This window comes from Panthera pardus, unplaced genomic scaffold (genome assembly GCF_024362965.1).
Source record: "Panthera pardus isolate Hobbes unplaced genomic scaffold, ASM2436296v1 HiC_scaffold_16, whole genome shotgun sequence".
In the NCBI taxonomy this organism is placed as follows: Eukaryota; Metazoa; Chordata; class Mammalia; order Carnivora; family Felidae; genus Panthera; species Panthera pardus.
In genome coordinates, this window is record NW_026526721.1 from 74778874 (window position 1) to 75932306 (window position 1153433).

At 37.0% G+C, this 1153433-nt stretch overlaps 2 protein-coding genes, 1 non-coding gene and 1 pseudogene across 7 annotated transcripts in view; 3 read left to right on the plus strand and 1 right to left on the minus strand.

Moving 5' to 3' along the window:
* MB21D2 (Mab-21 domain containing 2) overlaps positions 1 to 3717 on the plus strand; it is a 113904-nt gene extending 110187 nt beyond the window's left edge. For both annotated transcript variants that reach the window (XM_019463521.2, XM_053903539.1), the window contains exon 2: positions 1540 to 3717. In XM_019463521.2, the coding sequence (XP_019319066.1) occupies positions 1540 to 2804 (1265 nt within the window). In that variant the 3' untranslated portion in view covers positions 2805 to 3717. The remainder of the gene's footprint in view (positions 1 to 1539) is intronic.
* A 63521-nt stretch (positions 3718 to 67238) lies between these two features.
* On the plus strand, positions 67239 to 627655 carry FGF12 (fibroblast growth factor 12). 4 transcript variants are annotated; one of them, XM_019463519.2, is made up of 6 exons: positions 67239 to 67369; positions 67535 to 67676; positions 409222 to 409332; positions 437897 to 438000; positions 604225 to 604423; positions 622858 to 627655. In XM_019463519.2, exons 2-6 carry the CDS (start codon positions 67664 to 67666, stop codon positions 622974 to 622976), a joined length of 546 nt encoding a protein of 181 aa, XP_019319064.1. In that variant the 5' UTR covers positions 67239 to 67369; positions 67535 to 67663; the 3' UTR covers positions 622977 to 627655. The 4 variants fall into 4 exon arrangements, with proteins under 4 accessions (XP_019319064.1, XP_019319065.1, XP_053759516.1 ...); XM_019463520.2 differs by lacking the exons at positions 67239 to 67369; positions 67535 to 67676 and adding an exon at positions 253151 to 253329; XM_053903541.1 differs by lacking the exons at positions 67239 to 67369; positions 67535 to 67676 and adding an exon at positions 268960 to 269067.
* Positions 627656 to 731374: 103719 nt separating this feature from the next.
* On the minus strand, positions 731375 to 731481 carry LOC128777567 (U6 spliceosomal RNA). Its single transcript, XR_008422785.1, has one exon. It is a non-coding gene; the product is annotated as a U6 spliceosomal RNA (small nuclear RNA).
* Positions 731482 to 791829: 60348 nt separating this feature from the next.
* LOC109275122 (glyceraldehyde-3-phosphate dehydrogenase-like) lies at positions 791830 to 792749 on the plus strand (annotated as a pseudogene).
* The last annotated feature ends 360684 nt before the right edge of the window (positions 792750 to 1153433 follow it).

The following is a 1153433-nucleotide window of genomic DNA, read 5'->3' on the forward strand; positions in this document are numbered from 1 at the left end:
TGAAAATGTCTATCAGATACCCACATCTGAATGCCCATAGTTTATCGTGGTTTTTTAAAGTAAAAATGGTCTTCCATGAACAAAGCAGCTGACTTAGCCCACAGCTCTAGCATGAACCCTCTTCTTGAGGACAGCTTTTGTATTTCAGTGTGAGGCAGAAGTGCATTCTGGTTGCTTCCCATTTTGTCACACAGCATTAGAGAGGCAGCCCCAGGTGGCCCCAGTTGGTTAAGCATCTGACTCTTGATTTCTGCTCAGGTCAGGATCCATGCTGTGTTGGGCTCTGTGCTGACAGTGTGGAACCTGCTTAGGATTCTCTCTCTCTCCCTCTCTCTCTCTCTCTCTCTCTCTCTCTCTCTCTCTCTCTCTGTCTCAGCCCCTGCCCCCTTCTTTCTCTCTCTCAAAACAAATAAATAAACATTAAAAAAATTTAAAAAAGAAAGGTAGTTCAAGAGTTGGGATTTAATAAAGTTAACCCATTTCATTTTTCTTTTCCATTAGGGATTTTCTGGAGTGAAACTGAATTTTTTAAATAATTTTTAATTCATTTTTCATTAAAAAAAACTTTTTTTAATGTTTATTTTTGAGAGAGAGAGAGAGAGTGCAAGAGGGGGAGGGCAGAGAAAGAGAGAGGGAGACACAGAATCTGAAGCAGGTTCCAGGCTCTGAGCTGTCAGCACAGAGCCGGACCTGAGGCTCCAAGTCACGAACTGGGACATCATGACTTGAGCTGAAGTCGGACGCTCAAACGACTGAGCCACCCAGGCGCCCTTGAATTTTTTTTTTTTTTAATGCTAGTACAGTAAAGAGTCCAATGACTGCCAGTGTGGTTTAGTGCCACTGTCTTCACGAATGCCTACCAGTTTGTCCCTCCACTTACTTCATACCATCAAGTGTCAGTTCAGGTGTCAACACAGTAAAAAAAGACAAATTATGTGTTAGTGTTATTGTGGAAAGAGCTGTGACCTCACCACCCCCTGAAAGTGTCCCGCATTCAGTCTCCACAGCCCACGCTGAGAATCACTGGCACAGAGGGATGTTTACTCAGGGCAAACCTAGGGGTGAGGAGGCTGTTTTGGCAAGAGACAAAAGAGCCTGGCTTTGTATGATGACAGCAGAGATGGGGAACAGGGAAGGAGTGAGAAATGTTGCAGAGGTTATATAGACAAAATTTGGCTGTAGAAGCCAATGAAGATTAAAGCTTACTGAGGTTTTCAGCCTGGATGATCTAGTGGATGGCGATGCTACTGACCATGGTGATGACGGGGGGAAGGAAGGCCCCTGTTTATGATTGAAAAAGTTACTGCTCTTGCTACAAGAGAAAAGTCTACTGTAATTCTCCCACTCAGCAAAGGATGTATTCTCGCATGTATGAGAAAGAAGAAAATACTGCTGTCTGGGTCCGTGTGGCAGCCTGAGATCTGAATTTGCACCGGAAGCGAATAGTGGGTGTTGGAAACTCAGAACGTTCTACATTGATGCCAAAGAGTCTGGTATCTGTGCTTCCTGTAATAGTGTTTTCTCTTTCTGCTTTTCTAGGAATGGTGCAAAAGCTGGACCAAAAACTTCCAGTGGCCAATGAGTACCTGTTGCTCTCCGGGGGAGTCCGGGAAGGCGTGGTGGACCTGGACTTAGATGAGCTGAATGTCTATGCCCGGGGGACAGACTACGACATGGACTTCACTCTTCTGGTGCCAGCCCTTAAGCTGCATGACCGTAATCAGCCTGTGACACTCGACATGCGCCACTCAGCCTTGTGCCACTCTTGGCTGAGCCTCCGGCTCTTTGATGAGGGGACAATCAGTAAGTGGAAAGACTGCTGCACCATCGTGGATCACATCAACGGTGCCACCAACTACTTCTTCTCCCCAACCAAAGTGGCCGACTGGTTCTATGACTCCATCAGCATTGTCCTCTCGGAGATCCAGAAGAAACCCCAGCGAGGGATGCCAAAGGTGGAAAAGGTAGAGAAGAACGGGACCATCATCTCCATCATTCTGGGAGTGGGGAGCAGTCGCATGTTGTATGATATCGTCCCTGTGGTATCTTTCAAGGGCTGGCCTGCAGTGGCCCAGAGCTGGCTCATGGAGAACCACTTTTGGGATGGGAAGATCACTGAGGAAGAGGTCATCAGTGGGTTTTACTTGGTGCCTGCTTGCTCATACAAGGGTAAGAAGGACAATGAATGGCGGCTGTCCTTTGCCAGGAGCGAGGTGCAGCTGAAGAAGTGCATCTCTAGTAGCCTCATGCAGGCCTACCAGGCCTGCAAAGCCATCATCATTAAACTCCTGTCCCGGCCCAAGGCTATCAGCCCCTATCACCTGCGGAGCATGATGCTCTGGGCCTGTGACAGACTTCCTGCCAACTACTTGGCCCAAGAAGACTATGCAGCCCACTTTTTGCTGGGCCTCATCGATGACCTACAACACTGTCTGGTCAACAAGATGTGCCCCAATTATTTCATCCCTCAGTGCAACATGCTGGAGCACCTGTCAGAGGAGACCGTCATGCTCCATGCGCGGAAGCTCTCCTCCGTCCGCTCGGACCCGGCGGAGCACTTGCGCACGGCCATCGAGCACGTCAAGGCGGCCAACCGGCTGACGCTGGAGCTCCAGAGGCGGGGCAGCACCACCAGCATCCCCTCCCCGCAGTCCGACGGAGGGGACCCCAACCAGCCTGATGACCGTTTGGCCAAAAAACTGCAACAGCTAGTGACTGAGAACCCGGGGAAATCCATCTCTGTCTTTATCAACCCTGATGATGTCACAAGGCCCCATTTCAGAATTGATGATAAATTTTTCTGAGCGTTTTGCTGCCTCCCCCTCCCCCACCCCTTTTTCTGGTTCTCAAACGCTCATCATGTGTAGTGTGGTTTGTGATGCTGACTTTCCGTTTTTTACATATCCAGCCTAGATTGGATCTGTTAAGAACACATTTTAAGTTTCCTGGTTCTGCAGGACGGTGCAGGCTCTGAAACAGTATATTACTATTTCATATTCTGCCTCTGATTTTGTTGTTTATTTTTTGTAGTTATTGTCACATTGGTTTTTGGTTTTGGTTTTGGTTTTTTTAAGGAGAACTTGAGCCATAGACGAAAATGCCCATGAATTCTCTTGCTTTTTTACCGTTTCATGCTTTGTGCAAATTTGTTAATGAGGATAGGGCAACAGATCTCTTTCTGACACTTCAGGATTCTGTTGTGGGTTTTTTTGTGGGGTTGTTTTGTCTTTTTATTTAATTTTTTTTAATGAGCTTTCATCACTACAGATATTTGAGAATCATCTGAACCTGGAAACTACCTGGTATGTTAGCTGGGTTTATTCCCTTTGACCAGTGACGGGAGTAGTTTCCCCCTTTTCACCAAACAATGTAGACTTTGAAAGTGATAATGCTACCAGTTGTGTTTTGAAGCAACTTCATTGAATGTAATTGTCCTCAGATCAGAACTTTGGATGGTTTGGAGGGTGTGTTTGACAACTTTCCAAACAGAATTAAGGTTTCCAAATGGTAGTTTTAGCGTGTGTAATTATTTGAAGCCTTATTTAAATCCTATTAAAGAACATACCATTATAATTGTTATTTGCACTAATGAAATCTTGGCCATTGTCAGAGTTCCAGTGTGTGTGTTTCAATAGACATTGACATCCACTGTTGAAATGCTGTCATTTTTTTTTTCATTTAACCCATTTCTCTCGATCAATAGAATGATTCTTTGCATTTGTTTCGTTCTCCTTTAATTGTGGGGTCCTGTTTTTCCCTCTTTGATATTCCTGGTTCCTGTCTTACGGAGAGAAGTTTGTAAAGCTTTACACCTGCTAAGTGACCATCCGAAGCTGGGGAAAATATATTTGATAGAGTAGGTGTCTTTGTATGTACTGCTTTTGGGGTTATAGAGGTAAGCTTTTATGTAAAGTCTCTTTGCTTCTACTGGGAGTTGTGGGGAAAACTGGCAGAAAGAATTTATAATCCCCGAATAGAAGACACCATGCCTGTCCAAAAGCAGGTTTTCTATAGAGCAGGAACGAGGACATATCTGTGGGTGGTAGCTTTGTGTGGAGGTGTCTTATCTTCATGAATGAAATCACTTGCCAGGTTTAGATACCACAAGTCACTGGCTCCCTGTTTTGGTATGGACTCATGGCAAACTGTGGTGTCTGAGAGGTCAGGGGCCCAGCTGATATCTCAAAGGATGACCATGATGTCTACTATTGGAAAGGTCAAGCAACAATTTGGATTTGATCTTAAAGGTCCAGACTCACAAGTTGGATTTTAGCCAATTGAAATCAGGCATATGCAGTCTTGGGTTTTTGCATGGGAATTAATGTAATGCTTATAACTGAAAATGAAATCATTCAGCCATCTTAAGTCAAACACAAAATAATAAAAGAAACTTATTGGCCTTGGAACGTTGTTGTTGTTGCTGTTGTTCGTTTGTAATCGGGGAACCATTTTCTTATTGGTAATACCAACGGTGATTTTCAGTAAACGTAGCCCTGAGTTTGCTATTGTCTTTCAGACCAGATGTCCATGTAGTGAACACCCAGTTTTCCTACTAGTATCTTTGTCCCTTTCCCCAGTTTTCCTACTAGTATCTACCTGCCCTCCACATAATCTATGTCCTTCTCAGAAATGAGCCCATCCCCAGCTCCAGACATGCATCCTGATTGGTATAAATCAATCGACATAACCATTTCCCTGGCCACAATTATTGTGGATTAGTCCTATGATGTAAGCTGTTCCATTCAGGGAGGGACACGTTCAGGACTCTTGCTCAGAATGCTGGGGAAGAAGCAGGCCTCTGGATGTGCAGGAAGAAGCACTTGGCCTCTGTCCTCTGACAACTATCATATAGTTACAACTGGAACCAACCTTAGGATGAAATGACATGGTGTAACACTATGGAGAGAGGAGAAAGAACATGAACCACCAGACGCAACCCCCACCCCCACCCCAAGTCTAAGGCCTCTCCTCCCACTGGTTTTTCTTGTCAAATGAGTCAACATTTAGTTCTTTTAGCCGGTTTGAATTTGGTTCAACTCACCAAAATATTTAAACTGACATTCCAAACTATTTCGGTTCATTTAAACTATTTCAGTTGATGTGTGTCTCTTTTCTTTCTGCAGATGGGTATCAGGGATATCTCCTATAGTTTATCTAAAGGCTAGTTTCTGCTTTCTGACTTGCTTAATTCCAAAGAATATCATAGACTCTGTAACTAAGAAATATGCACCTGGTAAAGTATGTTAAAACTTATTATACTTTGACCATTATGTTACACTTCCTAGATTAGAAGCAATTGTTGTAAACCACTAAAGTAGCAAGCATATTCAAAGGCACTGGTTCTCTTTAAAGTCAACCATACACTGCCATAACTGTGCTTTGAAGTGACCTCTCAAATACAATTAGCAACATTTACAATATTTTTAAATGCTGTGTTTGCAGGCAAAGTTTCATTCCAGATGTGATAAAAAGCCTAGTTTCAGTGATCCTTTTGGCATGTTTTTCCTTTTGCCACGTCTAGTCCTAATAAAGAACATGCTCTACAAATTCTGGGTTTAACTTTATTTTAAAAGTCCAGAGGTTTCTGAGATCTAGTAACTTTAAAACTTTAATATTTTTTTAATTCCTGGAATTTTCTATCAGCACCATAAACCCAGGACACGGATCAGACGTTGGTGAAGGTGGGTAGATACGGAATGTAGTCTGATACCCTTTCTTATCTGAAACTTAGTAAATCATTGAATTACTAGCCTGCTCTCCTGAAGTCCAGAAGATTGGTAAAAATCACTTCCTTTTCAAGTGCAATAGGAAGTGCCTTAAGGCTGGAGTCACAGTTTCCAGATAGCTTATAACTGATTTTTTTTGGTCGTGGGAATTTACAAGCTACAACTCAAAGGATTTCAATTCTCTGATGAGACCTGGTTTCATATATTTCACAAGTAGATTATTTCCTACCCTCTGCTTTTCTCATTTGAAACAAAAGATCCAAAGATATAAGTAAAAGTTGGTTTCAGAGTGGAAGGAGCCAATTAGGATCAGATATTATAAAAATAAAAAGCTCCCTGAAATTACTATGCAGAATTATTTCTGGAGGATTCTGGGGCTAGTTGAAGAGCCCCTAGGGACTTCTGCACCACCCCTTACACACATGCACACACAGTGCTTTCACTGCACTGGTTGGAAATTTCTTTAGTCTATTTTGTAACGCTTCCAGGGAGGATTCAGCCCATTGGCTGGTCATAGCAAAATGTTGATTCTTTTGGATCAGTTCGTTACCTTGCTGAGAAAAATTTCCTGACTTGGAGTTCAGCCTTGGATGAGATTGCTGGGAAGGAAAAGGAAGCTTGTGCTTAGCAGCAGATGCGGAATCCTAGGGTGAGGCGGTGTCCTGCTGCTTCAAAGCTCCACACTGGTCTTTGGGGAAGTACCCAAACTTCCATCCTGATATGCTCTCCCTGGAACCTCCTCCCTTGAGCCCCCCAGGGGGCATTTGTATGGCTTTTTCACTTCCCAGATGGCCATTAATAAGGGTCAGGGAAAGACTTATTTCACACTTTCCATCATATTCTGACCTGGAGGGTGAAAAGCTATTTGCCATTAAACAGAGCATTATTCATATACTAAAGGAAAGATGGGCATCATTTCCTGTTGCTGTTACTTTATTAATATCGGGTAAATAATATGTATTTTCAAACTGATTGATTCAGTGTCATTAGTGCTCTTCTATGAGACAGTTTTTAAAATGTACCTCTTACGCTCTGATTTCCTCAATAGGTAAACAAAGAATGTATGATCTCAATATTGTTTAGTTATTTGCCATTGGAGAATTATTTGCAACACGTCTAAAGTTCCAACTTCTGTTAATGAGATGGAAAAGTATAGTTTTTATGTTTTAAGAAAACATACATCATATACAGTAGAAATCAAGCTTATAATAATCGAACTACAATATTGTTTCTCTATGCCCATTTCATAGTGATACTGTATTAGCAGTACGTTCAAAAACATGATGGTCCATAAAGTGCACCATTTGCTGTATGGCACTAAACTTCTATACTAATCTAGTGTGACCCTGGTTTTCTAAGTTTGGGTTGACAGCTTTTAATCCACAGTTGGGTCCCAACATTCATCAAACATCAGGGAGACCATACATCTGTGTCAGTGTGGTTTAGAATAATGAAGAAATTTGAGCAAAGCCAAATACTAATCCCCCATGTAAAAGCACTGTTGTTCAAGTATCTTTAAAGACAGACATATGGTTCACTTTTATGTGGATCCTGAGAAACTTAACAGGAACCCATGGGGGAGGGAAAGGAAAAAAAAAAAAGAGGTTAGAGTGGGAGAGAGCCAAAGCATAAGAGACTCTTAAAAACTGAGAACAAACTGAGGGCTGATGGGGTTGTGGGAGGGAGGGGAGGGTGGGTGATGGGTATTGAGGAGGGCACCTGTTGGGATGAGCACTGGGTGTTGTATGGAAACCAATTGGACAATAAATTTCATATATTTAAAAAAATAAAAAAAAATAAAGACAGACATATTTACCCTTAAGTTAGCAGCTGAGATGAGAATGTTTGTATTTCTGGGCCACTTTCCCTCTCTTTTCAGGGTGAGTGAACTCTTACTGTGACTTTGGTAAGGGTGGACACATTGACACATTTTTCATCCACCATCTTTTCCACCAATTAATCACCAAAGCTAAAGGGTGGAGGTTAAACTTTGATTTTAAATCCTTTGACTTTATATCTTTATCTGTAAAATGCAGAAGTGGGGTAAGCTGTTCCCTTCCTTTCTGGGTTTCTCAATCCAAGATTGCCTGTCTCCAGGGCACCTGGGTGGCTGAGTTGGTTAAACATCCAACACTTGGTTTTGGCTCAAATCATGATCTCATGGTCCATGAGATTGAGCCCCACGTCGGTCTCTGCACTGGCAACATGGAGTCTGCTTAGGATTCTCTTTCTCTCCTTCTCTCATTGCCCCTCCTCTGCTTGTGCTCTCTCTCTCTCAAAATAAATAAATAAACCTAAAAAAAATAAAAAACGTATTAATTGCACCTGTATATATAGTGGGGCATAGCAAGTGTTTATCAAGTACTTTCTAGTACAGATGTTCTTACTAGATGCTTTGTACTCATGAACCCATTTAAGTATCATGATAACTCTAAACATCCAAGGAAACCAAAACTCAGAAATCAGACTTGTCCAGAGCTCCATAGATAATTAAGTGGTAGGGCAGAGTCAGAATTTGAACCCATTTGTCTGTTTCCAAAATTAAGAACTTTCCTACTATGCCATTCTACCTCTGGTATTAGAATCTATTATTAAGGCTAAATTCCATTATGTGCATTTATAGAGGACCTGTATTTTGATAAAAGGTAAACCTTAAATAACAGAGCCTGAGGCAAACTTTAGAGATTTATCATCAGAAAAAAACAGATTATTTGGAGAAAGTTAATTTCTGTCACTGACAGATCCTAGTAGAAGAGAGATAATCACTTTTGGGAAAGATTCTGATTGGGGTAGGAAATGAACAAATGTCCACCATGATTTCAATTCCTGAGCTCATAGTGTGGGTGGTGAGAGAATTGTTACTATTAGCAAAACACTACTCTTTTTCAAGATATAGGAAGAGAGGTATTGTCTTCAAAAAGAAAAAAAAAAATGTGTAGTTGGGAACTTAGTTACATTTTTTTTTTTAACCAACCAGATGTGTCTCACTTTTCTTTGAAGTGATTCCCCACAATCTGAACCCTATTTTTTTCTTATTATTGTTTTTAATGTTTATTCTTGAGAGAGAGAGAGAGAGAGAGAGAGAGGGAGAGAGAGGGAGAGAGAGAGAGAGAGAGAGAGACTGGGGGAGGAGCAGAGAGAGAGGGAGACACAGAATCTGAAGCAGGCTCCAGGCTCTGAGCTGTCGGCATAGAGCCCAATGTGGGGCTTGAACTCACAAACTGCGAGATCATGACCTGAGTCAAAGTCGAACACTTAATGGACTGAGCCAGCCAGACACCCGGAAACTTAGTTACATTTAAAAAACAGCTACAAATGATAGGTAACCAACAACTTTAATGGATCGGGCAGCTAGGATTGAGGTAAAAAAGGTATATGTAAATAGACCATCTTGTACTTTTAAAACAGTATTTCTGGGGCGCCTGGCTGGCTCAGTCCGTTAAGAGTACGACTTCAGCTCAGGTCATGATCTCGTGGTTCGTGGGTTCCAGCCCCACATCAGGCTCTGTGCTGACAGCTCAGAGCCTGGAGCCTGCTTCAGATTCTGTGACCCTGCTCTCTGCCCCTCCCCCACTCATGTTCGGTCTCTCTCCAAAATAAGTATTAAAAATTTTAGTAAAAAAAGAAACTAATAATATCTCTTATAAAACAAACATTAAAAAACTTAAACAATATTTCTGCAAGTTAGGGATTTTATAATATGATGGTATTTTAAAAATTTTCTGGACATTGGATAGAAATTTGGTTGACAAACTCACTACAAAATCTTACCACTTACATTTTATAAATCCATACACTTACCATTTACAGATATAAATCTTTTCCTAGTAATCAAACTCTTAAACCAGCTTTTATAGGCTGTTACCAAATTAAAGACTGTGAAGTGATTTTAATGATGACTTAAGTGACGGACCTAAGGGAAAAGATGGCATTTCTTGGTTATGACAATCTTGAAATAAACAAAAGTTGTTTCTGAAACACACTTCTGAAAATTCTTGTTTCTTCCAGCCTCAACACAGACTGTGCTTCACAGACTGAAGCAAATATCTGTCATTGTGAGCCAAACTCTTCCTTATTCATGGGAATAAATAAATGCAAAGAAGTCTTCCATTTCACATGATAAAATGAAACACATCTGATCTTTTGTGTGATTGACAGGTACTTTCTGTAATGCTTATTGAAATTCACTAGGCACGTCCTGCTGATCACTTAGGTTCCACCTACACCTGCCTAAATAACCCAGAAAACCGCCAGAGGATTAGCAGAACGGAGTCTCCGGAGCTAAGCGCAGACAAGAGGCCCACGGAAGAGGGTAGGAAGGGTGGCGAGGCGGTGCGCGCTCCACGGACTGGCGGGAGGGAGCTGGGGCGGAGGGGCGGCCCGCCGGCCAAGCAGAGCCCCCGAGCCTGGCTTGCAAAAGAGGAGGGGCGGGATGGAGTGTGTTCCGACAGCAAGCGTGACTTAGCGTCTGGGAGGTCATAAGTTAACAGCTCTGCTCAGAAAGCGGGAAGGCTGGAGGACAAAAGGAGGGAGAGCTGCTGAGCCCCCGGACTACAGAGCTCAGTTTGGTGGGGAACAAAGGTGCTCTCCAGCGCCATCTCCCCTGCCCATCCCCCAGCCAAAATCCCAAAGGGAACCAGTTCCTGCCAGGGAACTTGCTCGCTCCGCGCAAACACCCAACTCTGTGCTTCTGCGGAGCCAAACCTCCGGCAGCGGATCTGACTCCCTCCCGCTGCCACAGGGCCCCTCCTGAAGTGGATCACCTAAGGAGAAGCGAGCTAAGCCTGCCCCTCCTGCCCCCGTGCACCTTGCCTACCCACCCCAGCTAATACACCAGATCCCCAGCACCACAAGCCTGGCAGTGTGCAAGTAGCCCAGACGGGCCACACCACCCCACAGTGAATCCCGCCCCTAGGAGAGGGGAAGAGAAGGCACACACCAGTCTGACTGTGGCCCCAGCGGTGGGCTGGGGGCAGACATCAGGTCGGACTGCAGCCCCGCCCACCAACTCCAGTTATACAGCACACCACAGGTAAAGTGCCCTGCGGGTCCTCACCACTCCAGGGACTATCCAAAATGACCAAACGGAAGAATTCCCCTCAGAAGAATCTCCAGGAAATAACAACAGCTAATGAACTGATCAAAAAGGATTTAAATAATATAACAGAAAGTGAATTTAGAATAATAGTCATAAAATTAATCGCTGGGCTTGAAAACAGTATAGAGGACAGCAGAGAATCTCTTGCTACAGAGATTAAGGGACTAAGGAACAGTCACGAGGAGCTGAAAAGCTCTTTAAACGAAATGCAGAACAAAATGGAAATGACGACAGCTCGGATTGAAAAGGCAGAGGAGAGAATAGGTGAACTAGAAGATAAAGTTATGGACAAAGAGGAAGCTGAGAGAAAGAGAGATAAAAAAAAAATCCAGGAGTATGAGGGGAAAATTAGAGAACTAAGTGATACACTAAAAAGAAATAATATACGCATAATTGGTATCCCAGAGGAGGAAGAGAGAGGGAAAGGTGCTGAAGGGGTACTTGAAAAAATTATAGCTGAGAACTTCCCTGAACTGGGGAAGGAAAAAGGCATTGAAATCCAAGAGGCACAGAGAACTCCCTTCAGACATAACTTGAATCGATCTTCTGCACGACATATAGTGAAACTGGCAAAATACAAGGATAAAGAGAAAATTCTGAAAGCAGCAAGGGATAAACGTGCCCTAACATATAAAGGGAGACCTATAAGACTCGTGACTGATCTCTCTTTTGAAACTTGGCAGGCCAGAAAGGCTTGGCACGATATCTTCAGTGTACTAAACAGAAAAAATATGCAGCCGAGAATCCTTTATCCAGCAAGTCTGTCATTTAGAATAGAAGGAGAGATAAAGGTCTTCCCAAACAAACAAAAACTGAAGGAATTTGTCACCACTAAACCAGCCCTACAAGGGATCCTAGGGGGGATCCTGTGAGACAAAGTACCAGAGACATCACTATAAGCATAAAACATACAGACATCACAATGACTCTAAACCCGTATCTTTCTATAATAACACTGAATGTAAATGGATTAAATGTGCCAACTAAAAGACATAGGGTATCAGAATGGATAAAAAAACAAGACCCATCTATTTGCTGTCTACAAGAGACTCATTTTAGATCTGAGGACACCTTTAGATTGAGAGTGAGGGGATGGAGAACTATTTATCATGCCACTGGAAGCCAAAAGAAAGCTGGAGTAGCCATACTTATATCAGACAAACTAGACTTTAAATTAAAGGCTGTAACAAGAGATGAAGAAGGGCATTATATAATAATTACAGGGTCTATCCATCAGGAAGAGCTAACAATTATAAATGTCTAGGCGCCGAATACCGGAGCCCCCAAATATATAAAACGATTACTCATAAACATAAGCAACCTTATTGATAAGAATGTGGTCATTGCAGGGGACTTTAACACCCCACTTACAGAAATGGATAGATCATCTAGACACACGGTCAATAAAGAAACAAGGGCCCTGAATGATACATTGGATCAGATGGACTTGACAGATGTATTTAGAACTCTGCATTCCAAAGCAACAGAATATACTTTCTTCTCGAGTGCACATGGAACATTCTCCAAGATAGATCATATACTGGGTCACAAAACAGCCCTTCATAAGTTTACAAGAATTGAAATTATACCATGCATACTTTCAGACCACAATGCTATGAAGCTTGAAATCAACCACAGGAAAAAGTCTGGAAAACCTCCAAAAGCATGGAGGTTAAAGAACACCCTACTAACGAATGAGTGGGTCAACCAGGCAATTAGAGAAGAAATTAAAAAATATATAGAAACAAACGAAAATGAAAATACAACAATCCAAACGCTTTGGGACGCAGCGAAGGCAGTCCTGAGAGGAAAATACATTGCAATCCAGGCCTATCTCAAGAAACAAGAAAAATCCCAAATACAAAATCTAACAGCACACCTAAAGGAAATAGAAGCAGAACAGCAAAGGCAGCCTAAACCCAGCAGAAGAAGAGAAATAATAAAGATCAGAGCAGAAATAAACAATATAGAATCTAAAAAAACGGTAGAGCAGATCAACGAAACCAAGAGTTGGTTTTTTGAAAAAATAAACAAAATTGACAAACCTCTAGCCAGGCTTCTCAAAAAGAAAAGGGAGATGACCCAAATAGATAAAATCATGAATGAAAATGGGATTATTACAACCAATCCCTCAGAGATACAAACAATTATCAGGGAATACTATGAAAAATTATATACCAACAAATTGGACAACCTGGAAGAAATGGACAAATTCCTAAACACCCACACTCTTCCAAAACTCAATCAGGAAGAAATAGAAAGCTTGAACAGACCCATAACCAGCGAAGAAGTTGAATCGGTTATCAAAAATCTCCCAACAAATAAGAGTCCAGGACCAGATGGCTTCCCAGGGGAGTTCTACCAGACGTTTAAAGCAGAGATAATACCTATCCTTCTCAAGCTCTTCCAAGAAATAGAAAGGGAAGGAAAACTTCCAGACTCATTCTATGAAGCCAGTATTACTTTGATTCCTAAACCAGACAGAGACCCAGTAAAAAAAGAGAACTACAGGCCAATATCCCTGATGAATATGGATGCAAAAATTCTCAATAAGATACTAGCAAATCGAATTCAACAGCATATAAAAAGAATTATTCACCATGATCAAGTGGGATTCATTCCTGGGATGCAGGGCTGGTTCAACATTCGCAAATCAATCAACGTGATACATCACATTAACAAAAAAAAAAGAGAAGAACCATATGATCCTGTCAATCGATGCAGAAAAGGCCTTTGACAAAATCCAGTACCCTTTCTTAAGAAAAAACCTTGAGAAAGTCGGGATAGAAGGAACATACTTAAAGATCATAAAAGCCATTTATGAAAAGCCCACAGCTAACATCATCCTCAACGGGGAAAAACTGAGAGCTTTTTCCCTGAGATCAGGAACACGACAGGGATGCCCACTCTCACCGCTGTTGTTTAACATAGTGCTGGAAGTTCTAGCATCAGCAATCAGACAACAAAAGGAAATCAAAGGCATCCAAATTGGCAAAGATGAAGTCAAGCTTTCGCTTTTTGCAGATGACATGATATTATACATGGAAAATCCGATAGACTCCACCAAAAGTCTGCTAGAACTGATACATGAATTCAGCAAAGTTGCAGGATACAAAATCAATGTACAGAAATCAGTTGCATTCTTATACACTAACAATGAAGCAACAGAAAGACAAATAAAGAAACTGATCCCATTCACAATTGCACCAAGAAGCATAAAATACCTAGGAATAAATCTAACCAAAGATGTAAAAGATCTGTATGCTGAAAACTATAGAAAGCTTATGAAGGTAATTGAAGAAGATTTAAAGAAATGGAAAGACATTCCCTGCTCATGGATTGGAAGAATAAATATTGTCAAAATGTCAATACTACCCAAAGCTATCTACACATTCAATGCAATCCCAATCAAAATTGCACCAGCATTCTTCTCGAAACTAGAACAAGCAATCCTAAAATTCATATGGAACCACAAAAGGCCCTGAATAGCCAAAGTAATTTTGAAGAAGACCAAAGCAGGAGGCATCACAATCCCAGACTTTAGCCTCTACTACAAAGCTGTCATCATCAAGACAGCATGGTATTGGCACAAAAACAGACACATAGACCAATGGAATAGAATAGAAACCCCAGAACTAAACCCACAAACATATGGCCAACTCATCTTTGACAAAGCAGGAAGGAACATCCAATGGAAAAAAGACAGTCTCTTTAACAAATGGTGCTGGGAGAACTGGACAGCAACATGCAGAAGGTTGAAACTAGACCACTTTCTCACACCATTCACAAAAATAAACTCAAAATGGATAAACGACCTGAATGTGAGACAGGAAACCATCAAAACCTTAGAGGAGAAAGCAGGAAAAGACCTCTCTGACCTCAGCCGTAGCAATCTCTTACTCGACACATCCCCAAAGGCAAGGGAATTAAAAGCAAAACTGAATTACTGGGACCTTATGAAGATAAAAAGCTTCTGCACAGCAAAGGAAACAACCAACAAAACTAAAAGGCAACCAACGGAATGGGAAAAGATATTTGCAAATGACATATCGGACAAAGGGCTAGTATCCAAAATCTATAAAGAGCTCACCAATCTCCACACCCGAAAAGCAAATAACCCAGTGAAGAAATGGGCAGAAAACATGAATAGACACTTCTCTAAAGAAGACATCCGGATGGCCAACAGGCACATGAAAAGATGCTCAACGTCGCTCCTTATCAGGGAAATACAAATCAAAACCACACTCAGATATCACCTCACGCCAGTCAGAGTGGCCAAAATGAACAAATCAGGAGACTATAGATGCTGGACAGGATGTGGAGAAACGGGAACCCTCTTGCACTGTTGGTGGGAATGCAAATTGGTGCAGCCGCTCTGGAAAGCAGTGTGGAGGTTCCTCAGAAAATTAAAAATAGACCTACCCTATGACCCAGCAATAGCACTGCTAGGAATTTATCCAAGGGATACAGGAGTACTGATGCATAGGGGCACTTGTACCCCAATGTTTGTAGCAGCACTCTCAACAATAGCCAAATTATGGAAAGAGCCTAAATGTCCATCAACTGATGAATGGATAAAGAAATTGTGGTTTATATACACAATGGAGTACTACGTGGCAATGAGAAAAAATGAAATATGGCCTTTTGTAGCAACGTGGATGGAACTGGAGAGTGTGATGCTAAGTGAAATAAGCCATACAGAGAAAGACACATACCATATGGTTTCACTCTTATGTGGATCCTGAGAAATTTAACATAAACCCATGGGGGAGGGGAAGGAAAAAAAAAAAGAGGTTAGAGTGGGAGAGAGACAAAGCATAAGACACTGTTAAAAACTGAGAACAAACTGAGGGTTGATGGGGGTGGGAGGGAGGGGAGGGTGGGTGATGGGTATTGAGGAGGGCACCTTTTGGGATGAGCACTGGGTGTTGTATGGAAACCAATTTGACAATAAATTTCATATATAAAAAAAAAAAAGAAAAAAAGAAATTCACTAAATGGTCATCCTCTGAAAGAGGACTCTGGTGAAGGAAGGACAATCTTTAGAGGGAGGGAAAGATCAGGCTGACGTAAGTAGCACCAATAGCCAGAGCTGAACCGAGAGCAGAACCACGTGGATTCACTCAGTTCTGACATTAGTCATGTGACTCTGGGCAAAGGTGTTCCTACTCTGTCTTGGCTCTTCTCATTTGTAAATTGAGAAGTGAGATTTGCGACCTCTAAGGATCCCTTCTGCTCTGAAGAGCTGTTGGCTATCGAAGAAAAACAACCCATGAAGACAGAAGCTGGGCACAAGAGAAGATACATCAGTGACAATTTCTGACTGGTAAATGGGATTGGCAGGCCCAGGCAGGAGCTCCGGATGAACTGAGGTGGATGGACATGGCAGGAAGTGCTCAGATAGGCGAGACTAATGATGGGATCTTGCTTTTGGTTATCCCCTTCATCTTTCTTCTTCCTCTCTTCGGGGTGGCAACATTGTTCTGAGAGCTCCCCAAGGCCAGTCTCAAGTCCATAGGTACAGATCTCTCTGGGCCCTCCATGCAGCTGTGTCTGTGGCATCTTATAAAGCTATTGCTTACAAAAGGATTTTACTGGAAAATTGAAACCTTTTTTTTGACTCTCAGATCACTAAATATAGCTGGAGCATTGACCTGAGGTAACTCACACATCAGTTTTGTTTTTAGTTTTTTTTTTAATACAACAATTCTGAGAGGAAGGAAGCCATTTAGAGGTTTATGTGAGAAGAAGGTAAGTCTAGATTGGGTATATAATCCATGTAAATTTGATTTCTACCTGCTACATGTTCACCTTATGGCAAAAACTTCTGGGGCAATATCTCCCATGATAATCCTGTGACTCTGACAGAATCATGACATGACTCCAGCCAGGGGGATCCTTTCTTGCTGTCAAATTGACCTTCATATCATTCTGTGTTGTTGTTTTTGTTGTTGTTGTTGTTTTTGTTTTGTTTTGTTTTAGAGAGAGAGAGAGAGAGCACACTCGCAAGAGGGGAGACGGATCAAAGGGAGAGGGAGAGAGAGAGAAAATCATAAGCAGGCTCCACACTCAGCACCTCAGCACAGAGCCTGATTTGGGTCTCCATCCCATGAACTGTGAGATCATGACCTGAACCAAAATCAAGAGTCAGACACTCAACCGACTGAGCCACCCAGGGCCCCCATTTTGATTTTTTTAACACTGATAGTGTGGAGAAGAATCATAACAAAGTATAACAGAGACTAGAACAAAGCAACATTGTCCAAGAATGGTTTCCTCATCTTCATCATGGAAGTCCTGATGCTCTCTGCCCAGACTCAACCCTTTTATATAGTTAACAGCTATGTAAGACACTGAAAGGCCCCAGGTCATTACATAAAATTCCATGTTTTCTGCCTCGCGCATTTAAATATCTTGCAATCTTTTGATAAACACAAAAACTTCATGCTTCAACCTTTCCATGTAAGATTCTTAGACACTACCTTTTCACTTGCCTATTATTTGTTAGAGAATCACTATCTTCTAAGTATTGCCACCAGCCAGCCAAAAATATTTTGACAAGATTTCTCTAAGGTTTGTATTATGAAAATTACAGGTATTAGAGGATTTTAAAAATAACTTTACAGACTATGCTTTTTCAAACTACACATTCCCCTAATTCCAAAATACCATTATGTCACAACCCTTTCCCCATTAAGAATCATGCATCTACATGGAAGGATAGGCAGATGTTGAAGGACTTGATAAATTTATTCTGCCTAAATTGATCTCATAGAAGAACCTGTCTTAGTGGGGGATGGGGGGTGGAGACAAACAATTCACAAAGAAATAGATTTATAGATAGTTAATCCACAAATTTTAAGTATTAAATTCCCATTGTGAAGAGGTGTTTCATGGAGTTTTATGCTGGTGAAATGGAGTGAAGTTGTCGGGGAGAACATTAGTCTTAGATGTTCAGATACAAAAAATAGAGGTTCTAACCATACACACACACACACACATATTAGCACAGCATGGTATTAGGTTAGCCCAACAAAATAGAAACCTTTGTTCTGCACTGCCTCTCAGGGTACTTAATGAACAGAATGCAGCTTTAGTTAGTGACCTACCACTACCTCACCATGTGACTTTATTTTGGTTACCTTTTCTCTCTACTTCTGTTTTGTTGATTATTATTTGAGAGTAATTTGCATTGGTTTTTCAATGCTCACCTTAGGAGACACCACAGTGTGTTGGTGGGTGGGCTCCAGATGCCTTGTCTTTGGAGCATCTCTATTCTTATCTGCCTCGTACATTAGAATCTTCCATGAGAAAGTATTTGAAGAAAAAGTGTCACACTCTTTTTTTTAAATGTTTTTATTTATTTTTGAGACAGAGAGAGACAGAGCGTGAGCAGGGGAGGGGCAGAGAGAGAGGGAGACACAGAATCTGAAGCAGGCTCCAGGTTCTGAGCTGTCAGCACACAGCCTGATGTGGGGCTTGAACTCACGGACTGTGACATCATGACCTGAGATGAAGTCGGACGCTTAACCGACTCAGCCACCCAGGCGCCCCAAAAGTATCACACTCTTAAATAGTAAACGGCATGTGATGAGATTACCTCTAAAGGTCCTTCTAGGTTTCTGAAGAATCAGTAGTCCCAGAAAGCAGTTATTAGACCAATGCACTCTCAACACTTAATTATTCATTCAACAAATATTTATTGAACACCTAGGCTCATCAAACATTTATTGAGCACTTCCAAGAAAGAGGACTGGTTTCCAATCATGTGAAGTTTTTAGCCTAGTGAAATGCTGGTGTATGTAGAAGCAGACATCAGCCCTAGATTCTCAGATATATATAAAAAAAAATCCTATGAAAATGTCATAATTTAGGAGACAAAAACGTATATGGAACACTGTTTTCCCCTATTTCAGCCCACATTGGCCCAGTAAATTAGGCTTCTCAACCTCGGTACTGACATTTTGGACCAGACAATTCCTTGTTGTGGATGACGGCCCTGTGCAGTAGGGTGCTGTGCAGAACCCCTGGACTCGATTCACTATATGCCAGTTGCATCCTGCCCCTCTCAGTTTTGGCAAACAAAAATGTCTTCAGACTTTGCCAAGTGTCCCCTGGGGAGCAAAATTGTCTCTAGTGGAGAACCATTGGAGTAAATAATTCTACTCTATCATTCATTTCCTGGGGCTAGACACAATTTCAGGTTCATTTCTATGACCAGCCAAAAGGAAGTGAATACCTAGGAAATGCTGGTTAAATTAAATTGTTAAGAGCAGCATGTTGATGAGTCTGTTCATAGTTCTTCATTAATCACTTTCATGTTTGTAACTATCAAAATACTTGCTCAAGCAGTTAATCAACCAACATTTTCCAAAGTTTCACATATTGCCAACAGGGGCTAAGGGTTATCTTTGAATTGTAGCTTCTCTCCTCAAGGCACTTACAGCGTATATAGGGAGATATTAATCACTTAGGTGGATATAAATTATCAGAAAAAGGAGTATACAGAAAGGATCCAGTGAAAGACCAGATGATAATTACCACAGGAGTTGGGCTTAGAGAGAAATCTTTGGGATGTTCAGGGTAGGCTTTGTAGGATAAGAGGATTTATAAAACCATGGAGATAGTGGGGAAAGTATTGTAGGATGAGGGAAATTCTCAGTAAGTGAGGCATGGGGGGCGCCACATATAGGAATAAAGGATAAGATTTACAGGTAGTTCTATTCTTTCATACATCGAGGTCTGCAAAGTGCTACTGAAACTATGATTGATTTCGACTTGGAAAATACATCTGTTGTAAATTTGTGTGGAAATGGAATCTTCTTGCTTTATTGTTTGACAGCATGGGAAGTATAGAAAGCAGTCTGACGGTATTTGAAATTCAAACATTAATTGTCATTGAAATGACTTTACTGCTGAATAAGGTTCACTGTTTGGTTGAATTCATTAAGAAACATTATCAAGTTTAGGGGTTCCTGGGTGGCCCAGTTGGTTAAGCATCCGACTTCGGCTCAGGTCATGATCTCACAGCTTGTGAGTTCAAGCCCCACATCAGGCTCTGTGCTGACAGCTCAGAGCCTGGAGCCTGCTTCAGACTCTGTCTCTGTCTCTCTGCCCCTCCCTCACTTGTGTGCGTTCTCTCTTTCTCTCAAATATAAATAAAACATTAAAAATTTAAAAAAAAAAGAAACATTATCAAATGTGTAGCAGCAGCTATTTTCCAAAGCCACATAAGGTTAAACAATAGCCATTGAGAGGAGTTCTCATTCAGAAAAAATTTCAATCTCATCCCTGTGCCAGAAAAAGTCACAAAAAAATGTTTACCAGTGCTAAGTTATTGACTTGCTGTGTGGCTGGGCAATGAAGGACATTCAACTTCTACTTCTGAATGAAAATTCTCAGAATTGCCAGTGGTTAAGTCTACAAGAGCACACGAAGTTCACTGTTGATGCCACTATGTTTATAACATCATTCAAATAATGTCTTCAGAGTACCTGCTGATGAACAATACAGGGAATAATAATAAGCTTAAACATTACAGTTTCACAAGTTTTGCTCCATCTAAGCTTTGGTTCTGCTCCCTACCTATTTTTGCACCATCAGCTGTCATACATCTTGGCAGATTCCACTTCAGATTGTACAGAATTATTTTTTTATTTTGTTTTTTAACTTTGAAAATGTCTTCACCTATAGTTTTTCCATCCAGACTAAAAGAGGTCACATCAGACTCTGCACTGATTCCTCAAATAAACAACTGAGCAATATTAATAACACCTATGAACTCCTCCAGAGCCAAGGAAACCCTCTCAAAATAATTTGTCTTGTTTTTAAATTGGCTATCAATTTTGCTCTCGATGTAATTTGTCTTCTGTTTAGATTATCCTCTCCCATGTTTTTTTTTTTACTTTCTCTATCACTGAAATTCCACATTAAGAAACATTTTGGTATTGACCATTCTTGGACATATTGGCTAGTTCCCTGGATGTTCACTTCAGCATATATATCCTAGACTTTCTCAAGATACAATTTTAAATATTTGGTTTTGGTTTTGACTTTTTTCTTCTGGGGCTCTATTAATACCCATATTCTTTTTCCTTTGCTAGTCTCCGTATCTGTCGTTATCTTAAAGTCTTTTTTTTCTTGTTCTTATTTCCTGTTTTGTTTTTTATCTCTTGCAATATTCATTTTCTTTGCTGTGCTTTCTATGTGTCTATTCTTATCTTCCTTCAAATTTACTTTGCTCTCTTTTCTTGGGGAAACAATGTAAACTTATGGAAAATTTGAAAGTACAATACGATGATATTTTTTCCCTGAAACTTTTGAAATTAAGTTGTAGATATGATGCCCCCCCACCACCAAATACTTATGTGTATTTCCTACTACTAAGAAAATTTTCCTGCATAACCTCAACACTACTGTTAAGCTAAAGAATTGACACTGTTTTGTTATAACTATCTAATCAGACTTCATTCAAGTTTGGTAAATATCCCTAATAATGTCCTTTACTGCAAAATGATCCTGTCCAGATTCTTACATTACTTTTAATTGTCATATTTCTTTAGTTTCCTGCTATCCAGAACCATTTCCCCATCTTTCCTTAGCTTTAGGGCCTTGACACTTTTGAAGACTACTAGCTAGTAAATTTGTGGAATGTCTCTCAATTTAGACTTGTCAGTTTTTCCGGTTTAGAATTAATTTTTGCATCATTGGCAATAAAACTTATGATCTATGATCTATGTTGAGTTCTTAATGCATTTTATTCTGTGTCACATTGTTTATATTTTCCTATTATTGGTAATATAAGTTGGCCACTTGATTAAAATATTACCTGCCAAGTTTCTCATCATAACGGTAACTTTTTTCTTAAAAAGTTCCTCCTTTGTAAGGAGGTACTTTCAAGCTATGTAAATACCCTATTCCTCATCATATTATTTCTTAATTCGTTTATTTCCATTAGGACGGACTTGTCCACTTTTTAAATTTAATGGCTTATAATCTTTTATTATCATTCTTTATTTTGATACTCAGACCCAGATTTGGCCAGTGAGGGTCACTTAATGATGGCTTCTGCGTCCTCTTGACCTGACCCCATCACTCTTTGAGCACTTTTTTTATTTTTCATGTACAACAAGATGTTCCAGACTCATCTTGTACTTTCTCTGTCCCAGGCCTGGAATCATTCATTTTCCCAAGAACTCCAGTTCCTTTTAGTAGAAAATGTTAATTGGAAACCAAGATCTGCATGCTGGGGATGCTAATTGTTACTTCTCCCAGGCCCTCTTAGTGGAGAGAACTAAGGTATACATCCACATACATGTATACACACACATACACACCTATATTCATTTCTCTATCTATATTTTGAAAACCATGAAGTCATCCCAACACTTTCAACTCCAATCTATAAACACAGGGTTCATTTCAGTTTCCTCCCTTTTTAACTTTTCATATTGTGTATTTATTCTCTGAGAAAACTGGCCTGAATATATTTATGTGATCAATCTTTCTGTATACAACCAATCTTCTATGCCTTCTGCCACTTCTTAGCCATTTTCACTTCCCAAAATGGATGCCCTTCTTATCTCACTTGAGCTCTGACGTGCCCTCCCTGGGTGCTGCCCTCCCCAATAAGACAGTCTCCTCACCCAGTAGCACACCTTCTCCAGGCTAGCATGCACTCCACACACATAGACACACATACTGTATGTGAATGCCTACCATGCTTTGCCTTGTCTAATAGTTTTGGACTAGGACACCTGGATGGCTCAGTCAGTTAAGTGTCTGACTGTTGGGGCGCCTGGGTGGCTCAGTCGGTTAAGCGTCCGACTTCAGCTCAGGTCATGGTTCGTGGGTTTGAGCCCCGCATCAGGCTCTGTGGTGACAGCTCAGAGCCTGGAGCCTGTTTCAGATTCTGTGTCTCCCTCTCTCTATGCCCCTCCCCAGCTCATGTTCTGTCTCCCTCTGTCTCAAAAATAAATAAACATTAAAAAAAATTTTTTAAATAAAAAAAAAATTGTCTGACTCTTGATTTTGGCTCAGGTGATGATCTCATAGTTCATGGTATCAAGCCCCGTCTCAGCCTCTGCACTGACAGCACAGAGCCTGTCTGGAATTCTCTCTCTCCCTCTCTCTCTCTGCCCCTTGCCTGCTCACATGTACTCTTTCTCTCTCTCTCTCTTTCTTAAAATAAATAAATAAACTTAAAAAAATAGTTTTGAGGAATTGAGGAAAGAGGATTTTTTTTGGCTTCTTAATTATTTACAGTGATCTCTTGCTTCTTATTTCATGTCCATGTTATTTCCAACTACTTGAACTTCTGAGATTTTCTATGTCTGATTTGTGCTGTTCTTTCAAAGGTGAAGTAATGTTCTTAATGTCTTTTAGTTCATTTTGGATTCTTAGTTTTTATGTGATTTCTGGGCACATTTTTCTGTATGCTCATAGTCAACATATTATAAGGTTTATTTTAATATTTTTACTATAATTTGTGTTTTATGGGGTTAAATTGTATCCCCTTTTTCCCTTTCATGTTTAGATAAGGTGAGGTTTTTTTTTCCTCTGAGCTTTAGAAAGAGTTGTCTGTTGGGTGGGAGGGCTGGAGTAGGGTATCTTTCTGAGCTTCAGAACTCAGTGACTACCTTCTGTGTCAATTGCCATGAAAAACTTAAAATATGGCCTCTCTGTGTAGCCTGGTTGGATTCAGTAACATTGGAATCAGAGCCAAGTTGGATTCAGTAACATTTTTCTGGTCTAGCCCTGTGTACTCCAGCCTCCTTTGTTTCCGTGTTGGGGCTCCCTGCTCTATAGGCTGTTGCTCTGTAGATTCCCTGCTCTAAGGACTATAGCATTGGTGTTTGCTGTTACAGAACTTCTTGGGATGTGCTTCCTTAGAGTCCTTCCTCTTTATCATCACTGTCCTGCTCTGTGTAACTTGATTTTTGTTTCCAGTACATTTCCCTCAAGGTGGAGTTTATCCTTCTGGACATGAATGTATGAAAGTTATTTCTGAGAATTTCAAGGTCCCAGATGGCCACAGCCTTTTTTTTTTTTTTTTTTTTTTTTTTTTTGTATTTACCGAAATTCTGACCTTGTGAGAGTCTTTCCCTATTGGTATTTCCCAGAACAATCCATATTGGTTTCTCATCAGGATGGTATTTTCTCTTCTTGTGGATGAGCGCTTGGTAATTTTTTAGTATTGATAGCTTTTAAGATATGGTGGTAGACTTCTATCACACAATATTTATTTCATGGAGGTGCTGCTGTTATTGATGGTTTTGTCACAAATGGCTTTTAGGGGGATCTTGTTGAAGATGTTGTCCTGTCTAACCCTCCCCCCCTCCCCATACGGGTGAATATGTTTCCTTTTCAGGAAGTTTTGGTGAAATTGAAAACTATATCATGCAGTGCCAACCCAGGACAAGTGTCTTGGTTTTTGAATGAAGTGAATTCTTCCTGGGCCAGTTATTTGCAACAGAATAAAATGGAAGGGCTGGGAATTCTCTCTGGTTTGGAATGAAGCCCCACAGTGAAGCGGGGTTTGTATTGGTAAGGGGTTAAGCCCTGTCCATCACTTTGGCTTTGAAAGATTAGTAACTGTAGAGTTTTTTCACACCACAGACTCTCTCCTAGTCTGTCACATGGTAGCCAGCTGACATGTTGAAAGCTTCTTTTCTTTTGTTTCTTTCCTCATTTGTCCTTAATTCCTTTGCCTCTTTGTGGTGTTAAAAGGGATTCAATGATGTTCTCAGGTGCTTCTTCCTTATCTCCAAACAAAAGGTCAGTGATTCCGCCCCCTTTCATGGCCCCTCATATTTGAGAGGCAACTAGGTCAACTAGTTCCCCTTGAGCTCTGTAGTGCGCATGATCCCTCCACATCCTCCCTCCCCTGGTTCAATTTTCGCCACTCTTGGCAGCTTTTCAATATATTTGACTTGGGACATTGTTGTTTCCTAATTTTGTCTCAGAAAGGATTTTTGTTTTTCCTCACCTCCGTTGTTGCTTTTTTTTTGATAGCTAAAAAAAGTGAACAGATATCTTTACTTCACTATTTTACAATGTTTCAGCTGTGTTTTATGTTCATGCATAGCAGTGTTAAGGCTTTTTCCCTAAAGCCTGCCAATCTCTTCATTTATGATTACTGGGTTTAAAGTTATTCTTAGAAAGGCCTGATTATAAGAATGTTCATGTATATTTCTGTTTCATGTTTTACTTTGTACATTTTAAAAATATTAAATTCCCTAATCCTACTGGAGTTTATTGTTATGTAAGGTTTAAATTTTTTTTTTTTTAATGTTTATTTACTTTTGGGTGACAGAGAAAGAGAGCATGAGCAGGGGAAGGGCAGAGAGAGAGGGAGATAACCTGAAGGAGGCTCCAGGCTCTGAGCTATCAGCACAGAGCCCAACATGGGACTCAAACCCAGCAACTGTGAGATCATGACCTGAGCCAAAGTCAGATGCCCAACTGACTGAGCTACCCAGGTGCTCCATTACATAAGGTTTAAATTACAAGTTTCATTTATGTGCTGATATGAATGATTGGTCTGTTTCCCCCCCCACCAATTGTTTATATCTATCTTTTCCCCACTGTTATGTAATGCCACAAAATGTATTAAATTCTAATATGGACACTCTGGAGCTCAATGTACTATTTCATTCCAATCATCTGTCGTTCTGTTTCTGTTTCAGATTCACAGCCTCTTAATGATTTTATATTGAATATGTGTTTTATTATATGAAAGAATAATTTTATCTCACTTCCTTTATTTTCCCAAAATTTGTCTTAGCTATTTCAGCTATTTTTGAGCCATTTTGTTAAGTTGAGTAATTGATATTTTATACCCTTTCAGAAACATGGAATTCATTTCCACTGTCAGTATATCAGCAAAGTATTCTGAATTTTCCACAGTTCCTATCACTGCAAATGTAATCTCCATTCTTGTTCCATTTTATAGTTTCTTAATAGTTACTATAGCTATAGAGAAAAATTTGACATCAAGATAAGACTGGCCTTGTGAAATTAATGGGAAAGAGAGTCATTAAAAATTCATTTAAAGAGTTTAAATATTAAGAATTTTCTATTCCTTGAATATTTAAGGAAATTCCATTAAAATCTAACTAGGACTGATGCCATGTTGTGGGAGGGCTACATTTGCATTTGTTAAAGTTTTTAATAGATTTTATAGGGCATAAGAGAGACAAAACCATCCACTTAATTCAGGCATTTTATAAACATCATATGCCAGGCACTGCACAGTGTTGGGGATACTGAGATAAGACATTTATCTTTGCTTCTTAGTGTCTCCAGAATTTATTTTAACTGAATAAAGTGGCAAATATGCTAATATAAAATAATAATTAAACTAGCAAAATAACCTGAGTTTCAGTTCTTTTGACAAGTCCTTTGTTTGATGTTATCACTACCTAAAGTAATTCTAGAAGGTTGACTGCTATAATCTTAAAATTAGTCATTGATTAGGTTTGTATTTGAGTTCCACTATAACTTCTAGAGCAACATTTGTCAGTCTTATCTCTGTCCCAACCCAGCATACCAAGGTATATTATGAAATAGTATTAATTAATGCCAGTGATTCATTGAGTTGGTGTTTGAATTGCTTTAAGAAACACCATGTTGATTTCCCACCATGCACTACACACATATTAAATCACCCTCAGAGTTTATGAAACTCACATGAATGTTTACATATGTTTATCCTTTTGTTATGTAAAAGGTGAATTCTTTTAAAGCAATTTTTTTTTGCTTCTTGGAACATCCTGGGGTGCCTGCGTGGCTCAGTTGGATAAGTGTCCAGATCTTGATTTCAGCTCAGGTCATGATCTCACAGTTCATGGGTTTGAGCCCACATTGGGCTCTGTGCTGACAATGTGGTAGTTAAAAAGCATGTTGGGGGAGGTCATCGAGGGGACATGACCTGCAGTTGACCTGCGAGCAGGTCCCTTGTCCTGTCCTTGGAATTTACATTCTGCCACTCATTCCCACATTGGGGCTGTTTGAAGGACACAGCCTTCAGAGAGTGAAGTATTGCTGAGACCTTCAGGACACTTACATGACTAAATCCATGAAATTCTGGCAGCAGTGAAGAGATCTGTGGGCCTCGTGGAGCGGAGACAAACCTTGTATGTAAGTTTCTTACCACCTGCAGGTCTGGAGTGGTCTGCTCCTCCTTCTGTCTCTCCTTGGCCTCTGTGCCCCAGCTGTTTTGCAAACCAGCAGTCATGGATCCAGGCTCCTCACTGCAAACATCTGTGAAGAAAGTACGTAGTTTTTAATTTACCTAGCTTCCACCACAAGGAGTTATGATCTGATTGTATGAACCTATATTCCACTGTGATTAAATTTCCTTTTGAATTATCTTCTGAGAAGTTCTTCCTCTGTGTCTGGCAGGAGCTCCTTGCCTTCCCTTTTAAAGATGAATTGGAAGGGTGCCTTTGTGACTCAATTGGTTAGGCCTCCCACTCTTGATTTGGGCGCAGGTCATGATCTTATGGTTCTTGAGTCTGAGCCCCCACTTCGTGGGGCTCTGTGCTGACAGCACGGAGCCTGCTGGGGATTGTCTGTCTCCCTCTCTCTCTGCCCCTCCCCTGCTTGCACTCTAAATCTCTCTCTCAAAATGAGTAAAGAACATTAAGAAAATAAGATGAACTGGAAAGAGCCATTGTGCCAGTCTTCTAACTCAGCATTTGTGTCCTGAAAGATATTACAGCAGCTGCTTCTTCATGGAGACCTCTTATTTTTGCTTGCTAACATTTGCTTTGCCCAATTTTATCCCAACTTGTTACTTGTACTTTTTTCCCCAAGGGAAAGAAAAATAGTTTTTGACCAATTGTTTTGTCCAACTTTATCCCTACTTGTTTTTTGTATATTTCCCCCAAGGGAAAGAAAAATAGTCTTTGTAACGAGAATAATGGGCAGCTATAATTTTATATTATTGAAATTATAATTATTATTGATATATAATTTGTGCTGTGTTTTTTTAAATTTCTTAACATTTATTCATTTTTGAGAGACAGAGGCAGAGTGTGAGTGTGAGAGAGGCAGAGAGAGAGGGAGACACAGAATCTGAAGCAGGCTCCAGGCCCTGAGCTGTCAGCACAGAGCCCGAGCACGGGGCTTGAACTCACAGACCTTGAAATCATGACCTGAGCTGAAGTTAGATGCTCAACTGACCAAGCCACCCAGGCACCCCTGTATTTTGTATTTTATACGAAAAGGAGAACTTTGAAATTATTTCATACCTTTGGGAATATAGTCTTTAAGTGAGTGAGTTAATTCTTTCAAGAGTAAGCTTGTAATTATGGACAGATAATGAAAATAGAGTTCATTTTCATACTGTCTATATTGTGAAATGTAATATCACTCAGGAAAATGCATAAAATGTGAATATAAATATACAATTTAACTTTGACAAATTTTTAAAAGAATAAACACGCATTTAACTACTATCCAGATCAAGCAATAGAACATTGCTAATACCCTCAAAACCTGTGCTTCTTGATACAACCCCCTTTTGCTCTAACAAATATAACTTTGCTAAATTTTAAATTAAAAAAAAATTTTTTTATTATTTATTTTTGAGACAGAGAGAGACAGAGCGTGAGCAGGGGAGGGGCAGAGAGAGAGGGAGACACAGAATCTGAAGCACGCTCCAGGCTCTGAGCTGTCAGCACACAGCCTGATGTGGGGCTTGAACTCATGGGCTGTGAGATCATGACCTGAGCTGAAGTCAGATGCTTAACTGATTGAGCCACCCAGTCGCCCCTAACTTTGCTAAATTTTCTAAGCTCTCCTTTGTTTTCTTTATAGCTTTTCTGTATGCTGCTGCACCTTTAAATGATATAGTTTAGTTTGACTATGTTTTTGAATTTATATAAACAGAATCATTCTTTTGTGTCTTATTTCTTCCACTCAACTTGATGTTTGTGAGATTCACCCATGTTACTTTAAGAAACTGTAGCTTGTTAGTTTCCAATGAGATCTGATACTCCCTTACACAAATATACCCCTATTTATTTAACTATTTACTGTTGAAGGATATTTGACTTGTTTATAGTTTTTAGTTATTGTGAATAATACTGTTATGAACATTCTTATCCAGGTATTCCTTATGCATATATTCCTTCTGGAACTTACATGCACACATTTTTGGACATAAATCCATGGGCAGAATTGTTATAAATGCTTCAAATATCTTCTCCTTTCTGTGACTTGCCTTTTCATTCTCTTGATGATATTGTTTGATAAGCAGAAGTTCTTAATTTTACCCTAATATAAAATTTGTCAATCTTTCATCCTGTTGATCTGTTTCTTCCTGGGGCCCGATGGTTGAAGCCACTATTCCATATTATCTTTTAAAAGGTTTATAATTTTTCTTTCCAAGTGTATGTCTATTATCCATCTGGAAACGTTAGGGTTGTTTCCAAATTTTTCCTGTTTTTGACCATCTGAATGGTTAGGAATAAAGTTCCTATGTGCATTTTGTACCTGTCTTTTTATTAGACACATGTACTTGTTCCTTCTGGGTATATATCCATGAACAGAATTTTTGATTCAGTTAATAGCAGATAACTCCAGTTATCTAAAGTGTGCCAATTTATATGTCCATCAGCAATGGATGAGATTTCTAGTTTTTCCCCAACCATGCCAGCACATAATATTACAAGCCTTTTTATTTGTGGTCATTTGGTGGGTGTATATTATGTTTCCTTGTTATTTTAAAGCTGCGTTTTCTAACACCTAATGACATTGAATAATTTTTTAAATGTAGATTGAATGGATATTTGTACATATTCTTTGGTAAACCGTTCAATTTATTTGCTCACTTTTGAAATTGGGTTGTTTGTTTTTTTCTCATTAATATGTAGGAATTCTCTATATATCCCAGAAACAAATCTGTTATTATATAAATGTGGGCATCTTTCTCAGACTGTATTTTGGCTTTTCACTCTCCTAATGATGTCCTTGATGAACAGAAGCTTATTTGTAACAAAATCCAATTTCTCAAACGCATTTCTTTTATAATTATTGTGTTCTGCCAAAAAAATATCTTCACCTACCCAAAATGTCATGAGGATAGTCTCTTTTGTTACTTCTAGATACTTTATTCTTTTACTTTTTATCATTTATGTTTATAATATATCTCAAATTAAATTTGTGTGTGAAGTAGGAAGTTAAGGTTTATTTTTTCCCCTTGTGATTACCTAATTGACCCATTATCATTTATTAAAAGATCATCCTATCTCCTTTGAATTTCAAGGGTATCTTTGTTGAAAATGAACTGACTATATATCTATATCTATATATGGATATATATAGATATAGATGTAGATATAGATACACACACACACACACATACTTCTTGATACTTAATTCTGTTTTATAGTTGATTTCTTTATCCTTATGCCCCATGCCACACTGCCTTAATTATGGTAGCTTTAAAGTAACTCCCGAAATCTGGAGGTGTAAGACCTTTAAATTTGTTCTTCTTCTTGAAAACCTGTTCTAGGTTTTATGTACTTCCATATGAATTATAGAATCAGTTCTTATCAATTTTCACACACACACACACACACACACACACCCGCACACACACAGCTTGCTGGGATTGATTGGATGATTTTGGATCTACAGATTAATTTAGAGAAAAGGACATTTAATAATTTGGGGAGAAGACGTCATAAAAATATTGCATTTTCCATTCTGTAAATATGGTATACCTCTGCACTTAACATGTCTTCTTTAATTTGTCTCAAGTATATCCTATAGTTTCAAGTTAGAGATCTTGCACATATTTTATTAGATTTATTCTTAAGTGTGTATTAGAATTTTTCTTTTAATTTTGGGGAGAGTGCAGGTGGGGGAGAGGCAAGGGAGGGGGACAGAGGATCCGAAACGGGCTCTGCACTGACAGCAGCAAGCCCAGTATGGGGCTCAAACTCGCAAACTTCAAGATCATGACCTGAGCCCAAGTGAGACGCTCAACCGACTGAGCCACCCAAGTGCCCCTGTATTAGACATTTTTGATGCTATTATAAATGGTATTGTTTTTTAAATTTAGTAGTCCGGTAATTATATTCTTATTATGTTTTCACTTTAATCTATTTCTCTTTCTAATATGGTGTTAACTTGAGAAAATTCTGTCTTTTCTAATCTTTCCCAGCCTAATGCACTGAGACTTTGTTTCACAATCTGCTTGTTTCTTTGTTTACTTCTATTCTGGGTTTTTAAATTTCTGAATTGAAATGCTGTTTCATATCTGCAAATTCTTGTTTAATTGTTTTGAATTCATATTGGAGTATTTTAGTACAGTTTTCTTTACTTGGTGATTGTTGCTTTGGTGGACAATTATCATTAGCTAAACATTTTGATTCATACTTTCTGTTTTATTCTTCTGATAGCTTTGTATTAATGTGGCCTGACAAATTCTGTTCATTTTAAAGTCTTAGATTTACCTTATTGAGCCATGCAAGTGCTTCTATGAAGGAGGTATGTGGGGTATGTAGGGTCTTACTTTGTTCCTTAAGTATGTTTCTTTCAGTTATGGTCCCTTCTGTCAGTTCAGTGACTAATAGTTTTAATAATAAATGGTGACTTTTGGGGACAAAAGGTGGGTTATTATACTCAAGATTCAAAACAATGCCATTTTAGTAGAAAAAAACACAATCTTAGATTTGACAAATGATTTCAGAATATTTTTTCCTATATATGTGTTTTCTTCAGTGACTGTCATCTACGCTAATTCAAAATTTAGGTAACATCAAATTTTGGAGAGAAAAACTGGAACTTTCATCATTATAAAAATCCGTTTAACTTATTTCTTTCTCTGCAGGCTTTATTGTGAGTGTCTAGTGACTTATAAATGTCCCCATTCTATATTCAGTTCCTTGGTTTCTGTTCTTTCTGTGACAGCTATTGGAATGCATTTATTTAAAGCTCCCAGTCTCCATAACAGTAATATGGGAAACATTTTGCATTTATGTACAGTGATCACTTTCATTTGAAACATTCAGAGCACTTTACGGGCATTGTCTGGTGGAAAGCATTATTAGAAAGGATGCCTAACCATTAAGATTCTTTCTACACAACTTCATTGTGCTTTCTTTGGCCAACAGGAAAGGAAGAAGAAACCAAAGTCTTAGGAAGGCTGAAAGACTCATCTCATGTTTTATATTTACACTTCTTCTGGAATTCAGCATTTCAGAAAAATTGTTTGAAAGTGTTGAAGATTAACCTGAAACAAAATGCCCAGAGCGTGAGGCAACCCAATTGATACTAAATTATTACAATACTGTCTATGGAGTCTGAGATGCTTAGATATTGGCCCTGTATTATGGAAGACAGTTTCAACCCTGAGGTTTAACTTACTAAAATATCTAAGGCTTGCGGTTGTTCACAATGACAGGTATTCTATTCTCATAGATCCATCAACTGCTTGGATGCTTCCCTTGATGAAGTTCATTAGATCCCGGAAGCAAAGCCTGACTATGTTGGCAAGGGTCCCCTAGGGGGCAGCAGAGTAGCAGTTGCCATCTACTTGGCAGTTAACTGGAGTCTGGAGTCCCGGGATTACGGGGAAGCCCAGCCTGAAAGGAAGACCAGAAGACAAGAGTAGAAAAGTGTCAGGATGTCAGGATCAAGGAAATCTATACAGATATGCCTGGGGGCAGAACTGTAACTGAGCTAGAAAAGAGAGCTGTATTTGTGGCAATTAAATTAATAGAGAAGGTAATATTCACTTTTTTTTTTTTTTTTTTTTAATATTTACTTTTTTATCTAGTGTGGCCTGAGTACCTGACCTGGGACAGGCCCTTGAGGCATGTATTAAGGATTTTCCCGCGAAATGTGGTATTGAGGCATATGATTAAGTATAATGTGTTTGGTGCCTTTAAGAAATGCACAAAGTGCAGGAGGAATTCAAAAGCAGTGACTTTAGGATAGGGGGGTGGTGGTGAGGAGGGCTGCATATGTGGGCAACATGGATACCAGGCCTTAGAGAAAGAATGAGTTGTAAGAGAAAGAATGGGGACAGGTTAAAGGGTATAATGCACATCTGGGCAATGGGGAGCTGTTCGGTTGAACTGTAATATAATGTCCACATGAAGATGTAGGGAAGACAGGTGGTTAACTTTGCCCTCTGTGCACCTCTTCTTGAAAGCATAACATCTGTTAATGTACTCAGAAGAACCACGAACCTCCTTTGTCAATGTTAGTGGTTTTCATGGCTCTTAAGGGCTCTTTAGAGACTGACGACTAACTGGGTTTGCAGAAAATTGGGAGGTTTTGTTAACTGGTTGAAGCCAGAAAGCCCCACGGGAAACCAGCAATGTGAGCCCTCACTTTGCTACAACATTGCACTGTAAGGGCATGGGGGTGGGGAGGAGGGACTTTATCAGGAAAGATGAAATATGTCAATTCATCATACAACCTTTCTTCATTGTTCCCCTTGCAGCTTCTCTTTGTGAGCTCTAGGCATCTCAGAATTCTGGGGCTAAATTATTAAAGTAACCAGGATTTTTAGATATCTTGTTGCTTGAGTCCTTCTGTCTCAGTATCAATTTTTGACAAATATTGACAAAAAAACAAATCTCACAAATCAACTAGTGGAGAGGCAACACACAATCTATGAAAAACTATCATCACTGGTTAGCTTATTTGGTATTTGATGTGATGTGGGATAGGGGTAGTAAACGGCTTTATTCTAGAGTTAAGATTCCAGACTCCCAGTGCTTAAGCGAAAGATCCCTGAACCTCTATTTCCATTTGCAACAATATTTAGACTAACATTAGTGTCTGGCGAAGAACAAGGATGTGATCAATAGTTGGTAAATAAATAGATGAATGAACTCATCCATCAATCAGTTGGACTATATGAAAACAAAGACATTTGTGAGCATTCCTAGCCCTGAATTTGTTGCTCTTTAGCCTGTGGCTAAAAACAAATGAAAACACTGATACTTGTAAAAAAAAAAAAAAAGTCATAGAGACATGCTAATTGTTCTCTAAAGCAGAGCTTTCCAACCAGGATACTGTGCACAGTTTAATAATGCATGGGCAGTAAGGAAATGATCAGCTTGCAACTGGCCAGGTTCCGCAGCAGCTGAAGCTCCTAAGCCAGTTGCCTCAGGACATAACCAGTATCATCTGAGGCTCCTTAGAGGTCAGCATGATTGGAGAGGAATTTGAGGATATGCCGGTGGTGCCCACAAACTCAAAGAATGAAAGCCAGCATTCTCAGTTCTAACAAGAAGCCCTGAATGTCCGCCTAGAGGAGGTCTTCCTCCACTTAGATTTCTGTCTGTGCTACCAACTGTCTGGAGTCCGAGCTACCTCCCACGTGACTGCTTTAACGACGAAGGTACCATCTGCAAGTTAAAGCCATCCCTCTGTTTTGAAATGCTTGATACCAAAAAAAATGTTATTCCGTTCAAACCCCAACTCATGTTTGTTAATGCAAGGTAAGGAAAATTTGTCAGATTCTTTAAATGTAATTTCAACTGCTTTAAATATTTAGATGGTTATCTAAAAAACCAGTGGTTTTAAATTTTTTATCATCTGTTTTTGTGACTGGTTTCTCATTAATGATTATTACCACGAATTTGAAGAGCTCATCATTAAGAAGTCTTGTCAGATCCCCATGTCCACTTGTCCACTGATGGCCACTTCAAGCACAGAACCTGAATTCAAAATCTTATATTCATTGACAAGATTTCAACTTTCTCTCCAAATTTCTGAAAAGATTATATTCATAAATTTTTATCAAATTTAATATTTAACATATTTTCCTCACTATTATTTTATCTATCTTATATATTAAAAAGAAAATCTAACAATTTGTTTTTCCCAAACCCTCTAGAGAATCTCCAAAATAACTTTCTTTTTTATTTATTTATTTTTTATATTATATGAAATTTATTGTCAAATTAGTTTCCATACAACACACAGTGCTCATCCCAAAAGATGCCCTCTTCAATGCCCATCACCTACCCTACCCTCCCTCCCACCCCCCCTCAACCCTCAGTTTGTTCTCAGTTTTTAAGAGTCTCTTATGCTTGCAAAATAACTTTCAATGTTCTTTAGGGTGTCATACAAATATTCTCACTTGCTTTGAGCACCATGATGTACACGGACACCCCCTTACATACACAAAATAGGAAGAAAACATGCTCTGAGGTTCTGAGACTAGTTTTAGGACACTCATCCTGACTCTTTTTGTGTGGGATCCTTGAGAACTGCTTTTATGTCTTATGATCTAAGTCTTTACAACGTGGCTTATGTCAAAGATCAGAAAGTTGCCGCATTTTCAGTGTTTCAGATATTGTATTCAGATTGCATAGTGTGATCTGATAACAATTTGTTTTATCATCCAATGAGAACTGAGCAACCACTTGGATTTCTTTTTGCATCGGCTTCCATGACAGTAATTCTTAACTGCAGTGACAATTATTGTTAAGGCATAGTAGGCCTATTGAAGTTTGATGTTAAAATAGAATAAAATTATGAAGACAAACAGACAAGAGTTATAATTCCCTTTCATTGTAAAGAACTTGAAGTTTATCTGAAGATAAAACTTAATCATGTGGATTGATCCACGTACAGATCTTCCTTTTCTTTCCTCTGTTTCTCTCCCACCATTTAAAATAATATCTTTGCTGAGACTGACAGGTCATTCTTGCCTGATATAATTCTTGATAGGATTACAGACTTGGCTCCTCATGTCTTTTCCTTTCTTCTATATTGTGTATAATATATCTGTCCTTTTCTACATGTGGTATTTGTTAAAAGAGGGATAGAAATTGTCAGGGGCTCTTATATGGGTCTATTTCTTAGGATTATGTTTATTTTAGGTAAATGCACTATTGTTTCCTTCTGTTACTCTCAACAATTAGGAATAAACTGCATGATACTTTATCTTTCATATGTGTCTACCTGGGTTCTTTCATCAGATTATATCACCTTTGAGGACAGTGGTTATATATTTTCAAAAAATCTAGCACCCAATGAGTTTAGCATATTTTGATGAAAACAATTGGTGCTTATCCCATTCAGCTCAATTTTGCCTAATACAACGTGACTGTAAGAGAAGTCTGGCAGGTTTGGAGTCAGAGGACTGGGAATGAAGGGAGTCCTGGATTCTCAAGTCTAACTCTGGTGCTAATGTGCACTGTAATGTTGGGCAGATTTTTTTTTCCATCTTCCAGTACTGCTTTCCTGATTTGTCAAATCAAGAGTTTTGAGCTAGATGGTCTCTAAAATTTCTGCCATTCTATAGTTCTGATGAAATTCTATATTTCTGCTGGAATAAATTACTATAAACCTTAAAATATCTTTGAATTATCCCTGATTAAAATGAAAATTGAAGGCTGAGTCTACAAGCTGTTTATTTATTTTTAAATGTGTATTTATTTTTGAGGGGGGGAGGGGCAGAGACAGAGGGGGCACCAAGGATCCGAAGTGGGCTCTGTGCTGACAGCAGACAGCCCAGTGTGGGGCTCAAACTCATGAACCTTGAGATCATGACCTGAGCTGAAGTTGGAAGGATAGCCGAGTGAGCCAGGTTTTTTGTTTTTTTTTTTTTAACGCAGAAAACGTAAGGGTCTGATAAATTGTTGACGTAAGTGCTTTTGAGAATGGAAAATGGAGTAGTTATTAGCTTCTGTTTAAATAGACAGAGGAGAGGTTGGTAAATGTTTATACATCATCATTTACCATGCCATGTAAGTAAATCTGTACTTACCTGTGTCTAGTCATTAAAAAGAAAAAAAGGAGTCTATATCTGAGTTCATTTATTAAAAGGGAGAGATAAAGTTTTCTACACTAGTAAAATTTTTATTTTAATAGTTCCCAAGCCAGTTGAAATTACCTTTATTATAATTAAATGTATTTGATTAAAAAAATTTGTTGCAGAAAAATCTATTTTAAATCAAACTGTTTGTCATGGGAGATTATCCAATCTCAAAAACTGTGGTAATTAACCTGGTAATTTAAAAAATTAACCTGACCAATTTTTATTAGCTAGCTAGTACCAAAACTGTATGGATTCTTTTAGAATGAGAACATATCTTAAGTGCTGTACCCAATAAATAGTCATTTTACAAGTAAAATAAATGTCTCTAACAGATTAACTTGAAACGTGAGATTGAATATTAATTTGTTACATTGTTACTAAGAATTCTAATCTCTTTTTTTTAATTTTTTTTAACGTTTTTATTTATTTTTGAGTCAGAGAGAGACAGAGCATGAACAGGGGAGGGGCAGAGAGAGAGAGGGAGACACAGAATCTGAAACAGGCTCCAGGCTCTGAGCTATCAGCACATAGCCTGACGCGGGGCTCGAACTCACGGACCGTGAGATCATGACCTGAGCTGAAGTCGGACACTTAACTGACCAAGCCACCCAGGCGCCCCTCTAATCTCTTTTTTTAAGTTTATTTATTTATTTATTTATTTATTTAAAATTTTGGTTTAATGTTTATTTTTGAGGGAGAAAGAGCATGAGCGGGGAAGGGCAGAGAAAGTGGGAGACACAGAATCTGAAGCAGGCTCCAGACTCTGAGCTGTCAGCACAGAGCCTGACATGGGGCTTAAATGTATGAACCTTGAGATCACGACCTGAGCTGAAGTCAGATGCTTAACCGACTGAGCCACCCAAGCACCCCTAAGCTTCTTTATTTTGAGAGAGGGAGAGAGAGAGAGAACATGAGGAGGGGAGGGGCAGAGAGAGAGGGTGAGAGAGAGGGAGAGAAAGAGAATACCAAGCAGGCTCTGAGGACAGTGCAGAGCCCTATATGGGGTTCAAACTCACAAACCCTGAGATCATAACCTGAGCCAAAATCAAAAGTCCGATGCTTAACCAACTGAGCCACCCAGGTGCCCTAAGAATTCTAATCTCAACCTTGTTGTTAAAATTAAGCAACTTAATTCTCCCTCTTTTTTTTTTTTTTTTAATAAAAAGTCTCACATTTGATGATGTGATGTGGAACATCTTTTCATGTGCTTATTTTCCATCTGTACATTTTCTTTAGTGAAGTTTTTGTTAAGGTCTTTGGCCCATTTTTTAAATTGGTGTGCTTGTTTTCTTTGTTGAGTTTTAAGAGTTCTTTTAATAATTTGGATGACAGTCATTAATCAGATCTGTCTTTTGCCAATATTTTTGTGGCTTGTCTTCTCATTCTCTTGACAGTATCTTTCACAGGGCAGAAATTTTGAATTTTAATGAAGTCCAGCTTATAAATTATTTTTTATATGGATTGTGCTTTTGGTGTCATATCTAAAAGCACTGTGCCAAACCCAAAGCCATCTAATTTTTTTTCCCAATTTTTTTTCCTATGCTATTTTCTGAGATTTTTAGTTTTGCTTTAGGTTTGTGGTCCACTTTAAGTTTCTTTTCGTGAAGGGTTTAAGTTCTGTGTCTAGATTCAGTTTTTCTCATGTGTATGTCCTGTTGTTCCAACACGATTTGTTGAAAAGGCTATCTTTTCTCCATTGTGTTGTCTTTACTCCATTGTCAAAGATCAGCTGACTATATTTTTGTGGGTCTATTTCAGGGCTCTCAATTCTGTGCCATTGATCTATTATAAATTCAAGCAACAATGAGATGCCATTATATACCTGTTAGAATGGCCAAAATCCAGAACATGACAATACCAAATGCTGACAAGGAGGCAGAGCAACAGCAATTCTCATCTATTGCTGGTGAAATGGAAAATGGTACAGTGACTTTGGAAGGTTTCTTACAAAACTAAACAAACTCTTACCATATGATCTAGCAATTTCAATCTTGCTATTTTAACCAAAGGAGCTGAAAATGTTTGTTCACAAAAAATCTTTATGTGGGTGTTTATAGTAGCTTTATTCAAGTTGCCATAACTTGGCAGCAACTAAGATGTCTTTCAGTAGGTGATTGCATAAATACACTGGTACATCCAAACAATGGAATATTAGTCAGTGCTAAAGAGAAATGAGCTATGAAGCCATGAAAAGACATGGAGAAAACTTAAATTCATATTACAAAGTAAAATAATCTACATATAATTTATGGTTTCAACTGTATGACATTCTAGAAAAAGCAAAACTATGGAGACAATAAAAACTATAGAAAGAGTCATTTGCAGGGGAGGTTAATGGGAAGGGAGGAATGAATAGGCAGAGCACAGGGGACTTTTAGGGCAGTGAAAATACTCTGTATGATATCATAATGGTTGATATATGCCATTACACATTTGTTCAAACCCATGAAATATACCACACCAATAATGACTTCTAAGGTACACTATGGACTTGGGGTAATAATGGCGTTTCTCTGTAGAGCAAATAATTGTAACAAATGTACTCTGGTGGTGGGGGAATATGGCAGTGAGAGACTATGCATGTGTGTAACCAGGGAACATATGGGATATCTCTGTACCTTCCTCTTGATATTTCTGTGAACCTAAAACTGCTCCAAAGAAGTCTTTGAAAAACAGTCTCTGGGGTGACTCAGTCAGTTAAGTGTCCGACTCTTCATTTTGGCTTGGGTCATGATCTCACGGTTCGTGGGTTTGAGCCCCACATCTGTCAGAGCAGAGCCTGCTTGGGATTCTCTCTCTCCCTTTCTTGCTACCCCTCCCCCACTCGCTCTTTCTGTCTCTCTCTCTCAAAATAAATAAACTTAAAAAAAAAAAAGTCTCACACCCAGACTGGCTTTAAGTAATCTATTGCATTTCTAGAAAAGTAAAACAAATCTCATGTGTGGTTTATGATAATTCAAAACAACTGATAAATCTTCATGATATGAACTTCCTTCCTCATCACTCAACTCCTGGGAGAACAATACTGCTGTGACTCTTGGCACAAGGGAAATAGTGTTGGTATTCTCATCTCCTCTTTATGCTATCCCAACTGCTAGTTGACAGCTACTTTAACCTATAGACTCAGGAACAACGTGAGGTATTACCTGAAAGCATGGATACTCTGGTACCAGTAACAGCACATGCCCTCCTCTTGTCGTGGGCTATTTGCCTCCATCTGAGTAGGGGGAAAGAAGTTGAAAAAGGTAAAAAAAAAAAAAAAAAAAAAAAAAAAAAAAGCTTATGTAAACTGTGAGGGAATGTACAAAATATAGAGTTATCACATACATAGTAATCATATTTTCAAGAATAAATATAAGTATTTGTCCCTTCACTTGAAACTGAGGCTGTGTTAAAGATGAATTTATATAAAACAAGTTCTATTTCCCCATCATCATTGCCAACTGTTATAAATGAAAAATATATTGCCATATAAAGCAGTGCTTTCAATGCCCTGAATTAATAATTATTCTTGTTTAGAAAAGGTTAGATTGTGCAATCTCCACAGCATATTGGCATGTAAAGTATGAGTGGAAATCTGCTTGGAGTGGAATTCCCAAACAGACCATGAATTTCACATTGCAGTATTATCTCAAGCTCACTGTTATCTTTTAATTATTCTAGGCACCCCAGAAATAATCTTCCCCTTGATCTTGAATACCAACCTTGTACTCAGGGAATCCAGAACTTTATTAGTGGAGTGGAAACCTAGAGATAGTCTGCTAAGGACCCCTTTTCTGTAAGTGCCCTTTTTCTCATCAACTTATTAGAATAATTACATTGGTGCCTCATAACTGCCCATTGACCCCGACTGTTTGGTTCAGAAGTGGGCCTATGTAACATGAGCTAGGTGAGAGTCATTTCTCTCTGAGATTTTTGATCCTTGACCTAACAATAGGGTCATCGTCTCTCCATGGGCTGAAAAGTTACATGTAGAACATTGTTGGTGTTATCAGCTGTGTTTTTCAAAGTATAGAGAAAGGTGATCTGTTAAAAGAGGATGAGGCCATTTCTAGAGAGAAGCAGTAAAGAGAGCTAGAAGACATCCTGTAGACTCCCAAATCCTTATAATAGTCAGCTATTCCTGAAGCCAGTTATGGCTTTGCTATTCAATTATTTTCTAAGATATTTGTGTATTCTTCCAATATATTCTCACTTTGCTTAAGTCTGCTGGGATTTTGTCACTTATACCAAATAGAATCTAACACAGCTTCCTTTTATTACCTTGTGTCTTATTATCAACAGTGTCTAATGGAACTAGATGAAATGCCACATTATTAGAAAGTGATATCATATAATATCCATGGTCTCTTCAGAATGGGCTTGAAATTGAAGCCAAAGACTATGAAAACCAGTCTACCCATAGTTCCCTACTTACCAGTTAAGTTCATGATTTTGAATATCGAGTTTACTTGAAATAGTGTTGGGGCGCCTGGGTGGCGCAGTCGGTTAAGCGTCCGACTTCAGCCAGGTCACGATCTCGCGGTCCGTGAGTTCGAGCCCCACGTCAGGCTCTGGGCTGATGGACGGCTCGGAGTCTGGAGCCTGTTTCCGATTCTGTGTCTCCCTCTCTCTCTGCCCCTCCCCCGTTCATGCTATGTCTCTCTCTGTCCCAAAAATAAATAAAAAAACGTTGAAAAAAAAATTAAAAAAAAAAAAAAAGAAATAGTGTATATCCATTATTTGGTATTCATATCATACTCAAGCATGAGAAGAAATATAGATATGGTTGTGAATCTATGTGTGACATAGTTGCATATCTCTTTAGGAGTAAGAAAAATTACATTAGAGGTGGGAGTTTTCTCAGAGATCTTGTAATTCATTATTTCCATTGTTTTTAGGTAGATAAACTGAGGCAAGAATGGGGAATTGGTTTCTAGTAATTAGCAATGTGAATATGTTTTCTTGGTGTCTAGGTCAGTATTTCTTATGGAATTCTCTGTGAAAAGAAGGATATTAACTTGCTTTTCTCTCTGGGTCTCAATTGTCCTCTGTAAGCTGAGTGGGTTATACCAGATAATCATTAAGATTCACTTTGGCTCTAATATTCTATGATTCAACAATTTTATGATACATAAAATCATTATGCAGTGTTTATATAATGTCAGAGGACTTTGATTTTGTTTGAAAATCTGGATTGAAATTCTATTATAATAGAGAAAGAAAAGACCATGAGAGAGGAGAAGAGCTAGGCCAGAAGGACAAAAAACCCAGAAGTGACACAAATGAAGACCAAAATTTAATTGATTTATTTGTTAGCAATTTACAAGTTGAGTCTTTATTGTTTTTTTAGGAGTCATCTTGCTGCTTACATCTGGCTTCCAAACAGATTTTGCTATTTGGTTTTTTTGCATTAGTCTAAGCAGAATGTTTTTCAATTAAAAATACATCAGAATCAGGTTCAAGAAATAATTCAATGAAGAACACTTACAGCTTCAGCCTTGAGGATGAAATGCGTTCTATTTTAAAAGGCTTAGCTATAATGATAGTATTGAATTAGTCATATCTTAAAGCAAGTTATAGGGAGACTATTAACAATAATGTGTTTCTGGGTAATGTAGACATTTCTGTGACATTTTTAGAAAGACAAATTCAAACACATTCATTTTATTGAGGACTTTGGTTCAAACCTGGGTTCCAGTTCTTATTGTCTTTGTGTCCTTGGGCAAGTTATCCAATCTTTCTGAATCTCAACTTCCTTCTATGTAAAATGGAGATAACTATTTATAATTAATTTAAGGGATTGTTGTGCGTATTGAAAGAGAGAATGTGGGTAAAGAACTTAGCATGGTGGTTGGTGCCCAGTAAGTGTTCAGTGGCCCCTCCCAGAGTAGGTTCTATTGATGTATGACATTAAAACTATTGGGGCGCCTGGGTGGCTCAGTCGGTTGAGCGTCAGACTTCGGCTCAGGTCATGATCTCACAGTCTGTGAGTTCGAGCCCCACGTCGGGCTCTGTGCTGACAGCTCAGAGCCTGGAGCCTGTTTCAGATTCTGTGTCTCCCTCTCTCTCTGAACCTCCCCCATTCATGCTCTCTTTCTCTGTCTCAAAAATCAATAAAGGTTAAAAAAAAATTTTTTTTTAAATAAAAAAACTGTAGATAACTTTGATAAAAGGGAAACTCTTCAAGCCATATTGTATTTCCATAAATAGTCTTATTAAATCAAGCACATGAGTCTTTCACAATGGGAAGAATTCAGTCCAAACTCATATTTTAGATTGTTGAAAATGATACTTCATATTTATAGAGTTGTTTGTGGTTTACAATATATAAATAAAAGCTTGCGTGTGTGTATAATTTTAATTTTTGTCTGTCCACTAAATAACCACATTATTATTTCCACTCTTTAGATGAAGAAACTGATTTAGAGATTTAATGTTTATAGTAGCTAGTTGGTATTGGTACTGGCACTTGAAATCTGATCTTGTACTTGTGACTCAATGCTCTACTTAATGAATGTTTATTAGGAACAAAGCCCCATAATGGGCACCAAGAGAGATATATTGTAGTGTGCACCCATTGTTTTGCTCACTTAGCACTTCTCCCTCCAGTTGTCTTTTATAGGAAACTCCCAGAGTTTTCTATGCATTGCCGCTACCCACCGATCTCTAACCATAAGTGACTGGAACCTTCCATGTCACTTTATGGCAGCCATGGTAACTACCCAAGGAATCAACTGATACTAAAATGTGAGATTCAGAAATACTTTAATAGACTGTGCCACAGTAAGGGGAGGTGGGGAGAAAAAGGCAAAAAAGAGAGCGAGAGAATGAATATGTGTGTGTATGTTTATTTTGGGGAAAATGGACACCTGATGCCTCCCAAGCCAATTCAAATCTTCTCCCTGAGAATCTGAACATACAGAAGGGAAAGTTATCTGGGTGTATGAACTAAAACACATAGCACTTGGGAAATGATAGCAGTCACGGTCTTTCATCGAGGAGGGGTGAAAGCCTGTCTGAGGTGAGACAGAAAAACCAAGTAGTTATTTAGAAGCTGGTCAAATACGAGACAGAGTCCTAGAGGTGACTTCTAGTTGTTCTCAAACCCAACTGCACTCTTTCTTGGTGTTTCGTGACCCGTTTCATGACCAGTATCTTTACAATAGATCTTCTCTTTTGGTTAAACTAGTGAGAATTATATTTTTGTTATATGCCAACAAAGATGTAGAATTAATACCAGCATCAAGACTAAAGACATGCAGTCTCTGCTTCTTTGAGTAAGAAACCAACATTAGGGGCTCCTGGGTGGTTCAGTTTGTTAAGCATCTGACTTCGGCTTAGGTCATGATCTCGTGTTCATGGGTTCGGGCCCTGCATTGGGCTCTGTGCTGACAGCTTAAAGCCTGGAGCCTGCTTCAGATTCTGTGTTTCCCTCTCTCTCTGCCCCTCTCCTGCTCACACTCTGTCTCTCTCTCTGTCTCAAAAAAGAAAGAAAGAAACCAACATTAGTATTTCCCAAATGACTAAGATTAGGCGAGGTGTCTAAGAAGCATTAGGGAACTGGTTAGAATGCAGATTCTAGGGCATCATTCCTGTAGGTTCTAGTTCAGGATGTCAGCAATTTGGCCTAGAAATCTGTATTTTTAACAAGAACTTCAGGTGATTCTGGTTCATAGCCAGAATTGGAAACATCCGGCAGAAATAGTTTCATAAATGTTTTGTGGACAGGCAATGTAACTTAAGGATGATTTAGGCCATGTCAGTTATAAAATGTGAGTTGTGGGTGCCTGGGTGGCTCAGTCAATAAAGTGATCAACTTCAGCTCAGGTCATGATCTCTTGGTTCATGGGTTTGAACCCCGCGTCGGGCTCTGTGCTGACAGCTCAGAGCCTGGAGCCTGCTTCAGATTCTGTGTCTCCCTCTCTCTCTTCCCCTCCCCCATTCACACTCTGTCTCTTTCTCTCTCTCTCAAAAATAAATATTTAAAAAATTAAAATGTGAGTCATATGGCAGTTGGATATCGATTAGATGGTAAAAGTAAACATTTCCTCTTATCGGGTTACTATCCCTTTGATGTGCTAGGATGAAGAGGAGAGAGAAAGCAGTGCAGTCAAATTTTTTTTTAAGTTTATTTATTTATTTCGAGAGATAGAGAGTGTGAGTTGGGGAGGGGCAGAGAGAGGGAAAGAAAGAGAGAGAGAGAGAGAGAGAGAGAGAGAGAGAGAATCCCAAGCAAGCTCTGCATTGCCAGCACAGAACCCTACGCAGGGCTTGAACTCATGAAACCCTGAGATCATGACCTGAGCTGAAACCAAGAGTTGGATGCTTAACTGAGCCACCCAGGGGCCCCCAGACTTGGGTTATTAAAGGTTTTGGTGGAAGAATGGGGAAAAACTGAAGAGCAGATTGCAAGATGTTATGTAGGAAAGCAGTTAGGAGTGGTGGGTGGACAATCACAGCATTAGGCACCTCTGGCCAGGACAAGGGGAAAAGCAAAAAGCAGAAACAAAAGCTCTTCTGATGGGAGAATTAATTTCCATGTCTGTTTCTCCTTCCTTGACCTGGCCTATGCTGGTGACCTAGCTCATATATGTAGAGGATAGTCCCCTGATCTTTGCCCCTTGATCTCATGGACTAATGCCAGATGGTCATCTTGGGAAGGATTACTTCCTACCCCCAAACTGACCCTGTAATTTACATTTACCTCAGCATCTTTCAGAAGTGCAGATCATCAGCAATTCATGGAGCAGCTCTAACCACAATCAAGCTGTAAGGACACTCATGAGAAGCTTTTCCATGGAGAAACACAAACAGTTCCATCGATCTTCCTAACACCCTAGAGGTAAGTGTGAGAACAATAAAAATGATCCTGGGGGTGGAGTGGGGTGAAGGGATGGCTTAATGATTCTTGATTTGTTTCCTGGCTTTGCCAAAAAGCATTGCTGGGAAATAGAACTGGGTGTGGTTAAATTCCCCATATCGTAGAATGTCACTGCTGGAAGAGAACTTAGAGATTATCCAGTACTGAACTCTCTGAGACCCAGGGTAAGGAAGGGACCTGTCTCTGTTCATGCATCTAGTTGATGGCAAAACCAAGTCTAGAATGTGGGTCTGCTAACACTGAGCTTAGTGTGCAATAAATGCTTTACAGCTAGCAGAGCATTGTACCGTGTACCCCAAACAAAATCACTTTAAGTAAAACTCATGACTGTGCATAGGGCATGCGAAGGTAGCCAGTGTGAGAACAGAACTGTAACAACAGAATTGTCTTAGTCAGCCCAGGCTGCCCTCAAAGTACCTGACACGGGGTGGGTCCCACAACAGAAATTTATTCCTCACAGTTCTGGAGGCTAAGTCCAAGATGAAGGTGCCGGTTCCTGGTGAGAGGTCTCTTCCTGGCTAGCAGGCAGACAGCCACCTTCTTTCTGTGTCTTCACAGGGCAGGGAGAGAGAGAAAGACAGAAGGGAGTTGGGGAGGGAGGGAAAGAAGACTCTGATATCTCTTCTTATAGGGACACTAATCCCATCAAATTAGGACCCCACCCTTCTAAACTCCTGTGACCTTAATTACCTCCTTAGTGGCTTTATCTCCAAATACAGTCTCGCTGGGGGGCAGGGCTTCAAGGTATGAATTTTGGAGGGACACTATTCAGTACACAGCAACAACCATCTTCAGACTAGCCCTCATCCTTTGTCTTCCTTTAAGTCCCTGCTGAATAGTCAGTGTGACTATTCAGATGGAGGCAGGTATTTGTGTTTTTTTTTCACTGCCAGTAACAAAGATGATGCTTTCCGAAAGGAAAGAGGAAGAAAAATACCTGCCAATAATGGCACCTTACATCTATTTTATTTTCTATGGTTTTTCCTTATGAAGACACAGAAAATCCATAGGAAAAATCAACTAACAGTGATGGCTCTCTTAGAAAGATACAGGAAAACATCCATGTTAGTTGACTTGAGCTGAGTCGTTGTACAAACTGAAAAGTGATATGGATCCACCATCCTGTATTTGCAATTTTGAAATCCAAAAAGTTCTGCAATCTGATTGTTTTTCTATAAATGTGCAGCAAACCCAGCTGGTGACAAAACTCAACCTGTCCTGATGTGAGGCTATTTATAGCTTTTATTTATCCCACTTATTGAGAATATTCATGTTTTGCTGAAGAAATACTAAAGCGTTTGACTATGGGGTCCTGCCCCAGATCATGCAGGAGTATTTGTAATACATTAAGAAGGGTACTGAATCACTAACTTTCCAAAATCTAAATGAGTATGAATTCTTTTTTTTAATTTAAAAAAAATTTTTTTTAACGTTTATTTATTTTTGAGACAGAGAGATAGAGCATGAACGGGGGAGGGTCAGAGAGAGGGAGACACAGAATCTGAAACAGGCTCCAGGCTCTGAGCTGTGAGCACAGAGCCGGACGCGGGGCTCGAACTCACGGACCGCGAGATCATGACCTGAACCGAAGTCGGCCGCTTAACCGACTGAGCCACCCAGGCGCCCCGTAACTGAGTATGAATTCTTAAAACACCTATGTATTCCAAAGGTTTTAGGCAAGGAAGTCAGAGCCTGGACTAAAGTAAATATTCCGTTCCAAGGACTGAAATTACATGCGATGTGGCAGGGGAAAGCAAGTAAGCTTAAGCAGAAGCGATTGTTTGCCCAGAGTTGCCAGGAAATGAGCTGATGCCAGAGCCCTCAGAGCAGGTGTGGGTGAGAAGGTGAGTCAGCTGTGCGGAACTGCCAATCCTACCTCTGCCTGACTCCAATTACTGCAAGTGGGGTCATGGATTTCTTCAAAGGAAGTTTCTAGGTCAAAGTATCTGGATGTGGATTGTATAGGCTTCTGAGGAGAGGCATGGTGATTTGAAACAGCAATAGAATGCCATCATTTCAGGAATTTGGCAATGCTGTCTCATCTAGCAGGTTGACCTCCAGGGAGAAGCTGACTTTCTGGTATTCCCTTCTTACTCATCTCTTCTTGTTGGAACTTGGCCCAATCACTTAATCTAATATACCCCCCCCCTTTTCTCCCCCCATTTAAGCGTGGATGATGTGAATAGCTTTCCTTACCATGTTCTGGATCAATACATAAAATATCATTAAAATGAGACTTTAAGTGCCACACAGGTCTTGTTTTGATGGTTACTTGATCGCACAGCTTGTGGTTACAGTGCAGCAACTTCGGGGCTGAGAGTTGGGAGTCATGAGTTGAGTTTCATCTTTGATATTAATTGCCAGGGTGACCTTGAGCATGTCACTTCCCCTCTCTAGACTTATTTTCTCATTTAGAAAATAAGGGGCTTGGGACTGATGATCTCTGAGATCTCTTTTACGGTTAATCTGGAACCTGCAAATAACAAGGTGAATAATGATAATTGCAACGTGGTCCCAGTTTATTTAGCCATGATTGTTTGTAGACAGCTCTCACATCCATTAAGTCACTGGACACTTACAACAAACGTGTTAGGATGTTCTGGGCAACTAGGTATTATTATTCTCTCCTGAAGAAGTTCAGAGAGAGTAGAGGTTAACTCGATGAAGGTCACAGAGCAAACTGGTGTCTAATAAAGAAAGGGCCAGACCAGGCCTTCTGACTTTCTGGCAGACTAGCCTGTGTTCTTTCCACTCTGCCTCACTAGTTTCAGAGATGTCTTGCTCAAAGGATTATGGGGTCACCTGGGTGGCTCAGTCAGTTAAGCATCTGACTCTTGACTTTAGCTTAGGTCATGATCTCCGAGTTCATGAGTTCAAGCCCCGCATGGGGCTCTGTGCTGACAGCGTGGAGCCTGCTTGGGATTTTCTCTCCCTCTCTCTCTGCCCCTTCCCCTCTTGCTCTCTATCTCTGTCTCAAAATAAATAAAAATAAACTTGAAAAAAAGTATCATGAAAATTCACACACGCTGTGTGTTCCCAATAGAAAAGAATGTTACTCATGACTAGTTGCAGGCAGAAAAATGACTTCTACTTTGTTTCGGACCTCAACAATTGTTGGTATTTAGGGGTTGGGCTGGGCAGTTGTAGGAGATAGGACAGCGCCAATGAAATGCTCACCCTGAGCACAGTGGGGGAAACAGAAGGAGGCGAGGAAAATGTGTGGGAAGAGGTGCCATGGTCAAGTGAGGCACCAGTGGCATTCCCAGAGAATCATGACCTGCCTCATGTCCAAAATATTTGCAAAGCCTAGTGTGGGCCTAGGATGAATAGCATTTTCTGCATCTGGCACTGTTGTGTTTAGGGAGAAAATAGCCAGAAAGTGTTTTAGCTTTGGTTAGTCAAGACACTGGTTTTCCTTGTTAGCTGAGAAGATTTTGGCAGATATAATGTCAGAAAAGTAGAACAGAGAAGGACAAAAGGAGGTGAGTCAAACTTCTCGAGGCCTTGATTTCCTCATCTGTAAATGCACCTGGCATTCAAGGCCCTCCTGGCTCTGACCTTCTATAACACCACTTTCCTCCAGGATACCCAACTTTTCTTTCTTGGTTACGAGGCAAGTTGACTCTGCTTTTGCTTCTTTAAGCCCCTTTCTTTGTGATTTGTTCTCCTCACTATTCTAACTTCCCCTGTTTTTAAGGCCAGCACAAACGCCATGGAACTTTCCCTGAAATCCCCAGTTAGAAGTGGGGACTCCTTCCTAACCCACCAGACATTTGGATGATGCTTAACAATTTTCCCTTTGTGGGCACTCGGGTGGCTTAGTCAGTTCAGTATCCGATTTTGGCTCAGATCATGATCTCGTGGTTTAAGAGTTCCAGTCCCGCATCAGGTTCTCTGTTGACATCTTAAATCCTGGAGCCTGCTTCGGATTCTGTGTCTGCCTGTCTCTCTGCCCCTTCCATGGCTTGCACTCTGTCTCTCTGTCTTTCTCTCTCTCAAAAATAAATAAACATAAAAATTTAAAAAAACAACAACAACAAAAAACAGTTTCCCTCTTGTACTATAGCTGTTTGTTATATATCTTGTGCTGTTATCTGACTGGGACACACATTACTGTGTTCTGTCCCCTCCCCAGAGCTGTCACTTAGGGAAGTAAGAGCTTAATAAGTATCTGAATGAACAAAGGGATGAATGAGATCTAAGGGCCCTTCTAACAGGAACTCTCTATGACTTAAAAGCAAAGCAGTATCACACCTGTTCTGAAGAAAGGTTAACAAGAATCCACTTAGAAGTAAGAGGCTTTTTAAAAGTTATAATGATGTGACTTGTCCAATCAGAGACTAAATTGTTTTGACTGAATTATTCTTGTCGTCGTCGTCGTCGTCGTCGTCGTTGTTGTTGTTTTTAAACCCATATAGGGGCGCCTGGGTGGCTCAGTCAGTTAAGCGTCCGACTTCGGCTCAGGTCATGATCTCATGGTCCGCAAGTTCGAGCCTCGTGTCAGGCCCTGTGCCGACAGCTCAGAGCCTGGAGCCTGCTTCTGATTCTGTGTCTCCCTCTCTCTCTGACCCTCCCCCGTTCATGCTCTGTTTCTCTCTGTCTCAAAAATAAATAAACATTAAAAAAAAATAAAAAAAAAAATAAACCCATTCAAAGGTAGGCGCCATGTAGTAGAAAAACTATCACCTGGGCATTTTTCCTGGGGAGAGTTAATTTTGAGATCCTGTTCTGTTTCTTACTAGCTGTGTGACTTTAGACAGGTCATGCCACTTTTCTGAGTCTGACTTTTTCAGCCACAAGACAATGAGATTGGTTTCACGATGTTGTCAGGAGGAGTTAATGTGATAATGGAAGGGGAAGTGCTTTACAAACTGAAAAGCACTCCACACATAAGAGGGGTTACTATCATTATCGTTATTATTATTCTAGTAGTCATTTCCACAGAATGTAGATGCGGTCTCTCGAGCTCCTTGGAGCCTCTAAGTGTACAGATTGTGTTTAGAAGTTTCTATGATACAAATATGGGGTTGAACAACAGCCAGTCAGTGCTAATAGCCCTGGATCCTTATTTACAGAGTGGCTTTCCTCTGAGCTCAAGCACTGTTAAAAGCTGGGTTCATCATTCCTCAATCAATTTCCATTCACTCATTCGTTCAACAAATGTTTACTGTATGCCTAGTGTGAGTTGGGCATTATTTTAGAAAGTGGGTAGGCCACTGGTATTGCTCACGTCCTGCTACAATGTGGGAAATGCAGATTCATAGAAGGGACTTTCACATAGCTGCATACATAGACAGGGTGGGGGTCAGGGGCACAGCTCAGAGCCTACGGTGGTTAGTGGCCTACATGGTGACAAGCGTAATCGTATTTCATAAACTGAAGCCGGGCACCTTTGATGTGAGTCACATTTATTTCACATTTATTTTTTTTTTCAATGTTTATTATTTTTCAGAAAGGGAGTGTTAGCAGGGGAGTGGCCTAGAGAGAGGGTGACAGAGGAACCAAAGTGGGCTCTGTGCTGGCAGCAGCACCCGACACAGGGCTCGAGCTCATGAACGGTGACCTGAGCCTAGCTCAGGTGCTTAACCGAGGGCAGGTGCTTAGCCGATTGAGCCACCCAGGTGCCCCAGAGCTACGTTCTTCATCTATAGCAAACTGCGCCTTTGCCTTATTTCCCTGTAACGAGAAATGATGTCAGCGGCCGAAAGGCACATTGTGTGACCCAAGTGACATGGGTTAGGTTTCTGAACTGCTTTGGTCGGCTCAGTTTCAGACACTTTGGAAAGGAAAGTTGAAATGTAGCTATTGATTGAGAGAGATTGGAGTCTGTCCCAGAGCTGACTCCTGCAGAGCCCTGCACCTGGCTGCAGACACATTTCACAGAGGTGCAGTTTCCCTTTTATCCTCCGGAGAGAACAGGCTTTTTTCTTCCAAGTGCAGGATTTTAAAGATGCCGGGATAAAAGCTCTCCTTTCATGTGTGGGTGACTCAGAGAGCAAGGAGTCAGCAAGGATGTGACAGGCCAGTCCAAGGTGCTGCACGGAGCATGAGGCCTCGTTCCCATTTTCAGCCTTAGCTCTCAAAGGCATTCCCTACCCACAGGCTTAGTAAGCTTCGACAGTTTTGGAATATTCCAGCAGTTTTAGCCTGAACAGGAAAATAGCATCAATCGTTTGTACCATTTTCAGTTATGGGATTGTTGGTAATCAATTTGACACATTTGCTGAGGGGTTATGGACCTAGAGAAAGAGACAGAGGTGACAGGCACTTCTCCCTCCAAAAGTTCACAATGGGGTAATTAGGAGCATTGAAAAGTAATTAAGAGGGGGAACTCACTGAACATAGAGTTCTGTCAAAATTTTGTCTGTACAAATTGTACACTTCAAAGAACAAAAAGGATTTAGTGGATCCAGGAAAGGATTTTTGTTTTATTTACAGAATATGGTATTTGGGATAGTTTTCTAGGTAACTGAGAAGATTGGGAGAAGAAAGATTGTTTAATTGATATAAAGTTTCAGTCATGCAAGATGAATGGGTTCTAGAGACGTGTTGTGCAACATACTGCCTATAGTTAACAATATTGTATTGTGTACCTAAACATTTGTTAAAAGGGTAGATCTCATGTTAGGCATCCTTACCATAAACAGACAAACACAGAAACAAACAACAACAACAAAAACAAAGGGATACAAGAAAACTTTTGGTGGTAAGGGATACGTTTATTACCTTGGTTGTGTTGATGGTTTCACAGATGCATACATATGTCCAAACTCATCAAATTGTACACAATAAATATGTGGATTTTTTTGTATATCAATCACATCTCAATACGTCTGTGAAAAGAAAGATTGGATAGGAGGGGTACATTCCAGAGGTGAACAAAGCAGGGAGGCAGGGGCTGTTCCTGGGCCCCTAGAGTGGTCCTGTTAAGATAGAGTAGAGGGGACAGTGGGAAAGTTCTATAAGAAAAGGTGCTTGTGGGTCTCTTGACAGCAAGCTTAACTTCTGTTTAATTGGATAGACAATGCTGTAAAACTTTGAAAGTGCTATTTGGAATCATTTAATGATTGCTCATGTACAACCTAAATCTTTGGTCTATAGTTACTATTTCACAATTCACCCAGTCTCATGTGTCATAGATTGCTCTGAGCAACTGAAATCTGGCCTCTTCTCAAATAATAAATGACCTCGTAACTTCTGATGAATGAAAGGTCAGAAAGATCTACCGCCATGGTTTTTCCAATTACTACTTTAGCTGGGATTTGGTGTGATTACCATTTTTGGCAAAATGGCCCTAAAAATTCAATAACCATAATGGATCATTAGTTTGAGTATATAAATGTTATTTTGGGAGTACCTGGGGGGCTCAGTTGGTTGAGCATCCAACTCTTGATTTCAGCTTAGGTCATTATTCCAGTGTTGTGGAATAGAGCCTACACCCAGCGTGGAGCTCGTTAAAGATTCTCTCTCTCCCTCTGCCCCTCTCCTGTGCTCACTCTTTCCCTCTCTCTCTAAAATTAAAAAAAAAAATGGCTTGGGTGAGATGACAAAAAAAAGGAAACTCCCATATCTTCCCTTTGACTACATTTCTTTGAATCATTGAATCACTTTAAATATAGGAAAATATATAGATATATTTTTGGAATTAGTTTCTTCTTGTTATACACTTAGTTGTTATAATATTCTCAGTGAATTAGGAATTGGTATATTTGTCTAGTTTTCATCAAAATGATGTATTCACTTAAAAAAATTAATTCCAGTGGCATCTGCGTGGCTCAGTTGGTTGAGCATTTGACATCAGCTCAGGTGAGGATCTCACTGTGAGTTTGAGCCCCTCATCAGGCTTGCTGCTCTCAGCACAGAGCCCACTTCAGATCTTCTGTTCCCCTCCTCTCTCTATCCCTCCCTGCTTGCACTCTCTCAAAAATAAATAAAATGTTAAAAAAAAGAATTCTAGTATAGTTAATACACAGTACTATATTAGTTTCAGGTGTACAATATAGTGATTCAACAGTGTTATACATTAGTCAGTGCTCATCATGATACGTGTACTCTTAATCCCTTTCACCTATTTCACCCATCCCCCACTCACCTCCCCTCTGGTAACCATCTGTTTGTTCTCTATAGTTAAGAGTCTGATTTTTTTGTTTATCTCTTTTTCTCTTTGCTCATTTGTTTTGTTTCTTAAATTTCTTAAATTTAAGAAATTATATATATATATATATATATATATATATATATATATATATAATATGATTTATATATATTCTACCTCTTCTTTATCCATTATCTGTCACTGGACACTTGGATTGCTTCCATAATTTGGCTGTTGTAAATAATACAGTAATAAACATAGGGATGCATATATATTTTTGAATTAGTATTTTTGTTTTATATTTTTGAATTAGTATTTTTTTGTTTAATGGAATTACTGATCATATGATAATCCTATTTTTTATTTTTTGAGGACCCTCCATACTGTTTTCCACAGTGACTGCACCAGTTTGCATTCCCACCAACAGTGCAAGAGGGTTCCTTTCTCTCCACATACTCACCAACATTTATTGTTTTTTTGTGTTTTTGATTTTAGTTAGCCATTCTGACAAGTGTGAGGTGATATCTCATTGTGGTTTTGATTTGTGTTTCTCTGGTAATGAATGATGCTGAGCATCTATTCATGTATCTGTTGGCCATCTGTATGTCTTCTTTGGGGAAACATCTTGTTAATGTCGTTTTCCCATTTTCTTAATTGGATTATTTGGGTGTTTTCTTGATGTTGAGTTATAAAGTTCTTCATATATTTTGGATACTAACCCTTTATCAAATATGTCATTTGAAAACATCTTCTCTCATTTAGTAGGTTATCTTTTAGTTTTGTTGATTGTTTCCTTTGGTGTATAGAAGTATATTTTGATGTAGTTCCAATAGTTTATATTTGTTTTTGTTTCCCTTGCCTTAGGAGATATATCTAGAAACATGTTGTTGTGGCTGGTGTCAGAGAAATTACTGCTTGTGCTCTCTTCTAGGATTTTTATAGTTTCAGGTCTCACACTTAGGTTTTCAATCCATTTTGAGCTTATTTTTGTGTGTGGTGAAATAAAGTGGTCCAGTTTCATTCTTTTGCATGTTGATGACCAGTTTTCCCCACACCAGGTTTTGAAGACACTGTCTTTTTCCCATTGCATATTCTTGTCTCCTTGCTTGGAGATTAATTGACCGTACAAGCATGGGTTTTTTTTGTTTTTTTTGTTTTTTTTTTTTTTTTTTCTGGGCTCTCTGTTCTGTCCCATTGATCTATGTGTCTATTTTTGTGCCAACATCATACTATTTTGATTACTTTGTAGTATATCCATAAATCTGGAATTGTGATACCTCCAGTTTTAGTCTTCTTTTTCAAAATTGCTTTGGCTATTGGTGTCTTTTGTGGTTCCATAAAAATTTAAGGATTATTTGTCTAGTTCTATAAAAATACTGTTGGTATTTTGATAAGGATTACATTAAATGTGTAGATTGCTTTGGGTAGTATGGCCATTTTAACAATATTTGTTTTCCTAATCCATGAGCATGGAATATCTTTCTATTTGGTTCATCTTCAATTTCTTTTTTTTTTTTTTTTTAAGTTTATTTATTTATTTTGAGGCAGGGGAAGGACAGAGAGAGGGTGAGAGAGAATCCCAAGCAGGGTCTGCACTGTCAGCACAAAGCCCGATGTGGGGCTCCCATGAGCCATGAGATCATGACCTGAACCAAAATCAAGAGTCAGACACCTAACCAACTGAGTCACCCAGGTGCCCCAATTTCTTTCATCAATGTTTTATAGTTTTCAGAGTACAATTCTTTTACCTCCTTGGTTATATTTATTCCTAGATATTTTAATCTTTTTGGTGCAATTTTAAGTGAGATTGTTTTCTTAATTTCTCTTTCTGCTACTTCATAATGTATTCACTTTTAAGTCTTTCTGTTTCAGGAACACCTGGGTGGCTCAGTCAGTTAAGCATCTGACTCTTGATTTTGGCTCAGGTCATGATGTCATGGTTTGTGGGATCGAGCCCCATAATGGGCTCTGCTCTGACAGCATGGAGCCTGCTTGGGATTCTCTTTCCCTCTCTCTCTCTCTGCCCCTTCTGTGCAAGTACACACACACTCTCTCTCTCTCTCTCTCTCTCTCTCAAAAATAAATCAATAAAAAAAAAAAAAGTGTTTCTGTTTCAAATCCTTCAATGAGTATGTATATATGTCTATATATAGCCCTACTCTTTCTAAAATACTCAGCCTCCCAAACTACTGAAAGAACAGTATAGAATAGTGGATTGGGCCTGGCCCTGAGATGCAGGAGGAATGGATTCTATAGGGCCTCTGCTTTGTGATGTTGGGCAAGTCACATACCTGCTGTGGGCCTCAATTTTCCTTCAGGAAAATCCTCTGGCTTTCCTGCCTTCCACTAGTATTTAATGATGTCTGTTAGGTGTGGTGCACTGTGCTAGATATCATACATATAATTCCATTGTGCTTTTTCCCAAACCTTAAAGTCTAAAGAGGGAGACCTAAGGTCACCCAGCAGTTTGAGTAATGAAAAGGGAATATCCAGGATTCTAGGAGAGCCCAGAGTGAGGAAGCTTCAAATCACACTGGAGGATACAAGGTACTTCCTGGAGGGGCTGACATTGATACTGAATTTTGAGTGAATTCAAGAGAAAGGGACATGAAGTCTTCCCAGGTGGGGAGAACAGCACAGATGAACTCACAGAGGCATGACACATATCATGTACTTGGAGAGGGGGATCAGCATGGGGGGAGGTGGGACATGGGGCTGGAGATATAGGATGAAGGGCCTTTAGGCCAAGCTGTGAATACCACTACTGCTAATAGTAACTATCTTTTGTTGACTGAACTGAAAATACAAGTTAAGCATATTCATATGTTTTAAAGATTGGCAAAGTTAGTATTGCAGAGAGCCTAGCTTTTAACCAAATAGCCATTTCAAATCCTTATCATTTTTCAAATGTAAACAAATATTTAAAAAATCTGCTGGCTTAACTGAGACCCATTAACAAAATCAGGAGATGAGGAAGTATGGAAGTGATGATGTCTCTCCATGATATAAAATTTTACAACTGCTCATTTAAATGTTCACCAAAGTGCTTTAATAAACGAGTCCACATATTAGCAAGTTCTTGAGAGTAATAAGAGTTGAACTGCTTAGTAGTATTTATCCTAGTGTAGTTCTCCTGAGCATAAACATTCAGGATATTTTTCATTTCTCAGCACAATTTTATAAGCATTCAAATTAAAACAATTTTTCACGGTTACTGTAGCAGTAACATATTAAAATCCTAACAGGAAAAAAAAGGGGGGAAAAGTTAAAGTTAGAAATTGCAGTGGAAGAGTAGGGTGGAAATTCAGTTTTCCAGTGACTCCTGATTCCAACCACATATGACGTTCAACCATTTTTGTTAGCTGTATTTACTTGGTAAACTTAGGAACCTTAGGAATAATCATTCACAACCTGGAAGAATTGTAAGGATTAGAAATAATGTATACATAGTGCAGAGTTTATAGAATAAATAGTTAGAAAATTGTACTATCACTTTTCAGGCTCTGTTCCAAGTGCTCTCCTGACCCCACCTCCAGAACAGGACAGATGGGGAAGGTGAACCAGTGGGGCTTTTGTCAGAGCAGAAGGGCTGGGCGAGGTGGAGCTGTAAGGGCTGCTGTTCTGAAGGTTGTTCTAGAACTCATGGAGTTAAGGAAGAGAGATAAAAGCCCCACAGGGAGGTCAGAAGTTGGATCTTGCATCATGCTTATCAGGGAGGTGGGGATGTAAATGCAAGTCAGATGCAAAGCTGGTGGCAAAGTGGAGACAAAGAATCCAGGATCAAACTGCTGAGTGGGTGAGGTCAAAGATGAAAATCTAAATTTGCATGTGGCCCAGATTTCTTTTGTGCAGTCTCAACAACTAGGAAGGTCAAGGTTGGACCCTCAAAGGAGCTGCACTGGAAAGGGTAGTTTTGAGGGCAAGCATATGTGGAAGATTTGGTCTTTGTGGTGAATGAGCTGAGATAGACAGGATAAATAAACATGAAAAACAGTCAGTGCCAAGTCTAAGGGAGAGCATACTGAGAGTTTTAACACAGGTAAATATGTTACACTGGAAAGGCCTTCCATCTAGACAATTCCCCTGCTCCAAAACTGTAGTAACCACACAAAATGGCCAAGGCCATTGGGGCTGAAATTAAAATTGGCCTCTTAGATACAGTAATGGCTCTGTTCTAATGGGAATCCAGGAACCGCTAAGGCACCTCCCTCAATTCAGCACTGCTTTTCTTCTCATCTTCTTTCCACTCCAGCAGCATCAGACTAGTTGCTTCACCTCAAATCCACCCTACATGTTCTCTTGGCTTCGAGTCCAATGTTGAAACTTCCGCCAGAAATAGCTTTCTCTTCTTTGTTGGACTGTTGCATCCTTTAGCATTCTCTGCCCCTTCTCTGACTGCTAAAGAAATGAATTCCCTTGTTTGGACTCCTGTAGCACTAGTTCATACACTGGTCATGGGGGTTTTATCCACCAGGTAGGAGTGGTAGTCTTACCCACCAACTGCATGTTCCAGAGGCCAAACATTTAAATTAAACATTAAATTCTGAAAGTTTATACAAATCACTCTTTCTTCCTTTGACTGAGTTGGGATACTGGTTCAACTCATGTAGGTCTATGGAGCCAAGCAGGGAGATTGTTAGTGGGTGGTGTGTGTGTGTGTGTGTGTGTGTGTTGATCAAATAATATACCTTCCTGGAGTCTTGGTTCCTTATTGGTGTTATTATGGGGATTTAATAAGATAGTGGATAGTGGATAATAAGATATAACTCAGCATGATGTTAAACAAAAATTAAAATGTTTGTTAAATTCAATGTGTGGCATTCATAATATAAATACAAACCAGTCAAGTACCTTATACTGAGTTTTAGGGACAACATTTGCCTCAAGAAAGAATTATGACTTTCTACAGTATCACATTGTCCTTTAGATAAATTTTCTGATGTCACAAAAGAACAAGTCACACTCCCCTATCGTAGTAATTTTCCTGGAGTGATAAAATGGTGATATGTAAATCTTAGTGGATATCTAATCCACAAAGAAATATGCTTAAATTAATTGTATAAACTTATTTTTCTCAGTTTTTATTTCTCTTCTAAATTCTGATTTTCAGTTTATCATTCAGATGGATGAACAATTCCAATGTTTTGTTCTTTTTCCATGTCTTGTCAGCTTGATTGCATTCAGACTCCCACCGTCCTCTGTTTAGGGCATGAGTGATACTTCTTGCATGATCTTCACCCTTGAAAATAATTAAAAAACAAAACTTAAATGTGAGAAGGCACGATTCTGTTGGCGATTCTCCCATCTCCATCTGTCCTTCCCAAAAAATGTCTGCTTTCTGTACTCACAAGACATTAGTCTTTTGGCACTATTATCTGGAGCAAATAATGCTGAATGTAATAATAGCAAATGATTTGGCATGTACATCAATGTGGAAATAGGCTTTACAGATGCCCAGTAATGTACCTGCAAGAATACATCATCTTTTAAAATGTGCATCTTGAACATACTTACGTTCAGCCAAGAAAACACCACATCCATTATTAGAAAGGTAGAGTGGTTCTTTGTATTCTGTAAGGGTTATTGATAGATGATTGCTATATTTAGCCATGGACGCTAACATTTCACTTAAGGAGAAAAGAAAAGCCCTCTATTCAGGGAGAAAACCAAGAATTGAGGTATTTTAAGTTCTCTGCCTAAAAGGAGAAAAATAATTGGGACAAAATTAAAGAAAGTGGGTAACAGGATCAAATAGTAACATTCAGCTATATTTAGGACTTGAAATTGGAAAATCTAAATCTACAGAATATTTGTCATTCATTAATTAGTTTGTCCAAGTTATTCCTTCTTCCGTTGACTGAGTCAGTGTACTGGTTCAGCTCATGTAGGTCTATGGAGCCAAGCAGGGAGATTGTTAGTGGGCTGTGTGCGTTTGTGTGAGTGTGTGTGTGTGTGTGTGTGTGTGTGTGTGTGTGCGTGGCAGTAGGGTAAAAGTGGGCAGCTGGGGAGATGGGAAATCCCAAGACCAGAGGGAGAAGAAATAAAGGTTGAAGAAAGGTCAAGTTTAAGAAGACACAAGTGGAGACCTTTGTTTCTACAAACTGAAGATTTAGAGAGAAAAGAACAAGAATAGAGTAGGTTGATGAGAGACACTGAGAAATCCTGAGCACCTGGGTGGCTCAGTCAGTTAAGCATCCAACTTCTGCTCAGGTCATGATATCATGGCTTGTGAGTTTGAGCCCTGTGTGGGGCTCTGTGCTGACAGCTCAGAGCCTGGAGCCTGCTTCAGATTCTGTGTCTCCCTCTCTTTCTGCTCCTCCCCCACTCTCTCTCTCTCTCTCTCTCTCTCTCAAAAATACATAAACATTAAAAAAAAAAAAGAAAGTTCCAGGAACAATTTGAATCTTCATTCATTCAGTCACTCACTCACTGCTTCATCAATGAGTTCAGAATACAATTATTCTATGCCTACTATGTATTGGGCTGTATGCTATGTGATAGGAATACTCTACTTTATAGACAGACATACAAATAAATGCCAGGGATGAATGAAGAATTCTGAAAATACTATGAATATTCAAAGACTTTTCCTCAAGAAATGTTTCCCTTGGATTCTGAAGAATAAGTTTCCGAAGCTAAGAAAGAGTGAGCCCAAAGTTTCCATCCAATCCTGTAGCTCTATGAAATTGAGTTTATCATTTTTTTATTATAGCCTTCCATCATCCACTTGTAGGGGGTGATAAAGAAAGAAACAAGTAAAAAGATAGAGAGAAGAAAGGGGGCACTGGGGCAGGTAGAAGGAAACTATCTTGATGGGATTTGTAACTCCTCAGTGAATGGTTGAATGGCATTAATGGGGCCTCGTGGATTACTCTTTCTTCTCTTCCACCTATTCTCTGGTTAGTACTCAAGTACTTCATATTTCATCTACATAATGAATATCAGGTGGCAGTGAGATAATGGTTAAAAAGACTGACTTTGGATTCAAGCAGTTCCAAATTCAGATCTAAGAGTTTTCACATCTGTGGGGCTCAGTTTCCCATATATAAACTGAAGGAATTGGGCTAGAGGAACCCTAGAGGCCCTTTGGGCTTCAACATCAATGCTAAAAGGAAGGTGACCACATCTGTGAGATGGCCAAGGGTTCACATACTTTCTGATGGGGGGTGATGTCATGGTCCACACATAGAGACCACCAGTGTAGGAGTTGGATGGGGCCTCACAGATTGTATCATTCATGCCTTTTCTTTTACAGAGCAAGAAACCAGGATTAAGTCTCAACCCTTCCCAATATCCTTCTTATGATGGCTATTAGTTATTAATTATGTATACCTTGCATTTCTCAAGAGAGAAGGGAAAAATGCATATTCAATGAATCTGGAAGAGATTGGGTAGGCTGATTGAAAGGTTTGCCAGTCATAATATATAGGCATACCCTTAAAATCAAATGAAAAGCAATAGATGTTTTAAACTGAGACAGACTTTAAGTAATTGAGAGAGGGCCTAGGAACATCAGCAGCATCATGGTCTTAAAACCTCATGGCCTGGAAATTCAGTATTTAAGAGACCCTCTGTGCAGAACAGCTGTTTGGTTCCACCTCTGATGACAACCCTTGTCTTTGCTTCTTAACATCTAATTCAGTAGAATCATCTCAGTGGGATAAAATGATTAAAGAGGTAAAACAAAACAAAACAAAACAAAACAAAAACCCACAGTGTGTAAAATTCTGTTAAATGTTTTTAAGGATGGAAAATATAAAAATCCATTGTATTTATCTTTTCTTTTCTTTTTTTTTTTTTTTTGTAGATTGTAGAGTGTCAGTATTATTAGCCATTGGTCATGAACCTTTAAGTTCCTGTTAATAATACCCTTGGGCTAATACACCTGTGGGATCCATTGTGCTATTGTTTTCTTTTGCTGTTATTTAATTTCAGTTGGCTGAAATTACTCATTAATCTTTTTTCTCTTTTTAATAGCAAGTTTTTTGGCACTACTATCATAGCTAATTGCTTTATTTCTGCATTTTTACTTTGCTTGGGTAGCCACAGCTGCTAAGTGAATTGGGATTTGAATATAAACATAAACCAGAAAGACTTTCACCAAGTAAGAACACTGGTAATGAAAGAAATATTTGTTATTAGTCATCACACAAATGATACACTTGTGCCACATCTATCAGGCATCATGTAGAGCACATTTTGGAGGTTGTTCATTGTTCACAACACATTTAGTATGGTTAGCATTTTCTAGCCCTTCACCAAGAACTTCTGGTTGTGTTTACCAAGGTAATGAATAGAGCTCTGAAATAATAGTTTGCAGATTAATACACATAGGACAAGTTCTCCAACCAAAGAATGTGCGCACATGTGCATACCATTGTGGAGAAAGCTGTAATGAAATGGGGCACCAGCAGATTTAACATCTAATTTTGTTGGTAGCTTGCCACCTGGCTTTGGGAAAGTTGTTTTCTCCCACTGTGGGCCTCAACTCACTCTTCACTTTTGTATAATAAATGTTGGGGCTACAAGATTTATGAAATATCTTCCAATTGTGAAACTGCAATGTCAACACTGCGATACAGACTGGTGGTATACCCCAACACCTAGAGTAGAACGTGGCATACAGTAGGTTTTCAAAATATTTATTTAATGAATTAATGACAGACTTGGGTTATATTGGTTGACTTTTTAGGACTACTTATTCATGTGCTATTTTTACCAAAAATAATATTGAGCATTCGTGTATTTGGAATTTGAGGGAGGGTATAGGGTAAACAAATGGCTTTATTACAAATGATTACATACCTTTGAGACAACATTTTTATGGTGCATTTTTAGACTGAAGCTTGCTGTATGTTTGGTCTGCTCTTATCACCTGAACTCAAGGATTGGGTTGGTCTTTATAATGATCCAAACCAGATTTAAGAAGTTAATTTTGCATGTCATTTGCCATGTGATTTCTTATCCCCAGAGTGAAAAGAGACAATCAGTTGATCAGTGTTTCCCAATATTCTGTTTGGACTGATTATTTCAACCTGTGTGCAATGGGGACCTAAACATTAATGAGATTGGCACACCCCATTTTAAGTGGGCATTATGCCAGTGTAACAGATGGGCCTTGAAATTGTCAGTTGATAGCTTGTGTATAAATCTCTAATATTGTCAAGTGGACAAAGTCTTTAACAAGAAATGTCAAAAATATTTGTCAGTTGGCTTCCAGATGCCTTACCCATGCATCATTACTCTGCCTCACCATTCTGTAGGTCTCTATAGACTCTTAATAGTCTCCAGAGAAATCACTGTTGAAGTATGTGGATGAAGTATTCCTTGGCAAAATACACCCAGATGACCAGCATTCTCTTCTGCCATTTCTCATCGTTCATTGACTGTTTCTTACCTCCATTACATACCTGCAGCCAGAATTATTTCTATTGAAACTTTATCACTTGCTGTTTTCTTCTTAGAAGGACTTTTATTTCACCTTCACTCAAGAAAGAGAATGAAAACCTCACACATAGTAGGTAATCAAGATATGTTTGCTCTCAGAGGGATGCTGCCTAATCTCTATAGCATGGTTATTCTCACATGGCTTCGACATATTGACTCATCATTTTTTTGTACTTTGAAATTTTTGTCATGTACTTTATTCTTCTTTCTTGTATAACTAATTTATTTCAGCCACCTAAGCCCTTTGTGGAAGTATAGCCCTCCTATTAGCCTGCCTATGAGATACTTGAACCTAGGCCTGATTATTTATAGTCTTTGCCCAAGACTAAACACTGAACACATTTGTTAACTGCCTTGTGATAATCTTGCTGCCTCATCAGGTCACTTAGGATCCTGTTTATGTTATCAGGATTGCTGATTGATGCCTTTCATTTGCCAAGTAAACTGGCTTTGTGGCCATGGAAAAAAGGTTTATTTCATCAAAATCATTCATATACTTATCAGGTATTAAATAAAACCTTCTAAGTTCCACACGCTGTTCTACATGCTGGAGATACAACATTGAACAAACGGACATAGCCTTAGACCTTGTGGAGCTTACATTCTGGTGGCAGTTTGAAACTGATATCCTCAGGAGAGACTTTGACCATTTTACAGTGAATACTCATTTATAATGATGAGTTGACTTTAGTATTGTCAACCAAAAAAAATTCTAAATGGCCAAGTGTTATTTTGTATAATAGATCATCAGTTACAAAAGATGAATAGTAAGAAAATAACGGGGCACACACAAAAAAGTCACAAATTCAGTTTATATCCAGCACTCTGGAAGAACATAGTGAATATATCGGGGGGGAAATCTATGTGAATTGGTAATTGATTTGACATATTAGCAAGGCTCTTTAAATTGTTAATTGTAAGGTAATACATTGTTGTTAACTAACCCAATCATTTATATTGTTTCTGTACATTCTAGTAAGAACCAAAGCTAGAGAATCTGAATATGCCTACATAGCCAATCAATTACACGGGTTAACCAGAATTAGGCTGGAATGTCAATATTGGTGGTTCTCCTCTCATTCGATTGTGTAATATAAGTCATATGGCCATATTATTGTCCAGACTAGGACAGTTTTTTGATGGTGAAATGGGGCACCCCAATATCAGGGATCTAAGTCCACCCAATTCTTGGCATTTTAAAGTAGCAAATTACCAGGCTACTTAGTGTATTTCCCCTCTTCCAAGTTCATCATCAAGCAGGTTCATTATAACTAGGTCAAATAATTTCTTATTAACACTTTCATGAAGTCCTTCTGTAGTTAAAACCTTTCCCACTTTGTGTATGTATTGGTGAGAGAGGCTAGACTCTTTCCTTCCTTCCTTCCTTCCTTCCTTCCTTCCTTCCTTCCTTCCTTCCTTCTTTCTTTTTTTTTAAAGGGGAGCAGTGTGAAGGCTTCTAGCCTTGTATTCATAAAACCTATGGGCTAGCTAACTGCCCAACCTCTTCTGTGCTCCCATTACACCTGTGATAATCTCTACCTTATGCCTTACAGTATCTTTTAAAATCATTTATGTTTCTATCACCTTTAATAAGCTCTATGCTTCTGTAGGGCAGAGATCATGTTTTATTCATACTTTAACCTCGCTGTGCCTGTGGTTGCTCATTTTTAAAATACAGATAATAATAGTACTAACCTAGAATCTTACAAAGATAAAATTAATTAAAACATTTGGAATTCTTATAATAGTGTCTGGCATATAAGAAGCTTTTAGTAATCCTAGCTCAATATTATTGTCATCATTATTTCTTATCATAGTGCCCACAGTCAATGTCATATATACAAAAACATGTATACTACATAGTATTAATTCATCAAACATTTATCAGCATTTCCTATATTGAAGACACCATACACTACCAAAATGAGTCAGGAGCCTATTTTTTAGTAAGGATGGAGAAGAGGAATGAGATATGCAGATAAATAATTATAATACAAAATAGAAGGTAATAAGTGATCTAAGATAGGTAAAGATACAGCAACATTGTTTTTTCTAACCGAGAACATTTTCAGATTGAAAGATTCAGGAAGACTGTGGGAGTGAGATGGAAGTGTAGTTGAATCTTGAGGAAAATATAAGATTTGCATATGTATACATTTGTGTTATTGGTGCAAGGAGGTGAAGATATTATAAGGATGACTATGTAAGTAAAAGTATGGAAAGGGAAAATCTTGAGGTTTGCTTACAATAATGGCAAATATTGTCTGCAAGTTAAGTTTGGAGAAGACTTGAAAGGTAGTTTGGATTCAGATAATACAAAGGTCTTGAATTTTTCATTTTTAATTTTGATTTTTGACTTTACACTAAATTTATTTCCCACTTAATAAAGCATCTGGGCTTGAAAAAACTGAATAAAAATAATGAAAATTCACGAAGTCAGAGGTTCTCCCTATTGCCATTCACTGTAGATAATGAGAAGGTGGCTATATAAAAAATCATCCTAGACCATTGGGTTCTGAGCTTGGGTCTGCTCAACTATGTGACTCTTATCAAGTCAAGTACTCTTCCTGCCTCTCCATTTGCAAAATGGTAAATATTAAGGGTGTATATAGATCATTCTAATGGTGTCTTCTTTCCTGAAACTTTTGAGAGGGGAAGAATATGTAATGGGTGCAGTGTTAGGACCGGAAATTATTTATCCCAATGAAATAGGTGATTGTTCCTAAGGAACAACTCTACTCTCACCCTTAATTCTACTTCCTAAACCTGTCAAATTTTAAAGAAACCCCGAGATTTGTGATTTTTCCAAATATTTGCTTGGGCATGCAATGGGAGAGCCTAAACACTAGTAGATGCTAGGTTGTGGCCTCTGCAACCCATACTGGAGTGTTTTAATTCCCCAGTGCTGAATGGAGGCAGGCTTTGCTGAGCCATAGCAGTTCAGCAGGAGTCCTCTGCTACTATATGTCCATGTTTGGCGGAACCCTCATGATTAATATTTGTAATCATGGCCCTAAGGCATTGGAAAATCCCAGTATGCTTTCTGAATCACCAGGAGACTGAATTATAGTCTGCCTCAGGTTTCTTGTTGGGAATCTATTTTACTGCATTTCAATGGTTTGACAATTGGGATTAGAAGTCTACTGTGGAGGGATCTTTGTGTAATCTGAAGTGTGTGATTAATCTGCACATCTCTCTCTTTAACCACTCCAGATAACAGAGTGTTCTAGGATCCTTTTTATGCCTGAAAATAAGACTTACACTTAAGGAGAGTATATTCTCTTAGGAGAATTTGGACTATTGGAAAAAAAAAGATAATAAGTACCTACTTTTTTTCCTATTAAACATTTTGCAGATTAACTGTAGTGTGGGCTTTAACAAATATTCTGTTAGCAAAGTAGTGCTTCAAGGGATTGTGGCTTTGCAACCCTTCCTTAGAACCTCATATAAGACAAACACTCTTCCTCTGCACTTTTATAAAAATGATTATGGGTACAGTGTTAAAGTGTGTATTATTAATAAGGTAACACCCCACCTCTGGGGACTTTGCTGCTTGGTAGATTGTTGAAAAGAAGCTAAAAAGAACACCTCACAAAGTCCTCAGTGGCTTTGTTGGGAGAACTTTAGAAGTGTTGGAGCCTGTTGATGGAACAGTTTTGAGGTCAAGGCCAAAGAGATCTTAGGGAAGGAAGCAAACTCCGAGTCTGAGTAGCAGAGAAGCGGGAGAATATTAACCTTTAGTACCTCCATGATGACACCCATCTCATCCCCAAACAAAACAAAAACAAATAGGAGAATGCAAAGAGAAATATAAAGTCAGGGGAAGTGGGTAGAGGAAGGGGAAGCATACATCTGGAAAGTTACTGCAGCAAGTAGGAAGAGAACTTCAAACTGTGACCACTAAATAGGATTCATGAATCTCCTCTTCTCTCCCTTCTGCTTCTGAATAAAGCCATGCCTAGCTCAGAGACCCTAGCCTCCTCTAAGGCTTCCGTAATCCATCCTGGAAAATCGTACGAAACTGATGCACAATCCCAATCCAATCCATTTTCTAGTTAGCAAAGGAAAATCCGGTCCGGCGTTTATTTTTAGCAGCGCTTCCCAGTGACCGAATGCTACAGCTCCTCAGCTAGGATAACTGAGGACCGTATTGGGGAGAGAGGCGAAGGGGGGCGGGGGAGCGGGAGGCGGCGAAAAGGGGAGGGGGGACGCCCTGCGCATGCGTGCCAGCGCCCATGCAAATCTGCTGTACATCCAGAGAGCAAAGTGGGATGATCTGTCACTACACCTGCAGCACCACGCTCGGAGGACAGCTCCTGCTGGCAGCTTCCAGACCCAGGTAAAAAAAAAAAAAAGAAAACAAAAAAATCTCAGCGGGCACCATGCATGCATTTCAATACCAGATACGCGTCGCAACCCATCCCCTGTAGAGGCAATCTGCTGCTGCTAAGTGTCCTTTGGTGCCTGATTGCAGCTTCAAGGTTTAAGAAATCCCATCTTTCAGGAAGCCTGAGGGGAAGGAAGGAAGTACAGGCGAAATCATCAGATTGGCTTCCCAGATTTGGGAATCTGAAGCGGGCCCACATCTTCCGGCCAACTTCCATTGAACTTCCAGCACTCGAAAGGGACCGAAATGGAGAGCAAAGGTATGTGGTTGTCCCCATCGGGGGACTTCCCGCTGGATGTGCGTGTGGCCAGGGCAGTCCTCAGCGAGGGGACTGCAGTGCTTGGGGAGCGAGCATCATACTAGGTCGATAGGAGGAGATGCTATGTCCGTTGCAGCACCAGGGGAGTGTGGCAGGAAGGCGACTTCTTTTTAACTCCCACAGCTTGGAAGACAGTGTTTAATACTCCATCAGTTGCGTAGTGAAGTGTGATGAGTTTTTTTTTTTTTTTCTTTTTGGGTGGGTGGGGGGAGAGTCTTTAGATGATGGGGGAGGAGAGATGTGTTGGTAAAGCAGTTTCTTTTCTGTAGAGTGGATGGGCTCAAATAATATATTTCATTTGCTTTAGGATTGCTGACAGGCATGTTTGTATCTGATATACAGTAATGCATTGCTATTAAAAAAATGTTTGGATTTCTTCACCCCCACCCCATAAAGATGGTATTTCTGGGCGTGTATGACCACATCCTACTGCATTTTGAATATATATCAGCAGAGAAATTGGGTCTATTTGAAACAGTGTGCGTTAGAACTGACCTCTAAGGAGAACAGTGTATCAGAGTACTGCTTGGCTCCCAAGCGTGATGCATTTACTAGTTCTGGACATGTATATATTAATATTCTCCTCATAAGCAAATCTGCATACTATACACATACGAACTGGTAAATGAACTATAAAAATCAACTTGTGATGCCATATTTAACAAACAAAATGACTATTACAATTGTAAGGCTGATTATCCTTCGGGTTTAACTCCATCTATGCAGGTTTCTTCCTCCTCCTCCTCCTCCCCCTCCTCCTCCTCCTCTTTCTCCTCCTCTTCCTCCTCCTCCTCCTCCTCCCCCTTCAAACACCCACCAGGTTGCAAGAACCTTGAGTGATGTGGTCAGATACCCAGTAGGAATATTGGATGTATTTAATTCTGGTGAAATCAGAAGAAATGATGTCAACTTTTATGAAACTATATTCATTACCCAGAACTCGAGAAGCTATATTTGAAACAAGGTTTTATTTTTAAACCAGGAATGTCAGTCATCGTGGCAATGTGCTCAGATCAGGGAATGGTGGGGGGTTACCTATTTCTGAGCTGACTAGTAAAAACAGAGTGTCGAACAATAGCAGGTATATGTTCAGTAAAGTATTTTAAGTATTTAATTAGAAGAGTTCAGTATTTGAACCTAGGAGAGCATTTACAGTATGAAAAGAACTGAATTAACATGGATTTACACTAGTTGGCGATTTTCAAATTAGACAGATTATCTTTAGGATTTGCTGATGGGCATTTCTATGTTCAATAATGATGTACCTACATGAGAGAGTCCATGTCTCTTACATAGATGAGGCATATATTTATTAACTCTTGTGTAATCCGTTTTTAAATGAGAAGCCAGTTTTAACTCATAGAGATCTGTAATATTCTAGTTGATTATTTCTGGAACATAAGTTAACAACAGAGAGTATCATTTTACTCTAAAGCAGTTTTTTTTTTTTTTTTTGCACTTAGATGACACCTGCTATTTGGTTATTAAACTTTATTTGGCAAGGGTTCTGAGTAACACTTTTGCTTCCAATTTATACACTAATTTTTGATCCATCATATATAGAGGATGTATCTCTTAGTGATTGTTTTTTACTTCCCTTCTTTGCCCATAAAATATGGTACATGTCACTCAAAGTGCCAGGTGGTTTATATCTCAGGTTGATAACAGTAGCGTTCTAGCCATTAAGTACTGCCAATCTTGGGAATTTGGAATGGAGAAAGAATCTCAGAAATGTATCTGAGAAGAATCAGGCCAGAAGTTGTATGCCAATCCAGATAGCAGTGATACAGGCATGATTCACAGCATTGACCCAAAGGCAATGAAGAATTTTGCCTTTATTGTGGTCGTTTTGCAGTGGTACCAAATTGCTTCAGGCACAAGACACAGTGAAAGTCCTTTTGCATTTAGTTCTTAGACTTCCTGTAAAAAACCGAATTAACCAGGTAGTGATCATATTAAGAATGGCTAATTACTTACACATTAGCCTCACTTTCTAAGTTGAGGCAAATGGCACAGGAAAAATGGTAGCTAACTTGAAATTTTTATTATAGAAGAAAAAAAAGTATATTGAGAGAAGTATATCCATATCTCATTCTAATTGATGCATCTTTCATACTTTATGCTCTCATGCACAAACTTCCTTCCCCCGCAGATTTAAATCTAATTCTAGGAAGACATTCCCAAATGTAAGTACATATAATTTTCTTTTCTATTGGAAACTCTTTTAACGTAGATTCAAAGAGTGTTACTGCATGATTCAGTTGAGGGTTCAAGAGTTCTTCATTTCAGAAAAAAAATCTAATGGCCCGATTAATCTTGAATCTTGTTGCCAGCATTTGACAACCTTCACATTACCTCCAGCATTTGAAAACCTTTCTTAGAACACTTGTCCAGAGTCTCTAGCAGAACATCAGGTTACAAATAGGATAAATTTTTTTTGCTTCCTTATTACTTTGCATCACTTCCTATCATCCAGGGTAAGGAGGAGAGGAAAATAAATCAATTGACCTAGCAACCAATCATGATCTAATTTCAGTGATTTTTATGCACCATGATAATTAATATTGCCTCAAAGATTTGGGTTGGTTCACAGTCTGACCAGCTTTGACAGAATTTACAGTTCACAGTGGTTCACAAACTTTGCTACACATTAGAATCATCTGGCATGCTTTTTAAACATCCTCATGCCTGGCCAAATCCCTACCACTGACATTAGAATGTTGAGGTGTAAGAGAGGCACAGCTATTTTTTAAAGATGCCAGGTGCAGCAATGTTTGGGCACCACTAATTTAGATTCTTGATAATCAAAATGTGACTTGAAGACTAGCTTTTTAGAAGTACAGAATCTGGATTTTTATTCTAGGCTTACTGGACCAGAATCTGATTTTTAACAACATCCCCAGGTAATGTACATGCCCATTAAAGTTTGAGAAGCCTTGATTTAGAGTGACACAAGAGGTTCTCTGTCCCTCTCTCTCATCTTCTTTTTGCCTTTTTCTGCCTGCACCACATCTTTTCTTTGTCTAGCTAGGTTCTAAACCTCAGGCTGGCATATTAGAAACACCTGTGGAGCATTTAAAGCATAAAGATGCTTAGGGCACACCTCTAGACATTCTGATTTAATTGGTTCCGGAGTGGAACCTGGGTGTAGGTATTTTTGAAAAGCTCCCCGGTGATGCTAATAGCTAGCCGGAATTAACCACTGGTCTAGGTCTTTGCTATTCAAGGTGTGGCCAATAGACAAGCAGCATTAGCATCATCTGGGAACTTTTTAGAAATTCAGAACGCCAGGCCCTACCCTAGACTTACTGAATCAACATGCATTTCAGTAAAATCTGCTGGTCATTTGCATGCACATTAAAGTGGGAGAAGCACAGGTCTAGGTCTTTGGGAACTGATTGTATCTAAGACTGCCACCTCCGTATAGAGGATGTGATATCCTCTAATCAGTACGGAAGCTCCTGGATATGTGGTCATGTTATAGGTCTTTGGTTGCTTTTGGAAAGAATGGGAATGAGATGGAAAAGACATTGCTTGTTTTATGGTTAGATCAGAAAATGGATTCACTTTTAAATACCCTCTCTGCTCTTCCTCAAGCCATTTAACTTTCAACTCCCGATTATCTTTGAACACTTATTCTGTAGGTCCATTCTGAGCTTCTGACAATATCCTGGCATTAACCCAGGGTAGTGTGATATTAGACTGCTTAAATCAAGGTATGTCTTAGAGTGAATATTGCCTTAACCTCTTCCCATGGGCCTATGGCCCTGTTTAACTCCTTTGAGATTTATTTGATGTGCCCCTTGCTCCACAAAATCTTCCCTGACCTCCCTGCCATCTACTTGGTATTTTGTTGGCATACTTTATGTGACCTAAGTATTGTTTGTCTCCCACATAATGCATTTCCTACAATCAGCATTGCAATCTTTGTGTTCTTTATTTAAACAAGTATTTACTGAATACCTGCTATATTCTCAATGTGCCTGCTTCTGAGACTAAAAGAAAACTAAGATGCAGTCCCCAGTCTTAAAGATCTCCTTCTCATGACTCCACTAATAACCTTCTGCAGGCATCATCTGAACTTCTTACACTCCTGCAGCTACCCAGCTGCCTGCTTCAGCTAAAACATTTTTGTTTACCATAGCGGAGTTCTGGTTACATATGTTGGCCTGAATGGCCTGACTTAGTTTGCCATGCCACGTTCATGCATTCAGTAGATAGTAAATCAAGAGAGGTGAAAGATGTTTGGGTACCAGAAACATCAGTTTGATTCCAGAACATAGAAGGCAGTGACCTGACCTGCTTTCTCTGTAGAGAACTGCACATGTATTCCCAGTGAAGTTTCAACTCTCCTCTGGGTTTCACATCAACCATTAGAGTCGAACCAGGGGCATGAACCAATATATTTAAGGCACAGAACAGTTGTTTCTCTGAAACCAGAGTGACTCACTTTGTAGGAGAGAAGGGAAATGTATCTGTAGTAACTAGTTGAGCAGATCTGGGAAGTGATTTTAAGAAAAGCTATTTCATGCTTTAAAAAAAAATCCCAAACTCTGAGGCCATTGTGGTGGGATAGGTAAAATATAATGCAGTAAAAAACATAACAATAGAAGAGGCATTGGGCAGGAGATCCTTTTTGCTACCCCAGCTCTAATAAGTAACCTTGGGCAAATCATTTTCTCTCTTCTGAGTCTCATGATTCTTACATTGTAAAGGGAGTTCATTTCATTGAATTCAAAAGGTTTACTTAGTTGCTGCATTGTTCCAAGAGCATTGTTAAATGCAGGGTATGGGGATATAAATAGTGCATTGACTTGCCCTCTAGGAGCTTCCTTCTGTTCTGAAGACACATGAACAGACTCAGGAGCTGTTTATTTCCAACATCGTATGTCTTTTCCTTATTCATTTTTCAGTGCTGGTGGTTGCCCAGAGGCTAGAGTATAAAGTCTTACAGTGATTAATGGCCTCTATAGGGACACTTGACATTCCACAGCAGCAGTTCCTACCTTTTGTTCCCCTTTTGGTTTATCTAAACAAAATTATTGTGTGGGGAAAACATCTGAACTCAAGCTAAGTATCTATTCTAAAAGCGGTCTGGCTGACCAGCTACCTTGCCAGTAACCTACTGTCTGATTTAGGTGCTTATTGTGAGGTGTGTTAGCATCAGGAATGAGTCCAGAGGTGGCAGCAAGCAGTGCCACCCCTTACCTCTGTCTCTATGCCTTTAAGCTTCTGAAGTACTGACCCTATTAGGTATGCTGTCTTGTACCCATTACATGGACCAGTAGTGGTAAATTGGATTTTCTGACTTGTCACATTTTAACTGCCGCAAATAACATTCATGAGACACTTTGTATTCTTTCCAGGGGCTTTTAAGACATATCATCTCCCTTCAAACCCTGTGATTAGGCATTTTAACTTCATTTTATAGATTGCAAAAACAGAGGCTCAGAAAGACTAAGTGACTTAGGCAACTCATCTTTGTTTCTCTGTGAAATAAGAATTACTGTACCCACCCCAAACCCCGCACTATAATATCATGATTATGAAATTAAACGCATACCAGTAAAGCATGCAGAGTTCTGTAGAATCACACTTAGTCTTTTGTTATTATTAGATGTGTTTGTCTTTTCCCTAGAATGTGAGATCCTGGAGGGAAGGAATTGGTCCTTTGCTACCTTTGTAGTTTTAGAAGCAAGTGTGTCGCATGGATACTCAACAAATCTTCCCCGTTGATTTCTGCAAAGGCCTTAATTTACTAAAAGGGATTTCTTCTGTGCTTAGTCTATATTTCTATAGTAACTCCTTGAACACCTGAATTTGTATTTGTTTTGCTAGGACTTAGTTGTGAGGCAGTTATATAATAACATCGTGTGGGTTTGGGGATGGGGATAGATTGGGTCAAGTATTACACCTTGAATGGTTTAAAATACAGACAGTGTAAAATCTGATGACTAATAGCATTCTCCATCAGGGGTGCACATCAAAATCATTGGGTATGCATGGTACACAGCACTGGGATATTTAAGAAGCACCTCCGATGGTTAGGGTGTGCATTCTCAATTAGGAACCAATAGATAAGCCATGGGAGGGAATTAATATGAAAAGATAACATGTACCTGAGTCACTCATCAGGAACACTACAGGACTCCTACTGCCTGGATCTTGACTATTATTATCTTAAGTGTTAAGAGAGTGTGACACATAGACAAGAGACCTAATTCCTGTACTATAGGCTTGGGATAGAAAATAGACAGGTCAATAGACTGTGGGTGTCTGAGGCTAAGAAGACACATCGTTTCCCCCAATATCTTCATCTCTGCATTAGCATCCTTGCACTCAGAACATGGTGGATTTTTTCCCCAGGATCTATGTCTATAGTTCTAATTTTAGTTTGCTCTTCTCTCCAGTTACTTTTTCAAACAATCTCTGTCTCCTTGTCTTTGGGAATGTGGGATTCCCACCCCAGAGGAGGCCATGGTATTTCGCTCCTGTGATACAATTGACGGTACCTTGGAAGAAGTCCCAAAGGACACCTGTTGCTCCTCCACAGACCCTTGTTCTTTTCCCCTTTTGTACACATCATAGACTGGCTTCTTAACTGAGACAAACTCCATCACCAGTGATTCAGAGAGTGCAGATAATCAAAAGTGGACTTTAAACTATGCAAAAGAAGGAAGTTGTTATTTTGTAGTTGGGGTTTTTGTTGTTCTCCTCATTGTGGATTGCCATTAGCCTGAGAAGCAGCCCAATGGGACCGGACTGCAAAAAAACAAACTCAGAAGCTTTTACAGGCCATTCAGAAGATAACTAAATGTATCAGATTCCCTTTACCAGAAGGTAGGAGGAAGCAGCAATGCCAATCTGCCAATAATGTGAAATGGTTTTTCTTGAACCCTTAAATACCGATAATATTCAAACAGGTGGAGCAGGGGCGCCTGGGTGGCTCAGTCGGTTAAGCGTCCGACTTCGGCTCAGGTCATGATCTCGCGGTCCGTGAGTTCAGGCCCCGCGTCGGGCTCTGTGCTGACAGCTCAGAGCCTGGAGCCTGTTTCGGATTCTGTGTCTCCCTCTCTCTCTGACCCTCCCCCGTTCATGCTCTGTCTCTCTCTGTCTCAAAAATAAATAAACGTTAAAAAAAAATTAAAAAAAAAAAAAAAACAGGTGGAGCAAACCTCAACACAGGGCAAATTGGGACATTCTTTTTCAACTTTTTGGAAACCAGAAACCTAGATATGTTTCTGGCTTTAAAAAAATGACATAATTATTCTAATTGTTAACATCTAGAAAGTTTAAAATTAAATTATTGGAGCAGTTTTCTCCTAAGGCACTTCTTTCATTTCAAAATATTTTTAACATTTCTAGTACTATTTAAAATTGAATTTGATTTGCTTCTTTTTCTCTTCTGGGATTTAAAGGAGAAGTATTTGCTACATGTCAAGAGAAAGGTTGCCATGCAAATCATGCTTCATTTGCAAGTCTACAAATGGTTTAAAAGGAGATGACATAGGTACTTTTTACCTGCGGACTTTGCATTGGCATCAGCATAAAAAAGCAAAGTGATGATGCAAATAGAGCAAAACCCTCAATAATACTGAGGCAAGGGAGACAACTAAAGCAATTTTAAAACAAGGCAGTTGGTTGATTTATTTAATAAGCAGTACTTATTGATTACCTAGTATGTGTTTGGATTCTCTAAGGCTGAGTTTTTCAAACTGGGGCATGCACACTAAAGGGATTGCAAACTGATGTGATCCACTGAGGCACAGAAAACATGCTGCATGTTCTGATGAAATAAAACTAAAACCATGAAACAAACTCTTAACAAACTGCGGATTGATGGAGGGAGGTGAGAAAATGGGTTAAATAGGTGAGGGGGATTCAGGAGGGCACTTGTGATGAGCACTGGGTGTTGTATATAAGTGATGAATCACTGTATTTTACACCTGAAACTAATATTATAGTATGTTAACAATCTTGAAACAATAAATAAATAAATAAACAAATAAATAAAGTACTTTAATTAAAAAACACACAACAAAACTAATATTGGACTAGATGCTAGAAAACCTCCCTTCAGGTTCTAGTCTCTGTATTCAATGGAGGAACTGGGGAATAATCTCTTCTGTCTCCTCTCTGGAGCTCAGGGTCCTAAGTCTTTTTTTTTTTTTTTTTAACTTGATTTGCCTATTGTTTTCTATTTTCTTATTACAGAGAAACTGCTTTTTCAGCTACTTTGACGTCTACGGAAAATACAATGGGGTGGTCATTACTACCACATTAATTTTTAAAGACACACTATAGATCTGAGCTAGATTTTTAATACTGTGAGTTGTGTGACTGACATTGCTAGGTCTATTGCTGAGTTGAGCAATTTATTTGGTTCCAAGTGAGAAAGGACTAAGATGAGGAGGTCAATTGCTACTTGGCTGGCATTTGTAGATTGCATGATTATGACCACATATAGGCCCAGGTATGTCGGAACTGAGTGGGGGCTGCGGGAGCCTTGTGGCAAAGACCCTGGCTGGGGAATCTGAAGATTTGGATTGAATCCTGCTTCCTGCCCCAACTGTTAATTTAGAGTTGCGCTTTGTTTCTTCATCTGTGAAACAAGGGTGGATTAGAGGCAAGATTCATTTCATCTCTGGGATTGTCAGAACCAGCATTTGTGAGGTATTTATATAGGTACCACAGTGGATAAATTCTGTTTAAGGATTTATGGTTGGTGCCTTGGTCTCCTATTTCTTTGGCTATCTGAGTGACATTTTCTCAACAGATTGTATGTTATGCTTTTTTTTTTTATCCTCACACGGGTCTTCTTTACAATTAAGATTAGTTTATTTATAAATCAGTCATATGTGAAGTTGATTTGGTAGATACGGTTTTCTCCTTTCTCCCACCCTAACCAGCACCTCACCCCTAAAAAAAGGAAAGACAAACAGAATAATGCCAAGAAACCCAAGTGCTGAGTGTTTTACTGACGTAATAGAAGGAGATTTGATTTTCTTATAGCCCTCAATCAGCAGTAATATATTATTAAAAAATAATTGCGCTCAGTCCTTCAGTCTTCAAACAATTAAAAAACCGATAACTATCTCTTATGATATTTGATTAGCTACAGATCATTTCAGATAGAAGATACATTTTCACTTCCAGATGAAAGTTATCCAAAGTCTAAGAGTTTCGTGGTTAATAAGCTGAATTTCTTGAACGCACCAAGAATGAAATACAGTGATGAGGTGGAAATTTGACAGCCATTAACATGTTTATGAACATGAGTTACAATCAGAAATACTTGTGATATGATGATCCTTATAAAAAACAGTGATGTGGTTATATGTACTGATTTCATTAATGTAGAATTTGTATGTCCATGGACAAAGAGTAGATTGTAATTTGCAAAAAGTGGCAATATTTGGGTAATGCTAATTGAATTATGAATGGATTTTTCCCCATTTTCAAAATTTTCACCAATATTTAAGTTTCTTGTTGTTGTTGTTGTTGTTGTTGTTGTTAATAAAGCATAGGTACACTGGGTATTGTGTTCAGTGATAATCTTTTAAACAAATCTACTCAAACTGAACTCAAGCAAATCCATGCTTCATGGTTTTATGCTTTATTCATGTGAGACATTGAAAGGACATTTGAAGAGATAATTGCCTTTTGAAATAATGTTAATGTAGCTTTTGCACTGTGTTTTACGTATATTGACTCATTTAATCCTGATAACAATCCAGTGATTCAGGCACTATTGTTGTTCCTATTTTAGGAAGTAAAAAAACCAGGGATAGAGACTGTAAGTAACTTTCCCAGATTAAACAGCTAGTAAGTGGCAGACTGGCTTTATCATCTGTGAGTTTAACCCCTAATGAAAGTTGAAGGCATATTTTGCTCTAGTCTGGTGAGTCTAGACTTATCTTTGTTATTGAAAACTAGCCCATCTTTGCACACATATGTTAAATGTGTACATTTTATTAAGTTTTAGGATGCCTGATCTCTGTAGGCTCAGTCTCCCCCAAGCTTCGGGCCAGGGAGAGTAGACTTGGGGCATCACTGGAAGTTCCTGCCTGATATCAGGTGGGTATGAGAAAGAGTCCTTTGTTCTTGTATGCCTTCTGTTGACTTCTAAACCCAATGGCTTAACTAACCATGGGGTTACAATTACCATTTTTTATTTTTATCTCACCTCCAATAGCTGTCCTGCATATCTGGGAAGCTCAGTGGTATGGTAGAAAGATTATAAGGCTTGAAGTCAGGGGTTCCTGGGTGGCTCAGTTGGATGAGTGTCTGACTTCAGCTCAGGTCATGATCTCATGGTTCGTGGGTTCAAGCCCCGTGTCGGGCTCTGTGCTGACAGCTCAGAGCCTGGAGCCTGCTTCAGATTCTGTGTGCCCCTCTCTCTCTCTGCCTCGTCCCCGCTTGTGCTCTCTGTCTCTCTCTCTCAAAAATAAATAAACATTAAAAAAAAAAAGACTTGAAATCAGACATAACAACTAGCAACTTGTTAATCCCTATGGCTTGAGCAGGATTTGTCTCTGTGTCTTTGCCTCCTCATCTGTACGATGGCCGTTTCAAAATTGATGGGGCAAGGAAAGAAAATATATATAAAGAACCACGTCTAAAATCAGTAGTCAATAATAACAGCTGTTGCTGTTGAGGTTATTATTTGATCCTTAGGCTTACACCTTCCTCTTTTCCTGAATGGGGCTGGATTCTTTTCTCAAACTCCTAATTATTACCTTAGCTTTGTTCCATAGAACCTGATGCAGCTATTGGTGTCCTTAATACCGCATGAACATTCCTGATACATGACAGGATTCCTACTTGATGCTGGAAGCTGCTACCTTACTTACTCTTAATGACACATTCCTTCCTTTCCCATCATTCTCCTCCTCCTCCTTTGACATGAGGTGTAATGGATCTATAATTGGTTCCATTCCTCCTCACTCTTCTTTAGACTGCTAACCTTGCTGCCCTCAGTGGTTTTCTTCTTTATCCTGCCTAACTCCAATTTACTCATTTTTCTTTGGTTGGAGCCACCAGAATGCCATGCAACAATGGTATATTGTTCCTAACCATAGTTTTCAAGACATAGTGTTTATATCATGCTACAAAAATTAAAGAGTAGTGACACTGATTGGTTAATCCATTGATCTGCTTGATCAGAATTTTACTAATTTGTCCTCATTGTCTGACCTAAAATGCGGTCCAGTTTCCTCAGCTTGTGTAGACAACCTAAACTTCTCTTGTACCTTGTTATTGAGTATAGAAATAAATGTGTATTTTGCTGATATTTGAGGAATGTCAGAATAAGAGATCATGGGTAGCATTGTCATGAGGAAAACATATAGCTTAAAAGAGTAAGTACGATTATGTCTAAAAAATCACTCCAGTACAACCACACCAGTTAGTTAGTTAATACAAAGTTGTTATTAATAATGTAAATAAATAATACATGTATACAAATAATGTACGTTTGGAAGTGTCCATTTATCCATTTCTCTGTATCACGCACATTGGTTGCCATTGGGATTAAAAATGGAAAAAATACCTTTTCTGACCTCATGAAGACCTCATAGACAAACTTTTGAAGGTAGACACAAGCAGGAGTCTGGGAAGAGATGACTGCTGGTGATGCATGTGAAAATTTAGATTAAAATTTAAATTTACTCTTAATATCACATCTTCTGTGTGGATTGCTCTGGCTAGGTGTTACAGGACAGAGACCAATGATTATGACAAGGTTTATACCCTTTGCTATTATACCAGATACAGAAATATAATCCATGGGAACACAGAGAAGGGAGTTGGCATTTGAGTTTGGTCTTTCAGAAGGAATGGAACTGACATATTGTAAAACTATTCCAGGCTGATGGAATAGTATAATCAAAGGTATAGATTAATTGGCAAACATGTTACAACTTGGAAAACATTAAGTGGTTGGTTAATTCATTCATCTAGCAAATATTTGTTATGCTGGATACCGTTCCAGGATACTGTTCCACTGTACTGAATATAGTAGTGAGAAGACAAAGTCCCCACCCTCATGAAGCAGGTAGGTTTGGGGACACGATACAGTGAATGATGAATCATGAAAGATTAGGGGAAATTGTGGAGGCCTGTTACAAATTACATAATGTAGATGATGATAATGTACATTTAAAACATTAATTAATATAATTATCTTTAAAAATTAGATTCCCAGGGCTTTTAGAGTATAATTCTACTTGCAGAGCTTCAGTTATTCCCTTGCTTTTCAAGAAAACATCCACTTTACAAAGCAAGGCATACCTATAAACATACTGCCATGGCCAGAGAAAATACTGTGATCCAGTATTTTACTCTATGACTTTTGCCAGTCTCTGATGCTAAGACACTTCCCTTGCTTAATGGAACAGTGAATTTCACTTCTGGTCACTTTTGGCTTTCAATCCCCTGAAATTTTTGCATTGCAAATTACAAATTGGTATTTAGGAGAAAGGTCCAGAGAATCATTTTGAAATGTGTCAGGTTCAAAAACCATACCTTGAAGGTCTATAAATTATTATCAAGTCTCAGAATTATGATTACAGGGCACAAATGACACAAGTACTAATATACGTGTATTTTGCAACTATGTTATATCAGACTCTTCAAACTCTCCTACCCTTAATATATGAAGACTCATGTAAGAAATATGTTTGACTTAAACCTTACCATCTACTCTTTCAATGGCATATTTTGTTTTTCTAGCTATCTTTCTTTAGGGAAGATAAGGAAATTAAAAAGAGTAGTTTCTGAACCCAATTCTGTTTTTGATTTTTGTCTGTACATTTCTATGTGAAGAAATTGGGCAAGGTTCCTAAATCTCCCTAGCTATAGATTTTATCATCCATATAATGGAGCTAATAATAGTGTCTATTAAAGGAGATGTTTTGAGGATTAAATGAGATGACATATTAAAGTGTTTACTACACTGCCTGGCATATAGTAAAGACTCAACAAAACATAGCTATGATTAAATATCTCAAAACTGCCTCATTATAACCTCTGGTACAAAATTATAGGCATGGCTTTTGCTGAGTCTGATGGATTCATGTTTGCTTAATTATTTAAATGAATTCCAAGCATAGTATTCCAGTCTGAACTTTTAGTTGTAACTCAACATAGAGCTGCAAAATACAGTAACCCCTCAAAGATACCACTTTTGGATCAAAGTCTTCAAACTGTTCCAGGAAGACACTTCCTGTCAAATTGGACAGCGATAATCAATGGTTGAAATCTAGAATACCATCTTATATAGAGAAGGTCTCATCCTGGCTGGTGAAAGATTTATGAACAAGATTTCGAAATTGAAGGTCAGCAGATGATTTTCATCTAATAGCCATAAGGAGCAGTTAGACAGATGGCAAAGACAGCCTTGTCTTTTCTCTGAGCAACCTCTTTTGATCTTGACTGGCCATGAATCATGTCTCAGTGAGGAGGTGAGGGTGTTGGGAGCAGGCTGCAGCCTCCTAAGATACTCATTCCTTTAAGAATGTTTCTGGAACAAGAGAGTTATAAAGACAATCCCTCATGAATAAAATTTGAGGTGATTTCTTCTTTTGCTTTTTATTTTTTTTACTTATTATTTTTGTCACAGTTCTAGAAAGCGTATTATCCAAGATAGTTTCTTGTCTCCTCCCTCATTTTTTTTTCTCTTCAGAAACAATCACTTTCAACTCTTTTTGATATTTATTCTCATATTCTAAATAATATAATATTCTTGCTGCCTCTCAATTTCTCAGATCTGTTGTTGATGTCCTGCCATGGAAATGAACTTTCCATCTCTTTTCATGATCACATTCTCACCCTTACAGGCATCCTTCTAGCCTGCCATCTTCCCAAGGCTGTTACTTTGTTACTTTGGTTAGATCCGGTTTTAGTAGTTAATTATTATGACCTGGTAAATACTTTTTATGACTAACCAAGTTAAACTATCATTACTCTTCCTTTCCTCTTAAGATTTTGTGTTTTTTCTCTGATTGATAGCTGTCTTGTTTTTTTGTTTGCTCAGCTCTCTGTGTACTTTTCACTATTTAACTACAGGTCTCTCTGCCAGTGTTCTGAATCTCATCTCAAGACATTCAGTTGTAGAGATAATTCTATCAAGGTCATCTTCTTGAAGTGATCTCTCTCAGTACTTTTTGACTTGATTCTATATGTGCTCTTTTCCTTTGATGCCCTGTACATGGGTTTGATTTTGGAATCTTCCTTTCCATCACCATGGAAAATCTCTGCAGATCTCTTTGCTTTGATCTCTTGTTCTCCTGTATCCTCTGTATTCTTCTCTCCCTTATTTTGGGGGAATAAATTTTCCAGTGACTTCCTGAAAAAAAAAAGATACATAATAGTTAAACTTGAAATATCTGAAATATCTTTGTGATATCTAAAAATACCTTCATTCTTTCCTCATATTTGAATAATAATTTGGTAAAGAATTTTAGTTTGAAAATAATTTTCCTGAGATGGCACTGCTATAATATCTTTTTTGTCTTTCACTTTGGTTGTTCTGGTCTGATGCCATTCTGATTCTTTACTTTTTGAACAGACTGATTTTTTTCTCTTTGAAAACTTACAGGATCTATTCTTTTTGGCTGAGTTCAGAAACTTTATGAAGATTTGCCTTGTTGTGGTTTAATATTTACCCATTAGGCTGGGCACTTAGCAGGCTTCCTTAATATGGAAACTCATTCTTTACATCTAGAAAACTTTACTGAATATTTTTTTCTTAGTAATTTCTTCTGCCCCTCCTCGTCCTCCTCCTTTGTTATTGTTTGATTCCAGCTTTTTGGAAATCTTATTACTTAGATATTGATATCCTGAATTTCTTATTTGATGTTTTTATTTTTCATATATTTTATCTTTTATTTTCCATCTCTTCTTCATTTTTCCCTATTCTCTAGGTGATAGACTCAATTTTATCTTTTAATCTTTCTGTTATTTTTTTTTTTTTTTTGAAATTTCTGGTATCAGACTTTTAGTTCCAAGATCCTTATCTGTTGCTTTTCTTTGAATGTTTGATTTTAAATTATGCTGTCTTGTTTCGCTAAGGCAATATTTTCTAATACCTTGTTAAGGATAGTAATGATATATTTTTCAGAAGTTTTCATCTCCTTCTATAGCCATTGTTTCCAGTTAGCTTTTTTTAAATTCCTTGCTTTAATTTTTCTCTTTCATGTTAGAGAGTTTTACCAATATTTTTTATATTTGGTTGCCCCTTCCAAAGTGTGGGGGACTAAAAAGGTTACTGGAAGGAATCTCTGTGCACATGGATGGGCTTATTGAAATGATCTCAGTTGTAGAGTAATCACAGTGGGCTGCTCACTGTGGAGCTCCTGATTCAGTATCTTTAGGTCTTGCCTCTTAATATTTACAAGTTGCCCAAAGACTTTTTTTCTCCTGCCTGGATGACAAAGATGTGGCTGCTGGAATTATGTGGGTCTCAGCAATTAGCATATACACATTCACTTAATCTTCCAGTTTTCCACGTGGTTCTACCCATTGTATGGGGAGCTTCTGTTCTATTTTCTACAAGGAATAAATCTCCAGTCTTCTACTGGGATTGGGGAGGGCAGGTGTCTGGATGTTCACTGTTTAGGAATAGGTTTGAGGTTATAATTCCTTGTTAAAAACAAACTTTACACCAGTACTACATATTTTACCCCACACCCCATTCACTGTATTTCTCGAGAAACCTCGTGCTACCACTGTTTGAACTTTTGAAGATTCTGTAGTCTGAGTTAGGTTGCTTACGGTCTTTCCCCACTGCCGACTTAGAATTCAGCATTCTCAGGTCTGCTAAATCCTTTATATCTTCATTAGCTGGTTTCCTCTTTCTGAAATTTAGTTGTTGTGATCTTGTCTCACTTTTGTTCCATCTTCATAGATTTCCCCCTCTCTCTCACACATACATACACACATTTATTGTACTTTTATTGGTGTTTCAAGTAGGAATGAAAGTAAAAGCTTGTGTTCATTTTCCCCATCTTTAGCCAGAAGTTTCTTTACTTTTGAAAGATGCTCTTGCACAAAGATAATCTCAGCTCAGAGGTGCTGTAAACAGCATTTTGTGGAATTTTCACAGCACTCTGGCTGGTTTCTCCTTTTTATTCAACATACTTAGATTGTCAGACATCAGGGTCACAGAAGTAGTCTTCTTGTGAGAAACCAACATGTAAATACCTTAAAAGAATTACAAGATTAAGAAAGGTACCAAGATTATGACTAAATTATTTTTTGAGATGCCTTGACATAGTAATTCATTTATTCTTCCACTGCTTGGGCATATATTGGACACTCGTTCTGAGTCATGCATTGCTGTACATTGGCAAAACATTGAAGAGATAGTATGTGACCTTGTAAGCCTTCCACACTAGCATGGAAGACAGACACCATTGCTCAAGATGCAATGTGGTAAATGCTGTAATGGAGTTATTAACAAGTGCTAGAGATTCTAAGGGGTGGGATTGAGTAAGTCCACCCTCAAATTCATGATTGGCAATGTGTCTCAGCTCTCACAGTTCAAGCAATAATTTCCAGAAAAATCCTCTTGCCAATTCATAACTGGCAAAGTTACTAATTTTCCAGCACTGTAGAAGAGTCTTCATGGTCAGAAGGGACTTTAAAATTCATTTTAAGATCTTCATTTTACCTGGAAAAACTGAGGCTCAGAGAAAAAAAAGGCTCAATCCCAATGAAGTCAGGACTGGAACTCCGATTTTTTTTTTTTTTATTCCTCTACTAAATATCTATCTACTAACTCCTATTGATTCCCTACCCTATCTCTAAATAGGATTAACTTTTTTAACTGGTGGCTCTAAGTTTCAAAGATAGGGAAGTATCAGTTTTGAAAACCCCTGAGGATTTCTTTTAAAAGAGCATTTTAAATGAAGGAGCTCTGCTTTGGACATAGGTATGAAACTCCAAACTCTTTCATGTAATGTTAGAAAGACAGAAAGCTTGGAGTTGTCATTATTTCGTTTGAGAGCAGGGCCACTCTGGATTAGTGGAAGAAACTGGAAGAACAGGGCTCTTTTTATTTGCACAGATTAATATTGATTGAATTTAAACTCACCTATCAAATTCAGGGGTGACTTCCTAAATGGAGCCCTGGTTATGCCGTTTTGCAACATATTTTTGAGATTTTTCCATGTTTACATTGTCTCAAAAGCACACAACAGATGTATAAACATAGACTTTAAACATTTTGGAGAGGCGGAGAATGTTGTCTTCAATGAACACTTAAGAATGTAGTGCATTCTGTTAAATTTATGGTTTCGTAACTTAATTAACTAATAGCAAGTGGTGTGTTGTGGGGAAGCTAAGACCTATAAAATATACTGCTGAATAGTCAGTTCCTTATCAGTAATATAATACTAACAATAATTACATTACTCATTAAAAACAAAACACAACAACTTGAAAGAGATCTTATCATATCTTCCCAAAGGACATTAACTTTTTATATCTACAAATCATTAGATTGTAAATTTCTCAGTGAGGTTTGTCTTGGGCCTTCTTCGGTTGAGAAAGGTCTTTCCTTCCTCTGGCCCTCTGAATGTTCCTGCAGTGCTGGTTTCCTTCTACACTATAGTTTCTTTGAGTCCATGACCAGGCTCGTCATCTAGGCTGTGAGCATCGGGAAGGGAAAGAATATGCCTTTCTTCTTTGTTTGGCACATATTAACTTGACAGTAACTTGGCACATATTAAGTATACAATAGAAAGTTACCTGAATAAATAAAAATATAAAGCCCTTGATATGTAATATTTACTTATTTGATTTTCATAACTTTTTCCATTGTATCCTGGGTATAAAGTAGCTAAAGACTCAGAACTGACACTCAAGCACCTCATAGCCTCCACTGCCCCTCCTTTCTTTTTTGAACGGCACTCAGATTTCACCCTGAGCTCAGATCCAGCCTCTAAGTAATGGGTCATCATCACTGTGACCTAACTTCCAGTTGCCAGTAGGAAAGAACTCTCAGTCTTCATCCTTTAGAAATCTGGTAAGGCATAAAAACTTCCTCCCCCACCTTGTTAGAAGCATTTTTCTCCCCTGCTGTGTTTCTTTTTTTCTTTTTAAAGTTTATCTATTTATTTTGAAAGAGAGAATGAGAAAGAGAGAGAGAGAGAGGGCGGGAGAGAGAGAGAAAGCGCACAAGGGAAGGGCAAAGAGAGGGAGAGAGAAACCCAAGCAGGTTGTCAGCACAGAGCCCAATGGGGGCTCAAACACAACCACGAGATCAGGACTTGAGCTGAAATCAAGAGTCAGAAACTTAACCAAATGAGCCACTAAGGTGTCCCTTTTCCACTGTTTTTAAAAATGAAAAACAAAACAGTGTCTTCTCTGTCCTTCTCATCCTGTATGGTGGGGAATGGCATGATTCATTATTATCTGTGCATATACCTTGTCATCAGTCCCTGGGTCCCCCTTCCTCCTGTTAGGGCCGGGATGTACTGCTCTTGTCAGCTCCCACGAAGACTTCTCTGAATACTTCCTCACATTCTACTTCTTGTCCTTAGTTACAGCCCTGGCCTCAGCGACTCTGGGGGTACAGATTGTACTTCTTAGGATCTTTTGTGAGTGCCACCAAAGAGACTTCTATATTGGTTCAAAGGGTGGCCACGACTATCATAACATGTTTTTCAAGATACCCCAGGATTTCTACTTTTTGGAAGGTTGAGGATGGAAGTGTTTTAGTTCCTTAACCTTAAAAGCAGGGGCTGAAAGAAGCAGGTAATGAAGGTCTTCCTTGTCCTTGTTGTCTAAATCGCTTTGCTGGACGTGCATTTCAGTGACTGTCCTGTCCTTTTTCTCAATTCATCTATTACCTTTGCATGGGTTATTCATCTGGTTAGTGTTAAAATTCTTTCAAATTCAGCTTGCATTTATTTATTTATTTATTTATTTATTCATCACAAAGGCTTCACAAATTTACTGAGTCAGGCCCTTTAGAATTGTGGCTTCATAGGGTACAGATGAGGATCATAATGGAATAATTCTTTTTCTTTGATTGTATCTGTGGAACAGAGATTGATATGGATTTATGTATGGAGAATTAAATTTGTCATAAGAAAGTGTGCATTCAAATTTAGCTGTGTGACCTTGGACATATCACTTTACCTTCCTGGGCCTTAGTTTATTGTAAATGGAAGTAAATCCTGTCTCTGGGGTTTTGGAAGGATTCAAGGAGAGAGAGTCTATGTAAAGTATATAGTACTATATAAATGCAAGTTGTTATTAATAGAGGTCTGACTATTCCCAATTGTTTCTGCTTGGTCAGTTAGTTCTGGATGAATAAATCGGAGAGGACAGGAAGGAAGGAAACAACACTGAGCTAGGAGTCGGGTGATCTGGAGGCCCTTCTGGTATTCAGCACTCAGTCACTGACTTGATGTGACCTTGGCAAAGTCACTTTACCTCATGCACTTCTGTTGCGTCATTGGTAACATGAAGTGGGCTGAAGAAATGATGATCTAGACACTGTCTTCCAGTTTAAAAAAGTCGAGGGTGTTTTTTGAGTCTAGTTAATAAAAGATTATTATCTCTTTGAGAGTATCATTATGTTTATGTTATTAAATCAGAAACCTTACCAATTATGAACCCAAGTGATGTATTTTGAATATATGTTTTTAAGGAATTCTTTTACAGAAAATGCCAAAGCTTAATTTCTTTTTTTTTAAATTTTTTAAATGTGTATTTATTTTTGAAAGAGAGAAGAAACAGACCACATGTGGGGGAGGGCAGAGAGAGAGGGAGACACAGAATCAGAAGTAAGCTCCAGGCTCTGAGCTGTCAGCACAAAGCCCAACACAGGGCTCCAACTCACTGAGCCAAGGACACTCAACCAACTGAGCCACTCCCAGGCACTCCACCAAAGCTTAATTTCTTAGGCACCAAAAAAGAATGATGGAATCTCCTATCTACTGAGTGTTTCTATTGTGTCTGGGAGGAATGTGTATATTTAAAGAGGAGGCTAAGTATTAACAAGTGAAATTCTGTGTGAGAAATCAATTATGTCCGCAAACGCTTAAAGCACATTTTGTTGTGAAATATGCTCTAATATCTTTACTTTTTTGTCCTTCATTCAACCAAAAAAATATTGAGTATTTGTTTAAAATACTATGCTAAGCACTCTAGATTCACAAGTGAGTAATTCCTATTAGAAAGGATAGTTGATCTGGAGTAGAGAAGAGTAGGTGTTAAAAACTATGAGAGATGAAACAAGGTTCCAAGAGTTCAGGATAAGGAGAGATTAATTTTTCTGAGGAGATGAGGGGAAGGTAAAAAATATAGCATCTTTAAAATACTTTGTAGATTATAAATGTTTTCCCATGTACTATCTTGTTTAAATATTATATAGACTTTGACAGGTATAGAACAAGATAATATCTTTTGGAAATCAGTGTGAAATCCTCTGAAACTCCTGAAGCCTGAGCAATGTAGAGAAAATACCAATAATACATGGTTGTTTAAAAAATTAAGGTGGAGAGCTATAATCAAGTCTTTCAAATTTCTGAAAGCTTTTCCTACAGTGACATGGACAATTTTTATTTGTTTTTTTAATTTATTTTTTATTTTTTAATCTTTATTTATTTTTTGGCAGGGGGGATTGAGAGAGAGAGAGTGGGGCAGGGGCAGAGAGAGGGAGGCATTGAATCTCAACCAGGCTCCAGGCTCTGAGCTGTCAACACAGAGCTGGATGCGGGGCAACAATTTTTTATATTTGAGCATGAATATCATTTTAATAATCACTCCATTTGAAAATAAGAAGGCTATAAGAAGCTTCCCAACTGACATAATTTAGGTATTTAATTCCATGTACATCTAAAAAAATTTTTTTTATGTTTTATGTTTTATATTTGAGAGAGAGACAGAGAGACCGAGAGTGAGCAGGGGAGGGGCTGAGAGAGAGAGACACAGAATCTGAAGCAGGCTCCAGGCTCTGAGCCATCAGCACAGAGCCCAATGCGGGGCTCAATCTCACGAACTGTGAGATCATGACCTGAGCCGAAGTCGGACGCTTAACTGACTGAGCCACACAAGCGCCCCTAATTCCATGTCCATTTTTAAGGTGAATTTATCTAATATTTGTAGCACGTTGGTTTGTGATCACAAAACTAGAAAAAAACCTTAGTTCAATTATCTAACTTTACAGATAATGAATACTTCATCTGTAACTTTTTTAAAAGTTATTTTAACCAGTTATTTTATTGATCTCCTGGACCAGTGTCTTTGCCACCAGACTACAGACCAGAGTCTGTTTAAAGATTGCAGCAAATAGACCTACATTTGATATGAGACATTGCTAAATGGTCTGTCTCTGTTTTGCTGTTCACACAGTATTTTTCCATGAATACCTTTTAAAATAATGCTGTGTTCAAAGTTACTAGTAGTGTGTGATGTTAATATTTCGAGGAAGAGTGTGACTCCTTTGTGGCACCATATGCTTTTAATAATGTATCTCCTCAAATATGATAAGTAACTTCTACTCATAAAATGAGAAAATATGGTACTGAGAAGGCATTGTTTCATCTCTGCCTCATATTCCATGATAAATCTTTAAAAAATGAAATATTTCTTTTTATTATGATGCCATAGGAATTTGCTTAGGTTTGTTTTATTGCAAAGTAAAGTTCACATTTTATTTTATCTCAGCACATTAAATATAGCAAATCTTAAATTTCAACAACTGTGGCTATAATTTATTTTATTTAAAGAAGTATAGTGGCCTGGGTTTGTGATTATGATCTTTGGTTATATTCTGTAGTATTTGGATATTATTAAAGCATTGTGTCCCTTTTCAGACTGCAGTTTAGAAGACTCTAGTAAAAAGAGAGTAGAGTATGCATATGAAATGAACACTGTAATAACAGGGTAAGGAATCGAAGTTCCTTAACCTAAAAAAAACCAGAGAGCTCGTGAAATGTGCTAATTACCACTCTTAGCTTCCAAGTGATTTTATGAGGGGCACTGCTATTTCCCCTTCCAGCCAGGAAGGAAAGATTTGCTCCTGTGTTAGTGGTGATGGGGAATCTTGGTTAATTTCCCAAGACAGGAATTGATGACCATTGAGCTTTAAGTTATCTTTTTTTGTGTCTGAATAAAATGATCTCTTAAGTTATCTTTAAGTTCTGTTGTTACCTTTGGGGCAGAGAGATTCAAACTGATTTCCTCTGCAATAAAAATAATTAAGGGCCATGAAATAACCGAGTCAAGGGATGTGGGAATTGTCTCGCCGACCCATCGTGCTATGGAGGCAGAACCAGTAGTCTAGAGGGAGTGAGTGGTAGAAAGAGAACTTATAGCAAGATCTAACTCTGATGTTTAGTCTTTTCCATATCTTTGCTCTCCTTCTGAATACTTGACTTCATTATCTGGCATGTAATAGATTTGGTTGGTCATTACTTAAAATTAAAGTAATAATTGGGATGGAAGGTCAAGCTCAAGATAAATTGGGAAATTCAACTCTTTCCAAGTATTGCAAGTGATGGCTTATTCTGTCAGATCAGTGGCTTTTTGCCAGGGTGGCTAAGGAAGAATAGATTTGTTGATTATAGATGATTAGCAGTTAGAAATTATGGAAGATTTGACATGTGTCCTAGATCATTGTGCTCTTCTCTTACAAGCTAGAAATAAATGTGTGCACCTCACCACAGTTGAGCAGTTATTACTTGGAATTCTGCACACCCAGCAGTGGTATTAATATCCTACCAGGTATAGCATTCTGAGAGCCATGATCACCACTGACATAATTCTTTCCTGTGACTTCAAATTGTGAATGAAAGGAACGGACAAAGAGGTTCAAACCAATTTCCTTGTTGTGGAAAACACCAACATATCAAAAAATGGTAAAGTTGCGGGGTGCCTGGGTGGCTCAGTCGGTTAAGTGGCTGACTTCAGCTCAGGTCATGATCTCATGGTTTGTGAGTTTGAGCCCCGCGTCAGGCTCTGTGCTGAGAACTCAGAGCCTGGAGCCTGCTTCGGATTCTGTGTCTCCCTCTCTCTCTGGCCCTCCCTTGCTCACACTCTGTCTCTCTCTCTCTCTCTCAAAAATAAATAAACATTAAAACATAATTTAAAAAAATGGTAAAGTTGCAAATGGCATGAATGTTATTTTGTCCAACCCTTCATCTGATATTTAAAACCTGAATCCAGAAAAAAAAAAAAGATATGGTTGATATTTAGTGGTAGGTAAGGATAAGAAACCAGAAATGAGAAGGGGAAAAAAAAACATTTGAAAGTTACACATGTGTTATGGGATTTCGTGGGGAGATGGTAATGGCAGGTTTTTTTTTTTTTAAATGTTTATTCATTTATTTTTGAGAGAGAGAGAGAGAATGATCAGGAGTGGGTAGAGAGTGGGGAGGTGAGGAGAGAGAGAGAATCCCAAACAGACTCAATGCTGTCAGTGCAGAGCCCAATAGGGCTCGATCTCACGAACTGTGAGATCATGACCTGAGCTGAAACCAAGAGTCAGATGCTTAACCGACTGCTACCCAGGCACCCTAATTTCTTTGATCTCTTGGGAACTATGTTTTTTAATGTTTATTTATTTATTTTGAGAGGGAGAAGGAGAGAATATGTGAGCTGGGGAATAGCAGAGAGGGGGAGGGGAGAATGAGAATCCCAAGCAGACTCCACGCTGTCAGCACAGAGCCCAATGTGGGGCTTTATCTCACCAACAGTGAGATCATGACCTGATATTGATGACAGTTTTTAAAGAACTATATAAATCTTTAGACAGGATGAGGGAAGACATCTCTCTCATGACACATAATTATCTTTATAGCATTAATATAAAAGACTTGTCCTGAAAGGGACAAATATTTTAAAAGACTGAGAGCAGTATGATAGGCCTCTGAGAGGCCGGGGAGCTGGTGACCACAACTCAGGTCTTCTCAGTAGCGTGCGTGGTTTCTCTTTGTAAAGTGGGAATGACTATCACCTTTTGTGAGAAGATGAAAAAAAAAAGTGATGAGGTCTTTGTTGATATTTGATCATCTTTGGCAAGTATCTAACGCTTTCAAATTTTCAGAGAACCAAAGGTAAATTATAGAGCTGGCAGGAATATTAGAATTCATCATTCATGCTCAATGTAGGAAACTAATCTATCTTGTGGATTAATATTAAACTTCTCATTAATTTTTGTCTCTTCTATCCTTGCTCTTGGTAGTAAGTAAGCTCTATTGGAGCCAAAGTCTATGTTTAGTAAACCTTTATGGCCTTCCAGGATAACAACAGCTAATACTCAGTATATTTTTGCTATTATTGCTGTGTATGAAAGCACTGCTATTTTTACTTTTATTATTACAGAAGGTTGGTGTTTGGAAAACACTTAAGAATCTGGTGTAATTCCTATATTTTGCAGTGGAGACTGAATCTAGGAAAGAGGACTATATAAGTTTATGTATCTGTATAGCTGCAGAGCATAAACTGAATTTAGATATATAAGCTTTGTTTATCTCCCAGTCCAGAACACTAAATTTTAAAGTAAACAATTTTTTTAGAAAAATCCACATATAGTTTTTTTATTAAGACATAATTGATATATACCATTTATATAAGTTTCAGGTGAACAACATAATGATTTGATAGTTATATGCACTGTGAAATGATCCCCACAAGATGTTTAATTACCATTTTCCATACAAGTTACAATTTTTTTCTTGTGATCAAAACTTTCAAGATTTACTCTCTTAGCAACTTTCAGATATGCAATACAGTATTATTGTACAGTCACCATGCTGTACATTACATCCCCATGACTTATTTCTTTTATAATTGGAGGCTTGTACCTCTTGATCCCTTTTGTTCATTTCACCCACCCTTCAACCTTCCTCCTCTCTGGCCACTATGAATCTCTTCTCTGTATCAATGAATTTTGTTTTGTTTTGTTTTTTAGACTTCACATGTAAGTGGAATCATATAGTATTTGTCTTTTTTCTGTCTGATTATTTCACTCAGCTTAATACCCTCAGGGTCCATCCATGTTGCCACAAATGGCAAGATTTCATTCTTTTTTTTTTTAATGGCTGAGTAGCATTCTATTGTGTACATATACTACATTTTCTTTATGTATTCATCCATTACATTTAGGTTGTTTCCATATTTTGGCTATTGTAAATAATGCTGTGTGAACATAGGGGTACAGATATCCTTTTGAATTAGTGTTTTCAATTTCTTTGGATGAATACCCAGAAGTGGAATTGCTGGATCATATGGTAGTTTTATTTTTAGTTTTTTGAGGAACCCTATATTGTTTTCCATAGTGGCTGTACCAATTTACACGAAGGTTCTCCTTTCTCTACATTCTTACCAACGTTTGCTATTTCTTGTCTTTTTGATAATAGCCATTCTAAGAGATGTGAGGTGATAGCCCATTTTGGTTTTGATTTGTATTTCCCTGGTGATTAATGATTTTGAGCATCTTTTCATGTGTCTGTCAGACATCTGTATATCTTCTTTGGGAAAACTATCTATTTAGATCCTCTGCCTAATTTGTAAGTAGATTGTGTTTTTGTTATTGAATTGTATGAGTTATTTACATATTTTGGATAATAACACCTTATTTGACATATTATTTGCAAATTATGCAAATATTTCTCCCGTTCAGTAGGGTGCCTTTTCATTTTGTTGATGGTTTCCTTTCCTGTGAAGTTTTTTTTAGTTTGATGTAGTTCTACTTGTTTATTTTTATTTTTGTTGCCTTTGCTTTTGGAGTCAGATCCAAAAAATAATAATTGCCGAGATTGATGTCAAGGAGTTTACTGTCTGTGTTTTCTTCTAGCAGCTTTATGATTTCAGGTTTTACATTGAAGTCTTTAATCCATTTTGAGTTAATTTTTGTATATGGTATAAGATACTAATCTATTTTCTTTCTTTCTTTTTTTTTTTTTTTTGCATGTGACTGTCTAGTTTTCCCACCACCATTTATTGAAGAGACTGTCCTTTCCCCATTGTATATTCTTGCCTCCTTTGTCATAAATCAGTTGACCATATATAGCATGGGTTTATTTTTGGGCTTTTTGTTCTGTTCCATTGATCTGTGTGCCTGTTTTTATGCCAATACCATACTATTTTGATTACTATGGTTTTGTAATATAGTTTGAAATCAGGGAGAATAATGCTTCCAGCTTTGTTCTTTTTTCTCATGATTTCTTTGGCTGTTCAGGATGCTCTGTGGTTCCATGGAAATTTTAGAATTGTTTTAGAATTGTTTGCTCTATTGTTTGGTGAAAAATGTCATTGGAATTTTGATAGGGATTGCGTTGAATCTATAGATTGCTTTGGGTATTATGGACATCTTAACAATATTAATTCCTCCAATTCATGAGCATGGAATGTCTTTTCATTTATTTGTGTCTTCTTCAATTTCTTTCATTATTGTTGTAGTGTTCAGTGTACAGATCTTTCTCCTCCTTAGTCAAACTTATTCCTATGTGTATTATTCTTTTTGATACAATTGTAAATGAGATTATTTTCTTAATTTGTTTTTCTGATATTTTATAGTTAGTATATAGAAATACAACATTTTTTAAACTTAAAATTTAGTTAACATACAATGCAATATTGGTTTCAGGAGTAGATTTCAGGGATTCAGCATTTACATATAACACCCAGTGCTCATCACAAATACCTTCTTTAGTATCCATCACCCATCTAGCCCATCTCCCATCCACCTCCATCCACCAACCCTCAGTTTGGTCTCTATCATTAAGAGTCTCTTTTGTTTCCCTCTCTTCTTTTTGTAAAAATGTTGTTTGCGTACTCTGCAGCTTTACTGAATTTATTAGTTTTTACAGCTTTGTGTGGAGTCTTTAGGGTTTTCTATATATAACATCATGTTGTCCATATATAATAACAGTTTTACTTCTTTTTTTCCAGTTTCTTTTTCTTGTTTAATTACTATGGCTAGGACTTCCAATACTATGTTAAATAGAAGTGGTGAGGGTGGGCATTCTTGTCTTGTTCCTGATGATAGAGGAAAGGCTTTCAGCTTTTCACTGTTCAGTATGATGCTGGTTGTGGGTTTGTAATATATGGACTTTTTTATGTTCTGATTTCTCTATACCCACTTTTACTGAGAGTTTTTATCATAAATGCATGTTGGATCTTGTCAAAAATTTATTCTGTATCTATTGAGATAATGATATGATTTTATCCTTTTGTGTTTATGTGATAATATTACATTGATTTATAGATGTTGAATGATTTTTACATCTCTGAAATAAATTCCACTTGATCATGGTATATGATCCTTGTAATGTATTGTTGAATTCAGTTTGCTAAATCTCTTCACTAGTAATCAGTTCATTCAGGTTTTCTATTTCTTCATAATTCAGTTCTGGAAGTTTCTAGGAATTTATCCATTTCTTTTAAGTTGTCCAATAAGTTTGCATATAATTGCTCATAGTAGTGTCTTGTGTTCCTTTGTGTTTTTTGGTATGAATTGTAGTGTCTCCTTTTTCATTTCTGATTTATTTATTTGAGGCTCCTCTCTTTTTTCCTAGTGTAGCTAAAGCTTTGCCAATTTTATCTTTTAAAGAACTAGCTCTTACTTTCATTGATCTTTCCTATTCTTTTTAGTTTCATTCTATTTATTTATGACCTCATATTCTTATTTCCTTCCTTCTACTAACTATGGCTTCATTTGTTCATTGTTCTCTTAGGAACAGATTGTAAAGTCAGATTGTTTATTTGAGATTTTTCTTATTTCTTGAGGTAGGCCTGTATCTCTATGAAATTCCCTTTTAGAACTGCTGATGGTATGTTTGTATTTCCATTTGCATTTGTCTCAAATTATATATATTTTAAATTTATCCTTGGATTGCTTTGTTGACTCATCAATTGTTTAGTAATATGTTGTTGAATTTCCACGTTTGTGATTTTTTCCAGTTTTCTTCTTATAATTGATTTCTAGTTTTATATTATTGTGGTTAGAAAAGATGCTTGATATGATTTTAATCCTTTTAAATTTATTGAGACTTATTTTGTGGTCTAACATATGTTCTATCCTGGAGAATGTCCCTTGTGCACTTGAGAAGAATGTGTATTTTGCTGCTTTTGGATTGAATATTTTGTATATGTCTGTTAGATCCATCTGATCTAATGTGTTGTTCAAGGCCAGTGTTTCCTTACTGATTTCTGTATGGATGGTCTATCCTTTGTTGCAAGTGCAGTATTAAAATCCCCTATTATAATTGTATTGCTGACAATTTTTCCATTTTGTTCTATTAATTGATTTATATATGTAGGTGCTCTTATCTTGGGTATATATTTACAAATGTTATATCTTCTTACAAATGTTATCATTATATAATGTCCATCTTTATCTTTTATTTTTTATTTTACAGTCTTTGTTTTCAAGTCTATTTTGTCTGCTGTAAGTATAGCTACCCCAGTTTTCTTTTGATTCCCATTTGCATGAAACATCTTTTTCTATCCCTTCATTTTCAGTCTGTGTGTGTCCTTACATCTGAAGTGAGTCTCTTGCAGGCAGCATATAGATGGGTCTTGCCTTTTTTCTTTTATCCATTTAGCCATTCTATCTCTTTTGATCGGAGACTTTAGTCCATTTACATTTAAGTAATTAATGATAGATATGTACTTACTGCCTTTTCGTTCATTGTTTTCTGGTTGTTTTTGGCTCCTCTCTGTTCTTTTCTTCCTCTCTTGTTTTTTTCCCCCTGTAGTTTGATGACTTTCTTTAGTGTGATGCTTAGATTCCTTTCTCATTATCTTGTCTTTTTTAAAGTTTATTTATTTTGAGAGACAGAGAGAGTGAGTGGGGAAGGTCCAGAGAGGAGGGAAAGGGAGAGAATCCCAAGCACTAACAGTGCAGAGCCTGATGTGGGGCTTGAACTCACAAACTGTGAGTTTGTGACCTGAGCCAGAACCAGGAGTCAGATGCTTAACCAGCTGAGCCACCAAGGCGCCCCTCTCATTATCTTTTGTGTATGTAGGTTTTTGCTTTGTGGTTACTGACTGACTCACATATAACAACATATAATAAATAAAATAAATAAACAAATATTTATTAACAAATTAAGTTTCAGCACATTTTAAAAACTCCACATTTTTATCCGCTGCATGTTTCTGCTTTTCATGTCACATTTTACACCTTTTTGTTTATCCCTTAACTAATTATTAGAGTTATTTTTACTATTTATCTCTTTTAACTTTCATATTAGCTTTGTAAGTGATTAATCCACTACTTTTACTGTATTTTTACCTTTACCAGCAAGATTTTTACTTTCACATGTATTCTTGTTTCTAATTAGTGTCCTTTCTTTTCAGCTTAAAAGAGTCTCTTTAACATTTTTTTGTAAGGCCAGTTTAGTGGTGATGAACTCCTTTAGCTTTTGTTTTGTGGGAAACTATCAGTCTTTCAATTCTGAATGATAACCTTGTTGAGTAGAATATTCTTAATTGGAAGTTTTCCTTTTTAGCACTTTGATTTTATCATCCTACCCATTTCTGACCTGCAAAAGTTTCTGCTAAAAAATCTGGTGATAATCATATGGGAGTTTCCTTGTATATAACAAACTGATTTTCTTGCTGCTTTTAAGATTCTCTCTTTAACTTTTCCCATTTTAGTTGTTGTGCGTTTTGGTGTGGACATTTGGGATATTTTTATTTGGAACTCTCTGGGTGTCCTGAATCTGGGTGTCAGTTTCCTTCCTCAGGTTAGGAAAGTTTTCAGCCATTATTTCTTCAAATAGTTTTCTACCCCTTTCTCTTTTCTCCATCTGGAATCCCTACAATGTGAATGTTATTCTATTTGATGTTGTTTCATAGGTCCCTTAAGTTATCTTCACTTTAAAATTCTTTTTTCTTTTTGTTGCTCTGTTTGGGTGAATTCTACTGCCCTTGTCTTCCAGATCACAGATCCTTTTTTCTGCTTCATCTAGTCTACTGTTGAATGCCTCCAGTGTATTTTTCATTTCAGCTATTGTATTGTTCATCTCTGTGACGCCTGTTTGGTACTTTCTTATATTTTCTATCTTTTTGTTGACATTTTTACTGTGTTCATCCATTCTTCTCCTGAGTTTGGTAAGCATCTTTATGACCATTACTTTGAACTCTTTTTCAGGTAAATTCCTTATCTCTGTTTCCTTAATGTACCTCCCTCCCCAACCCCCCCCCCCCCCCCCCCCCCCCCCCCCCGGCCAGTGTGTGAGCTTGTTCTTTTTTTTGGAACATATTTCTGGTTCTTCGTTTTTCTTGACTCCATGCGTTTGCTTCCATGTATTAGGCAAAAACAGCTACCTCCAGTCTTAAAGGAGTTACTTTGTGTAGGAGATGAACTTTAGTTTTCAAACTTGCCCTAGTTGTTGGTTGTCCCTCAAACTTTTGTGAATGTCTAAGTTGCCTGATATATTTTTAATAGGTCCTAGTTGTAGAAGGTGTGCCAACATCTGTCAGTGTTCCAAAGGGAGAGATCTCAGCCAGCATGTCGTTTTAAGCTGATTGGAAGCTGGACCCTTAGACAGCAGCTTTTAAAATATGTAAATATATACCGTCCTATAGGAGGACAATCGTAAAGTAGACTGGCCTCTAGACCAGGCAATATTGAGGTGTCTTCTTGTTGACAGTTCTAAAAATCAGGGCTTCAGACAAGTGTATAAGCTCTTCTCTGGTAGGCACTGGCAAGATATAGCACAATTAAGGAAGAGTGCAAAGATGGCATCCTCTTAGTCTACATTCCCTACATTCCCTCTGGATATGTGGCAAACCTGAAACTTGCCCCTTAGGCTGATGCTCCAGGCCAAGTAAACAGGCCTTTTGCGTAGGAGGACTGGGAGTATGTTTCAGTCGGCTGTCTGTATGGTGCCTGGGTGTGGTAGCCTGCCAAGAACTATCTCTCTGATTGTTTCAGTTCCATGGGGCCCAGAAACTCAGCCTTCCCTGGCCACCAGAGCCAGGTGCTCAAGGGCTGTCCCCTGTGTGGACTGTCCATGCCTACAGGCTTTAGTGAGGCAACAGGAGAGCTGGGGGCCATCTACCAGTAGGGGAACGGGAAAGCACAGGAATGGGGCATGCCCACAAGCTTTAGCAATGCAACATGCCTTCACCGGCATGAGCAAGGTAGAGAGTGCAAAAATGGTGCCCAGCAGCATCTCTGTCCCTGAGAAGAGTGCCAGTGGTCCCTGCCCCTCTGGCAGATTCTTTAAGATCAGCAAATGAATCTCCTTCACATATGGTCCAGGCTCTTTTCTAACTGTTGCCTCTGTGCTGGGTCATGGGGTAAGTGAGCCTGTGTGTGAACCCTTTAAGAGCAGAATCTCAGTTTTCTACAGTCCTTTGAGTCTTCTGGACACAAGCCCTGTTGGTTTTCAAAGCCAGATATTCTGGGGGCTTGTCTCCCTGGTGCATGTCCCAAGGGTTGGAGTGCATGATGTGGGTCATGAACCTCTTGCTCCTCAGGGAGAAACTTTGTATTTGTGAGAAACATCCTGATTATGGGTCACCATAACAGGAAGTTTTTTGGCAAGACCATGTCTCTGCCTCTCCTAGTGGTCTTGATGTGGCCATTTTATCCTTTGTTGTAGAGGAGCTATTCAGGTAGTTTTCAGGTCTTTTTGAGAAGGAATTGTTCTGTATGTGGTTGTAGATATGGTATGTCCATGGGTGGAGGGGAGTTCAGCGTCTTCCTATGCTGCCATCTTGAACTGCTCTCCTTCATATATATTGTTGTGATGAGCAACTGCATTGCCTGAGATTCAATACTTTAGAAACCCCATTACTAATTAGGTAATTGATTAAAAGATTTATTTATTCATTTGCCAGTTGTTCTTGAGACCTATAATATGCTAAGCACTGGTCTACAGAGAAAAGTGAAGAAAACCAACAGAATTTCCTGATTTCATGAGGTTTGTCTTTTGTGATAGGGGAGAAACTACCAAATGAATAAAACATTTAATGTCAGATATTAAAAAGTACCATGAAAAAAAAAAGCAGGAAATATGGGTAGAGAAATGCTAGGAGACATTGAAGGGCTTATTTTGAATTTTGATTAAGTGGGTCATGGAAGGCCTGAACGAAGAGGTGACATTTGGACAAGGACCTGAATTAGGTAAGGAATAAAGCCATGCAAGCAAAGGAACAACAAATACAAATCCTCTGGAGGTGGGAATGTGCCTGGCAGGTTTGCTGAGCAGTAAGGAAATCTGTGGGGTCAGTGAAAGAGAGAGTGCTGGAGGTGAGGTTTGGTGAGGCCAACGTACATATTCATCCTTATGCCCCATTTCTCCTGACTGGTGGATTCCATCACAGTCTAAATCTCAGATGCACAAGAGAACACCCCCTAGACAATTCGATCCACCCTTTCCTTTGCATGAAGTGCTTTCTGCCATAACTAGTTCCTTCAGACAATTAACAGTTGGGTCTGTAGGGTTAACAATGAATGCTCTGGAATTTTGAGATGGGCATTGACCTGTGAATGCCCTTGTATCCCAGAAATTTGGGACAGTACCAATCATTTCCCCTTAGAAAATGTAAACATCTCTTCTGATGTGGCAAGATCCTCACATTGCTAATGGAGGAGACAGAAATGTAAATGAGTTTGCAAGGGGTGAAATCCTGTGTGCACCTGTTTCTAAAAGCAACGTGAATCCAATGGATTCCTCTGGAGAAACTGCTGGGGATCCAGAGCCTGTTTCATTTTTAAAAGAGCTTGGTTTTCCACAAGGTTCCTCAGGCTCCTTCAACACACACACACGCACACACACACACACACACACACACACACACGCACAGTAACCTTTGGGAATTCATTGCATTGCTAAATCATGGCATAAGCCTGCTGCCTTCTGGAAAAACCTAATCCCACTGCTCTGTCAGTGGGAGAAGACAGCCCTTGGGCTGGAACCAACTGCACTGAGAATAAACTGAGAGGTAGGAAAGGGGAGAGAAGCCCTTAAAAACAGGTTCAGATCTTTGGGGGCAACAACTCTAGGAAATGCTGTACTGAAGTAGACCCAGAGAAAGCACCTATTCCTATTATTGCTAATCATAATAGCTTTCCTTAATACATGACACTTTAAATAGTATTTCCCTTTCCCTTGCCTCGTTCAGTCTCCTCCATAATCTATATGGCCTTGTTATTAAAATGAATTCTACAAACCAGCAGATCTGTGTCACCCAGGAGCTTGGTAGAAATGCCCCACCCAGACCTACTGAGCTAGAATATGAGTTTACTAAGCCCCTTAGCCCTGTAAAGTTGAAGAAGTGTTGTTATAAGTTACCTAGGACAATCATTTCTCCTCATTACAGTAAGGAAATGGAAGATCAGCATGGTTGGGTGACTGAGGCAAGGTCACCCACTTGAGCAATAGGGAAGTTGAACTCATGGTCAGGCTTTATGGCTCCTGATCCAGCAGGGTCCCAACTGCAGTCACTTCTTCCCACACCATGATCCCTTTGTGACTTACCCTTGATGTGCTAGCTTTTGAAAGAAAAGCAACCCTTCTTTCCTGAGCCTGGACTATCACCTTCTCTTATTTTCTTCACCAGCTGTCTTGGGCCCCTTCCTTGCCTGCTTGTTGGTTCCAGAAATGCAAACACCTTGGAAAGCTCTGCAGCATTGCCCACGTGGAGCCAATAATGAGTGAATCTGATAAGAAATGCTGGCATCAGTCACTTGCACTGGGCTTCTCTGCAAAAACTTGCCAGCTTCATTAAAAGAAAGGGGTAAAACTTGGAGCAAGACAATGAAGGGAACACAACTGGGAGATTCTGATGAGTACAAATGGGTTTTTCCACTCTTGCCCATGGTTATAAGACAACAGATGATGCTTGGTTTAGTAGCACAGAAAAATATGTGTATGAAGTTCTCTTATGTTGGGGCACCTGGGTGGCTTAGTTGGTTGAGCGTCTGACTTCGGCTCAGGTCGTGACTTCATGATTTGTGGGTTCAAGCCCCATATTGGGCTTTCTCTCTCTCTTCCTTCTCTCTGCTCCCCCCACCCCTGCTTGCATGCTCACTCTCTCAAAAATAAATGAATATTTAAAAAATTAAAAAAATAATGTTCAATTGTGTCTGCAGAGAGATTCCCAACCACCATTTTTCAGGGCTTACTACAGTTTTGAAAATGTTAGCATTCCCATTTGAAGGATATAAAATTATGCTTAGGGGGTGCTTGGGTGGCTCAGTCAGTTAAGTATCAGGCTCTTGATTTCATGTCAGGTCATGATCTCATGGTTCGTGGCCTCAAGCCCATGTTAGTCTCTGTGCTGACAGTGTGGAGCCTGCTTGGGATGCTTTCTCTCCTTCCTCTTTGCCCCTCCCCCTGTGTGCTCTGTCTCTCAAAATAAATAAAATAAACTTTAAAAAAACACTATGTTTAGATGTCACTTAGATGACACTTAAAAAGTGAGTACTTTATTCTTTGCTGACGTATTGACCTGATAGGTAAAACTGAGTCTAGTGGGTAAACAGTGCTTTATCTATACGAATCATGCTCTGAGAGAAGAAAAATTCTAACAGAATTTTAAAGGTGATTCATAGATCCTGAGCTATAATTCTTTAAGTAATTGAAACTTACTAATCTCAAATTGAATCTTCATATTTTGTTAGTTAATTTTTTCAGTGACAAATGATTTACCTCCTGTGAACCTACTATGTGTGCATAAAGTTCAATTGTAGTAGGTGGTAGGAAGGACTCAGTGATGAATGAGATCCTCTCAGGGCCTGCAGATTAATGGAATACACATATATGTAATAGGATAAACTATAATGGGAGACAAAGCAACATTCCTCTTCCCACTCAAAGAATAAAGGCTCAATCCAGGAGGGGGCATTTGTGTTCTTTCTGGACAGAAGGCAGGCACCGGGCATTCAGAATCTCCAGAGTAGGGAAGGTCACAGGGTGAGCAGAGACAAGAAGAAAATGCAGGTTTGTATTTGGAACAGCAAATGAACAGTGTATTGAATGTGGCTTGTTACCTACTAACTCAGACGCAAAAGAAATCTGCCTTTCTCTTCTTCCAATTAAATCAGCCTAAATCGGACTTTGATGCTCCATGCCTGGTGGTAATTCATTATCGGGTCTTACTGCCTTTTCCAGATGGAATCAAGGGCCTTACCTGGGTCTGATGAGTCCCAGAGCGTTTGTGGTCATTGACCACTGTTATGGAGGACTTGCCATGCCTGAGGCATGCACATCTTTATTGCTATCAAGAGATCTTCTTGTCTCGGGTTCTGCTCCCCAGAGTACTGCTCTTTGCCTCTATCCTGCTTCCGCATCAGCACTCTCCTCCAAATGTCTTTAGTCCTGAGGGAACATCATCCCCTCTCCCCATCTAGATGTTCTAAGGAGACCCATTTCATAGTCTCCTCAATGATTTCATTCTTTTCCAAGAGCTAAGACCTTCAGATAGCTTCTGTTTTCCTCACCAGAAAAAATCCCTGAGTCAAGGAAATACTACTTTAAGTGACCTACTTCAAATAGCAAAGGAAAAGGAGAAGAACAGATGTAAGTTAATATTTTAGTAAACAGCTGCATCATGTTCAGAGTACCTGGGGCATAAGGTGGTGAAGGACAATGGTGGGGTCACCCTGGATCCTTCACTGTGGGGAGAGGGAGGGGCAGGGGCATCTTCCATTAACTCCAGTGACTTTCTTAAGGTCATATAGGACTACGTTGTGGTCTGATCCCAACTTTCCCACCCCTTTCATCATATATGAACTTGCCTCTACCTGTGCCTTTCTTCCCTCCTCCTTGCTCAGGACAAAGGTTGACTCTTCATTCTAAGCTTATCAACATTTACCCTGGGTCCTGTCACCTTCTGTGTCTTGTGGGATGCTGTGTTGGCACCTTCTTGTGTCTCTGGTTTTTCATCCTCTCTCTCTGCTGACTTCTCAGCTTATCAACGTGCTCAAGTCTATCCTATTTAAAAACAAACTCAGCCCATCAAAAGTCATTCTCTTTACCCCCCACTTCTTTCTAGATCTTTCCTCTACTTTCTTCCCAAAATCTGATTGTGCAACAGACTTGCCTCCAGGACTTAGGGGCCCCTGAAAACAGCCTGTGCAGCTCCAGTCTTGGAGACAGATGGGTTCTGCCACTTATGGTATGTTCTAGAAAAATAGATCATAAGCCTTTCTAAGCTTTAAGTTCTTCATTTCTAAAGCCATCATAGTGGGGCCAACCTTGAAGTATTATTGTCAGGTTCCAGTAAAATGCAGATAAACTATTAAATACAGCAGTTTTTGTATATGTAACAAACACTAAAGATATGGCAGTACTATTATTGCTCACACATATTGCACCCTTGTCCTGAGCACCTACTGTTCCCTGTCATATCCCTCCAGTTTATTTGGCAAATTCCTGCCCTTCCTCTAGTACTGTGCCCTGTAGTAATTAATACCTGCCCCTATCTCCTTCCCTTCCCTTCCCCCAGTCCATTTTGCTCTGGCTGTTGTCTCATGGTACCAAAGAAGTTGTCTTATGTTTGTAGAATCTTCTGCTTCCCTCTCAACACTCCTCTCAGAGCTCCTTGAGGTCAGAGACTATGGCTTAAATCTCCTATGTCCACATCCTCATTCAGGACCTGACATGTTGTGAATACTCAAATGCTCAGTGCTCGTTGAATTTAATTTTATTTCACACACTTTCACACACACACACACACACACACACACACGCACAGTATTTACTATGAGGCAGACACTTTAGAAATAATTAGTTTGTTAATAACAATACTGTGAGATGGGCCCTATTATCTTCATTCTGTAGATGAGGAAACTGAATCACAACAGGTTAAGTTACCCGAGGCCACATAGCAAGTTAAGTAGAAGAGCTGAGATTTGAACCCAGGCCATACCCCTCATTTGTGTCCAGGTTTAATGCTATCTAACCTGGGATAATATTATATACCTTGTCTGTTGGAAGGATCATAATGGAGACCATGAAAGATATGTGAACTTTTTAAATTACAAAATGTTGAATGCATAAGGGAGTTGAGTTCTTTGATTCCTGTTAAAAGTGCTTTATAAAGGTATGTCATGATAATGACTAAAAAAAGGGCATCATAAATGTAACACTTTATGGAAATGTGATTTGTCAAAATACTTTTTTACCCTAATTTTTAATTATTGAAAGAAGAAGCTACTATTCATATTTTCTTTTCCATCAAAGGAAAGCAAAAAGTGGAAAATAGTTTAACATATGTCACCTCTGGAGTGGGGTCCTACTCCACTCCATTTTTCTGCAAGGATCAATTCTGCTTGTGAGCAGCTGTTTAGAGCAGATGAACTTCCTAAAATGGCCCTGGAGAGAAAAAAGCAAACAGGCAGCTGCTTGACCTTTTTCTAAATGAAAAAATAAACCACGATCAGTTGGTCTTGATTGGCATGGGGCAGAGTTGAGGAGTCTTTGATCAGTTTTTATAACATATCACCCGTGATGATTACTCACTTCTCACCGACATTATGTACCACAGAGCTGGTGGTCTGATGTAGGTTTCCATTTTAGCTCCATGAACACAGTCAGCTGTGGACAGGATGTGCTGTGCTGTGCCAGTGGTGACCTATGGGGAGAAGCAATCCAAAGGGTTCCTTGGTGTTTCTGCAGATCACCTGTGTTAGGATTTCCTGGAAAGCTTGAATCATGCAGATTTATCGGACTCAACTTGGACCTACTAATTCAGAATCTCAGGGTGAGGATCCCAAGATGTTGCCTAGAGAGCAATCACCCCCAAGGTGACTCATAGAACACACAATTTGAATATTGCTGTCTTAGTAAGCTTAGGCTGCCGTAACCCAACACCATAAATTGGGTGGCTTAAATAACAAACATTTATTTCTCATAGTTCTGGAGGCTGGGAAGTACAAGATCAAGGTGCTAGCAAGGTTTGGTTCCTGTGAGGTCTTGCTTTCTGGCTTGTGGATTACCACCTTCTCACTACACAGCCACATGGCCTTTCCTTGGTGCAACAGCATGAGAGATAAAGAGATAGATATGTGGAGTGGGACAGGGAGCAGGTAGCAGTCTGTCTGTCTTCTTCAAGGGCACTAATCCCATTATGAGGGCCCCACTTTCATGTTTTTATCTAAACCCAATTACCTGCCTAAACCCTATCTCCAAATACCATGCCATTGGGGGTTAGGGCTTCAACACTTGAATTTGGGAGGGACACAACCACTGAGGTAGGATTGTGGTCTTTAATAGTCATGGATGATGAAAATGGCTCTAGAACTTAGTTTGACCTTTCCAAAAAGAATGCCAGATTCTCTCCTTTTTGCTTCTAGTGGTGATAAATTAATTGATGTTTATAACTGCACACAGGAGCTTAGAGATTGAGTTTGCCTTAGAACAAAAAGATACTCTGAAATTTATTTTGGCTCAGTTGTATCAGTGATTTCAGTTCTGTCCCTTGTGCCTGTAGGAAGGAAAAAAAGAAATGAATTTTATGGATGGCCAACATTTGAACTGCTTGAGAATGATAAAAATAAGCCCCACAGAGTAGTGGTTAAAGAGATGATGTATTAGGCAGGGCTTTAGTCAACTCCTTAATGATGGCTGCTACCCCCTAGAATTTTTTTTCAAACTTTGTAACAGCTGCTTAATATAGCAGGGGAACGTTTCTTTTTAAAGCCCTGTTAGGAGGTGCTAGTGCAGATAAATGTGTCCTCTTTGACATCTCGAAGAAGTTTTCATGTCATTCATCACACCAAGATCACCATGATGTTATAAGAGGATGGCAGCAGCTGATCTCTTGTGATCATGTAACACTTAGGATCTGCTGCTGCCAGAGCACAGTACCAACTGTATGTCAGAGATCACTGTGGGTGTGTGGGGTCTATTCATTTGTCTAAGGACATATGCAAATTATAATTATTGTCCAACAGGTGTATCACAAGCAACACTGCAATTTCTGACGCTAACCGCCTGCAGTTCACATCCATTCCACAGGTTAGGGCATAGTCTCCAAAAAGACTGTCTTGGATTTCCCCGGGACACCTTCACTTCTAACCAACTGGTTACAAATTCAGAGGGTCTTCCCATGACGCCTTTCAGATTTAGATAATTTGCTAGAACAACTCACAGAATTTAGGAAAGCATTGCTGTTTGGCTTATAGCTTTATTATAAAGGATCTAAATCAGGAGCAAATGAAGAGACTCATAAGACTAGGTCTGAAAGGATCCCAAACATGGAGCTTCCTGGCAGTCTTTCTGTAGGATCAGAAACGCCACCCTCCTGGCATATTGGTGTGTTCTCCAGTGAAGAGGCTTACCTGAGCCTAAGTGTCCAGAGTTTTTAATTAGGTTTTCATTACTGAGGCATGATTGATTGAAACACTGATCATATGAATGACTTATTCTCCAGCTTCCCTCTCCTCTTGAACTGTACCTCAAAGTCCTAACCCTCTAATCACTTAGTTGGTCTTTCTGGAACAGCCAGCTCCAGTCATGAGTTATTGCCTTAGCTTAAACTCAGGTGTGGTTCAAGGGCCCACCATGAATAACAAAGGCATTCTTATCATTTGGAAAATTCCAGGGGTTTAGCACCTCCATGACAGGAACCCAGGGCAAAGACCAGACCCATTCTTTATCATACAATACCCTAATTTCCGGAAAATTATGTTTTAGATGAAATAAGTCTTAGTCGCCAGAACCTCATCTATTATTGAGGGAAGAATGAAACTTAGAGCTGAGTTAGTCCCAACCTCTCCCTTGAGAGATGAGGAAACAAGTCCTGAGGTGAAGGACATCATCCAAGATTGTAACTAGTAAACATTAGAGGTGGAACTGAAATCGGACCAGGTTTGGGTTTTCTTGCCTCAGGGCCAGAGATTTGAAACCAGGGTGGACAATGCCTTACAAGATCTACATTTATGTGAGAAAAAAAAAAAAAGGGAAGGGGTTGGAGGGAGGTGGGGAAGAGAAAACACACATGTTTATGTGCACTCAAACACGTGTGTGTTAAGGAGCTCATAGTAGAGGATGTTGGACGTCTGCTGTTCACCTTGCTTGCTCCAGGCTGCCACCTGGTTCATGAAGGGCTTTCTAGACCACTGCCGGAGGAGTTACTGAAACATAAAGCTTGGGGTGTGTGTTACCATTTCTCCTGACCTAGCGAAACCTTGTTCTATAAAAAAAAAAAATCAAGACCTTGGCTTTTGGCTTTGTTCTGACTCTTGATCAGCTCATGAGAAGATGAGGGGGAAACAGTCCTATTTCCCACTGTCTTAACCCCTCCATTTTTATAAAAAGAGTGGGGACAGGAATAGCATCACATGCTGGGACTGTTAGAATGTCTATGAAACATTCTGAGATTTTCTCCCCCTGGTACAAATCAAAAGAAATGTAAAGAAAACCTGAGATCGTCATATCATAACCCTAGCCATGCCCCTCTTCTTCCTTTTCTAGGCTTAGGGATGGGGCTGACTAAATGATACTTATGATGCCAAGGAGCTTGTATGGTGAGCCAGTAGGTAGTGACCATGCTCCCTGTATCCCTTTAATTACTTGCTTAAGCTAAAAGGAGAATTTGTATAATGCTTGGGAAAGAAAAGAAAAAGGAAAACAAAAACCTGCCTTCCAGCTAGCTGACATTTTTCCTTCTTCATGAACTTTCTTTTTTCCTTTCTAAATCTTTTTGGTCAAGGAGCAACTTTTATTTTTTTTTATTTTTTTTTAATTTTTTTTTTAACATTTATTTATTTTTGAGACAGAGAGAGACAGAGCATGAACAGGGGAGGGGCAGAGAGAGAGGGAGACACAGAATCTGAAACAGGCTCCGGGCTCTGAGCTGTCAGCACAGAGCCCGACGCGGGGCTCGAACTCACGGACCGCGAGATCATGACCTGAGCCGAAGTCGGACGCTTAACCGACCAAGCCACCCAGGCGCCCCAAGGAGCAACTTTTAAAAGTAGGAGCCCTCTGCTGCTAGACCTTGTATTTTGGGGGGAAGGGAGAAGGGGGATGGAGACCTCTATTTAGCCCTTCTCTCTTGAAGATGTCATCTGCTCCTAGTCTCCAGTGCCTCCTGTATTCTTGTGAATTGTATGTCTCTAGTCCAGAACTTTCTCCCCAACTTCAGACCCAAAGCACCTCAACTTTTACTGGCTCTGATGGAGTTTCTCATTTTCTCCCTGATCACTCCCCTGCCTATTTTCTCAACTTGCCAAATGGGGCCACAATCTATGGGAAACTTAGGGTCAATGTCAGGAGCCCCTGCCCCCACTGACCCCATGCACCCCTTTCTTAGCGCTAGTTTATTAAAATATTTTAATAATATTTTATTATATATTAATTTTAATATATTAAAATTTTTAATAATAATTTTTTTAACATTTATTCATTTTTGAGAGACAGAGATGGAGCTCGAGCAGGGGTGGGCAGAGAGAGAGGGAGGCAGAATCCAGAGCAGGTTCCAGGCTCGATGTGGGGCTCGAACCCATGAACCGTGAGATCATGACCAGAGCTGAAGTCATACACTTAACCGACTGAGCCACCCAGGAGCCCCTCTTATCTCTAGTTTAAATCATGGTGTCCCTCTGGTTCTACTGTCTCAGTTCAGACATTCATTACCCCTTACCTTGTCTCCTGAAATGGACACCTCACTGCCCGTCTTCTGACAGTGCCCTTCTCGCCTCTATGATTTACAACAAAACACAGATTCTGTGGTCTGGTTTGTATTGAGCTCAGTGGCATACACTCAGGAATGGCACTGGATGAATGAATGAAATGTTTGCAAGTGCATTCCTGAGCTGACTACATTATTACATAGCAGATCTACTTGAGGACTTGGTCAGCTGGGCCCAGCACCAGGGCCTCATTAAATATCTTTGTGTAAATAAATTATTAGGCCTAATTTAGGGCAGACTCTAAGTCTTCCTGTTCTGTGATCCTGGTGGCTCATGAGTCTGGTCCTTAAAGATAGGGTCACTTTCTATATTATTATTATGGCTCTAGCATGGAACTACCTGGCAAATTGTGGGTGCCTTTTTTTTTTGTAGACTGAATGGATGCAAGAATGCATCTCCTCATGTACTTGAGAGCTAGGAGACCCTCCGAGAAAAGTTAAAAGATTCCATTCATTTATAAATATAGAAGCTAGGGTTAAAGAGAGGGAAGGAAGTCACATTGTGAACCTGAGCTTGTCTGGATGGGCTGTTCAGATGCCTCTCACGTCCCCTGTTGGGCTTCCTGCTGTGCAATCACTGGTCTTTTCAGTTGTTGGCTTTTCTTCTGTCTGCACCAGAGCTCACCTCACAGTCTAACCTCTTTGACTCTCTCCATGTAATGACCTGAATCACCCCTGCAATAATCCTCTTCTTCACTTTCCTTTCTACCCCACTTCCCAACATGCATCCTCACCTGAGTCCATTTGGGTTTGTAGCCCCTCCAGCTCCCTTACCTCTTTCAACCTGGGCCCTGGGTGGAGTCTCCTGTTCCTTTTGTACCATGTCCTTCTGTAGCTGGTATCACTCTTTCCACTTCGTTTTATGCCTGGATGTGGCAAAACTCTTCCAGTCATTCCCCCCTCCCTCCAATTATTTGTTCAAAAGATTCGGAGCAGTGATGCTTATTTCCAGATGTTGCTGAGAGCCCTATGAAATCCCTCCCCTGCCATATCTCTGTTTCTGCCTTCTAAAAACTGCTTTCTTAGCAATGATGGAATAGAACACATGGGGCAACCTATTTTTTTTTTTTTCTATTGACAGAAGAAGCCCACAGTATGGAAATCTTTTGCTAACATGGGAGCCAAAGGAAAGGTTTGCTTTTGTTATTTCCATATTTTAAAATATGGTGTTTTACTAGCACAAGTGCACCTGATGGTGAAGGGAATGAGACAGAGAGTTTTATGCTCCTCCAGTTCAGGAAGTAATTCTTCTTCCTGAGCTGGAGGACCCACTGACCTTCTACCTCCAAAGCCCCACTGCCTGTTCAGCTGTATGGAGAAGCCACACAAATCATCTGTCATGGTTTAGAAGCTTTAGAACAATAAGATGTTTGGCCTTTAGTTTTGATCCCGGGGTGTGGTGGTCCAAGGTGTATGGGGTTGATGAGGGTTAGGGCTTTCCTGAATGAGAAGGTAAATCCAAATCTCTTTATGATCTAAAGATTGAGCTGAACTGTTTATCTTTTGGGTCAAGTCCAAGTCTACTGCTTATCTTCCCACACCCCACTTTGCACATCTCACACTCCAGCCTCAGCAGATGCTCACATTCGCTGTGCGAGCCTGACCTGCCATGCTTCCTGTATTTCTGCCACATACAACCTTACTCCACTGGGATGCTACATATCTACTTATTTCCTTTTTACTTAAAATACTTATTACTCTCCAAAGCGGAGCTCTAGAACAGTGCTTTTCAAAAGCGTGGGCCCCAATCCTGCCACATTAGCCTCACCCTGGAACTTATTAAGAGTGCATATTTCAGACCCCAGCCTAGACCTCCTGAATCAGAAACTCTAGGGTGAGACCCAGCAGCCTGTGTTTCAGTAAGCCCTCCAGGAGGATTCTCAAGCATACTTGAGTTTAAGAACCAGGGCTCTTAAGTGAATTCCAGGTCCTCCTCATCCCCTGTGAGCAGTGTCAAAAGTCCTGTTATAGTGGATGTAGGAAGCTGAAACTGCACTGGCTTTCAGGAAGGCCCTGGATTCTGTATCATGCCATGGACCTGACCCTGTTTTCATTCATTTCGTGTATCTATGGAGAAAATCGTACTAAACTCAAGGGCATACGGTGGGCTTTGGGGAAATTTCAAGCATGGCTCCGCTATGAATTTTGCACATATATGAACTGGGAGGAAAAGACGGAGGTTTAAGATTTGCCAACAACCATAAGGCAGAACACTGTCAAATGATCTAAGAGGAACTGAGAAAGTTAAGTACAGGGAGACGGTGTTTCTTGATTGGGGTGTGGGGACACAGATGAGTCACCCCACATCAATCATTGAATGCAGGTGACAAGAGGACAAGGCCGAGAGAGGAGTAGTTCCAGACCTCAGAAAGCTCACAGAGGGGAAGATACAGCTACAGTCGGGGCTACCAGGGTGACAAGCAAGCTAGGGTGGTGGTGAAAAGTGTGAGCTCTGCAGCCAGCGTGGCTCCACCTTCTGCACCTGCTGTTCACCAGCTCCGTGAATTTGAGCGATTTACTTTACCAGTCTGTCTGTCTCAGTTCCTTCATCTGTAAAGTGGGAATAATCAAAGCATGTACCTCACAGAGTTGTGAAGATTAGCACACAATAGAGGAAAACCATTTGAGGCACTTAGCCTGGCACCTAGTAAGGGCCTAGTAGATGTTAGTTACGATTTTGTCGTTAAGTATTGAGATAGCAACTTGTATACAGCACACCCAGAAGAAGGAGCTCTAGCGTAGATATTCTTAGGATGTCTTACTCTTGGTAGGGTAGACCTAGAAAGCATTTTGACAGTAGGCCTAGTTGGCGCAGTAGAATGATTTCATATTGGTCAAGAATGTAGTGTTAGGACTTAATCTGTAAATGATTCTGGTGTTTCCTCTTCGGTGAATGAGGTCTGAATCAGTCTGCATCACGCTTATGGGCCAGTGCAGCCTAATTCAGAACTGTACTGCCAGGCAGTCCACTTAGGGGACATCCTCAGTGTAAGTCGGAAAACCTGCCAGAATCTGTCTTTGGCATCATCCACAGGCCTCTGGGAGGGGCAGCTTGCCTTAAAACACATAAAGAAAGAGTGAGGTCACATTGCATCTCTACTGGTCTGCTCTGGCACAGACCAAGTGGCTTTTTGTCAATTTCCGAACTTAGAGCTTCCTACTCTTTGGAGTCATTTGCGTCTTCCTGTTGAAAGAAAAAGAAAAAAGACTATATACTCAAGTAGCCAGTAAAATGATTAGAGAATATTACTCATAGTGAAGCAATTGGAAATACAGGTCCAAGAGAAGAGGATTCTCTCTATGTGTATATCCGAAACATCCTAGGCCAGAGCTTGGAGTATATCACTTCATGTCCTAGAGTTTACCTGGTACAACATCTAGAGTTCTCTCTGGCCTGGCCTTTCTCAGGGGTGACATAAGGAATGGGGCAGAGGGGTGAAGTCATGTTAACTCAGAAGTTCACAAGTTATGATAAATGCTGGACTCAGGTTTGCCTGTAGAACTGGGCTCAGTCAACTCTCAGTGGGAACTGAGGGGATTTTGTGCTGATTATCTAGAGGGTCACAGTTGGAAAGGTGAGGAAGGAGTGAGGCCATTGTTTGGCATGCCTTCTTTCTTTTTGTAATTTTTTAATGTTTATTTTAATTTTGAGAGAGAGACAGACAGAAAGAGAGACAGAGAGAGAAAGAGAGAGAGAACAAGTGGGGGAGGGGCAGAGAGAGAGGGAGACACAGAATCCAAAGCAGGCTCCAGGCTCTGAGCTGTCTGCACAGAGTCCAATGTAAAGCTCAAACTCATGAGCTATGAGATATGACCTGAGCCAAAGTCAGATGCTTAACTGACTGGGCCACCCAGGTGCCCCTGCCTGCCACCTTAATGTCTGTGTCAGAGTAATGGACTTTTCATAATGTCCAAAGTCAAGCCATCTCTGTGGCACATATTTGGGTTGGGGCCAGAAAAACAGCCTATCACTACAGAATGAGCAAATCCAGACTGCAGACCAGGGACTGATTACACACTGGAGAAACTGTGTGTCTGTCCCAAACCCATTGCACTAGTTTTCTAGGGCTGTTCAAACAAAGTACAACAAACTGAGTGATTTGATCAACAGAAATTGATCATTTCATAGTTCTGGAGGCTGGAAATCCCAAGGTCAAGGTGTCAGCAGAGTTGGTTCTTTCTGAGGGAAAATCTTTTCCATGCCTTCCCCCCAGCTTTTTTATAGCTTGCTTCCTTGTCGTTACTTGGTAGGAGGAAGCCTCTCTCTGTCTCTCTCTTCATCTTCGCATAGTGATTTCCCAGCATACATGTCTGTCTTCAAATTTCCCCTTTTTATAAGGATACCCATCATAGAGGATTAGGGCCCATCTTCATGGCTTCATTTTAACTTGACTTACCTTTGTAAATACCGTGTCTCCAAATATGGTTACATTTTAGGGTACTGGGTGTTAAGATTTCAACATACAAATTTTTGAGAATTATGATGCAGCTCACAGGCACATATAATGAATCCACTCTAATTCAGTCCCATTCACAGTTACTTGAGAGAACTGTGTACCATGAAAGCCTGAAGCCAGCTCTGCCTCTAATTTGCAATTTGACTTAGATTCATAGATTCTGAGGCCTCTTCCCATTCTGGGAATAGAGGGCTTGCTGTTCTTTCAGATTTCTTTCATCTCTAGTCTTCTAGGACTCTGCACCTCTTTCTCCAACGGTCTCCTGTTCTGTCTAGGAAGTCTTATGTTGGTTAATAGCATCATGCTTACTCTTCAGGCTTATAGTGGTGTGAGCTGTTTCAGGGACTGGCCCAATGGAGAATTCCAAACACCTACCACAACAGGGGACAGAGAACTGATTCATGCTTTTATTTTAACTGTCAAGAATACTTGTGAGCTTCTAGTTTTGTATATGTATGATGGGTGTCTTCATTATCCTCTAACTCCTCACATGAACAGGACTTGTCAATAGTGTAACCTCTCATCTGGTATTATCTAGGATATGTCAGCCTGAGGGGCCTGACCACCAGAGGTGGTGTCTTGGGTTTGGGACCCTATGGGAGTATGGGAGATACACACTGCTGGATCTCACCAAGTCTTCACAATCAATGTGAATGGTGAGCCACACTGCACACACCTAGATTGTTCTCACTGATCTGCTTAGCCATTCTTAAGTGCCTTGCAAAGTAGTTCCTTTTGAGGAAGGCTGAATTTCACACATTTTAGTAACCTATTTTTATATGCACATATGACCTTTGGACTCTTTATTTTTTAGTGTTATGTATGTGTATGCATACTTTATCAGAATTTTATCTATTTTACTTTATCATTAATTTTTGAGTATTGTAAGCTTACTATCTATGTGTCTTGGGCAAAACACTTTGCCTCTCTGAACATCAGATTCCTCATCTTTAAAATAGGCATAAAAACCTCCATTCTGTCCCCTTCAAATGAATCAGGTGAAATGGTAGGTAATGAGCAAAGAACTTTATAGATAGAGAGACTACATATGTCCCTGTTCATACCTTTTGTCTTAGGGTGATAATCAATATCATCTCCTTCTAGACCCAGAAGTGCCTGAATTTGCATAATAAATTGTATGATCACCTTAGAAAATAATGAATGCAAGAATTATTGGTTTATCATACATGTCACTATATAGATGATCTTAAATCTTGGGTTCTTACATACTCTCACTTAAAAAAAGGTTAGAGACTTTCTCCTTTGCTCACTTTAAAGGACAGAAAAACTGTCTGAATATGAGCTCTACACATCCATGCCTATTTACATAATCAGTGTCATGGGCCATTGTCCAGCCCAAGTGGGTGCTGATGATGCTCTGTCCCGGGAACTGTTCCATCCCTGCCAGTGCTAAGGCTGTCCACAGGCTTCGGTCACTCACCTGATTCCCACCCACCCCCACCGCCCACCACCACTTACTCTATCCCTGGGACTGACTACAGGGTTATACCAGTTTCTCTAGCTCAGCCTCTCCTGTCTGCTCCTAAAGACAAGTACTCAGGCCCTGTCCATTTTGATGACAAAAACACTGATCACACTGGTAGACAGATGGTGACAGAAAGAATAAAAACATGGGAAGGCTGCAAAGCTTAAGAAAGGTTACCATCTTCCTCCAAAGTCTTTGTTGTATATTTCTCTACTCCCTTTCTCTGACTGTAACTGCAAACCTCAGTAGGCTTCTGTCCTCTGCATTTATGCATAAGGCTCAAACATACCACTCTCTCCCTTTCTTCAGAGTTCATTTTTCTCTCTTTTAGGAAAAAAGCACACCTGTATTAAAATCTTGTACCTCACCTAATGCTGAATAAAAGCTTAGGTCCTTTCCTTGAATGAACATTTGCATCTCTGAGGATTTACAGACTGAAGAATACTTACTTAACAGGGACTTTTATCCATCTAACTGCATTTTTTTAAATTACTAGTAGCACTGAAATTTTTAGCAGTGGAAAGCAATTTAGGGATTACAAAATCTACTGTGCACTGTCCCCTTTTGCACAGTTGAAGAAAATGGATACCCAGAGATTAGTAACTGTCTTTTAATCACAGAGTGGCCCTCTTGCTAGGTCTCCAGACTCAAGATTTCTAACTAACATACTATTCACAGTCATTTATTTATCATTTTGTTTTTACATAATGTATTGGATGTAATAAGTGTTCACCAATGAATAATGAAATATGGATGGATTGTATAGTTTCTAAATGTGCATCGCAAATGCTGAACCTCTTCCTTCTGTGGATTACACTGGCCAGATTTTGGCATCAGCATTTCTAGAATTCATGGTGTTTTGATTATTTATAAACCAACTGACCATAGTCTATGGCATGTAATAATTTGTCACGAGGACAATAACCACCACTTGGGTCATTCTAGGGATGAAATGAGATAGGGTACCAACAATCTTCAGTGTGGATGTGAATGCTCAGGGCTGCAAAGCTGCATGTCAGAGTGATGACTTAGTGAGAACACCTAGTTAAAAAATACCTGGCACTGACAGTGGAATGAGCTGGAGTCGAGGACTGGGTGATTTGGAAACGTCTCTCGGTGTAGCCTTCATGAACATAGGAGATCTGTTGTAATTCTGTGTAATAGTGTTGGCACTTTTCTTGCTAACACCAGAGGCTTCTTTGTTGTTGTCCCCTTTCTGGGATTCCTCAAGGCAACCTGCTGGTACAGACATGTAACCCGTAGAGAGTAAATCAATGATGAGGACACCTCCTCATGCTAAGGAGACACAGGGAGGTGAATCATCTGGATTTACTCATTTCATGGATAAAAATTACTCTTTGGGTCCTCAGTTTCCTACCAAGGCCTGGTTCAAACATCACCTTTGCCTAGCCAGAGCCTTCACCTTGAAGTGATCACTCATTATGCTAAAGCATGACACCTGCACCTCTAAGCATGCTCTTATTGCCTTTTATATTGTGCTCTAATCTATGCCTTATTTTTTTCTGTATCTCCCAGTGTGCTTTGCCCAGAATCTGACACATGGGAGAAGCTCATGAACTGTGTTCAGAAATGGAGGTGAGAGGGGGAGACAGGGTGAGGGGACTCAGTGGATCAGGGCCAACCCTTTATCTTGTAGAATACTTCTAATTCTTCTTGTTAGTGCCAAGTGCCAAGGGTCCTAAACTTCATCTTTGTGCCTGAGCTGCATGTTTCTATGGCCTAGATGGATTCCTTGGCAGCACAGAAGCTCGGCAACTGAAACATTTATGGAAATTCAAGCAAATTGGTAAATAAAGGGGACTAAAAGAAGCCCACACAGTCTTCTCCCATGCTCTATTTCTTTTAAAGAACTCTGTTTGTGTTATCACTTCAACAGTTTGGTAAATAACCATGCCTTCTCACTGATCTGTCCTCTTGTGCTTGAATGGTAACATGTGATGATTAGTCATGGGGAAAAGCTGTATGCACCTTCCAAGCTGCTTGATGATATGTATGCAGGATTTTGAGGTAAATAGACATGAGTGCAAGCTTTGAGTGACAATTTTAGTATGTGTTCATTGACTTGGAATTTTCAGGTTTATTTGTATCAAGCTGAAAAAAAAAACAATGTTTTGACACTATAGTGATTTCCTTTTTCTTTTTGGCAGCAGGAAAACCTTATTTTTTAATACTTTTATTAAAAAATCCAAGGGCGCCTGGGTGGCTCAGTTGGTTAAGTGTCTGACTTTGGCTCAGGTCATGATCTTATGGCTTGTGGGTTTGAGTCCCACATCGGGCTCTGTGTTGACAGCTCAGAGCCTGGAGCCTGTTTCGGATTCTGTGTCTCCTTCTCTCTCTCTCTGCTCCTCCCCTGCTCATGCTCTGACTCTCTCTCTCAAAAATAAATAAATATTAAAAACAAACCAAGAGTTGTTCTCAAAGCAGTTGGGCTGGGAGGTGTTGGAGGGGGTTGTTCTTTGTCATCTCCCACCCTAGCCAAAGCCCTTTGCACACCATTGTAAGGCTCTATGGAACACAGAAAACCTCCATGTTTCCCATCATGATCACTCATGCAGCTTATTATAGAAGACTATTGGACTGGATGTCAAGAAAGGTCAATTCTAGTCCTGGCTTGGCCATTAACTTGCTGTAACATTGAGTAAGCCAAGCTCTCTTCCTAGGTCCCAGTTTCTTCATTGGGGAAATAAAAGAATTTGTCTATATGAGTTCCTTTCTAGGGCAACTAAGGGTTCATAATTTTATTTTAGTCCAGTTTATAATGAAAGTTATCTTCCTTTAACTTAAAATCACAGACATTATAGCACTGGATGTGGGCTTATATAGCTTCAGATTTCTTACATAGTCCTGGAATTTTCCTTTTTTTTTGTTGGCCAAGAAGCATGAGATGCTTTGCTGAATGCCTTCACTTCACAGCAGCCTTCAGCTTCTCACCTAACTAGAGTAGTTCTAGTCTCTAAAGGGCTATCCCATTCATCCCTCCTGTGGCCTTTGTAGAAAGGGTGCAAGGGACCAGGGAGGGTATCTTATGCCTATCTTTCAGTAAGGGAAAAGGCTAAATAGCCTAGTTGGCTCCAAGTCACACAGCTGATAAGTGATGATGAACATTTCTACCTACTCATCCAGAGCCTCTACCGTGCATTGGGTTAGCTTCTGACAGCTGGGAAACTGGTGGCTACAGAATATAAGCAATTTATGACATTTCCATAGAAAGCCCCACAATCTTTTTGTCTTTAATAATTGACTTCTATGGGTCCTTTTTTCCCAACCCAGACACAATAACAAACAGAGAGTATAATCTCAACGAGGTCTCTTAACTCTTCATCTCTTCTCTGAAACTCCACTTCTGTCCCCTCCAGTACATCTACTCCCCAACCAAAGAGATTTTTTTTTTTGAAGCACAAAAATAATCACATCACTCTCCTATAACCTTCTTGGTGTTTTCCTACCATCTTCTTGGAAGCTCTGTAGGGTAGTCTAGATTCTTGCACTTCATATGTTAAACCGTTCCCTTCCCTCCTATCATTTCCATGCCCTCCATTTATTTGTTCAAAACTGACTTTCACACTCATGATGTTGCAGTGTTCATGCTAGGATGAAGATGACAGCTGGCAAGTGAAATAGATCTCAGTGAGGCCCTATCTGAGGTAACCATATAGAGTCTAGCTAGCCAAATGTCATACATTTGACACAGCTCAGCCCAGTTCTCCCTCCCATTTCACACATCCTCCCTCCACCTGGCAAACATCTGCTCATCTTCAGAACTCAATGTCTATCACCTCTGTTAAGCTATTCTCTGAGTCTCAAGGAGAATTGAACGAAACTTCCTTTCGGCCCCCATTATACTCTGTATATATGTCCATGATAGCACTAATAACACTCTAACCATATTCATTGGTGTACTAGACTGCAGATGCCTTTAAGGTAGGAAACACAATAAATATTTATTTAGTGCCCTAGCAGTTTTGTGAGTCAAAGTAATGCACAATCAGTAAACCTCCACCTGGGAACTCTAGTCCATTTACTCTGCTTATATTATTTTTAGAACTAGGTTTATCTGCCTGTAGCTATATCCCAATATATTATCCTTCGTGTTAGATCATCTATTAGATCACTTGCCATTTCAGTACAATATGCCAAGACTCTTGACTGATGCCACTGACTTGAGTTAACTTTCAGAGGATCACAGAAGGTGGCAGCTAATGGATGGGTGAACCAGACAGAGCCTTATGTATGCTACAGCCATTTATACTCTACAGAACCCTTCCTATTGCAGACATATAGAGGGGAAATTGTTAGATATGGGCTATATTTGTGACCAGATCAGGTTATTTTAGATCATCTGCTGTTATCGTGCAATTTCAGCTTTGCTAAAAAAATGCAGGATTTATTTTTAGGGTTTTAAAAATTACAGATTAAAAAAAAGTAGCATGCCTAAGCAAAAGATGAGAGGATGAAAATTCCAAGATAAAAAACTAAACATTTAATTGTTTTCAGGATTCTTTAGAAGCTGTTGTGTTTAGCACATACTATTCAATGAATCTGTAAAAACCTACCTACCTTCCATTTTCCAAAGTCTAACAGAAAATTGATAACAAGTGAAGATATAATTACTATTTGATATTGAAACCGATGCTGTGAATTCCTGCATTTCTAAATTTTTTTTAATGGTTATTTTTGAGAGAGAGACAGAGTGTGAGCAGGGGAGGGGCAGAGAGAGAGAGAGAGACAGAGACAGAGACAGAGACAGAATCCCAAGCAGGCTCCAGGCTCTGAGCTGTCAGCAGAGTCTCGAACCCACAAACCGCTCAAAACCACAAACCGTGAGATCATGACCTGAACCAAAGTCGGACGCTCAACCGACTGAGCCACCAAGGCACCGCAAATTCCTGCATTTCTAATAGATGTTTTATTTTAAATTCAACCCCTGGCAAGACTTGTGCATTCAGTTGAGAGATAACTTTTTCTCTCCAGACACAGGCTCCAAGTTACTGCCTTTGCCTTAACCCCACCCATCTCCAAATGCATCCCCGTCTCTTTAGCACTTGTGGTACTTTTTGCAATTTATTCATTTCTGCTAGTTTGTATGTTCGATGTGTTTGCCTTCTGTCTTGTTTTCATGCCTATTCAATCAATTTTTCACACTCCACCAGAGTGAGATGTATCATCCACCCATCTGTCTGTCTCTCTGTCTTCCCTTATTCTGAAACTAAATTATGTCACACACACACCGCTGCATTTATTTGGCAAAACTAATCAAGATTTATAATCCTATATTTAAATAGTGTCTGTATGTGATTTATTTAACTCCGGGCTAGACTGTGAGGTCCTTGTGAGGAGGGATCATGTCTTTTCTGTTCACTACTGCTAGCCCAGTGCCAAGATAACCACTTGGCAAGTCTATCGCTCATTTAAAACAGGAAGTGCTCACATTCAGTGCTACTCCATTGGCACTCCTGGTCTAATTTAAAGCACACTGATTTCATTGGGGTTATACAATCTCTTCATCTTATTATAAAGATACCTTTTTAATATCTCACGATGGATTGATTTGGTTGGCACAAAATGAATTATTAAGGTATATTACAATGAGAAGGACATTGAGTTAACTTCAAAATTCTAGCTACTTCCTTTTCCACATATCTTGAAAAAAGTGGAGGCAGACAGTGTGCTGTTAAGCATGTTCGTCTCCATATTCATATACCTGGGGTTTGCTCTATCACCCATTAGTGGCAGGACTTGGAGCAGCTCACGTGGCCATTCTGACCCTCTAATGTGGGGGGTTGGATTACATGTCAGTCTATGTAATTGGGTTATATAATGCAAGTGCAATGCTAGGTCAATTAATACAGAGCACAGAAAAAGTGGTTGTTGCTACCACTATTGTAGGATCTATGTGTGCAGGGGAAAATGAAATCCTTGGAAACAAACTGGAAGGTTTTTTCTTTAGCATCTCTTCTGCCAAAATGTATATTGATTGCAGCTGGAAGGAAACCACAGTGAGAGGGTAAAACGATGCTGAATAGGAGTCAGAACCTGTTTAATATTCTGATAGCTTGAACATGTTTCTTTATGTTTTATAATAATGATTTAGTTTTTAAGTAACTTCTCTGACATGACAGCCCGCTCCATCAGGAAGACTATATATTGCTGAAAGGCTACCTTCAGGGAGCTGGCCAGGCAGGGGCCAATGGGATTGGACCAGTGTGTTTGGCTGAGGGTACTCTGTTGCCTAAGACTTTATAGGCTTCAAAGGAAGCCAGTCATGCTGCCTGTGAAGGACCAGAGAACTAGCCACCTGTCAGCCTTGGACTTAATTTCTTGAGAGCCTACTATGTGCTGCACTCAATAGTAGGCACTCTGACAAAAAGATTACTCTTGACCTATAGAACATTTAGGAAAATTGATTCTTGAAGTGGTGATATGACATTCCCTAAGCTACAGTTATGATCAGGTCTTCCAATTCTAAATCCGGGGCCCTTTTCATTGTATAGACCCTACTCCCATGCCCTGTTGCATATAATCGTATTAGTAACTGTGTTTACAAAGTACTTTCACATAGATTACCTTACTTGATTGCTTTCTCTGTCCTCAACCTTTCCAAGGCATGTTCCTGTATTGTATATGGCATGCCTGGAAAGCACATTGGATGAAAACCAGCACTCTGGCACTGTCTCCTTCACCAGGTAGCTTTATTACCTCAAGCCTTGAAAGAGGTTTGCCTCTAGTCTAGTTATTTGGTAGAAAAATCTGGAGCAGATAGGTTTCTTGACAACCAGGTCTCCTAAGGATCTTTGGAGATAAAATGTACTAAACAGTAAGTATTTATGCATTTGTGGAGACCACCATTTGATTAAAAGCTGTAATCAAGTAGTAGATAAAACTGTGACTATAAAATGGGATAAGGGAAAACATTGGTAGAAAAAGTTTACTGTAGGGATGCCTGGGTGGCTCAGTCATTTAATCATCTGACTCTTGGTTTCAGCTCACATCATGATCTCATGGTTTGTGGGTGTGAGACCCACATCAGGCTCTATGCTGACAGCGTGGAGCTTGCTTGGAATTCTCTCTCTCTCTCTCTCTCTCTCTCTCAAAATAAACATTTTTTAAAAAAGAAAAAGTTGGGGCGCCTGGGTGGCTCAGTTGGTTGAGTGTCCGACTTCAGCTCAGGTCATGATCTCACAGTCCATGAGTTCAAGCCCCGCGTCGGGCTCTGTGCTGACAGCTCAGAGCCTGGAGCCTGCTTCAGATTCTATGTCTCCCTCTCTCTCTGACCCTCCCCTGCTCATGCTCTGTCTCTGTCTCAAAAATAAATAAAAACATTAAAAAAAAAAAAAGAAAAAGAAAAAGTTTACTTTAAAGGTTTGATCCTAATTTCTAATGATACTTGGGGACAAAGGAGAAGGAGCATTATTTGTGTAAGTCCCAGCTTTTGGCATCGAATCTATACAGACATGGATAGAGTTTAAGAGAGTCTGAGCACACCAAGTCTCCTCTTTGTGGGGGACCCAAGTCATCCTGCTCTAGAAAATGAAAGCCTAGAAAGTCAGTCTGCCTAATAGAAAAGGAATGGGCAATACTTTCAGCTAGGTAGCTTTCAGGTAAGTCTGTGGAAAAGATCATTGTACAGAGTTAATTAATGTGATGGGTACTGTAGTTATTGGAGTTATTGGAGGCTATTAATTTGGATTTTATGGCAATTCAGATTTATGAAAATGAATTTGTAATGAAAATGAATGGCAGAAATAAGCTAACAGGGGGAATGCTTGGAGTATCCAGGCAAAGCTTCTTTTATAATAAGATATCACCTCTGGAGGATGAAGGTAACATTCCTTTGGGAATATTTTATTAAAAGTTAATTGTGATTTTCTTTTGAGGACAGTTGCTACTGTTCCCAGGAGGATGACCTTGGCGCTTCTTCCTTCTTTCTCTGATCTTTGCTTTCCTTCCTTTATACCATTCCTTCCAGATTCATCCAGGTCTGGTGGAAAGAAGGCTGTGGAATATGGAGTGAGGAATGAGGAAGCCTACTCAGATTGAGTCAGATGCACTGGGAGATTAGCAAAATGGATTTTTCAGTAGGGATGGGGATGTGTTGGGGTGAGAAAATGTTTTGAAGTAGCATTTTTACTACTCAGTGTTAAGTTGTAGACATCAAATGGGGCAAGCTTGATGTGAAGCCACTTTCCCATATTCATACAGTTTGTAAAGTTGTAAAGCCATGATTTGAACTGGATCTGTCTGGCTTGAAGGCAGAGGACCCGAGGAATTCCTGGGCCTGGCTCCTGTTGGTTCTGGATAGCAGGAGGCTCCTCCAATGTCAGCCATTGTTTTCTTTGCCAGATTGATTACATTTTGTCTGGAACATGATAATCACAACTCTGGTTGGTCTTCAACTCAGGAACTGTTTCCTTTATTTAATTGATTGTTGCTTCTATTCCATTAGACAAGACTCGTTCTTTAGGGATACAAATTATTTGTAGAGATAAATCTATAGCCTTTGTCTCTGTATTTATTATCTTCTCTTCATAACTTTTCATATTTTCCTGACTTAAGGCAGAATTTCTTCTTTAATCAATGATTTAATTTTTTATAGTGCCAGTTCCATTCTTTTCCATTTCCAATGTGGAATTAATTTGGCTTTTGCTTCTTTTCTATTCTCAGCCAGCTTCCTTAATAATTTCAGACTGAATGTCTCTAAGATATCTTTTAATCTCATCAATCATCCCTTATTCTAGCAAGCCCATTACTTCACATATTTATCTGAAAACACAGAGCAGATATTCCCAGGTTTTTTCTTTTTTCTTTTTTTAATTATGGTTTTCTGTACCTTCAGAGTATCCAGTTTTACAGTATGGGTTCCACCTGTGCTGTTTTTGTTTTTGTTTTGGTTCTCTTTGAGCCTTGGTCCAAGACTGGACTTTCCAAAAATGTAAGTTCCCATGTTCTCTCTTATCCCCTAATAATTTCCATGTGAATATGACAGATTCTGTCTCTTAGGAATTATGTTAGAGACTTTTTGATGTGCAAAACTGCTCACTAATTTTTAGGAGATCAATTAGTAAGGCTCTGCCTAAAAAGAAAGGATCTTCTACTTCCAATGCACAAATATTAGTCAGGGTTTTCCAGATACACAGAACCAATAGGATCTATATTGGCTGACATGATTATGGAGGCCAAGAAGTCCTGTGATTAGAGCTGGGTGTGATTCAGTCTGAGTCTGAAAGCCTGAGGGTGTGATTCAGTCTGAGTCTGAAGGCCTGAGAACCTGGAGCCACATTGTTGGAGGAGAGGATGGATGTCTCAACTCATGCAAAGAGCAAATTCACTCTTCTGCCTTTTTGTTACATTCAGGCCCTCTAAGGATTGGATGATAACCATCTACATTGCTCAATCTAATGATTCAAATGCCAGTCTCTTCCAGAAACACTCTCATAGACACAGCCAGCAATCAGTTTTGCCAGGTGTCTGGGAATCCCTTAGCCCAGTCAAGCAGACACACAAAACTAACCATCACAGCCTGTCCTTTGGCTATGAAAAGTTAACTTTTTTTTTCCCCCTGAGTGATCTGAAACAATTTCTAGCTCCTATTTCTCCAGAAACAGAGTATACAACTGTCAAGATTCTTCCTATCTTCCCCAGTGCCCACCATCAACTTTACATTCCTTCCTCCTTGGCCTTTCTGTACCATGGAGCATTACCGCCTTAAAATTCTCATGTCAGGGACCCCACTCATGCTGTATGAGGAAAGGATTAGCCATCAGAGGAGAGAGGAAATCATCTTGGATGGCATAGTAAACCATTTTCTTGTATGTGTGGAGAGGTGGATGTCATATTTCTGATTTGTGCACTTGTGAAATGAGGGTACACAGTAGGAGGTAGTCAGGGCCTCTGCTAATTTTCAAGCTCCATGTAGACACATCAGTTGGGGATGAGGCCACATGCCTGTGTCACACAGATGAGTATCAATTGCTCCCAGATGCTGAAAAATTGTTGCTAAATATTATTAGTTTCTATTGCTATTGTGATGTCAGGTCATATTTTTTGTGTTTTGTGTGTGTGTGTGTGTGTGTGTGTGTGTGTTTGTATTTTAATACACAAATATGGAGAGAGAAAATTAAGTGCCATAAATATCAACGCTTAATTCCTTGTGATATCTCATTAATGTGTCACCAGACTTACCTTCTGTACCTATAACTTCCTGGAGTCCTTTTAGAAGAGAAGGTATCCATTCCTTAGCTCGTGTTTTTGTATAAGTGGAAATGTAGTGTCAGCAGCTGAATCTACAATCTTTTGGTGATTTTCAAATCTAATTTGTCCTTCCTGTGGTTCACTCAAGGCACATGGGGAAGCAGGTCCCCATCCTGGCTAGACTACCAATCCCTGGAAGACAAGGGCCAAGTATGACTTATCTGTGCATCCTAAGCACTTTGCAAAAAGCCTAGCACCTGGGCTTTTAGAATGTACTAAATTATGGTTCCTAAGGGCAAGTGCAGAGACCTATTAAGATTTCAAGGGAAAATACAGCCACCTTTTCAATCACTGTATCATCAGCCCCTAATTGGATAACTATTTTGAAAGGTAGCCAATGAGTTTTTTGATAATCTTAACTGCAGTGGTAATTTCATACTAAATCTCCCACTGGAGAAATAAATTATTTTCATTGGAAAATTAAGTTACATTAAACCATGATTTAAGAGAAAAGCAGAGTTCCTATCTCTTCTCAAGCTAACCCTTTATTTTCCAAATAAACCAAATGCCCTGCTTCCTAGGGCAAAGCTAATGCACTCTAACATTTTCACTAGTTAACATACTCCGAACTCTGTTTTGCTCTGTTCTCCATGAAGATCCAGCTTGCTCAGCTTCACAAAACCATGGAAGAATGTAATAAAACTGCTGGTAGCAGCATTTGGGTACCCAAGGGAATGTTCTTGCAAACCAGCAGCTGATGTTGAGTTGACAGAGGCGAGCGGCGAGCCATAGAGGCAATGCAGCACTCTTACATGCCAAATTCTGGGTACCTGGCCATTGGCAGTTTCAGAACCAGCTTTCAGCCTGACAGAGCATCAGCCCAGTGTACCAGCTATTTTGTTGATATACTATACAGGAAATTTTTTAAAATGTGATATTTTTTAAAAACAATGGACTGATTATCTAGTAGATTTGTCATGGTTTTTTGTTTTTGTTTTTTTTTTCAATCTTCAAGAATCATTGATATGTCTGATTGTATTTTGTCTTGGTTAAACCTCACGGCACCTCTAGTTTGCATCTGTGGTTGCAAAGTGCTGATAAGGGTTCTTTCCATTCTCCAAAAGAGTAATGGTGGAGTGAAAAAAAGCCCCAGTGGTGTTGTGGGCCTTGTTGGAGAAAAAAAAGTTTCCCCAGAGTAAAACAACCATTGAAACTTCATATTCTCTTGCTCCTTTATTTGTTTTGAGAATTTTATTAGTATTTTGATAATTTTTCAAATTAAAAGTAGGAGCTGCATGTATAAAAACTTAAAGCATTGTTTGGCTATGAAATGTGTTTCTATTGATGAATTTGGTGTTTAGGTGTTAGCGGACTAATACTTAGTGTGTAGAAGCATTGCATATAATACAGCCAAAGGTGGGATTTTCTAAATTACAATGATTAAAATGTCCATTATTGTAATACCTCATGAGTCTGAAGATAACAGATACAACAAATTCAGGTGGTTGAAGCCCAGCTGGAAACTAGGAAATAAAGCTAAAAGGAATTTAGAAGAGATAAAGATGATACCTTGAAGCTTACCTGTTCTCAGTCCCTCTTCCCTCCTTGCCCCCCACGCATACACACACTTTGGGAGATTCTTTTCAGATTTTATTATTTTAACTGTAGATATGGTTCTAGTAGAGGTAGCGATCTATCTTTTCATCCATAGAAGATGAGAAGCACCTGAAAGCAGGCACACCAGCTATAGTTAAAAGAGGCAGTTATGAGTCGGCTAGAAGAGGCAGAGAAAGAAAAATGATAAAAACCAGGCAGAAAAACTCTAAAAGTATTGGGTCCAATCAAGTGAGGAGACAGGAAACCCTGTACATTTCATTAGATCCAGAGGACACAGCAGTACGGGGTAGTGTGGGTATTCATCGTAACCATCCTGCCATGTCAAGAGAGGATTAAACTATGTTCAATATAGTGTGCCTAATAAAGAGCAGAAATGTACAGTGCATTTCAAGAAGCATTCTGTGCAAGTAAGTCAACGTTTTTGTGAACTTAAATGTGGGGAAAAAACCCTCTCAACTCACCAGAGAACATTGGTATCCAGAATAGCAACCATTTCATGATTATACATTTAGCTTCCTGTGGTTGGTATGCACTGGGATCCTTTGTTATTTATAAGTTCTGTGACCTTGGGCATGAGATTTTATCACTCATAGCTTTAGAGTTCTCTTCTGTAAAATGATTGTAATAACATTTATCCCTCAGGAGTGTTCCATAGATTCAATAAGAATTTTTTTCTGAAGTTTTTTTTGTTTTTGTTTTTGTTTTTTTTTGCATTATGCCTCCCCAAAAATTTGTATTTAAAAATTTTGGCTATTATTTATTTCCAGCCTTCTGTGAACAAGGACATATATTGTAGCTGAGTAGTACCAACAATTACAGACCATACATTATGTTTTTATGATTCTACCCTTAGGTTAGGTGTCTTCTTATTGAATACTCTGAAAAATATTACATGAGCTAAATACATCAGCACTGGGGAGATTACACCATAACCTTGAAGTAGTTGGTGCGGTTACTGGATTTGGGGAAGGATAATCCTTTGTTGGGGTGGGAGTTGCCCTGTGCATTGTAGGATGGCTGGGGAGTGGCATCCCCGGTCTCTGCCCGCTAGATGCCAGTAGTACCTTCCCCCACCCCACTTGTGACAACCAAAAGGGGCTCAAGAGACATTGTCAAATGCACCTACAGGGCAAAACCATCTTGGCTGAGAACTACTTTACTAGAGAAACAGATGTATAAGTATAAAGCATAGAGTTTTAAACTGCAGTTGCAGATAAATACTGAGTGTTTTTAAATTCATGTTCCTTTTGTGCTGAGGCTTTGGTGACATGTATCTGCTTTATTGCAATTACCGAGATGTGTATCATTTCCTTTATAATTTAGATGTTCTTCAGTGACAATTAAAGAAGAGAGAGAAAGGCTTGGAGTGGAACAGTGTGTCTTATGGAGTTTTTTGAGAATGATGCTCCCAGGTGAACTTCAATTACTGATTTTCTGGATGGCTTTAAATCAATCAACATACATTTAATGAACATGTACCCCACAGCCCCCTACTTTTAGGTCCTGTGCCAGATATTGCAAGGGAAAGAAAAAAAATTTTTTGACCCACTTGGAAAAGGGAATTTCTTATCTGATGTGCAACATTTCTTTTCTGGTTCCCTGTCTCTGGAGGTAGGTGGTGTTAGCCCCACCAGTTCCAAACAGTATGCCTTTCCCACTAGCTCCAGTAATCCTTTGCTCTAATGTCCTCATTCCTTAATTCACCTCTCCACTCTCCACCCCTGCTGCATAATTATGCAGGGCTCCAAACATCATCATCTTCTTTCTGGCATGACTCAGACTCCTGATAAGTTCCATTTCTGGTTGCCTCATTTAGGGAAAATTATCTGCTTCTTTTAGCCCACATTAGTGTGGAACACTGGTCTATCTCTTACTCATTTGGTCTTTCATTCTAAAATGCAGTCATAATCAAATTTTTTTTGGCTCTCTATTCTGTCCACATTTGGGGGATTCATCAGTTATGATTCCATTGGTGAATACCAGTAGCAAGAGATCTGAAATTATAGTGACTTAAATGAAATGGAATTAATTTTCTCTTAGTGTCGAAGTCAAGGGGTAAGCATCCTAAAGCTGGTATGATTGGTATTATGATATCATCACCCTCTCAGTTTTCCTCCATCCTTCTGCTCTGCCATTCCTATTGTGTCACTTTCATTCTCAAGGTTGCTTCATGGTCAAAAGATGTCCATCTATTGTAGCTCCAACCGTCACATTTGAGTTTCAGGCAGAGAGATGGGGAAAGAGAAGGGCAAAAAGAAGGCCTGCTGAAAGAATACTTTCTTTTTCTCCTATGTCTCTCTTAAAATGGTTTTGTTTAGAATGTAAAACCTGTCTACAAAGGGGCAGTTGGGATATGTAGGTGGGCACATTGCTGCTGCCAATGATATAGAAACTGTGTTACTAAGGAGGAAGTGAAATAGATAATGCTCAGGCAGCATTCATCTCTGTCATACAGAGAATTTTGAGAGGAATTCATATCAGATGTTATATACCCTATGCATGCAGTAAGACTTCAATAAGATGTTTCATATTCTGCATAGCAGAGATTTCTTATCATATTAATACTGAGTTATTATTCCTAACATGGTCTCTTTGTGCTTAAGTACAGAGCTGGAAGGACTTTTTATCATTGCTCCAGGGAATGAAGTGGAAAAATATAACATTACTCTGAAAAGTGAAAGATATGGTCAATCAGTTCAGTTGACAATTAGTTTTTTCCTCCACTGATTTGTTAGAAATGGCTAATAAACCGTGGATTTTTATAGACTGCTAGAGTGTATCAGTGAAACATTGTCAGGATACCATTTCTTTAGTATATATGAAAATCATGAACAGTTCTGACATACAAGGGGAGATGTAGTATTCAGGTCTGTTAAACTGTGATGTAGTAAGTAAGGTATGGGAGAAAGAATGGACTGTGTTCAACAATCCTCTATTCTACTCCAACTTGGTCATTTCCTGGCTCCGTTATTCTAAGGTTTCATTTTCCACTTATAATTTTTTTAAATGTTTATTTCTATTAGAGACAGGGTGGAGGAGGGGCAGAAAAAGACAGAGACTGAACGTGAAGCAGGCTTCAGGCTCTGAGTTGTCAGCACAGAGCCTGATATGGGGCTTTAACTCATAAACCACGAGATTATGACCTGAGCCAAAGCTAGCCACCTAACTGACTGAGCCACCCATACGCTCCTCCATTTTCCACTTATAAAATGGTGCTAATAATCTTTAGCCTTCCTATTATTTGTCTTGTCCTTTCTCAGATGTGTATTGAATACCCACCTATGTCAAGACACTAGAGTAGGATGGAGGTATTTTGAGCCTTAAATGAAATATATTGTTTCAAAGCATTGAAAACATTCAAAATGCTGTTGGGCTGCTGGTGTTGATTTTATTATTTAGATCTAGATCGGATTTTATTCATTCTTGGTAACAAGGAAACTATTTTCTAAAAATATCCTGGTAGCAATTAATTACCTCAAAAAGAATTCTTCTCTCCTGTGTGATATTGCGACAGTGTATTACCCATTAATACTAATGAAGGAGGACCTAGGAAACACAACCAGATAACCTAGATTTACCCCTCACCCTCTTACTTACCCCCCGCCCCCAGACTTCCACAAAACACTTCCTTTGTGCCCACTTCTAAATCTAGAATCCACAAGTGGCATACCTTATGCTTTGTCTCTTTATGCAGTGGCAAAATCCTGTCATTCTTCACGTATTTGGTATGAAACCATCAGCATTTATAAAGTCAGCATGGCACCATCACTTAAGAGGTCCAACATGAGGAATGGATACTGGAAGGAAAAGAGTTTTATTTATTTATTCATTCTGGTTTAATGAAAATTTGATCCATTGTCTTTTTCTTAATTAGAAATGATTTGCATCAAGGTTTTCTTACAGGGCATACAGGAACTAATTAGAATATTTTTAATAATACAGATCTACACTGTGTTCCCAGAAGGCCACAGAGCTCTGTAAGAGAGAAATAATTCATTCTTTGGTCTGTATTGTATAAGAGGAGAGGAGATCATATCTGGTCGAGGGGAAAATGGTGGCATTTGCACCCAGCTTTGACAGGTTTTGATGGATTTTGATAGTGGAGCACTCCAGGAAGAAACTCCTAAGGTAGGGAAAAGGGAATTCCTGGGGGTGGTTAGGGAAAAGTGAGAGGATTTTGTGAGCAGTCCAAAGAACCAGAGTGTAAACTCCTTGAAAACAAGAACAGCAAGCATTACCCATCCCCACATCCAGCCTAGTCATGCTGATAACAGAGAGCTTGGCGATTAGTTATCAAATTGGATTACAGCCAGTTCTAAGCCACACCAAAAGATTTCAGGAAAACAGGTGTGCCCACCTTTCCCTCTCATCATACTTTATTGCCACTTGGTCTTAAAGAGTACTTCACAGTTCCCATTTGTGAGTCATTTGAAATATGGTGTTATAACTGGGCTACCATTAAGTCCTATACCACAAAAGAAGCTTATCCCTGGGATGCCATAGATGGTGTCTACTCAGATGAACCACAGATGCTTACATCCCCCTTCCAACAGTTCTGAGTGGTGGTACTGCACCTCAACATAAATTCCTAGTTTATTCCCAAGTAGTCCGTTTTACCTTTGACCAGCAGACCTACTCCCCACCACATACACACAAAAAGTTAGTGTGCAGATTTAGAAGGTGAACCAGCTAACTTTGGGACTAGAACTGATGTGTTACAAAAAGATAGACATCCACACTGGCAAGGTAAATATTTTAAGGCTGTGGTTCTCAAACCTGAGCAGATAGCAGAATTGCCTGTAGTTCTTGTTCAAACATTGAGTGCTAGGCCCCACCCCTGGAGTTTTTGATTTAGTAGGTTTGTGACCACGACCTGAGAATTTGCATTTCTCAAAGTTGCCAGGTGATGTCAGTGCTGCTGATGTAGAGATCACCCATTGGGAACAATTCTTTACGGATATTATAAAGCCAAGCACAAGTAAGCATCCTCTTTGGGAAAGCATGAGAGCAAAATCCTAGGGAGGATGTTTTACTTTGCAGCCGCAGAGCTGGTCTGGGTTTCTCTCAACAAAGCTGGTGCCCACTCAGAGGAATCTTGCCATGCTGACCAAAGGAACTACCTCCCAGGATGAGTCTTGCCCTTTCCATCTATCTGAACTGTCACTCACGCTGTTCTTTTCACATTGCCATGACTCCCCTTCCTGTGTCCACTTATTGAATGAAATACTCATCTTCAAGGTCCAGCTACATGCCAGAGGCTCTCTCTGACTCTCATAAACAGCATGAATTATTATGTGTGCCCCTAGCTCCTCAGTTATATCTTTACCAGGCACATGTAACATCTGCCCACATCATCTAGTTACACTTACCCTTTTTAGTCCCTCCTGTAAGTGTAATGGCTGGAAGTCCAGGAGGAGAGGGTTTGAGTGGGATTCGGTTTTCCTTGGCATCTGGCAGAGTGTCTGGCATAGAGTATGTGCCTGGCGAATATTTCTTGAATGAATAATAAGTCTTTTAATCCTTTTTCTTCTCACTTAACAGCATCCTCTACATGAATAGTGTGACTGGAGGGCGAGAGAGCATTAATACAGAATGAAATTGAATTTGAAATCTAGAGACTGATGATTGAATCTCAGCTCTGCATTTATTAGCAGCCTGACCTCAGGCAGTACGCTGAACCTTTCTGAACTTTGGTTCCAATCTCTGTCCGGTGCAAAGAACCCGAACTCTCAGAGATGCCTTGGGGGATAAATGAGACACTGTACCTGAATGCTTGAGCAAACTGTAACTCCTATAAATGTGAACATGATGCTAACTGCTTAAAGTTTTTTATGTACAACAAAAGGATGTATATCTTCCAGACTGACCCAAAGTACCAGTGGTTTCAACACACTTTGTGTGGTGATGTGCCGGACTCCATGTTCTATTGGCCAATATTAAATGTGTTGCCTATATGAAAAAGTATCTGATTTTTGTGTTTGGTTCATTTGCCTTCAAAGGTGAGGAAAAAGGATGGGAGGATGAAATAGAGAAGCAGGTGTACTATTTTGCCAGTTACCAGTAACTGTCACTGAACCTCCCTCATCATTTTCTATGATGTGAAACAGTCCCAGAGCCGATAGGATGTGAGAGCTGGAAAGCCCTCAGTGATGTTGTGTAGACTTCTCATGTGATAGAGGAGGAACTGCACTTTAGAGAGACATCACCCACCCAGGTTTACCCAGCTGGTCGGTGCCTAATTCAGACAACCTGAAAATCCCACCTGAGGGCTGTGAAAGACGTCTATTGGTCTAAGAAACTTGGTGTTCAGGCTCTTCTTATCCTGGGACTGTGGTTTCTATCAATCCATTGACCCAAGTGATTTGGATGTTTTTGGTTTTGTGGGATTTTACTGAATCTCCCCTTTTGGCTCATCGTAGATGTCTATGTCTGTGAATATAAAGGACAGATGTAGGGGCACCTGGGTGGCTCAGTCGGTTAAGCGTCCGACTTCAGCTCAGGTCATGATCTCGCGGTTTGTGAGTTCGAGCCTGCATCGGGCTCTGTGCTGACAGCTCAGAGCCTGGAGCCTGCTTCGGATTCTGTGTCTCACTTTCTCTCTGCCTCTCCCCTGCTCATGCCCTGTCTCTCTATGCTTCAAAAGTAAATAAAACATTAAAAAAAATTAAAGGACAGATGTATAGATTTCAGCTAAAAACTCTATTTTTTGGTGTTCGGGTTGTGAAGATCTTCCTAAAAATTGGAACATTAGGACAGAAATAAGTTGAACTTAGTATCTTATTCATTGTTTTAGGATTAAACATCGATCCATGAAACCTGTTATTTACATTTTGTATTTATGTTGTTCATATTTTTGCAACAAAAATCAGGATATATGGTCTGAGGGTAGGACTGAATATTTAAAGTTAGGATTGTACCATTTGAAATATATCAATATTCCACATATAATTGTATTTTAGATTTTAAAAAGCCATTATACTTTAAAGTACAACATTTCATTCCTTAGGTCATGAATACTCCAGCTTCATTCAGCAGTTTTCATGGAACATTTTCTGTGTACCAGGGACTTTGCAAATTGCTAATGATACAAAGTTGAACTATGTGTAGATCTTGCTTAGAAGAAACTTAGAGACTGATGGGGAAAATGTCCTTAAAACTGTATTGTTACAGTGAAGCATAATAAATGCAATCATGTAGTAAATAATAGGTAGAGGGTTGGCACACACAAAAGCGAGTGGGCAGTTGTTTGGGTGGCTCATGAAGGCAATACAGATGGGAACTCTCTTTCAGAATGAGTAGGAGTTCATCAGAAGGGGGAGCTAGGAGAAAGAAAGGATGGCGGTTCTAGTAGCAGAAATAGCAGGTGCATAGGCATGAAGATGTGGAACACTATGGCATATTCAAGTGGCTGTAAACCAGCAGACATCTCTGGAATGCAGCATATGTGCATACATTGGTGGTGGAAACTGAGGATAAAGAAAGAGGTGGGGGCAAGTTTCTGGAAGGCCTTGTAAAGGCCATTAAAGGGTTTGAATTTTATTCTGCAGGAAAAGAGTTCTGAGTGTGTTTAATTTGGGGGACATGTGCCTTGGTCAGAGTTATACTTAAAGAAAATACTCTGTTCTCTTTGTCACTTTCCCCATGACTCTTTTTGGTTCTCCTTCCTTGTAGTCTATAGAAGAATAACAGATGATTTCTTCCATCAGGTACACCAGAGAGGGGGAACAGATTTGCATGTTGTCAAGTTATCAAAGAAAAATAATTTCCTTTAAGCCCAACAATTCTCCCCCACCCCTGGAACTGCTAGTAATAAACATATCAAGAGTGGACTATACCACAGAATAACCCTAAACAGAATTTTGTAAAAAAAAAAAAAAATACTACCATTTATATGAAAATAATTCATAAGTGAAAACATTAAAATGAGATTTGAGTATAATTTTAATAACACACAAAACTCAAGATGTTTATTACAACCCAAAGTTAAAATAAGAAGGGGAAAACTAGATTGCCAAGGTAATCTATGAATTAAGAATTGAAACTGTTATTAATGAAGCAGAGAACCCTTACAGGGAAATTAATCAATAATGAGATTTGTACTTGAGGAGGGCCAGTCCCTACCTGCCCATTGAGTAGACATTATCATTTGAGTCACTCTGTTTATCAGAGTGGCTTGCTATGGTTTATAGTGGCTGGGGTTGTGGCTTTGGGGATTAATCTCTGCTGACAGATGAGGGGTAGATGGGATCACTTCCTGGGTCACTGTAATGAATTTTCCACTGTCTGGGGACTATCGGTTAAATCAGATGGTAGCGACTTATAGGTGTATTGATCCAAGAGCTGAGACAACTCAAAAGCCTTTAACTTTGATATCCTGGTTGTGCTGATTTTCAATATGATGCAGTGATCTCTCCCATGTAGAAACTCTCCTTCCATACTGAACAACATCTACTCTATCTCCCAGAGAGAATGATGACCTGAAATAATTTTAAGAGTGAGTCCATTGATCTGAGAATCCATTTTGTAGATTAATCAACCCCAAGTTCAAGGAAATCCCTAACTGCCTCATAACCCCATACTGCAAATTTAGTTTGTATTAGATTGTAATTCAATTGAAAGCCTGATCTTAAAGATAAATTATTCTACTTTTTGTAAGCATTATTTTTTGCCAGATTTTATCCTCTCTATTGCTCTTTCTGATGCCATTTCTCATTTTTCATATTTCTCTTTCTTTTGGAGCACAGAGCAGAATCATGAGTAAATGACCTCAATTAAAGTAATTGTTTATTTAGGAGATGCTTAGCTAGTTGGAGAAGGAGGAAAACCAACAAAAGCCAGAAGTTTGGTGGGTTTTAAAAAATAACTTGTTTTTGGCAAAAGAGGAAACACCCACTGATGTGAGAATTCAAAATTCAGAGAGATTTAAAAGATTGTAAATATTCTTTGACCCTATAAGGCTATGGATAGTTCACACCTGACCATATAATGGGAGGAGACACTCATCTTGTGTATATATAGGTGTCTTAGTGCCTTGATTTTCTTTATAAGATGAACAAAAGCAGAGACAAAATCAACACAACCAACAAAATCAAATATTTTTCAAAAATACACTATTTTCTAGAACACTAGCCAGTTTTTATACCACAGACCATTTTTTTTGTAATACCATAAACCATTACTCACTTTTCTATCTGATATTTGTATATATCTTTTTATCCCATGATGATAAAATAACGTTACTAATAATACTAAAAATGATAATAGAATACTGTGTCATGTCAGAAATGCAATGGACATGATATCAGTTGGTATAAAATTAGATATGCTACCTATCAAAAATGTGAGTCTGCCCAAAGTGACCTTATCCTGTTAAGCCTTATTTTGCCCTTCTGTGAAATGGAGCTATCGCTCTGTACTACTTATTTCATAGAACAGATTTGAGGATCAAATTTTTAAATATATATGAAAATAGTTCGATACCTATAAAATACTATTTTTATTTGGATTATTTTCAATCTGCTTCTTCTTAGACAATTCTACGTAGTTTGCTTGCTCACTTGTTTATTTATTTACTCACAATGCATTTACTCATTTATTTGCACCTTATTTTCTAAGGAATTTGCCACTTTGAAGAGATCTCCATCATATATGTTGATATATCTATTTTTTCCTAAATGTCCATAACAAGTGTCAAACCATGTTACTCGAGTTGAAATAAATTCCTGGTAACCATTCTTTTATTATTAATTATCAAGGGAAAACAAAAAAAAATATTGATAAGACTACTTATTTCTTAATACTTCTTTGAGTATTTGGACATTATAAGGATCCAACAGCTTGATATATCACAGAGTTTCTTAAATTAGAAATATATTAAAATTTTAAATCTTACCTTGGCTGTTGGGTAAACTTTAATATTGGGTGAACTTTAATCCCTCTTCATTTTCTAGACTGAAAAAAACTGGTAGGGTTACTACCGGAAGGATAAATTGTGTGTGAAACACATCTTCTGGTTCATTGATAAGTATGTCATGTGGATAGAATCCAAAGCTTCATTAAAGCCCCAATGTATTATGGATCTACTTCATTTTTTATCTATCATCCTTAACATTCAGCACAAGGGATGACACTCCTTGATAGAACCTTTACAGGGTAGTAAGTGCAAGGTTTTATAAGACACATTGACTCCGTCTTCTTCACATTATTTATGTGAAGGATTACTAAAAGCTTTTTCAGCATGTTCCCAGGTAAGAAATTAATCTTATGGAACTGAACTTCCAAAGTCACCATTTAATATAGACATAACTCATTCATCCAAAGATCATCAAAGATAATATGAGCATAAAATAATTAATTTTAACAAAATCCTATATAAGCAAGCTGTCTAGATCTATCTACCTTTATGTCTATCTATCACCTGTGGAGACTGAGAGAACACAGGTAGATGTCTCCAAGCAATTTTTTAGTAACAGCTTCATTGATATGTGATTCATATACCATAAAACTCACCCTTTTAAAGTGTACAATTCAGTGGCTATTAGTATATTCATAAAGTTGTACACAATCAACACTATCCAATCCTAGAACATTTTCGTCACTGAAGAAGAAAACCTCATATCCGTTAAGTAGTCACTCCCTATTTCCACTTATCCCAGCCCCTAGCAACCATTGATTTATGTTTTGTCTCTAAGGATTTCCTTACTATCAACATTTTGTATTGATTGAATCATACACTATGTGGCTTTATTGCACTTAAAACATCTTTAAATTCATCTAGTTGTAATACATACTGGTATTTCATTCTTTTTATGTCAGAATGGTATTCCATTGTGTGGATATACCAAATTTTGTTTATCCATCCCATGAGATCTTTACAGTAACAAAAGTACCTCATGGATCCCTCCTCTAACCTTTTAGAAGAGAACACTTCTGGTGGAAAAATTAGCTATGAATAACAACTCATTTATTTATATTAACTGAGAGAAAAGAACTCCTTTGTAGATACCATACTGTGGTGGAAATGATAAAAATTTAGGTTTCTTTTGTAGGCTTTTCTTCCCCTGCTCCCCTAATTAAATGTGATTTCCTGCTGTGATTGAGTGATTGATTGATTGATTGATTGATATTATATATCAAACTACAGACTTTCCCTGGATGAATGAATCTGCTTAAATTTGCCTCTTCCTTCCATGCCATCCTAGGTTCATACATTATGTTCCAATCACATGGGTCTTTCAGTATTTTCAATATAATGAACTCTAGCCTCAGGTCTCCACATATGCTGTTCTCTTTTGGAGTGTTCTTTACTTGGCTAATCCTTTATCAGGTGTAATTTTCAGTTTAAATGCCCCTTATCTTAGAGAGTCCTTCCCTGACTATCCCCTACGTCCCAACCTAGTATAGACTATATCACCCTTCTATGTATGTATGTATTTATGACACTCAATGCTTTTCCTCTCTGGTACTTAACACAACTTGTAATTGTAAATTTATTTGTGTATTCCAAAATATAGCCTCTCCTAGGACGTTGGCTCCAAGAGGGCTGGATGTGTTTTTGAATGTGTTTTAACTGCCATATCCCTGGTGCCTAAAACAGTTTCTGGCACACAATAGGCATTCAGTAAATACTTGTTGAATAAACAATTGACTTTAATTACCAGCTGTGCCCTGATCACTCCCTGTATGGCATCCCTTTTCCAGACCTATCTGATGATCCATTCTAGTGTGGGCTCCATCTTGACATCTCTATCTGGGTGTTCCTCAGGGTACTCCAAAGTCAGCATTTGTAAAACCAGACTCATTATCTTTCCTCTCAAACTTTGCTTCTACTTGCCATCTTTAATGATTTCTTATGATCTAACCCAGAAACCTGAGTATCACTTTAGATTCTTTTCTCTCTTCGGGCCCTTAATACCTAATTGGTCATAAAGTCCAGTAGATGCAGTCTTGTACACATCCCATTAATTAGTGTTTTTATTTCCACAGGCACTACCTTAGTTCAAGTTCAAGTTCTCATTTTCTCTCTGCTGTGCATTTGTGATATCTTCCTAACTTTCTCTCTCTCTCTCTCTCTCTCTCTCTCTCTCTCTCTCTCTCTCCACCCCTTTCCTTCCTCCCTCCATCCCTGGTCTTATTTGAGCCATACTCCACACCACTGTGATCTCTCTAGATCTAAAATGTGACTCTGTCACTCTGCTTCAAAGTCTTTAGCACCTGTCCATTTCCTACAGGCGAGATTCCAACCTCATTGCTTGGCCTGCATGACCCCACCTACCTCTTCGGCTTCAGCAGCAGCCATTCTCTCATGGATTCCAATTATGCTAGATTGCTTTCAATCCCCCAAATGTACTATTTTCTTCAAAACATTGCACCCTTTCCCATAGGGTTTCCTCTATTCACAAAACCCTCTTTCTCTTATCTACTTACCAATCTTCTAGTCATCCTTTTAGATTCTGCCCAAATGCCACCTGTTCCTCAAAGATTAGGCCAACTGCCCTCAGAAGAGTTCGAGTTCTTCCTCTATGCTCAATGACACCATGTACTTACCCAAATAACAGCTTGTAGCACATTGCTTTGAACATTGTGGTAGATGGCTCTCCCACATGCTAGACATGAGCCCTCAGACTTTGGGTGATGACAGATATGGGTTCTAATCCTAATCCCCACTTGCAGTCCTGGGGCTTGGGGGAGCCATTTAACATTTCAAGTGAGAAGTTGTGTGTAGAGTTCTTAGTACAGACCTGAGATACAGTAAGCATTTACTGTTAACAGTCATTATTGATCATATTATTTTTAATAGTTGTAGAAATAACTGTACTATTCTAGGTGTAGGACAGTAACTGTTATGTGGCAGTAACATTTGTTGGATCAGTGATTAAATAAAAATTCACTTCATTTTTGGTAAATCACAATTAAATATCAGTAAAGTAGGAGTAACAAAAAGCGGTACACCTGCGTGGCTCATTCAGTTAAGCGTCCGATTTCTGGTCAGGTCATGATCTCATGGTTCATGAGTTCGAGCCCCATGTTGGGCTCTGTACTGACAGCTCAGAGCCTCAGATTCTGTGTCTCCCTTATCACTCTGCCCCCCCCCCACTTGTACTCTGTCTCTTTCTGTCAAAAATAAATAAAATATTCAAAAAAATTTTTTAAAAAAGGAGTAACAAAAAGCCATGAGCTGGGTCCATAAGGACAACTTTATAGCACAAATGGAAGGGATATGACAATGAGGCTTTTAGTCTATAGTGTTAGAGAGAGGGCTGGGTAAATCGGGCTCTGCTTCACCCCAACTCTGCTGAAGGCCAGAATGAAAAGTTTAGAGGATCCATACAAGACTCCATGATCCATAAGGTATGGCCCAATAAGCCATTTAATGAAGTTATGTGTGTGTGCTTTTTGCTTTTGTTTTTTGTTTTTTAGGAATCTTCAAAAATATATGTACGTGATGTTAACAGGAACAAAGTACCCAAACACATATTTACATTTTGGCAATGGACTTCACCAATGAAAAATGGTTATTAGAGGAGGCCATATGATTGATGGGGGTTGTATCAGCATTGAGTCCCAGAAAACTCAGGTTTTAGATCTGGGAAAGTCACTTTACTTCTTCAGACCTCCATATTTTATGTGGAAGAGTAGAAATATGGCCTGGAAATTCCCCTAGATTCTTTTAAAATGAAAAGTTCTAAGGTTACATGAGTTACTTACTCTTTGAGTAGGGTGTCAGTGATATCTCTGACCAAGAAAATGCCTAAGCAAGCAAGACCCATTTTAGTAAGACCTAACTGATGCTGTTTATTATGGCATAGGAATAAAAATATTTTTTCATTTTCTATTGTTTCACCAAAATTCAGCTACCAAAAACTTTCTATCATATAATACTCTTTTCTATTGTTTTAAAACTATGGTCTAGCAACAATGAATTGTGGAAGTTTTTCAAAATCTTCTAACTCATGTAAAATAGTGAAAACTAGAAGAATGGATGAATAAAATAAGTGCTATTGGAAATGGCCACCAATCAATGCATGGGAAATTCAGAGGAATAGAACTTCGGAGAGTGGCAGGATATGAACATGAAAAGTAAGAGCAAAAGACATTTATATGATTTAGAAACTACAAAGAGGAAAATGCATAACATGATGGTTTGGGAGTGGGTTGAGGGACAGTGAGCATAATTTGCATGAAGCAGAGCTGATAAGTGGTAAGATTAAAAAATGTAGGCTGAGGCCAGATTGCAGGCCAAATTCTGCAGATTGCAGAAATTGAACGTGTACCCAATTTTTACTTTCAAGACTCCATTGAACAAAATCCCCTTTGGCAGCAGCTTCATCACTGATTAAGAATTCAACTAGATGTTCTAAAATGCGGTCTAGATTCCATCCAGTCATAATGTTCTTCGATTTTGTAATTCTCCAGCATGCCTGGGTCAATAAGTGATATTCATATTCCAGCTAGCTATAGATAGAAAGAAAGATTATTGATAGATGATAGATAGATAGATAGATAGATAGATAGATAGATACAAGAGATTCTCAATTATTTCTCTCCCTCTCTCTCCCTCCTTCTCATCTGCTACCTATTATAGAGATTTCCCAGCCATTTTCAGAAAACTGGAAGAGTAAAGAATTGTCCTAATAGTTTTAACTCTCATTCTGAATTATTTTTAAAAATCACGATTGCCAACTATGTGCAGAAAACTCTTTTGTGCAACATCATTCTTTCAAGAAACATGTATTGATTGTGAATATATCACAAGTCAATTTGCTACCGGTAAGAAAATATAATTGACAGCTGGTCATAGCATTCAGTAGTAAAAAAAGGAATAAAGGGAAAGAAAAATGGAGTAGCACTTCAGACGGATTAGTCAGGACACTCCTTCTAGCCCCTATGGGTTGCCTGCCAGCATGGCATGGTGACAGCAGTGATGTTGTCCATCTTTTTCTTGAAGCTACAAGTAAATGGCCCATCAAAGTGGACTTCATGGAAAGTGCCACACTGACCTTAGATTAACATTTACTTGGAAATTCTCTTTTCCTAGGGGATAATTGGAGTCATGTGAAATCTTTCCTTAAATAGAAGCAGTTTTTACTGACAGGAGATGCTGCCACCTAAGTTATCCTCCATTAGTTGGGAAATATAAGAGAAAAAAACTTTATTTTTCAAATAAGTAATATATGTACATGGTATAGATTTCAAATGAAAAATGGTGAGTGTCTGTTAACTCCTTCTTTAGTTAACCAGTGGTAAAACCTTTTATTATTTTATTTTATTTTATTTTATTTTATTTTATTTTATTTTATTTTAATTTTATTTTTGAGAGAGAGAGAGAGACAGAGCATGAATGGGGGAGAGGCAGAGAAAGTGGGAGACAGGCAGAGAGAGAGGGAGACACAGAATCTGAAGCAGGCTCCAGGCTGAGCTGTCAGCACAAAGCCTGGTGTGGGGCTTGAACCCACAGAGTGTGAGATCATGACCTGAGCTGAAGTCAAACATTCAATGACTGAGCCACCCAGGTGACCAGATAAAACCTTTTTGAGGCAGTCTTCCAGAGGTCAACATGTACAGGAAAGAATCAGAAACCTGTGTTTATATCATCCTTTTTGTGATTTTGGCTTTTTCAATCTCAGCTGTGACTGTGTTTGTTCAGAGAAAAGTGCTGCTTTCCCAGGAGCATCTGGATTCTGGGTTAGCGCACGAATCTTTTGCTTAATGCTCCATGCCTCCCGAGAAAGTAATTTGAATACCTGGAATCTCAGTTTATCCCTCTGAAAAGCAGAAATTGTTCTTTTCATGGGCACTTCATTTGCTTTTTGTCAGAGATCAATGAAATCAGAGATGTGAAAATGTTTCAAATGGTAAAGAATTATATAAATATGGTTTGAGAAGGGAATAGTAATTGTTGAGAAGTAAGAAAAATGCTCAGACATTTGATATCTTCCATAAAACAGTTTGGTGAGTTCAGGCACGTGTAAACAAGATACAGAAGGACATGAATCAAATTTTGATGATGTCTAATTCATAAATGGAAGTTAATCTATTTGCAGACACAAAAATATGTAACATATCTCTCAAATATGTCATTTAGCAAAGGAATCAGCAAATTTTCTGTAAAGAACTGGAGAATTAATGTTTGAGGCTTAGTGAGCTCAATAAGCATTGCTGTGTTCCAATAAAACTTTATAGACATTGAAATTTGACTTTCATATGGTTTTCACTTATCAAAATATATTGTTCTCTTTATTATCTTTCAACTACTTAAAGATATAAAAACCATGTTTAACTCTTAACCCGTATAAATAAGGGCTATAGGTTAAGTTTGGTCTGTAGGCCACAGTTTGCCAACCACTAATTTAGAACAAATTTATATAAAGAAAAATGAACTTTTCCCAACCAAAATTTTGATTTACTTACTCACTTTTTTAGAGAAAATATTTGATGTGCTTATTTTACATCAGACTATGAGTATCTTTGTATTTTTCTACTGTATTTATTTACTTATGTACTTAATTTATCTCAATCCTAGTTGATTTTTTTTTTATTGAAGTGTAATTAACATACAGTATTGTAGTAGTTTCAGGTTTGCATCATAATGATTCAACAATTCTATAATCAGTGCTCATCAGAATAGGTCTACTCGTAATCCCTTTTGTCTGTTTTATCCATCCCCGGCCCCCACCACTCACCTCCCCCGTGGCAACCACCAGTTTTTTCCTTTGTTTAAAAGTCTGGTTTTTTGTTTGTCTCTTTTCTCATTTGTTTAGTTTCTTAAATTCCACATATGAATTAAATCATGTGGTATCTGTCTTTTTCTGAGCGACTTATTTCACTTAACCTTCACTTAACCCATTTCATTATACCTTCTAGGTCCATCCGTGTTGTTGCAAATAGCAATATTTCATTGTTTTTAAATGGCTGAGTAATATTTCATTGTGTGTGTATATATATATATATATATATATGTAATCTTTATTCATTTATCGATGGACATTTGGATTATTTGTATACGTTGGCTATTGTAAACAATAATTTACAGTAAACATAGGGGTCCATGTTACCATTCCAAATTAGTGTTTTTGTTTTCTTTGGGTAAGTACCCAGTAGTGGAATTACTGGACCATATGACAGTTCTAGTTTTTATTTTTTGAAGAAACTCCGTACTGTTTTCCACCATACTGCACCCGTTTACATTCCCACCAACAGTGCACAAAGAGTTCCGTTTTCTCCATATCCTCACCAACACTTGTGGTTTCTTGTGTTTTTGATTTTGGCCCTTCTGACAAGTGTGAGGTGATATGTCATTGTGGTTTTGATTTGCATTTCTTGGATGATTAGTGATGTTGAGGATCTTTTCATGTGTCTGCTGGCCATCTGTATGTCTTCTTGGGAAGAAAATATCCACTTAGGCCCTCTGCCCATTTTTTAATTGGATTCTTTGGGGGTTTTTTTTAGTGTTGAGTTGTGTAAGTTTTTTATGTATTTTGGATACTAACCCCTTATCAGATATAGTATTTGTGACTGTCTTCTCCCATTCAGTAGGTTGCCTTTTTGTTTTTGTTGATAGTTTTGTTTGCTGTGTAAAATCCTTTTATTTTGGTGTAGTCCCAATAGTTTCAATTTGGTTTTGTTTCCCTTGCCTGAGGAAACATATCTAGAAAAATGTTTCTATGACTGATGTCAAAGAAAGTACTGCCTATGTTTTCTTCTAGAAGTTTTATGGACTTATTCACGTTTTTAACATGTCCTATGCAAGACTGAATTGACTGTGTGAAGGTGGGTAGGCTTCCTGAAAAACTGGGGGCATACATTGCACAATGTCTTAGGAGCTTTCCTTTTCTCTCAGCTTTTGGTTTAATGATTCTGGATTACCACTTTCTGTTGGAGTCCATTTTTACTTGTATATGATATATAAAATGCACCTATGAAAGCCCTTCTCCCAGCAAGCTTTTGGCTTCTAATATTTCAAATGCATTTATAGCTAGTTGTTGATTTCAGCATCTTGATGGATTCAATTTTCCCTGGTTCTGAAGTTTCTTTGTATTAAATGAGATGTTTTAGATGTGCATTAATTCTGAAATGCCTCCTGGGTATCACTTGGTGCCTTGCCATATTATTACTGCATTGCCCCTTAGGATCTGAAAGCATTTTATTTTGTTAGGATTTTCCCTATCCAATATTCCCATGAATGGGAGTTATAACTCATACTAAATGAGTACATCTACAAAACACAGAACTAATATTCACCTTGTGGGCATGTGGTGAAATTAATTAGTTAATGCTTCTAAAGAACTTTCAAATTCATGGATAAAATGTGTTATTCAGTTGCTAAGAGCTATTACTGTTTATTATTTCCTCTAGGTATTTCCCAGCAGGTGCTTTGCTATTAGAATATAATGGCAGTGATTTTGAAACAAGTTGTTTGCAGAGTGCGTGAAGCTAAGGGTCACATTTTAATGAAATCTCCTCTTCCTTTCCCCCAAAGTCTTTAGGTACTCACCCAGTTATAGCCTCCTTCTCTTAGATGTTCATATAATTTATTAGTATTTAATAGTAACATCACCATCAGCGCAAGAGAGAATCAGTAGAAAACATTTTTCCAATTAGATTAAGTGATTGAGTAATATATCTATGTTAATATTTTTTTAATGGTAAGGCTGTGTCTAAAGGGATGGAAAAATGTTATATCCAATAATTTACTAATAGTTATAAATTGACCTTTCATGTTTGTCAACATTACAGTGTTTGGATAAGAGCCATTGGATACAGATCCTAAGTCACTCTTCTATAATGTATACATGAGCTGGGAAGGGTTTGTGAGTTTTAGATGTTGCGCTTGTTATAATAGAACACCAGGCCGTAGCAAGCCACTCCTTTAGAGACTCTGTTGTTCCCCTTCTTTGCAAGTTTCTTCTCTTTCTGGGTCTCAGCCTCTTTATCACATTAGACTAGATTGTTGGTTTTCAAACTGTGTCCTTTGAAATTTAAGATTCAGAACACATGCTTCAGGGTTTTTAACAACATTTAAATATTTTCCAACAAACATTGGAGATTTATTTGCCTGAGGACCCCATTTACTGCTTTTTCCTCTCTATAGATGTTAAGATTCCTTTTAAATTTACATCTGAAAATTTTTATTGCTTAGGAAAAATTTCAAAGACAGTTTCTGATCCAAAAGATCCCCTCCAGCTCTGGTGTCCTAAGATCCTGCAATTCAAGCAAAGCTGAAACACACACACACACACACACACACAGAGCTATTAAAAACAGTCTTTGAAGATTTCAATCGTAGGCTCTGAGACCAAAGACAAGTTTAATTCCTGAGGCTTATGCACTATAGAAGCTCCGTTTAATAAATAAAATATTCAATGAATAAATAAGTAGCATTTGAAAGGCAGGCAGGCACTCTCTGAAACTGCTACTAGAATGTTTGGCAAATACCTGCCTTAATTTTTCTCAATATATTATTCCCTCCTAAGTGTTTGGTGTAGCCAATATTCACTTCCAGGGTTCTCTGGACTCACTAAGTCATGTGGGTGTGGTTCAAGTGGGGGAAAAGCTGTAATAGGCCTACTTACTTAAGTGCCTACTGTCTGGGGGAGTAAGTTAAGGTACAGAAGAGAATGGAACTCAATAATTTCTTCTAACAATTATCACTTTCCATTTCATAAGGTAGAAGCTTTTAAAATGCTAGCTCCAATGCTTATTTCTCTTTCCCCCATGAAATCCTTGTGGTTCTGATCTGCAGAAATAATTTCAGAAGCAACTGGTAAAAGCTAAGTTTTCATCCTTCCATTGCAACATAGAATAAAATGGTTGATATTTATGTATGTATATTTAAATATATTTATGTATATATACACAGTGTGTGTGTATTTTATATATTTGTGTATGTAGATCTCTATACATATACACACACATATATAATAAGGCAGAAATACTATAATTATCAGTGCAAACATGCATTTAGTAAATAAACAAAAAGTGCTCAGAAACATATGTTGAATTGTGTTGATGTGACAATACTCAGTGTTTGGTCCTCTAGCTTGAAAAATGACTCCATCCTTAATATTTTGTGTGACACCTGAAGTTACCTATTTGAACGCTAGTCTTCCTTGGGTGTTGTAGTTGTTGTCTGTCATTGGAGAGATGAATTCACTGACATTGTGACAAGGGCATGACCATAGCTGTTTGTAGGCCTTACATTTTGAGTTGTCTGTACAATAAAGAGAATCCTTTGCCTGACATTTTCCACCATGCAATGCCTACTGGCACTCTCTGAACATTCAGAAGATCTCAGGGAGGCAGTGGATGGGATGGAAAATCTGCCACTAAGGAGCTTCTGTTCTGCTACTGATGGTTTGTGAATGTGGGCAAGTGACATTCCCTGTGTACATCTCAGTTTCCTTGTCCATGAAATGCGGAAGTTGAACAAGAAGATGTTTAAGGTCTCTCTTAGCCCTCAAAGTTCTAGTATCAGGCACAGGGCAAATTTCAGCAGTTGTATTTACTCAGTGTTTATTTAATGCCCAACAGTGATCATTATGAGTATTCACCAGGTGTGGGACATGGTGCTAAGTTTTACTTTCATTATCTCCGTTAAACTTTGTTATAATTCCTGAGGGTACCCTTACCCTTTTTTAACAGAGGAGGAAAATGAGGCTTAGAGTGGGGAAGTCTCTCTCCCAAAGGTACAGTTAGCAAGTAGCAGAGGTTTAATTTAAACCTAGACAATCTGACTCTAGAGCCCACGATGCGATGTCAGTGCCGTATTGCCTTCAGTTGTTAGGGGCGCAATGCTAAGACCTGTCAGGAGCCACAGAGGTCAATATGACAGTGGGCCTGTCATCTCAGAACTTACAGTTGTTTTTAGGCTAAAAGGAAAGATGACTGAAAGGGTTAAGAAAAATGCCAGGCAGCCTGTGCATTCGTTTCCAAAGGAGAGATGGAGAACATGGCTATAATGGGAGTCTTAAGGAGAGGGCAATAGGAACTTGGCACCACTGAAGTGTCATTACAAAACCAGCCAAAAGCATTGTCAGCATTTAGCAAGATTTCTGTTGCTGTATCCAAAGGGCTAGGAGCAGGAGAGAGATGTTTTAAAAAAGAAGAAAGGAAATGTCTATTTATCAGCTGTGTTCTCCATCATCTGCAGTGAGGTTGGGCTGACAAACTTTGCCAGCCAGGTCAAAGGTGGTTTGTCAGTTGAGTCTGTGCAACCTAGGGGGTCTTTGGTTTCCTCCCACCTACTCATCATTGCCATCACCATTCTTTCTCTGCCTTCCCTAATAACCTGCCCATCTAGAAAGTATCCTAGTTTTCACTTAGCTTTCAGTTTAACATTATACAATGGCAGAATTTTAGAACAGGTCCTCTGGTAATATCTTTATTATTCTCCTGGACGCTGAAGTCATTGGGGAAAAGTCCCCTGGAGTCACCTCTGCTGACTAGCATGGCTTAGTCACCTCATTGCAGAGAAGGCCTCAGCAGGCAGAGCAGCCAATAGCTATAACTCTTTACCCTTCCTCACACCAGCTCTGACACACCCACATGTACCCACACTCCTTTGCAGGAGACCAGATAGTACCATATCCTTGACTCATGAAGGAGAGAAGAAATGTCACCTTGGAAGAGACTTCTGAACTCCTTTGTTAAGTGGACTTGTATGGATTTCAACATCATGAAATGCTGATGGTTTATATTGGTTGTTAAAAATTTTGCAGTGCTGTCCAATAGAACTTTCTGCAGTGTTCTACAAGTGTTCTATCTGTGTCTGTGCTGTCCAACACATTTGCCATGTATGGCAATGGGCAACCTGAAATGTCAGACTTGCAGTGAGACTGAGGAAGTGAATTTCAGATTTTATTTCATTTCAACTATTTTATTTAAGTAGCCACAGGTGAGTAGTGGCTACAATATAGGTAACGGGGAAGCTATGGATCAAAATACCTAAATAGTCAGTGACAATTGACAATCTAGGAGAATCTAGTGTACGAGTGTTAACATTGGTATCATGTTTTCATAGTCACATAACATATTGTATAAACTGATTTCCTGTACATAATTGCATTTGAGCAGAAAGGTCTTGAGTGTATCATGAGTTTAGATGTCATAAATATTTATTGGAAGTGCATGTGTGCCATTTATCCACCTGATCCCAGGCTCAGTCTCAGAATCTTCTTCGATGCATTGCTCCAGTTAGTATCATTTGGTTGAATTTGTCAAGAGAGAGGAACCTGTTTGCCACCTCTGAGGTAGGGACAAAATGAATAGTATACTTTGATACAGATATTTTCAGTTAAGGGTTGACGACCAGATGACCTTTAAAGTCTTATCTTGAGACTGTATGATTCCATCAGTAAAAAAAGAATCAGTTCTACGTCTTATCCACACTTCTTTATAAAGTTCATCAGAAAAAACCATCTCTGTAGTACTAAGATGATAGCCCCTTGCTTCCAATAAATTCCCTCTCCCTACAGAAAAATAGAACAGAGAGAGAAAGGTGCTGAAGATTTTAAAGAATCAATTTATTGGCTTAAATGATATCAAATAACTTATTGTTCTCTTTTGTTTCTGGCTTGGTATATATGCAGCCTCAGGCCAAGTCACAATCATTATAAACATTTATTAAGGCCAAGCACCGTTGGGTCCTGGCATACCTAGGGAATTCAATGCCATGTTATTAAAGATTATAAAGTGATGTTGGAAAAATCAACAAGGCTTTACCAGGTTGTACTTAATTAAAGCAGTAATGGTTTATGAGATCTAGGCATATCATCAATTTTAGCCTTACAACTATGGTCATTTTAATGATTTGGCAGTAGTCTTCTTAAACACTACTAGACTTGGCCTACAGGAAGAAGAGTGATGGGTATGGAGGTACTTCAAAAAACCTTTCAAACATTCTAATCAATGAAACAGAGGCTGAATGATTGAGACAGCACCTAAACCCATGTTACAGAATACTTTTTAATTATTTTGTGATTGCATAATAGGTCATGGTATTTTTAAAAATAATTCTCATTTCTTATTAATTATAGCTTATACTTAAAACCAGTTATCTATTATTTTTTATTAAAATGTTTTAAATTTTTATTTATTTTTGAGAGAGACAGTGTGAGCAGGGGAGGGGCAGAGAGAGAGGGGGACAGAGGATCCCATGTGGGCTCTGTGCTGACAGCAAGCAGACAGCTGGATATTGGGCTCGAACCCATGAACCATGAGATCATGACCTGAGCCAAAGTCAGAAGCTTAACCAACTAAGCCACCAGGCACCCAAAATCAGTTATTTTTTAAACTCTCATAATTTATTTCATTCTTAAATATATAAATTAATTTATTCATTTATCAATAATTGAACACCTTCCTGGTAAACAAGTGTAGTGCTGTATACACTAAGAGATAGTAAGATGTGAGCCTTCTCTTTAAGAGTTTGGCTTCTACTTTCGGAGCTATATATATATATATATATATATATATATATATATATATGCAGGTATATATTTGCACCCACATGTGTGTGTATATAGAGAGAAAGGGTATGCATGTATATATTTGTACATGTGTATGTGCATGTATATATATATATATATATATATATATATAGAGAGAGAGAGAGAGAGAGAGAGAGAGAGAGAGAGGGAAAGAGAACAAAGAGAGGAAAAAAGGAAGAAGAATAAACTATCATTCAAATTAGATTTTGGTTAGTAATTAAAAAAATTTTTTTTATGTTTATTAATTTTTGAAAGAGAGAGACAGAGCACAAGCAGGGGTGGGCAGAGAGAGAAGGGGACACAGAATCCAAAGCAAGCTCCAGGCTCTGAGCTGCCAGCACAGAGCCCAGCGCGGGACTCGTACCCATGAACCACAAGATCATGACCCAAGCTGAAGTCGGATGTTCAACTGACTGAGCCACCCAAGCGCCCCAGTAATTTCTTTTTTTAATGTTTATTTATTTTTGAGAGAGAGAGAGAGAGAGAGAGAGAGAGAGCAGAGGAGGGGGAGAGAGAGGGAGACACAGAACTCAGGCTCCAGGCTCTGAGCTGTCAGCACAGAGCTCAAAGCAGGGCTCAAACGCACATGGGAGATCATGACCTGAGCCAAAGTCAGATGCTTAACCAACCAAGCCACCCCGGAGCCCTTGTTAGTAATTTCTTAAAGCAAAAAGGGAATGCTTGGAAATGTAAGGGATAAAGAAATATATATCTGCTCTGGGCCTTTATGGATTTTGATACAGACTCTATAGATCATTGTTTGGGTCTCAGCTCCCCAATCAATCAGCTGTAGGATTTTTGGAAATCATTTAACCTTTTTATAGTGGGTTGAGAAGTGTCCCTCCAAAATTCATGTCCATCCAGAATCTCAGAATGTCACCTTACTTAGAAATAGCATCTTTATAGATGTTATTAAGTTAAGATGAGGTCATACTAGTTTTGAGTGGGCCCTAAATCCAGTGACTGAGGTCTTTTTAAGAAGAGGAGAGGATATACAAGAGGAAAACACCATGTGAAGGCAAAGGCAGATGCATCTACAAACTAAGGAATAGCAAGGATTGCCAGCACCCACCAGAAGCTAGGAGAAAGGCACTGAACAGATTCTCCCTTGGAGCCTCCAGAAGGAACCAACTCTGCCAGGGCCTTACTATCGGACTTCTGGCCTCTACAACTGTAAGAGACTAAATCTCAGTTGTTTTAAACCACCCAGTCTGTGGTACTTTGTTATGGCAGCTGTAGGAAGTGAAAACACCTCTAAACCTTCATTTCCTTTATTGTTAAATGGGGAGGATGATACTTACCATCTGAGAGTTTGGGTGAGAACTAATGAATCAGAATTGAATTAAGAGGAGATGTGTCAATTGCAAAATGCTCTACAAATATTTACACATTTAAACATTCGCTTTCTAGGACTGTGAAATATATATCCCAGTTACTTGGCATTCGCGATGTATAAAGGAAAGTGTTGGGCACTTTATGGCCACTATCTCACAATAGAATGAGCAACGTTTAGTTGTCTAAACTCCTATCATGTTGCCTTCGTGGCATATGAAATTTAATGGCGAGAACGTTTTACAGATATTTACTTACTGTAGAAAAAAAATGTAAATGCTTTGGCCAAAATGGAATGGTTAATGTGTTTGTACTTTCCGGCAGTGTTTTTCATTTAGTTGGAATCACTTTTCTCCCTACAGATGAGCAAAATTGTTATGCTATGGTTTAATAAGTAAAATAGGTGCATCTGGTTAAAATAAAAATCTAAGTGGAAATTTGCATTCCAAGCTTGGCTTTTCAATTACTACTGGTTTTCCGAGTAAGGCACACCTTCTTTTTGCCTGAGTGGGATTAGATGGGGGATGAAGAACTCCATGTACCATGTAGTAAATGTAATCTAGAGTCCCAGGAGAGGAGATGTGTGTAAAGCTATTTAGCTCAGTTCATTTTCAGATGATTTGGTAAATATTGGCTAATTTGTTCTCATTGCTCTCCTGAGAGAACTGTGAGCTATGTTCTTTTGTAACACAGAAGCTGAAATAGAGCAGTTTAGTGATTTACCAAATGAATTAAAGAAATAGGTGTTGCTGCTGGAGTTTTAGGATTCTACTCGCTGATGAGCTGAGGCCTGGGATTCCCACAGACAGGAGAGGACCCCAGGCACGCTCATGGTGCCACTGACCTTGCTGCAAATGTTCAGATAATTTTTCTGGGCTTACATCCATCATTTATTGCAAAAATGTTTGCTCTCTCTCACTCTCTCACAAGTCCCCCAGTTTCGCTTCCATTGCCTTATATCTAGAGATACATTGGTCAATGTAATAGATGCTGCCTCCTGCCTTCATTGTGCTGGGTCTAGCGGGGGATGTAGGCACTAAGAGCACAGTGTGGGAAGTGGCACGATATCTGTCAGAGCTCAAGATTAGCTAGCCAAGCCACTTACTTTCAGCAAGATGTGGCAGAAAGGAGTAGTCTGAGACATTCTGGTGCTAGCAACTTGTCAACCCATGTGCTGTAAGGGGTTGAAAAAAATTATCCACCTTTGGGTGTAAATAGGGGTTCAATCTGGTGAACAAGTGATGTTAATGAGATTTTCAGTTACAGTTAAGCAGTTGCCATGGGAAGTTGGGAGTGATATGTGGGATGGAATAGCATTGTATCCCAATAGTTGGGCTAAATGTAGTGATGGATGCCTGGGGCTGGGCCATCTCAAACATCTGGACAGTTGTCATCAGAGTAATAAATAGTGCTTAGCTTGGGGTTTAGGAATAAGACTTTCTTCGTTGAAAGGGAACTGAAAAAGCAAGTTAGGGCCAGCAAATGGGCAGAGGCCTTTGGAGTATGGAGCAGGTTAGCAGAAAAAAGATTTCTGTTATGGGAACAAGGCAAAAAGAATGGCCATGGCTCAGGAGCTGGGGAGTGAGATAAAGAATGGGCTGCTAGTGGGGCGCCTGGGTGGCTCAGTCAGTTAAGTCTGACTCTTGATTTCAGCTCAGGTCATGATCTTATGGTCCATGAGATCCGGCCCCATGTCAGGCTTGGTGCTGACAGCCTGCTTGGGATTCTCTCTCTCTCTCTCTCTCTCTCTCTCTCTCTTTCAATAAATAAACATTAAAAAATTAAAAGAAAAAAGAAGAATGGGCTGCTCAGACCTGATACCTATGAACTGCAGAATGGGGACTGGAGCCAGTTGAGTAAATTGTGTCATGAGACAAAATCTGGGGGGAAAACAAGGATTGGAAATGAGCCTGCAAGTATGAAACAGAGCTGTAGCCTCAGCTGTGGGGTGGATGAGGGATGAAGTTTTGAACCAGGATAGGCTTTATATAATTTCTTGTTTTTTTTAAAGTGGATTTTTGTTGTTGCTATTAGAGACAGTGTGTCACAAAGGTTAAGTGCACAAAGAAAGTAGCAGGAGTGCTGGTTTAGCCTTTGTTTAGTTATTGGCTGCATGGCCTTGAGTTGTTGGGGGAAAATTCTTTCTAGCCCCGATTATCTATAAAATTTAAGTGTTGTCCTGTGTGGGTAGTTCCTAAACGCCAGGTGACACTAGGTTGCTCATGACAATCAATCACCTGGGGAGTTGTTAAAAACGTGTGCTCCTCAGGGCGCCTGGTTGGCTCAGTTGGTTAAACGTCCAACTTCAGCTCAGGTCATGATCTTGTAGTTCATGGGTTTGAGCCCCGCATTGGGCTCTGTGCAAACAGCTCAGAGCCTGGAGCCTGCTTTGGCTTCTGTGTCTCCCTCTCTCTCTGCCCCTCCCCTACTCACACTCTGTCTCTCTGTCTCTCTCTCTCTCTGTCTCTCTCTCTCTCTCTCTCTTTCAAAAATAAAAACAAACAAAATATAAATTAAAAAAAAGTATGTGCTCCTATCCTCTACCTCCTAAGATTATGCTTGAAATAACTAGCAGTGGATCCTGGGAATCTGTTCCTGTCACATATATCCCATGTGATTCTAAGGAAGGAACCTATGTAATGTTGTATTAGATTAACTACTGGAGTTTCCTCAACATTCTGTTATTATTTTTTCTTGCCATCCTTTGCCCTTGCACCTCTTTGTATTCATGGTCTGGGATGATGATCAAACATTCCGTAAAAAAATTTTATTGGCACATTATTTCCAACTGACATTTGAAGTTTAGGAGCCAAGTGAAGCAAGAAAGGTTGATTTTACTGCCTGAGATTCTCAGCCCTGACAGCAGCACAAGCCTTCGCGGGTCTAATGTGGAATCTGCTCTCATTGGACTCCCAAGCCCATTTGTGCAGATACAGCGCTTGGCTTTCTTGAAATGTCTGGTGTCCCTTTTCTACACTGTGAGGCTTTTCTGAAGGCAAATTAGGAGCATCTACCTAGCATTTCACATTCTTTAGAGAAAAAGAGCCTTTATAAATAAATAAAGGATGAAGTTATTGTGGAGATTAGGTGATTTCTACTGCCAGCTAGGGCAGAGGGGAGATTTCCTTGGAGTTCATATTAGATGAAGTCAGTCAACTTGCTGTGTGGAGGGAGTTATTTGCGGGGGTTGGGGGCAGTAATATATACATACTAGACCTCACATGTTACTTGGTTCTCCAGGAAGATAATAATTTCCTACTCAGTAAGTAAATTAATGCTTTTTCCGTTAGAAGGGAAATCACTTACAGACTCTCCCTAGGTTCTAAACCTCCCTGTCTGTTCTTATCTTAGATTCATACAAAGTTAAAATTGAAAGGACAATTAGGAATTTTTTGGTTTATATACAGGGAAAACATACCCCAGTGAGGAAATGATTGGCTCAAGATCATAGCAAATTAGTGGCATGACAACCTCAAATCTCTGATTCTTAGCTCTGCAATCAGTGGCCAATAAAGAGGCCAGAAGGATGGCTAAAAGATAAAGTAATGACAATACCAAATTCTGACAAAGATGTGGAAACACTGAGTCATTCATATATTGCTGGTGGAGACAAAAAAAATTATACAACTACTCTGTAAAAACAATTGGGCAGTTTCTTATAAAACTGAACATCGAATTACCATACACACCACAGTTGTACTCTCGAGAGCTATTCCAGAAAAATGAAAACTATGTTCATATAAAAAACTCTACATGATTGTTCATAGCAGCTTTATCTATAATATCTCAAAACCACAAACAAAGAACAATGTCTTTTAATGGGTGAATGATTTAACAAACTGGTACATTCATATCACAAAATACTACTCAGCAAAAAAGAGAGAAAAAAAAGGAAAAAACTATTTCAACATGTAACATTTTGGATGAATCTCCAAAGAATTATAGTGCGTGAAAAAAAGCCAGTCCCCAAAGATTATGTACTGTATGATTCTGTTTATTTAATATGTACATTCTTAATGACAATATTTGGACATGAAGAATAAGTTAGTGATTTCCAGAAGTTATAGAAGGAGTGGTGGGGTGGGCAAAAGAGAAATGGGTGTGGTTATTAAAGGACAACAAAAGTGATCCTTGTAATGATATAACTATTGAGGATGTGGATTGTGATGGTGGACACATGAATCTCTACGTGTGATAAAATTATATAGAACTAAACACAAACACACACAAGTGCACATCAAATTTGTGAGATAAGTGTGTTTATATAAACGACAACATTCTGATTGTGATAATAGTTTTGAAAAAAATGTTACCATTGGGGGTAATTGATTAAAGTATACATGGGACCTACCTCTCTGTATTATTTTTTTAAATTACATGTGAATTTGAAATTCTCTTACACAAATTTCAATAAACTATATTCCTACTAATAAGAAAGTTAACAAAAAGTTTCTAGTATTTTCATTTTGTCAAAATGGACAAAGGATGTTTTTATGCTTCTCCAATGTTGGTGATAATAGAGTTAAGTAGATACTTCTGTGTATTGCTTTTGAGAGTATAGATTTCTATACTTTTGAAAATAATTTACATAATAAAATCTTTTGACCTTCTAATTTTACACCCATGAAACTGCCCTAGGAAAATATTCAGAGATATGAATTAAATATATACATATATAAATATCTTCACTATAATATATGGTATAGTATATTATTATGATAGCAATGAAACTGTAAATAACCCATATAATAAAAGATAGTATTTTTAATGCTTTATTAAAATTGTATTTTCCCAAAATGTCTATTAATTAGAACAAATGTCCATTATATAATGTTAAGTACAAAATATAAGATATGTTATTTTTATATCACAAACTCCATATCTCCATATACACCTGACTCTTATACTTACTAGCTGTGTGGTCTTGGGTAAATTGCTAATCCTTTCTGTGGACCTCTTATCTGTACAGTGAGGATATAATAGTACCAACCCATTCTTTTTTTAAAAAAAGTGAATGATCTCTTTCTAGAGATACTCTTTCTAGAGTATCCTAGCATATAAATTTTAGTAGATATTAAATAGTTGTTTCACCCGAGTAGTAGCGTACTACCCAACTTTACACTCTTCTGTGTTTTAAAACTCTTCCACAATGGTCATGTAATACTTTGTATATATACACACATATATATATATATGTATATATACATATATATATATGTGTATATATGTATATATATGTATACATACATATGTATACATACACATATACATGTGTGTATATATATGTATACATATATATATAAATGTTTGACTTAAACCTATTTCAATCATGACTAATTTCTACTTATGCTTAATTCATATTTGGAATGCCTATAGCTGGTCCATTTCTGAGAGGGAAGGACTTGGCAAACTTGTATCCACCTGAAACTTTCTTTAGAGATTCTCTTGGAAAGTGAGAGAAACTTGGAACTGAGCACTTAAATTTTTTATTTTAACTATGACCAGTTTTCAGAAATATTGTTAAGGAATATGATGTGATCCTTAAGAACAGAAAGTGTTGAGAAATATTTACTGTTCATTTTGGCAGTAGATGATTAATTAACTTCTTGGGGAATTAATCACTGATGCAAATAAATCACATGCTGGGTATTTGCAAAAGATTGATATTGTTGGTGATGACAGTTGAGAACGCGAACCAAGTACTGGGTCATGTTCTGAAGAAATTAATCATTTACGTATTCTTGGTGAACTTTAATTTGCTTTAAAAGTAGCAGCCATTATAGCAGCTCTAGAAAATTTTGTACATTTGGCATTGCAGCCATGTCAGAGAAAAAGGTGGATCTTTGGAAACAAAGTATTATAGAATGCATCTAAAAGAGGGGATTAATTTATTTGTCTAATCTCATCAATCTAATCTTATCTACCAAACTTGTGGCCAATCTATCAATCTATCTATCTTTAACCCTTTCCCTAAACTTATGATCCTGTGAAAAATTGCAATTCATGACATTAGCTTTCTAAAGCTTATATATATATATATATATATATATATATATATATATATATACTATTTTTTTATTTTTTTATTAAAAAATTGTTTTTCAATGTTTGTTTATTTTTGAGAGACAAAGAGAGACAGAGTGAGTAGGGAAGGGGCAGAGAGAGAGGGAGACACAGAACTCAAAGCAGGCTCCAGGCTCTGAGCTGTCAGCAGAGCCCAATGCGGGGTTCGAACCCACGAACCATGAGATTATGACTTGGGCCAAAGTCGGATGCCCAACTGACTGAGCTACCCAGGCGCCCGGAAATATGTATATTATTTAACAATTGTTTTGCCTGTCATTTACTCTCATTTTTTAATTCCCCCTTTCTCTTTTAATATGTTTTGAGTTTTTTAAAAAATATTTTATACCTTGAGTACTTCTTGGGATAATCTAGACACCCATTCATGTTAACAAAGTGCTTGCAAAAATACAGGCTTTAAAAAGAAAATTTTGCAGAGAATAGAGATTATTTTCTTCAATTCAACCTCCAAGGAAAAACATAGAATCCATATTCCTCTATGAAAATCAATAGTGCTTGCCACTAGTGTTTCTTATCAACTTTTAAGAAGATATTAAAAGAGACTGTATATATTAGTTCCCATTTTTATTTCTAATACAGAAAACTTATAATTTCAAGGAAAATTCAAATGGTTCTTAAACGTTTGGAAGTATGCTCAATCTCTCTCACAGTAAGAAAAAGGCAAGCGAGGGGCACGAGGGCAGCTCTGTCAGTTAAGCATCTGACTTTTGACTTCAGATTAGAAAATGATCTCACAGTCCTGGGATCGAGCCCTGCATTGAGCTCAGCATTCTGGGCTCCAAGCATTTGGGACTTCTCTCTGTCTCTGTCTCTTTCCTTCTGACCCTCCCCTACTTGTGTTCTCTCTCTCGAAATAAATAAACTTAAAATAAAAAGAAAAAGGGAAGTTAAAAATGAAACCCTGACACACTATCTTTAGACTTTTAGATTTTGTAAAGATGAGAAAGTTGTATTATACACTCTATTGACAGCTGCAGGTGAAACAGACCCCAGTATAATGCTGGTCTGAGAATAAACTCACTTAATCTTTATGGTGGGTAATACACATATCTTAATACAACAATTCTATTTCTAGGAATTGATCTCAGATGTACTTGGACATATGAAAGATGAATATATAAAATCACTTATCACAGCATCATCTATAGGGGCGAAAGATTGAATAAAACAGTGTCTGGTCAAATAAATGATAGTATATCTGTAAAATGGAAGCCTACATATCTGAAACTCAAGAGAGCTTCTTATTTGCTATATGGAACAGCCTCTTGTTAGACAGACAAAGCAAAGGCACAGGGCTGTAGGAGTATTATGCAATCTATTTTCCTTTTACTAATAGATTCATAAAATATCTCTGGGGGAATACATTAACACATGACAAAATGGTTTCTCTGTGAGAGCGTACAGGTGGCTGGAGGGTAAGAGATAAAGACTTTTTAAAAGGTCTCTTACACCTTTTGAGTTTCAAACTATGTGACTATATCACCTAATCAGAAAATAAATTAACTTTATATAATAACACATTTATACACATATAGCCTACGATCGGTAGAACTGCTTAAAACCAACTTTCTCCTTGTTACAGAGTTCATTTTTTCCAATATTGCCCTCAGAAAAGAAAGATGCCATATAATTATTTTGTGATGAAAAATAATTTTTAAAAGTTTAAAGAGAAAAGTTGAGCTCTACAGTATAGAAGCCATTTTATTGTTTCTATTCCTATATGAAGAAAATATAAACACCTCGAGAAATGATGCCCCCCCTCCTACTCCTTCTTCTCTTCCTTCTCTTTCTTATTCTATTCTTGTTTAGCTTTTCTGTAGCAGTGATTAAAGTTGGGAGGATTTTCAAAATATATTCACCAAAATATGGGTACATGGATGACCCATGTGGATTCATATTTGTGAGTTAACATTTGTATAGTCATTTAAATTGTTTCTGTGCTCACAGGAGTAAAAACAGGACTGACCTGCCTTTCTGAACATATAAGCCTCATTTTAGCAAGGACTTATATTAGTTCTTAATTTAATTTCATTTGGGAAGGGTTTTTTAATTTTTTAAATTTATTTTTATATGTTTTTTAATTGTTTTTTAGAGAGAGTGTGAGTGCGGAGGGTGCAGAGAGAGAGAGAGAGAGAGAGAGAGAGAGAGAGAGAGAATCTTAAGCAGGATCTACACTCAGCACGGAGCCCGATGTGGTGCTTGGTCCCCTGATCCTGGGATCATGACCTGAGATGAAATTAAGGTCTGATACTCAACTGACTGAGCCACCCAGGCACCCCATTTTTTTAATAGAGAAATTTCCACATTTGCCAAGGAGATATGTACCCTATATGTGTTTCTATAAAGATCATCAATGCGTTCCACTAATTTTTGACATCAACTCTAGAGACGAGATGGGAAAAACAGGAGTGTAAACCACTTAGCTTCATAATGCCATCTTGATCTGGCTCAAGATGCAGTGTGTTTTCGTATTTAATTTATCTTCAAATACTGTGCTAACCCAATCTTAAAACTGATTATGCACTCGTGAACGTGCTTTCGGAACTCCATGAAATAATTACGTTTTCCAACATGCAGTTTTGGCAACTAGTCATGATTGCTTCTCAACCTCTGTAAGTGGCTATCAAAAAAGGCTCAAATAAACATTAAAAAAAAAAGGCTCAAATCTGATGTGCCATGAAAACAACTCACGAACTTGTATTGATAGTGGGGAGGGAGGTGAAGTTATCAGACCTCACTTCTCTACTTTTCTTGCAGCCTCCCGTCCTTGTGCTGAGTCGGCACCAGGAGTGACCCATTTATGTTCTTTATACCTCTGGAGGCCAGCACTCCCTGTATTCTGGGCAAACAAAAGAAAGCACGTAATGGAGATCTGGCTTACCACATTTGTAATGAATCAGGCTCTCTCTATGAAACACCAACAAAACCTTTGGCTAAAAAGCAGAATGCAAAGCAAAGTAAACACCACCTCCTTTTGTACAAAACAAAAGGAGAACGATTTGTAGGGCATACTGTTTAGGGGAACTTTGAAGGAATTAAGTAGGCCTTGTGGCATCACACCTAAGTCAGTATTAGTAGCACCTTCCTTGTGTTCAGCTATTAAGTATCAAACCTAACAAGAAAACATTTTATCTTTTTTTAAATTTTTTAACGTTTTTATTTATTTTTGAGACAGAGAGAGACAGAGCATGAATGGGGAGGGGCAGAGAGAGAGGGAAACACAGAATCGGAAGCAGGCTCCAGGCTCTGAGTCATCAGCCCAGAGCCCGATGTGGGACTCGAACTCATGGACCATGAGATCATGACCTGAGCTGAAGTCGGATGCTTAACCGACTGAGCCACCCAGGCGCCCCAAGAAAACATTTTAATGCCATGATTAGAAGTTTGATCCAGAGCTGTTAAAAAACCATATTTGTTATTTTCTCTGGGTTCATCATTTAATTAGTGACACACTTAGAACTTTTTGAAGGCAATGCATCTCTCACCGTGCCCACTTTAACCCGGGACGATTTGTTTGCTCCTTTCAGAGTAAATACTTACTAACTCTTGGATCAGAACCCAAGGGGGAAAGGAAAAAACAATTAGTGTGCCATCTAACTTCCTAATATCATTAGCCTGTCAAACCTCCAGTCTATGTGTTTCCCTTCTTCAGAAAACCTATGCCATTCTGCACTTCTGTTCCTGACTTGAGCAATATATTTGACTTTTCAAAAAATTATTTCTTTTCTTTTGTCTGGTCAGAAAAAAGATGAAACCTCCCTCAGTGCTCTCCTAGTTCATTTAGTATTTGCTTGGCTTTTGCCTTATTATTAGTGGTTGTTCTCATGCTCCCCCATCCCCACTTAGAATGTTCACAAGCTGAGGGAAAGAATTCTGTCATTTCTCTCTTGATCCCCTAGAGCTTCTAGCAGGGAACCTGGCACATGGTTGCTACACAAGTAATGTTCATTTAATTGAATTGTGTTATGAGTGACACTTTGACTATGCAACTATAAACAGCTGGAAAAGAAAGATGGGAAGGGGCAAGCCAAGTATGAACTATAAATTGGTCGTGTTTCTAATATATTAAGCTTCAGCTGCAAGTGTCATAATCCAGAAAGATGTTGGGTTGCCCCTCTGTGTGTGTGAAGAGATGTTATGGAATTACTCTCCTGCCATCGTCTTAGGTTGACCACCAGGGGTCACCCTAAGGAAACAACTAGCACCATGAGAGAGAGAGAGAGAGAGAGAGAGAGAGAGAGAGAGAGAGACAGACAGACAGAGTGTGTGTGTGTGTGTGTGTGTGTGTGTGTGTGTGTTAAGTGACTTGCACCGGTTCTTCCAGTTAGTCAGGGACAGAACCAAGACAGGCTGCTGGATCTGTAATTCCAAAGAAAAGGGAAGAATGGAATTTCAGAATTACCTGGAGGCCTCAGACTCCACATATATCCTCACTTAATGGTGATTCCTGCTCCCTCTTTTCCCTCCTCACTGTTTCCATGAGATAGTGTTGTATCCCTTGGGTGGCTTAGGGTAGAGTGAGGATTAAAAACTTCTCTCACAATGATTGGACCGCTCATTCAGAGCTTTCTGCTCAGGGCATTTTCTCCCAAATGACTTAGCTATTGTCTCATCCCGTAGGCAATCAGTCTATAGAATGGCTCCGGGCGAGGTGGAAAGGAGCACTCAACCAGGTTACTCAGTTCCGGGCTGTCCTGCTGCTTCCCTGCGCTGCTCCACAGCCTTCCCAGCTCCTGGTTGCTGTATTTTGCTCAGTGCCCTTGGGCTGACAGAGGGCGTGCTGTGTGAAATGATTACATCTACATGCCAGTTGGCACAAGGAAGCCATGCTGTGCATATTTATTTGTGCCCATGCCACTTGACAACAGTAAGATTTAGAATTTGGCTTGCATTTGGAAAGGAATTGGGAGGGAGGCCTTTTTCCTCAGTGGGCTGCTCACCAACAGCTGTGAAGCTCCAACATTTCAATCCTGGTCAGCTATGACTTTCTTCACTTAAATCAGGCAACATTTGACTTCTCTCCACAGAATAGGTTTTTGGGATAGAAGGCATGTACCCATTTTCCTATCGCTCCAAAGAGAATTAGCAAACATATCGTTTCCACCACGGGCAATGGAGCACTGTGCCAGGCAGTGCCAATCTGGCCAGGTTTTTTGAGGTCCCTGCTGGTTCTGAGATCCATGATTCTTAAGGTTGGAGGTAGGAGGTAGTGTGTGTGTGTGTGTGTGTGTGTGTGTGTGTGTGTGTGTGTGTGTTTCTTTTTTCATTGCTTGTCTTTAGTTTTTACTTAAGATCTTCTCTCCTTATTTAACAACCTTGCTAGTGCCCAAGATTGGAGACACAGTTTTCCCACCAGTAAGAACACTGTGACAGGCACTGCCTTCCGTGTGTTGTCTACATTATCTCTCATCTGTAAAATAGCCTCCCAGTGCAGGGGCTGTGATTCCCAAAACCCAGTAGGGAAAGTGACGGACTCTATCTATATTCTTTCAGACCACAGCAGCAGAACTGGAGTTCTAGCTCTATTCTGGTCATGTTTCAAAGCCCAGACTTATTGTATGTAATATCGCATGGCTAAACTAAGCAGAAACTTAGCTTTTTAAAAATGCTTATTTTTTTTTTTATTTTGAGAGAGAGAGAGAGAGAGAGAGAGAGCAAGCAGGGGAGGGGCAGAGAGAGAGAGAGGGGGAGAGAGAGAATCCCAAGCAGGCTCTACATTGTCAGCGCAGAGCCCGATGTGGCCCTTGATCCTGCCAACCATGAGATTATGACCTGAGCCAAAACCAAGAGTCAGATGCTGACCCCACTGAGCCACCCAGGCACCCAAGAAACTTAGTTTTTTAAAAAGGTACAATTTCTTACAGTATTTATTACTCAGCCTGCTATCCATTGGGGAAAACTCTCATCATTTTAAGGAAAGAAGTTTCTTCATGAAAATTAATTTGCTAAATGCATATTTAATCCTCCTATTAGGGAATATGAGGGAAAGGTATACATATCATTTTGGGAATGTGTGAAAACAAAAGCAATGACTGGATTTGAAGTCAGCGACGGATTGCTGAAAGAGACTGAGAGGTTTAAGAGAGGGGATGTTTGAAATATTCAGGTCATGTCCAATCACATTTCCTTAGTCCACCTGACCAGAAATATAAAATTAATGTGTTAGAGTCAGATGGTGCTGGAAGCCCATCCCCCAACTTTACAGATGGGGTCTGAGAGGATAATACTCCCTGAGCCCATATTGGTATGTGCGGTCCTAGAACCTGAGCCTCTTTATCTTGACCCCAGCACTTTTTTTGTGGGCTGCTGTGATATGCTTTGGTCACCCACAAAATGTAGGGAAGCAAATGTCTCAGCATCTTTGACTTGTCTCAAAGGTGAATCCAAAATTCACCATACTGATAGGTAGTTCAGAGCCGAGTATGTGGCAATGTAGACATTTTGAGCCTATGAATATACCTGGGAAAAATTCTGAGATTGAATGACTCACAAATAAAATATAAGAGTCAGCCTCATAGACTGTAGTTCCCAGTGAATGATACATCAGGGAGAATAGCCCATTAGGTTCTGAGCGACAATGTAGCCTCTCCTCTTGGCAGCTTGTTAGGCAAGAAGTCTGGGCAGCAGATTGGAAGCATGCTGGCCAGCTCAGGCAGGGTGGCATTTTTCCTACCATCTAGTTTTTATCCAGAGCACACACCAAGCAAATGATTCTCAGCAGGGGAAGATGTAGACTACTTCTTGTGTATTACTTCCATTGGGGTAGATGAAATATGGGTTCTGGAAGTCTTTTGGCAAACTCTCCAATTATCACAAGGAATGCTTATAAGGAAGAATATGGACTCTTTTTTAGTCTCTTGAAACCTCAAAATGTTTTTTTCAGCTTTGAGTGTGTGTGTGTGTGTGTGTATTGATTTAATCTTGTTGAACTAATAAATGAATTTCAAAGGCATGAATTGAACCATGAATTTCAAAGGCAGAATAGGTTTCCACGTGTCCCTCACCTAGGGAGTATGGAGATGACATGGGCAAAAATGGAGTGGTAACAGGAAACAGATGCCACAGTTCCTGTGTGGTTATGGGAGGTCAGAAGATCTCCATTAAGCTCTTCTTACCCATTGATCATAAATGACCATAAAACATCCGGGTCTGAAACAACCAACGGATTTCTTTTGTTCTCCCAACCCATCTCAACCACCTCCCCCAACAGTTATGGAGAAGCCCTTGCCTAGTTGGACTGAGGGCTGTTTATGCCAGGTTGCTAAACTCCATTTCTCTGCCCCTGCTGAAAAATCACCCAGCTGGAGATGGCCTCCAGACTTTGGATATGACAAAAGAAAGCATAGCTCTGAGAGATGTTCCCAATTTCTCCTTCAAAATGATGTTCACTCGAAAAAACGTTTGGAGTAAAGCAACTTATCTCACCTCTGTCTCATGATAGTAAAGTTAAGCAAGGAAAGCTTGAAGACTTGCCATAAGCAGGTGTCAGAATTGGGCTTAATACCTGGATTCTAAAATCTCGTACCAGAGTGTGAGGGGGGTGGTAGTTGTCCTCAAATTATGCCATGCTTGAGGTTGCCAGTAAAACCTCTGAGGTAGAGAAAGTCCATGGCTTTGACTGCAAGTCCTCAAAGATGTCAGCAGGAAGTGCTCAGAGGAAACTGGGAAGGAGTGATTGGCAGGGATGCCAAGGCAGGCAGACCCAAATGGACATCTCCAGCCCCAGCCAAGCTGCCCTGGTATACACCACTGGTCAAGTCCACCTTTCTCAGTTCCTGCCTTGCATTTTTACTCCTCTCTGCTATTTACTCTTTCCTCTGCCCAGAAAGGTCTCTTCCTTTTCTGAGGCCCAGCTCAAATGTCCTCTCTTCCGTAAAGTCTTCTCCAGGCCCCACCCCAGGGGAAAGGAGGAGGATTCCTCCTTTATCTGTGATTCAAGATTATATTTACAGCTCTTTTTTCGGTAGTTAGCATGCTATATTATTTTTGGGAGGGGGGGGGTATCTGTCTGTAACCTCTATCAGACTGTAAACCAGGCCTTGCCTGTGCATCCCTAGCCTCTAGTAAGTCCTTTCCACCCAGTAGGGATGCAGGAACTTTCGTTTATTTGAGGTCCATTCTTAAGCTGTTCTCAGACAAAGAGCAGATAATCTTATTTTTCTTTTTCAATGTTTGTGAGACAGTCAAGCTTTCATCTACAAAGACAAAAGCTACATTTGTAAATTAACTCGGTTATTGCTTTTGTCTTTTCCATCTGTGAGTCTGATCTAAAAGCTTTGGCAGCTTGGAATGAAACAGGAACTAAGATTTTAAAGGCTTCAATTTCTGGGCCAGAGGGTTAGAGAGAATATTTTTGGCACCACATCTGGGGAGGAGAATGTTCAAATTTATTATTAACATGTTGCCTTTCTTTTACTTTATCTAGCTCTTCTCATCTTACAGATAATACTGTTTAATGAAGTTTCTTTTCTCCTTCTCTTTCTTTCTTCCTGCTTCCCTCCTTCCCTCTTCCTCCCTCCTTCCCCCCTCCCCTTCTTCCCTTCCTTCCTTCCCTCTTTCCTTCTTTCTTTCCTTCCTTCCTTCCTTCCTTCCTTCCTTCCTTCCTTCCTTCCTTCCTTCCTTTGCAATGGTAATTAATATGTACAATCCATTTATTTGTTGTCTTCCCTTACATCTAATGGCATTTATCTGCCCAAACTGGATGGAGTGTAATCTAAGGTCGTGGGAGGCATGTTGACTTTAGAGACGCCTATGGATTTGGAATCGAATAATATTGGCAGCACTCTTTGCTAAACTTAGCTCACTTTAGCATTTGTCTTTGAGTTAGTCAACACAAGCCCTCTTCAAAACAAACAAACAAACACACAAACTACAGGTAGCCTTTATAGCTTTGGTGATTCCACTGTAGAATCAGAAGACAGTAGAGTAAGAGCAAACCTTGGCAATCATCTCAATGAGTCTTCTATAAGTCCTATGATAAGAATTTCTTAGGTTGAATTTGAACACTTCCACTGAAGGCAACTGCCTATCATCCAAGTTAGTCCATACTTTGTTAGTCAACTTTGACTCTTCTTTGCTCCTTTTGGGGGGTACCATGGAGGCATATTATACCAACAACACAGATTTACTGTCCTTTCCCCATATATATCTTCCTAAAATGCTTAGACTGACTGCAGTGCCTCCAGTATTTCTGGATGGTAGGTGGAGGATAGTTCCAGAGTATTCATAAACCACAATGTCAGCTTTGGATCCTGTTTTTCAGCATCTATGAGTTCTTCCTCTCCACTCTAGCTTCTCCTTGTTAGTTTCTTCTCATTATAAAATCTCTATCAAAGTCCTACCTTGAGGTTGCTGGACCAGCCCCATCAGCATCACTGGAGAGCTTATTTGAAATGTGGAATCTTGGGCCTCACTTCAGACTCACTGAATTAGAACAGTGCTTTCACAAGACCCTCAGGTGAGTTGTATGTACATTTAAGTTTGAGAGGCATTGCTCTGCCTAGGCAGTGTCTTATGATTTCCTGTGGCCTTGCCCATTCTGATAACACTAACGTCAGAATTAAAAGAGGTTCTGCTGGACGATTCCCAAATCAGAATGACCAAGTTGAGGTAAATTCTGTACAGCAAGTGGGAGATGACCTCTTCAATTTTATGACTCACTTTGTCACTGAGCAGGGGCCTATGCAGCTATGTTCTAAGCCCCTCCTTCCCAATGGAGCTTTTCATAAAAAGCTCTTTTCCCTCAGTTCCTTTCTCTAGAGACAGTCCAGAAAAGTAAGCTACACCATCAGTGCACAGCCAAATGCAGGGCTTGACCCCATGAACCATGACATCATGACCTGAGCCAAAGTCTGACGCTTAACTGACTGAGCCACCCAGGTGTCCCTCTTTCTACGTTCTTAATATATCCCTGTCCCTTCTCCTTCAGCCTGAAATAGAAAAAACAAAACAAAACAAAAAAGCCTACCAAGAAGTCAGTTCATGCCAATAGATCCTTATGGACTCACCATTCCCAACAACACATCACACACACACATACACACAAACAAGTCTGAATTCCCCTTGGATTTAACTGGACCATCCCATATTCACTTACATTGAACTGACACATAGCTTCCAAAACCTTCTCTCTAATTGTTGCCTTCTAACACCATGAAAATTATACTCAAAACCCCTCTTCCGTATGACTGCTTTTTAGGCATTTGAAGAGCATTTTTAGGCCTCCATCCCCCAAACTTTCTCATTGGTAGCCTGCTCATTCCAATTTCTTTAATCTTTTCTCCTGTTTGATTTTCAGTTGTTTCCATAGATAGACTGATATAAAAATAAACTAATGATCATAAGCAAGAGATTGTGGAAAGCAGAGAGTAATGACAGAGGACATTCTCCAAGTAAATGAGGCTCCATATAATGTCACAGAAGACTTCTATGAGCAGCCAAGCTAGATAATATTTCTGTTACTTTACTGCCTCTCAAAGATCAAGCAGATGAGCTACTGATAGTCATTTCTCAAAATATCATTGTCCATCTCACTTTTTTTCCAGTTTATTTATATTTTAGACTTTAGTATCTCAGAGCTCATTCTGGGAACTCTTCAAACAATACAATTATGAGAATCTATTCTTCAAAGGCCCTGTGTATGCAGAGCTCTTCAAGTTATTGAATATTAGAAAAAATAAACTTAGGGATCATGATAAATCTGCTGTGAGGATTGTTGTGATGGCTGATGCTTTTATAAGTTTATGAGGTACGTATCTAAGTAGACACAAAACTGTCTTAGAATCACAGACAAGAATCACTGATGACATTCTTTTGCTTCTCATAATGCTTTAGAAATAAGAAAAACAAACCAATAAGCCAAATAAATCATCAGTGATTTTGAAACTTCTCTGAGGCTAAGAAAGTATGACACACTTTTTCTTTGCCAATGATTCAAATAATGAAACAAAGCCTAAGTTTTTACCCTTCTGGTAAAATTTGTTCCTTTGGAAAAGATTACATATGAACACCTATACACTATGATGATTATCAATAGAGAAAATTTAAGGTTATATGTGTTATATTTTAGAATGTGGAGTTTTTTCTACATATAAAATTAACTACCTACTGTAGTATATTTTAAAATTATGATTTACTATAATCACAAGGATTATAAAATCATCCCTAATTCCACTATTCTTAAACACTTAATATTTAGATGTACATGAGGAAAACATATTTTACTCTGTCAGTGTATTTGAGGTGATGAGTAATTTTAAGGAATAGTACAGAAAAAGAAAGACAATTTAACTTAAACAAAATAGTGTCTCTCTTTCCTCAACTGGCTCAGATCCTTTTCCAGCTACCACTGAAGTGTTTTACAGGTTAAACAATGCTTGGGGCTCTAGGCTTATTCCTTCTTGTCACCCCATAAAAGTATTCTGAATACTAAGGCCCTAACTGTATCATCTTCTGTGTAGTCTACCTTTAGAAACATAAGTCCAGGTGAACAAAGGATCAATCCAGTAGATCCATTCAAAAAGGAGGGTTTAGAGACATAACTTTAACCCTTAAGAGGAACAAATTTTTTAATGCAATTAAAGAAATAAAAGCAAGGGGGAATGACGATTTAGGAATAAAACGGTCTGTATTAGGGATACATAGAGCACCACATTGAAGACTCTCAGCCCCATAATCCTGGGAGCAAGCCTGAAGGTATGGAAGAGATGAATGGTTTGTCTTTAGTGGGGCATAATGGGAAAGAGGGGAAAGGTGGGGTGCCAGGGGATTGCACAGAGCTGTGACTGTGATCCAAGTAACCCATCTGTCATTCCAAGGCTGATCATTCTCACAACTGATAAATGAATTAATTTACATTCCTTTATTTAATAGCCTTATTACAATTGGAAATTTATAAGTGATGTTCTGGGATCTTATGTATAATTACTGGCAAAAAAATCTGCGTGTTTAGTTCCACACAGTGTTGGAATTTTATTCATCAAAGATTCCATTTTGGACGTTCCCAATAATATGAGTATCAGTGGGAACGTTTCTTTGAGGTTTGTTTATCCAGTGCACTTGAGATCATTCATCCTCCATTTCCCTTAATTGGAAGGGTGACTGGGGAGATTGCTCCACACCTGATTTTTCTCTGCACATGCATAACTCTTAGCAAATATTTGCAAAGCACTGGAAAGTTGTGTGGAAGGTCTATGGGTCAAAAAGCATTTGTTTCATAGAAGGGTCATTTCTTGGACTCTTTATCTGTTGCGCGTATTTAGAACCCAAACATGATTGATTATCCAATCAGATCAGGAGAAATGAAGCAGGTCTCCTATTGTTGTGTCACGTGTGTTAGCAAACACTTTCTCATCATACTGTTGTCAATACGTAAAACAGCAAGTTATTCGTGGTGCCCCTGTGAGGAGTTCATGTATGTAATTTCCTCTACCATAAAAGCCATTAATATAAAAATGCTCATAAGCAAAAATGAGAAAGAGCTTGGGGGCAATCAATACGGCACAGATTGCACAGTAAAGTCACTAACCTCTTTTCTGAGAAACTTTTCAGCAAGGCAATTATGCATAGAAAGTCTTCAAGGAATGATTGACTTCAACAAGTTTTCTACTGGTCAGCAAACACTTTTTTTGCTTTGAGGTAAAAATAAACAACAACGAAAAAGCAAAACAAAAAAGATCCCCAAAAGAGCAGTAAACAAGGAGAAATACATCTTTCTAGCAAGAAAAAAATGAGCAGGGAAAGGTCACCATCTTGTGTTTTCTGTATTGTTTATCTATTTCACAGTTTGTGGTTCCAAAGTATTTTATCAGCATTACTCTTTTTTTCTTAAAAAATCTGGGAACATTCAACTGTGAATAGTTACGCCAATTTCAATCTGAAAGTAAAATCTGGACAAGTAGCATGTTTATTGGAGGAGGGTGTAAAGAAGACTGATTTCTATTTATTTGGTTTTCATTAAAAACACAAGTTGTTGCCTATAAATTGCCTTATTGTTTTCTGTCTGGAAATTAATATATATTCACCTTGGAAGATTTAAGACATATAAAATAAGTAAAAGAAAATAAATAGCACCCAATCTTATTTTATAAATATAACTTTGATGTATTTTGTATTATATTGTGAATAGATTTGTATCCACTCAAATATTTTTATTGTATGGTGAACATTTTTTTCCATATTTTTAATTCTGCAAAGTATGCCATTATATAGATCATAGTTTATTTATTCCATGTCCTTTATTAATCTTTTGTTTGTTTAGTTTAAATTAAGATACATAGTATCAGCCAAAGAGGAAGTCAGGTAAGCCAAACACAGTTATGAAATTCAGATAATGTCGGTTATAGATCCTAACTTAGCAGAATAAAGCAAAACTTGATTTCTCTCTCTTCCAAATGATTTAACAAGACTGACAACGGAAACCTTGTATGAACTCGATAGATTAACAAATGCAAAAGTGTGGTCCAGAAATGTGAGGATAATACAAAGAGGACAGGTAGGTAGGAGTATCCAAAGGGAAGGGTCATGAAGGCCAACCTGAGCATACTTCATCCAGTCGTGTTAGCATTTTTAAAAAATGTAGCTATTGGTATACTTCTCCAGCTGGTTTGTTTTCCTGGCAAAGAACTGGCTTTGGTTACAGCTCTCTCTGGGTAAGATAAATGTGCATATATAGAGCTATGTGGTGGCATGAAGCCCAAGCATGATTACAATTCCAGAGACCCTGCATGGCTGTTTAATAGGGCCTCAGCCTAAAAAGTCTCTTACTAGAATCTCTACCGCATCTTCCTTAACCCACTTGAGTCCAGAGAGATTCCCTGGGACACTGAATCTCTAAGAAGGGGCATAAGGAACAAATAATTCTCCAACTTTATTCAAACATGAGGCTATTTTTTTCCCTAATCCCACGTATTAGCCTTCCACAAATGATTACTGTTCTTTGGAACACAGTTTGAGGAACATTGCTCTGACTAGAAGTGATTCCTGTCTGGAATTCCCTTAAGACTTCTGGCTGTCACTCCCTGAATATATATGCCTTTTATATGATGGCATATAAAAGTGGTAACCTGGGGTGCCTCGGTGGCTCAGTTGATTAAGCGTCCGACTTCGGCTCAGGTCATGATCTCATGGTTCGGTTGGTGAGTTCGAGCCCTGTGTCGGGCTCTGTGCTGACAGCTCGGATCCTGGAGCCCACTTCGGATTCTGTGTCTCCCTCTCTCTGCTCCTCCCCCACTCATGCTCTCGCTCTCTCTCTCTCTCTCTCTCTCTCAAAAATAAAGCTTAAAAAATTAAAAAAAAAGTGGTAACCTGGGATGGACATTAGAATCACCTGGGAAGTATTTCAAATGTTTCCCTTGCTCTTCAGAATTTCTGGAACCAGGCCCCAGGCATTGGTTTGTTTTATGTTTCCTGGATGATTCTCTTGTACAGCTGTTGAGAACCAATGCCTGATGTTACACTTTTTCTTTATGTACTCCAGGGAATATGTTTAGTGTAACTTCAGATCCCCTTAAGGCTAATCCAAGGGCCTTGCAGATAGCAGGTTCTCAATAAATATGTTGTTGAATGAATGAATACAATCTTAAAACATAATACCACAAAAAGTATTTAAGTGATATCTAAAATCAGAGATAGGGAATAATCCCTGATAGCTTCCTTCTCTCCTTACCCTTGGATATGCACATTTTAAAAGATAGAAATAATTCCAATAAGTAACTGTAAATGCTTCCTACTCTGATCTTTTAGAAGCCTGAAGAATTTTAATTTTTTTCCATAAGAAAAGCAGAAAACAGATCCTTCTAAAACTTGAGCCATTCTTTCATCTTTTTTCTTTCCTTCCTTCCTTCTTTCCTCCTTCCTTCCTTCCTTCCTTCCTTCCTTCCTTCCTTCCTTCCTTCCTTCCTTCTGTAACTGATTACTAAGTGCTTACTATATGATATACACTATTCTAGGCCTTGACAATATGCTAGTGAACAAAATAGACAAAGGTCCTGATCCTCAGTGGGGGAAACAATATGTATGTAAGATGATAGGGCTGAAGAGGAAAATAAGGCTGGGAAGGGTATAGGGAGTGAAGTGAGAGTGCAGTTTTTTTTTTTTTTTTGTTTGTTTTTTTTTTTTTAAATTTTTTTTTTCAACGTTTTTTATTTATTTTTGGGACAGAGAGAGACAGAGCATGAACGGGGGAGGGGCAGAGAGAGAGGGAGACACAGAATCGGAAACAGGCACCAGGCTCTGAGCCATCAGCCCAGAGCCTGACGCGGGGCTCGAACTCACAGACCGCGAGATCGTGACCTGGCTGAAGTCGGACGCTTAACCGACTGCGCCACCCAGGCGCCCCGAGAGTGCAGTTTTTATATAGGTGGGCTAGCCTAGGCCTGCTGAGAAGATATTTGAGTAAACAATGGAAGGAACTGAAGCAACATTTGGGGGACAAGTTTCCGAGCCAAGGGAACAGCAAGAACAGAGAGGCTCTTAGACATGAGTGCACAGTGTGTATTCCAGAAACAACAGGAGATTAGGAGTAGGAGATAAAACAAAATAAATGGGGTGGCCAGATTTTGAAAGTCATTGAGGGTTTTTTTTTTTTCCAGTTTATTTGTTTATTGAGAGAGAGAGAGAGAGAGAGAGAGAGAGAGAGAGAGAGAGAGAACCCCAAGTAGGCTCTGCACTGCCAATGCAGGGCTTGAACTCATGAACCTTGAGATCATGACTTGAGCCAAAGTCAGATGCTTAACCAACTGAGCCACCCAGGTGCCCCATCATTGAGGGTTTTGAACCAAAGAGTGGCCTGGCCTGACCTGACATTTTAATAGGATCACCTTGGTTGCCATGTTGAATAGACTGAAAGGGGTAATGGGTGGAAGCAAAGAGACCAGTTAGGAAGCAATTGCAAAAAACCAGATGAGATAATGGTGATTTGGACCAGACTATTAACAGTTTGAGATAAACAGTGGTTGGGTTTTATGTGAATCTCTTCTTTGATCTATGGACCAATGTAGCAAAACTGGAGAGAACACAAAATTTCCTTCATGTACCAATATTGTAATAATTCTAGTCTTCACAATTTTTTGGAGTCCCTTGTGATTGTAAAAAATGATTCCTTTTTTTGCAATTGCAAACAATGTAAAATAAAAGCAGAAAATGTGATTTGTTTTTAATAAGTACTCAGCTTCCATTTCTTGGGTGCTTTTCTTGTGGAGAGACTAAAGAGGGGATTTCTGTATCTAGAAAGTGGGAATAGATGTCTTTCAACATGCCTTCCAATCCAAGTATTCTATGACTCAGTGATCCTTAGTAACTGAATATTATCCGAATGTGCAAGGACTAAAAACTCATATATGATAATGGCATGAATTGTACCAATAAGTTAGAAATGAATACTAATGATCATAGATGGTATTCAAAATATTGTACACCTAGCCCAGCAGAGATACCAATCAGAACAGATGCCAGCTGAAAAATAACCAGCACAGCCCTCTGTCTGGCTGAATATCAGCTCTGCTTATACTTGAGTGTGGATCAAGCCACATTTGAGTGGACGTGGTTTGACCAAGGTTCCTGTTGGTTTAAGCCCATTCAGTTGTACAAGTAGAATGGACATGGATTTTGTGCTTAGGTTTGTGTCTGACACTTTAAGAAGAATCTAAGAGAAGTAAAAGGCATGGTTGTGATCTTCTAAGTGCTTTTAATCCATTTTAGAAGACTTCATTTGGCATTCAGAACAAATTGAGAATCATGCGTCTTATGATGTGGTAACAATTTTATAGGTTCTCAGCCTCTCAACACTTTGCCCCTACCTGAATAGTTGTGTCCTTGCTGAGGCTTCAGAGTAGTGTAATGAAAGTAGTATAATGAAAGAAGAAACCAAGCTGACTTGCAGGTCAGGATTTTAGGTCGTTGGCCTCAAGATGCTTGGGGGCATCTTGGAGCAGACACTCAGCATCTCCAGCCAGCGCTCATCACGCTGCAACAAGCATGACAACAAGCATACAGAGTAAGACCCTTTCTCCATGTTAATGTTCCCCTCCTGGTTTAGGTGCTTCCCAGCGCTGTAAGAACCAATAATCATAAGCCAAAGGGAATGGAACTAAGGAGGTAAGGGTAAGGAAATAAGGAGAGTGGGAAAAAGCAGTCGTGCAAATGCAGCCTTGTCTCATGCTTCACTCCCAACTCGTGATTAGCTTTAAGGAACACTCTGTCATGTGAGATCTAATCAAGCATGTTCAAAGCCTGGTTGAACATCATTCATTGAACACTTGAAACAGATATCTAGACCAAGGTTATGACTGCTTTCCACAGTCGACACACCCGTCCCATATAACAAATACAGAGAATTTACAGAATTTGAATTTATTTGACCTACTTATACCCCAATCATTAAAAGGAGCCTGGGGGCAGAAGAGAGTGATACAAGCTCTATCTGGAAGTAATACAGAATTTCCCAAGTCAACTAACTACAGATTCTGTCCCCTAAGCTGGATGCCCATTATAGCTCTGCCAAATGCCTTTTTTTTTAGTATCTTCCTATTTAAGTCTGCCTCGCTAAGCTGGTAAAGTGCCAGAATATGTTGGACTGACCATGCCATAATGGATTCCTTCCGCATTAAATCTTTCAGAGCTGGTAAATTTAGACAACCTAAAGAGCCATGTTATGTCTGTACCACTTATCAAATTGGCATAAGGGTTAGAGACTTAAGACCGGGACCTGGATTTTCCCAGAGGGCTGAATTATCTAATCGTCAGCAATTTTGAGGCTCACAGCAAAGTGGAAATAATGGAATCATCTGCCTCTAGATGTAAAAGCATCTTCTCAGAAGGTCAGAAGAAATTCATAGCCTTCGCTGTTGGCTGGGCAGTCTGCTCCCTGCTAACATGAACTGCTTATCTGACTGGAAATGTAAGAAGATTCTGCTATTGGAGAGTAGGTTCTGTACCGATCTAAAAGGGGGCTCTGCAGCCTACTGACGGCTTCTCATGAGGGGACAAATCATCAACTTGGGTACGTATTCCTCTCCTGGTAAATACTCATCCACAAAGCTATGGAGTCATGTTCTGAATCCTGCTTCTACCACCTACTAAATGTGAGACTTGGGCACATGACTTCCTTCGCTGCACTGCAGTTTCCTCATCTGTGAAATGGGGATGATAATGGCACCTATCTAGCAAGGTTATCGTGAGTTTGAATTCAGTCTAAGATAGCGACTGACTCACAGTAAGTGCTCAGCAAATGTTAACTATTCTTATTTACTGCTGTTGACATGGAGAGGGCTGATAGAAAAACTTCCAGTAACGAAAGGTTTATGTCTTTTTCTGTTTTTTTGTTTTTCATTTTTGTCAAAATTCTATTGGTATAGATGAAGAGCTTAAATAAAACTAATGAAGCATGACCTGGAGTAACAAGAGTGATAATAGACATGCCTTTTTTTTTTTTTTAAACAGTGGATTGAAAATAAAAAAAATCTTTATACCAACAAAGAAACCATGTATGTGGGGAGTGTGCTATGTGTCAGGCGTGTGTAAGAGCAGGCACATCACATTTAGCCTCTCCTCACTCTGGTGTTGCTGTCCTCATTTTATAAAGAAACCAATGCTCCAGTGAGCAAACAGCAAGATGAAAACTCAAGCCTGATGCCTCTAAAACCTCTCCTCTTCCACTAACTCCAAATACCTACCTGTTCCTCCTTCCTCCCCTTCTTGTTCCAAGCCTTGATTTCCTTGCCGTGAGGTCGAGTTACCCTCTCTTGGTGCTCCCCTCTCAACAGCACTGCTCCTCTGACATCATGCCAAAGTGCCCTCATCAGCTTTCCCTGGAAACAGCTGGATTTCACCCAAACTGCTATGAGGTGTGGCAGCCTGGCATGGTTTTTTTTTCCATCTTTAACTAGATAGCAGATTTCTTATGCGCAGTAGTCAGTCAATGGCTAACTAATGACTCCCTTTGTGTCCTATGATGAAAATATTTCAAAAATTGTAGAGAAGCAATCAGGAGATGAAAGGTAAAAGTGTGGCCAAATATGCATGTGTGTGCATGTATGCGTGTGTGTGTCCTTGAAGCCGTGTCTTTGCATTCTTATTGCATTCCAGTAATAAAAGTTCATGTCACGTGGTTTACTCAGCCTGCTCCCGTGATTGCTTCAAGATAGAGCACACAGTTGGGGAGACGAAGGTTTATACTCTTGAGTCAGCAGGAAGACTGAAGTTTGCTGCAAGCTTGTTGGGCAGCCTGGACCTGGGTTCAAATCTTTGCTCTGGTTTTTAAGAATGGTAGGACCTTGGAGAGTTTATATGACTTTTTAAGCCTTGTTTCTTCCTGTGTAGAAGGAGAATAACCATATTTTGCTATGGGTTCCCCCTGGTGATCAGTGAGGTCATGAGAGTCAGATATATGGCACATAGATTAGAGAGTGCCAAGTAAGTGGCAGTTATTATTAATGTGCACTGATTTAATTATAAAAGCCAGATATTTATAAGAAGCTATGGTTTTAGCTGGCCGTACACTTAGAAGGTACCTGTTGAAATGTTGCCCTTTAGAAAGTGAGTTGGACACATACAGTTGGGCAGGAAATGTGTGCCTCTCAGAGTGGAGCCCCTCATCAGCCGACTTCGACTGCACATCTTACCTCTGAGACTGTGTGTAACCTTCATGTCTACAGACACAACGTGAGCTGACAATGTCAGAGAAGAAGTGAGGGATGGTTTTGCATAGTTGGTTCCTCCTTATCATTCATGTCTTGCACAATTCCACCTCATCAGAGGGAACTTCCTGATCACAATATCTCAAATGCCCCCCTTCCTTGCCAGCCGCCCTCTCCCCTTCACTCTACTTTATTTTTTTTAATAGACTTCATTTTTTTTTGAGCAGTTTTAAATCCGCAGGAAGATTGAGCAGATAGTACAGAGAAGTTCCCATATACCCTCTGCCCTCCCCCAGGCATAACTTACTTCCCCAATATTAACATCCTGTACCAGAACAGCACATTTTTTACAATTGACAAATTTGCATTGACACATCATAATTACCAAAGTCCATAATTTACATTCGGGTTCACCCTTGGTGTTGTACATTTTGTGGCTTTTGACAAATATATAATGGCATGTAACCACCATTACAGTGTCATACAGAATAGTTTTACTGCACTAAAAATCCTCTGTGCCCTGCCTATTCATTCCTCTCTCCCCTTAACTCCTGGCAACCACTAATCTTTTACTGTCTCCATAGTTTTGCTTTATCCAGAATGTCATGTAGTTGGATGTTTCATTTTAAAAAATCATTCATCGCTATTTATGTGTTTATTTATTGTTTTTCCCTCCCAGCAGAATGTCAGGCACATGGAAGTGGTGTCATTTTCTGACTTATTTTATTTTTTTTATTTTTTAAAAAATGTTTATTTATTTTGAGAGGGGGCAGGGGCAGAGAGAGAGGGAGAGAGAGAATCCAAAGCAGGCTCTGCATTGTCAGCACAGAGCCTGGTGTAGGGCTCCATCCCACAAACTGTGAGATCGTGACCTGAGCCGATGATGTCAAGGATCTGACACCTAACCAACTGAGCCACCTAGGTTCCCTGATTTTCTGACTTATTTTAAAATGAGGTACCCTTGTGGCACCTGGATAGTTCAGTTGGTTAAGCATCCTACTCTTTATCTCAGCTTGGGTCATGATCTCACAGTCATGAGATTGAGCCCCACATCTAGCTCTACGCTGACAGCAGGGAGCCTGCTTGAGATTCTTTCTCACTCTCTCTCTTTCTCTCTCTCTCTCACTCTCAAAAAAAAAAAAAAAAAAAAAAAAAAAAAAGAGGTATCCTCTGTGTTAGACTATACCCGGCTCAGAATAGCCCTCAATAAATATGTATTAGCTTAATAAATCATTAAATCTTTCCCCCATCAAAATTGTTCTCCTCCTTCTGCTAAGGTTAGCAGCTGATAATTAGATGGGTGCCTGGCTGGCTTAGTGGGAAGGGCACACAACTCTTGATCTCAGGGATGTAAGTCTGAGCCCCACGCTGGCAGAGAGATTACTTAAAAATAAATTCTTTATTAAAAAAAAGAAACTGAAAATTGGAGATACTTATACAAACAGCAATAATAACAATATTGGTTGTCATTTTTACTATCTCTCAGATGGCAGGCTCTGTGCTATAAAGTATGTTGTTTAATTTAATCCTCATAATTACCTTCTGAAGTAGTCTAGCCATTTTAGAGTCAGGAAAATAGAGGTTCAGAGAAGTTAACTTATCCAAGGTCAGAGTTAATAAATGGCAAAGTTAAGGCCCAAACTCTGGTCCATAGGATCCCAAAGTTGACGTTCTTAAACAGTATGTTGTAATTTAGAGCTGGAGGAAACTGGCTAGCCTGTGCAATTCCTTGGATTTGGAGCATGGTTGGCTCATCTAAGTGTCTTGACCTTCACCCTGGTCCATGTAACACTTATAAAGCATCTGCTGTTTGCTGTGCCATGTGCTCTAGGGCATCACCTGGATATTCTCAGGATCTACACCTGACGGGCTAACACAGTCTGCATTTTAACAAAATCCCAGGAGATGTGTGCGGGTGACACACGTATGTTTGAGAAACACTACTCTCTAAGGATATCAAAACCAATAACTCTCATGTCCCCAAGCTCATGAATCAACCAGGGTTTCAGCTTTCAGGGTAGCCTGTACTTTAGAATGGGAAATAGTCATCCATATAAAATGCTTTTCTCGTTCCCTAGAACTTAAGCATTTAGTAAATATTTGAAATTATTATAAATTACACAAGGAATGAAATATTAGTCAGGTAGAAGGACTGAAGGTAGCTGAGTAGGAATAAGCCAGCCTCTAGGTCCCAAACAATATAATATATTCCCTTCCAGTAACCCACGAGAAATGCAGCTTGTTTCTCTCTTGCTGTTATTCAGTGGTGGTGTTGGTATCTGGGGGGCAGTGTAAATGTTAGGCTTGGTTAAGTATAGTTGCTTAGATTTCTGTAACACAATTTAGACTGTAACACATCCGCAATAATGCGGTAATGAGCGTTGCTAGGGAAGGCTGAGGTTTTACTCTAAGTCACAGAAGTGCTATTGCATTTCCCCCAGGGAAGTTGTGGGTGGTCCATTTTAGCACAACTGGAGCCTGCTGTGTTCTTACCACAGGGAACGGAGTGTCATGTTTTCTAATATCTCTGTTCTAATCAAACTCAACCTTTACTACCCACTTTACCGTTTTTGAGCATATGAGCCAGGAAAATGCATGTAGCTACTCCGGGTGTGCCACCTAGCCCAGTATTGTTTGCCTGAAAATGCCAGGCTGCCGTCCAACTGATGCTCCCCTCGTAGTTGCATTGGAGTCTGAGGATGAATTCAGCACTTTAATCAGTGCATTTGTTTTCTGCTTTGTCATACACAGAACTGGCAAGTCTAGCCAGAGCGCTGTTTGCAGAGGAAATCTCCCTGTGTCTGGAATGCAGAGCGGCCAGTTTCTCAGATTTCACTTCTCTTCTCCCTCACCACCGCCACTCTTTCCATTTGTTCCCAGTTGTATGCAGACTATAATTATGTATATTTCCTTTCCTGCCACTTCTAATTGTATAAAACTTCTGCATCCCAGATGAATGCAATTCATCCAATATTCTCCCCTTTTTCTCCTCTGTGACTCAAGCTGTTGCCTTGTTCTTTCTCATTGATTCCCGCACCACGACACAAATGAAAATACATTATGTTGCACCTGACAACCATTGAAGTCACCTGCCATGGTGCTAATAGGCTCTGCTGATTTCTTAGTGCAGCAGTCACTGGTGAATGGTATCAGCACTGCAATAACATGCCTGTATTTGCTTTTTCTGGGATATGCTGTGGTCGGATGCCTGAAAAATTCAACAAAATTGTGATAATTCAATGGAAATGAGCAATAGATATTCATCCAACATCTCAGTGAATGTTGAAATCCTAGCAGTCCCAGCAAATTCTCCTTTCCTTCCAAGGAATTGGAGTGGAGATAGGAGGTGGGTACCCTTCTTGGGTACTCTTAGTGCTTAAGACCCTGGACTAGGTACTTTATAGGTCCATTCCTATTTTTACTTGGATTTTTACTTCATCTTTACAAGAAATTTAGGTTTTAATACATACATGTGATTTATTTTACAGGCAAGAAAACTAAAGTTCATATAGAAGTGAGATGATTTTTCAAGGTTTTATAAGTGGTCAGAGACAGAGTGGAGATTTGTCTGAGTCTAGTACCCATGCTCTGTCTATACACTATCTTCTCTCTTTGCAAGCTCTTGAATTCCAGAAAGTTCAGCACATTCCTTTCCTATCTGAAGCTAATTAATTGGTGGCATGGAATCTATTTTTATCTCATCCTATGTGGCCAGTGCCAAACTCCTGTATGCAATATATATTCTTTGGTAAAATAGATGGTTTTTTTGCTATGTGTGAGCATATACATTGCGAGTTCAATTGTATTTAAGAATCTTTTGGCTTCCCATAAGACCTTATTGTAGTATCAATCTGGTCATCATTATGTGTCAGTAAATAATCCTGCTGAGCAAGATAAAAGATCAAGGGCTATTCCTGGTGTTGCCGCATGTGTCCTAGAGAAAGCCACATATTTATCTGTAGTGTAGTGTCATCCATATGCCCTATTTACCTCACAGGATTGTTGTGAGTACTGAATGAGGTAATGAGTATGAACGGCTTTGGAAACCATAAGAATACCTAGGAACACATCAATCATACGTCAGTAGGTATTTGCCAGGCTCTTACCATAAGTTGATGTTAAAGACCACAACGGGGAGGCTACTAGGAATTTTTTGCTCTCAAAGAACTTAACATGAAGACAAACAAGAAATGGAATCACTGAGCTGGGTCTTGACTTTATAATAAATATATAATGCTCTTTTTTGTTTTGTTAGTACCATCAACAGCGGATTCTCAAGTGCAGTAAGCATCATGCGAAAAGCTGTCAATTATCTGATGTTTTATAATTCACATTTTAAAAGTTTTTTTTTTAATGAAATTTACTTTACTGTGTCTTGCATTCAGTTTGCCAAATTCTTAGAGTGTTTTCATAGCTTCTCACCCATCGAGACCAAGGTCAGTCCCCCCACTGACTACAGCACTATTTTCCAAGTGTGGTCCTTAAGCTGTATGTTCAGCATCCCCTGAGAACTTGTTAGAAATGCAAATTCTGGAGCCCCATCATCCCAGTGCTGCTGAGTCAGAGACTCTGGGAGTGGGGCTCAATCCTTTGTTTTAACAAGCCTCCCAGGAGGTTCTGAGGCAAGTTCAAGTGTAAAACTTGCTGCTCTACTAAAACCTCATGGTGCAAGTCAGAAGTTATGAACAGCTAAGCTAATAGAGGCCAGGAAGGACACATGAATGACAGAGAGGACTGGGAATAAAATAAGGTGTTAGAGGAGGGGACAATTGAACTGGAGAGGTACGCTTCTTAATGCAAGCAGTTACTGGTGATTTCAGCTATTGGTTACCATTTAGGAATGCAAAGCAGATCCAAATATGATTTTCTAAAACATAGAAGCATGACTGTCTTATAAACGTATAGTGAATACATGTCAAAGATGAATTTGGTTCATTAATAAGAAACTAGCAAGATGATAAAGTTCGTTCAATGGGAGGCTGGAGAAAGCTAGAGAAAATGAGAGGCTGGCATATTTATATAGTCAACAGAAGAAAGAATACTAAAATAAGATTAAGTTAGTTACAGAATCGGTTGATGCCCTACAGAGAAATAGAACTATTACCTTTGGGGTTGTTTTTTTCTACTGGACAAAAATAATTTGCAACCAATCAGTCTTCCACAATTTAACATCTAACTTTAAAGACTTTTGGCCCTAATCAATAGTAAACCACAAATCAAGCAAGATTGCATGCTTATAATCTAGGGCCTAGATCTAGTCCAGGATTGAGATAATTGTATAAATCTTGGAAGATTTATTAGGTAACACTCTATTAAGACTGAAGGAGTATGTAGGAATCTTTCTGAGTTATTTCCAATGTTTGGATAACGTTTCTAAACAAGTAAGGATGGCAGACGTTCCATTTTCTTTAAAGGAGACTGAGAATCAGTACTTACACGTGAAATTTTCCCATTAACAAATACGAAATAACACATGCTTGAGGACAGATAACTGTGGATTGCCAACTTACAATCCAGGTATAAGCCATTATTGAATTTGGAAAGTCCAAAAATATTCTATTCATCATTTGATGCCACTCATTCTATTCACTTTCTCCACTGTGTCCAGTTAAGCACTCAGTGTTTTATTATTAAAGCCTATTATCCAATGTTTGAAAGCAGAGCTAACAGGGAAGTCTCTTGTTCAAATGTCCTTACCAGATATTTCAGGCCTTAGCTCCCCCTGTGTTCTTCAGAAAATTGTAACAGCTTTGCTTTCTTGCAGTTTGCTTTCTTTCATGACTTCAACCTAAGAGACAAGCTGCTTACCCTATCAATATTTAGGGAATTCAAGGCAAGGCTGAGAATGAAATAAGTCTCTAGGCAAAGTAAGACCAAAACCATTCAAATCCTTATTACAACATTCTTAGGTAGAGAGATGCGATACAAGGATTTTCATAAAGAGAGGATTTTTCTTCCTGCTTTTTTCCCCCTTGTTCTAGAGCCTTCTACCCATTGAGCCAGTATCTTTCAAACCTCAGAGGGAGGGCAGATACAACCCAGAACAAAGAAATCAATGCTCAGCCTCGAGTTTCAAAATAGACTTTTAAAAGTGCACAATAAGAGGAAATCGTCTTGAAACCCAACGCATTTTCTATGAGATTTTTTTTCCAGTTCCAAAACATTGACTTTGCATATAGAGAGCCAGCGTTTGGTATATCTTACTTTGGAATTCATCCATTCACTTATTCATTCATTCATCCTACAATTATTTATGGAGCATCTAAAACATACTGGGCTCTGTATATATAGTAGTGAACAAAACAACATGTTCTCATGGAGTTTACATCCTGATGGGTGGAGCTGGACAATAATTATATCACAAAAAAACATATAAGTCAGGTGGTAATAAGTGCCATGGGGAGAAAAGGGCAGAAGGAAACAGACAAGGAGTGTTACAGAAGGGGTATCATTGCTATTTTACATATGGTTGTGAGGGAAGGAAGGTCTGCCTGATGGGTGATCATTTATCGGACCTGAAGGCTGTGAGGGAGAAGCCAGGCAGATATCTGGGGTCTGAGCAAAGGGAACCTCCTGCACCCAGGCCTGAATTAAGAGGTGGCTGGGGCAGAGTGTCAGAGAGGAGGAGAGAAGAGCAAATTACCTGGGGTTTCTCAGGTCAACATCGGAACTTTAGATTTTATTCTGAGTGAATGGGAAGCCAATGAAGGGTTTTGTAGAGCAGAGGAATGATGTTATGTAACTTGCATTTTTAAAGGAATCACTCTGGCTGCTGTTCTGAATATAGACTCCAGAGAACCAGGGGAGGAAACAGAGGGACCAGAGAGGAAGCAACTGCAATAATACAAATGAGGGATGATGGTGGCTCAGACCATCATGGTAGTGGTGGAGGGGAGAGGAATGATCAGCTTTTGAATGTATCCTGAATGGTGAATCAGAACCGTAAAATATCAAAGGGCAGCAAGGAGCAATTGGAAGAGCTGTGAGTTGATCTGACATGCACTGAGTCTCCAAGAAATCCCCTTTCCTGTTTGCCTCAGACTCAGCTCTGGAAGATCAAAGGCATGTGAGGCAGAAGGGTTTTGTTCTGCAAGGCAACTGTAACTCCCAAAGAAAAGTGCTGAAGCCTGCACGATGCTTGGATAGTAGAGGGGCATTAGTTGGGTGAGGACCCTGGCTACCATGGAGAAGAGGACCACTTCTCAGACTCTTAAGCTCTCTGCATGGTGAGCAACCCCCAAATATCCCACAACCTTGAGAAGTCTGCAGTGGTAAGAGGAAAGAAAGTCAGCTGACCCAAAATGTCTGTGGCCAGGACTAGAACACAATGTGTAAATAAATACCTGTTTACCAATGTCCATCACAAGATCAGAGATGCTGGGAGCAGCAGATTAGAATTGGATTCAACACCCAAGACCAGGTAAGTTCAAACTATGCCCCAGGAGACGTCAGCAAAGACAGTGACAGTTCACAAGGACAGAGTCTCCTCTTCCAAAGAAGAGAGCTTATCCTAATGGCGCTTTGTAAAAAGTATGCAGTCTCAAACAACACTAGGGCAAACAACAACTCCAGACAAAATTTCTGTTCATCACAGTTGAGTTGAAGAAGGAGCAGGTGTAATTCCAAGGTCTTGAATCAGCGAAGGGTATTCAAGTATCCTGGATTCTTTGCCCTAGTAGAGAATTTTCCCCTCTGCCTAATCTGTTTTAATTAATTGTCTGCATAGCCTATAGCAAAATAGAGTGTGGAGAGTAGTCACTTAATTGGTCTTGTATATTTTTCTGGCTAAACCATTGTGATTTGGTACTATGGCAAAAAAGTGCTAATAGGTTCTAATTGTATTTGTGGGAACAGTCTGGTAGGAGCCTGTCTTCTGCCCACACCCATCCCACCAGTGTCTTAAATTCTCCATCTGTAGAATGAAGGAAGGGCTTGTGCAGAAAATCTTTATAATTCCATTAACTCTAAGTTATTTGGGCTGACTATTGCCACTTAAACATTTTCAGCCACACTTACCTTTCCTATCACTTGCCCCATCGTCTGACACAGCGCCTTGCTCACATTGGGTCTGGGATGACTTTCACCTTGTGAGTGAATGAGAATGAGAAGGGCGTCTGCACACCAGCCCACTGTGGGGACTTGCTCAGGGTAAAGGGCTGGGCCCACTTTACCCCACTGGGTGACAGAAGTAAGGCAAATTAAACTGGGAGCCACAGTCACCTTACTTCATCACCTTTCCCATCATTATCAGCACCTCTTCATTTTCTGGTTTAATCCCTGAGAAAATACAATGAGAATATCTGAACTTTTCTTGTCTCTTTTCCTTCACGCCCAGCTGTTTGAAGACACGAAAACTGGGAGCTAAATATGTCCTAAAGCTAAAGCATCCTTGGTGGTGGCAGATTTAGTCCCTAAGTTTTTGTTTGTTTGTTTGTTTGTTTTACTGCACATGAAAGGGCTCTAACCAGTCATTGAAAAGGGCATTCACGTAGCAGGCAGATAGAACCCCTCTTAGAGAAAGGCTGCTGAGTTGGTGTGGTGTGCCGACAGATGCCCAGGTTCTGCCTGGTCTCAACAGATGACACTTTCCTGACTGATCCGACCTCCTCAGATGAAGTGGGATACTCAGGCTCACACTGAGAATTTTCTAATTCTAGGCAGGAAGGGATGTGAATAGAAAATGGAGAGAGGAAATCTCATTGGACTAAGGAGATGGGTAGAAGGACTGGTGTTTAGTTAGGAGGTGATATGGAAGGGAGAGAGTCTGAGATGCAAGGAACTGTCAGAGCAAGTGTGTGGGAGGGGAAGGAGGAAGAGCAGGGATGCCTAGGGAACAGCAAGTAATCAAGTCATGAATTTATCTGGATCTGCGGTGCTGATCAAGATTCATAAATTAATGGTGCCATTTTTAGAAAAGTTGAAGATCTGAGGCCAAGAAGTCTGTATTTCATAAAATCAATAATTCAATGAAATGTGGCAATGTACACGTGATCATTTGCTGGCTGCGTGATATAGCATGTAGTGGAACGTGTAATTGTGACCGAAACCTCCATCTTTGGCCTTCAAACAAAGAGAAGTGATTTGTTTGAAAGATGGATATGTAAATGATTTTTGACAAATTTCAAGCAGCACTTGACTTCTGTGGGCTTTTAGATTTGGAATGAATACTTATCTACATTATCCAATTTCTTTGTAGTGCCGGAAAAAAAAATGTTTTGTTGCTGAAAAGAAAAACCTTCAAATTTAAATAAACTTTCCTGAATTCTCTGAAGCTCTAATTGATATATTAACACAACTCTTGATTAAGGATAAATGAATTCACATTTTAAGGATTGAATTTCCTGAGAACTGTGTTTTCTAGATGAAAGAACTCATCTATAAGCTACCAACAATGTGCAAGGTAGTTTAGGCTTCAAAAATTTTGTTCATAGTTTCAGGCTTTACTCTTTATATTCCATCTATATAGTCTCTCTCTATATTCTGATTCTATACCCCTCCTTGGTTCTATACATATACTGGTTCCAGAATAAATTACCAGGGTATTGAGACTTTAACACTCATTCCATAATTTTTGCATGAAGTGGATATTTGTAGCTTGAGTTTCAGATTGAGAACATGGTAGGGTAGAAAGAGCAACATTGGAAATGGAAGAACCAGGGTCAGAATCCATTCTGTTAAGGGTCACTCTACCACTCAATTATCTAGTGGCCTTGAGCAACTAAAAAAATTATCCAAGATCATTTTTCTCACCTGTATAGTAACACAAACAATGGCAACCTCTCGCTTGTAGAGAAGAACAATGTGAGTTTCTTGCAGTGTAGCTGATATAGGGTAGGAGCTGAGAAATGACTCCTTATCTTCTCCCTTCCTCACCCCTCTCCTTACACATAAATTGTAGTACTTGTTTGCTCAGTCCTTTTCCTAAAAAGTTCCACTTTCACTGAAAACCACCAGCCCCTGTGTGACCTTGAGGAAGGAATTTCTGTCCTCTGGGTATCAGTCACATTTTCATTAAAGTGAGGGACTGAAGGTGATGGCTATGGGACCTCACTCCTGTTGGGGTCATCCAGAGAGTTTGTGGATCTCTCCTATTTCCTGGCTTAGCTTTTCTTCAGCTGACATTCCCTCCCTCCAGCCCTGGAAGCCTATTGCATTCCAGCGTAACTTACATAATAGGTGCTCTGTATCTGACACACCAGCCACTGATAAGTCTTAAGCTTAGAAATAGGCTAATAGAATTTTCTGCAAGCTACAGATGGAGCAGTGTTTTCTTCTTGTTAGCTAACTTTCTATTTCATTTCAAAACATTATGGTTTGCACATCTCTGAGAATGTTATATCTTCTGAGACTTTAGCACAATCTGCTTATATAAATGGTCTGTTACCCACTTCTGTAGCAATTAGTTGCTAATGGTAAACTCCTAAGGCCACTCTAGCTGATTGGTGTGCTTTAGACACAACGTTGTATGGCTAGGCATTGAAAATGAGGGAATAAAATAGGAAATTCTTTAAAAAAATTTTAACTTTTATTTATTTTTGAGACAGAGACAGAGCATGTGTGGTGGAGGGGCAGAGACAGAGTGAGACCCAGAATCCAAAGCAGGCTCCAAGCTGTCAGCACAGAGCCTGACATGGGGCTCAAACTCACCACACTTAACCGACTGAGACACCCAGCTGCCCGAAAATAGGAAATTCTTGACCCTGGTATCAGGTTGACACAGATTTCCAGGGACCTCTGCCATGTCCCCTTAAAATTTTTTTTTAATGTTTTTATTTATTTTTGAGACAGAGCACGAGCAGGGGAAGGGCAGAGAGAGAGGGAGACACAGAATCCAAAGCAGGCTCCAGGCTCTGAGTTGTCAGCACAGAGCCTGATGTGGGGCTTGAACTCACAGACCGTGAGATCATGACCTGAGCTGAAGTTGGATGCCTAATTGACTGAGCCACCCAGGCGCCCCTATCATGTTCTTTTTAGTCTCAGAACTTGGGTATGAAAGATTCTGGCATTACACCTAAAGAAGTGATCACAAATACATACATCTGCTACTAAGATAAAATGATCGTATTTTTCATTCATTCATTCATTCATTCGTTCATGTTTTAACCTCTAGAATACTGTAATTTACATAGTGACTTTCTACATAAAGAAAACCTCAGGAATTCCAGGATGCTTTATAGAGTAGAAAGAGCTCTGAACTCAGATCAGAAGACCTATGTATGAGTGTTGTCTTCTGCTTTCTAGCTGTGTAGACTTGAGTGAGTTAACTTTCTGAACGTTAAAATTCTCATGTGGATATGATAATCCCTGTATCCTAGGATGCTGCATGGATTAAAAGAGTTGATATATGTAAAATAACATGTGAAGTCTAAAGCACAACATTTGGCATTATTATAAAGTAACTTACTTTTGTTCATCATCACCATTCTCATATTATTATTTTTTATTATATAATATAGTACCATATTCTGAATTCCTTAATATATCTTTTAAAAAAGTGCTATAAAAAAACAAGGAAATCATAAATGCCCAAAGAAAACTGATGATACTCACTGATGCAATAACCAAATTAAATAGCCAAAGAGAGTACAAAAATAAGTTTATTTCTTGTTTTTTTTTCAACCCTTTCTTGTGAAGATGGATTCATCTTCTACTATAAAGTTTCTGGGATTACAAAATTATCTTTCCTCACATTTGCAGGGGTATCTTGATCTTGAGTGTGAAATTATTTCTTCACCTTTTTATCTAAACACAGAGCTGATATTCAGGTGGGACCCACCAATGTTGGTGTCCTGCATGTTATAATATTGAAATACAACCATATTCTGCTGTCCCAAGACTCTCGTACCCCCACCACCTTTGCCTCTGCCAGGGGTGATCTTTTCCATCCTTCCACAGTCCAGGAACTAAATGGGTTAACTCCTGAAACAGCTGAGGGCCTCCAGGAACTCGCCTGAGCACTAATGGCACGTATTCTGATTGAACGATGCCACTGAGGGCTGACTGGTAACCATTTTGAACACCACTCCTACCTAAGTTCTACACTGAAGGTTAAGTGGCTCCATTTCTACCAGAAGGTGATATCTTTTCATTGAGAGAGCTCTGTGCTTGATGAAGAGAATGTAAGCAGCATTTTTCCTTTGAATGCCTTGCTAGAGTTAATCTCAAAGGTTTAATATGATTCTGAAATTGACGTAAGACCTGGAGTTTTTAAGCAGGGTTTGAGTTTCCAGAATTTAGACAAGATACACTGTGTATGTGTGTGTGCATGAGTATAATATATGTACACATTGTATATACATATATAGTATGCATGTATATATATATACACACACATGTGTGTGTATATATATGTATGTACTACATATATATATATATATATATATATATATATATATATATATAGTATGTACTACATATGATAGTTTGTGTATACAATGCATGCATATGTTGTATTTTTATAATGTGTGCATATATAATGTAATGTATTATATTATATATATTATACATTATTATTGGGGGACTCTCCAGAGGTCAGTGACTCCAAAAAGTTTAAGAATCATTGTGTTAGACTCTTTATGAAATAACAAATTGTTAGACTTATAGTGTTAGACTATAGACTTATAGCATTTTAATAGGAAGACTAAGAGGACTTGAATGATTTTAAAAAAGGAGTAAAAATGAGCTTGGTCTAGTCTGCAGCTGGACGTATACACATTTCCAACAGAAACTAATGGATCTCTGCGGAGTTACCTAGACTTGAAAGTTTATTAACTGCAGTTTCTCTACTAAAGTGAGGAAATAAAATTTACTCTTTGATACCTTCATGTGCAGGAAAAGAGAGCCCTACTTGCTGGCTCCTGTTCTCTATCCAGTTCAGGTGAAGTTATCTTGCAACAGAGAATGTGTTAGAGGCAGTCAAGCACTTCTGGTGATATTGGAGCCATTTTTTCAAGCACCATTTCTGAATTAATAATAATAATAATGTCAGTAGTCATAGCTAATTGTACTACTATTTATTGAAGGTTTACTATGTGCAGGCACTATACTGAATCCTTTACTTACATTATTTTATTTAATCTTTGTAACAACCAACAGGGTGGATATTACTGTGCCCTATATATAGATGAAGAAATTGGGGTTTAGAAAAATGAACTTTTATAAATTTACAAACCTAGTAAACAGCAGACCCAGGAAACAAATGTAGGTAAGTCTGTCTTCCTCAATATTCCAAGTGATTTGGGTAATTCTCTGGATCAAATTTAAAGGATGTCATGTGTTACTTATCTGTTTGTTACCTATGCCTATCTTATCTGAGTTATCCACAGCCCTCCCCCCACATTAAAAAAAATCGTAAGTGTGTAATAAGCAATGGCTGCCTACATCTTCATTCAAGTTTTGTATGGCGACTTTTCACACATGTGTTTGGCATATTTTTATATATAGTATTCATGATGATAATTAATTTTTTATGAGTGACTTCCCACTTTCTAATACTAACCTCTTAACTTGTAATAATTTAGACCCAGTGCAACATCTTATCTTCATAAATTATTATATCTACTTTTATATACTCTCTTAACTAGCTGCTAGAAATGTTGCTAGATTTCAACTAAATATATATAAATTTATTGAACTAAATATAAGTAATCATGGGATTTCATCAGTGAAGCTGAACTCTTAGAAATAATATTCCATTTGTGAAAGACAGTTAAACCTCTTTCCCACCTCCATACAACACAACTGACTATTGGCTCTGGTCTTCCTCCTACAGTTACTATTTTGCTGGTTGTTGGTCAGGGAAAGCATAGTGTGTGTGTAGGGAGTTCATGGAGGGCAGGAAATGGCAGATGACCTCTCCTCAGGAAGTGGGGAGATGAAGAGTAAGTAGGTCCTGGAGTCTCCAGAATTCTGCAAGTCCAATGTCCTTGGGTCAGGTTGGTAAAACAGGTACCAGAATCACTACTGCTATCTGGAAGACCCAACCAATGATTGGGTCTAGAGTTTCTCATGGCATTTAAATGGGGCAGGATAATTGCCACCAGGTGGTGCCAACCCACAAGTGAGAGTTGGATTTGTATACCTGAAGCTTCCCTTACTCCCTACCCCGAGCCCCAGCTGGAAAGAGACAAATTTTCATTATGTATTATAGAAAATACAGAGATTTGGAGTTGGACAGACCTGGGTTATATCCTCTTGCCCCAAAGGTTATTGTGAAGTCTAAAATGACATAGTAAAACCAGTATAAACAGAAGGAATCACAGTGAACAGCATTTGTTGGGCATTCTGTATGTGTTATTTGGTTCAGACCTGGAAAACACTGATTTGGCTTGCAATTTATTCTGCAGATATTGAATTACTTTTGCTATTGACACTCTTACTTTTTTGCAAACAAAGTGAACTTTTCTTAGTTGCTATTGAATCCAACAGAATAAGCCTGGTTTCAGAATGGCAACTACCTGTAAATAATTGAGCCACATATTATCTTTAACTGATCTACTGGCTTCAACAAGGTACCCAGTTAGGAGCTGGCATAAACTGTTGGCAAGCAGATGTCATACTCCAGAGATGTCTGGAGATGGGAGTGACATTCTTTGTGGAGGATCAGAATTTTGCTGGCAGCTTTACAAGAATTCATCAACAGAGGAAAAGCAGCATGGAATAATAGCCCAAGAGAGACTCAGGACCTAAGCGGGTGCCTTACCAATCAGCGGGAGCAGAAAAAGAGAAGAATCTTGGAAGCTAATAAGAAGACAGTTTGGGAGCAGATAGTGCAGTATAGGCTGGCACAAACTAGATGGATAGGGCATGAGTATCAGATTGTGTGTACAAGTTTTTGTGATAAAGTCAGGGATGAAGCACGAATAAATATAGGAAATGTGGCCGAAATTCTGGTATGTTACTAAAAGAAGCCAACCCTCCATGGAGAACAATAGTGAGGCGGCCCATTAGATGTAAAGAGCCTCGAGCTCTAAATCCACAGATTGGAGTCTGTTTCTGAGCCTAGAGGTAATTCTGACCTGGACTGAGGCCTTGGCAGTTCTCCAGCCCTCTCTGGACCTCTTTCCTGCAGGGATCGCTCATGTAACTTCTAGCTAAAAATTCTTGCCATTATGTCTTTATTGATAGAGAACAATAAAAGGGGGGCACTGGGGTGACTCAGTCAGTTGAGTACCTGACTTTTGATTTCGGCTCAGGTCATGATCTCACGGTCGTGAGAAAGGAAGAACAACACTGCTCTTCCATATATGCAGGTGGGAGAATCTGGGAGCCATGCCATCAATGACCAGTGATTTGAAGGGTTAACAAATGTAGCAGAGAAATAATGGCTAATCTTCTAGTAATTGTTTATTTCTTCTACTCCTTCTAACAAAGAACATAGGAAATGTCAGAGGAGATATAGGTATGAGATAAAGCTGGTCCCAGATCCCTTAAATGGTTTCTTATTGAATTCAGAAACACCTTAATCATTCGGCTCCATGATTCTGTGGTACATCTGTTTGATGTTCCTGTGTATTGCTAAAGAAGATTATGAGCTCAGATTTTTTTTTTTTTTTTAAGTCAGCAGAACCTTATTCTTCAGAGCAGCTCAGCAGGCTTTTTGAAGCTCGTTAGACCAAAATTTCCTCAGGATTTAAATTACCACAGGAAAAGATAAAATGATGATTTCAGATACAGATTTTTAAGGCCTCTAAAACAAGCTAAATTTGAAACTCAGGGCTAGGAGGTAACATTTTTGCAAAAAATGCCTAACCCTGGCAGTAATGCTTCCCCTCGATACCTATCCAAGTATGGGCACACCCAGGGACACAGTGGTTTAGACTGTGACCAGGCTGGCTGTGTGGCCTATAAATACCTCTGTAAGTAAGAAGGTAGAGAGTCTGAGAGTTAAGGACTCTTTTTCCCCAATTCATTTTTAAAAAGACAGATTTGGCATTTGCAAATTCAAAACTGTTTTTATCTGTTTCTCCTGTTACCTATGACTTAACTATCCATGTCTTGAGTTTTTAAAACTATTCTTACCATTTCAGAAAATTACTACTAAAGCAAACCAAACTGACTTCAATGGGAGTCTCACTCTCATTGCTAAAATTACTGAATTGCCTTACTCACCCCCATGATTTCTATTAGTTTGATGTTTCTATGTATTTCTAAAGATTATGAGCTCAGATTGTTTTTAGATCAATAATATTTTTTCTAGAAAAGGGAAAAGGTCATGTTGTGAAGATGCTTTCAAATGTATAAATTATGGAGCACCTGGGTGGCTCAGTTGGTTGAGTGTCTGACTCAGGTCATGATCTCATGGTTCCTGAGATCGAGCCCCGGGACAGGCTCTGCGCTGACAGTGCAGAGCCTGCTTGGGATTGTCTCTCTGCCTCTCTATCTGCCCCCCCACCCTGCTCGTGTGTGTGCATACTCTCACTCTCCCTCTCTCTCTCTCAAAAATAAATAACATTTAAAAAGTATAAATTATTTTAAGCACTGATATCACAAAATAATCAGCATGTGTCACATTTTATCTTGTCTGCCTTCTACATTTCCACACTGTGCTAGGTCCTGTGGAGAATACAACAGAAGTAAAATGAGAGCCATGTTCACTGGTGACTTGGAGAGAAATTAAAGATGCATGTTATTTGAGGGAGTGTATAGTCAGATGACAAACCATGTATCATTTAACAATGTGTAAAATAAAGATGTAGTAATGGGAGAAACTAACATGAACCACAGCAGTCAGTGAACACTTCCTGGGGTGATGAGGTGTGAGGTAGGCCTTGAAGGAAAAGGAGTGTTTGGGAAGATAGAGAAACAGATAAAATCTCATTTGGGACAGACTATATGTGATCAGAGGGGAAGGAAGGAGGAACAGAATGAGAACATTACAGAGTCAAGAATGAAGAGAAGATAATGAAATAAGTCAGTCAGAGGAAGACAAATATATGACTTCACTCATAGGCAGGATTTAAGAAACAAAATGAATAAACAACAAAAAAGACACATACACCAAAAAACAGACTCTTAACTATGGAGAACAAACTGGTGGTTGCAGTGGGGGAGGATAGATGACAGGTGGGTGGGGAAAATAGGTGAAGGGGATTAAGAGTGCATTTATCATGAGCACTGAGTAATGTATAGAACTATTGAATCACTATATTGTACACCTGAAACTAGTATAATACTGTATGCTAATTATGCTGGAATTTAAATTAAAACAATTTTTGTTTAAAGAATAAGGAATATAGAATATTTGTGTTTGTGTTGAGGCAAGGATGGCAAGAAAGGGAGGAGAGTGAGGGTGAGCCTGGGGGTGGGGGTGGAGAGGTGCTGGTATCCTTCAGGACATCCAGCAGGGGGCATCAAATGAAGCTTAGAAGGTAGGCAGAGGCCTTTGACCTGACACAGGCATTGTCATCCTAATTCGGGTCCACTGCCAAACCTGTCTAATCTATGCTCAAGGACTTTTTTGTATCTTCTGGGAAAGCATTTCTGGCCTCATCTAATATCACCAACCCTCAGGTCTGAGATTCCACCTCACTTTAAAACTGTTCAACCATGCTGACTCCAGACCTTTAGGACTGCCCTCCCTTCTAATGTGGTGTTTCTCTTTGTTCTAGACCACGTCTTACAGGGCTTAGTAGCCAAGAGGCCTCATTCTTGTCAGGGGCAAGCTCATCCCCCTCTTTGCTTGCTAAGCTATGCATTAAGCAGGGAAATAATAATCCAGGAATAGAATAAGCAACCATATTGTTAACACAAAGCTTAACTTAAAAAATGTAAATCTTTTTTCCGCTCTCTTATAGGCCAATGACTCCCATTTGTATTTATGGAATGTGCTCTAGAAGGAAATGTAAAAAAAAACGGCATAAAATTGTTTTTTATATTAATAGTCTAAGATCTCCTAGGAGCCTAAAAATAACTTTATAGAGGTTCTAAATACATAGCCATAATTATTTTTAAAAGCTTAAAGCTATTTTTAAGCTGTCATAATTTGAGTAATTCTGAAATAAAATGGCAAAGCCTAACGCTTTTGGTGAATTATGTTGAACTCAGTTTAGCATCTGCACAGTTGTTATATATAGCTCCCTAGAAGTCAAGGGTTCAGAAGGACCCTATTTTACTGGACCTAGCTTTATTTTATTTTCCCACAAATTCTTAATAAGTACAAATGTAACAGAAATACTGTCAATGAGTAAAAATTGAGTCCCTTAGAACACTTGAATACCCCAAAGAGAATAAGGCATACACAGTTTTAGGCAATTTTCATATCTGTTTATAATTTTTCTTGCTAATTTAACATGATGGTATTTTAGAGGTTCATGTGCTTATCACATAGATGAATTAAAAATTCGCTGTGCCACTTAGATTCTAAAAGATACAGGGAAATTTAAATTATAGTTTTCTCAGATGAATTAAGAAGCCGTTGAGCCATTTGAGTTCTGAAGAATAGAAAATTTTGTATTTGTCTAGAATGTTCTGGTTTAGATTTTAACAAAGATTTCCAAAGGCAATAACAACATTTACAACATTTACTGTTTTTCAACTTGCAAAAGATGTTTAGTGATGAAAATCTGTATACTCCAGAAAAGTGATAAGAAGAATATAAACCAATTTATTTACTCTTTTCATAAATTTGTTTGAAATATGAGTCATGTGTGTTAGACCATGTGTGTAGCATAGATCTAAGCACAACAAGCATAGAAGTCTTCAAGGAGGTAATTGTTTCTTGGAGAAAGTGTGTAACAGAGGTATGATGGGCAAAGTGCTCAGTGCCATGGTAAGCTACAACAGGAGCACCTGTGATGATGGATCCAGTGGGGTGGTAGTGAGATCTAAGTGGATGCTTGAAACATGAGTACAGATTCCTTAAGTGAAAAGTCATGAGAGTTGAGTGGTTCATTACAGGGAACAGAGGACTTGAAGACCTTGATTAGAGAGAGCATGACAAAACTGAAGAATTTTAGGATGTCTCACTGATCAGAATTAACATTCTCGGGACACCTGGGTGGCTTAGTAGAGTAAGCATCCGACTTAGCCTCGGGTCATGATCTCGTGGTTTGTGGGTTCCAGCCCTGCGTCAGGTTCTGTGCTGACAGCTCAGAGCCTGGAGCCTGCTTTGGATTCTGTGTCTCCTATCTCTCTGCCCCTCCCCCACTTGTTCTCTCCCTCCCTCTCTCTCTCTCTCTCTCTCTCTCAAAAATAAACATTAAAAAATTTTAAAAAAAGAACTAACATTCTTGATGTTTTTGCATATATCATTCTTCCTGTCTCTTTTAAAAGATGTACTGAAATATATTTTAACATCCTCTGGATCATATAGTTCTCTATGTAATTTATTCAGTCATAAATTGTGCTTATTGGCTCACATCACTGAAATGCTATATAATGTTAAATGGCAGTATAATTATCTATGTAATTAGAATCTCATAATTAACCAGTCCCCTCTCCTTGAATATATAGTGTCCCATTTTTCTCTGTGATGGAAAGAGAACATTTTAACAGACATTTTATACATATCTGATTATTTGCTTAGTATCAAGTGTACTGTGTATTTTAAATAAACAACCCCACCCCCAATTAAACAATCACCAACACGAATTAGTATCCTTTAAGACCCTTTATTGAGAAGCATTTACTGAAAAGCCTTGTATATAGAACATAGACCAATTGCCCCCAAGAGGCATAAGCTGACTTGCACCCATGTTCTAAGGCCTAATATTTGAATAATATGGCACAGTCCCTTAGCAAAGCCTGTTCCATGTTTCAGCGGTCTCTAGCCGTATCTTAAAAAAATCCTTCAGTTGGACTTTAGGGAAAGCCTGAAGCAGATTTTAGTTTCTGATCACATTTTTTTTAATAAAAAAATACGGATTTCGGTAACATTTGCAAAATGCAGAAATCTTGACTCCATGACAAATTCCAGTAGTTTGCTCTACTACCATAGATTGGTGGTCATTCTTGCAGCCAGGGACATGGCACATTGTTTGGAACTTGAAATGGTTCATTGCATCAGATCTTGCATAAAGTACCTTCACAAAAGGGAACAAGTAAAGCATATAAAGAATTCAGCTACAACATTGCATGTCTCAGATTTTTTAAAAAGAAAAAGAAAAAAAGCGAGCACTGAATTGGAAGTCAGAAGACCCAGCGCTAGTTTTCCTTACTCTCCGGGTTGTAAATTCCTTGAGGTCAGGCAGCACAATCTGTCATCTGTGTGTCCCTCTATTGTCTATGAGAAAGCTCTGCAAATGGCACTCAGTACAGTCCAATTAATTCATAGTACACTCAACTGAATGAATGAATAAGTGAATGGATGAAAGAAAGAATGGATGAATGGACATTAAGCTTGAAGCTTTTAAAGAATAAAATGTGGCTTACAGAAGAAATGTGGATATAGTGCTTGAGTGTCCTAAGCTTGCCAACCTGTGGGGCTGTTTCTCTGAGAACGGAGGGGTTACATACTCCAGCAAGTATGTCTACCCTTTTGCTCAGAAACATATATGCACATTTTTGTTTTTAATCTCTTAAATGTGTCTTGAGGGAATGAGCTTTAAATTGGGATAAGAGCTGTCTGCACAATTCTGTCTTTTCTTGTGTTGAGTTTTTAAGAGCTGTTTTTCATAGTATTATTTCAACCAAGGCTTGCACCTTGAGGAGAGAGAACATCTTAACTTTCCTTCCAGAAACAGACAGCAGCAGGCTTTCCAAATAGTAAAAAAATTCCTCAAGACGAAGACACATAGATGGAAATAATATTGAAACCCTGCCCTCTAAAGATCATCGTCTATTATAGAGAACTTTAATGATGAACATCAGGTATTTGAAAGAAAACTAGTGAAAGCCATTAAAAGGGAAGAGAAAGGAAAAGAAATCATAGTCTTAGAATAAAGATTTGGTGATAGACATTTTACAAACCAAGGCAAGCGTGGGAGTTCTTCAATTTATATTTTTAAATGTGAGCAGATGGGCTGAGCATTCTTATAGAAAGTGGATGTGTGTGTCTATGTGATGAAAATGTAGTTCATGAAGGCTGTTCCTTTGCAGGTGGGAATAATATGAGCTTACTCACTTTGCAGTGATAGGAGAGCTCAAATCAAATCCCAAAATTGTTTCACATATGGTGACCCAGTTCTTATTTTCTTATTAATTGTCTGGAGAGTTGTTCTTTCTTTACATTTGATAATTTGAGTGGAAAGGGTAGTATTTGCAAAAGAAATCTGAATGTCAAGCGTATCAAGATTAGACATCTCACAGCAGAACCACATCTATTGTGTGGCTTCAACAGTATTGGGTGTCATGGCAGTTAAGGGGGGTAAAGGGTGAAGTCACACTTGTGCTGCTTACTGACTTACTTTGAGTGGCAAAACCACCGTGGCAGTAAGAAATGAGAGCAATAAACAAATAAGTTTTTCATACGTGCATAGGTTTACACATTGTCATTGTTGTCGTTTTTCCTTGAAGGACAGTAGAGAGTTAAGAATGCAGACTCCAGAGCCAGAAGGCTTGAGTTCAAATCCTGACTCTGCTCCTTCCTAGCTGTGTGACCTTAGGCAAATCATTGAAACTTTCTGTGCTTCAGTTCCCTCCCAGGTAAAATGAAGGGGATGGGAAGGAGAATGCTAATACCTATTGAAAGGGACACTGGAGGGTTCAATGAGTTAATATACATAACATGCTTAGAGCAGTGCGTGGGACATTGTACTTGCTATATAAACATAGTGATTGCATTTAGTATTACTTGTTATTATGCTGATATAATACAGGTAACTGGAGTCTGAATTTCTCTTTTGAGACAAATGTACCAAAGAGATATTTTTTTGTTGTCATGGAGAACATGATCATCCTTCACGAGGTGACTGTACCATATTGCTATTTTCAGATATGCCTGCTCCCCAAAACCCCTCTTACCAGACCTTGTTATCTGCCCGCACCCTTCTTTGGAACCAGTTATTTACTCATATTCACTGCTTATCATGAAAAAATACCTTTTTCAAAAAAACAAACTTGAAACATTCCTTTAGGGCTTCACCCAATGATCCCACATTAGTCTTCTAAGATATATTGGATAAATTCATGTTTATTCAACCTATAAACTGCAATTCAATTCAGGCACCTACTATTTGCTAATATTATGCATGTCACTGTGAATAAAAAGATGAATAAAACAGTTGTTATTAGAGAGATTAAAATCTTGTGGGATTCAGATGCTCACATATGAAAGATTATTTTATAAACTTCTGTTACTTTACTCAGACCCCCTTCATCCTGATTTATCTCCATTGAAGCTTCCTGATTTTTAAATGAGTTCCTCTCTGCCATATGGCAAAATTTCCTCTTCCTTTGTTCTCTGCCCCAGCTTTTTCCTAAGCCTATTCGAGTTTCATCTCTTCAGCATTGCCAAAATGCATGCAGTATTCCAGGTAAATCTGGCAGCATCAGGTTTCCACTTTGTGACAAATACCCTTTGTGTGGATTTTGCTGCTGGAATTGATACAACAGCACACTGGGCCAAATATTTAGGAAATCATGTAGTATGGCTCTGAGACTATTTGTTCATTTAAAAAATGATTCTTTTTCTTGTACTAAGGACAGCAATATATGTCCATAGTTCAAAAGTGAGAAAACATACAGTTGAATAAAGGAATAAACCAGTTATAGTCTCAACACTGGAAAGAACATAACTACCATTCATGTTTTGACATATCTCTCTTTGCCCCTGTCACCTAACAGATTTGGGACTAAACTGTTGTTCTTTTCTGCTTTTGAACTTAATATTATTCAAATGTGGGTATTTCTCCCATTTAATAAAGTACACCTAAAGGATCCAGGAATTGATTTAATTACGATTTCTTTATGATTTACTTGATCACACTCTTTTTATATGTAGAAGCCAGTATTCAAATAAAACCTTGACCTGGTTTCCCCTCTGCACCTTTATACAACATTGCTCTTTCCTTTGAGTCACATAGTGCTTCCTTATCTCGTGCTTTTTCCTAATCAGTCTTTCATCTTACACATTTGAGTGTTATGGCAAATGTACAAGATTTAGGGTCAGCTATTCTAATACCAGTTTATGTGGTATTTGGCGACTCACCTCCTCTAACTTCCCATGGACTCTCTCATCTGTAAGATGGGGGTAAGAGTCCATTCCTTTGCTACAATGCAGTGCTGGTGCACATGAAGTGAGGTGGTGAATATGAATTTGTTCCACAAATTATAAAACCAGGGAGCCTTCTCTCCCTTTGCTTGACTTTTCTAACCCAAAGGCAACATTGATTTTTTTTTTTTTTAAGTACAGAAAGGCTATGTTAAGGTACCAAAAAAGAACATTACTCAACTACCTGACCTCCCAAAGGGTTTGGTAATGGTTAAGTCCAACTCACCCCTTTCCCACAGTGACCTGATTATCCGGCTATTTAAAAATAAAGTTCTTTGGATGGTGAAAGTACAATTCTCAAATGTCTATTGGGAAGAGCAAAACCACTGATGAAAGAAAACCTTCATTATTTCTTTCCAGTTACCTCTCTTATCCTCATGACTTTACACTTGTAACAATAGTATTAATGTAATAATTACAATGTATTAGGTACCTACAAAGTGACCACTACATGTCAGTTTAAATCTTCGTAGTCCTGAAAGCTGTACATTGGAAATAGGTAACTTGAAAAGTGAAAAGTTGATCATTAGGCTAAAATCACTTAGAAAAGAGATCCAGAGTAGATCTGCAATATATCAAGCTTAATTAGAAAGAACCCAGGTTTAAGAGGAGATACCAAAGGCAAACCTAATGGCTAAGTGGAACTAACAACAGATAAAGGAAAAACAGAGAAGACTTCAGCAAGGATGCCCTCTAGTGGGAGAGAGAGAGAGAGAGAGAGAGAGAGAGAGAGAGACTCCCCCCATCCCGTGTTGTGTGTTAATCCCTCTGCCATGTGCTGTCCTAGCTGCTAATGACTGTGTTCTCCATTCCAAACCTGAGTGCTCTAGGATGGGGCCAATGTCTTGATCACTTTTCTAAAAGTTAATTTTTTTTAAGTTTATTTATTTTGAGAGAGTGAGAGCATGAGCAGGGAAAGGGGCAGAGAGAGAGAGAGAGAGAGAGAGAGAGAGAGAGAATCCCAAGCAGTCTCCACACTGTCAGCTCAGAGCCCAACACGGGGCTTGATCTCATGAACTGTGAGATCATGACCTGAGCCAAAATCAAGAGTTAGATACCTAACCAACTGAGCCACCCAGGCGCCCCTAAAAGTTAATTTTTAAGCTTTACTAAGGTATGATTGACATATTATAAATAGTGCACAGTTAAAGGGTACAACTTGATAAGTTTTGACATGAAATTATCACCACAATACAATTAATGAATATAACAGTTAAGCCCTTTTCACTTGTAAACTTCTCCTTCCCTTCTTTGCCTCTTCCCCATCTCTAGGCAATCACTGTTGGCTTTCTGTCATTGTTTTGCTTGCCTTTTCTAGAATTTCATATAAATGGAGTCATACAGTAAGTGTGTGTGTGTGTGTGTGTGTGTGTGTGTGTGTGTACCTTCTTTCAGTGTAATCATTTAGAAATTTTAAGCATCTTGTATCAATAGTTCATCCTTTTTTGTTGCTCAGTGGTATCCATTGTATGGCTGTACCACGTTTGTTTATCCATTCATCCGTTGATATATAAGTTATCCATTGCTGCGTAACAAGTGGCTTCAAACAAGCATCCATTATCTCGGCTTCTGTGAGCCTGAAATTTGGGAATAGTTTAACTGGGTAGTTTTGACTCAGGTCTCTCATGAGATTGCTGTCAAAATGTGGGCTAGGTCTGCAGTCATCTGAAAGCTGCGTAACTCAGTGGCTTCAAACAAGCATCCATTATCTCGGCTCCTGTGAGCCTGAAATTTGGGAATAGTTTAACTGGGTAGTTTTGACTCAGGTCTCTCATGAGATTGCTGTCAAAATGTGGGCTAGGTCTGCAGTCATCTGAAAGCTTGGCGAGGACAGGAGGATTCACTTCCAAATGGCTTTTATCTGATGTCAAGTACCGTGCCTCACCCTATTGAGTATTTGTTAAGTGTGTGTTGCTGGAGGGGGTTGAGCTGTGATCATGGACATCCTTAAATTCCAGGCCAAGCTAAAGCGAACATTTGTTTCTTTGCCCTTCTCACACATGCAGCTATGGAGAACCGGTGCAGGTGTTTAAAGGGGAATACTGTGATGACCTGTGTGATATAGGAATCTGGTTTCAATGACAGGAGGTGACACATTTTTTAGTGGAATAGGCGCTCCCAAAATGGGCGGGGCACATCCGAGAGGTTCTGGATTTTACATTCTTGGTCTTATGCTTGCAGCAAAATTTCTTTGGGAAGGGTCAGAACCTTAGACTTTCATAAGGCACCTAAACCACACTCTTTTTAAATTCTTGAATCTTAAAGACCTGCTAAGAATACAGGCTTAATTATAGATTGGGTTTCACAGATCCGGTGATGGTTGCTGTGTGGCACAGGCAGATCATATTCTCTCTGAGCCTGGATTTCCTCATGTCTAAAATAAACAATAGCCTCTAGCTAACTTCCGCACTCCCCTCGAGTTTTAGAACGATATATTAGAAGAAGTAGGTAGAATTAGGAATTGCCGAGGAATCACCGAAGTACAAGAGTCTCGAGTCTCCAACTCCTGTATACGACTTAGGTGACCACTTCTCTAAACACAATGATGGAGCCACTAGCTTTATGGCTCAACAGTAAGGTTTAATCTGGATAGACAGACATTTTCCTCACTCCTATGATCCTCTATTGCAATGTGGTTAGGGAGGGGCTCCTGTTTCCGGTGCACCTGAGGCTGGAGAGGCTGGGAAAAAAGAGAAGTGGGTTAAACCTGTCATTGCATGTCTGCTCCTAACTCAAATGAGGACTAAGTGACATTTACTGAATAAATGTTGCTGATGTTCCAGCAATGCTCATCTTTTTAAAGCAAATATTTGAAAAAAGTTTATTCATTTATTTTGAGAGAGAGAGCATGCCTGTGCAGGTGGGGGAGGGGCAGAGAGAGAGAATCCCCAGCAGGCTCCACACTGCCTGTGCAAAGCCCGACGTGCTGCCTAAACCCTCCACCCGTGAGATCATGACCTGAGCCAAAGTCAAGAGCCAGACAGTCAACGGACCGAGCCACCCAGGCACCCCAGTGCTCATCTTTTTTTTTTATTTTAATTTTTTTTAACGTTTATTTATTTTTGAGACAGGGAGAGACAGAGCATGAACAGGGGAGGGTCAGAGAGAGGGAGACACAGAATATGAAGCAGGCTCCAGGCTCTGAGCCGTCAGCACAGAGCCCGACACGGGGCTAGAACTCACAGACCGCAAGATCATGACCTGAGCCGAAGTCGGCCGCCCAACCCACTGAGCCACCCAGGCGCCCTAGTGCTCATCTTTTTAAACTCAGATCCTTTAACACATCTTTTGCCCTATTTATTTTATATATTTTACATATTTTGTTGGCTTTTATCTCGTAGATATCATAAAAATAATAGGTATTGTATTGATCAGGGTTTGCCAGAGAAACAGAACCAACAGGATATATAATATATATAACATATATTATTTCATATATGATATGTCTATAATAAATATTTCCAAATACATAAAAATATATATACATAAAGAGACTTACAAATCCAAATTCCTTAGAGCCAATGTCTTGTTTCAAGTACAAAGGCTAGAAGCTGCTGTAGCACAAGAAAGAGCTGATGTTTCAGTCTGCAGGCCATCTGACAGAATTATCTCTTATTTAGGGGAAGGCAAATCTTTTGTTTTATTCAGGTCTTCAACTGATTAGATAAGGCCCACCCACAATTGGCTTCACTCAGCCTACTGACTGAAATGTCAACCTCATCCAAAAATATCCTTATAGCAACACCCAGAATAATGTTTAACCAAGGATCTGGGCACCCTGTGGCCCAGTCAAGTTAACACATAAAATTAACCATAACAAGTATATTGACTATGCATTTTTTCCTTTAAATGACACAAGGCACCATCCCCCTCATTTTCCAGAATTCTCTTTAAGGCCGATCCAAAGGTATGTTCCATAAGTATTGAGAATGAGGACTCCTATCTGAAAAGAAGGGAAAAACCTTCCTACATCTGATCACTGAATGTAGAATGGAACTTTATTTTTTATTTTTATTTATTTTTTTTAATTTACATCCAAGTTAGTTAGCATATAGTGCAACAATGATTTCAGGAGTAGATTCCTCAGTACTGCTTGCCCATTTAGCCCATCCCCCCTCCCACAACCCCTCCAATAACCCTCTGTTTGTTCTCCATATTTAAGAGTCTCTTATGTTTTGTCCCCTCCCTATTTTTACATTATTTTTGTTTCCCTTCCTTTATGTTCCTCTGTTTTGTCTCTTAAAGTCCTCATATGAGTGAAGTCATATGGTGTTTGTCTTTCTCTGACTGACTAATTTCCCTTAGCATAATACTCTCTAGTTCCATCCACGTAGTTGCAAATGACAAGATTTCATTCTTTTTGATTGCCGAGTAATACTCCATTATGTGCGTGTGTGTGTGTGTGTGTGTGTGTGTGTGTGTGTGTGTGTGTATCACATCTTCTTTATCCTACAATGGTACTTCTTAGTATATACCTTTATCACTTCAGACTTTGCTTGGTCCAAGTGCCAGAAACATTTTTCCTAAATGCTATTTCTTTGTTCTTAGAGCGATACTTTATCATCCTTCCTTCCCTCTCTCTTCCTCCTTCTAATATTTATTAAGTATCTACTGCATGTAAAGTAATAAAACTATAAAGATGAGGGGCTCTTGGGTGGCTCAGTCAGTTAAGCATCTGACTTCGGGCTCAGGTCATGATCTTATGGTTCATGAGTTTGAGCCCCACGTCCAGCTCTGTGCTGACAGCTCAGAGCCTGAAGCTTGCTTTGGATTCTATGTCTCTCTCTCTCTCTCTGTCCCTCTTCTGCTCACGCTGTCTCTCTCTCAAACAAAAAAAAATTGAAAAATATGAAAAAAAACTATAAAGATGACCATGAAAGGGTCCCTGTTTTTTTTTTTTTTTTTTTTCTGTAGGCCTTTAACGTGTTCTCTAAAGTGGCCTTTGGTATCAATTAGTCCCCCTGCATTTTTAATTTTACATAAAAAAATATGAATTGTTGGTGTGAAGTATTGCAATCAGCCACAAAGTGCTTTTACAGCTCTTATTAAGGTAGTCTTGTAGAGCGTTTCTAAAATAATTGAAGAAACCAGTTTGGAGTATCATGTTACTGTGTATTTTGACCCAATGGGTTATGTTCTTTGGTGTATAATTTCAGCAAAGAATCCTAAAGTTTAAATCAAGGGGTTAAACACCATACATGCCAACTTTGCCTTACTTGGAGTCTTTTTAGTCATTATAAAACTTAGTGCTCTTATATGGTACGTTTTCTTTTATTATGTCCTTCCGATGGCCAGTTTTTGTGGCCATTGTTCTCTCCTAAATCCCCAGCGAACTCACTAGCATCATTACACAACAAAAGATAGACAGATGCATGCCTCTGTGTATGATCATGGTGGATTTTCCCCCTGTTGCAAGAGTTTCTCAAATGGGCCCATGGAATATCAACTGGGCACTCGAGAAGAAAATCTAATTAAGTGTTGAGAATCAAGAATCATTTAGGGTTGGTTTTATGATCTGGAAGGATGGAAGGAGCAAAAGAGCTCATTATTTGCAATTAAAAAGATACATATATCTCTTTCAAGAAGAAAGGAAAATCAAGGAGGAAGGGAAATAGAAGGAGTGTGTATTCACTTCCATCCAGGATCCGGCTTATTCTGGGGAGGTGGGGGGGTGGGGGTGGGGTTCCTGATGGATGCGTTTCCTGACTTAGCCTCACTATTCTCGTAACTTGTCCATTATGTACCAGGCCCCGTGGGTAACTCAGAGATATTTAAGGAGAACCGCTAAGACTAGTTAGTGTCTTACAACAGGATCTAGAAACAGTGCTAAGGATCACTGGGTGGTGAGAGGGTTCTGTAGAGGGAAGATGAGTCTGAAGGCGCTCAGGGAAGACCTCTGGGAGGCGTGGATACTAGCAGATGGGGACACATGGAACAGCCAGGTTGCTCCTGGGGCTGCTGTGGAGGAGGGCGGTGATCTGGCGCTGGATGGGCACGAAGAAGCAGCCAAGCGCCTTGCTTTGGCGTGGAGGAGCAAGTGTAGGCGCGGCACGTGCAGGAGCTGAATTACTCTCCAGGGGGCGCAACCTCCAACACCGCGCAGATTCAGAGACAGAATCTGCACGTGACAGATTCCTTTCAATAAGCCCCCCCTCCCCGAAGCCTATTAAGCCCTCTCTCCTGTACTAAAGAGGATAGGGAGGGCTCCGGCCCTCTTGGCTGGGGACCCCCGCACTGTCCCGCCATGTCTCCAGCCTGTTGCTGCAGCCCGGCTCCCGCTGGCCGCTCGGCTCTGGCAATGCTCCCGGTGCTGCATGAGTCAGTTTTGCGCTGAACCTCGGCATAATGGAGGAAGGTGCTATTTTGGGATAACAGGCATATGATCAGTTCTTTTTTTGGGCAGATTTCACAGGCCGCGATGTTTGCAGAATGAGTGACTTTCCAGAAGGCCTCCCTTTCTGCTAGAGCACAGAAAACAATTTCACGAAGTCATTGTTGCCTCTCCAGCAGAAAAAGGTTTCACATTTGACATTGACAGTCCATTAATTGTGTTAACAACAGTAATAGCCTCAGAGCAGTTTAATGGAAGATGTTTATGTGTGGTTAATAAGCTACATTCTGGGTTTTTTTTCAATGGTAGAAATGAAAGTGGAGACTAATTTGGAAGGTGTGGAGAGGCTCTCAAGCATCAGAAGGTTAATGGAATGGTGGAGCCGGAAATGAATAGAACTCCTCGCCTGTCCCCCCTCCCCTTTCCCTCGCTACTCATTTGCTTTCCTAGCCTCGCTCGGATGCAAGCCAAAATGCAAGCCTCCAGCACAGAATAGTTATTAAGAAGGGATGTGCTAGGATTACAACCAGTTTGACTTTCTTTTTCTTACACGTATTATTACTGTAACTTACAATAAACATATATTCTTTTGGCAATAAGCCAAAACCAATGAACTATTTTATAGAAAGATAAAAATGCTATGTGCCTGTGTCTTGACTTCTAGGATTGTGAAGTTTGGGGACCTGCTTCCTCCTAGGTGTAGACAATATGGTGCTATGAATAGAGTGGATCTTAATCTTATTTCCAGGTAGTATACACTCTGGTGAATTCTCTCTTTCATGAGTTTAGTCCAAATGTTTTGGACTCAGTGTTGAATCAGGTGGAAAGATCAAAGGTGACCATAATGAAGTCCCCACCTTTAGAGACATTTTAGATCCCCGTCTTCCATAGATGTTGCCACATGCTTCACTCCCTTCTCTCTCACCCTCTCTCCCTGTCTCCCTCCCCTGGCAATTTCATCAATTACAGACTTGGACTATCACTTTTGTATGTTTTCTCCCCAAATATTTATCTATAACTAAGACCTTTTTTTGATAAATGTAAGATACTTAAGCCTAAACGTATGCTGGAGCTCTTTACTTGAATTTCCACAGGCAACTCAAATTCCACATGTTCACATTTAAACCACCCATGTAAGTGTCCCCATTGAAGATGAAAATAAACACATCAATCTGATGTTGTCTTACGTCCTCATTTTGGTAAATGTTCCCTCTATCCTCCTTGCTGCCCTAGCCAGGATGCTCCTATTCCGTCCCTCCTTCATTTTTTATCATGCTTTATATCCACTTACTTATTTATTTTTTAAATTACTTATTTATTTGAGAGAGAGAGAGAGAGAGCATGAGCAGGGGAAAGGGGCAGAGGGTGAGAGAAAGAATCTTAAGCAGGCTCCATGTTCCGCACGGAACCTGACACAGGGCCTCGATCCTGCAACGCTTGGATCATGACCAGAGCCCAAATCAGGAGTGGGTCACTCAACTGACTGAGCCACCCAGGCGCTCCTATGTCCACTTACTTATTAAAACCTATGGATTCTGAGTCCTATTTGCCCTTGGATCCTTTCACTGTCCTTGGCTGAGCACTGCTCAGTTCAGGGTCGTATCATTTGCTTTCTGAAAACTGTCATAGGGCTCTGAAGTTTAGTCTTACATAGTCTGATAGTAAACCTCTAACTCCTACCCAGCTAAAGCTTGGCATTTTATATTATGAAAACAAAGCCAAAAATCGAACAAAGAGTTTTTCCATGGCTGGGATATACTATGCAGTTGTGTTGAACAAGCAGTCTTTAAAAAGCTGCTGTGAACACAAGCCAGCAGGTAAAACTTAAGCTGCACTGTTAAACTAGATTAGAGGTTTACAAAAACAAAGAAGAAAGAAAGAAAGAAAGAAAGAAAGAAAGAAAGAAAGAAAGAAAGAAAGAAAGAAAGAGAAAAGAAAGAATACAACTAGTTTTCATAGTGGGCAGAGGTTGTCCAGTTGGTGTCAGATTGGAAGTTTCAAGAAAGTTAGTTTATCTTTGCTTTAGGTCATAAGGTTTTTTTTTTTTTAAATTCTTTAATGTTTATTTATTTTTGAGAGCAGGTGCAAGAGGGGGAGGGGCAGAGAGAGAGGGAGACACAGAATCCAAACAGAATCTGAGCTGTCAGCACAAAGCCTGATACGGGCTGGAACCCACGAACCTCGAGATCATGACCTGAGCTGAAGTTGGATGCTTAACCAACTGAGCCACCCAGACGCCCCTGCTTAAGGTCGTAACTTCTCACGTGATTGCTGTATATAAACACAGCTCTCTGTAATATTCTCTCTTCGGAAATTTGAAACTATTCAAGATACCAATATCCTGCCAGTTTAAGGGTCCATTGTGGAGCTGAATTTTGAGTTACTGTGCAAGATTTTTTTTTCGTGCTGTCATTTGTAAGATGTTTGTGAGAATCTTTGAGATTAAAGTTTTGGTTACAAATCTTTGCTTAACCTGAAAGTCTGTCCTTGCAACGCTCAAGTCTGTGAGCTTGCCATCAAGTCCAGGTATAACATTCCTATTGGAAGCCATACTTGTATTTTCTCGTAAAGTGAGTTTGAGTTAATAAAATAGTAACATAATTGTGTAAAAAAAACTATCATAGAAGTTCTGTTGGCTGCACACCCTCAGTCCTGTCCCTCCCCAGTAATTGTTTCCACGTGTATCTTTCTAAAAACAAATGAGATTTGTTGTCGCCCTATTATAATCTTCCAATAACTCCCTGTTATATTACCCATGGGATAAAGTCCAAACTCATTTGCAAGGCATATGCCTCTCTTAGTAAAGAGTGGTGTGGGGTCTGGAGTCAAAGAGATTTGAGTTCAAATCGTGGCTCTGCCACTACCAACTGTGTGATATTGAGTGTCTTTTCTGTGTCTTGTTTTTTGTTTTTGTTTTTTAATCTGTGAAATGAGACTAAGAATGGTGGGTACCAGTGGTAAGCCCTACTTCTGTTCCTCAATACCTACTCCTCTATTTCTGGGCCTTACCCTTCTTTCTCCCTTTGAAGTTAGATGTGCCCAAGTGCCCCGCTCTGCTAAAGAAATGTAAGCAGAAGTGGTATGTGTCACTTCTGTGTGGAGGCACACAGTTATAGGCACTCTTCTCTTTGACGAACATGAAAATGTCTGCTAATACGAAGATGCTCTAAGAATTAAGTACTGAAAGTTTAGCCACCTGAAAGGTGAGACAGGTGCCCAGGAGAATGACCCAGATCCCAACAGACTCCACATGGATGAGAAACAAACATTCACTGGAATGCAGCAACTGAGATTTGAGAGTAGTCGCCTCAGCGTGGCTTAGCCTACACCGACGGCTTATCTGTTGCCGTGAGAGTGTGTGATGTGTGATGGCCTTTGGTGGGGTGCTCTGCACAAAGCAAATGTTCAAGTAATGGTAGCAGTTATCATGGTGATCTTTCCAGCTGTCCACAAGATCCTTTTTCTTTCTTTCTTTCTTTCTTTCTTTCTTTCTTTCTTTCTTTCTTTCTTTCTCTTTCCCTTTCTTTCTTTTCTTTTTTCTTTCTTCCTCCCTCTTCCTTCTTTCTTTCTTTCTTTCTTTCTTTCTTTCTTTCTTTCTTTCTCTTTTCTTTTTCTTTCTTTCTTTCTTTCTCTTTCTTTCTTTCTTTCTTTTCTCTCTTTCTTTCTTCCTCCCTCCCTCTCTTTCTTTCTCTCTCTCCTCCTCCCTCTTCTTTCTTTCTCTTCCTTTCTTTCTCCCTCTCTCTCCCTCCCTCTCTCTCTTTCTTTCTCTCTCTCTTTCTTCCTCCCTCTCCTTCCTTTCTCTCTTTGTTTCTTTCTCTCTCTCCTTCCCTCCCTCCCCTCTTCCTTCTTTCTTTCTCTCTTTCTTCCTCCCTTTTCTTTCCCTTTCTTTTCTTTTTTTTCTTTCTTGCTTGCTTTCTTTCTCTCTCTCTCCCCTTCCCTCCCTCTCCTCTTTTCTTTCTTTCTTTCTTTCTTTCTTTCTTTCTTTCTTTCTCTCTCTTTCTTCCTCCCTCTCCTTCCTTTCTTTGTTTCTTTCTGTCTCTCCTTCCCTCCCTCCCCCTTCCTTCTTTCTTTCTCTCTCTTTCTTCCTCCCTCTTCTTTCTTTCTTTTTCTTTCTCTCCCTTTCTTTCTTTTCTTTCTCTCTCTCTCTCTCTCTCTCTCTCTCCCTCCGTCCCTCCCTCTCCCTTTCTTTCTTTCTTTCTTTCTTTCTTTCTTTCTTTCTTTCTTTCTTTCTTTCTTCTTGTCTATATACTTTATCCCAAAGGCACCTGCCCACTTGCTGTTTCACATCTGGGCATCTTGAGACATTCTGATTACTCAGGCAGTTTTCCACGATCGTGCTCTTCTGATGAAATTTGATTCAACCCTAAAAACCAACATAAACGTGACTGCTCTGGAGGCTTTCCTCAAGCCTGCTCTACCCACACCCCAGAGGCGGTCCCTTGGGCTTCCCTGCTCAGGTACGCAGAGGACATCTCCTTAGCACTTCCACGCTAGGCTGATCTCATTCTGTCTGTCCCTCCTACTGGCTTGTGGGCTTTCTGAGAGAAGGACTGTGTCTTGCTCATCTTTACAGTCCTCACAACCTAGAACAGTGGCTGTCACAAAGTAGATATTTAATAAAATGTAAAAACAAACAAATGTGCTTCTAGAACTAGTGAGGGAAAAAAGACGAGCAATTCTGCTATAATATGACAAGTAACTGGAATAAGGTAACAATGCTCTCATTTTCCTGAAGCCCCTCTGCTGTCCATATCTTCCCACACTCAGCCTGCTTTTGACTTTGTGACCATTCGCTGGTCTACCTTTCTTATTTTACAGATGAGGAGACTAAACCGAAGGTGAGGACACAGGTGACACAGCATGTTAGTGTCAGAGCCTGGGGCAGAAATAAGATATTGCTCTCTAACAACTAAACATGAGGGAGGGTTGGGGAGTCTGTAATATGTGAGCTCATGCACAGGGGAGTGGATATAAAGTCATGAAGTTATTGCAGTGGATTAAATGGTGGCCCCCAAATATATGTATAAGGCTTAACCCCCAGTACCAGCAAGTATGATTTTATTCGAAAAAAGAATCTTTGCAGTTGTAATTCTTGAGGTATCATCCTAATGATATTATCTGGGTGGGCCTTTAATCCAATGACAAGTGTCCTTACAAGAGACACAGAGAGCCACATCAAGGAGAATGCCATGTAAAGAGGGAGGCAGAGATTGGAGGTCTGGAGCCACCAGCAGCTGAAAAGGCAATGGAGATTCTCCCCTAGAGCCTATGGAGGGAGCATAGCCTTGCAGACTCATTGACTTGGGGCTCTTAGCCTCTATAACTTGTTTCAAGTTTGTTACAACAGCTATGAGAAATTAATACGAGTATCACTTGGAGAATAACTATGTCCCTCCCCTCCTAGGGCGTATTCCTTTCCAGTTCTGATTTCTATGGTAGTCTTTGAGATATTTGTAGTGTTTCTTATTTAAAAAAAAAAAGAGTCATTTCTTTTTTCATTCTTTTTTCCCCTTTCCCCTCCACTTATGGTGAGGAATTCCTTTCAGCCCTCAATGCCTTAAATCAGCCTCGATTATATAAAAATGTCTTAGATTTTTCTTCCCCATTGAAGTTGAAGGTACAGTATCCCCATTCATATACTTTGCCCCTTGGAGCATATGTTAATTGGAATAATGAAAACGTTTTGGAAATTTGTCTCACGTTTGAGCCTCTGAGATATTTTTGATACCTGGGATAAAACTGCTCCTTTTTCTCCTCAAAAGTCATGATTCTTGTCCTGTGGACTTCACCGAGGTACAGTGAGGGTCAGATGAGAGAAAGTGTTTGTGGTAGTTTTGTCTACTGTGAGGTGCCATGTGGAGATCATGTCACTAGTGTTGTAGCTGTTAATCAATATGTACAAAAGACATACAAAATATATGAAATCTGAAGTGTTTAATGCAAAGCACCCTCTGACTTCTGTGCACGCCACTTTTTACACTATACTTTGCTGCCATCTTGTGGTCTTTCTGGTAATTGTCGGTTCGGTAGTTTTAGCTAAGATTTTTTTCTGCATATAAAGTATCACATTTTTTAACAGTGATTTTTCCTTTAGAAGGAGGATGGACACGACAATTTTGAAATATTTCAGTGACCTTCCCTGTTCTTATTTAACAGATTCTAGGAGACAGGGCTTGGAAGTAACATTTGAAAAATTATGGCAGATAAATCTGGAGACAAAAAGACTCAGGCTGCTCAGAGACAGTGGACACTGTTGTGGACTTTCGAGAGATGAGAGCACTTATCCTCCCCAAGAGGTGTCCACCAAATACTGTTGTTGGCATGCCAGCATTTCCTTCATCTAAAGAAAGAGTTCCAGTATTCCTGGCTTCCCCACAGGCAGGCAGTTACAACACATCCTATTGGGTCCTTTCCCCTCGTGTCTCTTTCTTTTCTTTGCCTCACGGCTACTGCGTATTTCTGGTCCTTGTTACTTCTTGTCTGGACCATGTCAGTACCCAGTCTCCCTATCTCCATAATCTCCCCTCTTCCTTTCGTCTTGCACACAAGCTCCAGATTAGCTTTCCTGAAACACCATAGAAGCAGGACAGAACAGTGAAGAAGAGTGGAATCTGGAGCCGGCCTGGCATCCCAGCTCCAGCAGCTCGGTTTCCACCTGCCAACCTGGGGCGGGTTACTTCAGCACACTGCATTTCCGTTTTCTCTTCTGTGTCGTGAGGGTGCTCTTGGTGCCCCCGTCCCATGTTTATGAGGAAGGTTAAATGAGCTAATCCACATCAAAGTGCCTAGTATTGAGTTGGTGTGCAATTAATATTGGCTACTATTAATGTTCTGTCTTGCAGTGTGAATTCCTTGAATACCAGACTGTCTTTGATTTGTATTTCCACCTTCAGATTCACATATCACTTTTCCATTATCCTCATTCGATAACATTTTTGGTTATATAGGTGAAGAAGCACTAAGGTTTTTTTTTTTTTTTAATGTTTATTTATGCATTAAAATTTTTTTAACGTTTATTTGTTATTGAGAGACAGGGAGAGAGAGAGAGCACAAGCAGGGGAGGGGCAGAGAGAGGAGGAGAAACAATCTGAAGCAGGCTCCAGGCTCTGAGCTGTCAGCACAGAGCCCGACAGAGGGCTTGAACTCACAAACCGCGAAATCATAGCCTGAGCCGAAGTCGGATGCCCAACCGACTGAACCACCCAGGAGCCCAAGTTTATTTATGTATTTTGAGAGAGAGAGCGAGCACAGGGAAAAAGGGCAGAGGGAGAGAGAGACAGAGAGACAGAGAGAGAGAGAGAGAGAGGGAGAGAATCCCAAGCAGGCCCCACACTCAGCACAGAGCCCAGTGTGGGGCCTGATCTCACAAACCGCGAGATCGTGGCCTAAGCTGAAATCAAGAGTCCAACGCTTAACCGACTGAGCCACCCCGGTGCCCTGAAGCACTAAGCTTTTGATAGTACATTCAGTTTGCTTCTTGGAACTCACATTACATTATCCAAAAATGCTTAAGGTCGTACTGTGATTTTTAAAAAAGGTACAGAAAAATTTTAAACTTGCTGTATTTATAGTTGATAAAGAGTGCTTCACATTTATTGAGCATTTACTTATGTGATAAGCTCTGTTCAAAATGATTTATATGGAAAACCTTATTTAATACAAAACTTTTGTGTTTGGTACTATTGTCAGCATACCCGTTTTACAAGGAGGAAACAAAGATGGGGGGAAGTCCCACAGCAGGTTAGAAGAGGAAATTAGGTTAGAACCAATACAGTCTGTCTTAAGAGCTCACATTCTTAAGTGACCTCTGTGCTATAAATATATCCTTTTTAAATGTCTGGTATCAATTCTGGGATGTTGCTTCTGAACATCAAAACACAGAACACATTTTAGAGGTGCCTGGGGGGCTCAGTTAGTTAAGCAGATGGCTCTTGATTTTGGCTCAGATCATGATTTCATGGGTTTGGGGATCGAGCCCTGTGTTCTGCTTTGCGCTGATAGCATGGAGCCTTCTTGGGATCCTCTCCTCTCTCTTCCCTTCCCCAGCCTGTGCTCTTTCTCTCTCTCTCTAAACAAGCCAATAAAAAAATCCTACAGAAAACATTTAAAAAATCCCAAACCCAGTGGCGTGCGAGTGCCAGTCTCTGCTGTATGGCCTTGATGTTGCATCAGGCCTTGAGGTGGCCTGTTGTGTGGACAGTGCTCGCTGTGATCATGAAGGCCATCACTGGTTTCTGTTGTTCTTAGATGCTAAGATGTTCTTAGGTGTTCTTAGGTGCTCTTAAATGTGAAGATGGACTGGAGACCACGAGGGCCAGGGAATTCAAAGTTTGTTGTCGTAGATAAAACAATGCCCCCTTCCGATAGTGTATTGTCTGATGTATCACAACCCTCCTGCTGCCCCAACTACTGTTGGAAATTTCCTCAGAATGCTGGGACCCTGAAGCACAGAGCAGACTCATGCTGAAAAAATGCAGTGTCCCAATAAGACTGTACAAGGGCTAGTTTTCAGACTTGGTCCCACTGTCCTCATTTTCTTACAGATACCAATTTTTATGGTATACCCAATTATCCATCCTTTAAATAAATATTAAGCATCTTCTAAATCCAAGGAACATTAAGTTGACATAGAGAGTGTGTCTTCCCCAGCATTCCTTAAGGGAAATCCCATCTATCTGACATGCCTCACTGCACATAATAGTTCTCCCATTTATTCAAAGTTTATTCAAAGATATGTGTGACCAACTACTATACAGAAAATGGTGCAGGGTGTTACCGAGAATATTAAAAATATAAAATGTATTTTAGAAAATAGATGTAAATATAACCTAGGAGTCATTTCATCTTTTGAGGTGGAAATAAAAATGGATGAAATTTTTATACCTCATTCCTCATTTTCTTTCTGATGATTTTTTTGGAGGGCTGTCTCAAAAGCTTAAGTTGCCTCAAAAGCGTAAGTCACTGCTTCTGTGGAATTAGTTCAATTTGTGTATGATCCTTGATTCTTTTTTACCCCCCATTCTTGCTACCCATTGGTCACTACTTCATTCCTTCACTTAGCACACGTATCACTGGCATGACACTGAGAATGCAGCCGGAGTTTGTTGAGGATTTGGGGGGAATGGGAGAGGTTTATATTCACAAATTACTTTCACCAACTTACAACATGGAATTTCTCATTGGCCTCTTTTTTCTTCAAAATTTAGTTAAACACCACATGATGTTGGGACTCTGCTATGGTCTGAATATTTGTGCCCTCCCCTTCCCAAATTCATGTTGAAAACCTAATGTCCAAGGTGATGCTGTTAGGAAGTGGGACCTTGGGAGGTGATTCATCATGGGGGTGGAGCCCTCATGAGTGAGATTAGTGCTTTTATAAAAGAGACCCCAGAGAGCTCCCCTTCGTCCACCATGTGAGGACACAGTGGGAAGACTTCAGCTGTGAACCGGGTACTGGACCTTCACCAGAACTCAGTCATGTTGGCACCTTGATCTTGAACTTCTTAACCTCCAGAGAGCTCTGAGAAATAATTTCCTGTTTTCTATAAGCTACCCAGTCTGTGGTATTTTGTTTATAGCAGTGTGGGCTAAGACAGACACCTTTCTTTCTTTTCACGTCTTCCCTTCACTCCTTTAGGACCATATCCTCAGTTGCCTTTGGAGGTATAATCTTAACCAAAGCTGTCTTCTACAGAAAACTTTTCTTTTTGTTTAACTGATATTTCTCCCTGCCATATATAGAAAATCTGAACTTTGAAAAGTGTAGGCACACTAAATGGTAATCGTGTATTAATAATAATAACCAATCACAGGTAACTAGTTATACACGGTTCTTAGGCTTGAGATGAATTAATTCCTTTAATCCTTATACCAACTCTATGATATACGTACTCTTATCATCCCTATTTTTCTCAGGTAAGAAAACTGAGGCATAGAGAGGTTAGAATTCCAAACTGGGCAGTCTGGCTGTGAAGTCCATACTTTAACAGTTCAGATATTCTGCCTATCATTATATGTATCTATTGATACAGCAGAGTTAAGTATTGAACAATTATGTAGTTTCTCTCTTTGTTTCAAAAGTGTCCTCATTACGCTGGTTGTTTAACTTGAACTTCCTCATGTGAAAAATGGAGAACATGGTGTCCATGAGTATGTCAGCTAAACAACATTGGTTTCAGTGCAGGAGCTCCATATGAGTGTTTGATGGGGAGTGTTTAAAAGGGGAACTGAATGAACAAAAGAGACAGTTGTTTGCAAGAAAAGGTTAGTGAATAGAACACAGTAAGCCTCTTAGAGGTAGTGTTGATATCACCCAAAATGTATCTTCTTTCCTCAGATTTGTGTACTATTTGACATAATGAATGGTACACCTATTTGATGATGGCAATATGTTTTATTGAATAATATATAGGGGTGCCAGGGTGGCTCAGTGGGTTTAAGCTTCTGACTCTTGATTTTGGCTCAAGTTGTGACCTCACAGTTGGTGAGATTGAGCCCCACATCAGGCTCTGTGCTGATAGTGTGGGGCCTGCTTGGGATTCTCTCTCTCTCTTTTTCTCTCTCTCTCTGTTATTCCACTGCTTTCTCTCTCTCTCTCTCTCTCAAAATTAATCAATTAATTAATTAAAAAAGAAAGTAATATACAATTGAAAACCAATTATTTATCCCATTGTGACAAGATGACCTATATAGATTGGTAGACTTTTATGAAGTAAAAATGTATATATTCTTCATTAGTGTTTAATTTGGTAAAATTTAAAATGGTTGAAACACATGAATCTTAAATGCATTCATTAATATAATGAATAACAATCTTAAATAATTTACTGAGATTTGATGAACATAACCTATGTAACCCTAATATCAATCAAGACTGAACATTTCCATCATTCAAGAAAACTTTCATGCTCCCTTCCAGTCAGTTACCCACTTCTCAGTATACAACTTATTTTCCAGGCTTTTTAAAAATTTTTAAAAAATATTTATTTATATTTGAGAGAGAGAGAGAGAGAGAGTGCACAAGCAGAGGAGGGACAGAGAGAAAGATGGAGACAGAATATGAAGCAGGCTCCAGGCTCTGAGCTGTCAGCACAGAGGCCAATGTGGGGCTTGAACCCATGAACTGTGAGATCATGACCTAAGCCAAAGTCAAACTCTCAACCAACTGAGCCATCCAGGTGCCCTGGCCTTTTTTTTTTTTTTTTTTAAATCACAGATTAGTTTAGTCTGATCTTGAATTTCATGTAAATGGAATCATACAGTGTATACAATTTTGTATCTGGCTTTTACTCAACATAGTATTTAAAAAATTAGCATTTATTATTATTATTATTTTTTTTTTTTTGAGAGAGAGAGAGAGAGAGATTGAGCAATCAGGGGAAGGGCAGAGAGAGAGGGAGACACGGAATCCAAAGCAGGCTCCAGGTTCTGAACTGTCAGCACAGAGCCCAACATGGGGCTTAAACCCATGAACAGTGAGATCATGACATTAGCCAAAGTTGGATATTTAACTGACTGAACCACTGTTTGTTTTTTAAAGATTTTATTTTCAAGCAATCTTTACATCCAGTGTGGGGCTCGAACCCACAACCTCAAGATCAAGAGTTGCATACTCCACCCACTGAGTGCCCCAATGTAGTATTTTTGAGATTTATCCATGTTATTGTGTATCAGTAGTTTATTCTTTAATTGTTGGGTACTATTCTATTGTATAAATATCTCACAATTTATCCACTTTAATTTTGTTAGACATTTCAATTATTTCTGGTTTTTGATTATTTGGAATAGAGCTGATAGAAACCCTCATGTACAAATACTTTTATGCTATGTTTTCACTTGTATAAAAACCTAGGAGTGGAAGTGTTGGGTCATAGTGTAAGTGTATGCTTAACTTTATAACAAACTGCCAATAGCTTTCTAAAGAACCGAATGCTATTGTGGGTGGTTTTTAATAAGTGTTATTTTCTAATCATTTGCAACATACTATACTCCCAATCTATGAGGTTTCCAGTTGGACCACATCCTCCCAAACACGAATATATAGCATTTTCAGCCTTTTAAATATGGAGTAGCATCTGATCATTAATTTGCATTTCCCTGATGACTGACAATGTTGAAAATCTTTTCATGTGCTTATTGGCCATTTGTATATTTTTGGTCTTGAAGTTAGTGTTCAACTATTTTGCATATTTTAAAATTTGGATTGTTTTCCTGTTATTGATTTGATTTGTAGAATCAAATTTATAGAACTAGAGACCATGAATCTTTCAGTCTCTATTGATTTGCCTATTATGGACATATCATATTAAAGGAATCATAAATATCTGTTTTTTTTTATGAATAGCTTCTTTCATTTAGCGTAACATTCTCAGGGTTTGCTCATGTTATAGCATAGATCGATACTTCATTCCCTTTTGTGACTGAATATCCCATTGTATGGAGAGACTACATTTTATTTCTTCATTTTTTTTTGCTATGTTTGATTTACTAGCATTTTATTAATGATTTTTTGCACCTGTGTTTATGAGAATATTGATTTGCACTTTCTTTTTTTTTCTTTTTAGAGCGAGCGAGAGAGAGAGCAAGAGGGCATGCAAGCAATGTAGGAGAGGCAGAGAGAGAGAGAGAGAGAGAGAGAGAGAGAGAGAGAGAATCTTAAGCAGGCTCCACACTCAGCACAGAACCCTACATGGGGCTCAATTCCATGACCCTGGGATCATGACCTGAGCCAAAATCAAGAGTCAGACACTCAACTGACTAAACCACCCAGGTGCCCCTGTACTTTCTCTTCATTAATAGTTTTGTCAGTTTGGGGAAGCTTTTTTTTTTCCTCCTTTAACTTATGAAAGACTTCATTCAAGATTAGTGTTCTTCTGGGGTGCCTGGGTGGCTCAGTTGCTTAAGCAACTGATATGGGCTCAGGGCATGATCTCACGGTTCAGAGGATCGAGTGCCACATTGGGCTCTTTGCTAATAGTGTGGGACCTGCTTGGGATTCTCTTTCTGCCCCTCTCCTATTTGCTCTTGTGTGCGTGTGAACTCTCTTTCTCAAAATAAATAAACAGACATTAAGGAAAAAAAGATTAGTATTATTCTTTCATAAATGGTACTCTTCCTTCCTAAATGTTTGATATAGTTCAGCAGTGAAGCCAACTGGGCTTGTGGAAAGGTTTCTTTGTTGGAAGGTTTTATTTACAAATTAAAATTATTTATCAGACATAGGATTGTATACATTTTCTTTTCTTTTCCTGTCAATTTTGAATTCATGTTGATAAAGAAATTCATCTATGTTACCTAATTTGAATATACTGGTACGAGAGTGTTCATAATATTCTCTTCATACTGATGTTATATGCCTATAGGATTTATAGTAGTATACCATATTTTATTCCTAGTGTTGATAATTAGTGCTTTATCTCCTTTTATCTACTTAGCTGTAGTAGGGTTTAACAATTTTATTACATTTTTACAAAAAAGAATTGGCTTTGTTAATTTCCTATATTGTTTGTTTTATATTTCATTGATTTCTGCTCCTTCATATTTCCTTTCTTTGATTTATTTGGATTTAATTTGCTCTACATTTTATCCCGTTTAAAGGTTAAACCTTAGATTATTGATTTAAAAATGGTCTTTTCTAACATCCAAATTTAAAGCTTATATTATTTAGTCCTAAAACCTGATTAAGCTGGATCACACAAATGTATAGTGTTTTGTTTTTATGAACACATATTCTCAAATATTTTCTATTCCCCTTGTGACTTCTTCTTTGTTTGCATTATTTAAAATTGTGCTACTAAATTTCAGAATATTAAAGATTTGCTTCATCTTATTGTTATTGAATTCTAGTTTAATACCATTGTAATAAGATAATACACACTGTAAGATTTAATTTTTTTATTATTGAGATTTATTTTATGTCCTATCTCAAATTTATCTTGAACATTGTAAGCAGTTAAAAAGGGTGTTAGTTTGTAATTCTTATGTATACTATAAACATCAATTATGTCAAATTGATTGAGATAGTGCCCAAATCTTCTATTTTCTTACTGACTTTTAAAATAATTACAAAGGGGTGCCTGGGTAGTTCAGTTGGTTAAGTGTCCAACTTTGGTCAGGTTATGATCTCATGGTTAGTGGGTTTGAGCCCCACATTAAGCTCTGTGCTGACAGCATAGAGCCTGGAGCCTGCTTTGGATTCTGTGTCTCCCTCTCTCTCTGCCCCTCCCCTGCTCACACTCTGTCTCTCAAAAACAAATAAATGTTAAAAATAAAATAAAATAAAATAATTAAAACATTTATTGTTTATAGTACTTTTAGGTTCACAGCAAAATTGAGAGGAAGGCACAAAGATATTGCATATATCCGAGGCCCCTACACATACATAATCTCCTCCATTGTTAACATCCCCCATCACAGTAGTACATTTGTTATAATTGATTAACCTATATTGACACATCAATATCACCCAAGGTCTATAGTTTATATTAGTGTCCACTTTTAGTGTTGTACATTCTATGAGTTTGACAAGTGTATAATGACATCTATCTACCATTACAGTATCAAACAGAGAATTGTCACTGCCCTAAAAATCCTATGCTTTGCCTATTCATCCTTTCCTCCCCCTAAGCCCTGGAAACACTCATCTTTTTTACTCTCTCCATAGTTTTGCCTTTTCTGGAACATCATATAATTGAAATTATACAGTATGTGTAGCCTTTTCAGATTGACTTCTTTCACTTTATAGTAGGTATTTCAGTTTTTCTCTGTGCCTTTTCATGACTTGATAGCTCATTTCTTTTTAATGCAGAATAATAGTCTATTGTCTGGATGCACCATTGCTTATTTATCCATTCATCTACTGAAGGACATCTTGGTAGCTACCAAGTTTAGGCAATTATGAATGAAGCTACTATGAACATCTCATTTATTGCTGGTATAAAGTAGCACAGCCACTTTGGAAGACAGTTTTTCATTTTCTTACAAAACTGAACATACTACAAATTCATGCTACTTTTCATCCAAATGAATTGAAAATTTATGTCTACATAGAAATCTGCACATAGATGTTTACCATTTCTTATAGTGCACTTTCTGTTGGTAACAAATTAGTTTGCATTTTTCCAAAAAATCACTTTATCCTCATTTTAAAAATATTTCTATGAGGTATTAAATTCTGATTCACTTTAAAAAAAACAGTTTTTTAGTGTTTATTTATTTTTGAGACAGAGAGAGACAGAGCATGAGGAGGGAAGGGGCAGAGAGAGAAGGGGGACACAGAATCCAAAGCAGGCTCTAGGCTCTGAGCTGTCAGCACAGAGCCTGACATGGGGCTCAAACTCATGAACCGTGAGATCATGACCTGAGCCAAAGTCGGATGCTTAACTGACTGAGCCACCCAGGTGTCCCTAAAGATTTTCTTTTTATCATTGTCTTCAACAGTTTGATTACAGTGTACCTAGTTGAAGTGTTTGGTTTTTTTTTCTATTTATATGGCTTAGGGTTGACTATGTGAGTATGAATATATAGGATAATTTTTTTTAAACAAATTTGGACTTTTTCAGTTTTTCTCTCTCCCTCCTTCTCTCTCTCTCTCTCTCTCTCTCTCTCACACACACACACACAAACACACACACACCTTCTTTCTTTGGGATTTAAATTACATTATATTAGATTACGTGAAATACTGAGTACTTCCACTCTTTTCTTTTCCCTCTATCTTTAAATTAGTTAATTTCTATGCATATGTATTCAGGTTTATTGACCCTTTCTTTTGCAGTGTCCAATCTGCTGTACAACCTGCCCAGTTAATTTATTCAGATACAGTATTTTTCCATTGTAGAACTCTCATTTAGTTCTTTCTTACAGATTTTATTTCTCTTCTGGGATTTCCTACCTCAGCAATATGTATACATTATGTCTGTACGTTCTTCTTTTAATTCAGAATCATGTATAATATCTGTTTTAAACTCCTTGTCTCCTAATTCCAACATCTGTGTCATCTTGGGATCCATTTACATTACCTTCTTTTACCTTTGACTGTGGGTTGGTTGCATTTTTCCTACTCCTTTGTATGTCTAATAATTCTTGATTGTATGCTGGATATGATGGACGGTATATTGTACGGAACTTACAGTATGTTATTTTTCTTTGAATAATATTTAGTTTTGTTCTGGCAAGTGGTTAAACTACTGGTGGTTTTTTAGATTTCATTAAAATTGCTCTTATGCTTTATTTCCATTTTATCTTTAGTCTTTGGCATTACTCCTACTATAGGTCATGATCTTTACTTATAGGCATGATCTTTTTAGAATTTCAACCCAATGTCTGAATTGCTCAGCAAGCCTTTTTTCACTCTGGATGGGTTAGAATTCAAACACCTCTGAGCATTGGCTAATGTCTTATACTTCCTTTCAGATGAACACAGGATTTAACATTGCTGTGGCTGCTCTCTAGAGGGCCTCACAGAGTCTTTACTTGCATGAGTATTGCATACTTTGGCCATGGACCAGAGGACAACCTCAGTCAAGTTTTTTCACTTCCCCTATTCTGTGCAGCTACTTCTTCTCCATACTCTGTCCCACAAATTCCAGGTGCATCAGCAGCGCCAAACTCTGATTTATGCTCCTTAGTTCAGTGAGATTGGCATTCTCCATTTAGGTCTGGCTTCCATGCTGCCCCTGGAAAATGGCTCCAGGTGGAAATCTGGAATTAACGTGGACCTCACTTCACATATTCCCTTTCTCTTAGGAATTACAGTTCTGTTCTGTTATTTGATATCTAGAAATAGTTTCATAACAGATTTTGTCCAATTTTATTGTTGTTTACATTGGGAAGGTAAGTCTAATCCTAGTAACTTTGCTATGACTAGCAGCAGAAGTTCTAGAACTTCATCCATTATGTTTTTTTGTTTGTTTGTTTGTTTGTTTGTTTGTTTTTGGGAGACACAGAGGGAGAGCATGTGCACATGAGCCAGGGAGGGTCAGAGAGATGGGGTGGAAAGAGGATCCAAAGCAGGCTCTGAGCTGACAGCAGACAGCCCAATGCAGGACTCGAACTCACCAACCATGAGATCCTGACCTAAGCCAAACTGGGACTCTGAACCAACTAAGCCACTCAGGCACCCCCATTTTGTTTTTATTTAATATGGCTTGCACAATCCATTCTTGGTTGCTAGGGCTTATGTCTTAGGTGGCTTTCTAAATCTCAAAGTTACGTGAATTTCAGGGAAAGGAAGTTAAAGTCAGTAGAGTAAAAAAAAGAAGTTCTTTTTTAAAGAAAAAAGATGTTTATCTTATTTAAAATACTTGAAATATATTAATTTACTTTTTCATTTCATTTTGTGAAATCCATTACAAAACCTTCATTACTATTTTTTCTTGAGTTAACTTTGAACTTTTTAGCTATGTATCATACATCTTCCACTGTGTAGCTCCAACCTATCTTTCTGCTTTTACCTCCTACACTCTCTAACCTGATGCTCTAGTTGTGTTGGACTATTTGTTCTTTCAAACACAAATCCTAGTGAACATGACATACTACATTCCTTATGATTCATTTTCTTATCTATTTTCAAATGTTATTTTACACTCCTTTGAATTTGATCCCGTATATGGTACGTCACAACATTCTAGTGAGAATAGTCATTATTTGATCACAAATAAAAAATGTCTTCACAAGTTCCCTTTTTGATTTTGAGCTCCTTTTCTACTTAGCATAATGCCAGGAGCTTGGGCATCATTGCTTCTTCCATTTTTTCACTTCTCATATGTAATCGGTTACCAAATTCCATCAATCACAATTCTTAAACATCTGAATCTGTTCTCTTATCTTTATCCCTACTGCATTTGTAGTAGTTAGGCCTGACAATTTCTTGTATAAACAACCTGGTCTTCTCCATCTCCATCCATACTGGTACCAGAGCAATCCTTTTGAAACACATATTTGATTACAGAAAGTCCTGAATTAAAATCTTTCAATAGCTTTGACATGATTGAAACGTTGCACCAGGGTGGCTCAGCAGGTTGAGCTTCTGACTCTTGATTTCAGCTTGGTCTTGGTCCCAGGGTCATGGGATCAAGTGCCGCATCAGGCTCTATGCTGAGCGTGGAGCCTGCTTGGGATTCTCTCTCTCCTTCTCTCTCTCTCTCTCTCTCTCTCTGTTCTTCTACCCTGCTTATGTGCACTCTCTCTATATATAAAATTAAAAAAAATAATAAGTCAAAGTTTCTTAGCCTGTCTGACTTTTAGGGTAGTTAGCTTGCATGGTATAGTTTATGGAAGCATAATGTAAAACCTCCACTCTAATGCCTATTAAGAAAAACTTTAGTGGTTTATAGTAAGAAAGTAACATAAAGATTTATGAAAGTCTTTTTTGATAGGAACAAGCCAAGTGAACTTTTTTCATGATAGTTATAATTTTTCAAGATAGTTATAATTTAATGAGTTATTGCCATAAGAACATATTGTAAATTGGTTATGGGAATTAGTTTTCTGATTTTTAGGTTAATAGTGCCAGTTTTTCAAAAATACTGTTTGTTGTTATTGATGAGTAAGAATATCAGTACATGTGTTTGGAGGAATGTAACATGACAGCTCAGTAAATATACGCCTGTCTTTCAATCTGTCTGTTTCTGGCACAGAATGGTGACATTATTAGAGAATAGCTACCAGCAAAAGTAATATTAATGCTCAGAATCTGGCTCATGCATACTTTGATGAATTAATTAACTTTTATCCTAAGTATGGTAGATGAGTCATGGTAGTACCAAGGAGAATACAGGTGACAGCCACACAGTTGGAAAACAGGAGGAAATGAAACAAAATCCTTTGGAAAGGGATTTAGAAATGAGAGCGCTAATGGGTGCCTGGGTGGCTCAGTTGGTTGAGCATCCATCTCTTGATATCAGCTCAGGTCATGATCTTGCAATTGTGGGATAGATCCTTGTGTCCAGCTCTGTGCTGACAGTGCAGAACCTGCTTGGGATTCTTTCTCCCCCCACCCCTTCTGCCCGCACCCAGTTGCACATGCACACACACTCTCTCTCAAAAATAAATAAACATTTTTTAAATATGTAAAAAAAGGAAATGACAGGCTGAAATCTACTCCAAGTTGGGTCACTTGAATTCTACTTGTCAAATTATCTTCAAGGATTCACTTTTCTTCTCTGGGCTTTGGTTTTTTCCATTTGTACAATGAAGACATTGGGCTCTGAATATCTGAAATCTCTGTGATTTTTAATATTCTACCTGAATAAAAATTTTAAAAATGTCCACACTTCATGCTTTATATTTTAATATATATCAATGCTTTAGGAATTAGGGCCTTTAAATTCCTTAATGTTATCAATTGTCATGAATCCAATTGACAAGAGCTCTAGGACCTCTCTCTCTGCTCTTCTCTCCCTCAGCATACCCTAACACAAAACAAGAAATGTGTGTGTTTTGGGATATCATTCAGAATTTCTCACTTAGAAGTATAGTTAAGGAATTCATGCCCAAATCCTGTAATAATTAGAAAGTTTCTTATCTCAGTTCATTTTTTTGACTTTAATTCTGGTTCTAGTTATCTACCTCCTGAAACTACAGAGGGCTCCAGTACATTTTCTAGCTAATATTTGGAAATATTTTCAAATAAATACAGCATTCTTACCTGGAATATGTTGAAGAAAAAAGTGTCAGAGGCCGTAGAGAAGAAAACAGTGATTGGAAATGCAGTGACCAAGAGATAGCTCTGACTAAGGCTATAGTCAAAATACCAGTTCAGTGGATAAACGTTGGTCTTATGTAACTAGATCAACTATTTTGAATCAAAAATAGATCTACCCTATGACCCAGCAATAGCACTGTTAAGAATTTACCCACGGGATACAGGAGTGCTGATGCATAGGGGCACTTGTACCCCAATGTTTATAGCAACATTTTCAACAATAGCCAAATTATGGAAGGAGCCTGACGAATGGATCAACTGACGAATGGATAAAGAAGATGTGGTTTATATATACAATGCAATACTACTGGGCAATGAGAAGGAATTTAATCTGGCCATTTGTAGCAACATGGATAGAACTGGAAGGTATTATGCCAAGTGAAATAAGTCAAGCAGAGAACGACAGATTCCATGTTTTCACTCATGTGGATCCTGAGAAACTTAGCTGAAGACCATGGGGGAGGGGAAGGGGGAAAAAATTACAGAAAGGGAGGGAGGAAAACCATAAGAGACTTTTAAATACTGAGAACAAACTGAGGGTTGATGGGGGGTGGGGAAGAGGGGAAAGTGGGTGATGGGCATTGAGGAGGGCACCTGTTGGGATGAGCACTGGGTGTTGTATATAAACCAATTTGGCAATAAATTATATTTAATATAAAAAAAGAACTATAGGTTGGTTTCAGATTTAGTTTTGTATTCAGCAAGCTGTCTATAATCTAATATCCTTTCCATATAGCCAATTTTACTGCAGTATAAGCTATAATTTGTATAAAGACCAAGGTCTGTTAGTCACAATATGCCTTTGCATATACTTTAGTCTATTATAAAGTACAATCATGTAATTAGACACAACTTTCCCCTAAATGAGTTGGCACAGTCAAGAAGATGAAAAGGAAGACCCTGGGGGTTGGCTGAGGTGGGGAGCAGAGGCATTGTGAAGAAAATAGAGGCACTGTGGGTGAGTTGAACTTAATTTAGTTTGATCAGGGAATTTTTCCCATGTGACTGATCTCAGGAAGACTCATTCATGGTGACTAACACACAAGAAACAACATTTAGTTAGTAAGTCAGGTGTCAATGGGTACATTTGTGCTGGTGAGACCTCTCTTGCTCCATTGCCACTGGGAATTACCAGTCTGTTTTCTACAAAGAGTCTCATGTTTAGTTCACAGAAAACCAAAATTGTAATCATATGCTTTTTTTTAGTATGTGTAATGATTACAGAAAGCCGTGGGTATTTCTAAGGAATATTTGAGGAGGCTGAGCTAGAATCTGGGTGTTGCTTTTACCTTGTCCCAGTGTCTGACAATCCTCATATTGTCAGGAATAGTGCAGACAATATCATTTAGTCATTCATTTTTGAACAGGTATTTATTGAGTATAGACTATGTGACAAATAACATGGAAAAAAACCATAAAAAATTAATAATTATTAGGAGAAAAATCCAACATGTTTTGACATGTGTTCAGTGGTCATTTTAGAGATATTTAATACTGGGAGAATCTAAATTTCTGAGTAAAAGCCTCAGAAAAATAAAATAATTTACATCAGTGAATTTTACAGATATCAAAGCTTACATTTTTTTAGTATAAAGCCTCTTCTAAAATAAAAATAATAAAAGCAAAAACCTCACTTCTTATCATTTTTTAAAATGTATTTTTCAAGTCTATTTTTTAGAAGATTGTGAACATATTTTACAACTTTGATTTCTCAGCACCATAATTATTAATATTAATAATTATATTGCACTATAAAATGGCACAGTCTTTCTCAGAGATTTGTTAAGTTGTCTGATGCTATTTATCCCCACAGTAAATAATAAAGTAGGCTTTTATTATTGTGACTATATTGTGATATTTATTGGTTTGTTGTTTGTATACTTTTTCTCCCTAGAATTGTCATTTCTCACTTTAAAAAAAAGTCTGTCTCTTTCAATTTCTTTTTTTCCCTTCTAGACCAGAGGTCAGCAAACTTTTCCTATCAAGAGCCAGATAGCAAATACTTTAGGCTTTGTGGACCATATGGTCTCTGTCACAACCATTCAACTCTGCAGTTGTAGCATGCAAGTCATAGACAACACACAGATGAGTGGGTATGGCTGTGTTCCAATAAAACTTTATTTTCAAAAATAGGCAGTAAGCCTGAATATTTGTGGACCATAGCTTACCAACCCCTGTTCTAGATTGTTGTGTATGCTGAAATAGCTATGTAGATTAATATGTAAAAAAAGTAAATAGAATTTTTAAAAAAGTAAATACATGTGTTGAACTTAATGTGCTCCGACAAACAAAATATACAAAGTTTTGTGCCATAATCTTATGACAGCGTTTTTAGGTACTTAGTCATCTTTCCTTCCCTTTCTCCCTTCTTTGCATCTTTTTTTCAGGTTTGTGTCTATATTGCAAATATTTGCAGTTATTGGACAAACTCTAGATACTTGCTTCATGTAAATGTGTACACGTATGTTTTCATGTATCTCAGATATAGAGCTAAAGTCAGTGTTACAATGAAGACCTAGATAAGATTGGTTTGATCTCTATTCTGTGAAATTTGGAGGTGTAATATCCTCCACCAAGACCACCAAGTTTATGCAAATTTTCAGGGTGGGGTCATATTTTTATGGACCTTTGGCTCTGAATTCGACTTCTGCCAAATTAAGTCACTGTAGAGATTGCTTGGATATCCCTGTTCTAAAAAATTTCTTGGCCATTTTTACATCTCAGATTCTAGCCTCCTACTATGTTTCTCAGCTTTTCACAGTCCCTTCTGGATGGCCCCAGGAACTCCAAATTTGTCTAACTTTATTATGCAGATTAATTCCATTTTCTCCACCCTTACTCCCAAACTCCTCTCTGAATTCACTGTTCAGTTTCTAACCCACCAAGGTGCTCTGTGAACAAAAAAGACCTCTTCTTCTTTACTCGAAACATCCTGCTAAGAAGATAATTCAAATTTTGTGTGGAATTTTTTCCTTTATGGATGTTTAGATGGATGATTGGTTGGATGGATGGATGGATGAATGGATGGATAGACAAGTATTATTCAGTAGTATAAGCTTGGACTAATATTGCATGAAAGCAAATGTGGAAAACCAAATATGGCTTATTAGAGTTAATTTTGTGATTTTAGGAATTATTTAGGGTTGTTCTTCAACCTTTATAGCCAAAATACACCCAATTTACTGTTTCTATTATTGTTCACAATGTATGAAGTATTTCATTCATTTCTTGTGTGTTTGTTTTTTAAATATTCTAATGATTTTCTTACAAAAGGAATTCAAATATTTCATATGACAGCCAACTAAATTATAGAAACAGAATATAAGATTAAAAACAGCATAAGGTAAAATTAAGCTTAGACCCAAAGGAACTGCATTGTATCCCCTTGAACTTATAAATAAGGGCTGGTATTTCTATTTGGGGATATGTCATCTAATCTCCGATAGTAGAAAAATGGTTCTTCCAGTCACCTAAATATTTAATATAAAAATGATTTACCTTATCCACAAGTAAATTATTCAGTCATATATTATTCAGTCATATGTTAATTCATTTAGCAACTCAATTGTCTGCAGAAAGCACTAGAAGATACTCTTCTAATCCATCAAGGAACTTAAAACCTGCTCCTAGAAATAATACAAACAATAATAATACAAATATGGTTAAATAATTGGAAAAAAATTAAGAGTGCAATATATGAGAAAGTTAATTTTTTTACTTATATTTCCTAAACACTGCAATAACCTAAAATTGATCTCTTGGAAGTATGCTTGGAGTGTTGAACTGTAATGAAAACCAGTAGGAATGCAGCTTATAATTTTTCTTAGCATTGCTAGAAGTATTTGACTGGAAAAGGTAGATCTTGAGTAAAACTAGTTAAAAAAAACAAAATAAAACAAAATCCATCATCTTATAAAGATCCACATTGAGAGAGGATGGAGATAGGACACTAAAATTTTTTTGCCAGTATTATTGTTTCGTATAGGTTTGCTTCATTCAATTTATTTATTCTTTTGAAGGAAACACACTGCCAGGAGTCACAGTAGTCAAATGCAGAGCACACAGAGGGTTTTTCCTTAAGGAGGTTCTAGTCTAGAGGGAGAGATAAATATGCAGACAATAGAGGAAGGACCCATGCTTCTGACTTTAGGCTTCGTGAAGGGTTGACATTTGGACTATCTGTGATATAGTTTAATAAACTAGAAGAGATGTAGAGGATATTCTTGGCTAAGGACAGTAAATGAACCAAGGCTCAAAGGTTCAAAAGTTTGTTTTCAAGAAAAGCAAGCAAAGTTTCACAATCCATTGTCTATAGTCTGAATCCAAGAAGCTCTAAAATCCAGTTTGTGTGTGTGTGTGTGTGTGCATGTGTGTATATGTATGTGTGTGTTTTGTTTTGTTTTTTAACTTGTAGCAAACTTATTTAGTGACACAATCTGACCTGAATTGATGATAGGCTGTTTATAATCCTTATTTATTCCACTTATGGGAATATTTGTAGACATTGTTGCAGAAATATCAATCTTATTTATTATAGGTGCCGCCCCATCACAGAGAGGTTTCACTGGTATTTTATACATTAACTCCATTACATTTAAAAACACCACCGTGTGCCGCCCAAACCAGAATCACAGTACACACCTAGCCGCAGGTGTTTCAGATATGGGATTGTGGACCTGAAGTAATTATAGGTGATGGGATATTGTGGAGACAATGGTCAGGAAGCTAGACAAAATTGTGCCAGTTTTTGAATTCCACGTTAAAGATGTTGAAAATTCTACTTTCAGCTGTAAAGAAACCGTTATAGGCTCTTGAAGAAGTGAGTAAAGCATTCAATAATGTTTTATCAAAATTACTTTGTGTTCCTGAGCACACACTATTTTAAATTTCTTTCCCCAAACAATCGTAAAACCCGAGATATTTTCCTCTGAGTAACAGATAATGATGTCAGATGAAATATCTGTTGAAAATAGATGTTTACATCCATCATTTGTTTCCTTGTGAAAGTGTACAGGAGAAATAAGGACAGAGAGAGCAATTTCAGGTTTTGTTGGCAGTTTGCTAAGTATTATACCAGATAATATGGTCAGTGTTTGATGTCCCCAGATGACTTTGCTTTGAAAATGCAAGAATTGCTTCCTGGAAGAAAAAATAAGCAAAACCCATAAGAAAGAGTAATTTATTTCATTTTTGTTCTCATTCCCTTCAAAATAATGAATTCTAATTAGATTAGGAGAATTAATTGAACAAAGATGAACAGGTAGAAACAGGAACAGGTAGAAAAAGTTCGGGAATTATAAAAATGAGTCTGGAATGCACCCATCTCAGTTTTTCTTTCTTGGGATACCTGGGTAATTAGTCTCTCACTTTTCCCAAGCTTGTAATAAGCGATCCTGGGAACTTGGGAACAAAAATACATTTCGCTTTTATTAAAAAAAAATCTCATTAGAGGGGCTGAAAGCAGAGGTAGACATGTAATAAAACCATGAATTGGTACGTTCTCCAAAAAGGGTATTTGGTTGCTGCCTTAGGGATATTACTAGATCTACTTCCTAGACATGGTATTTCAATCCCTAGAAGTCTGTACAGGGAATCAGAGAATCCCATCCAATTTATAGCTTATGCTTTTCCTGAAAATCTATTTGACTTCAGAAGAACTGTGCATAATAATAGCATGTTTACAAACAGTTGGGGGCTCTCACTGGAGTCCAAGGATGAAGTACCTGCATTAGGGCCATGGAACAAAAAGTTTTTGACACTATAACCTCAAGAGTTATATATAGTCTGAAGATGTGACATTCCTAGGTTTTAAAAAAAATCACTTATAAAAAATACTGATATTTTTAAAATCTTTTTTGAATGTTTTATTTTTATTTTTGAGAGAGAGAGAGAGAGAGAGAGAGCATGAGCAGGGGAGGGGCAGAGAGAGAGGGAGACACAGGATCCAAAGCAGGCTCCAGGCTCTGAGCTGTCAGCACAGAGCCCGACGCAGGGCTCGAACCCATGAGCCATGAGATCATCACCTGAGCAGAAGTTGGATACTTAACTGACTGAGCCACCCAGGTGCTCCTTAAAAATTATTGATATTTTTAAAAACAAATAATATTTGTTTCTTCTTTTAAACGTATTCAACGTTGGGGTGCCAATGTTGGGGTGTCAAAAGTAAATAAACAAAAAAATTTTTTAATGTATTCAATGTTAATAATAGAAAATTCAAAAATACAAAAATTCAGGAACAGAAACTGATGATGACATTGATTGCATGTTTTCGTGTTCTACAGGCACTGTACCTCATGCCCTATGTACACTATTTTGGTTAAGCCTTACCCTGTGGTCATTATTGTTCCCATTTCATATAAATAGAAGCTGATGGTGGGAGAGTTAAGTGATGTGCATAAAGTGGTCATGCCAACAAGTGGGAGAGCAAAGGTGAAGCCCAGGAGGTCCAGCTTGGGCATTGGCATTCATGTTCTGAGCAACTGCATACCACTGCCTCCCCTCGACCACCGATCACCACCAAAACAATCACCAAGAAATAGGCACTGTTGTATTTTTGTGTATATGATTTCAGTCTTTCCCCCCACGTGTCTTTATTTTTAAAAGCAATTAGTTAGATTTATTTTTAAATTCAAGTAATTTTAATTGAGATCCTAGTGCAGGCTGTTTCCTTTTTACCTCCTATGTTGGTCTTTTTGATGTGGAACTTATGCAATAAAATGGCGAAGACATGGTTTTGGTACTTGGTAAACCAGAATGCAGTCCTAATGCTGAGTGTCATAGGTAATTTACTTGGATTAGAAACAAAGTCCAAACAAACAAAAAACACTCTCCAAACAAGTGGGCATCATGTTAACACCTCCTCCTAAGCAAAAGCTACTTATATTCCTCAGCTCGAGGTGTCAGTGACGGCATCCGGCATGTGTTAGAAAATGGAGGAAGGATGGATTTTCCAAATTTTATCTTCATATCCTTTCTTTTCCAAATGTAAGAATCCCAAACATTCTTAATAACCTTAAAGTTTTAGGACCCGCCTTTAAGAATGCTATTTCCATTTGCATTTACAGATTCTACATTTTAAGTACAGGAATGGCCATTGTGTGACTTATACCATGTCCTGATTTTTTTTTTTAAAGAAGGCTCTCTTTTAAAAACATCCTAGTCCTTGTTAAGCAGACCACAGATCTTGGGAAAAAAGAGACAAGAATGGTTGAAGGGGATTAAGAGGTACAAATTTCCAGTTATACAACAAATAAGTCACGGGGATGAAAAGTATAACATAGAGAATACAGTCTATAATATTGTAATAATGTTCTGTGGTGTCAGAGGGTGACTACACTTATGGTGAGAATTTCCTAATGTATATAACTGTGCAATCACTATGTTGTACACCTGAAACTAAGATAATATTTTATGTCAACTATACTTCAATCCAAAAAAATTACAAACTATTAATTGTGGGGAGTCTGTAAGTGCTAAACTCTGCATTAAGCATTTTCCTTTCCCTCTCCCCTCCCACCCCCCATATTTTGTTGCCACAGCAATTCTTCAAGACAGGTCAGTAGCATAATTTTGCAAATGAAAACAATGAAACTCAAAGAAGTTAAGAAATTTGTCTGTGAACACACATGGCTAGTAACTGGTAACACTGGGATTTGAAGTCAGAAATGTAGAGCTCTGAAGTCCCAGATGTTTCGTATGATGTCACCTAAGAGTTGGAAAATTTTAATATTTAGGACCTGGGGTGGATTTCCATCCAAATAGGAAAGGCATCTAAAGCAGAAAGAGAAAAAGGAAAAGAAATCACTACTTAAATCAATTTTATGGTTGTATGCCATCTTGCTAAGACCCAATAATTTTTCTTACAGAATTTTTAAAAATTGAATTGAGATATAATTCAGATGTCATAAAATTCACCCTTTTAAAGTGTACAGTTGATAGTTTTTGTATATCCACAAGGTTATGCAACCATCCATCACCAATTCCAGAACATTTTTCATCAGCCCACCACATAACTCCATACTCATTAGCAGTCACCTCTTATCCAGTTTTGATGAAGCAAAAAATCTTCAAAATCTTTCTTCTAAAAACCAAATTTTCTTAGATTCTTCCCTCAAACAAAAATGGTTTCTGGTTATTTTTATAGATGTAGGAAAGAATTTATAAAATAAATTAACATAACAAATGATTGATGCTGTGTAGCAGCCACTCATGCACAGAGAGTTGGGAAATTGAGGCTTTTCTTTTCATGAAGTAGCTTTATTTGTGCCAGCATGGGCTCAGTGGGCTAAGACCCAAAAAGGCTGAGCCCTGAGCACAGTGGGGGGTTGCCTTTTGTATGATTTTGTGTTCCTTTGTCTCCCATTTGTGGTGACATACAGTCTGAATGGACGGTCTATGTTAGAGTAGTGAGGAATGTTGTGTACGCACAGATAGCCAGGTTGCCTTCCCTTGTCTTAAAGTTTTCACCACATTCCTTAGGGAGGGGCTCTACCACATTCCCCCTGTTTGATGCTCTGACCCCCTATTTTGGGTCAAAGAGTATTATCTTGGTTTAGAGGTTTATATTTCCTTAACATCATCACATGTGTGGCTGATTTCCTTTCAACCATTACCTCAGTGAGGCTGGAGACAGACAGTATAACCATGGGAGCTAGGCAAGGTAGGATTTAGCAGGCTTCCAAAATCAAGAGGATAAAACCTATGAGGGTTTTGAATCCCCCAAGATTTTAAAACCATCCTCCAAATAACTCCTCAGGGTCCAAACCTTTCCAAACCTTTCCAAACCTTTCGGGGATGTGAGCAACATTTCTCATTCGATCTGTGATCTCCTCTATGATTTTTCCATCATCATCTCTCTGTAGGCAGCAGTTGCTCACATTAAACTTTCCACAAACTCCTCCCTCAGAAGCAGGCAAGTAGTCTAAGGCCAAGCGATTTTGATACATAGCATTGTACATTTTGGTTGCTGCTTGGCTAGTAAGTTAAGACCTCTGGCAGTTTCACTGGTTATAATTTCTACAACTGCTTGCAGTCTGATTATGCGGTTTAGCATGTAAATGGGAGTGCGGTAGCCCCAAGACCCATCCTCTGCCCAGGTGGCAGGGCCATAATATTGGATTATATGCTTGGGAGGCCATTCATCATCTTTCCAATTGCCAATGTATAGGGCACGTCATTTCCGTTGAGTCTCCCTATCCCCATACATGTGGACTCCTAAATGTTCCCCCCTGGCAAAGGGAGCAGGAAGAAATATGGATGAATAGTTCCCAGCACATATGGCTTTGACCAGCCTGAGGGAAGGAGTATATAGGCTGTCCTTCCTCATATACAATATAGACCACCTGGGGCCTGCCATTCGATGGCTGAATCGACATTGTCCCAGGCCTCTCGGAGATGAAAGAAGTTAGACAAGGGATGGGTATCTGGCTCAAGGTGATCTGGGGACCATCACCATTGGGTTTCCCAGACAGTTGAGTTATAAAAATCTTTGGCCTAGGCACGTTAAGCTTCCAACAGAGATGGTGAACTTTCTTCCCCATCAGGCAAGGCAGATTTTCCCAATAATTGAGGTTTTGAGGAGCCAAACCCTGGTAGTAGGACTAGGGTATTCTGTTCCATTATAAGGTTTGTGGGGGATCTAATTCTCTAGTGTCCCATGGTCATTGATCCCCCATGTTGGTTCCCCCGCATACATAGCAAGAAGAGATCTTAAGAGTCTGGGCTATAGTCTCTGCTAGGGCTAGAAACAAGTTCCTTGCTGCGGCTGAAATGGGAGGGGGGCTACTTCTTATTTCTTCATAGAAGGAGTGGAAGACTTGATGGGAAATGGTTGGATGGGTGGTAGTGACTCCCTTGAAATACAGCACAGTCCCTGGGTCCCTGCCTCGCCCATGAATCCAGATGCCAATTCAGGTGCCCCCTTGCCACTTGGAATCTCCAGGGTTAATGATGGTAAAATTAACAAGGTTACAGGCCCTTGATGTAGCAGCCCCCTTCTGGAGGAGTGCTGTTGTGCCTTCTTTTTTCCAAGTAACCCATGAAACACAGCTCCAGCTGAGGCATAACAACTCAGGTGTATAGGCACATAAACCATTTTCCTCACACATGTATTTGTCATTGAGTCAATATTCCTGCTCCCAATCTAAGCCTCTTCATGGTATATCAAAAGTCCTTGGACTCTCTATGACAAGTGCCCACTTTTTTTGTATGAGAGATGCATCTGGGCCAATACCTATAATCACACATACATCAAACAGTATTGACACCAGTCATTTGGGGTTAGTAATTTGTGTCCAGCTGACCAAGGCCCCCCTCTCTTGACAGGATCGGACTTCTAACCAGTCTTCACCCGGGAGTATTGTGAGTCAAAGCAAGTGTATTGATTCTCTCGTTGGCAGATAGAATAGGTGGTCTTGTGTCCGCAGGTCCCCAGGACTTTTCCTTGGCATGAGAAGTGGGTATGGTATACTAAGGTCCAAGTGACTCCCTGGCCTGACCTGGTTATGTAAATACATGGGTCACATGATGAGGAATCTAGGTCTACAGAAGGGGTCCAGATTAGAAGCAATCAATACCAATGAAGCATCCCATCCACAAAGGGAAGGTGAGTGCTAACAGAAACCTCTCACCACACTTTGAGCTAGCCAGGGCGGCCTCTGCCAATCCTATGGGGAAAGTAGAGCAAGAATCACAATGACAGTGAGAACAAGGGGTGACAGTGCATCACAGTAAGGAAACAGATATAGAAAATAAGGACAGTCTATTTGTTCCACTGGACTGTCGATTCCTCAAGCTTCTGTGTAGATTAGTCAGCTTCCGGAGTGACTAAAGCAGGGCTGCAGTCTCCCAGAGTCTCTGGAGTTGTAGATTGCTTCTTCCGTAAGGTCAGCTTGCATGGATCAGGAATGCACTCCCAGTTTCAAGATGCCAACTTCACACTGCTATGTGAATCCAGGGACCCGCCTCGGCTACCTTTACTGCAATAAGGGTGGACAAAATGACAGTGAACAGGCCCCTCCAGAGGGGTTTTAAGGGTTGGACATTCCTTTCCTTCACTCATACAGCATCTCCTGGTTTAAATGGGTGAGGGTCTGTGGTCACACTCACAGGTGATTGCTGCCTAACCTAGTGGTGTAAGGTGGTTAGGGTAGAGCCAAGGGCCCACATCTGTTGCCTTAGGGTTAGGTTGCCTATATCATTTAGATCCCCCCTTATGCCCCCGATAATGGGGGGGGGGAAGGGTACCCATAAAGGATTTCATAAGGGAAGAACCCCATCTGCTTAGTGGGGCTACACCTGATTCTTAACAAGGCGATTGGCAACACCTGGTCCCAGTGTAGGTGGGTTTCCTGACATAGTTTACTTAACTGCAACCTCAAGGTTTGGTTCATTCGTTCCACCTTCCCAGAGCTCTGGGGTTGGTATGCCGTGTGTAACTTCCAGGTGATCTTTAACCCCTTTGTCACCAGCTGCACCACCTCAGCCACCAATGCTTGCCTATTACCTGATCCCCTAGTGATAGGGATCCCAAATTGAGGAATGATTTCTTTTAGAAGTCAGACCACTTCGTGTGCCTTTTTCTGTGTGAGTAGGGAAGGTTTCCACCCAGCTGGAGAAAGTGCACGCAAAGACCAACAGATATTTACAGCCTCGCACCCGGGGAAGCTTAGTGATTTCCACCATCATATTTTCAAGTGGGACTCCCCCGACATTCTGCACCCCAGGGGTGGCCTTGGGTCTCTGATGTGGGTTATTCCGGGCACACGTTTCACTTTGCCCACATACGACTCAGGCTATTCTGGAGAGTAAAGGGATGTAGAAATGTTGCCTCAGTGTAGTTTCAAGAGCTGTCTGGCCAATATGGGTTTCCTGATGGAACTGCTTGACAAAAGCTGGAGCCAGGGCCTCAAGAATTGCTACTTGGCCATCTTCAAATTTCCATAATCCACCAGGGAGGTAGCTTCCATTTTCAGTCTTAAACCAGGTACTCTCATGTTGTGAGTAATTAGGATCCCATTCTGCCTAGGATCAGTGCAGACTAGGGAACAGTGCAGAAGTTAAAGCCGCTGATTCTGCTGTTCCTTTGGAGGCTGCAAGCTTTGCTTCTTGGTCTGCCAAGGTCTTGGTCTGCATGGTCATACCATGAAGCTGTGGTATCTCCCCTTTGATGTCCCCAACAATGCATGACTGACATTCTTTTAGGGGCCTACACAGCATGTAAGAGTTCGAAGATTTCCATACGTTATGTCTTTTCCTCCTGAGTTTATTATATCCTTGTCTTTATATAAAGTCCCGTGTATGTGGAGAGTGGTGAAGGCATACTTAGAGCCTGTGTATATATTAACATGTATCCCTGCCACCACTTGGAGGGCTTGAGTTAGCTCAATGAGCTCTGCCTTCTGTGTCAAAGTCCCCTTTGGCAGGGGTTTGGCCTCAATGATAGAATTCAGGGTCACCACAGAGTACCCTGCAAGTCATTCTCCCTCTTTCACAAAACTGCTGCCGTTTGGTGAAATACTCAGTGCTGGGGTTCTTTTTTTTTTTTTTTTTTTTTTTTTAATTTTTTAACGTTTATTTATTTTTGAGACAGAGAGAGACAGAGCATGAATGCGGAAGGGTCAGAGAGAGAGAGGGAGACACAGAATCCGAAACAGGCTCCAGGCTCTGCACCGTCAGCACAGAGCCCGACGCGGGGCTTGAACTCACGAACGTGAGATCGTGACCTGGGCCAAAGTCGGAGGCTCAACCTACTGAGCCACCCAGGCGCCCCAGTGCTGGGGTTCTTGAGGGGCTGTTCCCTTAAGTCTGGTCAGCTGGAGAACACCTCACCTATGACTTCAATGCAGTCATGATCTGGTTGACCTGGCCCAGCAGGCAGTAGGGTTGCAGGGTTTAGGGTCCACACTACTTCTAGGTGAATGTGCGGGTCTCACATAGCACTTCCTGATATCTGATCATCTGGGTGTTGGTTAGCCAGTATTGTCCCTTATACTCCATTAATGTCAATTCTGAATTTGGCACTTAGACTGTCAATTCTTGTCCCATAGTTAACTTGTCAGCCTCAGACACTGAGAGGGCCATAGCTGCAAGTGCCCGTAGGCAGGGTGGCCAGCCTTGAGCAACAGAGTCAAGCTGCTTGAAGAGATATGCCACTAGGTGATGCCATGACCCCAACATCTGGGGTAGGACTCTTACCACAATGCCAGTATGTTCATGAACGTACAAGAAGGACTTGTACATGTCTGGGAGCCCCAGACCAAGTGTGTTGGTGAGGGCCCATTTGATATCTGCAAAGGCCCTTTGCTGTACTTGCTCCCATAACAGAGGTTCCTGCTCTCTACACTTTATGGCCTCATAAAGGGGTTTTGCCAAGACTGAGAAGTTAGGTATCCAGATTCTACAGAAACCTGTGGCCCCAAGAAACTCCCAAACCTGATGTCAGGCCCATAGAACTGGGATCGAATAAATAGCCTGTTTTTGTCTCTGGGCCGAGTTGGTGCTACCTCTGGGAGAGGTGAAAGCCAAGGTACTTGACTTTCTTTTGACAGAGTTGGGCCTTTTTCCTTGAGACCTTATAGCCAGTCTCCCATTGGAGGGTAGGGAGCTGCCGAGTTCCTTCCATGCAATCCTCCTGGGACCTTCCAGCCAGCAGTAAATCATCTATGTACTGAAGCAAGACACAGCCATGTTGATCCACTGGGAAGGCTCTTAGCTCTGAGGCTAATGCAGTGCTGAAAATAGCTGGGGAGCTTTTGAACCTCTGAGGCAATCTGGTCCAAGTCAACTGGCCCTTGTCACCTTTTTCAGGATTCTCACACTGGAAGACGAAGATCGGTTGACTCTTGAGGGCCAGGCAGATGCAGAAGAAAGCATCTTTGAAGTGTAGGAATGTGAAGAAGGCACTTTTGGTGGGGATAAGACCCAAGAGAATGTATGGGTTTGGGACAATCAGGTGCAGGGTGATGGCAGCCTGGTCTATTGTGCAAAGGTCTTTGACCAGCCAATGGTTATTGGTGCCTGGCTTCTGGATTGGTAGGAGAGATGTGTTCCAAGGTGACCAACAGGGTTGGAGGATCCCCTATTTTAGAAGTCTCTCCAGGTGCTTCTGTATCCCCATCTGTGCCTTAAAAGGGATGAAATATTGTTTTTGGCTGATGGGCCCTGCCCCCTAGCTTTAGTTCTGCAGTTACGGGAGGTATGTTCTGGGCCAGTCCTGGTGGGTTGTCCTCAGCTTACACCCCTGGTACTCTGAAGGGCAGCTCAGGTCCCTGTTGTGGCTCCTCCATGAGAATGTAGAAACAACATTCTTCCCCTTGGGGAATTGTGAGAGTCATAATCTTTGCTTCCGGCTTTCATGGGGTCAGAGCAGCTTGTCTGTGGGAGTTGAAATTTTTCTGGGCCTGCTTCTTTCCTAATGGGTCCCAGCCCGTTAAAGCCATGGGGCAGTCAGAGAGGTACAGGAATTCATAGATGACTTCACGGCCACGTAAATTTCATCACCAAGGCAGCAGGAAAAGACAGCGTGTCCGATTGCCCATGACTCCCACAATGGTAACTTGTCTCTGTGAGAGGGGGTCCACAGGTTGGGACACCACTGAATGTTCCACCCCAGTATCTATCATGAAGTTGATGAGTTAGCCCCCCACATTCATTTGGATCATAGGTTCTTGGGGGCCTAACAAAATAGAGCTCAGTCTGTCCTAGTCCTCCTCATAGTCCTTGGTGGTTGTTTGTCCCACAAAATCATCTTTGGGGGCCCCATGAGGTCATGATGCTGGTTGGTACCAGCCCTGGACCACATGGCCTCTTTCTTTCTGTTTGGGACCCCACTGAGAATTACCCAGCCACAGGGGGCACTCATTTTTCCAGTGGCCCTCCTGATGACAATGAACACACTGATTCCATCCTAACTTTGGTCCTAGGCAAGATGATCTTCCCCACCATTCCCCTTTTAGGCCCTGGCCCAGTCCCTGCAGGGCATCTTTCCAGGAGCGTTTTGACTATTCCACCAAGGCAGCAGCTAACAAATCTGACTTTTTCCACATCTTCTGGCATTCTTCCCTCCATGCTGCCTGGTCATGGTTGACAAACACTTTAGTTGCTACTTCTAGCAACCGACTGACCTTCATGCTGGCAAAACTCTCTAGCTTTTGCAGCTTGCACTGGATGTCCCCCCTCCTTGGGCCTGACCTATGGAATCCGCCTTGAATATCCACTGGTTAATGGGTGCCTCTGGATCAAAAGGGGTGTAGAGATGAAATGCCTCACATAGTCTCTCATAGAACTGGCTTGGGCTCTCTTTGGGTCCCTCGAGCACTTCTGATGTTTTACTCATATTTACGGCCTTTTCTTCCCTTCCTTCTTGCCATTTAGAAGGGCTTCTTGATACTGTTCAGTCCTTGCAAGCCCTCCATCTACATTTGAGTCATTTGGGTCCCATTTGGGGTCCTACCCAGGGAAGTGAGCCTGAGCATAAGCTTGGGTTTTCTAGCATCCCAGCCGGGATATTCTCCTCTAACAATTTTAGGACTGCCTGGGTAATTTGGTGACGCTCCTCCATGTCGAAGAGGGTTGGGAGGAGTTGGTGGCAGTCCGTCAAGGCAGGTTTATGGGTTTCAATTATGGACTGCATTAGTTCAATCATAGCTTGGGGCTTCTCCATATGAGAGGGAATATGGTGCTTCCAATTTAGAAGTTATATAGTGTTAAAGGGCTGGCTTCCTCAGATCTGGTCTTCCTGATCATAATAGATAGGTCCCCTAGTTTCCTTCAGTGAAATCTGTAGGGGCCTCTGGTGTTGCTGCAGGGAGGGACTATCTCCGCTGGTCTGACCTGCTAATTGCTTTCTGGGATGGGTGTATGAGGTTAGGGATGGTGGTCCGGGCAAGCCATCACATCCTGAGAGGCTGGTGTTGCTAGAGGTGGCAAGGCCTTGGAACTAAAGACAGGCTCTGGTGGGATTTCAGCAACCAGGGCGGCTGGAGGTGCAGGTGGCAGTGAGGGGTACAGTGGGGCATATGGCTGTGGAGGCTCCTCAGGCTCTCCTGACAGAATGGGTTTTTCAGTTTTTGGCCAGCATTTGGAGGAAGCCATGACATGAGCCATTATAACTTTACAGTTCTCTTCAATGTAGACTTTTAGCCAAGGCAGCCGGGATAGAACCAGGTCTTGCCAATAGTCAACGTAAGGGAATTTGTCAGGGTGGCCTGGATCCTCCACAATGACCCTGAACACTCAGCTATTTCCTTATCAAGTGAGCCCTCAGCGTGCCAGCCCACCCTGTATGATGGCCAATAAATTTCACAGAATGTCTGGAGCTTTCTGGGGGTTAATTTTACATCATAATCTTCTGAATATCCCTTTTTGAAATTTCTTAACATACACTTTAGGAGAATCAGTTTACTCTGCTTTCCTCCCGTTTCCTCCCCCTAACAGACAACTATCATTCACAAGAGGGGAAAAAGGGGGAAGGGAGGGACAAATTTGGAGAGGATGCACACTCGTTTCATCTATTTCTTGCCAATCTCCTCTTGGAGATATTTCAGGCACCTCTTAGTATTGGTAGGTTCAGTATCAAGCCCTGACCCAGATCAGACTCCTGAGGAAGTCTGACACCACCCTAAGCCATATGAGGTTGCCAGGGAACCACGGATTGGGATTCAACACTCGATTCGGCCCACTGGTCAGGTCAGAAACTTTCCACTGTCTGTCTCATTCACACACAGTCACATAGTGACTCCAGCCTGCTGCCCAGTGCCAGTCACCCTGGAGTTGTGGTTTCGTTCCTTATGGAACTATCAGGCAAATCTGGGAGGTGACCAGGATTCCCTTCTGCCACTTAGGGGCAGGTCTACCAAAACGAACCTGGGTTCTTACCAGTCTGATGGGTGGCTCCGTGAGCTGGTTCCTGGGCCTCACTAGGTTCCTTTGTGCATCCAGGGCCCCTGCCCCAGCCTGCCGGGAGGGGCTAGGCTCCTATGGATCAAGCAGTCTGCTGGTGCTAGGCGAGGTCACCTCTCCAGGTGCTTCAAGGTTTGTGCCCCAGTGACAAGGGAGGTGAAACACTGTCTCTGCATCCCAGATGAGCCCCCACGAAATGTAGCAGTGAGTCACACACAGAGAGTCAGGATACCGAGGCTTTTCTTTCCATGAAGCAACTTTATTCATGCCAGCACCAGTTCAGTGGGCTAGGAACCAAAAGCCTGAGCCCTGAGAGGAGCAGGGGTTGCTTTTTGTATAATTCTTGCTTCCTTGTCTCCCATATGTGGTGACATACAGTCTGAATGGGTGGTCTATGTTACAGAGTTGTGAGGAATATCGTGCACGTGTGAGGTTTTCACCACATTCCTTAGGGAGGGGCTTTACCACATTTTAAAATTTTAAGTTAATATACAGTTTTCCCAAATGAAAAATCCACAAAAACAGTCCCCATTTTATGTCACTTCATCAATATTTAACAGGAATTAATATTTATTTTTAAATGTTAATTTAATTTCATTCCATCAATATTTAGTAAATAAATTATTTATTACATGTTCTAGGTACTCAAGACATTAAAAAATGAAAGTTATAGTACCTAAATTTGTAGATAAAGGGGCTTACAATCTCTTGGAGAAGATATATGTGTGCAGGCAGAATAAAGTAAGTTTTATATTAGAGGAACTATAGTGTTCAGAAAAAAATTTCCTCGAGAGAGCATTGTGGCATTTGTGGTAGGTCTGAAAGAATGTGTGGGATTTTTAAAGTTAGAGATGTGTTCAGGTGATGGAAATGAGAACACCTATTTGGAATTGTGCCCCATTTCAGTAATGAATTTTGATTAATAAGCAAATGGTACTTCCTTGAAATTTTCCAGTATTAACTATCTTGGATTGACCGATTTCAAAATTCTCACAATAAATAACTCATGCTTGGCTATGATAAAGTAGAAATATTTTCCTTCTCTGTGACTCAGAGAGCTTACCTTTAAGTTTTTCTTATAGATGACAAACTTTGCATTTATTCGAAACAGCTTGTTTTAAGGGCTATTAGAAGAGAATGGAAAATGCCTGATTGTAGCAGCAAATCTTGAAGTATTCTTTCTTTGAAGATTGGGGTCTGGGGGTGGGAAGGTTGGAGAAAAATGCCTGGAAGTGCTAATCATCAACCAGATATCAGCAGGTTTTATCAGAAAAGTCCTACAAAAGTAACATCATTCACTGACTGTTGAGTCTGTTAAGATAAGATGTACCTACGTTAAATGCCCTGTAACTAATAGTGATGTGATGGAACATAGGTCAGAGGTGGAGGTATATAGAGTCTGAATTCTGGGTGCTGTTTTTTTCTAAGCAGAGTTTGTTCTTTAGTGGAGGCAGTACCTATTAAGCGTGGCTAGAAAGTAAAGTAGCAGCATTTATTAAGCACTGGACGTTGTATATTTCAATGAGAGTTATCTCCTTCCCTTCAGCTCAAGTTTCTTAAAGTATATGAAGCTTTTACTGAGTGCTTGCTTCTTACCCTCAAAAGACAGATGAATTTACCCATTCTTTGTAACTTTACTGAACTCTGCAGTATTACCAGTACACTTATAGTTTACATATCTCTCTTCCTTGACTAGCTTTTTAGGGAAAGGAGTTAATTTTAGTTTCTAAATACTCGTGGGGAGGGTGGGTGGATGAGTGAATGGGTTAAATGTTATTTGGAAACTTTACACTGTTTTCCCAGTGACAATGACCTTGTTTTGAACCCATACCTCAACATTTAAAAAAATTTTTAATTTAATATAGTTTTATTTCAGTTCCCTTCCTGGTGGTAAAAAAGTGGAGTTTTTTTCCAATAGAAAAATTAGCAAATAACAGGAGCGGCAATTTCTTGCAAAAATATAAGCTTTTAAATGAAAATAATGTTCAAATGTCCTTATAATTAGAGATATGCAGATGAAGACAACATTTCAAAAAAACTGACAAAAATAAAAAAGGAGGACAATACATTCTGTTGGTGAGGCTGTGGGGAAATAGGCATTCTCATATATTGCTGGTAAAAATCCAAATTCATGCAAGACTTTTGAAGGAAACTTGTCAATACCTAACAAAACTAGTATACACTTATTTTTTGACTCAGCATTCCCGTTTCTAAGAATCATACTGTTTCAAAGAAATGGTCATGGGGGAAAAAAAGAGGAAAACTGAGAAAAAGACTCTTAACAATAGAGGATTAACGGATGGTTACCAGTAGGGAGGTGGGTGGGAGGATGGGTTAAATGGATGATGGGGATTATGGAGTGCACTTGTGATGAGCGCTGGGTGATGTATGTAAGTATGGAATTACTAAATTATACACCTGAAACTAATAATATTACACTGTATATTAACTAAATGGAATGTAAATAAAAACCAAAGAAAAAAAGAATCACATTTTGCAAGAATCTACCTGCTGACAATATGAAAATATGCAAGTGTTCATTGCAGTATTGTTGATAATAGCAAAATATCGGAACTAACTTGAAGTTCACTATACATGGAAGAATCTACTCAGTTGTGCAAAGGAAGCATAGAAAAGATAAACCGGAAATTAAAGGGGCCAGTTACCTATAGGGAATGGATGGGAAAGGAGTGGAAAGAAGGGGAAGTGAGAACAGGACAGGAGGGATGAGACAGTGACATTTATGGGAGCATGCATTTTTTGTAAATTTTTGACTCTTAGAACCATACCAATGTTTTACATACTCAAATGAGAAAGAAATAATTAGTTAATTTTGATTAAATAATTAAGATCACCCAGCAGAGAACACAAATGATGACAAATGAATCTAACTGGATTACAAATGATTGACTAACCCATACTGAAAAGGATGGTGAAGAAAAGAACTAACCTATGTCATTTTGGGAAATAATATTTTGACTGGATATTGTAAGGCTAAAGACAAAGACAACTGTGCATAAATACAGTACTTCAGTGATGAATCCATTTCTCACAGGAATATTGGTTAGGAATTCTGTAACTACTTTAAGTGTATTCCAGAATTGAATAAATAAGTGAATATGTTATAAATAATAAAAGGTCTTTCACTGTCAGATAAAGAAGTTGCAAATAAGGAAGAGGCAAAGAATAAAACAAAACTTGTGTTTGGTTGGAATTATAAGTTTAGTGATTGCTATCTTTATCTCTATTTCTATCCTGTCTGTATCTCTACACCTATCTGTAGATATCTACCTATTATATATCTACATATAGATGCATCTACATATAAATATATCCACATATAGATATTTCTACCCATTTATAGAGAGAAATAGATACTTCAACAAATATGATGTATGAGTTTGTACATACATATATTTCCTGGCTCTCTCCACCAAGGGAGCCTAGGAGCAATGAACATCCCAGTAACAATGAGCACACTTAGCACCTGGATTTTGGTTTCTAAACACTATTTTCCAATAAAAAGAACTAAGGCTTATTAGAGAATTAGTTGATTCCTGAGCTGGGGCAGGAAAAATAAAAAATAAACCTGGAACATCTTGTGGTGCCAGAAAATTAAGGAATTCTTCAATAAAAAGATGTAGGAGCCAACCATAAGGACCTCCCAATAGCTAAAGCTGGGACAATTTGAGCCACAAAATAATGATAGTATTGAATTATGACCCATAGAATTAATATCCATGAGACCATACTGATATAAATAAATAATTGAATAAACAAATAAGAAGAGGAGGAGGTACAGATCTCACAGAAGAACTCCCATTTGTATAGAAGGAATGAGGAAAATACAAAGTCACTGTGTAATGCTATGCAATTACACAGTGCAATGATAATTGCTATAAGCAAGATCCACCAATGGATTCTAAAATCAATGGATGAAAGTTTGAGGAGAAACAGGGTACAAACATAGCCTCAAAGTTTCTTCTTAAGAGATTTATCAACTATAAAAAATTTAAAAAGTAGCTTTATAGCGTAGAAACTTAGCAGATACTACCTTAACCAAGTGATTCATATTGTATCACTAGTTGATATCATGTAGCCCCTGATAATGATGAATTGAGACGGAAAGAACATAGCTAATGTGACCTTCATGCCAAAATGAATAACCTTATACTAATCATTAAGAAGTATCAGACAAACCCAAATTGAAAGAAATTCCACAAAAATATTTGACTGATATTAATATAAGTGTCAAAGTCCTGAAAGGCAAAAAGTCCTGAGAGACTGTCATAAATGGAAGGAGACTAAGAAGACACAACTAAATGCAAGGTGGATCTTAGTTGGATCTTGGAGGATGGGGTGGGGGGGAAACTAGTAAAATTTCAGAAAAGTTTGCAGTTTATGTAATAGCATGGTACCGGTGTGAATTTTCAGCTGTGTTAATTGTACACTGGTTATGTGAGTCATTAACATTAGAAGAAGTTAGGTGAAGAGTATACATGAACTCTATAATCTTACAACTTTTCTAGAAGTCTAAATTTATTTCAAAATTAAATTTTGGAGAAGAACAACAACAAACAAAAAAGAACAAGAGGAAGAAAATAACAAAAATAAAAACCCCAATGTATGTCATCTTTTAAAAATACAGTAAAACCTTGGTTTGTGAGCATAATTTGTTCCCGAAACATGCTTGTAGTCCAAAGCACTCATATATCGAAGCTAATTTCAAGAACGATTGGCTCAGTTGTGATCACATGATGTTTGGCATCGTGTATTATTTGCATAACAAGACATTGCTCATTTATCAAGTTAGAATTTATTATAAATGTTTGCTCATCTTGCAGAACACTCGCAGAACAAGTTCCTCGCAATCCAAGATTTTACTATAGTTAAACGTATTTGGGCCATGCATGTCAGTAATAAAGTAAGCTAGCTGCTAGTGACTGTTCTTGCCACGTTATGTAATAAGGTTGATTCTACCAAGAAAATACCATATACTGGGTGGCTTAAATGATGAACATTTATTTCTCACAGTTCTGGAGGCTGGGAATTCCAAGATCAGGGCCACCAGTATATCTGGTGTCGGGTGAGGACCCACATCCTAGTGCATATGTGGCTGTCTTCTCACTGTGTCCTCACATGGTCAAAGGGGAGAGAGAGCTCCCCACCGCATTTTTATAAGGGCACTAATCTTATTCTTGAAGGTAAAGCCTCCCAAAGCCTCCACTTCCCAATTTTTTGGGGTTAGGATTTCAAAATATGAATTTGGGGGGAATGCAAACATTTAATGTGTGGTAATTGCCTATCAAAATTGGACTTGAAGGTATTTCTAAGACGTGAGATACAGGCCTGGTCGTCAATGGACTGTACATGTAACAAAGACCAAAAGTACTATGTTAGCTATCATACTGGTCTTTATCTTTAAGTTTCTGTGTTGGTTTGGCTTCTCTGTGAAAATAAAGTTGCTTTCCATTCAATAGACATTTTGCCATTAATATACTCATTAAAACTTTTGGGGCCTGGCAAAATTCTGAATATGTTATTACTAACTCAGTGTAGTCTTCCAAGCAGATAAATATACTGATTAATTGCACAGCTGATGCCAAGAGTCAATAGATTCCTATTTAATATGAACAAAAAATATCTCAGATAAATGACCACTTAAAAATCTCAGAACTCCCACAAATATGAATTCCTACAAACTATGAGTAAATAACTATAGAAAGGAAAAATTTAGATACTAAGAATTTAAACAAGTTCACCTATCATTATGTACCAGATTTTCCAGTCCTTCTCAGAAAGTGATAAATTATTTCATTTTGAAACCACACTAGTGAGTCACTTGCCAGAGCTGGCCCAAAGTCAATAAGAAAATAGAGAGAATGCCTAACTTTAAAAATCTTAATTAGAAGCAGATAACATAATTTAAAATTTGGTCATTATGTAGTAATATATCTTGAATTTAAAATAAAAAATATGATTGCAAGTAAAAAATTTGATTTTGGCTTACATAATAATAATACATAGAGAATGTGGAAGTTTTTCTGAAACTAAATGTGCCACTTTCCTACCATCCATTGTGCTCATGGCTACTCCTCTTTGTTTTTGTTTTGTCCTGTTTTTGGATGTTATGGTACATGCAGAATTGAGTTCTCCTTAAGAACTGCCCAAGGTACTTTTAGGAAGACTAAAATATGTGCCTAACTTGAACGTGATGTCACCTTAGGAGTTACTTTAACAAACATGTAAGTCAAAGACCAGATAAGGGGAGGAATCTTTATTTAAAAAACAAACAAATAAACAAACAAAAAACCCCCCCTAAGTTTAAGTAATAAAGCTCCAGTGATCCATTCCCTTTTGTACTTACTTTGATCAAAAGTCCATAATATATACTAGGAAAATATTTTTCATTAAAATGTTATGTGCTCTCTTTGGTTTAATCTGAACTCATCTGAGAGTTCCATAACAAGAACAACAAAAATCTATAAATGTGATCCCAGGTTTGTTTTTTCAAATAATGTGATGATCCCTTTTCTTTGCGATGAATACACTTGACCACAAGAACCACTGTCATTTAAGCAAGACAGCAGCAGGCCATTTGAATACGAACTGTAATGGAGTTCGCTTTCCTGCCTTGCCTTCTAAGAGTTTGCAATTCTCTTGAGGAGGGGGAAGACTCACAAGTAAACTCTTCATATCATCAAATAGAAGAGCCACTATGTGTGACCATTAAGGAGCACCTAGAACCCTTGGTGGTGATCACCCAGTGGTGATAGAGCCTCTTCTTGCAAAGATGATAGAATATCTAAAGCACTGTCACATTTCCCCTCACTGAATCCTTGCAACAGCCTTGCCTGGAAGGGAGAGAGGCTCATAAATATGGAAATTGGTGCTCCAGAGGTCAGGTGCCTTCTAAAATCACACATGGACCTGCTCACTCTGCTCAAGTTCCTTGAGGCTTATGCTAAACCGTTACTACATTTCAAGGAATAGCATTTCCCTCAAAGTAAAGAAACAGCTCTCGGCATTGGGTTCCAGAGCAGGAGAGCTCTACGGGAAAACTCTCTGCCTCTGCGTGTGCAGCATGAAGGGATATTTTTAGATGTTTTCCTTTTGTTAATTGCCTCTCCCTCCATGGGGAATTTCTATGGGCAGAATCCCCAGAAGGGCCAAGTTACTCACTAATTCCCGAAGAGACTGGAAAGACAAAGGCCATGGCCCAGGTTGCCTGGGGCCTTAGAACTTCCCCAGTGATAACAATGCTGTGGCTTTAGCAAGATCTTCAAGGACCTTGGAGCCCACAGAGCTTTGGTGATCCCACTGAACAATGCGGCTAAGAGGTGACTAGAAGGAAGGCCTGGATGTATCCTCTTAAGTTTTGGAACCGCCCCAAATGACCTTGCTAGAGCTCTATTATGAAATGAGTTTAGAGAATGTGGAGCCAGCAGTGGCTATTAGCTCAAAAGGCCCTCCAGATGTCCTGGCTTTCATCCATCATCTTTGAGAGGAAAAAGGAAGAGGCTTTTGAATGAGTATTTCTCCAGGGAACTTCAACCTTAAGCTTCAACCTTTAGGGAGCATCACAGGAACTGTAAATCAGGTTTAGCCTAGAGAAAAGAAAGAAGAAAGGGGTGATGAAAACCATTCTTACTCCTTTGCAGGGAAGAGGTAACCAGCCAGTGGCTTTGGAACAATGGATGGAAAGAAAATGTAGTATGTTTTTGGTTCGATGTCAGGGTAAATCTTCTAACAGATTTTGTGCAATGAACTATCTGGGGAGTTGGTTGTTCTCTATTATCTGAACCTTTCAAGCAGAAATGCTAATATTGGTATAGACACTGGTGTTCCTTGGAAAGTGAAAGCCACCAAAAAACCTACAGGTGAGGGGCTAAGTAATAATAATTGCTAACACTATTATGACACTTACTTTATATCAAGTTTTTTTTTAAAATCTTCAACAAGATAGATGCTATTATTATCTATAAGGTATATAAGGTAAATGCTATTTATCAACTCTCTTATTGATAAGGAAACTGAGGCACAGAGAGGTTGAGTAATTTGTTCAAGGTCACACAGCTAGAGTAGGAATTTGAACATAGGCTGCCTGTCTCCAGCACCTGAACTGCTCACTGTATTGCTGTGTCCTCTCAGGTCTCTTCTTGCCCTGAGGTTCCAGATAGGGTGGAGTCTGGTCCCATAGTCAACATTCTTTGTATGCTTCACTCACAAGACTTCCAAAGGGGCACTGACGGCCTCTGAGAATAAACAAAGCCAAAGGGGTGGCTGATGAAAAAAAAATCGAGACCTGTAGACCCACAGGGAAGCTCACTGGTCATCTTTGGTGTCAGTTCGCCGAGTCAACCTACCAGAATATCGCACCAAAGCGAAGTGCTGTTGTTTTCAAATTTCCCGCCTCATCTGCCTTCCAGTCTGCACCTGTGGCCTTGCCTTCCTTCTGGCCTTCCTCTACCCACCCAGTCACTCCCCTTGCCCTCCGCAGCACTTGCCTCCCCACTCACCTGTGCTAGAGCTTTTTCAGAAGACTGGAGGCCAAGGAGACATCATGAAGTTGCCAGTTCTCTATTCCACACCCTCTTCCCCACTCTGCGCCCAGGGTGGTATGTGACTTACCCAAGGTCACAGAGCCCGGATCAGAAAATCCAGGTGTCCAGACTCCCACATCCGCGCTGCGCCTAGGCACACTTGCGCTCTCATGGCTCGCACCCAAGAGCTTTCTTTATTCCACATCCCCACCTCCCCAGCGCCGTCCCCACCCCCCCCCCCCGCCGTACCCCCACCCCCCCCCCCCCCCCCCGCCAGTTCCCTGGAGTCGCTTCTGACGCTCCAGCAGCCTCCAGGGTCCAGCCCTTCCTGCGGGCGCTTCCCTTCCGCCGGATTCCCACGCTGGAGTCACCGTCGGCAGGAGCGCAGCCCGCGGGAGCGCTGCCTTCCGGGCTAGCTCGGCCGGGCCCCGCGGAGCCCCTCTCGGCGCCCCGCAGCCCGGCACTGCTGGGGTACTGAGGCGGGCGGGCGCCCCAGGCTCACCGCCAGACCCAGAGGGCCAGGGCCGGCGCGGGACCCCCGTCCTCGTGCCTCCGGGCGCCGGCCCCTGGAAGGGCCACGGAGCCACCGTGACGTCCCCCCCGCGTGGCCCGTTCACTCACCCTCCCTTCCTCCCGCAGCCCCGCAGCTTCCTTCGGGAAGTCCCAAAGTATCACGCTCGAGCTTACTGGGGTGTGGCCGAGCCGCCCGTCCCCCGCCCCCCCCCCCCCCCCCCCCCCCGCCGGGCTGCCCCCAGCGGAGCGGCACTTCCTCCTCCCTCCCAGCCCGGCCGCGGCGCCCGCCGCGCTCCTGACCAGAGCCCCAGCTCCCTGTCCACCTGGGACGCGCGCACCATGGACTCCGGACCCGGCTGCCGAAGACAGGCGGCCTTTTGGTTGGACAATTAGCGGAGGTGGGCGGGGAGTTGACGAACCCCACACGCGCGCCTCTCCATGAAGATTCTTGAGCTTTCTTTGAAGAAAGGAGTGCATATGCTGCAGTGTCTCTGTGGAAGGAGCCTGAGGTCCAGCAACAGCCTAAGTGGTGAGAAAATGTTCTTTCCTCGGCCTTAAAACGCTGCAGATGCCCCCACCCCACCCCTTCCTCCCCCTTGGCTCCCTCTGCGCTCGGCTCCCCTCCTTTATTCCGCGCTGTCAGTGGGAGAAGGAAGGCGGTTCCCTAGTGGGGCGAGAGAAAGGCCCCGGCCGCCGGTTTTGTCTTTGGGGGTGTTTTTTACTAATCCCCGAAGTCATCTGCGCTTTGTAGAACGCTCTAGCTCTCGCTGAGCGCCTGGACTGGAACCGCGGGTCTCTTTTCGAGGGGTGCTTATAAACTGACCTGCTTTCGCACTTCCTCGCGGCTCTCTCCTTGTGACTTGTAAGGGCGGTGTGCGACTTGGAGTTGCTCAGTGTCTCCTCTTAAGAAGTTGCTGATGCGTTCGACAGGAGAGGGGACTTTTAAACAGGTGGCTGGCGAGGCAGGTATTTTTTATTTTTCTTGCCTTGTCGGAGAAGTAGACATCTGGCCTTAGTCGGAGAGTAGCTTTGCCCTGGAGACCAAACAATTTCTGTCCTCGGTACTGAAACAGGAGAGTCTCAATTAGCCCTGGGTTTAACCAACCGGGTCCCTCAGGAAAGGCCCAGGGAGGGAAAGAAAGAAAATCAGACCCTTTTAATGACCTGCGAAATTTAGAATTTAAATGAAAAAAAAAAAAAAAAAAAAAAAAAAAAAAAAAAAAAAAAAAGAGGAAGGAAAGAAGGAAAGAAAGAAAGAAAGAAAGAACGAACTAAGCTAAAATCAAGTGAAATTCTCTTCTGATGAAGCCCTACAAATGCGGTGCTCTTTCACCACACTTTGATTTGTGCATCTCTCTGTTTCTTTTTAAGGTGTAAGTATCCTTTATTGTGATTATGTCTACTAACCTTTCGACTGCTAATCTAGTTTTTGTGTCTTTTGGTTTTCTTTACAAAATGGAGGTGGGGTGTGAGGAGAGAGGACAGGTGCCCTTATTATGTCTAGGCAAGTGTCACTTTCTGAAATAATTTGTTTTGCCCATAAATTACCAGTAACTTTAATGTCCAACAATTTAACAATATTATAGTAGGCTTCATGTTTAAAACTTCGTATGCTATTCTGGGGGATCTGATTCATTTGGTTACCTCTCTATTTTCACCCTGTTCTGGAACTATAAAGATTATATTTGGAAAGATTAGAATATATATAGATTTCATTCATTTTTTCCCTAAAATTTTGACTTTCTGGCTACTCACCACTCTAAATGAAAAGTAAAACTATTTTAAAAGAACTAATTAGGTAATTTCTATGTGAAATATGAGAATATACACTTTTGAAATACAATCACAATGAGATCTTATATTTTTACTTTTGTTGAATTCATAAGATTATTTACAGTCTTTTTTGCCACCATATTTATAAGTGCTCAATGATATCCAACTGCTATATTTTAAATTAGTATGCTTGATGATGAAATTTCATATTTTGAAAATACATATCTCAGGAAGCTGGTAAAGATGTATGTTTATTTCAATTTTCCTTGTTCACATTAAATAATACATAGATTGCAACTTGGATATATGTTTTCTGGATGTGAAAAAGTTTAAGTATATATGGTGTGTAATAATGACAAGGTGCTACCTTGTGTAAAAATAGGTAACATATTAATTTATATTCAGAGTCAGTTTCTCAAATAGTAACAGATCCAAATAGAAGTGATAACATATGTGATGGGGCAGCATAGGTTGTTGTAAAATCATGAGACTTAGAGTCAGAAGACTTAGTTATAAAGCAGTCTTAATAAAATTACTAAGAATCCTTTAACTAAGTATTTTTATCTGGAAAAAGTGGAAATAATAGCTCTAGCCTGGTTCTTATATCTTGTTTTAAAAGATTTAACATGCAACCCTTGAAAACTGTTGCACTTTATTTCTTTATATGCTTTTTTACTTAGTGGGGTGGTTGGTTAGTTTAGGGGATGATCACTCCAACATATTTTTTGTAAAATGGTTTAGTCACAAGTAGTGAAGATGAAGGTTCCTTCATAACTTTTCCACAGAGAGAGATAATATACAGAGATAATATATAGATAATAATATAATAATATACAGATAATATACAGAGTTACTGAGAGATTGTTTCTGGGAACTACATTGCTGTTGTTTGATTGTGGCCTTTCTTGGCTTATGATCTTGGATAACATGCTTGACCTTGCCATTCCTCAATTTATGCATAAATGTTAATTACTATGGTAATAGTACGTACCTCATAGGTTGTGGTAAAGATTAAGCAAGTTGAGAATAGCTAAAGATTTGTTGAACTCTTACTATATGCCAGACATTATTCTAAGAACTTTGAGTCTACCATATATAATGTGCTCAGTATATTTTAGATATTATTATTATTGTGCTCCATTTTAACATGATTTCACTCATGTGACTTGTACCATTAGCATGGCATCACAGCAATTCCATGTGAAATGTTTTTATTCCCAGTGTGTGAATACATTGAGGTAAAGACATCAGATACATTTTCATGGAACAAGTTTATAAGAATAGAACTGGAATGCCCAATTTTAATTTTTTTCAACTTACCTAAAAAGAAATATAATAATATTTTGAACTGTGTCAGAATGGAGTACAAAGTTTTACACCAGTGACATCTTCCCCATTATTTTACAGCTGAGGGAAGTAAGGGCCACAGGGGAGAAGTGGCATAATTTGTTTTAAGAAGTTAAAAGTTCAATCCCTTCCTCTAATGGATTGCTGCATTTTTGGAATTGCAAACATTTCAATAATTTATTTAGGTTTCATTAAATAAATGGAGTTAAACAAATACAAAATGATCATTAGTAACTTTCGAGCTTCTTACTATAATTAAAATGTTTTATTGCTCCTGTCTTTCCTCTATAGTACCAAATATTAATCTTGCCTAATATATCCATTATATTAGTTTATAAATCCTTTTACTTCAGTAGGATGTAGATAGTATGAGATATCAAATAGAAAACAATCTTAGACAAGGTTAAGTGGGTTGTTTATGGCTTTTTCCTGGTATCTTATGATCTTTTTTTTTCCATTTCTCAAAATCAGTGATATATTTTTTTAAGCATGGGGAGCCTATCTATTGAAATAACATTAAGAAGTTTAAATTCCAGGGGTGCCTGGGTGGCTCAGTCAGTTAAGCATCCGACTTTGGCTCAGGTCATGATCTTGCTGTTTGTGAGTTCGAGCCCCGCATTGGGCTCTGTGCTGACAGCTCAGAGCCTGGAGGCTGCTTTGGATTCTGTGTCTCCTTCTCTCTCTGCCCCTCCCCCACTTGTGCTCTGTCTCTCTCTATCTATCAATAAATAAATAAATGTTAAAAAAAAATAAAATAAAATTCTAAACAATTCTGCTTAGAGTATATGACACTTCTATTAACCTGGAAAATGCTAAGATTTTAGTTTGAAGGGAGAGGGAAGTAGATTCATTTTTCCCTAGATTTGGGATCTTTACAAAGAAACATAAGCTCACTGAAGAGTAGACATTAAAACAATAGCTTGAATGACTGCTCCCTTTCCTCTCAAGATCTAGTTGGGAGGAAAGCAGAAGCATTCTATCAAGGAAGGTTTTCTCATCACTTTGGTAGGAAAAACCAATGAAAGAAGGATTCCTGTCCTAAACAACCAGACTCCCAAGAAGGCTGTCTTAGGTATCAACCTGACAGAGGATGGCAGCACTTTTGGTAGTGGGTGCCCACAATAGTAGGAAAATAAGTGTGTATACCTGTGGGTGTGCACACTCATACCACAAGGAGGGACAACACTGTGCTTGTCTTATCACCCTCAGCTGTTCCAGAAAAGCAGCCATTGGCCTCTCCTCCTTCTGTACACAGTCATAACTCTCCTGTGATATCCTGTCAATTAGGGGCTGCCTCAGCCTGGTGGCACAGAGGATTACCAGATGTCCAGACATTGAGCTGTACAATCACATCAAGTAGCTTTGGTGTGGGATTGAAACACTCCAGGCAAAAGTAATTTATCAATCCTAATGACACAACACAAAAGTAAAACCCAGTCATTGCCCTTACTTTCAAATATAGCACCGCCATCTAAATTAAATTTGCCTGCTTACATTCAGTTTACATCAGCTAATGTATATCTAAGAGATTTAGGCTTTAACTACTGTACAAGACAGTCAGGTGATCTTGAATTTGGTTGCAATGTGGTCATTGTTTTAAGCCCATTTCTCAGGAAGGGATCCTCAACAAAGACAGCATTACACAGTTGTTTTCAACTTCTCTCTGCTTTACTTGTGAGTATGTAGTCCTTTACTCTCTTTACTTTTTCTTCAAGGATGTGGGTCACATCCAAAATTTTGGAGAAATGAAAATAATGTATTTATAAATTGAGAATATTTTAGATTCTAATTCAGTCTTCAGAAATCCACCTAATTGAAAACAAATGGCAAAACTTACCTCTTGAAGCAATGTACTCAGTTGTTCACATCATTTTAGTTAAGAAACATGGGCGATTTCAGTGTGTCACTGCCTTCATTTATCTAATCTTGGAAAACTTCACTAAAGAATAATTAATTGATGATTTATATGTGGCAATTATCTTTGTTGTAAAATCTTTCTTTGAGCTGGTTTTTATGTCATAATGTTAAAATTCTTCCTATTTAAATGTTGCTCCAGTGAGTACAATGAATAAGAATTATGCAATATACAGGGGCGCCTGGATGGCTCAGTCAGTTGAACATCTGACTTCAGCTCAGGTCATGGTCTTGCAGTTTGTGAGTTTGAGCCCTCTGTCAGGCTCTGTGCTAACAAACAGCTCAGAGCCTGGAGCCTGCTTCAGATTCTGTATCTCTCTCTCTCTCTCTCTCTCTCTCTCTCTCTCTCTCTCTCTCTCCCTCCTCCTCTTCTTCTTCTTCTTCTTCTTCTTCTTCTTCTTCTTCTTCTTCTTCTTTTCTTCTCTCTCTCTCTCTCTCTCCCTCCCCGTCCCCTGCTCATGTTCTACCTCTCTCTGTCTCTCAAAAATAAATAAATGTTTAAAAACTTTAAAATGAAAAGAATATGCGATATACAAAATGTCCATAACTTTCTTATGGCTTTCATTTTCAAAGAAATTTTCGTTGCTTTACATGAGGTTTTCAGTGTTAATGTCAGAAAATTCAAGAAGTTCATGCCTGTTACTAATCCACTTGTCATATAGTACTTTCAAAAAGCAATTTGCCAAGTGCCCACTATGTGCAAATATAGTAGGCATTGCCACTTTTCACTCAATATTTTGGGTTTTCCTCTTGGGCACATTGTAGGGTGGCACTACCCCATTCCTATGGAGTCAGGCTGGCCATGTGACTTGCACTAGCAAATGAAATGCTCTACCCGCCAGAGCACAACTCACCTCAGGCTCTGAGCTTCTGATGATGTTTAAGGAAGCAGTGGCTCCATCAGCCTGTATCCCTGAGTGTCTACAATAAGTAGAGCCTCATTATGTGATCCATGATGGACATTTAGCACAAATGAGAGGTTAAAGTCTTTTTTAAAGTAGCTTAGATTTTTTTTAATATGAAATTTATTGTCAAATTGGTTTCCATACAACACCCAGTGCTCATCCCAAAAGGTGCCCTCTTCAATGCCCATCACCCACCCTCCCCTCCCTCCCACCCCCCATCAACCCTCAGTTTGTTCTCACTATTTAAGAGTCTCTTATGGTTTCGTTCTCTCCCTCTCTTTTTTTTTTCCTTCCCCTCCCCAATGGTCTTCTGTTAAGTTTCTCAGGATCCACATAAGAGTGAAAACCTATGGTATCTGTCTTTCTCTGTATGACTTATTTCACTTAGCATAACACTCTCCAGTTCCATCCACGTTGCTACAAAAGGCCATATTTCATTCTTCCTCATTGCCAAGTACTATTCCATTGTGTATATAAACCACAATTTCTTTATCCGTTCATCAGTTCATGGCCATTTAGGCTCTTTCCATAATTTGGCTATTGTTGAAAGTGCTGTTATAAACATTGGGGTACAAGTGCCCCTATGCATCAGCACTCCTGTATCCCTTGGGTAAATTCCTAGCAGTGCTATTGCTGGGTCATAGGGTAGATCTATTTTTAATTTTTGAGGAACCTCCACACTGTTTTCCAGAGTGGCTGCACCAGTTTGCATTCCCACCAACAGTGCAAGAGGGTTCCCACTTCTCCACATCCTCTCCAGCATCTACAGTCTCCTGATTTGTTCATTTTAGCCTAAAGTAGCTTAGATTTTTAAGACCATTTGTTACCTAGCCTATCCTGATTGATATAGTAAGGAAGGACAGTTTAAAATTACTCAACACATCTCCAGAGGCAAGGGAAACAAAAGCAAAAATTAACTATTGAGACCTCATCAAGATAAAAAGTCTGCACAGCGAAGGAAACAATCAGCAAAACCAGAAGGCAACTGATAAAATGGGAGAATATATTTGCAAATGACATATCATATAAAGGGCTAGTATCCAAAATTTATAGAGAACTTATCAAACTCAACACCTCCCCAAAAAACAAATAATCCAGTGACAAAAGGGGCAAAAGACATGAATAGGCATTTTCCAAGGAAGACATCCAGATGGCTAACAGACACATGAAAAAATGCTCAACATCACTCATTATCAGAGAAATACAAATCAAAACCACAAAGAGATACCACCTCACACCAGTCAGAATGGCTAAAATTAACAACTCAGGCAATGACAGATGCTGGTGAGGATGCAGAGAAAGAGGAACCTTTTTGCATTGCTGGTGGGAATGCAAACTGGTGCAGCCACTCTGGAAAACAGTATGGAGGTTCCTCAAAAAATTAAAAATAGAACTACCCTATGATCCAGTAATGTCACTACTAGGTATTTATCCAAAGGATACAGGTGTGCTGTTTCAAAGGTGCACATGCACCCCAATGTTTATAGCAGCTCTATCAACAATAGCCAAATTATGGAAAGACCCGTAATGTCCATCGACAGATGAATGGATAAAGAAGATGGCATATATATTTATATATATGTTCCCCCTCACACACAATGGAGTGTTACTCGGCAATCAAAAAGAATGAAATCTTGCCATTTGCAACAATGTGGATGGAACTAGAGTGTATTATACTAAGTGAAATTAGTCAGAGAAGGACAAATATCATATGACTTCACTTATATGTAGAGTTTAAGATACAAAATAAATGAACAGAAAGGAAAGGAAGCAAAAATAATATAAAAACAGGAAGGGGAACAAAACATAAGAGACTCTTAAGTTTAGAGAACAAACTGAAGGTTGCAGGAGGGGTTGTGCATGGAGGGATGGGCTAAGCGGGCAAGGGGCATAAAGGAGGACACTTGTTGGGATGAGCACTGGGTGTTATATGTAGGGGATGAATCACTGGATTCTACTCCTTAAATCATTATTGCACTGTATGCTAACTAACTTGGATGTAAATGATGATAATAATAATAATAATAATAATAATAATAAAGTTAATGGTAAATTCTTGGGCTCCACTTTCTCTATGACCTCATCTATAGTATATAACCAATTGATGTATTGGTTTTCTTTGAAAATATTTGGGTAATTAGTTCAGCATCCCAAGGTATGAGGTTTTGTCATCCTTCTGATAAGTTAGCATGTGTCTGGAGCCTTGCAGGTACCATGTTTCTTAAATGATATTTATATTTCCCCCCAAAATAAGAATGAAGTAATCAAGTTCCATTGATGTTTGAGAATATTCTTTTAAACTTGTAATTTAATTTCAAGGCTCTTAAGAACTCCAGTTCTCCTTTCTATATACCCTGAGATGTAAAAACTACGTATCTTCAAACATATCCTGAAAGGAAAGAACTAATTACAATACCTGAAAAACAGATACAACATGGCAGCTCTCATCTCTACTGCAGTTTTGCCAGACAAGGGGAAATGCAAATAAAATTGCTTTTCTTCTCCCAGCTTATACACTGAGAGCAGCATGCATGGGGAAAAAAACAGGGCATTACTTTATGGTGAAGTGATTGGGCTGGGCTGAATGCTCTCATCTGTGTTAGGGACCAGCAGTCCATTTTCCTGACTCCAGGTTAAGTACAGCAAAAGACAGGAGGGAAGCCATTTTCTGGAAGCCTAGGATACTTGAGTCATACTAACTAACCCTTCATAGTTGCTCGCCCTCCCTTTCTTCTCCATCTGAGGACAGGAAGTTAAAGAAATATGTTTCTGACTTCAAGGGTTGTCCTTTTTCACATTAGCAAGCATTCTTTGAGGGCTGTTTGCATGCAATGTTCTGCATTAGGCACTAGAAACCTAGTAGGGAGAAATATATATATATACACACACAAGCAAGAGGTATACTACTAGGCAGGATAGGATACGTGCCCAAAGTGGGATACTGGGGAGCCTCAGTTTGTTTCAGTTTAACAACCTCTTAGCTGAGTTAATGTTCTATGGTAAAATCTCTGCGAGGAAGGAATAGTTAATTCTGCCTGGGATTCCTGTTAATCTTCCTGAACTCGAAAAACATTTAGAAGTTCAAAAGGTAGTACTAGCATGGGCAGATGGGGGCTCTAATGGAAATGAGTAGTATCTCAGGATATTTTACTGGAAGAATGTGTTTGTATAAAAATAAGATACAGATATAAAAAAAGTAATTTTTTCAAAAGTAATTACCCTACCTCTCAATGCAAGCCTACCCAGCTTTGCTCATATTCAGATATCTTGCCTAGTTATCTGTGTTATACATCTCTTCTGCCCCTACCTCAACATGACTCCATTTATTCACAGCCTGGTACAATACATCAGCTTCTAAGAAAGCAAGTTGTATTCTCTGGTATCAGAGTTAGAAAGGGATGTCCAGGGAGCACTTAGAGATCTGTTTTCCCAATTTCCATGGTATATCTTAAAACAACAAAGCTCTCCTTTGTACTGCTTCATGTATGAAATTGCTATCTTTATGCCATGTTATTTTCATTGCACATCATTAGGAATGCCATGTCCGAATAGTTCTTCTAAGCCATTAAATGTTTTAGGGCATCTGCATTTCCTAGGGTGCCAATCAGAAAGCTACTGTGAATCTGCCAAGACCATCTCTCTTGCTGAAATGATCTTTCTTGTTTATACATAAGCTTCTAGTACCATCCCACCCCCTCCACTCATTACTGTTTATAGAAACGATAGCATTGCAGTTGGTGTCACTGATTGCCTACGTTGCTGCTTCAATGAAGCCAGCTGGGATTCGATTGCATGGTCTTTAAATAAAACTTAGTGGCACAAAATGAATCTCTTTTTTGAGGGGAGGGGTGTTGTTGCTAGCTGGATGGTTCTCTAAAGCACTAATTATTGCGTGACTTGGAGGAACTTGAGAATCAGTAGATCGCCATGTTGGCTCAGTGTCTGACCTTGGCACTAAGGAAATCGTGAGTAGATGAAGCCGTTCTCAAAATGATAGTTATGAACTCCTTACCCACACTCCATCGTAGCACTCTGTACATAACTCAGTGACTGGAGATAGCCCATGTGCCTATGGGTCCAGCTACCCAAAGGCTAAAGCCAGAAGATTGATTGAGATCATGAATTCTGGCCAGCAGTTTTCTGTGACAGTCTGGTGACAGTCCTGTATTCACAGACAGCTCAGGAATGACCTGGAAATGGTGATAAACAGAGAGAAAAATTGGTGCTGCATTTTCTAAAACTGGTGCAGTAATAAAATGGAGGATATCAATCATGACTTTTGGACTTTTGACTCCCAAAATTCACTGTGTGTTAGGCAGGATTCCTCTTTATAGTTATATAATACAGATTAGTAAACTAAGGCTTATCCTTAGATTTTTATGTCTATATACATTTATTTATTTTCTCACTAATCTGAATGTACATGTATGTGTCTATGTGACTCTGTGTGTGTGTGTGTGTGTGTATCTTTAATGAAATGCATTCGAAATTGTTAATGGCAATTACCTTTATGGAGTTTGATGGCAGACACTTGCTTTATGCATTAAATATTTCTATATAATTTAAATTATGAAAATGTGTTCCTTTTATAATAAAAGTGATATATATTTCAGAGTATACAGTTTTCTGCTCACAGCAGTAAACTTTGAAAATGTAAACTCTGTAAAATAAGAAAATCAAAACCACAACCTCAATATAATCTCTGCACTCTTTGTGTGTGAATTTTTAAAATGTTATCACAGAGTTATGTGCTTCATTTGTTTCTTTTCTTGTGATCTTAAATAATTACTCTAAATATGGAAATACATATTGAAATGTTTGGAAAACACTCTTTTTCCAGAAGGAATTATAAGAAGCTGTTAATAGTGGTTAGTTGGGGAGAGAAACTTTTGGGGCAGTAAAAAAGGTAGGCTTCCTTTTTTTTAGCTTTGTGTGTTTCTAATGATTTGTACATATTGACTGTGTGTGTGTGTGTGTGTGTGTGTGTGTGTGTGTATAATGTGTGTGTGTGTGTGTGTGTGTGTGTATAATGTGTGTGTGTGTGTGTGTGTGTGTGTGTGTGTGTATACACATATATACGTATGTATGTCAGGATATAGCTGGATGGGAAACTGTGGATCATTTTGTATTTTCTTTTTATTTGTTACTTATCTGCATTAAAAATACTAGTAGACATGTCCATTTACAAAATATTCTTCTAATGATTTTAAATTACTTAATTGAATGACATTACATGTCTGTGCTATAATTATCATTTACCTCCTGTTTTTGGATATTTAGATTACAGCCATTTTTCTCTGCCTTTACATTTTTTGACTAATACCCTTGGGTAGAGATCTTTGTGTGTGGTGGGCTTAGGGGATGGCATTTATGATAACTTTTCTATCTCCTCTTTACAGTTACCTCCTTCCTTAATCTTGAGTTCAAAATGGTTGAGAAAATAGACAAAGTTGTCAAACAGATGGCTATTAAACATGTTTGCTTTTTTACTGGATTGCTGGAATATTGGCTTAGAGAATGGTCAAAATTGGATTTAGCACCTTTCTCCCCAAACTAAATATTGACATATGCAACTCACCAGAGGGAAGATTTCGGTCTGTGGAACAGGCCTGCTGAGAAATCCAACCTTACCTCTGTTGGGCCTCACTAGTGGAATCAGAGAGATTTGGATTTGATGTCTACCTCTAGAGACACATGTGGATCCTGACTACTTGTGCCCACCCAGCAGCTCAGAATGTGTCCAGGCTGTGGGCAGGCAGATCCACAAAGAGGGAGGCGGGGAGGACCCACAACAAGCTAAATTTCACCTGCCCCATTTTTTTCTCTCTCTAATCTCACCACTCACATAAGGTTTTCCTCTTTCTTGGAAAGGAATGAGAAGGGTGGCTGGAAGGTCAGAGACTCTCTTGCCATATGTTGGAAAAGGCAGAAGTGGCTCTTCTGTGGACCAAGAAGTAAGCATGTGAAGTGGGAGCAAAACTTTACTCTTACAATGTGTAATTTTCAAAAGCACAGCTACTTTTAAGGTATTGATATGCTGTTCTCCAGTAACTTACACTTCTAGCAGTATAATATTCTCCTGGCTTTGTGTGACTGTGGGCGTGTTTCTTGGTCTCCCTGTGCCTCAAACGTAAAATGGGGCTTGATGATAGTGCTTAGGTTATAGGGTTGTTCTGAAGGTTAAATGCATTAATGTCGGTAAGGTTCTTCGCCTATGAAATCCCGAGCAAGTGGTCAGTGCATGGGGTTTTCTGCTCTTCTTTTTCTTGCTTTTCATCCCTCCTGGTGGGATAAAATACAAAGTGCATGCTGTTAGTGTGTGATTTATCCCATCTTATTCTGTCTCTTAAGGTAAAAAAAAATGTACAGCATACCAAAGTTAAGAATATACGTAAAATTTTAATATGTATGTTTACATTTTCTTTGTTGCTTAAGACAGGCCTTTTTTTTCAGGTAAAAGCAATAGGAATCTGTATCTAGCCAATTTCATTTGTGAAGATCTCAGTTTATTTCCTCAAAACAAATAATCACCATAATATCCACAGCATTAAGAATAATTCTGAATTTTATTTCATTGGTAGAAACAAATGTAAAATTGTATTAATGGAGTAATTTGCCTATAAGAGGTAATTTGGATGGTACTCTCTTCAGCGACTTTTGATAACTGAATTTCTGGAATTAATCATAGTTTCACTAACTTTGTTCTTTTTTTCTGTAAAAATTGTATCACATTTTAATTTATTTTTTGTTTAAAAAATTTTTTAATGTGAAATTTATTGTCAAATTGGTTTCCATATAACACCCAGTGCTCATCCCAACGGGTGCCCTCCTCAATGCCCATCACCCACTTTCCCCTCTCCCCCACCCCCACATCAACCCTCAGTTTGTTCTCACTATTTAAGAGTCTCTAATGGTTTGCCTCCTTCCCTCTCTGTAACTTTATTTTTCCCCCTTCCCCTCCCCGATGGTCTTCTGTTAAGTTTTTCAGGATCCACATAAGAGTGAAAACATATGGTATCTGTCTTTCTCTGTATGACTTATTTCATTTAGCATAACACTCTCCAGTTCCATCCACGTTGCTACAAAAGGCCGTATTTCATTCTTCCTCATTGCCAAGTACTATTCCATTGTGTATATAAACCACAATTTCTTTATCCATTCATCGGTTGATGGCCATTTAGGCTCTTTCCATAATTTGGCTATTGTTGAAAGTGCTGCTTTAAACATTGGAACAAGTGCCCCTATGCATCAGCACTCCTGTATCCCTTGGGTAAATCCCTAGCAGTGCTATTGCTGGGTCATAGGATAGATCTATAACTTTGTTCTTGATAGTTCATAATACTCAAGTTTCAATTCTCTCTTATGTAGGTAGAGTATTTAGATGATCAAGACAGGAGGAAATCCAAAGTTATGTTAAATTTTAACCTTGTAGAATCACTGTAACTGAAAAACATTTTGAGCTCCTCAGGACTAAAACATAAATTAACTTTGATTTTCAAGTCTTGACAGCAAGTCTCATTTAGTAGATTGCTGATTTTCCATTCCTTGCCAACTCATTTCTAGGAAAACTAAAGATCATTTACACATTTACACAAGTCTGTCCTGGGATACAGGAGCTTTGTCACTCTCCTCTTTCAGTCTTATAGTAAACCAGACGGTGGATCTTCAGAATAATTTACTAAAGGGGTGCCTGGGTAGCTAAGGAGGGTGAGCGTCTGACTTCAGCTCAGGTCATGATCTCAAAGTTCGTGAGTTCAAACCCCACATCAGGCCCTGTCCTGACAGCTCAGAGCCTGGAGCCTGCCTCAGTTTCTGTGTCTCCCCCTCTTTCTGCCCCTCCCCCACTTGCACTCTGTCTCTCTCTCTCAAAAATGAATGGACATTTAAAAAAATTTACAAAAAGAATAATTTACTGAATACCAGAGGTGTACCACAGGGCAGGAAATGGAAATGTAAAGACAGATATTAGCTGTCACTGCTCCTAGAGTACATAGACCATGTCCTTGTCTAAGAGAGCCTCCTGGTTATCTCCAGACTATTTCTGCATTATAGATATTCTTTGTTTCCTTCAGAATTAGGAATGGTTGTTTCAGGTTCCAGAGACACAGTGAGGTTATTCCTGTTCCCATTCTAAGGTTCATTGCTTTTCTGATGGCAGGATGACTGGCAGTGGAACATCTATGCCCTTTCAGAGAAACACACTTCCAGCACAGAATATGGTCTGGTCACTCCTGGTTTAGAAGAGGCAATCATGGTAGTAGCCTGTACATGTCTAAGTGTTTGAGTTATTCCATTTTAAATACTACCAGATGAGGAATGCTAAGTGTATGGCCCATGTAGCATTGTACCTTTCCTCCATCTTCCTTTCAAAGTAGATTGCAAAAGGGCTTAGTCTGGCATACTCTTCTTGCTATGATCTCTTCCACAAACTCTTGGGCCAAATAAGACAAGCCTTTTAAGGATAAGCAAAGATTTTCCAATAGGGAAGCCTAAATGTAGAGAAAAGTTCTTTATGAACTTGGTTCTGCTCAAAATATATCAAATTTAAATTACTAAACAGAGTAGTTAACATCTTAGATGGAAAGATCTGCTTCATTGGTTGGAGAGGTTTTACAGCAACAGAAACTAGATATTGACTTATACTGGTATAATGAGAAAGTCTTGAAAGGTAGTCCCTCTGAAAATAAAGGAGTTTCTATGATAAGGGGAAATTCTATTTTTTTAAAAAGTTTACTTATTTATTTTGAGAGAGAAAGAGAAAATGCATGAGTTGGGGGGGGGGGGGGGCAGAGAGAGAGAGAGAGAGGGAGAGAGAGAGAATCCCAAGCAGGCTCTGCACTGTCAGCACAGAGACCGATATGGGGCTGGAATTCAGGAATTTTGAGATCATGACCTGAGGCGAAGTGAGACACTTAACCAGTTGAGCCACCCAGGTGCCCCTGGGGAAATTCCAAGTTTTATCCTATGGGGCAAAAGCTACTAACACTCCCCAAATTGTTATTTATCTAGTTATAAGAATTTTAATGTTGTCTTAGTGGCTACCCCATTTCTTGGAGAGTTGGGTATTTTAGGTTTGTCAGAGAAAAGACATTATGGAGCATCACTTCATTTATATATTAATTCAGCCAGCATTTACTGAGACCCATACTACAAGTCAAGCTATGGGCCTTGCATGAATCCTTTTCTAAGATAACTTATACTTTGATAAGGGAGATAACACATGAGCATAAATAATCCAAATTAAGGTATTAATAGTGTCCAAAGTGTGTCATTCTTAGTTACCATTGTCATTATTCTGGAAGGTACTATTGTGTTTGTAGCAGAGATAAATTCTCCCCAGTGTTCTTGTTTTTAGGTTACCTTCTCTGATAATTATTATTTGCTGTATGATTATTTGCCATGTGCTCAGTTCAAGTTCTAGTTGAATAGATTGGTTGTTAATTTGTTTTCATCGTTCTAAGCTGGAAATATTTTGCTGTAGTTAGCATTAGGCAACTAGCCTTGGGTGAATCACCATTTCAGTTTTTTTTTCCAAAATGCAATGCTATGGATTCCATTACCTCACCTGGAAATGATGTTCATGGCTTTGGAGTTGGGGGGTGGGGGCACAAGAAGGAATAAGAGATGTAATATATGTAGTTTGTTTTTAAAGTTAAAATACAGAAATGACCACTGATTAATATAACACACACTAATATGCCCAAGATTCAAGATGAACAAATTATTCACATTATGCCTTTTGTATTTCAGATATTTAAAAAAAAATAATGTTTGTTCATTTTTTTGAGAGAGAGAGAGAGAATGCATAGGAGGGGCAGAGAGAGAGGGAGACACAGAATCTGAAGCAGGCTCTGGGCTCTGAGCTGTCAGCACAGAGCCCGATGTGGGGCTCTAAACCACGACCTGGGAGATCATCACCTGCGCCTAAGTTGGACGCTTACCCTGCTGAGCCACCCAGGTGCCCAAAGTATTTTTAAAATAAAGGAGTCAAATATTTATTACTGATAAAATTTCTTAGAATTGTCCCTAGCTCCATTCCAGAGTCTCTTCTTCCCTCAGGTGTGAAACTAAAGTGACTATAGTATGTGTCCCTCTAGTCCATGTATTTATATTCTTTAAAAAAAAGCCTTTTTAATGCTTATTTATTTTGGTGACAGAGAGACAGAACGTGAGCAGGGGAGGGAGACACAGAATCTGAAGCAGGCTCCAGACTCTGAAGTGTCAACACAGAGCCCAACACGGGGCTCGAACTCACGAACTGTGAGTCAGACGCTCAACCGACTGAGCCACCCAGGCGCCCCTGTATTTATATTCTTAATACATGTCAGGTATGACACTGTTTTGAGAGTTTCCAAAATGTATATAAATGGTCCTGATCTGTATTTAACCTCTCTGCATCTTATTTTTTCACTCAGTTTTGTGTTTTTGAAATTCATCTCTGTTAATTGAGATTCATCAAGTTCAGAAACATGTAGCCTGGTATAAGGGAGTCTACTGAAGTGGCTGAGAACACAAACTGTTGAGCCAGGTTGCCTGGGTTTGACTTGGCTCTGGGACTTACTAGTCATGTGACCTTGGAAAAGTTTCTTAACCCCTCTAGGGCTTCAATGTCCTCATTTGTAAAATGGTAATAACAATAGCACCTACCTTATCGAGATGTGGTGAGGAGTAAAATGAATTAATATATATGAAACTTTTAGAATATATGAAACAAACCTATGTGTCCGGGGCTTGCTTCCTTTCAGAGGCAATTGGGCATTGAGTGGTGCCCAATGGGAAGCCACCGAAGCTGGAGAGGTTAGTGAGTCAGTAAGAAATAATAGTCTTCTGACCAAGGCTGCTGCTCAGTGGAGTATCATCAAATGAGTTTGCAGCATCTGCTGAAATTGCCGTATTATTTTGGGGTTTGGTTTATTGTATCAATGAGACTGCAGGAACGATGGAGAATGGTGTGAAGTCCAATTCCATTTCCCCTTGGTTGTAAGCTGCACCCTCTCCTCCCCTCTCTCCAGCATTGTAAATAGGTGCACTTGGTCATCTCTCCTTTTGAATTGAGAGGGAGTGGCTTCTCGTTGAGCTGGAACTAGAATGAGTGCTTGACACTGAAACAAATCCCTCTAGAGGTTTAAAAGGAAAAATAAGTGAAAGACTGGATGGAGCGGAGACTGTCCAATGACTTCAGATCTGTGTCAGCTCCACTTTCCAAGCCACCTGGGCCTCCTTAGCACGTTCCTTATAGCCAAAAATAACCAGCTTCCTCAAAAATATGGAAGGGCACTTCTAAGACAGATATTAAGACTGAAATAAGGCTTTGTTGTGATTGCTTTCCCCACCTCACGAAGCTTCTTAGCATGACCAAATATCAGTGATTCTAATGAACCTTGATGTCATTATCACAGCGCAGATACTAGGATCCAAGCATAATTCCTGTTTTGTAATCTTCTAACAGAGAGGGGCCAATTATTATATTATCCATAGAGCATAGTGATTCAAAATGTAGAATCATAATATTTGGTCCCTAGCCACAACCGTAGGAATTGAATACACACTTTTATGTGGCAAATGAAGAAACAGGCCCAGAAAACTTGAGACAGTTGTTCAGAACCCCATGTCTATATAAAGTAGACTTTGGATATTGTACTTAGTATACTTAGGATTTAGACACTAATTTGGAGTCTGTTTCTTTCATTCAGTCATTTCTTGATCTTAGGCAAGTTTCTTAACCTCTGAGCCTCAAAATCCATATCTCTAAGGTAGGAATAATCATCTTCTCCTCCATCAGAGCAGTGCTAGATGAAACAGTATGTATGCAAAGTGGCAAAATCTAAAAAGCATAATATAGATATAACTTATTTATTATTACTACTGCTATTATATTTGATGCATCTACGACACAAGGCTGTATTGGAGATAAAATGAAGCTCCATTTTATATTGTCGTGGAGAGGGTGTTAATGGCAGAGGCCAGTTTTATCAACATGAAATTTATACCTGATTTGGAATAAGAATTATATCTTCAATAACTATCACATCTTGTTGCACACAAAGTTTTGTGGTGTACCCTATTATAATGCTGCTCAAAGAGGATGCTGTTGCCAACAGCAAGTATCGAACCTTTTCCTTTTGCATTATGAAGTGGGACATCATGATAGAGGTTAGGGCATTTTGTTGATTTAATCTTTAAATTCTTTTTACTGATGACTAATAACTAAAGTCTTGCATAGGGTGTGGAAATATGCAGGCGAACTTCTATTATTGAAGGCTTGCGTCACTTCGTTCTCGGTCAATGGTGAGCAAATATAAACTGTATTAGAGTTTAATTCCTGGGATCTACAGGCACTTTTGTGTATGAGGCAGAGGGAACAAATGAGCTACTTTTAGGATTATTAAGCACATTAATGAACAGCAGGTTCTAGTAAAAATAACTTAGCACAGGCAGAAGGAAATAGTAAAAACTTATATAAGCACTAGCAAGCAGACACATTTTAGACACAATTGGGTTCCTAGTTTCTGTTTGGCAGGGGCATATAGAGCTACATCAACTCTTGCCCCAAGGAATTAACAGTACGGAAAATGGGGAAAAAAAGATATAAGATTAAAAAGATATAAAAAAGACATCTTCAAGGGTAGGTGCTAGACTAAAGAAGGAACAACTTCTCTTGGAGGCAGAGAGAGATGAGAGCAGCTCCCTCTGCTTGGTGTGTATGTGTGTGTGTGTGTGTGTGTGTGTGTGTGTGTGTGTGCACGTGTGTGTGTGTGTGTGTGTGTGTGTGTGTATGTGTGTGTGTAGTCAGAGAGGCTTATGTGGGAAGGAGTGTGCTACCTAAATTGCATTTTAAAGAATAAATAGGCATCCATGTCGCATAGGAAATGATGAGGAAGGGCATTTTGGGTAAAGGGGAAAATATGCACTAAGGCATGGGGCCAAGAAAGAGCATGTGTTTCAGGCTAAATTTGCTCATTCTTTCACTCATTTATTGGTGGGCTACTCTTCACCAGGTAGTGTTCTAATTGCTGAGGATTCAGTGGTGAGCAAAACAATGTCTATTTTAAGAGCTTTCTTCCTGGTGCAGAAGGAAACTAATAAATAAATAAACAACAGCATGCATATAATATCATGTCAGGTGGTGGTAAGTGCTATAAAGAGAAATAGATGTGTTAAGAGGATAGAGAGTGAAAGAAAAATCTCTTTAGACATGGTAGTCTTCTCTGAGGGAGTGGCTTTTGAAGGGAGTAAGCCTTGAAACTTCCTCTAGCTGGAAGGAACAACAAATGCAAAGGTCCCGAAGCAGGAATAGGTTTGAAATATTAAAAAAGGAGCAAGGATGGCAGTGTGGTCAGAGGAAAGTGAGGAAAAAATGGTAGGAAAGGAGATTGTTTCTGGCCTTGTGGGCTGTGACAAATATTTTGGAATTTATTTTGAGGATTATGGAAAGTCGTGAAAGAGTTTTGAACAGGGGTGTGATAAGCCATTTACATTTTAAATAGATCACTCTGACTACAGTATGAAAATAGACTGTATCAGGGAGACTATTTAGGAAACTATTACAGTATTTCTGGTGAGAGGCTTGGAATAGTCGTAATGTGTTAGGTGGTAAGACTTGGTCTGATTTGAGATATATTTTGAGATAGAGCTGATAGGATTTGCTAATTGAGAGAAAAAGACAAGTCAAAGGTGGCTCAAGTAATTATGCCTGAGCAACTAGGTGAAGAGAGATCTTTGAGCTGGGAAACAAGGGTAGAATTGCTTTGGTGGATAAACTCGAGTGCTCTGTTTTGAATACCTGAAATATTACATAGAAGTGGAGTAGAAACATTGAGTTGAAAGAGAAACATCTGGAATTTAGGGGATTCCATGGCCTGAGAGATGAGGCGTGATTCATCAGCATATAAGTGGTATTTAAAACCCCAGAACTGTGTTCAGTCACATAAGGAGTTAGTGTTGATATGAAAAGAAGAGATTTAAGGACTAAGCCTGAGGTTCTCCTATATTTATTTAGCCATTAGGAGCTAAATGCTACCAAAGAGACTCCAAAGGAGAAGCTTGAGCTGTGCAGGAAATTCAGGACAGTGTGACAACAGGAGTTAAGCGAAAAAAGTGGCGAGAAGGAAGGACCAGCTGGGTCACAGGCTGATGAGAGATCCATAGTTAGTAGATTGTGAATGGATCTTCAGATTGGTAAATGTGGGGGTGGGGGGCAGTCATTGCTCACCTGGGTGAGCTGTTTCAGTGGAGACATGGGTATGAAAGTCTGTTTGGAATGGGCTTAAGAGACTAGAAGTAGAGACAATGGAGATAATGGTTACCAAAAAAAAAATCTTTGCAGGATTTTTTTTGTGTAGTAAGAGTAAAGTTGCACAGGAAGGTCAGGGAATGTGGGATCATCAGAACATCGTTTTTTGAGAAATATTTATATGCTGATGAGAAGGATTGACTGGAAAAGGAGAGAGATGGGATTATTGCAAGAGGAAGTGGCCTCCCCTTGTTAACAAATTCCGGGCTTGGACCAGCTATATCCTTTCTTGTCAGAAAGGTCCCGTGTGCTCATATTTTTAAAGAGCTTCCCACTGATTGCAGGGTAGAGCTAGATTTGAGAACTTTTGTTTTAGACAATGCTGTGCATTTTACAGTGGTTTCAAGAGTCCATTGACTTGGGGTGGCAGAAGATGGGGCTATAAATTTAGACTTTTTATAAATCTTTAATCTCTTAGCTTTGGCTTTTCTTGTTTTTGGATTTCTCCTCCTAAGAAAGCTAGCATTTGTGACTGGAGGCTGCTAATGGTTTTTGGAGCCCATGTGGTTTCTCTACAGGGCTATGAATGGAAGTGTCTGGTTCTCACAGTTTGTGATTTTAAGCAAATAGTTACTTATTGAAAAAGTGACGGCCATATGCTTTCCTCTCTTGTAGGAATACACAGAAATAGCCATAAAACTGCCGAATCTAGCACAAACATGTTCCAGAAATTGGGTCAAAGTGGATCATTAAGATTTACACCTGATATATTGAGTCTTAGCACCCAGTTAGGTGCTCAGACACTTGATTATTTAAAGTGAATAATAGTGTGAAGGGAGATTGGATCTCAAATCCAAAGGCTCTGTAATTTACACACTATGTGAGTTTTGGCAAGTTTTGTGCATGCATATGAAGTGAAGCATGCTAATCTTTCCCTGGCTGTGTCTTAGAGTTATGAAGATCAAATGAGTGAAAAACATTTTATGGTTGTTGAAGACTTACAGATGTGTGTGTGTATGTATACATATATATGTATGTATATATAATGTATATATATATAGTTTTCATGTGAATTGTGGGAAACAGTTTTTATAAACACACTTTCATACTGCATGACACAAATGTCTTGGAAAATAGACTATTCACAGTCCACCACCATTTGTGACGCAAAGTGAGGCTGATTAAAATATGTATGTATGTGTCTACAAATACATTGTTTAGTGTTATTTTTATTATATTTCCTCAGAGATCAGGATAATTTTTGGATTGTGATTATGTGAGAGGGAATAGAATGATACAGCAGGCTGTACTATTATATCCCATGTTGGTCACATAACGCTTGGAGGTGGGAAGGGGGAGATTATATCTGGTTGTGGAAAGCATGCTTCCCAAGAAATATTATTACATTAGAGTACATCTAGGAAATGATGACCAGGATATTAATATGATTTGAAATCATGACTTATAAGGAGCAGATGAGGGCCATAAAGATGTTTAGCCTAGAGAAGAGAGCAGAGATTGAAGGAGAATTTAGTATTCCAGGAATTTCAAGGAAGTGCAAGCAGGTTTGACAGACTGAGTTTGAAAGGCAGCTCCGGGCTGAAGTACAACGGAAGTACAAGACTGCCACCGTAGAGAACACACAATGAATGCTATGGCAGCTTATGACTTTCCAGTTACTGTGATCATACAAGAAGATGCTTGACTGTTGAGGTATTGCAGAGGGATTCAAACATCCAATAAGGAGGGGAACCTGGGTGGCTCAGTCAGTTAAGCCTCCGACTCTTGGTTTTCTAGCTCTAATGCTCTGTGTCAAATCTAAGACTTTATGTGAGGAAGAGCTAGTGAATTTTCTGAGGTTTGGGGAAAGGTTAGAGGAAAAAAGACACATGAGATGGTAGGTTGTGCTACGCAGTATAAAGGGTTTGGGTTGAGTCCAGAAGGTGCTGAGGAATATAAAACTTCTCTGTTCAATTCTGAAGTCTTCAGGTAAATCCCTGGGTGCGTATTGTCCGGTTGTCCTGTTCTGATCCAGGAGGTCAGAGCAGTGTCATTGGTGTGTAGCTTGATTTCTTCTAAATGACACGGAAAATTTCAGCCTCTGAGGCCTCTTCATATCCTCCTTCAGGAGTAAAATTCACTGTAAAATAATAAGGCCCTTTAACACATAGCTCTGAATAAGTGGATACACTGAGTAGAAGAAGCACCAATGTAATTTATGGACCCACCTAGGTAACAAGAAGTCCACTTGACATACTTAACAGCTAACTGTGCTCCTAATGCAGAATTAATGTTTCATTTTTAAAAAAAAATGTTTATTTATTTAGTTTTGAGAGAGAGAGAAAGTGAGAGAGAGAGAGAGAGAGAGAGAGAGAGAGCAGGGGAGGGGCAGAGAAAGACAGGGAGAAAGTGAATCCCAAGCAGGCCCTGCGCTGTCAGCATAGAGCCCGACATGAGGCTCGGACTCACACACTGTTAGATCATGACCTGAGCCCAGATCAAGAGGCAGATGCTTAACTGACTGAGCCACCCAGGTGCCCCTGAGCTGGAGTCTTTAATTCTAATGAACTAATGGTTTTCTGGAATAGCGCTTTCTGAACAATGCACATGGTTGGTGTCTTCCACTCCTAAGCAGCCTTTCATTTCACTCTAATATGTTGTAATAATTTATATTTTATAGGCAAGCCATGTTTATGATGTGAAAAAGATGAACAAATGCTAGATAATAAAGGACAAAACCTCTATGATGTATGGTGCTTTTGAGTTTAAAAAACACTCATGTGTGAGGCACCTGGGTGGCTCAGTTGGTTGTACGTCCGATTTCGGCTCAGGTCATGATCTCACAGTTTGTGGGTTCGAGCCCTGCATCAGGCTCTGTGCTGACTGCTTGCTCAGAGCCTGGAGGCTGCTTCAGACTCTGTGTCTCCTTCTCTCTCTGCCCCTCCCCTGCTCACGCTTTGTCTCACTCTGTTTCTCAAAACTAAATAAATGTAAAAAAAAATTTTTAAAAACACTCATGTGTATCAACTGTCTTGGGACACACTGCATTTCCATGAAGTAAACATTATTTTCCCCATATTTCAGGTGAGGAAACTGCGGCTTTCAGAGGTAAAGTTATCAGTGTAAATTTCCATGTCTTAAATGGATATCAAGTGAAGACTTAAAAGTTGTTATATTTTTAATCCAGTGAATCTTACACTATGCTACATCTGCCTTCAGAATTTCAAGTTTTCATATTATTAGATTATGAAGACTCAAAAACATGAACAACTGATCTTTGGTGCACATATTTCGTAGGAAGCTGTTTTGAATTAAAATTCCCTTCAAAGATATTTCCTGACTTAATTTGTACATTGCAGTATGAGATGACACAGATGTGAACCTTGCCTTCAGGGAGACTACAGTCTTATGGAGGTAGGGGAAGTTACAGATACAAACACCTGTGTAGCAAGCAGTTAGGGATATGTGTTATAAGGTAGGCACAGACAAAATTCTAGGGAGGAATAAGGAAAAGATCAAATTGAAATGAAGAAGAAATCAGAGAAAGCGTTATGGGAGAAATGTGATTATGTTAATGATTCTTTTTTGACATAGGTAAACTTTGCTTTTAAAACCTTTTAACTTAAGTATTCTATATAGAGAAATACATAAATTGCACATTTATAGCTTGGTATAATTTCACAAGGTGAACACACCCAAGTAACCATCACATAGATTAGAAACAACACTGCCAGCATCCTGGTGACTCTCCTTCCAGTCACTACTTCCCCAAGGGCAGCAGTTACCTTGTACTGACACTATAGTTTGCCTGTTTTAAAACTATGTTAAAACTTACATGTGTAAGAGTATTCATAACATTGCATGTGGCTCTAGTTGTAGTTTGCTCATTTTTATTGCTGTAAATATACCACACATCTATTATCCATTCGACTATTCATGGTCATTTGGGTTGTTTCCAATGTGTAGTCATTGTGACTAGTGCTACTGTGAACAATCTTGTACCTTTCGTTTTGTGAATGTATCTATGCATTTCTGTTGGGACTAATCCTAGGAGTGGATTTTCTGAGTTATGGAATATGCCTATACTAACATAATGTTTGATGAGGAGAAGTAAGGATGGCAAAGGATTTCACTGGTGGAGGAGGAATCACTTACAAAGACCCATGATAGACCCCAGAGAGAATTCAAAGAATAATGAGCAGTTTAGGTAGCAGGAATATACTCTGTTTGAAAGTTACAGTGGAATGTAGATTTGGAGAGAGAGAAAAGGAAAAAGGGAAGAGTTTTGAGAATGCCTGAGCTATTTTACAGAAAGATAATTGTATTAGAAAGGCATTCGGCTGCAAGTCACCAAAGTCTTCAGAAAGTGTCTTGATCAGATGGATTGATTTTTCTCAAATACCAAGCTGTCTGGCAATAGGCATTTTGCTGGCTTTCACTCAAAAGTCAGCAATGCCATCCAGGATCTAGGATCTAGGATCCAGGATCTTTTTTACTGCGACATTCTTAGCATGTTGCCATTCATATTCTTACTTGTTGCTTTACAGTCTCAAGATAGTTGCTATAGCTCTAGATATCAAGTTGGAATTCAAAGCAAAGAGTAACTGTGATACCAGACATATTAGTCTTTCATTAAGAGAGTAAAAGTTTCCCAAACATCTCCCCAAAGATTTCCTCCCAAGTCTCATTTGCAAAAGTGGGTGATGCCTAGCTGAAAGTGAGGCTGGTAAATTGGGGCATAAAATTATTAAGACTGGCTCATATTAATTGCCATCCATTGCCTGCATCTAAGCATATTGTTGCCCCAATGAACAATGGAGCCGTCTTTGCAAAGAAGAAAAGGAAATGGATGTTAAATAGGCAGTTAAGTGGGCCTTCCATAGTAATGATGGCCTCAAAGTGAAGAACAGGTCAGGGGAAAGGATTTTATGTAATGTGCAAGTTTATATTCACATAAGAAAATTGGGAATTTTTATAGAGAAAGTAACATATCATTCCATTAGACAATTTACAACTCACTGGAGCTTTTTACTATTACTCTTTTGTTGTTGTTAATGAGATGATGTGGTTAAAAAAAATCAGATACTATCTCTTAAAGGCAGCTTGCCCTAGCAAATTATCAGTTGCATAAAGTGACTTTTTACCAGATTTTCTAGAATAAAATGAAACCAACAAGCATACAAGCGTCGTGAGCTGCTGCAATTACAAGTGGAGTGGTGTAAAGAGATATCCATGATGCATAAATTAAAACATCCCATCATAAGGCTAACAGATCCAAAATAACCTCAATTTGGTCCTTCATGTGGCTATTTCTATCTCAAACCTGCAGTTGTTGATTTCTGACAAATTAATTTGTCATGAAGTCAGTTGAGTTGGTGCATAGAAGGACAGAACATTGATTTATGTCTTTCAAAAACTCATATGCATTGCCCTAATGGGAGAAAAATGGTCATAGGAATTTCTTTTTGTTTTAAGCAAGTCTTGGAAATCAGGTCAGTCAATAAATTCCATTTCCTGACAATTTATTCTCTACCAGCAGCAAAATAAGGTGCTTATTCAATTAAGGTTCGCAAAACATATTTCTGTCTCTAGTGGTTGTTTGTTTATTATCTTGTTTGGTGTTATGGCAGCATTACTACCTTAGCAAGGGTTAAAGTCTTCTGTATTGAGAAGAACTAAAGAGAAAGAACAAACTCACAACTATGTCATCTCCACTGTGATATTGATAAAGGCAGCGCTAATGGACTGATTGATGTCATAGTGAATGTGATGAATATTCTGTCCTAGACGTTTTACCCAGGAAGAAGAAAAGAGGGAAGGAATGTGAGTGTAGTTGAAAGATTCATTTCAGACTTGAGTGTAGTAGTGATGAGCAGAATGTTTCCATATTAGGGAACATTCCCTAGATTGTTTTACAATTTCATAATTATAGTGTCTGTTGGTCTGTTTCAAAACTATATGTAGAACCAGTAGAAATGTTGCTTTTATAAAGGGTTCCTTGATGGACAAATTTAATTATTCTGAAAGATGTTATAGATTCAGAATATAAATAGAGTTAGAGAAACAAGAGGTGATCTAAAAGCCTTAGATTTTTCTAAAAAGCAATTAATTATAGTTGAGTAATTGGGGGTATTGGAAAAGTGGTAGAATCTATAGTCTTACTTATTATTTTGGATGTTTTGTCACAAAGTACAACCATGTTTTTTTCATTTTGTAACCTCATATGTCCAAAGCACAATATTGGGCTGAGTGTACAATAGCCTGAAATTCACTCACTAATTCAACAGAATATTAACTGAGAAGCTTACAATGTGCCACTGCTCTAGGTCCTTGAGGTAGAACAGTGGACAAGTTAAAATGTCTGATCTATTGCTCCTACATCCTTGTGGAAACATGTATTTTTCATGGCATTGTCACCTCTTCACCAAATCATTACGCTTTCTAAGCAGATGAAAGGAAAGGGATAAGACTAGAAACAGGCTTCAGTTAATCTCAACCCAACAGGTTGCATAGGATATACAATATGAATTGTACATTCCTTACTTTTCAATTTACAATTAAATTATAAATAAAGCCCCTTTAGCAGTATGTATTTTGTCCTACAACACCTGATTGTACATACGGTTCAACATCCCTCAAAAGTCTCAACAGTGCCTTCAACAATAGATGGAAATAGTACAGATCTAAGTGTGAAGGTCTTCAGAATAAAGCCTGGTCACTTAGGTGACCTTGACATAGAACAGAAGCTGAGGAATAGGCTTTGGATGAACAAGAACACAGGATAAGTTGGTATTTCATGTGTAGGGATGGTCTTGGAGAGACAAATGGACAAAGCACTGAGGTCAATAAATGAACAAAAGTCAGGTCTAGGAAAAAGATCTTTAGGCATAATCTATACCAAGGTTTTGAGTCAGCCTGAGGGACAGTTCCCAAGAGCTATGAATGTGGTCCCTGTAGTCCCCCAGAGGAGGTGACAGAATACATGCGTCTAGATACATCTAACAAGTGACAAAAGCAAGTGAAGCAGGCCTGTTGTTAGGCAGTGGGGGAGAACTGTGACAAAAAGAAAATCACAGCATTTTCCAAATGGGGAAATGGAGCAGGAGCAGCTGCTACTGAGCTCCAGCCAATTGGTTCTAGGCAGGAATGCAGGCCCATTGTTACTGGAATCTCTAGAAATTAAAAAAAAAAAAATACACACACACACACACACACACACACACACACACAATCCGGGTATTTTAGGTAAAATCCCATAATTTAATAATGTTAACATGTCAAATTAAAGCATAAAAAGCATAAAACACACTGCCTTGGTTCTGGTTCCTTTTAAGACAGCTTTTGTCCTGAGTGAGGGAGGCTACATCCTGTCCAACTAGGAGACTTTGAGGTTTTGTTAATGGAATATCTAGCTATTTTACCCACTTCAGCCTCATATTTTAAAATATAAACTAGATTGTTTTCTACTGCTTGTACTCTTCAATGGCTTCCTATTCCAATTGGAATAAAGTAAACCTCCTAGTATGTCTTTTAAGGTCCTTAATGATGTCCCTTGCCTATCTCTGCAACCTGATCCCGTTATTCCCTATGTTCAGTATTTCCCAGACACATTACTCTTCTACTTCCTACAACATGCCAAACTTTTCCCAGTTTAGAGGTTTATAGTGTTTTATTTTCTCTTCTGGAATAATTCCCTTTGCTATCCATGTCTACTCTTTGTTTAGATGTGTCATTCTTTGTCTGGGGATCTTCAACAATATGTTTAAGATATGTCTAAGAGGCTCCCACTGATCATCTAGTCTCATTTGGTCCTCCACGTTATTCCATTTGTCATAGGACAGTCTTTATTTCCCTTGTACCATACACTGAATACACTTTGAATTTTTTTTAAATTGTTTTTAACGTTTAATTTAATTTTGAGAGACAGAGTGCACATGGGGGAGGGGCAGAGAGAGACACACACACACAGAATCCAAAGCTCTGAGCTATCAGCACATAGCCTGATGCGGGGCTCAAACCCATGAACTGCGAGATCATGACCTCAGTCAAAGTAGGAAGCTTAACTGACTGAGCCACCAAGGTGTCCCTACAATTTGAATTTTTTACATGAAATGATTTGTTCATATGTTAATTATCTGTCTCACACATTTGACTGCAGTATCTCTGAGGATAGGGAGCTGTCTATTTGATTACTAGTATAGCTTCAGTGGCCAACACAGTAAGCATTCAATAAACATGAATGAATGGATCACTGTACATAAGAGGATATGAAAAATTTGTTTCTTATGTCGATTTGGTGCTGAATTCTTTGGATCTAGATCTTCTAGAACATTATTTCTCAAAGGTAGGTAAGGTAGTCATCTCTTTTAATGAAAGACTGTATCAATGGCCATCCAGTGCAATTTAAATTATTTTTATCATGTATAATATGTATACATAAATCTTCTCTTGTTTATAGCTGTTATAAAATTGTAAAACAACTTACAAATTAAGTTGTAAACAAGTCTTATAAAAGTAGCTTAATTCAAATTAATAATATTTATTTAATGTTATAGGTGATGTTTTAATGACATAAAATTGCTATAGTTCAGATGCAGTTCTATATTTAATGTTTCTGTGCTTTAATATCAATAATAATTATGCAGAGAATACCTTTTTACGTACGTATATTGAATAGAATTAATAATTTATTGGTTTTGTTTGTTAATTTGAGGATATTTGGCCTCATACTTAAACATTTGCCTGCTAGAAATCCTAAATGTTAAATTTAATTACACGTCATTCTCAAATTACTTTCTTTCTCTTAAAAATAAAGTTAATAAGTCAACATTGCTGCAAAGTACATTAAAATGTTATGTGAACTAGTTGCTAGAATTGGAACAAGTCAACATTGCTGAAAGTTATGCGAACTAGTTGCTAGCATTGGGAACAGAGATATTTCTAACTGCAAATTTGCTGCTTATTCTTACCATGAATGAGTTGTTGCAGCAATGGTATGCTTGGAACTGGGTTTTCCATAATACATCTGCTGCAAATTGAATGTCTTCTTACTGCTGAGGCACAAGTACTGTTGAGTTTTCGAATGTCAGATGATTACTCCATTTTCCTCTGTTTCAACAACCACAGACAGTTGTTTATTAGATGCATGGTGATTTCATCTGGCCTTTACTTTGAGCGAAACATCATAATCAAAGCCAGAAATATTAGTTCCAAAATTTTGTGTCAACAATCAGTTATAAAGTCATCATCTAGATGCCCTGAATATATCTAGCTGCAAATATCTAGGTAAGCATACATACATATACAAACACATGTTTTTGTATTTAAGATATTTGAGTGTATATGTGTTTGTGTGTGGATACATAGACACCCCCTACCTAGCCCCTTACCTAATTTGAGAAACTGTATTAGAGGATCCAACTATGTTTCAACTCTCAAAAGCCTAGGCATTGACTAAGGAAGGTGAGGCTCCAGACTAAATTTGAAACATGTAGGCTTAAAATAAAAATACAAATAAGAAGATGAATCTCTCTCTAGTAGTGCATTTTTGTCTTTGAACTCAGTTCTGGTCTGGGGAAGGGTCACCAGTCTGGGTACACCATTCATATGGTTTTCTGGAATTGTGCTTCTCCTGAAGATGATAATCCTGTAAGTTCAATATGAACAGTGTCCCTGGAGTGGTGCAGTGTGGGCTTGTTCATTCAGCCATGGGAGAGTGCCTAACCTTCCATCCATCTCCGTGGCAACTGTCTTCTTCCATCTGGAGAAACCTGCATTTTCCCCATTCTAACTTTCACAGCCAACTGTCACTGTGGTATTAGTTTATATGAGAATTCCCTATCATAGTGATACTTCCATTCTAAAAATTGATTCTTGCATATAATGAATATTTCTCATCATGGAGTAATGAAAGTAGAACAACAAACTGTTTCCACGGGGAGAAGTGACAGGTGGTCAGAATCACTTACATTTTATCTTATGGAAGCCTAGATTGAAGGGTTTGTGTGGTGTTTCAGATTCAATATTTGTATAAGGTTTTAGAGTAAGTTCTAGATCAATAAAAATAATGTCTCTTTTTTTGGGAATAAAATGATCTCCGTTAGAGTAAAAGAACATCTGATGGTTGGAAGTTCTTTTGCATGGAAATCAGAATCTTTGCACCTCAGTGTAATGATGGAGAGTGCTGTCTCAGGGGCACACTTATTTCTCACAGTATCAATTCTCTCCAAGATGCCCTTCATCTCCAATTCAACAAGACCAAAATAGAGTTTGCCATCTTATCTACTCAACTAGGCCACCTGTGTGTATGTTTCATTTCTATTAAGGATATAATCAGTTCTCTAATCTTCTAGTCTCAAGTTCTTAGGTTTACCTTAATACTTCACTTTATTTTCCTTTGCTATTGATAAATCACATATGATTAACACGTTTTTTCCTTACAATGTGTATTATGCTACTAGTACTTTACAAAAATGTAACAGCTCCCTCATTTCTACAGTAAAAAGGCCAATGCCTTAAGCTTTGCACTTATTCATAGTTTGGCCTTATAACAATTCTTACTACATACTGCCATCCAGAATAGCCCATGTAATTGTTACATGGATTACTTTTCTGTCTTTGTCACATACAAAATTCATCTTTCTTCTAGGCTACTACTTATTTATATAATTCTCTACCTGGAATGCCTTTTAAGTCTTTCTCATTTAACCTAAATACTATCTTTTTCTCAAGCTATGCCTCAACCACACTTCTATATGTTGGTAATTGACACTGGAATGATGATTCCTTGGTGTGACTTCTTCTTATCATTTACATTCGTGATTCATATATTATCTAATCCATCCTTGTATATTGAGTCATCTCATCTTATTATTTGCTCATTTCAATTGAACTGATATGTACTAAATTCTTATTTGTGAATTATCTCCTTTTGGCATCTTAAGGAAATAGAACCATATCAGACATAATTGTGCCCATAAAAAGTATTCACAATCCAGTACGAAAAATAAGGTATTTTCACATACAGTTATTATATAATGTTTTGTTTTGCTTTTAAGGGTAAGCAACTTACATATAAAAGGTTACAGGAGCTTAGAAAATGAGAGGTTGCAGTTAGGGGGACTAGGTGAATCCCCATGAAGGAGGTGGCATTTATCTGGGCTTTGAGACACGGGTAGATTTTAGGTAGGCAGAAAGGGAGCATTCTTTAAGGATGGACAACAAGAGCAAGAGCATGTGAGTGGCTATACTTGAGGGATGCAGAGGACAACTGAGTGTCCAGGAATGCAGGACTGCAGGTCTTTGGCAAGTGGAGCTTGTAAAGGTAAGTAGTCACAGACAAGACCAGAACCATAAATTGAGGTCAGGTTGTGGGTTGTACAAGCCAATAAAGTCTATCCTAAAGTGTTTGGACTTTAGACAATGGAAAGTTGAATGCTGTGAACATGGGAATGAATCAATCAGTATTTTACCAAGTACAGTTTGTCTTTGCAAGTGGGTTAGATGCTACTCATTTTGAGGAAAATATGTAAATTATAAAGAATTGTTTAATTCTTTCACATTATCTAGCATAATGTGAAGCTATTTTCAGTAGCTTTGAAAATTGTATTATTATCCTTTTCTTTTACTGCCAAGGGGAGTAAATCCCAGAAAGTTTAAGTAATCTGCACAAGGTCACACAGCTAAAAGACACAGAACCAGACATTTAACCAGGTGTTAAGATTCATACTCTACACTTTCCTTCTTTACCATGTGTCTTTTTCTCAGTTGAATTTTTAGTTTTCCAGTAAAAGCTTTAATCCTCATTTAACAGGAAAAATTAAATAGTATGTATATATGTTTATATATGTTGTTTCTCACATGCTTTTTGCTTAGTTCTTTTTAGATACTAAAACACTAAGCGTGCAATCTCTTATATGATTGAGGTTCAAGACCCAAATTTGGAAACTCATAACGATCCCTATAATGAGGTTCAGCCTCCTTAACATTCTCAGCAGTGATGAGGTTGGTATGTAACAATGACATAATATTAAACTCTTGGGCCCAGAGGACCTCATTAGTTGCAGCTTCTAAAAATTATCCTACTTTCTTCAGATGGCTTCTTTGACTCTTCATATTTGGACAAATAACTATATTCTCAGCAAGCTTTAGGATTCATTTTCTTGGTCTCTGACTAAGTATAGGCTCTGAAAAGGATTGAGCAACACTCCTGGTATAGTGATAAGAATGCTTTTAACTAAACTTTACAGAAAATATGACTCAACATTGCTTAAACTCTAAGGAGATGATCTGACTCATTTTACTGGGAGATCCGGAGGTAGTCCACACTTCAAGGTTGATTGGTCAAGTGGTCCAACTCTCTTATCAAGAATGTGATTTCTCATTATCTTTTGCTCAGCCATCTACAGTGTTGTAGGATTCCTTCTTAGACTGGCTTTACTGGTGGGGTTATAGATAGGATACTGCCTGAAGCAAACTAAGCCTAACTCAGTGGGACAGACTGGGCACCACTGAATTAAAAAAAACAAAATAAAAAATCTTCATGCCAGACAATTATCATTCAATCATTGCTATAGACATAGTTTACATAGGTATAGACCTTAGTTAAACAGTTTGTTTGGGTGGGATTACCATGATTGTTGTAGAGTAATTAGGACCTACCTCTAGAGCTGGTATACTGGTAATTCTTCTCAAAACAAAATGGCTACTGTCCAATGGTTACTGAAAAGAAAAACAGGGTCTACTATACATCAGGGTAATGATATTTTTAAGCCATTTATGCTTTTTCCAATTTCAAAGAGTTTTATTTTTATTTATGTCAACATACCTTTATATGAAATTTATTTTGGGGACTGCTGATGAAGTCATTACTCAGCAAACCCTAGAGGCCTTTGAAGTGAAATTTCTGTTATATATAGTATTCTGAGCAAGACATGCAGTGAATGAAAAATTTCATCTGTCAGCATTATAGTTACTTCATTTTGGGGGGGGAGGTTAAATACAGCATGTTCTTTTAGAAAACATAAATTAAGCATATGGAGCATTAACCAGTGCTACTGTCTTCCCTGCTTCCATGATTAGATCTAACCAATTATAATGCAGACTCCTTTGATTTAATTTTAAGTGAATATTGGAATAATTAATCTGTGTTAGCTCAACATGGAGACTAAGAAAACACTTTGATCAATCAATAGCAATTGGCAAATGTCAAAATACAATGTAGTTAAGCTGATTTGGATTCCCTTCTAAGTTTCAAAATGTACTGACCTATCTTTTTTTGTTTTTTAACATGGACTATATCATATATGGCATAAGACTCTAGAAGACTTTTGCTATGCCCCATATTGCTAGTGATTGGAACATTGAGCAGCAACTTTTTATTTTGGTTCAATTTAGAGATAGTTGGAAGAGATCTCTTAGTGTTTCCTGTCATGAGATACTGGTTTCTGCACTTAGCAATTGCTCCACTCAGTTGGCAACTTTATTTGTAAAATACCTTGTTCTCTTATTATTTCTATCCATAGCAGCGTTTGCTTCAGAATCCTCTTGGAAGAGAGGGTTATTGTTTTTGTCAATCAGCACATCTTTTTCCCACTGTTGAACATAGCAACCACACAGCTTTCCTACAGTGTGTAGCTCCCTGGAATTAGTCATGGGCTCTCATACTGACATTCAATATCATAATTATATCTAGAGGAAAATGGAGGGAATTTAATGTTGAGATTTAACGTGTGATTATCCCAAATGAATTATTAGGATCCCATAGTCCTGGTATTGTGGGAGAAAGAATGGATTTTATGGACAAGAGTGAGAATAGTGAGGTTCCTTTGCGAAATCATGTGATTATTCCCTAACTCTTCACTCTGTCTTTATCATCCTCATCGTTTAACCCTGAGTTTGTTTCACTTGGGTCATCATTAGATTCCTCGAGTTTCTTTCTTTATCCCCACTTCACAGAAAATAATTCTACATGCTGGTTCCAGCTGAATATACCCCAAGGTACTGATGTTCTCTTTGCTATTATCTTTCCACCATCTGCATGACAACCTGGAAAGTCCTTCTCCCTTCCTGGTCCCAACCCAAATCTTGCCTTTTAAACCCAGGCTGGCTCATACCTGTGCTACAAACCCTTCCCCAGTATTCTAGGCTACAATAAATCCCTAAATGTATTTGCTATAATCTTTAGGGTCTTCATCATGTGTAATTTTTATTTGTTAGCCTAACCCATCTTGCTCTTTTTGTAAACATTAAGCATCTTAATATTCTAGGGGATAGGGAATGTAATTTAAATTTTGCAATATCCGGAATTGGATACACCGGAAGCACTGAATGAAAAGGGACTGAATGAGCCAGGCAGTATTATTAGAATATAAAACACGATTTTATTGAACCAGACTAGATTAATTGTTATATTTTTCTCCTCATCTTACTCACGCCCCTTGTTCAGGAGCAACGAATATATCTTTATTTGTTTTGGTTTGTTAGTGGGGGACAGGAACATTTGTAGGCTTTTTTCCCCCACATACCATTTTATTTGGTGAAAAAGACACCAGTAATACTTAAAGTCTCCCAGGTGTTTTTTTTTTTTTCTTTTTTCTTTTTTGAGTTGGACAACTGAAGTAAAGAAGTGGACTAAAGCTGTGTTACTAAGACTCCATGTGACTTTATGGGGTCACATATTCCAATAACATCTGACCCAGATGGAGACAGACTTTGGGCAGGTGGCATCTGCTCTGTTTGGGACCTATCAGAGTGGTGAGCTAAGTCTCCTGACATGGCTGCTGGTGGCTGCCAAGATGAGGGAGGGACTCTCTGCAGATTGCACTGGTGTAGTGTCCTATGGCCCGGAAAGAGGCTTGGAAATAATCCCCTTTGATATGAGGAAAATAAGGGAGGCCCAGGCACATTGCCTGTTCAGAAGGAAACACATTTCCTTTACCCAGCAAAAGCAGACTGGGAGGAGAGCAGAATTGAGCATTATGTGAGAACCCATAGCTGCATGATGTTTGGCGGTGCTTTTCAAATATGATGCTTCTTTTAGGCATCTATATTTTGACCAATGTGTACAACTAGGGATTTATTCTGTTTTATATTTGTTCTACAGAAAAAGGTTCTAGGCAGAGAAAGAATTCAGGCACAAGGCATAACGTAGAGATAATGCCATTGCATTGTTGCATGCTTATTGGAATATGAGAAAATGTTTCTTTTGAGTTGATGCAAGTCAACAGTTATACTGAAACAGTGATTTAATTCTGAAGAGGAACTAATTAAATACTATGATATTAGTGAGTAGGGTATATTTTTTTAGTTTTTTAAACTTCCTTTTTTCTTTAAGGCAGGTATACCTTTTAATTAGTTCATGTATGCTGCCACACAATCTAGTACTTGAAAAATTTGCCTCAATGGCTGCAAGCCATTAATACATGATAAGGATATTTATGCGAAGAGTGAACAGAATCATCTTTTTGAAAAGTTATACTTAGGGAGTGGTGATGAACATCAGAATTTATAAAACAAAAATCTGATTTATATATTTATTACATTTACACAGTAGTTCAACATATGTTCTTTCGTTCGGACTCATAGTGTAGGGGGACCTAGTGTTATAGTGTGTAGTTTGGAGTTGGGCAAGGGTCTGGTTCAAATCCTGATTTTATCAGTTACTAGCTGCATGACTACATGTATATTACTTAACCTAAGTTAACAAGACTTGGTTTTCTCATTGGTAAAATGGAGATAATGGGAGTATCTACTTCTTGGCTTGCTGTAATAAGTAAGAGATAAATGTGGTACTTGGAAAACAGTAAGTGCTCAATATATGTTTCCTCTGAAAAGTTAAATAGGGCAAAGATATTAGCTGAAAAGGTCAAGATCAGAGAGCTGAAATGGGACTAGGTCTCAAGCCTACTGCCTACCAAGGATGTTTTAATTTTATAAATTCTTGGCAGACACAAATATAGATAAATGTAGTATTTTTGCCTATGTTTTCACAAAGCCAGTGTGCTTATCAGTGGCATGAAGTAGAACCTATGGGTGCCCATGCACAAAAGCAGTGTCTCAGGAATTGAATCAAGTATCTAATTGAATGATATAAAGTGTAATCACTTAGCCTGTGATTAAGAAGTATCAAAATTTCTGTTTATGGGAGTTTTCTTTTCTGTCATGAACTTGAAAGATATAATTGATCAAACAGCATATTAAACTATGTCAATATGTAGCCTCAAGTGAAGTTAATTCTTAATTATTCATGCTTAGTTATCTACTATGAATAATTTTTAGCTGATTTTTCACACTAGATCATATTATCTTGTGTATATTTGTGTATATTTCTGAGTCCAGTTTTACTGTTCTCCATCCCCACCAGTACCTTCCACCTGAATAGCTGGTATACTTACAGAGACTTGAAATACAATATAAATGAGTCTTATGTTTAAAATAAATATATTATGTTATATAACCACTGGAAGTAAAGTATTTTGTGTACTGCAAATAATTTTAGCTATTCTGTCATTGATTCTTCTCCCTCCTCATCTCTGCTAATGTACAAACTAAAAGCAGTCTGTAAACCATACTGCAAAAGAATTTTCTTCATTATTTGGAAGATTTCATAATTTTTTTAATGTTTATTTATTTTTTGATAGGGGAGAGGGGCAGAGAGAGAGAGAGGGAGACACAGAATCTGAAGCAGACTCCAGGCTCTGAGCTGTCAGCCCAGAGCCCGGCGTGGGCCTCGAACTCACAAACTGTGAGATCATGACCTGAGCCAAAGTTGGATACTTAACCAACTGAAACACCCAGGTGCCCCTGGAAGTCTTTAAATCACATATTTTCTCTTTGCGCTTCTGGATCCACTCTCCACTCTCCCAGCTGTCCCACCTCTGCCTTCTACCTGGGAGGTTGACCTGTGTGAATCCTTCAAAGGGTTCCTATATACTCTGGCTGTTTATTGGATTTGTCCAGTGGGGAGCCTTGGCAGGTGATGAAAGGGCAAGAGAGTGAGATCAGATGTTTATTCTTCTGGTTCCTTTTCTGTGATGCCACCTCTAGCTAGGCATGACAAGGTGTCACTACCTGTTTCTGGGTAGCATGGCTTACACAACTTTCTCTCCTCTTGGTTTGAGTCACCCCTCTTCTTGTCTTGTCAAGCTAGTAGAGCTCTGCTAGCACTAGCCCTGAGTTCCCACACTGTCCTTACAGTTTCCCTACATGATGCTCTCCCTTCTTTAATCAGTTCTTTTGTAAGTAAGCCCTCCTCAAGTTATCCTGATTTAGGAATGCCATGTGTTTCCCTTTGGGATCCAGTCTGATACCAACTTCAATCATTCAAAAGTACTTCTTGGACACTTGCTTATATATGGCTCTAATGTGTTACTCCTTCATTCAGGAGGCAGGAGCCATTCAGTGTTTCCCCATTGCTTTCAGAGTAAAAGGTATCCAAGACCATTCACAATTTGGCTGTAATCAATCTTTCCTTCGTTATTCTTACTAACTCCTCCAGATACCCTCTGTTCTAACAAAACTGGGCAGCCAGTACTTCAGTCCTCAGTAAATCCTTTTTGGAAAGTTACCTTACCCCTCTGTTCTCAGATCCTAAACATTAAGACTCTTTCCAATATTTCCACATGATGACAGTACTTGTGGTGGCAATTCCAGGAAAACGTGCCATTGGAATTTAATACTGTCCAAATAGGGAACATATTGCAGGTGGCTTTGAGAACTGTAGACTTAATGCCATTGATTCATTCATTCATTAAATATTTATCAGGTACTTCCTGTATGTTGTGATAAAATGATGAGTTATTCATTAGAGGTCATGGAGACTGGTGTTGAGAATCAGGCTTTGGAGGCAGAACATGGGGGTTTATATTTGGATTCTTCTGCTTATTAGCTGAGGGCCTCTGAGCTCTATTTTCTCCTCTGTAAACAAAGAGAATATTTTCCTCACAAATTGCTATGAGGAATAGATGAAATAGGTACTGTGTTCAGCCTTTTAGATAAATGGGTACAAAACAGAAAGCATCAAAATTGTAGCTATCATTATTATTTTCATATTTTCCTACCATTTGAAGTATTGAACCTCACATGTGAGCCCTGAAGCCAATGTTTAAGTCATGCATGGAAGGCCTTTGTCCAGGGAGTGACCTTGGGTCTGTTCCAAGTTCAGTATCAGATGTCACCTCACCTTGAGCTGTAGGCATTCATGAGGATCAAAGAATTTGGTTTCTCTGCTGTTTGATGATAGCTTGGGGAGTTCATAAACTGTAACATTATTTGCTGAATTGCCTAGGCTATTGTTCAGCAGGATTTTCCATACATCTATCTGTCCAGCTAGCTAGCTATTTAGTTTAATAATTTTAGGTTAGCAAGTAAGGCTTTTCAATCAGGATTGTATTTCAGATACATGGAAACTGTGTTCTGTCCCTCCAGGCTTCCCTGTCACAACAATGGCTTCTGCAATGATTTGTAATCCTTCCAATTTTGTGTCATTAAAAAATCATGAAATGAGATGTTGGGTATAAAAAAGCTGGACCTGTCCTAATGATACCATAATCCATAATGACTTTAGGAATTCTGGCTTTTTCTATTATTTTAGCTTTACAACCTCCCATCAATGAGTAAAGAAAAAAAAAAAACTTTGAATTTGTGATTTCCTCATATTTTCTGCATTTATTTCAGAAACAATCTGGGAATAAGCCGATATTCTAGGGCCTCTAAAGTTTGCAACTATATTCTTTGTACTTCCTTATCATCGACAGAAGTTGCGTGTTTATAAGTGCATCACTTAACTTATTAGCCTTCTGTGTCCTGATCATTGAATTTACAGGTTAACAGGAAAAATAGTTGTCTTCTCTGGGTATGGTTGGAAGGTCTGGGAGCGCTCCGAAACAGTCCATCTTCAATCTTCACTAACTTCAGGTTACAACAGGCTATTGATTTAGGGTTCTCTGGCATGCTTACAAGAGCATTGTATTTTACAACTCCAGTTCTTAGACTCAATTAATTTAATGTTTTGCTCTGTTTTTGTTTATGAAACTAATGATTGAAAGCTACTTTAATTCAAGTTGCATTCAATAGCATTTCTTTAGTTACAGATGCAGAAATTCATTTTGAGTCTACTTAAGTAAAGAGGGAATTTTTATTAGAATACTAGGATTGCTCACAACAAGAGCTGCATGAATGAGATTAGATACACAATTTCAGGAATTGGACAAAGACTCAAGAGCCCTCAGAACACTGTCACTTCTACTATTCCCTCTCTCTGTTGGCTTTGTTCTCTCTCTCTCTCTCTCTCTCTCTCTCTTTCTCTTTCTCTCTTTTTCTCATCCTGTTTGGGCATGGCTGCAGACACCTGCTCTTGTGGACCTAGAACAAAAATGATGGGAGTTTTCTCCAACCAATTCAGTATATGAAAATACAAGAAAGGACTATCATCTTGGCTCATATTCCTGTCTATGCACCAATCACTGTAATGAAGAAAATGGGGTGCTATGATTGGCTAAATCTGCCTATTACTGCAGCCTAGAAGGCCAGTGTCCTATGATTGGAAACTTTGTGAGAATTGCTTGCCACAAAAAGGGATAGATGTTGCTACTGGAAGTAGGGGAAGATATTCTTGACTGAAAACAACAACAGATGTCCAATGCACAAAGGGGAACTAATTTTTAAGTTTTAATTTTTACATAATTAAACAAAACCTGTTTTACCTTATTGCAGAGTTACATTCATTCAAAAATATTTATTTAGTACTTTTTATGTTCCAGATAATAAGAAGATAAATATGATGTTCTCTACCATTACATTACAAATGAATTTTTAATAATTTACCCTATGTATAAGGCAGGCGTTCTTCCATATGCTATGTAGTAGATAACCACAAACCTCAGTGGCTTACAATGACAAATGCTGAATTCATACTTGTATTCCATGAATCCTGGAGTAGTGTAGCTCTGTCCCATAGATCTTTACGTTGTGGATCTCATGCTGGATGAGTAACCTCTACCTAATACATTACATTTTCATGTTGGAGGTCAAGAGCAAGAGAGCTTGAGCCAAACCACACTTTATGTTGAAAGCTTCTGCTTAATCATAGCAAACATCAGCTCACAATTATTTTGGCCAATGCATGCCACCTGGTCAAGTTCAAAATCGATGAGATAGAAATGTGGTCTTTTCCCACCGAATGTATGACAAATCACATGACAATGAGTAGAGATGTAACGTCTTATTATAGAGAGGCACAAATGATTAAGGACAGTAGCTCAAACTACTCCACAAAGCAGTATTGGGTTTTCACTCTTACTCATTCGGTTTGTGTTCAAAAAAATGAAATATTGCTAGGTAATTAATGATTGCCATTACTTTTCTTTAGAGTAGATGGAAATTAGATACAGTGTAGTCAGCCTTACTATGTTACTTCTGTATTTAGTTTCCTGAATTCACCACCCACACATAAGGCTTTGATGACTACTAAGTCTTTGGTTACCCTCTAGTAACCTATTCATGATACCCGATTTCAAGTAATGTTAGCTGGTCTGGAAAATTTTTTGGCAGTAGGCAGGGGAATAAATAAGTAAAAGCATACAGAAATCAGTCTTAGCCATTCCCAAGATTAGGTTAGACCTCTGTGGTTTGAAGATGAGGTGGTTAAGATTTTCTCTCTACTGCACCATTTCAGTTGGCCCCACAACTTTAATTTCCTTATGCATTTTTGAACACATAGTAAGAGTTAGGATTACAAAAGTGAGTACACTTATAGGTCTTGCACACAAAGAAATCACGGAAGTAGATTGTAAATATGAAAAGTACATAAGTTATAGAAATCTTTTTTCAAATTTAATGGAAATTAAGAAGACAGTAACTACATCTCTCTGGAGCCTGGCATAGAGGGCAGACATGGAAACAGGGAAAGACTTCCTGGAACAGGTGAGACTTGAGCAGAATTGTGAACAATGAATAGAAAATATTTAAGTAAGAGTTGTATTTATGCCTTGAAAGTATCCACTAGTGGAATAGCAAGAACAAACTCAGAATGATAGAGACACAGACTCGCTTGTCTGTTTTTAATAGCCTTGGGTGGCACGAGGATACCAAACTGAGGAGCCAAACAGATGAGAGCAAGACAGTTAGAGAAAATGAGATCATTTCCCTTCTTGGAACAGAGAGAGTAATTATTCTCCCTCTCCTTCTCCCCTCCTTTGGAACAGCTGGACGTTCTTTAGAAGTTTTAGGTTATTGTCCTTCAAGGAGTATCTAGGAGATTTAAATTTTTTATTTTAATGTTTATTTATTTTTGAGAGAGACAGAGACTGAGCATGAGCAAGGGTGGGGCAGAGGGAGAGGGAGACCCAGAATCCAAAGCAGGCTTCAGACTGTGAGCTGTCAGCACACAGCCCGACATGGGGCTCAAACACACGAACTGTGAGATCGTGACCTGAGCCACAGTCGGACCCTTAACTGACTGAGCCACCCAGGCACCCCAAGCCACCCAGGCACCCAAAAATTTTCAAGTTTTTATTTTGGAAGCCCTGGGACTGTGGGCTTTGGGGGACATTTAGACTCTAGGAGCTGGTAATCATAGGAAGAAGAAGCCAGACAACAATATAGGATAGCATCAAATTTCATATGAAAGAGAAAGTGTTGTCGAAGAAAACATGAACTTTTCTACAGTTGAGACTACACAATGACATAGCAAGGGAGGGGTGCAGGGGAGGTTCTACTACTGACAACAAGGGGGTACAATGCCTATAGAAGTTTAAAAGTGTAATAAAGTCAAATAAAATCTATGTGCATGTTATTATCAGTGTGTGCAGGCAATTCCAAATTGTCAGTGATAACATACTCCCTCCCTAAAAGATCCGCTGCAGGGATGCATGGGTAGCTCAGTCGATTAAGTGTCTGACTTTGGCTCAGGTCATGATCTCACGGTTCATGGGTTCAAGCCCCGCGTCGGGCTCTGTGCTGACAGCTCAGAGCCTGGAGCTTACTTCAGATTTATCTCCCCCTCTGTCTACCCCTCCCCTGCTCACTCTCTGTTTCTGTCTCTCAAAAATAAATAACTGTTAAAAAAAGAAAAAAAAATCTTCTGCAGTTACGAACTATTGAATTTTAAGAATATATATAGGGTTGAAATTAACACATTTTAAAATTACTTATCTTTAAAAAAACACTATATCCCACATGGATATTAATCTGGAAACCTCTCAGGAGTAGTTTAAATAATTTAATAATATAATAAAATAATGTAAATAAAGCAAATAAAATAATTATAATAATTTAATAATATAATAAAATAAATGAAATTTAAAACAATGAAATATAATACAAAGCATAGTTTACATCCCCCCTCTTTTTTTAAATCCTTTAAAAAACGTTTTAATGTTGGGGCGCCTGGGTGGCTCAGTCAGTTGAACGTCCGACTTCGGCTCAGGTCATGATCTCACAGCTTGTGAGTTCAAGCCCCGCGTCAGGTTCTGTGCTGACAGCCCGGAGCCTGCAGCCTGCTTCAGATTCTGTGCCTCCCTCTCCCTCTGCCCCAACCCACTCGCATTCTGTCTCTGTCTCTCTCAAAAATAAATAAACATTAAAAAAAATTAAAAAAAGTTTTAATGTTTATTTATTTCTGAGAGAGAGACAAAGCATGAACAGGGGAGGCGCAGAGAGAGAAGGAGACACAAACTCTGAAGTAGGCTCCAGGCTCTGAGCTGTCAACTCAGAGCCCAGTGCTGGGCTCGATCTCACAAATGGCAAGATCATGACCTGAGCTGAAGTCGGACACTTAACTGACTGAGCCCCCCAGGTGCCCCCCTATTCCCCCCCCGCCTTTTTAAATAGTACATTCATGTAATTATTTTATTTTTTATTATTGTATTATTTTCATATTTGTTACTGGCTTGATTATACATAGGAGTCAATAAACTAATTTTTTTGCCATTTGGAATATTTTTCTCTTATGATTACTACTAAAAACAATTTTGTGGCATATAGGAGGGAAATTTAAAAAAATAACATGCTCTGGGTGTTGCATGTACTAGTTGTATCACTCCCTGGCTCCTGAAGCTGGGAACAGAGGCAGGGGATCAGAGAAAGCTCTGTCCCAGGGATGGAGACTGTGCATCTGAGTGAGACCTTCCCCGTGGAGTACATCTCTGCAACTTGAGCAGCACAGTTTTGGAGTATCCAGTCCTTGCGGGGCACTGTTCCTAGGACTGACATTATGATTGTGAGCAAGGCTCACACCAGAAGAGCCATACATTCTGAAAGTCATCATGTAAAATACAATAAATTAGAACACAAAATAAAACAGCATGGGGGTAATATGTGATGGGGTGAGTGGTAGTTTAGGTAAGGGGTCAGCTGAGGTTTTGGGAGAAGCGCCATTTGGTGAGAAGCCAGCTATGCGAGCATATGGAGGAAGAGCAGTCCAGACAGAAGTGTTGGCTACAGCAAAAGTGTGAAGAGAATAGGCTTTGTCCAAAAGAGAGAGGAAAGGCCACAGTGGCTGGAGTAGAATGAAAATGGGGAAAAGGAGTTTTGTTTTTGTCTTGTGGAAGGAAACTGACCTTTCAGAGCCTAGAATAATAGATGTGCTCTGACAATGGATGTTTATGATAGTTATCAAACTCCACATGCTAATGGTGTACTTAATAGCCATAACACTGGATTTTCAAAGCACTGTAATGCATTTAGAAAACCCTCTTGTCATTTTGAGTAAAAACGTCTTTAGTGCTGAATTTTATTTTATTTTATTTTATTTTATTTTATTTTATTTTATTATTTATTTATTTATTTATTTTAGAGAGAGAGACATAATGCACGAATGAAGGAAAGGGGCAGAGGGAGAGAGAGTGAATCCTAAGCAGGCTGTACACTCAGCACCGAGTCCGAGGTGGGGCTGGATCTCACTACCCTGGGATCATGACTTGAGCCAAAATCATGAGTCAGACACTCAACCGACTGAGCCACCCAGGTGCCCCTTTAGTGCTGAAGTTTTTAAACATCTTTCTTAACCTTTAGCTTCTTGAGGCTCTGAATAACAATAAATTTAATACGACTACACATTTCATTTTCAAATTAAGGAATTTATTTTCATGGCCTTTTGATTATTTCACTGACTTCTTATACATTGCCTCTTTTTATTTTTACCTCAGGTAAGGAAATTAGAAGTAATTATACTCTTCATCTCATCGCACATTTATCATCCAGGTTCAGTGAAAATGCATCTCTCATTTTCCTTCCACCCAAAACTACTTTTTCCCTTTATATTCACTTCTCATTCCCATACCCCTTCCTGTCATGGTAAGCAGGGTCCCACATGCCCCATACATAAATATGTCTTTGTAACATATATGTTTCATGTAGGTATGCATTTTTTAGTTTATGTGAATGGTACTGTTATTTATTTCCTTTTGATTTTTCATTCAGCACTGTGCTCGAAGTCTGTCCATGTTGTTGTATGCCTGCCTATTTATTGCACAGTAGCCCACTTTTGGTATTTACTATTTTCTTTTTCCATTCTCGTGGTGATGGAGTTGTCTTCATTCTGGCAGCTACAAACAACACTGGGGTTAGTGTCATGACATACACCCCTTTATAGACCTGGGTATCAAGCACCTCTAAAGAGAATTTTTTGGAGTCAAAAGACACTTAACAACTTAATTTCACTAAGCCTCATTTCCACAGTTTGCTAAACACACATGGCTTTTTCTTGGCTGGGCAGGTGATTGTGGAGGCCAGACTCTGCTGTTGACTATCCTGTGACAGCCAGCTCTCTCATCATTGGAGCAGAAAGTTACACAAAGAGAAGGGGCATCTGATGGCATTCAAGGGTATTTATTTTATTTTTATTTTATTTTTAATTTTTAATGTTTTATTATTTATTTTTGAGAGAGACAGACAGACAGAGTACGGGGGAGGGACAGAGAGAGAGGGAGACACAGAATCCAAAGCAGGTTCCAGGCTCTGAGCTGTCAGTACAAAGCCCAATGTGGAGCTCAAACTTACAAGCTGTGAGATCACGACCTGAGCTAAAGTCAGATGCGTAACCAACTGAGCCACCCAGGAACCCCAAAGGGATTTAGAGCCATCAGTAGGGACTTCATACTATTTAGTATTACATACAGATTCATACATAAAAAAATAGAGATGTGTAAATATGCATGTGTTAGAAAATGTACACATAATTTCTAGATCTGTTGGCTGAGAAGTTCTAGAAACAATGGTACTCCAGCTGCAGTGAACACAGTTACCACCCAGATCTTCATTTCGAAACAACATATTTCAAGGAAAGGAGCCGATACCTTACAGGTATTTGATCCAGGGCTGGGCAAGCAAAATTCAAGATGATCCTGGAAATCTTGTGATACCCAAAAGTGTGGAAGTGCTCAGAAAGGGATGACATCTTGTCAAAGGAACACAGGAGCCAACCTAAAGGGCCTCTTAATGGCCAACACTGGGACAATTTGAGCAAGGAGCTATATAATGATAGTATTAGGTTTTAGCCCATAGGATAAAGTAAATATCTGTGAGTCCATACTGATAGATGATCAAATAAATAAGTAAACGAGGGGAGGAGGAAGGATTGCTTTTCCTTACGGAAGAATTCCAATCAATACGTGTGGAAGGAAAGAAGGAAACAAATCCCACAGTTACAATGGACAACAGCTAAGGTGCCCTGTGGATGCTAACATCAGTGGGTGGTTATTCAAGGAGAAACAGGATATTTGTATGGTTTCAAAGTGTCTTCCCCAAGATAATTCTTTCCAGTAGAGAAACCTAGAAGATGTTGCCTTAACCAAACAAGCAAAGTTAATATTAGTGGTAGTAAGACACATTGACATCATTAACTCCTTGATATGATGCACTGAGATGGACACCATTAATTCTGTGGCATTCTTTTAAAAAATGCATAGCCTCAATTTAATCATGTAAAAATGGCAGATAAGTCTAAATTGTGGGACAAGCTATACAATTACTGATCAATAATCTTCAAAAGTGTCAAGATCATGAAAGACAAGGGAAGATTAAAAACTGTTACAGGCTGGAGGAGATGAAGGAGAAATACCAACTAAATGCAATTTGGGAACTTAAATAGGATTCTGGAATAGAAAAAGGACATTAGCAGGAAATCTGGTAAAATTTGGAAAGGGTCTGTAGTTCAGTGAATAATGTGATGCCAATGTGAACTTGCTGGCTTTTGAATTGCACTGTGGGTGTGTAAGTTAACCTTAAGGGAAGCTGGTGAAGTCTTTATAAGGGTCTTTACTACTCTACTAATTTTTCAATTTTTCTATAAATCTAAAATGAGCTCAAAATAAAAAAGTAAAAGAAAAAAAAAAAAAGATTTGTCTTTGAACTTACCAGACAGGAATCCTTGATTTCTCTGTTTACAGGACTTTATGTCTCCTGCATACCATAAAAGGAGCTTTTTGAATCTCTATGTCAGAGTTTACCCATTGTCCAGAATGGGCCACCTGCATTTGGTGTCCTCAGTTAACCCAAAAGTCCAGTGGGCTGAAGACACAGAACTTCTCTGTGAATCCCAAATTTTCAGTTCAAATGCATTCTCTGAGAAAGTGTTGTTGTGTTAAGTCCAGGATATTGATTGGCCTGGGAGTCAGAAGAGCTATATTCTGGTGAGCTCTGCCATTACTTAATAATGAGGCTTTGGGCATGCGGTAGTTCTTTGTATGCATACTGTGCCTATCTTTTAGAAAAGTACATAATCATTAATCAGCTTCTATTTCTATGAATTAACAACCATTTTTCTACTTCTATGAATTTACAGTCATGTAGCTCTCTTTTAATTTAAAAAGCAAACAAGAGACCTTCTTCTCTGTGATGTAGCTGTGTCTCCTAACACAGCATGTGGGAGGCAGCTAGCATGTGAATGCTTCCTCGCTTAATGAAGGTTTTTGCAACATAACAGTCCATGTTTATTCCCTTCTGTGCTGTTCGTCCCTGTCCTACTCACCCGCTAGACTCGCGATCTGGCTAAAGTGATACTCTGCTGCCACCCTGTGGCTCATTCTAGATACTGTGGGGCCAGGAAACTATCAAAGGGAAAACAGATTCAGGAATTACAAAAACATAGACCTTTGGAGGTAGATGATCTCTTAGAATTCACCTAAGTAAATCCCTTTGTTAATAAGAAAATTGATGTCCCAAGAAGTATACTGACCTTCCCGGTGCTACTTAGTCATCAGTGGTAGAATTAGGAGCTGAACCCAGGCAAGTGTGGCTGAATTTAATTTGTCAGACATATATGAATGACCAGGAGGAAAAGATTCCAAGACCTTGAAAAAAATTTTTTTATGTTTATTTATTTATTTATTTATTTATTGAGAGAGAGAGCGAGCACAAGTGGGGGAGGAGCAGGGGGCGGAGGGAGACACAGAATCTGAAGCAGGCTCTGGGCTCTGAGCTGTCTGCACAGAGCCTGACACGGGGCTCCAACCCACAAACCAACGAGATCATGACCTGAACCAAAATCAGGCACTTAATAAACTGAACCATCCAGCTGCCCCAAGACTTTGAAATTTGAATAACAGAAAATTCCAAGGCATTTTTGGAGCTGGTCTATACAGAATTGCTTTCCTTTTATTTTGTTCTATGAAGATATTACAAATATTTATGCCAAAAATATGAATTATAATTAAAAACAGCCACTGTTTCTAGAAGAACAGATATTTTAACTCTAAAAAGACAAGACATAACTAAGAAAATATGGCAATTCTTTTATTTTACATCTTTTATTTTGTTCTCACTTCACTACAACTTCTTTGCTGGTGTAAATGCCCATATACAACCTGCATTGGGGGGAAATACGGAAATACTGCTAGAGGTGAAGGCAAGGGCCACAGATTTGAAGAAGTGGGTCTGACTTCCACTCCTTTACATTCTGTGCATGTGAAGTAATGTAACTTTGCTCAGTCAAAGCACTGATTTCCTCCTTCTGGTTTGCCATTTCCTTGGCTATAGTAGTGACTACCTTTCTCTTGGAGTTTTGTGAAGATTACCTAAAAAAATTAGGTAAAATTGGGCTTAAACTGTAAAGCACAAAATATATGATTATTTTATCGTAATCATGGACTGAATTGAGATGAGACAAAGAAATTCATCAGTGATCTGAAAGCCCTCAGGGACTACTGTTCCTCTCCTGCTGACGAAGTGACTTTTAGTAAATGTAAAAATGGTCTTACATCATATGGAGGTGTGTGATGTATTGTGCTCTGGTGCCAAGCCACGACACGTGTAAATGTGCCACATGCTTAATTTTTCTCTGAATGTGCACATGTGTGTTTAAGTTCCTGTTTCAAGGAGGCTCAAGACACTCCACACATTTCGTGATTTCCTAGGAAGACTTACAGGACTCAGCGTTCAGCGGATAGGATTAAAGAGGGAAAGAGACAGAGTTTGTCAAAATCCATGTACAGGCTTCTAATGCACTTTTGCTTCTGTGAGGGGACATACCGAGGTGCTCCTCTGTCCAGTAGAAAAAAGCAGAAAAACTTTGCCATGTTTCTGCCCAGGGAGGAACATTCGAGACTTCGCGCCCAAGGATTTTATTGTGGGACTGGTCACGTAGGCACCCGCTGCTTAGCAACTACCAACATCCTGGGTTCCTAGAAGGAAGTGGGTTTTCAACACAAATTATAATGTTTGTATATATAGTCTATACACAGTAAACCACCTTTATCAGTTAGAGGATGGAGGGAATACTCGAAAAGCCAGGTTCCCAGAGGCCAGCCAAAGGTTAATTTTGTAAGCAAGCCTTTCCAGAGATAGCAGCCTTGGGCTGCTTTATTAAATTTCTTCTGTGCAGTCCACAAAACTGAGGACTGTTTCTACAAATTCCAAGTGCAGAGTAAGTCTTGGGTTTATTGTGTCAACATTGCCATAGAACTTCACGTGTTCACATGATGTATATAATTAATTCTCAGCTTTTACCTGTATTGTTTGTATACTTCTATGATATTTTTAAGTGTGGGGATTTTTGGAAGATACTAAGTCTTTCAGCTACCACACTGAGTACTTCTTTGAGAAGTTTTCCAGTGGCCTCACACATCAGAAACCTTTTGTAATTGCCTTCTTAACCAGCTAATTTGCATTTACCTTAACAGAAAGTTCTGTGATGTAAAAATTCTGTCATACCCTTTAATAAACAATTGGGACTTTTCTTTAGCTTTATTGAGATATGATTGATCTAACATTGTGTAGGTTTCAGGTGTTGATTTGATACACTTATATACTGCCAAATGATTAGCACCACAGAGTTAGCTAACACCTACATCATGTCACATAATTATCATTTCTGTTTTGTGGTGAGAACATTTAAGATCTCTATCAGCAACTTTCAGGTATATAATACAGTATTATTAAGCTGGTAATGTATACCATAGTATACATTAGATCTGCAGAATTTATTCATGTTATAAGTGGAAATTTGTACTCTTTAACTGGGACTTGATCTGTTTGAGTTTAGATGCCAGAAGGGAAATTTCATTAATATATACTCACACAAATGTCATTATATGATGTGGATAGAAGTTATAATATGCTGTATTAGTTATAATGTATGTGATCTTTAGCAAGGAAATCCATGATTAAAAATCACTGGAGACTTGGGCTTTTCTCATTAACTTCAGAAATATGAAAATGATTGAGAAAAACACTTTTTTCCCATTTTATGCTTATGCTTTACTCTTTCAGGTCCAGGGCTTTTCTCAACTTCACAGCTAGACCTCCCTGAGGCATTTCTGGCACTCTCTTCCACACTCCTCACTCCTTCCTTACTGCATTCAGATGGGCTTGCACCACCTTCTCCCAATCCACTGGAAAGCCCTGTGAGCCAGTTGTGTAAAGCAGGGACCCAATCCACTGATATTTACAGTAGTCATTATAAATTTGGCAAAAATGTGTTCTAGGAATATTCTGTTTATTTTATTTTATTTTATTTTATTTTATTTTATTTTTATTTTATTTTATTTTATTTTTTGATCTCCAGTTTGTATTTGGTGAATTTGAAAGATGTATGTGGGTCATGCTTTTGGCATCTTTTCCATTTTGAAAGTGTCCCTGTCAATGTAATCCATTAGCTGCAATGGTTATTTAAAACTATGACAAATGTTTTACAGTGTTCATTTAAAAAATCCATTTCTTACATGATTGCACTTTCCAGGTAAGCTTCAGTCTGTGAAAAACATGTGCCTCTAACAGTGTATATTTTATCATCCTGAGTAGACATTAAGCTCGTTGAGGCAGAGATCATGACTTATTAATTTTTAAACTGCCTTCTCCACCATGTCATTTAGCACAAACTCTGAAACATACCAAGTGTTTAATAAATGTATGTACTCTGGTTGAAAAGGAAAGGTTAGCAATGGTACTACTGTATGGTGGGAAGGGCTTAGAAATTAAAATATTCTTGTCTCAACTCAACTCAGGTGACTCTGGGGAATTCATTTCATCTCTCTGAGCTTCATAATCCTTGCCATCGCTACCTCAAGGTGCTTTTATAAGAAGCCAGTTAAATAACAGATGGGAAAGAAGATGCCAACTGTAAGGCATGTTCCAAATGCAAGGTGGAGATTTTTTAGGGTAAGAAAAACTGGTGCTGTTCAAATGTCCAGGAAAGATGAAAATAAATTCTTTCCCAGTTCCCTCTGCCTTTTAATACTCACAAACATTTACTGAGCATTGGGCTAGTCACTGATGGTGGGAGAAAGGTCACACATACCTTGAAAGACACAGCCCCTGAATTCAAAGAGCCGGGAATACAGGAGAGAGGGTTTAGCTAAGAGGTGGAATTTGTGCTCTTCCTACAAATACTGGGCCTGAGGAGCAGGGAACAGGGATGACCTGGAAATTCACAGGGCAGATTTGAGAGCTTCTGAGGTCTGGTGCTTGCTGGTTGAAGAGCAGGTACTCTATTCTAGGGTCTGAGAGCAGTTGGTTGATGTGACATTTGTTTAAGAATGGATCCCCAAAAACCTAATACATAAATCTTCTATTCCCACATTGAGTTTTAAATGGTTATGTAGGCCATGGTGCATATTTGTGTGTCATTTGTTATTGAGCAAAAACAGTGAAAGCTGGAAGGCTTCAATTTCTTCTACTTGATAGTCATATCATCTGTTTACAAATACCCCTTCCTCTCCAATGTACTTTTATAGATGCTGCTCTGATGGCTTGGGGCTCTTACATCATTGGCTCTTTTTAATAGGTTTAAAATCCTTTCTTCCTGATTTTGTGGCTTATTCCAAAACAAAACTTCAGAAAAATGGATACTCTAAGGATCTGTCGTGAATTCACTGGGGAGTCTGCAATTTCCTGCAGAAGCTTGTTGTCCCAATCAGCTTTGCTGAAAACATCATGTCCCAGAGTGGGAAAGAGAAAATACTGTGAATAGAGTACAGTGGTTGAAAGGAAAAAGAATGTGTTATCTCCCCTGAGAAGGGTTTCATTTAGCAAAGGCTTCCATGGTAGCCATGCAGAACTTGCCTCTTAGGAAAGGGGATCCTGGCAATGATGCTAAGAACAGCAGGAAGTAGGGGCTTGATGAAACTGGGGAGAGGTGAGCACGGTTAGCAGAACAGGAATTGCAGGGTTTATTACAATCAAGGCCTTAGTGTCTACACATACTTATTCCCAAACTGCTTTTTCTCCCAGGACTCTGCATTTTCAGAACTACCCATCACAGGGTTGTGCTTTCTCGGGACATTGAATGTGTTTCATTCATTGCCTGCAGCCTAAGCTAAGATACATGTAAACCTAAAGTAAAGCTCATGTCTGGCTGGGGTGACTTTGTGCTACCATCCCTCCAATTGCGTGGGTAATTGAAAGTGGTTAAGAGGAAAGCTAACTTCCCCTAGAAACTTGATGAAACCCCACTCCTTCAGCAGTCTTCTGTGGTCAAGCAGGTGCTTTAGTATACTGGAGTTTTAGCTTGTGATATAAGTAAACATTTCCTAGAAGACCTCAAGTAGAACTCAGGTCAAATCTTGTGTTGTATAGGCCTCCTTTTCACGTACAGATTTTTTTTTTCACTTCTATGTCAGGAACTGAAATCCTTTTCTGCTCTGGACAAGGCACTGGATTATGTTGCCAGCTGGTGGCTCAGCAGGTGTGCCTGTTTTCCTGGGGACATTCTGAGCATCGTTGCCATTTGTCCAGCTCAGTTTGGAGGCTTTGGGCAAAGCTCAGACAGAGAATCTAGGCAGGCTTCTGAATTTAGAAAGAACTCTCTCTTCCTGCACAACCTGAAGATGAATAGGAATAAAATCATATGATGCAAGTGGCTAGTACAGCTAGTTCTTTTGGGAAAGGAAAAAATTCAAACACAGAGGGAAAAATGGGAGCATGCTTTATATTTTGTTTGCTTAAGAAAGGCAAAGATCTAATGTGTTTCTTTCTCATTAAGAGCCTGATAGTCATCAAAGTGTTCCCTAAGTCTCTGACACATAGGCATTGATTTCACCTGCCCTCACCACCACATCATAAATGTATATGTGTCTCCTTGGTCTACAAGGCTAGAAGGTGGAATTTGGTCTAGTTCATCTTGGTAGCTTAATTGTTTATCACAGGCCTCCTTGCATGGAGAGTGCTAAATAAAGGTTTTCTAAGTGTTGAATGAAACATACAAACCTCTGAAGATTATCTTTATCATTATTAAGACTTTTTAAAAATTTTTTTTTTAATGCTTACTTATTTTTGAGACAGAGACAGCATGAGTGGGGGAGGAGCAGAGGAAGAGGGAGACACAGAATCTGAAGCAGGCTCCAGGCTCTGAGCTGTCAGCACAGAGCCCGATGCAGGGCTTGAACTCACAAACTTTGAGATCATGACCTGAGCTGAAGTCAGACGCTTAACCGCCTGAGCCACCCAGGCGCCCCGACATTATTAAGACTTCTTAAAGAATACATACAGTATACCTGTAAGCATCGCCATATTTTCACCAGATAAAGCACATGCATCTTCAAAATTAATTTGTTTTTCCTTTTGGAAACTGTGCAACATCCTAAAATTGCTTTATTATTAATCCATTTAACATTTGAATGAATGCACATGGTGTGTCTGAGTGCAAGCCTCATGCAGAATGGTGCTTTTTTTTCTTTAAAAAACCAAACAGGTTTAAAAACTGTCTGGTTCCCATGGGAACCAAGACACAGACATAGAATGGAGGAGATGAAATAAGATTCATAGTTTTGTGATTGTTGCTACTGCATAGCATTTTCCAAATCCTTTTATTTTGAAGGTGGCATTCACAGTCAGCAGGCGTGAAACAACTTTATTTAACCAACTTTTGCCTCCTAAGTGCTCAGCAACTCCTTTGAAATGGAAGAGAACCAGAAACAGAAAATGCCAATTTGTCTGGCCTTGCCATTTAGCATTTGTAGCGAGAATTGACACTTAACTTTTAGATCTGATGGGAAGTTCATTAACTTAACTGAGTTAGTGAAACCAAGCAGCCAAGGTATTTGAGAATTTAATTCTGGACGCCTATGAGATGCTAGGAATTATGCTATAAAAATAAATAAGATGGAGTCTCGGCATGCATGGATTTTATATCCTCTAGTCTAGAAGAGAATGACTACAGTTTGCATGTGGGGGGATCATACATTTCCACTGCAATGTCTCTTTCCTAGGAGAATCGTTTAACTGAACCCCCGGGTACTTAGTAAGCCTTGATAGTGGCCAAGACTTAGAACTAAGCACTGCAGGGTGCAGTCCTTGGCTTGCAGAGTTCACAGACTAGAATTCATAGACTGGTATGAGAAAGAGGAACATAAACCGACTTATACTACAAACCAGACTCCAGTAAGTGACAATATGGATTTAGAAAGAGCACACAATGAGGTTACAAGGATGGAGGAACTCTGACTGAAAGGATGAGATTGGTGCCTGGCATGGAGTAAGTACTCAGTTGTCATTTGCTCTGTGAATGAATTGTTTTCATAATGGTTAGTGTTTTATTAATCCAAGAAATATAAAAATGAAAGTGAGATAACAGTTTTACTATGTATAATTAGTCAATTAAAAAAAAAGAAAGAAACCCCTGAGTGCTGATGAAAATACCTAGTGTTTATCTGCTAGCTCTGCTTGGAAACCAGGCTTCTTGTTAAGATACCCCTAAGTCTCAGCCAACCTTCTGCCTCCTAATTTTAAGTTTGTTCAGTGGTGTAACAAATTTGGCTTTCCAGATGGTTTTATACATAGCCCTGGAAGGCAGAAATGAATTTATGATAGCTAGATTGATCTATATGATGATAATGTATCTCTAATTTTAAAGCACAATGAAATTTCAAATGTCCTATCTGATGTTTCCCATAAACAATGAAAATGTTATAGATATGATCATGTTTCTGGCATATTCTGGATATTATATACTGAAAAGTAACGGAAAAAGCTTTGGTCAGACCATGCATGTCAAATTTTGTCTCAGTATATGAGAAGACATAGCCATGTAATGCATCAATCCATCTTTTTCAGAATTTAGGTAAAGTGAGTCATGGTGAATTGATAACATTACTGACCTGAAAGACAGAGCAGTTCTTGGCCTTTGGTGATCACTCTGCAAAATCCCACTTTATTAGTCATTTGGCTTCTGTCTTGAACATCTTCTGACTTGAGCACAACTTGAGTTGTGTGAAGTATGTTTTCATCTTTGTAGTTTTTTTTAAAATTTTTTAACGTTTATTTATTTCTGAAACAGAGAGAGACAGAGCATGAATGGGGGAGGGTCAGAGAGAGAGGGAGACACAGAATCTGAAATGGGCTCCAGGCTCTGAGCTGTCAGCACAGAGCCCGATGTGGGGCTCGAACTCAGGGACCGCGAGATCATGACCTGAGCCGAAGTCGGACGCTTAACCAGCTGAGCCACCCAGGTGCCCCTCATCTTTGTAGTTTTTAATGCATATATGTTCAGTTGTGTTTGGAGGGCCAGCGGAATGGTTGACATTTAGTATTGTAGAGGCACATAGTTATTCAGAGTGTATTCTCAGTTCTGTTTATTTGTTCAAAAGAGAAACCCCAGAGTTATTTATGATAGTGGAAACTGAAAGCAATCTAAAACGCAACAGTAGGGTAAAGACTAGGTACATTAGGAGAACAACTCAGTGGAATAGTATTCGGTTATCAGTAATGTTATAAAAACTTTGTAACAACAAAAGATAAGCATACTTAATGTTGAAAAAGAAAGCTATAAAGTGTTATGCATATCATAAATACAATAGATTGTGCATCCTTCTTAAGTGGAGATCATGCAGGGGAGTGGGCTAATCCTGAACTTCTCTCTGTCTAAATATATGTGTTATCATTTCTGCTCTGCAGGAGGTATACCCTGTTGGTGCAGAGGCTCCCTGCAAACTGTTCTGTTCCCAGAGCCGCAAACAAAAATCCCTGTATACTTTCAATTACTTCCTCAACAAGAGCTTCAATCTTCTTGCCTTTACCCTACCTTGAGCTGAGATCTAGAGTGGTGGAGGCACTGGGAACCTAAGAGTCCCAGAGACCCTTTTATTGTCCCTTTGAGAGAAACTCAGTATTTCTTCCTCAAAAAGTTTCCATGTCCGCATTCCATCTCGTAGAAATTTTCTGAATATAATATTCTCCTTTCCTACTATGTAGACTTTTAATTGAGGAAGTATTTGCCCCCTCATTCCCAAGCACTAAGTCTCATGGCTTAGCCTTAATGTTAAAAGTTCAGTAAAAGTATATTTCTTGCCAGTAAGTGGGGGGGGGGGGACATTTGATGGTGGAATTATTTCAAAAATATTCTCCCCATTTCAAATTAATAACAACTAAAATGAAAATAAATGTTAATAGATGTTTCAGGGAAATTAATATTATTGGAAAAAACTGATCTGAGATGTCCAAGCCCACAGACATCCAGAATAGCTGTAATATAGTTGTGAGCCTTTAGTGCTTCTTTTGACTTCGTGTTCACAATTAATTGCCTGGTTATATACTAGATACCTTCTCAGTGTTGCCTCACCTTTATGGTTACATCTCCCCCTCCCCAGATCTACAGTAGTCAACAGCTAGAACCATTTATTATCTTTGGTGAAGTCTTGGTTAATGGCTTGATACCCTTCATTGCTTTTTGGAAACTTGCTTCATCATATGAAAAGGTGAACCATGTAGTGTGGTGAATGTGCCTTTCATGCTTTGCTGTTTCTATCCTAACTACCTGTCAAGGGAATTTCCCCATTTTTTCATGTTGAATCTCTGAAATGCAACATCCCTTTGTATCTTCTCCTTAGTGAGGAGCCTTATTTCTTTTTAAGTGTCTGAACTAGATCTTTTATTCATAAAGTTTTGCTTTTTTTCTTTTCCTTCTACCAGACATTCAATTATTTTTACTTCTCTTGTTCATATCACTCTTTTTGAGTATATAACATTCCTAGACTGCATTTGTACCAGGCACCCCACATGTTTAATTTATTCTGCGGATAAAACATAAAAAACACTATATTTTTGTATGAGAACTGTGGAATTAGAACATGCAAGCCTTTCTTGGTAAGACAAATGTGGATACCTGTATGTTTATCTTTTTACCAAATCTTGATTAAAAGGGAAGTCATAGACCAAGACTATTACATGGGGAAAACAAAATCTCCTTGGTCTTACAGATGTATTATTTAGAGAAATGAACTATTCCTTTAGAAAAATACTTTGAGCTGATGAAGAAATGGTATTTAAATCTAAATTAGTTAAATTTTATCTAAACAAATGAACTTGGCTTACTGACTAGTCAAGACAAAAGTGGATATGAGTGTGAGATTGAAGGTTAATCCCAGGGGACCATTATGGTGGGACAACTGAGACCAAGATTTCTTGCTTTAAGCAGAGACAACCTCCCCTGCCCCCAACACACACACCCAAATAGGCAGAAGTGGTCACAGATCAGTAGTATCCTCTGACTCTTGACCAAAAACAAAAACAAAAAGCAAATATTCCCTGGAGGAAAACAGCCACAGTAATCATTTTTGAATAATACTTTAAAGAATTAGAGTGCTTTTACTTCCATTATTAGATATAACTCCCAAAGACAAAGAAAGATCCTCATAATTTAAAGAAATAGATTCAGGGGCGCCTGGGTGGCTCAGTCAGTTGAGTGTCCATCTTCGGCTCAGGTCATGATTTTGTGGTCAGTGGGTTCGAGCCCCATGTCAGGCTCTGTACTGACAGCTCAGAGCCTGGAGCCTGCTTCAGATTCTGTGTCTCCCTCTCTTTCTGCCCCTTCCCCTCTCATGCTCTGTCTCTGTCTCTCAAAAATGAATAAACATTTAAAAATTTAAAAAAGAGATTAAATGAAATTTGAGCTTACAGATAACATCAAACTCTTAAAACAAAAAGCCATTCTTAATGAGAATCACCAGGTAAAACAGATAACAAATTTAGACCCTTAACAACCAAAAACTTCATGTATTAAAATTATCAATGTCAGACTATTGAAGAGCGCTATATAAAATATTTAAGAAATAAGATTAAAAAGCTATACATAAAGAAGAAACAAGAGATTTTCAAATGCAACCAAATTAGTGTCCAAAAGGAAAAAATACACCTTTTAAAAATGGAAAAAATAATTAAAATTAAAAATTCAGTGGATGTTTTACTAGCACATCAGACAGAGCTAACAGAATTTGTGAAATGGAAGCCATATATGAAGTGATTACCCTGATTATAATAATACAAAGACAAGGAGATAGAAAATATAAAAGGTTAAATGATAGTGGAGGTCACAATAGTTAGCTCAGAGTCCTAGAAGGAATGAATAGAGGTGACTGAGAAGAAAATTCACTGAAAACTGTCTGGAACTGATGAAAGACTTGTAGATACACAAAGGAACTAGTTTTGTTGGGCTTCCATAACAAAGTACCATAGACTGGGTAGGTTATAAACAACATAAATTCATTTCTCACAGTTGAGGGGGTTGGGAAATCTCAGATGAAGGCATGGGCAGATTTGGTGTCTTCTGGGGCCCATTTCCTGGTTTATAGATGGCCATTTTCTGATGATATAAAGTGTAAGGGAGCTCTCTGGGGTCACTTTTATAAGGGAACTAATCTCATTCATGAGGGCTCTACTCTCATGACCTAATCACCTCCTAAAGGCCCCACCTCTAAATACTAACACATTAGGGATTAGTTTTCAACATATGAATTTTGAGAGGACATTCAGTGTGTAGCAACTAGGTAGGATAATAAAAAAGAAATACACACCTATGTATAATGAAATAATATATCAAGGATTTATAGTGAAATTAAAGAACACTAAAGAAAAAGTGATCTTAGGAATAGCCAGAGAGAAAGACCGACCAGATTCAAAGGAACAATAATTAGGTGAAGAGATCTCGCAAGGATGGAAGCTAGGAGAGTAGAACAATGCCATCCAAGTTCTGAGAAAATCACAGCAAGTTAGTGTGTGCAGTCACAAGAGCCCCTGAACAATTGTTCAAGTCCCCTGAACAATTCCAGGGGAAGTGCCATTCATACAGACTTCAGTTTGTATAGCGTCCCCTAGAGTTAGCCAATGCGCAGAAGATAGAATTTAGGCTCCAACAAAACCAACTTTGAAAAATGACCCCAAATCTTTCAGGAAGTAGAGGAAGAAGCAATTTTAAACTTGATTTATGAGGTCAACATAACCCCATTACTAAAACCTGACAAAAATATTACAAGAAAATTAGCACAGATATAACACATAGCCACAAAAAATTCCTTAACAAACACTGAAAAATATATAAAAAGGATAACAAACAACAGCTAAGTGGACTTTATTTATCTTGGAAACAAGGTTGGTTTATCATTTGAAACTCATCAATATAATTCATCATATTAACAGAATAAAGGTTTGAAAACATTGATCACATGATCATCTCAACAGATACAGAGAAAACATTTGACAAAGTTGAACACCCATTCATGACAAACAAAACAAAACAAAAACCTCTCATCAAACTAGAAATATAAAGAACTTTCTCAGAGTGATAAAGAGCATCTACAAAAATCCCTATAGTTTACCTCAAAATGAATGGTTAAATATTGACTGCTTTCCTTACTAAAACTAGGAATAAGACAAGGATGTCCAATTTCACTAGTGTTATTCCATATTATACTGGAGATCTTTGCCAAAATAAAAAGACAAGGGAATAAAAATATAATTTATAATGTTGAAAATAGGCATATTCTATGTATTCTACCCTGAGGCAAATGCTGTGGATAAAACTCTTACACATCACCAAGAGACACATACAAGAATGTTTAGCCTATGTGGTTTAGAGGAGCAAAAGTCTGTTAGCAACCCAATGCAATAGATAAATACATTTTAGTAATTAGCACAATAGAATACTATAGAGCCATGAAATGAATAAGTTAAAACTGTAGTTTTACATGGATAAATTTTAGAAACAGATTTTTGAGTAAAAAGCAAACTGCAGAAGATTAAGTGCAATATACACTAAATGCATGTGATGATATACCAGATCTTGACACATTCTCTGTAGGGGGTAGCTGTTTTTTTTTCTTTTAATGTTTATTTATTTCTGAGACAGAGACAGAGCATGAGTTGGGGGAGGGACAGAAAGAGAGGGAGACACAGAATCCAAGCAGGCTCCAGGCTCCGAGCTGTCAGCGCAGAACCGATGTGGGGCTCGAACTCACAAACTGTGAGATCATGATCTGAGCCAAAGTTGGTCGCTCAACCGACTGAGCTGCCCAGGTGCCCCAAGTAGGGTGTAGCTTTTTAGTAACCTCCTAACTACAGTAATCTACTCAATCCCAACATTATTTATCTCCAGTGCATAGATACCTAAGGACCTAATAATCATCACAAATATAGCTTTTTATATGATAGTGCCCTACTCAATAGTCATAATGACACCAAATAAATTTCAAGTATTGTAGGCTGGTTTCAGTTCTTATGGTTTGGCCATAAGGCTTTTAAATGTTCTTGTTGCCAACCACGATGCATACTGTGCTATCAAACTGGTAATTATCATGGTGTTTCCATTCTCTCAACTCTTCCCCCAAGACCTGAGGTTATTATCTTTAAATCTCATTTCTTGACACAATGACAGAATACAAAGAAGGTTGTTAGAAAGTCAAGAGACTTGGATTGTATTCCTGTTCATTCTCTCTATACACCTACTGTGTAACCATGGGAAATTATCTAAATGTTTATCACTGAGCACTGTCAGTGTGGAAACAATCATGTTTACAGTTAGGGCAGTGAAACATAACAATAAAAGATTTCTGGGGACACCTGGGCGGCTCAGCCGGTTAAGCGTCTGATTTCGGCTCAGGTCATGATCTTGTAGTTTTGAGTTCAAGCCCTGCGTTGGGCTCTGTGCTGACAGCTCAGAACCTGGAGCCTGCTTCAGATTCTGTGTGTGTCTCTCTCTCTGCCCCTTCCCTGCTCATGCTGTGTCTCTATCTGTCTCCAAAAGTGAATAAATGTGAAAAAAAAGATTTCTGGTCCCTGAGTAATATACAGCTTCCAAAGAGATGAAGGAAGGTACACAAGTAGTGACCACACAGAGCAAAGCACAGTACTCATTATGAAAGAAGCACAGATAATTCTATGGGGATCCCAATGATGAAGCAATTACATTTTGTATTATTAGTGGAGACTAGGAAATCCTTCATGATCGCAGTGGTATTTGAACTGGGAGTAGGAGATAGTGGTTGACCATTGTTGGAAATGTATTCCAGGTAGAGGAAAGTTACAGAAGTGTGTTGCACATACATGACAAGCTGTGACCAAAAGAAATACTCTGGATAAGAGTTTTAGAGGCTAAAGGAAATACAGGATTGATATAGAGTTTGCTATTTTTACTCTAAATCACTCTAAATTAAGACTATTGGATATAGTAGCCAAATGATCTGTTCACTGTTAGAAGCTGAGAAGGGACCATGGCCAGCCTGGTAACTGGATGCTTAATTCACTGAACTGTATCATATTGATTTTTCTTTGTATTCTAATTTTAGGAACCAATTTTTATTTATATGCTCAGTAAATGGACCTTGACTACTATGAAGGGTCAAACATCTTTTGTACTCAGTTTTGTTTATTTGGGTGAGCCATAAAATGAGTACCTGATTACATTATGTTTGTTACAATTGTACAGTCATTTCATCAAAAGTTAAGATGTCAATATACCTGGTATCCTATGTTGAGTTTTACCTGTGATCTATGTTGAGTTTTATTTGGTGTCCTGTGTTGAGTTTTATTGGTGTTGAGTGTTGCCTATGGCTTCCAGAACTTGCTTTGTGATTAAAATTACATATAGTGTCAGTTTTCACTTTTTGCTCTTTTATAGGTTCCTATAAGTTTATCTCTGTGTAGTGGGGAGTCCAAGTATAACATATATTGTGGTGTGATACTTTTTCTTTGAGTGCCTAAGAGAATGAAGGAGACTTCTATCAAGTGACACTAAGGTTAGCCATTTTATAGAATTAAGTATTTCTTCCTTTCTCACCTGATATGCTTTTATTTATGGAATGAGTATTTCAATGTAGCAGAAAAATCACAGGATTTTGCAATTAAAAGATCTGGGTTTGGGTGTTGGTTTTGTCTGGGCTGCACTTGAATTTCTTCATCTTGTAAGATAGTGTATCAGTTAGGGCCCATTGAAGAGACAAACCACACAGGAATTTGAAAAGGGAAAGTTTAAGATAAAGATTATTAAGTATTACATGGATTGAAGTAATGAAGAATTGGCAGGTAATAAATAAATAGAGTTCTATGGAATGTAGGAATAGCATATATAAGGAGCAGCTGTTATCTGTAGGTCCGAGGAAGAGTGCTAAGGTAGAGTCCCCAACCTCCACCCTTGGCTGAAATCCAAATCCCTTTGAAAGAGGCAAAGCCATAGCTCATTGGTTGATGGAAAGGTCACTGAAGTACCTCACCACTTGGACTTGCTAGAAGCCTGCTTCCTGCAATACTTGGAGAGCAATACACATGGAATTGCTGAACCTCAAGACCTGCTGTAGAGTTGCTGGAGTCAGCACTGGGGAGAGCTGCTTGATCCTGGGCATTGCTAAGCCCCAAGCACTGTAAGAATTAGGAGCTGAAGAAGACTTCCTCTGTGGGAATGAGACATTTGAGTAACTGCATTCCCCAGAAGTGTAATGCTAGAGAAAGCATAGGTATGGTAGGAATTGAACCCTGGAAGATGCACAGAGAGTTGGGCTGACTGGAGCTTGCTGTGCAGGGTGGTGTAAGGCCTGGGATGCATGGTATTCACATTGGCAGATCCATGCCAAGGTGGTTACTGGGATAGTGATGGGACCACTAGCTCACTAAAGGATTGCACATTCTAGGCATATGATTCAGGCCAAACACCACTGGATTCGTCTCACATACTAGCTGCTGGCTTCTATGCAGTGACAATAAGAAGAAAATCAATCTAGTATAGTAGCTCACTAGCAAACAGGAAGAAAAACCCCTTCCTCCAGTGCCCTCTACTGACAAAACTTAATATTTTGCTTGCTGGAAAGGAAAGAAGCTGAAAAAGTTCAAGTCCATTATGACAGCACAGATAATGAAAAATAGATTTGAGCTGAGACACAATAAATTGATAACTTGTACAGATAAAGATGTATCCCCCCGAATGTCAAGATTATTGAATTAGATTTGAATTTAGAAGCATGTTGTGAACTCTCAAACAGAATACAAAAATTCACTGTTGGCTACAGCTATAATTTGCTGAGATTAAACATGATATTGACATAAATTTACAGCGTCAGAGTTGGATGGGTAGGTTGCATTTCAGCAAATCTGTCATTCTGGCTTTTAGGGGATTTATTTCAGGATTATATTTAAGTATTGTTGTACCTGAAATTAAACTTATTTGAGCCTCTTAAGCTAAAATGTCCTGCGTGTTGGTAGCCATTAGTCAGTATAACAAATAATATCTGTTAAAATCTAGTTATATGGCAGACATTAAAATGCATTTACTCTTGCTGATATTAATATTCTTAGCCCCATTTTTGAAATGAGGAGCTGGGGTAATGTAACTTACCAAGACCACACAGAGTTGAACAAAGATTCAAACTTTTTTTAAATGTTTATTTATTTTTGAGAGAGAAAGAGACAGAGTGTGAGTGCAGGAGGGGCAGGGAGACATAGAATCTGAAGCAAGCTCCAGACTCTCAGCTGTCAGCACAGAGCCCAACACTGGGCTGGAACCCATGAACCGTGAGAACTGAAGTCAGATGCTCAATCAACTGAGCCACCCAGACACCCCAAACCAAGATTCAAATCAAGGTTTTTCTCATCACACAATCTGTGCATATAACTGAGAACCAAAGTTTAGTACCTCCGGAGACCAGGATAGTGTCAAGGTGCTGTAACTTGGGTAAAATGAATATTTTCTTTGGACTTTTAATGTCTATGTGTGGTCGGCCATTCTGGTATATATCATGTCTCCCACTCCACCACCACCACTGCCTTTTTTATTGGTGAGTGTTTCCTTTTGTATTTGGGTGTTCCTCACTAACACATGAATTTGGCACTAGAAGTAAAGAACAGATAAGCAGAAATTGATTTAGAGTCAGTCATCCAGCTCTAACATCAGAAAAGGCTTTTTTTACTTATTTTTAAAAATTTATTTATTTATTTGAGAGACAGACAGACAGAACATGAGCTGGGGAGGGGCAGAGAGAGGGAGACACAGTCTCTGAAGCAGGCTCCAGGCTCTGAGCTTTCAGCAACAGAGCCCAATGCGGGGCTCGAACAGGTGAACTGCGAGATCATAACCTCAGCTGTGAGTTCATGACGCTTAACTGACTGAGCCACCCAGGCGCTCCAGAAAATACTTTATTTACCCAATGCAGAATAACTGGATGAGGAACATTCAGGAAAAAAAAACTTTCCTTCCACGACATTGGTAGATGTCTGCAACCCTTTCACTAAAATGTGTTTTGGGCTAAATATATGACTGAAAAAAGTGTAGATAATCATAGAAACTTATATGTGATAGTCACAACCTGGAAATAAACCGTGCATCCATCAACCCTGGAATGGGTAAACATAGTTTACCCAAAACATACTTTAGGGGGCGCCTGGGTGACTCAGTTAAGTGTCCAACTCTTGGTTTCAGCTCAGATCTTGAGCTGTTTGTGGGCCCCGCGATGGGCTCTGTGCTGACAGTGTGGAGCCTGCTTGGGATTGTCTCTCTCCCTCTCTCTCTGTCCCTTCCCCACTCATGTGTGTGTGCTCTCTCTCTCAGAATAAATAAATAAACTTTAAAAATAGTTTAAAGTAGTGAAAAATGAATGCAGCACTGCTATACACAACAGTACGGATGAATCTTGCGGATGTAATATTGAGCCAAAGAAGTCAGGAACAAAGTATATAAAGTTCAAAAACAGGAAAAAGTCATTTATGGTGCTATAAGTAAAAAAAATACCTTTGGAGGGTATTGCTTGGAAAAGGGTATCAGGGAGGCTTTTGGGTGCTGTTAATAGTAAGTATTTGTTCTGAGTAGTAGTTGTGTGAGAGTAGATATTTGTAAATTTCATAGAGCAGAGTGGATAAGATTTATGCACTTGACTATGTAATGTTTCAATAAAGTTATAAAATGTTTAAAATCATATTTTTTGAAATAAAATAGTAAAAAATAATATAGTAATACGATTGAATATTAAATAGCCATTGAATGAAGCTTATGAAAGGTTTTTAAGTAAAAAGAAAAAAAGTGCTTAGTTTACAATGTTGAGGAGAAGCAAAATACTGTCCAAGCTTGACTGCATGACATTATCCCCACTGTGTAAAACAAATGTCTAGAAAATTACTAGGAAAAGCAAAATCAAGCAACAGTACTATAGAAATGGGTTATTTTTCTTGTTTCTACTTCACTAAGTTTTTCAAATTTCCTGCAATAAATGTATACATGTTTTTAATAATCAATTGTAATAGTTATTGAGAAACATGAATATTTGGGGGGGAACTCTTCATCTTTAAAGACCCCTCTGTTTTCTCATTACCTAGACAATAAACAAAACCAATTTATCTGAATGCTCAAGAGCTCTGGAAAATGGCTCCAACCTGACCTTCTAGCTTGACTTTTCTCTGCTGCCCAAGCCTTCTCTATGTCTTGGCCACATTAGACTTCATCATTTTGTTTATTGATTCAACAAATGGTTTTAAGCATCAATTTGCCAAACAGTCTAGGTATATAGCAACAGATAGGAAATGCAATGATTTCTGTTGTCTTGGTTCCCATTCCCTCTCTTGGGGAAGGCAAAACATAAACAATCGTCTTGAAGATTTGGTTAGGTTGAAGACGGGAGAAATCCAGAGTATTACAAAAGCATATACAGCAAGAAGACCACCTCTGGTCTAAAGGGACAGGATTATTGCTAGAAAAACATTTTTGCTTAATCAAAGATGGCAAAGATAAGTAGAAGTCTGCCAGTTGTGAAAAGGTAGGACATGTGATGGTGGAGAGTGGGGAGAACAATGGATTGTGGCCTCAAGAAGATTGAAGAATTGTTGAGGAGTGGTGGAAGGAAGTACTAGAAGGGTGAGAGGGCAGGAGTCAGAGTTGGGTGTTTGAGTTGAGGGTTTCAGAGGTGGTACAAGCCCACGTCTGACATGGAAGTGGGTTGCTTGGGGGAGTGTGTGTGCAGGGAAAGATCATTCAAGGTGAGGATGCCAGTCATCTGAGAGCCGATGTTGAATGGGTTATATGTGTGGATGCTGACCTCACTAGAAAGAAAGTGGGGGTGGGTAGAAAGAAAGGAATAACTCTGCTTGTTGGCTGCTGTTTGTGCTGTGTCCTGTCTCAGCTACCTACACTGTGCATCCTTTTAGGCCTACATGGGACTTGACTGATTCTATCAGACCATCCCTGAATTGCCCAATGTGAGGCATGCTTCCTTCCTTTGATTCTGCAGCATCTAATGGCTCATTACATGCGTTGGTGCTCACTAAGCATTTGCTGAATTTACTACTTCTGTGAGGCATCACTATTAGAAAAGGACATGTTGAGCCAAACGAACTCTGTGTTTTACATGGAACTATTGTTATGTTCCAGTGGTTCAGGCCAATTGATCTGCCTATTCTGAAAGCAGTTCTGTCTAGACAATAACAAGTCATGGTTTACATTTTGTATAAAGCAAAAGAGTTGAGAAAAAGTTTCCACACATTTGTGCCAAAAAGGCAAAACTATGGCTTTTTAAGTAGTCACTTAATGTTTTTACTTCTGTTCAGTGTCTGGCTATAGTCTCGCTTTTCTGTAGATAAACCTGCAATATCAAATGAGTTGCACAGATTCCAGACAGATGCCTCCAATGTCTGGAATCAAGACAAATTATATCACTTGGCTGTCACAAAGAATGCCTCTTCTGATGTTATGGGGCAATTTGTTTAATGACACAATTGCTAGGCTGTGGAACAGATGACTGTCTCCTTTGTTGCTCAGGATTCCTGGGGCACTGCAGACAGCCAAGCAGTTGCAACATGATTGGTGTGTCTGGGTAACTGCAGTCTCAGTGCCTAAGTGGGCATGAGGGGACTGGCTGTATTCTGCTAAGGGCAATTGGTCTGCTGCTTTTAAGGTGGGTGGGAGGCTACTTCTTAGTGGCTGTGTTGTAAATCTTCTTGCTTGGCTAATTGCTTTTAGCCAAAAGATTCCAAGCTTGGGATGAATTCTTTAAATCTTGTCATATGCAATATGCTGATGCATGTCGTGTTGTTGGGTCCTCTAAAGAGATGAGTGGGACCCTCCTCACCTTCTGGGATTTCTCAGAAAAAACACAGATCTCTGATGAGCTAAAGTATAAAGGTGGAATAAAATGGCTCCTTTATGGGGCGCCAGTTGAGCATCTGACTTAGGCTGAGGTCATGATCTCATGGAGTTTGAGCCCCATGTCAGGCTCTGTGCAGACAGCTCAGAGCCTGGAGCTTATTTCGGATTCTGTGTCTCCCTAACTTTCTGCCCCTCCCCCGCTCATGCTCTTTCTCTCTCAAAAATAAATAACCATTAAAAAACTTAAAAAATATTTTTAAATGACTCCTTTATAACATGTATAAGGATGTGACTGGGCAGAAGGACTCAGAGGAGAAGGCATGTGTTTAAATTTTCTCAAATAAATTGGGAGAGCTTCCTGGACTGTTCCAAGAAGTTGGGCTATGAAAAACTACTAATAGTCTAATACGCAAGAACAAGGCAGATCACTTCTTAAATTACTTAATCTCTGGATCAAATGCAGAGAGTATTGGGGACTTTATATTTTAATTTTATTTTTCATTCAAATATAATTAACATACAGTGTTATATTAGTCTCAGGTGTACAATGTAATGATTCAACAATTCTATACATTTTTCAGCCTCATCAAGAGAAGTGTACTCTTAATCCCCTTTATCTATTTTCCCTATGTCCCCACTCACCACCCCCCCCCCTCCGGGCAACTACCAATTTGTTCTCTATATTTAAGAGTTTGCTTTTTGTTTGTCTCTTATTTCTATTTGTTCATTTGTTTTGTTTCTTAAAATTTACATACGAGTGAAATCCTATGGTATTTGTCTTTCTCTGACTTATCTCACTTAGCATCGTAACCACTAGGTCCATCCATGTTGTTGCAAACGGCAAGATCTCATTTTCGTTATGAGTGAGTAATATACCATAGATCAATGGAACAGAATAGAGTCCAGAAATAAATCCACACTTTTAAGTCAATTAATCTAGAACCAAAGAGACAAGAATATACAATGGGAAAATGACAGTCTCTTCAACAAATGGTGCTGAGAAAACTGGAGAGCCACATGCAGAAGAATGTAACTGGACCACTTTCTCACACCATACACAAAAATAGACACAGAATGAATTAAAGACCTAAGTGTGAGACCTGAAACCATAAAATTCCTAGAAGAAAACATAGGCAGTGATTTCTTTGACATGGGGCCACAGCAACATTTTTCTAGATATGTGTCCTCTGGCAAGGGAAACAAAAGCAAAATTAAACTATTGGGGCCTTTAACTGGAGTCCACAGTATGCAGGGACTGGAGTCTAACTTGAAATGCCCATTACTAGGTTCCAGCCCCAGAGATTCTGATTTAATTGTGGTATAGCTAGGGCTCAAGGCACATGCATTTAAAAAAAAACAAAAAAACAAAAACACATTATAGGTGATTTCAATGTAAATGGTCCATAAGCCATTCCTTTCACAATCGCTGGTGTTAAATATGAAAAGGTGACTGTTTTTTGTAAAATGGATGGTAGTTCCAAGGAAAGGAGAGATTTCCTGAGGGAGGATTTAATGGAAGAGCAGTAATTAGTCTCTACTTTAAACCATAGGTGGAATTTACTGCTCAGAAACTATGTAAATTTTAGTTTGAATGTGATCTGCATAATTAGTGCTCATTTTTCTTTGAATTTCTGACTGCTTCAAATCTTTTATGTAAAGAAGGGAAGCTAGGGTTGTCCTTCACCTTAAATTTTACCCGAGGACGGATTCATTGTACAGATATTTCTGTTGCCACTCAGAGAATACCTAGGACGGAGAATTCATAAATTCAGGATTTGCTTCAGTGACTGGAAGGTGTTCACGGCATTTTAAAATAGTCTTCTTAAACGTGTTTTGAGAGCTAAACTGAAAACTTGGACCAACCTGCAGAGCAAAGCATTTTCCACTAAGTCCACGAGGTGGCACTCTCCTATCATTCCTGGCCTCCCATGCCTGGCAAGCGGGCCTGGCGATGGTGTGTCCAAAAGCAGAATCTGGGGAGATCTTGTCAGCATTAAGGAACAGGCTTGTTTGAATTGTTCCTAGAACATGCGGAATGACAGGATACTTTGCTCTTTTTCTACTTGTTCCAGTCTTGTCTAAATGTGAAGGTCACATTATCCAGTTCCAGAAACAATGTTAGGATCAATTTTGAACACAAAAACAGGCTCACACAAAGCCAAGAGGAAAAAAGACAAAAGAAAAAAAAGTAAGACAAAAAAAAACTGAGGTCTGTGAGTGAAAAACCTGTAATCCTAATAAATACATGAATGACAAAATTGGGAGGTAAGAGGAGAGAAGGAAGTGTGGCAGATGGTGAATTCAGGTTCAAAGACATTGAATCAAATATCTCTTGCTCTTTTTCCAAGGTCAGCTCTCAAGGTCAGACTGAACAGCACAGGAGGGAACGTGGACTGTGTGGCATGCTGGTCCAAGTTCTAGGGTTTGGCTGAAGAACTCGACACAGCCAGATTGATGGTCATTTTTCTATTTTTTCCCTCACAATCAGCTCGTTAAAGTTCATGCAAAAGTGTCTGTGATCCAGTAGAATCTTATTGCTTTATAAGACACTACAGGGACTCCTTGGAACTCCAAGAATCTATGGTCGCTGAATTTAAGGATAGATCCGTGAGTCCCTGGATGAGCCTGATGCCTGGCATTATGCCAATACTGCATCCCTCAGTACCAGTGCTTATCAGCAATTATGTGTGAACCCTCTCATCGCCACCTGCTCTGCTTGCTGCTCTCCTAATTCCCATAAGCTACAGAGCGTTGCATGTACATCATAGAGCAACACCTACCGTGAGGGGGAGTTTTCATCTAGGCTTATTTTGTGTGAAGCAAACGCCTTCAATATGAGCAGGAAGGGTAAAGCAAAGTCCGCACCAAAATGTAGATTATACTGAGCTAGAACCGGCGCTTAAAACAATTTTTGTTTTCTAAGCTTACAAAGAATATTGAGACACATTTTGAACCCAGGACCTAAGCAAAACGTTATTTGAGGCATTAAGCCAAAATGAAATTATTAGCTGCACATCCTCAAGCAGGTTGCTGATTGTGTTGCAAGCTGCTTTTCAAAATCTTCACTAGCCTGCAAGATAAAGTTACTTAGCTAAGTATTCAAAACTCACCATCAATATTTCCAGCCCTACTCCGCACTACTGTTCTGTAATGGTTCAAGTTATTTATCTTTTTATAAAATATATATCTTATGCAGTATCATCTACTTTTTTTTGAAGACTTTTATATACAAGAGACAAAGAATATTCCATTCTGACTGTGATTTAGAGGCTACTGTGATAGAGCTGCGGAGAGCAATGAAATCCTCAGTTAAGGTTAGTCCTGAGTAACTATAATGCTTACACATGTAACAAAGAAGATGGAGATCATAGCAAATGTCTGGATTTCTCTGTAATAAGTCTTCTCTAAAATCCAATCTTCCCAAATAAAAGTCATTCTTTCAGCTTATTGATAGACCCATGTGGCTTCTGTTTTTCTATCTGGTAGGATTTAGGGTTTCTTTACATAGGGCTCATCTTGATTACCAGGCAGCGTTATTTTGGCACCATTCAATGACACTCTAATTGTGATCTATGTGACATACAGTAGATTGGAATTAGGTACTAAAATGTATGTACAATTAGTGGGGGTTAAGGCGAGTCAGCAGCAAAGGCTGTGTTTTATTGTCTTTCTCAGGAAAAATAAATTGTATTGAGTTAATGGGACCTAGGAAATAGAATTCTGCTACAACTCTGGAGCTTTGAACTACGAACAGAGACATTCTGTAATGGTTCGAGTTGTTTCTGGAAGCCCAGGGCAATCTTTGTGAGGTAATTGCTACCTGCCCGTCTTTGCCCCACAAGGTTCTGGCTTTAGAATTGCTGAGGACTCACTTGTTAAACAACTGCATCTCCTAAAGTAGAATTTCTCTTGCTGTCCCTTGCACAAGGACAAGTAGAAAGTAACAGAGCGGATCCAAGGGAGGAATCTGAGACCCTTCATTTGCCATTTGAAGAGCTCTTTTCACTCTGGAAATGAACAGTGCTCTCAGATTATCTTCCTACTCTTTACTCTCAAAGGGATAAAGAGTTTCTCGCTGGCTCTGGGGCTGTGACAACAAGGTGCCAGGAAAAATGTGCAGCATCACTGGGAGAGGTTTTGTAGGGGAGGAAACCAATGTACTAAAGAGAAGAGACTCACCTAGGATCAGAGAGTGAGTCAGTGGCTGAACTGGGGTTAGGATTCCAGTTCTCTGATTACATGATTAATAAATACCCTTTCTACTCACTGTATCCTCCATTAACTTCATTCATTCAGATATTCATTCATACTTGCCTTTATTTTTTCTCTATCTACTCAAGAAAAATAAAGAAATCTGGCTTTCATTTTTAATGTTTATTTTTATTTTTGAGAGAGAGTGAGAATGGGATGGGGTGCAGAAGGAGGAGGGGACAGAGAATCTGAAGCCGGCTCTGTGCTGACAGTAGTGAGCCTGACATGGTGCTCAAACTCACAAACCGTGAGATCATGACGTGAGCTGAAGTCAGATGCTCAACCGACAGAGCCACCCAGGCGCCCCCTCTGACAAGTTAGTATGCATTAAGGTACAGGATCCCATTTAGCTGAATCTTCAGAGATTAATAATTCAGGCAACTGAAACTCAGGGAAGTGAACTAATTTGCCTACTTTTCCATAGCTAGTTAAGTAGCAATACTGGCATTTTCTTTTTCTTTTGCCTTATACCATTATATCCTTACCAATACCCAACACACTGTTAGGGATTGGGAAATATATGATATTTATTGTACCTGGATTGAGGTACTTTATCCCAGAGAGTTTTCTACAACGTGTTAGAAAGGTAAGATGTGGTTACTACCATCAGTGAACTTGCACTTAACTTGGAGAGAGATGCAATATACATTAAAATTTAAATAAAACTGTAAGTTTTATCAAATTATCAAATTAGTGTATAATATTTTATGGGACAGAGAAATGTTATCAGCCTCACAATGGATGCTCATATGGATTGGTAAGTTAGATGGTGTAGCTGGTGAGTAAGGCATCATTTGTTTTATTTTCAATTTGTTGAGTGATTAACATGTATTAGAAGAGTAAATAGAGTTGGGTTTTCAAATGTGGCAGATGTTTGAAATCCTCTTACCATCTGCAAAACAGAAGATTTAAAGAGATACTGCCCTATATCTTTGTGCCCCCTTTCTTTTTAAGCTATAGTGATTCCAGAAAAAAAATTGAAAAATGCTTAAAAACTAGGAACAAAGAAGAGAGTTAGTGAAGGAAAATCTTGAAGCTCAGTACATAAAAAATTTAAACTTGTGATCTTATTCCCCCTGGTGTCTTTTGGCAACATTGCCCTATTTAGTGAACAGTATTCAGACTAACCCATTATTCCAGAAACCTAGAGATCACTGTTGACTCATTCTGTAGCTTCCACCCCAAACCGCATCTGCCTAATCAGTAATTACTATACTGCCACTACTTAAATCTTATTTCTTTCACCTAGACTGCTGCAAAATACTCCCAAACAGTCCATCCTGGGACCAAATGCCCCCTTCACTTGATATTTTCCATGACTTCAGTCAGAGTGACTTTTCAAAATGCATTTTTCCCCCACTTTATCTCATCAACTCTTCAAAACCTTTCAATGGATATCCTATTGCTCTTGTGACAAAGACAATTTTTTTTTCAGTATTAAAAAGTTTTCCCTTATTCTTTGTACTCTCACACCACAAAGTCTTCTTACATACTGTTCCCTTATCTGAAAAAGTGTTTACTTAGTTACCTTTATTCTCAGCCCTTGGACTTCAGGTCAACATTTACTTCTTCAGCAAAGACTTTCTTGACTACCCTCTGCTTGTATTATACTTGCACCAACTATGTGCCTTTCCTTCTTTGCAGATGCAATTTCACATTTAATTTGTATGATTATTTGATTCCCTTTTGGCTCTCCCAGCACTAGACTCTGAGGTCAGTTGTGGCAAGAACCAGATCTGGTTTTGCTCACTTCTATATCCTCATGCATAACACAATGTCAAAAACATATGAGGAAATCCCTATATATTTATGGAGTGGATGGTCTGAGAACACGGGAATATTCTGATTCTACAAAGGAAAGATTAAAGAGTGGCTTAACAGGGATCTTCATGGGAAGCTGTATTACACTGAGAAAAGCTTGATGTTCCTTTTAGATCCACTGAGAAGGGGTAAAAGTTCTACATTGTATAAGACATAAAGAAATATTGAGATGAATTGCCAGTGGAGGCTTTAAAATCCATAAAAATAATACTGATCGTAGCAGAATATGTGTTAACAGGAGAGAATAAAGGCTGGATCAGTGGACTGAAGGGGCTGCTGTAGTCAACAAAGTTTCTATTTCAATAAAAACTTTCAGTCAACTTTACATTTCTGCTTGAATCTTAGACTTAATATCTGAATCTGATTGCCCTCATACATAAGAAGATGATAAAGTCAGGGAAGCCTGGGTGGCACAGTTTGTTGAGCATCTGACTTTGGCTCAGGTCATGAGCAGGTTTGTGAGTTTGAGCCCCACATCAGGCTCGCTGCTGTCAGCACAGAGCGCACTTCATATCCTCTGTCCCCCTCTCTCTCTGCCGCTCCCTTGCTTGTGCCCTCTATCAGAAAAATAAATAAACATTAAAGAATATTTTTTTAAAAAGGTGATAAAGGCAAATAATCCCCTGTTGGTTATCTATGTGTTGGGTGGTTCTGGAAGACCCACTTCAAAGAACATTCACACATATGACTAGACCTACATACTTAGTGCTGCAGGTGAGGACAAAGTGGACCAGGAGGGTTGTGCACACTTTATGACCCCTAGGCCCACAGTGTTTTGTTTAGTTCAGCTCTATGGAGGCGCTTCTCTCTGACCAGAAATAAATTCTATTCTTTTGAAACCAGAGGGCTTTATAAGGTCAGAGAGGCCTGCGGGCCACAGGAACTCTGAAATGCAGCTCATGCACACAGGCTTCTTTAGTAATACTGTAAATACCACTGTGATTATGTACTGGTCAAGCATGAGCTTCTTTTGCTGGACTTCTGATCAGTTGTCTTTGTCATGAATGTTTCCCTCTTTAGTGATACCTGCCTGATTACAGCAATAACGCTGTGCCTTCTCTGGGGACTCTGCTCTGGCTTTTACCCTTCTAGGCTGGAGCTGGAGACCTCTTAATGAGTGATATGACTGCACTGGCATCAGAAAATAAAAAAGACCAGGAATCCCTGGTTCTACCTCTTGACTGATAAGGACAGCCAAATCTATTCTCCTATTTTCCTGAGGATGGTTGTTTTCTAGATTGGCTGCAGAGTTTCAGGACAGTTTAAAATAAACCCTTTGTAGCAGTCTTTACCTTCCCAAATCAATTTAACAAATGATCAGTGCAAGCCTTAGGTGGCAGATATGCAGACAACAAAGCATACTCATTGTCCTCAATCATTTTAACATCTGAAAGAGACATGCAATTAGGTCATGAAATGTCATTATAATGTTAGAGAAATGAAGAAAGTACAAAGTTGAGAATCATATCCAGTTGAAATCAGAGATAATTTCAAAGTACATTTGAGATTTTTTAAAAGAATACAGGGTGCCTGGGTGGCTCAGTCGGTTAAATGTCCGACTCTTGGTCTCGGCTCAGGTCATGATCTCATGGGTCCTGAGTTTGAGCCCCACATCATGCTTGCTGCTGTCAGCATGGAGTCTGCTTGGGATTCTGTCTCTCCCTCTCACTCTCTGCCCCTCCCCCACTCATTTGTGCACTCTCAAAAATAAATAAACATTTAAAAAATAAAAGAATGGTAGGAGATCATGAATGGGCGAAGATGAATAAAATAGCATCCTCCAGTTTGAGGTGCTAAGAAACAACTTGGGCGGTATGTCCAGAAGGCAATTGGAAATGAGAGACTTAAACTCAGGATAGTTGTAGGAGTTTGAGAGAAAAGTTTGGATTCATCACTACAGAAAATACTATTCCAGTTAATTGAGGTGATATGACTGCCAAAGAAGAATAGAATTCAGAGAATACATCTATTCAGGGACAAAGGAAAGAAGGAGAGACAGACAATGGAGCTGAACTAGGGTGTGTCAAAGAGTAGGGGGCAGTGCCTGAATCTCAAGGAAGCTGGCAATTTTAAGTAGAGGGTTTTTTAATGTTTATTTTTATTTTTGAGAGAAAGTGAGTGGGGGAGGGGCAGAGAGAGGGAGCTAGAGATCCCCAAGCAGGCTCTGCGCTGTCAGCACAGAGCCCAACACACAGGGCTCAGACTCACAAGCCTGTGAGATCATGACTTGAGCCGAAATTCAGAGTCAGACACTCAACCGACTGAGCCACCCAGGCACACCAAGTAGAGGGGTTTTATTCAGCAATGTTTCTAGATTATGGGCGGCTGAAGAAATAAGTCAATTTGGAATGGAAGTTACTAGCAAATATTCTCCCTCTCTTTTTTATAAATTCCACTGGCTTTTCCTTAGAACTTCTGGCTAAAGGGCATTGCTGCTGTCCAACTTGTTCTTTATACAGGAAGCAATTTTCTCTTTAATCGCCTTATATTTCACAGATGCCTTTTAATACCAACACTACTCTTCTACCTTCCTAATGATCTTGCGCCTGGGATTGTCAGGGCTTCATTGTCATCTTTGCAGCTCAACTGGCTTCTTTCTCTAGGCACTACCCTCCTTAATAGCCTCTCATTCCTCCTCCTTTTCACAGAGAGTTCTTCTTCCTCCCTCTGCTTATCTATGACCCTTTCTCCAGCATCTCTTGCTCCAAGTTCCCTCTAATGAATCTAAGACACATGCTGCAAAGATGCAATTCAGATTATATTACTCTCATCCTTAACAAACTCTATTGCCACCCATTTTTTAAAGAAGAAAGCTGAGCTCCTTGGCACAGCATAGAGTGACTCACTCAGGAATGTTTTTTCAATGAATGCATTAACATATTAATCTTCATGTCCTTTGGCACCAATCCGGTTTGCCGTGGGTCCCCGTCTTTGGTCTTTGTGGTTTCCCAGACGCAATACAATGTTGGGAGACACAGCACCTCATATGTAATCAGCCATCAGAAAATATGGGCTGCAACCTAGTCTTTTCTGGGAAGTGTCATCCTAAGCATGACTTTTCCTACAAGTTTGAACCTACAAGCAAAGAAACCATTAATCAGCAAGCTCCTCAGAAACAGACATAAACTTAAAAGCTTATCTTGTAAGTGCGCTTATTTGGGGAAAGTAACTTCATCTGAATGGAACCAGTGGCTCTCCTAGCCCGGTTGCACATCAGTCCACCTCGGGAGCTCTTTACACCTACCCATGTTAGAGCCTCATCCCAGACTACTTAGCTGAGTTCATCATTGTTCCTTTCAAAAGAGGTTCTCCAACTGTGGGCCCACCTCAGCAACATCAGTGTCACTTGGGAACTTGTTAGATGTACAAGCTCTCGGCCCTACCTTGCACCTCCCGAATCAGAAATCTGAGAGTGGGCCCCCCCCCCCCCCAATCTGTTCTAACAAGGCCCTCCAGGTGATTCTGAGGCATATGGCCATTTAAGAACCACCAATTTTCAGTACTTTGACTTTCTCCCACTGTATCCAAAGGGGCACAACAAGATGCAAAAGAAGGCATTTCTTTCTGGCACCTCACTACAACGCAGTATATCATTTTGAACCCAGAGGGCTGCTACTCCTTATCAGTTAGTATTGGATCATTATCTAGGAGGAGAGTGAACTTCTTCTTTTTTTAAACGTTTATTTATTTTTAAGAGACAGAGGCAGAGTGTGAGCGTGGGAGGGGAAGAGAGAGAGAGGGAGACACAGAATCTGAAGCAGGCTCCAGGCTCCGAGCTGTCAGTGCAGAGCCCAATGCGGGGCTCAAACCCACCAAACAGTGAGATGATCATGACCTGAGCTGAAGTCAGATGCTTAACTAACTGAGCTACCCACGCGCCCCGAGAGTAAGCTTCTTGACAGGGCTTTGGCCACATCATCCTGGGGACATGGTCTCTTTTCCTTGGAGGCCCAGCATGCAGCATAGGGGCTGCTAGGAAGTAGGTGTTCAGCTGGGGCAAGAAGAAAACTTTGGGGCTTACTCGAGCTAACTGAAAGAAGTAGATACATCAGTTGTGGTGTGTTGTTTCCTTAAATTGTGTCATTTAAAAAATACTCTTTACAAGAAGTATTCATTTAAAAAATACCAGGGAATTCTAAAACTTAGTTAGTCAAATGGTAGTTATCATTTGTGCCTCAGAAACCATGATTAACGAGGTTTAACATGGTAACACATTGAACATCATTCTGCACCAGGAAAACTACAGAAACAGATCATATCAGCAGAGATGAAACAGAACAAGAAGAAATTCTCATTTTGACAAAGGCTTGGTATGCTTCAGCAGCAAAAGCAATCATTTATTTTGCTTTCAGAGTAACTTGCCTTTAAAAAAACCCCAGAATTTCTGATGTGGAAAGATCTAAGGATGTAACTAGGTAAGGTTCCTTCCATGATCGATGAGAAAAGGAAGGCTCAGGAAATTCCTCCATGGTGCCTTGGCTGTTAGTGCTGTCCTGGTACCAGAACTTGATTTCCAGTACCTTATCTGTCCTACCATGTGGCCAGCATGGTAACTTCCTGAAACTGCCTTCCTGAAACTTGCAGGTGGAGGAGGCCATGAGCCTGGTGATTATGACAGTGAGAAACCCAGAAGGAAGCCAGAAGAAGCCCGAAGGCCAAGGCTCTTTCAGAGAAAGACCTCCTTTGCTCAGATTTCCTTTCTCGTAATTATAAGTGGCTTTCAATCTCAGAATTGAAATTTTCATTGTTTTTTACAATGATTTTACAAATAATTATTCCTTACTTAGTATTAATAGTAGTAGTAATGTATTTTATTCAGTTCAGTTTAATTTAGTTTTATTTAATTTAATAGTAATAATTTATTCCTTATGTGGTATTCAAAGAAATCAAGTTATGTGTTTTTTTTTTTTTTTGGTTTTGTTTTGTTTTCAGCTAGTATTGCTCTAAATGAAAGAGATCTCAGTTAAATGCAGAATATCCCCCCTACCTCCCAGCCTCAAGTGTTTTCTCTTCTTGAGCTTTCAATTTGTGGTTTAAAGATAAGAACATAGAACATTGGAGCAGCTATGTAACCCTTTATCCCACTGTGGAAAAGTGAGAGCAGGAGGAATAGGAGATATCCAAAATTTCATGGATGGAGTAATAGTGAGGGTAAGACGTAGAGCCATTTCTCCTAATTCTTTCATCAGTGTTCTTTGAACCCTTCAGTGGCTTAGGCTTCTCCACTGGGAGGCTTGCTCATAGATCTGAGATGCAGCTGGATAAAGAATACTGCTGTCTTCACTAAATGCAGAGAGACTCCACTGTAAGTTAGTTTATCCTCTTACTTTTTAGAAAAATTACTTATTTTTTTCAATAATCTCTACACCCAACATGGGGTTTGAACTCTTGGCCCAGAGATCGAGAGTCTTATGCTTCTCCGACTGAGCCAGCCAGGCGCCCCTATTCTCTTAATTTTGATATCCTGCTCATGGGGGTTTTAACTAGCCCACCATGATCTAGAGGGAAACACCCTGAGATGGGCTTTCCAATCGCTGTGGAGTCAAACTAGTTTGTGATTAGCAGTGACTGCTGCCTATGGTCCCTAAAATCAACTCACTTCCCATTCTCTACTCCTATAAGTGAAATCAAGTAGAACAAATAAGAACTCAACAAAAGTCCACTCTACATTAACATTGAACCACAGAACACTTGCTTCCTTTCCTCTCTACCAAACACACACACACACACACACACACACACACACACGTGTGTGTGCGTGTGTATGCATGCACATGTATGCATACACACACATGCACAGTCCCATGCTTGCTCTGCTGGCAGTACGTGTGCAGCAAAGTGGTAAAGAGTGTGAAAGCTGAGTTCAGGCTGCCTGGGTTCAATTCCACCTCCACCCTTGATTTGCTGTAAGACTCTGGGAAATTATTTAATCTTTCCATGCTTTTTTTTCCCTCATCCTACAAAAAAAGCTTGGTTTGTCTCAGTTTTAAATGTAAAATTGATGTCTTTTACCTGCACTGAATAGAAGCTAATCAAGCTTCAGCATCATGGGTACCTCACTTGCACAGACCCTCTCATGGCCCTGGGAAAGGCCCTAGTAATGTGTTCACATGTTCATAAGTTTTTGTAAATTTGTAAAAATAAGAAATTTTGAGCACAATTGTTTAAGGTTGCTGGTTTTTTCCTTTCTGTCATCTCCTGTGTCAGTCGTCCCCTATGGAAGGACAGTGGAGTTATTTCTGTCATTTTTGGGATCTGGCTAAGAGGAAGTTGAGTTGGGGATGCATTTAATTTGGATTCAGTAGGATTATCATCATGTATGTTTACAGTCCCTTCCAAGTAAATCCTTGTTCCCAATACTCCAACTGCCCATTGTGCTGATTCAGTGGGGGCATGACACAGAGATGAGGGCCAGAGATTGTGTTGTGCTTTGAACTTATCCCAGTAGAGGAGAAATGTACAGAAATTAGTTTGTGGAAAATTCTTTCAAATTTTACAGCTTGTATGAAATAGAAATGGAGTTTGTCTTTAAATCATATTTGACAATATACCTAAATATTTACATAGCATTAACAATTGTGAGTAGTGAAGCTGAATTAAACACTTTTTAACTATTAATGATTAAACACAAATAAAGTTAGAGGCAACATTGAATCATTTATTTTCTCTTTAAAAAAATTGCAAAATTGTTATATGAAGAAACAATGAAAGCATATACAGACAAATTATAAGGAATAGGTATTAAAGCTGTGTGTGGATGTTGTGATGATTAGGGTATTTGTAATTTTTTTAAACGTGTAATTTGGTCTGATTTCTTATTTTTTTTATTTTTTGATATATTTTAAATAAATGCTTGCTTGGTAAATAATTTTACATATTCTTGAACAATGGTCCCCCAAATTGCATTAGCTTCAGGCCACACAACACTTGGCTATGTTCCTACAGTTGTTCAAGAGATTGAGGGATTAAGGAAGACACTTTCTGGGCCTCATTGTTTCCATCTGTAAAGTGAAGATGGGATGAGATTACTCCTGAGTACCTCCAAAGATCCTTCTATCTCTGAAGTTTTGTGATTCTGCCTTCTCTACACAATGACTGGTGTGCTAAGGTCCCCAGATTGCCCTGGAAAAGAACTAATCTAAGAATGATCAATCAATGTCCTTTCTAGGAATTCCTTGAGTGGAACATATGGGAGGATTGATGACATCTGGATTCTCCAGTGTCTGGTGATCTGAAGTGTATCATTCCTGGGAACTGTGCGGGTGATCAGAGAATTGCTAAAATGATTTGGCATCCTCAGGAAGCTTACGAATTCTACACACCTCTCTGGTTCATTTCATTTAGGAAAGGTATATTTGTTTTCTCATGCTGCATAACAACTTATCAAACATTTTATGACTTAAAACAACATATTTTTACTACATTCCAGTAGGTCAGGAATATTGGCACATCTTGGCTGGGTTTTCTGCTCAGGGTCTCACAAGATTGCAGTCACTGCTCTCATTTGGTGCTTGGAGCTCCCTTCCCAAGGTCATTCAGGTTGTTACCAGAATTCAGTTCCTTAAGGCTGTAGGACTGAGGCCTCATCTTTTTGCTGGCTGTCAGTCTTCTCAGTTTTTGCAGGCTGTCCTCAGCACAGTACTACTGGGGGGGGGGGGCACCTGGGTGGCTCAGTCGGTTAAACGGCCGACTTCAGCTCAGGTCATGATCTCATGGTTCATGAGTTTGAGCGCCGCATCGGGTCTGTGCTGACAGCTGAGAGCCTGGAACTTGCTTCAGATTCTGTCTCCCTCTCTCTACCCCTCCCCAGCTTGCACTCTGTCTCTCTGTCTTTCTCAAAAATAAACATTGAAAAATTAAAAAAAAGAGAACAAATCTACATGGCTATCTCCATAGGCAGGTCACAGTATGGCAGTGTGCTTCTTCAAGACCCAACAGGAAATTCTCTCTCCTGCTAAGGAGGAATCTTATACAACATAATATAATCCAAGAAGTGACTATCCATCCTATTCACAGTCCTACTCATGCTCAAGGGGAGTGAATTATATATTAGGGGGTTGGGGAAGCCATCTTAGAATTCTGCCTACCATAGAAAGGAAAAGGCAATATTTTTTAGTTCCAACCATGTACTTCTTTCCTTATGTTCTTTTATTGCTCAGAATAATTCTGTGAGACAGATATGATTATCCCATTTCTCATGATCAAGATAGTAAGACTTGAGAAATCAAGTAACTTTCCCAGACTTAAAGAGACAGAGTGCGGATTTGAATCCAGGTCTATCTGACTTGAAAGCCCGAGATCCTTGCAACATACCCCATGGCCTCAGGAATTATTTGCCTGTCTGCACAGAAGAGCATTTCATGGCCTCTCTGAGCACCTCAGCCACATGGAACATACAACCATCTCATCATGTGCCCTGCTCTTCCTAGGGGCCAGGAATTCATATATACAGGGCAATGTGTATTAATTAATTAATACAGTGCATAAGGCACAGTTTAAATGTTAACCATGCTCCCCCCACCCAAAGCTTTAAGTTGTCCAATTTAAATGTAGCAAATCTTTCTTGAGTTTTCCATGTAAAAAGTAGCTGGGACATAAAAATAAATCAGAAACATGTTCTGATCAATGGTTTTCATAAAGACCATCATGGCGGAATATATGGAGCACAGAATACAGCTGGGGGGCCCAGACTCAAGTGCCTTCATTTACCAGTCACTTCAACTTTTTAATCTGCAGTTTTTCCTCTATATAATTGTCTTATAAAGACACTTAGGAGGATCAGATGGAATGATTTATAAGACAACATATTGTTAATGGAAAATTATTGCTACTCAGGTCTTATAGAGTAATACATACAGACTATTCAAGGGAAGCATGAGTCTCCTGGACTGGGGGGACTTGGGAGGCTCCTTGGATGAGACTGAATTTAGGATGGGCCCTGTTTATATGTCTCAAGACCCTTTGAAGAAAATAAGGCTTATGTAGAATGGGGAAAATACTTACCATTTAATTTCACCATATTTATGGAAATATCTCTGGGTGTTGAGTCATTTCCATGGTATTGGAAACCTGTGTTTCATATGCAGCCCTGACCCATTTAATTACTTAAAATTCACTGGGTGCCTCACTGTAATTATAGTGATGATCACTTAAGTGACTTTCAGTTTGAGGACCCCCACACACAACATTTTTAAGCACAGTTTTTTTAAAATTTCCAAGCTCAAATTATTTTTCAAAGAAGAGGGGTTTAGGGGCACCTGGGTGGCTCAGTCAGTTAAGCATTTGATTTTGGCTCAGGTCATGATCTCGCAGTTCATGGGTTCGAGCCCCACATCGGGTTCTGTGCTGACAGCTCAGAGCCTGGAGCCGGTTTCAGATTCTGTGTCTCCACCTCTCTCTACCTTTCCCCCACTCACGCTTTGTCTCTCTCTGTCTCAAAAATAAATAAACATTAAAAAATTTTTTTTCAAAGAAGAGGAGTTTAAAATCATTTCCTTCTCAGTATCTTGCCTTGAATAACACAAATAATAGTAGAACTGGTATCTACCCAAGTAAGACAATGTATTAATGTAAAAGCAAAGGAAAAGAAATGGGTAAACAAACAAACAAACAAACCAACGAACACAGAATTGGTTTTGTTTTGTTCTGTTTAAGCACAACACTGGAGGTTTTCTCTATATATATTCCTCCCTGGCCGTATTAGGAAGGGCTTCTTGGAGGAAGTGGTTTGGAAGAAGTGGGTACTGTGATCTGAATGGGCAGAAAGGAGAGGCTGCTCAGGTCAGGGGGACTAACACAAGCAAGGTTGTTGTGCATTGGGAGGAGGATGCTGTCTGGCAAGGAGAAAAGGGTAATGGGTCTTATCTGAACAGAGTACTGTGGGCAAAAGATACCTCAGTGCTTTATAGGTTAAAGCACTTTATCCGTCATCCCATAACAACCAGAGCAGGAAAGCAGCGGGTATGTGCTCATCCTGCTCTTACACGTAAGGCAATGGACGCACAGAGATGTCTCGTGCCTGACAGGAGAGCAGGGCTGTTTGTCTTGTTCAGTGCCTCGCACAGTGCTTGTCCCCAGGTGGTCAGAAAATGTTCATTGATTGAATGAATGATAAGGTATAGAAAAATGGAGGTAAGGAGGTCAAGAGGAATCTATTGTAATAATGAAAATGTGTTTTCTGATGTCACATTGATCTTTGCGGGATGCTATGATAGACTCCTAAGGATTAAACTTTCCCCTGGTGGGGCACCTGGGTGACTCAGTCAGTTAAGCGTCTGATTCTTGGTTTTGGCTCAGGTCATGATCTCATGGTTTTGTGAGTTTGTGCCCCACACTGGGCTCTGTGCTGACAGCTCAGAGCCTGCTTGGGATTCTCTCTCTGTCACTCCCCTGCTCTTGCTGTCTCTGTCTCTCTCAAAAATAAATAAACTTTAAAAAAATTACACTTTTTCCTCTGGCAATTTCTTACCGCTAATAGCATGCCTTTTCTCTGTGATACCCCATAAAGATGGGAATCCTGACTCTTTGCTTGTTTATATTGCATTTTGTCATTTTTTTTCATTAGAAAGGCCATTCTTAAAGTTCCATAAAAATCCACGAAAGATGGGGTGACTGGGTGGCTCAGTCAGTTAAGGGCCTGCCTCTTGAATTCTGCTCAGGTCATGATCTCACAGTTCGTGAGTTCAAGCGCCACATCAGGCTCTGCACTGTCAATGCGTTGCCTGCTTGGGATTCTCTCCCTCCCTTTCTCTCTCTGCCCTTTCCCCTCTTGTGCTTGCTGTCTCTCTCTCTCCCTCTCCCTCTCTCTCTCTCTCTTTCTCAGGATAAATAAATAAACATTTAAAAAAATACATGAAAGAGATACCAGTGTTCTCAGTGAAATTTAAACACTGCATGTTGAGTAGATTACTGAATGCTTCCACTGCTGTGGACCACATGGGCTCCCCTCACATACCATGCATTCTCATGCTGGTTTGTCCAGGAAGTTCCCCTCCTCTTCCTCCACACTATCACCTGTTCATCAATGTCCTGTTTCTCCTTTAAAAATAACCTATATTGGGGAAAGGACTTTCTTGTTATACTTTTAAAACTTGCTCATTATAGAAAATGTAGAAAACACAGAAAAATATGGAGACAAAACATAAATTTTTCATAGAATTACCAAATAGAGATTAGTACTGTTGATATTTGCTGTTGGCACATCTATTTACAGAAGTTTATTTTTCCTGTATATGCATCTATATAATAATCGAGGCACGTATTTCCTAGATGTAAACTCACATATAAATTCTCATGCATAGATAATATACGTGCAATATGCAATTTTACATAAAACAGAGACGTATGAATTATACAGTTTTGCATTTCACATTTTCACAAAGTGTATTACATTTCCTTTTTTATTTGATTTGGTAATATGATTTTTAAAGATTGTTTCTTTGTGTGTATAACATGCTTTTTAACTCTTAATTTTTGTTTAGATATTTAGGTTGTTACCTTTTCACAATATCTCTCACATGTTTCAAATTGTCTTGTCTTGTAAAGTGGTTGAACTCACCTTACCTCCTATCTATTGAGCATGCCTCGCTGTGCCTGGCCAATTCTGGTCTTGCCTTTTGAAAATGTGATCTAAGAGTTCATTTTAAATTGTAGTAAGAATGTGTCTTTTTTTAAAGTTTATTTTTATTTATTTTGAGAGAGAGATAGAGGAGGGCAAGGGCAGGGAGGGGCAGAGAGAGAGGAAGAGACAGAATCCCAAGCAGGTTCCATGCTGTCAACACAAAGCTCAATGTGTGGTTCGAACTCACAAACCATGAGATCGTGACCTGAGCTGAAATCCAGAGCTGGACGCTTAACCAACTGAGTCACCCAGGTGACCCAGGAATGTGTCTTATTTTTAAGGCTTGGCTTTACTGTCACCTCTTCTTCCATCTGAAGTTTCCCACAGCACTTTGAACAAGATCGTATTTTTTTATTCTGTAGCATGATTATCAGTTAAGTTTTGTTATCTCCATTAGACTCTCAACTACTTGAAGGCAAAGATAATTATTCATTTTTTGTCTTTGCTAGCACTTAGGGCAGGGTTTGGAGCATAACAGGTTTCAATAAACATTGAAAGTTGGCTGCTGAAATAAGTCCTTTGAGGAATGGGAATGAACAGGGAGAGAGCACAGGCAGGCAGAAGTGATCTCAGTGGTGCTGTCGGGTGGGCGCTGATGGAGGCCTGCATGAGGAACTAGCAGTGGGAGTAGAAAGGAGACAATAAAGAGACAATGTGGAGATAACATTGAGTGAAGCGTGGCTGTGTGCAGATGTGTGGGCACTGAGCTCAGGGTATGTGAAGAAGAGGTTACAGTCAGACAGAATGCCAGCGCTCCTATTTAATGACCAGGTGGAGGTTAAGGCTATTACCTGATAGTTGATGGGGCAAGTTAGTTGATGGAGCCAGTTTGACACATCAAGTCTAATGTTTCACCCACATTTCTTGATAATAAAAAGAGTAGTCTAAGTTATACTTTATAATAGTGATATATTGAAATTCACATATATAAATAATTTATAGCCTTTATGAAGTAAAAAAAAAATTTCTGAAGTCATTTTTTTAATGAGTAGAGTTGGCATTGGCTAAGGCTCAGGCTAACCTGTTTAGAGGTGACAGAGATGTTAAAATTAAGAAAGGGAGGTGTTAAGACCAGAGCACATTCAGGTAAGAGAGGAGAGGTCTCAGGAGGTTGTGATAGTCTATCAGTGAAGATTTTCAAGAATCACCTGTCACATGATGAAGAGTTGGACAATTTGGACTTCCAACCCCAGGATTCTGTGATTCTATCAGAACTATTTTCTATTCAGCAGGTTATATATTCTGAACTGATTTGTCACATTTCCCTTGTCATTTTTTATCCTAAGAAGAATAACGGTGTAAAGACATAAAGACAGCATCTTGATTTTCATCGCTTTTCTAGACATATTCACATTAGAAATACAGATATAAACCTGTGGTATATACCTTTAAAATTCTCCTTCCCACTTTTTCTTTTAATATAGTTTTACCAACAGGGAATAAAGCTATTTTGCTTCTCCCCTTTAGCTAAGATCTAATCAGCTCCTTTCTATTTTGACTTCTAAGAAAATCAACCTGCTACAAACCTTGAATTGAAGTGTTTCACCTTACTGCTTATAAGTGCCACCAGCTTCTCTATTCAGGCCCCAGCTTCTCTGTAAGTCTGAGGTTCATTGTGGCTGGTAAAGGCAGCGTTTGCTTTTGTTAGAGTGATCCAAGTAATTTCTCCATCCAGATCTCCTTTGTGCTGGAGTTCTGAAGATAATTCATATGTCATCATCCATTCCTGTGCTCCTTCAGCTTACAGGGTTTCTTCCAAGTAATGTTTGGTGCTTGGGGAAAGCAGTTTGACTCCACTGTGGCTTGGGGCTTACAGGCAACCTCAAATATCTCTTGAAATAAAGAAGTGTTCAGTGGAATTTAGAAATTATTGATATTGGGCACAGACCTAACTGTTCGAAAAACTCAGAAATTCAGCTAGCAAATTCAGATGCCCCCATATACTGGTTATAGTATAGAAGCAGATTTCTTGATTCTGTATTGATATGCATCTTGTCTTTCCTTACCTGTACTCACTAAGACTCACCCAGCACTACCCTCCTTATAGTATTTTCTATTAAAAGATAGCAGTTAGTAAAATGCTTTCCTTCTTTCCTCCTTTCATCTGGAGCCAAATACATAACCTTACACATAACAGGACCTAAATAAATGAATCGAATACCTTCTAGCCAACTTGTGTATTACTCTGAGAAATATTTGTGTATTTTACAGTCACTGTTTAGAACTTGGAAATTGGAAACCAAATCAAAGGGTGGAGTGGAAATTGTTTCAGGCATTTCGTTTCAAGGAAGGTTCTAGTTCTTTTTTTCTTAAATTTTTAATGGTGAAAAACACATAACATTAAATTTATCATCTTTACCATTTTTTATTTATATATTTTTAAATTTTATTTTAGAAAGAGAGAGTGTGTGAGCCAGGGAGGGGCAGAGGGAGAAGGAGAGAGAGAATCTTAAACAGGTTCCATGCTCAGCACAGAGCCCAACATGGTGGGGGGGGATCATGACCTGAGCCAAAATCAAGAGTTGGACGCTTGACCCACTGAACCACCCAGGTGCCCCTACCATTTAAAAAAAAAAAGAAATTGACGTCTATTTGTTTTTGAGAGACAGAGAGAGAGAGAGAGAGAGAGAGAGAGAGAGAGAGAGAGAGAGAGAAGGGGAGGGGCAGAGAAAGAGGGAGACACAGAATCCAAAGCAGGCTCCAGGCTGCAAGCTGTGAGCACAGAGCCAGATGCAGGGCTTGAACTCACGAACTGCGAGATCATGACCTGAGTGAGCCACCCAGGTGCCCCGCCCCTATCACTTTAAATGTTCCATGCAGTAGTGTTAAGTACTTTATATTATGCAAGGGAACTCTGGAATTTTTCCAACTTGCAAAACTAAAACTCTATACCTACTGAACAACTTCTCATTCCTCTTCTCCAAGCCCCTGCAAATCACCATTCTCCTTTCCATTTCTCTGAATTGGACTACTCTAGGTGCTTCATATGAGAGGAATCATTCAGTGTTGGCCATTTTGTGACTGGCTTGTTTCAGTTGGCACAATCTCTTTAATCTTCATCCATGTTGTAGCATGTGACAGAACTTCCTTCCAGGCTCAGTAATATCTCAGTATATGCATATACCACACTTTGTCTATTCATTCATCCTTTGATGGACATTTGGGTTGCTTCCATCTTTTGGCCGTTGTTAATATATGAACATGGATGTGCAAACCAAGGCCTGATTTTCAAAGTAATTATCCTACCTCCCCAAACGAATTTATCTTAAAATTCCTAGGGCTATTTAACAAAAATAGCATAGTGGCAGCTGAGATAATTTTATTACCCTGGAAAATCTGTATGTGGCTTTGAAGGAGCCATCTGGAATATCTGTACCTAGGGATATTTATTTGTTTACTTGTTGCAAAGAGTATCTAAAATGCTTTTCACTTCCTTTTTTTCTCCTTCATGGTATTTCTGGCACAATGCACTACTAGTATTTTTTCAGAATGGCATTAACAGATATCTTTTTGGGGCACCTGGGTGGCTTAGTCAGTTAGGCGTCCGACTCTTGGTTTCGGCTCAAGTCATGATCTCATGGTTTTGTGAGTTCGAGCCTGGCATTGGGCTCTATGCTGGTGTCGTGGAGCCTGCTTGGGAATCTCTATCTCCCTCTCTCTTTGCCCCTCCCTCACTCACGCTGTCTCAACCTTCTCAAAAATAAACTCTAAAAAAATTTTTAAAAACCAGTATCTTCTTAAATCTATAAATATTCTTATCGATCTTAACTCATTTATTAAGATCCACAAACACCAAAGTGTAGGCCATTTTGTGACCAGCTTATTTCACTTGGTATAATCTCCCTAAGCCCGTGTTTTATGATTTACAGTGATTAGTCTGTGTGAGGACTGCTACAAATAAGAGTCAGATGTCTTAGGCTTCACCAAGAGGTGGGCCTGACGTCGGCCTCTTCTCCCATTTCCTTCAGTAAACTTGGATATTTCAGTCCAATGTCCATTTGTGAAGTCTTAAAAAAAAAAGGAGGAAGATGCGTTGTTCTAGGTGTTTGAAGTTAGGTAAGCTAAGCATACTTCCTACCCTAAAGGAATTCATGGTCTAGTTGGGAAAACCACCATGTATCAGTGTATAAATGAAAGTGTATAAAAATGATCCAGGCGGCTTGAAGGAGGACTAATAAATGGAGAAATAAAATCCAGGCAAGTGTCAAGGAGGAGGTGACATCTGAGTTAGGACAAATACAGGAGATATAATTCCTGGTGGAGGGAGTAGCCCAGGCAGAGACATGGAGGTTTAAAGGCATACGAAATGTTTAAGTGAACAGCTTCAGATTCTTTATCTAATATTAAGTTGCTGCAAGACTTTATTCCTGAAGTCTGTTCTTATTTTTTCCATGAGTCTGTAAAATATACAAGTACTGGCTAAAAGTTTTTCTTCCCCCATTTGACCGTTTCAGACTCTGACATTGTCACCAGGTTGGGGAAGTATGGGATTGTGCCCACATTCCGAGTTCCTTCTCCCATCTCCTGGAGCACTGTTCAATTACGAGAACAAAAGAGAAGATTCACTGACAAATTTTAGGTCCTTTACATGTTGCTAACATCCCAAGTAATGTTTTTTCTTTTTCTTTCTTTCTTTTTTTTTATTCCTGATACTCTGATATTTTGCAATTTTAAAAGAGAACTCTCTTTGTGTTCGAATTATTTGTTTCGAACTCAGAAGTGTAAAAGTCAAACATCATTATCAGAGAGGTTGTTTTCATAGTAATTTGTTCCTCTTATTTTCATACATGTGAACTTTTATTCTCCTTTATTTCATACCCCCACTGCTTCCTTCCTTCCAACACACATTTAATTAGAACTCCTTCTTCTAAATGAGGAAATTAGATTCCCTGTCTTCTAGGAAATCATAATCTAGTACAGGAGGTAAGACATGACTAAGATACTTATCAATATAATGCAAGGCAGAAAGCTGTCTTCACTGTGAGAATGCCAGGAAGAGCCCTCAACATTCCAAAGTGTGTGTGTGTGTGTGCGTGTGTGTGTGTGTGTGTGTGTGTGTGTGTGTAGTGTAGACAGGAGTCCTTTTAGAAGTTCACCAGAGAAGTCGTAGCAAGGATCTGGAGGGGATTGAATAAGGAAAGCATTTTCCACCTGACCCAGCTTTATATAGTATTAACATCTTTTTTTTGGAGGGAGAGGGTTGGAAAAGCACAGATAAGGTTCTAAGACTTTCTTTGTGGTTAGACAGCTGAGTGCCTTGGGTTTACACTCTGGTCTAAACAAATATAAAATTAGTGGGCATATTTTTCAGGTGGCATCAGGCATGAGAAAAAGCTGTGTCCCCCATATCTGCTACTCTGCAGGTGGCTGCATTAAGTGGTCTTTCTCTCCGAAGGACTCACTCTGCCTCGTCTGGCTGAGTCCTAGTTACACTGAGGCTCTGTTAAGACTGTACCAGCGAGTACAGTTTAAGAGCTGCTCAGTATCTCCTCTTCATTTTTTTTCTCAATGTAGTGCTTATACCTTTTTTTCACAAGCACATACTATGGAGGCATCAATGAAATGATCTGAAAACCACTATACTGTTACTCAGATTTCTTTCCCAAATGAAGGAAATGTCCACCCTATTGATTAGAATTAACCTTGGATTTTGTTTTCTTTTTCCATCCAGATAACCCAAATTATAGATTGAAATTCCCATGCTTATTTAAAATATCATTTGTGTTTTTGTGTTTTTGACACCTAAGACAGTTATGCACTACCACATTTTAATGCAGAAATGTTAACACTTACCCACACCTACTCTTGTAACTCTCTACAAATGTTACTGGAAAATTCAAGGTGATCACATCATAATAAAAATAGCTACCATTTATTTAACATAATAAATGGCATGAACCATGCCAAGTAATTAATGTATTTTCTCACTTATTATTCAAAATAACATTAGTTTTTTTATTCCCATTTCTAAGGTGATTACCAGACTAAAAGTAATTAACCTAAGGTTCTATAACTATTTAAAGAATTTAAATTTAAAATCAGGATTCTGATTATAAGTCAAACTCTCTCTTATTCCTGAGACATTTGCTTCTTTTGAATCCTAATACTTCTTATGTAAGTGTTTCTCTTTCAAATAAAGCTAAAGATAAAAGTAAATGTGTATACTGTCTTTCCAGCTCTTAATATAATTACTGGGGTGTTACCATCTTTCCTTTGTATTACACTTTTTATCTTCCACAATTCTCAAATAATTTAGGATGTTAACAAGGAATATTACTATGTATTCCATCCTATGAAATGGGATCATCTCAGGGGTAAAATGGAATATCCATTTGAGTAGCTACAAAGATCTCTAAATTTGAAGTCTAATATATTTTCAGTTGTCTTAGTCCATTTGCGATGATATAACACGAATACCATAGCTCATAACTGGGTAGCTTATAAAGAATAAAAATTTACTTCTTACAGTTCTGGAGACTGAGAAGTCCAAATTCAAGGTGCCAGCACATTAAATGTCTGGTGAGCGCCTGGTGTCTGATTCATAGTGGTGCCTTCTAACTATAACCTCATGTGGCAGAAGGAAGGAATTAGGAAGCCCTCTGGTGTGTCTTTTAGAATCAGCACCCAAAGTCCCCACCCCCAAACACCATCACATTGGGCATTAGGTTTCAACATACCAATTTTGGCGGGGACACAAACTTTCAGACCATGGCACCTCTGTAGCTTCCTGACTTATCTTTTATTTTATGTTTTTATTTGTTCACTTTCAGATGAACAAAGAAGAGAATCTATTGCTTTTTCCTCAGAAGAAGATATTTTCCAAACAGACTATGGAGGGTACCAGTCTACCACGTTCTTTTATAGACGAGACGTTTATAGAAAGATGTCTTTCTTTTATAGACGAGAGGACTGGGCCCCAGAAAGGGGAAGAAAAGCCCAGGGTCTTAGGGCAGGTTAATGATAGAAGCCATACTAAATCCTGTGTCTTTTTCATATGTGACTTTGGAAAAGCCTGCGATGTTTTTACCTGCTTTTACACTTATGTGGCCACCAAGACGTTTCAATAACATTTGGTGAGAGTATGTGTAACATGTTCAAACTTAGTCTCTTAGAGCTTTGTCTCATGTGCTTTTTTTTTTTTAAGTTCCAAACGCACTGCACGTTTGTACCTTAATGACACCCTCTGGCTCCAAAGCCCTGTCTCATGTGCTTTTTATGCTAATTTATATCCATGTAAGAAAGTAGTAAGACACTTCCATCCTCATATCATTTCTACATATTGAATTTTAGTTTAATGTGATTTAATTTTAATGTAATGAATTGAATCTGATCACCACTAATTCTCTTGTATCACATTTATCCCAATTGCTTTTGTTAAAAGATGCAATAGTATAGAACTTTATTAGTTAAACTGTACTGCAGTCACTTTTAAAGACTTTTCACAGCTTTCTGCTGCTTTGAAGATGAGGCACAAATTCCATAGCAATATATTCTGTTCTCCAGCAATGTGTCGCTGAACTTTCTTTAGAAACTGATTTCTACAATATGTCTCCACATATCTGAATCTTTGAACCCAATGAACTACCAACCAACACTCTTCAAGTGCTGTTCATTCAGTTATCATTCTGTTTGGTCAGTTTAGTTTTGTTTTTTTTTTTAATGTCTATTCATTTTTGAAAGGCAGAAGAGAGACAGAGCACAAGCAGGGGTGGGGTGGAGAGAGAAAGGGACACAGAATCCGAAACAGGCTCCAGGCTGTGAGCTGTCAGCACAGAGCCCCACGCGGGGCTCGAACTCACAGACTGTGAGATCATGACCTGAGCCAAAGTCAGACACTTAACTGCTGAGCCACCCAGGTGCCCCTGATCAGTTAAGTTTTGTTAATCATGAGTTTGGCACATGAGCTCTAATAGTGCACAGGATACACTGGGTCCCTGGGCTAGAGGACTTTACAGCCTAACGTAATTGTGATGTTAGACACCTTCATGCTTTTCTCTTTTCTCTGTTTGGAAGGCCTTTTTTGGCCCCCTTTCTGGGAGGCCACATCCCACTTATCCTTGAGTGGGAATTTCTCCCATTATTCTTCCTGACAAAACCTTGAAGGTCTCTTCCAGTTGGGAAGAGTGGGGTTCATCTCAGCACAGAGTTTGCCTCTCATTGGTACGTGTTTCATTCTGTCAGCACATAGGATGCCCGATTTCATCCAGTAGACAGTAAGTTCTCTGAGGGAATAAACAATGTTTTATTTTCTCTGTGTCTCCCACATGCTGAGCAGTTTGGCTTGTGGTTAAATGCCCAGTGACTGAGGGACGGAGGGATGGATAAAATGTGTGGTAGAAAAAAATAGAGATAGAGGTGCAGATAGATGTAGAAAGAAATAAAAATACATACTTTGGTACTCCTACCAAATCTTCACATTGGCAACAGTTCACATTTCAGCCCTTCCCTAGTGCTCTCCTCACCTTAGCATTGAAAGTTACATATACAGGAGCCGCCAGGTGGCTTAGTTGGTTGAACGTCCAACTTTGGGTCAGGTCATGATCTCAAGGTTCATGGGTTTGAGCCCTGTGTCCGGCTCTGCTGACAGCTCAGAGCCTGAAGCCTGCTTTGGATTCTGTGTCTCCCTCTCTCTCTGCCCCTCCCCCACTCATTCTCTCTCTGTCTCTTTCTCTCTCTCTCACTCTCATAAGTAAATGAACATTATAAAATGTTTTGTTTTAAATGATTTTGATTTGGGGCACCTGGGTGGCTCAGTGGGTTAAGGGTCTGACTTTGGCTCAGGTCATGATCTCACGGTTTGTGGGTTTGAGCCCCATGTCAGGCACTCTGTGCTGACAGCTCAGAGCCTGGAGCCTGCTTTGGATTTTGTGTCTCCCTCTCTCTCTGCACCTCCCCCACTCACGCTCATGCTCTGTCTCTCTCTCTCTCAAAAGTAAATAAATATTAAATTTTTTTTTAAAGTTACACATATAGGAGTCTCCCGGTTGGCTCAGTCAGTGAGCGTCCAACTTTGGGTCAGGTCATGATCTCATGGTTCGTGGGTTCGAGCCCCACATCGGCTCTGTGCTGACAACTCAGAACCTGGAGCCTGCTTCGGATTCTGTGTCTCCCTCTCTCTCTGCCCATCCCCTGCTTGTGTTCTCTCTCTCTTTCAAAAATAAGTAAATAAACATTTCAAAAAAATTACATATACATAAATTTATACACAAAATAGACACACAAATATATAAATACACACACACACACACACACACACACACACACACACACATAGGCACATACACTGGAAGTGACCTGTTATAGAGAACAAAGACAGCCATTTACAGGCTCTCCTGACATGTGAGTCAAATTACGTATGTCTAAGACATAGGCAAATTCATGTCTTCACCGATTTCCCCTAAGCTATCGTTGTTTTTAAAGAAGACTTGCAGGCTAATGAACGCTCCAACAATGATTTGCAAATTTTGCATTTAATCTAATCTTTGACTCCAAAGAAGGACAAGGGGTGAACTAATTAAGGACGTTACTTATGTGACTATCAGATGCTACAGCATCCAATACATATATTAAAGGCAGTGCCTGCCATGAAATTACCTGGCAGAGGAGATCCTGAGGCAAGGTTAGTGTCCTGCCTTTCAGCTCACATGTGTTCTTGGCATGTGCTGCACCAGGTGTTTTGTAAGCAGTACTACCTGGGGAAGAAAATTCTCATTAGCATCACAAAGAATTCTGCATTTTGATGATACTTGTAGAATTACGAAGAGTACCATAAGTCTTTTATCCTATGCAGTAAACCAGTAAGAGAATTCCTATGGTGCTAAGGAATCCTGTTTTGTTTGAAAAATAGAACTTGGATGAAGAGGATGAGAGGAAGTGGGTGGTAAGACCACAGAGAAGAAAATTCCTACATTATATGCTAATTGGGGGCTAATGGGGGAAACTGTTAGCACTCCTTATTGAAGATTTTATAAATCTTTTGATCTTACCCAACAGGTAAGTTTAAATAGGGGGAGGGTCTGGAAAGTTCCAAAGAAGGAAATAAAGAATTTCAAAGTAAGATCACAAGTGGAGCGCAAATGCCTTCATTAATTGTGAATATAACCGTGGCCCACACCCTCAGCAGCCCAATCTCTACATATGCCTATGTAAATCAGGCATATGATAATAATAATAATTAACTTACTGAGTAGTTGTGAGGATTGAGTGGAAGTATGATATACATATCTCTTTTTATTTGCTTGTCTTTTTTAAAAGAAACCTAAAATCTGTTCTTCAGGTGAAAAATTAAATCTTCTACTGGGGAGACCATTGATCTTAGAATCGGGAAGCCTGAACTGGATTTCAGGCTAAGCCTTCAGTAGCTATGTGACCTAAGCTATGCTACGTCTTTCTCAGTCTTCAATTTCATAATCTTTCAAATGAGGTCATTGGTCTGGATGATTCTTAGGGTCCCTTCCATTCCAGTTCTTATGTTCAGTGATTGTATATAAATCTTTGTAATGAAAGTCTACTATTTTCATGTTCCAAATGGTCTTAAGGGACAAAAGGTTAAGCTGTTTGCCTGGGCTCTCTCAGTAAGCTAACAGCAGTTACGCATTAAAATGCAAACCCCCAGAATTTAGTGACTTGATAACTGCGTTAAGTTGCTTTTTTAGATACATATTTATATAGTGGCTCCCTAAGACTGAATACTCTGAAAAGAAAATCAGAGGTCGGTATTTTATGGATACTGCCAGTAGAATTCTTTTAAGTCTTACACTATTTTACTGGCTCTAGAAGAATTGGTTAGCGAAGCCATACACACTTTAATTACACAGATTATGCAACAGGGGGCTCTCCAACAAAGAAGAAAATTAGCAAGACACACATTTAGGCCTGATTCTGCTCCGAAAGCAGAGTCAGTCTTGCTCACAATTTTCAAGGCAGTAGAAGTGAGATGCTGTGCTATTATAAGGCTCAGCTAGGAGTATAAACTGAGGGGGGATGTCAGTATTGAGGATTACTTTCTGATTGCAGGACAGCAGTGTGATATTTGATGGTTAGTGCTCTGCCCACAAAGGCAGCCATACCACAAATCATGGTAAGGCATTCTGAGCAAGCTCAGACCTGCCAGCATCCTCTGTGGTGAATTTTTGGACTGAGCAATAACGGAAGGATAGAGAGAGAAAGCTTTGCTCCATGGATGAGAGCTCCACGTGAGAGCTAGAAAGGGTGAATAGAACCAACGTGGTTGAGTGGAGAGGACATCCCTTTAGAAGGCAACAGATTTAAGTAAGCCCTGCTTTTTTCACTAATAGCTATCACCTTGACTACTTGAATTTACTCATCTTTCAATGTTTTCTGTAATCTAGAATAATAATCATATCTATCATGCTTATCCCACAGGATAATTGTGAGGATTGAATGCTTGAAAAACACTTAAATCGTAAGACGGGATATGACTTTTTCTCAAGCAGATCGCTCAGTTCATACATATCTTTAGCTATTTAGAAGAAGAAAGCATGGGCCTGCTTCCAACCTTTCCTACTTGAGAGCATTTTTCATATCACGCTTGCCTGCCCTGCCAAGTACCTCTTTCCTTTTCCTATGGGACAATAAAGAAGAACAGCCACAACCAACACCATCACCAGTAAGTCACCCCTTCCTTCTCCCTCACCACCGCCAGCACCACATATCTGGGAGGGGACCAATCTGTTAGTAAGAGGCTGGATCCAGACTTTCTGTGTTCAAATCCTGGCCATTCTCTTTACTGGTGGTATAACCTTAGCTGAGTTGCTTAACTTTTTTTGTTCCTCTGTTTCCTTGTTGATAATAGTAATACCCATATCGTGGGGTTGTTATGAAATTAAGTAATTGATCCATATAAAATGCTCAGACTTAGCACTCAAAAAGTATTTGCTTTCATTATCATTGCCTTTATCCAGAGTTATAGAGAGGTGCTTTGTGGTAAAAGATAACTGGTCAGGTTTAGTTCTTCTGGAGACTGAGCATGGTTGCGGGATGAAGGATAGCCAATCACTCTTTTTATTTTAGTTAACCACCCTGAAGTTACTTAGGAAGATAAAGGGAATATCCTAGTTTGCTTCTTATGACTAATATGATGTGGTGAGCACTATAATTAGAGCCACAGAATTTTAGAGAGAGAAGGGAACTCAATAATCAGCTTGTTAATCTCATTCTAAGAATGGGAAAATAGGTACATAGAGAGGAGGAATAATTTGTTCAAGGTTCCATATTGAGTAAACAGCATGAGAATGAGATTTCAGGTCAGACTAGGAGTAAGCCTATTAGAACATACTGCTTCTGTTGACTCTCATCACTGTAGAATTCTCTTTCTTTTTTTTTCTGAATGATTGCAAATGTGCTTATTAAAAGCCATCTAAAATTTCTGGATCTATATAGACATGGCATACAAGGAAGAAAAAAAAACAACCTATGAAGTCCAACTGTGATGAAAATAGCTTTATTTTGTTTTGTGCCATCCTCACAAGTAACAGAACACTTCATCATTTCTCATTATTCCTCCACTTCCACCCACTCAGAGACAGAGGGACCAAGTTTGAACCCAAATTGGGAGAATTTGGCAGCTTCAGAGAGTATCATTGGATTGGGGTCATTTATTATCATCACAGTCTTTGCTACAGGTACTAGTATACTTTTCTTTTCAAGTAAGTGGCCACATTGAAAATACCTGGTACTTTAGATTATATACTATTTTTCTTGTTGCTTAGAATCCCTAAAATTAAATGTCACTCCTGGTTCCAGGACCCTTCCAAAAGTAATCTTCCATTAGAAGATTCAAAACATGATGATCATCTGCTATTCTTTTTAAAATTTCTCATCTTAAGATGAGTACACTGATATACAGAGGTTAAACGACCTTTCTGTGGTCACATAATTCTCTTCTCAAAAACGTCACCTAGCAGGACTCATGCTTACTCCCAAATTTTGAAGATAATACTGTGTGTGCAGTAAGTTAAAAATTGCCAAATCAGGCAACAAGATGGCTGCCTTTCAAAATCCCTAATGTCACATATATGACAACTGTCGATCCACCATCTACAATCTCTCCATCTTCCTTCTTGTGTTTTGGAACATTGAATTGAGAAATCATTTTGTAAGAATTTTCTCAGTTTATACTAAGTTTTCTCAAATTAGTTTTGAGTTTTCCAGAGTTGTGATTCTCCTTTTTCTTTCTAAAAAATGAAATCAAAGATACTATATTAAAAGCTGTGAATGTGTACATAGATTTAAATATGTCTTTCTTTCCACCATAAATTGAATCTTCAGATTTTTCTATGATTACTGATAGTAGAAATGGTAGATCTTGTAGCAGACAATGGCAACGGAGGCCAGTGTAACTATTTGCTTTCCATATTCTTCATTATGAGCCTAAAAGTTTACCCACAAAAGACCTTCTGTGCAGGGAATCTTACTAGAGTTCCTAATACTATTCTTTGCCTCCTAATCATTTCCCTTTGGCTCTCTGTTCACCTTTAAGCTATTAGCTTTTGGTTCCTTTAAAGTCTCTTGACTCACATTGGATCTTTCCTACACAGGAATCCAGAAGGACCGGTGACCGTCCTCTACGGAAGCCACTATCATTTTGACTAACACTCTAGGGGCTTTGACACTAACCTTTCCTGGGAAGCTTTCTTCACCTGCATTTTAATAGGCTCATGTTTTCTTTTCCTCACTGTAGAACAGTATACCTCATTGGAACATGATCATTTAACCTCTCAAGTGTTCATTAAGAAGCACCCCCCTTTATCGGCTATGTCCTATTAACATCATATAAAATAAATGTTAGCCCTATGCTTTCTTCATATGGCTATCTTGATATTCTTTCCCTGTCTCCTTGGATCTTACATTGCTCCTTTCTCCATTCTACCATCATTTTTTTTTTTCACTAGCAATCAGTGTTACCATTCATTCATCCTTACCTTTTCACTTTCTTAAAAGAAAGATTTGCCAAGTTTTGCCTTGGATGCAGCCTGTAGTGGTTTTGGTTCATTCTCTACCCCGGTAATACCAACTGTAACCATTTTATAGAAAGTGCATCTCAGCTCTTGAGTCCTCCTTCTGTGGTATTGCTCTTGACCTGAATGCCTCTGATGATGGGAAGCTCACGTCCCCATTTTGTGAAGCCATCTGTTTCAGGGCTGGTCTGCACTTTTTTATATACAACTGCTTAACTGAATCCAAGTTTGCCTCTGGATGCACAGGATACCTCTTTCTTTTTTTCCAAGAACTCTTTTAGATGCTTGAAGATAGACATCATTTTCCTCATCGTTTCTTTCCCTGGCTCTCGTTATTAAACTAGTGCCTCAAATGAGGCCATGAACATCAGGAAACAAATAGTCTGGATGCTTCTGACTTAGATTCTGAGTGGCCTTATTTCATGGGTTATCTTAACTTTTTTAACACTTCAAGAATATAAATGGTTTCCTTATTAATTCATAGTGTGGATTCATCATCTAAAAACAGTCATGAAGGGAGCCTTGGATTTGGAGTCAGCTAAACTCGATTTCAATTCTTGACTGGACCCATACTTCAGACAATTATTTAACCTTTTTGACCTTTAGTGTTCTCATCATACATGTGGATAATAATGTTGACCTTACAAGATTACCATGAGGATTAAGTAATATAACCTGTATTGTGCCCAGCACTGTGCCTGGTGCATTACAGATGCCTGATAAATTTTAGTTTCCCTTCTCTTTCCTATACTGTTCTTCCTTTCCTTCAAATATTTTTAATCTATACCTTGAACATAGTTTTCATTTGATATTTTTGGAGGGTTCAAACTAAAAGGCATAAGATTTGCCTGAAATTAATAAGGACTCTGTAAGAAAAACCTAATGATTGCTTGACTAAATGAAAAGACTTTACCAAAGGGCAGTGTATAATAGAGGAAATCACAACATGAAGAGTAATTTGCAACTAACATCCAGATAACTTGATATGATTCACTCTCTGGAGCCCACAGCTCCAGACCAGTATTTAGGAGCCCCTATGAGATTGTATTCCTGTATGGCCTGATTCTATTTGGTAGGACATGTCTTCTTTTGAGAGTCAGAACAACCTTAAGCCTGGATGGATTTCTCAAAATCCAGGGACAGGAGAAAAAGGCATACCTTCTTCCTGGAGCTTTAAATGCAACTTCTTAGGCGCAGGGTTTTGTTTGTTTCTTTGTTTGTTTGTTGTTTTTTAATCTGATACCTGAAACTATGACTTTCTACTAACTTTGGAGAGTAACCCTTCCCCTCAGGAGAATGGTGTGAGTTTCCCCTAGGATTTTATCAAGATAACATCATCAGAAAACAGTAGTTCAATGTCTGTCCTATATATACAAAGGGTATAAGGGAAATATATTTCCAGAATAAGACCATGCGTTTTCTACTATAGTTATCAGACATTTGTTTCTTTTTATTATTATTATAGTTACTACTTAAATGATGCTATCAGAGACTCAAGGCAATATCACTATTAATAAAAGTATCCCTCAGGTTTTCTCTAAGGTAAAATTTTAGACTATTTTTATTTATCCTGAACATTTATTATTTTCAAGTTAAAATTAAATCAGCACGCAATTCAGAGTATCTCCTCTAGTCAAAGTACTAGCTCTTTACAAGAACAGAAAATGTAAATCATGATTCCCTCTCCCAAATTCTTTTCCTATTTTTTAAAAAAAAATGTTTATTTATTTTCAGAGAGAGGAAAGGAGAAAGAGCAGGTGTGCAAGCATGCACAAATGCAGTGAGGGGCAGAGAGAGAGGGAGAGAGAGAATCCCAAGCAGGCTCTGCACTGAGCCCAGAGTCTGGTGCAGGGCTAGACAGCATGAGCCTGTGAGATTGTGACCTGAGCCAAGATCATGACCTGAACGAAGATCAAGAGTCGGGCGCTTAACCAACTGAGCTACCCAGGTGCACCCCAAATTCTGTTTCTAATCTATATAGAATATACTTGGAATATTTTTGAATAATGAAGTCCAGTTATTTTAGCATGAAGTCAACATTCAGTCCCTGACTTTTGTCCTCAGCAAATGATAAATGCATCCAGTTACTTGTCTTTTAAAGGCCAGTTATGGCTATTTCCTTGTCTCTTTTTAGAGATGAGAGAAAGAACTGTCAAAATGAGAAAGGAATCTGTTTTCCTTTATTGCATTCTTAGCATATTAAATTAACCAGAGACAACATTCTAACTTACTTTTAAAGAAGTCTCTTTTCTTATGGTTTCTAGCTGATTGCAATATTTATAAATTATCTAGAATAGGTAATGACTGCTAATGACCTCATGAGATCTCTGCTATCTAACACTAGAATTTGAATACAAGTATCTTGTCCAAAACATTACAAAAATATTGCTCCTTCTTGTTTTAAATACTGTTTAAAAAATCCTTAGACAATAATCTTATCCTTTTCTATGTAGCTTAATACTGAAATGAATATTTACATCTATCTATCTATCTATCTATCTATCTATCTATCTATCTATCATCTATCTATACTGGCTTACATTTCATGGACACACAGTCATGTATACCAGTGGCCCCTTGATTTTATGTTGCATATGCTGGAGCAGTGTGAAAAATTAGGCACAGGGGATAGTTTTATGTGAAAAATATTTTTAAGTGAATGACTAAGAATTTTACTAAATTCTTTCATTTACTACTCTGGAATTCTTGAACATTTTCTTGTTTGCCTTCCCAGTATTCTGAAAGGAAGCTTGCTAAATATTTTTTAATTTTTTGAGTAATTTTTCTTATCCTAAAATGTGAATTTAGAAAATTTTGATGAAAGATGCTGTATTTTCATCCATCCTTCCATCTACTCATTGACTCATCCATTTAGTCACTCATTTATTCATTTGCTCATTCATATTTTTCTTAGTTTTAAAACTTAGTGCTATTTTTTCAACATATCGTTTTAACTAATCTAGGTCCTATTTAGTAGTCATATTATAGGCAAATAAACTTAGGTTTAGGCAGGCTAAGTAACTTCATGAAAAGACAAATTATTTACTCTAAATTACATACTCTTTCTACTTTACATTTTATTTTTAGAGAATTCTAAAAACTTAGGACAGGAAATGACCTTACTGGTCACCTTGTCCAAACTCTCATTTGATCCCCTGACAGTTTTCCCTAACCACTGTGTATATTTCAGTTATTTCCAATAAAATCGTACTCAATATCAAACACCCATGAGCACAGGACCAGTGGGATGTTTCACTAATCATTATTTCAGAGCACCCAGGGCTAAGTGCATACAGTGGACAAAAATATGAATTTGTTACAATTTTCATAATGCAGTTTGAGTGTCAGTCATGTGCTGAGTGCTATATGTGACTGCTACTTCAACAAGATCCATTCCTTGAAATTTTTGAATCTAAAATTAGAAATGAGAGCAACGAGGATGGTCCATGAAGACAGCCGCTCAGTAAAGATGGCTGGCTGACAGCATGGATATTAAGATTATCAAGGCATTTTAAGATCATTTTGATCATATTCTGAGAGTTTAAAAGTTGACTACTTATTTTACCTGATGTCTATGGTCTCTTTTTTCTTTCTTGTTATATTCCTTCTTTTCTGTGAGTGAGTGAGTGTGTGTGTGTGTGTGTGTGTGTGTGTGTGTGTGTGTGTGAAAGAGACAGAAAGGGAGAGAGAGAGAGAGACAAAATGAGACAAAATGAGACCAAATGAGACACAATGAGAGAAGGAGAACAGAACGAAAACTATAGACCTAATTATGGGGGATGGGAGTGCTCAGCACAGGAATCTAGGTACCATGTTCCCTCTTAGGCTATCAAATTTTAATAGATGGACTGAATTTAGGCAGATAACTGTAAAGGGTATTGATAAAGAAAAATGATCAACTTGGAAATGTGGAAGCTACCCCTGAGTTAGCTGAGTTTGTTTCTTGAGATAAGAATAAATGTTTTATTTTTTACTTAAGATGGATAGATGGATGATTAATTACTTCATTGATGAATTTATCCCAGAATTTATTGAGCATCTGCCATATACTAAATACTCTTTTAAGCAGTGGAGATAGGAAAGTAAGCAAAACAATCTCCCTCTCCTTATGGGTTTTATATTCTAATGGGATCTTCTAGCTACATTTCTTTCTAGAAGGAAGAGATCACTGTCACTGTATCAGTGACAGTGGAAATTAAGAAGGGGCTAAAACAATGATGAGTCAATGGAAGCAGGCTTTCTAACATCCTCAATCCAGCTAGGAAGGAAAATAACCAAGTGCCAACCATGAGGTTCAAGCCAAACTAATGAATACTTTTTAGGAATAAGAATGGAAGGAAAGTAAATTTATCCTCTTATAAATTTCTCCAATTCCTATTTTTATTTAGTTTTCCTGTAGTTTCTTATGAAGCTCAACTTGAATTACTGAGCAAAGGAGGAGGTCACACTCTCAGACTGAAGGGTATCCTTTCATGGCCAAGGGAGGGAACATCACCGCCACCCCCCCCCCCCCCCCCCCCCCCCCCCCCGCCTCCCGCCTTAGCTCCCCAGGCCAGAGAGAAATACAAGCTGTGGAAAGAGAAGATTTGGGACACTTGAGTCCTTTCCCTTCCAATATTGAATGATCTCTTGAAGGTCATTTATGAGATGTGAAACCCTGCTAGTGAGTACTAGAGATTGATGGATGAAAGGACATTTAACATTCCCATTTTTTTTCTGTGATCTTAGTTAGGACATGAGAGACACTGAGATCAGAAGGCCTAGATTAAACTCCTAGATCTTCACTCATCTGTTGCGTGACCTTGGGGGAATTTCATCACTTATTTGAGTCTTAGTTTGTCTGTAAAACTGGGTTATTATTATCACCTTAACTCTTTGCTGAAAGTTATTGGGAGTCTCACTGAGATAATACATGGGAAGATGATTTCTAAACAGTAAATGAGTATCAAAATGCAAAGGATATTCACATTCTTGTTTTGTTAATTTTATTACATGATTATAATTATGCATGGTATCATGTTTTTATTGACATCCAGTACAACACAGAGGATAAAAGGGAAGCTCTGGAAATAAATTTCATGGGTTGCATTTGAACTTTACCAGATCTTAACTGGGTGACCTTGATTAAGCAACCGAACCTCTTTATGCCCCAGATTCTTCGTTTATAAAATGAGGATAAAGACAGAACCTACCTCATAGAGTTGTTATAAGGATCCAATGTGTCAATATTTGCAGTGCACTTAGAACTGTGCAGGGTGCTTAGCATTCGTTCATATTAGTTGTATCTTATATTTCTTATCAAAACAGACATTCTTCAAAACACTGACAGTTTCTCTACTTCGGCAATAAGGATACCACTCTTACTCTATATCATAGAGAACAGTTAAATCGATTGTCTTTCATATTTTGAGAAATGACCAAAACCAGACAAACATATAACATGTAGAAATTCGATTGAACTATTGAATAAAGAACCACAAATAAATTTGATGTGTACAGGAATTCGCACGTTCTTAGAAAATAATTGTTTATATTGCAACCTATCTTTACCAACATCTGACAGAGAAAAGCAAAAGGAAATGGAAGTACAGCTACCTCATGGAATAAAATTCATGGAGAAATTCTTCTGCCCGTCAAGCTTGCTGTGTCAGAGCCCAGTGAGCTCATATTCACCAAGCTTTGAGTCAGGGGCCTGATCTCAGAGCAGAATGATGTATGAGCAGAATTACATTTCTTTGTGTTCCTAACAGACAAGGACATTGACAATATTCCACTAATGAAAATTTTGTTTGCCATTACAATGTCAAGGTTAATCATTCATTTCAAGTAGATCCAGCCTTTGTTAAATACATTATGTCCAGGAGTGAATGATGATGTGTATGAATCACAAGGTATGTTTTTCTGTTTTGGGAAGTATGGGTTTTAGGGCAGGGACTTGATTTAAATGGATATTTTAATGACAGCATGCTCATTCTAATACTTTACATTATTATCACATCCTTGAGCCTTGTGGCAGCCCACTTAGATAGATATTGCTAGTGTCATGGTCACTGACCTGTTTTGCAGATGTGGTTGAGAGAGATTGAATAACTTGGCTAGTAGTATCCAGCTAATAGGTGATTAAAAGTCAAATATGATCATGATCACATGTATTGTAAGCTTGTTGAGGACAGGGAGAATGTAGAGGGGTACAGGGTTCCCCTTGGTAACTGAAACAGAGCCTTGATGATACTCTGTGCTCAGACAAGTTTTCAAGTGAATGACTACGATAGTCCTAACAGTTTGATATGGGAATTAGAAGGCTTGGCCTGTGAATAAGAGAAAGCCTTCTTAACGTTCTGTGTTTTTTTTCCTTTTAAAACATGGAGATGATTAAGACTGTCCATGTTTTATTTGCTTGAGTGGAGATCAGAAGTATAAATACAACTCTATAATTATTCTTTCCATTTATATTGGCAACTTTCTCCAAAGTAATTAAAACTTCTTCCACCTATGATGTCATCAGAATTATAAAGGGAAATTCTCCAGTTGTTCAAAGAAAGATAGCATAATATCAAGGTATTGATATCTCTGAGATATTGCCCTCTAAAAAATCTGATTGTTTTGCCTAAATCATCAGTAGACTGATTAAATCTCATTCCTGCCACCCAAATACTTCCTTCCATGGAGGAAGATTTCTGACATTTCATGGCCCAGCTAGGAAAGTTATGAATTTCTAGATATCAAAAAACTAACTTAAGTATTGCTTCCGGGCTAAACCGCTGTATACCTTGGTCCTAGATATCTTCTCAAAGGTCCCCATACTTATGTCTTCCTCTCATTGGGGAAATGGAGTAAATAAAGTAAACAATGTTCGGGATGACTTATAGGGCTAAGCAGCTAAAAAGCACTTTGACAACAGCTGCAGAACTGCAAGAAGAAAAGTAGAGTCTTTGTTGTTTAATGGACTCGAAAACACCATATTCTTTTAATAGAGATCTAAGACAGGAATAGTGTCACTCTCAGAGAGCTCACATGTGTTGTTTTTATTTTGTTCCTTAAATGCCTGACTTGATGCTGGCATGTCAGGACAAAGAGGAGAACTTCAAACAAGTGTTGTCTGCTTTTTCATCTCTTGCCAATCACCCTCTTCTATCCTGTACTACTACATTGTTTACCTTCTGCATCAAAGCATCTTAATTTCTCATAAACTTACAGAAAAAAAAAACCCAACACTACTCAATGATTAGAGAACACACATCCTCATCCCTGGCTTTTGGGTGGGGGAGGGTAGCACAGGACTGCAATCCTAGAGAAAGTACTAGATTTGGAGAGTTTTTTTTTAATTTTTAATATTTATTTATTTTTGAGAGACAGACAGAGAGCAAGAGCAGGGGAGGGGTGGGGGGGGGACACAGAATCTGAAGCAGGCTCCAGGCTCTGAGCTGTCAGCACAGAGCCTCACATGGGGCTTAAACCCACAAGCCATGAGATCATGACCTGAGCTGAAGTCCGACACTCAACCAACTGAGCCACCCATAGATTTGGAGAGTCTGGAGTTATTTCTTCCTTCTAGTATTACCTATACTGTGTGTGTGTGTGTGTGTGTGTGTGTGTGAATAAAACTCTCAAACTTTGGCACATGAAAAATTTGTTAGAAACTCAATTCCTGGCCTCTACTCAGAGATTTCTGCTTCATGTTCTGAGAAACCATCAGGGATCTGCATTTGAAAAAAAGCATCTCAAAAGGATATCATGCATTTTCTTAAAAAAAAAATAAACAGTCATCATCTCTTTCACTCATTTGGCATTTTCCAGTTTTCAAAATGCTTGCGCACACATATTCAGTTCTGTGAGGTAGATGGGAATGATTATTCCCATTTTGAGGATAAGAAACTCCAAGTTTAGCTATGATTTCTTCAGGGCCTCACTACACACCCCTCTCTTTCCCATCTCCCTATAGTCCTCACCTAAGCTGACCTTTTCCTTTTTGGGTGCTGAGCTGCAGAAAGCAAGGAGCCCCCAAACAGCCAGTACTATCCGTGCCTGCCTTCTTCCAGAATGAGACAAATCTTCTGGTGGCCAAGGAAGGAAAATGATTTTATCTGTGAATTGTGAACATTTCCTTAATTGATGGTGTTACCAATGATTTTAAGAATTCCACTAATCCTATCCAGTTTTGAAAAATGTATTGAGTTCACTTTTGGAGAATAGGGGTGTGTGTGTGTGTGTGTGTGTGTGTGTGTGTGTGTGTGTTTCTCCTGTCTTGTTTTGTATTGTTAGAATCCCAAGTTCACTGTCCTTATTCGTATTGAACTGCCACAGGGGATTGTGTTCTGTATTGACAACTGGGATTCCCGCCTCTCAGGGGGCCTTGTCTATTTGATCCTCTTCCTAGCTGTCTTCACCATAAACTCCTCTGCCTGTGTTCTTCCCAGCAGCAGCATGGAATATCCAGACCCCCAGACACAGCAGGGTTGTTTGATACAGTGCTCAGTCCTAAATAGTCTTACAGGCCTCAATGCTTCTCATTGCCTAAGTGAATTTCTGCTAGGTTTGCACCCACATCTAGAGAGTTCTTGGGACCTGTCCTCTGGAACATTTTCAGTAGCTTCCAGGGCCTGCCTGTTCCTTGTCCTCTGTTAGGATGTTTTGAAGATGCACTTGTTTCTGTTGGAAATCTTCTGGCACTCCCCTTGGTGCTTAGTGGGCAGACTGAAGGGGAAGGATTGGATTAGGGATATTTGAAGATGAGTTGAAGAGAGATTGTAAGTAAAACTAATAGCCACCTCCAGACCTTAGCAAGAGTAGAAGGTGATTACTCCCTCACGTTTCCAAAATCTTTCATGCTGTTATTTCATCTTGGGTGACAAGATCATCTCTGCTGAGTTTTCCCTAACATCTATCTGCCCTCACAAGCATCCTGGAGACCTGACTGCTCTCCAAAGCTGGTTTTTGACTGCCCTTGTCCACAGTTGCCCTCTCACCCCTCCTGTATTCTCTTCTCTGTACTTGCTGCTCACTTGATCCAACCTCATTTTTAAAGGATGGAACCTGCTTTGCAGCTTTCTGGATAGAACCAAGAAAACTGGGTTTCAAGGATGTAGAAGCACTTTATTCCAAAATGAGCTGAAGGTGGGGCCCAACATGAGGGCCCAAAAGGCCATTGTTACTTTGTCTGGTGTCCACTGCCCTCCCTCCTAAACAGAGAATTCTATGTGTTCCAGCTTATGGAAGAGAGGGTGTACTGCTTTCTCTCACTTCCTCCTCCCCTAACCCCTTGTTTGTGTATTCAGGGTCCTTTAACGGGCCGGTGGTTGTGTTTTCTCTTGGGGGAGGGATGGGACAGAACAGACCGGAGCTGCAGTTCCTTCACTCTGCCTCTGAGAATTTCTCATCCAAACCTCAATCACGTAGGATTGCGTAGAGAGGAGAAAAGGGGAGAGACAGAAGACAGAGAAGGGGGAGAGGGGTGACGGGAGGGAGGAAGGAGAAGAGTCTGGGAGCAGAGGGCGCCTGGGAGGGGAGGAGGACCCGCGCGCGCCGCGCTTCCCCGCGCTCCGGGAGCCCGGCCCCCGGCCCGGCCCCACCGGGGCGTTCGCGAGCCCTCGGGCGGGTGGGCGAGCAGTGCAGGAGGTACTCCGGCAGCAGCCAGTTCTTCGTCCCACCCTCCGTCTCCGCGGCCGTGTCCCCGCCTGGAGTTTTCCTGCGGAGCTAGCGCTCCAGCAGAGCGAACCGGCTGGGCGGCGGCAGCGGCGGCGCCCGGGAGTCAGTGAGGCTCGGCGCGCCCCAAGCCTCAGCCCATGAATGGGACTCCGCCCTGAGCGCCCCCTCTGGGGCCTGGGGAGGCGGCGGCGCGGCGGCTGGGGGAGCCCCGCTAGCCCGCGGCTCTGAGCGGCCACCCGCGCAGCAAGTTGGGCGAGTTGGCGGCAGCCCGCACCTGCTCCCTGGCCCCGGCCCCAGAGTCTGCGTCCGGCCCCGGGGGCGCGCTCGACCGCCTCCCGCCGTCGCCCCGGACGGCCTAGGGGCCCCGCCTGTGCTCCCGGCGCCAGACCATGGTGGGCAGCTCCGGCCGGGAGCCGCAGCCGCTTCGAGCCGACGTCGCCCGCAGCCAGCCCCCGCCCCGCCCGAGCCGACGCGCGGGGGTTCGCAGCGCGCCGGTCACTTCCTTCCTCGGCCGGGATGGGCTGCGCGGGAGCGAGTGATCGGCCTCGCGTCCGGCGGGTAATCCCCATCTGATCTGCTGCCTACGAGCTGCGGACGGCCGGGCCGCGCGAGCCTGGGGGGCCCGGGCACCGCGGCGATGACCTGATCCCGAGCCCGCCAGGGCGCCCCCTCCTTCCCTCTTCCCTCGCTCCCTCTGAGCCTGTGCAGAGACCGGCTCGGTGCGGCGGCCCCGGGCGGACCATGGCGGGGAGCTCCAGTTAAGGCGTGTGGGCGCCGAGCTGGAGAGGACACCTTCGGCATCGCTGCCTTTTGAGGGGGCTTATTTAAACTACTGAGTCATTCCAGATTTAGGATTCCCTAAATAATCACCAACTGTGCCCGTCTTGTGCCAGAAAGCGAGCAGAAAGAGAAAGAGCGCCCGCTCTTGGGACCCCGCGCATCCCGGCGCTCGCCTCTCGCGGGTTTCTCCCCGAGGGGTGCCTGGCCCTCGAGGATCTCCCTCCCTCCGTCCCTCCCTCTATCCCCGTCCCTCCTTCCCTCCCCCTCCCTCGCCTCCCGCTCTCTTCGCAGCGCTGCTGGCGGGGAGTCGCGCGCGCCGCAGCTGGAAACAGCTGCCCCCGCCCCGCGCCCCTACCCCGACTCCGGCTCACGGCTCCCACTTCGCGCCTCTCGGAATTCCAGAACTCCGGCGGCCGGCCCCTGGAGAACCGCAGCCGGGCGCGATGCATTCCGTAGACCTCACCCAGCCGGGACGGACCTCCTAATCTCCAGAACTGCGGGCCGCAGGGAGTTAAATTGCTGCCTTCCTCTCCTTCTCTCTGGCGGTTGGTGGCTTGTTTTCTAAAGGAACGTTTTATTCACTTTTTAGTATTTTCTACCGGGGGCACGCTACCCGCTTCGGTCCAGACTCTGCTTTGTAAACGGGTTTTATATGTATGTATGTGTAGATATACTTTGGACACCTTACAACGCTTGCGCCTCTCCAACGGGGGCACGGCTTGTTGTTTTGGACATCCTTCTTCCCCTTCCATTTGGTACTCTGAACGCAGTGTGACCAAACTCCCCACGGCCCCTCGGACGCGGATCGCCTTGGGGTGCAAGTTTGGGGTGCAAGAGTCTAGTTAACTGGAAGGCCTGGGACCGCCCCGCCCCCGCTGCCAGCGGTTGGGGAAGTTTACATCTGGATTCTCACACATTTTGTCGCCACTGCCCAGACTCTGACTAACCTTGTGGGCGTCGGGTTTTCGGTACTGCAGCCTCCTCAAATATTAGCACTGCCTCCCCGCGCCTGCCCTGTCCCTCCAGGCCGCCGAGGTCCTGCCCTCGCCCCGGTGGAGCGCGATCCCGAGGGCGCAGTGGAGCCCGGGGCCTGGGGCCCACGCTGAGCAGCTATGGCTGCGGCGATAGCCAGCTCCTTGATCCGGCAGAAGCGACAGGCGAGGGAGTCCAACAGCGACCGGGTGTCGGCCTCCAAGCGCCGCTCCAGCCCCAGCAAAGACGGGCGCTCCCTGTGCGAAAGGCACGTCCTCGGGGTATTCAGCAAAGTGCGCTTCTGCAGCGGCCGCAAGAGGCCCGTGAGGCGGAGACCAGGTCAGTAGAAGCCCAAGCAGTGGGCTCCCCAGAGCTGACACCCTACTCCCCTCTTTGCAGAGCACCTGGGGGCACCCACGGAAGGGAACCAGGATCTTCCTGTGCCATTCTGGCCCCCCTGCTCCCCTAATTTCCAGACGTCTCTTTTTCAATCACCCTCTATCAGTTAATAGCTTCTTGTCCCATATTCAGGAAAACACTTTATATCTTGAAGAAACCACGGTTTGACTAGGAGGAAAGCTATATGTGTGGATGCTCCTGGTCCCATATAGCCTGTCGAATTCTTGAGGGCAGCGACCATCTCATTCATTCATATTCCTCTCTCTCTCTCTCTCATCCATCCATGAATCGAGTGCTGACACTGCCTGCTGAGGACCTACATATAAATAAACCTTCTTCCCTATATCTCCCATAACATTTAGCATAGTTCTGGACACAGACACTTAGACACCAGATGAACTTAAATTTATTCTTTTTCTAACTCTTCCTCCAGCAACACATGATATTGCATCTTTCAGACATTCCAATCAGTTCTCACCTCCCCACTTTCCCATATGCCCTTTCACTTCCTTTCACACAGACCTTTTTCTTATTCTCTTCCTCTGGCTACTCTCCTAGTTTCTCAGGGTTCTACTCATTAACTTTCCTGCCCTATTGTGCCCACCCTTTGTACACTCACAATTTCTTTTGGGACATTAAGGAAATAACATAGTATCTGCAGTTTGGCCTAAGGTAGTGTGAAGAAAACTTTAGACTTATCAGAGATTTTCTTATTAAGGCCTTTCTGAAGTTGATTCCCTTTGTCCCTAAACTCAAATGGTTGGTCTTTGATGGATCTTTATTATCAAAGGGAAATTGGATACCTTGATTTTCCAGGTGCTTACTCCCAGCTTAAACCAGGCCAGTTTGAGACAACAAATGCAGAATTGCCCAGATCTGTGCTTCCACCAGACTTTGTGGATCCTCAGGGTGTGGCCCGCTCTGTCATTTGCAATCCGCAGATACTCTCCCCTTATTGTGGACAACTGAAAAAAATTGTGGTCTAGAACGAAAGCTTGCTCTGTGATCAGTTGACTGGTTTAGGGTAGCATCTTTGCAACTCTGACGGTGATGTTTTCCTGGGTTCCAGAAATGAAACCCATGGGCTAGGGTCACGGGGGTGAGGAAGACATTTGGAAAGTCTGGACAGTGAGGCTCAGAATTAGTTTGGAAATTCAGGATCCAGTCTTGTGAAGAAGCCATCTCGTTTTCATTTCTCCTATGGATTTGCATGGCATGATTCACTCCACAGTGGACTCCTTTTCTTATTCTGTGATATTGATAAAATAGTAAATTTCAGGAGTAAACAAAACGATTGTGATCCTAAGGCGAGCACTACTAAAATCTCTGTTGTTTTACATACCATTAATATAGACTGTGAATGTCATAAACTGAAGATTTATATGAAAACAGAGTTCTATATTTATAGAGTATATAATTCATATTAGGGGAAAACAAAATCATTTGTATTGTGCAATGATCATTTGGGGGTTGTCTTCTCTGAGGGCTAATATGGTCTACAAGGAAATTCAAGTCTCTGAATTCAATTTGACTCTTACAGTTCAGTCTTTGAAGTACATTCTCGTACTCTAGTTGGGATAAATGAATGATGCTTGTGAATAGATCCTACTCAGCCTCCTCAGTTCTAAATGAGGCAGTAAAAATGATAGGTGGATGATATTTGTGAATGGATAAGCTAAACTCACCTGATCCTTGTGGAAGTTGATTTGGAGATGAACAATTTGCATGGCTGAATTTTTACGTGGGGGAAATTGCTTCCTGTGGCCCTTTCCTTGGCATCTCATTAGAAAATAGAATATGAGGGAATTGCTGAGTTTATTGTTTTCTTTAGTGTTTATTTAATCCGCTTCTCTTTCTCATTTACTTAGTGTATGTCTTGGCAGAGAGGATCCTGGCTGGTGACTTCCTTTAGCTAAAGTCTCACAGTAATAATCTGGCAGAGAGATGACAGGCCCAGTTAAGACATGCCCAGTGCAAGGCCCACATGCATGTATCTGTACACCATGGACTTCAGTTTGGTCTGCAGCTTAGCTTAGAAGAATGGAGTGTGGGGTGTGGAAAAAGATTTGGAAAGATGATAGTGTGCTATTATCGTTACTAACAAAACCAAATAATTAGTCTGTTGATTTGCTGTCAGCAACCATGATTCACATAGCATGGGATGAGCCTATTTATAGAGAGATAGCACCTTCCACATCTCAATTCCAGGGAGATTCTTTTACTGGATTAGGAGGGAGTTGCTAAACACCAAGAAGAAAAGCTATTTGAGGGAATATGTTTTATAAGCATTTGATGTTACCTTCACTTAATATTTGAGTTTTATTCTTCAAATCACTTGCCCTTCTAAGTCATATCCTTATGAAACTATAAACTGAGGCACAAATGGTAATCAAGAGGTGAAACGGAATAACTTGTCCTGATAAAGAATTCCTACTCTGAACTTCTGTAATTGAGACACATGTTCCATTGACCAGACTTTCCAAAGGAATGAGGCTGAGGCAGTGAAACTATGTCACATGTTGGATGAGACAGGCCACGGTTGTATTTCTGATCTCAGGGCTGACTTATTGAGTGTCTCTCACTTTCTTGTCTTAGTTCACCAAATTCTGACATGTATATGGTTGAAAGTTTATAAACACAGTGGAAAACTGAAATTAAATGGCAAAGGTTTCAGATTTTAAAATCATGATATTGCCAGTTAAAACGAGAAGTCAAAGAACAGGACCTCTCATCGTGAAATTCCAGTGCCATAGTGCACATCAGATGCTTAATAATGCTATCCTGGGAGCACAGTGTGATGGCTTGCCCTGGGACTGTACAGCACAATCCTTATTTAGATGAGAAATCCTAGAATCAGAGCAAGTTGGTGGTCTATGGAAGGTTACATAGCTAGATTGTGGCAAAATTGGGACTAGAACTAGATCCAGTTGATTTTTCTTGTCCGTGCTCCTCACAACACAACACTGAAAAAAGCAGTATAAAAAACGGGGTGTTCTCTATTAAAGAGGGAAGTAATTGTATAGATTTTGCATTTATGCTTACCATTAGGGATTGCTGCTGCTGCTGTTTTTGTTATTGTTGTTGTTATTATTATTATTATTATTATTATTATTATTATTTTGTAATTAGAACATGAAGAGTGCAGAATACAGGAGGTACCATGCATTATACAATAAATCCATTAGTGAAGATGTGCAGACAGCACAGGAGTACTTAGCCCTTTAGGCACTGGTATTGTAGCTCTTTGGAAATGAGATGTTGCAGACCTTGACCTGGCAAGTTGGCTGAGGTCATTGAACCATAAAAAGCCTTTAGAACATTTCTGTTTGTGTACCTGTTAATTAGGAAAGGAGCATTCTTATGTTATTATTTAAGTCATTATTTATGGGTGAAATACCTGTCTGAGCGAGGCCTGCTAAAATTTTTGCTTAGATGATGATTTGGTGCATCTAGGCTATGACTACATCCATGTGAATTGCATAGCTTATTAATTTCCAACATTTGTTCTACTTTTGAGTAGAAACACCTGTACAATTGGTGGACTCCCAAAACATTTATGTTTTGACTCTAAAGTCACTGCAGGTAGTGGATAGCATTTACAATCAAGAAGGGAAAAATGTTTGTCGACCCTCTGACTGTGGGAGAGGCCATGAACCTTGGAGGTCATTCCTGTCACTCTTTCAGTTTTCAAATGAGAGCCCTCGGGAAGGAATAGAGTGATGAGAAAAGTCTTGATCACGTATTTTAAGAGATTTTTTTTTTGTTTTTATTATTTTTCTATGTCATTTAATTCCTTCCTTTAAACCAGAGCATTAAGAAAAATCAGCAATCAGGAAAAATTCCTCGTCTGAAAATATTAGATATTTTTCATGTCTTAAGTATTTGGTTTTATAGGCCCCTCCCTTTTGAAAATGATATAGTATATTTATACTGAGTGGATAAAATGAATCAAGTAAGTGATTATAATTTTTGCTAAATTTTGTTGCCTTTTGTTTGTCTTATTTTTGAGTCCTTATTTCTGCTTTTCTAAAAATTGTGTGTATTCAAAATATTTTAGTATCCTTCCAACTTGTTTTGGTAGATGTATAGAATTTAATAGCACACTCATTCAACATTTTACTATCAAATACATTCTTTTACATAGATGAAGAAGACATTACAGAAAATAGAAACTTCAGCAAGAAAATTGATGAGAAAGGGGAAATAATGCTTAATCATGGGATCTATGGAACATAAATTAGATTTTTATAAATTGAAATACTTTTGGTCAATATATAGATCAAAAATAGTTTCATATGACAGGTGATATTTTACATTTATAGCAAGTACTTTTATTGTATTTTCTTTTTTAAAAGTCTTACTCCTATCTCAACTACAGAATCAGCCTAATTAAATGATATTTGGCTTGATGTCTACTAAAAAAATAAAAAAAGCAAAGAAGCTTTTCACTTCAGAAACCCGCCGGAGGGTTTAAACTGATATTTTGAATGGTTTTTTTTTTAATCCTATTTTCTCTAAAGCAATGCATTCTCATCGATAAATTAAGTTTCCATTGTAAGAACATTTTAAAATAGCAGGTACTGTGATCTCTTAATTTCTTTCATCCCACAGAGATCTCATCAAACCATAACTCAGGATTAAATCTTTAAAGTTTTAATGAAGTTGATATTTTTGAATAGAATTAGAAAAACAATTTGCAGGAAATGAGGCAGTTTCTATATGTAGAAAAAAGTACAGGTCTTCCTAGTATAGCACCACATTGCTTCTGTTCCTGGTGAGAGCATCTTTGTGTGTGGATACTACAGTGTGGATTTGGTTTGGGGAATTTGTTAATAGTGATTACTTTTTCTTGTCTCTTCCTTGCATGCTTCATCAAAATGTGTTTGCTATTGACTTTCCATCCTAGAATTATTTTAGATTTTATGAGGACTCTCAAAGACAGCCTCATTAGAGGGGGCCCAGTTCATTTACTACATTTTGCATTCTAATGGTCTACACAGCAAACTAGAAAACTTTACTTGTTTAAAGAAAGATGCACCGTATAGAAAGGACTCTCATTTCAAGGCCACCTTCTATGCATCTGTAAAAAGGAGAGCCTTAGATACAAAATGCCTATAAATTAATCATATATAATAATAACTTTTAATAACAATTAACTTGACTATATGACTTAAGAATTTACAGAATTTCTTCACAGCTTTTCCCCCTTTTATTCTTTAGAGCAATCCACTGATATGGGCAGCCCTATCTTTGTGATCAGAAAGCTATGCTTCAGAGTGGCAGGGAGACTTGTTCAGGTTCATGGAGTGAGGAAGTGGCTAAGCTGTCACATGACCCCCACCCCCTACACTGCAGGCATCTGCCCTTATCTTCTACTAAGTTGAGCTAAGAAGACTGAATGTGAATAACTCAATTTGATTTGAAGCTGGGAAATTCTTGTTGGGTGAATCAGATGAAGAGTTCAAGGACATGTGGAGTGTGATGACAGGTTTGTTTTGCTCTGTGTGTGACCTAGAGCCCCTAGGGGGGATCTCTAGTGAGGATGAGGCATGAATTAGAAAGACTGGTGGCTGGGTTGATGGGTGCTGGTCCTAGGCTCCTGGCTAAGGTGTCCCTCTCTGCATGCCAGGAGCCTCAGAGATGTCAAGTATGCCACTTGGGGCACCCAGGCCTCATGGGGAGACGTGGGTCCAGAGGGATGGGCTTTCTTGACTATAAGCATAAACAATTATTTCAGATGTTTACAAATGTGAAGAGATTAATATCAAGGTCAGGATTTAGTCTTCCTGTTTGTTTTTTTTTTCTTTTACTCTTTTCTTTTATTTTCTTCTCTTTTCTTTTCTGTTTAACTGATGGTAAAGCAGAGTAATTAAGTACATGGATTTTGGTGTGGGATCTGCATTCAAATACTGGATATTCTGGATATATTATTTGTAAGAACAGTAGGTACCTTTCTTATTATCTTGAAAGCCTCGGTTTGCTGATTTATAAATGAAGATATGATCTCTAACATTTAGGCAGGAAACATTTCCCTGAGGAAGAGTCATTTAAACTGAGTTCTGAAGGATGGGGCAGGCAAAGGGGAGTGGAAGAATATTCAAGGCAGAAGAGAACAACTTTTGTGCAAATTGAGGTTGGAGGGAGTTGAAGTGTAGATCGAATAACGTGAGCAAAGGTACAGGTAATGTTGGAAAGTGTGGCAAGGGCTGAGTTGTGAGGGATTTTGTATTTTAATCTAGGATCCATAAAAAGTCAGAAATAGGGGATGATATAATATGACTTGCATAGTTAAATGGACGCTCTGGCTTTGGAGAAGAGAACGGATTGTAGGATAGCCAGAGTAGAAGCTAAGGCATCATAAGAAGGCTAGGGCATAAGTCTGGGTCAGCAGTTCTCAAAGTGTGGTACAGAGGCCCTAGGAGCTCCTTGAAAACCATTCATTGGGCCTATGTAGTCAAAACTGTTTTCATAATAACATGTCCTTAATACTAATTATTTACTTTTTTCATTCATTCTGTTACAAGTGTCCAGTGGAGTTTTCCAGAGATTATATAGTATATCCACAATCATCTGGAAGGGCTGTTAAAATTTTCCTCCCTTTTCAACCATGTATCTTTGTGAGGCCAGGTTATCTTTATGTACTTCAACCACAACAACATATTTCAAGAGATTCAATGCAGAAGCAAGTTTAAGAATCCAGCTGATTTGTATTAAGCCAGGCATTAGAAAGATTTGCAAGCATGAAAACTACTTTTTTTTTAGAAATTTTTGTTTTGGAAATTGTAGATATGTTTTATTAAAACATATCATGTTATTAATATTTAATAGGCTTATTGTTATTTTTAATCAATATTTGAAAATTTTTGTTGTAAGTTCTAAACATGGTAAATTTTGAATGACATAAGTCACATAAACAGAAGCTTTTTTGGGATTCAATAGTTTTTAGAGGTTTTAAAAGAGTCCTGAGATGAACAAATTTGAGAACCATTGGCCTAGGCTATAGCTCATGTTGACCTGAGGCATTCTGGCAGTCGCCATGGTTATGAAAAAAGGAGGGGGAGGTGGAATGAACAGAGCCTGATAATAGGGAGGTCTGAATCAAGAGCAGGTAAGGTGCCTGGATGATACCTGGCTGAACAATTCAGTAGTGAGTGGGCACTTAGTTCAGATGGAGGGGAGCTGGGGAGGAGCAGGGTTGATGTGCATTGAGTACTACTATTCCCAAACTACAAAGCACTATGGGATGCTAAGGTGAAAATTTGAGTAATGGTATTATTTATTATTTAATAGTTTTATACTATGATGAAGATCCTGATTACCCATCTGTATAAGGCTATCTACTTTATTCTTGAATTCTCACAGAAACATTTTAGAATACTTACTCTCCAACACTGATGATCTAGGGCCTTGCTTGCAAGGGTAATCCTATAAGCAAATACATTTCAGGCAGAGAAAAATATTAAAGAAAGTAGAAAACCTTCATAATTTTTCTAACCTTTTAAAATTGAAACAAAATGTTTAGTATCTAATTGGCGCTCAAAGACATTTAACCTGGTTCAGTCCTAAATATGTCCTGAATATGGTTTTCATTATGTGTGGCACCTTGGTGGATTTCATATGTGAGTTTAGACCAAGTTCATTGGTCTTTGTAAAATCAAGTGAGTTTGAAAAGATAAACTTTGTAAAGTCTTCCTTATTTTACCTGCCCAAAGTTAGTCATTTCATTAGTTTTTGGTATTTATATATCCCCTGGCTCCCTGCTTCTAATCATACTGTTGTTAATGTCTCTTAATTGGAGTTTAAGTGTTTACAATCTTTTTAAATGACTTTTCAGGGGTCATTTAGAGTAGAGAGAGCCCTAAGGCCTAAGACCAAACTTGGTTTCCTAGAGGAGAATGACATGAGACAAATAGGATCTGTGATCCAATCACAAAATGTTAGAGTTTAGAGATTATATAGGCCAGCAGTTCTCAAAGTAGCTGCAAAATGAAATCACCTGTGAGTTTTTAAAGTGTGCTAATGCTGTACCCGGAAAATCTGACTTAATGTGTCTACTCTGGGGCCCAGACATCAGTCATGAGTTTTGTTTGCTGGTTTTGAACTTCCTAGGTGATTCTGCAGGGCAGCCAGGGTTCAGAGCCACCAACGATTCCAGTACCATCCTTTCATATCTTACGGCCCTCAAACAAACAAACAAAAATGGTTATTTTATTCATTAATGCCTTCAGGAACATATTCATAACCCCTAGAAACTATGTACACTATGTTAAATTATTACGATGATCCTTTCTTGTTGCTTACTGCTGAATCTTTCAAGTGTTCAATGGTGTCCAAAATCTGAGCCACGTAAATGTGGTCTGTGTGTGCTTCTTCTTTCTTTTTTTTTTTTTTTTTATTTTTTATTTTTTTATTTTTTATTTTTTTTTTAATTTTTTTTTCAACGTTTTTTTATTTATTTTTGGGACAGAGAGAGACAGAGCATGAACGGGGGAGGGGCAGAGAGAGAGGGAGACACAGAATCGGAAACAGGCTCCAGGCTCCGAGCCATCAGCCCAGAGCCTGACGCGGGGCTCGAACTCACGGACCGCGAGATCGTGACCTGGCTGAAGTCGGACGCTTAACCGACTGCGCCACCCAGGCGCCCCTCTTCTTTCTGACCAACATGTGAGTTCCTTAAGATAGGAGCTGTGCACCGTTCCTTAGTATTTCTCAGTGCCTAGCATCCTGCCCGTGTTGCTGCAGTTCCTCAATGGCTGTTAAAGAAGTGAGGAAATGACATACCTACTCACTGAATCTTACCTTTACAGCAAGCCCCAGAGGAAGAGGGTTGCTCACTGCTATGTCCAGTTGTCTCACAAGGATGCTGATGCCATCTTGGGGCTCCTCACATTCATGAATCCAGTTAGAAGTATGTAGATCATGAGTTTCAACTGAGGTTTGTTTGTCCTAGTCTTTTTTTTTTTTTCCGCACTCTGCCAGCACTGGAAATGGACCCATTTATTTCTTTTCTTTTCTTTTCTTTTCTTTTCTTTTCTTTTCTTTTCTTTTCTTTTCTTTTCTTTTCTCTCTTCTCTTCTCTTCTTTTCTTTTTTAAAGCTCTTTATTTTTAAGTAGTCTGTACACCCAATGTCGGGCTCAAACTCACAACCCTGAGATCAAGAGTCGTATGCTCCATCAACTGGGCCAGCCAGGTGCCCCTGGGCCTGTTTCGTTCTTTGAAAAAACAAGGAAACTCTATTAAAGGACATCTAAGGGCCTTATTTTAGCTTACGAAGTCATTAAATAGCTCCCCTCCCCGCAGGAGAAACACTCATGAATGAGGACATGACATATTCATCTGCTCCCTGCTTTTTACTTACACAGGACTTATAAAAACTATTTTCCTAGTGTGCTATTTAGGATATTCCTAACTGCATCCCATGTTTTAATTACTTGTAATGTGCTATTAAACATATCTTTGTCAAAGGTATTGGTCTTTATTTCTTTTGACCCCAATTTAGTCCCATCGTGTTCTTCAAGGATTACAAATTAAATCCAGTGCACTGTAGTGTTTAAGATTTTTTTAAACCTAAGGTCAAAAAGGGGATTGAAATGAAGTATGAAAGATTCAGGAGAGAAAAACTATGAGCTTGTATAAGTTATTATAAAAAATAAAAAAATAAAAATTTCCAGAAGGTATTTTTTTTATGGCTACTGGTGATTGAATGTTTTATTTTAATTTGGGGAATTCAAAAGATGACCCAGATCACCTTCACAATGCCCTAGAATCAGATAATACTCCTCAAATAATTAAGAACCAAGGGCAAAATTTAAGAAAGTACCAAAAGTAGGGTTCTATATTCAAATTACCTGGTTAGAATAAGTGTCAGATTCTGTTTCTAGGCACATAGAGCTAGCTGAGCTGTCTATATAATATCCATCCCATATGTGATATTTTGTTGGGGAGAAGACTTTAAGAAAAGACAGCCACCCAGAGTACCCGGGTGGCTCAGTCAGTTAAGTGCCTGACTCTTGATTTAGGATCAGGTGACGATCTCATGGTTTATGAGTTCTAGCCCAGAGTTGGGCTCCACACTGACAATGAGGAGCCTGCTTGGGATTCTCTCTCTCCCTCTCTCCTTCCCTCTCCTCCACTCCTGCTTGCTCTCCCTCTCTGTCTGTCAAAATAAATAAATAAACATGAAAAAAAATTAAAGAAAAAAAAAAGAAAAGACAGCTACCGAAAATCACATAAAGAGGTTGGAACAGAAAATGTTAGTCGTGTCTAAGTAATAAAAATGATAGGGGCGCCTGGGTGGCGCAGTCGGTTAAGCGTCCGACTTCAGCCAGGTCACGATCTTGCGGTCCGTGAGTCCGTGAGTTCGAGCCCCGCGTCAGGCTCTGGGCTGATGGCTCGGAGCCTGGAGCCTGTTTCCGATTCTGTGTCTCCCTCTCTCTCTGCCCCTTCCCCGCTCATGCTGTGTCTCTCTCTGTCCCAAAAATAAATAAAAAACGTTGAAAAAAAAAATTAAAAAAAAAAAATGATAACAAATGAGGAGGATCTCAAATATCAAGGAAACCCAGATTTCTCACTATGGAGAGAGTTAAAGCTACATGGTCCTGCTTGACTGTTTCAAGAAAGACTGCAGTGGGATTTTGCATGCAGTGGGACTGTAGCCATGAGGTGAAGTGTTGAATGGCATATGAGGTGATGATGGTCCAGAAGCTCAGAATTCTAGGAAAGGAAGTCCTGTTGATAGAAACCCAGGCTTCCTCTGTAGTCCTTTCCTAATGGGGTATCCCTCAAAGATGTTGGAGGAGATGTATTTTCTCTTCAGGAGAGGGCTCCTGTTTGCCTCCTTGCTGACCCTCTCTTTCCCTGACAGGTCCCAGAACCATTATCATTTGTAGCTTTTGCCCAGGAAAGTAGTCATCAGCATCGTGGCTGGGCTCCTTTCACATTTCACAGCTCTGGTATCTTGAGAGGTTTGACTACACTTCCCTCTCCACCTATAAGCCATGAGAAAAACAGCGCCAAGAATGAAACTCAGTTCGAAATCATGCTTCTTTAGTTTTTCCACAAAATGTCCTTCTTTGAAGCTCCTGAGCTGTATTTTCTGGTTTACTACATGGATTCTTGAGTTAGAGTTTTATTCATTATAGTTCTGCTAATGGGGCTGCCATCTTGGTTTGGAACCTGAAGATAAAGGTTCCTTGGACCACTTTTTATTTTCACCCAAACCAGAGTCCTGCCCACTCTCTTTCTCATGCTGAGCAAACACATTCAGTCCAAAGCTTGTTTCCATGGAGCTGTTGGGTACATACCCTGCAAGGGCTGGAGAGCAGCAAGGTTCATGTATCTTGGTTCGGTATTTGAATCCAGGAAATGCCTGAAATTTTGATTAAAAACTCTTGTTAGAATTGGCACTTTGTTGGGGCACCTGGGTGGCTCAGTTGGTTAAGTGTCCAACTTCAGCTCAGGTCACGATCTCACAATTTGTGAGTTTGAATCCGTGTTGGACTCTATGCTGACAGCTTGGAGTCTGGAGCCTGTTTCAGATTCTGTGTCTCCCTCTCTCTCTCTGCTGCTCCCCTGCTCACACTCTGTCTGTCTGTCTGTCTCTCTCAAAAATAAATAAACATGAAAAAAATTGGCAATTTGATACTTTGTCTCATGCCATTACACAACTGCATTTGAGGATGAGTATCTGTGACATCTGCCTTGATGATGGGGGTCAATCTAATGGGGTATACAACTTAAAGTGTTAGTAGGTTTGAATTGGAAAACATCAGAGCTCGTTACAATCACCCACCTTACAGAGGAGGGAACTAAGACTCTGAAGGGGTAAGTTAGGTTACACAACTACGAAAGGCAGTGAGTACTGAAACTCAGCAGAGTACTGAAACTCAGCATAAGCCTATGCCTTACTGTCTCCTGGGGGATATTGCCAATGCTAGTAGAAAGATCTATCCACCTGTTCTTTGTCTTGAGCAATTCTAATGTGAGTGGTTGTTTTTAAATATCTATAGTCAAGTTATATTGCCAAACACCTTTCTAACATCTGTTTGCCATGGACTTGGGCACGGGATATAGCAATATGAGGAAGACCCTGTCCTTTTCCTTTAGGGAAATATATAATTAAGATTTGTTTACTCTGCCTAAATTTGTTCCAAGTAGTTTTGTTGTGTTCTTTTGGACAGTTTCTCCTTTAATGTCTATATTTCAAGAAAAATAACAATGTTCCTTAATTTAAAAAGTTAGCCACAATCTGTCTTTTAAAAATGCTTTGTGTGGGTTCAAAGCCTGGCCAAAGGCATACTGTTTTATTTATATAATGACAACATGAATGAACTGCACAATCAAGGTTTTTTCTTCATCCCTCCACACACAGTGCTCTGGTCAACTCCGACGTTGTTGACCTTCCTGGAACAGTTGCCACATCTATCCATTTAAGTTCCTTTTGTCTATGGTTGTTTCTGTTTTTTCCACGAGGGATGACATTAACCTCCACACCTATCTTCTACTTACCCACACATAGCCCCTCATTTATCCATCCTGGTACAGTACTGCCCATTATTTGAAGCCTAGCTCAACTGTCATCTCTTCTGCTAGATCTTCTCAGATCCTCCTGGGTAGAATGAATCACTGACAGCCTCAGGCTTCCTTTGGCTTTGTACCTATTCTCTGCAGCTCAGTCTGTCTTGTCTTGTAATTACTATATAAGTACCTATCTCCGTCTTTGGAATCTGAGTTCCTGTAGGAAAGGGGCCATGTCATGTCAGTGCTCTTTCCAATAACTCATCAAAACAAAATGAATTCCATTGGTGACTAATGTGCTCATGGCATCAATACTAGTAATGCTCCAGCAGAATTTCTGCACAAATGTGAAAATGCTGAGCAAGAAAAGGAATTAGTATTTTAGGCTACTATCACTTTCCTCTTATTTGATGTTATATATAAAAAACCATGTATTATCAATCCATTTTCCTTTGATGTACAGCATTATATACATACAAAAATCTCTTGTGTTCCCTTTCTCTTCAACCCAAATTCCGGTTGTCATCCCTGTTTCACTCAGTATATACTTTTCTCTCTCCTTTTCCTTACCAGAGTAACTACTTCTAAAGGGGGAAGTTGCTATGGGAATGCTAAAAGAGGGAGCATCTTTATATTAATTTAAATCTTTGACCCAGAAACTGAGGGAAAGTGGGTGGTATGGCCAATTTGGAAAAGGGCCCATTTCTATTTTGACTGGCTTTGGTTTCTTAACGTTAGGTTAATGAGGAATAACCTTTGCCATTGATTTCAAATTCAGTCATGTCTGGTCCTTACATTTATAGTTGAGACCAATAAGTCGTTTTAGTGTTAAATACTCTTAAGGGAACATATTCACTCTGGTTTCCACTTTCCTTGGTGAGGCTCTAAGTGATGGGAGAATACAATATTGATTGGGTCTAATGGAAAAGCTTTTTTCTGTCAACTCTTTATTACCTCATTGGTGTTTCTTCTTTCCTCTTCTCTTTCTCTTAAAGCTATTGATGGCAGCATTAAGTAAGTCTTCTGTGTATGCTACCATCCTTGGTATTTATTCTTTGCTTGGCTTGAAACCCAGCCTTTTTTTTTAAGAAGATACAAATAAAAGAGGTCTTCAACTCAGTCTAAGGTAACACAGTGTCACAGATAACATTGGCCGGGGAATCAGAGTCTTTTTGACCTTGGGGGGATCTTTTTTCTTCCCTTCAGCTTAGTTTCCTCATTTTCGGTACAGGGGTTATATCAGATGGTTTCTGAGATCCCTTTCAACTTTATCATTCTTGAGGTATGTTTCTGGTGTTAATACTTATAGAGGACAGTTGGTTGGATTCTAAAATTCTAAGATATCTGTTTGTCAGATGTAAGAAAATAGCTTAATGGTATGTTGAATATGAAATTGTGGAAGATTTGGCATTATATTTAATGGAATAGCAAAAAATGAACAAATATATTTTGCTTAACAACTCTCTTCTATCTTCTTATTTGTTCTTAGTCCCATTAATTTAATTGAACACAAATTGACTGTAGTTTTAAATTTTCCTTGTATTGTTTTAGTTTTTAGCAATTCATTAGGCATTCAGAATAGACTATTACGTAAGCTTGGACTTCAGCACTGAAGGAATTCAATAAGATGGTGGAATCATATTTTGTTCTAATGGAAAGTACATTTACTTATTTACTAGTGCAGCTTCAAAGGGAAGATAACAATACAAAATAGACAGGAAAAGGAACTATGAGATTGAGTGAAAATTGAAGACTTATTTCTGAATAAGCTAATGTGAAACATATTTCACAACAATTATAAATTAAGCAGTGGAAATGTAGTAAAGTATAGAGTGCCATAGGAATTAGATTGCTAGTAGAGAAGGAAGTTATGCCTTCATTATATTATATGCCTTAATTATATTTCCCAGACCTTGGGATATACCTTTTTGGTACATTTTACAGCAAGATTTCATAATAAAGTAAGGAAGAAACCAACATTTACTAAATAATCAGGTTTGACATACTCTTAGCAATCATCGCATTTGTATAATGGACAGTTGGTGAAATTTAATTGTGCTCATTAGTGGTAAAACTATAAGATTTAGAAACTAAGGATATAATTGAAATATTTCCTTAAATGATAGTTTAGAGTTTTTGTCAGTTTCATTTAGATATATCACCCATATCATCTATTGTCATAGGCACTATTGGTATTTGACCTTTTCTTCTTTAAATGTTTTCCATTTCTTTATCTGTGCAGTATGGCTACAGTATGCATAGAGGAAATTCAATTTTATCTTTTGAACCACTGATCATGTTCTTTAACCAAAAATAAGTTGGCCTGTTCCTTCAATTTAAAGTCTAACACAAAGTAACTTTTAAGTCTTCCATGAGAAGGGATCTTTTTGTTTCTTTCTTTTTTATAAGTTTATTTATTTATTTGGAGAGAGAGAGAGAGAGCACAAGTACGTGAGGGGCAGAGAGAGGGAGAGACAGAATCTCAAGTAGGCTCCATGCCATCAATGCAGCCTGATGGGGGCCTCAAACCCACAAACTGTGAGATCATGACCTGAGCTGAGATCAAGAGGCAGCCACTTAACTGACTGCGCCACACAGGTGCCCCAGGGATCTTTTTGTTTCTAAAGAGAATGTCATAACAGTCAGGAGGCTCTACCTTACAGTGTTTACCAAGTATGAAGAATCTTCAGGGAAGCAGTTTGGAGGCCTCTTATGGGATTATTTCTTTCTATATAAATATGAATTGAGAATGAAAGTAAGATTCTATTGAATTACTGGCTGGTTTGCTGTTGATTATAACACAGAGCTAATAGTAATTTCTATAGTTTATGCTTATGTAGAACTTGGTTATTAACCTATTTTATGCTAAAAGAGAAAACCTAGTATAGTACTTGAAACATAGATGTCACATAAAAAAATATTTGTTGAATGAATAATCTTACCAATGACATAGACATAACAAAACCAGTTAAAACCATCAATTTACTGGTAATGACAGGGTAAATACAGATTATATTGATCCTTTGGGAGATCTGAGTTTGTCAGGTGACATTTTCTGATTCAACTCTATACTACATCTTAGATGAAACAGGACATAGGTAGAATTAAAAGCAAAACTATACCCATTAATATTGTAATCTTAGAGTCTCAAGATTCTGAGAGACTTTTAAGGTCATGCAGCTTACATGATATTTGTGTATTCTGACCCCATGAACACTGTTCACTTACTTACATGATCATACAATTATCTGCCACACATCCAGTTGTCTACTTATAATCTATCCAGCACTGTGGTGTGGGGTAACAGAAAAAAAGAAACAAGTCTTTCTCTTGAAGTTGTGTGTTAGTGGAAGGTACCGAACATCAAGAATTTCACGTGTTGTCCCGCCTTTTTCTTCAATACTTTAAGAGTTCTTTAGTTCTGGAGTTCTTTAATTTTTTCCATTTTTAAAAAAAATCTGTGCATTATGTTTACAGTTTACATAGGTAAGTTGAGTTTTATCTTTTAAATCATTGACCATTTGACCATGTTATTTTTACTGAAAATAAGCATGGCCTGTTCTTGGAATTTGAAGTCTTTTTATTTTTTATTAAAATTTTAAAAAATTTTTATTTATTTTTGAGAGAGAGAGAGACAGAGACAGAGACAGAGCGTGAGTGGGGGAGGGGCAGAGAGAGAGGGAGACAGAATCCGAAGTAGGCTCCAAGCTCCGAGCTGTCAGCACAGAGCCCCACGTGGGGCTCGAACTCACAAACCATGAGATCATGACCTGAGCTAAAGTCTGATATTTAACCGACTCAGCCACCCAGGCACCCCTGAATTTGAGGTCTAATACAAAGTCACTTTTAGCATTTATAGCATTTGAAAAAGGATTTACAGCACCTAAAGTTGCATGACATATAGTACGTGTGTTGACGATTGTGATTACCTACTCCTGAACAAGCTTCCAATTTATTAATATTGTGGTAGAGGGTACTGTTTGGAATCACATATAATAATCCAGGTTTGGTTTGATAAACCCGGAGTAAAATATCCTCAGCCTGGATTAGAATTTCTGTGAGGCCTTTAGGAGGTCACCTAATACTTCTGCACAGTAATATTTGGTTAATTGTTCTTGCAACTGCTGTTTTATAATGTGCTTTGAGAAAGGAACTTTATAATTTCACAGTAGGGATTTTATTATTTTTTAATGTTAACCAAACTCAGGATTTTCAGAAGAGGTTTTTGTCTGCATTCTAAATTAAGTCTCCAGTTGGTCTAGACCTCATGGAATTGACTCAGGCACTTTCACAGGTAGATTTCACAGCATGTAAGCTATATGCTCCAAGGCCTTATTGTGTTTAATTTTAAGAGTTCTGAGCATATCTTTGTTCGCAATTTCACTGCTACAGTCTGTGCACTAATGTAATGAAGAGACATACATTTTACTGGTCCCAAGACAGTAGTTCTTTTACTTCCTGTGCTCATACAAGCCCCACTCATCATCCAGACCTATTTTCCAAGTTAAATTCTTCACCTTCTCCTTGCTGCACCCACTTACTCTGTAGATACGTTTATCATAAAACTTGTAACATTTTATTGAAATGCTCATAGTTTTTGTTCTTCTGCTAGACTCTGAACTTGTTGACAGCTGGGTCCATAAAAGCAGGGTCACCTTTGTAAACAGTAGTGTTTGCCAAATGATACCTTTAATAGAGGTATTCCTGGGGGTTTTTTGGTTGTTATTGTTTGTTTCTCCTTTCTCTGCTATGGTTTCTCCTTGGATGGGCTCATCCTTATTGGCTTCATCTGTCTTTTCTATGGTTCAGGCTCACAGATTGACATCTGAGCTCCTTATCCAAATATCTAACTGCATGCTAGATACCTCCATGTGGTTCTAGTGGTAACTGAAATGCAACCTGCCTCATCTTGAATTTATTATTATTGTTCTCCAGATCTCAGTCTACCCTGTATCTTGTGTTTCCCACCTTAGTGAATGGTACTATCTGTGACACCATCTAGGCATTTAGCAAATATTATATTTAGTAGTTCAGTGACACCAACCTTCCTGTCTGCCAAATTGGCCCCATTTATCTTCGACTCACCTCCTCTTTAGTGTCACATCTAGTCATGGGTTTGATCTCTGCAAAGTTTTATTCCCTCATTTATTCATCAGACACTAACATGAGGACTGTCTAGGGACTGACTACTAAGGTATAGTAAGTTGAACCAGGTATAGTCACCAATATCAGACACCTTGATGATCTTTGTTCCATGTTATGTTTATCCCATCCCTGCTGAGATTTGGGGGCTTTTTCTTACAACGTGGAATGTTCTAAGTCCCCCACCTGTTGTCTCAACCTCTCTTTTCTTGACTCCGTGATCATAGTTTACACAGAATTAAAAAAAAAAAAATACTAAGTATTATGCTACTTCCCCATAAAAACCTCTGTAGTTTCCCAGTTGCTTACAAAAGCACCGTTAAGTGGCCTAAAAATGACTGTGGTTTCCTGAGATCTTGTTCCATCAGTCTCTTTATCCTCTCTCTGCATTTATCTGCAGCCCCCACACTCTGACTGTGGCATTTGAGCCAGGGCAGGGAAGATGAGCATGATTTCAGTAGAAGTCATTGTGGGCGGTAAGCGCATGAAGAAATGATGAGAGATGGGAACATGTATGGCTGCAGGTCCCAGCAGCTACTGATGGTCAAAAATACATAGCACAAAAAAGCTTTTCCCCATTGCTCCGTTTTGATATTTCCCACATAGTTTGTAATCTAAGTAGCCATTTTGGATGTGTTCTGTGGAAGGAAAACTCATGGATGTTGGAATATTTTTCATAAACTGAGGGAACTAAGTCAGTGATCGAGTCAGCCTAGGAAAGAGCTCTTTTTTATACACCTGGCTTATCATGGCACCTTTCTTAGTTTAGATTAAATATTTTAAAATTGAAGTGAGAACCTTAGAATATGATACTAAATATATATAGTTCTTACTTCTTGTTGCCCAGATATTATAGATGATAATTTTAATCTGATATATAATGTTCATTTCATCATTTGTTCCTTAGGTTGAATTTTCTGCCATTGTCTAGTTTAATTGTAGCTTATACCTGACACCTCTAGTTTATAACCTCTCATAGAAATAATGCATTTTGAAACATGGGCCTTGTACTTAATACACTTAGAAGAGAATGCCTACTTATTAATTTGTTGTATCAAGTAGAGACAAAATTGATTTTAAGCAGAATCAAAATAAGGTTAGAATTGATCTAAAATTTTGTCTTTTGCTTCTTTTAACCTTATGAAATCAATTAAACACTAAGCACTAGGAATGCTTCGTTCCTTTTTAAAATCTAGGATTAAAAAAAAGAGGTAGTGTTTATGCTGAAGGGATAGCATTGAAATATATGTAAGCAGTTCCCAGACTTCCCCTGGAGGAAATGCTCAGTCCAGATGGTCCCAGACCTCAGGGGAAAAGTGTAGAATAGATGTTGTTAAATTAAGTTTTTTTTACATTTCTCAGCCATTTACTTGTTTCTTTGTAAGATCTTCTTTTTCTTCTTTTTCCTGTTTGTCTTTCTTTCCTTCTTAATTTTTAACTTGTTTGTTTTCAATAATTGGGTATCACAGGTATCAGTCACAAATAAGTGACAAAATTTTGACACTGCTTTATATTTCCTAAGATAGAAGTAAAAGTTTTTGCTCATTTTGTTTTTTTTTTCTATTTCATATGTTTTATTAAAAAAAACCTGAATTTTTAAAATATATTTTCCAAACTTGAGTACTTATTTATATAGTATTTCAGAGTCTGGCAGTGTATAGCAAGGTGCTTTCAAAAATATTAACTATCTGAAAAATAGGGATAAATTTATGATGGTTTTAATTAAAAACAAATGATATTAATTTTTAAATTTTTATTTTTCCTTCTATACTCCATTTATCTCCAATTTTTATTACAGTTGTCACTGTGTTGAAATTATGTGTTTATAATTCACGTTTTCCTTAATAGATTGGATTTTTTTTTTAATACATGGATTCTAGTTGTAGTTCCCATGACATCTAGTACAATATCTGGCATATCATTACATTTCAGTAGACCAAAAAAAAAGTGTCTAATTTATGTCAGTTTTTATAACTTCAGTATAAATCCTGACATCTTCCAGTATAACAATTTATGTATTCCACTACACTGTTTTGGATTGTCTTTTTTTTTTTTTTTTGGCTTATTTTCATGAGCACTTACATTTTATGTACTTTCAATTACATAAAATAATTAAGAGTAGTAACAAAGTTTAAATTCATGCATATCTATTTTGTTACTCTAATTATTGAAAGTAACTATCCTGATTTATTGAAAAGATGAAGTAAGACACAAAGTCTATTAAAAATTTGTCAAGGATTTTTCAAACAGAACTTGGCTTTTTGAATTAGTTTATCAATTAAGCCATTTTCCTTCTCCAAGCAGTAAAACAAAAGACATTGTTGATTGTCTAATCTTCCAACAAAATGGAGAGCTATACTTTCAGTTCATTTGAATCTTAGAATTTTAGGCTTCTGAGTAACTCCTCTCTGTTTCCTCTCTGTTACATCTATTCTGTGAAATCACAAAAAGGCCAATTCTGAGATGTCATTTGACTTCTTCTTCTGAGGTGTCATCATCAAATATTAACCAGCTTCTCTGTGGGGCTCTCCCACAGGCAGGCATGCCAGAGCATGTTCTGATTCACAGATAATAATGGGATCTGATTACGATCCTTGGATTTACAGTGCAGTCATCCCACGTCTGAGACAGAAACACTGTGGATATTTCTCTATATTCCTTCTCAAACACAGTGCAGATCCCTGCTAGCAAATGCCCTTTTTCATATTCGTATCATTATTATTCATATTACTGTTACAGAATTCCATGATGCCATGTAAGGAACTACTACAGCCATCTGCAGTGTTTAGAGATCAGGAAGCACCAGGCTGGTTAGTGTCTACCTTACGGAAGACAATAAATTATATAAAGGCACTAGCCCTGTGCCTGGAACATTGTAGGTTTCTTTTTGCAACCCCCCGCCCCCCCCATACTTTTGACTCTAATTCCAATATTCTTTCCATTACATAAGATTGTCTCCCTTACTCTTTACTGAGTCTATTAGAAATGCATTAGTTTCATTTTCACTTACCCAATTGGTCATTTTCAATTTGTGCTTTTTACACACTTCTTATTTCTGTTCATACATTGCTGTGTATGTAGAAGGAAAATTAGAAAAAAATATGAAAATTATGTAAATCACTCATATAATGATTGCAATCAGAACCTTGCTTTAACTTTCACATTCTTTTTTATTCTTCTGGATTTCAGTGAGTTATAGGACTCTGTATTTACAATAAGTTTAAACAAATGAGAAAAGTAATATTTGATGAGATTTGAATATTGTTTTGGAGGAGTGAGATGGATACGCATTGCATCCCTGGGTCATAAATCAGTCAGAACTTAGATGAGATTTGTGTAGGGAAAAATTAAATAATGATATAGGACTCAAACAGCCATTGCCACAAATCATATTGAAGATATGCTCCCCAAGATACATTGCAGCTAGCATGTAGAGTGTATGTGCATATGTATGTGCATATGTGCATGAATACTTGCACACTAACAAACATAAACGTGTGAGTAAATGAGCTATTTAAAAGAGTGTCTAGGACCATGAAAAACCTACATAGCAATATGTAATCTAGGTCAGCTTAGAGCCATAGAATTAGTTCAGGGAAAACTGTGTTCATGTTCAGACTATGTCACTAAGTGGGTGGCTGTCATTTATTCTTTATTTATTCAGCCAATACTGTAAGCTTACCATGTGCCAGTAATTAGACTGACTAACAGTGAGTTACTTCACCTCTCTGAGCCCCAGTTCCCTTAATGTTAAAATAATCTAATAAGAATAAAGATGAGTCTTCTAATCTTAGATAGAGGGTCTTTGTCCTGGACTCTACCCTGGCTTTCCTCCAGTCTGGTCTTTCTCTATGGGGCAAGGAGTCCAAGGGGTGAAGGGGTCATATGCACCTGGAGCCCATGCTTCTTCATTCGATCCCACATTCTGGGTATCTAGAAACCTAGAGTTCCCAACCCAACATCACTGAGCCCCCAGCTGGGGGCTGCGTGGGCTTCTCCCCCAGAGTCTGTGCTTCCAAGGGCAAATCACACCAAAAGGGGTACACACCTAGGCTTGAAGGGTCACTGAGGCTGTTTGCAGGAGGTGTGGATGGCGCTTGGCCGTGTAGGCTTCTGTGTCAACATGAATCCAAATGAGGCCCCTAGCAGTGTTGTTTGGATGGAACTGGGCAGTGGGAAGAGAAGAGATCTGAGGTCTGAAACTTGGGGCAGGTTCTCCCAGTGCCTGTTTGGCAAAAGATTCTGAGGAGCCCAAGAAATTTAAGTTTGATTCTCGCTTCTAGTTCATGAGAAGGTATAATATTCAGGAAGCAAAACTAAACATGTTTTATTGAACAGTTAGTTACCTTGATTTATAAATTTAAATAGAAGACATATGGTATGAGAGTCTCCATTTGTTCTCTCGCCCTGGGACCTACAGATATTAGAAGTGGGTTTGAGTAATACCTGCCTTAGAGATGTATTTTATGGAAAAAAATAGAATACATATACTTATATATATTCTATAATATATATATTCTTTATATCATATATTATAGAATATATTCTTTATATAATGTATAACAAATACAATATATTCCATATATATAGTTTAAATTAGAAAAAAATATACACAGATTTATGGTATGTTTTTACTTTGTAATAATATAGAAATAAATAGTAACAGAAAGAGCCCCTTGGTACTTAACATACAACTCTAGTATATAGTGCTCAAGATATTGTAGAAACACATTGTCATAGCCACAGTGAAATGCATTAAACATGACAAGCATCTTCATATCTGTGTCTTTGCACGTGCTTCATAAAAAGCTATTTCTTCTTCCTTCTTCCCCAAATGAATCATATCTATCTATCTATCTATCTATCTATCTATCTATCTACTTACCTACTTATCTGGCATCTATCATCTATTATCTGTTGCTACTCTATACAGATGAGGACGTTATAAAAGAGAAAGCAAGTGACTTACCCCAAAGTGACATAATTGGGAATACATTCAAGTTTTCCTGACACTTAAGACAGTCCCTTTTTGTTCTTCTAGCCTGCCTTAGGAATACACAAGTAGCTGGCCTTCCAGTCTGTGCAGATGGTGCTCTGAATGGCACCTCTGGAGCTTGGCAATGGGAAACCTGTGGTGACTCAGTGATAAAGTCATTACTCAGTAGATACTCAGTATAGTTTCAGATGTTCAGCATATATATCTTGTGTATATATCAGCATAAATCTTGAGTGAGAATTACCTGCTAGGAACAGGAGCCACCATATTGGGAACTTCTGAACACTTTTGCACCTGAATAAGCAAAATGACATCTGTTCTATCCTTCTTTCCTTCTGTCACAATAAATTTGTTTTTTTTTTCTTCTAGCTGAAACCAGTCTTCTGTGTTCTAAATTTCATCCCTTCCCGCCTTCATAGGAAGGAACTTCAACTCCTCTCTTGGATTCTTACTGCTTTCCATTCAACAGGCCTAAGTCTTTCTAAAACAACCAGACAACCTCACCACAATCCCCAATCCTTTGTAAGGTGCTTACTTTTCTTCTTGTTCATGTTCAAAGTTAGAATTCTCTGTACATACTGTCAGCTTTTCTTCACCTCTCACCTCACCTCATATTATTCTAATCTGACATATACTGTCACCACCACCAAAACTGCTCTTTCCATGGTCATTAATGACTTCCAGTTTGCTAAATCTAGTGGGTATTTTACAATCCTCATTTATACAACCTCTTGGTAGCACTCAGCGCTTAGCACAGCCCTCTCTTCTAAGCTATAAACCTGCATATCTAACTTGTATTTGGTGCCTAAAACTGAAAATATCCTCCACTGAATTTGAAGGTTTACGCCTATATCTGTTCCTCTTTTATATCCCTCTTCTCAAATAATGGCACCAATATCCATCTTGTTTAAATCAGAAAACTTGGACTCATCCTTGACATGTTAAGCTAGCTCTGACAACAAAGTTTTATTTGCATTCAAAGACTGGTAAGAGTGACTACTTTTATTTTTTTATTTTTTTTTTAACGTTTACTTATTTTTGAGACAGAGAGAGACAGAGCATGAATGGGGGAGGGGCAGAGAGAGAGGGAGACACAGAATGGGAAGTGGGCTCCAGGCTCTGAGCCATCAGCCCAGAGCCTGACGCGGGGCTCAAACTCACGGACCGCGAGATCGTGACCTGAGCTGAAGTTGGATGCTTAACCGAATGAGCCACCCAGGTGCCCCAAGAGTGACTACTTTGCCCTTTGGTTTACTTCCACACCAGCATATGAACAGTGCCAAGGGTATACATAAGAGCAAAGATACAGGTTAACATTTGCAGGTCCTCATTGCCTCCCTAATATCTCACAGAGATATCCTAAGCTCAGTGGTCAATGTAGCTCTCTCTCCACAGAGAGAGATCTGTATTAGGTCCGAGAAGTATAAACTCTGAGTTATGTCTTTCATGCCATTCTGGTAAGCGTGTGTTATTTTGCAGGGGGGAATAGATTAAGTATCTACTCTATTTTCTTATAAGAAAATTCAGGCTGTGCCATGGTTCCATACTTCCACTTTCTATTTTTACGCCCTGCCACACATTTCCTTCTCTGCCCACATGCAATTAATAACTAAGTGAAGACAATTTTACATCTTAAACCACTCTCCGTCTACAGAATACTGTGATGCAAACCTGTCCATCTCTTGATTGGTCTACTGTTGTTACAGTTGTTGTTTTCTTACTTATCTCCCTGCCTGTCTGTTGTTTCTCTTGCAGTGTCTACTGAGTTTGTAAAATATGGGTTAGGTTATATCATCTTCAAGCTTAACACTTGTACATCTCTTTTCATTATTCTTTGCAAAAGTTAAAAGTTCAAAATACAACCATTCCTTCCAGAGGGAAATTTTCATAATCCAAATTTTGCAGTTGTATATATTAGATTAATATAGTTGGGAAATAATCCATATAAATTATATAATAATGAATGATAAATATTACATAATTGTAATTTATTTCGGTTGATTACTTATTCTAGGTTAGAAATTACAAAGGAGTAAAAATAATTCTATTGCTTGCTTGCTTGCTTGCTTTGAATGACTTTGTGTTTTGTTTTTTATAGCAATGTATTTTGTTATGCTACAGACAATAGAGAAGACCACACTAATAATTGGTAAGGAAAGAAAGAATATTATTACTGGACAAAGGTACATAAAATCAAAAGCTAGACTTGTACAGTGTTTTTAACAACTATACATTTGAAGTTCTACACCATTGACATAGATGGGAAGGGGTGGCCAGCCTGAGTAGAGATAGACCACTGTTTCAGTGGTTAATTTTTTATGGGCAAGTGCAGTAAAACTGTACCCTAAATTGTCCTTTCTACCTGGCCCTATATCTTGTGGTTTTTCAGTCTTGAGTTTCTCAGATGACTCCTGCTTTTACACTGATTCTTCCAGCATGGTCAATTACATTCTGGATGATCTGGACTCTTCTTGGGTCACATTCCATATGCTTAGTCTCTAAATTCCAGCCACACTTTCAGTTGTTTAAACTCATCACAGTCTTGTCTGTCCTTGAAGCTTTTCTTTTGTACTGCTGCCCTTGTGTGGAATGTTATCACTTTATACTTCTTAAATTTTCTCTCACCTACCTGCTCTATCAAGCTAATTGTGCCAGGTTCTTTAGGACTCATCTTCAACATTATGTCCTGATTTTTGACTCCTGTCTTAGTCCATTCAGATGAACTGGTTTACTTACAAGCAACAGACATTTATTTCTCACACTTCTGGAGACTGAGAAGTCCAAGATCACAGTGCCCATTGATTCACTGTCCAGTGAAAGCCTGCTTTCTCATCAATGGCCATCTTCTCGCTGTATCCTCACATGGTTGGAAAGGTGAGGGAGTTCTTTGGGGCCTCTTTTATAAGGGCACTAATCCCATTCACAAAGTCTCCATCCTCATGGCCTAAGCACCTCCTAAAGTTTTCACCTCCTAATACTGTCACCTTGGAGGTGAATGATTTCAACATATGAATTTTAAGAAGACACAAACATTCAGTAACTGAAACTCCATTGAGACCAGATAAAGTCCATCCTCCACAGCAGCCAGAAATCTTTTAGAGCACTTCTTATATTTGTAATAAATTCATTATAGAATTATTTAAGTTCTCTCTTTCCCTCTACATGGCCAACTTTATTAGGGCATGGACCGTAATTGTCTTGTTCACATGTGTATTACTTAGCTTAGTACCGAGGTCAGAGTGTTGGTGGAAGGAAGGGCCAGTGTAAGGATGGAAGGAAAAAAGGCAGGCAGTCAACAAGCTTAGGCTATAATTTTGTCATGCATCTGCCTTTGATATGTATTTTTCAGGACACATGTGGTCTTTGGTTATCTCTACCTTGTTATTCTGAGAATTCACATTATAGTTCACTGAGATAATTATTGCTTTATGTAGCAGGCACTTAGTTGCTGTTCGGGGAAATATGTATATCAATATGTGGAACCATGTAGAGCTGGTCTGTTCAATATGGTAGTCACTAGCTAACATGGCTTTTGAGCACTTGAAAGTGGCCAGTTTGAATTGACATAGGCTATAATTGTAAAATACACAGTGGAGTTTGAAGATTTAGCATGAAGGAAAATAATATAAAATATATCATTTGTGCTTTTTATGTTGATTACTTATTTTGGATATGTTAGGTTAAATAAAATGTTACTAAGATACTTTTAACCATTTATTTGCCTCTTAATTGTGACTGCTAGAAAATTTTAAATTATGTATGTGGCTGGCATTATACTGTCTTTGAGAGCATTGGCCCAGGTGTACAACACAGCATTCTTTCCTTTGCTACTACACCCTGAGGGAGAGGGAATTTCTAGTGAAATGAGGTAGCTGTTTTCAACGATGTTGTTCTGAGGAGTCTAAGAAGTTCTACTGGACTCCTTACTGTGCAACTATGGGCTGGTTTCCAGTTATTTTTACTGTCTTACTATTACAAGGAGAATTTCTGGACAAAAACACTATTTTGGAAGTAACATCATTATTACCTTCTCATAGCTTTATATCATTCATTTTGTCTGTGAATTTCTACTCCAAAAGCCACCATCTCTGTTTCCTTTAGTAGATTCTAGAATGTAGTTTGGTATGTTTTCCCTTAAGTAAATGAAGGTTAATGAAGTTTTAGACTTCGGATTAGCCCGTGAGTTTTCATGTAAAAGAGGATGTTAAAGTCAACTATAAATTATCTTGCAACCAATATGAAGTTCCAGAACTCTGAATTCCAAGTAGATGCCAGTCCATTAAGCAAACAGATGAAATATGCTTTGCCTAAAGGTTTATCTGCAGCACAGGCAATTGTAATTCTTAATAATGAGACAAGAAAGGGAAGCTTGGGCAACTGGAACTGAAACTACACATCACCCACTTAATTATTAGTGGATATTAATTATTATTGCTTAAAGTTGGAACTGATTTAGTGTTCTTACATATTTCTGGCACAGCCTTTATTTTAAATCTTGTTATTAATTTCTGGTGATTTTTTCCCTCAAGCACTGAGCTATAAAAAGGTGTCTGTTATATACTACTGTAGTGTTTGAGTCTGTTCAAATCTGTGTATTTCATGGCACCCAGTGACTAAAATATAATAACATCATCAGTCAAAAGCCTTATAATTGCCACCATTATTGTTTTAAAACCATAGAATAAAATATCTAAAAAAAGATCTTGACAAGCCAACTCCTTTAATATTACATAAGAAAACTGAGGAATAAAGTGAATTGCCCAAACGGCAGAGCTAGGACTAGAACTTAAACCTTCTGACTCCTGGTCCAGTGTTCTTTTTACTAACTTCTGTTGAGAGCATATTGGTGCCATGGTGTAGTGACTAGAAATTAATATTGTTAAATAGGGTAAATAAACCAGTATACTTAGGTATGTGAAATTTAAGAAAAATTCATAATTATTTGTGTGTGGGAAATGTAACATTCTTTTTTAAAACAATTTTTTAATGTTTTATTTTATTTTTTGAGAGAGAGAGGGAGAGAGAGCGTACAAGTGGAGGAGGGGCAGAGAGTGGGAGACACAGAATCTGAAGCAGGCTCCAGGGTCTGAGCTGTCAGCACAGAGCCCAATGCAGCGCTTGAACTCACGAATCGTGAGATCACGACCTGAGCCAAAGTCGGACGCTTAACTGACTGAGCCACCCAGGTGCCCCAGAAGGTAGCATTCTGAGAAGTAAAACGGATTGTAAGTTTCACTGATTTGTTGAGTATTTCCAAGAGAATTAAAGCTTTTTCAGTGCCCTTCATGTCCTCATACTTCTTCCTTTTATTGTTGCAGATATCAGCGTACCAAGGCACATTTTTGACATTATGCCTGGGTAATTCCTAACATATATGCTGCAGTGTTTTTTTATTTATATACTTAATAAATAGCCATACACATATGAGTTTATTACATAGTTATATGAGAAAGGTATGTATGAATTATTGGAGCTAGATAAGAAGTATTTCTGGTTCAGTAGAGTTAGAGGAAACACTACAAATAAAACAAGAAAGAACAAAAAAATGTTATATTTTTTAAAAAAATCAGAATGTAAACTTAGGCCAGCCAGACAAAGTTCTTAGAGGGCTGTTTTGCTAAAATGTAAAAAATGATCCCTGCTGTATTGCTTCTGGAAATTTTGAATTTAAGTCTACTAAAATTATGTTTACCAATAATCTGGGATTTACCTAGTTTCTAACTATAAAAGTAGTCCATATCTTTCCATTTTTAGAAAAGCTGTTTTAATAGGAGAGAGAATTCTGGTTGAATTTTGATGAATATGTAATACTAGAAAATTTATTTTTCCTGCACTGGGGCTCTATCCCTTCACTTGTAAAATAAAGAGGGGGAAGAAGAATAGCTTCCCCACCTGGGAGGTTGCAGTCTTCTAGGGAAAATGATACCTTTTTATATGTAGTATTTTCCTTAAAGCAATAGAATGAATTATTTCAAAAATATTTTTCCTTTAGGATTTGCTTGGGAAGATAGAACTAATGAACTCCCCATGGTACAACAGTCTCTTTGCATAGTGCCTGGCCCTGGTAGGCTCTCAGTTCCTGAATGAACGGCTTCTTGACACTTAGAAGGGATCAGACAGGTGTGCTCTTCTGGCTTAGTCCTTTAAGGTGTTTCTTGTTTTTGTCCTATTTGATTACTCAGTTCTAACCACAATGATGGTTTCAAATATTATATCGTTTTATTTCTGCCTCCTAATGTGCCATTTTTTAAACACAAGAGACATAAAAAACATTGATGTTGAAATGATAAGACTTTGACTATTGTAATCTGAGCTGTTACAAAAAGACTCGGCCTCCCGTTTAGAAGTAGGCAGATTTGCTAGAGGGAATAAAACAACAGCAAAAATTAAAATGCATAGCTGAGCTCAAAACCAAACCAAAGAGGGGAACTTCTCAGGTGCCAGAAATGTAGAGGGAATTTATATTTTTAGAGAAGAGAGCTGATTTCATGTGTTTCGAAGGGGATTGTCAGAGCCAGCCATGGGCATCCATATTTGGGCACTGGGTTTAGTCTTCTTGTAGGCAGCATATAAGCCCCAGGCCTGTATTAGGCAGACAGGGACATATGCTCCTTCTGAGAAATGGTGAGTTAGAAATATTTACACCTGGCAAGGAAAACTGATAGGAGCCCATCTAAAGAAAGTAATAGGTGGAGAGTGTTGCCTGTAAGAAATTAGAAACCTAATCCTGGACCACTCTGGATGAGATTCAGTATCAAATTGTAAAATATTAACAATATTTCCTTGTTAAGCAGGAATACCAATCTGAGAAGGTAACAAAAAAACTCTGCCGTTGGAGAAATCCACAGTGTCATGAGAGACCAATATAAACTCTTCCTGAAGTCTTGGAATGTTGCACATTCCAAGGCAACATAAAACAACTCCCTCTGAGGAAAATCTCATCGTCCAATAGTAGAAACCATACAAGGGTAAAACACAATAAGCTGAAGAATTCATACCCCTACATTCTAAATATTAGATGAATCTGAAACACATTTTAAAATTAACAAGAGTATTTTTAGAAATTTAATGTTTATTTATTTTTGAGAGAGAGAGACAGAGTGTGAGTGGGGGAGGGGCAGAGAGAGAGGGAGACACAGAATCCGAAGCAGGCTTCAGACTCTGAGCTGTCAGCACAGAGCCTGATGCGGGGCTCGAACCCACAAACCTTGAGATCATGACCTGGGCTGAAGTCGGACGTTTAACCAACTGAGCCACCCAGGCACCCTTAAAATAAAAATATTTTAAATGTTTAATCATTAAAAGAAGCAGGAACAGGGTGGTATGGGAAAAAAAAGATTTAAAAAATCTAAGAATCATTATATCATAATTGCAATATTAGGAAAGAAACACATATTGTGTTGAACCAAATTTTTTACATTTTACAGAGGGAAGGAGGCATTGAAAAATGCAATGGTGAGTGGGATGCCTGGGTGCCTCAGTTGGTTAAGCATCTGACTCTTGATTTCGACTCAGCTCATGACCTCACAGTTTGTGGGTTCAAGCCCCATGTCAGGCTCTGCGATGACAATGCCTGTTTGGGATTCTCTCCCTCCTTCTCTCTCTGCCCCTCCCTGCTCTCTTTCTCTCTCTCTCTCAAAAATAAATAAACATAGAAAAAAAATCTTTAGAAAATGCAATAGTGAGCAAAAAAGACAATAAACATGTTGGTTTATCTGACACATAGTGATCAACAAAGATCCTACGACAAGACTTTCATGGGCTTAAAAAGAAGCTAGAACTGCTAGCCAGTGAGAGAAGTGAGTTTTATTTGGTAGCAGCTTAGTAATAACAGTTATACTTGGATTTCACTAAATTACAAATTTAAGTTAAATATTTAAGAGTAAGCACTAAAATAATAGAAATAGAACTGTAATTTCCAAATCAAGAGAAGGGGGGAAACTGGAGGGAAAATAAAGAAAATGGAATGGATCCAATTGAAAGAACATAAGGATAAGTAAAGAAGCAAAGAAATGCAAAGTAAATAGAAAACACAAACTGAGATGATAGAGATAAAAAACAACTAAGTCAGAAATTACAGTGAATGCAAAATGATTATAGTCATCTATTACAGGATCTGTTCAGATCAGATGAAAACTCAAAATATATAATGTTAGTATAATGTTGAATGAGATCATCAGATTGCTAGATGTAGGTATGTAGGACTTGATACATTTTAAAAATTTTTTTTCATTTATTTTAAGAGAGAGAGAGAGAGCACATAAGCAGGGGAGAGTCAGAGAAAGAGGGAGAGAGAAAATCCTAAGTGAGCTCCGCGCTGTCAGCACAGAGCCCAACATGAGGCTCGACATCACGAACCATGAGATCATGACCTGTGCTGAAATCAATAGTTCGATGCTCAACTGACTGAGTCACCCAGGAGCCCCATGACATGATACTTTCTATGTATAAATGTACAACACACAAAATAGCACTGTATATTTTTGTTGAAACTTTCAGAGGAAGTAAAGGGATAGAAAATAAAAAAAAGAAGGCTACATACCAAATTCAGAAATATGGTTGGATGTGACTAGTAAAATAATAGAATGGAATTATGGAGATGACTATAATGTTTTAATTGTGTAAAAAATTTTTGCAGCAATTATGGAATATGTTAGTATTTGTTAAATGTGGGTGGTGAGTTCATGGACGTTTGAGAGGCAATAAGGAGTGGTAGTCTTCATGCTGGGTTCTGGTCCAGGTTTCTTGGCCTCAAATTCTCAAAGCCCTTCTATTTATGAAATGTGGGAACCTGGACAATTACTTGGCTTCCTTGTGCCTAAATCTCATGAACTGCAAAATGAAAAAACAAACCAAAACAAAATGAAACCTCATAGACCTGGGATAAAGATTACATGAGTAAATACTCTGCACAGAAATCATCTAATAGCCCCTGGGGCGTGGTAAACACCTATTGGGGGCTGTTGTTAGTTCTATATTTTTCCCATTTGAAACATTTTGTGCTAAAAAAGAGAATTCAAAGAAATTAAACAGTTAATGAGTACGGAAAATTATCTAATCTGCAAATTATAATCAAGATATTCTTTACCAAAGCTTACATTGAAAATACTGATCAAAGCTCATGTATGGCACACAGAAGTTTTTAAGGCCTCAATATTGGTGTTAAAAGAGAAAATCTTGTGAATATTCTATCTACTTTGGTTTCCCATTTATACAATAAAGATGATCCACATGAAGAATGGGTTTTGTGTGGATGCATACTTGCAATTATTGCCACATTTATTCTCTTATCTTTTCACTTAGAAACAAAAAACACAGAGATCCTAAAATTAAACTATTTTTATTGGAACAAAGTGCAAGATTTGAAACAACAAAAATGAAACTTTTTCTATTTTTGTTTCTGTAACACGTAGATATAATGTCATATATATCTTAACGCTTAGTTGTTTTTCCAAACATATGGCAATTTAAAATTTTGTTGACAAATCGTGTCTTTTGTTAGTAGGATGTGTCATATGTAAATGGGAAAATGTTGATTTTTAAAAATAGGTTACGGGTATTAAAGTCAAGCCAGCCTCCTCTGCAATGTTTGGGAGAATCATTAGCTAATGGGTAGATCAATCCCTGCACATTGAACCCTGACATATGCTTCTTGGAGCTGGCTATGAGAGAAGCAGGCATTGTGTGTGTGTGTGTGTGTGTGTGTGTGTGTGTACGTGTGTACACGCTGGTGTCTGGAATTAGTGATCACCTTTGAGAGTATTGTCTGAGCACTCTTGTATGAAAACTCTGGTTCATGTTTTTGTCCATGGAATTTTTCATCTGTGTGTCCCTAATAGCCCCCCATTATTGGTCATCGTGGCAGTTCCTGGTACTTCTGTTTCTGTTTCTTTCAACTGGTCCCTGAGAACATCCCAAAGTGAATTCCTGGTACAGTGTACAATCCATATTTACATCACAAGTGTACCATCCACATTTGATAATTATTTCTACTTCTCTTTTGTGAATTATAATATCAGGTTTTAATAAGTTAATTGCATTATTATGTTTGTGAATATTATATTTTTAAATGGGATTTTAACAATTTTTATTAGTAGATAGTGGTGATATATATAATCTATCAAAAATACTCCTCCCCTTTTCAATTGAACTAATTGAAAATAGCTTGTGAGTATCTTTTTCTACTTATGAGTCCCTTGGGTTTCTGGAATCCTGACTTGCAGCCACTGAACTGCTTCTAACACTGTCATTTTATAGATGAAACCTAAATCCAGAGATAGGAAACCAGTTCATTGAACAAATATGTATTGTATTCCTATGTTGTTAGTGGGCACTATGGTATATATGGGTATATTGTAGTGGATAAAAACCACATGGTCTCACCCTCATGGATGCCCATGTGTTTTCCCCAGTTATCCAGAGGGGGAAGTAGATATTAAACACATAAAGAAAATACATTCTAATTACAAATCAACATAAGTGTTATGAAGGGGGAAAACAGTGTGTGGTGACAGAGAATATGAATATAAAATGGATATGGATATGAATATGAAGGCAGATATAGATTGGGGTCCTAGGCAAGACCTCTACAAAGTGATATTTAAGCTGCGACTTGAAGAATTCAATCCACATAGAGGAAGTTGCATGTGCAAAGATCCTTAGGTCTGAGGAAAAGAAGGCGTGTGTGTCTAGAGCTTAGTGAGCCAGGGAGAGAGTAAACTGAGATGATGATAGAATGGTAGGCAGGAGCCAGATGGTACAAAGCTCTCCAGGCCATGCTGAGGGTTTGGCGTTTTATTGTAAATGAAATGGGAAGCTATTAAAGGGTTTAAGTAGGAGAGTGACAAGATCCAATTTATATTGTAAAATATAACCTCCACTGTAGTATGGTTTGGAAGGGAAAATGGGGAAGAGTGTCAGTGAGGAAGCTTTTGGAGGATTGCAGCCAGGATCTGCCAATGGCCTGGACACGGTGGTGGCTTTGGGGACGGAGAGGAGCAAACAGCTGGGATCAGACCTGTGGTGTCTGGATCCCCTTGGCCCATGCTTCCCACCGCACCAGCCTGCCTGGCCTGAACTTGCCACTGAGTTGAAGCTGATGAATGTGCTCTTGGAGTGCTAAACTGCCCTTCCACAGAAAGTATCGTTACCTCTTCAACTCACTCTGGTTGAGTCTGCAAATGCTTCTTGGTGGATGTTGTAGAAAAAGATGACAGACAAAGATCACATTTTACAACAATAGCATTTTACCTGCAGGTAATTTAGATTTGTGGTGTATGAAGGAATTCCCCAGGCCTGCCAACCTGGATGAAAAGATCTCCTTTGAGATACAGGACAGTTTTAGGACAAGCCTAGCATTGTGCAGCTTCTCTGATGTCAGGAAGCTGCCATGCTTGTGCTCTTCCAAATAATGTGTCCTGTTCATTTATTTCTAGTGCCAAAAGATGTGCCTCTGAAAAAGAGGCTTTAAGACTGTAACAGAGAATGTTTCTCTGTGCCAAGTGGGGATGCTTTCATTACACAAGACTTTCGTATGCATAGAAGTGTTTACATCCTCTCCCCTTCCTCCCCATCTTTTTGTTTTTTATACCAAGGGGCCAAAAGTCATGGCTTCACCTCCAGTTGAGTGTTTGCTATTTATTCCTGGTCCCTTGCTCCATAGATTTCTACTGTTTCCGTGGCTTGATTACAGTTAAGGAAGAAGAGAGAAGTATCAGCATATTAGACTTCTTTAAGTGACAACTGATGATTAGCAATGAGAAGGTATAATGAGGATGGGGATCTGGCTTCAACACCTGGTTCTGGCATTTATTTCTGTCTGATTTAGAACAAGTGACTTAACCTCTGTAAAGCCTGTTTCCTGACCTATAAAAAAAATACCCAATTATAATGCCTGCCTTAAATTATTTCTATGAGAATGTAGAGAGATAATCCACACCAAGAGTCGGGTATGTGGTAAATGCTTGACAGCTGTTATCTGTGAATAAATCTCAGGAGAGTTTGCTCATTGCTCCTACTCCTAACCATGGGTCTTCCTATCAACTTTAATTCTGTCTGAAAGTTAAGCCTACCACACAGGCAGAGCTACTTCCTGGTCATACAGCACACCATCATGTGTATTCTTAATTCCTTAGAATGACCTTCAGAAACAGTTCCTAGTTCGGACACCTGGATTGCTCAGTGGGTTTAAGCATCTGACTCTTCAGCACAGCTGAGGTCATGATCATGAGTTCCAGCCCTATGTCGGGCTCTGAACTGACAGCACTGAGCCTACTTGGGATTCTCTCTTTCTCTTTCTCTCTCTCTCTCTGCCCCTCCCCTGCTTTTTGCACTCTCTAAATAAACAAATAAATAAACTAAAAAAAAAGCAATTCCTACTCATTCAAACAATTTCACAAGAAGCAAAGTATGTGTATGCACAAATTAAATAGCTTTCCAGATACCATATAAGTAGTGTGGGACAAGGCCAGGATACTTCTGGGAGGATGAAAAATGATTTCCATTTTAAGGGGCACAGAACAGCACAGCACATAGCTCATTAAAGAGCCCTGACTCCAGGGATTGGAAGATGTGTTGCCATGAGGTTTTCCCTTTTTGTTGTTCTGCTTCTTTGTCTATACAATGCTCCTTGACTTAGATCATGGCTATGCTGGTTCTAAAATATTAAGATTCTAGGAAAGTCTTCATGTTTGAAATTTCTTGTGGTCTGCATTCTCCAGAGCTCATTGTTGAGTTGTCTGGAATGCAGTGTTCATTTCCCTGGGTGACAGTCTGAGAAAGACCATAGAGTTATTATTCTGAGGTTAACCAGAGTCAAACTTCCTTTCATGAATGGATATCCTTACAATGGTAGATAAATAATTTGGCTTTGTGGGAATATTCACATTAAGCCTTCTTTACCCTCACTTTCCATGATATTCTATACTTAAACAGGGCTTTCTTAGAAGACTATGATAGAGGGGCGCCTGGGTGGCTCAGTCGGTTAAGCCTCCGACTTCGGCTCAGGTCATGATCTCATGGTTTACGGGTTCGAACCCCGTGTTGGGTTCTGTGCTGACAGCTCAGAGCCTGGAACATGCTTTGGCTTCTGTGTCTCCCTCTCTCTCTGTCCCTCCCCCCTCATGCTCTGTCTCTCTCTCCTTCAAAAATAAATAAACATCAAAAAAATTTAAAAAAGAGAAAAGGAAACTATGATAGATTTGGAGGCGCATGGGTGACTCGGTTGAGCATCCAACTCTTGATTTCAACTCAGGTCATGATCCCAGGGTCATGGGATCAAGCCCCATGTCAGGCTCCATACTGAGTTTGGAGCCTGCTTAAAATTCTCTCTCTTTCTCTCTGCCCCACTCCCTGCTTGCATGCTCTCTCTCTCTCTCTCTCTCTCTCAAATAAAAAAGAAGGCTATGATAGATTTGGGTGTGGGGATGGAAAGTTCATGCATTTTTCTAGAACTTCAGGAAGTCTACACATGTTATCATCTATCAAAAACCACCAACCACAGTCAGCCCTTGGCTGACACCTTCTCTCTACCCTTACCATCACTGCCTGCCTAATGCCCTATGAGTCCGCTCCCTAGGTGGCTTCCTGACCATAGTGCACCCATTCTAATTCATCCTCCTCTCTTGTTCCCCACTTTGGCTTTCTAAAATACTGCCTTCATATGCCTCCCCAAACTTACAATCTTTTAATGTTTTCCCATTACCTCATACACTGATGCCTAATGCCTTTCATATCTGAAGTGGGTAGATCAAGACAATCTTCTGGCCTATGGAAAGAAGCTATTTTAATTTCTGTTTCTGTTTAGTGTTGGTCTCTTTAAGCATTTCAACTTTTATTTATACATTAATTTATTACAACTATTATTATACATATAACATACACGTAATTACAAGTACATTCATGTAATTTATAAGTAATATAGATATATGGAGGCTGTGGACCTGAATTCTTTTACAGATAGGGATGCATAATAAAAACAATTTAGAGATCATTGATTTAAAGGATAAAGTAAAAGTTACTAACTTTGCTTAAGGAACCTCACGTGTCCCGGACCCATATTTTTCTTCTGCTGTCACCTGCAGCCACTGCACACACTCCTTTGTTTTCCCATACTCTGTACCTGTCTGCTCTCCTAGTTCTTAAGCATGCTCAGCTGGGCCATCGTCCTGCTGATGCTGCTCAAAGCAAAATCCCCCTGCCTATTCAAGCCTAAGTTTAAAATGTTGCCTCATCTCGGAAGCCTTTCTTATGTACCTCTTGTCTCAGAACCCACCCCCACCCAGGTAAAATTAGCATCCCTTGCCTGTGATTCCGTGGCATTCGTCTTGTTCCTCTATGACAGCACTTTTCAAGTGCATTGCTATAATGATTAGTTGTGTATGTGTATCCCTGATGAGGCTATGGGTGCCTGCAAGGCAGGCAGTGCACCTCACTCATTTTTGTACCCAGCACCTAGTGCATGTCAGAAGCCAATAGATGGTGTTGAGTTATTTTAAATCTTCATGAGCATCTTATAGAGAAGAGTCTGGGAGGGAGGGGGCTGATAGTATCAGGAATAAAATTGGTTTGGTACAAAAATCCCATCCCTGTTGGCATTTAAATCCTAGCTCAATTTCCCTGCCCTGACTCTTCTGCCTTTCCTAGCTCAGACTGACTGCTTCAGTGAAGAGGGTACTCTGGACAAGCGTGCCCTTTCTTTCCATTTAGCTTTGAGACAGCATGAAGGTTAAGGACTGCCCATCTCAAGGTCACTTGGTTTCCATAGAAGTGCAAGGCAACCCGGGGCTTTGGAGACTATGCAGTTTATGGAGGATGCCGCTGTGCTTGTCAGACTGTGTTCAGTGTGGAAAGGTTGAGACTGAGAAAGGGGAGACACAGACTGAAGGCCGGAGGCATTACATGATAAGACTGTAAATAGCTTCCCTACAAATGAGGAACTCCTCTGAAAGTTACAGGTGACAATGAAAAACCCCAGATATAACTTATTGACTTCTTTTTTTCAGCATATTTCCTCACCTCCTCTGTGCCTGGCACTGTGTTAGGTGCTGTGACAGAGTGATGAATAATTCAAGGTCCCTGACTGTGAGGACCTCATAGTTCAGAAGCAGAGACAGAACACAGGGTAGGCCAGCAGCTATAACCGTATGGGGAGCCCTCTCCTAACCTGTGCACAAGGCAGCTCCGCAGAGGGAGTGATTAATTGGGCCTCCGGGTGCCAGCGAAGGCCCTCAGAAGAGGGCTGAGGCTAGAAAACTGAGGAGGAGTCCTGGGCAGAGGAGGAAGGCAGGGATTGTGCATTTCGGGCAGAGGGAACTGAAGCTGCAAGGGTCTAGATCAAGGCTTGGTAAATTTTGTCTGTAAAAGGCCAGTTGGTAAATATTTTAGGCTTTGTAGGCTGTGGAGCCTCTGTTTCAACTACTTATCTCTGTCGTTGTAGAGGAAAGTAGCCATAGGCAAATATGTGAATCAATGGGCATGGCTGTATTCCAATAAAACTTTATTTACAAAATTGGCAGCGGCGGGGCTGTAGTTTGCCAACTCCTGGTCTAGACGAAGGATCTTCAGAGAACCTTTAATCTCATGGTTCCTAATCTTTTCAAGAATTAGGATTACTTGGCACTGCTGTGCCCTATGCCTAGAAGGCTCCCCTTAATGCTCTTCTAGATATCCCTGATGGCTTGCTACTTCTCTTCATTCAGGGCTCTGGGCTGCCGTCTTTTAACTACTGTGTCCACAATAGGACACACACCTCCCGTATGCTCCATCACTTTTCATTGCTTTCCTTTTCAAGATAGCACCTATACTCAAACTCTACCTTATATTAATTATCTGTTTATTTTCTATTTTCCTACTGGAACATAAGCTTCATCTTATTCTCCTATAAACAGAGTGGTGTGCTGGAGCCCATTGTGCTCATGTCTTCTCAGCTGCAGCTCTGCCTTCAGTGGTGTTATATGGTCATGGTAAATCCACCATGGTGGGAATATTTACATGGTGGAAATTAGCCCCATGGGAATCACATTGGGGTGGTTTTTGCTTTTGTTTTTGTTTTTCGCAAGCTGGTTTATTAGCAAATCACTAGTTATCCCTGGTGCCTAGAAGAATAACCTCTACAAAGCCCAGTGCGCAATGAATACTTGTTGTTTGAATCAAATGTGCCACTAGTATCTGTTTATTGAGAAAATTGATATCCAGTTACAGATACAGAGTCCTCTGTGATTATTATTGCTACATAGGGAGTTCATGTCTCTCATGTAGGTAGCTGCCCATGGCATCTGTCACCTGCATGTGACTGATGGGGAGACTGAGGACTTGGCTCAGGACGTCACTCCCATTACCCCACAGGACAGATTCTGGTGGCCCCGATGACTCATCTCCAGCCTTATACACTCACTTCTACAAGGTGCTCCTTTCCCTGTGTCCCCTGCAGTCGGCTGAGTGAAGGCAGGGCCTCAATCCTGTGTCTCTTTTACTAAACAATATGTATTTTTAATGAATTTCTCTAACTGAGTGTGGTTGTGATTTTTGCAGTGTTTTAAAAAACCCAGATAAGGTCTAGCTTCTTTCAAATGTCTTACTTTATCCCATTTCTGATTTGTCTGGGGCTTTGATTTATGGTATGTCAGTGTGCCCTAGTGTGTACCCTTTAGCTATGATTGGTCCAAAATGTATCTGTTTATGAACAGTCTCCAACCCTAACAGTCCAATTTTGAAATCTGCAGCAGTGTGAGGCCCCAGAAGCACTTGACAAGAATCACATTTAACAGCCTCTTCAATCTTAGTTCCTTTAAGTGGCAACATTAAACCATAATACTGAGGCCCCCTTTCTAAACCCACAGAGACTGATTAGAAAACCCCATCACATTACTCCCACAATCCATGTTGAACACTTACAAAGAGCTTCATTTTCAGGATGCTTGGTAAACAATCTTTTCAATTCCCTGTCCTAAGCACACACTAAGAAACAGAGGAGTGAACTTGTATTTAGAGGGCCATCTGGCTGATCCCAAAGCTTTCCAGGACAGGCTGCTGGAGAGGACCTTGCATTGTCATGCAGAATGCCTTAGCTTTTGTAGACATCCGTGTCCTTCACAGCTGTTCTGATGTGGAGTTTTTCTGCTTCTCCCTATTTGCTTCTGTCCATGATAGAAAACTCACTCTTTCTTTGGGCAGCCTCCTCTCTCTTTAAATACAATTTATAGAAAATTCTTTTTTTACCTGCCTCCCTGTAACTTTCACCTGTTGGCCCTAGTTCTATCCCTGTGGAGCCACTCAGAACAAATTGGCTTCTTCTTACTTCTCTCTTCGGTTAAGAAAGTGAGGGCAGCTCTCATGTCCCCGGAGTCGTCCCTTTTCCAGGTTGCATATGGACTGTTCATTCAGCTATTTTTCACATGGCAGTCCTTTGTGCCCTGTTTATTTGGCTCCCTTTCATCTGGGTGTGTTCCAGTTTTTCCATGTCTGTCTGCCTTTCTTTCTTTCTTTTTTTCTTTCTTTTTTTTCTTTCTTTCTTTCTTTCTTTCTTTCTTTCTTTCTTTCTTTCTTTCTTTCTTTCTTTCTTAAATGTTTATTTTTGAGAGAGAGAGAGAAACAAGCAGGTGGGAGGGGGGCAGAGAGAGAGGGAGACACAGAATCTGAAGCAGGCTCCAGGCTCAGCACAGAGCCGACGCGGGGCTCGAACTCACCGACTGCAAGATCATGACCTGAGCCAAAGTCAGACCAAAGTCAGACATTTAACTGACTGAGTCACCCAGGCGCCCCGCCAGTGTCTTTGTTAAAGCCACTGAACAGTGCTGGAGAGTAGCCAAGACCACAGACTCTTAAGCTAGAGCTGCCTTCGAATTTACTAGTTCTGTAACTTTGGGCAAGTGAGGGAGCTTCTCCGAATCTCCATAATCTTATCTGAAAAATGAGAAAAAAGGACCTTACACACTCAGTTATTGTGAGTATTAAATAAAAATAGGGTAAAATCATTAGGGGAGTGCCTGGTACAAAGTAGATGTGTTCAAAATATAGCCATCGTTATTGGAGTAAGTACTGTTAAGTCTCTGGATATGGCTTCCATAAGAAAGTTTGGGTCGCTATTGTAGTTTTATTTTAGCTTGGTGTTTACATGGGGCATTTTCTCTAATTTTGAGTGCAAATGTTGAATAGGTTGGCCCTAGATAAATACAATCTAATTTTGGTATCAAAGGTATTTGTTGTGTGTGTATATGTGTATGTATACTTCTTGCAGACTTTCCTGTAGCCTCTTCTCTTTTTTACCCCTGTACTCCAATAACTGACATACAACTCAGTGCTCTTCCTCCTCCTTCTCCTCTCTTCTTTACCTTTTGTCCCTTAACCCCTCACTTGCACAAGATATGGATTGTATCTTAGCTGCTTTTTCAAAGGAAAGAATGATGTTCATTCAGTGTATAGGAGAGTAGTTCTTGTCCTAACTCAACTCTGTGTTAGGTGGATGACCTCAGACAAGACACTTTCCTTCTGAGCCTCAAGTTTGCTTTTGTGTTTATTTTATTTTTCAATTTTATTTATTTGTTTGTTTATTTATTTATTTATTTATTTATTTTTTAGTCTTTGACATTGATGAAGGAAGGGATTTTGATGAAGGGAAGTGTGAGATTCCAAGGTCCTTTCCAATTCTAAAATTCATTTTGTTTTCTGCTGTCCAGTGGTCATCCTGAGATGTGTGATTGGCCCCCATAGTCCACCTGCTCTGGGTTTCCAGTATATACTTAGGTAACTGTTCCACAGCACTATGTGCTAAAGCAACAGGAATGTCAAGATAGCTCTTCCATGTCACAGCTCTTCTGAGTGGCTTTGAATTCAAACCTCTGTTGAAGGTGCCATGTCATCCTGAAGGGAAGCATTGTTGAGCATGAATTCCTATCCTTTACCGACTGTCTCACCCAACCTCTCTAAGAATTAAATTTCTAACCTGCTTTGTAGCTGTAATTATCACTCAACTTTTTATTGTGGAATGGTTTTAAATTTACAGAAAAGTTAAGTTAGTACAAAGAGTTCCCATTTAAACTATCCTCAGTTTCCCATATTAACATCTTATATTAGTTTGGTATACTTATGAAAATCAACAAATCAGTGTTGGGGTGCCTGGGTGGCTCAGTTGGTTAAGCATCTGATTCTTGATTTAGGCCCAGATCATAGCCCCGCATTGGGCTCTATGCTGACAGGGTTGATGAAGCCTACTTGGGACTCTCACTCTCTCTCCCTCTCTCTCTCTCCCCCTCCCCTGGTTGCACACTCACACACACACGTGCTCTCTCTTTCTCAAAATAAATAAGTAAACTTAAAAAAATCAGTGCTGACACCTCATGATTAAAGTCTGTAATTCATTAAGATTTCCTTAGTTTTTACCTATTGTTCTTTTTCGGTTCCAGGATCCCATCTACAATACAACATTACATCTAATTGTCCTATCTTAGACCCCTCTTGGCTATGACATTTTCTTAGACTTTTCTTATTTTTGATGACCTTGACAACTTAAGGATTCCTAGTCAGCTATTTTGTGGAATGTCCTTCAGTTGGTATTTGCCTGGTGTTTTTCTTATGATTAGACTGGGGTTATTAGTTTAAGGGAAGAAGACCACAGAGGTAAAGTGCCATTCTCATCACATCGTATTAAGAGTACATGTTATCAGTATGATTTATGACTTTTGATGGTAACCTTGATCACCTTGCTGAGGTAGTGTTTTGTTTGTCAGGTTTCTCTACTGTGAAGTTCCTCTGTCCCGTCCCCCTTTTCTTATTGTACTTTTTGGAAGGAAGTTACTACGTATAACCAATGGAAGTTTATTTCTTGTACACCTAAGTGTCCAAAGTGGGCATTTCTGATGGCTATTGCCTTTTTTCCATCAGTTATTCAGAAGCCCAGCATTCTTCTATTTTGTTGACATCCCCTAGGGCTTTGTCATCTAAATCCAGCCAGCATTAAGAGAATGTTTGCTTTTAAAAGCCTCGGCCTGAAAATGGCACACATCACTTCCACTTACATTCCATATGACACTCATTCATCTGCCAAACCTAACTGCAAGGGAGGCTAGGACATATGGTCTAGCTGGGTGCCCAGGAAAAAGAGGAAATGGATTTGGGAGAAAAGCTAGCAGCATTTGCCACACCATTTTAGAGTACAAAAGATAACAAACCAAATCCCTGCCACCTCACCATCTAGTAATATAGCCACCATTTCATTAAAAAAAAAAAAAAGAAGAAAAATAATAGAAGAACATTATCTTAGAATCATTTAAATTGGAAAATATCCATTGTTTATTTGTCTGGAATGCTCTTTCTCTGTTTTTTTTTTTCTTTTTCTTTTTTTGACTCTGAAAATGCCACTTACTCTTCAAGTGATGGATGAGGTTCTTTCACCCAACCTTGAGACAGAATTAGTCCCTTACTCCTTGGTGCCATCATGCCACTCTGCTTCTATCCCTTATTTAACACCTACATCACACTAGTATTATATATAAATATGTTTCATGCACTAGACTGGGTGCTCCCTGAGGACAGCATAGAATATATTAATCTCTTAGATCCCTAAGGATAATCTGACAAATAAAAAGCATATTTATTGAGTGCCTCCAGGATTTTAGGTATACCAAAAAAGTGGTCTCATCTTTTAAATCCCTTTCTTTAAAATACGATAAAACAGCTCTTTTCCCCCCTCAGTTATAAAAACGACCCACACTTATGATAGTCAAGCCTTCGTGGAGGAGATCTTGAGCTGAGCCTAGAAAGATTGATAGGGTTTGATAGACGGTAATCAGGGTACAGGCCTGGCTTTCTATGACATTCTAGGTTCAAGGCATTTTTTCAATAGATGGTCAAGTCTCCTTTGAAACATCTACAGTGCAAGACATGTGCTTTCATAGATCATCACATAATTAAAACTCGGACTCTGAGCTGGTTCTAGCACTGCTTCTAGGCAGTTGGGGGCAGTATAAATGCCTGATGCTCATTATCTTGAACAGGAATTACCAACCTGAATTCCCAGGGCCCCAACAAAGGGATGGCTTCACCATAGCAAAAGAAGTGTTTAATTACAGCTACAGAAAGAGGAGCATGAAAAAAACAATCATCTGCTGGCATTAGTGACTCAGCTGCCATGTATCTCATTACCAACCCAAACATGACTTCTTAAAGTGACCTTATCAAGCTTATTAGAAATAAAATATCAATTATAAGACAGCCTGTCCCTTTCCTTCTATCCTGTTCTATCCTCTACTTGTAGCCCATTGTTTAATGACTTAGAAGCTTAATTAATATTTTACGAAAACAGAAATCAGAAGATATAAAGTTGGTTCTTAGTATGTTCCTTTACCTCACTTATGCTGTTTTCTTGATTTTCATCACTGAAAATAGACCTTAATTAGGCTTTATATTCTTATGGGTTTGAATTCATACTATCACCTATATTTATTCATTTTATTTCCCAGCAGTTATAATTAGCATAGGAATTATTTTTCCCTTTATATGAAAACTGAGCCTGAAATGTAAAATGACTTCCTCAGGAGCACGTGGCAATTGTGGCTCAAAGCTGGGTCTTCTGCCTGCATATATAGAATTAAGTATGCCATATTAGCACCTGCCTGTCAGTCAGTTAGCCTCATGACAGAGGCACACATGTTCTTTTTATTTCCCCCAATTATATATTTCCCTCAGTTATGATAGCCAAACTTTCTTGGAGGAGGTGATCTTGAGCTGAGCCTAGAAACATTGGTAGGATTTGATGGCGGCACAGGATATTGTTTTACGGTGAGGTTAGCCAGCTATGTGTTCCTCCAGCATGTTCCTAATATGTCAGATTGGGTGGACCCATGGAGGCAACACACCGAACATTCCTTGATTTCTGCTATCACTCAGGGAAGAGGATTCTAATGTACCCCAAGTCAATAGATATTTATAGAAGGGATCTAAAGGTCACTTAGTTTGACTTCTAGATAGTCCTACAAATTAAATAAATTTATTTAACACACATATATAACATATAGTTATCAGCCAGAATTCCTCATTTCCAGTTCAGTTCTTTTTTTTCATAACCCTGCTTCATTATTCCAAATTTTCTTAGTACCTTCTCTGCTTATTAGGATTGCTTTCAAGAGGACATGTTTATATAGGTAGTGCCTTATATTCCTGAATACGTGTGATCAAGTCATATATGAAAAAGTTTAACCGCAGACATATGCTATAGAGAGCAGGTCTATTCCCAAAGAGTTAAACACACTGAATCCTTAACTAGAATTCTTATGTAGTCACATCAATCAGTGTGTTTGGTGTAACACACAGTACCTAGCATATTGTCTGACAAAAAAGAGATTTGGAGTAATTGGTTGAATAAATGGGTGAAGGAATGAAATTGACTGTCAGTTGAAATTCAGTATGATGCTGAATTTGAGGATAGTATGTTGCTACTTCAGGAATGCGTTAGAATAGTCTAATATTTGCCCAGTGCTGAAGTGGAGACAAAGATGGTAGTGATGCTATAGAAAATGAATTGTCGCTGGCAGCCAGCACCATAATGAGAAAGCTTTAAATATTTATGGTAGCTGATATGCAAAAACCCAAATGTGGTATACAAAGTTCAGTTTGATGGTATTAATGTGTAGGGAGTTTATAAAAGCTGAGGAACACTTCTAATGGTCACTTCTAGTGAGGACAGCTTCTTTCACTTCTAGTGAAATATTTAGAGAAATATACATGAATTTATTACTTCTTTTGGTACTGGAAAAATGACTTTTGTAGTGCTGAGGCTTCTGTCTGGTGAAGTATTTATTGAAGGTGAAGTTTATTTTCACATACTTTTCAGTGACATCTCATGGCCGTGGGGGTTTTGCTTTTTCCTGTGGTTCTTATCCAAGCCATTCTTTCTTTCTGGCTGAAGTTGATCAGAATTTCAAAACCCAGGAGTTTCTAATGGATAGTTTATATTCAGCAGAAATAGAAATCTTCCAGGGCCTGATTTTGACTACTGGAAGCTTAGGAATTATAGTGGCGGTTTGTTGTAAATACTGATTCTAGAATGAGACCATACAGTTGGTGGCATCTTGCAGTCAGACATTAGATGCACGAGGAAGAAAAATAATTCACTTTTTAGCACGCCTCTTTATTTTCCGAGTCATAATTAGTTTTTATCTATTTATATTTGGTTTCCTGATGCATAGTATTATGGCTCTGCCTCTAGAAGGAAAAAGAAGAGTAAAGACATGTTAGTGAGATGCCCCTTTTCCATATACTTATTTCAATATTTAAGCCATTGGCATTGGTGACTTTAGAGAATTTTTGGACAATTTGCAAGTGTGTATTTTTATAAACAAAATAAAGACTTGAATAACCATTCTATTTTGTTTTGCAGAACCCCAGCTGAAAGGAATTGTGACAAGGTTATTCAGCCAGCAGGGATATTTCCTGCAGATGCACCCAGATGGTACCATTGACGGGACCAAGGACGAAAACAGCGACTACAGTAAGGAGCATTAACTTCTCCCAGTCCAGTTAACGATGATCAAATGTGTGGTCTGGTGTATCTAAGTCTTAGGGTGTGGCCAGGCTGCCTTTTGAACTGTTTAACTGCTAGTAAGCTGGTGTCTGTCTTCTATCCTTTTTGCTGTGACTCCCTAGAGTAAAGACACAGTTGAGAGAGGTCACACACTAAATGAGAAGGTAGAGACTTGAAAGAGTTCCAGATAGTCAGTGGATAAGAAGATTGTCCCATTCCAGTGTTTATAGTCAATATGGTGATAAATATTTATAGGAACAAGGCAGAATTTCCAGCACAAGATGGTGTTTTAATCCTAGAACCAAATAGCGAGCATGTTATAATAATTTTCTAAACATCATTTCTGGCAGGCCAAAATTACTTCTTAAGGTAAACATTGAGTATATACATCTGTATATTACATGTGATTTCATTTTAATGACAAAATTATTGATTTTAATTTTTTCAAGTATTTATTTATTTATTTTGAGAGAGAGAGAACATGAGAAAGGAGAGGCAGAGAGAGGGAGAGAGAGAATCCCAAGCAGGTTCTGTGCTGTCAGTGCAGAGCCTGACCCAAGGCTCCATCTCACAAACCATGAGATCATGACCTGAGCCAAAATCAAGAGCTGGATGCTTAACCGACTAAGCCATCCAGGCACCTCAAATTATTAATTGTAAAAGAAAAATATATTAAAATAGTATGATGATGTATTGGTAATAACAGGATAATAAAGACTAGTAGACCTGAAAGTTTGTTTATAAGTTTTTAAAATAAAGTGCCACGTATTCAAAGTTTTTTAATAATATCCCTGGAATTAGTTTTTAACTAATTTAAGTATAGAGTTGACAAGTTTAATAACTAAACAAAATCATCAAGGTATGACATAGTAGTATATTTGCATTTCAGAAAAAAAAAAATGGAATATAAGCCTCAGAGCCAAGAGTGATCACTCTCATCATATCTTTTAGTTTCTGCAGAATCATACACAGATACCCAGGGGGAAATTCATGTTATCTTAAAATTATGCAGGGTGCCATATAGTTTCCTAAAGTTTGTTTGGATTCACTGCTAGATCGTTAGTGCCAAGCACATAGTAAATACTCATCAAATATATGTCCCATTGAGTTGTCTTCTGATGGATATAATTTTGTGGTCAGGGTGGCAATCTACCAAATTGCCTAAGATAATCTAAGAAGCCTTATATTCTATGGAGAAATAACTTTTAAATTAAAATTAAAGATTTGGGGGAAGATCTGCAACTCCTGAAGTGTGAAAATGTTCTTGTCCACCCTTTCTAAATCATTCTTTGTTCATTTAATATTACACGTTGCAAAATATGAATTACAATACAGAAAAGATCTTATTATAAAAAATTGCATCCCCAGTTTTCTGCAAAGTGGTTGATTAGCCTATTGTGGTTTGCATTGTTGGTTTGTGGCTGTAGGAATGCACTCTTTAAATGATTCACATTTTCAACTGAGTACCGAGGAATGGGGATGCCTTTCTCTCCATGTAAGATTTTCATCTATTGTATCTGTACTTCATGTAGATTTAGTAAGCTGTTAGTATGGGTGAAATGAATCAGGGAGATTGCTTCACTGTATCACCTCTGCTATCTCTGAGGTATCCCTGGACCTCAGTTTATTTTTCTATAAAATGAAGCAGCTCGAGATAATAATATCTTCTGTCAGCATTGTCCATTCAACTTTTTAAAAAAATTGAAAAATTATAAATTGAGGAGAATAGATTTAATCCCCAAGTAAGCCAAATAGCCACACTTCATTCCACAGGATGCAGCTGTAACCCAGACAGGCATCCTGAAGATGTATGACTTTTATCATGAGGTTGTGGCTGAAGGGCAAGGGCAAAAAATGTGAGTTCAACTGACAAAAATCCTTCCTTCTCCATTTCATAGACAAAGAATTAAACAGTGCTCTCTCTGCAGATGCTGGGTCAGGGTCTAGTGTAAATCCATACCTATATATTTATAAACATACATTTGTATGCATACATATATATGTACAAATATATATGCCTATGTGTGTATATATGCATAGTGGCATTGTGCATAACACATGTTGAGGGTGATACATTTTGTCAAATACTATTAGAAACTGAATTAATAAATTTAAAATATTTTTTTCTTAAGATAAACAACTACACTCACCTTTTGATATATTGGTATTAAAAGTAGTTCAGGTATACAAAATAACAAGACTAGGATGAATCTACCTGGATGCCCAACCTCTGACTTAAAATTCAGGTAACAGTATAAATGCATTTGAACCCACTGTATGTTCTCCCAATGGAGTTCTGCTTTCCTTCAGTATCAGACGTAACTACTATCCTGAATTTAGCATTTTTTATTTCCATGCAGTTTTAAAAATACATTTATTTCATATGTGTATACTTAAATCATTCATAATATTGTTTTGCATGTTTTGAACTTTGTATGAGTGAGAGCATTGCTGTATAATTTCTATGTACTTTTTCTCCCTTATATTATGGTTGTGAGCTGCATAGATGGTGATATATTTGCTTTCTATTATTCATGTTCATTTTTGTAAAGTATCTCTTTGCATGAATATACCCAAATATATTTATCCATTCTCTTTTTGGTGGATAATTATCATTTCTATTTCTTATAGATATTGAAAACACCCTCCCTAACTATCCTTTATAAAATGACACATCTCACCTTGGCTCTCTCTATTCTGATATCCCCCCTTTTTTGTATTCATTGCTTTTATAACCACATGATATAAAACTATACACATACACAGTTGCTGTTTGTTTGTTTGTTTTTGATCTTTCTCCCAGGAGAATGTAGGTTTCAAGAGGGAAGAGATTTTGTTTTGCTCTTTGAGTTATCTTTAGAATGATCTCTGATGCATAGTAAGTACTCAACGAAAAAAAATGGAATCAATCAATGGATGTCTTCTTGTGCATATGTGCAAAATTTCTCTGAGTCATTGGCTAAATACTTCACTCACCCAAATATTTTTTTTAGACTTTTCTTCTGAAATAATTTTAGACTTCAGAAAAATTACAAAGCAATGCAGGATATTCCTATGTACTTCTCACCTAGTTTCTCCTAAGGGTATCGTTTTATGTGACAACAGTAAAATTATCACAATCAAGAAATTAAAACTGGTACAATACTATTAACTGAGCTATAGACGTTATTCAGATTTCACCAGTTTTTCAATTAATGTACTTTATTTTGATTCCTCTCCCCATACATACATATTTTCATTGAACAATTTCCAATAAAAGCAAATAATTTTTATTTATACTTTTTCTTAGTAGGGATGAAGGGTAGAAATATCAGAAGGATTAAAATTCTACTCATTTTTTAAAAAATAGAAAATTATAAGCTTCTAAGATGTGAAAATGACTTTTCTTTCTCTACTTGGTGTGGGCAGGAGTAAAAGCATTTGATTGTTTGAAAAAAAATCGTGTTACTATGAGCATCTGTCAGAATTGTGCTGTTTGGTTCACTAGACATCATTAGGTCCAACCAACCTTACCATGGTATCTTGCATTGAATTGATAAAGACACCTGTTCTTTTGTTCGTGAAGAAAAGACTAATTACATGTAATTGAGTACAAAAACAAATGGGTTTGTCAGTGGCAACAGATAAGAATCTCTGCAAATGTAATGATAACAAAAGATACAAAACTGTGTTGGAACACTGGCACACAAAAAGACAATTGCAGTTTGGAGAGTATTAATAGGAATATTTTACATAAAATTAGAAAGGTAATTATTCTGCTCTACTAGTTGCTGTAGGAGAAGATGCATCAGAAGAGGTCAAACATGCTGGGGTGAAAACAATTAAGATATTATAACCAAATGCATTCTTCTCTTTCCCTCTGCACAAAATATATGAGCAGCCATTTGAGTATGGAGTGAGCTGCCTGATAAATTAGTAGAATGGTCAAACTGGAGATATGCAAGCAGATGCTGTACTGGCACTTGTGGGGGGTTTTACAAGAAAACCCCATTGGTATGGGAAGGTGGGAGAAGGTGGTGGTGATTGGATAGTTTTAGGGCTCAGTGACTTCTAAGGTCTCCTTCAGTCCTGACATTCTTTTTTTTTTTTCAATTTTATTAAGCTTTAAAATTTTAATTCCAGTATAGTTAACATACAATGTTATATTAGTTTCAGGTGTACAATATAGTGATTCAACACTTCAATATATTACTTGGTGCTCATCACAAGCGTGCTTGTAATCCCCATCACCTATTTCACCCATCCTCTATCCACCCCCACCCAACCATCAGTTTGTTTTCTAGAGTTAAGAGTCGCTTTCTTGGTTTCTCTCTCTCTCTTTTCCATCGTTGTTCATTTGTTTTATTTCTTAAATTCCATATATGAGTGAAATCATATGGTATTTGTCTTTCTCTGACTGATTTTGTAACATTCTACTTTCTAGTTCCATCCATGTTGTTACAAATGGCAAGATTTCATTCTTTTTTATCTGTGAATAATATCCTATTGTATGTATATACCACATCTTTATTTATTCAGCTAGTTAGTTGTGGAGTTCATTCTGCCAGCCTTTGGGTTATTTACACTGATGTGTTACCTAGTTGTTTCCATGGGGTCAGGTGAGCCTAGGTCCTTCTACTCCACCATCTCCCCCAGAAGCCCCAGTCCTGATATTCTTTTAAAACATATTTTGAATAGGTAAGATAAGTATATAATACAAAATCTTAAGGACACAAAAGTGTATACAGTTGAGCAAAATAGTCCCTGACAGCCAGGAACTTTCTTGGCCCTCTATCAGGCCACGGTGTGCTTCTGTTGAATATACACAATTTCAAAGAATAGCAAATCAGACAAGTCCACTGTGATCATGGTGGATTAAGACAAAAATAAGACCGATCACTCTGTAATCATGTCTGAACACAGACAAAAAGAATAATGTTGTCCAAACTACAAAATGATCAACTATTTCTCTATCCTGGTTTATATGAGTGGCTGCTTGCTAATTCACTAAACACAGCTTTAGCTTTGCTCTGTTCATGTCTTTTGGTAATATTTATTAACATACCTAATCATAGAATGACACCCACTTTCTTAGACTAGTCCAGTTGAGAGTAAATCTACATTTCTTTGAGCCCTCCCTAAAATTGCCTAACACAAGACCAAATGCTCTAGGTCCTTTCTTACACCCTCTTACTAAGACATCCCAGGTCTAGCAACATGTGCATTTTTATTCTTTGCTGTGAGTCGTTAACCATGGGTGTGTTTCTTTGTCTGGGATACATTGCCATAGTCAAAAGCAATTTTCCGTTCTTCTCTTATCTGCCACGTGGTCACATTTCTTGGTATTCTTCTAGGTACAGTCTATTCATTTATCAACATATACAACGCTATGTGTTTGTATTTATATTTTCTCTTCATCATCTATCTACCTAACATTTGTTAAGCACCTTTTTAAATTTAAAGCTGTTATATCTACAAGATTTTTCCATATTAGTACATATTTAGGAGGAACAATTTATTTAACCTAACTCTCTATCAAAGGCCATTTCAGTTCTTTCTTATATTTTGTTAATGCAAACAACACTATAAAGAATATCTTGGTACATAAGTAATTTTGCATATGTACAAGTGTACTTATGGGATGGATATTGTACTTTTGCATAAGTAATTTTGCATATGTACAAGTGTACTTATGGGATGGGATAGAAACATAATTCCCAGGTCAAGGATATATAAATGCTTTTTTTTAGTTTTGAAAGATATCTATTTGCTCTCCATCATACAAATTTACATTGAGAGTGTTTGTTTCCTTATGTTGTAATCGACATAATGTGTTATCAAACTTGTAGTTCTTTGTTACCTAAAAAAAACACTTCATTTGTCTTATTATGAGTTAGGTTGAGCACTTGTTCATATATTTTAAGAACCATCTTCACTTCTTTTCTGGTAAAATGTCTGCTTATATCTGTTTCTATGAAATGTCTTTTCATTTGTAGAAAATCTATTTATATTTTAAAATATCAGCTCTTTGTTACATGAGTTGTAAATTTTTTACTTATTTTGTTGCTTGTCTCTGAATTTTTTTGGCTGTGCTTTATTTTATAAATATGCTTTTATGCCCTCAGCTTTTCTTTCTTATTTAAAAAGGCTTTATTGTTAGAGAGGGAGGGAGCCAAACCATAAGAGACTCTTAAAAACTAAGAATAAACTGAGGGTTGATGGGGGGTGGGAGGGAGGGGAAAATGGGTGATGGGCATTGAGGAGGGCACATGTTGGGATGAGCACTGGGTGTTGTATGGAAAACAATTTGACAATAAATTTCATATTATAAAAATAAATAAAGTATCAGACAAGCTAATGGCAAGTTAAAAAGATAAATAAAATAAAAAGGTTTTATTCATTCCAAGATTGTTTTCTTAATGATCTGCCATGTTTTGATTTAATAAATTGTTTGACTTTTGTGCTTAGTATTTAATGAACACAGAGTCCATTTCTTGAGATATTTTGATTCTAGACATCTAATATTTCATGTTCCTAACTACTGTTTATAAATACAAACAGTGTATTCAGATTTTATGAATAAATTAAATTCTTCATGAGTTCAGCATAAAGAAACATTTCAGGGTCTTTTCTGGTTCCATACAAATTTTAGAATTGTTTGTTCTAGCTCTGTGAATGGTCTGTATCTGAGTTTCAGAAATCCAATTGGAAACTTAAAAATGTAGTCATCCAGTTATGTTTTCTATACAATACCAAACATATGATGTTTTGATACCACCAGCCACAAGTCTGTAGACACAGCCAAAGCCAACAGAAGCTCTATATTGCTAAACTATCAACAGAAACATGATCCACATGGTTAGTTGGGAAAAACTATCAAGGACATAAGGGATGCTGTGAAGAATTATAAAGATGTTTTTCTCCCCAGACAGGGGCCTTCCTGGACAGGCAGTTCATCTCCTTCACTTACTCAAGCATACACATTATCATTCTCATGGGAGAGTAAGGGTTACGCTATATCCAACTATAGGGATATTATTTTCTTCTACTATCATCTATACTTTAAGAATATGTCATCAGTTTGTATGTGTGAAATCACACCTACAAGTTGGATGAAAAGAAAACCAACGTATGTTTTCTCCTGCTGATTTTCTTTAAGCAAGATTATTTACATAATATGAAGCAACATTGTGGTACATGTAATGTTGTTACTCTTGCAGTGGCATATTTTTTCATTATCAAAATTAATAATTATCTTTAGCTTATGAATGCAGTTACTTCACTTGATTTTTTTAATAAAGAAAAAATGCCTTTTGATTTTAATAGCTAGAAGGAGAGTAATGAACATTTGTTACAAATTTGGTTTTGTTGACTATGTTTTAATTTTAAAGACTATGCCTCCAGATGATATTTATGGAGAGCATGAACAAGAAACTATTTCCTTGAATAGTTTGCCCACTCACAGAAAATCATAGGGGGATAGCTTTCTAAACTTTTTGTAACCTTGACCTCTTTCCTTATTAGTCTTGTATTTCTTTTTAATCCTAAGACTTCTGTCCTCATGTGTTCCTCTAGTCAGTAAAGGAAAACATGAGCCATTTGAAATTATCCTTCTTGCTAGTTGCTCTGTAACTGTTTGTGGGCATATTTATAAGCAGTATACATAGAGGTTAAGAGTCTTCTGGGAGCAGAGCGCCTGGGTGGCTCAGTCTGTTAGGCGTCAGACTTTGGCTTAGGTCATGATCTCATGGTTCGTGAGTTCAAGCCCTGCGTTGGGCTCTGTGCTGACAGCTCAAAGCCTGGAGCCTGCTTCAGATTCTGTGTCTCCCTCTCTCTCTGCCCCTCTCCTGCTAGTACTCTGTCTCTTTATCTCTCTCTCTCTCTCTCTCTCTCTCTCTCAAAAAAATAATTTAAAAAAAGGAATCTTACACAAGTTACTTAACCAAGTGTATTCCTAGAAAGAAAGGAGGGCTAATGTTGTCTTTAATATATTCTTGGCTCTGTGAGGTGACCAGTGTGTTGACCTTGAGCAAATCACATAAAATTTCTCAGCTTTATACAATCTCTGATTACACAAAATGAGAGGAACAGACAGTCTCTCAGATTTTAGTAGCCTTTCCATTAATTCTCGCATAGAAGGGAATGTATGCTCAGAAAAACTGACTGGCAGCTTCCATTTCTTTAAATACCATTTCTTCTGAAAAGTATGCTGCCAGCAGGAAATCTTCACTTTACAGATCCCTATGTGATATTCTCAAGGTGTGTGTAAAGATGTGGAGAGTCACATGCATAAATGATAGAGCCAGAATTTGAATCCAGGCTATCTGACTTGAGATTCTGTACCTTTGGTGTAGTTATTTAACTTCTTCACATCCAATTCTCTCATTTATTAAGTGGGAATGATAGTAGAATTTACATCATAGGGCTGTTGTGCAGACGAAATGGGGCAATTCATGAAAAGTGCTTAAAGTTACTGTGCCTAAAACACAGTAATTCTCAATTAATATTATTGATTGTTGTTACTATAATAATAATAATTATAATTATTATTATTATTAATCTTTGTCAGCATGGATGAAAGAGTGTTTGCAAGGATCTCATAGATCACAGCCATTTCAACTGAAGTAGAATCCTTAATGGTGGCAGCTATTGTTACACATGAAAGAGTGTAAAGGTGCTAGCTGGGAGTATTGAAGAGTGCTCTAAGTCAGTGGTTCATAAAATGTGTAGTCCCCAGCATCAGCATCATCTGGGAACATTCTTGAGCCTTAAGCTAGACATACTGAATTAGAACCCTGTGCTGTGGCTCAGCAGTCTGCATTTACAAGCCCTCTAGAGGATTCTGATACACTGCAGTAGGTATGACTGGTAACTCTCCTCTGCCCCCAGGGTTTGGAGTGTTCACATTTTCTGATTAAGGCAGTCTCTGTCTTGGGACTGCCATACCTACTTCTACTGGTACCTAATTCCTAATATAATAGGGAAAGCATAGGTCTGTAGGCATACTGCAAACCATGATGAGATTCAGACTTTGTAGTGTCTCAAACATGTACAGAATCGGTTATATATTTTTTTTTAATTTTCTAGTAGCCACATTAAAAAAATTATTTTAATTCCAGTGTATTTAACATGTGATAGATGAATGGATAAAGATGTGGTGTACATATATATATGCACATCTATCAATCTATATATGTTTGCTGTATATATTTATTGAGAATACTGCCTGTGTGTATGTGTATATATATGTACATATATGTACATACATACAGAGAGAGAGAGAATGGAATGTTACATTTGATTTATTATCTGGAGAGAATCAGAGCTCAATTCTAAACAGATGTGTGATCAAGCATAGGTTTGGGGGAATTACAAAAATATATAGGTAAGCCTGTGTCTTGGCCATTTTACACATGCTAATTACATTTATTTGGACTGACTTCACCCATCTTATCCAATGGCTTATCTAGTAAGCCACTCTTACCCTTTAGTGCCCTTCTCAACTTTTATCTCCTTTATGTGAAGCCTTCTCTAACTTTCCTGACAATTGCCACCTTTATACAACACCCCTCACTAACTCACTTCACCCTACTGTGTTTGAAGCTTGTATATACCTTCACAGCTGCACAAGTCACATTCGACTGGCCATTCCTTATCTGTATTTGTGTTTCCCCTCGTAGAGTGTGATGTCCTTATTTGCCCTTCTGCCGAGCACAGCAGTGGACCGTTTCCAAGATCCCAAACCGGAGGGCTATGCAGATAGGTTTCATTTAGTTGGCATGCTTCACGGGGGAAAAAAAGGAGTGTATTCAAACAATGGATGCACCTCCTTTCCCCCACATTTTCCTCCTACCTGCCTAAGCCCTGAAGAGTTTTGAGTTTGGGATACCTCTTACTCAATGTTGTGAAATCAAAATGACTGAATACAACTTCAAAGGAAGAGTATAAATCACTTAAGTATCACTAATTGGACTGTGAGTCAGATAACCTGTTTCCAGTGCAAGTCCTGTCCCCACTTAGCTGAGTGTTCTTGTTTAAGCCTTTTGTTCCTGGTTATCTACTCTTATCCAAAATTAGGTGTTTAGAAAAGATTATCTCCAATATCCCTGAAAGATCTGAAACTTTGAAAGCCTATAAAATTGGCAACGACTTTTGTTTTTCTCTTTGAAAACTTGAAATTTCCCCTTTTAAACACATTATAAAAAGGCAAAGTTGTAAGAGTGGATAGTACAATAATTTTTGTGATGAGTTTGAAAACTGTAGTGAATTCACTCTGCCTTCAAAATATATACAGAATCTGATCACTTTGCAAAACCCCTATTGCCACTACCTAGACCAAGCTGCTCTTATCTTTGGACTTCTGCAGTAGCCTCCTGACTGATCTTTTTACTTACGGCTTTCCTCTTTTGTCTATTAGCCACACAGCAACCAAAGTGACCCAGTTAAAACATAGGTTGGCTAGGTCACTTCTCTGTTCAGTCTCTTTCATCACACATCATTAAGGGTAAAAGCCAAGTTCATTTTATGACCAGTACGGTTTTACTTAATCCTGCCCATTACCTCTTGTCAATTAGTCTTCTTGTTCCTCAAACATGGCAACTATGCTTTTTCTCAAGGCCTCCCAGCATTCCATGTCTTCCTAACATGTTCTTCCTCCGAATACCTAAATAGCCCTCTTCCTCATCTTCTTCATTCCCTTCCTCAAAAATGATGCCTTTTCATGTGGAGGCCTTTTTTGGTTAGTCGATAAATTTCAATCCCTGTCTTTAACACTTCATTCTGCCTTGGTGACTTGATATTTTCTTCCCCCAGAACACTTGTCACTGTCTAATATACTTATGTGTTTTATTATGTCCCTCCTCCACTAAAATGTTCCCCGTGTATACCACAGAGTTTCCTCATTCATACTTGCTTATGTTATTTTTTTTCCACTAATTACATCATCCTCTAAAAACAAGATCAATTGCCTTTTGTCTCTGAATTTTTTTTTTCCAATTTCTTTAACTGGAAGTCCTGCTTTTTCCTCTCTATACCCTGTACATCTCTTAAGAAATTCATGCAGTTTGGGGCGCCTGGGTGGCTTAGTCAGTTAAGTGTCCACCTCTTGGTCTCAGCTCAGGTCATGATCTTGCGGTTCATGGGTTTGAACTCCGCATTGGGCTCTGCTGATGGTGTGGAGCCTGCTTGGGATTCTGTCTCTCCTTCTCTCTGCCCCTCCTTGACTTGTTTGCTCGCTGTCTCTCTCTCTCTCTGTGTGTCTCTCTCTAAAAATAAATAAATAACCTTAAAAAAAGAAATTTATGCAGTTTCATCTGTATATATTTATTATGTATGTGACTTATTTACTTCTTTTAGGTTGTAAGTTTCTTGAGGTCCTTGACTATGTCTGATTTATCTGTGTTGGCATGTAATAAGGCCTTAATAATGGGTAATGCCTTAGCAAAGGAAATGAATAGGTTAATTTATAGTAATAATAGTATAATCAGACTACCATTTAAATTTGAAAGGCTTATTAGTTAGAATAAAAGCTCCACAGGGGCAGGGAGGTGTGCCTGCCTTTTGCACTGTTGTATCTCCAGCACCTAGAACAGTGCCTGGGACATATTAGGTTCTCAATATTCGTTGAATAAATGAATGAAAGTGAATTCTCAGAACAATGCCATTAAAAATGAATATGACTTTGTTGAACAACACTCAGCATGAAGGATTAATGCAAATTGGATCACGTTTGCCTTTTGTTTTGAGAATGACAGACAATTTAAGAGACTTCAAAAATGGATAAGAAAGTCATTTTCCATTATGAAAATAGGAAGAAAATTGAGTATGGTTAGTGCAGAAAAGTGAACTTTATAGCAATAATAGTAAAAGAAGTCACTTCTGCACAGTTTTAAATATATCCTTAAAGCAATATGTGAATATATATTCATGGTGATAATTACAGAGGCATCATTTCTGAAAGTATGTAAATGGTACATTTACATACTAGAGAGAGAGAGAGAGAGAGAGCCATTGCTTTTATTATTCATCCAGGACCAGGAGCTAAATTGAAGCTGATTTTGTAGGGAACAGAAACTATAATACTCAGGTGCTTTAAAAATAAGAAAAAAAGGGGGTGGATTCCTTAAAGTAGAAAAGGGCATTAGAGTTGTGATAAATTAGAGATTATTAAAATCTTTCTGAAATTACCTGCTTGTGGCTCTGAGATGTGAAGTTGATTTGGTAAAGGTAGACTAAAGAAAATTCAGTTCCATTATATCTGTATCCTGTGTTCATTCCTCAATACAAATTATTGCTTGAGAGATTATATATAGGTTTCCCTACATTCTCACACTTAATGGAGATAGTAATTAATAGCATTGAGATTTCTTATATGTGGCTGGTTTGATTAGGTATCCAGTTTATAGCAGTTTATTAAGGAACAAATCATAGCTTTATTCTGATATGAATAGATATTTTCCAGGGCATACTACCATGAACTATGAAAGAATTATATATTTTCCATGAGGGACTTAGAAAAATAAATGGTAACCTATATGCCAAGTATTACTTCTTAATATGAGTTTGGGGCATGTCAGATAATAATGGCTAATGTTTACTGAATAATTTTATAAATTTTATTCATTTAAATCTAAAACAGTTCTATAAAACAGGTACTATAATCATGCCCACGTTGAAGATGAATAAACTGAGGCATAGCAAGTTTAAATAATTAGTCACACACACAGATATTAAATGATAGATTCAGGATTTGAATTCAGTGAGTTTAGTTCCAGAGTTAATGCCTTTACCCACACTTTACACTGAATTTCTTTTTCTTGGTCAATATTTCCTAGCACATAATAAATACTTCCTTAAATCATACCATTGCATTTTCTCACAAAACTTTTTGAAAGTATTAAGAAAGAAGTGTGATTTACTTATAAAATATTGTGGTGGTTTATTTTAAGAGTATAAACATTGAACTTGAGGGATTTTTCTTCAATATGCTTGATGTATTTAAATTGTAAATTAAAATATTTTTTGGAGGGGCACCTGGGTGGCTCAGTCTGTTGAGCCTACAGATCTTGATTTGAGCTCAGCTCACGATCCAGAGGGTCATGGAATTGAGCCTTGCATTGGGCTCCGCACTAAGCATGGAGTCTGCTTGAGATTTTTTTCTCTCTCTCCCTCTCTCTCCCACTCTGCCCCTCTCCCCTGTTCAAGCTCTCTCTCTAAAAAAAAACCAAACTATATATATATACACACACACACACACACACACACACACATATATATATATATATATACACAGACATATATATAGATATACATATGTATAGATATAGATATCTAGAATAGATCTAGAATCTAGATTTATAATATTATATACATATACATATATATACATACATATATATATACATATATATATATATATATATATAATAGTAAACCATTATACAATAATTTTAAATGTTCTTCATTTGGTGGCCAGTTTCATGTATCTGACTTGGAAGTTTGAGGTGTGTAGGATGTGTGTATTTGTGTGTGTGCATATATTTCCATGCATTATTCAGTAGCCTAGATAGAGTGGTATTGAGCAGGCATTCTGCCAAGATCTAGTGAGGTTGCACTTAGTACATCTGCTTTCCCTGACACCAAGACAGTGTGGAGCACATTCCCATGTCAAAATATGTCTGTTCAGCATTACTAAGCCCACTCCATAGTATTCTAATTGAATTTTTAAAAATATCTTAAAGAAAGCTTCTCTTTGCTTCCTCTTACTTAGGTATTGGCAGAAGATACCATTTTACTGTTACCTTGGTATATACCAGGGATAGGTTATGATCCTTAAGGAAGCAGTGTGGTGTTGTGAACATCCCATAAAATTTCATAGACAGACAGTTATGGAAATTAACATGCATTTCTCCATTTACCAGCTATCTACCCTTGAGCAATTTGTTTAGCACTTTGAAACTAGTTTCTTATTTGCAAAATGGGAATTATATGTAAAGACTTAGAGTATATAACATCAAACTTACCCTACTGGAAGAGACTGCTGGACCCTACTGGAAAGTCTGAAAGAGGAGAAATCTATGTTGCCTAAAGTGTGATCAAGAGTGATTTCAGGGAAAATGTAGGACTGAGCAGAGCCATGAAGAGTTGTATAATAAGCATTCTTGAAGCCTCATCTGCAATTTCAGCACCTGTCTGGGCCCTAGATCCAGGCTTCTTGTCTTTAAAAAAATTTTTTTTTTACCATTTATTCATTCTTGAGAGAGAGACAGATTGTCAGTGGGGGAGGGGCACAGAGAGAGGGAGACACAGAATCTGAAGCAGGCTCCAGGCTCTGAGCTGTCATCACAGAGCCCAATGTGGGGCTCGAACTCATGGACCACGAGATCATGACCTGAGCCAAAGTTGGACGCTTAACCAACTGAGCCACCCAGGCACCCTGAGTCTTTTTGTCTTTAGGAGGGTTTGACTGAAGTTGACTCTGGATAGGATTCAACCCCACTGCACTTGGAATTTCTTTCAGAGGGGTAGGAATGAAATGTTCCACATGGTCTCTTCTCTGTCATTTGATTCTGTTGCTGATGTAAGCAGGGGAAGTCCTATCATGATGCAAGGGGAGACAGTCTACTTCCCACCACGTCAAAATCCTCTAGAACAATGGCTCCCAAATTTTGAACATTAGAATCACCAAGGTAACTTAAAAAAAATCTTATGCCCAAGTCAATAAAATCAGAATCTCTGAGGATCCAGTCAGTATTCTTAAATAACACAGATAATTCCAAAGTGCAGTCAAGAGTAAGAACGGTGATTTCTTCCGGAACATTGCTTCTTATACTTTAGTGAGCAACAGGATCACCTAGAGGGTTTGTTAAACTACTGATTTGGGGGCCTTACCCCCAGAATTTCTGATTCAATAGGTCTGGAAGAAGGGCTGAATGTTTGTATTTCTAACAAGTTCAGCAGACCACACTTTGAGAACCACTGCTCTAGAACAGTGCTTCTTGAATCTGAAATGCATAGTAATCTCTTGGGAAACTCCTGAAAGTGAAAATTGTGACTCAGTAGGTCTTAGTTGGGGCCTAAGAGTCTGCCTTTCCCATAAACTGCAGGAGACACAGATACTGCCCACAACACGCTTTGGTCTACTGACTGGTAAGGTTATAGAAGCAACAGTAGCATCTGGAAGCTAGTTAGAACTACCCCAGACCTACCAAATATGAAATTGCTTTTTGGCAATGCTGTACATTGGAATCATATGAAGAATTTAAAAAATATATTGATGCCTGGATTCAATCCTGGAGATTTTTATTTAGTTGGTATGGATGTGGCCAAGGTATTGGAATTTAAAAACAAACAAACAAAACTCCTGAAGGTTGTAATATGTAACAAAAAAAAATGAGACAGAGTTATACAATAAGATAATATTTTAAAGTACACTGCAAATCATTGCTGTCCTTTTAGGGAATGTTTCTTGATATTTTATTGTGAAAAAAGCTGGAGATGACCAGTAAATGGCCCCTTCTCGGTCCACAGCAGATATCAGTAAATTCTTTTGCTTTTTGTTTTGTTTTGTTTTGTTTAGACAGATTTTTACAATAGTCATTGTGGCCTAGCTTCATTTGTCTTCTTCTTCTTCTTCTTCTTCTTCTTCTTCTTCTTCTTTTTTGAGAGACAGAGTCAGAGAGAGAGCATGCCACCGAGGCAGGGAGAGGGGCAGAGGGAGAGAGGGAAAGACTCTTAAGCAGGCTCCACACTTAGTGTAGAGCCTGATGTGGGGCTTGATCTTCCGACCCTGGGATCATGACCTGAGCAGAAATCGAGACTCAACCAACTGAGCCACCCACACGCTGCTCATATGTCTTCTTAAGACATAGTTTTGGAGTTTCACATATGCCTGCCATGTTCATGCTTTATCTTCATTAAGACCAAGATATTGAGGGAAAACTGTATTCTAGTTACTAAGTTGCAAAGATGATTCCTATACAATTCCTGCTTTCTAGCTGCTCCTAGAAAAGTAGGTAAGGTTGGGGTTGAACCTTTATGTAAAATAAAACTTAATAATGCCAGGTAGCACTGGTACTACCAAGTGATTAGAAAACAAAACAAAACAAAAAAACAAAATGCTAGATTTAAGAGATAGGAGAGATCCCCAAAAGTCATGGTGCTCAGAGAAAGTGTACCTTAAACTGAACCTTGAAGAATAGGAACAAAATATGTAAGCTAAGATTAGGAGAATTCCCTTTCAGATAAAGAGGCACAGAATTACTGAGTGGAGAAAGTTCCTTCCATGTTGGGCACAAATGAACTGACTAATGGTTTTAGCAAAGAAATTATGTGGAGATATTATAGAACCATATTTTAGAGTGCCTTAACTGACAGCTAAGGGAATTTCAACTTTATATTTTAGGACATGGGGATCCAGTGACTATTATTGAGCAATTGCAATAGAATGATAGGTGAAATGTGGTACTTTGGAAAAATTTTGTACCTAGGGATTATAGGAGAAATTAGCTAAAACAAATTTTCAGGTAGAGAATACTGATAAAATCATCCTCTTATTTTTCAAATTCTATTTTTCCTGCTCCGTTTCTAAAAATAAAAATCTTACCACATTTATTTCTATAGATCCACTTAATATTTTTGGAATTCAGCAGAAATATAATTTATATTTATATATTATACCATATCATATATATCATGTAGTATATATTTGAATCATGAGCAGTAAATACAACCTTTGAGTGTCAATGTCAGTATAACTTGAGTGGAATATGAATATTTTTTCTTTGTGGCTTTTTCACTGACTTTCCACTATTTAAATATAATTGCTCATCAGTATTGTGTGCATAAATTTTCAAAAGTGCTTTCTTGTTTTGGTAATTAATGATAATGAAGTGCAAAGCTTTGGTTGTGCTTATCTAAACCATCTCAAGAAGTTAGCTTTTGTTGTCTGTGTTTAATTTTAACTAAAAGGAACTAAAGGTTTAATACTTTCTGAGTGGGGAATTTCTGCTTGGCTGACAAATTTATTTATTATGGTTCCATTTTTTTCTCTCTTTACCACTATTTAGGTTGTGGTTACTAGAAATTTTCTTTTATTTCTTAAGGGAAACAATATTTTATAGCCTTACAGCCACCAGAACATAGTTTCACACCCTCACCCTAGTCTGGCTTTTTAAAAAATATTTATTTATTTTGAGAGAGAGAGACAGAGAGAGAGAGGTTGAGAGAGAGAGAGAGAGAGAGAGAGAGAGAGAGAGACAGAGCACTCACACACACAAGCAAGTGGAGGAGGGGAAGAAGGAGAGGGAGAGAGAATCCCAAGCAGGCTTCTTGCTATCAGCGCAGAGCCCAGTGTAGGACTCAATCCCACAAATGGTGACATCATGACCTGAGCTGAAATCAAGAGTTGGACGCTCAACCGACATCCACCCAGGCACCCCTACATCCTAGTCCTTTCCTGGCTGATTTTGTGGCCCTGGGAAAACCACATCTTTGAGATTCAGTGCCTTCATGTGTAAAAAGATAGTTGCAGAGTGTACGCGTGTTTTTTTTTATTCTATTTTATAGACTTTTACCACTATGATTGCAGGTGCCATGTCTGTCTTTTACCTCAGTGTATTACAAGTGCCTAGTACAGTGTCTAGAATATATGGGATGAATTAATAAGTAAACCTAAGAGGCCATAGTGTCACTTTTGGCAAAGTAGTGTTTGATGGAAAATTTGTGGAAGATGTAAATCTAAAACCTGCAAAATGTGTGAGATTTCTTGGAGGGTGTTTCTGCCCTATGATCTTCTGGATTGACACCTGTGCTGTTCAGAGTTCTTCATGTGGACCATAAGACAAATCTGATGTATAAGACAAATTGGCCACAGTGGATGAGTGATGACAGGCATTTGCTTTCATTATCGATGGTGACATGCTTCATTTTTCATCTTAAGGGAAAAAAAGAGAGAATCACATTGAATTGACTTGTTAATTATGCAAGTTTTGAACATATCTGAAATAACACAGGAAAGGTCGTATGGTAATATCAGGTTTAAAAGCCACTGGCAGGATTTCTACAAGAGCTAAGACAACATTTCTACTAGCTTCTGTCCAAGAAAGGGAGGGAGCATCGTACTGCTCATTTTGACTATGCTGAAAATTCACCATGTTTGCTCTTGGCCAAAGCTTAGAAGAAACATTTGAAGTCTCTAACCTCCAAAGTGCTTATCAGTTCCATAGGTCAGTAAATTCATTAGGGAAATAAATCAGGCAGTTGTATTATTTGACCAATTGTTTGTAAAGTAAGACATCAGACTGAAAGCACTGAATCATTATACCCTAAACTATGTTGACTTTTACATGTATTCATTGTTTTATTTTAAACACATAGCTGTTTTTGCTTACTGGGTCTTAAATATATAAGATGAAACACATTGCTTTTTTTCTGCCATGACATCTTAAGAAACTTAAGTTAAAATATGAGATAATGATGGCTCAAGTGTGCCTTACTCCCCAACCCCATTGTGAAAGCTCTGGACCACATCAATAATGCTACTTTGTACTTTACTTTTATAGTTTAATACATATTTAAAAAAATATATTATCTTAACTCATTTTTATAACAAGTCGTTGAAGCATTCAGAGTGGACACTAATGCTCAGTGAGGTTACATTATTTCCAGGCACCAAGGTCACAAAGCTGTTAAATGTTAGAGCTAAGGCTCATGACTGAGAACTGTGTCCTCTGAACTTAAGTTCAGTCCTTATACTAGTTTTGTTTCCTTAAAAGCTAAAGTAGGAACACTCACATATTTCTCTTAATTTATGGAAGAAAAGCTATTTTAGAGAGTTAAATTCAGTGACCACAATTGTTCATGCTTCTACTGTGCAATGTACTTTGGATGGAAAAAAAAGCATATTTCATATTCTTGAAAAATTCCTTATTTTCAGGGAAATTCAGGCAAACAAATAAATATGAAAAAGCAGTGTGATACGTGTTATGTAATGCTGTGGAATTAGGATAAGGGAGCAATTCATTTGCCTGAATGAATACTCCATTGTACCCTAGTTTATACGACCACGTTTGTGTTGGAGGAGTTAGGAGCCAAGACTGTCTATCTTCTAGTTTGTTGACTATTCTGTAAGTTCATTTTCCTATTGAAAATGAAGAGGGGGGGAGGAATTGACCTTAATAAATGATAAAAGCCAGAAGTACACATTATTTTCATGACTAATGAAAAACCAATTGAGTATAACCTACAAATATTATCATAAATACCACAATTACAAATGTTATTACAGAGATTATATATAGGGTTATGAAGAAAAATAACCTGGAACCAACTTAATTTTAGGTTAAAATTTTTGTAGGATATATTATTCACACTCTGACAAAGTATCTTTATTGAGAACATTTTGATGAGAGGGAAATGATAATTTTCAAGACAATCTGATATGGAGAGTACACAGGTTATAAACCCAAATATCTCTATTCTCGCTCAGCATCTTCCACTACAAATTTAACTTGGCATTTTAGTGGGTCATAAAATTTATTTTTTTGCCTTGCCCATTCTGCACATTCAACCCAGAACTTGAAAACATGACTGTACTCTTTTATACCTGTTCATTATTACAAGCAATAAGGAGTCTGTCCTTAGAAGTTGCTTGGGAAGATACTGGATTTACCTGTTGTAAAGAAGAATTTGTAAGGAGCTTTTTTCTCCCTCCTTCACTTTTTCTTTTCCTCTCTTCCTCTTCTTCTCTTTCTTCTTGTATTTTCATTGCTGTCACAGTGTTTTCTGATGTATTTTGCATTATTGCCACCTTTTTGCCATTGGAAAAATTTGTGTGGATAACACACAGGTAGAAATGAAGTTGACTAAGAACATAGCACTTTGGCAAGGTACTTTTTTTAGTTCCAGTGTAATTTTACAAGATGTCTGATATCTGATTATAACAGAGTTCCCAAACTCCTCATTTCTTCTTCAATCCTTCTAAAACCTGCATCACCCTTCACACACACTTCAGCCTTACACATCCTATACTTCTGTCCACTCAAACCCTGTGTCATGTAAATCTTCTGGCTTTCCCTTTAGATTCCGTATTTGAATATATTCTATGTGTGATAAATAATATCGATTTTTTCTTGCATGCTTAATTCTGGAAATATGACCAAGAAAAGCTATGAATAAGCAAACTTAAAGAGAAACCATTGCTGATTCATTTATTTATTTGGCAAATATTGAAGAGCGGCTTGTGAGACCAGGATGCTACATGCTAGGCAACAAGGATAATAACAATTTCCAGGGCCTTCAAATTGTACCCAGAATAGTAGGAATGTCAGGAAGAATTACAAGTGAAGGTTTATCCCCTAGGGACCACATCTGTTGGCTACATCACTATTTTCCCATCCCAAGCGTAACATGTGGCATATACTAAGTGCTCAATAAATATTTATAGAAAGAATACATATTTTTTTGAATTGGAGACATTATAGAGATACTTACAAGATACCATATGAGAGTTCAACTGACTATAGCTATGGAATCTTACCCTAAAGTTTAGGATGGCAATTTTCATTCCCTTCTGTATTCATTTGGTACCCAAAAAAGAAGTTAGGACTTTTTATACACTGAAGTAAAGCCAACTAGTGAGATACTTATTTTAAAAGTGACATTTTGCATGTCAGAATGCCTAGCATGATGCCTGAAAAAAAATTAGATATTCCATGAATATACTCTCTTTAGTTTTTCCTACCTCATGCGTTACTTTTCTTTCATTCTCTCCTGACACTTAAATTTCAACCTGATACTGATTGAAATCTTGTAGGTCCTAAAACTTATACGATTTGAGGCATTCTCTCAGAAAAAAATAAATATAGCATGATGAAATTAAAATTGGATACAAAAGTGAGTAGGTTGAGAAAATAAATCACAAAGGATTAAATTTTAAAAAACTGAAAGCTATCACAAAGATGATAAAATCTAGGGAAATAATAAAATATTTTAATTAATTACTTGGTGGATGCAAGTCTATTAATTTCTTTTCCATTATTTTGTATGCAGAATCTTTGGACATCTTTTTGTATGGCAAGAATTTCATAATGTATTTCCTGAAAAAAATAATTCAGTCTTTCCTGTAGCATGATTAATCAACAATTATCCTTGATTATTTTCTTTTAATATAAAAGTCTATTTTAGCTTCATAGCTCATAATTGGTCATTTCATGTACATGTTAAGTATTGTTATCAAATATGAGAATTTTTTTGTTGTATGATATCAGGGCAATTCAAATCCATTACCTACTTCCCCAAGTAAATAACTTTTGCCAGTCATTTATACATTATTATAATAATGCTACATATTCAACAATCACATAGCCTCAACTGCATGCAATAGCAATGTTTATGTCTCATGTGTCTGAGGCGGTCCACAAGCCAGTTCTGTTGATCTTGTCTTGGTTACGTATCTGGGGGTCAGCTATCTGTTGGTTAATCCAGAATTGCCTTGGCTGGATTTCTGAGGCCACTTTGTTATGTTCTAAGTATTTTATATCCCCTTCTTGGGATCAGTGGGTTAGTCTGTGCATATTCTTCTCAGTGCAGGGACAGAGGAGAAATGAATAAATGGGGGGTGGGTGGGAATGAGCTCTTTTTCAGACTCTGCTTGCATTTGCTAACAACCTATTGGAGAAAGCAAGTCACACGACTGAGCCCAGTGTCAAGGGATAGGGCAGAACATCCTTTTAGAGCATTGCAAATTTATATGGAAAAGCATATAAATGTGAGGAAAAGTAAAGAATTGAATGTATCAATACAATTCATCTACTAGGGTTTTGTTTTGTTTTACCATTTTCCCTCATTACGTTTTTAAACAACAGCTTTGTTGAAGTATATTTGACATACAAAAAAACCCTATACATATTTAATATATACAATTTGTTAAGTTTTGATACATGCACACATTCATGAAACTATCACTATAATCAAGGTGATAAACATACCCATCAGTTCCAAAATTTTCCTCATGCCCCTTTACTTCTTTTTTTCTTTTTTAAAAGAAACACTTAATATGAGATATAGTCTCTTGACATACTTTTAAAGTGCACACTGTAATATTGCTAACTATAGGCACCATATATATACATATATATATCTATATATATCACATTTTCTTCATCCACTTTTCCATACATGGACATTTAAGTTGTTTCTATATCTTGAATATTGTGAATAATGCTGCAATGAACATGGAAAGGCATATATGTTCTCAAGATCCTGATTTCAGCTTTCTCCATATATCCCAGGAGTGGGATTACTACATTATATGGTGGTTCTTCTGCGTTTAATTTTTTGAGGAATCTCCGTACTGTTTCTATATTGGCCACACCATTGTACATTCCACTGGTGGTACACACTTCCAATTTCCCCACATCCGTGTCAACACTGTTTATTTATTTATCTATTTATTTGTTTATTCATGGTCATTTGAGGGGCTCTTGGGTAGGTCAGTCAGTTAAACATCCAACTCTTGATTTCAGCTCAGGTCATGATCTCACAGTTCGTGAGTTCAAGCCCTGCATCAGGCTCTATGCTGGTGGCGTGGAGCCTGCTTGGGATTCTCTCTCTCCCTCTATCTGCCTCTCCCCTGCTCATTCTCTCTCTCTCTCTCTCTCTCTCTCTCTCTCAAAAATAAATCAATAAACTGAAAAAATGTAAAAGAAATAGTAGTCATTTGAACAGGTATGAGATGGTATTTCATTGTGTTTTGATTTGCATTCCCTGATGATTAGTGATGCTGAACATTTTTCATGTACCTATTGGTCATTTATATATTGTCTTTGGAAATATGTCTATTCAAGTCTTTTGACCATTTTTCAATTGAGTTATTTGGATTTTTGCTGTTGACTTGTAGAAGATACTTATATATGTAAGTCATTAACTCTTTATTAGTTATATGTTTTGCAGATACAGTTTTTTCCCCCCATTTTTCAGGTTACCTTTTAACTCAGTTAATTGTTTCCTTTGCTTTGCAGAAGATTTTTAGTTTGATGTAGTCCCACTTGTCTATTTTTGCTTTTTTTGGCCTATGCTTCTGGTGTTAATATGAAAGAAATCACTGCCAAGACTAATGTCAACATTTTCCCCTATATTCTCTTCTAGGAGTTTTATAGTTTCATGCTTTATGTTTGGACTTTTAATCAATTTTGAGTCATTTTTGTGTGTAATATAAAATATAAGTCCAACTTCATTCTTTTGGATATGGAAGTCCAGTTTCCCCAGCACCATTTTTTGAAGAAACTATCCTTTCCCTTCATTACCTTTTTCATATACTTTTTCCATGTGGTTCAGTAATTGGGTTTGTTATGGATCCCAAGAATACCAACTCCATTATTTCAGTTTTCAAAATATAAGAGTCAGATTTACATAAAGGTTTAGAATGAGATACTCCTTTTGGAAAGGACAAAATTGAGACGATGTTTGGATATCATATTCGATGCTTGTACTTTCTTTGGCTTATAATTATAGTCTTCGGCAAATGTTTACTGGGATCTTGAATATAAATAGGATATATATTACCCTGTTTATTCTGTGTGTGTGTGTGTGTGTGTGTGTGTGTGTGTGTGTGTGTCTTTCTCTCTCTTCTGTTTCTGTCTCTTTTTTCTTCGTCTCCCACTCTCTACTCTGTATTATACAGGTGTGGTTTAGATGTGATATTTGTTTGGGGAGCTTACATTCTAGTTGTGGTTAGGACAGAAACATATTTTTTAAGGAAGAAAATTATAAATTGTGGTGAAAACAGTCTAGATTCAGGACTAAGGCAGCTTAGGAGTGAGAGAAAACACTTGGTATTTGGTGTGTCATGTCAAGCATGGCAGGAGGTTCAGTGTGAAGATATGGGGAGAGCAGCATTCCAAGCAGAGAGAATGAAGTAAGCAGAAACATGGGGTTAAAGAGTAGGAAGAGGAAGATCAAATTACTAGAAGCAGTAAGTAAATATATTAGAGGAAATAATGCCATGTAGCAGAAATGTGCGACTATATATAATTTTGATCTTCAGGCTGAGATGTTTTAAGTTTTTAATTTCTTTTTGATATTAAAAATATGTTGATCTTAAGAAAAAAAGAAAAAGCACTTTTATTCCAATAAGAAGACCACAAATTCTGGAAATGTGTCTTTTCATGACCCTTATAATCAATAACATTTGATGAATGTAAGATATGTACATATAACTGGGGTAGAAATTGCAGAGACCTACCCTGAAAAGTCTTCCATTTTAGGGATGGAGACAGATGTGTAAACAAATGGCTATAATGCCCTGTCTTAAATGCTATTATAAAGATATACTGATGAATTACACAATTATGGAAAAGGAAACAGCCATCTCAAGGGTTTGGGTAAAACTTGTGGTGCAGTTGAATAGTAAAGACAGATCTTCAAAAAGAGAGAAGAAAAGAAAAGAAAAGAAAATTTAGCCTACTTAAAGATCAAGGGGGGACTTGGGAAATGGGGAAACTCTATAAAGCTGGTTTTGGTGAATGGAATGCGTGAGTAGCAGGTGATAAACTGGAAATGCCATTTGAAGCCATATTGCAAAGGGTGCTGAGGGTCAGAGTAGAAACTTTGGATCCATCCATAGTCAGTGTAGAGTACCTAGAGGTTGTAAGCAGGAAAATGGCATGAGTAGATTCCAGGGACTGGAACAATGGTGTGGCCCAGTTCCTATGAGTTAGGGCTGTGGCTTCGAGGGTGGAGAGGAAGACTGGAGACACGGGAGGAATTCTTGTGAGTAGCAGAGGGCTCCTGTGAGTTACAGCCTGTGCACTACAATGAAGATAAATAATAGATAAGAGTAAGTCATTTGCCACTTTTCAAGATTTTAGGAGGCAGATGCAGACCTTCCCAAAGAGAGTAGTTTTTAGCTTTTACCACTAAAAATTTAATTCCAAAATGTTTACTGATTTTTTTATAGACTTGCTAAATCTCCCAAAGCATACCATTGAAAAGCCATTATCACTTTCTGGTTTGCATAGAACTTTCACAGTTTCTTGCTTTTGTCCCTGCCTGGCTTTAGTAATTTTCACACTGTCCTCAGGTATGAAAAGTTTTCTAGTTGCTTTGTTATGACTGTTTCAGTTAGATGGATCAATATTCTTAGCATTTGTCCTGAGAAATCTTTAGGTGAGAAAGATGTTCTGCACAATGTTGGCTTTCATTGTTCTTTCTCATAAGAATTTTCACTGAACTTAATATTTTCCAGGAGTTGCATTTATTTACAATGTATAAATACCTTCCTTTAGTTGGTACCTTACATATTCACTCTGCTTCCTTTATCAGTTAGGATTACGGTTGGCTCCACATTACACAGACTAAAATAACAAGGCCTTATTTTTCTCCCATAAAAGCCAGACCCTAGGTAATTGCTGGACTGGTGCCATTGCTCCCCAAAGTCCTTGGAGACCCAACTCTTTCCAGGTTGCCTACCACCACTCCCTGGGGGGGGGTAGTCTTTGTTTTCATGGTCTCAGATGATCCGGCCACCACGCCCCCATCCCAGTCCACACAACAGTAAGGCAGATGGTTGAGAAGAGGGCGAAGGAAACTTATAAGCTCTTTTTTTTTTTGAGTTTATTTGTTTTGAGAGAGAGCAAGTGTGAGAGTCAGGGAGGGGCAGAGAGAGAAGGAGGGAGAGAATCCTAAGCAGGCTTCATGCTGTCAGCATGGAGCCCAATGCAGAGCTCAATCCCATGAACCACAAGACCATGACCTGAGTAGAAATCAAGAATGAGACACTCAACCAACTGAACCACCCAGGCGCCCCCCCACAAGCTGTCTTTAAGGAAAGAGTCTTCAACTATGCAGAGACCCTTCTGCCAACATCTCTTTGGCCATTACTGAGTCCACAGCCATAGCCAGCTGCATGATATGTATGGAAAGGTAGCTAAGTAGTCTTAGACTTTGTGAAAAGGCAAGAATGGATATTAGGAGAAATTAAACTTAAAAACAAAGAAGGAGGAAACACATGTGAGAGAGCCAGAAAACTTTTGTTCAGGTAGAGTTTCACTTGGGTTACCACATTGAACCTATTTGTCTTCCTAAAATTAAGATAATCATTCTGTCCTAAATGATCCATAGTGTTCGTGGTTGAGGGTCAAATACAGTGATGAATTTATCAACACTTTGAAGATTAAGAGTTGCACAAAAATGAAGTATTATTTTTTAAAGTATTAAACAATTCTGAATATAAACTCAATAGATACCAGTGAGATGATGTCAGTTTTTACATCATGCCCTAAGGTAACCTTATTTGACAAGCAGAAGACATATATTAATGACAAATAACTCTTATATAGAGAGAACACCTCTCTGTTTATGAAACACTTTTAAGAATTTGATAGTACATTTGATTCTTCTATAAATACTCTGCGGTAACAATTATTATGTTCATTTTACAGATAGGAAAATAAAACAGAGGTTAAATGAATGGCTCAAAGCCATGTAGCTTCTGAGTGGTTACTTTAGAAACTATGTTGTCTGCAAACCTCACACTTTTTTTGTAATCTGTTGCTGCTCGAATCTTTATGCGTCACACTTCTTGTTTTCCATTTGGCAAAGTTTAGATATCTAAGATTAGAGTGACAGACATTCAGATGTTTATCCCTACTTTATCTATGTGGTATTCATTCTCACTTATCCCTAGTATGAATCAAATCTTCCCATCTACTGGTCTACACATACATTATCTTCCAGAATCACCTAACCTCCGGTCCCCCTAAAATGTTTTTCTGTTCTTGACTTACTCAAATTCTGCCCTTTCTTTGTGTCAACCTGGGTCCCATATTCCATGTGAAACATTTCCTGAATATTTCAGGCCACACAGATCTTCCATTTTCCTGAACTTCTGTAACATAGAAAATATATATAGAATGCATATATTATATTTAATTATAGAAATAAATTATACACTGTATCAGATTATTCCATATGTCTTAGCTTTCTCTCCCCAAGTAGACTTTAAGGTCTTGTACTTCTTAAGTTATTTCAGTAGCACAAGGACAGTGTGAAGAACAAAAACAGTTCACATTCAAATTGAGATGGCTAATAATTCTTGAGCATCTTCTAAGATTTAGTCTCAACTGTCATGACAAATGAAGAAACAGGTTCAAAGAGGCAAAGGGACTGGTCCAATGTCAAGCATCTAAGAATTGAAACCTGCTGTAGTAACCTGTGGTCTAAGTCTTGATCCTCTACACCCATCAACTGAACATTTGACTGGAAGTCAAACTGTGTGTGTGTGTGTGTGTGTGTGTGTGTGTGTGTGTATGAGTGTGTGTGGTTAGTTAGCTTACCATTCTACATTGAGAAAAGCCCAGAATAATCAGTCATTCCAGGTAGCCCTTGGTTTGATTTACATACATCTTAAATTCAACACTAAGAAGATGACCAGAACTGATGAAAATTTTATCAGTAGAAAAGCAGGATAAAAATTTCCAACTAAACTAGAATGTTAAAGTGAGCTACAGATATATTCTTTTATGCATGAAGCTGTGAGATATTTAGTTCATAGCCATGTTGCATCTGTAGTGCCTAACTATATGATTACTTTCTTCCCTTATGTATTACAAATTATTTCAGGGAAGGGACGATGTTAATGCTTATGCTCATTTTGTAATCAGAACAATAACTAGAGTAGTGCTAGGAAGATGTAATTCATCAAAATATATTTTTGGAAGAAAAACAGATTATCTTCTTATTTTTCTTTCTGGTATTTGAATACCTTATCCAAGTAGACATATAGATTGTTCAGTGATGGACAACCGAAATATTTAAAGACCACAAACCTGTTCTCATTTCATCACGGGATACTGAATTCAGTTTAACAAGTTAATTTTTAATGGTTTTAGTGGTTTTGTGCATGTATTTATACATGTCTGTGTGTGTGTTTTCTGAGATATATGTCTATTACAGCTTAAGCTATCAATTAGAGATACATCTGTTTACATATCTACATTTACATGGAAAATAATTGAACTATAAAAAGAAATGCTCTCATTCTACCAATGTAGCTAAGAATGAGTCAGTGATTTTTATGTTTATCTTCTGTATTCAAGACAATGTTCAAGACAACAGGGAAAAATCTGAAAACAAGAAGCTTTGGCATAGGTTTTAAAGGTCATATTTTATTATTACATATGACGGCAATTATGTTTTCCACTATTGAGAATGTTTTGGTTCAAATTATTTACTTGTTTGAAAAAATCATATTATACTGTTTGAATATGTGTTCATTTTGTGAAGCAAAAACGTGGGGCCCTTTGAGACCTTCTAATGTCACCCCTTTATTACAGATGAGTTTATTTGATTTACCTGAGGTCGCATAGGTAATTAAAAGTGGTGCAAAGATAAGAAGCTTGCTCTCCCCACCCTTAGACCTCTTCAGTCTCCCTCTCTCTCCCTACTAATTTCAGTTCATAGGTTTGAATTCTCAAAAGAGTCCTCTTAAGAAGCAGAATGATTTATTCAAAAGGTCACTGATTTTTTCCTCTCTGTCTTCTTTTTCCCTCTTCAGCCCTCTTCAATCTAATTCCCGTGGGCCTGCGTGTGGTGGCCATCCAAGGGGTGAAGGCCAGCCTCTATGTGGCCATGAATGGTGAAGGCTATCTCTATAGCTCAGTAAGTACCTTGGAAAGTGTGCATGTGCATGTGCTTGTGTGCACACATAAACTGGTGTTGACAGGTAGTGGAGTAACCATTCTTTTATGGAAGAAAATTAGAAGTCGAAGTCATTTTATATTTTCTGACCCAATGTCAGGATTTTATTAAGATTTTATAATTTACAATGCAAAGGATCATGCCCTGTTGAGAAAGACCTAGTCTATGCAATATAAATTCTCTTTGTCTGGCTTCCACTTCTAGAGGATAATTGATCTTTTGAATTTTACAGTTCTGTTTAATTCAAGGGGTAAGACGGGTTTTCCTTTCTCCTATTACTTCTCCTGTAAGCACAGAGGATGGCTTATGCAGTTAAATTCTTCAGAGAGTCTTTTGTGTCCTGTTGTGGAGAAAAACTTTCAGAATAGGTTGTGTTTTGTTTATATTGAATAAATCTTTTCAGTACCTAATATATCAGATTCCTGGCATAACTCGTCACTTCAAAGATGATGTGAATTTATGGAATGAGGTCTGGATTAGGAGCTGGACATTTGAGTTTTATTTATATTTCAGTTACTATTTCTCTTTGGACAAGTTACCTCCCCCTCTTTGGCTTAATTTCTGGACCTTTAAAGTGAGGGTGTTGGACACTGGGTTGTTTAACATCTCTTTTATTTCCAAAACTGACAAAATTAGGTAGTATCAGTAGCTACATTATGAGCACTGACATATTGTAAAGTAGTTAACTCTCCTCTGATGCCTGTCTGACTCTCAAGATAATAATTTATGTATTGGGAAAATGTGACTGCACTGAATAGATAGATATAGATATAGATATAGATATAGATATAGATATAGATATAGATACAGATATCTATATCTGTTCTCTCATAAGGAAATAGCCTATTTGAAGTTCATGAAGAGATATCCTTGAAAATGGAAGTTCTACTTACTAGATTCTAAATTAAATATTAAATTGTTTTTTAAACTTTTTTCCATATTCAGTTGAATGAATCTCTGCTGTACTATGCTTGTTTTTAGTAATACATCTGCCATTCATATTAAGATTTTTAAAGTTACTGTTTTATTACCGAGCATACTCAGATCTGAATTTGCATTCATATACTAGATGTGTACATACATATTATTTCAACAGTTCTGCTCAATATAATACTTACAGGTAAACACACTTTTGGTTAAAACAAAAATGATCTTTCATTTTTAATGTGACATAATTCTAACAGTTCTTAATGTCCAGTTATTATGAGTTTATATTTTAAATATAAGAATTAAAATAAGCAAAAAAGATAAAAGCTTGTTGTTTTGAATAATTCTAATTAGTTAAACTTAAAAAAAATGTTTCACTGTAGTACAAACTAAAACATGGAGATAATCTTAGGATAGTATTGACTTTAGGGATTTAACCAGTCATCAAGTAAAGAGCCAAAGCTATCAGTTATGCAAAAAAGACGGAGTTCAGATCTTTGGACCAGAGTTTATTTCCAAAGGTTTTAGAAGAAGAAAAACACAGAAAGTCTGACAACAGTACTGTAGGCAGAGCACAGTGTGTAGGAGCCTGTGCGTGTGTGTGTGTGTGTGTGTGTGTGTGTGTGTAGGGCATCCGAGTGTAGAGAGATCTCCCTTGTTGGGTGCAATCTCAAAGTTCCTGAGAGGAGCCTGGATATTCAGTAGGAGTTAAGTAAACTGCATACTCTGAAGCAGGTTCAGAAATGCATTCTTTTTATCATTCTTGCTCAGAATTAAGGGTAAGGCACAGAGGTCTTGAGCCCATAGGAGGGGTTTCAAGAAATTCCTGATTAGATAATTTTACTGTGGGTGCTTTTTTGTAAAGGAGTAAATGCCTTAGACTGCCAATAATTACCTGGTGAGTTACCTATTTGGGGTAACCACATACTCAATTTCCTTTTCTTTTATTGCTTCATACCAAGAATCACCTAATTTCTCCCTTCTTAAGGTAGAGGCTACTGAGAACAATTTTCCTTTGATTATAAGTATGCCATTGCTGACAAAAATCATCAGGATTCCTACTTTCAAAATCATCCTCTCTCTGGATAGAACTAATAGGAGTAAGTGTTGGTATTTAATTAATCTGATTTAATTTAATTTTTTAAATGTTTACTTATTTTTGAGAGGGGGAAGGAGCAGAGAGAGGGAGACGCAGAATCCAAAGCAGACTCCAGGCTCTGAGCTGTCAGCACAGAGCCTGATGGGGGCTTGAACTCATGAACTACAAAATCATGACCTGAGCTGAAGTCTGACACTTGACCGACTAAGCCACCTAGGCACCCTGGTGTTTAATTTTAAACAGTAGGCATAGGCCTGAGGCTTTCGTTATAAGACTAGAGAGAGCTGATCCTGGGGTAGGCAAACCTGAAAAAGAATTGAACATCAAGGCTCCATCACAAACACAGTACTGCTCAGCTATGTGGTATGCCTCAGCAGGATAGCACCAGCACAGCCAGGAGCCTGGTGGTGAGTTAAAAGCAGGTTATTAACACAAGTTTTCTTGAGGTATTTTGGTGTATATAAAACTTGTGGGTTTTTTTTTTAAAGTCGTTTCCTATTTCATTCATGTTAAACAGTATAGTTAGGCACATCAACAGGGGCCATATCTGGTATGTGGCAAGGACAGGGAGGGGGCTGATGTGTGGCTGCAGCCAAACCCAACAGGTCTTAAAGAAGCTACTTAGAGTCCCAGCGGTGTGTCATTTACCTGGTTTGCGTTCATTTTAAAACTAGGAATTAATTCCCTTGTGACTTCTGATTTCTTCCTGTCACCAGGAGACAGGAAAGAGTAGTTAAAATGGAGTGACTGCTGAGTAGTATAGAGCTAAAATGTAAAGATCCATTCTGAAAAATCTGTTTTGATAGCTGAATTTAATTCATGTGCATTTAGTGAGATTGTTGATGCATCTGGATTTGTTTTTGCCATTGTAGTTCATATTTTTTCTTTTGCTTCTGTGTTCTTTATTTATTTCCTTGTGTTGACACTTTTTCTCTATTCTATTTTTATTCTTCCACTAGTTTGTAAATGTAGCTTATGATTCTGGCTTTAGTGATTTACCCTTATTTTTTAATATGCGTTTATAAGTATATAAGATTATATATACTCATTATATATGCTCAATATTTTTTTGTTTCTGTCTGCATTCCAAACAGCTGGTTGACCTTAGGATGTCATCTTGCCTAGTAAACACCACCACCCTTCTTGCCAATTTGATTAGTGAAACTTTAAAATAAAATCATATGCATGATTAGTTATTATTCTACAGATAATAGTTAAATTTACCAATCTTTAAAATAATTTCTATGCATATAGTTTTTGGTTTTGTGTATGTATCAAATTTGGCCTAAAGAAATCTTTGTTTTGGATATGAGGTCTATGTAGGTGGTGAATTCGCTTTGTCCTGGTGTCCATGAACATGCCTTCTTTTTGCTTTCAATCATAAATTATAGTTCAGATTGTTATAGGATTCTAGTAGACCTGTATTTTTCCCAGGACTTTGAAAATTATACTCCATTGGTTTCTGACATCTATTGTTGAATATGAGAAGTTTACCATCAGTTTAATATTCTTTCCTTTGTAGGTAATCTATATAGGAAAAAAAATCTCTTTATGTTTCATGTTCTGCAAATCCGACTATAATATCTTGTTGTGAATCTATCTTTTTTTTTTCTACTTGTGACAATACAATTTTAATAGGCCATAGTCACAATGCAATATCTGGCAAAAGTTCTATTACATGACTGAAACTCAATTTCAAGGGTTTTAAACTATTTTTTTTTATTTTTTTATTTTATTTTTTTTTAATATATGAAATTTATTGTCAAATTGGTTTCCATACAACACCCAGTGCTCATCCCAAAAAGTGCCCTCCTCAATACCCATCCCCCACCCTCCCCTCCCTCCCACCCCCCATCAACCCTCAGTTTGTTCTCAGTTTTTAACAGTCTCTTATGTTTTGGCTCTCTCCCACTCTAACCTCTTTTTTTTTTTTTTTCCTTCCCTTCCCCCATGGGTTTCTGTTAAGTTTCTTAGGATCCACATAAGAGTGAAACCATATGGTATCTGTCTTTCTCTGTATGGCTTATTTCACTTAGCATCACACTCTCCAGTTCCATCCACGTTGCTACAAAAGGCCATATTTCATTTTTTCTCATTGCCACATAGTATTCCATTGTGTATATAAACCACAATTTCTTCTATCTTAAATTACATTGTTAGAAATTCAGAATGCACTTTTAATAAAAAGATGCATATTTCTTCAGTTATGAGATATTTTAACTCTTAACCCATGTACATTTCACTTCTCTATCTTGATGCTGATAATGCTCAAAACGACTTATGTTAGAAACTCAAATTTACCTACTCTAGAATTAATGCCATCTAATTTGTGATTTCAATCACTATGTATTTTTCATTTTTGGATGTCTAATGGTTTCCAAGTAATATCTACCTGATCTTGATTGATTTCTTCCTATTTTTACTATCTGTTCTTTTTATAGAAAGTTATTAACTCATTTATCTCTCTGAGCATTCTTATAATACTTTGTCAGACTTCCCCATACATTTAATTTCTTTGGTAGTCAAGTTCATAGTTTAATCAGTGATTTTGTTGGCTACCATTTTTAGAATTAGTTTGAAATTATTAGAATTCAGAATTCGTTTTTCAAGTGGTTGTTATTTGGTCTGAAGGAACATTTCGCTACCCCGGCTCCTTGATCTTCTTCCTCTAAGGTCTGCCCTCACTTTCTAGTGATTTTTGTTGTTGCTGTTGTTGTTGTTATTGTTGTTGTTGTTGTTGTTGTTGTTGTTGCTATCCAGCCTTCAGTGGCCCTAGTTTAGAATAATATTTGAGTCATTTCAAGGCTTCTATCCAAAGGTAACATTGGAGTTAGGGAAGGGGGCCTGGGCGAGGTTTTGGCTAGGTCTAGTCCCTTTCATTGTGAGGCTGTGTCTATTACTGGTTCTACTCTAAAACACGATCAGCATTTTTATTTCAGCCTTTTTAGAGTTGGAGAGGAAAACTATCCCAGCCACTGGTGGAGCAGGTAGCCTGGCTGCAGTCCCCATCCTCCACAGAGGGCTTTTGTTCCCATGGACTTGATCAGAGGCACACCACCAACTTCACGATATGGAGCTTTGCAGCTATAAACTGCTTAGTGTCTTCCTACATTCCATAGGGATACTTAGCTTGCTTTGAACCGGGTTATGTCATTTAGATCTTACATTTTTATATTTTATTCATCATTGCCATCTATTTCGAGCAGTGTGGGTGCCAACATAGTCTGAACTCGTGCTTTTTTCCTCCTCTTTTTAAATTAAAAAAAAAATTCTAGTAGAAACATAAAATTTACCATCTTAACCATTTTTAAGTATACGTTACAGTCGTGTTAACTGTGCACACATTGTTGTGCAACAGACCTCTAGAAATTTTTCAACTTGCAAAACTGAAATTCTGTACCCATTATCAATAATTCCCCTTTTCCCCTTCCCCTCAGTCTCTGGCAGACACCTCTCTACTTTCAGTTTCTGAGTTTGACTGCTTTAGATACCTCATATAAGTGGAATCACATAATACTTGTCTTTTTGTGATTAACTTATTTCATTTAGTGTAATGTCTTCAAGGTTCATCCATGTTGTAGCATCTGAAAAGATTTCCTTTTTAATTGTTTGAGAAGCCTCCATACTGGATCCCATAGCAGCTGCACCATTTTGCGTTCCTAACAAGTGGACAAAAGTTTCAATTTTTCCATATCCTTGCTAACTTTTATTTTTCCTCCCTCCCTCCTTTTTTCTCCTTCCCTCCCTCTCTCTCTGCCCCCCTTTCTGTTCCTTCTTCCTTCCCTCCCTTTCTTTCTTCCTGTAACTTCCTCCCTTTCTTTCTTTCTTTCTTTCTTTCTTTCTTTCTTTCTTTCTTTCTTTCTTTCTTTCTGATAGTGGTCAACCTAACAGATACCAGGTGATATCTCACTGTAGTTTTGATTTGCATTTCCCTTGGATTAGTGATGTTAAGCACTTTTCATACACATGTTGGCCAGTTTTGGAGAAGTGTCTTTTTAAATCCTTTGCCCATGTAAAAAAATAATTTATTTGCCCAATAAAAAAAATAATGTTTATTTTTGGGATCACAGAGCCTGACGTGGCACTTGAACTCATGAACCACAAGATCATGACCCAAGCCAAGTCACTTAACCGACTGAGCCACCCACGCACCCTTAAGTCCTTTGCCCATTTTTAAATGTGTTTTTTGGCTGTTGAGTTGTGAGAGTTCTTTATATATTCTGAATATTAACTTCTTATCAGATATATGGTTTGCAAATATTTTCTCCTATTCTGAAGGTGACTTTTTCACTTTGCTTTCTTTGTTGTGCAGTAACTTTGATGTAATCCCACTTGTCCATTTTTACTTTTATTGCCTATGAGTTTGGTTTCATACCCAGTAAATCATTGCCAAATAAATCTTTTCTCCTGTGTTTTCTTCTAAGAACTTTACAAATTTAATATTACATTTAGGTTTTTAATCCATTTTGGGTTAATTCTTATATATAGCATAAGGTAAGGGTTCAATTTTATGTATTTATTTTTTTGTATATAGGTACCCAGTTTTTCCAACACTATATGTTGAAGAGACTATCCTTTTCCCATTATGTAGTCTTAGCACCCTTGTCAGAGATCACTGGACTATGTATGTGAGAGTTTATTCCTGCGCTCTCTATTTTGTTTCATTCATATATATGTCTGTCTTTATGCTAGTACTACACTATTTTGATTACTATAGGTTTGTAATATATTTTAAAATCAGAAAGTGTGAGTCCACCACTTTTTTTTTAAATCAAGATTGTCTTGACTGTTTAGAATGCTGTGAGATTAGGATTTTTTCCTAAATCTTAGGATTTTTTTTCCTATTTCTGAAAAAAAAACCGCTATTGGGATTTATGGAGATTACATTGAATCTGAAGGTTGTTTTGGGTAGTGTGGACATTTTAGCGATATTAAATCTTCTAACCCATGAACACAGATGTCTTTCCATTTATTTGTTCTTTCTTAATTTCTTTCAGCAGTGTTTTGTAGTTTTCAGTGTATAATTCTTTTGCCTCCTTGGTTTTTATTTATTGTGCCTTTTTGGAAGGAAGCCCCAAAATTTTTTAATGGCATTAGATGATACTTTTTGTAAAACTGAGTAAATAAAAGTTCTAGAAGGCATCACTTTCCCACACAAAATAAGCTCACAAATGCTAGAAACTTCTGTTCCTGAAACACCTTCTTTAGTAGTTCAGGAAACACTGCTGTGTCACAATCTGTTGGGACAGATTTTCCTACAAATCTTACCTTATTCAGATGGTGCCTGTAATGTTAACATTTTTGTTATTTAACCGGTTATAACTGACTTGAATTTTAATAGTGTTGATATTTCATTCTCTTCGAGGTTTACATGATTTTGAAAAATCTTGTAAAACAACCTAAATTTTCTCAAATTATCATAATGCTTAAAGGCATTTGTGTGGGAATGGGGGAGGGTTGCATTTTTTCATCATGCAGAGAAGGTATAGTCTGAATCTCCTCTTTCTACTCTTTTCTATAAATTTACTATAAGATTGGTATCTTTATATATTTAGAGTAGTTTGAACTGAGCCTTGCATACATAAAAACAATTACAGATAAGCATTGTTTGATGTAAATTTCTAAAGTCAGATTATTTTCAAACTGTGGTTAAAAATTGGCAATAACAGGGGCGCCTGGGTGGCTCAGTCGGTTAAGTGTCCGACTTTAGCTCAGGTCACGATCTTGCGGTCCATGAGTTCGAGCCCCGCGTCAGGCTCTGGGCTGATGGCTCAGAGCCTGGAGCCTGCTTCTGATTCTGTGTCTTCCTCTCTCTCTGCCCCTCCCCAGTTCATGCTCTGTCCTCTCTGTCCCAAAAATAAATAAACGTTAAAAAAAATTTTTAAAAATTGGCAATAACATATTTTAGATAATTATTATTATAGAATCATATGTGTAATAAAATATATAAAGGATAAAAGTAATACTACTATAGTTACATTGATGTTGCTATATTTGCCTTTGTTGTTGTTGTTGTTGTTCTGTGCCTGTGTAATTCTTAACCTTCCTTGTAATTCAGTTCAGATCTTAACTGATATGTGACCTCTTTCCATTACCTATATTGGTAAGAATTAGATGCTATTTCTGCTTTAATATCACAGTACTTATTGTCTGTTTTTCTAGTGGGAAGGAATTATATCATAGTCATCTTTGCTACTTGGGCCATATATTTCTCCCAATCACAACATTGAGTACATTCTCTGATAAAGGAAAGCTCTCAATAAACATGTGGACTTTTAAAGAATTGCCTGTTCCAAGTATAGATGGAGAAACAGATGAATAATTAACTATGATTACATTGGTGATCTTACAGTCCATAGCACAAATGCTGCTTTGTCCTCAAAGTCAACCTCAATAAACCTAAAATTTATTCAATATATATTTATTGGAACTCTACCACATACTAGACATTATACTATGTAGTGAGCATATGCAAGAGGGTAAAAATAGGCAAGATCCTTGTCTTCCTAGAGTTTTAACTTATCATAATAATTACCTGTTGCAATAAGTTTGGGCCAATACAAAATTAGAGAATACAGTCTCTAAGACCTCCTTTACCTCTAACACCAATTGTAAGTTTGGGTCTGGGGTAGTTCCCAATACCACTTTCTGGATTGATAATTTACTAGAAGGACTTTCAGAACTCACTGAAAACTATTATAAGTATTATAATTGTGGTTCTTGTTTATTATAAGGGAATGATACAGGGAAGCCAAGGGAAGAAGTACATAGGGTAGAGTACATAGGTACACATACCATGCATACCAAATACAGAGTTTCTCTTATCTTCTTCCTGTAGAATCAGAATGTATTACTCTTCTGATATCAATATCTGGCAATACACAAGGAATACTGTCAGTCAGGAAACTCACCTGAGCCTTGGTGTTAAGAGTTTTTATTGGGACTACATTATGTAAGATTGGTTGAATGATTGCCCATGTGGTTGACCTCAGGCTCCTGGTAGACTGATATGTTGCATGACTCAAAGTGCTAAACCTAAATCATATTGTTTCTCTCTGGCTAGCCTAAGGCCCTTAGGCAAATAAATATCAATTTTCAGAAGCCAAGGGAAAATGCCAGATATTTTTTGGATTAAAGGTTAAATTCTTTACCTGTATACACACCTATATAATTGAAGTCAATGCAATATTCTATTAATATATTACTCTGACTTGGTCTCCAGTCCTACCCCATTATAAACTAAGCATGTCCTCCCAAAATGCATGGGTTGAAGCTCTGATCCTCAATATGTTGGTATTAGGAGGTGAGGCTTTGGGGAGGTAATTAGGTTTAGATGATGGCATGAGGCTGGAGTACTCATAATGGTATTAGCATCTTAAAGGAAGAGGAAGAAAAACCAGAACTTTTTCTCTCTGTAAGCACACAAAGATGATGTCATGTGAGTATACAATGAGACTGTAGCTGTCTGCAAGCCAGAAGGAGAGCCCTCACCAAGAACCAAATCCGACTGCACCTTGATCTTGGACTTCCCAGCTTCTGGAACTATGAAAAATAAATGTCTGCTGTTTAAGCCACCCAGTCTGTGGTATTTTGTTATAGCAGATAAGATACCTCACTTCTGCCTACGATCTACTTTTCTTTCTTCAGCTTGGAAGAAGAAAATGATGAAAGAAAAGAAAGTTATGAGAGTAACATCTGGTATATCATCATTTGGGAAGTAACAACATAATTCAGTGCTTTGGACAATTTGGGAGCCCTGACATTTGAGTCTAGGAAATTGCACTTAGTAAGAATGCAGTTTGAATAGCTTGAAACATGTCTAGGACTTGTAACTAGGCTGAAAGTATTGGGTCTTTTTAAATGAATGGTTCAATGCACTTAGCACACACATCACTGGCATTTTAGTGATTGATAATAATTGAAATGTTTTAAAAAGGCTTGCTTTTCTGACTATAACCATTGTTTACTTACTTAATAAACTTAAAATAATTATATTGATAATGTTCTGACCTTGTATCAGTGATCTCTAAAATCTAAATTATTTAGCTTATGAACTATTAAGATTTTTTTTCAACTAAGGGATTAATGAAGGTCAAATTATATAAACACAAATTGAATTGCTTAACACTGCCTTAATCCATATCAATTATATTTGAAACTAAATCAATGATAAAGTAACTGCTTTAGGTCAGTCTATGTTCTAATACATAACCAATATTGTAAGCTGTCACAAGAGTAGCTCTAACAGTGATAGTCATAGCGGCAGTATTAATAACTGTGCTGGTACAAATAATATAGTTTGCTTAGTTTTTGTTATTTCGTAGAGGCTTTTAGATTTATATGTAATTTGCACAGCAGCTCTGTGAAGGCCAGGAATGGACCATTAAATATAGATGAAAAGCTGCAGTTTAGGAAGCTTGTTGACTTTAGTCCATCCTAGTGAGGAACAGAATGAAAACTTATTATCTAGGTCTTAACTCCAGAAATTATGAGATTTCCATAATACCATGATGCCCTTGGCCTTATATATAATCTATCTTTCCACTGTAGAATGTTTTCTCAATTTTTAACTGAGCTTTCAGATAAACAGTCTCATCTGGGCCTTGTAATGACTGTGATATTGCCACTGAAGGACAGAAGATACACTTGGGAAACAGAGCTTATGTGACTAAAATAAGGGTGCTCAGTACAAGGGAGGTAGGTCAAGAAAAGGAAATCCTAGTTCAGTGTTCATTCTTTAAATCAACATTGCTCATCTTGTTTGCTGTTGAAATTAAGGATGTGTCACTCTTTACTGTTACAACATGTCAAAATCATAATTATATTAAAATCAGAGCAGCCTATCACCTTGTTTGTGATGGCTTTGTTGATAGGTATCAACAGCAATAGTGACAACGGCAAGAATGAGAGAGAAATTTCTTAATGGACTCATGTCCTTTTGCACTATTTAGAATTACATGCCTAAATCTGGTGCTTCGGTAAGAGCAATCTCAAGATTGTGATAAGGTACTGACTTGACTAAGTCAAGAGTTATTGAGAAACATGGGAGGGGCCTTTGAGGAAGAAGAAAAGGAGAAGACCAACATTAAAAGCTAAAAGGGGAGCATGATTTTATGCCCACAAAATGACAATAGGAGAAAAGCACTTTTTATTCTCGAATTTCTTTTGCTTCTCACTATAAACAGAATATCCCAATAAAACTTTTCTCAATTTCTGCAAAATAAAATTTCTACAAACATAGCTTGCATATTTTGCACCTTGATGGGACATTATCTGCATATTCCCTTTCTTCTTGTTAGAATTACTGTTTTTTGTGTCCTTTCTGTCTTATCAGAATTAAACCCCTTGAAATTAGTGATTAGACCTAATATATATTAATACATCGTGTAACACTGAGGACTGCAGTTTCCATGTAAGGGTATCTGTTAAAATCTTATTGAATCAGTTAATGGATGCAGTTCATGCAGTTTAATTCTGCAAATAATTCACTGGCCATCTGGTCTTAATGGTTTTTGTAATAATTGTGCTGATTTTGTCTCTATACAGTTTCTAGTTCAATTAACTGGTTCCACATTGAATAGGCTATGATGGTACTGTTGAAACATGGAAAGTTTGCTAGAAGAGTCATTGCATGCTTCTATGCATTCAGCCTGGCATTGTGTTGTAGTTTTAAGAGCTGATCTTGTCATGTTTTTCTTTCTGTACCAAATACTGCTTATAAAGAAGGGGAACAAAGATTGGCCAGGGCTTCTTCCTGGGGAGCAGTCTGGTCATTTCAGGTCATCTTTCAGTGGAAGATTTCCATTTTATGTTGAAAAGAAATGGCAGATTTTTTACACAAAAATATGTAGAATGGGGGTACAAAATATTATCTACTCTAGAATTTGAATTTCCTCATCAACTGACTTCCTCATGGAATGTTCTGAAATATGAGGCATATGCAGAACTATTTCTTGGAGCAGGTACTTTCTCTGAAAAGTCCTGAATATTTAAGAAAGAGGAAGAGAAGAGAAGAGAAGAGAAAGAAGGAGTACCTTAGCCATTACTGCCAAATGAATCATAGAGTTGAATGGCACCTGGATAGAAAGAAGTCAAAGACCAAATCACATGCTAAGTGAAATAAGCCATACAGAGAAAGACAGATACCATATGGTTTCACTCTTATGTGGATCCTGAGAAACATAACAGAATCCCATGGGGGAGGGGAAGGAAAAAAAAAAAAAAAAAGAGGTTAGAGTGGGAGAGAGCCAAAGCATTAGAGACTGTTAAAAACTGAGAACAAACTGAGGGTTGATGGGGGGTGGGAGGGAGGGCAGGGTGGGAGGGAGGGCAGGGTGGGTGATGGGTATTGAGGAGGGCACCTTTTGGGATGAGCACTGGGTGTTGTATGGAAACCAATTTGACAGTAAATTTCATATATTAAAAAATAAAAAAAAAAAAAAAACAAAGACCAAATCACAAAGCCTTGTTTAGCAATTAGTTTGTTAAATATTCAGTTTAGCGCATTTACATTTTTTCTTCCATATACATGTGATTTTCTTGAATTTTGTAACATTTATTTTTCATTTTAGGTTAGTTTCTGGCTATAGCACCTAGAAAAATTACTTATTTGCCTATTTTTTTACCCTCATGTATATTAGTTAAGTGAACTGGGGTATTCTTTCCAATTAAAAAAAGAGAAAGAAAAGAAAAAGAAAAAGAAATATTCAATCCTGGCAGCTCAAGAATCTGGCAGCTGTTGCTTGCAAACATGGGACATGATTTTTTGTGTTGTTGGAATTAGGCTGTATTTCTTTAGGAAGAATCAACAGATCATTAGTTTTACTTTCAGTAAGGATTGAATAATGGTAAGCATCCGTCTTTAACTTACTATATTTTCAATAGTAAGTGGTGTTGTTTTCATTCTAAGAGTATAATGTCTGGAAAATATTAATACTTTAGCTCCAGGGCTAGCCTTAATTGTAAAAATTAGCATATATGTTTCTAATAACATTTTTCATTGAAAAATAAAAGTAGGATTAAGCTTCTAAGGCAGCACTAATGAAGACCTTTGGTTGAATCATTTGAAAATGATACTGAATTTTATATTTTCCCTTCTGCCTTGCTAGACCAACACGTATTCATTTATGCGAAATTTCTAGGTTGCATTCTTTTAGCCATTAGTGAATCGGTCAGTTTTAAGTAATATTTAAGAATGCAAGCTTTACTGAGAACAAACTGAGGGTTGATGAAGGGTGGGAGGGAGGGGAGGGTGGGTGATGGGTATTGAGGAGGATACTTTTTGAGATGAGCACTGGGTGTTGTATGGAAACCAATTTGACAATAAATTTCATATTTAAAAAAAAGAATGCAAGCTTTAGAAATAAAACTGGGTTCGAATTATAGTTCCATAACTTACTTTCTTTGTATCATTGGAGAAATTTCCTAACCTTCTAGGTGCAGTTTCCTTGTAAATTACCCAGTGCTCTCCTTCTGAGGAGTTATAGCTTTACTATGGCTTGCTGGGCCAGGCTGATTGCCAAAAGAGATGCTCTGTCATTATTAGTGCCCTCCCTTGCCTTTCCCTCAGAAACCAGTGTGAGAATTAGTAATTTCATATGTAAATGTTTCTTAGTTTGTGATAAAAAAAAAATCATCAAAAGATATGGATCAATTTTTCTCCACCCCCAACCCTCCCATCCCCAGCATGAGGCAGTTTTTCAATTTTGGGGACCTTCCTTCTTTAAAATGTCTCCTTATTTAACTCGCTTAGAGGGAAATCTACATAAAATAGGACTATAGACCATGATTTCTTCATACTTCAGGGAAGAGAAAAGAAAAAGGCATGATGAGTGCTAAATGCAAAGGGAATATAAAAAGTCAATTTTCAATGGATTTGAATGGGAGAGAGATGTGGTGAAGCAGAGAAACAGAAGCCAGTCGTTCCTATGACCAGGTCTGTGGAGAAGTTGTCTTTTTGAACAGACAGTTCTGAGAAAAAGAATATTAAAAAAATACAAAACAAAAAACCACCACCACAACAAAACAGTGTGTTATGTAGCCAAATGGGAATAACAGCAGACAGGGACAGACCAAAGGGCTACATTTCGAGGAGACTTCAAGCCTACAGAGTACCATAAATAAGGTATGCTAAAGTTTGTTTCTGTACCACTGAATTTTAAAATCTAGTAAACTGGAGAAGTTGTTTAGCTGCATGGAAATGTACATGTCAAAAGTGACATATGTCAGCCACTTCTAACTGGAAAGAAAGAACTTTATTTTGAGGCTACTGAGAACATAAATCTCCCACGGGGTGACCATATGTCCTGGTTCACCCAGGAGAATTCCAGTTTATGCATGATGTCTTAGTGTAGTTATTGAGAGTAACTGTTTGACCCTCATAAAAGTCCTGGATTAGGATTTGGGATTAATTATGTAATAACACCCTACACATGGTCCTAAATATGACTCAGTGGGTCATCTGAAGTAACAGTGTAGGTGCAAAACCTGTGAGTAAAAAAGAAAGTGGCACAGAGAAATATAATGCATTTATCTGGAAAACACACTTTCCCAGAAATGCTAGCAATGTCCATAAACTATATCCAGCGATGAGTATAGAACTATGTCACATAATCACCCCTAGGTGCAGTGAGTGAAGGTAAATATCTGGAGTGTTGTTGTTGTTGTTGTTGTTTTTAATTTTGAGCTATATACCTGGTCATATATATCAAAACAAGGTTCTGATAATATGAAGGGGAAAATGGATATCAGGTAGGCACCTGACAAATGCCAAGCCTCTCCAGACTGAAAATCTAAATATATTTACTGCAAGACTTTAGAATGAGAGAGAGACAGAGACACAGAGACAGAGACAGAGACAGAGACCGAGTAAACAGATTAAAGAGGACATATACATGTGTCATCTCTTCATTAGGTCACCTAAGATATTTTGAATCACAATAAATATTATTTAAAATTTTTATGAACTACTACTAGGAAAGCTAAATATTGAACTCTAGAGACAAGAAGGAAGAGAGATTACTTGTAATTTTATTCAGGTCCAAATAGATTAGAACTCACCTGGGATTTGGAGACAGAAGCTTTCTGCGTATTCAATTTTCATGGCACATCGCTGGATATTTCCTCTGAAATTTATTTCTATAACTAGGACAATGAGGGATTTGCATTATTATTTCAACTTCCATTCTTCTGTCTCATTTGATGGGAAAAGTCTCTCTCTCTCTCTCTCTCTCTCTCTCTCTCCCTCTCACTCTGGAATGGTAAAAAGTCATGAGAGAACTGAAAGCCACCACCAAGGACATAGCATTACTTTGCAAAGGTGTGTTTGCCTATGGTTTCAATATAGCTGTTCCTCAAAATCCAGGGAACAGCAGTTTTTTTCCAAGCTCCCATTTCTCCAATATTTTATTACCTATTTATTTAAAGTTGGTAAAGTGGCACACATTGTCTTGAGACTTGAGATGGAATGCAAAACACTTCCACTGTAGTGGGGGAGCAAGACAGCATGTAAACACATAAATATGAAATGTTCCATTCAGGATTAGTTTTATGAAAGAGAAATCTATTTCTGTAATAGAGAATAACAGAGGAAACTAATTTAGACAGGGTTGCCATATAAATGTCTTTAAGGAGATGATGTTCAAGCTAAAATCTTTAAAGGAGGAAAAGAAAGAGAATAATGCACTACACCAGGGTAATAGCAATACTAGTAGAGGAAAAATAAGTGCAAAGCAGTGATAGGAACAAAGTATTTGTAAACCTTACTGTTTCTATCTTATCCTTCTATCATAATTCTTGCATCTGAAGTGTGAATTTTAATGCATATTCGTTTTTATCTGCTTATCTATTTGATTTAAAATATTTTTACTTATTATGTGCTGAGTACTATTTCGGGTACTCTAGTTATGAAAGCGGAAAAAGACAGACACTGTGCTTTCACACTGTAATAAAAGAATGAAATTGTTAAGGGTCATAAAAGAAAAAAGCAGGTTGATAGAAACACAATGCATGTTATTTATTGGTATTTTTTCTGCAGTTTTAATTTTACAGTTAACCCTCATCACGAATTTCTTTCTGTTATTTGTATCATCTTTGTATTTTGACTTTTTTTTTTTGTAAAATCCAGGAATAAATTGTATATTTATTTTAAATTTGTATGCTATTTAATGAATGCTTTTCTCATTAATATTTCCAAGGGATTTTCAGGAACTTTCTTACTTATTAAAAAAATATTTCATTGGCATTATCTAAGACCTTGAAGTCTATTAGTAGTATGTTGCCCGAAAAAATATATTTTAAACGCTCCATACCACATATGAAAAAGTAACTCAAAATAGATCATAGACTTAAGTGTAAGAGCTAAAGCCACGAAACTTTTAGAAAAAAGCATAGAGCTAAATTTTCATGACCTTAGATTAAGTAGTAGTTTCATAGCTATGACACCAAAACATAGGAAATGAAAGAAAAATAGGTAAGTTTGTTTTCATCATAATTAAAAACATTTGGGCTCCAAGGACATAATCAAGAAAGTGAAAAGAAAACTCAGAGAAGGGCAGAAAGTTAGCAAGTCATATATATCTGGTAAGGAATGTGAATCTTGAATGTATAAGGAACTCTTACAACTAAAATAATAAAAAGGCAGCCAAATTAAAAGTGTGTAAAGGATCTGACTAGACATATTTCCAAAGAAAATATATGAATAGTCAAGAGCCTCATGGTAAGATGCTCAACACTCTAGCTATCAAGGATATATATGTTTAAGTCATAGAATTTTTTTCCTCTTTTTGGCTTAATTTAAAAATTGCAGATCAAAACCGTAAGTACTCACCATGTCATACCCATTAGAATGTCTGTATTAAAAAATATAATAACAAGTGTAGACAAGTATATGGAAAAATTGTAACACTTATTTACTGCTAGTAGGAATGTAAAATGAGGCAGCCACTTGGGAAATAGTCTGGCAGGTTCTAAAAAGGTTAAACATAGAGTTACCATATGACCTAGCAATTCTGCTACTAGGTATATAGTAGAGAAATGAAACCATAGGTCTGCACAAAAACTTTTGTTCACTAATATTCATAGCAACATTATTCATAATATCCCCAAAGTGGAAACAATCCAAATGTCTATCAACTGAAGAATGGGTATCTAAATGAGTAATGGGTAATCTAGAGTTAATTGTGGCAATGGTTCAACTCTGTGAATATAGTAAAATCCATTGAGTTATACACTTTAAATGGGTGAATGGTATATGACTCTTATCTCAATAGTGCTATTATGAAAAAAAGCTAATTATATTTAAAATATCAATTTAATCATGATTTCATAGAAATTAAAAGTAAATAAGATCATCTCCCCCATAAAGGATTCAATACACATTAATTGAATTGTATATTTTATTTGTTTAAAGTAACACAAAGGTGTGAATTTCCTCACAATTGGAGAGGTGTGATACGATTATAACACTCTGGTGTTGAAGCACAACATGGGAAGAGGAGGGAAACAGTAGAATCTGTGTTTTCATTGTGAAGCGGTGTTCTACAACTGTAAACACCACTGAATTTGACCACAAAATACTAGCTATGAAAGAAGAGTTTTTATAATAAGATTAATATTTGCTGGGACTGGTGGTACTTGAATTTACATACTGAACTTGGACTTTTTAAAAAAATTTAAGTTTATTTAATTGAGAGAGAGTGTGAGTGGGGAAGGGGCAGAGAGAGAGAGAGAGAGAGACAGAGAGAGAGAGAGAGAGAGAATCCCAAGCAGGCTCTGCACTTGACAGTGCATAGAGCCTGATGTGCGACTCCAACTCACGAACTTAGAGATCATATCCCGAACTGAGATCAAGATTTGTACACTTAACCAACAGAGCCACCCAGTCGCCCATTTTTTAAAAATTTATTTATTTTGAGAGAGAGGGAGAGAGAGAATCCCAAGAAGGCTCTGTGCTACCAGCACAGAGCTGGACTTGGGGCTTGATCCCATGAACTGTGAGATCATGACCTGAGCTGAAATCAAGAGTCAGACAACCGACTGAGCCAACCAGGCGCTCCTTACTGAGCTTGTACCTTTAAATTATTATTGTCTCGGGGCTTTAAAACTTATGCATATCTGTTTGTTAATAAGGTAGTACCTTTGGATAGGTATATGTTTAAATCACAGAATCTATTTTTTCTTCCTCTCTTTGACTCAATTTAAATATGTTTTGTGAGTTATTCTTGAACATTGTGTACCTTAAAATTGCGTCTTGGGGCTATTTAATGGGAATAGGTATAGACATATATGCATCTATTTAGCAATGCACATTTTAGTTCCTTGCAGCACAGCATATTACTTCCTAGTACACATTTGGAAATTTCAAATTATGGTGCAGTTTTGAATATGAAAATTTCAAACAGGCTTTAACTGAAGTTTGAAGCTCATTAGAATATGTAAAGAAATATGCATAAAGATATACTTTTTGGAATTAAATATTTATTTTTATTTTATGCATATTATGGTAGAATCACTCAAAGCTCATTTTCAAGAAACTAAAATAGCATACAGTTGAGGGGCGTCATGTATCTTTTGTTCTGTTTAGCTTGTTTTACCTTCATCATTTTTAGTTATAATAAGCACATCTCAAGTCATAATAGAAGCCTATTTCGTGAAGCATGGCTGTTAATCCAGCTATTATCTCATGGAATTGTCACAATTATGTTACTATCACTCTTTTGTGTTCATTACAGCGTTCATTATGTCTGTTTTCAAGGCCAGCGGCTGGGTCAATCAATATTACTTTCACTCAGTGAATTGGATAAGATTTCATTTTCAAAAGATTTACCATTTTAAATATCCTACATCTAGTTAGCCTTGTATAGTTTAATTCAAGCCATCTGAAAATTAAAAAAAAAAAAAAGAACAAAAAATAGAAATGCTTTAAAACAAATCCTGAGATGCATTAAGAGTTTTAAGAGAGTTGAAACTTTCAATATAATTTAGACTAAAATAACATTTGGTAATTGATTCCTTGTATAGTCATTCAGTCTCTGCTTGAACCACCCCTAAAGACTTCTCATGCTGTGGTAGAGCAGTCTGGTGTAGTGTGAACAGTGTTTGGAATCAGTCACACTTAAGTTGTAATTTCTTTCTTGCCACTGCTTGACTTTAGGTGATTTACTTAATGAGTCCTCTTTATTATGTTTTTTTTTTTTAATCTAGTGCACTATATCTACCTTATGGTCTGTTGGAGGAATTTAAAAATAATAGGTAATACTCTCAGATCACCCAATAAATGTAGTATTCTCTTCCTCCCCCTCCATAAAATGTCAAGAAACTTGGCAAGGTACAAGATATTGCAGAATAGTATCTATATTTTTCATGTGAAAATGTATTGTTTATCTGTTTTGATAGTAGTGGAAATATAGTGATGTGTTTACGAATGTTCATCCTTGTGCTTTCTTGTGCTTTCTGCTCTCTCATTTCTTCCAAATCATCCCTGCAAACTCGGGAAGGGGCCTTATTTTGTCCCATTTTTTATTTCATCATCCTTAAGGTAAACTGGCCACTTGATGCCTTCCAAATTCTAGTAACTTCAGTGAATTCTAGTAACTTGCACTATCAAACCCAGAGTTCTGTGCTTGGCCTTCAAAGATCTTCAACCATTTGACCCCAACATAACTCTCTTGCTTCATCTACATTTTCATCCCTGTCTATAACATGTTTTCCTTTCTTTTCTTTCTTTTTTTTCTTTTCTTCTAGAGTCATTTCCTATATCTCACCTTTGCATACACTCAGTTCTAATGCCTATTTCTTCTAGTTTTGCTTATTAATCTCCCATTTCTTCTGTAAGAGCCAGGATACCTCCACCATGTTGACACTGAAGAACTCAATTCTGCCTTAATTTATCCTTTTATAGTATATTGTTTGTACCTTTTACAGCTCTTTATTCTGCCGTATGTTTGGTTTGTACTTTTGTCCCCAGAACTACATGACTGGCATCTTGAAGGCAAAGCCTGTGTTTGATTTATTCTTGCATTTCTATCTACTGGTTTCCTGAAAACTCTCCTACCTACTGCTCACCCAACACCTCCGCAGAGGTGATAGATGTCTATCACCACAGTTACTTTCACTTCCAGTGTTCTTCAAACACATGGAAAAGCTTTGGAGCCTGACCGAAGTCACTCTTGAAACCGTATCAAACTGAATATGTGGGATTTAATCTTAATAGGAGGGCTACAAGCTATGGTTTGTTTTGGTTTTTCCCCCATGGTCTACATTACAGAGGCAGGCTTTCTTTCCATTAGCAGCTATACTGTGCTTTTCTTTTTATTCTCTTCTTTTACCCTTTGTATATTATTTTTTATAATCTATTTTACATATTTATGGATTACACTTTTGCTTTAAAATAATGCGATACCCAGAAATAGAGTTATTTGCTTCATGGTGAATTGAAGGTGATTCTTCAATTTATAAAAATCAAGCAGTATTTCTATAACTTAAATATAATATTTACATTATATTTTATGGATTACAAATCATGTTTGCATCCATTATTTTATTTGATTCTTACCCTGTGAAGTAGGCAAAGGCAAGGAAAATTGTGCTTATTTTATGGATTAGAAAGTGGCAGTGTGGGGTCTTAAGGGATTTAACTAATGTCACAAGCTGGTGCCAGACCTTGAACTAATTTTTCCATGCCCATTTTAAGACATTTTCCATTGTATCATGCTGGAATATTTAAAATGCACATAATCTGATCTCTCAAAGTGATTTATCTGCAGTTTTCTCATAATGCTTTATCAAGTAAAATGATTTGCTATAGGTTTAATGTTTTAAAGGGCCTTATTTGGTTTGAACTTTTCTTTGATATTTTCAGTTGTCTGTTTTGCCATTAGATCTGCCAGTTTTCCTTAACGTCCAACTTGGTTTACCATCATCTCAGTTTTGAGTGTTCTAATGATGTAAGAGGTAATATGTTATCGGGACAGTTGCAAATAGGTTTCTGAATTTTTTCTGAGTTTACCTGTATACGATTTTCTGAGTTTACCTGTATGCCTGATTTTTAATGTGGATGTAACAACAGTATGGGGTATGGATTTTACTCTTGAAAGTTTTTAATGGTGTCTGCTAATTAATCATCCCAATCATAATTGAGCATTATAATTATAATCTGAAATAGAAGTATGGAGTTTAGGGTAGTAGATTATTATAATATCTTTCTTAAGATTTCTTAACTGCATTTCTTGGTCCTCATTCTGAAATCTATATTTGTAATAAACAGGCTATGTTTTTTGGTTTCTTATTTTTTATTTTATTTTAATTTTTTTTTGAAAGAGAGAGAGAGAGCAGGGAAGGGGAAGAGGGAGATCCCACGAGCCTGGGATCATGACCTGAGCCCAAATCAAGAGTCAGATGCTCAACTGACTGAGCCACCCAGGCGCCCCTGGTGTCTTCTTTTTTTACAAAATGAAGAGACACAGGCAAAGTCCCTACTATCTAAGATGTATTGACTGAGAATGGAAAATGGAGTTGTGCAGCCCTTCAGTCTCAGATGAAAAATGCCGAGGGAAGTAATTGGTCACATTCCAAGCTCTTTTCAGAGACTGATCCAGTAGTCCAAAATGGAAAATGAAGTCTAAAAAAAAAAAAATTCCCCAAAGAGGCATGATTCATCTTGTGAGGCAGTAAATATAACTTTTTGAACACTGTTATTTATTTGACTACTTCACTGGAATCCAAGTGTACCTATCTCTGTAAATCAGCTTCTCAAAAACTCTTGAAGCCCAGCCCAAATGCTTCCCCTGACAACCAGCTGTTTGTTGTTGTCATTGTTTTAATTCTCCTTGTATTGCGAGATCTTCAAATTCTACCAGTTCTCTCTCTGCTGTCAAGCACTGTGCCCAGTCTGGCCTTATTTTTTGGACCTATAGTTAATAAAAGTGATCATAGAGGACAATTAGACTAAATCAGTGGCATTTTTTTCTAATATTTACCAAAATTGGAATCTCTGCTGAAACATCTCTAAGATTGAGGGCTTTATTACCTAGAATTGTACACAGGGGATGGTTGTTAGGATCATATTCTTTTCATTGTGCCTTTTTGGGTCCTAATTCTTGCATCTGGAGTCACTGGGAATATATATTAGTTGCCTAGCAGTACTTGGTACATGGTTCCTATTCCAATGCTGGTGACTGTCATGAAGATCAACTGAGATTTTCTATCTCTATGTGTATTCCATCCCCATCTCAGTAATTATCCATATCCACATCTGTGTATACTTACCTTCCATTGCACAGAATGATGCTGGACACATAGTAAGGGCCTTAAGTGTTTTTTAAAGAAATTATTATTTATGTCTCACATGACACATTTTCAACCATATGTTGAACACATTTAAATACTGCAGGAAGCCATCGTGGTTTCCGTGAGAACATTCACCAGTTCCAGTTATTTTGCAAAGTAATAAATATTATTAAATAAATTAACAAATAAGCAATAGGATCATTAAAATTTGTAAATTGAAAGAAACTGAAAAATCATTTGGTTCAACCTCTTTCTTTCTCTCTCTCTCTCTCTTTTTCTTCAGAGTAGAAAATAGAACTCTAGACCTGGACTGTTTTCATCCCTTCATGATATAGAGCTCACTCTATCATTTTTATGTCTCCTAAAATGTGATATTATAATCTGTACAGGTAATGTTATATTAGTTTCTGCTTTGCGATAGCCCTTTCTGAATACCAGTTGACTCTCTGGGGTCACCAAGAAACTCTTTATAGTAAGTATGTATTAGTAGCAATACAGGGCTGGGGAATTATAATTCATTCACTCGCCACTTAGAAATATGTGTTTAAGAAATTCTCTCATATTACTTTTGTGTAAAAAAACATTGATTGATTTTCCCCCAAAGTTTTTATGATTATTCTGGTGATTTCCCCCAACACTAGCTTATCTGATTTTCTGATATAAAATAGAATTACAGAGGGGCACCTGGGTGTCTCAGTCAGCTGAGCATCCAACTCTCGATTTTGGCTCTGGTCATGATCTCAGGTTCGTGGGATCAAGCCTGCATTGGGCTCTGTGCTGACAGCGGAGCCTGTTTGGGATTCTCTCTCTCCCTCTCTGTCCACCCCTTCCCTGCTCTCTCTCTCCCTGTCTCTCTCTCTCAAAATAAATAAATACACTTTAAAAAATAAATAATAAAATAAAATAAACCTACAAAAATAATGTTTTTTCTTTGGCTTTATACTTACACGGTAATAGCCTTGGTCTTTTTTATGTTTCAATAGGTGGCCTGAACTAGATCATAAGCTGAATCCATGCTAAGCGCAGCCATACATAGTGTAGGGGAACCAAGATGGAGTTCCTGGCAGAATTCTCATTATTTGTGCTTTTACTTCTGTTTGGTAGTCTTTTCTGTAAGTCCCAAAGGAATTTTATGCTATTACAAAAGGTTTTCCCTCACTGACGTTGACTCTTCAGCTCTTCTTAGAGGTGCATTTTGCCTCTGCTATTTCTTTTCCCCAGTGTGGGCCCAACCTTCTTTCAATTGAGGTCGCTTTGTTTCCTGTGATAGTACATTCCAAACATATCCCTACTTTATATTCTCACTAGTACTACTTATCATCAAAGCCTTTTGATAGCCCAATCTGTATGCAATTCTTCTAACATATATCTACCAAAGGTCCTTTTCCAAAATGTCTCATTCTCTGCTTACACAGAGAATACTTCCTTGGCCAAATTTTTGATGTTCAGTGCGATGCCTCTCAGAAAAAATGTTGCCCTTTCTCCATCATTGGGGAATCAGAACCTCTAACTCCTCTCAGTCAGAGGTTGAGGCACATTTTTAATATACCTGACAGAGATGGTGGCAGTCAGTAGATTAAGTCTTCTCTAATGGATAAATTTGTGCAAGAGTTTCCAACTTATTTTTCCCCTGACATCTGATAGAGGTCATATAAACTAAAAGTCATCCAGAAAATATTTGACTGTGCATTTTTGCTCATTGTTTTTATGTATGTTCAAGGAATTTTCATGTTTGTAGTGTCATTGGGTCTACATAAAAACCTGAGAGATTGATAAGGCCAGTGTATTTATCACTATATTAGAAATATAGTAAGTTGCTCAAAGGTGGTAGGAGTCACTAATGCCAATGTCTGAGCTAAGATTTTCATGTCAAGCTTCCTTCTTTCCCTTATTTGAAAAATGAATGTTCCATTGCTTGTAGTCATGTGGGATTTCTATTTAAGAATTTTATGTATTTGTTTATTTTTTGAGACCAGAGTATTGATTATAGTGTATGTCGGGAAGGATGAGTGCTGTGCTTTGAAGAGCTGAGAGCTGGGAATAGTCTGCTGGGAGGTGGAGTAGGAGGGAGACAGAGAAGGGCAACTGAACCTGTATCTCTGGGAAAGAAAACAAAAACAAAAGAATCCTATCTCTGCTTAAAATTTACTTTTTATATTTAGCCCTTTAAGTTTGTATGAGAACACTGTTAAATTTTCAGTTTTCTTTGGTGTCCTCGAATGGTGCTTATCATCCCAGGCATGAAGAGATGGTGTACAAGAGTGGCAGTAGGAAACCATGAGTTGCACTCTGTGTAAAAATCGACCCAAGGATTTTATTTAAAGTAGTTGAACATCTTTGAGATTTGTGACTATGCGTCTGTACTCTTCTTGTTTTCTTCCATTTCCATCCTTCATTCCTCCTTCCTCTTCTCCCCATTTTTTCATCCTTTTCTTTTTTTCTCTCTGTTTGTCTCACTTTTATGCCCGCAATCCATCATTTTTTTTGATATATTTATTTAGTGGTCTTTCACTGAACATGTGCTATATACAAAGTGAGCTGGATGCTTTGGATGTGTGTAATACAAAGGATATAAAACTGGAGGGGCGCCTGGGTGGCTTAGTCGGCTGGGCATCTGACTTCAGCTCAGGTCACGATCTCACGGTTTGTAAGTTCGAGCCCTGTGTCGGGCTCTGTGCTGGCATCTCAGAGCCTGGAGTCTGCTTCAGATTCTGTGTCTCCCTCTCTGTCTGCCCCTCCCCCATTCGCACTCTGTCTCTCTCTCAAAAAATAAACATTAAAAAAATTAAAAAAAAAAACTTGTGCTTTCACAAGAGCTTAGAGTCAAACAGGGTAAGTGGATGGTACAAAAATGAAGACATTCAAGTTCATTTCTGCCAATGTCCCAGGTATGGAATAAGCAATATCTCAGTTATTCAAAATGGAATATGGCGTTATGGAATGGAGAGGATGTTCTTGTCCTGGAAATGTAGTTCAAATCAGTAAGTCCTAGTGATTTGCATCCAGGAAAATACTGGCCATTGTAACCTGTTCCAAACTGTATAAAAGATTCTATTATCCTATCACATAAAGCATGGTGTATGTGATTTTATATATATATATATACATACATATATACATATATATATGTGTATATATATATACATACATATATACATATATACACATATATATATACACACATACATATATATGTATATATATATACACATACATATATATGTATATATATATATCTTCAATATTAAAAATTATCATGTACAAATAAAGTTGAGTGTGAAATGAGAAACTAGCTATCCTAGGTCCCTTAATAAAAGTCTTCTTTCCCTTCCCTTCTATGCAAAAGAGCAAATTGCTAGTAAGATAAAAAAGATACTCTGTTTAGAAAGAACTATGAGGAACTATGCACTTAGGAGGGCTGCCTAATCAAACATACAACTATCCCATATTTGTATTTATGTATGGAGAGCGAAGGAGGGTAGTGATTTCAGGGAATGATGGAGAAGTTACATGGGAAGCAGACAAGTGAAAGTAGTCAGTGCTTAATGCCAATAAGGAATGTAGGCAGCTTGAGGATAAGTGTCCAAAAGCCATGGAGGGTTAAGAGATTACTATGCACGATCCCTTCCATATGTGTGTTTTGGTTCTTTGTCCCATTGCTTTGGGGCCATTTAGTAGGAATAATAGCTTTATCCAATTTAACAACCCCTCAAGTTCTCATGCTATTAAATGATGAATGAAAATCATGTTAATTGTTGTAGTAGTTAACATTTTTGAATGCTTACTACATGTTTGGAATTTATAGATTTGTTCACTCAATCTTCACAGCAATTGCCTAAATTATGTGCTAGCATTATTTTCCTTGGACAGGTGAGGAAATAAAGATGAAGAGGTATATCCCAGGTTACTCAAATGGGAGATGAAGCTCTTAACTATATTAAATACTGATTCTCTAATAATACGAAAATGTCAGGTAATATTTATTTCCGTGGTGCTTGGTAGTTTCAAAGAACTCTGACATCCACCACTATTTACAATTCACACAACACTCCCATGAGGTATGATAAGTCAGGTTAATTATCCCTTTTTGACAGATGAAAACATTAAGGCTTGGGGAAACTATCGTGCCTAAGAACACATGGGTAGTAAGTGATAAAACTGACACTCCCCTTCAGGTCTGTCTACCCCAAGGCCTAAGTAGAATCCACTGTACTCTGCTATCTGTTCATAATCTAGGCTTACATAGACATGTCTAATTTTAGGTAGACTTCCAATCCAGTCGGCTAAAATCTAATAGTTTCTGCTGCTTGGGGATGTACATTTTCGTCTCTTAGTAATTATCTTACGCATTATGCAATCTTCACTGGAGTTGCCAGATAAATGAGATGTCACTGCACTTAGCAAGGATCACTGCTGCCGGCTCTCTATTGGTTTTATCTGTTGCTAGGAGGAGTTGCTGTCTCTCAGCAGCTGCCAGCCAGGCAGGCATTTCAGAGTGGAACTGAGCCCAGGTTGACAGTAGCTGGAAAAGGAACGTGTCCTAACCTGGCAAGGACATCCTTCAAGTCGATGTTTTTGTCAACTTGGCTGACAGGATCCCTGATTTTGATGCATTTCATTGCTTTTCACAAAGCCCATTTTTGTCCTTTTTCCTTTTTCCTTTGCTTAAATTTGTTTAGTTGCTGACAGACCATATTCATGCACCTTACAAAAGAATAAGTAAATTCCAATTAACATCTGAAATGCAGAAGAATTTGGTTCCAACTCTAGTGGGAGAGTGATATATTGTTTGATTAAAAGAAGGAAGAGCTATTTCTTCTAAATAAGGGTACACATAGTTTTCCTGGCAATTACAAAAAAGGGAGTTTAAAATGTTCCCTTTAGGATTCTGATGAAAGAATGAGAATCCTTCAATTTGGATGGCTTCCCATGTTTAAAATCCAGTTTATCTGCCACATGACTGAAGTAGATGCTGGGGAAGGAAGGGCATTCTGTTCATTTTTCCTTTCCTTGCCTTTATATATCATGATCTGTCTGCCTGGAATGTTCTTCACCCTTCTTCACACCTTGAAGTCAGGCTCAAATGCAAGACTTGTGACAAAACTTTCCACATGGACCTCTATCACCCCTACGTCTCACTCCTTTCTTTGTGTCTTCAAAATGCTTCACTTATATTCCTATTTTGGGACTTCTGATAGTAAACCGTCTTTTTAGTCTTTATTTTCTACATGAAAATGTTTTAAATTCTTAGCACCTAGCTCTGTGCCTGATCCTAGAGGACAGCCCTCCTTTCACCCCAACACCAGTTCCTAGGTGACTAGTTAGTGTACATCATAAAACATTATTCTCTTCAGTTTTCAGATGGCTCACTTCAAGTTCAAGCGCCCTCAAAAGCCAAGCTTACAGGAAAATTATCTACCTATCCATCCATCCTTCTATCCATCCATCTATATCTTTGATCCCTGAAATATATTAACAGCCTTCAATGATACCCACACTTGGAGGAATTTGAGCAGTCTCTAATTACAGACTCTGGGAAATGGAGCACAGACTGTTTGAACTGAAAGGTGCATCAATTGGCCCATATGCTCTTTGGCAGATGTGGAAAAGAAAGCCCACAGAAGAGATGTGACTTGCCCAAGGCCACCACCCAGAGGGCTGGTGGCTGAGCTGTGTTTCCCTTCCTAGTGAGCATTCTATTAGTTGTTTCTCCCTCCCTCCCATGCAATTGTTCTACAAAGCAAGTTTTGTGCTTCATTACTTTTGTGTTTTCCTTAGCACTTTCAGAGTTGTCCATTTTGGATCCTCAGTAAATATTGAAATGAAATAAGGTTTCTCTTATTCTCTTCATCACCGTCTCATATTCCCTTCAATATAAAGGGTATGAAAGAGAAAACTTAGCTCTGATTTGGAGGCTAAAAAAAAGAAGAATTTGCCCAGTTTCCAACAAAAGATCAGGACGTGAAGTTTTGCCTCTACTTCCATATTTCTTTCCCTGTGCCCTTCCGTAGCTGTCTTCTAATTTCTTACTCTCTTATCCTCTTCTTAAAATGCAGAATCTACCTTTTTCCATTAGGTTGAAAAGAGTAATAATTAAAAATAGCAAGTAGCATGAGTCTCTTTCTCTTTCATGAATTCTTCCCCTTCCCTGGGACACTGCTCCCTCCTCTCTGCCTGGCCAAATTTTCCTCGTCTTCCAGGTCACAGCTTCAGTTTCACTCACAACCATGCTACATGAGGCCCTCTTTGCCACAGTATTTTTTTTTTTCCTCCATAGTACTTGTGATCATTTTTAAGTTTTAGGTTTTTATGTGTTTGTTTTATTTAATGTCTGCCTCTCCAACTGGACTGCAAGTTCTACAAAGCCAGAGACCATTTGTAGTGTTTTACACCATTGGATATCCATATCTGGGCACATGGTACCTGATACATAATAGGTGCTCAAAATATATTTATTTAATACATGAATGGATTAATTATTATTAGTTCTTGTCTGTCTTTGCCTACTGATGTTTTAGTGGGACACTGCACCCTTAAGGCCCTACCTGCAAGATAAAGAGAGCACTCACTTCCCTGAGGCTTGCCCTAGAATGATTCCACTCTATTCCCAGTTCTAATCTGTTCCCTTCTATTTTTTAGTATTTATTTATTTATTTAGAGAGAAAGCACAAGCAGGGGAAGGGCAGAGAGAGACAGGGAGACAGAGTCCCATGCAGGTTTCATGCTGTCAGTGCAGAGCCCAGCTGGGGCTCCATCTCATGAACCATGAGGTCATGACCTGAGCTGAAATCAAGAGTCAGATGCTTACCCAACTGAGCCACCCAGGTGCCTCTGCTCCCTTCCTAATGTCACATACTCCTTTATTTTTTCCCTTAGTTTTTTCTGTTTTTTTTTTCCACAGTGAAATTTTAGATCTCTGTTTCTTTAGACTTTTAATATGGATGATAATTTCTTCCCTCATTTTGGCCTAATGCATTTGGCATGCTCTCATATTAACTGATTTCTGGATAACTTGTAGACATTCTTAACCTTTTCATGCTATGGATTATCTTGGCAGTCATGTGACTGGATTCCTCTTTCAGAGTAATAATTTTTAATGCATAAAAGAAAATACATAAGATTTTAAAAACCAATTTTATTGAAATATAGTCATCTACAACTCTCACTTCTCATGACTTCCCTAGAAAAGACCTGGTTTAACCCAAATTGACTGGCCCCAGGCACAGTTGGAAGGTGGGAAGGTTGGTTTTCCATGATCGTGATGTTGGGTAAACTTACTTGGGCATCTGTGTTTATGGTAAAAACTGAGGTAAACTGTTAAGATGCCTTTCACACAACTCGATTATTAAACTTTTACCTTAATAATTAGCTTCAATAAAAGATACGTCATAGGAAATATGCAAATTGGGTTTAAAGTCAGTTTCACATGTGCATCTGTTGACATTTAAAGTGGATCATTATAATCCCACAAGTACAATTGGTGGCAGAGCTGGAAGGAGAGCTGCCGTGTGATAGCGTACATAAGATTTTCTAACTCCAGACACAATTTGCAGGTGCTGATTGCAGTGGTTCTGGGATCTTCTTGAGCCAGTCCTGAAGTAGCAGAGAGGTTCGCCTGTGTTCCCCTAGAAACTCCCCTAGAGTTTCCATTGGCTTTTGTGACACATGAACACAAATCAGAGAGACAATGGACCTCAATAGGACAGGTAGCTCAATGTGTGCATAAAAGAAAAATAAAGAGCATAAACACCTAAGCCAGGTTTGAGATTCTGAAAAAATGAAATTAAGTCCTCCCCATAAAGAAATATCCAACACAATCAATATATCTGTGGCACATTGGAGAGTGCCTTAGTCTCAGAGCTGGAAGAGTTGAATTCAAATACTGACTCAATGCTTTATGCCTTGCACCTTGAGCAAAGGGCTGTATTTAAAACTTCATGGGACATTCCAGTCATTCTCATTGTCTAGATTCTCTCTCTTCAGATTTTATACTTATCTAGGGAATGCTTAATTTAATAAGCCTTTTTTAAAAAGGCCTATTTATTTATTTTGAGAAAGAGAGTGAGTGGAGGAGGGGCAGAGAGAGAGAGAAAAAGAAAGAATCCCAAGCAGGCTCTGTGCTGTCAGCACAGAGCCCAACTGCAGGGCTCTATGTCACAAACCGTGAAAGCACGACCTGAGCCAAAATTGAGAGTCGGATGCTTAACTGACTGAGCCACCCAGACACCCCTAATAAGCCTTTATTGAACATTTACAGTGTATTGACACCATTGAGACCTTGTTTTAGGGACTACACCATATCCTGCGTAATGCCTAGAGCAAAATTAAGCATAGAATGTGTACTTGAGGAATTTGCGTAGACTTATTACATGTTTCCATATAAGTAATAAGGTTGTCCTATACCTATTCTTTCAGCCTTATATTCAAAGGAGTACTAAATTTCTCCATTTTTTATATAATATATATTAGAAGGAGAAACGATTTTAGGAATATTTAAAATATATGAAAGAGCAAGCTGTATCCTCAAGCACTATAGAAGCATACATTTACATGCAACCAATCTGTATGGTGATCATAAGCCATTCTCATGCCGAGTTTCTCAGCTACATGAGTCCACTTTGAATTTACAGGGTGTGGTAAAAGTGATTTTATTTTAGCTACAAATCTCCTCATATTGATGGGAACAGAAAATCTGCTCCTAGATCTCAGCCTCCCCTCAGTTGGCTGATCTCCAATTTCTTCTGCCCATTGAAGCCAGGCTCATCCAAAATGCAGTTACCTCTTTGGTGAAGTGAAGTATTTTGAATCCTTACCAAGTATAAATGTTTATGCTTTCTTTTGTGCTCCCATCCCCCCCCCCCACTGTGATCCTGAATCATCTTCATTTTTCATTTCCTGTCTCTGTTTAATTATAAACTCCCTGAGGAAAAAAAATGGCAGATTTATTTTTTCTCCTTTTTGCTAAATCATCTAATTTAGTACCTTACAAGTAGTGGTGTTCAATATATAAAGTTGAGTCATGAATGTATGGATAAGTGGGTGAACAAAGTTGAAAGAACTTTGAATTTATTAATTCAATGAAGATTCTTGGAATGAGCTCTAGGCTGTCGTGTGCCATGCGTTCTGTTCAGTCTTGGGTGTAAGTGAGGAACTTTTATCTACTGCCATAGCACTGGTTGTCTAAGTTATAGTAATGCTTAAACATGAATTCTTGATGTTAAAGAACATATATTGAGTAGTGTAGGGATGTTACTACTATTTTTGAGAACATATGGAAAAAATCTGTGGCGCTTAAAAATTTAACACTCTTTGAAATAAAGAAGTGAACTTTTGAGATATATAGTAGGCATAAAGAATACAGTGTGATTCTGCTATCGGTGCCTAAAAAATATTAGGCACATATGAATCATATCAAAACAGCACTACCAATTTTGGGGATGCTAGAGATTCTATTTTAGTCTCAAACTGACTCCTTTATGGTTTCATCCAAAACATTTCTTGCTTGAAATCCTCTGTTTTATAATCTAGTTTTCCTTATCCCCCGCCCCGCCCCCCGCAAATGAGTATTCTGAGGATTAATTATTGCAAAGCACTTTGCAAATGAAAGGCCTATATAAATTCTAAGTGGTGCTGTTGCATTGTAGGTGATGTGCCAGTGAAATATTGACAAAAGCCCCTGTTTGCTAAAGCCTGCATTGAGATATTAAGCTCCTGCTGTAGAACAGTACCTCTGGGGAGGCTTATACATTCTTTTCTTTAGATACGTGAATTGGCAATTAAAAATAATTATATTGTGGTACCCCATGTGATGCCAGTTAAGAAGTCTTTACTGAACAACATGGGATGTGGTCTTTGAGTTTCAATTACCAAAGAATACACTTTTCTCTTCCCTCCACAAACAAGGTATTGCGTCTGAAACAGTCTAGCGGTCCAAAATACTGCTTATTTTTTTTTCCTTTTTAAAATTCTTGTTTTATAGCATGTTTTCAGAAAAGTGAATGAAACATTTCAGGCCTATTTGTGGACTGTGACTCAGATTGCAGGAGAATTCTAGCTACATAGGTTTCTTTCTTTATTTTTTTCTTTAAAGCAAGCATACCTGTACATTGAATTTGGTAATGTAATTCTGCTTGATCATGTGTGCTGGAAGAATCGGTAGTAAAAGGTTAGCAATACTCTTAAAAAAAACAGATTAGCAATATCCTTGCTGTTCCAAAAAGAAGCCTAGATAACTAAACTTACACAAAGCAATTTGAAAGAAGTTTGACTATCTCGTTTTGGGTTATTCTGCTGACTACCTGGAATTTTTTTTCTATTTGTCAACTTGTATGTAAGCCTGTGTTCTCTGGGTTTGGGCTAAAAGGGGTTCAGGAATCATGATACCCATGCAAATGGGATAAGAGGATTAGACTTTACCACTCCAATACTCCATCATATTCTCTTCTGAATGTAGGGTTAAGACTTTAAAAATATTTTGTTTTCAGATTTGAAAGTATCAAATTTGCATAAAATTTTTTAAGGGATTGTGAAAGCTTCATACAAAATTATAGATGACTTGTGTGTGCTAGGTTTGTAAAGAGCAATTATTTCATTCATTATGAAGGCATAATACTGGTCTCTCTCTCTCTCTCTCTCTCTATATATATATATATATATAAAACATTAAGAAATATTTTTATATAAAAAGATAAATGTTAATCTCTTACATTGGGAGATTTTGTTTCCTTATTAAATCATGACAATTTTTTAAGACTTGGCTTAAAAGTAGAAAGAAATATCTGTATTTCAGTGTTTTTATAAGCCAGACTTTTATTGTAATGGCTGTCAAGTAGGAGAATGTTGTGATAAAAATAGTCTCTGTACAAACTCTTGATTTTGACAAATATTCCAGGGAAGAAATGATTTGATTTGATATAATATTGATTATTATTTGAAGAGCAAATCTAGGTTTAGCTTTAAAAATATTCTATCGAAACAACCATTATGGGTTGTTATATTTTGCTATAGTTTCCTGTTAAAACACTTGATTAGCTTCTAAACAATAGTGTTCCTGCTGTGATTATATCCAGTTCCTCTTAGTTGGACAGAAAGTTAGGGGAGAAATGTGGATCTTAATTAGATCCATCCACATTTGGATATCCTGTCTTTGAATTCTTCTGACATTTAATACATTGTTCTATTTTAAGGTCTTATATCTGTTGATGGGTTCTACAGGAGAGATGACATCTAAAGTCTGTCTATTCATAGGGCAGTAATTATAAATGGTTGGGTGAGGCCTGGGGGGATATTTGGCCTACAGTTGGCAGCAATGTTTATTCAAAGGTCACGATGGTCTAGTAGTGTAAATGTTAATAAAATTTCTCATTTCCTGGTGGATTGGTAAGTGAACTAGGAGTGAGGAAATCCGACTTCTAATTCCAACCCTGCTACTGAGGCAGGCCAAAGAGTGCCATGTATTGCCAGGAGGCTCCAGTCAGGGTTCTCTTGGATAGGCCTGTCCTTGTAAGCCAGAGAGAGTGAAAGAGATGTAGCAAGACAACCAGGGAGCAAAGCAGGATTCATGCTCCCTTTCTCTAAATAACTCTGAACCTCAAAGCCCCATTACTTTATGTCTCTAGAAACAACATATTGCCATCTGCATAGACCCTTAGACTTTGTAAGATATTAAACCTGTGAGATTCCATTGGTATTATTTGAAGACAAAGTCCTATGGCCAACATTTTAAGGGTCCATGTGCCAAGAAACCACACTTCATGATGACTTTCTTATTCTAATGCCGATAGGAACTGTCAGTGGGAAACCATATGCATGTATAGAGAGATATTGTATTGTATATGGCAGTAGCTGTGCAATCTGATTCAAGTGTCTTTGCTCTGATTCATTTGGAAGATTACTGTTGCTTATCTCATTCTTTTTTTTAAGAGTTACAAACTTTTACCCATCCAGCTATTTCTCTCTTTAAACTAAAATATGTTGTAATGTTGGGAAGAAAGAAAACCAAGAAAAAAACACTCTAAACATTCAAAAGAGACATTACAATGTCTTTGTATGAAATGTTTTGTGTCTGCTTATAAGTGAAGAAATTATTCTGCTGTCATATGATCTGATATCTCTAGTTCTACCAACCTAGATTGTTTTGTTTTCTTTGTGTAAGTATATAGGAAGCTACCCAGCACAGGAGAAAGGGGAAAGAGTGACAACAGTCAACAGTGAATGAGAGCTCAAAAATGCAACTCAGTGAAAGGAAAAGGCAAAGGGATGTTAAATCCATATTAGAAAAGTTTCCACAGAAAAAGGAGGAGAGTTTGAATGGTGTAAAAATCTCCAAATCTTTAATCATACAAAGCAATCCAGCATGTTACCCTCAGTAAAGTTCACTTTGTTGAAGTTTTACTCAACTGAATTGTTCTCTTCCAAATTTCACACATTTGGTACTTCTGATGTTGATACAGAAGACGTTACGTTGGTAGTAAATCAAAACAGTAGAATACCCCCTAAATCTAACTGGCATGGAGGACATGGGGATGCAGTGATGGAAAGATATATTGTTTTATTTAAAAAAACTCTTTTTTATTAATTTTTTTGAAGTTTATTTATGAGAGAGACAGCACGAGTTGGGGAGGGGAAGAGAGCAAGGGAAAAACAGAATCTGAAGCATGCTTTGGGCCCTGAGCCATCAGCACAGAGCCCTATGCAGGGCTCGAACCCATGGACCATGATCTGAGCCGAAGCCAGACGCCCAACTGACTGAGCCACCCAGGCGCCCCAAAAAACCCTTTTAAATTAGGTTACAATTTAGCAGTGGAGAGAGGTCTGGAAAACCCCAGGCACTTACACTTCATTTTCTCTTCTGTTCAAAAATTATAATAAGTAATTTTCATATAATTTTCTTTTATTTCCCAAGAGAAAGGATTTTTCCTCTTCTACACCCTGCCTTTATTTTTTCCTTCAGAAAACATCACAAGGGCACAGAGTTAAATTAACCAGAGAAAACTTTGATTGACTTAAATGAAATCTCCCTCCCCCACTTTCATCTTTCCTTCTCATCTGTCTGTGGATAAAATGTAAATAAAATTCTGAAAGAACATCTAATTAAAATCACCCCTTAAGAGGTCTCTTGTTCAACGAATGTAAGTATTAATGTGTGTGGGTACATGTGTATATACACCTATATATGTTTTTAAGTAAGGATTAATTTTACAAGCCATAAAATTGTATAGACCTTTAAAATATTTTTCTCCAGGGGCACCTGGGTGGCTCAGTCAGTTAAGCGTCTGACTTTGGCTCAAGTCATGATCTCACAGTTCGTGGGTTTGAGCCCTGCGTCAGTCAGGCACTGTGCTGACAGTCAGAGCCTGGAGCCTGTTTCAGATTCTGTGTCTCCCTCTCTCTCTGCCCCTCCCCTGTTCATGCTCTGTCTCTGTCTCAAGAATAAACATTAAAAAAAAAAATTAAAAAAAATATTTTTCTCCACATTTATCTCAATACCTTAGACATTAAGTGAATTATATAAATATTTAAATAATGAATTTTTTCCTTTTATATTCCCACTATTAATTTCCCTTACAAAACTTGGACAAAAAAGGATGCTGACTTTGCGGAACATATTGTTTTACGTCTGTGACTGTGTGATGCCAAATGGGTCTATGAATACTGAAAAAAACCCATTGGCTTTTATTCTAGATACTGTGCCCAACACAAAGCTACCACACATTTGAAAGGAAGACATATGGTTTGGCATTAGCCAGCTGCGTCACATCTGAACAAAGTCAGCCCTTAGAAAGTCACTTATATCATGCTGAATGAACTTTTGATTCTAGGCAATGATAATAAGTGGTTTTAAATTTAGCACGGAAATAACGAAAACTTGGTGTGAATTTTAGCCATTTCATATTTTGGTTGGGCGTAGCTGCACATATTTTCAGTTTTGGCTGTGAAATCATTATCCACTGCCTTCCTATTTCCACTTAAATAGAGGTTTGAACTGGGTTAGACACATGGTTCCAATGCTAATTTGATACAAATATTGTCAGCTATAGCATACTTTGCTTTTATGAGGACTTTGTGAAAATACTTTCTTTTTTCTTTTTAATTAAGATTCACAATCTGTTCTTCCAGGAGTTTATTGTCAAAGGTTACATAATTTTGTTATTTTGTCTTTAAGCTTAGAAATAATGTATTTCTATAGCTAATTTATTTCTATACATTTATTTTCTCTTATTTCCATAGGTTTCTCACATTTATACATACTACCTATTAATTATACCTTTTGATCTATATTAGTAAGCCAGTAATTCCCAGGGTATTTATTTGGAGAAAAAGTCAGATTTATAGGGAGATGTTTTGGAACACTTCTCTGGCTATAGTGCTAATTTAAAAAAAAAAAGAAAGAAAAGTAACACCTATAAGATTTCCAAACTCTTATGTTCATAGAATAATTAATAAATTATTTCATATGTTTAGCTACTTTCAGATATTTTTAATATCCAAAAAGCTCCCTAGTCAATGATATTAAATCACCAGATGACCATTTAATAAGCCACTTATTCATATACAAATAATTTATGTGCATTGTATGAACTGGCAAAATGATAATTTAGGGCTATTTAGTAAGCAAAGGCTAATTGCAGTGTATATGTAGATAGATAGATAAACCTGTATATCCCTGGTGTGTGTGTGTATATATACATACACATATGAACATAGATTATGTGTGTATATGTGCATGTACATATATATTTTTGCATGTATATATGTGTGTGCATATATATGTGTGTGTATATACATATACATACGTAACTTTATAGCTATCAGAGCAGAAGTGATTATAAGTCCCTCAAATACTATTTAAAATTTTTTTAAAATGTTTATTCATTTTTGAGAGATAGGAAGAGACAAGAGTGCAAGTGTGGGAGGGGTAGAGAGAGAGGGAGACATAGAATCTGAAGCAGGCTCCAGGCTCTGAGCTGTCAGCACAGAGCCGGACACAGGCTTGAATTCATGAGCTGCAAGATAGTGACCTGAGCCAATGTCAGATGCTCAACCGACTGAGCTACCCAGGCACCCCTAAGTCCCTCAAGTGATTAACAAGGACACAATCTGTACATAATTAGGTGGGGGGCATTTTCATTTTTAATTAAAAGTCACTTTAATAAAATGTAGCATAAGAACCTGTTTGTTTTATATAGCAAGTGCAAGTTTCCAGCTTGTCACATGAAGAAATACATATCATGAGGTGGAGATTTGAGAGTCAAGTTCTGACCCTGATATTTGCTAGTGTTGCAATGTGGACAAATCAATTCTCCTCTGTGATCTCTGCTTCCATTCTATGAAATAGTGATTCTTGTCTTTGCTCAACCAGCTCATTGGATGTTCTGAAGATCAAATGAAGTAATGACTGTGGAAGGACCCTGGAAACCCTAAAATGCTACCTGTAGGTAAATGGTGGTACAGTTATCAAATGGTCTAACACTCAGCAAGTTTATAGGGTGCATTGAAAAATAAAGGATCCTTATAATTTTTGTAGGCTATCCAGAACTGAGATCAGAACCCTTAGCCACAAAATGCCTATTCTGCCCAAAAGTCTTGCACATGATCAAGAAATACCCTGTTATAAGAAGATTTCTAACTCATTTAAAGGACCCCATGATTAATGTGGTATTATTTACCTTGTGATACTGGTAAATCACAGCAAATTCAGTGGTAAGTTTTGTAGGTTCGGTCATCTACGTAGTAAGTCATGCATTTCTTTCCTGTATGCAAATCACCATTTATAAACCTATATGACCTTTGACCCCTGTGTAGCTTAAGACTAGAAATCAGAATGCATTTTTTTTTTTAAACAGCAGGGTACATTATTTAGTTTGAATATGTTATACTTCCTTCATTAAAGTATTACTGTGCAAAAATGAGTAATCATGATTTGGTAATATTATGAAAAGACATTCCTTTTCTTAAATTACCAGTTATCAATTGCTGAAATATTTTAGCAAATGGGAAGTGACATGCTAATAACTGTAGCTGCCAATTATTTAACACTTGATATATTCCATGTATGTGTGTTAGCTGTTTACATGCATTGTTGTATTTAGTCATTAGCACATTTAGGTGCTATAAATGCTGCTATAAACTCCAGATGAGTATTAATAGATGAGAGCCTGGATTTTTGAAGAGAAAATAAATTTATTTAGGGTTGCATGGCTAATAAATGGTAGACCCCAGAGCTGGGCTTATCTGGCTTCAAGAGACTTTCCCTTAATCACATTAGACCTGAGAGTTGTCCTCCATAGACACATGTTACTAGCACAACGTCCTTTCACTTATTGTTTTATTAAAAAGCCGTAGCCCTTTCACTAAAACCATATTGATGTCAACTGACCATAGAGATATGACTGATAGGCAGTGTAGTGTAGGCAAAGGCTTGGGAATGAGCTGTTAGAAGACCTGGGTCCAAGGCTAATTTCGCATGCATACAGAGTCATCTTGCAAATGTCAGCTGATCTCCTTGAGTTTCAATTTTTTTAACTCCAATGGGAAGATGATAAAAACTATTCTTTGGGGTTATTGGAAGGCTGAATGAGGCACTGTCAGCTGTGTTATAAAATAAGTTACTATAATTGGATGTAATATCTCTTTCTAATCTCTACTGGGTAAATTTTACTTATTTCCCTAGTGAAGAGGGAACTGATATTTACTGAACACCTAATATGCGCCAAGTGCTTTATTTACACTAATTCACATTAACTACAAACTTGTAAATTAGATGTTATTACCCTGATTTTGTAGTGAGGAAACAGAGGCTATCTCTCACACCTCATGCCAATAATAAGGGTAGAGTCAACAATTTCATTCTAGTTTTCTCTTTTCTTCTGTAGTCTGGGGCCAGGTCTCTGCAGTACCCAGCACAACCCTAATTTGTTTCTCACATATGCTGACTTTGAATGGTCTTTGTATTTGCCTGTTAGAATTCTCTACCTACTTCTTATTTATTTTCCTCCTTGTCTTTCAATGGCTGTTTCTTCTTATTATTCTTTTTACTCTTCTTTTGGCACAAAAATTGAGAGGTACTATTCTGCCTCATCTCATCACCAGTCACATTGCCTGTTTTGTTTTCTTATAGCACTTGTCACTGTCTGAAATCATTTATATGTTTATCTAGGTATTGATTGACTCCTCTAGTAGATTATAAACTCTGTGAGATCAGGGGCCTTGTCTATCTTGTTTGCTCCTGTGTCCCAGCACTAAGAATAGACTTGTCACAATAGGTATACCATCAATAATTGCTGAATTAATGAATGATGTTCATTAATTGTTGTTTCTTAAAATGTGTTTTCCATGTAAGCTGAGGCTTATCAAATCATTTTAAACTTTAGGTGTTTTAATGTTTATTTGTGTTTTCCCTGAAAGTCACCTGATTTCCTGAAAAGATTTCTTGGTGCTAATAGACTTGAGTATTTGGTGAATAATTTGAATATGTGCTATTACAGCAAGGACACTGTGATATAGGATCTCTTTGGAATCATGATAAATGGTTCTTGACCATGATAGAAATTAAAGCATATAAGACATGGTACACATGAAAAGTCATGAAGAAGTTTAGAAAACCTTTCAAATGCAAAAATAGTGCTTAGGTTTTGAGTATACAATTGGCACCCAATCTTTACAGTACAGTTCCAAATAGGAAAATGAATTTATAACAGTGGTCCTGGTGCCCGGGTAACAAACACAAGCTAGTTTTGGGATAGACTCTCTAACTGGAGATTTTGTCTACTTTGTTATTGAAAACCCATTATTAAAAAGGTTGATTACTAAATAGATGCTTGAGGTCATCTATCATAGCCAGTTTCCTAATTATGAAAACATGATAGTTGATGATTCAAGAAATAGGATGGCTGTAGATGAACTTTCAGACTTTTAGCTAAAAATGCAGAATCATCAATTAAGATACATATCATTTGGGTTTTGAACATAAATTTAATATGGATATTACAAAAGATCACATTGTGATGTAGTAAGGATACTTTAAAAAAATAATCAAAGGCATAAATCAGTTTTTAAAGGAAGATTCATGAATCCCTTGGGAGAATAGCTTCTCTGTTTTATATTCATCTTAAATGACACCCAGATGGTTTATGTAATTGTGCCTCAGCTTTAATAATATTTCTGGATAACTAGGTGTAATCTGCATTAATTGCTATAAATTGCTCTGATTCCTTGCTGTGAAATATTTTTCTTCTGTTAGGTAATTGTTTGTATTTTGTGAATGATGGATTACTGTTACACAGAATAGTATTACAATTCACAAACTTATTTTTTCAGTACCCACATTTTGCTTGAAAACTTGTCACTTCTGCCTAAAGTTATTCCTATTATAAACACCCACATCCTGAAGCAGTTTGGCAAAATTTTCATGCAAAAGCCTGTTCTTCAACTTATATCTAGAGATGATAATGCCTTATGAAATACTGTCAGCTTTACTTTTCCTTGATAACCGGAATCATCAAAGCAAGTTACTTCACCTGGAAGTTCTTTTTGGCTCAAGGTGAGTTAAGGAAGTATCATTTATCTTGCTTCTATAGGGTGTTTATATCTCTGTTAACATTCACCATTCAGTTTTGAAAAAAAAATACAGTATGTTTCTTTCCACTAACAGTGAGTTTCCCAAAAGCAAGTGATCCAGATGCCATACCAACTTTTGTAAATTCAGGTTCTAGCATAGTTCTTGGCACATATTAAGTAAGTAGTTGATAAACTTGAAATCTGGGTAAATAATTTATTCTTTTCAGATACATTCTCAGAAGCACTTAAGGTTTTGCATTTATTTGCTTCTTTATCCAATGGCCCCAGTCTGTTTTGGGGTTAGTGGTTTTACCGCTTCGGCTAGTTTTCTCACGTACTCTATTCTTCTTTGTGTTTAGCCTTCAGATCCTTTCTGGTGGTTGCTGTTTTTAATCTTCTTTGATGCAACAGACCAGATAACTAAGCACATTAAAACAGTGAGCTAAATTTTACAGACTATTAACTTCTGAATAACCTCTGGACAAAGCTATATGCTTAGCATTGTGGTAAGAATCATGGTGGTACAAAGAATATATAAAACACGTTTCCTCCCCAGTTTATTTGGAGAGGCAATGTGTAAAAAGAGAATACAACTGGAGTGTGAGATAATATATATTCAGTACTGAATTGTGCTGTGCAGATGAGAGTAAAGGAAGTGAGGCCAAGGGAATCAGGAAATCAGTGAAGGTTTAAATTATGGCAGGCTATATGATTAGATCTAAATCTTGAAAGTTAAACAAAGAGAAACAGTAGAGGTGATTGACAGTATTGAAGTTATTTGAAGGAAAAAGTTTAATACAGCCAAATAGTAGGTTTTTCTTATTTTAGACGTAAGAGTCTCTAATTTCTTCGGGGTCATTTAGGGAATTCCATTATGTTTGGCCATTAATTTTCTTTTTTAGCATTATTTTTATTTGTAGATTGCTTTACTATTTAGAATTGGAGCAAATGTAAATTCTAAAGAAGACATTTTGAAAGTTTAGAATGGATGATAATGTTTTATACCAAAAAACTGACTCACAGTTTTATACCACAAAACTTACTCACAGAAGATTTACATGTCTGCAATAAGCAGTAATGCCTTTACACATTACAAGTGTGTCAGGGCTCAGCCACACACGTATAGTGCCTTAAATGTCCCTGTAAGTAGCCCAAACCCTCCTTTGCAATCATGAAACACTTGTCTTATTTGATCAATTGATGATAAAATGAAGACAATCTGATAAAAAAAATCAATCTCAGGAGCACACTGAAACAGTAATAAAAATCATCTTAAGTGCTTTTAAAGTATAAATTATTACAATTAATGAAATGAATTCGTTCTTCATTTGGCTTTATGAATATGTTCATCCCACCCTCTCATATGTGTCTATTTGAACACTGTTTAAAAATTCAGTGATGGAGGGGCACCTGGGTGGCTCAGTCGGCTAAGTGTCTGACTCTTGATTTTGGCTCAGGTCATGATCTCATAGTTCATGAGTTTGAGGCCCCCATAGGGCTCTGCGCTGACAGCATGCAGCCAGCTTGGAATTCTCTCTCTCCCCCTCTCCCTGCCCCTCCCCTGCTTTCTCTTTCTCAAAATAAATAAATAAACTTAAAAAATATTTTTAAAAAATCTGTGATGGAAACCTCTCTATCCTTCATTAGTATGCATACCTAAAACAACCAAAACTCTGGTCATGATTCCAGAAGCCAAAGAACTCAGCCAGACCTTAGATCACTCTGAGTAACTTGGCAGGGGGTTGTGGGGGGAGAACAGATCTCTGGGTGTTTTAAATTCTCCATAACTCAGTAACACCACAGTGCTCAGCACTAGTAACTGTGAATGGAAACTTTTCCAAGTAGAGTCTGCCTTTGATGCATATGTGTCTTAGAGGGTTTTATGATTTGGCAAGAACTTTAAGGAGGTTGACACATTGGGGAGAAAAAAAATTCCATCATAAAATTCACTTCTCTCTGATAGGTGCCAGTAATACACGTGATGGAAAATACAGCCAGATATCTGATGCCATACCATTTGGAGCATAGAGATTATTTTTTTTTCCTCCTCAGCTTCTTTAAGTTCATCTTCTAACAAAAGCATCTCTTAGTTCAAGATTTGGTTAAATTATCACCTCCTTTTTGAAATCTTCACTTGCATTAGCAAAATGAATGGCTTCCCCTAAGTTAGACATTCTGTGCTTTTACCAGTCAAAAGGGTACATTTTTGTTTAATTGAACATATCTCCATCTCCTAAGCTGTGAATTTTCCAGGGATAGGCACCAGGTTATGCTGATTTTTAGATCTCTAGCACATAATAGATACTCAGACATTTGTCATCATAGTGAATGAGCACACTTAGGTTCTTAGTTGGTTTGATTATCTCTGGTTATTTCCACTAAAAACAATATAACCTTGAAATAGCCTAGAATCTTACTTTAATACTTTCACAACAGGATGTGTTTGCAAAGAAGTGGTATTTCATTTATTTCACGCAAAAAGTTTTAATTACTAAGGGTATCCATGAAAATAATTATGCAGTTCTGACCAAAAGGTGGTTCACAGCATGAACTCTAAATGTAAATGTATAATTAGGTTCTAGTACATTTCAGTGTTTATTAGAGTGGGATAGGAAATGAAGCACGAGCTTTAAAATTTAAAAGAATTTCAGATTACAATGTGAAAAAAACAGCAGCAAAACAATACTCACATGATGGATTCTTAGAGAGATATTTATTTACATAGACCATTTTTTAAAGAGCCAATATCATCTAATAATATTTCATGTACTCATTTTGCTTATTCCCTATAATAAATTGATATTCTTCATAACTCATTGATTTAGAAAATAAGTTCTTGACATAAATAGATTTGTTTGGAATTATAGTGAGAAGAGCACTAGATTTGGAGTTAGGAAGCTTGAATTTTAGTGCTGTCTTGATCTATTATGAAATATAGGATTGTGGCCAATCCCTCTACTTCACTGAAGCTCAGATACTTCATCTCAACATGGAGATAATTCCAGTCTCATAGGAATTAATTGCTTACCTACTACTGAGTGCTGTGGGGATTAAATCGGGTGATTCATGCTTCATACCATAATGGACGAGTGTGTAATTCAGAGCCTGAACAGCTCCTTCATTTGTCAGGTTATATTAAATCTCACATAGTAAGTAGTATACGGAGATAGCCTGTTATATGTTTAGACTGTAATGCATCTTTAAAAACATCTTTTAAGTTTATTTTGAGAGAGAGTGAACAAATAAGGAAGGGGAAGAGAGAGGGAGAGATGGAGAGAGAGACAGAGAGAGAATCCCAAGCAGGCTTCACACTGTCAGCACAGAGCCTGATGCAGGGCTCAAACTCACAAACCCGCACCCCGACTATAATGCATATTTGAATATAGGTTACTTTCCCCACTCACACACTGGTGGAGCCTAACGGGGGTAGCTTTGAGGCAGTCCATTCAGCTTGCTGAGTGTGACTCTCAGTAACATATATAATTTCAATGTCACCACCAATCTGATGGGAGCTGGAACTCTCTGCATAATACTAGGGTCTATGAGTCAAAGGTGCAACCTTTCCAGTAGTTTTCTAAGTGACTTCAAGAACTTATTTTAAAATTACCACCTCAGGGCACAGGGTGCCAGGGTGGCTCAGTCAGTTAAGCATCTGACTCTTGATTTCGGCTCAGGTCTTGATCTCATGGTTCTTGAGATCAAACCCCATGTCCAGCTCTGTGCTGACAGTTTAGAGCCTGCTTGGGAGTCTCTCTCTCTCTCTCTCTCTCTCTCTCCTTCTGTCTCTGCCTCTCCCCCCACTCATATGTGCTTTCTTTCTCAAAATAAATAAACTTTTTAAAACATTAATGAGATATTAAACAAACAAACAAACAAATAAAAAAACTACCACCTCAGTGATTCTATGTCTCTCTGAAAGCTGATATATTACAATAGGGTCTGTCCAGAGTTGAATGTTTTCTGATTTATTAGACACTTGAGATTTGGAATTTTGTTCTTTTTACTCCCTAACTGTATTGATCTGCCATGAAAGTCATGGTAAACATTACTCTTTCCCTGTGGAAAAGAAGATAAAAAGCAATTCTGCATTGTGACCTGATTCTAAAAAAATCCAAATAGATCAATATACTTTCTTCTTCTTCTTCTTCTTCTTCTTCTTCTTCTTCTTCTTCTTTTACCTCCTTATGCCCTCTGTTCCCATCCCCTGCATCTAGCTAGAGACTTACAATCAGAAGGCAAATTGCAAAGCCAATATTGTACTTTTCATAATTATGTTGTTATCTGGTATAAAGATTATTTGAAGGACAGAATAAGGAAAAACTATAATGAGAGAATAAATGAGAGAATATTTCTGCAAGGAAATGTTTGAATAACCCAATATCCCTTGAGAAATATTAATTGATTATCCATGATAAGCAAGGTGCCTTGTGATTATCAAGATATCATCCAGGGTAAAAGGTAAATACTCCATCCTTCTCCAACTTTCTAATCTAGAAAGGATGATGAAATTTGGATTATTGATTACTGATGCCTCTTTTCCAGATTCTGATCAGTAAAAAATATGGTCAAGAATGCAAATGGGAACTGAATTATCTGTTTTATTATTATTGGCAAGTGCCTGATAGTTGGAAAAGCTGCAATGCAGCATTTATCGTTGACTTGAGACAAAGCATGAGGTTAGTTGTGAGTCTCTGGATGTAGACCTTAGAGTTATAGCCTCCCTGTGAGGAAAGCTGTGTCAGGAAAGTGGTCCCAGGTGCTGCTACCCATTCTGCTAGGCAGAAGTTCTCTGAATGATCAGGAATGAAGCAAATGATGGTAGACCTCTACTTAAACCTCAGATGAGAGAACCTGGCCTCTGTTTCTGAAATACTGACCAAGTGGAGATAGGAGAGGAAAGAGGAGACTTAGTCTCCAGGAAGCAGGTAGTGAATTAGATGGAATTGTGCTTTTCCCCCACCTTTGAACCTAAATAGCCCTATACATTTTTATATGGCCCAAGAAACGTGAAATTCTGACCAAAAAGATTGTCCACTCCCCCTGTGGAATAAAGTCATAGACATAGCAACTGAAGGTCCATTGTGGTAAAAGAGAGTGCTGGTAAAAATTTACTCTTCTTAGAGATAGTGGGAATATCTCATAACAAGGAGTGATAAAATGTATATACAGATGATTACTATAACTAAAGTCTCTTAAAAATGTAAACACTATAACTAATTATATATCGGTGGAAATCCTCTTAAATCCTCTTTTGAAAGAACTATAGATAACCAAATAAATACTTGTACTCAAATTTTCTTTTTGATCTCATCTTTTAATGAAAAGTTCAGTTGCTTCTCCAAGATCAAAGAAATCTGAAAAATAATATTTTGTTTGTGAAGAAAACAAGATAACTCACAAGGCTTTATTCAGAGAGAATCACAATTGAAAGAGAACATGCCATACTGTTTTTATTAATATTGCAAATAATATAAATAATAATGACAGTTATATACTGAGGCCCCATATGTGCCAAGCTTGCATTAGAACTTTCATGGTGGTTACATTTATTTAAATTTTTCAAATAATATTCACAGATATGTTTTATGCCATTCACGTTACAAAAAATTATCTTATACATCTGTTGTACCTTTATTTTTGAAGAACTAGTTTAAGAACCATGTCTTGTGAGAAGTCTTCCATAATTTTTTCTCACCTACATTATTTCTTAGTTCCTGGAAATCCTGTAGTACTCCCTGCAAAACATAGTCAGCACTTATCCAACAGCACAAGTCTTTCATTTGATCTGTTTGTAGGTATATTTCTTATACCTCACCTCATGGGCAGAAATCAAGCTCTGTTTCTTTGCTTTCCCCCATAAATCCTATTTCACCTAGTACCTTACATACAATAAATCATTAATAATCATTAACTATTAATTAATACCCTCCTGAGTTAGATTTTAGGAGGATTTGATGCCTTCAATTTGAATTTTTATTTGTTTAAATATGTCAGTAATTCATAATTATATGAAAGGTAGATATATTTCATTCTCACGCAGAGAAAAATAACTTATTTCTCACAGTATTTTAACATTTTTTTTATTTATTTATTTTTAAGTTTATTTATTTTGAGGGGGGGAGGAGGGAGAAAAAGGGAGAGAGAGGGAGAGAGAGAAACCAAAGCAGGCTGTGCACTGTCAGCACAGACCCGATGCAAGGATCAAACCCATGAACCATGACATCGTGACCTGAGCTGAAACCAAGAGTCAGATGCTTAACTGACTGAACCACCCGGGCTCCCCTTCAATATTTTAACATTTTAGATCATCCATTGTGGATATTGTGCAGTTCATGATAAATAGACATTTCTACCTGGCATATTTTTAAAAAAATTTTTCTAAATGCTGATTTATTTTTGAGAGACACAGACTGCAAGTGGGGGAGGGGCAGAGGGAAATGGAGACACAGAATCTGAAGCAGGCTCCAGATTCCGAGCTGTCAGCACAAAGCCTGACGTGGGGCTCGAACCCACATGCCATGAGATCATCACCTGAGTCGATGTTGGATGCTTAACTGAGTGAGCCACCCAGGAGCTCCTGCTACCTGGCCTAATTCTAAATTGAGCAACAGTTCTTATTTTGGCAGTTTTCTTCTCTAATATCTCCTTCCAAGATATGTAAAATAATTATATAAAGATAGAATTTGCTGAGAAAAAGAATCATGTGATTGAAACATCACATGTTTGGGAATCAGAAATCTTGCTGTATTCCTACTTTAGGTTATAATTCATGCTGGAACATTAGGAAGTCCTTTCATGATTATTCTACTAATAATTATGGGATGGTCAATGTATCAGTCTCTGGAGATATTGTAGTGAGCAAAATGTACAAACATTTATACTTTTGTGGGGCATAAATTCTAGTTTTTCTTTTTGGGCTTTGGTATATTTCCCTTTAGAAAAGAAACTCCCCATTTGATAAAATCACTTGATAGAATGAGAGGATAGGAGATGAAACTCTCTTAAGATCCTTCCACGTTTAGCATACCAGAATATGATTCTGTAATTGGTTGCGGCAGTTAAGGACTAGAAGTTATGATTGCAAAATGGGAAACATTGTCATCTTCCAAGATATTAACAGTTTAGGTACATGTATACCTTAGTAACTATAAGGGCAAATATCTTCCTGTCACCACTAGCAAGGAAGCCGTTCTCCAGATAGGGGACTTTTGCTTCAGGTACAAGCCAGGCAAGCTTTGGTTCAGAGCTCTCAGTATGGTTTCTTATTGATTTGCTAAAATAGAGAACAATTCCAGCCTTCTAAGGGAGGAACCATTAAAAATGGCAAGATGAATGATGTTAACTTACACAAATGTGGCAGCAGAGTTTGGGATCATCTGCAAACTCTGTTTAACCTTATTGGGGAATTTAATGAACACTGGACAGCAGTAATCAATCTTCAGAGTCTCATGACATAACGTTACTAATTTGCATTATTCTCCAGAACCATCTTACTAACATTCTGTGCCCTTTACATAAAAAATAAGACTGAACCATGGGGTTTTATTGTAAGCTCAAAAAATATTGTCTCAGAGACTATCTGACCTAGCTCATGCTGAAAAGAAGTATCAGGTGAATCAATGCTAGATCTGAGAGAACAACCCTGCAATCAATTAAGTAAATTATTTATTCATGTTTTATTGTAAGTACATCATAGCTTATAGTCACTGGCCACAATATGTACCTATAACATACATGATGTTGTAAATAACATAATATAAACATACTGTGATAAGTGATCTAATCATCCTATGTACCCAGTGGTATGAGAACACATAGTTAAGGAGTGACTAAATCTCCTTAGTTAAATACTTCAGAGAGGAAGTAATACTTGAACTGGGTAATGAGAATGTTGAGGCTCTTCTTGTTCTGTGAAAAGGAGGAAGGGCATTCCAGACAGAAGGAATGCACATATAAAGGGGAAAATACACGAAAGTGGTATGGATCACCAGTGCAAAGTAAACTGCTGACCTCTGGCTTCTGGTCCTACATGTAGAGAGCTGAGAAGTCCTCACTGCCATCTTCACAACAAGAAGAAAGCTGGACAAACTGAAAATCAATAATTCTTGTTAGATTTACTGTACAATTGAAGTTATAAGGCACACCACAAACTGAAAATGGGAGGATGAGAAATATAGAGTCAGAGTTTACTGAGAGCAGAATCTACCACTGGATCCTGGTATGAACATGTGAAAGGTAATGGACTAATTGCTAGGGGCTGAGTATGGATGAGCTTGAGAGAGAAAATCTCCTGAGGACCTACCTTTCATGGAGGGCACACTTCCAAGAATCTTAGCTTCAGGAGCCAAATTAAGTTCTTGGGGTAAAATGAGAGAAAAAAAGTCTTATATGTATCAGGGACGGGGGAAGGTAATCAATTTGAAATACACCAAGAGCATATGTTCTCACTGAGAAGGCCTGCCCTTGGAGGAAACTACTTCATCAGAGCCCAATTGGTATGGGTTTTGCCAAAACTCAACCAAGAGGGAGAAGGGAAATGTATAATTGCAAAGCCCTCTAGTCTTCCCTTCTCAAATAAGGATGTGGAGGAGAAACTGAGAAGCATTTGTGAAGGTCACAGCCCAAGGGCACAGGCCCACTAAAAGATGAGAGCTAACCATAGGGATATATAATGTTTCCTTCTTCCCCACATCTTACCCCCACACGACAGAGCTCTGTAAATATGGCAGATTACATTTGAAAAGAATTGCAAAGCTCACACTCTATTTAAGAAGGAGCTTTCAAGGAAAACCAAGGACAACAGGGAGACATTGTACCAAAGACAAAAACCAAAGAAAATAGAGACATTTTTAGCCTCTGACTCCTCCAGCTATAACAAACAGTAAACACAGCCTAACCCCTAGCCAAATAAAAATAAAACCTACACTAAAGTCCTGTTTACCTCAATTTATTTTACCCAATGCATCATGTCCAACCTTTGACAAAAAATTACAAGATGTGTTTAAAACACACACACACACACTTAGAAGAAACAAATCAAACATCAGAAACAGACTCAGATATGGCAGATATTTTGGAACTATCAGAACAGGAATTTAATAGAACTGTGATTAATATGATGAGGACTCTAATATAAAAAGTGGACAGCAAGAACAGATGGGTAATGTAAGAACAGAATGGAAACTCTAAGAAAAACATCAAGAGGAAATGCTAGAAATAAAAAAAAAAAATCACTGACTGAAATGAAGAATGCTTTTGATGAGTCATTAGTAGACTGGACATGACCAAGGACAGAATCAGGGAGCTTGAATATATATCAACAGAAACTTCCCAAACTGAAAGATAAAGAAAAGAACATCCAGACAGAATATCCAAGAACTATGGGACAGTTACAAAAAGTGTAACATGCATGTAGTGTGAATACCAGAAGGAGAAGACAGAAAAGAAGTACCAGAAGAAATATTTGAAGTAATAATGTCTGGGAATTTCCCAAAATTAATAAAAATGCTGCAAACCATACATGCAGAAGCTCAGAGAATACCAAGCAAGAAACCCAAAAAAACCTACACCTAGACATATCATATTCACACTGCAGAAAATCGAAGAAAAGAGAATATCTTGAAAGGGGAGAAAAGGGAACACCTTGTCTATAGAGGAACAAGGAAGAAAATTGTCTTCAGAAAACATACAAGCAAGAAGAGAGTGGAGTAAGATATTTAAAGTGTTTAAAGAAAAAAAAAACTACTAATGTGGAATTCTGTATCCAGAAAAATTATCTTTCAAAAACTTAAAAAGAAACAATGACTTTCTCGAACAACAGTTGAGGAAATTTGTTGCCGGTAGATCTGTCTTCAAAGACCTGTTAAAATAAATTGTTCTGAGAGAAGGAAGATGATATAGGCCAGAAACTTGGATGTACATAAATAATGGAGTGTCAGAGAAGGATTAGATGAAGGCAAAATAAAATATTTTCTTTATCTTTAAAAATCTGTTCAAATTAATAAGAGTAACAATGTATTTGGTGATCATAGTTTAAGGATAAATGTAATGAAAGCAATTTTATAAGGGAAGGAAGGGAAGAATTGGGCATACTCTGTTATAGGGTACTTCCGCTAACTGCAAAGTGGTATAGTAGTACTGTTTGAAAGTGACTTAGAGGGGTGCCTGGGTGGCTCAGTCAGTTAAGGTATAACTCTTGATTTTGTCTCATGTCATGATCTCACAGAATGTGTATTCGAGCCCCACATCAGGCTCTGCCCAGTGTTCTCTCTCTCCCTGTACCTGCTCCTCCTACACTCACTCTCTCTCTCTCTCTCAAAATAAATAAACATTAATAAAAAAAGGAAGTGGGAGTAGCTGTTTTCATTTCAAACAAAGACTTCAGAGCAATGAAAATTATCAGGGATAAGGAGCAGAATTACATAATAATAAAAGAGACAATTCTCAAAACATAATACTATTCAACGTGTATGTGCCTTAAACAACAGAACATTGGAGAATGTGAGGCAAAAGCTTACAGAACTTCAAGGAGAAATATAGATGAATCCACTATTAAAGGCATACTCCTATACCCTTCTATCAGTAATGGGCACATACAGCAGGCAGAAAATCAGTAAGGATATATTTGAACTAAACAGCACCATGATTCAACTAAATCTAATTGTTACTTATGAAATACTTCATCCAACAACAGCAACATACACATTCTTCTGAGACTTACATGAAATAGTTACAAGATAAACCACATTTGGGGCCATAAAACACACCTTAACAAATATAAAAGAATAGAAATCATACATAGTATGCTCTGAGACTACAATGGGATTAAGCTAGAAATAAATAACAGAAAGGTAACTGGAAAAATCCCAACATTCTTGGAGATTAATCAACCCATTGGTCAAGGAAGAAGTCTCCAGAAAAATTGAAAAACATTTTGGTCTAAATAAAAATAAAAATAAAACTTGCAAGAATTTATGAGGTGCAGCGAAACCAGTGTTTACAAGGAAGTTTATAGCATTAAATGCATATATTAGAAAGGGAGAAAGATCTAAAATAAAAATCTAAATTTCCACTTTAGGACATGAGGACAAATTGAATCCAAAGTAAGAAGAGGAAAAGAAATAATAAAACTTACAACAGAAATTAGTGAAATTGAAAACAGAATCAAGACAGAAAATCAACGAAACCAAAACTAGTTTGTTTGAAAAAAGAATCAACAAAATTGATGAACCTCTAGCCAAACTGTCCAAGTGAAAAAGAGAAAAGACACAAATTACTAACACTAAAAATCAAAGTGCAGCCATTACTACTGACTGCATGGATATTTAAAAAGGATATAAAAAGAATGTTATGAACAACTCTATGCCAACAAATTTGATAGATGAAATCGATTCTTTCCTTAAAAGCACAAACTACCAAACTTGTACAAGGAAAAAGATGATTTGTATAGGTCTGTGTCTGTTAAAGAAATGAAATGAATAGCCTTCCCAGACAGAAAATACCAGTCCCATTTTATTGGTACACTCTACCAAACATTTAAGGATGAAATTTTACCGAATCTCCACAATCTCTTCCAGAAAATAGAAGCAGAGGAATATTTCTTAACTCATTCAATGAGGATAGCTTTACCTTAAAATAGCAGGAACAGACTAAGATATTACAAGAAAGGAAAATTCCAGACCAGTATCTCTCATGAATATACATACAAAAATCCTCAACAAAATATTGGCAAATGAAATCCAACGATTTCTAAAAAGAATTGTATGCCATGACCAAGTGAGATTTATTCCAGATATATAAATCGGGTTTAACATTTGAAAATCCGTTAATATAATCCATCACATTGACAGGCTAATGAAGAAAAATCATTATTATACCAACAGATGAATAAAAAGAATTTGACAAAATCCAACACCCATTCACGATGAAAACTCATAGCAATCTAACAATGCAGGAGAGCTTTCTCAACTTGATAAAGAACACCTACAAAAAACCTACAGTTAGCATCATACTTAATGGTGGGAAACCAGATGCTTTCCCCCTAGGATTGGGACCAAAGCAAGGACATGCCATTCCTATTCAACATTCTGCTTCAACACCATACATAAGTCCTAGCTTATTCAAAGAGACAAAGAGAGGAAGTAAAACGTATACATATTGGAAAGAGAAATAAAATTGTTTTCGTTCACAGATGACCTGATTATAGAAAATCTGAAACGGCAAGAAAAAACTAAAACTTTAACTTGAAATTATAGCAAGCTTGCAATATGAAAGACTAACATACAAGAGTCAATTCCTTTCCTTTATACCACAATGAACAATTGGAAGTTGAAGTTCAAACTATAACATCATTTAAGTTCATGAAAATAAAATGAAATACTTAGGTATAAATAAAAAAAATTACAACATCAGTATGAGGAAAACTACAAAACTATGATGAAATCATGTTTATTATGGATAAACAATCTGTGGTACACCATTCAGTGCAATAGAATGATATAAAATGATAAGAAGAAAGAGCCCCAGAAAGAATATGGAGGAACTTTACATGCCTATTGTGAAGCAAGAAAAAAAAAGTCTGAAAAGACTATATACTGTATGATTCCAACTATATGAATTGCTGGAAAAGGCAAATATATAGAGACATTGAAACAATCTGGTTTCCAAGGTTTCAGTGGGAGGGAGGAAGGGAAGAATGAAAAGTTTGTGCAGAGAGCAGTGAAACTATTTATATGAAATTGTAATGGTGGCTACATTAGCTTATGCTTTTTTCAAAACATGTACAACTGTACAATAGAAAGAGTAAACCTTAGTGTAAACCATGGGCTTTATTTAATAGTAATGTATCAATGTTGGTTCATCAGTTATAACAAATATAGCACACTAATGCAAGATATTAATGATAGAGGAAGCTCTGTGTGTAGGTACAGGTGTATGGGAACATTCTGTACTTTCTGTGAAATTCTTCTATAAACCTAAAACTTTCTAAAGAGTGAACTGGACTGGTTAGTGTGGGAGATAAGAGTGAAAAATTAATTTGAGGTCATTTTGTGACAGGCTTTGTGAAAGTTTGGTCTTTTAAAAAATGCTTTGCTTAGTCCACAATAGATTTGAGATGGCTCATGGAAATTGACAGTACAAAAGGAGCATGTCAATCATAAATGAAAAAAACCAAACCATAAAAAAAATGAAGATTAAAATGGGAGGTTCATACATTTATACATATGCAGAGCCTGTAGGCATCAAAGCCTGCGGGGCTTCTGTATGTGACACAACAGATTGACCCAGTGCTACTAGGAAGCCACAGTAAAAACAGAGATATGGTCATTTACATAGTTCTTATTGTTTAAGTTTGCACCACGGCAAATGTAGCTACTCGTTAAAGAAAATTTTCAAATAGCATCTCATAAGGCAACTGAGGGACGGCACAAAACATGAAAGAATTCACAACCAGAAGATAACTCTACTAGTAGAAATTATTTTTGGTTCTTTATACCAATGAGTGGAGGCATGTTTTATATATAAGTGTCTAGTAATTTTGTACCTTTCTTTCCTCTAGGTTCAGTTCACTCATTCATTTATTCACAAAATATGCGTCAAACATCTACTATGTCCCCGACATTTATCTAGATATTAGGGATATATCTCAGAACAAATGGAACTTAAACACTAGTGCAGTAATCAGACAATTGTTAAGAAATATTTAGCAGTGAACTTTTTTCTGCGGGATCAAAATGTATCCAAGTATATGATTACAAGTGGAAAAAATTGGGTACAGACTGATATCAGGTATTTACTTTTCTTCCATTTTCATTTGTGTGTGAATTTTTAATATGAATGCAGGGAGATAAAGCATTAGTGCAAGTCAAAAATGTTTCAGAGAACAAGTTGCAGTGGTTCAACTTTATAGCAGTTATAAATAAACTTGTTAAATTTTTCTGGACAATGCCAGCATTTGCTAACTAAATGATGTTTGTAGCATTTTTATCATATAACAGATTTTATTCTTCGCCATACTTTTCTGAGTTGTCCTACATGCCAGTACATTTCTAATGTAGTCTGTTTTCTGTTCTGTTCTGTTCTTGTAAGTTTGTTATTAAAATACAGTAAACTATTTTTTAAAGTATAAGTGTTGAAAATTTAACATATATGCATTTTATTCATTTATCGTATATTAAAAGCACTCTATATCAATGTTCTCAAAGCACATGAAGGAGAGATTTATAGCAAATGAATGAGTAGAAGTTTGCTGTGTGTCATGTCATCCAGATGAGTTAAGGTGGTCTTGTTTGTATTGTATATTATTATTAGAGATTTATGGGAGCGACTCTGTATGAAATCTCCAAGAAGATAGCTATTCCCATATCATCATCTGCAGGGTAGTTGTAGTCCGGAGGACTTTACAGAAAGTACAAGGATTGGAAACACTGAAGCCTTTCCACCCCGGGATTGCATAAAGACTGTAGGGAATGGATTTGGAAGGGCTGAAGCTACATATTTGTTATGGTGTAGGTAAACCCTGGGTGTATTTCATCCAGAGGACTACCCCCAATCCCTCTGGGTCTCATGAGATCTTTGAAACCTGTTTTTCCCCATGTGTTGCTAATTGCCCCTGGTGAGATCACAGTGCTACTGTTAGAGGCATGGGGACTTCTGTGAAGTCATTATGTGATGCTGTGTTTGGTCTAGAGAATCTCAAAGGTGTTACAGAATGACAACTTATGGCTAGGGCACAATATCCCCATAGCTCTTGTAGTGGATTGAATAGGGTCCCCCAAAATTCATGTGCACCTGGAACCTCAGCATGTGACCTTATTGGAAATAGGCTCTTTGTGTCTCAAGATTTTATCATACTTGATTTAGGATGGGCCCTAAATCCAATGGTGTGTGCCTGTGAGAAGATTAGAGGGTGCAGAGACATAGGGAATGAGGCCGTGTGAAGACAGAGGCGGAGAGTGGAGTGTGTGGTTACCAGCCAAGGAATGTCGGATATCCTCCCTACCAGATTAGGAAAAAGAATTCTTCCCTAGAGCCTTCAGAAGGCTTCAGCCCTTCTCATATACCAATTTCAGACTTCCAGCTTCCAGAACTGTGAGAGAATAAATTTCTGTTGTTTTAAGTCACCCAGTTTGTGGTAATTTGTTACGGCAGTCCTAGGAAACAAATACACCCACACGTACTGAATGTGAGAAACTAGAAAATACGAGGAAAATATGCAACCAAAGTCTAGGCCTCATCATTCAGTGCAGTAAATATAAAGTAAAAAGCAAAGTTTCTCTTATAGGCGAGATCTTCCCAAATCCTATGTGCAGTAAAACACAACCCCAAAATTAGTGGCACTCACAAAAGGCACAACTTTTACACATTTAAACATTTAAAACAGTCCTTGAATGAAATTCATTTGATGTATCACTTCTAAGCATGAAATGTTTTGACTGAAGCTAGAATATCTCAACATATATCATTATTATTTTTGTCCTTTTTTTTGTCAGTTTTATTTTGCGCTTATCAATAGTCTGAGTCAGATCCTAGCTGTCCTACTCACTTTGAGCAAGTTATTCTTTCTGCCTCAGTTTCCTCATTTGTCAAGTGGGTTAATAATTAATAGTCCTAATCACGTGATTAATGTAATAAGTCAATAAAGGTGAAGCATTCAGAATAGTTGTTTGGCATATAGGGAATTCCTAAAACATGTTAGATATTTAAAGTCTCTGCTCAGGGGCGCTTTGCAGGCTCAGTTGGTAGAGCATTCAACTCTTGATCTCAGGGTCGTGAGTTTGAGCCCCAACTTGGGTGGAAAGATTACCTAAAAACAAAATCTCAAAAAAAAATTTTTTTAAAGAGTTACTGCTCAGCTACTTAAGATTTGTTCTGGAGAGGCAGTAGCATCCTAACTGTTGACTTTAAAATAAGGAAAGACTTAAAGGACAGGAAATGAGTTTCTGAACAACAGTATTATCTAATCATGGTAAGTATCATTAAAATATATGGAGATAAATTAAAGCACGGAGTTATTTTCTAATCTTACAACTAGTAAGTAAATAGGCCAAATACCATGTTTCAAATTTTAAACTCTGAATACTTGCATTTCTTATTTAATGCTAAGCTATGACAAGGAAATAAATGTGTTATCTGCTCCATTAACTGAAATTTGTTCAGGAAAAAAACAAAAAACAAAAACAAGCCTCATTACATTTGCAAAGTAGGATTCACAAAAAGAGCTGCCAAAACAGCTGTGCAGTTCTAAAAATAATAATAATGAATCTAAGTATAAACCCACCACACTCTCCTAAAAAATTACATTTAGGCTTCTTTGATCTTTGAAATTGTTGTATATATTCATCAGTTGACAGGTTATAGAAGATATTTTTGATTGCATGTTAAAATAACATTTTTCAAAAGAGGATATCCTCGGTAAATGTAAATGTTAAAAGTGTCTCTTCAGCCATATCAGTCAGATGCTAAGCTAAATTGTTTGCATTATTTAATATGCATTACCTGCCCACCACACACATATTCTCTCAGAGCTGGAAATCAAATCCCAAACTGGGAGAGACTCTTGGAGACTCTCCAGTCCATTTTTCTAATTTAATAGATGCGGAAACTCCCACTCAGAGAAGGGAGGTTATTTACCCCATACCACAGAGCAAGGTCCTGACTGACCTGCTATGTTTCTTTCCTTCCTTTTTATCTTTTGCTTTATTCTTTATAAATGTTTATTTATTTTCGAGAAAGAGTGCAAGCGGGGGCAGGGCAGAGAGAGAGGGACACAGAGGATCCATCAGAAGTGGGCTTTGTGGGGACAGTGGAGAGCTGGATGTGGATCCAGATGTGGGGCTCAAACTGAGCTGAAGTCTGATACTCAACTCACTGAGCCATCGGGCGTCCCTGGCTTTATTCTTTATATTACAGCTGACTCTTTCCTAATAGAAGAAAGTCCATTCAGGATTGCTGGTTGAGATTATAACTCAGTTGCTTTTTCTCTATGTCATATGCCTTGTGTTTAGGACTGTGGGCTCTGAGCCAGGCTGGTAGGGTTTGATTATGGGCATATCACTTGCTGGCTGCTGACTTTAATACTTCCAGACCTCAGTTTTCTCGTCTATAAAGTGGGGAAGATAATAGTGACTATTTTGTAGTATTTCTATGAGAGTCAAAGAAGTAAATATATAAAAAGCTTAGAAGAGTGTCTAGCAATTAGTCATTCAATTAAAATGAGCTATTAATAGTTTCATAGGAGCTCTCTTAAACTCTTTTCTCCAGTATTAAATGACTATTAAACTATTAAATGACAGACACATTTATCTCACAGGGCTGCTGCCAAGACTAAATAAAGTTCTCTATGGGGATGTGCATAAAATGTATATAGAAATACATGTCAACTCATACATTAAACAAGCATGATTTATAAGAAAAAATCGAAATACGACTGGATTTTTGTTTCAATGTCCTTTGGAAACTTACATGCTGGAGAGAACCTTTTCCATGTGCCCAGATTAAACCCATCACTTAAAGTTATATAACACTTATTCCACAATTCAAGTTGCCTAGTCCAGTATAATGTATATATACTTCTACATATATTCTATATATGCTTCTATATTCAAAGGTTATTCATTCTCTGATCCTACCCTGTGTCAGGTACTAGCTGGTCATGAAGCTACCACATCCTGCACTCACCTCCACCTCCCACACGCTGACCACTGTGACTGAGGGCTTCAGGATTAGACAATGGAGAAGGAGGAGCAGGAAGGAAGTCAGCACTGACTTGATTGGTGTCGCCATAAGAAACCATTTGGGGGTAACTCTGACTCTCCTGTGCTTTTCTGTGGGTTCTTCAGAGATTTCCCAACCTGGCTCTCCAACTACAGTTCTGTCTGCCCTGTGATGATTTCTAATCTTCAAACCACCACTCCCCCATCAGCCCCCAGTTTTTCATTTTTCACTCTGTAAGACTTTCCATCTTGGAGACCCATTGCCCTCCCATCCTGCCCTCTTGGATTGGAATTAAAGTGACTCTAGGCTGGTTCTTTCTACCATGTGGCCAGTACCCGATCCATAAAGAACACTCAGGTTCTTTACCTTGGCCAACTTCAGGAATGCAGGTCAGTCAAAATATAACCTTTCAATCAGCTCCTCTCCTTTGTTCTCTAACTTTCCCAGGTAAGCATGTATTTTGTCATTGGTCCACTGTGCTCTTCAGTAAGATGAGAAGAAGATTAAAGTTTCTGGATGGCCCTACTGGAAATCTTTCTCTGGGTTTGAAATGAAAAGATGAGCAAGCCCTACCTCACCCTTCAACTTTCTTTATCTTGCTTTTGGAATTTAGAGCAGTATAACAAATTTGCACATTGTTTATTTTTCTATTTTCATATTGTTTGGCATACTTTGGAATTTGTATCTATCATAATCTGATGCCTTACTTAAAATTTACAGCTTTTAAAAATCCTGTTATATGCATTCAGTCAATATTTGTTAACCAGTTGATAACGTTCACTTTTCCAAGAACTGGTTAAAATAAACGCCTGGAATATAGTTCACAGATAAGTTGAATGTTTATCACAGCATCAGACCAGTAAGGAGGAAACGTGTGTATGGGAGGTAGTGGGGGGGAGAGCTGTGACAGCCAGATCCCCACACAAAGGCTAGAAAGCAGGTTCTACTGCTCTGAATGCATTCAAGGAGGGAAGAATATTTAAAGACCCACAGAAACAATAGTGAGTACCACAGCTTGGCCATTGCTTGCTTTGCAAGCAATGTTCTTATTTACCCAGTTATAATCAGTGAAAGGTTTTACTTTCCTGAACAACAACAACAACAAAAAACACATGGATTTCAGGTGCTATCATCACATCCTCCCCCGCCCCCAACACACACACACACACACACACACACACACACACAGTAACTATGTGAAGAGATTATATTTTAATTAGCTTGACGGTAGTAATAATTTTACTAGGATTTGTATATCAGATCATCATGTTGTACAACTTAAATGGATACAATTTTTATTTTTAAAAAAAGCTTTGCATGAAGACCCCAAGGTGGCTTAGCCAAATAGGTTCCCCCACTGTAGACCAACTGTCATTCTTTGTTCACTTTGGGAAACTATCTTTATCTTCTGTTGGTTCTGCAGGCAAAGTTATGCATATGGATGGAGATACTAAGCAGAGTGCCTTCTCCTTGAGCCAAAGAGAAGTAATAAATGGTTTATGACTACACCCCAAATTTGGCTTTTCCTGCCAGCTTATCATTTTTACCTTTGGCCTGAGCTTGTCTGTTACATCTGAATAAACTTGAGGCACCCCTTTCATTTAGAAACAATCTCTTCTCTGATAGGAACAGCAGTGAACTATTTTATTGATAGATCTAGAACATTTAAATAAGAATCATTTTCCCATAAGGCACTTTGGCTATGAGTAAGTTTTTGAGAAAACACAAATTTAAAAATAAACCGCAACCCCAAATTGGTGGATCCACACCCTAAAAACTTGCCAGACTACTTTCACAATACTGTGATTTGCTCGGGATGACAGTTCAAACGGTCTTGCTCATTATACACAACACTGTATATCTAGAATTCATCTATGTTGTTGTATAGGTGGGGGTCTGTTCACTTTCCCCACACATTTTTTTCTGAGATGTGTGTTATCGTAAAGGAGAAGGAGACATTAACTGCTGCTTAGGGACTGTAGTCCCTAGAATGAATATAGCAGAACTGGTGAATCCATTCTCTCAGAAGGCATCTGGGTGGTGGTTTTTGTTTTTGAACACTACATGTAGCCCCATTTAGCTCTAAGGTTTAATTATCCTTAATGAATTGCTGAGTTTTAACGTTTGTAACCTAGAAAGGTAAGTAATTCTTTTTGCATCTCCTGTTAGTAGGTGCCAGATTTATATAGTTTGCTGAAAACTAGATGCTCTTGGCAAAATAATTTCTATTAGCTTCAGATGACAAGGAAACAGGGATTGCTGTCCAGCCCAATAGTGTGACAGTAAGGAGATACCCAATGTCATGATCTATAAGTTTTAGTGATTTCCCAGAGAGCAAGAAACAAAGTTTGAATTCCTTGGCCTGATATTTATATCTCTCCAGATTTGTCTTCAAAGTACATTCCCAGTTGTTCTCACCCTAGGCTTTATTTAAACTTCACTTAACTAGAAAGGATATCTGACCACATCTGATCATTGAGTAAACGCTCCATTCTTTTCCTATTATAATTTCCTGTATTGTTTTTATAAATCTTTCAAGACCCCACTCAGAAGACACTGCCTGTAGCCTTTCCAGTTCCCACAGATACATATATTTCAACTTTCTCTTACATATACCTATACATCAATGCCTTCACTTGTATGAAAACTCTGGTGCCAGGTGCTGAACAGAGAAAATAATAAATATTAATCACATTTAATCTGAAATATTAACACCCTGATTTATCACCTATATTATTCAATAGATCTGACTTCAGTTTTTAAGGATTTTTTTTTTTCCATCAAGAACAATCAAAGGAACACATTCCCTAGGCCATTGAGACATTTTAAGGAAACATCACATTTTAAGGAAACATCACAACTGTTGGACTTAGCACTGATGGCATGATTGGAAACAAGAACATGAAGCCCTCTATGGTGACTAGTATAAGGGAACAGAGGTTATTTGGAGATGGTTTATGTTTTAAGCAACTTCATTGCTGTATAGTCATGCTATGTCCTGATATGCCTAATTGGTAATCAATCATTCGAATTTAAGTAAATGCTAATATGTACTTACAGTATTCACATATTGTAGGCCTTGACTTCAGAAAAGCCAGACAAATAGATACCAGTTGTAAGTGAAAACCAGCTCTTTATTATTATTTCTTTTTTTCCATTCTCATTTCCTCTCTCTCTCCCTCTTTGTCTCCCTCCTTACCCCCATCTGTCTCTTTCATCAGCCACGTTCTTGAACCCTATCTTTGCTACCACCAAATGTTCCTTATGGTTTGCCATCAGTATAAGCACTTTCCAATTTTTATTACTAAATAGGTTCTCTCAAGTGAGTTAATAGGTACACTTTGAAAAATTGTGAAATATATAAACAGTTGGCAAATATGAGGTACTTTATGAATTTTGCTATGTCGTTTATTTCTGGTATGGTTTACTGTACACATTTTATATACATGCATACTTATCACTGAATTCCTCAATATAATATTTCAGTATGTGCTTACTGAATTAATATGTTATTTTGCAGAGGTTATTGGGGAATTTTTACTCTGTTCTCTCTAAGCTAAGAATGTATGGGGAGATTTATCCTACACTTTCATTATCTCTCTGGATCTAGAAAATAATCCTTATTAACTCCACTTTCTCCTGTTTTTCCAGACTTACCTTCAAAAATAGAGTACAGAAATGTTTATAGGACATCAAGAAAGGTAATTAGGATATGTTAACCTTGAGGCATCTATTTTAGGTTTTATGTTCATAACAGTCTTCCTCAGCCTATGTAATTATCTGGCTAATGGTGATCAATCATTATGATGCCAATGACAGGCATTTTTCATTATTTCTAGTTCTATTTTTTAATCACTAACTTGACATCCTAAAGACTCAGATCCTTGAATCAATCCACTGAGCAGGAAGGGCACAGGCAGCAAACAGACAAACCAATCTTGCTGTCTCAAGGTTGTACTCAGATTGAATCCCTTCATCTATTATTTTTTGCCAGCATTTTTTTAAAGAAAAAGTTTTATAGAAGTAGAAGTATATTTTTCACTTTTGACACCCTGTGTCAGAAATACATTCATTCATTCATTTAGCATTTACGGAGGGTATGCGATGTGCAAAACCCTGGGAAAAAATACTTACCTCTTTGAGATGGGTTGCTGTCCAGCCACATACACGGATACACAAACTACTAACAGTGTGAGGAGGTGTCCCTTGACTCCCAGAGCTTAAATCTGAGTGCAGCATGAGCTGTTGGTGAGAAAGGACCCTAAATAGAGCATAGCGCACTGGACTCTTCTGTGGGGCTCCATAGCCTGTGTTGAGAACCCACCATCAATCAGCCCAAGGCAAGCCTTGTCTTCCACCCCCCCCCACCCACTTTTTAACAACATGGCATTTTGTGAAGTTTTCTTGTAAATGTATATACCGGTTTACCCTGGAAGCTCTTCAATGTCCTCAATAGCAGTGTGTCTCAACTTTTTCGATGTTTGTAAACTTAGAATGCTCAGTGCAGCTGTTTGAATGAATTCCCCCGTTAACTCATTTATGTAACAGTGTGAGTGGTTCCGTAGCTTGTTGGAAGATTGATATTCTTATGAAGGGAGAAAATCCCTTCACAGAGAATTCTACTTTGCTCTGCACAAAAGTGATTTACTTGCTCTTCAGTCTGTGAGAAACATGGTCCTTTGTACCTCATTCACTCTTTACCTGCCCAGAATCCAATCTAGCAAAGCGGGTTCTTAAGATTTATTCATCATTGCTTTCTGCTCATCTATAAGGGTTCTGAAAAAGAGATGGAGATTAAGACAGATGATGTTTTTCTTCTAACAATGGACAGGAGTTTGTCTGTAAAACAGAATATGGAAGTGATGGTTTAGTCAAGTTCAGCAAATCACAAGTTAGAGGACATCAGACTAGGAAGGTACCTTCTAGCCTCACCCATGAGTGTGTTTTCAATGGCTGTGCTCAGTGGGGCTATTCTTGGGCACTCCAGCTGATGGGAAGCTCTCTTTCTTTCAGTGTGCTGATTCATTGGCACAGAGGGGAACATCAAATAAATTGGAGCTTTGTGACAAGGCATAAATATCTAGCCTCATCTATATGTAACTTCTTCATTTTACTCAAATACAGAAATAGCATTTAAACCACTAGCAAGCATATCAGTATATACACACAGCCCCCTTTTCCATTGTTGAGGGCTTTTTATCCATTTAGTGAAGTGGTTTGTAACTTTCTGATAATTAACCCCAAGTTCCTATGTTTATAATCATGCAGAAATATTTCATAGATTACATTTTGATATAGCAGTTTCACAGAATCAGATTATGGATACACATACCTCCTCTCTGCCGTTTCTCTGTCTTCAAGGGCACAAAGGTACTCTTGAAAGGAAACGAGCCCTCTGTGGAGCTTAGCTGTGACCAAAAAAGTAATAACAGTTATTGAAAATTCCTGGAGTAAATTGTGTTTGTATGAAATATTTTTTTTTTTCATTTTGGATTTGTCCCTGAGTGATTATCTCATTTTCAGATGGCTCCAAGGAACTTGGGCTATTAATTTTTTTATGCAGCACTCTGAATTTTCTAGGACTTGCCATCATTTTTATTAGTCATTTCTAATAACATCACTGGGAAGAAAGTCAATATTCTTCCTTCTCCTATCTGCCTGGAAACCCTAGATGTGGAGAAAAGAAATGAGCAGGAGCAGGTCAGATTCCATACCAGCATCATTCTCAAAAGGGCAATTTTTAAAAAGCCATTTTAAGGAGTATGAGCAGACCAAATATTTTGTTCTTGGCTGGGGAACTGATTTCTTTGGGGTTGTTCTTCTCATAGTCCCTCAACACTGATGCCCCCAGCATCTGTACCTCTTCCTTGGAACACACTGAAAGTCTTTCAGACCCCTACATTAAATTGTTTTCCTGTTTTTTTTGTTTTTTTTTTTTTTTTTTTTTTTTACTACAGTATTCCTAAATCTGATATGTAAGAGTGGATTGATCTAATTTGGGGAAAGTTTTGGGAAGGACTTCCCCAGAGTAGCAGCTTTTGAGTGGATATCAGCTCCTATAAAAGTTAGGAGAAAACGAGGTAAAGGTTGGAAGGTGCCATTAGCAGGGAGAGGGAAGAGAGGACAAGTTGATGGGGAAAGATAACCAGGGAGGAAGATGGGACATGGTAGACTGGGTTTTGTAGGCTGAATTTTGAATACTGGTGGAAGGCCTTGATAGCAGTTTTAATTCTGGAACTCAGGACCCAATCAGGCTTTGTCAGTCAAGCTATTTAACTTCCAGCAAATGAATTGATAATCAGTCACAAGATACCTGGTTGATAAAGCAGATATGGATGTAGTCTCAGGAAATGTTTAATGAATGAATGATATGGAATGCAGAGTAAAAGAATTGGAAAAGAATTTGAATCTCTAAATTCATATAAAGACAGCAGATATTTTGGATGTCAGCAAAAACACTGACACAAAGAAGTACCTGTGGTTTTGAACATGAGGCCCATTCTTCCTTGGTATTCCAGAATAATGCATAGATCTCTTACTTAGAAAATGGTCATCATATTTTGTGCCCAAAGTTAATAACTTTTGGGTGACATTTGGAGAGAGATTTGTGACAATGTCCAATTGATTGATCATGGGCCAGTTTCTAAAGAACCATCTTCAGAGCATGCAATGAGGTAGCCTGCCAATAATCTAGCAGAGAAACTTAGAATGGCAAGAAGAATTTATTCATCAATTCAATTTGAATTGAATTTGAGGTGTGTTTAGTAGAATTCTACCATCCTGTCAATACCAATTGTATCTGTCTGTTACTCTTACCTCTGAATTAGTGGGTACTTTTCTTGGTATCTGATTTTCAGACCAGCATTGTCTTATCTATAATATGGAAGAATGTACAGGTATAGAAGTGTGGATACATATTTGTCATTTTAGTTTACCTTTGCTGCAAGCGTGAAGGATATATAAAGTATAAGGTATATTGATTCTCATGGGCTTTTGGGGCTTGGTTCACCCAGAATTAGTTTATCAGCTCCTGTAATGCACCCACTTTATTTTTGTCCCAGTACCTTTCATAAATCTTGCTGTGGTTCTTAATACTTTAGATTGAGGTTCTCTAATGCCCTCCCCTTTTTTCTCTTAGTTCATTTTGCCAATTGATAGAAAGGGAAAGAGGGAATTTTATGAAATGTTCATATAATTTGGATAGCATGAGCAGAGAATTTTAAGAAGGTCTAGTTTTTTGCTCATGAATTGATTTAACAGTTGCAAACTAAGGTGCAGGAAATTAAGTGCCATATTACATGCAGCCTGAGGCTCCTTGGAGACAAGAAAAATGCTTTTACTTTTCAATGAGCTGTGGGAAATTGTTCCAAAACCATCAGGAAAGGCTTTATTCCTGTGAAAAAGAGCTCTGTGGTCATCAGAGCAGAAGGCACTTGAATTTTACATTGTGAAAGGTTTCTACTGAACAAACCACTGGGTCTTGACTCCATTGACCTTGGAAGATAGGAGGGTATGGAGCACAGAATTGGAATTGTAACCCCATGAAAATTATTCCCTTTGCTAATACTGCAGTGTTACAAATATTTTATGTTCTATGTAAATGAAACACTCAGCTACTAACCTGAATGAATATGCTGTTTCTCTTTATCACATGGGACTCAATAACAATGCTCAAACTCTTTGACCCATTTATTGAACTCATAGAAATTTCTCTTAATAAATAATTTCAAACAAGAAAATAAAACCATATACCTGAAGATATTTTTCACAGTATTAGCTATCGTAGTAAAAAAAGAAAGAATTTTAACACCCAATGGTATAGGAATTATTAAATAAATTCAGATGTACAGAAGTAAAGAAATATTCTATAGCCCATAAAGGTTAAGTAGACTGTATAACTGTAGAAAATTGGTTCCAGTCTAATGGAATTCTCCTAATATAGGAGAAATTAATCGCTAGTATAATAAGTATAGCTAACATTTATTAGGCCCTTTTTGTGCCAAGTACTATTAAGCACTTTACCTTTATTCATCCTCAAGATAGGCCTATGAGGTAGGTATTATTATTATCCCTGAAATAAAATCAGTTAACACTGTTAATTAATGGTTTTTACTATTTAAATAGATGACTTAATAATGTATAACACTTGAAGACAAAGTTCAAACTTTATTAAACTAGGCCATTCACATATTACAGAAGAGAGGAAATCTTCATCCCACATAGCTACCTCTTCCATTTGAACACCCACTCCCACAGGCCTGGTGTTAGGTATAGTGTTAGGTAACAGCCACCAAAAAGTGCCAGATAGTGGAAGAGTAGATTTTGAAGAACAAAGTGTTTGTGGAAAATTGAAAACAACAGGATATGCTAATCTGTAGGTGAGAGAATTGTAGCCTGGGTAATATGTTCATAATCTGCTAGCCCCTAATGAAGAAATGACAAGGATAATAGGTATAACTGACATAGTAAAATGTAATTTAAACATTAAGAAGAACTTCTGAACTTTAATAGTATTGTGTATATTCATGTTTTAAAATAAAAGCTGTACTTTAAAACCTATAGCTACCTATCCCTTGGAGGAGTGCAAATGCTCACATAAAGAAAGAAAGAACATTTATAGGCGAAAGTGAGAGGTGAAGTACCTTGTGGAATACAGAATATACAATTGGGAAGGAGAAACATTTCTGTTATACTTAAAGGTACATTATGAGAAATTTGTGATTTTTTTTTAGTGTAAAATCATCTGTAATGTTTTTTAACGACTTTGAATAGCATAGAGTTGTATTTTATAATTAACGATAGTCCTCTGAAGCTTTTTTTTTTTAACTTGAACTTCATGAATAGGTTCAGATTGATACATTCATTACCCCCTGAAATTTTACAGCAAGTTTACCTATGAGCATTTTCAAGGGGGAAACATCTATGTTATTTATAAAATATTCTTAAATATCTGTGATGTCAAATTTACCAGTGTAGCATTTCCACTCATATGTTGTAGGAAAAGAAGGCTGGGTGGTAATTATAGTAGATGATAGATAGATAGATAGATGATAGATAGATGTCTAGTGTGTATAGTTGGAGAATCTTGTTGATTTTTTCTAATGTGAATCTTCCCAATACAAGGTGGGAAAGTCTCAGTCAAAATGAAAACAGATAACACAAATACATAAATATTCAAAAGTCTTTACCCCATGGTCATTGAGGAGTATAATACATAGGAATTCGACACTGGGACCACAGCTCTACCTTGTGCCTTGTGTATGACATAAAAATGGTTCAGGGCTTTGGGTCCTGATGACCTAGGCTTCTTTGTGGGGATACCGTGCTGTCTCTCAGATGAAGTCATCTCTCCAAGGACTAAGGCCCAATTAAACCTGCCTTGCATACTTTGGTGACATCTGTGGTTGCCATTGTTGGAAGTCTGTTGTCATTGTTTAGAAAGCCATCTTTTAGGTTTTATGTTTTCAAAACTTAGAGGTACAAAAAATTTAACCTAGTATGAGATGTCATCTGATTCCTCAAAACATAGGTTTCTTGAAGCAAATAACCAGTGAGAAGAGAGTTAGTCCTCTTCTACAACTCATTTTATTGATTTATACTTTAATAGCAAATTTATTGAAATATAGTTCATATTCATTGCCTTTTTCGTAAGTTTTTTTCCCTTTCATTCACTGCAAAAAAAGTGTGAGCGTGTGTGCAGGGGTGTGATTGCATGTGGTATTTAAAGATGGAGCAAATTGACTTTTGGGAAGAACCTAGTTAGTAGAACCACTTGGGTTTGTAATGTAGGATGAAGTAAGATTCATTGTAGGTAGCAGAAAATAAAACATAATGTATTCAGTTTCTAATTAACATATTAATTTTATTAGTTACTTTTTCTTCCCCTTAGTGCCTTCAGTGACTCTGAAAATTGCTATTGCCATGACATTTTGTAATTTAGACATTAAGGCCAAGAGTAAAATGCATGTCTTTATAAAGAACATAGAGCAAGATTATATACTTGACAGATGTACTATTGCATGTTCGTTGGCAACAGTCTTTCTCTGAGGTTCCTTTGACTGAGACTCCCAGCTTATATGTTGTCTGTCTATTTGGGAGGGCAATAAACCTCTCTGAATACCCCCGCATGGCTTTCCATTTGTGCATTCATTCAGTTTTTCACTTGTTCAGCAGACATTAACCAACTGTCTGGTAACATATGATGACCTATCTATGCTTGATATTATGGGGACTACAAAATTAATAAGAAATGATCCCTGATTTTAAAAAGGAATTTGTAAATAACTGAAGTACAAGGCAGATGAGGATCATACGATAACAGACTGGTAAACAGAATGCTGTGGGAACACAGACGGAGCAATTTAAATTGAGAGATTGTATAAAGTTGTATGCAAAGGTAGCATTTCTTCAGGACTTGGAAGAACATGTAGGATTTTGGTAGGTAGACAAGGGTAAAGGGTACCAGGACTTCCAGCATGAGGGAAATGTTGGTTTATTGAGTGCTTTCTATATAAATTAATCATTTCCTATGAGCCAAGTTATTTTTCTATCCCCACAATACAGAGAAAGAAATGGAAGCCTGTAGAGGTTCACTTTGTTTTCAAGCCAAAGAGGATTACAAGCAACCGAACCACCTCCAGTATTTGCTGAGCTAAAAGATGGTATTTCTTTTGTTCGTCGTCATGTCTCGCACACTGATTGGCAAACTTTTCTTCAAGGAGAGGAAAATAAGTATTTTAGGTTTTTCACACTTAATCTGTGTCACAATTACTCACCTCTGCCTTTGTAGCTCAAAAACAACTACAGACCATGTGTAAATGAATGGGCATGAATGTGTTCCAGTAAAAACATTCTTCAACTGAAAATTGAATTTTACATAATTTTGACATTTCATGAAATCTTCTTCTTTTTTATTTTGTTCAGACATTTAAAAATGTTAAAACCATTTGTTGCTCATGGCACTACAAACCAGATAGTTGGATTTGTCCCAGTGAGACATAGTTTGTTGACCCCAATGGCATATAACAGGTGCTTAATAAATATTTATTGTGAAAAATAATTAGTGGAAGAAGAAATGCCCGACTTCTTGCCAAGGCCACTGCATCACACAATGCCTGGGTCCTCCATTTGACTCTTATTGATGTGTGTTCACTCTGTAGCTTGAATGGTCAGTGGCCCTGTAATCCAACACTGAGGAATATAATAGTGGATACCACTACATTTTATACAGATGAAAAATAGGTCAAGAAATCAGCTGAGATAAGGCTTTCCTTCTGTTTTTGAACCAAGAAATATCTCCAAGTCTGTTGTTGAAATAAGCAAAGATCTGTTGTCCCTTAAGACATCTTGTTTGTCCATCTTTAAAGGGTAGGAGCTTTATGGGACACGTGGGTGGCTGAGTCGGTTGAGTGTCCGACTTCAGCTCAGGTCATGATCTCATGGTCCATTGATTTCAAGCCCCACGACAGGCTCTGTGCTGACAGCTCAGAGCCTGGAGCCTGCTTTGGATTCTGAGTCTCCTGCTCTCTCTGCCCCTCTACTGCTCACTCTCTGTCTCTCTCTCTCTCAAAAATAAATAAATGTTAAAAAAAAAAATTAAAGGGCAGGAACTCTCTGTATTATTTCCTATAAGAATTGAGTTATCTTCAGTGGTCTCCTTTTCATTAAAAAATGAAAATGGCCCTGAAAATTGATTTATTTATAAAGCGCCCATGATGCACATCTAATGATATCCTTAGAAAGCACAAATGAGATTCAGCATGCTTGAATATCATTGGCAAGAGCCAGTACACCTAAGTATCCTTGAAACAGACCAGTACTGTTACAAAAGCAAAGGCAAAGCCATGGCATCAGAAAGTGAATCCCACGAGTGCACTTGTGATGAACACCTGGTGATGTATGGAAGTGTTGAATCACTGTATTGTACACCTAAAACTAATATTACATTATATGTGAACTAACTGGAATTTGAAAAAACCCAGAAAAAGAAAGAAAATGGATCCCAGGGACATTTTAAGTTTCATGAGACATTTTGCTATAAGTTCCTAGGGCAAGAATCCTGACATTCCATCCTCGTTGGTCTAAAAGTAGAGTTTTTATTATCCCTTTCATATTAGATAGAGCTTTTCAAACAGGTCTATCTGACTTGAAAATCTCTAGGAATCTAATAATTATGCAGATTCCAAATAAAGTATAAAGAGTGACCTTGGCAACTTATCTATCCTCTCTTTATCTCCTTTGCCTCCTCTGGAAAGTGGAATAATAGTGGCCTCTTTGGATTGATGCAAGGATTAAATGAGATAATGGAACTTTTTAATTATTTCAATTACTCTCTTTTTAGAATTTTTATTTTTTTTTCTTTTTATACACAACAGAATTAAATATAGAATTCAAGTTTTCCATCTCTTTGCAATGTTTATTATGAACCCAAAATTTTCTTCTTGGACTGTTTTGGATTCCACATTGAGTGTGAACAAATAATTTCCTATCTTTGTTCTTACAACACTTGTCAAAAAAGTAAGATGTACCCAATTTATTCTTTGGCTTCTAAGAAAAGGTTTCTTTCTTTCTTAAAAGTCATTTTGTTGATGGGGTGAATTAACACAAAATATTAAATCAGTTTAGTTACTATGTGCTCAAAGAACATTTATTCATTCTCCAAATTCTTTTTTTTAAACTTTTTTTAACTTTTTTATTCATTTTTGAGAGCTAGAGAGAGACAGAGCATGAGTGGGGAAGGGGCAGAGAGAGGGAGACAGAATCTGAAGCAGGCTCCAGGCTCTGAGCTGTCAGAACAGAGCCCGGTGTGGGGCTCAAACTCACAAACTGTGAGATCATGACCTGAGCCAAAGTCAGACGCTCAACCAACTGAGCCACCCAGGCACCCCTCATTCTCCAGATTCTTGAATATGCTATATAGTTACAGTGATTTATGAAATCAAATCTGAATATCTTATATCAGATTTTCAGCAAGAGCCTAACTCAAAATGAAGTATTAGTTTACATGATAGGAGGATTGATTCATTTGATTTTTCCCCAAGGGAAAACAGTGTTTCAGTCTTTAAAGATGAAGTATTGCACATCAGTTCCTCGTTAGCCTTCATAGAGTTCACTGTACTCTTTAGCCTTCATGAGGAGAGTTCTCTGTAATCTACAAAATGTTGCTCTAATGCTCATTTCCATTGTGTAGCCAGATGCTCATTGCTTAAGATGATTTTGCATCAAAGAAGAATAGGAATAAGATGTTTTGTTGGACTGCATCAGAGTATCAGAAGACATCTTTAGACTAACATGCTTCTCCGTTTGACACTAAAATCAGTAGACCACTAAATAAGGTCTTACTTGAGTCTTTATGTATAAGAAGTTTATTTCCTCTTATTGGAGTTTAAAAACTCAATTGCTTTTACTTCAATTCAGAGAAGTCCATGGCATAGCCAGCTTGTATGTTATTGTTGTGTGTAAAAAAGTGTGTCTCAACTTGTCTGTACCTGAGACAATTGCATGGAGAGTTAAAAGAAAAAAGGAGCCTCATTCCAGGACTCAAAGGCATACTTAATTGGTTTGGAGTGTGGCCCAGACATAGTTTTTTCATTTTTTCCCCTTTTTAAAAAAATTTTTTTGAAACAACATCAGATGAGTTTAACATGTAGTTTTAGTTAAAACCCAGCAATATCTATTAGTACTTCTCAAACTTTAATGTGTGTATAAACCACTTAGGGATTTTGTTGAATGCTGGCTGATTTTTTTGTAGGTTTGGTAGCAGATATTGGTGGGACCATTGTTGCTGATCTAAGGATTATGTTTTCAGTAAGAAAAGTCTAAATTAAGGCCCAATTCTGTTAGGAAACTTCTAATCTATGGATGACCTTCGTCAAAGTACTATTTATGAAATAGTTAACTTTTGCTTAATTAGTTACTCAAAATGATTTCATACTGTACATATAAAAAAGGGACCATTTTTTTACTGTCACATTGTTTAATTCAGTCCGACTTTGTTGAACACCTATTATAGGCTTGCTTCTTTGCCAGGCTTGCAGGGAACATAGAGTAGAAAAACACAAACCCTATGCTTAAGTAGCTCAAAGAGGAGTAAAGGGCTAGTGCTAATGACTGTGATTCAAAGCGAAAAGCATTGTAAGAGAAGTAATTTTTTTTTTATTTTTTGCTTACTTTTGAGATGTTATGTATTTTTGTTAGAGATACATTTTAGGTTTTAGAAATTCCTCAAATCTAAAGTCCTTTTATTTTTTTTTCCTCTGAAGGATGTGGGAAGGGGCGTGGTTCTTACAGATTTTCATCTATTCTGTTGATGGTTATAGCTAAAGTATCTGGAACAGTGCTTGACTAAAAAGCCTTGAAAACTGTGGGTGAAATGAATGATTGGTAACATATCTGCCATCTAGTATTTAGGGACAGTGACTTGAAACAGGTAGTGTGACAGGAAGCCAATAGTAAAGGTAAAGAAACGTAACACATCATGTCACACCTAGGACAATTTCATTATGGGGACAGTGGAGGAAGAATGGAAGAGAGTATTTGGTTTTTTTTTTTTTTTTTTTTTTTCCAACGTTTTTTATTTATTTTTGGGACAGAGAGAGACAGAGCATGAACGGGGGAGGGGCAGAGAGAGAGGGAGACACAGAATCGGAAACAGGCTCCAGGCTCCGAGCCATCAGCCCAGAGCCTGACGCGGGGCTCGAACTCACGGAACGCGAGATCGTGACCTGGCTGAAGTCGGACGCTTAACCGACTGCGCCACCCAGGTGCCCCTGGAAGAGAGTATTTGAAGAGCAACTGATATAGATCAGACATTTAAAAACCATGCAGAGTTGTGGATCACTCTGCCCATTCTATATATTAGGCAATCAAGTCCCCCAGATTCTCCAGCTGCTATGGTCAAGAGGTTGACTGTTCAAGCAGTTTGGGGTTGTGTGTCCAGCACAGTTGGTCTTCTATTGGAAACTCTGAACCTATAGATGAATAGGGATCATGGGATTTTTGTGAAGAATTTAATAAGTTCACTTGGTCATTGATGAAAAAGTTCTCTAAATACAAAATCTCCTCTTCCAATTTTTGACCTTAGTTTTAAGTAAGCCAGCTTTTCCTCTGTTTCCATTTTTAATTGTTTTTTAAAGTTTTTTATTCATTTTGAGAGAGTGTGTGAGCAAGGGAGGGACAGAAAGAGAGGAGAAGAGAGAGAGAATCCCAAGCAGGCCCCACACTGCCAGTGCAGAGGCCAACGTGGGGCTTGAACTCACAAACCATGAGATTGTGACCTGAGCCGAAACCAAGTCTGATGCTTAACCAACTGAGCCACCCCGGCGCCCTCTGTTTCCGTTTTTTAAATGATCAAAAGCAAAAAGTGAAATGCTCTAATGTACTTTTAGGATTTAGTGAGGATAATGAATTATACAATATACTAGATTTTGATTTCTTCATGGGAAAAATAACTATAATACATTTACGTCATTTCATAATATATAATTACATACTAAGTTATATAATAATCATCTAAGTGTCTCCAGCCAAATCTAAAAACTGTTGTGCGAATACTATAATTTTTAGTCCTTAAGACTTGTTCAGTTGAAGGTACTTTGTTAATCACCTTTTGTCCTCAAAAACTAGTTTTTGAATATCTTTCAAGAAATTAACAAAGTGATCAGCAGCTCAGTTGCCAAGGGGGTTAAGAGCAAAGTTTATGCCTCCCCACGGCCAGCTTACTTGTACAAAACAAATGTCAGAGGCAGCACGTGGGGAAACTTGTAATGGTTTAATTTACATGTATGGAGTCAGCACAAAATTAATAGCAGTCTGTCACTAAGGTTTGTTAGCTAATTGCTGGGTTTTAATGTTAAGTAAATGAGTGTGAATTTTAGCAACACTGTTTAAGAGCCTCTTTGGGAGCCTACTCTTTCCATTCTTCTTGGCACGCCTTGGGTTTCAAAGCTATTTTCTGCATACATTTCTTAATTCTTCAAGTATTAAGGTAGCAGCCTCTGTTGTCTTTGCCATTTAACCCCCTCCCTCATAAAATCAGCTCGTTCCCTTTCAGGAAAATAGGCAATAAGGCAGAATTTCCATGGGCCACTGCTACTCTTTTCTTCTTTACATACCCCTTTCACTGTAAAGGACAAACAATTCCGATTATCCCACAGGCCCCTGGAGAAATGACTTATTGAATTTTCTGTAGTCTGACTGTACATAAAATTACTGTAGGTAGGGGGATTTCATTTTGCTAATTTAAAGTTTCACTATTTGTAACCAGTGTTTTAAAAACATGTCCTATGATGTAAACAAATAGATTGTTTTTTCCTCCGACTGCCTCCCTGACACTGTATTCAGCACTGGAGGGGTGTGGGGGGGGGATCATTTTCTTCTGCCCCAGGATGTAATCTCTGGCAGCCCTGTGGCAGCTCTATAGCCCTCCTGGTACTTTAAGTCACAAACACAGTGTCAACTCAGTAATTAGAATAGAGTCCAAGGTATTTATTCAAACTTCTGAACTTGATTTATCACAGTTAAGTCCTTCCTTCTTGAAGTCTCTTATATCCTAGTTCTTACTGTCCAGCTGCTGTATTAGGTGTTTTGTGGGAGGAGGGGAGGTGGAAACAGCACAGAACTCATTTGCCTAGGTGGCTTCATAAACCCTGGGCCTTGGCAGATTTTACAGCTGAGGTCTCTGGGTGGGTGAGGCCAATCTAATAAAACCTGTCTTTTTCTTTCATGAGTGCTTTTACGGAGACATTTAAGGACTGATTGGCTGCGGGGTTCTCTCACCTGCAGTTCCCTTGACTGGTATGTCTGTGGCAGGTGGTTCCTTGGTAGATCCCTCCACAGCTCCTGCATACCCTGTGATGCATGCTCAACCTGTTTGTGATAAGCAGCTACTACCCCTGCTCTCTAATTTAGCCCATCCCAGGTGACCTCTCTTCCCCTGCCCGTTTCTCTGTCTCTTTCTCTGTCTGACACAGCCTACATCTTAATAAAATTTAACTTTCTTAATTTAACTTAATAAAATTTAACGAGGCCCCAGTCCCTCGTATCCTTCTGTTGAGGAGAGGTAACACCCCTCAACCCTTTCTCCATAATGGGGGAAAAAGAAAAATTCTAGCACAGCAACAGCTTTCTCTGGAAAAACCCGATAATCAGTTTTCTCCAACATCCTATATCTGACCTTTGGACCTCGCTTTATATCTTGTAGCCAAGGGGCTCAAGAGTAATGGAATATATTCCTTTTCATCATGCATGTCAATTCTGCATATGCAGATTTGTATAATACAACAATGCATTCTGATTGCCACTATATTGGTTCTTCAGTTAAAGCTGAGGCAGGAATCCCAGTTAAATACGTTACATCTTTAAACCATTTTGAGGTTAGAGAGAAATCTATTTATTAGACATTATTAATCAGATAGAATAAGAATTTTGTAGGAGATCAAAGATGTATAAAATAAAGCAGTTGTCTTCATGGGCACACGACCTAATTGTGAAAAAGAGGTATGTTATAAATAGTTCTAGATGATGCATATGCCTATGATATAGTTGGTCAGACTACCCTGATGTGGCATTTTGTAGTTTGGCAATTCAGATGGTTTGTTACTCAACAAAGGGAAAAGCTAAAGAGTTTGCTAAGCATGGGCACATTTAGCAGGATGATTTTGGTTTGGGAATTGGGGGAGTTACTCATCATTATCATAGAGATTCTTTAGAAATGGAACATTGGGGTGGGGAAGGGGAAAAAAACTAACAGTTAGTTAATCTACATTAGGCTACTGATTGTATAATAAACTTATGCCAAGGCTAACCATTTTACTGCAATTTCTGTCTTCAGAAAGCATCCACAGTGAAGACGGTTAAGCCTTGGAGATATATCTAGGGAAGTATCATGTAAAATCTCTCCTACAAGATGGGCTAATGGTTAAGGATTCTGTCATTAAGACTTAAAATCCTGGACTTGAATCCCTATCTTCATGATGAAATCCAACCCTGGGCTTATTTTCATTGCCCTATCCTATGCTTAGGCAAACTTTTCCTTTAACTGTGACAAAGTTTCATGTGATTCTTATATATTGTATGAAAAAAAAGGAATATTTGGTTACATTTTTCAAAGATATATTTTTTAAACTACTCTCAATTTATAGGTTTCCTTAGAGAAGAAAGTAGGATCCATCCCGGTACTCCACGTATAAACATTGCCTTGAAATCTTTTTTTTTTTTTCTGTCATCTATACAAAGCCTGTGAGAGACTTACTGCATTTTACTTATAACTTAGAATTTCCTTTTTCCAATATAATGTGTTGGGGTTTTGTAATAGCATCATTGTGTCCACTGTACTCAATTCTTTCTTTTTTCGCCTCTATTTTATATATATTTTGGTAGCAGCGTTTTACAAATACAAAGTTGCTCTAAAACCATTCAACCAGAGCCTCAACATCTATTCTTATATTCTTATTCATCACCTCAAAATAATAAAAAAATAAAATAAAATTACAATGCAATTGTTAACTTACTATGCAAGATTTTCATTATAAAGATTTCCTTTTTCAATTTATTAACAAAACCTTCTCTGATACTAGACCAATATTTTTCTCATCTGATTCTGTTCTGCAGCCATATTAATCAAGCTCAACTCCATGACCTTGAAAAAGGGACTAAATAGAGGACTTGCCCTTGGGTATAATGAATTGACACAAGAAAAGCCACTCTGGTTAGATCGTAAATGCAACAAAGTAATTTGCTTGGAATCTCAAGAGAATGATTTCTGTAGACTCTATTAGAATGTATTCAGCTGAGTAACTGCAGTCACATAAGTAATAGTGATAGTATTGAAGATGAGGGGGCTAAATACAAATGCATACCCACATACACCCATCACATATACATATGATAAAATCTGATTCAGTAGTGACACATATCTTGAGCGCTCATGACAGCATACAATATTCAATTAATTTAGAGACACAAAATTGGTTTTTGGTTTTCCTTTTTTTTTTTTTTTTTTTTTTGTGGAACAAGGATGTCTTTCATATATCATTGCTAGAGTAACTTCCAGCTAATAATCTGCTAATTTTTGCTCTTCTGCTGTTGAGCCACACTAATATTTTTATACTTCCTTTTAAAATTATACAACTAGGGGCGTTTGAGTGGCTCAATCAGTTAAGCATAGACTTCGGCTCAGGTCATGATCTCACAGCTTGTGAGTTAGAGCCCCGCGTGGAGCTCTGTGCCGACAGCTCAGAGCCTGGAGCCTGCTTTGGATTCTGTGTCTCCCTCTCTCTCTGCCACCTCTCCCCTGCCCCCTCCCCCTCCCCCGTCCCTGCTCATGCTCTGTCTCTCTCTCCTTCAACATTAAATAAACATTAAAAAACATTAAAAATATAAAAGTATACAACTAAAATACTTCAAATTAATTTGAATCTTCATATGGGTTACAACAAAAGAATTAAAGCAAAATATTAAAGATTAGAACAAAAGACTAAGGTAGTAAGTATTTATGTTTCCCAGACATTTAAAAAAATGAGTCAACTTCAAACTACTTACAGTTTTAAAAAATGTTTATTGTAAATAAACTATATGATTAAATCAACAATGCTAACTGCTATTATTTACTTTTTCATTATATTTAGATCATGTATTATATTTTCTCATTTTTTTCTTGGTTCCAAAAATACCTTTACACACAATTAATTTGTGATACTTCTGTTCATTTTGCTGTACTTTGCCTACTGTCTTACAAATATGGAAGCTTCAGTCATCCTAAATCACAGAATAGTTTAAGTATTGGAATTCAAGTGTTCATTTCCTAAACATTGCTGCAGTGTCCAGCCCTCCCAGAAGCCCAGCTGAAGTTTAAAATTAGAATATTTACTATCATTTAGAATTAGCTCAACTTATCTTGTGTAATGTGTAACTTTGTAGATCTTGGTATTAAATGAAGAGAGAGCTAGTATTTATTATTACTACTGGGATACTGTTCTAAGGGAAACTGCTGCCAAAGTGGTATTTTCTTGCTTAATCGTGGGAGAAAAACTCCCTAGTCAAGTGACTAGGACATTTGGCTAAGTCAGCCAACCAACAAAATCAGCACCAAAAATTCCTTCATGATATAGATGAACTACACATAATAATTCTACCAGAGGTTAAAACCAAAATGTCTCTGCTGCAGAGGATATGGAGAAAGCCATTCAATGAGAAAGAAAATTTTTAAAGTCAAAAGCATAGGGTAATGTTGGATTAAGGATTTATGAGACATTACTCAAAAGTCTGGATGTACATGATGACAGGAAGTATGTGTGCAACTGATATAGGGATTAGGACACCATCTATCCCTCTGATACTGATGTGGAGATCAGTTAGGTGATGGACAGGCTATATTTTGATTGCTGTTAAATAGAAAGTTGACTGTCTAACACAGCTGCAAAACTGAGACATAAATTGAAAATTCTGGTTCCATAGCCAATTGCCAATGCCGTGGCTCTGACAGGGCTTTACCAACCAGTAAGATTTCCCCAAAAGGAGATGAAATAGAGTACTTAGTGAATCCAATAAAATCCTGGAAAACTAGAAAAGGCATGTAGCAGTAATGATACTGATTTCATAATTTAAAGGGGAAATGAGTTACATATTACCTTTGCATACTGGCTCATGGTTCAACAAGGACCAAGCACTAATAGGATCTTCTATTTTAATCTATCAGAGCATAATTGCAGTTTGTGCTTTGATGGATAACAGCTATACAAGTATGAAATTTTCTGAAAGGCAATAATGCTTGAACCACACTTGGTAATTAGATTTGATTAAAACAAACACTAATTTCCACATAATCATGAACCAGATCAAAGCTAAAAAAAAAAAAAAAATGAAAGTCCAAAAGCTCGAGTTACTTCAGTTCAAATTGCCTGAGTTTAAGAATGCTCTCAGAGGGTGCCTGGGTGGCTCAGTCGGTTAAGTGTCCGACTTCAACTCGTGATCTCATGGTTTGTGGATTCAGGCCCTGCATCGGGCTCTGTGGTGAGAGCTCAGAGCCTGGAGCCTACTTCCAATTCTGTGTCTGCCTCTCTCTTGGCCCCTCCCTTACTCGTATTCTGTCTCCCTCTATCTCAGAAATAAACATTAAAAAAATTAAAAAAAAGAATGCTCATTATCCACATGTACTACCATCTTTCCATCTGTGCATTTATCCATAAATAAATATATCAAATAAAACCGTAAAGGAAATTATTCTCAAATAAGAGTTTTAGAACTTACTTGACTATTTTTACGCTGTTACACAAATACTCTATTTCATTTTGGTCCAATTAAAATGGTTCAGAGATAGAGTATATTGAAAGAAGAAAAAAATGTTTTTTTTTTAAAAGTTCTTACATTAAATGCATTAACTATGTAACATAAGCCATACTAACTGGAATACAAATTAGTGTGTATCATTTTTAAAGTAAAGGGACATGGATATGTATGCATGTCCTACTTACTTTACAAAATATGTATACATGAATAAGATATTTGTAAACAAATGTATAAGTGAATATGAAACACAAAAATAGCCACATATTAACAAGTCTGTCGGCTAGAGAGGAGCGTGTGTAGTTGTGTATGTGTGTGTGCAAATATAGCACTGGATTTGAGTAGGTGGTACAAATCAATAAGAGGATAAATTATTGTAAAAATACCAAGGGATTTCTCCTGCCATATAATCTTTTAAAAAGAAAAAAAAAAAAACAGTGTATACTGGGTCAGATTATTGAAAGCTTCAATGATTTAGTGATTATAAAATTCTGTAACTTTGTAAATCAAAAGCTGGGAATGAAAGGAATGAGTCAGTTGCATGGGAAGTAAGAGGCTGCTGCACGGGAGCTAGTTGGACACAGTGCTGATAGAGGGTCATGGCAGGACGAGCACGGCTAGCTGGTTTCTGTATTCTCTGGCCTGCACCAGAGTATTTATGATGGTGAATTCATCATTTGGAATAGCACAACCAGACAGAAGCACAGCAGAATAGCCACAGCAGAAGTGACATGCAGTTTCCTTCCCCACCAGAACTCCTGTCAGAAAACTCCATAAATCTCATTTAATGGGCTGTTTCGCTTCCCCTTAGAATACCAACCAGGGTCTCTCCAGGTGGGTGTACTCACTAGATGCCTTACAACCCCAGGAAGGACATTAATGGCCACTGCAGGGCTTCCACAGGCTTAATATACACCCTTTCTAGGAAAACTGTATGTGCTTGGCTATGTTTAGATTAAATGTAACAGATTTCTCTCTTCTATGTTGAAAATTATCTGGGATCAGACATAAGAAATACATAAATTTAGCCCTTGGCAAATATAATTGTTAGTGATTACTTTTAAACAATTAAATTGGGTTTACCTTGGGGTGCCTGGGTGGCTCAGTCAGTTGAGCATCCAACTTTGAATCAGGTCATGGTCTTGCTCATGGTTTTGAGTCCTGCGTCGGGCTCTGTGCTGACCGCTCCGAGCCTGGAGCCTGCTTCGGATTCTGTGTCTCCCTCTGTCTCTGCCCCTCCCCTGCTCACACTCTGTCTCTCTCTCTCTAAATAAATAAGCATTAAAAAAAACCTTTTAATTAGGTTTACCTTTAATGATTCATCAGAGGTTGCAAATAAAAAATTTAGAAATAATAGTGGGAGATCAAGTAGTGTTTGTAATTGACATGCAAAACAGAATCTGACTTGAATCCAAATTTTATCGCATTGAGTGTGAATTTAATTCATTATAAAAATTCATGCTATGATATACATGTCAATATTATGCCTATAGTGCTTTGATAATTCAAACTTTTTTGGGTACCATAACCATTCCCCCCCTATAAACTGAAGTTTTGGCAAAGTATTTTTTTCAAGGTCTCACAGGTAATAAATGATGGAATCACAATTCATACCCTGATCAGTGTGCCTCCTGAGTTGAAACTCTTCTTACCACTTCCCATCAGTGCCTCTCGTCTACCCTAGGCTATAGTATGATACACACTGTAGTAGAACCTTACCAAAAATTGTGCAATGTTACCTAATATTCCAAGCAATATGGAGATGTTTTATATGTGTTTAATGTAAACTAAATCATTAGAAAGTATGTATTCACTTACTTGTTATTACTTGTTTTTATTAAATTATTAAACGCTTTAGAGCAGAAACTATTAGAGAACTTTAATTCATTTTTCTACTGGAAACAGTTAATATCTTCCAACTTGATATTTCCATGTTTACATATTAGCTTGACAGTTTTGGCTTTTGCCTATTTGTAGAATTAGATATTTTGAGTTTAAATGTATATTATAGGCTGTTCAAACGTATATTACCAGTCCTACCAAATCTGATGCATTGTCTTCTGCACATGCTTACTTAGAGCCTCTGTGATTATCTATTTTTTTTATTTAAAAATTTCTTAAGGTTTATTTTTGAGAGAGAGGAAGAGAGAGCATGAGCAGGGGAGGGGCAGAGAGAGAGGGAGACAGAATCCAAAGCAGGCTCCAGGCTCTGAGCTGTCAGCACAGAGCGCCTGATGCAAGACTCAAACTTATGAACTGTGAGATCATGACCTGTGCCTAAGTCGGACGCTTAACCGAGCCACCCAGGTGCTTCGCCTCTGTGATTATCTTAAATGATAAATTTATCAAACACCCTATACTGTCTGTCACTATGCTGAAAATAGCTATAACACATGAAATTGAATGCCTACTGTTAGTTTTACAGAAATGCATAATACTACTAAGGTGACATTACATATAGCTGTTTCTGAAAGTAATAAATGGAAAATAAATGTTATGCTAATGATAATACGTGATCAATTCCCTTTCTAAAGTGAATAGTTTTCATATCTGAAGTCATTCTTTGCAGAAAAGTCTTTGCGTTTTTTATGCTGGAAGTCTAATGAAAACTTTAAACTTTCCCTGAATTAACACAAGCGGGCAGGGTTCAATATGTAATTTAAATAACACCCATCTTCTCTTCCAAACCTCAGGCGTCAGCCAAACACAACCATTTTTTCAATTCTTTATATTAATTCGTGTATTGACTTTAATTTGTGTTTCTGGACACATCTTACAGAAAATCAATAGAGCATCCTAATCTCCTCAAAATGTTGGCTTCTTCCTGTTGGCTAAAGCAAAATTAATCAATGCTTTTTCTCCGTCCGTCTTTCTGTCCTTCTTTCTTCCTTTTCTTCCCTCCCAATTTCCCCCTCCCTTCCTGTTGCCACATTTTAAAAGTAAGTTTATGTAATACACATTGCTCTTGCCAGGATTCATAATTTGTCAATACTGTCTTATTTTCTCTTTCTCTGTCCCTGCCGTTCAATAGGATTAGTTCCTTGTCTGGGAGCAAACTCCAGGATCAATAAAATGGGTCTATCAGCTCTCAGAAATATTTTTTTTGTAGGTTTAGAATCGGTGACCGAGTACTTTTGTGAAGTATCAATTGAGAAGGAGATTTCAGGTTTCAAGAGCTCTAGGAAATCAGACCTGTCTCTTTATCCAGATTCAGGTATATTTCTCTAACACTGCCGAAGTAGGAGATCAGATGATTTTTTGATATATTGTAAATGCCATTGGTCAAAAATGATCTCTGAATTCATTGATCAATTCATAAATACATTTTCAAGAGAATGCATTTCTTACTCCTGAAATATTTACTAAACAACTAACTTGTCAGTAGGATTTAGTTCCTTTCTGTTGCTTTCCCTCGTATTAAGACTCAACCATTTCCCTCAGGGTATAATGAGAACAATGCTAGGAAGGCAATAGTGTGAAAATCATACTTGATATAATGCTTTTTATTATGATTAATCTCTTTGGGGTTCTTGTTTTTTCAGTTTCATGGAGGTATGTGTCTCAAGTGAATTAAGTAGTAGTTTTCAGAATATGTTTTCTGATTATCTAGTCACAAGTTTTTACCATGGCTGACATTGATCAAAATAAAAATGATCATTGTATACTTGAAGACAAGTGATTATTTCTGAAATAGTTGCAAGTAAAAAGCACCTTGATAGAGCCATTGATTATAGTTAGAAGCAACAAACCTAAGTACACACATTTTTATCCTCTTTGTCTCTCTAGGGTTGGAAATACTATATCCTTTCTTAAGAGCCTGGGTGTTTTATCATCCTGCCAATAAAGAATTTCTTCTTTGGTTCCATTTAAAACATCTCTGGCTTGCTTATTTTTGGAGAAAGAAAATATCTTGTCATAGTTCTCATTAAAAAATAATTTCGTGATTTTGAAGATAGACATATTTTTAACTATTTCCTGTGTAGATTCAACTTAAATAAAGTTTTAAGCATCACTTCATAGGGACAGTGTGTCGTTATTAAAACTTCTTTATTTTCTCTATTTAGAAGACAGTATAAATATGAAAGATTGTTATTTGTGGTGTGAACAAAACCAGGTAGTTGTGTTTAAGAAAATCTGTCAAGGGGAGTTAAATCCAAGTTTTAGCGACTATAACAGTAAATAGTTCTTCTTCTTTTTTTTTTTTAATCTCATAAAGGCATTGATCCAGAACATTTAGTGATTACCTAATGTGTGCTTGCTATTGTGCCAGATATCAAGAATACAAAAAAAAAAAAAAAATCACACTGTACTCTACATAACTCCCAATCTATGTTTTAAGAAAAATCACAGAAAAATGATTAAATGTGTACTTCTTATCTGGTTCATTAGTCTATCACCAGTTCTCAATACTAAGTACTAAATAATTACATATACTTTATTTCTGTGATATAATTTATAGACAAAGTGCTCAAGTCTTAAGTGTAAAACTTACGTGTAACCACTACTCAGATATATGGAACCACTGCATCACCCCCAGAAGTTTTCCCAGTGCCCCTTCACAGAAAAAAAAAAAATCCACCAAAAATTAACTACCATTCTGATTTTAACCACATCAATCACTTTTGTCTGTTCTTGAACTTCATATAAATGGTATCATATTACATATGCTCATTTGTATGTCTTTTTTAATTTCAATTTAATGTTTCTAAGATTCATCATGTTTCTTTTTATTTGTTTTATTTAATAATTGTTTTAAGACTTTATTGTTTAAAAAAATTTTTTTTTTCATTTTATTTATTTGAGAGAGAGAATGAGAGCAGGAGGGAGCGCTAGCTGGGGAAAGGGCAGTGGGAGAGAGACAGAGGGAGAGAATCTTAAGCAGACTCCATGCTCTTACAACCCTGAGATCATGACTTAAGCTGAAGTCAAGGGTCAGATGCTTAACCCACTGAGCCACCCAGGCACCCCAAGACTGTATTGTTTTTAGAGCAGTTTTCAGTTTATAGCAAAAGTGATGGGACAGTATGGAGATTTTCCATGGAATTAATTTGTTTTGAGTATCTCTAGTTAGTTCATTTTTATTGCTTTTTATAGTACTCCTTTATATGCATATATCACACTTTGCTTAGCCATTCTTCTGATGATGGATACTGGGTTTGGGGATATTATGAATAAAGCTGCTAGGCACATTTTAGTCTTTTTTTTGGGGGGGGGGTGGCCATGTATAGTCATTTGTCTTTGGAATTTACATAGGAGTAAATTTCTGAGTCATATGGTTGGTGTAAATTTAGCTTTAGTAGATGGTGCCAAATATATTTCCAAAGTTGTTTAATCAATTAATACTCCTATGGTACACATTTAGGAATGTAATAGTACAATAGATTTAAGGGCAGTCCAAGGCATGACTGTGTTACAAATTTAGGAATGTGATAGTAAGATAGATTTAAGAGCAATTCATAGGCATGACTATGGCACAAAACTCAACTTCCTCTGGCAGAGTCAAGGTAGGTTTTCATTAATGGAAGCATTTGCATGGAGCACTCACTGCTCTAAGGGAAAGAAAAAAGGGCAGGAGAGTAGATATCAGGTGCTGTTCTCACACAGAAAACTATGTGAAAAGATACGTTAATTTGCTTGACTGTAGTCATCATTTCACTATGTATACTTATGTCAAATTATCATGTTGTATGCCTTAAATATATACGTTTTTTTAAAATGGATAAGTAGGTCTTTCTAGGAGAATCTTGTTAAGTTGCATGAGTTGGATTGGCCTGGAATATTGGATCTGAAGCACATTTGTGCTGTGGTGAGGCAAAAGAGATTTCTGAGAAAGGGACAAAATACGTTAATTTTTGTCCCGATATATTTTCCTTTATTGATGCATCTTTAGTTTAAGATCTTTAATTTCCTTTATTGAAAGCCCATTACCTTAGGTAATGACATGTTTTCTTCCAGAAGAAATAGTATCCCTTGCTTCTGCTTTTTCTAGATATCACTATCTAGACACTAATAATTAAATATCACACACTTGATTTCTGCATCTACAAGAATTCTTTCTCTCCAGAAGAAGAAGAAGAAAAGAAAAAGGTCTTTGGCTCTTGTGTATTTAATTTTCTATGTTTGATTTTAAATAACAAACATCAAAGTTATGCTTTTCCTTTGTAGCTCAGCATAAATTTAAAAAATCTTCAAAGTAGAATTATTTGTCCCAGAATTTATTCAAGTTTTTTAAGTTTATTTATTTTGAGAGAGAGAAAGAGAGTACAAGCGGAGGAGGGGCATAGAGAGAAGGAGAGACAGAATCCTAAGCTGACAGTGCAGAGCCCAGCGCAGGGCCATGTCCCATGAATGAAACCATGAGATCATGACCTGAGCCGAGATCAAGAGTCAGACACTTGACCGACTGAGCCATCCAGGAGGCCCTTCAGTTTTTTAAAGCATGAAGAAAACATCTATTTTACATGTTCAGATTCTCCAGAAAAAGATGTTTGTAGATACAATCCCCTATTAGTTTTGATAACGAGTATATCTACATTTCTAAAAAGCAGTTTTCTAAATCTTTATAATTATCATTGAATTAGTGTTAGCAGGAAATAAAAATTATTCTCATTAATTTAGGTATATAATGTATGATCAGAATTTAAGGCAGAAATATACTTTATAATTTAATTTTTATGATACTTAAATATTACTTATCAAAAATCACAGTTTTTAATTGTGGCATTATTTTCTCTTGAGGTGTGTAATAGTAAGTGGATTTTTCTCTGGTGAAAAATTATGAAGGTGACTTGTTTTCTCATCTTGACTGTAACTTACATCAAACCCATCAAAATAATGGCTCTCAATTTTTTTCTGTGTGTTTACTCAACAAGCTAAGTATCTAGCATTTAATGCTAGAATATATCCCACAATTGAAAGCGTGTTTCTGGGAATGTTTTTCTCTTGACCAAATGTGGCATATTCAGGGCTAAAGAACCAAATTTAAAAGATTATCAGAATAAACAGACATAGAAGGTCCTACCTTGGCATCCCCTGAAAAGTTAGGTTGTGTGTCAGATTTACTATAAGCCCACATTTAATATAAATGTTATTGGAATTCTCAGTGTTTCCAATATTAAGAAGAATCTAGAATTGAGTATATATATATATATGAATCAGTAATTTTGTTTTTAGAAAGTCTTTTAAAATATCAGAGCAATGACATCCATGTCTAAAACATTCTTATGTTCTGGTTAGACTCTCTCATTGGTTGGAACTTTTTTGGAGTAAATCGAAGATCATGAAGCCATTCAATGTCTTTGATGCAAAGTAGTTAAAAGAAGCCCTAAACCGCCTTTGGTCAGTGTGACATAAAAAATGGATAGAATGTGTTATAATGATTGCCTCATTGTTCAGACAGCATTGAGAAGGCCACCTTTTTTGTAGTCACAATGCCATCAGAGGAAACGAGGGTTTTGTTCTTTCCATTCTGAAGATACTTTGTGAACAGTCTCCACTTATCAAAAGAATCAGAGCAAATAATGTCTTTTCAAGCACCACACAAAAATAATCTATGTTCACTAGCAACTAAAGCAAGGGTTTTCAGTCATTCATAAGAACAAGATTCTATGTTTTGGGGGGGGGGGAACTCTTCTATTCCTAAGGTCTCTATATTGCATGTATAAAGATAATATTTCAGACCCTACCCGCTGCTCATAAAATGTAGAGTAATACTTTTCCTATATCTTAAATACACTGGGGGAGCTGAGTCAGGAAATTGTACCACACATTTGACTCACAGGAATTGTTTGACCAAGTTCTATCTTTTACTCCCATGTTTATTGAATACCTGCTGCATGCACTGTTGTATAGAAGCATAATTGAAGACAAGTTTTTAAAACGGAATACTGGATTTGCACCTGCTTTTTCCATAATAGTATTTTATTAAGTCATCTTGCATTCATTGAACATCTGCTTTGTGAAAAGACACTCTGCCAAGGGCCATAAAGGTTATTTCATATACCCTCTCTCAAAGAGCTCATGATTATAATTAAGGTAGTATAGTGTGTTAACTTACATAGACTTTACAATAAAAAAGTATCTCCACATTCATTGTTGAATAATTAGAACAGTTCCACTTTTGTCAACAGTTCCATGGTTGACAGATTTATCATGACTTGTACATTTGATAACCAAATCTTATGTCAAAAACAGCTGCTAAGACTAAAGTATTGAAAATCTTGGCTAACCAATAGTTAATCACTGATTGTAATGGTAGCTAAAAGGTAGCAATAGTAAATATGGTTCATCAACTAGGTAGGATTTGGTGACAGACCAACTTAATTATGTTTAATTCTGAAAAATTGCCTTCTGATATATATAATCTACAGTAATATAATGACTATTAGTCCAGAAGACTATTAAAGGGAAACTTTTGGATCATAAACAATACAACAATAAAAACAAAAACACACCTTAACCATCTGAGATACTCAGGATAACTTAAAGCCACATTCCAGAGAATGTGATAAGTATATTCAGTGTTAATCCTTGTACAGCATGAATAGCGATACTTCCTACATTCAGATAACTTGAAGATGTCAGGATAGATGAAAGCAGTTGCATGGAGAACACGAAAAATGTCATATCAGGCCACATCTATACATCTCAAAATAGCTTCAAAGAACATATTTGGTAATTGTCAAGGTTGTCCTCCACGATAATGTTTTAATTTCAGTGTATATCTTAAATATGTCCAGGTTCTTTAATGGCTGTTCATTAATTTCCCATTTGTGATTTTCATTTCAATCCCCGTTGAACTTGTATATCATACCTAATGGATGAAATCCATCCTTTGGGAAATAGATGTTGATAATTTGGGTCCACTGATACCAAATAGTAGTAACCAACAGAAAAAAATATATATATCCCTCCCTAAGAGTTTTTATGACTGATCATAGAAGATAAAAGGAGAAAGAGGGGCACCTGGGTGGCTCAGTCAGTTAAGCGTCCGACTTGGGCTCAGGTCATAATCTCACCCTTCCTAATTTTGAGCCCCACGTCAAGCTCTGTGCTGACAGCTTAGAGCCTGGAGCCTGTTTCAGATTCTCTGTCTGCCTCTCTCTCTGACCTCTCCCCCCTCCCCCTGCCTCATGTACACGTGCCCTCTCTCTCTTTCTCAAAAATAAATAAACATTAAAAAAATTTTAAAAAGGAAAAGAAGAAGAAGAGGAGTCTTGAAAGGTCAGATAGTTTAATTTGTTAAGCAGTATGTGGGCTCCTAATAAAGAAGGTCTTCAGATATTGATGGCAGCAACTCTGCTTTCAGGAGCTAAACATTTTTCATTGTCAACATCCTTCATATTGGTAAGGTCTTATTTAAAGCCAAATTCTACCGCACTTATCTGGTCTTAGTCTCTCCACGAAGCCACACAGAAATTGTTGACTGGCTCTTCCTCTTAAGTGCTTTCCATATTTAATGTGTTCAGTTTTTCATACATTCCTCATTACATATGGTAGAATCAATAAACATAAAACAAAAACATTAATTAAGTTCTTGACCCTGAATTGTCATGTTCCTACACTGACCTTTAGGTATGTTTTTCAGAAAGCTGTCAGCAAAATGTGTGCCATCTTACAGACCCACGTTCCTGGTATTCTCTCCTTATACTGTTTTGACAGTGAAAGAAGTTGGCTGACCTTTAAATAGTATTGTATGCATGCTTGTGAGGAGAGCGGAGTCTATTGAGCCAAATCTGCTTGCATGCATGGGTAACCACAAAATACAATGACCTTTAAGCTAACAGACTCTGAATGTTTTTGTACCCAGGTAGAAAGACAAAATTGCTTATCAATTTAATACTTTATAATGAAGAAATAATTCTTCAGTACTGAAGTCTTTTTGGGAGGCCAAATTAGTAAATCTGCTTGTTGAGTATTTGGGATTAGTCTGGAAAGGTGCCTACAGGATTGGGCAGGCGGCATTTGTCAGCGTGTCTCAGCACCCTCACAGATCACCCACCTTCCATGCTCAACATTCCTTCTGTTTCTTGGAAGTTGCTTTAGGTTTCCTTATCACTTGAACATTTATATCAATTGGAACCAGCCACTACATGGGGAAGCCTGTCATAATATCTGAAGAATGAGTTCTTCAAATCTTTAGTCAAGGAGAGTATGCCTCCAGCTACAAAATATTAACACTTTCAGGACTCCATAGGTGGCAGAGTACAAGATTCAGTGTAATTTATATTTATAATGGTTATGCTTGGTGCTGAGTCCCTGAAAATTCCCTGTACAAAAGGATTGGCCTCAGTTATATATTTCCCCCTTACTATATAATTATATTCGCTCCCTTTGTTGAAGATCAGCTTTTTCCTACCTTGCTTTTAGTGGTCATTGTTGTCATTTTTGGTCTCAGTGAGTCTTTTTTTCTACTATTTTTGTACTCATACTAGTAATTATTATTTTAAGAAGATAAATGATGATATTCACATTTTTTGATATTCATATTTTTAATTCATGAGTATTTACTGTGGATTGGAGCATGCTTTTTGAAGAATCATTTTCAAACTAGAGTTATCATTTCTAGTTGATGTTTTGAGATTATGTTTATGTTCTGAAGGTATTAAAAACATGACAATTTCTAATGAGATGGGATTTCCAAGGAGCCAGGAGTTCTAGAGACTTGGATATAAATTCTTAAAAAGTACCTAATGTTTTGGCTTTGATGACTATTGACACAATCACAACAGTATCCCAGGCAAACTTACTGAAAGTTGATGAGCAAAGTAGATATGAAATGGAAAACTCCAGAGGCACCTGGGTGGCTCAGTCAGTTAAGCGAGCACCCAATTCTTGATTTTGGCTCAGGTTATGATCCCAGGGTCATGAGATTGAGGCCCATGTCAGACTCCATGCTGGGCCTGGAGCCTGCTTAAGATTCTCTCTCTCTCCCTCTGCCCCTCTACCCCACTCATGCTCTCTCTTTCTAAAAAGAAAGTAATAATAATAATAATAATAATAATAATAAAATAAATATAAAATAAAATAGAAATGGAAATCTCCAACTCTAAAATCAAAACTTCATTCATCTTACTAATTACATTTGTTTTTACTATTATATTTATTTAGTCTTTTAGTGGATAAGTTCTATGAACCAAAGACTTGGTTGTTACTCTTAATTCTAGGAGGTCTGGCAGAGGTAAAGTTTTCTCTGGTCTGAGAAGACCTGTCTAAACCTCCAAGAATTGTTATTGCCCTCCCTCTCTTAATCTCCTCCTACACTTATTGCTATGATTATTATTCTAACACAGGCCAACTGCATTAAATTCTACCATTTCCTGGTCTCCCATATGGTTACCATGCAAATTCCTTAAGAGCAAGGACTATGACTTTACATCTTTCTGTTGTCAGTGCTCTCCATCCTATCTGGCATACCCAATAAAGTTCTGCTGAGTAAATAGTAAATTGTGCTTGAGCAAATGTGCAATTATTGCCTGCTTAAATATTTCTGAGGTTCATGCTTAGCAGAAAGGGGCGTCAATCACAGTTACAATGGGAGTCTTGAAATTATAATCTTCAAAAGGGGGAAAATGTTGGTTTGTTTGGGAGATAGAATCCTGTCTGTGAGGAGAAAATAGCCATTTGACTCAGAGAAAGTTCAGACACATAGGGCTCTGGATCCATAGGGTAAAACTATACTAGTAGCTGTACCTATTGGGTTTATCTGTCAACATGAATTTTAAATTAAAAAAAAAAAGAATCATGTAGGCTTGGATTCTGGATCTCAAAATCAGCATTTGTTTTGGCTTCATTTGATCCTGTTGTGCATGCCTTCTTTCATGTTTATCAAACTGAAATTTTTCAACTATTTTCAAATGATGCATTACCTTTTGAAGAGGTAATATATCCACTTAACTCAAAACCACAAGATATGAAACAGTATTCATTAAAAAGTCTCCATTCTACCTGTCTTCGGCAACTCTTTCCTATAGGCTATCAATTTATGTGTAGGCTATAGGGTTTTGTTTTCATATGTAAACAGATATGTCTATTTAACCCACTTTATTACAAAAGGTAGTCACACTATCACTCCACTTTTCATTTTCCACTTAGCTACATTTCTTGGAGATCATTCCATACCAGTACACAAGAAGTTTCTGTACTTTTTAAGCCATGTGGTATTGCATTATAGATTTAGTCATACATGATTTTTTTCAGGCCCATATTGGTAAAGGTTTGCTAGGTTTTGTTTTTGTTTGTTTGTTTGTTTTTTGCTGTTATAAACAATAAGTGTCATTAAACAAAATTATTTGTGCACATTTTAAGGTATATCTGTAAACTACTAAAAGTGAAATGGAAAGCAGAACATTTGTGCTTTTGTATTGTCAAAAACTCCATAGAATGGTACAGATTTACACTCCCTAAAGCAATATATGACAGTGCCAGTTTTTCCCCAGCTTCACTAACACAATGAAATTTGATGGGTGAAAAATTTTATTCATTGTGGTGTTGAGTTTTACTTCACTTAAGATATATAATTTTTATTATATTGCAATATAAATGGCTAACAGCTGTCTTGATTTTTTTTTTTTTTTTTTTTTTTTTTTTTTTTTTTGGTCATAGTCTTTGCCTTTGTTTGTGTTTAGATCTTTACCTTTTACTTATTGATTTAAAGGAACTCTTTATATATTATGAAAATTGGTCCTTGGAAATGCTTCCTATTTTTCTTCTTAACTTTTGACTTAATTAATGGTGCTTTTTGTGGTACAGAAATGTTTGCATTTTCATGAATACCAAGTATTTGACAAACTTGGCAACAAGATGATATCAACATTTTTTAAAATATTTCTTTTATAGCTTCTGAGATTTTTAAAAATCACACTGAAAATGCCTTTCTTACTCTGATGTCATTTAAATTCATTGAAAATGTGTAAATTATGATTTTAAATGTTATGCTTAAATCTTATATATTGGAATTTATTCTGAGATAATTTTTTTTCCATAAAGCTACCCAAGTGTTTCAACACAATTTCTTAATTAATTCATCTTTTCTCTGGTAATATGAAATGCCACCTTAAATGTACACATATTCTTTACTTATTTGGATTCTGTGCTTTTAGGCTGCTTTATTGTACTGATTATCTATTCAAATCCCAGTGCCACACTGCCTTAATTATTATTGCTTTACATGGTTGTTGTTGTTTTTTTAATATCAGTACATCTACCTCTCTCTTCTACCCCTCCCTAAGTCACTCTTCATTTTCATGATTGTCCTAGCTATTATTTGTGATTAATTTTTTCAACTTTCTATTTCCTATTGGTATTTGTTGAGTGTTTGTTGACATCTTTAAGTAGCTGCATCTGCCTGTTTAAGCACATGGTATTCTTTTGTAACCTCAGAAGCATTTTGATGTTTTCTTAATATAGATCCTAAAAATTTACTGTTAAAATTTGGGATACCTGAGTGGTGCAGTCGCTTAAGCGTCTGACTCTTGGTTTTGGCTCCGGTCATGATCTCATAGTTCATAGATCTGAGCCCTATATTGGGCTCTGTGCTGACAGTGTGAAGCCTGCTTGGGATTCTCTGTCTCCCTCTCTCTCTCTCTCTGCCCCTCCCCTGCATGCTGTCTCTAAATAAATAAATAAACATTAAAAAAATTCCTAAGTATGTTGTATCTTTTCCCCATACTCTCTTATAAGGGAGGTTATTTGCATACAGAAAAGATAATTATTTCTCTATAATTATTTTATACTGAGCCAACTTTTACTAAATTCTCTCATTGTTTTTACTAGCTGCTCAGTAAAATTCACTTTTTTTTAAAGGTGAACAATTCTAACAGCTGCAAAGTAGTATCTTTATAATAATACTGATTTTATCTCCTTAATCTCTTTTTTCTAAGACCTTTTTCTCTTTCTCAATTATATGGCTAAGTATATACGGGAGAATGAAGCAGTGTTTAAATAGTCGGGGTCAGTTTAGGTTTTTTAGATAGATTTTGACAAGTTTCTCTTTCTTCTTTGATAATCCATGTGTTAGACTTTCTGTTTTTGTTCATTCCATTTTGTTACAGTATCATCAATTGTATCCAGGTTTTATATTAATTTTCAGAATTTATTAAAATCATCTCTCTTGATTCTTTTATTTTCCCTGATTATTATTTCCTTATTGTTTCTTACACTGGATATTTGTGCCTTTTCCCTTTATGTTTGATTGGGATGTTGCAGTAGTTTTGAGTGGGGTAATTTTGACACCCCTTGCCCCAAAGAACAATTGACAAGGTCCATAGACGTTTTTGGTTGTTACAGTGGGGTAAGCGGAGAGGCACTGGAATCCAGTAGATAGAGGCCAAGGATGCTGTTCCACATAATGCAAGGACATCACTTACAACAAAGAATGGTCTTCCCTGAATACCAAGGTTAAGAAATCCTGGCAGCTACAGATATTTCTTATATTAATAGTATTTTATTTTTCAAAGAATCTGCTTTTGTATTTATTGAATAATTCTATCATTTCCTTTCTAATTCATTGATTTCTGTTTTAATAATTTTAATAGTGTTCCTTCTGCTTTCCTTAGGCTTCATTAATCTTTTAACTAATTTCTAAAGATGAATGCTTAATATTTATCTTTGTACTTATTTTTGTACATAAATATTTAATGCAATGATTTATGTTTCCGAGCAATGTCTCAACCATGCCCCATAGACTCCGATGCAGTATATTTTCATTATTGGTATTTAGATTAAGTAGTGTAATTTTTGTATTGATTGCTTTTTTGACTGAGGATATACTTATAAATATTGTAAAATACCAGGTTTTGTTTTCCAGTTTTATTATTAGTTCTGTCACTATATGACCAGAGAATGTTGTCCTTATTCTTTCTCTGGTTTTATTTATGTTTTGTGTGTAACCATAAATAAGTCAGTTTTATGAATGTTCTATGGTCGTTAGTAAAGAAGATCCACTTTCACTTTTTATTGTGGTATGCCTTATTTATTAGTGTTCAAATTTATGAAGGTTGTTATTATGCTATTTGGTACCTATCTGAGTATAACTCCTTAATATGTATAGTTTTGTTAAAATTTATTTTAGAAATTTAAATGACAGTTCTTGCCTTTTTAAAACACTTTTCTTTTTGCCTTGAGTTCAACCTCATTTATTAGTAAGACAATGACTTTTGTTTTCCTTTTGTTTACATTTGCCTGACATATTTTGTTGCCATTATTTTATTTCAAATTTTCTCAAGCATTTTGTTTTAGGTGTGTTTCCTCTATTTAGCACATAGTGGGTTTTGCTGCTTGATTCGACTTGAAAGTCTTTTTCTTTAATATGTCAGTTTAACCTACACGCATTTTATTCTGTAAAGAATTTTTTTCATGACAACCATGAGCCACTTGGAGCTATTAATAGGGAATATATACTATAGTTAATTATAATTGTGTCATATTTTTTCATATTCTGCTTTTCTGTCTTTAAAGTTTTTTGTACTGTTTTGTCTACTGTAATGTATGCATGTATGCGTGTGTGTGCGTGTGAGTGTGTGTGTGTGTGTGTGTGTGCTTCTGTTTGTTGTAAGAGTGATATTCTGGACCTAGTATAACTTTTATGTTCTAAATACTCTCAGTCCTCTGTTTCTGTAAATGATATTTGATTCTCCACTATAACCAATGATGGAATTAATATCTTCCTTTTAATATTTCTCTTTCCTCTGCTTCTGCACCTGATTTTAGTTAATTATATAATATTTTAGAGTTTTACTTAAAACTGTTAAGTAGATTTATACTCCATTACTCATTTTGAGGTATTAAAAATATCCCTTAACCTTGGGATTAGAAGTCTGAAAATGACCATTCTTAATCACTCTCCCCCGACGAGGCTATGTATTATTTACATTCTCTTCTGTCACCTCAATCCTTACAATACGTTTAAATCTTTGTTCCACAAATAAGTAGATTCAGCTTTCAGTACTGATATTTTCACACAGTCTTTCCAAAAATATATCTCTGCTGTGTGAAATTCTTCAAGAAGCACCAATGAGAACAGTATTCCCTGTATGTTACGTGTTAAAAAATGTGTTTGTGTTAGTGTTTGTACTCAAACAACACAGTGGCTGGATATTACATACTTGGATTTTTCCTTTTTTCACATGAAGATTTTGTGGGCTCTACTCCACTGCCTTCTAGAACTGAATGTTGCTGTGGAGATATCTAAGGTCAGCTTTATTTTTTTCCCTCCTGGTAATTGAGTTGTTCTTATTTCTTGACAGCTCCAAAGGATTTTTTCTTTATCCTTGAGGTTAGTTACTTTAAAAGGATATATCTTAAAAAATAAAAAAAAAAAAAACTTGGCCTTTTCATGACCAACAGCATAATGATAACATCATAAAATGAAAAACTATAAGTAATATAAAAAAGGATAGATAAGGAGCTCTGGGAAATTGGAAAGAGTTTTATTTTTTAACTGAAAAAATAGCGGGCTAAGTTTTTCATAGGATTTAAGCTGAGACTTGAAGAATTAGGACATGGGAAACTGGGAGGGAGCAGGACTCAGGTGGATGGAAATGGGAAATTGTATGCTATCATCACTGTGCATGAGGTCATCTATATTACTAGATTCTGAGCACCTTGAAGTCAATAAATACTTCTGCTCTGTGTTTTTATCCCTTCCAACTCCCAGCATGATCCTTTGCATGGAATAGGAGCTACATCAATATTTATCATTGTATATTGTTATCCTTATTTGTAGCAGATAAACATATTTAAAATGTTTTTCACAGTAAGAAATGATTTTATCATCAGAAAATCATCTTAATTCACTGAAAACTCAGTATCCCCAAATAGAGAGAGGATATCAGGGAAAATCAGGCAAATCATCTTAGCCTCGCTATAACATTGATTTCACTTCTCTTTTCTGAATGACAATTATTTTCAGCTCTGGGCTACAAAACCCCAAAAAGTTCTTTCATATGTGGTAATTAGATATAGGATTCATCACTCATTGTGCTTCTATTGAATGACAAACATATGGAAAAATCAAGCATGAATGCACCTGTTTTTCCCTATTTCCTCTGAGCCTTCAGCACACTAATGGATTTCCATAAGGGTAGGGATTTAACTTGCATAAGGTCTATGAAAAATTCATAAGACAAGTTTCCCTGTTGAATTCCTCTCAACCAGCAAGGCCAGGTCTTGAACTTCCATGAAAAGACTTTATTATTTCTGAGAGCTTCACCCCCACACAACTTACTGTCAAATACAACTCCCTCGCCTTTCATTTTGCTCACTCCTACCAAGCCCTCAGGTATTCACTTGCTTAAACTTGCTTGTGACTTGAGTTGCATGGTCAGCAGGATTAATGGTCTATTACACACTTGGAGAACTCTTTCTAGAATAAGCTTCACATAATTAATGCTTTTGTCCTAAATTGGTATTAAAAGAGCCAACTGAGTTGCAGTAATTTCTCCGATCATCAGTCTCCTCACTAAAATTCAGTGTAGGAGTTCAGGGATTTGTCCTTAGTTCCTTAGATGGAAGAATAAGTATATTGAAATCAGTAGTTCTGAGATAGTGCAAACAAAATGAATCCATTTGCATGTTTTTTTTTTCTTACAGTTAATCTTGAGAGTGTGATAATGCATGAGGGCTATCATTGGTATACAAGTCAAAGAGAGAATGAATAGAAAGGAGCTAGCATTTTTTTCATCTCATGGATACGTATTGGGCTCCATTGATACTTTTGAGTCCCGCATGTCTCTAGATGCTGTACATGGACATAATGTCATTTTGCAAGTACAAAGACTAGGAAACGTTCTGCACTGAGTGAGCTCATTCTGTGGGGTTGACACTTTGGTTTGTATGATTCTATAAAACCTCTGCTCCTTCCAGAATGTTGGGCTACCTTCCCAATTGAGTACTGTTTGTAGGGAATTTCCTTCCCATCAGGTTTGAAAGAATTAGATCACCGTAGGCTTGACTTGAGATGAACACCAGCCATCCCAGCACTATCCACAGATTGCCATTGATAAGGTTTTTCAGAAGGATTAGATGTGGAATGACCTGGGGAATTCACTGAGTTAAACTTTGGAACCTTTGAAGCTGTTTTAGGATGATAAAGTAATGTAATTGTAACAAATACCTTGGATCCATTCCCAGCTTTGTTACCTTCTAGAGATAGCTCACTTCATTCCGAGTCTCCATTTACAGTGCTGTCTAGTGGCAGAGTGTTATGCATATCAAATAAGATAATTGAAGTCTTTTTTTCAATGAAACTTTTTTTTTGTCCATCCCTCTTATTCTATGGGTAACAAAACTGAGGCCTGATGAAAGAAAACAACTCACCTCAGAGATACCAGATTGTTAGAGAAAGAACCTGAACCAACAGATTAATAGATAAACTTATTCCCCATCCATTGCCTTCATTGTAGTAGGAAAGAACAGCCATGCATATAAAGTCTGGGTTTCAAAGATATACCCTTGTGAGTGGGAAGTCACAGGAAAAAAAAAAAGTCTTTCATTTACTACTGAATTCAGAGATATTATGGAGCCTTTGTCTGAATTTAGTTCAAATGAATATTTATTGAGAATTAATTGTGTCTGAGGCATTGAGCAATGAAATGAAACCAGAAGTCCATCAGAGGAATTAGCTCTGCATACCATATGCAGTAAGCACTACTGAATTTGGTGTCTATTTTCTGAAGTCAGTAATTCATAATGTGTGAGCTGCTCAATCTAGTCTTGCTGCCTGGTTGTTTTCTAGTTTTACATACACCTGCTTTCACTGTAACATCCTTAATTTAAAAACATGAAAGTACAATTTTAAAGTGTTTATCTTGAGTTCCATAGAGCATCTCACAACTCAAGTTCTTATCTTTTTCTTTGCTATTGATGCTCTGTGACTATTGATTTTTAAATATTAGCTTAGTGAAAAGGGGGCCTATCACTTGTCCAAATAGGCAGTTTAAGATTTTCCATGGATTTCAAGGTTTGTTCAGTATGACAGAAAGCAGTATCAATAATGTATCAACAACATTTAAAATAAAGAGAAGAGTTAAGAATTCTGCCAGAGATAATTGCTGAGGCCAGAGAGAATGGTGTAGCTTTTCCCTTCACAGATAAAATTAATCAAGGATATTATTCCAGGCGAACTTTCAGTTTTTGACATTTAATCAAATTTAGCAATGCCTAGAGACTATAAATCTAAACTATTTAATTCAGGTGCTTAAAGATTAGAAAGGTAAATGATTTTCTTAAGTAGGTCATCCTTAGCTTAAAGTGCTCAGTTTTTATTAAAGCTTTCATTTCTTGTTTTGGAAATTCTAAGATCATATCTACAATCTTTATTTTTCAATTCTGTTTTCACAGACTGAGAAGCCATCTTTCCTGATATACTAAATTAATCTGATTTGTCATTCCTTGCATTTCAGGGTTTCCTCCTGATCTCTTAAAATTATACATTGAGGTTTTACCCTTGTGACAGTAAAAAAAATAAAGGGATAAAAAGGAAGAATCCTTCTTTTTCCCCCCACCTAAAATTCCAGGTCAGTCTGACACAGGATTTCTTCAAAATTAACTGTGGGTACTCAAGAAAATTAAATAACAACCTTTGTTTTTTCCTGCTCTGAGAAAGAAACAGAGAATCTTTTTTTGAAATTCTGAGAATCTGAGAATATTTACCTCCAGGTCTGTTTAATTGTTGTTACTGAGAGTTTCTTACTAGTAGCTCTGCATCAAAAGCATTTTTCTCTAATTCTTGCCAGGTTATAATATTATCATTACCATTTCTCATGGTGCATTTTACACATTTGTTTATTAGGCAATGAACTAAATATTTGAGGGTACTCTGTCCCCTCCAATGACATGAGGTCTAAAATATGCCACAGTGGTACAAAAAAAATTAAAAAAAAACATAAATCAACATACTCTTGATTTGTGGAGGTCTGACAATCAGAATATGAAAGAGTGATACCACATCTTCATCTATGTAAATAAGTGGCCTTGGCTGTGGAGTCATCGAAATTTTGGATCACATTATCCACACATTCCTAAAATGGGTCTATGAGAAAGTTAACGTGTATATATCTGATTCAGTAGGTCTGGAATGGAGTCTGGGATTCTGCAGTTCACTTCAGTTTCCTAGGGATGTTGATGTCCTTCCACTGTTTATGGATCAAGCTATTAAGTAATAAACTTTACCATATGCATAGCACTTTAGAATTTACAACATTCTTTCTCACATAATGTGCTATCTAATTTTTACAACAATTAAGGGCACCTGGGTGGCTCAATCAGTGAAGCATCCAACTCTTGATTTCAGCTCCTGTCATGATCTCACAATCATGGGGCTCTGCGCTGAGTGTGGAGCCTGCTTGGGATTCTCTCTCTCTCTCTCTCTCTGTCTGCCCCTCCCCCACTAGTGCTCACTCTCTCTCTCAAAATAAATAAATAAAACCTTAAAAAATAAAAATAATTTTTATGATAAAAATAATTTTTCTGTAGAGCAGGTAAAATGATACGTATTTATTTTACAGATTAGAAAGCTGAAGTCAATATGATTTTTCCAAGGTTTTCAAGTACGGGAACTACTAGTTGGTAAATATAGCCCAAGAATTCTCTTTCTCAGATTCCACAAACAGATCTCTTTCATTGCTGTAATGTTCCAAAGTTGTATGAGAACATGCTTTAGTTAGCTTATATTCCTTGACCATTCACATTGTTTATAATTGCCATTTTTGTATTTTTCATAGAAGTTTCTTTTTACCTCATTTTTATGCTACTGAAAATTTATTTTCTCAGTCCGTAAAACCTGTTATTTATTTTCAGACTGTTGCATTGTGTTATTTAGTAGCAAGTATTGTTTGGCTTGTAATCTGGTAACACCACTTTTAAGACAATTTTAGAATTTCTAAGAGATAAAAATCTGTTATTATCAGGATATATCAGATTATCTGATATACAGCAGTGAGGTAGTAGGAAACACTGGAGCCAAAACATTTGCTTACAAATTTTAGCTCTTCCATGCCCTTTGTGAATGAAAGCAGCCAGTTAAAAAAACAAATGTGAAGGATTCCCTTCCCCCCACTCCAGTTGGAAAAAGCTACCATTTTCTTTCCTTTTCTCCCCAACTCTTATTTTATACAGGAAATTAGCATTATACCAACATGGCTTGGTAGGGTAGAAAGACATTGTTTAGTTCAAATGAGATTCTTCTATCAATTAATTATGTGTGCTTAACCTTACAAGACTTAGGTTTTTTGTTTTGTTTTGTTTTTTGTAATTTCATTCATTTAGATCCGTAATATTTCTTGTGCTTCAACTGTATGCCAGAGGCTAGACTACTTATGCTTGGTATAGGGATGTCCTTCCTTTCAAAGAGCTCACAGTTGTGGGGTGGGGAAACTCATATTATGAGCTCCAAGTAGCCCGAAATTATTTGGGCTACTATAACATGAGGCTTATGCTACCGATGCAAATCCCAAAAATTATTGTAAGAATTGAATAGAGTAACCTAGGTAACGTAATTGACCTCTGTGACTGGAAACTTTTATAGGCTCTGGTAACATCAGGTGCCCCTCCTTTCTTTTCTCTCAGACTCAGGATTAGACAGTTGTACCAAGTAATTACTTAAATACTGTAACCAACAGTAAAATGTAAATTGGTGGAACAAGAGGTATTCTTTTATATCAATCTTGGTGGTTATAGTTCCTTAAGCAAACATGGATTTCAGATAATATTAGAATATGATATTCAATTCTCAGTATTATTTTCCTAAAATAGTGATGATGATTCTCTTTTTATCTTTAATACTACAAGAATTTATCATTTCTTATTCTGAGGAAGAAAATACCCCAGGTCATCATGATTGTGAAAAGTTCCCATTATTTATGAGGATCACATACACATGTGCTGTGCAAAGGTGATGAGCCTTGACAGGCTTACTGAACAGAAGGAATGCAGTTGTGGTGGGGGCAGAGTTAGGTACATTTCATCTATCTCAGTTCCTAGGTATTGTTAATGTTTGTGATGCAGTTGGCATGACTGAGTATCTGCTAAGTCTGCTTAGCAGAATGACAATGTCAGGATGTAGAGAATGTAGATTTTTACCCTGGTAGTAGATTATACATGCTTGACGTCATCTCTAATACTTAGTCTTTTTTTGATTTCCTATACACAGAAAGACATTTTAAAGTAATAGTTCTTGGGGCACCTGGGTGGCTTAGTTAAGTGTTCAACTTTGGCTCAGATCATGATCTCACAGGTTTATGAGTTAGAGCCCCACATGAGGCTGGCCGCTGTCAGCACAGAGCCAGCTTCGGATCCCCTGTCTCCCTCTTTCTCTGCCCGCCCCCTGCTCACACACACACACTTTCTCTCTCAAAAATTAAAGTAAATAAATAAAAACATTTAAAATAACAGGTTCTCGGGGTGCCTGGGTGGCTCAGCTGGTTAAGCACCCAATTTAGGCTCAGGTCATGATCTCACGATTCGTGAGTTCAAGCTGTGCATTGGGCTCAGTGCTGACAGCTCAGAGCCTGGAGCCTGCTTCAGATTCTGTGTCTCCTTTTCTCTCTGCCCCTCCCTGCTCGTGTTCTCTCTCTCTTTCTCTTTCTCTCTCTCTCAAAAATAAATATTGAGAATTTTTTTCTTAATTAAAAAAATAATGGGTTTTCTTGTAGAAAACAGAAAAATAGAAAGAAACTAAAAGTTGACTAATTAAAAAAAAATTCTCCTGGCTCCTACTATGTACAGTTCTCTTTCAGTGCTTCTCAATTATAACTTTGCTGAGTTGCATCCATTTTAAGCAAAAATTGAAAATAATGACTATGTATTATGGACTTCAATCAGAAGTAATTGACCTGTATTTATCAGCAATGGGTAGTTGGGAATGAGTGGCCATTCCGACTTTGCTTTAACTTTCAGTCAATTCTTCTTCAATTTCATATGGCTGACACTTACCTCCTGCTCATGTTCTGTGGTCTGATAGGTTTTTACCAAAAAACTTAATGGAAATTTAACTTTACAGGGTAGAAAGGAACATTTTCTCTATAGTTAAACATAGCTTCCAATATTTGAACAATCAGATAAAGAAGAAAACAGGAAGCAATTGATACACATTTCAGATATTCGCTCTGCTTAATAGTCTGCTTGCTTCTGGAGACAGGGACAATTGAACTGGCATCTTCATAAGAACAGAAAAAAGGACATCACATAAGCTAACAACAAAGACACAAGATACAGGATTAATGTTCTAAATGTTAATAGTACAAGAGTTATGCTTCCTGGGTTTTACTTCTCTTTCTAAAATTGCTGCAAAAGTAGTTATTTTACTGAGTGCAGCATGAGGAAATGGGGTAGTTGTAAGACTTTATAAGATCTTTATAAGATATATATACATATGGGTTTGTGTGTACAGTTTGCCTAAATGTGTATTTATTTATTTATGGCTATAGTAATGGCATTTTAAAAAATGTTTACTTATTTTGAGAGAAAGAGAACACAAGCCAAGAGGGAGAGGTGGTGGGCAGAAAGAGGGAGAGAGAGAATCCCAAGCAAGCTACATGCTCAGCACAGAGCCGGACACAGGGCTTGAACCTGTGAACAGTGAGATTATGACCTAAGCCAAAATCAAGAGTTGGGCACTTAACTGACTGAGCCACCCAGCCAACCCTGCAGTAATGACATTGTGTGTTATTTTTGTAAAAGATAGAATCCTGCCTTACTGTCATTTTAAGGATTTTAGTATGCTGTGTTTCAAATGGACATTGCCATATGTAAAAATTAAGGTGCAGTGTTTTTGAAAAAAAAAATAGTTTGCAATTCTACCCAGCATTCACTTATGAAGTACTGACATTGTGTCATACAGGATGGTAATAGCATATGAAATATATATATATATATGTATACATGTATATATGTATATATATACATGTATATATACATATGAAATATGGTTTCATATACAATACAGGATGGTAATAGCATACGATATATATATTCATGCATAGAAGCTATAGAAGGCTATAGAAGAACGTGTCTCACATGCCAAGTCAGGAAGTTGAATTTTCACTGCAGACAGTGAAGGAAACAATAGAGACTTTTTCTTTTTCTTTTTCTTTTTCTTTCTTTTTTTTTTTTGTTGTTAACTGAGATATAATTCACGTAGCAAAAAAAAAAAAATCACCATTTGAAAGTATACAATGCAATGAATTTTAGTATATTCACAAAGTTGTATAACATTACCACATCTAATTCCAGAGCATTTTTATCTCTCCCCCACAAAACCCCATACTTCTGGCAGTCACTCCGCATTTCCATCCTCTCCCAACCCCTGCAAGCCACTAATCTACTTTCTATGTCTATGGGTTTGCCCATTCTGGATATGTCATATAAATGAATCATATAATATGTGGCCTTCCGTGTCTGGCTTTTTTCATGTTTTTAGGATTCACACATGTTATAACATATGTCAGTATCTGATTCTTTCCATGGCTGAATAATATTCCACTGTATGGATATACATTTAATTTATCCATTAATCAGTTGATGGACATTTCATTTGTTTCCACTTTTCAGCTATTATGAATAATGCCATTATGAACATTTGTGCACATGTTTTGCATACGCATATGTTTTTAATTCTCTTAGGTGTAGATCTAGAAGTAGAGTTACTAGTCATATGGTAACTCCATTTTTAGCTTTAGAAATTGTGAGGCTTGTTTCCAAAGCAGCTATACCATTTTACATTCCCACTTGCAATATATAAGGGTTTTAGTTTTCTTCACATCGTCATTGGAGGATGAGCACATTGAAGTTTTGAGTTAGAAGGATCATCTACAGAAGCAATGACAGTTTTAAGGTTTAAGGTAAATTCAGTTTGGGACATACTGACTTGCTGGCAGGTTATCTACAGGGAGATGCTAAGTGGTGAGCTCATTTTTTTTTTTTTAACTGTGAAATTGCAGTCTTAATATTGCAGCATGGCTTCCTTTTCTCTAACTTGTATCTGTGCAAGTGTGGCCTATGGATATGGGTGGGCCAGTGCTAGTAACAACAACAACAACAACAACAACAAAATCCTGGGATGCCTGGGTGGCTCAGTCAGGTAAGCATCCGACTGTTGATTTTGGCTCAGGTCATGATCTCATCATTTGTGAGATGGAGCCCTGAGTCAGGCTCTGCGCTGACTGAGCTGCTTCTTGGGGTTCTCTCCCTCCTCTCTCTTCCCCTCTCCACCCCTCAAAATGAGAAAGAGAAAGAAAGAAAGAAAGAAAGAAAGAAAGAAAGAAAGAAAGAAAGAGAAAGGAATGAAGGGAGGAAGGAAGAGAAAGAAAGAAAGAAAGAAAGGAAAAGAGAAAGAAAGAAAGAAAGAAAGAAAGAAAGAAAAGGAAAGAAAGAAAGAGGAAGAAAGGAATGAAAGGAGGAAAGAAGGGAGGAAGGAAGAGAAAGAAAGAAAGAAAGAAAGAAAGAAAGAAGAAAGAAAGGGAAAGAAGGAAAGAAAGAAAAAAAGGAAGGAAGGGAGGAAGGAAGAGAAAGAAAGAAAGAAAAGAAAGAAAGAAAGAAGAAAGAAAAGGAAAGAAGGAAAGAAAAGAAAGAAAGAAAGAAAGAAAGAAAGAAAGAAAGAAGAAAGAGGAAGGAAGGGAGGAAGGAAGGAAGAGAAAGAAAGAAAGAAAGAAAGAAAAAGAAAGAAAGAAAGAAAGAAAGGGAGGAAGGAAGAGAAAGAAAGAAAGAAAGAAAGAAAGAAAGAAAGAAAGAGAAGGAAGAATGAGTCTTGGGGACCTCCTCCAGACATAGAAAATCAGAATTCTGCATGTGGGATTAGGAATTTGTGTTTTAAACACTTAAGTACAGGTACTTCAGCTGATTCATTTACATACTAGAGTTTAAAAACTACCACTCTAACCTACTAGTATAAGGAAGAGTGATTGCAAGAACCGCACTGACTGTGCTGCCCCTATCTGCTCAGGAGATGATGTACAGTTGATAACTGGCATTCCGGTTCAAGTCTGACCAGCATTATGCCACACACTTCACAGTTTTTGTTTCATATCATTTTAATACATTTTTGAGGTGGGACTACTATAACCTTCATTATAAAAATGAGGAACCTGGCCTTAAAGGTGTAAGAAGTAAGAGATGGCAAAATTGAGATAAACCCTAAAATATCTTTTCACCTTATCAAACCATATTAGAATAAATTTTATTTACTGTATGTAACAAAAGTTGCTGAGAAAAGGAAAGACAAATTTGTTCTAACTGTGGGTAGGGGTCCTTCACATTTTTTTTGAACTGACTAGAGGAGAAATGTCGATTTAAAAGCAATGGAATTCTATGTTATTACCATCATCATCATCAGCATCATCATCCAGAAGCACTTCTCAAGCTCCTTTTCACTGAGCTATGTGTGCAGTGCACATTGCAAATATAGAAATGCTATATCAGTTTGCTTGGTAGTAATAATGGATTTGGTAATTGGATTTCAGAAAACACTGCAACAGCTCTCGTTTGATATCTTACAAAATCCCAACCCGGAGGCAGTCTCTCAGTGGTAGATTTAGGATTGGGCAGAGGCAAGGTGACCTTGATTTTGTTGCATACGAAGCTGCCGTGGGCTTGCAGAATCCTAACAACTTACTCTGTATACACTTTATCTTTCTTTGTTTTATGAGCTATGAGAAGGTGTCTTCTGGACACAATTTATTACATTAGGCAGGAGGATTTGTGAAAAAGTCATTTTTGTCACTTTGGTAGTAATACATAATGTAACAACATCATTATATTATTTTAGTAGTAAATATTGTAAGTAATTAATGTAGTATGCTACATATCATATTTTCTCATTGATGATGATACATCTTTAGGTGTTCAAGGGCACTGATTATCCTGGTTTAATTTTATGTTCCTCAATACATTTTTAATATAATAGAAAATTAAGACAACCATATAATTTATCATCTAAACCTCAATAATTTTCAAGTAAAATCGGGCATCGTTAAGAATGTTGTCAGGACTGTAGGCAAAAACTGGAATTTTACTCGGCAAATTGTATGTATAGTCACTGCATATTAAATGATGAAAAGGCATACAAATTAGTTATCACATTATCTGAGAAACCACAGGGTCAGAGCTCATGAACTGCCTCATAACTGATAATAGAAACCATCTTTCTTGATCCGTTATTATATTATTTACCTCTTTATTTTAAGAGCAATTCAGTGGCAGAAATAGAAGGCAACTGAAGAATAATGTGAGGGAAAAAAAACCTAGGTAGGGCAATATCTATATGCTAATATTTGCTTGTTAACCATTTCTTTCACTATTCCCAAAATAGAGTTTTTAAAAATGGCATTCTGCTTCAGTAAGAGTGCTTTGTGTTGTTTTTAAGTATAGTCACTGTAAGTTTCCTAGGTAACCTGTAATATTCAGTGTTCAGGCGCCTTTGATAAGTAAAATGTGTTGAAGGTATGTAGCTATAAGAAACTGGTTTACCTTAGATGATTCCAAAATGTCTCTAATGTGGTTTTATTTGATCTGAAATTATCAGTGACCTCAGATTCACTCTACTAAGCTACCTACCTCTGATCTAGGGGAGAGTATGGTCAGAGGTACAGCACAGAATATATAGGGATGAGTAAGGATGGTCTATTCAGCTGAAAAGGACAGGAATGAAAGATTCCCAATGGCATCACAATGGAGATACTGAGTTTTAATTCAACACTCATTTTTCTGAATTTTAATGCCTAGTTCCTTTTGCAGGAAAGATAATGAAAGGGTGTTGAGTTTTAGCCTATGTTCACAAACAGCCAGAATGAGCAAGCTATTTGGTGATAAAACAGCCAAACTGGCTGATTGAATATATTTTCCATTTTCCAACTTGTTCTATTGGGATGATTTGATAGGTACCGGCCAATGTAGTCATAAACATACATGTGAATCTTTATGCCATATGCCATAAAAGTATTATGTATTGATAATGTCTTTTCATCTTTGAGTCTAGAGGAAAGACAAGACATATTTTCACAATTCATTTGATAGAGGCCAACTGTAGCTTCTGGGGGACATGACACCAGAGCTAGGTAAAATGTGACGTACAAGAAACAAATGCTAATTATTATTCTTTCCTGTTGAGTTCCCAGATGCTGACATTTTAGTATTGAAAAACACAAATCTGGAATCCAAGAATTATCATGTTCAAGGAGTTTACAAAATCCTTCCAAATAGCTACAAAGGTATTTGCAGTAGGAAGTTGATTCTCTTCTGGATATTCTCATAAGCTGTTTTCAGCAAAAGCACCTTATCGAAGTCTCTCCAGTGGAGTTGGTTATCATGAATAATGTGTCTCAGGGGTCTTTGTTGAGCATAAGAGACCAAGAAACCTTGCTTTCATTGATTTTCTTTCACCCTCAGGTAGTACTGTTATCCCCACATTGATGCCCCATTCAGTATGGCCCCACCGAGTTTCCCAAGCCCAGCCTTTCTCAGTTTATTTACATTCTCTCCAGATTTATGGCCAGTGCCTAAATATGCATCACACTTAGCATTTCTTTTCACTCTTTACTCCTGCAATTTCCTCTTCTTATTACCCCTTTTCTGGTCAAAACTGAGTTTGAATTCTAAGGCATCTCAAATGCCTATCTTTCTATTTCACAAAAGGTTTTTTTCTTGTTGTTTTCTGTGTTCTTATTGCATGTGTGTGTGTTTGTCTTCTCTAAATCCTCACACCATTTAGCCTTTATGGTGTTCAAATTACAATTGCTGTTTTATGATTGTTTTATCCTACCTTTATACTGATAGCCATTACTGAAAACAAAGATTGCATCTCAAATATCTTTGTAATATTACTTCCTTATATTTTATGGATCAGTAAATGTTTGTTGATCTGAATTGCATTTTACTTTTAGATGTCTAAGACTTGGACTATATTTCTTTCTTTATATTAGCCATGAACATTGTTCCCCCAATTTGCTCTATCTTTAAGTTTTTCTGAATCACTTCATCTAAAGTTTGGTTATTTGAAAGACTACTTATGATGTTCTAAAGGCCCATGCATTTGGTTCCTATGCTGTTCGTATCTCTTTCACCTTCCAATACCACTGGTGTTTGTATATGTTTCTTAGTCTAAAGATGCTGAATACTTACATGTGCTGTCATGATTCCCACAGTATCTCTCATTTGAGAAAGGCCGGTGTCTTATGAAACAAGTCATGTTAAACTCTATTTACTATCAGGTAATCATAACATTTAAACCTAGTCACCATCTTCACTTCAATAAATCTTTGATAAAACTCAAAAATAAAACCCCTAGTTACCATTTTCCCATTGGCTGATCTCTGGAACATGAAAAATGTTTAGTAGAAAAAGAAATACTAATAATGTATGAATAGGGGCATTCGTTTTGGGAGTGAGGTTTCATCGAAGAGAAAAAGTCATCCTACTCAAATAAAGACAGAACCCAGAGAATTGCATGTTCTTGGTAGAATCCAGTTAGTACCAAAGATAAACTGCTTGGTTTGGCTAAGACCCAGTCTTAGCTCATTGCCAGTACTCTTCTCTTTAAACCAAGTTCTCATGGAATCACATAAGTACATTAATTTTCTTCTTTGTCTTTCACATGTTTGAGACAAGGTCTTTTAAGGTACTTGTGGTTGACATATGTTCAGAAGGCTTCATTGTATCTCATTTTACCTGATAAAGAGCTGATGATAGAGGAACCACCTTGAAGATGTAAAGGAGAGGTTTTCTTAATTATCTTTTTCAGTAAGCTGCTGGAATATCGAATATAATGCTTCCAATTGATTTTAAATCTTTTAAAGAAATTTTTGAAAACATTTTTGTGTCTGTAGATATTTAGGGTATTTTTATGCAATGAAATATTTGCTAATTGTCCATAGCTTACCATATTTTTACCTCCTAGAAAGCAATTATTATTATTTTTGCTAACTGAATCAGTTCCTGACTGACTATGAATATTTTGTGTGTGTGTCTGTGTGTATGTGCATGCACATGCGTGTGTGCATCCCAGTATGTCAAGTGATATATGAGAGGTGGGATAAACACCTAAGTTAGGCTAGAGTAGGTACAAACTACTTTAGATTTGATGTATCAGAAAAGAAAGATCTCAGGGGGACTTGATCCTTGAGACAGTTACAGCATGAGAAGAATTTGGAGTAAGTGGTAACAGAAGAGAAGATTTGGATAATTCAAGTGGAAAGAAAGCATAAAGTTAAAACGTAAAGTTAAAAATAAATATGGAGTAGGGAAGTTTAGGGTATAGGAAATTGTTTACAGTTTAAGATTGCAATGGAAGTTGAATGGTGAGATAAAAGTGTAGGAAGATAGGGGTGCCTGGGTGGCTCAGTCGGTTCAACATCTGACTTCAGCTCAGGTCATGGTCTTGCAGTTCATGAGTTCCAGCCCCGTGTCAGGTTCTGTGCTGACAGCTCAGAGCCTGGCGCCAGCTTCAGATTCTGTGTGTCCCTCTGTCTGTGCCCCTCCCCTGCTCACATTCTGTCTGTCTGTCTCTCTCTCTCAAAAATAAACATTAAAAAAAATTGTAGGAAGATAGGTAAGAACCAGGTCATGGAATGTGTTTGATACTGGATGGAGTAGACTGAACTTACTTACTCAGTGGTGAGTCCCTGAAGAAATCTGAGCTGTGGTAGTTTATGGCCTGGTTTACACTTTAGGAAGATTAAACTGTCAACAGTATATATGATTGATTGAAGTGAGTAGGTATTAGAGGCAGGGAAGCTAGTTAGGAAACAATTTTAATAATCAAGATAAGAAGTAAGGAGAGCCTGAACTGGAACTGTGGTGGTGGGACTGTAAGGAAATAATGTGTGTGAGTAATACTGAGAAGGTGGCCGGAACACTGGAAAGGAAAATGATACCTGAAGCTTGGTTGGTATCCTTTTTTTGTCATAATCACAAACAAGAAATGTAAATGTATCTGTCAGAAATGGAAAAATTGGGTGTAGGAAAATGAAAAGAGCTCAGTTAGGGGTCAGCAAATGCATAATGAAGTACAAGATGGGTCACTTAACTCAGTGAAAAACAGGCTATGGTACAGACAGATAAAGTCGTCCGTGTTACAGTGTAGTGGGTCTGAAACTTGAATGAGCACCAGAATCATCTGGAATGATTATTAAAATGCAGATTCCTGAACCCCATGCCCAGAGTTTCTGATTGTGTAGGTCTAAGTGTGGCCAGGTAAGTTACATTTCTTATGTATCCCAACATAAGGTTGATGTTACTAGTCAATAACTTTGAAAATATCTATTATTCTGCCCAAACAAATGTACCATGAGGCACATGGGAATCATTTGAAGGGCCTTAAAAACATACCTGGGCTCATACCACATTAAATAATTCTAGGTGGCTTTTTTTTTTTCTTGAGTTCTTCAGGTGATCCCAATGAAGAGCCAGACTGAAAACCACTACTCAGATCTTCTGGTATTTAAGAAGATAAAAATTTGTATTATATGTAAATGTTTCTAATTGTCATAACATTGTATTGTCCAAAGAAAACAAGTTTGGCTAGTTGGCACTTCTGCATTTGTCAACCCATCTACATTGACTAGGTGTGACATGTAGCTTAAGAAGATGATAGGCATATGGCATCTCACTGAAATGTAGGGCCAGGACATGGAAACTAGGCTTGCATTGTGCCCATAGATGTGGGTATGTGTCTATCACCTTATAAATGTGGAATATATCTAGAAATCAAATGAAAACCAGAATGTTTTATATTGTCCAAGTTATTTGGACATGTTTATATTTGGAATGTTTCATATTGTCCAAGTCTTTCTTGTTTTTACCTTTGCCCATTTTTAGTCTAAGTACTTTGTTGTATATGCAGCCGTGGATTATATCACCCAGATTAACCAGCCCAAATGATGCCTCCATTTTCTTTTCACATGTGACAGATGCCCTCCCATAAGATGAACTCAAAGTTAGTGTCTTCTGTTTATCCTCAGACATTTCACTTTTTAGGTCCATGATACCATTTGGCTTTGTGACTGAGAATATTGGCAAGAACTCATTAATAAGTCACAAGTTAGACGTTATTAGTGGGAGTAATCTGAATTTGATTCTTTTAAATCTTTTTTTTTTTTTTTTGAGAGAGAAAGAAAGAAAGAAAGAAAGAAAGAAAGAAAGAAAGAGAAATGGGTGCCTGGGTGGCTCAGTCATTTAAGTGTCTGACTCTTAATTTGATCCCAGGTCATGATGTCAACGTCGTGAGATCGAGCCCCACGTTGGTCCCCATACTCTCTTTTTAAATGATTATTTTTAGAGGGAGAGAGAGTGAACAAGCACATGAGCAGGGGGAGGGACACAGAGAGAGGGACAGAGAGAGAGAATCCCAAGTAGGCCCTGCACTGTCAGCACAGAGCCTGACACGGAGCTTGACCCTGTGAACAGTGCAACCATGGCCTGAGCCAAAATCAAGAGTTGGACTCTTAACCGACAGAGCCACCCAGCCAGCCTTGAATCTGATCTTTTTAAAATAAGATTGGAAAAAGAACATTGTGAATGTTTACAAAACTGTTTAGAGCAAAACATTTAGAAAAAATATCTTCAATTTGACTTTACATCTTTTGCTTAATAAAATACTAAAACTTAATTATATGTTATTCATAAAAGCACTTTAAAAATGATGGTAAAAAAAACTTGCTAATCATTGAGATATATTCTCACAGAATATTGTGCAACACCATGTGTTTTCTTTGATTTCCATTTCTATTTACCCACAGTAATAGAGTCTAACTCATGTGCTCACTGTAGGGTGGAAAAGTTTTCTTTCTTGCCTTCTAGGTTCTTTGACTGTTCTAATAATTAAATTGATGTAAGACAGATTAATAGGAGAAAAATAAACAAAAGTTGAATAACGTATACCTGCTGTACACATGTGAGAGACACAGGAAAACAATGTAACTTCCCGAATGGCAGAAACCATCACCTTAGCTACCATCCCCAGCTTAAGATATAAGATGTTGGGGTTGGGGTGCATGGGTGGCTCACTTGGTTAAGCGTCAGACTTTGGCTTAAGCTTCTGACTTGGCTCAGATCATGATCTTATGGTTCAGGAGTTTGAGCCTCCTGTTGGGCTCTGTGCTAACAGCTCAGAGCCTGGAGCCTGCTTCAGATTCTGTTTCTTCCTCTCTCTCTGATCCTCCCCCACTCACATTCTCTCTCTCTCTCTCTCTCTCTCTCTGTCTCTCTCTCTCTCTCTCTCAGTCTCTCTATCTCTCTTTCTCTAAAATAAATAAACATTAAAAAGAAATAAAAAAAATAAAAGATGTTGGGTGCAGGCAGTCAGTTATGGGAAGTTACCATAAAAGCACAGTAAACAAAGGTAATGTTGTTGTACAGATTTAAGTCATTGTTCTCTTCATTGCTAAGGGTTCTCAAAGTTTAGTCATTCCCCTTTTCTTGGTTCCAGAGGAGGAGACCCTTACAAAGGGAGATTTCCCTTATGCTGGTAAATGTCTCCTACAAAAGGGTAACTTCTCAGTTTCCAGAGCTTTATCTGTGTCTGTTTTTGTTTTTATTTTTGTTTTTATTCTTTTAAATCACCTGCTTAAAATAATCAGTATGCCAAAGAAGCATATTTTAGGGTGACATAAAATCACCACCGCTTTTCCTCCTAGATTAGTCTCTTGTGCTTGGTTTGACTTTGATGACCAGCTGGTACCAAGTGAAGAGTGACAATTAAGCCAAACTTGAGAAGAGTATGGAAAAAGTTAATTCTTGAGTCTAGAAAAATAATGGTCACAATGAAAACAACAGCAGACACTTATGTAGTACTTACTGTGCCAGGCACTGTTTTATGTATATTACACATATTAACACATTTAATTCTCCAAACAAACCTATGCAGGATAAGGAAACTGAGACCAAGAGTGGTGACTAAGCTATTAAGTGGCAAGGTGGGGATGGAGGGGCCAAGGGCAGGCCATGCCAAAATGGGCCACTTTGGCATGAACAGTATTTCAAATTAAAAGCAATCCAAACCCAGCAGATTCAGAAAAAGCTCTTTACCTCCCTTTCAACAGCCTGCTTTACCAGGAAGAGAGCTGTTAACAGAGATACCTCTTTACCTAAGAAACATAGCTGCATAATAGTACAACCCTTGTTTCCAAACATCTCCTTCTACCTTCCTGCTAATGATTTTTCTCCCTTTTGTACTCTGAAAATTGTACTCCTCCCCTTAGCTTCAAGTTATCTATTTTTGGAATTTCCATGTCTGTGTGGATTCCCCATATGTATACTATTAAATTTGATTTTTTCCAGTTAATCTGTCCTACATAAATTTGATTCTTCGCCCAGCTAGAAGGACCTTAAGGGAAAGAGAAAATTCTTCCTCCACAACAGGGACTTCAACTCTAGTCTGTCTGATTCAAAGCAAATGTTCTTAATCATTCTCCTAGCATATTTTTGATGTATAGAAAGTACATGTTTTTCTTGACATACAGATTAAAAAATAGAACAAACAGAATAAAATGATCAAATTATCTTCAATGAATTTATCTTGTCACACTCATAATATTCAATTATTACAAAAACTTATCACCCAGTGCAGTGAAAAAAAACATTATGAAATGAAGTGATGGATTGGAAACCAGAGCTTACTTTTAGGTCTCCTGTGCATTGTCTCTAGTAGACTAAATAAATACTGCCTTTCTCTGGGTCTTCCTTTTCCTCACCTCAGAGTGTTGGTCTTGAAGATTCTTTTTTGAACTCCAAAATCTTATGAATTAAATTTGTTTCTAAGATAAAATGAAAAAAAGGACATGAGCATTGTCTGGAAATTGTTTTCTACCTTGACAGCTATTGTTTAGAAAATACTGTTGATAATTTTCTGAATATGAAAGTTTTCACAGAAGTTTCTAGTTTTCTGGCATTTTATTTATTTTTTATGTTTATTTATGTTTGAGAGAGAGACAGAGAGACAAAGAGACAGAGAGCCAGTGGGGAAGAGGCAGAGAGAGAAGGAGACACAGAATCTGAAGCAGGCTCCAGGCTTTGAGCTGTGAGCACAGAGCCCAACACGGGGCTCGAACCCACAGATCATGAGATCATGACTTAACCAACTGAGCCACCCAGATGCCCCTTGATTTTCTGGCATTTTAAAGATATTGTTTATTATATGGTGTGAAGACTTGTATTTTAATGGACAGCAAGTTTTTAAAAAATATATCTTAATTATATAATACATAATGTTTCGCAGAACAATGAGTAAATTCATTTACTTTCCATCTAAGAGGGATCCTATTTTGCATTTCAGACTAAAAGCTGGGAAAACAATTTCCCTCTTATTGTTAAAGACAATGGACAGTTAAACAGGGAGGGTCCTGGTTGACAAGGAATAACCTTCATTACCTGGCTGCATAGGTAACAAATGGCTTGATGTGACACTGTCCAATTTATAAGACATTCAGGCCAGCAGTAATTTGGGAATAGTTCTTTATGCCTGGAAAGAAAAGAAATAGTCACTTGGAGAAACATAAATGGAAACATATAAGTTACAAATTTTATGTAAGAAAAAAATTAGGGCTATTCTGTCACAGAATATGACCATACACAGTGCTGTCTTTGTAACAATGGTCTGGAAATTGGTTTCAGGGAGGAAAGTAAATATTCCTAAATTTATTATGAAATCTGAGCTCCTTATGGACTCTATTCCTTGGGTGTAACATAGTGCTTTGGACATGATAGTAAGTCAAATGTTTGAGCAATGAATGAATTATGACTACATTTAGCATTTAATGTTGATAATAAGAAAGTGGGATGCATACAGAGGACAGCATGATGAGAAGGAATTTTAAAATTAAGTTGTATGAAGAAAGGTTTAAAAATCTGGAAGTGTTAAATGAAGTTTTCAAGGAAACTAGAAAGCTGTTTTTGTGCAGCCAAAAAATTATAATATATCAAAGAGTTGGATTTGTTTCATATGACTTTAAGGGATAGAACTAGAAAAAAAAATTGGCAGAATCTTTTCTATACAGGAAAAAGATTTTGGAAGAAAGAAAAGAAGCAATCTAGCTGTTCAAAGATAGTCCTGGGCTATTTGGGAAGGCCCTAAGAGCCTCATAGATGGAAACCTGCTAAGAGAGTAGATAGAAATCAACAAGAGTGCTGTGGAGGGCATTCCGGTATTAAATAATCTTGCATTTATTGGTTTTAGGGGGCCTTTTTTAAAAAGGCTTATATGACTAGGAGTCAAGCACTTAAGTTTTGGACCCAATGCTATGAGTAATGAATAGTGTTGTGGAACAAGAATTCCTGTCCCCTCAAAGGTCCTTCTAACTGGACTAAGAATATCAAATTGGTGTGAGATAGAATAACAAAAGACAATTAAATTTAAGAGCATCCATATGGGGAATCCACACAGACATGGAAATTCCAAAGACAGTCAGTCAAAATGAGGTATGTATGTCATTCTGAACTAAGGAGAAGGGGGTAGGGGTCTGGGATTCCAGAGAGAAGGAATGCACTTCACAGGGCCATAAGAAGAGTAGATGTTCGATAATTAGATATTTGTCCTACTGTATAGATGGGTCACTCAGATAAATTTATCTCTGTTAATAACATTCATTCCGGGAAAGACCCTCAATTTAGATTCTTCTGTGTGGTTAAGGGAGGGACTAAAGTTTCTCTTGAGTCTGCAGAGCCTCAAGTGCCTTCAACTCAAAATAATCTACATGTCAATGTGGCACATTCTAGTGAGGGGCTGTCCTGAACCCCTCCGGTAGTAAGGGAAATCTTAATTGAAGAAACGTAATGATTCTGATGAAGCATTGCCATGAGAAACCCGTCAATTATAATACTAAAGATTAGCACCTTGTAGTAGTGGAGCGAGAGTGAGAACAGCCTCTTAAATTACTGGATGATGAGTATTAAGCATTCTTCTCCCTTCCTTTCATCACTGGCTCAGGAAGACAGACTCTGGAATGGAGATTAGTGTGCAGCAGTTTTACTAGAGCGTGAAAGTGGTATTAACATCTATCAAAGGGAAGCCAAGAAATCTGGATTGAGCAGAGGAAGTGGTTAGATTACAATAAAGTTATGATGGCATGCCTCAGTTTTGAAGCTCGAATAACAACTCTGAGCCCTTCTGAGCTGGGATGAGGAGGATGGGCCTCTCTACCTCCGTGTTTTTCGGTCATTGGTCACCGAAGAGACCGTGACCTTGGGTGAGGCAGCTCTCTTCAGCTGACCTTCGCGGAACTGAGAGCATTAAGATATTTCTGCCAGCTGTGCTGCCAGTGGCTCAGGAGTGAGTCCTCCATCCTGAAGAGGGGTTTGGCTTGCACATGACAGTTCCCCAAACAACTGTTTTTATATAACTAAATTCAGAGGGGCAAATATACCTTACTCAGTGAATGATTCCAAAATCGGTTGTTTCCAACCATTCATATGGTCACAGCTGTCATTGCTGTTTGGCTTTGTCCTAATGTTCATATTTAAGACAACCATTGCCACATGACCCAGTGTCAAGCTGGATAACTTAATGATGTTTATGATTTAGCATTTTTAACAAAGTTTAGTAAGTCAATTACCAACTCTCTTTCTCTGTGTTGGTTTACACTCTCATATAAGTTGCTTAATCATAACAATAAAAACTACGTGGAATACAGTAAAATGTGACCAAACTGGAAACCAGACTGCAGTTAGAGTTCTACTATTATTACAAACATGTGTAATGTATGATAATGTTGGCTTTGGGCAGTCATTTCCCTCACTTCAGACCTTCCTTTGGCAAAAATAGCATTCTCTCCAAAATAGCATTTGCAAAAAAGAAAAAGAAGTAAAACACTCTAAGATTTATGGAAGAAAAGTTATTTTGCTTAATCAAATATTCACTATTGCCTTTAGTTATCATTTTTTTATTTGTTTCTGGGTTCTCCCACTTTTTTAAAGTTTATTTATTTACTTTTGAGAGAGAGAGAGAGAGAGAGAGAGAGAGCATGGGGGAGGGGCAGAGAGAGAGAGGCAGAGAGAGAGAATCCCAAGCAGGCTCTTCACTGTCAGCACAGAGCCCAACACGGCTCGAACTCATGAACCACGAGATCATGACCTGAGCTGAGACCAAGAATCAGATGCTCAACTGACTGAGCCACCCAGGCGCCCCTCTCTCACTTATTAAATATAGAATATTGGGTAAATGTTTTGCCTTTTATGACTCCTAATTTTCTCAACAGCAAATTCAATGTAACATCGATCTCACATGATTTTGTGAGGTATAAACAAAGGTGAATTTGTAAATACCTATGAAGCATGATGCATGATTGTGTGGGTGCTTGATTAATGTTACAGCCCCTGTCTCCATTGAGGAGAGTGCATCGGTGAATTGAGAAATGGCCTAATTAAGAGTTTGACAATTTAGTAATATGCATCATAATGTTTGTAAATTACATTGATACACAGGGAGGAAGGTAACTATTTAAGGATATGCAACTCCCTTTCCTTGGCTTGGGTTTATCTTCCCCTGGTACCTTCTGAAGTTCTCCAACCTTGGGCTCAGTCCTCAGAGACTAGGGTGAGCTCCCTCATAGTCACATGGCCACAGCCACCATAATGACCAGTGGAACTAGAAGCACCATTGGAATAAATGGACCACGAACATCCAGTCTACCCAGAGGCACTGCAGTCACATTACATAGGGGACGGTTCAGTTGCATCATAAAGTCTCTAGGCAGGCTGTCTCTCTGTTAGGCCACAGAAAGACAGTGCTTGTCATATTTGATAAATCAATTCTTTGGAACATAAAATTCTATACTAATAGATACTACAAGTTTCATAGATGAAGCAGTTAAGATGTAGTAAAACAAAGAGTTTGACTAGACCTATGAGCTGGCCTTGCCTCTTCCAAGCTGGGTGGTCTTAGGTAAGTCGCTGGACGCGTTGAAAACTGTCTCATCATCATGGAGATAACATAGCAAAATTTACCTTAAAAATCACTTTGCAAATGAAAGAAATATTTATACATGAAGAAATAACATGAGATGAACATTGGTAAAATATAAGAACTTAATAATTCTTGTTGGGGGAAATTCTTATTGGGTGTGGAGTTCTAACCATTTAGAAGGTATTCCCTTTTCCAAGGGTGATTCCTCTACTGATTTATGCAGATCTCCCCACTGACTACAAATGCAGTTTCTAAAAAAAAAGAGTGGGAGGCACACTCTTTCAGCTCTGGCTCTGGCTCTGGGAAAGTTGTGCTTTGAAGGAAGAAGGGTGAGTGACAGCCTTTTCTTGCTAAAAGGGTAACAACATTCTGTGTGGAACCCTCTTCGACAGAACTTTTGACATTGATTAAGAATTGGCACATCATATCCTGACAAGTTTTGCCGGAGGAAGAATACGGGACAAAGACCATTGGTATTATAGCACTTCCAGGACTGGCACAGAGCACACAGCTTTGACGAGAGCAGTTGTCACAGCAGACAGGTCATTTGTTTCTATGTTTCTCTTTATATTACACATCATTGATGCTATGCATCTTATCCCCATTATCTTTTTTCCTTTTTCTTTCCTTCTTTTTTTTTCTTAAAGTCCCATTTCTGTGAATTTTTGTGTTGAAGAAAATATGCAAGGAGAGATTATCAGGCTCCAGGATGTCACAAAGGGAGGGACATTATTTGTGACTTTTAAATGACAAATCTTGAAACTGCTTTGAGTACAGGCAGGATAAAAGGTTGGTATTAAATGTGACCTTTGATTTTAATGGTCTCAAGCAGAAATCTTCATTTTGACTGTGCAAATTGTACTGTAAATTATTAACCCAGTTCACTGCATTTTTCAAGGACCGAGGGAGAAAGGGCGGGCAGACAGAAGCAAAAACTATTTTTTTGGTCACCTACAGTCTTCAAAATAACAAATTATTTGAACTTAACCATTATTCTCCCCACACCATTTTTACATAACACGTTTAAAAACAATTTTCCTGAAAGCAACTGGCAGAGCTAAACTGGACCTTGTTAGTTTATGGCAAATCCCTTCCCTCCTGCAGTCCTCAGTTTCCACATCTATAAAATGACAGTGTCAGTCTACATGGCCAGTATATTTGTTTCTAACTCTCCATCTTATGACTATACAACCTTCCTGTTTTTATTGTCTGTGAACAAATAACTGTTAATCATGACAAAAACCCCAGCAACTTACAGCCAAATAGGTGATACAAAAAGCATCAACTTGTCTAAGATCTCAGTATTTAAAGGTAGGCCTTGCTGTGCATGTCTATATGAATGACAGTGTTGCAGCATGAAGAAGATGCATTTGCAAAATAAGTTAGGCAAAACAGAAGTTAAATTGCAAATATGTGTTGCTCAAGTTGCACAATGGGCTATTTGGGGCAACATCGTAGGCTGTTTAATGTTCCTGTGTATAACGTGGGAGACTTCACTTGGTAGCAAGAGTCTAAACTTTTGTGTTTTCCTATTTCTTTTAAAATATGCAGTTATGTAGGGTTTATTATGTTCTTTGGAAGGAAAAAAGATTTTGAGTTTGCCTTTTTTTAAGCATTTAGAAATTACCATGCAGCAGATCCTATACTTTGTTTAGAATTTCTTTTTGAAATAGACTTTGTGGCATCACTAACTCAGCTGGCATTGATTTTGCATCTCCAGAACTGATCTTTTGCCTAAAATACACTCAATCCACTGCCTTCTCCTTTCCAGTTAATGGTAACTCTGCCCTTCCTATTGGTTAAAATAATAAAAAACAGAACAAAAAATAAAGACACAGTAAGAGTCTTGAAATGATCTTTAGCACGTCTCTTTTCTCCTAAGCTCACATATAATCTGTTGGGAAAATCTCATGGCTCTATTTGTTCAAACCTAAGCATAATATGATGACTTCTCACTTTGTCCACAGTTTCCACTATGATCCAAACCGTCAACACTTCTCCTCTGGAGTTGACTCACCTGCTAACTGATCTTCTAGCTTCTACCATTGCCTGCATGGAGCCTAATCCAAATAGCTGCCAGAGTATCCTTTCAAAATATATGAGACATCATGGCATACCTCTGGTTTAAATCCTACATCTCCGCTTTTCACTAAAAGGCAAATATCTTTCAAAGGCCTTATAAGGATATGACCCCTCACTATGTTTTTGACTTTAATCTCTTTATTGTATTTCTTTCTGCTTATTTTTCTTCAGCCTCCAAGGCCTCATCTCTGGACGTTGGTCTCATCTACCTTGATGAACTGTGAATCTGCTAAAATTATAACATCGCCCCAACATATCCCAATCTTCCTATTATATTTTTAATAGCTCTTACTTACTCTAATGTAATATTTATTACATTTATTGTCTCCCTTCCACTCTCTGCCAGAATATAAACTCCATGAGGACATATTTTTATCTGTCTTCATTGCTGTATTCCAATAGGCTCAGAAATATCAACTAGTAATTATTTAGTTAATTCAATAATAGCTACCAAAATCAGGCAGAAATACTGCAATTGTCATTCATGTTCAATTTAATAAAGTCCTAGGTGCTATGCAACTTTCCATCCTTCCATCTGTTTTTTGTGACTGTAGTGTTGACTTTTCCAGGGTTTTATTAACATGAGGATATTCAAGGTAATTCCCTTCTTAGAGCCCCCTCCAAAGCCTCTTGTATTACCAGGTCTTTCTATTCTGATATGAACTATTCCCAGCTCTGGGTGAGCATCAAAAATTATTTCTAGTGGTTCTTTCCCTAGTATTGGGAAGTGTCCTCTCATACATATATAGGTCAGCTCCCATTCAAATGGTATTACAGAAATATGGAATATTCCTCTTTCTCTCTGGTACTCTTCCCTGCAGTTATAGCCACCTTGGCTCCACTTATGTCTGATTCCTCAACTCAGTGAGTTTGGGGGCTACCTGGGTTCCTCCTTTTTGTGTTGCTGCCTAGAAACTTCTTCCTGAAGTAATGGTAATGCTCAACATATTTGTTTCCCTTCTCTCAAGGATGGCAGTTGTTCACTGCCTGTTTTTCAGTGTCTGAAAACCATTGTCTGATTTTCGGAGTTTAAGGTGGGAAGGTAAATCTAATCACTGTTATTCCAACATGGCCAAAACAGAAGCCCATTGGAAAATTACTGAAACCATTTTCTTCAAGTTACTTTCTTTAAACAAAGGTACATGTAAGTGAATCAGGTAATAAATGGAATATAGCAATATGACTTATTTTTACATGTATAGAACCTGCAAGTTATCAGCAGGAAAGCAATAATTTTAAGTCAAAGGGTTTTATTTGCAACTCCATCAACTGCAATCATTTGACTTTGGGCAGGTTACTTTGAGTTTTAATTCCAATTTCATCATCTGTTTACATGGGGAATAGAAGTCCTGCTAATTTGTCACAAGTTACATCAAGGATTAATGTGATCATGTATAGAAAATTTCCTATCTCTAAAATCCTGCACTCATAAGAGGGGATATTCTTATTCTCATTACCGTTATCTGTCAAACTATAATATTCAGGGTGATGGAACATTTCTTCTTAGCTCATTTAATGCATGCTTATCCTGATAACTTATGTAGACAAGAATACGTTCTATTGTAATATAACATGTGTCAGTTAGAATTAATTTTCACCTTAATATAACAACAAAAATTCATAATATTTGTGGTTTAAACAAGACTGAAGCTTATTTCTATTACATAAAAGAGGTCTGAAGGTATACAATTATAGTTGGCATAGGATTTTCAGAGGACATTGTGAACCCAATTTTCTATTTTATTGTTTTCCCACCTTCAGTGATAAGCGTTCATCACCTCTCATTTTAAGGTGGCTACTGGAATTCTAGACATTGCATCTACATTTCCATAATGGCAGCTGGAAGAAGCAGGGGCTAACAAAATGTTTTCCTAGAAGACAAATCAGCTCATTTTAATCAGCTTTTCTGGGCATGCCAAACATCCTTCTATTTACATTCTATTAGCTTGAATATAGACAGATGACCACATATGGCTACAAGGAAGGCTGATAAAGTATGATTTTTATTTATTTTTTCTATAAAGTACTTGTTTAACAAAGAAAGAATGTTGATACGAAACTTTCAGTTTCTGCCAAATAACTTTTATTTACCAAGAAAGAATTCTCTGAACTAGTTTCAATGTAAGGTATTTTAGAAGGCATAATATATGCTGATACTTGATGTATGTGCAATGAGACACTCTTAGACAAATAGCTGTTAGGATAGTTCAAAGAATATGCTGAAGGCATTCCTCAGAGAGGTTTCCCAACAATGTTTTGAGCTATTGCTGAAATCTGTGGGATGCATTCTATGGAAGAGTAGAAAACACATTGTCCTCATCTTAGGAAATAGCTATTGCTGTAAATCATATCTAAAACATTTTGTAAATAAAATTATTTTTTTTCACTGATGCACAATAACTTCAAAAATGTTTTATTTTCATTCCAAGATGATTTTTAATAAGAATCTTGAGACTGTATCTTTCCGGTTTTCTTGACTTTCTCCACCTCTACTCTAAAGTGATACCTAAATGCACTAAGAAATTTGCTATTTAAAGGTACTCTGAGATCCTGAAATGAATCCTTTTGTTAAGGAAGAAAATGTGTTCTCATTGGAAATAATGACCCTGTAACTGATCTGGACTTACATGGGATTATCCTTTGCTTATCTTTGTGAGTGTGATTTTCACTGGATGTCCCATAGGCACCTCAACTTCAGCGTGTCTAAAATGGTGGCAGGAAGCCCAGTTAGGAGGCTGTAAGTCTTGACACCAGTTTCTCTCCACTTCAATTCATCAGCCACTGTGATGCCAGAGGAATATTTCCTAAAAAACAAATGTACTCATTTCACTGGCTGCTAAAAACCTCTGCTGGATCCCATTGCCTGCTGGATAAATGCCAAGCCCTTTAGCAGAGCATTGATGGTCCTTGACATTTTGGCCCTAACTGCTTTTCCAGCCACATCTCCTGCCATTCCCCTCCATAGGCCATATGCTGTAGCCACATTTCACTTCTTCCCACTCTCCAAATATACCAAACATTTCATACTTCTCTGCGTTTGCCTTTGGCTGTGCCTGAATTGTTCTGTGTCCAACACCTTTTCTACCTGAAGAATTTATTTTTCTGCAAGCCTCAGCTCAACTGTCTCCATTCCAGCTCCTGAAAGAAAGTCAATCATCTGTCTCTTTATTTCCAGAGCAATCTGCTCCTACTTACATTTTGTTGTAATTATCATTCTATGTCTGTCTCCACAATTAAACTGTAAGCTTAGGGGCCATGACATGATAAATTTTTCTATATTGGGGGTGGGTAACATTTAGATGTTTACTAAATCCCAGATACTATATACTTTACAAATAATATATCATTAAGTCTTCTAATATAAATTATAATTATAACGTTTTATTTCTACTTCACTGAAGAATAAATGGTTGTTCAAAGATATTAAGGAGCATTCTCATGGCCAGTGAAGTCTACAGCCTGGATTTAAATCAATGTCTGATACAAAAGCCTAGATGTTTTTCCCTTTATATAACATGCTCCACCCTCAGGACTTGGTACCATAATTGATATGTATTACATGAAAAATGCATGAAATTGAGTTTAAGCTGTCTCCAAAATTCATGTTCACCCTAAGAGAGTAAGGTTTCCCCCCACTGAGGTTAATTAAAGGATGCTCCAGAGGCAGTTTCCAGAGGGGCTTTCCAGGAGAGTTAACAGTCAGGGCAGAGCTTTAGAGAGAGAGCAGTTACCCTTTCAATTAGACCTGAAACTATTGCTTCATTTTCTCCACCAACTGTTTGTTTCAGCAGCAGCAAGGCAGATTTTTTCAAAAGAAAAATAAAACTTACACAATGGGATTCCCATCATCCACTCTGTCTCATTAAAAACTTTATTTTTCTTTTTGGTAAAGTGTACAGTATAGTATTAGTGATATGTGATAAGGATTGGTAGTATGGTTTAGAAACATTCATTTATTAATGTGGATCAAGATGTAGTGCTGTTAAAAATGGGCTAAAAGACATAAAAAAAGAAGTACATTCATGCTTCTTATATAATTAAGTAATCATAACTTGATGGATACAAGCATGAAACCTATTTATATTTTGTTTTGCTTTGTTCTTCCTATCACTACTTTTAACTTCATTTTGTCAAATCCCCCTTCCCTGCTTCTTAATGCCATATGGGGCAGATTCTATGATTCTCCAACCACTTGGTTCACTTTAGAATAAAATTCTAATCTCATGACTGATTTCAGTTTATGGCTCTTCTCCTTTGGAAACTAAAACTAAGATCCTTAACTTTATGGAGTGGTGGGAAAGAGGGTTCCCCCTGGTAACTTCCATTACCTATTCTGGGCCTAGAGGCTCTGGTGGTTCAGGAAAGGGGAAAAGGAGAGGAAAGGCAGAAATCTCCTTGTGACCAGACACACAAGATAGTGGAGTGGTATGCATGACTTTACTCTGGCTTAGCCTGGTTCTTTCTGCCGAAAGGACTACAGCTGGTGCATTGTCTCCATATAAACACTATCATGGTTTTCCTGGAGTAATGTTCAATTTCCTGGGATCCTCTGATGCTGAGAACCCTCTCAGGGAGATAACTATTTCTCTGATTGCCCCATCAATGGTAGACAATACTAACAACTTCTGATAAAGCATCCCCTTTTTTACCCACAGCCAACTGGACCTTCAACATGTAAAGTCAGGGGATTCCAGGATCTCTGGAGTGATGTTACTCCCATCTTCTTTCTTTGCATAGCACACTACTGCAAGACCTTCTCAATGATCTATTCTAGCAGACAACCTGATTTCCAAGTCTCTACACTAGAAACAAGCACCATTTTCTATATTCTCTTACGCCCAAACTCCAGGTAACACAAATCACATTCTACCAAGATTTTGTTAATCACTCCCTGTTTTAGGACTATTAGGACAGAGATGCTTATTTGCTCAATTTAGCAAACGTCCAGTCAGGGAATAAGATGGCAGTCTCTCCTTGGCATCAACTCAAGTTTTAAGAGTGATATCTTCTTGGACCATTCCCCATTTGGCTGTGGGAGAGATATTCTTCTTCTCCTAACCCACAAGGAGGGAAAAGAATGGATTGCCTTCATGAACCCTGCATTCCTCAAAGGCCTAGCTCAATGAACACCTTCTCTTATCACTAATCCTTTTCTTGTATTAAATGGGAGGGAGGGGTGAGGTGATGATTGATGGTAGTAATTGGTGGTAATTCTTCTATCTCTTAGTAAAGCACAGTAAAGGGTGTATGGCTCTAAATCTAGGAAACTTCTTTAGAATGTGGAGTTCTCAATGCTGAATATTTTAATCCTGGATTTAGCTACAATTCAGGGATCACATAAATCCATTCAACAACCTGTTACATTTAGGATTTCTAAATTAGACTAATTATTTTTCTAATGAATATTATAATAAGTGGTCATGAAATATAATAAAGGATACTCCTCCCATTATCCATTCCTAGGCTACATCTGTGTTATGGACAAGGAGCAGCCCAGGCTTAGAATAGAAGGCGAACAGTAATCATCTGTAATCAAGAGAAATGCAAGGGGTAATGAAGAAGTATACACTTCTGAGGAATAATGGACATTCTCAGTACAAATCTGAAGAAAGGTGAACACCTGATATTGTGGGGCCTATGTAAAAGGTTTTAAAAGCCTGACTTCACAGGTTATTAAAAGGCAGTATATGCATCTGACTGGGGAATAGCACTTCCTAATTCTTGTTTCAAGAAATTGTAACTAATTTCTGATACTTCAAAACTGAATTCCCCAATATTATAGACATTAGACACATATGGCTATTTAAATTTAAATATCAATTAAATAATATGAAATAAAATTAAAAATTCCATCCCTTAGTCACAACAACCACATTTCAAGTGCACGAGTGGCTTGTGGCTACTCTATTGGACAGTGCAGGAATAGACCATTTCCATCATTGCAGAAAGTTCTGTTCAAGAGTGCTGCATGTTGAAATTCTTGCTTGTGATAAGAAAAAGATGTTTTCCTCCATCTGTGTGCTCAGATCTACTAGTGTGGGGCCAAAAGATGAGCAGGAGTTGACATGGACCAGATAGATAGAGACCTTGAAAAGAAAACTTGAAGTTTTTATCCAGTTCCTTTTTTGGGTGGTCTTTGACTGACACTTCAACTAATTGAAAATTCCTACCTATCAATTGTTCATCATTTTGATCAGAGAATTCTCAATTATCAACTTGTGAGATACCATTTATTTACAATATTGTGAACTGTTTAAAATGGTTGACTGACATGAATAATTCTTTTCAGTCATACAAAGTCCTGACCTTTATTTGCTAGAAGGGCAATCAGTTTTACAAGTATGGCTCAGAAACTCCTGAGATTGAAACTATACTTAAGAACATAAGCTGACTCATTTATTAGACATGCTTTAGCAATTTCAAGTGCAACATGTCTAGATGTCCTTGGACATATAGATATGTGATATTTACAGAAAAGTTCAACTTGGTTTTCCACATCTTAATTTTACCCACACTTTTCAATGACACTGTGTGCAAATTAATGAAAATGAAGCTGTGCCTCATTAGTCCATTTCACATCATTCTAATTACTTTTCATTAGAGAAAATCTTGTTTAGAAAGATAATTAAGCTAGGTCAAGATGAAAAACAGGTTATAGGATAAATGCATATAAAGTCACAACTTATTAGGAAAGAAAATCCCCAATTAGTTTTACTGGTCACCTACACTAGTGAAAAGCATATTATCTTTTCTTTTCTTTCCTTTCCTTTCCTTTCCTTTCCTTTCCTTTTCTTTTCTTTTCTTTTCTTTTCTTTTCTTTTCTTTTCTTTTCTTTCTTTTTTTAAAAGTTTACTTATTTATTTTGAGGGAGAGAGAGAGAGAGAGAGAGAGAATCCCAAGTAAGCTTTGAGCTGTCAGCACGGAGCCCGATGCAGGGCTCAAACTCATGAACTGTGAGATCATGACCTGAGCTGAAACCAAGAGTCAGGTGCTTAACCGACTGAGCCACCCAGACACCCCTTTTGTCTTTTTAATAATAGACTTTCTAACAGGTATGAGATGTTATCTCATTGCGGTTTTGATTAGCTTTAATCTGATGGTTAATGATGTTGAACATCTTTTTATGTACTTCTTGGCCCTCTGCATGTCTTTTTTTGTAAAAATGTGTATTCAGATCTTCTGCCCATTTTTAAATTAAGATTGTTTGTTCTTTTGCTATTGAGTTCCGTGAGTTCTTTGTGTATTTTGATATTAGTCCCTTAGAAGACATGTGATTTGCAAATATTTTTCTCATTCATTAGGTTAATCCTTTTATTGATTATTTCCTTTGCTCTGCAGAATATTTTTGGTATGATGTAGTCCCACTTATTTATTTGACTTTCCTTGCCTTTACTTTTGATATAAGATTCAAAAAACTCATCACCAAGACCTGTGTCAAGGAATGTACCACCTATGTTTTCTTCTAGGGTTTTATGGTTTCAGGTCTTACATTCAAATCTTTAATCCATTTTAAGGTAATTTTTGTGTTTGGTATAAGGTGGTCAAGTTTTATTCTTTTGCATGTAGCTATCCAGCTTTCCCAATACCATGATTGAAGAAATTGTCTTTTTTTTTCCATTGTATATTCCTGGTTCCATTGTTGTAAGTTAATTGGCCATATACATACATGGGTTTACTTCTGGGTTTTCTATTCTATTCTATTGATCTCTCTATGTGTCTTCTTTTATGACAATACTATACTGTTTTAACTACTGTAGCTTTGTAACCTAGTGTGAAATTGGAAAGCATGAAGCCTCCAGCTTTGTTTTTCCTTCCCAAGATTACTTTTGCTTTTCAGCACTTTTGTTTGTTTGTTTGTTTCATAATTCCATGCAAATTTAATAATTTATTTGTTCTGTTTCTTTGAAAAATACCATCATTTGATTTCTATAGGGATTGTACTTAATTTGTAAATTGCTTTGAGTAGTATGGGCATTTTATCAATATAGTTTTCTCTAATCTGTGAGCACAGAAAATCTTTCCATTCATTTATTTCTTCATCAGTTTCTTTTGTAATGTCTTATAGTTTTCTAAGTACAGGTCTTTCACTTCCTTGGTTCAATTTATTTCTAGGTATTTTATTATTTTTGGTACAAAAATACATACATTATTTTTGGTAGATGAGATTATTTTATTTTTATTTGTGATAGTTCATTATTATATTCATTATTGTATATAAAAACACAACATATTTTTATGTATTGAGTTTGTATCCTGTAACTTTATTGAATTTATTAGTGCTCAGTTTTTTGATGAAGTCTGTAGGGTTTTCAATATATAGTGCTGTGTCATCTGCAAATAGTGAAAATTTTACTTGTTTCTTTCAAATTTGGATGCCTTTTTCTTCTTGACTAATTTCTCCAGCTAAGACTTCTAATAATTATGTTGAGTGAAGTGATGAGAGTGGTTATCCTTGTCTTATTTCTGATCTGAGAGGAAAGGCTTCCAAATTTTCACCATTGAGTATGATGTTAGCTATGAGCTTGTCACATATAGCCCCTATTATGTTGAGATAGGTTCCCTCTATACCCACTTTTATCATAAATGAATGGTGAATTTTGCCAGATGCTTTTTCTGTATCTGTTGAGATGATTATATGATTTTTAATCTTCATTTTACTAATGTGTTATATCACAGTGACTGACATATAGATATTGAACCTCCCTTGCATCCCTGGAATAAATCCCACTTGATATGGTATATAATCCTTTTAATGTATTGTTCAATTCAGTTTGCTAATAGTCTTTTGATGATTTTTACATCTATTTCATTGGCTTGTCATTTTATTTTCTTGTGACATTATTGTCTGATATTGGTATCAGAGGATTGCTGGCCTCATAAAATGAATTTGCAACAATTCCCTCCTATTTTGTGGAGGAGTTTGAGGATTAGTATTAATTTTCATTTAAATTTTTGATAGAAGTCACTAGTGACTTTTGTTTGTTAGGAGGTTTTTGATTAGTGATTCAATCTGATTACTAGTAATTGGTCTGTTCAAGTTTTCTATTTCATTATGATTCAGTTGTGATAGGTTGTATGCTCCTAGAAATTTATTCACTTTTTCTTGGCTGTCTAATTTATTGGCATGTAATTGTTCATAATAGTCTCTTATGATCCTTTGTATTTCTGTGGTATCGGTTGTCACATCTCTTTCTTTTCTGTTTTTATTTATTTGAATCCTCTCTTTTTCTCTTGGTGATGTAAGTAAAAGCTTGTCAATTTTGTTTATATTTTCAAAGAACCATCCCTTAGTTTCATGGATCATTTCTAGTCTTTTTAGTCTCTATTTCATTTATTTCTGCTCTAATCTTTATTAACTTTTTTCTAGTAACTTTGAGCTTCATTTGTTCTTCTTTTTCTAGTTCTTTGAAGTGTAAATTTAGGTTATTTATTTGAAATGTATCTTACTTCCTGAGGTAGACATTTATTACTATGACCTTTCCTCTTAGAACTGCTTTTGCTATATCCAAAAATTTTTGGTGTATTATATTTCCACTTTCATTTGTGTCAGGTATTCTTTTTTAAATTTTTCTTTCAATTTCTTGTTTGACCCATTGGTTGTTCAGTAGTGTGTTAATCATCATATATTTGTAAGTTTTCCAGTTTTCTTCATTTAATTTCTAGCTTAATGCCATTGTGGTGAAAAAAGATGCTTGATATGATGTTAATCCTCCTAAATTTATTAAGACTTGTTTTGTGGCCTAACATATGATGCATCCTGGAAAATGTTCCATATGCACTTGAAAGAATGTATTGTATTGTCTATTTCTCCCTTTAAGCCTGTTAATATTTGCTTTATATATGTAGGTGATTTTGTGTTAGGTTCATAAATATTTACAAATGTTATAGCCTCTTGTTGTTTGGCCCTTTTATCATTATGTAACGCCCATCTTTGCCTCTTATTAGAGTCTTTGTGTTATAATCTACTCTATCTGACATAAGTATAGCTACTCTGACCTTCTTTTGGTTTCTGTTTGCATGGAATATCTTTTATATCCCTTCACTTTTGCGTGTTCTTACGTTTAAAGTGAATATCTTGTGGGCAGCATATAGAGTGGTCTTATTTTTATTTATCCATTTAAACACTCTATGATTTTAACTGGAGAATTTAGTCTAGTTATATTTAAAGCAGTTATTTACAGGTGTGTACTTATTGCCATTTTGGTAATTGTTTACTGACTGTTTTTATAGTTCCTCTATGTTTCATTACTTTTCTTTTGCTTTGTGATTTGATGACTTTCTTTAGTGATATACTTACATTCCTTTCTCTTCCTCTTTTTTTTTTATGTACCTACTGCAGACTTTTGTTATATCATTTCCATGAAGCTTACATATACCAACATATATTAATTTGATAACAAATTAAGCATGATTCCATTGTTACTCTCTTCTCCATGTTTTGTGTTTTCATTGTTACATTTTACTTGTATAAACCTTAACTAATTATTGTAATCATAGATATTCTTATTGCACTTGTCTTGTAAAACTCATACTAATTTTACAAGTGATTAATTCACTTACCTTTACTGTATATTTGTCCTTCCAGTGAGATTTATTCTTTCATGTTTTCCTTACCAACTAGTTCCTTTTCTTTTTTTTAACTTAAATAAGCCCCTATAACATTTTTTAAAGGCTAGTTTAGTGATAATGTTTTTAGTTTGAAATTATACTTGTTCATTGCTGGTAAATAAGAAAGTAATAGTCTTTGGTATATTAACCAGATATCCTACAACCTTGCTATAATTGTTTATTAGTTCAAAAAGGTTTTGTTGTTGTTGTTGCTTCTTTTGGATTTTCTACATAGGCAAACAATCATGTAATCTGAGAACAAAGACAGTTTTATATCTTTATTCCCAATCTGTATATATTTTATTTCCTTTTCTTGTCTTATTTTATTAGCTAATACTTCCAGTAGGATGTCAAAAAGGAGTAGTGAGAAGAGATATCTTTGCCCTGTTCTTAATCTTAGTGAGAAAGCTTTGAGTTTCTTACCATTAAATATGATGTTAACTGTGGAGATTTTATAGATTTTTTTTTAATTCAAATGCAGAAATCTTAAGTTTTAAAATTTTTTGACAATTATGTTAGTTTCCATTACTTAGATATTCGCTATCAGGTAGAAGAAACACCCATGACTTCCCAAAGCCCTGTCATCAAAACTCTATTTGGGACTTTCCTCTAATTCTTTCATCAGAGCTACAGCACCAATCTCTGTTCTTGAGAGCAAGGTCATCTTCTCAATCTCTAGGTATCTTCCCTTGTTATTTCTTCTATCTTACATCCTCTTTACATCTGATCTTTTTGTTGTGTATCTTACTTTTTCATTCAAGAGCTCAGCTCAAATGCCACTTGTACTTGAGACATTCTTAAACATCCCCAAATAGCTATGAAAACATGGCCCATGTTTTCATGGTTTATGGTATATCTAAAAATGTATTTTATATGCTTAATGTTGTGTAGGGGCTTTGTTTGTCTTTAGTGGATTTATATTTTAGAATTTATTTCTTTGGTCTATAAAATAAAGGAGAATTGAATGTTCAAACCAATTTTTAAAAATATTTTTTAGTGTTTATTTATTTATTTATTTATTTAGAGAGCATGAGTGGTTGAGGGACAGAGAAAGGAGAGAGAAAGGAGAGAAAGAATCCCAAGCAGGCTTCACACTGTCAGTGCAGAGCACAATGTAAGTCTCAAACTCACAAACCATGAGTTCATGACCTGAGCCAAAATCCAGTTGGATGCTTAATTGACTGAGCCACCCAGGCATTCCTCAAACCAATTTTTATGCGAATTATTATATAAGGATTTACAGAGAATCATGTTATATGACATTAAGGTATAGACATACTTTTTCAAAATTCATTTGAATTTGTTAATTATAAAACTTCCAATGGGAGCAGGTTTTGTGAGGTGATATATTAAATTTTTCTCTCATTTTACTAATACGTATTAAAAATTCAAGGGCCAGCTATAGAGAAACCTCAGTAACAAAGCTCTTTATGCTTCCACATAGGAAACATCTTTGATATATCCACTTTTATCAGCTAAATGAAATAAATGCTGGAATTTGACAGCACAAACAATTCAAAGCCAATGAGGTTATTGACATTGAAAAAAATATTCATATATAAGAGGTTATTAGGTATAGAATTTTTATTCGTTTTATTATTTTTTAATGTTTACTTATTTTTGAGACAGAGATAGAGACAGAACATGAGCATGGAGGGGCAGAGAGAGAGAGGGAGACACAGAATCTGAAGCAGGATCCAGGGTCTCAGCTGTCAGCACAGAACCTGACATGGGGCTCCAACCCGTGACTGCAAGATCATGACCTGGGCTGAAGTCAGATGCTTAGCTGACTGAGCCACCCAGACACCCCAGGAATAGAATTTTTAAAAGAATGTATTTTTAATAACTATCAATAGATTTATTCTTGGCCCATAGAAGAAAATAATAGTTTTCCAGAAGTTCTAAGTGTATATTCCATAATTGTAAATCAATGTACATGAACATAAGGCTATTATTAAGAAATTCATTTAAAAAAAAAAGAAATTCATTAATTATTGTTCTGCTTGTTCTTCTGTTGTGAAGAATATTCATTCATTTGCTCTCTCTGACTGACAGGCGGTAATGACTCCCATAAGCTAATGAGACATCAAGTTAAATAAATATGATTTTGAGTTATTGTTAGTGTAAACACGATTTTAATGAGTTTCTATGCTAATAAAGTCTCTCTATTGATGGGTCAATGCTGGTGTTATGCATAGAGGGATGAAATAAGACTCAGTTCCAGGGCCAGCTCTGCAGCATCCTAGATCTGTGACCTTGGTGGAGCTACATCACCATGGAGTTGTGGTGAGGATCAAATAAATTAGCAGACACTGGCATTCCATGTTTGAAAGAGACAAGTGTTATTTAAATTCATGAAAATAAAATTTATAAATCTGTGGAATAGGTTTAATTTGATGACTCACATTTTCTTTTTTAGCTTGCTTTTGCCCCCTTTCACCCTATCTCCATTCCAGTTGTTGTTTTCCATTTTCATTCACCCATTCAAACAGTGAATATTGTTGACCATCTGTTACATGTCAAACCCTAGGTAAGCTCTGCGTAGCTCCTTGAATCCTACATATCTTCATTTCTTTCCCTAAGGATCCAAGTGTTAACTAGCTAACTTGGCAAACAAATTTATACTGATTGCCTTTATTCACAATTAACAGAGTGTGTGGGCCTTTCTGGGACTGTGACACTTACTTTGAAGATGTTGTGTGTTTTATTAACTTTTTCATCTGGCTATCAAAAATATTTTTACCATCCATTAATATACTCAGCTGGTCTACCCACTTATTTTATCTACACAAAAGCCTGGTTCTTCTGGTTCTCATGGAGTCTACCATTGATCTTTTGATCAATAATACAAAACATCAACTCTGTCTGACATCAAGAAACTTGAGCACAGGCCTATAAGAGACAATTAAATTCATGGTGTTATAAAGAGTCTACATATAATTTTGTTGCCCTGCATTCCCTATCTCACTTTAATGGCCATGACAGAAGTGGGCTATGTTTGGGTCCACTATCATATGGCATATTACTGGTAGAGTTAAGTCTACCTCACCAAGCACTCATTGACACTGTAATTTACATTTGTGAGCTTTTGATAATTGGTAGCATGTGAACATGCTACAATAATTAACGTAAGGGGAAAAAAGTTAGGGAATCCATTTGGCCTTCTGTGTTGAAGTTTTTTGGTTAATTAGTGTAACATGTAAACCTCTTGGGTCTGGTATTTTTCTGGGTTAAACTGGAGGGGAAAAAAAGTAGCACATAACAAGTGTTTTCATTCTTGCTTGATTAGCATTTTCATTTTCATCATGATTTTAACATCTTTATGTTCTGAAACAGTAATTTCTGTTGCTTTCTTGATTGGTATCTTTAATCACTACTGGTTCCTACAGTCAGGAAACAAACCTTTCATCTCTAGGAAATTGTTCTGATAATCCCTCAGCCAGTACTTGTGTATGATTGGCCCTTGGCACATGGATCCTTCTGGTTGCCAACCAAGAAAATACCCTTCATTCTATCTGGATTGGGATGGTATCATTCTTGAGCTTTCCTGGTTTAAGAGTACATGATATAATTACTTTCATCTTCACTGTTTTCACTGAGAGGAAAAGAGCATAGTTAGATCTCACAAACAACTACACTATCTTTTTTTCTTCACCTTTCCAGATTGACAAGGAATATTGTTTATTGTGTCTTGTAATAGCCACTTACAAGATTTCACTTTTCTCAGATGGTCAAATAATTCTCCTTTATTCCTAAACTTCATGTACTGACTCACTGCAATCACTGCTTAGGTGGGCTACCTATATCCATGGTATGTTTCTGATGAAAGGCAACGTATACATCTGACCTCTATCTGCTGGCTTCAGAAAGCTATTTGGTGTTTTAGACAGTGCTATTTTTTTTGTCTTAACCAACCTCCCCCGCCTCAAGAAAAAAAGTAAGAAATCCCAAATATGTCTGATCTGATCTATGTCCAATAAGAGTTGTTAGTCTTAGATGAAATATAAGGTGGATAAATAGAACAAAGTTTGGCAGGAACGCAATTGTATGTGTCTGCCTTGTTAGCATTTCATTTTAAGCTCATAAGCTACTATACTTAAAACAGATCTTATAGATTGTCTTTTTCCTTTTCTTCCCCTGCCCCATTGTACAGATGAAGTAAGAGAGGCCAGGAGAAGTGAAGTAACATCTTAACATTTACAATTTACAATTTTTAATTTTTGAAAATTATTGTTACCAGCTCCATCTGTTTCCTGTTTGTTCATGTTTTTTGCACATATTTTCCTTGGTACTGTGCTGGGATGAGCTTAATTAGCTTACTACTTAAGTTGATTCTAATTTATCTGAAAAACACATGCATAAAATATTCCAGAATGGAAAGCTTACATAAGTTAGAAATAGCCTGTTAGTTATCTATTACTGGTAATGGAGAAACTACCTTAAAAGGTAAAAAGATTTGTGCCACTGAAAGTGCCCATAGAGGGGCTCAGTAAAACAGTATGTGGATCCTGAGAAACTTAACAGAAACCCATGGGGGAGGGGAAGGAAAAAAAAAAAGAGGTTAGAGTGGGAGAGAGCCAAAACATAAGAAACTCTTAAAAACTGAGAACAAACTGAGGGTTGATGGGGGGTGGGAGGGTGGGGAGGGTGGGGGATGGGTATTGAGGAGGGCACCTTTTGGGGTGAGCACTGGGTGTTGTATGGAAACCAATTTGACAATAAATTTCATATTTAAAAAAAAACAATATGAGACTTCTCTTTCAGAATAAACACTAGGGTGTTGATCATATTTACATCTTCATTGTAAAGAATTAGGATTTCCTAGAAACATCCACCAGATGTTTACATATTTCTGGGTAGTTGAGTGAGAAGTTAGTTCAGAAATTTGGGGGCCATCAGATTTAAAAGCTGATTGTTTAAACTTTTATTATATCCCCAATATCTGAACTACAACCTAGTTTTTCTTTCCAACATCCTTAGCATCCCATTAGATGCATTGACTCTTACACTTACAAGAGCTATTAGAAATGATCTTGTCTTTTGCTTCTCTCACCCCATTTTATAGATGATGTAAGTGAGGTCCTGAGAGGTAACATCTCAACATTTACACATTTAGTGATCATTAGTACTGATTTTAGTTTTGTTTCTCCATTTCCTCAGTGGTTTCTAGCCTCGTAGCCTTGTTCTAAAGTGCGATTTCATTTTTATTCAGGTTACAGGTTAGAGAATAAATATTAATTAAAAAAGTAATGAAAAAAATATATTGTCAGTTTTAAAGGCCATTAATTCTCTAATGGCCATCAGTGAACACTTCACTTGTAATTAGGTGCTTGAAAACATTTTGGTCTTAAAAAAGTTGAGTGTTGTCTCCTAATCTTATCTATGTGATTAATTTGCTTAGCTTATCTTTTTTACCATAATGCAAAATGCTTGGCTCTTTGTCTTTGGAGTTGATTTATTTTTCTGAGTTATCACTGGGTTCTTCCTCCTCTTCAATATTTGTAACAAAGCTATAGAATTAGGAAATCTGTTGACAACACGTTAAGTAGATATAATGAGAGGTAATTCTTTTTTTAAAGTTGTTTTGTTGGGTGACATTTAGAACCTGCTGAAGAAATTTGTACAAGATATAATCTTCTTTTCTCCTGTGAATACCTTTACTGTGCCATCCTAGTTGGTCAGTCTGGCACCACGAGGGTCCCTAGGACAATAAAGAAGCTTGTAGTTTTCCATTCGCTATTTTCAAATGCAAGGACTAGTAAGTCCCTTATGATCTCTATGGTGCTTTACCTTAAGGTATTTTATAAAACATGGTAAGAAAGGAAATATAACAAAGAAACACTGTTCTTTGAGTGATGTTACATTTGATATTAAATTCCATATGATTAAGGCTTAGTTTCATCCCTAGTATAAAAAACCACAACTGAATAATCATTTTTAAAAGTTACTAAAGGAAGACACGTGACAAATATTTAAAATTGATTGTCTGATCCTGAGGTTAATAGTAACTGTCCATAGTGTTTTATGTAGGTATTGAGAAGAATGTGGAATTAAAAACAAACAAAAAAAAAGTCACTAAGAGCACATTTTTCTTTCATATTAGCACTTTGTAGAAATATTTATAGAGAATTGCACATGCACTTTCAAAGTAGAGACCGTGCTTGGCCAATCCACAGCAACCAGTAAGAGTAATTCATTATCATTATTTTTTTTTAATGTTTATTTATTTTTGAGACAGAGAGAGACAGAGCATGAACGGGGGAGGGGCAGAGAGAGAGGGAGACACAGAATCGGAAACAGGCTCCAGGCTCCGAGCCATCAGCCCAGAGCCTGACGCGGGGCTCGAACTCACGGACCATGAGATCGTGACCTGAGCTGAAGTCGGACGCTTAACCGACTGAGCCACCCAGGCGCCCCTCATTATAATTATTTTTAGATAATTAGTTTCAAGGGAAATATTTTTAGAAAGTTACTTTTCTTTCTATTTCTAGTAAGTGTACCTCCTATCAAACAAACATGGAAATCCCAAGGATCCCGTTTCTGATTTGTATTAAGGCAGAGTCTACTCAATAGATACTAATTTTTTCCCCAAATCTTTACCCACTGTCGTATGAAAAGTATTGTTTTCTGTGACTAGTGCTTATGTTATTGCAAAGCAGGCACTTGCCTTTGCAAATATGGCCTCTGTAAAATTAATCTATGATTTTACTCTGTATTCCTAGTTTGTGTTAAAAAAGAGTGCTTAGAACTGTCAAATTATAACAAAAAAAAACCTAAATATTTAGACTCCAAAGGGGGAAAAGAGTATAAAATGCGGTCAAGTCCACTTTGATGGTTCACATTTCGAGTCCCATTCTCCAAGGAGAATGAAAATTGTGCAGCCTGGCATATTTTGGTTATTCATTCTGTACTTGACATTCTTCATGGGTCAGACCTCTTGCCAACCACTTTCATAGATACTGGGGATTTTTTTTTTTTATCTCCTGACCAATTCAGAATTTCTACTGTACCACTGAGTATTCTTACCCAATAAGCTCTTCCCACTCTTTATAGTGATCTCTTACTTTCAGGGCTCTAACACTTTCTCTGTTCTCACACTCACATCTAATATCTGTGCCTGAGGCATTATAAAGTATGGCATTCATCTAGGCCTTTAAAACAAATCTCAAATTTTTCTTAGGTACAGTCTTAGAAATAACCTTTTGCTATCTTTTAAAATTAATCGACTCTGATTTTCTCTTTGATCATTTAAATTGAGTCTATGTTAGTTGAAATAGAGCCCTTATGAAAAATTAAACTTAAGGCCAGTGATAAATTAAATGTAAAAGAAGAATTTGTTTTGTTCCTATTGCAGAACGAGAGTTCCGGGTGCCTTTTTGAAATAGATAAGCAATTGGTGGACCCCACTGTCCCTATTTGGGACTGCCCACATCCATCCTAACTGTGGCTCCAGAGCAACCACAATGGTAAAGAGTTTATCTTATAGGGATGTTTCTCTCTATTAAACACTTAGGAACATAAGGACAGAGCCAGCCATTCTTACTTATTTTCCCCAAACCTTAGCATGGTATCTGACCCAAAGCAGGAATCCTATAAATCCTTGGTATATGAATTAACTAACCTTACAACTGACATTGGTTGGGGTGTCTGGGTGACTCAGTCAATTAAGTGTCAGGCTCTCGATTACGGCTCAGGTCATGATCTCATGGCTGTGAGATTAAGCCCAACATGAGGTTCCACACTTAGCATGGGGCCTACCTAAGATTCTCTCTCTTTCCCTCTGCCCCCTATCTGCCTCTCTCCAAAATGAAAATTAAAAAAAAAGAAAGAAACAAAAAAACTGATATTGGTTGTACTGTGAATATTTTCATTTCTTATTGGTGAGAAATCTGAAAAAAGGTGTATTATGTAAAAATGATTGTTTTTTTACTAAAAAAAATACATAGTAGCTTTTTTAAAATGCCTCAGATTATAGTTTAATGGGAAGTAAATGGAGACTTGATGAGGCTTCAAGTATAGTATTGATTTTTAGATAGTTACAAAAGGTGCATTAGTATGATTATCTTCTCAGGAAAAAATGGCACATACTCTAGATGCATCTAGATATGCTATTCTGCCTAGGAAGAGAAAAATGCCACCAATTATTCAGTTTTTTTTATTTTTAGGATGCCAAAACATCTAAATATATGAAAATAAGCCCATATGGAAAATAAGCCACATATCCTGATGTGTAGAGCTATGAAGGAAAATTTTATCCAGAGTAATGGGAATGGGTAAGTCCCTGATATTTCTAGTATCAGCTCAACTCTCATTCATGCTTTCATTTTACAAGTGGAGAAATTAGTATCTCCAGAGTTGCATAGCTCCCACCCAACCTGATTCACTAGTTAAGGTTGCCACATGATCCCTCTAGGCATGTTAATTTATGATCCTTGCACTAGATAAAAATGCACTAATCTCTGAGCCAGTGTACTGAAAAGGCTCAACGCATTCTTGTGCATGTCCTTCAACAATTTGGGCAGCCCACAAGATAAGCATAATGAGCTAACCTCTTGTTATCTATTTCATGAATTTCTGACCCCCTTGAATAGATTTCTGCTTTATGTAAATCAGCTTCTTGAAATAGTAGAAAACTATACATTTTATAAAAATTATACCTCCATTTTAAAAATTCTCAAATTTATTTTCAACAATTATGTCAGGAGAAACACAGATCCAATGCTGTGTGGGTGGTGAGGATGGTACATAAACAAATTATAATATTTGGAATCAAAACACCTTTACAAAGGGATAAGGGCAAAGGCCATTTTCCAGCATTTGAAAGTATTTCAATATGGATTGGTAAGTCATCCTAAAATAGGTGGAATCATGATATTATTCCCAGTTATGTTGAAAATGACAGATGACATAGGATGAGACCATGAGTTATAACCTTGAAATGTTACCAATCTTAACCAAGGTAGCTCTTAGCACCTGTCTTAAGGCAAGTGGTGTTTGGTAAGACCGTCAAATTAAAATATATATATACATATACACACATATATATGTATATATGTGTGTGTGTGTATATATATATATATATATATATATATATATATATATATCATTAGGGCTTTGAGGAAGAAAACTGATTGTGGGAACTACTTAAAAGAAAAAGAAATTAGAATCACTGTTGAGGAATTTGTCCTTTATTGCCTCTAAAGAAAATGAGCACCCTAACTGAGTCCAGTGTCTGTGTCTAAGGTAACAATAGAGGGATAGTGTCAGTAGAAGATCTGAGGTCAAGAGTTGACGTTATTCTTTTTATAGCACAGATTAGATTATACAGTAGACATTCATCACTGGGAGCCATATTTTAATAGGTTCATTGCAATCTGGAACATACCTAGTGCAAAGCAAGCAAGACCATGAGGTAAGTAAAACCATATCATGCAGAATGATTGACATACAGAGAATGTTTAAGAAAATATGTGGCACCTATGGAACCTTTTCTGGTCTCTGAAAAACATGTGTCATGGGAACCTAGATTATCAAGACCAGATTTCTGATTTACCTGGAGAAAATCTTACCTTGCCCTATGGACTCCCTGCATTGGGACAGTTATAACAACCAAATCTAATAGAACTTCATTCAAGGCATAGTTGCCAGAAGTATTCTTGACATGGTTATTTAAAAAATTGCAGTGTTGTCATTAATTCTATTTTTTATCAGCAGTTCCATGATACAAAATGCTTCTTGTTTAAAATACCAAACATCTCAATGCTATATTTACACAGTGATATATATATGAGGATGTGTTATGTAGATAAAAAAATAGATGCAGGTGTTCATAAATACCTGTAAAACCCACTTTTAGTACAGCAAAATAAAATTTAAAATGTTTTTTCCATTTTGAAAATGAATCTTGAGGAATTTCTCCACGCAGCCTTATTTCCCTGTAAACTCAAATGGTTTTCCCTTTAAATTTTAAAACACTTTGATTCTATGATTTCATGAAAAAAATGCATAATGTAAATGTGGAGGGTGGGAAAATCATTGCTAATAACATTAAAAATATGTTTTAAGCAAGAATATTTTTCCTATTGCCTGCTTTATTTTTAAAAATATATGTATTATGATTTTGTTCTGGTAAAGGGTGTGTGTAAGAGACCATAAGAATGAGAGAAAAAGCAATTTTCCTTCCTGGTGGGGAAGCCCATAATCAGGAGTTCCATTTGGGTTAGCTTGTCAGAAAATCACAAAGCCAAGAATCATTCAGTTCTTTCTGTGCTAAGTGAAAATTTCGGTTACCAAGACTTCAAGTTCTAATAGGATAGCTCCTCCGTTAGGGCCTAGAAAAATTTTTAGAGTAATTTTCTTATTTTCCGGGGAGACTCTCCTACCCTATTTGTGCATTTCTCTGTATTCCTCTTACTTGTTTAGGGATTCATTATTTTACTTATGCAAATATGAATATTCTCCTCCACATTGTGTCAGGAGAGTCACCAACACTGGAAGCACTGAAAAAGAAGTACCTCCAGAAAAAAAATGCTGGGGTGTCACTATAACAATCTGGTCTAATTTCAGAAACCTAATTTCACAATTCTGGTCTAATTGCTTTCTCTTGGGCTCACTCTCATGAAAGCCTAAAGAGAAGAGCAGAAACAATGAATGTTCTTTTGAAGAGGTTGTTACATATCACAATAATGCACATAAATGACAATCCCTTGCACATCTAGGGTACTTTATAATTTACAAGACCTTCTCACTAACATTATCACGTTTGTATTCTGATGCCTTTCAAGGGTAAGATATTGATTGAATGGGGCTTACGAAGAGTATTTCAAAGAGAATTGGGATTAGAAGTTGTCAAAATCCAATCATCAGTATAATGTTGGCTTATGTGAAAAGCATATAACTCTGTTAAAGAATTAATTTTTTCTAAAATGTGGTTGCTTTAAAAATATCTTCAAGACACTAATTGCTTGCCCTTTAAAATAGTTTTTGATGCATATGGGAATTTTTGAAACATAAAACTTCATGCCAGCTACAACTTGTACAAAGTTGTTTGCTTGCTACTGACATAATAATTGTGAAACTTAAACCCTTGTTTGATCCTGAAGAACTGATGCCGATAAACAAAGTCTATGCAATATAATCTCAAAATAAATTATTATTATTCTCAAGACTACTTATCCAAAAACCAAAACAACAGGAAAAGAAAAAGAACCTTTCTGTTAACTCTTATAAATTACTCACCCCACCTTAGGTGTTCTCAATGTTCTCCTTCACCTGTCTCCAAGGTACAAAATATGGAAAACTCTTTGACCTTCTATGTTTCATATAGCCTTCCTCCCACCAAACATATCCTGCCAAATCTGAATCCTCTTTGAAGAGTGTTTTAGTTTGCTGGGACAGCCATAACAAAATACTGCATAACATACTGGCTAACAATACCACAGGCTGCAGAGTTTAAACAACAGGTATTTGTTTTCTCACCAGTTTGGGATGCCAGAAGTCCAAAATCAAGGTGGCAACAGAGTTGGTTTGCTGTGAGACTCTTCTATTTGCCTTGCAGGTAGCCACTTTCTTGCTGCCTCTTTACCTGGTTGTCCCTCTGTGCATGAACATCCCTGCTGTCTCCTCTGTTACTTAATCTGCTCTTCTTATGAGGGAAGAAATTGGAATCGATTCAGATCCAATTCTACCAGGCTCATTTGACTTTTAATTTTTTTAAAAAAGTTTTAATGTTTATTTATTTTTGAAAAAGAGAGAGAGAGAGAACATGAGTAGGACAGGGGCAGAGAGAGAGGGAGACATAGAATCTGAAGCAAGCTCCAGGCTCCAGGCTCCAAGCTGTTAGCACAGAGCCTTACGCAGGGCCTGAACCTTCAAATCAAGAGATCATGACCTGAGCGGCAGTTGGATGCTTAACCCTCTGAGACACCCAGGTGCCCCTTAACAGGCTCATTTTAATTTTGTTACCTTTTTAAGCACCGTATCTCCAAATATAGTCATATTCTGAGGTACTGCGAGTTAGGGCTCCAACATGTGAATTTTGGAGGTACATAATTCAGCCTATAACAGAGAGCAAAGGGAGGGGAGGAGCTCCTCAGATGTATACTTTGAAATCCAACTCATAAATCAGTGAATTTGATGACCAGCTAATCTCTGCTCGGACAGATCAAGTTTCTTTTTCATTTCAGAACAGAAAAATATGCCTTTGTCACTGAAGAGAATGCTATTGCTAAAGGGATTAGCTAATATTGTCTTCCTCTGATGGATTCCTCCAAATGTGGGAGTGACATGGGGAAAGAGAACAGGGAAATCAGGGCAAATTGAAAAGCCCCTCCTAGGCTGCTCTAACAAAACAAGACGTTTCAGAAAACAGAGACTGAAACCCAGAAAAGCTACAAGCTATTGGCTCATATGAAAATTCTGATGTGGTTTTTTTGACATTAATGCACCAGAGTCCCAGGCAAGCCTACTCTAAATCTATGATAACAAGCCCAAGCACCAAGTGCCCATAGTGGAGGAAGGGGTACATGGGTAATATGACTCCAATAATTCCTAGGCAGGGGAATGAAGACCTGATGTGGCCTGAACTTCAGACTTCTCATAAAAAGTTAGAAATCATATTTCTATATGAAATTTTATGAATTAGAAAAAAAATTGGGGGGTTAAATCAAGAAAGGCCATGAGTCATAGCTGGGTGATTACCCATATTCTTCCCAAAGCACATTCAACCATATAGCTTTGGATTCTAACAAACTTGTAAAATAAGTATTGTAATTCAGGTTTTACATATGGGAAAACTGAGACTCAAAGAAATTAAGGAAATTGCTGGCTTTACCCAATGGATAAATGGCAGATGCAGCATTTGTGTCTGTGTCTGATATCAAAATTAGTATTTTAATTCAGATATCATATTAAATATTATTCCTAAAAGCTTACTTCTGAGATATATTTAACTGTCCCACACAGTTTTTGAAAAAGAAAAGAAAAGAAATAGGAATCATGGGACCCCATAACTCTCTCAGTGACACCGGCTGAAGTCTATTACAACCAAGTCACCACTGTTCCACCTACTGGCAGCATTCTCTAATTGGAGGTTAAGAACCACCTCTGGAAGACAACTTAAAATTGAAAGAAAAATGTGTACATAGTTTCTGTGATCCCACACTAACTTTTGGAAATGCTAGAGTAATCTTCTCCTAAATGTGTTAGGTTGTTTGTAGCATGGAAGTCCTATGCTTAGAATTCATGCCATTAGATCATCATTTAGGTCAGACTATCTCACTAGTGACTCTTTGGACTTGATTCATTCATAAAATCACACGATTATTGGAATATTATAAATTGATTTTGGATTAATACAATCTTTCCCTTCCCTTCCCTTCTATTCCCTTCCCTCTCTTCTCTCATTCTATAGCAACTAAGTTCCTATGCTTTCTTTAAGGTTCAAATGCAGCCTCTTCCAGGAAGTTCTTCCTTGTCCAAAAGGAGATTTTATTATTCAGTCTTATGCCTCACAATATTATAAAATCAGACTAAAAGGGCTATTAATATCCAGATAATTAACTGGTTATCGGAACACAGAATTTAAATGTTAGCTGAAAGCATACATGGATTGTATAATTATTTCCGTGGTTATCCAAAAATTAAACATCAAATAAGCTCTTTTGTCAACCTCACATTAACCTTATTTTCCTCTACTTACCTTAGCTGACCCAACTATAGCTGATGCATATATAAAATATATATTGAACATGAGAATACAAGCAAATATATACTTGTAGTTTTATAGACCTTTTTATGAGAAATTGTTAAAAATACATAGTATCTAAATTTTTGCCATTGCTCAAATAAAGACTACATGTGTCAGAAACTAAAACTTGTCAAGTCTAGCATAATATCTCCTTCACATATTGTTCTGCTCTCCCACACAGTAGTTTTAAATACAGCTTTTCAGAAGTTGAATGCTAGAAATTTGCATGCTGATTCTATTAGAGAAAATGGTCAAATTCTATTCAGACTGAATATAAGCTAAATTGGTGAGGCGCTGTGACACTTTGCCACTTGGCTTCAAGTTAAGAGAATGTCATCAGTAGTGAGTTTGGCTTCCAAAGCTGGGTCTTTCCCTTTTATAAAATGGTTTAGAAAAGTTCCAAGTTTCCTTTTGGCTTCATTTCTAATAATCCAGACTTCTACCAAGAAGGAAAAAAAATTTAAATGCCAAACTGCAAACTATCTGAAAAGAGCAAAGACTGTTTGAACGTGTTGGGCACACTTCAGGGAAAACCAAAGTCAAATACCAAAGTCAAATACAGTTGCACCTCAAACTTTACAACTAAAGTTGTAAAAAGAATTTGAGATTAATAGAAGAGGAGATAGGATTCATTCTAGACAGTGGCTCTTTTTCATTTTTAAAAATTGTTTAATTCATTTTTTTCTAATTTTATGTTTTTATATAGAAGCATGAAAGTGAAAATAGGTAATGAGTCTAAATTGTTATTCAAGAGAAATTGAATTGATGTTTTTTAGTCAGTGATCTGAAAATAAAATTCTTTATTCATTTGGTATTTCCTAAAAATGGCTTTAATAAAATTGTATAAAATTGTATAAAAAATGTATAAAAAATTGTATAAAAAATGGAAGTATAGCCTTCTTTCTAGCAGCTTCATATGTATAGAACCATATATATATATAATATGTAAATATATATAATATATATATAATATGTAAATATATATAAATATATATATATATGTAAAAGTTATGTATTCCTAAGTTTTAAACAGCATTTTATATAAGACTTTATGGGGGTAGTAGGGTACTGTCCACAAGAACTAAACAAAAACTGTACCATTTTAGAGTATATCAAAAGAATAGGTTTACTCTTAAATGACTCACATGTAATTCTAAAAGTATTAACATAAAAAAAGAATCATTAGCATTCTGTTTTTATTCTTCAAGACCCAGAATACCACTTTTTTTTTTGCTAATACATGTTAATGAATTTTATCAAGTTAAAATATATTGGAAATTCTACATAATTGGTCCTCAATTTGGGAAAGTAATAATATCCAGGTGCCTGGGTGGCTCAGTCAGTTAAGCATCCAACTTCAGCTCAGGTCTTGGTCTCCTGGTTTGTGAGTTCAAGCCCCATATCAGGCTTGCTGCTGTCAGCACAGAACCCGCTTCAGATCCTCTGTCCCACGCCTCTCTGCCCCTCCTGTGCTCACCCTCTCTCTCTAAAATAAATAAACATTAAAAAAAAAGAAAGTAGGGGTGCCTGGGTGGCTCAGTGGGTTAAGCATCCAACTTCCACTCAGGTCATGACCTCACAGTTGGTGAGTTGGAGCCCCACCTCGGGCTCTGTGTTGACAGCTCAGAGCCTGGAGGCTGCTTTGGATTCTGTGTCTCCCTCTGTCTCTCTCAAAAATGAATAAGTATTAAAAAATTTATAAAAAAAAGAAACTATTAATATCTCTTATAGACACCCTACACAAATTTTCATCTTTTGTAAGCAAACAGAATGTGAAAATGATGTTGCTTTATACCTGTGTTTATTCTGTCATATTGTAGGCTCCTTGAGAATGTATAATCCTGTTTACTTTTTTTTTATTTTTTTTTAACATTTATTCCTTTTTTGAAAGACAGAGAGAGACAGTGTGAGCAGGGGACAGGCAGAGAGAGAGGGAGACACAGAATCCGAAGCAGGCTCCAGGCTCTGAGCTGTCAGCACAGAGCCCGATGTGGGGCTCGAACTCACAAACTGAGATCATGACCTGAGCCGAAGTCGGAGGCTTAACCGACTGAGCCACCCAGGCGCCCCAATCCTGTTTACTTTTTAAAAAATGTTTCTCTTTCAGATATTCCTGAAGGAATAAATGGTATTTCCGTTTGGGCAATTAATTTGTTGATTGTTAGCTGTAATCTTTCAATTATAAACCAAAGAAATAAGAAAATGTATAGTTGGATTATAAATTTTGTTTGCATATTCGTTCAAAGGAGGCTGAATTCCAGAAGATATATCAGTACTAGGCTTGATGAACCATTACAAAGGCTACTTCACCAAACTATTCCAGACATTTGCAATAGGCTATAGTCATCATTCATTCACTCATTCACATTTATGGAAAAGCTACCAGGTACCAGATACTTGCAAGATTCGAAAAGTAAGAGAGAAATACTGATCTCAAATAAGTTGTCCATAGTAAGGTCATATTTGCAAATACATATAATATGAAATAAAAATGAACGTTAAGAGAGCCACGGACAAATTGTTGTGGTGGGGTGGGGAAACTTGGTGGCTCAGTTGGTTAAGCATCTGACTTCAGCTCACATCATGATCTCACATTTCATGAGTTTGATCCCCACGTCACTCTGTCTCTTGTCAGTGTGGAGACTGCTTGGGATTCTTCCTCCTTCTCTCTCTGAACCTTCCCCACTTGCACGCTCTCTCTGAAAAATAAACAAACATTAAAAAAAATTGTGGTAGGGATCAGAGGGAAAAAAGATGATATTCAGATGACAGAATGAGAAGATTTTGGGAAGGGAGTTGAATTTGAAGTAGGTCTTTAAGAATAATTGAGAGCATACTAATAATTGATATTTGGGTTTGCAGCTATCGGTGGGAAGACTTGCCACATGTGAAAGCACAGCAGAAGCAACAAATGAAATATGTATATAAAATGTGATAGAATCTGTGGGAGATGAAAATGTATATAACATATAATCTATTAACATGGATGCACCTCTATGAGGTAATTTAGCAACCTGATGATGAAGGTAAAGAACATGAATTACCCACATATGTCTGAATCTTTTCTTTTTATGGATTTGCAATCAAACACTAAACAAATAGGAAGACTTGTAGGTAAACGTTCATGCTAGCAGAATCATTTCAGTGGTCCATCATTTTTGTTGGGTCTGAGAAGATGCTTTGAGTGACTGACTTGTCACCCATTAGTTTGCAAAAGAAAATGACTCCAGGATTAAGTTATGAGTCCACAATCACAAACAAATCAATGTACACTAATAAGACCACTAGGTAGTAGAATGACTGGTAAGTTTCAGAGTTTCATAGACCTGCCCCTGTTCTTTGACTCAGTGTTCTCTTTGTATAAATACTAATTCTACTTTGAAGAACACACTCTCTTCTCCATTTACCATCCCTAGTTAAAACCATTAGTCAAATTACTCTGTTCTTATTTTGTTTATGTAAAAACTGTCACCCATTTTTGCCTTCTGCCTCTTGTTAGGTTACCAATGCCTGTTTTATGTAATAAGAGCAAAATACCTACAACCAAAATGGCTAAAAGCAAAGTATATTCACTATGTATGAGGTAAACAAAGTGACCCTGTTATAGCAATTGAACTGCATTGGTCAAAATCATTTGATCAATGGAAAATACACACAATTATAAGTACAAAAACTATTTTACCTGGTCACCCTTCTCTATGAAAAGGCATAAATCATAACCAGAGCACTGTGGCATAACCAGCAAAGATCTCTAAACTGGATACTGTATTCTAATTCTGACGCTGCTATTATCTAGCAGCAGGATCTTAATTGTTTTATGTCCTCCCTCTGGAAACCTTGATTTCTTCATCTATAAAGTGGAGCATCAGACTATATATTTATAGCTTTAAATTTTAAGGATTCTATATTCACCATAAGGACAGAATTTATGAAGTTCCCTTGTTTTAGCACCTTTTATGAAATCAAACAAGTATGTTTATCATCTATCTGAATGACCGTATATTCAAAACATGATAGAGGTAAATTACATTCAATAACCTTGGACTTCAGAGAAAAGCATTAAGTGAACCAGGCCCCTTACTTTTCATTTCTCTTTAGTGGTAAATGTGTTTACTTTGAATTATCCTTCTGAAGGCTCATCATCACAGCAAGGTGCATTGCAGAAAAGATATTTATAAAAAAAACAAAACTATAAGTCTAGCTTTTCAATTCTATCATAACTATTTGTCTAGCAGATTACTCTTTAGGCTGTCAAAATAAAAGTGACTGGTGTGACTGTATGTGTGGGCTTGATTGAGACTGAACAGAGCACACCTGTGAAATGTGGTTTTATAGCAATGCCAGGGATAGAATATCAGGTCTCAGTCTGCTCACACCTGCTAGGTGCCTGCATGATACCAGGATTCTTTCTATTTGCTTTTTTTTAAATCTTAAATTCCTTCTAGATTAATAAAAGGTTTTGTGATGTGTGCAATACCTTACAACAACATCACAGCAATCCTGCCTCACAGGTGTTCTGCAGCCACAGTGCCTCCCAGCCCACATTTCTCATTCATTGACCATAACAGTAGTTCCTCACTGAGAAATGTTCCAGTCACTGAGTGTTGTAATCACTGCCAGGAAGATATTTAAATGAAAGTGTAATTTAAACCCAATGAACAAGCAACACAAGCAAATTCTGGGGTTATTTCTTCCAGTGACAGTGGGAATATTTATGTAGCCTGCCTACAGTGACTCATTAGCCCAATAAAAGCCCTTTACTGCATATTCACAGGTGAATGTCCACCATTCTCTGGAGCCCACAGTGTTCTTGGCAGCTTTGATTGAAATTTGGATAGTATTGCCGGAGAATTTTGGGGTTCTCTGGATGTTGGGATTGATCCAAGTCATGGAAAGGCTGAAAAGTGAAAGTAGAGTCCAAATAAGGGCAATGATTTTTATTTAATGTATATTCCTTGTACTAAGACTCAAGGTTATCCTGGCACTGTAATCACTGGAACATGAAAAATGGGGTAAGGAATCCTGTTTATCCTCCTCCGCTCAACTAGTCCATTTGGATGGTGGCTTTAATGGGAGCTTCGTTGATCCTCTTCCTTCAGTAACTTTTCACAGGAAGTACACCATTTCTTGGTATGGGATTGGATGATCTTAGAGTATATCCTTGTAGTCATGAGGCTTTTGTTTGTTGTGTGAGCCAGAGTAAGTAGATTTCAATTTCAGAGGCTAAGTTTTATCACATTTAAAATGGAACATTTTAGGGGCCTCTGGGAGGCTCAGTCGGTTAAGCGTCCGACTCTTGATTTCAGGTCAGGTAATGATCTCACCGTCATGGGATTGAGCCCCGAGTCAGGCTCTGCACTGAACAAGGAGCCTCTTGGGATTCTCTCTCTTCCTCTCTCTCTGCCCCTCCCCCACTCATGTGCTCGCATGCAATTGCACGTGTGCTCGCTCTCTCTCTCAAAATAAATAAACTTAAAAAAATAGAACTATTTTAAATGCAGCTGTACTCTATATTAGAGGTCTGAAAGCCATATTTAGCTAGTAGGTTAATTTTACTTGACCAACAGCTTTTTCCTCTCTTAATTTATTTTTTGTAGTGGTAATACATTCACAGAGCAAAGCAAATCTATTTCTTACAGCTTTATTCTCCAACTTCCCAGATCCCTTCCCAGGAGACAAAATACCAACACAAGCTTCTTGTGTATCCTTCAACAGACTTCTAAGCACAATACAAGCAAAACCTACTTGTGCATATGTGCATATATATACATATTTAACACAAATGGTAGCATGTGTGTTAATGCTAACACAAACGGTAGCATGCATTTTATATGTAGGCACACACACATAGATTGCTGCTTTTATTTAAAAGTGCATCGTAAAGATCTTTCCATAGCCATACATAATGAGCTGCTTTATTGTCTTCAGCTGGTATATAATATCCCATTGTGTGGACGTGCCAGAATTTATCTAATCCTCTATTGAAGGACATTTGATTGTTTCTGTTATTTTGATATTGCAAGCACCTTTATTATGAGTATAATGTTGAACATACTCCATTTTGTACACAAGCCATTATATCTGCAGGTCAAATTTCCAAAAGTGGGTCAATGGGTGTTTGCATTATAATATGAGAATTTATTTGCATTCCCTAATGGCACTCCTTTGGCTGCATCCCACAAATTTTGATGTTTTGTGTCTCATTGTTATTCAGCTAAAACTATTTTGAATATCCTTTGTGATTTCTTTCTTGACCCATGGATTCTATATAAATCTGTTGTTTAGTTCCAAATATGCAAGGCCCTTAAAGATATTTATTTTATTAATTTTCTAATTTAATTTTGTTGTCAGTGAACATACCCTGTAAGATATCAGTCTTTTGACTTTTTATATGGGCTAGCATTTTATCTTGGTGGACGTACCATGTGAACTCACATAAATATTCATTTCGCTTTTGTTTGGTAATGTGTTCTACAGTATTAATTAGGTCAGGTTGTTTGAAGTATTCTGATTTTCTAGATCTCTACTGAGTTTTGCCATGTGTTCTAACAATTATTGAGAGAAGATTATTAAAGTCTGTAGTTATGATTGTGGATTTATTTGTTGGCTTCTTTCAGTTCTGTCACTTTTGTATATCTTGAAGTACTATTATTAGGCACATATATAAGTAAGATTATTGTGTCTAAGTCCTGATGCACTGACCCCCAGTTGTTATGAAATATTCCCTTTTACCTCTGACAATACTCCTTGTCTTGAAGTATCCTTTGTCTGATATTAATATAGCCATATCTGCTATATGCTTACTTATTGCTTATGCTTACTATTATTGTATATATCATCTCTATATTTTTATTTTCAACCTCTATGAGACCTAAGGATATCACTTGCGGACAGAATATTGTCTAGTTTTACATTTTTGTTTGGTCTTGCCTTTTCATTGCAGTGTTTACTTTGTTTACATTGAAAGTGATACTTGATATGGTTGGCTTTAAATCTACCATTTGCTACTTGTTTTCTATTTATCTCATCTGATTTTTGTTTTTCCATCTCTCTTATTATTTCTTTTCAATTAGTGTGTTTCATGTTCCATTTAAATCCTTATATTGGCTTCTTAGTTCTACTGTTTTTGGTATTATAATTATAGTTTTTGCTCTAGAGAGTATAATAGGGATTCTTACTGAATTACAGCCTACTTAGATTGATAATAAGACACTTGACATAAAATATAAGAACTATATTCGTGAGTTTGAGCCCCACATCAGGCTCTGCGCTGACAACACAGAGCCTACTTGGGATTCTTTCTCCCTCTCTCTCTGCCCCTCTCCCACTCACGCATGTGCACACACATACTTTCTCTCTCAAAATAAATACACTTTTAAAAATATATAAGAACCATAAAACAATATATTTTAACTAAACCCCTGTCTGTTCTACAATGTCATCACACACACACACACACACACACACACACCCTCACATTAGAACCCTTTCAGTGCAATTTTTTTAATTGAAAGGAGAAAAAGTATATTCTTTCATATTTGTCAACATCTTTATGATTTCCAGTGATATTTATCCCTTCCTATATAACCTAGTTACTATCTGGCATCCTTCAGTATGAATAACAACTTTAAGCATTTATTATAATTCAAGTCTGATGGAAGTGAATTTACTTTTTTTGTTTATCTGAAAATATTTTTACTTTACCTTACTGATTTCGAAGGATATGCGCACTGGATGAGTTCAATTTGCTTTTTATTTTAGCACTTTAATGACTTCATCTCATTATCTTCTACTTCCCATTGTTTAGTGGTGCTTGATGTGTCCTTTTCCCTTATCTGCTTCATTTTAATTTTTTTTCTTTATTTTTCATGAGTTTGGTTATAAAGTACCTGACTATGGTTTTGATGTATTTATCCTGTTTTGGATTTGCTTAGCTTCTTCAATTTAGATCTATAGGAATTTTTATATTTACTGTATTTGGTAAATTTTAACCATATTTATTCATTGTTTATGCTTTATTCTATTTCTTTTGTGTCCGAATAGGTTAGACTATTTGATATTGTCAACAGATTGCTGAGTGTGTGTGTGTGTGTGCGCGCACACATGCGCTTATGTGTGTGTTTAAATCTTCATTTAGCTGTGTAATTTAGCCTGGATAATTTTAATTAATCTGTCTTCAAGTTCATTGATGCTTTCATTTGCCAGTTTCCAGTTTGTTAATAAGTGCCTCCAATATTTTTTTTACCTCAAATATTGACCTTTTCAGTTCTAACACTTTCATTCAGTTCTTTTTTCTATCATTTCCTTTTTTATTCTGCTGATATATCTTATTTGTTTACTCATTATGTCCTTATTTATCTTTAATTCCTATAGCATTTACAGGAGCTATTTTATTTTTTATTTTTTTTAGTTTTTAAGAGACAGCAAGCAGGGGAGAGGGGCAGAGGGAACGAGAGAGAGAATCTCAAGTAGGCTTCACATTCAACGTGGGATCCAACACGGGGCTTGATTCCCTGGGATCATGACCTGAGCAAAAATGAAGACTTGGATACTCAACTGACTGAGCCACCCAGGTGCCCCATAGGAACTGTTTTAAAGTCCTTGCCTATTAAAGACTGGATCATCTGGATCATCTTATTTTTTTTTCTTTATTGAAATTCTTAATTGGCTGATTGTGGGTTACATTGTCTTGCTTATATCCATGTTTTATAATTTGTATAATTGTATATTAGACATTTGTATGATATGTTGTAGACTGCATTGCATTATCTTTTGATAAAGATTGTGTGTTTATTTCCTGGCATTTAGATAAATAACTAGTAAATATTCTTGATCTTGTTGGTGTGTGTGTGTGTGTGTGTGTGTGTGTGTGTGTGTGTTTAGGTCTTGGTTATTTTGTTTCTATCTTTAATCTCGGAGGGTGCAGGGGGACCCTATTTACAATGTGATCATTAAACTGTGACTTTTCTGAGGTCTCCTGTGAATGTCCATTATCAAGGTCTCTGCTTTCTGGCTTGTCTAGAAGTTCAGCATATCCCAGCCCTGCATAACCTGGAAACTGTTGCCTCATATACTTGTCCAATATTCATAATGGATACATCAGGAAGTTAAGTTTCATACTGAATATTATGACTTCATAAAAGTTGACACCTAGAGTTTTAAAAATTGGAAAATTTCATGTAAAAATATATTTCCAATCTTACTTGATAATTTCTGGGGCCCTTTAGAATATTCAAATGACTTCCCAAAAGTATAATAATGGTTTTATTTAAATATGGGAATTTGGGGGCACCTAGGGGGCTCATTTGGTTAAACATCCGACTCTTGATTTCAACTCAGGTCATGGTCTCATGGCTCTTGGGTTTGAGCCCCACATCAGGCTCCATGCTGACAGAGCAGAGCCTTCTTTGGATTCTCTCTCTCCTTCTCTCTCTCTGCCCCTCACCCGCTCGCATATAGTCTCTCTCTTTCTCAAAATAAATAAATAAACTTTGAATATGGGAATTTGAAAATATCCCCACTTTTGTCTTTACCCCCAGAAAGGAAAACAGAAGCTGAGACACCAGAGGCATGCTTCATCTTTCATGTATCTGCTGAGGGTATTCAATGTACTTGCCTTGATTTTCAAACTCATAAGTATGTACTGTATACATACTTCACAGCAACAATGGTGTTTTTAATGGAGAATTGCACTGTTCCCTCAATGTCTGCTCTCTTGTCTCTAGAATGTTCAGAATCCTAGAAGTAATTTTGGTGATAACAGTTAATTGTAATATGATATATTCTCTTATTCACTGGCCTTCTCCAATTGCTCATTCCCATACTCACAAGCTTTTGGCTAGAGGCCAAGTCAAATGGCTATGTGGTATTATGCCTCATTAGGAGATGTTAAGAATCTGAAAATTACCACATCACTTATCTCAGATTGATAAAAACATCCTCTACCCAGAAAAGAGAAATAGCCAGATTTATCTGTGTACTCTGTTTAACCTTGATTAGCCTGTTAACAGGCAAAAGAAACTCGACACATTATTTGAATTTGAGTGACTTTTCTCAATCTTTTGCTCAGGCTAACGCTTCTCATTTGTGATATCAGATATCACCTAAAAAAGTATATCTAGAAGTACATAAAGTGAGTGATAGGCCAAGGACTACTTAAAGCACACCTTTACTGTCTTAATTATTCAACCTTATAGTGAAGGTATGATTAGTATTAATTTACAGATAATAAAACTGAGCTTCAGAAAAATAAAATAACTTGTCCAAGTTAAGAAATTGGGGATTTGAATCTTTATGTCTGTCTGCTTCCAAAATTGTTTCTAATATACCAGTTTTCATCATTTTATGATGATATAAATTTACCTTGTTTTCTTGTAAGATATTGCAGGGACTATGTTAACAAAGAAGCTTTATTTTTAGAGAAATTAGCTCAGTTTTCCAGTAAAAATTATCTCAAAAGTGTATAGGTAAATATTCCATATCTGTTGAGGTTTTTTTTTTTAAGTTATAAAATTAGATTTGTTCTAGTCAAAGCAACTCAGTTTAAAAAAAAATGCTTCATTTGAGATAATGTATTTTAGCATTTTCTTTGCCTCTTGTCAGGATGGAAAACAAAAGTTCTCTTGCTTGACTGAATATCATTATGTCTGACAATGCACTTGGCAAAGCAGCTGCTAATACACCAAGGATCTTCAAATTCTATACATCTAAAAGCCATTAAGAAAGTTAGCCTACCAGGAGCTTCACATCCAAATATTCAAAGGAAGTATCTACCTCTGGAGTTATAACCAAAGGAAGTATCTACCTCTGGAGTTGTTGGACATAAATTGTGTGGCAAGAATCATCATGTTTTTTAATTTCTTTCTTCCTTCTATACAACCTAGTAAAAAGCACAGCAAATAAGGGAGATGCTTTTATGCATTAAAAAGAGTTTAGATTTTGGTTTCTAATTGGAATGGAAAAAAAAAACAAAATGAGAAGGCCCTTTGTATTTAGTATGTTTCAAAAATTAGTAATTTTTACATATCATAAAGTCATTAGTCATAACTACTTATATAATAGGCAGGTTTTTTCCTCTGATTACATTTCCTATTATGTTTTCTTAATAGTAATATAGTACCACAATTTTTGGTAGATAAGCACTGTTTTTAAATACCAATATTTTATGCAGACTCCTTAATTTCAAGAAATTATTTAACTATTGAATATGAATGCTAAAGCTATGGAAAGTTTAAATTAAAAGGGACATTTGAGATCACTTAGTCCAATAAAATTCTCTTTATGCTTAGGGGAACAGGGAATTTAAGACAAAGTGATCTTCCGAATTTAAACACAAATTACACATATACAGGAATAAAAATCTAGGTTTCATGAAGTTTTTTTCCAGCAAATTATTTTGATTCAGAGTAGATTGTTTTTAATTCCATCAACTATGGAGAATATGAGGGAAATTAACAATCATGGTGCTTGCTTTCATGGAGCTTAATCCATATGTAATATCATGCCAACTAGTGTTAAGTTATGGAGGAAAAAACAGCAAGATAAAGGATTAGAAAGTGAGGAGGAGGTGCTGAATTATGCAAGGTAGTCAGGAGAGCTCTCTGAGATAGTCACATCTGAGCAGTGACCTGAATGAAATGAGAGATCAAGCCGTGTTAATATGTTATTGAAGATGTTTTCAAGAACAGAGGATACCAATTGGGAAGGACTCGAAATGGGCTCTCCTTGTTGTTTTGAGAAATGGCAAGGAGAGCAGTGGCTGCAGTGCTATGAATGTTCATTCATCCATTGCACATTCATCCCATGGAGCATGGTAGCTAAAGCAGTAAGGAGGAAATGGGAATCTATAAGGCACGGGATGAAGATAAATTGTAATTGCACTGCCATTTAATTATATTAACCATACAGGATTATTCAAGTCGTCTTCCTGCTTCAGTTGGGAAGCATACATTTTGCAAGTAAAGCTACTAGGAGGAAAAGCAGTTGTGAGTGATATCGCTCTAAAATGTAGTGACTTTTAAGGTTATGGTGTCAAGTCTTCTATGTAAAATACGTACTTTCAAATGATTGTGTAGGTCTTTATAGGTATCAGAGAGCTTGCACATGTGTTATGTAATTTGATCATTATAGCTCCATGAGTCTGTAGCAAATGTATCTTCAGTTCATAGTAGAGGAAGTTGAGGTTCAGACAGGTTAACTGATTTGCCAAAGGTTAGTTTGACAATGTGGAAAATTGTTTAGTGGATAATAAGCCAGAAATTTAGAGAATCCAAATGATTTTGCAGAGAATATTTATTGCGCATTTCTTCACGTGTTATGAGTAATAGTATTTTTCTATTCTGTTCATTTTATATTTATTATTATTATTATTATCATAAGAACTTGCAAATGGTTACTTTGAACCTAGGCAGTTTTACAAGCAGTATTTAAATAAAACATGTAAGTATGTGCATTATATAATGGCCTATAATAAAAAGTGCGAAGTAGAATAAGTGAGTTGGAGGGAAAACATTTTTTATTGAATAAATTACATGATCCCAAAGTGTTATTTTTTCATCTTGAATAAAATTTGTCCACAACCTATGAATGAATGATTGTTATTGGTATAAAATTGTCATGCATTATATGTTAGCTAATTATGTGGAAAAAACTTGATTTTGAAAGAGGGCAAAGTTTTAGGAAAGTAATATTTGTCATTTTACTTAATCTTTGCCACATTTTTACCCTTCTATAGCTTTTTTATTAACAAATAACATACATGGGGCACATGGGTGGCACAGTCAGTTAGGCAACCGACTTTGGCTCAGGTCACGATCTCACGGTTCGTGGGTTTGAGCCCCGCATTGGGCTCTGTGCTGACAGCCTGCTTCAGATTCTGTCTCCCTCTCTCTCTGCCCCTCCTCTGCTCACACACTGTCAATCTCTCTCTCTCTGTCAAAAATAAACATTTAAAAAATCAAAAAAGAAAACAAATAACATACATGGAGAGTGTGCAAATTATAACAGAGCTCAATTAATTTCCTAAAGTGAACACACTCATGTAACCAGCTCCCAGACCAAGAGGTAGGCCATTCCCGACATCCCAGAGTCCTCCCTTTCCTTCATTCCAGTAACTACCCTCGCTGAACACTATCCTGTGTTCTATCACAATACATTAGTTTCACCTGCTTTTGAGCTTTATGTAAATAGAATCATACAGTGTGTGTAGCAGTTATTTTTGTTTGGCTTCTTTTGCTCCACATTATGATGGTGAGAATCATCCATATGACTGCTTACAGTTGTATTTTGTTTATTTTCACTGTTTTGTAGTATTTTGTGATTATCTGAATGTACTACATATCCATTCTGCTATTGATGGCCATTTGGGTTGTTTTCATTTGGGGACTATTATAAATAGTGTTTCTATGAGCATTCTTGTATATGTCTTCTGGGAGAGAGAGAGAGAGCAAGAGAGAGAGGGGTTTCATTGGTGTATAAATCCAGGAATAGAATTACTGGATCATAGGATATACTTATATTTACAAACACTGCCCAGTTTCCAAAATGTGTTTTTTTTTTTTTACCAATTTATTCTCCTATCATTTATGTATAAGAAGTCCACGTGTTCCACATCTTTGTCAACACTTGGCATTATCTATCTTTTTATTTCAGTTGTGTTTGAATATAACCCATGCTGGATTTTTTTCCAGCTTTTTTGAGGTACAATTGACAATTGAGAATGTATATAAGATTGTGAGATATTCAAGACAAGTAAGCTAATTAACATATCCATCACTTTGCATAACGTCTGTTTTCTTTCTTTCTTTCTTTCTTTCTTTCTTTCTTTCTTTCTGTGTGTGGTTCTAACACTACTTTATGGTCCAACAACCAGTCCTACTAGGGAATATATCCAAAGAAAATGAAATCAGGATCTTCAAGAAATATCTATGTATCCATCTTCATTTTAGCATTTTTCACAATAGCCAAGTTAGGGAAACAACCTTAGTATCTGTTGGTGGTTGACAGGTAAAGAAAACTGGCACTAATACATATATAGCAGGATGTTACTCAGCCTTAAAAAAAAATCCTGCCATTTGCAAAATCATAGATGAAGCTGGTGGACATTAAATTAAGTGAAATAAACTATATGCAAAAAGATAAGCTCTGCTTAATCTTATGTGTGGAATTTTGTGTTTTTTTTTATTTTTTTAAATACGAAATTTATTGTCAAATTGGTTTCCATACAACACCCAGTGCTCATTCCAACAAGTGCCCTCCTCAATACCCATCACCCACCCTACCCTCCCTCCCACTCCCCATCAACCCTCAGTTTATTCTCAGTTTTTAAGAGTCTCTTATGTTTTGGCTCCCTCCCTCTCTAACCTCTTTTTTTTTCCCCTTCCTCTCCCCCATGATGTTCTGCTAAGTTTCTCAGGATCCACATAAGAGTGAAAGCATATGGTATCTGTCTTTCTCTGTATGACTTATTTCACTTAGCATAACACTCTCCAGTTCCATCCACATTGCTACAAAAGACCATATTTCATTCTTTCTCATTGCCATGTAGTATTCCATTGTGTGTATAAACCACAACTTCTGTATCCATTCATCAGTTGATGGACATTTAGGCTCTTTCCACAATTTGGCTATTGTTGAAAGTGCTGCTATAAACATTGGGGTACAAATGCCCCTATGCATCAGCACTCCTGTATCCCTTGGGTAAATTCCTAGCAGTGCTATTGCTGGGTCATAGGGTAGATCTATTTTTAATTTTTTGAGGAACATTCACACTGTTTTCCAGAGTGGCTGTACCAGTTTGCATTCCCACCAACAGTGCAAGAGGATTCCCGTTTCTCCATATCCTCTCCAGCATCTATAGTCTCCTTGTTCATTTTAGCCTATATGTGGAATTTTGAATAAACTTGTAGAAGCAGAAAGTATAATCATGGATACAGGGGCTAGGAAGAGAAATGGGGACATGTTGGTCAAGGGGTTCAAAATTTTAGTTATACAAGATGAATAAGTTCTGGAGAGCTAATGTACAACCATGTGACTCAAGTCAACAATATTGTTTTCTATAGTTGAAATTTACTAAAAATGCACATCTTAAGTGTCTTTACCAAATGTTTTAATATGATAATTATTGCCCCACTTTATTCATGGTAAAACAAAGATTTATCAGGGCGCCTGGGTAGCTCAGGCAGTTGAGCGTCCGACTTCGGATCAGGTCATGATCTCACAGTCCGTAAGTTCGACCCCCACGTCAGGCCCTGTGCTGACAGCTCGGAGCCTGGATCCTGCTTCTGATTCTGTGTCTCCCTCTCTCTCTGCGCCTCCCCCACTCATGCTCTGTCTCTCTCACTCTCAAAAATGAATAAATGTTACAAAAAATTAAAAAAAAAAGATTTATCAAAATTAAGTGGTATGCCCAAGACCATACAACTAGAGAAACAGAGTCAATACTGTTATTCAATTCCATTTTTTCACACAGTCTTTTCTGTTTCCTTAGAATATTTTTCTTTAATTCAACAAGAATAAATTGAATGCTGGATATGCTGGGCTTCATAATAAGCATTGATGAGGAACATGGTTTTGGAGCAAAGCTCAGAATGTCTAGGATAGGAACAAGAAAAAACACAATACAAGAGGCAAAGTGCATTAAATACTACAAAAAAAAAGCAATTCTATAAGAAACTAAATGAGGGAAAGTTCACAATTACCTATAATGACTGAGAAAAGCTTTTGTCATGGTTCAATTGGATAGAGAAATAGAACAACCTGAGGAAAGTACAATTTGAGGACAGGAAAGTATGGGCATGTCAAGGAATTTGGATATGATAAAAACACAATTGGCAATTATAGCCAACCATGAAAAAAATATAACATTTTAACCATCAAATATCCTCAGTTTCTGTCTCCTTGTTCCTCATGGTATTTATATATAAAGGAGGTGAGAGGGGCCATTCAAATGAAGGTGAGAGGGGCCAAGGCTGGCACAGTTATAGGCTGACCGAGGAGGAAAGGCCTCATCCTGGGCAATGGCAGATGCTAAGACTGGAGGGGAGAAGCCTGAATCTGTGTAGGATATCAATGCAGAGAGAAGAGTAAGGAAGAAATTCAGTATTGAAGAGGGATCAAGGTAGAGTATGAAACTATGAGATTGGGGATCAGAGAGAGAAATTGTATAGAGAATAGGTAAGAATCAAATGAAGTGGGGAGAGACTGAAAGGAATCCTGAACGGTTGGCCTGGGTTTAAGTGGTGTTCCAACATTCCTTGTCATCTGGATTGAAATGGGCAGGTATTCTTAATTTTCTAGGACAAGGCAAGAGTGAATAGGCATTTGGAATGTGAAATAGAATTGGTCACATAGTGGCTTGTACAATGCTAGAACAAAAACATCAGTTGTTTTTCGTTGCAAATTCTACTAAAAGAATGAGTGATCAAAAGTAATTTTGGGACCCTATCAAAGGTCATATTCATATTCCAGTGAAATCCAGGTCAGCTGAAGTTGAATACACTTAAGATTTGGAAAGATTTTTTTAACTTTTTTTGTTTGTTTGTTTTTGTAGGATTTGGAAAGGTTCTGTATAATAAATGTGGAAAATAAACATAAAAATAAAGTATTCCACATATCTATATACATGATGCACATGTGGAGATGTTTCTACTTCATCAACAAATATTTTTACAAGTCTTGCTATGTACCTACATTGAACTGATTGCTCAGGATAATAGATATGAACACAATTTATGAGATGCAATATGACTGTTTAATCTTTCAAAGATGGAAAAAATCCTCCTTTTTATACTTGTTCATTGCTCTGCTTTAATTAGATGCACTGGATTAAGGTAATCCAGGATTTTATCACCTTTAGCTCTGAAGTCTATTCGTCTCCACTACACATTAGATTTATTGTCGTTGTGAACCCACTTGCTTTTTAACCTCAGATCCTCTTCTGAATGTCTGTGACTGCCCGAGTGTTTGCTGAAAGCTTTAGCTAATGTTTTTAAAGTTTATTTGTTTATTTATTTTGAGAGAGACAGCAAGTGGGAGAGGGGCAGAGAGAGGGGGACAGAGGATCTGAAGCGGGCTCTGTGCTGACAGCAGAGAGCGTGAGGCAGGGCTTGAACTCACAAACTTTGAAATCATGACCTGAGCCAATGTTAGACACTTAACAGACGCCCCTAGATATTTTTTTTAAACAAGTATGTATGTGTAATTTGTTTTAGTATGGTGGAAGTAATATATGCAGAATAAAGCTTAACTTACAGCCTAGGGCCCTGGATGCTGCAGCAGATATAAACTTCTGTGACAAAAACACAGAATTAAGTGTCTAGTTACATGATTGATTGTATTTTTCTTGCTATAAATAAAAACTGAAGAAGAATAATGAGTTGGAATTTTTGTAAATTCTGAAAGCTAACAACATGCTTCCACATTCTTCGTCTTACTTTCCATAAAATAATTTATAGTTGCATATGTAAAATTCAAAGATTAATCACTTACCTAAAGTCTCACATCGAGTAGGTATGGATCCAGAAGCAAAATTCTGATTTTCTTATTCTAACTAGCTGGACATTTAATTTCTCATTACACAATTGGGGCACCTGGGTGGTTGGGTAAGTTAAGTGTCTGATTCTTGATTTTGGCTCAGATCATGATCTCACAGTTTGTTGGATGGGGCCCTGTATCAGGCTCTGCACTGAAAGTGTGGAACCTGCTTGGGATTCTCTCTCTGCCTCTCTCTGCCCCTCTCCCTCTCACACTCTCTGTCTCTCTGTCTCTCTCTCACTCTCTCAAAATAAATAAACTTAAAAAAAACTAAAAGAATGATAATAGCAACTGTATTGTAAATTTTTAAATGTACAACTTCGTATTTATGTTGAAATTATATAGTGTAAAAGTTGCACTTAGAATGATTGTCCAAGTTTGCTCAGTGTTCTTGTTTCCCTCACTATTTCTAGAAGTGCCTATACTAAGCTTCTGACATTTTTTTCCACCTGAAATGTTTTGCCCTAGCCAGATATTAGTTGCCTTATTTCTGAACTCTGACTCTATAGCCCCCTTGGAATGACATTAAATGGGGTACTCCACTTGACTTTCCGTTTCTTTTTTTTAATGTTTATTTTTGAGAGAGAGAGATAGAGGGAGAGAGAGAAAGGGAGAGAGCACGAGAGGGGTAGGTGCAGAAAGAGAGATGCACACAGAATTTGAAGCAGGCTCCAGGCTCTGAGCTGTCAACATAGAGCCCGAAATCGGGCTCGAACTCTTGAACTGTGAGATCATGACCTGAGCCAAAGTCGGATGCTTAACCAACTGATCCACCCCGGCACCCCGACTTTTCACCTCTCATTCGGACCTGAGTGCTGTGTCTGGGATCCCCCTTCACCAGCTCAGAAGTTCAAGACCCAGTCCCTGCCTAATGCTATTCCTGGCTCATGTTCCTGCCCAATATCCTGGACTTTTACTGTTTCAAGAACAGACTTTAAACAATTGCAAAACCAAACAGAAACCTCATAGTTCATCATTTACTCAAACTGTTATTTTTAATCATGTATACAAGACAATGTAGTAATTATCTTTGATGGAAGTGGGTTTTATGAGGTTGTATGATGGCTAGTCTCAAATCAGCAGCCATCACTACTATCTAATCTAATATCAAGATATTTCCATCTCCCCCAAAAAAAGACAAAAACAAAACAAAAACAAACATACAAAATTCCTCTCTTCTCATTTACCTGACCCCCAGCTCTTGGCAACCAGTTATCTAATTTTTTTGTGTCTGGATTTGCCTATTCTGGGTATTTGATATAAATAGAATCATACAATATATGGCCTGTTCTGTCAGCTTCTTCCACCTAGCATAATGTTTTTGAGGTTCATCCATATTGTCACATGAATCAGTACTCCACTCTTTTTTGTGGCTGAATAATATCCCATTGTATGGATGTACCACATCCTGTTTATCCATTCATTCATTGATAGATATTTGAGTTGCTTCCACATTATGCATAATGCTGCTGTGAAGATCTGTGTACCCGTTTCTGTGTAGACGTGAGTGTCCATCTCTCCTAGATATGTACCTACAAGTAGAATGGCTGGATCATATGGTGACTGCATGCTTAACTTTTTTGCAGACCTGCCAAACTGATTTCCGCAGCTGCTGTATTGTTTGCATCCCCACCAGCAGTAGATGAGGGCTGTAGTTTCCTCACATCCTCACCAGTACTTTTTATGATCCATCTTTTTTATTACAGCCATTGTAGCAGATGTGAAGTGGTCTTTAGTCTTTCGTTTCTCTGATTCTTAAGCCAGTACATTTACTTAAAATTGAGAGTGTCCTATGGCATTATAGTGTTATTATCAATATAGTATAAATAGATATGCATATAAATATTATAAATATGTCAATAATATATATTATCTATCTATATTATGTATGTGTAGATTACACATATACACATACATAATGTTTACAACCACCTTTCCATTCCCCTTCCCATCTTTGTAGTCTCACTTTTTTGCTCTGTAATTTTAGAACCACTTTAAATTAAGAAAGCGTCTTAACCATTGTCTTTTTTGTCACTGAAGGCCTTCACCAGCACCCATCGACATGTCATTGTAGTTTTCTGCAAAGGAAGCTAAGGGACTAGTCTGTATCACCTAGAAGGACATGATTTCACTCAGCTTTAGTCCCACATATTCCTCAGTCACTTAACTACAGGTGTAACTGCATGAAACCATTGGGGCCTTACACTTAAAGGGTTACAAGGAAGAGATTCTTCCAGCACATCACAAAGGCAGCAGGGATGATTGTGAATCTGTTTTGCATATAGGATTCTTATTTACATATAGCTAAAGAAGATGTTATCACAATTGTTTTTCTTCTGCTTATATTAGAAGGGGAGGAATTTCTTCTCTCCATGGAATATACTTTGTCCATTTGACATGTTAGGATTTGATTTTATTGTATTGGTTATAAAATTTCATTGTAAGTCACTAAACAAGACTCAGGCAGAAAAGGTGATTTTGAGAGGCAGCGATTCTAAAAGCAATAAATGTGAGTTCTGGCATTGGTGCAGTAATTTTTTTTTTGGTGTAACTCTGAATTAATCATATAACCTTTTGGCTATATCACTTACTAATGATGAAGTTGAAATAGAAGATATTTAAGATTCCATCTTGAATTCAACTTTTATTCTATGTTTCACTGAGGATCACACAGTGTAGTGGTAATATTTTTTTTCTACTGCTTATCTCTGGGTGTTTTGTTTTTATACCTGAAATTTCAACTACTAAATTTAAAAAATGTTACAGAGAAATGAAAGGGAAAGTTACTGACATTAAGCAAAGAGGTAGTGTACTGGTGATTTAATGCAACAAGTTTTGACTGCATAGTAACTTTGTGTACATATAAGGTGGTCCCTTCAGAAACATCTATGAGCCTGCGGGTGCTGTGGTTGTGTTTGATTTTGATTCCCAGAGATACATTTTATATGATAAGGATCACTAAAATGTGCAATAGTCATTCTCTTAAATTTATAAAAGATTTTACTGGCACCAGATCTGGGCACAGCTTTGAATGATGTTAGCCCAATGGGTGATTCAAACCTGAATAGTTGTCTTCTGTGAAGGAAAGTTTGTCTAGAAAGGAAATCTTGGGATGCCTGGGTGGCGTGGTTGGTTAAGTGTCTAACTCTTGATTTCAGCTCAGGTCATGATCTCAGGGTTGTGAGATCGAGCCCCACATCAGGCTCTGTGCTGACAGCACAAAGCCTGTTTGGGATTCTCTCTCTCAAAATAAATAAACTTTCTAAAAATTTTTTTAAAAAGAAAGGAAATCTTGCCTCTTGATTTTGTATGATGAATCTTTATAACCAAGTGCTATCAGAAATTATGTGCTATTGCCTCTGATTTGTTCTTAACAGAGAACCTATATTTCAGGTTCATTGCATTTAAGCATATGCTAGTTAACTTTTTAAATCCGTCCTCTCTTTTGTATCTCCTTTTCTTCTGCAGGATGTTTTCACTCCAGAATGCAAATTTAAAGAATCTGTATTTGAAAACTACTATGTGATTTATTCTTCTACACTGTATCGTCAGCAGGAATCAGGCCGAGCATGGTTTCTAGGACTCAATAAAGAAGGTCAAATTATGAAGGGAAACAGAGTGAAGAAAACCAAGCCTTCATCACATTTTGTACCAAAACCTATTGAAGGTATGAAATGAACTTCTTTTCTTTTTAGACCCTGATCTGTGTGTTGATGACAATTTGGTTCCTTATCCCTTGCTCAGTGTAGTTTGCTTGGAATGCAACAGATCCAAAGTTTCAGAAAACACAGTGGTACCTCTTCCTTAAAAAAAATCTGTTACAAATGCTTGGCATTTATTTTTAAAACTGCTTGACTATAGAAGCTAGAATATTCCTCCAAGTAGAAAAAAAATAGTGCTAGCTACCATTTGGCAGGTAATTTCCTTCTTTGGTGAACACAATGAATCTCAAGCTACATTCTTGAAAAACCAATCATGCTATGATAGTGCTGTAAAGTTTGCAAAAAGCCTTTAGAAATATGTTTGTATCCTAATCTATACATCTTTGTAAACAGATCTAAAAATATGATGTATTAATTTTTCTTTGTATTTTCTAAGGAAAGGAGTGTTCTATTTACTGTGATCAATAAATATTTACAATATTCAATTTTATCCTTCTCAGTTGAGGCTATAACCTCCTTTCTCATGATCATTTAATATACTGTTCATTTATTTCAAATTGGTTCATGGAATAAATAATTTCATGCTAGGTCACCATTTTTGGTGACTTGTTCCTTAGGTAAGATGAGACATACCATTGAGGTAAACACTTTTACTGAATTCAGCCAAGCTTTTTAATACAGCCTAAGAAAATAGCAGTGACCTAGACGTTTACCAATAACATTCCTTTCTAAAAGTCACATTATTAGTCATTAAAAGAATTAGTTCAGCCTTCTTGTCTGAGAAAATGAGGAAACTGAGGCAGTGCATTGCAATTCTGTAACTTAGCCAGGCTTTCAATGCCCTATCTACAAGATATGGTCAGGTCAAGCAGTGTAGGGTCACAATGTCTGCTGCATAGTACCTATGACTGTAACAGTCAACAAACATTTGTTCAATCGATACTGTGTTCAAAGCACTGGGGGAAAATGTCCCTGGTCCTGCTCAAAACTCTTCTCACACTTTGTACTTTTAACTACACAAAACAGAACTTTCCTTCTTATACTCCTTTTTCACTGTTTGGGGACACGTGTAGTTTTTTTGCCCTCCCCTCCCCACAAGATTCATCCCCTCATGTGCCTGAAAATGCCTATTAGTCTTCATAAAGAATGAATTCAAGAGTCACCACTTCTGTGAGAGCCTCTCTCCTGAAGTAAAATTAAATATTTTGTCACTTTATCATTGTACACAATTCTCTCCTTTAGAAATGACCACATTATATTAAATTCACCTGTTTGCCACACTGTCTCCTTTTATCCATGGTTAGACCATTTTTTGAATGCATAGAATATGTTTTATTTTTTCCCTCATATATCCTTGTTTCTTGTACAATATCTTGCATATCATAGAGAGATCTCCAATAATCTGTTGTTAATTGAGTCAGTGAACACAGGAATGAACAGAAGAATAGGTAAGTATAAAGACAAAGAAGAACTATATGCTCCAGATAACCTTCTAATTCTTAGAGATATGGAATATGTTTACTAATTGTAATAGTGTAATGTAAAAAGTGATGTATTACATGTTGCCAGAAATGATATTGGGATTAGGAAAAAGAGCTGTCACTTCCACCAAAAAAAAAAAAAAAAGATACTGAAAAGCTGATTACTTAAATGAACTTCAAGGCTGGCCAGGTTCAGACCATTAGATGAGAGGTAGAGATCAGGCAGACAAAAACACTTCAGGTTCAGCATGAGTGAACTATGAAAGGTTTTGTATCATTTTTTTTAACTGGAGTATAATCATACATGTTGTATTCATTTAACGTGTACAATATAATGATTCAACAATTCTATTAATTTCTCAGAGCTCATTAGGATAAATGTACTCTTAATCCCCTTTATATATTTCGCCTGTTCCCCTACTCACCTTCCCGTGTCACATCATTTTTATTTGTACATTTAAATTGATTTTTTTTTGTTATAGGAACACATGAGCACATGCTCATTAACAATTTTCAGAAAAACCAGGAAACTGTAAAGCAAAGGAAAAAATCTACGTGTTTTATTTATTCCTTTTATGGATAATGCTTTTCATACTGACCCCCCAAAAAAGAAAAAAAACCCACACCTATTACATGCCCTACTAATCATGACTGCTATCTGCACTTTGGCTGCTCAAGCTTCTTGAGACTGTATGATGATGTACACATTTCTAAGAGTAATGTATACAATGGCCACATTTCTAGTCCCAGAGATGCCTAAATTCTATATGTATTGCTTCATTTCAGTACAGATATAGGAAGAGACAACTAGACATTCCTGTTCACCTTAGAATTAGATTTGGCTATGTACAATGCAAAACGCATGGTAAGAGCAGTTTAATCATCCAGAGTTTTATTGTCATAAACCAAATCAAGAAACCTGCTGTCCAGGGCCAGTTCTGTGGCTTCCCAATTGTTAGGGACCTCAGCTATGTCCAGCTCTGAGCACCACCTTCCTTAGGATGTTGCACAGTTATGCCCTGCACCGTCAACACGACCGTGCAATGGGCCTGGATCTACTCTTATACCCATGATCCAACCAGCATATGCATTCTAATCAGAGGGAAGGAGAAGGATGTAAAAGGCAGAGGCATTACCCTGTGCCAGTGTTCTCTTCAGCAAGGTCCCCATTAGCTGCCATGTGATACCTACCTCCCACACACCACAGCTCAGTCAGGTTGTCATACTTAAGTGCAGACAAGCTAAGAATACTATATCTTCTGGATGGCTACATACCAAATAAATATTCTGTTATTTTGAGAGAATACCAGAAGGGGATTGGGACAGTTAGAGTCTCTGTTTCAGCCTGCCATCATCTTAACTTGAGAATAACCCTGATTTCCTAATTTTCTTATTGAGAGATTTTGGTTGTTTTCTTTTTATTTTTCTTATTTGTGGATGTTTTAGAATGATCTTCATTTTGTTCTGAGAAAAAAAAATAAAGTCCGTTTTAAATCAGATTCACTAATACTTGGATTTGCTTCCAAGGCTCTTGGTCCCTTTTGATTGTGGGAATGAAAACCTAGGTGTGAAGTATATGGAAGATAATGAGAATCACTTCCAAAGATGGAAACAAGAATGTAATTTCTTTCAGCACAAAGACCTTTTAATTCCCTACAAATGTCTTTGCCTTTTGTCTTAGAAAGCAAGGTCCACTTTTTTGAACAGATTAGCTAACTGTTCTATAAATGCTTACTTTGTACAGGTATTGTGCTAAACATTTCTCAGTTATTGCCTCTTTTATTTTTCATTCCATTTCCATGAAGTGGATTCTAATATCATCCCCATTTTACAAATGTGGAAAATGAAGCACAGAAACATTAAGTAATTTGTCCCATATTGAGTGGCTTGTAAGTGACAGAGGCAGAGTCCAAGCCAAGGCATTCTGACTCCAGCAAGCAAGCGCTACATCTCTGTGAAGATGGGTGAAATTGCTTACAGTCTGAAGTCTGAAATGGAACCTCAGCATAGCATAAGACCCTGGCAAATGCTTTTGAATAAATGTATTCCATTCGCTTCTCTCCTTTTTTAATCGAGAATATACTTGCTGCTTAGAAATAAAAGCCTTTTCAGATTCATGGAGCTCTTCATGTTCTAAATATTGTTGACAGACACATGAAATTGATCAGTTCTCCCATACCTAGTTTGGTTTTTATTTTAAATTATAGTTATTTATTTTGAGAGAGTGAGACAGAGAAAGAGCAAGCGGGGGAGGGGCAGAGAGGAGGAGAGACAGAATCCCAAGCAGGCTCTGAGCTGTCAGCACAGAGCTGGACACAGAGCTGGAACTCACAAACTGAGATCATGACCTGAGCCGAGATCAAGAGTGGGATGCGTAATTGACCAAGCCACACAGGTGCCACCCATACCTCATTTGTAATTTGATACCATTGTTACGATGCAAAAATAACACTTTCCCAATGATTCTTCATGCAGCTGTGCTTTATAATATCAAATGATATAATTATGTAATAACCATTATTATCAAAGATATGTACAGCGGAGGTTTTGTTAGGCATCAAGAACTGTGCAGTGAGAACTTCTTTCTCCTCACTAGGATCCCCAAACTGTTCATGCCACCACTTTATTACTACGATTACTAGTCTTACTGCATCTATGTGCAATTTATCGTTTGCTAGGCAGGTTGTATATGTTACATTCATTAAACCTCACAACAACTTTATGTTATTACCCTCATTTTATAGATGAAGAAACTAATATTTCAATAACGAAGTTAGTGAGCCCTGTCCAATCACAGGGCTAGATAAATACAGAACTGAGACTGCAGTCTAGGAAGCCCACTGTCAAAACCTATACATCTATTCCCTGTACTCTACTGCCCTTTAACCTGAAGTAAGCCTATGGATATGCTAATACTTAGAAAAGTCAGTGATAGCAAAGCAGAAATGTTATATACCATGGCACAGCTTGAACAGTAAGCTAGCTCCAAACCATGCAAAATGGAGAAAGGTATACATGATATGATGAGATAAACTCGTATCGGTAGATAATCAGATAGGATAGTTATGGGAATGCCATGCTAAAACTAGGCAAGAAAGAATTGATAATACATTTTTTTTTTTTTTGCTTAATTTTAACAGGCTCCATTTCCTACTCTGCAAAAGAAAAATTTGGAGCAGCTGATTCCTAAAGTTCTTTGACAATGACATTCTGTGCAGTCTTTATAAGACCTTAATTGTAAACCCATGTTCCTTCATGGAACCTAGCTTAGGACTTATAAACAAAATGATTCTAAACACATTTCCTTTATTGAATTATTGAATGAAAAAAGTACAATTTTATGAGCTATTTCCATGATGGATGATTTGTGATTTTGTTTTATTTTTTGTTTTTGTTTTTTGGGGTTTTTTTGGAAGCAGTAGGATGAAAAACATTCTAAGCCGTAACTCATTGTAAAGAAAGTCTTCGGTAAATTCTTCCATACATCGGTTATAAAGCACATAACTAGAAGACACTTTCAGAAAAGGAAGAAAATGACGGCTTCATAAGAGGCTGTCCATATTGATGGCTAACCAGAAAGGTTGTTAGTTATTTTTAGTTTTTAAAGGAATTTTTGTAAACCTGTAAACCTACCACTGTATGGTTACCAACAGAGTCCAGTACTACGGACTGTAAATGTCCTTTTAGGAAGGGAATTGGCCACTGATAGAGGAAAAGTCAGAGGAGGTTTGTTTTGTTTTTCAAATAGCTCTGTCTTTTCCCCACGTCCTGATGATGATATCATTTTGAATGTCATGATTCCCAAAATTAAACTCTGCCAGTCCCAGGATCTTTAAATCCCACACTGATTACATGATAATAATTACCCACCAGCCCCTTTCCCATCATGGCCTCACTCTCCACCCTTCGTTTACAACACAGGCGGTGTTAATGAAGGGTTGCAAGGGTGTCTGTTCAGACAGATGGATGGGCTTGATATTTAAACCCATTATATGTACACTTGCACGTCAACCTTTACTTTACGTGGGTCCCCTCCCCTGGAATTTAAGACAACAGCATAGGCTTCATGATTCCCAATTTTGCCCTTTCAGAGCATTGTTCACACAACAGATAAGTAACTCCCCCAGATTTAAATTGTCTTGGTGGTAACCTCCCCCTTTAGCTTTAGATACAGCAGCCAAATACTCATTGACAAAGAACAGGATAGAATCTCCTCCTTTTCTCCTCCCTCCTCCAAGAAGCTCATTACTCAGCTCCTGCAGGTGGTTGGCATTCAGAATCTAGTTCCTTTCTCCTGAAAACAATGTGTACATTTCCAAAGGTTTAAGCTTCATGAACTTAATCCTGGAGAGAGAAATATGTTTCTAAAGTAAAATTAGTAAATATCAACTGAGAATCATTGCTCAGAAATATTAAACTGGAAATAAAGGAACATTTGCTGATTTCCACCAATGTATTTTCAAGTGGGGAGACAAGACTAACATACACACACACAGGTAAAATTATCCGTTTTTCCTGTTATAACTGTTGACTTAAGCTAATAGAACCTGATTTAAGTGCCAGGAGTATAATGTAGATCAGTGTTTCCCAAACATGAGTATCTGAACCATCTGAAGTGTTCAAAAAGCTATACATTCTCAGGCCAAGTCTCCAGAGTTGTTCTGATTTTATTGTCCAAGTGATTATGATGGCAACCAGAATCAAGACTTAGTGTCCTAAACTGAATTTGGTGATTCGAGGCTTATTTGGATTAAATCGAGATGTCCATAGGCAATTATTTAAATTTATTCAAATTATTGTGATCAGTATATTGGACTAACATAGAGCAAACTGTCACTCTGACACCATGGAATTAAATATATCAAACATGTCACATTTTGCCATTTCCTACTGCTATTAAGATGGCTGTATTTTAGTGCTGAGTTAAATTAGTATACAGAGTAAGTTAGAGGTAACACCAATTATCGCACTATGTCAACACTGAGAAAAAAATAACCTAGTAGAAATCAATTAATCAAGAATAAATGTCTAATTCTTCTGATCAAAATTTTGCCAATGATTTTCTAAGAAATTTTGAGAAAATGATTTGCCCTCTTAAACCTCAGTGATCTCTGAAGATGAAGTTGATTATAAATGCCATCTGTTTCATAGGAATAATATGAAGATTAGACATTGTAAGAAAGCTGGATATCCCAAATCGGTCAGATCAATGCAAAGTGTCCTTTTCATTTTCTCTCAGAAACTGGACATAGTGTTATTGGGCTATGTACTGGATAAATGCTGTGAGATGCGGTATTCATAAAGACAGTGAAAGTTGAAATTTGGAGGGAAAATAATCTCTTCAAGAACTCTATAATGGGGTACCAAAGAACTGAACAAATCAGGGGTCCTAATGCTTTAGACCTCTAATTGGGAGAATACTAATAGCAAAATGATTTTGACATTTTTATTTCAATTGCCTGGAAAGAAAACTGTTGTGTTTTCCAAAATCCTCTTTTAGACCCAACCATACTAAAAGACAAAGAAAGATGGAGGAGGAAAGGGTACCGCTGATACCCCTGATTGTTTTAATTATAGCAAAGACAATAGCTGTAATTTCTCTCTCTCCTCTCTCTCTCTCTCTCTCTCTCTCTCTCTCTCCCTCCCTCCCTCCACCTTTTGAGTTTTGGATCCCTGCCAGCCTGTGACACCTTCTTCCCCCAAACCAGTATAACTCCTTCAAAGCAGCATTTTCCTGGCTTTGAATTTAGTCTTTAATAAAACCCTCCTGCCTCTCCCTGACACATTCTTCTTCCATATCTCTGTCTCTCCTGCACACAAATGTTGCTTCTGATCTCTTTACACATGAAGATATAGATCTTTGTGTTCACAATGTCTCTTAAGTCTTTATAATAAATATTTACAGTGTGCTGGGTGAGTTTCTTTGGCAATACATTGCTTCTGAACCAGCGCTTAGAATTCTTCTCCAGTTCCAAAGGGATCCCATGTGACATTAATTAAGGTGTGAAATTGCTTCATGTTAATTGCTCACACCCTTCCATGATCTGCTATTAAGACAATTAAATATCTTTAATGGTACATTAACTGACAGAGCAATCTAACCTTTCCACTTCTTAGAAATTACAGAGGGCCAAGGAAAATTCAATTAAATTGGTAGTAATAAGAAGATTAGTCATATTTCATCCTTCTTTGATAGAAACTGATGTAGGATGGGGGTTCTTTATAGAGTGTCATTTGTGAACTTTATCAGAAACTGGAGTTGTATTGCTTCCATTTGGAAATAATTTGTCAGCAACTACAATTGCCTTCCACACAGGTTTTCCAATCTCCCTTATAGAACCATACTGACCCTCAAAGATTTCCACCTAGTTCTCTCCATAATTACAACAACTCTCACTTTCTAAATAATTGTCAGGAATCCAGCAGTAATATAAGTAATAATTAGTAGCAGCTGTACTGCCTTATATGCCATTTGTGTGGCTCGTTGTTATTTTCAGCACAAATGATCGATCGTGTATTGATCAATTGAGTATCAATTGATAGTCACTAACACTTTGAGAGTATGAAGGTTAAGATTATCATCCCAATTTTAAACATGAGGAAACTGAGTTTAAAAGAGGTTAACTAGCTCACCCAGGTTCGTATAGTTAGAAAGAGGCAAAACTATGACCACAGCTGTTATCTATCAAAGACTGCCAGAGGATCCCATAAGCTGCTGGAGGCTTGACCAATGGGTATATAACATACAGGCAACAGTGACTTGGCAAGTGATTTCAGTGGTGTAGGAGAATAAGCCTAATTAGAGTGGATTCAAGTTTCACAGGAGGTAAAGAAAAGAAGAAAGTAATATTAAGTCACACTTTGGAGGAGCTCTGCTGTAAAAAAGGAGCAGAGAAATAGGAAGCAGTAGCTGAAGAGAAATATGCGAGTTACAGTGGGGTTTATTGGCTTGTTTGCTTAGAGCTATTACACCATATTTATAGATTGATGGGAACATGTGGGGAGAAGTGACTTTGGGCATTAGAGGAGAGATGGTCACTGAATTATACTGACCAAAGGGAGTGGGCTCCAGCATGGAAGCGGCAAGTGGAGGGCCAACTTTAGACAGATGCAGAGAGGGTTCAAGCTCTGTAACAAGCAGGGAGCCAGAACACGTGTGAGCGGATATATGCAGGTGGGTCGTTTTCATGGTGGAAATACAAACACTTCCTCTTCTTCTTTCTACGTGAAATGCAAAACAAGGTGGTTTACTGATAAAAAAGGAGGAAGGAAGGGAAACGTGAAGGAGAGAGAGGGAGAGGAAGGAGAGAGAAAGTCAAGAAAAGAAAGAAGACAGGCCTATTGCCTGAGTCTGAGGAGAGTTTGAGGAGTTAAGTGAAGGCATGTAATATCACGTGGGAAGAATGGGAGAGGAAATTGGCAAGAGAAATGCGGTAGGGTTCCAGGAAGTGCTGAGCACCCCCATGAGGACTGGGATCAAGATCTTGACTTGAGACCAGTCAAGAAAGATTTATGTGTTTGTTTTTTCTCAGACATATTAAACTATCTGACTGTAAGCTTAAAGCAGGAACCCTAGAGCTAATCACACACGAGTTTTAATGCTGCTTCTGCCCTATAGTGTCCTGCAATACTTCCAGCAAACTACCCTTTCTGTTCTCTAGTTTCCTCAGTTGCAAAGCTAACCAATGAAAGTATCTCTCTTTTGGGTGTTTAAAAATAATCATAGTGTATATAAGGTGCAGATATATATTAAGTATATCTTATACTTAATATTATAATATTAAGATATAATATTAAGTATATCTTAATATTATATTAAGATATAATATTAAGTATATCTTAATATTATATTAAGATATAATATTAAGTACTCAATTAATATTAGCTATGGTTGTGAGGACACTGCTTAGGAGGAGAGGACCCACTGGCTGGTAACTGCATCTGGTTTATTACAGTTGTCTGATTTATAAATAACGGCCACTTTTGAGATTCCACTTTTTTCATACTTTTAAGAAAGGCATTATTTTGGTTTGTTTCCCAAGAAAAGTTTGTAACTGATATAAATGTGACTCTTGAATGTTAAAAATTACAAACAGGGAATCTGAGCTAGTAAAGTGGCAAAGAACGCTTGCATATTTCTGATAACTGCATTTGCAACAAAGGTACCCATGAAAAGAATATAATAGAAGAATAGTAATTGGAAACCATGTCCTGGAAATCCTGTACCTAATCTTATAAAGAGGAGATGTGTTTTATTTTTTACAAGATTTCAATGCTCAGTGATATATATTAGATCTCTCTCCTTTCTAACAGTATAATCTTGCATTTAAAAGTAAAGCAAAAAAGAAATTAATAAAACAAATACTATGTAGTATTCTAAAGTTGGTAGCTTATGGTCTTGTTATGACCAAGTGTAGCATCTTATTTATGATAGCAGGACTGCATGGCTTTCTAGAGGAATATAGCCAGTGCATCTCAGGTGGCTGTCAAAATGACAGACTTCACCAGGCCAAGTCACAACGTGACATCATACAGGTGTGATCTGTTCACATTAATAAATTGAACTGGGAATTTCTAGTGATTTCTGTGTCTTAAAGTAATGCATGATATGGGCTCTGCTATTAGAAACTTTGTGTGTTCTCGTGTCTGCACATGAGGAAGAATATTCTCTCACCAAATCCCTCTACCTCATTTTTACTCTGAAAGCTACAGTGAATCCTTCTGCTTCAGTGTACTGTGGATCAAGAAAAGTCAAAACATGAATAAAAGGAGACACCCAAAAGAAGGAGAAGAGAAGGGAGAAGGGTGGTGGGGAGGAGAAGAAAAGAAAAAAATCGAAACATATATCAAAATGGAGGGAAAAGAGAAAGAAAACTAAAATGAAGAAAGAGTGTTAAAGAATGAAATAGATATGCTTCCCTTTTCAGAACATTATCTCCTTTTACCATTTATCCAAAACTATTATGATACCACATGTGTTAGAGGAATAATGATATGTATCTCAAAAACATCCTGTGGGATAAAAAAAGAGCAAGTATTCTTTTTTATCCTGCTTTAAAGAAGAAAGAGGGCATGGAATGCGATCAAGAACCAGCCAGAAGTGCCAGGTGAAACAGAAGCAGTGTTGTTAATCAGGCATTGTATCATCAGGCACTGAACATTCTTGATAGCTGGATATTGAGACTCTGTTGAAAAAATAGTATAAAGTGAAATCAGAAGGAAACACAGTTGGAAATCAGTTCCATGCCAAATGGTAGCCATTAAATCATACCCACTGAAAATAAACTCTGTATCACAAGTGTAGTCCACAGAGTCTTGGATGACACATGGGTAGATAATAACATCTCAAGTTGCCTAAATCAGAGAACTTGTGTCCAATGGTTAAATGGGCATTGGCACTGAATCTGAGTTTCTGAGAACTGTGATTGGGGAGCTGGGAAAACAAGAAATACAGGGAGTTGGATTTTTTGTTTGTTTGTTTCACTTTATTCCCAGGCTGGAAATTATTCCTCACCAAGAGTAGCTGAAGTGGGCCAAATGCATACAACAGAGGGCACCAGAAGAATCTATTCAAGAACAAAGAGGTTTTTAAAACATTGTAGAGCTTCCTAAAGCAAGATAAATCTATTTCTAATGAAATAATAGCTTATTGTAATAGAAAGTGATGGAAAAGCACTCCCCCGTAAATATCATTGTACTTTGAAATAATGCAAATTAAGAGATCAGAGGTCATTTCAATTACTAATAATGACCTGATTATCAGGAAGAGAAAAACTTAATCTTACATAATTGCAGGGATTATTTAGGAAGACAATTCTGCAGCTGCAGAAAGAACTATTTGAAAATCAGAACCTAGGTGGTTTCCTAGACATGCTTCTTAAATATTTCCCATAATAGAGGCACCTGGATGGCTCAGTTGAGCGTCCAACTCTTGGTTTCAGCTCAGGTCATGATCTCATGGTTCATGAGTTCAAGCTCCATGTCGGGCTCTGTGCTGACAGCGTGGAGTCTGCTTGGGATTCTCTCTCTCCCTCTCTCTTGGCCCCTCCCCTACCCCCCCCCCCCAAAAAAAAAAAACCCAAAAAACCTAAAACACATTTTTTAATAAAAAAGATAAAGATTCTCCACAATTTCTTAGGAGTATATGTTTGGAAATCAATACCAGAACTCCAAATTCTAGTACTAGTAGCTATATAAAATTATTTTTTTATTGTAAAGTATATGTGATGCTCATATATGGGGTTAGTAACTCTTGATTTGTTATTTTTTGTTTGGTTAGTCTTCTTAAGTGCTACATTAAATTCCCCACAAAACAAAAGGATAACCCTTCTTAACATGTTAGCTTGACCAAGTGAACCCCACCTTTCAATTGCAGTCAAAATTATGGTACTTGGAGTATATCAGATATTGTGCATGTTAGATAAGCAGCAGGTCTCACATGTAATGGTGCCTCAGCTAGGTTTATTTCTAAGAACTTAACAATTGTGTTTGCAAGATAGCAGAACTCATGAAAGTTTCAGATGCTGCCAACCATTTCTTATAGAATCTGTGCAGTAAGATTCAGTTTGATTGATTCTTTCTGACTAATCTGACAGGCTGTATTCAGGCCATATAAACATAGTTAGACATTTTTCCAGATAATGAGATTGAATAAATAGATTTTTCCCTATAAACTCCTGTATTTGATGGACATATTTTTTAACTCTTCATTCACTATCAAATTGAAGCTGACAGATATCAGGATAGTGGTTTAAATCTAGCGTGGAATTCCATAATTCTGACACAAGTTAACCCTGCCAGGTTTAACCCTCCTACTTCTCTATCTTACCCCATTCTTCAACCAGTCACTTTTTCTTACATTACCTGCACTTCATTTCCTCACTCTTCTTCAGTAACCTGGCCATATCTCTAACTCCTCTGCATCAAGGCTAAATCAACATCAGATAGCTATTGTGATGTCCTAATTTCCATTCAACTCTCTACCCTGGCTCTGAACAGCCTGTGATTTGTGTGCATGTCTGTGCTCTCCTTCTTCACCCTGAGCTCCATGAGGGCAGGAATCAAGAGGTCATTTCTTGCAGTTGCCAAGGAATTTAGCAGAGCTCCCAGCACAAATTAAATGTGCACCCGTTTATAGAATAAATGAGCAAATCAATGCTTGAACAAATGCATCTTTAGATATTTGTTCACAAAAGAGTAACTGGAATTGGAGGAGGGAAAAGAAAATGAAAAATCCATATTGAATGAAAGTGATACAACATTAGTTAAGCCAAGTTCATCCTACCAAAGGCATCCAAGATACTCTGCCTCTACCAAGTCTACATATGAATCTCGGGTCCAGTTGGGTCAGAAAATATTCTCCACTGTCCTCCTGTTGATCAGTAATTTAGAGCGTTAGCTCCCGTCAGGACACCTGTAGAGAACAACAAACTCTTCTAAGATAGAAATGTCTAACAGAAATATCATATGAACTACATGGGTAATTTAAATTATCTGGTATTCACATTTGAAAAATAAAAACAAGCATGTGATGTAAATTTTAATAGTATATTCAACCCAAAATATCCAAGATATCATGTACTCAGTATGTAATCACTTTAAGACATTACTACTGAGATAGTTATTCTTTTTGTGTGGTCTTTAAATTCGGTGTTTGTTTTATACTTGCAGCACATCTGAATTGGGAATAACCACATTTAATGCTGAGTGACCACATATACCAAATGGATAGTATATTAGGCAGTGCAGTTCTAGGGTATTCTCATCAGATTTTCCTCTTACCAACTCTATAACCCCTCAGTTATATCTCAATTGTCTCTGTCTTGCTGTGCTTCTAAGACTAATACTTTTGACTATTAGGGAATTGTTGACTCTTCCTATGCAAATAGAACATTTCTGGCTTTAATAGTCATCTCTTTGTGTATAGCTTACACTCGTTATTTGTGTGTGTGTGTGTATGTGTGTGTGTGTGTGTGTGTGATTTTTTTAAGTGTGTGTAATTATTAATTGTGTTAAATAGACACAACATAAAATTTACCATTTTAGCCAAAGTAAGTGTACATTTCAGAGCCATTAAGTAATTCACATTGTACTTGTACACGTTACCATTCTCCCTTCCCCCAGCTCCAGGAAACCACTATTCTCCTTCCTGTCTCTATGACTACTTTAGATATCCTATGTTAATGGAATCATAAAATATTTGTCCTTTTGTGTCTAGTTTACTTCACTTAGCATAATGTCCTCAAGATTCATCCACTCTTGTGTCAGAATTTCCTTCCTTTTTAAGGTTAAACAATATTGTATGGTATGTATGTACTACATTTTGTTTATCATTCATCCATTGATAGATATTTTGGTTACTCCTGCCTTTTGACTATTGTAAATAATACTACTCTGAACTCAGTGTGCAAATACCTGTTCACATCCCTGTTTTCATTTATTTTGGGTATATTGAGAGGTGGGATTTCTGGATCATATGATAACTCTATGTTTAATTTTTTGAGGAATCATCATATCATTTTCCATAGTGGCTGTACATTTTACATCTCTACCAGAAATGTACAGTGTTTTCAGTTTCTTCACATACTCACCAACACTGGTTATTTTGTTTTTGTCTTCATTTTTGATAATAGCCATCCTATTACATAGGATTCATCCTATAGTGGCATTTGTTTTCATTAACCTTTTTTGGATGACATTAAGAATATTTAGTAGAGGTAAGGCCAACTTGGATCTCAATTAATATATGAATATAATTTAAACGTTGTCTGATATAAGATAATCTTTTGTTGCATTTTTTGATGAATTGCTCTCCTGCTTTTGTTAAGAACTCTTGATTAGGATTTTGAAGCCTTACATTCTCATCCTGGCTTTGCTGCTACCCACCATCTGACTTTAGGAAAGTTGCTTAGTTTCCTTTATATTTAAAAACGTGGATAAGAATTTCTCACTTTATTCATAAGGTTAATATGATTATCAAATGAGTTAGTCAATTTAAAATGTCTTTGAGAAATCTTGCATAATAGATTCATTTAAGGGATTAAAAGTTTATTTACGAGATTATCATTGTGGTTACGTTGTACATCAATGTGATGGGTTTTACATTTTGCACATCTAATGCACTTTATAGAACAGTTATACCTTCTGTTCTCTTCTTGTACTCTGTGTCATCTTTTAATTGTGTGCCATTTAGAATAGTACAGTTATGGAGTGTTGATACAACTACCCAAGGGAGCTATATTACTGGGGAGAAATGTTTTGTCCTTTCTTTGCTTTCTAATTGGATCGTGTTCTTTTAACTACATTTTCATTCAAAATTTGATTGAGATTTGTACCCCTTGATTTGTCAGCTTCTTGAGTTAGACAGTATTACAGACATCCCAGAGTCTATCAATAATAATGAAAATGAAAGCCCAAGAAACTAATCTTGTTTGACAAAGTTTTTGCTCTCTTTGTTTACACTTGCATGTAATTCCTTGATTGACTCAAGTTTGTTTTCTTTAAAGAAACAATTCTTTCTTTAAACAGAAATACAGAAATTCAAATATTTATTTGACTTACTGAAGGGGGATTTTCAGCAAACTGAGAAACCCACTATTTACTCTTCATTTTCCAACTAAGATATATGGACTAGTTTTTTCAAAACCCAGAATTTTATTTTTCCATTTGATGAAAATACTGGAAAGTTAGTGAGTAGGCCTGGAAGAAGAGCAACTTACATGCTCTGCTATGGTACTAATGAGTTTTGTTCTTTTTGAAACACTGAAAATTTTCAGATGCCAATTTTAAAAAACCTCTTTAAGGACTTGATACCAGGATGGCCAGCAGGGTTTAGTTATTGGGAAAGTTGTCTACAGTGGTAATTGTAATGGCAACATTTCACATTGTCATAACTGAAGTATTTTATGTATTAGTGAGAAATAGCAAAAAAAGAAAAGAAAAAGAAAAAGAAAGCAAAAGAAAAAGCAAAAGAAAAGATAAAAAGTAAAAACAAATGCCCTGGGAAATCTAGAACATAAGAACATAAGGAAACTAAAAACTAAGTAGTAAAATAAGAAATTTAGCTATAAAATTATTTTTAAAAATGTATTCTTTTTTAAATCAGAAGTAACATCCTTCATGTACCTCTAAGTTGGGAGTTTAAGAAATTTGCAGGTCAGAGACGCCTGGGCGGCTCAGTTGGTTAAGTGTCTGACTTGGGCTCAGGTCATGATCTCACGGTTTGTGGGTTTGAGCCCCGTGTCTGGCTGTGCTGACAGCTCAGAGCCTGGAGACTGCTTCAGATTCTGTATCTCCCTCTTTCTCTACCCCTCCCCCTCTCACACTCTGTCTCTCTCTCTCTCAAAAAAAAATAAACATTAAAAATTTTTTTAAATAAATAAAGAAATTTGCAGGTCAAAATATATTGATTATGTATATTTTTTAAAAGATAATTTTTGTCATTCTTTGAGACTCTGATTTAGCAGCTTGTAGTCAGTCCTGGGGATGTATTGGTTTTTATAGTTGACTCACTGGCAAAGTAGGAAAAGCTGTGTTTATGGCATCATATGAATAGCTTTCTGATGGAATCACTTCATTACTTCTGAGTTCCCTGTGCACTTACTTCCCTGTGCAAATATCTATATTTGCGTATATAAATGTATGCTTTAATTTTGGAGATTTTAACACTTTCTCTGTAACAGAAATATAGGTAAGAGACATTAGACTTGAGGAATTACAAGATTTCAATAGGATCTTCCACATGGATCTTCTGTCTTTTGGAAAAGAAAGTAGAAACTTAAATTATCTAATGGCATCATCTGAAAATTACAGAATTATTTCTGAATTCATTTACTCTGTGCAACTTTGCTACGTAAGCCAGAGGTCTTTTGGGATGTTGGAGAAGCCATTTAGTACAATAATTGAAATACTTTAAAATCTCATTTAAAATATGTATGTAAAAAATATATATATGTAATAATTTTGCATGATATATTTAGCAAAAATAGTTTATATATCCCTTTTGTACTACCTGAAGTGAGGTTCAGTTTGCCAAGATCAGCATCATCTGGGAGCTTATTAAAAATGTAGAGGGGCACCTGGGTGGCTCAGTCAGTTAAGCGTCTGACTCTTGGTTACGGCTCGGGTCATACCTCATGGTTCTCTGGTTTGCGCCCCGCATGAGGCTCCGTGCTAAAAGCATGGAGCCTGCTTGGGATTCTCTCTCTGCCCCTCCCCTGCTTGTGCTCTCTCTTTCTCTCAAAATAAATTTTAAAACATGTAGAATCTCAAGTCCACAAAAACGTGTATCAAAATCTCCATTTTAACAATATCCTTGAATGTTTCAAAAGCACGTTATTGTTTAAGGAGCTCTACCACTGAGATGTTGTGAAAAAACCTGTCTCCTCTTCACTGAACTAGTGTAATGAGACCATTTCTTATGTCTTAACTCTCTTAATCTAGTTTTGAATTTAGAATACCTTTAGCAAAAAAAAAAAATTATCACTGTGTTCTCTGAAATCTGTTATTCAATATTTTCATGAAGAGATCAGCTCCTTCATTCTCTTAAACATCTTTGGACACTTCCTATATTCCCGACATTTAATCCTCATAAAAATTCAGTTTTTCAGTGATGAAAATGTGTCCAAGTTAACAGAGCTGGCAAGTGACTGAGTAGGGACATGGACCCAGGTAGTGTGGCTCCCAAATTGGTGCTCTTTTTTTTTTTAATTTTATTTAATTTTATTTTTTTAATTTACATCCAAGTTAGTTAGCATATAGTGCAACAATGATTTCAGGGGTAGATTCCTTGATGCCCCTTACCTGTTTAGCCCCTCCCCTCTCCCACAACCCCTCTAGTAACCGTCTGTTTGTTCTCCATATTTAAGAGTCTCTTATGTTTCGTCCCCCTCCTTGTTTTTATATTTTTGCTTCCCTTTCAAATTTGTGCCCTTAATCACTGCATGACATCCAGTCAGTCATAACCATGCTCAGCTCTCCTGCATCATGGCAAAACCCAAGGGAGGAAGCTATTTGATTGGTAATAATATTCAGATTACCAAAGCACTGCAGCGATGGTTTAATGGATGGAGGGACTTAACTCTTTGTTCCTAAATCAAGGATAAAAATAATTCCTGATATTTGAATGAAATACTTCATGTGCTTGTATATAGTCACATATGTCTATTTCACAACAATATAATGAATGTTTTAATGTATTCCTTATGCTGATAGATCCTGTCTTACAAGAATAAGAACTGAATTCTTATGCATTGAAAAAAATATTCTTTTTATGCAATAATCTAGCAACAGCCATGATAATTCACAGATGACTAACCTTTGGAGCCAGACAAAACAATAGAGGAGAGAGAAACTGTCTTATGTAGATGTGAACTAAAATTTCACAGTTGCATATTCAAACTCGAAGCAATTGGGAAAATGGCGTTGTTGATTTATTTCTCTGCCTTCCCTCCTATTATCACCTCTTATGTAGGGTGCCCTGAAATTTGGTGCAAAATATTTCAATTTGATATAACAATGTCATATTTCTTGTAGTAAGGTAAAGATTAGGAGCATGTATATAAGGATTTTTTTTTCCTGTGCAAACTAGATTGCAGACTAAGGACTAAGAAAATATCTATTTCTATCCTTTTAATGTTATGCTCGCAATGTCTCTAACGCTAGATGAAAATCCTGTTATATAGGTTAGCAGACAGGTAAGACTCAAGCCTTATCTGTAAGAGAACAGAAACCACTCTATGTCCACAGTTCAAGAAGACTTAAAAGGTTATGACCGATAAAACTAGTAGAGGGTCATTTATATCCACTAAATATGTTATCCAGTTAAAACTAGTTTTTACACAGGAGAGAAGAGCTCATGGTGAGAGTGAAGAATATTGTGAAATTAAATTTGAGATGTTTATGGAAGCCAAACTGATGCCACTATTGTAATAAGTAATTGATGTAATTTTGCTTTTCAGTGTGTATGTACAGAGAGCCATCGCTACATGAAATTGGAGAAAAACAAGGGCGTTCGAGGAAAAGTTCTGGAACACCAACCATGAATGGAGGCAAAGTCGTGAATCAAGATTCAACATAGCTGAGAACTCTTCCCTTTGTCCCTCTCTCATCCCTTCCCTTTATCCCCTCCCCTTTACCCATTTCCTTCCAATAAATCCACCCAAGGAGAGGAAAATAAAATGGCAACCCAGGACCTAGTGACTAAGATTCTGCACTCAAAATCTTCCTTTGTGTAGGACAAAGAAATTGAACCAAAGCTTGCCTGTTGCAGTTTGGTAGAAAATGCACATGCACAAAATATTAGCACACATAAAATCAAGGGAAAAAATAAATCAAGACGCCACAACATTGTGTTGTTATTAATAAAAGGCCAATTATAATGAAGACATAGCTATAATAAATGTGAAATAAAGTTATTATCTTAAAGAAAAGGGTTTTGGAGATTTTAACTTAGAAATCAATGTAATACCCTAAATAACTTAAACTTTGGATAATGCTATGATGTGTGCTGTGTTTTGAATTTGAATTTTCTTTGGGCATCTGGAATTGACACATAATTACATACTGTTTCCAGGATTTTTTTTTTACCATGATATTGAACATGTACAAATTATAGATTCTTCTAACACCTGTATGGTATAAGCCAGGAATCATTTAAAAGTTTAAAATTTTATTCTTGAAGTTGTTACTTAAGATTGTTTCATGCAAAGGATAGACTTCTGTTGAACTTAATGGTGTTAGCTGATATCATTCCTTCATAAAAAAGAATTTCAGATTCACCTAGGAGATTATCATATTTTTATCAAAGGGATTAGTCTAGGATCTCATTTTTTTTTTAGTCATTTAGAAAAATAAAATGTGTTCTAAGGCTGAAATAACTTTTGGGAATTCTGTGTCATTGCCATGCCTGGGCAGTGATGAATAAGTTATATGCTCTTATCATTTGGTCTGATTTTTTACATTGTACACACATTTGAGAGTAGAGGTGCATGTCTAGCTGAATTAGAGAGTTTTGTACCATCTCTTGCAGCAGGAAAGAAAGAAAAGGAGTTTTGCATGAGGAAATAAGTTTTAGGAAATTGGTCAAAGCAAATTGTAGTTGCCTTTGAAACTTACTAGAGTTTTATGTATGTAATATTTTCCAAACTTCACCAAGAAATTGGGAGGCATGGCTGTGAAATTCCTAACCTAATATCTTATGAAGCCAGTGGTTTGCTTGTTGCTGTATATCCTTGTTAATAAGTCTAGTTGACAATAAATCTGTCTCCTAGAACACAGAAAGGAACTTGATACACTGAGTTTTCAAGGGGCGTAGAGAAACAATATGGAATTAACAGTTATGGTTCCAACACACAGGGTTGTGTGAGCTTAAGGCACTCGAAAAGAAAAAAAAAAAAAAGAACTCGGTGTAAGGACCAGGCAATACTAAAGTATTAGAAAAATATTAGGGAAGAAATGAACATTATATGATCGCCTTGGAAAAAAAATAGGTCTACATAGTCCTATAAATCAGGATGGTGTAGAGACATCCAAATTCAAACAAAACAGAATGTTAAAACTGTATGCAGAATTATGGATATTATCAATGAGAAGACGTAGCATGTTACTTCTCCTATAGCTCTACTGTCCAGCATGTATTGTTCCAAATATGATTCCCTAAAATATATACACTTTGCAGAAGCTCTAGGCCTTCACTTAAATGACCTTGCCATTGGTTGCTGTATTCTTTCAAAGTCAATGTAGTTCCCCTCACTCTACACAATCATTATTCTTTAATAGTGGTTTGTGTCCTTCACCAAGTACTTAATTTATGTTATCAGGAGGTTAGCAGCAAATGAAATGGAGAAATTTGCCTTATCGGTTGTAAAGAATAAAAGTTATGCATCTAGGCACCTCGGCAAGGATTTTGAACACACCTTTGCAAAAAGATATTTGTTTAACAAAATATTTTGAAAGTAACAAATAAAGACATTTAAATTAAAAAGAAAAGAATGTTGCTCTTCTAGGAAAAGAACACACTCGTAAAAAACTTACAAATCTGGTTGTATTTCTCCTTGTCACTCTTGATTCAACTTGCTTTTAAACACACCTGTCACTTCTAGGACCAAACAAACCCCAAGCACAAAGCCTTGTTTTCTTTGAAAAAATTCAAAAAGAGTCTTCTACAAAATGGGTCACAGGCTCATTTAGCATGAAATTACTTGAGCTTTTATGGTGATACACACACACACACACACACCCCACAAACTCATCAGTAACACAATTGACAGTTTCACAAAGTGTTATAAATTACACTGATGATTTCATTACAATATATTTAGTCTGGTTAAATATTAAGAAAAATATGATGGCGATATGAACTGCAACACAAATTCTCCCTCTATTTTCAATGGCTGCCCATCATTTATCATCTGGATTCATATTTGTCTTCTTCCTCGTAGCAGTTAAGAAGCAGGAGTCCAACCACCTGGTTTCTATATTGGTTTTTTTTTTCATATCATTTAAGCAAATGTTGACCCAGTAACTGTTCAGAAATTAGCTTTGCCTTATTTACAATTAATTTTGAAGAATTAACTGGAAAGCTCACCTTTCTTTTACATATTAACTTGACAAAACCTGTAGTTGAGAGCATAGGGTGAACGTTTGCTTAACTGCTGCTTACGTTTTAGGTACATAAAACCTTTAATAGAAAAAATCAGTATTCACAGTCTTAGTGTTTTTTTTTTAATTACCAAATACAAACATATAATTATCCTATTTCTTCCAAAAATATGAGCCAGTTTAAATAGTTTGTTTTCCAGGCTTCTTCCAAGTAAAATAATTCTTTGATTTTTATCGTTCCAATTTCTGGGTCTCAATTCATTCATCTCTTAAGTTTCTATAAGTCAAATAAACTCGTTTTTTTCATCCATTGGGATATTCTCAGGAAAAATATAACTTTCAGTAAAGCTTTGTAACTATGTACATATAAGTTAAGATGTGTTTATTCCAAGAGTCCTCATTGTAACATGCTTCAAAATCAATGGGCTTAAGAATGAAAACAATACTTTTGAGAATCTCAAAACAGTTCTTTGGTTAATATACTTGATTTTTTAGCTAGAAGTTTGAGGTATGGAAACAAAATGGTGCTGACGTTCCATTTGCTAATTGTGCTTCAGGAAACTGGAGGACAGCAAGCCATCCTGTACTTGATCACAGTAATAGTTTGGGTTTTGAATTTTACATATGAATTTCATAGCACATTTTTAGCCACTATGGATTGGCACAATAAAGAGACATCGATTTGATGTAAATTGTGATGCTTTATGGGCCTCATTTTAATCCAGGTAGCTTTTTAGAAAGATTCTTCAATTTAAGAAATGACACTGCTGTAGATAGGTATTATATGTATGGATGATTGTCCTGTGGTGCCACTAGCAAGAGATGAGAATATTAAGACAGAAGTAAAGAATGAAGAATGACTTATTACGTATTGGAAATTTGAAGGTCCTAATTTGGGACCACTGATTTCTTGACAAAGAAACATAGCTACATCAACAGTAATTTTTTTAAACATGGACCCAGAAATAGCAAATCTACTATTCTACCTTCATGGCTTAGTCTACAAGGCCTTGCTCTGAGAAGGTTTCCCATGATGTTACTTAATTTCGTCTGCACAAGGTGAAACACACTCAAACATAAAAATCCCCTGCTCATTTTAATATCATAAAAGGCTGAGATTATTTCTCTGTCATAAAATTGTAAATAGCATTTTTTTAACTCAGAGTCACGTTTAAAACAGTGGATTGTTCTACAAATATATATGTGTATATATACATATGCTTCTGAAATAAGGATATATAGAGTTTTTATTTGACTTGTGTTCTTTAGTCATAGCTAATCAAAAAATAAAGAGGTTTGAATGCAAAACTTTATATACAAATGTATATTTCTAATGGTAATATAAATTGCCACTTTATAATAAAAAAAGGAACAGATGGAAATAATTATCAAAACACATGCTCCTTCAGACTTAAGTGATTCTGAATTCCTCTTTGATGTAGAAGTATTTTTTTTTTATTTTTGAAAAGTTATCTTAAAAAGCTATACTTCCTGATCCAGATTCCATGATAAGTCATATCAGATTGAAAAGTTATGTTTAAGGGCAGGAAAAAGATGCTAAATGCAAATCTTTATTTTTCATGATTTTTCCTTGCAGGCCAAGTTAAAAATTCAATATTTAAAATCTAAATTAAGTGAAAATTGTTAATATTCAGAGATGATATATTAAGCTTCAGTAACAGAAGCAAAATGTATTTAACATATAATAGCTTTAAAATAATTTCATAATAAAAATTGCATCACTAGATGTTTTATTAGTTGGAAAGAATTAGTTAATGTTTCTTTGTCTTTGCTCCAAGCACAACTTAAAGACAGTGGCATTCATTTTACTTAAAGTTGTTTAAAAGTCCAAAATACACTCCCATGAATAGAATTGGTATTAGCTCCATTATAAGATTAAATGTTACAATTTTAAGAAATTATTGACACTGAAATGTTTAATAAACATGTTGTATGAGAAAATTGAACAAATTAATGTTTCATTTTTGCATTAAAGCACAGATTATTCAAATCATTGTTTTTTGAGATCAGATTTGTAAAATGTTTATATATCACAACCTTCCTGAAGTAAAAAGCAATTAAAATCTTGAGATGCTCATGCATGTAGACAAAATACTTGCACTTTTTTTTTAATATTAAACTTCTTTGGGAAGTCAATGTGTTTATCTTATAATCTGTCACTGAAAAGGTTCTATGCCTTATTTTTTTAAAAAAACATCAAAATTAGAATCATAATAAATCAGCTTTTTTATTGAACATCATAGCCAAAGCAAAAATTACTTGCTCAATATGAAGTTACTGGTGGTAAAGTTAATGTTTTACTTTTTCAGGGTTAAGAACTATAGCACATTCATTTATTCATTGATTCATAATTTATTAGCTAGAGATTTGGTTGAGTTTAAGGATTGTAGCCTGAATTTTAGTCTCAAAAAAATCCAAGAAAGGCAGACACATAAATAAATAATGTAAATACCTGAAAGTAAGTGTTACAATAGGTATGTGACTAAACTTTTATATACAACTGATAATGCAACAGTGAGGCCTGCAGGGAAGACAGGGATTGAAAAGAAAAAAGGTATCTACTGAGTAATAAAAGAGAGATGACAAGGGGCCCCTCAAGTAGAGGAAATAATTTGAAGAAAAGTTGTGGAGACATGAAAATCGCGACTTACTGGGAAATACAAATAAAACAATGAAGGAGGGTTCAAATGAGGAGGTGGGGGGACACTGAGTTAATACCAATAAAAATGAAAAGTTATTCAAAGTTTTGTCAAGGCGCTCTTTGGATTTGTTTTAGCCTCCGTATCTGTTAGGATGCTTGTGGTTGCTTGTAACAGAATCCCCAAACCAAAATGGCAATTCTCCAGGTTCACAGCATCACTGCCTGAGGCTAAATTTGTCTGCAGCTTTCAGCTCCGCCCACCTCCACCTGTGATAATGTCCCTCTTCAAGTAAGGTATTCTTTCACAAGTTGCAGATGCCACATATTTATATCAAGTGCTGTCTCTTACAGTCTACCTCCCTCCCCACCAAAAAAAACAAAAATATTTTCTAAAATTTCATTGGCCCAAATTGGGTAATGTATCCATACTTGGATGAACCACTGAAGCCAGAAATTTGAGATGAATTGACTAGCTTAAGTCAACCTGATCCTTTTCTTGGATGTATCTGTTGGATGTATTTTCCCCAAGAAGATACAGGTCTGCATAGATGAGGGATGAATATTTGAGTGGAATTCAGGGTCCATTTATCAAGAAGAAATGGAAATGAATATGGAGTAGCAAATAACAACAAATTTCCATTACTTGTTAATGACTGTATTTCCTCCCACATCTCATTGGATTTTCTGAAACCTGGTTTAGAAAAATTTTGCAAATATTAGTGGATTAAAGTTACTGCCATAAACCACGATGTGTGTATGGGGGGGGGGAGAAAATAAAGGCATTAGAGATTCAATTCCCTAAACATGATTAAATGCCCGCTATCCAAAGGCACTGTGAGGCTCACTTAAGAAGATACAAACCAGTGTGGTACATTTGACAACAATGTAGTATATATCTGTCAGTGCTTTTAAATGAGCATTACAAAGAGGACTAGAAAATGCATCTTGGCTACTTTAAATCAAAGGTATATATCATATCTACTTTTTCATAACCATAAAAAAAGAAGAAAAAACCTGTAACGATTAGACCATTACAAAATATCACCCAACAGTTATTTTAAGTCTTCAACTCAGAGCTACTTGGGATTTCAAAGTCATCTGGGATGGACATACATACCATTCTTGAGTCTTTTCTCTAGATTATAGCATATATTTGAACAACGAATGACGGTAAGTATATTAATCTCCCAAAGCAGCCTATTATACATGGCAGCAGTACTGGTTTTATAAATTTCTACTTTATGTGAAGTAACTTGTTCTTCTGTAGCTCCTACCCATTGTTTCATATTTCACTCCCTAGGACTAGTCAATGTCAATTTAATCCTTCACCTATAGAAAAGTAATACAGATATTTCAAGATCATTGTCATTTCTTTCCCAATCTTCAAGGGTCTCTACTCATGTGAAATATCTTCAGGTATTTTAAATGTTTTATTTGCCATTCTGTTTACTTCACTCAGAGCAAATTCTAGTAACTTGGAGTGCATAACTGAACATGATATTCTCTATGTAACTGGTCCAGAGATGCTCCCTCATTCCCATCATGGTAACAGTATTAAATTAAGATTGCATTAGCTTTAAAAAATGTTTATTTATTTTGAGAGAGAGAGAGAGAGAAAGAGGGAAAGCTCAAGTCGGGGAGATGCAGAGAGAAGGAGAGAGAGGATCCCAAGCAAGTTCCACATTGTTAGTACAGAGCTCTATGCAAGGCTCAAACTCACTAACCATGAGATCCTAACCATGACCTGAGCTGAAATCAAGAGTCAGACAGATCCTTAACCAACTGAGCCACCCATGTGCTCCTCTGCATTAGCTTTTTTAACAGTCTCATAAAATATTTTTTTTAATTCAGGTTTATTTTTATCAGAACACCTAGGCATTTTCATCTCTATGATTCAAATTAAGATGGAAGTTTGCTGATAGACTCATAAAAATAATTCTAATCTGATTGTCTTTGAGAAACATAACATACTCAGAATTTTCCAGATGTACGACAAAACTCCCATTCAGTGATTAATCACAAATCATCTACTTTGTGTGATTATCTTGTGTGATCAGATCAATCTGTTTTGGGGGATTAACCACAATGCCCTTCATCTTCTCATCTCACTTAAACCGGGGTGAGGTTTCAGAAATGATCATTCTGCTGGCAGTTCTTTGTCTTAAGGAGTAGGTGCCCTTATAGAAGACACACGGTTTTGCTCCATTTTAAACTTTCTCTCTTCTCTTTAGTCTCCATTAATTTAATTAGCAATACCCCCAATAATTACATTAATTAGACTTTAAGAATCGTTACTTAGCTTCTCACTGATTTCATTTTTTTTCATTCTGTAATTTTAAATTTTGGCCTACTTATTTCAATAATCAATTACGCATCTCTTCAAATTTCTATTCAAACTTTTCTTCTCTGAGTCAGCTTGCAACATTCTTGTGCACACTCTCAAAAGCTCTTAAGCTGGTAACAATTCTGAGGCTTTGAGGACATGAGAATGCCTTTTTGCTTACTTTGGCCTGTGAATGACACCTGGGTGGGTATCAAGTCCTTGAGTTACCTTCTTCTGTAAAATTCTCTTAATGTGTCATTGACCTGTAGGCTTTTTTTAGGGACATACTATACTTTAATTGAAATTAATATGCATTCTCTGGAAATGAGCTTTCATAATTATTTCTTAAGAATTTAAAATGTTGGGGCGCCTGGGTGGCTCAGTTGGTTTAGCGTCCGACTTCGGCTCAGGTCATGATCTCGCGGTCCGTGAGTTCAAGCCCCGCGTCGGGCTCTGTGCTGACAGCTCAGAGCCTGGAGCCTGTTTCAGATTCTGTGTCTCCCTCTCTCTGACCCTCCCCTGTTCATGCTCTGTCTCTCTCTGTCTCAAAAATAAATAAATGTTTAAAAAAAAAGAATTTAAAATGTTATTGATATTGTCATGTTATCTTTCTAACTCATTTGACAAGCTTATCTAGAAAATAATATATTATCTAGAAAATAATATTTTAATTTATGTGCTGTGTCTCTTATATAGATATTCATGCATTAGCCCTACCATTCCATTGCAAGCTGTCATCTTCAAAAATATGTTCCTGACCCAGAGAAACACACAGACACATACACAAGGAAAACACTGGAAGAAGAGGTCTTTAATATACAAACTACATGTCAGCCTATCTACGCTTTGGTTTGTCTTTGTCAACCCCATTTTCATCCTTGGCTTCATTTTTTTTTTTTTATGCATCTATGCATTTTCAGATTGTCATACCACTTGCTTGACTAACTTAGCTCTGAATTAGTTAACATTTTTTTACCCTACTTTTTTGAGTGGCAGTTCTTTTCCTTGGCCAGATAACTCTGGAATAATAACACAGATTCTATCGGCTCAGCACATCTGGTTAAATAGGAGAACATCCATTACAATACCCTTATGTAATGGTTTCACTGAGGTATAACCCCACCCACACTATACCAGATAGCCTATGTTGGCACATCTCAACACACATACAAGCTAAGCATGGAATTATGGGCAAGGGAGACATTGACCCACTTGACTAACCCACTCTCCATCTAAAATGCTAGAGTTATTTCTGGCCTGCCTCAAAACAAATGACTATGGTTTGTTGAATATAGCCAACATAATTGTGGACTTTCAGAGAGCTATCCACTTCTCTGACAGAGGATACATAGTTATCCGGAACTTAGTCTTAAAAGCAAAAATTGAAGGGGTTAGCTCTCCCTTCTTACTTCCTCCATCCATTGCCTCTACAACTAGACCCAGGTCTGGTCAAATGTATGCATCTGTCTTCCACGTGAAGGATTCTAATGATTAAATCATCAATCAAAATAATTTAGTTTTCAGGCCGTTTCCATTTATTTAAGGAAACAAAATGACCTGCGCAGTTCCTATTATTGGACCTATTCAGTGGTTCTTATCCTGATAGCATATCAGAACTATGTAGGCTCAAGCTGCAAGCCTAGAAAGAGGATTAAATTGGTTTAGAATGAAGAGAGGTGATTCCATTCTGTAGGAGTTGAGAATCACCCCACTAAATAACCTCCTAAAAAAAGCATAACCCGTATTTATTAAGTGCCCATTTAAGACTGGATGAATCTGGATTTCTAGACACCTTGTAAGTTGTAAATATCCATGAGACTTATGAGCAGAAGACTCCCTTCCTGATAAAGCTTAGATAGTTTGAATAGCAGGTGGTGGTAGATGCCACGCCACTTCCATGTCCCTGCCATTTTCTGGCATCTTGCCTAATCTCCTAGAGAAGATTAGGTATATTCAGAGATTTGAAGTTAGCCTCATGTTAAATTCATCTATATATTTGCAATTGATTCAAGGACAATTTCATCTGTCTGAGCTCAGAGAGATATTTATCTAAACAGCTGCATCAAATGGGTGCTTACATTTCTGCATAAGATATTTGGTTCTGGATTATGTCAATAAGCGTGGCTGCTGTCTTGAGATAGTAGCTCCCAAAGTCATCAAGGGCATCTATGAATTATCTGGACCTTTATAGAAAACTGGCTTTATTTCTCCTCTCTCCTGTCATGGCTCACAATGCCGTTTTGTTTAGGGTGAACATGCTAAGACATGCTTCTCTGTTACTTGGAAAGAAGTTCACTTTCTCCTGACAGTGTAGTTTTAGCTATGATATTTCTCTTAGCATCGTAGTCTGTTTTATTGTCTTGGATTAGACCATCAATTCCTGGGACAGAATTTTTTCCACACTTTGACTCAGAGCATACTGTCCTCTGCAAACAAAATTGTCACTCCTAATATTTTCTTTTCTGCCCAGCACTATCCCCTAGAAACCAAATAAAAGGCAACATACGACTCTTCCTCTGTTACATGCACACTGACTAACCCTGTCACAAACAAGAGAAGAGTACTCTGTGTGTGTTCCAGAAGGGTAAGCAATTCAGTGGTATTTTTTTCTGTACTTTACCATTTCAGCCCATCTACTCTGTATTTCTCCAGTCCTGTCCTTATCTTTGCCATCAGAAACACAGCCTGTCAAAGTTCTAAGTCCCCTTTGACTTGCCCTGATGATGAGAAAGGAAGAGTTAGAAATTTATTTCAGGTTGTCTTGAGTTGCAGTGCTTAGAATCTACTAAATACAAAGAGAGTGCAACAAAAGAACACACGTGGAAACTAGCTCAGGTTCTCTGTCTCTGTCAGAATGGCAGCCAATTATCAGGAAAAGCCTGGGGAAACTTGGTCCTCTATTTTCCAACAGACGGAGGCTGGAAATTGGGTCAGACCTACTATATTACTATAGGGCTTGATGCCATTTCTTCCATCTTTGACTCTCTCCTTATATGGCTATTGTTTTTGTTTTTTGTTTTTCCAATGGAGCTCCTAGTAACACATTCCCTTGGCAGAGGCTTATGACTCCCATCCAGTGAACAGTCCTGACAGGATGCAGCCTCGTTACCCTTATTTTGTCATAACATCATCATCGTATCTCAGCAATACCATAGAGGACTGAAACAGAGTATTTGGTATAGTAGTAGGCCACGATACTTATGACATAAGAAAAACTCTCATCTAAATCTAGTCAGTGTAGGATCTTGAGCAAGTTAATTTCTCTGTAAATATCATTTTCCTCACTGTGAAATGGGAGTAGCTTGTAAAGTAGGGATTAATTTGATTGTCTAATTTTTCTTATCCACCTTGAAAATCTTTATCTGGTAATAGTTATGTTTTGTCCATTTGCATTTAATGTAATTATTGATATGTTTGGATTTTATTTGCTTTTTTATATTTGCTTTCTGTTTGTTCCTTCTGTTAACCTTCTGTTTTCCATTTCTTTGTTTCTCCTTTCCTGACTTCTTTTGGATTATTTGGTGCTTTCTCTAGGGATTACAATAAGCATGTTTAATTTTTACTGTTTATTTAGAATTGATATATTACCACTTTGGATGAAATGTAAAAACCTTACCTCCATATAGGTTCCTTTAGCCCCTCCTCTTATATTATGATTATCTACATACCTTGAAAACCCTATCAGACAAACTTAAAGTTTGCACTTTTAACCTGCACATACTTTAAACAGCTTAAGAACAGAATAATCAATTATATTTACCTCGGTGTTTGGCATTTTTTCTTTGTTCTTAGTTCCTAATGTTTGCTTTTCATAGTATTTCCTTTCGGTCTAAAAACTTTTCTTCAGTAATTTCTTAGAGCAGGTCTGCTGGCAATGAGTTCCCTTAGTTTTCCTTTATCTTAAAGTGTTTTTATTTCATCTCTATTCCTGAAGCATATGTTCACTGGATAGAGAATTCTGGGTTGAGAGCTCTTTTCTTTCAGCACTTTAAAACCGTGGTGCCACTTCTTTCTTGCTTCCATGCTTGTTCTCCTCTTGGTAATGTGTCATTTTTCTCTGGGCACTTTCAGGACTTTTTTCTTTCCCTTTAACTTTTAGCAGTTTGATTTGATATGTCTGGATGTGAATTTGTTTGTGTTTATTCTGTTTGGAATTCACTGAACTTCTGGAATCCACAGTCTAGTTCTTTTGCCAAATTTGGGACACTTTGAGACATTATTGCTTTAAATATTTTTCCTGCACTGCCTTTTTCCTCTTCTTTTGAGATGCCAATCACATGAATGCTAGATTTTTGTTGTTCTTGTTGTTGTTGTTGTCATTTACCCACAGATGTCTAAAGCTCTTCTCATTTTTTCAATTTTTTTTCTCAGTATTGTTCATCTTGAATGGTTTTTATTGATTTATCTTCAAGTTCACTGATTCTTTCCTCTGTTACCTCTATTCTGCTATTGAGCTGGTCAAGGGAGGTTTTTGATTTTAATATTGGTTATTGTGTGTATAGATCTACAATTCATATTTGGTCCTTCTTTATATCTTCTGTTTAGTACTCATTCTATGTTTCCTTTGGTTTTAAAAGTCAGATAATTCTAATATCTTTTTAATTTCACCATTCATGTCTGTTGATTGCATGTTCCCATGAAAGTTGAGAATTTCATGCTAACTCACATGTCAAGTAATTTTTTAATTGTATCTTGGACATTTTGAATATTATATTATAAGGTTGTGAATCTTCTTTAAATCCTTGGACAGTGTTGACATTTTTGTTTTTATAGTCAGTACCTGGTTAGGTTAAGTCTTTAAGTTCCAACTAGCCTCCTGTGTCTGTGGTTCCAATGCCAGTACACTTTTCAAAGCATTCTCATTGCTATATAGATCTGTCTGGTGTATATGCCACCTAGTGGCCAGATTTAGACATGGGCAGTGGTATATCAGTTCTCAAAGTCTTTTTATGCTAAATAATATCAACTCCACAAGTATACAGCTTGGAAAAGAGTCCAAGGTTTACAAACAATTATTTGGGGTTGATCTCCTTAGTTTTTTCCTGTCCATGACCTTCTCATACTTTCTGGTTCCTGGGGGCTCCTCTATTTTATCTTTCAGCTAGAAAACTAGAACTTTAGTTATCCTGCTCTCCAGTGCACTTCTGAAGTGTGCCCACATCATGAGCCAAACAATGGAAGGACAAATAAGACAGAAAGCAATGGGGTGGGGTTGGCCCCACCTTCTTGGAATTACATCTCAACTGAAGGTAGAGGAAGGTTCTACTCAGAGTTTTGGCTACTGTGGGTTCTTATTATGCCACAGGATTACTTAGGGGCTGGGCCAAGAGAAAAGGGAGATAATACAACAGGAGATTTTCACATTGTCTCTGAGTAGTATGATTTCCCTTTCTGCAACTTGAACCAGTTTTAAAGGGCTTCTCCCAAGTTCTCTCTGTCTACTACAGTGCAGTGTTGGCTGGGAGATGTTGGGGAAAAAAAATAATAAAGTCATCATCAATTCATCAGTAATTGAATTCCAGACCTCTTCCCCAATTTGCTTACTACTTTACAGAGTCCTCAAAGAGCTGCTCTGTGTATTCTGTCCAGATTTTATTCAGTGCAAAACACAGAATGACTGGTACTAACTGCATCTCACCCAGGCTGGACTCCTAACATTCTTTAAAACTCGAAACATTTCATGATGTTTATTTATATTTTAATTATCTTATTTAAAAGTCAGTTTACTGAATGTGCCTTCCCCATTCACTCCCCTTAAAGGCCAGGTACCAAGCAAAAATAAAAAAACCAGGAAAATGGAAATCATATATTAAATATTCCAATACTCTACCAATCTTGTATGATCTGAAGAAAAGTGAAGTGTCCCATCTAAGCTATCTGCCACCTGAATATTAAATGTGATATTATATTACTTTCAAAATATGTATTTTGAAATAATATTTTAAATAGTAAGAGATGCAAATAGCTAAAATCAGCTAATTTCTGTTTAGTCTGATTCAGATTTAGAAATTTGAGGTGGGGAATGGCTCTTAATTGGATACTTTTAAAGATTGTTATAGGATCATCCTACAAGCCATAGTTACAGTTCAGTGCTTCAAAAGAAATATAAAAGCCGGCCACCCGTAAAAATGTATAGAGTCATAGAGTCAAAACACCTGACCTCTTTTTCCCCAGAAAAATCTGTATCATGGCTTAAGTAAGTGGGGCACCAAGTAGCAAGACTGCAGCGACTGCCATCATGATGCATTTCTTTTGCAAATCAATTACACTCCATATACATAATCATGTCAGAGCCTAAGAAAGTGCAAAACTTTTTCACAGAATACTCAAAAAGATTGGAAAGAAATCACTTCTTTGATACCCACATAATTATGAAATATAAAATGCCAGTAGAAACACATATGCACTGTATCATTCTTGACAGGTCCTCGGAATACAATATTAATGTATTTAAATTAAGGGTCAATTCTCATATTTGGCTCATGTGAGACAGTTTTTTAAAAGTAGCTAAAGGTTTTCAGTAGTCATCTGATTTTTAAGAAAAAATAAAGACAGTATGATTAAATAATATGCTTCTCAGACAAAATCATGTTAGATTTGCATTTTAGATGTAATTCAGTTCTTCAACTTTTTACACTATTTTATTTCTTTGTGCACCAATCTCTTCTATTGGACTTCAGCTAGGTTGACACAAAACAGCATTTAATAAATATTCTTCAAATTGTTTGAAATATGCAAAGAATCAGTCATAAAATTTCAGTAAGAAGTAATGAGTTTTTTATCTGACCATATCAAAGGAAAAAAATTCCCGGCAAGACATTTTTTTTAAAAAACAGTCATGAAAAATTTATTTTAAGCAAAACAACCCTTGCCATTTAACTACAGTATGTGGCATTCACTGTACTACTGCTAGTTGTTGTGTTTTTTTTTTTCCTCCTTTATTCAAAGTTGCTTTACTGGTGAAAAAATTTAAGCCAGTATTCTAAGTGGTGTGTGGGAGTTTTCTCTGAGCACATATCTTGTTGCTATATAATAGGATATGTGCATATATTTTAACTCCCACATAATCTTCTGAACTGCTCTGCTAAAGTCTGTACAGCATATAATCTAGTTAGATGGTTTCTTCTTGGGATTCTGGTTGAAATTATCTCAAGGCTGAATGTAACTTTCTGTAGGGTTCAGATTCAATAAGAAGAAATTTCCCCCTTTCTATCAGCCAAAATCGTCACTCTTAGATGAATGTTCAGCATTCTATGGTTACCCAGGAAGTAAATTATTTAGAATAGCATCCACCCAATAGATAAATAATGAGAGCCACATACGTAATTTAAATTTTCAAGTAGCTATATTAAGGTAATAAGGAACAGACAAGATTAATTTTTATAATACAATATATATAACCCAATATAGCTAAAATATTACCATCTTCACATATGATCAATATAAGAATTATTAATAAGCTATTTTAAATTGTGTATGATAAGGCTTTGAAATCTATGTCTTAGTGTCTTTTTTACCAATTCCTTTCTGATCCAAATGCTTCTTTTCCCTGAAACAGTCCCTAATCCTCTGAGCAAAGCAAGGATTTTGAATCCATACATCAGATTATTTGTGCCACAACTAAGTTACTTTATTCATTTTTGTCTTATGTTTTCATTATCTTTAGATATGTTCTTAACCTCTACTAGATATTTTTCTTAATAACAGTTTGGAAGTATCTTAATTTTTCCCCTTTATTTTGAAAACATGATATATAAATGGCACCCTTTTTTAGAATCTGTAGTTTTGAGGGTTCCTGAGTAAAAAAGACAATAGTTTTTCATCCCAGCACCTTGCTGTTAACTAACGGTATCTCCCTTGACTCATGAGTCCCTTTACAGTTTCAGTTTAGAAGAAACTTAGTTCCATGAAAACTCACTTCATCTATGCAGAGTAGGAAAATAAAAAAGAACATTGCACATATACCCTGTGAAGTGTCCTGAAAATTTTCTTCACTAACTTTGGAAAAAAAAAAAAAAAGAAGCTAGATATCAATATATATCAAGTGCTTAGAATTAGTCTTCAGTCATGAAAATGATTTTCTGGCTCATATCCAAATTTGTTTATTAAAGGGGTTACTCACATGTAATGTGTGTATAATTTAAATACATATCTAAAAAGGATAATTTCAAAACTAACTTTAAAATAATTTTAGAAGTTAGTTTCTTCTTGTGAATTACATGAATGTTTAGTCACATGGAAGAGCTGTTCGGTTGTTTTTATGAGTAGAGAGAGAATCTCACCCATGTGACAGCTATAGTCTTCATCTTGATATAAATATATATATATAATTTATTTATATATTTGTATGTATTTATATTTATATTTTATATATTATTTATATTTATATTTATATTTATAATATATAGTTTATATATATATAATTTATATATATATATATATATATATATATATATATATATATATATATAAAATTTGACCTAAAACAGAGTTTTGATTTGTGAGTTAAAATCATACGTTAAAAAGTGAAAATCCGGGGGTGCCTGGGTGGCTCAGTCGGTTAAGCGTCGGACTTTAGCTCAGGTCCTAATCTCACAGTCCGTGAGTTCAAGCCCCGCATCAGGCTCTGTGCTTCGGGTTCTGTGTCTCCCTCTCTCTCTGACCCTCCCCCATTCATGCTCTGTCTCTCTCTGTCTCAAAAATAAATAAATGTTAAAAAAAATTTTTTTTTAATTAAAAATAAATTTAAAAAAGTGAAAATCCACACACACAAAAAAAGAAGGAAGCCAAGAAAACAGGCTGGTACTGTACTTTCAGCAACATTTCAGTAGAATATGGAAACATAATAATAAAAACACCACCACCACCAATAATAGTATCTATCATATGGATAAAATGATTCAGAAGTGAAGAAAGTATATGGAAATGGTAAAAGTCTATACAAAGCATGACTATGCTGATTTCTCCTTACCTTTTTACGGTCTTTTTCTATCCCGCGTTCTTAGGGGTTTCTTGCTGATATCAGCATTTAATAAGATAATCCATAAAACTGCCAGTGGGACTTGCTTTGTTCCCAGGCAACAGAGGCTTATTTTAAATACGGTCTTTCAGAAGCCATGATTCATCACGGCTGTCTAAGCCTGTAGTGACATTTCACAGTGGAGATCTTGAGAGAACTGAATCTTTCAGGTGCCCTAACCAATTCAATTGAGCTGGTAGTAACTAAACAGCTACATTGTACTTTCATATTCACTCGCTAATTGGTAAGTGTGAGCCAGGCCCTCTACGCAGAACAGAGATACAGAGATACATCCCTCATAGGCCTCACTGTCATGGATTTTCCAGCATTCCATGGTGGCAACTATACAAAAAATTATTTTCACACGTGATAGAGTGTATGTAAGATGCTATAAAAAGATATAGATTATATATTAGAAATGGAGGTAATAATTCAGTGGAGGAACCCAGCATTCCGGGCAGAAGTAGTCTGAGCCAAAGATACAAAGTCACAAAAATGCAATATATGTTCAAGGTAGATGGGCCTCTTGGTTACAAGGCCCTTTATTTCCATTGTCCCAAAACTGTTCTATTCCATGAAATTTTCTTTTTGACCACCATAGGACCTATTGAAAAGGCACTGATTTTTAAGATTTTTCATAAAGTTAAATGCTTGGTCTCAGGCTAAGATTAAGTGAGAGGAGAGGTTTTACCACGTACTGGAGCATGCAGTCACAACTTTTTGGCTTTGTGTGCTTACCAACTCATCTATGTAGTAGCCAGAGGCTGTTTACATATTTTCATTTCATGATATGGCAATGTGTATTTATCTTCTTATTCATACATTTTGCAAGATACCTCAATTTCAAATTCATTTTGACAAAGTGTGATACTCTTCCAGCATTTTATAAATGATAAACAGCAAGGTGGAAAGGAGATTGGATTCATCATGTAAAGGTTAAATAATTCTGATTTTGAGCAATGAATATCGGTTGCTCTTTTTAGATGTGTTTGAAGAATTCTTGTCATTGAGGAAAACATTTATCAAGATTATCATTCTTCAAGATTACTTATCTTGAAATCCATTCAAGTGCAAAGAAAAGGGTGAAGAAGCTATGGGAAACAGATGACTATTTTGCATATTAAGTTGTTTTGAAATGTACTGTTCTTGCCACAGGAATAATGGCTATCTTTAAGAAATACTACAATGAGGTATTTTTGCAAAATTGTATCATAGCTTTGGGTTAGCTTGCAATGTGCAGAAAAAGGAGTGTTGAGAAGGCAAAAACATCCTTCAAAAACAAAACAAAATAGGAAAAAAAAAAACCTCTAAATCCTAAGTAGTTTATTTGAATGAAATATTTTTGTTGCTATTAAATTTACATCTAATTTGCTCTGCTCTGTTCAGGGTAAATTCTGTTATAAAAAGAACAATAGTATACCAAAAGTAATATATTAATATATTTTATTGTTTTCTAAACCTGACTTTTCATCAATAATTTGAGCAATTTTAGGGAAATTAATATTTTTTAAATTTGTCTCCTCATTTGAAAACTGAAAGAATTAAACTAGATGACTTCTCTGGGGTGCCTGTGTGACCCATTCAGTTAAGTGTCTGACTCTTGATTTTGTCTCAGGTCATGGTCCCAGGGTCGTGGGATCAAGACCCATGAGGGGATCCTTGCTTAGTGTGGAAACTGCTTAAAATTCTCTCTTTCCATCTCCCTCTGCCTTTCACCTGAATATTCTCTCTCTCTAAAATAATAAAAAAAAATCTTTAAACTAGATGACTATTGAAACTTTATATAAAATAGTTACAATAGAGATGAATTCAATATTTAGCAAGACTGGTTTGTAATGTCTAGATAGATATAGGCAAATAAATTTAGACAGATGAAAAAGTTGATAATTACACATGAAAAACTATGTTTATACATATATTATGCATATGAAAAGTAATAGATGACAAAATGGATATACATGTTAGGGAAAATAAGGGTACTTGAATGGTCAAAAAAAAAAAAAAAAAGACCAAGTCATAGTGGAAATGGCAGGGATGGAATGTCACAGAAAATGACCATATAGGATAGAATAAAGATGGCAGGTTTGTTCACACTGATAATATAACTTACTCCCTTTCTACATAAAAGAAACTACAGATGTTTCTAAATCACATTTCCATGATTATTGCTGTTGCTAGTGGTATTGTTGTATTATTAATATTGTTATAATTAGCATTTAAATAGCAGGGGTAGGGATGGATGCAGAATGGCTTCAGCATCATGAAGGTGAAGGCCCCCAGGAAGAAAAAAGAAGCTGCTCCTGCCACAGATTGCATTTGAATTTCCAAGGGCTTAATAATGTATCCATTCCAGGCTTCCCAGTTGTATATAACCCGGGCATCTAATTTACAGGTTGATTGACCTTTCTTTGCCTAGTCCTACTATCATGGATAATAACAAAATGTACTACCAACGTGGGGTGGGGTGGGGTTCCTAAGAGTGCCTAGCCTATGTAAGTAGTTTTCAAATTTGTTGTTTTTTTTTAATAGATTTTTCTGTTTTAGTATAATCTCTTTCTATTGCTGTTTCTGTTGGATCTTTTCCTCAGACAACTTCCTCCGTACCCTTTGGAATTTAAATTCCTTTGAGGTTAGAGGCATTTTTTTTTCAGTCATTTCATCCCCTTATTTTCAAACCTGGCTCCTCACACAGAAGATATGTTTAATGCATTTTCTGAGGGAGTCACAATTTTCAAATTCTGATAAAATTCTTAGCTCTAATATTGTACATCCTTAACTTGTCCACAACACCGTTTATTGTGGTAATTTGTAGATAGACAGATTTTCCTCTTCATTAAAATAAGGTCATAAACTCTTGCTGAGACTCTCAGTAACTTTAAAGCTATATCACATGTGAGAGAACTTCAGATCATTGCATGTTCAGCAACAGTACAGTGCATAATTCCATACCCACAGGTCATCAACATAAATGTGGGGCTGTATACACATTTATGGAAAAGTGATTTGTGTTCTGCTGAGAATAAATATTATTTTACTCTATATATACATGGAGCATGTGCCATGAAAAGTCATTTTGGAGGCACATGTGATATATACCTGTCTTTGTAAAGCTTATTTTCTAATGAGGGGAGACAGATAGTAAATAATAAAAATAACAAGCAGGTCAATTGTAAACTATGTTAGAAGGTGTTAAGTGGGGCAAATAGAACTAGGATAGTAGGATCTGGTATGTGAGCAGAGGAAGGTTTTGCAGGCAGTTTGTGATTTTAAATAAGGGTAGTTAGTGTAGGTGTCATTGAGAAAACAGTGTCTGCAAAACAGAACAGAAAGAAAACTATTTTGGCTGAAGAGAGGTCAGAGGGGCATTAAAAGTGTCAGTAGATAATGTCATACAGGTAAGAACTGGATATGTTGAATATTGAAAGCCTTTGTAAGAGCTTGCTTTTATTCTGAATAAATAGGTCACTAGTAAGGAATCTTAAGCAGACGAGTGCCAAGCCTGACATTTGGCATGTTAAGGGGAGGGCAAAACTTGGAACACTGACACCAGTGACAAATCTATTGCATGATAAGGTGAGGAAGGACAGTGACTTATGACCAGAGTGGTAGCAATGGGGGTGGTAAGTGTCTGGATTCTGGATACATATTTAAGGTGTATCCAGTAGAATTTGGTGACAAGCTGGAAATAGGTATGTGAGAGAGAAAAGTCAGGCTGCATATTACTACTTGAAAATTAACACTGTCTGTGGGTTACTGTAGGTGTTGATAGATGCAGTTTGAAGAACATTAGTTTTATGTGACTTTGTTACTCAGTAGATGTCTTGTTTTGAAAAGCATTGATGTTGATATTCCAAACTCAAGACAAATAGACTTTATCAGCCATAATATGGCAAAAAGATCTGGGCCACAAGTAAGTCCTCAGTAAATACTTGAGCCCCACTCACATATTGATGACTGGCTTTTTTCTTTTCTTTTCTTTTTTTTTCTTTTCTTTTCTTTTCTTTTCTCCTTTTTTCTTCCTTGAGATCTTCCCACACTATCTTCACTCTATTAATCACCACGGAGTTGTTGCTATGAAACCTTTCATGTCAGTGTTAGAGGACTCTCCAATGCAGCCCAACAGCCCCATATATGTACTGTATTATACCAACACATCATACTGTATTTGCTTACATATTTGAATTTCTGCCTCATCAGACTGTAAGATCCATGAGGACAGGAACTGTATTATGTTTACTGCTGTACTGCAAGTGTCCAGCATTGTGCCTTTGGTATAACAGGTGCGTAGAGATTTTTTTAATTGAAGAAAAAACAGATTAATAAACAAATCATCAATGCCTTGTCCTGATGAATTTATGTCATGCCAGTTACCAAATTCAGATATATCCCAATCCATAATTGAAAGCAAAGGAAGAAATTCATAATTAACTGGATTAGTTCATAGGACTCGCTGCTAACTCATACTATGATATGATAGCTACTTTCCCAATGTTTCTTTGTTTGCTCGAGTTGACTCTCAGGTCCATGGAAAATATTTCCCACTTTCATAAAAGTCTTTATGCCATCCCTATATTTTTGTACAAATGACTGTCTCTGCTATGTTAGTGAAAGCCCAAGGCTATTGAACCTCATTTTAGTTACTTTTTCTTTTTGTTATGGTTATACATATTTTTATATATCTAACAACCTTTTATTTTTTTTCTAACTCAAGAAAAGAAATATGTCTCTACTTTAGGATTTTTTCCTCCCTGTATTATTCTTTTATTTTCCTTGTATCTGTGTTCTCTCCTGATTCCTTAGCCTATTGAAATGTGCATGTCTCTGGCAGACTTAAACAAACAAATGCACAATAAACCCTCATATTTTATAGATGCACACAATATTATAGCATCTCTTTATTTTCACTATGAAACAACTTGTAAGGACGTTGAACTTCCTGTATCCAAGACCTCAGCTCACACTCAGGCCTTCTTGCCTTATATCTTCACTTGTTACAATCAATTCGTAGAATGAATTATGGAAGTCAGGTCCATGATTTGTTTCAGTCTGCCTTATATTCCTCCAGAACACTCCTGTCAAGTGATTGGAAATTATTACCAAACTAGCTCTTGTCAAGCACACTAAAATCCAGTTAGACTACCAAGTTTTTTCATTTATTTTTCAATATTCATTATCTTTATTCCTTGCAGTGTGTGTCAGTTGGCTGTTCTGCACTTTCTAATTCTTACATATCTCATTTCCTTTGGTTTCCATGATCCCTATTTCTGTTGTTTCTTCTCCTACCCATTCAATATTTTTTTCTTCTCCAGTCACTTCTCTTAGGCCTCCTGCACATGGATATTACCAAGAATACATATATAGTCTTCTTCTTACATTTCTCTTTATTCTCTTCATGATCTTATCCACTTTTACCTTATCAATCACACCATATACATGAGTTACTCCATCTGATGGTTCTTGGATATTTTCACATGAAGTTTCTAAAACTGCTGTCTAAAATGGTAGCTACTAGCCATATATGGCATTTGGAATGTGCCTAATATGAATTGAAATGTTCAGTGGGTATAAGGAATGCATTGGTTTTAAAGACATAGTACAAAATGTAATGTAAAATATCTAATAATTTTTTGTATTTATTATGTGGTGAAATAATATTTTGGACATACTAGATTGCATAAAATATAATATCACATTACATTTTGATTGAATAATGCTATTTGCAATAACTCCAAATATGTCCCAAATTCCCTCTCAGACAAGCACCTCCAGCTGAGTTTTGATTTTGGAGGGGACAGAAGCTCTTTTCCTGTCTCCTTGGCTTTAGTTATGGATCTTTGACATTCTGTCTCATAAACTTTCTCCACCTTATACTGACATCCCAACCTTTGTCCCCTTTTAATAAATCATCAAGCTTTATGATGTTTTCCTTTAAACTTATATTGACTCCACCTTATTTTCATCTTTATGTTTGCTTTTCTGTCCTAGACAATTTTAGTAACTAAAATCACCCAGCCGTAGAATCCTTACTCCTTTAAACTATCCTATGTACCATTTTTTAATAAAACTCATTAAACATAACCTTCCTCTACTCAAAAATTTTAATGGTTTCTTATATTAGTGAGTAAAGTTCAAGTCTTTTAATCACTGTTGAAAACTAAAAGTCTTTCCAATTTTGTGCTCTACATAGTTTCTTTTCCTTCCATTTGCTTTGAGTTATGTCTAATTTTGCAAGTTTCCAAGTACTGCCATATCTTTCTACCTTTTCATCTTCATTTATTGAAACCAACCAATTCTATTTTAAATGTTATTGTTCCCATAAATTTGCCCACAAATAGCCTCTCCCAAGTCTTAATTTTCACAGAACTTTATATTTTGTGGCATTTCCCACTTTTTACTTGTTTGGAGTTTTCTCATTCATTATTCATTTTCTATTTAAGATGTTCTTTAAGAGCAGGAATCATAGCTTAATTACGTTTATACCCATATCCAAATGGCTATCATGATGCCTACTATGACAGGCGGTCTAAATTATTTATTGGATAAATAAATGTGTGAATGAATTAATGAACAATGATATAATCATGGTTTCTAATATTAAGGGTTTCTTCTGGAAAATTTCCTTCCTATGGCAGTAATGGCCCAATTTTTTAGGTATTGCATTTTGTTTTTTCTCCCAACTTAATATGCAAATCATTGACTTTAGCAAAACCAGTATTTCATCTGCTGATGAAAATGTTTAAGACAACAAAAAAGGGGCATATTAAGAATCAATGGAAGCTGCTACATCTGTATCTTTTGAACACCATCTGTCTCCCAAGTTGTTAGATGAATCCAAATCCTATCCAAGTTTTGCTGGTCTGCAACAGTAAAATGCTTCAATGGCAATTCCAAACAGATTGAACATGTTTCAATTAGACAATTTAGTTGTAAGAGCATTGTCTTGGCAGATAACCCTCCAGGGATTATAATGAATACAGCTTAATTGGTTTATTAAGTAAAATTTACAAAAGCTCAGAGCCTTGGTCTGAAAAACTTTTAGGCATTATTGAAGTATGAATTTTGCGTGTGATAAATGGGATGAACACTTACTACTGCAGCAGATTTGGTGAGTGGTTGTAGAAGCTAGATAACTACCTCGGCCAGCCAAGAACTAGTATCTGAGAACATAAGAACATTTTCTACATAGCTGAGACACATTAAATATACCCTTGGTACTAAAACTGAAAATTAAGTCTTAGTATGGCATATTGCAAAGAAATCTTGGTCTGAGAATCAGGATTCCCAGATTCTATGTCTAAAATTATAAAATATAATTAAGTTTCTTATTTATTTGGCATTATAATCACAAATATCGTTATCATTAGATAGTCCTGAAAAATAAGTCTTCATATTTGTACATATTAGGAAGTATACAAAATAAGTCTGGGGTTTAATCCTTACATAATTATATCTGTATTCCTCTACTTTAAGATGTAAGAATATGTGTTTTTGTGGTGAATGTGTGTTTGTTAAGATCACTTCTCTAATGCTATGTGATGACAAGGCTGCATCATAAACAAGCAAAAACCACTTTGCGCTGGAAAGAAATTTTTACATCCTGTATTTCTAAATCATCCATTTAACAAATGGAGGAAAGAGAAAGTCAGAAAGGGCAAGAAAACCTTCCATGAAGATAGTTCTCTAAAATCAGAAACCTAGACAATTGGTCAAGTTGATTTCTAAACCAATGTACTTGGTTTCCCAGTTGACTACTTAGGTAACTTTTATAAGTAACTAGCAAACACTTGTTTCCAATGCTGTGACACAATGAAGAAAATCAATAGAGCCTCTAAAGGTGAAACAGTGATTTAGGAAATTAAAAAAACAAAAACAAAAACAAAAAACAAAGAAAAACAGTCTAGAATTTCCTGACTCCAACACTTTGTACTCAATTTAACAGGAAATTAACCATGATTTCCAGGAAAAACCTTTTTATCCCTCTATAATTAGAACCACCACCAGGATCAGATATCTTTTTTAAGTTAGAGCTTTATTCTACAATATAAGGGTAATATAATGTAGTTTATATCACTATGGGGATAAAAGTCAATTAAAGCCTAATTCATATGTATTGTAACACCCTAGTATGTTTAAAGCATTATTTTACAAAGTTTTTGAAATATGCATATGAAAAATATCTAATGTTTGTGTTAACATTGTAATTTTAAAATTCCTTGTACTGATTGAATTCTGTCCCCCCAAAAGAAGTATTGAGGTCCTAACTTCTGGTACCTGTAAATGTATCCTCATTTGGAAATAATGTCTTTGCAGGTGTAATAAAGTTAAGATGAGGTCGTTCCGGTATTGGTGTATTGGTGGGCACCAATCCAATAATGCTGGGTATTGTCATAAGAAGAGGAAGATGCCATGTGAAGGTGTACACGTGCAGGAAACTGCCAGGTGACAACAGGTGGAGAGGTCTGAGCGTGCAGCTGCCAGCCGAGGAACGCCAGGAATCTACAGCCACCCCCAAAGGCTAGGAAGAAGCAAGGAAGGATTCTACAGAGTCTCAGGGGGAGGATGGCCCTGCTGACACCTTGATTATAGACACTCTCAGAACTGGGAAAGAATAAATTCCTGTTGGTTTAAGTCACCCAGATTTGGGACTTTATTATGGCAGCCTTAGGAAAATGAATACATTCTTTTTCATAATTACCAATCTTAAATCATTCAGGGCCTTCTCTCATTTGAACTTGGACTTCCAAAGACTGTAATAGAACATTCCAGAAAAAGGAACTGTAATGAAGAAGATCGCAGGGGCAGGGATGAAAGACCCATGTGGAAGTGGCTTGGAGTCGGTTAGTTTCGGCACTGCTTCCAATTGGAACCATGGAAAGTGATCAGGGCACCGTCAAAAGTAAGTATGGCTCTTTAAAGAAAAGAAAAGAAAACAAAACAAAACAACCAAAGCTGAAAACAAATGGGCTGCTTGCTTCCATTTTATTCATCTCCGTAGTCCTAGGAAGAGAGGTAGGATGCGCCCATGTATTATTACCAGTATTTCTAAAGAGGAAAATAAAAAATTATGTAATTCAGGTAACTTACAGCAATAAAAGTCTTGTTTTTTCAACTTCATTGGATCTTAACATTGCAGAGTAAGTGAAGGAAACAGAAAAACAAATAATTATATTGGGGATGTAAGACTCTATAATCACATAAATCCCCTCATTTTTAAAGGATTGTGGGCAATTTGTAAAAACAGCAAGTGCAAGTCACAAAGTCCTATGTACTTAAGGCTTCCCTCCTACTCTTCCTTCTTAGTATCTCAATTGAGGTTAATTGGAAATTAATCGATTGAGGTCACCAGGGAGAAAATCTGTCAGAGTCATAAAAAATCAGAAGTCTGTATATTACCAAACCTTTAATGATAAGATTCCACTTTCATGACTATTTTCAGGGAGATATTTTAATGTTATCATCTTGATCCTCTTAAAATAATAACAACTCACATGTGCCAGGAACTAAATGCTTTATATGAATTCAATTTTAACAACCATCCTCTAAGGCTTTTGCAGATGATGAGGCAAATTTAGGATGCTAAAAGAATTTTCCCAGACTCACACACCTCATGAGAGGCAGAACCATTTCCCCAGTCTTGCTCCAAGGCTTGTGTACTGAATCATTATTCTCTTCTGCCTCGGAAAGCTGGATGCTGTATATGCTAAATACCCAAATCCCATATAGTTACTTTCTCTTATATCTATTGTTTTCCTCAAGCCAAATAGTCATCTTCACATATATACAATGTCATCTTCAAGAAGCATAGGGTCTCTCCTGGCTATGGCTTGGTGACCAGCTCCCTCTGTAGGCCATCTCCAGCCCCGTTGTCCCAAATCCCCCAGTCACAACCCTCCCAGCCTGGCACTTACAAGATGAATGTGGCCACACAGTGTGATCCAGAGATCATCGTGCTCTCAGACTCTAATTGCTGCCTCTCACTCCATTCCCTGCCTCCAAAATGGAGGCAATAGAATTTGGAATCCAATAGTATTTGGAAGATGGAAGACTGAGGAAGGGACTGACTGAGCTAATGCCCTTTTGGTGGTGTTTCTTTAAAAATGAAACAAAATAAGGGCGCCTGGATGGCTCAGTGGGTTAAACATATGACTCTTGGTTTCAGCTCAGGTCATGATCTCATGATTCGTGAGTTCACTGCTCTGACAGTGCGGAGCCTGCTTGGGATTTCTCTTTCTCCCCCTCTCTCTGCACCTCTGTAGCTTGCACTCTCTCTTGCTCTCGCTCTCTCTCTCAAAAAAAACCACAAAAAAATGAAAGCAAAACAAAATAAAACTTAAGTTTTAGGGTAAATGAGACCATTTCTGACCTCTTTCTTCTTAACTGCTACCTTTCTCTCTGGGGTGCCTGAGTGGCTCGGTTGAGCATCTGACCAGCTCAGGTCATGCATGAACTTGTGGTTTCTGAGTTTGAGGCCCATATCGGGCTCTGTACTGACAGCTCAGAGAGTGGAGCCTCCTTCAGATTCTGTGTTTCCCTCTCTCTCTCTTGTCCCTTCCCTACTTGCACTCTATCTCTCTCTCTCTCAAAAATAAATAAAGATTTAAAAAAAACTACTACTTTTCCCTCCATAAACTGTAGGTGACATCTCTCTGCCTGCTCTGTTAAGTCCTCCTCCATACTGTGGGGGGGGAGGTCACAAAATCTACACAGGTGTAGCTCTTACCATCTTGACATGGCATGATTACTTATTGCAGTGTAAACACCTTCCTATCATGTCTGGAAGGACCATGTGAGGCTCATTGCCAATCTCCCAGAGTTCCAGGTAGAGTGCTTTGTTTCTAGTGTATATACTCTATGTTGTGTAAGCTAAAGAGAAAGTAATAATTATTACTAATTACTAATTACTAATAATTATTAATAATTATTAGTGCATGAAGAATTACTTAGATTACCATGTGTAGAATACTTCTGATTGGGAAAGACAATTTCTCTCCATATTTATGCCTTATGAATTCCATCATCAGTAAGAAGGGGACTTCATGTTACCTGTCCTGACAGTGTCACAAAGTATGCAACTCATACTCTAAATTGATATATCAATAAATATGAGATGGTATTACTAATGTTTTACCATGATCTTCTGCTGTTTACTTAGTGCTTGCTCATAATTTTTTAAAAACTGTCTATTTTGAGAGAGAGCACACACGCACAAGAGCAAGGGAGGGGCAGAGAGGGAGAGAGAGAATCCCAGGCAGGCTCAGTGCAGTCAGCAGAGAGTCCTATGGTAGGACTCGATCCCATGAATTGGGAGATCATGACCTGAGCTGAAATCAAGAGCCAGACACCTAACGGAACTGAGCCATCCAGGTGCCCTTTTGTTCATATTTTATTGTATTTTCCAACTTCCTTCTTTCTTCTAAGCTAAATGTGAAAACAAATTTAACATGGTAACATTTCCCTTACTTTATTAACTTTCCTACTATAATTCAAATGTGAATATATTAATAAACTTGACATTTTTCTAGGTAATAGACTTTTTTTATTGCCCCAAAGTAGTGATCATTTGAAAGTGTATGTATATCTGTAGATCTTTTTCCTCTTTTTCATCCTTTGAAATAAAATAACATTCTCTTCAACTGCAGGAGATGATTGCATGGGGGAATAAATTGTCACAGCAAAAGAAAAGGTTGTTTAGCTCAGCTAGTGTGCCTGGGTGTCGCTAATCTTCTAGGACATCATTGAGCTGAGGCTTCTCCCACTGATCTTCCAAATAGTACCTCTAAGCTGAGGACAGAGAACATTAGCCTCTGTAAGTTCATTTACTAATTAAAATCAGTCTATTTCTACCTGGTTAAAGATAAACTTTTTTCAAAAATTTTAGTATTGGGGCACCTGGGTGGCTCAGTCAGTTAAACGTCCAACTTCAGCTCAGGTCATGATATTGCACTTTGTCAGTTCGATCCCCACGTCAGGCTCTGGGCTGACAGCTCAAGGCCTGGAGCCTGCTTCAGATTCTGTGTCTCCCTCCTTCTCTGTCCCTCCCCTGCTCATGCTCTGTCTCTCTCTGTCTCTCAATAATAAATAAATGTTAAAAAATTAAAAAAATATAATATTATGTTCATGAATGAGAGAAATTTATAGATAAAAATGACACAATCACTCTATTTTCTCCTAACCCTCCATTCTCAGCCTGGAAGTTGGTTCCTTTTCCATCCCCTCCTTTTCAAAACCTTTTGCGCTCTGAGTTTCCAGGCAGAAAAGAAATGCCAAGATGTCCACTAAAGATGATTCCTATGGAATCACTGACTCCAAGAACATTGGGCATTTTTATGAAAAGTGTCTGAGAAAATGAGATTTGCCCTAAAGGTCATGTGAATAATGGTCAGGCTTTCTCTCATCTAGTTCTGTGTTCCTATTGTATTGAACTGGAGAAACAAAATCATGTTTCTCCCTACTGTGCAGAAATTTACTGTGGAATTTCTGTCCTTTTGAGTTTCTAGAAATCCCTGTATCAGAAAGATACTTGAAGATACCTGTATCTTGGCTCCTAAAGACTTGAACTGAGATGTTGTGAGCGACAAGTTCTTGCTAAAGGTGCACAGAAGGGGCACCTGCTTTGGTCAGAAAGAGTAACACAGAAAATACCAGATTATAATTACTTTCCTTTGTGTTAGTGTCTTGGTAACATCACTCAGGAGTTCAGCTTTGCCTTTGTCATTTGAGGGATTGAAGAGAAGCACTAAATACCTTTTGTAACTGCTATAGGTGAAGTCCCAAATCTACTAATTATTTGACATACTGCAGAGGCCCTGCTGCTGTGGGGATTTTGGTATATGAGACGGAATCTGGAGGAAGTGCTTGAAGGAATTCAGTAAAGTGGACAGTAAGCTTTATATGAAGTCAAAGTGGGTTTTTATTCTGTAACAACCAAATTCCTGCTAATATTAGACTTACCTAACACTTCAACAACTCATATTTAGATGAAAAATTCCTGTCTTTAAAAGTCTAACATGGCCAACTTAACAGTTACTGCCATTTACTTTGTATGAGGCCTCATGCTAAGCAATTTAGGAGAATAAAGAGATAAATAAGACAAGAGTCCTGCTCTCAAGAAGCTATTATCTGTTTGATAATAGCCTCCTTGCCAAAGTACCCTGTCTCCTAGGGCTTCTGAAAACACTCCAGCCTGTGATTTCTCAGCTTTAAATGTCATTTGTCTTATATTTTTAAAGGAATCTCTATACCCAACGTGGGGCTCAAACTCATGACCCTGAGATCAAGAGTTGTGTGTTCTACCAACTGAGCCAGCCAGGTGCCCCTAATTGGTCATAATTTTTCATGTTAGTTTTTAAAAAGACTTCCATAATATTCTTTGAAATAATTGGAATTGGCAGTTATTATAACTGGATACCAAAAAGCATGACTCTAATATTCCATAAGCAATCTTTCATATATGAACATATTTCTTCATATTAATTTTGCACATTTACAGGACAATGACCAATCCTTTGTATGTTGACCCTTGGCACCAAAAAATCTTATGGTAGCTTCTAATGGCAAGTACTATGCCAAGTAAGTTCAAAACCATAAAGAAAAATGTTTCTTTTTGAAAAATAGGCAAGTAGATCTGGCATACACAGTTATTCTCAAATAATCAGAATACTTTATTAGTCTGAATATTCAAGTCTTAGGATATGTCTGAAAGCAGCTTAATGTTTTTGTATATCTATATATGTGTATATATTTGCACTTCCCTCAGGGTACTTTTGGGTACTTTCCTCAGCATAGATTCTGTCTAAATTACCAAAATGAAGATTTTAGATATGCTTTCCATTATTGTAGTGTCTAAAATTTCAGCATTCAAGACAGAGAGATGGGATGAGATAGTCACTTCATTAAATTGCAGATGCTGATCAAATAGCCCTACTTTTTCTGTGTCTGTCTCCTAGTTCTCTTCAGAAACTGGCAGATAATCTCATAATTATCCAAACCGTTCTGGTCCTGTACATATGTATAATAAAGACTCACACCATGAGTTTTAGCAGCTCCACATTCATTTATTATCAAGACTAGAGATGCCCTCCAAAAATCATGTTTTAACTAATTCTACAATGTTTTAACTAATTCTACATTGAGGATTCAGTGGGGGAGGGAAGACAAATTACATTTTTTAAAACTCTTGTACTTTTTATTATTTATTATTTTATTATTTGAGAGAAAGATATTGCATAAGGAAGGAATATATTGTTTAAACATTTTTAGTGAAAATGTATATAATTAGTTTTAGTTCTGCTTCTGGTTGAATAAAAGGCTAGTGGCTTTTTCTACCAAAAGTCTCCATGAGGCTACAAAATGGTGTGTATAATGTAATGTAATGGTACACATTTACTAATATTAATATAACACAGTAAGTTAAGTATGATGCCATTAATAATCATTAATGTTAAACTCAATAGCACTGTAATGGTAATAACACAATGTCCTCTATTCAGCCATGATATTGCACCACCAAATAAGTTTGTTTTCAGATTTCAAAATCAATCCCCCTTTCCCTTAGGAAGTCTTGATAACTCAGTAAATGTCATAAATATCTGCATATTTTTGCAGAACATAACATTGCTGAGATGTTTCTTAGAGCAAACCTGTTGGTGAGATAAGCTGTTGGAAGAGCCCTATACCTGGTAACAAATGCTCTGGGTTCAAGCTTTAGATTCCTCAATTAACAAATGGAACATTAGCCAAAAATTAATTTCTATGAATATTAGGCTCATTTTCTTGAACACAGGGATATTAATTTTGTCTTACGGTGCTATGAGGAAATCAGTTTGCAAACAGAAATGCTTTGCATGGCTGCACATTATCATCATACATAAATAGTTTGTGTGTGTTTGTTGGTAAAGAAAAATTGCACTGGATACATGTTAAAATGGTAAGGAAGACTTTCTTTGAAACTATTATAATAGAGGTCAAGGTTATTGCAACTGGGGAGACAGACTGACTTTAATTCTGCTGAAACAAAAGGCTGGAGGATTTTTAAACACTGGGGTGCACCAATGGAAAAGTACTAGACACTTTAGGGGGAAGATTGCTCAGTGTGATTAGGCTGTGTTTGCTAATTGACTCTTACTGAAGTTAGGCTCCTATCTTCTCCACTAAGACTGGGAGGCAGAGGTCCTGTCTTTCTTAAAGATTATGTCTAAAAGGGAAGAAGCTGGGAGAAGACTTGCATCTCAAGAAGGCAGAGAAAGAATCTACAATGACAAGTTTTCTAATGGAAATGTTCCAAGAAAAGGGAAGCTAAGACTCTATAGTTAGGAGGAAACCTGTCTACAGCTTTAGTCAAGCAGAGGGGACCTTTAAAATGCCTTGGTAAATGTGTGTCCAGATTGTACTATTCCAAAGGCAAGAACAAACAGCTAACTCAGCAGTCACAGATCCACCTTTTGTTTTCTTTGTTTCTGTTCACCACTGACCAGAGTTCAGCCATCATCACTATTATATTCTGAGATTTATTTTTTAGTGTTGGAGTTGTAAATGCAAAAGCAATGGCACCCAAATCTTTAATTAAAAAAAAAAAACAAAGAAAACAAAGGACAAGAACTTTTTCAGTGAAAGTTTTTTTCCTCCCTTGAGATTTATTGATGTTTGTATCTGGATGAACTTCTGTGTTGATAAATGTATGCAGGCTTTATCCTTTGATTCAGGTAAATAAAGTAAGAAAAGTACACAGTGTTGACAAATTCCTCCAGACACTGCTGCCAGGAAGGGGCTGATATCCATGCAGTCACATGCCTCTGAACAGCTTTATTTTCCCTGGGTCCTTGTTCTGTGGTTCTGGGGGAGGGGGGCAGTATTTGGCCTTCCCCATCCTTTCTTCTATGCTCTTGCATTTTGATTACACGGCTGAACTTAGATTTGCCTAAATAGCACCTGTTTAATATGGCAGGGCTGTTTTCTGAACATGTCAAAATGTTGACTCTCAACAGTAGTTTCTGATATACCAGTGATCTGAGTGCTTATTGACTGAATAATGATATTCAGAATTTAAATTCTAATAATTCATAATAGTAAGAAAATGAAAAAACAATCAAAACAATTGTATTTAATACTTCACAGTTAGTCATAAAGCACCACATGCATGAATTTCTTTGTTCCTTAACAGCAACCTTGTAAGTTTAGTAAATTTTGACTTCACTTTACAGACAATGGCATATGCTCAGAGAGATTATGTGACATGTGAACATTTTCACAGAGGTTAAGGGTTCACAGTGAGGTCAGGAATTCTGTTCTGCAAGAAAAGAGAAATAACATAGAGGACAGTCCAGAGTAGAAGCTCTAGAAACACACTAGACCTTGTGTGCAAATTCCTGATTTAAGAATGGCTTTATGTAATTAATTCAACAGCTATCAAATCTTCATTTCTAAAAGAGATTTTGTGAGAAGTTAAGGAGAAAACATGAAAAACGTCATGAATGTTTTACACACAGTAGAGCTTCATGTAGACTGCCTTTCTACTTTCTACCACACTCTCTTTTCTCCCTCTGCTTGCCAACCCATTGTTCTTTCTATGGCCTTTTTGTTAAAATGTTTAAGTGAGATAAATTTGAACATACCATCTTAAAATTTTGAAATCAGCCTTCTTTTAGTATATTTTGCATACAATAACATTTACCCATTTTAACTGCATGCTACGATGAGTTTTGACAGATATCCACAGTGGTGTAATTACCACCACAATCAAGATTCAATTAGAACATTTATACCACACCATTAAGTTCCCCTGTGACCCTTTTTGTTCCCACTATCTCCATCCTCCATCCTCACCTTCAGCAGCTGGCAGACTAATAGTTTTGTCTTTTCCAGAATATAGAAGTGAACATGTTAATTTCTAAAAACAAAATCCTTCAGAGATTTTAGCAGTGTTAAGTGTGCAAATATCTGTCTTCCTGTCAAAAGCCCATAACTTCAGTCTAACCATTAGAAAAAAAAAAAAAAACATCTGAAAAATCCCAACATTCTACAAAATTGATCACACTACACCTCTCACTGTCAGGCCTCAAACACAAGGAAAGACTGAGAAGCTGACATACCAAAGAGGAACTTGAGGAGACATGACAGTTAATTGTGGCCTTAAACCCCACATGGAATCCTGGAACAGAAAACAGGCATTAAGGTAAAAACCTGAGGAAATCTGAGAAAAGTATGGAATTTATGGAAAATGATCAATATTTGTTTAATAATTCTAACCAAAATGCCATACTAATGTAAGATATTACTAATAGAGGCAAGTGGGTATGGGAACAGGGGAACTTCAAACTCTCCTCACAATTTTTGTGAGTCTAAAACTGTTCTAAGATAAAAAAGTTCTTTAAAAAGATAAACCAATCAACTGTTGCAAAACACTCCATCCAAGCACCTAACTTGAAATTGAGAAGTCACTCTCCTCTTTTCCATCTCCTTCCGTGACATTTATCATCAAGTTCTAATTCTACCTCAATTTCATTTTAATTATTTCTGCTTTCCATCTGTCTTGTTTCCTCCAACTTTGATCTCATTACATCTTCCTGGACTATTTAACTAGCACCATTGCCACCTGTTTCAAATTAAGAAATCAATTAATCAATGAATTAATGAATTAGAAAAGAATAGGATCGGTTAAAAAACAAAATTCAACTGAGTAAATGTGAAGATCTGATTGGCTTTTTTTAGTGACTCATGAATCAGACAGCACCCCATCCAGCAAGTAGAGGGGAGCTCCAAGGGGCTGTACAAAATGGAAGTTATTTCTAGGAAGGAAACTAGGGCAAGAAGTTATGAGAAAAGAGAAGAAAGAGTTGTTTCAGGCTAGATGGATTTCCCATATGGGAAAGAGCTGGAGGTCTTATTTTGCAGGTTACCTCATCTTCCCTTGGGGGTGGGGAGGCCCCTGTGACAGATGACCTCACTGATGCTGATCAGAAAATTTCTGACTGTTTAAGACTACATTTCTGGGGGAGACTGACACCCTGAGTAGGTTAAGTATTAAGTCCAGATTTGGTGATTTGGCCTAAGTGACACCATTTTGACCCTGTGGTATCCTTTTAAACAATTGTAAAAGATATTAACAACTTTTTAAAAGTTAAGGTGATGAAGTTATCATTTGAAGGTCCTGAAATCATTTGGGGTACAAAAAAAAAAAGCTATTATGATTAGGAAGAAAAGATTAATTAAGCTACTTGCTTTGGGTTTTTTTGCTATACTTAGGCTGCTTATCTTTGTCATTTTCCCAGAAATATTATTTCTCAAAATTCTTTGCCAAAATATTATTTATGTGATTGTCTCACAATGTCTTATAAGAACTTGCTTTGTAATTAGGGCCTTTTGGTGATTGACTTTACCTACTTATGGACTTGGTGTTCCAGGCATGGACAAATAGTAATGTAAAATATTCATATTGTATACTTGACAGTCTATTGAACTTTCAGGAATTATTATTTAAGTTATTTAAGTTGTCCTTGTTTCCTGGAACTAGAGTGAATTCTTGATGAACTATAACAGAACAATTCATTTTACTATGTATCCACTAACGAATGGCCAAAGATAATGTAGACTGTTCATGATTGTTTTTTGTGGGGTAACATGACAAAAATAAATATACACTGATTGCAAATTATCAGAGCCAGACTTCTTAAAATTGCATGGTATGATATTTAAATTTGGCTTCTAATCTTCTTTCACCTTTGTATTTGGCTTCCACAGTGCAATCGTATGACAAAATATGATTCACCCCATAAATATTCATGTTCATTAACCTTTTTCAGGAGCGCACTTAATGCATAAAGTGAAGTCAAGTTGCACTGGCTATGTTAGTCAGCTCATATCCACAAAAACACACCTTCTCTCCAGGTAACATGTTCATTGATCCTTTCATAGTTAAAAGATTTTGTTTTAATTTGTGAAGCTTGGTGTGTTCAGTCAGTCAGAGGGTTTGACAAGGAGCCTGAGGGAATAGGGAAGAAACATTTGATTTTGAGGCTCAGACTTTTTATCTGGAAGGGACTTAAAATGGCATCTACCAGGAACTTCACTAGCCGCCTTCAAAACTACATGGTTGAAAAGGCAGCCTTTGATTTCTCTTATCTCCCTGTAAGGCATGCTTATCAGAAAAGATTAGAGGTACAGAGTTAATGCAACCAGCAGGACTGCTATCCCTGAAGCTTTCATTAACCAGCTACCACAATCTATTCTTTCACTGTTGTGAAACAATTGATAACGCGCTTTATATTTCTCCATCTACCTGGCATTTGTGAACATTCACTTTGGAGACAACACCAAAAGAGCAATCATACTCTTAAAGGCCAAAACCAAATTATTTAAATACCTACTGAGGATAAAGAAGTGAAGAATTAAGACATTCATAAAGGATATAATGGAAGGGGGAGGATTGAATGGAAGAAGTTGTGCCTGGAAAGAAATAGTAAATTATTTTGGTAAGCAAAAAAGAAAGAAAGAAAGAAAGAAAGAAAGAAAGAAAGAAAGAAAGAAAGAAGAAAGAAAAATAAGTGCAAACAAACAGAAATGTAAAGGTAAATTATAAACATATTGAAAGAAAAATAAGATAAAAACAGAGAGGGAGGCAAGCCATAAGGGATGCTTAAATACAGAGAACAAACTGAGGGTTGCTGAAGGGGAGGTGGGGGAGGGGATGAGCTAAATGAGTGATGGGCATTAAAGAGGGCACTTGTTGGGATGAACACTGAGTGTTATATCTAAGAGATGAGTCACTGGGTTCTAATCCTGAAAACAAGACTACACTGTGTGTTAACTAACTTGAATTTAAATAAAGGAATTTAAAAAAAGATTAATCAAACAAAAAAAAAAAAAGAAAAAAAGAACGTATTGAGAGAAAAATTCATGTGAAGGTGTAACAGCAAGCGCTGTAATGATCTTAAGGGTTATTGCTTCAAGTTATGGATGACTTAGGCCTTTGATGGGTAATAAAACTAATTTATTTTCTTTGAGACTTGCAGACGACGGGCCTCGGGGAATAAAAGACCAGAATATTGCTGGGCCACAGAAGCCAGCAAGTCTATGTGAAGCCCTCTTAGCTTTCTGAGTAGCCCAGCAATTTTTAGCAAAATATTTTTCTTTTTTTAGGTCACACAAATGATTTCACTGGCCTCCTATTGTGCATTTGTAGACGTTGCCCTCCTTTGCTGAAGGAACAGAGTACTCTTGCACAACCCAAGGGTACCAAGGAACCAGACCTACCTACAACCCCCTCATCCCAGACACCAAGGAACTAGAACTTCTTGCACAACCTCTGAGCACCTCACGGAAATAACTCTGTAGCTGACATCATTGAGTCTGCATGTAATCAAGGAATATTACAGACCGACCCCTGCATTCCCTTAACTCATTAAACCCCTTTAAAAGTCTCTAAGCCAGTCAGAAACCTGGAAGTTGGGCTTTGGACAATAGTTTGCATCTCCCCAGGTGGGCGGCCTCCTGAATAAAATTCATATTCCTTTCCAGTCAAAAATCATCTCTTGAGAGTTGGCCTTTGGAGCAACTGGCAGACAAACTTGGATTTCCAGTAACAAATTTGGCTAGCCCGCCAGGAGACCCAACATTCCAGTGCTGGGCAGCTAACGCAGTCAGCCCAGCAGCAGTCCAAGGCTTACTATCCACTCCCAGGCTAGTATTCTGATGGTCACCAGAGACAACCTGGGCGAGGTAGTAGCCTAGAAAGGGAAACTGGGGAGACTGACTCTGTAGTTGCAGAGACTGTTTTTGTCTTGGGGAAACTCCCTCTCTTTCTTGAGTGGTGCCAGCTGCCAGTTGCACTTTTTGGTTTGAGTGGAAAGGAAAGGAGCTTTAGGGGAAGCCAAGGAGATTCTGGACTGGGTAAGAACGTCGGAGTGCACACGGACACAGGTTTCTCATTTGTGGCTTTTGGGAGAAAGTGAAAGGGACCTGAGTAACAATCATTGCATTTGGAATTTGGAACAGATCTGCTCTGGTGTGTGAGTTGTGTTGTGTTCAGTTTGTGTATGATGGGAAGTCCTATCTCTGTCTCCCACAACAGCCTGTTGGGCCACATTTTGAATGAATGGAAAGAATATAGACAGAAGGCCAGGACTAAGTAAAGGATGATTTTTTTTTTTATTATTATTATAACACCAGCTGGCCTATGGCTATCGGTGAAGCCCCCTAGCTTAGGAAAAAAAAAAAATGCTCATAGCTTCACCCAGTCATAATTTTGTTTGTTTTGTCTTCTTTCTGAACTTTTGCCTAGGAAGATGAAGTATACTCCTCTGTTTCCAAAACAAGTCCACTTGAACATACTTTGAAGAGAGGGTACAGAGGGCTAAAATACAATCAGAGAAAAAGCCTGTTTTGCAAAGAGAAGAGACAGGAGACAGAGATAAAGGAATATTAGTTCAAACTTTAAATCTGCTTCCAGCCTTCTTGGCAGCACGCCTGCCCCCCTCCACCACCATCTCCCCCTTCTGTCTCTGAGCCACCATGGGCTAGGTTCACATAACCAACTCCTATGCTATCCCTGGTGCCCTCAGGCACATTGGCTCCTGCTCCTCCCTCCCTCACTATTGAAGAGCAAAAAGCACCTCAAATTGTTAGGCCACCTCCTTATGCAGTTCAAAGTGAAGCATCTCTAAATTAGCATGAAGGGGCCCAGGGCCCCCCCTGGACTTAAACTGCCCACTTTGATTTCCCCACAGGTACCCCAAGTAAAACTGATAGTGGGGAACAAACTGATTGACTTTTAGTGGACGCAGGTGCAATAGATTCAGTATTAAAGCTAACAAGTTCATTGGTGTAACTCAAATAGACATGTTTTTAGAGTTATCTATATTAAATATAAAACTTTTATTCAACCAAGGTTTGCTAAAGGTCAGATAAGCTCATGTTATTTCTGTTGCAATTTGTCAGAAAAAGATGGCTTAAAATACGAGTTATTTTTGTCTCATAAAATTCACATGGGTAATTGTTAAGATAGCTATCAAAATCTTTGGTAACCTGAAACTTTGAAGTTTTGCTAAGTCATATAATAAACTTGGTTGCATTCATTGGGTATATAAGTCTTTCCCAAATAAGATAAAATACTGAACATTAATTAGTAAACATAAGAATTATCTGCTTTTGACTTCTTATTGAAGAGAAACTAAAGATTCTTGGATCTGTTGGAAAACATGCTTTGTGCCTTATGGAAAGGTTATACCATGAAAAATTCATGTTCCTAAAAATTATGAAATGTTTTGCTATCTAAAGAATCCTGGTGTAAATTGGGGTGTCAGTTGGCTCAGTCAGTTAAGTATCCAGCTTTAGCTCAGGTCATGGTCTTGCAGTCCATGAGTTTGAGTCCCACGTCAAGTGTCAAGCTCTGTGCCAACAGCTCAGAGCCTGGAGCTTGCTGCAGATTCTGTGTCTCCCTCTCTCTCTGAGTCTCCCCCACTTATACTCTGTCTCTCTCAAAAATAAAATAAAAACATAAAAAAATTAAAATCAATTAAAAAAATAATAAAGAATCCTGGTGTAATAGACAGTTTACAATTGGTTATACATAATTTTCACTGGAGATTAAGGTTTCTAAGAGTTAAAATTCTGTTAAATATAATTAAGCCTGATGTAAATAATAAGGAAAGCAACTCTGTATGTGGGAAAGTAGGAGATGTGTAGAAAGGTAGAAGAAATGAGAATAACATTTTTGTTGAAGGAAAAGATGGTAATTTTCTCCTAAAATGAGACCGGTTCTTTAGAGAGAAAAGGCTTAGGACAAAATCTGAATGCAAAAGAAGGTTGTAGAAGGTGAAGGGAAAGCTTTAGAAAAGAATTTTATGTGTGGTCAAGACTAAGTCAAAATGAATGTATTTTAAAAGTAAATCGGGATAAGATTACAATTCTACTTTACTCTGTTAAAAAGACAAATTTTTCTTGGATTGTTGGTTTATACTTGATAAGAGATTATAAGCAAAGTTAATTCTTTTCTTTGTGCTGAAAACCTAAGTTGCTCTGTTTTGTCTTTATCGGGTCTTTGGTTACTTAAGAGAACTAAAATTTCTCAATATTAAAGCAGCCAAGTTTTGCTAATCACTATATAACCCTATGTATTTGCTTTTGGAATCTCTTACTGCCACCTTAGTTAAAGAAATAATTAAGTTTTAAGTTTTGTAAATGATCTGTAATCCTATTTAGGCATGTGCTTTATAATTTTCTAAGGTTTTTTAAAACAAAATTCCCAAGATTCGAATTCTAAATGAAATCATTTTGACTAATTGAGCTTGTTTATTTCGTATGCTAAAGTACATGGGAAGTATGGTCAAACAAATGATGATAAAATGGGTTATATTGTATGAGTAAACGCTTTAACTATTTTAGAAATTACATGCAATTCCTAATGTTTCTAATATGTCCTGGTATAAGGTCATCACTTGAATTATTTAAATGTTATGTGTCACAGAAATAACCATATTTCCTTATCAACTGCACTATAATGATCTCTTGTCAGATCTTTAACCATGTCCATTTTTGAGTCTTTTGTCATTTATACTTCTTGTTCTGATGCTCTTACAAAATGTGTTTTGTCTTCAAGGAGATTCATGAAAAGAATTTTTGACAAATACAGGTTTCTGATACCTTTAAGATCATAAAACTAAGCTGAGTAAAAATTTCCAGAAATAATGAAAAATGCCATTCAAACAGAACAAGAATTAGTAGCATGAGACTGAATATATTAAGATGATGATAGCTTTTTGACTCTCATTTAAAACATTGCTGGTTCTCTAATGTGTGCTCTTCCATATTTAAGAAAACTTTTTCTTAAGATATCTATGACTTACAGAAATATGATGAGACATTCTTTTGTGAACAAATTGAAGCATTTAACTTTTCTCCCTACCTGAACCCTCCCCCAAATTCAGAAGATTTCAATGGATATTCTTTCTTTCATGGTAATTATGATTGTTTGCATAACTTCAATGAGACTATGATCTTCTTGTAACAGGACTCCATTGGAAACTTTATTACCAAGGCTTTGACTGGAATTCATTTTTGAGAGGGACATGCATAGACTGAGATATGACTAGACAGCTTTAAGGAACAAAGGTTAAGGTTGACTTTATGGATCCAATAAAGCCCCTTGATTGGCCTGATACCTTGCTTACAGAGTTCCCAGCAACCTTACCAGGTGAGCAAGGAATGTCATTTCCTCGCAGGGAAGGAAACCTCAAAATATTCTGGAAACCTCAAGAAGAAGAATTCACCCAAATCTACAGGTATTGCAGGCATGTCTTGTGGCAAGTATTTGGCTTGGCTTCTGGCCTTGAGAGTTTATTAAAAGTTCCATATACAGATTCCTTATAAAAAGTTCCAGCAAAGCAAATTTTAAAGAATCTATATGGTCTAGAACTATTCATGATGAGCTTATGCAAAAACTAGGCCAAGTTTGTTAAAATTGGACTGTTTTTCAAATGAATTAGTCTCAATTTGGCTATCTTTGGGAATGAGGGTGATGTTAGAGAGGAAAATTATGCTTCAATAACACACCTTATTGATGTTAAATTCTAGTCATGATTAATTATCTTTGAATGTTTGTTCCTTGCCTGAACTAGACAACTTAAAGTAAACTTCAAGAAATTGACACAATAGCTCACATACAAACAATCTTTATGCTTGTTACTCTGTGGGGATAATATAGGACCCCTTTGGCATATGATTATTTGAACAGCTTAACAATGGGATGAACTCCCTGACAATTCTGTAACTCACTTTTCACCTTGACCAATTCTATGTGGCCAGGATGAAAAAGTCACATCTTTTTTTTTTTTTTTTTTAATTTTTTTTAATGTTTATTTATTTTTGAGACAGAGAGAGACAGAGCATGAACGGGGGAGGGTCACAGAGAGAAGGAGACACAGAATCTGAAACAGGCTCCAGGCTCTGAGCTGTCAGCACAGAGCCCGACGCGGGGCTCGAACCCACGAACCGTGAGATCATGACCTAAGCCGAAGTCGGACGCTTAACCTTCTGAGCCACCCAGGCGCCCCGAAAAAGTCACATCTTAAAAGTCAGAGTGTACCCCACTCCATGGAGTTAGTTATGGAGTTGTGGAAATAGTAGATGGTCCCACTTTTCTGTGATTGGATTGGATGATGCACTTGGGAACATCCATATGCCCAGAAGTCTTCTCCCACTTCCCAGACATTCCTCATAATTAGGATATTGTTTAGGGTAGACATCAAACAAAAATGGCTTCTTGGTGGTTTTATCCCTTAGTCATATTTGTCCTGGGAACCACCTCTACTGATGTAAAATTGCAAGTAGAAGCTTTAGCTGAGCATACAGCAGCCTCCTTTAACCAAACCTGACACTCATTCACCCACAAATTTGAAAGGTGTCTCTCCAAAACTGAATGGCCTTTGATATCCTGACCGTAGCTCAGAGGAACCTGTACTCACATTGAAACACAGTGCTGGATGTGTTCCAAATTACCTGAAAAATGTAACTGAAGTCATAAAAAGTCTAGGCAAACACATCATAGCTCTAGATACCCTAGCTATAGATTCTTTTAGCAGTTGGAAAAATTCAATACCTTCCACATGGAAATATACTCTGTTAAGCATGGCTATATTTCTTGTTCTCCTTCTCTTTGGTTGTTGTTTGACTTTTTGCATCTGTCAAGCAGGAGCTCATGCTATTCGGACTGGCTTGGAGATGCCCTCACTGTCCCCCTCAGTGCAAATGTCGGAAACAAGATTCTCCCGCTCTGTAAAAGTCTTCCACTCCAAAATCCCTGTATTATCCCCGATCAGCAGGAAGTAGCTATCGAAGATGGACCTTGACCATAATCTCATAGACATAGAAAGATGAAATTGACAGTGGGGATTTGTAACTGCATTCTAGCTGGTCTTAAGGGTTAACTTGCTTCAAGTCAACACACTCCTTGCTGGCTGACTTAAGGCCCCTGATGTGTAACTGAACTAATTTACTTTGTTTGAGATTTGCAGACCACTGGCCTTGGGGAATAAAATACCAGAATGTCCCCAGGCCAGAGGAGCAAGCAAGTCTATTTGAAGCCCACTTAGCTTTCTGAGTAGCTCAGCAGTCTTACAGCAAAATCATTTTCTTTTTTAAGATCACACAAATTACTGACCTCCCTTTGTGCATCTGTGGACCTTGCCCTCCTTTGCAGAAAGAACAGAATAATCCTGTACAACTCCTGGGTACAAGGAAACAGACCTTGCAACCTTCCCCTCCCCCATCTTGGGCAACAAGGAACTAGAACTTCTAGTACAGCTTCTGAGAACCACACAGAGAGAATTCTGTAGCTGACATCATTGGGTCTACATGTAATCAAGACATGTCACAGACCCCTGCACTCCGTTAACTGATTAAACCCCTTTAAAAATCTCTGGGACAGGCAGAAACTTGGGAGTTGGGCTTTGGACCAGAGTCTGCCTTCTCCCCAGGTGGCCAGCCTCCTGAATAAAGCTCATATTCCTTTCCAACCAAAACTCTTGAGGCAAATGCGTGGCTCAATAGGTTGAGTGTCTGACTCTTGATTTTGGCTCAGGTCATGATCCCAGGGTTGTAGGATCGAGCCCCACATCAGGCTTGGGAAGGAAAATGAAGCCTGCTCATGATTTTCTCTCTCTCTCCCTCAGCCTCTCCCTCATGCTGGTGCGCTCTCTCTCTCTCTCTCTCTCTCTCTCTCTCTCAAATAAAACAAACAAACAAATAAAACTCATCTCTTGAGTATTGGCCTGTGAAGCGCCTGGCAGCCCAACTTAGGTTTTGGTAAGTTGGTAACAAATTTGGTAACAAATGGAAAAAAAAAGGAACAGATGGTAGGGGCAGCAATTTAGAAGCGAAAGAAAGGGGAACAGTTATCTAACACTCATTAGTACTTTCAAAAGGAAGGGAACCTACAGGTAGTGGTGGCCCAGCAGAGCCTGAAAGTCAAGGATAACTGGCTGTGCTTCTCCTTATCTACTCCCCGCTTCCAGCCTTTACCCTGGAAGCCCTTCTACTGTCCCAATGCCACAGATTCCTGGCATGAATTGCCCATGGCCATTTAGACTAAGCTGTTGTATTACATCTAGTACTATGCACTCACTTTGGCATCCATGCTGACACCTGTGTTGTCAGGTAATTGCCATAGGGGAGAATATCATTGGAGGATGGGCAGGAGGGAAGAAGAGAGGTCAGGTCATCACTGGGCAACTTCCAATCATGGGTGCAGACTGAGGCCAGTAATGTTGCCAGGCAATAAATCCCAGCATTCCCTTCATTCCATTCCTTAAGAAGTTCAGATGGTGTGCAAAGAGGTTTTTTTTAATGTTATTGTTATAAATTATTATAATTTATTATTATTATAATAACCAAGCATACCATTTTCTTCCCTTTCTCCTTCTCCAAAGTAGCATAGTTCTTTTTTGTTTTTGTTTTGTTTTGTTTTTGTTTTTTTGAGAGAGAGAGTGCAAGTGAGCAAAGGGCAGAGAGAGAGAGAAAGAGAAGTGGGATTCACCTGATGTGAGACTTGAACTCAGAAACCATGAGATCATGACCTGAGCTGAAGTCAGATGCTTAACGAATGAGCCACCCAGGCAACCAGCATAGTTCTTTTCTAAAGTCAAGGGTCAGATGAACAGCTCTGAAGAAATTCACCAACTCTCTATGCTTTCAGTCTGTTGCCCCCTACTAAAAGTGGGAAAATAGTCAAAAGGAACATTCTACATGAGGGTGGGAATGTAGGGAAGGTGTCGGAATGCCTTTCTTTTTCTCTCATGTAGACCTTTAGGACAGAAAGGTACAGCTATTGAGTCACAGTTCAGCGGGGGCTGTCATTAGTGGCAGACCACACAGCCAGGTGCCACAGTTTGCCACTAGCTTCCAGCCTCCTGTTCCAGCTGCCAGGAAGTGTAGGGGTGGTGGAGAGGCTGACTCAATGGAGCAGAGCCAGGGAGAGTGATAGGCTGCCAGGTTCCTCTCTGCTGTGAAGAGCCAGCCTGCAGCTGGGCCCATCAAACAGCTCTGCACATGGCCTGCAGAAACTTCAATGTAATTTTCAAGGTGGCGGAAACTGTAGAGCCCCTAAAGAATAACATGGCATGTCAAGGGTCCCTGATAACTTATCTTATTGTTGGCTTTTGAAAAAGGAACCACCAAGCATGCATGCTGAAAACTAAAATAATGATAGCCAGAGATGATGAAATAATAATTATTAATCATGCTCAGCACACCTCGGAGTGATGTAAACAATATGTTGCCAAACCACATGACCTTTGCCATGAGAGATAATGTGAGTTTTCTTGTTCTTAAAATTTCCAGGTTAAAAAACACTGTGCTTATGTCTCACCCCAGCCCTGGGAGTCTGGCAGGGCAGGGATTATTAACCTTTTTACGAAGATTAAGGACCTGAGATCAAGAGAATCCGTAAAAGTGTAATTGTTCTCTGACCACCAGTTCATTCATTGCTCTTTCTACTTAACCACACAATCCTACGGATCATCTTCCAAATAAAGTTGGCTGCAGAAGGGAAGAATTATTTCTCAGTGTGGCATTTTCTAAAGAACTATCAGCAAGGCATAGGTTAAAGCTATTTGTGGTTTTGATGGGTCCAGGTCACTATCTTCCCTGTTTTCTACGTTGAGGCAATGTCTCAGTTTGGGCTGGAGCTCCCAACATTGCATCACATTTTCCAACGTGATCATCGAATATCTGTGTGATCTTAGACTTTAGATTCCCTATGTAGAAAATGAAAGGTTCAGGAAATTTTTCTTTTCCTTATCTCCCTTCCCCTACCTTGTGTTTCTTCAGAGGTTCTCCAACAGCTCTCTTGGTAGGGGCCATTGAGCAAGAGACAAGAGCAGAGGCGTGTTAGACCCCAACCCACTGCAGCTAGTGTAGCCCTATACTTATCTGTCAATTGTGCAAGTCTTTCCAGTCAAGTTTTATCTGGGGTATTCCCATCTCAAACATAAAAGGTTTGGAAATGACAGGGGCAGATGCTTTCTAAATTCCTTCTGGCTTTTGCTATCCTAGAATCATAGAGCCCCTACCAACATTTTAGGTTTTGCTTGTAGTGTACAACTCTTTCAGGATAAAATCTCGGTAGCTTGATCAAAATACGTGAGGGAAAAAACATCCCAAGCCTTTTAACAAGCTGTCTCAGAACATGGCAGCTGAAGAGCATTGCATTTTATTCCTCATTTCCCCCCCTGAATCCTTTCCATAGGCCAAGTCTGCAGCCAAAGAAGCAGAGAATGGGGAGCTGCTTTGCCTCTGTTTGAGGGGGCATGTGCTCTCTTTCCTCAAAAGACTCATTTCTAAAGTGTGATTAATACCTACCTATAATATCATTGCAAATAGTAAATGGAATAAAATAGTAAATGTGCTTAGCACAACCCCTAGCACGTTTTGGTGCTTACAGAGTGTTAGCTTTCTCCCCACTCATTTCTGACTTAATGCATCCTAAGATCTTCACCAACATGTTAGTTATGCTAATCTTTTTTTTTCTTTTGAGATAATACACCATTTTAATCAGCAATGAATGCTTCCTCCTGAAGATGTGATCAAGTGTTACAAACTCATATGACTATAAAGACCAAGTAAGTAATGTAAACTAATAAAATGCCCCAACTGCAAGGTAATATATAGTGATTTAGACTGTGGCTACCTAGTTGTTTTATCCGGGTGAATTTTGCCATTAGATCCAGTGGGTTCAGAGAGTCTGGATTTCTACATTTTCATTGGAAATTACCCATTTTATTTTAGTTTATTTACTATTTAAACAAATTTTTTAATGTTTATTTATTTTTGAGAGACAGAGAGCATGAGCATGGAAGGGGCAGAAAGAGGGGGAGACACAGAATCTGAAGCAGGCTCCAGGCTCTGAGCTGTCAGCACAGAGTCCAATGAGGGGCTTGAACTCACAAGCCATGAGATCATGACCTGAAGTTGGATGCTTAACTGACTGAGCCATCCAGGGGCCCCAGAAATTACCCATTTTAAATGTTAGTTTATTTTCTTTAAATCAAAACACTTCTATGAGGTGACCTTGGCAAGCTTACTCAGTGTTCATTATAGTCATTTGGGACTTGGGGAGCTAAGTGGGAAGATTCTGAATTTAGTTTATGTAAGTTTCTAATTTATACTTCTATAATATTGTACTTGAGGTTCCTGGATTACTGAATCAATATAAGAGCTAAGACTGACCCTGAACTTTTCTTCTCATCCACTCTTGTCCTCCATTCTCCAAGTGACAGCTAATTTAAATGGAGATATTTCAAGGCCTGGATTCAAGGGTCAAGTCGACAGGAATAGAAAGGAGTCATGGTATTGACTTTGAATGGGTCATTTTCTAATAAGTTATGCAGTCCAAAAGTGAAGTGAGTTGTCCAAAGACACCCAGTTTAAGTGGGGGTGATAGAGTTGTTAGTTGTGCACATGTTAATTTTGGGGTTTTGGTATTCCAGAATTCAGAGTTTAGGATTATGCCACTTATTTGATCCAAGTTTCCATGTGCTACCTGGTACTAGATCCCTGTTGCCTAGACAACCTGTAAGGTCATCCAGGGAAAGAGTCCTCAAAACTTAAAGTAAGACTCACTTAGGAGGCATATTTTTTCTTTGTAGCTTTTAAACTTATTTCTCCTTTTATAAAATTTGTAATTATAAATCTGTTTTTGAAAGAAGCAAAAATATAAAGGAACAGGGAAATACTTTGTCTACATGCAATTACCCAGACATAGCTATTATTTCGTCATATTCCCTTTTGAAAGGAATCCTGCTGAAATAAACATAAATAGTTTTATATGAACGTATTTTGAATATATGAAATTTCTGGTAAATAAAAGTAAATTACTATTTATTCTGCTTATTAATTTTCACTCATATATTATTATTCTCATTGTCTCTTGATTCTTTCATCCCTTTAGGGGTGTTGTTAACCCTGACTGATGTTAGAATCAACAGAGAAGCTTTTGGAAAAAATATTTATGTCCAGGCCTGACGCCCAGGTCAGATACACCAGGATCTGGAAAACGATGGGGCATTAAAAAAATATTTTCATGTTGAAATAAATTTAGGCTTTGAGAAGAGTCACAAAAATGGCACAGGGAGTTCTTATAACACCTTTACCCAAGGTTAATGGCTTATGTAAATGTAGTAGTTACCAAACCTAAGAAGTCAACATTGGCTAAATACTACTTAACTTACAGACTCCATTTGAAAATCACTAGTTTTTCCACTAATGTGACTTTTCCTTCTCTAATATCTAATGCAGGATTCCACATCACATTTAGTAGTTACATCTTCTATTACTCTTCTCCAACCTATGACACTTCCTCAGTCTTTACTTGTCTTTCATGGCTTTTATACTTTTGAAGAATTCTGTCAGGTATTTTGGAAAATGTTCTTCAATTTGGAATTTTCTGATATTTCCCAAGATTAGATTGGTGGGCAAAAATACCACAGAGGTAATGTGCCCTTCTTAGTGTATCAATATATTTTATTAAAGGTTATGTCACCATTGATAACTTGGTTAAGGAGGTGTCTTTCAGATTTGTACACTGGAAATTGTCATTTCTTTTCCTGATACTTAATAAACATCTGGGATGAGATATATTGAGACTATACAAATATCATGATTTTCCTTAAACTTTAACCTACTGATTTTAGTATTCCATGGACCTTGCTTGCCTGAAGCAATTGTCACTGTGATATTCTAATGTTTTTTTTTTCTCTTTCCATCTTTGATTCTAAATTTATTAATGGGAATTCTTCTGTAAGAAAGAACTGTAATACCTCTTCTCCCTCTTGTATTAATTTCATCATTTGTTTATATAAGCACAGAATCATGAATATTTTTTTTTTTATTTTTTGTGTTCTAACCTAATACATTAGCTATTTATTGTATTGCTCAAAGTGTTGCAGGTTTGACCATTGTCAACTCTTTCAGGGTTGGCTCTGAAGATACTTTTCAACACTGCTTTATCTCATATCTCTCTCATTTATTTATTTTTCTGGCATTGCATAATTTTGTAAAAGTGTGATGTATATATTAAGGTCATCTTTTTTGCATATGAGCATTTGCTTTTAATTCTATCAGTTTTTACTTCACATATTTTAAAACTTTGTTGTGAGATAATTTCACAATATAATTATTATTATATTTCCTTAGAGAATTGACCTGTGTTAGGAAGCAATAACCCTGTTTAACCTTGATATGTTCTTTATTCTGAAGTCAAATTTGTCTCTTATTAACATATCTCCCCTAGCTTTCTTTTAATTAGTGTTAGCATCCCTTTACTTTAAATCTATGTTTTTATGATAAAGGGATTTTCTCAGTAAATATATTTTGGTGTTGCTTTGTTATTCAATCTGATAATCACTTTAAAAAATTGTTTTAATGTTTATTTTTGAGACAGAGAGTGAGCAGGGTAGGGGCAGAGAGAGAGGGAGACAATCCGAAGCAGGCTCCAGGCTCTGAGCTGTCAGCACAGAGCCCGATGCGGGGCTTGAACCCATGAACCATGAAATCCTGACCTGAGCCGAAGTTGGATGCCCAGCCGACTGAGCCACCCAGGCACCCCTTGTTAGGTTAGGTATTTTATATTTGTTTCCTGTGTTCTTTCTTTTCTTCTCTCTTACACCTTCTCTTGGATTAGTTGAGCATATTTTTTATTCCATTTTATTTCCTTTATTGCTTATTACTTCTATCTTTTTTGTTAAGTTTTGTTAGTGGTTGTTCTAAGGATTACTATACATATTTAATTAATCAGTCTACCTTCAAATAACACTATACTCGTCACTTGTTTTGTAAGTCTTTGTGCCATTGTTTCCATATGCCAGAAACACAAAATAGATTGCTACAATCTTTGCCTTTTATTTTTCATATGCTATAAACACAAGCTTGCTACAATTTTTGCTTTCAGTGCTCAGTTATATTTTGAAGTAATCAAAAAGTAGAAAAAATAAAATGTTATACTACATTTATTTAATTTTCAGTTTTCTTTATCTTTTTGTGTAGTTCTGAGTTTCTGTCTGGTATAATCTTTCTGCTTGAATAAATTCCTTTTTTTATATCTTGTAGATTATGTCTACTAGCTATAAATTCCCAGAGTACTGTTTTTTTCTAAAGAAAGTATTTCTTCTTCACTCTTATAAAATAAGTTTGTTTGGCATGGAATTATAATTTGACAGATTTATTTTTCTTTGACCCTTCAAAGACCTCACTTTCTTGTTTTCTGCATGATTTCTGTAAAAAAATGTCTCTTATTCTAATCATTGTTTCTCTTTGTGTAATTTATCTTTTTCCTCTGGATATCATCCAAACTTCTCTCTCTTTTTTTCCCCAGCCATTTAAGCACAATATGCTAGGGGTGTGTGTGTGTGTGTGTGCACGTGTATTTGGTGTTAATGTTCCTTGCTTGCTATGCCTCACAAAGGATCTACTTGTTACTTGTTATTTGATATGTGCAAGCATGGAAGAGGGTGGGGGCATTCTCTGCCATGATTAAGCCTCTTCCTTAGCCAGGCACTGCATCCCTGGGAGGTGAAAGTGTGGTCTTTTCAGTGTTCCTAGCCATCTCCTTGCACAGTCCTGAGCCCCGCATGCATTTAGTCCTCATTACAGCCACACATGTCAATTAGAATAGTCGCGAGTAATTTCTTCTTGGCAGAAATCCCCATTCTATTTAGTATCAGGGCTTTGCAATTATATTTGTAAGTTACGAAATACATAGTAGGTATTCAGCAAATGATGGCGTTTTTCCTCTCATTTCCACTTAAGGTGTTATACTTAGGAGATATTTTCAAGAGGAAATGGGTATCTTGGCAAGGGACAGATTTTCTTCACTTGCTAATATTGTTTTCAACCTAGGCAGACTGTGGAGTCCCTTTGATTTGTAATTCAATACTTACTTATTTACAGACTCAGCAATTGACAAGGTCACCTTGACCTTCCTTGAAACAAACTGTCCTGTTAGCCCACTGAGCTCTAGCTGTTTAGCTAATGTGGTTTCTGGGGTTTGTGGGAATCTTGCCACTTTTATAAGATTATTCATGCTCCCTTTGCATTCAGGTACACAGCTAGCATAATTCACATGCATATTCTATAAACATTTTCTCCAAAGACTGAGACAAGATTTACTTTTCTGAATAAATAGCTTTATTTATTTAAATTGTTTTTTAGTAAAATTGGATTGTTAATGGGAAGATTTTTTTAAATTAACATTTCGAAAAATGGCATCTTCAACGTTAATTTATATATTTTATATAATTTTGTTAATGTACAGAACGTTTATAAAATGGTTTTAGTATATATTTGAGGATTTTCCTGTTGTTTGCCTATTCATCAAGTTGATTTCCCCAGTCTAACGAGAGAACATTAAAGATTAATAGAAATTAATGCAATAACCTAATTGGAAAACAAACTCTTCCCATGTGGTCAGTTAATTCTTATCTTTCTCAGAATAATTGTATTCTGTTTATTATTGGAACAATGGATACTTTCATCAAGACCTACACTTCCAGTTGAAGGGCATTTAAAAAAATCAGAGAGATAGGAGATGAATCACACACATTCTTGTATTAATTTTTAAGGGCACGTTTTACGAGAAATTGCCCTTCTGAAAGTGCCATGTCTACTTCAAATTACTGAGGCACAGTGTGTGGCCATGTGAGCCAGGTGACTTGTGTACTCAGACAATGTGCATGTCTCCATCACCAATAACGTGCTCCTTTAACTGCAGGCACGGCTGCATCAAGGTCTTCCTGGAGCAAGATCTACTTCTTTATGTCAGATTGTTATTTGATGTCTCTGCTCTTCTTTTATTTTGTCCTCGGGAGACTGTGTCTCTCATCTTTCAAAGAGATAAGATTTTTTGGTGCGCTTTGATTTTTCCGGGAGTTTTTGAGTGCATCAATCCATTGTCTCTTCTCCTATATAATCATTCCCTTCATCTCTCTTGTTGCTACCCCAATGCCTACCCTATTCACACATCTTCCCTAATATTCCCACAGTCCCCCATGCACCCTTCCTGGCCATGCTTCCCACTATATATGTCGCCTTTTGTGGATTTTTCCCTATTCACAAAAAATGAAGTCTAATTACTTCTACTTCCTCACTACCTAAACTACGAGTTTACAGAGTCACTAATTCTACCAAACTTGTTAAGTCCAATAGTGATCCCAAAACTCTTCTTCCCCACTTCTCCTTTTCCAGAGAAAATCACTTTCAATTCTTTTTATGTTCACTTTCATATCTGAAATACCATACTATCTCCAAATACAATGATTGTGTCATTACTTCTTGTTTTTTTTTTCAGACTTGAACATTATCTATTCACTCCCCACCATGAAAGAGTCTAACGATATGTGCAAACTTCCATCTCTCCATACTCCCAGTAGAGAGCTATTATAATTTTTGGTTAGATTTTTTTCAGTCTCAGAAATTGTTGTTGAATGATTTTGTTGTTTCTTGGCTCTTCTTTTTCCATATTTGGACTACCTTTTTGAGGTACCTTCAGGCTTACAAAGATTCTATTGAGTTTCACATTTTTCTTCTCATTTTAATTTCTATAGAATATTTTTGTTTGTTTTCTGAGCGATTCCTTTTAATAATATTCTAGAGTTTTTGGTGAATCAAATATATCATCTTATTTCTTTAAAAATATAGATTATGCTTAAAAAAGTTTTTTTCCTCTTCATGGTCTCAGCTTTCTCCAAGTTGTTTTGTTCAATCTACTATTTTGGACTTCCTTTTCTGTGTGAGAGACTTTCCTCAGGAATCTGTTGATCTGACTATATCTTCATATTTGAGATTGTTATGAGCTAAAAGCTTGATTAGCATCTCTGAGGTTGAAGATGGGGGTTAATTGGCTATTTTTCCGTAACATGATTGGACTAATTAATTTGTCAGGAAATCCCAGATGTCCAAATATTTAGGTTTTTCTTTCTTGGGGGAGTCAGACTCCATGACAGGACCCTTCCCATCTCTAGTCTGGGTAGGAAAGACCTCATTGCTGGTATTTGGGGGAGTGGGAAAAGAAGACTGTGAGATCAGCATTTTATATGCACCAAATTATTTGAACCCCTGTTTTCATAAGCTATATCAGCCCTCACTGTCCTTGGAGTGCCTTAGTCCAGACATCCTCCTCAGTGGTCAACTTGGTTAAGCTAGGAAATGCATTTACCAGAATGTCTTACCTTGAACTGTTCTAGGTTAGATTTGGCCAAAAATAAACTTTAATAAGACTAACAAGGAAGAAATGAAGCATCTCTTAACACACTCTGAAGCTCTTTTGGTGTATGCCATACTGAGCATAGGGGATCCACAGGAAGCTAGAGGCTTCCATGAAGATTCACAGGGGTGGTAGCTACCTAGAAGTAATGATGTGCCATAGACCTTTCCATCAGCTTCCTCTTAGATGTTGGACATGCTTGGCTTCTCAGATTGACAGATGATTTCTCTGGTTCCCCAACTCCTCTCACCCACGGTTGTGCAAAATCTACTCTCCATTAACACACACCTGATTGCATCACAATCCCTTCTGCTCCCCCATCTGAAACTTGACTGATAAACCTTCAGTTTTATCTTCCTCAGTGGATAAACCTGCCTGCCATCTTCTGCTCAGAGGTGTACCAGCTGTAAGCTGTCTTAGGCACATTTGGATTCCTAGATGGAACTCACATGATTTGAGAGGGGATTGTCCCCCACCCTTCATCATACTTCACTTTACCACCACTTTCAGAGTTCCTGGTGCTGTGGTTCCTCAAGTTAGTTCCTGGCTCCTCCCTTTGCAGTCTTGGGATTTAGCTCGCTCAGTGCAAGTAGTCTGTTGTCTCTATTCCACCTGCTTCCCAGCAACTACAATACTGCGACATTTAAAACACTGTCTCTGCACCCATCTCCCCATCTTTATAGACCTATGACTTAAAGATTACCTGTTATTTCAGTGGGGTTTCTGAAGAGAGTGAATCAGATAACCTGCATTCAAACTATCTTTACTGAAACAGTTCTGTTCACTTCTGAAACTTTATAATCTGGCTACTAGCTCTCAATTCTACTATTGTTCCTTCCTTATGAATAGCCTAGTTGTCAGATCAAAAGCCATCTTTCCCAGTCCTTGTTGCCCTTTATTTTTTCAACAGTATTTTATATGACTGATCCTCCCGCTCATGTATTTCCTTTGCTGCCTTCCTCTTCTCTTCTTCCTCCCTCCTTTCCTTTTACTATGTCTTCACCACCACCACCATTTATGGAGCATCAATATTTGCCCGATTTTTAGTTGATCATTACCCTTTCCATACAGAGGATGGAGGAAACTGACACCACAAGTTTGGAGAGTAGAAAAATAAATTACAGTGTGCCCTCATTGATAGTATCAGAAGAATCCCTCCCACTCACGGATGAAATGACAGGCTGTAAATTACCTCATGCTATTAGGGCCTAAAGCAGATAGGAAATCAGTCTGCATGAATGCTTCCTTCTAAGGGGGCCTGGCTGTCCATTATTTCAGGGTTCTTAATTCTCTGCAGAGCATCTGGTTAATAGCATGTGGGCTTTGGTTCTGCTAGGCTAAACACTGAACAGGAAAATGCAGTGAGGACATGGAGAAAGGTCCTTTTCCAATACACTGGAGACAAGTGTTCAGTCTGAGGGAGGAGATGGCCTTCTGTTTCTGTCACAAATCCTGAACTGAAGGACAAAAAGAGCAACAGTCCCTAAAGGAGTACCCACTACCTATTGTCACTATGTGGAACTTATAAAGAGACTGGAAATGTTTTATTGCAAATAAAATCCTAGTATGATTTTTTAAAATCATTTTTTAAAAACTTCATGTTACCTTTACGTAGGGAAACATAGATTGTTTCTTTAGGTTCACTTTAATTTAAAAAAGACTTAGCTATAGAAACAAAGAGTATGTCTGAAAGGGATTAGAGAAATTGAAAGATGAATTTTTGGTGCATTAAAAGAAAAGGAAGCGGAGCCTGGGTGGCTCAGTTGGTTAAGCACCTGACTTCAGTTCAGGTCATGAACTCACAGTTCATGAGTTTGGGCCCCGCATCAAGTTCTGTGCTGACAGCTCAGAGCCTGGAGCCTGCTTCCGATTCTGTGTTTCCCTCTCTCTTTGCCCCTCCCCTGCTCACTCTCTGCTCTCTTTGTCTCTCTGTCTCTGTCTCTCTCTCTCAAAAATAGACAGTAAATTTTTTTTTCTTAAAAAAAAAAGAAATAAAAGGAAGAATTTTTATATGAGAAAATTCAAGCAGTAGCAGCCACCATTTAAATTACAAGTATCAGTGAATCAGCAAGTGATTCAAAGTTCTCTATGTTGTGTTACAACAACAGCTGATCTGGTTCGTGTTCACCAATTTTTATTCTTCTCTTGATCCTCCCTGTCCTGATTTAGGTAATTTCCACATAAAACACTTGACCTTTCCAGAAGAAAAAAAAAAACAAACAAATAGATGAAATAATGTTTCTTATAGTTTGGAAAAAAACACTACTTGCTACAAAAAGATAGGACAATTGTCATTTATCTCCTTTATATTCCAAAACTAGACTTGGACATAGTAAATCCTCATTTTTATCTATTTTGTACTTGCAAATTTACCTACTCACTAAAAATTATTTGTAACCCCGAATCAATACTCAATGGCTCCTACACGGTCATTCTCTGACATATGCAGAACAACAAAAATTTTGAGTCATCCTATGTTCATGTTCCTAGATGAGACCGAACAGGGTTGCACTCTGCCTTCTTGTTTTCTCTGCCATATAGTAAACAAGTGTCCTTTCTTTGGTCTATTAGTGCCACATATTTCTCATTTTATGTTTTCTGTTTACGATTTCACTGTTTAAAATAGCCCCCCAGATGTCTGAGTGGCTCAGTCAGCTAAGCGTCCGACTTTGGCTCAGGTCATGATCTCAGGATTCGTGGGTTAGAGCCCCGCGTAGGGCTCTGTGTTGACAGCTCGGAGCCTGGAGCCTGATTCAGATTCTCTATCTCCCTCTCTCTCTCTCTGCCCCTCCCCTGATTGTATTCTCTGTCAAAAATAAATAAATAAACATTAAAAAAATAAAATAGCCCCCAAGTGTAGCGCTGCAGTTTTGTCTAGTGTTCCTAAGTGTAAGAGGGTTGTGATGCACTTTAAAAAGAACACAGGTGTGTTAGAAAAGCTTCACTGAAGATGTGGTTCATTCAGGCATGAGTTAGAGTGAGTGAGTTTAATATTACTAAAGCAGTGACATGTAATACACAAGATGTCTTTAAACAGAAACACATATACAGCAAAGTTATGTATTGATTGGTTGACAAAAATGTGAGTGAGGCCCACAGGAAGCAAACTATATTTCCTCTAGAAGCAATGGTTCAGTATTTGCTAATTCAGTGTTTGCTGCAACTTTATAGAATATAAATACTGTGAATAATGAGAACTGACTGTATGTACATAAAGAGAGAGAGGTCAGGAAACTAATTTGATGCCCATAATATCTGTACTACACCAAGTAGTTTCCTGTAATGTATGTGTTTGTTCTATACATTTTGCTCTATTCCTGAGTTCTCTCTATGGGTTAATTCAACATTCATTTTCCACCTCCCCAAACATCCTCCCAATAATCAAAAGTGCCTTTATGTGAAACTGGAAGGTTTTATCTTTTCTTTGTTGTTATATTCTCTTAATTTGAGAGTATTATTCTTTATTGAGCTTTGAAACACATACCTTAATCTTGCAAGAAGCTAGAGGATTATAGGAGACATTTTAGAGACTGTATGGCAAAGGAAAACATTGAGAAAGTTTCTTAAAGTGGGTGCTAATCAGGGGGTGCCTGGGTTGCTCAGTTGGTTAAGTGTCAGACTTCAGCTCAGGTCTCTGTCTCATGGTTCTCGAGTTGGAGCTCAGCATCAGGCTTTCTGCTGTCAGCACAGAGCCAGCTTCGGATCCTCTGTCTCCCTCTCTCTCTTTGTTCCTCCCCCAAGTGCACATGCACACGCAGTCTATCTCTCTCTCAAAAAATAAATAAACTTAAAAAATGGGGGATAGTTCAATTTAAGGATGATTAAGAATTAAGTAAGTGAAAATGAAAGGAGAAGGATTCCTAGCAAAGGGAACAACCCTGCATTAGGAAAGGCACGTTTGGGATGGAGGTAATTGGTGTGACCCTGGTATAGGTGTCTGAGAGGACATGGGGCAGATTGGGTGGGAATGAAGGCAGAATTCACCATATTAAGAGGGTTGACACTGGGAGAGGAATTTTGTCTTCGTAGAAAGCATACAAAGTGGGGACATTATACCTTCTCATTGGCTTCTTTGCTCATTTGTTTATTTCAGAATGTGCTCTCTTGTTATGTTGTGAAGGATGAACTAAGTATGCAGCTAGGAGGATATTTTAATATTTTTAGTGTAAAATGCTGAGGGCCTTTGCCAGAGCAGTAACCATGTAAATGAAGAGGAGAGGCCTTAGAATTGAAAGTGTTAACAACTAACTGGGTACTGAAAGGAACTAAAAAAGAGGAGTCTAGAATGCCTCCCTAATTTTCATATCTTTATTGTAGTCCTTCCTCTCCTCAGTGTTTCTAGGTTTCATGAACAAATGTTGTCTAAGCAACTATTACATGCAAAGTACTGAGTAGAAACTGGGACTATTACAATGATTTAGACATGATTCTGCCCTCTTCTAAGAGGAGAGAGAGAGAGAGAGACACTAAGCAAATAAGTGATGTGAGTACCACACCAGTGAGCTGGGATTCTTCATTTGTCAGTTATAAAATTTAGATGATTTTGCATATAGGCATGTTGTAGGTCTAACATTTTAGATTCTTTTATTCCCTGCAAATCGATGAAGACTAGTGCAGTTATTGCCAGTCCCTTATTTGTTAGTGAGGTATGGCCTTGAAAATACATTAAACCACAGAATGGTATGAGATCCTTAAGGAAAAGAATTACTGGATTGCCACCTGCATATCTCATCTATTTTTAAGGACTACATAATTTGTGAGATTAATTGTAGTTTCCCAGTTGTGGTCATCAGGTCAGGTCGTCACACTATGTGGGAGTGAGAGAAGCAGTATTAATTGGTTAAAGGGAGAATTTAGCTAGCGATGTAATTAAAACGGCGGTCTAGGGGCTCAGTTGGTTGAGCGACCGACTTCAGCTCAGGTCATGATCTCATGACTTGTGAGTTCGAGCCCCGCGTCGGGCTCTGTGCTGACAGCTCAGAGCCTGGAGCCTGCTTCAGATTCTGTGCCTCCCTCTCTCTCTGCTCCTCCCCTACTCATGCTCTGTCTCTCTCTAAAATAAATAAACATTAAAAAATTTTTTTTCTTTTAAAAATGGGGGTCTCAGTCTACTCTTATCATGGAGGCATAGTCTCTGGCACTGGATGGCTCCCAAATTTTGGCAAGGAGTCTGGCTTTTGTACTCTGGCACCCACTAGTTATTTGAAGTGGGCTACCATTAGGGAGGGCTTATGAGCTACGGGAGTTAAGCAGCTCCCTTAGAGTGAGACCGTCTGGTGAAGGAGAGAGCTGTGAATTGCTAGTTATCAACACAGCTCACACTAGCTATAATATTGCATGCCTGGACCCTGAAAGGGGACCTAAATGGGGAAACACAGTATCTAATGAAAAATTCAAAGCTGGTTATGCCTACATAATGAAACCTTCACTGGCATAGCCATTGTAATTTACCTATCGTTGGACATATATTCACCTCATGTGCATTGCAACTTTGTACAGCCATAGTAATTATCCTCTCTGAATTGGTAATGAGGTATGTTTTTTCATTTGTCATTTTATCCTCAAGTAAATTCCTCTTCTGTTCTATCCTCTTATGCTTTTCTTCTCTAAATCTTTTGTTTTTCTCCTCTAAGGCTGATTTGTCCCCTTTTCCTCAGGAATGTGTCTTTCATTCATCTCTCTTTTTCAACGTTTGCAATGACTTTACATTAGAGCTAATGTTTCGTACAATTTTGGACAGAATCTAGAGGTGGCTCCCCTGGAGTTAAGGCACTCTGTAATGCTAGAGATGATATCTTGCTTATTTTTTTGTCTATTATATCTCCAGTGTCCATAGTGGCAATAATGTCCCCTCCATCATTTAATAATATAACAACTAAAGTGATAGGTGAGTATGTGAGCACTCTTCTGATTTTTTGTTACAATTAGGGGTGTCCATGTGACCAAACTTGTGCTTGTGCTATCCTAGTATAAGTAATGTGTACGTCTTCTGGTATATCTCTTTTAAGGTGCTTACCTTGGACTCTGTTTTCTCCTTTGTGATGGGTGAATAATGGTAATGAATTAAAGCACACTTGGAAATTTCCCACCAGTCTTGGATTGCTCACTTCTAAGCCATAATACTAGAGACAAAATAAGTTTTGTTATGAAAAGCTACTGTATTTTGGATATCTTTCTAGATCTTGAATTTTTAAACATTTCCTGAAAACAAAAACAAAAGTGGGATCTGGAAGCAGGATGCTATTATAAAAACTAAGATTACATGTGACATGCACAGAGTGACAGATGGAAAACTCACAAATATTGTGAGTTGGAAACTGAAGAATGTTATTATGCTGTGGCAAAATGTCCAGTGAAACTGTTGTTGCCATAACTTGGGAGGCAGACCATGTGCTTCTGAGACTAAGTCTGAGGAAATCAGCTGGTAAAAATCAGAATGATTTTGTGTGTTGGCCACTGCTTATGCTGTGAGCAAGTGACTACCAGAAGGAAATGGACATAAACTTGCCCATGTGGAGGTGAACATCGAAGAGCCCTCTTAAAAATTTAGAGTGGCTAGAGAGTGAAAGAGATGGAAAGTCCAGAAATTTGGGACTTTTCAAAGTTAAAAAATCTATATCTGTGCCTGAAATAGCAGCAGACATTCACTGGAACTGTATTTCCAGTGAAACCACAAGCCTCCCACAAGCCTCAGCAACACTTGAGCCCCTAAACCTTCACTGGCAAAAAGTGGGCTGTGAAAGCTGCCTGGTCCCCAAAGAAGGAATATTATCCAATGCGTCCTGCTTCAGATTTGGTCACACAGGATAACAGGCCAGGGTATCCTATAAGCAAGGGTTATGGTGAACAATGAATAAAGGAGTTATTCACAGAAGGCAGAAACCAGGGATGCCACACATGTGAACCAAGTAACCTACCCCACAGCCTACAGGGAGAGTCTTGATTTCTATTTATCAGGCTTTTAAAACTGCTTTGGAACATGGACTACTCTGTTTTTCCTGTTCTTTCCTTTTCCTGAATGCACATTTTATTACAGGCATACTATTCTTATTCTGTTACTATAAAGTAGGAGAGAGGAAAGAAGGCACCTTGACTTTTAAGAGATAAATTTAGATATGGGGAAGAGGATGGCACTTTATGAAACCCTGGATTTGGGCTGGGTGCAGTAATTCATGGATAATTACTTAGGTGGCCAGAATTGTTCACTGGGGAAAATTGTGAATGCCCCGAGCATACATTTTTCCAGGCTTTCTTTTAGAACCAGATGAGATACTCTGATTTTTAGCTAAGCTCATAAACATACAACAGACTGTGTTTCCTAGTCTTTCTTGCTGCCATTTGTGAACATGTAACCAAATTTTGGCCAATAGCATAAAAGAATAATTGACATCTCCAACTTTCAAGTCATCTCCTTAAAGATGCTTTTGTTGGACTTCTTCATTGTCATTGACTATGAAAGAGCAAAATTGGTAGTTACTGTAAAGGTGTTATGCTTAGAATGCTATGCCTCCCAGTCTAGGGGCACTGACCCTTCATGAATCACTCTGGATGCTAGGTGAAAAATAGATTGTAAATTGGCAAAAATGGAAACATAGCAGTTTGGAGGTTTTTCTAAGAATTTGAACAAGAGATTAGATACTGGCTTGTACAAAAGTGGTAGTATTGAAGGTGATGGGAAGTGGTCACACTTTGGATACATTTTGAATTTAGAGCCAACAGAATTTCCTGATATGTTCTATATGGAGTGAAGAAATGGTGTTAAAGATATTTTCTAAGATTTTGGTATAGCTAACTGGAAGGGTAAAATTTCCATCAACTGAGATATAGAAGACTGGAGATAAATAAAAGAAAGCTCAGGGGTTCATGTTTGGACATGGAAAGTTGGAGATGCCTATTAGGATTTTGGAAAGGCTGTTGGCAATATGAACTGGAAGCTCAGCAAGCAATCTGAACTGGGGACACACATTTGGAATTTGTCAGCAATTATTTTAAATCCATTTTGCCAATTTTTCATTAAATTTTTTTCTTTGAAAAATTTGTTTAGTGTTTACCTATTTTTGAGAGAGAGACAGAGACAGAGACAGAGCGTGAGTGTGGGAGGTGCAGAGAGAGAGAGGGAGAATCTGCAGCAGGCTCCAGGCTCTGAGTTGTCAGCACAGAGTCCAGCTTGGGGCTCGAAGTCACAAACCCTGAGATCATGGCCTGAGCTGAAGTTGGATGCTTAACCAACTGAGCCACCCAGGCACCCCTTAAAATTTTTTTCTAATATACAGAAAAGTTGTTGTGGACATTAAGACAATTCATCCCTAAGTACTTCAAATTGAATTTTCTAAATGGAAATAAATGGAAATAAAACACATTAGCAATGTCACACATAAAAGAACATACATTTCCCAAATATTACTTACTATCAAAGCCATATTCATTTTTCCATTTATCCTATACATTTCTATTACCTTCTCTTTCTCCAAATTAGAATATGGTCAAGGTTCAAACACTGCACATGGTTATTTTTTTTTAATTTCTTTTAAAGTTTATTTATTTATTTTTTTGAGAGAGATAAAGGTAGTACGAGTAGGGGGAGTGACAGAGAGGGAGGGAGAGAGAGAGAGAATCCCAGAAAGATCCATGCTGCCAGTGCAGAGCCTACATGGGGCTTGAACTCACAGAACTGTGAGATCATGACCTGAGCTGAAACTAAGAGTAGGATGCTTAACTGACTGAGCTATCAGGTGCCCCTATGTCTTTTAATTAAGAAGAGTTCCTTCACATTTTTGTCACATTGACTTTTCAAAGTTACCAGATCAATTTTCTTATAGACTATCTCACATTTCATACTCATTTTTTTTTTAATTATGTCATTACCTTGTTCTTATATATATTTTCAGTAAACTGAAAGTGAGGTCTTAATTCTGTTTGGGGTAAGCACATTAGGCAAGATAGCTTCATTGATGGGGCTGTGTACTTTATATTGTATCATAATTAGAAAGCAAATAATTCAGTTGTTCCCACCACTAGTGGTGCTAAATTTAATCATTCCTCTAAGGGAGTGATGAACAGATATTTACATTGTAAAGATACACACACACACACACACACACACACACCATAAAAGCCTGTCTGTGTGTACATGCACACATGTGCACAGGAGGGATGATTTTTTGCACTGTGTAAATATCCTTTCTTCAACAACATTTTGCTAATTGTTGTAGCAATTAATGATCCTTGCCTGAATCAATTATTTGACCATGGATTACAAAACTGAGATTTTAAAATTGTAACATTATATTTAATATAGATTTGCTAGTATTCTTCTATAAAGAACTCTTGTCATCAAATGAGAAAGAACTCATTTCTTCATACAAAGATAAGGCAAATGTTTTTACTTTAATTACCATTTTTCATTAAATCTTGGTAAAATAGTCTGCTTCCATCATGGCAAATCAGTTCCTTTTCCTCTTCTTTTTTCAAGTGTTCACTTAAAATTTCTCTATTCACTCCTGATATTTATTTACTCAATATTTTATAACTAATTAAACGTAGTGATTTTTTTTAATATTAAACTTGACCCTTCAGGCTGGTTTCTATATCCCTTTCATACATACCAATTAATATTGGACATTCCCTATCTTTTTGGCAAAATAAGATGTCCCAGGGGTGTCTGGGGGGCTCAGTTGGTTACGTGTCCGACTTCGGGTCAGGTCACGATCTCATGGTTCCTGAGTTGCAGTCCTGCGTCGGGCTCTGTGTCTCCTTCTCTCTTTCCCTCCCCTGCTCGCACTGTGTCTCTCTCTCTCTCTCTCAAAAATAAAGTTTAAAAAAAATGTCCCAGCATTACCTGAATGTTTTCAGAGAAGACACCTTTCTTCAAGAACCCCCGGTCCCTTTACATAGACAATGGGATTTGGAAACCAAGATCTGCCTTTAAGTAGACTCATTGCTGCCGACACCTTTGTTTCTAGGTTCTTTCAGTGGATACAATTAAATATACATATATATATTTTTTAATTTTTTATTTTAACATTTATTTACTTTTGAGAGACAGAGCATGAGCAGGAGAAGGGAGAGGGGAGACACAGAATCTGAAGCAGGCTCCAGGCTCTGAGCTGACAGGCTGACAGCAGTGAGCCTGATGTGGGGCTCGAACCCACGAACCATGAGATCATGACCTGAGGCAAAGTTGGCTGCTTAACCAACTCAGCCACCCAGGCACCCTAAAAATATATATTTTAAAGATAATGAGTATTAAATTGATATTTGCCATTCTGACTCAATGTTATAAGAAGGACTCTTTTAACTTTCGTTGAGTTTTCATAAAGCTGCTTACAACCTACAATATTTTTGGAAAATAGAACTTCCACCAATTCCACCTATTCAAATATAAAGTTATCTTAAATTTCCAATCCAGAGGTGCCTGGGTGGCTCAGTCCATTAAGTGTCTGACTTCAGCTCAGATCATGATCTCACGGTTCATGAGTTTGGGCTCTGTGCTGACAGCTCAGAGCCTGGAGCCTGCTTTGGATTCTGTGTCTCCCTCTCTCCCTGCTCCTCCCCCACTCATGCTCTATCCCTCTCTCTCAAAATAAATAAATGTTAAAAAAAAAAAACTCTTCCAAGACAAATTTGCCAGTGCTTCCTTATTTTGGAAGAGGTTGATGGACGGAAGAGGGTGCAGAAGAGTGTGAAGTGGATTGAAATAAATCCAGGTATTGCTAGCTCAATGGCATTTTTTTTTTTTAGAATGACTTTCTGCAAGGAAAATGGGATAAAGGAGAGAGTAATCCAGGAGAAATAATTCTTTCCTTCTTTGGCTGCTGTAATTTTGGAAACTAGCATAATAAATCTTCTATTAATAAATATGCATTATGCAAACAGATAAATATTCTTTTGAAACTTTTCAAGATTCTATACTTACTAATCACAATCTGATTTCCTTCTTGTCCACTGCCAACAAAAATTACTCTCAGTAAGGCCACCAGAGACCTTCATATTTCTGTGCCTAATAGGCTGTTTGTGATCCTGATCTTCCTTGATACTTTTGTGACATTTGACCAAGTCCACCTTTATAAGAAGTTATGCTGTCATGCTCCTTTGACTTCTATGACACAGCTCCCCTTCTGTGGGCTTCTTTCTAACCCTTAGCTGCTTTTTCTTAATTTCCTCTGTGTGCCTCTCTTTTCCCACCATCCCTTTTTTTTTAATTTTTTTTTAACGTTTATTTATTTTTGAGACAGAGAGAGACAGAGCATGAACGGGGGAGGGGCAGAGAGAGAGGGAGATACAGAATCTGAAACAGGCTCCAGGCTCTGAGCGGTCAGCACAGAGCCCCATGCGGGTCTCGAACTCACGGACAGCGAGATCGTGACCTAAGCTGAAGTCGGACGCTTAACCGACTGAGCCACCCAGGAGCCCCTCCCACCATCCCTTTAAAACTGAAACGCTCCCAAAACAATCCATTGGTTCTATGTCTGTTTTAATGTATGAGCTCCTTTCATTTTTATCAGTATACTTTATTACTATTCACTAGACCTGAGATGAAACAATTACAATTTATCACTTGCCTAGCTAATGAAAACAAATAAACAGAAGTAAAACATTCTGAATATTTCAATAATTTTCTTTTATTTTATGGAGCAGTTTTGCTTTCCTCTATAGCGGGTTACTGGTGGCTATGACAGAGGCAAGCCAGGATACTTGGGGCCTTGAATAAAGAATGTGAATCATTTTTTTATACTTCAACAGGACCAAGTTTTATGACGATTTCAACGAAGACTTAGGTACTTTAAATGTGGTGCAATCATCTCTGCTGGACTTATTTGGGGAACAAAAGATATTTGAATTCCAATCTGATTTTCCAAATGAAAATAGGACCTGAACGCTGATATTTAAGTTATCCTTTAAGAACAACTGCCCTTTAAATACATTTGGAATAAGTGCAGAGGAGACAGACATGGTTCTTCCAATAAAACCTCATACATCACATGAATATGATAATTATTCATGTAATAATTGCGGTGCCACACTGTCACAGGTGAAGTCAATTTAATGGGCAAATGGGCTGCCAGGGAAATGACCTTCAACCCTACCTTTCATTTTTCCAAGGTTATAACTATGATTCATTCACAATCATAATTTTTTGTTTTACCTTTGATATTATTTCTTCTTTATGATTCACACTAAACAGCTGCTTAGTTATAAAACATTATCACCAAAATATGGTGAGTTTTTTTGGGGGGAGGGGAGTATTTATACTTCACCTAATTAAGTAAAAAAAATTACTAAGCAGCAAGAATAACTTAGGCAGATTATAATAGGATTTTCCATAATTATAAAATGTATCTTTAGAAACATTCCAATTGGTGGAGGTTTTAAAGCTTGGAATTCTAAGGGACTTGTTAAAATTCATGTGTACTAATATCTCTGCTATTCAGTTACCAGATTTATTTCATTGATTTGTGTTAGTGACCGATTTATTCTCTTGCCATATATGTGACAGGGAGCATTATTAAAATCAATGCAAAGCATTTGCCAAGATGAAGAAAATCACTCTTTATTCTTTCAGACATATTATTCTAATCCAATGTAGGTTTGTTTAACTTAGAAAGGAAAAAAAATAATGCCATATCCAGAGAAGCAAAAGATGAGATTGAAAAGCCACACTTCATGACAAAATTTCAAAGAACATTAGACTTAAAATTGATACTGACAGAAATATCATAGAAAACACTTGACGGTTATTGTGGGGATTTTAATATACGTGGAAAATACTCATGTGCACCATGCACTAGCACATATTTGTTTATTACACACGAGCCCATTTGCTTAACCACATCTGTTAAATATCTACAATGTAGAATTTTGAGTTCGGCTCTGAGTTCATAGAATTTCTAAATATTTGGAAGTATCTAACTTGTGGCACTCTAGCATTGAAACACCTGTTATCAGCACTATCCAACAGAAAATGATGATTACCACATCTGGAACTTAGGAGTTCTATCAGCCACATTGGAAAAGTAAAAAAGAAACTGGTGAAATCCATCTTAACAACATATTTTATTTATCTATCAATCTACACAAAATATTACCCTTTCGACAATATATAATTAGTATAAAAATATTGAGGTATTTTATATTCTGGTTTTATCTTACTTTTTCTAAATCCACTACATATTTCACACATTTAGTGTATCCCAGTCTGGATGAGTCACATTTCAAGTGCTCAAAGCCACGTGTTGCCCAGGGGCTACTGCACTGGGCAGCCTACCTCTATGATCCTTGCCTTTTATTTACCTTCCAAGTCTGTCCATATTCTTTGGTTCGTGACAGCATCACTCCAACCTCTATTTCCACGGTCACATCTCCTTCTCTGACTGATTTTTTCATGCCTCCCTCTTATAAAGACCTTTGTGATTACATTGGACCCACCTCCATAACCCAGGATGATCTCATGTCAAAATAATCACATCTGCAAATTCTCTTTTGCCCTATCAAGGACCATACTCACAAGTTTTGAAGATGGACATATTTAGGGAAGGCATTCTACCTACCTCAATACCTCATCTGTTCACGGCAAGGTTAAGTATAGAAAATTCTCCAGGAACTATATATTAGTCCTAGCTCAAAGACTTAGTGATTGAATTTAAATAGTGACACTGATATGAATGTAGTCCTTTGCCATAGATGTGCATAAAATAGTAGTAAGATGATCTTTCACTTTGCAAAATACAGTAACCCATTAAAAGGCTTTTAGTAATTAGCAATGGCCAAATGTGTTGATTCACAAATTTTCTTCATTCTGCACAACTCTGCTTATTGGTAGCTGTTTGTATGTCTGGTCTCTTTGTCCACATCTAATTCCTCTGAGTCTAATCTCTCTCTTTTTCTCTCACCTGCCTCTTCACCAGACCTCATTTGATTCTCCAAATATGCCCAGCTTCCTCCTACCATAGAGCCTTTGCATATGGCTTCTTTCTGCCTAGGATGCTCTATACCTTCCTCTTTGACTGATACAAGTTTTAAGAAATGCATTTTTAAATGTTTATTTATTTATTTAGAGAGAAAGAGAAAGTGTGTGCATGCACTCATCGTCGTGGGGAGGGGCAGAGAGAGAGGAGAAATAGAATCCCAAGCAGGCTGTGAGCTATCAGCACAGAGCTCCACTTGGGGCTCAACCTCACAAACTACAGGATCATGACCTGAGCCAAAATCAAGAGTAGGATGATTCACTGACTGAGCCACACCAGCATGCTAAGAATTTTTTTAAAACTACAGGTACAAACCAAATTTCTCCCCTCCTTGTCTTTCCCTTTTTTCCCTGCTGTTGCAGTAAGCATTAGCCTGAATTTATCATTCGTGTGTGTGTGTTAGAAAAGTACGAGGCACAGGCCTCTGGTTACAAAAATCTTCAGAGATATTGTCCTCACTCCAAGTCCAGTTATAGACAGGTATCATTTCCTAGATTACTATTCCACAAATTGTTCAGCCAGGTATGAATCCAGACATTACTCAAGGATCTCAGTTCAGTTCCTCATTTTGTGTGGGGTCCACAGCCTCCTCAGCTCCCCACACATGACCATGGGAACACAGGCCCTGGTGCTATCAAACCACAGTCACCCTCGGGCAGGGCAGTTTCAGCTCATTAGCTGACTGCTCTGCTATTACATGTCCCTGCCTGTCCCATCATGTGGCATTTCTCTTTCTTTCTTGCAAACTCAGCTCTACATATAAAAGGATGTTGGCTATATTTTGCAAAGCACATGACTAGATTTTTGTGGAACATTTCTGGCCTTTTTGCCCCACATTCCTAAGAGCAGAAATACTCTGTACTCACATATTTTCATTTATGTTATGAGGCTTAATTCTGAAAACTGTATTGTCGTCCACATTCTGGAGATAAAAAAAATACTCATCTATATTCTGGGGAATAAAACTGAGGCTATGGATAAACCACAAAAATAGAAGAAAAAGTAACAAAATAATGTCTGTGAAAAAATTGTTTCTTTCCTCCTTCCAGGTAGATCTGAGGCACGTGCTATGTCACTGACATTACCATGCATTTTGTGCTCTGGCTGCAGTCATTCAACAAGCAGCTGCCACTCAGAGGCTGGTAGCTTCCCAGGCCAAAAAAGAGAGAAGGATAAAAGAGATACTATTTCAACTGTGGTAGGATGGAAAAGGAATTGGTGCCAGTTCCTGTGATTTATTACATGCAGAGGAACCCAAGGACACACCAGGAGACTGGCACGCTCAGAGCTCCTGTGTCCCCATCTGAAAAAATAGTTTGTGGCATGTCATATGCATGCTGCAAACTCAGATTGCCCAGGAATTTTCGCTGCTATTTATGTGCAGTGGATACAATTACTAATAAATGTGTCATATGGTACTGAGCCCTATACATACTTTTGCAGCAGTTTCTTTTATTTTGGGTATTTGCTGGTGTGCTGGGAAAGGGGAATATGGTGTTCAGAAATCATTTTTAAAATGCACAGAATATGAGGGGCGCCTGGGTGGCATGATCGGTTAAGCGTCCGACTTCGGCTCAGGTCATGATCTCACGGTCCGTGAGTTCGAGCCCCGCGTCGGGCTTTGTGCTGACAGCTCAGAGCCTGGAGCCTGTTTCAGATTCTGTGTCTCCCTCTCTCTCTGCCCTCCCCTGTTCATGCTCTGTCTCTCTTTGTCTCAAAAATAAATAAACGTTAAAAAATTTTTTTTAAATGCACAGAATATGACACAGCAGTTAAACAAATCCAATCTTAGAAGGACATCAGGAAAATACATACATAATTTAGCTGCCTAGGTGCATGTGTATTTAAATTTAAAAATCAGGTTATATTTTCTGGCTTTCATTACTCCTCCTTTTCTCTCCCCACCCCCTACTCTATCTGATGTCATCTTTTTTCTCTTTGTAATCCTCTTTCTCATCCTCGGGTTAAGAGATGATGGTAGTTGGCCCAGGATGCTAAATAAGCTTATAGGATTATGACGATTTCATTTGGTGAGAGAGAGGATACGAAATTTGAGAGAAAGTGGGACACCAAGACAACCTCAAGTGTTTTTGGCCTAAGCAAATGACAGGCTGAGGATGGTTTTACTAAGCATGGGGCCCACTTTTGGATATGCAGGTAACAAAAATGGAGAGACAGTCAGAAGTCCATTTAGGACTTATGAAGTTTGAGAGACCTATTAACCAAGTAAAGATGTAGAGTAGGTCGTTGAAACATGGAGTTGAGGAGTTAGGTCCAAGCCAGGGTGTGAACTGGAGAGCTTTGACCCTGAAGGTGGTTCAGAAAGTCTTGGGACTGGATGAGATCACCAAGGAATTTGGGGTAGACAGAAAAGGGAAGAGAAGTCTGATGCCTAAGCCTGGAGTATATATATATATATATATATATATATATATATATATATATAGCCTGGCTATTTTCAGTTCAGAAAAGGTCTCTTTTCTCCTCTCTGTCTCCCCTTCCCTAGCTCTGTATCCCCTCAGCACCTAACCACTTAGGAAGTATGGTAGTTCACCCGACCAGCAGCAGAGATCCTGATGATGTGAGGCATAACTCATCAGATATTATGGTGCTACTTAACAATCTCTGTCAATATCTAACTCTTTTTTTAACGTTTATTTATTTTTAGAGAGAGCGAGCAAGTGTGAGTGGGGGAGGAGCAGAGACCAAGGGAGAGAAAGGGAATCCCAAGCAGGCTCCACAGTGTCAGCACAGAACCTGTTGTGGGGCTCGAACTCATGAACTGTGAGACAATGAGCCAAAATCAAGAGTCAGATGCTCAACTGACTGAGCCACTGAAGCGCCCTGTCAATATCTGACTCTTAAAGTGTGATTTTGATGTGAAAGAGAATTTAAAATTTTAACATAATACATTTTTATATAAGTATCTATTTTGTCTATTTTCATTTTGATAAATAGTTTATATATATTTTAAAAATATTTCCTTAAATTCCTTAGTCGCCACTCCTCTGAAACTCTTTCTTTGTTCAAAATTTCTGCCACTTGTATAGATTGATCAACATATTGTGAAGATTAGCAGTGAAAACAGTGTGCGTGCCATGCAGTGCTTCTGCGGCACACTGACTGTGACTAGTTATTGCTGGAGATCAGCGTCTCTTAATAAAGTGTGGCTTTAACTGTGGTGAGGGTTCTGGGCTTATCCAGTGTGCCTCTGACAGAGCAAGGCTAAACTCCAAGTTACCCACCACTGAAAAGGGAAAATCCATGTCCACGCTCTGTGTTCTCTTACTTTGAAAAGAACCTTCCCCTCTTGATCCCTGACAGCCTGTTGTCTCCACTATAGTGTATTAATTTAGTGACCTCATTTGTCATCAGATGAACAAAACTGGTTTTAAAATGACTGGTAGTTAGGGTTCCTGGGTGACTCAGTCGGTTGGGCGTCCGACTTCAGCTCAGGTCGCGATCTCGGGGTCCACGAGTTCGAGTCCCAGGTAGGGCTCTGTGCTGACAGCTCAGAGCCTGGAGCCTGCTTCCGATTCCGTGTCTCCCTCTCTCTGGCCCTCCCCCACTCACACTCTGTCTCACTCTCTCTCTCAAAAATAAATAAACATTAAAATTTTTTTTTTTAACTACTGGTAGTAAAAGACAAGGGGTCAAAATAAGCAGGACTAACAAAAGAGAGGGTCTAGGGTAAAGAGAAGTTGAATTTTAAAGTCCTTCTGGGTACAGATGATAACTTGCCTCACGTATTTTACAAACCAAGAAAACAAACAAATGTGTACGTTTGACTTCTCTTTCTGGTGTGAAATATCTATAAAAATAATTCAGATTTCACTTACTCTGTTCACATGAGTCTTGCTCTCCTTCTACATTTGATTTGGAAGCAAAGATGTTTAAGCTTGCATTTTCTCTCTGTAATTACGTAGCTATGATGTTGGTGTTTGTCATTCTATCTTTTCAGCCCTTAGATTCCTAATATAAAGAAGAAGGATTGAATAAGATGGCTTCAAAGACTGCTCCCAGCTCTAAAATAATTTCACCTTATGGCAATAAAATACCTTGTTCATTTGTGGAGGACCCTAGCAAAATAAAGTTTTAATTTTAAAGTAGTTTATCAAACCAGTTAAAGAGAGGTCATTTATTTTATGGCCTACATCAGTGCTTTTAAAACATTATTGTCCATTTGAATCATCTGGAGACTTTATTAAAATGAAGATTCTGATTTCGCAAGTCGGGGGGGGCAGTGGGGAGGCCTGAGATTCTGCATTTCTAACAAGCTCTCAGGAGATGCTGCTGCTGCAGTTCTAACCACCCCAGTTTAATTAGCAAGGGTCTGAACTGTGGGGGATCCAATGATTATAGACATATTTACACATGAGGTCTCTCAGACATACAGACCAAATTGTGATGACCCAGTGTTTTATTGCAAAGATTAAGTTTATATGGTTTTCTCCCGGCTAACATCAAATCAAACCAAATCCATTTAGAATAATTATCTGAATATTTTATTTGCACTCAGAATTAAATAGATTTAATTGTAATTAATTTTTATATAACTTATTTATTTCTTTAACTGATTGGTCCCCTGTCAATGGAGTAAAAATATGATGTACTGCCTCAACTTGCCACCTCCCTCTCCCACAGAAGCACCCCAGAATGCCAACTTCACTCTTTAGAAAGTCATCATAATGATGTGGGTGGGAATAGTCACTGTATGAAAAATCCCAGTACAGGTGCAATGGGATTTACTTTCAATTTCCATTAAGCCTCCCCCTTCCTCTTTGTCTAATTTATGTCAGATCCTGGACCTATGAATCTCATATTAATTGGGACAGCTGGTCCCTGCCTCCAAGCCAAAGAGGAAGTTGGAAGATGTTTTATTAACCACTGTCCACCCAACACACATACATACACACAGACTCTCCTCAGAAATAATTAGTCAGAATGCCAAGGGAACACGTTGCTGAGTCAACTGACATAGTTCTTCTGGGAGGAGTTTTTATGCTTTCAATCTGATAAGTGTGCTGTATTCTCAAAGAGAAAATCTTTCATGAACACTAACAATCAACATCATCAAGACGTTCTTGTAGTTACCCAAGTAACTACAAGTGATTACAAGTGATTCTCACTATGTAATTCCTAGACTCAGACTTCTGTTGGTAGGCATCTGCTGAGTCATTGAGTTCACGAGTTAGGTTCTCTTTCTAATGAAGAACTGAGCCATTATGCCATTTCAGGTTCTAGAATAATTTCTTGTTCTTGTTCTTATTCTTGCTCTTCTTGTCTTTATGGTGGGACAGATCCCAGAGATTCTGATGGAGCTAGAGAGGACAACTGGACACTCTACTAGATGGAGGTGTGAAGCAAAAAGAATTAGCTAAGGAACTTAGCTGAAATGTAGTTCATTATTTTTTTTTCTATATCAAGCTCCTCATTCTGGCATTCTGATTCATTAAGTTTAAGTAGGATCTCCAAAATTAAATTTTAATAGGCATCCTATGTGACTCTGTTGCAAATGTACATGGGACTATACTTTGATAATGATTTTATTACTCTAAAATATCTTGGCTCTTAAATCATTTCTTATAAAAATCAACATCTGAAAATATGTCTGTTAGAGTAGCAGAGACTCTTAGTTATATAGAATACTGCTATTCATATCAAACTTCACATGTAAATTTAACACAAGTCTCTGTTTAGATTATAGCTGAACACATGCTTCTCATTGTTTCAAAGGTAAGAATGAAGCCTGTATTGCTCATGTGAATTTTGGGTGGCAAAGAATTGAGGGACATGCAAAGAATTTTTTTTTAAATCCAAGTTTTCACCCGAATCCAAAACATATATTTTTAAGTATGCTCCACACCCAATATGGGGCTCAAACTCATGACCCTGATATCAAGAGTCACATGCTCTACCCACTGAGCCGACCAAGTATCCCCAAAACATATTTTTTACCCAATTTACTTTAGATACTTAAAGTTGATGTTACAGATGTTGCTTAGAAACACACACACACAACACACACACACACACACACACGCATACACACTGACAGAATGGCTGTCTACTGAAGAGGGCCCCTTCTGCTCTGAACATGAAACGTATTTCAAATCATACATCTTGATCTCTCAAGCTTGTTAAAGGATTCCTTCACACTTTCTAGAAATGATACAACTTTCATTTGCTACTGCTTAAATGCCTCTGGAGACTTTATTATTATTTTTTAACTTAGTGAGGACAAAACACAAACCTATTTTAACTGGAACATATACATTCTGCTTACTTAAAATTCCTGGGAGGAGTGAAATGCTGTCCTGAACACAGTATAGATTTTTTAAGACTATAGACTACTTAAGGATCAACATGCTATATCAACACAGGTTCAAACCTCTTTGATGAAATGTAAGGCTATAGAAAGAAAAATAGGCAAAAAACTGAATTTCTAGAATTAATTATAAAATGTTTACACAAATTTTTGTAATTACTTTTGCAAAGTTATTTATAGAAAAATTTACAATTAATTATAAGAAAAATGTTGTTAAAAGTGTTCTTTTCTAGAGATTCCATTGTGAGTGAAAACTTTGAGTAGAGGAAGGACTAGGAAAGCATAATTGAATTTTAGAGCTGAATGGGTCCTTTGAGAGGAGGAATCAGAAGACACAGTTTCCAGCACCAGCTAAGCCTATTGACTTAGTGACTGAGGTCAAGTTCTATCTCCTTTCTAGATCGATTTTCTTCTCCAGTATGACTTCTTACGAATGGGAATGTTCATTTCAGTCGTTTCCAGCCTGAGCTGTATAAACTTTCTGGAAACAGAAGTAGTTTCTGTATTTGAAAAATACTTATCAAAAACTAAAATAAAACACCAAAGACACACACACGCATACCCGCACAGTTATACTCAGAATAAGAACACAGAGGACTATCAAAATATAAAAATGACATGTTTTTTTCATTTTGATTAGAATTCAAGTTACTTAGTGGGACAATATTTAGTAACATGCAGATTAGAAAATTTATTGATGATATCATGAGAAGTTATGGACTAGAAAGGTAGGTCAATTACTTTCACTGGTGCCACAGATTACAAACAAATAAGGTGTTTTGTTTTGGTGAAAAACTGGGAATCAGTAATTAGTTACAATCCCTTTATTTGACCTAATTTATGTATGTATGTATGTGTATATGTATGTATACTTCTGTTAACATTTATTTATGATATTCCACATAGTTCAACATCTCAGTTATGATAACAGTCTTCTCATAAATGCCTACAAGGTTTACATTGGCTATGAAGTAGATGGTGACAAATGTATAGACTTTTGTAGGGAACCCATAATTATGCTGAAAACTTGGCTACATGGAAAAAAATTAATTTCTTGTGTTAAAATTAAAAGACATTAGGAGAACAACGTCTACTGATGAGTGACATGTTGGTTAAATACAGAGCCAGAGCCAGAGTTAAGACTCCTGAATCTCAGTCCAGGTGTTTCTACTGAAGAGTATAATTGGTTTATTTTTTTATAAAAAATTAATATATTCATATAATAGCTATATTTTTTCAGTAGTAAATATATTTCATTCATTTCTTAGGTGTAGCTAAAATTTCCTAGAGCACTTGGAGAGAAATTGTATGAAATGCCTGGTATCATAAACATCAAACTCATAATAGGTCTTCTTTTAAAAAAAAAAAACACTTAAGTTTTATTTATTTATTTATTTATTTTTAAAATTTTTGTTTTTTAGCGTTTTTTGGGGGACAGAAAGAGACAGAGCATGAACAGGGGAGGGGCAGAGAGAGAGGGAGACACAGAATCTGAAACAGTCTCCAGGCTCTGAGCCATCAGCCCAGAGCCCGACGCGGGGCTCGAACTCACAGACTGCAAGATCGTGACCTGAGCTGACGTCGGACACTTAACCGACTGAGCCACCCAGGCGCCCCTATTTATTTTTGAGAGAGAGAGACAGAGTGCAAGCTGGGGAGGGCAGAGAGAGAGGGAGACACAGAATCTACAGCAGGCTCCAGGCTCTGAGCTGTCAGCACAGAGCCCAGCGTGGGGCTTGAACTCACAGGCCATGAGATCATGACCAGAGCCAAAGTCAGATGCTTAACTGACTAAGCCACCCAAGTGCCCCATAATAATAGGACTTCTAATTGGGTAGAAGAATGACATAGCTAGGTGGAATGACAGGACTGTGAGTGGCCTCCAACTATATTCGTAAAATTTTATTTCTTAACTCAAGTAGTTAGTACACAAGTTTGCTATCTAGTGTTTTAAAAATACCTTAAGTAATTGCTAATTAGATTTGTAAAAAGGCATGATATTCTGCAAAGCTAAAATTAGTATTCATGTTGATCTGTATAGTTTATGGGGCAAGATTTCTTCTGATTACTCTTGGACACACATGCCCTCCCTCTCCACTATGTGTTTATATATAGCTAAAAAAAAAAAAAAAAAAGGCAATTGCATATTGTGCAAAAGGTGTCATGTTTCTCTAATTATATAAATAAATGCAATACATTTTTGGTAAAGTTTTCTCTTATATTTTCATTGGGGATTTATAGTTATTAGAAATATCATTTTTATCAACCAAATCTAAATTCACTCTACATTTCAAAAGAGTCATGTACTCCAGAATATTACATGGTAAATAGTCTTTCTTTTTAAAGACAAGACAGATGGGGAAAAAATGACAATTTTAAGCACAGTGGCAAGATTATACACTGATGTATGAAGTGAAAGAGTTCTTATTAAATTTTGAGGAAAAAGAGTAAAAAATAGGAAAATAACTCTAGTTATGACTCTAAATCCAAGTGATGATTAAATACAAGTTTTTCTTTACATTCTTATTTTAGAGGTGAAAAAAGTCATTCAGAACACAGGTAAACTGTGGTAACAAATTGTTTTACTTCATTGGGGAAGAAAAACTTGCATCAAATCAAAGGAGGTTATCTTTGTTACGGACTACTGACTAAATGCTACCAACTAAAATTTGTGCCAAACTTATTTTCTGGCTATTTTAAGAATTTTAAGTTTTTTCACTGAAAATCCTTTTTATTTCAAGGAAAAGAATAATTCCATCAATTATCCTAAATGCTAAATTAGAAACAATGTAAAAGTGTCTTATTATTTATAGACATTTAAAGACAATTTAGAAGGTTATTAAATATAACACTCATTCCACTTCTTAATAGCCATCCATTTCCTGCTGGAATCCATCTGGGGATGAGAAAATCCACTATATTCTGAAGCAGCTTATTCTATTATTGGGCAGTAGCATTTTTCCCTATACTTAGCTGAAGTATTCCTTCTTGTCATTTGCTCTGAGGCATATAATTCTGAATCTTGAGAACTTACAAAAACTGAATCCCCTTTGTCATGAAGACTTTCCTTTGGCATTAACAAAATATCATTAGTTCCTTCTGATATTCACATTCAGTCAAATTTTGTCTGAAATCATCTGCCTTCCCTTTGAAGATGCTACAGTATCTATGTTTGCAAAGTAACATTTATAACTTGAGAATTAGGTGTATACCCAGACATATGAATTATAAAATGGTTTTGCCCTACTGAGACAAATACTGGATAAATACGGAGACAAATACTAGAAAAATAGATAAATAAACCAACGTAGGATACAAGACTCTAATCCTTTCTTCTGGCCCAATTCTCCTGTTCAGCATCTACATGAAGAAACATTTTAGATCTTCTTACTCTCCACTACTCCAACCAGACAATATGTAAGTCCCCTGTCTATATGTAATCCTAGACCAGATCTGGTGAGTTCAAGTGTGGCCTAATAGCACTCAAGTTCATACAAGCAAACACCAGTACCAACAATAAAAACACCTGCAAGATGCTTCCAAACTATGATGTTATTAAAATTTCTATTTGAATATATTCTAGGGTATTAAGAAATCACAAAAAATCTTTTTAAACTTTCTATTTTGGGATAATTGTAGATGCATGTGCAATTGTAAGAAATAACCTAAAGAAATCCTATACGCTCTTTACCCCGTTTCCCCCATAGCAATGTTTTGTATAATCATGGTACAATATTACAACCAGAAAATTTGCATTGATATAATCCATTCATCTTAGATATCATCAGCTTACATGCGCTCATTTTTGTGTCTGTGTGTGTTGCCACAGTCAAGATAGAGAACAGTTCCATCACAAGGATGTCTCATGCTACTTTTTTATAGCTACCACCAACTCCTTTCTTCCTTTCCCTAACTGTGGCCAGTAATAATCTATTCTCCTTTGTATTTATAAGAATGCTATATAAATGGAACCATACAGAATGTACCCTTTTGAGACTGCCTATTTTCATTTAGCATGAAGATCCACCCAAGTTGTTGGGTGTAAAAATAATTTGTTCCCTTTTTGTTGAGTAGTATTTCATAGCATGGATGTACCACATCTTATCTAAACACTCATCCACTGAAGGATATTTGTGTTGTTTATTTTTTTGGCTATAATGAACAAAGATGTTTGCATACTTTTGTATAGGTTTTGTGTGAATATGAATTTTCATTTCTTTGGGATAAATGATCAAGAGTTCAATTTCAAGAGTTCAGTTATAAGTGCAAGTTTAGTTTTTTAAAGACAGTATCAAAATGTTTTCCAGAGTTTCCTGTCAGCAGTATACATGTGACACTACACGCAAAACTGTTTCCATTCCCAAGGAACACAATGCAAGGGCATTTAACTGTTAGTTTTGGTTGTTATTGACCTAACATTCCAACAATCTCACAACTGGAATTACACTACACTGCTAGGGTTTTTCTCTCATTACCTCCTTGTGATGGATAATTTGTTGAGGTGCCAAGATACAACCGCCAGAATCAAGGCTTTCATCCCACCAGCTGCTGAAACTATTGCCTACTAACACTCCACAAGGGCAAGCCTCTCCAAGAATTGCTCTGGATTACAGAGAGCTGTTTCACTCAAAACTACACGCTACCCCTCGAGGGAGACCATGTCCGAAGCTGGTTGCTGTGGAAGTACAAAGAACTAGCCCTCTAGTCTCAATCTGGGACAGTTCTGTAGGGTCCTTCCAGCTTCAGTTCTAGAGCTCCTCGTGGGATCAGCTGAGGCCTGTGTTGTGACTGTATCTCAATTCAACTCCTCCCTCTGCCCAACCTTGCTTTTTCACTTCTGGGGTTGATGTTTAGTGCACACCCCTAAAAAGAATTCTGCATGTAAAACTGTCTCCTTTTCTAGGGAATCCAACCCAAAGCAGTACCAGGAGGCAGACGCTAAAGTGGAATTTGGGAGTTGCATCCCTACCTGGTCGTGGTGAAGGACTGATGGCCTTGGCATGCTGCAGCAGTAAAATTGTTCAAAGCTCCTCTGATGAAGAACTGGGAAAGAATACCAATGAAAGAGAATGCTCTCCTGGTTCAGGACAGCAGCGAATTGAGCAATACAGGGAAAGTAATCAGTAAAGGACTATGGAATTGGATGGTCATTGCTAGTTCTTATGGATGTATTAGAGAAAGACAGTAGAGGGCTCAGTGTAATTAATCATCAATTGAAGGTGAAATTGGAAATCAGAAGGTGTCCTTGATAGCTTATACATTTATTTAATCCGGGTAAAGGAGCATAATTTGACAAGCATGTTAGAAGTTTGGTAAAGTTCATGAATGACAAATGGTGGTACATAAACCCTATAGAGATTGAGATTTCTGCCAGACTAGAGAAGTTAATAAGTGTTCAGAGGCTTAGGGCAGCTGTTGACAAACTTTTTCTGCAAAGAGTCAGATAGTAAATATTTTAAGCTTTACCGGCCAGTCTCTATCACAACTACTCAAATTTGCCATTGTAGCATGAAAGCAGCCATTGCTAATTCATAAATGAATGGGCATGGCTATATAAAAATAAAAATTTGTTCACAAAGACAGGCAGCAGGAAGGATTTGGCTTATGATCTGCAGTTTGTCAATTCTTGGTGTGGAGGGCATAGGGGAACAGCCCATAAATAATAAGTAAAGGAAAAATTAATCTATCTTTCACCTTCTACCACTAGGAAGGAAGCACTATCTTTTATAGGCCTCTTTGGATTCTGGAGATAAGAAATTTCATACTTGGGAGTACTATTTTGGCCCATTTACCTGGTGACATGGAAAGCTGTTGGTTTTGAATGGGGTCCAGAACTGGAAAGGGTCCTGTAGCAGGTTCAGGCTGTAGTATAATGTCCTCCAGTAACACAAGAGATATCTATAGAAAAAAGAAGATGCCATATGGACTTTAGAGTAAACTCCAGTAGGAAAACCAAACCATCACAGCTATTTAATGGTTGACCTGAGGTTTGAATATATGTTTGCCTGGCTTGTGAGAACAGACACTTTTCTTAAATCCCCTAAAGCACATAGCAGAGTCTTGCAAAGCATAGAAAAAAAAAAAAAAAGATACTTTAGTGTGCCAGTTGTTTACATGGTCTGATCAATTAGAAAGTATTTGTTAACAACTATACCTGCTCTGTGCCTGACACACATTGCCAATAAAGAGCTTTTTCTTGAATACATTGAAACATACAGGTGTTGTGTTTTATTTATTTTTTATGCCCGCTAAATTTTGAAATACAGAGCTTCAGGTTTAAAAGGCTTCCAGATTATAGGAAGAAGCTCCATTAAGAGTCATGGTTAGCTTTAGATTTGGTAATTAATAAGGATTTTCTTTTTCCAGAGTCCCTCACAGTTGTATGGATGCCTAACATACTCCTTGATCCAAGGGAAGAACTTTTTCTCTTTTTTTCCTTTCTGATTAACAGAAGTATTATGCAATGTTCTAGTCTGGTTTGCAAAAGAAAAATCTTAAGGCTTTGATACCAAATAAAATCAAATTTGTGGGAAAGCTTATATACTTCTGGAAGGTGTTAAATGCTCCATAAGAGCAGCAAACCTGGGTGGTCAGGTGACATACCAAAGTTATCTGGGCTGGTCTTGAGCCTGGAATTGGAGAGACACAAGATCCAGTGGTGGGCAGATAGCTGCTCCTGCTCCTGTTGGGGTAAGGAGCTTCTTGGCTATCCTTGAGATGGGATTTGCATCACAGAAAAGTTACAGAACCAGAAGACTGAAGCTGAAGGGGGGAATATGCAAACTGACAGTACAAACATAAAAACATAAGGAATTTTTATGGAGCCAGTTATAACTGTAGGGAGTGGAAGACAATCTAATTTACATCCAGAGTAAACACAGGGGCTTTAATCTCTGGCCTTGGGTTTCTGGGTGGAAAATGATGAGGCAGCAAACACCTGTTGAGAGCTTATTTTGTGCTAGGCACTGAGATAAGTATTTTATACTTATTCTGCTTACTCTTCACAAGAACTCTATAATACCAGTAATTTTATTATTTTATAAATGAGAAAATTGAGGCTTAAAAGAAGATAAAAACTTAAGATTCCAAGTTTGTCCTAAGATCCCAAATATGATTTATGTGCTGGTTAAGAAAACTTAAAATAAAGGGAATCGTGTTTTCCTTTTCAGGCCAGTTGATTCATCCCATCTCTTTGGTACTAACAAGAATGTAAATTATAGGTGATAAGCAAATGGCAGTATACCCCAAATTCTTCTTCCTAGCCCAGATTTTGAATGTTGTTCCCTATGGTTCTAAAAAATTTGACAATGTCTTGAATGGTTGATATTGGACTAAAATTTTCACTGCTTGGATTTTCTCTTACTGTTAGAAATGGCACAAAAATAAGAAACTTTCTCATGTATATTCAGAGAGAATGCATTCTATGAAGATACTGAAACTTATTAGGAGTGACTGATCAGTCCTGATTTCCAGTGGTCTGCAGAGTGGTCAATCCAGTGTGGACCAGGGTGGCCCCTAGTTTTGGAGCAAGTTTGTGCACAAAGTGGATCTCTGTAAAATTTTTTATTTTTTTTTAATTAAAAAATTTTAATAGTGGTAAAATACTAAGTATTTTGAATGAAAGAATGAAGTATAGAAGGCTTAAAAGGGTAAGGAAGGGCAAGAGAGAGCTTGGAACTGAACACATTACTGGGCCATGGCAAAACTCATGGTAGGAAAATGGAGAGGCCAATCTTAAACCAGAGAGTACCTGAGCTGAGTATTCCATGTGCATGGCCTACTCAACAGGTCTAGTTAACACTGGGAGCTTCCTATAGAAATAAGTGGGTAACAAAACCCTTTGAGTGAATCAATGAGTGTTTCAAGTTCCAAACATGTAACAAGCAAGAAGTCCTGCCATTAAGTGGCATGACACCAAAAAATAGGCCAAACCTGAAGGTTACTTCAGTAGTAACATATAGAGTAAAAAGAGTAACTTTTCAACAATAGGTATAGATGAGTCATCATAATATTTTAATGATTTGGATTAAATAAATATTAAATTAAGCCATAATTTATTTTAGTATTGTGCCAGGTAGGACTGCACACACACACACACACACACACACACACACTCACCAGCAAGGTGAGGTGAGGTGCTCCAACCTCATACTTCCGTAGGGATCACTGAGACTTTTTTCTACGTGAATGTCAATTAGAATGAGTTGATATGATGTTTTTCCATTTAACTATACTCTTGCTGATTTTCTGTTTGATATATCTATCAGTGACTGGTAGAGGTGTGTTAAAGTATCCAATTATAATAGTGGATTTGTCTATTTCTCATGGTATTCAAGTATTTTCTCATTGCACACTAGTTTTTGTCTCATATATTCTGATGCCCTATTGTTAGGTCCATATGTGTTGAGTTGCTTTGTCTTCTTTGAGAATTGATACCTTTATCATGACACAGTACTCTTTTATATCCCTAATAATTTTTTTTGCTCTGAAGTGATCTTTAACAGAAATAAATATAGCTTTTCCAGATTTCCTTTGATCAATGTTAGCATGCTACATTTTTCTATATCCCCTTACTTGTTACATTTGTTTTTATATTTATGGTAGATTTGACAACATGTAGTTTCTTCTTTTTTTAATTCATTCTGACAATCTCTTTTAATTGGTATATTTAGGCCATTCACATTTAAAGTCATTACTGATATAGTTGGATTAATATATACCATTGAGGAGTAGGTTTTTGGTATGGAGAACATTGTGTATATTTAAAAATGGTTACTTTCCTTTGCCAGAACCATAATGGAATTTTTCATGACTCCTCATTTTGAGAAACTTGAAAGTATGGGTGCATCACTGAGATTGTGGCTCCCCAAAGCTTCTCACACCCAAATACATACTCAGCCTCCAGCAATTCATCAAAGTTATCATTACAGAGGTAAGAGTTAAGATGGAAGAGAAGCAGGAGAACCCTGGGCTTTCCCTCAAACACAGCTGTTTTGAGGTCAGATCACTTGGAACACCCAGAAAATCAATCTGTGGAGTGGCAGAAGAATCTCCACAGCTGAAAAGAGACAGCGTGGCAGGCATGAGGTACATGGAAATGAATTGGGAAAGAGAAAAACAGTGCTGCCATGGAGTGGAGGGAAATTTTTCCATGGAGAGACAAAAGGCAGAGGAAAAAAAAGAGGGGTTGAGAAAGTGTGGGATCGAGTTCACACCAGAAGAAAACCTCTTGGTTTAAATACCATTAAGACTCTATAAATAGGGGAGCAGAGAGTTTGAAACTCCTCAGCTTGATACCTGGTGGAGCTCTGGTGGGAAGGGTGAGTCCCCAGGAGCAGACAACGAAGTCCAAGAGGTCCTGAGGCCACACAGAGAGAGGCAGTTCTCCTGCTGACAGGCCATTTGGCAGAGGCTGGGCAGCCATCCCACAGGCAAAGGTCCCAGCGGACCTGGAGAACAGCCACATTTGCTGGTGTTGGAACAAGAATGTTAAGGGTCTGGAGGCCCGGCACCAGATGTGCATTGTGATTTACCATAATCCTTGAAATGCTGCTATATGATCACGTGAACTTTGTCTGGGGTGAACTGGCACCTGGCTGCAGTCTCTGGGCATCTGCAGCTGTGTGGTCAAACGAATGTTCCTGGGGGCAGGCTGGCACCTGGCCGTTGCTTGGAGAGAGCCCCCACCCCCTCAGAGGGCCTTAGTGGGTCAAAGCCATGGGGCTCTCAGAAGTTAGCAGTTTGGAAACGCAGCCCCATCTGAGATAAAACTCGGAGGTGCTGCTTGGCAGGCTGATGGCTTGGTCACAGACAGTATAGAAGTGGAGAGTAGATGGAAGCTGGAGACAAAGGACGGGTGCTTGATTGCCAGTGGGTGAGAGCAGAGTTCCGATATTAGAGACTGGGTAACTGGGTGATGCCATTTTCACCTCTCCTGTACATGTGCATGCATGCCTACACACACCACAATGATCCACCCCAGTAAGCTAAGCAGTGTTATCTAGTGGAGAACAGAGCTGTTACACCAAACCTCATCCAACTGTGCCAGCCATGCACTAGAAGAACACAAGTCTCTCCACCTGCTTAGTTTATGGACTAGAAAGTGCTTCATAGATTGACTTCTAGGGGAAACTGGATGTAATTTCAATCCTATTTCCTTCTGTTCACTCTCCATCTATTCATTTTTTTTCTTTTTCTTTTCTTATTCTGGAATACAGAAAGAGAAAAAAAATATTTTTATTTTCCATTTTTATAAAAAATATTTTTCTTTAATTTTTTCTACTATATTTTCTAATTTTTTGTAAATTTTTAATTGTATTTTATTTTAATCATTTCATTGTATTCTACTTTATTGTATTCATTTTTAAATTTTCAAACATTTTCCTTTTTTTCTTCTTTTTTTTACTTTCCCTTTTTTGGCTATTCTATCAAGCTTCTTTCAACAACCAGACCAAAACACACCTAGCATCTAGCATCCTTTATTTGATTTTTTGTGTGTGTTGTTTTTAATTTTTAAATTTTAATATTTTATTTTATTAATTTGTTTTCTTCCTCCAAATGAAAAAATAAAGGAATTCACCCAAAAAGAAAAAACAAGAAGAAATGACAGCCAGGGACTTAATCAACACAGATACAAACAAGATGTCGGAACCAGTATTTAGAATCACAATAATAAGAACACTAGCTGGGGTTGAAAAAAAAGCATAGAATCCCTTTCTGCAGAGATAAAAGAAGTAAAATCTAGTTGGGACAAAATTTAAAATGCTGTAACTGAGACGCAATCTCGAACGGATGCCATGGCGGCAAGGATGGATAAAGCAGAGCAGCAAATCAGTGATGTAGAGGACAGACTTATGGAGAATAATGAAGCAGAAAAAAGGAGGGAAACTAAGGCAAAAGAGCACAATATAAGAATTAGAGAACTCAGAGCATTAATGGAAGATGGCGGCATAGGAGGATGCTGGGCTCACCTGGTCCTTCTGATCACTTAGATTCCACCCACATTGGCCTAAATAACCCAGAAAACCTCCAGAAGACTAGCAGAATGGACTCTCCGGAGCCAAGTGTAGATAAGAGGCCCATGGAAGAGGGTAGGAAAGGCGGAGATGTGGTGCGTGCTACACAGACTGGCAGGAGGGAGCTGGGGTGGTGGAGGGGCAACCCACTGGGCAAGACAGAGCTCCCAAAGTCTGGCATGCAAAAGTGGAAGGGCCAGACTCCATGAGTTCTGACAGCCAGTGGGACTTAACATCTGGAATGTTAAAAGTCAACAGCTCTGCTCTCAGAGAGTGGGGAGGGCGAGAAGACGCCGGGAGGGAGAGTTGTTGAGTCCCAGAAGGACAAAGCTTGGCAGGAGAACAAAGGCACTAGCAAACATCATTTCCCTCTCCCATCATCCAGCCGAAATTCCAAAGGGAACCAGTTTCCGTCACCAAACTTGCTTGCACTGCACAAGTGCCCAATGCTGTGCTTCTGTGGATCCATCCCTCCGACAGGTGTCCTTCCCTCCCAGTGCTACAGGACCCCACCAGCAGGGGACCAATGAAGGCAAAGCTAGCTAATCCTGTCCCTCCCACCCCTGTGCACCTTGTGGATCCACCCCCTCTAATATGCCCTTAGCCAGATCCCACTGAAGCAGCACCACAAGACTGGCAGTGTGCAAGCAGCCCAGACAAGGGCCACACCACTCCACAGTGAGTCCTGCCCTTGGGAGAGGGGAAGATAAGGTACACACCAGTCTGACTATGGCCCCAATGGTGGGCTGGAGGCAGACATTGGGTCTGACTGCGGCCCCGCCCACCAACACAAGTTTCTCCAGACAGCACAGGGAAAGTGCCCTGCAGTTTGGAGCTATCACAGGGACTAACCAAAATGATGAAACAGAAGAATTCTCCTCAAAAGAAACTCCAGGAAGTTGCAACAGCTAACGAATTGATCAAAACCGATTTAAGCAATATAACAGAACAAGAATTTAGAATAACAGTTATAAAACCAATTGCATGGCTTGAAAAAAGTATAGAGGACAGCAGAGAATCTACTGCTACAGAGAGCAAGGGACTAAAAAATAGTCACGAGGAACTAAAAAATGTTATAAATGAGATGCAAAATAAAATGTAGGTGACCATAGAATGGATTGAAGTGGCAGAGGAGAGAATAGGTGAATTAGAAGATAAAAATATGGAAAAAGAGGAAGCTGAGAAAAAGAGTTAAAAAATCCAGGAGTATGAGGGGAGAATTAAAGAACTAAGTGATGCAATCAAACAGAACAATATCTGTATCATAGGAATTCCAGAAGAAGAAGAGAGAGAGGAAGAGGCTGAAGGTGTACTTAAACAAATCATAGCTGAGAACTTCCCTGATCTGGGGAAGGAAACAGGCATTGAAATTGAAGAGGAACAGAGAACTCCCTTCAGACATAACTTGAATAGATCTTCTGCACGACGTATTATGGTGAAACTGGCAAAACACAAGGATAAAGGGAGAATTCTGAAAGCAGTTAGGGATAAATAGGCCCTGACTTACAAAGGTAGACACATAAGGGTAGTAGCAGACCTATCTACTGAAACTTGGCAGGCCAGAAAGGAATGGCAGGAAATCTTCAATGTGATGAACAGAAAAAAATATGCAGCCAAGAATCCTTTATCCAGCAAGTCTGTCATTCAGAATAGACGGAGAGATAAAGGTCTTACCAAACAAACAAAAACTGAAGGAATTCATCACCACTAAACCAGCGCTAATGGGAACTCTGTGAGTTAAATGTTGCAAGGACCACAAAGTACCAGATACATCACTATAAGTATGAAACCTACAGACATCACAATGACTCTAAACCCATATCTTTCAATAATAGCACTGAATATAAATGGACTAAATGCTCCAAACAAAAGACATAGGGTATCAAAATGGATAGAAAAACAAGACCCATCTATTTGCTGTCTACAAGAGACCCATTTTAGACCTGAGGATACTTTCAGATTAAAAGTGAAGGGATGGAGAACTATCTATCATGCTATTGGAAGTCAAAAGAAAGCTGGAGTAGCCATACTTATATCAGATAAACTAAACTTTAAATTAAAGGCTGTAACAAGAGATGAAGAAGGGCATTATATAATAATTACAGGATCTATCCATCAGGAAGAGCTAACAATTATAAATGTCTATGTGCCGAATATGGGAGCCCCTAAATATATACAACAATTAATCACAAACATAAGCAACCTTATTGATAAGAATGTGGTAATTGCAGGGGACTTTAATACCCCACTTCCAACAATGGATAGATCATCTAGACACAGAATAAAGAAACAAGGGCCCTGAATGATACATTGGATCAGATGGACTTGACAGATATATTTAGAGCTCTGCATCCCAAAGCAAAAGAATATATTTTCTTCTCAAGTGAACATGGAACATTCTCCAAGATAGATAACTTACTGGGTCATAAAACAGCCCTTCATAAGTATACAAGAATTGGGATCATACCATGCACACTTTCAGACCACAACGCTATGAAACTTGAAATCAACCACAGGAAAAAGTCTGGAAAACCTCCAAAAGCATAGAGGTTAAACAACACTCTATTAAAGAATGAATGGGTCAACCAGGCAATTAGAGAAGAAATTTAAAAATATATGGAAACAAATTAAAATCAAAATGCAACAATCTAAACTCTTTGGGATGCAGTGAAGGCAGTCCTGAGAGGAAAATACATTGCAATCCAGGCCTATCTCAATAAATCAGAAAAATCCCAAGTACAAAAACCTAATAGCACACCTAAAGGAAATAGAAGCAAAACAGCAGATACCCTAAACCCAGCAGCAGAAGAGAAATAATAAAGGTCAGAGCAGAAATAAACAATGTAGAATCTAAAAAAAAACTGCAGAGCAGATCAATGAAACCAAGAGTTGGTTTTTTGAAAAAATAAACAAAATTGATAAACCTCTAGCCAGGCTTCTCAAAAAGAAAAGGGAGATGACCCAAATAGATAAAATCATGAATGAAAATGGAATTATTACAACCAATCCCTCAGAGATACAAGCAATTATCAGGGAATACTATGAAAAATTATATGCCAAAAAACTGGATAACCTGGAAGAAATGGACAAATTCCTAAACACCCACACACTTCCAAAACCCAAACAGGAAGAAATAGAAAATTTGAACTGGCCCATAATCAGCAAAGAAATTGAATCAGTTATCAACAATCTCCCAACAAATAAGAGTCCAAGACAAGACGGCTTCCCTGGGGAATTCTACCAGACATTTAAAGCAGAGATAATACCTATCCTCCTCAAGCTGTTCCAAAAAATATAGAGGGAAGGAAAGATTCCAAACTCATTCTATAAAGCCAGCATTACTTTGATTCCCAAACCAGACAGACACCCAGCAAAAAAAGAGAACTACAGGCCAATATCCCTGATGAATATGGATGTAAAAATTCTCAACAAGATACTAGCAAATCGAATTCAATAGCATATAAAAAGAATTATTCACCATGATCAAGTGGGATTCATTCCTGGGATGCAGGGCTGGTTCAACATTTGCAAATCAATCAACGTGATACATCACATTAATAAAAGAAAAGATAAGAACCATTTGATCCTGTCAATCGATGCAGAAAAAGCATTTGACAAGATTCAGCACCCTTTCTTAATAAAAACCCCCGAGAAAGTTGGGATAGAAGGAGCATACGTAAATATCATAAAAGCCATTTATGAAAAGCCCACAGCTAATATCATCCTCAACGGGGAAAAACTGAGAGCTTTTTCCCTGAGATCAGGAACACAACAGGGATGCCCACTCTCACTGCTGTTGTTTAACATAGTGTTGGAAGTGCTAGCATCAGCAATCAGACAACAAAAGGAAATCAAAGGCATCCAAATTGGCAAAGATGAAGTCAAGCTTTCACTTTTTGCAGATGACATGATATTATACATGGAAAACCTGATAGACTCCACCAGAAGTCTGCTAGAACTGATACATGAATTCAGCAAAGTCACAGGGTACAAAATCAATGTACAGAAATCAGTTGCATTCTTATACACTAATAATGAAGCAACAGAAAGACAAATAAAGAAACTGATCCCATTCACAATTGCACCTAGAATCATAAAATACCTAGGAATAAACCTAACCAAAGATGTAAAAGATCTGTATGCTGAAAACTATAGAACACTTATGAAAGATATTGCTAGAACAAGCAATCCTAAAATGTGTATGGAACCACAAAAGACCCCAAATAGCCAAAGTAACATTGAAGAAGAAGACCAAAGCGGGAGGCCTCACAAACCCAGACTTTAGCCTCTACTACAAAGCTGTAATCATCAAGACAGCATAGTATTGGCACAAAAACAGACACATAGACCAATGGAATAGAATAGAGACTCCAGAATTGGACCCACAAAAGTATGGCCAAGTAATCTTTGACAAAGCAGGAAACAATATCCAATGGAAAAAAGACAGTCTCTTTAACAAATGGTGCTGGGAGAACTGGACATCAACATGCAGAAGAATGAAAGCAGACAACTTTCTTACACCATTCACAAAAATAAACTCAAAATGGATGAAGGACCTGAAAGTGAGACAGGAAACCATCAAAACCCTAGAGAAGAAAGCAGGAAAAAACCTCTCGGACCTCAGCCACAGCAATTTCTTACTTGATACATCTCCAAAGGCAAGGGAACTAAAAGCAAAAATGAACTATTGGGACCTCATGACAATAAAAAGCTTCTGCACTGCAAAGGAAACAATCAACAAAACTGAAAGGCAACCAACAGAATGGGAAAAGATATTTGCAAATGACATATCAGATAAAGGGCTAGTATCCAAAATCTAAAAAGAACTCAGCAAACTCCACACCCAAAAAACAAATAACCCAGTGAAGAAATGGGCAGAAAACATGAATAGACACTTCTCTAAAGAAGACATCCAGATGGCAAACAGGCACATGAAAAGATGCTCTACGTCGCTCCTCATCATGGAAATGCAATTCAAAACCACACTGAGATATCACCTCACCCCAGTCAGAGTGGCTAAAATGAACAAGTCAGGAGACTATAGATGCTGGCGAGGATGTGGAGAAACGGGAACCCTCTTGCACTGTTGGCGGGAATGCAAACTGGAGCAGCTGCTCTGGAAAACAGTGTGAGATTCCTCAAAAGATTACAAATAGATCTACAGTATGACCCAGGAATAGCACTGTTAGGAATTTACCCAAGGGATACAGGAGTACTGATGCATAGGGGCAACTGTACCCCAATGTTTATAGCAGCACTTTCAACAATAGCCAAATTATGGAAAGAGCCTAAATGTCCATCAGCTGATGAATGGACAAAGAAGTTGTGGTTTATATATACAATGGAATACTACTTGACAATGAGAAAGAATGAAATATGGCCTTTTGTAGTAACGTGGATGGGACTGGAGATTGTTATGCTAAGTGAAATAAGTCATAGAGAGAAAGACAGATACTGTATGTTTTCACTCTTATGTGGATCCTGAGAAACTTGACAGAAGACCATGGGGGAGGGGAAGAGGGATAAAGTTAGAGAGGGAGGGAGGCAAACCGTAAGAGACTCTTAAAAACAGAATAAACTGAGGGTTGATGGGGGGGGTGGGAGGGAGGGGAAAGTGGGGAAGGGCATTGAGGAGGGCACCTGTTGGGATGAGCACTGGGTATTTTATGGAAATCAATTTGACAATAAATTTCATATTAAAAAAAAAGAATTAGAGATCTCAGTGATTCATTAAAAGGGAATAACATCAAAATCGTAGGAGTCCCAGAAGATGAAGAGAGAGGAAAAAGAGATAGAAGGTTTATGTGAGCAAATCATAGTAGAAAACTTTTCTAACTTGGGGAAAGACACAGAAATCAAAATCCAGAAAGCACAGAGAACTCCCATTAGATTCAACAAAAACTGACCATCAACAAGGCATGTCATAGTCAAATTCATAAAATACACAGACAAGAAAGAATCATGAAAGTGGCAAGGAAAAAAGTCCTTAACCTACATGAGAAGAGAGATCAAGTATGCAGGAGACCAGACAGAAACTTGGCAGGCCAGAAAGGAATGCAGGATATATTTAATGTGCTGAATAGGAAAAATATGTAGCCAAGAATTCTTAATCCAGAAAGGCTGTCATTCAAAATAGAAAGAGAGATGAAAAGTTTCCCAGACAAATAAAAACTAAAGGAGTTTGTGATCCCTAAACCAGCCTTGCATGAAATTTTAAGGGGGATTCTCTGAGGGGAGAAAAGATGAAACAAAATAAAAAAGACCAAAAGCAACAAAGACTAGAAAGGACCAGAGAACACCACTTGAAACTCCAACTGTACAGACAACACAATGGCAGACAACACAACACAATAAATTCATATTTTCATAAATCCACTCTAAATATAAATGGACTAAATGCTCTAATCAAAAGACATAGGGTAACAGATTGATTAAAAAAAAACAAGATCCATCTATATAGATGCTGCTTACAAGAGACCCACTTTAGACCTAAAGACACCTTCAGATTGAGAGGGGATGGAGAACCATCTCTCATGTTAAAGATCTCCAAAAGAAAGCTGGAGTAGCCATACTTATATCAAACAATCTAGATTTTAAAATAAAAACTGTACCAAGAGATGAAGAAGGACATTATATCATAATTAAAGGGTCTATCCACCTAGAAGATCTAACAATTGTAAACCTTTATGCCCCCAACATGAAAGAACCCAAATATATAAATCAATTAAGCACAAACATACAGAAAATCATTGACAATAATACCATAATAGTAGGTGACTTCAACACCCAATTTACAGCAATGGACAGATCATCTAAACAGAAAATCAACAAGGAAACAATGGCTTTGAATGATACACTGGACTGGATGGACTTAAGATATATTCAAAACATTTCATCCTAAAGTAGCAGAATACACATTCTTCTCTAGCTCACATGGAACATTTTCCAGAATATATCACATACTGGGACACAAATCAGCCCTCAACAAGTACAAAAAGATCGAGGTTATACCATGGATATTTTCAGACCATAACACTATGAAACTCGAAATCAACCACAAGAAAAAAATTGGAAGGATAAAAAATACTTGGAGACCAAATAACATCCCACGAAAGAATGAATGGGCTAACCAAGATATTAAAGAGGAAATTAAATAGTACAAGGAAGCCAATGAAAATGATAACACCACAGCCCAAAGCCTCTGGGATGCAGCAAAGATGGTCATAAGAGGGAAGTACATACCAATCTAGGTCCTCCTAAAGAGGGAAGAAAGGTCTCAGATACACAACCTAACTACACCTTAAAGAGCTGGAAAAAGAACAGCAAATGCAACCCAAAACCTGCATAAAATGGGAAGTAATAATGATTAGAGCAGAAATCAATGTTATTGAATTAAAAAAAAATAATAAAAAACAGAACAGATCAATGAAATCAGGAGCTGGTTCTTCGAAAAAATTAACAAAACTGATAACCTCCTAGCCAGTTTGATCAAAAAGAAAAAGGAAAGGACCCAAATAAAGAAAATCAAGAATGAAAGAGGAGAGATCACAACCAACACTGCAGAAATACAAACAATAATAAGAAGATATTATGAGCAATTATATGCCAATAAATTGGGCAATCTGGATGAAATGGACAAATTCCTAGAAATATAAAAACTACCAAAACTGAAACAAGAAGATATAGAAAATTTGAACAGACTCATGCCAGTAAAGAAATTGAATTAGTAAGCAAAAATCTCTCAAAAAACAAGAGTCCAGGGCCAAATGGTTTTCCAGGGGAATTCTACCAAACATTTAAAGAAGAGTTAACAGCTATTCTTTTAAAGTTGTTCCAAAAAATAGAAATGGAAGGAAAACTTCCAAATTCATTCTATGAAGCCAGCATTATCTTGATTCCAAAAGCAGACAAAGACCCCACTAAAAAGGAGAATTACAGACCAATATCCCTGATGAACATGGATGCAAAAATCCTCAACAAGATACTAGCAAATTGGATCCAACAATACATTAAAAGAATTATTCACCACGACTAAGTAGGATTTATACCTGAGATCCAGGGCTGGTTTAATATCCACAAAACCATCAATGTGATACAGCACATCAATAAAAGAAAGAACAGGAACCACATGATCCTCTCAATATGCAGAGAAAGCAGTTGACAAAATAGAGTATCCTCTCTTGATAAAAAAACCCTCTCTTGATAAAAATCCCTCAAGAAAGTAGGGGTAGAAGTATCATACCTCAAGTTCATAAAAGCCATACATGAAAGACCCACCACTAATATCATCCTCAATGGGGAAAAACAGAGATTTCCCCTAAAGTCAGGAACACAACAAGGATGTTCCTCTCGCCACTGTTATTCAGCATAGTATTGGAAGTCCTAGTCTTAGCAATCCGACACACAAAGGAATAAATGGCATCCAAATCATCAAGTAGGAAGTCAAACTTTCACTCTTTGCAGACAGAATGATACCTTATATAGAAAACCCGAAAGATTCCACCAAAAACCTGCTAGAACTGATCCATGAATTCAGCAAAGTTGCAGGATATAAAATCAATGCACAGAAATTGGTTGCATTTCTATACACCAATAATGAAGCAACAGAAAGGGAAATCAAGGAATTAATCCCATTTACAATTGCACCAAAAAACATTTAAAAAAACCTAGGAATAAACCTAACCAAAGAGGTGAAAAATCTATGCACTGAAAACTATAGAAAGTTTATGAAAGAAATTGAAGAAAATACAAGAAATGGAGAAACATTCCATGCTCACGGATTGGAAGAACAGATGTTGTTAAAATGTCGATACTACCCAAAATAATCTACACATTCAATGCAATCCCTATCAAAATAACACCAGCAGTTGCGTGGGGGGATGGGCTAAATGGGTGATGGGCATTAAGGAAGGCACTTATTGGGATGAACACTGGGTGTTATATGGAAGTGATGAATCACTGGATTCTACTCCTGAAACCAATACTGCACTACATGTTAACAAACTTGAATTGAAATTTAAAAAAATATATCATTTAAGTATTCCTACCAGTCCATGGTTTCAATGACTTTGGCTCCAGGTAGGCAGATCTTGGCTGTGTCTTTCTACATATGTCCTTCTCTCCAGATTTTGAGGTGTTGCCCTTGACCTCAATTCCCTGATACAACAAAGAAAATACAGTAGATTTTTGAACAACATAGCCTTGAACTGTGTGGGTCTATATATATGCAGATTTTTTTTCAGTACATACAGCACAGTACTGCAAATGTACTTTCTCTTCCTTACGATTTTCTTAATAACATTCTCTTTTCTCTAGCTTGCTTTATTATGAGAATACAGTATATAATACATATAACATAAAAATATGTGTTAATTGACTGTTTATGTTATTGGTAAGACTTCCAGTCAACAGTAGGCTCTTAGTACTTAAGTTTTGGGGAATCACACAACATGCAGATTTTTGAGTTGGTACACCTAACACCCACCCCACTCCCATTCTTTGAAGGTCAATTATAATTGAGTTTTAGTTTGTTCAGCTTTTTCTTGTTGTCATATTAGGAGAAACAAATTCTAAACTCTTTAAATTTCAGATCTGAAACCAGGAGTCCAGACTCCTTTCTATATTGCTGAAGTCAAAGCCTAACTTTACACTCTAGCCATGGTGGTAGCTATGATATCTGGCAATATATGCAAGAAGCACAGGGGCAGGAGAATTATTTTCAAAGCAAAGGTCTATGAACTACCACTGTGATCTATGAATCTATGAATAAGTTACATAACATCTTTAAGCTTTTCTTATCTATAAATTCAATCTTTTTGCCTAGATTATTTGTTGACTTAGGTAAATCTTATGAGTAGATCAACTCACTTTGGTTTAAAAAAAACCACAAATGTCTAAAAATGTATAAAATAATATTATCAAATATTTATTTATTCGATGTAGAAAGTGAAGTTCTGTGATAATTTTAACCTCCAGATATTTAAAAAAGTCATTCTAATCCATATATCGCAGAGAACACTGGCCTCTCAAGTCCTAGTCGGTTAATAAGAACATCACGATGTGAATAGCATTTTTAAATTGATGCCTGCATGAAACATTCAATAGCACAGCTTCCAATTCTTAAACATTTTGAATATTGAACAAGATAAAAATATACCCAGGACTTAGGAAAGTAATTAATTTCTCTTTCTAGAATCTTTTATATTAATAATTAATACAACATGTATAGTAAAAAAAAAACTTTTCTCTAGATATTACATGTCATGTCAAAGTTAATTATTGTAATTTAACTATGGAATACTTTTAATCACTTAATGTTAATTGCTCTTTTCTGTCTACCTACCCATCTGTTTTTCTGCCTATCCATTAAAGAGGAGGAGAAAACTAAAAAAAATTTCTTAACTAGTGCTCTGTTGTTTCCTTCTTAAAAGTTTCATATCATGACACAAGAAATGATTCTAAATACTTTAGAGAAACTTGGATGATACTGAAAACTTTTGTAAGAATATTTATAACATATCAAGTTAAATACTTTTTTTTTAATTTTAGAAAGAGAGAAAAAGCATGAGTGAAAGATAGGGGCAGAAGAAGAGAAGAGAGAGAGAGAGAAACTTAAGCAGGCTCCACGCTTACCATGGAGCCTGACATGGGCTCAATCCCATGACCCTGGGATCATGACCTGAGCTGCAATCAAGAATTGGACGCTCAACCGATTGAGCCATCACCCCAAGCTAAATACTTTTTATCTCCGTAACTAAAAGTTACACAACTCACACTGAATTTAGTCAATGTCATTGAGGACAAATGATTTGCCAGACATTAATAATACAAAAAAAAAAAAAAAAGATCTTATTCCCAATTTAAAGGAGAGTAGACCTAACAGGAAAAATATAATAAACTAATCATGTGTTTTGTATATGTTCTATTCCAGATGTATATAGAAAGTACTGTGTTTGGAGATGATTTAGGCAGAGAATTGAAGTGGGGTCCGGGAAGTCTTACAACAGGTAAAATGTGTCTTAAAAAGCTATGATAGGGGCACCTGGGTGGCTCAGTCGGTTGAGCGTCCGACTTCGGCTCAGGTCATGATCTCACAGTCTGTGGGTTCGAGCCCCGCATCAGGCTCTGTGCTGACCACTTGCTCAGAGCCTGGAGCCTGCTTCAGATTTTGTGTGTCCTCTCTCTGCCCCTCCCCCGCTCACACTTTGTCTCACTTTGTTTCTCAAAAATAAATAAATGTAAAAAAAAAATGTAAAAAAAAAAAAGCTATGATAGTTTTACAGATTGCCTTATTTAATTTTTTAAAAGTTCATTTTTTTCTAACAGAGGTGCAATTGAACAATAAGAAAAATAATTTCTATGCTTTGTGCTGTTTTAGAACAGGAAGGAACTACAAAAGAGGTTATGGATTGTCTTTCCCCTGACAAATTCAAGACTAAGAGAATCTTCTCCTGTTAGAAAGGCTTTAAGGAAGCTGACTAGAGATAGGTTAATGAACACTGTTAGTGAATGACCTTACCGGGTCCTCCAACCAAACATTTCAGTGATTCTGTGATTTTTAGACAGTTGCAAACAAGCTTTGCAAGTTTATGATAAAATTTGCAAAGCAGCTTATGGTTTGCAAGGATTAGTGGGGCTCTGTGAGCCCATGGATTAGCCTTTATGTTTTAATGTGCCTGCCCTCACAGAGAGAAATGACACTGCTCCTTCAGCTTCAATAGGCTATGCACTGTCAGTTATATTTCCAGTTCTGGCAATACTGAACTCTTTATTACTCAGTCAGGCTTATTGTGGTCAAGGTCATACATAGTGTTGCTAGCTGGCAAATATAGAAAAAGGTGAAGGTAATTGCCCTTATAAGAGATGATTAAGAATAAGTTCATAAAGGCATAGAATCTTTGAATGGGAAATTGCCTGAAAGGCACTTAATTAAATCTCCAGTTGGATTCAGGAATTTGCTCAGGGTCTCATCTGATCTAACTTTAGGAGGATGAGAGAGTAGAGTCTTCACAGGGAAATCCTTTAGACAATCTTTGTGCTTGCTCAAACATATAGCTGTGTTATTTCTGGTCACCCTTTGGACCAAATGACTTAGCTCTCCCAAAGAAGAAAAATAGCAGACAAAAGGAAGAAATACTGAGAAGAAAGGTAACTATATATATATATATATATATATATATATATATAAACATTATGCATACTTAATTACTAGCCCTCAAGGACACTAAATCCAAAAGAGTAATATATTTAGCAGTGGCAGCAAGTATTCAAGGGATTACAATTGATTCCAGAATCACTCAGGTTTGTCCATGGATGCCCATGTGGAGGTTCAACACAGAAAGGGCACTGATTCCTACTTCAGGTCCACCACCACCTTCAAAGGCATGAGGGAGAGGTAAAGAGCCCTGCCATCCACACCTTTAAGAGGTCAGCATGTCTGTGAAGCAGACGTTTTAATCCACATGTACACTGGAGCCCCAAACTCCTTCATATCTTACTAGTGATGTGTATCATGAACCTGTGGGTCAGAAGAGTAACCATTTATAAAACACACTTGAGTTATTATGAGAGGCTGTTGTTTCCCAGGGAAGTGTTGTTTGGTAATTAACCATAATAGAAATGTACTTGGTGATAGCAGTCTCTTCCCGTTCTTCTTAAAAATGGTTCACAAACTTTCCACAGGAATCTAAGAAAATATATGTAACTTATTGATAGGAATGTATTATTGATCAGGTTCTTCTCTAGTTCATTTAATTCTTCCATCTGAAGAAGCTATGGGGCCCTAGGATCCAAAGACCATTTGTACTTCCTTTGATATCAGACAAATGAAAATTGCATACATTCTAATTGGATATTATTTTGATACATACTATTATTTCCCACTGCTGCATGGTTACAAATCATATCCCTAGTGTTGTATAGCACTAAAATTTACACATCATAGGGATGCTTGAAGGCTTACAACACCCTCCATTCTCTAACCTTTATCAAACACACTGGATCTCATGTTTAGCCAATTCATAAATAGATGAGTTTTCGCATTCTGGATTTTGGAAGGATCTTGGTTTTCTTAAAGATGTAAGTGAATGTTTGAAAATATAGTGCATCTTCATACGTACAGCAATTTAAATTTTAAAAAATTGTCTATATTTTTAGAGATTGGGACAATATTCATCTATTATATTTCCATTTTGTTTTTACTTGTGTTTCATTTGGAAGGTTGAAATGCCTGTTTTGTCCTGTATCCTGTCACTAAACGACCAGGAGATCATCAGTTGAATTTCAATAGAAAAAAAAAATTAAGTGTTGTGCCAATTGCAGAACTTTGGCAGCATAATAGTGGTATTCATGAGGTTTTCTATGCTATACATAGGGTTCTAGCACTGATAATAAGAAAAGTTGTAAAGTCTTCTTATACATACTTAATACATACTAATCAAGGCAAAAAGGACACAAATGGGCTAATCTGACAGAAAGGGGCATGGATCCTTGGAAAGAAAGATCAGAAATTGTTATGGAAAGATTCCTTGCTTTTTCCCCAGCTGCCTCATCTTAGATGGAAAATCTGTGAGCAATAGAAGAATTTCCAAATGTCATATTAGTAGAGCTTGAATTCAAAGGATTCTTTAAAAAATGGGAAAAATTAAAATTGGGGGAAATATGTAATTTAATTTTGAATATCTTTGAGATGCATATACACTTTTTTATCAAACAATTCATCTCTACTTTTGAAGTGAAAAATTTGCACCAATAGTTTGAGACAGTTTTATGGTGTAATTTGCCTGATAAGATTACTTTTTTTCCCCCCTAAATAACCTTTTCTATGACACTATTTGGTTATAAATTATTTTGACCTCTACAGAACACACTTCAGTCTGCAGAGTAGTGTTTTGGGGATTTGTATGGAAGATGGCATCAAGGTGATTGCAGAGGGAGGAAGCTTCATTGCCAGAAGCTCATTCATTAATTTCCAGATTCATGGTTTGTGAATCAACCACCAAGAACTCAGAACCGCTTGGCTAGGAATAAGAGTGGTTGTAATAGGTTCAGCGACAGGCATCAGTTATGCATGTCAGAGAGCAGTATGGTTCAGTGTTCAGTGTTTTCATCCTTCATGTATTTCCAGACTTGAAGGAAAATGTTAAATTGGGTTGAGTTAGAGGAATATTTAACAGTAATCATGACCTTGTCATTTCCTATCAATATTGCTGATATAAACAGTGCTATTTCACCCCACTGGTATTGATATTCTAACAGGTAATTTGTGTTGTACCTATATGCCTACTTTTCTAACCAAATCTGTTCTATATTAGTCATAATTGGTAGTATATTGGCTGGATTGATTGTAAGAAACAGAAGCCATGGGGCGCCTGGGTGGCTCAGTCGGTTGAGCGTCTGACTTCAGCTCAGGTCATGATCTTGAGTTTTGTGAGTTGGAGCCCCACGTCGGGTTCTGTGCTGACAGCTCAGAGCCTGGAGCCCTCTTCGGATTCTGCGTCTCCCTCTCTTTCTGCCCCTCCCCCGCTCATGCTCTGTCTCTCTCTCTGTCAAAAATTAATAAACATTAAAAAAATTTAAAAAAAGATACAGAAACCTACTAGTTAACTCAGACTAAAAGAAATTTATTAGTAACATGGTGGACAGCCTTTGAAGAATGAAAGAAAATATGAACACTCAATACTCAAAAGGAAAAATAAAACAGAGTAGTCCTTAGGAATAGCTGGTTTACCCAGCTTTGTCAATCCACACCTTCCCCATCATGGAGAGAGTACATTTGTTGTTTTTGCCTCCAAGATCACTTGCAATATGGTAGAGGCAGTTCCCTAAATGAAAATCAAGGTGCTTTTATCAAAAGGAGGAAGGAAATATGCTGGAAATAAAAAATAACACATGTCCACTACTTAAACCTGTAACTGCAATTCTTAATTAATTTCTTTCTGTGAAGAAAGTTTGACATTTACCTCCTTTTTTAAAAATGGTTAATTTAATCTTATAAAATTTAAATCCAAATTAGTTAACTTATAGTGTAATAATGGTCAGGAATAGAATTTAGTGATTCATCACTGCCATATAACACCCAGTACTCATTCCAACAAGTGCCTTCCTTATTGCCCATCACCCATTTAGCCCAGCCCCCATTGCAACTCTCCTCCAGCAACCCTGTTTGTTCTCTGTATTTGAGTCTCTTATGGCTTGCCTCCCTCTCTGTTTTTATCTTATTTTTCTTTCATTCGTTCTATGTTCATCTGTTGTGTTTGTTAAATTCCACATATGAATAAAAATCATATGATATTTGTCTTTTTCTGACTGACTTATTTCATGCTTAGCATAATACATTCTAGTTCCATCCACATTGTTGCAAATGGCAAGATTTCATTCTTTTTGATGGTGCAGTAATATTCCAGTGTGTGTGTGTGTGTGTGTGTGTGTGTGTGTGTGTGTACATATCTTTATTCATTCATCAGTCAATAGCCATTTGGGTTCTTTCTATATTTGGCTATTGTTGATAGTGCTGCTATAAACTTTGGTATGCATGTGCTCCTTTGAATCATTTTTGCATCCTTTGGATAAATACCTACTAGTGTAATTGCAGGGTCATAGGAGAGTTTTATTTTAACTTTTTTGAGAAATGTCCACACTGTTTTCCAGAGTGACTGTACCAGTTTGCATTCCCACCAACAGTGCAAGAGTGTTTCCCTTTCCCCACATCCTTGCCAACATCTGTTGTTTCCTGTGTTGTTCATTTTAGCCATTGTGACAGGTGTAAGGTGATACCTAATTGTGGTATTGATTTATATTTCACTGATGATGAGTGATATTGAGCATCTCTTCACGTGTCTGTCAGCCATCTGGATGTCTTCTTTGGAAAAGTGTCTGTTCATGTCTTCTGCCCATTTCTTCACTGTATTCTTTCTTTTTTGGGTGTTGAGTTTGATAAGTTTTTTTTATAGATTTTGGGTACTAACCCTTTATCTGATATGTCATTTGCAAATAACTTCTCCCATGCCTTCAGTTGCCTTTTAGTTTTGTTGATTGCTTCCTTCACTATGCAGAAGTTTTTATCTTGATGAGGTCCCAATAGTTCATTTTTACTTTTGTTTCCCTTGCCTCCAGAGACATGTCTAGCAAGAAGTTTCTGTGGTCGAGGTTAAAGAGGTTGCTGCCTGTTTCCCCCTCTAGGATTTTGATGGTTTTATGTCTTAAATTTATGTCCTTCATCCATTTTGAATTTATTTTTGTGTATGGTTTAAGAAAGTGGTCCAGGTTCATTCTTCTGCATGTCGTTGTCCAGTTTTCCCAGTATGATTTGCTGAAGAGACTGTCTTTTTACCATTGGATATTCTTTCCTGCTTTATTGAAGGTTAGTTGGGCATATATTTGTGGGTTCATTTATGGGTCCTCTATTCTATTCTGTTGATCTATGTGTCTGTTTTTATGCCAGTACCATACTGTCTTGTGATTGCCTTTGTAATACAGCTTGAAACCCAGAATTATGATGCCTTCATGTTTGTTTGTTTTTTTTTTCAACATTACTTTGGCTATTCAGGGTCTTTTCTGGTTCCACATAAAAATTTTATTCTTGTTTATTCTAGCTCTGTGAAGAATACTGCTGTTATTTTGACAGAGATTGCATTGAATGTGTAGATTGTTTTGGGTGGTATCGACATTTTAACAACATTTTTTCTTCCAATCCATGAGCATGGAATGTTTCTCCATTTCCTTGTGTCTTTTTCAATTTCTTTCACAAACTTTCTATAGTTTTCAGTGTACATATATTTAACCTCTTTGGTTAGGTTTATTTCTAGGTATCTTATGTTTTTTGATGCAGTAAATCGCTCTCCCTCTCGCTCTCCCTCTCTCTCTTCCTCTCAAGATTTCCCTCTCTGTTGACTCATTTTTAGTGTATAGAAACGCTACTGATTTGTATGTTGATTTCATATCTGTGATGTTGCTGAATTCATGTATCAGTTCTAGCAGTTTTTTTGATGGAGTCGTTTCGGTTTTCCACATAGAGTATCATTTATTTTGAAAACAGTGGAAGTTTGACTTCTTTCTTGCCAATTTGTATGTCTTTTATTTCTTTTTGTTGTCTGATTGCTGAGGCTAAGACTTCCAGTACTATGTTGAACAACAATGATGAGAATGAACATCCCTGTAATGTTTCTGACCTTAGTGGGAAAGATCTCAGCTTTCCTCCATTGAGGATTACATTTCTTGAGGGTTTTTATCAAGAAATTCATGCTATATTTTGTAAAATGCTTTTTCTTCATCTTTTTAGGGGATCATGTGGTCCTTATCCTTTCTTTTATTAATGTGATGTGTTACATTGATTGATTTGTCGATATTAAACCAGCCTTGCAGCCCATGAATAAATCCAACTTGATTGTAGTGAATAATTCTTTTAATTTATTGTTGAATTTTATTTGCTAGTATCTTGTTGAGAATATTTGAAGAAGAAATATTCAAAGAAATCGGTCTGGGGGCGCCTGGGTAGCTCAGTTGGTTGAGCATCCGACTTCGGCTCAGGTCATGATCTTACAGTTTTTGGGTTCGAGCCCACATCAGGCTCTGTGCCAACAGCTTGCTCAGAGCCTGCAGCCTGCTTCAGATTCTGTGTCTCCTTCTCTCTCTCTCTCTGCCCCTCCCCCGCTCATGCTCTGTCTCTCAAAAATAAATAAATGTTAAAAAAATTAAAAAAAAAAGAAATCGGTCTGTAATTCTCCTTTTTTGTAGGATCTTTGTCTGGTTTTGCGAACAAGGTAATGCTGGTCTCATATAATGAATTTGGAAGTTTTCCCTTCATTTCTATTTTTTTGGAACAACTTCAAAAGAAAAGATATTAACTCTTCTTTAGATGTTTGGTAGAATTCTCCTGGGAAGCCATCCAGCCCTGGACTCTGGTTTGTTGGGAGGTTTTTGATTACTGATTCCATTTAGTTACTGGTTATGGGTATCAGGCCATGCATATTTTCAGACCACAATGCTATGAAAATTGAAATCAACCACAAGAAAAAATTTGGAAAGACCACAAATACTTGGGGGTTAAAGAACTGAAGAATCAATGGGTTAATCAAGAAATTAAAGAGGAAGTAAAAAAGTACATGGAAGTTAATGAAAATGAAAACACAGCAGTCCAAAACCTTTGGATGCAGTAAAGGCGGTCATAAAAGGGCAGTATACAGCAATCCACGTCTTCCTAAAGAATAAAGAAATGTCTCAAATACACAATCTAACCTTACACTTAAAGGAGCTGGAAAAAGAACAGCAATTAAAGTCCAAAACAATCAGAAGAAGGGAAATAATAAAGATTAGATCAGAAATCAATGATATCAGAATAAAAAAAATAGAACAGATCAACAAAACTAAGAGCTGGTTCTTTGAAAGAATTAACAAAATTGATAAACCCCTAGCCAGATTCATCAAAAGGAAAAAAGAAAGGACTCAAATATAATCACACGTGAAAGACTAGAGATCACAACCAACACAGCAGAAATAAAACAACAATAAGAGAATATTATGACCAATTACATGACAACAGATTGGTTAATGTGGTAGAATTGGATAAATTCCTAGAAACATATGAACTACCAAAACTGGAAGAGGCAGAAATAGAAAATTTGACATGTATGTCCTTACGAGAACATTCATTCATTCATTCATTCAAGAAACGTGTGAATGCCTATTTTTTCCAGATCTTATGCTAGTCTTTGAACTGTGAAAAAGAGAGATGTAGTCCCCAGTCTCATAGGATACATGTATCTCCTACAGAGATATAGTCTCTCTTTACTAAATACTCTCACTGATAGCATGAAATAAGACTTTCTTATGTGGAATGATCAAAAATGTTTCAGGTAGCACATTTATTGTCAATTAATTCTAATTGGAAGGTAGTTGGTTATCAGTATAGGTTTTAGGAGTAGGAAAATAATTTAAATAAAAATGTATTGAAAGAAAATTATTCTATTAGTGGTCTGAAGAACAAACTTGGATTGGTTGTAGGGAGAAGCAGAGGAGGCTGGGGGACCAATTAATTGCCAGAAAATTATCAACTGCTTTCCTTCTAATAAAGTACAGAAAAAATAGAAAAATAAAAATATTAACATTTACTTATTGAGGTCTTCAGTGATTTATATATGTAAATTTACTCTTTCCCACATTGTTTTTTCTTTATAACTGCAGTAAAGAGATACAGGTAAGGTCACTGAGATATAGAAAAGTTTGCCCTAAATTGTTTTTCGAGTGAGTGGAAGAGGTAGGATCAACAGAGGTTAACCTACCAGTACTTTGTTTCTTTAACATTCTTTAACCATTTAACTATTGATAAATGGAGAAGATTAAAAGGATGCATTATGCAGAAAGAAGAGATATTAGTCAAAAAGCTTTATACTTTTGACTGGGACTAACTATGGAGGTTGATAGTTGGGTTTCCTTATCTCAGAGACAGATCTCAATGAGTAGTAATAATTGCCTTGTATCCTTTGTAGTATAAATATTAACACGCATTTATCAATCAAGATTTTATTATAGATTTATGCAGATTAACTTTATTTTTAACAGTGGAGAATTAGATAAAATGCTTCAGATCTTCTGTCACATCTGTGTCACATCTACTACTCTGTCATATCTACTGACTCATTCTCTAGAGAAACGTGGTTGTGAAGTTTGAATTTTATTTCTTAATGTATCTTGGCTTGTTTTCATGTATAAAGGATGGTATTCTCTGTACTGCTCGTTTTTGCATTTAAAATGCCTCATTTGAACAGCTTTGATTGATCTGTTTTTCCTGTTGGGAAGGTTATTATAAAGTTTATTTAGCACCTTTCATATTTCCATTTCCCATTTCCCTGCAAGTCACACTCATTTTTAAACGTGGCAGGCAAGGATCTGTTAAGCCACATTTCCACCTTTGTAACAATCAGTGTAACCTATGTCAATGCTAGGGAAAGACCTAGGTCTTCTATCTTACTTTTTATTTTCCCCTGCAATTGAGACTTTTTTTATTTTTCAGTTTTAGGCTAATTTCCCAGTTAAAACATATTTTTAAGTTTTCAAATAAAGCATTCCTTTTGTATGGAGGGAAACATTTTAATACTCTTCCATATTTCTATTTTATTCCTTGAAAAATCAAGATGTTGGCAAATTAAATGTGTCCAGAAAAGCATAATCAATATAGTGAAGGGTTAGTAAATTATCATGTACAGAGGACAGATTAAAAGAGAGAGGATATTTAGTTTGTAGAAGAATAGTGTGTATTATAAGCTACATTCCTCATTTGTAAAAATGAGGAATGCTTATGCTGCGTAGTTTCAGAGAATAAAACTAGTTACATCCAAATTAAAGGGTAATTTATTTCAGTTCAATATAATGAAATATCTCAATAAATCATATTGTTATTATGCCTCCCATTAATTTATTATTCATTTGTTAATTAACATTTATTCAGTTCTGGGTATAGAAATTAATAAAACATGCATTTTACTCTCATGAAATATATACTTCATCCAGAGTGATGGCTTATGCAACAAACAGAGTATTAGTCTTGTAGTGGAGATGAGTACTGAGTCATCCTTTGGGGCTTTGTGGACAGTAAATGCCTTGACTCATCTAAACTATCCTCTTTCACAGGTTTGCATTAGAGGATCCTCAATAATAGGAAAGAAATGGACCCACTCATCATAAAGAATAGACTTCCTTGATGTGCATGTATACTCCATCCCCCAGGGAGTATTCAAGAAGTATTCGAAACATGGCCCAGTCTGAGATGCAGTTGAAGGTATAAGACATGGCTCAGTCTGAGACACGGTTGAAAGCATTTCAGTATTGATAGGAAGTTTGATACAGATGAATAATTCCTAAGAGCTTTCACAGCTTTAATTTTGTGGACCTACACCTAAAATAGGAAAATGGAAATGCATTCTTTGCCTTCTTACCATCTTAGCCTTAAGAGGTATAGTTCTCTATGGAATTCCCAGAAGATAATCTACTCATATGAGATCTTCACATCATCAAAATCATGGTAACAATTTGAATGTCAAGTAGGTAATATAAAAATAAATACTGATTAAGTCCAATTATCATGTAATATTGAAAACATTTTCTCCAAATAATGCAATGCCTTTATGAAAACAGGACTGGCAACAAAAGCAGCCAAGTATCCCCCTAACATTGATTATGTTTGTGAAAACTGCTTTGTGAAATATGTTCTTCTTAAAATTCAGAATTCCAAATAGGGGAAGGTTAGAATAATGAGGCCATTAAAATGACATGCTGATGGTGATCAATTAAGATATATTATAGCAATATAGACCTTCCTAAACCTGCTTCACTGGGAAGTCTATGTGTAGGACACAGATCTTCATCTTAAGTAAACGTTTGTCTGTGTTTATGGATGTCATCTTGTAGGTTTAGATGCTGCACTAAATTCCACAACAAGGAAAAGGAGAGAGACAGACAGAGAGAGACACACAGAGAGAGAGACAGAGAGAGAGAGACAGAGAGAGAGATACAGAGAGAATTCCCCCAAAGACAACTGCTCCTTGCAAAGAAAAAAAAATTGTAATTTATTTGTACTCAAAGTGTAGTGTTATGATGGATGTTTATAAAAAAAACAAAAGAACATTTGGATCAAAATTTAAATGCTTGGGGAGTGATATGTTTTTAATAGTTTGGGATGAAGTAGTCCTGGAAGGAAAATTATTTGAAAATAAAATACTTGATCTAGTATGAATTTTATGGTTTATATACCATTTTAACAGCAAATGTAATCTCTCTCACTCTTCAAAATAACCCTGTGAGGTCTTCATTAAGGTATCTTAAGGAAATAAGTCTTGCAAGACTGAAAAGATCTGCCTAAAGTTACATCATTAGAAAGTGTCAGACCCAAAACTTAAGTCCACGTCTTCTGTCTCCCTTTTGTGTTCTTATCACTCTACATCGATGAGGACCTCATCTTTGAAATTATATGAAAAGTCAGCAAATTAAGGGTAGAGAAATGACTCCATCTGACAACATTCGTTTGCCACCACTGCTGCATTCAAAGGACCACATGAGAAACTTTGTGTATATTTTGAGTATTGTAGGAAAAATTTTCCTTTTCTGAAGACCCTGTGAGCTTATAAGAGAAAGTAGGAAAATGATAATGGTCATAAGGAAAATTATAAGAGAATCAAAGGTACTAATCCTCAATTTCCTTTTTTTAACTTAATAAGTTTTTTGTTTATGTTTTTTATTATAAAAGTATACAGAAGTCAGAAGGAAATTATGCATAGTTCAACTATGCAGAGGTGATCATTGTTGATATTTTAACTTTTTTCCAGTTTTTATTCTATGAATTTTTATGTAGTTGAGGATCATGTCATAGTTACATATTGTATATTCACTCACATAATATTGTCATAATAATTTTTCCATATCACTAGAATTCTTTGTAAGTAACATTTTTATTACATACATAATATTCCATTTAATGGAAAAGGTATTTAATTGCAACACTTTCCTAATGTTAGATATTTAGGTTGTTTTCAATGTGTCACTCTTTTAGAAAATGTTAGGATGAAAATGTTCTTCTTTTGAAAGTAGAATACCATACCCTATATTGCATTGTTTTGTTATAGAAGTAGATTATGATTTACATAACATAAAATATGATTTATATTATATATTTATAGCAATATAAAATATTATCTTTACAAAACAGAAATTATTAGAATGAGTAGAAACTGTAAACCAGGATAAATAGACAGATAGATGAAAGGGAGAAGAAAAAAAAGGAAAGATTGATAGATTGATAGATAATGGTAGCTTAAGGAAGAAGGCATAAAGAGGGCATTCTAAAGTAATATATATAGAAGCCAGAAGGAATATATTTTCTTGGAGGATAAGGGGTATTGTATATAAAACAAGACTAAGAACTATTGCGTAAATTTGGGGGGATGTATATGATTTTTAGAGATGTTAGAAAGAGGCAACTGAAGTCCTCTTTAGATATTTGATTAGTAGGGAAGTCTTGGAAACCTGATGTATTAGGGTCCAGACAGAGACAGAACCCATATCAGTGATTTCACAGAAAATATTTCATATAGTAATTTTAAGTGGGTATAAAATTGCCCACTATTGAAAGAGTAAAAGAAAACTCTAAGGTGTAGGAGAGATGGCAACTGCTGGAAGCTGCCAGCAGAGGGAGAAGCTCCGCTCTTCTGCACATGGTGTCTTTGGTGTCTCTGAGCTCAGGAGAGAGAGGCATCCTGGGTCTGGTACTCAGACCTCTGAGAAGGGGACCCTGCTGCTATAGAAACATGGGGAGCCATCATGGGGACAAAGACTTGCTGAAGTGCTACTCACAGGAACCACAAACTGACAGAGATCCCTCAGGACAACGAAAAGCCGGGAGCAAATTCTGGCTTCCTCTTCCAACCCTGCAGCCTTTCTCAAGCTCCCTCTATTCACAGAATCTGTTAGGGAAAAGCCACCAAAGCAAAAACTGGTCTCAGGACCAGCTTCCCAGAGGACACAAGGGTGGGTTTGGAGCAGAAAAATATTTTGATAACTGGCATAGCCTGGGACACCTGGGTGGCTCAGTCACTTAAGTCTCCCACTCTGGATTTTGGCTCAGGTCGTGATCTTGCGGTTTGTGAGTTCGAGCCCTGCATGGGGCTCTGCGGGTCGACCTGGGATTCTGTCTCCTCTCTCTGCCCCACTTTCACTCGCTGTGGCACTCTCTCACTCTCTCTCTCTCTCTCAAAATAAATGAATAAACTTAAAAAAATTGGCACCACTCATATCTTCTGACATGGATTGAATAAATAGATCATTGAAGGCAATACACCTATTTAGGATAAGGCACTCAGAGCCAAGACTCACTCCTTCTTTTCTTCTTGGATTGTGGAAGTGAAAAGGCTTCATTCTGATAAATTCAGTTACCATCTTCCTGTGCTTTTAAAGAAAGAGATCTGAAACTCAGGATACACAGGTCAAAGCTCCTACTCTGCCACTGGATTATGTTATGACCCTGAACAAATTATTTACATCGCTTAGACTCAGTTTACTCTTTAATAAAAGGAAGCTATGTCTTTTGTATCTCATGAAGTTTTTGTGAGGACCAAAATGAGATAATATCATGAAAGCACTTTGTATGTCACCAAATCATTGATTTCCTTTCCAAATCCAGATCGTTTCTGAGTATGACAGGGTGAATTTCTATAATATCACTTTTCTCTCCGATGTGTATTATAAACATTGATGGATTTTATGGGTTAATCTTGTTTAGTATGATTGAAATGTATCACTCTCTTGCCTGCCTATTTTTTCCTTTCTTTTTTTTTTTTTTTAAATATGGAACACTTCACGAATTTGTGTGTCATCCTTGCGCAGGGACCATGCTAATCTTCTCTGTATCATTCCAATTTTAGTATATGTGCTGCCGAAGCGAGCACTGTTTTTTCCTTTTTAAAAAAAAGTTTATTTATTTTTTTTTTTGAGAGAGAGAGAGAGAAGGCGTGCACAGGTGTATGTGCACACAAGCGGGAGAGGGGCAGTGAGAGAGTGAGAGTGAGAGAGAGAGAGAGAGAGAGAGAGAGAATCCCAGGCAAGCTCCATGCTGTCAGCACAGAGACTGATCCAGGGATTGATCTCATGTCCCTGAGATCATGACCTGAGCCAAACTCAAGAGTTGGATGCTTAACCGACTGAGCCACCCAGACACCATTTGCCCTTTGCCTGCATATTGTATAGTAACTTCAGTCCCCACTGCCTACATTGTAGTCACATGTTATTTAAGCAACAAATTACATTTTCATCTTCACCTACATTTGCTAAAGTCTTTCTCCATAATATATTTTTGTAAAAATGAAAATAGGCATAGCCTCGTTTGACCTTCTATAATAGAATAGTTTACTTTGTGTGAACACACTGTGTTTTCATGTTTGTATGTAAATCTCTTTATTCTATCACTTATTAATGATTTGTCTGTTTATAACATTCTCCTTGTGAGATTGTAAGCCCTTTGATATTGGAGGTAGTTTTTATTTATTTTTTTTAAATGTTTATTTATTGTGAGAGAAAGGAAGAGAAAGAGTGGGGGAAGGGCAGAGAGTGAGGGAGAGAGAGAATCCCAATCAGGTTCCACAATGTCAGCACAGAACCCTACGTAGAATTAGATTTCACAAACCATGAGATCATGACTTGAGCTGATGTACAGTCAGGTGCTTAACGAACTGACCTACCCAGGCACCCCTAAAGGTAGTTTTTATATCAGTGCTTCTTACAGTGCCTTGCAGGTCACAAGCACATAATTAATACTTTTGCATAATATATTTGCAGAAGACTTGTCAAAACATTATGTTCAATTTGATATAAGAGGTGAAAGAGACAAAGAAACCAAAGATTACAGGTTTGTGAGTCTAGAAATGATGGGAATTTTTATGTAATATAGAAATTTGAAATAAATGATGGATTAGAAGAAAGTTATAAACCCATTTGTCAACATGCTCAGGTTTGGTTGTTAGGAGAATGCTTAGTTGAAATGTTTTGATCAATTAAGAGACTGTTTTTAGAGGGTTGGCAAAGGAGAACTAACTGAGGGACAAAGAACAGAAAGGCCTAGGAGAGTGTCATTCACCTAATAAAATGTATTGAACATATTATTTTGTGCAAGGAATCATTGGTGACTACAATTGATATGATTGCCAACTGTTGTGAAACGCACAGATTTAGTGCTTTAAACTGGTAGAAGCAAATCCCAGAAGTTGGTGTGCTTTCATATTTATTCATCCTTTCAACAGATATTTGCTTAGTACCATTCATAAACATGTTGTTGCGCTACATTCTTGGGGATATAGCAACAAAGAAATCAGAGAGCCTCTGAGATAACTGCAATTAGTATATAAAACCCTGGGGAGCCAGCAGGCAATGGTGTTGAGGCTGCTAGAGGAAGAGGTCTCCTTCAATAGTGTCTGAGCCTGGAAACTTTCTTCTATTTGTCTTAGTCTTCTTGTGAACAATAATCCATGTTCTCTAGCCTCTAATATATCTGACCTAATCATCAACTCCTGGAAAAAAGTATGGACACTGCCTAGAAAAGTACTGCTGGTCTAAAAAGTAGGTGTCCTAGATTCAGGGAATTCCTATCTTGCTAAAGCCAAAGTGTCTTAAGTTCTCTTCTCAGTAGATATTTTTTTTATATTTCAAGGGAGCAGACCACCTGGACACATCTTGAGCAGTTGTTGGGGCATGGTTTGGCTGCATTTGTCCCCATATTGAGCCCTGTGTTTCTAGAGCTTAGTTAAGAGAAGAGATACATTTGCATTAATCACATTTCTGTTCAAAAGCTATTTCCTCAGCAATATCTTTGTATTAAAAGAGATGTCACTCCCTATCCCTTTACTCTTCATTATTTTTCTCATGTTATTAATTGGCATTATCCTCTATATCATCGATTCTTTATATCTATTCTATTTATGGTTTGTCTACCCATTTGAATGTAAATTTTATGAAAACGGAGATTTAATTTTTTTTGTCATTATTGCATCTCCAGTGCCTAAAACAATGCCTGACATATAATAGGTATTTGATACTTACAGGATGACTTTGTTGAATGGAAGACTAGATTTTTGTTTAAGTTCTCCGCCAAAACATCATTTTCATTGTTTCCTTTGCTAAAGATTTTCTTCCACAGGTTTCTCTAGCCCTTTAATATAGGGAACATTCCTAGTACTTGACATAATTTTATAGCTCGATATGGGGTCCAAAATCCAAGCTGGTATCTGGGAAAAAAAAGATACTTTATCTAAGGGACCCAGGCACAAGAAAAGGAATTAAGAGTCTCATTATCGAGTCAGTACTCTTAAATTAAGAAGGGGCTCTTTGGCTAGAGTTGGTACATATCAACCTTCCGTCAAGTAGGCTTGAAGGGTCATTCTCATTAGTACTGATCCAAAGCTCCTTACACTCCTTTCACCTAAGTCTGGATTTTAGCCAAATCTAGACTGAAATAATCTGAAGTGAAGAGTGAAGTGCACCACATGAGAGGAAAGGCAACTGAACTATGCAGAAGCAAAGGACACTTTGAGTTTCTATGTAGCTGTAGCAACTGGAATCCAAACAACCAGTTTACCAAGACATTCCATCAATGGTTACCTGAAGAGTTACAAGGACTTAACTTGCATGACTAAAGTGACCAAAAACCTTAGTCAAATGAGCAGCTTGTTCAAAAGGATACATGCCCCCTATGTTTATTGCAGTATTATTTATAATAGCCAATTATGGAAGGAGCTTGAGTGTCCACTGATAGATGAATGGACAAAGAAAAATGTGGGACACACACACACACACACACACACACACACTGGAATATTTTTCAGCCATAAAACAGAATTAAATCTTGCCATTTGCAACAACATGGATGGAGCTAGAGAGTAGAATTGCTAAGTGAAATAAGTCAGAGAAAGATAAATACCATACTATTTCACTCATTTGTGGGATTTTAAGGAAGAAGAACAAAAAAAAAGAGAAAAAAAGAGAGACATACAAAACAACAACAACAAAAAAACAGACTCTTAGCTATAAAGAACAAATGATGGTTACCATAGTGGAGTGGGGGGAGCAGTTGGTGAAACAAGTGATGGGGATTTAGAAGTGCACTTGTGTTGAGTACAGGGTGATGTATGGAAGTGTTGAATCACTATGTTGTATACCTGAAACTAATATAATACTGTATGTTAACTATACTGGAATTAAAATTTTTAAAAATGAGCACCTGGTAACAACTTTTAAAACATAATACAATGAATAGTCATATGTATGACCAAGGACTATGAAAATATCTGTTTTTAGAAGTTTCAGTGATTATTTCTTTCTGGTATTTAACATTTACCATCCAATGCACAACAAATACATTTTTTTGCAGCAATATAGTTGGAATCTAAAACCCATTAAATCTCAGTTTGTGAGTATCATGTTTCTCTAAAGTTTCACTCAGCCTCTCAGTAAATACTTAACACAAGAAGGATGGGGTAAAATCCTAACTTGCTAATGTTTGAATATAAATACCAATATGCTAGGGCACATATCCAAATGGTTTATGCAGCTACATGAATAAAACTGAATTAGTCTGGAGCTTGTGGTCAAGAATGTCTTTAATGTCAGAGAGGGTACTTAAAGGTAGTGCTACCCTCACTGGTGATGATGAGTTTATATGTCATTGCCTGCTTTCTTGCCTTCTTTTGCTCTGGTTCAAGCAGAATGAAGGATTTTTTTTTTTGTCTGGATGAGATTATCTATAAAAAAACCTTTCAGTCTCAAGCTTCTTGTACCCTCAAACTGTGCTCCTAGGAGTCTTCTGTGTTCCTCTGAACATCATCGAACATCAAAGTCCAGCATGGGAATTGAGGAGATTTTAGTCAGGCATGCACTTCATCCAGAGTAACTCCACTTTTACTTCATTTACATACTGGAGTTTGAAGTATATTTTCACTTGAACAAAGTGTTTTGTGAATAAAAACAAAAAAAAAATTTGGACACAAAGAGAGTAGAGTGGGACTGGGTATAGGCCAATGACGCTCCAGAAAAAAGAACTGGTCTTTGTTAATTATTGATATATCTTTCAATTTGATTTTGGTGATTCCAATGGTCTCTGCATGAAAATGTGGTTAGATCCATTACCTCTATTACTTTTTTTGTATTAAAATATGGTTTGTTGTATCACTCAATTACCAATGCAAGAGACCAGGGCAGGAATTCACGTTCTAAGAAAAAGCACATTAATAAATAGTTTTCATGAAAACAGCGGTTTTCTGTGGAAAGGAATATTGATATATCTGGGCATGCAACTTATTAATTATCTCTGAAGTTAGCTATGCATGATTGACTCTGATGTCTATCACTAAGTATAAGAAAAGTCACTCATGAGAATATATTAACCATGTTCTAAAAACATATTATAGAGACTGATTGATTTAGTGGGAAAGCTTACTTCATATTGACACATACATTTAACTAAGACAATGAGAATGAAAAGAAAATGGTATTTGAAGGTAGGAGTTAATGGAGCAAGGGAAATTGGGAATGCAGAAAAATCACAACCTGAGCTCAAACCAGAGAAAACTTTTGAGTTATATTTTAATGATTATTTGATAGAACACCTTTTTAACACAAGAAGTATTTAACTTGGCATTAATTTGAATCTTAGGTTCTGTGCCTTTGAGAGGCTATGGATTATAATGAGATATAATTATAATTATAATTATAATATATATATATAATTAAAATGATATATAATTATAAGATTATAATTGGAAATTAGAGAGCAGTGACTCTCATTATAAGGACCTCAGATAAGAGGGACATTGAAAAGTCATTGAGTTGAATACCAAGGGGTTGGAGTTCTGAGCTAAGCTTTACCAAACATTACTGACCATAGACAATTAACATTTTCTCTCTTTAGGTCTCAGTGTCTATAATTTCAGGAAATAGAATTAGTCATTCCTAACATTCTTCCCAGCTCTCTCATTATATGAATTAAAACAAAATAGAAAGCTTGGACTCATGGCATATGTGATATTCTATCTATCTGTCTATCTATCTATCTATTCATTCATTCTATTTATTTATTATGAAATCTAGTTGAGATAAAAATAAAATTGATTTTACAGCAATCTGTGTGCAGAGAAAAACAGTTTGAAAACTAGAAGATAAATAGAGGGAGTGATTGTCAGAGGTTATTAATGAAAACACTGAAAAGAACATATCTGGCATCCATAAAAAAGGGACACTGTCCCTCTCAAATTATTTCTGCTTGAGAAGAGAGTGGTCTTTTGCTCCATCCCTCTTTTTATTGGTTCTAATAACTAGAATTTAAGTTTCACCAAATTTGAACATGATTTTAAAAATTCAAAGAAAATTCTACTTCTCAATAATATCTCCTTTCCTAAATCACCAGTATGTATGATAGTTCATCATTTGAGACCTGAATCATTCAGAGTTCTTAATGCAAACAGCAGAAGTTACTCTTACTAGTTTTAACAGGAAGACTATTAGGTAGCCCAAGAAAATTTGTGTGGACCAAGAACTAAGCAGAAATGCTACATATCTAACAGTCACGTGCCCAGGAAACCCATATCAAGACTAACACCAAGGAAGTGTTATAGTAATACACCATTTCTACCACTTGATACTTATAGCTGAGCATGCTCAGAACTCTAAGAAAGCCATCTGAGGAGAAACAAATACCTTTGCTTCCACATTTCTCAGCAAATCTGATGTATTCACGTGTGATTATCCATGAAGGCTGAACGATTTCAGTGTGAGGTGCACAGTATTCCAATTTTTCATGCCTTTTACCCATCTCTGCATTAGATGAGGGCATTGGAAATGTGAAGTCACTGAATGGTAGAGCCTCAAGATGGAAGCTGCTTGGATTCTTGAGTCTCTGGATGGAAGAAATCCAAAACTTGACAAAGAACATAAGTATCTGGCCACACAAGTAAAGAACAGATCTTTATTGTGTGAATTCATTGAGCTAATCCATAATTAATTTATCGGTTATCTGTTAAAATATCTAATGCAAGTTACTATAATAGCACATGGAAAGACAATGGAATTAGTCATGAATATATATGTAACACAGGAAACTAGTTTGATTAGTTTCTAGTCATCTTTTCTGTCACTGGTCACAATGTTGTGCTTATTCATGGATGACTTCCTTTCTACAGTACCATTCCTTGTCCCTTTGCTCTCAGTCAGGATTTTATCTTTACCTGGTAGGGGACCTAGGGAGGTTTCTTAAACCTTTATTTTGAGTGTTTGAACCCATGGATCCTGTTTGTTTAAGGTTGTTATCATCTTTTATCACTGAACATAGAAGGAATAAAGGGCTCCTCTGTGTTCCAGAGGATTTTTTGTGTTTCAGACAAATTCCTTACTGGCTGAAAAATGTAACACCAACCTTGCCCCTTTGATAATCAGGATCAGTTGCTTTAATAGCAGTCTTCTTTGTCTTCTTCTCCTCTTCTCCTTTCTCTCCTTCCTGTTTCCTCTCCTTCCTCTCCTCCTCCTCTTCTTCCTTCCTCACTCCCTCTCTCTCTCCCTTCCTCCTCCTCTTCTTTTCTTTTCTTTTCTTTTCTTCTTTCTTTCTTTCTTTCTTTCTTTCATTCATCTTTCTTACTTTTTGCCTTTGTATTCAGTGATAAGCAAAGTGGGAAATAGTCAGTATTCATGTCAACTCATAATTAAGTGACCCTAATAAATTTTTTTTCTTATGTATTAATATCTTTAAGCTAGCAAAGTCCAAAGTCAAGGAGGAAAACAATAAATACCACCTCTATTTCCAACCATTAATTTTGGTACCCATATATTCTGGTCATGAGAGATACAGCCAGAATAAATAGTCATTAGCTCAGTGAGTGGATCACATTATGAAAGAAAGCACTTTAACTTTGGATGGTAATGTTTTCTAGCTGGTGCTTTAACTGTGTCTTCAGTTGGCAATTCCATATACCAGATGCCAGATGTTTCTGTACGGTTGGATAGCCATTACCATGAACATAAGCCTATTGTATTACTTCTGATGTAAGGTGTGTTTGGAAGCAATGTTGTGGGTGTTCTCACAATAGTGAATTCATTAAGTCCATAGTGCTGTTGTCAGAGAAACAGTGGGCAGGCAGGGAAAATGGCCGTATCTATTCCAGTGAGGCCAAATCATTGCCCCTTTCATGATGGAACTGGCCCAACATATTCAACTTCACACAAGACATCTTGCTAGTTCCCCTAGCTATTGGCCCCCTTTTGAGTTTAACACGTTTCTCTGATTCTGGCAGGTTAGACAGTCAGTATTATCCTCACCTTCATGAGGTGAGATCCGTGTTGTTGGGCATGTATTTAACTGCTTTCCCTGACTCTATACTCATGTTGTGAGTCCTTTGAGCAAACAGTAGAGTAAATGGGGAGTATGACTGACTGCAACCACAACACTGTTACTACATTTCTGTAACTCTAGTCCAAAAGGGTCATTTTTAGTGAGTATTCAAATTCTGACCTCTGGATTATACCTCTTTTCCAGTCTTTGTCAACAATCTTCCAATCTTATTTCTTCCATGTGCCTTGCCGCTGATTCAAAACATTAGCCATTGCAGTGAATCAGTAGATCTATACCCCTGACCATAACATTGAATATACTATGGTTTGTTTAACCATTCATCCATTGAAGGACACCTGTGTGCTTTCCATGTTTTGGACATTTCAAATAAAGTTGCTATGAACCTGTGTTTCGTATGTTTCTGTATGAACTTTGCTTTCATGTTTCTGGGATAAATGCTGAAGGATGTAAGTATTGAGTTGTTTCATAGGTATAAGTAGTATATTTACTTTTTAAAAAAAATAAACTGCCAGACTTTTCTAGAGTGGCTTTCCAATTTCCTATTCCCATTAGCAATGTACAAGTGATTCGGTTTTTCCATATCCTCACCAGCATTTAATGTTGTCACCATTTTTATTTTAGCCATTCTGGTAGCTGTGTAGTGAAGTGTTGAACATTTTTTTTCATGAACTGATATGACATTTACTATGTGAAATATAGCCTCTTTGGTGCCATGTATGTTCATGTCTTTTGCCCAGTTTCTAATAGGATTTATACTTATTCTTATTATTATTATAAAATGGTGAGTTATAAGCCTATTGTACACACACACACACACACACACACATATATATATACACACACATACATACATATACACACAATATATAGTGTTTGCTCAAAGGACTCACAGTCAGGGAAAGAAGTTAAATATAAACTCAACAACATGGACTATACCTCGTGAAGATGAAGGTAATACTGACTGTTCAGTCCATAGATTTTCTTTTTTATGCTCTCCACAGTCTGTCACATGCAATAGCTTTTCGTTTCATTTTGCTTTGTTTTCTAATAGGACTAACCTACTACCTTTTCCTTTTATAGACTACAGTTTTTGTGTCAAGTCTAAGAACTCTTTTTGTAGCCTTACATCCTTAAGTTTTCTGTTGTTCCTTGGTTTTTGATGACAGGTGAATTCAAATTTTTTTGGCCACATTTCTAAGAGAATTTACACTTTATACTCATTCGATAGATGAAGGGAGGGCATGAGAGGTGTGGACAAGGATGGGAAGTGTAGTGCAGTAGGAAGATCACAGCCTTTGTTGTCAAATAGATCCAACATTACATCACAGTTTAGCCATATATTGGTTATGTGATATTGGTGGCTTTACTTATCTCTGCATCAAAATAAGGATAATAGTATCTATGTCATGGGTAACAGATTAAACAAGAGTCTATAGCAGAAATCTGGGCATTTGGTTTATGCTCAATAAACAGAAAAAACTAGCTGTCAGTGTTAATATTATTAATCATAGTCACAGATAAGATCACGTGTCAGCATTTATTTGTAGAGGAATTTAGTTATAAGATATTCTTTTCTCATATTGGCATTCAGGACAATGAAGAAGCCAAAACCTGAGATATTATCTTGTAGTAAGAGAGGATTGTTTTGGGTAGCAATAAGGAAACAGAAATTACCAAAGAGGGCATAACAAGAGGGAAGAGTATATGTTGGGAGGTGTGTTAGACGCTTTCAGTGTCTTGTGTTCTCTGCATTGGGCAGAAAAAAATTTCCAGCTCTTTTGTTTTGGTGGGGTCATATTACTACATCTGACTAATGGGCAGTGATGAGAAGTAAGTAGGTTTGGGTCCTGAGTCACTTTTAGAAGGGAGCTGGCCTTTAAAGAAACTTGACATTCAGAGGACTTTGAATCAGTGAGAAATAAATGTTTCTGTGTTAAGTGAATATTTCAGTTTTTTGTCACCACATCTTGGGCTAGCTGATCCTTACGAGTACAGAATATTTTCCAATAATGGTCACAGCTTATCTTGGCAGAACCTCTTACTAAAAACTGTCTAACAGGGTGTTTGTCAATATTTTTACATTTAAATTCTAGACTTGTTGGTAGTTCATTCAAAGAGATTAAATGTGGATTAAAAGCAAAAAAATGTAGAAAATTTAAAATAATATTAAACTATAATATTTATTATGTGTCAAAATTACCTAATTCAAATTATCAGTATAATATGTTACAAACAATAAGTATAAATTATCTTTTAATGTGATGCTTCATCTTGATGGGTTTTAATTATTTTACAATTATTTCCCGAAAATTTATTATTTAATATTTGTGTAATTTTATGCCCATTTTGCATTTGGTGTGAGAATTAAGAATTCATTTTGTTAAATATTTGTTAAAATATTTGCAGGATATTTTTGTTAAAATATTTGTAGGATTTTGTTAAGGTATTTGCATTTGCAGGATTATCTTCTTAATATTAATCTAGAACTCACAAAGGAACATATGTAATTTTAATATGATACCATGATATCAAATACTCTGTAATAAAAGGACAACGATTTTGGTACTAATGTGATATTGAAGTAACATATAAATAATCCAAAAATATATAAAGTAATCCAAAAATAATTTGGATTAAATCCTAATCCACCAAATAACTGTTTTTACCTAAAAAGTTAATAGTTTGTCTTTATAATTTAAAATGCTTCATAGGGTTTTGGTCATTGATATAATCCTACCCTGTGATTTACATATATTTGCCAACAATGCTAATCTAGAACAGCATATTTCAAACTTCAGGTATTTTATTTGCAAGAAATATTTTCTCTTTTTTCAAATATAATAATATTTCTTAAATATTAACATTCATTTTAATTCCCAGATATAACATTTTACCCTTATGGGGAGCTATCCTAGCTCGATATACAAAACTCAATGTCCATAATACCTTTTAATAATTTAGCAGTTATTTGGACAGCTAAGTTTTGACAGTGTTAATTTATAATTTACACTATTTCCAGTATGGTCAAATTCAAATTTTAATTCAGTAGGTAAAGTTTTTACAAACTTCTTCATTAAAAAAAGAAGAAGAAGAAGAAGCATAATCTTTGTGTCTGCTTAAGATTATACTACAGTTTATCTGTTGGCTCTCTTTAATACAGGAAAGTTTAGGGGATGCAAATGCACTCAGCCAGAATGGACTACAATGAGCTGTGCTGATGGATGTCCTGAGAGCAGTCCGATTTCCTGGGACCACTGCAAACAAGAAGAAGCATTTCACACCCTGGAAAGTGCCTTTGAGGCTTAACAATATAAAAGCTTGGGGCTGGCTCAAAGTGCCACAACACTTGAGTTCCTCCATGATCTGACACCAACCTGTCATTTTGTCTGCCACTTTATCAAACTCGACAGTATATTCTCATTTTGTGGGACCAATCAGCATTTCTCCCACAAAACCATATTTTTACTAACTTTGGGCACCCTGGCTTATGTCGCCAGCCTGAATGACATTCCATTACTCCTTCCTCCTCCCTCTCCAGAGGATGAAGTTCTAATTCTTCGTGGCCTTGGGCCCTCAACTAACAAGGAAATATTCCAGATATTCAAAAAGCTTTTTATAATATTGAAAAGCCTTCACATCTATTGTCTTATTTGGTTCACACAGGAACATTTCCAGAATTTTAGGTCAGAATCAAATTTGTTTAAAATACAACTTTTCAGATGAGGAAAATAGAAAACAGAGCTGTGTTTTGATCCACTACAGATCACATAAATATTTGATGAAGAATTTGAACGTAAGTAATTTGTCTTAAAGCAGAGACCTTCTTTCCTCTCAATACCATATATGACCCCATAACTTTTTTTACTTCACACAAAAAAATGTATAATTTAAGAATTGGAATAGCTCTTGAAAATACAATTTAGTTATCACTGACTCTTGCTTTTTCTTCGTATTTTTTTTCTGGTAGGCTTCCTTGAAAGATGAAGTGGCCCAAGGCTGACGTCAGTGAATTAGAGCTCAAAAAAGTATTTGTGGTTGAATATATACCAAGGATATACTTTCTGCCATTGAGAACTGTGACTTTGTGATTACGTTTGACACACAGTAATGATGAAAAAGAAAACAGTCTTCCTGAAGTTCCAACATGATTGCCAAAGACTGGTTTTTCAAATGGCAATTTGCTTTTTCCTCATTGTAAGACAACATTTTACTTATCCAGAAACATTTAAACCAACTGTAATTCCAAAGGGGTCAGGGATTATAATGTAGGGTTTGAAATGACTTGTCAAAGGGCTAAGCTCCAGATTTAGAGTTTCACGAGAAACTTTGATTTTCCCAAAGTGATACATGAGCCTTTGAAACGGCTTTGCTCTGCTCACTCATCTGATTTCCCTGTGGAGCACACAGGCTTTGTAAGTAATTTGATCCCCAAAGAAACGCCTTTGGGAAATGCCAAGCCAGCACAAATCATGAGGCTTAAAAGTGCCTGCTGCTCTACCACTACTACTGTGTGTCTTCTTGAAATTTCTATACCTTTATGTGCCACAAAGAGGTTGAAACGAATCAGAAAACCGTAGCTGTGGGTGAGGGAAAAAAGGAAGAGAGATTACATTTCGTCAGTCCTTTTATTCTTATCTCTAGTTTCTAGGCTTTTGGACAAGTGCAGTGAGATGAAAGAAGGCCCCTGTTGTCTTACTGAAAGACAAAGCCATGGTTCCTGGTGCTCAGGTACAAGTCCTGGGTTGAATATATCACAGTTAAATCCTGGGAATATCTTAGTTCTCAGCTGGCAGAGAAAAATGCAGCTGACACACAATTTAAGGGTGTATAAGTGGGATGAGAGAAAAAAATTAAAGTGACTTGTGGGTTATTATGGCCACAGAGGGGATTGAGAGGGCAACTGGAAGTCTTTTATTGGATTATTTCCACTCTTGTTGCCGTATATATTTTGGAGCTTGTGGAACTATGCTTCACTATGTTGTTGAGAGAGAATGTTGAACCAGGACTCATAGATCTGGGTTGCAATTATGGCTTCCATGCTGTTGTCAACCTTAAAAATAAAATAGCCACTTATTTTAGTACCAAGAGAAGTTTATTTGGGAATAGCAGAGGAAATGCAATTCGGGACAAACTATGTCAAATCATAGGCAAATCTGAAGAGACGGAGAGAAGTCAGCTTTTATAAAGTTTTGGAAGGAAATTGAGAAGAGTGGCTTTAAACAAAAATTCATTGGAGAAGAACAAGGGTTGGAGGTTATAGTGGTTTCTCATTTGCTGCAAGTGATGGTTAGTGCGCTGCTGCTAGGTTAAGGAGGAAAGTTTCTTCTTTTTCTTAAAAGCCGGAAATGAAATTCCTATGTGAAAAATGGCCTCCCTTGTCAAAACAATTCTTATCTTCCTTCTTCCTGCTGTTTATGCAAGCTGCAAGGAATGGTATGTGCAGGATAGCTACTCACTTTGGGTGTCCTGACTGTTTTAAATGAGATTTCCTTTACTCATGGTCACATTGTCTACCTCTATAACTTTGGCTAAATTACTTGGTTTCTATAGTGATCTCTTTTCCTTTTCAGTAGGAAAAATTTGACAATATCAATCTTTTATAGCTCTCAGGCTCAAATAAGATAATGGTTGATGAAAACCTTGGTATCTCATAAATCATCAAAGGAATGTAAGGAATTGTTGGGATTGCATCATAGAAAGTGTGTGACATAGCAAATCTTCATATTTTTTGCATTTATGTAACCATACTATACTACCACATTTTTGTTTGATAAGATTGTAGCTTTCAATAGGTGTACTCATAAAATTGAGAACCTGAGACTAGGATAGTAATGTGGCCTAAGATTTCCCTGGTGGTACAGGATTTTACCAACAGGGCCTTCAGATTACAGGTGCTCCACTTGTTTACATTTTGAATTGGATACAATGTGCCAAAGGGATAGGCAAAAGGCTCTGCTAGAAGACCATTCCTCAGGAACCAACTATAGAACAGTATTACAATACTTTTCTCCCCTTCCTTTTTTCCTTCATTCCTGACACACACAGCCATGTGCTTAAAGAAACATTTATTCTAGTGCTTAAATTTGTTTGTGGAAGAAGTCATATTTACTATGGAACAATACTATCATATAGTCATAGAATTCTCATACTACATCACTATGAATTTCATATAAGTCCTTAGATAATGGAATATCTGATATCCATAATTTTTTTCAGCTTATCCATTTCATTGAAGAAAACTCACTGTGTTGAAATAGAAGCATCACTGAAATATGGAGAAGGTTTGGTACACTGGTTTTTAATAATCTGCAAAAAGATGAAGAGATCTGCTAAGGATGGCCAGGCAAAACCCTTTATTTGGCATTGGGAATGGGAGGGAAAGGGGGCTCTCTTGTGTGTGGACATCACACCTCTATAAAGGAGGAGAGAGTGCCACCCCATGTGTTCACCACCCCCACAGTTCTTATAGTCAAGACTCTTATTCAGGGAAGATTATAAAGATGAGGAATTCCATGCCAGCCACTTAAGCAATTTAAACCAAGTTTACCTTAACTAAGAAGATCTAAACAATTTTATAGAGAAAAAACAAAGAAACAACACTCAAATAGTATACCTACAAATTAGCGAAGCAAATGACATTGGTCTTCCCATGAGCACATGAGCTCTTAGTAGACAATGGCATCAAAAGTTCTGAGGGAACAAAAAGATTTAAATCTAAAATATTCCTTATGGAAATTACCAGTTAAGTGTTTGAGCCAAATAGATTTTTTTCAGACGCTGAAGGGCTCAAAAACTATACATAAAAATAATATAAGAATATGTAGAAGCAAAATGAAAGTGAAATCCAAAAAGGTAAAACCATTTGGGAAGTGGCCTTCAGTGCTTATTTCATATGCTAAGTACACACACACACAGTCACACACAAAAGTTTAGCATCTGCCATTGAATATACTTAAGACGGCACTTTTACCTTGCCTCAGTAATCAAGGAAAAGACTTGGATTCTTTTAGACTAGTTTAAAGAGGTATTATGGAAATGACTCAACATTAATGCTTTTTAATTTACTTTTATAAACCCTATATTTCTTAACAAACATAACTCCTTGATTTTTATGCTTACTTCTGATGCCAATCAGTGTTGCAAATGGCAACAGCCAATCCTTGCTGTATGAAAACCAGCCAGTAACAAATTTTACTTACTCTCAGTTTGCCATTACTTTCAGTTGCTTATTAAAAATTGAACAATCAGAAAAAAAGGACAATAAATGAATAATGGTTAGAGTTATCCTGAGTGGTAACATTCCAATTTTTAAGGAAAAAAACCCTTTGGAAAAATCTCTTGAAATTATTTTAGTGAGGGATAACTCACTAAACTTAGTGAATTGATAACTCATATATCAACTCATTGCCAGAGCAAGAGCTTCTGGACTCCATTTCTTGGCTATATTTTTAAGTTTATCTTTTAATATTTATTTATTGTGAGAGACAGAGAGAAAGAGAGAGTACACAAGTGCATGAGCAGGGGAGGGGCAGAGAGAGAGGAGAAAGAGAATCCCAAGCAGGCTCCACACTCACCAGGGGCTTGAACTCATGACTGTGAGATCATGACCTGAGCTGAAATCAAGAGTCAGGCTCTTAACCACCTAGGCCACCCAGGTGTTCTGTATTTTTTAATTTAAGTGGAATATATAAAATGGAGAAAAAAAGAATGCATGAGGGGGTATGTTGCTAGGCTGAAAGCAATACCGGAGAGACTTGATTCTGAAAACATGTATGTTAATCTTATTTGATGAGTATTATTTTTTTTTAAGTTTATTTATTTATTTTGAGAGAGAGAAAGACAGAGCTCATGAGTCAGAGGGTCAGAGAAGCAGGGAGAGAGATATTCTCAAGCAAGCTCCACATTGTAAGTACAGAGCCCAACGCAGGGTTTGAACTCACCAACCCTGAGATCCTGACCTGAGCCAAAACCAAGAATTGGATGCTTAACTGAGCCACCCTGGCACCTCTCTAATGATTACTCTTTTGCTGAAACAATACATGTTCTCAAAATGGTGGCTTTGGGGTCTATTGCTTAGCTTTGGCCAAACCTCAAAGTGAGAAATGTAGCCCACAGTGTCTGGAGGGAAGGTAATACTTATCTAGAACTTCAGTATCTAAGTAGTGAACTATGATAGGAATGCAAACCTTTTATTTAACAAGTGCTAAACATTTATTTAGCACTGCCTGTGTTCCAGGCACTCTTCTCTTTCTGTTGATACAAGCAGTGATCAAAACAGGTAACATTTGTTGCCCTAATTGAGTTTAAATTCTAGTGGTACACTACAGAAAAAGTAAGCACCAAAAAAGTAAAGAAAAATATGATATATTCCAAGGTGATAGATATTATTAATAAATGAAGCAAATAAGAAGGTGAGTGCTGTAGACTTGGGTTTCATTTTAGAGTGTTATCAGGGAAGATTCACTAAAAAATGACAGAAATCACAAAAGTCCAGTGTGCTTCCTAGAGAATGAGTGAGCGGTGAATATAAGGAGGTGAGTTCACAGAGTTGAGGGCAGGTGGTAGATCAAATTGGATTTTATAGTTCTATAATTTCAATATAGTAGCCACTGGCCACATGTGGCTTTTGAGCACTTGAGTGCTTGACTGAATCGAGAGTGTTGTTTACACACTAGTTTTAAAAGACCTTTAAAAATGTAAAATATCTCATTAATAATGTTTATATTGATTTATATGTTGACACGATAATATATTGGATTATTGATCCAAACAGAGTATCTTTAAATTTTTACTGGCCTGTTTCTTTTTATCTTTTAAACCAATTACTAGAAAATTGTGGCTAACTTTACATTTCTGTTGTAGAACATGGTCACAGACCATTCTAGGAATTTAACTCTTACTCATAGGGGATCCAGGAGTGACTGGAAGGTTCTGAATCAGGAAGTGACATGATTTATCTTAATAGGATCCCTCTGGCTGCTGCTGTGAGAATAAACTACAGAGGGATGAAAGGCAAGTGATGACATAGGAGACAACTTCAATAATCCAGGCAAGAGGTGACTCACCGCGGACCCCAGTGAAAGCAGTGAGTATTCCTAATACTTTTCCAAAATATGTCCAGGAACATGTGGTGATGAACTAGATGTGGAACTCTAACCTGAATAAGAATTCCTAAAGAGAGTTGCTGATGTAGACAGGGAATTGACAAGCTCAGAAGAGAGCTCTGGTGTAGCTGGTGGTGGCTATCTGTTTTTCTCAACAGGGGATGCCTGCACCTGAAAATCAGATGCAGAGAATGGAAGTGAGACAAAACATTTTCTCTCTTCTGTGGGATCATCTGCTTTCATCTGGTTCATGTGACACATTATTAAAGAAAGTGCTTCTCAGCCCAACACTTCTAAGCCAAACAAACTGTCTTTTGGTGTTCTTTCATCTTGGATTTTAAAAATCTTCATAGGTAGTTTAATGATAATTTGATATATAAGGCCAACACCCATGCTTAGTCATAAATCCAAAATTCTAGTCTTGCAGACATGAACAGCATTTTAGATAAAATTTCATGCCAGAAATAACTGGAAATGTGTGTGTGCAGTAATCCCCCCTTATCTGTGGTTTCTGCTACCTAAGGTCAACTGCAGTCTAGAAGGAGATGATCCTCCTTCTGACGTATCATCAGAAGGTCACTAGCAGCCTAACACTGTCATATGCCTACATCATTCACCTCACTCCATGTCATCATGTAGGCATTCTATCATCTCACATCATCACAAGAAGGAGAAGAGTGAGTACAGATACATAGGGTTTGTTACCATCTACAGTTTCAGGCATCCACTGGGAGTCTTGTATCCACCACAGATAAGGGGGACTAGAGTATATGAAAAATTTAACTGGACAAAATTTAGCAGTGAATTAATCTACCGCACTAAAAAAATGTCCTAACCCAAAAGTTCCTGGTGCTGGAGAAAACTTACTCTTTTGTGTCTCAGTGGAAATCATTTCTATTTATGGTCCTGCCCTGCCTTTTGAAATGAAAATTATTCATTTTATGAGTTGTCAAGGTTTGGAAATAAAGTTATTCTTGGATATCTTAGAAACATTACTTGGCTTTGCTGAATAATAGTAATTTATTTGTTCTTGAAACTATTTGGGAGAACCAAAGTGTGTGCGTGTGTGTGTGTGAGAGAGAGAGAGAGAGAGAGAGAGAGAGAAGGAGAGAGAGAGACAGAGACAGAGAGATAGAGAGACAGAGAAAGAGAGAGACATAGAGAGAGAGAAATACCCCAAATTTTATGTTTTCACCCAGCAAAAAGTAAATTGTTAAAGGATATGATAATTGGCATACTATATAAAAAGAGCATATAAGGATTTAAAAAATTCTAGTTGCCTAATAGTAGAACAATCATCTATTATTTAAATAGAGATACCTGAGAGTGAAAAAGTATGCTAAAATAATTAAAATATATAATTTTAAAAATTATATAATTATTACCCAGATTTAGCCAAAGTCAAGGTTCAGAGCATTGTCCTCCAGACTGCTATGCCTACCCAAGACTTTAAATATCAACAGCACAAAATAATATAATAATAATAGTAATAATAATAATAATTATGGCAATTTTCTGGGAATGAGGCTTTGAAGGAGGTCCTACTCTGTTCGGCACACCCCAGCGGCAGCTAACCTGCTGGTTTGCCCTCTGACTGTGGGCTGTTTGTAACATGCCACTAAGCTTGCTGCTCCTAACAAGATTCAGGCTTTTCTCTTTTATTATCATTTTTTGAGTATATGCTTTCCAGATTGTTACAAGCCTTTGGAATATGTCCAGAGTTCTGAAAGGTTTGAATATGACAAATTTTGCCAGTGTTTTCACTGCTTCTGTGGAGGAGATGATTTTCCTACTCCGTTGTTTTCACTGTTGTCCTCCTGTTCTTCTTTTTTAAATTGCAAGATAGGCAATTTGATATGAAATGGCACATTTACCATTTCAACCGTTTTAACTGTACAGTTCGGTGCCATTACATTCACACGGTTCTGCAAACATTACCACTATCTCTGGAACTTTTTTGACATCTCAAACTGAGACTTTATATCCATTAAACACTAACTCTCCACTCTCTGTGGTCTTCCTTTCTGACCCTGGTCACCATTATTATATAGGTGACTCTATGAATTTGACTATTCTGTGACTTCATATAAGTGGAATTGACACAGAATTTGTCCTTTTGTGTTTGGCTTATGTCACTTGGCATACCATCTACAAAGTTCATCCATGTTGTAGCATGTATCAGAATCTCATTCCTTTTTAAGCCAAATAATATTCCATTAAGTGTATATAGCACTTTTTGTTTATTCATTCATCAGTCAGTGGACATTTGGGTTGCTTAACACATTCCGGATATTGTGAATAATGCTACTATGGACATGGGTGTACAAACATCTGTTAGATTACCTGTAACATCTGTTACATTCCCACCAGCAATGCACAAGGATTCCAATTTCTCCACAACATCACCAACCCTTGTTAATTTCTGGGGTTTTATTTTTATTTTATTTTTGGTAATAGCTATCCTAACAGGTATAAAGTGATATCTCATTGTGGCTTTGATTTGCTTTTCCCTAATGATTAGTGACGGTGAATATTCTCTCCATGTGTTTATCCACAATTTGTATATCTTATTTGGGCAAATGTCTATTCAAATCCTTTGTCCACTTAAAAAAATATTTTGTTGTTGTTGCAGGAGTTCTTTACATATTCTGATTACTAATACCTTATCTGCAATAAGATATCACATATATTCTTCCATTCCATGCATTGCCTTTCACTTTATTAATAGTGTTCTTTGGTACATACTGTTCATTTTTTCAATCTTTTTTTTCTCTGTTGTTCTGATTGGATAATTTCCATTGACTTAACTTCAAGTTTTTACTGATTGTGTTAGGGCTTTGCAAAGAAACAGAACAAATAGGATGTGCACATATAGAAAGAAATTTATTTTAAGAAATTGGCTCACGTGATTCTTTGTGGAGGCTTAGTGAGTTCAAAATCTGATGGAGGTAACTCTCAGGCTGAAGACCCAAGAAAGATTTGTAGTTTCAATCCAGGAATAGATAGAGTTGCAGTTGAAAGCCTAAAGCAGTCCATTGGCTGAATTCCATCCTTTTCCTCAGGGAAGTTCCTTTTGCTCTACTCAGACTTGAAACTCACTGGATGTGGATCACCTGCAATATAGAGGGAGATCTGCTTTATTTAAAATCCACCAATTTAAATGTAAATCTCATCCAAAAATACCCTCACAGAAAAACAGCCAGAATAGTGTTCAACCAAATATCTGGATACTATGGCCTGGCTAGGCTGGCACATAAAATTAACCATCATGCTGACTTTTGCTTCTCTCATTTCCACTGCCATTTAGTCCTTCTGGGAAGTTTATATATTTTGATTACTGCATTTTTCCACTCTGAAATTTCTATTTTGTATATATATATATAATATATTCTATTTATTTATTGATAGGTTCTATTTTAATGTTTGAATCAAGAGCATTTGCAATTGTTCATTCAAACATTGTTTTAGCAGCTTTTTTTTTTAATCTTTTGGAAAATCTAAAATCTGTGTCATCTCAGTGTTGGTATCTGTTGATTGTATTTTCCCATTCAGGTAGAGGTGTGTGTGTGTGTGTGTGTGTGTGTGTGTGTGTGTAAAACATGCTGAGATCCAACAATCTTCCTTCTCTGCAACATCCCCAGAATTTTTCAGTTTCTAGGTGTTTTGGAGGACTTAATATGACAATCCTGCTATTTTTAGAAATAACTGCTTTCAAAGTTGATCCTCAGGTGACATCCAGGAATTTGGATTTTAAGAATGAAAAGAATGTCTGAAAAGAATGCTTCCCTGTGCTTAAACTCATTATGAAAACTACAGTTTATGCTAAACATTGTTTTTTTCCTCTGGGAGTCTGGAAGCTTATTTCGTGCTAGGCAGACTGCCTATGTGACCAGCCCTTAAGAAAAACAGTGACAATTGAGACTTTACTAAGTTTTTCTGGCAAACATTTCAGAGATGTTGCCATAACTCATTGCTGGGGAAGTGAGCAAGTCCTGGGAAACTGCACTGGGAGAGGACCCTTAAACGCTTACATCTGGTTTCCTTTGACTTCACCCATGCATTTTTCCTTTTGCATCTTTCTGCTATAATAAATCATAGCCATGAGTACACCTGTATAATGAATCCTTTGAGTACTCCTAGTGTATCACTGAAAGTTGTGGTGATCTTAGGGACCCCTGACACTCTGTACTCTCCTGACACACATGTATCTTTGTGGTCCTTTGGGTAGAAACTACCCAATTCTGTGATCTTGCCACATTGAGGACCAAGTGGTGGAAGCAGAGAGAGAGAGACATACAACAGATCCTCTCTTCTTAGAGCCACATCTCCGCTGTATGGAGAGGAAGATTTCCCTATCTTAGACTTTTAGATACTCCCCCTCCCCCCCACCTGTTACTGGCCAAATTTCTAACAATTTTCAAGTTGTCTTCAATGAACTACTTCCTCTCCTGTCCATGAGTAGATAACCTTGCTTCTTCCTATATTTCCTAATTCATGATTTTATGTTGAGTATTGTATAAAAGAACTTTTGAGCTAGAAGTCAATAATATTCACATCCCTTCTCCCCAATATGATGCTTTTTATTATGTCATAGGGCAAGTATGTGTATGGTCTAAGGAAATCTAATTGGAGTGACCTCCTCTGAGCTTTCTTACAGTTCTATTTACAACCAGTTTGCCTCTGGTTTCAAATATTTTGAAATCAAGTATTTTAGATAAGATTTCAAGGCAAGACTTTACCCTGGGAGTAGTTTATTTAAGACTTTCTTTGAGAGTAAGACTACTTTGGGAGTATTTTAACTCGGCTTTCCCTTTAACAGGCTTTAGAATGTAAGCACTGGTGAAATTTCAGAGATCACTTTTTGGCGCTACACTCAAGGTGCCGACTTTCTGAGCTGTGGCACTATCTCTGCCTGAAATCCTGGGTGCCGATTTTTCTGATCTCCTTGGGACTTCTGTTCTCCAGTTCTGCCTCAAGCTCTGGATATTTACAGATATCCCTCTATACCTTCTGCCTTTCCACCAGCCTTCAGGGGCCACTTTAGTGAATGGCAACAATGCCCAGTTTGCCTCACACAAATTTTCCTCAGGTCTTCTGGCCCACCGCAATCTTGGAAGGGTTGCTGCAGTGAACTTAATGAAGCCCCAGAGTGCCAAAGAGATTGTTTTTACTTGCCTACCCTGCCCTGAGCCTCCAGTAAACTGCTTACACATGCTAAACAAGCTGTACCCTTCCGAAAGATCTCGTAGCTCTGGGTCCCGCCCCTACGTTCGTGCAGTCAGTGACAACCCGTGAGACAGAGTAGCAGATATGTGCAGAGTAGCATTGTGGATGGGGCTCCGAGGGTTTCTAATCCAGCATACCAGGCTATTCCTGCCCATTAAAAGTCTGCTAAATGTTGGCTTTTGTTTTTACCTCTTAAGGCGAATTTCTTTTCCTTCTACTCTACAAGAGATGAAAGCAACCATGAATCTCTTTGCCCCTAGACAGAACTTTTTACTTTTTGAAATTAAATTCATTTAAGTTTCTTTGTATCCTTTGTTATCTAACTGGTAGGTTTTTTTTTTTTTTAAGTATAATTTTGTCACATGTATGGTTTGCTTTAATTGTCAGGCTGGGGGCAATTGTCTCTTACAACTTTGTACTTTATAGGAAATTCTCAATTTTGTCTATCCTTGAAATTCAACTAAATTCGGAATCATACAGAATATTGTGCTTTGTGTTCAGCTTAATTTTTCTCATTATTAGTCTCCAAGATCAATCTATTTGTTGCATTGTACATCCTTATTGCACAGTATTCCATTGTATCCAATGTGTTCTTTTTCAGATGGACGTATGGATTATTATCACTATGGAACAATTATAAATTAAAATTGTGGTTTTTTTTTAAGAGAGAGAGAGAGCAGATGAGTGGGGGAGGAGGTCAGAGGGAAAGACCGAGAGAATCTCGAGTAGGCTCTATCCTCAGCACAAAGCCAGACACAGGGCTCAATCCCACAACCCTGGAATCGTGATCTGACCCAAAATCAAGATGCTTAGCTGAGCCTCCCAGGAGTCCCTGGAGTAATTATAAATAAAACTTCCAGTAATATACTTTTCATGTCTGTTGACCAACATATATGCTCTCTTCTCTTGGAAATGTACCTCCCAATAGAAATGCTGGGTCATGAGGTTAGCCTATAATTAACTTCAGTAGATATTGTCAAGCAATTTTCCAATATTTTATATCAGTATACACTCCCACTAGCCACATATGAAAATTCTAGTTGCTCTACGTCCTCATCAACACTTAATATTGTTATTTTTTTTAATTAATTTATTTATTTTGAGAGTGAGCACATGAGTGGGTGGGGCAGAGGCTGAGAGAGAGAGAGAGAGAGAGAGAGAGAATCCCAAGCAGGCTCTGCACTAGTAATGTGGGGCTGAAGCTCATGGACCATGAGGTCATGACCTGAGCCGAGGGGAAGAGTTGGACGCTTAACCAACTGAGCCACCCAGGAACCCCAGTATTGTTATTCTTTAACTTATTTTAGTGAAGATCAGTTGGTATTTCATTGTGATTTAAATTTGCATTTCCTTAATGAATAATGATGTTAAGCACTTTTTAAAAATGTATTTTGAGAGAGAGAGAGAAAGACAGAGCATGAGTGGGGGAGGGGCAAAGAGGGAGGGGGATAGAGAATCGGAAGCGAGCTCCAGGCTCTGAGCTGTCAGCACAGAGAGCCGTGAGATGATGACCTGAGCCAAAGTTGGATGCTTAACTGACTGGGCCACCCAGGCGCTCCAGTATTTTTTTTTTAATTTGACATAGTTAATAGCTGACATATAATAGAAGAATAAGAATAGTTGACATATAATGTTATATTATTTTCAGGTGTACAACAAAGTGATTTGACAATTCTATACATTACTCAATGCTTACCACAATAAGTGTAGTCACCATCTCTCACCACACATTATTACACTATTATTCTGTATGCTATACTTTTCATCTCCATGACTTACTTATTTTAACTGAAATTTTGTACCTCTGAATCCCCTTCATCTACTTTACTCATATTCCATTTCCCCTCTGGCAATCACTAGTTTGTTATTTTTATTTATTTTTCTGTTTCTCTTGTTTTGTTTGTTCATTTGTTTTGTTTTTTAAGATCCCAAATATAAGTGAAATCATACGATATTCGTCTTTCTTTGATTTATTTCACTTAGCATGATATATTCTAGGTTCTTCCATGGTGTCACAAATGGCAAGATCTCATTCATTTTTATGGCTGAGCAATATTCCATTGTAAATATATACCATATCTTCTTTATTCATCTGTTGATGGACACTTAGTTTGCTTCCATATCTTGGCTATTGTACATAATGCTGCTGTAAACATAAAGATGCATGTATGTATCTTCATGAATTAGGTTAAGCATTTTAATACACTTACTGGCTATTTGAATATCCTCTTTGTGATACAGTTATTCAAATCCATTGTCCATTTTATAAATTTGATTGTTGCTGTATATACTTAATGATTTGAAGAAATATATTACATATATTTAGAATAAATACTTTTCACATATTCATATTGCAAATGTCTTTTCCAGTGTGTGACTTGCCTTTTTTACCTACTTATGATAACTTTTGATGAAATAACATTATTTTTAGCATTTAATAGTGTTTATATATATGTACAAATGTGTGTATGTGTATGTGTTTAATTTTTCCTTCTCTGTTATTCTTTGTATTCTTTACAGAATCTACCCAATGCCTTTCTTGTTTTGAATAGTATCCTTTTAACACTTTATACCTCTATGCCCATTAGTAATTTCCTATTTAATTTTCATTCTCATATTTCATAGCTTTTAAAGTTAAATTTTGCAGGAACTGGGATTCTTAGGGAGGAAGTGACTTCCTCAAGATCTCACACCAGTTGGTGTTGGAACAGATTCCAAATCAAGATTTTTTTGATTCTGCTGATATTTCTATGTGCTTTCCATTAACAACCTCTACATAATAAATTAAGCATATACATGAAAAGTTTTTTTATCACACTCATCTGCAATTTACTTCCTCAAAATGCAGGCTATTTAATTTTTTGGACAGTTTAACTAGTTTTCTATAAGTGACCTGACAGTTTCAAAAGCTTCTGCGTATCTGAAGCTCTTTATTCTTACCTGACAGAGCTATAGAATGGTTCTTATGGTAACTTTGCTTCTATGAAAGTTGACAATTTATGTCTCCCCAAAAGCACCCTTATTTTTCCTTTGCTCTCAGGTCTGATGTTCCAATCTATTCAGTTGCAAATGAAAAGAAGAGAAAAGCAAGGCAAGGCATCATAAAAAAGTACTGTATCAAAGAGGAAAATAAAATCTTGTGACTATAGTATGAAATAAACACTTGGGTAAAAAAATTTAGAAATATATTTCTAATAACCTGGCAGATCCTATTTTAACTGATGCTATGAAATCTTTCACATTTCATGTTAACATTTGTAAGTGATGTATAAACAATAACAGTGGGTATAAATATTTCTCAAGATGAATTTGCACAACTCAAACTGAACTATTTCAATTGACTAAGATATCACCCAGCTTTCTAGCTATAATTAATACATGCACTTTAAATGTCATTTGCACCTTAAGTTAATAATCATTAGGGGCTGAGAGGCTCAAACAAATTCATATTGCAACAAATGCATATAAAAGCCTTGGAAATGACCAATATGGTCATACCACAGGGATGCCATTTACTTTGTAGTTCACATATTGTATGTCAGTCATAAGGTTTTTTTTTTTAATTAATGTGTATTTATTTTTGAAAGCAAGAGAGGAGTGGAGGGGCAGAGAGAGAGGGGGAGACACAGAATCTGAAGCAGGGTCCAAGCTCTGAACTGTCAGCACAGAGCCCGATGGGGGGCTCGAACTCACGGGCCGCGAGATCATGACCTGAATCAAAGTCAGACGCTTAACCGACTGAGCCACCCAGGCACCCCCATAAGGCTTTTTAATGGAGGTGGCTATAAAATGCAATAGTTACCATTTCCAGTCACCCATTCTTGAAATAGTGATGTAATCTTTGACTCCCTCATATCCCTGGAGTCTGATATCTAATCAGTTGCCAAATCTTGTTGATTTGGCAGCAGTAGTGGAAGTGGAGAGAGAGGGAGATTTATCACTTGTTCTCTATTTCCTCAGCTATTATTACTGAGGAGGTATCATTATTGCTTCCTTGAGAAATTGCAAGACTCCTCTGGTTTCTCATTTCTCCCCCCTCTTCTTAATCTAATTCATTTATGCCACCTGGTTAGTTTTTTCAGGCATACTGACAGGATGCAGCTTTGGCTTTGTTTAAAATCTCCCAATAGTTTTTATTTTATTTTGACAATATAATCCCAATGCATTAGCCTGTTACTCAACTTTCTACATGGACTGGCCCTAAACCTTTTTGTTTTTTACTACGTTTCTCCAACATTCCTTTAATATACTTTATATTCAACTTTCCTAACTGTCTAAGATTTTCTCATGATGTGTCATTGTTTATTGATGTCTTCTATCATAAGGTTTTTAACCTACCCACCCTGAAAACAACCTTCAAAAACATGTTAAAACACTAAGCCACTTTTAAAATGATTTTAGTCATTTTTTTTTTTTAATGAACACAAACACTCACAACCTATTGACTCTCAAGCAATCGAAGGGAGATTATTTCAGCTCTGGCAAGTATTTATGGATGTTAGAATAAATCAAACTCTGTGCTGTGTTAATTTTTCTCTGGTGGGATAAACCTACTTCTGACTTCTTTCTATGATGTCATCTTTCGGCCAACAGGTTTTCTTCTGGCCCCAGGAGAAACTGTCATGATCCAATTAAATATATCAGATAACATGAAGAAGCCCACATTAACTAAAATAAGAAATAGGCAGAGTGGGCTCATTTCTCTATGGTTATCTACATTTCCACTCACATAGACCTTTATGTCTGTCCAATGGATTCCCTTTTATGTGTCACAAGGAAACAATTTCTCTCTAACAGGGAAGACAATATCAATGAGTAAATTCCGTTAATGATTCTGATTTTAATGAGATGCAAACTGTCTTCTCCTGAAGAGTTTTAAAAGGTGACTCATCCCCAGGAACTGGATTCAATGGGACTTCATTTATTCAAAAGCTTTTAGAAGTGGTATTCCACATAATTGAATTTTTTTAGATAGTTCAGGTTTATACTCTAAAATTTTCTTTTTAAAAAAGTCTTTTCAGAGAGAGGGGAAGATGGCGGCGTAGGAGGATGCTGGGCTCACCGCGCATCCTGCTGATCACTTAGATTCCACCTACACCTGCCTCAATAACCCAGAAAACTGCCAGAGGATTAGCAGAACAGAGTCTCTGGAGCCAAGCGCAGACGAGAGGCCCACGGAAGAGGGTAGGAAGGGCGGCGAGGCGGTGTGCGCTCCACGGACTGGCGGGAGGGAGCCGGGGCAGAGGGGTGGCCCGCCAGCCAAGCAGAGCCCCCGAGTCTGGCTGGCAAAAGCGGAGGGGCCGGACGGACTGTGTTCCGACAGCAAGCGCGAATTAGCGTCTGGGAGGTCATAAGTTAACAGCTCTGCTCAGAAAGTGGGAAGGCTGGAGGACAAAGGGAGGGAGAGCTGCTGGGCCCCGGACGACATAGCTCAGTTTGGTGGGGAACAAAGGCGCTCGCCAGCGCCATCTCCCCCTCCAATCCCCCAGCCAAAATCCCAAAGGGAACCAGTTCCTGCCAGGGAACTTGCTCGCTCCGCGCAAACACCCAGCTCTGTGCTTCTGCGGAGCCAAACCTCCGGCAGCGGATCTGACTCCCTCCCGCTGCCACAGGGCCCCTCCTGAAGTGGATCACCTAAGGAGAAGCAAGCTAAGCCTGCACCTCCTGCCCCCGTGCACCTTGCCTACCCACCCCAGCTAATACACCAGATCCCCAGCACCACAAGCCTGGCAGTGTGCAAGTAGCCCAGACGGGCCACGCCACCCCACAGTGAATCCCGCCCCTAGGAGAGGGGAAGAGAAGGCACACACCAGTCTGACTGTGGCCCCAGCGGTGGGCTGGGGGCAGACATCAGGTCAGAGTGCGGCCCCACCCACCAACTCCAGTTATACACCACAGCACAGGGGAAGTGCCCTGCAGGTCCTCACCACTCCAGGGACTATCCAAAATGACCAAACGGAAGAATTCCCCTCAAAAGAATGTCCAGGAAATAACAACAGCCAATGAACTGATCAAAAAGGATTTAAATAATATAACAGACAGTGAATTTAGAATAATAGTCATAAAATTAATCGCTGGGCTTGAAAACAGTATAGAGGACAGCAGAGAATCTCTTGCTACAGAGATCAAGGGACTAAGGAACAGTCACGAGGAGCTGAAAAACGCTTTAAACAAGATGCAAAATAAAATGGAAACGACGACAGCTCGGATTGAAGAGGCAGAGGAGAGAATAAGTGAACTAGAAGATAAAGTTATGGAAAAAGAGGAAGCTGAGAGAAAGAGAGATAAAAAAATCCAGGAGTATGAGGGGAAAATTAGAGAACTAAGTGATATACTAAAAAGAAATAATATACGCATAATTGGTATCCCAGAGGAGGAAGAGAGAGGGAAAGGTGCTGAAGGGGTACTTGAAGAAATTATAGCTGAGAACTTCCCTGAACTGGGGAAGGAAAAAGGCATTGAAATCCAAGAGACACAGAGAACTCCCTTCAGACGTAACTTGAATCGATCTTCTGCACGACATATCATAGTGAAACTGGCAAAATACAAGGATAAAGAGAAAATTCTGAAAGCAGCAAGGGATAAACGTGCCCTCACCTATAAAGGGAGACCTATAAGACTCGTGACTGATCTCTCTTTTGAAACTTGGCAGGCCAGAAAGGATTGGCACGAGATCTTCAGTGTGCTAAACAGAAAAAATATGCAGCCGAGAATCCTTTATCCAGCAAGTCTGTCATTTAAATAGAAGGAGAGATAAAGGTCTTCCCAAACAAACAAAAACTGAAGGAATTTGTCACCACTAAACCAGCCCTACAAGAGATCCTAAGGGGGATCCTGTGAGACAAAGTACCAGAGACATCACTACAAGCATAAAACATACAGACATCACAATGACTCTAAACCCGTATCTTTCTATAATAACACTGAATGCAAATGGAGTAAATGCACCAACCAAAAGACATAGGGTATCAGAATGGATAAAAAAACAAGACCCATCTATTTGCTGTCTACAAGGGACTCATTTTAGATCTGAGGACACCTTTAGATTGAGAGTGAGGGGATGGAGAACTATTTATCATGCTACTGGAAGCCAAAAGAAAGCTGGAGTAGCCATACTTATATCAGACAAACTAGACTTTAAATTAAAGGCTGTAACAAGAGATGAAGAAGGGCATTATATAATAATTACAGGGTCTATCCATCAGGAAGAGCTAACAATTATAAATGTCTATGCGCCGAATACCGGAGCCCCCAAATATATAAAACAATTACTCATAAACATAAGCAACCTTATTGATAAGAATGTGGTCATTGCAGGGGACTTTAACACCCCACTTACAGAAATGGATAGATCATCTAGACACACGGTCAATAAAGAAACAAGGGCCCAGAATGATACATTGGATCAGATGGACTTGACAGATATATTTAGAACTCTGCATCCCAAAGCAACAGAATATACTTTCTTCTCGAGTGCACATGGAACATTCTCCAAGATAGATCATATACTGGGTCACAAAACAGCCCTTCATAAGTTTACAAGAATTGAAATTATACCATGCATACTTTCAGACCACAATGCTATGAAGCTTGAAATCAACCACAGGAAAAAGTCTGGAAAACCTCCAAAAGCATGGAGGTTAAAGAACATCCTACTCAAGAATGAGTGGGTCAACCAGGCAATTAGAGAAGAAATTAAAAAATATATGGAAACAAACAAAAATGAAAATACAACAATCCAAATGCTTTGGGACGCAGCGAAGGCAGTCCTGAGAGGAAAATACATTGCAATCCAGGCCTATCTCAAGAAACAAGAGAAATCCCAAATACAAAATCTAACAGCACACCTAAAGGAAATAGAAGCAGAACAGCAAAGGCAGCCTAAACCCAGCAGAAGAAGAGAAATAATAAAGATCAGAGCAGAAATAAACAATATAGAATCTAAAAAACCTGTAGAGCAGATCAATGAAACCAAGAGTTGGTTTTTTGAAAAAATAAACAAAATTGACAAACCTCTAGCCAGGCTTCTCAAAAAGAAAAGGGAGATGACCCAAATAGATAAAATCATGAATGAAAATGGAATTATTACAACCAATCCCTCAGAGATACAAACAATTATCAGGGAATACTATGAAAAATTATATGCCAACAAATTGGACAACCTGGAAGAAATGGACAAATTCCTAAACACCCACACTCTTCCAAAACTCAATCAGGAGGAAATAGAAAGCTTGAACAGACCCATAACCAGCGAAGAAATTGAATCGGTTATCAAAAATCTCCCAACAAATAAGAGTCCAGGACCAGATGGCTTCCCAGGGGAGTTCTACCAGACGTTTAAAGCAGAGATAATACCTATCCTTCTCAAGCTATTCCAAGAAATAGAAAGGGAAGGAAAAATTCCAGACTCATTCTATGAAGCCAGTATTACTTTGATTCCTAAACCAGACAGAGACCCAGTAAAAAAAGAGAACTACAGGCCAATATCCCTAATGAATATGGATGCAAAAATTCTCAATAAGATACTAGCAAATCGAATTCAACAGCATATAAAAAGAATTATTCACCATGATCAAGTGGGATTCATTCCTGGGATGCAGGGCTGGTTCAACATTCGCAAATCAATCAACGTGATACATCACATTAACAAAAAAAAAGAGAAGAACCATATGATCCTGTCAATCGATGCAGAAAAGGCCTTTGACAAAATCCAGCACTCTTTCTTAATAAAAACCCTTGAGAAAGTCGGGATAGAAGGAACATACTTAAAGATCATAAAAGCCATTTATGAAAAGCCCACAGCTAACATCATCCTCAACGGGGAAAAACAGAGCTTTTTCCCTGAGATCAGGAACACGACAGGGATGCCCTCTCTCACCGCTGTTGTTTAACATAGTGCTGGAAGTTCTAGCATCAGCAATCAGACAACAAAAGGAAATCAAAGGCATCCAAATTGGCAAAGATGAAGTCAACCTTTCGCTTTTTGCAGATGACATGATATTATACATGGAAAATCCAATAGACTCCACCAAAAGTCTGCTAGAACTGATACATGAATTCAGCAAAGTTGCAGGATACAAAATCAATGTGCAGAAATCAGTTGCATTCTTATACACTAACAATGAAGCAACAGAAAGACAAATAAAGAAACTGATCCCATTCACAATTGCACCAAGAAGCATAAAATACCTAGCAATAAATCTAACCAAAGATGTAAAAGATCTGTATGCTGAAAACTATAGAAAGCTTATAAAGATAATTGAAGAAGATTTAAAGAAATGGAAAGACATTCCCTGCTCATGGATTGGAAGAATAAATGTTGTCAAAATGTCAATACTACCCAAAGCTATCTACACATTCAATGCAATCCCAATCAAAATTGCACCAGCATTCTTCTCGAAACTAGAACAAGCAATCCTAAAATTCATATGGAACCACAAAAGGCCCCGAATAGCCAAAGTAATTTTGAAGAAGAAGACCAAAGCAGGAAGTATCACAATCCCAGACTTTAGCCTCTACTACAAAGCTGTAATCATCAAGACAGCATGGTATTGGCACAAAAACAGACACATAGACTAATGGAATAGAATAGAAACCCCAGAACTAGACCCACAAACGTATGGCCAACTCATCTTTGACAAAGCAGGAACGAACATTCAATGGAAAAAAGACAGTCTCTTTAACAAACGGTGCTGGGAGAACTGGACAGCAACATGCAGAAGGTTGAAACTAGACCACTTTCTCACACCATTCACAAAAATAAACTCAAAATGGATAAAGGACCTGAATGTGAGACAGGAAACCATCAAAACCCTAGAGGAGAAAGCAGGAAAAGACCTCTCTGACCTCAGCCGTAGCAATCTCTTACTCGACACATCCCCAAAGGCAAGGGAATTAAAAGCAAAACTGAATTACTGGGACCTTATGAAGATAAAAAGCTTCTGCACAGCAAAGGAAACAACCAACAAAACTAAAAGGCAACCAACGGAATGGGAAAAGATAGTTGCAAATGACATATCGGACAAAGGCCTAGTATCCAAAATCTATAAAGAGCTCACCAAACTCCACACCCGAAAAACAAATAACCCAGTGAAGAAATGGGCAGAAAACATGAATAGACACTTCTCTAAAGAAGACATCCGGATGGCCAACAGGCACATGAAAAGATGCTCAACGTCGCTCCTTATCAGGGAAATACAAATCAAAACCACACTCAGATATCACCTCACGCCAGTCAGAGTGGCCAAAATGAACAAATCAGGAGACTATAGATGCTGACGAGGATGTGGAGAAACGGGAACCCTCTTGCACTGTTGGTAGGAATGCAAATTGGTGCAGCCGCTCTGGAAAACAGTGTGGAGGTTCCTCAGAAAATTAAAAATAGACCTACCCTATGACCCAGCAATAGCACTGCTAGGAATTTATCCAAGGGATACAGGAGTACTGATGCATAGGGGCACGTGTACCCCAATGTTTCTAGCAGCACTCTCAACAATAGCCAAATTATGGAAAGAGCCTAAATGTCCATCAACTGATGAATGGATAAAGAAATTGTGGTTTATATACACAATGGAATACTACGTGGCAATGAGAAAAAATGAAATATGGCCTTTTGTAGCAACGTGGATGGAACTGGACAGTGTGATGCTAAGTGAAATAAGCCATACAGAGAAAGACACCATATGTTTTCACTCTTATGTGGATCCTGAGAAACGTAACAGAAACCCATGGGGGAGGGGAAGGAAAAAAAAAAAAGAGGCTAGAGTGGGAGAGAGCCAAAGCATAAGAGACTGTTAAAAACTGAGAACAAACTGAGGGTTGATGGGGGGTGGGAGGGAGGGGAGGGTGGGTGATGGGTATTGAGGAGGGCACCTTTTGGGATGAGCACTGGGTGTTGTATGGAAACCAATTTGACAGTAAATTTCATATATTAAAAAAATTAAAAAAAATTAAAAAAAAGTCTTTTCAAAGTCGATAACTCCTTTTTGTTTTGTTTTGTTTTCTATAGTACAGGGCATTGGTCTATTTTTGCTGATCTTGGGGGTTATCTTTATGAATATACATTAGTAAGAGAAATATAGTATAACTTGGTGGCTTGAATAACTCATCTAATGTTGGGTGGTCAGCTGGCATTTCTTTCATAATACACTTTCTTTCCACCAAGAATGTTTTTCTTCCTCTGATTTCCTTCTTGTTTCCTGCCTTTATCCTTTGTGAGCTAAAAAAGAGGGGGGCAAATAAATCAAGAATTGTATATTATATATAATTGTATAGTATTTTTATTTGGCAGTTCACATTTTATAAAACACATAATTTTTTAATTTAAATTCAAGTTAGTCAAGCAAGGGCACTTACTAGATGGTGGTTACTATGCTGTTTTTATGTTGCAAAAGTTATAATTTTTCTCTACTAGAAGCAAAATGTAATTCTGGATAACTATCAAACAATTAATTCTTTAAAAAAAATTGTTTATGTTATTTTTGTGAGAGGGAGAGAGAGAGAGGCAGAGAGAGAGGGGAATAGAGGATCCAAAGCAGGCTTTGTGTTGACAGCAGAGAGCCTGACGTGGGACTTGAGTTCATGAACTGTGAGACCATGACCTGAGCTGAAATCAAAGTCAGTTGCTTAACATACTGAGCCACTTAGGTGCCCCACAAGTAGTCAATTCTTAGAAGATGCAGAATAAGGATGCTTAATGGACAGAGTCTACCAGTGCCATATTCATGAAGACTCAAAGGCATTCTTTCCAATGAACAATTACTGAAAACGGTAAGAACTTTCACTAGCAGACGTTTCTAGCTGAGCCCAAACTGAGCTGACAGAAAGCAGGCTTTTGGATTTGAGGACTTAAAAACTCTGAAGAGAGCAGGTCTCCCTATCTCTCTCCTTCATCTGACCTTGTTACAGAGCAAAAGCAGGGAGAGATGAGGATAACAGGAGAGTTGATACAGGTACTGCCTTTCCACTCAAAGTAGATTTAATGCCCTAGAAAGAGAAATATTAGTTTTGAAGCTCAAGGATATACCTTCATAAAATATTTCATAAGTTTCTGGGAATAAAGAGTATTCTTTCTTGGTGTGGATGACAAAATAGGACTCCTCATTTGAAAGAGGGAATTTTACATGGGACCAACGATAACTATGGGATTGAGAATATTAGAGTGTTCTCCTAAAATACTTATTTTCATGGTGGTTTCTTGGAGATCAGAGAATGATATGAAAATGGAGTATATGAATGAAGAGAATAAAAACATGGGAACCATTTCATGATTGTCAAAGTTGACTTTCACTTGTGAAACACTCATTTAGGACTCCCTGAAAAATGAAGGTAGGAGATTAATTGAAAGGACCGAAGGTCATATGTGATCACACTGTGTGTGGAAAATAGGGAAGCAGAAGCCAGGACAGGAAGGGAGTGTATATGTGAAAAGAAGTGGAATTTTGGCTTATTGGTAAGTATATAACTTCATTAATATCTATAGTCTGGAGAGACCTGGCATTATTGTTCAACACTCAAAATACAGATTTCTATTAGGCACAGATGGGTCAGTGGAATATTGTGGAAACTTTCTGCTATATTCAAATGGAGAGATTTTTGAACTATTAGGGATTAAAAGAATGAATTGTCTTAGATCTTTTATTAAAGAAAGGTTCCAGGAGGAGCCAAGATGGCAGAACAGCATGGAAGTTTTTTGTGTGTCTCACATCCATGAAATACAGCCAGACCAACACTAAACCATCCTGCACACCTAGAAAACTGATCTGAGGATTAACAAAACAATCTGCACAAATTAAACCACAGTATTCAGCAGGTAAAAAGTGCAGAGAGATGAACTGGGGGAGAGAGAAGCTGTAGCAGGCAGGGAGCTGCTTTTGCGGGTGGAGAGAGGACAGAGATGGGGAGGGGGTAGGGAGGAGAATACGGGAAAAGCACCCCTCCCCAAAAGCATTTGGAGAGAAAGTGGAAAATTGGAAGCAGCCACAGGGACTAAACTAAAAAGGGATAAAGGAGAAAGGAGAAAGGAGAGGGTTTAAATTCCATTAAGACTGCAAACAGGGGAAGCACAGAGCCTGAAACTCCGCAGCTTGATACCTGGTGGTGCTCTGGTGGCAAGGGAGAATCCCCAGGAGCAGAGTGGGTTCCGGGAGGTTCTCGGGTCACATGGGGAAAAGCGGTTCCATTGCTGGAAGGATATTTGGTAGAGATTGTTGAAGCCACCTGGTTCCAGAAGACCCTAGAGAACGGCCACATTCGCTGGTGCTGGAACAAGGTCATTAAGGGTGAAGCCTGGTGCCAGATGTGTGTTGTGATTTTCCATAATCCCCGAAATGCTGCTGCTACACTATCTCACAAACTTTTTCTGGGGTGTGCTGGTACCTGGCTGCAGTCTCGGGGCACCAGCAGCAGCAGGGTCCAGCAAGCATTGCTGGATGCAGCCGACATTCAGCCATAGCTCATTCGGCCATTGCTCGGTGATACTCTCCCTCAGAGGGGCGGAATGGGACAAACCTGCAGTCCTTCAGAAGTAAGGTGCCAGGGAAAACAGCCCCATCTGAGACAAAACTCGGGAGAGAGGTATTGCTTGGGGCCTGGTCACGGAGAGTGAAAAAACAGGGAGTGGACTAAAGCTGAAGATGGAGGACGGGTGTGCAATTGCTGATCAGAAATAACAGAGTTCCCATACAGGGTAGGTGGGTGACACCGTTTTCACCGCCTCCGTGCATGCGCATACGCACCTTGGAGCACTACAGCACTCCACCCCAGTAGGCTAGCAGTGCCATCTAGTGGAGAAGAGAGCCATTACACTGAGCCCCGCCCAACTGGGCCAACTTTGCTCTTCAAGAACACAAGTCTCACCGCCGGTTTAGTTTATGGACTATAAAGTGCTACATAGTTTGACTTCTAGGGGAAAACAAGTAATTTCAGTCCTATTTCAATCTGTTAGAAGGTCGATTTATTCAATTTTCTTTCTTTTTTTTCTCTTTTCACTTCTTTCTCTTGAATACAGAAAGAGAAAAAATTCATTTTATTTTCAATTTTTATTAAAAATACTTTTCTTTAATTATTTTACTATATTTTGTACTTTTGTGTAAATTTTTTCAAATTCTATTTTACTTCCATCATTTTATTTTAGTCTACCATAGTGTATTCACTTTTTCAAATTTTCAAGTGATTTCCTTTTTTTTCTTTTTTCTCTTCCATTTCTTTTTCTTGAGTGCAGAAAGAGAAGAAATTCATTTTTATTTTTAATTTTTATTAAAAATATTTTTCTTTAATTTTTCTACTATATTATTTACTTTTGTGTAAATTTTTTCAAATTCTATTTTATTCCTATCATTTCATTTTAGTCTACTTCCGTGTATTCATTTTTTCAAATTCTCAAAAAATTTCCTCCCCCCGCACTTTTTTTCTCTAATCAAACTACTTTCAACACCCAGACCAAAACACACCTAGGATCTAACATCATTTATTCGATTTTTTTGTGTGTGTGTTTTTATTTTTTTAATTTTAATATATTTTAATTTAATTTTCTTTAATTTTAGTTTTTCTACCTCATTAATTCCTTTTCTCCCTTCAAGATAATGAAACCAAGGTAGTCACCCAAAAAGAAAGAGCACAAAGAAATGACAGCCAGAGATTTAATCAACACAGATACAAGCAAGATGTCTGAAACAGAATTTAGAATCACAATAATAAGAATACTAGCTGGAGTTGAAAAGAGAGTAGAATCCCTTTCTTCAGAGATAAAAGAAGTAAAAACTAGTCAGGATGAAATAAAAAATGCTATAACTGAGCTGCAATCACGGATGGATGCTGCAGTGGCAAGGATGGATGAGGTAGACAGAGAATCAGCGATATAGAGGACAAACTTACGGAATATAATGAAGGAGGAAAAAAGAGGGAGATTAAGGCAAAAGAGCACGATTTAAGAATTAGAGAAATTAGTGACTCATTAAAAAGGAACAACATCAGAATCATAGGGGTCCCAGAAGAGGAAGAGAGAGAAATAGGGGTAGAAGGGTTATGTGAGCAAATCATAGCGGAAAACTTTCCTAACCTGGGGAAAGACACAGACATCAAAATCCAGGATGCTCAGAGGACCCCTATTAGATTCAACAAAAACCAACCATCAACAAGGCATATCATAGTCAAATTCACAAAATACTCAGGCGAGGAGCGAATCATGAAAGAAGCAAGGGAAAAAATGTCCCTAACTTTCAAGGGAAGACAGATCAGGTTTGCAGCAGACCTATCCACAGAAACTTGGCAGGCCAGAAAGGACTGGCAGCATATATTCAATGTGCTCAATCAGAAAAATATGCAGCCAAGAATTCTTTATCCAGCAAGGCTGTCATTCAAAGTAGAAGGAGAGATAAAAGCTTCCCAGACAAACAAAAATGAAAGGAGTTTGTCACCACTAAACCAGCCCTGCAAGAAATTTTAAGGGGGACACTCTGAGGGGAGAAAAGATAAAAAAATGAATAAATAAGTAAATACAAAATAAATAAAAAATATCAAAAGCAACAAAGATTAGAAAGGACCAGAGAACACCACCAGAAACTCCAACTCTACAAGCAACAAATTAATATCTTTCATTACTTACTCTAAACATCAATGGACTCAGTGCTCCAATCAAAAGACATAAGGTAGCAGAATGGATAAGAAAACAAGATCCATCTATGTGCTGTTTACAAGAGACCCAGTTTAGACCTAAAGACACTTTCAGATTGAAAATAAGGGGATGGAGAACCATCTATCATGTTAATGGTCAACAAAAGAAAGCCAGAGTAGCCATACTTGTATCAGACAATCTAGACTTTAAAATAAAGACTGTATCGAGAGATGCAGAAGGGCATTATATAATAATCAAGGGGTCTATCCACCAAGAAGACCTAACAATTATAAACATTTATGCGCCAAATGTGGCAGCACCCAAATATATAAATCAATTACAAACATAAAGAAACTCATCAATAGTAATACAATCATAGTAGGAGACTTCAACACCCCACTCACAGCAATGGACAGATCATCTGATCAAAAAATCAACAAGGAAACAATAGCTTTGAATTACACACTGGACCAGATGGACTTAACAGATATATTCAGAACATTTCATCTTAAAGCAGCAGAATATACATTCTTCTCCAGTGCACATGGAATGTTCTCCAGAATAGACCATATACTGGGACACAAATCAGCCCTATCCAAGTACAAAAAGATCGAGATCATACCATGCATATTTTCAGACCACAATGCTATGAAACTCGAAATCAACCACAAGAAAAAACTTGGAAAGGCAACAAATACTTGGAGACTGAAGAACATCCTACTAAAGAATGAATGGGCTAACCAAGAAGTTAAAGAGGAAATTAAATAGTTTATGAAAGTCAATGAAAATGATCACACCACAACCCAAAACCTCTGGACACAGCAAAGGCAGTCATAAGAGGAAATTATATAGCAGTCCAGGCGTTCCTAAAGAAGGAAGATCTCAGATACACAACCTAACCTTACACCTTAAGGAGCTGTAAAAGGAACAGCAAATAAAACCCCAAAACAACAGAAGACAGGAAATAATAGAATAGAACAGAAATTAATGCTATTGAAACCGAAAAAACAGTAGAACAGATCAATGAAACCAGAAGCTGGTTCCTTAAAAGAATTAACAAAATTGATAAACCACTAGCCAGTTTGATTAAAAAGAAAAAGGAAAGAACCCAAATAAATAAAATCAAGAATGAAAGAGGAGAGATCACAACCAACACAGCAGAAATAAAAACAATAATAAGAGAATATTATGAGCAATTATATGCCAATAAAATGGGCAACTGGAAGAAATGGACAAATTCCTAGAAACATATACACTACCAAAACTGAAACAGGAAGAAATAGAAAATTTGAACAGACCCACAACCAGTAAGGAAATCAAAGTAGTATTAAAAAATCTCCCAAAAAACAAGAGTCCAGGGTCAGGTGGCTTTCCAGGGGAATTCTACCAAACATTTAAGGAAGAGTTAACACCTATTCTCTTGAAGCAGTTCCAAAAAAAAAAAAAAAAAAAAAAAGAAATAGAAGTAAAACTTTCAAACTCTTTCTATGAAGCCAGCATTACCTTGATTCCAAAACCAGAGACCCCAACAAAAAAGAAAACTACAGACCAATTTCCCTGATGAACATGGATGCAAAAATCTTCAATAAGATATTAGCCAACTGGATCCAACAATACATTAAAAAAATTATTCACACGATCAAGTGGGATTTATACCTGGGAGGCAGGGCTGGTTCAATATCCACAAAACAATTAACGTGATTCATCACATCAATAAAAGAAAGGACAAGAACTATATGATCCTCTCAATAGATGCAGAGAAAGCATTTGGCAAAATACAGCATCCTTTCTTGATAAAAACCCTCAAGAAAGTAGGGCTAGAAGGAACATACCTCGAGATCATAAAAGCCAAAAATGAAAGATCCAATGCTAATATCATCCTCAATGGGGAAAAACTGAGAGCTTTTCCCTAAGGTCAGGAAAAAGACAGGGATGTCCACTCTCACTGTTATTCAACATAGTATTGGAAGTCTTAGCCTCTGCAATCAGACAACACAAAGAAATAAAAGGCATCCAAATCAGCCAGGAGGAGGTCAAACTTTCACTCTTCACAGACGACATGATACTCTATATGGAAAACCCTAAAGATTCCACTAAAAACCTGCTAGAATTGATTCATGAATTCAGCAAAGTTGCAGGATATAAAATCAATGCACAGAAATCGGTTGCATTCCTAGACACCAACAATGAAGAGACAGAAAGAGAAATCAAAGAATCGATTCCATTTACAGTTGCACCAAATCCATAAAATACCTAGGAATAAATCTAACCAAAGAGGTGAAACATCTATACACTGAAAACTATTAGAAAGCTTATGAAAGAAATTGAAGAAGACACAAAAAATTGGAAAGATTCCATGCTCCTGAATAGGAAGAACAAATATTGTTAAAATGTCAATGCTACCCAAAGCAATCTACATATTCAATGCAATCCCTATCAAAATAACATCAGCATTCTTCACAGAGCTAGAACAAATAATCCTAAATTCTGTATGGAACCAGAAAAGACCCTGAATAGCCAAAGCAATCTTGAAAAAGAAAACCAAAGCAGGAGGCATCACAATCCTGGACTTCAAGCTGTACTACAAAGCTGTAATCATCAAGACAGTATGGTACTGGCACAAAGACACTCAGATCAATGGAACAGAATAGAGAACTCAGAACTGGACCCACAAACGTATGGCCAACTAATCTTTGACAAAGCAGGAAAGAATATCCAATGGAATAAAGGCAGTCTCTTCAGCAAGCGGTGCTGGGAAAACTGGATGGTGCCATGCAGAAGAATGAACCTGGACCACTTTCTTACACCATACACAAAAATAAACTCAAAATGGATGAAAGACCTAAACTTGAGACAGGAAGCCATCAAAATCCTTGAGGAGAAAGCAGGCAAAAACCTCTTTGATCCTGGCCACAGAAACTTCTTACTCAACACATCTCCAGAGGCAAGGGAAACAAAAGCAAAAATGAACTACTGGGACCTCATCAAAATAAAAAGCTTCTGCACAGCAAAGGAAACAATCAGCAAAACTGAAAGGCAACCAACAGAATGGGAGAAGATATTTGCAAATGACATATCAGATAAAGGGTTAGCATCCAAAATCTACAAAGAATTTATCAAACTCAACACCCAAAAAAACAAATAATCCAGTGAAGAAATGGGCAAAAGACATGAATAGACACTTCTCCAAAGAGGACATCCAGATGGCAAACTGACACATGAAAAAATGCTCAACATCACTCAGCATCAGGGAAATAGAAATCAAAACCACTAGATACCACCTTACACCTGCCAGAATAGCTAATATTAACAACTCAGGCAACAACAGATGTTGGCAAGGATCTGGAGAAAGAGGATCTCTTTTGCATTATTGGTGGGAATGCAAGCTGGTGCAGCCACTCTGGAAAACAGTATGGAGGTTCCTCAACAAACTAAAAATAGAACTACCCTATGACCCAGGAATTGTACTACTAGGCATTTATCCTAGGGATACAGGTGTGCTGTTTCGAAGGGACACATACACCCCAATGTTTATACCAGCACTAACAACAATAGCCGAAGTATGGAAAGAGCCCAAATTTATCTTTTGATGGGTGAATGGATGAATGGATAAAGAACATATGATACACACACACACACACACACACACACACACACACAATGGAGAATTACTCGGCAATCAAAAAGAATGAAATTTTGCCATTTGCAACTACGTGGATGGAAATGGAGGGTATTATGCTAAGTGAAATTAGTCAGTCAGAGAAAGACAAATATCATATGACTTCACTCATATGAGGACTTTAAGAGACAAAACAGATGAACATAAGGGAAGGGAAACAAAAGTAATATAAAAGCAGGGAGGAGGGCAAAACAGAAGAGACTCATAAATATGGAGAACAAACTGAGGGTTACTGGAGGGGTTGTGGGAGGGGGGATGGGCTGAATTGGTAAAGGGCACTAAGGAATCTATTCCTGAAATCATTGTTGCACTAAATGCTAATTTGGATGTAAATTTTTAAAAATGAAAAATAAAATTAAAATAAATAAATAAATGAAAAAAAAGGAAAAAAGAAAAAAGAAAAAAAATAGAAAGTTTCCAGGCAAAATGAGAGGAGACCACACTACTCATTTCCTTAATATCTATTTGTTCATTTTTCTGGTTAGAAGAAATACATTCAAATCTTTAGGCTGGACCCAACAAACAAACTGAAAAAGAAATTTTTCCAATTACTTGCTGGGTAATGGAAAAAAAGGAAAAAAGAAAAAAGAAAAAAAAATAGAAAGGTTCCAGGCAAAATGAGAGGAGACCACACTACTCATTTCCTTAATATCTATTTGTTCATTTTTCTGGTTAGAAGAAATACATTCAAATCTTTAGGCTGGACCCAACAAACAAACTGAAAAAGAAATTTTTCCAATTACTTGCTGGGTAATAGAAAAAAAGGAAAAAAGAAAAAAGAAAAAAAAAATAGAAAGGTTCCAGGCAAAATGAGAGGAGACCACACTACTCATTTCCTTAATATCTATTTGTTCATTTTTCTGGTTAGAAGAAATACATTCAAATCTTTAGGCTGGACCCAACAAACAAACTGAAAAAGAAATTTTTCCAAGATATGTAAGACAATAATAGCCAGTTATTTTTAACGACTATTATGTTCTCATGTGTAAAAAGTTATCAAATAATTTATCAAGGAAGTACAGAGAATCAGGCACATGTTTGAAAACCAGTTTTATCTAGAATGATCTATGGATAAATGTACTAAAGAAGAGGCATCTTCTGGAAATCATAGAGTATTCAAGCAGAGAAAGGCATAAACTTCAGAGCTGACCTCATTTTACAGGTGGCGAAACTAAACCAGAAAGGAGAGGCACGTGTAAATCCTAAACAGAAGCTTTTTTCACTCTGTTTAATTCTTTTTTTCTCTTTGCCATATCCCTATGCCTTGGAGATAATCTCAGGCATGATATTAAAAGGTAAAATACGCTAACACCTAAAATCTAAGCTAATCATATTGATGCTACAGTGGGGCAACTCAGCATTATGAAGAGAAATTAACCTGGTACATCTATAAATGTGCCATTTCATTGATGCTTCTAATATTGACCTAAACAGAAAATAATTTATTTCTGTCTTTAAAAAGTGTATGTCCTATATAGTTGCTAAACCAAAAAGTAAAGGTAACTCATTACCATACTAAATAAAAGGAACTGGAGACAGGAAGATCAAGTTTACTTACAAACTTTATAATGCCAAGTAAGAGAGAGAAAATTAGGATTGTAGGTATTTTTAAGTATCCTACAAAGGGAAGAAATGGGAAATCAGTTTGTTAGAAAAAAGCTGTAACCTGGTTAAAAAGCATTTGACACTAGGAGCAAAAGGAATTACTATAGGATTTGCCTTTTCTCAAGTGATATATTTCCTTTCCGCTTTAATAATAGTGTCACAGTAATTGTATTTCCCCAGGAATGTTTTATGCAAAAGAAGCTGCTCAATATGAATTCCTGTTAATAGTCTATAGCTCATAAAGTAATAACTTATCTGGGTACATCAACAAAGGAAGTTTAAAATTGTATAGTAAAACCTTATGACTGGACTAGCTATCAAAGAACATAGTTTATGGCTTTGAAAATGGAAAATGAATTTATAGTTTGAAGTGCCAAAAGATAAGCTTGTACCTGAATATTTTGTCCCCAGTTAACTGATAGCATGTTTTCTGCTTGAGGTAAAAGTCTGGAATCAAGCTTAATATACATTATAAGAAACTGTCTCTTACATGTACAAAAAAATCAAATTATTTTAGAGGCCTGATTTCTGCTTTGACAGTTTTATAAAAGTATTTCTCAGTTTCTATTGACAAGATGCATGCTGTGCATCCATTATGCACCACACATGGCAATAGGAACTACTGAGAATCCAAATATGGTGAATGGCTCTGTGGGTTTATCGTCCACAGGGAAAACACATGCTAATGATGACATAAAGTTCACAAGGATCTGCTGAAACAGATACACAAATGGAAGGACAGAGGAATATTAATTTTAGCTTGGGTAGTTTGGAAAGTCTTTCAAGAGTTATGGTTTGAAAAGTTGATTTTGAGCTAGGAGGTGAACAGAGCATTCCAGGAAGAAGAATGATTTGTGTCCACAAACAGGAAAGTTCAGAGTAAATGCGGAGAGAGGAAGTAATTGGATGAGGCTGCAGGACAGGAAGAAATTGGTAGAACCAAGGGAAGCTTCTGGGTGGGTGGTGCTTCATTTTCTGTCACTGTCAACCCAATACATTCATCACATGGCAACTATAGGGGAGCACACTAATGAAAGCTCCAGGAACAGCTCATCAAAGGGATCTGAGCCTGCAAATTACAGATGGGCAGATGAGCAATCCTGGGCGCTAGGCTTGCAGCTAATTAGTAGCAGAGACTTCTCTGTATCACTTGTGTACTCCTTTCCATTCCTTCATCTTCCCTCAAGAATGAGTTATCTAAACCCAAGATATCCTCATTTTTGGTTATGTTCCATTGATCTCCATTCCTTTATTTACCTGGTAGTTCATTCCTTGACGTCTGATGTTCATGCTACTCACAAGTCATTGCTTACTGAAAGAAATATCCTTCATCTCTTCCTTGGTTTAGGCAGTCACTACTTATCCATCAAGATTCATCTCAAATGACACTCTTTTGCGAAGGATTTTCTGAAAGCACGTAGGTAGAATAAGTCTCTCACTCCACTCCAAACTCTTGGAGCATTCTGTATCTTACACCTCTGTAACATGTGTAATTGTTCTACATCAAATAAGAAGGTATATCTAAGTGGGATCCTTAAGGCTGAATGCCTCATAGAACATGTTAACATCGTCAGATTGATTTAAATAAATCATAGAACTATCTACTTTTTTTTTCAACGTTTTTTATTTATTTTTGGGACAGAGAGAGACAGAGCATGAACGGGGGAGGGGCAGAGAGAGAGGGAGACACAGAATCGGAAACAGGCTCCAGGCTCCGAGCCATCAGCCCAGAGCCTGACGCGGGGCTCGAACTCACGGACCGCAAGATCGTGACCTGGCTGAAGTCGGACGCTTAACCGACTGCGCCACCCAGGCGCCCCCTAGAACTATCTACTTTATCAACGACTGGTGAGTCCCAAAAGAACAAGGCACTCCACATCCTTGTTGCTGGGAACTAAGCCTTGTTTAGCCTGACCACATATTGACTAAATAAGTGGTTAAATAAAGGGAAGCAGAGGAACCATTCTTAATTGGTTCCCTATTATATATGAGGAATATTTTCCTCACACAGAGTCTATTAAACTACAAACTGGTCTTAAAAAGCTTCTGAGTATATATATAAATATCATATTGTCACTAGGAAAAGCACAGAGAATATCTTTTTGTTCCCTTGCACCTCTGTACAAGTCACCACATACAATAGTACATATGTGAGATCACTTGTAAGTAATCATCTCAACGAATGACGTTCATTTCCACGGCAGCATTAATCACTTCTTTTCACAAAGAATGTACCACTTCCAGCTTGGGAAGAAAAGCAGAGAAGACATTTTTTGTTAGTAAAGAGTAGGTAATCTGTGATGATCTATTCTGTAGCTGCACGGAGTAAGTAAGTTACTACAATATGCTTAAAATATTTATTTTCCTCAACATGTTATATTGTTTCAGAAATTACAAAGCAATGTGTTTAAGGTTTGTATGTTGCATTGACATTATTTTTTTGTCTAATATGTGAAAATTTCCGTTAATGCCAATAACCTTTGCATGAGAAAGGGATCAGATCATAAGACCTAGACGTGAAAGGTGAGGGGCATTTGGGTGGCTCAGTCAGTTAAGTGTCTGACTCTTGGTTTGGGCTCAGGTCATAATTTTGTAATTTGTGAGTTTGAGCCCTTCACTAGGATCTGCACTGACAGCACGGAACCTTCTTGAGATTCTCTCTCTACCCCCTTCGCTCTGCCCCTCCCCCTCCTCTCAAAATAAATAAATAAACTTAAAAAAAAGAAACAAAACATGGGAAAAACCAAATCTCACAATATACTATAATTCTAAGGCCTTTGGTGCATAACTGAAAGGTCTGCAGGATATAGGATGATGAATATGACTGTTTTATTGCTTAATAATGGAATCAGCTGAAACTTTAGATAATAGAGCAATAAGCTATTGGACACAATAGTTCACTACACATTCTTTCCAGCCACTTTTTTTTCCCCACCATAGTTCGTTTCTGATACCAGAGTCATCTCTTCCTTCTGTGCCTATTTTGTGAAAGACAATCATGGAAGAGAGAACCTTTTGTTATAACACTTCCTTTGCTTTTCCTTTTCCTGATTATGCATTGACAAAATTCCCAGATTCTTTAATTCAAGATCATGTGTGAAACAAGATAGCATATTTTATATCACCTACTTGTAATAAAGAATTTGGCTGGCCTTCGTCTCTACTGCCTGGAAGGTAACCTCTAAATCCTTGGAATTTCCCAGAGTGTCCTTGTTATTCATGGTGAATCTTTCAGGCCACATCTGATAGTTTATACTGAAAAAGTGATTCATAGTAGGCCCCTGGGTGTTTACGCTAAGAAGATAACTCAGGATGGGAGACAGTAAAGCCAGAAAGACTAACCATGTGAGTAAAGAGTTGTGTCTTTGAGCCATATGACATCAGCCCAACCTCTGGGGAGGAGTGGGAGACTGGGGATTAACTTCAACCCTGTAGTGAATAGCTGAATCAATCATACCTACATACCACAACCCAAAAGAAACCTTAGACACCAAATCTCAGTTGGATGTCCCTGGTTGTCAATATTCTAAGTATTGTCATGCATCAATGTCCTCAAGGGTAATGCGACCCTGGGGATAATGGGAGCTCTGCAGCTAAGACCACCCCAGATCTTGCCCTATGCATCTCACCCATTGGTTGTGAAATGTACTTTTTTTTTTTTGCTATAATGAAACTGTAATCTTAACCATAGTGCATTCCTGAGTTCTAGGAGTCTTTCTAGAATATTCTTGAACCATGAGAGTGTTTAGAGGTAGTGGAAACCCCTAAATTTATAGCCAGCTGGTCAAAAGATAGTGTGACCTGATGATCCCTAACTTATGGATGGTGTTTGAAGTCAGGGAAGTCTTAAGGGGGACTGTGCCTTTAGCCTGTGAAGTTTGGCCCAAGTCCAGGTAGCTGGTGTCCGAAGTCATTGTACCTACCTTATTTTTCCCTCAGGTTGAATTTGAGCTCAGGCAGTGTTAATAATGTTCCCAGTGTCATACAGTATTAGCAGAAAACTTGTGATGATGGTCAGGCCTCATTTCCCTCATCCCAGTGTTATGTTGTACCATGCTAGATATTAACTCACAGTCTCCTCTTCCTCTCCACAACAGAATTGTGATAGAGAAGCAAAGAAATGGGCTGCCAATGTAGGCAAATCTCACGTTATGATGCCCTCTGATGGCCACTTGTAGCTATTATGTAGGAAGGTTTAGTGGGTGCTGGGCACTTTGCTAAGCATTTTACATCCATGAGCTTATTTAAACCTCATAACTCTTGAAGTATCTCCACTTAACAGATATAGAAACTGAAGTTTGTGGAATGTATGTCACCTACCTCAGAATGCAAAAATAATAAGTCACAGAGTTTGAGTTTGGGGGAGGCAATATTGAGTCTTGAGAAAACAGATTCTGAAGGCATCCAACCTTGTTTCCTGTATATACTGGCTTGATTTGAATTGTGAGATGTTTTACAATTTACCTTTCAATCTTTTCTACAGAGAAATAACAAATTTGAAATTTGAATGTAATGCAATCTCTCCCTCCCAAACCTTTTTCCTCTCTAAGTAATGCAATTTACATGGCACTTTTGTTAATTACGTTAAGTTTAAAAAGAATTATCAAAGAAATAACACCCCCTTCAAAATAAGAACCTGGACTGGAAGTTATATGACCCTGAGCAAAGTCCTTAGCCATTTGATGAGTCTGGTTCTTCTGTTAGGTGGGGTTAATAATGGTATATGCTTCATGAAGTTGCTGTGAATCATAAACTCTTTAGCACAGTGCCTGGCACATAGCAAACACTGACAATAATTATTAATAGAATTGCATTGTCAAAAATGATTATAATAAGTCAAGCGACTCAACTGTTATTACTTAGTCAAATATATGCTTCTGTTTTGTATCCTTGTTTGGTAGAAGAAAGAATATTGAAGAGGGAATCAAATGATAGAGGAATTAGCCTGATGCTAAGCTAGCTGACTCCAAACTAGCTGACTACTTTAGAGAGGGCAGCTCTCTGAGTCAGTGTGAGTATCAACTCACATTAGAAGGTATGTCTCCATGAAACCCTTAAAGTCAAATGCCTGATGGAACATGTTAACATTATCTACCTATTGATATTGAAGCTGTAGAAACCAGCCTATTCACTCCACCAGTATAATAATTAGTATTTTTAAAAATTTTTTTAACGTTTATTTATTTTTGAGACAGAGAGAGACAGAGCATGAACAGGGGAGGGGCAGAGAGAGAGGGAGACACAGAATCTGAAACAGGCTCCAGGCTCTGAGCTATCAGCACAGAGCCCGACGCGGGGCTCAAACTCACGGACTGTGAGATCATGACCTGAGCCGAAGTCGGACGCTTAACTGATTGAGCCACCCAGGCGCCCCTCCACCAGTATAGTAATAGATTGGTGAGATTTGGCTAAAAAGAAAAATAATTTTAGACTGCAGCAGAATGCAAACATAATTTGAGGTGGTGAACATACGTGAAGGAAATACTAAGACACAGAAAGGGATGCGTGATGGAAGTTACAAAAGGGAAAACAAAGGAGCCAGTATTCTTCCTCACTAAGGCCAGATCCTTGCTGCACTGCTGCTGTGCTCAATTCCTCCTGGCACCTACATTGTCATGATTAAGTAGGATAAATGTTTCACACTGAGCTTTGGAGTGTGCAATAGAAAAACAAGACTGAATTACCAGGAATAGCAAAGAGCCACTCTAAATTAGTTTGTGTCTCAAGGACACAAGACTATGTGCAGAGGTGAAAAGCAGATAAAAGAAAAATAGACTATTCACACAGCAAACACAAGTTGTGAAACTTAACTTTTCTCAGTTGATGGAAAGAGCTGAAAAGAAGACCTATTCATTGCTTTTCAACAGCTTGATGCCTTCCTTCTTTTAGGGATATGTGTGAGTGCTAGCTCCTCATTTATTTATAAAAGCTGCAGAGCAATTAGTAGCATAATGTGGGAAATAAACATTTTTTTAATTAGAAGACTTATCAGATAGCCAGGTGGTTCAGTGACTCAATTTATGGTTAGTTCAAGAAAAATAATACTGTTGTCTAAAATATGTATACATTTGAGGGCAAACTTTTAAAAAAACAAACAAAATGATCTGGATAATGGGACTCATTTATTAGTGGAACTGTGTGTGTGTGTTTGTAGGTGTAGGAGAGGGAGTCAAAGTTGTCAGCCTGAGCAACACAATAACCTTGAATTTAGTGAGTCAGAACTGGTGTTGTAATAAAACGTACCTGTAAAGAGTAGCATGGCTACTCCTGCTATAAGATGCCAGCATGAAGCACCCTGTCACAACTTCTAAGACATCCATAAAGAAAAAAAAAATCAAAAACCAAAATTGATTTTAAAAACTAATAAATGTGATGCAAATGAATCATAATAATAAGCTATCCAAATTTTACCTTATGGTAGATCTTGCTTTTCTTCTTAAGATGCATCATTCCCCAAAATATTAGTTGATTAATATTTACTCATGTAGGTAGAAGCTAGATAGCCCAGAATTCAACTGGGCAGTGAGTGAAAATTAATGAAGATCGCTCAAATGAGAGCAAGCAAAGCCTATTTATTTAGAGCTCACTACAGAAAGGGTCAGCCACCATCATTTACATTCAGCAGAGACTCAAAGGCATGCAGTGCAGTGGGAAACCTTAATGGTGGATAGAAGGGAAGATTTCAGGTATGTCCTGATTGGAGGCTATTGGCATAGGGAAGTTGTAGTCTGGATAGCTAAAAGCAGGACATCCTAAGTTTTGGTTTCGTTATATATTTGGCTTTATCTGTTTAATACTAAACTGGAAGTGGGAGAAAATATTAGAGAAGCTACCAATTATCAGTGAAGTCCTGGCCACTTTGGGCTGATTGCTCAAGGGGTTATTGTTCAACTTCCTGGATTGGTAGTACAGATAATAGTCTGCCCTCCTAGTTGGATCACTATAGATAGTAGTTTGGCTTCTTGGGTTGGTTGTTGCACACTGTGAACCAGAGTTTTATCTTTATATAGAGACTGGTCATAGTGCATTTGTATAGTTAGTCTCTTATGTAAGTATTGAATTTGAAAGTGACATGTGACAATTGGGAGGGATAATCCTCACGAGAACAGTACCATAGAAGTCAACAGATATGGGCAGGCCACCAGTAGCAATCCTTGCTAGCAATTTTGCTTTTCATGTGTTGGTTATATCAATTTAGCTTAATGAAGAACCAGTCAAAAGGAGGTGGGGAAAGATGCCACCTCAGTAGTACAGTAGTACTTTGGATGAAAGCCAGCTTGAGATTTAGAAGCTATGCACATCAACCTGTTCCTCAGCTATAGATTTGAAGAAGGTAACACAATTACCTACAATGGCATGGGAGAAATAGCAAGGGTTGTCCAGTAACAAAGACCTGGCCTTTTTTTGAAGATGAGTAAGACACAAAACTTCAGAAAATCATCAAGAGTTTTAACAGAAAATTTTAACAGCCTCAAAAGAATAACATAACTTCTGAAAAATGTGCTACTGCAGGATCCAAAAGGAAATTCCAGGAATTTGTTTTAAGATCTTCATTAGAATCAAAGAAGACATGACTTCTGTGAAATGGATCTGACAGGCAGAAGGAGAATTTAGGCTGATGAAAATGGACAAAGAAAATATGAATGGTGATGGAAAAACACAGAAATAAGGCAGCAGAGTATGAATCTTCACTGAAAGTATAAAATCATTGGTACACCTCAGAAATTTGAAACTCTCAGAATGAGGAGAAAAAGGAAAAAGGTGAATTTTTATAAAAAGATGAAAGATTGATTGAGATGGCCAGTGAATAAATCAACAGCCTATAGATAATTGATAGTCCTGGAGGAGAGGCAGAAACAAGGAATGAAAAATGCTATCAAATACTAATAGTAATACTATGAAATAAGTACAACTAACATTTGTTAAGTGTCTACTATTCCTCAAGTTATGTGCTCTGTACTTCATTTGGATTATTAAATTTAATACACATAATGGACCTCTGCATAGTTTTATATTCGTCTTATTTCAGAAATAAAAAAATTGAACTTAAAAGTATATAAGACTATAGTATATAGTCTTATATATAAGAACTATAAGTATATAAGACTATTCCCTGAGGTTATTAAATAAAGCCTTCTTCATATAATTTTATTTTAAAAATCAATAAAAACATTAACATATATATCCTGTCAACATTTTTGTATTGTTGATTAAAGACCAAAAATATACGAGTAGTCTAGCTTCATTTCCTGTCTCTCTCTTCATTTTCCTGTCTCTCCCTTCCTCTCTCCCACCCTCCCTCAACATACAATTCTCACTTGATTTGTCCCACCTCCACAACCAAATAGAAAAGACCTCTATGTTTCTTTAACAACTATTTTCAGATGTAGTTTGCTTGACCTGTTGGTTGCATTTGCCACTGTTGATCAACCCTTCTCAAAACTCTGTTTTCTTAGAATCTTATGGTGCCACCCATTTTCTCTTTTCACATTCTATCATGTCTTTTTAAGCCTCCTTTTTACTTGTGGACAAGAGTTGGTATTATTCCTTTGCTTAGTCATTCCATCTGAAACAGCCTTTTCTATTTTCAATACCCTATGAGAAGTTATTTGGCCTCGCCAGTGGCTGTCAAGGTTACCAAATTTCTCCTCTGAAATCCAGACTCTGTATCTTCTTGGATGTCAATATTCATCTCACACAAAAATGATTTCTAGATTCTTATCATATTTTCCCCAAAAAAGGATGCATCTCCTTCAGGTTGTCGTGACATAGGAAATGGTATCCCACCATTGGGTGCAATTGCTTAAGTCAAACATTTTAGAGGCATCTTTGTCAACTTGACTTCTTTGACTCTGACTCCTGAACTCTTGTGAAATTCTTTTATTAGTATGTTCAAATAAACCAATTACAACCACATATCTTCTTGTCTACTGCTACTACCTCACGGTGAACCACCTGGATTATTGCAGTGGTCTCTTAACTTCTCTGCCCATTTCTATAACTACAGGGTTCTCCCCAACTCTATCCTCCCACTGTCTGACTATCTCCCACTCAGCACCCAGAAGAATCCTTTTAAAAGGTAAATTACAGTATATCATCCCTTGAAGTCATTTCTAATGACTCTTCATCGCAGTTAAATAAAATCCCAAATCCTTGATCTTTCTCCAGAATATCTCTCTACCTCATCTCCTAGATGTTTCCCCTTCTTCATTCCATTCTAGTCATCCTGGACTTGCTGATCACATTCTCACCACAAGGTCCTCACACTTGCTATTTCTCTGCCTAAATACTCATCCCTCAGACATTTCCAACACTCATTTTCACTGCAGTTAAGTCTCGATTCAAATTCTTTCATCAAACTCTATCTCCTCCTCTAGTAGATAAGCTCTATGAAGTCAGCAATGCTGTCTTTTCTTCACTGGTGTATGGCTAGACTTAGTGTGTGTCATGTAAAAAAAAAATGTTTTTTGGAGTGACTGAGACAACCTCAAACTAAACATTTCCATCATCAGAACACCATCACCTTTATCCAGATTTAAAAACTCTCTAGGGACAAAGTACACGACACTGTGAGTTCTTCCCTTCTAAGAATATTTCACATTCTCCACATGCTTAGGTGAGAGATCTGTTCAGCTGTGAACTCAGGGAAGTAAGAGGGTAGCCATCAGAGCCTGAAGGCAATGCCATAGAGAAGTAGTTCTCAACATTTAGTGCATCACAATCACCCGAGGTATTTTACAACACAGCTTTCTGGTCTGGGATTTCTAGCTCTTCTGATACTATAAATCTGGGGTGGGACAAAGAATTTGCATTACAAGTTTCTAGTAATAGTGATGATGATGGTTCAGGGACTACATTTTGAGAATTACTGTCTATGAAGGTGACACTGGGGGAAAAATCTTGTAACTATTTGGGAAGGGAAAGAAAATAAAAGGAAAGTGAAGCACCCATGAAAGACAAAACTTTCCTAGACATATCCACTTACTTCTGTCTGACACCATGCTGTATTTGAAAGGGAGAGACAGAAAGGCAGAGACAGAGACACAGGGGGAGACAGAAAACATGGCCTGTTAGGAGATAAGAACTCTAAACTGAACCTCACTCTAAACTACAAGTGTGACTTTAAACACATCTTTTTAACTCTGAGCTTCAGGTTGTTGATGTGTAAAGGGACATACAAATATGTTTCACTCACATTAGTTGTTATAAGAATTAAATAATGTTTCTCTGTGCAAAACCTTGGCACAAGTTAAACTTTCAAAAATATGTGCCCTGTTTCCATTTTATAAATTTCCCAGACCTTGTACTTTTCTATATCCAGACAATTAATTATTGTTTATATTCTAATCTTATACTTTCACCCAAAATTAAAAATAGGAATTCCAGTGTGTTTACATCAAAGTATCTCTTCCAAACTTGTTGTCACTATGATGATTTTGTGTTTATTATAACTTATCCAGCATGATGATGCATTTCCCAAAATTTTGCTAAATGTAATAAAAAAATAAGACTGCAATGCATCTACATGGTGTGCTCACCTGGGGACCTGTATTCCTGGCTATATAGAACTGACTCAGCCAAATAGGTAGCTACATGAGCTTAAGCAAATCCTTTTACCTATGGGTCTGTTTACCATATGAAAATTTGGATAATGTCTAGTGTTTTAGCATCTCAGGATGTTTGTAGGGATATGGCAGTTAAGAATGCTTTCAGTTGTGAGTAATAAATTCTGCTAGCCTGGACTGAATAAATAAGGCTTAATATTTCTCTTGTTTAAAGAAAAAAAAAAGCTCTAGAAAAGGCAATCCACGGTAATATAGGCGATCAAGGATGTCATCAAGGATCCAAGTTCTGTTTATCTTTATGCTCTGTAATCCTTAGTATAGGAGTTGAAAAACTTTTTCTGTAAAGGGCCAGAGAATATGTTAGGCGTTTGGGGCTATAAGGTCTCTGTTGCCACTATTTAACTTTGCCTTTGTAGTGTGAAAGTAACCATAGACAATACAAAAATAAATGAGTGTGACTATGTTCCAATAAAATTTTATTTACAAAAACAGATGCTGGGCTGGGTTTGTCTGGTAGGCTCTATCTTACTCATCTTTCTGACCTCAGTATGGGTGCTGTACCTCCAGAAATCACAGCTACATTCCAGTTTAAAAAATAAAAAGTGTATGTCAAAGAGGGTGGAACTCAGAAAGGGCATTTCTCCAAGTCTATTCCTCCCAAGGAAGCACTCACTCAATGACTTGTTATTATATCATTTTGGTAAGAATGGGCCTTATAGCTGTTTGCTACCATTCAGGTTCATTTCTTTCTAAGTATCTTCCTCTCACCTCCTCTGTCCTTCAGAAATTGTCAAGTCACTTACATTGGTCAAGGAAATTTAAGTAAAAATGATATATGTTATTTCTGAGCTGTACCTTATGATCCCAATGTAGAAGTTGTCACATTTTTCCCCCTCTGTTACTGTCTGCCGAAGACTCCAGATAACAACTATATATGCCTGGTTCCTGGAGTGAGAACCCATGAGTTCACAATGACTTTCCTCATATATGAATCCTGAGTTGAGAGATGGTTCTTCATTTTTTAAGCCACTTATATTAGGCAACTGTTATTACAGCATAACTCACTCCCCCCCTTGAGGTATGCAAGGTCACATAGACACTGAGGTAAATAAATGTAGCTTGTTAGTCTCTGTTGTAAAGCAGTGGTTTGTGTTCCCTAGACCAGCATCAACATGATCACTTAAGATTATGATAGAAAGGGAAATTCTTATCTCTATCCCAGATCTGAATCAGGATTTTGTGACTTAATAAGCTTTCTAAGTGGTTCTACAGTCTCTTTGCTATCTTTGTAATAAAGGGAGGAAACAGAGGAAGGGATTGTAATAACTTTTGGCTCATTACACAGTGTGTGCAAAAATAATAAGTAAAACCCCTCCAAAGTACTATATCATTATGTCATTTGCTGCTATACATCTATACCCAAGGGAAAGGATACAGATGACAGTAGACACTGAACATATTGCATAACTTTGTTCAAATATTGTCATTGCAAACTCTCATTTTTCTTAAATAAACCTTTCATTTATAATTATAAATATTATTTCATAAAAAGTACATTATTGTTTACATAAATATAGAATGTGCAGAAGACATTAGATGTATATGTTCAAAATAATTAAATTTTATTTTAACAGTTGATGTGGAAAATGCTAGTTCTGCATTACTGGTGTTCATGCCAATGAATAACTTAAGGAAGCCTCCAGCTGAATATGATCTTTAGTTAAAAAATATATGTATTTGTTGAAGTATCTTAAATTGAGCCCCAAATAAACTGAAATAGAAGATTGAATCTACTTTAATTCTGTTTTACCTTTTTTTAATTCTGTGAAAATGACAAGGAAATCATGCTTTAAAAAGTTAAATATATTTGATAATCTTATCTTAAAGTTATCTTAATGAGATGGGAAGAAATGGAGAATAGATATGAGTTGTGAATGACCATCACTGCTCAAATATTCTTTCCCTTCTTGAAAAATTATTGTGGTTATCTGGAAAGAAAAATAGAACATGAAAAAAGAGTAAGAAGACAGTTGCCTCCCCATGTCATTCTCACTTTCCCCATCTGAAAAATAAAGTAGTTCTACATATCACACAAGGCACTTGTATAAAAGCACATAGCAAAAAATGTGTTTCGCAGTATGAGATTGTTCCATGCATTTATTCATGTGTCCAACAGATATGAAAAGTAAATTACTACATGCAAACACTTTGAAAAGCATCACAAATACACATACCGCATGAGGTTAAGTATAACACCTACAAAGAGCTTATGTTCAAAGGCAAGAAAACGAATAACCTTAGAATAACTCAATAATTGCTATAAAAGCGAGAGGACTTCCAGGGAAGATGGGAGAGTAGGAGGATCCTAATGTTCGTCCTGTGCCACAGATACACCTAGATAACACCCACATCAGTGTAAATAACCTATAAAACAATGGAAAGACTGGCAGGATAGACTCTCCATAACTAAATGTGGAAAAGAGGCAACACTGAAGAGTGTAGGAAGGGCAGAAACACAGTCAGGAGCCAAACTGAACTCAAGGAGGGAGGGACATTGTAATCACAGGGAAAGGAGAGGAGCAAAACTCACATCTGCACGCCAGGCATGGGAGACCTGCACTGGAGAGATGAATCTCCTAACACTTGGCTTTGAAAACCAGAGGGGATTAACATTGCAAATTCTTACAATCAGTGGGGCTTAACACCTGGATTTTTAGAAACCAGTGGGCTCTTCTCTGGGAGAGCCAGAAGGCAAGGAGAAACTGATTCCCAGCCCTTAAAGAGACAGCATAAAAGAGCTTGCTGAGATAAAGCACAGAAGCAGCAGTTTGAAAAAATACCTGGGGCATACAGGAGGGAGATTTGTTTACTAATCTCAAAACTTACACTGGAGGGACAGGGATTTTAGGAAGACTTCTCCAAGAACAAAAGAGCTGATTGCTGCCATCTCTCTTCCCCCAGTTGGACAGATACAAGGATACCTGTGAGAACCAGTACAACATGAAAACTCTCTACCTAGCTTGATAACACCATGTCCCTCCCCTGCACTCTTCAATGTATCACCCCTTCCAGCCAGGCCTCAGCAGAAGTTTTCCAGGCAACTGCAGGACCCCTCTCACAGTGGATGGTCATGGCCCTTGCTGGAACAGGTGTCATGGCCCTGCCTTCTCCTGTGGACATCTCCTCCACAACATACCCCTGGCATGAGTCCATATAAAATCATGCCACAAGCCTGGCAGTGTGCAAGCAGCACTGATAAGGGCCAGCAACACCCCAAAATGACTCCTGCACTGGGGATAAGAAAGATAAACACAAATACCAGTCCAAATGTGGCCCCAACAGTGGGCTAGTGGCAGATATTTGGTCTGACTGTAGGCACCTTCCACCAATGAAAGCCTCTCAGGAAACAACACAGGGAGAACACCCTGCAATTTCACACTACTACAGCTCTGAAAAATGCCTGATCTGGCCCAACTGAGCCCAAGATGGCCTCAGCCTGGCTCATTTACAGCACAGGAACAAAACCCTGCCCACAACAGCCAAACAGAACCATTGCAGATGACTGAACTGAAGGTAAACATGGCTCATCCACATAGGGTGTGCACAGCACACGTAGGAAACACCCCCGAAGCTCCAGGTTCTGATGAACAGGGGATATTGCACTGTAGGGCACTATAAGAGCTCTCCTTCATATGGCTGCTACTTTCAAGAGCAGGAGAAGTAGCTGACTTCCCTAGCAGTTAGTAACAGACATAGAGAGTTGAAAAAATGAGGAGATAGAGGAATACATCACAAATGAAAGACAGGTCAAAATAACAGCAAGAGAGCTAAAAGAAATGGAGATAACTAATATGCTTGCTAGAGACTTTAAAGTAGCAGTCATAAAGATACTCACTGGACTTGAGAAAAGAATGGAGGACCTCGGTGAGACCCTCAACAAAGAGACAGAAAATATAAAAAAGAACCAATCAGAGATGAAGAACTCAATAACTAAAATTTAAAAAAATACATTAGATGGAATAAATAGTAGAACAGAGGAAGCAGAAGAATGGATCAGCTACCTGGAGGCTAGAGTAATGGAAAATAATCAAGCTGAACAGGAGAAAGAAAAAAGAATAATAAAAAGTAAAAATAGATTAAAGGAACTCAGTGACACCATTAAGTGTAAAACATTTGCATTATAGGGATCTCAGAAAGAGATGAGAGAGAAGAGGGGATAGAAAATATATTTGAATAAATAACAGCAGAAAACTTCCCAAACTTAAGGAAGGAAACAGACATCCAGATCTAGTCAGCAGAGAGGGCTCTCAACATAATTAACCCAAGGAGGTCCACACCAAGACATACAGTAATTAAAATTGCAAAAAGGAGTGATAGAGAATGTTAAAAGCAGCAAGAGAAAAAAAAGCTACATACAAGTGAAACTCCACAAGGCTATCAACTGATTTTTCAGCAGAAACTTCGCAGGTCAGAAGAGAGTGGTATGATACATTCAAAGTTCTGAAAACAGTTATTAATAAAAATAATGAAGTAACTGATAGTTATATAACAATAGTAACAACAAATGTAACACCCCACTTACATTAATGCATAGGTCATCCAAACGGAAAACCAATAAGGAAACAGTGGCTTTGAATGACACATTGGACCAGATTGACCTAACAGATATATTCAGAGCATTCCATCTTAAAACAACAGAAGAATACACTATTTTCAAGTGCACATTCTCCAGAATAGATCACATATTAGGCCAGAAAACATATCTCAAAAAATTTAAAAAGATCAAAGTCATACCATGCATCTTTTCTGACCACAAAACTAGAAGTAAACCACAAGAATAAATCTAGAAAGACCACAAATACATGGAGGTTAAATAACATGCCATTAAGTGATGAATGGGTCAACCAAAAAATCAAAGAGGAAATGAGAAGCACCTGGGTGGCTCAGTTGGGTAAACTTCTGACTCTTGATTTAGGCTCAGGTCATGATCTCACAGTTGTGAGATGGAGTCCCACCTCGGGCACCATGATGGGCATGAAGCCTGCTTAAGATTCTCTGTCTCTCTCTCTCTCTACCCCTCCCCCATTCTCTCTCTTAAAAAAAAAGAGAGGAAATGAAAAAATACATGGAGACAAATGAAAATGAAAACACAATGTACCAAAATCTTTGAGATGCAGCAAACGCTATTGTAAGAAGGAAGTTTACAGCAATACAGGCCTAGATCAAGAAGCAAGGAAAATCTCAACCTAATCTTATACCTAAAGGATCTAGAAAAAGACTAAACAAAACCCCAAAACCAGTAGAAGGAAGGAAAGAATAAATATTAGAGCAGAAATACATGAAGCAAGAACTCAAAAATCAATAGAATAGATCAATGAAACCAGAAGCTGGTTCTTTGAGAAGATCAACAAAATTGACAAACCTTTAGCCAGATTCATAAAAGAGAGAGAGAGAAAGAGAGAGAGAGAGGGAAAGAACTCAAATAAACAAAATCAAGAAATGAAAGAGGAAAAAGAACAACCAACAACACAGAAATACAAAGGCTTATAAGAGAATATTATGAAAAATTATATGCCAACAAATTGGACAACTTAGATGGAATGGATAAATTTATAGAAACATATAACCTTCCCAAAACTGAATCAGGAAGAAATAGAAAATTTGGGGCACCTGGGTGGCTCAGTTGGTTTTAAGCGTCTGATTTTGGCTCAGGTCATCATCTCACTGTTCATGGGTTCAAACCCCACATTGGGCTCTCTGCTGTCAGCATGGAGGCTGCCTTGGATCCTCGGTCTCCCTCTCTCTCTGCCCTTCCCCTGCTTGCACTCTTCCTCTATTTCAAAAATAAATTAACCTTTAAAAAACAGAAAAATTGAACAGACTGATTAGCAGCAATGAAATTGAATCAGTAATCAAAAAAAAAAAAAAAAAAAAAAACTCCCAACAAACAAAAGTCTAGGACCACATGGCTTCACAGATGAATTCTACCAAATTAATACTTATTCTTCTCAAACTACTATAAAAAATAGAAGATGAAGGAAAGCTTCCAAATTCATTCTGTGAGGAGGCCAGCATTACCCTTATACCAAAACCAGATAAATACACCCCACCCCTCAAAAAGAAAAAAAAAAGAGAGAGAGAGACAGAGAGAGAGAGAGAGAGAGAGAACTACAGGCCACTATCTCTAATGAACTTAGATGCAAAAATCCTCAATAAATATTAGCAATATGAATCCAGCAATACATTTAAAAAATAATTCATCATGATCAAGTGGAATTTATTCCTGGGATGCAAGGTGGGTCAAAGTTGCAAATCAATCAACATTATATATTATATCAACATGAGAAAGGATAAGAATGATATGATCATTTTAATAGATGCAGTAAAAACATTTGACAAATAACAATATCAGTTCATGATAAAAACCCTCAACAAAGTAGGTTTAGAAGGAATATACCTCAACATATTAAAGCCCGTATGTGAAAAACCCACAACTTACATCACACTCAATGGTGAAAAATTTTAGGCTTTTCCCTTAGGATCAGGAACAAGACAAGGATGTCCACTCTCAAAAATTTTATTCAACATAGTATTGGATGTTCTGGCCACAGTAATCAGAGCACAAAAAGAAATAAAAGGCATCAAAATTGGTAAGGAAGAAGTAAAACTTTCACTATTTGCAAATACTGTATACGGAAAACCCTATAAACTCCACCAAAAAAAAAAAAACACCAAAAACCAAAAAACTAGAACTGATAAATTTATTCAGTAAGGTCACATAGTACAAAATAAATGTACAGAAATATGTCACATTTCTATATACTAACAATGAAGTAGCAGAAAGATAAATTAAGAAAATAATTCCATTTATGATTGCACCAAAATAATAAAATACATAGAAATAACTTAACCAAAGAGGTTAAAGACCTATACTCTGAAACCTATAAATATTGATGAAAAAAATTGAAGATGACACAAACAAATGGAAAGATACTCCATGCTCATGGACTGGGAGCACAAATATTGTTACAATGTTTATACTAGGCAGGCTGTATGCTTCTCTCCACTTGACAGATAGTTTCATCTCATGGTAGAGTGCCAGCCATGTCCCCAAGACATAATGGTGAAGGTAAATGGATTTGCCCATATTGGGTGTTCGGTTAACAGGACTGCTTTTAACTCTGTGGATATTGTTGCCATCAATGACCTCTTCATTGACCTTATATACATGGTATATATGTTCCAGTATGAGTCCACCCACAGCAAATTCAGTGGCACAATCAAGGTTGAGAGAGAGAAACTTGTCATCAGTGGAAAGCCCATCTCCATATTGCAAGAATGAGACCCTGCCAACATCAAATGGAGTGATGCTAGTGCTGAGTATGTTGTGGAATCCATTGGTGTCTTCCTCACTGTGAAGAAGGCTGTGGTGTCTTCATCATTGTGGAGAATACTTGACATGTGGGGCCAAGACAGTCAACATCTCTGTCCCTTCTGCTGATGCCCCCATGTTAGTGATGGGCATGAACCATGAAAAATATGACAACACCCTCAAGATTTTCAGTAATGCCTCCTGCACTACCAATGGCTTGGCTCTTTTGACCAAGGTCATCCACAACTTTGGCATCATGGAGGGACATATGACCACAGTCCATACTGTCACCTCCACCCAGAAGACAGTGGACAGTCCCTCTGGGAAGCTCTGGTTTGATAGCAGAGGGGCTACCCAGAACATCACCCCTGCTTCTACTGACACCACCAAGGCTGTAGGCAAGGTCATCTCTGATCTGAATGGGAAACTCACTGGCATGATCATCCATGCCCCCACCAGTGGATCTGACCTGCTGCCTGGAGAAAGCTGCTAAATACAATGACATCAAGAAGGTGGTAAACAGGCATCAGAGGGCCTCCTCAAGGGCATCCTGGGCTACACCAAGCACCAGGTTGTCTTCTGTGACTGTAACAGTGACACCCACTCCACCTTTGATGCTGGGGCTGGCATTTGCTCTCAACAACCACTTTCCCAAGCTCATTTCCTGATATGATCATGAATTTGGCTACAACAACTGGCCTCCGAGGAATAAGAGTTCCCTAGACCACCAACCCCAGCAAGAGGAAGAGAGAGGTCCTCAGCTGGTGGGGAGTTTTTGCCCCAACTCATCTCCCAACAGACTGAGAATCTCCCAACCTCTACACAGTTTCCATCCCAGAACCCTTAAAGAAGGGGAGGGGCTTGGAGAGCCCTATCTTGTCATGTACCATCAATAAAGTATACTATACCCATACAAACAAACAAACAAACCAAAACCTATACTACCCAAAGAATCTACACATGTAATGCAATCTCTATCAAAGTAGCAACAGCATTTTTCCCAGAACTAGAACAAACAATCCTAAAATTTATATGGAACCACAAAACCCCCAAATAGCCAAAGCAATCTTGAAAAAGTAGGACAAATCTAGAGGTGTAACAATCTCAGATTTCAAGATATTCTACAAAGCTGTAGTAATAAAAATAGTATGGAACTAGCACAAAAATAGACACATGGATCAACAGAACAGATTAGAAAGCCCAGAAATAGACCCACAATTACATAGTCAAAGGTCACTTTCTCATCCCATAACACAAAAATAAACTCCAAATGGATTAAAGACCTACATGTGAGGCCTGAAACCATAAAACTCTTAGAAGATACCATAGGTAGTAATTTATCTGACACTGGCTATAGCACCATTTTTCTAGATAAAGCTCTTGATGAAAGGGAAAGAGAAGCAAAAATGAACTATTGAGACTACATAAAAAACAAACAAACAAACAAACAAAAAAACCTTCTGCATAGCAAGAGAACAATCAGCAAGACTAATAGACAATCTACTGAATGTGAAAAGATATTTTCACATAACATATCTGATAAAGTATTAGCATCCAAAATATATAAAGAATGTATAACAGTCAACAAAAACCCAAACAATCATTAAAAATGGGCAGAAGGCATGAACAGAAATTTCTCCAAAGAAGACCTACAGATGGACAACAGACACATGAAAAGATACTCATCATCACTAATTATCAGGGAAATGCACATCAAAACCACAATGATATATCACCCCATACCTGTCAGAATGGCCAAAATAAAATCACAAGAAACAAGTGTTGGCGAGGATGTAGAGCAAACAGAACCCTCGTGCAGTGTTGGTGTGAATGCAAATGAGTGCAGTCACTGTGGAAAACAGTGTGGAGGTTCCTCAGAAAATTAAAAATAGAATTATAATATAATCTAGTAATTCCACTACTAGGCATTTACCCCCCAAAAAACAAAAACCCTAATTTGAAAAGATATATACACCCCTGTTTATTGCAGCATTATTTATAATATTTGCAATCACATGGATTGAGCTAGAGAGTATAATCTTAAGTAAAATAAGTCAGTTGGAGAAAGACAAGTACCATATGATTGCACTCATATGGGCAATTTAAGAAACAAAACAAAGAAACAAAGAAAAAAACAGAGATAAACATAAAAACAGACTCTTAACTGTAGAGAACAGATGATTACCAGAGAAAGGGGTGGGTGGGGGCATGGTTGAAATAGGTGAAAGAGATTACAAACACACTTGTCATGGTGAGCACTGAGTAATGTATAGAATTGTTGAATCACTATATTGTACACCTGAAACTAATATAACTCTGTTAACTATACCAGAATAAAAAAAATAAATTAAAACATAATTACTATAAAGCAGATATAAGATGTTTCTGTGTCTCAATCTCTTCCCCTAGTTTTTCCAGATCTCCTGTCAATTTCTCAGGTCTGATTCTTTCCACTTACAGGGATTAGTATAGTTGCCTCCTTACTTCTTTCTCAAGTTCTAGCGTACCTCACCTCCAAAATATCCTCCACTTGACTGCTGGGCTACTGTAGGGAGTAGTAAGTCTGAACATTTATTCCTTTGCCTACAAAATCCTTCATAGATTCCCAATGTCAGCAAATAAACTCAATCTCCTTAGCTTAGCACGCTGTCTCCTGACCTGGCCTCTGTCTAGGAGTATCATCTCTTTTCACTCCTTTAGACCATTGCTAAGCTCTAGCTTTATTGAACTGGTTGAGGTTTATAATAACTGGCATATTATTTGCCATACCCACCCAGGCCTTCACTCCTGTGCTTCCCTTCTATGTAGTTAATGCATCATTGCACATTATTTTAGCCTAATATTACCTCTGCAGAAAGGTCTTCCTGTCAACTCTACCTGCTCCCACTTAAAACCAAGTTCCTCTTTATATCACATCAGACTGCCATTGATAGCCTTTTTTGTCTCCTTGTGTAGTGTTGGTTTCCTCCATTAGAGTACTCCTCTTTGAGGCAAGGAACCTGTCTATTATGGTCACTGTTTTATCTCTGGAGTTTAGTGCAGTTTCTGTTACACATAATGGCTATTCCACAAATACAGGTTGAATGATGAAGTAAATGTGCTCATAGAACAAACAGATTTGAGGGCTCAGTGGGACTCATCTGCATTAAGAAGAAAAAAAATCAGGGACATTTGACCTTGGTTCTAAATCCAATTTTCCAGTAAAACAATTATACTTTTAGCAAGATGTGATGGCAATTTAAATTGGGACAAAGAATCCATCCAAATCCCAAAACACATTCCCCCTCTTTTATGATGTTGACCTATACTCGTGACATATTTGGTATAAAGCTCTTAATTTCTTGATCCCCTCTTCCCTGCAGGTTAATCTAAAATTCTATGCCTGCCTGTATTGCTTTTCTATAGAAAACTGTCCTACATATCTTCAAACTAATTCTGTGACTTCTCAGTGACAAACACGATAAGAACACTAAAAAATATTTGCTTTTTTCAATATTTCTTAATTTATTTTGTCACTGTTTATTTGGCATGTGATTCACAGACTTATTTAGTCATTCAATATTTAATGACTTGAAAGGTGCTCTGTGCAAAGCACTGTGGGAGGCACGAGGACGAAATATGGTCCCTTTCTTCTCTGAAAATGCTCAGCATAAAGTAGGGGATATAAACATTATTAAACTCAAACATTATTGACAATAGCTTCATGACATAGTAAGAATCTCAAATGCAGTTGGAGGAGGGAGACCTGAGTTCTCCTCTCTAGATTGAGCATTAAATGACTATGATATTTGCAAGTAACTTTAACTTTCTGGGCCTTAGTTTCTTATTTGTCATAAGGGATTTGAATTACATAAACACTAAATTAGTTTTCTAATTTATACAAATTGTTGTGGATTTAAGAAATTAAATTTTAAGAAATAAAATTTCTAGCAATGTGGCAAATATTAAATAAATAGTAATTCTCAGTTGGCAAATTTCTTTTGACATGCACCTTCCTATAAACTGTTAGCAGATGTGTAAATTGGTGTAACCTATTTATAAGACTTAAAAACGTGAGTTGAGCATGCAATTCTAATTTACAAGAAATTCTGTTAAAACAGAATTTTTAAGCTATTTAATAATTGCATAAATATACACAATTAAGAGAGCAGATGAACACTTCATGGTGCATTTCAGCCATTAATTCTATTTTTGGAAAGTATTCAAAACCCTTACAAAGTATTAGACCCTCTTTTAGGTGATGCACTTATAACTTAATTCTTGCCACAAATGTATGAAGTAACACTATTAGTATGATAACATTGCAAATGAGATTATAGTTAAATAATTCACTTAGTGTATGTCTAGCGTGTAATAGGGTCAGGATTTGAACTGAGACAGTTTACTCCATAATCCAAACAGAGCTGTGCCAAGCTCTGCTTTTCCATGGGGCAAAATAGTATGACGTAAAGCAAAATATAGAGGATGAATCTGAGGTAAAATATAGGTGGAAACAATCAGAAATAATAGGCAAGAATTAATGAGTATGTGAGGACAGTGGAAATGGAAAAAGAACAGATAGCTTGAGATATATGTGACAGGATTGTGGAGAATCAAGGAATTGAATGTGGAGGGAAATAGAAGAAATTATGGGGGTTAATTAATAATGACAATAACTATACTAATGCTGCAGCTCCTATTTATTAAAAAGCTACCGTTTCAAATACTGTCCTAGTTATTTAACACACTGTCGTACAAATTAACAGGATTTGATTAGTAGAGATAATTAAGTTGAATCCAATTTCAAACTCATGGGGTTTGAAGTGCCCAGGGGATATGCTAACTATTGAGGTATCTTTAGATGAGAGTGAATGATGCAGAATGAATCAGAGAGAATCTGGGAGATTTCTCCTCCTCAAGAGAAGCAGGAATCTCAGAAAGCAGAAATTTTAATGGTATTTCTAGTTTTCTATCTATTGATTTATTGATCTATCTTCAGTTTTACAAGCATTAATTTTGTAAGTTATAAGTCACAATATACCCAAAAGAAGTCACCTCTTCATTTTTTTGTGTAACTGATTTTTCTCATGACACTTCACTCACTAGGTGGTGATCAAAAAAACACAGACACACACAAATAAAAAAAAAAACACAAACGGGCAAACTGTTTTAAGCCATTCCTCCTTTTTGAACAATCTGTGTGATTTTTTAGTCTTCTGTTACAAAATATTTCAAAATTATAGAAAAGAGTAGAATAAAACATTATAACCTCAATTTATCCATTATCTACACTTAATAATCAACAGCATTTTACCAAGTTGATTTTATCTTTTTTTTTTCTTGCTGTGGTATTTTATTTTAGTTTTTAAATGTTTATTTATTTTTGAGACAGAAAGAGAGAGAGAGAGTACACAGCAGGGAGAGGCAGAGAGAGAGAGATGAGAGGGAGACAGAAGATCTGAAGCGGGCTCTGTGCTAATAGCAGAGAGCCAGATGTGGAGCTCCAACTCACCAACTGTGAGATCATGACGTGAGCCCTAATCAGACGCTTAATCGACTGAGCCACTGAGGCACCCCTCTTGCTGTGTATTTTAAATTTAATCACAAACATCATTACATTTCACCTCTAAGTATTTTGAATGCATCCCAAAGAAATAGGGACTTTTTCCTTTATATCTTTTCTATAACTATTATACCTTGAAATTAATGATATTTTAGTACCATCTAATATTCACTCTATTTTTTAAAATTCCCTAATTGTCCTCAATGAGCATCATATTTGTTCAAAGCAGGATCAAATAAAAGATCATAATTGCATTTTATTTTACCTGAAAGAGTCCTTTTTTTTTTTTTTTTTGATCTAGAAGAGTCTCTCCTTTTCTTTTTATACCACCAACTTGTTGAAGATAGCAGGTCAATTGTCCTATAGAATGACACATATGTAGCTTGAACCCTTCTAATAAGAAAACTTTGCAGATGATGCTATATGCTTCATATTGCATTATGTCAGAAGGTACATGACTTCTGGTTGTCCCACCATTAGTGATGCTAAGATTGATTACTTCATTAAAGAGTTTATAAAGTTATACTTTCTCTTTGCAACATATATTTCATGGGTCATACTTTATATCCATTCAAATATTCAGTCCTCTGTGAACATATTTCACTCAATAGTTTTAGTGTGCATGGGGATCCTTGTTTAAATAAATTATTTTATGAGGGTTACAAAACATGCAGTTTCTTTTGACTACATATTTAATCTTTCAAACATGTTTCCCCTTATACACACATACACACATTTTACTCCAAAAAGTGATATTTAATAGTATGAGAGGGCTTACCATGTCCTTGAAGGAAAAAAATATAGGGCCTCAAATCTACATGGAATCTGCTAGATTCTCTCTCTTTTTAAATGCTTATTTATAGAGAGACAGAAGGAGAAACAGAGAGACAGAGGGAGACAGAATGAGAGTGGGGGAGGGGCAGAAAGGGAGACACAGAATCTGAAGCAGGCTCTAGGCTCTGAGCTGTCAGCACAGAATCCAACACAGGGCTCGGGCCTACAAGCTGTAAGATCATGACCTGAGTCGAAGTCGGACGCCCAACCAAATGAGCCCCCCAGGTGCCCCTAGATTCTCTTAATTATCAGTATTCTTCATCAGTGGCCTTACTGTTTGGTCTCCTAGAGTTGGCAGCTCAAGGTTCTCAATGACACTTCTGATCTATTCTCTTGTGTCTCAGACAGGGCTGGTCGCTGCCACCTATCTGATTTTATCTCATCTAGGCTCTTGTAGATGCAACTTCTGCATGTCTACCACATTACCTATCTTGCCAGGGCTTAAACTGTCTATGCCAAATTATTGCTGTCAGGTTTCATCACTCTGTGTTACCATGGTCTAATCTATGGAAGGACTGTTGCTACCAAATTGGCTATAATCTGTGTACCAGAACCTAAAGGGAACAAGGGAGTCTTTGGTCCTTTCTGCATAGACAAAATGAATATGGCTTGGGAAATATGACCATTGTTTTGGTTTGCCTGGATCTGAAGTATTTCCCAGCAAGTGAACATTTCAGTGCTAAAACTGGGATAGTTCTATGAAAACCAGAACAGATAAGCATCCTATCAGGAAAGCTAAAAAAGAAGCCCTCTGTCTAACAGTGCCATGCTGCAGGGGACACTTGGCTGGGGTTGCTACAGGTTGGCCTTAGACAGATATGTATAGTAATCTCCTTTCAGGGACCCTCTGCCTTCAGCATCTCCCTCAACAACTCCAAACACATCTCTCTCCTCTGGCAATTTGGTCTAGGTATGGAACATGGGAAGACTTGCCTAGCTCTCTGCTTTGCTGCCAAAATGGAACCCTTTCTTCTTCCATAATCTCAGACAAAATGGAGACATTTTTGTTTTTCCTTTTCACTTTCTCAATACCCGGGATTTTCCCTAGACCATTAGAGACACATACTAGGTGTTTCCTTCTGCCAGGTTACATTCTGACGCTAGCTTCACAGCTAAGCCTTAGTAGAGATAGAACACAAGAAATAAAGGTAGCCTTCTTGATAAGGAAGCCTGCACTGCAAAGTGCTTCAAAATCATTTTATCTCAAATATACATTCTTCCTCATAGGAATTCATATCTCTCATATGCTTTAAAATATAATGACAAATGTATGAGGGCTTTGAAAATCATGTTGCATTAAAGGAGAAAAATGTTCCTGAAGAGATGACACTAAAAAATTTTCCCCTTGCTATTTTCATTATGTGAACTGGCTGGATGATAGGTTGAATGGAATTTAAAAGCATCTAGAGAATATTCTGATACTTGGTACTTCCAAAGTCTTTGTGAATACTTCTATTTCTCAGTCACACCTTATCTGACATCCATCTATATGGTAGATGTTATGTGGCCAATGAAATTCCGTAATATTTTTTAAGCCATATGGCAACTATGTCTTCTAAATTCTCTCAAGTGTTTTGACTCATGGAGATATAGGGCATCACGGGTACTCTGCAAAGAAAGTACAATGATTTATACTAGTTAGTAAAGGTGGGACATAAACTTTGTATTTCTGAGGTTTTGTTCAACACTGTTTTCTGTTACAACAAACTGTTGATTAGATCTCTATGGGACTAAAGGCTTCTGGAAGACAATGTACCTTCTGGAAGAGAAAGCACAGGAGATGATCTTTTTCATTTCTTTCTCTAAGTAATTTGGTAGATTAAGAGATAGGGCTTAGAATAAAGTTGTAAAATTTAAGGGGGTGCCAAAAAAACTTGGTGAGCAAGGTATTTGAACACAATCTATTGGTCAAAATTAATGCAAAAATGAATGATATATCAAATATTAACATTTATTTTTTTAAATTTTTAATGTTTATTTTTGAGAGAGAGAGGAAGAAAGAGAGAAAGAGAGAGAATGAGCGGGGGAGGGGCAGAGAGAGAAGAAGACACAGAATCCGAAGCAGGCTCAGCCTCTGAGCTGTCAGCACAGTGCCCGATGTGGGGCTCGAACTCACCAACCATGAGATCATGACCTGAGCCGAAGTCGGACAGCTAACCAACTAAGCCGCTCAGGCGCCCCTCAAATATTAATATTTAAATACAGATGGGATAAGTATTGTGAAGTTTCCCTTCTGCCTTAAGCTGTAATATGGCTCTACATGGCACTCTATAGAGTCCTTTAAAGGACTTTCTGTCCAGCTGCACAAGGTCAGGGTCAACTCCTGCAGTGGTTGCCACAACAGAAGATCCCTGCCTTACCCATGGTCTCACTCTTCCCCACTCACATGCATAACAGAGTGAGGCGGAGGAAGCAAAGCCCAGATATTTTGACAAATCAAAAAAAAAAAAAATTCTAAGGCACCGCTTCCTCCAACTCCCCGTTTGACTGGCCAGGCTTTATCTCACATGCATTTGTTTGACTTCTTTCTCTGCCCAATTCTGTTTCTTTTACCTTCCTTCACAGGTGCTGATCCTTATAACATCTTGCACTTCAATCTCTGACTTACCATCCATTTCCAGAGACCCTAACCTGAGACTGGGATGAAGTCTTAAAGCCTCCCTCATTCAGGTATCCCAGTTTTGATTGAAAATTTGAGTTAGCAGGGTGCCTAGGTGGCTCAACAGGTTAAGCACCCAACTTTTGATATTGGCTCAGGACATGATCTCATGGTTCATGAATTCAAGCCAGGCATTGGGCTCTGTGCTGACAGTGTGGAGAGCCTGCTTGGGATTCCCTGTTTCCCTCTCTATGTGCCCCTTCCCCACTCATGCTCTCTATCTCAAAATAAATAAATAATCTTTGATAAAAAAGAAAATTTGAGTTAGCTTGTTTTAGTTTCTCTTCTTAAAAATCTAAGGGGAATATTATTTATAACGCTGTCAGGAGAATAGGAACGAACTATAGACAAGTTTTAAGCAAATGAATACACACATCTGCAATCAAACAGATGGAATTATAAATAATAATCGACCATAACTACAGTGTAGTTTTATTATTGACAGTCAGTCCTGTCTCATGCACAGTTAAAGCCCTGTGCTTAGACATATTAGAGTACTGATTTCTCATGGTAATTGTTCACATTCTCCTTTTTTGTTTATACTTCCCTTTTGGTTCCTCTATTTATCACAAGATCCCATACCACACTAGCTACATCCTCACATGATTCACTATTGTGGATAGTCCCCAAAGCTTTGGTCAGAATGTACTCAAAATTCTTGAATAAAAAAGAATTTCTGTTCCATATACAAGACTTCAGCTGCATTTCTGTTTAATCTATTTCTTCTTCTTAGTAATCATTGTACAGATTTATACAAATGCTGCAAATTCAGGAAATATTTTCCCCTTAAAAGCAAACATGTTTAGCTGGCCAAGAAGCTTCAGCAATATTTCTTTTTATGAATGACTTACAAAGGGATTACATGGGCTTCCAAGAAAATGAAAAAAAAAATTTTCCTACTCGAAGCAGGAAACAATATGGTTTGGGTTGAGTGTTACCAGAAAAATGATCTCCTCTGAGGTACAATCCTTTTCACATATAGTATTTTTCCCACTCCCTTCCCCCTGCCTCCCTTCCTTCTTTCCTCAATTGCAGAGCCCTGCCTTACCTGAGATTCTGCCCTTTCCAAGTTGCCCACATCTGGGAAATGTTGCATCATACCTTATACATTCCAGCCTCAATGGAATTTCACTGTTAGTTGTTTTGTGTTTATGACATACAAGTTATATTTACATCTAGTTATAAATATGTTTTTTCTACCAGAATACAAAAAAAAAAAAAATCACTGGTGGGACTCAAACTTGGTATTTGGCAGTGACTAATCAAGTCACTTTTATGGATTTCAACTTTTTCTTCCAGCATATGGCGACATTAGCTGAAATATTGTTGAAATTTGCACCGTCAAAGTTACAAAGTTGAATGATAATGTGGTTTCTCTCGAGAAAGCACAGCTTTGGAGAATTGCATGTAATTTTACAGATTGAGCAGAACTGTGTGCATGTGTGGGGACTATCAAGTGAATTATGGATTTGAATTTTAGGACTTTTATTCAGTAGCTAGAAGGCCTGGGACATATCATACAACCTCTCAGATTCTTAGTTTATTCATCTGTGAATGGAGATAATGGGGAAAATAATAACTAACTAGCCTGGATATTAAGAAGATATGAGAACCCCTTCCCCCCACAATAGTAATCCATGGTTTATAGTAATTACTTTATATCTGCTATCTATCATTACCACTGGAAAATTTACAATATTTTTTAGCCCACTTTCTTTTTTAACAGTTTTGCTTGACTTTTAGTTTCTGAGTTTATACATAGGTATTAATTTGCACAATTTTGTAATATGTAAAGTGCTTTGAGCTCTCAGAGAAAAGCATTATGCAAGTAGAATATTATTATTCACTGCACTGATGTGTGAATGCTCAAGGCTCCTAGACACATTCATCTTAAAGGATGTATTAACTTCAAAATCTACATGAACCCTGTAAATGCACACTTAATAAACACTGACAATTTATAAGTTTTCACTTTTCTGTTAAAAGTAAAATAATAACAAAAAGTTAATGTAACACAAAATTTATGACATGATTGTAAAATGTGAGCATTTTAATCTTTAAGTTAGTATTAACCTCTTGCAATTTAAATGTAGGGAATTATAATAAGAGATCTTGCCAATCATTGACAATTACAGCCAAAGTCCTGTCTATATACATTTGATCTATGTACATTTCCTTATTATTATATCATCTTACATTTGCATTAACTTGACACAGCATTCTTGTATATATTTCTAAATCTCATAATTATCCTGTGAGAAAGCAAGCCAGGGATAATTAATCCTTTATTAAATAACTGAAAAAATAGAGGCACAGAGAGCTTAAGTCATTGGTCTATCACATTAGAGTCTTATGTTCATACTATATTCACTCTATTGATGGAAATGTACAGAGCATGTAAGGAGGATCATCATTGGTTCAATTTGTTTGAAGTGTAGATTTGAGGTGTGGGTTGGAACAGTTGAAAAGATACTTGAAATTAATGCTAAGAAATTTGGGTATTTAGAGGCACATGGGTGCATCTGAGGCTCAGACCATTAAGCATCAGATTTCGGCTCAGGTCATAATCTCACTGTTTGTGAGTTCAAGACCCAGGTCAGACTCTCTGCTGTCAGCACAGAGCCCACTTCAGATCCTCTGTCCCCCTTGCTCTCTGCCCCTCCCCCACTCACACACTACTTTCTCTCTCTCAATAATAAACATTAAAAAAAAGAAATTTAGGTATTATTAATATATTTTTTAAATTTAAATTTAAATTTTAAGTAACCTCTATATGCAATGTGGGGCTCAAACTCACAACCCCAAAATCAAGAGTCACATGTTCCATTACGGACCCAGCCAGGATCTCCGAAATTTGGGCATTTTTATGGATAGAATGAGAGAGGAAAAATTGAAGGCATGGCAAATGCTCTCCTCATCGGAACCGTGCTCTGAGATCAATATGGTGGAGCATGAGGATAGACAGAAGGTGAACAGAAATAGAGGCAGACTAAGTAATTCGAACAGTTCAGAAAATAAGGTAATGATAAACAAAACCATTAAGGAAGCGGTATGAAAGTGTGACTGTAGAGAAGGCTAAATTGTTGAAATACTTGGGAATATAGGAATTGTAGAGAATTAGAGAGGATACAGTGATGAAACTCCTCTCCTTTACATTGAGTTCTGAACCAATTAGGGAGAAGGGCACGGGGTTCTAAAAGATAGAGATAAGTTAAATCTGCTTAATGGCTAAGGTTCCTGGTTTGGACACAAGATAGCCAATCAGCTTGCTGTATTTGAACCAGTCTTTCGCATTGTCATTGGTATGAGTGGATAACTTTAGAACTCACTGGTGTGGACTTCTTTGGCAAACAGACATGGAGAAGTGGTGTATGCCTAGCATGTTTGCATTTGTGAGCAATTTGTTTCTGAAAAAGGAGGGAGGGGGAAGCTGAAATAAACATGTTTAGTATTTTCTTCTAAACTTGCTAATCAGAAAATCTCTTCTCTTCCTGCGACAAATGAATAATAAGGGGTAAGGAAAGATTCCGACTTTTGACCAAAGCATGATTCTGGGCAAGTCCCTCCACAGGGAAATATAGAACTTGGCATTAAGTGAAATGGAACAAAATCATCTTTGAAAGATTTAGCCATTTGGAAATAATCAGTGATAAACTCAGCTTAAAGCAGGGTTTCTCAGCCACAGCCCTAATCACATATTTGAGCAGATAATTAATCGTTGTAGGCGGCTATCTTGTGCATTGTAGGTCCTTGGCCTCTGCCAATATCATATCCCCAGTATAACACCCCAAAATGTCTCCACACATTGCCACATTTCTCCTGGGAAATTTCACCTTTCCCCTCCATCCTATTGAGAATGACTGGCCTAAATGGCAAAGGCTATGAACCATGGCTTTGTGTTCATCTCAAGGATCTAAGTCTTAATCTTCCTAAATTAATTTTCATGAGTCTCTGCAAAGTGTATTACCTGGCTGTTTTTATCTTAGATGTAAATGACCATGTCTATCAATATGAGGGAAATACAATTTACATTAGACCTCAAATTTTAGAAAATACTTTGATAGCTGGATAGCTGGGAGACCACTGATGGGAATTCATTATACATAATTCTTTCCTAGTTTGGAAGGATATTCTTTGGTTTATAAAGTGTTTTTAAAATCCTCTTTGTCAGAGATGGAAGATTGTACTTATTATACAAGGACGTACATAGGAAAAAGGATCCAGGTGCCACTATGATTAATAACACCCTTGTCATTATTGCCATTTTCTCACAGGCATCTAATTATGTGTTTTCTGAAGATATTATTTCAGCATGGGGCTATAGTTATATCCATCTGGAACAGGAGGGAATGCCATTGTAGGAAACATGAAATAAAAACTAAAACACCATAAAATACTCGACAATCTTCAACAATTTGGGTTAGAACAAATAGCATTAGGATTAAAGTAAGTCTTGTGTTCAAGAACCAGTTTTGCTCCTGACCTGCTTCTTTACTTTGAAAAAGTCATATATTTCTGGGACTAAGTTGATGCATGAAAGCCAAATCAACTCTCCACAATGCTGCATAGTTGGCTAGATGGGGTGGAAATCTTTCTCTGATTTTTATTTGTCCTGAAGACATAATTGTCACTTAGATTTGTTTTCAATTCCCCAATATTGGTAATCCCGGGCATTGGCCTCTGTCCTGGTCACTACAAAAGTCAGTTTCCTGTTAGATCAAGCAAATTCCCATTAGTACAATAGGAGTTTCCTGCCTCAACATACTGCTCTGGTTTCTCATTCACTTAAATTCCAGCTTGGTCATTTTATTCCCTCTGTATTTTTAGCTCTTTGTGGCCTTTTCAGAACATTCCATTGTTTTTTGTTTTGAGTATAGCTGACACACATTATTACATTGATTTCAGGCGGACAATAGAGTGATCCTACAAGATTATACATTATGCTGTGTTCACAAGTGTAGTTACCATCTATTGCCGTATGACACTATTACATGTAAAATGCTGTGCTTTTTATTCCCGTGATTTACTCATATTCCATAATTGGAAGCCTGTATCTCCCACCCTCTTCACCCATTTTGCACAACCTCCCCAGCGCCTCCCCTCTGGCAACCATCAGTTTGTTCTCTGTATTTATAGGTCTGATTCTTCTTTTTGTTTATTCATTCATTTGGTTTTTATTTATTTGTTTGTTTAGATTACACACTAGTGAAATCATATGGTATTTATCTTTCTCAGTTTAATTTATTTCACTTAGCATAATACCCTGTAGGTCCATCCATGTTGTCTCAAATGGCATGATTTCATCCTTTTTTATGGCTGCATAATAGTCATTGTTTTTAATGATAAGTTAGTTGCCATTATTAAACACTGGAAATATGATACATTTAATAGAAATAATTGGGAAAGTAAACTGAGTCATAGAATAAGAAGCACTATAATGTAACTATCAAGAACAATCCTACAAAAGTTTTAGACTATTTCTCTCTGTTTTTAACAGGGTAGTTAAAAGTATTCATATTTTTATCATATTCACTGTATCACTTTATATTGCATTTTTGTCTTTAAACTGTTTTAGAAGACATTTAATAAATTTAAATGGATATTTATAACATAGGTGAGAGATGTAAATGTTAATAGTGACATGAAGAACCTGTACCCAATTTTTAAAGGCAATACTATAAATTTCTTTTTTAAACCAAGATAACAATAAATTTTGTTTTCATTATACCCTTACTTTTCTGCATCATTTTTATTCTTCACTACATCACAAACATTTTTTGTGACATGAAAATTTATATTAACGCACATCGTTGATTGAATAACATTTCATAAATTGTATATCATAATTTAAATTATACTAATATTAGATATTTTGTTTTTACATTTTAATAAATAATGCTGTTATTCATTTGTATGCATAAGATTTTGTTCATATTTTTGAATATTTGGTTCATTAATCTAAAAAGTAAATTAAAATATTAAAGAACAAGTACTTTTTTAAGATCTTTGATACAATGTGCTTAAATAATTTTTTAGAAAAATTTGTAATGATACTATCATAGCTCTGATTAACAAGGTGGAATCTCTAATCAGACCACAAGAGTTAGAGCCTTAATTTACTTCTAGTTAACTGTGTGCTTGGACAAGTTCTTAATCACTCTGTGCCTATCTACTTATTTATTTTTTGTAAAGTGATGTTAATAAGTACCTACTTCATAAGGGGGTTATGCATATTTATAGATTAATGCTATTTGTATAAATACACTGTATGGGAAAGATTTAGTACAATAACTGCTTGATAAATATTGGACACAATATATAATTGTGGTGTACTAATGGCATACCCTTTTGAACATTAATTTATATATTTTGTAAAATGTTTTCTAATATTCTAGTTAAAGATTATATTATTTCAACTTTCATTACTTTGAATGCTACTTATTTTCATATATGTGTTAACTGTTCTTTTTTTAATATACCAGAAATGCATGCCTTTCCCATTGATATTAAGGGATATTTTTATTCTTATGAATTTGTATTTACTTCATAACTTCCAAGAAATTTAACCATTTTATGCAATGTTTTGCAATTGTTTCTCTCATTTTGTAGGTTTTCATTTTGCTTTTAGTTTTATGATACAGACTAAGTTTTTTTTTAATATAATAAAATATTTGAAACTTATCCTTGTTGACTTCCCCCTTTGATTTTATGTTTAAAATATGTTTCCTCATCTTGTGGAAAATTAGTCTACATTTTCCTTCAGTTAAGTGGTTTTATTTTCAAAATTAAATACACCAGGGATTTATTTTTGTCTAAGTTAGTGTATTATTTATATCCCTTATTAATTTCAAAGGCTTTTCAGAAGAAATTCTTCAGAAGAAACTCTAGGGTTTTGAAGCAAAAGAAATTATTATTAGAAAATGATGATAGTGTCTCCCTTTCCAATAGCAAGAGCTCTTATTTGTTTACCTTACTGTTGTTTGTTCCAGACTTAAGGATGTGCCACCACTATTTTTCTGTTAAGTGTAATATTGGCTACTGGATTTCAGAATAGCAGACATTCTTTATCACATGAAGAAAATACCCTTCCATTTTCAATACACTCAGAATTTTCATAAGGAATAGTTGTTAAATCTCACTAAACTTACCTACGGCATTGTTACCTATATCTTTCTGGAGGAGATTTCTGGAATTATGTATATTCTGTGTTACTAGCTAGGGCTTTGAACCTAATGTCCTATGTTTTGACTTGTGCCATGTTCTTTTTCTTGCTAAGTTAAAATTCTTGCTATTAATTTTTCCATACAACAATAGAAAGAAAATGACGATGATGGTGATGGTGACAATGACAGTAATTAAACTGAATGTTTCCTGTATACAAGCTCCAGGGCTAAAAATTCCACATGCTCTATTTCATCTAATCATCTCTTTTTTGTTTGTTTTGCTTTTTTAACGTTTATTTACTTTGAGACAGAGAGAAGGGGGGAGGGGCAGAGAAAGAGAAGAGAAAGAATCCCAAGCAGGCTCCTCACTGTCAACATAGAGCCCAATGTGGGGCTCGAACTCATGAGCCAGAGACCATGACCTGAGCTGAAATCAAGAGTCAGACACTTAACTGAGCCATCCAGGTGCCTCTCATCTAATCACCTCATTAAATGAACAAATAGTGACAGAGAAGAAATAAGCGATATAGAAAAAAAAAAAAAGAAAAAGGTAGCTTGTAAATTGGGACTTTCATTCAAGACCATCAACTGTATTTCTTGGCATGCCTTGCTTTTATAATTTTTCATTTCAAAAACACAGTTTACAAGATTTTGTTTTATTGCACGTTTTGTGTTCAGAGGCCAGAGTACCATTTTCCATATATGTCCATTTTCATCATTGTTTGGATGGCTAAAATCTCTACTGGATGTTTGGAAGAGAAGGATGATGGGGCACATGGGGAAAGAGATGGAAAAAGAGATTCCTAGATTACTGTTAGCTCATTTGAGAGTTCCTGTGCATTTGGAGAACGGTAGTTTATTTCCCAGGTTAATTGAGCCTTTCTATCCCAGAATCATGGGAACAACAGAGTTTAATAATTTTTTTCTAGTATCTTTGATGCTATTTGTACTACTTTCTATCAGAAGATGGAACATATGGTTACTAGTTCATAATAGTGTTTCTAAACTTTCTCTCATAATTAACGTAATTAGGGTAAAGTCCCTCTGGATTTTGGCATATGTTTTCTTCCATATTTAGTTCATAGTTCTGCTGTACTTTCTTTCTTTTGTTTCTTTTGATATTCATTTTGATAGAATTAAGGGCAGAGTTCTACCAAATTCCCTGGTCACATAACCTAGAAATGCCTATAAATCTAGTTTACTATTTAACTATAAAGAAATACTGGATTTATTGAGTCTTACATCTAGGATTCTTTGGACAGATATAATAATTTTGTGAATATATTAAAAATCATTTCAGGCAACTGTCCAGTATAATGTCAAAAAAGAAAAGGTGATTGAAGATTAACTTTCTCCTCACTCTGGAATAACTGTAGTGTTGCTGGTATTAGATGAGTCCATAAGACACCTAAATAGCATTATAATTTTTACTTGCATATTGAAATAAGAGATTAATTGACTTACGGTCATGGAAATGTTAACATATCTCAAATGACTAAATTTAGGTGACCTGAAAATGGTGCTCAGTTGAAATATATACAGATATGAAAAAGGGCATTGTCAATTCTTCCCTTCAGGTATAAAAAGAGGTGTAAGTTAGATTTTCTTTTTATGTTTTTTAATGGTGAAAAAGGAAAGCAACAATTTAAAAACTGAAACAAAGCATCTTATACTTCCAGCCAAGATGAAGTATCAGGAAGATGAATTATCTACCCACCAGAAATAATCTAAAAAGCAGACAAATATACATAATGACAGTTTTCAAGACAGTGGATATCAGGCAAGTAAGGACAGTAATCCCTATAAGAGCCTAGGATTACAATATGAAGATGTTTCTGGGATGTGGCCCATGGAGGGAGTAACAAAGGCAGAGCTGGCAGAATATGTGCGCTAAGAAGACAGAGCTGAGAGTCAGGGACATTGACAAGTGCAGGACAGAGTAACAGAGAGGAGTGATACATCCAGAGACAAAGCTATGAGATCTGTGGAGTATCCCCTTCAAGCACTAAGTACTGTTCATTGCATGTAGATGAGAAAAACCTGAAGCTAGGGAAAATCTAACTGGAAGAGTTAGAGGCAACAGTGCTCTCCATCAGACAGGCTGAGGACTAGTGACTATTTTCATCAGCCAGATTGGGAAAACTCATAATTGAGAGGGTCACTGGATAGAGTACTCAGAAGTTTTGCCTCAGTAGTGGCAATAAGTAGCCTACTGTGAATACTGCTCAAGATCCAGCTAATAATCTTAAAAGAAAAACCTTAAAGGATTAAACTGTTCCCAAGTATCTTAACTACCTCTGAACAAAGCTCAAAAATATTTATAAAAATACAAAAATACCTAACACCTAGCAAGGTGAAATTCACAATGTTTGACATCCACTAAAAATCATCAGGCATACAAAGAAACAGAAAAACATAATCCATATAAGGAGAAAAATCAATCAGTACAAACTGACCCAGACCTGTAACCTACCTTACCTTAGCAGTAAGAGATTTACAGACTCCACCAAAGAATACATACAAATGGTAAATAAATACATGAAAATATGTTCACCATCATCAGTCATTAAAGACATATAAATGAGAATCATGATGAAATACTAATTGTAAAATCACTAAAATTATTATTACAAGTTATTAGTGAGGATGTATGAGAAATGGTATTCTCATATACTCTTGATGGGAATGTAAATGGTATAATTATATTGGAAAACAGTTTGGCAGCTTCTTAAAAATTTAGATATAAACATACCATGATTCAGCCATTCTATTCTTATTAGTAGACAATAATTTGAATACAGTTTTATACCAATAAAACTGTTATTCCCATTTGTAAGTAAGTCTTGTATGGACATGTGATTTATTTTTCTTGGGTAAAACTATGAACTCCAAAAGGTTAGGGCTTATCCGTCTTGTTCTCTTTCCCACTTCATACCTAGCCCTGAATCTGGCCATTCTAGGAGTTTAAATATTGGTTGACTCAAATAATAGATTTATTGGAGACTTTGTCTTATCAACAAGTAAATGGATAGTTGAATATCAATACCATGAAATATTACTCCACACCAAAAGTGAATGAACTATTGAACTATGTAAATACATGGATAAATCTCAAAATAATTATGCTAAGCAAAAGAAGCCAAATGATAAAGAGTACATAGTATTTGATTCCATTTATATAACACTCTAGAAAATGCACATCAATCCATAATGACAGAAAGCAGATCAGTAATTATCTGGGGAGTCAGACAGAGAAGTTACAAAGAGGTCAACCTAAGTGTCTATCAATAGACAAACAGATAAGGAAGATGTAGTATACTCCACACACACACACACACACACACACACATAGTGGGATATTACACATTCATAAAAAAGAATGAGGTCCTTCTCTGACCTCAGCCGTAGCAATCTCTTACTCGACACATCCTCAAAGGCAAGGGAATTAAAAGCAAAAATGAACTACTGGGACCTTATGAAGATAAAAAGCTTCTGCACAGCAAAGGAAACAACCAACAAAACTAAAAGGCAACCAACGGAATGGGAAAAGATATTTGCAAATGACATATCAGACAAAGGCCTAGTATCCAAAATCTATAAAGACCTCACTAAACTCCACACCCGAAAAACAAATAACCCAGTGAAGAAATGGGCAGAAAACATGAATAGACACTTCTCTAAAGAAGACATCCGGATGGCCAACAGGCACATGAAAAGATGCTCAACGTCGCTCCTTATCAGGGAAATACAAATCAAAACCACACTCAGATATCACCTCACGCCAGTCAGAGTGGCCAAAATGAACAAATCAGGAGACTATAGATGCTGGAGAGGATGTGGAGAAACGGAAACCCTCTTGCACTGTTGGTAGGAATGCAAATTGGTGCAGCCACTCTGGGAAACAGTGTGAAGGTTCCTCAGAAAATTAAAAATAGACCTACCCTATGACCCACAATAGCACTGCTAGGAATTTACCCAAGGGATGCAGGAGTACTGATGTATAGGGGCACTTGTACCCCAATGTTTCTAGCAGCACTCTCAACAATAGCCAAATTATGGAAAGAGCCTAAATGTCCTTCAACTGATGAATGGATAAAGAAATTGTGGTTTATATACACAAAGGAGTACTGCATGGCAATGAGAAAGAACGAAATATGGCCCTTTGTAGCAACGTGGATGGAACTGGACAGTGTGATGCTAAGTGAAATAAGCCATACAGAGAAAGACAGATACCATATGTTTTCACTCTTATGTGGATCCTGAGAAACTTAACAGAAACCCATGGGGGAGGGGAAGGAAAAAAAAAAAAAAAGAGGTTAGAGTGGGAGAGAGCCAAAGCATAAGAGACTGTTAAAAACTGAGAACAAACTGAGGGTTGATGGGGGGTGGGAGGGAGGGGAGGGTGGGGAATGGGTATTGAGGAGGGCACCTTTTGGGATGAGCACTGGGTGTTGTATGGAAACCAATTTGACAATAAATTTCATATATTGAAAAAAAAAAAAGAATGAGGTCTTGCTATTGCACAACATAGACAAACCTAGCGGGTAATATGCTAAGCAAAATAAGTCAGACTAAGAAAGACAAATATGATATCACTCATATGTGGAATATAAAAAAATGAATAAATAAACAAAAAGCAGAGTCATACCTATAAATACAGAGAAAAAACTGATGGTTGCCAGAGGGAAGGTGGGTGGGAGAATGGACAAGCTGGGTGAAGGAAATTGTGAGATACAGACTTCCAGTTATGAAACAAGTACATCACAGGAATAAAAGGCACAGCATAGTGAATACAGTTGGGGTATTATAATAGTGTTGTATGACTGCATGGTGACAAATAATAAGTACACTTGTGGTGAGAATAGTATAAAGTATAGAGGGGGCGCCTGGGTAGCTCAGTCAGTTAAGCGTCCGACTTCAGCCCAGGTCATGATCTCGCTGTCCGTGGGTTCAAGCCCTGCGTCCAGCTCTGTGCTGACAGCTCAGAGCCTGGAGCCTGCCTGGACTCTGTGTCTCCCTCCCTCTCTGACCCTCCCCCACTCATGCGCTGTCTGTCCCTCTCTCTCAAAACTAAATAAACCTTAAAAAAAAAGTATAGAGAAGTTGAGTCACTATGTTGTACACCTAAAAAATGAGTTAACATGGGTCAACTATACTTAAAAAAATTTTTTTTTAAATAAATAAAAATATGTTATTTAACTTCGAAAAGAAGGGCATGAGGAAATCTTTGGGCATGATAAATACATTTACTCTCTTAATTGTGATGATGATTTCATAGCTATATGCATACATCAAAGCTTATCAAATAGTATGCTTTAAATGTGTAGTTTATTATATATCAATTATGCCTCAATAAAACTGTTTAGTCACATTTTCTTCCTCCAAATAAAAGCAATATCTATAAAATCTAATGATCTTATTCTAGGAACAGGAATGTATTGGGGATATACTGATATTTGTTTCCATGCTTTCCTTGTTTTTGCTGCCTTACCTTCTGCCTTTTATTTAAATTTCTTTCCTAGGATTCTTCTGTCTTTGGTCCTCTTATTTTCATGCCTTATATGCCCTCCTGCATGATTTCTTTCTTTTAAAAAAATTTTTTTTCAATCTTTATTTACTTTTGAGAGAGAGAGAGAAAAAGAGAGAGAGAGGGGAAGAGAGAGAGAGGAGGGGCAGAGAGACAGGGAGACACAGAATCCGAAGCAAGCTCCAAGCTCTGAGCTGTCAGCACAGCACCCAACGCGGGGCTTGACCTCATGAATGTGAGATCATGACTTGAGCAGAAATCGGAGGCTTAGCTGAATGAGCCACCCAGGCACCCTCCTGCACAATTTCTTTATACCTGTCTTTGGCCTTCTTATTTCCATGCCTTTTATACCCTCCCTGCAGGATTTCTTTGTACCTCATGTCTTCAATCCACCAAATCTCTTTCCAGTTCATGTAAATTTCCACAGCTCCTAATCTAAACATCAGTGTATTTCACATTCTCACTTAGATGCCCACTAGCACCTCAAAATCAACATGTCTAAGGATTAATATCTAAAAACATTAAACACCACACAGTGAAACAAGTGTGTGTCACGTGGATACTCATGTGAAACTATATAAATGACATTCCATCACCAATGATGTGTTCCCTCCTACATTTTTACTTGACTATATTCAAAACTTGTAAACTAAATTTTTTTTAATAGAAAATGTAGGTGATAGAGGAATACAATGAGTGGATAAGCAAATATCTATCCAAATACTCTAGAGGCAACCAGCCCACTTTCTTCAAAAAGTCCGTATCAAAAAACAAAGAAGACTGGAAGATGTTTCGGGTATAACAACCAAATGCAATGTGTGACTACTGATTGGATCCTGGTTTGAATAAGCCATCTAAACATGGTCCTTGGGAATAATTAGGTGATTTTAATATTGGATATTACAGGGTGTTTGAGAATTTTGTTAATATTTTTGATGTGAATATGGCAATGACATTATGAAAGTAATGTTTGTTTTTGTTTTAAAGATAGAAAAGTGAAGATTTCTCCTTTTTTTTTTTTGTCTAGCTTTGCCCAAGTTTGCCATGTATTATTCTGGGAACTGTTTTCCTCAGAAGAAACTTCAGTCAACTGCTCTTTGTCATGAGTATAAGAAGATTAAATAGATATAAAGAAAAAAAATTCCCGCATCCTTTATTCTTAGCAACTAAATATTAAATCTGTGATCTTGACAATGTGATTCCAGTGTTTGCTCCTGCCAAACTGAAGCAAAATTTTTATCCTGGAAAAGCTGTATCTTCGGGTTTTCAAATGAAATCATCTGGAAATCAATACATGACTTTACAGGGATAGATTTCTGTGATGAGGAATATAGTTCAAATCATGATGGATGTTAGAAAACAGGTAAAATTCCTAAGCTCACTCTTTTTTCTTCTTTCTTCTTCCCTTCTCTGTCTGTCTCTCTTCTTGCTCCTCTTATGGATATAATAGTATTAAGAATTGAGGATGATAACTTTCACTTTCTTAATGTAGTATTTATTTCAACAATAAATTTTCTTTCTATTATCACATTTCATTCTTCTGGAAACCTTGGGATCTTTAGGTGGCTAGTATGTTTTTTATTACTGTTTCCATATTTTGGGGAGCTGAGGTTTAGAGATGACTACATCTACCAACTTTGACTGTACATTTTAGATTCATTTTATTCAAAAATACTCATAAATATTTGTTTTTCTAATTTCACATTGAGGGATTTTATAATAATTCTGTTTCTATTTTTTAGCAGGTATGTGCATTTTTGCATGTTTTTAGGTGATCTCAATTCATGTTAAATTTCATATGAAATTTTGAGAGCTTCCGCCATGATAATAATCTGAAAATAAATTAATGCAAATGTGATCTAATATGTAAAGTGGTGCTATTCTATAATTATAAAAGGCAATTTACTCTTCAGAAGTAAAATGCTGTAAAAACATTTTTCTCTTGAATAAAAAATATTTCTGCCCATTTGTGCAGCTAAATAGACTATTTCTATTGTTTCCAAAATGAGATGGAATCAATTTATTTGGAAGGTTTAAGATGACAAGTTTTATGGTAACATAAATAATTCACACATCTTCCTATGTTATCCCTTCATCTTCATGTTCCTCACATACTTAAAGCTGTGTTGGAATTTTTGAGTGAATGCATACAAGCTCACATGTCTCCAGGCATACATGATATGAATAAGTGAAGTGGTATTAGATGTGCTTATTGTCTCATAATTGATTAAAAGATAGAAACATAAATATTTAGTGTGACATATTTAACGAATAAGAAACAAATCAGAAGAACTGGTTTCAGCTCTAATATGTAATGAGCTTGGAAGTAGTCATTCTCATTTTAACAAGAAAAAAGCTAAATGAGTGGAAAATCAACAAACTCTTCTTAGATCCAGCTGAAAATTAAGGTCACAGGGGAAAGCACTAGTCCAAAATCTTGAGACACAGGCAAATACAGAAAATGATAGTCACGATCTGCTTACTTGAAGCAAAATCTGCTGGAGCTAGTAACAGGATCATTTAAATGGTCATTTTGATGAATTGCTGAAGACTCAGATATGACACAAATATTGGAATTATCAGGCAAGAATTTTAAAATAGCTAGGCAAATCAATGGATTCATAACAAATGGTAGTAGAATAATTGGGTGTACAGAAGCAAAAAGAAAAATAATAATGAAGGCATAGACCTTAAATCTTTCATAAAAACTAACTCAAAATCAATTATAGACCTAAATGCAACTTAAATTAAAAACTCTGCCCTCCAAAAGCACTGTTAAGAAAATGAAAAGACAAGACACACACTGGGAGAAAGTATTTGCAGAACACATAGTCTGATAAATAACTTGTAATTATATTCAAATTTTGTATCAACATTTACAGAGAACACACACTCAATAATGAGAAAACAATCCATTATAAAAATGAACAAATTTTCTGAATATACACCTCATCAAAGGAGATATGCAGATGGAAAATAAGTATATGAAAATACGTCCCATACTGTATGTCATTAGGGAATTATAATCAAAAACAAGAATGAAATACCACTATTAAAATGACTAATATTTTAAAAAATGATAATACCAACTGCTGGTGAATATGTGAAGCAACAGGAACTCTCATTTATTGCTTGTGGGAATGCAAAGCAGTACACTGGTTTGGAAGAAAGTTTGGCAATTCCACTCATAGATAATTACTCAATTGAACTGAAAACTTATGTCTACAGAAAAATTTGAACACAAATATTTATAGCAACTTTATTCATAATCACCTAAATGTGGAAGCAATCAAAATGTCCTTCAAAGGTTCGCAGATAAACAATCTATGGTACATCCATACAATGGGATATTATCCAGTGATAAAAAGAAATGAGCTATGAGATCCCCTCCAAAACATGGAGGAATGCTAAATGCACATTGATTTGTGAAATAAGCCAGTCTGAAAAGGCTACATAGTATATGATTCCAACTATATGATATTCTGGAAAAAAACCGCAAAACTATAGAAACAATACAAATATTGGTGGTTGCCAAGAGTTTGGAGGAAAGAGAAGAGGGATGAATAGGTAAAGCACCAGAGACTTTTAGGGTGGTGAAACTATTAAGTATGACACTATAATGGTGGATTCATGATGATATGTATTTGTCAAAATCCAACAAACTGTACAACACAAGTGAACATTAACGTAATCTATGAATTTTGTTAACCATTGCTTTTTATTAATTCATTCATTACTTGTAACAAATCCACCAGACTAATGAAAGATGTTAGTAATAGGGGAAACTATATGTGTGGGGTGGAGATATTGATATGGGAACTCTGTACTATCTGCTCAGTTTTTCTTTAAGTCTGAAACTATTTTTAAAAAATAAAATCTATTAATTAAAAAAATATAGATGACATGATACTGTATATAGAAAACGCTGGAGACTCCACCAAAAATTGTTAGAACTAATATATGAATTCAGTAAAGTCACAGGATATAAAATTATTCAAAAATCAATTGCATTCCCATACACAAATAATGAGTTATCAGAAAGAGAAATTAAGAAAAAAAAAACCATTTACAAAAAGAATAAAATGCCTGAAATAAATTTGACCAAGGAGATGAAAGACCTATACTCTGAAAATTGTAAGACACTGGAAAAACATTGAAAATGCCACAAATAAATGGAAAGATATACCATGCTCATGGATTGGAATAATTAATATTGTTAAAATGACCCAAATCCAAAGCAATATACAGTTTCATTGCAATCCCCATCAACATACTAGTGGCATTGTTTATAGAACATTTTTCAAAGAATCCTAAAGTTTGTGTGGAACCACAAAAGACCCCTAATAACCAAAGCAATCTTGAGAAACAGGAAAAAGCTACAGATACCACACTCTCTTGATTTCAAACTATGCTATAAAGCTATAGTAATCAAAACAGTATGGTACTGACATAAAATCAGATACATAGATCAGTAGAATATAATAGCCCAGAAATAGACTCATGCATATATGATCAGTTAATTTATGACTAAGGAGGCAAGAATGTACAATGGGAAAAGATAATCTCTTCAAAAAATGCTACTGGGGATACTGGACAGCTACACACAAGAGAGTGAAACTAGACCACTATCTTATACCATATACAAAAATAAATTCAAAGACTTGAATGTAAGACCTGATATCATAAAACTACTAGAAGAAAACATACGCAGTAAACTCTTTGACATCAGTGTTAGCAATATTTTGGGGGGCCAGTCTTCTCAGGCAAGAGTAACAAAAGCTAAAATAGACAACTGGGATTATTTAAAACTAAAATACTTTTGCACATTGGAAGAAAGCCATTAGCAAAACAAAAAGACAACTTATTAAATGGGAGAAGATACTTGCAAATCATTCCTCTGATAAGGGGTTAACACCCCCAAAATATATAGAATTTATACAACTTAAAAAATTTAAAAATGGGCGGAGGACCTGAATAGATGTTTTTTCTAAAGAAGATATGCAAATCGCTAACAGGCACATGAAAAGATACTCAACGCCACTAGTCACCAGAGAAATACAAATCAGCACAATGAAATATCACCTCACACTGGTTAGATTGGGCTATTATTAAAAGGACAAAATAACAAGTGTTGGTGAAGATATGGTTAAAAGAGAACCCTGGTACACTGTTAGTAGGAATGTAGATTGGTGCAGCCACTATGGAAAACAGTATGGAGTTTCCTCAAAAAATTTAAATTTAAAATACAACTACCGCATGATCCAGAAATTCCACTTCTAAGTATTTATCTGAAGAAAATGAAAACACCAATTCAAAGAGATATATGCATCCCTATGTACATTGCAGTGTTATTTACAAAGCCAAGATATGGAAGCAACCTAAGTCTCTATAGATAGATGAATGGATAAAGAAGATGGATATATATATATATATATATATATATATATATAATGAATATATATGAATATATATTCATGCATATATATATGAATATTGTATAATATTCATATATATAATATGAATATATATGAATATTATACAATATTCATATATATGAATATATATATTAATATATAATATGAATATATATATAATATGAATATATATATATATATATATATATATATATATGATGAATCAGAAATTTTTTTCCAGGGGTTCCTGGGTGGCTCAGTTGGTTACGCCTCTGACTTCAGCTCAGGTCATGATCTCACAGTTCATGGGTTTGAGCCCTGTGTCAGGCTCTGTGCTGACAGCTCAGAGACTGGAGCCTGCTTCAGATTCTGTGTGTGTGTCTCTCTCTCTGCCCCTCCCATGCTCACGCTCTGTCTCCCTCTCTCTCTCAAAAATAAACATTAAAAAAATTTTTTTAATACAATTTTTTTCTTCCAATAGAATCACAGCAAAGATCATTTTATTTTCATTCAAGAATAATAAACTGTTATCAAATAATTTAAAAAAAAATTTTAATCTTTATTTATTATCAAATAAATTCAAATGTAAAATATACTATTTAAAATAGCATAAAAATATAAGATACCTAGGGATGATTCTAACAAGAGATGTATGATTTTATGCAGAAAATAATGCAATTTTGTTGAAATATATTTACTGAGTCCTGAACAGATATATCTTCTTGATATATTGAAATATTCAACATCATAAAGATATACACTCCATAATAATCTGTACATCTAGTACATCTAACAAAAATCCAAAAATTTATAGGAAATGTAAATAATCAAAATAATCATGAATAAAAAATTTCCCCACAAAACTGCACAACTGGCAATAAAATCATAGTAATTAGACAGTGTGTTACTAACCTAGGTTTAGATACTCAGACCCATGGATCAGAATTTATAGCATAGAGACAGGCATATAAACATGGGCCCTTAATATGACTGAGGTGGTTTTACAGGGCACTGGAGAAAGGTTTAACTTGATAATTTTTTAAAAATGTCTTTTATTTTAAAAGGGAGAGCAAGCAAGCAGGGTAGGGGGAGGGAGAGAGAGGGAGAGAGAGAATCCCATGCAGGCCCTGCGTTGACAGCAGGGAGCCCGACTTGGGGCTTGATTCCATAAACTGTGAGATCATGACCTGAGCCAAAATCAAGAGTCAAATGCTTAACTGACTGAGCCACCCAGGTGCCCCTAAAATTGATAATTTATGTGAAAACATTTGTTATTCATGTTAAAAAAAATTAAACCTGTTTCATACTTTACATAAAACTCAATATTCTTTACATTAAATACATAAATGTAAAAGCCAAAACTATAAACAACTAGAAAACCATATGGAGAATATTTTATTACCTTGGTATAAAAAGTATTTTTTAGACAAAATACAAAAAATCACAAAGGAAAATATTGGCAATTTAAAATTGGTAATTAAAGTCATGAACTTTTTAAATGCAAAAAAAAAAATGTCTCAGAGACATGAAATATTGAGCCACAAACTGGGAAAATCTATTTTCTACATATAAACCTAGCAAAGAATTAGTGTTGTAAATACATCAATTAATAAAAATAAAAAATAGAACTGAGAAAGTAGACAACAATTTCAAAAAGTTAGAATATCTAATTAATAAATAAACATATGGAATAAACATATTAAAAGATGTTAACCATCAATACAAATAGAAAAATGTAATTGAAAAACACTTGAAGATACAACTTCACAACCAATTTCTTGATTGATTTAAGAACAGTCATTGATTTTCACTTTGTTCAACTTTCTTCTTGATAAGAGTTATGACTTCTAAGCTTTTTACTTGTCAGAGCTAAAACTGGAAGTCTTGTGTTTCTATTCATTTTTTTTAATTTTATTTTTAATTTTTTAAAATTTATATCCAAATTAATTAGCATATAGTGCAACAATGATTTCAGGAGTAAATTCCTTAGTGCCCCTTAGTGTGCTTCTATTCTTTAAAAATTTTTTTTTTTAATTTTATTTTAGAGAGACTGTGAGAAGGAGATACATTTGTCTTATGCGGTGTTGAAAAGGATGTGGAAGAACTGGAATTCTCACACTGTGCTGGTGAGAATGTAAAACACTACATTTTGGAACACAGCTTGGAACTTCCCTAAAAAGTTAAACACACACATATCATATGACCCTGCCTTTGCACTTCTATTTACCCAGTGGAAGTTTATGTCCCTACTGAGAGGAATAACAAATTGTAATATGCCCAGCACAAAGGAATGGGTTGTTGATCCATGCATTAATATGGATGAGCCCATAAAAAACTGTACTGAGTTAAAGAAGCCTGAAAATAAGAATATCTTCATATGTCAAAAATTATCAAATTGTGTACTTTATAAATGTGAAGTTTAAGTCAATTTTATCTTTAAAATCTTTTTTTAAATTTTTTGTTAATGTTTATTTATTTTTGAGAGAGAGAGAGACAGAGTGCCAGCAGGGGAGGGGCAGAGAGAGAAGGAGACACAGAATCCAAAGCAGTCTCCAGTCTCTGAGCTGTCAGCACAGAGCCTGATGTGGGGCTCGAAGCCACAAACCATGAGATCATGACCTGAGCCAAAGTCGGATGTTTAACCAACTGAGGCACCTAGGTGCCCCCAAAACCTTTCTTCTTTAATCCCCAAAATATTTTTTTGTAATTGTGAAAAATCATTGAAATGAAAAAATCCTTAGAAGGTAACTTATAAAGGTAACTTAAGAAAAAATGGAATGACCAATTTATCCTCCATTTTTTTTTTAGTGATAAAATTGCTTAAAATCCTTTTGCAAAATCACATACAGTGTTCATATGGTTTCACCAAATGGTCACAGAATGAATCATTTGATCCTATGTAAATTTTTCCAGGGAATATCCAAAGTAACAATACCCATACTATGAGGATATATCAATTTTCTTTATATCTATTTTAGAGCCCTTTTCTCAGAGAGGGCCATTTTATTTCTGATTATTTGTTTTATGCCTTTTAGATCATGCATGTTTGCTTTAGCTCTTCTATATTCTAGCATTATTACTCTAATCTAGTATTTACCACTTTTATTTTGTAACAACTTTTAATTTACTTTAGGGATCCATCAATGTTGTGGTTGTTCACTTATGATTACAAATCATCACTGATTATTTACTGATTTCTCACAAATTCCCAACATTGCCTTTCTTCAATGTGTCCATACTCGTTTTTCCCACATTTCAGATAAGCAGAAGTCTTTTCGTCTTATGAGGCCTATATATCAGGTTTTTGTTGATGTGATTTAGTTTGTATTTCTTTTGAGCAGACTATCAGTAAACAGCAACGTTCATCCAAGCCACTGCTTTTCCTCCGTGCTGACACAATTAAATCTGGTATCCTGCAAAGATCGCTTGTCTGAGTGAGTGTAGCTTGCAGCTCCTTGTCTCTGCCAGTCATCAATGCAGAACGTGGCCCTTGGGATTTTCATAGCCATTTGTGCCTCCCAGACTCTGCTGTTTCAATTAAGACATCATTAGTTGGGCCTACATAACTGTAGCACACATTTTTTTTAATGCGTTCTGTGCAGTCTGACAAAATATGCCTACTCATTCTCTTCCTTTTAATTAGTCCCACATTCACTGTATTTGGTAATTATTCATCACAGTTTGTAGTTATGAGGGTCAATATTTGGTAATTTCATTAAGTATGGTAACTTTTGCTATGTATATTGCACTTTTTGTCTATGTAGTTGTCTCAGAGAAGAAAGTTAAAGAACAATTTTTTTAAGATTTGTTTGTTTTTTTTTAGGTATCTATAAGGATATTTTTATAATATTAGAATTGGGAAATTCTTAAGATATGAAATTGAGAAACTATAAGTCTAAATTTTGACAGATTTCTCTTTGTGGAAGAAAGAAAAAACTCACATAGAATAAAAGACACATAATCAAATCCGAAGGAGAAAAGAGAGCCAGGATGAAAATATATATAAATATATGTAGTAGACAAAGGCTCAATCCTAAAATTAATGGGAATAAAACAAAGAACTAGTGCAATAGAAAAGATGGCACAATATATAAATCAAGTTTAAAAATGTGTTAATAAATTCCAAGAAAATGCCCAACCTCACAATTAAGTAGGGAAAATAAAATTAAATAATATTTAATTTCAGTGTTTCATAATTCTGCATATTTAAAAATTGATATCCCAAATGTATGGAAATAGACACTTCTGTGAGATTATAGACAGGATGCATATAATATGCATATATTTTTGGAGGCTGTCTTTGTCAGTTTTGGCTGCAATAACAAATTCTCATAGGTTGGGTACTTAAACAGCAGACATTTAATTTCTTACAGTTCTGGAGGCTGGGAGGTTCAAGATCAAGGTGCTGGCAAATCCTGTGTCTGGTGAGAGCCTGCTTCCTGGTCTGCAGATGGCCTTCTTCTCATTGTACCTTTTCATGGTACAGAGCAGAGAGAGAGAGAAAACAAGCTTTGTGTGTTCTTATAAGGGCACTAATCCCACTCATGAGGGCTTCACCCAAATGACTTAATTACCTCCCAAAGGCCCAGCATAACATCAGGGATTAGAATTGCAGGGGGCTATAAACATTCAGTCCATAAGTGAGGGCATTTGGGCATTATCTGTTAAATCTAACAACTTCAACCCAACAGACTTTGACCCCCAAATCCTACATGTAAAAATCCCTATGATAACAGTATGACACAGGTGCAAAGACAGATGTATGCACACTGACAGATTCATATGATGCATTTTTGTAATAGTAAAAAATTAAAAATATCCTAAAATGTCTACAGATAAGAAACAATAAAGTAAATGATCATACACATATAATATAAAATAATATAAAATTCCTTGGTAGGAATGAGGTAGGTTTGTGTGTGGGGTGGGCACTAATATAGATGGGTCTCTGTAAAACTTTAAGTGAAAAAAAGTAACCATAAATCACAGTTACTAGAAATTTTAAATTGAATATTTCAATAAGTCCTGATAATATGAGATTGTTATTGTCCCCAAATTCTATCACATGTCTCAAAGTGGGACCCCTAATGCAAAGTGATAGTAAATTGCAGAATCAGGATTTGATACCATAACTATCTGGTTTCGGAGCCTATTCATTCTTATCACATAGGCTTATCACCTGCCCTTGTTGTGTGTGGTATTTATATTCCCATGACCTAGCAAAGTAGCTGACTCAAGGTTCTCAACCCCTTTTAAACAGATGAACAAATGAATGAACACTGTGATTCATGGTATTGTGTTTTTATGCAAAGACAGGACAGATTTCTGTCTTCTAGAGTTTCACAGTATACAACACGAATAAGCCATAACATGATATCCCCCAGAGCATGAGAAAAGTAAAAATAAAGCTCATGCAATAAAAGATGAAACAAAAACCATATAACATGGCTTGTAAGGAGTGGAGAAGTACCCAAAATGGTGTTATAAAAGTGGCACTTGAATAATCCCTTGATAATTGGGTAGGATTTCACCAAATAAAAATGGAGGGATTGAGAGATAAGGTAGAGAAACAGCAAGCAATCCTAATTAATGAAAGGCACAAAAACACTGGAGTAAGGAGATTTTTACAAAACTGTGACTAGTCCAGTCTGCTTGAACTAAAACAGTTTAACTTTAAAATCAGGTCAGAGAGATGGCAACTTTGTCTATTGGCAAATGGAAGAGTTTGAAATCATTTGTACCTGGGGGAATATGAGCAGAGGCTATGTTCTAGGATGATTATCCTGGCAGGAGCATGTTGTGTGGGCTGAAGCGGGGGGGAATATGGAGAGATAATCTATTTACGAAGTAGTTTCAACTATTGGCATGAGAAGCAACTGAAGCTTAACCAGAAAATGGGTAGTACAAAGAGAGGGAGACTCAGATTAATGAGCAGAAAGATTAGGAAAAATTTTACCTTATTATGTTCACTTTGAATTTTTTATTAAATCTTGGGGTGGTGTTCAGTACTAGTTGTTACAGAAATGGTGGATTCTGACCAAGAATACAAGAATCCAGGTATTAGGCTGAAAGGATCAATATTTCTCATCTAATACACCAAAATACATCTTTATACTCTGTCTCAAGAGTACAGGTAATCTATTAGCTAATAAAAAAATCCTAACAAAGACAAATCAACACCTTGCTTATATCCATAAATGAGACAGTAAGTTGTTTTTAATTAACTATGAAGACAATTGAAGTCATTCATTTCTATATTATGTGGTATTTAGATCAAATGTGCTCCTTTCAGACAGTCAGACTTTTGATAAATTTGATAGAAAATCATGGTCGGTAACAACTGAATAGAAACAGATGGGCTGGAAGTTTTCCAAAGGCCTTGCACAAAATATTTGTTATAAAAGCATGAAGAGAATTTTCCCAGAAAACTGATTTAAAATTTACTGCTTTGTTCATGCTTAAAAATGGCAGATTATAGAGCCGAAATTTCTTTACATTTTCTCCTATTTAACAAATTTAAAATGAAAAACATTCTAATTGGGAATCAGCCTGCAGTACTAAGTATCTATTTTAGCACATATACTTTTACTATTAAGGGCAGGGTGAGGAAGAGGAGCAAATGAGACTATTCTTTCAGTGCTGAAACATCAGAAGACACCTGCATTTCATCCTATTTTTCAGCCATTACATCCATTAGAGAAATGCACTAACAAGTCATTGTAGATAGAAGAAAAAAGAATAACATGCTCTGTACTCTTACAGAGAAATTTTTGTAGTTTTCAGAACACTGCCCTATATTCATAACTCGGTTTTATTGATGTGGTGGGAATTTAGTGAAAGCTTTAATTTTGTATGAACCAGCCAGAAAGACTACACTTTTCTTGCATTTTAGTATGAATGAGAACAACATCTTATAGCAGCCTAGAACTGCTAATTTCAGGGAGATTTTACTTTGGTGAATCCTGTTTGTTGTATCTGGAATAAATTTATAGTCAACCTTACCGAATGTAAAGTTAATTAAATCACTTTGGTTATTAAAGACCAATTGGATGCCCTCCTCACCTGGAGTTACAATATCCTCTGGTAGTTATTGATCTCAATGGGGCCACATTTGTAAGATGGGAAGAAGTAAGCACAGAAGCCTAGAAAAGTGATAAATGAAGGAATGAAAGAAATAGGGTTCTAAGAGTTAAAGAGGGAGAATTAATCTGAATATGAAGCATAGAAAGAACAGATGCAGATCCTGTTGGTTTTCTGTTGGTTTTCTCCTATAAACACCTCAATTGTAACTAAAGGTTCTTTCTTCTACACCCTGCAGAAAGCACACTGAGATTATTTATGAACAAATGAATGAATGCATGCATGAATGAAAGAGTTTATGTACTTAACAGACACTTAAATGGAGTTTATTATGTACCTAGTACTGTCTTAAGCATGTTACAATTTCTAATCCCTATAATTTCCATAATTACCCTAGAGGTAGATAACATTATTCCATTTGTTAGTTTAAAACACTAAAGCATAATTTAAGAAACTTTCCCACATTATAATCACAAAAGTCTTTTTTTTTGAAAGGCTTTCAATTTACATTGAAGACTCCATTGAAATATCTGTAATGTAATTCAATCTAGTGTACTTTTCAAACCACTCCACACAGGTTATCTTCTTTGACCTTCACAATACCCTTGAGATAAATAGGCCAGGAATTATTATCTCTACTTGAAAGTTGAAGAAACCGAAGCCCAGAAGTTTCACAGGGCTTGCTCAAGGTCCAAAAAATGATGGATCCGTCCTTCAAACTTAAGCTGAAGCTGTCATTCAACTCTCTTTTTTTAAAATGCAAGTCCAGCATTCATTCCACTATACTCACAATAATAGTGTGAAGTTTGTTGCTGACAATTACCTACCTGTGAGCATCCCATTATGCTTTGTAATACAGACCCACCCCATGTAATATTTCTCTTTCATACGGAAGAAATAACAGACACTGATTCCTCAGGCTATCTCAGGTTGTCTGTCACAAACCAAAAGCAAGCCAGCTTTGACATCATGACCCAGGACAAGATATCCCTGAACAATCTGCCATGTGTGTGTCCATTCCAAGTCCTCCCCTCTTTGATGCTACAGTCTAAACTTAACCTCATAGCAGACATTCAATAAGCTCTACTTATGAATGGTCTTCTCATGGGGGATTATTGAGCTCTATAATACCAACATTTGTATTTAATGTTGTGATTGATAGTAAAATAATCTCTGCCTACTTTCACTAGAGAAAGTCATGAAAATTTATACATTAAAGGTAATGAACTGTATTCTTTATCAAGGCTATCCCTTAGGAGGAATAAAGGAAAAAACTGTCATGATTGTGTTATTACCTTTTAAAGAGTCAGAGTCCACAAGCTTTATTTGTTTAAAAAGTTGAGAATCAGCATTTTAAGTACAGAAGAGAAATAAAATTCCTCAACTTACAAGAATATCATAGAGAAATCCCCCCAGTCTAGTTTTCCACCAATTTTTTGAAGCACCACCCTCTACTCAAAACCGAAAGACATGTGTTGCCTTTACAAATCACAATTTTCTAGTTCTGTAGGTTTCTCATGTTACTTAGTTTACATACAAGACACTCTCTATTCTACCTTCCCTTCTTGAATGTTTAAAACCACCGTTAAGGTACCCCTAAAAAGCAAGCCATCATCTCTGAACTCTCAAAATGCTGGCAGAGCATCTCTCGTGGTCTTCATTACATTCAGACCTGTGGATAGTCATTATGCACATGCCTTTTCTAATACACTTGAAAGATTTGTCTATGTATCTCTCGAAGGATTTGTACAAAGTCACATTCAACTTATTGGTTCAAAATGGGGAGTGAAGTCAGATATTTAACTGACCCAGATTCTTTCTATTGGACTACACTGGATTAAAAAAAAAATTAATAAAAAAAAGAAGGTAGAAAATAAGCTAACAGACACACAGAAACTCTAAGTTCTGAGTTTCCATTTCAGAATATTACTTCATGCATATTGTCATCATTAATCCATTATCTGAAGGCCAGCTAGCTATTGTGGCTATAGGATTTTAAGACTTGTTTTATTATTATTGCCTTTTTGGACCCCAAAAATAAAACATTTAATTTAAAAAGAGAGCACATATGTTAATTTAAATCTAATTATAGTTTATTTTAAGTGAACTTAACTGACTTTTTTTTTCTTTTTACACAAAATACAGACTAAATTCACAAGCAATTTTCAGTTGTCAAGTTGTAAGCCAAGATGATTCATCTTCTGACTGCTATAAAGCATTAAGGATCATGAGTACTCATTGTGGATTAACAATCTCTACAGCAAGGCAAAAGAAGACCATAAGAGACTCTTGAATATAGAGAACAAACTGAGGGTTACTGGAGGGGAGGAGGTGGGGAAATGGGCTAAATGGGTGATGGGCATTAGGGAGGTCACTTGTTGGAATAAGCACTAGGTGTTATGTGTAAGTGATGAATCATTGGGTTCTACTCCTGCAACCAACACTACACCGTATGTTAACTAACTTGAATTTAAATAAATAAAGTAAAAATAAATAAATACAAAATAAAATAGAAAAAAGCACATATTGATTATTTATATTAGTATAATCACTGAGAAGCTGGACATTATTACATCTTACTCTCACATTTAGAGAGAAAAGGAACTGCCACTGAAGAGAAAAGGAACTGAAACGGAATTTAGTCCCATTTAATTTATCTTTACTGAACTCCATAGAGCATCCTTCTAGACATTCATTAGGGTAAGTTCTTCTAAGGTCAGACTTTTCTCCCAACTTCTGAAAGTCAGTACAATTCAAACTAGTAATTTCCACAGATGTTCTCTATTGCAAAACTCTTCTCAAGTGGGCCATGTATCAGTGCAGTTTTTACCACATCTTATTTGGCTAGGAGGCAAAAATCATAAATTGGCAAAAAAATAGGGCATATATAATGTATATTAAGCATTATCTTCAGATGATTTGTATATTTCAGCATTTTGCAAACATAAATTACTATCTAATTTTTATTCATTATTCCTAAAACACTCCATGGTATTTCAATTCCCTGCTTATTGAGGTAGATTAGTCATTTATCTTAGGAGACACAAATAACTGGCATTAGAATTTTAAGCCTCTAAACTCCTGTCTGCTTACCTATGCTGTCTCTCATTTACATTTTCACATTCAGGAAATTTTTATTTTATCTGAAATAATAAGTTGACCCATATAGAATTCTTTTGATAATTTTAAGCAAAAAAAAAAAGGATGATTGCATTCATGTGTGTGTATTTCTGTGTGTGTGTTTTGAGTTATATTGCAGTGTGTGGGGTGGAATTTGAAGAGGGGCACATAAATACAAGCATAGACTATATCCAAAATATGGATATTTAGAAATATTTGGATGAATTCTTCTCAAGTGTTAGAGAAAATACAGAACCAACTTCAAATAAGTACTTTGATTAAAGTAAATGTCAAATTACTTTTGCATTTTTGCTAATTAAAGCAAACTTCTTAAAAGTTAATTGTGACATATTCAGGCCTTTTGAAATTTATTCCGATGTTTTCACCTTCTCAAGTAATGGAAATACATCTTTAGGAAACTCAGAATCTCAAATTTAAATAAAACAAAATATATACATGCTAGGCACCAAGTGCCCTACTGATGGAAATAGATATGAAAGAGAAAACCCAGAGGTGTTTTCTGACATTTGTGGAAAACTAAAACATGCATGCCTGGAACATTAAATAAATGTAAAAATGTAACAGCATCATTCTACTGAAAGAACTGTGAAGTCCTCTTTAACTCTTAGAGTCCAAGTTTTCATACTTCTGAAAGGCAGAGGTTTACAGTGAGGGTCAGGGTTACTTATAGAATTTTAGACTTTTCAAATGGGAAGGTGTTCTGAGTTAATACAGGAATTGTTAGGGATAAATGTAAGTGAAGATGTAAAACTAAAGGTAGACAATACTCAATAAAGTACTCAATAAACTTTTGATTAGGACTTTTGCTGAACAGTGTATACTTAATACTTTGGGAGGCTAATGCACAATGGGGGAAGCCCCTAGTACACTGTTAAATAAAGCTGAGAATCCAATAGCTATAATATCAGTCAACCATTACCCTTCCCTAGCACAGTCATAACAAAATGCAAGGAAGATTATCTTTGTAACCAATGGAGCAAGAGGGGAAAAAAACCAAAATCAGCATATTTATCTCTGGGATGTTGCACATATAAGTCAACCATCAATATGAACTGCAACTCAAATTCACATCACCTGAATGGTCAAGTGGAAAAAAAAATTCACTCTGTTTAAGGTTGTGGAGGGACTCCTAGTGGTTCTAGGCCACTTTAAGAAGAAAACCTAATTCATCTCTGAAGTTTACTAGGTTTCCAAATAGTCCTATAAATAATTTCAAGCAAATTAAGCAACTCATAGTACAAATAACTATGCAAACAAGGAAAAATATACAATAAATAAACCCAGAAGAAACAGACTCAAAATTATATCACTTAATTAGGCCCAGATGTTTATTAAGTTTACAAATATAGAAGTACTGAAAACTATAGAAAATTATTTAAAAATCACCAAACCATAGAATTTCCAGAAATAAAAAAAAATCTTCAAGAATCCCAAATAAAATTCAATAGAAGTAATTAAATAGAGTAGACACAGTTAAAGAAAGAATTAGTGAATTGGATAAATAGCACTAAAATGAAAGCTGTGAGAGGTTAAGACAGGCAAGTTCTAAAACATTTTTATTGGAGTTTTAGGAAGAAATAACAGATTGGAAGAGTGTTAAAAAAGAATGGGTAAGTATAATCATTAATTGATGAAAGAATCTAATCCACAGATTCAAGAATTCTAGCCAATTCCATATGATTATAAAACAATATCCACACTTAGACATTTAATCTGAAATATAAGAAGAAATAAAGCTCACACAAATGGTAAATATGTGGATAAACTAAATGTGCATTAACTACATAAAACAATGTTGTTTTATGCATTAAAAATTACAGGATGAAAATGTACAACAGTAGGTCAGGAGTGAGGGTAAATAAAATAAAAATGTCCTAATTCCCCACATTGTTGGGAAAAGTTAATTTTATACATTGGCGAGTTAATTGTATATGTTATATAATTTCTAGGTATCATTGAAAGATTACTAAATGCATAAGTTGAAAACCAGTGTAGGAAAAAATGAAACAATAATGATAAAATGATAGATACAGAAAACATAAGAAAGATAAAAAGGCAAGAAAGGAAATGAAAGGCAGTATACAGAAGAAACAGGGTAAAATATTAGATATAAACCCAAATATCTGTTGTTAAAATATTTAGAAATAAAAGCATTTTACGTGTAATTAAAAAATTGTTAGACTGGACAGAAAACAAATTCAATCTGTAATTGCTATTTATAAAAAGATGATGTATAATATATGGACACTGAAGGACTGAAAGCAAAACATGGAGGAAATCTTTCCATGTAAATAATAACTAAAAGAAAATTGATAGGCTGTTTTAAGTTTGAATGAAATGGATTTCAAGGAAAAAGGTATTGTTTAAATGTGAAAATAATCACTTCATAACAATTAACACTTATTTCACAGGGAAGTTATAACAAGTTTAAATTTGTAAGCTCTCAGTAACATAGCCTCAAAATAAATAAGCCAAAATTGATGAGATCACAAGAGGAAATAAACAAATCATAGTGAAGAGTTTTTTTTTTTAATGTTTATGGATTTATTTTTGAGAGAGAGAGAGAGAGCAGTGAAGAGGCAGAGAGAGAGGGAGACAAAGAATCCATAGCAGGTTCCACGCTGTCAGCACAGTGCCTGTCATGGGGCTCGAACTCATGAACCATGAGAGCATGACCTGAGCTGAAACCATGAGTCAGATGCTTAACCAACTAAGCCACCTAGGTGCCCCCACAGTGGAGAGTTTTAACACACTTTCTCAGAAACTGATAAAACAAACACACATTTCAGTAAGGATATGGAAATTGTTAACAGCATGATCAACAGAATGAACTTAATGGATATATATTGGACACTGCATACAATAACAATACAATCCAGAGATCGACACATACAGTTGTGTAGACAATTCATCACACCAGTCAAAAAGAGGCTACATTCATTGAATAAATATGAATGGTGCTCCCTGCCATTGTACAAGAAACAAAAAGCAAGACACTACATGATAGCACTACACTTGTTCAAAATACATAGTGAAAATATGAAAACTAGGCCATATTCTTGACCATTTGCTTGTTATCCAATTGATTCCAAAGAATAGTTAAGTCTAAACTCCTGGGTTAGGAAATTCCAGTCTTAAGTTACTTCAGAATGAACATCGTGTCTAATCCATAAGGCATTATCTTTATGAGGCATGATATTGGTTTTATTTATATGCAAATGCTAAGTGAAAAGCATTGGTATCTATAGTCCAAACTTTTGAGTTAAACATATCTGCATGAATAATAATGACCAGATTTTAAATTTATTATTGTTGCCTAGGAGAAATTTAGATAAGAATAGAACAATATACAAGAGACCATCACACTGTGGGGAGCTTGCAAAGCAAAGCTTATAATTTGGGGCTTGATTTTATATATACTAAGCAGCACATAAAGTTTTCATGGCAGGGTATTAACATGTGCAAAGTAAGTATTTTAGAAAATCTGGGACATATTACATAGTGAAGAAACTGGAAGGAAAGCAAATCAGTGAAGAAGCCATTATAATACCTGCATGGCTTAGCTAGGTTGTAGTTCTTGATGGTAAAAGGACATAGTCTAGCTTGAATAAATAAAAATTATCCCCACATAACTTTGAGAAAAACATTTAATGTTAACAATCTATTATAAATAAAAGAGAATATTCATAGCAATTGGCAGCAAAGAGAAACATTTGGTTTATAAGAAGATAGTAACCATCAAAGTAAGATACTCCTCAATCAGCTGAGAATGCATCAGGTCAATTTGAATAGAAGAGAGACAGTACATCTTCCTGGTGACCTAGTCTACTTTGTCTTTAACAGAGAATAGGCTCAAAAATGGTGTAACTCTGGAACATTCCAAATAGGGACGAGTCCATTGGCAAATACATCTCTTTTGGGTTCTTTATATAAATAACTGACACTCATGTCCATACTACTAACTAATTAAAATAAAAATGTATATTCTCAAGATGAGAATAAAAGTATTACTGTGTCAATAGTTTCCTAGCATATAAGCAAAGAAGGATAAGAGGAGATGGGATTTAACTTTATACTTAAAGTATAAACTTCAAAGGCAGTAAAGTTAAAGAATAAGCAGCTCATATCCAGGCTGTTTTCATATTTGTCCCAAAGTTCAGAATTGTTATTCTGATTTTTCCCAGAAAGATCACCTTTTGTGCTGAAACCTTTGTGCTGAAACCTTTGTGCTGAAACCTTTGTGCTGAAACCAAGGTTTATATAATGCCTCAAACAAATACTCCTCAATCAAAAAGTTAAAGCTACTTATTGCTCTCAATGGAATGACCCTCAGAAATATAATTAATGAAGTAATGTTCCTTTGTATGTTATATTGAGCTTAAGTTGATGGGGATATTTAGAATTAAGGATAATTTGTATGTATAGTGTAAACAAAGGCTATTTATTTTATTGGGAAAATTTGGGGGACATTTCTACAATGTTCTTATCAATTTGCATTTCCTCCTTTTTTTAAAAAAATGTGTTTTATACAGTTATAATAGCCATAAATTAAAACCCTTAAATAGTTTATGAGTTTATGAAATTAAAACTTTTAGCTTATAAGAATGATGGTATTTATATTTATCTGTTTCTATATTTAAAAAATCAGTTAGAAATTATATTTAACTCTAGTCATTGCAATATCTTATTCCATGTTTTGAGGGATAACAATAAGCATCTAGAGGAGAAGCAGTATAAAATTGAAAAGGCTAGTTTTTAAGCCTGAGTAATAGGGAAGTCTTCAACAAACCACTTTTTTGTTTTGTTTTGTTTTTGTTTAAAGAACCTAATAGTTTCATTGTTTTTTTGGGGGTTATTTATTTCTTTATTTATTTTTTGAGAGAGAGAGCGAGCACATGTGCCTGCTCATGAGGAGGGTCGGCGGAGAGGGGTGTGGAGAGAAAGAAAGAGAGAGAGAGAGAGAGAGAGAGAATCCTAAGCAGGCTCCACACCCAGCACAGAGCCTGACATGGAGTTTGATTTCATTATGGTGAAATCACGACCTGAGCTGAAATCAAGAGTTGGATGCTCAACCGATTGAGCCACCCAGCCTCCCCCAACAAACCACTTTTAATCCCCTTTTCCCATCCATAAAGGGAATCCATAATATGAAACCAACATCTATAATATGTCATTTTATACATTTATATTACATTTTTACTAAGTACACTTATTTCAGAATGGGTACCGTTCTAACTGACTGTGAGTTGTGTTGTATTTGTTGCTGGATTCCCTGTTCTTCTATAGTTGAAAAGATCTAACACTTTCAAATTAAATTGTTCATCTTTAAAAAGGAAACTGAATTTTCTAGGAAGAAAACATGCAGAAAAATAAGTACTCATTAGCTGTGCTATTCAGGGCTGAAATGAGTGTCTGAAAATGGCCAGATGAAGTTTACATTTAATTTTCCCAAAAGGGAAAACTGGCCAAGGTATTTTGGCAGGTGTCTCTCCAAGCAGCCACATTTTCCCAGGGAATGTCTGTGTGCAATCCTTCCTCGTCAGTAGTTCACAAATAATGAACACTGGTCCTAGCTCTCTGCAGATGCATAATTTGGGCTTTTTAATCTGAGTGTTTTGTTGTTATTTAATTTTTTGTTTTAGAAGATCATTCCCTCCTGTAGGAAGGTTAGGTAAGATTTTTAATATGTCATATTTGAAATCATTTTATTATATGTTGTCTTGAATTTAGTCAATGTATATATAGAGAATACCTACTGTGTGTAAGACATTGGGCTTTGTGTGTGATGATGAATGAGGCGCATTTTTTTTTTTTGTACTTAAAGAGCTTACAGTCTAATGAAAAAGCCCTAAAAATGAAACAATAGTGCTCTGCCTAAAAAATAGCAGTATTCTCTGGGAAAATACATAAAGGAATGACTAACTCTGCCTGGGGGTTATAGGGAAGGCATCACATGTGCGTTGACATTTTTTCTTTATCTTTAAGACTGGGTAGAAGTTTGATGAGAAGAAAGGGGTGAGAAAGAGTATTCATACAGATGGAACACTGTGTTTAGAGATACCATTTTGTGAAAAGACCTAGTACACTGGAGGAACAGCGAAAGAGATTTTTTTTTTATTAGAAAGAGTGAGGTAATGCTGACAGCATCAGTGAGCAGAATATATTGAAAAAGAGAGACGCTATAAGCCAGGAAAAGGCATCAGAGATAAATGCTATTGAGATATAATGAGGGCTTGGAATGTCATGGTATCAATAAATTAATAGAAAAGCAGAACATTTAAAAATATATTTCTTGGGGCACCTGGGTGGCTCAGTCAGTTGGGCATCTGACTCTTCATTTTGGCTCAGGTCATGATCTCATGATCATGGGCTTGAGCCCCTCATTGGGCTCCATGTTAGGTATGGAACCTGCTTAAGATTCTCTTTTTCTTTCCCTCTGCCCCTCTCCCCCATTGTGCTCTCTCTCTCTAAAATATATATGTATATATTGTATACATGCATATAATTTCTTAAGTATAAACGATTTTATAATGGTCTTAAAGTGATTTTGGTGTACACAATGAATACTTTAGAGCAGTTGTTCTATTTATTCATGCCTTAAGCTGGCTCTGATGTTGGCATTGGGACTAGTATGGAAGAAGCAAATGCTTCTTCAGTCACATTCCCCAAAAGTGGCATTTTTAAAATATTTAAAGATATTATGTTAATTTACAAGGGTGAAGTTTGATGAAAATATAGTAGAGTAAGCAATATAAGAGTCTTTTGTATAGTTTGTGACTGATATATAAGTGGTTGCACCATGCAATACACAGAACACATGAGAATAGTTGGTGACACATTATGGGTCTTCTCCATCACCACCTCATTAGCAGGATCAGTTTTTGATCCTGGCCCTGCATGGGACTTCCTCCCCCTGATGTCATAACCTCAAATATTTTCTGATTTATTTATGCTTAATGAATGTATATAAAATGAATGGGTTTAAAAATGAATGTACAATGGCAAGATTTCATTCTTTTTGATTGTCGAGTAATACTCCATTGTGTGTATGTACCACATCTTCTTTATCCATTCATCCATAGATGGACATTTGGGCTCTTTCCATACTTTGGCTATTGTTGATAGTGCTGCTATAAACACTGGGGTGCATGTGTCCCTTTGCAACTATGTGGATGGAACAAGAGGATATTATGCTAAGCAAAATTAGTCAGAGAAAGACAAATATCATATGACTTCACTCATATGAGGACTTTAAGACACAGAACAGATGAACATAAGGGAAAGGAAGCAAAAATAATATAAAACCAGAGAGGGGGACAAAAACACAAAAGACCCTTAAATATGGAGAACAAACAGAGGGTTGTTGGAGGGGTTGTGGAGGAGGAACGGGCTAAATGGGTAAGGGGCATTAAGGAATCTACTCATGAAATCATTGTTGCACTATATGCTAACTAATTTGGATGTCAATTTTAAAAATAAAATTAAAAAAATGAATGTACAATGGCAAAAGGCCAACTGAATATGTAGAATACTGTATAGAGATCTAAAAGAAGTAAACAACCAGATGATTGATCTCAACAGGTGAAGACAAAAAGTAATTCTGCCATATGTGCAAAACACAGAGGTGATGATCACAATAAATTGAGGGTTGACTGCATAGTCTACATGGGAAAACAAAGAGGATTCTATTAATGGTCATTCCTGAAGGACAGAAATGTATGTGTGCTGCTTGTGCTGTGGCTGGTAGAAGGGGCAAAAAGATATAGGCTGGGGCTGAAAAGATAGTCAAGGATCAGACCACACAGAACTCTGGATGACATTAAGATTTTCCCTTTATCCTGAACACAATAAAAGTACTGAATTCTTTTTAAGAATATGGGTAAGATGAGGGGTGCCTGGGTGGCTTGGTCGGTTAAGCGTCCGACTTCGGCTCAGGTCATGATCTCACGCTTTGTGAGTTCGAGACCTGCGTCGGGCTCTGTGCTGACAGCTCAGAGCCTGGAGACTGTTTCAGATTCTGTGTCTCCCTCTCTCTCTGCCCCTCCCCTGTTCATGCTCTGTCTCTCTCTGTCTCAAAAATAAATAAACGTTAAAAAAAATTAAAAAAAAAAAGAATATGGGTAAGATGATAAAATTTGTATTTCAAAATTAACACTGTCTGTTGTAAGAATTTGATAGATGAGGACCAGAGTAGATAATAGAGAAACCAGTCAAAAGTTTTTTTTTTTGTAGAGATTTGGATAGCTTTCTTAGACTATAACAGCAGCCTTGTAGATAGAAAATGAAGGACAATTTTAAGAGACTTACAAGTTATAAAAGACAGGAGTTAATAAACTGGAAATAGAGAGTAATGTTGAAGGAAAGGAGATGTCAAGATACACAGTTTGCATTACTGGATAAATGGTGGGGTCTTCCAATAAGGTAGGGGAGAATGGGGTATGACCAGGTAGGTATAGAATGCAGGCAAGAGTATAATTTTGGTTTTAGAGATACCCAAAGGGAGATGACAAGTACATAAAATGGTTTAGGATGGAGATATCAATTTGAAAGTCATCTGCAATATATGGTAGCCAAATAAAATTTCCTACATAAAATGTTTAGTATGAGAAGGAAATATAATCTATCAGTAAGCCTTGAAGAATTCCAAATACTTAATGGATAGGTTGAGCAGATAACCAAACAGGCAAAAGGGCTAACTAGAGAGTATTCTGGGTCATGGAAACTAAGGGAAAAAAAGAGTTTCTAGAATGAGGGAATAGCAAATTGTACCAAATGTTGCCAAGTTTCACATTATATATGGCCCGAACTGTGTCCATTTTGTCTGGTGACTTGGAGCTTCTTGGTGACCTGAGGCAGGGCTGTTTTAGAAACATAAATGGAAACCAGGCTGGAGTGTTTTCAACAGTAAATAGTGGGAGGTGAGTAAATGACCAGTGTAGTATGAACTAACGTCTTTGAAAAATCACTTTGAAGAGGTAGAGAAGGAAGAGAAGGAAGAAAGAAGATATTGAATTCAAGGGAAGATTCTTTCGTTGTTTTGCAAAGACTTTATTTTTTTCTTTTAATAGAAAAGACCTGATCATGTTTTAGTCCCTGTGAGAAGAACCCATTTGAGAGAGTAAAGAGGTAATAGAGTGAGTTTCCTGAGAAAGCACAAGGAAGTGATATTTTGAATGGAAGAGAGGCAAAGAGAAAATATGACAGTTGGCATGCAGATGGGAAGTGCATTCCCATGAGTACAATCACAACTTGATGAATTAAACACTGGGCTTTGAAGGAAAATAAAGTACAAATAAAGAACATGGATCACAGTCACACACTACTCGCTAGAGCATAGGTTGTAGGATGTACTCAGTTCCAACCAGTTCTAGAGGTTGTGTGAAGTTATTTGTACTTCACTTCTTTGTCTTTCACTCAAGTAAAGCAGATTGGAATGCAAGTAGAATGAAATTATTATTGGGATAATTCAAATCTTTGAAATTATTTTTTAGGGGCACCTGTGTGGTTCAGTTGGTTAAGTGTCCTACCTCAGCTCAGGTCATGATCTCACGGTTCGTGGATTCGAGCCCTCTGTGATGACAGCTCAGAGCCTGGAGTCTGCTTCAGATTCTGTGTCTCCCTCTCTCTATGGCCCTCCTCTTCTCACACTCTGTCTCTCTTTCTCTCTTAAAAAAAATAAACATTGAAATTATTTTTTATATATGTAGTTTATCATTAGTTATAAATCACTTGCAATGCATTTCAAAACTGGGAAAGACGAAATGATATCAAACATTGAAGGTAAAGATTGTCTCTCCAGATGATAGTCACTCCCAAACATGTATGTTTTACACCTAATAATATGAAAGGAGAAATAACTTTTCTTGTACAATAGAAAGATGATAAGACTAGAACAAAAAGATATCCAACACACTCACCCTTAAAAATCCTGTTTATGCCTATAAAATGTGTCTTTAAGACTTACAAGATGAATTAGTTAAGGTCCTCAATTTTTCCTGGGTGGAAATATCCTGTTTGGGGGACTTTACACTTCAACACTTCACTCTATTGGTATCATAAAATTGTGTATGCTCATCTGTGAGAGACTTAGAAGACTTTCTCAAAAGTACTAAGGAGGAGGAGAATTCCATCCATAGAAGCAAGGTTGATTTGGTCCAGAAGTTCACTGTCTCAATTGAAACATAAATTATTCTTAAGCTGAAAGGAACCTCTGTAATCACAAGGTCTCCCAGCCTGGATCAATAATATTTTCAGAGAGGCTAAGTGTGATCAAAAGAAATGGAAGCTTGAGGTTATTTTTCGCCTTTCATTTCACAATATCAAAACAGCTCTTTCAGCTTAGTCATACAAAGAATCTAGAGTTGATGAATAGAGCTCTAAATAACACTCAGAAATTATTGGTCAACATGGAATACTACGTGGCAATGAGAAAAAATGAAATATGGCCTTTTGTAGCAACATGGATGGAACTGGAGAGTGTGATGCTAAGTGAAATAAGCCATACAGAGAAAGACAGATACCATATGGTTTCACTCTTATGTGGATCCTGAGAAACATAACAGAAACCCATGGGGGAGGGGAAGGAAAAAAAAAAAAAAAAAAAAGAGGTTAGAGTGGGAGAGAGCCAAAGCATAAGAGACTGTTAAAAACTGAGAACAAACTGAGGGTTGATGGGGGGTGGGAGGGAGGGCAGGGTGGGTGATGGGTATTGAGGTGGGCACCTTTTGGGATGAGCACTGGGTGTTGTATGGAAACCAATTTGACAGTAAATTTCATATATTAAAAAATAAAAAAAAAATAATTTGGAAATGAAAAAAAAAAAAAAGAAAACCATAAGAGACTCTTAAACACAGAAAACAAACTGAGGGTTGATGGGGGGGGTGGGGGAGAGGGGAAAGTGGGTGATGGGCATTGAGGAGGGCACTTTTTGGGATGAGCACTGAGTGTTGTATGTAAGCCAATTTGATAATAAATTATATTAAAAAAAGAAAAAAAAATAAAAAAAATAATAAAAAAAAATACATTCTTCTAGAAAAAAAAAAAAAGAAATTATTGGTCAACAAAGAAGCAGGATTAGATACAAGATTATGGATCTAGGTATTCCATGTTTGAAAGAGATATAGAGACAATTATTATTTTATTTTATGGTTATTTTTAGATAATGTAAAGAGAAATATTTGGCTATATCCTAAAACTTCACAGTGGTAAAATACTGAGGTGCCTCTCATTGGAAAGAAGTTGACTATTCTGATGAGTCTTGGATATTAAAGCTCTAAGGATCTTAAAAGGTGTTTCCAAGACCAAATTATACCAGAAGATGTAGAGGATGTGAGGTGCCCTGGCATAACCAATTAGAGTCACAATCATTCCCATTGGGTGAGAGAAGAATACTATATTATTATTTTAAGGAATTTAAGACACATGCAAGATTTTAGACTCAATAATCTTCTAAGTCTATCCTATAGAAGCAAATATAAAAAAGTTATAAACAGTCTACATACAGTGGCAGCATAATAAAAGCAACTCATTTTTTTCAGACACACACCTGGAGGATTGCAATGCCTTACTTGATTAAGTGATTGTATGTGAGGGTCTCAAACCCTGAGGAAATGGACCAAGGATGACAGATGAAAATGTGAAATGTAATTGCCTGTTTGTAGCTGAAGCATTGATCAAATGGCTGAACAGCTAACAGAGTGTACTCAAGGAGACCTTGAAAGAGACGTAACCTAGCCTTGAATTTTCCATTCAAGTATCCTAATACATAAATATAAAATCTAAATTTTTATCCAGCTTGAATGAGTGAATCTGGCCTTTTTAACAAGAAGACAACTATTTTGACTATTTTCCAATGGTGCCAATGAGGTCTATACCCACCACTTTGAACTCTTGTGCCAGATATTCCTTGGGGGAATTATCAAAATTTCACTTTGTGTCTGAGAGAGGCCATGAGAATATGTGGAGATAGAAAACATCCATATTTGTATATGTACAACATTCCAAACCTATGCTTTCCAAGAAAATACATCTCAGTATTATTGGTTTGTGTTTTCAGTCTGGATACATTTTCCGTCATAAATAGATATGCATATATTGACTGATTTGTGTCAAAGAAAAAACACAAAAATTGCAAAACTTTACACAGATGTTGATGGCAGCTTTATTCATAAGTGCCAACAGTTGGAAACAATCAAAATGTCTTTCAGTAGGGGAATTGGTAAATTATGGCATATCTAGGGGTGCCTGAGTGGCTCAGTCGGTTAAGCGGCCGACTTCGGCTCAGGTCATGATCTCGCGGTCCGTGAGATCGAGCCCTGTGTCGGGCTCTGTTCTGACAGCTCAGATCCTGGGCCTGTTTCAGATTCTGTGTCTACCTCTCTCTATCCCTCCCCCATTCATGCTCTTTCTCTGTCTTAAAAATAAATAAACGTTAAAATTTTTTTTTAAAAAATTTTATAAAAAAAATTATGGCATATCTATACAATGGAATATTATCCAGCACTAAAAATAAATGAGCTATCAAGTCATGAAAAGACATGGAAGAACCTTACATGCATATTTCTTTTTTTTTTAAATGTTTATTTATTTATTTTGAAAGAGGGAGAGAGAGCAGGGGTAGGGAAGAGAGAGAAGGAGAGAGAGAATCCCAAGTAGGCTCTGCATTGCCAGAGCCTGGTTGAAATTTTGCAACCCGACATGAGGCTTGGACCTACAAACAGTGAGATCATGACCTGAGCCAAAACCAAAAGTGGGATGCTTAACCGACTGAGATACCAAGGTGCCCCAAAAGCATATTCCTAAGTAAAAGAAGATAATATAAAAAGACCACATAGAGTATGATTCCGACAATATGACATTTTGGAAAAGGCAAAATAAAGATAGCAAAAAACATCAGTGGGGGTTAAGAGTTGGGGGCTGGTGGAAAGTTGAGTAGGCATAGCACAGATTAATTTTAGGGGAGTGAAAATACTTTGTATGATACCATAATGATGGATACATGTCATTATACATTTTTGTCCAAACAGTAGAATGTATAATATCAAAGGGAACTGTAATATCAACTATGAACTTTGGATGATTATGATATGTCAATGTAGGTTCACTGATTGTAACAAATGTACTGCCATGCCAGGAATGTTGGTAGTTGAGAAGGGTATGCAGGGTGGAGGGTATATGAGTATTCTCTGTACTTTTTGCTCAGTTTTTCAATGGACCTAAAACTCTTCTAAAAAGTACAGATTATTTAAAAGGAGGACAAATTGTAAGCCTTTATGGCCCATGCGGCTCTTCTCATAGGTTGTGGGTAAATGAGAGAAAGAAGAATAGTGGAGAGTACTGTTTATTACTGAAAAGAATTAGAAAATGATGAGCTTATTTTCCTTTTTTTTATAGCAATACTATTTGAATTAATCCTGACATTCTATGTATTAGTCATCCCAGGAAATTTCAACTATAGAATAAACAAAAAAGTGGGGAAGGTGTGGATGAAAAGAGCAGAAACTGGAGAGACGCTTCAATGAATAAAAAATTAACACTAGTTTTGAATTATGGTGAATTGATATGGTGCACATACTATTCCTCTTGATTTAAAATTAAAAAAATTAAGAAAACAAATGATAATAGTGAGAAAACCAGTAGATTAGATTTCAGTATATATTTTAGTAGACAAAATTAAGGTAGAAGACTGTTGATTGGTAAGTAGCAGAGAAAGGTGAAAGATGGACTATGTATGCCAGGGTGAACTGAAAGCTGAGAGAGATCAGTCTCTCAGGGAGGCCCATTGAACGTTAGTTAGGCTCTGGACTCAGAACCAATGAACCAGATAAAGGCGGTAACATAGTAATGAATGCAGGTGGCTTACTGAAAGTCTTTGAAGAGTAAGCTATTTTTCTTTCTTCATAATTATTTAGAACATCCTAGAGCTGGCCTGAGGAAACTTACAAATGAGTTGAAGGGAACTATCACGGTACAAATCAGGAACATCTTCTGAAATTTGGTGGAAAGAACTGAAAAGAATAGGAATTGTGAGTTTGGATCCAAAGAAAGGAGAAAAAACTCTGGGTACAAATCTTGATTTTTAGCGAAGAATATTTATATTACCATAAAATTTAAATGATGTAATTTGGTTGCCAATTTTTAGAATCAACGTACAGTTAAATATTTAAAGTTAGCTATGGTTTCAAAGTCGAATGTAAATGTTAATCACTCAAAAAAAAATAAAAGTAAATGTATACCAGACAGGCCTTGGAAGTGCTACTGGAGTTGCTAACTAAATGGAGAGCCATTTGGAGGACTATGGATGGGGAGACAAGTAGGGGGTTTATAGATGATGAAGTGAGAAAATCCAGCATTAGGCATGTTATCTAAATGCTGAAGTGACAAAAACTTAGAATAGTGATATAACTACTGGATTTAAAGAGGTGGGGTGGTAATGCACTAAGGTAAATCCTTACCTCTTAGCGCGCAATTAAGAGACAACGCCTAAATTCATAAATCAGGAAGTAATAGAAGTAAACCATCATTTAAGCTTATTGGTTGCCTCTGAGGAGCAAGACTGGAGGAAATACGTGATAGAACAGTGAATTATTATTTTTCTATGAGCCCTTTTGTAATATTTGATTTTTAAGATTATCTGAGTTAATTACTTTCATTAAAATTCGGCAAAACTAAATACTGGTGATGTCACCTTACTTTGTGGAAAAACATAGTAGGAAATCATATTACAAAATGAATCTGTATTTGTTATGAGAAAGTATTTAATTGATTGTGCATCTTCTAGATTATTTCCTGCTTTTAAATTCTGAATTGGAATAGATAGTATTTCATGAGGCAATCTTAGCTCTCCAAAATGTGAACCTAACTTGATCCCTTAAAAAGTACATTATATTGTATTCCTTTGACTACAGCATATGTTTCAAATTTCCTATCATAAGATTCAATGAACACATTCCACAAACTAGCTTGAATCAGTCTTTTTCACTAAGCATAGTTGTATGTGCAGGTTTTTGAATAAGTCCCTGCCCATTTCAACCTTGCCTCTGCCATATACCTATTGTATGTTTTGGGATAAGCTGTGTGAGCCTGATTATATAGTCTTTAGTCTTCCCTTTTGCAAAATGGGATCATTATTGTTTCCAGGGAATTGTTTTCAGAATAATGCTTAGCATTATTTCTGGCATGAAGAAAGTGTTGAGTAAATATTAATTGTTACGAATATTACGGGAGTGCTCCATCTATAGAACCTTCTGTATGTAGCCCACACTACAGTAACAGTGTTTTACTCAAATGATTATAATACTTTATTTTTGTAGTATTCTGTTGGTATAATCATTTATTTAACATTTCGCCCTTCTTTGTTTAAATGTCTCTCATTTATAAATATAGATTATGTCTTTTTGAGAAGAGTAACCATGTTATATTCAACTTTGTGTTCTCTAACTCACTGGTATTATGCCTGATATATGAAATACGAATCAAAATAAAGTCTCTTAAAAAGAAAATAACAGGAAAAAATGAGAAATTATGTGGAATTCTTAATTAAAATTTCCGAATATTGGCTTTAGGAACATAGATGTATTTACAATTTCCAGGGATTTTTTTTTCATTCACTAACTACTTTAATCTTCAAAAGTTTGGTAAGAAAAGTAATTTCTTTATTCCCTTTTTAAAAATAATGTAGAATTATTTAAATTAAAAAAAGTAGAATCATTATTCCCTTTTTAAAAATAATGTCAACAAGGGACAATGAGGGTTCTACATATTTACTGATTAAGAATTAAAATAATGAATACTAATAATAGTGATAGTGATGATAAAATTACTCCCAGGTTATTTCTTATAGTGTGCTGTGTCTTATTTGGAAACTGTTAGAAATGGTTGAACAAGGATTGAAACACGTCATAATTCTTAACATTGTGTTCCACCACTAAGTCTCTTCTCTCTTCCCCTAATGAAAGAAAGCTAAAGAAAAACATGATTCATTTGCTCAAGATGCTAAAACCCCAAAAAGCACTATTTTTTGAAATTCAAGAATGACATAGAGCATAGAATGCTGAGATGTTTAAAAACTACTAAGGATGTATGATTAGGTATAAAATTTATGGAAATTGCCTAATATTGATTAGATCAAATGGCTTGAGGATGTTTGGGTACCTTTGTTAATAATAGGAGTTTTATTGCATAATAATAGAGGTTTTATTTTTATTTAAAGTCCAGGAGTTATTTTTTTTCATGGGCATAAATGTTATTCCCTTTAATGATAGAAAACAGCAACACTCAGAAGAAAATTGAGCTCTGTCCCACTTCTCTGTCTGCCCTTGGCTAAATCCCTCCAAGTATCTATGTTTCCTCTCCTCATTGGCAGCATGATGCTCTCAATGTTCCTTCCTAGTTTAACATGCCACGATTCTATGAAAATCATTGTGAAATAAAATGAGGAACTAAACAGCAAAAAACCCACAAGGAGACAAGTAATTACTAACTACTTTATGGCAGAGTACTGTCCTTATCCAGTGTGGTATGTTTTCTGTAAGTTCAGACTGACTTGCTGCTATTCATAATTATACTAAAATTTATCAAATGGATAAAAATTGAAATTGTTATGTTGTGATACTATAGCTATAAAAATAAAGACGTTTCTTTGAGCTGAAAAAAAACAAAAAGACTTTACACTTCCACAATGATTTCCATTTGAAATGACCTTAGAGAAAATGGCTTGCACTTCTTCACCCTAAATTACAGCACATTCTTCCATTGAACTAAAAAGTTTTATTTTTAAAGTTGAAACTCCCTTTGGGTGATTCAACTACAATGCGTCTGTAAGACTCAGAGCCTGCCAGAAGGAATGCTGTCACCAAGAGAGGAAGATTAATAGTAGTAATAGCAGTCCAGATTTGACCCTCTGATAATCTGAGATCTCAGAGGAATAGCTACCTCAAAATTACTGTTCCTAAAATGTATTTACAGAGAGTAACTAGGGCAGTGAATGAAGTTTCAAACTCTAGCAAAGAAGCCTGAAATTTAAAGCTATTTAATATTGAAGGATGCAGGTATAGATTAAACCATGTACGTTTTCATTTGAATCACATTTCTAGAAGTAGTAGACAGATTATTCTAGGAACTCCTAAACAATGTAGTATTTTATCAGATTTTTATTTCGAGATTCTATAAAAATAGTCTTATCACAGCAGCCTGTAGTAACATGAACAGTGAGAAAAAGCCAAGGAACATCTCTGTTAAAAAAAAATAGTTTTTTAGGCCTTTTAGATGCACCATATGTCACTGCTGAATCTGCAGCTTTCAAATGTTCATGGCCAAGGTATAAATAAATACAGCTTATTCATTCCAGCAACCAGAATTTTTATTTGTAGTAAAACATTGCATGTGGATCTTCAAGCTCCAGATTTGATCCTCAGTTATAGGCATTCGTTATTGACTCGAAAGTCTTCCCCCAAATATCTAACAAGTGCTTATAAAATTTTAGTCAATATATTTTGGGGAAACAAATGCGTGTTCTGCAGCTTGCTGCTACTTTTGGAACTGTCTTGCCTTACGGAGCATTGTCACTGTAGGACTGAAGCATATGTGAAAATTCTAATGATGGTACATAACTCTCCTCCCTGTTTATTTGTTGCTTCTGTTTCTCAGACTGCCTCAGGATAGCACACAGCTGAGGGAAGAGGCACACAGAACTGTTAACAGCTTGACTTCAAGGTAATAGACAAAACATTTGCTTTCACAATCTCTTCTGACATTTGATAGGATAGGAAAGTTAGAGCTAGGTGTGGAAAAGAGGGAAGTTTAGTCTATCAAGTGTTTTCAGATCCCATGCACAAATGACAAATGAATGGTGACTCTTTTTAAGATACGTTCACAATAAGATTAAAACTAATGGGGCTATTCATTACCGTTAATTACATTCATAAACATCTGGTGATTATAACACACTCATAAATTAACATACCTTTAAATTATATAAATTAGATGGCTTAGGGTATGCTTTGAATACTTATGAAATTAGTGAAACAAAATCTGTGGCAAGTAATACTGCCATTTCCTATGTGTTGGTAACTATATTTTTAAAATCCGTTTTGGGGAATAAATGAAGTAAATTATATGAAGAAAAAATTGAAAAGGATACTGAATTATTTGGGAATTATTTGAATTATTTGGGAGGGTCCTGGCAAGATTTAGACAGTAAAACCTTAGATTGCAAGTAACTTGTTCTGCCTCTGTTCTGCAAGGCAAGCAAACGTTCCTAATACATTTTAACCTGATAAACAAGCGATGTCTTGCACTATGAGTAGTATGTCACGCCAAACATCGTATGATCACAACTGAGCCAATAGTTTTTGAAGTTTGCTTCGATATACAGATGCTTTGGATTACAAGCATGTTTCTGGAAAGAATTCGCTTCGCAAACCAAGGTTTGACTGTATAATACACAAAGCATTGCTTCTGTTCGAGCCGGACCTGACAACTGAGGCTTTGCCATTTTGGGGTCCCACATTATCTCTTTTGACTACTGAATGCCTAGAAAGAGAGCCAAAGTCCCTTCCACCATAACATTCTAGAGTTCCATAAAAACATAAATTAAAGAAAATGTATCTATACTAACTGGCTTCACTAATATGGGTATTACTTTTTTTTTCTGGCTTCGCCACATGGAAGCCTTATTTATTTATGTTATTATATACACATAAACACTTATCTGAAATACTTTTACAAATAGTTGTAACAATATGCACACATACACAAATTTTAGGTTCACTTGAATTCTAACACTATGTTGACATCTCATATGAATTGTTAGCAATTTATTGTTGACTATCATATTTATACTTCAAATAATTTAAAAACAATTAATGAGAAATTTTAAAAATGCTTTGAAAATTTTAACCAATTACTTGCAATGCTTGTTAAAAAAAGGATATTAACATAATTCATTATTAACATCTGTTTCTAAAATAATACTTAAAATGCCAATCTTAAAATGTCAGATCCAACCATTTTATTTCAGGGATCCTCTAAATAGTATCTTTTTAGATATGACCTTCAGAAAAATCTGACCTGCAGAACAATCCAGGAAATAATACATTTCTGAGTTTTCTCCCACAAGCTCTCCATATATTAAAACATTCATGGAGCATCTTCTGTGTGAATATCACTCATCTCTAAAAGGTGCTTTGACACACACAAAGCAGCTAAACGACAATCTCTAGTGATCAGGATACCTTGTAGAGAAGATTATAGGTAAAACCTAGTAATCTGTCTGTGTACTAGAGCTTTGTCCCAGCTTATATACATGCAGACCCTTGGAAGGAAGATAACAATCTATTGATAAAATAGTTACTTCAGTGATTGACTTAGAGGAAAGATGCTTCTAAAGGTAAAGGTTTGCAAAGGGAATAACTGAACATGAACCAGGCGTCTTCAAGAAACATGATGAAACCCTTCTTTCCACCCATGCGCTCACTTCATGTATTTTGTTTTGATTGCTTTCATTGCAGTGTTCACAGGCAAAAACTTGGACAGACAGGAGTTTCTCCTTGCTTCTAAAAGGCATTTCATAAAACCCCTTGTATTTCTCAATCGTGTTTTCCTCTTGGGAAGCATATGGAGATTCTACAGAGATCATCCTTTAACAAACTTCAGAGAATAGTGCTGATACTCGAATTATTTTCAGTTGTTTACAAATAGTAAAAAATGTATATATACATATATATATAATTTCTTTATCACATTGATAATTAGACTAAGTGACCAGTCTGATGTATTAACCATTTTCCCTATATCTGATAGATTATTCCCATATAATGCTCTGATGTGGCCTGAGGAATTCCTGCAGAATAAAGTGTATGACATATGGTAGGAATTTAGTAGACATATGTTGAATGGAATATTAAGGAAATGAGTTAGTCTTTTCAGTTTTATTATTAAATGTCTACACTACACCTATTTTTTCTGAACTATTTGGTTTCACCTACCATTTACTTCATAGATTAACATATGTCCAGTCTTTTTAAATAATGCATTGTTCACTTATTGATGAACTGAAACTGATTCATTTATTCAACATGAGTTTATGAATATCTTCTTTATGTAAAGTAATTTTTTAAAGTAAACAAAATACATTGCATGCCCTTGAGTTTACAAATCATTTCAGGGAAACCTACATGGAAACAATTAGTTTCATGATTATCATTAAGATTTAGAAACATGGTGTAGAAACAAACTGATTTTTATCTATGGATCAGAGACATTTTCAAAGAAACAGTGATTAATATTCCACAGGATAATAGTGGAGAATGGGCATTGCTTCCATAGAAATTAAGCACGTGAAAGAGAATAAAAGCATGAAATAACATGTGGTTAGGGAATTTCAGGTATTTTTGTATGGTTGAAATACAAGATGATGTTTGGAGTATAAGATGATACAAGGATTGGTTACACATAAGATGGGAAATGTCTAGTAAAAGTTGAAATGAGAACAATGATATTTAGAGAAAATTATTCGAGAGATCTTCTCTTTTCTACACATTCTAAGGTTTTTTTTTTTTTTTAATGTTTATTTTTGAGAGATGCAGGGAGAGAGAGAGAGAGAGAGAGAACATGATCATGGGGGGGGGGGGGGGGAGACAGAAAATCCATAGCAGACTCTGTGCTGTCAGTACAGAGCCCAAAGCGGGGCTCAAACTCACAAAAAGTGAGATCATGACCTGAACTGAAATCAAGAGTTGGATACTTAACCAAATGAGCTACCTAGGTGCTGCTATACATACTAAGTTTTAATTTGGTTCAAATTATATGAGAAAACCCTAGATGTTTACCTATTTGGCATAACATTGATTTCTTCCCTTCAACTCATATTTCTTCTGGAAGCCTCACTGAGGTATGTTGACTATATCTTTCAGCCTTATAAGAAATCATTAAACATTTTTATATAAATCATATTTTTATTTTTTGTAAATTCACAGTTGAGAATTTTTTCTCCCCAAAATCAGTTATCTAACATATTAAATGTATTTTAATATTTAGTTTCAGTAAATTCTTTATCTTTTTTTGAAACAATGGTAAATTACTTCCTTTGTGGTAAAAAAAAAAACTGTCTAGTTTGCCATGTTTTTATTTTTTGCATAAAACATGAGAATATTCAGATGATGCTTTGTAAGTTAGGATATTGGTTTCTTTCTGTTTACATTGGCTTATTTTTAATTTCTCTTTTCTTATTTTTATTGCTTATGTCTCTAGATAAAACATTTTCCAAATTATTATTCCAATGTGTAGGAGTAAAAGAAATCAACATCTTAGCCTATGGTAGTATGCTTCTATTAATATAATTCTATTATCCCAATTTAAAAATGTTTATTTTCCATAATTATTCAAATCAAAATATCCTACAGATTATCATGTTATTTAAATATTTGTAGAATATAGTAAATATACATATTTTCCTATTTGAGGAGTTTATTTCAATAGGGTTTAGATAGCATGTTCTGAAGCTGTTTCTTAGGCTATTTTGTGCTTTTTAACATTTTTAAAAAATAAAATTTTTAATCATGCTAATATTAGAAAGGTATTTAATATAATAATTAATATATATTAATATGTATTAATAATATATTAATATATAATATATTAATTTAATATAAGAAATGGATAACAATAACTAGCCTTCTTTTTAATAATTGTAGGAAACTGTATGTTCTGTCTGTGATCTAATGGTTTAATTAATGAACATTTCTTTTGGTTTGTCCATACTTCCTCTTGCACACTTTAGAGGCAAGAGAAAATTGGAATAGAGTTACAATTTAGTACAGAGAACACATACTATTTATATATAAATTAATAATACAAATTCTTTAAAGATAAGAGTAAATAAAACAGCTTCTGCTGCAGGGAAACACAGACAGAATCAAGTAGCAGGGGTAACAGTAATACTTACTGTCAGTAGAACATAGTGTGAACATTTGGTTTCTAGAGATGGAATTGGATCCCACCTCTGCCAATTGCAACTTGGGAGCCACGGTGCAAGTTATTTTACCTTTCTAATTCTCAGTTTTCTCACTGTAAATATGTAGAATTATCAGCACATTCTTTTTAGGATTGGTTAATGCAAGTATTAAATGCAAATTGGTTTAAGAGCTTAGCAGTTTATTATTATTATTATTATTAGAACCATAGTAAGTGAGATTTAAAGTGCTACAAGGAGAGGACCAAAATTATAATTACTTTTGAGGGATTCAGAAGGCAGTCGTTGAACTTAGCTATAAGATTTAAAATTTTTGACAAGTGCAGTTACTCAAAGCAGTATGATCAAAGAATTGGAGGCAGGAGAGCTGGTGGTCAAGATTGAAGTTTACTTGGAGTATGGGGGTCATATGAGGAAATACTGAGAAATGAGGCTGAAAACATAAAGATCAGAGTGTGAAAGGGCCTATTTGTCAACCTGTCTCAAAGACTACTTAATTGTGTCTCTCTCTTAGATGTTGAACTGTTTTCTCTACAGATTTTTAAGCAGGTTGCTAAATGATTTCTAGTTACATAATCTTTACAATATTAAGTGGACTTAAAGCCCTACAAAATATTATGGGTCTTATATACAAACACTCAGAAATGATCACATTAACATCCTCCAGGCACACACACACACATATATTTCAAGGCAAACATTTAGTCGCCATGTTTAGCAAATATTGCAAACAAAAATAATATTTATGAAAACAACAGGCTGTATGAGCAGATTTTGTGAAAGGCAGGGTGACTCTTGAATACTCAGAAATGGATACTCAGAATAATGATTGAATGACTAGGTTATGACAAGGTTAGGCCTCATTTTGTAGAAACGGTCTTATTGTTGACTTGCCCTTTTCTCGCTGCACAGACTATAGGCAACAATAAAGACGGATAATGTTATGTAGACAATGTTTCTCTGTACTATTAAAGTCCACAAAGTAAGAGACACAAAAGAGCAAAGAGCTGTCTTCTCACAATTGATTCTGTCAGCTACAGTCTCTGTAGGGGATAAGAACATCCTAATTTGTATGTATCTTCCTCAAATATCAAGTTTCCAGTGGTTTAAGACTAAACAATTCACTTCAGTAAACCTCTATGGAGCATCTATCCTAAACCAATTGCCATGTAAAGCTCTGGTGGAAAGATCAAGGGGAACGAATGACAAAGGCTATGTATATGAACTCATACATTTCACACAAGGCATACTACCCTAAGTGCTAAGAATAGGTATCAGTGGACTCAGGAGGGAGCTTTATTCCTCGGTGGCAGGGCAGAGATGGGTCATGAGTCACAGAGGGAGTAAAACATAAGTTGTAATTTGAAGGATGGTTAGGATATTGATAGCTTAAAATGTTTTCCACATAGGGAATATTTTGAGAAATGATATAATTTAAAAATCTTTCAGGCAAAAAATAGAGAGTAAGAAAAAAACATAAAACCGCAGAAGTCCAAGTATATTCAAAATATGGAAGCAGCCCAAATGTCTATCGATAGATGAATGGATAAAGATGTGGTATATATACCACATATATGGTACATATATACATAGTATATGTATACATACTGTGGAATACTACTCAGCCACAAAAAAGAATGGAACTTTGCCATTTGCAATAACACGGATGGATCTAGAGGGTATAGTGCTAAGTGAAATAAGTCAGTCAGAGAAAGACAAATACCATATAATTTCACCCATGGGTAGAATTTAAGAAACAAACCATGGGAACAAACAAAGAAAAAAAAGAGACAAACAAAAAACCAGACTCTTAAATACAGAGAACAAACTGGTGGTTGCTGGAGGGGAGGTGGGTGGGGAGATGGGGAAATAGATAAAGGTGATTAGGAGTACATTTCTCTTGATGAGCACTGAGGAATGTATAGAATTGTTAAGTCACTATATTGTACACTTGAAACTAATATAACACTGTATGTTAATTATACCTGACTGATGTTTTGTGTTTTTTTAACGAAAACACCTAAAACTGGAGAAGTCCAGGTATATTCAGGAAACAGAGCTAACATGGCCCTTTTGCTTACCATTCCACGTAATATTGCCCCACATAAGCCTCACAACAACATACAAAGTAAAGATTACTTATCTCCATCACTCAAAGAAAGATGAAATGACATGCCCTAGGCGAGATATCAAGGAAACTGCACTCAAGTATATCCATTTTCTCTTACTAGTACCACGAAGTGCCTGGGATGGGATAAAGGGAGGGAGGGGTGGGGGACATGGCTGGAACGTGGAGGAAGGTACCCAGGTTGAATGTGAGGGTCACGTGCTAGAGTACAATACTGGAGAGGACTGGCCTTGGAGAAAAATGGGGACTCTGAAAGCTGACCGCCAGGGGTACATTCTTGCTACACCTTTTGTGCTCCTGTCATTTCTGGCAGTGATTTAACCTCCCTAAGCTAATATTAATAACAAAGGGCTTTTGTGAGAAGTAAATAAGAAATGTAAAATTCTTAGTATAATGCCTGTAAGTTCTGTAGAGATTTATAAATATTAGCTGTCATTACCCTTATTAAAATTGTGTTATAATTATTATTACAACTAATTTAGTTATGATGTACTAAATAATAGAGCTTATACTAGCCTTCCTTAGTGCTGCCTTAGGAAATTCAAATGTGGAATGACCTTAGTTAGATGGAGAATCCCAGGACCATTCCAAATTCCAGTGGCCAGTTAACTTACATGCTCTTGTAGCTCAAGGAATCAGAAGAGTTTTCTTATTAATAGCACAGCATGATTCCTATACCTTATTACACCATATATTTAATTCTTCCTTGTAGTGCAATTTTTAAAGAATGTGGTTATAGGTAATTATGTAAATATATTTGCCTCACCTTCCTCACACTAACTGAGAGCGCCCTGGTGGCATGACCTAGGTTGAAGTCACCTTTGTTTGCATCTTCATGATTGGTTTGTAGTAGATTCTTAATAGACATTTGTATAATGAGTGCCTGCTTGGGTGAATGGAGAAATTACACAAGTTTAGAAAATTATCCAAGGACCTCATCATATTTCTTGCTAAGTAATTTTCTTATTCTCCATAAATAATTCTTCAGGAAGTAGTAAAATAGGTTCCTTGAGCTCTTGCTGGGCAGTTTTTATTCTTAAGGGTGGGGCATTCTTAAAGAGCTTCCTATTTCAGCCTATAAAACAATAAAGTTGATAACTTAGTTCAAAAACAATAGACTTGAGTTAGGTGATCTTCAAGTGATGGGGACTTAAGTAGTCTCTTATGTCTCAGCTGAATTACAGATTCTCTAGCCTCAGTGACTCTAATACAGGAAAAATGTCAGAATAGGTCATCTTTGGACAGAGAACTAATAGCACAAGTAAAAGTGAGAATAGATCATTGTGAGTGTAGGGAGACAAGATTTGAGAGTATGGGTTTATTATTCTTGCTCTTTGTAACAGAGTGCATATATATATATATATATATATATATATTTATATATTTATATATACGTATATAAATTTAGACTTTTTTAGAGCAGTTACAGGTGAACCGCAAAATTGAAGGGAAGGCACATAGGTGCATAACACCTCCCATTATTAATATCTCCATCAGAGTGGTACATTGTTACAATTTATTACAATTGTTCATCTGTTTTGTTTAAATTGTTATAATTGTTTAATCTACATTGACTCATCATAATTACCCAAAGTCCATAGTTTACATTATATGTCACTCTTGGTGTTGTACACTCCATGGGTTTGGATAAATGTATAAAGACATGTATCCATCACTGTGGTATCATATAGAGTATCTTCATGGCCTTGAAAATTCTCTGTGCTCTGCCTATTCATCCTTCTACCAACTCCCCCAGCTTCTGGCAATCACTCATCTTTATACTGTCTTCATAGTTTTGCCTTTTCCAGAATGTCATACAAATCATGCAGGATGCAGCCTTTTTAGATTTTTATATTGGCTTTTTTTTATTTAATAATAAGCATTTAAGTTTCCTCTGTGACTTTACATGGCTTAATAGCTCTCTCCTTTTTAGCTTTGAATACAGGTTTCTCATGCTTTCTGAAAATGGTGCATTTCTATGAAATCCTTCATAAACCAAAACAGTGTAATCAAAGAGTAGCCCCCACTTACCAAATGTTCATGTTATACCACTTTGCTTTTATGAAAGACCTATATTAGTATCTGTTTTTGCTAACTGAAGAGAAATCTGAACAGATTTTTGCTTTTACCAAAAAAAAAAAAAAAAAGAAAAAAGAAAAAAGAAAAAAAAAGCCATTTAGGGTACCACAATTTATATACCTGTTTACCTACTGAAATGCATTTTGGTTGTTTCCAAGTTTTGGTAATTATGAATAAAGCTTCCAAAAACATCCATGTGCAGGTTTTTGTGTCAACATGTTTTTACCTCCTTTGGGAGCATGATTTCTGGGTTGTATGGGAAAAGTGTGTTTAGTTTTGTGGGAAACAGCTAAAACTATCTTCCAAAGTGGCTGTACCATTTCACATTCATGAATGAATACAGCAAATCTTGGTATTCTTTTTGCATTCATGTAATCTCACTGTACTACATTTTTGTTTGATAAGATTGCAGTTTTCAATAGGTGCACTTGCAAAATTGAGAATCTGAGACTGGGGCAGTAATGCGGTCCAGATGGCCTGGGATTTCACCAACAGGGCCTTCAGATTTCAGGTGCTTTACTTTGTTTACATTTTGAATCGGTATGATGTGCCAAAGGGATGGGCCAAAAGGATCTGCTAGAGGGCCCTCCCTCAGGAGACAACTAGAAAATAGTATTACAATACTTTTCTCCTCTTCCTTCTTTCCTTCACTCCTGCCATACACAGCCATATACTTAATATTTATTTATACGAATAAAGGAAATATTTACTCTGGTGCTCAAATTTGTGGAAGAAGGCAGAATTACTATAGAACAATACTATTATATAGTCATAGAATTTTCATACTACATTACTATTAATTTCTTATAAGTCCTTAGAAAATAGAATATTTGGTATCCATTAATTTTTTTTTAACTTATCCATTTCATTGAAGAAAACTCACTGTGTTGAAATAGAAGCATCACTAAAATATGGAGAAGGTTTGGTACACTTGTTTTTAATAATCTGCAAAGAGATGAAGAGATCTGCTAAGGATGGCCAGGGAAAACCCTTTATTTTGGCATTGGGAATGGGAGGGAAAAGGGGCTACCTTGTGTGTGGACATCACACTTCCATAAAGGAGGGGAGTGTGCCACTGCATGTGCTCACAACACCCACAGTTCTTATAGTCAATATTCTTATTCAGGGTAGATTATAAAGAAGAGGAATTCCATGCCAGCCACCTAAGCAATTTAAAGCAAGTTTGCCTTAACTAAAGACAGAAGATCTAACCAATTTTATAAAGAAAAGTTAAGAATTCATTTTGTCAAATATTTGTTAAAATATTTGCAGGATTTTCTTCTTAATATTAATCTAGAACTCACAAAAGAACATATTTAATTTTAAGAACTTTGTAAAAACACATTAGATTTTTTATGATCATATGAAAAACAGAATCTGTAATCATAATTTAAGAAATTATTTTTTATCTAATCCTACTTTTCTATATCCAAGAATAAGCCATATATATATATATATATATATATATATATATATATATATATTCTTACAATAAAATATTGCCCAACCTGGGATCATAACCTGAGCTCAACCAACTAAGCCACCCAGGTGCCCCTCAAATGCATTTAATTATATCTTTATTGACAGGCAAAATGTTTGTGCAAAATATTAAAAAATAAAAAGGATAGAAATAAAGTTTAACAGTCTCCATTTTACCTCCTGCAACTCTCAATCTCACCGCTCTGCCTGAATATATTCACTCATAAGGGACTGGTATGCATATTTCATTCCCTCTTTAACATGAATTATCTATCGACCATTTATCTATTTATCTACCATCTGTCAATAACTTCATCTATGTATCTCAGACTGTGCTCTTTTAAAATTTATTTAACTTAATATTATTTGAACATTTTTGATACATATTATTAACTCATTTAAAAATGGAACTTGGATATCATAATATGGACATATTGTAACTTATGTACTTATAGTACATAGTGTACTATAAGTACATAAATGTGCTTATTAGCACATTTCCTTAAAATGATGGTTTCTGATTTTTCATTATTGTAGGTGTTGTTAAGATGACACTTTGTATAGTTTTTATATATATAGTTTGCATTATGATTATTTGGGCAGAAGTATTTCTGTAGCACAATTTTCAAAACTGTAAACATTTAAAGTGTTAATATAGGCTCAAATTTGAATTTGGGAGTCTAGTATTTTTCTTCTAATACAAGACCTAAAGCTGACCTATTTGTAGTTTTCTCTTGGTCAGTAATCAAAGCAAGATTTAAAAGACCTGAAACAGGAGCACCTGGGTGGCTCAGTTGAGTATCTGACTCTTGACATCAGCTCAGGTCATGATCTCACAGTTCATGAGATTCTCCTGCATTGGGCATCGCGCTGAGAGCATGGAGCCTACTTGCGATTCTGTCTCCCTTTCTCTCTCTGCCCCTCCCCCACTTACTCTCTCTCTCCTATCAAAATAAATAAAAATAAACTTAAAAAAACAAGAACTGAAACATGTCTTGTCATGGTCCCCCACTTGGCATCCTATCCCTGATGTTTCTGTCTCTTACTAACACGTCTGATTTTTCCCCATATTTTCATCTCCTAGCTTAAACTCTTTTCAGTTTGATCTCTTCCTCTGAAATAATGACAGATTACTGAAGTCATTTTTACCTTAGAGATCTAAAAATCCTCCTGATTTTTTTTTCAAATATCTCGTTAATTAGAACTCTTGTCTCTACATTAATAGAGGACATAATTTGGAGTGAAAGCTAAAAGGCCCTGCTAATGGAGTGCCAGCATTATGATGAAATCACCGTATAATCTCAGGTTATAGTGGCCAGAAGAAGCTGGCCATATGTGTTGTAAATTTCTCTGGGAGGAACAAAAAGGAATATGTGCTTCTTGTGTAGGCTGACTTCTAGAGAGGAAGTCTAGAACTGAATCAAACATGTCCTGTTTTTCACATGTTCACCGATTGTGTAAGTTACTATACTCTCCATGGGTAAAGTAAGTAAAGGTACAGATAAAGGCCAGAAATTATAATAATTGAATCATCTCTAAGTGGAAGGAGATTGGTGTTTTCTCTAATTCAACTAATAAGCAATTCACCTTTCAACATCACTTTCATGTGTGGCTGTCAGTACTGGCTGTCACCTGGGTTGTTTGTCTCCAAAGATCTAGGCTGAGCTTTTTTACCCAGTTATCTAGGTTACAAAAGCAGAAGGGGTGAGGAGTGGAGAGAGAGTGAGTGAGTGAATGAGCTGGCCACAATGTGCAAGCACTTTTTCAGCCTCTAATTATGTCACATTTGCAAATATCCTATGGACAAGTCACATACCCAAGCCAGTCCATGTGAGAGGAAACAATAAAAAGATGTTATTAATAGCATAGCAGGGATGCCTCTGTAAATTACTCCCATTACCAAATTCACAGGGAGGATTTAAAGTAACTGAAAAAAAATTAAATGACTTTAACTTGATGATTAAAGTTCAGAGAAATAAAATTCCAAAATTCTCAAAGACAAAGTCAAATACCCCTGCTTTTGTGCCTTAAAATATGAGGAAAACAACCTTCTTTCAAACTTCTTTTTCCATTCAATTTCAATCAGAATCATCTCTGTCTGATGCCTAGTCAAAGTTTGGTCTTCTTCATCACTAAAAATTGACGATTTTCCACTTGCATATTTTTTTAATATGAAATTTATTGTCAAATTGGTTTCCATGCAATACCCAGTGCTCATCCCAGCAGGTGTCCTCCTCAATGCCCATCACCCACTTTCCCCTCCTTCCCACCCCCCATCAACCTTCAGTTTATCTTCAGTTTTTAAGAGTCTCTTATGGTTTGGCTCCTTCCCTCTCTGTACTTTTTTTCCCACTTGCATATTAAAAATAATTATGCAAGTTCTCATGAATTGAATTAGTCTCTGTATCCTGCTTTTAAGGACTCCAAAAGTTAAGAAACACATAAAATTTTACTACCATCAGCTCCAAACCACAGAATTTCAAAAACAAACCAATGTCTAGAGTGATATTCCATAGCAAAAAGTTCCCAGAAACTGGTGCATAATTCAGTTTAAGTCCTTGTTATTTTTGCTGTCTATTATAGTTAACGAAGTAAATCTGGGTTTCAACCTCACCAATCTTTATCAATCATACCAGGAATCTAGGACCTGTGGGAGAAATTTCTCATCACCAGTGTCATGTTGACATTAAGTGTGTACTATACCTGGGAGGAAACCTACTTATGTGCATTTCTCCTTTCTCTGAAAGTTGTCATGCAGTTGTGGATTTTAAGCACTCTGGTTCTGCACTGAATGTGGGCTTAGCTGGTATTTGAGAATCTAGTTCCTTTTGTGATCACATGTTTTTGCTTTAAACCCCTGGCTGATGTCCCTGCCTCTAATACAGAAAGTGAATAATAGTGATGGTCCTGCATATTAATTTTTTTTTTAAATCCATCTTCCGAAGGGGATGCTACACAGCGGTCTCCAAAATTCAAAGTCAAGTTCACTCAGTTAAATCTTATGTAACTGAAAAAGCCAGAGCCAACTCCAAGTCCTAGTGGGTGGAAGTTTATAATTATTGTACCTAAATGACTATTTCATCTACTGTTTCTTGGTCATGAATGAAAAATAAAAATAGCGTAGAGAGAAAATTTGGGGCTGCTGCTTCTCAAGCAGTACCAATGATGCTTGGTACCCAGTTAACACATTGCTGCTCTATAGCAGTATAGAACTTTGTTGTGTCTGAAATTTAGAGCTGCAACGTTTAGATGTGCCTGAGAAACACAATAAGACCAGCCAAATTATCTCACTCATCAGTGTCTTAAAGCTTGTATATGCCATGCTTGTTTTAAGGTGAGCCTTAGGAAAAAATACTTAACTCAGTAAAATCTACCTGGCATGAGTCAGGTAAGATGAGGAGGTTCACATACAAGCCTACAGTGAATTTTTGTTGTGTCTTCATGTGACACTCAACATCCATAAGACAACCACTACATGGTAAAGAGTGTCAGCAAGTTGTAGACTCTACCAACCATAGAAGTTGTCAAACATAAATACCTACGTCCCCTTCCTAAGGTTTAAGGCTTAATAAATGCACTGGGGTCATACAAGTGTTCTTAAGCACTTTTTAAGTTGGTCCACAAAGGCTGGTCCTATTTCTCACATTCCTAACATTTGTACAGATTTTTGGCTTAGGGTTTTGGAAGCTATTAAATGATACTTTTCTTCCTTTCTTGAGTTCAGAATCAATTGAGCAAGAAGGCATAGCAATAAAGCAAATGTACATGAAATGACTAGATCTACTACTGGTAAAAAATAGACCAGAAAATGTGACTTAAAATTTGTGAAAAACACTACCCAGAATAAAACATACTCTCTAACCCTGCAATCCTCTCCATTAGAGAACTTGAGGGGTTTTTTTAATGTTTATTTGTTTGTTTGTTTGTTTGTTTGTTTGTTTGTTTAGAAAGACAGAGAGAGAGACAGAGAGCGCCAGAGAGACAGGGAGAGAGAGAATCCAACAGGATTCCATCTCAGGAAACTTAAGATCATGACTTGAGCCCAAATCAAGTGTTGGACGCTTAACTGACTGAGCCACCTAGGTGCCCCGAGTTTTGTTTAAATCTCATATTGCTAACCTTAGAACATGGAGGAGCAGAGCATTTGTTTAGTTAACATGCTGCGTCCTCAAAAAAAGTATCCATAACAAAGCCAAATGTGCTCAATTACTTCTCCATGGAATATAAATTTTGAGCAGAACGCCACAGAAACAAAAGGAGAGGGGAGTTGATTGATTTTACGGCAGGGTTCCAGTGAGATCACTTGAGAGGTCCTGGCTGAGATAGTTGCAGCAATCCTGGTTCCAGGCCTACCCTAGACCTTGGTGGTCATTTTTCCCTCCACATTTGACAATATCTGATAAACACAGTTATGTCACCCAGAGGTGATTTTGTGACTTACAACGTAATAAGTCTATTCATATATTTAGTTTGTTGTTTACTTTTGCTTTGTGTTTATCTCTTTAATTAACTTGAAATAGCTTTAGTAAATGCTGTGAATTGAGCTCTATATTTATGTTTTTCAAGTAGACAATTTTTCAGCACTACTCATTAATTATTTCTTCTCCATGCCACAATTTATAAAAGATTTGAAAGGAATACACTACTGATGACTAGTTTTAAATTTTGGTATTATGGTGACCCCTGGTATTATGGTCCTGAAAATTTGAAGATGTGGAAAATAAGTTTGGGTTCTGAGAATTAATCAGAAACTATACTATCTAATGAATCTCGCTGATGGCCCATGAATATGTAAACCTATTTGGAAGAGACTAATTTTTCTCAGACCAGCAAAATGTATATAATCTTCTTTAATAATATTAAAGAATAATATTATTTTATTTAATAATATTTAATTTAAATTTAATATTTTAATTTAATATTTAATTTAATATTTTAAATATTTAATTTAATATTTATTTAATAATATTATTTTATTAAATATATTTTAATAAAAATTATGATTCAAAGGGAGGCTTCCTTAGTCATACAACCTAGAAAAAGCAGTCACTGAAGTTAACATAAGCAATGTCTACCCAAACACTGTTCAGAGTCAGGGAAGCTTGGATCACTGGACTGAACACACTTCTGCTCCTAAAGGTGAAGCTGTTTCTTTGGTGGGGAGATATACACCAGGCCATGGCCAACAGAGTTGAGACAAAAACTTTTAAATATTTCGACTTCCTTGCAAAAACAAACCAATAATGAGATATTTCAAATTCAGGCTATTAAACTGATGCTGTTCTGACTCCCTGATCATCAACATAACTTCTGAATAGAATGTGTCCCTTGTATGTCTATCCTCAGTGAAAATTTATTGATCAGAAGGATTTTGTCTACTCTCATTTTCTGATACAATGATTTTTCATTATAAATAAAATGGTTTCTTTTTGGGATTTGTCTTTCCATATGGCTTGACTACATGCAGTGTAAAAATAATATTTTCCTTGCCAATCAACAAATCAACCAACCAACCAACAAACTCAACCTACTGGGGATAAAAAAATTCAAAGCGGTAACTCAAAAATTTGAAGCAAATAGGATATAATGGAAGATCTGCATAACACTGTAAACTAATGATTCAGCTGCAAAGATGATAAGCAAGTAAAGGTGTCATAACCAGAGATCATTTTGAAAATTCTTTTTTTTCAGGTTATTAACATTGTTTAATTCACTGAAAATCTATTGTATGTAAAAACATGGCAGAATTTCTTTTCTCTCCACATTTCCAAATACCATATTATGGATACTAAGTAATGCTAAAATAAGTTTAAAAATATCAGTGTTTTAATGTAACCTGATTTTAATCAGACATTTCAAGAAAATTTGAGGCCAATATTACCCAAGAATGTAGACATTAGAATCCTCAATAAAGTCTTAGAACATTGAATCTAGTAAATAATTAGAAAGAGTGACTACATAAAATTTATCCCAGGTATGCAGTTTCGGGAATAATCAAACAATTCAATTCAACATAATGACTGACCAAAGAAGAAAAACTGTGTAATAACCTTAACAGATAAAGACAAAAACAGGGAGGGAGAACAGAGTCATAAAATCTCAGAAAATAGTACACCTTACCTTATTTTTTTTTATATTTGCATGGCTTCAAGAGCCACAAAACTAGAAAAACTATTCCTATCCATCCTTCTCTATGAAAGTTCAAGAAATGTATTTAATTTTAATACATGCAGCAAATAACATTTATCATGTTCAGGGAAAACAGTAGCTAAACTGGAGAAGATGCTAGCATAAAAATGTTTTCCCCTGATAGTCATCTACAGATGCCTTAGGCATATACCATGAAATTCTAAGTCTTTTGCTATAATGAATAATTAAATGATTATAGAAGTCAATGCTAACATTTTTTGTTACTGTGCTTAGTTTACATATATTTTTATCTTAAAATATCCCAATATAATCTTTCAGACATGCTGGTATACCTAATTAGAAAGTAGAACTCATATTAACAATATTTAAACCTAGACTTTATTTTCACTCTTAGACAAATATCTCACTATGTAGCATGTTTTGACAGTAACCATAAGGTTTGATGTCCCCTGAAATACTTTTCTTACAGGCTGGTCATTTTGTTTATCTTCTACTCAAATGTCTACAATCGCCATTTAAATACAGTTTCACAGGTAATGAAAGTTCGACCTGAGAGATATTTTGAAAATCGCTGCCTTGTCTGTGCCCCTAATATCTCTGACTGGGCTCATTGGATACCCTTTTCTGCATAATAATCATGAAATCTGAGTAAAATATAAAACTCAGATCTCTGGGTTGGTTGAAGCTTGGCTGACCCAGTTCTGCTACACACTGTGGCGTGTAGCCTGGCTCTGTTTATCCCGTCAGTAGGTCAAGAGAACAGCTGAGCTCCGCACATCTAATATGACCAACATGCTAACTGGACATGTTCTCGCAACAAGGGCAGACACAGAAGAAATCAAGCAAAACCATACACATGTGTTAAGGCCTACACTCATAAACAGTATGCTTTTACTTCTACCCGGATTCTCTTGGCTAAAGTGAGTCATGTAGTGAAGGCAAGTCAAGGGTCAGAGTACTCTCTGACTCATGACTCTCTACAATGAGGCCATGGTATGGGTGTGGATACAGGGAGGCATGAGAAATGGGGCCATTAATTTATTCTGGGGAAATGAAAAAGTCACTTTCCCAATAGCATATGGACCTTACAGACTAGAGTATTATTTTTTTTTTTCTAAATCGTCTATTGAAAATGCATGTCTCTAGGAATGCCTCATGGAGAGGTACCACTTGAAGAGCACAAGCTCAGGTGGCCCTTAGCATAACTTAGTGTATTTTTTGCTCCATCTATTTAAATTGTCTGCCTCACATGTCTCGATTCAAGTCCTAACTCTGTGACTAGTTAGGTCTATGATTTAGGACAGTAGTTCTGAAACTTTAATGTCTTCACAGATATCTGACGGACTTGGTAAGACACAGATTACTGGGATTCTGTGCCAGCGTTTGATTCAATAAGGTTTGGGGTGGGGCTTATCCTGCAGACCAGGTATCAATCATGCTTTGAGAAATATTGATTTAAGAAATCCAAAAAGTGGATCATTAGTAACTACGATAGCTGGATTCTGTTTCAGGGGGCCCCAGCATTCCTTACTCTTTATTTTCATTGTTTTCAATTTTGCAGGTAAATGATTTTCCTCATCTTATTCTACTTGCTCCATCTTCTATACACAGACATCAATAAATCTGAGGGGACTTTGTACTTCAGCTGACTTTGGGTGATTTACGGTCGCAGATTTCAAGCCTTTGTGAATATCTAATAAGCTTGTTTGCCTCATAAGCTACCTGAGCAAATTTAAGAGACAGAGTCTGCCCCCATATTAATTAAAAGCTTCCAGTATTTAAATCCATCAATCTAAATGTGATTCAATTCAGCAAGCAAGTATTGAGTTTCCACTCTAAGATCCTCAGCTTAGATGTTGTTGGGAAGACAGGGAAGGTTAAGGAAAGGACTCCACTAATTTTGTATCGATTAGAGAATTCCCTCAAGTAGCAGACATTAACTACCATAAACTACTGGGGATATAATGCCAGGAAGGAATTATTCACTTCTTGAGGTGCATTTGAGGGATGACAAAAGGGTGAGCTGGTAAGTGTGGTCATTTTCAAAAAGAAAATGCAGACTGAAGAACATGGATATAGCAGTGATAGGAATTGATTCACATCTTGTTATTAGTGTTGCTAAGAATAACAATTAAAACAAAAATCCCAAGTTCATTCAGGGGCCCAACCATCTTCTGAATTAACAGTGTCTTTTAAAAAGAATATTTTCTATTATGATGTTTTAATCTTCTTTGCATAACATAACTAAATCTAATATTCAGGGGCTATAAGAGTACCAATATTATCCATTGTACAAATGAATAAATCAGATCATTAAAAAATATGTATTCTCAAGGTCACAGAGCAACTCAGCAAAGGACATGGAACTAAAAAAATTGATTTGTGACTTTCTATCATTCTTAGATGCTAAGCAAAATTTGCAATCTTTCTCCTTAGTGAAAAATGATTATTTAAAATATTATGCCTACAAATTGTTTTTTTTTTTTTTTGCTGTAGCATTACTGTTACTCATAAAAGTAATCTGACTTTGCCAGTTTCGGTTTCCCTTTTACGCTCTTATTTATCCTGCTGCACAAATTTTCATGGTACTCAAAGCTGACTACTAAAAGTAATATTTATAAAGCAAACTTATTCATAGAAAAAACAATAATGTCTCGGATATGTGGAAATGTAAACCTTCTGTACACACCAATCCTGGGATAAAAAAGGAAAGATGTACAATGCTTTTTATAGTTGAAAGAAAATATTTAAAACTTAAAACATTAAAGACTGAAGAGGCATTAAAGGTATTTTAATTCAATACTATTAATTTACAAATGAGAATAATAAAAAAAAACTATGAAAAAAATGACTCACCCAGTATCACACAATTTGTATTTTATTTGTGATTCAAATCAGAGGCTGCTGTATGAATTAAATTTCACCAAAAAATTACTTAATACTTTCTACGTTCCCAGACCAGTAAGCAATGCAAATATGAAAGAGAATAGTCTTTACTCTAGAATTTACTCTGCAATAGACAAATAACATTTGTGTTCCTTTTACAATGAACACTACAAATAACTACAGTACAAAAAAAGAGTAAGAAAAGTGTTTTACAAGAAGTTATAAACAATGAGTTATTTGGATGAAATATAACTGATATTTATTTGCTGGGTGTGGAGGTGAGGGAAACAAGGAAATGTGGAGAGAAGGCTTTTGAGATACATACACTAAATGTACATCAGATTTTGGAAAAGCATTTTAAAGGAAAACATGAGCAAAACCACTGAAGCAAAACTTGGGGGCATGTACAGAAAAACAAAGTGTGTGTATAAAAGAGTTGTGGGAGACGGGCTTTAAAATGAAATAGAGGATAGATCTTGATGAGTGGACGGAGGGGTTGTATGAAGTCCATCTTTTGGATCACTCTATATCTCTGATTGGAAGGTTATGCTTAGAAACTAGGATCAATAAAATCTCACTTAAACATTCAATCAACTCACCTGTTCTTTTTTTAAATTTCCAGTTCATATTCACAATTATTTATTATCCAGTCATTCAATGAACATTCTGTGCAATGTATTAGGTTAGGTTACAAGAATTTAGAGATATATAGACATAGTTCCTTTCTTCAAGGAAACTGCAGTTAAGCGGGATGAACAGCTGTGTAAGCAAAGAGTTAAAATATAATTTAACAAAAGCTAAAATGTAGCTTTGTATAGGCTACTGAGAAACTATTCTGTTTTTTCTGAAAAACTTCCCAGAGAAAGGTACATGTAATTTAATGCTTGAAGAAGGAAGAGGAGTTTTCCAGTTGGATTAAGGGGAGGAAGAACATTTGCACACAGCATTCACAGAGGGCATGTGTAGAATTGAGTGAAATAAAGATATGCTTATGATCATAAGTATTTACATACTATTAGAGAGGGACATCTGGTTGGCATACAAGCTGGCTCAGTCTGTTAAGCATCCAACTCTTGATTTCAGTTCAGATCATAATCTCATGGTTTATGGGTTCGAGCCCTACACCAGACTCTGTGCTGCCAGTGCGGAGCCTGCTTGGGATTCTTTTTCTTTCTTTCTTTCTTTCTTTCTTTCTTTCTTCTTTCTTTCTCTTTCTTTCTTTTTCTTTCTTTCTTTCTTTCTTTCTTTCTTTCTTTCTCTCTCTCAAAATAAATAAATGAATAAACAAACATTAAACACTATTAGAGAAAGGGGGCTATGAATGCTAGATTGTCCCTTCTGTACAAAGATTTTTTTTTTTTCTTCTTAAGGTCCCTGAAGAAAAAGAAATGCACAAAAGCCAGTCAATATAAATTTTCTTATTAGCTACATCTTTGACCCCACTCCCAGTACTCTATTAAGCTCTACTTTATCACACAGAATGGTTACTTTATCTGGCCTAGAGGCTCAAACCATTGTGGTTCAAACAAGAATGTTAGAATGTACCACTTCAATGAGACAAGAAGCTACCTTTGCTTTCACTAGACAAATAGAAGCAGAGAATTACCGAGGGCTTAAAGGAGACCCAGTGCCTACAGCTCAGCCCTGACCTGGTCAACACAACTTGTTCCTGGGCTTCTCCAGCAGGAGAGTTAGTATCTAGCCAGAGTGGGTATAAAGAAGGAAGAGAAACTCATCAGAGGAGAGAGAGAGAGAGAGAGAGAGTCGGTTTGCTAGGAGCCCAGGGCTCTTACCATAGCTACTTAAGAGGGAAGAACAAAAAATCAATACAGCTGATAATCTTCCCTGGATTTTATCTGTTCTTCATTTATTCAACAACAATCAGATTTGTATTCCAGAAAGAAAACTCAGGTGGCAATGTGGAAGCTGACTAGTTTTAAAAGCATAAGTAAGTAATAATAGATATTTCTGTAAGAAATATTTCAAGTTTTCCATAATGTCCAAGTCTGGACACTTATGTCAAGGGGATTGACTGTATTGTTTACCAGGTCAGGGTGTTACAGGCTGGTGTCTCTGGGTATCATTAGCCCCATAAAACCCCATGATCATATTGGAAAATTCTGCATAAATTACTGTGGGGTCATAATGCCACAGCTAATTTAGTACATTACAAAAATTGGTGTAAAATCCACCAACAGTTACTGTAAATTTGACTTTATAGAGAGCGTTAACATTTTTTGCCTCCCTTCCCCAGCTTTATTGAGGTATAATTGACAAAGTTGTAAGATGTACAATGTGATGATTTTATATACACACATATCATGAAAAGATTCCACCCATCAAGTTAATTAACACATCCATCAGGTCACATATTTACCTTTTTGTGTGTGAGAGAACATTTAGTTTCTAATCCCTTGGCAAATTTCAATTATTCAATACATTCTTTTCAAGTATAATCAACATGCTATACATTAGATCCTCAGAACTTATTCATAAAGTTTATATCCTTAGACCAATCTCTCCCTATTTCCCTTACTCCACAGGTTCTGACAACCACTGTTCTACTCTCTGAGGCTATGAATTAGATTTTACTTTTTTTGATCCCATATAAAAGTGATACTGTGCAGTATTTGCTTTTCTATACCTTACTTCACTTAACATATTGCTAATTATACTTAGCATAACGCCCTCCAGTTTCATCCATGTTGTTGCAAATAGCAGGATTTCCTTCTTTCTTAAGGCTAAATAACATTCCACTATGTATGTTATATCTTACTTTTTTTTATATACTCATCCATCCAGACACAGAGGTTGTTTCCATACCCTGGCTACTGTGAATAATGCTGCAATGAACATAAAAGTACAGATCACTCCTTGAGAGAATGGTTTTGTTTCCTTTGGATATATACCTATAAGTGGGACTGCTGGATGATATGGTATTTTTAATGTTTTTTTCTTTTTGAGAAATCTCCATGCTATTTTCCATATTGGCTACACCAGTTTGCATTCCCACCACTAGTGTACAAGAGTTCCCTTTTCTTCATATCCTTAACAACACTTGCTATCTCTTGTCTTTTTCGAAATAGACATCCTAACAGATGTGAGGTAATATCTCATTATGATTTTGATTTGCATTTCTCCAAGTATTAGTGATGTTGAGTATCTTTTCATGCACCTGTTGGTTACTTGCATGTCTTTTTTTTTTTTTTTTTTTTTTTTTTTAGAAAAATGTACACTTCGGTCTTTTGCCCATTTCTAAATTGGATTATTAGGATATTTGCTATTAAGTTGTATGAGCAACTTATACCTTGTATATTTTGGATATTAACCCCTTATTGGATTTGTGGCTTCCAAAGATTTTTCTCCCATTCCATAGGTTAACTAGGTTCCCTAGGTTGTCTTTTTTTTTAATGATTTTATTTGCTGTGCAGGAGTTTGATATAGCCCCATTTGCTTATTTTCCCCTTTGTTGTTTTGTATTGATGTCAAATCCAAAAACTCATCATCAAACCAATGTCAAGGGGTTTACCCTGTAATTTTTATTCCAAGGGTTTTACAGTTTCAGCTCTTATGTTCAAGTCTTTAATCCATTTTAAGTTGATTTTTGTGTATTGAGTACAAGAAGGATACATCATTCTTTTGCATGTGGCTGTCCATTGACCTCTGTGTCTGGTTTTACGTTCATACTATTTTATTTATTTTTTAAAGTTTGTTTGTTTGTTTGTTTATTTACAGAATGGGGAAGGGGCAGAGAGAGAGAGAGAGGAGAGAGAATCCCAAGGAAGCTCCACACCATCAGTGCAGAGCCTGATGAAGGGTTCAATTCCACGAACTGTGAGATCATGACGTGAGCTGAAATCGAGAGTCAGATGCTTAACCAGCTGAACCACCCAGGCATCCCACTATGCTATTTTAATTACTATACCTTTGTAATATAGTTTGCAATCAAAGAACATGCTACCTCCAGCTTTGTTCTTCATTCTCAAGATTGCTTTACCTATTTGGGGTCTTTTGTGTTTACACATAAATTTTAGGATTGTTTTTTTCTATTTCTGTTAAAAATGCCATTGGCTACTGATAGAAATTACATTGAATCAATATATTTCTTTGGGTTATGTGGGCATTTTAACAATATAATTATTCCAATCCATGAGCATAGAATATCTTTCCATATATTTATGCCTTCTTCAATTTCTTTCATCGTTTTATGGTTTTCAATGTACAGATCTTTCACTCCCTTGGTTAAACTTATTTTTCAGTGTTTTACTTATTTTGTTGCAATTATAAACGGTAAATGGGATTTTTTTGCTAGTATATAGAAATTCAACTGATTTTTGTATATAGATTTTGTCTCCTGAAACTTTATGAATTTGTTTATTAGCTCTAAGGATTTTTTTTTGGTAGAGTTTTTAGATTTTCTATATATAATATCATGTCATCTACAAACAAGGACAATTTTACTATTTCTTTCTGATTTGGATCCTCCCCCCCCCTTTTTTTTTAATTTTTGTTTTCAATTGCTCTGGCTAGGACTTCCTAGAATAAACGTGGCAAGAGGAGGCATCCTTGTCTTCCTGATCTTAAAGAAAAAGCTTTTAGGTTTGCACTGTTGAGTATTTTAGCTGTGGTCTTATCATGTATGGTCTTTTTTTATATTGAGGTACATTCTCTCTAAACTCAATCTATTGAAAGTTTTTTTTTATCATGAATAGGTGTTGAATTTTGTCAAATATGTTTTCTATCTCTATTGAGATAATTATATGATTTTTGTCCTTCATTTTGCTAATGTTTTATATCACATTGGTTGATTTGTGGAACCATCTTGCATCCGTGGCATAAATCCCACTTAATTGTGGTGTATTATCCTTGTAACATATTGTTGAATTTGGCTTGGTAATATAAAGTTGGTAAATTTTGTTTATGTGTTCATAAGGGATATTGGCCAGTAATTTGCTTTTCTTGTAATGTCCTTGTCTGATTTTGATATCAAGGTAATGCTGGACTCATAAAATGAGTATGGAAGTTTTCTTCACTCCTCTTTTACTTTTTGGAAGCATTTGAGAAGGAGTTTTATTAATTCTTTGAATATTTGATATAACTTAACAATGAATACATCTAATCCTGGATTTTTGTTTGTTGCAAGGTTTTTGATTACTGATTCTATCTTCCTAATAATTCTGTTCAGATTTTCTATTTCTTCATGGTTCAGGGTTACCAACCTCATTTGATATATGTACTTTCTCATTCTTGCTATGTGTAAGAGTTGCTTAGCTAGTTTTTCAATTTCTTTGAGATGAAATTGTTCTGGGTGTAGCTGTACATTGAGTGTGTCCTTGGGAGGAGAGAAATTCAGAAGACTCTTAAGTTTCCATCCTGGTTGACTCCATCTGAAAGCCTTAAAATTTTAATTGGCTATAATCTGATTTGTTCTTACTACTTAGCTAAATTGTTGTCAGTTTGAGTGAGTTTGAAAATTAGAATAAAAATGTCCTTCTTGGTTGGCATCAGTGAAAAAACAAATCTAATATTTATTTGCCAAAGATCCAAAATATAATAAACATTTAGTATAAGAGATCGATAGAGTCTATTCCTAGATTCAATTTTATTTTATTTAATTGGCAATTCCTGCTAAGGTGGAGGGGAACCGTAGGTTTACTTCCTATTTAAAGGAAATATGTGATAGGTCTTCTGAATTATAAGGCTTACTTACCATTACTGCTTCAGCAGTGGGACTTACTGAGTTAGATTTGTGTTTACATGGAAATTTTATTTAGATATTTTAATTATTTCTTGGATAATGCAGACTTGTTTCAGCTCTAATTTCAAGTATTTGGGCTGCCTGTCAAATCACCTTACCATCTAATTTTAATGATCTCATTTTTTATTGACATTTCATTATCATCCATAATATTCACTCTTTATAGGTATATGATCCAGTGTTTTTAAGTACTCACAAGTTGTGCAATCACCACTAATTCTAAAACATTTTAATTACCCAGAAAGTAACCTGTACCCATTTTCAGTCAGTACTCATTTGCCTCTCCTCCTAGTGCCAGGCAACCTCTAATCTATTCTTTATTTCTCTAGATTTGCTTATACTGCATGTTTCATATAAACGTGATTGTATAATATGTGGCCTGCTGTGTCTGGCTTTTTTTGCTCAGAATCACATTTTCAAGGTTCATCCATGTTTTAATCTGTAATAGTATCTCATTTAATTGTGTGTCTGAATAATATTCTAGTGTATGGATATAAAGCCCATTTTGCTTATTCATTTATCAGTGAATGAGTATTTTTGGCTGTTTCTACTTTTGAGGTAATATTAATAATACTGCTATAAACATTTGTGTACCAGTTTCTGTGTAGACATACATTTTACATTCTCTTAGGTTTATACTTAAGAGTGAAATTAATGGGTCATATTTTAAATCCATGTTTAACTTTCCAAAAATTTCCAAACTGTTTTTCATAGTGACTGCACCATTTTCCAATCCCATCTACAGGCTTTGATGGTTCCAATTTATCCACATCTTCATCAGCACTTGTTATTATTCAGCCTTTTTATTATAATCATCCCAGTGATTGTGAAGTAGCATTTTATTGTAGTCTTCTCCAATGGGTAATGATGTTGAGTATTTTTTCATGTGCTTATTGGCCATTGGTCTATCTTCTTTAGAAATATGTCTATTCAAATCCAATATTTCTTGGCAAATTTAATCACATTTTATTAGATTTTAAAATATCCATAATAATATTACCACTCTAAATGCCTCCCAATACAGTTACCCTATGTGTACATACAAACATTTTTCCATTATTAAGCCACAAGATCTAGGGATAGTCAGTGGACAGAACTTGCAGTGAAAAACTGAGAAACTGGCACGTTGGTCACATTTATTCAAGAGGCTTTTATTTGTCAGAATTTTATTAACTTTATATGAAGTCAATTATAAGATCACCCCAGGAGATAGTTGAATGTTAATGATGATCAATTAGAAAAACTAGAGTCAGAGTCAGTGAAGAAATTGTTTAAAAAATATTCAAAATGTGAAGATTTTAGCAAGTATCCAAATATCCACATAATCCATTAAATAATTATCTTTTCCAGAAATGTTATAAATGGATTGTTTATTGGCTTTGCTACTCTCCTATCCTGATTCCCTTCTTCTAAAATAAACTTCTTGATGTACTATATAATGTGCATTGGATGACCTAAAACATAATGCTCACAGATAGATTACAAGTCCAGAGGTTAGGAAAACACAAAATTACCAAAATGATATATTGTAATCACTTTTGGTTATCTTTTTATCCTTTGAGAGTTAGTTAAAAATAACACCTCAGGTATATTAAATGTCCTTCATATTGCCTAAATATCTGGAGATAAGAAGTGAAGTTGAGGGTCTTTGTGACACATTTCTGAATTTAGACTTCATAGGGTTGGTTCTACTGACATATTTTCATCTTCTGGTACTTGACTATGAGCACATAAAAATGACTTCCAGGGGCACCTGGGTGGCTCAGTCGGTTGAGCGTCCGACTTCGGCTCAGGTCAGGATCTCACAGTTTGTGAGTTCGAGCCCTGCGTCGGGTTCTGTGCTGACAGCTCAGAGCCTGGAACCTGTTTTGGATTCTGTGTCTTCCTCTCTCTGCCCTTCCCTGCTCATGCTCTGTCTCTCTGTCTCTCAAAAATGAATAAATGTTAAAAAAAATTTTAAAAAATGACTTCCATTAGAGGATAGAATCAATGCTCAAATTAGAATAGCTCCAATAATGAGGTGAGCAAGGGCAGAATGGGGAAAACTTATACGAATAATTTGGTGAGACTTGTTTGGGAATATTTCTGCAATTGTAATCAGTGTCATATAACACAAGCTCCTGTTTCATAATGTGGACCCTACTTTGGAAAATGCTCAGTCTTATATCAACCACTGATCCTCCTTGATGTGAAGAAATAGCAGAAAGATTCCTACTGAAATGTTCTATTGTAATATGCAATAAAATATTCAAATACTCATTAATGTTTGACCTGCTGATTATCTTATAGCCCATCAAATCTCATTCTTCTCCACAAAACCCATTGCTTTTATCCTGAATAATTAAAATTTTAAGATTCTTTCTCTCTCTCTCTCTTTTTCCAATCGAGTTAAAACAGTACATCTTTTAAATCTACATGAGCAAAGACAGGCTGTTACAGAGTGAATATTCTTTGGTTAGCACAGAGATGTGTAAGTATTTTGTGAAAGCCAATTAAAAGAAGATAAAGTAGGAAGATATTTTTTAAATTATGTCATTGAATTAAAATAGAATAGAAATGAGGCCTAGATGTTTAGATAGCACAATTGATTTTAGTATCTTTTAGCTCTATCATTTTTCCCACAGTTCCCTCTTTCCCACTGTCCCCTTCTGCTATATGATTTTAATTAGTTTTATGTATATATGTGCATATGTATATGTGTGCTTTGCCACAATAGAAGCAATAGTTACAACTCACGTCCTGAGACTAGGATTATAGTAAACATTCACACTGTTATTTATCTTGAAGCATCAGATTTCTCAGGTTTTGCAGCTTAAAGCCAAAAGTCCTCCTCACCTTACTGTAGTGCAGGATTTTGCAAATAAATCTCAATGCTATCAGTTCAGTAAGTTAAATAAAGATTGTTACAAGTTTTATTTGACCTTGCAGAGGTTAGTTTGTCTTTCTGGTATTTTGTTACTTCATCCATAATATTAGAAAATGCAAAGGAATCTAGACAAGGTAAAGAACTGGTCTCTTCTTTATCTAAAATCTGTCAATAAATGATTCTATTTACTTTCTTGGTGTTGCTAAGCAGGAAAGTCTGTCACTTAACAAACCTCTCTTAGCTGGCATGAGGCCAAGGTAATTTTGAAAATCATCAGAGTAAGGTCACAGAAAATTAGAATTTCATTGAAATTCAAGCCATTTGCTTTGAATGATAGATTATAAAGTACACGAGTAGGAAGCAATATAATAAGTTTATATGCTGGTGAACCCTAAGTTTTGAATTACTTTAGAAAAAAATCCTAAATATCATGGCAATAATTAATTTAGTTGACATTTGTGACGCAAAAAATGGTTTATTTAAATCAGTTTTTTTAATTGCCTGTAAATGCAAAAGTTTTGTTTCCATGACTCCAAAAAGTCTGAGTGAATATCTTGTATGGACACATTTTCTTTTGCTTTTTTTATGTAGATCTATCATACTACAGGGGAAATAATTTTTCCATTTCATATGGCAGAAAATATAGCCAATAAGGATTCTCATTTCAATAATGATAAAACTAAAACACATTTGAAAAAAAAAAAAAACATTTAACCTCTTTCAGCAATAAGGATTAGAAAATTATAAATAAAACAACACTTTGGCACAATTCAGCTATTAATTATTCTCTAGACTATTAAGATTGATGACAGAGTATAAGAAAGTCTTACCTTTATAATGTCAAAAGTTCATACATGTTGTTCACCTTAGTTTTTCTTGCTTTCTATACATCTTGGAAACCTGCCAAAAGAGAGGTCACACTATATACTGCATTCTCCAAAGTTCTGTATTAGTGCAAGTTAACTTTATGTAATCATGAAAATCATTTTAGCAAATTAAAAATAATTGGCAATTGTATCCATCCCCTTGATAAACAGAAATTTTTAAATATCATATAGCAGAAATTATATTAATGATGCGTTATTAAAAGCTTTTCCCAGAAGACAATAATGGCTATTATAAACACTATTTTTCAATACCTTACTGGAGACCTAGTGATTACTAGAAAAGAAAAGAAAAGGTACAAACATAGAAAAAGAAAAAAAAAAGTTGTCATTATTTGCAGAGGGCATTATTTTGAATTGCAGACGTCTAAAAATTCAAAAATCTAAGTATTATAACTGATAAATAAATGAAGTAATTTTGCTAGACATGAAGTTAATTGTGTTGAAATAGAGTGGCAACATTTTTTTTTAATTTTAAAAATGATACTATTTACAATAACATAAAGAATACTTAGGACTACACCTAACAAAGGATATGCAAGACTTTTACTAAAAACTACACAATATTGTAGTAAAAAAAATTAATAAGTATAAGGAAATGCCATGTTCATGGATTAGACGACACAGTGTATAGACATGTTTGAGTCCTAGCTACGAGGGAGGCTGAGTTTCCTGGCTTCTACCTTGATGATGCAGGAATCTGAAGCTTAAAAATTTGCCAAACCAAAAAAAAAAAAAAAAAAAAAAAGAAGACTTTTGGTCAGAAAAACCACAAATGTCTATTACAACATTTATCTCCAAAGTTAAGCTATGGGAGTTGGAAGTTTTTATTTTAATATCAAATAGAAGTAGTTTTAAAAATGTTTTAGTAATGGAGGAAGGGCCAAGATGGCAGAACAGCATGAAAGTTTTTTTTGCATCTCTCATCCCTGAAGTACACCCAGATCAACACTAAGCCATCCTTCATACCTAGAAAACCGATTTGAGGATTAACACAAAATCCTGCAAAACCTGAACCACAGAACACAGCAGGTACACAGCACAGAGAGGTGAGCTGGGGGAGAGAAGCCATGGAGGGCAGGGAGCTGTTTTTGCTTGCGGAGAGAGGATGGAGATGGCGTGGAGAGTATGGGAAAGCATCCCTCCCCTGCCCCCGCCCGAAAGCAGCTGGAGGGAAGGGACTGAACAAAAAAAAGGAGAAAGGAGAGGGTTTAAGTTCCATTAAGACTCTATAAACAGGGGGAACACAGAGTCTGAAACTCTGCAGCTCGATACCTGGCAGTGCTCTGGTGGGAAGAACAAATCCCGAGGAGCAGAGAGCGAGGTCCTTGGGGTCCTGGGGTCCTCGGGCCACACAGGGAGAGGTGGTTCCCCTGCTGGGAAGACATCTTGTAGAGGCTGTGAGGCCACCCCAAAGGCAAAGGTCCCAGCAAACCCTGGAGAACAACCACATTTACTAGTGCTGGAACAAGGACATTAAGGGTGAAGCCTGGTGCCAGATGTGTGTTGTGATTTTCCATAATCCCTGAAATGCTGTTACGTGATTGCATGAACTTTTTCTAGGGTTGGTTGGCACCCAGCCACAGTTGCGGGGCATTGGCAGCAGAATGGTCCCATGAGCACTCCTGGGTGCAGCGGGTGCCTGGCCGTTACTCGATGAGACCCTCCCCCAGAAGGTCTGGGTGAGTCAAAGTTGCAGTCCCTCAGAAAGGAGGGGTTGGGAAACACAGTAGCATCTGAGATAAAACTAAGGAGGGAGGTGACACCTGGCAACCTGACGACTTGGTCATCGACAGTATAAAAGTAGATAGTGGACAGAAGCCAGAGACAAAGGAGGGGTGTGTGATTGCTGGTCAGGGAGAACAGAATTCTGTTCTAGACTAAAGACTAATGCCATTTTCACCCCTCCCACACATGTGCATACATGCCTACATGCACCACAACAATCCACCCCAGTAAGCTAAGTAACGCCATCTAGTGGAGAATGGAGCCATTACACTAAGCCCCGCCCAACTGAGCCAATCTCGCTCTTCAGGAACACCACAAGTCTCCCCAACTGCTTAGTTTACAGACTATAAATGTTTCATAGTTTGGCTTCTAGGGGAAACCTATGTAATTTCAATCAACAAAGACTAGAAAGGACCAGAGAACACCATCAGAAACTCCAACTCTACAGGCAATATAATGGCAGAAATTCCTATCTTTCAGTACTCACTCTAAATGTCAATGGACTAAATGCTCCAATCAAAAGACACAAGGTAACAGAATGTATAAGAAAACAAGATCCATCTATATGCTGTTTACAAAAGACCTACTTTAAACCTGAAGACACCTTCAGACTGAAAGTAAGGGGATAGAGAACTATCTATCATGCTAATGGTTGCCAAAAGAAAGCTGGAGTAGCCATACTTATATCAGACAATCTAGACTTTAAAAAAAGACTGTAACAAGAGATGAAGAAAGGCATTATATCATAATTAAGAAGTCTATCCACCAAGAAGACCTAACAATTATAAACATTTATGCTCCAAATGTGAAAGCACCCAAATATATAAATCAATTAATCACAAACATAAACTCATAAATGACATAATGTATAGAAATGTCAGTTTCCCACAAACTGATGTATGGATCAAAAATGTAATGTCAATAAGAAACCCCAAATCCCCCAAATTAGTTTTAGTGGGGGGGTGATTAATAGCTGATTCTAAATTTATATGGAAACACAAGCAGCAAAGAATTACAAGATAATTTTGAGGACAAACAAATTTGAAGATTTGTATTAATGGATATCAATACATATTACAAAGCTGTAATAAAAATATTGTATTGGTACAAGAATGGATAAATTGACAAAAGATAGAGAGTCCAGACCATACACATATGGTCACCTAGTTTATTGCAAAGGTGACACTGAGGTATAGTGGGGAAAAGATGATTTTCCTCAGTAAGTAGCACTGGAACAATTCAATACTTCATGCCAACACAAATATTAATATATGATAGATAAAGATATAAATATAAAAATAAAGCTTTTAGAAGAACACAAAGAAAAATTTATTGATGAACTGAGATAAACTGACACAAAAATAGGTAGGCAAAAAAAATTGACAGTTTTGAGAGAGTGAGAAGGAAGGCATGGGCATGAGATAAGTGTAATGTACACCTATGTGTCAAAGTTTTATGTAATATATAAAATTTGCATAATATATAATATATATTAATATATAATATTAATTGTTATAATATTAATTGTTTTATATAATATAATAATGTAATAATATATATTATATTACATATATAATATATAAAACAAAATAATAGTAAAATGACAAACATTTTCAATAGGGAAATGAACAAAGAAAGACTTGAAATGCATTTTATAAGAGAAGATAGCCAAATGGAAAGATGGTAAATATTTAGGCCATAAAAGAAATGCAGATTAAAGTCAAAATGTGTTACCACTACCTAACTTGCCAGCACGGATTAATTTTTAAAAATTAATAGTAAATTTTAGCCAGGTTATGAACAACTTGAAATCTTGTACCCTGTTGATTTGAAGTTTAAGCCTGTATAAACATTTTGGAAATACTATTTGATATTTTATAATCCAACAATTCCATACCTAGGTATTTATCCAACGGAAATGCTTATTTATGTTTATTTTTTAAATGTACATGAATACTTATAACAGCCTAGTTTATTGGAATATCCATTAACATTGTTAGTGTCCATGTCTGTTCATGTAGTGAATACTATACAGCCATGAAAATGGAAAATCTCAATTAGATACATAAACATAGATTGTTTTCATAAACAAAATGTGGAGCAAAAGAAGCCAGGTGTAAGAGAATGTATTATTTCACTTATAGAACAGACAAAACTTATCTGTGTTGGAAGTCAAAGTACCTTTTAATCTTATACAATATTGTGATTAGAAGAGGGAATAAAGGGAATGTCTCAGGTGCTTGTAATTTTAGATGTCTTAATATATAAGGTGATTTTATATGTATATTTAGCTTATGAAATATTAACTGCATTTCATAATTCTCATTTTTCTATTTTCCTCTATTATACTTCAGTAGAAGTATAGAATATAAAGTGATCTGGCTGTCACAATAATCCATATATTTATCCATTTAATCTTTATTTTTTGAATTATTTATTTAAAATAAATTACTGACAGTGAATTTCTACATGAACGATATAAAATGAAACTTTGCAGTTCTCATTATAATATTGTCAGAATATTCTCCACAAAGAAAGCCATGTTTCTTTTCTTTTTTTAATTTTTTAATGTTTATTTATTTTTGAGAGAGAGAGAGACAGAGATAGAATGTGAGTGGGGGAGGGGCAGAGAGAGAGAGGGAGACACGGAATCTGAAGCCGGCTCCAGGCTCCGAGCGGTCAGCCCAGAGCCCGACGTGGGGCTCGAACTCACGAACCCTGAGATCATGATCTGAGTCAAAGTCGGATGCTCAACTGGCTGAGTCACCCAGGTGCTGCTCCCTATTATATTTATACATGGGAAAAAAAAGAAAATATGATGGTATCCCTATAGCCTTAACTGTGTTTGAGTTTATCACATTTTTTTTTTTTGTTATTAAAAGGAAGCTGTTAGTATTATAAACATTTTTTTTTCATTTGGCTTTAAATATCGACTTCCTATTTTTTTCTCTTTTGACCATATCTATTCATAGTCTTTCGCCATAGATAAGCTAGGAATTTAGCTCTGTGTTTAAATTTCAGTCTGCAAAAATATCCCTGCCCTCATCTTCAAACAGAAGGTGTATACTGTGCCACACAGTTGCCAGATAGTCATAAGCTGGGAAAGCAATCTAATACAGATTCTGTGCTGTGTAATTATTAGTCCCAACCTGCTGAGTCAGAGTTCATTAGAGAAAACATTAGGGGGCTGTATGTCTCTCACCGATTGTATGAGCAACATCAGTGAACTTTAATGGGATTTGCATGCACACAGTCAGGAGAGTTCCAATAGGCAAACTTAAAAATAACCATTTTCTAACCGCAGTGATACAGTGCAGATTTTCCGGTCATATGGAACTCTTGGGAACTAGATTCATTTAGCCTTTGCCTTCATTTAGCACAGAATACCCACAGGAAATCTTTATGGCATTTTAAGTGTGTTTGCTATCGTGTGTTACTGCTTACACAAACACAGAGTTATGCTTGCATGCTCAATTTTTTAGGCCATAGTATTTTACAGTTGTCATCATCAAACTCTGGCTTTATGTGGTTGCTTGGATAGGGGAAAAATTGTATTTATAATTGAAGTAAGTCTCAGTTTTGTCTGAGACCTTTTTGTTTTATCAGAAGTTTTTATAAAAAAAAACTTATAATTAGAAGTTTTATATTAAAAAAAAAAAGCATAGCCCTCTTTTCTTAGTAATGTGTTTTTCCACACGTCCAAGGCTGGATCTCTGGAGTTCACTAAGGAGCTGACCTATAAAGTCTGGGCCTCTAAAGCCATTAGGCTTATTAGTGGCAAGTTGTCTTCCTAATTTTCGGTGAGATAGTGTCCATGAAAACCATGATTGCCATGTCCCTTCTCATATACTCCAGCAGCTCACTCTAGCACATTACAGAACAAGGGTCCTTCCACCACTTACACAAAAACAAAATGGTCTCTATATTGCTTTATCCAGAGTTTTAAGAAGCACAAGTCAATCTTTTAGGGAAATAGAACTAATAGTGTTGCATGTTTAAATTTTTGGTATGAATCCGTAAACCCACTCTGTAAGCATCCCAGTAATTAACAGTGTATCCACATTAGGCACTCACTACAGACTACAGAGCAGTCAGTGGTTCTCAAACATTTTAGTGCGCATCTGATCACCTGGAGGGTTTGTTAGAACATAGATTGCTGCTTCTCCCCCCTAAAGTTTCTGATTCATTAAGTCTGCCTGAGACTTACCACTTCTAACAAGTTCCCTGGTGAAGGTGAAGCCATTGGTCTTCAGATCTCACTTTGAGAATTACTGATGAAGACAAAAGCAGTATCCCAAATACAACTTTACTACTTCTCCTCCATTCTACAAACCCTATTGGAGGGCACATTTTTGAGTGTGATGTTATTTTAAGAATACTCTTATGTCTGTTTATTTACAAAATAAATCATTTAACAAGTATATTTTATTAGTAATACATTTTGGCACATTCCAAGTGTACTTGAACATGGCAGTTGAAACTGGCTTCTGGAATGACTCCCAGGGGAACAGACTCCAGTAACCCTCCGATGCTAACCCTTGCCTCTGCCTTCCTCGAATGTCTGTCTTTTCTAGCCCCACCTCTCACTTCGGTTACTGCTCCTTGCTCTTCTACCTCACATATTCTCCGTATGCAGAATGTTTCAAAGTTTTACTGTGCCTTCTGCATATTCCAGCACCTTCCCTGCAGTTTCTCCACTGGGTCAAGCCCAAACAGTGTACAGATTGTTTTTGATACATTCATGTACTAGTAACCAAAGACCCTCCCACCCTCCCCACCACATACAACCACTATTTTCTCAAACAGCTCCTTTGTCCTTTGATGAGTGGAAATCTCTGAGTAATTGTATTCTAGCAAAAGTTAGAAGTCCCCTTGCCACAGTCTCTGCGAGTCTTTCCACGAATGAACTTGATGAGGCATTCTGGAGCTGACACAGGAAGCAGACTTATCTTTCCTATGCAGCCCACCGGAAATGCTCTTTAGCACAGCACAGTGTGACGTATAGCCTCTGAGGCTTCCTGGGCAGGGCATGGACATAGGCTTCTCCAGGAAACCAGAGAGACGCTCATCCTCCCATTTGGAAGGATCTCAATTCAGCGTAAATAGCAGAGTACAGAGAGACTCCATTCCACCCTTCTCAGAGGTGCCTGCCCTAGAGTTTAGAACATAGGTCAAGCATGCATCATAGCTCCCAGTGTAGATAGTAGATTTAAGCTCTAATGATGATTCTGAATTAGGAGTATAATTAATAAAATAAATTCATACAAAGGGTGATTGTATGTCAGCTACTTGCTGTGGTAAATAAGAGAGGCTAAGGCATACCATCTGAATGCTATTCTGTTTTCTTTCACAAACTTGTCTTAATTTTTGTACGTTAAGTTAATTTCAAACTACACTAAAAACATTTGAGCTCACAGAAGGTTGCCTCTAGTTTTAATCTACTTTAATTATTGTGTATTGTCTCCTTTAAAGTCATGCAGCTTTATTTACATTTAATGGAAATCACCTTTAACTCAATTCAGGAAAGCTTCCAATGAAAACCTGCTGTTCCCTTAGCCTTGAATGGCCTTGTCTCTTCTACCCCTCTCCCCATCCCTTCTCTGTCCATGGAATTTCTCATATTTTAAGGCACAACTTAGGCTCCTACCCCAATTATTTTTTTAATCCTCATATCCCTTGTCTTCTAATGGAAGATTTTATAGCACTTGGCCTTGATTAAGTCATTTTTTTTTATTCTCTATTGGTGCCTAAGGAAGTACTTTGCCTATAGAGGTGATATATATTTTCTGTTACTAAAAATCATCAACCCAGGGGTGCCTTGGTGCTCAGTCAGTTAAGCGTCTTGACTTCATTTCGGCTCAGGCCATTAGGCCATGATTTCATGGTTCATGACTTCCAGCCTTGCATGGGACTCTGTGCTGATAGTGTAGAGCCTGGTTGGGACTCACTCTCTTGCTCTCTCTCTCCCCCCTCTCTCTGCCCCTCCATGCTCACATGTGCACATGCTCTCTCCCTCCCTTTCTCTCTCTCAAAATAAATAAATTTAAAAAATCATCAATTCATTAAGCAGTTATTGAGTACCAACTTTGTGTCAGGCCCTATGGAAGAGCCTGGCATTACAGGGAAGAATAATACACGGTTTCTCTCTTAGAGGAACTCACAGCCTAAGGGAAATGCATGCAACTCAAAAAGCATAAAGCATTACAATTTCATAATAAATGTACTTCCAGAGTGCTTTGAGACAGCTCTACAAATGGTATAATTCTTTAATTATCAGGAATCAGGGAAGACTTTGCATAGGACATGACAAATAAACTAAGTGTTAGAATAGGAAAATCACTGGAGAGGAGGAGGGGACAGGAGTTTTCATCCAGAGTTACCAGCATGCAAAAATCACAGTTGCAAGTCCACGTGATGTGCTAGAGTTACAGTAAGTAGTTTCTTTGCTGGCCAGTGCCATACACTGAGGGCTGAGGCTGAGAAGAATTGCAGGATATGTATCAAATACTTTTGCCTTTCTACCGGTGCAGTCTTCCTTAATGGATGTACACAAGATAGGAATTAATGAGTGGAAAACAACACACTTACCTGTCAGGAAAGTACTCCTTAATTCCTCCTAAATCTCATCCTTGAAAACAGAGACAAATCAGTCAGGTTAGTTGAGATTCAAGGCAGTAGTCATATCTTCTAGAAGCATGACATCACTTCTCATTTTCATTTATACAATGGGCACTTATTGTGGATCAGCAAATTGCATGGTTCTGGGCTGATTACTATTGAAGGTACAAACATAATTCAGTCAGTATAGTAGAGGAAAAGTGCAGACACAAGTAGTGGTAAACACAGTTTCTTGCACATAGGAAAGGCGTAGTGTGGGAGTGTAGAGCAGAACATGATGAGTCACAGCAGGGGCAATAGGGGAGTGCTTCAAGAGAAAAGCAGCAACTTGAGCGAATTTTATAAGCAGAGTGGCACTGAAATAGGGAAAGAGAATCTTAGCCAGAGAAACTGGAATAGTCAGTGGGTTGTAAACATGTGTAAGTTCAATACTCCAGAAGGCCCATCTTGATGTGGGAGCTTCCTGCCTTACCCTTCAGAGCTATATACACTAGTAAAAACAGAATAATATCAGCCACTGACTAATTGTGAAACATCTGGACACCAAGAAAACGAAGCACCTAAAAAGAAGATCAAATTCAATATGGGTTCATCCACAATGTCATTCAACCAAAACTCAGACATTAAATAAGCAGCTTATTTAATTTTTTTTAATGTTTATTTAGTTTTGAGAGAGAGAGAGAGAGAGCTGGGGGAGGGGCAGAGAGAGGGAGACACAGAATCTGAAGCAGGATCCAGGCTCCAAGCTGTCAGCACAGAGCCTGACGCAGGGCTGGAACTCACAAGTTGTGAGATCATGACCTAAGCCAAAGTTGGACGCCCAACCGACTGAGCCACCCTGGCGCGCCCCAAATAAGCAGCTTATTTTAAAAGAAACAATTACTGTGAACTTTTTTAAAGCAGCATGCAAATTGTTCTCTGCTGCTGCCAATAAGACATAAACTATTAAAATAAATTATGTAGATTTATCTTAATAATAATAAATGAGGACATCATTTTAATGGAGTGCGAGATGCTTCCATAACTGGCCGCATCAGCATCTTTAGCGTTCCAGAGAAGCCATCCCTGGCTAAGCCTTGTTTAGGATGTTATTTATTTATGGTCAAGCTTCCTTAGATTTGGAAGCACTGAGGCAATATGCTGACAGGTCGCATCAACAGAACACACTGAGTAAGCTGACCTTTGATATTCCTTGGAGTGAGAAATATTTATGAGGTTAAATTTTCTCTGAGAGTGTGAAGCCTAGAGGAGAACTGTTACTCAGGCCCTGACACTCAGTAGAAAGAGCAAGCACATGGAATTTGGAGTCAGAAGGTCTGAAATCAAGTTGTAGTTCTATCACTTACAAGGCACTTTGTTGCTTGACTTTGACGAAGGCACACTCCATCTCTCTGAGGCCCCATTTCTCCCTTCCAGTACAGGGATGACTAACATCTGCATTATCAACAGGTTTGCTGTGAGGATCATGAGTAAAATAAATAAAAGTGTTCCATATAATGTATATAATTGTCAGTTCATGTTATTATTTTGCAACCTCAGTAAAAGGAAGTGAGCTATAACCAGGTTGGAATAAATCAGGGATCTTCTTTTCTTCCTGTGTGTTAACATTACCTGCCCAGAGGTCTCATGAGAGTTTGCTTGCTTATGCTCACATTTCCTTTTTTGTTTTCCTCCTAGGATTTCTTCTAAAGAAAAGCCATTTAAAGTGACAGTTTCTCACTCTTAAAACTTTTGCTATTTCCTCAAACTGCAAGGCTTCTCCCATTACCCCATCTGGTATTTGATGTAAAATATACACCCCTGTGATGTGCTAATTGTCTCCAGGACAATTGTGGTCTCCCAATTGTAATTAGTTCTTTTTACACAGTTTCTTCCTGCCATGGATAGTATTTTTCTGACTAAATGATAATATGGGATTGTCTGTATCAGAGCAACAGTTCATTCTTTCCAAGAACATACATTTCAGAAGCCAGGAGAAGGTCTGTCTTCTGTAAAGGGTGGCAGGCTCTCTTACCACCCTATTGTTACACCTTTGTGGAATTAATGTACCCAGATACATGATGAGGGAGACTGCTCTGAAGTAGAAAGCAATTAAGATTCCAAACCATTCTTTTATTTTAGCTATAAAGGAACAACACAAGCTGAATATAAATTATCCAAATATAAACGCAGAGATGATTAAAATTATGAATTTAGCATGTCTGAATATAAGATTTTTTAAATTTAGAAATCACATATAATCTTTATATGCGATAGGTCTTTGTGTAACACTTAACTTATAATGTATTTTAAATCCATTATTTGTTAGATACATCATAAAAAGGAGAAGATTCCGGCAATAAGCATGATAAAATCTTAGCCTTGAGATGGGAAAGAAAATGATGTGGGAGGCACTTTTCCAGGGACAGTGGGAAACTCACCTCCCAACGACAGCTCAACAGAGCCAAGGTAAGGCAAAAAGGCACTGACACACAAAATCGCAATATGTTAAAACAAGTGGTGTTGAGATACAGACAGGTTGCTGGAAGAATAAGAAATTGTAAATGAAGATTCTGGCAATGGAAATGGACAGGATTAAATATATTAAAAAGAAACTGGGAAAGTGAAACTGGCAAAATTGAGTAAATGTTTTTAAATGGAGGTAAGGAGTTAAAAGAATAAATAGTAAAGGATAATTTCCAGGCTTTGAGTTTGGAGTAGTAGGTAGTATCAATAATTCATAAAGGGACTATGGTGGAAATGGGTTTTCAAGGAAGGATAAGAGTATATTGATAATTTGAAAATTCTGAAATGGTTATGTCTTTGGGGGTATTCAGGTAGATATATCCAAAAGGCAGTTAAGGTATATGTATGCAGAGCTTAGAGGAATGCTAGGCCTAAATTAACAGATTCAGAAGTCATTTATACATAGACCTAATTATTCCTAGTAATGGAAGAGAAGTGAGGAGAGTGTAGAAAATGGAAAATACATCTGAATGATACTAAGGGCAGAGAGAGGAAGACAATTTATTGACAGAATCTTGGGGGGAAAAGTTAAGAAACAAATTGTGAAAGAAGGGATGTTACTGACTCAACGGAGGCATCAGTTTTAGGAGAGAAAAACTGGTCAGTAGTGTCTAGTACTACCAATGTAGACAAGGGTTTTAGGGGAGTCACTAAATGTAGCACCTGGGATGCCATTTTTGACATAATGAAAGCTATTTCTTTCAATGGGGTAGTTTTAGTTGAAGCTACCAGTGGCCTGTTGAATGGTGGGAGAAAAAATTATTAAAAACACAAAATATAGACAACACTGGTAAGAGAAAGCGAGAAAAGATGATGGTTATATGGGGAGCAACATGCAGGTTCAGAAAGGGTTATGAATTTTTGGCCTGAGGAAGGAAAAATCTTGAGGATTAGTATAGCCAAAGGGAAATAAACCAACAGAGAATGGGCTTATAGGTAAAGGAAAGGAAGGAGATAACAGAGCGCCATAATATCAAGACAAGTTGGCATTCAAGAATTGGTGTTTAAAATTCACTTTTTTGTTTATTTTTTTAAATTTTTTTTTATGTTTATTTATTTTTGAGAGAGACAGAGACAGAATGCGAGGGGGTTGGGGCAGAGAGAGAGGGAGGCACAGAATCCGAAGCAGGCTGCAGGCTCTGAGCTGTCAGCACAGAGCCTGATGCGGGGATCGAACTCATGAGCTGTGAGATCATGACCTGAGCTGAAGTCGGACGCTCAACTGACTGAGCCACCCAGGCGCCCCAAAATTCACTTTTAATAAAAAGAGAAGCACTGCTTCCTTGGAGATTAGAGTGAAGAGGATAAAGTTGGGGTCCAGTGTAGATACATTCAAGGAACTTGGATGGGAAACCAAGGCAGTCCAAATATGCTTACTCATACTCAGACAGTTACATGAAAGAGAAGATTTTGCTTATGCTTGCCTGTACATGTGCATACAATTGGCTTTTGGAGTAAAATATGTGCAAACTATGGTTGATCACATTAAGAAAAAAAAAAAAAAAGAATGGCCTTATTTACCATATCCATTAAAGTTATCTGGGAATTCTCTCTAAAGTACCTTCCTACCCCTGCATCTATCATTCTGACCTGACTTAAGCAAGTCACAAAATTATGACTTGTCTTCTATTTTTTCCCCTAAGACTTTATGGAATTGCTCTCCTTAACAAATAAAATACATCGAGTAAAAAATCCAATAGTTTCTGATTTAGAAGACCTCTCTAGCACATTAAAATGATATTGGCAGATAACTTTCTAGAGATAAATCTTAACATTTTTAAGAGGAGTAGAGATACATTTGTTTTCATATCAAGAAGAATGGCCCTTCAGAGAGGTCTATTGATTTCACAGAAATTTCAAAAAGAGTAATGGCTGACTACAAATAGCAGTGGGGGTGAGAAATTATACTGCTGTATCTCCTTAGTAAACATAAGAAATTAGATTAGGCAATTAAAGCCAAATGGACCTGATTCTTGCATTCCTGAAGTAGAAACACCCTCTGCAATATATTCAGGGCTGAGATTGTACCATGGGCATTTCTTAAAGTTCCAGAACCTAGAACAGTGTTTGATATAGGAATGGAATAAAGAAAGCGTGGAAAACAGACAGAAGCAAGGAAGTAATCTGCATTGAAGGTGCTGAGATATATAAAATAATAATAAAAGAAAATCCGTAAAAGAAGTTGAGTAAACAGTGAGAGAGAGAGTAAGAATGTTTGCCTCAATACATGTGAAATATACAGACAAGGTTACCTCTGGAGAAACTGTCTGGAAATTACATACAGTCCTGGATGCCAAAGTACAAAGGAGATGCTGAAAAACTGTGAGCAGAGGAAGAATAGAGTCTAGAAATCATACATTAAGAGTATCTGTATATTTATTCTCCTTATCCCCACAAAATGACCCACTTTCGCTCTATAGGCAATCTTGTTTAGTATGCATCTTTTTTTGTTGTTGTTCTCAAAAAGCATATGTTAGGTGGTGTTATATACAATTTTGTTCCTAACAATGTTTCCTAACATTGATTTGTTATGCTATGTATAGACCTAACTTTAGCTCTTAACTGCTGCATAATAATACGCCATGGTGGATATCTACTATGCTGTACTTCTCTGGTCTCTGAATTGCCTCAAATCTCCATCCTCTGCACCACCACCATAGATAAAACCATGAATAATATTTTTGTATGTGTCCCTTTATGGACCTATGTAAGAATTTATTTGGGCTGTATACCCAAGAACAAAATTGCCATGTCAAGGGTATATCCATCCTTAATTTGCCTAAATTGTGCAGGATTCCTCACCAGAATAGCTACTCTAATCTCCAATCCCACCTAGTAAATGAAGGATCTTATGTCCCCAATAATACTGACATTATCCAACATTCTAAATTTTATTAGTCCAATAGGGGAAAATGGATTTTAATTCTAGTTTTAATTTGCAAGTTTCTAGTTTTTATTGATTTTGAGCATCAATTCCCATGCTTTTTAGTTTTTGTTTCTTTATATATAAACTGCCAGTTTGTATCCTTTGCAATTTCCCCATTGAAGTTGCACTGCTTTTTATGCATAATTGCAGGACTGCCTAGCCATATTTGAACATCAAAATATTTTCTCTCATTTTGTCATCTCTATATCAATTTTTATTTTCTGTGTGATTTTCTTTAATTAAAAAATAATAACTTATAATTGACTTACAACTTTATATTAGTTTCAGATGAAGAAGATAATGATTAAATATTTGTATATATTGCACGATGATTGCCACAATATGTCTGGTTAACATCCATCAAAATACGGTAAGAATTATTTTCTTGTGATGAGAACTTTTAATATTTATTCTCTTAGCAGCTTTTAAATATGCAATAAAGTATTATAAACAATAATTTCCATTCTCTACCTTACATTCCCAAGACTTATTTATTTTATAACTGGAAGTTTGTACCTTAGACCCCTTTCACTCATTTTGCCCCTTACCACCCTCACCCCTGCCTCTGGCATCCACCAACCTATTTCTGTATGTATGAACTTGGTGTTTTTTGTTTTGTCTTGTTTTTTAAACTCCACATGGAGATAAATCGAAGATGGCGACATAGGAGGACACTGGGCTCACCGCGCGTCCTGCTGATCACTTAGATTCCACCTACACCTGCCTAAATAACCCAGAAAACCGCCAGAGGATTAGCAGAACGGAGTCTCCGGAGCCAAGCGCAGACGAGAGGCCCACGGAAGAGGGTAGGAAGGGCGGCGAGGCGGTGCGCGCTCCACGGACTGGCGGGAGGGAGCCGGGGCGGAGGGGCGGCTCGCCGGCCAAGCAGAGCCCCCGAGTCTGGCTGGCAAAAGTGGAGGGGCCGGACGGACTGTGTTCCGACAGCAAGCGCGACTTAGCGTCTGGGAGGTCATAAGTTAACAGCTCTGCTCAGAAAGCGGGAAGGCTGGAGGACAAAGGGAGGGAGAGCTGCTGAGCCCCCGGACGGCAGAGCTCAGCTTGGCGGGGAACAAAGGTGCTCGCCAGCGCCATCTCCCCCGCCCATCCCCCAGCCAAAATCCCAAAGGGAACCAGTTCCTGCCAGGGAACTTGCTCGCTCCTCCACGCAAACACCCAACTCTGTGCTTCTGTGGAGCCAAACCTCCGGCAGCGGGTCTGACTCCCTCCCGCTGCCACAGGGCCCCTCCTGAAGTGGATCACCTAAGGAGAAGCAAGCTAAGCCTGCCCCTCCTGCCCCTGTGCACCTTGCCTACCCACCCCAGCTAATATGCCAGATCCCCAGCACCACAAGCCTGGCAGTGTGCAAGTAACCCAGATGGGCCACGCCACCCCACATTGAATCCCACCCCTAGGAGAGGGGAAGAGAAGGCAGAAACCAGTCTGACTGTGGCCCCAGCGGTGGGCTAGGGGCAGACATCAGGTCTGACTGCGACTCCGCCCACCAACTCCAGTTATACACCACAGCACAGGGGAAGTGCCCTGCAGGTCCGCACCACTCCAGGGACTATCCAAAATGGCCAAACGGAAGAATTCCCCTCAAAAGAATCCTCAGGAAATAACAACAGCCAATGAACTGATCAAAAAGGATTTAAATAATACAACAGAAAGTGAATTTAGAATAATAGTCATAAAATTAATCGCTAGGCTTGAAAACAGTATAGAGGACAGCAGAGAATCTCTTGCTACAGAGATCAAGGAACTAAGGAACAGTCACGAGGAGCTGAAAAACTCTTTAAGCAAAATGCAAAACAAAATGGAAATGACGCCGGCTCGGATTGAAGAGGCAGAGGAGAGAATAGGTGAACTAGAAGATAAAGTTATGGAAAAAGAGGAAGCTCAGAAAAAGATAAAAAAATCCAGGAGTATGAGGGGAAAATTAGAGAACTAAGTGATACACTAAAAAGAAATAATATACACTTAATTGGTATCCCAGAGGAGGAAGAGAGAGGGAAAGGTGCTGAAGGGGTACTTGAAGAAATAATAGCTGAGAAGTTCCCTGAACTGGGGAAGGAAAGAGGCATTGAAATCCAAGAGGCACAGAGAACTCCCTTCAGACGTAACTTGAATCGATCTTCTGCACGACATATCATAGTGAAACTGGCAAAATACAAGGATAAAGAGAAAATTCTGAAAGCAGCAAGGGATAAACGTGCCCTCACCTATAAAGGGAGACCTATAAGACTCGTGACTGATCTCTCTTTTGAAACTTGGCAGGCCAGAAAGGATTGGCACGAGATCTTCAGTGTGCTAAACAGAAAAAATATGCAGCCGAGAATTCTTTATCCAGCAAGTCTGTCCTTTAGAATAGAAGGAGAGATAAAGGTCTTCCCAAACAAACAAAAACTGAAGGAATTTGTCACCACTAAACCAGCCCTACAAGAGATCCTAAGGGGGATCCTGTGAGACAAAGTACCAGAGACATCACTACAAGCATGAAACATACAGACATCACAATGACTCTAAACCCGTATCTTTCTATAATAACACTGAATGTAAATGGATTAAATGCGCCAACCAAAAGACATAGGGTATCAGAATGGATAAAAAAACAAGACCTATCTATTTGCTGTCTACAAGAGACTCATTTTAGACCTGAGGACACCTTTAGATTGAGAGTGAGGGGATGGAGAACTATTTATCATGCTACTGGAAGCCAAAAGAAAGCTGGAGTAGCCATACTTATATCAGACAAACTAGACTTTAAATTAAAGGCTGTAACAAGAGATGAAGAAGGGCATTATATAATAATTACAGGGTCTATCCATCAGGAAGAGCTAACAATTATAAATGTTTATGCGCCGAATACCGGAGCCCCCAAATATATAAAACAATTACTCATAAACATAAGCAACCTTATTGATAAGAATGTGGTCATTGTAGGGGACTTTAACACCCCACTTACAGAAATGGATAGATCATCTAGGCACACGGTCAATAAAGAAACAAGGGCCCTGAATGATACATTGGATCAGATGGACTTGACAGATATATTTAGAACTCTGCATCCCAAAGCAACAGAATATACTTTTTTCTCGAGTGCACATGGAACATTCTCCAAGATAGATCATATACGGGGTCACAAAACAGCCCTTCATAAGTTTACAAGAATTGAAATTATACCATGCATACTTTCAGACTACAATGCTATGAAGCTTGAAATCAACCACAGGAAAAAGTCTGGAAAACCTCCAAAAGCATGGAGGTTAAAGAACACCCTACTCAAGAATGAGTGGGTCAACCAGGCAGTTAGAGAAGAAATTAAAAAATATATGGAAACAAACGAAAATGAAAAGACAACAATCCAGACGCTTTGGGATGCAGCGAAGGCAGGCCTGAGAGGAAAATACATTGCAATCCAGGCCTATCTCAAGAAACAAGAAAAATCCCAAATACAAAATCTAACAGCACACCTAAAGGAACAAGAAGCAGAACAGCAAAGGCAGCCTAAACCCAGCAGAAGAAGAGAAATAATAAAGATCAGAGCAGAAATAAACAATATAGAATCTAAAAAAACGGTAGAGCAGATCAACGAAACCAAGAGTTGGTTTTTGAAAAAATAAACAAAATTGACAAACCTCTAGCCAGGCTTCTCAAAAAGAAAAGGGACATGACCCAAATAGATAAAATCATCAATGAAAATGGAATTATTACAACCAATCCCCCAGAGATACAAACAATTATCAGGGAATACTATGAAAAATTATATGCCAACAAATTGGACAACCTGGAAGAAATGGACAAATTTCTAAACACCCACACTCTTCCAAAACTCAATCAGGAGGAAATAGAAAACTTGAACAGACCCATAACCAGCGAAGAAATTGAATCGGTTATCAAAAATCTCCCAACAAATAAGAGTCCAGGACCAGATGGCTTCCCAGGGGAGTTCTACCAGACGTTTAAAGCAGAGATAATACCGATCCTTCTCAAGCTCTTCCAAGAAATAGAAAGGGAAGGAAAACTTCCAGACTCATTCTATGAAGCCAGTATTACTTTGGTTCCTAAACCAGACAGAGACCCAGTAAAAAAAGAGAACTACAGGCCAATATCCCTGATGAATATGGATGCAAAAATTCTCAATAAGATACTAGCAAATCGAATTCAACAGCATATAAAAAGAATTATTCACCATGATCAAGTGGGATTCATTCCTGGGATGCAGGGCTGGTTCAACATTCGCAAATCAATCAACGTGATACATCACATTAATAAAAAAAAAGAGAAGAACCATATGATCCTGTCAATCGATGCAGAAAAGGCCTTTGACAAAATTCAGCACCCTTTCTTAATAAAAACCCTTGAGAAAGTCGGGATAGAAGGAACATACACACCATAAAAGCCATTTATGAAAAGCCCACAGCTAACAACATCCTCAATGGGGAAAAACTGAGAGCTTTTTCCCTGAGATCAGGAACACGACAGGGATGCCCACTCTCACTGCTGTTGTTTAACATAGTGTTGGAAGTGCTAGCATCAGCAATCAGACAACAAAAGGAAATCAAACGCATCCAAATTGGCAAAGATGAAGTCAAGCTTTTGCTTTTTGCAGATGACATGATATTATACATGGAAAATCCGATAGACTCCACCAAAAGTCTGCTAGAACTGATACATGAATTTAGCAAAGTTGCAGGATACAAAATCAATGTACAGAAATCAGTTGCATTCTTATACACTAACAATGAAGCAACAGAAAGACAAGAAACTGATCCCATTCACAATTGCACCAAGAAGCATAAAATACCTAGGAATAAATCTAACCAAAGATGTAAAAGATCTGTATGCTGAAAACTATAGAAAGCTTATGAAGGTAATTGAAGAAGATATAAAGAAATGGAAAGACATTCCCTGCTCATGGATTGGAAGAATAAATGTTGTCAAATACTACCCAAAGCTATCTACACATTCAATGCAATCCCAATCAAAATTGCACCAGCATTCTTCTCGAAACTAGAACAAGCAATCCTAAAATTCATATGGAACCACAAAAGGCCCCGAATAGCCAAAGTAATTTTGAAGAAGAAGACCAAAGCAGGAGGCATCACAATCCCAGACTTTAGCCTCTACTACAAAGCTGTCATCATCAAGACAGCATGGTATTGGCACAAAAACAGACACATAGACCAATGGAATAGAATAGAAACCCCAGAACTAGACCCACAAACGTATGGCCAACTAATCTTTGACAAAGCAGGAAAGAATATCCAATGGAAAAAAAGACAGTCTCTTTAACAAACGGTGCTGGGAGAACTGGACAGCAACATGCAGAAGGTTGAAACTAGACCACTTTCTCACACCATTCACAAAAATAAATTCAAAATGGATAAAGGACCTGAATGCGAGACAGGAAACCATCAAAACAGTAGAGGAGAAAGCAGGAAAAGACCTCTCTGATCTCAGCCGTAGCAATCTCTTACTCGACACATCCCCAAAGGCAAGGGAATTAAAAGCAAAAATGAACTACTGGGACCTTATGAAGATAAAAAGCTTCTGCACAGCAAAGGAAACAACCAACAAAACTAAAAGGCAACCAACGGAATGGGAAAAGATATTTGCAAATGACATATGGGACAAAGGGCTAGTATCCAAAATCTATAAAGAGCTCACCAAACTCCACACCCGAAAAACAAATAACCCAGTGAAGAAATGGGCAGAAAACATGAATAGACACTTCTCTAAAGAAGACATCCGGATGGCCAACAGGCACATGAAAAGATGTTCAACGTCGCTCCTTATCAGGGAAATACAAATCAAAATCACACTCAGATATCACCTCACGCCAGTCAGAGTGGCCAAAATGAACAAATCAGGAGACTATAGATGCTGACGAGGATGTGGAGAAACGGGAACGCTCTTGCACTGTTGGTGGGAATGCAAATTGGTGCAGCCGCTCTGGAAAGCAGTGTGGAGGTTCCTCAGAAAATTAAAAATAGACCTACCCTATGACCCAGCAATAGCACTGCTAGGAATTTACCCAAGGGATGCAGGAGTACTGATGCATAGGGGCACTTGTACCCCAATGTTTATAGCAGCACTCTCAACAATAGCCAAATTATGGAAAGAGCCTAAATGTCCTTCAACTGATGAATGGATAAAGAAATTGTGGTTTATATACACAATGGAATACTACGTGGCAATGAGAAAGAATGAAATATGGCCTTTTGTAGCAACGTGGATGGAACTGGAGAGTGTGATGCTAAGTGAAATAAGCCATACAGAGAAAGACAGATACCATATAGTTTCACTCTTATGTGGATCTTGAGAAACTTTACAGAAACCCATGGGGGAGGGGAAGGAAAAAAAAAAAAAAAGAGGTTAGAGTGGGAGAGAGCCAAAGCATAAGAGACTGTTAAAAACTGAGAACAAACTGAGGGTTGATGGGGGGGTGGGAGGGAGGGGAGGGTGTGTGATGGGTATTGAGGAGGGCACCTTTTGGGATGAGCACTGGGTGTTGTATGGAAACCAATTTGACAATAAACTTCATAATTGAAAAAAAATAAAAATAAACTCCACATGTAAGAGAGATCATACAGTATTTGTTTTCTCTGTCTGATTTATTTCACTTAGCATAATGCCCTCAAGGTCCGCCTATGTTGTTGGAAATGGCAAGATTTCAATCTTTTTTTTATGGTTCATTTGAGTCTTAAAGAGAACAGGGGAAAAGTTAGGAATATCACTATCTGAAAAAGTTTTAAAAAAAAAAGAAAAGGAAGCGGACTGATTGTCCCTAATTATGGAAATAGAATGCCAAATTCCAATTTATTCATATGTATGAAGCACATCAATATACCCAAACATGAATAAGTCTCAAATATAATATGAAGTGAAAATAATCAAATTGACTTTCATTTAAGCATAGTATCATAAATGTAAATTATTTAAATGCATAACTTAGTGTTTAGAACTATATGTTTTAGAAATAAACTGTTAGCAAAATTCCTACAAATAGTTGAAAAGTCTTAAAAACAAAACAAAAGGATAGGGAATATTTATGTCATCCAGATGACGAAGTAGAAGATCCCACCCTCCATTCCCCACAAAGGAAACAGTTTGGCAAGAGTTCAGAATTACTGGATACAAAATATAAAAAAAATATATATGTAAAATTTTTCACATGTAAATGTGACATCAAAAATGTAAAATGTGTGAGAAGGAGTAAAAGGGTAGAGTTTTTATATACAATGAAAGTTGTTATTAGCTTAAAATAAACTGTTATATCAGTAGGTGTTTTAAGTAAGCCTCAGGGTAACCACAAGGAAAAACTTATAGTAAATACATATAAGATAAAGAGAAAGGAATCAAAGTGTTCTACTATGGAAAATAATCATTTTGGAAAGGAAGACAGCAAGAGAAGAATAAAGGAATAAAGGAACTACAAAATAGCTAGAAAACAGTAACAAGATGGCAACAGTAAGTTCTTACCTATCAATAATTACCCTAAATGTAAATTAATTAAGTTTTCTTATCAAAAGGTGTAGAGTGACTGAAAGGTTAAAAAACAGGGCCCAACTATATTATACCTGCATGATATTTACTCTGCCTTCAAGTACACACATAGGATCAAAGTGTAGGAGTGTAAAATGTATTCCATACAAATGGAAACCAAAAGAGGGCAGGAGCGGTTATACTTACATCAGACAAAATAGACTTTAATTAAAAACAAATGTTAAAGAGGAGCGCCTAGGTGGCTCAGTCAGTTAAGCATCTGACTTCAGTTTAGGTCATGATCTCATGGTTCATGTGTTCCAGCCCCATGTTGGGCTCTGTGCTGACTGACAGCTCAGAGCCTGAAGCCTACTTCGAATTCTGTGTCTCCCTCTCTCTCTCTGCCCCTCCCCTGCTTGTGCTCTGTCTGTCTCTCTCTCCCAAAAATAAATAAACACTAAAAAAATTTTTTTAAATGTTAAAGAGACAAAGAACATCACATATTATTAAAGGGGGTAGATAATTAAGAGAATATAACTGTTGTAAATATACATGTACCCAACCTTGTGGCAAAGTATATTAAGAAATGCCAAAAGATCTGAAGAGAGAGTAATGGACAACAATACAATAATAGCAGAGGACTTTAATACTCCACTTTCAACAATGGATAGATCATTCAGACAGAAAATCAATAAGGAAACACTAGACTTGAACTATACTTTAGACTAAATGGATCTAACAGATATATACAGAACATTATAACCAATAGCAACAGAATACATATATTTCTCAAGTGCCCATAGAACATTCTCCAAGATAGATCAGATTTTAGGTCACAACACAAGTCTTAATAAATATAAAAAGACAGAAATCATACCAAATATTTTTTTGTAATTACAATGGTATAAAACTAGAAGTCAATAACAGAAGAAAAACTGGAAAATTCACAAATATGTGAAAACTAAACAACACTCTCCTGAACAATCAATTGGTCAAAGATGTAATCAAAAGGTAAATCAAAAAATATCTTGAAACAAAACTGTAAACACCAAAATTCATGGAATGAAGCAAGACAGAGTTGAGAGGGAAGTTTATAACAATAAGTGCCTACATTAAAAAAATTCTAGGCAACATAACTTTATCCCTCAAGGAACTAGAAGAACAAATATAAACTAAGTCCAAAGTTAGCAGAAGGAGGAAGATAACAAAGATCAACGTGGACATAAATGAAATAGAGATGAGAGAAACAATAGAAAAGATAAAATTAAGAGTTGTTTTGGAAAAGATAAACGGAATTGACAAACATTTTGCTCCTAACCAAGAAAGAAAAAGGATTCAAATAAGTAACACAAATGAAAGAGAAGACATTATAACTGATAACCACAGAATTACAAAAAGTTTATAGGAGACTATGAACAGCTATATACCAAAAATTGGACAACCTAAAGGAAATTGCTAAATTTCTAGAAACAGCATATTCTATCATGACTGAATCATGAAGAATAGAAAACCTGAACAGACCAATAATGAATAAGGGGAAATTGAACAACTAATTAAAAACCTCACAAAAAGAAGCCCAGGATCAGATGGTTTCTGCACAGCTATAAAAACAATCAACAAAATGAAAAGGGAACCTACAGAATGGAAGAAAATATTTGCAAAACCATGCACCTGATAAGTGGTTAACATCCAAAATATATAAGGAAATTATACTAGTTAATAGAAAACCCACCAACAATTCAAATAAAAAATGGGCAAAGGACTGGAAAAGACATTTCCCTAGAGAAGACATATAAAAGGCCAATGGGCCCTTGAAAATGTGCTCAATATCACTAATCATCAAGAAAATTCAAATCAAAGCCACAATGAAATATCACCTCATTCCTGTTAAAATGGCTATTATCAAAAAGACAAGAAGTAACAAATGTCAGTGAGGGTGTGGAAAAAAGGGAGAACACTGTGAGTTGTTGGTGGAAATATAAATTGATGCACTCACCCTAGAAAACAATATGGAGGTTCTTGAAAAAAAATAAAAATAGAACAACCATATGGTCCAGCAATCCCACCTTCTAGGTATATAGCTAAAGGAAATGAAACCATTATCTCAAAGAAATATCTGTACTTGTATGTTCATTGCAGCATTATTCACATTAGTCAAGATATAGAAACAACATAAATGATGATCAGTGGACAAATGGATAAAGAAAATGTAATATACAAATACAATGGGATATTATTCAGCCTAAAAAAAAAAAAAAAAACAAAACAAAAAAGGAAATCCTGCCATTTGTGACAATGAATAGACCCTGAGTGGAATATGCTAAGTGAAATAAGTCATAGAAAGACAAATACTGTACGATCACATTTATATATGGAATCTAAAAACTTTAAACTTACAGACATAGAGGGTAGAATGGTGGCTGCAAGAGGTTGAGGATTAGGGCAATGAAAAGATATTGGCCAAAGGGTACAAACATTCAGTTATAAGATGAGTAAGTTGCAGAGATCTAAAGTACAGCATGGTGACTGTAATTAAAAATACTATACTGCATACTTGAAAGTTGCTGTGGGAGTTTTAATGTTCTTATTGTAACAACAAAATGTACTTATGTGAGGTGAAAGGTATGTTAACTAACCTTATTTTGGTTAACATGTCACAATATATACACATGTCAAACCATCACATCTTAAACTTACATAATGTTTTATATCAATTATATCTCGATGAAGCTGGAGGAAAAATAATGGGGCCATATAATATCTTATTAAAAAGAGAAATTTAAGAGGTGCCTAGGTGACTCAGTTGGTTGAGTGTCCGACTCTTGATTTCAGCTTGGGTCATGATCTCAGGATCATGGGATTGAGCCTCATGATAGACCTCATGCCTGCTTAAGATTCTCTCTCTCTCTCTCTCTCTCTCTCTCTCTCTCTCTCTCTCTCTCTCCCCTTCTCTCTCTCTCTCAAAAGGATGAAAGAAAGAAAGAAAGAAAGAAAGAAAGAAAGAAAGAAAGAAATTAATTTGAAGCAAATAAGGCCAAATATTAATCATTGTGAAATCTAGGGAAGAAACTATACACATGTCTCTTGTATGTTTTCTATGGTTTTCTACAGGTTTATAATATTTTGAAATTAATGTTTTCGCAGAGAAAACATTATAAACTGTCTTGAATTTGTTGAAACACTATGTATTAGAAATTGATACTTATTGAAATGCAACTGCAAGTGTTTAATAGATGCAGCTGTCTTACTGAATTCAGCTGTTTGACTCACTTTTAAATGAATGTCTGTGTTCAGCATAGTGAAAGTTCTAGCAGAGCCCAGGTTGATGATATATAGGATTTCAGCTGCCTAAATTATTCTTTCTGGTACATAAGAAGGTTAGGTGCATCAACTAGAACATTTGGGGAAAAAACTCAATTAATAGAAACTCTTCTTCAAAAATATGCAGAAAGAGCTATAAGATGCCTCAAGAGGCATCCTTAGTTTCAGAGTAGGGAGCAATTACACATATAATTGAATGTACAGAACCAGATGAGTTTTCTAAAATGATGAGGAGTTTGTTGTTGTTTTTTTTCAGTTCTAGAAACCTACATACTGGGAATGCTAGAAAGATAATTTTGCCTCCTGTCATCCCACAGATCCCTAGACCCTCATCCACTGTCAAAATATCCAGGTCCTTCAGTATCTAAATCCTTGAGAGTTATCTGTTCTTCAAAACTGTCATCACCACAACACTACACTCAAGATTATTTATTCATTGATGTCTCTGACCCAGTTATCCACAGATTCTTTTCCCCTCTCAAACATTTCCATGAGATCTTTTGAATTCATGATCTATAATCACTAACAGCCCTGAATTTCTTTAAACATTCCCTTAATATCACTATTTTCTATGAGGTTCTTTAGAGAAGAGATTATTTCTTTTCTTAAATTCTATGTGCCTGGGGATCCAGATGGGAGTCAGTGTTCTCTTTCATTTTCTCTCCTACTTCAAAACTGTCCCAAATTCTTAATCCTCAGCTCCTTTAAAGCTAATGCCATTAGATTTAATCACCTAATATTCCCCATGGTCACTTTCAACTTCTAATCCTATGGTTACTCCTAGTCATTGACTGATGGTTTTAGTTCCTGATTTACCATCTTTTTTAATACTACACATGATTTTCAATTTTCAATACTTATGTCTCTCTGTTCCTAAATTTACTCATCACCAATAGTTTAGATTTTATACCCACTCTGCCACCTAGTCCTTCGGTAACACCTGAAACCTTGGGATAGCAAATAGCTTCATTACTTAAAAACTCAAATGCATAATTTCTATACTGTGACCCACACCTTCTAGACTTCATGCTAACCAATATAGCATTTTTTCAACCTAAAAAAAAAAAACAAAACTCCATTGAGACCTCCATTCAGTTAATCCTACCATTTCTTCATGTCATAGATTGAATGTTTATATCCTCCCCAAAATTCAAGTATTGAACTCCTAACCTCCAAGGTGAGGGTATAAGGAACTGAGGGACTTTGGGAGGTGAGTAGGTCGTGAAGACAGAGCAGTCATAGAATGAGATTAGAGCCCTTATAAAAAAGGTCTCAGATAGCTCTCTCACCTCCTTCCACCAGATGAGGTTACAGTCAAAACATGGCCATCAGGGAGGAAGTTAGCCTTCACCAGATATTCAGTCTGCAAGCACCATGATCTTGGACTTCTCAGACTCCAGAACTATGAGAAACAAACATTTGCTGTTTAGAAGCCACCCAGTTAACAATAGTTTTGTTATAGCATCCTGAATGACCTACAATACCTCAGTATTGCTCACCATTCTTAATGCCTTCCTTCCTTTCTTAGAATATGTCGTACAGAATTATAAACACTGCTTTGCAAATATTTCTAACACTCCCTCTTTCCTTCCTCTGTTGTACAAACCTATGACTGTTGTTAAGCTTGACTATCCATCACTTCCAGGAAAACTGGACATTGATAGATGAAAAACACAAAACCAAGTTGACTTGTTTCAGTCTAAACTCTTGATGACAAATCTTAGATGAGTCTTTAACACTACCTGGAAATTCTGGTACTTCTCTAAACATCTTTTCTTACTCCCCCCAAGTAACTATTTTATATTGTCTCCTCTGTCTTCAAGTTTCTGTTTTGAAGGAATCCCCTGATTAACAGTCAGTTGTTGTCACATACTTTTTTACAGAAGTACAAACTATAGATGAGAGAATTCCCCCATGTCACCATAACCAATATATACTGCCTTCCATCTGTTATGAAGACAAATTGTTCTTGCTGTTATTGAAAGTCTACCATTCCTCCTGTGCTCTAGATCTACTGTCACCATCTCAGTATAAACTATGATCATTTATTGCCTGGACCACTACAATAGCTTCCTGACTACTTGCTTGCTTTGTTTGCCTTCCCTTCACCTTACAATAATACATTCACTACCCAGTAGCCAGGAATCTTTTAAAAACATATATTCGTCATATCCACTTGAAACTATCCAATGGTTTTCCACCACAATTAGCATAAAATACAAAATCATTATTCTGATTTTTCATTTTTTTAACGTTTAATTATTTTTGAGAGAGAGAGAGACAGAGAGACAGAGACAGCATGTGAGTGGGGGAGGGGCAAAGAGAGAGGGAGACACAGAATCCAAAGCAGGCTCCAGGCTCTGAGCTGTCAGCACAGAGTCTGACGTGGTGCTCAAACTCAGGAACCCTGAGATCATGACCTGAGCTGAAGTTGGATGCTTAACCGACTGAGCCACCCAGGTGCCCCTGATTTTTCAAAAAATGGAGTGAGAGAGGTGGTCTTTGATTGCCTGTTTTTCCATTTCTTCTCTTACTCCTCAATCCACACCTCTCCAGTGATGCATTCCAGGCTGGTCCCTGTTTTAGAGCCCTTGTATTTATTCTTACCTCTGCCTGGTATGCTTTCTCCTCCACATTCATAAAGGTAGCCCCTCCTTTTTCATCAGATACACTTTTACAAAATTACTCATTAAGAAAAGCCTGCAGTGAGTCCTCCCATTCTAAATAAACCAACTCTATTTTTCTGTTACTAGACTTAATTTCAGTCTCTTCACGGAAAAACCACTATCTGAAATCTAGAGGAAGAAGAGGGGGAGGATGTGTCCAACAAACTGCTGCCTGCTGCAGAGTTGCAGACAATACACAGCGCTTGCAAAATATAAGCAGGACCTAATCTTTTTTGTTTTGTTTTGTTTTGCTTTGTAAGAGCGAAATATTGAGTGGTTTGTTGCACAGCAAAGCTGACTAATAACATGTGGTATTCACACAACTCTCATGAGGAACCACAGGAGTTAATTTGCTTCAGACACTCAGCAGGGTCTTAACTACAGAGGAGATAACATTTGTGTCAACTTTATAGGAAAGGATGGAGAAGTGGAATATAATACCTAATCAGAGGGATACTGTATGCAAAGACCTGGAAACCAGAAGGGATGTGAAATGTTTGAGGAATTGCAAATGGTCAGTGGGACTGAAATGTGAGGTGATTCAGTGAAAATAGTGAAAGATGAAGAAAAGGTAAGCTGGACCACACTGTAAAGGGCCCTAAAAGCAGTCTTGGATTTATCTGAAGGCCAGTAAAGCAATCAGTAAGTTAGGTCTGGTTTGAGCAGGCCCAGATAGTATAAAGATCACTCAAGAGGAAGTTTGGAGGACCAAGTAAACAGTGAATAGATTGCAAGCAGGAGAACGTTCATTGTTGTGTTACTGGTGAGACATTTATAGGATCTGGAATAAGATGATCAGATATGTGGCCATTTCTAAAGGAAGTATGTGTAGAAATAGATTGCTTTTCACATTTCTTCTTTTTATTTTAATCTTAGTGGCTCAAAGGCTCTTGTACTTGCCTATATGTTAGGTAGTTAATGACATTAAAAAACAGAGGAAAAAATACCATGAAGCTGGTAAAAGAAAAGACAGACGTAACTACATTTGTTTTACATATGATCTGATTCCTTGTCCAAGCCCCTCTGTCTGCCTTCTGGTCATGTCTTCTGGGATGTGGTGGTGTTTCGGAATGGTGTTAGGTATCACAGAAAGCAATTCCAGTGCAATCCGCTGTTCATTCTGTTTCTCTGTCATCTTCCTATTTACTATTAGCCACTTCAGATGCCTTTGGGTTAAGCTGTTTATCAGCTGTTCTGACCATGAGTCACTACTCATTCTCCCCTTAATGACTTCACTTAATATTTACCATGAGTTCTTCATTCTATTTCTCAAATCTATATCTCTAGCACACATCTCTCTTTTGAACTTTAGATTTATGCACACACACACACACACCATCTTAACATATTTCCAAATACATTTGGCTTTCAAAAAATCTGTTGCAGGCTGTATTGTGATTATTTATTTATTTTTATTTTATTTTTTTTATTTTTTAATATATGAAATTTACTGTCAAATTGGTTTCCATACAACACCCAGTGCTCATCCCAAAAGGTGCCCTCCTCAATACCCATCACCCACCCTGCCCTCCCTCTCACCCCCCATCAACCCTCAATTTGTTCTCAGTTTTTAACAGTCTCTTATGCTTTGGCTCTCTCCCACTCTAACCTCTTTTTTTTTTTTTTTTTTTTTTCTTCCCCTCCCCCATGGGTTTCTGTTATGTTTCTCAGGATCCACATAAGAGTGAAACCATATGGTATCTGTCTTTCTCTGTATGGCTTATTTCACTTAGCATCACACTCTCCAGTTCCATCCATGTTGCTACAAAAGGCCATATTTCATTTTTTCTCATTGCCACGTAGTATTGTATTGTGATTATTTTTAATCAACTTTAATGAAACTAAGATCCAAAAGAAAGTATGAGAGAAGTGGTGCCTGGGTGGCTTAGTGGGTTAAGCATTCGACTCTTGATTTCAGCTCAAGTCATGATCTCACAATTTCATAAGTCTGAGCCCATGAATTCAAGTCCCATGTCAGGCTCTATGCCAACAGCATGAAGTCTGCTTGAGATTCTCCCTCTTTCTTTGCCCATCCCCTTCTCTCTCTCTCTCTCTCAAAAATAAATAAATAAACTTTAAAAAATAAAGCGAAGTATGGGAAATAACCTAATTCACATAGGAGAGAATATATGCTCCAATTGGGTTATCTAGGCAAACTGAAGAGCAAACCTTAGCAACTCTTTATATTAGTATTACTTCTCATAATTTACAAAATATATCAGCATCCAATTGAACCTCATAAGAAATCCACAGCTCAGGCTAGGTACACAGAGTCATAATTATTTTATAAATAAACACCATGTGTCTTAGGCAGGGCAAGCTTCATAGGCATATGATCTGAGCAGCCACATAGGACCCGTGTTCGGAGGGGCCCTGAGTTAGGTTTAAACCATGCCATCTTAAAACTGTTAATGATTTTTAAAGATGGAGTTCTACACTTTCATTTTTTGCTGAGCCTGTAAATGATACAGACGGTCTTGGGTTATAAAAAAAAAAAAAGGTATTTACACAAGGATACACAAAACATAATTGGCAGATTTAAGAAAAGAACATCAAGGTACCTTACTTGCATTTCAATGCCTTTTTCATAACACAGTGCTGCCTAGAATCACATAGTGGATCTGTATCTTCTGAGCTAGCCTTTGTAAGTTTTATAGCTCGTGAAGCCTCATCAACCATAAGCCTTTCAACATTATATCTAACGTTATATAAGAGACAGTGACAAACTCAACTGTTATTTTCCTTTTCATTGAAAATGATACCCTTTCTAACTTTTGCCAAGTGTTTTTACCTTGGAACAAACCACTATCCAGAACAACCAATCCAGGGCATACTCATTCATATGGAAGGTGGCCTGGTGCTATTATTAAAACAGATGGAATTTTTGAGCCTGACTGCTTCGCTCTGAAATAACAGGGCCATTATCTAAAGGCAGAGAGCACATGGACATGTAGAACAGTGACCAGGTTGCTTATCTGTATAAATAAAAATTGTAAAGGCCATTAAGAGCCCATATCTTTGCACTGTGCCCCCCTCTAAACTTTGTCAGAGATTAACTGAAACTTATATACTGGGAAGATAGGAAGGAAAGGATATTAGTTTGCCTCTAGCTCTTTAAAATAACCATTCCTGCAAATGACATGTCATAATCCTCCAGAGATGCATCATTTTACTACATACAGTTAGAGACATTCTCTTCAGGCACTGTGTATGAAAATATGTTAGGGAAGATCTGTATACTGTTCAACAATATCTGGGATGTACAAAGTTTAGACAACATACATTTTAGCTATACATACAAGCTTTTGGAATGCAGGCACAGATTAAACAAAATAGGACTAAACTAAAATCACAAGTGTTTTCCAATTTTCCGCTTAATTCTAGAGCTTCATCAGCAACTCTGAGTTTCTTTTTGCTATGTGTAACATGAATGGCTTTTAATATCTTTTCATGTTGAAAAAAATACCTCAAGGGAAAAAGCTAATTATGTAGCATATGTAAAAGTGTATTTTCATGATTAAATTCACATGTAAATACTATTAAAGGTAGGACCTGTCTCTTTTGTTCATTCTGTATCTCTATCATGCAGACCAGTGTTTTCACACACTTTATTCAATAACTATCTACTGAATTAGTAAATAGGATTAGGTTGAAAATATGAAGGTTTTACGTTATATTAGTTTTAATATGAAAAAATTGTGATCAATACAAAAGACTCATTCAAAATTATAAGATTTGGGAGATTTGGAAAGCAAAATTTTAACTATAAATGTACACAGAGCAAGACAAATTTTCAATTGTACCAGATCTGCTTGATTTGGTTAAATAGTGTCAAGCTGTTTTAAACCTGAAGAATCCAGCTAATATCCCATGCATTGGATCAGACTGCCAGATATGTTTATGCATGTGTGTATGTGTTTTAATTGACCCCATTTGTTAAAAGTAATCAGGAAATATCACATAAAAATATAGATTCTCTAGAAAAATCTGAAGATCTTTAATACTGGATCTACATTGCCAGATGGACACAATATACTAAAATTCAAATTATACTACCCCCCAAAAGAGATCACACATACAATTTTCCACAGTCACCAAGAATCACTGCCGCCTCTCTGACATTTTGTCTGGCCTTATCGTTAGTTTGGGTTCTCTGTCTAACCCCTATATTAACCTCAAGTAGTGATCCTGCTTCAAGTGATCTGAAAATTAATTAACATGCTTTTTAGCCAACTTTTATTACTAACTTTCAGTTCTATCTGCCAAAGCTCTTTGTAGGGAAAAACAAAATGGTCTCCCCTTATAAAGTGGCAAATATCAAGAGTATTAAAATTAAATATTTTTCTGCCACTCCAATGATGTCAAATGCCAAAAAAGACATTGTCAAGTATTGGCTACTTTTTATTTAAAGAAATATCTAATATTGAGAATAATCCCTATTATAGGATAATTCAAATGAAAGCATTGAACATTCAATAAAAAATCTTATCTAAACAGGATATGGTCATATGAAACAGAACAGAAGATAGACTTCAGAAAGTTCAGTAACTTGACTCCAACAGCTTTAATACATTTTACTTTCAGACAAAAAGAGTCATAAAAGTACACTTAGGCCTAGAATGTAACTTACCCATAGCCAGAAATAAATTTGATAAGATCTGAAATAAATAAAATAAACAAAAAAGAGTATAATGTTTTTAGTGGATCAAAGCAACCAACAAGTGAGTGTTCCCTGAGTTAGAAAAGATATCAGTGAAAAAGCGTCAAGATATTAAATATACCTTCTACAAGAACAGAGTATATGCAATCTACATAAACAATGTGCCAGATATGGCCCAAAAATGTGTTGATATACAAACATAAAAATAAACATAAAAATATCAACATATGTCATATAGACATAAAAATATTCTTATAGACATCTGCAGCGATAACCTTCTTGAGGATAGGACCTGCTTTCAGGAGCTACTACGATCACCTAATTAAGCACTATGTTAATTAGGCAACTGTTGCCTAATTATTATGTGAAGCTTACTTAAAAAATTGCTTTTGGGGTGCTTAGGTGGCTCAGTTTGTTAAGCATTTGACTCCTATGGAGTATTCTGTATATGCTAATTAGATCCTGTTGGTTGATTGTGTCATTCAGATCATCTATATCCTGGCTGAATTCCTGTCCACTGGTTTTAATTGTTGAAATATTCAAATATAATTGGATATCTCTGTTTCACTTTTCATATCTGTTACTGTTTCATGTACACTGTAGCTCTGTTTTTTGGTGCATACACACTCACCATTATTATGTTCTTTTAGACAATTGATCCTTTTATCATTTTGTCATGTCCTTCTTTTTCCCTGAATGTTTTCTGTTCCTGTTCTGCAGTCTTTTTTCTCTGAAATTGCTATGGCTATTTTGTTTTCTTTTGATTAATGGTTGGATGACATATATTTCTCCATTCTTTTACTTTTTTAAAAATTTATTTTTTAGAGAGAGCAAGAGAGGGGCAGAAGGAGAGAGAAAGAGAGAGAGAGAGAGAGAGAGAGAGAGAGAGAGAGAGAAAATCCCAAGCAGGCTCCATTCTCAGTGTGGAGCCTGATGGAAGGCTTGATCTCACAACCCTGGAATCATGACATGAGCCAAAATCAAGAGTCAGATGCTCAACTGTCTGAGCCACCCTGGCACCCTCCATTCTTTTACTTTAAACTGTTTGTCTTTATATATGTAATTAGGTTCTAGATAGCATCTGGGCAGCTTTACTTTTTATATCCAGTCTTTAAATCTTTGCTTTTGTTTGGTATGTTTAGACAATTACCATTTGATATAGTTGGATTAAAATCTTCTACCTTGCTAGTTGTTTTGTATCTGTTCCCTGTCACCTTAACTTTTTTAATGTTCTCTAAATTTAATTGAGCACTTTATGATTACATTTAAACTCATCTATAGAAATATTATTCATGCATCATTTAAAAATCTTTTTAGTTCTTCCCCTAGAATTTACAACATATATCTTTACAAAATCTGAGTCAACCATCAAATGATATTACAGCATCTCAAATAATGTAAGAATCTTATAACATCATTCCAATTCCCCCTTCCTTCTCTTGTGCTTTTTAAATAAAATCTCCTTTTTATGTATGCTATAAACACATAATACATAATTGCAATATTTTTAAAAAACAGTAAATTATCCTTGAGAGCACTTACAAGTAAGCCAGAAGTTATTTTTCATTTGTTCCATTTTGGATGGTCATAATATCTCTGCAGTAGCAAACAAATTCAAGATTCTCAGTTGCTAAGTCAAAACCTACAAATATAATTTCCTCTTTAGAATAGCCTCAGAAAGGGGTTATTATTGGATAGCAGTTGAAGGCAGTGGCAATTTTGAGAAAGCATTATTGAAATTGAGAATGTATGGGTTATGAAAGGAACAGTGTAAAATAAGATTGGAGAGATTATTTGGAATCAGAATATAGAGAGTCATTAATATTTATGATGGGGAATTTTTTTTTTCAGTGCACAATTGAGCGATTTTCTGCCCAATTATGTTTAGGGAAATTTTGTTTGATGATATTTTTAGGATGAAATAGATGGTTGAGAAAATGACTACATTCAGAAAATAAAGCTAGAGCACCAGTCTAGGATGGTAGCAATAAAAATGGAAAAATAAAAAGTAGATAAGCAATAAGAAAAGAATTAACATGCCTTGTTAACTAAAGGTAGCAAGAGATATAGGAGATAGGAATGATTCAAAATTTTATAGCCCAAGTGACTGAGAGAACAGAGTCTGAATTGGGAGGTTTTTTTTGGGGGGGGGGGAAGATAGTTAAATTGGTTTTAGATTTGATTAAAATGCATGAGAGAAAACTAAAAGAAGCTATTCAAAGAGTTAAAGGGGGAACAATGAAGAGGCTTGAGAGGCTGCATAGTCAGAAAATCTCAAAATGTACAAAACAAAACTAAATTAAATTAAAAACCTCCATAGAAAGGATGTTTCATATATAAGGCTTATAAGCTAAAGCCTTATTAACTGCTCCTGGAACTGGGGTGAATGGAATTGACTGTTAAAAGGTCCTGGGACCAGCTTATTTCACAGAAGCAGATAAGGCAGGTGTAGACAAAATAAAAATACACGGGTTCTCTGTTTGTCAAAGACTGCCCCAATTCTGCTGCTATTTATAGGAACCTCATGTAAACAGCTGATCCAAAAATACCGAACCCCTTCTTGAGGGAGGAAGAACATCTGGAACAGTATTAATAAAAAGATATCATAAGAAAATAAGAAGGCAAGAGCATTAAGACTTTCTAAGAAACAAAAAGCATATGGGGCACCTGGGTGAGTCAGTTGGTTAAGTGACCAACAACTTTTGATTTCAGCTGAGGTCATGATCTCCTGCACTGTCAGTGTGGATCCTGCTTGGGATTCTTTCCCCCTCTCTCTTTGACTCTCCCCACTTGTGTGTGCTTTCTCTCTCTCTCTCTCAAAACAAATAAACTTAAAAAAAAGCATATATTAGAAAAATGAAATTGCAAAAGGAAGATTTTTCTTTTTGCTTTTTTTTTTTGCTTTTTCTTTTGCTTCATAAGCAAATATTTCATTACAAATAAAAGTAAAAATAAGTAAATAAATAAGTCTTAGTAAAGCAATGATCATAACTGAAGTAAGTAAAAGCAGAAAATCTAGTATTATGTACTTAAAATCCTTCTCAAAAAGAAACCCTCAACTTCACATGGATTCATTGATGAATTCCTCTAAATATTTAAGAAAGTAATAATGTAAATAACAAAAGATCACTTCCAGAGAACAAAAGAAAACTGAACACATTTACCATTCCATTTTTTAAGTCTGGCATAACCTTGATACTAAAACCTGACAGGGATTTTGCAGGGAAAACAAAACAAAACAAAACAAAACACCCCTTTAGGTTAATTTCTCTTAAACATACAGGCAAAAAAATCATTTGCAAAATAATATCTTGTAGTATTCAGCAATGTGTATGTAAAATAATGCAGGACTCTTGAATTATATTTGCTCAATTATCAATATAAATCATCACATTTCCTTCCAAGTGGAGAAAATCATATGACTACCTTAATAGATGAAGCAAAAGCATATAAGATTTAAACCACCATGGTAAAAAAAAAAATAAGTTTCAGACAACTAGGGTTTAAGAGAACTTCCTTTGACACTGGAAATCTTAAAAAATAAAACCATAGCATATATTACACTTAAAGACAGTGTATAAAAAGACTTACACATTATTAGGACAAAACAAGGATGTGTATCACCACTGCTCCTACATAACATTATATGAAGATCTTAGCCAGTGCAACTATAAAATATAGGATATAAACATTTATATAAATATATATAATCATAAGTATATAGAAGGAAGAAATATAATTGCCTGTTTTCACAGGTAATATAATTTGATACAGTGAAAGTCCAAAAGAATCTACATATAAACTACTATAATTAATAAATTAAGTTTGCTAGATACAAGATTAACAAGAGCCAATCAATCAACTTCATTTTTATATACCATGCAAGTTACTGCAAAATTATTTTTCAAATGATATCATTCTATTGTGCACGTGTATAATTTACAATCTACTGAAAAATATGCACTAGAAAATATTATTGTGAAAAATTAGTCTTAAATAAATGTCAATATAAACAACATCAGTGGAATCAAACATGCAATAGTCTCATCTGTTCAATTTTCCTATAGATTCAATAAAATCCCAATTAAAACCTCAGCATCTTCTTTTTAGGGGGAGATGGAAGCATTGAAACTGGTTGTAAAATTTAAATGGTAATGCAAAGGCCCTAATATAAATAAAACAATTCCGTAAAAAATAAATAAATAAATAAATAAAATAAAAAGGCACCACTAGACATCAAGAGTTACAAAGCAACCATAATTAATACAATGTGGTTTCAGTGCAAAGCTCATCAAATAAATAAATAGAATAAAACAGTTTCCAACAGCCAACCTATACACATATAGACCTCTGATTTATGACAAAATTGGCTTCACAGAATAGTGGGGGAAGGATGAACTTTTCAGTAAATGTTTCTTGCTCAGCTGGATAGCTGTATGAAAAATATCAATTATGACTCTGAGTTTGCACCATATTTAAAAATCAATACCGGGTAGTTTATAATTCTCTATGTGGGACATGTAACATTTCTAGAAGATAATATTGGACTAATGCTTTCATGACCTTGGGTAGAGAAATAAATTTTAAGAAATCTTATTTTTAATTTTTTTATGTTTATTCATTTTTGAAAGACAAAGAGAGACAGAGCACAAGCAGGGGTGGGGTAGAGAGGGGGACACAGAATCTGAAGCAGGTTCCAGGCTCCGAGCTGTCAGCACAGAGCCCGACGCAGGGCTCGAACTCACAAACCGCGATATCATGACCTAAGCTGGAGTCCTAGGCTCAACCAACTGAGCCACTTCTATAAACTTTTAATAGAAATGCAGATTGGTACAGCCACTTTATAAACTCTAGGGTGATATTTACAAAAGCTGATATAGACATGCTCTCTTTTTTTTATAAGCAGGCTTCATAATGGATCAATGATCTCTGCCTCATGATATTCTTCCCACAGTAAATAGGCCTGATCTCTGTAACTGGTAGGATATTATAGACATAATAGTGTATGACTTCCAAGACCAGGTCATAAAACACACTGTGGTTTCTGCTTTACTCTTTTTTTGGATCACTCACTCTTGGGGAAGCCAGTCACAATATCATGAGGACATTCAAGCAGCCCCATGGAGAGGCCCATTTTGTGAGGAATTGAACCTCCTGCCAATAGCCATGTGAGAGAACCATCTTGTAAGTGGATCCTCCAACCCTAGTCAAGCCTGCAGATGACTACAGCAAAGGGTCTTATGGAAGAGACTTGAGCTGGGAATACACAAAGCCAAACTGCTCCTGGATTTTTAACTAGATGAAATTGGGTGAGATTATAAGTGTTCATTTTTGTTTTAAGCCAATTAGTTTGGAATAACATACCCTCTAAGTAGTTCCACCCTTGCATAAAAACCTCAAAAATGCACATATATGTGTGTGCACAAAGAGACAAGTAAAACATTGCTTATAACGATGCTATTTGTTATAGTCTAAAATGGAAACAAACCAAATGTTATGTAATATTAGAATACCATATGAGAATGAAAACAAATTGCTACAGGCAAAACCACAGATTAATTCCCCAGGTATTATATTGAGAAAAGGAAGGCAGATATATAAGAGTATAAATTGTATGTTTCCATCAAATACTTTTTTAACAGCAGGTAGAAAGAATCATGGAGTCAGAAATCAGAAGTCAATTCCTCTTTGAAGGTAATGTAACTGGAAGACAGTGTGAGAGGCTACTGAGACACAGCCACTTTCTGTTTCCTGACCTGATCGGTGCTCACATGGGCAGGTTAATCTCATGAAAACTCATCAGCTGCATTTTTTTTGTGTTTATCTTATGCTCCAATAAATTATTTCCCTTGCAAATGATTTCTGTAAAATTCATCTTTTCATCTCTCATAGCACTTCATAAAAAGTAAGTACTCTGAATGTGTATTGAATAGATAAGTTTAAAAACAGGACATTTTAGATTATATGACAAACAAGTGACACTTTCTAATAGATTTTAAAAACAATATTTTCAATGTGACATACATTGGTTCTTTATGAAGAAAATAATAAGCTAAACATGTATGTATACATACAGACTTACATATACACACACATATATGTAGTTAAGTTATCCTTACAGTAATAAAAAGGAAAGCAAAAATACCCTCAGATTAGAATAACTCTCTGAGCCCCAAGGGAATACTTTCTTTCTCACATTCCATATTATTTCATCTCTTTTTAAAGACATAATATAATCTTGTAAATTTGAAATTCATGTGCTTACATTATTCTGCACATAGACTACATCTCTGTGACAATAAAAACTCAATAAATTAATTCAAATAAATAAATAAATGTATCAATGTCATTATCAGTTAAATTTTAGTTATGTTTACTCCAATGGTAAAGTTAATTCCCTTAAGAGGGCACTCCACTTGCCTGTATTCAATAAGCAATGTAGCAGACTCACATAGCACTTATAAATTGGCATGTACAATTAGCATTTAATCATATAAACAATGAAACTCTACTTTTCCAAGAATTGTGTGATCACAATCTGCTATCATCCAGGGTGACTGCAATCTCAGGAGTTGCTAAAAGAGACACCTGACCAGAAGTCCATTGGGAAATTTTGAAATGGGACTAGTCACATCGACAAGAAGTATACATTGATTCACTAAACAGCAGAGCAAGTGAGACTCATTGATTAAACATTATCTTACCCTACAATAAATATTTATGACTACCTTTTATGAATCAGACACTAATGAGTGCATGGGAATGAGCAAGGGAATAAAGTATCAATCTTTGGTAGAACCAAGCAAAGAAGACACACACAAGTATGTTCAACAGTGTTATGAAAAGTGCAACAGAATTCTCTGGAGACACAAAGGAATAAATGAGATATTGTCTGAAGGGTGGAGAAAACTAAATAAAACAGGGTGTATCAGAGTTTAACAAAGGGTGGAAGGAAACATTTTATGAGTAGTAAAAAACCATTATGAGGGATAGATGCTTGAAACATCACGACCATAATAAAGCATCTGTTAGCCATCCAGTATTCCTAGATGGTAGCCTATATAAGGATCAACTGTAACAGAGGAAGAGGCAAGAGCATTTAGGTAAGTTCTATGCCATCAAAGACTTTATATGCCTCACATTAGGGAGTCTGGACTATATCCCAAAGGAAATGAGCCTCTGAAGGCTTTAAGGAAGGCTGGAGCCATAACGGTATGTTTCAAAAATCCTTTGTTACCTTGGTTTTCTACCAAAGCAGACCCTAAAAGAAGGACCTGTGATGGACTGTTTATTTTCAAGAGGTCTCAAGAACCAGGGTGGGATCCCTGGGAGAATGAGGCAAGAAACCAAGAAAAAAAGAACATAAAGATTTAGTGTTGAGTCACCATTATGGACAATGGGAGCTTGTTTCTGCTTAGGCCTTTTGAGAAATATATACATGTTTCCCAGAATTATTTCCCTGAATGGTAGGAACATTGGCTCCTGGTCACTGTGTGTCAGGGGCTGCCACTGGGAGCATTCACTCGCTCCAAATTCTGAGCACCACCTGTACTCCCCAAGTGAACTTTCAGGCACAGCCCTACGGCAGAAAATAAAGACATGCGTGTGGAAAGCTGGTAGGAGAGAACTGCTTTCCAGAGGATGAGAACAGGGATCCTAAAAACATCTAAGACAAATCTCCTTCGAGCACAGGAACACAGGAGCACAGGAGCACAGGGGCACAGGAGCACAAATTATTTGATGACTTAGTAGTAGCAGGGATAGTAACTTACAATAGAAATGTGAGGGAAAAGTGGTAGGTACCAGGAAAGACAGCAGCTTTTCTGACTGTATTTGGAATATGTTAATAGGCAAGCTTGACTTTTTAATTTTTTTTATTGTTTTGAAAACTTTACCAAATGTTGGTTTTGTGGGGTCCTTGGCTGGGCACTATACATTGCAAATCCCAACAGACAGTATTATTGTCCTTGAGCAATATCTTAAATATTCTTTAATGGAAGGATCCAGGCACAGAAGTTAGATGGTGTCTAGTGGGCCTTTTATGTGGTTGCATTTCAATTTAATTTGCATTATAGCTTAGGACATAATTCTCGATGTGCTGAAACTTTAGCAGTTTTAGAAGTTTTATGTTTGGTGCTCTTATTCATTTGTCAATACTTTTGTCCAAAGCAACAATGGTTTCCTACAGTTGAATGTTTACTTCAGCATTTCTCACCACTCCATGCAAGGCTTTTATATGGCATTTTGATTTATTTATTTTTATGGCTCATTTCCTTTATTTTATAAACACCAATATGAACAATCCTTCAGAACTCGCCAGGAAGTTATTCAAACACAGAAGGGCATGTTTCTCTTTTCATGGTGGATATTTACTCATTTGAGATGGAGTTGTGATCAGAATCTTCATTGTGCAGCTATTAATAATGAAACATAGCCAAGGTAAATTGGAAGTCTCAAAAACAAATACTTCCGTAAAGACAGCGAGCCGGGTGTCTTATATTAGAAATACTGAATATTGGTAGTGGTCGATCCCCCTGCCCTGAAGATGGATCATCAGAACTTGTCAAAGCAAGAACAGATATTTCAATATTCAATGTGCTATTCTTCCAGTTCCCTCTCTCATTCCTTCACTATTCTTTTTTAATTTAGAGTCAGTCTTCTATGCGCCTATACATAAAAGAATTTTATGAAAATAAGACAGAACGTTGTGCTGTGTTATAATTATACCAATTATCCTTAAAGCCTCCTCTTTAGACAATGGATTCTACTTTGGATTAAAAAAAAATCTGGGGTACCTGGGTGGCTGAGTGGGATAAGCTTCCGTCTCCAGCTCAGGTCATGATCTCATGGCATGGGTTCAAGCTCTGCGCCGGGCTCTGTGCTGACAATTCAGAGCCTGGAGCCTGCTTCCATTTCTGTGTCTCGCTCTCTCTCTGACCCTCCCCTACTTGCACTCTGTCTTTCTCTCCCAAAAATAAATAAACATTAAAAAAATTTTAAAAATCAGAAATGGTTCTCTAATATCTATAATATTAAGATTTATTTAGTAGAATATCAAGATTTCCCATGACACAACTTTCTTGCATTATTTGTCTGAATTTCTTATCACATGTACCGTCTATTTACTATTCCTTATAGATCACATTCAATATCACTACTTTCATGCCTAACATGTCCTATCACCACAAACTTAATTGCCCTTGTTTAGGTTTAAATATTATATACCTAGAAAGCAAGACAGGATTCAATCTACACTTCTCTATCTCAGTCAACATCTAATATCATGTCCAGAACCTGGAAATGGAGTATTTCTTCTAATACCTTCTCCTCCTGTCTGTCATATGTAATATCTTTTGACATGTACATATCTTCTGTCATACATATCTTCTTTATGTAAAGCAAAACACAAATAGATTATCAGTTGTGGGCTGTGTCTATTTCTATATTCTAACATGCAACATTTGTTCTACCCCCTATAAGTATGCCTGATGAATACTCACTGACCAAATTAATGGACAGAGGAGTGCACTATAGCCTCCCATTATATATTTCAACTTTGCAAAAAAAAAAAAAAAAAAAAAAACTACTGAAGTGTATTGAGGGGAACCACATATTGATGTTTGGGAGTTCTGGTCAAACCAACCTAGCAGGGATCTTGCTAAAACTGGATTTTATAAGTGCACAGATGGGTTTAGGAGAAGGTTCAGAAGCCTGACTAAAACCTAGTCAAGCAAATGATCTTTTCCAAGAAGAAATGATATATTTCCTCTTGTCCAACACCAATACTTGTTTTGGTTCTATATTTAATTTCCTTTTGCCTCTTAAATATCCAGTTCCCATTGCTTCTTTTTCTTTTGACTCATCAACAATTTCCAACTTTCTAGTTCTTTTTAATTCAGCAAACAAACATGGCCACATTCCCACTACTCTTATAAAAAAAAAATTACTCCAGAAAAACTCTTTCCTATTATATATCACTGCTGGATGGATCTAGATTTTGTGAGGTTTAAAACTTACTACGGTTTGTGGGGCCTGTTTGAGGGAAAAAAAAACCAGAAAAATATAAATACAAGATTAGGTAAAAATAGATGTTCATTATGAAGCACAAAAATTTCCACAAATGAACAACGACTAGAATAATCAGGCCCTTCCTTCTGAGATCTCTTTGGGAATTTGTTAGAGGTGTTTACATAGGAATGCTTCCACTGCAACTGGGCACAGAACATTCCATACCTCTCAGCAATGCACTGCGCTTGGGACCCATGCAGATGATTGTCCCTGAAGCCTACGCTCATTACCTTCGTGGAAAGTCAGCATTTGCTACCACCTCCTTTTGCTCCTTGTGCTCAGAGCTAGGCCTCTAGAAGGACTATCTGAGACTGCTTCCATTTCCCCGTCTCCTATTCATTCTGCTACTCACTGCAAAATGGACTCCACCTCTGCTGCTCTATTGTAATTTTGCCTGAAAGTCATTTATAATTTCTTTCTTGCCAAGTCATGTTGATACTTTTAGTATTAGTTGCCTAAGCATTTATATGTATACTTGACCATCACTGGTTTTTCCTTAACTTCCAACGCTTTCTCTTGGTTAGCTTTCAGATTGTCAGATATCTTTTTCTGAGTTTCCTTAACAGCTCTTTTTTATTTTCTTCTTGAGAACTTAAGTGTAATTTTACCCTAGGGTTTTTCTGTAATCCTATTTTAATTCTATATAGTATATACCATTTCTCTACATAACATCTTATTTTTTTTTCAAATACCTTCTGTCACATCTCCATCACCAACCCATATTTCTTTCCTAAATTCCAAGTGTTTTTGTCCAGATGCTTGTGCAAGGTTTCTGAGGTGAGAACAGGCTTGATTTATTTGTTTAAGGACCAACATGGAGGCTAGTATGTCAAAACTAATGAGTCAGTAGAAAAGGGGTAGGAGATGAATTAGGTATTTTAGCACAGTACATAAATGGAGTACTTACAGCACAGTAGTTAACACATTGCTTTCAATTTGTTTATTATTCATACAATTTCACCTCTGGACTGAACTCCTTGAAAGAAGAAACTATATTCTCCTTGCCTCTGCCTTCCCAGTACCTTTTTACTTGTACACATTTTTTTGAATGAGTTCACGAATGAATATGTGAATGACTAGAAGGATTTCCATGAAATTTGCTCTATGTGATTCAAAAATAAACGACTCTTGGTAAAATATCCGTAACATTTATCTTATAAAAACACAAGAGAGAATTCTTATAAAATTTCAAATGGAATTTCATACCTTCTTTTGATTTTACATAAGTTCATGACAGAGCTAAGTGAGATATTGACCTTTAAAAAGTATTATTTCTATTTGCTTTCTGAATTTCATTTAACACACAATTGATTTGTAAAATTATATCAGAAATATGTAACTTTCTCAAAGTGCCTATACTATAAAATTGGTAAACTGAAATTTTCAGCAATAAATTTACCTCTTGTCTAGAGTACTAAATGAAGAATTTTCTTTCATTAGTCATTTATATTTGATCACTTCAGTGGTTAGGAAGATATACTAGGTCCAGTCTACATGTTTTACACTCTCAATAGAGAAATACAGACACTAAAGCTCTATAATAATTCACAGAAGATACAAACATTTACAAAATGATTTAAGTCTTATAAAGCCATCACTTATAATACAATCACCTTTAATATACCTATAAACTGATTGAGCACCAATCATTCCCACCTCCTACATTTTTTATGAATTCTGGGAAAATAAAAATAAAATAGCAATGTGATTATACTGTCACTTTAGTATTTACATATACTAACTTCCTCCTGAAAACCAAGAAGTACAGATAGCATAGTGAAAGTAAAAAAAAATCCCTGAATACCATCTTTAACAATCTAGGAGTCAGAATATCCTACAGGAACCTAGAATAAAAATAAGTATGACCAAATCATGAACAGCAGTAGGATTCATGCCAAATGAGTAACTATGTGGTGGGAAAAGCTGAAAGAGGAGGAAAGCACCCAAATTCAGTTTCTACATTATTTAGCTCAGTAGATGGCCGCAAGCCAAAAATGGAGGGCAGCTCCCAAGAGGGAGCTATTTACTTTGAGCAGTTATTGGCTGATGGCCTGGTCATCTGTTGGAGAGCTAGAAGGCAAAGGACTGGGTGATCAGAGACAAGGAAGTCAGGGATAGAGGCATGTAGATGGAATCAAGAGGGTGAGCATCAAAAGTAAAATTGTCACACCACTGCTTAACAGCCACCATGACAGAGTCACTGAACAATCAAGTGGGTAAAAAGATTTTCCCAGAAGATATTACCCAACATTTGTCATTAGCCATCCCAGAACTGGTATGATTGATAGTAAATTGGAAGAGTGGCTGAAGTAGCAGAAACAGAAGCCCTACATGAGTCCGACAGCATGGACTCCTATTTACAAGGCACATCTCGCTACGCTTGCCTCTGAATATTCAACTTGTCAGCAACAAGACCGATAGTGAGCCCTTAATATGACACAATTCCTCCAGGAGATAAATTGGTCACTTGGAAAAAAATCCCACTAAAATTTAGAAGTCTTCCATATTGGTGACATTTGTAGAGATCCAGTGATCTAGGGCATATTGAGATATCCCTTTCAAGGTGATTTCTTCTTGGGATTTTGATATCAAATATATCTCATTTAGGCATGCTACTTATACTCTGATAACATCATTGATCCAAAAAGCTGCCAGTTTTGAGAAGGGCTCATAATAGGAGAAACATCTGCAATAAGTTCAAGCTGTCCTGCAAGCTGCTCTGCCCCTTGGGCCATGTTACCCTGCAAATCTGATAGTTCTCAAATTGTCTGCTGCAGATATGAATGAAGTATGGATTATTTCACAGGCATTTATAGGTGACTCATCGTACAAACCTCAGGGTTTTAGAAAAAAGAATTTTTCTACCAGTAACTATTCTCCTTTTGAAAAATAGCTTTCAGCTTACTTACTAGAGACAGAATGTTTGACTGTAGGCCAACAAGTTCTCATGTTACTTGAAATGCTCATTACAAATTGGGCATTTTCTGACTTACTGAGCCAGCAAGTTGAGTATGCACGGTAACATCTCATCATCAAGTGAAAGAGGAAGACACCTTCACATATGTGAAACAGGCTTCAAAAGCTCTAAAAGTATAAGTTTCATGAATAAATGGCAGATATGCTAATGGCCTGTGATCATGGCCTATACCCCCTGTCTCTTAACCTGCATCTATGGTCTCAAGTAGAGCTCCTTATGACCAGTGACCCAGAAAAAAAAATCTAGAGTTGGTAGCATATCTAGCATTACAATCCCACTAGCGTATCCCTGAGGGACAGGCCTAATGGAAATATCTCTAAGCCCTCAATATTCTTTTCATTAATAGGCAATTTTTAGAACAGTTTTAGGTTTCTAGAAAATTGAGGACAGTGTATAGCTCCCATATAACTATTCTCTCCCTACCCCTCGATCGCTCCTCATACTTTACCCTATAATTAACATCTTGCATGTGTGTAGTACCTTTGTTACAAGTGATTAACCAATATTGGTATATTATTTTTAACTAAAGTCCATCATTCGCATTAAGGTTCACTCTTTGCATTACATACTTCTACGGTTTTAAGAAATGCACATCATGTAACCATCATTGCACTATTATATAGAACAGTTTAACCGCCCTGAAAATCCTAAGCTCTACCTATGCACCTTTAATCCCTGAAAAACACTGATATTTTACTGTCTATAGTCTTGCCTTTTTCCAGAATGTCATATAGTTGAAATTGTACACTATGCACATAGCTTTTTCAGATGGGCTTCTTCTACTAAGCAATATGTCAAGAGCTGAGCTGCAGAAACCTGAAGTGCCAAGTGTTAAGGTGGTCATTTAAGGCAACAAGTCAAAATGAAAGTTAACAGTCAAGTAATCACTTCCTACAATGGATAAGCAAGAGATTCACCAGGAAAAAGCACCAGTTTCCTTGTTCTATTGGAACATTTTCCCAATGGAATGGTGCCAGAAGGAAAGTCATATGCATCAGTTCAGGTGAGAGATTCTACCAAGGGAGCCCTGAATAAAAGGCTCCTGCTGTTTTATGGAGCTCATGGGGAGGTGGGGAGAAGGAAAGGCTAGGAGTGGAAAAATACTGAATATGGATTCAGAGTGGAGAAAAATGTTGCAAGGCCCTCCAATAAGGTGGTCGTGGCAGAGGCACCTAAGAAAGACCTCAGCAAAGGGCTCCCTATAAGCGGGTCTCCAAATTGAGCTATTTGGGCTAGAAATGCAGATATGCATAAAAGCATGGCCAGCAGGGATGGGGAGTGGGGAGGCACTGAGTACTTAACTTCAATTCTCCTTAGATTGTGTATTATGTCCAGCGTTGGGAAGGCAGCTTTCCCTCAGGAGGCCTGCAAGGTAAGGGATTTCTGTTTATGGTCAAGACTGAAAGATAGCACACTGAATTCTGGCCTGGAGATGGGCTCTTCAATAGATCTTTAAAGTTCTTCCAACAACTTTTCTCGGCTTGACAATTTTCTTTTTATTAGTAATGAATAGCATTCCATTGCATAGATATACCAGTTGTTTATCCATTCACTTTTTGAAGAACATCCTGGTTATTTCTAGTTTTGGGGAATTATGAATAAAGTTGTTATAAACATTCAAATGCTGGTTTTTTGTGTCAACTCATTTGAGTAAAATACCGATGAGGGTGATTGCTGGATCATACATATGCTGAGACTATGTTTGACTTATAAAAACCGCCAAACTTTCTTCCAAAGTGGTTTTTCCACATTTCCACCAGCAATGAGGAAGAGTTCCTATGGCTCCACATCCTCACCAGTATTTGAAACTGTCAGCTTTGTATTTTAGCCATTCAGTTATTGCTTTAATTTGCAACTTCCTAATTACATGTTGTTACAGACTGAATGTCTGAGCCCACATAAAATTAATATATAGAAATCCTACCTTCCAGTATGATGGTATTAGAAGATGGGGCCTTTGGGAAGTACATTAAGAATAGATGATCTCATAAGGGTGGAACACTCACGAATGGGATGAGAGCCCTTATGAGAGTCATAAGACCTTGTATCCTCTCTCCGTTCTATGTTATGCGAAGTTATAAGAAGAAGTTGGCACTCTGCAACCTGAGAGTTTTCTCACCAGGACTCATCCTTTCTGGTACCTTAACTTCAGTCTTCAGCCTCCAGCACTGTAAGAAATAAATTTCTGTTGCTTATAAGCCACCCAGTCTATAAAACTTTATTTTAGCAGCCTGAAAAGACACATGTGATATTGAGCATCTTTTCATGTGTCTATGTGCTATGTGTATATCTTCTTTGGTGAGGTATCTGATGCCCATTTTTATTATTGTTGTGTTTTAAGAGGTTTTTTTGCTTTTTTTGTAGTTTTTAGATACCAGTGCTTTATTAGATATGTGTTTTGCAAAAGTTTGCCCCAGTCAATGGCTTGTTTTCTTTTCTCTTGACAGTGTCTTTTATAGTGCTAAAGTTTTCAATTGTAATGAAATCCAAAGTATCAAATTTTTTTCAAGAATTATACTTTTAGTGTTGTATTTAGAAGCATATCAGCAAACCCACAGCCACTTATATTTTCTTTTACATTATCTTCTATAAATTTTATTATTTTACATTTTACACTTAGGTTTATGATAAACCTAGAGTTAACTTTTGTGAAAGGGGTAGGTCAGGGTCAAGATTCAATTTTCTACGTGTAGATGTCTAGTTATTCCAGCACCATTTGTTGAAAGGGCTATCCTTTCTCCATTGTACTGCCTTTGCTCCTTTGTCAAATATCAGTAGACTATATTTATGTGGTCTATTTCTGGACTCTCAGTTCTATTGTATCAATCTGTTTGTCTAGTCTTTCAGTAATTCCATACTGCCTTGATTAACATAGCTTTGTAAAAAGTCTTTAAGTCAGGTATATTATTTCTGATGCTGTTCTCCTTCTTCAGTAACGTGTTGCCTATTATTTTGCCATTAACAAATTTTAGAACTGGTTTGTTGATACCTACAAAATAATCTATGGGGTTTTGTTACAATTTTGAATCATAGATTGAGTTCAGAATAGCAGAAATAACATTGAGCAATGCACAGAAATTTTCATTTTGCTTGTAAAGCTGGAGACATAAATTTATAGTGAATAATTGGAAGTGGCTAACAGTTTAGCTGATGGTTGGGAACTTGGAAGAAACAACAGGGGGAAATTAGTTAAAAGATCTGAGAAAAAAAGCATATAAATAAAGCTTTCAAATGGGCACAGCTTTGGAGATATTTGTGCCCATGAAAATTCTCATCAAAAAACAACTTCAGCAAAGGAGGATTTCAATAATAAGATGCTTAGAATGACTTATTCTGTAGATATGTCAATTATCCAGCCTGACCTTGATCAAGGACTTGTGATGTAGTGACCATGTTAGTAAAGATGGAGGTTTTACATGAGCTTAGCAATATAGATTTCCACTCACCATAGACCAATCTAGCTTCAGCCAGTACTATGACTTCAATATGTAACAAAATCAACCAATTCTGAACCTCTGTTATGACACTGTTCCCCAGGTGATCAGTCAGACAGCTGGTGCCAGATTGACTACATAGGACTACTTTCATAAAGAAATTTTCAATCTTTGGTTCTCTCTGGAATAGATTTTTCCTCTGGATGTGGATTTACTTTCCCTGCCCACAGTGCTTCTGCCAAAACCATTATCTGTGGGCCTTTGGGATGCCTTATTTGCTGTCATATTTTTCCACATAGCATTGATTATAACCCAAACCAAAACAAAATGAAAAACTCATCTAATAGCAAGTGAAGTGAGATAATGAACTCATGCTCATTGAATTTATTATTATTAGTCTTACCACATGTTCCATCATCCTGAAGCTGCCAGCCTTACAAAACATTGCAATGGCCTTCAGAGACTCAATTATGGTGTCAGGTAGGGCTAATGTCCTCTAAGATGTAGTATATGGTTTAAATTAGAAACCAACAAATACGTTGTTTATCCCATATCCAGAATTCATGGGTCTGATAATCAAAGGGTAGAAATGGTAGCAGCTGTACTCACTAATATCCTAGTGAGTCATTAGTAAAATTTGGCCTTTCTGTTCCAGAAACTTTGGATTCTATATGTCCAGGAATCTTAGTTTCCAAAGTAAGAAAGCTGCGTCAGAGGGTATCATGCTTCTACCAGGGCACATGGCAGTGGTTTTAATAAACTAGAAGAAGACAATGCTACCTGAGCACTTTGTGCTCCTCATTCTAGACAATCTAGAGGGAAAAGGTAGGGGGTTGGTCCTGAATCTTCTGTGATCATTGGTCCTGACTACCAAAAAGAGATTGGGTTGTTATCACACAATGAAAGTAAGGGGGAGTTTGTCTGGAAGGGAGAGGCTTTCTGACCTGCTTCTTATTATTCGTAGGACCTTGTGATTAAAATCAATGAATAACTGCAACAATCCATAGGAAAAATGTTAGTGGCTTAGACTTACCAGAAATCAAGGTTTTATTAGCCCATCAGTCAAGGAACTAAGACTAGCCAAGGTATTTGCCAAAGGTAAATGGTACAAAACATAGGTAGAGGAAAAAGGGTGGTTTTAAATACCAGCTATGGCTATGTAATTGGTTGTAAGAACAAGGACTGTTATAGTTGTGAGCACCCGCATCTCTGATTTTAATATGAATACATATATGCATACATTAACCGCTTTTTCAAGTTCCACTCTCCCACTCCCATATCATATAATATAAAATGTGGTAGTGGTAATTAAATTTATATCTAAATATTTAAGTTGTAGGATATCAAATGGAGAATGTGATTCAACTAGAACGGGAATGAGCATCACCCAAAAACCAATGATGGGACAGTGTGCCCTCTGCTGAGGAGAAAGTTGCATAGCAAAAAATATGATTTTTCTATTGTCTTTGTTGGAAATTAAATTAACTATATTTAAAACAAAGATGTATGGGGGCTCACTTGGCTGAGCGTCTGACTCTTGATTTGGGCTAGTTCATGGTCCCAGCATCATGGGGTCAGGCCCTGCATCCCTGCTTGGGATTCTCTCTCTCCCTCTGCCCCTCACCACCCACCACTTGTATGCTCTCTCTCTAAAACTTAGAAATCAATTAATTAATTAAAAGAAAAAGAAAAAAAAAAGTGTATGGATGCCAAATAGGCAGGGGGTGGCCTGTGGTGGATTTATATTGAGTCTTCTTAGGTTAGAATTAGCATTTCCCAGAATTTTTTTCTCCATTCTGGCTTCATGTGAGCCACAAAAGACTTTTTATATGAGTTTTGAAAAGTGGAAAAGCAGCAGGAGCCGTATTATTTTATCCTCTAAAGGCATATGGCACCAGTGCACCGCTGGGGCTCTCACACACTCTCCTGGATCTGCAGGCTCACTCTGTGGGGTAGGGGCAGCAGGCGGTCCACAGCTCCTCCAGCTCCTGCCACACACCTCTCCTCAGCCCCCCTGATTCCTGGGTTGGCGGCTGCACAGTCAGCGTCATCAAAGTTGGAGGTTTGGAGGAAATGCAAGACACGTGTTGTGGTTTCTTCCTTTCTGTAGGTTTCCATTTGTCCTTGAATTTCCCTACTTCAAAACCCATCTTTCCTTCCTGACCACTTTCCCCTCAGGCCTAGCACAGATGCAGAAACTACAGCTTCATATGGACTGATTAACCATTTCCTACAATGGTGTGAGGTCTCATGTGTGTAATAAGTACATTATTTGATACCACTCTGAACGATTGTTTCTGATTGAACCATACTGGTACACCTTTCTTTGCAAACATGTGGTGTTAATCTCTCTCCACACACAACCTCCCCACCACCCTGACTTTTTACCATCTGATGTGACTTACATAAAATGGTACTTCATTGGTGTTTCAATTTGAAAATTGGGGACTACTGCTGGAATGGAAATATCACTGAAGTCCCATTTTAGACTTTAGCTATCCTTAGAATTTCCTGTCATTTCTTTAGTTGAAGAGGTACTTTGAATATTCTAGGTTCTTATTTCATAATGCTCTACATGTAGAATTCCTTCTTACAGATGATTAACTTTGTTTCAGGTGACCTATAATGAAAAAACACTCTTAACTTTGATATAGTATTTCTTCTTTTTTGCCTTATGGTTCATTTATAGTTTTGGGATTTTAAGATGTTTTCTCTCTCATATTAAGGTCACAAGAATATTTGCCTATATTTTATGTCTATTTATTTATTTTTGAGAGAGAAAGAGAGAGAGAGAGAGAGGGCATGTACACACAAGTGGGGAAGGGTGGAGAAGGGGAGAGAGGGAGAGAGAGAGAGAGAGAGAGAGAGAATATGAAGCAGGCTCCAGGCTCTGAGCTGTCAGTGCAGAGCTTGACACAGGGCTCAAACCCATGAACCATGAGATCATGACCTGAGCCAAAGTCAGCACTTAACTGACTGAGCCACCCAGGTGCCCCTACGTATACTTTTTAATATAATTTTTTACACTGTTTTCTTTATAGTTTCTTTATACAGTTTTCTTTACACAGTTTTCTTTACACAGTTTTCTTTATATACCTTTATGGTTTTACCTCTAATGTTGCTTTCTAAACAATTTCTCCTTACTTCCACCATTTAGTGGCCCCATCCCTCTCTTGAGACACACACCCCAATACACACACTATAATATTAGAGAGAGACACACACAGCCTATAGGTTCTATTTTTCAGGAGCACCTTATCTAAAACATTTATCAATACCTAGTTTCACCTTTGTATTCTCTCCAAAAGACAAGAACCCTAGCATGCTCTCACTTTCCTTCTAATCCCTCCTGCCTGACCTCTTTAACCATCTCAGCTTTCCACCAACCATATCCTCAGCACTGACTGAGAACCAACTTTCCTTCATTTCAAGTATTTGCCTCGTGTCATTTTTATGAGTTTATTAGATTAATTTATACCCAACCTCTTTTGAATCTTTAGTATTTCCTGAGTTGGGATTTCAGGAGGGAGCCTGTAGATTTTATTAATTTACCATCTTGCCCCAAATGCTAATTTCTTTTCTGATGCAGACATTCTTTGTCATGTTTAAAAATAATAGCATCAAAAATTTAAAACTCTTTCTGTATTACCTCATCCAATTAAATATGTGAATAATGGTACTGCTTATCAACAATCAGGTCAATGAGAATAGGGTGAATAAGTGGTAAGATAATACAATATAAATGCAAAGTACAGGTCAAATTCTATTAAAATCATATAGACAAATTAATTGTGATCTCAAATGTTTAGAAAACTAGTACACAGACAATATTAACTACAAAAGTAAAATAAAGTGTCATTTTTAGAATATTAAAATGTGATACACAAATTAGGATAATGCATGTCACAGAATATTTAATTCATAGTTCAAAGAGCATTGGAGGAACAAAAATTTATATAGTCTTTTGGGAAAATCATATCTATTAATTTTGCAAGTTAGAGTCTTATAGGGCAATAAACATATGGAGCTAACTTTTCGACAAGGCAGAACTCACTTTTATCTCTACCTGGTTAAAAATATGGTAGGTAATGTCTCAGAATCAGGGTCCTAATCAAGAGGTCCCCTCGGTATTTAAATAATTTCTAGGAAGTCCTGTTAGACAATGCTCTAGTATCACAATGAAAAGACATGCACATATTTTGTCTCATTTCCAAATTTTGGATATTTTTTTGACAATATAAAATTATTCCATAGTCTTATAAATCAACCATATTCTACTTTTCTTTATTGTTTTCAACCCCTGACATTTTTATTTTTAAGTATTTAATTCCAGCTGAGACAGTAAGAATCTCTAAATAGTAAATAAGGCTACTAGTTTTATCCCTCACAAATATTGACAGCTAGAGATAAGGATTTTCTAAACCTTAGTCCCTGATTCCATCAAGAGAACATTTATGCATTAAAAACAATTTCTCCACTCTCTCTGTAGTTTTTTCTCTTACCTTTCCTACAACTTAGGGGACTGACTCCTGTATAATTTTTGCACTCTTAAGGTAAATTTTCCTTTTTCCTATATTGAGATAATTTATTTTTTCAAGACACTAATCTTACTGAAAATGATGTTTCATCTTACTTTCCTTTAATATTGCCTGTTTAAAATAAAATGCATGGAAAACTTAATTGCATATTTAATGTTTAATTATCATGGTAAGATATTCAATGCCCTTTTTTCTCTTTACTCTCATTATTAGATGAAAAATTATAGTGCTTCATGTAGCTTTAAGGAATGATGATGATGATGACGATGTTCAACCTGAGTCCAGCACTCAGAATTTACCGATGTTTTCACTTTCCAGGTCCATTTAAATTCAATCAACTTTCCCTACAATGTTGATAGGTGGACTAGACAGATGATCCTCTCTATAAAGGCATTAACACTGAAACTTGCATAGTAAGTGAATTTATAACTTTACTAATAAACTCTAGAATCACTAATCACCTACAGATTCTTTGAATTCAAGTTCTATCCTTTTTCCTGTGTGTCACATTCAGTGAAAATACTTTTTTTTTTAAATGGATGGAACTGAAAGTTATTATACTGAGTGAAATAAGTCAGTCAGAGAAGGACAAATATATATTATCACTCATATGTGGATCTTGAGAAACTTAACAGAAGACCATGGGGGAAGGGAGGGGAAAAAATAGTTACAAACAGAGGGGGAGGGAGGCAAACCATAAATGACTCTTAAATACAGACAACAAACTGAGGGTGGATAGAGGGAGTGGGGGAGAGGTGAAAATGGGTGATGGGCATTGAGGAGGGCACTTGTTGAGATGAGCACTGCATGTTGTATGTGAGCAATGAACCACGGGAATCTACCCCAAAAACCAATAGCACACTTTACACACTGTATGTTAGCCAATTTGACAATAAATTATATTTTAAAAAATAGTAAAATAGATAAATAAATGGATAGATACATTGTGTTGTATTCAAAAAAATAAATAAAAAATTTTAAATAGTTTTAAAAATGTTTATTTATTTATTTTGAGAGAGAGAGAGAGAGAGAGAGAGAAAGGGTCAAAGAAAGAGGGAGAGAGAGGATCCCAAGCAGGCTCTGTGCTGTCAGTGCAGGGACCGACGTGTGGCTCAATCCCCAAAACTGGTGAGATCATGACCTAAGCCAAAATCAAGAGCCGGATGTTCAACTAACTGAGCTACCCAGGCACGCTCCCCTTTTTTTAATGTTTGTGAAAGTACTTTCTACACTGCAAACTACTATACATATATGCAGGGTTGTTATTACAACATTTATTATTCCTTTCCTTTTGTCTAACTCTATACTACCATGTATCTTCATTCACTCAACAGAAAGAAGTTAGATAAGATATGTATGTGTGTGTGGAGCCTATCTAAGATAAAAGTGAAGTTTTCTCCCTAATTTGTTACACAAGTAAATTGGACTTTGCAAATTATGAAACTGTTACTGAATATGCAAGCCCTAATGCTGCTAATGCTTATCCCAAATTTATATAAGGAAAGGAGTATAATAGTTCTACAAGATAACTCAGCAAAACACTCTCTGGAGAGATTTTTATATGAAAGAGATTTTTCCCACTAGACAGCATGCCCCTCTTTATAAGATCAGTGGTGGATTATATAATTTCTGAGTGATGTAATGGATTGCATAAAGAAGAAACCTAAATGGTGTTTGACTGTAAGGAAAACAAAACAAATAAATAAAATGCAAAGTCATTCTAAATTGCAACCAGCATAGTAATCACTAGCATCTTCAACTGCAGAAACAATTTGACTCCATAAAAATGAGAATCTAACTTATTCTCCAAACATGGTGTTCCATAGCCCATCTTTAGCTTGGCATTTACTGCTGGGATTACCATAGGCAACCCAGCTGTTCTCGTCTATAGGGAAGGAGGCCAAGACTCAGTTGGAAACAATCAAAGACTAAAATCCTGCTGTTTAAGAATAAGTGAGAATCAGAGAATCAAGAAAACTTCAAAGAGTTGCTGGAAATCAATAAATGGACATTTTTGAATGAGTAAGTGGGTTTTTATCCTCCTTTCTTCTGTATTTTTTAACAAATTAGACATTGACATTTAAAAAAGCTAGTTTTTATTGACTTTGGAAGCATAAGAAAATTCTACTACTTATTTTTCAAAGAAAAATTAAACTTGTTTTTTTTTTTTAGATTTTAAAGTATAGAACGAACACAGCCCAGTTATAACAGATTTTACTCCCTGATTATGCCAAAACTGTCCCACCTTTTGCTTTTGTTACCTTCTCTTAACCTCAGTAGTTCTTAACCTTTTATTGTGACATGGACAACTTTGAAAGTATGATGGAAACTATGGTCCCTAACCTTGGAAGCAAAGCATAAACATATAAAATTACATAATCAGATTATGAGTCCCTAGAATCCCATCCTTTAAGCTCAGCTGAAGAAACTTACTGCACTTGCACTGTTCTTTTATCCTTTGCTTGTCAAACTCCAGTACAACTTTCAAGACTCAATTCAAAGATGCCACCTATGAGAAGTCTTCTCTATTTCTATCTCTCTCTGCAAGTTGACATTTATTATTCCCTCCATTATGCTTATACCTTTATTATAACCATTCAATAATTTCCCTTACTGTCCTTCCTTCCACATTTATTAAATAGACACCATAAAATTAGAATGAATAAAACAATTTGTGTCTTCAAGGAACTCTTGATGCACTAGGAAGACTTATATAAATGTGTGACCATGTGAAATAGTGCTAATATATAGTGCAGGAAAGTATGGGAGTATGGGGAAAAGGATACCCAGTGTTTCTTAACAATATGCTGAACCCTATTTATAGAGAGTTCTGCAATATACCAAAAACCCTCCAATAACTCATCTTCATTTAATACTCCCAACTTTGCCAGTTGCATCAATATTAATAACATAAATGTTACAGCTGATAAAATAAATTCAGAGAAGCGAAAATATGCCGAATGACCTAGCAAGTAATTAAGGAAACAAGGATTCCAAGTACTGTCTTCTGACTCCAAAGTCAATACTTTTCTTTCATACTGTGGGAGGTTTTTCCTAGCCTAGTGTAAGTCCATGTAAATCACGTGCCCATGTCCCTACTACTTTAGAAGGTTCTTAGGCTAAGGTACCACATGTTTTACATTTTATAGTGGAAGGGAGTAATAAGTGATAGAAACTGAGGTTAGGGATAGAAAAACCCAATAAGGGCATTTTGATCTATTTTGGAGGCTTTAGATTTTATTTTGAGTTGGTCAAAGCCATTCATAGGTTTTGAACAAATAAGCAAAAATTTTGATTTGTAACTTAAAAGAGTGACTGGCTATCTGTGAAGAATAGACCACAAGCTGTCTAGTTCAAAGATTTTACAACTCCCTAGGTGAGATTTGATGGCAGCTGGATCTAGGTGTCATTGGTAAATATGATAAAAATCTAAATGTATTTTACAAATAGAAATGAGATGATTTGCTTATGGATTTGATGTTGAGAGAAAGAGAGGAGCCAAGAACATTTTTAAGGTTGAGGCTATTTATTTGAAATAGAAGAATGAACATTTCAGTTTGGATGGAGCAGCAAAGTAAGGAGTTTATTTTCAAATATGTTAATTTTCACCTGCCTACTGCACAACCAAATTGAGATTCCAAGTAGTTGGATATAAGACATTGGAGTTCAGGAGAGAGTTTCAAACTCCATTTAAAAATTGGTGAGTCATTAACGTATAACATATAGCATTGCCTACCAAGAGAATGATTTTAGGGATAGAAGTGTTGAAGTCAGGGAAAAACAGGAAGATGGAAATAAAATGAAATTAGAAGTGACATAAGAAGACCCAGACGGGGTAATGCCTGGCCAAAGGAAGACATTGTTTCAAGAAGAGGTTAATCCATTGTTTCAAATGTATAGTATGTTGAATTTTATGAAGACTGTGGCATTACTAACAAATATCATTGGATACGATGACAAGAACAGTTTTACTGAAATGAGGGTACAAAGAGAAAATGGGAGGAGAAAGACTGGAGATGGTGACCTTGTTACATGATGATTTCTGACCCTTGAGCTATTCTAACACTGAGTGTCCAGAAAGTACATGAAAGTGTAGTAGAGATGAAGACTAAGATTATAAAACAAAAGTCATCTCTCCTTCAGTCTTGACCACAGGGAATTCATTCATCTGACTATATTTATAGGCTGCATGTTCTGTGCAAGACTCTGGTTATAGATTTATATAAATGAATTAAAAAGTATTTCAAACCCTAGCAGAAAATGTATATTTAACAATTAACTAAAGGCAGTTGGAAATTTTTTTTGCAAAGTTTAAACACTAGAGTCAACGGATTTTACTGACAGGAGATCTTGGAATCTCAATTAGAAATGTTTCACTTTTATTTACATGTAATGCTAAAAATCTTAATTATTTGGTTTTGCAGCTCACAAAGAATTAGAGATAGCATATTAGACTGAGGTTGCCAATCAGAGTATGAATAAAGTGTGACACTTTGGTAAAGTGGCAAGATATTTTTAAATTAAGTAGTTGTAAGGAATCAAAGTGTAGAACAATTGCGCACATTTGGAGGAGGGAAAAACTAATCTATATTGCTTAGCAGGCCCTAAAAAAGCATGAAATTGATACTACCAAAAGTTATCAGTTACTGTGTCTTCAAAGAAGTCAAAGAGTATCTAAAATGGGATGATCCAAGCTAGATAACTCTATATTGAAATGTTTTGGTTGGCCTTCTTTTCTTCTTTCTTCCTTCACTTCTTTTTAATGTCATATAGATGAGCTGTTCACAAAATTATTTGAAACTCCTATCTGGCTGTCTTGAATATCTGAAGAATTATTATACTATTCCTTACGAATATCTCCTCGTTCTCTCAAAAACATTCACCATAACTCAGTGTAAAATTCCATTCTTGAGAACAAATATTATTTGTACCCATATTTTATTTTATTTTATTTTATTTTTTTATTAAAAAAAATTTTTTAACGTTTATTTATTTTTGAGACAGAGAGAGACAGAGCATGAATGGGGGAGGGGCAGAGAGAGAGGGAGACAGAATCGGAAGCAGGCTCCAGGCTCTGAGCCATCAGCCCAGAGCCCAACGCGGGGCTCGAACTCACGGACGGCGAGATCGTGACTTGAGCTGAAGTCGGCCCTTAACAGACTGAGCCACCCAGGCGCCCCTGTACCCATATTTTAAAATTATCTCTATTTAAAACATTCTTATTGCTCTGACTGATAGAAATAATATAGTTTTATAACTTATAGTTCAATATCAATAGGATTTTTAGAAGACTGTAAGTAATGTGAAAACTTCATATATGCAGTTATTCAAAATGATTAAAATAAAGGTTTCTCCTTAAAAGAAAACAAAGCAAATGATAATTTATCGAGGACTTATTAGGGGTCAGACTAAGCTATCATATATCTTTCCTACATATTATTTATATACCTTATTATTCCATTTTATAGATTTCTTTCATAGTAAAATGCGGAAAGATTGTGACTTCAACAAGAACACACTGCTAATGTGGAGAAGCTGATATGTGTCCAAATCTTCTTCCAAAATCCCAGTCGTTTCACGTTGCTGAAGTAAAGTTTTGCCCTGTGAAAAATTTACACACATGACACTTCATTTCCAAATAAAGTCAGGACATACAGACATTGCTGTTGAACTCCTCTGTTTACAGTGGTTCTCAAACTTTATATTCTTCGAGATTACTTTGAGTGCTTATTAAATACAGATTCCTGCTCCCTCTCCAAGTTTTTCATTCACTAGATGAAATGAGATGAAAATATATACTTCTAACAATTCCAGGATGAAGTTTATGTTGCTGGTCTGGGGACCACACTTTGAGAACCACTGGCCCATAAATTCCTTCAGTACCTCAACAGTGAGTAAACACTTATTAAGTGTCTTAAGTGAGATGACCAGTATGCTAACTCAAAGGGGGAAATCCTTACACAATGGACAGTATATCAAGTAATCTTGTTATATACTTGAAATAATCTCATAATTTTGTCAATTTTACCTCAATACAGCTGGCGGGGGAGGGAAGGGAGTTCAAGTGTTCATATTTCACCCTAGGCCTGCACAATCAGTCTCCTGAGGGAGGACATAGGAGTTTCTATGAAGCCAGTAGAGTGAGGCAAAATGGCCCCATTTCCCAGAGGAGGGAATTCTGAGGCTCTCAGGAAGATCTAGTGATAGAATAAAAGTTGGAATCAAGTCAGAATCTCATCCCCATTGGTCAAAGTTCTCTCTGTTCCTTCCCAGCTCATCTAGTTTCTTTAAATTTTGATCCTTTCTTCTGATAGCAACTTTGCTTGTTTCCTTTTTACCTCAGATCCCAAAAGGAGGTATTTAGTTTCCATTAACAGAAAAGAGATCAATGAGAGATGCTCTTTGGAGTTCAAAATAAATTAAGTCAAAGGGTTAGATCCATATTCCCTATTTTAATTACTTCATCAAAACCTTCAATCTCAAAATCTCCCTATTCAGATGAGAATCCCAGAAACAGACACCAGGCTGAGGATTTCACACGCAAATGTGAAATGTGATTGTTTAAAAGAGGTATCCTAGAGAAACAGTGAGTAAGGGAGTAGGGGAAGCAATACAGAGCAAAGGAAAGATCAAGTAAAGATGCCTTTTTAGGTAAAGTACCAACCTTGGCTTGTTCCCACATAGCTCAAACAGTAAATTATCCTTCAGTGTTTGTCCCTGTTTGAGGCAAGGAAGCTGGCTTTTCTACTCTCACACCAATTAGTTACTTTAAAGTCCATCCTGGGTTTTACATTCCCAGGAATTTCAGACTTCTGCTGTCCACCAAGTAAAGAAAAGAGTGCAAAGGCACATGGTTTCTGGGGAAAGTACCCACAAATCTGGTGCGGGGATCAGAGGAATGCGGGCAGAGCATCACCAGTGTGCCCTAAGCCACAGGTCTATCTTTAGCTGCCCTTATATCTGAAATCTTATGGTTCACAAGATACTGAGAGTTTTTATTTCTCATATGTCTTTACTTTTTTTATTCCCATTGCCACTGTTACAGTTAAGGATCCTTTTGCCTCTAACATGGTAACTCCAGAAGCCTACAAATTTTGGACATAAATCTACCTGTTTATAATTTTTTCTATCTAATCACTCACCCATTTTGCATAACCATATGAGTGATTTCCATGAGGAGTAGTTGCACTGTTCCTTCTCTTCACATAATAAAGTTTTGATCGTGTCATTTACTTAGAGCTTTTTATCTCTCACCGTGGGTGATAGCATAAACTCCAACTGCCTGTGTGTTCCTGCAAGTCCTCCACAATCTAAACCCGGCCTGCCTTTCCTGTATAGTGTCTCTCCATCTCAACTAAGATGCTCTATGCCAACCATTCCCAAGACTCCCATTCTCTGAAAAAGTCTATGGACTATTATACCTCCATGCTTTTAACTATTCTATTTGCTCGCCTTGTTGCATACCTGCCCAAGTCCATCTCCATTCATTGAAATTTCACCTATTCTTCACAGTCCGAATGAAATGCCACCACCTCTGTGAACCTTGGGTTAATCTCCAGTCAGGATTAAATACTGCCCTCTCTGCTCTTGATGTTCCTATAGCACATTGCAGGCACACCTCTTAAGACACGTTCTTTTTTATTTTCCAGTGTTGCTACATGTAAATCTGTCCCATAAGTGGTGAGTTCTTTAAGACAGGGATTATGACTTATTTGTTCTATGTGCTAGCACCCACAAAGCATTGTCTAATGTATAATAAAATCCAGTAAGTCAAATCATTATGCTCTACACCTTAAATTTATACAATGTTGTATGTCAACCATATCTCACTAAAACTGGAAAAAAAAAGAAAAAATAATTGTAGAATTAAATAAATTAAATACAATGCCCCAAAAATTTGTGTAGAAAGATATTCTATGTTCTTGACACAAAGAATAGTAAGGGGAAACAAATGTAGGAAATGCCAACTAAAGAAAAACAGTGTACATTCAAAATACATGTGTATATAAGCATTGTTTCCCTTGGTTAAGGTCAAGGAATACATGATTTATGGGCTTTTCATCCCAATGTGCTCCCAAACCTAACTTTGTAATATAGAGTGTCATATGGTGGATCAGATGTTCTCACAGAAGAAATATCCTATTTCTTTTTAGTTGGCAGAGATACTGAAAAATCATTATTTTGCTTTAGTGTTTTGATTGTACAGTTTTCCTTTTGGGTTATTTTACTCTAGTAGCCATGTGAGTAAAGTCTGATTTCTAGGAAGGAAATGTATAAATTAAGCAACCACAAAGGCAAAAGGAAGTAACTCTGTATGTGTGCTGTATATTATTGCTAAATGTGACAGTGTTTTAGCCTCTAACTAGATTTTGTTCTCATTGTTTAAAACTGTGGAACCAATATATTAAGTAGATACTCCTTGATTAATATAGATAAACAGATAAATAAATATATAGACATATAGATGAAATTCCTGATGGAAATGTAATATGAGTAGCAGGATTGTAATGTCTTATAATAATGTCTAACTATATTGAAAATATGAAAACAGAAAATCCCACATAATTCTGTAGCAAATGTCATTTGTACCTGAGCCTCAGGTCCCTTCCCTCCCAGAGATCTTCTACAAATTATACCCCCACAGGTTGATGACTTCTTGTCTGAATGCATTCTCTGGCCAAGAGAACATGCTCAGCCCAGGCTGATGTATCTGCTAGAGATTTGACAGCCAAAAATTAACGCTCAACTCAGAAATGGAAATTGGCAGATAAATACCCCAGAATATTCAGCTTTTGGTGGAACAGTTCTGAGATACATTTCACACAATATTTCAAAGTATCCTCCAAAAAACTGAGCCCCAGTTAACCATAGTGGTAACCTTCTCATGACTGGATTCTTTATCTTTCCTACTTTTCATGACCAGACCTCACTCCTTTTAGTGCTTCGCTGGGAACACCTTACAAATAAACTACTTGTACCCAAATTCTAAGTCAGTTTTTGAGGTAATTGAAACTTAAGCAAGTTCCTATAACAATACTTTTTTAAAATATGGGAAATATGTTTTTTAAATTTATTTTTAGTATGAAATGTTTCTCATACATGTCACTTATTTTTAAAAAGTGACTATTTCACTTGTGAAACAGTTATGTGTGTGTGTGTGTGTATATGTGTATACATATGTGTGTATATATATATATATATATATATATATATAATTTTTCCAGATACAGCAACATACACACATACATACATACATATATACATACATACTAAGAATGAATTATGTGCTTGAATTTATTTATTTTTAATATTTATTTACTTTGAGAGGCAGAGAGTGAGCCGAGTGGGGCGGGGAAAAGACAGAGGGAGAGAGAGAATCCCAAGCAGGCTCTGTACTGTCAGCATGGAGCCTGACGCAGCACTCGAACCCACAAACTGTGAGATCATGACCAATCTGAGCTAAAACCAAGATTGGACATTTAAGCAACTGAGCCATCCAGGAAACCCACGTGCTTGAATTTAACTCAGATTTTATTTAATAACTTATTTTATTAGTTATTAGTAATTAGTTATTTTATTACTATTTACCTTTCTTTTCATCTTACAGCTCATAGAAACTATTTTCCTATAATATATACTTTATCGCTTTTTGTTACATTCCTTTGCAATTTGCTATGGTAGCTGCCATTTGTAACTTGAAAAGCATGTTTCAATAAAAAATGTCTACTATAAATTGTCATGTACTTGTAATTCAGTTATGTTAAATGTAAACCATTTCCTCTAGATGCCCTTTTGACATTTAGTATATCATTCTCACATACATGTGTATGTATGTGTGCTGTATATTATTGCTAAATGTCACAGTGTTCTAGCCTCTAATTATATTTTGTTCTCATTGTTTAACCAACTGAACCACCCAGGTGCCACCAGGATATATATATATTTATATTTAACTGTACATAAAAATATTAGGATTGTTTTCTCTTCTCATTGCAATAGTTGGCCTTTCCCTAAATCTACACTCAAAATTTGTAGTGATACGAGTGAGAAAAATATGATGGGATATCACCAAGGAGTTTGGGTCTTAAACACTTGGATCTCATAACTACTACAATGAAAGTATTTCCTCATGAAAATCTAAGTAAGAGACTATTTTACGGTTTCTACTATTTTGGCTTAAACGTTTTTCCAGTAGTTCCAGAATTCCAAATTGAGATCTTACTGAGCATTCACACAAATGCGGTTGCACGTATTTTTTAAAGGAAGAACTTGTTGTCAAAAATAAATTCAAAAATTTTCAGTCTTTCTAAAATCATGTAATTCCTAAAAATCAATTCAGGCTTGCTTTTTTTTTGTAGTTGAAATTTTAAAATAATTCTAAAATGCCATTTGAAAATTCCTCCGAACACCCGTTCTGACACGTTCACAATTGTATGGGCATTCACTTGCTGCGTTGTACATAAATTGAGCACATTTATATACAGCTCCTTTGGGCCATATAAGAAAAATGAAATGTGATTCCTGTTCCTCTGCAGGTTATGATCCAGTAAGATTGATAAACCGGCACATAAAAAACTGTAAGTCCTGCTGTAAGAGCTATGGAGGAATCTGAGGGTGCAAAGAATGTACTGGGGTGAGAAATAAGAATTCACAGAAAAGGACGCATTTGTGCTGGCACTGAAAAATCAGGAGAATTTTATACAGCATTTAGGGGAGGGCATTCTGCACAGATATTAGCAGAGGCTGAGACATGGAGGTGAAAGGAGACAGCCCAAAGGGAAGAGTGAGCGGCCTGAGGTGGTTTGGGCCTGAGCATTTAATTGGAGGGAAGAGCTGCAAGATGAGATGCGGCCAAGTGTAGTGTGAGATAATATGGGAGATCTTTGAGGACCTTAATTTTAGTATCAATCCATCAAAGTCAGACAACTGGCTGAGTAGGTCAAACAGATTTCCAGGGTGTGAGACAGTTGGAATGATTCTCAAGATTGCTGGAACCATGTGTGATGTTGTTAATGGATGGATGAGATACAGGGCCCAGCTGCCCTGCGTGCCAGCTGAAGTTAACCCTTCTGTTCCTGGGAGAGGGTGTGGCAGCCAACAAATTTACCCAAATGTCATGGAAGTTGGTTGAAATCATTTGTTGCAAAGGAATTACGAAGTCCTAGACATTCTACTGGTCTCTGAGCAACCTGTAGGTGCCTACATTGACACATACATACGTAAAACATACACAAACATATATATGTGCAACTGCCAAAATTCATCACATTGGCTATATCGAGGCAGACTCTACTTAAAATTACTACATACATAGTGCAAAAAGAATGTAGTCAAAAAGAAACAGAGAATATAAATCTTTAAAAACTTTTTCACTCTTAGGGGTGCCTGAGTGGCTCAGTCAATTAAGCATCCAACTTAGGTTCAGATCACGATCTCTGTCACAGTTTGTGAGTTCGACCCTGCATCAGGCTCTCTGCTGTTAGCACCGAGCCTGCTTCTCATCCTCCGTCTCTCTCTCTCTATCTCCCTCTCTCTGCCCCTCCCCTGCTCACTCTCTCTCTCTTTCTCAAAAATAAATACACATTAATTTTTTTTCATTCTTGAAAAAATATCCAGAAAAAGATACCCAAGAGTTCAGTTAGTTCTTAGCAGGTATATTGTAGCACAGTACTGTATGGCAAGTCCTTCTCAAGTGTTCTGAAAAATTTAGACTAATGTGAAAAATACATTTTCTGCAGCTAAATATAACTGATAACGTCTGACATACAGAATGTCAGTCTTAGCAGGCTGTGTCCCTCAAGGTGTTCTACAACCAATGAGTAAGGAACACAACAAAAATGAAGCTGGAACTCTGGCACTAAAAAAAAAAAAATAAGTTTACTGAAACATGGGGAAAAATATTAAGGGTAATCAGGAATTTTATTCAAACGGTGACACAATACTGAAGAGCAGATAAGCCTCGAAGAGCTCTTACAGATTTTGAAAGACATTATTATTTTTTATAGTGATTGTATCATAATAAGTGCTGACTTGCCTGGTCCTGATTTGGGTCTCTCAACACCATTAAGTGCATGCTGCCACAAATTCTAGTATTAGAAAGTGTGTCATAACACTCAAAATGTTGCTGATACCACTCTTTTAACATTTGGGATTGAGGTGTGATTTACTTATCCCTTGAGAGATTCAGCAAGCAGAGGTGAAGAGAAAAATGTTTGTCAATTAATTTATTACTTGAAGCACTGTTTTCATTACTTCCTAGTTGTTATTACCCTATCATATGTATTAATGTGTGGGCTCTGTACTGAGACCATCTAAGTTCAAATTTCACAAGCATATAAATTCCAACTATAAAACTTTTTGGATTTCCCTATAATCACTATGAAAAACGGTATGGAAGTCTCTCAAAAAATTAAAAATAAGACTACCGCATGACCCAGCTATTCATATTGTACCTCTGGGTAATTATCCAAAGAAAACAAAAACAGTGAGTCAAAAAGATATATGCACCCCTAAATTCATTGCAGCATTATTTATAATAGCCAACATATGGAAGCAACCTAAGTGCCCATGGATGGATAAAGGTTACAGATGTGGTATATAATCCAGTGGAACATTACTCAGCTGTAACAAAGAAGGAAATCTTGACATTTGATACAACATTTATGGAACTTGAAGGTATTACGCTAAGTAAAAGAACTCAGACAGCGATTTCATCTTACATGTGGATTTCATGTGATTTCACTTACATGTGAAACCTAAAAAACAAAACAAATGAACAAACAAAACAAAACTCATAGATACAGAGAACATGTTGGTGGTTATCAGAGCAGAATGGGTTGGGGGAGGGCAAAAGGGGTGAAGGTGGTCAACTGTTTAGTGATGAATGGTAACAAGATTTATTATGATAATTACTTTGTAGTGTATATAAATATCAAATTATTGTGTTGTACACCTAAAACTAATATATTTCTATTTGCCAATTTCACCTCAATTTTTTAAAAAAAGTATTTTTAGGGGCGCCTGGGTGGCGCAGTCGGTTAAGCGTCCGACTTCAGCCAGGTCATGATCTCGCGGTCCGTGAGTTCGAGCCCCGCGTCAGGCTCTGGGCTGATGGCTCGGAGCCTGTTTCTGATTCTGTGTCTCCCTCTCTCTCTGCCCCTCCCCCGTTCATGCTCTGTCTCTCTCTGTCCCAAAAATAAATAAAAACGTTGAAAAAAAAAAAAAGTATTTTTAACTCCTTTAATAGTATAATGAATATAGGCGGTGAGCTTGGGAATGTCTTCTGCATAACGTTATTCAGGGATTTAAAATCATTCCATTTCAAATCTTTGCCATCCCACTGGACCTCTGAGTGCTAGATGCTTTCCACTAGACCAAGAAATGAGGGACAAAGAATGCACAGAGAATCTCCTGAGAATAGTTCTAGTAGTTTTAGGCCAGACTGAGAAGTGAAAATATATGACTTCTGCACATATTCCATTGGCCAGATGTTACTCACATGGGTCTCTCTACCTAACTGAAGAGGAGTCCAAGAAATGTCTAGCCATGTGCCAGGGAGAGAAACGGTAGTGGGATTTGGTTGAACCCACTGTATTGTTTCTGTTCCAAGTGGGGGTATGACTGCTTTCATATAACTTTGATATCTAGAATACTGGGACTAAAACATAATTTATGCTGTGCTGATCAAAGAATTGTTTTAAACTATGTCTAGCCTTCTTTACAGTGGATACTAACAATCCAGAAAGTGTCCTAAGGAAATCTACTAGGGTGGTGAGAGGTATAAAAAAGTGCAATGTATGTGATGAAGAGCTGAATAGACTGAGGATTCTTAGTACAAATAAAAGAAAACTAGAAAGGCCAGGATATATAAGGTACTGAATTAAATATGTGCAACTTTTAATTCTAAAGTTGTAAACAGTGGGTAAAAGCTCCACAAAGATAGATTTGATTTAAGTTGCATAAAACTCAAAGATTCATAAAGGTCAAAATACTGCTATGGGGCTTATAACACTCTATATCATTGTAGGTTGAAATATGTCATCAGCTCATCAAGCTTCTGTGGTAAATGTGGCACTAGATGGGAAATTGGATCAATAATCTCTGAAGTCTCCTCAAGGCCTGAAATTCTAGATCTGATGACTGATTTTTAAACTATGGTTCTTTGCTGTGAATCTTGACCAAAGAAGCTGATCTGCAAACATCTACCCTTCCCCTTAAATCTGAAAATTATTTGAACACATTATCCCTTACCTCATACCATTTACTTAACATTACCATAAAGATGTCCAATTTTATTTGAAATGTTTTAGAGTTATTTTAAAATGTCAGCCAAATCATTGTCCTTTCTTTAATTTTATATTTGGAATCACAGAAGGAAGAATTTGGCTTCCTGTAATAAATAATGGCCTATGTTTCATTTTAAGAGGCAATTCATTTGTGGGCAGGCTGTCAGTATTCTGCAGCTGGATATTTAGTGCCTCCAGTATTATTGGAGAGACTAGGGAACTCAGAATGACCTGGCAACATTGAGGGCGATCAGTTATTTCAGTGAGGTTGTTAATCCAGCAGCTGTTTTCAAAAATCTTTTTAGCTATTTGACTTTTCAAGGTTTGATTCCATATCCCAAAATCTTATACTTTGGCAAGTTTCTGATAAACATGTATTTTTTTCTTCCCAGATATTGCATTATCTTTGTGAAATTGAATATTGATCCCTTTCACTCAGACAGTTTTAAAGTCAATGATAATTCTGCGCCTTGGCTCCTGGCTTAAAGACACAGCACATAATTTTACGTGTTTTCTTCATGGCTCTCTCCAGTGGATTTAGTTTTTGTAATTAGTGTACCTTGTTTGCAATAGAGTATGGACACTGGGTTGTCATGTGTGTCATCTGCAAATGTAAACTCCTGTGGGCTTAAATAGCTTCTTAGAAGGCAAATTGGAATGAATTGGACTTTTCAACTTTTATTCAGATCTTAGAAATTCTTAGACTTTGACCAGCCTTCTAATTAATATCAAATATTTTTAATCCTTGTTGAGGACCCTAGATCCTCAAAATCAGAATAAACCAGGTCGTATTGGTAGAAGCTCAAGGTTAAAGAGTCTAGTGGTACTTTTTGCATTAACAAGGAGAATGCTGTGTTATAAAGTATTAAGGCATGGGGTGGGAATTGCTAAGTTTTAAATTGTAATTGTGGTTGAGTTGTGATATTTTTCTGAATGTTATACAACTGTGACATTGTCAATGAGACCTTGGAGGAAAGGTACCTCTTGTACCTCCTATAGAAAGTCTACAACATACTCTGTGACATCAGTTTTCAGTCTGTATAAATAACCCTAATGGGGGCAGTCTCAGAGCTTCCAAGGTAGCTCATTACTATGTCAGACAATTACAGTCTTAGAAGGCTATTCTGCATATTAATGAAAATTCTAGTTGCAGCTAGTTCTGTCCCCTAAGGCCACCCAACACTATTTATAATTTTATATCTAAGTAATAGATTTGCAGAAACTGGAAGGTTGTAATCAATGTAGATTAGTGCAATTTATTTAAAGTAGTCACTACATTATAAATTCATTATGGATACCTTATTTAAAAGTTTTCTTTAAAAAATACTGGACAGAAAAAATAGTTTGAAAACATCTTTGCAGCCTACATGGTGGGGTTGCATCTTCTGTAAGCTCTAAAGGTGGTTCACAAATTAAATTCATGGATGATGTGATTGCTACATTTCTGCTGAGGGTTTAAAGAGCAAAATCTGGAGATGAAAGTTTCTATAAGACGAGAGTTATTTTTCTTTTACTTTCTGCACACTTTCTTTATGACACTAAAGGTTTACTGTTTTCAAGTCTTTCTCTCTCCCTGCCTGCCTCTTTCTCTCTTTTCAATTATAGCTCTGCCCTTTTCCTTCTATATTTGACCCAAACATTCTGACCAGAATCAGAAATTCTCCTTCTCCTTTAGTCTACATTCTGAGTTGATAAATGGATAGATGGATGTATCATTAATAAATGAGTCCCATGAAGGTCTTGAACATCAGCTTCATAGCAGGAGTCCTTTTCACTTTTGTTCTCTTCATTTTTGTTCCAGGATAGTTTGTCTTTGTACCCAAATATGGGAGCTTGGCAATTCATTTACACATCTTTCATTTGGAGATTGCCAACCTATTTTGAAACTCCAGTACTGATAGATTCCCAGTTGTGACAGAGTCTCCTTCATGGAAAGCCACTTGCTGGGAAAACTTTTGAGCTGAGCATTCTCAGAATTTGGACTAAAATGTTTCTCTTTTTTCTCTCTCTCTTTTTTTTTTTTTACAATATTATTTTGACACTAGGCACATCCCACATTTGGTCCCAGAATCCACTTCTATAGCTGGGTTAGGCCACTGCTTGACCATCTGCTTCTACTAGGTACAGGTTCTTTGTTCTACTAGGTACAGATTCTTTGAGGTATTGATGTTGTGCTTGATCTTTATGATACAAATCATGAATTTACAGCTGATAAAGTCATTTGAATTATGTGGTGACTCAGCCTCAAGTGTTCTGGATAATTTTTATTCTTTGGAAATTTCAAAATTAATATAACAGACCATCATCTGTCTGCCACAATATATGATCATTATAACTTTTTGTATGAAAGGAAAGAGAATAAATATGAGAGATTTCTCACATGAAATAAAATCTCTTATTATAAACTTTGATTTTTATTCTTTAAATATTTTGTTTCTGAGAAAATGTCAGGCAAAAAAAGTTGATATTAATACCAATTGGATAATATTTAATCTGTGTTTCTTTGTAGTGGTCAGTATCTCACTGATATAGTTATATAAAATATCTGGCTATCATCTTGTATATCACATTATGTGATAATCAAATTTGAGCTTCCCTTCTAGGGACACTGTCTCCCAAGACATTTTATGTGTCCTGTCAAGACTGTTAAGCACTGACATTTAATATTTATCCTGAAGAGTGATACTTCCAATTTTGCTTATTCTTTTATTTGAGAATTTATTACAGCACACATAGAACAGTTGATTGTCATCAAACATCTTGCAAAAGAACTGATGTGAAAGTTAGAGGGAAGGGCACAGAAAAATAGATCAATGTGACTCTGCATGAAAATAACACCTGCCAAAGTTTTCAACATCTTCTTTAATAAAGAAAATGCAGCTAATTAAATATGTGTTTTTGGAACTCATTTTACCCCCCCCCCCGCAAAAAGAAATACAGTATTAAGATAAAAATTTTATTAAATTTTAAGCTCAGAAAACCAATCCCAAGGCATCTTGATCCATTAGTAAATCAAATTATATGATGCTTTTTGAGCAAAAAAGACTCCAAATAGCACATAATAATCCCTATGAAGGTTGGCTTTAGAAATGGAAAATTATATTCACATCCAGATATCAGGACAAAGGTAGGTCATAGATCAAAAAGATTTTTGAGCTGAAAAATTTAGATGTAGGACTAGATGCTAACCTCTAAGTTTTTAATTGCATAGAAGATCTTTATCATTTATTAAATCTTTCAAAAATTAAGTGGTTCTTCCAACTGGATGCATTTAAAACTGCTAAAAGTATTTCCATGGTGATAAATGGGCACACGCATTTTTAAGATCAAGTATTTATACCAATAATATACAAGCAATGCGCTTTCTTGAGTACCTTTAACTTTTATTATAAAATGGATTTATTTAGCAGATATTATGGACTTTTTTTAAATGTAAAAAAAAGTAAACAGAAAATCCAGCTTCATCTATTATCAATTCCTGGGACAACCGTGTTTAACTGTAGCCCACTTTCCATTTGTCTTATTCTCAATGGCCTCTCATTTGGCCAGCTGGATTATTTTGAAGAAAATCCTTTCAGGTAGTTTCTACTTGTTTGTAAAGATTTATAAAGTTTCTATTTGTTATGAAGTTGCTAATCTTTAACAAAGAATATCATATAAATAAGTCTGATCATTATAGATTTTTAAAATGTGTTTTTTAGGTGTTGAAATGAAGAATAGTTTTAGACTTGTTGTGCTCTAGTTTAACACCTGTCCCTGATTAAGGCAATAGACATCAAAGTTGTCTCCTTCTTCCCATCCGTGAATAAGTAAAGATGTGGCAGCTGCTAGAAATCATATTCAGAACAAGCATGGAGGCTTCATCAATGGATTAATAAGAAGACTTGAATGCTGGGGACGGTGAGAGTTAAAAGCTGAAGATGTGATGAAAATGAGAGCATTTTAAAAATTAAGATATTCTTGGAAAAGTGATTTAAAAAGCTCTCTACTTAATCTTGAGAAAATGTGGAAACTACAGTTGAGATGTGCATCGTGTTCCCTTGGCAGTAATTTGGTAGAGAAACAGTCTGGCTCTGGCAGCAGCAGGGAATTCATGAATCTCATGGGAATTGTGTCTTGTTGAATTCTAACCTTCAGGCTTTGGCTAACCTGCTGTTTGACCTCAACAGAGGCTTGGAGCCTACATTCTCTTCAATCTTCTCTGGGAAAAGAGACATAAAGAAGTTGATGGTGGTGATGATAATGCTTGTATATTTACATGCACTTAAAATGGATTGGGTTTGGCATGCCTGGGCGGCTCAGTTAAGTGACTGACTTCAGTTCAGGTCACGATCTCCCAGTCCGTGGGTTCAAGCCCCGTACCAGGCTCTGTGCGGATAGCTTTAGATCCTGAAGCCTGCTTCAGATTCTGTGTCTCCCACTCTCTTTGCCTCTCCCCCACTCACACTCTGTCAATCTCTCTCAAAAAATAAACATTACAAAATTTTCAAAATGCGTTATTACTCTTGGCAATAATTTGTGTTATTCTTTATAACTCACAAAATACATTCATTTCATTTTCAAAACAACCCCAAATGAGTAAGGCAGGTATTTTTCCCTCTGTGACTGAGGTAACTAAGGCTGAGAGGGGATGTAATTTATTAAAGGTCAACAAGCAGGAGGGTTGCAGAGCCAGTGATTGAATTCACTGCTGTTTCCAGTTCAAAGTTATGATCGCAGACTTCTGCTGTCTCTACTATGGAAAGATAGGAGGTATGCTCTTTCTACTATAAAAAGATATTAAACCTATGGTCTTTGATTCTGTCCACCCCTATACTGCCTTTACTCAGTCCTGTAAGACCAATGTGTTACATTTTGAAAGGTTTACAGTGTCAGCCACCCATGGGAGCAGAATTGCTCCACCAAAATAAGAAATCCTCCTCTAGAATATACGAATTGATTTCAGCAGGACAGCAACTAAAAGCAAAAAGGAAAAAGAACATATTCTTTAGGCTAAAGGCAGGTTGGTAAATTAAGGTGCACCTAAGAAACATAGTGGGGTTTGTTGGGATTTGCGTGTGATTACCTGATGAACCTTTCAATAGGAGAGGGTACCAGATCACTCAGCTCCAATTACAGACAAATCAAGATTTTAAAAGGCTATCACTTCTATCCTATTCTATTCTTTCACTGAAAAAACAACAACAACATTTCCTTAAAATGTAATAAAAACATCCATGTCTGTAAATGATGCCCAATTCTTGGGTAGCGGGGAGAGTTGGGAGCTTTCAAAAAGAAGTGTGACATACTCATGTTACCTCTTTTATTGGGTCTTTCCTCATCCATCAAATGAAAATCCATGACGCCATGTTTAGCATTTGTACATGCAGCCAAAACGTTGTGTTTATGCAGACAAACTTGAAATAAAGGAGCAAGGCACAGCCAGGTTTGGGAGACAATTTATTATTGAAGAGAAAATGCTGGACTAAGAGTCCTGTTCTAAGCTCTGGTTCTAGTCCCATCTGCCTTTACTGTATGACTTGGGTTATTCCACTCAATTCTTCCAATTTTGTTAGTGTGCCAGCTCTATTAGACACTGAGAAACCACCATCAGAGGGGTCTCACAACTGAATAAGGAAATCAAGGCAATTACATAAATGACTTTAACATAGGTGGATTAAGGTAAGTGCCTTATGAGAGGTACTAAGAGTGATGCAGTTTCTAATGCAGGTGGGTTCACCCTGGATAGTTTTCAGGAAAGGCTTTACGGTAGGCAGAATTTTGGCAAAATAACCACCCCACCCCCTTGTCATGATTATAAAAATGACATATTATATGAACCAAAGGCACTTTGCAGATGTAATTAGTGTTGCCAGTCAATTGACATTAAATTAGGGAGTTTTTTTTTTTTTTTTTGATTATTTGGTGGACCCAATGTATACGCATGAGCTCTTAAAAGTAGAGTTTTCTGGGGCACCTGGGTGGCTCAGTCGGTTGAGCGGCTGACTTCAGCTCAGGTCATGATCTCACAGTCCGTGAGTTCGAGCCCCGCGTCGGGCTCTGTGCTAACAGCTTGGAGCCTGGAGCCTGTTTCAGATTCTGTGTCCCTCTCTCTGACCCTCCCCCGTTCATGCTCTGTCTCTCTCTGTCTCAAAAATAAATAAACGTTAAAAAAAATTAAAAAAAAAGTAGAGTTTTCTCCCAGCTGAGTGTAGGTGAGGAAGTCAGAGAGACACAACAGGAGGGTAAGTCAAAGATATGTGAAGTGTGACAGACTCAGCCAGCCACTGGGAGTGGGGGTGGCTACATAAAAGTCATGGATATGGGTATCTTCTAGCAGCAAAAGTCAGCACCTGGCTAATAGCCAGCAAGGAAATGGAAACCTCAGTCCTACAACTTCAAGAAAAGGAATCCTACTAACAACTTGAATGAATTTGGAAGTGCATTCTTTCTCCCAAAGACTCCAGTGATGAACACAGCCCTGCCAGCACCTTGATCTTGGCCTTGTGAAACCTGGAGCAGGGGGCCCAATTGAGCCCACCAAGACTTCTTAACTACAGAACTGTGAGATTAAAATTTTGCATGGCTTTAAGCTTCTAAATTTATGGTAACTTGTTATAGCAGCACAAAAATAATTATAAGTTTCATGACCACAGGCTTTAATACATAGCCCAGATTTTAAAAAGAAGAGAATAAGAGAGGCAACCTGGGTAGAGGAAAAAGTATAGGTAATAGCACAAAGGAAGAATAATTCAAGTGTGATACAAAATCAACTCAGTTTGCCTCATAAAACTGAGTCTCACAGCTTTTGTTAGCTCATCTGAAAGTGTGTTATATACATTCTTCTTTGGAGGCCAAGAGTCTAGGAAAGTGCTCAAGGGGAAAATGTGGGAAATACTGAAGGAAAGAACCTTGTTGACTCATTCTGGAGCAGTTCATTCCCAACATCCTTACACTCACACCATTTCAACCATTAGTGCTTTACCTTTAGCCATTCTTTATATAGGACTCAATGTTGTGTCATTTGAAGGAAGAATTCAGTTTTGAAGATATTTCTTTTTTTGTGGGACAAGTGTTTTGTTTGTTTTGATGTTCTTTTCCACTGTTTGAGAAGTTTGTGCAAAGATGACCCAAATATAAATTAGCCTACTTTAGGACATTAGACCTACAATTTTATTGCTTACTCCTAACTTCCTAAGAAGGAAAGAAGAAAGCATTTCTTGTAGACAGTATAGTTATTCCTAAAAGCATTACTTAGTCCCCAAAACTCCCAAGAAATGGAGGTGAGGATATAGATGTTAATATACACAGGACATATGTCACAAAACTGTTGCTTAAGGCAAGACACCAAGTCAATGGGGGAAGCAGAAAACACCTCACCTTTGACTCTAGTATTTTGAGCTCTCACTGCAGCTGTCTCCTAAAAATGTGAATCTTATGTTGATTAATGTTATTTTAAACATTCAAAATTATTGGCCTGAAGCCTCAAACTAAAGAATAGTAAACAAACAAGAATAAAGATAATTTTCACTGTCCAGTGAAAGAAAATTATTAAAGAAAAGAGATTGGAACTTACAAACAAACAAAAAGATCTTTGAATTATGCATCCTATTGATGAAGACACCACCTTTGCTTTTGTTACTTCAATGTACTAAAGAAGATTTTTTAATAAAACAGGAAACAATGAGACAACAAAGATCTATTTCCTGCAAGAAGCAGCTACCATCTCTGGAGATGAGGTTAAAAAAAAGGAAGAGGTAAATGTTTTTAAACTGTAACTTGGAGGAGGCTCCCTGAGAGCTGGGACCCAGACTTCAAGGGGACGCTGCTCAGCTGTGCTGGGACCTCAAAAACAAAGAAGACTGTGGAGCTGGTGCTCAGATCTTTGAGGAGGGGCACTATTTCTTAGGGAGCACAATGAAGCTGGTTCTGGGGGGAAGAGAAAAAACTGAAAATGGTATCAATTGCCACTCACTGCTAGAATAAAGAGACAATGCTCGGATTTGTAGATGGGAACAGAAAACAGAAAGAGCATTATGGAACTCCATTTTTAATATTTCTCTAGCATTCTTTATGTGTAGAGCCATCAGAGTGGCAAAAGGCAAAGTAGGAATGCGGTGGTTTTCATAGCGTAGTGAGAGCATCACAAAGAAAGCCAAGGGCAGGATTGGCACTGAGAGACAAAGTAATAGCCACCATATTTTCCTGACGCTCCGAGTTCCCAGAGGGCCAGGACAATGTATGGATGCCCTTATGTCTCCAACAGAGCATATTATAGTAGAAAATCAATAAATATTTTATTTAAAATCTGCATAAATCCTTGATTAACTCTGAGCCACAGATATCTCAGAAGTAAAATAAAAGGTACATTGACTTCCAGAAGTAAAATGTAGAGTGATATAAGATAACTTATGTCAAGGATAGTGAATTTTCAATAAAAGTTTACACTTTATTTTCTGTTATAGTATCATCAGGATAATGCAATAAGCCTTTCCTACTGTTAAGGATACCCTATCTTCCAGGGGAAACAGATTAGAAGGGCATTTCAGTGTATCACCAAGCCTTTTTTCAGCATTGTCTGAAATTTTTTGCAAGTTTGAAAATAGAAGAGTTATCTCTGAAATGAAATGAAAGCAATCTTTTTGGATAAATAAGAATGAGAAACTTAGAAGCAGGAGGATAAAGTAGGCAAAATATCTTAAGTATAAATTTCCAGATTTGGCATTAGCCATATAGCAAAAGCTACTCTGGGGTAATGAGACAATGTGTGGGTAACTGAGAATAGAGGTATCATCTAAAAAACAAGAGATCAGGTAAATTAAGCCTCCATATTTTTATCTTTTGATAAAAATGCTTCTTCATATTTAAGCAGAGAATGAGAGGTATTTCCTGCAAAGCACCATTTATTATGGTAAAGTGCATGATATATTTGCCATCCTAGGCATTCAGAAAAAAGAGAAAGGGAAATGGAGACAGGGAGAAAAAAACATGTGTGTCCAAATATATACGTGGTAAGCATTTGGTACAGAAGTGTTGTGATTGGTAAACTAATACTTCTAAATTCTTTAAGAAGATCAACACAGAAAACATCTTTATTTCTCTTTGCTGGCTTTCCATGAACTTTAACAAATAAATCATCAAACAAATCCCTACATATAAAATGGCTAAGCAATAAAATATTTGTGAACATCTATTAAGCCTCTAATGTCAGTCATTGAGGCCAAGTGTATACATAATTATTTATTTTATTTCTCACAATAAATCTACCATGAAAATACTATTACGTTACTAGCAAAACATCTGGTGCATAAAGGTATTCTGTTAATATTTGTTGAATGGATAAATACATGAATCACTCAATTTTCATTTTACTGATAAGATTCTGAGCGGTGAAGAAAACATTACCCAATGTTATTTTATCCAACATGTTCTGAAGATTAAGAAAAACAAAAATTAAAAAAAATCCATTATCAGTTTTTGAGATAAAACTTTGGTATGATTAAAATAGTTAATGTTTAAATTCGTAAGCGCATTGTTGAAAGTAGAGAACATTTTTATTCTGTGAGATAATGCCTCACAGAATGGTAGCAATATTCTTCAAATTAACAATGGCAACATTATAAAATATTTGGCATAGAAAGAGAATAATCAGAAAACCAGTATTTCTTACTTCTTATTGGATTATGACAAAGTGAATCCGTTTCCAAGAACAATCTCCACTTATATACAGAAAAAAAGGAGAATGATGATAAAACGTTTATATTTCTCTATGTTTGAATGTATTAGATCAGCTTCACAAGTGTTTTTTTTTAACTCAATTTTCTGACTCCTTGTCTCTTCTTCCCTCCCTCATTCTATTACTCTAAGCTACGTATGTTAAGCCTCCAGCTATTCATACAGATCCCATTTAAACCCTGCCTCTTTCATGAAAATATTCTAGATTCTTCTGCCCAAAAGAAGTGTATCTTTCCTTTGCATACTTATTTAAACTCTGACTTTGGGGGGCACATTTTGCCATCTGCTTGTATAATGAAAACTGCATTTGAAATCCCACTGTAAGTCAATTCAATTACTGACTGGCAAAAGCTGTCTTCCAGAAAGAAAAGCAAATTATATATGAAGAAACTTGACATCATCCAGAGCCTCAAAGTATCTCTTTAATATTCTTCCACAGTTCCTGGCACTCTATCAAAAATAATCAGCCACACAGAAAAGAATTGAGTGAAAATCAAAAGAAAATAATGGAAAAACACAAGAAACTTAGTCTTTAAGTCAGAACTGTAGAATGATTCAGATGTGATTAATGTTTAATAAATTAAATGAGATGTAAGTGGAAAGTATAAAAAGAATTACTCAGAAAACGTAATTGATGAATTACTTAAAATATAATGGTTTAAAGCTCAACACATGGATTTAATAGCATATTAGGTCTAGATGAAGAAAGAAGTTGGGAAGTGGAAGATAAGACAGTAGAAATATCTGGAAGGAAGCATGGAGAAATTTTTAAAATATGGAAAATATGGAACAGATCATAAGATAAATTGGCTTTGGGAAAGAGGTCCATGTATTTGAAGTTTAAAAAAGAAAAAGAGAGAGAGAATAGGTTATAAGTCATGAATTTTCCAAAACTGACAAATGATATATAAAGCAAAAGATATAAGTAGTGAACCTTTATGAAGCAGGGTAAATACAAAGAAAATCACACCTAGGTATATCAGTGTAGAACTCTGAAAAATAAATATAAAACTAAAATATGAAAAAATCTGGAGAGAAGAAAATTAAGATCAAAAGAACAGCAAAATTTCACAAATTATTTTAAATAAAAATAATGAAAATCAGAAGACAGTAGAATATTTTTAATGGCTAAAGAAAATACCTGCCAAACTATAATTCCTTATCTAGTGGAGTATCCCTTTAAAAAATGAAGGTGATATCAAAGATATTTTTCAGACAACCAAGAATTCATCACCAAAAGACTCCACTAAAAGGAAATGGCAACAGGATTCATAAACCATTATGAGAAGAATAGATTAGTCAATAAATGCTGTTATTTGTTGTTCCTCTAAAAAAATAATGGGACCTCTGCCTCATACTATACACAGAAATGAATTTCAGATGGTTAAAGACCTAATGTGGAAAACAGAACTTTAATTTTTTTAAGGAAAACATAAATCCTGAAAACATGATAAATCTGTTTATAATAATATTAAATCTGTCTCTGAAAACAATTCTCCATGAACAAGTGAGATTACCATAAACCACATACTGGAAGAAAATATTTATATTGCACACAACTGATAAAAAGTTTTTATCCTGAACCTGTAAATTATGTCTGTAAAACAAATAGGAAAAAGACACACTCTTCAATAGAAAAATCAAAATAGTCAATGAAGAGAAATTTAAAGACAAGAACTATGAATAGCCAAAGCAAAGAAACAAACGAAAACGGGAAACTAAAAGATGCCTAACCTTATGAGAAATGAATTTAACTGAAGAGAACTGAAGTTAAACAATGAGGTACTAGAGATTTTTGTGTTTAGCCAAGATAGGGTAACAAAAGTAGAATTTACTCTTTCTGATGCAACAACTAAAAAATCAAAAACAAAAATAAAAATGAAACAAAACAACAACAACAAAAAGAACCCAGACAAATACGTGAAATCACACTGTAAAACACACTGCATATAAAATATAAGCCAATGAAGGGCTCTGACTCCTTAGAGATAAGAGGGTACAGTAGAATAATGGTCCTCCAAAGATGTCCACATCCTACTCCCCTAAAACTGAATATGTTACCTTACATGGCAAAGGGACTTTGCAGGTGCTGCTTAAATTAATAACCCTGATATGGGGAGATTATCTGGATGAGCCTAATCTAATCACATGAGTCCTCAAACTCAGAGAAACTTTCCCAGTTCAGTTCTGAATTAGAGGGAGATGTAACTATAGAAAAATGGATAGAGAGATGGGGTTTTGTTAGCTTTAGAGGAATGGGATACAATTCAAGAAATCTGGTCATTCTCTAGAAGCTGGAAAAGTCAAGGACACGGATTTGCCCCTGGAGTATCCTGATAGGAACTCAGCCCCGCTGACTCTTTGGTTTTAGTACAGTAAGACCCATGTTGGGCTTTTAACACTTGTGACTATAAGATCATAAATTTGAATTGGTTTAAGCCACTAAGTTTGTGGTGATTTGCTACAATAGCAATAGGGAACTAATATACCAGGAGAAGCCTGACAGGCTTCCTAGGTTTCTAGAGAGACCAGTGTGGCTGGACTTCCTAGATAGGAGAAAACTGCACACAGAGATTTCCAGATACCTGCAGAGCCTCCCTTATACATTCAGCTCAGAGTTGATCAGTGTATGCATGTAACAAAAATATCTGAGACTCAGGAAAAAGCACCCAAAAGGATTGGAGGTAATGAATGATACCCAAAACTCAGCAAAGCTATGAATAGTGCTTGCTCTAACCAGCTAGAATGGAAAATCTGTGATTTATGGGACATTAGGTAGAGTATACAAATAAGCCTTACCTCAATAATGGGGGATTAATATCAATAGAATGAGCCCTGCTCAGAAGAGGTATAATATCACTTGAAATTAGAGGGTAATAAGTTAAATGCATATACTGTAAGACAATCACTAAAAGTCACAAAGTATATAAGAAAATGGAGAGGAGAAAATAAAATAATAAATAAATAATTATTTGAAAAGGAAGCAGAAAATGAGAAAATGGGAAAAAATAACAGATGGTACAAATAATAAACAAGTAATGAGTTGGTTGATTTAGGTGTAACTACATAAAAGACTACATTGAATGCAAATGATCGAAATATTCCAAATACAAGGCAGAAATTATCACATCGAAATAAAAAGTAGAACCCAACTCTATGCTTCCTATAAGAAACACACTTCATATGTAAAGAGACAATAAATTAAAAGTAAAAGGTTAGGAAAAGATATACTGACAGTAATCAAGAGACAGCAGGGGTGCTATATTAATATCAGACAAATTAGATTATATCTCAAATTATATTACCAGGAACACAGATTATTTAATAATAATAAATAGGTAAATTTATCAAGATGAAAGAAGACTAAACATGGAGAGCTTTCAAATGGAGCAGATCATGATAGAACTGCAAGGAGAAATAGACAAACCTATAATTATAGTTGGGGATTTCAATATCCCTCTCAGTAATTCATAGAAGAAATAAACAGAAAATAAGAAAATAATAACCATATAGGAGATTAGATGAAATCCTTCATCAAACTTGACCAAAACTTCTAAACAAAATTTTATCAAATCAAATCCAAGAACATATATAAACTAAAATACATAATGACCTACTGACTTTATATCACAGATGCAAAATTTGTTTAGTATTTGAATATCAATCAATGTATAATGTATTTATAGCCATAGGGTAATCTCAAAAAGGTGCAGAAAAGTTTTTAATAAAATCCAACATAATCCTCGATGAAAACTTCCTGCAAACTTAGAATAGAAAGTGTGTGGGAAAGAGTTAACTCATTAGGCCTGAATTGCTCAAGCCTTACATGTTCCAAATTTTCATAAATGGCCATTGGCCAACTCCTCGGAATGAGCTCTTGGGATATTCTGATGAGAGTGTTTTGAATGCGTGTGGCCTTGAACCATACCATACTATACTAGCTAGTCTAGATAATTTGTGCCAACAGTGTGATTTATGTGAATACCTGCTTTCCTTCTAAGGGTCTGGAGTTTTAGTAACTATGACCAGTACATTACATACCTATTTGGTCAACCCTCAATAAAATCTGTGGACATGTAGACTCAGGCAAAGATCCCTAGTAAGCAGCCTTTTCTATGCGTTGTTGCAACCCACTGCTGAAAGCAATTAAATGTGTGCTACACAAGTCTACTGGCGGAGGACTCCCAGAAGCTTATGCATGGTTTCCTTCAGACTTTACCCTCTGTGTCTTTTCCCTTTGATGATTTTGCCATATATCCTTATATTGTGATAATCTGTAGCAGTAAATATAATGACTAGTAAATTACCAATCCTGGGAGTAGGCTTGAGGACCCTGACATAGAAACTAACACAACCTTATAGCATCAAACCAAATTATGAGAAACTGAATACTTTGCCCCTAAGATCAGATACAAGACAAGGATGTACACACCCTTCTAGACAACAGAGTAATGGATATTCTGGCTAGTGTAACAAGGCAGGAGTAAGTAATGAAAAACAATTCCTTTGTAAAAGAAGTAAAATCTATCTCTATTCACTGACATGACTGTCTATAAATTTCAATATATTCTACCAAAAAAAGCTATTAAAACTATAAAAAGTGAGTTCTGCAAGGTTACCATATGCATAAATCAAATGTCTAAGCACTAGCAACAAACATTTGGAAAGCAAAATTTGAAAAATTCTATATACACAGGGGGCCTGGATGACTCAGTCCGTTAAGTGTCCAACTCTTGATTTCAGCTCAGATCATGACCTCATGGTTCATGAGAGCAAGCCCTATGTCAGGCTCTGAGCTGACAGCATGGAGCCTACTTGGGATCTTCTCTCTTTCTCTCTTTGCCCCTCCCCCACTTGTTCTCTCTCTCTCTCTGTCTCTCTCTCAACATAAATAAATAAACATTAAAAATTCCATATAAAATAGCAGAAAAACTATGAAACACTTTAAAATAAATCTGATAAAATATGCAAAACACCTGCACATTGGAAACTACAAAATAGTGCTGAGAGAAATTAATTTCAATTTAAGATGCAAATAAATGAAGAAATAAACCATGGTCATGAGTTGTAACATTCACTATTACTGAAATATCAATTCTTCCAAAACTTATTTACAGATCCAATTCATTCCCTATTAAAATAAGAGCAGTCTTTTTTAAAAATAGAAATTGACATGCTTTTTCTAAAATTCATGAAGAAATACAAAAGACATAGGAAACTCCTCCAATAAGTAAATAAATAAATAAATAAATACCCTTGAAAAAGAAACCCCTTGAAAAAAGCCCTTGAAACTGAGAACAAACTGAGGGTTGATGGGGGGTGGGAGGGAGGGGAGGGTGGGGGATGGGTATTGAGGAGGGCACCTTTTGGGATGAGCACTGGGTGTTGTATGGAAACCAATTTGACAATAAATTTCATATATTAAAAAAAAATTAAAAAAAGAAAAAAAGAAAAAAAAAAAGAAAAAAAAAAAGAAAAAAGCCCTTGAAAAAATTTCACTGTCACTTCCTGATTTTAATGCTCATTGTGCAGCTATAGTTAAGACAGTTTGATATTGGTGTAAAAATAGATAAATAGGATTATTAAACTAGAAATAGAGTTCAGAAATAGACCCGCATACCTAATTTTTGATAAAGGTGCAAAGGAAGGAGAAGAAGTGTAGGGGAAGAGGAGGAAGACAAGGAGGAGGAGGAGGAGAGGAAGAAGAAGAGGAAGGAGAAGAAGAACCTTGAGCTATTCCTTGCATCATATACAAATCTAATCTAAAATGGGTCATAGAATTAAATGCAAACCTGAAAACTAAGATTGTAGTAACAAAATAGTTAAGAAAACCTTTGTAGTTTTTTGTCAGAAAATCTATTGAAACCTATGGAACAAAAAACATGATCCATAAAAGAGCAAGGTAAAGAATTTGATTCCATTAAGATTAAACACTTCTGTTCTCTGAAGGTCACTGTACAGTGAATGAAAAATCAAGTCAAAGACTTTAAGGAAATACCTGCAAATCATATATTTGATAAAGAAATTATATTCAGAATATATAAAGGCACTGCAAAATTCTTATTCACTCCTCATGAGGTTCTTAAATGGTTAAAAATCCTTTGGAAAATAAAATTAAACACAAACCTGCCATATTATTCAACCATTTCACTTCTAAGAATCTACTCCAGAAAAATAAAAGTATATATCCATAAGAGGATTTGTACATGAATGTTTATAGCAAATTTATTTATAGTAACCCTAAACTGGAAATAACCCAAATGTCTATCAAGAATTAATGTATAAGAAAACTGTGGTCTATCCATATGATGAAGTATTTTTCCACAATAAAAGGGGATGGATATTCAGACTACAACAAAGATAAAATTCCAAATAATCAAACTGGGTGAAAAGGGCCAGGCACACACACCCAAAGCCATACAAGGTTATTTTATTTATACAAAATTTTAGAAAACTCCACCTAAATTATAGTAGCATGAAACAGATGAGTGGTTGCCTGGGCACAGTGGTGGGGCACAGGGAAATGAGGAGGGAGGGCTTATAGAGTGGCATAGGGAAATGCTTGGGCTGATAAATATACTCATTATCTTTTTTTGTTTCGCAGGTGTATTTGTGTATATATATACACACACACACATCTGTACATTTATATACATATATATTTATCAATAATTATCAAACTGTAGGGGCGCCTGGGTGGCTCAGTCGGTTAAGCATCCGACTTCGGCTCAGGTCATGATCTCACGGTCCGTGAGTTCGAGCCCCGCGTCGGGCTCTGTGCTGATGGCTCAGAGCCTGGAGCCTGTTTCAGATTCTGTGTCTCCCTCTCTCTCTGCCCCTCCCCTGTTCATGCTCTGTCTCTCTCTGTCTCAAAAATAAATTAAAAAAACATTAAAAAAATAACTATCAAACTGTATACTTTAAAAATATGCAGTTTACTGTAAGTCAATAATACTTCAGTAATTATGTCAAATTTTTAAAGACACAATATATTGATATATCATTTTACATCCCAAAGCAAGTGTCAGTGAGCATGTAGAGCAATGGGAGTTCTCATATGTTGTGGTGGGAATATAAATTGCTCAAAAACTGTAAAAAATAACCTGGCACATGTGACTAAAGTTGCAAGTCATGCACACCCTACACTCATTACTTCTATTCCCGATGATATCCCCACTCAAAATTCTTGCACCTATTCACGGGTAGACATGATGTACAAAAATGCTTACTTCCATGCTGTAATAATAACAGTAAGATAAATAAACCATTACATGTTTGTTTAAGAATTCATACACATGTAACACAATTAAAAACATACATATGGGAATGATCTGCACAAAATGAGTTTTCAAGATTATTCCTGGGCAAAAATGGAAGAGAAATGATTGGGGAGGATTATATAGAATCTTCAATATTTGTAAGTTCTTATTTCTTAAGTGGGTGATAAGTATATTGCTATATATTATATTATCCTCTATACCAGTGTTTTTTTTTAATATCTCTAACATATATGCGAGCAATTCTACATGGAGTTTGTGCAGGGTCACATAACTAGTGAAAAGAAAGTTCAGTCTAATTACTTGCATGTCAGGTCACAAAAAGTGACTTGTTTTTGCCATTGTAAGGTACTAAAATGCCTACTTAGGAAAAAAAAATAAGTGGAAGAAATGAAAGAGCATCCACAAACACAGTCTGCTACCTGACTATTGTAAAAGTAATAGAGCAACTAAACCTATGGAAATCTGAACTGCCAGGAGCTTCTCAGAGCAGCAAGAGGAAAATCAGGACATATAGGTAATAAAGATATTTGATTATTTAAAAAGTGAGAAAAGACATAATTATTCAAAGGAGACTTCCATGTCACTGTGTGGAGATTTTTTTAAAGGAATATATAACAGTAAAACTCATGTTAGAATACACTCCCTTGAGCTGCTGCAAAAAAAATATTAAATAATTTCTTAAGTTTATACCTCAAAAGTTTTAGTGGTATTTGCCAAAATGGACTCATATGCAGCCACTACCAATTAACTTCTTAAGACAGAAATAGACATACATTTACCATTCATGCATATGCATATTTATATGTGCAAAATATTAAATGACAAAATGCAAAGCTATAACATATAATGCATATATCATTTAGCTAAGTATTTTCTTAGGATGAACAAATTTAGATTTTGACACAAATGTCATCACAGAAGAGTCATATTATTTGATAAAGTTTGTTAAACTTCAGCTAAATCTTGATCACCAAATATATTCAGTTCAGATGTTAAGGATTAGGGGAACATGCTCTGAAATGCTGACCTCAACCATCACTGTTTATTCCTTCAATACGGATAAATTATTAGGAATAACTTATTTAAGATGTATTTATTATTAGTGAACATATATTAGCACAGGTAGGTGCCAGGTACTACCCAAGCATTGCCGATATAAAGATGCTCCTGCACTTAATGACAAATATTGAGTGACTTATAAAAAAAAAAACCAAAAAACAAAAAACGAAAAAGCCTCCTTTGAATGCTGTAATAGGAGTATCTTTAAAATGTTTCTGAGAAAGGAGAGGAAGACAGGCCAGAAAGATCAGTAAGACTTCACAGACGTCATTATAAATAAATGGAATAATGCCTAGGAAATTATTATTTTTCAAGCACATAAGATTTTTAATTTAAGAAATTATTATTTTTATTATAAATTACCCCATTTCAATTCTCAATAAGGAGGACATTTCACAGCATGATGGAACTTTGTACATGTAAGCATTCAAATATTTCATGGGCTGCCAAGGCTTATAATCTTCTCATGCATTTCTTTTTCCAGAAAAAAAAATCTACTTATACATAAGCATCAAACTCGTAAGTGAAAATAAAGTTAATATTTTACCAAGGATAGTTTCTGCACAATTCATTGCCTAGCCAGCATATCTTTATTTTTTTTCTAAATATCATTGGTAGGCAGAATATTGGCCTCTTAAAGACATCCACATTTTACTCCCTGAAGCCAGGAGAATATGTTAGGTTACAAGGCAAAGAATAATTAAGGCAGCAGAGGGAATTAAGGTTGCTAATCAGCTGATTTGAGAGAGAGAGATTATTCTCTATCATCCAGGTGAGCCAAAGTAATTACATGGGCTCTTAAGTGTGGGAGAGGAAGGCAGAAATGTCTGAGTCAGGATGATACAATGTGAGAAAGCCTTTAAAGGTTATCTGGCTTTGAAGAGGGAGGAAGGGGCCACAGGCCAAAGAAAGCAGCAGCTGCCGCTAGAAGCTGAAAGAGGCCAAGAAGTAGATTCTCCCCAGGGCACCCAGGTGGCTCAGCTGGTTAAGCATCTGACTTTTAAGTTTGGCTCAGGTCATGATCTCAAGGTTCCTGGGATTGAGCCCCAAGGTGGGCTCTGCACTGACAGTATGGAGTCTGCTTGGGATTCTCTCTCTCTCTCTCTCTCTCTCTCTCAAAAAATAACATAACACTGTTTTAAAAAAAGAAGTAGATTCTCCGCTAAAGCTTTCAGAAAGGAACATAGCCTGCCTTATCTGAGCTTGGTGAAGCCAATTTTGACTTCTCACTTCAGAACTGCCTACATAATCAATGTGTGTTGTTTTAAGACACTAAGTTTGTTAGAGAAGCCAGAGGAAACTATTACAATTAACATTTATTTTATTCTCACAAAAACAAGTTCTGTGAAGCCTTTATTAAAAACTCCAGCCACTTCCATTAGAGTCTTCTAGCACCACATTTTCCATAAAGGGAGTTAATGTCTTAAAATAAGACCCAATTATTGGGTCACAGTTTGGTAGGTCAAAAGTATGGACAGACTAGACTGATTCTATGCATAGGATCTCACATGGCAAAATCAAGATGTCAGCCATCTTGGTCTCTTAACTGGGAACTCTGAGAAATTATCTGCTTCCAGACTCATTTTGGCTTCTTAACAGATTCACTTCCTTGCACCTGTAGGCTGAGCTTTCTATTTCCTTGCTATCTACTGGCAACAACTAAGGCCGCCTGCATTCCTTCTCATGGGGCGTACTTCAAACCAGAAATGGTGCATCAACTCCTTCCCCTGTTTCAAATCTCTCTCACTCCCTCTTCTGTCATAAGCTGGAGAAATCTCTCTACTTTTAATGCCACATATGATAGATCAGACCCACCTGGATAATCCCACTCTCTTAACTTTGCATAACATAATGGTGGGAGTGACAGTTCACCATTCTCACAGAGTCTGAGGATTAGAGTAGGACATATTTTAGAAATTCTGCCTCCCACAACTATTCAAACGCCCTGTTTAATTTTTAATATATTAAATATTAATGAATTTCTTTATATGGCTAGCTTATGCATTGCTCTGTATTCTGTTGTATTTCTTTTATGGAAACATATTTTCAGTAAAAGATAAGAAACTCCTAAACACAGGAATACTCTACTGCATTTATAGGCACTATGTTAGAGCTAAGGATACAGATATAAATCTGATTATCAGAAAAGAGTTTAATGGAATAGTATTTGGAAAATTTAGAACTGTAGACAGGTTTGAAAAATATTAAAAAAAAACAAATGATAAGGATATAATACTTGTATGATTTAAAGATTTTAGGACTATGGGTAAGAATCTCTAATCATGTTTATTAGAGAGTTTTTTTTTCTAAATGCATTCAAAATCTAATCAGTGAGCATCAAAAAGGAGCTAAAACGGAGAGGAAAAAAAAATCAACTATTAGTCTAGCAATCAAAAGAATGTATTGGGGGTCAAATGAAATAACCTAAGTCAAAATGTTTATAAAACTCTCAAAGTACTACTCAAATATGAAATATTAAAATCATTAGTGCAGGTCCTTACTTGGCATCTTCTACGTCTACATCATCCAGCAGAGGGCAAATCATATAACAAAGGCTCAGTGAAAATACTGACCACCACTGTCATCAATAAGTAAAGATATATATTATATTTCATTTCTCTTTTTAACTTTCAAACTTTTCTCTAGGAAGTGAAAGTAATTCTCTATTTCTCCCTTCATCCATTTTCTTCCTGGTTTGCCCTTAGGCAAAGGGATTTAGTTTTATAAGTGTCTAAATGTTTCCTGATTCAGGAAACCTTCCTGATAGGTGAGGTGATTCAAGGCCAGACAAGGGTGACAAATGCCCCAACACTGATGAGAAATGTCTGAGCTTGCCATAGCCAGCTAGAGAAGTTCCCTGTAGTAGCTAATATATTTTAGTATGGAGATGGGGAAAGCTGAAAATGTGCCTGAAAAAATTGGCTGCCATACTCAAGGGACCGGTGTAGTGCCTTGGAAGCTACCCCAAATCTACTGTCCAAAAAGCTCATTAATGAAGTGCTGGAGAGTGACATTAGCTGGAGGCAGTCACAGTGGGGCTCTCAAATTCACTGTGCATAAGAATTATCTAGGGTTGCTTGTTAAAAATGCATGCTCCACAGGTACACCCTGAGAAATTCTGGTTTAGAAGGTCTAGGGGAGGGGAAACACGACAACAACTAGGAATCAGTAACTTTTAATAAAATACTTCAAGGGATTCTGAAATATAAAGGGAAATAAAATCTATTTATATTACTCTCTTTTAATCATATGACCAACAATAGTTTGCAAAAGGAAAAAAAAAAGAACTTGAGATCATAGTCTTTTCAAATCAGTCTGGATATGAACTCCAGCATCTTATTTGCTGAGTAATCTTGAATAAATTACTAAAACTTTCTACATTTCAGAGAGCTCACCTGTAAGATAACAGCATCATTGTAATTAACAGGAATGTGGTAGGGACTAACATTTTAGCCATTATTATTATTATTATTATTATGCATTACCTTCCCTAAAGCCCTCACAAATGGTATCTTTAAATTACCAGCACTGGCAGCACACTTACTCTTTTTGAAAATCCCTAAACCAAATGACTAGAAGACTCTAGCTGGATCCCTATAGTACACTCATAATAACAAAGCTCCTTTTTATATTGTACCAATCTCCAGCACAGAAGCATAAAGAACAATGCAATTATACAAGAATAAATTAAACCAAAACTATGTGATGGGGCAATAACATCTGCTGAACAATATCAATCATCACCCTGGAGCCATCCTGTGGGTGTGGCATCATAAGCAAAGAAATCTCTCTAAAAATGGCATAATAGGATTCTATATCATTGTTTTTCACATCTTTTACTAAGTAGTAAGGACAGGGAGAGAAAGAGAACTTGCAAATATATTGTGGCTATCTTTCATATTCACATTTGATAGGTTTTTTTCCCTCAAAATACACTACTAAGTAAGATGCTTTATATTTCTTATGTAACAGATTCTTCTTAGGCCCATATTTGTAAAAAAAATATGTATATATCTATATCTGTATTTATATCTATATCTATCTATATCTATATCTATTATATAGAGGGAGAGAGATTTAGATATAGATGATATAGATATAGATATAGATATAGATATAGATATAGATAGATATATAAATTTAGGTCAATATAAATGAATCTTTAAAATATGAGACACATATCAGAAGAAATTATATAGACAAAAGTTTGAATTGATAGCTCTCAAAGGTGGGGACACCTCAGTGATCCTGTCCTTTTCCTGTCAGGACGGTATCTCTAATGGTATTAGCTGTGAGAAGTAAGGGAGATGATTCCTATTCAGAAATACCAAATAAAAGCCAAAATACCAAACACCAAATTGGAAAATGTATGAACTCCCCCCTCTGCACCCCCCCCCCACACACAATGGAGTCCCAACCCCTTAGACACCTCACTTCCTGGTTCTTCCCCTCTCCCTTTCGCTGGTTTGTTTTCATGGGGTTTGCAATGAGGATGCACCAAAGAACAGAAATCTCTGAGTCACCTCAAGGAATGTGCATTTGTTCTAGTCAGACTACTTTTTGTCTTATATGGACATAGGCATGTCTGGGTAAGGCTGTAACCTCTGTAGTACTCAGCCAATGAGGAATCAGAGTAGGGACTTGAGTGCTAGAAGGTAAATTGCCTGCTATAACTGCCCCTAGTGTGCTTGTGATCAGACACCATTATTGCAAGGACATTGATTAAAGCCTCACTTCACTGTGCTCCAAGTCTCCATGTCCCTCCTTTGATTGGGTCAGTGGGCTTATTTCTCACATAGGCCCAGGATGATAACTTTTTCTTCCTTCAGAGGTAGAAGGTTATTTTCATAACCTTTTCCTATAACTGAGATAGATCTTCTATGCCTAAAGGAAATAGGGTTTATTGCCTTTCCCTCAGGAGTTAAGACTTCTGTTCCCTACAGAAGGAAAGGGCAGACATGATGAGAAAGCATTAAGGCAAACTGACAACCTTCAAACCCTCACCCCCTGCCCCCAGGTGGGACATTTGTGGCATTCCTCAGGCACTCCTGGCTGCCCAAGAACAAAGGAAAGGGGAAAACCAATGGTTAACTGATGGAGATCACAGTCATGCAGGACGTGAGTCTCTACCAGTTTACATATGTCCTAGTAAATTACAAGGAAGTTTTGCCTGGTAATTCTATAATTTCTGTCATTAGTTTTGGCATCTATCCATTATATTTTTTCATTCAGTGTGAGATCTTTTGCTTCTCAGTATGATGAGTAATTTTCAATTAAAGTCTAGATAATCTGAGTATTATGTTATGAGAACCTGGCCCTTATTTAAACATTCTGTTTTAGCTGACCTCTTCTGACACCACTCCATCTAGAAGGGAAGGGAGGGTACCACTGCATTGGTACTGCCAGGTGGTGGCAAAAATCCAGGTTCCCTATTCAGCCTCTTTTGGCATCCATGGGGGGAAACGACATTTTATTACTGCCAGGTGTGAATGGATTCAAACTACTCACTAGTCCTTTGTTGATATTTCTTCCCTGGCTGGAAATGTAAGAGTGCCTCATCACTGTTCCATCCATGTCATACACTAACACCCGAGTAGAGAGTGGCCTTCTTAATGCTGGGAAGGGGGTGCCTGGGTGGCTCAGTCAGTTAAGTGGCAGACTCATGGTTTCAGTTTAGGTCATAATCTCACGGTTTATGATTTTGAGCCCTGCATCAGGCTCTGCACTGACAGTGCGGAGCCTGCTTGGGATTGTCTCTCTCTACCTCTCTCTCTGCCCCTCCCATCTCTCTCTCTCTCTCTCTCTCTCTCTCTCTCTCTCAAAATAAATAAATAAACTTTAAACTTAATGCTGGACAGTGAAGAAAGTTCTGACTGACACCAAAACCCTAGCCCATACCTCCCCAGTGTGGAGAGGATGAGGTGCTTCATTACTGAGGGTAGGGTCAAATTTCTGGCTCCCTGTGGTCTCTACTGACATGTGGGGGTGGGGCATGGCTCTTTACTGGCTTCCTTTGCCATCACACCATCAGCAAAAGGAGGTTGTACTACTTTGTCACAGTCCTATGCTGGTAGAAGTCCAGGATCCTTATTTGGCATTTGCAGGAAGGATTGGAGTAGCACCACATTTTTATCTGTGATGTTTAGCTAGAGAAGAATGGCATTGTCTAAAAGTATTCTGTCTTCAGAGCTTGCCCCTTTCCTGGTCCTTTTGCTAGACAGAGCAGACTTTTGGGAATGTTCAGTGTTTTCAGTTATACTTAGCAGGAAGAATGGAGAAAATTATGTCTACTCCATCTTCCCAGAAGTAGGATTCTTAAAGAAGCATTTTTTTTTAATCAATGGAAAAAAATATATGAACTAAAGATTTTATATCCATGGATGGACACTTAGATTATTTCCATATTTGTTTATTTTAAATAATGCTACAATGAATATTAAGGTATATACATAATACTGGATAACGTAGAAGAAATGGATAAATTCCTAGAAACATACAACCTACCAACATTGAATTATGAATAAACAGTAAGCCTGAACAGACTCGTAACTGAAGTGGAGCTCAAATCACCAATTAAAAATATCCCAATAAAAAAAAAAAAAAAAAAAAAAAAAAACAGGATTAGATACTTTACTAGTAAATTCTGCGAAACATTTAAAGAAGAATTGATATCAATCTTTCTTAAACTCGTCCACAAAACTGAAGGAGGCACATGTCCAAACTCATTTTGAGGCCAGCATTACCTTTATCAACAAAGCCAGACAAAGATACCACAAGAAAAGAAGAACAGAGACCAATATTACTGACAAATACAGATGCAAAAAATTGTCAACAAAATGCTACCAAACCAAATCCAAAAGCACATTAAAATGATCATACACCACAACAAAGTAAGATTTATCCCTGGGATACAAGGATAGTTCAACATGTACAAATCAATGAATGTGATTTACCACATCAACAAAATGAAAGATAAAAGTCACACAATCATCTTAATAGATGCAAAATAAGTTTGTGACATATTTCAATACCCTTCCATAATAAAAAAAAAATCTCAAAAAAATAGGGATAGAGGGAAAGTATGTCAACACAATTTAGGGCATATATGAAGGCCACAACTAACATCATACTTAAAACTGAAAGCTTCTCCTCTAAAATCAGAAACAAGACAAGGTTGCCCATTCTCCTCACTTATATTCAGCATGGTAGTAAAATCTTAGCCAGAGCTAGGCAATAAAAAGAAATAAAAGGCCTCCAAATTGGAAAGGAAGAAGTTAAATGCAGCCTCTATTTGCTGATGGCTTGATCTTATATATAGAAAACCCTAAAGACTCCATATAAAAACTGTCAGAATTAATTTAAAAATTCAGTAAATTTGCAGAACACAAAATCAACAAGCAGAAACCAGTTTCATATCTATGCATAAAAAACTATCTGAAAAGAAAATTAGGAAAATAATATTATTTATAATACCTTCAAAGAGAATAAAATACTTAGCAATAAACTTAACTAAGGGAGTAAAACTCTAGAAACTTGTACTAAAAAACTTGTCTAAGAAACCTTGTCTAAGAAAACTTGCACTAAAAATTACCAAATATTGATGAAAGACATTAAAGAAGACACAAAAAATAGAAGGACACTCCATGTTCATGGATTATAAGACTTAATATTATTAAAATGTCCATACTACCCAAAGCAATCTACAGATTTAATGTAATTCCTATCAAAATCCAATGTCCTTTTTATAGGGGGGTGGGGGTGGGGAAACAAGTCTACAATTCATATGGAAACACAAAAGACCATGAACAGACAAATCAAACTTGGGAAAGAAGAACAAAGCTGAAAGCATTATACACCCTGATTTCAAAACATACTCCAAAACTACAGTCATCAAAACTGTGTGGTACAGGCATAAAGACAGACATATAGATCAACAGAACAAAGAGCTCCCCCCCACCACCTAAAATCCATGCATATATAGTCAACTGATCTTGACAAAGGTGCTAAGGGTACACAAATAGGGAAAGGACAGTCTCTTCAACAGATGCTGTTAGAAAAACTAGATATTCACTGCCAAAAAATGAAATTGGACCCTTATTTTATATCATACACAAACATAAACTCAAAATAGAATAAAGACTTACATGTAAGACCCAAACTGTAAAACTCCTAAGAGAACACATAAGGACAAAGCTTCATGATATTGGCCTTAGACTGTGATTTCATGGATATTACACTAAAAGTACAGGAAACAAAACCAAAAATAGACAAGTGGGACTATATTAAACTAAAAATGTTCTGTATAGCAAAAGAAATAATCAACAGAATTAAAGGGCAACCTATGGAATGAGACAGAATATTTACAAACTACGTATCTGATAAGAGATTAATCTCCAAAAAATATAGGGAACTTATACAACTCAATAGATAAAAAACTAATAACCCAATTATAAAAAATGGGCTAAGGACTTGACTAGGTATTTCTCCAGCAATGACATACAAATGACCAACAAACACATGAAAAACTGTTCAATGTCACACAGGGAGATGAAAATCAAAACCACGTGCTATGGAAAACAGTATGAGGTTCATCCAAAATTAAAAGTAGAACTACCATGTGATCCAGCAATCTCACTTCTGGCTATTCATCCAAAAAAGTTAAAAACAGGATCACAAAATTTTAGCATTCCCATGTTCCTTACAACACCATGCACAATAGCCAAGACGTGGAAACAACTTAAATGTCCACTGATAGATTAATGGATAAAGAAAACATGACATATACATACAATGGAATATTATTCAGCCTTTAAAAAGAAGGCAATTTTGCAATATGCAACAATGGGGTAGAACCTATTGGACACTGGGCTAAATAAAGTATGTTCAGTCACAAAGTCAAATACTGCATGATTTCACTTCTATGAGGTTTCTAAAAGAGACAAATTCATAGAATCAGAACAGAATGGTGGTTGTCAAGGCCTGGAAGGAGGGGGAAATAGGAAGCTAATAATCAATGGGCATAAAGTTTCAGTTAAGCAAGATGAATAAATTCTAGAGATCTGCTCTACAACATTGTACCTGTACTCAATGATACTGCAGCGTACAGTTAAAATTTTGTTAAGAGAGGAGATCATATGTTAAGTAGTCTTACCACAGTAAAATAAAATTAAAAAAAATATATGACAAAAATTTAGCATACTAACTGAGGTGTGCTTTAAGCATAAAATACATTCTGGATTTTGAACATTTCAGACTTACAAACATAAAGGACAATATTTCATTAATAGCAATAATATTTTAGGGTTGCCTGGGTGGCTCAGTCAGTTAAGTGTACAACTTTGGCTCAGGTCATGTTCTCACAGTTCATGAGTTCGAGCCATGCATTGGGCTCTGTGCTGTCAGCTCAGAGCCTGGAGCCTGCTTTGGATTCTGTGTCTCCTCTCTGCCCCTACCCTGCTAATGCTCTATTTGTCTCTCTCTCAAAAATAAATAAACATTAAAATAATAACAATAATATTTTAATATGGGATATATATATTGAAATAATAGGTATATTGGGTTAAATAAAATAAATTATTAAAACTTAAATAAGAAATCTTGAAACTCAATAATAATAAGACTACCAATAAAATACGAGCCAAGTGTTTGTACATTTCCCAAAAGAGGATATAGGAATGGTTAATAAGTGCATGAAAGCATATTCAAAAACATCTTTATTCATCAGAGATATGCAAATTAAATCCGTAATATGATAATACCACACATCCATAAGAATGGCTAAAATTAAAGACTGAAAACTCCACCTGCGAACAGGAGAACAAGAACTCTCATTCATTCCTGGTAGAAATGTAAAATGATATCCCTCCTTTGGACAATAGTTCCACATCTTCTTATAAAGTTACACATGCATCTGCCACATGACTCAGCGATCCCATGACTAGATATTTAACCCAAAGAAATCAAAACCTATTGTACAAAATCCTGAACAATCTATGAAATAATTTCATAAAGCTTTATTAATAACTATCAAAAATTGGAAATAACCCAAATTTCCTAAGATAGTCATACAGGAGAGTAATTCTCAGAGGTAAATAGATAAACTATAGATTCATACAAGAATAGGATAAATTAAAAGAAATTTATACTGACTGAAGCAGTCAGATCAAAAGAGTCCATTCTACTTGATCCCATTTACTTGAAGTTCTAGACCAGACTAAATTATTGAATAGTGACAGAAAAAAAGACCAATGGTTGCCTGAAGCAATAGTGGGAGGGATTACCTACAAAGAACCCAAGGAAATGTTCTAGATGATGTAAATGTTCTATATGTTGACAGGGATAATGGTTACATTAGGAGATATATTTATCAAAACATACCTAACTATGCACTTAAAATGCGGGCATTTGTTATATGTAAATTACACCACAAAAAAGTTGATTTAAAATCATAACATACTTTCTTAGTTGGGCTGTGGGTAATTAGGAAAAGATTTATGCCCATTGAACCCTCCCTCCATGGTTAGAGCAGTGATATCTATGTTGGCCACAGGTATAGACCTAACTCTAATTAGGTTATTTTTAAGAGTGAAGCCAAACACCTACACTATAAGGAGACTGACATAAAAGAACCTTAAAAAAAAAAAAGAAAAAAAAAAAAACAGATCCTGAACTTATTTGAGTCAGTACCATAGGAAACACAGAAAAAGCTAGGAAACACTGAATCTTACAACAAACATGATCAATGGTCATTTCAATGTAGTTTATGTTTTATTGGGATATACTGATGGAAGGTGGGATATACAAAGCATTTTGAGTACCCATTAGAGTCTAGACATTGCTGGGCTACAAAGATGAATCAAACAATAACTGTCACATAGGAACTTTAAATATAAAGGGGAAAAAAGCATGCACAGAAGTAATTTTAAGACAAGTGCCTTCCTACAAAGATGTGGTAATAAAGAAATATTCCAGGAAGTAACACATTATGATACAGACAAAACTTTAACAGTCATCCTGAAAAGGCACACTGGCAGACAAATTAACATGTTAAAAAGACACCATCAATCTAAACTTTTTTAAACCCATAAAATAAAGAGCATTCTCTGTGTTAGCATTTGCAAATGTATCCTTCCAGCAAAGCTCAAATAGCACATAGAATTAGCTGAAGCATTCAGTTCAAAATTAGTACTGAAATGGAGTCCTGGAAACTCAAATAACCACCCACATCTGAGCCATGAAAGAGTAATTCAGCTCTGCCTAAGGGGCAATATGTTTCATAAAACCCCTATCCTTTTTTCTATGATATAATGCAACTAATCTTAATGGGTTTTGCCTTAAAAACCTCTTAAAGTCTGCAGCAAAATAACCCAGAATTACCATATCTTCAATTAAACATACCGTGCTGCTCTAGGGGGATTGGACTTGAATACAGTGTTTATCAAGATTGCAAAGTCTAAGAGCTGCTACTACTCTATTAACTGGCTAATCTGAGTTCTAAATGGGGACATTAAAAGGGGAATACAGATCTCTTTCAATAATGGAAATAATTCCTTATCTGATAAACTTTCTTCTTGGATCACATCTTAACCCATCCTTCATTTCTCATATCCCAAATATAGCCCACTTTTTTAAAGCTCAATTCAATCATCAACTTTGGCATGCCATCCTTGATTTCCCTCGAAAAAGGAGAAATCTTCCCTTGAATTTCTTTAACACTTCCTTTTCCTCCATTTTTAAATATAACACTACTTCAACACATTATAATGTGTGTCATTTCATTCTGGATTTCAAGTTTCTTGACCCCAAAATATGTCTTATTTACATTGGCAAATTGTACCTTCAGGGTATCTGATATTATGCCTAATAAACTAAGAAATAATTGATTAAAGTGATACAGCAAAAACAAAAATGCCTATTTATGAGAACAGAGTTGTATTTGAAAATTCTATTAGCATAATTTCATCTGAAAGCAAAACTTGGTCCTATTATGGGACAACCATATTCCTTGAAATTCCTAAGCAGTTCTGTTCTTATTCCACAATTTTACTTGAGTAACACACAAAAACATGTTTGAAAAAAAAAGATGAAGAAAACAATGGGTTAAGGAGAAGGTAAGAATTTTTATGGTGTAAAGGAAACCAAACAAAGCACTGTCAATAAGGAGGTGACACAACCTCTTTGAATAGATATGAATCAACAATGGACAATTACATCATAAATTTATCAATGTGAATTTGTCAACTCTTTTACACAAATGCTCTGATCTTACTGAATTGTACCATCATCCAAGATCTGAACAGATAATTCCATCTCCCTATTTGGAATATTTGGGAGATTTCAGTTGCACAGTGTGAACATTCATTTTATTCTCTCATTAGAAAGAAGAGGCGTGTTTCTCAGCCAGATGGTAGGCAAAGGAAAGAGGTCCTAATTTAGGTAAATTGGGCTGCATACATCTAAGAAGGAGATGAAAGAACTTAAAAATGTAGCCACAGAGGTATGTCTCTAAGACAACCTTTTAAGATTCATGACTCTAAAGATTATGGCTGACTGACAGACCCACTGTTACACCATTAGATCCACCTAGACATGAACATGGAAGCCATACTTCCTCAGATTGCAGCCAACGAATAAGAGAGCATGGTGGTAGTAGTGGCTGGTCATTCCTACATGACTAACTTTTACTTGAGGATTTCCCTTGGCTAAGGCAAGAGAAGTGCTGAAGTCTGAGATGGTGGGATTAGCTCAAGTCTTTTTTTGTTTTGTTTTGTTTTGTTTCTTTTTGTTTCTCTCATGGCAGACCCGTATCATTGAAACCTTTAAGTGCTCACTTTGCTCCCTTCTATAATTTGCAGGCATTTCTCTCAATACATCTCTCAGATTTCCAGCCCTGTCTTGGCCTTTACTTCCCTGAACTGAATGAAAAGAACATCTTTTTAGATTTATTTGCCCCATAAGTGGAGACTCAGATTTAAGCCATTCACATGAATATACTTGGGATTTTTCCCCAGGCCCTTTATTCCAACTTGTGATTCATTATAACAGACTTTCTTTATAGTATCTAGAGCAATGATTTTTAAATACTATTCTGAGGATTATTCTAAATCACGCTTTATTAAAAAAATTTAAAGCACAGTCCTATCTCAAGATCAGCATTAAGTATAAAAAATAATAAATGCACAAGAATATATATGTATCTTAACTATCTCTTCTGGGTTAATTTGGTAAACAACCATGTGTATCCACTTTATATCGCTGCAAAAAAAAACCCATAAATTTAATAGTTTATAAAAACCATTATTATTTCACAGTTTGTATGGGTCAGGAGCCCAGCCATGGCTTACTTGGGTTCTCTGCTCAGGGTCTCCTAAGGCTATGCTCATGTTGTTGGCTGCTTTTATTTTAATCTTGGGGCTCAAGTAGAAAAGAATATGCTTGCTGGTAGCATCCATTTCCATGCTGCTGTTTACTGAGATCCCCAATATTTACTGGCTGGAGGCCATTTGTTGGTCCCTAGAGGCTGCCTACAAGTTCATTAATGTGTGGTTCTCTTCATAGGTAATTGACAACATTTTTATCTACTTCTTCAAGAACAGTATGACCATCTCTTTTTCTAGTCTACTAAGACAGCATCTTATACAACCAAACATAATTATAGGAGTGACATCCAATCACCTTTGCTATATATTATATAAAACAAGTTAGAAGCAATCATGGATCCCACCCACAGTCTAGGGAAGGGATTATATAAGGACTTGGATCACTGTGGGTCACTTTATAGTGTTTCACCACCCAGGGTTTGGCAACCATATCAGCCTAGATGATAAGAGGATAATTTATCTCAAAAACTGGAACTAAAATGACCTGAGCACATGATAAATATTAAGAACCATACATCATTCTTTTCTTCAACTTTGAAGATAAGATTGCCATTCTGACAGACATAAAGAGGATTTTGAAGCAGTTGTGTGATATTCAGACAATGTCACTGTTCCCTATTTCCAGACTTTTTATAGCCAAGGGAGTAAACAGAAGAAAATCATATTTCAGACCTCTAGATGTTTCTGTAGCACAAGAGGACAGACATCAAAAAAATTCTTCCTCCAAACTGAATTCACTACAAGATACATAAAAACATTTTAGAAAGCACTTGAGCTCAGTTGTGAAGAATTTATACCCTTATATACAATAAATCAGAATTTGAACATTTGATTTAATTATTACTAATTATGTGACTGAATGAATGAGTTTCTCATACTTTTTATTTCCTCACCTGTAATGGGGGTAAGAGAGCCTATATTAATAATTACTTCTGAAGATTAAATGTGATAATATACTATATAAAGACATGATTATGGTCATAGTCAAATTTATATGAGAGGAGACCTTATGGAAAACAAAACAGAGTGGTGTGATACAAATTAATATTGCAAGAAATGGATGATGTCACAGCAAATAAAAATGCAATTAGATGGTAATCTTGAAGGGACATCTGGGTGACTCAGTTGGTTGACTGTCCAACTCTTAATATCAGCTCAGGTCACGATCTCACAGTTCAGTTCATGGGATGGAGTCTCACGTTGGGCTCTATGCTGACACCACAAAGCCTGCTTGGGATTCTCTCTTTTCCTCTCTCTCCCCTTCCCAGCTCATGTGCACATACACGCTCTCTCTCTCAAAATAAATAAACATTTAGAAGATAATTTTGAAAGTAATACAAAATTGAAAAGCAAAGGATAAATATTAGGAATAAAATGTAAATTAAATATAAATAAAAATATTTTTAAAAGACCAATCCAGAAAATAGCTTATTAACTTTAAAAAAAAATCCTAGGCTTCTTGTCACAATCTAAATATTAACTACTCATATGTATATTTTGCATGTATTAAGGGAAGGAAACCATAATTCTAAATTTCCTACTCCACCAAATTGTTGCCCATAAAAAACTTAAAAAATAACTTTTTACATATGCAAAGTCTAGAAAAACATATTACTTAGGTATATTATTCCTGAAAATATTATCTAAACATATGACCCTGCTAACCAAGATATGACTCCAAAAAATTAAACCAAAAGTGTGAAAAATAAGAAAGGAGGGAATTGGCATTTGTGATCACTGAAATAGTTAAAATTATAGGGATATGTGTAAATAACTACTAAAAATGTGATTGTGACAACAATAGATGGAACGATAGGATTATACATATAGTGTTACTTTTGTTTTTAATCCTGGAGATTACAACCTTAGATTTTCAACCAAGTATATTGATTAGTGAAACAAATATTCTGCTTCATCTTTCATAATTAAGCATCATACTTATGTGAAAATTAGGCAAGCATTGGTTGAATAATATGCTAGAACTAAATTCTGTATATATATGTATATTTTATGTATATATATATATATATGTGTGTGAATTAGCATAATAGTCAAGAAAAGCTATGACATTAATTTTACTTTTCTCTGAAAAGTATTTTTTTTATTTTGTATTTGAAAAAACATAATCTGTTTATGTGCTTTAAAACAACATGACATAGTAAAGGTTGAAAATAAAGACATAAATGAATATATCAAGGAGACACAAACAAGCAATAGAGCAGTATTAACATATAATATATAAAGAAGAAAAACAACCAGAAAGACATAAAGCTTTATTTTATGATAAGCAAACACGTTAAGGATAACCACACCTAACTTAAAGCTAATAAAATAGTACTAGAACACAGAAAAAAACCAAAACTTTTAAAAAATGATCAGATTTGGCTATGTGGGAAATTTTTAGAAATAGTAAAATGAGAATTTATTCAGAATACATACATTTTCTAATTAAAATTGAATAGAACTTGACATTAAATAAATTTAAATAATTTAAAAATTGTTAAATTCTTGAATATTCAAAAGTATTCTCTTACATAATATTGGATCAATAGGGGACTTCAATATATTATGCATCAACATATAAAAATAAAGACAGACAAAAATAGTTGAATTTGAATATAAGTAAGTCCACAACCTAAATGTTTTCATTATTTGAAAACAGAAAATAAATTAGCTGAGCTGAATAAATAAAATTACAAAGAAAAAAGTAAACTAAGTAAATAAACAAGCTGAAAAACAGCAGCACTCATAAAATATAGAGATCATATTTTTTTAAAGTAAGTCATACTGTAAAACCTTGGTTTGTGAGCATGATCCATTCCAGAAACATGCCTGTAATACAAAGCACTCATATATCAAAGTGAATTTTAAGAACTATTGGCTCAGTTGTGATCATGTGACTTTCAGCGTCACGTACTACTTGTATTGCAAGATATCGCTCACCTATCAAGTTAAATTTATTAGAAATGTCTGCCATCTTGCAGAAAACTCGCAGAACAAGTTACTTGCAGTCCAAGGTTTTACTGTATTAGAAAATATTTGTAAAATTTAGTCAAGCAAAAAAGTAAGTAGCAATGAGCTTTCACAAGAAAAAAAAAGATATCTAGTGATATATTGGACTTGCTCAAATGTTATACACTATGGAAACAATTTAATCTTAATGACAATTAAAAAATTACTTTTACAATGTATACATTTCATGCAATCCCTATCAAAATACCAATAGCATTTTCACAGAACTAGAACAAATAAATCCTAAAATTTGTATGGAACCATAGAAGACCTTGAATAGTTAAAGGAATCTTTAAAAAGTAAAGCAAAGTTGAAGGAATCACAATTCTGGACTTCAAGTTACATTAAAAAGTTGTGGTAAACAAAACAGTAGGGTATTGGCACAAAAACAGACACACAGATGAACAGAACAGAATAGAAAATCCAGAAATAAACCCACAATTAAATGGTCAATTAACCTTCTACAAAGCAGGAAAGAATATCCAATGGGAAAAAGACAGTCTCCAACAAATGGTGTTGGGAAAACTGGACAGCAACATGCAAAAGGAAGAAACTGGACCACTTTCTTATACCATACATAAAAGTAAATTCAAAATGGATTAAAGACCTAAATGGATTAAAGACACCTGAAAACATAAAAATACTATAAGAAAACACAGGCAGTAACTTCTTTGACATTAGCTGTAGCAACTTTTTTTCTAGATATGTCCCCTGAGGCAAAGGAAACAAAAGCAAAAATAAACTACTGGAACTTTATAAAAATAAAAAGCTTCTTCATAGTGAAGGAAACAATCAAAACTAAGAAGCAATGTATGGAATGGGAGAAGATATTTGCAAATGAGACATCAGATAAAGGGCTGCTATCCAAAATATGTAAAGAACTTGCAAAATTCTACGCCCAAAAGACAAATAGCCCAACTGAAAAGTGGGCAGAAGACATTAGCAGACATTTCTCCAGAGAAGACATCCAGATAGCCAGGAGACACATGAAAAGATGCTCATCATCACATATCATCAAGGAAATGCAAATCAAAACTACAATGAGATATCACCTCACACCCACTGTAATGGCTAAAATCAACAACACAAGAAACAACAGGCATTGGCAAGGATGTGGAGAAAAAGGAACCCTTGTGTCACTGTTGGTAGGAATGCAAACTGATACAGCCACTGTAGAAAATAGTGTGGAGGTTCCTCAACAAGTTAAAAATAGAACTACCTTAGGATCGAGCAATGGCAGTGAGTATTTACCGACAGAATACAAAAACACTAATTCAAAGGTATACAATGCACCCCTATGTTTATGGCATTTTATTTATAATAACCAAATTATAGTCCAAATGTACATAAACTAATGAATGGATGAAGGAAATGTGATACACACACACACACACACACACACACACACACACACACACTGGAATATTACTCAGCCATAAAAAAGAACGAAATCTCGCCATCTGCAATGACATGAATGGAGCTACAAAGTTAGAAAGTATAATGCTAAATGAAATAAGTCAGTTAGAAAAAGACAAATACCAATGGTTTAACTCATATGTGAAATTTAAGAAACAAAACAAGCAAGGGGAAATAATGAGAGAAAGAGAGAGAGAGAGAGAGAGAGAGAGAGAGAGAAAGATAGAAACAGACTTTTAATTATAGAGATAAATCTGATAGTTACCAGAGGTGAGAAGGGTAGGGAATGTGTTAAATAGGTGATGGAAATTAAGGAGTTCACCTTTCATGATGACCACAGAGTGATGTATGAAACTGCTGAATTACTATATTGTACACTTGAAACTAATATAACACTGTATGTTAACTAATTGGAAATGAAATAAAAACTTAAAAAAGACATAAAATGTAAAGCATTAAAGAAAAAGAAAAGGAAGTGATGTGATATGATTTGTTTTAAAATTACTACTTTGGCTGTTAAAATAGCAACCCATGGCAACACAGGAAGTAAAAAAAATGGCTAATTAAGAGGGAAAAACACAAGCAAAGATTATACTGGTTAGGTTTGATTTTAACTGAATATGTATCACTTCAATAAACACATGATTCAGCAATAAATAACTGAGAAATTATTTGGATTTATAAATGACTAAGGTTATCACATTAGTCTTAAACAACTTCACACAAATTAATGAGAAGAATACTAAGACGACAGTAGTTAAATTAATTAACCAATACAACTGAAAAATTGGCAAAGATGAAGTCAAGCTTTCACTTTTTGCAGATGACATGATATTATACATGGAAAATCCGATAGACTCCACCAAAAGTCTGCTAGAACTGATACATGAATTCAGCAAAGTCACAGGGTACAAAATTAATGTGCAGAAATCAGTTGCATTCTTACACACTAATAATGAAGCAACAGAAGGACAAATAAAGAAACTGATCCCATTCACAATTGCACCAAGAATCATAAAATGCCTAGGAATAAACCTAACCAAAGATGTAAAAGATCTGTATGCTGAAAACTATAGAAAGTTTATGAAGAAAATTGAAGAAGATATAAAGAAATGGAAAGACATTCCGTGCTCATGGACTGGAAGAATAAATATTGTCAAAATGTCAATAATACCCAAAGCTATTTACACATTCAATGCAATCCCAATCAAAAGTGCACCAGCATTCTTCTCAAAGCTAGAACAAGCAATTCTAAAATTCATATGGAACCACAAAAGGCCCCGAATAGCCAAAGTAATATTGAAGAAGAAGACCAAAGCGGGAGGCATCACAATCCCAGACTTCAGCCTCTACTACAAAGCTGTAATCATCAAGACAGCATGGTATTGGCACAAAAACAGACACATAGACCAATGGAATAGAATAGAAACCCCAGAACTAGACCCACAAACGTATGGCCAACTAATCTTTGACAAAGCAGGAAAGAATATCCAATGGAAAAAAGACAGTCTCTTTAACAAATGGTGCTGGGAGAACTGAACAGCAACATGCAGAAGAATGAAACTAGACCACTTTCTTACACCATTCACAAAAATAAACTCAAAATGGATGAAGGACCTGAATGTGAGACAGGAAAACATCAAAACCCTAGAGGAGAAAGCAGGAAAAAACCTCTCTGACCTCAGCCACAGCAATTTACTTGACACATCTCCAAAGGCAAGGGAATTAAAAGCAAAAATGAACTATTGGGACCTCATAAAGATAAAAAGTTTCTGCACTGCAAAGGAAGCAATCAACAAAACTAAAAGGCAACTGATGGAATGGGAAAAGATATTTGCAAATGACATATCAGAAAAAGGGCTAGTATCCAAAATCTATAAAGAGCTCACCAAACTCCACACCCGAAAAACAAATAATCCAGTGAAGAAATGGGCAGAAAACATGAATAGACACTTCTCTAAAGAAGACATCTGGATGGCCAATAGGCACATGAAAAGATGCTCAATGTGGCTCCTCATCAGGGAAATACAAATCAAAACCACACTCAGATACCACCTCACGCCAGTCAGAACGAATGAACAAATCAGGAGACTATAGATGCTGACGAGGATGTGGAGAAACGGGAAACCTCTTGCACTGTTGGTGGGAATGCAAATTGGTGCAGCTGCTCTGGAAAGCAGTGTGGAGGTTCCTCAGAAAATTAAAAATAGACCTACCCTATGACCCAGCAATAGCACTGCTAGGAATTTACCCAAGGGATACAGGAGTGCTGATGCATAGGGGCACTTGTACCCCAATGTTTACAGCAGTACTTTCAACAATAGCCAAATTATGGAAAGAGCCTAAATGTCCATCAACTGATGAATGGATAAAGAAATTGTGGTTTATATACACAATGGAATACTACTTGGCAATGAGAAAGAATGAAATATGGCCTTTTGTAGCAATGTGGATGGAACTAGATAGTGTTATGCTAAGTGAAATAAGTCATACAGAGAAAGACAGATACCATATGTTTTCACTCTTATGTGGATCCTGAAAAACTTAACAGAAGACCATGGCAGAGGGGAAGGGGGAAAGAAAGTTAGAGAGGGAGGGAGGCAAACCATAAGAGACTCTTAAAGACTGAGAATAAACTGAGGGTTGATGGGGAGTGGGCGGGAGGGAAAGTGGGTGATGGGCACTGAGGAGGGCACCTGTTGGGATGAGCACTGGGTGTTGTATGGAAACCAATTTGACAATAAATTTCATATTAAAAAATGCAACTGAGATTACATTAATTAAACCAATCTGAAAATTTGCATACTCACCAGTGATAACAAAACACAAATAGGAATAATATAACAACTCTGAATAAGAGTAATAGGAATAATAGGAATAGGAATAGGAATAATATAACAACTCTAAAATAACAACAACTTATTATATTAGAGTATTTACATACATTGATATTTTAATGTGTTATTACTAATTCTAAATGTATTTATGTCCCTGACCTAGAAATTATATCTGTAAAATATCCTATGGAAATAATACTTAATTTAAATTGGCCTTATAAACAAAATTGTTCCAGCAAAATTTCCAAAAATATGAAACTTAGAATGAAAAAACTAACTTACATAACAGGGAATGGTCAAATGAAACCTGATGTAATATTATGAAGCCATTAAAAAAAGTAACTATTTCATGTGAAAGACTACTCATAGTGTTTGTAAGTAGGAGGGACAGGTTACAATATTTTATATATAATTTTAAGCATGTATTTAAAGGTTCTATAGGTATAGAAACATACTGAAAGAAAATATAACAAAATATTAACACTGATGATTTTTAGCTCTGGTAATTACATGTTTTTATTCTTTCTTTTTCTTAACTTTCATTTTATCTTAATAAAGATATATTACTTAAGCATAGACTTTAGGATTATGTTAAATTCCTTGATTGCATTATTTAGTAGCAATCACTACAGAGTGCTCAGTAGAACAATATTGGAATGGGGATTATAACCAGCTGGTGCACTTGGGTGGCTCAGTCGGTTGAGCATCAGACCCCTGATTTCGGCTCAAGTGACTCATGATCTCACAGCCATAAGATCGTGCCCCAAGTCAGGCTCCAAGCTATGCACAGAGGCTTCTTAAGATTATCTCTCTCCCTCTGCGTCTGCCCCTCACCCCCTTGCAAACACAAGTATGTGTGCTTTCTCTCTTCTCTTAAAAACAAAACCAAACAAAAAAAAAATGTGTCCTAGAACAAAGGACAACAAAACAGATCTCGCCAGTAATTTCTTTCACAAGCCAATCTTTCATAAGAACAATATGATATCAGTAATTTAACTGCCTGTTGTAGTAAAACTTCTAAAACTCAATAGACAGAATTTAGAGTCTCTACATTGTATCACTTACAATGTCTAGTACACAATAAAACTTACTAGCCATGTGAAGAAGGAATATCTATAGGAATATGATCATACAATTTTCAAAACCACCACGTTATACTCCATTTCTGAGAAATCATAATATATAAAACATACTGTAAACTCCGTCAAGTCTAAAGGAAAGTTACCTGTTTAACTATTTCCCAAACTTATTTTATGATGGAAAATTCTGTCATGAACTCTTAAAGCTGGAAACATCTTAAGAACAAAGCTCTCACCCATTATGAGAATCATTCTAGTTGAATAATTTGTTCTAATAAAACATAATCTGTGGTGTCTCTCCAAAAACATTTGAAAAAATACTAAGCTGGCAGCCTACCATCTCCCAGAAACATTGTATACAAAGGGAGGACCTTGTCGTTGGGATCTCTTACCCTAGGCACACACAGGATAATACTGGATCATTTCTATCAATAAGTACTAAGATTTGTGTATGTACAGTACAGAAAATACTATGTACAGTATTTTCTACCTAACTTGTCATTTTATGAGCCAAAACTTTTGTATTTGTATCACAAAAATTTATTTAAAGCTTACAAAATGTTAAGTACCATATTTTACTATATTAAAATATAGTACATATTTTAAATAAAATGACATTTAATTTTTAAATGTGGGTTCCTCAGAGAGTTCCTGATTATTTTGCACCTTCACACCTAATCTTCTCTCACCCCCGACCTTGGGGAACATTATGTTCTCCAGAAACTTTACTTGTTTGTTTGTTTGTTTGTCGCTATTGTTTATAAATTATTTGACTGTGCATATGGAATTATGATGGTTAATCCTTCTGGGTGTCGCTTTAATTCAAACTACTAAAATATAAACAAGGACAAGTAAATAATCAGAATTAGAGATTTCTATAAAAGGAGAAATTTGAAACTTTGTTTTTAAAGGTAGAAAATGTATCTTGACTAGTCCTCAAATATGCAAGGAAGAATAAAGAAGGTTATTATGAACTCAGCAAATTCTAGAAAAGATCAAATAACTTCCTATCTATTTAACTACAGAGGAGATTAAATAAAAAATTTCTGGTTATATGCATTGAGGTAATTTATCTAGACTTTTCAGACCAGAATCATGTCTTCCTTCTTCATATGGGGGGAAATAAGCAATACCTTTATCTTGGAGGAAATACCGTAAAGCACTCTACTCCCAACTTCACTGTGGTATTAATAGGAATCCTAATCAATTTTTTTAATCCAAGAAGGAAATCCTTTGCTGTAAAGCTATCATTCTGTAGGAGAAGCTAGTCACAAATTATATGGATGGATGCCCATGATTTATGAAAAACAAATAGTGTGAAAGAGAAGAATTGAATCAACGAAAGAGATGAATATTGACATGCTTCTGAAATATTTTGAAATATATGAGAGACAATTTCATTCACTGAAAAAGAAAATATACTGCTATGGAAAGGCAATCAATTCTAAAATTCATCATCTCTGAATGTGTTCCCCTTGATGTGATACAATATGAAGTACACAGTAGCAGCTCTGAAGTACATTTGCCAAGAATATAGGACCTCAAGATAATCAAGCCTTCATCTCTAATTTCTAATTCACAGGAAACACAGTGGACAGAAAAATAATTTAAATTATACCATAAGGAGGAAATCAGACAAAAGAGACTTTATTTGAAATTTGATTCATACAAACCACATAGAGGAAGCTATTTTAAAGGCACTGGGAAAAAAATTAAAATGTATTTTGTAGCAGAATGTTAACATGTATTTTTAAATTTTGATGGTGTGATAATAGGATTGCAATTTATGTAAGAAATGTACTTAGATTTTTACAGATGAAACTATAGTAATTAGGATTAACCTGTAGTGAAATTACTAAAATACTTATAAAATAGAGACATTTCACAATAATAAAAAAGTTTAAAAAGATAAGGAACATACAATGAGATGTTGATGACTATTAAATCTAGAGGGTCATTACTGACTATTAATTTATTCTATTCTCCACTTTTATGTAATGTGTATTATTAGATCTTAGATGCTATCCATTGCACCAGTAAAGAGGGAAAACGGCCAAGAGTTACACTATGGCACACCATGGCTCTGAGAGGCATTCCAACCTCAGAAGTATTAAAAGCTGAAATATTACATGTGCTTTAGAATCAATGAAATATTGTATGTTTGGGATTGTTCATTAAAAAAAAGAGAACAAAATGAAATGAAGTTTGGAAATTACAAATCTGTATAAGTGGCAATGAGGTGGGAGTCAGAGAGACAAATGCCCTCAATTCTTTTAAAAGGGACTCTGCTTGATTAAAGAGGTAACTGTGCCTGTTCCTAGTAGAGAAGGCAGGTTAATCCATAAGTATTTTGGTTTGTGTATTCATCTGGGGAACCAAGAGCAAATGCATCACCCATATGGCTCATTTTGTTGCTTTCAAGGAGGCACTCAGAAATTAGTATCCTGGTGAAATATGGTCCAAAGTGCCATGACTCCTACATTCTTGGGGAGGGAAGGCCCTAAGATAAGACACAACTTCTTTAGGAAGGATGTGCATGTTTAGTAAGGGAGGCTGTGTAACAAGGTTATAACTCAAAATTTGAATGTAGTTTTCTCTGGCCGTTCCCGTCTTTTCTCTGTTTCTTATTGCTAGACAAACATTCTCTCTTCTTCAAGTCACTCCAAAGCGAAGACAAAGCTTCAAGAAACTAACCTCTCATCTCAAATATAAACATCTAGGTTACAGTGAAAATCTTGCTCATATGTATATGTGTGTGTGTGTGTGTGTGTGTGTGTGTGTGTGTAGTATAGTGTAGTATATACACATTTTTTTTTTCTTTCCTAATAGAAACTGGCAAGCCTGGACCCTAGAGGAAAGGAATGAGACAAATGGAAGTCAGATTATGTTGTGGGCAAAGGGGACCATGGGTAGATGGAACTCAGAACTGCTCTTGGGGGCAGGCTTTCTTCACACAAATCTAGTACCTAAGGACAACCTCTCACTGGAAAGTCCTAGATACTGTCAGAAAGAAGGGAGCTTGAGTCTCTAAACTGTTGGTAGATAGAGACAGATGATTTATGTTTGTGTTAAGCCAGAGAAATCTAAAACAGAATATGGACAAGTCTATGACTTCTTCCTGGGAAATCTTAAAGGCAAGAGAAAGGTTTACTCCATGTTTTGGTGGCACAGCCAGGAGGAGAGTAAGACTGTGTAGGCACTGAACGCACCCAGAGGTTGTTGGGTAAGAAATGCAGAATTGGAGCTGCCCAGAGTCCTGTCCAATCGGTTCTCTGGGAAGTCTAGAAGGCATAAGAAAAAAGTAACTGGAATTATTTCCCTAGAGTACTTGGTTGCAGAAGGAATTGCTGCAAACTACTGCTGGAAAGAAAAGAAGCACCAACGAATTGAAGGTAAGAGACCTCAGCAGGACACCTGGGAAGAGCTATTAAAATGCACCAGGAGAAAAAGAATAATCTCTAAACATCTGGCACACCCAGCAAACTCAAAGCTAACACAAGTTCAAGTAAGAACTCTCCCCTCTACTTTTTCCCCACTCCAGTCTTAGTGGGAAATCTAAACAGCAAGGAGTGATTAGGGGAGAAGGTGAACACAGAGAGAAAAGGAGCTATGAGAGAGAGAGAAAAAATCAGCTATGCCCTGATTTCCCACTTAAGTCTGCATTGGCTTAACTGGAACAAAGAGCCAACTTAACACAAATAAGGATCAGTAGCTCAAGATGGCACTAGGATTGTCTATTATCTAAAACTCAGAAAATTCATGACTCTGCTGTGGTTTTTATCCAGGGACATGACAAAAATAAAATTGTGTTTTATCTTAAGAATCATTCTTTTTTAAATATATTGTTAAATGTGGTTACTGCTCTTGCTTCATCTGGAGGAAGTTCCAGATCTTCTCTTTTCCAGCAAAAGAACCAAATAAGTGCAGGATGGCCTAGTCCAAATCAACACTGAGGTGAATTTCTCCTGAGTGAATGTATGTTCTCAGGTTGCATTTGGTGGACCACCAAAGTCAACTGGGATTCTGATAGAGCTAAAAACAGAATTTATTTATTTTTCTTCCTCATACAGTAGGTTTGGAAAACATTTTACTTGGTAAACCTGGCAATGGAACTTCTGATGGCCTTATTCTCTGAATGAAGTAGTTATCAAGGTAATGTCTTGATAATGCTGTGCGTCTCATCAGTTCTCAGGACCTGTGAAACATGAAGCACATCAGAGACTAAGCACTGAACACAAAACCTCTCATATCCTGAAGCTAGTGAGAGACAGCCTGCATGTACTTCCTGAAGGAAAAATCACCTTTCTCCAGCCATTAAGGACACTTCTAGATAAGGTTGAGCAGGACAAAGAACTCAAGAGTATGAAATTTCTTTAGACATTTAATTCAGTAGAGAAAAATAATTTTATTTAGGACTTTATTTTTAATTTTGATGTTTTTGCCCTTAATTTGCAGACCATTTTAATCACTAGTCTTTTTATTTTCCTCAGGAATTTGATATAATATTAAAATTTGCTCCATCTCTGCATTGCTAGCTTTTATTGTTGGAATGTCTTTATGGATTAAAAATATAACTGATAATTTAAAAATCAATAACATTTATATTTATAGAGGATGGAAGAGAGGAAGATTTAATCTAGAATTCTCCTTGCTGAGTGGGTTGTTAAACGACTAGGACTTTTCACTTTTGTCTCATCACAATCAGTGTTGCAGTTTTGAGAAGTCACCTACAGAATGAAGAAAGCATTGAGGGCAGCAGAAATAGAAACCGGAAAGCCAGTTGGAATTCTGCTGCATAATCTTTGAAAGATGATGAAAATAGGAACTGTAATAGAATGGAATATAATGTGGGAAGACACAGAGAGGGCCAGGGAGACATCTAGGATTGAAATCTAGTGATGGACTGGATTTTGGTGGGGACAGATAAGGGATAGCGAAGACTAAGGTGATGCCTACCTATATGCCCAGCTTGCAAAACTGAGTAGATGGCGATGTCATTTGTTGAAATATAGACTAGTAGAGAGATATAAATTTGGGTGGAATGAAAGATAATTTAGACAGTTTGAGACTTAGTGAATTTGAGTTGACTGAAGTACCTATGAGACTTTGGTGTGACATCTCAGCAGAGAGTTTTTGGGTTTTGGATATAGAGGGCAGGTATTCAAGAGAGAGATTTATTTTGGTACTAATTTGAAACTTAAAGAATGGAAACCGTAGCAATAGATGGGTATGAACCAGTCTGAAAGCATAAAGTAGTAAGAGAAAGGGAGTCTCCGATAGAATTATGAAGAAACAAATGTATAAGAGGAGGGAAAAGGAAAATTGTTAAAGTACACAGGAACAATGGCTAGAAAAGAATGTATTTCCCTTGTGGCTTGATAAAGATTCATCTCAAGATTTCTCCCCCAGTGCTCCTGGCAAAGTCCACTCTTAGAGTTATTCCCTAACCTCTAGAAATTATTTATTTAACTCTTCTATGAATAATATGCATCAACCTAAAATTTAACTGCTATGTGTTTTACATGACCTATTCTTTTGTTAATTTATCTTGTACCTCCTCAGACCCACCCATTATAAAGTAATCTCCTAGGGAGTAACGACAGGGTCTTCATCATCATCACTAAACTCTCCCTGTCTTCTTTTTAGAATTTATACAGTACTTTTGCACTCATTGTCTAATTTTCCAGTCCTAAACTCAAGCAAAGTAGTCGGAATAGTGATTCAAATTACGTTAACAGCAAATGTTTTTGTTCTGTTTTATATTGAGACTATACTAAAGGTACTGTGGATGCAGAAATGACTTCCCAGCTTGCTTTGGGGATACTCTGTCCCCTGGGGACTGAGATATGCACATACTTGATTACTGTAAAGCTAAAGTTGGAATATGCTGTAACAAAAAAATAGTAAGGACAGAAGGATTCAGGATTCAGATTCAACACCAACTACTATGTTCAGGCACTATCAAGGTTTTCCATATACCATTTCAATTAGGCTCATAACAATCCTGGGACGAAAGATATTGTCATCTTCAGTCCATATAGATGAGAGAATTTGAATTAAGAAATGAAGAAAAGAATCATCCATAATCACATCACATAACTAGTTAGGAGACCAGCTCTACCATGAGCCCATTACTGCTGGTCCCCAAATATGCCATGTCCTTTCTGTTTATATAAAAGTGCAAAGGTCCTACCTTCCCAACTTCTCTGAGCTATTTCCGAGCATTTAACAAGTGTTTGTTTATTTAAAATGATGCAGGTTTCTGAAATTGAAATAAGAACCCTAGTTAAGGATATTTATTAAAACTTTTCTGTTTTTATTCTCTCTGGATTAACCATACATAATTAGTGAGTGGGGAATAAAACTATAAACAGATGTTTTATTTTCCCTATACTGATAAGGTTATGTATGTAGGTTTTTTATTATTATTTTTAGTTTAGAGAGAGAAAGAGTGTGCAGAAGAGGGGCGGGGGGGGGGGGAGAGAGAGAGAGAGAGAGAGAGAGAGAGAGAGAGAGAGAATCTTAAGCAGGTTCCACATTCAGCATGAAGCCTGATGTGGGGCTTGATCCCACGAATCTGGGATCATGACCTGAACTGAAATCGAGAATCAGATGCTTAGCCAACTGACATACCCAGATGCCCCAAATCTAGATTGATTAAAAGTATGTAACTTCATCTGTCTTGTGGTGAGTGGGTGGGGAGTGAACTAGAAAAGAAACACTAGGATTTAAATATTACAAGGACCCAAACTGACAAAAACAAATCCTAGTGAGCTTCAAAGTAGTATCCTCAATCTGGGAATTTATATAAGCTATTAGACAAATTTATTTAATATGTGAGGCAGGCTATTTCCACAAGTCAGACCATTATTCCTCGCAAGTCAGAGCTCTGAAATGAATTTGCTTGGATTGTAAATCCAAGTCCAACAGAATTTTAGGATTAAAACAGAATTTTTGTAATGTTATAGAAACTTCTCTTTTACAAACGGTTATCAAAATCTACAATGTGCCTACGCAATAATCTAGGGAAACAGAAACAAATTCCTGGTCTCCTACTACTTAATCCAAATTTCTTTTCATTGCAGTGTTTTTCCCACGTGATTCACACACACACATACACACACACAGTTAAAAATCATGACATCAGAGATATGTTCCCCTAAGGACAGAATTAGTGAACTCTAAGAAAGGTCAATAGAAATATCTACAATGAAAAACAAAGAGAAAAATGAGTAGAAGGAAATGGATCATCCAGCAGCCACAGGAAATTGTCAAATAGTCTAACACAATGTATGTGGAATTCTGCAAAAAGAAGAAAGAAAAAACAACTGGAGGAATATTTGAATGGACAACAGTAGGGAATTTTTTAAAAATTACTGAAATGTAATAAAATATATAATTAAGTGTCTCAGATCATTACAAGCAGAGGACATTTAAAAATGAAGAAAAAAATACATCATAGTTAAATTACTGAAAAACAAAGGTGAGGAGAAAAATATAAACACAGCCAGAGAAGAAAAAACCTACAAATGGAGCAGTCAAAAATTATAAGAGACATTTCATGAAAGCTACGAAATCCAGAAGACAAATGAGTCAACATCTTTCAAGTATTGAAGGGAAAAAAAAACCAATTCTACACATAAGAAAATATTTCTCAGAAATAGTCAAAATTGAGAAATTTCAGGCAAATAAAAACTGTGATTATTTACTATTAGCATTCTTAATGATAGGAAATGTTGAAGGAAGTTCTTCAGTCAGAAGTATAACAGGAATAGAAATTTTGATCTACACAGGGAAGAACCAAAAAAAAGAAGTCATTCTAATTGTTTTAAGAAATACTTGCCCTTAAGGTAAAAGTTGTTAAAATATATCATTAGCTTTATAATGTGTGTGTGTGTGTATAAAGTTCTATGCTATACAAAAATAATATAATACTATCTGAATTTAGAGTATGATAAACTCACAAATTAAAAAAAAGTCAATAGTAGAGATAAAATTGAATCATATAAGTACTAATTTAACAGAAGGCAGGAAATGGTTATTAAAAGTATGAAGAATAAATGGGACAAATAGAAAACAATTAGCAAGATGGTAAATTTAAGTCCAATATATTCAATAATAATATTCAATGTAAATCATGCAAACACTCCAATGAGAAGACAGAGATTGTCAGATGTTATTTTAAAAAGGCAAGATCCAAATCTGTACTGTCTACAAGAAGCCTATGTTAGTTTAACTATAAACACATAAATAGGTTATAAGGAAAGGGGTTAGAAAATATATACAATTGAAACACTAATAAATTGGGGTTCCTGTATGCATCAGTCAGTTGAGCATCCAACTTCGGTTCAGGTCATGATCTAGTGGTTTGTGAGCTGGAGCCCCATGTTGGGCCCTGTGCTGACAGCTCAGAGCCTGGAGCCTGCTTGGGATTCTCTCTCTCTGTCTTTCCCCTGCTCAAACTTGTCTCTCTCTCAAAAATAAATAAACACTTCAAAACATAAAAAAGAAAGAAACACTAATAAAAAAAGGCTGAAGCAACCATATTAATATCAAAATGGTACTATTATCAGGAATGTAATATGGTAAGTCAATTCATCAAAGCATTATAGTCCTTTTATATTTACCCAACAACATAATTTTAAGAACATAAAAATAAACACTGATACAGATGAAAAGTAGACAAATTTGTAATTATAATTGAAGTCTTCAATGCTCCTTTCTTAGTATTTGGTAGAAAATGTAGACAGAAAATCTCTCAGACTATCAACGATCTGAAAAGCATTATCAAGATATTTGACCTAAATGACATTTAAAACACAATCCACCCATCAGTAAGTGTACATGGAATACTCAAAAAGAGAGAAGATAGATATCTTGTGTCATAAAAAAAATCATAGCAAATTTTAAATAAGTGAAATAATATGAACTACCTTCAGTCAGCAGAATGTAATTAAACTAGACATCAATCACATAAAGACATCTGGAAAACACCCTAATATTTGGAAACCAAAAAGAAAACATCAAACTCACACAATTTTTACCCTTAAAATAGAAGAGGAGGGAACAATTCTTAGTTATTTTTATGATTCCAATAACCATACTGAGACATTAAAGAAAACTACATAAATATATCCCTAATAACATGTAACAATAAGATATCAGTAAATCAAATGAAGGAAAATATAAAAAGGATATTCCTTATAAACAAATAGTGTTATCTAAGAGATCAAAGTTTAGTATAGTTTTTAAAAAATCAGAGAAATTCACCATATTAACAGACTAAAAGAGAGAAATTATATAATTACCTCAGTAGAGGCAGAATATGCATTTATTTATTTTTTTCAATATATTAAATTTATTGTCAAATTGGTTTCCATACAACACCCAGTGCTCATCCCAAAAGGTGCCCTCCTCAATACCCATCACACACCCTCCACTCCCTCCCACCCCCCATCAACCCTCAGTTTGTTCTCAGTTTTTAACAGTCTCTTATGCTTTGGCTGTCTCCCATGCTAACCTCTTTTTTTTTTCTTCCCCTCCCCCATGGGTTTCTGTTAAATTTCTCAGGATCCACAGAAGAGTGAAACCATATGGTATCTGTCCTTCTCTGTATGGCTTATTTCACTTAGCATCACACTCTCCAGTTCCATCCACGTTGCTACAAAGGGCCATATTTCGTTCTTTCTCATTGCCATGTAGTACTCCATTGTGTTTATAAACCACAATTTCTTTATCCATTCATCAGTTGATGGACATTTAGGCTCTTTCCATAATTTGGCTATTGTTGAGAGTGCTGCTAGAAACATTGGGGTACAAGTGCCCCTATGCATCAGTACTCCTGCATCCCTTGGGTAAATTCCTAGCAGTGCTATTGCTGGGTCATAGGGTAGGTCTATTTTTAATTTTCTGAGGAACCTCCACACTGTTTTCCAGAGTGGCTGCACCAATTTGCATTCCCACCAACAGTGCAAGAAGTTTCCCGTTTCTCCACATCCTCGTCAGCATTTGTAGTCTCCTGAATTGTTCATTTTGGCCACTCTGACTGGCGTGAGGTGATATCTGAGTGTGGTTTTGATTTGTATTTCCCTGATAAGGAGCGACGTTGAGCATCTTTTCATGTGCCTGTTGGCCATCCGGATGTCTTCTTTAGAGAAGTGTCTATTCATGTTTTCTGCCCATTTCTTCACTGGGTTTTTTGTTTTTCGGGTGTGGAGTTTGGTGAGCTCTTTATAGATTTTGGATACTAGCCCTTTGTCCCATATGTCATTTACAAATATCTTTTCCCATTCCGTTGGTTGCCTTTTAGTTTTGTTGGTTGTTTCCTTTGCTGTGCAGAAGTTTTTATCTTCATAAGGTCCCAGTAATTCATTTTTGCTTTTAATTCCTTTGCCTTTGGGGATGTGTCGAGTAAGAAATTGCTACGGCTGAGGTCAGAGAGGTCTTTTCCTGCTTTCTCCTCTAGGGTTTTGATGGTTTCCAGTCTCACATTCAGGTCCTTTATCCATTTTGAGTTTATTTTTGTGAATGGTGTAAGAAAGCGGTCTAGTTTCAATCTTCTGCATGTTGCTGTCCAGTTCTCCCAGCACTATTTGTTAAAGAGACTGTCTTTTTTCCATTGGCTATTGTTTCCTGCTTTGTCAAAGATTAGTTGGCCATACATTTGTGGGTCTAGTTCTGGGGTTTCTATTCTATTCCACTGGTCTATGTGTCTGTTTTTGTGCCAATACCATGCTGTCTTGATGATGACAGCTTTGTAGTAGAGGCTGAAGTCTGGGATTGTGATGCCTCCCGCTTTGGTCTTCTTCTTCAAAATTACTTTGACTATTCGGGGCCTTTTGTGGTTCCATATGAATTTTAGGATTGCTTGTTCTAGTTTCGAGAAGAATGCTGGTACACTTTTGATTGGGATTGCATTGAATGTGTAGATAGCTTTGGGTATTATTGACATTTTGACAATATTTATTCTTCCAATCCATGAGCATGGAATGTCTTTCCATTTCTTTATATCTTCTTCAATTACCTTCATAAGCTTTCTATAGTTTTCAGCATACAGATCTTTTACATCTTTGGTTAGATTTATTCCTAGGTATTTTATGCTTCTTGGTGCAATTGTGAATGGGATCAGTTTCTTTATTTGTCTTTCTGTTTCTTCATTATTGGTGTATAAGAATGCAACTGATTTCTTACATTGATTTTGTATCCTGCAACTTTGCTAAATTCATGTATCAGTTCTAGCAGACTTCTGGTGGAGTCTATTGGATTTTCCATTTATAGTATCATGTCATCTGCAAAAAGTGAAAGCTTGACTTCATCTTTGCCAATCTTGATGCCTTTGATTTCCTTTTGTTGTCTGATTGCTGGTGCTAGCACTTCCAACACTATGTTAAACAACAGCAGTGAGAGTGGGCATCCCTGTCGTGTTCCTGATCTCAGGGAAAAAGCTCTCAATTTTCCCCATTGAGGATGATGTTAGCTGTGGGCTTTTCATAAATGGCTTTTATGATCTTTAAGTATGTTCCTTCTATCCTGACTCTCTCAAGGGTTTTTATTAAGAAAGGGTGCTGAATTTTGTCAAAGGCCTTTTCTGCATCGATTGACAGGATCATATGGTTCTTATATTTTCTTTTATTAATGTGATGCATCACATTGATTGATTTGCAAATGTTGAACCAGCCCAGCATCCCAGGAATGAATCCCACTTGATCATGGTGAATAATTCTTTTTACATGCTGTTGAATTCGATTTGCTAGTATCTTATTGAGAATTTTTGCATCCATATTCATCATGGATATTGGCCTGTAGTTCTCTTTTTTTACTGGGTCTCTGTCTGGTTTGGGAATCAAAGTAATACTGGCTTCATAGAATGAGCCTGGAAGTTTTCCTTCCCTTTCTATTTCTTGGAATATCTTGAGAAGAATAGGTATTATCTCTGCTTTAAACGTCTGGTAGAACTCCCCTGGGAAGCCATCTGGTCCTGGACTCTTATTTGTTGGGAGATTTTTGATAACCGATTCAATTTCTTCGCTGGTTATGGGTCTGTTCAAGTTTTCTATTTCCTCCTGATTGAGTTTTGGAAGAGTGTGGGTGTTTAGAAATTTGTCCATTTCTTCCAGGTTGTCCAGTTTGTTGGCATATAACTTTTCATAGTATTCCCTGATAATTGCTTGTATCTCTGAGGGATTGGTTGTAATAATTCCATTTTCATTCATGATTTTATCGATTTGGGTCATCTCCCTTTTCTTTTTGAGAAGCCTGGCTAGAGGTTTATCAATTTTGTTTATTTTTTCAAAAATCCAACTCTTGGTTTCATTGATCTGCTCTACAGGTTTTTTAGATTCTATATTGTTTATTTCTGCTCTGATCTTTATTATTTCTCTTCTTCTGCTGGATTTAGGCTGTCTTTGCTGTTCTGCTTCTTGTTCCTTTAGGTGTGCTGTTAGATTTTGTATTTGGGATTTTTCTTGTTTCTTGAGATAGGCCTGAATTGCAATGTATTTTCGTCTCATGACTGCCTTCGCTGCATCCCAAAGCATTTGGATGGTTGTATTTTCATTTTCATTAGTTTCCATATATTTTTTAATTTCTTCTCTAATTGCCTGGTTGACCCATTCATTCTTTAGTAGGATGTTCTTTAACCTCCATGCTTTTGGAGGTTTTCCAGACTTTTTCCTGTGGTTGATTTCAAGCTTCATAGCATTGTGGTCTGAAAGTATGCATGGTATGATTTCAATTCTTGTATACTTATGAAGGGCTGTTTTGTGACCCACTATGTGATCTATCTTGGAGAATGGTCCATGTGCACTCGAGAAGAAAGTATATTCTGTTGCTTTGGGATGCAGAGTTCTAAATATATCTGTCAAGTCCATCTGATCCAATGTATCATTCAGGGCCCTTGTTTCTTTATTGACCATGTGCCCAGATGATCTATCCATTTCTGTAAGTGGGGTGTTAAAGTCCCCTGCATTTACCACATTCTGATCAATAAGGTTTCTTATGTTTGTGACTAATTGTTTTATATATTTGGGGGCTCCTGTATTCGGCGCATAGACACTTATAATTGTTAGCTCTTCCTGATGGATAGACCCTGTGATTATTATATAATGCCCTTCTTCATCTCTTGTTACAGCCTTTAATTTAAAGTCTAGTTTGTCTGATATAAGTATGGCTATTCCAGCTTTCTTTTGACTTCCAGTGGCATGATAAATAGTTCTCCAACCCCTCACTCTCAATCTGCAGGTGTCCTCAGGTCTGAAATGAGTCTCTTGTAGACAGCAAATAGATGGGTCTTGTTTTTTTAACCATTCTGATACCCTATGTCTTTTGGTTGGCGCATTTAGTCCATTTACATTCAGTGTTATTATAGAAAGATATGGGTTTAGAGTCATTGTGATGTCCGTAGGTTTCATGCTTGTAGTGATGTCTCTGGTACTTTGTCTCACAGGATCCCCCTTAGGATGTCTTGTAGGGCTGGTTTAGTGGTGACGAATTCCTTCAGTTTTTGTTTGTTTGGGAAGACCTTTATCTCTCCTTCTATTCTAAATGACAGACTTGCTGGATAAAGGATATTCGGCTGCATATTTTTTCTGTTCATCACATTGAAGATCTCCTGCCATTCCTTTCTGGCCTGCCAAGGTTCAGTAGAGAGATTGGTCACGAGTCTTATAGGTCTCCCTTTATATGTTAGAGCACGTTTATCTCTAGCTGCTTTCAGAATTTTCTCTTTATCCTTGTATTTTGCCAGTTTCACTATGATATGTCATGCAGAAGATCGATTCAATTTATGTCTGAAGGGAGTTGTCTGTGCCTCTTGGATTTCAATGCCTTTTTCCTTCCCCAGATCAGGGAAGTTCTCAGCTATTATTTCTTCAAGTACACCTTCAGCACCTTTCCCTCTCTCTTCCTCCTCTGGAATACCAATTATGCGTAGATTATTTCTCTTTAGTGCATCACTTAGTTCTCTAATTTTCTCCTCATACTCCTGGATTTTTTTTCTTTTTCTCAGCTTCTTTTTCCATAATTTTATCTTCTAGTTCACCTATTCTCTTCTCTGCCTCTTCAATCCGAGCCGTAGTTGTCTCCATTTTATTTTGCAGCTCGTTGATAGCATTTTTTAGCTTCTCCTGACTGTTCCTTATTCCCTTGATCTCTGTAGCAAGAGATTCTCTGCTGTCCTCTATACTGTTTTTAAGCCCAGTGATTAATTTTATGACTATTATTCTAAATTCACTTTCTGTTATATTGTTTAAATCATTTTTGATCAGTACGTTAGCTGTTGTTATTTCCTGGACGTTTTTCTGAGGGGAATTCTTCCGTTTCGTCATTTTGGATAGTCCCTGGAGTGGTGCGGTACCGGGGGGGGGGCACTTCCCCTGTGCTGTCTTGAATAACTTGCGTTCGTGGGAGGGGCCGCAGTCACACCTGATGTCTGCCCCCAGCCCACCGCTGGGACCACAGTCAGACTGGTGTCTGCCTTCTCTTCCCCTCTCCTAGGGGCGGGATTCACTGTGGGGTGGCGTATCCCATCTAGGCTACTTGCACACTGCGAGGCTTGTGGTGCTGCGGATCTGGTGTATTAGCTGGGGTGGATCGGCAAAGTGCACAGGGGCAGGAGGGGCATGCTCAGCTTGCTTTTCCTTCAGAGATCCACTTCGGGAGGGGCCCTGAGGCACCGGGAGGGAGTCAGACCCGCAGGAGGGATGGATCCGCAGAAGCACAACGTTGGGTGTTTGCGAGGTGCAAGCAAGTTCCCTGGCAGGAACTGGTTCCCTTTGGGATTTTGGCTGGGGGATGGGCGAGGGAGATGGCACTAGCAAGCACCTTTGTTCCCTGCCAAGCTGAGCTGTCATCCAGTGTTCAACAACTCTCCTTCCCGTTGTCCTCCAGCCCTCCCGTTCTCTGAGCAGAGCTGTTAGCTTATAACCTTCCAGATGTCAAGTCCCTCTTGCTGTCGGAACTCACTCCATCCGGCCCCTCTGCTTTTGCAAGCCAGACTCAGGGGCTCTGCTTGGCCGGTGGCTCCCTCCCGCCAGTCTGTGGAGTGCACACCGCCTCTCCACCCTTCCTACCCTCTTCCATAGGCCTCTTGTCTGCGCTTGGCTCCGGAGACTCTGTTCTGCTAGTCTTCTGGCGGTTTTCTGAGTTATTTAGGTAGGTGTAGGTGGAATCTAAGTGATCAGCATTACATGCGGTAAGCCCAGCGTCCTATGCCGCCATCTTCCCAGGATCCCTTGTAGGTTATTCTTGATCTGGCCCTGCCTATTGTTAGCCTCATTACTAGTTTCTCTCTGCTTTGAGTAATACCCTTCAACACATGTGTTACATACTATTCTTTGCAAAAATTCTGTTTCTTGCCTGTCTGCCACTGCTCATACTATTCTTCTTCCTGGAACATACTTCTTCTTGAATTCATAACATTTTTTAATTTATTTTTAAAATTTTTTAATGTTTACTTACTTTTGAAAGAGAAATAGAGTGTGAGAGAGTGAGGGGCAGAGAGAAGGAGACACAGAATCCAAAACAGGCTTCAGGCTCTGAGCTTTCAGCACAGAGCCCTACATGGGGCTCAAACTCACGAACCACGAGATCATGACCCGAGCCACCAGGGCACCCCTCCAATTCATAATCTTTCACTTACTGTTGAAGACTTTTTAAGAATTACCTTCTCCAAAATTCCCTTCCTTGCTATGATCACCAAGTTTGGATTAGCTATTTGATCTCTATGCTTCCATAATACTCTGCCTATCTCTCTCTCTCTCTCTCTCTATTATTACAGTTTCCACCTTATAGTACAATGATGTTTTCAGTTTTGTTTCTCCTATCCTCATTATTTTGGAACTTCAATATTAGAGATTTTTGTCTTACTAGCCTTAGACCCACAGTGCCCAGAATACTGTTTGGCATATGACAGGAACTCAGTAAATGCTTGTTCAATGAAGGGAAGAATGCATATTTTAAGCACCAGTCAGTTTCCTAGGGAATCAACCTGTTTTACATGAATTTCTTTTTACTAGACCACATAAATAGAATGGCATTTAGATATCTGGGACAACACAATAGAACGTATTGAATTTTAGCTCCTAGAATAGTCCTCCTATTACAATATAAGACAACAATTATATTTAAGCACATATGATAAACTAGAATAACAATAACTTGTATTTATATAAGAAATTATTTTTTCCAGTATACTAGAGCCATCAGTGAGAACTGTAATACTTACTTTGCTTAAAAGTAATAATTAATTGACTTAAAAATTGATTACCTGATAAATTGCCTAAAAGATCTAAAACTTTTCTTTGACTCTAAATTGCTCCTGTGGTACATTGTCTTAATTTCTGAAAACTGCTTTTTTATACAGCAAAGAAAATAAACACACACACACACACACACACACACACACAAACATCTGTAGAAAAACCCAAGATTAAATCTCCTAATTCAGAAGTTTTTATGCCACCCACAAAAATTGTGTTATTCAAGGTCAAATTATTTGTAAAGAAGAAAACTACTGCAAGCAATTTTTAAAGGTACAAATTAGTTATAGCATGTGCTATGTTAATTACATCTAAAAATACTCCCAATATATTTTTTCCATCGGCACTTAAACATCTGTTGGTATACGTAAAGATTCTCTTGGATTCCACAATAAATTAAATGATGTTTTCCTTGAAGAGACTCTAGAATATGACAATATACTACTAAGATAATCTGCCTAAAATATGTTAATGTCAAGCAGCCAACTGCTTTGATATTAACCAATGTTTTGAAATTTGTGAGTCTTTTCCCTTTGACATAAATATGCATTCTTAAAGGCCTATAATAAAAAAATATTATCAATAAAAAAACTATTTGAGGTTTAATCTTAATATTAACAATCCACAGAGTGACCAAAACTCTTATGTGGCATTAACAGCAATGGATTATGTTAGAGTCAAACATCACAACATATAATTTATGTATTATTCAAACAGCCCCTGAATATTTGTTACTGTCAGACACTATGCTAAGCAATGAAGAAACAGGGGTGATTCCGATATGAACCCTGCCTAAGGAAACTCAGTCTTTGCAGACCAAAAGGCAAGAGAAATAATTTTAGAGAACATTAATATTAACTCAGTCAGTACAATGTAAAGCATTCAAAGCAGCTGAAAAAATAAAAGTAACTATGTAAAAATGAGGAAAATAAAAATCTATACCACAATGTATTAAAAAATAAAAATATTTCTAAGTTAGTCATTAACCAAATATATAACAAGAATGATCAATGTTACAGTAGATCGGTTTGCCAGGAGTAACCTTCTTTTTTTTTTTTTTTTTTAATGTTTAGTTCTTTTTGAGAGAGAGATAGAGAACCAGAGCATGAGTGGGAGAGGGGCAGAGAGAGAGAGAAAGAGAGGGAAACACACAATCCAAAGCAGGCTCCAGGCTCTGAGCTGTCAGCACAGAACCTGACATGGGGTTCGAACCCACAAACCATGAGGTCATGACCTGAGCCTAAGTTGGAGGCTTAACCAACTGAGCCACTCAGGTGCCCCTAACTTTCCTGTTTTTGAGGCAGGCATACTTCAAAGTCATTGGCAGAAGCACCTCACGTGGTGTTGAGAAACTCCTAAAAAGGCCTCTGCTCTTCTTGGGATATCCAAGACCCTGAATTTCAGCCTTAAAGATATATTCCCCAGGGACAAATATATTTACTTCAAGTAGACTTTTGTAAACTATATACGCAGGGAGGAGGGAAGAGAAGAGGAGCATTACAAATTTGTCTTGCAGTACTTTTACTTTTTTCCTCTTAATGTAAAATGCAGAAGTGAGCCCTAGCCCATAACAGAGTAGCTTAATAGTGGCAAAAGGAGAAACAGAATCCTGGTTTTATGTGTCATCATGCTGGCTCTATTCAAACCTTCAGAAAGGTATATTATCTTCATACCATTTGTTAGGTTTCAGTTTGAAGAAGCCATTGAGTTAGACCATGCACTGAAGTTTCGTAGGAATTTTCAAGATCTCCTTCATATTTTGTGTTAATTCTGCCATGAAGCTGGCATCATGCATCCAACTTATGGAAATTATGTTAGTTTCTTGTTTTCTTGTACCTATAATGGAAATTTTTGAGAAAACTTTGGAAATGCTAAATTGGAGTTTAGTTGGCAGAAATCATTTTGAACCTGGAGGCAATGCTGGCATTTTTATTGTATTTTTCAGTATGTCCCTATTCTTACAATTATTTGTCTGTTATTAATGGAGGTCTTAAAATCTACTGATTGTTGGTATGTCTATTTCAACTTTTATTTCTGTCCATTTTATGAAGCTACCTTTTTAAGTCTATAATATTTAAAACTGTTATATCTTTCTTGTGGATTTAATCTTCTACCATTATGAAATTTCCCAATTGATCTATTCATTTCTCTTTCTTATTAGAGGTTTATTGGAACTCTTGAGTCTATTAATTTCTTTCACCAGTTTTGGGAAATTCTGTTATTATCTATTTAAATCATTGCATCTGCACCACTGTCTCTCTCTCTCTTCCCCTTCTGGGATTTCCAATTACACACATTTTGACATTTATTTCATGTCCTATATATGTTTATACTTTTTTTTAATGTTTTTTATATTCTTTTCTGTTTGCATCAATTTAGTTACTTTCTATAAATCTACTTTCTAAAAGTGTTATCCAACAGAAATTAATGCAAGTCACATATGTAGTTTTAAACTCTCTTATACCTACATTTTAAAAATTAAAAAAGAAACAGTTGAAAGAATTTTGGTAATATATTTTATTTAGCCTGAAGTAGTTTCACTTTAATATTTAACAATATAACAATAAGATATTTTATGTTATGTTATGTGCCAAGTCTTTGAAATCCAATGTATACCTTATTCTAACAGCACATCTTAATTTGGAATTACCACTTTCCAAAGTGCTCAATAGGCACATGTGTCTAGTGTCCACCATTTTGGACAATACTTACCTATATTAACAATCTTCCCATTAAGAATGTTCTACTATTGGGGCACCTCAGTGGCTCAGTCAGTTAAGTGTCCAACACTAGATTTCAGATCAGGTCATGATTTCACAGTTCATGGGTTTGTGAGCCTCACATAGGGCTCTGTGCTAATAGCATGAAGCCTGCTTGCGATTCTCTCTCTCCCTCTCTGCCCCTCCCCTGCTCGCCCACATAGTCTGTCTCTCTCTCAAAATAAATAAATAATCTTAAAAAAAGAATGTCCTTACTATTGAATTATTACTTTCAATACATGTATTGAAATGCATTTTTAAGTCTGTAATTTCTATTTGTTTCTTTTAAGAACCTTCAGTTTTCTGGCAAATGTTTCTATCTTACCATCTATATCCTTGAACATATTAATCACAGCTATTATAAAATAGTTATCTGATAACTTCTAACAGATAATCTGTTTCTGTTGTCTATTTTTATTACTTTTGGTCCATTTCCTTGATATGCCTGGCAACCTTTCACTGAATTCCAGACAATATGCATGAAAAATTGTAAAGAATTCCTCCATGACACTTTTCACTTGTCCTCTGGAAGGTTGCTAGAACAGGAGCATCTCTCTTCAACTCCATCACTTATTAGATTGAAGTATAATTTCTAGTTTTTATGATTTTGAGTACCTTGGGTTTATTACCCACTGCTAATGTGTAGTCTTCCAAGAATGATCAGAGCATATGGGTGGGATTTTTTACAAATATCCTCAAATTTGGTAAGGCCAGAACTCCAGAGAGTGTTCCCTTAGCACATAAAGGCTTCCAAAAGCTCTTCTGAATTTTCTATTTCTCCATGTCTTTACATTCTACTGGCCAGTACAGTTTAAGTGACAAATCCTCAAAGAAAAATATAGCTCAGAATTTTAGGCTCATTTCTACATATTTTTTGTCTCCAAATTCTTGGTTCCTAAATGCTGACAATTTCTGTCTCTAGTCTAACAAAATAACAGAGGTCTCTGTTTCCTCCTCAGTCTCTAATCCGGCACCCTCTCTCCAGTTTCATAGACTGTCACTACCTACAGTTTTAGATTTAACCAGTGACAAAGAGACTCACATTAGTAAAGTGAATCTTTACTAATGTGTCTTTACTGGGCTCACATTAGTAAAATCCCTTCTTATAAGATTCATGACCCTTTAAAACCTGGATGTCTCTGAAACTCAGGAATCTGTTCACACAATTGATGTTTTTCTAGTTATTCTTGGCATGCATGTTGGTCTACTACAAACTACGCTCTCATAGCTGGAAACAGATATTTCCAAATTATATACTTCACTTTTTATTGTTTCACATAGGGAATCAATATAATTCCCAACATTACTGGGAATTTTGTAAATCCCAAGATGACAAACTTTTTACCTTTTGGTTATTGTTTTATTATAACTTCTAATATTATTTCATTACGTTGAGGGAATAGGAGTGTTATAATTTCTACTTCAGGAAATTAATCAAATGAAGGAAGGAAGCACTTCTATGTTCATAGAAGGAAAGGAAACAAAGTTCTGTTGTGATAGAAAAGTAAGTTTCAGATGTAATCAGAGATAAGTGAATTCCTGCTGGAAGGTTTCTATTTTATGGAAAAAGGAAGGAAGAATATTGTCTGAGAGCCACTGAGTTACGGCAATACATTAGTTTTCTATTGCTCTGCAACAAATATCCACAAATTTAATAGTTTAAAACAATATACATTTATTATCTCAAAGTTTCTATGAGTTAGGCATAGCTTAGCTGGTCCCTAGTTCTCACTAGGCTGAAATCAAGATGTTGGCCAACCTATGTTCTCATTTAGAGGCCTTCCTTGGGAAGACTCTACTTCTAGGCTAATTCAAGGGGTTAGCAAATTCATTTTATTACTTCTGCAACTCATGGATACTTAACTTCTTCAAAGCAATCAGGAAAATCTCTCTGATCTTTAAACTCTCTTTTAATGGGCTAACCTGATTAGATGAGACTTACAAGGATAATTCCCCTTTTTATTAATGTAAAGTTAACTGATTAGGGACTTTAATTCCATCTGGAAAAGCCCTCATCTTGGCTATACCCTATTGTTTAGAAGCAAGTTACAGGTCCTACCACATTCAAAGGTATCAATTACACAAATGTATAGAATATTGTGGGGGGGGGGGGCAGTCACTGTAGTATTCTGGCTACTGAAGGCAATATAGGAATTTTAAGACAGTGGGAAATTTTTGAATCAGTCACCCTAAATAATGTTTAAGACACTGTTACAGGTCCATTTAAGAAAGGGGTCTACACATTTAGAATAGCATTGAAATGGCTGGTTTGTTTTTGTTTTTCATGGTGCATATTCTCCCATAAAGAGATAGGACTTTTGTCTCTTCATTGAATATGGACAAACTTATGACTCACCTGTAAGTAATATATCAGATGATACTGTGTGACTTCCAAGGATAGGCCAGAACAAATAATATATAGATTCTGCTTTGGTAACTATGGCACTTTTTGAATACTGATCTACTGTGGAATAAGTTCTTCTTGGAGGTTTCCATGCTGCGAGGAAGCTCAGACTACACACACACAAAACAGTTTATAGATTCCCTGGCTAAAAACTCTAGTCAATAGCTAGTGTTAATCACCAGACACACATGTGAAAGTGTCTCCATATGATTCCAGTGCCTAACGGTAAAATAATCCCGTAGGTTATTTTCCTACTGAGGTCCTAGGTATTAAAGAATGGAGATAAGCCATTCTACTATGCTTTGTCTGAATGCCTGACCTACAGAATTTATGAGCATAATAAAATAGTGGTATTACGATGTTGAAATGTCATAATTTATTATACCAGCAATGTAACTGTAATAGGCACCTATTTGAAGATGGCGTGATTTTCTCCACATTATCCAGGAGTGGTATAATCTAATCAGTGCCGAATTACCCAATGTGGAGACTTAGCACATATTATGAGTAAAATCATGGAAGTAGTTATGAGGGGAAAAAAATAAAAAATTTTCTGGATGCTTTAAGTTTATTTTATGATTTAAAATTGTGTTTATTTTGAATTGCATATGGTGGAGTATGAGGGGAAGTATTTTAACTTTAGTGCCTGTAAAGGTTTTAATCCAATTTAGAATATAGCAAGTAAGAAGATGACATATGGATGGCTCTGGAGTGAATGTGTTACAGGTAAAAACAAAGGATGAACATGGAGTTGAGGATCTGACAAACAAATCATTGAAGGGCTCAGCATTGGAATCTAGGATGAATGACAATCTACTTGGCATTGACTTGACCAATGATTTGGTCAAATGTAGCAGTGACTAGGTGGTAGTAATAAAGACAGGCAGAAGACAGAAGACTTGAAGGCCATGCTTCACAGGAACAGTGTTTTTAAATGAGTAAAATAGCAATGGCCTAGAAAAACCACTGTGCTTGTAGGAACATGCAGATACCACTTCCTTACCCTGGTTGGTATGGGGTGTGAGAGAAATGAGCACCATCTGTTTAAGACAGATGCAGTGGAAATAGTGTTCTTAGAAGAGAGACTATTTTCAGTGAATGCCAAGAAGTAGCAAAGTTGGTTACCAAAAACATAGGGCCCAGAGGATATTGTGGTAATGTTTGGAAGATTAAGAGATTAGGGAGAGTTTGAGTTAAAGGAAAGAAGTTCTAATATTATGGTGATAAGAATACAGCACAGAAGGAAAACCAGTTTTAGTGTGGCAGGCTTAAATGACTAGACAGTTGCCAAAATAATTAACATCAGGAAGTTTCTGGTTGGTTGACAACTCTCAGGAAGTCAATCAGAGTCTGGATTACTTACGGTTGTAGGAAGTCCTAGCATAAGTGTAGAGAAACTACAGGTAAATGTGTGCCAAGACTTTCATTTTGTGTTGAAAAACCATTTGCTTTTAGGGGCCCCTAGGTGGCTCAGTTGGTTAAGAGTTCGACTCTTGATCCCAGCTCAGGTCATGATCTCACAGTTCAAGAGTTCTAGCTCTGGCATCGGGCTCCTCACTGATAGCTCACAACCTGCTTGGGATTATGTCTCTCCTTCTCTCTCTGCCCCTCCCCAGCTCATGCTCTCTCTCCCTCTCTCTGAAAATAAATAAACTAAAAAAAAAAAAAAAAGAAAAGAGAAAGAAAAAACATTTGCCTTGGTTGAATTGTGAAATGCTAGGCTTCTTGGATAAATCTTCATTGCTAATTAGACCTTTTATTAATGTAAGATGACGGTCTTTGTCATGAGAGCTTTTGCTCTGAATTGGTCTTTTTCGTGTTAATATCATTATCCCTTACATTCAATGCTTGCTTTGAGACACTGCCCAAGTTTTACATACCATATTCATAAAACTTTCATTTTGGCATGACACATGTAAACCACAAATAGTTTAATCCAATTTGATAGTCTTTGCTTTTATTTTAAGATTAACTTCATTTTCATTTATATTTTGAAATAAAATACTTAGCTTTTATTTATGCCATTGTGTCCTCTTCTTCCTATTTGTTTACACATTCTTACTATTTCCTTTGTGTTTTCTTTTTGCCTTATCTCCTGTAGTTTTTGGAAGGTATACATCCTACTTATATCTGCTAAAAGTTTGATTACATTTCTCTAAAAAAAAATACTATCCAAGCAATATTTCTTATGAGTTCATATGTGAAAAAACATGGAACAGGATTAAAAAATAATTAACATTATCTATGCATTTGCTGGATAACAGTGAAGCTCACCAGAATCAAATATGTATGAGTTTGTTTTTTTAGCTCTCCTTTATTTCAGCAATTGGTTGATGATAATGGTCATTTCTTCTTTACCCGCATTCAGTTTAAAAAAAAAATAATGCTTTACTTATTTTTGAGGGGGGGGGGGGAATGAGTGGGGGAGGGACAGAGAGAAAGGGAGACACAGCATCTGAAGCAGGTTCCAGGCTCTGAGCTGTCAGCACACAGCCTATCACAGGGCTCAAACTCCTGAACCGCAAATCATGACCTGAGCTGAAGTTGATGTTTAACTGACTGAGCCACCCAGGCGCCCCAACCCTCATTCAGTTTTAAATATTTGTTAAAATAATGTGTTTTTTAAATTATATGATGTTTTGTTCCTGTAGTTAATCTTTGCATGTGTACTCACCATCATAATTAGAATTTATGCCAGAAGTATCCCTGTATCTGGCTCTTAAATTTGCTTGATCAGTTGTTTGGAATACATTTTCAAAAGTTTGTGGTCTTTTTCTTTAAGAAAAAGAAGGATAGGGGCGCCTGGGTGGCTCAGTCTGTTGGGCATCTGATTTCAGCTCAGGTCATGATTTTATGGTTCAGTTCCTGGGTTCGAGCCCCATGTCGTCGGGCTCTGTGCTGACAATGCAGAGCCTGAAGCCTGCTTTGGATTCTGTGTCTCTCCCTCTCTCTCTCTCCCCTGTTCCCTCTCTCTCTCTCAAAAATAAGCATTAAAATTTTTTTTTAAAGAAGAAGAAGGATATACAGGTGATGTATTTTCTGAGCCAATACATTTTTGAGTCTTCTGTTTTCTTCATAAAGCAAAAATGATTTGGCAGTGTGTACAAGTCTTGGATGACAATAATTTCCCTCAAAATGGACATTTTCTTTCAGTATTTATTGCTGAAAGTCAAAGTACGTTATATTTTTCATTTTTTAGCCCTTTAAATTATCAATGTAGTTAAAATGTTTTGCCTAAAGATACTTTGGTGCTAATATCTTTCCCATTGTCTACCCGTGAAGACATTATGTTCTTTTATATTTGCATTGTCATGTCTTATGTCAAAGAAATGTTCTTCTGCTATTGTTTCTGATCCATTTATTCCAGTCATTACTTCAAAATGTCCCAAATCTGGGTGTTAGCATTACAATGTAAAATTTCCATAATTATCATCTTCTTTCTCATAATTTAACTGATCTTTATAGAATATTTTAGAAGATATTCTCAAATTTGTATCTCATGTTACTGATATATATGCCTTCAGAATAAATTATGATTTTTACTATGTCCAGTGCTGACTTCTTTTCTTTTAATGTTTATTTTCATTTTTGAGAGAGAGAGAGAGACAAAGAGACAGAGGGACAGAGAGAGAGGCAGAGCGTGAGCCAGGGGAGGGGCAGAGAGAGAGGGAGACACAAAATCTGAAGGGCTCAAAGTCACAGACTGTGAGATCACGACCTGAGCCAAAGTCGGATACTTAACAGACTGACCCACCCAGGCACTGGCTGACTTAGTTCTAATACAGCATTTTCGTTTCTTCAATAACCTTTCCTATCTCATCCATTTCCATTCTGTATAATATTTAGTTGCCTTTTATCTCAAGCTATTCTTTCCTCAAGACTGCTCCTAATCCATGGAGTTCCATATCTTCATGTATTATTCTGAGGAGGTCAAAAACCTTCCAAAAATTTCTTCTGTATTATAAGCTATTTTCAGAGGAATTCTGTACCTCTCAATATTCCTCTCTTGTTCTCTAGATTTCAACTGGCCCCTCCAAATAACCTTTCAATATCCTCAGACAACGTGGAACCTGCAAAAACTTGGATTTGTTAACAGACTGGTTAATGGACTGATTTCATCTCACTCTACTGATGTGAGTGTTAAATGCCATCCACAGACCCTAAGTGGAGAGGAGATTAAAATGCACACCTCCAAGTTTCCATTACCCCTCCATGCAGGATATATCTGCTCTTTGGTAGTACTGCCTTCCTCTTTTCTTCAAAACATAAGTATATAGTACCCTTGAATAGCTATAATTCCTAGTGATCAGTGTTACTAGAGCTTTACATAATTCTGCCTTTGTCTATAGTGCTGGTTCAATGCCCAGTAAATATTCCACAAATATTTAATTGTCTAGTATGTACCAAGTGTTCTGCTTTGTTCCCCCATACAGTGGTGACCAAAATACACACAGAGTGCATGTCCCCAGCCTCGTGGAGCTAATTGATCAAATAAGGAAATAGAAAACAAAACACACAGACAAAAAAAAATTATAACAGATTCTGATGAATGACATTTAATAATTAATTTAGTCAAAAATATTCATTGAGTACCTTCTCTGTCCAACTGCTTTTCCAGATTTTGCAGATAGATCAGTGAAGAAAGACAAATTTCCTAATCCCATGAAATATCTTTCATTCTAGTGGGCTAGTATATTGTCAAGAGAGAAAAAAAAGAAAAAAAAAAAAGAACCTGACATAATCTAGCCTTCAGCAAAGGCTTCTCTGAGGATGTGACATTTGGAGACAGATATGAAGAATCAACAGGAGTCAACCCACTGAGTTGCTAAAAGTGAGTGGAGTGAATATTCTAAGCAGAAGAAAAAGCAAATGCAAAGGTCCTGAGGCAGGTTGGAGCAGAAATCTATGTGGCAATTTTTTAACTGCAGTAAAAATAGCTCTTAATTATTTTCTCCTTGCTTAGTTTTCTATCAATCTTTATTTTCAATACTGTGAAAGTCATTTATTTATGAATTATTTTAGAGAAAATAGTTGAGCAAAATCTATTAGATTCTTCTAGCCAGATGACATTTTCACCCAGGGTTACTAAATGCCTTTACAATAGCAATTTCAGTTTCTTCACACTGTTTCTTATCTCATGTGGTTCTCTATTTCCGCCTTTAAGCTAGCTGCCTTTTCATCTCAGTCTGTTTTCTTTGATTGTTGTTTTATCTCATCTTTGGATTTATTTCATAGATTCTATGTTTTATTGAATTATATTGAGAGCAAAAACCAGAAACTGTTAAATTGATTTGTTTCCTAATATAAATCTACAAATAAATGCTCTTGTTCTTTCTTTAGTATATGCATGTCATTCTTTAGAGTGTAGAATTTTTTCACAGATCCCCTATCAGGTGTACCAGCTCAATCTTTAACAATTTAGAAAAACAAATACCTCAACCTGGAGTTGACTTATTCAGGACCAGGGAATTAGATGCTCTTGGAAGCTGAGTTTCAGTCTAATCCCTAATCTTATACCATGAGCTAGAGTCAAACAAGCAAGCAAGGTGAACATCATGTCTCCCCTGAGGAACTAGATGGGAGTATTTCATAGTGGTTTTGACAAATGCATGTATGTATGCATGTGTATATATAGTGTAGGTGTGTCTGTGTGTGTGCACTCATATACATTTGCTTACATTCACACACATGTTAGAAACAGATTTTATTTATTTATAGCTATCAAGTGGTTACAACTGAATGAGGTACTTAAAATTTTGCCTCATTTTACATCACATGTAGTTAGCCATGTCAAATCATTTTTAACAATAATAAAGCAAAAAATAATAGGTAGAAATGTACATAATAAAATATGTGCACTTCAAAAAAGTATCTATATATTTTGACTGGTTTGATTCTTCTCAATTTCTCAAACCTAGAAGGACTATCTTCAAGCCATCACCATCCAAATACTCTAATCCACACTCAAAAAGCTATTATGAGGACTATTCTTATTTCCCATGTACTTTGAATACCAAATCTTAAATGCCAAAAAAAGAATCTTGGAGTCAATGGAAAATTAATTTTGCCATATATATTTGGTTTCTCTCAATTTCAAGTAATTTTGATTAAAGTGAATCAATCTCTAAAAGTTGAGGGAGCCTACAAATCAATTTTCTTCACTTACAAAATTAAAAATAAAATACTGAGCCATGATGGCTTCACAGAAGAATTGTCCCTGAGAGGGCATAGAGCCTTTCTATATCATCCATTTAGTTATAACACCTCTAACCATAGCCAACTTAGACATAAGGTGGAACGGGCAGCTCCCCATGCAGTAACAACCCTTTAATTCACAAATCTCTCGCCCTTTAAAATCACTGTGGTATTCAAAATGTCACTTTGTAAAATCAAATGACTATACTCCCAAGAATTCATCTATCAAAAAAAGAACAGATGTGAAATTGGCATGTATACTTTAAATCTATCTCATTTAATAACTAGTGCACATCTACTCAGTAATTCCAGTGAGTAGAGATGCTTAACTCAAAATAATACAGTCCTTTATCATAAAACTTTAGGAATGGTGGGGTGACATAGATGTCTAAAGTGTTCCTTGAGTGAAGTTTTAGAGAAGGAACTATTTTGGTCTGAGGCCATAAGTGAATCATTTCTCCAATAATATTCAGGAAAAAGGGAAAAGATTGATAATTTCCATCCATAAGCAGCTTCTAACTGAGTAGGTAAGATACATAAGTTTCTTAATAATCATACTAAAATCATTAGAATTTCTTTTAGTAAATCCCAGTGTGGGAGTTTCCACCTTTAGATACAGAATGTTAATTTACAGGGGATAAAGCAAGCTCTACCTTCAGTCACAGAAAAAAAAATATTAGAGGTCCCTGATTGAAGTGAGGCTGGACTTTCTCATGATGATATAATCCTCCACTTATTGAAACATGTTTCACCAATTCAGAAGTATACAGATCTCTGTAAATTCTCATTTTACATTGTTTTAACATTCATATTCCTTTCCATGTATCTCTTATATTAATGGCATTCTTCTCCACAATGTAATAAATCTGCTTTAGAAACATGAAATCATTATTATATTTATCTATTGTACCCTAACAAGATATTTGTTGATATACAGATGATACACTTAGTTAGGGTGATTATAAGAATCTTCTTACACACAAATAAAGTACTCCATGTGTATATGAAACGCCTTGTTTCCTTTGAAACTTTACAAAAATATAGACTTAGTTTTATAAATCTTCTCTTTAATAGAAGTCTAAATTAAAACTTTATTGTTAGGGCACCTGGGTGGCTCAGTCGTTTAAGCATCTGACTCTTGATTTTGACTCAGGTCATGATCTCATGGTTTGTGAGATCAGCCCCATGTCAGGCTCTGTGCTGACAGCATGGAGCCTGTCTGGGATTCTCTCCCTCCCTCTCTCTCTCTGCCCCTCCCCTACTCCCCCTCTTTCTCTCAAAATAAATAAATAAACTTAAAGAATTAAAAAAAAATAAAAACTGTATTATTTCCATTTTGATGACTAAAATATCAAGACAAAAAAAGAAAGAGTTATCTTTATTTCACAAAATTTTCAGATACAAAATATAATTTAATATAGCATACTATTTTATGTAACTTACCAAAAACACATTAAATAACTACACTGAATTTCTAAATCACAAACATGGGAGTGGAGGGCTATGAGAAGGATGAGATTTTATCAAAGGAAAGACTCTCTTCATCACAACTGTCAACCTAAGTAATCTTTTGAATTCTATTTAGCAGTTCCCTTCTGAAACACCATCACTCCAAATCACTTCAGTAATATTTCTCACCAAGCTGATTCTCCTTGATGAGATTCTCCTGCAGTGTGAAGGCATCTTGCTGCTACACCACCTGGGGCAGCTATTTCTTTGTCATACTTCAAAGCTGCAGTGAAGAGAGCTTGCTTGGATGGCTGCCCAGAAAACCAAGTAGGAATTGTCCTTGTTTCCTTCTGAATCACATCCTGTTTGACCCTTACATTTGGGGCTGAGAAGGGGTAGGGGAACAATAAGTCTAAATTTCTAATTACTTGTATGGCAAGGAAGAAGATTTTCTTCTTTGGTAAATCAACCATAATGTGTAAAAAATACCTTTCATATTAAATTCCATACGTAATGCCTACTGGATAAGTGCTCAGTTTCCTAAACTTAATGAATGCTCAATATGGCCAACACTTTGACCAGTGCTTACCTGCCACTAAAAACTAGAGGATATTAATATTGATTTTTTTCCCATTTAATGGTTTGCTCCTTTTGCTTGGTATTATTGTCTTGAATGGGCTTCCTCAGCACAAACAGCTTTCAAAAACCAAAACAATTAGCCTTAAACTAATAGAATAATTATAGTGTATCATCTCACTACAGCATATAGATACATACAGTTAGGACAGAATATCTATGTTAAAATACAACAATGACTTGTACACAGAAATGTTAATAATTACACCTTATTGATACATCCTGCCCTTCCTCGTAACAAACAGCCATTATTGGTAGTTGAGAATGCATGCTCAGTGTGTCTGTGTGTATACATCTAGGTGTTTATATACACCTTAAACACCTATATCTTCCCATGTTCACTCTTGAGTGATCCAGCATTCTAGTTTACCTTCTCAGTTTTACCTTGCATAGCTACATCCCAGCAGACTCTAAGCCAAGGGTGGGGGATGGCCCAGTGAAGTCAAAGAAAAGACCCAGAGACAGCAACTGAGACACAGATTTATTGGGGCAACTTACAGACAGAGAGTCCAGAAGCAGCCAACTGGACAAGGCATGTCCTGCTGGGATCTACATGCAGCAAGACTTTATGGCATAGCAACGTATCCTAGCAACTATCTGTAGTCCTTCCCCCTTACAAGGCCAGCATTCCTGACATCAAGTCCTGCTATCCTGACACTCTTTGTTATAGGGGATATGCTCCAGGTTGGCCACCCCCAGAGTCCCTGACCTTGAAACACTGTACAATACATTCTTCTATACATTCTGCTTGGTGGGAACATAGAGGGAGGATGGGATCTCTACATTCTGAAGATAGTGATTAACAGGGGCATATAGGGTGTGCTGGCATAAACTAGCTATCCAGCACATATCATAAATACCTTTGCATTCATATGGACATTTTCACAAAAACATCATCAAATAAGCTTTTTCAATCATGGCAACATAACCAGAGGAAGCAAAATAGGACTGGTTCAATTTATTGTTATTATTGTTAACAATGTGTAAGAGAGGCAGGGAAACCTCTGTATTGATCATCAATGCACAAGGTATACCAATGGTGAAACTTTGATGGAACAAAGGAATATTATGTTTCCCCTTCTATAAACACTTCAGATGAAAAATCTTTCTGGCTATAAAGGTCCACTCAGCTCTACTGGTTCTAGTGCTCCTGGTAGGAATCATCTTCACTTTCTAACATGAGGCCTAGAATATTCCCTTCAGAAAACAGAGTAACATCCATCAGCTTAAATAGGGATTTGGATACATTCCTTTATTGTGTACTACATGTTATGAATATTAGACTTCTGTCAAACAAAGTCTTTGAGAAGTGACTCAACTCTCTTAGTGACAGAGTTACCAGAAACTTCCTGATGGATGCCACCCATTTAAAGGATCAGTGACCGCTAGAGTTTGGTGATTTTCCCCAAAGTTAAACTAGAACTGGAATCAAGATCTCCTCATCTAATACTGTTTAATTTAAACCTTGCTGTTTTGTATAGGAAATTCTTCTGAGATAGGAACAGAAATCTAACATACTGGGATTCTGGTTTAAAGCCTTAAATCCTGTGGGACTCCAAAGAAAGAGGTGATATGAGCAGGGAAAGAAGGTCCAGACAAAAGTCTCAGCTTCTTCATTTATTTATGACAAATCACTTTATTATTGTCTGTATTAGTTACCTCACCTGTATAACGGGAATAATAAATGCCTGCTTTATCTGTCTGATAGGATTGTTGAAAGATAAAAAAAAATGATTACATGGAGAAATATTGTATATTAGCAAACACTGTCTAAATATTGTGGGGGCCAAGAACAGAGCCACTTGAAAATGTGCCACCTTAGCATACTGATTATTTTGTATTAAAGTTACTTAAGAAGCAACCAGTGCAAGAACACCCTGACCACCCCTCTTGTCTCCAAAAAGCAAGAAATAAATCTCTCATATGAAAAGTACCCTCCCAGTATCAGGAGGTAAAGAAACTTCCTTATCACCAGAGATAGGGAATTCAGAGCAGAGGAAACTATATAAACAAACCTTGTTACTTTTATTAATTTACTACCCCAGCCCAAATTCTGTTTAGAATTCCTTATTCATTAAAGCTTTTGAACGTAAGTTCTCTTTGTCCTGTCAATTTCTCACAGATTTGTGTCTCTTTGCTTAAACTGCCTGCTTTGGTCACTTCTTTGGGTCTTGGTTTTATTATTGAGACTTTGTGAGAAAAAAACTAAACTTTGGTTCTTTTCTCCTTTGAGTCTGTCTCACGTCAGTTTAACTATTATAACAGCTAAAAGAAGCTTGAAGAGTATATAAAAAATTTTCCTCCCCAACAATATTGTGAACTGTCGCCTTGTAGGAAATACTACAAACTATTTGTGACTGTTTTATCAGCAGATTGTTTTTTTTCCCTGTCTGGCTATACATTGTTTTCCATTAAAAAAAAAACAAACCAACTAAAAGATAAAGAAAAGCACCTTTTGTAAACAACACTTGATTAATTATATCTCTTTCTAATTCATGATGCCCAAAGGCAATTATAATACTGATAATACTCTGTATCTGCATCAGTGCTCTTTTTATTCTGCTGCTCTGCGGTGACAGTTAATATGGTTAATGTGTCAGTTAATTTTTGACCCAAAGTTTATTTATTTGAAAATATTAAAATTTTTTTTCATGTTTATTTATTTTTGAGACAGAGAGAAAGACAGAGAGAGAGAGTAAGCACAAGTAGGGGAGGGATAGAGAGAGAGAGAGGCAGACATAGAATCCAAAGCAGGCTCCAGGCTCCAAGCTTGTCAGCACAAAGCCCAATGCAGGGCTTGAACCCATGAACCAGGAGATCATGACCTGAGCCGAAGTCAGACACTTAACTGACTGAGCCACCCAGGCGCCCCTGAAAAGATTTAAAAAATTTTTTAATGTTTACTTATTTTTGAGACAGAGACAGAGCATGAGCAGGGGAGGGGCAGAGAGAGAGGGAGACACAGAACCTGAAGCAGGCTCCACGCTCGCAGCCATCAGCACAGAGCCCAACACAGGGCTCGAACCCACCACGGACCATGAGATCATGACCTGCGCCAAATTTGGATGCCCAACCGACTGAGCCATCCAGGCACCCCTGAAAATATTTTTTAAATGGAAATTTCGTTTTCATGCTTAGGCACAAGGAAATGTCTAATAATTTGGTACAATCATCACAATACAACAGAAATATATAGACCTAGAATTAGTAGCACAAAAGAGGGTCAGCGAGGCCTACTCTAATCAGGATACATTTCACAGAGATGGCCAAGTGTCATGTGTTCTCCTCACTATTTTGTTTTTATTTTATTTTTAATTATTTTTATTTTTTTTAAGTTTATTTATTTTGAGAGACAGAGAGTGCAGAGGAGAGGCAGACAGAGAGGGAAAGAGAGAATCCCAGACAGGCTCCATGCTGTCAGCACAGAGCCCAATGTGGGGCTTGAACTCATAAACCGTGAAATCATGACCTGAGCTGAAACTAAGAGCTGGATGCTTAACTAACTGAGCCACCCAGGTGCCCCACTCACTATTTTTCAAGGAAAGGTCTTAATGATCTTTTTATCTCATGAGATAAAAGTTATTATTAATAGAATAACTAATATCTGTACTTTGAGTAGCATTAATTTCCTTGGAAGATCTCTATGCATCTGTTCCTTTACTGAAATACAAACTATGATATTCTGAAATCAGATTTCTGAAGAAAACGTAGACTTTCTAAGGAGACAAGGAGAAATGACGTGCAATGAGCCTTATGAACACCATCAGAGCTGATTGTTATCCTGACATACCGTCAACCTGTTACATGACCGTGAGAAGCCCCACTCATTTCTTTCTTTCTTTTTTCTTTTTTATGAGAGGGGCACAAGTGAGCCATAGGCAGAGAGAGAGAGAAACAGAGTGAGCAAGAGAGAGAGAGAGAGAGAGAGAGAGAGAGAGAAGGACCCTCTCATTTCTGAATATTAGTTGCCTCATTTGTAAAATGGGCAGCTTGAAATCAATGATTCTAAATTAAGTGAATTAAAGTTCTAAGTTTTACTTTTTACTTTCTATGACTCTAAAATATTTGGAAGAAAGTATGCAAAACAAAATTATTCTGCACACATTGTATATGAAAATGCAGAAGAAAGGGGATTTTCCTTTCCTTTTTAGACAACTATCCTTGTGGTTTCAGTAGTTTTTTTCCCACCTGTCAGTACTTAAGCATGAAGATTAATAGTTGCATTATTTTTCTTGTGCTAGAGCTAATAGCCTCTTAATTGTTTTTAATGAGACATTTCAGAGGAGCCCCGTATTTCCCACACTACAGCATATTTTTTAGTATAAAGCCTCTGATTTAACACAGAGCTCAGCATCAGCTGGTAAAAGAGATTATTTTTAAAATAGTGAATGGTTTTAGTCAGGCAAATGTGTAATTATTTGCACTATATAATTTTGGCTCAACTGAGGATAACGTGTCCTTCCCAAGGGGACAGTTTCATACTCTAACTGGGATAAATTTTTCTTATGTATGTCAGCCCAAATACTGCTGCCTAATTTTTAGTGAATATCTTATAATGTGGAATGAAAGGAAATGATATCATAATGAAGCATATGAAAATCCTACACGGGTAAAGCAGACTGGCAATCAGATCATTTATTTTCTGCAATTTTAAACATAAATGTGCTCCCTGTCAATGAGCCTCAGCAGTGGATTAAGCCAAGAAACACAGTGGAGAGATCTAAGAAAACCATAGTCATATCTGAGTTGCACATAACAAGTATTGTGGTGGGAAAAGAATAGGGCTGAATGTCAAAGGGCTCCACTTATATTCTTCATTTATATAAAGAATATTATGGGAAATTACTTCCTTTCTTTAAATTTTTTTAATGCTTTATTTATTTTTGAGAGAGAGAAAGAGAGGGACAGAGCATGAGCTGGGGAGGGGCAGAGGGACAGGGAGACACAGAATCCAGAGCAGGCTCTGTGTTGACAGCTCAGAGCCTGATGCGGACTCAAACTCACAAACCATGAGATCATGACCTGAGCCAAAGTCAGATGCCTCACTGACTGAGCCACAAGGCACCCCTACTTCCTTTCTTAAAGCTCTTTCCCCTCATCTGTTATGAGAATTACAGTAAACCAACTTATCCGTGGTTTTACTTTCTTTGATTTCAGTTACCCTCAGTCAATCAAAGTCTGGAAGCAGATGCTCCAGATAGTAACCTAACATTATGTCACAGTGCCTACATCATTCACCTCACTTAATCTCATCATGTGGGCATTTTTTTTCATCTCACATCATCATCTTAAGAAGGATGAATACAATCTAATATTAATTTTTTTTGCATTTATTTATTTTTGAGAAACAGAGTGAGACACAGCATGAGCGGGGGAAGGGCAGAGACAGAAGGAGACACAGAACTCAAAAGCAGGCTCCAGGCTCCAAGCAGCACAGAGCCCGACACGGGGCTCAAACCCACGAACTGTGAGATCATGACCTGAGCCAAAGTCGGACGGTCAACAAACTGATCCACCCAGGAGCCCCTCTAATTAAGCTATTTTAAGATATAGAGAGACCACATTCACATAACTTTTATTATAGTATATTGTTACAATTGTTCTATTTTATTATTAATTACTGTTGTTAATCTGTTACTGTGCCTAATATACAAATTAAACTTTATTATATAGTATGTATATATAAAAAATATAGTATATATAAGGTTAAGTCATGGGGTTATGAGGTATAGCATAGTGACTACAGTTCATAATACTGTATTTCATGTTTGAAAGTTACTAAGAGAATAGTTCTTAAAGTTCCCATGACAAGAAAAAAATTTTTGTAACTATGTACAGTAATGGATATTAACTAGACTTATTGTGGTGATCATTTGCAAAATATACAAATAGCAAAGCATTATATTGTACACCTGAAACTAATAGGTTATATGTTAATATACCTCAATAATTTTTAAAAATGTTTTTAAGGTGTATATGCTCCGTGAGTGTTAGAACTTTCTGTCTTGATCACTACTATATCCCAATGCTGAAGAACACTGCCCAGCATATAGTAGGAAATCAGTATCTATTTTTGGTTCACTAAGGGAGCAGAGTAACCTCTAAAGTTTTCTTTGGCTCTGACATTTTACAAGTGTTTGATATTTATATGAGAAGTAGAAACCATGTAAATGGCTATGTCTTTTCTACAACCATTCACTCTCTTAGTGACTCCTTAAGGTGGAATTCAGCTCTAAATTCTATAATTGTGCAAATACTTGCTATCACTTATCTTTTCTTTCTATAGATATCATGCTTATTCCATTTAATCATTGTTTCATAATAAATCCAATCAATGTTGTAGTATAAAGGATAGGGAGACCAAGAGGAAGCAAGATCACAAAAAGATAAAACAGAGATGAGAAGCATGTCAGACCAGGGGAAGAGACTGAAGAAAGAGAACAGAATGAATGACCATGCCAAGATGGCAGCCACTGGTGAAAGGACCATCTTTCATGTTATATTTAAAGAAGGTTACTATTCTATTGAACCTAATATTGATATGCCTTAGAAAAACAGGTGATGAGGTACTTATTGATAGCTGGTAGTTTTCACAAGGTGACAAAATGAATCAAAAATAGTCTGGGAAGACAAAAAGACAGGGGTAGAATTCATTATTTGACCAGAACAGAGCTGAAAGTCACATCCTACCTTTTTCCTAGTCACATCACAAACCATAAAGTCCTGGAGACAATGTACAAAGCCTAAACTCTGGACCCAGTGCATCCCCAAACTTTATGTGCCATATAGAAAATAACTAAAATGACAGTACTATGGTTTAGGTGAATCGATTCATAGCCCAAACAGACCCTGAATCCTCACTGTGTATATATGCAAACCACATAATGAAAGTTGGTGCTCTGTCCATCAAAATTGTTATATCACTGAGTTAAGTGAGGGACTATGCTACCTGATGGTATCCCCAGGAACAGCTTCCCCAGGGAATTATCAAGTACAACAAGAGTTAGTAAGCTACCTTATTAAAGAAATCTTAAAGAGGATGTGTCCCAAGGTTGCAAGCAGATCCACAGAGAGGTCATCAAACACTAATCATAGAGGGCTTTCCTGTGAGAAGAACAAAAATAACAGTTTGCTGAGGAGTGAAAAGAAATATGGGTCACATTTTATCCTTTAGGCCTAAGATTCTATTTTAGGCTTGGGAGCTTTTGCAATATATACAAATAGCAAAGCATTATACTGTCAAAATGTTCTATGCTTTGTACAGAAACATCTCTGTCGTGCAGAAGCTTACATCTTCATAACCCATTGGAAGTCCCAAAACAATTATAATGCTGAATGTTTGTATGTTTCTTTAATAAGAACTAGCAGTTACTGAGAGTCTAGTATATACGAGAATTTTTTTTAAAATATCGTATACACACTAACCCACTTAATTCTAAAACAACCCTTATATGTAGGAATATTATTTTTCTCTGCATTACAAATGAAGACACTCAAGCTAAAGAAAAGTGAATTATCTACTCAAATTTGCACAGCTCTCCAAGGCCTCCCTCCCTCTTAACTCTTAACTACCGTGCCAAATTTTCTAACATATTTTCTAATTAGATTTTTCTAATTTTATATATTTCTTATATATAAATACATGATAATATTTTCCATAATCCTTACAACATCCCTTAAGGGAATCAAAGAAGATTTATTCCCATTTTACAGCTATGAAAATGAAAACATATTTTGGAGAACTATACTGCCCTTCCTCCCCCAGGTAGTTACTGCCAGAGCCAGAAATCAAGAGTCCTAACTAAATAGTTTAAGTCTCTTTTTCCACAACATTAGGCTATAATATCTAGAAATCTGCTTTTCCCAATAAGAAAGTCAGCTATGTCAATGTCATGGGATTTACTCAGGAAAAACTAATAAAATGGGATTGTAAAATCCTGGAGAATTGCTGAATAATGCAGTCTACAGTGCTTCCCTTACTGGCATGCAATCTAGAAATAAATAAATCAGAGAGGCATCCTGTGTTTGTTTGTGGAGGAGAAGGGAGGGAGGTAAAACTGGTGATTCATTATGCATTGTTTCTCAGAGTAGGACACAGATCAGCCAGCAGTGCCAGAGCCAGATTTTAAATATTCATGAGGGTGTGGGTGGCTTCCCAGAATAGGTCGCACTCCAGGGAAAGGCCTCCCACACCAGCTTGTCACAAGGTGCACTGCAATTGCACTGAGACACAGACTACAACACCCTCCAGCGGGGGAAACCCCAGGCCCCCTCAACATGGTCTTCCTAGGTTCTGCTCAGGAATAGCAGCAAAGCCTTGGAGAGATGATGGAATTAGTATTTAACACTGGGCTTTTTGCCTATGATTCTCAGCATTTGCTTTGCCTGAAAGTCGGATGCAGCTCTTTCGAAACAGCTTCAGTAATAAGCCCAGTGTTCATGATGGGTACACAAACATTGCTCTAGATATCACTTTTTGTCATTATTGTGATTTTGTTATTTTCCTAAAGGAAATTGCATTTATAAACACACACACACACACACACACACACACACACACACACACACTTGGGTCCAAATAACAATTTATAACTTGGAAAAAATCCTTATGGGCATTTTATAGGAAATTACAGAATTCCAATTTGCTCAAGTAAGGTGGATTATTCTCAACAAAACACTTATATTCTAAGACCATGCAAACAAAGAAGATCAGAAAAAATTCTGCAATATACTAACTATCCATAGGCAGATTAGGTATCTTAAATGTCTTTTGAAATTTACTGATAGTGGCACACAGATACAGAAACACACACACACACACACACACACACACACACACACACATACACACACACACATTTAAACCTGAACAACAGAGAGAGAAAGAGAGAGAGACAGAGAGAGAGAGAGAGAGAGAGAGAGAGAGGGTGGGAGGGAGAGAGGGAGAAGCAGGAAGACGAAGGAGAAGAGGAAGGTAGAGAAGAGAGATAAACAATTTTTTTCACAAAATGATACTACCATTATATGTAATGCACCCTGATATTTTCTATTATGTTCCATTTTATTCTCTTTGACTCTATTTTTCAAACTGTTGGTTATGACCTCATAAATTGTTGCATGATCCACAATTTGATCTCAATCTGCAATTTGAAAGAGATATAAAGAATTCTCTCAGGGCACCTGGGGGGCTCAGTCTGTTAAGCCTCTGACTTCAGCTCGGGTCATGATCTCAGTTTGTGAGTCTGAGCTCCGCATCAGGCTCTGTGATGACAGCTTGGAGCCTGGAGCCTGCTTTGGATTCTGTGTCTCCTTCTTTCTCTCTGTCCCTCCCCCTCTTGTTTTCTCAGTCTCTCTCTCTCTCTCTCTCGCTCAAAACTAAACATTAAAAAATAAAAAAAAATTCTTTCAACTAAAACAAATAAAATACTTAATCACATATTAAAGATAAGTACATATTTCTGTATGTGATATTCCTGGAAAAGAAGCAAGTACCAAAGCTGACTTCTACCTTGATTACATATGTATAACCCCACAGAATTGAGGTTTTATTTATATAAATTTTCAGGGTATAGATATCAGTGAATAATGCCAAGTGCCAGTAACAAGTGACAATAGAAGGTAAAATAAACCAAAAAGAACTTTGGATACTGGGTTGTTTTTTTTTTTTTCTTTTCAGAGCTGTACTGTAAGGATAAAAATATGATAAAGACATGAAAAGAAAGGTTCAAACCATGACCAGATAAAAGAAGATTTGAAAAATAATAATTTAGAATTTCTGGAAGTTAAATATATACAATAAATGTAATTTTAAAATTTACTGGGTAGATTAACCAGAATATTAGACAAAGCTGAAGACAGAATTAGTGAACTAAAAAACAGATCCAAAGAAAGGATTCAGAATGCCAGCACAGAGTAAAAATTGAGTTGGAAAATATGAAAGATTAAGAGACATAAATGTTAAAATGTAGAGAATGAATATATGTAATCAGAGTTTCATTTGAGAAGATAAATATAGGAATGGGAAAGAGGCAGTATTTGAAAAATTAATAGATGATAATTTTCCATTGATGTAAAGTACCAGTCTACAGACTCAAGAGGCCCAAGAAAAATACATAAAACAAAACCCATCCCTAGACAGAAGAAACTAAAATTTAAAAATAGGAAGACAGGGGGGGAGTAGCCAAGATGGCCAAACAGCATGGAAGTTTTTTGTGTGTCTTGCGTCCATGAAATGCAGCCAGACCAACACTAAATCATCCTACACACCTAGAAAACTGATTGAAGGATTAACACAACAATCTGCACAACCTGAACCACAGAATTCAGCAGGTATGCAGCGAGGATGGGGGGGGGGAGAGGGGGAGGAGAATACGGGAAAAGCACCCCTCCCCAAAAGCAGCTTGAGAGAAAGTGGAAAATTGGAAACAGCTGCAGGGACTAAACTAAAAAGGGAGAAAGGAGAAAAGAGAGGGTTTAAATTCCATTAAGACTGTAAGCAAGGGGACCGTAAAGTCTGCAACTGCTCAACTCCATAACTGGAGGTGCTCTGGAGGGAAGGGCGAATCCCCAGGAGCAGAGTGGCATCCAGGAGGTTCTTGGGTCATGGGGAAAAGTGGTTCCACTGCTGGAAGGACATTTGGTAGAGATTGTTGAAGCCACCTGGTCCCAGAAGGCCCCAGAGAACGGCCACATTCGCTGGTGCTGGAACAAGGTCGTTGACGGTGAAGCCTGGTGCCAGATGTGTGTTGTGATTTTCCATAATCCTCGAAATGCTGCTGCTACACTATCTCACAAACTTTTTCTGGGGTGGGCTGGTACCTGGCTGCAGTCTCGGGGCACCAGAAGCAGCAGGGTCTAGCAAGCGTTCCTGGGTGCGGCTGACATTCAGCCATAGCTCATTTGGCCATTGCTCGGTGAGACTCTCCCTCAGAGGGGTGGAATGGGTCAAAGCTGCAGTCCTTCAGAAGTAAGGGGCCGGGGAAAACAGCCCCATCTGAGACAAAACTCGGGAGAGAGGTATTGCTTGGGGCCTGATCACGGAGAGTGAAAAAGCGGGAAGTGGACGAAAGCTGAAGATGGAGGACGGGTGTGCAATTGCTGATCAGAGAGAATAGAGTTCCCATACTGGGTAGCTGGGTGACGCCATTTTCACTGCTCCCGCTCATGCACGTATGTACTTAGGAGCGCTACAGCACTCCACCCCAGTAGGCTAGCAGCGCCATCTAGTGGAGAACGGAGCCATTACTGAGCCCACCCAACTGGGCCAACCTTGCTCTTCAAGAACCCAAGTCTCACCACCTGCTTAGTTTATGGACTACAAAGTGCTACATAGTCTGACTTCTATGGGAAAATGAAGTAATTTCAGTCCTATTTCAATCTGTTAGCAGGTCCATCTATTCAATTTTCTTTTTCTTTTTTTCTCTTTTTCACTTCCTTTCTTTTTCTTGAATACAGAAAGAAAAAATTCATTTTTATTTTCAATATTTATTAAAAATATTTTTCTTTAATTTTTTACTATATTTTTTACTTTTGTGTAAAGTTTTTCAAATTCTATTTTACTTCCATCATTTTATTTTAGTTTACTTCAGTGTATTCACTTTTTCAAATTTTCAAATGATTTCCTTTTTTCTCTTTTTCGTTTTCTTTTTCTTGAATAGAGAAAGAGAAAAACTTCATTTTTATTTTCAATTTCTATTAAAAATATTTTTCTTGGGGCGCCTGGGTGGCTCAGTCGGTTGGGTGTCTGACTTCGGCTCAGGTCGTGATCTCGCGGTCCATGAGTTCGAGCCCCGTGCTGGGCTCTGTGCTGACAGTTCAGAGCGTGGAGCCTGCCTCAGATTCTATGTCTCCCTCTCTCTCTGCCCCTCCCCTGTTCATGCTCTGTCTCGATCTGTCTCAAAAATAAATAAACATTAAAAAAAATTAAAAAAATATATTTTTCTTTAATTTTTTCACTATATTTTTTACTTTTGTGTAATTTTTTTCAAATTCTATTTTACTCCATCATTTTATTTCAGTCTGCTACAGTGTATTCACTTTTTCAAATTCTCAAATGATTTCCTTTTTTTTCTTTTTTCTCTTTTCCATTTTTCTTTTTCTTGAATACAGAAAGAGAAAAAAATTCATTTTTATTAAAAATATTTTTCTTTATTTTTTTCTACTATATTCTTTACTTTTTTGTAGTTTTTCAAAATCTATTTTACTCCCATCATTTCATTTTAGTCTACTTCAGTGTATTCATTTGTTCAAATTCTCAAACGATTTCCTCCCTCCCCTTTTTTTTCTGTAATCTATTAAACCACTTTCAACAGCCAGACCAAAACACACCTAGGATCTAGCATCATTTATTCAATTTCTTAATGTGTGTGTTTTTAAAAATAAATTTATTTATTTATTTATTTATTTATTTATTTATTTATTTATTTTATATATATGAAATTTATTGTCAAATTGGATTCCATACAACACCCAGTGCTCATCCCAAAAGGTGCCCTCCTCAATACCCAACACCCACCCTCCCCTCCCTCCCACCCCCCACCAGCCCTCAGTTTGTTTTCAGTTTTTAATAGTCTCTTATGCTTTGGCTCTCTCCCACTCTAACCTCTTTTTTTTTTTCCTTCCCCTCCCCCATGGGTTCCTGTTAAGTTTCTCAGGATCCACAGAAGAGTGAAACCATATGGTATCTGTCTTTCTCTGTATGGCTTATTTCACTTAGCATAACACTCTTCAGTTCCATCCACGTTGCTACAAAGGGCCATATTTCATTCTTTCTCATTGCCACGTAGTACTCCATTGTGTGATAAGACTCGTGACGGATCTCTCTACTGAAACTTGGCAGGCCAGAAAGGAACGGCAATGAGAAAAATTTTTTTTAATTTTAATATTTTTTTAATTAAAATTTTTTTATTTTAGTTTTTCTACCTCATTAATTCCTTTTCTCCCTTGAAAATGATGAAACAAAAGGAATTCACCCAAAAAGAAAGAGCACAAAGAAATGACAGCCAGAGATTTAGCCAACACAGATACAAGCAAGATGTCTGAACCAGAATTTAGAATCACAATAATAAGAATACTAGCTGGAGTCGAAAATAGATTAGTATCCCTTTCTTCAGAGATAAAAGAAGCAAAAACTAGTCAGGATGAAATAAAAAATGCTATAACTGGGGCGCCTGGGTGGCTCAGTCAGTTAAGCGGTGGACTTCGGCTCAGGTCATGATCTCACGGTCTGTGAGTTCGAGCCCCACGTCGGGCTCTGTGCTGACAGCTCAGAGCCTGGAGCCTGCTTCTGATTCTGTGTCTCCCTCTCTCTGACCCTCCCCCATTCATGCTCTGTCTCTCTCTGTCTCAAAAATAAATAAATGTTAAAAAAAATAAATAAAAATAAAAAATAAATAATAAATAAACCCTAAACTTATAAAAAAAATGCTATAACTGAGCTGCAATCATGGATGGATGGTGTGGTGGCAAGGATGGATGAGGTAGAACAAAGAATCAGCGACATAGAGGACAAACTTACAGAATATAATGAAGAAGAAAAAAAAAAGAGTGAGATTAAGGCAAAAGAGCATGATTTAAGAATTAGAGAAATCAGTGACTCATTAAACAGGAACAACATCAGAATCATAGGGGTCCCAGAAGAGGAAGAGAGAGAAATAGGGGTAGAAGGGTTATGTGACCAAATCATAGTGGAAAACTTTCCTAACCTGGGGAAAGACACAGACATCAAAATCCAGGAAGCACAGAGGACCCCCAATTAGATTCAACAAAAACCGAGCATCAACAAGGCATATCATAGTCAAATTCACAAAATACTCAGGCAAGGACAGAATCATGAAAGCAGCATGGGAAAAAAAAAAAGTCCCTAAACTACAAGGGAAGACAGATCAGGTTTGCAGCAGACCTAGAAAGGAGTGGCAGGATATATTCAATGTGCTGAATCAGAATATGCAGCCAAGAATTATTTATCCAGCAAGGCTGTCATTCAAAATAGAAGGAGAGATAAAAGTTTCCCAAACAAAAATTAAAGTTTTTGACCACTAAACCAGCCCTAAATGAAAATTTAAGGGGGAGTCTCTGAGGGGAGAAAAGATGAAAAAAAAAATATATATATAATATATTATTATAAATAATATATAATTTATATATAATATATATAATATATATATAATATATAATAATATATATAATAATATATAATATATATAATATATAATATATAAATATAATATTTATATATAATATATATATATTATATATATAATATAAATATTATATATATAATATATATATTATATATATAATATATATTTATATATAAATATATATATAATATATATAATATATAATATATATATAATATATATTATAATATATAAATAATACATATATTATAAAAATAATATATTATGTATATATATATGAATATATAAATACCAAAACCAACAAAGATTAGAAAGCACCAGAGAATACCACCAGAAACTCCAACTCTACAAGCATCATAAGGGCAATAAATTAATATCTTTCAGTACTCACTCTAAACGTCAATGTACTCAATGCTCTAATCAAAAGATATAGGGTAACAGAATGGATAAGAAAACAAGATCCATCTATATGCTGTTTACAAGAGACCCACTTTAGACCTAAAGACGCCTTCAGATTGAAAATAAGGGGATGGAGAACCATCTATCATGCTAATGGTCAACAAAAGAAAGCTGGAGTAGCCATACTTATATCAGACAATCTAGACTTTAAAATAAAGTACTTTCTGTAACAAGAGATGCAGAAGGGCATTATATCATAATCAAGGGGTCTATCCACCAAGAAGACCTAACAATTGTAAATATTTATGTGCCAAATGTGCCAGCACCCAAATATATAAATCAATTAATCACAAACATAAAGAAACTCATCAATAGTAATACCATAATAGGAGACTTCAACACCCCACTCACAAGCAATGGACATCATCTAATCAAAAAATCAACAAGGAAACAAGGGCTTTGAATGACACACTGGACCAGATGGACTTAACAGATATATTCAGAACATTTCATCCTAAAGCAGCAGTATATACATTCTTCTCCAGTGCACATGGAATGTTCTCCAGAACAGACCATATACTGGGACACAAATCAGCCCTATGCAAGTACAAAAAGACCATCCATATTTTCAGACCACAACACTATGAAACTTGAAATCAACCACAGGAAAAAACTTGGAAAAGTAACAAATACATGGAGACTGAAGAACATCCTACTAAAGAATGAATGGGCTAACCAAGAAGTTAAAGAGGAAATTAAAAATTCATGGAAGCCAATGAAAATCATAACACCACAGCCCAAAAATTCTGGGACACAGTAAAGGTAGTCATAAGAGGAGAGTATATAGCAATCCAGGCCTTCCTAAAGAAGGGAAAAAGAGCTCAGATACACAACATAACCTTACGCCTTAAGGAGCTGGAGAAAGAACAGCAAATAAAACGCCAAACCAGCAGAAGACAGGAAATAATAAAGATTAGAGCAGAAATTAATGCTATTAAAACCAAAAAACAGTAGAACAGATCAATGAAACCAGAAGCTGGCTCTTTGAAAGAATTAACAAAATTGATAAACCACTAGCCAGTTTGATCAAAAAGAAAAAGGAAAAGACCCAAATAAATAAAATCAAGAATGAAAGAGGAGACATCACAACCAACACAGCAGAAATAAAAACAAAAATAAGAGAATATTATGAGCAATTATATGCCAGTAAAATGGGCAATCTGGAAGGAGTGGACAAATTCCTAGAAACATATACACTACCAAAACTGAAACAGGAAGAAATGGAAAATTTGAACAGACCCATAACCAGTAAGGAAATTGAATTAGTAATCAAAAATCTCCCAAAAAACAAGAGTCCAGAGCCAGATGGCTTTCCAGGGGAATTCTACCAAACATTCAAGGAAGAGTTAACATCTATTCTCTTGAAGGTGTTCCAAAAAATAGAAATGGAAGGAAAACTTCCAAACTCTTTCTTCGAAGCCAGCATTACCTTCATTCTAAAACCAGACAGAGACACCACTAAAAAGGGGAACTATAGACCAATTTCCCTGATAAACATGGATGCAAAAATCCTCAACAAGATATTAGCCAACCGGATCCAACAATACATTAAAAAAAATAATTCACCACGACCAAGTGGGATTTATACCTGGGAAGCAGGGTTGGTTCAATATCCGCAAAACAATTACCATGAGTCATCACATCAATAAAAGAAAGGACAAGAAACATATTATACTCTCAGTAGATGCAGAGAAAACATTTGACAAAATACAACATCCTTTCTTGATAAAAACCCTCAAGAAAGTAGGGATAGAAGGAGCATACCTCAAGATCATAAAAGCCATATATGAATGACCCAATGCTAATATCCTCAATGGGGAAAAACTGAGAGCTTTCCCCCTAAGGTCAGGAACAAGACAGGGATGTCCAGTCTCACCACTGTTATTCAACATAGTATTGGAAGTCTTAGCCTCTGCAATCAGACAACACAAAGAAATAAAAGGTGTGCAAATAGGCCAGGAGGAGGTCAAACTTTCACTCTTCACAGATGACACGATACTCTATATGGAAACCCCTAAAGATTCCACCAAAAACCTGCTAGAATTGATTCATGAATTCAGCAAAGTTGCAGGATATAAAATCAACACACAGAAATCGGTTGCATTCCTGTACACCAACAATGAAGTGACAGAAAGAGAAATCAAGGAATCGATCCCATTTACAGTTGTACAAAAAACCATAAAATACCTAGGAATAAATCTAACCAAAGAGGTGAAACATCTATACACTGAAAATTATAGAAAGCTTATGAAACAAATTGAAGGAGACACAAAAAAATGGAAAAAGATTCCATGCTCCTGGATAGGAAGAACAACTATTGTTAAAATGTCGATACTACCCAAAGGAATCTACATATTCAATTCAATCCCTATCAAAATAACACCAGAATTCTTCACAGAGCTAGAGCAAATAATCCTAAAATTTGTATGGAACCAGAAAAGACCCCAGATAGCCAAAGCACTCTTGAAAAAGAAAACCAAAGCAGGAGGCATCACAATCCCAGACTTCAAGCTACACTACAAAGCTGTAATCATCAAGTCAGTATGGTACTGGCACAAGAACAGACACTCAGATCAATGGAACAGAATAGAGAACCCAGAAATGGACCCACAGATGTATGGCCAACTAATCTTTGACAAAGCAGGAAAGAATATCCAATGGAATAAAGGCAGTCTCTTCAGCAAGCAGTGCTGGGAAAACTGGACGGTGACATGCAGAAGAATGAACCTGGACCACTTTCTTACACCATACACAAAAATAAACTCAAAATGGACGAAAGACCTCAATGTAAGACAGGAAGCCATCAAAATTCTCGAGGAGAAAGCAAGCAAAAACCTCTTTGATCTTCCCCGCAGCAACTTCTTACTCAACACGTCTCCAGAGGCAAGGGAAACAAAAGCAAAAATGAACTACTGGGACCTCATCAAAATAAAAAGCTTCTGCACAGCAAGGAAACAATCAGCAAAAATAAAAGGCAACCAACAGAATGGGAGAAGATATCTGGAAATGACATATCAGATAAAGGGTTAGTATCCAAAATCTACAAAGAACTTACCAAACTCAATACCCAAAAAACAAATAATCCAGTGAAGAAATGGGCAAAAGACATAGACACTTCTCCAAAGATGACATCCAGATGGCCAACCGAGACATGAAAAAAATGCTCAACATCACTCATCATCAGGGCAATACAAAGCAAAATCACAATGAGATACCACCTGACACCTGTCAGAATGGCTAACGTTAACAACTCAGGCAACAACAGATGTTGGCAAGGATGCAGAGAAAGAGGATCTCTTTTGCATTGCTGGTGGGAATGCAAGCTGGTGCAGCCACTCTGGAAAACAGTATGGAGGTTCCTCAAAAAACTAAAAATAGAACTACCCTACGACCCAGCAATTGCACTACTAGGCATTTACCCAAGGGATACAGGTGTGCTGTTTAGATGGGACACATGCACCCCCATGTTTATAGAGGCACTATCAACAATAGCCAAAGTATAGAAAGAGCCCAAATGTCCATTAATGGATGAATGGATAAAGTGATGTGGTATATATATGTAATGGAGTATTACTCAGCAATTAAAAAGAATGAAATCTTGCCGTTTGCAACTACGTAGATGGAACTGGGGGGTATTATGCTAAATGAAATTAGTCAGTCAGAGAAAGACAAAAATAATGTGACTTCACTCATATGAGGACTTTAAGAGACAAAACAGACGAACATAAGGGACTGGAAACAAAAATAATATAAAAACAGGGAGGGGGACAAAACAGAAGAGACTCATAAGTATGAAGAACAAACAGAGGGTTACTGTAGGGGTTGTGGGAAGGCGGATGGGCTCAATGGGTAAGGGGCACTAAGGAATCTACTCCTGAAATCATTATTGCACTATATGCTAACTAATTTGGATGTAAATTTAAAAAAATAAAAAATAAAATTAAAAAAAGTAAGTAATAAAAAAATAAAAATAAATAAATAAATGTAAAAAATACATATAAAAATAAAATAGGAAGACAAATGTAATGCTAAATATGGTCATATCTAAAAGAAATAGTAATTTCTAGGCTATACTGAGAAATTAAAAAACCAGCATCATAAGGGAAGACTTCTAAAATTTTTTTAAATTTTTTTTTAGAGAGAGAGAGAGAAGAGAGAGAGAGAGAGCAAGCAGAGAGAGGCAGAGGGAGAGAAAGAACCTCAAGCAGGCTTCACACTCAGCACAGAGCCCAAAGTGGGACTCGATCTATGACTGTGAGATCATGACCTGAGCCAAAATCAAGAGTCAGATGTTCAACCAACTGAGCCACCCCGGTGTCCCATAAGGCAAGATTTTTAACACAGTTATTTCAGTAATATATACCTCAAGCAGTGAACAATTTAGTAAAGCAACAGAAGATGTGAAAGCACAAAGAAAATAAATTTTATATAATTCACATAGATATAATATTGCACCAAACAACCTGGAAATTATGCATTATTGTCAAGCTTATATTAAACATAATAAAAATTGGCCATGTGTTAGGCAACAAATTTCAAAACATGGTGAATTTCAGATAGTATTTTCTGACCACAATGCAATTAAGACAGAAATCAACAGCTTAAACATAACTAGGAAAAAATCTAACACATTTGGCCCATCTTATTCATGAACAGAAAGCAAAATCCTTTAAAAAAATAGCAAATTAACCCAACAATATACTAAAAAGTTAGTACATTAAGAATGAGCTGGATTTATCACAATACAAACTGGTTTTATGCACTCTCATTCTATTGGGTTAATGTAGCCATTATATAATCTTATTAAAGTGACTTAAAGTCTCTAATCATCTGAAATGTTGAGTTAGCTCTGTTCCACCTCTATCTCAGATGATAAAGATGATCAGATGAAAAGAACTTTAGTGACTGCAAATGTGGTTTGCAAACTGAAAAACACTATAATAATGAGATGTTATTTTATTATGCACAAAAATGTTAATTTTTGCATCTCAGCTCATGTCAAAGTAGTTCATGAGCTATATTAAACACTATTGTTAATAATGTGTTCCTAAAAGAAGTAGGTGAAATGCACATGTAAAAGGGTTTATAGATTTATATGTATAATCTGAAAATAATTATAAACAGCTTTTATGCTCCATCCAGAATAATGTCATCCTCAGAGGCCTACTCTGAAACTTCCTTGATCATACCCCTTTGCCTTCTACCCAAAGTCAATCATAATTCTAAAATGTGTGTTAATTATTTGCTTGGTCTTCTTTATAGTTTTACACCCGTGGCTATATTCCCTAAGTGTATGTGTGTGTGTGTGTATAGTTTTACTTGTTTTTGAAATTAAAATTTGAGGAACTGTAATACACATATATCTACATGACTTGCTTCTTTTGTTTAACCTCATTTAAGATTTTTCAACTGTGGCATCTATAGGTGCAATTAATTAATATATTCTGATTTTTAGAGTTCCCTTATATAAATATACTCTTGTGATATCTATTTTAATGGTAACAGACATTTGGGTTATATCAAGTATTTTATTTAATTGTTTCAAACAAGTGTTACTGTAAGCATTGCTGTCCATGTCTCAGTGTACAAGGGTAAAACTTTATTTAGATTTTACTTCTAAGAGTGAAATCACTATATTAAAAGTACATACATTTTTTTAAAAATTTTTTTTTTCAACGTTTTTTTATTTATTTTTGGGACAGAGAGAGACAGAGCATGAACGGGGGAGGGGCAGAGAGAGAGGGAGACACAGAATCGGAAACAGGCTCCAGGCTCCGAGCAATCAGCCCAGAGCCCGACGCGGGGCTCGAACTCACGGACCGCGAGATCGTGACCTGGCTGAAGTCGGACGCTCAACCGACTGCGCCACCCAGGTGCCCCTAAAAGTACATACATTTTAAATATACTATGAAATTCTCAGCTAAGGAGCTTATACTATTTGCATTCCCATTTGCAGTGGATGTGCCTTTCTGATATATTGCATTCTCAAAATTCAAGATAGAATTCATCTTCTCAATTTTTGTTGCTGTGATTGACTTGAAATGATTTTTTGAAATTTTAGTTTGCATTTCCCTTGTTATCAGTAAGATTAAGTTTATTTCCTTTTTATTTATTGTTTATTTATTTTCTTTTCTGTGAAATGCCTCTTCATGTCTTAAGAATGAAAGAGGAGAGATCACAACCAATACCACAGAAATACAAACAATTTTAAGAAAACACTATGAAAAATTATATGCCAACAAATTAGGAAGAAATGGACAAATTCCTAGAAACTCACAAACTACCAAAACTGAAACATGAAGAAATAGAAAATTTGAACCCATAACCAGCACAGAAACTAAATCAGTAATCAAAAATCTCCCAACAAATAAGAGTCCTGGGCCAAATGGCTTCCCAGGGGAATTCTACCAGACGTTTAAAGAGTTAACACCTATTCTCTTCAAACTGTTCTCTAAAACAGAAATGGAAGGAAAACTTCCAAGCTCCTTCTAGGAAGCCAACATTACCTTGATTCCAAAACCAGACAAAGACCCTACTAAAAAGGAGAATTACAGGCCAATATCCCTGATGAACATGGATGCAAAAATTCTCAAGAAGATACTACCAAACTGAATTCAACAGCCCATTAAAAGAATTATTCACCATGATCAAGTGACTTATTCCTGGGCTTAAGACAATTTTATTTTTAATCATTTCTTATTAAATACTGATAGATACAAAATAATATTTAAACAATATACCGGAGATATAAAGAATTACAATTCAATGGACACTGATACACTTTAAAGAAAAATAAGTTACCTTTTGTGTGTATCCTTGCTCATCCTATTCCCCTTCCTCACCAATGGATGTACCCACAGTACTAAATCATGTACTTATTGGCTTGTTTTTGGTTTATCACTCTTTTGTATAGTTTTACATTGTTTTACTGCATATATGTCAGTTATAAACTTTTCACCTCACCCTCATGCTCAATATTTTCCCAATTAGCATTAGCTGGACTAGTCAGCATGACCCAGGAGAGTGATTCAACTATATAAAATAAAATGCGGCTAGATTTGCCTTTGTGAACAGCCACTTAACTGCAAATCATAGCTTGAAATTCAAAACACTAGTCCCTTTGACTTTCAATTTTGGGGTTATGTTTGGACTGACTAGGTGTTTTATTCTCTCCCCTTTGTATTGAAGAGGATATTAAGAATCATGTCTCTCATCTGATTAGTATACTCACAGTTTATCTCAGGTTCATCGAAGCAATACTGAGATAGATGTGTATTCCATTCATGTTATTTTATATTAAGGTTGCCGAAACAATTGTCACAGAACCAATTTACAATGCTACTTCATTAATTTCTATAATGTAAGAACACAGTTTCATAAAATGTATATGTAGCTAACACTTCCTCATCCTTTGGTTTCCTATGATTATTCTGTGATTGTACTTTCATTATTCTGTAATAATTCTGGTTACAGCAAGAGAACTCTTAAAAAAGTCTTCTAGTAGCTTTTATTCACAAAACCGTTTCAGTAAAAGCATCTAAACTTCCAGGAGTTCTATTTTTCTTAAGTTTATTTACTTATTTCTGAGGGAGAGAGAGAGAGAGAGAGAGAGAGAGAGAGAGAGAGAATGCAAGCATGAGCTGGGGAGAGGCAGAGAAAGAGGGAGAGAGAGAATCCCAAGCAGGCTCCATGCTGTCAGCACAGAGCCCAACACAGGGCTCGAACTCACGAACCATGAGATCATGACCTGAGCTGAAATTAAGAGTTGGCTTAACCTGACCAAGCCACTCAGGTGCCCCCTAAAGTTCTAGGAGTTCTAGTGCCACTATGGCAGAGTAAGCACCCTATAGCCCATCCTTCTTGCCAAATACAGCCAAAAACTCTAGAAAAATACAAAATTAGCAAAGTGAGGATGAGGAAAAATGAAAACAGGATGACTATAGAATAAAGACAAAATATGAAGTCACCTGCATCAGAAGGACTTTCTTGTCTTGTTTCACTTTGTTTTCCTCTCATGGCTTTGCGCTGAGTTTTGAGTCTGAGACACAGAATTGGTTGGGGCATTGAAGCAAAACTCAGATAGAAACTTAACTTCTTGGCCAGGGGAATTGGGAAAAGGCATTCCTGTGGGCCAGAGAGTGAGGAGAGAGTCCCAGAGGAAGAGAGCTAGTAAAGGAGAGACCTTAATCCTAGGTATCAACCCTCCCAATTCTCAAACCCCTGAGTCATATGTACATGGGACACTCATAATCCAATGAATCAACAGCTTAAAACTGAACTTGGTTTTGTGCAACAAAAAGGAAAGTAGAAATTATGCCCTCTAAATACCTGGCTAAAATAAAAACAAAACATTCTTCAGAGGATTCTACCCACCACATATTTACAATGTCCACAATTAATCCCAATTATTCAACAAATAACCAGAAAAATATGATCCATTCTCAAGACAAAAGACAATCTACAAATGCCAACAGAGAGATGACCCAGAGATTGAAATGACCAAAGACTTTAAAGCAGCTGTTATAACTATGCTCCAAGAAGTAAGAAAATATACTTGAAATAAATGAAAAGATAGAATAGAATATAGAAGCAGAGAAATAGAAAGTAAATTAAAAAAAACAAATGGAAATTATAGTACCCGATATAAAAGAATGGATTATCTCACTAGCAGAATGTAGATGAGAAAGAAAAGGGTCATTGAACATGAAAATAAATAAAAATTATCATTTTTTTCTTTAAGAGAACTTTATATAGTTAGATATGCTAGTGATGAGATCTTTCAACTTGTAAATGTCTGAAAATGTCTTCATTTTCTCTACCTTTAACACGTTTTGCTAGCTATAGTTTCAGGTTGATGGCTTTCTTCTTAAGTAGTTTTAAAAGTCAGTGGTCCACAGACTTCTCATTTGCTTTATTTCCGATATGAAATTTGTTATCATCCTTATCATTGTTCTTTTGTAACTAAAGTAACACATGTTTTCTTCTCTAGTGTTTTTTAAGATTTTTCTCTTCATTAGTGGTTTTGAACAATTAGATTACGAAGTACCATTTTTCCCTCAAGCGTTTGTTGAGCCTCTTGGATTTGTGGGCTTAGAATTTTCATACAATTTTGAAAACTTCTGGCCATTATTTCTTCAATTATTTTTGTCTGTCCCGACTTCTCATTCCTCTCATTCAGAGATTCAAATTAAATGTACATTAGCATGATTGAAGTTATCCAACTGCTGCTCTGTTCTATGATTATTAATATTCTGTGTTTCTGTATATATCTCAATTTGATAGCTTCTATTGCTATTGCTATGTCTTTAAGTTCAATGATACTTTTTTTTTTCCAATGTCCAATCATCTGTTAATTCTCTCCAATGTACTTTTCATCTCTAGAAGTTTGATTCGAGTCATTAAAGAAAAAACTTCCACATTTCTACTTAACTTCTTGAACATGTGGAATAGAGTAATAAAAACCTTTTTAATGTCTTTGTCTTCTAACTCCAACATCTGTGTTCATTCTGAGTGGGTTTCATTTGATTAAGTTTTTCCACATTGGACTAAGTTTTTCCACATTGGCAACTGTTTCCACAATTTTCACATGACATTGTGAATGTCACCTGACTGAGTGGTGATAGTTTTGTATTTCTATAAATATTCTTGATCTTTGTTCTGGGATGCTGTTAAGTTACTTTCAAATTGATTATCCTTTCAGGCCTTTCTTTGATAATATGTGAGGCCTGTCCAAAACAAGGCTCAGTACAAGGTTAATTATTCCCCAATATTGAGGTAAGACCTTCCTCAGCACTCTACCTAATTGCCAAGGAATTATGACTTTGTGGCAAGTGAGAAAAGACATTCTTCCTACTTCGAGTGCTGGGCACTATTCCATCTAATTTTTAATCTAGCCTTTTCCCCAGTCTTGGGTATTTTCCTCACACACATGTGCTAATCAATATTCTACTTCACATTTGAGGGGGACCGTTTTCAGATTTCCAAGATTCTCTATATGTGAGGCATTCTCCTCTCTGGCACTCTGTCCAATAAACTCTAGCAGCCTTGATTTCCTTGGACTCAGCTCTACCTGCTCAACTCAGGGTGTCTGTTGGGTCCCATCTCAGTCTCTTCTCACTGTGCTGTGGTCTGAAAACACTCTCAAGGCAATACATGGGGCAAATTTAGGGCTGATCTCATTTGTTTCCTAACACTTTGTTGCCTGATGTCCAATATATTAAAACATTTTTTAATATACATTGTTTGTGTGTGTGTGTGTGTGTGTTTTAAATTTGTGGGTAAATTCAGTCCTTGTTGTTCTATCTTTACCAGAAGCAAAAATCTTTCTATTCTGTATTTAGATTTTAAATTTGTTTATTTTGAGACACAGAGAGAGCACAAGCCGGGGGTTGCAGAGAGAGAGGGAAAGAGAGAATCCAAAGCAGGATCTGAGCTGTCAGCACACAGCCTGATGTGGGGCTCAAACTCATGAAATGTAGATCATGACCTGCACTGAAATCAAGAGTCAGATGCTTAACTGACTGAGCCAGCCAGGTGCCCCTATATTTTGATTTTAAACATACATATTTAGAAATCTCTTTCTGACAATTATATTTTCTCCATATCTTACAGTACCATATTATTTTTTTTTACTCAATATTTGTAACTTTCCCTGTTGGTGGTACATTTCTCATATAACCAGTGCTTCTTACTACTGCTTCTTTTTGTTTTAAATAGGGATTCCATATACCTCGAGGTGTGGAAGTGTGGTATTTTAGTAACATACCAATACCTATGTTTCATATGTGCTTCTGCTGAGTTCCTATTAATTTCACTCATGTAGTAGTCATTCCCATTTCTAAGTTTGAAATTCATGTAACTATATGTGAATAGCATGCATTTGTATTTCACCCTCACCTACACTGGAGACTTGTGCTTCAAATTTAACTGATGATTCTTTTCCCATCCAAGTCTCTGTCTTCCGTTTTCTCCTCCCTCTCCATTCTCTTTCTCTAATTCCAAACTACTTGTTTATATACAATAATATAGTAATTCCTGCTTTAATGCAAGTGTTCTCTCTCATGGTGAGAATTAAATGGGTTGCTGAGTTGTAACAGCTCTTTATACATTCTGAATACAGGTCCCTTATTAGATATAGGATTTGCAAATAATCTTTCCCCTTTCTGTGGACTGTCTTTCCACTTTCTTGATGGTGTCATCTAAAAAGACAGATGTTTTCCATTTTGGTATAGCCAAATTTATCTTTTATTTTTATTTACTTAATTTTTATGTATCATCTGTACTTTTAGAGTCATATCTAAGAAACCACTGTCTAATCCAAAATCACAAAGATATACTCATATGTTTTCTTCTAAGAATTTTAGCTTTTATATTTGGGTCTACAGGTCATTTTAAGTTACTTTTTGTATATAGTGTGAGTTAGGGGTCTCATTTCCTTCTTTCAAAAATGTATATCCTATTGTTCTAGCACCATTTGTTGACACGGTTATTTTATCCAAAGTTGAATTGTTGGCAGCCTTGCCAAAAAAACAATTAGCCATAAAATATGACTTTATTTATGGACTTTCAATTATACTCCATTGATCCATAAGTCTGCCCTTATGTCACTACCACATAGTCTTGATTACTGTAGATTTGTAGTTAAGTTTTCAAATCAGGAAGTGTGAGTCTTTAATGTTCTTTTTCTCTCTCAATAGTGTTTTACAGGGTCCCTTCCATTTCCTTATGAGGTGTGAAGTCAGTGTTTCCTATACCTTTCCTGAGCAGATGATCATGCAAGTGGCCTTCAAGGTTCCCAAGAATATGGCAATTTTTTAAAATATCTGATTTATTTATTTATTTATCTTTATATCTATCTTGAGAGAAAGAGAATGAACACATGAACAAGCAGGGGAGGGGCAGAGGGAGAAGGAGAGAACAAATCTTAACCAGACTCCATGCCCAGGGCAGGCCTGGCAGGGGGTTCCATCTCACAACCGTGAAATCATGACCCGAGTCAAATTCGAGAGTCAGATGCTTAACCAACTGAGCCACTCCGATGCCCCTAGGGCAAAGATTTTCGAAGCACCTTATGGACATCTCATTCCTCAGCTTTTTTCTATTTTCAGTCAACCTCTTGTCAGCCCCAATGGACAGTACCACCACAGGCAACTTCAATGTTGAAAAACTGCCAACAGCTGTTTCTGAAAAATCCCCTGGGAATAGGGTTGTTCACACAGAGTTAGTTCTGACTAAGGTCAAATAAGGAAAAATACCTGGAAATGAAGCTTTTCAGTGAGCTTCCAGACAGGTCAAAAAGTGACACTTTTTTGGGGATCTTCAAACCTGTTCTGTTCCCTCCAGCAGCTGCTAGGCTGCTGGTAATGCTGTTATTTTCCAGGCTTCCATAGATTTGGGGAAAGGGGATAGAATTAGGTCAAGTTAAAAGCACTGTAAGCTCAGTGTTATTACTGAGATACAGCTTTTTTTATGACACTTTTTGAAATGTATCAAGGATTTGCTTAATTTCCAGAGTTCTGAAACAGTGATTTTGACAGATTTTGCTAGTATAATGATTGCTTTTATAAAGAAGCAGATTTTCTGAGGTCTTTAATCTGCTATTCAGGAGTGCTTCTAACCCTGACATAATGTAAAATCCCCATTTCCAGCTAGTTGTGGTTCTATCTAATCTAGACTCCCCACAGGCTTTTTTCTTTTAGATTCCACCTGCTAATCTTATGCTCCTTCATTCTAGGATTTTCTTCAAGGTAGAGATTTGGTTGGTTGGTTGTTTTGAAGGTAGAGGGTTTTGTTTGTTTGTTTGTTGCCTGTTTGTTTTAATTTATCTTTAATGTGCAAGTCTATGTATTTCAGTTGGGAAAGGTACTTTTCTATGTGAATTCCATACACAATATTGGACAGAAGTGTAAAAACACTTTTTAAAATTATGGCAAGTATTTGGTAACATGAGATGATCTGAAGATCAAAAAATGTAGTTTTTACAAAGACTTAAGTGGTGGTAAGAGATAAAATCCATTACAAAGATGATGACAAAAGTCTCAGTCAGGAAAAAAGCCAACCCCTTTCCTAAAATGGAAAGAATTAATAGGAATAGGAATGGCAGCATTCCAGGAAGTGTAGGATTGAGGAGGCAAGTGGATAAAGAAGTTTTTATTGCAGATATATTTTCTCTGTGAATGGAATGTAGAAAGGTTGGCAATGGTAGGATAAGTTCTTAAAAAATATGGAGACATGTTGACAGAACAAACGTGGAGGACGAGGGAGAAATCTAAGGATTCAGAGAATAACGTTTCTCAGTTTTGAGAACATAGTAAGAGTGAAGATCATAAATCTGTAATGCCAATAATCTGCACCACGATGTGATTCACTATAACACTGGCACTCTACCAGTTAGGGCTTAAGTCATGTGAAATCACTTCCATTTCTACAAATACATCAGCTCTTTCATACCTTCATGCCTTGTTCAATACCCTTCTCCAGTTCTCCATGATATATAGCATCTAGTCTTCATCTGTTGTGTACTTCTCTCCAGGAGATAGATATCTATGCCTTACCTAATTAATAAGTTGGATAAAAAGCCTTTATGCTAACTACATCTCAGATCACCCTTCTGGTGTAGAACCCTACTCTGGTGAGGCCCATTCATAAGAACAGGTCCTTCCTGACTTGTATGGAAAGAAGCAGTTCTTAGCTTCTTTCTAGAGTACTTCTTAGACTGTGAGTGTTTGAATAAATCAATTCATTTTGTAAGTTGGTAGTTAAGAAGCACATTTTTATATCTGACCCAAGCTCCATTCTCTAATAAATATTTACCAGACATGAAAAGACAGGTTGATTCCCATCTTAGTCAGTTGAAGGTGCTATAACAAATTGCCATTGAGTGGGTGGCTTATTGATAACAGAACTTTATTTCTCACAGTTCTGGAGGCTACAAAGTCCAAGATTAAGGTGCCAGCACATCCAGTGTCTGTTGAGAGCCCATTCCCTGGCTCATAGACCCTGTCTTCTAAGAGCGCTACCCTAACATGAAGTGGAGAACAAAGGAATTCTGTGAGGTCTCTTTTATTAAGGATACAAATCCTATTCATGAGGGCTCCACTCTCATGACCTAATGGCCTTCCAAATGTTCCATGTCCAGATATCATTACATTAGGCATAGGCCATCAACATGTGAATCTGAGGGGGATACCAACATTCAGCCCATAAATATCCTCTTTCGTTTATTTCAGCTGACACATTATTATCATCCTCAAATATGAGCAGGGCTTCTTTAACAGAAATTTTAGCACATCATCAGTCTTTTCTATGAACATATCTGTTGCTCTGTCCTAGACTTTAAGCACTTGGAATGCAGCAAACATGACTGTCACTACTGAATACTTAGCACCCAACCAAGGGACCAAATGTAGAAGACAAACTATAATTATTGATCGAAGTGGAAGGCAATTTCCTTATAACAAAAGGAGGAAGATTGTAGAGATTTCAGAAGCAGGCCTTCCACTTCCTATTTTTTTAAATGAGTTCTCTGAAAGAAACTGCTGAATAAAGCAGTATATTGTGAAAACAAGCTTAGAGGTAAAAAATAGGTACAACACAACAATAGATACAGTTTTCTTCCATGACTAAATAAAATGTAAGCCTTTGAAGAGCCTTTAAAAAGCATGCATTCCAGTTTTAAAACATGAATAATACCTTTACATAGTTCTATGCCATGATCTCTCAGATATATTGAAAGCAAATAAATAAGGGAGAGAAATCTGTGTAATATGCTACTACTTACATAAAAATTGTAAATATGGGGCACCTGGGTGGCTCAATCAGTTAAGTGTCTGACTCCTTATCTCAGCTCAGGTCATGATCTCATGGTTTGTGAGTTCAAGCTCAGGCTCAGACTCTACACTGACATTACGGAGCCTACTTGGGATTCTGTCTCTCCCTTTCTCTGCCCCACCCTCTCTCTCTTTCTCTCTCTCTCTTTCTGTCTCTCAAAATAAATAAACTTTAAAACAAATTGGTAAATATGCATATATGTCGACATACACTTTTATTAACAGGATATGCAATAAAAACTTGCCAAGTCAACATGTAATCATTATCCAGTTAACTTAATAAAGGATAAGTTTTCCTTACCTACAACCTTTGGTGGTTTTATGTTTTCCCCTCAAATGTACATGCCCCTACAAAAGACATTTGGAAAGAAGTCATCTTTTCTGATCACATTATTATCAACAAGGAATGTGTGATCTTCTCCTTGAAGAGTGCAGGTGTTTGCATGTGAGATTTGACACTTAGGTTGCTAGGGTAACAGTCTGCTCCTTAGTAATGAAAAAGAAATCAGCACTAGAGTAAAAAGATGTGCAAACAGACAAGCTAAAAAGTCCATTTGGAAAAAAAAAATAGGGTTTATTCCAATATTGAATTAAACATGGGCAAATCAGGAAATGGGAACTCACACTCATATTTTTCATCTTCTTCCAGCATCTGAGAGAGCTCTCCCAATCTACTTGTCCTATGTTCTTGGTAGCCTCCTGCTTTCTCCCTCTCCTCTCAGATGAAACTCACTCTCTTATTTGCTTAAAGTGTGATTATGTATAGCTTGCAAAGTGTAACATTTCCCCCCAAAATGGTTATCTTCCATATTAAAAAGGTAAAAGGGAATTCACCCTCACACTCCCTCTCCCTCTCTCCATCAACCCAGGACTTTTCAAGAAACACTGAAATGGTATCACTTAGATGCTCCAATACAGACAATTAGTTTATTGGTCCCATAATACTGTTGCCTGAATATTACTATTCCAAAATCATCCTTCCTGAATTTGGAACATACACCCTGAAATGAAGAATATAATTTCAAGAAACATACAAAATTAAGTTAAGAGATTAATCAACAGAGTCCTAATATCCCACATTTACTAATAATGACTCGTTTAATCAAAAGCAACCCAATACTTTTAAAATTCAGTTCAATCTCTGAATTGAGTTAGAAGGTGGAGAAGTTAGATTAAAGGTTGTTCAGTGTGGTGATCACGTGTATTTTCTTGAATACGTTATTTTTAGTCTTCTCAGATTTTCATTCAGACAATGTGAACTTGGTATCTTCTGAGATATTTTTGCTCTAGAATTTTGTAAGTCACTTTTTACAGCAACTTCCTTTTTAATTAAAAAAGAAAAACACTACAGGGCACCTGGGTGGCTCAGTTAGTTAAGTGTCTGACTCTTGATTTCACCTCATGTTATGATCTCAGGGTTCATGAGTTCAAGCCCCGAGTTGCGCTCTGCACCAATAGCACAGAGCCTGCCTGGGATTCAATCTATCTCTCTCTCTCTCTCTCTCTCTCTCTCTCTGCCTCTCCCCTGCTCGTGCTTGCTCTCTTTCTCTCAAAAATAAAAAAAATAAACACTTAAAAAACAAAAATAAAACCACTATGATGTGATTTGCCCTACATGATATTAAGATATATTTGAAAATCAAATAATTTAGGTATGATATTAGATCATGAAAGTTCTAATGGCCCAAAGCAGCAAAATTTCAATGCAGATGTTGACTTTAGTTAGTGTAGAATTCAGAAACCCACTAATAGGACAGCAACAGAATTAAAAAGGAAATAAATCCATAAATGGTCTGAGATTAGAAGAGAAGGATACCAGAAATCCAATAATTCTTAGAAATTTTTGGAAGACTTTGGGAGCATAGAATTGTTCTGAGAGGTGAAATGGAATTAATTAGTGAACAATAATGCCTTCTTCAAAGTTAAATATAATTTGAATTAAACTTCTCATTATCAACATTAGACAAAGAAATGGCTTCAAAGCAAGTATTAGAGCATAATGTTTTCAAATGCAATAGCTTAATAAAGCTTCTATATTAAAAGGCAATCTCCCCATCCCCAAATGTTTCTATCATGCAACATTTAGGTAACAATAGTCAATAACTATCATACCTTTTTAAAATGACATGTAGATTCTTACACCATTCTTGTTCAGCATCCTTCCCTCAGCTTTCTTCTTCTGTAATACGCAGTGCACAGTGCAACGAGTGATGCCTAAAATGCATGAGAGATGATGCTATTAACATGACGGATCATGCTCAAATTCTCCAAAGTCTTCCCAATATCTATGAATTAAAGCCTGGACTCCCTAACATGGACTACAAAACCGACATGAACTGGTCACCACTTGGACCTAGCCTTGTCTTTTCCCATTTAACTCCTTTTTCTCCAGTTTCATGCATTGTGCAGTTTCACATTTAGGTCATGCCCCTGGGCCTTTGTACAGATGACTCTCTTTGTCTGAAACCTTTCCCATGTTTCTACCTGCTCCCCATTGCAGCTGGATCAAAACAGAATATAATACAAAATATTCATCCCATGTGAAGGCCCCACAAGAGCTAGTTCCTGCCCAGTCCTGCAGTCTCATCTCAACCTATTCTTCTTGTTCCCTAGTTCCAGCCACATCAGCCCACTTCATACCCCTGTAGGCACCGAGTTCTTTACCACCTCCGGCTCTCCACATATGCTATTCTGCCTGCCTAGAAGTATGTTTCTTTTCTCCATTTTTCACCTACTTAACTTCTATACATCTTTCAAGTCTCATTTCACATACCATTGCTTCAGGAAAAATCTCCTCAAATTCATTCCCATAATGGACCAAGGACTCTGTCTAATGTTAGCACAGCACCCTATACTTTTTCTTCATAGTTCTTATCACATTTTCTAATCATATGCATTCATGGGTTTCTTTTTTTAATTTTTTTAATGATTATTTATTTTTGAGAGAGAGAGAGAGAGAGAGAGAGAGAGAGCATGAGCATGAGCAGGGGAGGGGCAGGGACAGTGGGAGACAGAATCCAAAGCAGGCTCCAGGCTCCCACCTGTCAGCACAGAGCCTCATGCCCGGGTTGAATTTACAAACTGAAAGGTCATGACCTGAGCCGAAGTCGGATTCTTAACCGACTGAGCTACCCAGGCGCCCTGCATTTATGTGGTTCTTAAAAATTAATATTCATCTTCCACTATGAGACTTTAAAATCCATGGAGGCATGGTAATTTTCCTTGACAAGAAATTGAATCTTTCTTCTAGACACTTCAGCAGCTAGCAGAACACCAGATATACCAGCTATTTGATAAACCACTGTTTAAATGAGTTGTATTAGGGCACCTGGGTGGCTCAATCGGTTAAGCGTCCAACTTTGGCTCAGGTCATGATCTCACAGTTTGTGTGTTTGAGCCCTGCATCAGGCTGTCTGCTGACAGCTCAGAGCCTGGAGCCTGCTTCAGATGCTGTGTGTCTCTCTCTCTGCCCCTCCCCCACTCATGTTCTCTCCCTCTCTCTCTCTCTCTCTCTTTCAAAAATAAAAAAAAAATAATAATAAAAATAAAACATTAAAAAGATAAATATATGAGTTGTACTACTAACTTGTAGTTAAGGAAATTATTACCTGATAAGAAAAACATTGCCATACATTGTACTTTCTCATCACAAAAATATACAGTAGACCAATATGCTGCTTGCTTTCACAAAGCTCATTGGCAGATTAAGTGACTAATACATGTAAACACGTAGACTGGCTCAGTACTCAGCACATGATTGGAATTCACTTCTCATCACTTCTCCTGAGTCATCTGCTTTCACACGATGTAACATAATGAAGATTTTAATAAAACAGTCACTCTTTTCATTGTAATTGTGCATAAAGCGTTGTTGGTAAAGGATTTAGGAAAGGATAATTTAAAACTTTCACTTGTCTTACCATAATTTTTCTCCAAAAAAACTAGCCATATTCAGAAAGTGATGAAAATCAGAATTTTGGTCTCCAGAATCACTGAACAACTTTGGCAAACAATTTTTCTATGAATATCAATTCCTACTATATTTGAAGATGATCAGACCCACAGGTTTAACATTTACATTTAATTGTTCTCTATGGAAGTCATGTGCTAAGGAATGCACAGAGCCTCAGGGTTTCATTTATGCAAGTACATGTTTCCCTCTGTGATTTTCTTGGGAAATTGTATATTTGAATGTGCATGCTACAAACACATTCTCTATATTAAATGCAGACAACTACTTTATTTTCATAGAGATAATAGCTCTCCCTCGCATCAGTACTGTTTAAGAATATATCTTTTCAGATTCATACCACAGAATTCTGAATATTAATGTTAAGTCTTTAAAGTATTTTGACACTTATCGTTTTGGATCTTCAAAAATTATCAAATATTGTTGGACAGGATACAAATTTCTATCTGACACATGAAGAATTTAAAGTCAGAGGGACTGATTTGCAGAAGGTTGTTTTTGCAATATAGAATATAAGGTTGAGAAGTAGATTCTTATTTTCTGTTCCATGATATGTATCCTAAATTGTGTTACAAAGTATAAATATGTGCATATATATTTCAAACACCACAAATTCCCTTCTCTATAGAGTGTGGGTCTTTAAAAAAAATCTTGCTTTCTTCTGAAATATAGGGGGAAAATGATGGTTTGCGGTGGGAGCATTTTCTTTTGTAGCTTTTACAAAACCAAATGTTTATTTCTCCTTCCACTGACATGTAGGCTGTGGTTCATCTGTAGTTTTGCTCAGTCTATAGATATACTTCATCTCTACCCTTCAAGTTTTCTTATTCTGGGTTCCAGGCTAAAGGTTCTTCTCCCTTGCTGGCCAGGTATATTCTCTTGCTAATGGACCAAAGAGCAAAATGATTGGCAGGAACTTGGAATGCCTATAAGAGCTTCTGTTGATCTGTAGAGTACATCATATTTGCTCATAAACCATTGGCCGAAGCAGCTACATGCATAAACTATGTCAATATATTGATTATGTAAACTCCTCCCATACAAGGTATTGGAAATTAACACAGCAATTTGTGAACAAGAATCCTCTTCCAGAGAAGAAGTTAACGATTGGCAAAAATAATGTGATCTATCAAAGACCTCTCTTGATCACAAATATTTTCTTCTTTTTTCTTATTCTATTTATTTCCACAAAAAAGATACCCTAAAATTTTATCCTATCATGTTCTCAGCCTTGAAGTCCAAGATCTCATGATAGTCTTTAGATCAGATCCTGGTATAAGCCCCTCTTGGTCCTGAGACCTGTGAATTAAAGAGATACATTTTCTCTTCCCACATACACTATTGCCCACTGCGTTTTGTAAAGGGGAGAAGGGAAACATCCAGAAATCTTTCCATCTCAAAAATTCTTAAATTCCATTAGGCAAATATTATTAAATGCCTTACCCTGAGGGTTGGTAATGTACCTTGACTGGCCCCAGGTCCTACTTCCTATAACTGACTCCACAGTTCATTATTTCCCATAAGTTTTTACTCTGACCTCTGAGAGTTCCTTTATTTTCCTTGTCCGAACCAAAAGAAAGCAATGAAGAATATGACCTACATAGAAATTGAGCAATTGTCTCAGCCTACTTTATGCCTGTAGATATTTGAAAACTAATTGTTTCACACCACAGTCACAATCTCTTTTAATACAGGTTTGATTTCAGTGAACTGCTTACAGTACTATCCACACACACATCACTTTTCAAACACTGCATCTCCCAACCCCCAAGATTTTCTCTAGGAAAACACTTTTAATCTCTTCTTGAGCCATCATGTCCAACCAAAGAAATGTACTGGGGCCCATCACTAATCTACAGAGATATCTTAACAAAGGGAATCATGGTTGTGTATCCTTGATTTGGTTTATGCCTTGAGATTGAATGTGATTATTTGAATAACTACTCTATTTGCTATTTTATCTATTGGACATGAGTAGGGATTTCACATCTTAGTCCCATAAGATAAAGGATTTCTAGATTCTTTTTTTCCTTATATCTCTGCTTACATATGGGCCAATTCTTTTCTGAGCACATATAGTAGTACTTGTCCTGTTTTATTTGCCTAAGGTAGCTAATAAATACAAATTGTAGTAAAATTTTGTATCACTTTTGTTTCATAAAACTTACTCTCCTAAATCCACAAGCTTATTAGGTATACTGTTTGCCTTTCAAGTTTTCAATACCTTCAGTGTAGAAATGTTTACCACTGCTGATATTTACTGACTTTTTTCCACTGTCCAATAAAAGTCCCATCATTGGCCTGCTATATATTTTTAACAATATAGCTTGGGGTATTCGTTAGGGCAGCACCCATTCCTAGTACCACTTTATTTGTATACCACTCAACTTTGCTGTGGAATAGCATCAAAACCTCAGTGGCTTACAGTTATAAACTTTCTTAATCATATTACATGTAGGTTGACTCTGGCTGCTATGGTTTTGCTTGTCTTGGCTCCATAAGAGTTTTCATCCCAAGAAATAGGCTATAGAAACGGCTTCTGTCTAGAAGAACATGTCCTCCTTTGGAATTGTGCAGTTGTTTCAACCTACCTTATGTCTGTAGATATTTTAAATACCAGTGATTGTTTCACATCACAAATAGTCACCATGTATCCATTCTCATGGCAGAGGAAAAGAGCAAGAAGTATCATAGCATTTTAAGCAGAAATGAATGTCTTAGTATGCAAGTTAGAGTCCTAGATTTTTTTTGAGCATGTTTTTGTGCTATAACAGAAGTCCTTGTGTTATTACTCTGAGTCCTCTACTGCAGTGAGGATCTGTAGTAAGTGACTGTGAGCTGTTTTGCTGTTATTCATCAAATCTTACATTTGTTGGAGCTCACAGACCCTCAGAGGATAAATAGGCAATCTTATTATTACACAAATGGAGACACCAAAGGCTAAAGAGGTGTCTTTCAAAGGGTAATGGCCATTGAAGAAGGCACTTGTTGGGACAAGCACTGGGTGTTGTATGTAAGGGATGAATCATGGGAATCTACCCCAAAACCAAGAGCACACTGTATACACTGTATGTTAGCCAATTTGACAATAAGTCATATTACAAAAATAAAAAAATAAAAACACATGGGACAGAATTTGGCTCTTCTCACTTTTAATATAGAGTTTTGCCCACTACTTTACCCTTCCTTCTTCTGAGGGATCAGGAACTTTAGTGAAACGGGTGGGGTTTTTTTGTTGTTATTGTTCTGTTTTGTTTTGTTTTTGTTATTATTGCTGTTTGTATTATCAACGTATGTAATGAAGGACTATGTCTTCAGCTCCTTTTTTTTCAGCCTCATATTCACATGTACTATGTCAGCTTACGCTAAATTATGTAGTATGTCTATATCAGTTAATTTAGGTTAAATTATGTTCTAGTAACAAATAACTCCAAAATCATAACCGTAAAGCAACAAGGATGTATTCCTCCCTCACATTCATGTGCATTTCAGGGTGGGCTGTAATTGTTCCATGGCAGTAAGAAAGTTGGCAGAACCATGCAATAGCTCTAATTTTTTCATTGGGAAGTTATCCAAATAACTTTGCCTATGTATCATTGGCTAGGACTGATGTTGATGGGATTGATAAAATAATCTTTGCATAAATTAAGGTTCAGAGCAGAAGGGAGGGCAGGAAATAATTTTTTGACCATGGTACAATTTCCATGCACATATAATACCTCAGAGAAAGTTAATTTGTCTTTCTTCATTGCTTTATTTTATTGGAATAAGAGGTTTTCAAGGATGTTTGATTGGAAAAGGGCTGAAATATGTGGAAAATGGAACTCTTTTTGGCTTTATCACAAAATGTATACCAGCATTCTGCTCCTAGTATATATAGAGAGGAGTAAGCTCCTAATAAACCAATCTTCACACAAATAAGAGCTATTGATTCTCAGAAGGCAACTACTTGAGGGCCCTGGAGATGGAAGCTAAGCAAGCATCCTCAGAAGAGGAATTGAAACTTGGAGCATGTACCCAGCAAGAAGGAAGTACATTGGGTTTTTTTTAGCTGCTCTACACAGAAAGAGATCACAAATCACAGCAGCGGTTACTGGGCATAGGGTGGCTATAACTCTGATAGAAGACAAACAAACAAACAAACAAAAAATGCCTCACCCTCTTTTTGTCAAAAGAATCAGGGAGAGAGCCCAGGGAAACTAGGCCTTCTTGAAAGGAAAAATCCAAAGAGGAATACTGAAAACCTGAATCCTCGACCTTAGAAGTATGCATGCATGGGCAAGCTGCAAGAAACTAGGAGCTAAGGTTTAAAGAGCTAAAGTACAGTCTGAGCCTCTGCAACGACAGGTGTGCAGTCTTTACTTTGAACCGAATTTTCTTCTAAACAAAACCATCAACAGTATTTAAATCACCATAACAAAATTAAGAACTTACACAAGATAATATTCATAATGCCCCAAATCCACTCCAAAGTCACTTCATTTACGAAGAGCCAGACACAATGGACCTACTTTGAAGGACAAAGAAAATCAACAATTGTCAACCCTGGGAAAACAGATTTTAGAATTATCAGGCAAGAACTTTTTTTTTTTTTCAATACATGAAGCTTATTGTCAAATTGGTTTCCATACAACACCCAGTGCTCATCCCAAAAGGTGCCCTCCTCAATACCCATCACACATCCTCCCCTCCCTCCCACCCCCCATCAACCCTCAGTTTGTTCTCAGTTTTTAACAGTCTCTTATGCTTTGGCCCTCTTCCACTCTAACCTCTTTTTTTTTTCCTTCCCCTCCCCCATGGGTTTCTGTTAAGTTTCTCAGGATCCACAGAAGAGTGAAACCATATGGTATCTGTCTTTCTCTGTATGGCTTATTTCACTTAGCATCACACTCTCCAGTTCCATCCATGTTGCTACAAAGGGCCATATTTCATTCTTTCTCATTGCTACGTAGTACTCCATTGTGTATATAAACCACAATTTCTTTATCCATTCATCAGTTGATGGACATTTAGGCTCTTTCCATAATTTGGCTATTGTTGAGAGTACTGCTAGAAACATTGGGGTACAAGTGCCCCTATGCATCATCAGTACTCCTGTATCCCTTGGGTAAATTCCTAGCAGTGCTATTGCTGGGTCATAGGGTAGGTCTATTTTTAATTTTTTGAGGAACCTCCACACTGTTTTCCAGAGTGGCTGCACCAATTTGCATTCCCACCAACAGTGCAAGAGGGGTCCCGTTTCTCCACATCCTCTCTAGCATCTATAGTCTCCTGATGTGTTCATTTTGGCCACTCTGACTGGCGTGAGGTGATATCTGAGTGTGGTTTTGATTTGTATTTCCCTGATAAGGAGCGACATTGAGCATCTTTTCATGTGCCTGTTGGCCATCCGAATGTCTTCTTTAGAGAAGTGTCTATTCATGTTTTCTGCCCATTTCTTCACTGGGTTATTTGTTTTTTGGGTGTGGAGTTTGGTGAGCTCTTTATAGATTTTGGATACTAGCCCTTTGTCCTGTCCGATATGTCATTTGCAAATATCTTTTCCCATTCTGTTGGTTGCCTTTTAGTTTTGTTGGTTGTTTCCTTTGCTGTGCAGAAGCTTTTTATCTTCGTAAGGTCCCAGTAATTCATTTTTGCTTTTAATTCCCTTTCAGGCAAGAACTTTAAATACAATTATTATAACTATGCTCATTGAGATAAAAAAATATAATAAAATACACACTTGCAAGAAATAAAAGATAGGAATTCTCAGCCTAGAAACAGGAAACATGAAAAGAAACAAAATGGAAATATTAGAATCAAACAATACCAGATCTAAAATATGAATTTTTCAGGGGGGATTCAGTAACTGCGATGACAAAAGAATCTATGTGAACCTGAAAACAGATGAATAGTAGCCAACCAGCTTGAAGTGAAGGACTGTGAAAAAATATAACCTGGGCCTTAGAAAGCTGTGGGTAATTTCAAAAGATATTACACATAGGTAATTACAGTCACAGAAAGAAAGGAGCAAGGATGAGGCAGAAAGTTTTTGAAAAAATAATGACCTTAAAGTTCCCCTAAATGGTAAAAGACATACATTTAGAGATTCCAAAAGATCAGCAAACCCCTCAAAAAGACAAATTTGAAAATAATCATACCTAGGCACATCATCATAGTCAACTTGCTGAAAGCCAAAGATATGGAGAAACTGGAAAGTATTCACAAAATAAGAACACTTTACATACAGGGTAATAATGATCCAAATAATGGTGGATATGACATTGGAAACCATTAAGGACCAACAACAGAAGAAAAACATATTTGAAGTCTAGAAAGAAAAAAAACAATGGTTAACCAATAATTCTGTATTGGGTAAAAATGGAAGAGTTTTTTTTTAAAAGAACATTTTCAAATAAAATAAAACTATGGAAAATGCAAATAAGATTATTTAGGCTCAAACAGAATTCATATCAGAGGAAAACTCAAATCTTTGGGAATGAATAAGGTTTAAATGAGTAAAGATTAAAAATAGTAAATATAGAAATATAAAAATAATTTTCTCATAATTTCCTTAATACATAAGGTTAATATAGAAAAATCAACTCCATTTTACATACTTGCAGCAAACACATGGAAAATGAAATTTTAAAAATTCATTTTGCATTCACCCATAAATCATAAATTTCCTAAATAAAAACTTAACAAAATATGTGTATGAAATTTACACCATAAACTATGGAGAATGAGAGAAATTAATAAAAATTTAAATAAATGGAGGGATATTATACATTTATAAATTGGAATTTATTAAGATGTAAAATCTCTCCAAAGTCATCTATAAATTCAATTAGATGTCAAAAAAAGTCTAGAAATTTTCTTTTACAGATATTTACAAGTTGATTTTAAAATGTATGTAGATCTTGTATTAGTAGGTACCTTTGTTAGAATTAATAAACTAATATTGATACATCAAATAAATAAATAAATAAATAAATAAATAAATAAAATCTATATAGAAATGCAAATGACCTAGAATAGTGAAAGCAATGTTAAACAAAAGAAAACCTGGAAGACCTACACTATGAGACCTTTGAAATTACAATAACACTGTAATAATCAAAACAATGTAGTATTGGCTTGAGGACAGATATATAGATCAATAGAACAGAACAGAGTATCCAGAAATAGATTCAAACATATATGATGAATTATTTTTCCTTTTTTTTTTATGTTTTTATTTTATTTTTGGAGAGAGATAGTGGGGGAGGGGCAGAGACAGAGAGAGAGAGAGACAGAGAATCTGAAGCAGGCTCCAGGTTCTGAGCTGTCAGCACAGAGCCCAATGTGGGGCTTGAACTCATGGACTATGAGATCATGACCTGAGCTCAACTTGGATGCCCAACCGACTGAGCCACCCAGGCACCCCATATCATGAATTCATTTTTAACAAAGGTGGCAAACCAATTCAATGGGGAAAAATGTATTTTCCAAAAATGGCACTGAACAACTTGATATTAGTTTGAAAAACTGAAATACAAATAATTTCAACCTTAACTCACAAAAGTTAACCCAAATGGGTTACAGACCTAAATATAAATGCTAAAACTCATAAAACACCTATATTAAACAAAAAAAAAACAACCATAATCTTGGAGATTTAAAGGCAGGCAAGCACATCTTAAACAAACATGTATGCATAATTATAGGGGAGATATATATATATATATATAACATAAAAGACTACATATAGAATATATATGTCAACTTTTATTTAGACAATACAAACAACTCTTACAATTCACAGAAGACAATCCATTTTTTTAATATTCAAAAGATCTGAATAGGTAATTTACAAAAGAAGATATATTACTAGTCAATAAATACACAGAAAGAGATACTCAACATCATTAGTCGTCAGAAAAAATGCAAATTAAAACACAATGAGTATATGTACCACCGGTTAGAAGGTGGAGGAGGGACAGTAAAGTATCCTCCAGACTGAGAAGACACTTTGAGACTGAAAAACAAAGCAACCCACTCCATATATCATTTACACAGACTTTTATTCAGGGCAATTTACTGACAGTGAGATCAGGCAGGCAACCATCTGGGTGCTATGCGGCCTTCTTTGCCCCCATCCAGACCTTAATTAACAGCTTTTATAGAGCAAGAAGCATTGTGGTGAGGTCACAGTGTGCCAGAAGATCAGAGGATCTCTACTAGTTACCTAAAGTGGCACCATCTGTGTGCCAGTCATCTTTACTAGTTATCAAAGTGGCACCTTCAGAACAAGCTTCTCTGAATTCTGGGTCAGTGCAAACATTTATTTCCATGTGGCCTGGAACATGCAGCCCAGAGAGAAGTGGCTGTGTCAATATGAACAAGATGGAGTCAGTGTTGTCAGCACTCATACACCACCCATAAAAATAGCTAAAATTAAAAAGACTCACAATACCAACTGTTGGCCAGGATGTGGAGCGACTGACAATCTCATAAATTTCTGATGGAAATGTAAAATGATGCAACTGACAAAAACAGTCTGTCAGCTTCCTATAAAGTTAATAATATGCTGGCCCTATGACTCAACCATTTCACTCTCAGATAGTTACATAAGGCAATAAAATCCAATGTCCATGCAAAGATGTATACATAAGCACTCATAATAGCTTCATTTTCAATACCCCAAAATTGAAATAGCCCAAATATTTACCTTTAGGAGAATCAATAAAGTAAAAAGCAAGTGTCATCCATTCAATTGAATAGTACTCAACAATAGGAAGGAATAAACTATTGATACATACAACAGTACAGATGAATCTCAAAATAATTTTGCTGAAATATGCCAGACCCAAAAGGTAATATGATGATTCCCTTTATAAAAATGCAACCTAATCCATGGGGACAAAAATCAGGTAAGTAGCTGCTTGTAGCAGAGGGCTGAGGGAAGGACTGACAGCAAAGGTACAGGAAGGATCTTTTAGGGATGATGAAAATGTTATATATCTTGATGATGACAGCAATTTTATGACTGCATACAGCTATCAATACCCATTGATTATACACTTTAAATGAATGTGATTTCTTGTATGGACATTTTTTCCTCAAGAAAGTTGATATGAAAAATATATTTATAGGTACCACCAATTTTTGCTTTGTTTTGCTACCACAGAGCCTATGAGTAATCATTTCTATTCCTGGTAATGGTAGCCTAGACTAGTGACTATCAACCATTCTTCCAAGAATATCTAGAAAACATGAAAATAATGTTTCAAAAGGTCTACTTGAAGGTATAACTGTTATCTCCTAAGTCATTAGACTTGCAGGACCAATATGTTAGAAAGGAGAGAAGCCCAAAAAGTTTGGGCACAGCATTCAGCACACTGACTTTTTTCTTATGGAATTTGTTTATATGAAAGCTCCTCTTGGAGGCTGAGGCAGTCTAATGGGGTTCACCAGGTTACATACATACATACATGCATAATCAAACCACCAGGTAGGTCTTTAGAAACCACTCTTGGTTTGCTTATTTGGCAAGACAATTAACATGTACAGGGACAGCAAAAATGACAGTATTAATAAAGATACAATAATTCTACTTGGAGAGAAAACCACATATAATAGATGATATTGATGCTAAGCTTTGAATAGGAGTTGTATTTTTCTCACTGGAGTTGTGGAGATGATCTCTCTCTCTCTCTTTTTAAATTTATTTATTTATTTTGAGAGAGAGTCAGAGAGCAGAAGTCAGGAAAGGGCAGAGAGAGAGGGGAGAGAGGATCCCAAGCAGGCTCCATGCTGTCAGCGCGGAGCCCAACACAGGGCTTGATCTCATGTTTTGTGAGATCATGACCTGAGCAGAAATCAAGAGTTGGACACTTAACCGATTGAGCCACCTAGGCGCCCTAGAAATGGTATCTCTAAGCAGAAGACATAACAACTAAGTCCTTCATAAAATTCCTCAGAGAGCTTCCTTCTCTCAGCACAGCACACAGCAGGAGGACAGACAACAGGTAGGTTCAGGAGGATACTGAGGAAGTCTCAGCCTTTTTTCAGAAGAGACAATGAATCTCTAATTGATTGGTTTCTTTACCATAGTCAATCTACACTCTTCCAGAAGCAGAGTAAGTCCTAGAGAGACTGCCATTTTCAGTGTGTAATAGCTATTCAATATGTAATTTTAAATACCAAGACAATGAGCATCCCTCTTTCAGAAACTCTTTATACTTAATCTATAGTATACTGCTTTGATACATTTCAAATTGTTTTAATTTAAGTTGTTTTGATCCACTTGTTTATGACAAAGATAAAAAAAATGTTTTTAGAAATAAAGTTCTGATATAAGAATAAAGTAAGCTGTGTCACCATGTCATCTGTTCTCACTGATAAGAACTCAGTATCTCAGCTGCTGAGGGGTCCCACTGGGGGTCTGTCAATAAAAACATATGAAGAAGCCACCAATTACAGCCTAAAAGACATTTAGACTATAAATATTGATAGCTTGTGAATACCATCCAAGAGTCAGTCTGGGCAAGGCTCCACTTTGTTGATCTAAATAGCTCTCTGAAAACCTTGAGACAATTAATGCCTGCCACAGTAAAGGCAACCCTTTTACCTACAGTGGCAAAAACCATGCAGTGGTCCTGCAAAGATCATCTTGTCCCTCAACATAGGCATCGTTGTACCCTAGCAACATGCTGTAGCAACAAGGGACTTTTACCTTTGTGCTGGCAGCTAGACATCAGCTCTTGGTTGGCTAAGTTGTCTCTTGTACCAAGTCCTACAAGGATACACCTCAACAAAATTTGGACTTTATTCCTTTCACCTCCCCTTGCCTGGAACAGTACTATGCATAATCTATCATTGATTTGGAGTATTTTATTTCCTCAATGGTTTATTAAGAGACATTATCATGTATGCTATTGGCTTGTGAAACTCCCACAGTGAACCAGTGTTAAATAAACTATTGGCAAAGACAATCTGAGTCTCTGAGCATCAAACTGCCTTCCCAAAACAAACAAAAACATCATTCTTCAGAATGGCCTAATTTTCAGGTAAATATTGAGCAGGAAAAAAGTCATTAGGTGGCTTTTTCCAACCTCAATGCTGAGCTTGCAGGTCAAAAAAATGAGGTTTTGTTCTTGTTCTGCTTCAGGTATGATCTTGACCAGTTATTTCACCTCTCTGAGCTTCAGATTCTGACAAAGTCATCAGACTAGCATATCATGCCATGAATGGAATGCCTAAAATGTCACAAGTAATCTTGATTACAATGCCAATCAATCTATTTGCTCTATACCATGATGCATGCAATAAAAAAAAAAAACCTACATTCTGCCTACTGTGTGAAAAGTTCCATCCTAAGCATGCTATTATTAAGGAGTTACCCAGAAACATTGCCTATATCATGATAGTTCCTGCGAATCTTAAAAGACTGAAGGTTTTCTGTATTAAACATTGGGAACATGTACAAAGGGAACAGCTTCTCATTACTTTTCTTCTCAAACTTCATCATTAACCTAGCTCTTTCCTTCCCTGGATATAAAAGCAGCAGAGGCAAAAGGGCCACATTTATGGTACGGTGATGAGTTTTACAGAATCATTTTTTTTTTAATTTTTAAAACGTTTAACTTGGAAGGCAAGAGAGGCATGCGATTAAAACAAATTACAACCAATAACAATTATCTACAGGAAAAAACATTCTCCTGGTACTTCCGGTATTGTACATCTCTTGCAAAACCAATTCCAAGTTCCTTTGCATTCACTTGTTATCTATAGATTTTCTGCTGTTAATATCCTCCTACAACAGGGAAGCTTTCCTGAATCCCTTGAATCCCTTGGCAAAGATCAATTTTGTGATATCAATCTTGAGCCATAGGTTACAGTTTGTTCTAATTTCAAGTTTCCAGAATTTTGAGGCATTTCATTAAAAATTTCTAAGTGACAGTCACAAGTACATGTAAACATACACATCCATACAAACATATCCACCAACCACAGATATATCCTTTAGAGTAAGGTAAGAGATGGTGATTGTCATCTCTTCTGTGTGTCTGTGTTTTCAATTCTTTACATTTTAACCCAATACATGATTTCCCTCTTAGTTGCCTCCCGTAAGACATCAACTGCAAATCCTCATTTAAAAGTTGTGGGAGGAAAATGAAAAGAGGTAATTTCTTTCATTAACTCCTTTGCGGGGGGTGGAAAATTGATCCAATGAGAAATAAGGAGCTATCAGTCTGATTGGAGCTTCCTTGGGGGAGATTTTTCGGTCTGATAAAGAAAAGCCCCTGCTTAATTGGCTTGGCCTGCTCATCCTGTCTTGAATACAGGTATGTAAGGTCTTGCTTCCTGAAGCTGATGTAGCCATTAGGCAATAAACTTAAAAAAAAAAAAAAAAGTCAACATTCTTAGTATGGCAAAATAGAAAATCAGTAAAGGTCCAGGCAGTTGCTATCATCGAAGGTAATCCAATCTGGAACCAACTACTTGAAGCTATTTTGTTATATTAAGTTAACAATATATGAATAACAAAGTTGTGACAGCTTATTAGGTTAAGCTATAATATCTCAGGTAGTCTGACACCTACAGTCTAAATGCATTCTAGACACACCCTAGACAAAACATTATTAACCCATTATATGATCTGATGTCTGAAGAGCATTTAGACCTATGCCTGGCATACAGTAAGGGCTATATGATTTTTTTCTTGTTTTTTTAAAATTTTTTTCTTAATGTTTATTTATTTACTTTTGAAAGAGAGAGAGAGAACAAGCAGGGGAAAGACACAGAGAGAGTGGGAAACATGGAATCCGAAGCAGGCTCCAGGCTCTGAGCTGTCAGTGCAGAGCCTGATGCATGGCTTGAACTCACAAACCAAGAGATCATAACCAGAGCCTGAGTTGGAAGCTTAACTGACTGAGCCACCCAGGCGCCCCTCTTCGTTGTTGTTTTATTACCTGAGATGAAAATACTTATATCCACTCAACCTCTTCATTTGGATATCTAAGCATCTCAAATTTAGTATATACAAACTTAAATTCCTGATTTTCTAACTCCAACCTTACTTCTCCCTGTTTCCCTCACCATTAGCACTGTGGCTTATGCCAAAAACCTGAGACATTTTCTATTACTCCTTTCTCTGAATCCTTACATTCAACAAATCAATATACAATTGTTGGAACTACCCTAAAAATCCATCCAAATCTGATTATTCTCCATTATCTCAACTGCTATCACCCTCATTCATGCCTCTACTATATCTATCCTGACCCCTGCGCTATTATACCTACTTTCACTTTTTTGTACTAAATTGCATGTTCCACAAAGGAGCTAGAATGATCCACTGAAAACAAATCAGATCATATCAGATCATCCCTATTCAGATTCCAATGCCATTTTCACTGCTTTTAGAATATAATTCAAGCACCTCCCATAATCTGAGGGACTATGCAATCAGGCAGCTGCCCATGTCTTTAACTTTCTCTCCTTCCATGTTTTTTTCTCTCTCTCTCATCTGACTTCAGAGACATGACACTTATTGGTATTCCTTGAAGACAATTCTTCCCTGACTCAGGGCCTTTGCACTTGTCTCCTCACCCTGACGTGCCCTTTACCCACACCATGGTATGGCTTGCTGCTTCATTTCATTTGGTAATCTGCCAAAATATCATTTCAACAGATGCTGTCCCTCAATGGCCCTATTTAAAATAAGATGGTAGAAGCAGGAAGTAGTAGACTTGGGTTAAAGTACCACAAAATCTTGAGATTTGGTTAGTATTTTTTTTTCAGTGAAGAAAGGATTTTACTCTTTTCAATAAATTCACCACCCCCTGAATGTTATGTAACTTAATCAATTTAACCTCTTCCCACTAATGGGACAAAAAATGTTGCCTGTTTTTTGCAGATACAAAAGAATAGCAGCAAAGACCACATCTGTGCTTGTACTTTCGGTGAGAATGTTCATAGGATAAGTTACTGGCAGTGCAAGTATTTGGTCAAGGGCAAATGTATTTGTTTTATTTGTTTCATTTATTGAGGTAAGGGCAAATGTCTTATTTTAACAGTTATGCCAACTTGCTCTCCAAAGAGGATGTGCCAATGGATGATCCCAAGAGCAAAGGACAAAACTCACATACTCATCATCACTGTTATCAAGCTTTTTAGTCTGACAATCTGACAGGTGAAAATGGACTTTCATTGTTACTCTTACTGTATTTCTTTGACTGAGGCTGAACACTTTTTTTTTTCATATTTGCCATATGATTTTCTTTTTTTCTGTCTTTTTTCTTCCTTTTTTTTTTTTTTTTTTTTTTGTAAGTAATCTACTGGTCAAATTTTCCAAGTCCAAATCTTAGCTTTCTTCATCCTAGCTATGTGACCTTGGGTCATTTACTTAAATTTGTTGTGCTTCCATCTTCTCTGTTAAAATGGGAATGATAGCACACACTGTGCTGAAGAGCTATTGTGAGAACTTCATTGATTAATAGATGCAAGGTGCTTAGGACAGTGGCGGGCACCTGTACAAGAAGTATTCTTCAAACAGTAGCTCATATTATCCATATCCACTGCCCACTTTCCTGCTGCATTATCTTTTTCTTATGGATTCATATATCAGGAAAGTAGCCTGTTGGCTGCCATTTATGCTGTTTTCTTGTCTTTCACTATTTGACTTAAAAAAGAAACGTATTACATTCCCTGCAGAAATGTTAAATGGTGTTTGTTATGATTACAAACATTTGAATTCCAAGATAATGAAAACAAATCATGTCTTTTTTCTTCTTTAGAAATCAGAGCCCCCTGGGGCACCTGGATGGCTCAGTTGCTTAACCATCAGAACACCGAAAGTTCTGAAAGTGCAGCAGGGACCCAAAAGAAAGTCTCTTGCGCCTCTGGAAATGGGCAGCCAGTTCCTCCTGCGGGGACTGTAGGACCTCAGTGTCTGCCCTGAGGACCTAGGCCTGCTTGTTGGTTCAGAGCAGAGGTTCAAGGATGTGGTAGGATCCCAGCCAATCTGGGGGAGGGCCACTGTGGGTTTGTTTGGTGTGCTGGTGCATCATTGAACACTGCAGAGATGGGGCAAGCACTGGGACAGGAAAAGGACAGCTGGGAAAGGATATGAGGATTAATTTGTTTTAAGATTCTGCCCAGAATGTCCTAAGGGGATCTCTGTGAGGCCAGCAGAGACATGAGCTGGGGTGGCAGACTGAGTTTACATGACCCTCTGTGCTGTGCACTAGTGCAGGCAGGAATGGAATCCTTGGCTTGTTGGTGTTGATGGGAAGCATGTCATGAAGCCCTCCAGAGGGTGTTTTTGTGCACAGCCTGGCACGGCGGCATGGGCTCCTGGTGCTGGCCTGGGTAAGCCGATCTGCCTGCGCCTAGCAGATAAAAGCAGCTGGCTGGCCAGAGGTCAGCGAGTTTGGCCCCTCGCACCCTCCGCTAGGTCCAGCCCAGTCCAGCCTGCCTGTGCATCCACTTAAGCTCATGGGTCTTCACCTCCCGCTCTGCTGCCTTCCCTGGGTTGCAGAACCTGAGCTCCATGTCCCCACTGCCTTCAGCAGCAGCAGCAGCAGCAGCAGCAGCAGCAGCAGCAGCAGCTGCAGCAGCAGACCCTGTGGAGTCCAGATTTGATTGCTATTATTGAGAAAAATCACTGAAGACTTTTGCATCTCACTTTTCTCATCAGTCAAGTGGGGAAAAATAATGCATGATCATAGGGTGTGGCAAAATTCTGAGGACATGTCTGCATGAAAATGGCTCATTAACTGCATAACAGTAAAGATGTAAGATTCCATTTTATGAGGGACTGTAAATAATTGAGAGCAGTATTTGACAGTGTGTCATGGCAAAACCATATATACACCTATATTGGTATGATGCTTTGGATTTTGTAATTTTGCAAATGGATATACAGTGATCCTCAAAACCATTCTATAGTAATGTAAAAGATATAAATATATATAAATAAATTTATATATATTTATATACATAAATATGTATTTTTAAGATATATAAATAGGATATATAAAGATATCTATATTTATGTATATAAATATATATTTACATATAAAGATATAAATCTATATTTATGTATATAAATATATAAATATATATATTATATAAATATATATATTATATATAAATATATAGATTATATATATAAATATAAATAAATAAATATATATATATAATATTTATAATATATTTATAAACATATAAAATATAAATAAATATATATTTATATAAATATATATTTATAAATATAAATTATTTTTATCTGAGAAAACTGAGGCCCTCAAGAGCCAAGTAACTTCCATTCACATCCTGCGAGTATTGGATGTTATACTTATTTCAACATTTTTACAACCAATAATTTAGTACATTTTGCATAACACCATACAACAGATTCAAATGCCAAAAGGGAAGATATAAATCTAAACAGTCTATCTAGTTAAGATCCATGCTGATGAATTATCCAGTAATTTCTAATGTGTTGATACAAATACTGAACCATTCCTGCTTACACAAAGAGAGAGATCTTTTTTCATTGCTACAGTTATAAAAGCAAAGAAATTGCAAAATACTTTTGAGAGATTTAACAATAAATACTCGGAGTGTCAGACTTCCTCACCACAAATGAGAAGCTCTAAAAGACCACATTATTAACTTCCTCCATTGCCAACTGCCCAGCTGCATGACAAGACAACCTCACATATTTGTTAACTGGATGAAGCAAACTTGCTATGTTTTTCATTCCTCCTCACTAGCAACACAAACTGTGTTAAGCTTTCCAAAGGAAAACCCCCCTTGACAAGATTTGTTCCTGACAAGCTGTCAAAGCAGCGTAGGGCTATGGTTCCAAGGTGTAAATATAAATGAATATTGCCACTCTAAACACAATATGCTATCAGAAGATTTCTCCAGGTCATAAATCCTTAAGGTATATGCTTCAGAGATTTTTTAAAATACATTAGTATTCTAGACATGAGAAACATTGTGGGGCTGCTCAAACCTTATTAACAGTTGTCCAGGAAAAATAATACTTTAAGTACAATGGTTCTAGAATACCCTTTTCATGATCATGAATTCAAAGTTTAGTACATTATAATCAGAGAAATCAGCACACCATGCGAAGTTTTCAGCTCAAAGCTGTATGTCTTGGTTCATTGTTTAAATATTTATTGATTCTTACTATGTGCTAGGTTCTGTATCTGATAATGAGGAAAACACAGAGTGTTGTTTTCTTCTTTGTAGTGGTTATGGTCTAGTAGGAGTGATAAGACATTTATGTAAATAACCATAGCATAAAGATGAAGTAAATCATGTCTGTCAAAGCAGAAGAAAGTATCAAGTTTGGGGAATTTGGAAGAATGATGACTTGTGTCATAGATTCTAGGTTTTAATCTGGAAGATAAAGATTATTTAGTTTATTATCCTCATTTTTGACATGAGGAAATCAGAACTCTGCATGAAAAAGTAACTTATCCTAGTTCACCTAACTAATTAGTAACAGACCCAGGAGAAAAGTAAGTTCTCTAAGTTCCCTGTCTTTTGATACTTAAAGGAATCAATGTTCACAATGGTTAAGAATAACAGCCATGGCAAGGGAAACAAACACAAAATTAAACTACTGGGACTACACCAAAATAAAAAGCTTTTGCACAGCAAAGAAAACCATCAATAAAATGACAAGGCAACCTACTGAATGGGAGAAGATATTTGTAAATTATATATCTGATAAGGGGTTAATATCCAAAATACATAAAGAACTTCTACAACTCAACAAACACACAAAAACAAATAATCCAATTAAAAAGGTGGGGAGAGGTCCTGAATAGACATTTCTACAAAGAAGACATAAAATGGCCAACAGACATGAAAAGATGCTCAATGTCACTAATTGTCGCAGAAATGCAAATCAAAACCACAATAAGATATCATCTTATACCTGTCAGAATAGCTAAAACCAAAAAGGTAAAGAACAACAAATGTCAGCGAGGATGTAGAGAAAAAGGAACTCTGTGCACTGTTGGTGGGAATGCAAATTGGTACAGCCACTAAGGAAAACAGTATGGAAGTTCCTCAAAAAAATTAAAATTAGAATTACAATATGATCCAGTAATTCCACTACTGGGTATTTATCCAAAGGAAATTAAAACATTAATTCAAAAAGATATATGAACCCCTATGTTTATTGCAGCATTATTTACAGTAGCCAAGATATGGAAGCAACCCAAGTTTTCATCCATAGATGAAAGAATAAATAAGATGCAGTGTGTGTGTGATATATATATATATATATTCCATTATATTCATATATGTGTGAAAATATGTAAATATATATATATATATATACATATATACACACACACACACACACACACACACACACACACACACACAGGAATATTAATCAGAAATAATAATGAGATCTTGCCATTTGCAACAACATGAATAAATCTAGAGGTTATAATGCTAAGTGAAATCAGTCAGAAAGACAAATACCATGTTATTTCACTCATATGTGGAATTTAAGAACGAAAACAAATGAACAAAGAAAAAATGAGACAAACAAACAAACAAAAACCCTTAACAGAGAACAAACAAGTGGTTGCCAGAGGGAAGGTGGGTAGGGGGATTAATGGAATAAATAAAGAGCATTAAGACTATACTTATCATAATGAATACTGAGTAATGTATGGAATTGTTGAATCATTACATTGTACACCTGAAACTAATGTAACATTTGTGTTAATTATACTTCAATTAAAAAAATTATACACACACACACACACACACATACATACATATACATATATATAACAGCTTGGGGCTCAGAAGAATTGAACACCTGTATGTATTTAATGTCAGGGAGCTAACTAGTTGCCACGTTCACTGTTTAGAATTTTGGCCAGCCTCTCATGCTGCATCCAACTCTGACTGATCCAGGGGGAGCTCTTCAGTGAAACACACCAGAGCATTAGAAAAAGAGACAAGAACCAGTATCAGCTTTCAATAATCCTTAAAACATCTAACTCTTAAATTGTATCATGGCTCAGGATTCTGCCTCTTCTCAACCTTTAATACCAGAGCCTTGAACTACTGCCATTGTGAGACATAAATCCCAGTATCTTGACCAGTCTTCTCTTCAAGACCCAGGCTCATACTGTCTATGGGTATCCAATTTGTACCTCGGACACAAAACATTTAAAGCTGATTTAATTACTTCTCTTGCTTTGATATGCTTCTCCTGTTTTATTCACTCTCTCAGTGTAATTGAAATCCAAAATTCTAAAATAAATTGTAAATTGAGTTTCTTTATTAATAATTCATTTTCTATCCTTGTATCATCCTCTGTGAAAGATTCCCTGGCTCTTTTTTCTTTTAAGCTCTACCAATTCCTAGATTTGACAAGTTCCTTAAAGTCCCTGGGGGTCAGCATCTTCAGTTATAAAACAGGGATGGTGATTTCACTTATCCTAATAAGATTGTTATGGTGGGATCATGGCTTTTTCTTGTTATTTATCTTCAACTTACTTCCTAAGTTTTCTACAATAGGCATGTATTTACTGAAATTATAACCAAAAAGCTCACAAAATTAATGCAAAAAATACATCATGAGCACTTTTTTATGTCACATTTGTGATTATTATTATGCAAAAATAATGTATGGCATTGTTCTAAATTCACAACAATAATCACTGATTATACAATAAAAAGCCCCTCCATCCATGGCAGAAATCATACGTTCAGCAAAATTCATTTCCCCTTTTCCCTGAACACACAACCAACTTACTATATTTTCAGCCTCACTGACAGGTATAGTCCCATGAGTTTCCTGGCCAATAAGGAAAAGGGTAAGGTGTTCCCTCCAGGCCTTCCCAGAAAAACGTCCCACCTGCAATTCTTCACGATCTTTGCCCTTCTTCCAACTGAATTTCAATATCAAGGAAAGCTTTAAAAGCCACAGGGAGAAGATGCTACAAAGTGGATCACCTTGAGTGACTGTATGAAGAGATGCCATCATTACAATTATTATAGAATCTCCATAGATGAATACATGTGCAAAAAATTGACCTCTGTTGCATTTGAGCTATGATACAATTTGGAGTCTATATACTAAAGAGTAAGCCAATTTTAAATACATTTGGCTTCTCAAATTAACTGCTTATAGTAATTACAATAGACTAGGTTTGTTTTGTCATAAACAAAACCCCAAATCCACAATGGTTTAACACAGTAAAATTTTATTTCTTCCTGAAAACTCTTTGCCAGTCCTCATGACCCATGGTCAGCTGTCTTACATGTGACACAGCCATCCAGACCGCCATCCAAAGGTTGTGGCTACACCCCTGCAGCATAAGACCTCCATGAATACAGAGAGAGACTGGGGAGTTTGCTTTTCATTTCTGCCTGCTGCAAACTCACTGCCAGGCACATTTTATTTGCCTGAACTAGTTTCATGTCTTTAGGTAACTGCAAGAAGTTTGGAAAAGATAATCTTCCATATGGCCAAGAGGGAAGAGAGAACCGAATGTAAGTGAATACCAGTCACGTCAACCACACAACTGTTTTCTATTTCTTATGTATCTTACCAAAAAATTGGTAACATGCCAGCATATTCAAAGAATCTTAGAACAATGAGGGTCTACTCTAAACAGTGTTCTCAACTCTTGCTTATTTTATTTAACATATTTTGCAGATTAGGAAACATTTCTTTTTAACTGTACATTTATTTAATATGTTCCATATTGGTAGACAGTTATGTTTCCACATATTTTTTATTGTAAATAATATTGCAGTGAACATTCTTTGAGTACATAAAAAATATCTAGGGGATATATTCCTAGAAATTAAATAGCTAGGCTATATTTGAATTTTTAATTTTGATATGTATTTTTGTAATTATGAATATATATAAAACCTCCTTCCAATGAGTTTGCATCAATGTACATTCTTACCAACAGTTTACAAGAACAGCTGTTTTCCTCAAAATCTCTTCTTGTGGCCAACCACCCCTAACTGTGCCAATTCAGGTTCTTACTTTAATTTTGGTAGAACTTGGAGTAAAGAAGTTTTTACTTCCTTTAGGGCTTGCTTAATTGAAAGGAAATCATGCTGGGGCTGCTAGGATCATATCTTATTTAAAATAAGATGAATTGGGGTGCCTGGGTGGCTCAGTCACCTGGGCATCTGACTTCAGCTCAGGTCATGATCTCACAGACCGTGAGATCAGGCCCCACGTCGGGCTCTGTGCTGACAGCTCAGAGCCTGAAGCCTGTTTTGGATTCTGTGTTTCTCTCTCTCTCTGCCCCTCCCCTGCTCATGCTCTATCTCTCTCTGTCTCAAAAATAAATAAAAACATAAAAATAAAATAAAATAAGATGAATGAATGAATGAATGAATGAATGAAATCAAGCATAGATAAGGGAGGGGAGGGGGAGAGGGAGAGGAGGTAAAGAGAGAGAGAGAGAGAGAGAGAGAGAGAGAGAGAGAGAATATTTAGCATGCTGAGTGCTTAATCCTGTCCTAGATGTTTCATTTTTCTATAGCTTTTTCTTTTAACTTCCAAACTACCCTATTCTTCCCAGTGAGTTGTTTGTTTTTGTGTAAGTTAGTTTGAGTGAAGTTCCTGCCACATGCAACTGAAAGGATACTATGCACACATGAAAACAGCACACTTAATATCCTTCTCTGATACTTTGCATCCTGATAACCAGAAGGTCACTCAGCCTATTAGAGTACAAGTCTCATTAAATTTTATAAAGAAAGCAGGATTAGATCCACAAGTGCCTCCCAAATAATCAAAGGAAGAGTTCTGCAGAGCAAGGTATGATTTTAATATCATTTATTTGATTGCCATGTATTATTAAAAGTTGGTAATTCTTTGGGGATATAAATGATCATTTAAAATTTGATAAGCCAAAACCTAATAGCCTCTATCATGGCTGGGTAACTGCTTTAGAAGTTTGTTACTTGGTACTTTTTAAGATGAAAATAGAAGTCAACAGACTATCTTATGAGGTAAGCATTAGACTGAGAAGGAGTCTTCCATCTGGACATTTAACCAACCTTTAAGGCTTTACTAATACAAGGTAACTAGTTGAGTAACATTGAGCAAATCGGTTCACTTCAGTTTCCTCATCTATAAAGCACCTCATTTACATTATTTCTAGAGTCTCTCTCAGTTCTCAAATTGTAATTAATATTACTTTGGTAGTAAAGTTAATTTCAAAGTAGCAAGTCTATTGCTAATCCGATACAATGTATGTTATGACAGTAAATACATGCCTTTGATTTATTCCCCAATTTGTATAAAAACAGAAATTTTAGAAATCTTCTATTTTATCTACTTACTTCATTTAAGTCAATGTTGTGTTTCTTAATAGGTCAATTAAAGCACTATATTATTTGACTCTTTTTTTAATGTTTATTTATTTATTTTGTGAGAGAGAGCACAAACAGGGGAGAGGCAGAAAGCAAGAGGGAGAGAGAGAATCCCAAGCAGTCTCCACACTGTCAGCGCAGAGCCTGATGCAGGGGCTCAATCTCACAAATGTGACATCATACCTGAGGGGATGTCAAGTTGGATGCTTAACCGACTGAGCCACCCAGGGGCCCTCACAGTTTACAATCATAAATAAAATAGCTATATTTTTGATGGATTGACTACTCTGTGATCAGATGACATCTATGCAAAAATCCCATAATTCTATTAAAAATTTGCAATTATATGTTTAGATTTTTTACAAGAGCTCTAGTTTTAAATCTCTTATTTACATAATCTCACCATTTGTTAAATTTCATTTGAATACATAAGGTAATTTTTTAGAAAGGAATTAAATTAAGTTTCATCTGGGATATAATTGCTTTCCCTTGATATGGAGTTTTTAAGTTAGCATACCAAAATTCTGGAGTTCCTTTTTTTTTTCATCTATCCAAGTACCCATGAAATGAAGTGATGCTACAACAGAAACCACATTTTCCAAATACAGTGAGAATAACAGTTCCAATTATCTAGTTAATAGCCACATTAATGCATTTCTACTAAAAAAATTGAGTATTTATGGTATGCAAGACCATGTGTCAGATATTACATAACATAAAATGATGAAACAGAAGCAAGATTGTTCTCAGGTTAAGGCACTGCCTAGTATAGTGGATAAAACACGTACAAAGAGATTAATTCAATCATTGCATATTTATTGAGCATCTGTTGTCTCTAGTCACCATTTTCTTTTTTCTTTTTCTCTATTCTTTTCTTTTTTTTTAATTTTTATTTTATTTTTGAGAGAGAGAGAGAGAGACAGCATGTGAGTGGGAGAGGGGCAGAGAGAGGGAGATACAGAATCCCAAGGAGGCTCTAGGCTCTGAGCTGTCAGCACAGAGCCCAATGTGGGGTTCAAACTCATGAACTGTGAGATCATGACCTGAGTGGAAGTCAGATGCTTAACTGGCTGAGCCACCCAGGTGCCCCTCTGGTTACCATTTTAAAGTGCTGTGAATACAGTAGTAAAAGTTGTAGGCAAGGTGTCAGCAGAGAAGGAACATATATTTCAATGAAGGAGACATACAATAACTTCAAAAGATAGTGCTAGAAAGAAAATAAAATACGATGATAAGAATAGACACTGATTGGGAGAGGTTACTCTACTTTGGTGAGAGAAGATCTCTTTGCAGTGGTGGAATGTAAGCTAAAACTTTGATGACAAGAAAGAAACAACCACAGGCGCCTGGGTGGCTCAGTCGGTTGAGCATATGACTTCGGCTCAGGTCATGATCTCACAGTCTGTGAGTTCGAGCCCTGCGTTGGGCTCTGTGCTGACAGCTCACAGACTGGAGCCTGCCTTGGATTCTGTGTCTCCCTCTCTCTCTGCCCCTCCCCTGTTCATGCTCTGTCTCTCTCTGTCTCAAAAATAAATAAAAACATTAATTTTTTTTTAAAAAAGAAAGAAACAACCAGAAAGATCTGAAGAGAGTATTCCAGGAAGAGTAAAAGATTGTGCAAGGCCCTATGTATTAACAGAAGAATGTGCCAAGGTGCCCTAGGACATGGGGCTATGGAATTTAGAGTTGGAAGAACATTATGTGGAAGTGGAGATAGGGTATTCCTGAAAAAATTCAAATGAGCCTCAAGATTCAGTAGGTTTTCATCAAATGGACATGTATGTCAAGGTCAAGGAATATAGCCCAGGTTCTAGAGATCTGCTGAATAACACAGAGCCTATAGTTAACAATACAGTGTTGTGCAGTTTAAAAATCAGGAGGGCATATCTCATGATCTCACGCTAAGAGGTCTTAACACACACACACACACACACACACACACACACACACACACACACACACAAGTACACAAGCACACACATGGCAAAAAAATGTAAGAAATCTTTTGGAGATAATGAGTATGTTTATTACCTTGATTGTGGTAATGGCATCACAGGGGTATGCATATATCTAAACTCATCAAAATGATATACTAAATATCTAAATTTTTGTTTAAGTATACCTCAGTAAAGCTGAAAAAAACATAAATTAAACATCTCTAATACACAATCATAATCTTACGCTACGTCATGTAGTTAGGTTTCATACTAACCAAAACAAAATGGAAGAGTTAACATCAGGAGGTCTTATTGGACTTTTTCCCAAAGTATCATAAAAGAACACAGGGTCACTTTTTTCAGAGTTTTAGTGCAAACAGTTCTCTTTAATATCAAGATAATAATTTTAGAAAAGAAATCTAATTTTCATTCTTAAAACTTGTAATTATATCTCTCTTTCTTTTGCCCTGTGAAAATGATTCTTAATAATCATTTAGAAAATCATACTATCTCTCAGAACGTTCCAGGGAATAACTGGAATTGTTTGAAAATTAGTCATGAAAACATCTGTATAATCAAGAGCAAAAAAGACCCTGAAGATCACCTAGTTCAAAACCCTCATTTTACATATGAAGAAGAGGTCCAGAGAGGTAGATCTTGCCCAAGACTACAAAAATAACTGCAAAAATAGCCAAGAGTTAAACACTTTCCTCATGATTCCCAATACAAAGCTTTTGTACCTTTCCTCCGTCTCCATGCATGGGGTGCCAAATCAGACTTTCTTACTTTTGGTCTGTCTGAGAAACAAAGATATATCCTCACCACCTGAAACTCTGAAATAATCTGTGAAATGATAAGATATAAGATGTAGTTTGTTAAAATGAAAATTTAAAGCATCCAAATAAATGAATTATTTCATAGTTTGCAGTTAGAGATGATTCAAGTTCACTTGTTTAAATATCATCACACTCATTCACTTGTATCCAGATCTGCTGAGAAAAAGGGTCAGAGAAAAAAGTGGAACTTAAAAGATGTGGTGCCACATAGATAGTAATCTATCTAAAACATCATACTGTCCTATAGTTCACTCAGCATTTTTGAAATTTAGATTTAATTCTGCCTAAAAATACAACATAAAAATGTACAAATGCAACTTCTGAATATTTTGTGAAAAAATCCAAAACTCAGTAAGAGTTCAAGGGGAGTTACAAGACCATTTTGTCTCTCTCTACTTTGACTATGATGATTGAAAAAACATATTTTAATTAATTTTTAAAATATCAGGATATTTACATGAAAGCACAGCAGATGTTCTCAAAGGAATGATTGATCAGCTTCTATTTTAAAAAAATCTATACCTCCTTGGGGCACCTGAGTGGTTCAATCAGTTGAGTGCCTGGCTCTTGATTTTGACTCTGGTCATGATCACAGAGTCATGGGATTGAGCCCTGCATTAGGTTCTGTGCTGAGTGTGGAGCATGCTTAAGATTTTCTCTCTCTCCCTCTGCCCTTCCCAGCTTGCACATGCACACTCTCTCTCTCTAAAAATAAGAAAAAATAAATAAATCTATATCTCTTTTAAAGCTGTTAACATTGTGAAACTTGTACATGGCTGCCTAATATTCATTTCACTGGATGTAAATAGAGGGCAAAAAATATATTTTATTTATTCAGCTTATAAATTGTCTCACAAACTGTGGTTTGTGTATGAGTCATCTCATTCATCACCTAACAATCTTTTGGATAGAATGCCTAAACCCAACAATGGCAACACCATAAGAATTCAATTTAATGAGAATGCTGTTGTTGGGTGATGAAAAGTAAAGCAAGAACAACAAAAACTTGACCAGGTCCTAAGAATGCATTAATTTCCTTTGAATGCTGGCTGATCGATTTTTAAGTGTTGCCCTAGATGTCTCCTTTTATTCTACTAATCTGATTTTCCATTGCTCTTTCCTTCCTACATTGGATTCTTTTCTCTTGTAAGCATCATCATGGCAACTTTCAAAAGCAGAAGTACTTTCTAGTGAGTTGGGCTGGACTGAGGTTGGTGCTGGTGCTTCAAAATATGGTTCAAAATATGATAACAAAAGACACGAGAAGAGGTGGCTTAGTGAAGTAGAATAACACCACGGGAGGACAGAATAACAGTCCGACCAGCAACTGTCTGAATATGAAACAGACAATTAAATTTTCTAAAGCTGGCAGTGTTGTAAAATTAGAACACTGGACTCACCCATTCGCTTCTAACATTGTTTTGATCTTATGATCATGAGCTTTTAGAATTACAGTGTTAAAGTAATTTACAGATATCTGAGAACCATGGATTTCTAAGTATTCCATAAACGTCCTGAATTGGATGAAAAGTCTTTATGTGTTTATTTCCACAGAGTGGCTCGTTAGAAGCTTCTGCCCCACCCCCCACAGACAAATTTACAAAATCACTCCTAATCTTTCAAGAGTTGGGCAATTAAGGTACACATATGAAAAATGACTCTTCCAATTCATGTGTTCAGCATGGAGGCCTCAGGAGATTCTTACATTTTTCCAAGAAAATGTAGACTGTTAAGTGTTTCCTCAGTGCCTCCTTTGCCTTCCCTTTAACCTCCCCTTTTTATCAGATCAATTACAAGTTCTCTCTTGTGATTTACAAACATGTTTTGAATTTTTGACCTTAATTATTTTTGCCTCAGAAGCACTGATCAGGTAGAAGAGAAAAAGAGAAAGAAATTAGGGAAAAAGCGTATATCTTTTTTCTAAAGAAAGTAATGTTTGTTGGGGAGGTAACAATTAATATACCTTTCAAATATAGTACTCCTTATTGAGAGAAAAAACAAATAAGTAGTTAACACACTGCTCCCAAAATGAAATAAAATTTTCAAAAATCAAAATATTTATGATGCTTTCTCAATTGTTTGTTTTTAAAGAAAGGAGACAGTATGCTTGGCTCTCCCAGTCAGATGGCGATGTCTCACACACTGTCCTTGCTAAGTTTAATAAATCTGACACTCGTCCTGCTGAGCTGACGTAATCCACATCTCACCTCACTTCAATTTGTCTGAATTTTTTTTATCACAAATGCCATATATCCTGATGTTTTTATTCATAAATAAGAAAAACATTTTGGATGCCACCTTCAGCTTCCTTCCAAAATGCCAAGAAGATGACACATTTTAATTCAACAGCCAACCCTTCTGTGTTTTAATCATTTCAAGTACATTCTGATATTTTATATATTTTAAGTTTCTAATAGCTTTCTATCCTTTAAAAAGCATACTATTTTTCTTCCTGTAATCAAATTGCCTGTCTTTCACTACGGTAGAAGTTGTTACTCATCCTCTTATAAAGCAAGGAAGTTCAAAGCCAGGAGAGCCAGGGTAGCACTTTGATCACACCACTCTGACATCTGAGATGATTACCACAAAGTGTGGCTTTAAAAGATCCAGATACCTGAGGTAAAATGTTGGGGAAAAGTCCATGAACAACTATTCTGTTTAGGCCACAAGTTTTTTTTCTTAACTTTGTCCTTAAACTTTGAGATAGATATAGGACTTTGACATTCTGTGAGTTTCTGATTGGGATATTAGTTTGCTATTGGGAGAAAGATGTGTTCATAAATCTCTTCCAGAAGAACATGGCCATTTCAACTGTCAGAACTAGAAATTGTGTGATGTAATTGTAGGAATACATGTTCAACCAGCTTTTCCTTGCATGACCATAAGTAAATCACGTTACCTTTCTCATGCTCATCTGTTTTTTTGCTTATAGAGAGGACATTAAATTATCTCTTTTGTTCTTGCACGGGAAGGATAGCATGAAAGAAACAGCATGCTACGGTACTGCAAGTGACGGCTAAAAAAGGAGAATGCAATAATAGAGACAGAAGTAAGAACAAGTCAAACCTAAATAGCCTCCAAAAAAGTGCTAAAATGTGGCCAATGGTGTAGGTTTCAACTGACTATAATGTATACCATTATTATCTTTAAAATGAGACAGATCTAGGTCTTTAATTGATGTGGCTGCATTGTTGTAAGAGTCTCCACTCCTAGCTTACAAAACTTTTCATCAGGCATATGTAATTACTATTTCTACTCCAGAAGTCATCAGGTTCCAGGAAAATAAATAAACAAGACATAGACACATCTTAAGACATTCTGAGAAAAATTAAATAGCTTCGTTAAGTCTAATACACAAATGTTATCAACCTTATACCATATTCAACTGGCAAATAAAGTTATATGTGGTGGTTTTCTGTCCTAGCCTTTGTACCATTGGCTGTGTTAGTTATCAGGATAAGATACTAGCCCAGCAAAATTGCTGAAATGTTTTTATTCACTTCAAAAGTAAAACTGAGTAGAGCACATAATAGCCATTGTCACTGTGAAGAAACTTGATAATGGTGTTCTCTATCTTTGAAACAACCAACCTGAGTCATATCACAGTATTTCCTTTGGTTGAAACAAATGACCTCTCCAATGTCAGATATTACAATGCCATCATATAAATGCTTTTATATACTAATATCATTTTTATTGACTAGTGTTAAATAGCACTACATATAGATTAATCTCAACAACTAAAAATTAGTCATAGAAATATATAGGGACTTCCATTTTAGCAATATGGCAGACTAAACATTATTTGAAACACCTTGCACAACAGCACAACTAAAGTTGATGATAAAATGCAAAAACAAAAACCCTATCCACCACAAAGAAGAGAATTCTGTGAGCACTGGAGCTTGCATTAACCTGGGGCCAACTGTCCATCACTGACAGCCTACAGCTTCTATTATAATCAGCCAAACGCACTGGAGAGAGGAGACAATCACCAGGGTGCTAGCTGGATGGCAGTTCAGTTAAGAGAAATTCAGAGAAGAACAGGACTTTGGAACAGTCATAATTCAAAGTAGGTTAAAGCCTGACTGGAGAGAGTTAGCAGAAATCTTTACCTGTCTCTATTTGATTCCAAGTGGAGCTGAACAAAAAGGAAAAATAGTCTCCTTTGAGAATTATTAAGAGCAAGCCTGCATTTATATGAGTCTGGGGACAGATTTCCTCCTACCACTTCTGGTGCAGCAATCCCCAAACTGGAAATTTCCTGTAAAGTGGTTCCAGGTTGGTGCTACCTTTAGACTCCTGAAAAAAGTAAAAGTTTTTTTTAGTAGAATGCGCTTTAAAACCAAGTCTCAAGGAATTCACACACAATTCTAGTAATACGATGAAGCTAAAATAAAAGGCAATATATATAAACAATTAAAGGGAAAATATTTCTGTATTTCTCTCCATGAGAAACAATCATCAGGAAAAAAGAACCGAGGTGTCAAGCCCACAAAAGTTGTGGGTATTTTAATTATCCAACAAGAATATAACGTTAGTATGCTTAATATATTTAAAGAAAGAGGATGCCTGAGGGGCCTCGGTGACTCAGTAGGTTAAACATCCATCTTCGGCTCAGGTCATGATCTCACCACTCATGAGTTGGAGCCCCATGTCGGGCTCTAGGCTGACAGGTCAGAGTCTGGAGCCTGCTTCGGATTCTGTGTCTTCCTCTCTCTCTGCCCCTTCCCTGCTCACACTCTGTCTCTGTCTCTGTCTCTCTCCCTAAAACTAAATCAACGTTAAAAAAAAATGAAAACAAAAAAAAGAAAGAGGATGCTTTAGAAAGTATGGACAAGTAGATTTAAAAAGAATAAATATAAACTCTAGACATGAATGTCATAACTGAATTTATAAGGTTAATAGAAAAATGCAGTACAGCAGGAAGATCTGAAGATTCATCTTATATTAGCAAAATGGAAAATAGAAATGAAGAAATTAAACAAACTGAAGAACATAGAGAAAATATATGAAAAATAAAGAGAAATTATAACCTATGTTGGACAGGGTAAGAAAATCTCACATGACCTAGAATTCCAGAAGGAGGTAACATGAAGGATAGAGAAAAAGCAATGTTTGAAAAAAACAGGCTGAAATTTGTGGATAACTAGATGTAAACCATCACTCCTCACATTTAGTAACATAACTAACCCTAAAAATAATAAATATTTGAAAATTCAAATTAGGAACATCGTAGTAAAATACCAAAGACAAAATTAGAAGCAGTCCATAAGAAAATACAGACTAACTATAAAAGATCTATAATTAAATATTGGCAACATTAAAATCCAGGAGACAGTGTGATTACATCTTTACAGAGATGACTTTTTTAAAAAAGTATTCCTGGAAATCTATACCTCATGGAATTCACTTTCAGAAATTAGATAAAATTAAAGTATTTTCAGACAGACACAAACTGAAAACATGTTCTAGACTTTGACTAAAGGTACTTCAAAAGCATATTTTTTACTAAGAAAGAAAAGCAATTCCAAAGTAAAATCTCAGGTGCAAGGATAAATTTTGAGGTAAGAAAATGATACAGGTTAGTAAAATTAAAAACAAATTAATTATACCAAGCAACAATAACAGTATCCAGTTTACAAAATTAATCAATTAAAATATAAATAAATCCTGTCCAACAAGTGGAAAAAATGAGATCATGGTAGTAGAGAATTGGACATAATTCTGTCCGTGTATTTTTTGATAAGAGATTAGCTTTAAGATATATATATGTATATATGTGTATATATACATATATATATGTATGTATACACATACATACACACACATCACATCTTTATCCATTCATCCATCGATGGACATTTGTGCTCTTTCCATATATATACAATGGAGTATTATATGGCAATCAAAAAGAATGAAATCTTACCATTTGCAACTACGTGGATGGAACTGGAGGGTATTATGCTAAGTGAAATTAGTCAGTTAGAGAAAGACAAATATCATATGACTCCACTCATATGAGGACTTTAAGAGACAAAACAGATGAACACAAGGGAAGGGAAACAAAAACAATATAAAAACAGGGAGGGGGACAAAACATAAGAGACTCTTAACTATGGAGAACAAACAGAGGGTGGTTACTGGAGGGGTTGTGGGAGAGGGGATGGGCTAAATGGATAAGGGGAATTAAGGAATCTACTCCTGAAATCATTGTTGCACTATATGCTAACTAATTTGGATGTAAATTAAAAAAAATAAAATTAGGGGCACAGGCACCTGGGTGGCTCAGTTGGTTAAGCGTCCAACTTTGGCTCAGGTCGTGATCTCACAGTTCGTGGTTTTGAGCCCCACGTCCAGCTCTGTGCTGACAGCTCAGAGCTTGGAGCCTGCTTCGGATTCTGTGTCTCCGTCTCTATCTGCACTTCCCTCACTCATGCTCTGTCTCTCTCTCAAAAATAAATACACATTAAAAACAAAAGTTTAAAAAAATAAAATTAAAAAATATATATATATATATATGAATTTTACAAATTATAGAAAAACTACCAGATCTAAGATATAGATTATATACAAATTCCAATATAGTATGTAGAAAAATCATGACTGAAAAAAACAGAAAAGGATAAAGAAAAAACAATTTTAAATGAACCAACAGAAAGTTATCAATGTAGGACTAAAGTGAAAATTGTCAGACTATATATATATATATATATATATATATATATATATATATTTAAATGTATGGAAAACAAAGTATTGAAAGTCTAAGAAGAGAAAAAAGTATACCAGACAAATTGAAGTGAAATAAGTATATTGGTCATATATACTTTAATATTAGATAAAATACACACTAAAGCAAGAGAATAATAGAGTAATCAGCCATTGAGAAAAGATTCAATTCACCAGAAAGATTATAAATGTGAATGAAGCTAACAACAAGGTTTATTGTAAAAACTTCTGGAAGACAGAAATGTAGAAGTAGCAGAAGAAAGAGAATAGCAGAAGTAACAGGATAAAATATACATAAAGGGAAATGCAAAGGGAGGAAAGGAGATGATTTTCCAGGCAGGAACCCAAAGATGCCCAAATCTGAGTCTACAGGTGCACAAAAATTCCAGCAGAAAACTGGAAGTTAATTTAAAGGCTACCTGAAAATACCTGGCCCTGAGTTTAAAAACTAATCTTCCATCAGATTTTAAAACTATAATTTATCTCCATTATTAATTTAGGAAAGAATTAACATAATAAAGTACATGCTGGGAAAAAAAGCATACAGTAAATAACACAACGGTGATTTATTTTACTGACATTTCATTAAAATGAGAAACAAGACACACATACTGTTCAGGATACAATAGCTCACAGAACGTATCCTTTACCCTTTCCTAGCGAGATATGCTGAGGCATAAAATAACATTTCTGGCCCTTCCTTGCAGCTAGTATATGAAAGCAAAATAAAATCTGCCAATTAGGTATCCTCCCATAAAGTTTAAAAGATACAAATAATGTGACAGAGACCACCTTTCTTTACCGTTTGGCTTTTCTGCAAGCAAATATTGACATAAGAAAGCAAAAATATTCTGCAGCAGTGTTCCAGAGTGTCAAGAGACAGTTACAGTAATGAGAACAGTGGCATTCATGTCAGTGGTAGTTTCCTACTCCAGAATTTTTATCCCTGTATCTCAGCTAAGAAGACCCATGCTTTCTTTCCTGTGTGTATTAGAGGTATGGGAAATCCCACTGTAGCTAGTGGAATCTTTTTGCTCAGTTGTGTTCTTAGAAATAGTACTCCTAGTACTCCTAGTACAAAATTGAGGCAATTTTGCATCGTGCTGAGTGCCATTCCGGGAGGCTTAGCCTACAACATAGTCCTTGGGCCCTTCCTGTGATTCTGTAACTGCCACCTTCCTTTCTTTAAGAAAGAAGAAATTTCTTCTTTCTTAAAATACATGGAGTAGTTTCTGTTATTCCTGAAAAAGGTATCCATTATCATTCCTTCTACTTAACTTTTCTTTTGGATATCTTAGCCAATATGATAATATAATAACCAAAAAAATACATGAGAGGGGTGCCTGGGTGGCTCAGTCAGTTAAGGGTCTGACTCTTGATTTTGGTTCAGATCATGATCTCATGGTTCCGTGGGATCTAGCCGAGCCCCAAGTCTGGTGACAGTGCAGAGCCTGCTTGGGATTCTCTCTCTGCCCCTCCCCTTCTCAGGCACATTCTCTCTCTCTTAAAATAAATGTTTAAAAAATTAATTAATTAATTAAACTGGTTTGCCTTAAAATTACAGATTAGGCAAAATTTTCAGGATTACAAAATAAGTGGCCTGGCTTGGATTTCATAGGCAGACTGCTAATCATTGTTGATCCTCATCCTTCCTCAGATCAAAATAGGAAGCTTACTTATGATGCATCAATTCTGATTAGCCCCTCTCAATCATTTCTTATTCTTTATATTTTAATTCTATATGTTAAGATCATAGTCATTTTATTACTGTTTTCTCTATCAATATTTGTATAGAAATTATCTACATTCTTATTAATTTTCTTATTTCTTCCTCTACCTCAAATCTTCTAAGATCACTGCAACCCAACAGGAACAATGATTTATGGGAGTCTTTTGGTAAGAAATTCCCTGTTTCTATTTGTCTGATTTTTTTTTTTAAATAAAAATTAGTTACTCCTGGAATGACACTATAGATTTCTTTTATTCTTTCAACACTTTGAAATTTTTTTCTCCTATGTTTGGGCTTCTTTTGTTGCTGATGAAAGTCACCTATCTACATAATTATTACTTGATAATAATCTTCTGGGTTTTTTTTCTGTTATCTGCTTATAAGATCTTTTTCATTGGAGTTCTTATAGTTTCACTACAAGGTGAACAAGTGAGGATTACTTGGTATGTATCCTACTGAGATTCATTTGGCTTCCTGAATCCAAAAATTGGTATTTTGTAAAAACTTACAGGAAATTTTTCATTCTTTCTTCAAATATAGATCTCTCCATGTCTCCCATTGTTTCCTTCAGGTGATTCATGTTAGATTTTTCTCATTTCTTCTTTATTTCCTAATCATTCATACTTTCTTATTTTTCTTTCTATGATTCTGATTAAGTTCTTGAATCTAACTCTAATATATTAATTCTCTCACCAGCTGGGGCTAGACTACTGATTATTTCATATAATTGAATTATTAGTTATTTTATTTTGTATTTTTAGAAATACTATTTGGATTATTTTTCAAATCTGCTTGGTTATTCTTGCAGTCTTGCTATCCTTTTTCATTTTTTTCAAATGCTTTTAACAAATTTGATTTCATACAGCTATAAATTATTTAAAAAGATGTTTTCTCTTTCCATCCAATGTCAAGTTTTAAGACATAAATCTCCCTTGCAGGTCACTACTGAACTTTCCACTTATTGCAGATTTGTCCCTGTACTCATTGAGGCCATAAAACCCAAAGGTTTGTTGTCTTTGATTTGGCAAATGCCATCAGGTAAAAGCCAGTGTCAGTCTCCTTTTACGACATGGAGTTCTGTTGTCAGAATTCCCAGCTTTCCTATGAGATTCTCTGCACTTTTAGAAGGGTGGGTTTATCTAGTAAATGCAGTTGATTTCAGTTTTCAAGTCTACACATTATCAAAAATATAACTTGACTTTCATTATTTATTATACTCTCTGCAAATGGAAAAAGGTGTAAGAGGGACTTGGTGCTTGGCCTGTCTTAATCAGCATTATATCCTGAGCACATAGAACACTGTCTAGAACATAATTAATATTTATTGAGGGAATAAACAAATTATAAGTATTTCTACTTCATTTATTTTTTGTTTGTATTACAGGATTTTGATCAAATACAGGAAATGTTAACAGTGATTAAAAGTCAGTATATATCTAACATTTTTTCTGTTTTCTAATTTTTCACCAGTGAGTTTGCATTACATTTTAGTAAGAAGATATTTTTAAATTGAGAATTTGAATGTCATAATAAATATACTTAAAAATGTAAAACTATCCAAAGAAAATGACTGACAGGAAGCAGAACTACAATTGAATAGTGGCATCTATTGAGTAGTGGGGTATCATTTGTTGGGGCTTATAACATTTATTCTATCCCTAATTTTTTATACAATTACATATTTTTTTAATAAATTAAATAATTACTTTAAGTCAGTAGATAACCCATATGGTCTAAAAATGTTACTTTCTTAAAGTTTCTATGTAAAATTTAAGCTTGTTATTCAATTAATTTTCAATAAAATATTTCCATTTCACATAAGAAGAAATTGAGTAAAGCTAAGGAATGGTCCATGGTCATTCATGCTGTTAAAGATCGTAACAGCAGAGAAATGACAGCTGTCAAGTAAGAGATAGAGCTGGAACCCTTAGACATCTTGTGTGATTTCTATCCAAGCTCGAAGTCATATATTTAAACACTGTACTAAAGTGCCTTCTTCCCTTTGTAAAAGCAGGTGTTCCTATCCATAAAACATCAAAGGGACTTTATGGAAGATATAATACTCTGCTTGTATTAGTTTGCTAGGGCTGCCATACAAAATACCACAGACTGGGTGGCATTACAGAAATTTAATTTCTCAAAGTTCAATGCTAGAAATTGGATTCAAGGTGTCAGGTTGTTTTTTTCTGAGGAATCTCAACATTGGCTTGTAGACAACTGCATTCTTGCTGTATCTTCACATGGTGTTTCTTTTGTGAAACACCATGTTTCTTTTCTGATGTCTCTCCATTTGTCCTAATTTTCTTTTCTTGTAAGGACACTAGTCACATTGGTTTAAAACCTATCCCAATAAACTCTAAAGTTCCTGTCTCCAAATACAGTTACATTTTGAGGTACTAGGGGCTAAGACATAACCATATTAATTTTTAGGAGGAAACAATTCAGTCTATAACACTGCCATACTAAAAGAAGTAAGCAGAAATGTACTTTCATATTAATCATAGTTCCTAAGGATACCTTGAGGCTATACAAGACAAAACTTTCACAATTATATAACATATAATCTTTTATTGACATATATGGATATTTCTATCTTGATTATGTTGACATTTTCTCAATCTATATATATAATTTGTTGTTGCCATAAAAATTTGTTAGAATTTGATAGTGTGATGGTTAACTCTTTTTTTTAATTTTATCTTTTTTAGAATAAAGTTAACAACAAGGAGGAAGATAGAGATTTCCCAAGTAACTTCTGCGCCTACACATGCATTGCCTTCCTTGTTATCAGCATCATTCACCAGAACAGTGCATTAGTTCCCAATGATGAACTTACATTGATATATCATACTAATCCAAAGTCCCTAGTTTACCCTAGGAATCACTGTTGGTGTTGTACATTCTGTGAGCTTGGATGAGTGTATAATGACATATCAATCATCATAATTTCATATGGAGTATTTTCATTGTCCTAAAAATTCTTTATGCTCTACTTAATTACAATTCTCCTCACCCTCATCTCATCACCCCCCGTCTCCAGCAACCATTAATCCTATTATTGCCTATATAGGTTTGCCTTTCTACAATGTCATATAGTTGGAATCATACAGTATATAGCCTCTTCACATTAGCTTCTCTCACTTTCTAATATGCTTTTTGGGGATGTCCATCTTCTCCTGTCCTTGCTCATTAGAGCTCCTATTTCTCAGGGCTTTTAATAGAGGATTTATATCCCTCCACTCTCCCCATATAGCTGTTCCCCATCCCTTGAGTATTTGGCCTCAGATTTGTAGTTACACCATTGTGTCCCATGGTTCTCAGGTCTTTGGACTCCAAGTGAATTGTACAAATAGCTTTCCTGTTTTTCCAGCTTGCAGACAGCATATCCTGTCACATCTTGGTGTCCATAATGATGTGAAACAATTCTCATAATAAATCTCCTCTTATGTATCTTTATCTCGATCTTCTTGGTTTTGTTTCTCTGAAGACCTCTGACTAATACAAATAGTTAAATTCAACAAGCAGCTATTATGTTTTCAGTTCTGTGGCACATTTAAAATCAGAATACTTAACTCAATATTCAAGAAGTTTACCATATAATGAGTGTGGGAAAAGAAACAATAAAACATGTATATTAAATATTGTAATAGCAGTGAAGTCACTTGATAAATGACAGCTGCCAAGTAAATACGTTTTAAGAGAGATACAAAATACATTGGATATAAGAATAATAAATAGATTTCATTTATTAAGGGAAACATAGTATCAATTCACTTATTGTTTTAATTATGTAGTAGTAGTTCATGTTGACTATGTCTTTTCCCCGTGATTTAAACAAATGAAGAAACACTAACATACCTTTTGGGCAGGCTATGTTTGTTCAGATGTGATTAAAACTCATGTGAAAACATTTATTGGTTTTATGGTGTTTGACCATTTGACAAGGAAGAAGATACCTTGTAAATTAATATTATAAAATAGAGAGACTAAGGTTTCCTTTAGTACATAATGGAATATGAGGAGGAAAATTATTTAAGTCACATAAATAAATATCAATTGAAAAAATTCAAGGTAAGATGATGCTGTGTTTTTTTTAAAGATGTAAAAAATAAGCCATTGAAACTAGAAAATTAAGCTGACTGGAAAAAAACAATATAATAGTGTCAGAAAAGGATTATCAATTAATATTTTTTCACAGGAAATATTGTCTCTTATCTGGATTGTGTGGTGCGAAGTCATTTTTTTCTCTAGCTTTATTGAGATTTATTCGAGATATCAAAATTGTATATACTTGAGGTATACAATGTGATCATTTGAGATACCTATATAATGTAAAATGATTATCACAATCAAGCTAATTAACACATCCATCACCTCACATAGTTTCCTTTTTTTATGTGTGGTAAAAACATTTAAGATCCACTTTCTTGGAAAATTTCAAGAACATAATATACTATTATTAACTATATATATTCTACTTTATAGTATATATAATATATATTATTTATTAATTATATAGTATTATTAACTATATACAGTCACCATGTTGTACATTAGATCTTCAGAACTTATTCACTTTCTGACAAAGTTTGTGTCCTTTGAATAACATCTCATTTTCCCCCACCCCAGCCCCTGGCAATCACCATTCTACTCCTAGCTTCTGTGAGTCTGACTTTTTTAGATTCCATGTACAGGTGAGACCACGCAGTATTTATCTTTCCCTATCAGGAATATTTACTTACCATAATGTCCTCCAGGTCCATGAATGCTGTCACAAATGGCAGGGTTTCCTTTTTTTATGGCTAATATTACAAATTGTGTGTGTGTGTGTGTGTGTGTGACATTTTTCTATTTCTTCATTATTCAAGATTTAAATTGTTTCTATTACCTTGGCTATTGTATATACTGCTGTAATAAAAATGTGACACCTCCTGGAGATCCTAATTTCATTTCCTCTGGATACATTCCTAGAAGTGGAATTGCTGAATTATACATTAGTTCTGTTTTTAATTTTTTTAAAGAACCTGTTTGTTTTTCTATAATGACTATACCAATTACATTACCAATAACTGTATACACAGTTCCTTTTTATCTACACCCTCACCAACACTTGTTATCTATGTCTTTTTGATAGTAGCCATCCTAACAGTATGAAGTGATATTTCATTGTAGTTTTGATTCATATTTCCCTAGTGATTATCAATGTTGAGCATTTTTCCACGTATCTATTGGTTGTTTATATGTCTTCTTTGGGAAATATCTATTCAAGTCTTTTGCCTAATTATAAGTCAGGTTATTTATTTTCTTATTATTTTCTTCTTCTTTTTTTAGCTATTAAGTGGTATATGTTATTATATATTTTGGATATAATATATCCAATATCATATATATAATATTATATATTATAATATATAATATATAATATAATATATTATATAATATATATAATATTAATATATATAATATATTATATATAATATAATATTATATATATGATATTGGATATATTGCAGGCCATATATATATAATATATCCAATATTATATATATATAATATTATATATATAATATTATATTGGATGGATTATATTGGATTGGATTATATATATATATAATATTATATATATAATATTATATTGGATATATTATATATAATATTATATATATATATATAATATTATATTGGATATATTATATATATATGGCCTGCAATTATTTTCTCCCATTCCATAGACTGTTTTTTCATTTTGTTAATTGTTTCCTTTGCTGTGAAGAATCTTTTTTTGAGAGAAAGAGCACATGCATGTGCATATACACAAATGGGGGAGGGGCAGAGGGAGACAGAAAGAGTCCTAAGGAGCCTCCACACCCAGTGAGAGCCCGATGCAGGGCTCAATCTCTCCTATCTGTGAGATCATGACCTGGGCCAAAATGAAGAGTCAGATGCTTAACCCACTGAGTCACCCAGGCACCCCAAAGTTTTTAGTTTGATATAGTCCCACTTGTTTATTTTTTTTTATTTTGTTGTCTGTGATTTTGGTGTCATAGCCAAAAAAAAATCATTGTCAAAAATAATGTAAAGAAGCATATATCTTATGTTTTCCTCTAACACTTTGCAATTTAAGATCTTGCATTTAGGCCTTCAATCCACTAATTTTTGTGTATGGGATAAGAGACTAATTTCATTATTTTTCTTGTGGGTATCCAGTTTTCTCAACACCATTTATTAAATGTACTGTTTTTCCCATTGTGTATTCTTAATGCCCTTTCCATGGATTAGTCAACCATATATGGGTGGTTTATTTGGGGGCTCTCTATTGTGTTTCACTGGTCTGTAGGTCTAGTTTTATGCCAGTGGCGTAGTCTTTTGATTACTATAGCTTTGTAATATAGTTTGAAATCAAGAAGTATGCCTCCATCTTTGTTTTTCTTTCTTAAGATTACTAAATAAAAAAGGCAGGAACATTTCCAATTCATTTTATGAGGCCAGCATTACCCTGATACCAAAGTCAGATAAGGACCCTACAAGAAAGTTATAGGTCAGTATACTCAATGAACATAGATGCATAAACCCTCAACAAAATGCTAGAAAACCAAATTAAGCACCACATTAAAAGGATCATACACTACCATCAATGGGATTTACCCTTGAGATGCAAGGATGGTTCAGTATACACAAATCAATAAATGTGATATACCACATTAACAGAATGAAAGATAAAAATTATATAATCATCTCAATGCAGAGAAAGCAGTGACAAAATTGAATCTCATGATTAAAAACTCTCAACAAATTAGGTATATAAAGAACATAACTTAACATTAAAAAGTTCATATATGGCAAGCTCATAGCTAATATCATATGAATGGTGAAAAGCTAAAAGCTAATCCTGAGAAATCAGAAATAAGACAAGAGTGCCCACTGTTACACTTCCATTTAACCTAGTAGCGGGGTCCTAGCCAGAGTATTCAGGCAAGAGAAAGAAATACAAGGCATCTAAATCACAAAGGAAGAAGTTAAATTGTCTCTATTTGCAGATGGCATGATCTTATGAATAGAAAACAGGAAAGACACTACCCAAAAACTGTTAGAACTAATAAATAAATTCAGTAAAGTTGCAGGATTCAAAATCAACATACAAAAATCAGTTACATTTCTATATACCAGCCACACACTCTCTGTAAAAGAAATTAAGACAGCAATCTCATTCACAATAGCATCAGAAAGAATAAAATACTTAGCAGTAAATTTAACCAAGGAAGTGAAAGTCCTGTACACTGAAAACTATAATACACTGATGAAAGAAACTGAAGAAGTTACAAATAAATGGAAATATATCTTATGTTCTTGGATTGGAATGATTAATATTATTAAAATGTCTATTCTACCCAAAGCAATCTACAGAATCATTATAATCCCTATCAAAACTCCAATGGCATTTTTTAACAGAAATAGAAAAAGCAATCCTAAAATTTTTATGGAACCACAAAGACCCCACGTAGCCAAAGCAACACCTTCACCCTATAAATACTATACCAGTTCAATGCTAAAGCAATTGAAGATGCTAATAAATTTCACAACTTGGGAAAACCTGAAAAACTACCAGTGAACCTCTCTGGTAATACATGTTATCTGTTTGCAATTCAATTAGTTGATAGAAATCAACTGATAGAGATTTAATTTGTATGTCTGTTTTCCTATCTTATGACCACCTTTGATTAATGTTACTGGTTTTCATGCTTTGTAACAAAACAGAACAAATCTTTATTTTTCATACTTTAAAAACAGTAGTTAAGTTATAAGTAAAGGTCCCCTTTAAGAATTTAACAAAAGCTTATACTCTTTTCATAGGAATATTTATTTATTTGTTTAACATTCAATACACATGCATTGAATTTTACTGTCAAGCATTACTTAAAACACTGTAAATATAGCAATAAGCTGAAATAACAAGATCCTTTTTATTCCACCAATAGAAGCAAGACCAGTAGAAAAATAACAAAAAGATTATTTCAGATTGTGATAAATGCTCTGGAGGAAATAAGCAGATTAATGAGATAGAGATAACTACGGGAGAACTACTATGAAGGCAGTGGTAATTAATCCACAATTAAAGTTTACTGGGATAGTGTTAAAAGCTAGTAAGCATAATCCTACCAACATTTAAAAATATATCCATCTCTTTTTGTTGTGTGTGGGGCAAAAGTAGAAGCAAGAAGATTATTTGGTAGGTGATTTTTAATTGATCAGAATGTGAGAAGATTGTGGCCATGGGCTAAGGTGGTAGTTGTAGAAATAAACAGAACTGGAAAGATTTGGGAAGTTAGAGATACCTACAATTTTTTCTGGAATTATGTGAAAGATGAAACAAAAGAGGAATCGGTTTATTACCTAGATTATTTTCTAAAGTAAATATTTGATGGTAATAGTAGTTCTTTTTACAAAAAGACAGCCTGGTGCAAGAAGGAAAAAATTAGAAATTTCTATTTTGAATTTATATTTATACACACACACACACACACACACACATATATATATGCATTTTATATATAAATTGAATGTAATATATATAATATATAAATGGAATATGTAATATATATATATATATATATATACTATATACATAGAAATGAAATGATAGTAAGCCACTGGATGTAAGAGTCTGGAGCTCAAAAAAGGAAATGAAAATTTGGAAGATACTAGCATAATCTCATGGAGTAAAAGTTCTCATTTCAGACAGGAAGTTTGATTGTAAAATAAAGGATGCAAGTGATATAATATTTTTTAAAAAGTCATAGAAGGTGAAAATCTCATAAAGCGTTTTTTTAAAAAATTGAACCTACTGAGGTTGAAAAAATAGAGTATGTAACACTATGGATGCCAACAAAAGAATATTTCAAAAATGAGCAAATTGTAGTCTAAAAAAGCAAATTACATATGGAAAACAACACAATAATAGGGATTCCTTGAAAAAAAAAATAACGTAAAAGAATCAGACCTGAAAAGGATCTTGGATAGTAGAATTTTGAAACCAAAAACATAAAGAACTATAGTTAAAATGATTAGTAAAAGAAACAAAACTTGAAACTAAATTAAAAATCAGTAACAATAAAATATCTTCGAAAACACCAATATTTGGAATATAAATCATGCACTTATAACTAAATCATAGGTTAAAAAAGAAATCAAAAGGAAAATCGGAAAATATTTTAACCAAATGATAATGAAAACAACATATCAAAAAATTAAAATGATAAAAGGATAAACAAGCTATCTGAACATCAGAAAGGGGGAAAAACAATGGGAAGATTAAAAATATAGATAAATAAAACCTGCTTATATTCTCTTCTTGAATTTCTACACTATGTTTAACAATGTAGCAAAATTTATAACACTGTCTGATATGGTTCTCAGTATAAATGGAGAAAATACCTAAGATAATGATATAAATGCAGAGAGCAAAGATGTTTAAGGGGAAATATAGTTTTTATACTTCACCTGAACTTGTAAAATGTCAACACCAGGAGATTATGATAAATTACGTGTATGTAATATAATAACCTAAAGAAACCACTAAGAAAGCTATACAAAGAGCTATTCTTCCTAGAGTGGTCTAATTCATAGAGACAAAAAGTGGAAAAATGGTTGTCAGGCACTGGATAAGGGGGAGAATGAGGAGTTACTATTTAGCTGGTACTAAGTTATATGTTTGGAAGATGAAAAATTCTGGAGATGGATGATAGTGATACTTGTACTCATAAAAATGTGAATGTACTTAATACCACTGAATTGTACACTTAAAACTGATTAAAACAGTAAGTTTTGTTTTATGTATTTTATAATAAATAACTATAAATATATATTTTTTATATATGACAAGTATGCTCAAAATAGCTAGAGATAAATCAAAACAATTTGTAAAGATGTTCAAGTAGTCCACAGGAAGGCAGAAAAAGAAAAAAAAGCGAAAAAACAGAACAAACAGAAAACAAAAGACAATGGCAGACTTAAGCCCTAAAATATCAATTAAACAAAAACCGTGATCCATGAAAGAAAAAATTTGATAGACTGAACTTATTGAAATTAAAAACCTCTGTCCACAAAAGATACTGTTAACACTGAAAAACAAGCCAAAGAAAGGGAGAATATATATGCAAAACACATATCTGATAAAGGACTTTTACATAAAGTATGTAAAGAACATTTAAAATTCAACAATAAGAAAACAAACAACCCAACTGAAAAAAGGGGAAAAGCTCTTAGCAGATACCTCACCAAAAATATATTATACATACACACACACACACACACACACACACACACACACACACACGTGTGTATATATATATATATATACAGATGGAAATTAACTCTATGAAAAGATGAAGGTCTATGAAAAGATATATTATTTATCATTAAGGAAACACACATCAAAACAACAATGCAGAATGGCACAGACACTTTGGAAGTTTCACAGTTTGAAAGTTACTTACAAAGCTAAACATAAGCCAGGTATTTATTCAACTGATTTGAAAATTTAATTCCACATACAATGTTTACCCCAGTTTTATGCATAAATGCCAAAAACTGGACGCAATCAAGATTCTCTTGGAAAAATGAAGAAACAAGCTATGGTATATCCATAGGTGGAACATTATTCAGTGGTCAAATGATATGATCTATTAAGCCACACAATAATACAGATGACTTTCTTTTTTGAAAGGTTTATTTATTTATTTTGAGATAGAGAGAGCACATAAAGGAAGGGGGGGGGGGGAGGTGGGAAGCAGAGAGAGACGGAAGAGAGAGAATCCCAAGTAGGCTCCACACCATCAGCTCGGAGCCCAATGTGGGGTTCAATCCCATGAACCACGAGATCTCAACCTGAGCGGAAATCAAGAGTCAAGATGCTTAAACAACTGAGCTACCCCGGCACCCCAATATAGATTACTCTTAAATGCACACTGCTTAGTAAAAGAAATGAGTCTAGAAAGACAATATAATGTATGGTTCCAATTATAAGACATTCTGGAAAAAGCAAATTTATGGAGATAGTAAAAAGATCAGTGGTGATGAGGATCCAAGGGGCAGTGGAAGACTGATTAGGTGAAGCCCAGGGAATTTTTTTAAGGTGTTGAAACCATTCAGTATGATTTTATAATGGTGTTTATTTGACACTATGCATTTAGACAAAACACATATAATTTTACAAAACAATGCAATTCCCTAATTTATGTAATTAAAAAAAATCACTTAAGAGTTTAGAGGATCATGAATAGAGTGAAGACCTGTATCAAAATTTATGTAATAACCACATTGAAAAGAGGAGGGGGAAAGATGATACTTTGGAAACAAGAGTAATTTATAAGACTAAGGTCAAAAAGAACTATACACAAGTACTATACTCTAGTTTATAAAATTGTTTTCCATCAGAGTACAGGTTAATAATTCTGAAACCCACTTGCACCTACAATGAAATAGAAATAACTAATATTGGAGGGCAGAGAGTAAGAGCCAGGTGTCTCAATGCTGGAGTATCAGAAAAGTTATACATAAACAGGAATATGAATCTTTACAGTAACTGATTAGAGATGGAGACATCAGTATGAATTTATATTTAGCTAAATATAGATACCCAATGGTTACAAATGGTAATACGTAATATACATATATACACATGTATCTATTATTATATATAGTATACACACACACACACACACACACACACACACACAGGTTACTATACGTTCTTGTTCTATTAGCTAAGAGGACCTAGAACAATGACATCCTGGGAGCACTGAGAACACTTAGCACCCAGATCTCGGTTTCTCATATCATTTAGAAGTCAATTTTCTAATGAAAGAAACTAGGTCTCTTTGTATAAGTGGTTGCTTCAAGGACTGGGAAAGGAAATCTACAAAATGAGCTTGGCACTCTTGCAATCCAGAATATAAGTGCTTAAAGAAACACAAAGATGAAGATAGGTCAACAGATACAGTGGTCAAGTGAAAAATCTCCCAATAGACAATTCTGGGAAAAGTTGAACAACAAAATTAAGTAGTATTAGATCATAACTAAAATTATAAAGTAAATATCCATGAGTCCATATTGATATAAATGATTAAGTAAATAAATGAAAGAAAATAGACAAGTCTCCTGCACAAAACTCCAAATAATTTATCTGAAAATATATTTATATATAAATAAAATTAAATTATAAATCTTATGGTAGGTGAACCATAACCCCCACTCCTCATGTGTGCACTGCACAAAGTGCTATTTGAAAAGGGGGAAGAGAATAACTGTGCAATGAATAAGCTGGAAAATCACTAATTTAGCCAATTAACAGGATGAATATCAAAAGTGACAAGTCAGGCTGTCAATATACCCATGATATGATGTGATGACAGTGGCATCCTAAGCCATTTTTTATTCTAACTCATCTTCCTCTCAAAAATTTCTAATTTCAGTCTAACCACATGAAACATATCAGACTAATACCACTGATGGATATTCCTCAAAATAACTGACCAATACTCCTCAAAACTGTCGAGGTCATCAAAATCAGGGAAAGTCAGAGAAACTTCACAGCCAAGAGGAGTCAAATGACTAATTGTAAGAAATAAGGATGGCATCCTAGAAGAGAAAAAGGACATTAGGTAGAAATCAAGAAAATCAGAATCATTTAAGGACTTTAGAATATATTTTGACTCATTACTTATAAGAAAAGTTCCATACTATGTAAGATTTTATTGATAGGGAAAAGTGGGTATGAAATATATAAGAAACTCTGTACTATGTTTGTAATTTTTCTGTAAATTTACAATTATTCTAAAAGTTCAATGGTAAAACTCCAAGCAATCCACTTAGAAAGGACAAGAATGGATATTTCAATAAAGAGGATACATTGATGTAAAACAAGCATATGAATTCACCATCTCTGGCCATTAGGGAAATATAAAATAAAGTCACAGTGAGATATCCCAACATACCCATCAGAATGACTGAAATGAAATTCACCAAATTCTGGTGATGATTCGGAAAAACCGTATCACTCATACAATGCTGATTAAAATATTAATTGGTACAGCCACTGTGGAAAACAGTTTGGAAGTTAAAAATAAACATTCAATTGCTATCTTAGGCATGTATCCCAGAGAAACAAAGATGCACGCGCACACACACAAACACACGTGCACGCATAAAGAAATGTGTATAGCAGATTTACTTACAATAGCCAAAAAACATTAACAACGCAGGTGTGTTTCAATGGGTGGAACGTTAAACAAACTGTGGCAATCCATACCATGGAACTTTACTCAGAAAAAAAAAGGAAGGGAGAAAGGAAGAAACAGAATGACTTACTGATACACATAACAACTTGGATGAATCTCCAGAGAATTATGCTGAGTAAAAAGCCAACTCCAAAAGGTTACATACTATATGATTCCATTTATATAATATTGTTAAAATTTCAAAATTATATAAAGGGAAGCATGTTAGTTTCCTAGGGCTTAAGGGGTGGGAGAAGTAAGGCAGGAGGAAAGGGGGTTTCATTATTAAAGGGCATTTTAAGGATCCTTGTGGTGATGGAAATGTTTTCTATTTGGGGTGTTTTTATGTTATATTCTGTTTGTGATATTTTACTACAATTTTGCAAGACGTTACCATTGAGGAAGGCTGGATAAAGCGCACATGCAATCTCTTTTTATTATGTCTTCTATTTGGGGATTATATTTAAATTTTTTCTAGATTAACTGAGGTATAAAATTGCATACATTTAAAGTACATAATGTGGTTATTTTATATATATATGTTAATATATATATTTATAGTGAAATATTTACCACAATCAAGTTAATTAACACATCCATCACCTTACACAGTTACCTTCTATGTGCATGTGGAGAGAACACTTAAGATATATCTACTCTCTTAGCAAATTTCAAATATACTACGCAATATTATTAACTATAGTCACCATGATGTACATTATACCCCACAGAATTTACCTTAGAACTGAAATTTTGGTACCATTTGGCCAACATCTCCCCATTCCATCACCCCCTCCAGCTCCTGACAACCACCATTCGGCTCTGTTTTTGTGAGTTCGACTAATTTTTAGATTCCATATGTAAGTGGATCATATAGTATTCATGTTTCTCTGTCTGGCTTATTTCATTTAGCATTATGCTCTTCTCCAAGTTCATCCATATCTTCATGTTATTTCTGACAACTGCACATGAATATATCCAAAACTATTAAATTTAAAACTATTAAATTTTATTTCAATTTTCAAAAAAAATGAGATGCAGTTAATGATGCAAATGCTTATCTTAGAAAGGAAGAAAGATGTATACAAAAAAGGAGGAAAAATCAGTGATCCAAGGTTCAACCTTAGAAAGCTGGAAAAGGAACACCAGCGTAAAACCAAAGTAGGATAGGAATAATAAACAGTAGAAATAAATGAAAATAAAAAAGAGACAAATAGTGAGACATTGACAAAACCAAAACCTAACTATTTTCAAAGAAAAACAAAGTCAACCATCCCCTAAATAAACCAAGAAAAAGGGGAAAATAGGGGCGCCTGGGTGGCTCCATCGGTTAAGGGTCCGACTTCGGCTCAAGTCATGATCTCACGGTTCATGGGTTCGAGCCCCGCATCTGGCTCTGTGCTGACAGCTCCTAGCCTGGAGCCTGCTTCAGATTCTGTGTCTCCCTCTCTCTCTGCCCCTCCCCCATTCATACTCTGTCTCTCTCAAAAATAAATAAAACGTTAAAAAAATAAAAATTAAAATTAAAAAAAGGGAAAATAACCAATATCAAAAATAAAGGAGGAGTTTTTGCTACTGACTCTACAGATATTAAAAGGATGATGAGAAAATAATATAAACACCATTCCGCCAACAAATCTGACAACTTAGATGAAATGGAAAATAGCCCTAAAAAAATACAACTCACAAAGCTGACACAACAACAAGAAAATCCGAACAGTCTTATATGTACATTTCTAAACCACATTATCAAGAACTTTCACACAGAACTCCATGCCCAAATGGTTTCAAGTGTTAACTCTATTAAAGATTCAAGAATGAAATAATATCAATATCACACAAACTTTTTTCAGAAAATAAAGAAGGCACTGCCAAAATCATTTTATGAGGTTAACATAAGCCTAAAAGTAAAACATGACTAAGACATTGCTAACAATGAATAATTATGACCTAATATCCCTTATGAGCATAGACACAAAAATCTCTAGCAAAATATTATAAAACTAAACAATATAGAAATTATAACACAATATAAACAATTTGATTCCATCCCAGAAATGCAAGATTGGTTTAAGAAATATCAACCCATTTAATTCATTATATTAACAGAATTTTCTTAAAGTGACTATTTCAATATATGCATTTGACAAAATGCAATACCCATTCATGGTAAAACTCTTAGCAAATAGGAATAGTTAGAGTGTCATCCAAAATGTATTCCTAGCATTATATTTAACAGTGATAGACTAAACTCTTTCTGATTTAGATCAAGAGAAAAGTAGGGAAGTCCATCTTCTCCATTTCCACTCAACACTTTTATTGGAGGTCCTATCATTTGGAATATGGAGAGTAAAAAGCAATAAAACATATAAACTTCAGAAATAGAGAAGTAAAACCATCCTTTTAGAAATGCTATTTTGCTTACATGTAAAGAAAATCAATAAATCTACAAAACAACTGTTAGAACTAGTAAGTAAACAGGGTTATAGGATAGAGAGTTAAGATAAAAAATATTTAGCATTTGAATATAACAACACAAATAAATGTAAAATAAAACTCTTAAAAATCCATTATAATAGAAAAACATAACAAGGAGAACCAAAATCTCCATACTAAAAATTAGAAAATATTGTTGACGGAAATTAAAGAACGTTCAAATGAATAGAATGATATATTCTGTTCATGGATTGGAACACTCCATATTGTTAAAATATCAATTCTCCACAAAATGATCTACACATCCAAATGCAGTTCCAATCAAAATCTTGCAGACTTTTTTGTTGAATGTGACAAGCTGATTCTAAAACATGTGTAGAACTTCAAAGAATCTGACGAAGCACTTTCTTAAAAAGAACAATGTTAGAATAATTAGCATGCTTGAATTTAAGGTTTAAAATGAAGCTACAGAAAAGAAGCCCAGAAGTAGCACAGGGTTAGGCAGACAGAGCAACAGAACACAATCAAGGGTTTAGAAATAGATCCACACAAATATAGTTAGGTTGATTTGTGATAAAGGTGCCAAGGCAATTAAATTCATAAAGAGAAATTCCTTTAAATAAAAGATGCTGGATTAGATTTCCATACAGACTTTTAAAAATTAGATAAAATATCCTTATCTCATATCATATACTGGAAATTATACATAGACCTAAACATGTAACCTAAAATTATAACATTTCTAGAGGGATTAAGGAAGGGTTTCTTAAAACACAGAAAGCATGAGCAATTATAAAAACATTGATAAGCTGAATTTGTTAAAAAACAAAATGCAACTGAGTAAATTTGAAGACCTAATTGAGTATGAAACATTCATGAACCGGGCAGCATCCTATCTAGCAAACAGAAGTGAGTTCCACTGAGCTGCAGAAAAGGAAAGGTTTTTAAAGGTGGGAGAAGGAAATTAATAGCAAAGAATGCATTGTTTTAGATGGTTCAAGGTTACATTCCTCAGGGTTGAAACTGTAGTTAGGTTAGTTATTAAGTCTTGGTTTACTGACGGGGCGTTAAATTAAGTGACTCCGTTTGGGCCTGCGATTTTCTTTTTAACAAACTTAATCAAAACTTAAAACCTTTCTTTTTGGAAACTACTGTTAATAAAACCCAAAGGCAACCCATAGACTAGGAGATAACAATCACAACATGAGACAAAATACCTTCATCCAGAAGATATAAAGACTTCACATAACTAAAAAATGAAAATGCAAAGAACCCAATAGAAATGGGACAAAAGTCTTGAAAAACCACATAATTAGATAAAGGCCAAAAACACGTGTTGGTAAGTGTGTACAGCAACTAGAAGACTATCGTGCTGGAGAGAATTACAGCCAATCCTACAAAGTGTGGTCATACTAGAAAGAGGAAACGTTTGAAGGCGCCAAGGTCATTCCACAGAGAAAACAAGTTAAAAAAAAAAAAGAAAGAAAGAAAAGAAATATCCTTATATCCTAGTACAAATATGACAATTTCTGTTATCTTTTTAAAATTTTTTTAATGTTTATTTACTACTGAGAGACAGAGAGAGACCATGAGCAGGGGAGGGGCAGAATGAGGGGGAGACACAGAATCTGAAGCAGGCTCCAGGCTCTGAGCTGTCAGCACAGAGCCCAATGCGGGGCTCAAACCCACAAACCGCGAGATCATGACCTGAGCTGAAGTCGGACACTTAACCGACTGAGCCCCCCAGCTGCCCCTGATATTTTTTTCATTCATTGGCCACCATTCTTTCTTCCACAAAGCTAGATGAAGTATTCCCTCATTCTCCTTTGTAAACACCTACTACATTTCGTCATCTTGCTAAGCAGTGGAATTTAATAGCAGTAGCCAAAACATACATTCCTGGCTGTGTGCGCTTTCAAAAACCTTTTTGATATTTCTATTACAGCATGGTTATAATATTTTACATTTAGCCTATGTGTGTCTATATGCTCCACTAGTTGACTACCAAAAGGATATATGTTAATTTGTCTTTTTGTCTTTTGTTTTATTCCACAGCACCCAGGATAATGCTTGGCACACAGTAGGTACTATGAGGGGAGGAACAGAGGGATTGAAAGAGAGAGGGAGAGGTTCCATTATGTAATGGTTAGCACTCTGGACTCTGAAAGAGAGAGGGAGAGAGGGAGGGAGGGAGAAAGAAATGGCATATTTTGTTCAGTCTTTTATTTTAGCTGTTTGAATACTTTTCAGAATCTGAAGTAAACAACATCTCTCTCAACTTATGAAGACAGCACAATTAAAAAAAAATAAGTCTGCCTCCCAGAAGCTAACACCGGCCACTGGGTTCATTCTCAAGTAATTATCCAGTTAATTTGACATTTATCCAGAAGACTGGCTCCCAAGTTGAAAGCCGGTTTAGACAATATCAGCAGCTATTTCACAGGGATTTTCACAAGTGTTCATTTGTGCCTGTGTGTGTGAAATTCCTGCTGTGAATTTGGTTTGGGGACCAGCCACATGCAACATCCCAGCTGAGCCACTGCCTTCCCAAACCAATCTTCCAGCCAAATGCTTAAGTAAACGTGGCTAATTGCTCTAGATTCTCCTCTCAGCCTCCAAACTCACAGCAAGTATGTTGATTCACAACCTTGGGAGTCCCAGCGTAAAACTGCCCCAGGGAATGGAGGGCAAGGAGAGAGGCAAGGAAGAAGAAGACTGCTTCAGACCCACAGGCAGCAGGGGTGTAACAAGCCAGAAACTTACATAAGGCTTATCTTCAGTGACACAGACATGTAGATCTCCATATCTGCTGCCAGAATCCTAGAAGTTTATGCAGAGACCTTAACTAGGTTCAATCATACATAAGATCCCAAAGGTCTCAACAACACCCCATTCTCAAGGCTGTGCCCTTCAAACAGCTCCTATTCTAGGAATGATGGACAAAATATACATGTCCAAGACAGATGACAGGGTGAGGAGCCTCTGATTGCCGATATCCAGCTATGGGTCAACTGGATGGTCACATCTTCTTCATGACCTCCTCCAACAGGTAATGTGAACTTTCTGTGGATTCCATACTATGACTGCACAACAGACCAAATGTCTGAGTGCACTTTGTGAACCCCTCTCAATGTACCCTCAAAGTCCCTCTTTTCTGGATGTGCTAGAGTTAATAAGGAAGAGAGAAACTAACTCTGCTGCATATTGCTGACAAGACTTTTATAGTGTTGCCTCAAAATTAGAGTCATAACTTGAAACAGAAAGGGCCAGGCAGTCACTACTTCAGAAATCAAGAAATAAATCAAGAAAATACCCCTATTGTTACTACTTACAAAAACGATTTTTTATTTTATAGTATCCTAACCATATATATAAATTCATGAGATAAAAATATTACACTCATTATCCAAATAAAGAAAGAGAAGCTAAGAGAACAGAGAAGCATTTGAGTCGTAAAGTATATCAATCTGGGGTAAGAAGTGACTTTAATGCTCCCCTAGTTGGACCCCACCTTAAAAATGAAGAAAGAAGCTTAAGGGAAATAATAAATATTATTGTATTAGTGAAATAATGAAATTGCTATCTTTGCTACAGAAACACAAATACTGATTGCACTTGTAAGAGGGACAGGCTAATCTAGGCTCCATATGAGAGTTTAGCCTGAGTGACACTCATAACAACTTTGCAGTTGCTGTTATTCTGCCTAGAAATACTCTTTCTTAGATACTTACATGGTTTTATACCACCTCACTTCATTCATGTTCTTCTTTGCTCAACAAATGTCACTTCCTAAGAGGGTATCCCTAACACCCATTTCAAAATAACAGCCTCTGTCCCTTTCTACCCCTTATTCCATTTTACTTTTTTTATAACACTTATCACATCCTAACATCATAGCTTTTTTTTTTACTTTTTCTTTGTTTTAAGTAGGCTTCATGCCCAGCATGACGTCCACCATAGGGTTTGACCCCATCACTCTGAGATCAAGACCTGGGCTGAAATCAAGAGCCGGAAGCTTAACTTGACTGAGCCACCCAGACACCCCTTAATATCATAGTTTGTATTTATTTGCCCACCCATTAATTTTCTATACCCTCTTTAGAATGTAAGTGTTGTGAAATGGTAGGGACTTTGTATCCCTGGCCCCTTACGATGGTGCCTCATACAGATTAAATGCTCAGTGACGATAAGTGGAATTAATGGATAGTTGAGTTCTCTGTGTAGCTCATAAAGGTCACTGTTTATAACATTGCATTCTAACACTATCTCCCTATGTCCTATGCATGTAAGCACAAACAAACACACAGCACCTACACTAACACATCTGCACAATGGCACACACATGTTAAGAATTTTTGTCTTTTAAGAAATTCAGGAAACATGAAGTATCAAGATTTCCACCAGGTTCTATACATTTGGGTGCAGTATCCTATGGAAAGGAAATGGGCTCAAGGCGTACTCTCTGCCTTCAGAGAACCCACTGCCTGGGTATAATGAAGGAGCAGAACATTTCCACCGATGCTGGCTCAACCTTCATTGACTGCTTAACTCTACAGTGTTTGATGACATGGAAGTATAAGCGATTACACAGATAACAATGTATTACCTTACATCTTGAAAAAAGATCTGGAAAGTTTTGCACAAGATGTTTTAGAAGAGATAAATGAGCAACATTTAAGTCAGTACAGAAGCTTGGAGAAAGACATTCCCGATAGAGAAACAGATGTCCAAGTTCCTAAAGGACTAAATATGTGGAGGCAAGTTCATTGAATGAATGTGGGTGGTAACTTTTGGCAATATTTGAGTGCCATCCACAGACGTTTGGAATTTGTTTTCTTGCTAATGAGACACCATTGATAATTTTTGCCTAGGGGAGAAACATGAAACGTCAATTTTGCAGTATTTATTTAACATCAGGCATCATCCTAAGAAACTGATACTGATACGTTATTTTATTTAATCCTTTCAATATGTCTGAGAATAAGACTGCTGAGTTGAGAAAGCAGATTCTCAGAAAAGATTAATAACCCGAAAGGGTAAAGAAGGTTGTAAGTGCAAAGAATCGTTTTAAAACAAGTCTTCTGATTTAGGGGTTCAAGGATTTTTTTCCATTCTGCCTACTCTGAGTCAATCTCTAGTTTAAAAAATTACTTTGGAGGCATTATTTATAAGAGTTTAATGAGAAAAAGGATCTAGTTATGGAAATCATTTAGAAATCTTCTGAAAAAAAATATTAAAGGGGAAGAGATGGGGGAAGGGGGGATGAAATAATGAGAGCCTGAACCAGAACAGAGGAATGGAAATGTAAGGGCAGATGGAGTAGATAGTGTGAGGTTATTACATAGACCACTGGACAAGTGGGTACTTCCCCTCTGGGGCAGTTAAGTTTTGAAGAAGGAAATCAAAGTAAATTGCATTTCATTATTATTTATTTATTTGGTCGACTAGCTTAAGGGAAGAAAAACGAAAATAGCAGTCAAATGTAAAAGCAGGTGCCAAGAAAGACTTTTAAAAGAAATGGGCACTGTATTTTTTTCCTTCTCTTTCTTAAAAAAGAGACATAAAAGCTTTCAGTGTTTGTAGGTTTCCAAATCCACCCACTTACACCTGTTCAGAAACATCTGTTTTCTTGTAAAATGGAAACTGCAAAAAAATAAAAAGGCCAGCTAATAATAACATGGTAGGAGAAAAACTTTTTGTTAGTTTATTTAATTTTATTTGATTTTTCTAGGCTAAAAAAATTTTTTTTATTTGATTTTTAGAATGACATGTTCTTAGAACTAAACTATACATTACTGGTTAGATCTAATCATAGATTTGGAGTCCTTGCATTTCCTTATTTTCAAATGTAGTTAGTGAAGCCATTATTTCCATATAGTTTTATAGAAATTTGGATATTATCAGTATTTTATGTCATTGTTTTAATTTATTAAGATTTGAAGAGATACATATATTTATATATGCCATAAAATATGTTCTAAGGTATATAGAGAAAAAGAGAGACAAACAGAAAGAGAGAGAGAATAAATTCCATTATCTCAGATTCAAAACTGCTAATATATTTTATTTTATGTCTGCACACTCTAAATAAATGGTAATCTAGCACAACAATGAATCTTAGCAAGTGAACATCTAGCTAAGAAGATGGCATATTTGACTGAAGAAATGAGTGAAGGAGATAGCCATACTAAAAGCAGGAGAGAAACCATTCCAGACAAAGTTAATAATAAGAGTAAAGATTCTGAGTGCAGAATAAGCCTGGAATTTTCCAATGGGTAGAAAAGTTCAGCATGAAAGAAGTGACAGAAGCAGTGAGAGGGGCCTCTGGAAAGGTCAGCAGGAATACTATCATGCATGCCTTGGAGGCCACGGGAGAAATACTTTTTCTATTGGAAATTCATGGAAATTCATGGGAGTATTTTATTCAAGAGAGTAAGAAGTCCAATATATGTTTCTAAAAGTATAGTCTGATGACTCTGTGGATAAACAATGGAGTTTATGTCTCTAAATTCATATTTAGTTGGTTCATGTTGCACATGAATTTCCTTTATTTTAAAAAAGGAACACTCCTAAACCAGAATTTCCTTTATTTTAAAAAAAGCAAAAAGTAATCTGAGGTGTTCTGAATAATGATTAATCTGATAAAGTAAAATATAAAAACTAGAATTTTTTTATTCAATACACAATGGTTTTTAGTATCAAATTTTCCTTTAACTATTAATAGCCATTTTGCCCATAAGAGAATATTGACAATATAATATTTATGCCAAACACAATTGCTCATTTATGTGATTTATTCTTTATGAAAGCTTCTTACTGTCTTATTGTATCATATATCTGATTTTAAACTCATTGAAGTGTTGTTATTTTAGCAGAGGTTTTATTTAAGGAATATGTCATATATAAAACTTTCTACAAAATCAGGTCATTATAAACTCATAAGTGTTTGAGTTATTTTATTTCCCATGTACATGAGACTGAGGTTATAGGCTTCTTTGTAAGTAAAAGAAAACTGAGCCATTTGGTAATAAACATGGCTAATGCTTTTAAATAAAGCCTGTTCTCAATCTAGAGAAATGCCTATTTACTTGGAATTATATGAACAGTTTACATTTTCTGCTAAAGTATGCTCGAATTCTGCTAAAGTAGTACTCTTGTAATGAGATAGTCTACATTAAGCTCTAATAATAGTTTGCCGCATGATCATCACAATGATAATGTGTGTAATTTATCACACCTGCCATCAAAGGAGCTCTAAGAATTTCAAGAACAGCCCCTCATTAATCTATTCACTTAGCTCCTTGCCTCTTGGAAGTTTCTAAAGCTTTTTAAGAAAGTATGCACCAACTATGGTCAAGAGAAAGGTTTTGTAGCATTTAGGAATAAAGAAATAGAGTGAGCTAAAGGATCACAAAGATGATAAATTCCAAGTGAAACTATCTGGAGAACCATCACAATCAAATATGTGATAGATTCCTGTTTTGTTAAGTTGGGCAACATTAAAATATTTAAATCAGTTCTCTCGTTTTAGAAATTGGGAATCCCATCTGGCTTCTTAATCTTCTGCTGCCCCTGGAGGTTTGAAGCACACTGAATACCTGGAAGACTATCACTCTAAACCAATCCTTGGATTGCTCCAATGTTGTACAATTATATATTCAAAGACTAATTCCCCTGTAATTAAAGCTGATGCTATGTTTATAGATGATGACTTGGTATTCTAAAATATTCTGAAATAGTATTCATATTGTTTAATCGTAAACCGTAAAGTGTATTCTGATATATAAGTTAATGTTTATGCTCTTGGTTCTGTGAAAAATTGACATGACTGAAACCATTTTAAAATAGAGTTGGATGGGTGCTTGGGTGGCTCAATCGGTTGAGGAGCCAATTCTTGATTTTGGTCAGATCATGATCCCAGGGGTCGTGGGACTTAGCCCTTCATCGGGCTTGGTGCTGAGTATGGAGCCTGCTTAAAACTCTTTCTCTCTCAGGATGCCTGGGTGGTTCAGTCAGTTAAGCATCTGACATCAGCTCAGGTCATGATCTTGCGGTTCATGGGTTCAAGTCCCACATCGGCTTCTGTGCTGATAGCTCAGAGCCTGGAGCCTGCTTCGGATTCTGTGTTTCCCTTTCTCTCTCCCCTTCCCCTGCTCTTGCTCAGTCTCTCTCTAAAATAAGTAAACATTAAAAAAAATAAAAGGGGAGGAGCCAAGATAGAGGAACACCATGGAAGGTTTTTTTCATCTTGCATCCATGAAATGCAGCCAGATCAACACCAAACCATCTGCACACATACAAAACTGATTTGAGGATTAACACAACAGTCTGCACAACCAGAACCACAGAATTTAGCAAGTATGCCAAACAAAGAGGTGAACTGGGAGAGAAAGAAGCCAAGGCAGGCAGGGAGCTGTTTTGCTTTCAGAGAGAGGATGGAGACGGGGGAAGAGTACGGGAAAAGCAACCCCTCTAAAAGCAGCTGTAGAGAAAGTGAAAAAGTGGAAACAGCCACAGTGATTGAACTAAAAAGGGAGAAAGGAGAAAGGGGAGGGTTTAAATTCCATTAAGACTCTATAAACAGGGGGAGCACAGAGTCTGAAAATACACAGCTATATCCTTGGTAGTGCTCTGGTGATAAGGGAAAATCCACAGGAGCAAAGTGAAGTTTGGGGGTCCTCGGGCCACAGGGGAGAGGCAGTCATTCCTCTGCTGGAAGGGCATTTGGTAGAGGCTGTGCAGCCACCTCGTCCCAGCATACTCCACAGAACAACTGCATTCGCTGGTGCTGGAACAATGTTGTTAAGGGTGAAGCCTGGTGCCAGATATGTGTTGTGTTTTTCCATAATCCCTGAAACACTGCTGCTACACAATCGTGTGAACTTTTTCTAGGGTGGGCTGACACCCTAGAATGCCAGTCTCTGGGCATTGGCAGCAGCATGGTCCCACGAATGTTCCTGGGTGCTACCAGCATCCGGCCATTGCTCAGTGAGGCCCCCCCTAAGACAGTCTGAGCAGGTCAAAGCCACAGTCCCTTAGAAGTGAGGGGTCAGAAACACACCTGCATCTGAGATAAAACTCAGGAGGGAGGTGCTGCCTGGCAACCTGATGGCTTGGTCATAGTGTAAAACCAGGGAGTGGATGGAAGCTGGAAACAAAGGACGGTGTGTGACTGCTGATGGGGAAGAACAGAGTTCCCATACTACAGACTGGGTAGCTGGGTGATGCCATTTACACCCCTGAGGCACATGCGCATACACACCTACAGGCGTCACAACAATCCATTCCAGTAAGCTAAGCAGTGCCATCTAGTGGAGAAAGGAGACATTACACTAAGCCCTGCCCAACTGGGCCAACCTTGCTCTTCAAGAACACCCCAAGTCTCTCCGCCTGCTTAGTTTATGGACTATAAAGTGTCTCAGAATTTGACTTATAGGGTAAAATGATGTAATTTCAATCGTATTTCAGTCTGTTTGCTGGTCCATCTATTCAATTTTTTTTCTTCTTTTTCTTGAATCCAGAAAGAGAATAAAATTATTTTTACTTTCAATTTTTATTAAAAATATTTTTAATTTTTTATACTATATTTTTTACTTTCTTATAAATTTTTCAAATTCTATTTTACTAATATCATTTCATTTTATTCTATTTCATTGTATTCATTTTTTTCCAATTTTCAAAAGTTTTACTTTTTTTTCTGTTTTCCCTTTTTTCTCTAATCTATCAAGCTCCTTTCAACAACCAGGTCAAAACACACCTAGGAGATAACATCATTGATTTGATTAGTGTGTGTGTGTGTGTGTGTGTGTGTGTGTGTGTGTTGTTGTTTTTAATTTTTAATTTTAATTTTTTTTTACCTTATTAATTCCTTTTTTTCCTTCAAAATGACAAAACGAAGGAATTCACCCCAAAGAAAGAGCAGGAAGAAACAACAGTGAGGGACTTAACACAGATACAAGCAAGATGTCTGAATCAGAATTTAGAATCACGATAATAAGGATACTAGCTGGGGTCAAAAATAGATTAGAATCCCTTTCTGCAGAGATAAAAGAATAAAAGCTAGTCAGGAAGAAATAAAAAATGTTGTAACTCTGCTGCAATCTCAAATGGATGTCACAGTGGCAAGAATGGATGAGGTAGAGCAGTGAATGAGTAATATAGAGGACAAACTTATGGAAAATAATGAAGCAGAAAAAAAGAGGGACACTAAGGCAAAAGGGAATGATTTAAGAATTAGAGAAATCAGTGACTCATTAAAAAGGAACAACATCAGAATCATAGGGGACCCAGAAAATGAAAAGAGAGAAAAAGGGCAGAAGGGTTATGTGAGCAAATCACAGTCGAAAACTTTCCTAACTTGGGGAAAGACACAGACATCAAAATCCAGGAAGAACAGAGGACTCTCACAGGATTCAACAAAAACCAACCATCAATAAGGCATATCATAGTCAAACTTACAAAATATTCAGGCAAGGAAAGAATCATGAAAGCAGCAAGGGAAAAAAGTCTTTAACCTACAAGGGAAGACAGATCAGGTTTGCAGCAGATCTATCCACAGAAACCTGCCAGGCCAGAAAGAAGTGGCAGGATATATTCAATATGCTGAAAAGAAAAATATGCAGCCAAGAATTCTTTATCCAACAAGACTGTCATTCAAAATATAAGGAAGATTAAAAATTTCCCAAACAAAAATTAAAGGAGGTTTTGACCACTGAATCAGCCCTGCAAGAAATTTTAAGAGGGACTCTCTCAGGGGAGAAAAAATGAAAAAAAAAAAAAAAAAAAAAAGACCCAAAGCAACAAAGACTAGAAAGGACCAGAGAACACCACCACCAGAAACTCCAACTCTACAACAAACATAATAAACTCATATCTTTCAGTTCTCACTCTAAACGTCAGTGGACTAAATGCTGCAATCAAAAGACACACAGTAACAGAATGGATAAGAAAATAAGATCCATCTATATGCTGTTTACAAGAGACCCACTTTAGACCTAAAGACACCTTCAGATTGAAAGTAAGGGGATGGAGAACCATCTATCATGCTAATGAGTCAACAAAAGAAAGCCAGAGTAGCCATACTTACATCAGACAATCTAGACTTTTAAAATAAAGACTGTACCAAGAGATGAAGAAGGGCATCATATCATAATTAAGGGGTCTATCCACCAAGACATAACATTTGTAAACATTTATGCTCCAAAGGTGGTAGCACTCAAATATATAAATCAATTAATCACACACATAAATTCATTGATAATAACACCATAATAGTAGGGGACTTCTAACCCCACTTACAACAATGGACAGATCATCTAATCAGAAAATCAACAAGTAAACAATGGCTTTGAATGACACAATGGACCAGATGGACTTAACAGATATATTCAGAACATTTCATCCTAAAGCAGCAGAATATACATTCTTCTCCAGTGCACATGGAATGTTCTCCAAAATAGATCACATACTGGGACACAAATTAACCCTAAGTAAGTACAAAAAGATCGAGATCATACTGTGCATATTTTCAGGCCAAAATGCTATGAAACTCGAAATCAACCACAAGAAAAAATTTGGAAAGATAACAAATACTTGGAAACTAAAGAAAATCCTACTAAAGAATGAATGGGCTAACCAAGAAGTTAAAGAGGAAATTAAAAGTGCATGGAAGCCAATGAAAATGATAACACCACAACCCAAAACCTCTGGGACGCAGCAAAGGCGGTCATAAGAGGAAAGTACATAGCAATCCAGACCTTCCTAAAGAAGGAAGAAAGGTCTCAGATACACAACCTAACCTTACACCTTAAAGAGCTGGAAAAACAACAGCAAATAAAACCCCAAACCAGCAGAAGACAGGAAATAATAAAGATTAGAGCAGAAATCAATGCTATCAAAATCAAAAAAATAGTAGAACAGATAATGAAACCAGAAGCTGGTTCTTTGAAAGAATTAAGAAAATTGATAAGCCACTAGTCAGTTTGAACAAAAAGAAAAATGAAAGGACCGAAATAAATAAAATCAAGAATGAAAGAGGAGAGACCACAACCAACACAGCAGAAATAAAAACAATAATAAGAGAATATTATGAGCAATTATATGCCAATAAAATGGGCAATCTGGAAGGAGTGGAAAAATTACTAGAAACATATAAACTATGAAAAATGAAAGAGGAAGAAATAGAAAATTTGAACAGACCCATAACCAGTAAGGAAATTGAATTAGTAATCAAAAATCTCCCAAAAAACAAGAGTCCAGGGACAGAAGGCTTTCCAGGGGAAATCTACCAACTATTTAAAAGGAGTTAACACCTATTCTATTGAAGGTGTTCCAAAAAATAAAAATAGAAAGAAAACTTCCAAACTCTTTTTATGAAGTCAGCATTACCTTGACTCTAAAACCAAAGACCCCACTAAAAAGGAGAACTATAAACCAATTTCCCTGATGAACATGGATGCAAAAATCCTCAACAAGATATTAGCCAACTGGATCCAACAATATTAAAAAAATTATTCACCACAACCAAGTGGGATTTACACCTGGGATGCAGGGCTGGTTCAATATCCACAAAACAATCAATGTGATTGATTCATCATATCAATAAAAGAAAGGATAAGAACCACATGATTCTCTCAATAGATGCAGAGAAAGAATTTGACAATATACACCATCCTTTCTTGATTTAAAAAACCCTTAGGAAAGTAGGGAGAGAAGGATCATACCTCAAGATCATAAAAGCCATATATGAAAGATCCAACACAAATATCATCCTCAATGGGGAAAAACTGAGAGCTTTCCCCCTAAGGTCAGGAATGAGACAGGGATGTCCACTCTCGCCACTGTTACTCAACATAGTATTGGAAGTCTTAGCCTCTGCAATCAGACAACACAAAGAAATAAAAGGCATCCAGATTGGCCAGGAGGAGGTCAAACTTTCATTCTTTGCAGATGACATGATACTCTGTATGGAAAACCCAAAAGATTCCACCAAAAACCTGCTAGCACTGATCCATGAGTTCAGCAAAGTGACAGGATATAAAATCAATGCACAGAAATCGGTTGTATTCCTATACACCAATAATGAAGCAACAGAAAGAGAAATCAAGGAATCGACCCCATTTACAATTGCACCAAAAGCATAAAATACCTAGGAATAAATCTAACCAAAGAGATGAAACATCTATACACTGAAAACTATAGAAAGCTTATGAAAGAAATTGAAGAAGACACACACACAAAAAAAAAAAAAAAATGGAAGAAGATTCCATGCTCCTGGAGAGGAAGAACAAGTATTGTTAAAATGTCAATACTACCCAAAGCAATCTACATATTCAATGCAATCCCTATCAAAATAACACTAGCATTCTTCACAGAGCTAGAACAAACAATCCTAAAATTTGTATGGAACCAGAAAAGACCCTGGATAGCCAAAGCAAGCTTGAAAAAGAAAACCAAAGCTGGAGGCATCACAATCCCAGACTTCAAGCTGTATTACAAAGCTGTAATCATCAAGACAGTATGGTACTGGCACAAAAACAGACATTCAGATCAATGGGACAGAATAGAGAACTCAGAAATGGACCCACAAATGTATGGCCAACTAATCTTTGACAAAGCAGGAAAGACTATCCAATAGAATAAAGACAGTCTCTTCAGCAAGTGGTGCTTGGAAAACTGGACAGTGACATGCAGAAAAATGAACCTGGACCACTTTCTTGTATCATACACAAAAATAAACTCAAAATGGATGAAAGACCTAATGTAAGCCATCAAAATCCTCAAGGAGAAAGCAAGAAAAACTTCTCTGACCTTGGCCACAACTTCTTACTCAACACATCTCCAGAGGCAAGAGAAAAGCAAAAATGAATTATTGGGACCTCATCAAAGTAAAAAGTTTCTGCACAGCGAGGGAAACAATCAGAAAAAATAAAAGGCAACCAACAGAATGGGAGAAGATATCTGGAAATGACATATCAGAGAAAGGGTTAGTATCCAAAATCTAGAAAGAACTTATCAAACTCAACACCCAAAAAACGAATAATCCAGTGAAGAAATGGGCAAAAGACATGAACAGACACTTCTCCAAAGAGGATATCCAGATGGCCAACCGACACATGAAAAAATGTTCAACATCACTCATCATCAGGGAAACACAAATCAAAACCACAATGAGATACCACCTCACACCTATCAGAATGGCTAAAATGAACAACTCAGACAATGATAGATGTTGGTGAGGATGCAGAGAAAGAGGATCTCTTTTGCACTGTTCGTGGGAATGCAAACTGGTGCAGCCACTCTGGAAAACAGTATGGTTCCTCAAAAAATTAAAAATAGAACTACCCTACAACCCAGCAATTGCACTACTAGGCATTTACCCAAGGGATACAGGTATGCTGTTTCAAAGGGGCACATGCACCCTAATGTTTATACCAGCATTATCAACAATAGCCAAATATGGAAAGAGCCCAAATGTCCATTGGTAGATGAATGGATAAAGAAGGTGTGGTATATATATATGTAATGGAGTATTACTCATCAATCAAAAAGAATGAAATCTTGCCATTTGCAACTACATGGATGCAATTAGAGGGTATTATTCTAAGAGAAATTAGTCAGAAAAGACAAATATCATATGACTTCACTTATATGAGGACTTTAAGATACAAAACTGATGAATGGATAAGGGAAGGGGAAAAATAATATAAATACAGGGAGGGGGACAAAACATAAGAGACTCTTTAAAAAATTTTTTTTAACGTTTATTTATTTTTGAGACAGAGAGAGACAGAGCATGAATGGGGAGGGTCAGAGAGAGGGAGACACAGAATCCAAAACAGGCTCCAGGCTCTGAGCTGTCAGCACAGAGCCCGACGTGGGGCTCGAACTCACGGACCACGAGATCATGACCTGAGCCAAGGTCAGATGCTTAACCAACTGAGCCACCCAGGCGCCCTGAGAGACTTTTAAATATGGAGAACAAACAGAGGGTTACTGGAGAGGTTATGGGAGAGGGAATGGGCTAACTGGGTAAGGGGCATTAATGAATCTACTCCTGAAATCATTGTTGCACTATATGTTAACTAACTTGGACGTGAATTTAAAAAAAAATAAATTCTAAAATAAATTTTTAAAAAAGATTCTCTCTCCTCTCTCCCTCTGTCCCTTACCCCCAAAATAAATAAATAAACTAATTACTGAAATAAAAAATAAAATAAAATAAAATAAAATAAAATAAAATAAAATAAAATGAATTGGAGAGGCTTCTGTAGAGAAACTTCCTTACCTGCCTTTGTTCGAACTGAGCCAAAACTTTTGGACTGGGCAAAACAGCATTTGTTTTATGGAACTGTTTGAGAATTTAGCTGGACAATGAGCATACTGATCAGAAGACCGCTGGTTGTGGAATAGTTAAGTAATGCATGCCAGGGATAGTTTCATTTGTTAACACCAATAGAATAGTCAATCAATGTGTAACCAAAAGCAGCTGATTCTGCCAACTGACATTTTTTTTTCTTTTATCCAAGTCACATAATTGACCCCCTTCCTTCTTCCTCCTAAAAGAACCCCTGCTTTCACCCTATAAGCAGAAAAACTATTGGGGTTTCTATCTGAATCTGTTTCTCAAATTGCAATTCTTTGATCCCAAATAAATGCTTGTTTGCCTCTCATTGTCGTTCTTTATTTTTCACGATGGTATTTTGCATAAAATGTTAGGCTAGCTGAAATTTAACAAACAGCAAATAATTGCTCTTTAATCTTATGATCTCTTCATGTATCTATTTATGTCACCAGATTACTCATTTTGTAAGCACTCGTAAAACACTTTCATTTGACAGAAGTTATATAATTTTCACAAAACACTAACGCTTAATCCAAGATTTATAATCAAGGATAATAATAAAAATATTTTCAAGGACTAGAAAAAGGAAGAGATGAGTAGACAGAGTACAAAGGATTTATAGGGCAATGAAAATACTCTGCATGATACCATAATGATGGATTCATGTAGTTGTACATTTGTCCAAACCCACAGGATGTACAACAGCAAGAATGAACCATAACATACACAATGGTGATTATGATGTGCCAATGTAGCTTTCTCAACTGTAACAAATGTTCCACTTTGGTGGGGGATATTGATAATGCAGGAGATTATACATGTGTGGGGATGGGGTGTATATGGGAAATTTCTGTACTTTCCTCTCAATTTTGCTATGCACCTAAAACTGCTCTAAAAAAATAAAGTCATAGGTAACTAGGCCTTTCAGCCAGTGGGCAGGTGCAGGGATCCACCTGTAAAGTAGATCCTCAGGAAAGTTGCCAGATCGCAGTGAAGGTGATCGAACACCTGGTTCATCTAGTGCTTGGGGACTTCAGCAGCCAAGAGGCTAGGGCTCTGCCAAAGAAAGCCATCACAGGGTGCCTGGGTGGCTCAGTCAGTTGAATATCCAACTCTGGCTAAGGTCATGATCTCATGGTTTATGAGTTCAAGCCCTGCATCAGGCTCACTGCTGTCAGTGCCGAGCCCACCTCAGTCCTCTGTCTCCCTCTGTCCATACCCCTCCCCTGCTTTTTCTCAATTTCAAAAATAAATAAACAGTTTTTGAAAAAAGAAGAAGAAAGCTATCACCTTTTCAGACCAGCTCTGAACCATGGACACAGACAGGGTAGAGCCCATGAAGTCAGTACTGGAGGACAGATGTCTATACTTGAGATCCAACAATGTGGTAGGAGGCAACTGTGCTGAAAACCTACCACAAAACTCCCATCAAGTTATGGAGAAGTATTTTTGTCTCCTCCCCACAGGAAATATTTCTTTGTCACAACTGGATGAACAAGAGACCTTCTTACATGGCTATGTAGCTATTCTGGGAAAGGATACCCTGTGAACATGTGGAAGTGTGACTCTAGTACTCTATTACTATAAACACTAATGTTCTCACTTCCTTCAGTCACCTGAAAAAAGGTGATGGTTAAGTGTTTTTTAGTAACTAACTCTTCTGAAGACAAGAGTTGGGAAAGATGTAGCCAAAAAAGGCAACAAATTCCTAATCCTAATGGAAGTAAAAGGACTGTCGACTTCCAAGGAAATGGCTCAAGTATTTACCCACAGGCTATTTAGTATGGAAGGTGTTCTCCTCCTTAATCTCCCCTCAGAACAACTGTCTGCTAAACTGCATTGAAGTGAATTTAAGTAACTGTGGACATTGCATCTGATTGTTAAGTGACAACCTGAATTTTCCTTTTCTAGTAATTGTTTCATGGACCTGAGCAGCCTTTTATCTTTACCAAACACACTTGAATTTGTTCTTGGGTACCCTCTTTGTTCTGAACAGAGGGTGAACTTTCTATGAAGGTCTGAAAAGTGTTCAGTAGACTACAGTTTGAGAAATCCTACCCTGGAACCATCCACCATCCCACAAGGTTATACAGGCAAAAGAGATTCTATAGTTTTCCTTCCTGAAAGATACAGTTTTCCTTTCTGAAACACAAACTTATCATAAAAATAGCCCTAGGATATCTAACAATACTGTAGTGTAAACTAAAATTTTTAAAAGGGTAGATCTTGTGTTAAATATTCTTACCACATATAAATAATAAAGAAGAGAAGAAAGAAAGTTGGCCAAGTGATGGATATGTTTGTGGCCTTAATGATGATGATGGTTTCATGTATGTTCACTTACCCCAAACTCATTGAGTTGCATACAGTAAGTACAGCTTTTTACATGTCAATTATGCTTCAATATTTTTAATAAAATATTAATTAAAAGAAATCTAAGACATACTTTAAGGGTAAAATAAATAGTCACCTTGATTTAAGAAAACGAAGTAGTTAAAAACAGATACAGTTATGGTTTACGTTTACAAAGAACAATTCCCATAACAAAAAGAATTTAACTTTACGAAAACATTCCCTATAGGATTTGTACAGTCATCACTTGATTTAACCCTACTTAAATTGCATATTCTGTTTTAAAATATTATTTAAAGCTCAAATGATAGGAAATAATTTATACTGAAAAAATATTTAAATTCTTCTTTAAAAGTAATAAGTTTGGATGCAGTTAAGAAGCTACAAAGCTTTTTGAGAACCTAGTTGTGAGCAGATGTAAGCAATTAATTATGTAAATGTTAAATCAAGCATCCATCTATAGGTGAAGAGGTTTAGACAGAATAAAATGTCCTGTTCATTAGAAAAGGACTGTCCCATTTGGAAATGGCATATGTTGATATGCTTTCTGAATGAATAAATTAAATCATAGTGTCTACTTATTTGCTTAATATGTTGCTTAAACCTGTCTCAGGTTTAGCAGAGAGTATGCCTCCTTACTGACTATGGATATCACAATTGTCTTCAGAAGAAACTCTACACAATAACCCAAAATTTAAGTAATTCTTGGGATTGTCTGTAAGCCTAAGGATATTTGATCCCAAAGAATATTACTTGTAAAGAGAATATTTAACAAACACCTGTGTAGACATCCCTCTGTCATCATTTAGGCAGTTTACCATGATATTATAAAAAAGTAATATTTATCATGAAACATAACATTGCAGGTCAGGTTGAGTTCACTGGATGTTCCTCTTGCATTCCTTTGCTCTCCATCTCAAAAGATTCTAAATAGGCCTAATTTTGCATTTGTCAATGGCATTCATGGTTGTATATATTTACCTCTATATTTACTTTCATTAGAAATGAACTGTATTATTTGTATGCTTTAAGCTTTATGTAAATGCTATCGTGCTATACATATTTTTTTGCAACTCGTTTTTTTTTTGCCATGATCTTGTGTTCTTTGATATTCATCTTCGTTGATGTATGTAAATGTAGTTCGTTTACATTGCCCTGTAGTACATCACATTATGGATATATTATAATGTGCTCATCAGTTCACCAAACGGCAAATATTCAGATGTTCTTCTATCATAATATAACAATGTTCCCTTCTGTTTAGTCTTTTAATCATATGTATGTTTCTCTGGAAATTGTTTTCACATTTAACTTTACCAGATATTGCCAAATTGATCTAAGTGTATTTACCCCTGTGTGCTCCATCGTTTGTTTGGTTTCATTCTTAACTACACATATTTTTCTCAGGTTTTAATTTTTGCATGATGTAGGTGAAATATTATTTTCTAAGTATAAATTATCCTATTTTCTAGGAAGTATGAACTTTCCATGTTACTTGACCAGTTAGTTATCCTCTGATATGACTCACCCTTCACCATCTTGTCTTAGATTGTTTTTATTTTTCTTATAGATTTCTAAGATATAAATATACTCTGGGTGAAATATTAAGTAGCAACAAAAGCTTATAGACTTTTGGGAATGAATATACAGAAGTTTACAAATCTTTACTGATAAATATAAAATCTTATTAAAATACATTAAGTAAGACAAAAATATATGGAAAGATATTTCTTTGAACTGTATGAAAGACAAAGCATCATAAAAGTGTCAATTTTCTCCAGAGAAATCTATCAATTCATTACAATTCGAATACAAATCTAAATAGTATTTTTTCAGTTGATACTTGATAAACTGATTTTAAAATTCATATTGAGGGATTCTTGGGTGGCTCAATCTGTTAAGCCTCTGACTTGTGATTTCGGCTCAGGTCGTGATCTCATGGTTCGTGCGATCAAGTTGAGCATAGAGCCTGCTTAAGATTCTCTCTCTCCCTCCCTCTCTACCCCTCCCCTGCTCTCTCTCTCCCTCTTTCTCTCTGCCCCTCCCCTCCTCATACGCACCCATGTGCACTCTCCCTCTCAAAATAAATAAATAAACATTAAAAAAAATAAAATTCATATTGAACATGAAGAAGCAAAACTAAACAGGAACATTTTGCAGAAGAAAAACAAGCTAGAAAATGTATTAGCCACCATTCATGCACCACTCCAGGTCCCTGTGGCCTCCTAGGCTCTTGTTTCAGCTACTTTGAGGCATCTCACTATGCATGTGCTCCACCCTGACCACACCTCAGCTCAGGACTTGTTATAGTCTTCTTGCCTCCTGCCTCAGGGTTTCCTTGTTCATTCCAAGCTTCCTCAACTCCAATACACAGACAACACAAACACAAGAATAAATGCTGGATAAATAAATCTATTCCCTTTTCCCCCCTGCATGAACTGTAGAGACTCAGTGAGGCTCCAGGATACTGCTTATTGAAATAGTCATATATATCCAACAATCAGTTACACCTAAGGGCTCACTCTCCTTCCTTGCCTTATATCACTTGTCCCTCACTTCTTCCTGAGATTACATTCCCCAATAAAGTTGTAGGACACAAGTTTTCCAACTTAGACTCTGTTTCTTGGGGAACCCACAATAAGACAGAGGAACCCACCTATAAGATAGCCAGGATTATCACAAAACGATGGCTAAGACAATCTGACATTGGTGCAAGGGATGACAAACAGACCAAAGAGATGGGTTAGAATGACTTAAAACAAACACACACACAAAGATATTTAATAAATAACACAGGAATCTTATAAATTACTGGGAGAAACATATACTATTTAATAAATTATGATGAAGCAATCATTTACTCTGTGGGAAAAAAATGCTTCCTTACACCATAGATAAAAGTCTTTTTTTTTTTTTTTTGGATGAAAGAGATGAATAGGGAAAGCAAATCTTTAAACATTTATAGGAAAAATAGGAGAATATGATATTGAATATGGAACAGTTCTTTTTATAAATATAAAAAGTGTAATCCCTAAAAGAAAAGATTGATAACCTTGCCTGAATTAAATTAAACATTCTGGTCCATCAAACAACACTATAACAAAATGACAAGAAAAGGTAAAGATTGAAAGAAAAAGACCACACATAAAATAAACAAAAGCTTAGTATCCAGAATCCATACATCTTATAGGTATCTTGTAGATATCCAAGAAATGTATAAGAAAAATGGCCTAATAGAAAAACTTAAAGTATATGAATAGTCACTTAACAGAAGATAACTAATGATCAAATAACATATTAAAAGATGCTAATTCTAAAGAATGATCCAAGATATAAAAATTGTATGCTTAGTATTGGTATGAATGTTTGTATGCAGTTTCATTCCTGATTACGCATATTATTGTTAGATGTCGAATTTTTATTCAATCTATATGAAATTATTCCCTTTTTAGTAAGCAGGAAAATCATTTAATCCTTATAAGTTCTATAAAGTATAACTAGTGTGCCGTTTTATTGCTACAGAAATAGTCCCAGAAAAATCAAGCAACTTGCTCAAATTCATGGAGCTGGAAAAGATTAATGTCAAATTATAAAACCAAGGAATCTGCCTGCAGGCTTTATTCATTTTTTTTCTTTTCCTTTCTCTTTTTCCTTTTCTTTTCCTTTCCTTCTTTTTCTTTCTCTCTCTCTCCCTCCCTCTCTCTCTCTCTCTCTCTCTCTCTGTCTTTTTTTTTTTTTTTTTTGTAACCACCATGCTATCCTCACTATTCTATGAAGACTGGTAAAATTGTCTTCTGTCCTAACCCTAGTACTTCTTATTTCTTTATCTTTTTCTACCAGGCTTATTAAGAGATAACTGATCCAAGGTTAATACAAGCTCTAATTTCAGGTCCTTCTTCTATTCCTAACATTATAGGAAACACTCCCAACATATCAGTCCTAGGAATGACATTTGTTTTAAAATTCTCTTAGAGCAACTATAGAGCATAGAAATAAAGGACAGCAGGTCTAAAACCAAACTAACTAAAATTTAAACCTGTCTCCTCTCTTTATCCTCTGATAACTCTATTTTCCATTTATCTGTCCTCTTGTGAAAGTGGAACACAAGCTACCTACAAGGGTCATTACCAAAGTTAAATAAGCTAATACAGATAAAATACTTAGCGCCTGGCATCCACTACGCATTCAGTAATACTACTTGTTATAGCCAACATTACAATCTTGCCTACATCAGACTGTGATGACAAATATAAAGCTTATTTAAATTTATCATGATTAGTTATATACTTGGATTTATTTTTTATATGCCTATGTTTGCTATTTACCCAACTCTTCTAAGCATTTTCCCCCTCTCTTCTTACATTTGACTGGAATGATTAAGTTTGATTTATTTTGTTTTTGTCCATCCATATAACTTTTTGGAACTTATATATTCTGTACATAAAATATATATTATACATATCTTAGGATTTTTACTTAAAATTTACTGAGCACATTTGATTTGATGAATTCTAAATCAATGTTAATATCTCTAAGTTTATTCTACAATAAAAGACCTTAGTAAACTTTAAATCTTATTATCTCTACTATTTTATATATTTTTTGTTGTTTTGTATGCAATATCACCTTGTTTTTATATTTCCAAAATGAACACACACACACTCACCCACACATTGATTTAGATTTATTTTAGAAATATTTTGTCTTACATCCTGAGCTAAGTGTTTTAATGCATCATTTCAAGTAGTACTCAAAACAGTCTTATTTATGAGATAATACAGATGAGTAGACTGTGATTCAGCAATTTAAGAAATTTTTCAATAGTCATTACACTAATAAGTGGGAGGACTACAATTCAAACATAAGTCTTTGGGTTCAAGGACAAATATAAAAGATGACCAACCATCTCTATTCATTACTTCATAGGTTATTTAAAAAATAAGAGAAAATATAGATCATCACAGGTTTAACTTATCTATAAACCTATAAAGTGTGGCAAATGCTATAAATTATCTCTTAATATACTTAAGAAGTTTATTTACAGCATCATTTTGGGTCTTACATACCTATTTTTTCAGAACTTTCTAGAAACACAGTCATCATTTTTATGTATAAAACATATGAGGCAAGTATGCTAACAAGAACCAGGCTGTTACTCAGGCATTTGCCTAATCTCTGTCCATTGACAAGAATGAGTTCTCCATTTTTGTACTATGTGCTTTGGCCTTGGCCCTGTTAGTTTACCCTATAAAATAAGAGGGCTACCCTACAGAATTTATATATCTCTCTAAACCTGCATGTAGACAGCAACTTACAAAGGAAAGAGGAAGCAAAACACATTACACAGAAAGGAACTGGCGATCTGAAACTGATTCTCAGGGCACCTGGGTGGCTCCATGGGTTAAGTGTCTGACTTCAGCTCAAGTCATGATCTCATGGTCTGTGGGTCTGTGGGTTTGAGCCCTGCGTCGGGCTCTGTGCTGATTGCTTAGATCCTGGAGCCTGCTCTGGATTCTGTGTCTCCCTTTTCTGTCTATTTCTCCCCAGTTTGTGCTCTCTCTTTTTCTCTCAGTAGTAAATAAATAATTTTTTAAATATTTTTAAAAATTTATTAAAAAAAAAGAAACTGATTCTCAGTCAAATGGCTCTCCACCTGCAAAGCAATATTTCCTGTTTTACACTATACACAATATAAATTCCAGAGAAAAGCCTTGAAAAGTAAGCCTTAAAATTTTAGAAGAAAATATTTTCTATTATCTCAGTATAAGAAATTTTCAAAGACAGAAATTGAAAATTATAAAATTTAAAAGACAAGGGGATTTGACTAAAATAAAAATTAAAAGTATAAATATATTAATATATTAAAATATAAATATATAAAAACCATGAAGTCTATTAAATTAAATGAATATAAATATATAAATTTATTAAGATATCCATAACATGTGTGGATATTAATATTATTCACACATAATAAATTTTTAAAATGTCAGAGACCGGGAGAAAAGAATATACTAGTGTAAGTAAGTAAAAGGCAAAATCAATGCAGAATGGGAGATATTTCTGGTAGATTTTTAAAAACAAGTAGGATTTTCCACACACGATTTTTAAAAGTTTATTTATTTATTTTGAGAGAGAGAGAGCAAGCAGGGGAGAGCAGAGAGAGGGAGAGAGAGAATCCCAAGCAGGGTCCACACTGTCAGCACAGAGCCCTATGTGGGACTCGAACTCACCGACTGCCAGGTCATGACCTGAGCCAAAATCAAGTCAGATGCTCAACCGACTGAGCCACCCAGGTGCCCCCACAAATTTTTTTAAATTAAGATAATAGTTATTCTGCTTAATAAATATGAGCTTTCTTTCTGGGGTGACAAAAATGTTTGGGAACTAGATAGGGATAGTTGTGGCACAACATTGTAAGTATACTAAGTGCCACTGAACTGTTCACTTTAAAATGGTTAATTTTATTTTCTACAAAATGTTCCTCAATAAAAAAAATTCAAAGATGTTAAATGAAAAAATCCTGCTGATTTGATCACCAAAACAATTGTTCTCTTCAGTTTAATTCTACCATACAAACAGAACAATTTGATTGTAAGTTTAAATATACGGTCTGATCATTTTAATGTACTAAATATGAAAAATTGATGATTCTGAAATTCTGACAAGATCAAGGGCAGAAAAAGTTAGGACATATCATCTTTTGCCAGATGTCTGGCATACTAAAGCCAGAGTGGTATTGGATAAAATACTACACACATTGGAGAAAAGGTTTGGTTTCCCCTGAGACAAGGTTAGATGACTATTAAAGCAGTTCAAACCAGCTGTGTGTTCAAGGTATTAGAGTTGTTTCCATTTCCTTCTCTTTTGCCTCTCTCTCTTTCTTTTTACCACCAATTTCCTGGAATCCCTAAACCACAGTTAACTACACAGATTATCCCATTATCTCATTTCCCTCCCCTCTGGCCCACTGACACATAGGTCAATCAGGTCATTCACAAGAAGCTTCATGTACAGGGTTGCACTGACAGTCCCATGGCATAATGGTTAGAGCAGGTCCTTTGTGTCCAACTCCAAGGCTTCCAACCACATCAGATGGGTGACAGTGGAGATGTGACTTAAATTCCATATACCTCAGCTGCCTGATTTGTATAAGAATGATGATTGTGATAGCACCTACCCCCAAGGTTATGGTGATATTGTAAAAAGAGTTAATATAGAGGATTTAAAACAATTTTATCACACTGTAAGAACACAGTAAATTTTAGCTATTGTTATGATCTTCATCATTAGCACAGCCTCAAAGCAAAGCCTCTTGCCCTTTAGAGCACCTATTTGTTTGTATGAATCTAACACTTTTTGAATTAGAAATCACTGCAATTTGAAGAATAGACTGTACCATCAGGAATCTCATACACACACACACACACACACACACACACACACACACACACTGATTTTAAGTTTGCATTTCATAGCATATACAATTGTGAGTTCATCCTCGCTCTCACCATTTTCCATCCATCTTCCATTTCCAACTGCCTGTTGATTCACTACGTTTAATGCAAATATCTTTTATGGGTCCCACTAACTTGGAACTCTCCAGCCAGGGGATTCTTAGAAATGTAATTCCAGCTTAGCTAAATGGAGAGAATACAAATCTATCATAGTCTACTCCTGTCAAGTTGGCATCCATTTACACCTCTTTTAACCACACTGAACTTAATTTCCAAATAAAGACAAGCACAAAATCATACTTCCACTTAACATAATGCAACTATCCGTCACAAAACCAAAAACATGCTAACCATCTCCCTAAAAGACGCTACACAAATTGCCTTAATCTATTTTGAAGTGATGTTTATTCCTCTTCTAGCTGAGTCACATTCACCCTTTGACATTCTGAAATGTAAATACTGAGATATAAAATTCACTACTATTAATACATTTTACCATAGATAGTAGGGAAATGGGACAGGTGAAGAGAAAAAACAGTTAACATATACACACATCTGTTCATATCACAGTAAAGAAGAAATGTGCATGACTAATGCAGTTCCCATTTATGCAACTGGTCACATTGTCATGACTGGTATTTATAACTACCTTCTTCCACTACCTGTTCTATATTCCCTTTATTCTAAACAGGCATGTCAGCTGGCCACAGTCACTTGCTGGATAGGCCCCACATCCTCATTCTTGAAGGGTCTGGACCATTAGCAGAACTGCCTATATTGGGACATCAAAGTTTTTCCATTGACTTTAACCATAGGATATGCAAGTACAGAGAGGCATCCCAGGGGATCTCTCTGGATTATTATAGACATATTCTTCCTCATCCCCATGGTGTGGTAGCAATATAGACAATCATATATATGTTTATACGATTTCTTATATGTAATAAATACACATATATACATACAACCAAAAGAGTATAGGAACTTGTGGGAGCTGGTTAAATACTCAATGTAAGGGCTGTCGTATATGATAGGCAGCGTAGAAGAGCAAACTGATGTGAGGTTGGTGAGAAATGGACAAAGTGGAACACAGGAATAAAAGCTAGAACTCATGAGGATAAAGTGGAACTCACATCAGCCCCTCACAATCTCCAAGCCACCAACTTTGGTACTGCAGGTATTCTTCCTGACATGTTGATGCCCTTCAACCTAGAGCTAAATATGTTCCTGGTTGTGGAGTCAAAGAAGCTAATGGATGATTTGGTTGAGCTACGCTAACTAGGAGCTATGCAAAGAAGTGAATTATGGAAAATGTACTCTCAGCGTACCTAAATTGGTGCAATATAAATTCACCACATATTCCAAGGCAGGCAAAAAAAAAAAAAAATATGCTGGATTATAGAAGAGGTTTCTTATCTTCTAGAATTCGTCCCCAGTGGGTTTTTCCCCCTCCCAAATCAGAGATGTATTTCCTCTTTTAAAGGGGAAGGACACCCCCATAGAAGTCCAAATTCTGCACTCCAGACTTAGTTTTGCAATTCAGTGAGTTTGTGACATTTAGCAATTTACTTCAAAACCCTAAGTCTCTGCTTCTCCACCTGTAATTGGGACAAGTAAATCCAATCTCTTATTCACTGATTTGTTGATATAAGTAAATGAGATAACAGTTGTTGAAATATTCTCTAATTTATAAAGAGTAATGTACATGTAAGTAATAGAATTCTTAAATCTCTTTTCACAACAAAGACAGATGATGTCATCAGAACTGCAGAGAACATAATTGATCTTAATTTCTATGTAGTCTCAGCCCAGGTCCTTATAACATGTTTCCCACATTTCAACAAGCTGCCGGCTTTACTTGTGAGGCACCTTCTTTCCATGTGACCAGCAGGAGTAAATGAAATCCATTATAGCCCCTTGTAGGCGGTTAATTTGTTTGAACTGTCATTTAGCTGGGCCTTCACTATCTTCCTAATGATCTCCCTGGTGCAGTGCAGTGCAACTCTTGCATGTTACCTGTCACCAAAGCAGCTGTTTCCAAAGGTGCTATTTGCTTTTATTTTATGGATTAGTATCCTTCCATACTCTAATGGAAAAAAATCGCAATAGAAATAAACAGCCTAGAAAAAAAATATAGAAGAAGGTGAGCTCCTTGACACCAGTTTTGGCAATGATTTTTTGGATTTGACACCAAAAGCAAAGGCAATGAGAGCAAAAACAAACAAATGGGGCTACATGAAATTAAAATCCTTCTGCACAGCAAAGGAGAGCCTCAACAGAATGAAAAAGGATAAACAAGTGTTGGTGAGGATTTAGAAGAAAAGAGGCTCTTGTACACTGTTGTGGGAAAGTAAATTGTTGTGGCCACTATAAACAGCATGGAGGTTCCTCAAAATATTAAAAATAGAAATATCAAAAGATCCAGCAATCCTACTTCTGGGACACTCTCATGTTCAACAGCCAAGACATGGAAGCAACCTGCATATCTGTCAATGGATGAATGGATAAAGAAGATGAGGTATGTATGTGTGTGTGTATGTGTGCACACATGTGTATATGTGTATGCATGCATGCATGTGTGTGTGTACATATACATATATATATGTGCATATATATATATGTGCATATATATATATATATATATATATACATAAAGAGACAGAGAGAGAAAGATTATTCATCCATGAGAAAGAAGGAAATACTGCTGTTTAAGACTACATGAATGGACCTTGAGGGCATTATGCTAAGTGAAATAAGTCAGAGAAAGACAAATACTGTACTGTGTCACTGATATGCAGAATCTTAAAAAACAACAACAACAAACCAAACCCATAGAACCAAAGAATAGAAAAGTGGGTTTCCAGGGGCTGGGATGGGCAGAGGGAGAGGTTGGTAAAATTACAAACTTTCAGCTATATGAAAGTTTGAATAAAGTCTGAGAATCTAATGTGTGACATGGTGAATATAGCTGACTATATGTGTGTCTGCGTGTGTGTGTGTGTGTGTGTGTGTGTGTGTATGTACTGCATAAATTATATTTGCTAAGAGAGTAAAACCTAAATATACTCATAAAAAATATGTGAGATGATAGATATTAATTAACTAGATGGGAGGCAGGAATGGGAGGAATCCTATGACAAATTTCAAAACACACATACACACACACACACACACACACACACACTACCACACAATACCACAAATGAGATACAAGAGAAAGAAATTGTTATTGTAGTCTAAAGAAGGAGGATTTTGTTTCCAAGCCTATTAGGATGAGTGACATGGTGAAGAAAGATGTTTCACCTGGACCTTGAAGAATGTTCAGAATTTCATTAAGTAGAAGTGAGATATGTGTTTGTTAGAGATATGACACAGGGCACAGGATAGAGAAAAGATTGTGTCTGGAAGAGCACAGTGAGTATGGATTGGGACAGCTTTAGCATATGGTTTGTACAGGGCTGTCAACGTGCAAGTACTCAGAATGGAGCCAATGAGCAAAGGTGACTCATGTGACCAGGACCAGTGACACATACTAGAGCTTAAAGGATTGTTCTGTTAACCATGGGGCGAGAGACCAAAGTCTGGGAAAATACGTGGCTTGTGTTAATGCCACACAGGGAGAAAAAGCTCACGGAAGGTGGAAATTGTGGTCCAATAAAGGAATGGATGTGAGATGCAGGTAACAAAGAATAAAATATGTGTTATATCAGGTCTCTGTCCTTTTTAAAGCATTACCTGTAACAGGTATACATCTGACATGAGGTATATAGTTCCTTGACCAAAAAAAAGTAAGGTATCAGGAATATTTAGTGCAACAGCATCTTTTTGAAATACTGCTGCTGAGGAAAGATATTTAAGGCAATTACAAAAGAATTAGGATTCTGTAAATTCCCCATGAACCTTACCCACGTCATTTTGGCTCTAAAGGATTCGCATTTGGAGGATCATTTCATGACACAGAGGTAACCAGCTCTGCTCTGGGAATGCCTTCAGGTTACCCTCCAGTGATCTGAACCATTAGTAAACATTATGGCATACTTAAAAGTTGAATGAGTCACAACATCTCCTCCTCAAAACACAACTGAACCACCATCCACAACTGTGTTCACTGAGGTGCACCATTACCCGTGTTTTTCTATCTGACACCAAATTAATGCAGCACAAAAACTGGCTGGAAGCCATCCTCCTTTTTTACCCTCATCACTGGCTTCTCCCATTTCATTTTTATCCTTATAATTTCCCAAACGTCCCATGCTGTTTTAATTATGCATGCTTCTATAATTTTGCACATGCCACATGCTTTTCTCTTTGCCTAGAGTACTGTAACCTCCCCCCCAAACACACACACTCAATCTGTCTGAACAATTATTATTCTTCCTCAAGAACTCAGGAAATCCATTAATTCTAGGCACCTTCTCTGACTCAATGAAAATCTCCTGAGAAATATTTAGTTATTCACTCTCTTATCTGTTAAAACTGTTCCATGTGCATACTTTCAGTGTTACATTTATTCACACACTGAGTTGTAATTATCAATTCATATATACCCCTCAGCAAGGATATATTCTTCCATGCCCATATTTTATTGCCTTCTCCTTGTTTATCCTCTACCTTATCTTTCTTTCCTGCTTCCAACATATTATTTTGTATTATATAACCTTTTAGAGATTACTTTAAATCATTTTTGTTTCAATATTAAGTATATATAAATCAATAAATGTGTGAAAAAACAAAGAAATAATCTCTCCTATTGCTCTGTGCAATCCCTGGGACAGTGCCTGTCATTTGGTGACCTTTGATATTCCAGAAGGTAGCAGAATAGATGACATATGGCAAGTGCTCAATCAAGTTTGGCTCAAAAATCAAATCGTAACTTTTCTTTCAGGGTACTTTTGGACACTTTGACATTAATAAATTGGCATTTCCATCCAACTGAAACACTTATTGAAAGAAAATTCACATGCTTTTCAATGTCGATAAAATGTTATTCTGGTTATGTAGATAAACAGGAACATTTCTCAAGGTTCTTCTCAGTGTCATCAAACAGACCAACTTCAGGTATTCTATGTAACAAACATATTTTAAATCTTCATGCTAGAGAAAAAGGGTAGAAAATAAGAGAGGCATGCTATGCTAATGGAAACTGATCACCTCAGGCTTTAAAATCACTTCCCTGCCCACTGCTAATCTCATGTCCCCATTCTGTTGCCACTAAAAATAAACAAACAAACAAACAAAAAACACCAGCAAAAAAAATTTTAGATTTACTTAAAAAGTACATAGGAATTTGAAATAAGTGAAACACTAAAGTTAGATTAAGGTGTTGTTTTTTAATTGACTGCTTGGCTTAACCAGGTTGTGTTGTTTTCTTATAACTGGTTACTTGTACAAATATATCTGATGAACTAAAGCAAATACACTTGTACAAATGTGTTTTATAACCTCAAGAAAGATGGTACATTGAATATTCATCATGATGTGTAATCACATGGTGCGCAATTTTGAAATAAAATAATCCTTCCTAAGGCACCCATATTTTTATTAATTAATAATTTCAACAAATAATTATTGAGAACCTGCTTTGTGTCTGGCCTCTGTCTTAGGCTCTGAGAATAGAGCAGTGAACAAAAAAGATGACATCCTTGCCTTCATTTATCTAATATGCCAATTATACAATCTACAAATAAATGTTATGACTCATTTGTAAGGAACAAAAATTTGATGAAAAGCTGTTCAATACAAGGGAATAAAGAGGACTATTGTGTTGCTTTAAATCAGTTGGCCAAAGAAAAATCTCTCTGAAGAGGTAATGCAAGAGCAGAGGAATATGGGTCAGGGAGAGATTTCCTGGCAAAGGGAACAACACATGCAAAGACTTTTATATAGTTTTACTGAAATTCCCTATAAATTATCTCAACTCACTTGATTGGGAAAAATTGTCAAAAGAGTTGGTGTGCATAAACAGCCTCTGTCTCAAGTTATCAGAATCTCCATGTTTTCATCATGGAAAAACCCTTTCTCTTTTTACCTTTTTTTCTTCTGTTTTTGGTTTGGTTTTGTTGTTGCTGTTATTCTAAAACTCTCCAAAGAGGCACTTGTTGAGACCAATAAAATCCTATTGTTAATAAGAAGTTTGAAAATAATAAACTTTCCTTTTGGCATATTGCTCACTTAATGTTAGTTGTCCTCCTCTGAAACAATGTAACAACCTGGGGCACCTGGGTGTCTCAGCTGGTTGAGTGTCCTAACCAACTTTGGCTCAGGTCATGATCTCATGGTTCATGGGTTCAAGCCCCGTGTTGGGCTCTGTGCTGACAGCTCAAAGGCTTGAGCCTGCTTCAGATTTTCAGATTCTGTGTCTCCCTCACTCTCTCTGCCGCCCCCCCCCCCCCCACTTGGGCTCTGTCTCTCTCTCTATCTCAAAAATAAATAAATGTTAAAAAATTAAAGAGAAAACAATGTAACAACCTAACATGACATTGTAGACAAAAAGTAATAATAAAATAAAAAAGAATCAAGTGCAATATGCTGAGAGTTAGTACTGGCCCAGAACACCCTTAAAAAGAGAGGTGAAACGAAGTTAGTGGAGTCAGGCCAGGAGCCATACCTCAGAATCAAGTCCCCTGCCTGCCTCAAACTCCATCCATAATTACTGATTTTAAAGGAGTCAGTGCTGAATAGGATTTCACTATTTATGAAGATGATTGCAAAGTTACAATGATAGAGAAATTGAAAGTTGCACTTTTGATTGGAAAATATGCAGGATTAGAACTGTCATAGTATTAGGATAAACGAGAAACAAAATCATTTAAGAGATTGATGACATGTGTTTACAGTCTTGAAATATCTGCCTTATTCCTTTAAATTTATATTTTGATCGACCACTTAGGCTGGTGACATATTAAAGTCTATTAACCTCAGTTAGTTTGTCCTCTAAGTAACTTTGGATAGTGCAAGAACAACTTTAAAATTGAATGAATTTCTGTCTGCATTATAAGATATGCTATTTGACCTTTTATGTTTTTAACAGAAATGCTTAGTTATTCCAAAAGTGGTTTGCTATGCCATTATATTGGCCATAAAATATTTCTTCCTGTAATGTCCCTTTTGCCCTTTCTTTTCATCATTAGCATATATTTTATACTTTCAGTTCAATGCCTGAGATCATTTCCATGGAGAGACACTCCTAGATCATTTGTGAAATTGAAATACTATGCCCAAGACAAATTCATTGATAAGAAAAACATTTAAAAACTTGAATATCTTTTTATTGATCTTCCCTAGGCTCAAGGTCCAGATATAAACAATGGGGGAGATAGGGAGGGAAAGGTATTAGAGGTGGAGGGAAAACCTAGCTGAAGACCCACTGAAAACAGAGCACAGTGAAGAGAGAAGCTGGTACTGTCAGGCACAGCTGAGCTGCAGGAGAGAGAGCCAGGACCAGAGTGAATACAGGCAGGCAGGCAGGTAGATCTGCTTTGGGACAGTGTGAGCCTTTTCTCTCTGTCTCACCAACTTAATGGGGATGGCATCACATTACCTTGAAAAAGAATTTTAAATGATCTCTTAATAAGAAAGTGAGCAATTGTTCCTTACCTCTTAGTAGCTACACCCCAGCTACTTCTGAAAGCAAGAGACCAACTCACGGGCCTTGAAAGCTAGCAATCAAATGTAATCAGAGACAAGAAAACCAGTGTCCTAACCAGTCCAAAGAACAAGTGCTGAAGGCCTGAATGAAGGCAGAGACAAAGGGAAATTAAAAAGGAAGACTGAAACACCCTGAGTACATACAGACAAAGGCTTGAGAATGAAGATCTGAAATTCACAGTTCTACTGGTAACAGAACATATATTATGAGAATGGCCGGTTGAACTGCAGAGCATATATCTCAGCAAAACTTCTGGTAATGGTTCTGTTCAGAGACAGGGCACAAGAAGCCAGAAAACTAGATTTTATGTAAAAACTTCCAATTTTTAATTTGACAATTTGAATTAACATTAATTTACTTAACATATAATGCAAATCTAATTTTTATTTCTTTTGAACATGATGTTTTCAGCTTTACTGGGGTATACTTCATATAGAAAAATTGTATCTTTTTAACATTTCTGCATTGGACATAACATATGTCCAAATTTTGATGAATTTGGACATATGCATATATCTGTGATACTATCATCTCAATCAAGGTTATAAATACATCCATCATCTCCAAAGGATTTATATACCCTTGCTTTTGCTTTTTTGTTTTCCATTATTTCTATTTTTTTTAGTAATACTTAACATGAGGGGCACCTGGGTGGCTCAGTCGGTTAAGCATCTGACTTCAGCTCAGGTCATGATCTCACAGCTTGTGAGTTGGAGCCCCAAATCGGGCTCTGTGTTCACAGCTCAGAGCCTGGAGCCTGCTTCGGATTCTGTGTCTCCCTCTCTCTCTGCCCTACTCTCCCCTGCTCGTGCTCTGTCTCTCAAAAATGAATAAACATTAAAAATAATAAATAAAAAAAAGAATACTTAACATGAGACTTACCCTCTTAAAAAGTTCTTAGCACAATGTATTCTATAGTATGTTGTACAGCAGATCCAAGACTCTATAGCAAATCTTTATCGATATGAGATCAGACTTCAATATGAAGTCTATTGCAAAATTCATCCCTTTATATCAGCAAGGATTAAGATAAAATTACCAGTTGGGAGAAGGTTACGAAAACTGGATATTTAATCCTAGTAAGAATGTCTTTAAAATGTCCTGTGACCTTGGACAATTTAACTCCCATTTTCTCACTTCAGTGTCCTTATCTATAAAATTAGAGGGCAGACTAGGTGACCTCTAAGGTCCCATAAAGTTCCAATATTCTATTATTTATAGTGGCTCACCAGATATTTCACTTTGGAACTGAAGAACAAAACGTTGATATCAAGTGTGTACCAAAGCCAGAAACATAGTAAGCAATAAATAAATATTTATTAGTAGTATTATTTTTCCTCTTTGGCTCATTGCTTTCTTTCTCTCAAACATTATAAATTGATCATTGCTTTAAATATCTTTATATAATTTCTCTCAGGTAAGATGATGTTAAAGATTAAAATTAAATTTATCCACTCACTTCTCTGAATTAGAAAGTGGAAAAATAGTGGACATTTTTGCCTGTGTTTTATTTAGTCTTCAGTACATTATTTTGCATACAAATTTCAGAAAGGAAAATAACCTTCAAGCCCTTCAATGCATGTGTAAAAGTTTATCTCTGTAGAATTATTTAAAGAAATTTTCAGATGGCAAAGACCCTTACAAAGCGTTAAGCTCAGGTCCTCGCTTTTATAGAAATAACTTAACAATGGCCAAGACTGCAGAGTCAGGTAATAACTTATGACTTAATCAACAGGAGTGATGTAATTTCTGATTTAAGGTGGAACTTATTCATAAACAATGTCTTGCAGGAGGACACAGTTTGAAAATAACAAATTCCTTATTGATTTATGTATCTTTTTCCATACTTGGGAGAATTGACCACTTGTTAAACAACCTTCATAGTACATTGTTACTCTAGAGAACTGAAATTTCTATGGCTACATTTTTCTACACCTTCCAAAATATTTAAGAAACTAAGCTGAAAATTAGACCTACATATATGGTGAAGATTGCTTATCAACTACAATTATTTATTAAGTACATTTTACAAACCATGAGATCATGACCTGAGCCGAAGTCGAATGCTTAAGTGACTGAGCCACTAGGGTGCCCCTACTTTTTAAAAAATAGTCTGGTGGTGGTAGCAATGTGAATGGAAGACAAGTCCTGTTCCTGTCATGAGTCAGGAGGAGGAAGTGGTGCACATGCCTGTGTGCTCACATACACACACACACTCATACACACAAGCACTCACACCATAAATTGCATGAATTTAGCAATCCATGCAATCAGAAGTTAGAAGAGGAAAAAAAGTGAAAGATGACCATTAGGGAATTCTCCTTTGAAACATGAGAGGCTTGAACTAGAGCATGAAAGATGGCAAGGATTTGTATGGGCAGAAAAGAGAGTGGAAGGACATTCTTAGAAAAACAAGAAGAATATGCTCAGACCATTTGGAGCCTGGCTTAAGCAATTATTAATTAATTATTACTTATTGGGAAGAAGAGGATCCATCAAGAAAATAATTTCGATTCTTGATCACAAAATGTAGCAAATGCACTGAACAATAAAGAAGTGTCAAAGGCCCATCATAGTGGGTAAGGGGCATCATCCAATAAATAATAAGGAGTTGGGAATAGAGGACCAATTCATTAAAGATAAAACATGGCAATGCCATGAAGGATGGACTAACTCTGAAGAAAAGCTAGGAGCCAGGAGACCAGCTAAGAAGCTATTACAGAAATCTCAATGCAAAGCGAAAATGGTCCAAAGTGAGAGTAGAAAAAAAATGACAAAACATAGCATTTTAAGAGAAACACTGCTGACATTTGATTGCAGAACTACTAGAAAGGGTAAACTAGAGAGAACCATCAAAGTTTATTAAAAGATGTATACCTTGAGAAGCTAAGAGAGAAACAGCACTACAGAGAGAAATATAGTCTTTAGGAAGAGAAGCCAATTGGGGTAGTTGTTGGGACAGATGATATGAAATGGTTAGGGGTGTTACATAAGGCATGGAGTGTATACACAATATTGCACATAATTTCAGGAGATGCTCAGACTTCATTTATTCTATCTAGATTCCAGGAAAGCAAAGCTTACTTTGGATAACTAAGAGCACAAGGAAATGATATTAGAAAGAGATAATATCTATCACTTATTTAGCATCTATTCTATGTCAAACATTATTTTAATATTTTGCATATATCATTTTCATATATTATTTAATGTAATCTCCATAAAACTCAATGGTGTAAAATTTTTCTTCTTTTGCAGAAAAATTACCAAAGTACAAGAAGAAAATAAGTGAACTGAAGATGCTTGCATCTGAGCCTTCATACTCTTTACCCTTATTAAAGACATTCTGAAACTTGTTAAATAGTAAGAAAGACTTTACTTGAGACTGTTGCAATAAGGAACAGATTTTGAACTTAACTCCAAACACAACAGACAGCTGAGGATTTATATCCAATGAGCAAAGAAAGGGATAAAAAATTAAGAGGGGATTTGACCAAATATCAAGGATAGGAGGATTTTTGCTAAACTGGATTCTCGATAAAGGTAGGCCAAGGTCATTAGATACCAAAGATGGGGTATTCTCAATAAATTGGTTATTCATTGCTAAAACTGAGCTCAGTGGGCCAAAGGAAGGGCCCATGGATGAAGCCTAGCCAAAAAAGAGAGGGCTCAAGAAAGCCTAATTAAAGTTTGGTCAAGGAGGGAGTTTCTGTCAACCTCTTCACTTTGCATTCATCTCTTCATTCAAAAATATTTGCTAAATTCAAACTATATGACAGACACTTTGTTAAGAATAGTAATATCACTTAGGTCAGTCCCTGCCATTATGGAGGATGGATAATTGATATTTCTCCTTTACCTCTCATCTCAGAGATCTACTCTCCTATGAAGACTTCCCTGGATCCACTTCATCTGGATCTACATCCCTCTTATTGGACTTACCTCTCTAAGCTATAACTTTCTGTTTAATTGTTTATGTACCCTATTAGACTACAAGCCCTGTGAGGATGTTAACTATACCAGTCTGATTCATTCATACCCAGTAACTAGCACTAAACTTGGTCAGGTAGTAACTCAGAAAACAGTTGACAAAGTTTACAAAATACAGATAATAAAAGCCAGAAATAGATACATGATATCAAAAGTTAACCAAGAGAGATGCTGAGGATATGTTGCTTCTCAGATACAAAGGCTACAGAAAAAGTCAAATGAATGAGGAATTGAAAAGACACTATCAGAAGTAGAAGTCCCAAAATCCTTCTGAGTTTCTGAAATCTGAAGTTCTTAGTGAACCAAACATCAAAGGAGATGGGATTTCAGTACAATTCTTTAGAACACAGAACACAGACCTGATCCTGAAGCAAAGGACTCTTGAGTCTGGGAGGAGCTATAACACTTCAAGCTAATAGAAGTTCCCAGAGCTCAGTTTAATCCATGTTTTAGCAAATTTCTTTCTCTGGGCCTCACTTTCTGCATTAGTAACATGTGGGCTGGGGATGGGGAGAGGGCTGGCAGTGAAATATATGAATATACAGTACAATACATATGAGCAGAAATTCTAAGAGTCTATATGATTCCTTAGCCTACCTTCATGTTTTTGAGGCAGTAAAGGTTATCAGAGGATTTAATTAAATAGATGGTGACAGGAAGTTGTGGTGGATATTGGGGTGTAGTTAATAGTATTATCACTTTTATCTTTGTATAGTCAGTTTCTAACACAAATATCATCTCATTTTCTAAATGAAAATCAAATGATAAAACGTCTTTAAATCAGGAAAGGATAGTTTGTTTAGTGGAAAGAATCTGAATTCTGAAGACCAAATGCCTGGGGTCAAGGCCTAGTTCCGTCACCTGTTAGCCATAGGCAAATTCTTAAACTCTCTGTACTTGAATTTCCCAGTAAGATAAATGGAGATGATTATACATTCCTCATGTGGTTTCTTTTTAAATGTTTATTTATTTTTGAGAAAGAGAGCACGTGCATAGGAGGAGAGGGCAGAGAGAAAGAATGCCAAGCAGGTTTCACGCCATCAGTGCAGAGCCCAACCCCGAGATCATGACCCAAGCTGAAACTGAGAGTCAGACACTTAACCAACTGAGCCACCTAGCATCCCCATGTGATGTTTATAAATATCACACAAACCAATATCTGTGATTAATACCTGGCAAACTCAAAAATGCTTAACTTATTGCTGTAGGGAAAGAATAGCAAAATTGGCTGCATAACAAGTGTCCAGCACAATGCAAAGGCATATTTACAAAAGTTACATCATTTGATTCTAACGATAAAAAGGTTGTAGATCGAAAGTCTAACATTCAAGTCTTTTCTCATATCCATATGTCTGGGCATCTCAGGGATTCCAGTCATCTGAGTATATACGGGACTGTGTGGGGTATCACTCTGATTCTGAATATTACTTAAATCTTATAATTAGCAGTATGAGAAAAGTGTTGAATTAAAAACAAAATTAAGAACACTCTTCATCATGAATCGATATTGTCTTTTCCATGTTTTGTATTGTTTTTTTTTCTGTAAATTCAATGTCATGATTGGCTTTCCTATATCCGACTAACCTCACTGAAATGACAACTCAGTATATAATTACCTAGTATGGATAACTCAAGTATAGACCTTTGTTTCCCCTAGTAGCTCTGAGAGTCTAGAATGATATTGCAAGGTTAAATACTTCTGTTTACTAAATCTGAGCCCAGATGGATTTCCGAGTCAGTCTGTGTCGATATTCATAAACAACTTAGTATTTAAGTTTTTACCTCTCTATTCAGTATAAACAGCACAAATTTGCTCTTATGTACCCATGTCTGAATAATTATTTCAATTTATTACTAATGACACAATGATACCCTATATAGACCTAAAAATGACACAATCTTACATTGTCTAAAAAATAAAGTAAGGTTGGATCAGGGTAGGAATTTTTTTTCAACTTTTCTTTTGTTTCTCATTTCCTCCCAAATGATCATTTCACATTGAGAACTGTTCATCAAACCCCAAACAAACATTTAGAGTTTTAAGTGCCAGTACAGAGCACCTGCATTCTTGAAAGCAATAATTCCAGGAAAAACGAAAAAAAGAATCAGACAACATGAATGTTATTTATACTTACTCTGTGGTCCTAGAGATAACGTGCCTTTAATTATTGACACCTGTACTGTGCCTTTCAGCTTATAGCAAAGGAGTCATGTGCATTATGGCCTTATAACAGGGCCATGGCCAAACTCTTATAATAGGGCCATGGCCAAACTCTCTGAGTCCCCTTCTATGCATTACTGTCCCTACTCTGTCTGGTCCTGTCCTGCTAATTCCAACACCACTTTCTTCTCATTATTTTACAGTGATTTCATGTGTATTGTCTGGGTTTTCAGTGAGACTATCCCTAGCCATGTGTTAACAATGCAGACCTGCACTGGAAGAGCTCACTGAACTAAGCCCACCAGATCTTGACAAAACAATGGGCCCAACTCTTCGTTCTATTTATTCCTCAATGTTTTTCATTTCAGAAAAATTATTGTTTGTTTCTTCACCCCCAGACTAAAAGCCCTAGATGACTGGTCTTATTTGCATTAATAAGCGACATGCAGGTGGTTAATATGTGATAGACTTGACAACAGAATAGCACATGCACCTTGCTCTCTAAACAGCTGTAGAGGCCCAGGCTTCTTCCGGCCAGGGACAGAGAGAAATTCCTAAATCCCTTCAGGTCAGTGATTCTAAACTTTGCCACACCTTAGAATCACTTAGGGAGCCCCTGAAAAATACCAATATCTGGATCCCTTCTCCAGAGAGTCAGATTTAATTGGTCTGGGATCTGTCTGAGCACTGGGATTTTTTAAAACCTCCCTGAGTGATTGTAATGTGCAGCCAGGGTTGAGAAACACTAACTGAAGAGTGGTACTCCTCAATGGACGCCTCACATTACAATTCCCTGGGGGACTTTTAACACTACTGATGCCAAGACCCCATCCAAGATCCAATTAAACCAGAGTCTCTGTTAAGTAGGGTCCAGGTATCAGGTGACTAGTCACCTGCTCCACAGGTGATTTTGCCATGTAGTTAAGTTTGGGGTTCCATTGGTTTAAAATCCTCATAACCCCATATGTGGTCTATAGTTTGTCCCCTCCCCCCCCCCACAAAACAAACAACAAAAAAACAAACCCTGGCATCTAAAATTGCTTGCTAAAATTGAAGAGTTTCAGGCTCCATAGATACACCAAATCAAAATTTGCATTTTAATAAGATCCCCCAAGTAATCAGCATGTGCATGAAAGTGTAAGAAGCTTGGCTCTGAATTGCTTTTCTAAAGACCTGAGGGCAGTACTAGCTTTGCCCAACTCTCTATTTCTTCCCATTGGCTCTCAAGTTCCATGTGAAAATGTACTACCTGTTGGGAGAATTGGAGTAGATTGCTTACCATGTACGCTTAACTGCCAAACACTTCAGAAAAGGATTTCTTGTACCTAATTTTTATTAAATAGCTTTCTACTAAGCCGACTCCTAAGCCTGAAATGTAGGACTCTTTGTATAAAATCTAAAATAATTTAACCACTTTCTTGCCAACATTTCCCCATTTATTCCCACACTGAACATGATCCATGCCTTCTAGCCTCCTACCTATGTATCCATCCCCACCTAACATGCTCTCCTTCCGTGTTAAAGTACATCCTTTAAAGTTCAGTTACTCCCATTGCCCCATGAAGATTTCTCTAATTCTACCCTATCCCCAGGTAGTAATAATCTCTCCTAGCACAGAATAGTCATAGCATATTATCTGTACCTCTCTTGTGGCCATTTTACATTCTTCATGTCACTTTTCCAGACTTGCTTTATGTCCTCCATTAGATAAGTTATGTTAGGAAAGAATCTATGTATAATTCACCTCTATAAAATTCATACTACCTTTCTCAAAGGTATATGCATAGTAGGTAATTTTTTGGTCCTTATTACAATTTTTTTTATGCTTAACCAGTTCAAGCCAGCCTTCTTAGTACAGACCATGTTATCTGCCTTTCCCTCTGAACTTAAAAAGAATTTGCTTCTCTCTGCTCATCACCTCTGCCCCAGCTGGATTGGCACTTCACAAAGTGTGGTCTGTGCAGAATGTGAATTTGAATTATGGATCTCTAAGAAAGATAACAGATGGGGAAAGTATGAAAACTTTATGCACCCAAACACTTTCTTTAAGGAACTAGTCACAGGCATCCTTTGCTCTACATGATACTCTGTGGGATATTTTCAATAACAGTAAACGATAATGCCATCCAAGATAAATGTAGGATGACTCAGACTTTTGAGGCTTCCCTGGATATATCAACATTTTTCCCTTTCCTATGAGAACATGGGAGTCCTGGCCAATAGAATTAGAATACCATAACCGAATGATCTCAGGCTGAATGGGTGAAACTTTGAGACCAGATATCCTCATAGGAAGAAAACAAGAAAATAACAACAAAACACCGTGTTGGTATTGTTAAGTAAGGATTCTCCTATGCTACAGGTGGATTAACTGAGGAGCTAACAGTATACTATCAATTATGTCTGAGAAATAAGAAAGGACTTATTGAATTGAAACTATCCTAGGAAAAAATTGCACTAGTGATGGTCTTGACTATATTCTCCCCTTGAAATAAAAAAATGAAAAATGTGAAATAAAAGGGGAAACAGTGAGTAATTAGAAGAATACTTTCATCACCTCTGAAGTCTTAGAAGCTTCTATGATTTTGAGAAACAACAACAAAGAAAGCCACAGAGCAAGCTGTAACAGATGGTACTAATTAGTGTCTCAGAATTCATTAGAAATCATGTCAAAGTTGACTGGCTAGTTGCAAAAATACTTCTGATAAGTCATTCCAAAAGTACTTCATAAATATATTGGGATATTCCACACTGTTTTGTAAATGTTGAAAAACCCAAAAGAAGAAGACATAGTGTTGTAGACACTATTTTGTTATTATTTCTCAGCACTGACAGGTCTTTGTCAAAGCTAATGATAAAGTATCCCTCCATTTCCTATTAGATGACTTTAGAATGGAGGGACAAAGGGAATGGAGGGGATAAACAGCTTAGTCTTTATAGCTAAAGGCTAAGAAAAAGAGGTCAGATATATTTATGTCTTTCTGATATCTATATCTTTGTGACTCCACGTTCCGGAAAATCCTGATGACTACCTCCTTTGTTCCTGCATCCCACAAAAGGATGAAAAGATATTTCTGGAGGCTTTTTTATTGATGATTCCAGAAACACATGGACTAAAATGATGAAGATTCTTGATACAGAAATGTTGCATTCTGTCATATTCTATCTTTTGAAATGTTTTTAAAATAAAGCCTCACTACTTCTATCATTGGTTATAGTTGACACTGAAAAACTTCACCTCTCATACAACTGTCCCTAGCCATAAGCCTTTAGTTTTCAATTGTTTTAATTACTCATAAATGTCTCTGGCAATTGAACTGCCAGAGGATTTAGCAACATTTTTGTTATCCTTTAGACCAGTGGTTCCTAAACTAAGATATACACTGAAATTACCTTATAAAATATCCATGCTAGGGTCCCACCATCAGAGATGTATATGTAATTAGTCTTGTATGTGGCCTGGGAATCAGTATTTTTTAAATCTTCCTATGTATTTTAAGATGCAGACAAGGTTGAAAAATAACAATTTTGATCAACAGCTCAACAATGAATTTCAATATCCCCTTTAAACCTTGGCATAATAATGGCACAAATCCTATCTTATCTCTACTTCTTATTATTTTTTATTTCAGATATTTTATTGGATAGTCACCAAGTTCAGGAAATTCTTCTGAACATCAGACACTAAATCTGTACACAGATGACCTACCTAACAGGGCATTGATAAATAACAGTTAGTAAATGCCCTATAAAAGCCCCTTCCAAGAAAAGGAAACAGAAATGCACAGTTACTACCACTTAGGATGCTACCCCCATTACCTCTTACAACCATCTGAAATGCTGACCATTTGTCCCCAGCCACTGTGAATATAGTTCTAACAGCCACTTTTCCCCTCCATTAATTTCAGACACTACTACTGTCCTATAATATACTAAGACTGAATTCACATTTCCTTTTTTCTTTGCCTTTTTGTATTTCCATGGAAGTCACAATAAGAGATGATTTTAAACAACTAAATTATGATCAATGTGAGCATAAGCTTGTGAATCAAATTGTAAAACCTTTTTAGAAGTCTTATGAATGAAAATTACCAGATAAAAAATGTAAATTAATGTCAACATCCATTTTCTCAATGTGACATTCATGTAGCTTTTCCTTTTGGACTCCATGTTCTCTCCATTGAAACACTGGCTATATTATATGCCACATGGAAATAACCAAGGTAGATAGCATTGTAAGAAACAGTTATATCTGCCAGGAAATAACTTTCATTTGTTGAAAAACAGCTCAAAAAGTAAGAAAAGCCATTAACCATGGATAGGTTCAATACCAAAATAGGAACATAATTATGAACTATAGTAATCACTGGTGCCAATATATATTATCTATTCCTACACTTAATTATCTCCTTTTTCAAATGGTAGAAGATGCTTTCTGTGCATTGTCCTAAGGCTGGGTTAAATAGGTTATGGGGCTTAAATGATGAGCACTGGGTATTATATGTTAAGTGTTGAATCACTAAATTGTATAATTGAAACCTGTATTACACTGTATGTTGACTAACTGGAATTTAAACAAAAAGTTTAAAAAATTATGACTTGATATTTTTATCTGAAAAAAGGGGGAATCTAGGAAGAATTGGTCATTAAGCTCTTGGTAGCCATTAGACTTTAAAAATTAAATTATCACTGTCATTTTTTTTAAGAAAGAAGACCGCAAGTGACCTACATAATTCAACAACCCAGTACAGAACATATTTTCTACACCAAGACCATACAGCTGTCACCACTAACAAACAGCTCCACAGTAATCTCAAATTCCAGCCACTTATTTTGTGAAAGAGAAGATAAATGGGAAAGAGGCAATCATCATGACTCATCTACCTTCCCGGGATTTCCATCTATTTGCTCCAGTTTCTTCCTCGCAGGCATGTTGGAAGATAGATGTGAGGTGCCTTGCCAGACTCATTTTGAGAAATCACTGATTGGGAGATTAAAACTGACATTTATTTTTGCTTCTACAAAGGCTGAATCCTAAGATACCTAATCATTAAAGTATCTTAAGAGTGAATAAGTCTTAAAAACCCCTGACAATTTGTGAAGCTAATTGTACCTCCTACAGTTTTACCCATAATCTGGACTGGGTAGATTTCTCTCTCTGCAGAGAGCCTGTTCCTTAGAAACAATAAAGATGGACACAGTGTGGATCACTAAATCCCTCTGTGTGGGTATCAGAGTTTATCCATGGGCTGGGGTTATTACGCAAAGGATGCAGGCCTGGTTTTCTGAAGCTGCAGCTCCTGCAGTCTGTAGATACACTCACCGTTACAGCAATTTTTTTCAGAGTTGGATTTCAAAGTCACCTTCCCAGGGATGTACACTGTTTCGTCGCCCCTGAGGAGGAATGCGCCAAAACCAGTAAGAGACATCATTTTCTGGCTCAGTTCTTGCATTGTTCTACACCTTGAAATTAGGGTCAGCAGATCTATCCTTGAAATAAGAATGAGCCAAAGTCTCCATCGTGACTAAATACATCAGCAGCTTAACAGCTAGAGAGGTTAACAAAATGATGAAAACTACCCAATTTATAAAATGCTGAATTTCTCTGGAGTTTTGAACTCTCTGTACTAAAGAGAAAGGTCTCACCTCAGTTTTGTAGAGGGAACAATATATATGAGTGGATGTGAGTCTCTGGTGAATTCTCACTGCCTGACTGACCTTCCTGGATAATCTTCCATCTATTGACTTTTGAATACTATAAAATGAAGGTTATTATGTAAGAGAAAAATCAATAAACTAAATAGGTTCTTCCTATAGGGAAAATGAACACAAAGAAGAATTAATTGATTTAAGCAGTTGTAATGACATGTGGGGAAAAAAACATTTAAAATATGACTTTTTAAAAAGTTTGGAATTACCCTAAGTGGGTTAACTATATAGGAATCATTCTCAAATATGATTATAAGAATTAGACAAGGAAAGGGATGTTGCTGGATAATCAAAATATTAGAAAGCTCTAAAAGGAATAATCTAAGGAAGTGAGTAACTGAAAATCCTCATGTGGGTCAAATAAAGTTGACCTCTGAAAACTGGAAACCATTAAAGCAGCTTTGAACTATTGGGTCTTGACACATGTTCCTGATTTTTGATCAGTTGTGAAGTACATTACAAATAAAGTATGAGTGGTTTTCAATGATGTGGTTCTTCTTTTATATATAAATTGGAATAGATATAAGGTGTCCCTTTCAATAATGTCAGTCACACTTTCTTGCCTTTCTGTTTGTTATGTTGTGTGGGAGACAAAGGTAGAGTTACTTCCTGGGAGTTGCACAGACTCAGCTATCAGATGTACTGGAACAAAATCCAAGAAGCAAACAAACCAATGAACCAACAGAAAAATATTAGAAAATCTTTCATGATCAGTACTCATGGGGACTGAGAGATTAGATGTCATAGAGGGTAATTAAATGCTCTGTATAATGTGTGCTTATAATTCAGGAATGTTCTCCTTAAGAAATCATTTTAGTATTACCTCTTTACTTCAATACTGTAGTGCAGAAAAAGATTAACCTTAAAGAGTTAACTCTCAAGAAGCTAAAATTTAGTAAAAGAGATGAGGAAAGCATATGGTAGCTACAAGTTATTGAGCATTTACTCCTCTTCACATCTCTGCTAAACACTACATATACTGTCTTACTTAATCCTCATGAAAACATATGAGTCTGGTATGATCATCTATTACTGAGAAATATTCTGATTTGAGAATTTAAGAAAGTTTACCTGAGGTTCCTGGATGTCTCAGTCGATTAAACATCTGACTCTTGGTTTGGGCTCAGGTCATGATCTCAGGTTCATGGGATCAAGCTCCATGTTGGGCCCCATGCTGACAACTCGGATCCTGCTTGGAATTCTCCCCTCACTCTCTGCCACTCCTCCACATCCACATGGCACCCTCTTTTTCTCAAAATAATAAATTTTTTAAAAAAATATAAAATTTCTTAAAAAAAAGAAAGGTTACCTGGGATCACATAAATACGGATCAGAGGACTGAGGTTGCATATGAAATATATTAACAAAGTTGATGATGTTCTCCATATTATCTTATATAACAGTAATGGAAGTCAGACCATGATAAGGACCATAAAAAGATGGAAAATTAAAAACTGTTAGATCAGGAGATGAGAGAGACCTCTCTGAGACAGATTCATAAAAGTCTTTAAAAAAACAGGTAGTACAGCGGCACCTGGGTGGCTCAGTCAGTTAAGCATCTAACTCTTGCTTTCAGCTCAGGTCATGATCTCACTGGTTATGGGACTAAGCCCTTGCACTGTCAGTGCAGAGCCCACTTGGGATTCTCGCTCTTCCTCTTGCTATCCCCCTCCCTCTCAAAATAAATACATAAACATTAAAAAAAAGAAGAAGAAAGGTAGTATATAAGGATATAAACCAAACTACCATAAAGTCATCAAAAAATCCCTGTGTCTTAGGGATTTTTGTTCACTCCCCTCAACCTCTCTCATGCTAGCCAACTTACCAATTATGAGTGTGGCATTGCCTTTGGGACTTACACACATTTGCTGAGAAGATAAGAAGCTGCTGTGGGAATTGCCACCCTCTCATTTTCCCTAAGAACTGCAAAAATCGGCAGATTCTATCTGAGACTCAGGAAGTCACTTATAATGTGTTATTTTCCCACTCATGGGCATGAAAAGGAACATTTTATTTGCATTATTGATTAAAATGCCATTTAAATTTCTTTTGTGCTGAAGTGGCTTATGAGAAGAGAATCATTTTTAAAGAATGTCTTGAAAACAACAAAAGTTCCAGGTCTCATTAGCTTCATCAAATAACAAGACCATTCATGTATACTATGTCCATCCTTTGGCTACTCTTTAGTTTTCCTTAAGTTGAAGGGATAGGGCAGATGAAGCTCCCAAGCCTCTGTGCTCCATCAGAGCACCCCAAGGCAGCTTCATATACACATTGTGAACCTCTGGGCATCTGCAAGCCAGAGAAGTTTAAAACTCTTATGTTTTCAATAGCTTTCTTTTATTATTTTCTTTTTAATGTTTATTTATTTATTTTGAGAGAGAGAAGGAGAGGGAGGGGCAGGGAGAGAAAAAATCTCAAGCAGGCTCCTCACTCAGTGCAGAGCCCAAGTTGGGGCTGGACCTCATGACCATGAGATCATTACCTGAGCCAAAATCAAGAGTCAGATATTTAACCAACCGAGTCACCCAGGCGCCCCAATAGCTTGCTTTTATATAGAGATTGCCTCTTACCTAAAAAAAACGTAAACTCTTATCCTGTTTTCTGTATATTCTGTTTCCAAAAGGAAAAAGCTAGTTTATTTACTACAAAAACATAATAATTACAGAAATTAGGAAAAAACCTATCAATTTTATCTCCTCAATTTTGAATTCCTTTTTTTTGTTTGTTTGTTTGTTTTCCTCTTGGTTCTTTCTTTTTTTTTAAATTTTTTAAGTTTGTTTATTTATTTATTTTCAGAGACACAGAGACAGCACGAACAGGGGAGAGGCACAGAGAAAGGGAGAAAGAGAGAGAATCCTAAGCTGGCTCCATGTGCTGGCTCCATGCTGCCAGCACAGAGCCTGATGTGGGGCTTGAAATCACAAACTGTGAGATCATGACCTGAGCTGAAATCAAAAGTCAAACACCTAACCAACTGAGCCACCCAGGTGCCTCTTCTTGGTTTTCTGTATCTTGCCCTAACAAAGATGATTTTAACTTAGCTATATTTAGAGTACACACACTATTTTGTAATTTGTTTTGGTCAATCGTAGCAAAAGCATTTTCCATGTTGCTCCAGAGCCCTCATAATTAGGATTTAATGACTAAGAAATAATTATTAATATCATTTATTATTATCCATGAAGGCTGCCTTTACATTTTACTCAAAGGAAAATATAATATTAATTTTAAAACCACTGTATCCCAAGTTGTTGGAACATTTACTATTTTATTTCTCTGCAGACTTCTGAAGACTTTATTGATATCTATACCTCATTCTTATTACTATGTGCTAATTTAACTATTCATAAATTATTCCTGGAAGTATGAGGGATGTATATAATTGAATGAGATAAGCAAGCAAATGAACATATCAAAATCACATGCTTGGATTTTGTTCTAGGTGAGGGATAAAGGAAGCAACAGGCAGAAATGGAGAGTGAATCATCATTCATTTCATTCTGTAGCCTTTGTCTCACTGGTGGTATGCCTCACTATTCTCCCTTACTCTCATTTTCTTCTAGTTATATGTGCATTGCTCTCAAAATATGAAACTAAAGACAACAGCTTTTTAGAGTTACTTTTCTAATGATGAAATTTCCAACAGTACATTTCATTAGTAAACACTTAAGAAAAATTTCTTCCACCACTGACATTTGGCTATGACTTTGTCCCCATTGTCTTGCAGACATACTGGAGAGAGTCAGAGTGGTTTTATAGTTGCTAGGCCTTCTGGTCATTTCTGAAAACATAATTCTTAAGTGTGCAGTGCTCTGGTTCCCATCATATTTTGGGTCCATCCCCACCAAAAGATGAAGTGTATATTGACTAGTTCAAGAGTTTCCATTGGTCCTTTCTTATAGCTTCCATTTTTCCACTGAGATACCCTATCTTTTCACTTATTATGAGTCTATTTTTCTGTATCTCATTAAGCATAGTTTATTTGGGCCATCTCAGGTTGACCTCCATTGTCTTTTTCTCTTAAGAATGGGCCACATTTGTTCTTCCAGAGTTATGATATTTTTGTTGAGTAGGCAATTATTTAGTTGGACATAAACCACAACCTTTGTCTCCTAGTCAATAGGTCAAATCTCAGTCTCGTTTTTGTTTGTTTTTCTGTCCTGTCTAGGTGGGGTTGCTTAGAATCTGCCCACACATGCATGGTTCAGGGCCAGTGAGAGACTTAAAAAAAGTTTATACAAAGATTTGGGGTCCCTCTCCCTGGCTATATCTGTTCTGGGGTTCTATCCTTACCATTTTAAGCCAGTACTCTGGACCCTGTTCTCCAATTCTTCAGGTCAGAAAGTCTGCAAATTACTGGAGCTTTATTCCTTATTCATGGCACCAAATGCCACCTGCCCTCTGGCTAAAATAGTAAAAAACTCACCACATACAATCCTCTTCTTCCAAGTTTTGATTCTCCTCACATTCACTCTCCAGATCCTTTAAGTTGCCACTTTTTTGTATTGTTTTCCAGATTCTGTAGCTGCTATCCATGCAAAAGTAAATCTGTTAATGTGTTCAGCTGGCCATAGAAGCAAAATCATGCCTGATAAATCTCTTTAAAACTAATAGCAGAAGCAAATTAGAATATCCAGAAAATGCCAGAACTAAATCAATCACATGAAGAATCTTGGATTTGTGCCCAACTTGAGCCTAAGGAGGCTCATTCTGAATAAAGAGCAAATTAATTCCTCAAGGGTATCTTCAGATTCTTTCAGGAGTCAACCACGCATAGCATGACCATGCTAGTAGTTTTTCTAGAACAACTCTAATATGGGTCTCATCCACACAAACCTTGACTTCTGTAATGGCTTTCTGAATCATTCCTTCTCCTGTAGCTTCTCTCTTCTTCCAATCTTGCCTGAACACTAGCTGTGAGAATCAATCTGCTCAAAAATTTTTAATGCCCCATTGTCTAATTAATTCCCAGCTTCTAAACCTAACTTTTTTTTTTTTTCACTTGTCCCCTTCCCAAGTGGTAAGCAGAAAATAGTGAATATAGCCTGGGTGGATATGACTTATGCTGAGTAGATATGTGACTTTCGGTAAATTTTTTTAAGCTCTGTACCTGAGATCCCTAGCATTAACATGAAGCTAACAGAGTACAACCTTATAAGGCTGTTTCACAGATTAAGTGAAGGAACACTTGGAAGGCATCTGAGAACAATGCCTGACACATGATACCCCAGTTAAGTGTTAACTGTACTTATTATTATCTATGTTTTGGTTCCACTTTCTATGAAATGGGGAATGTAGTTCAATTTGAAAGGTGAATGGCTCCCATGCAACAATGTTTTTAAAATATCCTCTGTTCAAATTTGAAGGCTTCAGCTATACAGAACCGTATGCCAGTTACTGCTCTGTACATTATGCAATTTACACTTTCCCACATCAAGATAATTTTCATGAGTGTGAAATGACCTTCTCTTCCATCTCTCTTAAAATTCTACCCATCCTTTAAGGCTAAGCAAACATAATACCATCCTACCCTAAAACTATGCCTAATGTCACTCAACTAATCATCTCTGCTTCCTCTAACCTTCCAAAGAGGCACTTCTTGTATTTCTTATGCAGTTTCTCCATTCATGCCTTATTCTTTGCCAAGGACTGTGGGATGCTTCACAATGGTAACTAGTTTTTTCCATCATTCCATCCTTAGTAGTTCTGCAAGCATTACCTATATATAGTAAGATATCCATAAATAGCTAATGAATTTAATTAAAATATAGTACTTGAGAACTACATTGGCACATAAGAAAAATGAATTTTAAAAATATTCATATTTCTACCAGGAAAATTTAAATGTTGAATAAATTGTCATATTTCTTAAGTGATAACCCAAATTGGTGATATCATCTTTAAAAAGAGCAAAATTTCTCCCTGGAGCATATTTTAGGACTTTGGTTAACATGCAATTTAATTTCATGGTATAAGTAATGACGTTATTTCACATTCCAAAGTCCAGCCACATGGTCTCTTTGGCTCAATGCAATTCACAGCTAGCAAAAACTGCTTAGTGCTGGATTTCACACCTGGTCTCCTGGGACCGGATGGAGGAGCAGTAAATAGTACTGAGAAAGATCATATAGATGCCTGAGAGCCATCTGTGCACAGTGGTATAAATGACAAACCGAAGCATTTCATCTGTCATCCCCAAAGTTAACCTTCTACCTAGGGACTAAGACATAAACAGAGGCAGAGTTTTGTTCTGCTGGGCTGGCAGAAGCTTTGCCTTCCCATCTGATTGAAAGCAAATGCAAAGTGTGCAGGCAAATAAAGCCTGCCCCTTTATCAAGTGCTTATTCCTGCTGCAGAGGTGTGATTCTATAAGGCTGCCCTTCAAGCTGTTTTCCTGAGATCCATCTGGAGTTGTTTACACAGTTCATCTTATTTGTTTACTTCTAGACATCACTTCTCGTCCTCTACCTAGACTAAATGCTGCTTTGTTGATTTAGATATTAAAAGGTGACTGCTCTACTGGGTTATACAAAGTCAGATAGTTTGTTTGTACTGCTTAAAAACTCTTCAAATGTTAAAATAGAAGTACTCTGAGAGACTGCACATCCTTATCTCTGTTTTACAAGTGCAGAAACAAGCTTCTATGCTACAATAATGGCAAAGATTCAAAATAATAAAGGGCCAACATGGTAGAATGCATAGCCTGATTCTCCTATTCATCTTGTGTTTGGTGGCTTTACATCCCCATGTCCTGGTTGTCATTAAACAAGCAGGTGGTTGTACATTTGGAAGATTCCTCTAACTCTAACTCCCCTGAGTCAAGTCACCTATGGTTGTTCCAAGATTATATGGGTTATTGGCAGAATTCATTTCCTTGGGGTTGTAGGACTGAAGTTTCCATTTTTCTGCTGGTTGTTGGCTAGAGACAGTAGGCAGCTCCTGGAGGCTGCCCCTCTCTACCAACAGTCCATAGCATGTGTGTTTATGTTATTCCAGGTCAGGCAGAGTGTGGTTTTCTTTCTCTTCCACTACCAGCTGGAGAAAACTGTAATTTTATGATTAGGTCAGGCCATTCAAATAAGATCAGCTGTGCCATGTAATTTTATCTAATCACAAAAGTAAAATCCAAAATTTTCATGGTCTGAGCATATATACCAGGTAAGAAAATACTGGGAAATACCTCAGAATCCTATCACAGTATTTCATATTTTCTATAGCTACGGTGAAAAATAACTTGTATTTTCTATTAAATTTTCTAACTGGTTGTCACTAATGAATAGAAATATTATTTTTAGGAATTAAGACCACCAACTGAGTGTGGGCAAGGCTATGGATATGATGATTTCACTCCCAGAGTTAGACTGTTATATGCAAAGGTTAAGGAATTTTGCTTCACTAATTAAGGTCCCAAATTAGTTGACTTTGAGTTAATCAAAAGGGAGATTATCCTGACTGGGCTGACCTATTCCTTTAAAGGGACGGGGCCCCTCCTGAAAGAAGAGACAGGAAGCATGAGAGACTATAGTGCTGACCTGGAAACAGCAAACTGCCAAGCTATGCAGGAGGCAAATTGCCATCGTAAGGGTGGTTTCTAAGAGCAAAAATAATCCTAACCCTCAACTGACAACCAGCAAGAAATGGAGGTTCTCTATAATCATGAGGAATTTCCAAGAACTGTTGAGTTTGGAAGAGAACTCAGCCTCAGATGAAATCTCAGCTCTGGCCAACATTTTAATTTCAATCTGGTAAGACCCTAAGCAGAAAACCAAGTTTGTATTTTTATTTGTATTTGTTTTATTTGTATTTCTATTTGTCTTATTTGGTTGCTATTATATCCTTTAATGTTTTGTTTTGTTTTGTTTTGTTTTTTGAGAGGGACAGAGTACAAATTGGGGAGGGACAGAGAAAGGGAGACACAAAATCCGAAGCAGGCTTCAGGCTCTGAGCTGTCAGCACAAAGCCCAATGAGGGGCTTAACTCATGCACCATGAGATAATGACCTGGGCCAAAGTCTGAGGGAGGCTTAAACAACTAAGCCACCCCAGAGCCCCTGGCTTAACGTTATTGTATCCTTTAAACTTGGTAACTCTCATCTTTCTTCAATTCTCAAAAATTCACAGCCAGTATCTCAATATTTCTCCAAGTGTGGCTTCAGTAGTATTCTCTTTATTCTTTTGGAACTCTGATTAGACATATATTGGATACTCTTAATCTATCATCCATTACTCTTTTTTTTATCTTTTTTTAATCAGCTTCATTTTGAATGAATGTATTAGTACTATAATAGTGAATTATTAGAACTAAATAGGATGCTTATTGTAGTCTTTATCAAAAATGTTCTATAAAATTAATTTAATGTAGAGTAAATTAATAACTTAACTTTTAAAATTTTCTTGCTGTATCTCTTAGCATTAAATAACTTCATGCATTTGGAATTAGAGATTCCAGGTTCATTTTAAGGGAAAACATTGGTTTATTTTTCTGTGACTTTTTTAATATCCCTCTGCGCCCACCTCTCATTATCTAGCAATTTCTACTTGCATCCTCCACCACATCAATCTAGAACCACATTTTTAATAAGTTCCCTAGACCCAACCCTGCAAGGACATAGGCACCCTGCAGAGCATTCAGACACAAAGTGGTTTGATTCAGTTCCTATTCTCAAGGTTCTATTAGTACCTCTCCCATCACTTCTTAAATCTAGGATTCCATATAAGGTATGACCCCAGGCAGCCATGAGTAACTGCTGCATTCAACCTCCTTAGATATGGAAAGAATATCACACCCATCTCTGGTTCTAAGCAGCAAGATTGGCTCCAAATTCCCAATCTGCATGGAAGACTAACTCCTTTTTACCATTTAAGAGCCAAACCTTCAGTTACTATTTGCTTTTAAATAAGACCACAGCATTTGTTAAAGCTGTTCTACTGCTCACTTTGCATATGTCTGTGTCTGATCCACCAAGATAGTGATGTTTTTATTACCCTGGCTAAATCTTGTGTGTCTTATTTTCTCTCTCCCCTTTTTGTCTCTGTCTCTCTCTTATGTCTTCTCTGTCTCCCCACCACCCCCTATGTATTTTCTGTCCCTATCATCTATCTTTCTATTTATCTATCTACCTACCTATCTATCTAGTATATATAATTATATTACTAAATGTTTGGAGCCCAGGACGTCTGAATTATGAATGTACTATATGTCCTTTGACCCAAAGACATCAAGAATTCTTATAATCCACAAATTACTTATAAGGGAGGGTTTTTTTTAATGTTTTTTTTTTTTAATTTATTTTTGAGACAGGGAGAGACAGAGCATGAACAGGGGAGGGTCAGAGAGAGGGAGACACAGAATCTGAAACAGGGTCCAGGCTCTGAGCTGTCAGCACAGGGCCTGACGCGGGGCTCGAACTCACAGACTGCGAGATCATGACCTGAGCCGAAGTCAGCTTAACCGATTGAGCCCCCCAGGCGCCCCTAAGGGAGTTTTTATTATTGCTTGTTTATTGACTTTTTGTAATTCTGTCACCAAATTTATTAGCAAGGATTGTTTCTGTTTTACTCCATTTGGCTTTTACTTTGACAATTGTGTTTACCATTCTTAGGATTTCTATTAGGCTTATTCACAGATTTATTTCTTGTCCATTCTCTCCTTGAAATCTTGGTTTTGATTCATGGATTCTCTTCCTTTTTTTTTTCAACATTTAAACATATTTAATTAAAGTTCCTGTCAGATCAATCCATGTTCTCTGGTCCTTTGGATATCAATTTACTTGCCTTTTATGTACACTGGCTGCTTTTCATAACTCTGAAGGTGTCTTGTGTAGTAAAATGCTTGCCTATAATGTTATTTGTAATGATCATTTCCTTCCACCTTGAAGGGTGGTTTTGCAATTGTCTTTAACCATCCTTACTGGGCTCCCCAGTTCTATAACATTTTTTAAGTTTTAAATTTTTATTTTTCTCTGTTTTTCTCAGCAATAGTTAGTGGAGCTCCTGGCCTATATCTTCATTCAGCACAAGCTTGAGGTTCCAAACACCCCTCAAATAATTATTTTTAATTATTTTACAGGGCAGGTTAACTATACCCTTAGCCTGTTTGGCTCAATTTTTCTAGTATCAGTAAATAAGGGTATATGAAGAAGAAGAAGAAGAAGAAGAAGAAGAAGAAGAAGAAGAAGAAGAAGAAGGGAGGAGGAGGAGGAGGAGGAGGAAGGGGAGGAGGAAGAGGAGGGGAGAAGGAGGAGGAGGAGGGGGAGGAATAGGAGAAAGGGAAGAAGGGGAAGGAGGAGGAGGAAGAGGAGGAGGAGGAGGTAGAGGGTGGTGAGAAGGGGGTTGGGGGGAGGAGGAGGGGGGATGAGGAGAAGAAGCAGCAGCAGGAGCAGCATCTCCTGTAGATTCCTGGTATATGAAAGGAGCCCAGTTTGAAACTTTCTAATTGGCATGACTCTGGTCCTCTGTGTGGACTTTAAAATGCTACTAGCTACATGGTTATAATCCTGTATACTATGTGAAATGGAAGTTACTACTCCCACTCACTTTAGAGCTATGTATTCAATCTTCATCTCTGAAACCTGAAAATTTGCCTTCCTTGCTTGGCTCACAGGGTCATTTTGAACAGTAGCACAATATTTTATTTTTATTGCTTCTAAGTATGTGGAAGTGGAAAGGAGTTGAATAAGTAAAAACTAACTTTTTTACCATTTAAAGCTAATAATAAAAAAAAAAAAGTAAATTCCCCTTTATAGTATGTGATAAATCATAAGGCAGGTGCTATCTACCACAAGTGCCTAAGCAATTTATGTTTGTATAAGAAGTTAGACAATGCAACTTTCTTAAGTTTAACAAACTAAAGGTGTAGATTTTTTTTTACCTTAAGACATTTTAAAAGTCTATATAAGGTAATCCAAAGGAAAAAAGTCTCTTCAACAAATGGTGTCGGGAAAACTGGACAGCAACATGCAGAAGAATGAAATTGGACCACTTTCTTATACCATATACAAAAATAAATTCAAAATAGATGAAAGACCTAAATGTAAGACAAGAAACCAACAAAATCCTAGAGAAGAACACAGGCAGCAAGCTCTTTGACATCGGCCAGAGCAACTTCTTACTAGATATGTCTCCAGAGGCAAGGGAAACACAAGCAAAAATGAACTACTGGGACTTCATCAAGATAAAAAGCTTCTGCACAGTGAAGGAAACAGTCAACAAAACTAAAAGGCAGCCTATGGAATGAGAGAAGATATTTGCAAATGACATATCTTATAAACAGTTAGTATCCAAAATCTAAAAAGAACTTATCAAACTCAAAACTCCAAAAACAAATAATCCAGAATGGGCAAAGACAAGAATAGACATTTTCCAAAAAAGACATCCAGATGGCTAACAGAAATATGAAAAGATGCTCAACATCACTCATCATCAGGGAAATATAAATCAAAACCACAATGAGAGATCACCTCACACCTGTCAGAATGGTTAAAATAACAACACAGGAAACAACAGGTGTTGGCAAGGATGCCAGCAAGAGGAACCTTCTTACACCGTTGGCAGGAATACAAATTGGTGCAGCCACTCTAGGAAACAGTATGGAGGTTCCTCACAAAGTTAAAAATAGAACTACCCAACAATCCAGCAACTGCACTACTCTGTATTTACTCAAAGGATACAAAAATACAGATTTGAAGGAGTACATGCACCCCAATGTTTATAGCAACATTATCAACAATAGCCAAACTATGGAAAGAGCCCAAATATCCACTGACTGATGAATGGGTAAATAAGATGTGGTATGTATGTATGTTTGTATGTACGTACGTATGTATGTATGTATAGTGGAATATTAAACATCAAAAAGAATGACATCTTGCCATTTGCAATGACATGGATGGTGCTAGAGTAGATTATGCTAAGTGAAATAAGTCAGTCAGAAAAAGGCAAATACCATATGATTTCACTCATATATGGAATTATAAAACAAAACATATGAACATATGGGAGGGGAAACAGAGAGAGAAAGGCAAACAAACCATAAGAGACTCTTTCAGAAAAAATTCAGGGTTGATGGAGGGAAGAGGGTGGGGGATGGTCTAGATGGGTGATGGGTATTAGGAGGGTGCGTGTTGTGATGAGCACTGGTTTTGTATGTAAGTGATGAATCACCAAATTTTACTCCTGAAACCAGTACTGCACTGTATGTTAACTAGCTAGAATTTAAATAAAATTTTGAAAAGAAAAATATAAAAATAAAAGTCCATATAAGGTATCCTCAGAATCTCAGCTCTCCCACCTAAAAGCTGTATGACTTTGGGCAAGTCACTTATCTTCTACGGGTTATAGTGTCATCATCTGTAAAGTGAGACATGGATAACACTATCTCCAAGCTTTAAACTTGTTATGATTCTATGACTATCACTTTTCTTCAGACTGTTTTATTTAAGGAAAATTTTAAACAGAATTTTGACTCTTGAACTGCTAAACGAAACACTTTTATGACTCCTCATGTTCATAAAGTACGTTAAAATGCTATGGGAAATGGCTTTATCTGACCATGGGATTATATGTTATAATAACTCATTTAGTGCTAATATAAATTCAGAATCTTTACAGAGCTCCTCAGTTTGAAAGTTTAGACTGCCATTAAACTGTTGGGCAGGAAACCAGATATTTTCCTGAGCCTAATGATCAGCTTATACTGACAAAGCATACACGAAACTGGCAACGAAGAAGAAAATGCTCACTGTCAGCAAACCACTTCACAACGGAATCCAATTATCCGTGGTCTTCTCTTTCCTCTCAACCAAACTGCAAGATGCTTGAGGACAGTCGTTGCTATTTATACACCAATTTATTCCTAGCCCCCAACACAGTGAAAATAAAATCTGTTATGTGAATTATCTTATTTAAAATTGTATCTTAAATTTTATCAGGATTCTCTGACAACCATCTTAGAGAGAGGTACGAATGTTATCCCAATTTTACAAATGAGAAAATTAAGGAAAAGAGAGACTGAATAATTTATTCAAGTAAATAAGCATGATTCTTATTTTATTTTGTCTAATTCCAAAGCCTGATCCCTTACTAACTATGTAACATTATCTTCTGTGGTAAATAGAATATACTTACCTACACTTATCAACCTATTAAGTGAACTATCCTTTAAGTTGATCATGGATTTGACTTCATTAGAATTTAGTTCAATTTAAGCAAAAAATACTATTTTGAGCACCCTGCCAGGAATTAGGTATTCTGCTAGGCAATTGGGAAGATATATATAGAAGTAGAAGAGTTTCTGCATATAAGGTTCAGGGTCTAGAAGAATGAAGAAAGCTGAACATTAATGACTTTAATACAAGCCAGAGAAATGCAAGGTATACATACAGAAAGCACTGAGTGCTTTGGAGACTCATTTGAAGGGAGATTGGATCACAATCAGAATAGACTTTAAGAGGAGCTGAAGTTTGGGAAAAGTCTTTAAAATAGATAAGATATTGATAAAAAGATAAGAATCTGATATGAATAAATATTATGGGGAAGAAGAATGAAGCTGGCATAAAACATAGTCAAGAAGTTGTGTAACAGTTTGGCTCAAGAACAGGGCATCTGTATGAAAGCAAGTGGACAAAAAGCCTTTAAAAAGATAGCTAAAGACTCTCCTTTTTATATCCCTCTTCTTCACCCAACACAGAGCCTTACTGGTGACCATTACTCTTGGGGCAGGAATTTCACACAGTC

Excerpts from the sequence above, each read along its gene's own strand:
- FGF12 (XM_019463518.2), top strand. The coding sequence starts at position 362,937 with ATGGCTGCGGCGATAGCCAGCTCCTTGATCCGGCAGAAGCGACAGGCG. Across the intron at positions 409,333-437,896 it reads GGACGAAAACAGCGACTACA|CCCTCTTCAATCTAATTCCC; the intron begins GTAAGGAGCATT and ends TTCCCTCTTCAG. Across the intron at positions 604,424-622,857 it reads TGTACCAAAACCTATTGAAG|TGTGTATGTACAGAGAGCCA; the intron begins GTATGAAATGAA and ends TTTGCTTTTCAG.